This window comes from Strix uralensis, chromosome 17 (assembly GCF_047716275.1).
Source record: "Strix uralensis isolate ZFMK-TIS-50842 chromosome 17, bStrUra1, whole genome shotgun sequence".
NCBI classification, from domain to species: domain Eukaryota; kingdom Metazoa; phylum Chordata; class Aves; order Strigiformes; family Strigidae; genus Strix; species Strix uralensis.
Genome location: NC_133988.1, coordinates 8,378,963 through 9,280,062, shown reverse-complemented (window position 1 = coordinate 9,280,062; position 901,100 = coordinate 8,378,963). Strand labels below are relative to the sequence as shown.

The following is a 901,100-nucleotide window of genomic DNA, read 5'->3' as shown; positions in this document are numbered from 1 at the left end:
CTCTAAATCAGATAATCTTGTCTTTAGAGAAAAGTTTCTAGTAACATTAAACATTTCCATTAAGTTATTCAGAGGAATTCACTGAGCAATGATGCAGCATAAGGCACAGCATTTCTGTTGTGGGAAGTCAGAGTTCGGCACGACTCGTCATTAGCCACAAAGCACAGCACCCACCTTCTGGACCCAACAGATTCTCAAGCTGGGAAATCCATACTCCTGACTGGTTCAGTTGGTCTGGGCTGCAGCTGCTCCGTCACAGGCAGGGAAGGACTGCTCGGGCTGTGGACCTTCCTGAACCAAATACCTCCCCACACAGCTACACAGAACACCAAGTGAGAAAAGAGATGGTATACCTGCACACCTTGCCCCTCCTCCGCCTCCACACAGCCCTGTCACAGGTCTTTCCATGATGAAGGTATATTACAAATGATTCTCTCATTTTTTCAGTTAAATCCTTCAAATTTTTAAATTAAACAAGTTCCAAGACATTCAGTAACAAAATTGAAAGAACTATTCAGACTCGTATTTTTGCCCTTTACATACAGGTATTTCTTGAGCATGTTGCATCAAAAATAATAAAGATTCACAACATTCTCATGTCTGCATAGTGTTGAGAAGAATTTTAATTTTCTGAATTTTTTGGTATCACAGAGAACTTGTGTTTGATACAAGCTACCTTATTACACAGGAAAAAAATCATTTACAGTGTTAAAATACAGCAAGTTGGGGTGTTTGCAATTTGTGAATGAGACATTTAGTATCACTAATACAAGCTTATTCCTGGAGAAAAACACCCACCTGTTAGTGTAGTCTTCCAAATATTAACATGGGATTTTTTGAACTAATTTTTACAAAAAAAACCTTAAGTCTGTTTTTTAAGACCTTAACTACCTGTTAAGGAGATACTATTTTGATCGTCATAAAAATTTAACTATCTCTAAGTTAAATTAATTATTCAGCTGTCCTCAGACACTCATCCATCCAGTTTTATGCACACAAAACCATGAGTACCAACAAAGGCTGGGTTACTAAGCCTGGCTATATAGCATCTTTCTGCACTTGAAGCAAGCAGAATTTGTACAAATTGCACTTTAGCACCTGACAACACTTTACTAATCCTCCTGTAGTTTCCATTTTTACCAAAAATGGATTAAAACATCTTAAAAACCTTCACTTGTACCTTCTGTAAGATTCAGCTATATTCTCAGTAACTCTGTTACTGAAGTGCTTAAAAAGACTTTATTCTCTAGCCAGATGCATTAACAAAACTATATTCCCTATTATTTTAGTCTACATTTAAACATGCTAGGAGTTACCTTGCCTCACTCAGAGTAGAAGGGAAAGTAGCCACTTCAATTGCAGGTGTTAAGAGCCTAGAATCCAATTTGTCTCTAGAATTCTAGAGACAAGTTAAGACTCAACACACCCCTATAAAGTGCAGAAATTAAAGATTTAGTGAATTTCTGTACTGTGTCTGAACAATGAATTAGAAAAGTTTCTGCATGATCCATTTTTACTATGACACAACACCTTCAAACAGGTTCAGACATTTAAATCACACTGAAGTTATTGCCATTTCAGAAACAAGCATAAGGCAACTGACATTTTAGTAGTTGCCCACAAATTCAGGAATGAACTTTTGCACCATAAGCCTACCTTTTTGTCAAAGGTCTATTACAATTTTTGAGCCAAGTTATTATTTTGAGACTCTATTGCCTGACAAGACAGGCCAGGTTCTATCATCTCAATAACCCTATTAACAGTGAAGATGGTGGGAAAGCACAAACACCTGGTGACCTGGGCAGGGGGGACAAGACGACACTACATCAGCTATAACTCTAGAATACTCAGTATACTGTAAGCTACAAAAACATTTCAAGGACATCTCTTGGTAATCTATGTTACATATAGGAAAGTTTATCATTAGAATGACTTACACAAAAAAAGCCTTATTTCACAGAGATCAATTTTAAAAATACTTACTGCTTTTTAATTTGTAGAACAGCACACCTATGGCTTCTAAAGTGACCAGAACATTGACTAACCATCCTTTAGTTTAGAAGACTAAGACATTCTTCAGCCAAATGCTATCCAGAGAAATTATTTTACTTAGTGGTCCCTCATAACTTGGCTCTTTGAGATTGCAGACTTGAATTAAGGATGGTTGTAATCCATGAACTGCAAACATGGATCAGTTAACCTAAACAGGAATGGAAATGTCTTGAAATCATTTAAGCATGCATGAATAAGTAAAGAGGGGAAGAAGAGAGGGTGATAAAATTAAACAGTTGTCAATATCTAAGATTAAGATAGATTAAGTCATTCAAGAGTTTCCTCCCCTCTTCTGTACAATGTTTGACAGTGAAATCAAACTCACCCATTTTACTGCCTTCATCACTTTGCCCCTGCAGGCTAAAAATGCATTCCCAGTAAGAGTTCTTTAAATAAAAAGCAAATCCTTTAAATGAAAATTTAAATTTATTTTGAAATTTTTAAATGTCATTTCTATCAATTTAGACACACTGTTTGACATTATCAGATCAGAGAATTTACAGTGACTCATGGATAAAGATGTGGCTTTTACATTCAAATGTTAAGTACTTCAGAATAGCTTTGTCTTGTTATTTCCAAACCAGAAACACTAAAGAGTATTTTATTTTGCCTTTCAACCATCTTTTTTAACTAACAGACTTTTGATATCTGCTGTACTTGAAGGGGAACATGCACACCACCAAAGGAATTACTTTATTTGAATGAAGTGAGTACCTTAATTGCAGTTCCAGATTTAAGACTAGGTCATTGTAGCATCAAAAGGCAGTGCTAAGTAGAAAGACTTTTTTTTTTTTAAAAAAATCTATTTTCCTCAGGTAGACTGCAGAGCCTGAACTACTTGGAAAGCCTCTTTACGAGGATAAAAAGGTCTTGCTATCCAATGTTATCATACAATTTAAAGTTTAGCAAGTTTTGTCCAGTTTTCATAATTATTTTGGAAACAGTATTACAGAATTCCACCACTATGCCAACACTATCCTTGTATTAGTGGTTAACAAGAAAATTCAATTCATCTATCAGACTTAAAAATTGTGTTGATTTTATTGCTTACTATAGTTTATTTTCCTACTCTCTAGCACTAACTTGAAACCGGATAAACAGAAAACACTTGCAGGGAAGAGATTTGATCAATTTGCCCATTCTGGCAAGGACAGTGCCCCTCAAGTGTGTGCATAATTAACTGTTCCAAAGTGAATGTCAGACCACTACTCTCTAAGAGGGACAGCCTTCCACCACACATCTTAAAAGTTCAGAACCCTTCACTTTGTAAAAACAATGCAAGCTCCAAAGCCCTGAAAAAAGCTTATAAACTTTAGAGTACAACTTTTATGATAGGCTGACACAGGGAATCTCATAGTGAGGTACTCAAACAATTAAGATTCCTTTGTATACACCTTAGTATTTAACAGGTTGATGCTGCCTTCAGCCAGCAGGTAGCACATCATGGGAGATCTGGGACCACAGCAACAACTTTGTGCTGGAGTCAAGCATTTGTAATATTAACAAATTGGGGGGCAGGGAACAAAGATTTTGTTTTGTAAGAAGAAAATACTTCTGAAGTCTCATGTAATATGTTTTCTCCCCCATCTTTATTTTCACTGTCTGACAGATCATTTATAGTGTGCCAGGAATGTTCTACTACCTGATTCCAGAACTCTGCTGCATTTCAAGAATCACAGGCACATTCCCTGCTCAGGAACACAGAGCAGAAAAAGTGTGAAAGGTCTGTTTACAGTTTTAGAAGCCATATAAGAAATATGTATATAATCTTAATCTTCCCTGTTGGTAAGGTCTGTTAACCTAGTTAATCCACAGGTATGATGATATGCATCTCAACATCCAATGAAACAAGTGTATTCATAAGCCTTTAAAGTATATAGAAAACTCAGTTCTGTCCTCTGATGCTGTTTTCAAGTTTGTTTTATTCACTCTTTTGGATGACTATAAATAAGTGTTTCCACTATGGAAAAGAAAGTTAGCACAGTACATTTTCATGACTGGGGAATGGATTTTCTGAAGACATCTTCAAAAGGGCAAAAGCTTAGAAAAAACAATCTGAATGTTGAATTCAGTTCCTTATAAAGTCCCTTGTAAAAATTAATAAAAACAAAAAAAAAGAAAAAAGAAAGAAAGAAAAAAAGTAAGGGAAAAACTGCAAGGCCCAAGATGATTTATTGCTTTTCTTCAGTTTTTTCCTTGGTCTCTTTCTTCTCAGATTCTTTGCTCTCTTCCTTTACAGAAAGCTCTTCTAGTTTTTCAGCAACTTTATCAGCACTATCATTTTTGTCTGTGCCTGCTAAGAGATTGATTAGGAAAAGTTACATACAGGCAGTAATGGATTTTCCTGTTACAGGGGAAAAAAGGGTAGAGAAGTGAAGGGTGAGGATGGTGGGGAGAGACAGCTGGTATTTAGAATGAGAACAAAATAAAGAAATTCTTCCCTGAGCACTGAGTGATTCATTTCTTTTCCTTCGGTAATTACCTCAGATGTCAGAGTTCAAGAAATGCTACTTGTATATTTTAGTCACTAAATGAGGGCCTAATCCTAGTGACTGAGAAACATCTAACATTTGGTCAGCTTTGCTGCTACTAGTAACAGACTCCATGCAGTGTCCAGTCAAATAAATGTCTCAAGTCCCTTGCTTTTTGCCTGCCTTAACAAAAAACCCCAAAAAGTCAAGTTCCCCAGTTTGAAATGGGGGAATAAGAAGTTCTTAAGACTGAAAAATTCCAATCTAAATATCTTGAAGAGCACTGACTGCAGACCACTAGTAACGTGTACTTTAGAAAGATAGAAGTATTTTACATAGCACAGTATCTTGTCACATAGGCAACTCTACAAGGCAGTGCATTATTACATTAAATCAAGAGGCCTGTGAAGAAATGCTACAACTTCAGACATGTTAACAACTATAAAAATTAAGTATTCTACTTGCATGATTATATATTTGTGGACTTTGGGAAGGGGAATCAAAAGGAGGAAATATCACTGTGATTGCAGTGTTCTAAGTTAATTTGTGCACTATAAACCAGAAATGCTTCCTTAGTAGCCCTTCCAAAAAAGCAGTGTTGCAACAGCAATTGTAACAGCCTTCTACAAGAAAGAAGGCAATTGTCACTCTGTGAACCATTACTCTCGCAGACAGAAAAAGCACCTGAACTGAAGGCTGCAGTTCAGTACAGAGTGAGTCTGCTAAAACACAATGATACTCCAGGAGGCTATAACCACTCCAACAGCTAGAAAAAAGTGGCATGGTGCTACACTTCGACTCTTAAGCTTACCTTTCTTTGCTCTCTTGTCTACTTCATTCCTGCATTCTTCAAATTTTGCCTTGAATTTCTGTGCATCTGTTTCAGTAAAAAAAAAAAATTTTCATTAGTTTTACCTTCTTGCAACACTGAATACTTCCAATCTTGAGCAAAGATACCACAGAAGTTTTGTGTAAACAAAACTTTAGGCACTTATGAAGTAATCTAGTTTAAAATCATACAAGATGCTATGCAAAATTCTTGAATCACATCTTTGTGCAGAAGCAGTTTATTTTCTTTAGCAAGTCTATTAAAGCAGCTTATTTGGGAAAATATTTAAGACATAATGCCAGAAGGAGGTGTTTTGTAGTTACTGTAAGTCCTAGCTGTCCCTAGCCTACAGGAATATGTCAGAGACTGCTAATATGACTACCTGTGTGCAAAAGACTGAAGATTAGCTTTGAACTACTATCCTTGTCAGCTACATTATATCCTAAAAGACCTCCACATCTTTACTATAATTTAGGGTTCTTAGCATCAAGAATGGAAGATAAAGCCTGCTTCATTAGTACAGCATTCAGATTCAATACCCAAAGGCCTGGACTCAAGCTATTCCTGACTACAATAGCTAAGGAAGCATAATTTCATCACATTTTGGTCTAAGCCGTCACTTGATTTAAGAGTCATTCCAAGCAGCTGACCAAATTATAACAACGTTTCTACACAAGTAATACAGGTAACAAGACAGAAAAGCAGATCAGGCAAGACCAGAACTGTCAAGGAGGTAATCTGGTATGCCAGCTCAGTCACTGGCCACATGAGGTCACTGTTGCCCCACAAGAATTCAGAAGTTAATATGAAACTACTCCAGGAAATATTTGTATCGACTCCTTTCCAAGCATCTCATAAAGGAAAGATACTTGAAGGGCATACTTATGTCTGTTCACTTGTCATCTGCTTAGTCAGTACTGCAAAGGGTAACAGGCAGAGGACTACTCCCTCAAGACAAAACACTCAATAAGCTGAACAACCTCTACCAGAAAGAGGGAAAGATTTTTCAAAGATGAGCAAATAGGTACCAAAACCCTTTAATTTCATATTTGATTAAGAAAGCAGCAAGCGCTAAGCAGATGGATCAGAAAGATTTATTTGGCTAAGCAATATGATGTTGGAGACTTGAGGAAAAGGAAGCAAACAAGATATACCAAGTTCTTCCCAGATGTAGCCAAATCCATCTAGCTTTAAAATATACAGCCACTTTATTGGCCACCTAGCATGTAGGCAGAAGAGGTGGCTAACACTACACTTGTGTGGCAAATGGTAAAGCAGTAAATATAACATTTTTTTCTCTTTCATTTTGCTTCTTTTTTGAAGCAAAAACCCACTACTTTGATTCAATCCTAAGGAGTTGGGAAAGCTACACTGTCGTTCAGCCCTACTAGCTGATCCATATGTAATTACAGACCTACATTCTGTTCTGGCAGTCAATGTAACCACTCTAGAAAAAAAAACACCAACTAGCGTTGATAGTTGGGTTTCACTAGCACTTTGGACTGAGCATTTGATTTACTCAAAACAAAGAAGATACCACATACTTCATTTAAAAAAAAAAACAACAAAAATCAAATATTTTGCTAATGCAGATGGACCAGAAATCTCAGGTCAGTATTTCCTTGCTCTAATGCAAAAATGTCATCTGAACTACCATTGAGCACCTGAGATAAAATGAAAGCAAGCTGCATGTGCAATTTCTACCACATTGTATTACTACTTTTAGTTTTATTCTTACTGGCATTACACTTGCATGAAATGGTTTAAGTTTAAAAAAGTCCCTAGGGCAGAAAGCTCTATAAATATTACTGGAGACCTAATTATTACAGTTTCTCAACACATTTAAGTGAATAACTGACTTCTGTGTTAAGGCAGTAATTAGCTAACACTACTACTATGCAGTGGTAAGATACAGCAGATCTACAGTAGTGGTTTACAGTAGTGTTGTGTTTAGACACACAGCATAACATAACAGCACACAACCAATGGAAGTTCAGTGCCAGTCCACTCACTCTCTGCATTTAAAAACCGGATTGCCAGAAGTTCAGGCTTGGGGCTTTCATCTGCAAAGTCAGCATGTGTGTTCCAGACCCATGCCCTGTCGCTCCCAGCATTAGGCTTCAGCTCCATTAAGGGTGTGACTGAAAAGAAAGCATTGGAAGATGTACACAGCACAATAGTAAACCTTTTCCACACCAGTCTCCGTAAATCTTACTGACGACTGACTGCGACAGTTATGTAAAGCACTTTACACAGAATTACTTTTGGGTAAATAGAAGGCAATGGTGCCCATGCTTTTTCCTTACATTGTCAAATAAAATGATGCAAGACCGTTACTGTGTAAAAGAATGCTAGATTCCCTATTGTTAAGAAACTAAGAGTTTGATCCAATTCTTGTTTAAAACAGATGAGACTAAGACAGATGCAGTCGCTAAGCACAATTCTGAAGAACAGTCAAATGGCTTAGGAGGAAAAGGCATCCACACAAACAGCATTCATTATGCGTTTGCACACTGAAACTACTACATACTACACAAAAAATATATTTCAAAAAGCATTATTCCTACAATTAGTCATCAAATCAGGTTCATCTCTCTCCTATCAGTTTAAAGCTCTACTACAAAGTATTACAGAATTCTGCACTGCTGCAAAATGTGCATGGCTTATTTTCAATCCATTTGTTCCCTCCCAGTAAAGGGAGCCCATTCCCTCCAAAACACTGTAATTACTTCACCAGACTGGTTGAAGAAGGTGGAATGTTAGTTCTCACACTGCTCAAAGACTTTTTACGTTACACACATGGAAAAAAACCCTGACCCCTGGGTCCTTTGTTTAGTTTGGGAGAAATCTGGAGAGTCAACTCACTTTCTCACATTTTTTTTAAATTTAGAGATCAATTTATATTTTGCTTCATTTATTGTTTTGCAAAAATGAAGAGTCTGTCTGCCTGTGAATCACCATAAATTCAATTTAAAAATCTACTGAAAGCAGCTTCTCCAGGAACAAAAACTTTTGACATGAACACTATAAATGTATCAGTTCTGTTTTGCTTATGTGCAACACTTATTTTCTCAAACAGGTTTATCCTTATTGGTTGGTGACTACGCTGTTTTCATACTTGCCATTTCATTTACTAAACTGGAACACCTCTGTCCTCTGAATAGTTTGACTTTCTGAAGAGATTTACCCAGAGAAAACAAGCATTACTGCTTCTGACTTCAGATTTGTATTAAGCTACTTCAAACAAGTTATTTCAGGTTATCTAAATGTAGTTGAACTCCACAGAATATACTCCTCATATAAAAACCTCTGTATTACCAAAGCAAGCAACAAAGCATTACCAAATTAGTCTACTTACTGCTAGTTATATTGACTTTCAAGCCTATCTTGCCTTTTCATGCTTATTTTTGTTCAAAGAGGATCAAAGGAACAAACCTCTCCTGCTCCATCAGCTCTCAATACACATTCTTTTTGAATGAGTTAGCTGAATATACCGTGTTCATTTCAGTTTATTTCACAAGCAGAGAAAGGCAGCCACAGATTAATTTAGCACCTCAGTATCTGTTTTCTGATGATTAAGCAATTGTTTCTACCAATTCATTTAGCTCAAAGTAGTAAATTATTACATGATTGCTTATTTCTCATTGTTTTGTGAAAATAAGCCAGCTCACATAATTTCTTATCCTAAGTAGTATGAAGGCCTGTATTTTCTACACTCTATTATAAAAAAACCACACATGCACATTGGGATCAATCACATGATGTCTATCCCAGATAAATTTTAAAATGTCTTTAGAACACTATCAGAGTCTGAAGAAAAAAAAAAAACAACTTTAAGACAGCCTTGCCAGCATAGCCAAAACCAACTATAGCTTCTTTCCATTAATAAAAATAAGCGCTTGTAGTTTTTGATGCTTGTAGCCTTGTGTGCGGAGCAAGAGACTATATTTACAAACTATATTTACAGTCTAATATAAACTTGATGCCTGTTTAAAGGCATACAACAATTCTCTAACTGCTACTAAAATGCCACTGAGCTCTTAGTCTACAATGTACAATTCTACAAGCTTATAAAAAACAAAACCAAGAAGTACAGTAACATATAACATACTATAATGGTTTGCACAGATTTTTAGGGTTTTATCCCTCCTCATGAGGAGGCGAATTGTTCCCTTCTCCTTGTGTTTTAGGAGTTTTACGTCACCGGTTCCTCGCTCTTTCCATTCTGGAAGGTCATTCTCAGATGCAAACCGGAATAGCTTTGCTCGCCTTGAACAAGAGAGAATTTAAGAAGTTAGCTTGCATGTAGAAACATTTATCGAACAGTATACTTGACTGAACAGTTCAGTACGTGTTTTTTTTTTTTTAAAACAGCCACGCATAGGGAAGAAAACAATTCCTTTTGTAAGGTTCCCTGTTCTACTTCAGCATACAAATTTAGAAACTGATATGGTAACTTCAAATTTAATAACAAACTATGTAATAGCTATACTAAAATTCAACAGGTTCTGGACACACTTTTGGGGAATGATAAACATATTTTGTGCAGGCAACCTTTTAAATTAAGGTAGCTAATCAACAGGTTTTGCTATAGCTAGAGTTCTTATATATATATATTATGGATTCAACTGCTCCATCTAACCAGCAATATTTATGAATTCAAAAAATTGAGCAGCTTGAGGCTAAGTAAAGACTCTTGTATAATTCCAAGCCCAATGTTTGATCAACTGTTAACAAAGCACCTCACCCTCTAGAGTCACTCATTTCCTTTTAACTCCCAAAACCTAGTTGTTGCTATTCTTACATCAGAAAGAAAGGAAGCTTAGTGCTGCACTTCAGTGCAACATACCTGCTTCAGAACATCACTGTTTCATCTTCAAAGCTGCCAGTGTGCCAAAAGAGAAACAGGAGTAGTTTGGGACATTAGTCAAAACTGACCCAAGAGACAGTCTGAGCTCTGCTACTGAGGAGTTTAAGACACTGCTATAGGAAAGGAAGCACCTGCTCACACTACAGGATATATATAAAAATACACTTTTCTATAAAAAAAGCAAGGCACAGGGGCTTGTAATAAGACAGGTCTTTCAAAAGAATGTGTCAAATGTTGAAGCAAGCAATGCTCTGATGCAGATGAACTACTCTGTTCCAAAGCAAGTCCTTCCTTCCAAGTCTAGCCGTCATTCAGTAGGTGATTCCCCTAAGTTTAGTTATCAGAATAGCCAGCATCCAAAAAGAGATTCCCTTCCTCCTTCACCACTTTGCAGATGTAAAAATGAACCTACAGAGAACTGGAACTTACACTATTATTCCCCCCCTCATTTTTAAATAAAAAAATTTCTTCTTCCCATCTAATACTGCACATCACATGTGCAGAGGTCTAATGGTCAGAGGTCTCACCATGCTCCTTGCCAGAAACTGACCATCGCTTTAGTTTTTACCAGAATCTGCAAGAGAACTCAGATGTCTCTTCCAGATGAACAATACCCTTCTGCAATTAAGTAAAAGCAGTATTTTTAAAAACCTATTTAAAGCAAACATATCATGGATCACGTTCAAAATGTGTCTTAAGCCTTTAGCCTACATGTTTCTTCAGGCAGATCATACATCTTAAGCAAGCTATCCTGATTTGACAATAAGCCCAATCTAAGGATAAAACAGTTTTAAACAACAGAAAGGTGCCGTCACAAATGCCCCAACATTGTACTGCCTCTACTGTTTTTATTGTTTCGGTATATCATATATCACCCTTTATAACTGGGGATGCATGGCAGCAATACTATATACATCTCTTTCCTCCCCAAGATACTTGTGTTATGATGTAATCACGCAATTTCAAACCTCTAATTATTATCCAAGTTAATGCTTTCTTTTAGGCCAAACAATACTGAAACCAGATTTGTGATATCAGCTCCCTTCTATTGTTCTAGACTTCAGAGTTTCTTGGGGCATTATTACCAATCATCCCCCTGCTCAATTTCTGCCATCACAGCAAATACCAACCAACTTAGATTACCACTTCATACGCAGAGATTCCTAACAATTTATCTAGCTTTTTATAAACACATTCAAGTTTAAGCCTAATAAACATTTAGATAATATACAGAAATATTCTACTTACATCTTAAAGAGTTCTTCCTCATCCTCTTCCAGAGTTTTTATTTCTTGCTCAGGAAGGGAAACTATGGGCTCAAACTGAGGATCATGGTTAGAATCATCTGCATTTTCAGTAGAAGTATCGTGCTCCTCATGTGTTTCCTGAAGAGGGAAAAAAAAAAGAAAACCCACAATGCTATGTACTTAAAATCTGAAGTAGTCATATCTGTGTTTAGAATGAAAACGTTAGATCTTAGTAACTGAAATACCCTGAAAACAAATGGCTTTAAAGTCAATATACAGTTAATACTACAACAAAAAAGAGAAGGTGCTCTTGCAGTGCTACATGTTTTAGTCCTGCCACCCTTACTAGTTGTGCAGAGGACCTGGCCTTGGAGCAATAGCTCTTGGTTATGGAAAAATAATTTCTTCATCTATTTTTCCTATATAATGTGTTTCATGCTACTAAAGCACTACCACTTCTTAGTGGCTAATGACCTATCATTAATGGGAAAAAAGAAAAAAAACACACCACCAAAGCAACCACCTAACCCAGCTTAAGGAACACATTACATCCAGAAATTCATTATTCTAGTCTTATGTATTAGAACCACCCACAATCAAAGATATTTTTGAAGCACTGCTGCAACATTCAGGAAATAAGTTCCTCTTCAGGAAACTTTAGATTATGGGTAAATGGCCAAAATACTACTTCCTATTTAGTTATTTAAGAATCAGTCATAGCATTCATTAAGCTTAAGAATTATTTTTAGCCTGCGACCAGTAAGTAAATGATAAACATCTCTAATACTTTGTATACATGCAGTAAGAAACATTCAGCAGAGAAGCCTAGAAGGGAGATTCATCTGCAAGTTAACGAGGCCACAAACAGTTATCTCAGGTCAAAGGAACTGACTTGGGGTTTTTTGTTGTTTGAATAACAGTGAAAGGAAAAAGCCTATACATCAAAACCACTTAAATCTTATTTTCATTTTACAGATGAAAGAGTCTGCTCTTACAGGCTCTATTTAGAATATCCTTTAAAAAAAGGGGGCAAGAGGGAATTAGGTAAGAAATGTTGCAAAATAAATTCTGGTTATGTCAACATCACACCAGCTATCATTAGTTTTATGCTTCCAGTTCCACTATGTAAGAAAAAAGTGAGAAATTAATTCACACAAGAAAACATTGGCCAAACTTTCATATATTTTCTCCTCCAATAGTAAGTAGCACATCCCATATCCTAATTCATCATCCGTTCTGCGTCTGACCAATTAATTACAGAAGCCACGAGAAATGCGTAATTCACAATCAGCCACACGTGAGAGAAAGTAGATCGCGTTATCACGATAAGATCCCGCGCTGCCGCGACATAAAGCACGTGGGGAGCTACTCCTGCGGCCGGGCCGCGGCACGAAGGGTTCAGTCAGCCGGGCTGGGGGGAGGGGCGGAAAACAGGGAGAAGAAAGGAGGGAAACGGGCAGAGCGCTCACTCCAAAGCGCTCAAGTCGCAGACGAAGCCGTGGCACCTACGAGAGGCTCCGGCTTCCCTCACGCCCGGGAGGGGACGCCGCCGGCGCAGGGCGCAGGCCGGGCGGAGCGGGAGCGGCCCGCCCCGGCCTCCCACGCTCGGCTCCGCCAAGGGACAGGCCCCGGGAGACACACGTGCCCGAGCCGCCTCCAACGGCCGGGCGCCCCCAGCCCCACCGCGCGGAGCCAGGCGGAGCCAGGCGGGGACGAGGCGGCGCTGCCGCTCGCTGCCCTCCGACAAGGCCCGGAGCCCGTCCTTCCCGGCCACGGGCCTTGCCTGACCTCGGCTCCCCCACCCGCCTAAGCCCTTCGGCTCCCGGGGGCCGCCCCGCGCGCCCCCCCCGCCCAGCCCAGCAGGCCCTCAGGCCCGCTCCGGCGCTCTGCCCCAGGCCGGGCCCCACCTGTTTCCGTTACTCTCCCGCCCCCATCTGCCACCCCGGCCCGCACTGCCGCCTCCTCTTCTTCCCCCCTCAGCACCAGGCCGCCCCGCCTCGGCACCCGGCTCCCCGGCCCGCAGGAGCGCGCCCGCTCCCCTCACCTTAGTGTCCGCCATGGGGCCGGGCTCGCTCCGCTCCGCTCGCCGTTGCCGCCTGCCCGCCGAGCTTCCTGCCGCGCGCCCCCGCCCCTCCCGCCTTTACCTCATTCCCGCAGCCCGCGCCGCTGCTGCCGCAAGGCCCGATGGGAAACGCCCCCTTTCCCTCAGCCCCGCGCTCCCGCCCCGCCCCCGGCGCGCCGCGGCTGCCGGGGCTCGGCGCGGGGAAGAGTACCCGCCGCCCCCGGCCGCACCGACACTGCCCTGCGGCGCCGGTCCCCGTCCCGGGCCCGTCCCGCCCTCGACGAAGCTTTTTTTTTGTTGTCCGGTTCCCGAGGCGCTTCCCATCAGCCCTTGCGGCATGGCGGCGGCCACCCCACGTCCCGACCCAAGATGGCGCCCACGTGCGTGACGGAGGGGGGCAATATTTTAGTCAGTTGTATTATTATTTTTAAGAGAGGCGGCTGACCCTACACGCGAGGAACGGTAGCGGTGAGAGGCACACGTTAAAAAAAAAATAGTTTCTCTCCCTTCCCCCCGATTCTTTTTGCAACGGTCTGTCGGTGACGCCACAGCTCCGCCCCCAGGAGCCCGGCACGAGGAAGCGCGAGGTGTGCGCGGGGCGACGGGGACACCCGCACACCGCCGGCACGCGGGGCTGGGGTTGACGTGGTGTCCGCGCTGAGGGGAGGCTGGCGCCGGTGTGTGCGGCCGCCTCCGCGGGGCCGGCGGGAGCATGGCGGAGGAGAGCGACCGGTGCGGCCCCGACCACGTCGCGGCTCCTGTGCCGGAGGCTAAGGATGGGGCTGAGCTGGAGGGCAAGGCCGGTGGAGGCGAGGGTGACCCCGCGGAGAGCCCCGCAGCCTGCCCCGACGTGTACAGATACATTAAGGGAGACTTGTTTACCTCCGAGATCTATAAAGTAGAAATACAAAACCTTCCCAAATACATCGGGTTTAACGATGTGAAAAAGTTCCTTGCCAAATACGGACTTAACCCTCATAAGATAAAACTTTTTGGGAAGCAGACGTTCGCGTTCGTGACGTTTAAGAGTGAGGAGGAGAGGGACAAGGCCATGAAAGTCCTCCATGGGGTTTTGTGGAAGAGCCGGCACCTGAGCGTTAGGCTTGCCAAGCCAAAAGCTGACCCGATTGCAAAAAAAAGGAAGAAAGAAGAGGAGACGGAGCAGGGAGAGGTCAAGCGGCCAGCTCCCTCCAAAGACAGCGGAGAGGAGCCTCTGAGCAAGCAAATAGCGGATGTGGTGACCCCGCTGTGGAACATGCCCTACGAGGAGCAGCTGGCCAGAAAGAAGCAGGAATGTGAACAAGTGCTGCAAAAGCTGACAAAGTAATTCCTGTTGGTAAAGCTACTGTGATGTTTACAAGACGTGACCTTATGTTGGGATATAGCTAAATTTGCACAAATTGCTATCTCTAAAAAAAAAGTTAAGTTAGAGGTAGGTCAAAACCCAAATACCCTGACAAAGTAAATAGAATCTGCGATGCTAGGGCTTAAAAACAGCTCCAGCTGACAAAACCAGCCATTGCTCTTCTTGGTCAGCATTGAATGTTTGCTAAATGAAGGGGCATTGTTTTGGAGTCTGTTGTTTCGTAGGCCTAAGCAGAAGGATGTTTATGCCTGTGAAGTTCAAAAAAAATTGGCACTGTCAAATAGTGTAAGAGGTAATCAATCTGTAGAGATGGTAAATTACTATTAGGATTTTCTCTTTAAAAATCACCTCCAATTTTTATGCCTGGTCTTTGTACATCGAAGTATCACTTGTGTTATCTCCTGCCTTACCTATGTAGATAAAATTGGCATTCTTTTCATGCATGGGTACATTGTTAAGTCTAGTACATACCTTTATAACTACATTTAACTCTTTCAGGTTACAGTTCTCACAAAGTTAGAGAGGGTTTGCCTGTTAAAAAATTCTTCTGGAAGAAATACTCTTCATCTGATAATCTTTTTTATGCCCTATTAAAAAAAAAAAGTCCTGTGCAACTGTTAACCTCAGTTTTCTTAATGTGTACTTTACAATTTTTGTTTCTGATTTGGGCAGGGAAATAGGAAATAACAACAGAGCCTTGTTACCTTGGTTGTTCCTGCAGAAGCAGAAGTATAATAAATTGTGTTGCCCGGTAGAGGGAGTGAAAGCATCACCATTACAGGTAAGGTAATCCTAGGAAAAGTATGGAGTGGGGTTAATGAGTTTAGAGTTAAATTAATCATTTTGTCTTAAGAAACAGTGGACAAACTGAGTATTTGACTTCATCTTGTAATGAATGATGCATTTTAGACATTGCCTTTCATGTAATATTGCTCTTTTTCATTATTGCTGTCAGTTCTCATACATCAAAATCCATGACTATCTTCCATATGAACTAAATGAGCTGTGTCCGTTTGCAAATACATTTAAGCGTACGAAGGTTGTTTCAGGACAAACTTGGCATGTACAAATAAGTGCTATGTAAATATCTTACATAACTTTATTTTAAATCTAGACTGAATATCGCAACAAATGTGAGTTCTTGATTGGGATTGGTGTAAATCAAGAAGACAAAACTGTGGGTTGTCGTCTTGGCAAATATAAGGGTGGTACATGTGCTGTAGTGGAGCCATTTGATACTGTTCACATTCCTGCTATTGCCAAAAAAGTAGTAAAAGCTTTTCAAGACTACATAAGGTGAGCATAAGTAAAACGAGTTATCTGTAAAGGTTTTGATGTCTTACTCAAAAATATTTATAAAATATTATTAAAAGCTTAGTGTTTATTCTGAGCTTTAAGACCTAAGATATACCAGTCTCAATGTTTAGCAGTTCTTTGCTCTTTACATCTTGTGCCTAGATCACTGGGTATTTTTCCCTCGCTCTTGCTCAGCTGTTCTGAGATGGGGAGGGACAGGTACCAGCTGACCACAGCTTTATTGCAAGCAATAAGATGTATAAGTCTACTATAAAAAGTGTCTGTTATTTGAGAGTTTCTTCTACCAACTGTAAAGAAATACTCAGAAAAAGGCTTTTTAAAAGAGGAATTTGAAAAACAAAGGTCAACTGCTTCCTTGGATGAAGAGAAGAATCATCCTGTAATAAGGAATAAAACAAAATTGTAAACTTAAGCAACAATACTTTTTAGAAAAAGTAGTGGTTTCTTTAAAAAGCAGTTAAATCCTCAAAAATGGAAACATTGGAAGAATCATGAAGATGGAAAGTTTAAACCTGGAATGAAGCACAGAAGCCAGTGAAGGCATTATAAAAAGTTGTGTCATTCTCCGAATGCAGTAGGAAGCTGCCTGTATCCTAGCTTTAATTTTGGATGGGTTAAAATGGGTAAGAGGATTGTGAGAAGTAGGGAGAGATTATTTTGCATTAGGAGATGCCTATTTATCAGTCTCTTTCTTTCTTTTTTCTTAATTAAGATGTGGAAGTCATTCTTTTCTTTACAAATGAATGTAGCCTTTGTTTGTACTTAACATTTTCCATCACTTTGCATGGTGAGCTTCATTTGTTTCATTAAACTTGAATGTTATGCAAAAAAATAGTTTTCTGTTAAGTAACTGAGCTTCTGAAAATTGCAGGTCAACTCCTTACTCAGTTTACAGCCCAGAAACCTATGAAGGTCACTGGAAACAGCTCACAGTCCGTACCAGCAGGAATGGCCATGTCATGGCAATTGTTTATTTTAATCCTCAGGTATTTAAGTTGACATATAATGTGCAGCCCAGGCACACAGCTTTAAAATTACATATATATGATTTTATGAATAGTGCATGCAAAAGAGAAATAGAATAATTACTTGGTGTAGTTTACCTTGCATTACTACTCTTCTGTTTAGACTAATCTGATTCATAGAAATTAACAAGTAATTCATATGCTTATAGAAGGCATACACTAACTCATATCTTTAAGTCACTAAATGATTATTCTCCCTTCTTTCAAATGAAACCTTTAGAAATTAAGTAAAGAAGAGCTAGCTGACCTGAAAATCTCTCTGGCAAAATACTTCACGGAAGGGATGGGAAAGAGCAGTGGCGTTACTTCTCTGTACTTTGTGGAGGAAGGACAAAGGTGAGGGAGTTGACTTTGCTGTGGGGGTTTTGGTGGTGGCTGGATTTTTGGTGTTTGTGACAGAAAAGTGGGTAGCACTTCCACACCATTATTTTGTCTTATTTCATAAAAGTAGCAGCAATGTTACTAATTTGTTGAACACTTACTTACCTTTTCCACAACAGACTCCTGAAATTTCTCATTCTCCTGTAGTGTTCACTGGATAAAGGCAGGTAGAGTATCAGTTGGGTAAACCCACTTACTAGTTGCTGGCTGTCAAGCTGTAGAAGTGTTTACTGCAGTAGATGGATATTTATTATTATCAGCAAGTAGCTTCTGCCTTCTTTCTTCCCTGTTTTATATGATTTTTTAATCTGCCCATCCTCTTCCACAGAGCACAAGGCTCACACTGTCTTCATCTAGAGACAATGTAGGTCCTGTTGACATCAATGGAAGAGTTGTATACCGTAAGAAAAAAATGTACACTGTAAGAAAAGAAGATAGCCTCTAAAAGGATATCATAAATGTTGGCCCACTATAAATTACTGCTTAGTACGTAGTACTGCAGTTCTTAAGATGACTACAGCTTTAGTAAAAATCGTAACAAACAGCTATCTTCTTTTTTTTCCTCTTTTTGTCTCCCTGTGCCTTGCCTGCCCCCAGGAAATCTCCAAATCTAGAAGACTTGCCTTTGGAGCATGTGGCTGGTGACAAGTACATATATGAAGAACTTCTTGGCCTAAAATTTAGAATTTCTCCTCATGCGTTTTTTCAAGTAAGGATGGTAGGAAGTTGCTAATTTAACTGGATTTGCATTAATGCCATTAAGCTTGGCTAGTGCTGTGTAACAAGGTATTCTATATCTAGAGATTTCATCTTTTATATATTTGGTGTGATTAAATACCTTTGAATGTTATGTTTGGCTGTAAAAATAGTGAATGAGTGTAAACTTGATGGGGGGATGTTGAAGACAACTTTTTTTTTCTTTTTACTAGATCAGATAATTTGCCTCCTGTCGAATGGCAGCCTTTATGTATCCCGAACATGCAATATGTAGTTCAGGAATCTTTGTTTTTCTAAAACTTATTTCTGCCCTTCCAAAACTTCAGAGCCTCAGCAGCTAGCCTGTATCATTGAAATGGAAAGTACGGGAATAGGAAGGAAGTATATTATCACTTGGCATTGTAAATACATGGAAGCTAAATTGTATTTTCTATTTGCCATAGATGATAGGCTACTTTTCTTTTTCCACATTATGTGCTTTGCTTGCTCTTTAAGCCAAAGAATATGCTTGCTCTAGAGGCACTGGTTTAGAAAGCTTATACACTACTTCTTTAACCATAATGTGTAATTACAGCATTTACTTTAAAGTAGTATTACAAACAAAGCTAAAGCTTGCTGAATGAATTGTCATGGTTATATTCTCCTGGTTTTGAATCTTTACTAATTCCTATTCAAGGAAAGTAAGTATTTTTAAAGTCCAGACTTGACTTTATTGCTTAGCTTTTTGCTTAATTATTTTTGTTTGCTGTGTCCTCTAGTTTCCAAACTTGCTTTTCAGGTACTATAGAACAAGTCATGTTTTTACTAGAATATAGATAACAAAACGTTACTTCTCAGAGAGAACTGAGCCAGACTAACGATGGAATGGTGATCTCTTACTAGGTGCCAGTCTAGGTCAGTTAGCTGTGATTTTAACTTATATGTGAAGTTGACTTGTTAGAACCAGGAAAAAGAAAACCTGCTTTCCTAAGACTCATTAAAACACATTGACTATTTATGAAGAAGTAGATCTATTTGAAACGTAATTTCACAGGTAAACACACAAGCTGCGGAAGTTTTGTATACTGCCATTGGGGAATGGGCGCAGCTGAGCCAAGAGAGCACTGTGCTGGACATCTGCTGCGGTACCGGAACTATTGGGATCTCTTTGGCAAAGGTGAGCGAGTGATACAATGAAAGAAATACTTGAGGTACTTGAAATGCAACACATTGTATCTTATTTTTTTCAATTAATTTCTAATTAAACTGCCTACAGCTGTTTTACCAAATCATGAGGAAAGCTCACCCTTGTGTTGAGCAGCCAAAATTATTTTGAAACTGAAGTCAAAAGAGGCAGTAGTTCTGTAGGACAGCCAAAACTTACTAAATCTGTCCACTTACCCAGTTTGGGCTTTCTCAGAAAGCTTTGGATATGAATAATGAACATTTCTCATATCATTTCTAGAGCAGAGCTTGCTAGACCATGGAAGTCTGGCCCCCAAAAAAGAAAGACACCAGCATAACTGGAGTCTGTTATGTGCAGGCTGGGATAAATGGTGGTCATCAGTCTTAAGTAGTCCCTATTTATTTGCACAGGTCCCTCCTCAGCCTGTTTTCTGGCTGCAAGGCAGTAATTCTCTGACCAGGTACTACTCAACGTTCATGTATAGTCATTAATTGCTGATGCTATGAATAATGATTAAGTTTACATTTACATACCACAGACAGCTCTTTTTCCTTTGATTCTATAGAAAGTGAAGAAAGTGATTGGAATTGAACTCTGCCAAGAAGCTGTGCAGGATGCCAGAGTGAATGCTCAGATTAATGGTTAGTTAAGCTAAAATGCCAAGATCTTTGTTAAGATGTGTAGTAGTAGTTGTATAGCTATTTCTCTTTACGTTATCTAAGCAGTTTAGAATTACATGTTGTTGATAGTAATCTTGTCCACTTTAAACATTTAATCTCTCTTGAAAACAAATACCATGTTAGTCTGTGAGATCAATTTTCCTGTTGACTAATAGCTACTTTTTTTTTTTTCCTCCAAAAAGAAAATATTTCAGTGTAAAAGTGAGATGAAGCCAATTACCCTCATAAACAATACATTAACAGTAGCTGGTTTCTGTGGGGTCTTGCTTTAGTCCAGATAATGGAAGATCCTCAAGTTACTGTTGTTTAAATGATCTGAAGTACCAGTGATTGCTTAAATTACACTGATTTCAGGGTAGACTAAAGGGTTTGTAGTTTTTAAGGTATCTGAATATCCAATTTGAGTATACTGAAAGATGCTTTGACTAGATAAGTACTCTGATAACATCTTTTCTTTTTTTATAGAACTGAATAATATTGAATTTCATTGTGGGAAGGCTGAAGATCTTGTTCCTTCCCTAATTAACATATTAGCTCCTCAGAACCTGATTACTATTGTAGATCCGCCACGAGCAGGGCTGCGTAAGTTTATCTTCCCTTAAGTTTTAAGTCTGTTCTGCTACTTGGGGTTTGGTGGTGAACCTAAGAAAAACAACAATAGAATAAATGAAGCAGGAGGCTTCAGGCACAGCTTGAAGCAGCTGGGTATTGCAACAGTTCTGTTCATGCTGGAGCATAATGTGGAATTTTTGTGCGAGTCTGTTGCTGCACACAGAACTGGTAAATGGCTGTCTTGGTTTTGATCATCCAGATTCCAAGGTAATTCTTGCCATTAGAAGAGCTGAACACCTGAAGAAGCTCATCTATGTATCCTGCAACCCCAGAGCCGCCATGAATAACTTTGTGGAGTGAGTATTTCTTGCATTAAGTTGACCGAGTAAATGGGGTAGGAAGAAAAATACATGCTTCTTGGGGAGGGGGGAGGGGGACCATCGTTGGATTTTTATTTTTAAGGCTTAAAAGGCTCAACAGTTGACAGCTGCTGCACTGCAAGCTTGGAACTGCACTGCCCAATACACAAGTAATAATGGAAATATTAGGGGTGGAGAATAACCCTATCGTGGAATTGAGGCTTGGGGAAGAAAAACCGCCCTTAGAGGACTGGCAGTGATGAACAGTATACTAAAATGTTAACACAGTTCTTCCTCCCCTTTCTTTCCCATCAAGCCTTTGCCGGGCCCCTTCCAACAGGGTCAAAGGAGCCTCTTTCCGTCCCGTTCGAGCACTGGCTGTGGATCTCTTCCCTCAGACCCGGCATTGCGAGTTACTGATATTCTTTGAAAGGGTCGAATATGCAAACGGGAGCTCTGCTGAAGCCACGCCCAATGCTACTCAGGTCACAACAGCAGGGTCTGAGGCCGAGCAATTGGGCACCAACCCATCCAACACTGCTGCCAGCCAGGGCACTTCTGCACATGTAGAAGAGAGGGAATCAGCTTAACTCCTGAGAGACACCTTCCAGAAACTACTCTGGCTTGTTAACTGCTTCAGTAACATTTCTGTAACATTCAGGTAATAAATCTCTGTACAACAGAGTAGTTGCAAGGCTTCCAAGTTATTTCATCATACTAATTTGAGTTACATTTCATTATGTACTGTTAGGCCCAATCTGCTTTTCTCCTCCTGCCCTTGGGGAAATTCAGATGAGTGAAGTAATATATATATGGTGGTCTTGCTCTTTAAATAGCTTTAAATAAAGTATTCTACTATATTCAGATACAACTATTTGGAACCTGGGCTGATTTTTAATGCCACACCATCCCTTCCAGTGTGAGTATAATACACCACACTAAGGGTTAGTGAAGAGCTGCTATTTATCAACAACAGCTGAGCAGCGGAGCGGTATGGAGGACCCTGCAGAGTGACTGACTGCACTGTCCAGTCCCCAAAGCAGGTAATTCGTTACAGGGACCCATAACTGTCAGGACTAAATTCCTCCAGCTCTGCTAGCCTGTCACAACAGCGCTGTGTCTTTTGAATAAGCTCGTAAAGATTTAGCAATCAAACCTTCCATAAGTCATTCACTTGCTAAATCTTCACTAGTAAGCAACAAACTCATATTCTAAATAAAAATGCTACAGTTTCCACAGTTGAAATCAGTTTTATTCTGAGACTGTAGCATCACTGATAATGCAATAAAGGGTTTCTTAGATCATTTCCTACAATGTCAAGTAAAGCTGAGAGGACTTTGCTCTAGGCATGCCCACACCAGTGACAACTGACAGAAGTTATCTGTACAGACACCAGTCATTTTTGATAAAGAGGCTCATTTTCCTCTCAGACTGATAGTAACTCTGCTCAGTGGATACCTTCAGTCAAGTACTTACTACGTCACACTGATCCCTAGGAAGTTCTGTAGCCCCGCTGAGGCTTTCTGATCCTGTAGTAGCTTTAAAAAGGCTAACCTCAGCCTCAGGGAAAACATACATGGAAGAGTCAGGTGTAATTCAGTGATTACTGAAGAATGAGAAAGCAACAGGAATATTACCTTAGCTTATTGGGTGTCTGAGGTTATAACTGAAATACTTTTGGACACAGTGTTTCTTTCTACCAAACCTCTGCCCTAGACTCAGAGGGATCATATCTCTGGTATCTTTCCCAGCTGTTTTACTGGGAGCCCTGTGCAGGAAGAGAAAAAGGCAGTTATATTTAATGCAAAACCTCAAGGCAGTAATCCCGTGCCGCAGCCAGCTGGGTCACGCCAGCGCACGCTGCTTCGCGGCGAGGCCTGGCCCGTGAGCCGCAGCGCCAGCGCAGCGACCGGCTCTGGCGGCAGATGCGGCGGAGACCCCTGCCCTGGCACGGGCTGCTCTCGGGTCAGCGCTCCTGCGCCCCTGCAGCTGCTGCGCCTGGCCTTAGTTTAACTGAGTGATCCACACTACAAAACAGCCAGCCATGCAGAAGGAATAACCATTTTAACCCTCAAGTTTCTGAACATACTTCTAATGCACATTGAATACAGACTGAACAAAAATCTACTACTACAGCACGCGGACTTGCTGATCGCCTTCCAGTTAGGCAGGCCTGTGACAACAGACACCAAAGCCAGCAACTTTGGGTTGTGTCATTTCCACCCATGACATCATTTAAGTAAAAATACGAATCCCAATTCAAGAAAAAGTTTTCATATAATTTCACTCCAAGTGATGCCTAACCATGTAAACATTAAATTCCTTACCAAAAAAGTGACAAAATAGGTACTTCTATAACCAATGAGCCTGTGCTGATTTAATTTCTATTTAAAAATACCTGCAGGAATCAAGGAATACAAGTTCCTTTTCCTAAATATGCTTAAGCTATCATAATACTGATCACACTGGAGCATTTTATAATATCAAACTTTATTGCTCAAAACTAATTGTCTGAAAAATACACATGTAGTACTCAAAGACCAAACACATAGGATTATATGATTGTGCAGAAAAAAAGCAAGCAGAGGCTCAGTGAAAATGAGGCTTTATAGTTGTACCAATTTAGCACTGGCATCAAGCAACTGCACCCAACACAACTCATACAGCAACCATTGTTACCTACTTGGGCAATAAGAATGAATCTTCTTTTGTTTTTTCACCTTCTCAGATACACATCAGAATACTGTAACTGCTCATTTTATTTGGTTAACAACAGCATGGCTTCTTGCACTTCACATTTCTTCCCACAGAAAGTTAGGAGGCTCTCACTTCCTGAATTTTACTCCAGAACCAAAGTACAGTCTAGAGAATTCGTAAGATAATCATGATGCTTTTAAATACCTGGATGTTACAAATATATTTGTATAAAGCCTAACAGCATCACAGGAAAGTGGAAGTTTACATACAACAGTTAAGTTTATGCATAATAGTCTTTCCAAACTTCTGAGTACCCACTACTTCATCAGTTTTGTTTAATAAATATGTAAGAAAAAGCTGGATGACTGGTGTTTAAATAGGTAGCATCTGACTATTCACTGGAAGTCACAGTAAGTTTTCCATCAGTACCATAACAATTTGAATGCACACTAATTTAATCCTTAAAGTCAATATACCACACTTTTGTCGAGAAGCACATAATATGCAAAGCAAAAACTGTCTAATTCCCGAAGGATGGAATAGTTCTTAAAAATACACTCCATCCCTATAAAAATACCCATCCTCCTCTGGATATAGAAGGGATAAATAACAAATATCAGTGACAAAAGCAGCAGTTGTTTTATGCATTCATACAATCAAGATCTAAACCTTTACAGCCGATTACCTAGAAAACACACAAGAGTTACAAGACAAGTTTAGGATACATCTTGAATCACACTGTAAGTGTTCATGCAGAAGCTGAAGTTAATGCAATGATCTATCCTCTATCACAGCAGCTCGTGCTTATGTGCAAATGCAAGACTGTTACACTCCAAACAATAGTAAACATTAAAACACAAGAATACTTCACAATGACATAAACAGCAGTTAAGTAGTTTGTTCCAGCAGTTATTGCGCTATTTTCTGGACATCTCTCCAGTTAAAGGCTGCAGCAAGGTCTAATACCATCTTTTTTTGTTTGTTTTTGTTTAGAATGCATAATATACTTTCTAGGCTTTGGTTCACAATGAAATCTCTGGATGTTTTAATTAAGGGCAATGGTCACCTTGTGATTCTGATAGTGGCAGACTGAGGTAATACAGCAATCCTCTTAAAAATAATGGAAACAAATTTGTAAGCGAGGCATCTATGGATATTCTGCAGGTGACCTGCAAATGCATTGACATTCTGATTTCAGAAAAATAAAAAGCTCTACAAGGGTGATTTGTCTTTTACAGTGCCATCCAAGTACAGATTTTTCTGCTGAAAACACGTAAGCTGAAGTAAAACCTACCTAAAAGAGTAATACATTTAGGCATAGAAGATATAAGCCCTGTCTTTATGAAAATAAAACAAAAAACCCCAAAAAATAACGAAGAGAGAAACAAACAGTTATCACTGCTTGTCACTACTGCACCAATATTATATACCCTTCAAAAGATGGAGATTTATTAAAGCTATACAAAAAAAAGCAGAGGCAGTGTTTTTTGTTTTTTTGATAGGCCACTTGTATAAATAATAGTTCATGTATAGTCTTCCAACTACCCGTAACCTGTTACAACAGGATTACAACTCGTGGAACTGAAAAGCTAAATATTATAATAAAAAATGGGTGAATTAATATTTGCAGAGACCTCTGAGCATATCACTCAAACATAGAAACAGGTAAGACTCCAAGACTCCTCCTGTTTAACCTCAAATATTATATGCAACATATTCAAAAACATTAATTTGAGATACAAATTAAAATCCAAATATCCAAAATAATGGGTGATATTAAAAGAAGGTCTTACAATACTGATGCCAATATTGTTAAAATCCAGTAGGCACTAAATTCATTATACTGCAGCACTCTGTAAAAAAACCAACCAAAAAACCCCCAAACCAAACCCCTCAAGCCTCCAGAGCACTGTCCAGGTAAGTACCGGGAGCTGCACCAATTCTACAGAACTGACCTGTTTCACTCCTACAGGAGCAGGAGTGTAAAGTATCACAGTACACCTCTTGGATAAATCATTGAAGCCGCACCACCAGCTTGGTTTTTCACTCTCTCTAAGAGCAAACCAAAGAACCCACAGAAATGGTTCTAAGAGAAGACTTACTGCAATCACCCAGTAAAGAACCCCGTACGAAGAACGAAACCCACAAAGCAGTGCTTTCCCTACAGCCAAAACTATTTCTTCTGTGCTTAATTTAATAAAGCCTCAGATGACATAGTGAGTACTGCCTGTTTTCTAAGATTGTATTTTATAATAGTTGCATATTTGTGATTTTCGTATTTGTCAGTATAACCTGTTACGGTCTCATTCTACTCATTACTCTATGTCATATTCCAAATCTACATTCTAATTTTCATTGCAGAAATTACACTTTAAAAACTAAAAATGTAATTAAAAAAGTAAACCCAAAAACTTCTTAAAAAAAACTACTTTGCTGCAGTTATTTCAGATTTCTTAGGGTTGTGGGGTTTTTTTCTTAATTCTTTGCTTTTACGGTGCAAGTTAATTAAGACTTAATTGATCAAGTCAGATGTATTCTGACTCCAAACAAATAAGAAATTGTTTTATTGCTGGTAGAAGGGAGTGGAAGGTCTTAAACACATCATTGGCAAAATATTTTCAGACTGTCAACCATTGTCAGCTGCGTTTTGGCTCCAAGCTTTGAAAACAGCCTTTCAAATTACAGTTTTTATTTTAATCAAATAAATAGGGCCATATTTTCCCCTTTCAACTGATCTGTAAACTAACATAGGCTCTTTCAGTTAAAATAAGACCCAACAATTTCGGATACCCAGCCTGTTGCTCTTAACACTACCAGGTATACTTGTTCTTTTCAAGTAATAGTAAGATCTGCATACTGTGATCTTGAATAACTAAGCCTGGCAGGAGACAAAAAACAAACCAAAAAGAAACAGCATTACTGGCCTAATCCTATGGCATTAGGAACATTGCTCATCACTTTCATGTATTTGTCACCAAAGTGTCTTATCAGTGCATATTATTATGTGCTGAAATGCAACAAAACTTTTCACAAAAATATTTTTGGGCATGTTCATACAAGAAGATGTACATATATTTCTTTTATATATACATATATATGAATGTGTATATATATAGTATCAGCTTCAACCTGTACATAGATATTCTGTATTTCAACCTTAAAACACATCCATTTCAAACAACATGGATGGCTTTCCAGAAAAAAGTGCTTGATTGATTTTATCCTGTGTGAACATGCCTGTCCTCTGTGCATTTGCCCAAGTAGAGATCTTTATGATCAATCCTTTAAACATACATATCTCAGAGGTATTAAAAAAAAAAAAAAAAAAGGAAAAAGTAATATTGCCCTGATGATGCAAAAAGAACAATGCATAACTGAAGCAGCTTGGATTTTAAAAGTTATCTTGCATTCTGCAGCAAACAATTTTTAAATAAGTGTTGAAAATCTAGTTCCTCCATTTGTGTTATTGCTCCCCACTTGTAAATTTTCTCATTACACATCAACAGTACAGAGAGGTTCACTACCAGGTTGAGCCGATTCCACTATTGTCATCTTGGGTTTCTTTCGTGTTTCCTCCTAAAAGAATTGAAACAAACCCCAGAACACAGTCATAAAGAGAACGTCATAATAGAACACTATTTTAACATTTTGAACAGTTTTAGCCAGACTTGTGTCAATCGTTGTGAAAGGCTAACTTTTTCTAATGTTAAAATTTACGGAAGTAGGTAAAATTAAGTTATAAGCCAGTTTAAAAGAGAGAATGAAAATCTCTCTAAAAGTAGCTCCCCCCAATCAAGTTTTGAACAGCTCTTTAGGCGAGATACTGTATAAACAAGCAAAAATTCTGATCATTGCTAAGTCTGACCCATGGCATTCTTCCTGTTTGTAAATACAAAAGAGCATATACTCACTCTTTCTTGTGCCAGTTTTTTCATTTCTTCCTGTAACTTGTTCAGGATGTGCAGATTTGGCTTGTTCTTTTTGGCATACTGCTGAAGTTCTATCACACTTTTGTCAGAGGTTTCCTATTCAACAGAACCAATAAGCAACAACAGATGAGCTTTTTTGATGAAAAAAAAATTAAAATACATGGAGCAGAAGCTTCATCTGTGATATCTGTACTTTTTAAAGTAATAACAAATATTCCCATGAGTTAGTTAAATATTAAGTAGGTTATATAACGCTGACCTGGAAGATGCAAGATTAACACAATGATTCCTGTCAATGAAAGCACTCATCTCATATTCTGGCAATAGCAAGGGATGAGAACCAATTCAGAAGAACTGAGAACTGCTCATCAAATGCATACTGCCTTTACCATGATAGGGAACAACACTATTATGCTGAAATACATACCATTAAAGCTTCGTTGTAACTAAATTTAAAACTCCAGAAAAATACAAAAGCAAAAATACAATCACAAGGTAGGATACAATCAAACAAAATCATGTTCACCTGTTTAACCATCTTGCTACTCTCTCTACCATACATACGCAAAAGAGAGCCCCAATTTTTCACATGTGGATGCAGTAGCTGTAGGATTTTCTGAGAAGCTAATTGTTTCCCCACTCTTTTATTTTTGCCTGTAAAAATAATAATGGAAATATGTCAATACTGGCACATTACATAATTAGATGAACACCAATATTTACTTGTGTTACTCCTAATTGAGATATCAGAGAAGAGTAAAATAAGCACATAACAAGCCAGACAGCTGAACAAGCACCTACAAAATGGACAAATGAGAACAGGAAAAAAGGAAGATAATATCAGAGGTCACGCTAAGTACTGTACTTACACCAGCCTCGCACTGTGTGCTTGCCACAAGTCATGACATATTCGCTCTTCTGATTTTTACCAGGAATCACTTCAAACTTTATGGATGTATCACCCATTCCATGGTTTCTTAAGCACAAACAAAATCAATATCACATACTAAGTAAAATTACAAACAACTGAAGTGGTTGCAGTTATCTCTGACAGTCATTGCAGTGGAATTGGATACATTAATAAATTTTAAGACATTTATTAACAAAGAGTTCTTTTTTAGATCAGTTACTTGACTTGAATGGAAAGGCAGGCCTGTATAAAGGAAGAAAAATACATATTTTTCTGTCCCACAACTAAATCCTAATCTCAGAAGACAAGAGGCATAAACAGCAAATACGAATTAAAGGAAGATACAGCATTAACCAGTTCAGTCCACACCACGTCTCTTACAGCCACAGTGAGTGCTTGGCCAGCCCACAAACGGCCAAGTTACTGACAGACACTGGGGGTACCAGCAACCAAGCAAACAACATGCCCCGACCCAAACACCTGTGCACAACAGAATTTGCTCCTTATTCTGCAAGCCTTACCTTTTAAGGCACTCATGGAGAATCTGATATGGAGACAAGAGTCCAGCTTTACTGGTGAGTTCATATACCCGTGAGTCCTCAATACTGATATGGTTAAAATACTATAAAGGAATTGAAAAGGGTTATTGAGCTTTTGCACAAATAAGACCTTAATATTGTTCTTAACCATCATTTCTCCTTTGCAACACTAAACGGATTCTGTTACTCTGTGCTTAATAAAGAGTATTTTTAAATCCATAATGGAGGTATTTACCAACATCGTTAAGACTGCTGCACCTAATCATATATTTGCAGACAGAAATAAATAATTCTTTTAACTCCAATTTTACATTATACAAGGTAAATATAAAAATGACAATCTTATAAATTCTTTATCAACCTCTCTCCCTCTGGACAAGGTTATTTTGTTTAACTAATCATGAAATGCTACTTACCAAAATGCTGTCGTTTAATAAAAGAAAACATAACAGCTATTGGAATGTTTTGTATTTTATTTTAAAACAATGGAAAAAACTCTCCATTTTCTTAATGACCATTTCAATAGCGTAGGGCATACAATACAGTTTTAAGTTAAAGAAATGTACTAACACCTCATTCTGTATATCACACTTTTTAAAATTAAAACATTCCTTTCAGGCTGATCACCAACTGTTTCTTTACTCCTTACTGATGGTCTGTTACAGGCTGAATTGAAAGTGAACGTATCACTGATGAACCACCTATTTAATATTTCCAATACCTGAAAATATAGCACACGCTCTCCACTTAAAGAAACTTTTCCTTTGATTTTCCTCAAATGTCACTGCTTGAAGTCTGAAATCTTAGCTGTCTGATCTGGCAATAAGTAGCTTTCAAAGCCAAACGAAAATATCTCAGAAGTCTGGGCACTTTTAGTTCTTACTTGGTCTTCTAGATGATCACACAAAATCAGACAGCATCTAGCTCTGAACTTTTCAAGGCATCAATCAGAGGATTCTGGAAGCCAGGACAGTACAGGCAATCTAGTGTCTTGGAACATTTCTTCGTTAAGTGACCTGAATAACAACAGCCAGTAAGCAAGAGTTCAGTACCTCAAGTTCTTCACTGTCTTTGGGCTTCTCCTCAGAGGTCTGTTTAACAAAGTCAGGAATAAGGATTTCCAGTGTAGCTCGAGCTGCAGAAAATTATTAAACATCTTGATTATGTTTATTTTAAACAATGATTCTAAAAAAACCCAGCAGAAAGGCACACTCTAAGCAAGCCACACATCTCCCCTAGAAATATCCACTCGTATTAGAGAACAACTTTACGGACAAGATGGACTCAGTATACACCAATAGTTTATATGTAAGTTAACATCTGAAGTTCCTTCATGATTTTCTATCCCAGTACATTGTTGAACGTAGGGTTATCAGAAAAGTCTCTGCAACAGTATTTATCCCTTTTACAAAAAAGACACGAGTGTACCTTCCTTAACTATTAACAAAATGATTCCTACTTACTATTGCAAATATGCCATCTTCAAAGCAGAAATGAAAACAGATAAACAATTCAGCAGTTGGTATTAAGGAAGAAAAAATGTTACCAGCTTTATTCTTGGCAAGTTTTTTGCTGCTGGCAGTTCCTGCCCCATAAGTTACTCCATCAATAATGACTGAGGCTCCAAAAGGTTCACTTGGGTTCTCTTTAAATGGAGGAGGAAAGAAAAAAGCTTTTCAGAACTCTCAATGTAAAAAACTCATCATGAACATGAAACACCACCACTACCAAGATTTGTTTTCTTCTTCATTCCAACTTCAAGAGGGATGGAAATTGTTTACTCTTCAGAAAGACTTGAAAGAATTGATTACTCCAGTATATGGAAAACTAACAGAGTTTTCCATTAAAAGACCTCCCATCATGTACTTCATCCTTCCAAATGGGAGAACTTTTACATTTTAAGGGATAATTTGTAATCTGCTAGAATTCAAATGTTAATTCCAAAGTTTTTGCATCACTAACACAGTATAAATATAAGAGCTACACATTCCGATACTGAAAATTCAGTTACATTATGTAATTCATATATAGGAATAAGGTAATTCTGAATAATTATAGATTCCACACTGAACTAAGATGCCTGACTTGTAATTCCTTGGGTGCTGACTGCAGGACTTAATCTTTTCAATCCTGCTGCTGAAAAAGGTGTAATTTTTATCTTCTCCATAAGGTGCTCCCCACAAAAATCCAGCAAAAGAAAAAAATGCAAGGAACGTGTGCTATACCACTTTGTAAAGCAATCTCAAATGCAGCTAGATTAGCCAATCTGGCTGAAGTTTACAGAAAACAAAATCCCAACATTAATTTGATTCCAGTTATATTTGCCACATATGCAAAATTTTTAGATTCTTGATTAAGCATCAGGTGCATTCCCCCATAGTATTTATCCAAAATAAAATTCTCCCCGAGTTCTTATTTTTCTGAGTGCTAGCATCACTTAAGCATCTCAGTACAGCCTAAGTCAGGAACTACCAAACTATCTCACACCACTGACAGAATAAAATTAAAAGCTGTTTAAAAACACAAACAGATATCCATCCAGCATTTCACATAAATCCCCCGCTAATCATAGAACACAGAGATCCCACACTAATCGTGGAGCAACACAGTGTTCAGTAACCCTGAATTACACCTCTATTTCTATTCTTCTAATACCATAAGCAACATTAGTCAACATTTATACCAAATCACTTCGTACCAACTGCATATGAACATTTTGCAATCTGTACCTAACTAGTAATTTCTCCACTAATTATAATTAATCAATAACCTTAGAGAATAGTGACATAAGACAAACAGTCTACATAGTCACTTCTGGTTTCCATTTCAATTTTTAACATCAATTTATACATACACAGTTCTCTTAGGATGACCGGATTTAAATATGAACCTCCACGACATAAACTTAACATACAGTAAGTTGAACAGTTGAAGGATCTACATATCTAAAAAAAAAAATACTGCATTTTTTGTTAATTGGAAGGGAACCAGAACAGAACAAATAACTCAAATTATTGCAGCTTTAGAGAGGGTACATATGTGTCTGCAGAATCATTCAAATTAACAGCTTCATACATATTCTTCTTCAGAAACTATTTGGGTTTAGTATTTAACTTCTTTTTTTTTTTTCTCCCCAGGATTCTGATGATTCACTAAACCAATGCGTGCTTTACAATCGGATTTTCTGGACATCAATGACAAGAAAATTAAGCAAATATTAATTGTGCAGAGTCAGCAAAACTGTAATTGCCCATATTTCACTGATGTGTCCTCTTAGATGCAAATGAGTTACTCAAATCAATTTTCACTTAGGCATAGTTTTCCAAGTGAAAACCCATACTGTTATTTTAAATATAAGACCTCTCTTATCCTCAAAAGCCATGTTTAAGGTACAGAAAATGTTTCCTAGCTAGAACCTGACTCAAAACAGACTTTCAAGTCATTGCATATGAAAAATGTCCATTGTTTGATTTTTTTTTTTCTTTAAATATCCAAGCACAAGATAAGTCCTTCAAAACAGCATGCGGTCAATTTATAAACTTAACAGACTTACCACATTCAAAGAAATTGTAAACAGGGCGAACCTTTAGGACTCGTTGCATATATTCATGCAGTATGCAAACTTCAGATTTCCCATTGGGATTAATGACAAATTCTGGGGAAAAAAAAAAAAAAAAGAGAGGATGAGGGAAGACAACTAAGTAGTTCCAGTCTTTAAAAGACAATTGCTACTACAAATAAATAAATTACAAGCTCCAAGTGACAAGTGCCCACTCAAATTACATGTAATGCTGTTGAATCAGACATGGATAACTATGACCTCAAAGTCCATTTTCTCTGAAAAACTATTGAGAAATAAGTCATAAATATCTATCAACAACTGGAAGTGAGCTAATTATGAGCTAAGCCAAATATTCTATGTTCAATATTTGCAGTCCCCTGGCCCTCTACACACAGCATTTCTGGCAGCTAACACTAATTAGAAAACCTCTAATTTGCTCCTAAACACATGCATCTTTCCTTCTAACAATAGGCATGTAGACTTCAAATCCACAAACCAGATTCACTCAGGTTTTTTTCTCCATGGAATCCTGATTAGCAAGCCACAGATCAGGTCACTGTCCCCTTCTTAACCTGAATGTGCTCTTTTTATTTGAAATGTGCTTTTTTTTTCTTGCAACACTACTGTCAGTCAAGAGCACAAACACTGCCTCAGCAGACAGTATGGGAGAGAAAGTGAAGATTTAGATAGATAAAGTGCAAGGAAGTCCTTGATTTAGGTAGTTTCAATGTGGCTCTAAACCTAGAATTTAAGATAAAGTGTACTAACTAAAAATTCAACCACACCTCCCTGTAATGGAATGGTCAACATGCAACTCTTTTGAGTTTTAATTCTGCTAAAAGAGAAGAAACCCAAAAACATGACAATGTACAAAACAAGAACAAAACCCAAATCACAGGTCTATTGACATTTTAAATACTAGACTGCAGTTAAACATATTATTATGGCTACACAGCTAATACAGAGAACAGCTAATTCCCCCAGCTTCTCATCACATATGATATCCCCTCCCCACACCACAGGACACAACTGCACACACAGTTCTTTAACTGTATGTATCCAACTGCTTTAAATTAGTATTTTTAATTGTAGGTTTTAACCTGGATCAATCTGGCATTTGTAACCAGTCCCTAGTTTGGGACCAATGAGAACTGAGAAGGCAGTAGCACTGAGTGACTAGGCAAGAGGGTTTTCAGTAACAACCAACAGTAACAAGTAGCTGAAGGTAGTAACCAGTTACCAGGACTGCAACCTTAAACAAAAATCCTTTCATTTAGAAATTCTTTTCAGTATGAAGTATGTTTTGACAGTATTTTTCCTTTACTATGTGATATAATGGATCCAAGAATTCTAGAAGAAGAAAGTGGACTTATAACAGGATTTTTTTTTTTTTCCCAAGCTTAGAACTGTAACTAGACTTTGATATAGAATATTTGAACTACAGGTAGACAAACCTTTCTTTGTAGGTGCATCTTGCACAGACAAGGTAATGAGTTTCTGATTGGCAGGCAGAATAGGCCGCTCGGATTCTGCCTGCTTCCGCTTCATCTCACGATTGAATTGCCGTCTCTCAGCCCAGGTTCTGAATTTTTTTACGGTAACTTGTTCAAAGTCAAAACGTTTTTCAAGATAGCGTCTAAAATCTTCCAGATCTAAGAAACACAAGCAAGTTACTCCCCCTACTTTACCACTGAGCAAGCATTCAACTCACTATTTCCACTGTTTTAAACATAATTTTTTGTTTTAGACTAGGAGCAAAAGTAACACACTCAAGGTGGTTAAGATGCTCTTTTATACTAACAGAACTAATCACAAGCTTTCCTGTTACTGGGTCAAACGCAAAACATTTGTGCAAACTGGAAAACAACACCAAAAAAGAGCATTTTATTCTGTCACTTGAAGATTTTAGTAAGCCCTAACCATCGTAATACACAATTTGTAACAAAACACTAGTAATTGTCCTACTTCATCACCTATTCACCTTCTCATTACCTGAAGCAAGGTAAACAGTAATTATGCTATTAGCCTCAATTTCCCAAAGCCAACACTGACTATTGATATCTATTTATTAAACAGTGTACCATGAAACACTATATAACGATGCTCCATGAACATCCACTGGCCTCTAAACAGACTTTAACACATTCATTTTCATATAGAGAGTACTAAAACACTGCCCCCCTTGAAGTACAGCTGCTTCTCCTTTATAGGATATTTCTGCAGATCTAATCCCCAAAAATAAGAGTAGCATCCCAAGATGTAAACAAAGAAAAGCAAGCTGCTGGTATTGTTTCCTTCCACAAGGAATTCCAAATGCAAGTCACGCTTATACTTGATCACTCAGTATTTTTTTCAGTAATACAGAACAGATCCTATTTAAAGAGAGAGATAGACAGGTGAACTTCACGTAGAAAATAAGTGCTTACTAACTGTAGTTTTGCTGCTAAATATTGATTTTTATTTTTTTTTTAAATCTTTTGGTATGGTTTCTGGACTGAACAGGACACATGTTAATGACAAGTTTTATGTTTGAACACTACAAAGATAAGTGGTAGCCGTTATCACTATTCTGAGCAGCAGTAATTTGCATGGATGGTACTCTCAGGTATGTAGTTGGTGTAAGTGGCACACGAGCTTTCTCTCCAAGTTCCTCTGAGTTTGGCAGTGATTTTGGCAGGACTTCTTTAGGCAGACTTCTTTACATTCTTTTTGTGTAAAAGCTATCAGATATGCATAAATAAAATAATGAAGCACCACACACCTTTGCATGAGTGCAATTATACCTGCATGACTTACTCTGCTAGACTTGTGTAAATAAGTAAATTAACTGCACCATCTATCTTACGAGATCATACTGAAAATAGATGTAATTCAGCCAATACAGAGACTGTATAGAAAAGCCTATTTAAAGAAGTCACATAAACACACTTGACAACAGCAATTCATACGTACACATTGACTTAATTGTTTCTTAAACTGAGAAAAAGTCTACAGGCCTAAACTTCCAAAATTTACACATTTTTGTGTAAAACCTTTGGACATGGACAGTCAAGCCTTCAGCAAAAACCTCTACTGTATGTTTCTCTTCCTGTTAATACCAAAATTGATTTCTAATACCAGATCTATTTCTCCAGATCTCTGCATACAAAAAACTGTGCAGAAAGACAACTGACCACTCTATCTCAGGCAAGATATTACTCAGTTGCCAGGTCTGGAATAAAGTGTTATGTATCCCAAATGCCACTGCCCCAACTCCAGCCAAGAAAAGACTCCACTTTCCATACATACCTACAGATTCATCTTTACATACTTCAACTTTGGCCTTAACTTGTCCTAAGGCTCCTTGTGCTGCATCTCCCCCTGAGGGGTCTTTGTCATCTAAAGGCCCAGAATCAGCAGCAGTAGAATCTGGTTCTTCTGTTTGGCAGTCCAGTTCTGAAGATTTATCTAAGTGCTTTACAGGTGATACTTCCCCATTTGGAGTTATGTCATTGTTTTGTTCCCTTTCCTCATTTTCCTTCATTTTTTTGTAATGCAAGCAGGGAATGCTACTAAGGGGAGGATCATGTTTCTGCAAATATAAAATAGTACAAAAGGTTTCAGTACCTCAAGGTCACCAAAAGCAAAACTCAAAAAAAGAGAAGATGTAATCGAGATTGAAGTTACTTTTATTTAGTCTAGGCTCAACCTTCTCTTTGGTCAGCAATCTCATTCTACTCAAGATCTGAGTATGTCCACTCCTATGGTATCCTGGCACTGTGTAACACTGATCCTAACCTTCAAAGTGCATTTACTGTTTTAGATCCAAACTATATTCTGTTTAAATACATGCAAATACTACATGCTTTTATAAAATCCATTAAGTTGCCTTGGGGTTTAAGCTCATGACATTAAATCAAGTTTCTGCAGATTCCTTGGGTTCATGAATGTCAAACGCTTACTTCAGTAAGTGTGGACCATAAGCCACAGCTCAGGCTAGTTTATAGCTACAAATAAATTATATTTCCTGGTGGAATAAAACCAACATTTTGCAGTCACATGCTAGACAAATGAAAGCACCTAACAAGACCATCTCATTCACTTTAACTGCCCAAATTCATTGCAAAAACAGAACAACAAAACACCGTAAGAAAAATTATATCATATTTTCAGCAACAGAGGAGTTTATTTTTCAAGTACCTTAATCCTAACACTGGAAAGAAGCCTGCTGAAGTGGAAAAATATTCAACTGTTTGCAGGAACATACCTGTTTTTTATATCTCAGTAAGTATTTAAGTAATTGACAGCTCTCACCCTTATGCTTCCTGTTCCCAAGAAATAAGGTCTAGACCAGGTAACGACTCTAGATTCTCTGTGCAGATATACAGGAATGCCCGAGTTATGGAATGTCATGATCCATCCATCTGGCAAAGGTTCTGTAGGAGGGCGGCCACGACCTTTAAAGCAAAGAATGGCTTTAAACTTGGATAGACTGCTTAGAAGAACAGAAAAAGAATCAAGGTTTTTATTTTTATTGTTTTTTCTGTCTCAAATGATAAAATGACACTGAAACAAGATGAAAAAAGTTTTGTAGAAAGATTTTGTTTTAATAAAAAGGCATATGCTTCTAATGCATATTAAATCCTGCAAAGTTTCAGATTCCATTATGTTTTCAACTGAAAAGCAATAGTAGTACTAATTTTTATACAGACTAATTTGTTCATTTCACCAGTGAATTTTCTCTTCTCTTTCTCTAGTCTTCCTTATGTGTTTATATTGTCATAAGCATCACTATATTTAATGGAAAAGTCATACTTGCTTTTGAAACAACTGAGTTTTTCATTAAAAATTTTCACACTTGACACTCGGGGATTAATTTGCAACGAGACACCCCTAGACCCACAGACCCAAACAGCCGGCAATGACTCCAACTGTAAGCTAAGGCTTTCCTATTATATTTTCCAGCCTAAGCACAATACAAACCAGGATCGAGCCTACAAGTCTTTATATACTTAGGTATCTTAGCTGTCACGAATATTACTTCTTCCAGAACATGACTGAAATTGAGCACAATAAGCCAGTATGAGGATCACATAGCAAAAGAAACAGTATTACAGTAAAACGCTTATGTTCACACTCAGGTTAGTAATCCATGGCCCCACTCCTTTCTACTCCAAAAATCAGAGAATGGTCTCACTCCTCCCTCCACCAGGAATCACAGAACAGACTCATCTTAGCTGGGAGCTTCCTGGCAATCCTGTGTTAGTACAAATTTTTGAAGGGAAAAACTGTTTGGTTTCTTATTTCAGAATATAGTGAAGATGTAAAATACTCCCTCTAGAGTAAGTCTGAATTAGAACTAAAATTTGAACCATTTTCAGTTATGTTCTTCTGGATTGGTACACATTCTCAGCTCCTCTTTATTAGTAGTTTGTAACATTTACACGATGAAACTGGATAAATGTAAGCCACTGACTTTCCTAATGATTTTTAGCCTAGTATTGCACGCTTAAAAACTTCACGTAATTTCAACAACAGAAGTTATATAAATAAAGTAGGAAGAAGTCCACAATGACCACAGTCATCAGCTGTTTCATGGTATTGGAGACAAAAAAGCCCAGATCATCTTTGTCTACCTCCCCACCACTGAGGTGACATTCTTCATAATTTTCCACAAAACCACACACTAAAATATATTCATACTACATACAACAGACTAAGATCAAAAGCACTCCCAAAAATTACCTTCCCTGTTCAGGAACGTGAAAAATCATATCCTATACTAAGAAGCCCTCAAACAATAACATTCTGTAACATATTAATTATTTCACAAGAATTGCTATCTAAATTTTGCTTGCTGATATACTTTTGTTCATAGATGTAAGCCACACAAAAAAATTTATAGATGAACATTAACTTACTTTTAAGTACAGTTTTAATTTTGGTCATCATTGGCTGCACACTTGTCTCTCCATCAGACTGGTGATCGCTTTCACCACCATATTTCTCATTTTCTAGTCTCCTTGTTTTGGGTGCTCGAAGACCCTCTTCCAGCAGAGCATCCACATCATTATCAAAGTCATCCTGAAAGAGACTTCATCAGACACTATCCTTCTGGGTCTACTAACCTCCCTTTCCCCTTGCAAAGAAAAAAGTATACATTTTCTCTGAGTACTTCCATACAGAGAGAAACTAGAAATTTCCAATGATTCCAGTAAAAAGACTGAAAAATAAGAAGATAAATTTTTGTGAGAACTGATATTTTCACAATAAAATGAGCTGCAAGTGTGTAAGAAGCCTTCTAAATGTTTTTAAACAAGACTACAGAAGCTGCCACACAACTTAGAAGTTTGACCAAGATGATTTACAAGTTTTCAGCAAAGTTCTGTCTCTGAAAATTCTGCATTTTTGACTCAAGTACTGCACATTTCTAGAAGAGACTCCTTCAGTGAACATTATTTTTGTCTAGTCACTTAGAAACCTCTTACCCACCAAAAACCTCTGGACTTACTTACCTCATATGAGTAATTCAAGGTTTCTTCATCCACTTTATCTCTTTGAACGATTGCTTTAGATGTGAACCCTCCTCCTTCTTCATCTATTTCCATCAAATTGTCGGTAAAATCTTCTAGCTCATCCAGAACTGCATATTCCACTCTCTTTTCCTGATCAATATCATTTTCATCATCCTTCTTGTCATCATTTTCACCCCCTATTCCTACAGCTTTACCATTACTACCACCGAAAGGACAAACATGCAAATCCCCATTGACAGTATTAATACCAAAATCTGTATCTGCCTTATAATCCTGCTCAACTCCAGTGTACAGAACTTTCCTATCTTTGCTTTTGCAGCTTTCTGTAAAACTAACACTAATCTTTACATCTTTAAGTAACTTAAGATCTGGGGTGAACTTTCGAACTGAAGGTGCATGACGAGCAGTTCTTGGGCTTTGGTCACTATTGTTAGGGTCTATTATAAGACGACTTTTGTAGCAGGCAGATCCCTTTGTGAGAAGCTGTGTTCTGCAGATACTGTGCGTGTCCCCAGCAGGGGTATCTGACTGTCCATCACCACCAGAGCCAACGTCCATTACCTCTGCGTCACTGGACGTTTGCAGGGGAGGTGGTGGAGGCTGTTCATTAGGCGGCAGAGGTGGGGGACAAGTATGATTCTCCACATTCATTTCTCTTGCAGGTTCTTTAGGGAGGGGTGGTACATTTTCATATTTCTCCATTTTTAAAACTACTGTTTTAAAAAAACAATGCTTCAATAAATGTTTATATCTATATTCCTAACATGCATAAGTCCATCAAGATTGGTTTATCATGTTCTATTCAATATGCAACACTGATGATTCAGTTAAGCTGACTACATTGTTCTTTTCATTAATGTAGACAGCTTTCAGAATCACTGTCTCAATTATTGGAAATCACAATGCATTCAGCTTAAATAGCTGAAGACTAAGACTGCATCTTCACTGGACAAGCAGGTCTCCCTTTCTTCTTTCAACCTACAAGAAGAAAAAAAAAAAAAAAAAAAAAAAAAAGATCTTTGTCACAGAAAAAAAAATGGAAATAGTATCCCGGGCAAAATGTCACTCCTTCCAGCCTAAATTTCAAGTAGAAGTAAGAGTGACATTTTTACAGTGAAAAAAGCAGGGTGTCTTGATACCATCTTGAACGAGGCTGAAATTAGATTGTTTTTACTGCTTGATCTGTACAAGAATTTGCTAACACATAGCTGCCTGTATAATTTGTTGACTATCTCTGCAGGCAGGACATTAAGCATGGCATTTGTACGGACCAGACTAAAAACTGTACATTTTGGGGGGATTCTCCCATTATTTAAAATAACCTGGTATTTGAGCCATACTTACCCACACAGCAGAAAGGATAATTAGCTTACAGTTTAAGACAATCTGCAAAACCAACAAAATTTTAACAACTATGGTCTTATGAGACACATGGCTTTTTGAAAGTTTAAGTTACTACTTTTGAAATCTCACTGGAAGTTTTAACAGGACTCATAATTTAGTAAAAACTCATACAATATGACTCTCTAGATAACCAGATATTAGACATTTGATCTTATATTCTATACTATTATGGGACTATATATTGGTTATGTTTGAGGAATTCAGGTTCAGATACATAGCCTTAAAGCTCAAATTAATTCTGGAAGGCATTTAGAAGCCAACGTTTTCAGTAATTTAATCTGACAAAAATGTTCGATTGCTCTAGGAAATTTTACAGGGAGTGGGGTGGTGTTTTGGGTTTGTTTGTTTTTTACATTAAGTGGGTTCTTTCTACCACATCTATGATGGCTACTTTTGTTATCTGTGCAGGACTATAAGCACCTGGGAAAATGAAGCATAATTTCTTACCTGCTACTTTGGTTTCTCCAAGTCCCTCCATGCCACCCTAAACTGGGTTTAAATCTTCCTACCAGCTAGATATAAAGCAGTGTTACTCTGCCCAAGACAGCCAGCTGGCTGAATCTGCCCTGTTCAAAGTATTTCCAGGTAGCAGAGAAAGTCTATCCAAGTGGTCTAGAAAGATAAGCTCCGAGTCCTTCACGATGCTGTATAACATTTGAAAGCAACAGGGCAGAACGTCTGGGTTGTCATGAGGGACTTACAGAAGCCAAATATAATTCTCTAATGTATCTCTATGCCAGCCCAGACAGAACAAACCAACAGTATTATCCAAACACCAACTGGGGTAAGGCAGGAAGCTGGGAATCGGGAGTTATAATAGGATTAATTAAAATTCAACAGCACACAGAACTACCTACCTGGAAGCTGGAAGAAAGCAAAATATACAACAGAGCAAACTCTTATTTTAGCGATTTGGCAATAAAGAAAGTTTGCTGGGACAGCAGAACAGTTCATATTTTGTGGTGGGTTGTTTTTTTTTAAATATACTCAAAACTGTGACACATTTAATACACTGAGCTTGACATGCATTGTAGAATTATTAAGGAAAAGGACTCCATTTTGATAAAAGATCTAAAATAATCCCATCTTCTCTGATACAAACCTATTACTTTCCAGAATGAAAAACAGCTCATTCACCAGTAAAACAACCAGATCTATATATTTAATCCCATTCCATCCTACAAGATGATCATAAAATCACCCAAGCAGTAATCAATTCCTTCTTCTTTCAACAGGTTCTGAAACACCTACGGTTACATAGAACACTTCTAGAAATATACTTGTCTAATAACCTTCCCCTTTCCTCCTCTTCAGATTAAAAAGAGAAGTTCTTCACAATAAATCATTCATGTCTTCACTGTTAATTCTGAACAAAAGAATCAAAAGTCACAGCACAAGTTCAGTAAATCCTGGAAACTAAATGCTTAAGTAATCTAATTCTTCTACCTTAGAGTCTTTAGAAGACTGCTGAAAAGAGCAAGCAGAAGTAATTTACACAGAAATGAAATTTTGAAATTGGTATTCTAGAATTTGAAAGAGTACTACCTTCCTATATGATCAAGGAGCTACCTGGTCCAACTAGAAAGACTATTTTTGACAAGTCATAAGATACGATCGTGAATGCAGTTTCCAGATCCCCGATACACGTCCTGCTCCTACACTGGAGTGTTTTAACACCATCAATGTCAAAACACAGGAAATTAATCTTTACCTGCCTAGCTTTGGTAGTTCATTGGTACTACACCTCCACTCTTTGCAGAAAAGATGTCTTGTTATTCTATTCAAGTACTATTAACAATGAAATTCTTGTTGTCATCCCCTTCTTGTTGGCCTTCAAATAATGAATAGCATACCAAATCACTGCCAGGGATTGTCTACTACTCATTCCACATACTGTAGCCAGAACAAGTACTAGACCAAGATGAGTTTAAACTAGCTTTTGCATTTCTAGCCATAAACCTGCCACATCCCTAGGGGAAGATAACAGTCTGGCAGCTCTACAGTTACAGTGGGCTACAATACCTTCCTATAAGCTACAAAAAGCTAGGGAGAAGCAGAGTAACACAGGTCCAATTCCCATCTACTTTCTTGCCAGCTGATGTACAATATGCCCTTTATATCAGGTGCTGGGGAAAAAAAAACCCCAACACAACAAAACCAATAAAGATTTTCCCGTAGATATCAGGTATTGTAAAAGAAAGACAGAAGGGATGAAACCTAAAAGGATGTGTCACATGAGCCTGTAGGTTAAAACCAGCCAAACAGACCTTAGATCAGGGCAACTCAGCCACCACGTATAAAAACAGACTTAGCATATGAGGTTATGCAGTATTAGAATAAAATGTAAGTTAGTCTGCCTATTGTCATCCTCAATTAATTTGCCATGAAAGAACAGATTTTATTCTCCAAGACTCCACCAAGTTCCATTGACAGTTTCCATGAAGACTCCTTAAAAAGATACGGAACGCCACTGACAGCTGCAACAGCCAATACAAAACACTGAAGGACCTCTGGGTGAACTGCTGAAAATACGAATGCACAGCTCATGTTCTGCATGTCACCAATATATGGAAATTTCACATTTTTAATTGCTTGCTCTTATTTTAGCAGCTAATTTGAAAAAGTTTCATGTCGCAAAGTAAACTCAGAGAAACATACATTGTAGACATCTAAATGTAACGTAGCAAACTGCGCGGGTCCCAACAAAAGGAGTGTCTTGTCTTGGCTGTCTTACAGATATTCTTTGAAGGCAGAAATAAAAAAAAAACACCACACCTACTTTGTTTAATAAGTACCACTACCTATTCCTGCAATCAGAACAGGGTGGGGGGAGGAATATGGGGGGAAGTACAGGGTATATCTTTTCACGAGAGGAAAAAACCAGAATCTTAACATTTGTAACCAGCACTGCTCAAACTCAAAGAGGAACTGCCTTCACTGTATAGCACGTCGGCAGTGCTATATTTTTATATGTATATATATATACACACACACACACATATTTTCTTCATGAATACCTGTAGCAGCAATCAGGAACAAGGCACAGCATACCAGAAAGTTTTAAAAAGAAACTGGATTCCTTGTCAGAAACTGCTTACTCCACATTCAGTGGACCCCAAAAGAGTGGCCCAGAGCAAATTCTCCTTATTTGCTATCCAAATAGGAAGCCCTCCTCCAGCTCCAAATGGCAACTTTGCAGAGCAGAATTTATGAGGTATCGATCATGCTTAAGGATCCACTCAGCTTTAACCCTTGTCAAAGTAATTCCTCGCTCACAATCATCTATCTTTTCATTATACTTATTGTATCTTTTTGATACATACAGTCCTATAAATAAGTTAATCCTTTTTATTATCAACGACTAAAAAACCCCAAAAACCAAAGAGGCTGTATTTTCTTTAAACCAGAAGAGTAAGTCTCAAAAGAAAAATATTCTGTAAGTTAACTACTAGAGACAAGAACTCGCTTCTCTCCCCATTACCAGCTTTAGAATAGAAAGATTCTGAAGGAAACAACCAGTCTGTGTAAGTTATCATAGTAGTTTAAGAAAATGCAGTCAAGGCCCAACCACAAAATTATCAGTGGCAAATACAGACAAGGCTAAAGAACTTCTCTAGTTCATAAGACTTCATCCCATCTCAGAATGAACAGAGTGCATAATTTTGGAAAGGCACCCTCAGAAATGGCAAAGCAATTGGTGCTTTTATAGCTTGACCAGTTTTCTGGCGGGGTTTAGATGGTTTCAGTTCATTCGTTTTTTAAAAAATATCTGCAAATCAGAGCCTAGAAAGGAGAAAAAAAAATTCTTCCTTATACATCACAAATAACTTCTTACTTGTAAAGAAAAGGACAGACATAAGGAACCAAATCCCCCTCATTCTCTAGAAAAGCAAAGTAATCCTGATAATCAAAAGGAGCTGCCCAAAAGAACTAGTGACCTAACTCCTCATCCAGAATTAAAAACAGGAACCCTTAAATCTAGTTACCTAAACAGAAGGGCGAAGACGTACACGCACAAAAGAAAAATTTAAGATGTTAGCATTAGATCTTTAACTCACAGCCTAAGGGAGTAAATTGAATGGGTTCACCCAGCAAGCCCTCAATCCCAGTTTATGAGGGAGTGATACCTGGATGTTAGAGGGCCCACGCTCTCAGCAAGCAAACAGAATTTATAGGTAAACCCAAAGCCTAAGGAAAAGAGGTGCAAAAGAGAGAACTCTATTTTTCCAGTCAAACCCCATGAAATTAACAGAATAAACCTTTTAGAGTTTGAACGAGATAATTTAGAGAAAGATATAACTGTAGTTCACTATTAACAGAAGGAACACATGAAGAAGAATCCTGAGTTACGGACAGACACACCTTATCTTCACCGTCCCAACCAGAACTAAAAAAAAGTGAATGGGCGTCCGCACACACGTTGGTGAAGGGCTGCCATTTCTTCCTAACTTTGCACAGGAGGCGAGACACGCTCTTCTGCCCTGTATAAACGGATGCGTCCAGCGGAAATCCTCCCTCTCACCCTCCCTTTACCCTAAGGCACACAAACGTACTGAGACACGACGCGGGGTAGAAACTCACGCCGGAGTTGATACTCCCCATCACCCCACTGACAAGGAGGTGCGCGGACGGTGGAAAGACATGGCGTTTCCTTTCCTTCTACTACCCTGAATGCAATTCTACGGCGGGAGCGAGTAGGGAGGTGGCTGGGGGCGGGAAACAAAAAACCACCACCACCACCCCCCGCCAAAATAAAAAAAAAAAAAAATCTGAACAAAACAGAACACCAGCTCTGAGGAAAGGACGCTCCAGCCGGGGAAGCGCCGCATGGCAACACCCGCCGGGGAGGGCAGCTCCCTGCCCGCTGAGCGACAGGGCGTCGGTGCACTCGCCTCCGCTGCTCGGGGAAAAGCTCCTCACGGCTCCCCACCCGCGGCGCCGGCCGGAGGCGGCGGGCCCAGCCATACAGGCAGCGAGGAGCGCGGCGGGCCGGACGGCCCCCGCAGGCGCCGCGGCCTGTGGGGACGGAGGGGTTACTGCCCGCGCGGCGGCGATTGGGCGGCGCAGGCCCACTCGTGCACGCCCTCCCCGACACCCCACGGGGCCAGCACCCACCTGAGCCATCCCCGGTGTCCCTGCCGCTCCTCCGCGAGTGGGGCGGGGGGAGGGCGAGCTCGGCCGCTTCACGAAAACCGTCCCCCACTCCGCGCCGCTGCCGCCATCTTTAAACGCCTGCTCCGAGCCGCTCCAGTCCCCGCAGGCGGGACTCCGGGGCTCGCCAAGCCAATTGCGTTCCCAGTCGCCTCTGTCACGGATTTGAAATCTCGGTAACCATTGGTAGACTCCCTGGCATGTTAACCCACTCTGCCAATAGAGGCGCGAAAGGCATACGCCCTCACAGCACCAGGCCAATGAGAGGGAGGCGGGGGCGGGCCCGAGGCGGCGGGCGGGCGCGGCCCGCCATGACGGGGGGAGCTGCGCCGGGCGGAGGCGGGCTCCTTTGTCTAGTGCCCGGGGCAGCCGTCGCCGCGGGCGCCTGTCCTCGGGAGGACCCGGGCCGGGCACAGGGCCGCTGCCATCGTGCTGGCTCCAGGGCAGCCCAGCCGAGGGAGGAATCCTCGGCAGCAAGGAGCGGTGCCTAAGGAGGTCGTTAAGGGCGGCCGCTGAGGGGAGATGGGCGGACAGCGAGGCTGAGGCGATCGGGCAGGGCCGCCCCGGTGTCGCTGAGGGCCCGCGACCCGCCTGGCCTCTGGGGCCCGGTCTCTGGGTTCATCGCATCCAAAATAGCCTACCGAGGCTCCTCACCCCGCCGGTGCAGGCGCGCCCGACCTTTGCTGCGAGGGAGGAACGCAGAGCCGCTATTCGCGGGGACGGTGCCCAGCCTCTGAGCTCCCCCCTCCTCGTACCGGCGCTGGGAGCCACCCTGCGAGGGCTGCTACGGGACTGCACCCAGCTGCGGGGCGTACAGCATGTACCGGGGGGCCTCCTTACACTTGGAAGGCGATTAAGAGAATTGTCCGTACCAGGATTCTTACCCCGTTCATCTGTTGTAATAGTGTGAGATTCGATAATCGAGGGGTATTGCCGATTCTTAAGGCTGGATGTCCTTTTACTTCAGCTGTTCTTAAATTAGAAAAATGTAGCAGAAGCAAGGGTTGTAGGAAGTTAATTGCCTTTCATCAGAGCAGATGGAAGGACTGCTCAAGGCTTTTTCCCCCTACACTAGCCAGCTAAAAAAAAAAGAGCCACTTCTTCCCACAAACACTTTATATCTAAGCAGCACAACTACAGCATTACCCCTTAAAAACTTAAAAAGGATAAATCCAAGACTATCTTTCATGCCATATATACCAAGCAGTTGACAGAATAAGCCCCAAATTGGATTGTAGTGCTTAGACACAATTCCCAAATAATTATAGAAAACATCTTACACAATTTGTGTAAAATTACTTCTAAAGGGTTAATGAACATTTGCTGTTCTAATTGGGTCTGATACTTTATCATTTGCTTTCCCCCCTGAAATAGAAAACTATAGTAGCTTTTATGGATACACTTAAACTATAGGGTTGCCTCTCTTGTCCTTCACTATCACACCAATTTGAAGTCAACATCAGACACAAAATATGATGATGATACATATTGGTTTAATCCCTGACAGTGTAATAGCATTTAACTATGATAAATGTTTTTGTTTGCTTCCATATGCAATTTCAGGACATGAGAATTTTTTTCTAGTATTTCACTCATGTCTCTGAGGGCCCCAATTACTGTCATGACAGATAACAGTAATATTTTAATAATATTTTGAAATAATATTTTGAAGATCTCTATTAGGCCTTTCATCTTTGTGTTTGTCTGACTAGACTAACAGATCTAATGATATGGTGGTAATTCATATGGACATAATGTCATGGTACTGTATCAACACATAATGATAAGGTTACTGAAACTGGTTTAAATCTTTGCAAGCTACCCTCAAAGACTGAAAGCAGTTCCTAATTTTTAATTCCTCATAACAAGCTTCTGCACTCAAGCCATTATTTTAGAGTGGTTTTTAAATTATGACTGCTTTTATTAATGTTAAAACAAACCACTTCAGAATGCATATTTAATAAATATCCATGGTTTGCAAAACATCATTTACATCATGCTTCAACCTTCAAAGCTCAGGAAAAAAAAAAATCTCATCATTAAGTACAGAATTTGAGTTGATGTTGGTATTTACTGTAAACTAGCTGTGTCACATCACCTCATAAATTGCTAACATTGTGACAGGAAAAATTTGTCCCTTTCAAAAGGTATATGAAAATGCAAGTATCATGACTCGTTTGCATCCAATTTATCTGACTGTATAACTGAAGTATTGCACACTTGAGAAAACAGGTTAATTTTTTTGTATCTACATGAACAGCAACATTTAAATTAGGATCACAAGAGACACAAACACAGATTTTTTGCAGAGTTGGAAGAATTAAAATGCCTGCAATGTTTTGAAAGTGAAAAAATAACCAGGATGTTAGTTTTTCTATTGTACATCTGTTTTCAGAGAATCATAATACTATGACTTAAAGCAGTGATGCAACAGCTGATTCTGACACACTGACACTATATGGAAATATACTTCTGACTTTTTATAAACAAAATATTAACAATCCAGTAGCAAAACAAAGGTTTCAAAACAGTGTTAAAATAATGATTAAATTTTTAACACACAAGGCCTGTGTGACCTCTGGAGAATATCTGACAAGTTGCAAATTTACCTGAAAATTTTGATTACCTGGACTTCTGAGGAAAGACCTGTCAAACATGCACAGAAATCTTATCTTTCATCCAGATTTCTGAATTAGAAGTGTGCAGGTCCCCCTGCACAGTGCAATCAGCATTTACAATCCCATCACGAACCACTGTTACTATCAACAAAAAAACAGTTTCTAAAAGGAGATTTTCATATACAAGACATAAGAAGGCTGGACAGAAACAATGGCTGTCAACACAAAACACATAAAACAAGCCTATAAGGAAAACAACTACAAGCTTTGTAACAAAGTTAACAGCCTGCATTCATCAGAATGAAAATTAGGTGGAGCCAGTGTCTTTTTCATATTTTTAGTTACAATGTCAGTAACTGCAGCACATTCTGTGCTGTTCCAACAGTGAAAGCCACTGGAAGACAAATTTTGCTCAACCTGCATTACGTTTATTTTGGTAAAATAAGTTGTTTTGCAACTTTTTACTTCTTTTGGTACTGGTAAACTGACTGCATTATAATATTATTGTGTCTCTTTTTCACTGAAATCTGCTTTCCTCAACCTAACCTCTGATAGTCATCACCTGACAGCCATGGAAAGATGTCAGAAGGACCCGACGAGCAAGCTCAGATCAGTCCTCTGATGGCAGAAGAGGTGGTTGATTGCTACAAAGATAAAGTAGACACACCCTTTGGCTCATTGGTACCAGGGAATTACTAATCTTGCACTTGGCATCCATGCAGATTTAAGGCAAACTAAACTGTGTTGTCTACAGAAGCACAACTAACTTCTGATTTTTCTGTTGAAGAAACTTCAGCCAGTCGGTTACTTCTCTGAAGTTTCGGATTGTTGTTAGCATTTTGTGCAACAAGGCAGGCATTTTTCTAAAGACAGTATTAGAGTGAGATACGATGACTAAGAGGTCAAATAAAAAGTAAGAACTCCTCCCTGTTACAGCCCACAAGTAATTTTCTGTTCCAGGTTTTCTTCCCACCTGAATTACTCTACCATTATATTAAAATATTTTATATATGAAATGTTCTTGTGATAAATGCATCTGGGCACAACACTGGAGACCTGAATTCCTGCCTGCTATATACTTTGAGTGACCTTGCCAAGTCACTCTAACAATCAAATCCATTACCACTTTGGTGGAAAATTTACAAGGTGGATGCAGCTGCAGTTTAAACACGGGACATGTGGAATGGCACGGCTCTTTCCCTCTCATCTATCCTGGAAATCATGCATACTGTTCCATGCAGTTCTAACTGGCAGGAGGACAGCACTTAACTCCACATTCAATAATCTGCCTTTGACCAATTTGGTTTCATTAACCTCTTCTGTTTTGTTTTTTAAAAAAGATATTCCAAATTTGGATGAAAAAAAGATGCTGATTTTTAAGTAACTAGGTGACCTTCACATTAGAAGCTGGACTGCACAAGTCACTCCTAAGTAACATTCTCTGCAACTGCCAACTGGACCTGGGTTGGTGCTGTAGTACAGTGACCGAAGCTGCCCTTGCTTGTTCTTGATACATAGAACTTGTTGTAAGGCTGAAAATCCTGCGTTCTTAAATACACCCAATTTATCTGTGGAAATATTAGAGAAAAAATTAAACACCACCCACGTGGGACAGAATAGCAGTCTTCATACTTTGCTTTCCATAGATACTTTCATCTAAATAATTCAGAGCACTTTTCTAGAATAATATTTATCTGCTATTTGTAAAGATAAACTTAATCACAGAAGAAAGCAAAATCCTCTGAGTCAGCCTTATGGCTGCTTTCAAGTCATGCATCTCTACCATATGCTACTGTCCAGTTGTTAAACTAACCCTGCAGTCAGTGTTAGTTACTTTTCAAGAGCTACAGTAGTACTCCATTGACAACTACTACTTTAGACACTCTGGCTTCACCCAAACTTCTCCAGCCAGTGACTTCTGTGGAGCAGCAGTTTTTCTTATGAGTCATTTTACATCAGTGGTTTAAATTCAAACCTGTGATAACAAAGCGTACTTTGCTGTTCCATAGGACTGCTGTGAACTGTTGCTCAATTCCTTCTCCGGGTCTACCATATATACTGCTGGTGGCACGCAGACATGAATCAAGAGCATAATCTTTGGCTGCCAAAAATCCAAGTGTAGTTGCACTTATGCGAACAAACCCATAAATGTCAGTACCTTTGTTTTCCCCAACAGAGGCAAAATAAGTTATGCTTCTGAAAGCACGATTGTGCTGGTATGGCTGTTTTTTATGTAACTGCCATTCTGGGATTGCTTTGCCAGTCTAAACACATGCATATTATACCAAGAGAGTACTCAGACTTGACTGGGACAATATATTGCTAAAGAAACAGAAAAATTTGCAACTACCATATTGCAAGGATACCAGTATAACACACATCTATCACATGCTACATCTATAAGTAAAGTAGACCAACATAAGGAGATTTATACAGCAAAACAACTGGTGCTGAGTACTTAATCTCCATGCTATGTGCATTTCAGACAGTTTTGCTTCAGGCTAAACCTACTACCTCTTGGAGTACACTTAGTGCATTCCTGAAACACATCTACCAGTTCCCTTACATCTGAAAACAGTCTAGTTGCTGTGATCTGAAGTTGCCCTGAAATGTGAGCCAAAGCACAGTAAATAGGGACTATCAGAAAAATCATGTAAGGGCACTACTAATCAAAAGTACTAACGTAGACCCATCTGTAATTGAAAGGACAGTTAATTCCTCTCTAAATGCCAGCCATTCAAGTGAGATATCACAAACACTAGATGGATAAAAGCATTTGACTAAGACCTTGGCTCCCTGGTTATTTCCAGTAGCTAGTACAGAGAGAGAAAAAAACCCTAGCTTTCTCATCTGCCTTTTTCTTGGAAGAGCACATTCTTTCAACAAGAGGCAAAAGCCTCAATTATTGAATACTAATTATAATGTTGTACCACAAGAAGAGACACTATTGGCTCCATATATTCTCCAGTTTATTATTTAATCTATCTTAATTAATGTCTGAAAAGTGATGTGGTTTCCTCCACGGAACAGAAGCAATCAATGTGTTTACGGTCTGGTAAGTTAGTGTCCAGGGCTGGCTCTGTGCCTGTAAGAGCTGGCATGTCAGATGAGATATCCATTGAAAACACTTCCTCTGTCACCAGAGGCAAGCTTGTAAAGCGCCTTATTGCATTACCAGGCACTGTCATTCTCAGAGGCCACAAAAAGAACAAGCTCATAAAACAAAGTTTCATAAAACCAGCCCAGTTCCAGAACATTCTACTGAGAATATTTAAGTGTATAATGATTATCAAGAATGTGCTGAAGTCCCATTAATTCAGAGCAAGTTAAATGAGGACTAAATATGCTTCCAAGTGCTCCTGTAAAGGGCAGCTTATACATTTGTTTAAATTCTTAAATTACTATTACATAATCATAATTGCGGAGACCAAGCATACAGTAGCATAAATTTTATATCAATTTCATAAAAATGTATTCTGCAGAAATTATTTTCATAACAATTAAATTACTTTGAATATCATAGAAGTAAAGTTTAAAACCCATACTTATGTAACAATTGTAGCTTCAGTAGAAGCTTTATAATCTGTGCGTAGGGTGGTTGTTCTGGTTTGAGGTTTTGGGTTTGGTGGGTTTTGGTTTGGTTGGTTCTGGCTGGGGTTTTTTTGTTTATTTAAATTCAAAATACATCACTGAATGCCATTTTCAGCTCAAATTCTTCAGGGGAGAGATCAGGACTTCACAGGTATTTTTATAACGTTTTAAGAAAAATCAAGGTTTTGCCTGTCAAGACAAATATTTAATAATGCAAATACTACAGCTTTAATAAGTAACGTAATCATTCAGGCTGATATTTGGTAGACAAAGAAAGAAGACAAATCACAGAATGAGATGGAAGTGAAATGCATGCTGAAAAAGGTGCCATTTTAGCGAAGATATTCAGAATATGGGGATTATTTTGGTTTACTCACCTGTTAAGCCCAATGCCTCCACTGAAGTCACTATCAAGTATTCTTCAACTTTGCGGTCCTACTTGCTGTTTATTTTACCTTTGTGTTATAACCACTTTTAAAAACATACACTCTCTAGCAGTACAGTATAGAGCTCTATGTAGATTAGCTTCTTTGGCATAATTGAAAGAAGTTACATTAGAACAGATATTCCATTCTGTTTATGATTCTGAATTCTCCACCAAATTCTTTGTAAATATATTTTTATATATAATCTTCAGCACATCTTTCAATGTAATGGATTTTCTTCACTGTATTCATTCTCTGCTAAATTAAGTATGGCCTTCTCCATTTCTCCAACTTCTGATCTGTTTTTTGTTTGCATTTGTTTTTCTTCATTTATCTTTCTAGTACAAAGACACAAAAATTTAATGTGAATCAGCAGAGAAATTGCTTTTTCTCACTCATTTTGTGTATGACAAATAGATTGTAATTCTTGCCTATCCTACGTAAATAAAAATTTACATTTATTATTTTTATCCTTCATTTATGATCCTAAGTTCAGTTTTATGTCTTCTATTTTGAAAGATATGGTAAATTTGAATGCTTTGATAATGCTTTTTCATTCAGCTTCTAAGTTCTTGATACAAGATGTTCCAGAGATAGTCAACATTTTCTTCATTTGATTCACCTGATCTTATATTTCACAGCATGAGTCACACTGATGGGTTATGTAATTCTCAGTTTACTCTATTGTCTTTCCAGTTGATTACAATACAGATTCTATTTTCACCAAGTCAAAACCATTTCCTAAATCCTCAGAAGCTATCAACAAGACTTCTCTGCAGAAAATGAATCAGATGAAGAACATTAACAATGTTCTGTTACATGAATCTGAATGACATAAAACTAATTCCTAGTAGCTAATATTCCAGATAAATAGGGATGCTTGCTAAGCCATAAAAGTGCGTTATTTAAGTTCAAGCTAAATTTAAAATGTAAGATGCCTTAATTATTGCCTTATTACGGCTCAGTATTTCATCAATTCATTTTGAAATTACTTATTTCCTTATGATATTATGAAAACAGTGTTCCAAGTCTTATTGCTATTTTGTCTTACTACTTAGTTTGGCATATTTCATTTGTAACAATAAACACCAGTTAAGCTTTGAACATACTGAGGACCTCCAAAGGCCTACCTAACTCATTCTCTGGTCTGTTAAGAGTGTATTTATTAAAGCTACCGGTAACAGGGAGATGAGACAGTTACGTCTGCACGGCCGTGTCCAGGTATGACAGAACAGTAAGGTAGTTTCAGTGTAACAAGAGAGTCGTGCGTCTGCCCAGGATCCAGACTTCCTCCACAGTGAACCTGGATTCTTGCCATCCAGTAGCATTTAGGGAGGCTCTGGCTTTTCACTAAGGGGGCACTGGTTTTGCTCTTTCCTTCCTATGATCTGTACTGTATCTCTGCTGCTATTATTCAATTTTCTGGAGGGAACCTGAGCCCTTCAAAGTACTTTTAACATATTTTTATCATTACACTAATTTTCAAGGTCCCTGATAATAACTTCTCTTGCCACAAACATTTGATGCAACCACCTAATTTCAAGACCAGTAATCCAGACCAAATGTATCAAGAATTGGCAGTGACAACTTTAGGGACTCATGAGTTAACAAAGCTTTTCTTTTTGCAGATTTTGGGAATTCCCCTAGATTTCATCTGGGTTGCCACCTTAACAAAGACAATACCAGTTGCTTGTCTTCTCAAAGTGACTGTCAGTTTGAAAAGGTCACTGCTTGTGAAGCTAAAACGAGCTCTGAGATGGCTCCACCATTTTATAGGCAAGAATATGCCACTCCCTCTTCAAGAGCTTGCTTGGCACATTCTGGTATTAAGTTTGAAGGATTCACTACAGTGTGCAAGGGAGAAGGCAGATTCCAAGTACTCTGAGGTCATGGCAGGAAGGGGGATGCTCCAGACATTATTTCAGACATTCAGTGTTTGAGAACCTTTGTGTTTTCTACCTGATCTTGCTGTACTTGTAGTGGAATCCAGCCAGGGCTAGTAACAAGAAGACATTTGCTTTTGGGAGGGGAGGTGGTGGGCCTATATTGGTTGTCAGATGTTGGAGAGTACTTCAGAGCACTGATTACTGTGACACTTGGTCTGGGAACATTCCAGTCAATATATTCTGTTTACTAACCTGAAAAACAAAGCAAAATGCCCCAAACCTGGATAATTAGCCTTAAAGAACTATTTTCCAGTTTCTCTACCTGGGTAAGACAAGTACAATCATGCAACAGAATAGAATTAAAAAAAGCCAACACACACAACACAACACTCCCAGAAAAATACAGCACTCAAAATGCCAGAAATGGACTTAACTTAAAGCTCTTTCACTGCTAATACCTCACGAAAGATTTTACTTCATCTTATCATCACACAAAGTTACAGATAAGTTAACATATGTGCAAAAATGCACAATTAATGTTGAATTGACTTTATTCATATTCTAGTTTTGAACACACATGTAAACAACAATTATGAAACAATTTTAAGCAAAAAAAATTATAATGAGTTGTTACAGATACTTTAAAATTTCTTCTGCCTCCATTTTGATAGAAGACAGGAAACAAATCTCTTGCAAATTTAGAACTTTGAAAAGTTGTTATATATATAAGCAAGCTTAGTAAAATGCCATGCAGTATTTTCCTATATACACTTTTTCCCTTTATATCCTTTAAAACTGATATTTAAAATCCCCTTTTATCTTAAAAATACTTTTATAAAAATAAAATACTTTCTTTGTTAACTTTAGCTACAGTTTACTTTTTCCAGTGGATTCACTGCAACTATAATTTGCCCACAGTAAGTTATGCACTTCATTAATACCTCATCACTTCTATGGACAAGCACCATTTGCTGATATCTGCACTGCAGTCCTGATCCTGTTTCCACTGGAGCCAAATGACAAAACTCTCATAAGCTTCAAAAGAAGTTTAAAAAGCTCACTTTAATAACTATTCTGACATAATAAAAAATAACATCAGAGGTTTTGATTCTTTACTGTTTATTTTAATTGTCGGAAAAAGCAAATCCCAGATTTAGAATTTTGATTCAAGCAAAGCAAAACACATTATCGTCTGTTTTTACATCTAAGGTCTGACTTGCCTATATGTAAAAAATAAATTCTAATTATTACAGGACTACTACAAAAAACCTAAGGTTTATAAATGCTTTTAGCATGGAAGAGCATGTAAGTATTTTGCTTGCTTTTTATGTAATGACTTCAAAGAGAATATCTTGTTCAAATATACACTGGAGATTTTTTTCTTAAGATATAGAAAAAGTTTGCTATGCAAACTCTCAGTAAGAGCAAGCCATTGAAGCAGAGTTTTGTTTTTATATCTGCATTTGTCAAGTTCAAATCTAAGACAGCTATGGCTATTTCTTTGCATCTAAAAATAACAATAACATTTTTATTCATACAAATTTATAGTTCAAACAGTCATCAAAAAATAAAAAAAGGGCTAACCATTTCCTACAGCTCAGAAGGACAGTCTGGAAGGCTCCGAGTTTGAAACCATGTACAACCCAACAAGACTATATTGATTGTCTTGCCATCAAAGTGGTCAACAAGTCATTTATATAGCATTGAATCAACAACCTGTGACTAGTCATGCAAGCAGTCCTGCCATCTACAAGCTATTGAAATATGCAAATACAAAGGAAATAATTGACTAAAGATACTTTAGCACCTCCTGACAATTAGAAATCTGGGAATGGCCTTGCACGGTACTTCACCTCAACGGCAAGTCTAATTTACTGCTGTCTCCATTACAGACACACACACACAAGTGAGAATGCTTGAACACAGAAGCTTGAGCACAGAAGAACAGTTGCACATCTTTGTGAAGAGTATTGGAAATCTTGCTACTTCATAATAATTAATAATCAGAGGCTTGTGAAAAGAATACATTCAGCATATATAGAGAAAAAAATACCAGTGATCCATTACTAACATACTATTCAGCATTCAAAATAAGCCAAAACAGAACACCAATAGCAGCAAAATAACTTGGAGTTTTAAAATATCTTGATATTAGCTAGAATTTTTTATCACCTATTCTGGCACTGAGTAACTGAAAAAAAAGCATGCATTTAAATAGCTTTTTATTTCACAGATGTTAGAATGTACGAAATGCATCTTAATACACAACTTTTTTAGCAATATAAGACTGCAATAATGTCATCTTACAACAAATAGCTATTTTTACTAAAAATCTATGAGCAGTCACTCCAGGCTTTAACATATTATACCAGTAAAGAAATGAAGCCAAAACTACACATGTACAAAACAGCTGATATATGTAAATTTCATATTCAGCTTCTGTTTGCAAACAGGTACCTGTTCCTCACCTGCCTGCTGGGGAAGAAAATAAGAAAACCAATATTGCCAATTAGACTATCAGGAAACAAGATGTCACAATACAAATAATTTTATTCCAGTCAAAAGATAAGCAAATCTGCTCCCATGAATTTTTTCAGTAAAACTGAACAGAGACTGAACTAGATTTCCTATCTACTCTCAAATCAAGTTTTAGAAATAAGATATATTGCTGTACTCTCTATAAGAAACTCTGCTGCCCTGCCCTCCCCAGGCAGAACATTGCACCATGGCACTGCTGAAAAGTTGAAATGTTACTAAAGCACTTAATGCTACAAAAATGACATACGTTCATTTAACACACACTGGCATCAGCTATAAAATCTTAAAAGCATATGTTGAAGGGAAAGCAGTTTGGTAAAAACCTTCAGATAGAACAATAAAAGCAGCAAATGTTTCCCCTCCTCCGAACTGAAAGCATGTTTAAGAGTCTACTTAAAACACCTTAAAAAACCCCCAACAAACCACCCATAAAAAAGCAATGACTGTCTTGGGCGAAGATGGCCTTGCCCTGGAAGCAGGGTGATATTTAAAAATTTATTTCTGATTATAATTTGCTACTTAATCTAAAAACAGTTTCTTCTTTTGGTTTTATCCAAAGCATTTGTGAGCCTGATAGGGTGCTACCAGTTTATTTAAACTTTTGCTTTCCATGCTATTTTTAGCTTGTGGAGGCTCACACAAAACATTTCCTAGAGCTTAATGGCTTGTTCTCTCATTGTTATTATTACAAACCATTCAAATGGAAAGTTGTTAAGTGTGCAGTTTGAATTCATAGGTGCTTGTTTTCCACTGGTTGACATCTGCATCGATCATGTTGCGCTCTGTGAAAGTAACTCGTCCTTCTGAATCAATGAGAATGACCGTGTTAGTCCTGAAACAACGTAAGCACAGAAGGTTAAACCTTGTGTCCGTTATATAAATTTGCAGGGTCCCATCCCTCATCCCCAAAGGTTTTAGCTCATTTTTTTTCTTGACCACGTATCATCACCACACTACCAGGGCAGGAATCATCCTGGCAAGTTCATATGGGCATTTTCGTCCCTTCTTCTGTCACTCCACTGCTCTGATTCCCTGTTGCACTTGCAGCAGCTGACACACAAAGCTGCTCATTTACAGGGAGTATGAGAAAAGGTTAAACTTTTTTTAATGCCACGTTCCATTCAGAACTAGCATAAAACCAAGTTTTTCTTCACAGCCTACATGCCCCCTGATGGATTATTCGTCTCAATAGTACTCTTTCATTCTTTCCTCTCAAATCAATTGTCCATTAAGATTCAAACACCATTATCATAGAACACTGATACACAATCACAGAAAAACTTTTCTCTGTCTAGGAACCTTCCAAAGAAGAAATCTGTTTTCAGGAAAAGCAGATTCCATTCATGCATCTATGCCACATTGTGATGTGTAAGCTGTCATTTCTCTGTGGACACTGTAGTACTCTGCCAGGGAGAGATGACTGACAGAAGTAGGAATTTTATGCCATCCTGATGTAGTGGCCTTCCCCAAGTCATTTCACAGTTGTTCACTCATAAAAAAAGCACTTAATTTCCTCAGAAGCATATCATGAGGCCTAGTTAACAATCTCTATTCACTAAGCCACTTTCCCAAGGGAAAGATAAGTGTGAGCATACATTATAGTAGCAGGGAAGACTTGAAATATAGTGTTAATTCACCAGTAAGAGGTCAGTATTTCTACGGAGTTATTGCTGCTTCCTTTGAAATAGCTAGACTGCAATCTGTGAAACAAGGGGAAGAAGATGCTTCTTTACATTTTAAGTCATATTTAAAATGTTCTTTGAATACATTCTATAAAGATACTCAGTTTTTGCAGTGGTTTCTTTCTCAGAATACCAACCTTAAATACTTACAGAAGTGAGCGATCTCTGCTTATCAGTTTACATCTCTACAGTGGAAATACTGACTATGCCAGAGACACTGATCTGACAAAATCACTGGCAGACTTTTAGAGTAAGAATTCCCTATCAGCAGCACAGGGTTCACCTATAATTTTGTCCCACTGAGAATTAAATGCAAGATGTATTGTATTATTCTATTCTTCTTGCAGCTTTGGTAGAACAGTCTGAGCAGTAAGTGATATCATCTCAGTAAGAACAGCAGCATCAGTTAGGGGATAAGAGTAATAGGTTTTTAATGTATGAAAGTGGCAGCTACGTATTACAATGACATGTCCAAAGAAACCTCTAACTTAACTATGCAGAAAACACTATTCTTGCTCTTGGAAGAGAAATGTCTTCTGCAGTTCCACAGATATAGAAGATAATTACATTTTTCTGCTAAAAACGTGATTTCAAAGCTTTTCATGTTATGATAAGATCAAAATTAGAGGCAGTCAGATCTGTTACTACACTGGGGAACCAAGAGAACTGTATTATCTTCTCTTGGACAAACTAAAGCTACCTTATACTCCCCACCAAAGACAAACCATAATGTGTGCTTAATGCTTATCAGTAGCAAATCTAAGACACCAGAACACTGAGCAAAGAAATACTTTACTGAATTATACTTCATTAATAGCTGAACAAATTTAAAGCTGTCACTATAGAATTAGAATTTATAGCAGCATAATTTTGATTTGAGATATGCTTTGATCCAGCACACATCTATTTCTGACTATAAATTTTTTACCTTGTTCCATAACCTGGGCAACGAACACATACAGCTGCATACTTGTTCAATATAGGACGTATATAATCCCTCCCTTGGTCTTCAATTGCAGGGTCTGGTAATTGACTGAAAAAAGTAGTAGAGTAATAAAAAAAACTTGAATTCTCCAACATTAAGACATTCATCCCTCTTGAACCATGCTGTGTTGACTGAGTGGTTGAAAAATGACAAACACTTTTCAAAAAGTACAAAAGAGTGTTAATTGTGTTCAAAACTAAAGTATGAGGAAAACAAAAGATAAAACAGTTTGTAAGCTCTTTCCCAAAGAGATTCTTTCAAGCTCTTGAACTTTTGTCTCACTTCAAGAAATATTTTTCATATTCTGACAAGTTTTTCCACTTTCCTTGTTATTCTTTGTCTTTCTGTATTTTAGTTTCAATTAAAACCTTAATGATCAAGCAATTTGAGGCACATCATATAAACCAGCATTATTCCAGTTAGACTCCAGGAGTTCTTTTTGTGTCGAAGAAAGAGCTCTCTGCTTCCTTCAATCTTTACTTGGAATACCTGGAAAATACCTAGGAGAAATCCTTAAAAAAAATTTGTGAAGATGCAGCAGAGGACATGGTGAGCTTGCACCCAAATTTCTTGACATAGATCCCTATCAAAGCTTGAAAGACATTTAGAAACATGATTTTATTATAAAGCACATCAAGCTTCATTTATTGTAATTAAACAAGTATCAGCATTCCACAGAAGAGATGCTAAGGTCAAAGGTTACTGCAGCAACCCTACATCCCTGGCTTTCCATTCTCATCACCAGAACATATTCTCAAACGCTAGCCATAAATACAGCTTCCTATTTCAATAATTAAAGATTCCAATTTTATTTATCAAAATCCAATTTAACTATTATTGCAGCAGGTTTTTGTGTTGATTTTTAAGCTACTTCCGCCTTCAAGAAATAATCCCATTTCTGCCTCCTAGAAGAGACCCAGTCGTACCTATAAAATAAAAATAATTCAGCAGCCTATCAGCTGTACAGTGAATATTGGGGAGGAGGGCAGAGCAAAACAGACTGATCAATTCAACCCCATTTTCAGAGCTCATCCTGATCTGTAGAGAAGACTGTGCAATTTGTTATACTGTAACTGACCTTTACATCTAGCTGGGATCATTTTCTTTGTTGTGGTGAAGAAAACCAGTGGATGTTTCAGGGAGAAGCGAGAATAGGTGCAATTCTAGTGTGAATAGAGCAACTAAGCTCTCTGACTCCTGTGTGGGGCATTTGGCTGGAGCATGCCACGATGTAACAGAGAAGGCACACAGCAAGGCACTTCAGCCTGTGAGAACTGTCAGCTTCTACCTTGTACTCCACCACTGGCAGTTCCTGTATGCTCTGCACAATAGGCCGTTCCCGAGCAGTTTAACAACCCCAAGCAGTTTTAAGGAGACTGGAAGGAGTTGCAATACATCCCTGAGATCACAGTCAAAGGCAGGGCTGAAGCAGAAGAGAGGGCACAAAAACCTGTATCCAGCAGGATAGAAGGGAATTCTAAGAGTAAACCAACCATCGTACCTACTTAATTCCTGTAACACACACAAAAAGTGATCATAAAGTAATATGCAGTAAGATATTTTATGAAAGTTCAAAGCTAGTGCATATCCATATGTTCATATTTATTATGAAAAGATCATTTCATCTTGAAGCGTGCTTTGGTAAGATTACAGACTTAATTTTAAATATTGCTTTTTATAAGTAAATATTTCCATTTTATAGTCAGATGATTTCAGATGAGAACATACTGAAATACTGAACATTAAGGGAAGATAATTTGGGCTGTATTGTATCTTATACCTTTGTCTTTTTACTAGTAAAAGGTAAAGTATAACAGTTTTTTGAAAAATCACTTGATCCGATATCAGATAAAAAGTAATTAGGATGGCTTAGTAGACTTCCCAATTACTACTCATTGCTCAGATATCCAAGTTCTTATGTAAACATTTATTTTGAACCACTGAAAAATGTCACAAACATGAACGTTGGCATTAAAATTGACTGATAAAACTAGAAAACTGGATCTATATACCAGAAACAGCTTTGCTTCAACACAAGGCACCCCCTAGACAGGTAAAAGTCAGGCTAAACATGGAAGTTACTAGGCAGTGAGCAATAATATGAATTTAAATCACAGCACCTCCTTTACCCTACTCCATGTCTAGACATTGAAGTGGTATTAATCTCCTTCATTTCTAAACATCTAGCTTGTGGGTCTAAGTTCACTGTGTAGCCAGCAGTGGGTGCAGGAAACAGACAGACTCCTCTTGGGAACTTCCTTGACTAGAGGCTTAGAGCTGAACCGCACAAATACTCCCTTACCTCCTTCCCCCATGTAGCCTAAAACAATAGCACTTTTGAGGGAGGCAGCTGGTTCTACTTTGAAAATAGCTTGCTTCTCCACTCTCTGTCTACACTCTGGGTAGCAATACAGAAAAGCTAGCAGTTACTAACACAAACCTGCTCACGTAAGCAAGTGCTTACTCTGTCTTCAGGCAGAAACAGAACCTTACCCTACAGTGAGTCTCCACAAAGCTTACGGCAATAACTTACATGTCCCCTGTCTTGCACTCATTACCCTTACTAAGAGAAATGCAATCTTTAAAAGAAAAGGGCACAGAGAATTCAGCATATAGTCTATGAGTACTAAGACTGTAGTAATGTTTCTTGTTTGCTGCTTAAAAATCAATATTGTTGAAAGTCAGTCTCTGTGGAGGGGAAGAACACTACTTTTGCCCTTCATTACCCAGCTTTAGTCAACTAATATATGGCTAAAGTTTCTTTTTTGTCAAAAGAGTTTATATATGAAATTTTTAAATTGGTCATATCGCATTTTGAGTAAACTCTGGCTATCACGTTCTTACGGCTCTTGATTATTCATCACTGTAAGAAGCTCCTGCACCAAGTCTTCTTTGGTAAGATCTTGACTTCTCTTGACCACTTCTGTGAAAAGCTGCTTCCCATATTGAAGTTTCTTCCATGGTGTATCCAACAAAGAATTACTCAATCCATATATTCCTATACATACAAAAAACCCCCACCCAAACAACTCATTAAGCTCTGGAGCAAAGAAAATTAACTTATGTAGTATGCAAAAAATAACTTCATAACAACGTCATAATTATCTTATCCCACACAGTCTGAGGGACAAAACCAAATGCTATCAGCAAATTCATCTTGAATCTCTTATGATAATCTGCTTATTCATCCTATTGCCAGCTTTCACTTTGCTTCAAAAAAGTGGCCATTAAAGTATGCATCAAAGATGTATATTGTGATAAAATAAATACAACAGCCCTTCAGATAGTAAGAGTCTCCTAGGTGTGTAACTCATAATAAAATAATGTAACCATTTCTCAACAACTTTTCTGGATGACTACTTTTACTGTTTTATTAGGGGGAAAAAAGCCCAAAACCCAACACACAAACCACACCACCCCCCCCAACACCCACTTCAGTGCATCATTGCTCTTTTAGTTTACTAAAATTAGCTGAATTTGAGATTTTCAGCACTGTTATTAACACAATGTACACTGTGGTGTGAAATCAGGTGAAATCTCAAAGCGTTTTTTTTTCCCTCCAGAACACAACACTAATAGAAACATTAGGGTATTACCTAACCTAAACACAAAATAACTTGTAATCATGATATTGTTGAGTTTATTTCTGTAAAGCTTCAAGCTTTAGATATCATGAAATTAATAAAATCTGTAATAAGGAGGTTGTTATAAGTTCAAGATTTAGTAGCAACTGTTTACAGACCAGTCCCTGTGGACCACTCCTAGCTGCACAGTATATACATACTTACTAAGTAATGTTCAGGGGGGATGGAATTCAATTTAATTGGAAAGGGTATCTCATGATTTGCAGTTGCCATTAGAGATTTCACAGTTTTATTTATTTTAATACAATTTAAGTGATTTCCCAGCTAATTTTTATCTTCAGGTATGCTACAAAACACATGCCCCATTCCTAAACAGGAGACTACAGCCATCACTCATTTTACTCAGCTGTGCTTAAACACTTCTCTGTGGTGATATCCAGTTCTCTGTTACTTTTAACCTTCGGTTTGGTAGACTATGGAAAAGGTACAACAGAATTATATGACTTCTGCAGTCTAGTCTTTTCCAGTTTAGCTATATTACTCATAATTTACTTTTGTCTCAGATTTTACTCTTGAAAAACACTGCAAAGCAACATTTCATGACAAGGAGCTTTTCTCACCACAATCCAAACAAATAAACACAAAGGTTACCAAAACCTCCTCTATCCCTGAAGGCAGCCACATAAAAAGAAGAGGAATTTGTTGTTGAAGCATGGAGACCAGAACTACCTTTGCTACAGTCTGCAAATACCTAAACCTTGTGATTCAGTTTCTCATTACAAGCGGCTAGATTTTTTTTTTTTAAATGTTTGAATTAAAACCTGTTTCGTGCTTGTAGCTGTAGAAAATCTAACAGCTGTTTCCAAGAATTTTTGCTATAATTGCTACAGTAACTATTTGCCTACTGGCAGCAACATTTTGACCATTAACCTAAGCAGGCAAAATAAGCCACTGTCATTAACTGTTATCAACCAGCTACACTGCTCAGAGCCTTTTATGTGTCCTTGTCCATTTAAATTGGCTTTTTGGTGATGAATTCTGAATTATTGTTCTATGAGCTGGCTAGCAAAGGACAAGATTTTGAACATCTTAAATCAATCCACCTGATAAGACAGATAAATATTTTTTTTTTAAGCAGCTCTGTCCCTAGGGGAGCACAGTCACACTGCTGGGTAAAGAAAGTTAGGGTCAAGTCCACGAACCTTTGAAAATTCCCTTCCTCAAGACTTCTGTCCTTCAGTCACAGTTACCTAAGAAGCATCCCACTAATTGCAGTGGCAGCAGGATAGAAGCTTTTAATAAACTATTCGATTCTTTACTGAAATTTTTTAGTAAATACTTAAATGAATTTAAGGACTTTATTTTTTTTTTAAGAATGCAAAGAAAAAGTTACTGAAGACAATGTTTAAATGGTTAAATTACTAGAGCAATACAGCTATATTCTGACTCCTTTAAAATAACAAAAAGTAATATTCAGACCTTTCTGAAGAAAACCTACCAGGATTTAGGAAAACAGGTTCTGGTTCTCCTTTGTTTCCATAGTAGCAAATTACATCTCCTTTGGTGGTACTGAAAAATATAAATAAGAATTTCTCCTTCAAAAACCATCAGCTTCTATATTTGATTATGCTCTAATTTCACGTAAGCTTCAAACACAGCAAGATGTTTCTCCCACTGTTACTACTATGATATCCCAGCCCAGAGATTAATTATTGAGTTATATTACTCTCCTCTCAAAATACAATACTAGCCATACCACTGTCAAATAGTACTATTATAATTTTTAAACATAACTGTAATAAAATTCAGTAAAAACCCAGAACTGCTGCATGGAACGTAGCCAGGCTTAATGACAAAAATTTGTACGGTTTTGAATAACTGAAGATTTAATTACTTGGGGGAAGGTGGCATGTTAAAACAAAAGGACAGTCCATTACAGCAAGTGAAGTTTTCCCGTCATCTCTTTTGAATTGCTACTGCATTCTAAGAAGCTGACCACTGTGGGCCATTTTATCTGAAGTCGTCGATTTTTAAGCCCACTAATAACAATGTCGTAGGGCATAGTTGGGTCCTTTAAGTGACAGATATGCATTTTCAGGCTGTTTTCAGGTAAGGGTAGTTACTGTTTGTAAGCTCTCTAATTGTAGGTACTGGCTTCAGCACTCGCTCTCTCGTACACAGTTTAGCAGGGACCATCTGACATAATGTTCAAATACAGCTTCCAACATTGCAAATAACTCTCACTTGGCACAGATGATATCAGCATATCCAAACAGCATAGATTTTTAAGTACTCGTACTGATATTGACAACACAAATACCAAATCAACTGATAAGAATAAAAAAAAAAATTAAAAAAGAAAATCAAGAAAGTCATCAATAAGCCTTGTGGGAAATGGAGGGCAGGGAATGGATTGCCATTAGATGGTTCACTCTCAACATCCCTCAGTCCCATCAGCTGACATGAAATGGTGATTCCTCCAATTGCTACCAGTTGGTGGGTTTTGACAGGGTTTTTTTGTTTATGTTTTAAAATTTGCCAGGACATAGCCATGAGACCATATAATTCTGTATTTCACTCTAGTGATTTACTTGTTCACAGTGGAAGAGAGTATTATTCCAGTTACCAATAAATACATTCTGACTGTAGTTCAGTTTTTAATTTGTTCCCCAAGCTCTAGCTCCACAGACCACAAATAGACTTTCTGAATAAAAAAACCCCAAACACAAAACTTACAGTTAAGATTGAATTTGGATTGAGTAGCATAAAACATAATAGAGTAGAAAAGTCATTTCCAGATCCTCATTTTCTCTTAAGATAAAAAGACACATCTGTGCCTTGATGCAAATAAGAGTATATAGAATGCAATCTCATTAATGATGTACTGGAAGTAAGATTGCTCTGCATAAGTTAGCATCCGCTACTCAAATCTTAATAACAAGCAAAACAGTCTTGATTTAGCTGTTTATATTCTTCTTAAAAAGCCATTCTGAAAGCGATTCTACAGCGTCCTTTGCAAGACAGCCAAATGAAAAGGGAAATATTAACTTATTAATTATACAAGTCATAAAAGGCAAGAGGAGGAATATAAAAAAACACCTAAAGCAAAAATAAAACTGCCTTTCCTCCTCTGTGTACTACTCTTCCTCCTCCCCAAACCCATGAGACTTTCCATCTCCATAAGAAAGATGTCCAAGTTTTTTGGCATAGTTAGAAGAGAGTAATTATAACAGGTGGTATTTGTGTATTGTTGTTTTTATTGTTAAATATATAATAAACTCTCAGTTATTCTATTTATGAGTCATCTACTGTTAAAAGAAATGGGCATTTTCTGAACTTTCCTCTAGTGGCTTAAAAAGACATTTATTTTCCTTATCTTTGTTTTTCTTTTCAATATTAAGATCCTTGTTCAAATTTACCTTATGGTCATCTCAAAAGTCTTTACTGACCACCCCAAACTCTCCACAGACATCTGCCCTCATCAGAATTGTGACAACTAGCATGCTTCAGTTTTCAGCAGGACACTGAATATCGATCACTGCTTTCCTGTTCTGGCCCTACTTCTTACACACTGAAGATTTTTACTAGTCTATGCCAGAGTTCTAATGTGACCTGTGATTCAGTAAAAATATTCTTATCCATCAATGAAGAAAATAAGTACATTAGTAAAAAGGCCATTTGCTTCTTTAGCCCATTTGGAGTATTTGCATTGGGAATACCTAGATAGTCCATAACAAAAGCAGCTGAAAAAAGGTAGAAGGAAAATGAAAGATATGACCACAATTTTCTTTCCTGAATTTCTTGAGATGCAAATTTCTGTTCCACTACCACAGATTAAATTGTTTATGTATGTGACCCACTTATGGAATCAGTTAAAAGTTGTATTTTCTTAAATCAGAGATAAAAGGGGGTCTTAAAATATTATTTTTAAACACACTAAGGCAGAGAAATACAGCATTTTCAATGAATATGAGAAAGTGCTGCTGACAAGTACAGGTGGAAGAAAAAAATTTTATTAGCAACAACCTGAACTTCCCTTCTATTTCTTGAGACTCCTTCAGATACAAACAAGTTCTGAATTAAAAGTTACACAGAAAAAAGGTATAGTTTGTTCATGGATAGGTAAACACAGCAATCAAAACAACAGCTGTTTTCACTAGACACATAATATTTTCTTTGTTGAATAGAAATAAATTATTGGAAGAGTAGGAAAAATATTTAATGAAATATTCAGCTATTATGCTGGTTCAGCAAACTTTTCTGCCAGTACACTTGTCTGCAGAAATATCTGAGAAAAATGAACAATACACAATGAGAAGTCTTTGAATCTTTTTTCCTATCACTACCTCCTTTAGTTAAATTGTCAAGATATTCTGCTTTTAAGCTAGATGGATGCTATTACAATTTTTTTGAAATTTCAAATGTAAGAGTCCCATACATTCTTCCCTTAACTGGATTCTGTCAGGTCTTCACGGAGACAGGAGAAACTTTAGATAGCCAGAGAAGTTGAGCCATACTTTATTTGGCTGCAAATACTAAGCTACCTATCTGAGATGCCTGGGACCTTACAGGAGTGAAAAGGATCAACAGACCTTCTATGAGGAGAGCTGGGTGTATGAGTTCAGTTATTCAAAAACCAAAAGCTTGAAAACAGGATTATGTTAATCATCTTGCTCAAAGCATGTTATAGCCCTGGCAAAGCCTTACATAAACAAAGCCTAGAGCCAGGCTGAAAACTGAATGGAAGTTATACTTAATGTTCTCAAGTCCTTGTTTATCAATGTTTTGTTAGGACCAGCTGGCCATTTTAGCAATGTCAGGTCTTTCCTCTCTTCAGCATTCTTTATATTATCTTTATGGCTAGTTAATAGTTAGCACAAAGGGATGTTAACGTGTATGATGCATGCCTATCCCAGCTGGGATTAGACACCTTCCTACAAGCCTGGTTCCCACTGGTACATTTAGAGTTGGCACACAGTTAGTACTAATACTAGAAAGAATCCCTTGGCAGCTAAAAAAAGGAGAGCATTGAGCTGAGCTGTCATTAATAGACCAGTCTGACATCTCAGTCCCAGTCACATGCTAGGATGCAAGAAGTCATATACTCATAAGAGTACACTGGCACACTGCATTTTCCATGAACAGGGGCATAGAAAAAGCAATGTGCAAGTATTTTAGGTCACCTGAAGTTGCTGAATTGGCATGTTTTATGGAGTAAACTATTTATATTGTATCTCAAAAGTCAGAAGTAGTTCTTTGAAAAATATAATCTGTAAATAAAATTCAGTTGGAATTAATACAATACAATGACTAAGCACAGGGAGAACAAATAAACCAAATAAAAAACGAGAAAAAAGTTGGCTGCTAATGGCCTGTTTTAAGATTAACATATGGGTCATTAAAAAAAAATTAAAACTACAGTAGTAATTATAATACATAAAATGCTTGTAATATATTTAAGCAAATAAAGCAGTCATTACAGTCATTATAGTTTTTTCTAGTTAAGACACCAGCAATTACACAAACTATTTTTTTGATGCATTAAATACTCTTTTCAAATTGTCAAATCTGTATCTGCTGTAGAAGGTCTGTGAAAAGATCAGAGCAATTGTTATCACCTGAGGTCTCAAAAGACAGAGTTTTAGATAGAAAGGTAGACAAATGGCCCAAGCAAGCCCTTGAACACAGCTGTAAGACAGTCCTTGTCATAAATGAGACTGCATGCTGAATAAGTAGGCACTACTGACTTCCTTTAGCAATGGCTTTTTATGTGAAAGATTAATCTAGCATCTGTTTTGAGATTCTCGTGACTGACAAATTCAGTAACAAGATCCCCTGGAGTTTAACAAAAAGATGGGGAATACATACAAACTGCAGGGCCACTAATTCAGGACTTCTGTATCTTATTGTTTCTACATTCCACATTCCCCCAGATACGTGCTTTCTATTACACTTACCTCCACTGCAACGCTGCTGCTGTCTTCTGTCAAAAGAAGACTGAAGCCTTCCAATAGACTTCTGAAATAGGGATACTTCCAAAGTTTAGTTCACTGTGCCAGTCAGCTACTCTTTCTTTTATCATTTGGCTCTGCCTACTCTCTTCCTACTGTTTACAGATACTCAGTACTGAACATCAAGGCAGAAGCCAAGATCAAAAAAGTCACTGTAAGCTTGATCACAGCAATAGCTTCCAAATCCTGGCCTGGACTTGGATTCTCTTCCCTCCCAACTTTGCAAGTATAGATATCAATTTCACTGGAGAAGTAATAAAGGCATAATTACAGCGATGACAAAAGGACCCAGTAGACATACTTTTTTTTTTTTTTTTAAAAAGTCTCAGACATAGCTGACAGCAGAGAGAGAAGAAACTAAAACTATATAAAAATGATGCTTCTACATACATCATTCTGTCAAAAAATGTATGCAACAATAAATGTTCAGGAAATATTCTAGGCAGCATTAATTTCAGTAACAGATGTTTCACGGCAACATGAAAGTTTTTGTCACAATTACTTCTTAATACTGATGAAATATAAGCAATGTCCTTCTGCACCCCTGCCCTGCTTCAAGGTAGCTCCAAGTCATTCAACAAAAATACAGACAGAAAGAAGAAAAAAAAATAATGAGGCAGTAAAGCTCCATCGGGTGTGGTTATCACTAAGTGATCACTCCCCTGGGCACTGAGTTCTAATCTTCTAACAGGGTGAATGTTTTACAAACAAGGACATTGGGTTGTTTTATGAATAATGTGTGCATGTATTTTTTATACAGGGAGAAAATATGAAATTGGCAGCTTGAAATGCTGAACAGTAGTTTCAATTGAGTAGTATGGTTCACAGATTAATCATCATCTCTTCAGAATTCATGAGCTAATCAGAAAACTTTCTGTTCTGAAACCTAAAAACAAGCAAACACCAAACCCCCAACTATAAAGCCCAAACATTTTTGTACATATACCACAGAGCATCAAATAAAATGGTGAAAAACATTAGTGCCAGATACTGACAGCATATAGAATCTGCTTTAAAGCACTACTGATTCTGTTGTCAGTGTCTAAACATTTCTTTGGTGGTGTCCTTATTTTTTGAGCCAGGCAGAAGCTGAGACCAGAGAGAAGAGAGAAAATAAAGTTTTTCAGAAGCTTTTTTCCCTTCTCTTGACATTGGACTGTCCATCTCATTAGACTTGCAAATGACTCAGGATCTACGCAGAAATATTTCAAAGGTGGTAGTACAGAACTCCTTAGAGAAGTACCTGGACACCTCATTTTCAGAAGGAAGTCAGAAGGAGCAAGACAGATGTATTCCGCAGAAGGTGGTATTAGGACAGACGATGCATGAGGAGAAATGTAAGTGAGCTTATAAAGCAATCATGACAACTTGCCCATCTACATTCTTTCCATGAGAGCAGTCTGACCCTATCTCACTTCCACTGGAAAGGCTCCTAAATCTAATCTATGGAGAGCAATCAAATTCCTCCCACATAGCCTTGTCTTGATAACCACACTGAACAAGACAGCCCATGTTTCTAAAACCTGGTCACACTGTTCAGGTGTTTTAATCTTCTGAGGCCCTGCACTATCAACAGTTCAGTTAACTCTTCTCCCAAACACCTTTTCTTCAGTTTGCTTTTTTAATGTCATCCATGATGTTGCTACATAACTAACCAGCTGTAGATTTCTATATTAAAAAAGAAAAAAAATAGTCTCTATATATTTATGTATATAAACACTTTTTAGCATGCATTTTATATATTTGTGTATCTATTCTACTCCCCACACACACATTCCAACCCCATTGTTTTGGGGATCTGCAGTTTGAACTGGGACTCAGTCCTATACATCATCACATTAAGGATAAAACTTATTATTAACCAAACTTCACTCTCCAGATCAGAATATGAAGAATACATTCTAGTACATAATCTGTTTTCAATACATTACCAAATTAGTCAGTGCAGGTGATGGTATAGTTAGTTTACTACATTTTCCCTGGAGGGACTGAAAACTACCTGTCACAGAGGAGAGCAGAAAAGCTTACATGAAAGGCCTTTTTCTGCAGCTCCCTCCAGCTGACTTGTTTTATAAAGGACAATTAATCTATTCCTCATGGAGAAAGTGATTCAGTTCTATTACACAGGGATCTTACTGCATATAAACAATATGGGCTCTAACTGACAATCTGTCAGAGACGCTAAACTTGCTGGGAGAGTGACAAGAAGCTGCCACTTAAATTTCTCCTTCAGGGCAGTCTGTATTACACACTTGGCAGTATGGAACACAAGCGAGATACTGCCACAACAGCCCTAACACAAGTTGGTGATACCCATGAAAGTCTGAGCAACTGTTGCAGCTAGATTTGTTGGACATAAACACGGGTTTTGCCAAGACAGAAATGCTGTCCTGATCATCAACAAAAGCAGCTCACTATTACTACAGCTATTATCACAAAGGGATAAAGAAGAAAAACTGCTCTGAATCTTAGACAGACATTTTCTTAGAGACCAGTCCAGCTTCTGATAACCTTGTTCCTCTCTAATCAGACCTACTGTTAGTCAAAATTGGAGGAGTAGCAACACTGCCTTCTTAGAAGCTAATTTTGCAGCCACACAAAACTCCAAGTAGACACTGTTTGCCATATGCCATACATTCAACGTAAAAGTACATTTAGCATAATGGGGTAAGTATTCATGACTCATACTCAGCAGGTACAGCAAGATGATAAACTGAAAAGATTAGAAAACTAAAAGTATTAAGTATTTTTTTTCCAGTACAGAATTCTTATTAAAAAAAGAAATGAATAGTGTTTAAATTGACATCATGAGATGCCACAGAGCAAATAGATTACACTAAAAGTGTCAAAACACAAAGCTGTGGAAATAAATGATGTTTTACAACCCCTATAGTAGTTTCCAACTCTCCTTCTCACATCACTGCACCTGTATCATCTAGCATACTGTCATCATAATAATACAGACAGAAGACAAACATTTCTTTTCCTGAAATGTGTACCTGAGGACTCAAACATTGTAAATCTCTCTCTAAATTTGCTGCTTACAGTCAGCAATATCATGTGCTCAGATATACCCCTCCCCAACAGTGCTTCATTTACACTTTGAATGTGCATTTCCTCTCCATTTCACACCACTAACAGAGCCAGTCTTTATCTGTTACACAACAGAAGATGATGTTAACAATAGTCTTCAGTCTTTGAACAGGAGCATGGCCCAACAGAATAACATCAACTACAATAACATTTTCTATTTACATAGAAAAGTAGCTTCCATTTATATACTACATTTCTCTCAGGAGTACTTCTAATTTCCTAAAATGACAAGTTTACATATCTTACAGAAATTGCTGCATCATTAGCTTGCCAAGAATTTAATTTCATCAGAGTATCCAAGGCTAAGGACATGTCAAAACGGGGAAGTTAATCAACACATACAGCTTTCAAAGTGATACTCAGCAAGGAATTATGACCTGCATCACCACAGAAAGACTATCCAATCGAGCATACAATTCCCTATCAGCCTAGCATGGAGGAATAAACAAACAAAAACAACACAAGAATGATTTCCTTAACAAATAATGTCAATCAAATCTATTTTCATATCATTATTCTAGCAGCCATTATGACTATTCTATTTACCTAAATTAGAAGAAACTCAAACTTACTCCCTGCTTGCTAGGTCACACCTTGAATATCATGTTTGCTTGAAAACATAGTAATGCTATTTCTTCTATTATCTTTTTAATTACAGATAGCCTTTCAGTTTATGAAAGCTAGCCAGGCAGCAACATGCAGCAGAGAGCACAAAAAGTCAAATCCTCTGACCATGGTAAAAATTAATTTAAGCAACAGAAAAATTTTGGGAAGTCTCTGGTAGGATAAAGAACTTTGTAAAGTAGAGAGTAAAAATAACAAAAGCAGCAAACCCTGTAATTGCTTAGTGTGCTCCTGGAATAACTATATGCTTATTTCCAAGTGGGCACACCAAGCAGAAACACATTCCTTATCTTCACAGGTGGCACTCATCTGCCTTTCCATATTCATCCTTTCAGACTTCAATCACCTATATGAGTCTCATTTCACTTTCCCATCATATCATAGCAAATTAAAAAATGAAAACTAATAGCCTGGCAGAACTTGAAATAAAGGCCTTTCTTAAAAAACCCTAAACAAACCATGACAAAACACTTGCAGGAAAGTCAGAGAGTAAGGAAGAAATTACTAGTAGTCTGAATCACGAGCAGAAGGTGGTCTAATACAGAAAGTGGAAAATGTAAACACAAGGCCAGTTATCGATAGGGTGCTAGAAATTATTTTCACTGAAAACAGTAAGCACTATAACCTTCTGCTTTAAGTGTACGTGGTTTCCCAGAAGCATGCAGAAAAGCTGAGTGGGAGAAGGCCCTGAACCATCAGGTTGTCTAATAAGATTAATGCTTCTTCAGAAAACGTGCCAAAGCAGTAGTGTGTTCTTGGCAATTTATACCTGCTTATGGTCATGAAGTATGCATCTAACTGAGAACTGATACATAGCCTGGAGACAACTTAGTCCTGGATTTCCATTCTTCTGAATCAGGCATAACGCAAAGAAAAATCAGTATATACACTTGTGCACACACACATGCACATGCAGTAGAAAGGACCATGCCAAGCACACTATCATCAAATATCCAAGGTCCTTCCTTCAGCTACAGAACTTGGAAGTTAACATATTTATGTGCTGAGTTTTTTAATGTTTCAAAGATTAATGCTACAGCCAGTCTGACAGGAATAATACCTTGACAGTTTTCATCTGTTCTAATCCTGCCACAGAATGCCACCTCTCAAAGGGAAAAAAAAAAAAAAATTCTGAGAAATTACAGAGCCAGGGCTTTGTTTTCTCCAAAACAAGCACCACATAGCCTTCAGGGTAAAGACTGACTATGACCTATTAGGGAAAAAGTCACAAGAAATTCTGTGGGAAGCAATGGTTAGAATACAGGATAGCCCTCCAGTGTTTTAAAGATGAAAAATTAACAAAGGAAATTATGACTAGAGTAACATTAGGACCTTACATGCCAATCAGCAAAGAAGAGCTCTAGCTTTAGTTTGTGACAGGTTTCTGTACTGTTACACTTCTGTGCTAAGAAATATATGTACGTCACTGCTATTATCTTTCTCCCTTTGACATCTGAACTGTGATGCTTTGTAGACTTACTTCAAGTCAGCTGCTAATAAATTAAATCCATTGTAAAGATGTCCTTCTACTGAAACTTTCTTCAAATAAGAGTAGCTGTCCAGATCTGCAGTCAAGAAGTTTGTTACAAGAGCACCTAAGAAAGAGAAGTACATAGAGCAACTCGTATGTGTGAACTCACTATTCTGACAGGCTTGGTACAACAAACAGTAAGGCACAAGATTCCTGTTACCAACAGGGTATAACAGTGGGGGGGGGGGGGAACAAACCAAACTGAAACAACCAACCAGCTTCAAAGTCTACAGCATTGTATGATGTTTACATTAAGAGCTTGACTTTTACTCTGAAGAACTCAGTTAAAAGCTCTTGGTCAAAATTTCTACAGAATCCGTATTTACTAACTATTCTATACAGATGTGCCTTTCCTCTCCTCCCACCTTGCCAAACTCATTATTGTCTTGCTTCATTGCCCTGATACGACCCTAAAATGAAATACAAATGACATGGTTCATTTGTTTCTTTGTTTAACGTGTTTTGCCACTGCAATATATTCTCAGTGCAGTACCATATGACAGTTACAAACAGACCTACTTTAAAAAAAAAAAACCACCACAGACGTGCTCTTTTGGAATAGCTTTTTTCCTATTATTTCTGCTCCTCTGATTTATCAATGTGTAGGGGAAAAGGGACTACAGTTGTCTTTTAGGCTAACCTCCAGCATAATCCCAAGTTGCATTGTTTCCCTGACTTAGGTGTTTGAACAAGAACATACACATTAAAAAAAGTATACTGTAATGTAAATCTAGCTCAATGCTTGTCTAGTTGTTCTGACTGTTAATTAGAATTACTTTCAAGACAAGACAGTTGGTGCTGCATGTCTTGTCTGAATATAATTTCAGACTCTAGGCATTACACCTTGTTTTACTTTTGCCTGCTTGATTAGAATATCATTATCCAAGTCAAGTTCCCCACACAAGTACTCAAACTCATCAGTTCACAAATTCTGTTTACAGCACACAACCATTTTATTTGTCCATAAAATGGTGTTTACAAAATTAATACTGTAATCATCACTATTTTACTGGGACACCAGGGCTTGTTTGTCCATTTTCTTCTTTTTCTATTTCTACTTCTTCATACCTCTTCCTTTTGCATTTTTATCAATCATTGGCTGCATATAGTTTGTCAGGGCTGCCATCTTGCCTTTCTTACTGATTCCCAGCCATGTGCCACCTTCTTTTCCTTCCTCCATATCCAGACCTAATGGAATAAGTAAGAGTTAGGCTATTGCATTCATTTTAAAAAAAAATCTCAAGCTTAAATCAGAATTTCTTAATGCAAATTCTGAGTTTTGGTCAGGCTGGATAAAATGCAGTAGGTACAAGACTATCTTTCTGGACAAGTGAGGTAAGCCTGCTTAAATTACCTGCCCTCCAATTCTGCACTTTCAAATATCTTCCAAGCTACTGCAATAATAGACAAGAGATAATGAGAAAATGAAGTGTAAAAGCAAAGTTATAAGCTTCACCTATATGCTAAAATACATACAAAACCTTAAGTAGGCTCAGAATGGGTGTTAGCTCAAAAGCAAATCTCAGAAGATTAATGTTATTTGCAAGTTCAAATTCACAAGCAACCAAAAAAATTTAGAGTAAGCTAGGTAACTGATAAAAATCTTGGACCCTGGTAGCAGTAATTTACATTGAGGAGGGAGACCCACAGAAGTGAAGCCCACAACCAAACCACTTGAAAGAGAGTACAAGTTAAAAAAAAACCCCTCTACCTATTTGTAATGAGCTCATGTTAACCAGCAAGCATTTAATGGAAAACCAAGAACTAGTTCAATATAACATGCATACTGTTAGAAACTTTTTAGTTCTGAATCATGATGTCATAAATAACTTTCATTAGAAGATTAAAAGAACAGATTTTGGATTCTTATTCAGAAACTCCTTTCTTTCTTCAGTTTCCCAAACTTCAATATAAAGGTTAGCCATATCACATCTTTAACCAACACTTTTACTACTGTCCTCTATCTTAACTGAAAAGCACACAAAAGAAGAATATACAGCTTTGTTGACCAATGCCCAGCGATTAACATATAGCAATTCCTCTTCTCCAAAATTGCTGTAAGTGAAAAATATTTTTTCATTTTAAGTCACACAAAGAATAAATTTGATTTATTTTGGTTCAACCTGCTGCTTTGGTTTGAGAAAATATTATTAACTCAAAGGCATATATTCATGAGATCTCCATAGATATACCCCCTGGATGGAGAATATACCAGTTTCTTATGCCAAATACAGACAGAGTTGATAAGGGTATAAAAGACAAAAATTCAGGGCCCTTCAGTTTTCAGGATAGCTTTTTGCTCACTTGTTTTAAACTGCTACATAGCAGGGGAAGCAGCATCCAGAATGTCTGGCACAAAACAGAAACATCAGCCAGAACTTCAGAAGCAAGGGAGTTGTAGCACAGTGGGAGTAATTCATCCTCACAGGCCTCCTTGCCAATGACAATAACACACAGCATCAACAAAGAGTATTTGCAAAGTCAAAATCTTGCATTTAAACAATGTTTTGTTTTCCAGAGCTTCACTCTGTTTCTGAGAAAATGCAGAAGTATTGATTATACTTAAAAATTACTACAGATAGATTCCCTACAAAGGAGAACCAGATGAGGGACTGTACTATCAGTTTAGCAAAATGTAGACACAAAAGCTAATAAACTGATGGATCAATAACTAAAATTATTCTGTAGCCTATAAATTATTAACCAATAAGAAAGAGAAAGTTTTCACTTTCTTGAGGCTTGGTTTAATGATTTCAAGTCACTATTACAGACAATGAGTCTGTAGAATAACTAATTCCACCTATTTTAAGAATTATTTCAGTGTGTCTGACAAAGCTAAAGTAATTGTTCATGACAGACAAATTAATCTGCACTGCTCAGACTGAAATCAGTTAGAGAATGTAAAACTGGGAAAGGAAAAACCAACAAGATATTAAAACACAAATAAGATAATAGCACAACCTCATCTTTCCAATTTCTGACATGTTTTCTCCAGAAGTATAGGGAAGAAGCATATTTCTGATTAGAAATACAGCACCACCACCCAAGTAACAAAAAATCCAGGCCATAATTCCTTTATAAATCATATGAAAACCACTCAAAACCAGAAGACATACATACCACTAAGGATCTCATTGCCGCTGTCCCAAAAATCTGCTGATTTGGATGGTCTGTGGTAAAATTCATCTCTATTAGCTGCTAGAATAAGCCTGTAGAACACAAGAGGAAAAAGATACCATTACTCACAAATAGGAACTTCACAGTACAGGCAGGAACAGAATCCAATTCTTGCCACAGCATTAGCTCATTTTAAGTATGAAACCATCCTTTATCCTCCAATCTCACCTTTATCGCTCAGTGTAAAGGCCGAATGACATCTGACAGCAGCCTTCTCTCTCATTGTCTTGAGACATTCAGCAAATCTATCTTGTGTGAATGAGGCAGCTATTATTTTCAAAGAATAATATAACGCAAGAGATTGAATTAAGATCGCATAAGCAATCTTAAGATTCCTCAGCATGTGAAGTCACAGCTTAATTAAAGAAAATTTAAAGGTAACCCACGGATTTATAGATAACTTATAAAAAAAAATCTGAGAGTATGTTTTTACTGGATCATTACTTAGGATCATGTAGTCACAGTATTTTTCAATCTAACTTTAACACCTGAAGTTCTATTTATGTGGTTCAAAGATAGAAGCCAGATCCTTTTATAAGTACCCAGAGCACAGATAAATCTGTGATAGTCTCAAAGGTCCAGCCTCATTGAAATTTGTTCTGAAGAAATGACAACATGCTCAAGGAGGCAGAAAAGTATAGGGAAGAGGCACAGGTTTTTGTAACAATCAAAGGGTATTTTAGTGGCCCTCTGTTTTTTGTAGTTTTGTGAGGAGTTTTTTTTTGCACATGTAGTTGCTTGCATAATCCAAGTTCTACCAGAACAGTAGGACAAAATAGTTGAATTGTTAATGAGTCAGCCCTTGCAGCAAAGCAACTACAAGTAGCCCTGGAGGCTACACAATCAGGAGGTAGGAAGAAGTTATAAAAAATAATACACAACTGAAAAATGCTGCTGGATGAAATCCATTATTTATATTTAGAAATAAACACATCACTGCACAAGACCAACTACCATCCTGACCAAAAGCGTGTGGCAGCTCTTCATGTGCCATCTAAATTTAGAAAACATGCGCTTTGTACTTTGGTAATTACCTCTGTGATAATTATCATACATGGTATCTGCAGACTTGAAAGACCAAGTTCAACATGATATTTAAGAAGCAGCGGCCATACAGGATAAGACAGGTTTTCCTCAAATGTTCCAGGCTTGGCAGCAATGCAGATCAGTCAAATTCAATGATAACACCAGTTCAAGCCAGTCAGGCAGTGAATGTAAAGCAGGTAAGATTTAAAGAGTCAGTACAGGCAGACAGCTTCAGAGGAATTTAGAACAGTCTCAGTTCTTGGCCTTTGAAAAGCAAAAACTATTTCTCTGTCCATTTCATCCATCAGAAGTTATTAACACAAAACAACTTACAGATCATACAAATATCTTCCTGAATGCATGCTACAGTCATTTCGTTAGCAGTGTTAGTACTGGCACACTAGAGAGAAAAGTCTAGGCTAATCTGACTGTGCACATCCATCTTCTGAAAGTGAGAAAGTTAACATTTTCTGATATTCAAAAGCAATGGAAAACAGCATCAGAAACTAAATTTAATGACTTACTGCAACATCAAATAGATGCAGGATATCTATAAATAAAAGCTTGTGTTAGAAGTGTTACTGGGCTTCTGTGCTAAGAATCAGCAGACACTGCCATTTTCAAACCTGCAGATGAGCTTTCATTTGATGCTGGTTTTCCACCAGTCTTTTTTCAATCATTACTTTGGAATTTAAACAAACAAACAAACACGTTTTTCATTGTAGGCCATCCTCACCTGAATAGCAGGTCATGGATTTGGCTGATCCAAGGAAAGGGCAAAAAGACAACTGTAACTCTAGGCAAGCCATATGCTGGAGACTCGGGGCAACTGATGACTGCAGACACACCTGTGCACAACTCCACCACACTATGCCATGATCCAAAAAAGCTAGAGCTTCCAAAGTCCTGCTCATTATTACCCATAACATGACTTGCCTTTATTTCAATTGCAAGACTGTGAGCGTTCCCCATTCTCTCCAGCTACATTGCTTAATATTTGATTTTAATGAAATGCCATCTCTCAGAAACCTGCAGATTTTCTTAACCAGTTTCCTAGAACCTCAGTGTCTTTTTCACTGTCAGTTCCTCCTACCAGCCACATGTCAATTATATTTACACAGCAGAAGCCAAGTTTGCTACTGTAAACTGAGGTTAGACCATACAATTTTCGTTCTAATTTTTAAAGCCACAATACACAAGAATCAGTTGCAATGAAATCTCATTATTTTACTCAGCACTGAAATGTACTGATGTTTTCTGCAGGTTTCTGGACTTCCATGCAAGTTCATCTCTTCATTAATACAATGTTTTAAAACATGATCATGAAGTGCCAGTTGCACATTAGAAATATTACAGAATTATAATCAGCTATAGAGAAAATAAAAGAGACTAACACTTCAATGGCATCCTTCTTGTAGGGAAGATGCTTAGTATTTTGCCCAACAAAGATGGCATCTGTTGGAAAGCACAGCGTATGTACATTTTCATCTTTCCAATGCCAAACACTCATAATATCGTTCCTTTCAGACTTGTATTATTTCTCCTCTTCTAGCTGATTCTAGTCTTTGACCTATAGGCTTCCAGCTGGTTTAACAAATTTCAGTCATCTTGCTTGCATATCCTTCATTTACAGCATGCATCCTCCTTTTACAGATTTTTATTTAAATAAACTTCTCTACTGTTAAAAAAAGTTTAGTTGAAGTGCATTTCTCATTTCCTGAAGCTCCAGTTATGTTTTACCTTCAATAACTCTTGACATGAAACTACAGTTTGTTTATCATATCTTAAATACTAAAAATAAGCAAAGTCTTTCTGGTGTGATTAAATATTCCCCATCTCAACTTTAATACACAGACTCCTAAACTTAGCACAAGGCTAGTATACAGGATCGCTATAATAAAAACATCTTCATCTTGTCTTTTATGAAACATAATCATACTGAAAATGAGCAATATTAAGTGACCCTCATCTTCTAATAGATTGCAAAAAGCCTATTCAGCTATTTTTATAGCTGAAATAATTCAACTGTATTAGGATTTACATATTAAGATTTATTTTAATGTTGAGGCAGAGAGATGAAAACATGAGAAATCATTCCATTAAAGCAATTTCCTACAATGTAATTCAGTTCCATAAAAAAAGACTCTGTGATTATAGCTTTGAAGCTTGAAACATGTATTTATTTGTAAGATGCACACAGTATAGTTCAGAAAGCTGTAAAGCCAGCATGTTACCTTTGACAATAATAATGGACTACAGTAAAGCGTTTGCTACACGGCACTAAACTTAACTACAAATAGGCCTGTAGAGAGAACACAGAGGGAAAAGGGTAGAACAGCAAGTTGCAAGGGTACGGGAATATAGATTCATTAATGGATCACTAAGGTGAACTGTAAGCTTTTTACTTAATTAGGTGCTTATGAAAATTGGCCAATGTACTGCTCTAGAAACCAAAGTCTACCTGGATGGAAAAATCTCTTAAGTGTTATGAAGAACATGTTTTAACTTGAGAAAGTTTACTGGCTACAAGAAAATGGCCAATGATAGGCAGTTTGTCTTTTCAACTTTTAATGCCCATTTTATACTCTTTTAGTTAGAGATGCAAAGTAGAAGATGGTAAGAAATATAATTGTAGATGCCTGTTTTAATGTGGACAGACAAATTACTATGTCTGCAGGTACAGGAATCCTCTTCCGGTTAGGAAAACTGCTTCAAGAACACACCATGAAATAAACAGAGCCATAGCACAGTGTAACACACACAAGTTGTCAGAGAAATTACATTTAGCAAGAGACTACTATAGAGAGGTCTAACTTGGTCTAATGGCTATAAAACTGTTCAGAGAATTAGGAGGGCTGCGTACCATTCCCAACTGATACTCAGACCTGTATCCTTCAGAAAGCTGATGCAAAGGTAAAAAAACCCTTAGGAACAATTTAAGAAGAAAGAACTTCAACATTCTTCTGAATAAAGAAAAGCAAAAAAATTTAGTTATGGTGTGTTAAAGGAAAAAAAGAAAGGGGGGGACTAAAGTTATGCATCTGATATTAAAAATATGACACCAAGAACACTATGGTCTGGCACTTATCACCAAAACAGATGGTTCAGAGTAATTTCTCTCAGAGGTACAGAGCAAGACATCACTTAACAAAAGGTACCAAGAAAGTTAAATACAATTAAATATTCCTGAATTTGGGCCAAAACATCTCAAAAGTGTTTTCCTATTTTGACACTGATAGGAAGTTATTTTCTACTATAAATCAATAATTTCAGTCTTGATGCAATTTTTTATAGCAAGCTAAGTATTACTTTTAAATATTGATCATGGCAGAAAGTTTGCTTGGCAAGCAACTACAGTTTACATCCAAAGGATTTTCCCAAGAGGCATCAAATTGATGAATCTGTCTTTTGCTAACTAGCAACACAAAGAAAGTCAGACCAAATAAATGGATATATTAATTCAGCACCAGTCACATCAAAAAAAACCCCTTTTTAGACAGATTCCAGATGAAGAAAGGAATGCACTCTGTGGGCTATTGAAGTTTTGGTTCTTACTTCCTTTCTTTCTATAGAATGGCATCTTCTTCTCAATATGAAGGGCAGAAAAACAAGTCATTGAAAGGCACAATGATTTACTAAGCATACTAACTCTGATGGTTTCTGGATGAATACCAACACTTGCACCCCACAAAGCAATATTACATATACGGTATGTATAAATACAGAAAGCAATAGAATTCTACAATAGTTGCCTGAAGTGCTATCTTTCTATTACATACTGAATATACTCAAAGATACTAATGTTGTATATGACCTTTTAAAACAAAGGGCTGTAACAAGAGAGAAAATTATTACAGGAAGTTTAATGTTTGGGAAACTCACTGTATGACATCAACACATCCCGCAATACTTACCTCGAAGCATGGATGCTTATTTTGTCTTAAGCTTTTAGCTAAACATTTAATACACATGACTACTAGTCTATTACCTAAAATTTCAATTATTTTAAAAAATTAATTTTAATTACATAAAATTTTAATATGACTTAGCTGATTACCTAAAATGTTAATTGAAAGCAGATTTGGGGGAGGGGGAAGGCTAGGACACAAAGTTTCTTAGTGTCCAGTTCACAACACTACTTGTTTTACATTGATACAGGAGTATAATCAGTTTGAAAGCAGTGAGATCTGATTTCCAGCATTTTCTGAAATTCTAAGTACTTAATTTTAGGACAAACAGCAACTGGAAGTCTTTAAGTGCACCTTGTTCCAAAAGCAAACCAATAGGCATAATAACTGTGAAGATACCTTGACCTCATCTATCCATACTTTAAAAAGCAACCACGCCTATTCACAGGCAAGCCAGTTGGTCAAAAACCCAGTGGAAGAGAGCACAGTGGTAGCCATGATGTAACACGGAGGAGAGCAGTGAACAAGAACGTCCTGTCCTTGGGAGGAAACAGCACAAAGTGGCAATTCAGAGTTAACCAGAAGCTGCATAAGCAGTTAAATTTCAGTATTAGTACCTTTTGGATTCATAGTGTATGGCTCTCTTGGTTTACAAGACTGGACTAGGACATACTACCAGAGGAGAAATTAATACACAGAGTGGTTAATAACTGCAACAGTTCTGCTCTGTCTGCCCATTACTTTCCAGGCTAAATTCAAATTGTTGGTTTCAAACTAAAAGTCCTAAACATATCCACCCTACTGAAGGAAGGGTACAGCTACAGCTGTGATGCCCCAACAAACACAATTATCCCTAGTTTAAATGATAAAGTAGAAGTCAGGACTTTCAAACTCTGGATTAAAATATTTAAAGGATTTATCCTACACCATATGATAGATCACCAGCAAAAGGTCCATGATTACAAAGCCTGTCTTCTGAAATAGTCTAAAAACAAAGGGTTCTCAAAAGGTTACAGTAAGTCTTCCAATGGGGAAAGTCATAAAGTTAAACATTATAAAAAGCATAATTGAACACATAATACTGACTTGAATTTGTAATTGAAATGTTGGCTACAAAAAGAAATTGTATAAAAAAAAATATAGAAACAAGTCTGAACTAGAACCATCTTTACCTGTATGCATTTTTTGAAACTGGTCGGGGGTCAAATTTGAATAGAAGGATGCACATTGAAGAACTGATGTTTAAAGCTTGCTTCTTCCACAAAGGCTCAGTGCAAGGTCATCCTGTAATAGCCTACAAAGTAAACAGAAATTAGCTATTATACTGCAAATTATAAAAAGATAACCTTGCTTCTATGCTGAAGCTTAAAGACTGTAGTGTTCTCAAAAAATAAATAAAACAGGACTTCTAAAGCAGATTTGTTTCAATGAATGGTTTACTACCAAAATTCTTATGGCAGTTGTTTCAAAGTTTTGCTTAGCTAATTCAGATTTTTAGGAAAGAAACAAGCATCAGGAAAATACTGACAAAGTCTAGAGTGCTAGCAATACCTGAAAGAAAGACTATTATGTAATTTTCTGCTCATTACCAATAAAGCATCGCTACTTTTTTTTTTTCTCCTGTCTTAAGTAAGGCAAAATGCTTCTGCTAGAATAAAAGGAGAAAATAAGACTCAAACTGTTGCAGAAGCTGGAAGAAGCCTGATCAAAGACACTCCCAAACCTGTAAATAAAGTATACTTAAAGTCAAGCTATTATTAAAGTCCAGGAGAAAGTATTATTGTTTACCATCAGGAAAAAACATCAGGTACAAAAAAAATAACACTGGACCAGAGTGTACATTTTGATGAAGAGCTTCCAGCACTTGGGGTATGTTTAAAATTCTGGCCATGCTCAAATGGCATGACAAACATACCTTCTAATTCAAAACCACATAACAGTTTTCAGATATTTTGTGCTGCCACAATGAAAATTTTTCTGGTAATAAAACTGGAGCCTGATCTTTACTTTTTGTGGCTGCTAAAACAATTATTAGAATGCTACCAACCAACCACATATCACCATGTTTCACTGCTATTGAAAGCTTTTTCCATGCAAGAGTTTTCAAGGTAGGCAAAGAGGGGAAGGGGACAGGCAGAACTCAACACCACAACTCTAAGGCCTCCTGAGCAACCCAGCGACTGAAGCAACTTCTGTACAAAAACTATGATTTTTAACCATACTTCCAGATATGTAAAAAGTTTCTCTCTTGCTCTTTAATTTCTGCATCATTTACCTTAAGAAATATCAGGAAATGAATGATCTTGACTACATTTCATATTACCATAAGTAGAGCTACAAGTGCAGCACTTACACAGATTTTTTTAATTAACAGCTTGCCAGTAGCTGCTGGCTCCTGTTAAGTCACAGTTCAGCACTAAAACTAGCCTGCTGTTGCTGTCATGGCACAAGTTCAGTCTTGCAATCTAATATTCTGCAAAGAGACTCTCTGTTGCAGGAAATGAAATAACTCAAAAAGACGTGCAACACTCCTGACATGCTTGACAAGGCACAAGAAAATTAGTGCAAAGTAGTGTTTGTATCTTCCAAAGTATTTTAAATTCTGTTCTCTGACAAAAGGAATTTCTCTCCCAAGATGACTTCATAGTCCACTAGCCAAGAGCACCAATAGCCTGGCTATCCCAACTATTTTCTGTTTAAGGCATCAGAGAACACAAAATTAAAATCACACCATAGGCTTTCTTTGCCTTTAACAAGTCAATCCCAAAATAACTGGTTTAGAAACAAACCATAAATTGGAGATGCAGACTTGAATTTTGGATAACTGATTTACTAGCCAGGTGTTTAAAAAGGTCCACAGCCAGCGTTATTTAGAAAATCTAATCAGTTTTAAGGTGGTATCATCCTTCTCAGACTCCTATTGCTGAATTTTCAATAGACTTCAATCATACTGGACTTGTACAACTGAACTACCAGTTCTGAAAGACTTGGATCTTCTACATACAGATCTTGCTAGCTTTTCACAAAACTTGGGATCTTTTACCCCAGCTGCTTTATGTCACTAAGCATAAGTAACACTGACCTGTTCACACCTTCCACTCCAACTCTTAGAAAGAAACTGAAGCAAACCAAAATTATAGTCATGGTTCAAATCACAGAGCACAAATTTCTTAGAGCAACAGACAGCTTTTGAACTAGAGCACAGTGCCATTTCCAGATAGTGTAATTAAAACATAACACAGGTCTAGGTATTTTGAAGCCTTTTATACTTTTTTTTTTACTTGAAATTTCTGCTGCTGTCCAGATACCCAGGCAGTATCTATACGCCATGCCCTACCTCAGTTTCTTTATTCAGGATACCATTTCTTCTACCAGAAGGGATTTAAATTGCAAATCTTCCTATTCATGATTTCTCCTCTGGAACATTGCATTGTTCCTTATTCTGTACCATCTACCTTTCTTTTAACCTTGTCTTGTCAGAGTCCAGAATCTTCTTGTCTTGCTTTATGTCCTTCTCTCACCTCCAAACCTACTCTGCTTCTAGATACTTGCTTTGTCATTAGACATTTATTTTTCTGTTTGGTAATTTTTCTGTCCCCAGAAGAACATGAGAGATGGTTTTCTTCATGACTCAGGTTCTTCAGCATGCTTATTATGCAGCCAAAACATAGTCATGAACATTATTCACTTCATTCTACAGCACCTTCCAAACAGGTCCCTACCATACACTTGTCAATCCAACCAGCCTAGTGAATGAATGACCTACAGATTGGCCAACTGTAGGAACCTGGGGTATTGTCAAGTCTGGCAGATGTTCCCCATTAGAAGACTGGGCTCCCAAATAATCCTCTCAGGGATGCACAGTCCTATATAACACCAGCCTCCAACAAGGCTGAGTAAAATAACAGTCACCCCTCTTTCCCAGATGATGCACATCTCAGTGGTTATTGTTTGTGTCACTTAGCGCACAGGTTACACAGAAATCAAACAGATTTCCCCCCCCCCCCTTCAAGAAATGAATCTCTTTGCTGAAGTCATTACTGACAAGAGACTCAAATTAGGACAGATGAGACCTTTCAACCTCCACTTCCAACATTACAGTTAGAACACTGCAATAAATGTCAAACCAAGAACAAAGGTTTATTTTAGCTGACTGATTGCTGCTGTTCTGTTCCTCAAGCAATCTTCTCACAGGCAGCTCCACAAGTAAATGGAAACAGCGTTCTGTCCTTGACAACAACTTGACTGAACATAAAACTGGGAGCAGGAGGAATGTCAACGAACAACTGTGCTGCACCAGGCTCAACGCTGGGCAAGACGTCCTCCTTCTTGTTCCAAGTAGATGCTGTGGACAACCGCTCCCCCCGCTCCCCAACCCCAAACAGCTCAACAAGAGCAAGTTGCAGGCTGTTTATAAGCCACGCTGTAAAGATGCAAATAAGTTGCTGCACCAAAAAGAAAAAGCAGTGAGTTTTCTGTTAACAAACATATTTAACATTAGCAGTTAGGAAAGCTAAACCTGGTAACAGCATTTTAAACAGGCACTCTTTCATGTTAGTCACATTTTTGAACATGCAAGCTCTAACATATGTTATTGGATCTGCTACCAAAAAAAGCAAGTTTATCACATGCTAGTGGTTTCGATTACGCAGATTTCAATTTTACAGTTCAAATCTTTGTTTTATCTTATCTTTTCCTTTCCTCCCCAATCTGCAGCCTACATGGGAAGTAAACTTTTGGTCTCTGACCCAGAAGCCAGAGCAAGGCTTTAGCCCGTGACTCACGTGACACACTGATGATGCCAAAAGGATCTGAATTAGTACTGGAAGAGTCTTCGCAAAAGAGGCAGCAGCACAAGACTGATCCTAACCACGCCTCCGAGAATACATGTTGCAAAATCTTCCTTGGAGGCCCACAAAAAAATGGACAGATTACATTTGCTAAAATAAAGGACAGAATCTCAAAGAGCTTTAGTTTGTTTTTAAGACATGTACCAAAAAGCTATATAAAAAGATAAATCTAGATTGAGAGATTTCTTGCCTGTTTGTTGAGCAATTTGTTATAAAAACAAGATAGTGACTTACAATTCAGTTTAATAAGCAGTTCCATTGTAATTACAATTCTGCATGTCCTTTGGAAGGTAAAGGGCTACAGCTTCTACTATCAAGGATATATTACTGTCTGCCCATCAGAAATGAGCTTATGTCCATAAAACACATTAAATAAAATGCATTAACAGAGTGGTTCATGGACCAAGCAATACACTAGAATAATACTGTACACTATTGTTCACTGGTCCCTACTACAAAGACAGAAATACGACAGCTTCATTCTTTTTACCTTTTCCTCAGTGTGAGCATCAGATTGACATTTATAAATATTAAGCCATGCCAGACTTTCAGAAACAACACTAGTAGCTCAGAAGAGATCCCCTTCAAATCTGCAGTCAAGAGGTACCCCTTTACAGCATCAGCATGAATATGATAGGTAATCTTTAGATCTTTTTGGTTTTTGGACAAAGTGCAAAAAAGCACACTTGGTGAAAGCAGGGATATAAAACACAATTTGAATGGGCAACTGTCACTGGCTATTTTTGCTGACTTTGGAGATACGGCTCCCAGTATTCATTAGGTGTCCTGCCAGATAATTAAATGGATTAATCAATAAAAAACTGTTGACAATTAATCACTCATAAAACTACTGTTTTAATAAACAGGTTTCAGACTCCATCAGCTGATTTATCGAGTTTCCTTCAAATAATCAATTCAGTCCAGCTGTTTGGTCAAAGTAACCGGTCAACATAAAGCTTACACAAAAACTGCCAGTCAGAAAACAGCAGCAGAGTGAGTTTGTAACACTCACCACAGTTATCTAGCAAGATAAGTATTTTCAACACCTCAGTGCCTTTCTAGAATCCGTATTCATTATTGGGTACTACTGCTTTGACAGAATTACCTTTTTGTCACCCCATCAACCTTGCCTGATGTTATTAAAGTTCTTTAAATTACACTTGTGCTTTGAGTAACTCTAAATATCAATTTGGATTATTTATCTTGGGCTCCACCTGCCGGCCTTGAAACAAGCATAAGTGTTTATATGTCCTATATAAACAGTCCAACCTTTTTTTTTTTTATTCAGACAGAAGTGTTTCAGCCAGCTAAAACAGAGGTACCCCTTAAAATAGCAGTGATACTTAATTGGCAAAGGGGGCAACCAGTGTATTTTGGTACCTTCTCTGAGCAAAGCTGGCATTGCAATGCAACACCTGCTGGTGTTAGCCTTAAAATTCTTAAATAAAAACATATTGTAAGTCAGACTCAAATTTGAATATTCTGAAATTTAAGACAATTATCAAACATTAAGAGGAAAAAACCTTAAGAGAGGCTGTCAAAGACACGATAAGTACATAAACATTTAATCAAAATCTTTATACAGGTGTCATTCTTTCAAGCTCATATTCACATAAGAGGGTGCTGCAACTATGGGGATGAGACACACATATTGCACAGAGCTGCTGTTACAAAGCAGATGTGCTCAACTCAGCCGTCTCATCATTCAGCTACAGTCTCCCACAGATCAAGGAGAGGAGAAGATGAAAGGTTAGGTCAGCCAGCCCTGGCTTCCACACTTGCAACTCGATCCTAAGTCTGACGCTGGATCGAAAGCTGACTGTCTAGCTCCATTTCAGCAGAAAATGTGTGTCTTCAGAACTATCCTTAGAGATGCAGGAGGTGGCTTAGTTAAAAAATAAAAAAAGTTCAAATAAAAAAAATGCTAAGCTGTGGCACAACACAAGCCTTCTGGTTTTCTTTTTTGAAGACAATACAAGCCAGACTATGCATACTGTGCAACATGGCATGGTCTGCAGAATAGGGGAAACGACTCCACTCTAAGGTGGAGACGGTGAAGACTTCTTGACCTCTGAATAATGAGCTTTTATAAAATCTAGTTTGATTATTCCTAGTCAATAAGTTATCAAGGATGAAATGATAGCAACAATCTCCTTTTTCTGTAATATGTTTCTAGTTTCCTGTGTAACTTATGCCTAATACACACAAACCAGCTTGACAAGAATTACAAACATCCTGTAATTAAGCATTCTGCTCCAAATGGCACTGCTGATTCGGAAATGACATTAAAGTAACTAACATTCTTATTCTGTGCTACTGTACTCTGTTAGACAGTACAGTGTGTTGTTTTGCTCGTTTTAACGATCTGTTAAAAGCCTGAATGGACACATGCCAGCATAAGGTAGCGTTTAGAGGGACTATCAAGAGACCAAAACATGATAGATTGTGTATGTTCTTTTCATAGGGTTCTGCCATCATTTGGTTGATTAGAAGCAATCAGTTCACAATTTGGCATAAAACCATTTTACCCCTAAGAACTCCCAGTAGCAGCCTTTGAAAAATGAAGCCATTTGTTACATATTTTGTTTTCACAAATGAAGCATCATAAATAACATCTGTCAGTAACCACAGTGATCTCAATTGCTTCTCAACTGATCCAAAACTGTTGTTTAGGTGCAGTCTAAGAGACAGCTAAAGATCATCAGTCAATGGATTCTGATAGTTTTATGTACCACAACAATAGCTCATGGTCAGCAAAAAGTATTTTACCACTTCTTTTGAATTTGTTCAAAGGAAACCGAGCACTACACTCCTCAAATGCCCACAGAAGAATAAAATTGGATGCATTTTCGTTCAATAATGGATGAGATTTTTTTTTTACACTGAATTTTAAAATCATAGAAAATAAGAGATACTTGATTAGTTTTTAAAAGCAATCTACCTTTTTTTTTTCCCCCCTCAGAAAAGAGTCTCAGAGTTGCATTTTTTAAAAGAATTTTACTGATTTGCTTTTGCACTTCCCTTGTGTACCACGTGCTCCTGTGTAGTAATACTAATCATTAAAGATAAAGATGAGGTGGGATAGATCAGTAACCTGATTTCTTTTAGGTTGCTCTGCATAAAGACAATTTGTAACTAACCTGAAGTTTGTAACTGTACCAAGGTGAAGAGTCAGCCTTCACTGCAAGAGACAGCAAAGCAAAGTAGAACACTTACGAAAACACAGGAAATAACATGTAAGGTGCACGCCATTCCCCAGTTTAATGAACTAATTTTATTTTCAGCTCTTCAATTTCTCTCTCTGGCATTTTACTAGATTAAATCCACTGTACAGCTCCCAAGAGAAACAAAGGCCAGTAAACATCACCCTTTTCCACACCATGTTTTAAAAACATTTGCAAGGGATGGAGTAAGACGGCCTTTTCCCCAGTTTCTCAAGAGTGCTACCTTCTCCTCTGCCACAGATCTGCAAACCCAGAGTCTTTTGCTAGACTTCTTCCCCCTTTTAGGCAGACTGTTAAATTCTTAGGTTTTCTTCAGTGAGCAACCAGCTAGAAATCCTTTTTTTGGGGCAAGCAAATCTGATTTCCATTTCTTACTCATAGAAAGTCTATGTTAGAAGTAGCTGGAGGAAATATAGTGGAAGAATCATACGTACTTGCTCTGTTCTTACGTTCTTTCCTAGAGGTATTCCTCTAGACCCTCCCAGAGCAAGAATACCAGTCTATACAGACCTTTGACCTGACACAGTATGGCTGGTCTTACATTCCTAAGCTTAACTTCCCCTGACGGAAGGGCTGCAATCATCACTTACATAAGTGTGGTTTTATTCCCACTCTTCCCATCTCATCTACAATAACTCTGAGCTTACTACCTACCCTGAACAAAACTTAAGAGGAACCATGGGGTGATAGACAGTCTACAAACGTGGGGAGAGGAAGGGACCGAGAAAAAACACAAACCTACAGCAGTTAAGTAGATAAAAGAAGTCCTGCAGGTATCCTTACTTAAGAAAAACTACATTCATTTATTTCAAGATCGCAACACAAGAAGAGCTTGAAAGATTATTGCTTTGAGTTCAAATAATCCTTCTATGAGACATAAGGCAAGGACAAGAGAATTTTGTTAGTTCTTGTGTTAACAAAATTATTTATTCAATTGTAATTTTAATGAGCTCTTCAAAAAAAGTATGCCCATAGAAGTTGTTTGGGTGATCACTATCAGCATTCAGCAGGTTCACTTGGAATTGCTCTCAAAAGAGCAACACTAGTGCCTAGGCCTACCTACTTTACTGCAGGTATGTTATATGTCTAGTTGTTTCCACTTTCAAGAATATAGTTGCTATGATGGTAGACATCCTATTACCGAGTCTGGAACAAGTGGTACATAACTGCACTGAAGCACTGCCAAACATACTAAAACAGAGAAAAATACTAGCCCAGCCTTTAGACACTTCATTTAAAATATTAACTGAATATTAATAATGAAAATAGATAGCAAGTTGGCTTCAGTTAGAGCAGAGATACTTGAATCTCTGTATAGCCATGATCAATTCAGTCAAACTGCTGATAAAAACTATGGGAAGCCTGAAAACAACTCGACCAAAAAGAAGTTATTGAATTTAAGTGAAAAAAGTCAAGTTTCTGTATATTTTGACTTTTAAAAAACAGCACAACACACAGCAGAGTGAACTAGTAATCAAGTGTGTCTCAGAGCAACCTGTGCCCTGTTGGCCTTATAATCACAAAAGAAATCTCTCAAAAGATCCCTAGTGTTTTTAACACCCACTAACTGAAACATCAGTAGTTTTCAGTGTTCTTCTGTGACTATTTCTTGACAAACTAACATCAGAGGGCCACCATATGTTAAAACAATTACTTTATCAAACTCCTGTATGTGATACAAGTACCACTAGCCGCCACCAGCACAGGAATGAAATGCTATCACATAACCAACGAAAACAAGTGTTGGTTGACACTTTAAAATACCCCAGTAGTTGCCGTTGGATAAATTTAGAACAATCAGTTTCTTGAGCAAAAGGCGCCCGGGAGCAGCGCTCTCCTCCGCGCCGCTGGCGGTGAGGGGAAGCCCAACCGCCGCTGCCGCGGAGCGCTGGGGCTGTGGCGCTCGGCTGGGAGGGGCCTGCCGGCCCGCCAACACCTGAAGCGACTCCCCCCGCCAGCCCCAGGAGCCCGTTACCGCAGCCAGGCTGCGCCGCGGGCTCCGGCGCCCCACTCGTGACAGGTGAAGCGACTCAAGGCTACTTCTGAGCCTGGCCCCCACCCCTCCCACCAGGCGCGAACCAGGAAGGGCGCCGGCCCGAGGTGACGCCGCCAGGACGGCGCGGGAGAAGGGCCCCGGGTCCGGTTCCCGCCAGCCCCCTCAGAGGAAAGAACCCCGCGAGGCCGCCGCACTCACCCACAGCAAACCACGGACACCCGCCCACGCCACCGCGCCGCTTCCGGGAGCGCAGCCAGTTCAAAACAACGCCCGCCCCTATTGGCTCCCGTCGCCCCGCCCCCCAGGTGCTATTGGAGGAAGGACTCCCCGCCTCTCTTCCTCAAGCTGTCATTGGCTGGTTCGCACACAGGTGCCCGGTGGGTGCCGCCCTCTCCCTTTCCCCCCACGGGCTGGGCGTCGTCATGAGGGAGGCCGTGGCCTCGATTCCCGCCCGGCCCTGGGGTCCGTCGCCTGCCGCCGCTGCGTGAGGAGGCCCTGGCCTGGGGGTGTTTCCAGAGGCGGTACCGGGTGCTAGAGGCACGTCACCTTCAACACAGCCCTATACCCGTGTATGGCACAGTGGACAGGAGAGGTTGTCTCTGGTATTGTATAGTCCATGGGCTGCTTCTTGGCTGCCTCAGCTCATTTCCGCTATATTTTATTTCAGGGTATGAAATAATAACATCAAAGGCCTGATCTGAGCTTCAAAGGGCTCATACCTCTGAGGACTGATACACCCAGGACAGTCATAGTGAGTTTGGATGTAGGTACTTACTCGCTTCTAGAATAAGGTCACAGGGTGGGAGGCGTGTGAGCGTGACTACCTTCAGGAGAGACTCTGCTTCCAGAAAGGCCCCAAAGTTATTGGGCCCTGAGCTTGCAATGGTATGAATTCAGGCCAGGACAGCTTTCCTGAGGATTGAGGAAAACACAAGTGACAAAGTCAAATCTGCTTTCAGCTATTAAGCACAGCATGATCAGAACTGATAATTAAACAGTAGTTTTACTTAGATCTGCAGATTTAGGCTGGGATTGCATCTGTGCCACCTTTTTGTCCTTTCATACTGAAATACTAACTTATTTGTGGGTTTTTCACACAAGATTTCAAACTTTATTTCTGACTTTTTCCACAGGTGGCAATACAGGGTTTCAGTGGAGCCTGTAAATTAAAAATGTTTTATGGTGAAGCCTATAAGGGACGACTAGAAAAGTCTTGACTGCTCTTCTGGGTTCTAACACTGATAAATACAGTATGCACAAGATACTACCGAACACTAATGAAAAGAACTGCCAGTGGTATATGAGTGTGTAACGTGGCGAGCGAGGGAAAACCTTTAATCCTGGATGTGGAAAACCTGAAGTCAATTGTTAACTTTATTGCTGGTCTGGCATACGACATTGAGCAAGTTCATCTCAATACTTTCTTTCTCCATCATCAACAATGGGATGATAGCATTGACCTTTGCAAGGTCTTTTGAGATCTACCAATGAAAATTGCTGGGTGAGTATATCATCATCATTATTTGTACTATTGCTTTTGAAACACAATATAGATTGTAGTTATTACCTACATCTATCAACCTTGATACATATTAATCTAATATATATTTATGTTTTCAGGTACAGAGTTGTTATCTAAAACAGTTATCTGATGAATAAGTAGACAAATTATACAAATCTCTTAATCCCCATTACATTAAAATTGGTAAAATGCATACACATTAAATGTAATTTATTGTTCTTTGCTGTCACTCTGTTTCTCAAAGTATTAACTCATCACTGTGACCAAAGATTATTTAGCTTCTATACTTGATACCCATTAAAAACCTTCAGATGTTAGGTCTGCATACCTTCAGCGGGAGTTATGTCCATGGGAAGAAGAAAAGGAAAACTGTCCATAGGCTTAAAACTCAATGGTGTTTTTACTGATTTTTCATTATTTCTAACACATATGGGAAGTTTGAGTAAATTCAGAGTAATTTAAAAACATTTTTTAGGAGGCTTCACAAAAACAGCCTGCTGCAAGGATTTGTGAATACTGGATTTGGTGGCCATTCAGGCTTTTTCTTCTACTTCTTGTGTCTACTTTTTGTTCTGCCTAAACCAGCTCGGTTATTGTTGTTCCTTTTAGACCCTGTCCTAGGGGATCTGTGTATAGCTCCCATTGTTTGTCAAACTCGAATAGTCTGATCCCATGTAGGCAGTGATTCTGTATCCACTTTTAAGTATCTTTAATGAAGCGAGTGGCACTGAACCTCTATTGGAGAAAGCTAAAAAACAAGCAGAAGCTTAGTGAAAAGCTTGTAGAATTGTCCTGAGTTAGTCTCAAAAACTAAAGGAGAAATAGCCCTGACATTTGTTTAAAAACTTTGTTCTGTCTTTTAAATGCTGTAATGCATGTTGTTTGGAATGCCTAAAGCACACCTTAAGTGGATTTCCCTGAGAGATCTCAAAAAGTAGTTGCTAAAGAGGAGACATCAGTGACCCAGGCAGTTTTCTACAGATCAGTTCTTGCTCTGATCCTATTTGATATCTCTATCGATTGTCTAGATGATGTAAGATCTTTAGTAGTAAAATCTGTAGCTTAGTTGATGCATGGATAATTCACATGACTAATTAGTTACAGAATCATCTAATGTGCCCAATTAAATCATCCTAGTCCAATCAAAGGCATTTTAATGTCAGAAAATGCGAGCAAAAGCATCTGGAAATAAAGAATGCAGGGATCAGGGCCAGCTTGGCAAAAAGTACTTCAGAAAAGAATTTAGCTGTTACTATATATAAATGTTTCAACATGACCTCTCAGAGCAATACTGTGGTAAACTGGACTAATGTAATCCTTTAATGTGTAAAATACAGAATATATAGGGGAGATGGGGGAGTGATGCTGCCTTTGTCCCCAGTAACAGTGGAACACCGCACCATTTCTGGCACCCACGGTTAGGGAGGAGGGAAAATAGCTAGAAATAATTCAAAGGAGGAACATAAAAATAATGGAGGTACATAACAAGACATAAAATAGGGGTGTAGGAAGCTCAAGTTATTAATCTTATCAAAGAGAAGGCTGAGAGGTGACTGGATCACCGGCACAGACCACTGCAAATGGCGAAAAGCTCAAGTTAGACACATCCCTAGGGATCAGGTGCCAGCATTACCTGGCTGCACTGCACCTGACAAGCCCCCTGTCACCGCACGCATTTCAGACATTAGTTGGCCCGGAATCTCCCAGTCTACAGCTGTGAGAAGCACCATTTGGCTTCCCAAGAACAGAAGACCTTTAGCTGGACTGCAGGTCGGCGGGCTTAGCGCTGCAGGCCGCTTAGTGAGGTTCCGCGTACCCATCCAGGGAGGTGACATAATGGTCCCTGCTCCTCCTGCCGATGGCACTTCGCTCCCGCGGGTAGCGGGCGGCAGCGCCGTGCCCTGCGCACCGCTCCTCGCCGTGCGGGCAGCCCCGGCTCCGCTCCCGCACCGGCCGCGGCCCCTCCGCCCGCTCCCGCCGACCCCGCGCGCCCGCCCCGCTCGGACGGACAGTCCCGTCGGCCAATGCGCGCGGAGCGGTCAGCCAGTGAGCGGAGCGGGGCGGAAACGCACCAATGAGGCTTTGGTTGCTGGGTGCGAGCGCACAGGAACCACCCAATAGGAAAATTCGCGGCGCGGCAGCAGCGCGCCGGCCGCAGCCAGGCAGCGCGAGGCAGGGGTCGGCGGCGGGCCCGCAGGCGGGAGGGGGTCGCGGCCTTTCTGCCCGCGATGGGGCGGCGGCCGGCGCGGGTGCCTCTTCCCTTCCACTAGCACTTCACACACACACCACCACCACACCACCCCCCGCCCTCTGTGTGAATGTTGAGGAATGATAACGCCCCGCTTAAAAAAAAAAAAAAAAAAAGAGTTGGAAAGACGGTGCCGACACGGGCTGACTGGGAAGCGCGGTCCCCTCTCTCTGTGTGGGCCTCTCCTGAGGGACGCTCGACCGGGGCGGCTTCGCGGGCGGCTATTTTCTGAAACGTAGTTTCGGAAGAGGACGCATTTTTCAGTGTTGCCCTTGGACCTTTTTTGGAGCGGCCTTGGGGGCCGTCGGGAGGACCGTGCTGCTCCAGAGGTGGCGAGTAGCCAAGTTGGGGTGCGGGAGCGGGGACCCGGAGGGCCTGATGGCAGCGAGTCTGTGTGCTTTGTAGAAAGAAGAAATCCCCAGTGTGCGCAGCCAAAAATCGTAGTAGAAAAGGTAAATGCAAGAAAAGGGTTAATGATTGCTTCCACCTCCCCCTCCTCCCCCCCGCTTGGATAAAGATGGTCTTGGATACCCTTTGTAAATAGGAATGTGGAGGTGGGAGGGGAGAATCAGCCCGACTCGGTCTACTATGTTGTGTTGGTGGGTAAGAAGGCGGTGGAGAGGCTGATGCAGCCCGGGAGCTCTCCTGGGAGAAGGCGCGGGGGGACGGACGCGCCTCCCGCGGGAACCGGGCACCGGCGGGGCTGCGCCGGCGTGGGGAGGGCGTGAGCGGCGGGCGGAGGGGGCTCCTGCTCCCGGGGAACGGGAGCCGAGAGAGGAAGACGAGGGGCTTTCCTTGATATGCTGCCCAGCGGTTGCTGACTATTTTATTGAAGAGTTGGGGGGTTTTTTTCTTCCCTTTTTTTTTTTTTTTTTTCGGTACACCCGCCTCCTTGAAGCCAGCAGAAGGAAAATAAGCTGAGGACAGAGAAATAAGAGAAGACGGAGATGGTGAGCAGATCATTGGGTTGGGGGGAATGAATGAGGTTGCCGGGCTATTTTCTGTGAGAGGTTCATGCAGGGTGTAGTACGTTTGGGATGATTTTGCATCACGATTGCAGACTAGCCTTCTTTGTTTGTTAAAGATTGCTGGTTAAGGTTTAACAGCGTTCATCAGTTTATTGTGAGATACGCAACGAGAAGTTGATGTATACGAATGGCTAAAATTACAGACGTAAGCCACACACACAAGCAACCCCTAAACAAACCAACATTGTATTAATCCTGCAATATGATGGGCAGCTCTTGTCATGGAGGGAAGTCATTGCTCAGGTTATTTGTGGCATGCATAGGAGATGAGTCTCTTTGTAGCAGAGACCAAACAAAACTAACCTATTTCCTCACAAACGTGAAATCCATTACAGACTTAAAACCCGAAGTTAGTTTTTTCTTTTTTTCTTTCCATTTTCCCTGCAGTATTGCTGTACATGATTAAAATGTTTGCAAAACTTGATCAACTCTTTGAAATGTTCACTTCTAGCAGGCAAATAGTAAAGAGCGTCTTTCTCCCTCTTTTTTTTTTTTGTAATGTAAGCACTTGTTTGTGTATGTGGAAGGGGGAATTCTTGTAGCATGTACTTTGCTTTTTACAGTGTACTGTTGTGCCTTAGGTAGGTCACAATACAAAATGTGATTCTTAGCATGCTAAAAAAAAGGCAGATTTTTTAATATCAAGTGAAGACCTATTTTATACTAATATCATCTTAAACACTAGATACAAGTTTGTGGGGAGAAAACCCGCCGTTTTGTATTAATGGGAATGCTTCATGGTAAAAATCATGATTGTAAATGACAGAGTATTGACATTGGCTGATTGTATCTTCCTGTGGATGAAGTGCTGCAGTCTGTATTAAGTACATTAGCCCTTTAAGCTTCCATAAATTTGAACATATTTTGTTTACAAAATTGTGCAGGACTGCATGGTGCAGTAGTAAAATCTGAAATTTTAGGGGCTTTAGAAATGTTGCAAGGCACTGCAAAAGAGAAAAATTGCAGCTTCATATTAAATCTGCTGTGGAAAAAAAAGATTTGTTATAATAAATTAACACAGGATATATATACATGGTGACTAAAGTAACTGAAAGGGCTGGATAGTTTGGAGTTTCTACAGAAAAAAATAAGTTGTGAACTATGCTGTGATCATTATGCAAGATATTTGGATGGATGGCTGTTAAATTTATTTTAAGCAACATCTCTGTAAATGCTTGTCTGAAATATTTAAATTATATGCTCCATTAGGCAAATGGGTTTATCTGCCCATTGCTTGGCTAAAGGAATGTGTTAGGAGGGCAAGGTTTAGAAGAACAATACAGTTTGACTGCATAGTTTCACTGCATAGTTTATCCTCATGTATTGTTCAGAGATGCATAGAATGTATTTTATTTGACGTTGGTGATCTTTATAAGTTGACTTTGCTGATTTTATTTTTATGTCATAGTTGCTGTCAACATAAATAACTGAATTTCGATTAATATAACCATAGATTTGATCTACTATTTAGCTAGAATGGCTGAAAAGTAGTTCCCTTGTCTGATTTTCATCTATTCACTCAAAATCTCTGCAATGGATTTCAGTCTCAGAAATTCTTTAATATTGGAAGAACTGGTAAGAGTTACAAATAGAGGGAGATTCCCATTGTATTGAGTTAGGACACCGCACTAGAAACAGCAAAATTCCTGCCTTTTGCTTATACTTCAGATTTTGTTCAAACTGCAGTTTAGAGAAGATATCTTATCCTGAAGACCATCTGCATGCATATTACAGTTATATAAAACTAAGCTTCTGTATTTGATTTTATGTAATGCAACACATTATTTCTGCAGTGCTTTTGGTGGATCTTGGTTAGTGTCAGAATTGATACACTATGAGGAAAACCTGTTAGAATTCTTGTGTTACCAGGTTTATAATTTGTTGCTCTTAATATTTTATTGTGTGAGTATAAATCTTTGACATAAACATTGTAAACAAATGCTGTAGCAGCTAAGTGTGAGATTACATTTAGTTTATGTCTTTACAGTTTAACCAGAGTATGACAGTATCTTGTCTAGTGTGGGTGCATTCTATTCCTAATAGCCATCATAGTAATCTTCAAAGCAGAAAGGCTAGGTCAAGTTTTTTACTTTATTGCCTGTCTCTACAGAAGAAGGAGGAAAAAGGCCAACTCTAGGATTACACCAATATGGATAGGGGAAGGATTTATTGGTTGTGTTGTGTGCAGTTACCTTACTCAGACTTCATATTAGTCACCTGGAAATTAGCATTGAGATTTCTGTTAAGATTAAAATCCACATATTTTTAGAAAAAGTGTTCTTTCCATAATGCAAAACATATAGAGTATACATGTAACTTGGCAAACATATTTTCTTTAGAAAGGGGCATTAGCAATATCATGGGTTTAAGCATTAAAATAAGAACGAGGAAATCTTGATGTCTCTTAAATTCCAGGTAGGATGTGGTCTACATGTGTGCTGAAGCAAGAAGGTTAGCCACCTATCTCAGCATCTGAAAAAAGTAGCAACCATCTTACATAATCAAGTGGTTTTTATTTTCCTCAGCTAACGTGTAAAACAAACCCAAACCCAAAAAACTGCTGTGCAAGTTTTTTATTCCTTGTTTGTCCTTTTCATTCCTACCTTTGCGTTTCACAGGCAATCCAAAACAAGCTGTAAAGCTACTTCTGGTTCTATATGCTGAGGTTCTAGAGGTCTAGGTCTTCTGCATTAGCTTAGGTCGCATTCATTTTAAATAGTATGTAAGACAAATAACTAATTCTAGTGAATCTAATTCTTTTAATATGTTGGCTTTTCTGCAACGTTGTAAGAACAGGCAGCTCAATTTAGTAATATCCAAACTTTTGAAGGGCTGGCAGTCAACCCTCTAGCAGTCACATTTTCAGGAAGTAGCATTTTTGGTGTGTGGTGTGTAAATGGCTAATCATTTAATAGTAGGTGGACAGCATCTATTATTCATCATTAATTTATACACACTACATCAAACAAAATACCATTTTAGAGTCCTGATGAGACTCATTGATTGCCACTTTGTTTCAGGATAGTTTGACATTTTGACCCACCAAAATACATGCCTTTCTTGGAACATCAGTTAATCTTGGGGATAAAAAATGTACAAGAGACCCATCACACCCAGTAGGAATGTATATATGGATGGTATTTTTACATATTTTAGTCTGTTGAAGAGAACACTTCAATTTAGTTAATGAAGTTTGTATCTAGTCACTACTCATTCTTACAAAGAACATGACTGAATATATTTTCTTACAATATTTATCGCTACTGGGAGTGTACCACTATTGAAACAAATGGCCTCTTTCTGAAAATAATGAATTTTAGCTAAGTAAGGCACCATTATACCCCTGAAATGGCTGGCTTTATTGATTTTTTTTTTTTAACTGATTATCGAATTCTGTAAAAGTTGATACTGTGTTTATACCCTCATATTTTGCTACGTAGTTACGTTTTTGATGTCCAATCTAGATAAAATTGATGGAGATGTCACTGATTCCAAGCAAGAGCCATCAAAAATTGGTTCTAAGAAGCTGGACACAGTGAAGTCAAGGAATCTGCTTAATCATATGTTTGAAAATCAGGCCCTCTGAGGAGTTAACCTAAAAACCCAAAATCAATGGGTAGCTCTGTACATATCTAAATCTGTGTTTTCGGAAGTGTAGACTTTTTGCACAAGATGGAAAATGTTTACTAGCAATAATACACTGAGGAAAGAACCTGTGAGTCTGAGTATGTGCAGTTCTGCATCTCTCCAAATAGCTCTTTGTGAAGGATCTCTTGGTCTGATTCTGCGAGTCTGAATCCTCTTTAATCAGCTGATATTAATTACCATGAGACAAGTGGATTGATTTTGAATATAGAGTATATTTAGAAAGAGCAAAATTGTAGTATTTAGATCACTGATTCCAGGCTGAGCAGCCCAATAAAGTAATTTTTGTCCAACACTTGTCTAATGGTGATACTGCTGGTGGCAGTGTTACAGGGTACTAAGATCCATTAAGAACACGTCGGCAGGATTGTGCTTTGCTTCACTCTCCAGTTTATATTGCACTGGGAAGACCTTTCTGTTTCTGAACTACATGCACTATGCTTTATATCTACAGATATGATGTTTTTTTTAGACAATTTAGGATCTTTGTTCCATAAGGTCCTTGACTGCAGTGTCAAAATCTGTGCATGCTTCAGTTGATGTTGTTTATAATTATGGTTTTCCTGCATCTCAACACATGCATTTCGTTTCAGAAGCTGCAGCAGGGTTTCCATAAGATACTGTGTGGATATATGCCAGTGCACCACTAATCTATTAGCTTATGATTTGTAGGTCAGGGAGAAATTGAGATTTTGCTATCTAAGCAGTATCATCTGTTCGCTGCTTTGGTGCTTACATGACATCTCAAGTTGGCTGAAGATTAAAAGGACACTGTCAAGGTATCTTTCACAATTTCATTTTTATTATTTGTTTTGTTTGCCTTATTATTGCTGTCATAACCCATTGGAAGCTTGAAGTCTAGTGCCTCGCCAACAGGCCTTTGTCCTCCAGAACAGTAACTGTTTAGCTGCTTATGGTTTATTTAAGAGTTGTGAAGCATTTACTGTCTTCTGAAATACATTACTGAAGAGTTACAGCTTAAACATTGCAAGCAAGTGAGAGGGAAGAAGCGAGTAAATCAGTTTAGGGCCAGTCCTGACACTGTGTAGTTACGGTAAACTCAAAGTATTTCTTCTTTCCCTTACTTCTTTCAGAATTTAATAATTTGGGAGTATGGAACTAGGCTCAGTGTTTCCTTTGCACAGTCATTCTTGAGAGTGTACTTTCCAGGGCTTGATATCAAGACCTGCATTCTTAGTTGGATATATTTTGAATTATCTAATGAAATAATCCCTCTAAGAATTCTTACAGGTACAGTGGTATTGGCTGACATTGAGGTGCTGAGCAGTAGCTTAATTTTGGAGTACTGGCCAGAAAAAAGTATCTTTACAGGATCTGGGCTTTGTATCCCATGTGCCTTTTTTCTTTTCCAAGCTTAATTCTTTTCCCCTCTTATTTCTGCTGTCATAAAAAGAATAATCATGGGGTTTTTGTACAGAAAAATGCTATCTTAACTTGCTGCTGTAAGAAAGTCTTAATTGATCTACATTCATTGCAATGTAAAGTTAGTGAAACTAGAGCTATTGTTTCCAGTAATTTAATTGCCTGTTCTTCATCTGCTCTGGTGGTGTAATTTCTACCCATGAGTTGGAAGCATATCAGCACAATTCCTTCATGGGACCTTCTCTTTACAGCAAACTTTCTCTGTTTAATCTGGGTTATATAGTGATAAAATTTCAAGTAACTGCTATTCAGAACAGTGACAGAAGCAATCGCGCAGACTTTTACTGGATTATTAATATGGCTAAGAAACTGTATTGCAATGTTTAACTAATCAACAGTGTCCACGTCTACTGGATTCACAGCTTGATGAGAGCTGAATGTATGTAGTGATATTGGGTAGACTTATTTCTGGAGGTTTTAAATGAAAAATTATAAGCTTTTTGACAGTATGCAGAGTAGCAAAGGTTGCAGAGATTCCCCGTAGGAATGTGAATCGCAGAATGACTTCAAATATGGTTCATAAAGCACAGACTATCTTGGGGAAGGAGAATCTGAGATGTGACACTTAAGTTGGAGTAGTTACAATAACATCAGGCATGTCAATTAGATGCCATTTCTGGCTTCAAATAAAAACAGTGGATAGAGACAGACAGACTTCTCTGAAGGTTGATTCAGTCTGTGGGTGTGAATCAGGTGTTTTAACTGGCACTTTGAAGGAGCCTCTCTCTGCTGATCAGCAAATACGGATAGTATATGGAGGCTAGCTTCCTAATGTAAGCATGTATGTCAGGTCCTGAAAGGGAGACAGCACGATTATTATTCTTGTTATGTATACATCAAAACTTCGAAGAACTTTCACATGGTGGGTATTTTAATTGCTCATTGATGGACTGAATTTTCTTTAGACAGCTGTTCATGCACCTCACTGATGAGGTTAATTGTATGAGGTTAAAGGGAAAAAAATAAATTTTGTCATTTTGTGCAGTTGTCAGAACTTTGAAGGAATTCTGTTGATGGTTGGTTGAGTTCCTTATGTGATGTGTATTGACATAACATCACCCATAGCAGTCTAGTAGAATCCATAAGCTTGCTGCTGCAAGAGTTTCTGTTTCTGTTTTGCTGTTTCTGGGAAAGAGAGGGAAGCCTTAGGCAAGTGCATTTGGAGAGAAAGAAGGCATGAGCATGACTTACGGTGTTATATTGGGGCTTGTCAAGGAGAATCCCTCTAATATCAACAGGAGATACATAGGAAATGCAATTAAAGTGTCTCACAAAAACAGTGTTCCTTTGAAAATGTGTGTGGGTTTTTTTTTTTTAAGCTGTGCTTCTCTAGAATGTGCAGAACACTGTAATTATTAGTGTAGATGTTTTTAACAGTATTCTGCTCTTTCCTTTGATACATAATTCTAACATTTTGTTAATCTTTTACAGAGGGTTAAAATGGCATAAAGGTCAGTTTGCTGGAATTAGGAGGTCTTCTGTCTCTCATGTCTGGATCTGTTTCTCCGTTTTGATAGGCCAGTGACAATGAGTGTTCTTTTGCTATGTGTCTACTCTGAAGTATTAAAAGAAAAATGCTTATATATGCTAACATTAATAAAGTGTTTCATACAATTGTGGTAATAACATTATCTATATTTAACTTTTCAATACTTCACAAATCTTTGGCTTATGGTTAGTATTCTGCTGGTTTATATTGCTGTCAAGTTTTGATTTAGAAATGAACTCTACTTAAAAAAGTGAAATAATCTAACATCCCTTCTACAATTCTTAATCTGATGCAAGGAAGCTTCAGTCATGTTGATCAGTAAAATGACAATAACCATCCATAAAACTTTGATTCACTTTTGCGTAACAGTAAGTGTATCCTAATAATGGTCCCGAGGTACTGAAAGCATAGTTTTATTGTATGCAGTAGCTATAAATTTAAGAGTTTTCCAGTATGTTTAAGGCATAATCTCTTCTGCCTGAATAAATATCACATTTGACTTTATTTTATCAATGTAATGTCAAGTGAATTCTCAAACGTGAATCCTAACGTAAACTGGCAGTGTTCTGCTTCTTTGCACTACAGGCTGGGTCATGCCATGCTGGTATAACTTCTCCACAAATTTTTAGACTGGTTCTTCTTTAATTCAGTGTGACAATACAAGTAATGAGTTATTGATGGCAGTGAAAGTGAGACCATTATGACTGTAATCAATAACACACCTGCATAGAATAACAACTACTACTAGGGACATATTTTGTATTGATTCAGGAGTTTATGTTGCCTCCACTACACCCAGTCTGCTACTTCCATAATTTATGTAATAAAATCTCTACTTCAGAGAAGCTGTTACTAAGTTAAATACCAAAAAATTATGACATATCAAGATGTAAATTACATATTGAAGATTTTACTACAAGCTGAAATAGCACTTGCTAAATTCCTGTGGGTTCTGATTCAGGACCAAGGCACTTCCTTACCGCAGGCTGAAAGATAACAGAAGTGAAAAAAAATGTTCCCTCTTCTGAGGCAGTATTTTAGAGGTGGAGGGTAAGATGCTGTTTTTAATGTGATGTGGCAGTGGAACCTTACTGAGTTGTATAATCCGTAAATTTGAAACCTTGGTAGACTTTCTTTGTCAGTAACCCTGATTCCAGTTCTGTTCTTAAACTGGAGTGGAATTTTCTCTTAATACTGATACATTTCCTTATGGGTCCCTTCTAACTTGAGATATTCTATGATTCTGTAATCTTTCTGTGTCTCTTTATTTGAGGAACACATTCTAAAAGATTGATGCTATCCTCTGATTTTCTTTTTCAAGCCTAAAGTCAGTGAAATTGAACAGAAGGTACCGATTATGACCAAGAATTTGGTAACACCAGTGTTCCTTGAAAGTAATATCTAGCTTCCTGGAGATACATGTTCATTCCTTTATTTACTAACTCTCTGTGTATTTTGTTGATCAGATGATTAGCCTCAAGTCCAGTGAAAAATTACTGTGTATTTATACTGAATAGAATAAAATCTCTTGGTGGATTTTAAGCATGATAAGAAAACTTAAACAATGTATCACAAATAATCTTGGCACATGAAGTCTATATGAAGCTGCAAATTCAGTTGTTTGTACAGATTCATGTACACTTTATTAATTCTTGATTTGAATGTCAAACAGAAAACTCAAATTTGCAAGTATTGCACACACTGGCTTCCTAGATATACAGTCTTCTATTTCTGATGATGTTACCATCTTTATATCCAAATATACCTAGAATTTGTCAACAGGAGTAATCTCAGTAGTCCAGAGAAATATGAATGCCTTCAAATTTACTGTTCTTCAGGTTATTAAATAAAATCCTAGTTCTTGGTTAACTTTGAGATCTTATTTGTTGCTTGTCTTCTATTTAATGGCATTATACCAAAACTCTATCTGCTGTAGGAGCAATTACAGTATAAATTACAAATGCAACCAAATCCATCATATTTGGGATGTCATAGCAGTCCAGTGGAGTTCCCACTAACTGGAAAAGGGAAACATAGCCCCCATTTTTAAAAAGTGAAAAAAGCAAGACTCGGGGAACTACAGGCTAGTCACTCACCTCTGTGCCCGGCAAGATCATGGAGTGGATCTTCCTGGAAACTGTGCTGGGGTACATGGAAAATAAGGAGATGATTGGTGACAGCCAGCATGGCTTCACTAAGGGGAAATCATGCCTGACAAATGTGGTGGCCTTCTACGAGAGGGTTACAGCGTTGGTGGATAAGGGAAGAGCAACTGACGTCATCTACCTGGACTTGTGCAAAGCTTCTGACACTGTCCCACATGACATCCTTGTCTCTAAATTGGAGAGACATGGATTTGACAGATGGACCACTTGGTGGATCAGGAATTGGCTGGATGGTCACACTCAAAGAGTTGGAGTCAGTGGCTCGATGTCCAAGTGGAGAGCAGTGACGAGTGGCGTCCTCAGGGGTTGGTGTTGGGACTGGTGCTGTTTAACATCTTTGTTGGTGACACGGACAGTGAGACTGAGTGCACCCTCAGCAAGTTCCCCAATGACACCGAGCTGTGTGGTACAGTTGACAACACTGGAGGGAAGGGATGTGCCATCCAGAGGGACCTGGACAGGCTGGAGAGGTGGGACCGTGCCAACCTCATGAAGTTCAGCAAGCCCAAGTGCAAGGTCCTGCCCATGGGTCAGGGCAATCCCAAGCACAAACACAGGCTGGGCGAGGAGTGGATGGAGAGCTGCCCTGCAGAGAACAACTTGGGGGTACCAGTGGATGGAAAACTATCTGTGAGCCAGCAATGTGCGCTCGCAGCCCAGAAAGCCAACCGTGTCCTGGGCTGCATCAAGAGAAGTGTGGCCAGCAGGTCAAGGGAGGGGATTCTCCCCTTCTACTCTGCTCTCGTGAGACCCCACCTGGAGTCCTGTGTCCAGCTCTGGGGCCCCCAACATCAGAAGGACATGGACCTGCTCGAGCGTGTCTAGCAAAGGCCACGAAGATGATCAGGGGGCTGGAGCAGCTCCCTTATGAGGACAGGCTGAGAGAGTTGGGGGTGTTCAGCCTGGAGAAGAGAAAGCTCCGGGGAGACTTTTGGGCGGCCTCCCAGGACTTAAAGGGGGCTACAGGAAAGGTGGGGAGGGATTCATTATCAGGGGGTGTAGGGATAGGATGAAGGGTAATGGTTTTAAACTGAAAGAGGGTGGATTTAGATTAGATACAAGGAAGAAATTCTTTCCTGTGAGGATGGTGAGGCACTGGCACAGGTTGCCCAGAGAGGTTGTGGCTGCCCCCTCCCTGGCAGTCAGTGTTCAAGGCCAGGTTGGACAGGACTTTGAGCAACCTGGTCTCCTGGAAGGTGTCTCTGCCCGTGGCAGAGGGTTGGAACTAGGTGATTTAAGGTCCCTTCCAGCCCAAACCATTCTGTGATTCTATGATAATAGAACTGGTTTGTACTTCCAGTGTTCAAGTCTCAGTACCAAGGAGCTCAGCACCAGGCCTGTTTAGTGAAGCCCTTCCATACCAAGCTTTGACTAAATCTAATCAAATTCAAGTAGGATGTTATATTCTTTTTTATGTAATAGTATATTACATATTGTTTTGTTGCTTACTGCTGAGATAAAGCTCCTGAAGTATGACAAATAAGAATTCAGATAGAATGGTGTTCCCCAGACAATTTTCAGAGTGAGTTAACTCCTGAAGAGTATCCTAGTTCTTGTGAACGTATTTCGTGCTGATATTTTGCCCTATACAGAATAAGGATATTTTATTGGAAGAATATTTGCTACATTATCTTTTTTACCAATGTTTCATGATGTTTTGTTTCTGTTGATGATAAACAGAACCTTTAGCTTTTACAAAGTACTTTGTTGATGGTGGGGTTTCTGAATCCCAACCCATGCTCATGTATCTGTTCAAGGAAATAACCGACTCATGTCATTTATGACACCACAAACCACTTTTCACTATTTTGAAGCAGAGAAGCAGTATGATAACTCTGAATTTCAGGAACTTTAGTTTTTAGGGGACTGAAGAACTAACTAATGTTGAACAGAACTGAAGCTTGTTACATTCATTTAGCTCTTCAGGAAGATCTAATGTAATGTGTCTGGTTATATACAGCTCAGTAACAAAATTCTGGGTTTGTATTGTTAGCAGTGGTTTTTAAACTGAAATTTAACATAAACTCTTAAGTATTTTTAATTGTATAAAGGTTAATCTCTTCACAATGCTAGGCAAATATTTGTGTTTAAATGATCAGGCGATAGTACAGGATTCTGTTTTCCAAGGGATTTTTCCTTTCTGTCTGTTTGAACGCACTCTCTTCCCAATGCAAAATTTTGATTTTACTGGACAGTTATCATTGTACTTTCTCTAAGCCCTACTGAGGGGACGGAAGATTTCATTAAGGAATTTCTTGAGCTGTTGGACCTTCTGCTAACAAGTAGCAGAAGTCTGATGAGGTTTGCAGCCTGGCTTGCTTATATTTCCCTTGAAGGAAGATCAGTGGTGATTGAATCCTGAGTAAAAGGAATGTGTGAGAACCTCTCTGATTTATAAATAAGTTGATACCTTGGCTGAGACTTTTAGTGATCCCTTACGAATTTATGCCCAAATTCTTAAAGGGATTTAGGCGCCCAGTGCCTGTTAAGTTCTGTTACATTTATTTACAGTATTGTCACTGAAACCAAGGGAGTTAGGTTTAGGAATCCTTTCAAAGGTTTGGATCAGAGGTATAAACTTCCCTTGACTTGTTTCTTTTAGGTTTGTGTGGTTGTTTCAGCTTTATTTTCAAATAAAGAGGGATTAATCTGGTAAGATGTATTGACAGGTATGTTTAAAGAATTAAATTATTGCAATTATTTTAAAAATACACTGGCAGATCAATTTGAGAAAAAATGTCAGTTTCCTCAGACTACCAAACTGAGAAGAGCTTTTAACATAAAACTTGATTTTTGATATTGAAATATAAATATATATTTGCATACATTTGGATTTGGAAGACTTTAGATCATACAGTAAACACAAGAATTCCATGGCCTTTTTGACCATGCTTGTTTAAAACTGCACAGTTTTGAAAGCATTTAGTACATTCTCAAACCTGAGTAAAAAAAGTTCAGAGGTACTTATAACTGTGAAGAGTTTCAAAATAAGAAGTTTCCATTTATACTGTTGTAAACTGTGTAATTAAAGCCAATCTCCAGTTGAGATTGTGTAATTCAGAGAATATTGAACATCCACACTTGCCTCAGGCTGTCTAGTGGACTATATTGCCCACAATTAAACAGATGAATGCACAAATAAGGATAGGCATCCTTCCAAACAGTTCTAGCTATATTTAGCAAATTCTTCTCATTTCCCTCTCTGTAGGAGGGTAGTGATGCTGGTAATCTTAACATTGGCCAATAGAACTGTGAGTGTCTTAAGCCCTGTCCTACAAGATGTTTTACCTTCCCATATTATTTTCACCTTGTATTCTCTGCCTTTTGGATTACATTTTTTTATGTCCTAAATAAATTTGCTTCACATTCTTCATCTGAATAGAGAAATAAGTAGAAGCCAGTTCTCTGTGCCACAAAGGAATAAGAAGAACTTCAAAGTTTCACAAATTAAATGTTCTAAAATTTATGAAAGATATAACCAAGGCAGGGGAGCAATACAAAGAAATCTTTTTATGGAAACCAAAGCTATAGATTCTGTAATTTTTAAACTCATTTTATGTATCAATATTTGAAGGACTACAGTGTCTCTTGTTAAAATGCAGTAAACTTTCTATGTAGCATGACCTTTAGAAAATACTGAATTCACAGTTTGTCTAGTTTTCTTAATTGATATTTTCATTTTCCTTTCGTAAGCTTCTGTATTAACCAAATATGTGGTAAAGTTGATGCTGTAGTTGGCAGGATTGAAAGATGCAGTCTTAATTCACAGTATAATCTGCATCGTTTTCCTAAATATGTGACTAACTTCAATTTAGGAAAACGGAAATAACTATTTAACTTGCTACATGGAGGTGTTGTGTTTCAGTAGGAAGACCTTGTAACTGTTAGGTTTGCAAAGTAACTTATGTGAATTGTCTTTTTTTTTTTTTTTTATTGGGAAAGAGAAGTATCCCAAATTCCAATCCACCTGAAGCCAGAACAAGACTAGACACAGGTTTTAATGAAATTAATTTCTTTTCTTCTGTGTTTTCATCATTACTTCATAGAGAATAATCTTGAGTTGTTGAACTCACCATGCTGTTCAGCAAAGTTAAAATAAGATGCAATAACTTACTGTTGCAATGAATCTTAAAGAAATGAGAGTACTGAGTGGAAAAGCCTTGGAACTAGAAGGACAGAAAACAAGTCAGAGCAAGTTAAATCATAGAGTAAAGACCTGTCAGATCATCTGGTCCATCTTTTGCAAGATTCTTCTATATAGCATACAAAACCTTTGTTTCAAACTGTGATGTTGCATAGTAATTCAAGGAGACCTCAAATTTCATCCCAGTTCCCCTTCTGCTAATTTTAGAAAAAGTTATTTCACTTGCCTCTCTGTTGTTTTTACTTCTGAGTACCCTATTTCTCAATTTAAGCGTTTAAGGGCAGAGATGCTGCTCCTGGGACCTCAGATTATGGCAACTTGTATAATGCTTATTTTGGTAGTATAATACTTGCATTGGATATGTCATGTTTCCTGCATCAGCTGCACCTCTGAACCTTGTAGGTCTGGGACAGCAGTCTGAGTTTAGCACTTCCTTCCCTTTCTTATACTTAAGGAAAGTACTATTTCCTTTTCTTTCAGATATGAAGTTGTATAGATACCATAACCTCCATCTGCATTCCTACAGCCAAGTGCCTGGCTTTGGTATTTTAGGGGAATAAAGTAATATATAGTAGTTATGTCTAAAAGGATATTCTCTAAACACCAGCATGTTACATCATTCCTTTGTCGTCACAGAAACTCGAGCTGTAAACAAGTTATTTCCCATTGGAACTTTCAGTGAAGTTTAGCTGTGTGGGATTTCCTGTGAGTCTGGACAGCTCTGCTGTTCTGCCTTTTAAGCATCTTTTACATAATGTCAGCTGCCCAAGAACTGATCATTCTGATGGTTAAAAATTTCTCCATACTTCAGCTTATTTATTTGTTGGCTTTTTTTTATTTAGGCAGTTCTTACTGATTTCGGTTTGTGTTTCAATGGCTCCTCTCCCTCTCTTTTTCTCTCTCTGAGAATTGCATGTTTAGTATATTTAGTGAGGACAGTTCTACCTCCTTTCAGCCATGTTTTTTGCTGGGCTAAAGAATCCAAACTCTTATTCTGTGTTCATAAAATGGGCAGTCCATGACCAGATAGTTTCAGTAGTTCATATTTATGCTGAGTCAATCTTTCTCTAATATGGATCTCTGGAATATCATACTGAATTCCAGATGCAGGTCTTCTGTTGTCACATACACTGGTATTGGCAATTCTCTCTTCCTACTGAAGATAGTTCACTGTTACATCTTAGTGTTACGTTGCCCACTTCTTATGTAGTTGACTAATACTTTTTTTTCCTTCTCTTCTGAAGAAATCCAGGCTAGGTCTGCAGTTTCTAAGCTTACTGAAAATATATGCATCTTACAAAATAAATCTTTTTGGTTCTCAGATATAATCTAATACTAGTGTGTTTTGTTGCTTTTCCATCAGACTTGATGAAGGGGCTCATATAAAGAACCAGGCACTAGAAATTAAACAATAGCTTAGATAAATAGGGAATATCCCAACTAACACTCGAATAAAATAACTAAGCTTTATGTAAGAGGGAGTATACTGCTCTGCTCCTTTTCTCAGTACTGTGATGTTTCTCTTTTAGTGTAGTCAGAGAGAGGATTCTAGTAACACTGACCATTTTAGGACCCTATGTTTAGAAAAGATGAAGAGATGTGAACTAGGAGACTACAGAGGGAGTGTTAGAGAGTGCTGGTGTACTAGCCAGGGAACAGGGATTGACGTTGTTTTCTCCATCAGGAGATGGGCATTAGTTGAACTGAGAGAAATTCAATAATTGGCAATACACATTTAAAGCAGAAATAAGACTATGTATTGGCTTTTTATTGGTTTTATCTTTTGTGCTACAGGCTTACTACCTGTGCGATAATGAGTAAATACTGCTGCATTTTGAAAGTGCTGTGTTTTACTTTATTAAACAAATTGGTTACTGATCCCTGTGATGAAAGAACTTACAGGTGCCAAATGCAGATGTGTCTGTTGCAGTAATGCAGTTGGGAAAAGGAGACTGTAATGTGATTGTACTGTGTGGTTCCACCAATGATGCACGAAGCAAGGCCTGTGGGATGGCTTTTAGCCCTTGACATGCTTAGAAAGAAATAATCTAGGCTGTAGTTTGTCATGGTATCACAAAAGAAGGGAAAGACTAATAAGAATTACAGAATAAACACAACTGTTTCCTGTGAAAAGAGGTTGAAGTATAGGGGAAAGCAGCTGGTCTCACAAAGGAAAGAGTGCTATCTTTTAATTGTAGGGTTTTTTTAGTTGTTTTTTTTTAAGCAGTAAACCAACATATTTTGGTATTGTAAAAGCATCAAAAACAGTTATACAGGTATCTCTGTTAAAGAACAGAGCTATTGGTTCAGAAGTCCAAAGACAAACTTTGGAGCTGTAATCTGTAGGAAAAGTCCCAATCTTCAGACAGTTTCTGACTTTGGTTAAATTCAAAAGGATAAGTGATGTAGAGATCTCAGAAGCTTTACTGTCTGCATAGTAGCTCAATTAAGAAAACCAGAATTTCACGTAGTGTTTTATTTAAATGAGCTTTCTACTGTCTGTAGATCTATTAAGTATATCTGCATGTACCCGTGGGACTGCTGTACAGAGAATATAATTATTTTGTTTACTGTTTTGAGATTGATGTGACTGGAATCAATACCAGTTACTTTGCTTTTCATTACTGAAGGCATCTGAAATGTTGACCAACCTTATCTTACTTGTGTCAAACAGATCACAAAGCCCTTATATACACATCATTTGACCTTCTAGGACATTCTTCAAAGAACTGTCAGGCTTAGCACATCACTTTTTTTCTCACTTGAAGAAATTAAATCTAATTAGGAGGATCCTACTGATACAATGTAAATACAAATTACAGGTGCACAGATTGTATGGGGAGTCCAGAATGAAAATAGCTGTAATGAAGGGGCGGGGGAGACCCTGAAATAGTTTGACTTGTTTTAGAGTACAAGATTGATAATTTAGTGACTTTAGTAGCTGCACAGATATAAAATATTTACAGCAAGTTGGAGAATTCTAAAGGGGAAAAGAACTCTCGCAAGGCATTTTCTTCTAGAGAATATAAAATGAGAAAGGAATTATGCACAAATACAACAGTTACGCAGTTTTAGTATTAGTGATTACCTGCCTGATATTAATTTCTCTCTTCTTCACACAGGTGTAGTTTGACTGAATACACCTGAATTACTTAGGTGTTTTAAGAGGAGAATCGTGAACAGAATTGACTTCTCTTTGGGAAACCTCTAACATTTCACTGCCCTTTAACATTGTCTTGTATAATATGCTTGTGCATTCTTGTTATTTCACATGAAATCAAGTGACTGATTTCTGATAGAAGTCTCAAGAGCATTGAGTTTATACAGGTTTCTCCCAGTTTTACCTCAGAATAACTGCTTGCATGTGTTTTTGGAGACAAGGAATGTTAATAGTAGTTTCTTCGTGAGAAACTAATTATTTAAAATATCTTTGGCACTATGAAATTGAAAGAAACTTAGCAGTTATGTACAATAACAAGACAAAACCCAGCTGGTTTAAAGTAGGTATAATATCCAGGAGTAAAAAATGTATGCCTGTTTCATATGTCCTTGTGTGACTAGGGAATTTAGAGCAGTCATTGTAAGATGAAGGAATCCAGCTCTCTGCATTATTGGACCCAGAGGCCATGCTGTGTCATTACTAATGCATGCAGGCATGTTCAATAAATTTCATGGTTATACATCTCATTGTCATTTTCAGAGTGCATTGATTTAAGCAGCTCCCACTGATCAAGAATACTACAACAGGCAGCACAGCCTAATATGGTGATAGGTACAAAGTGGAGAAATCTTATTTCGATCAAAAACTGAGAAAAAAATGACTGTAAGGTTGAACTGAACACTGGAGCAAGTTGCCCAGAGAGGTTGTGGCGATTACATTCCTGGAGATTTTCAAAACCTGACTGGAAAAGATCTTCAGCAACCTGCTCATAATTGACTCTGCTTTGAGCAGGGGAATTGTATCAGATGATCTCCAGCGGTCCTTTCCAACCTCAACTGTTCTGTGATTCTGTGAAAATAAGATGGTTAATAATTGAATATCCTTCAAATTATTCTGTCTTGTACAAGAAGAAGCAAAGTTGCAAGGGTCCTGATGATGCAAAGGGCATACAGTCCAGAAAGGAGTTTTGGGGATGTGAGACAATCAATCTCCCTTTACGTTTCTCACCAGTGAGTATAACCCATCAGTGAATGTCCCAGCATGGGCAAGGGAGAGCTGGATGGACAGAGCTGTGGGTCAGTCTGGGGTGTGGCTGCAGTTCTGAGGGTACCATGAGCAGATTCATTTATGAAACTCTGGTTTGTTTGGGTTTTTTAACCAACTTAGTTGTATCCATTTAAATTAACACTTAAGGTCAAACTTGTGCCTTCAGTGAAATAAAGAATTTTAAAAGGTTTATTTAAATTTAAGGCTTTCCACTATCACTTTATACAGCTGGCTTCAAAGCATATTGAATATAATCTTCTAATGAGTTTTGGCTTTGCCAGTAGATACATGTTTCTTCCATTATCTCGTTTGTTTCTGTTTGGTATTTTGTACTTTGTGAGTAATATTTGCAATTACTTTTCTACAATAGCATGTTAGTAACAGCAGCAGGAAGCCATAGTTAGCTCAGCTGGAACATTTTGGCCTCTAGAGTTCTTGTTATTGCATTCAGAGTAAGAAATAACTGCCTGCTTATCTTTGTGGTATTCTGATTCCCATCTTCCTCTCATGCCCTTTTCTTGTTCAGTATTACTTTATTGGTTAGACTTAAGACAGATGGTAGGATTAGTAAATGCAAGTTGATTGTAACAGATACTGTCTGACATTGGTGTGTAACTAGGAAGATGAAAACAGTGGGCAGTAAATATTTTGGACAACCTGAAAGAACTTGCTAAAATAATTCATAATTGTCTTGCTTGTTAAACTGGATAAACAAAGTGAAAATTATTTCCTTTTATTTACGCACATTTTTGAAGAGCCTCAGAATTGCTGTGATGGTGTATTGAGCTGTATTTCTGCTCGGTGCTCACTGCTTTTTGTTGACATATGTAGTTACTCATAACTCTTCCGTTGAGAATGTGGTCCTGTGGTTGTGGGACTGGAGATCTGCGCTTGCTTCTCACCTTTACAACTGGTCTGCGTTAAAGTACCTTGAGGACATATTTGTAATATTAAAATAAAGGTGCTTAGCCCTTGTTTAAAATCCTGTCTCTGTGGAACTAGGTTACCTAATGAGCATGTTTTACTCATCTCATGGGGACAAAGCCTGAGCTGTTAAATCTGTGGCAGCAAAACGAAACAATTTTTGAACCAAGTCATCATTTTCAGCATCAATAGAAGGTCATGCCCTTGTCAGCCAGTGTTGGTTCAACATAAGGTTCCAGTCAGAATTGGCTGCATTATGCTTAGAGCTGTTCTTTAAGAGACCTTCACCCTTTACTATGTTTGGAACTGCTAATATGATGGGTCTTTTGAATAGTTAGAAGAGACTTATTAAGATAGTCCTTACTGCAGTTACTCAGAGTATCTACTCATTAGTTCTCAGTAACTGGTCTGGCAGAAGTTTATTCAAGCTCACGATACAGCACTAGATTAAATGCTCTTTTTCCATCATTTTTTCTTTCCTTAGTGTTGTGTGTTAAGCCATGATACTTTGGCAAGTTCAAAATACAACTCCACTTGTATTACTTCTGTAGTTTCAGTGTTGGCTTGGTTCCTGAGAAATTCAGACTTCTGGGACCTGCAGTTTGGCAGACTAAACTTTTTAAACAAGATTATAACTGAGGACTGGAAATCTTGTTCTCTTGCTTTACTGCTTGACATACCTAGAGTTTTGCTCAGCTGTACTGTACAAGGATATCCAAAATCACATTACATCCACACCCCTTGCAATTTTAGGAGTATGTTATTGCAAAAAGTTAGCGATATGTTTTATTAGCAGTTGATTGTTCTAATCAAGAATTGCTCTAGTCTGATCTTTTTACAGTGCATGTATCATAGGCTTGAATTTCTCTTCCCTTGAGTCAGATGCTGAACAGTGGTTAGTTTTTAATCAATGGAAAACTACCAGAATGTGGAACATACTTTTTGGGCTATGTTGCTCAAAAAGAGAAAAAGTTACAACATACATAGATGGAAGTTATAGATAATTATAATTTCTTCCTGAAATCTTCCTAGGTACTACAGGCAGGTAAACAGGTAGCAGAGCACCCAGATTTATAACTCAAGTGAAATGATGATTTATTTGAAGACATAAATTAAAACAGCTTGCCATTCAGCTTTTGATTTTCTTAATCAGTAAGATTCTTAATGGTGATATATTTTTTTTAATAGGCCATAATTTTCCACTTTTTTTAAACAGTAGAAGCTTTTAAAATGGCTCATAGCTAATTACCTTACTTATTTAAAAAATAAATGTAGAAGGGTCAGTTTAGGATTTGTTGCAATGTTTTAAAACTTAATCAAGCTATTAGTGGCATTTTTTAATCTGTAATGTTACCTCACTGATGTCTGTTTAATATTATTTCTGATTGTTGTCACTGTTTACATTTCTTTTTGGTTAGGGGAAATTGTGTGTTTATTTTATCTTTTGGAAAAAAAAATTAACAGGGCAAGCAATGGCAGTATTTTGCTTCTGACCTCTGGATCGAATTGCTCAGCAGGTGAACTCTGAATTGCTAATAAAAATGAAACTTTTGAGGAAAATTCTTGCCTGAGGTTGGATTTGTACTGGTTCAACACATTTCTTATGATTCTACCATCTCTCTCACTGCTGCTTCTGGAACAACATGACCCCTTTAATGAAATTTTATTTTGTGACAAACTGAATTTCCGTGTACGTGCTCTACTGCTAGTATGTTTCATGATTGTGATGAGGTTTCTCCTTTGTTCTGCAGTACTTAAAAGCATTTACTTATCAGAGTTGAAGATAAATAAAGCATCCTGTTTACTAATTAGATAAATTTTCATCAAGTGTCATCCTAAAGTCACTGAATTCCTGTATTAAGACATAGTGTTGCCTTATAACTTGTAAATTATGAAATGAAATATGAAAACTACCATGGAAGGTGAAGGCACACGTGCAGAATATATGGTTTTTGTAAGGCAGCCAAATGCTGACTGGCTTACAAGAATGGGGGGGAAAAAAACCCAAGCGTTCCTTCATAAAAGCAGTCTGCAGACAGCTTTTGTTCGTATTTTTTAGGACTCTTAAAAAAATAAATCAGTTTCTCTGATATAAAAAGCTATTTTTCCTATTGAGTGCATATACATCCTTTATGGGTCTGAGTGTTAGTCATTTTTTGCTGGTATTAAGGGGTTCAGGTTGAGCCTTGTGTGTGAGCACTCTTTGTTGAGGACTGTAAAAAACCCAAACCGAATAAAACCCTAGTTATTTGTGATATTGATTACTTAAGTCACTGCTGTTAGGGGATATCCTTTGTGTCAGTGTGACTGTCCTACAAATCCAGTCTAGCCAGCAGTAGAAGAACCAATAGCCAGTGGTACTTTGCATTGTAGTGCTATGGCTACACTTGGGCATATATATTCACAGAATCACAGAATGCATCTAGATTGGAAAAGACCTTGACGATCACCTAGTCCAACCATTAACCCAACATTGAGAGCTCCCAACCACACCACACCCCCAAGCACCACGCCAACCCCACTCCCAAACACTTCCTGGGACAGGGATCCCACCACCCCCCCGGGCAGCCCACCCCAACGGCCAACAACCCGTTCTGCAAAGAAGTGCCTCCTAACATCCAGTCTATTCCTCTGTGTCTTGCCCAATGTGTAGTGATAATCAAGAATTCTATGGTACTACCATTCAACTATCTTGCTTCCTTTTTTTAAAAATTTAGAAATTCTGTGGAGGAATCAGGGATCTAAAGTTTTTTAGATTTTAAGGTCAGAGTAAAATTTATCCTCGTCTCTCTCATAACCCCAATGCTGCTGGCTCTTAGTGTTCTACATTAGATGAAGGTGCGACTTCCAACTTGCAGTGTATGTATGGAATTGGATGTAGTTCTGGTTTGGAAGCAAAGACAGGTAAAACAGTTGGAAATTTGTGGTTTTGGGAGTTAAAATAAACACGAAGAACAGTTGATGAGGACTCAGTAAAATGTTGCCCAAGACAGTGTTTGTGTTCCCTGGGAATTAACACTTTGTATTACTGTTAACTTGATTTGAAAAATTCTCCAGTGTCCCTGTAACTTCAAGTATGCATGTTTTCTGTGGAAAATATTCTTGTATGTATGTAACAAGTGTTAGGTCATTGAAATCAAGCATATGATCCAGAAAAAATTATATTTAGGCAAAGAGATAATAAGGAGAAACATCTTGGGTATTTTGCTTTATCTTGTTACTGTATGCTTAAATGATTTTTGGATTTTGTGATCCAGAGATTTCAGTAGAAACTAGTCCACTTAGTGGAGCATTCAAACCAGATAAGAGATTTCTACCATGGACTTTGATTTCAGGAAGCAGGAACTCTAGAGGCTGATGAAAGTCTTGATTTAGCTGTTTCGAACTAGGGATAGCAGTGTAGTTTTGGCAAGTGTTCGGGCTGTGAAGCTGTATACAGAGTTGTCCAGTTAGTCAAGTCAACAAGCTATTAGTCACATTGGTTACAGAGTTTCTATTCAGAGTTTGATCTGTCTCTTATGTTTTTCAGGGCTATCCATAACTTTGAGTTGTGCTTTATGAACAAGGGAAGGGGCCTAACATTTCGCCTGCAAGGGTGGTAAGAGTTGTCAAAATTTCCTTACATATATTTTTATTTTGTTTATTAACTGCACATGTTCATGTCTATGAAATCTAGAAGGCAAAATTGTTACTAATTTAATCCTTCTTGCTATTTACCATTCCAGACAGTCCTACAATTGTCATTCTTTAGACCAACAATAAAATGATGAAAGACTGAATTCATTTTATGGTAGTAGTCTTTAGTGGTCTTTTGCTCAAACAGTAGAACTATTGAACTGAGTATGGCTAAAATATTCAAGTGTTTGAATTAGTCTGCTTGGAATAGCAAACCACCATATAAAACCAAATGTCTGTATAATCAAAATGTATCAATCAAATGTAATTAACTGCGTATAGTTAACTAATAATAAATCTTCCAAAACTTTATAAATGGACCTTTTCAAAATGTTTTATTCTGCTGCTGTCCTGCTTTTAGACAAGGGGTGAACTGGCTCCCCATCTCCTAACTGCCTCCTCTCAGCCACTCTCAGTTTTGTGGTCAGTTGTGCCATCAGACTTTGAGGTTGTTCTCTGAGCTCTCTGTGCAGGAATCTGTGGCACGTGAAAGTAATACAGGTATAAATTCAGTGGTTATCTACTTGTGTGATGGGATGTATGGCTTTCTACAGCATTTGACCCTTCTGCTAACTTACTGGTTTTAAGTGAAGAGCCCTTGTCAGAACAGTACAGTCAGTATAGTCAAAGACCAAGCAATTTATTAATTTGTATGACTTTAGTGACTTGGGAAGTCATTCCTGAGATAACTAACCAGACAGAAGTTTTCTTACACAAGGAAAAACCCATCTATGTTGGAATAAAGGAACATAATTTAAAAAAGTTGGTCTTTTAAATGACTAAAAGCAGAAGACAGCTGTACTTGCTAAATGAATAAAATTGATTGAATAATTTGAACTTTTGAAAGCCTTAATTTTCTAATTTAATTTCTTTTAACAGTCTCATTCTAACTTTTTTTTAGGGAAAGTAGAATTTTGGGTGAAAGATGGGAATATAGTTTACACAGTATGACAAAAACTGGATGTTACTGTTTCTTAATATGCTAAACATAACAGAAGAAGTGGGAGATTTCTTAGGAGATTTTTTGCTGTAGCAATCATCCTGAGGTGAAATTCGTAGTATTTAGAGCAAAGGAAAATAATTGTAGGGGTGAAAGGGAGTAAAGTGACAGGAACTAGAAGGAGGTATCTCTTACCAAACAGCCTTACTACTTGTTCAAAATTAGGAAAAAAGTAACAGGCAATCAAATGATGCTGTTTGTGGATACATGAGCAACCTATTATTATTATGCAGCATATTTGTGAAGTAAAGGAATGTAGAACTTTGAAAATGTTCCTGCTTCTTCTGTGTTGAAGAAACAGTAGTAATTGTGCTATCATTACCAAAAATATGTTTTACAGAGTTCATGACTAAGACTGATTTGCTTGTTTCAAAAGTGAGGTATGCCCTGTGCTCATTTTAAAGAGTATGTCACCCTTAATCAGGAGTGCCATACATTTTCAGAATGACAGTGCTTTCAATTTATTGCTTGTCAGCCCTGAAGAATGCTGGTTAGTTCCTTTACAAGTGCAACTCATTGGCTGAGATGCTCACTTACAAAACAGTTTTATTTTGATTGGTTATTGGTTTGTGGCTTTTAATGATAAAATGGAATTGCATTTTTTTGCAATAGATGTCTTGGTGGAAAATCTGAAAAGTTGGAGCCTTTTGGAACTGCTCTTACTCCCACTGAGGTCAGTGGTAGAATTTCTGTGGCTTTCAGTGGGAGTAACGTTATACTGTCTGATTGTGAAGACTTTTCCTCTTCTTTCAAAAACCGCTTATAATAGTCTCTTATTGCTAGGGTTACATGAAAATGAAGTAACTACTGTACTACTTGAGTACAAAAAAAAGATATTTCTTAAGTAGGAGAAAGAAGTTTTAACCGTTTCTGTTATGCCAGCATGTTGATCTTTTAAAAAAATATCTACAGCTCTGAAAATCATTGCACCATAAAAATTGGTTGTCTATAATTATTTTGCTTGTATCATCCAGTGTGTTTTATTATATTATATGCAGAAGTAGGTCTAAACAGAAAGAGTGCCTTCTCATGAGGGAAGAATGAGAATTGCAGGATGCATACTTACTGGAGTAACAGTAGACATGGCCTAAATTCTATAATCACAGATATTACTGGTTATCTAAACAGGGGATTTAGATTAGTGAGAAAGCATGCCATTTCATTAATAGATGTAAAGTTTTCAAAACTGTGTATTAGTTCTCAACTCTAAATAAAAGTTTAATATAATATTATTAGTGGCATTTTCGTGGATGTCATTTAAGAAAAGATTAACAATTTTTTTCAAAGGTGAACATTTCAAAAAGTGAGATACTGTATTTTCTATGCAATAGCTTTTTTCCTCTAGGAAGATGCTATTACAAGTGATTTGGCATAAAAGCTTCTAGCCAGTGGTTGCCCAGAAATTAGTTGTGAAATGTTAAAAATAACTGCCTTTTCAGAAATTAATACTTAATACTAAGTAGATATTTCCAGAACTGTGGTTGTGTGATTTAAATGGTCAGTTTTGATTGTAATGTGCAAAATGGAGTTGACTTGATTTGAAACATCTTCTAGGCTGCCAGATTTCAGACCTGAGCCGTCCAGAACACGTGGTTTTTATCTGTTATAAATTTTTTTTCCCTAATTCATTGTTCGTAGATTAATGTCTGCTTATTTTGGGTTTCTACCATCTTTTCTGGAACAATCAAGAACAATGAATTAATCTTGTTTAGTTGATGGATTACTCTAGATTAATCAAATGCCTACTTAATATGCTTGATATTTCTTCTGAGTAAGCCATTTTAAAAAATTTTTTCTATAGTTAAGTTTATTATAAAATTAAGTCTTGAGCACGTTCAGATTGTTTGTCACACTCGGGAAGTGCAAAATATGACCCAAAAGTAGCATTTTGGTTTATAAACATTTACAGCATAAACAAGTCTGAGCTAAGCAATTTTAGAAGGAATTTCCATTACGTGTAGCGTATATTATATGTAGATGTAGTTAGTGGTTTTCATATGTAGCTCTTGGAAATTATTTTTGTCTGGTTTATCTGACACCAAGTTTATTTCTCTTGAATTAAAACTTTTACTATTGTGTCTGCATGAAATGGTTTACAAACTAAATCTGATGGCTTACTCTGTGTTGTATGTCTGAGAATTTACGTCTACATGATTATTTTCAGTTAATGATCATACAAGCCTTCCAGAATTGCTGATGAGTCCTTATTTTGCCTTCATTATTATGCACACAATTCTAGTGCCTTTTGGTGGTGCTGAATGGATTTAAAAAGAAATGTTGAGTTCTTACATACAATGCACATGGATTTAATTTAATTTATTTCTGATAGTCTCATTTGGGATCACTTTATAATTCGTAATTAAAAATGGTTACTTGTTTGAAAGTGTGGGGAGTTTGCCTTGGTGCTGCTTATGACCTGGCATTCTTTGTTGATGATTATGTGGTCCAGGCAGCTGAAGAGCTGAACTCCTTCTGTTAACCTGTACAAGGCCTGGGTTGCAAGCCACTCTGATGTTGGAAGTTGCTGCCCTACATGCCTGGGTCTCCTCTGAGCAATGGGGACAGCAACAAGAGCACTCCTGGTACTCTGCAGCAATGGTGCAGCAGGCTGTGGCTATTGTCTTTCCTCCAGTTCATTGTTTGTGTAGCTACCCATGCACTAACAGAAGATGGGTTGTATTACTACAAATAATATTTTATGGTTGATCAGGTAGGGTTTAATAAATTACAGTTAACTTTAGGGAGCATCTAAACTACTGGAATGCTGATAATCAAAACAGGCAGGCTTTTTTTAGGAGGGTGTAGTTAATCGATTACTTGACGTGGCACATATAACCTACTTATTAGCAAAATGTCTTGCAAAAATACTCACCTGTCTGAAGTAGAATTTAATTGGATAAGGTTGGCCTTAAAAGTAGACTTTCAGGTAGCTGAAGTCGGTGTGATACGTTATGTGCCTTCTTGCTTTCTACTTCATGGCTCAGAGAAAACTTGCGTCATCTAAAATGCATTAGTATTCAGAATTTGTATGCTTTTCTGAACCCAAAAGACTGATAATCTGTAGACAATATTCGGAAACATGCTACTGTATACCCATCAAAAAGAGTCGTACATCTTTGCACACAGTAGTATTGAAAACAAACATGTAACTTCTGATCCTTAAGGTCTAACTGTGAATGTTTCCATTCTGGTTAAACATACAATGTAACTCCTCTGTGATATCTTTGCTGGCATATTCCCTGAAGCCATACTGTATTTCCCCATGTGGATCCAATTGGGAGATTAAAAGTTTAGGATTTAATCTGTACTTCCATAGCAAGAGTCATAATAGGCCTTCTTAGTATTCATTCAGTGTTCTTGGAGACGTCTCTGGCAATACTGGAGTAATATTGGCATGGTCTATTAAAACCACAGTGAATAAAATTTTAAGACCCAGTTTCTTGATTTACACTTCTTACAGCAACATCTAATAGAATCGGCAAGGCATAAATGTTAGGCAAATTTTCTCCTTTTATTTAGATCCATTAAAGCCCCTTCCAAGCAGATAAAGGAAACTTAGATTATGGAAAGAATTAAGCAATAAATATAAAGCATTATCTTAGAAATACCTTACAATACCTGCTCCTTAGTATGCCCCCCCCCCCCCCCCCCCCCCCCCCCCGAAACATATCCTCTTCAAATAACTTTAAATTGCAGAATGGATGCAGATGCAATTGAAATGCAGCCATTTTCAACTGCTGCACCATGCTGTGGTGACTGCTTTTAATTGTTGTTTCTTTCTTCAGGTGTAAAAAAATATACTTGATAAAAAAGGACAGGCAATTTTATTTGGCTTTTGCTGCTTTCTTGATTTCTTGTCATTCCAGTATTATTCTTCCATTGTAAACTTTAATATTATGCTTTAGAAAAAGCTTTATGGTAAACAATAATTAAACTTTTTTTTTTTCTTAAAGCTATATATGGTGTATGAATAGGTGCTGTTGGCTTCAACAGGGATGTTCATGGAATAAGTGTTCCAAAACTGACTTGCCAACTTTGCAGTAGAAATCTGTTGAAAATTGTCAATAAGAATTTTGCTAGACTTTTTTCCTTGTACATCTTAAATTAAGGGTCTTCCTGTTAAAAACCTGATGAATTTGTTAAATTTTGAAATAGTCTCTTAAAACATCTACATAGTAATGTCAAGAGCATTAAACTCTAATGAAACAATTACCTTTGCCTTCTAGATTTAAAGCTGAATTTTTCCCTCCATCTGGAGGGTTACACCCAAAGAACTGCGGAGATGTATTGTCTCTTGAGAGTTCTGGCAGGGATTGTTTCCCTGAAACAGTGCATTCAGAAACAGAAGGGAAATATGCCCTGATACGTCTCGGAAGCTAAAAGCATTGCTTGTTCCTCCTCTCCTTCCTGACTGGAATTCCAGTAATTGTTGCAGCTTATAGCATCGCCCACATAAGTAGAAAGGGAGACTTTGTTTCTTGCAAGTGCTACCTACCATTGCCAGGATGGATCTCAGGCATTTTTGATTGGGGTTATGAGGGCATATTTATCTCGTTAAAATGATCATTAGCATATTCTTCCATTGACATTATCTTGAGCATGTTCCTTCTTCTAATTAAATTGTACCTTATTGTATGGTAATTCTTTTGCTTTCCTGAAGTGTTTCTTCTCCTTAAGATAGCTGTAGAGAATGAGAATTGATAGTTACCTCAATGAGCTGCATGACAGAAGACTGAATTCATAATACTGTAATGAATCACAGCTCTTCTTGTTTTGAGAATTTCTTCTCCTGGCACTAGGCATTTGTGAAAATATCTGCTGGTATGTTTTTCAAGTTTTACTATATACACATGTATGGGACGTTATTTTGGCACAAAGATGACACTTTATTTGGTGACAAAGATAAAATTTTCAGCATTCTTGGAGGAAGGTTGGGTTTGGTTTGGTAGTTGCATGTCACTTTCCGGGTATTTATAGATCCAGGGGGCAGCACAAAGGCTAGATGCTTTCCAGCATGTGTTAATGCAGTAGTACATCTTTCAAGAAGTTTTTTTTATGGAGCTGAGTTTGGAAATATGTTTGAAAACAGCCTTGTCACACATGTCATCAAGGTTAGAAGGGAGAGAAAGTAGACTTCAACGTTTCAACTAAGGTTTTGTGAAAGGAACGTAGAATGTTAGTGTTTGCTAACTAGTAAACTAGTTTCTTCGTGCCTCTTGAACAGTCCTGCAGTAGAGATGACTCAGTTTCTCCTGTTCCATGAAATATTTAGCTCACGCTGCTGTTTGGGACCTGAGCATTGAACTTGCGGGGAATATACTTGTTAAAACCCACTGATGGTGGATTATGAATCTGAAGTGCTAAAAGCAGTATCAGATGACAGCCTGGAGTGCACAGTGCGGAAAAATCTCCAAGTGAGGTTGGGAGTGTGGTGTCTGTACTTGGAAATACTCGTTGATGTTATGGAGAACAGAGATTAATTCACCCTCTCTGTTTATAGACAAGGGAGGCTTTTTTGACATAGCATAGTGCTTTGAAAAGGGCCTCTCCTAACTGCAGTATTGACTTTATCATGCTTTGCTATGACCAGTTCTGAAGAAATGACAACAGTTGTTTTTGTGTTATAGCAGTACAGCGGCATGTAGTGAATACCAGCTCATTCCTTTGAATCCTGGCTTAGAACACCTTTTAATTTAATTTCAAGTAAACATCAACTGAAAAATGTTTATTTTGCTGAGCATTGGACCTGATTAACAGCATCATAACATGTTTCTGTGTTTAGTAATTTAAGCTCATTACTTACAGTTTTGGGAAACTGCCATGTGTGTTGGTAACAGTTGTTAATTAAAAAAAAAATATTATACATCAGTTAGACTAATATTAGGGCCCCAGATCTGGAGGTATACAGCCTTATCAAAAGCAGGCTTTTTATAATAATCTTTGTGTACCAGTGACATTGTAGGATAAATGCTGCTTTGTGTTCATTTTTTAATCAAGAAAAACTCCACTGGTTTACTGGATTTGTTCCAGACTTAAACCGCTGTAAAAGCATACAACTGCTGTGTAAACATTTTCTGCCAGCAGGTGGAAATATATATACAACTCATCCATTGACTTATTCCTGTCTTTAGCTGGCTGATGTTTCTCTCCCAATCACTGAGGCTGAAGGTTTGTGGAAATCCTATTTAAAATTTGCAACATAATGGATCTTGCTGAGCCCAAATTTGCAAGTTCAGCTCCTTTATGGATGTCTAACTGCTCTTGGACCTGTCAGGTGTTCCATCTCTGTGCTGTAGCATTATCACTGAACCTTCTTGCATAGTCATGCATTAAATAAAGAGCAGTAATTGTTTCAAATGAACATGAGCAGTACCTTCCATTGGAATAAAAGTGGATAGGAAAGAGGTAATTATATTTTAAATATCAGAGGCTGATATTTTCCTGTCCAGAATACCATCAGTAATGGTCCTCAACTGAATCAAAGGAATAAAATGGAAAAGGGAATTGTGCTGACTAGAACCAGAGGAGCAGATGATTGTGGGAGGATGATTTTTCATCTGTCTGATGTTAGTAAGTTTGAACTGTATATTGAGGCAGATTAGGAAATTAGCTTACTTTGTAAAGGTGAGACTTATAGCTGCATATATTCCTTCTTGTTTTCCACCCTATTGTCAGTGCAGTTACCATTCTAGGACTTAACTTTTGGGAGTTAAGAATGTCATGAGGGGGAAACAAACTCACTGCCTTCTTTATGTAGAGAAGGTTGTAGGTATTTGTATAGCGTTTTTGTGAGAAGGCATAGTCCACAATTAGTGTTAGTTGTAGCAGTAATAGTGGAAAAAGTGTATGGCTACTTTTGGGGAACAAGAAGTTGCTACTGTTTAATAAATTATAAAATTATTTTTTGCTGTAAGTTTTCATCTCTTTCCATGGCAATACTTCCTTAATTTTCAGGGACTGAAGAGTTTAATTCCTAAGTTTTTCAATTAGTTCAAATGAACAGAATTACTGCTGCCCAGTTGTCAGGTTCTGTTTTATTTGGTGTATGTGATAGCAGTGGATAATATCTGACCAAAATACCTTCCTTGCAGGTGCATCATTTTTCAGGGGTGGAAGGAAAGTGTTACATACAAACTAAAAACTGTGGAAAGGAAGTCTTTACTCACATGGAATTTGTCAAGCAGGCACATGTGCCATGGAATTGTTTGCACTTGCTAATGGCTAATCGACTGCCTTACAGCTCAGTTTAAGTATGAAAGCTCTTGCCTTCCTTTTTTCTGTATAACACAACTAGAGGAGAGGGCACTACTGCATTACAGGGTGCACTTGGTGTGTGAGGTTGAGAGCTGATCACACCCTGCTTAACTGGTGAGAACAGACAGCTTAAAGTGTAACACTATTCTCTTTTTTTTTCTTTCTTCTTCCCTGCTTGGTAAATATTAAATAGGAAAAGGTTATCAAGCCTTTCTGAGGAAACTCATTTAAAAAGAAAGAAATTAGAATATTTTAGCTCAATTTTCTGAATAATAATGTGCACAGATTACATTTTGCATCTTGGCCCAAAATCCAATCAATTCTTTTTATTTCTGCATATAATATAATTTCTTGGCATTTTGGAGAAGACGGCACTGGAAACCTGTGTGTATGGATTTTTTTTTTTTAAAGCAAGTTATATTGGTGTAATGAATTAGAAGCCCATCCTCAGTTAGAAACATTTGATCAAATGCATAATAAATAACCAAACTGTGTTAAAGTCTGTGACTATAATTGTAAATTTTAATATGATTCATCCAAAACTCTAAGTGTAAAATACAGTAGAAAAAATTATATCTTGGGCCACTAAAGTCAAGTTAATTGGAAGAAGAGCAGTGCAGGAGAGAGTGGCATTTTGTTTTGTCATATTGTGACCACAGGGTATTTCAGAATAGTTTGAGTTTGTTAAAAGGCAAATTTTTCTGGAAGGGATAAATGCAGGATTGTATTTGTCAATTTATAATAGGAGTGGAATTTCATTAGCACTACTATTCATTTGTGTGGTGGGAGGAAGAGTAAAATAGATTCTCATTGACTTAAAATGTCACTGTCAATTCTAGCTGCTGGAATTCTCTGCAGTTTGTTGGCTGAATATATGAAAGAAAATAGGACTATGGGTCAGCCCTGTTCTCTCTAATTAGGATCCTTGGGGTTTTGTGTGGGCTTAGGCGTTTGGGTGTTTTTGTTGTTGTATAACATTGTGCTTTTGTCTTCTAACACCCAGGTGCTCTTTGCTTTCTGATAGTGCTTCATTTTTATTTCTGTAATGCAAACAGTCCTCTCAATTGCAAAAATGTAATTTGTTGTGCCCATACTTCATACCTTTCTCTCCCTGGTGTCGTGTGAAGTCCTTGACATTTCTTCACTTGGTCGTTTACACGATTTCCTTGTCCAACTGCTGACTGTCCTTTCTTCAGTGTTTCTCTCAAACTTCTGTTTATTCTCTCCTTCTAAGAGCTGTACAACAAATCTGTTATCTCTTTTCTTTCCTCACATTCATTCCATCTTCTACTCCATCTTTCTAAGCTTTGTTCCTTGTTACAGATTCCAGTATACCCCTTATAGGGCATTGTTTGAAATCAAAGTCTGCATACTGGCAGAAAGACAAATGTGATTAGTTTTTGCTTTGGCTTAAACAGAAGAATTACCACTTCTGTCAGTTCCAAACACATAGAATTGGAAGCTGGCTACTAGATACTAAACTTTTTGGAATAAGGTTTCTTATCTTTTAATCTTTTTTTTTTTTTTTTTGATAGAGATACTTGGTAAAGATTACTGAAAAATACTGTCCTTCCTGCTCAAAGTGACAGATTATATTGATCATGAAATTTTCTGCTAGTACTTATGAACAGCCTTCAAATTGTGGCTGTCGTGAAGTTCTATATTAGTGTGCAGTGAAGTGATTTTAGAACAAAGCAAATTAAATCAGAAATACCTGTTGTTAATCTCACATTCAGAAATACCACATTATCTGAAAATCACTTTGGCCTCTTGTGCCTTTCTGCCCCAGTAACTTGTGAAGATAAAGTATCATTCTTCTGCCATAATTTTCTGTATCTTTAAGAAGAAAATTGTATAAGGAAAGCCTTTCATTTATAGATGACCCGTCTTCCCATCAAACTTTGTCTGTAATAACTGCATTTTTTTTTCCCTGATTGTTTTTAAACTTGTGGAATAAATGTTTAAATTCCTTCTTCCAGTAACCCCAGAGGAAATAATATTACCTGGAAAGGATTCATTGCTTGTTCTCTGTTATTTTTAAAGTCAGTATTAATCATTGATATTCACTGCAAGTATTGAAGACCACAGCTTTACAGGTCTTTGGGGAAAAATGAAGTGTCCCTTAATACACTTGCGCACCAGTTCCTTCTTGATTCAGAGTTTCATGTCTTTATAGTAGCAGTTATTAATGGTAGTGTGTTAGACAGGAGGTTTTATTTCTTTAATTCCAAACCAGCATATGTTAGACATAAACAATTAAAAATACAAGTATTGTTAATCCCTTACAGCTGTTTTATAGTAGATAAAAATCTAGCACTCCCTATTTTAAATATGGCTTTAGTTGAACTACCGCTTCTCAAAATATTTCCACTTATCTCTGAAGTCATAATTATGGCATTCATTGTATTTGAATATAATTGCTGCACTTTGCATTCTGTTCAAGTTATGGGACTTAAGGAAGAAATTAATCTCAGCTATTGCTTTTCTTGTCTACTGGAACCTACATTTTGGACCCCATCTCCTTTGGGTTTTATCAGTTATAGTGTAATGTTCTAATGAGGCTGTCTCATATGTGTAAAGTATTACTCTAAAATGGAAAGAGACGTTTACAAAATAATAAACAAATACCATGTACATGGTTATGAGACTTACCCTTATCAGGTGCACAGAGATTTCTGGATACTGCAACTGCCTCAGCTCCATGTTAATCCTATTGTGGACAAGTTCCCTAAATTATTCCACTTCTTTAAGAAATTAAATGGTGTGATGTACAAAATGAGAAAAATACTATCTCTACATAACAAGATTTAATTGATACTTGTCAAGTGTTTAAGATGCTCTGCTTTACAGAAGGTGTTGCTGGGTAGTTACAAGTATTTATTCTACCAGATGCAATATCAGTGAGTAGAACAGATCAGTAATAAATGCATGCATCTGTAACATGTCCTAAAAGAATTAAAACTCGCAAAGAAGAAATTGGAATGTTTATAGACTTTTGCTCCTGGTAGATGAAGACCTTATGAAGTGTTTTCAAAAGCCTGATAAGTGCAGTGAACTACAGATGTATGAACGTGTTCACTGTGTACTACAAATTACACTGAAACTGAGATGAAGGTTTGAAGTAATGTAGTCTATATAATAATATTACTCTGCCTTTTTTTTCAATGTGTGACCTCTTGGTGAGAAAGAGTTGCACATCAGGACTCTAAAGTGGATTTCTGCAATTTGGAATTGATTAGAAAAGAGTTGCTAAGCCCAGTCCTTTTCTGTCACAGTCATAATGCTTTATATATTTAAATGTATAAATCTTCCCCCTAAAAAACAATGAGTTTGTGAGTTGTCCCTCTTTATTTGATTTGGAGATGTTTTCAGGATGTTGTTCTGCTGATGGGTAGAATCATCCCGATTCCCACCAAACTAATAGCACAAATAGTTCCTCTTTTCAAAGGAATAGACTAATGACTCTGAAATAAGAACATTAGTGAGAACTTTAATGGAACCTGATGATGCTTGACCTTGTTGTCCCTGTCACCTTTCTCTTTTCCTCATCTCTGTTGGAGAAATTGAGTTTTGGGAGAACTTGGTCACAATAGCCGCCTCTCTTGCTACTTTCCCATATGACCTGCAGTGTTGATGCTGGAGAGCCATCTCTCTGCTTTGCTCTGCAGTGACATTCTTGCTGGACTCACTGAAGAGAAGAATGTGCAAATCAAAGGAATACAACAGAGAATGGGGCCTGAGACGTTTATGGAGGATTAGCAGCTCTCCCCACTAGCTAGCCCAGGGAGGAGACAGGCTCAGCACATCCTGAGCACAAACCACTTTGAGGCTCTCTTCACATTTTTCTCCTCTTTTATCAGTCTTTTTACTGGGGTGCTCTGAAGTTTCTTAGTCTTGGGAATTATTTCCATCTGTAGCCTTGCTACTGAGCAACTGTGATAATACCAGAGTCCAATTTAGCAGCATTTTTTCAAGAGCTTGGGTCCTTGACTGATTTGTAGAGGACAAATGAAAAGAGCAATTGCAAATGGGTTTATGTGCTATTAGAGATCTAAACAGCCTTCCCTCTTGGCTGTGTGTCAGATTATACCTCAAGGGGGAATGGGTGGGCTATGAACCTTAAAAAGATTTAAATACTTAAGTGCAGGGTCAAGTATTCATAACAGTGGGTGTCTTAGCAAACTAGTCTCAGAGTGCTCAGCAATAATATTTTTCTTTAATATTTTCAGGTAGCATTGAAAGTGGTAATTCAGTAGCAAGTGTTTTGAGTTCTTGCATTTCTTCATCAGCTTTCCCTACAATTTACTTATATGATAATTTCACTAGAGAGCCTCAGTTTTGGATTAATTTTATAAAACATAGTGACAGGTTGTTGTGCTCTGGGGAAAACTTGTATCTAGTATAGCAATACCTGAACAAAGAACTGGTAGGCCAGAGAATGAACCAAGCCAGTAGAGCAAGAGTTTGTTATTGTTAAGGACTGTTGAAAAGATCTTTTGAAGGAGGGATTTTAGCATACAACTTTTTTCCCCCTGTGGACTCTTTGTTTCCACCATTATTCAGCCATTTCAGGGTATTCCATCAATGCATAACACCAGTGAAGGGAAAAGGAATTACCAGCTTGTGGACACTACCCCATAGCTCCTTGAGGCTCTGCAGCCTCTCTTCCCATACAAATACGTAAACTTCACCTCTTTTGGAGCCACCAGTTCCAGCATACTGCAGCGTTCACCATTCTCTTCAATGACAGCCCCATAACTCTTTAAGCATTTTCTTTATTCCTCTCAGGTGTGCAGAAAGTGGTAGGCTTAAATTGACTTTGGCAAGAAACCGTGATAGATGGATGCAAGAACTCTATCATCTACTAGTACAGAGTAGTGGTTTCTAGATGTGAAATCCATACCCTGATCCTTTGCTTCACTTGTATTTCAATGGCACTGCTTCAGTTCAGTCTACCACTGAGGCATATTTGCTTTGTTGTTTACAGTTGGTTCTCCCATCTCCAGAATATATATCTGAGCAAAATGATACTATAAGAAAGAATCCATATGTTGCTATGGGAATCTTGCCTTGGACTTACCAAGTAGTAAAACTGTGGCTGATTTATGACTCAGTGTGGGGATAACTGCCTGGTCTCTTCATTTTTCTAATATTTCACATATGAAAAGGAGATACTGCGCACTATTAAAGAAGTGGGCTCGTCAAAGAGAAAAGGTAATTAGAAATCAACATTAACATTCTTCTTTGAGGATAGCTAGTTGTGAGAAATTGGGAAGAACAGCAGAATAGAAAAGTTTAAGAATTAAGTGCCAATACCACTGACCTCCTGTTTGAGCATCAAGTCTGCCTTGTATAATAAAAGCTATTTATAAATTGCTGCTCTGTTAAACGTGTACAGAATTTTACGATGCATAAATTGGGAAAAAGAGCCAGCAAAGGGACTTAGCAGAGTGATGAATGGATGACAGGGTGCAAGACTGAAACTGTGTTTTATTCATGGATTGTGAGGTCAAGAAGAAGAACTGCTGGGAAGGGCTGGCAGTTGAAGGAGAAAGATGCAGAACCCCAGAGTTAAAGAATCCAGTAATCAGAGGATTATCAAGCCACATTGTCACAGTACTTTTTGACAGTTACAACTCCAGGTAATAGCTTTTTATTTTTACTTTGTTACATTTTCATAAGTATTTTTAGTCTTTCTCCCAGCTCTAATTACACCACTGTTGCCAGCGGGTTCCAGTGTCACAGCCCTAATCCTCCTAAATCTCAGTAATTTATTCCCTTAGATTTTAAGCAACAGGTAAGAAGAGGGGTTTTTCTCCCCTTTTTGTTTTGACACAACCAGTTATACTGTGGAGAGTATGTGATCAAGCAACCCAAAATCGTAATGTTGATCTGGGGCCTAACTAGAACTTCATGAATCTGTTCAGTTGATTGTTGCTGCTCAAAAGGCTGTTTGAGACTGATAACTCGTTAGACTGCCATTTAATTCTATTGGTCGTGCAGATATACCTCAGCAGAATGCAGTTAATGAAACTTAATTCCAAACAGATGAGCCAAGTTAAGGTCACCAGGTTGCAATTAGTCTTTGTAGTATCGTTACAGGATATGTTCAACGTGCAGGTGCATTTTTATATCCTCAAATACCACAGGGTAAAACAAATCGAAACAGGGCTAGAATAGAACTGTTTTGGACCAATGAATGAAATCTGATTTCCACTTGGTTTTTATTCCTTTCATAAATTTGTTGTAAGGTCTTCATGTATTTAATTTAAAATTGGCAGATAGTTTAAAGATATATGGTTGCACTTCGAAATGCACGTTTTTCTATCTTTTATGTGTTCTCTGTGTCTTGCATCTGTAAGGATTTCTGCCAAAAAAACATTGGAAAGGAAATTAAAGAGGCACTCAAAGATAATCGTTACAAAGAGAAGAATTCCCTTACCTGGTGCAAATAAGAAAATATATCCCGATAAGTTTTACAACAGCTATGGCCTTTAGTTTTCTTCTGGTACCTTGTGGGGTATTTTCTTAAACAGGTAAAGGACTTTTATGTTTGAGAAAACAGCAGTACTTTTTTCATGCAGGAATCACAAGAGATTCAATTTTGCAAGCCCCTGTGTCTTGACATACCCTTGATATTGTAAGCTTGTACTGCTGTAATTTGATTTAAAAAAAAAAAAAAAGGTAAGCAGTATTAAAAAAAAAAGTAGAAAATATTTGGTTGTGATTCTTTATAAATGAAACACATGTGACTGTGCCTGCAGTATTGCTTTTGGTCTTACAGACTAACAGTAAGTATTTGCTGGCCAGAGTTCATCCTGCTTTTGGCCACCAGTGTTGCTGAAGGCCTCTTCAGAGCATGAAGGAAGTGGGTTGAAAGTAGATTCATTCTTTTCACTAACATCTTTTACAGTAGCATGATATTTTTCAGGGAATGACCTATTGCTACCCAAGCTTGTGGTATATATTTGATGAGGCCTTGGGTTAGGAATGGGTGAGTGGGAGAGCTTTAGATCCGCAGCAATTACTCAGTAGACTTCATGCTGCTAGCAGACCACTTAGGCACTCCTGTTCTCTGGAACTGCTTTGCATGCTGACTAGGAAAAGTAGCTATGCTGTGTAAAATGCTTTTCTCAGCCCTACCGTTGTCCTTGCAGCTATTCAAGAACATATCTTAGTCTGCTAATTTTACCTACATGTTGAGCCAAAATGTTACACACTTGTTTGGTTCATCTGTCCTCACTGGTTGAACTAAGGTCCTTTGCCGTACAGTGAGTATTTTGATTTTTATGCATATGTAATTTGAGGGGGATATTAAAGTTTGTTTGCATTGTTAATAATATCTTATGCTTGAAATAACATGAATGTCTGTTCTGCAAATAATTGCAAGTACAGTCTGCGCACTAAGCAAAATGCAAGGGGAGCGTGATGATTGTTTTGTGAATGATTCAAGGTCTTAACTTTTAAGTTAAGGAACCATTTGTTCTATTATAAAATTAATATATTTGAAAGAGGAGATCTGTCAGGTTTTTTCCCAATAGTAATAACTTGATACTTCTAAACTGTAAATGTTACTTTTAAGGAAGCACATTTTTGCTAGATACTTATTTTATATGGATATTTTATGGATAAAAATAATGTATATATGTATGAAAAATTTATTATGATAGTATATGAATCAGAAATGCCTTTGCCATAACTCTAGATGGAATTTGTTAAGTTAACTGTAAGAACCAATCTTCTGGTTTGCAAATTAAGCAAATTTCGCTTTGGCAATTTTAAGCAGTAAATATGAATCCCATGCAATTTTTAGACACTTTTCAGAGTAGGAAACCATTTTAACATGGAATAGGACTGTGTATAGAACAGTTAATAACAGCATCTTTTGGAAATGCTCTAAAGACGGCATTGCTTGTTTCCACATATCGCAGTTGGCTCACTAAGTTAGCATATTTTCTCGTCAGTGCTTTCTCTGATGTTATTTTCTCCCTGGTATGTTGATGGTCGAATCAATTCCTAGAAGTAGAATACTCGTGTTGAGAAGCTAAGGACACATAGGAAAGAAGTTTAGTCTAAATACTGGTATTGGTTTATACATTAATTGGATTGACATACTGTAGTAGTGGTGCTGCACTATGATCGGCCAAAACGATGCAGTGAAGATACTGTGTTCCTTTAGTGTCTGTTACTTTGTGCTTTCTGTATATGGAATTTTTATGGAAGTTAGAGGACATGCAGGATCGTGCATGTGACTTGAAACATGAAGTGGGAAGGATAGTACATGACATCCTATACAGGGCTCTGGGAAGGAAGCAAACTACCTACCTGCCTGAAAATAAAAGGCTCATGAACATGTTGTTTAATGGGTTTTCTTGAGACAGCAATTGCATATTTTAATCCTGAAGTCTATGAAATACGTGCTTTACGTGTGTCACTTTTGTATACATTGATTTGCTTTTCTCTGGAATTGGCAAATTAGACTTGCTTTGGACCAAAGCCAAATAATATATGAGGCAATTTTATGCCTTGTGAATTATTGAAGAGAAGAACTTATTTTCAGTTTGCTGGCTCCCCTCCCATTTCCCTTAATTCCTTGGGGAATCTTGGTTTAAACTGTCTTCCAGAGGCTTAACAATTTCTAAAGGCTGGGTAACCATTCCAGTGGAATGGAAGGAATTTTAAATATGATCTCCCTTTCCCCTTACATTTGCCCCTTCCTGGATTGCAGTCTCCTTTTTGCCAATTCTAGATAGCAAGTATGCTAGACTGCAAAATACGCTTTGATCATAATGGTCAACCCAGTCACAAAAATCACTGTCTAAACTAGGGATCAGAGGATGCTCAAGGCAATCATTTGAATTATTTTTCTGTATCTCTGCAATAAATTTATGAAAGATATGATCTGTTTACTTACTAAAGTATGTGTTTCTCTTTTGTTTGTACAGTCTGATAAGTTAAGGTTAGTTATGGGACAGGACTGCTGGTTTTCTGCTGTAACAGCAGCATAAGTGAGGAAGACAGACAAACAAGTAAACTTTCCATATAATCATGTTGTTGTAATAGAATATACCTTAGACAGATTTTGGTCAAAAGTGAACTTTTATCATAACTTTGGGCTGAATTTTGTTGGACACAAGTCCAGTGAATTACATGAGTTTATTGTGAGTATGCAGGGGTGATTTTTAAGAGCACTAAAGATGCCTATTAAACTTATCTTAAAGGCTTTTTTTTTTTTTTTTAAGTTGTATGGTACCTCTTCTTATATTTCTATCATTCAACTTTGCTAAGGTCTGAAATAGCATATATTTCAAATGGGAGGAGATATGCATAGATGTACTGAAAAGGTAATTTGTGAACCTCTTTGGAATTCTTTGGGATATTAGTATAAATACAGAAAATCTGTTAGAGGATTTTAAAGGCTACAAAAAAGTAGTTTTAATAGGTACATGCACTCATAGGTAAATATTTTTTCCCTCTTTCCAGATACTTGTTACATAACAAATTGGAAGTATCTTAAGAAGTATCTTGAGAATCTTTGTATAGCAGTTTTTGCTTTTCCCCCATATGAGATGATTTGTGTAATCCCTGTTACTGATATGCTGTAGAAATTTTAATAATAGTACAGTTTTATTACTGCATAAATCTATTATGGCAACATAAATCTCTCATGACAAACTTGAGATAAAATCATATTAATTGTGTCCTTCTATTGACTTCAGCTGAGTCATGTCCAGATTCTTTGACAAAATTAAATATGAAGAAAGGCAAAGAGGCTGCTTGTCAGTTATGTCTATATAGACAAAGCTAAAATAACTTAAAACAGGGAGTAACTGTGCTGACTCTTCCTGGAGAGAAGTGTATAGATAGATATTCATGAGTTTGACTCTTTTATGATTACAAAGTCCTCAACCGCACTTCTTGTGTAACTAGCTTTAATGTAGAAATAAAATAATATTAACCATAGTAATTGAAATTAATATGCTGTAGCAGGGAATCCTGGCATGATGACCTGGAAGACAGGGGAAAAACATTTGTTCTGGTAGCATAAACTCATCAAGACAAATCTGGATCTCTTCTCAGTGTAGGTGGGGAATGACATGGGGAATGACATCACACTTTCCTCGTGATGCAAATGGCAGCCACTAATATAAAGCTTTGGATGAATTGATTAATTTCTGGCTGCAGTTGCTTACCCATGCTGCACTATAATAAGCTTATTTTCCATAGTGATTGTATGTAGGTGGAGGCAGTGGAGAGAGGAAAAAAAAAACCAGGAGGGATTATAAAGAAAGCAAGGGAGGTGATTTAAAATCCTTCATGTGGAAAGAGAGGCTTAGAGATGGCTTCTTCCTCACTTTTTGCATGGATACTTTTCTTAATTTTACTAGCATCTCTAATTAACTAGCTGTGTTTTAGTGGCCTTCAAAAGGCATGCAGGGATTTGCATGGAAGTGAGAAATGTTACTCACAAAGATTAGAATTTGGCTTTGCTTCTGCTCAGTCTGGTTATTTTGTTTTTATTGTAATGATTTAGATTTTGAGGATAATTACCACAGTATCTGATATGAACTAAAAGCTCATGGGAGAGCTATTTTTAACCATGGTACTGAAAGTTACAGTAAATTATTAATAAATTCAGTATCTAATTTGGCAACACCTGATAGTACCTTAGCTGTTCATAAGTGACATAGTAGGCTGTGGAAGGAGTTTCCTTAAAAATTAAGGAGAAGTAGCAATTTATGAAGGCAAACTGCTTGCTTTGTTGCCCTGAACACTGCTGTTAGGGTGTACATATTCACCCTGAGCATCATGAATAAAAACCTGAAATAAGTGTAGAACAGTTTTTACTTTTAATTTTATAGTTGTTATTGCTCATCAGAAATAGACTATTTGTTTCCATATACTGTACTGGAAAAAGGATCTGTGTTAATTGCAAATTCTTCATAATTCTTAATTGGGTTTAATGGACATGTAATGTACTACAGAGGTTAGGTCTCATGACAGGCAGGCAGATTTTGAATGAAATGTGGCTGGGCTGGGATGTGGGACTTATGGCACCATAAGAGAAGGATGTGTAAGATGCTTCTGACTCCTAGAGCCAAGAGACCATTGGTGAGCTCCAGTCTGTGTCTTGTCTCTCAGTAATGCTGCAGCTCCTAGTTCTGAGTTTCTACTGGCATGGTTCACCTTTAAATTTAAATGTGGTAACTGTCACAATTAAAGTATAATCTGATGTCAAGAGACATAGACTGTTTGTGACCTTGGATGAATCACTTGGTCTTACGAGAAACAGAGAGACTATTTGAGTAATAAAGTGATTACCTCAGAAAGTTAGGAGCACATTTTTTTTTTTTTTAATTTAACAAGTCAATTCAGGAGTATGAGGTGTATGAGGATTTAGGTATTTTTACAGAGTCCAGTGGGTATTCCACTCATAAGGTATTTGGCAATCCTTTCATGAAATGTGCTTTCTCTTTCTTCATTTTAAAATTTTTATTCATTTAATGACAAAAAATAGATTCAAGAAGTTGTGGGGGAATTTGAAAGCCCCATGAACAAGTTTAAAAAAAGAACTCTTATGTATTCATCTAGACTTGGTGTTTGTCAGCTGCCCTGGCAGCTCTGAGCACGGTCGCCTGGTTTAGCACCTGGGTAAAAGCAGGAAGTTTTCAGTTACTGTTCTGGTGTTCCAGTTTTGTTCTGGTTCCTCGTTCTTCCTCCATATGAGAACTGACTTACCCTGCTCTGTCACTTCTTACTGGGAAGTGCAGCATGTCCTGAAAAACACAAGATCTCAGTTTGTGGCTCTCTCGTTGCTATAAATGTGGACATTTCATCCATAAGTGAAATGCTGGGCCTTAATGATGCTTAATATGCAGGATGTTACTACTTCACAACAATTCAGGGAATGTCTTTGGCACATAGGAAGATTTCTTAAAAAAATGAAATTTCATAGGTTCTGAAACTATTTGCAAAAGAAGTTGAATAGTTTCAGCTAAGAACAATACTGAGTTTAGATTTACAAACCAGAGAAAATGAGACATCCTTTCCTTTTTATCCAAAAGCGTACTGATTAGAGTACTGCCCAGGGTGTGGGAAACCTGATTCAGCACTGAGACTATAAATCACACATCTTCCATCTTGGGCAAATGCTTACTGCAGGCTTTCCTGGCCCAGGCACTCTCATTTTCCAAGATAATTAAAATGTCCCAGCTTGCTTCAGGTCTTCTCTTTGAATTAACTGGAGACTAGATTTGAGTGGCAGGAGGCTTGAGTTCAGAAAGATGGCTTGCTTCTAAGGTAGGTCTCCTTTGGTCTCTTCATTGGAGAAGCTTGACTTTGAACACAATACTTGATCATGGAGAGATCCGTTTTCTGATAGATCTAAGCTAACCTAATAGGTAGTGCTGCCAAAAAGGTCTCTTCCACTTCCTTCACTGCTACTTGTGTTTCGCAGTGGGAGCGCAGGAAGGGGGAGGTCAGGATGGCTCCTTTCACCACTAGGTAGCGGTTGCATTGGCTTAACTGTCTTAGAGTCACAGGGACAAGGGAAGGTGGAGGCACACGGAGCTTTTCTATAAAAGGCAACTCCTCCTTCTCCTCTCCATTTTGTGACTCTGGCCTTCATTTCACAGCTTTTGTTACAGGACTGAAATGAAACATGTCATGTCAAAATGAAATTTTGAGAGGGTTTGAGCAAGAGAAGGAGCTATTTCAAATTCAGTTCGATCTGCCGAACCGAGAAATCAATTATTCACACAGCCTGAGTTAGGACATAAAGTGAAATGGTATATTACCTCCAGTTAAGTTTTCTCTCTGTAGTTTTAAGCAGGATATTTGAGCTTAGACACTGGGGGAGGTGGGGAGGTGTGTGTTGGTGGTGGGTTTTGGTTTTGTTTCTTGTGTGTTGCTGTTTTGGGTGGGGTATTTTTGGTTTGTTGCTCATGGAGCAGGATCTTTGTTGATTAGAATGTGTGGAGAATACGCTGGAGTGGATGGCTGCTATGGACTAGGTGGGGAGAATGACACCTGAATTCTCAAGGCAACTTAGTTCACATCTGTCCAAGTACGGTGTGAAGCTGAAACCACTTAGGCTGAGTTCTGGTGAGGTTGTGGTCCAGGATGTAGTTGCTGCAGAGCCGACACAAGTGAGCAGAACATAAGTACAAATGTGCTTGCAGTTATTGATAATCTGTTTCACTATAAGAAAATACATCACTGAATAGCAAGAAACAGAAAATGTTAAACTATATATATTTCAATAAATTAGGCTTTTTTCAGATCTAATCTTAGGGTCTTTGATGTAATGCTGTGAAGTTTTAAATATTTTTTTTTAGCTTCTATCCTTTTATACTGTTTCTGAAAATACGCATGATGAATTGGTGGTTAATATTACGACAGTATATTCTGCATGCTTTGACTTGCATCAGGCAATCCATAACATAAAGGAATATTTGACCTAAGGGAAAAATAGCATAGCAATTAATTGGAGGCAATACACAACTCTAATGGTCCCTTTTAGGATGTTAGTGAATGCAAAGATGCTTTAGCAAGTCTTTGCAGTCAGCATGAGGGTGACAAGTGACTGTCTGTCCTCCTGAAGACCCATCAATATAGAGATGGAATCATCTTTATTATCTTCATTCAGTTACCCCAGGCCAGCATGTGTCTCAAGCTCTTGCTGGGATTTAGTACTGTGGCTTCAAGCTATTTATATTAGGATAGGAGGGAGTAAGCTATTCATAGCTGGGCAGAATTGGAGAGAGATATAGGGAGGCAGAAATGGCATTTGGATTAGGATCCTTTTGGTAGGCAGTGACTTTATAGGTTTTCAGCTCAGAACTCTTTGTCTGTGATGAACCTTCATTTCCCTGGTGTCATTTCTGCATCTTGTCTAGGATTTGCATTCCATCATCAGTCCCTTTTCTTCCTGAATTTTTGTGTTCCATTTTTACTTTTCTCTGAGTCTTTTCCCTGTCCGTTTCACTCCAGCTTCCTCATTAGTTTCTAGCTTTATGCCTGTCCCCGTGTTCAATCCCCCAACGTCATTCTGTGGTTTCTGGTCTAGGGCTTAACTTTTTGACAACACTTTGTGTGCCTTGTGCTCTTATATGTGCATTAGATTCCTAGACAGAAGACATGGGGTTTTTTTTGCTGTAGTGTGTTATTTTAGTTTTCAGAGAAGGGAGGCTTTAAGTGATAGCAAGACATTGTTTTTTAAATTTTCCATGATCCAAATACTCTCTGGATGATGATGCCTTTGGTTGTGCCTATCAGCCATTTTTAAGTTGTGGGGAAGGAAGAGTGTTATGCTTTTCCATGAAGTTCCTATACTATACTGAATGGGGAGGGAACTTAATTTTGTGTTTAGGCAATGATTCACAATTGTAAATGATTTTGTATAAAGCTCTGCCTTAACATTCCTGTATATGAAAATACTATACCTTTACAGATGCAACTGGGAGGTGTGGCCAAATTAGGGAATTAGAAATCTTTCTGTTCTGTTTATTTTTAGGATCGACTTAAATATTCCACTAGGAAGATCTCACTTATTCATTAAACTGAGTAGGTGCTCTGAAACAATTTCAAACCTATTTACAGAATTTAATAGAGATTATATCTGTTTATAGAATTTCACATGTTTAATGGAAAAAATCCACAAATGTGGTCTTACTGTTTCTTAAATTCTAAATAGTTTTTTCATGAGAGATGTGTTGTTTTCTTTCCCCTTGGTTTTCTCTTACTCTTTATTTTACAAGTCATTGGAATGTGCTAACATTCCTAGCATTGAAGAGATCTAAAAATTGAATCTAAAGCTCTGGAAATGGTCTTCTGTCTTCCTTGTGCTTTATCTATTTACATGAAAAAGACTGAGTTATTGACACTGTATCATATTTATTGTAGGTTCCTGGATCTTGTTGCCATAGTTACATCTGGTAGTCAGAAAGAGTTTTGCTGGGTTCAAAGTTATGCTAATTGACAGTTTCTTAGGGAGAATAATCCTTGAATTTCAGGGAATATTAATTCTTTCTTGCTCTAAAACTTGAGGAAATTCTTTAGTTTTCAACCACAACAATATCCCCCCGCAACCCAAAACGATACCAAGGCTGTGTGTACTTAATTTTTCTCACAGAATGTTTTTGTTCTTGAATGCTTTTTGCTGTTTGATCAGTTCTCCTCTGGCTTTTCTCATCTTCCCCGATCTCAGAAAACAATAGCCCTTTTCTAATGCTAGTATAGATTCTTCTGGAGAAGTGACAGTAATACAATGTCTGTCTTGAGTTTCAAGGTCCTGATTTTTGTGGGTAATGCAACCTATTGTCCAAAGAAAGATAAGCAGGGTTAAGCACATGGAAAAGCAAAATGTTATTACTGATGCACCATTAATCTTTTACCTGTTCTTAAAGTAAATTGACTTACTCTTTACAAAAGAAACAAACAAAAAACAAACAAAAAAATCTCACCAGAACTCTAATGTTTGGTCCTGGGCTTTCTCTCATGTTATTATTGAGAAAAGCCAGAGTGGTGTAACTGAGCAGAGACTTTGTACTGAAGATTCATTCTGAACAATCCTTGGTATATGTGTAAATGGTACCTAACAGGTAAACTGGATCTACAAGATTATCACAAATGCACAAGATGGGATAAGATACAGAATTTGTTAATTTAAATTGTTTGAAGATATAGTCAAGCTGCATCTACCTAGAGATTCCAACGTACATTAGTGTAAACTGATTTGTAGCATGGGAGAGTTTTATCTAGATTCAAGCAAGGACAAGCTATGCCTCTTGCAATTTTTGCCACCTTATGTTGGTAGCTAAAATCCTCTTACAGAAAAGGCTTTATAGGAGCAGACATTTAGGTTTTATAATGCTAATGTGTAACAGTACTCAGGCCTTGTACTTTGATCCTGTAGTAGACTAGGGAGAAGAGGATCAGCTGCTAGTCCAGCTTCCTTGTAATGTCCACTTAATGCTACATATTCAAGGTGTTTTAAACTGAGTCTTCTGGATGATGTCCAATGGTTATCCAATTAAAGTGTAGAATCTTGGGCATTTCTGAGTCACTGAAGTTATGAGAAGAACTTCTAGAACTCGATAAACTAATTTGTCTCTCTCAATGAGAAGTGATTCAGGGGAAATTACCGCAACTATTGCGTTAAACACCTCTAATGGAAGTCTGATTTAGAATCATAGAATCATTCAGGTTGAAAAAGACCCTTTGGATCATCGAGTCCAACCATCAGCCATACTCTACAAAGTTCTCCCCTACACCATATTCCCCAGCATCTCATCTAAATGACCCTTAAACACATCCAGGGATGGTGACTCCACCACCTTCCTGGGCAGCCTATTCCATTGTCTAACCACTCTTTCTGTGAAAGAGTTTAAGAGCATTTAAATGCTTTCTTTGGACCGGTGATAACTAAAGACTTTGCAAAGGTGGAGTTTTTATTGAGGAGCAAGCCAGAGTCTTTTGCACATGCCTTCTTAAGCAGCCTGTTCAGACCACCTACTTTGTGAAGGGTTGGTAGCTTGTGGCTAGAGCCTAGCATATGATTTAGCAGTGACTGAGAACAATTGCAGATACTGGCTAAGAATCTTGTGCCCCAGAAACTGCTGAGGCTGTTGGTATGGGGAGCTCCCAGAGACACAGAGGGGTGAGTGGGAAGGTTTGAGATGGCGTATTTAGGAAGTGGGGGCTGGGCTGGATTAAGTCTGGCTTGATATCTTTGTAAATGTTAGCCTGGATCTCCGGGGCAGAAGTGGGGGGGCGGTGTCTGGCTGTATTATACTGATGTGCATTCACTTGCCATGATTGAACTGCTACCCAGGCATTTTGAGCTTTTGAATTTTCTTGTGTTCAGTTTGCCCTTTAACTCCTGCAGTGTGTGTCTACCCTGTTCAAATTCTGTTCCTAGAGTTCCTAACTGCTCCTGGCAGCCTTGGAGTATGCCATGGAAGAAGCAGACTGCCCAAGGAATTTACAAATGTTTGGGATTTTCGTTTAAATCTTAGTGACTAGCTAGGGGTGTACAATGTAGCTTGCTGAAATCAGAGACATGGTCCAGTGAGAGAAATGATTTGGAGCCGGGAGGGGACTACATTCTTTCCCTAGCTCTTCTATTGATTTCCTGCAGCATTACACATTTCACTTATGCTGTATGAGCCTTTAATGACACTTTTAAACAGGAGAAAAATATGAAGAGGGATAGCAGTGATGGCTAAATGGCTCCTTTAATAATAATTAAAAGTTTTTACGTGTTTAAGTTTGTAGAATACTGGCAGTCCTTGTCTGTGGGAGTGCTATATGGGAAATATGTTTTTAATATAATTCTCTGTTGGAACCAGTTACAACAACAGTGGTGTTCAGCCTGTTGAGACTGACCAGGTTCTAACTGTAGCTTACACATTCTGAGTTTGAATTCAAAATACAGTTTCTGTCTTCTGTCCTGAAGCTATAGTTCCTTTTTACTATTGTTTAGCAGCAATTGTATGCCTGTGTCCCCTTATCACCAGCTCTGCTTTTCAAAAGTGGATGAATATTCTTAATTTTAGTACCTTGTGTTATCAATTTAAATTTGTAAGTTTTTTTTTCTTGGTAGTAACATACGATATATAAATGTATATCATGGTTTTGCCTTAGGTAGTTTAAACTTCTTTCTGTTAGCATTTGTTTGGAAGGCCACCTTTTTCTGCTTTTTCAATGTACTGTGCTGTCCATTTGCTTCAAAGAGCATGTGATTTAGACTCATCTATAAGAGACAAATTTAGCTACAGGGTGGTGTTAAAATTATCTTGCAGTGTACCAATCTTCCTCTAACCTAACTTGGCTTATAATGCTACCTTTAGAGAGAATAGGACAATTAACAGGATTGTCACCTCCTAAAATGTAAGACATTTATTTGAATAAGTACAATTTCTATTTAGCCTTTGAGGTATTTAGAAAAATACATCTCCTATAATGAGTGCAAATTTAAGATTAACATCCAATTGCTTTATTATTTTGCTTGTTGTACTCACTACCAACTAAAACCTGTAATCGATTCTCTATTACATGCTTTCTAAATTTTTCAGATTTAGTTTAGGCTTTGTCTTTTTTTCCGATGTGTACTCCAGTGCTTAGTTTTCTTTGCAAATTTACATAAAAATAAACTCCGAAGACCTTGAGAAAGGACTGTACTAAGAATGTCATGTTCCTGAATGCCCGCTTCTTAGGTTTTTTACTATTGTCATATTAAAATTGCAGAGAAATTTCCTTATAGTATTGTTTTAATTAACAGAAGCATGGTCTTCCTTTTCCTTTTTTGAAACACTGTATTATGCAATGACTTAAATCTTTTGCCAGAGAAGACTTGTCTTTTTTTTTTTTTTTTAAGTAGTATTAAATTACTGATTTTCCACTACTGTGAAGCTGTCTGCAGTTAAGCAGATCTTAGAATTAAATCATGTTTAAATCATAAGGCCACTGACTATGTTAAAGTTGTGGGGATAGGACCGAAACTTTCCTGAAGTGTTTGAATTGGGTATTTTAAGTCAAGCACATCTTTTGTTCCTAAGTTGGGCAGAAGCCAAATTGTGCTATATCTATTTCCACTCCTTCAGTGAATTGCAGGCATTTTCAGCTTTATTTTATGCCTCAGTTGAACATGCTATATTTTTTGGGTGGGGATAAGGGAAGAGAAGAAAAGAACTAGTCTCTGAATGCTTGGCCATGATACAATAGGCTATAGAACATTGCTGATGGAGAATTTTTACTGACTTCAGATAGGTGCTCAGTAGCTTCCTGATTTGAACCCTCCATAGCTGGTAGCTGCTTTGAGAAGGTGGATGGTTATATGTATCACAGTGTCAAAAACAGAGAGATGTAAGCTTCTGCTATCAAAACTGTAGCCATTAGTGTAACAGTACATGGAATGTGTTTGAGATCAGGTTTGACTCTTCTGTATGGCAATGCTCAGCTTAATTTCTGGAATTTTGTAACTGTGTATAAAAAAAATGAGTCTATCAACCTGTAATTAACATGTTGCTTTTTCCCTTACATGGTTTATAATTTTCCTTAAGAATGTATGTATGTGTGTATTATATTTCACAGGGAAAAAACAGCAAATCAAAACATTAATTTCTGCTATTGAATAAAAAAATGTCAACCTAATGATGTTTTAAAGTGTTGGTGCATAACTTACTATCTAGATTTACAGTGTTCTGTTCATAGTCACCTGCTTCAAAAATTGTTTTGTGTGTCTGGCTGGTCATTTTCTAACCCTGTTACGAAGGTCATGCTGTCCGCTGGTAGAGAGGACCTGCTGCAGTACTTAAGTTATGGGCAAAGTTTATATTACACGGTTCTGATGCATGACGATATGATTATGCAGTAACCTACAGTGTGATTCATGAGAACCAATTTTGTAGTGTCTGTGATGCTGTTGAAGCTGGTGCTATGATTATGACTTTGTGTTATGACATTATTTCCAAAGCCAATTTTTCTTCCTCTTAAAATATTGCCAGTGTATATTCTTATCCCAGCTGATATTGAGCATCTCGTCGTGCCCTTAAATTGACATTAAAGTTTACATTTTGGGGTCAGAGTATTAGATGCTGAAAAGAGAAGTGATAAGATGCAAAATGATACTGCTAGCTCATGTTGAGTACAAACCCCTTGGTGGACAAATTGCACAAGGTTTTGATACATGGATGTTTCACACTAGTAAGTAAGACTCCCAGAAAGTAAGTGAACTAACGCCATAAATAATCAAGAACACCCCATCACAAAATACTCTATGGTCTATTTATTTTCACAAATGTAATTTAATTATTTATTATTCTTCTTCTATGCTGTGGTATTCTGTAAAAGTAATGAAGTCTCCATAATACGAGAACTTTCTACAGCTCAGTCATTTAATCTTTGCTGAGAAGTGTGGTAAGAACACCAGATTATTAGTAGGAATTACTATTCTTAAATTGTTAATTGTATGGCTCTATCATGCATTTGTCTGTCTTTATTCTGTATACATTTTGGACCAAAGACCAATTCCACTTCTGTTTTGTAGTTGTCTGCCACTATGTGTAATATGAATTAAAGTACATGCCCACCTTAAGCGAGGGGAGGGGGAAGAGGGCAAAATGGCTGGACTCTCTTAAAACAGATGTTGCCAGAGGAAAATGACCACATATTGTCCTGCTCTGGATGATATGCCAGTCTCTTTCCTGTCTAGGAAATGGATTTATACATCCCTGGAGGTATTCAAAAGACATGTAGATATGACACTTAGGGACATGGTTTAGTGGTGGAATTGGCAGTGTTTGTTTTACGGTTGGACTCGGTGATCTTAAAGGTCTTTTCCGACCTAAGTGATTCTATGGTTCTGTCTAGTTTGTGTGACTCATTGCTGCAGAGTTCTGGTGAGGCTTCATGGTACAACTCTACTGGTTCATGATGTGTCTTTTTTTGGAAAAAAGATGCACGAGAATTATATGCAGCTTTTTTTCAGGTTAGACATGTTGTGAATAGTGAAAGCTTAAAGAACGCATACTTGCTGTAAACCTGAGAATTGTATTGCTACCAGCGATACATACTATAGTATGTGATCACATAATGCAGTGAAAGTGCCACGAAAAAAGACTTTACATCTTGCCCTGTTTAGTATGTGTGACAGATACACACATGGGGAAGAGTTAGAGGTGAAATGAATGAGTGCAGTTTGGCAGTTCTTTCCTGTTCTAGAAACTATGGCTATGCAACTTAAATATAAACCCCAAACCGTTTTCCTCAGTAAATCTGGTGTATAATAAATATATATGTATACATATCCTGGAACTTTCTTATCTGTAAATGCGATATTTTTTCAAACATGTACTTACTTGCAGTCTGCACAACCTGCAGTCAAATTCAGCGACATTAAATTAAATTAATTGGTGTTTAATGACCAAGTTCCATTTGGCAGACAGCAATATGGTTTAGGTGAACAGCATAAAAGGATGGGTTTCTTTGTACTTTTAATTATAATGATATCTTTGCCATGGTGAAAGTGTGCATGTACATACATACAAATATATGTAAAAATAAGCGCGATTGGCTCACAGATTTTTAAATGCATTAATCACAGATACATGTGAGCATATATATATGAATGTCATAAATTAGATGATCTACACAACAGATCTAGAAACTAATTTAAGTTAGGCATGACAAAGAAATAGGAGTGAGGAAACAAGTATATTTTTAAAAATTAGATAATGTGAATATTGAAAAGCAGTATGTATTTTGAAATAAATAGGGATATAAGACAAAAAATATTCAGCCAGATTTTGCAAATGTCAGGTGTGCAGTTATGTGGAAAAAGTATGCATAGTATGTAGCTAATGTGATTGGGATCCAGGGATTTGTTATGTAAGAGAACTCAGGGATTGGTTATGTAATAAATGCTTTGGATGTGCTCACAACTGCAATGGAGGTAATTTTTTGTGTGTGTGTGTTGATCTTTCCCAATCAAAACTGCTAACGAGCAATGAAGCTAAGTAGTATAAAACTTCTTATAAAGACTAACTCGCATATTTCAGTTTTACTGTAGTAATAACAACTTACTTTGGTTAGAAATATCCATATATGATTTTATGGCAAATAAATTTGATTTAAAATTTAGTCTGTAATTATATAACTAAATATTATGCTTAAACTGAAGGAGCAGGTTATAAGGAAAAGTGGTTCAGAAATCCACTGGAAATGATTTGCCTTTAGTACAAGTCTGTTACCTGGTTATGATTTAATCCTTTGTCTGCTATTACTGGACCAGACCTAAGTGAAGAATGCCAAGAATGTGTCAAGCCACATACGCACCAACTGCCTAATTAACACTGTTGTATTTGTTGTCTCATGGAGCAAGTTAAGATCTAGGGCTAGTCTTATTTTATGTATTATGTTGAAGATGTAAAGCTACAAAAAAGGTCTTGGATTGCTCTTGTCTTCATGGGGTTTAGGATTCTCAGAAAATTTCTTGACCCAGTAAAGATCAGGGTTTGGCCTTTTTTAAAACTCTCACCCTGCACATTGTCCAAATTCATTGTTAGTGATTTGATACAATTGCACATGTCAAACTGTTCCTCAGTTTTTGAATCAGTTGTAATCGAATGCAGATAGGAGTGTTTGAGTTGTTTTCTGTGAAACTTAGCTGAAATAAAATAAATTCCATTTGGCTTTTCTATAACTATGTAAGGTAGAAAGTTCCATAATGCTGGAATCCAAAAGCATCTTATCTTGGCTAGGTGACCTGAGTCTTAGTTTACCTGGGCAATTCTTAATTATGTCCATCCAGGCATAAGTGAGAATTTTCTATTGGTGCTTTGTCTCAAACAAATATGGGAATATTGGAACTACTTATCTACTCCCTGAAAGTCAGTGGAAGTTGGTGTTAATGAAGGAAATACCGTGCAGAACTGATGGAGTCCACTGCAGTTTCCCTTAGGGTATTAATTACTTGCTAGACAGGACTTGCTCTTGCTCACGGCAAGGTGCTAGGAACAAAGCCTTAGGGTGTGTTTGCACCAGCAATTAGGCCTTCTCTCCCCTCTCAACATGAACTAAGCCATGCAAATAATTTCACCTTGACAGCACTTCTCTGCCATCCGTTCTGACTGTGCTGGGAAAGTCTATGGGAGCAAGATGTTGGAAGAGCCAGCCTTTAAGGGAGCGTGTCCTTCCTGTGTGCTAATTAGTAGCTGGGAGATGTGTAGGTGTCTCAGTGACGCTGTGTTTCTGCTCCTTACTTGCAGAAAGTCAAGCAGGTTATTCTCCAGGAGCAACAGAGCTGGGAAGGAACACTGATCTGGGCCATGGTGTTGCTGGGAGGCTATGCTGGTGCCTGCCAGTCGAGAACAGTGACTGGTCAATCTTTCCTCCTATCTTCTCTTCCAGTTTAAAATTTAGTGATGAAGTGTTGGGAGGTAGCAATTAGAAAGAAATTACTCTGTCTCCTAACTGACGTGCATGTCTCTGTCCTAACTGGGCAGCAGAAGTTGCCGGTATGCTTGCTAGTCTAAGGCTAGGGCCAGTTGTGCAATGCGCAGATACCTACATTTGCATGTAGTGTTTCCGTAGTTGTGCTTCATTCTACTGCTATGATCCCAGCTCTAGGATTACTGGTTTCAGTTAATGTGATAAGGACTGGCCAGCTGTGCAAAGGAATTGCTTTATTGAATGAGCAGAAAGGACGGTGGCTTGGTTGTGAGTCCTGGTCAAGGGAATGAAATCTCTGCTGGAAGGTACAGAAGCAGCGTGAAGATGTTTTGCCAGAGAAGTCATCCAGCCATATGCTGCAAGAAATCTTCTGAGAATACTTTTCATGTCTTGGTAAGATCTAAGAAACAAGTTCTGCTTCCAGATTTGTGCTTGTGTAAGCATGAGAAGTTGTGTGAAAAATTTCTGGTGTCATTTTATAATTCTAAACCTGTTTACTCAATACAGATATTGGAAGAGACGCTATCACAGGAGGGTATATGTAGAGTATAGGTAAATATTTTGGGTTTGACATTCTTGTACTTGTGTTTGAATATACTTTTTCAGTTAAAGTATGTGTCTAACTTCAGGCATGTACTCTAGTTCTACTAACGCTAGATGGGATTTAGGTACACAATTAAGTATCGCACTGAAACTGCACCAGGTCACCTAATTTCTCAATCTAAAACTGCATATTGCTGTAACTTACATATGTATTATTGCATCATAAAATGTTTTAATGTTACATGGAACAAACTTTTTTTTTTCCATTCAAAGTAAGAATATTGGCGCTACTTCTATTCCTTTTAGCTGGAAAAAAGACAGGATGTGAAGTATTAATTTATTTTAAAGTATGTTTTTATAGGATAGGTGATAGGAAAACAAAGAGTTCTGATTTTACCAAAGCACTTGACTTTTCTAGTGTATAATGGAAGATAGCTATAAGGTACTTACTTTTTTATAACAACTGTTCAAAAGTTATCCCAACCTTTAACTTAATAAACAGAATAATCTTTCTGTTATGCATTTTATGTATAAAATTCTACTTTCTGGAAAGAGGCCTTCAGCCACTGAATAGTGAATTAATTCAAAATAAACCAAACATGTTTTTATTTAATGTACAGAACATACTTGATGCAATGTACTATTTTTGGAAAATGTAACTGAAAATATCAATTCCGGTTTCCTTTCCAAATAAACTGAGGAATTTAAGGGTAAATAATAATACTCTGTAAATTGTCTTTCATTGTTGTTGTGTACTATAGGCATAATCAGTTAGATGTTTGTGCATCAGGAAAAGTACACAATAGTATTACTAGAATAAAAATCTTAGCGTGTTTTCCATTTTGGCTTGATGGTTGACAGCCAGTATTAAAGTGGAATCATTAAATAGTGCTGCTGATGAACAACGTGTATCAGTGTTGTACTGACATGGCTTCATTTTGATTTGTATAGAGGGAGCAGTTGTAAGTGTGATAAGGAGTTCTGATTCTCTGTATTAGAACCTGTTTACTTATCTGTGTCTTCTGGTCCTAGAAAAGTAAATCAGCCACTTCCAACCTGAAAACACAGAGAATGATCTGACAGCAAATTTCAGTATGGTATTGCTGCAAGTTGCATGGATCTGTGGGTGGTCAGTCACAGGGTAATAATAGCAGTGCTGCTTTTCTTTCCAGCAGTGCTTTAGCTCGCTGAATAAACTTAATTTACATTTCAAATCTTCTGAATTGATGATCTTTTGACCAAACTTTTGGTCAAAAATCAGGATTGCAAATAAGATTAATTTCTTTTACTAGAAATTAAATATTTAGCCTTTCTTCTTTAAAGAACATTATGTTTGAGTTTTTCTGATATCAGTGGGACATTGATCCTCCAGTCTCAAATTATTATTCTGAAAGTAAACATCACTGTTCAGATGCATTGTTTGAATAGCACTAACAAAGATCTTTTGACACCTCTCTCTTTCTTTGGTATTGTAATGATAAAACAGTATACCTAGCAGACCACACACAGTCAAGTTACTCAGCTGCTTGAGTGGATGGACAGTTGTCTTTTTGAAATACAGAGCTGACCTTAAATACCTGGCTACGTTTGACTTAGAGAAAATAGTTGTTAAGAAGCAGGTAGACGGTACAGGCAGATTGTCAGGAGCACCCAGGGTACCAGTGAGGCATGTCATATCCATCTGGCAGTCAAAGTTACGGGTTTTTTTCTCCTTTACACTCACAACCAGGATCTTGGAGAGGGCTACATGAGCATAAAATCATTAGAATTCTGCAGTAATATGTGTGGATTGTAGATGTGATAAGTTTACTCTCTGTGTATTCATAAGCCAGTCTAAATCTCATTGTATCCTGGAAGAGTCCCTTCGGTGTCTTGCTGCAGCTCCCATCTTTTCTGGCACACTCATTAATCTGAAGGTGAATTATCTGAGACAGAACCCAGAAACTAGTTGATTTCTTCAAAAGCATTTTCCACTCCTTAGTAGACGTGCTTTACAGCAAGCTGGTCTTTCTTCTGTGTAACTCTGCTTGAAGGTTTCCAGTCTGAAGTACAGCTTTATAATGGTTAAAAAATTTTAAGTTAAATTTGCTTTATTAAAGCTGTTGGCTTCCTGCTTTAAGTGCCAAAAAAAGAATGATCTTGGGATACTCCTTTCTTTTTCTTCAGCTTCAGATACGAATGCCCAAAGCCTTTAAGTACTTACACTGAGTGTCCATCTTTTTTTACTTAGCAAGTCCTTCTAAGCATGCGTTTATTTGAAAAATTATAACTGTGATTATCTAACTTTGAAAATACACATCTATTTATAATATGCAACTTGGGAAGACAACTTGTTTCCTAGCACACTGTGTATGCCTTTATTCATCTTCCCATTTCAATGTTTCATTATATCAGGTGTCTAAAATAACGCTCTGTACTTACAGTGAGCACACTGCTTACTCTTCCAAAGGATTTCATTGAATTCAAAAGAACTAGTCACAGCAGTGAGCAGTGTGCTGAGCTTTTCTATGAGATCTACAGCACTGGATCAACATCTTTATCTTCTCTGTAGGACATAGCATGTTGCTTTAGCACCACATATTAAGTAATGGTACTACCTTCTGCCTGCAGAGAAGGTTTTATTCAAGATACCTATGTGTTTTTCTTCATTTGCCTTCAAGGCAATACCACTGGAACATAAAAGTAAGGAATCACATGAATATTAAAGTACCAGCTCTTGATGACAGGTACGATAGCTTAGGTACATTGCAGTACTTACAGAATCTGAAAGACATTTTAGATGAAAATGAATTTTGACTTTGTCTACTGCTGACAGATTAAGGCTATTTAAAATGGAGTATTTTTCAGTTTTGTGGCTTTTTTCCAGAATAGTATTAACTCTTAATTTGCCACAGGAGACAAAATACAAAAGTTTGACCTGATGCTAAGTTTCAGTGTGGGGCTTTGACACATCCCTGCTAAAACCTGTTTACATGATGTTGAGGAAACATTTCACATCTTGTCATGAATATCACAATGGTCTACATTGCCAGAGGCGAGATGCTTTAATTTCACTGGTAGGATGACAGCACTCTGTTGGAACCCATCCATTTCAGCACAGCTGAGAGCCAGCAATTATGTTTAACTATGTCAATTTGTAAAAAAATAGTAAGCTTTGATGAAATCACCTCACAAATTCAGAATTCAAAGTTACTTTCTCAAGGCTTGCTGATTACTTTAGTGTAAACTTTGAAGATTACAGATTATATCCTGTTATTTAAAAGGGAATTTTTCTTTTTTTCTCCCCCCCCCCCCCCCCCCCCCTTTCTTCCTTTTCAAGACATGTTAGATTCTTCTCATTTACCTGATGACAGCTATGATACATTAGGTCCTTTTTGTTCTTGACTGCTGAGTGTAAATCTTGCCTGATAGTTTCAGGCAAGTTATGTAGCTATACTCAGGTAAGTGACAGCAGAAGATGGCTATTAATCCTTGCTCCTCACTTAGTGCTGTATTTATTGATATGACAAAGCTGTTGACATAAAGAAACTTTTGCAAATTCAGCTGTTAAGATTAATTTGATCAGTCATTTCAGAGAAGTATTACTTTTACATAGTAATAGTGCATATTCAGTAAATTAATTGAAAACTGAACCTCATACTTCTCTTAAGAAACCTGTAGAGTCATAAAAATCATGTATGAATTCCTTTAAGCAACTCAAATGAGAAAGCATTATATGCTAGTTATAAACACCTTTTTGTGTGTTTTCATATTGTTAAGGAGAGGACTTGATTAAGCCAGATCATACATAGGCTTTAAAAGTCTGCAGTAGAAGATTTCACATTAAATCTAGGCCAAAACCAGCCCTGTTTAGTTTTACCGGACCCTGGAATTATTTTCTTGAGTTTTCTTGGTTTCTTAAACTTTCAAATTTTGATGGGTACTGATCTGAGAGCAGTGATTTCTGGACAGAATCTTGAAAACTGCTCCTTGTCTATGAAACCAAGGTAAATGATCTGTTAAACCGTTTTAAAATGCTTTCAGTAGCATTTTAAATGAAAAGTTTTATGAAGATAAGACAGTATTCTGCAAGAGATTGGAGAATTTGGAGTTGGTCTTTTGATCTAAACTTTAAGATTACGCTATTCATTTGGTGGAAAAAATCATGGTCTGATTAAAACAAAAGAAATTTAACAACATAAACTGATTTATTAGGAAGATGCATCTGCTTGGCTAAGAGAGCGGGCTGTATTGAACAGCAAGAGAAGACTATGCCAAGTCCTTGCCTACTGCAAGGATAAAAACTCTAGGAATTGCTGAAGGTACAACCAATGCCTGATGTTAATTTGCTGACAATTTACTTCTACACAATGTGTCCCTAGAATAAATACTGTTTAGACCTTTGAGTAACTGTTCTGGAGTGCATTTGCCTATTAGGCTGGGGAGGGAAAAGTCTGCTTTTTTCCTCTCAGCTATGTGTTTTGAACAAAACAGTTTACACAGTTGGACTCTCAGCAGGGAGAAAGTCAGAGGACTGACATGTTATTGTAATAATGGCAAGGTCAGCAGCGAGATCTGTGGTGTAACACAATTGAAAGATTAATATCATACAAATATATTTTTAACATGAAGCATAAGATAATCTGTCTTTGGCTGTATAATATGTTAGTACAGGTTGTAAAATTACAGGGCCTGGTTATCAAGTTTCGAACAAGAGGGATCATATTTAACTGATAAACAGATTGAGTTTTGCAGAAAATAGCCTTCTCATTTAATTGTGAAGATTTCAGTCAGACTAAGTACTCTATATGAAAAATACATTAAAAAATTACCTGTCCTTGTGCCTGCTTCTCAGTGCTCTATATTTGGGAAGAATAGTCTTAAATTTTTCCTACCCTGTAAAAATATATCACGTCAAATGAATCTAGGTATGGACAGCCTGTCGTTTTTGTACAGCTGTCATTAGTATCTTTGTGAACGTATCTGCAAAAGAAGCTACATTTTTATTCATGTAATTGAGATTTTTGTCATAAACCCATTAACTGTAAAGGAAACAGTAAATTCAAAATATCAGATCCATTGAAACAGTACATTTACTTAGAAAATTTAAACTTTCTTTCAACAGTACTCTTCAAAGACCTGTTGATTTATTTTTAGAGGTTCATATTTATTTTTTAAAACCCTGTTGATTTGTACTTAGTTGAGTTCAGGCTCTCTGGAAGGTGAATCAGTCTTTTAGTAATTCCAGGTTGGGTTTGTTTTTCCTCCCAGCTGAAAGTGTGTCATGACCTCAGACTGCATTTAGACTGAATTAGGCAAACCAGAACCGATTAATGTAGCTATGCTCTATCATTTGGCAGCTGTTTTTGACATAACCCAAACAGTAGCTTAGAGAAGGGAAAAACAATGAGATGCAGAGTTTACCAAAAGTGGTTTTGAGGTAGAAATCCATGTCCATTCTTCAGTATTGGAGATTCTCATGCTTTCGTAAAGATAACTGTTAAGACACTTTACTTAAGTCAATCTCAGTGCTTCTCTTAACAGATTTTTAGTGCGCCAGATGTATATGAAGTTTTCCTTGATGATGAAGCTGGCTCAGGGAGCTAGTTCCTGGCCTTCGTTCCCGTGCCGCTGTGACCTTGGCTGTATCACAGGGGCTGCACTAGATTATTAGACAAGTTTGTGGTTAGAAAAAAATGAAAAAGACTCTTAGTTGACACAGAAAAGTTTGTGGGGAAGTTCTACTTTGAGAGGCATCTGTAAAGGTTAATCAGCAGAGTTAAGTAGAAGGAAATGACTGTCATACACATCTTTATCCTTCTGCTGTTGGCCTCTGCAGCAGTGATATTCCAGCCACACACCTTCTTCTGAGTATTAAAATAACAAGTGCGTGTTGTTTGCGCTTTGGATACGACAGTTTAAACTATAGCATGATTTAGTAACTACAGTTGGGCTTGTTAAATATTACACAAGAGATCAATTAATTTGTTTCCTCACTCCTCATGACTGTGCAGCAATTGGGTCCATATCTTACACAGTTCTGATGCAATGCAACTGTCTACTGATCATTCCTTATGTGCTGATGCAGATAACCAGCTAGACCTGTGTCCTGTGACATGCTGTGTCTGATTCATGGAGCAGTGAAGAGTAGGAGGAGAGGCAATGTGAACATGCTGTAACTGGAGTCATGCTAACCTGTGAAGTTCTACTTACACAGACCTGATCCAGTGCAGTTTCTCTGGTGTTTTGGAACTTGACCCCATGCAGGCCATAAAAGTGTTTTGACACCTTGAGTAAGATGTCAGTTTTTTGTGTTCCTATTCCTTTTTTTCTCTACCTCCAAAACATCATAAACAAAAGAGCTTACTTGAAGAGGGGTCCTTCTTAGTATAAGTTTCTGTAGAGCCTTCCTCATGGTCCATGCCTGTCCCCAGGTGATAACTAATTTTAAAAATTCAGTTTAGAGTTCTGCTAATGTAATTGTCTTCATTTGTTATGTCTCATTTCCTTAGCTATTGCTAGAGATCAGATAGAATTTGATGCCTTCATTAGATCTTGCACTGGAGAGAGAATAAGTGATAGAGATCAATACAGTGTTCGAATTTGTCTTTTGCTTAAACTTATAGTGAAGAATATCGAAGATGAGCCACTTCTAAGTTATTATGCCTGGCTTTGTTATTTTTCTTCAGACTTGTTTAGGTTTGCTTGTTTACAATTAAAGAACCATTTTCTCCAACTGACAAATTCAATGTGCTCCTAGAAAAAGAGTGTGGTTAGAGTCTTCACCTGCTGCTTCTTTCCCCTTCTGTTTTTATAAAAACTTCTCCAGTGCTGGGAGCTAATAAACTACATGATAGTCTCTTTTCATTCTAATAGTTGATTCTGTTACCTTTTAAACAGTTGGTTCTGTTTCCCTTTTAAATGTTACGTATACCAAATATACCAAGGGTAAAAAAAAAAGCTATTTGAGGGGAGTCAAGAATATATGTATATATTTTTTCTCATCTGTGTATTAGGGGTATTGAAATTGATCATGAGCATGAGTTCTTGTCATTCTTTGTTTTTTTACATTAAAAAAAAAAATCCCAGACTTCCTTGCCCAGATTCCCACTTGAGGAAGTATATCTGAGAAAAATCTTTGAATAATAGTTGGAGTGACTGACATGAAATTAGATCAATTACAATACTGCTGACATTGATTGAGAGGTGTTAAGTGAGGGATGGAAAAAACATAGTTGATCAAGATTAATACTTTTTTCACCAGTGCTTCTGAGACTCTTATAAATAATTTGTTTCCTATAAAGCTGCTTACACAATAGTGAAGAGCTAAATCATGACTTGCTGAAGTCCATAGGAATTCTGGACACAAAGATCTTTGAGGACTACGCAAAAGGCTTTAAAAACCTTTAAAACTTTATAGCTGTGCATCCTTAATTCAGCTGAAACATCACTACAGTTTAAGATGCTGAAACCATTTAGTATTATGGATGCATAGCTTTGTCTTAAAAGTCCCCTTTTCTCATCCCCCTGGGAAAACTGAAGTGGAAAGTAAACTTGTAAATGCTTTGAAATGATTTGTGTTTGTAACTGGAAACCCACCCACAGTTTTCCCAAAGCGCAGGTCACTGAATCCTAGTGCTTCTTCTAAGGAGAAGGGAGCTTCAAAAATTGCCAAAGATATGGTTTGGAATCTGAGTGGGAAATGAAGTTACTTCCTGCATTCGCTCAATGCTGATGAAATTAAATCTGTTGTATTTGACATGTTTGAATTATCCAAAAGCATATTTGGTTGCAGGGTTTTTCGCCAACAGCCAGGGAATCATATGACTTATGTAAGTCTTGGATAACATGTACCACCTCCAATTCCTGAAAAAATAAAATATATTAAAAAAATCTTCTTTATCTTTTGATCTCAATGTTACTGTTACATATAGCAGAAAGTATATATTAACCTTGATAATAAAATTGACTCTCTTGTTTCTTTGTGCATTATGAAAATAGGACAGTTTTTGCTGACTGTTGCATGAAAATGCTCAAATACTGAAGTTATTCAGCATTATCCACTTTCAACAAGTATCTAATTAAAATCATGGTAAGTTTCTTAAAGAGGATTTTGCATATTTATGAACTTCCTGACATTTGGAAATCCTAAATATGTCCAATGCTCTTATATATGTGCTTCATCTTCTTTCCCAATACCCGGTGATTTGTCAGAGCACACTGAATTTTCCATGTATGTGTTGATATGAGCAGTATTTGTACAGCAAATAAGCAAACACTGATGCTGATGGAAATGTTGGATCTGCTGTATGTGTGGTTCAAAGTGCATGGGCCCCTTCTGTTAGGCAAATCATGGGCCATGCAACTCCCTGTAATTTTCAATATATTTCTCTGTTAAAGACAACAGAGCCAAGCAGGAAAGGGCCTTTTCTAAGTGTGCTGGATTTCTATCAAAAAAGAGACCATGTTCATGGCTGATGCTAGCAGACAGATCATAGCAATAATACATCCTCAGAAGATAATGGTCCATTATAAACAGTGGGTTTTCTGAACCCTGGCTGTCAGAGTTATCCAACATTCAGTCCAAACCTGTTTGCTTCCACTGGAATTCTGCAAGGGTTGGGTCTACTTGTTTGCTAAGACCAGGCTCTCAGAAAGCTTCGCCTAGTTCTACAACTGTAATGCCAACAATGGAAACTTTATTGGTACCTTCAGTCCAGATAAATTAATTTTGTAATTAAAAATCAGTGGGTGAAAGGGCCTTTGCCTAATTTATGATTAGCATTAACCACCAATTACACTGTGTCAATACTGCCAATCTGCACTATTAAACGTTTCTTTTAACAGTCAGCTGACCTAATTGGAATAGTTGGGTTAAATAGGTTAGGGCGTAGACAGCAGTAGTTGCAAGTAATTGGACATAGTTTCCTCCTTGCTGACAAATAGATTTGCATTCCTCTCATAGTGTTTATGTCAAATACTATAAAATGAACTGTCCAAATGAACAATAAACTTTCATGTGATTCTTTAAGTTGGATGAACCAAATGAAAGCATTTAATCAAATCCAAAATGGGATGGGAACTCCGGGACATAAGTTACAAAGAATGTATGTGGATTATATTGTAGCAGTGACAGAAGTGTCCCTTCTTTTCTAGCTGTCAGGAATTATCCTTCAATACTCCGAGGTCTTATACTGAAGCGTAGTGATGTACACTGCTTTATGTAAAAGGCAAATGATACACTGGAATCTAAACTGCTGGGTAATTAAGCCCAAACTCCTACCAGTGGAATGAAATGGCCTATTATAATGCTGTTTACTTCCAGTCTTTGCTTGACTGTTCTCTGCTCTTCGTTTTGGAAGGCATGAAACGGTCTTCACTACATTATTTTGTATTTCCATATTATAGGATTGTACCCTGAATGTCAAGGATTCAGCAAGTCTAAGTTCATATGGAAGATAAATTAAGAACTTAAATTTTTTTTTAAAAAAACCTACATACTGCTAATCTTGAAATTCAGAGCAATAAGTTGGATTTGTGGAGTGAGCTACATTGCTTCTATTTAAGGCATGGAAATTTCAGATTTAGATTTCTGGGTGTCATGCTGTAAACATGCTCTGTGATGTGCTTATTCTTGACTTCCATAATGCCAGTGTAAATTATTGCTTGACATGTGTAAATCTGTTACATTACAGCAATGGAACAATAGTTTTGGTACTACTTTAAAGCTGAAGAAAAAGCTATTCAGAAAAAAATAATTATTGCCCTTCTATTTCGAGTTAGAGAATTTTTATTTTGAGCTTGAATTGGTGTATGCTCTGCTCTTACCTACAATCAGATTTAAAGAAACAAACAAATATTCTTTTTCAGATAGGCTTCTGCTTTGTGTCAGAGAAAATGAGAGATGTGTCACTCTGAAAACAAAAAATTAATGCATGTGTTTACCAGAACGGGTAGAGCATTCTGTGTATGTAACTTGTGCTCACTTTATTATTCTTTTTGTTCTTAAGTTATAGTATCTGTAAACTTTTACAAAGGTAGATGTAGGTAAGGGTTATCATAATTCAGGAGAAAGCAACGTCTGCAGAATCTGTATTCTACTCATCTATGAACAGAAGCAGAATAAGCAGAATAAGGGAAAAGCCTGTCGCAGGAAGCCACTGTTTACACTTTAAAAACTTTTTGTTTAAAAAATAGAATGCTTCTGTTTATTTTAGTTCTCCTAAAATCTGTTGTTTTGCTGTTGTGGGTTTTTTTTTTTTAAGCTCAAATTCCACGTTAGCACTGACATTTTTGTTGCTAGTTGACTTGTTTGTAACTCCTTTTTGTTCTGTGCATAATGCCACAAATCAAACACTGGCTTGCAGTATTAATACTTTATTGTTAATTGCCTTGACTTGGTCCCTGCAGTGCAAAATTAACGTCTGTGCCATCTCTTTTTTTGCAGTCTTAATTGTAGCACAGGGAGGTTTTAAAAAAAAATAAAATTCCAAGCAAACAAACTGCAGCAGCATTATTCCCAGGAAGCAACTGGAGAAAGTCTTTCAAGAGTGGGGTTCTGTGAAGTGTACTGCTAACCAAGGCACAGGAGAGAGGGGTCCTTGGGAAGAGGCAGGGATAGCTCTTCTAGTTCGTTAAGAACAGCTGTGCTCCAGAGGTGGTTCCTCATGATGTACACCGGTAGCTGTTCTTCTCTCTGTGTATTGTAGTTAAATAATTCTGAAGTAGTCGCTCTTCATGTTGTAAAAAGAGCGGTTTGTATAAGCCCGGCTGTTTGCAGCAGGGAGGCCCAGCGGTGCAGCTTAGGCCGGTTGTTGCCCATCAGATGATTTCGGATGCAGCCGCTGTTGGTAGCTTCCTATGGAGCTTCAGCTGCTGCTCCGAGACACCCCTTCGATGGAGGGCAAAGACAAGCTACATCCTTTTCTCCCGCAGAAGGGGAATGCCTGAGCAAGATAGCTTCTCCTGGACTCCAGAATATGGATCAGACCAATGGCCTGTAAGGGTTCTGGGAACTGCTGGGTTTTGTTTTTCTTGGTGTAATTCATTATGAGGAATATATGATCACACAGTTTAACAAAGATACAACCCAGAGAATATTCTTAGCTGTAGTGACATAGAGTACTAACTTAAAGAAACATGCAGTTTCTGTAATGTGATCATAGTTAATGGTTACAAACCAAATTAAGTCTAAATATTTGAGGAAATTAGCCTGCAAAAGTGGTTGTGAAGGAATGAACACATACCAAATTGTTCTAATGAACAGAAATTACCTTCTGAAGTAATGTGAACTTGGGATGACTTTTTACTCTTTGTGTAATGAGGGGAAAATGGTTCATTTTGCTCTTTAACAGATGCTGCCTTTGAATTGTAACAAGAAGGGGGGAAAACAGATAATGATTTCCAGTGAAGTCTAATTTGTTAGAAGACACAATTAAGCTTTGAGATAAATGATTTACCTTTTAAAACACTGAGAGTAAAGGCATTAAACTCAACTCTCACCCACTGCCTGTAAGGTAGCTTTTTGACTTCTATAAAAGGGAGCATTGTGCATTCAAAAAAATGTCATTTTTATGGTTGTGTTCTGTCCCTGAAACTACACATGTGCAATGACAGCTATTTTGCATCTATTTTAGGGCAGGTTATCTTATTTGATTCTTCTGAGAAGCTAAGCACGTTGCTATAGCTACTGAGCTTATGGCTCTGGTGAGGTTTTTTCATCAGTTTCTAAATGTAATTGTTAAATAAGGCTGGTATAAGGCCTGTGACACTCTGCTGTCGATTCCACTTGAAGATTTTTTTTTTCTTTTAATTTCTTTATTTAATTCTAACAGGTACATGGAAACATGTATATACTATTTTTCTGTAAATATGTAGAGATGCCAACTGAAAGCACAGGTTTTCTAAACCAGTATTTGCTTCAGAAAGCTCTTGTGTTCCTCTTGTTCAGCTTGTGGTTGGGTGTGGACTTCTGGTCTCCAGTATTATAGTATGAGACGCTGCTGAACGTGATGGCTATGTGAACCATATGCTGGAACTCCATTCTTGAAAATGATCTTTTCTTTCTGGTATACTTCATCTAAAACAGATGCACTAGTAAAAGAACTACTGCTGACAATATACTACAGATATTAGGTACAGGTTTTTAACATGTGTAAAGAGCCATTTTAAACGAGATGTAACTTGTCCTCTGATTTTTAAGGGCTGCTACCCATTCTTGAACCTCCCTACAGCGCTTGATGAATTCTGTGTTCCCTACAGTTGTGGTCCAATTGTTACACTGTCTTTACTAGTATCAGGCAACATTACTGAAAATGTAGTATCGGATTTGTCATGGGTGGGTGTGGTCTTGGGTTTTTTCTTTTTTTCATCCAAAGTCCACTAGAGGTCAAAGCTCTGTATGATTCTTATGACAGGGTTGATGCCTTACAGTGTGTAGTTTTTCAGCCACTCTGGAGTATAGACATTGGTGAAGTTCATCTGCAGAAGCAAAAGCCTTAGTACAAACCTATTACAGTGAGGGCAGGGTAGTGGACATGAGATATTAATGGCTTTTTGTCAGGCAGCAGTAATATGGGTTAGAGGGAAAATACCTTGTAAAGTAGCACCATCACTGGAAAACCAGGATATAAAAGAATGAGCTGGATTTGCAAGGATATTTAGGGATCAAAAGATATAGGTAGGTATCCAGTGAGATTTTTCAAGCCACTGTTGTAAATTGGGAGTCTAATGTTCATTGACTTAGAGAATGGGGGGCAGCTCTGTATTGGATCTTTTAGTAAATTCCAGAACCTGTCTGTTTTTATCTTTAGGTGCTTTATTACTCTTGTGCATTGTGAGTGCCTGGCAAATTCTTCAGTAGCAGTGGTGGATTTAGTGGCTATTTGTTGAACCTGAGTGTCTGGGATGTAGTGCTTCTGAGCCACTTGGGACAGTGTAAATTTATTCTTTACGCAGGTTTTATTCAATTAAGATTAGTGTCCTATTTAGGCTGCAATAGTTAATTCTGTTACAGAATAATTTATTCCAGAGCTCATAACTTTCAGAGAATGATCTATATACAGACATTGTGATCCTGTTGGATAATACTAGGTATTCCAAGAATAGGAGGAAATTGTACTGAAGAGATTGTAAGAGAATAGAAGTACTGGAGGTTGGTACTCCAAACTCCTTTAAAGACTGACTTAAAGACAGATTCATAATCAAACTGGTGTTACAGTTTTAGCATCATCAATCCACTCGCTGAAGAAAAATCCCTACTTCAGGAAAATCCCTTGATCGTGAAAGCCCTTCCCTCTTAGACAGTCATCTGTGGAGTGGATGAGGTAGTACGGTCTGGTGGCTTGGGACCTCTGCCTACAAAGTGCTCAGCTGGGTGTATGGCTTGTAAGTTCGGTGCCCTCTGTTACTGAAATAGTAACTTCACTTTTAGGGAACTTCTGCTAATTCCGTACACATGTGCACGGATGTAACTTCCTAAGACATTATCATTGGCAGACACCTCTTACAGTAAGCAGTGATCATCCCTTTGAAGGTTTGGATTACCTGTGCATTTCCTTCTATTTGTTGTTGTTGCAGTTCCTCCTTTGTTGCAGGGTAGTCTTCATTTCTTCTACGCATACGATCTAAAATATGTTTTTAAAAAGAATAAGAAACAGTTATGTGTGTAATCTGGGAAATGAACAAATAAATGCAAATCCTAGTGACCCAAGAGATACTTGGTAAATTGTAATTGTGAAAATATCTTTTCTGGTAAACATTTACCTATCTGATTTCTGACTGCAGCATTTGATTTAAAATGAGTAATCATGCAAAATTTTTAAAGGTTTATATCCTAATCTTGGTTTCGTGTAAATACCTGTTTGTCACATCATTTAGTAAGACTTAAGATTGTCTCACTGAGCTGTTTATGAATATGAGAAATATGTAGTGTCTATATTGTGTATAAATGTATGCATACAGGTTAAATTCAGGTACACAGACAAATTCCTGTTTCAAAATCTAAAGTATTTCAGTCACTACGTTTTAAAGGGTTTCAAATTATATTAGTTTGATTAATTGCACCAATATCTTCAAAATAAGATGGACATTTGCATGCATGCTTAATCACTTAAGGTGCTTATCATATAATTTACTGAGTGACTGTGATCTATGATGTGACAATTCTTGGCTTATAAAAATCCAACCTTTAATGACTACTGTAAAAAATAATTGTAATTAGAGCTTAATCAGCTTATAAAATACAGAAAAGTTTAAAACCTTACTTTTGCTTTGTGCCTGTCCAGGTGGTGTAGAATTTACTGGAGTGCTGCTGGTAGGTTACATTAGTAGCATTGCAGGAAACTAGTAATTTCATAGTAAGCAGAATTAAATGGGGAAACACAAATTTTTATTGGCAAAATTTGACTGAGGTACTGAGTCCATTTCTGTATTTTTTTTCTTTTTTCCCCTTTCTTAAAAAAAAATCCCCGTAATACATAAAACATGCAAAGCAATCATTGATTTGCAGCTGAAGTTCAACCAGGTTTGGGTGAAGCATAAAAGCTGTTTAACAGCAGGACTGCTCTGTAGCTTAGGGCAGGAAACAAGGATGCTCTTTCCAGTTGGAACTACTAGAGGTGTAACATGCTGGTGAAGCCTGTCTTGTGATTTCTCAGTTGGTTGATCTGACTAGCAAAGAGACTGCTACCAGTTCCAGCTAAAAGAATTACTCATTTAACTCAAGTGAACCAGTGTTGGTGCTTTGATGCTAAAGACGAAGGCTCAGTGCCCACTGGCAGTCACTGGGGGTTGACCACCGTTGAGTATATGGTGTAGTTGCTGTATAATTATCTATGTTGGGATTTGTTTGCGACGTTAGGCTTGGTATGACTTCTGTTTCAAAATCTGCTGTAGGATCACTGACTGTAAAATAGCTAACATTTCAGATGAATTGCTGATTATTGCCTTATCCTTCACTTGCATTTAGAAGAAGCTGTTTCACAGAATGAGGAGGTACTTTAGCAGAAGGTAAATTTCTGGCTCCTATTCACCTTATTCATCCAGGGAGATAAGAATGATTTCACTCAGTTAACGTACTCCCTTGAATATTAAAAATTGTGCTTACCTTGCTTACCTGCTCTTTCCCCCCCCCCCCCTCCAAGTGGTGGAATACTGTAGTTTAGAAAGTAGATAAATGGACAGGGGTATATAATGCACCTCTGTTACTGTACTAACAGAAATAAACAGTCATTTCCTCAATAAAAACTGCATTATCTTTCTAGATTCTGATCTCTTCCTCTCTGTATATTTTATGCAGAAATGCATAAAAAGTCCCAAGCTGGTTTTAAACTTACAGTATTGAAATGAGAGAAAGACATGAATTCTGCAAAGAATCCCCATAGAGCTACTCTGCCAGTAACCCTGGTTCTTTTACAGGGGTGAGAAATCTTATTCAGTTGTCTTCCTGATACTATCGGTGACAGTTTTGCATAGACTGAAGCTGGTGTCAGAAGTGGAAACATAGCTTTACTTCATCTCCAGATCAGGTAATGTTGCCTGAAGTATTAGCTTGCTGGGATCACTTTAACAGGACGGTATCTACATTTTTGCTTTTTGCAGATCACAAGTTGTTTATAGTTGGATCCTCTGGAATGAAAATATAAGTGTAAGAACGTTATTATTCACTTAAGTTACCTTACGTCCCATTATTTATAACTCCCAAACTTTTCCTCCATACCATTTTGGACCTAATTTTTGAGAAGGATTCTTCATGTGTTGTCACCTTATTTCCTTGTAGAGTCCCTCGAAACATGCGTATTCAGAACCTCTTTGGAGGGCCAAGCCTCTGCTTTGTTCTGCTTGTCAGAAGGACTTCTGATTTTCCTGCATTTCCAGTAGAGCTTGAAATTAGCTGTATACTGATGTTCTATTGAAACAAGCATGGGACTCAAAATTAACATGGCTTTTCTTTGTAGCTTGTTTTGTGCGTGGTCATAATGTATAACATTAGTAGCATACTGCTTGCTGCACAGGCTTCTTAGGGCAAGTGTATATGTTGTTTTTATGGCAAAGCCACCTGGGTGGCACTGGTTCCTATCTGGAGTCTTTGCAGACACGTTTAGCATGGCACTGAGCCTTGATAATGCAACTTCCTGAGTACAGCTGAACCCAAGTGTTAGCGTGGATTTATAGTTAACAACTGTATGGCTTCCAGGTGGTTTGAGCATAGGCAGAGACTGCCCTCCAGAAGACAGCACTGATGTGAGTGCAGAGGGAATACAGGGCCTTCATATATATCTCTATGTTCTTTAGAATTGCTTTTTATTAATTTCTCAGTGGTAAATGTAGACATGGGTTTTATGAGAAGAAAATATTTGACAGAAGGTAAAATTTGGAGCTCTTGGTGAAAATTTCCTGCCAATGTATTTTTAAAAATGGAACAAAATACAAATCCTCAATTTTTTTTGCTGGAATCTACCTATAGTCAACTCCCTCCTTCACTCTTCCTGGTACCACACATACAGCAGTTGTCAGTCTGAACAGTCAGTTCACACATCAGAAGTGCTAGATCCTACTTGTGGATCATTGGAATATTATGCCAATGCTTTCATTGTCACTGAATGTACCCTAGAAATGTAACTGAAATTCTTCATATTGTCCTGGTGCCTCAGTGTTACAATATAATGGATGAGAGAGATCTGTGCATATGGCAACTGCATGTATTAGCACCTGCGTGAATAAGATGTGTCATACGTTGAAGGGATCATCCACTGGAGAGTTGTAGGGGTTCCACAGTGATATTTTTTTTGGATTGAAGATCTAGAACTCAGGGGAAAGTCAAGTGGATCTACTGAAAAATGAAGGGGGCTTAGCAAGAATAAAATAATCCCTACAAATCTGTGGTCTTTATTTTCCACTTTTGAGCATAATTCTCTCTCTTCAAGTATGGATTGATTCACTGCTGATTGCAGAGTCCTGCCTGTGTGCACAGCCACCTTCACTGTGTTTCAGGTAAAATATATATTCTGAAGGTCACACATGAAAATGAGTGATTTCATAGAATTAAGTGTAAGAAGAACAATGACCATTGTGTTGACTACAGATCGGGTTTAATAGGTACTGTTTTATTGTGTAATTGGTGTAACACCTGCTGCCGGTGAAATCTGATACTTCTTCTGGCCTTAGCAGAGTTTCAGTGACCCTCATTGATATTTTTATTTCTTTTTTTTTTTTTCCCCTTCCTCTAACTCAAGGTCTCGTTACAGTAAAAGCTGTTGTGTGACAAAGAAAATTATAGCAATAAATGCTTCTGTGACTCACATACCAAGCACATAATTGTTTCTATGCCTCTTTGAAATAGTTGTCTATCACCAGCTATAATGATACACAAGAGGAACAAATCAAAACCTGGTCAGATCAGTACCAGAGTTTTTCTCTTAATCAAAAGAATACATTCTTGCTGCAGAGCCAGTTGCTAGCTCCAAGAAAAGCTGGAAAGTGCTGCATGTCCCTCAGAAGCATTTCCCTACAGGCATGGTTTTGATGGGTGTATGAAGGGGATACCATCTGCCTTAGGGATGGTAGAGGGAGCTGTGTAACACAATGGGTTACAGAGCTGTAGGAAATTTAGCAGTGTCGAGGAGAGAGAAAGGAAGGTGAAAGGGAGTCTTCTGCTGAAAAGCAGGCTATTGAAACAAGATGTGGATGCAGTTTGTCTTGTGGTGTTGGTATCATCTCAGTACTTTCTGGCTATTGCCTCTCAGGATTTTGACCAGTCTTTCTTCTTCCTATCCCCATAAGCCATTAGCATCCTTTATAGCCTCTGCAGGCTTAGCTGTAATTTAGATCACTGTACCAATACTCTAATTGGCTGCTCCCTCCTGTTGTCATTTACAGACTCCATAGGTGTTCTTGCCTTTCCTCCTTCATGAGTTTCATGATTCTACAGTCTTAAAGGCAAATGGTTGAAAGGGCTCTAATGTGAATGCCTTGGCTTAGAAATGCCACACATTTTCTTGAAGAATTGATCTCTTGCATAGGTTGTAGAACTGGTCTTTCTGACTGGGTCTACTGACCATTTAGATCTCATGGGATCTCTGTTGAGCTTCATCGGTTTCCTCTGGAGTAGTTTAAAACCAAATTTCAGCTCCATTTGATGTACTTCTATTTCACCTGTCCTAGAACATCTGAAGCTTGAGGTGCCCCTCAGTTGCGCCCAACTACCTGAGAACATAACTTTATTCATGTCTGAAAGAAAATCTGGTTTTAATAGAAAATGATAAAACTGGAAAAGAATAAATTAGAGAAAAAGATTCTGTAGGTAATGTACACCGAAGCACAAATGCTGTGAAATAACTAACATTGTTAGTGCTGGTAATTGTATCCATATTGTGGTATAACACAAACCCTAATCATGAACCATGTTGCATTATCTACTGGCCAGGAGGCCACAAGCTGTAATTTCCCCCTTTGTGTAGGTGTGAAATAGACAAGTGGAAGTGATTGTGTTTGAGAGGATTAAAGAATTGCTTATTTGAAAGCATGAAGTCACTGCGAAGGTGATCGAAGATTGTGAAATAGTGAAGCATTCAGAGGGACATTCTGCAGTGAGGTACTGTTAGAGCAGTTTCCTCCATCACTTCAGTATAAGCTGTCCCCATGAAAGTAGTACGAATTGATACAGGAGCTTAATAAACAAGTATTGTACATGTGGGTAGGTATAGCTATTGCATCAAGACTTACAACTAAATAAAAACAGGAGCAATATATGTTCAGCCTTCACCTTTTATGCAGTAGTAGGTGAAATCAACAGCAAGAGCAAACATTTTTATTTTACATCAGAGTTAAGGGTAATGTTTAATTCATGTTCAGATCCTTCAACCTTTAAATTTTCTTGTTTCATTACAATACTTCTTAAACAGACTTAATAAAAAACTCAGTTCCCATGATTACCCCTTCAGAGATGTCACAGTGTATCCCAGCTGCAGGGGAAGTTCTGCATAGCATTAATTATGCACTGAAAATACAAAGAAAGGACTTGACATTTCTCCCAGATCCATATTGTGTTGTTTTACTGGTTGGTGGTTTGTTTTGGTTTGGTTTTTTTCATTATCTTTATTGATTGAAAAACTGGGGTTTGAAAACATGTTCCAGAACTTGCTTTAGGTGTATAGGATTCTCCCCACTCATAGATAATGAGGAAAAAAATGGTTATTTACTGTCCCTGAAGATTGTTTAGGGCTATATCTGAAGGACTGTAACTAAACATGACTAATGAGATCATTGGCAATTACTTCCTGTGCTTCCTTTCCTGGAAACAACACAAACAGTAACATTTTGTTTGTCCATTGATTGCATTATTAAATAAGTAAATCAAACACGATGTTAGAACGTTACCATTTCACAGTATGGTCAGAAGACTATTTGATTTTGCAGTACGCTCAGGAACAAATTATGTTTGGGGCCTGGTGCATACACAGAGCTTTTAGCACCATTCATGGCTTGTTAGCTTCTTTATTCTTAATTCTTTCAGGAAAGTAGAAAATACCATTTTTGAAAAATAATTAGCTGCAGTAGAAATCAAAGTAAATTCGGTTTCTAACTACTTTTACACCATTGACCTAGACCTCTAAGGGTAGTGTTCTCATCTTATAAATAAGAGCTCTAAGGCACAGGAATAAAAATGAAGCCATAAAGTCAATCAGTAACAGTGCCAGTGATAAAAACTCACATCATCTCATACAAAGTCCATCCTTCTTCTGCGATTTAGAGGAATTTAGCTGCAAGAAGCCACACTATTTTTTCTGTCCAGCCTGGAATACTTACAGAAGCAGCAGCGGAATGGAACTTTGTAATTTATTTTCAAATTTTATTTCCTGTGTCACAACAGATGGAACAATTATAAGTAATGAATGAAGGAAGTTGATCTCTTAGGTGTTTTGTAACAAAGAAAATGTTTTAAAGAAATAGGAGAGAACCCACTCCCAACTCCTCCTAAAGTGCAAGCTTGCTCACACCTGCCACACTGAGTCCTGTTCTGAGCAAATAAACAACCCCGAAGTGACAGCTAAACTACACTCTCCTGTGGAGTTTCCAAAGCAGCAGCATCTTTCATGGGAGCAATTTGTCTGAGAAGATGGCAACATACTCTTTGTCTCAGTGATGTAGATCCTAGCGAGTCCAGAGAGAGGGAATCCTTTGTTGCCTCTATTAATGCTAGAATTATTTTGAATAGACATGTCCCGTCTCTCTGTTGATCTTGATCGCCATCCCTTGCAGCTACATGCAGTAGTAACCGTGAGGGTATTGTGCTGTGTCCAGCATGGAGTGGTATTCACCCTGGATGGAATTTCCATACAGAAATCTGATAAAAGGATGGCAGTGGCAGTTGAACTAGAATGTGTTATTTGTGCACTGTAATTGCAAAAATACTTTGGAAATACATACTGTGCTCTGAGACTTGCAAACAAATTTCATTTAAGTTAATTACATATTGGCATATCAGTAAAAAGGTATCAGGAAGGACTCCTCTTGCTTGATGTGTTGTATTAACTATCATATGCTGCTGTTGCAGTAAGGTAAGTTAATTTGGAATGATCAGCTGGTTAGTAGTAAAAGGAAATGGTGTTTGTAAGGCAGATCAATAAGGTGAAAAAGCATGTCTGATTTGGTGACGGAGATTGCATTCATGAATGCATGCTGGGATGGGAGGGATAGAGTAAAAGAAGTTACATCAGAATTTTTACACCAAAATCTGTCTTCATGTTAGTAGTCACACTAAAATCTCTAAGCCAAAACCCACTGAAGGGGTGAGGGGCTGTAATTTCCATTGACTTCAAACGAATTGCTAATGCCTGATTTCTGTCAGCATTTGACCTCCTGAAAATTCAGAGGAATAAAGCCTAAAGGTTTGGATCCTTTTTGAAGGCTTTGGAAACCAGAGCGTGTTTTGTCTTAGAATCACTGAATAATTTATGTTGGAAGGAACTTTTGGAGGTCAGCTGGTCCAACCCTTGCTCAAAGCAGTGTCTTTAAACCTTTTATGATGTCCTTGTAAGACTGGGCATATGTGAGTACGTTGAAGCTTTGTTAGGTTTTACTTGGTCATAAACCATAAACTCAGTCATAAACCAAAAACCCACCTTCAAATACTGAGCGCTCATGCTCTCCATGGCTAAGTGTATGACTATGTTTAGTCTTGAAACACAACAGTAACAGTTGGTATGATAGTTACTGTGGATGTAAGTTGTGATTCTTATCATTGCAGATTGACCAGGCAGGGGGCTGTGGCTTTTGGGAACAGAATTTCCAGTGGAAAGGATTCAGATCACACACACACAACATAAATAGCTAGTAAAATCATTGCAAACTGGCATGCTAAAACAGTTAGGAGTTTTTCATGGCATGATAGCTAAAAAGGATTATAAATGTTGAGTAGGCCACTCTTTTACATTTAGTTTAAAAATCTTTATGTTGGGGTCATTAGCAACAACATGCAAAAGTGTGAAGTAGAATCACTCTAAAAATAAAGTAAAAATGAATTTGAATAATGATGGATGGAGATGCTAGTTTAAAAGAAAGAATTGAGATCAGGTGCTATTAAAGCTGATCCGTGCAGAATGCAAGGAGCAAGATGAAATTTGCTGTTCAGAAGATGACTGTAGATCTACTTTATGCAGAACACCTGTCTGCATTTGCAGTTCTAGCTACTGTAAAAATTAAAGTGGTCTCTTTATTTCTAATATCATTAATATGTTTGATGGAAGATATGCACAGTAATAATTTCTGCTGTATAGGATAAAAAGAGCTGAAGTTTACTAGCTGGGTGTAAGTTCTGAAAGCTATAAAATTTAATGTCTAAGTGTGTAGAACATTATGAGGCAATTCTGGTCTTTTGCTGGTGAATATACAGTAAATCCATGGTGACCTTATGGTTATATGAAATTAAGAATGGCAAATATTGGACAGCTGTGACTCGATATTTGCTTGATATCAATACTATAAATAGTTTGAAGCATATCAAAGGTGAGGTTCAAATTTTTTTGATACCACTTGGGACAGCTGGATGAACAAAGGAATGGAATTTACGTCCATGTTTTACTGGCCTTGCAGTGTAACTTTCAATGGCTGAGGATACTGTGTTAGCTAGCAAAGACATTTTCTTGATTAGAGCTCTTCATGGGTTAAACATATCTCCACTGAGTAATTTCTATCGTAGTTTTCCTCATTTGTCCAGGGTTTATCTAACCCAGCTAACTGGGGAGGTTCCAGCCAACTGGAAGTTAGCAAATGTGATGCCCATCTACAAGAAGGGCCAGAAGGAGAATCCAGGGATGAACAGGCCTGTCAAGTCTGAAGCTGGTGAAGGATCTAAAGAACAAGTCCTCTGAGAAGCACTTGAGGGAACTGGGGTTGTTTAGTTTGGAGAAAAGGAGGCTGAGAGGAGACCTTATTGCTCTCTACCTCAAAGGAGGTTGTAGTGAGGTGGGTGTCGGTCTCATCTCCCAAGTTACAAGTGATAGGATGAGAGGAAATGGCCTCAGGTTGTCACAGGGAGGGTTTAGATTGGATATTAGGAAAAATATCTTCACCGCCAGGGTTGTCAAGCATTGAAACAGGCTGCCCAGGGAAGTGGTTAAGTCACCATCCCTGGAGGTATTTAAAAAATGTGTGGATGTGGTGCTTAGGGACATGGTTTAATGGTGGACTTGGCAGTGTTAGGTTTATGGTTGGACTAGATGACCTTAAGGGTCTTTTCCAGTCTAAATGATTCAATGATTCTATGATTCTAATGTGTTCTCACTTGCCAGAGTTTTTGACTGTGTGGCCAAGTGAAAGCAAGTAAGCTGATGCGTGCAAGTTGCTTTGCTAAATCTGGCATTCTTTTAAATGTATAGAATATTTGGGTCTGCATCTCATGTAGCTGAAACATCTTGTAGTAAAGAAAAGAATATAAATTGAATACTTAATACTGATTTCCAAATCTGGAGCATTGCAGAAGGATCTTACTTGTGAAAGACAACTTCCTCTGTCAGCTGTGTTAGTCACCCAATTAATTCATTTAATCACCAAAAGTACTAGTCATCTTTCTCTTTCACCATAGTAGGGAGACTAGATTAGAAATAGTGTTTGATTGGAAAAAGAAGTGATCACAAAACTGCAAAGCAGGATGTGTTCCTTCTTAGAGGATGTGTTCCTTCTTACAGTCTGTGGCCAACCTCATACCTTAAACACACCAATTTCAGTTTTTGGAAGATGTTCTGCTCTGTATTCATAGTGCCTGAGGTGTCTAACTTAGGCATTTGATGGCACTTGACCTCTTACATGCAGAGAGATAGCCATCTCTTCTAGGGTATTCATAACTTATGCAAATATAGAAAAGGAAACTAATGGTACTTTTAGATTATTATCTTTGCTTAGCATTACTGTCACTTTGTTGTTTATAGGCACAGGTCAGATAGATAGTCCTGTATACACTCACTCAGGTTCTGTAACGGATGGATAATGCATCTGTTTCCTTTAAGCTGGCATGCTAAGATGAGAATGTGAGCAGCTAAATAACTGGAGTCAAGAATAAGCGCTTAGCCCTTGCTTGGGTAATCAGTCTCACAGACTCGGTAAGAGGCATGCTACAGAAATAGCAGGAAAGAGAAACTGAAAAGATGTGGGAAGATTTCTTTAGTGTAAATGTGGTTTCATGTCACTTTATTTCCATGACTCACTATATCTAATATAAACAATAAAAGACAGAAGAGGACTGGCTTTCTGAGGGTGGAATCAAATATGAATAAATTTAACACGGATTTAAGCTGCAGAGAGCTCTAGTGGAACTTTTTTGGGTTACGTCTGACACTTATCCTGTCATTACTGGCTGAAAAATAAAAGTTTCAGCCTTTTTATTCAGCAATGCTAGCAAAAAAAGAAAAAAAGAAAGAAAAAGGGGCAATTTAACCCTCTGTCCCACTGTACATAGTTCTTCTTTTATGCTATTCCTGCAGTAAGCTAAGCATCTTTTGGAGGAAATAATAAATGTAAACTATATCCCCAGGTAGAGGTAGTAACAGAAGCAGGAGAGAGAATGGAGGAGTAAGCAGTAAAAAGCAGGAGTAAGCAGCTTTAATTTAAAAGTACAATCAAGTCATGTTTACCACTGTTGCAGTGCTTTACCCTTGCATCTTTCAAGCTGCCTACTAAAACTGAAGAATTTTGCATTGAGCAAATCAACTTGCTTGTCTGGTGACTACGTTGTGACAGTGCCTGGAGGCCTCACTTGGGACTAAGACCATACTGTGCTTGGCACAGTACAAATGAGGAAAATGAAGTCAGTCCTTTCCCAGGAAACTCAGTAGAGAAAAATCTAGCTGTGATGACAGTTGTGGTTAGGTCTCTGTGGATGCATATTAAACTGAAAAAAGTCAGCTCCTGTTATGAAAAATATAAAGTACAAAATATTCCTATTTCTGTTTTGCGGTTGTCTTTATCTGTATCAATGTGTGATAGAAGACAGCAGAGTGATCTAATACAGAATATCCACATACAGAGCATACTTGTTTTATTTGTCTTGCATATTGATAGTGATTGTACTTGGATTTGGTTTTATTTATCTATCTGGCACATACTACAGTCAATTCTGTGAACATGTATTTTGTAGGTTTATCTGACCAGCATGGAAGGGCAGGCCTGTCTGTGTTTTTTCTTGTTTCTCTCATATCCTCAGCATTTGGCGGATGAGGGCTTTGCAATTGGAGCATTTTCTGACTGCAGGACTCTGTCATTGCAGGCTTTTTTTTCTAAGTAATTCCTCTCTACATTCTGCTCTGAAATCCCACTGGGTGCCTGCTCAGCAGTGCTTTAACTTCTGAATATTGAAACCAGCAGGTATGGTGGGAATGGAATATTTTGAACAGCAGAAAGAGACACTTGGTATAGTGTATAATATCTGGCTCTCTATATGTCTCACTGGAGAGAAAAGCTGTTTGAGAGTCACTTAGGGTACAACTGTTTATGGAGGAGTGACTAGGACATCCAGGGTATGTGAAAGCTCTAAAACAGGAGAGTGGTGCCAGGTGCTGGAAAAAAAAAGAACTGAAAGACATGTCTGGATTGGTAACTCTGCTTTTAAGACAAGGTGGATATAATGCTAAAAATAAAAAAATTTTGCTTGGCAATGGTGTAAGAGGAGAGACATTTACCCAAAGATAGACATTTATGGGTAAACCATCTTACTTTAGCTCATGTCTGCTATACAATGTCAGATCATTATGGTAAATGCTCATCCTTTTAGATTAAGTTGTTGGCTATGATACGCTCAGACTTTGTCATGTTCAAAAGTTTTTGTAACTAAATGTGACTTTCAGCATAAAAAGAAAAGTGCAGTAGAAATTTCATGAGCATATAAAATAGGTTTGTGTAGGTCAAGGAAGCAGAAAGCAGGGTGATTCTGGGCTAAGATATGATAGCTTCTTGTCAAGTCCTGGAATTAATGCTTTACTGGCAAGCAGGCATGAGTGCATGTATAGGGGTGTATGGGAAAAGAGTGAAATAGATTACAGTCCAGAAATCGGATTCTTGAGCAAGGTGTTTTTCTTTTTCTTGGATGGGAGAAATAGCTGAGTAATAACTTTTCTATGAAGTCAAAAGAGGCCACTTTTGACATAAGGTCTCTATGGGGAACAGTACAGAACGTAATAGAGAAAATAGCAGGGGAATGTCTTTTAAGGGGTCTGTTTCTTTTTCTTAGGAGGGCTGTTGAAATAGAAAACCTCCCTGAGCATCTCAAAAAGCAAATTCAACCTACTTATGTTACTGATACGCCTTTCTCAGTTGTCTAACAAACAGGAAAAGAAATGCTAATTCTGCCAGTAAGATTGTTTCCTTGCTATGCTTAATTTCTTTGCATATTTAATTCACTCTGAACCTTAAATAGCTTTCTGGTGTTTGTCTTGGTAGCCTCTTGTTGCTTTATTTGCTTTTGAATTGATTTGCAAGCTTTCACTCACTTCGTTTTTGCACAAAGATCTCTTCCTCTCTGTCTTCTGCCTCCTTATTTCCTCTCCTTCCTCTCCAGACCATGTTTCATGCAACATTGAGCTCATCAGCTGGGTTTTTTAATACTCCAAATGGAGGAGTTCTGTAATGGGAGTCGGGAAGCAATACTGTAATACAGTTGGCCTGTATGACTAATCAGTTAGATAAAGAATTCAGGCTGCAGAATAGCAGAGCCTTCATGCTTGATTGATGATAACAGCAGCCAACTGACTTAGTGCCCTTACTGCTAGCATCCCCCACACTATTAGAGAGGATTTCCAGTGCAGTACAATAGATTTGTCCTAGTAAGCATAATGCTGGGGTTTGTAGCGCATGACATCAAAAACAAAAGAAAAGCAGGTCAAAATGAGTGATTCCCTGAATATACTTAGAAAAGCAGGAGTAGAAGAGTCTGGAACTAATGCTTGTTCGTCCCCTACCTGCATACTTCCTACCAAAAGAAGTGGATTAGTCTCTGTACTCAGCACAGCGTAAAGAATGTCTCTTATTCCTAATGACCTTTACCATGGAGCTTGTTTTTCTTTGGCAAATCTCCCAGAGCATAGGCAGAGCTGATTTCTTTGGCTAGTAGAAGTTATTCTCTTTGAGTCAGGGCTTATGGCATTATGCATAAGCATAGAATATGTGGAGTGAAATATAATATCTTTTATGGAGCCCATAAGAAAGGAGGAAAAGATACACTTGTTGAACATAAATGCATCTTAATTTCTTTTGTCTTACAAGCTGTAAATAGCTCTCAGAAAATCTTATTTACTGTGGGTTTGGGGTATTTTGTGTGTCTAGTGATGTAAACTTACTGCACTATCCAGAAAGGCATGAATCATACTGTTACATTGAAGGTGCAAAGAAGAACAGGTTGAGCTGGGAGAACTTTGTTGCAATGAGAAAGATGGAGGTTTTCCTGGATGAAATCAAAACCTGTTTATGAATCTCAGGAGAGCGATTCCATTCTCCTGTTTTATAGGAGAGTAAGGAGCCAAGAATGAGAGTAAGGAGCCAAGAATATGGATGTTTCTAACACATACACATAGTAATACATTTTATGGACACTGTGAACTTATCAGGTGTCGGGTGTTAGCAGATTGATTGCATTCTGTGACATTGCAGAAACCTAGCTGTATTTTTTTTTTCTTTTTAAATATCATTGTGACCACTGTTCTCATTATATGTACTAAAACAGAAGCAAAAGGCACCTAAAATAATATATCTAAACTGGATACTTGATTTAGATTGATGTATACGTTGTTTGGAGCAGAATTCCACTGAGTGCATAAACTATATTTAAGATATTTTTGTAATCAGACTTCAGTTGCTGGATTAAGATAATGTACTTTGATATATTGTCTGTACAAAGTAAATGCCTAAACTGTAAATATCTGGTGATGCTTTCTGTGCAGAATTTGAGCTTTGTGTTTGACTTAGTAAGTATTAAGCTACAGTACTGATTTTGATTTGAAGTTAAATGCTGAAAATTCATTGTGAAGTTGTTAACAGCAGGGAGCCTCTTTTGTGAAGAACTAAATTAGAAGCTTTCAAATCTTTCAGTACCGACAGACTAAATGACCTCAGCAAATGATTATGTTTTTATTCTAGCACTGATTCATCAATAGTTGTCCTTCCTGAGTCCATTATTCTAACAAAAAGATTTCAGTATGAAAGGGAACTTTACCTTTTACAATTAGCCTTCTCTTCCTGCTTGCTTCATTCCTGTTGCCACAGTCTAAGCCACAGAAATACAATTACCATATTGAATGAATGGAATTTATGAGACAATTTAGTTTTGGGAAGTGAAGTTGTTGTTTGTGATGTAGGGACCTGTCTTGAGTGGCTGAAAGCTAGATACCTGTGGCATGAATGACAGACAACCCTTCCCAAGCGACTTTGCTAATGGGAAGATTGCCAGTTGTGCTGCACTGTGTGTTGTCTGACAATGGTTACTCATTCTTAACAGTTTAGCTTTTGATCTACATGCCACGTGAACTTAACATCCAGCGTATCACAGAAATCAAAAACAGGCACTGTGTGTTAACCTGCAGCTGAATCTCACAACCGTTTTGATGCCGTCATAAAACCACAAATTCTTGTGTAGCTTAAAATATACCAGATTGCATCTCTTAAACTGTTATGTTAATGTTCTGTATTTATGTATGTGCATTACCTAAAAGATGCAAAGTTCTCAAATGGAAAATAAAGAATCTACAATATCTGCTCTGAAATGCATCTGTACCATCTATTTATAAGTGAGGTTTTGAACTGATGAACTTGCCTTATGCTGTGCCTCCCAAACAGATGCCAGAGATAGTCAGTTAGTCCAGTTACAGGGATATCATAAATCTGGTACAGCTTGAGATGCTCTATATCCAGTGTTCACCTAAGTAGTACTTAATGGTGTAGCATGGGGGGAAAAAAATCCTAGATTTAATGCCTGGATGGAGCAAAGGATGTTCTGGATACATGATCACTATGAAGATGGAATTATAAGCCATTTTGTCCAACGGAAGTAATTACACAATCTACTTAATACTAATTTTTTTATATTTTTCAGGCTAGCCATGTCTGATAGACAGCTCTGGATGGCAAATTAATTTTACTTTAGTCTTTTGTGATTGACTTGGTCTCCTGGGTCTACAAATCAAAACAATTGATGTTTTTAGCCTATTTAAAGTTCAGTCATGCCCAAGCTTTTGGCTCTGATGAGCATTTTAGCTGTAGAGCTCTGCACCAGTGGGGAACAGATGACGCAAGAAACATTTTGTCATTTTCATTTTTCCTTGGGGAAAATAAGCTGGAGAAAGGATTGTAATCCTCCAGTGATTTGGTGAAGTGGATGGGTGGTACAGAACCTGAAGACAGACTGGAACAAGAAATCTCCGCTAACCAAAATGTTACTGGGTTAGTTCTGGTGCTCTATGTAAAGTAAAGGGAGGATAAAAGGGACACAGAACAAGAATTGTGCTGGTTGGAAAAAGCAGTAACACTTCGAAAACTTATAATGAAGCATTATTGTGTGTTAACAGTGGTACTTGCTGTGTGTTGAGTGAAGTGTTCCAGCATCCATCAGGAACCAGTTCTTGTCCCACTGATCTCAGAGCACCATGTCCCCTCTGCAGGAGTGGATTAATTTCCCATTTATGTTTACTTGCTGTAATTCCATATGGGGAAATGTGCAAACACAGGCAGTGTCCTTGGGAAAATGCAGAAAGGATGCAGGAGAGGGGAAATAAGAGGGACTATAGTACGCTTGAGATTGTGTAAGATCTGTTAAGGAACTGTAATAGGTAGAAGTCATGCCTGTTTGCAGTTCCTGCACATGAAGGAAGAAAATATAGTCTTAAAATATTGCAGAGTCATTCAAGCAATAGAGAAATAGATAAATTTTTCTGTTGTACTTGCTATGTGTGTTTCATATTTTGCCCATTTCCCTTGTACTGCCATTTGTAGAGATCTTTAAAAATCTTTGCTTGGATCTCTTTGCTAAAGTCTCTGCTTTAATCTTCAGAGAAATCTTAGAAACCTTAAAGCCACTCCTTCCTGGTTAGTCCAGACACAGGTTGTCTGCTGACTCAAGCAAGGGTATCAGTTCTGGGTATTAAGACTTCATTATCAGATTAGAGTGGACTTGCACCATTTTTGGCACTGAAAGGCATTTTATCCAGCAGTATGATCAGAAGGAGACACAAATGCATCTGTTCTTTGTCTCAGGATTTTGATTCCTTTATTTCTTCTTAAGAGGTGTTTTCATATTATTGCCTCAAAGTACAATATTTCACAAGCCAGTTTGATCTCTTTGCCTTAGATGTTTCTTCGCAGTGACGGGACATTTACATTTAATACCAGGTAGTGCTAATTTACCTGTATCAATTTCTTTTTTCTTAGCATCTGTCTATTTCTATTCCATAATCACAACCTATTTTTAATATTCAGAATTCAAGCTGGTCTGGACTTGATGAGGTACATGAGCCGTAAGATTCATGTATCATATGTAATTTGCTAATGATTCAAAACTTGCCTTTTCTGAATATTTAAGGAAGTGGAAATAGCATGAAAACTACTGAGAACAATTAAATTCTGTAAATAGAGAGTCCCATAAAATATTTTGAGGCAATTACTCTAAACCTGCTGTAATTATAAGGTTAAAAAGCACAATACAAGTTCTGCTGACACTCTGTAAGTCCATTTCTCAGAGGAGGGTAGTTTCAAAGCAGCTATACCCAGATTTACTGGGTTGCTCAGTAGAACCTACTTCAAGGCACTAATTGATTAAACCTATGCTGTTTAATAATAAACAGCATCCCTTCTGTCCTAACCTTTTGCTTTTCTGTCTGCTCATAAGTAGCAGAATTTTATATATAGAGGGAGAATAGCATGAATTTTATGGAGACAGTCCTTCAGCTGAGCTAAATGGATGTTGAGTTAAATAATAGAAAATCTTACTTTCCTTCTTCAGCAGGGTGGGGATATGAACCCTATGGAGTAATGCCCATCATTAACTAAAAATATTAAAACCCAGACAAGGTTTCATATTCTGGGGTTTTTTTTTCCTTATTTTGGTCCTCTAATGGACATTTTGATGACTAAGACTAATATCTCTTAGCTGTCCTACAATTTTCCCATAGGTACTGTAAGGCCAGATCTATTCAAAAAATGCCAGGTTATGGGAGTATATGTATTCAGTGTATTTTCTACAGCATTAAGAGCAGTTCATCGTGCATGAATATTTACTAGAAAAGTAATAATAAAAATCCTGTAATAATGTGCATTGATATTACTAGTAGAGGGACTAGTTTTCCTTCATCCAGACAGGCACCAGCCATCCTAGAATATTGCTTGGGTCTGCCAGGAGAGGGCACGTGTTATCCAGAGCAGGCAATGTCTCCCACTGCTGTCCTGCCTGCTGCCTTACACCACTGGGTTACTCCAGAGCCGGAGCAATTTCAGGCACTAGCCCAAAGAACGGCTTGACATTTTTCCAGTTTCTGAGGTAGGTTGCTCGCTCTTACGGGCTGACATTCCTCATGGCAGTTTGCCCAAAAAATGTTAAGTGACCACCATAAAAGAGAAGCCTTAAGATTAGTTGCAAGAGTTTTTAATCTTGATCTTACTCCATCTTAACAGGGTTTCTAGCAGATCTAATTTCATTTGTGCTGTGTGGGGTTAATGGCTTGACAGGTACAGGGATATTAATAAAGAATTCTTAATTATAAGATGTATTGAATTGCTAAAAGAGGAGATAGCATCTCTTTATGACAATATTATGCATAACACAGCTAGCCTAGCAAATGAGAAGGGATAAAATAATAATTTGCACAGTCAGATGTTTTGAAACCACAGAGGCAGGTAACAAGATTTGAATATCTGTGAGCAGAATCACAGTACAGGCAGTGAGATCAGCAAAATAACCTGCTGGTGTGTCAATTAAATCTCTAGTAAACAATCCAAACAAGTGAAATTCTGCATTAGGCAATTGCTGCCTATTTCTGTAGCAGTAGCTTATTCACTACTAGACAATTCTAGTGATTATATAGTATTTGGGGATTTTGTATCTTCAAAGTACTGTCTATCAAACAAGATTTTGTAAGGACTGTTGCATTAAATTTCTGAATTATCCCAATTTTAGAGAGTCAGAATGAACAGTTAGCAAGCAGAGTTCTAAATGGCAGGCAAAAATGGAACAGAAGTTCATAGTTTTCAGACATTTACCTGCTTGGACCACTATATCTTGGACACTGCCCAAGATGGACGTATATTACGTGTATTGAAAAACCAGGTGATTTAGCACACAAAAATTATGATGGGATTTTTTTTTTTTAATCTCCGTTCAGTCATTTTGCTTTTAAAAATAGATACGAAGATTTGAAATTGTTACTGAATTCTCAAAAAAAGTGCTAGGTGAATTTTATGGGGGTTTTTTAGTTGTTTGTTTGGTTTTGGTAGCATGTCTGATGCCTAGTCATGGACCAGTACTCCATTTAGGTCTTGGAGACAAGGATTTATAACTGACTGATTAATTTTTTAAAGTTACGATGAAGGCTAGGAGTTGAGATCCAAGCTTAATCTCTTTGTGTCAGCTTAATTAAACTTGGTTCTTCTGTATTTACAGAAGCAGGATGACTCCCTTAGTTCAATATAGAGACATATTACAGGGAAGCGCCTTAGATTAATTTCATCCATGGTGAAGTGTGCAGCAGTCTGGGATATGTTCAGAACTTTGTTGCCTTATGAAAGTCCCAGGTGATGTCTGAGATTGCAGTGCACCAATTTCTTTCTTGTCCTGGAGGACATCCAGAACAAATTATCAAAAGTTGGTTGCAGGCAAAACAGACAGCTTTAGAAGATCCATCTGAAGTGCAAAATACTGTAAAGACTAGGACTGTCGTAGCTTGTAAAAAATAAATAAAAATAAAAAGTAGTTTTAGATTACATCACATTAAAATGTAGGACCATATGGCTTAGCTCTGTTTAGCTTACTAAAAATACAGTATACTCCAAAATGTGCCTCAAGTTTCTCTTCGAAAACTCTGTGTTTCTCAGGTTGTCATGGGAGCTTATGACACAATACTGAGAAGAAGATCAAGAAGAAAAAAAGAGGGAGCTCTTGGCTCAACGTTGTGGTGGAATGGAGGAGGGATAAATCCAAAGTCACTTTGCCAATTTCTCCATGAGAAAACTAGTATAATGCAGTAGGGGAAATATTCAGAAAATTAATACCTTCCATACTGAAGCGTTCAGAAGTATTCCCCAAATCTGTAATTCACAATCTGTTGTGGATTATATAATTCCCTGCCTTTCCTTGCAAAAGAGATCTTTTGACTGAAAGATTTCACGTTCAGGGATCTAACAGCAAACCACTGTATTGCACTATGTTGCAAGGAGTTCAGAAAACTCTTCCTATGCAGTTCTGTAGTGTTTGGGTTGTACCATAGATGCTTCTGCTGTAGTAGAACATTTAGATTCATTATCCAGGATGGCAGCCTACATTCCCTCTGTTTGTAATGTTATCCTGAGAAAGTACTACTGTAAGTTTGTCTCTGTTTGTACTTTTCCTTGGCATCAGCTATTGGCCACTGTTAGAGAGTAGGAGTCTGGAGTATTGGAATAGCTGAAATACTTAAGGCCAGTCTTACACTTCAGTAGACTTGCACTGATATTGAATTTGTTCCAGCTTCTACATATTTTTAGATATTGTAGCATGAAATTTCACACCCCCCAAACTGTGGCTTCGGGGCAGTAGCACTCATGTGGCCAGTTTTCCCAGCTCCAGTAGGACTAATGGCGTGAGTACAGGGTGCAATTCTGCATCCATTCTTTTCTCATTATTTAATAAAACATGTTAACTGTCATAGCTTTGCTCTGCGAAGTAAATTTTGACACAGTCTATACATTTATTTATAAATTTTAAGTACAAAGGGGAGTAGTTCTCTGTGTAATGAGAATCTTCACTAGTACTCATTGTCCTGGGCAGTATGTGTGTTAATAAAGAGTGGAGAAATTTAAGTCCAAGGGCTGCTGATGGTGAGCGAGTCTGAGTAAATTGGTATAATAAACTGAAAGGAAAACACAGCACTTAGAATGACATTTTATCTTTGTTCATGTGTTTCTGGATAAAGAGGATTTTTTTAATGATCTGATTTCTTTCTCAATTGGACTCAGAAGAGCAGTTTTACATAGAGAAGGAATAATGTGAAGGTTACACAATTTTACAGGAGATGTAAAAACTTAGTAGAGCTATGGCAGGGGAATGAAATTTCAGGGTTATGACTGGGTAACTTATATTACTAGGTATGATTCAAGATGAACACTGTACCCAGTTTACCTCATTTGATTTAACTGCATCCTCTTTAATGAAATGGAAACATAAAATGATCAGATATTCACTTGGGGATATTTTTCTCTAAACCATGAAAAAGTATTCCTCCACCCCCTAAGATTAGTTTAATTATTTTGGTTTAACTGTGATTTTTTAAAAGTCTCACATTTTTAGATACAGCTTGACAGTTTTGGTTGCTTTTATTTTACTCCAATGTTCCACTTCCGTAACTGAGAGAGTGACTGTATCTGATCCTACCTTTAGTAACAACTGTCTTGATTATGTACGTGGGTAGCTGTTTATCTCTGCTGTTGTTTCCATCAAACCCTTATGTGTACATTGGACACAGACACCCAAAAAGGGGTCACTTTTATTTTGACTTATTGCAAAGTAGTTTTATAACATGAAGTACTGGTGGTATGTCAACAGAGGGGAAGTATCATGGCAGACTTAATTGTGAAGTGCAATACACCACACTATTCTTCATACATTCGCTCTATGGTGAGTTTTATTATTGCCTCAGTGTGGTTTCAAGATAGGAATGAAACTGCTCTGTCACTTTTTTTAAAATAGTTGAACCTCAGACCAAAAAAACCCTGAAGCAACACTGCCCCCCCATCCCCCCTTTCCCAAAATAACCTCCAATAGACAAACCCTCGCAACCCAACCCGTGCCTGTTTCTGTACTGGATAAAGTATTTGGTCTAGTTATATGCTGCTGTGTTACATCGTTCCAATAAAACTCTTCATCCTTATCTTCTGTTCCCAGTTTTCCAGATTTGGCCTGGATAGTTTCTGCAGTCTAATTCTTTTACAGCCAATTAAGGTTGTTTAATTTTACAGCAAATGAGCTGATGTGATCTTTTTCATTTCTGTGATATGAAAAATCATTGGAGTTAGTGTATAAATTAAAAAGAATATTATATACATTGAAGTGAAATAGCAGATGTGTAGAAATTGCATGAAAAAAATCTCTCTTCTAAAATTACGTAAGATAATTTGGAGCATAATCATTAATGTGTATAAGCTTGTATGTTTATCTGCCATAGTTACGCTAAAAATTAAGAAGTTAAAATGTTCAGACTCAGTTTCATTGTTCAGCCAGTGCATGCAGCAGGCTTAGTTACTGCTTCAGTCTCTTGGCACTCACATGCATTGAAACTACAGTTAATGAGGACTATAGTTACTAAATTTTCACAGAGGCTCTGAAAATGACTTCAAAGACGTTTGAACACACCAGTTTGTGTGTGCAGGAAATCATAAATGCATGTGGAAATATGTACTGTTATCTACAGGTTTGAATTTTAATGGAATTTTTTCGGTTCCCTTTTGAGCTACTCCATTCTTAGGACTCAGCATAGTTATCAAAGAATAGGAATATGGATATGAGAGTAAAAAATAATTTCGAATCCCAGGTTTTGCTGTGCATTTTACCTCGGATACACTATAGTGTGTCTCCAGTAGTAATTACTGCTGCTAACTGCTAACTTTACTTCCCTTGGAAAACACATTGAAGTCCCAAGTTGAAAAATATCTATAAATATAGAATATTTGCATTGTGATGTTACTGGTGGTATTTAATTAAGTTTTTACCAATTAATGGAATTATAAAAATTTCTTCTGTTTTTTGCATGTTCAGCATACTTGGTTTTTTTGACATCAGACAGTATTTTGAGTTTTTGTAGGGATTTGAAACTTTAGAGTTGAAGCAGCCTGTGCAGGTTGTGAAGAGGGCTGTGAGAAAGAATTCAGTGAGTTGATTATCTTTCCAAATTGTCAGTTTGGAACATAGCAAGATGTCAGATCACTTTACCTGGTCTTTTTGCTTCTGGCATAACTGGCGGATAGATTTCAGAAAGGGGCTAAGAGGGGCTAATATTTTTCATGCTTTCAGTTCAATAAAGCTGGAGTCTGAAGATGCTGTTTGCCACCGTATACAGTCTTCTCTATAATACAGTGTTCTTTCTTATTTTCCTTAATATTTTGGGAGACGGGTGGGTGCCACCCTTTTGACATGTATGAATAAATGCTACTGCACATTATTCAAATTCCTCCTCTTAAGTCTTCCACAAGTATGGACTTAAGTGCAGCTGAGAAACGAAGATGTAAAAAGAAATGCTAGAATTCTGTGTTTGTGGTGCCTTCGTTGTATCCAGATTACATATAAATATATTTATTTATATGTACTCGTTATAACAGCCAGCTCCTGAAACTGAGCTCACAGAATCAGCCTAAATACTTTCTGCATGATTGTCATTACAGGTACTAAGGACCAAGCATTGTCCTGACATTTGTGTTTTGAATTTGAAAAGTGTCAATAACTGCAGCCTAATGAAAGGGTGGGCTTTTGATAGTAGACTACTGCTTTTACAGATCTCTTTTTCAGGGGCCAAAACATTTGTTTAGGATTTGAAGGTTCATGTGGCGTTGCAGCTGACAGACACATACTCTGTGCAATCCACGTGCAGCAAGGAACACGCCTACTTTTTTGTATGTGCTGCATTAATGTATAAGGAACATACCTATTTTAATGTCAGTTGCTGACTAGTATGTTCTCATCAGTTTCTAAACAGTACCTGTTACTCCTGTGACTTATTGGCAATGTTAATGAATAACCCAGTCAAAGCATGGATAGCAAAACAGGAGCCATAACTTATATGCGTAGATTTGTAAGAAAGAGAAGAATGGCTGGAGTTCAGGACAGTAATTTAAGAACTGAAAGACCTAGAAAAAAGAAGTAAATAGAAAGATCTGGGAAGACCTATAAGGAAGCTTATAGGCTTCCTTTAGAGTTTTCTACATTACTTCATTTTCTGTTTTACTTCAGACAAGTTAGTCCTAACTCCTCCACAGTGAGAATTTAGGTACCTAAAGAACTTGGTGAACTTAGGTCTGACTTTCTCTTTCTTTGATCTCCCAGTCTGCAAAACAATGCATTGCACTGCCTCAGAGGCAACACGCATCCCGTTGTGAGGATAGCCATAATTACAGATCACAAAGCAGAGTTTTGAGGAATGGTAGCCAAGTAAGTGGGTTTCTTGATTTTGGAAAAGCAATTCTTAACCTAACTGTTGTGACTGCTCTGAAAATCACCTGTCAAAGATACAGGGATAGATCACATTAATTGCTATTATAAGAATCACATTAGTTACCTGTCAAAGCAGTATATTAAGCATGATATGCCTTGCTTATGCCTTAAATTCTCGATTGACCCAATTAACATTATTAGTCATGTTTGAAGGTGGACAAAAACATGGGAGTCTTACAGAATTGGAGTATACCCTATAACATCCTGCTAGCTTAAATACAGTCAAAATAACGCATGTTTTCTACAAAGAATTTAATTATCAAATCCATTTAAAGTCTTGGCAGAGCACTTTGTCCAGCAGCATGGCCATTACTGTGATTCCATTCAACTTAATATATGCAAACCAGACAGTTTCAGTAAATTGCAGCAATAAAACTTTTGTTCCAGCAGCCAAGTTAATCATTTGACTCTTATTGGAATGGCTCTGTGTTTCCATGACAATTGGATGTGTTTATGATTGACACACATACAATTAAAATCTGCCCTTCAAAACTGTAAATTGCAGAGACCTAATGAAAGTTCAGCCATATTCTTAAACAACTTTTCATGAAAAGAATGTTAGATTGCGACTTTTACCAGCAAAGGTATTACAGTTTGTATGTCTCAACACCAGTGAACACAGCAGAGTAATATTAAGACTTATTGTGGCCTTACCTTAGATTTTGATCCCACCTAAATCTGGACTTTTATTCTCTTACTGATTTAAACCTCCATGGGTTTAGTGATTTCTTTTAATTAACATCTAGGGAGAAGTTATGTAGTTCTTGGACAATCTCATTTCCTGTTGCCTTCATCTAGAGCAGTGCATGGTTAACAGTTGGAGAGACTATTAGGTTTTTTTAATAATAAGGTTATGCATATACCAACTCTAATAAAATATATACTATAGCTTTACAAAAATTTACAAAAATTTATGGACATTTTTGTGGACAATTAAATTTAATTTAATAACATAAAATTCACTTTATGTTATTAAAACTCTGGTACTATTAATCAAAGTAAGTTAATAGCAGGGTTTCAGTGGAGAATGTATTTGCTTCTGTGCTTTCTTTTAGTGTCTGGGTGGCCTCTGGACACATGGAAGAATCTATCTCCCTTTCTAAGGGACCAAAAAAGTAAGACTTAGATGAGGCCTAGAGGGAATAGCAGCTTGTTTTATTTTATCATGGAGATGTATTTGCATTATATGAGCAGGTTAATATATAGAAGCTTTGCAGATTTGTTTTTCAGCCTACTCAGGGTGATTATGGTTTTTTGACATCAAGTAAAATATTATTTGTTCGTTCATTACAATTATTCTAGCAAGTTGCAGACAAATATATTGTGCAATTTTGCAAGGCTGATAAGGTGTCATTGTATCTGATACCAGACTGACAGGATCCATTTCATTTCTGTATGTTTTGAGATCTGAGAAGCACCTACAGCCTCTGACACTGTTGTGACTGGAAACCAAAATATCTTGCTGGTTTCCAAGGTACATGTATGAAATACATTTTCTTTTTCTAGAGAATAACTAGTCAAGCTGAGGTTTTTTGAGACCAGTATTTTTGGCCTCATCAGTCGTTTGCTTCATTTTCAATGCCACAGAAACCAGAGACATCACTGAATCATTCAGGAGGAATAACATAATGAGAGAGGAGAAATCAGGCATCCGAACATTCATGGTCTGCCACAGCCTTCTAATGATAGAGTCAGACTGGAAGCTGGCTTGCAAAGTCCCGCAGAAGTGTCGTGACTGTACTATTTGCAGTTGCGTAGCTGCTTACATTAAAAGGCATGCATTCAGATTAAAAGAACAGATGTGCAGCCATATTCTGTCTCTTAAATCTGAAGATTATAAATATTTAAGATGCAAATAAGACTTGTGTGGTAGAGTTATTGCTTCTGTATTTTTGACAGTTAGGCCTGTTCAGTTTTATCACACGGTGCTTGTTAAGAGGACACTGTCCAGGCTGGCAGAACTAAAATTAGATCTGCCAGCTTTTTTACTGCTTTGTGGTTTCCCGAGTTGTCTTACGCTCCATTCTGCCTGCTCCATTCCTGTGAACTTGAACTGTAATGAGCAATGTGCTTCGACAAAAAGGTTCTGTAAGGCACAATATCTCAATTACATCTGAGACCAGAGAGATCAAGAGTGCAGCATAGTGTATCCACACTTTCAAATGCTATGCCACTATTAGTTTCTCTGACCTCTTTTGTTCTTGTTTCATTTCTCTTTGTTTTGGGAGCAAAAGGAGAAAGGTTAAGTGGTACTGAAAAAATTATTCAACAGGTACATGAAATGTATACTGATAAATAGATAAATTTTAAAAGCAATGCAGTTCCACACTTACTAATCTTACCAGAAATGTTTATTAATCCTCCTAGCAACATGAATAGCAGGAACTATAGCACGGTGGAAATATATGTGAATTGTTTACCTGTTTCTTTCTCTTCTATTAATTACCTATTCCCTTTTCTGACCAAGTGGTAGCTCTGTAGGACAGACTGCATGTGTGCTTTCTTCACCGTTAACCTTATTTTCCTCGTTCTCCTGCTTGAGTGTGGTTTTTTTTCTGCTTGTTTTTCCTGTGCCTAGCCACAGAGAAAGTTCTCTGCAGTCATTATATCAGGTATCAAAAATATTATTTAATATTAATTAGTCTACTGCTACTTCATGCCTTCTAATATTTATCTAGGCAAGCTATCACAGCAGCCACATGGAACACATCCACTGAGAAGGATAAATACGACGATTCAGGCACTACTGACAGGCATACTGACAGTTCTCGGGTTTTAGTTCCAAATGCACTTTGGCACATGCTTCCATTGCCAGTTCACACTTGGCACTACTGCTTCTGTTTACAGTGGAAATGTGGGTCTCTTGAGCGCCTTTCCTTGCCAGTGTTTCTGTGTTCTTCCCACTCACAAATTTATCTGGTGGCAGCATGTTTCATTGCGAGGCTTTCTAGCATGTGCTGGATTCTTCAGTACTACCACTGCTGTGTTTGGTTGGTTAATTTGGCCTTTCAAAGGCGTCTTTGGTCTCTTGTTTGTGTCTCCACTAGTAACAAAATGAAGTATTTGGGACTCTGAGGTCAAGCTATCACTGAACTAGATTAACCAGTTTATTTAAATGCTAAGTGCTAAATTTCTAGTGATTTGAGTCTGCAGGTTTTAAAAAACAGGCAACTATTGAAATAAAACTTTTTTTTTTTTTTTAAAAAAACCAACCTGGCTTGTTGTACTCTCTCAGAATCCTAACACTCTTTCTTATTTAGGTTTTCTCTAGCACATCCCCCCCAATATTTATAGAAAAAGCAACAAGAATTTGCTTCAAATTAGCAAGATGTCAGAGTTATAGGAATATGATTTAAATTAATCTCCCTTCATTGGCTTTAAACATAAATATAAAACCATGTGGGTCTAAGAAATTGTTTCAATTTCTTTACAGTAGTATTGTAATAAATTTTCTGTATCAGAAGAGCTACAGTGAAAGCTATGAAAAAGAGATGAGAGCAGTCACCATAAAAAAGGAAACTATGGCAAAGCGAATAATTTTGCTTCAGAAGTGTCTGGATAACCAAATTCCTACTGCTTTCACATTTTAATCCTTTTAAAAGAAGAGGCTGAACTCTTTTCTAGTGTTTAAAGACCAGGTTAAACCCAACAGACTATTACAGTTCTATGATCCTTAAATTTATGAACGGAAAGCACTAGGAAACAAGCTATGTTAATAAATCTATGTATTTACCATGCTTCAATTAACATAAGATTGTACGTACTTACATAACCTTTTTGTGAATGTGGAAACACATACTTCTGGAAGCTAATACTGCACATTTTAGCTGCTCTTGTTTGTCCTGGGAATTGAAAAAACTGTAGCCAAGTATTTGAATAAGTTGGTGTATCTTTAAATAGCCTAAGTAATATGACTGCCCGGTAGCCTGAATGTGTTAAAATGAAGCGTACAGCTTGTAAGAGTTCTGGGACTTGAAATTCAAATACTGTTTGTATTTCCTTCTTCAGTAAGCTGCTTCCTTCTCTGCTTTGTGTGCGAATTCCCAGTTTGCTGGGAAATGTTACTGAGCTCTGATCTATAACTACAAATGATTGATTTCTTCTATCCTTAGATATTCTTCCTAGTCATCCTTTTTGCATTCATAGAGCAATGAGTTTGGTTGCTATTTATATCTTTCCCTGGCAATTGTTTTTCATTTTAAATTGCTACAGTACTTCACCTTTAATTTTCACTTTGCTTTATCAAAGCAATTTATATTAGTGATTTTAATCTGTGCTAATGTAACACTTTTGTGTGCATGACTGAGTAGAGATCCTACTTTTTCTCTTCATGTGAACGTCTCCCTTCAGGTCATCATTAATAAATAGAACTTACTAAATTATTTTTCAAGAAAGACAAATGGAAACATTGTTACACAATTAAATAGAATATACATAATGTTGTGTAAGTCAAACAGATGTGCTACACTTCTTCACTGTCACCCAGGTACAGATTTTACATCCTTGTGATTATACTAGCCAAAACCTCATTAGTAAAATCAATGCTTCTGTGGAACATAACATAAAATTATTAAAATGCCAGCACATCTGAAATAATCTGACTACTTGTACCTTTTGTTTTCCTAACCGTTTGTATGTAGTTTGTTAGTCTGGGAATGCTTGTTAGGTTTAGCTGCATACACATGCATCCACTTGATCAGTTTTCTGGAAGATGTCCACAAGAGTGCTGTGGATTCTGCAGGTTTGCTATGGGACTTCCACTTGTTTCAAGCTAGTTTTCTTGTTTAAAAAAAAAAATCCTTCTTCATGTAAATAACTAAGAGTTGGAGATGTGACTGAGCCTCACTCAATTGTCTGTCTTTCCTAGGCACGAGAGGAAGGCATCACTTCTGTGTTAAGGGTTAGTTTTGAAATCGGGAGATTGGCTTCTCACTCATGGCTCTGATCTTCAGCAAACTGTCATTCTTTGGGTGATTTTTCCAATCCTACCTGTATTTTAAATTTCTTTCTTTTAACTTTGTTAACATGTAATGGTAATCTATCTATGGCAGAAGGTCTTATGCCAATTAACAGGGGTTAGGTACCATTGTAACAATGACTGCTTTAAGTATTCTAGTTGTCGGCACCGACTAGTAAGACTGTTCAGTACAAATGCAGATTTATGGAGAAATACAGTTCTTAAGCTAGGCTACTGTATAATTTTATTCACAAAATATTGTTAGTTTTTAAGCTTTCTTTCAGGTTGTTTTTCTTCCATTTGGGCACAGAGAATGTGCTCAGAAAGAGCTGGACATTCTTCAAGTACATATTTTTGGTAAGAAATTTCCTAGCTTGACAAAATATCTGGTAGCTGCCTTTTGTTCAGAGTTGAGACCTTGCCAGCTTAATGCCAAGCCAGTAGATGTTAGCCACTGGCAGTCAGCACAGCATAATTAACATGCTAGACTGATGTCAGAACAACACAGAAACATCCGACAGTGTTGACTGCTGAGTGCTTCTGGTTATTGTAATCATAATGAAACTGTTACAGCATTGTGCTGCTTTATAACAGCTAATCTGTGATGTATGAGTACAGTAAGATATTAATTGTAAATTGCAGTTTTCTTTTTTGAGTTAAAATTGTCAACAAAGATTATCTTTTTAGAGTTTACTTCTAGAAATTCCAGCTTGCTTTAGGAAGTCCATGCTGAAGGAGTTATTTAAAGACACTCTTAACTTTATAGTCTGACTAATGAGTTTAAAACCCGATAGAGTAGCCGTGACACACATGTATTAAACTTCCTTTTTTTTTTTTTTTTTTTTTTAGGCAAGAGCTTTCTCCTCTTCATCAAAACATTTTCAAATAGGGACCAAATGGGAGAGCTTAGTTTATCAGTTCTTTTTGTCTACTACTTCAATTAAATATGACAGTGAATTGAATAGGTTGCCTCAAGAAATTCAAATACAAATTCACAGCTGGCATCTGCTGTATTTTGTGTCTTGCACTCAGTGTTGAAGTTGGCTATTCACCCACAAATTAAACAATTTGCTTCTTTCCTCTTCTCTCCCTTACTTTGGAGATTCCTCTTTTCTTATTTTCTCTCCTGGTCTCTTTTGGTGTCTTCTGTCCTTCTACTCTGTTTAGGCTGGAGCCTGCTGGTCCCCTGTGCAGGGACAATAACCTTCAATTAGGAAACCAATCTTGGAAGCCACTTCTCACCCTCCAGACTGTTAATTGGACTTCTTGATTGGTTAGGAAGCTGCATAACACTGAAGTTAAAAGTCTTCAATAAGCAAAGATCATTTAGCTTTTCGTGATTTTTATGGTTGGGGATGGCTGCACTGAGTATTTTTAAAACAACTTTAATGGTATTTATATCACTTGGAAACATTAAAATTATATTTCATCATGTAAATTCACTGTATAATATAGTTATTAATTAACAAGAATACAATTACTAGTACTAGTAACTAGAAACTGCTGTTTTACTTAGAAAACAGCTCTCCTGCAAAGCACATTTTTCAAATCTGAAATAATTCTTACACAAATTCATTGGTTTAATGTTAAGCTTACACTTGGAGTTGAACAAATTAGTATATAATGTAACATTTGGAAAAAAAAATTGTAAACTGTAAGAAAAGAAATGAAACCTATACTCAGATCTTATATAATGGTAAATTAATCTTACTGATTGACTCTTTGTGTCAAAATCTGTATTAAATGCAACATTCTTCAGCAAATATATTTGAAAGAGGAATGATTTTTCACTGCCAGTCCTTGTAAAATAAAAATGTTGTTTTGGGAGTTGTTACTTACTGAAATTTGTATATGGGGGGTGATTCAGGTAGGTGATTCAACCTAGATTAAAAAAATAAACTGGAATTTTATTTACAATCATGAACCTAAAGCTTTATCTCTGACATAACTCCATCACCAGCACCCGCCGTTCTTCTCGTGTTGTCCGTTATCGCTGGGGTTTGCTTGACACCCTGGAAGGCCCTACTTGCACTAGAAGCATATTGTGGGCCAGTATCTCACATTCTTGCCTAGCAGGAGTTGAGCTGAGGCCTATGAACCTAGCAGTAATTCAGCTAAAACCACTGAATCCTGCAGCGGCCCTTCAGATCTATGAAATGAAGATGATGACTAAGATTTCATTTTTGGTTAATCATATACTCACACACACACACAACTTCAAGGAACAAGAAACAAGAGCATATGAAGACACTCTTGGTGCTCAGTCAGTAAACTTCAGTGCTGTTGTCTTTGGGTTTTAAAGCAGCAGCTACAGGCCTAAATGTACAATTTCTATCCAGGCTGAAGAGTCATGGAAGCGACTACAGAACTGGGCCTGGTTTGCCTCGTGAGAGGAATTTCTCCCCTGGAGAATATAACCAGCTGCAACCAAAGCTACCTGCAGTTGTGAACTGTATTGACACTAATGTTGTATTATCACTAAACCCAGGATTTAATTATTTTTTTATTCTTTTCAAGGTTAAATTTCATTATAAATTTTTGGAAGGTCACCTTTGCCTCCCATTTAAAATGAACAAATTTATCCTGTTTCTATAATACATATAAGGTGACTTTGGTTACCCCATGAAAAGCTATCGTGTTCGACTGGGATGTCTTTAGTATACTGGAAAACAAAATTAGGTAATTCATCATCTAAATTAAATAAAACTCCATATTAGCATATAATGTAACAAAATTCCTTTTCAAAATTTGCATAAAAGGTGATCAAGTGCTGTGTTTTAATTTAATTGGGTGTGATGAATTCTTATGCATGTTAGGCTGTAAAATTTTACATTTTTTATAAAAGATGTTCAGCTACAATTTTATTGCTGCGTAAATTCTTGAAACACTGTTGTTGGCCAAGTCTCACTTACTACATATAAATGTAATATATATGTGCACCCGTGTGGTATTGGATTCTGTGTATACCTCCTTGTTTTTCCATTCCTAGATGTCTGTGTTTGTAATGAGAAATACTAGCAAAGTAGTACTAGGAGCTGTCAGCAGGTATAGGAAGATTATTAATAATTTAAATAATTATTATTATTTGTTAATTGGAAGAATATAATGCATTAACTTTAAAGAGTTATGAATGCATAATTCATGGCTACTTGGTGGATTTTGCAAATCTGTATGACATGATGGAAAACAAATCTTGGAAATACTGTCATTTAGGTTTGTGGCCATCAAGAAACTGCAGTTTTAATGCAACTTTTCTGTTTGATGTTTAGGAGTAAATCCTAGTCCTGTATTAAAACCACTAAACTATCTGGGCTTCTTATAAATATTAATTTACCAAATGCACAAAAGTCTGTGACATTTCCTTCGGTAGAAAGGATTAGCTTTAATTTTACTTGCTTGTATCATAGCACACTGAAGGGAATGACTATACACTGGCTTTTGTAGTTCTGTATTTCATAAATTTTCCTTTAATATGCCATGTCTTTATCAACACATTAATGTAGTCGAGGAAATAGGTGCATCTAGTTTGCCAAAATTAGTTCAGCCATCATTTCCTTAATAAATGATTTACATCACTGTTAACATGAAAGGACTTGAGCAACATTTTATAGGCTGTTGTACATTTTCAGTCCTGACATTTTAAAAAGCCACAGTTTTTATCTATGATATGTCTGTGCGCTGATGCATGGGCTCTTTACCGCTTTTGTAATATTTATATAAAATTTATTGGCAATAACTGCTATTACCCAGAGCATCTATTTTGAAAGGTCTGTGTATCTATCCATGTTGACTGAGCTGTTCAGAGGGCGTTTGTAACTTTCTGGGCATTTTGCCACTGCTTCTGTCCGAACTTTGTCCACGCTTGTATCAGCTGGTTTAGTTAATGGCTGCTTGCTTGATGTTAACATGCTGATTTACATTATAATTAAGAATGAGTAGGAGTTTATAAGGGAACTCAAAGCTCATAAGTAACACAAAAATAATGCTGCTTTAAATAAATTTCTAAAGATAATTAAGTGTAAATATTAGAATATCAAACAGCTTGTAGTTCGCCTCTTTTGATGGAAAGACTTATTAATGAGTGTACAGTGTTGGTGTTAAGTGTGTTGAGTGGTAGCTGTGTTTGTATCACATCTCTAAGTGGAGAGACCTCACTTCCCATGACTGTCTCATATGTTTTGATGCAAGTTGTGACAGAGTATATACCCACATACTGAATTGATTAATGTAGATACCTCATGTTTGCCATCTGATATCTTATGTAAAAGCAGAACTATGTTGTTAGTCAGAATATCCTACAGTCTTTTGTGAAATAAAATAGCAGTTTAGCAAATAAGGATATAAGGTGAAGGAAGAAGGAGCTTAGGGAAAAGAAATTCCTTTTCCTCATCTCCTTGTCTCTTTGTTAAGAGTAAGTAAATCACAGCAGATGCAAAATACAGCTCAAAGAATACTGTTCAGCTCTGCCTGTACTTCTGGTGATTTATCTGTAACAACGATGCTGCTGAGGAAAACATACTATTGGAGGGTGTGAGCTTCTTGCAGTCAATACAGACAAAACAAGGACTGACAAATTTAACTTGGAACCACATGAGCTCTTTCCTACTGGTCTCTCTTCCATTGGTGTAACTCTGTTAACGGAAGTGCTGTCTGCAATACACTGCTGTAAGGGAGAGAAACAAAAGTTCCTTAAGGCTGATTTTGGGTTGTAGGTCTGCGGTGAGGGCTGTAGCTGTGAGTCTGCAGGTAGTTTTTCTGTTACCAAATAAATTACATCATCCAAATTCTTTACTAGTTATTTTAGTGCCACAAATGCCAGAGAGAAGCTCATTTGAGTGACAGAAGGAGCCAAAGATAAAGGCTTTTCATTCATGGTTTTGGCAAGATTTTACAGTCCATGCTTATAGTAGTATTGCAGCTGAATTAAAAAGTAGTCTGCTTGTCTATCCACACCATTTCATTGTCTCTATCACTTATTTTGGACTTTACTACTTGCCTCAAACTTGGCAGTTTTAATTGCACCTATTTCTGTGCACAGGCGAGGAATCCATGCAGTGCCACAGAATGCATTTCATCAGCGGTTTTGTGTAACGCTGTCTCCACGTCACTAATAAGCAGGCTAGCGCAGTGTGAAGCAAAGGCCAAACAAGTCCACTGAATTCAGTGGGTTTACCCATGCTTTACCTGTCCGAAGACTGCTCACACAACTGACTGCACAGTAATAATTTTCAAGAACTGAGTGCATGTTTAGAAGCTTTTTGAATAAGGGACCAAGAAAGTGTGATGAAGTATGATGAGTGTATTACCAGGGCAGTCTAGGCCTAGTGGATGATGCAAAATAAGACATTAGAAAAAAAAATGGTAGGACAGATAGCTACATTACATTCCATTATGCTGTTTGTGTAAAAATACTGATCTCAGTGCCGCATACAGTTGCGATGTTGCAGCATCAAAATTTGTCCCTAAGCTTTCCTGTAGTTCAATAAGCTACTCACATTCTCACCATGTTAGAAAAAGTTTTAATAACTAATTATGTTCATTGGAGTAGGAAAAGAACGAAATGGTGGTTGAGATGCAATTGTGGAACTTGCTGAATGGCAAGAAATTGCTGATAGATGTTTTACTTTCCCATGCATTTTGCAATGTCAGTGTCTTGATGTTCTGTTAAGTTCCTTATTCTGAAAATATTTATCTTAATTAGTTATTATAGCTAGAGACTAATTGTCTAATTTCATTTTTTTAGTAATTTTTTGGCAACCAAACATAAAACTGCTCAGAATCTCTTAACAGTGTGGCTGGGGTAATTAGTTACAAGTCAGAGATAACAAGCAATTTGAAAAGGCATTACAGGTTTTTCTCCACCTTTCTCATCTGAGAGCCGTAAGAGACTTGATTAAAATCAGCAATAAAAGTATATCACTGGAATGAAGCAGCATTTTTATAATGAAGTACAGGTGTTTTATTAAATGTCATGTGGTCCAGGCTGGTGGGTTTTTTCCCCTGTCCCACTACCCTGCAGTACAGGTCATATTATCAACTGCACAGCAACCAAGGGCTGAAAAAGGGACTTTGCAATCTAGCTGTGAGCCTCAGCAAGCTCCAGGCTTCCCAGGATTTTGGGCTGAAGCTCTCAGCTGGCATCAGACAATATAAACCAACACTTGGTCAGTTAGACTGCACCCATGTGAATATGATGAGAACAGCATGGTCTGTCAGCGTTAGCTGATCCAGTTGTTTGCCATAACCCAGAGAACACATTAGGGACTGTCACCTTCAGGACTTGGTAGAATAGTGCCAGTCTTGCAAGAGGAGGTAGCCCATGTGGTTTTGAATTACTGTCACAATTTCTGCTGACCCATCTCTGTTTTATCCACAGTGTGGGTGTGTTGTATTGGCAACGCAGCCTCCTCCAGACTTACTTTGATCATCTATTCTTATCTTACCTTACTGCTAAAATTTCTGGTTGCACAAGGTATTGAATGTTTTAACAAAAAATTCTGCTTAAAGAATAAAATGAAACTATTAGATTTGTATTGAAAAGACAAGTAGTTTTTTCTTGATAATCAACATTAAATTTCAGACTATACAAACGTGATTATCACTAGAACACCACGGGTAATAGTGTGGGTGTTTATTTTCTGAAGTACCTAATACCTCATGATATTTTATATATATATTTTAATGAGACCTTGTGAAGTAGGAAAATGCAGTTTCTTCCCACATTATATGATAAGAAGGTGAAATAGCCCACAGCCATACCTGAAGGCTATAGAGGATCTGGGTCTTACCCAGGATGTCCCAAGTCAAGAGAAATGCCTTAGGCTGCTTGTCTTCTTGACTCAGAATCAACTAAAAGAAAAATATAGGTGGAAAAGAAGGAAGGAAGAATCAAGCAAAGTGTTTTTTCAGTAGCTTTTGCCTGGTCCAGGTGACAAACATAAATTATGTATTATTTTTGGCTTAAAAATGGAGAATATTTTAATAAAATACATAAAATTAGCCTACTTAGAGGAGGTAGTCATATTCTTGTTATGAGACAAAAACTAGAAGAAATTAGGCTTTAAAGCAGCCCTCATTTTACACCAGAGATGTATAATTTTGTTTTAGCACCTGTTTGGTTACAGTGAGTCTGCAGGGTTGAAGTGTTTTTCCTTACTGACCACTGATATATTTATTTGGCCTTACTGTACCTTCCAGCCAAAAGAGGAGCAGAGGGGAAGAGTCTAATGATGAAACCATGTTGCAAGCTGGAAGTGGAAGGGTAGTGGCAAGGATGATCTGCAGGAATTGTCTACTTGAAATGTTCTTGGTCTCAGAAAGAGAGGAGGAGACTGGGAATCGGAGACATAGGATCCTATTTGTAATCTGTATGAGAAATTTCTAGGATAAAAAATGCTGTAATGGGAATACTAATGGAAGCTCAAACAAAAAATGAGATGTTGAAAAATGTTGAGCTCTTTATGGTGAATTTCAAAGGTGAATGTCTTCCTGCCCTAATTTCTCTTATTTCCTGCTGCTAGAAGAAAAAATGTCAAATGGGATGAGGTGTATTTATGTAGCCACAGCTGACATTTTTAGAGGCACTGGATGGTATTTAGACCTGGATGACTGAAAATGCTGTGGTGTATGGTCATGAAGGAAACATTTTTGGCTTTTAAATCTGTGAATCAATGTGAAATTATATATTGGATTAAATTCTAAGTTTGGAAACGTTTGATATATGCACATATGGCTGGCACTGGGACAGAAGTGAAGAGGATTGGAATAGCTAGTTAGCCAAACAAGCTCTTCTTTTGGAGTTTACTTTCTATACTCCAGTCCTATGGGATTTTCTTGGGGTTTCAGATGATGGTGGAATAGATGTTGGAAGCAACACTTTTTTTGTACACCAGCATGACTCAGGAAGGGAAGGGAAACCAAGGGGAGATACAACCAATAGATTTCCACTGTATTATGTAAATGTTATCAATTATTTTAAAATGATCCCCTCTTCCTACTTGCCCTGGATGGAATAAAAATGTCTTTTTTGTTATGTTTCTTTGTTTCTTTGACAGAGTTATCATCAAACCAAGGGAGAATTTCTATCTTAAAGCTACTACAAGAAGGGAACACTATAAAAGGTATTGTGTTTCTGTAGTTGCTCACCAAGTCTCTTGAGTATTTTGCTGCTTTGTCATTATGTATGTTCTTAAATCATTGTCCTTTTATTTTTTTAAATTATCTTTACACCTCTCAGAAATCATTCATTTGCATGTTATTGAAGGCCCACTAAAATTTGTTTTAAAATAGTGGTAGAATGGTTGAGGAGCAGAAAGAAGGAAATACCCATGATAAATCTTAGAACTGTGAAACTAGGACAAGAACCTCTGTAATTCTGTATTGTGTTGGGAGCTGAGGCACTGGCAAGGGTAAAATTCAAGTGCTAGCTGAGGAAAACAGGGATGACAATTTTCTCTTTTGTGGCTTCACACCATCTCCAATCCATGTCTTCCTTCTTCTTCTACCATGGAAATCGTCATTTAGTTTCATTCTACCCCTGACAGAGCAGGGAATGTCTCTTACTGTGTGACTTCTTCCTACGGCCACATTTACAGCAGGTGGACTCTAAGCATTCGCTTCCTATCCTGTTCTCAGTTTGTGCTCGTGCTTTCCTAAGGTTTTGCTGTACCTGAACAAGCTAGATTAAAGGCTATGGTTATGCCTTGCATCCCACCTCTTTCTGCAGTAAGGGTCATACTTTTAAGATATCTTCCTCTCTCCAATCCCTCCCTGCCAACTATGTCTTGGTCTTTCTTGAGATCAAAAGGCCAGTTCTCTGGTTGCTTAGAGAATGACCACAAACATTTTCAGCTGCTGTGAATTCACCTCAATACTTTGGTGTGTCTGTTCTAAATCAGGGGGCTTGGTGGTGAATAATGGGATTAAATATTAAAGTACTCTGTTGGGTTTTTTTGTGAAATATTACTCTCTTCTGTGTACTGCTTTATTTTTCTCAGTGTAGGTGGATTATAGTTTTAGCCAAGCATTCTTCAAAAATAATCCTCTGAATAACAAGTATCATGTTACTGATTTTTGTGAGTTCTTTCAATTTTCATTTGATAATTTTTAGATTAAACATTGTCCCTTATATGTCAAAACTGAAAGTGTATATAGCCCATTTAAAATTTGAAAGCTGTTTGTAGGAAGGATTCTCAACAGAGTTTACATTGTATTTACTGTCTGAATACTTACCTCTGTTACTTATATAGTCTTAATGAAATGATTTAAAAGTGTTTATTATACCTGGAATACTTTCCTATTTATACAGTGCAGGATTTTCATTTTGATATAATAGAGGGAATTTATTTTAAATATTTGAAGTGGGTAGACAGTTAAAGCAAAATTATTATTTTTCCCACTCAGCACAGTTAACAGCAGAATGGTTATTAAAAAGGGACATTTGAATGGAAAGTTGGTTCTTGGAGCAGATCTTCAGTGATCTGGAAGAAATATTTCTGCTTCCAAATAACTGTAATTAGACACTAGTGATAAGTGCATTCCTGGAAAGAAGAAATATTGATGGGTGATATAAGCTACAAAAAGTATTAAGATTTAGTCAAAGATACAGAAGTAGGATAGCCTTGGAAGGGGTGAGGTCAGTGTCTAACTATAGCCATGTGGAAGAAAATGATCCGTCCAAAAGACAGTTGATAGTGACCCCCTAAATCCAATACTTTCCACAATTCTTACTGATGTTCAGATCAGAGTCAACCTCAGCACAGAAGATGTAGTTTATATGTGGTAGTTGTCCAGTTGAAATGGAGGCTTATGATGAGGTCAAATTCAGAATAGGTTTCATAAGCAGGAGAAGAGGGGTAGGGAAAAGGGGGAACCCCTGGGGGTTCAGTATGGGTGTTGGTATGTTGCCAGTTCCAAGGCTGTGGTGGCCTCTGCCACCTTCATACAGAGCAGAAAGGAGACACCGCATCCCTGTACTGTGCTGGCAGCTGTAGGGTGGCTGACTGATAGCAAGCTGCTTGACCGTGTCTTTGGAGCCACTAATGGAAGAAAGTTGCACAAAAATTTCCCTAACTGATACGAGAAACAGTCAAATTATTCTAACTGAAGTTTTCCTAAAAGAGAAAATCAGCCTGAAGGAAATATCTACCAGGGAAAACTTCAGCCCAAATGTTTAAATTTTGATAGAGCTACAGGCCAATGAATAGAAAGCTCTTATAATAAAGATATGAATCTTAGTTGTGAAAATTGCTACTTGCAGTGATGTAATAAAAATAATTTTTGATAAATGTATGAATGTAACACTTTGCAGACTAAGTACAGCACTACATTTCTGTTTCATGCAAGATCTAAATGAGTGAAGAACGCTTGAGTCTGGACTAATCAATGGGGTTACTGTGGCATCTTGATTTACCCAGTGATATGAATAAGACATGTCCTGAACATTATTCTCTGAAGACTATTTTGACTGTCAGTTTAACCCCAAAGAAGCCAGTATGCTTGGCTAATAGGATAGAAAATGCTTCTGAGTGATAAAGACTTCTGCTTTGAAGATTCAGCAGTGTCTTGCACCTGAAAAAAGAGAAGTTGGCAGTTCTTGTGATACTGTTTCAGCCCCTCAAGCAGGCAGCAACGCTCTGGAGCAGGACATTTTTGTGCTGCGTAACTAAGACTGTTCTGTTGAGGTGTTACGTGCCAAAATCCATCATACAGAATGATGAGTCTCTCTGAGACTGTCATTAAAATGTATCTGTTTTTCCTGCCTTTATATGTTTATGCATGAACTGGATGATTATTCAAGACATCAGATGAGCTAAATACTTTTATTTTGCTCAGATATTATTTATTAGTTCTCAAATACATGCTTGCTTTGTAACACTAAAAAGCTGTGGTGTTAGTCAGCACAAACTTGGATTCCATCCTAAACTTACAAGGGTAAAATGAACTTGGATTGCATTTTAAATTTACAGATGCTGAAACAGTGAAGGGTATATCACTGCCATCTTTGAATCTGCACATACAATTGCAGAAAGCAGAGCTTCAGTTTTGGTCTAACAGAGTAGGTTCACTTAGTGCCCCAGGCTTCCAGATTTAGCTTGGTGAAAAAAAAACTTGATTTAGAATGAGACAGATGTTACTGGAGAGAATTAGAGCTATTGGGCCTCATTCTGTTTCTTCCCTCTTTTTGTATTGCTTTAATCTCCTCTTCATTGATACTGTTCCTGGTTTAAAGCAATTTAAGGTTGAAATCTGGTTGTTTGTAATGAGAGAGGTTGAAATATGGGAGAGTAATGCAGTAGGATTGGTTGGTAAGCAGCTAATAAAATTCATTTGATGTAGTAGCTTCAAGAATTAAACATGAATTATCGACATTTTTTTCTCTCCTGTTTATACTAATGTTTTCAATTCCCTAGTGGAACAACAGAGCAGCCACACAACCCACTAGATATGACTGAGAGTTAAACAAGACACACATTTAGAAAAACAGGAGAGGGTTTTCTGTTTTGATTTTTCTTCTGAAAGCAGTAAGAAAACCACAGGGAGGATGCTTGCTCTGAACACTTCAGAGCTGTGATTTTAAATTTTTTTTTCCTAGCAATGCCGGTTTGTTTATTGGCATAAAATGCTATGGGAGATATTAAGTATTTGATTCAGATGGGTTAAAAGATCTGTTTCCTTTTGATGCATTTATTTGCATTAATCTTAAAAGTCGTAATTGGAAATGCCCTCATAAACCCTGAGATTCGAGCCCTAGAATTAAAAAACATTTGTTATTACCCAGGAATGTAGCTGTGCAGTTTTATTAGCCTTTCTTCTACTGTAATCTATGGATCTCATTTAGCTGCATGCAGCCCTTTTCTTCTGAAACATAAAAGGAAGGAAATCTCTCAATAGCCTGAAATCAAATTATCTCTCTGTGTTAATCTGCATGTAAAACACCCAAGCCCACTTCTTTAAAGGAAAATAGTTTTACTGATAAGCAAAGCTAGATTGTGTGCTTTGGATACAAGAATTAAGTGGATTTTTTTTTTTTTTTTTTTTTGTCTGCAGAGTACTATTTATAGCACCAATTAACTCCTCATGGTTGGGATAAGTCATTTGACACATCTGTTGCTGAGTTTAAACACTCACTGTTCTGTGGGGTCACAGTTGGATTTTTTTTTCCTCTTCTCTCAAACTGTGTAGTGAAATGATGATTTTCTAACTAATGGCAGTTAGTTTAAATACACTGTCTACTGACACCGTTATTGTAGTATTTGGAATAGATGAGTCAGGCTGTTGGTGTACCTAGCTGCATAGCTGACCTGATCTTTGTTGTTTGCCATTTTGTTATTTATTTTATCTGTTAGAAGATAGCACAATAGTATCTTTTACAAAAGAATTATTATGACCATCTGCAGGATTTTCCAGCCTTGCTGTAATATTTCAGTTACTCCGTTTTGCCAATGAAAAACTGGTCTGGCTATGGAAATTGCTGCCTACCCACTGAGTCTCTTGTTCCTGTTTTGTGAAACGGAGATTTAATGCTTGTAAATATATGGCTGTTCTCAGCTGTAGTTCCTCACATACAGACAGTTTCAAACTGCATTCCTGTCAGTAGCTTTTCTCTTAAAATGGAAGCCCTTTTACCAAAACTCAAAACATCTAGAAGCCAAGGAAAATGAGGATACTTGTATATTGTTTAGTGAAATCTTTTAAGTATTCTGTGGAAGTAATTGCATAAGGTATATAACAGTTTGTTGATGTGATTGGCTTATTCTTGGCCAAATTGGATTGTATATTAATGAAGCCAAGCTTTAAAATACTAGGGGAAGAAATAGGAGCGAAGTTATGACCTATGCTACTTTTGATCTTTATCTTTTTCTCTTTCTCATTGAAATAGCCCTGTTCTAAGAATAGATATATTGATTTTTGGTGGCTCTGCTTGCAAGGTAGCCTCTACAGTAAAGGAAGTATTTCTGTTGAAAATTACATCAGACACAGTCCATCCATACAACCCTATGCAGACAACAATGCCTTGATAGTTAATTTAATGCCTGATACTATCTAGCAGTCACATAAGCTGCTTGAGGTTTTCTTTTTCCTAGCTGCTTGGAAGACAGTATTCTAGTAAAATGGTTATAGTGGAATTTTCTACTCAATAGAAGTTTGCACAGATTGTTTCTGCTCACAGTAGAAGCACAGCAGCTAAAGTGTGTATTGATGTCAGTGAGAATAAGATTGGGGTCAGAGGAAGTGGTGGAGCTTGGTACATACAGCTTCTGCTAAGAGCAGCTATGAGAATACTTGGAAACCTGAATATACATGAATCAGAGAGGGACCACAAAGTGCAATCCATTATTTTTAAGTAGAACTCCTTATTGATTTCAGTGGGAGAGACCTTTGAAAAATCAATGACATGCAGCAGCTTTAGGATGCAATGACATGTGTTCTAGGGTGTTAAAGTGATCAGCCTATGAACTAATCAAGCTGGTAGCAATCATGTTTCGAAAGTTCCAAGGCAGAAGAAAAGGTGTCAGAGGTTCAAGAAGCAGCAAATTTACTATTCATATTCTAAAAGAGATAGCAAAGTATGATCTTGCTCATTCTAGCTTTTAACTTCCAAGCTGCATTTTATTTCTACAGAAAAAGAAAAAATATAAAGGAAAATATAAGAGTTTCTGGGGATATGTAAACATAGGCCTGTTCATTATAATGTGCAATATTAAGCAAATTGCTGAAATCCTAGAAATATTCTGAATTTTTCTATGAGATTTGTGCACATCATTCAACTGGTTACTTCAGACTTGGCTTCTTATACGGGATGTCGGGGGGGAGTGCTGTCTTCCAAATGCTACCCAACTAAAGTATTAATGATGCTGATATTTTCATGATCTTGGCTGAGTTGTCAGAGTTAACACTTACTGAGATAGAACAATAGCAAGGGATTCTGTTACATCCGAATTCAGCAGACACATACTGAAGTCAGAATTCAACCATCTCTACCTTGTTCAGTCTTTTGATATTTACAAGATTTTTAAAAAAACTATTCTGCCTAGACATTCATTTGAGAATATATGGGGAGTGCTTGTTTACACAGAGAATTTACAGTGCACAGTGTGAATTTATGGACTATCACATACCCCATTAAACCCTACTGTGGACACTCAGTAGGTGTGAGGTAACATGATGCCACTTCTCCTGTGCTGTTTTATGCTTAATTAACGCAAACACTGATCTTTGAAGGAAGTGTGGCATAATGAGTGCTCTGTGATGGAAGAGTTCAGCTTACTCAGTGTAGACAAGTTCTTAGGTCCTGGAGAGCAAAAGCTCTGCTTCAGAAAGGTGCCGTTATGCTGTTCTGGTCTATAAATGATAAATCCCAAGGAGAAATGGAAATTTTTTTATGTTGGGTAAAAGTAATCACAGACTAAAACATTTACTTTAAAATTTGCTTTTGTAAAAATATTTCAATTTGAAGTTTAATGCATTACTGAATTATTTATGGTACTATATGTATGCAGTTGTTAGAAAGGTGTTCTGTATTGCTCTTAATTTATTTTCCTTTCCATTTGGGAGTACAGTATAACAATTGAAATGTATCTTATTAGGGAAATAAAGCTACAGTATAATTAAAGCTATGTAGGCACACTGTATCACCATGCCCTGAAAACACTGCATGAAATTTTGGAAGAAAAACCCAAAAAATTCCTAGTAGCAAACTGCTGAAGTGAGGAATCGTTACTGAAGGGAAACTGTGGAAAGACAACTGGTGTCATTAAAACATGCACGGTTAATCCACAAGAGAGATTGTATTAGATATAAGAAAATTCTGTATTCTTTTTTGCTGAGAACTGTGTCTTTTGTAAGTTAATACAATATGATTTCAGTGCTTTTAACTAAGAGGTTAATTAAAGTATTAATTTTTAAATGGACTGGGAACACTTATGGTAAGATTGGAGATCCTATAGTGCTGCTGACCAGAGCCAGTTCTGTAGTGAGTGAAGTGTTGGAACTGTATTATGCGTACAAAGATGTATGTGTGTTTGAATTCTTTTGCTGGTGTTGCCTAACCCAGATCAGAGTATGATATTCTGCAAATTTGTTTGCAGAGTTATTTCTACAAAATGATTCCTGATGGATGATTGGATGAAACTTCCTACTGATGTAAAACCTCAAATATTACACACTGACATTTTTTCTGCAATAATAGAACTGGTGGGCTGCAATGTTCATTGCTGTGTCCCTAAGATCCAAAGTTCCTTCTCAAGGGGTTTTCCTGTTAGCATTTCCTCTGCTCTTGTTCCTTCCCTAGTTTAAGCCTTGTTTCACAGACTGCTTCTGTCCAAAGGAACAAAAAAACCCTGACCAGCTTTTTTTTTGTTTCTTTTGACACACACACAGTATGTCTGTCTGTGCCTATGAGAGAACTATATTGAAATAGCTTTCTTTGTGAATTCCTCATTGCTATTCATTGGTGGAGATTGTCACGTAAGGTTCAAATTAGAACTCAGTCAACCAGAGCAGCAACGAGAGGAGCCAGGCTTAAGATAGATTTTGCAATAAGGTCTGAGAAGCAGTTTATTTGGAATTTGTTATGTGTAATATATATATATATATAAATACATCTCTATATAAAAAAGAATATTTTATTTTCCAAAGTGTTGCCTTTTGTCTGTAGAAACTGAATTATCCTTAATTTATTCCCTCTGGTCAGTTACTTGAGAATTAGTCTTTCTCTCATTCTGCCTCCTGACTTTCATCTTTGGGCATATCTTTGCACCATTTTGTTATATCTAGTAAGTTTTGAGCATAAAATTTACTTCTGTTAGTTTAAGAAAAACAAGTTTTCTGGCGTGATGGTCCTGTGCCCTTTGAGATTGGATCCATGCAAAGAAAGGATCATATTTCTGGTAACTTGGCTGAAACACAAGAAATTGTGTTTATGCTGGCTTCAGGAAGGCAGACAGTACCTGGTCAAGCATAAAATTTGCTGGGGCAAAATTACGCTCTGAAAATGTTCTAAAACATTTGAACCAGCAAAGTGAGTTTGTACTGGCTCTGCATTTCATGCCATGTGGTTGCAGCATTTTTGATGTGGTAGTAGCTTAAAACTGGATATACTGCTTCACAGAACCATGCCTTTGCGAAATGGATTCTGTTCTGTACATTCTCCAGCAAAAACAGGTACTAAATTTGCAGTCGCTGACCCAGAGAAGTTTTGGTGCTAAATGTTTTAAGACAAAACAAGTCGGAGATTTGCAGAGCTACACAGATGACCTAATATCCCAAAACCTACTTTCACTTGGGTTTCATATAGGATTAGGTTACAGACAGGTAGACCCAACAAAGTGGCTGTAAGCCACTGTGCAGTGTGCATCTTTTGGAAATGAACGTACCCTAACAGGTGTCTATGAAACGATCTTCGGGGGCTCATACATCAGACATGGGGCCTAAAATTGTGTGCCTAAATAATTAATTTCTGAGAGCATCATGTTATGTTTCTGTGGTTTAAAATGTTTGGCTACAATATCCAGTTTTGTAACATTCAAGATCCTCATTCCAGTCCAGAGTTTTTCCTGATTTAGGTCATTAACAGTAAGTCTTATGGGAACATGCAAGTATTCATCACTGGTAACAAATCAGATAAACCAGGTGTTTTTTTTTCCTTAGGACTGGCTTCTCTGAATATTGTTTCTTCTTCCTCCAAGTTAGGAGAAAAACAGTATAATAAATAATTTACACGACATAGTGAGGAGATCCAGGGAGATGACTGTACAGAAGAGGCTGTAATATACCTTATTAACTAACTGTCTTCTATTTCCTCTCTCTTGCAGCTGGTTCTGCTTGAGGCTGCTCTCCTGCTTTGTCTGTACTTCTCTAGTCTTAGTGGGTGATGCCAGAGCAGCTCTAATACTCAGAGCCCAGTAAGCCACTAGGTGTGTATTGCTTGCTTTTCTCTGCATGATTTCCGATACTGCATGGGGCAGAACAGTCATTTTATGCTACTTATCTCTTGTGGCACTTCAGGGTGAAAATATAATTAGCATGCGTTATGCTTCAGTTCCACAGATTATTTAAGCCCCATTTTTGCTTTTATTCTAATGGTTTTCTTCCTTGTAGAAGCGCATAGCTAATGTTCCCATGCATGCTTGCAGGCCTTCATGTTTGCTCCTACAGCTGCTTATTTGCTGTATGTACAAGCTTCTTGTTGCTCATCATATTACCATCTTTTGTCAGCAGGCCCTAGTAGACTTGGATTGGGCTGGGAGAGAGTGATAGTGGGACAACTATGCTCAGTATTCAGACTGTTAGACCCAAGAAATCTCCTGTGTGCCCCAAGAGCCACTTTCACTGAGAGAAGCCTCTGTGATGTTCTGTAGCTGACTGGTGGACAGTGATCTCCTCAAACGCAGCTCACTGAAGTATCTGATTGCCTTTGGCAGGCAGAATACTTTGAAAAGTGCAGGGGATTTGAGGTTCTCAATGACTGTTAGGATTTAGGTGCTTAAATCTCCCAGAACTTGACCCCTCTTAATCTCAAGGGCTTTTTAAAAACTCTTGACTATCAGCTACATCCTATATTAGCAAAATTAGCATGCAGAGTTAACTCACTTTTTTGCAGAGTGCCAAGTAACCCTGGGCATGTCGATGTTTCTAAGAGCCTTCAAACTTGGGCAGGAGCTGGGGTATTAGTAGTGTGTAGGACCCCCTTTTCGGCTCTTTGCACAGGGGTGATTTTCATCCTTATTGCGCACTTTAGCTGTATTGACTTATAGGAGGCCTTTTGATGCATTAGTTCTTCATGTGAACAGTCAAAAAAACCAGATTCTCCTACTTTGCTCTAACTCTAATGCAACATTAATATATTTAGAGTCACGTAGGCAAGAGAGAGATTTGCTGCTGTCAGCGTAGCCTTTGACACTCTGTAGGCAAGTATTTGCTGTGTTTAGAAGTGCAGCCTAAGGAATAATCTTTACCTGGCTGCTATAGGTCTAATACTTTCATTTATTTATACCCTTTTCAATGCACTTGAATTTATTTACAAATGGTAGCAAATTGCAAGTGGCAGCCTGAGTAACTAACTCATGAGTCAGTACTTTTATTTTTCTCCTCTAGTCTAGACTGCTGATAATGTAAATTGTTGAAACCCTGGGTAAATAATTGTGAGTACAATCAACAGCAAGCAAGTATTTATCTGCTAATAAAACATTTGAAATGCAGAAGTCTGTCTTTGTCCAACAGTTCTTAAAAGGCACTTATTGGTCCTGTTGCTGTTTCTGCATAGCAATTAGGATTTTTATGGTCACTAATTGTACATCTGAAAATTTATACAGTTTATTTTCTGCCTGTGTTTTTCTTTGCACAGAGAAAAGAAGCACAATATTTATGGATGTAAGGAGGTTAACATTATATTTTCTGCATGGAGATCTCTGTAGCTCTCTAGAGATTTGTACCATTTATAGAACCCAAATTTTCTAGGTTCTCTCATGTGTGGCATCAAGGGCTTATAGCTCATTAAGGATTTTCTGAATGGGATCTTTGTCACATTCTGAGAATGTGACTTGAAAGTTATATACCAGCTCAGTCATCAACTGTGACTTTTATTATTAAAGCTGTTACTGCTTCAGAATCTGTATTAGAGGAGGTGCTTCTCGATTTTTTCATGCGCTATTGGTAATGCTTTTCCTTAGAACAGAAACTTGCATTATATAGTCTAAAGGGAACCTGGTTTTTTAGTTACTGTAGTTTACATCTTATTACCTTCTTCCTACATCCCTACTTGATTCAGTTTTGAAAATTAGTCCTTAAAAGTGTCCAGCCTCTTGGGCCCCCAAAAGACAATGGCTATGTCATATCATTGTTACATGTGAGAAAGAGCTGTTTTAGCTGCAGACAGTGAATTGCCTGAAAGATGGGCCCCTGCCAGGAGTGATTGAGGATACTTGAGTTCCTGCTCTGCAGCACCTATAAGGAGTCTGTCTCCATTCATTAATCCCTGGCCCAATCATTTTTTCTTGGGCCAGGAGCATCCCCTCATCTGGGGTGTATTTGGATCGGTGTGTCAGTCAGGCTGTTCCTCTACTCTACCGTAAGGGCAGTGATAATTAGTAACCAGGTAGCTGTCTTTAAGAATATATAGTTAGAAATGCCCCCCACCCCAACCCCTGTGTAAGTTTTTCCCAAAATAGGACTCTACTGCCTGGGTCTGTGAAGTCCCACTTCTTTCACACTCCCTTTAAGGAGTCTGTGAGCATGTCTGCACTACTGGGAGGAAAGACGACAAACAGAGCTGTCTCCATCTGTGCAAAGCAGGGAAGCACAAAAGCAGAAACATGCAAGTTGGCTGCCCATGAGCCAGCTTAGGTTCAGAAAGTCTGGCTGTGTTTATGTGTAGCTGTGCCAGGGCTAAATCATGCTGAGATGTAGCAGGTGAGTCACGCAGTCCTGTCCTGCGTTATACAGACTTCCCGTGAGTCACACTATCCTTTTAGATGGTTGTGATTCTCTTTTGCAGAAACCAATGTACTCTCTGAAGGTTTTATAGGCTTTCAGTAATCTAACAAAACAAAGTTTGGAGTGGAAGGTCTCTGAAGCTGACAGCTTGGTCTATATTTGACTAGTTTGTGACATCTGGAAAACCCTTCAGTGGTTTTTGGTTTTCTTTCAGAATCTCAATAGAAGATAAATCAATGCATAAATGAGAAAAGTCACTTCTGCTTACTGGTCTGAAAACATGAAAGGCTCAAATCATGGTTATATGTAAACATGAAACTAATACGTTAGTAATCCTCAGACTGTTTCCAGTGTGATTTCATATCACTCTGATTCAACAGCAACTCCCTAGGAGTTAACAATGAACCACAGAGCTACTGGCAGGTTATTTCCCATGAAATCAAGGTGTATGTCATTGGGTTTGGGTCTGTTACTTCTGCCCCAGTGTCTTTTGGGCCTGTTGGATGATTTCAAGCACTTATGACAAAAGAAGAGAGACCTCAGGCCTGCTTAGGAGTTTCCAACAAACTGCCTGAAAACATGCAGCTTAATATCTATTAATATCTCTCTTTTGGGAACATAATAGTATATGACCACATTATCATTACCTGCCAAAGAATCAGCACAGGAGAGAGACCTGATAAATGTAAGAGTCATGGAAAACACATCAGTCAAGAGTGTGCATCATCTAAAGGCACTGAACGATGAAATGCAAAGCTTCAGGAGACCAGGGTTTGGTACTATCGGTACTCGTGGAAATCCTTGTTGATAGATGGAAAACAAAGAATCTCTGGCAGCAGGAAGAATCACTCCTGATTTGCACATCAAGGGACAGTTTCTAGGGACTTAACTCTCAGCACAGAATATGAACTGTTCTTGAATTACAAGAGCTGAAGAAAATTCTGCCTCTCTGCTCATCTCAGAGGTGCTCTAAGTATAGTAGAATGGTAGCGAACTGGTTACTCATTTAGCTTTAGTGAAAGAGTTCTGTTGAAGCCACCATTTAAGCTTGTTATGTTGCTGATTTTATACACTTATGAAAAGATTTTAAATGATGTTCACATTATAGATCTGTGGAATCAGTGGGGAGTTTTGCTGCATGCACCACATAGATGGAGATGGGCCTTTAAACTGAATACTTCATAACCCTGCTAGAGAAGACATAAGGCAGAAGATATATCCCCTCTAGCTGGTTTCTGAGTTCTTCTTTTTCCTGTGTTGAGAGACAAGCAGTCCTGTGTGCTTTCCATGTAAGATGTTTGATTTTGGCTTTTTCATTTGCATTATTAGCGAACAGCTGCATGAAGGACTGTTTCATTGGCTACCATGCTGAAATCATCAAGCACATTTCAACTGCAATTGCACTCTCTGCATTTAAAAATATTTTCCATATTACAGTGTGCTCCTATAATTTAAAAACAAAAACTATTTTCAGCTACTGTCTGCTAAATTGGGGTGGGGGTGGGGGGTGTGTGTGTTCCATTCACTTGGAAAAAATGGACACAACTGTTTTCTTGTACCATGAAGTTTCTGTCTTCAAAAATGTTAAACTTCTCACTTATGCTGTTAAAGACAAAAATTCAAGGTGTCTATAGTGAGAAAGATTGTATTCCTCACTCCCTCCAAAGCCGTATCTTTTTTTATATATTTAAGTACATTATTATTTGCACAGTGAAATTAGCTTTGCAAGAGGGATGAAAACCCTTGTCAGAGCAATTTTAGCAAAAAGATCAAAGGAATTAAATATAAATTCTCTCCAAGGTGAGCGTGTGGGTTTTCTTCTTTTTTGAACAGAGAAGCCTTGGATTAATTACTTTTAATTTAAAATCAAATCAAATGGATGGAAAGGAAGTCTTTTCATAGAGCACTGCAGTTTGCTTCTTAGAGTGAACAGTATTTTAGCAGGGTGACTAACAATGTGCATTTTTATTTTTAACCTCTGACCTGTGCCCTCCCCACCCCTTTACCTAACCCTTTCCGTTTGCCCTGGTCAGTTAACAGGCAGGAGCATTTGAAAACAATCATGGATGACTATGATATCAGGTCTGCTGCCAGCATTTTAGCATCTGTTAAAGAGCAAGAAGCTCGTTTCGAGCGGCTTACCCGTGCACTTGAGGAAGAGCGACGCAATGTCTCCTTGCAACTTGAGCGTGCCAATCAGCCAGCAGACCGAATGAGCATTTGCAACATTGGCAATGGTCAGCCACTGGCAACCGCCTGGCAGCAGCTTGTACTGCAGGTAACAGCCTGCTCATTTTACCTGTTGCTAGAGTTCACCTATACCAGAATTTCCCATTCCAGAAAGTCAGGTGCATCTTGTTTGTCGTCAGCATTTCATTCTGTAGCTTGTCTTCTGATACCCCAGCATTGGTATGCTTCAATTAATTTGGGAGCTCAGACTTCAGAGCCTTGGCTTAGAAGTTGCTCTTACTTCCTCTTAGCTCATGGGATACTTTTAAAAATGTATGCATCCTTGAGTATTAAACTCTAAAGAGAGCTTCACACCCTCCTCTAAATCTATGCACTTGCTGTAAGTATGCTGATGTGCTGGTGATTGAAAAAGAAGGCTGAATCATAATCTCCATAGCAAACAAAATTTCCATTAGAAATAGTTGGACTTTGAATAGAGGGAACAGCATGAAAAGCAGGGATTTCCCTCCTGCAAAGTCTTATTGTTTGTGTAGGGAGGACTTCATAATTTGTTTCTCATGTTTATTGAATTGATAGACTTTATTTTAATGATGCAAACTGGCTTTGTGGTAGCCTTAGATTTCCAAATATTGTTTTGCTTGATAAGTGTTCTTTGATTGTTTAAATGTGCAGTGATAAACTACTTACATCTCTAAATTAGTTAAGCTTGCAAATCACTCTGACATGCAAGGTAAGTCATGCAGAAGCAATAGTACTGTTTGTGAAGGTCTGTTTCCTGAGAAAACATTGTTCAATTCAGAGAGAAACTCCAGGCTATAGAGATTCTAAAAGTTGTTTCCCAATTATACCAGACTGTTTTACAATTATACTTGCATTGAGCTGTATTCAGGCAGACTTTACATTATAGTACGTTAGCACAGCTTTTCTATTAACAGCTGCCATGTTTCTGTACGTGTAGGTTATTGAATATGGGACTCTATGTGAAAGGAGCAGCCTGCACTGGTTAGGCTGGAAGTCTGGCAGTAGCTGGTAGGAGCTGTAGGTTGTTACCCTCTGATTCACAGCTGGACTGGGGAGAGGGAAGATGTGTTTATATATTTTTATAGAAAAAGGACAAGTTCACCTTCACTTTTTCTGAATGACTTTGTGCAAAGCGCCTGATTAATAGCTCCAGAATGAAATCCCTTATCCACAAAACTGATGAAACATGAGTTTTCTGCAGTGTTATGCCTTAAGGTCTAACCACTTCCAAGAAAACTTAATAAAAAGAGTTTGTTACTGGGGTCTACGTGACTCTTATGGAGAAACAGCCCCTGTAAGTGACCCCAGACTGAATCTGTGTACGCTCAGCTCGTTGCCACTGGGTGAGGGGAGCTTTAGTCCATAAAGTGTTGAGGTTTTTAGAGTAGCTTGTATATGAAATAAAATGATTGAATAGCTAAATATGCAGAGTTAAGAATTAATGTAAGGTTATTTGTGTGCATTTTCATTAAATGTACTGAGAGCCAAATTCCTCCCCGACTTACTAGAATTAATTAGTGTTTAAATTAAGGATGAAAGCTGTACATTCAGTCTTATGCAGAATATATAATGATTTCATCTTTACTATTATATATTGCACTTCGTTGTTAAAAGTACACAAAGCAAAAGGCACTCTATGCTGTCTGTAAGGATTGCTCACGCACTATAGTGAAATGCAGCTATGTCTGAAGCTGTATTTCAGTGGGGACTGACTGATTTCTGCTTATCTCCCTATTCAGCCTTTTCTTGTAAGTAAGATTACAGAATAACTCAAGGAGTAGTTTTTCCGTTTGGAAGTATCATAGGTGGTTATACATCATCTATTTATTGTGAGTAGACTTGGGTCAAAAACTTAGGGTTAAATGAGCATGCCAAATAATCTTTAATGATCTCCACAACCAGGCATCAGTTTTCCATGTTGTTTGATTGTCAACGTGGAATCTGTCAAAGGGATTTGTTAGGGAAGTATGTATAGTCAGGGCTTTGTTAACAGAAGTTTCTCTCAGTAGTTTTTTGTAATATATGCTCCCAAACTTACTCCCTTTTTAGAAAAGAAAATTCAAAAATTAAGCTTTTTTTAAAAAAAAATTTAGAAAAGGAAAAATAATATATATGTAATGTGCCAGAAGTGTAAACAGTTTTCTGAAGTCCTCAAAAGACAAAATCAAGGTCTTGTGCAAATACTGATTCTAATTAATTAATTCTGGATTTTTCTGCTGGCCACTTTTTTTTTTTTTTTTTTTTTTATAAATACCAACTTTAAACTCATTCCATAACAATAGCTCCTTGTCCTAGGTGGCCCATTTGGCCACTTCCTTCACTTCACTTCCTGGTGAGTTCTGCCTGGTCAGTGTGCATTTAGAATATTCTAGTTGAACTTGCGAACTGTTGTGCACTTGTTGACATCTGCTGGAAGTGTGTATCGCATTGTGTCTTTTGGCCCCTGACAAGAAATACCAGGTCTGCAAATGAAGTCAGGGATGTGCTGTAATTGCCAAAAAATGTGTGCATAGACTTCTTAATTTTACATCAAGAAAGTGTGTAGGATTTTTCTAAAAAGTACCTTAAAGTTGTTTTTAATAGAAGTTGATTACTTGGACAATCTAAACCATTAATGGTTTGTTCAGATATTAATTAGAAATAGCTGGGATTATTCTTTAATGGAAATTTTTCCCAGAGGAGAGGCTTCTGGGAGATACTGTCCTCACAATAAGAGGTCCTAAATGTTGCTGAAATGTCTCCCATTAATATCAGTGAGAGTCTCTTTATTGAGGTAGCGGCCAAAGCAGTCGTGTTTTCATGGCCCACTGTAGAAGGCAGTGCCTGCCAAACCTTCAGGCTGTGCAGAGGTTTTGTACCCATCTCTCCTTCCTGCAAGAGGCCATAATCAGCTACTGCCACACAGGCAGTTAGCTTTAACCAGCACGGTATCTGGTGAACAGGGATGGAAGTGCTGTGTGTGGTTAATGCTGTTGAACAAGTGGGTAAATGTAACTTCTGCACTATGTGGCTTCCCCAGTCTTAAAGGCTGGCTTCAACTAGAGTGTGTTGATGAGTGTATAGCCAGTGACATGAATTAGGGTGTTTCAACTCCAGAACTTTTGGAAGATGTGCAACATTATACATGTGTTACTGTGGATTTTGAAGTGGTCAAATAAAGTGCCCCTCCAGACTAAGAACCCTCTGGACAAAAGATCATTAGTTACTCAATGAAAACCTTCACATTACTCTGAAAAATGTAATGTTTAATGACATTTTAATCATAGAGATTTTATCTGTTTAATAAAAATCTCCTAAAAATCCTTCAAGTTTTTAAGGATGTTTTTGACTCTTCCCTATTCTGGCTTTGAGTGTGGGAGCCACATGGCTGGCCATTGCTATTTGTTTCTGGTTGTACTAAAAGGAACAGAGCTGTCTGTTAATGTGTATTTGTGTTTGCTTCTCTAATTTTTGCAGTAAAGAATGTAAAAAAAAAATATTTTTTTGTTGATATAGTGTCCCAAGCTGTGGGATTCTTGGCAGTCTTTGCTTTTTTATCAGTTTACCAATGCAGGAATAGTCCAATAAGCTTCTAAGTCACTGGTGAGTAGCACCTATCATGTGTCTTCTGTGTGTTAAAGTATCTGGTTGATAGTGTTTTTTACAAGCTTGATAAAGTTTAATACTTTTTATGTGTGAGGTATTTAGTTTAATCTACCTGGTTCTATTTCACTTCTTTTCAAATGAGCCTTCTGCTGCTCTTCACAGTGGGAGCTGAAGTTGGATAGGGAGAAGATATGAAAGTGCATCTGTAGGGTATAGACTATAATGGGCTGAATGCACATAGCCGCAGCATTATCACTGGATAGCTAACCATTCAGAGCATTATTAAAACATCAGACATGTGAAACTTATTAAATACAAGGCTATATCCTGAGTTGGTTTAAATTGGCATGGCTCCATGGGTTTCAGAGAAGCTCTGTCAAGTCTGATCAGCTGGGGAGCTGAACAACAATGTTTGCATTCAGAGATTGTTTCCCCATTGGTACACATTGATAATTTCCATTCCTGTTAATGTTTCATAACCAAAATAAGGTACAGCATTCAATAAACCTCTTTTGCCAACAAATACACTGTACCAATACTTTGACTTCAGTGATTTTGCAGTGACCTATAGGGATTTTGAGAGGGGTTCCCATTATAAAAAAGGCAGATATTATCCCCATTCTTACAGGTAGGAAAGCTGTGGGAGTTGCCAAATCTCACATGGTACAAATAACAGAAATCAGCCGCTTGCATGCTGGTGCAGTCTTACTTATCAGACTGACTTTTATGCTTGTAAGAAGTAATGTAAATTAATCTGAGAAGTTTCTGCAGTGACAAAATCATCCAGTAATTAAAAATTAACATTTGACTGTTATTTCCATTCTTTTAGGTTCCCTGTGGTGGGTTTGTTGGGGTGGTTTTAGGTTAGGTTTTTTTTAGATATATCATCTGATACATTTGGCTAAGGTGGTACTGGAATAGATTAAACCCAAAATGGGGTTTGAGTGTGTGCATATATGTTAGTATAATATAGATATTCCCACATGCTTTTTATAAACCCTGTTATTAAAAAAGCCTATCAGCATAAATTCACTCTGGTGTACATTTTTTTTTTCTTAGAATGATATTTTTGTTTAAAACTTCCCAGTATTAAATTGGTAGTCTTGATGCAAGTTTTATAGAATTCTGCTGTACTTTATGGAATACTTTTTACACATCGAACATAGCTCCTATAAGAAGGAAGCTCTGTTACAGTCCTAATGCCACAGAATTGGTAAAGGCTGCCAAGGAGTAAATAGTGACTGAGCAATTGGCTATAGGGTTTGTGGTATGCTTTCTAGAGTCTGTCAGTCAACAACATGCACCAAGAGACCTGTGACTGCAACTGTAAGGTAAATCAGTTTTAGTGACTAGTTTCTTCCCCTAAAAGGAGTGATAAAATAGCTTCTTTTGTTTTCAAAAGTAAAATACAAGTTTTGGATCCTGTTTTGACTTTAAACTTGAATCCAGCCAGCTTCACTGATAAATTTTTGACTCAGCATTAGGCCAGCAGCTTCAGAGGTTTTATCCTGTCAATCTATTGTGCTTTTTCACACCATGTAAGAATCAGGCTGGCTGAGATTCTTAAAGTGCACAGGTGTGTTGTATGGGCTGAAATTTCTAATAATCAGACCAAACTGAATCAGCATGATGTGATACCAGTGAATATAGCTTTGTATCTTGTATTTATGTGGCTATTACACCTAGTAATATACATTATTATATAAGCTGCTCACTTGTCACTTGTAAAGCCAGCCCTGTGCGTGATTGTGCAATTGCAGAGTTAACATGGCATGAATATGGTGTTGGAGGCAGAACTGAGCTTGTTTGTACCTTTTATAATACCATGCACAACAATTTGGTCCCTTAGACATGAGTGAGACAGACTTCTATGAAATAGGGCTTGTGATTATGCCATTCATAAAGGCTTATTAATGATTCACTGAAGCCTCCTCTACAGTCATTTTGTACTAGCTTAACTATTTCACTACAAATTTGGATTTTTTATTTCTCTCTGTTGTTGTTTAAACTGCAAGAATATATTTAGTGTAATGCCAGGTATGGTAAGTCACGCTGTTACAAATATATCTTGTGAAAATCCTGTTAGTGGGTTCCCCTTTATACATAGCCATCCTGAAAGTTATGGAGTTAGAGCAATGCAAAAGCTGTTGCTTCTGAACTAAGGAAATACAATAATAAATTGTTTAAATACAAATCAAGAAGAAACAACTTAAATAATTACAGTGATGAGGTTTTTGAGTCAGCCTTTATTGCTACTGTGATTATTCATTTGTTAAGAGGTATGATAATAAACACAGGCTCAGAATTCTCTATCATGTTTAATTAGTGTCCTACTTCTATAACTGGTAAGAGCTTTTTTCATCTGTTTCTCCAGGTCTGATATATGTTTGACCTTGCTTTTTCATGAATTGATATATATATTTTTGGTGCAAATGTTCCCTAACTTTATTTTGTTAATACCTTGTTTAAACACAGAGTTGAAAGGAAGGCAGAGTGGTAAGTGGGAATGAAGAAACTTAAAAGAAATCACATACTTGTTGGTTTATTTTTTCTATTAACACCCTCACCAAAAAAGACCCACAAACCCCATCCCAACAAATAATCCCCCAAAAGGCCATCCTGAAATGTCAGTATTCAACCAAGTTAATAAAATACCTTTTTTTTTTCACTTTGCAAATGTGATTATAGCTGCTCAAAGAAAAAGCTTATGGAAAAAAGCTGCAGAATATTTTCATGGTTATAATTTGGTTTATTTGTATTTCAGCTTATGTTCCAGAGAAGTAACACCTGTTTAAAAACTAACAAATACATTTTCCTTTTTTTATTTTTTAGGCAGGTATTTTCTGGCCATAATTAAGCACCAATATTCTTCAGTCTTTATGTCAATCTGAGGTACCTGTGACTTCTGCCAAAAATGACATTTTGTGAATTAAGAGTCAGTTTCAAGTAAAAGGTGAACTCTAAAGCACACCAGCACACATGGTGAGAATTTTAAAAATACAAGAAGATTAGCTCAAATTGGTTTTCTAAGAAAATACCATCAAGTTAACCTTTCTGAGGTACAGTTTGGGCAACAATAACTCTTCTGTCTGTATTTCATTACTTTTATTTAAGGTTCTCTGCCCCACACTGACATAGTGCAGACCGTTAGAATATAGAGAGTGTTTCCAGTGCTTTGATAGTAAGAACATGGGTGCATTAATATTGTATATATGTTTGAACATATGCAGAGAAGAAGCAAAACTGGTTCTGAGCTGCACTGAGTTATCAGCTTACCTTTTTTTCTCCATCTCATACAGAATGCAGTTCCATCTTTGCCTCTAAAGTTTTATGTAGTTAGTTCTAGTTTGTAGTGCTTCCTGGCTTCCTTTGTTATGTAACATATTTGTGCTCATATTAAGGGACTGACAGCATGGAAAAGGACGTTTGTGGGGGGTTTTTTGCCTTACAGGTAAGGTCAGGTACAGACAACAGTGCTGTCAGTTCATGACAGCTCCCCAGTGTTACAGTACTATTTCCTGTTACAATGCCAAATACCCAGAAAAGAACCCCATCAGTAGCTAGCCCATGCATGTTCTACTTCTGCCATTTCTGAGCAGATTGCAGAATGTGGACAGAATTTGTAAGGATAGTTCTAATTCCTTTACAAAACCAGTTGAATCTATAGAAATGTAAGTTCTGATTCAGTGTGGTTCGGTGTCAGAGCCGTATTATTGCTGTTCTCCAGCCAGCTGCTGGTGCCCCTGCTCTCAGCTCCCCTGTCTCTGTAATGCAGCTCTTGTGTTCTTTTGGCCGACAGATCACTGTGCAGTTACACATGCACTAGCTATGCCATCAGCCTGATCCTGTAAATTCAGTACGTATGAGTAGTCTTACTGAATTTCTAGGAATGACCTGGGTCAGGTTTCAGCTTCTGCATATGTGCAACTGTTCAAAGGTTCATGGGGGAGAAGGTGGGGGGAGATTTGGGAATATGATTCCCATGGGAGAATGAGTTCTTAGGTCAGAATTCAGTGTGAGCTGAGAGATACGTGCAGTACCTATGAATCCCAGCACAGTTAGCAACTGGACCAGCAGCCCTTACTCAGCTACTTTTCAGGGAGATGTGTCCCTCATGCATGAGGTGTGATCCCATCCCTGGCTTCTGCTGTGTTGGAGATGATAATAGTTGAGTTCAGCTTGGAGGTTGGAGCTTTTGCCACCTTTTTTTATGGACATTGTCCCATCTCTGTGAAAGTGTCAACTCCTGGTTTACAGTGAGAGTCAGGATCTTTTGCTGACAGCTCAGCAACAGTGGAAACTGGAAGCAAGGAACTGATGTTTCTCAGGGCCAGAGTTCTGCAGATGGCTTAAGACAATGTTGCTAAACCAGCCTGCACCTTACAGGAATTCAGCCAGAGCAGTAGCTTTCTTGGAATTACTGCAGGTGTTTCAAATAGAGACTTTCCAAAGTGACAGTATGGCATGTTGCTTCACTGTGAGCTCAGGGACCTCCTGCTGTTTGCCTTTCTGCTGGGATTACACAAATTCCAAAAGAAATCCTAGAGCCTGCTTCCTGTATTGCAGGAGGAATGCACAAGGCTAACAAAAAAAAGAGAGTCTGTGCAACAGGCATCATGATATATATCATATGAGAGCCTCTGAAAGGTGGACTCAAGTAGTATTCCTGCAAGAATTTACATTTCTTGTTATAGCTTCTCCCCTATGATTATTCTTCAGTCTTCCTTTAAGGCCTTAGATGGTAAAAACATGGATACAAAAGTGAATGGGAATATTAGAATCAATTTCAGCAACAACTAAGGAGACCTGACCAGCTGCATCAGAAGCTATGAAGTGCTTTCCAGAAGGAATTTATTTGATAAGCAAACCACCTAAACCCCACTTATTAGAGTTATTTGGGGCTCCAATCTGCTGGTATGCAGCAGAATCCACTCAAAATCTGATCTGTTACCTGAGAAGTGTTTGTATAAATCTTCGTTAGCAAATTATTAAAAGTAGATCCAAAAGGACTCATGAAAAAATTAGAATAAGGGAACCCAGCAACTGTGAAACTGGCCCTCTGTCTGGTAAGGAAAGAATTATTTTATTCTTTCCAGTCAATGATTTGTTTTTTCAAAATTTAATTACATACTATTTTATAGTTTTGAATGTGCAAGTTGAAAATATATCTTTTAGCTGAAAGATGCATGCCTTCGCAGAAATCTCACTTTTCTCTCTATCATCAATACCTCACTTTCATATGTCACACTTCATCTCTTAACTATGTGCTCTGCAACTTTATATGGTAACAGCTAAATTCCAAAGTGTAAGCTAATGTTTGTCAGCAGGACAGCAACTGGTTTATGCTAATGATTATAATAGTGCACAGCAATGACCACATTTACCCTAAGTATCTCAGAAATATTTTTGCAGTTTCATTTGCCTTGAAAAGTCTCAACTTCTTGTGTTTTGTGTGAATTTTTATTAAATGAGGTTTTAGAAGCAACTGAAAGGCAAGGATTTTCTTATTTTGTTTGCCAAGACTTGTGAAAGAATAATTTTCCACAACTGTTAACTTTTCTGGCCTGGAACTGTGCCAGGTTTAAATTAAAATTACTTAATTTGAATGACAAGTTCACAGTTTCATAATAATTTTCCATGATTTTACATTGCTTTACTAATAGAACTATGTTTTCTTCTAGAAGTACATATGAGAGAAACACATTAAAAATAATTTCTGCTTGTTGTGTGTACCTTATTATGTAAACGGACATCTAGATTGTTCTTTGCATGACATCTGAGTGTTGCAAGATCAATAACTGCAAGTAATTACTAAAAATGTCTTAAAACAGGAACATTCAAATATAAATATTAAAACATTAAAGATTAATACCAGGTTTAACATAATTTAAAAAAACCCTTTCTTGTCACATTTATGACATTTGCTTCTCATTAATTAATATGAAAACATCTTACATTTTAAAGTTGTGATTTATGTTTCATATTCTGCTGCTTGTTTATTTCTCAGCTCAGGCAGCAGAACATGATTCATTGTACTGGCTTTCTAAGATTTTTAATTCTCCTACAATTTAGTTCCCAAGCATACTACTGTACTAGTTCATCTGGGATGTTCAGGAAGAAAGATTTTAAATCTTCACAAAACCTTTTTGCACTATATCTCTCAATTATATGAAAAGATTTTGTTACTAACACAGGCCTTGATCCCTACGCATACAAGGCAGACCTTTATCCCTACAAGGCATTGCACAGGAGTCGGTCAGTCTTCGTAAGCTTCTACCCTTGCAGATCCACATGTAGCCACAAGAATGTTTTGCAGAAACTTTGAAACCAGCAAGCAGGCAAACAGGCAATATCCTCTTCCCCTGAGCCCTTTGAGCTTTAGACCTGAAGGGTTCAATGTGGCTTTTAAACCCCAAAATTCCATTTCAGCTGTCTCCAGTATCTATAATCTCTTTTGAACTGATGCTGAAAGAGCCCAAAATGAATGTTGGGTTATAATGACATTGATAAATTACAGAGCCTTTTGCTAGTTTAGGCCATCTTGTTAATAGTTCAAATTATGCTCTCCTTTGCTTTGTCACAAATGGGGAGTAATTCACTGAAGTCATTGGTGTGACTGAGAACAGAATGGCCAAAGATGGCCATGGGCAGCCTGAGGCTGCGTGCCAACTATAATTAAAGCCTTTGATTTAAATAAATGTCACAGTTTATTCTCTCTCTATATATATATATTTAAAAAAAACCAAAACAAAACCAAAAAACAAAACTGCTTCCCTTTTTAAACTACCAAATTACTAACTGAAGAGAATATTTTTTTAACCATTGTCGTGGTGACTGTGAAATGCTGTAGACTACTGTCAGAGTTCATTTCAGGGACTTAATCTAAAATGCATCTTTAGCTGCTGGCAGAGTGGCATTTTCAGAATACTGTAGTTAAAGATTGAAAAGAAATATAGTCTCCATGTTTCTAACCCATCTCGATTAGCTCTTCCTTTTTGCAGTCCTACTTTCATATGTATTTCAAATACAAGAAACTTGCTCTGGAATAAAATTTAATACACAGAGACCTTTATTCTCTTTTCAGAAGAAAATCCAAAACGGCTTCAGGTTTTGGTTTGGGGAGGTTAATAATTACCATAAAAATCATTTGATCGTACAGATAGCTATCAATCCAGTACAAACCACATTTTTGCCCTCTGGATGAGACAATGACATGTTAAGCTGGTATCTTCTGAGCAAGTGATTGTAATGTGCAGCTTGAAATACAGCACAAATCAGCTGGAAAATCCAAAAACCAAAACAAAATCTAAGAAATGAAAAATGGTTAATACTGGGTCTTTCTTTCCTGCATTTGAGTGTCTTTGTGTTCCTTTCCAATAACTACAGCATGAAATTATGGTCACATTACCAACCTTAAATTTGATTTGTTTTCCTTGCTGTTGTCATTCAGTTACAAATGTAATGCTATTTTAATTTTTTTTTTCTTAAACTGGAGGAGATTTTTCTACTTTTATCCTTGTAAAATGTAGTTGATTCTTATCTAAATGAAGCTTCTGGGAAGAAACATAGGTCATTCATTCAACTGCGACCTATATGCAGTGACATGTAGCTTCCTCTGTCCTTTATTTCTAATGTAAGTAGTGCTGTCACCAGACTGTCCTTGTTCTCATCCTGTCATATGCCAGCTTGCATGAAATGGAGTTGACTGATATTAGATGTAGCAAGATGGAAGCTGTGTTTGTATACAAATGAAAATCCCCTGAACTTAATGAAATGCCTAATGGTGGCCCTCCACAGAAGGTGCTTCCTCTTTGCCATATCGTTCTTCAGCCTTGTGATCCTTTAGACCTCTTCTTTAATACTGGATTCTTAAATAAGGATGACACATAAAATCATCCTCCATTTATATACAGTACTCCCCAATTGACATTCCATGTTGATGGAAATGTTAGATATATCCTGGCAGATCTGTCCTACTAGAGTCATGCTACCATTTTGGAGCAAGTATGGATGCTTCGAAAGGGCTTGTGTAACTTTCCAAGTATATTTTAAAATTATGAAAATGCTAACAGGAAAATATTTTGAAATGTATGTTGGAGATGTAATGCTCTGTTTTCATTTGTCTGTGTTAAAATCATTACAGCAGGGCACATGGACACATCATGGTATACTGCTCTTCAGTACTCTCACCTTGTGTATTTGCTGCATGAAATTCATAGAGCAACAATAAAATATCCTTGGCATGGAAGCACCTGTATGAATATAGGCTATCTAATATAGGCTATCTAAATCTGAGAGTTGCCATAGGTGATTGTGGTGCTTTTGCCTATATGGTTAGCTGGGATCCTTGATTCATCTTGTGCCTTCTTGCTCTGTTGGGTTTATGGAAGTTACATATCACTGAAGCCATATGTTATGTTTCCAGGCAGAGCTGTAAACCATTTCATTTTTACTGCCTCTGTGAGCAGATCAATCTATAGTGCAGCACTAGTGATGGAGAATTTTTTAAGGGTAATGGGAGAAAATAAAAAAAGAGAGCTTGGCCCAGATACTATACTTCATCTTCCAGAGAATTAAATCCCTTCCTTTGTATAAATTTTTAATTTCTCAGAGAGAAGAAAGAAAGTTTTCACCCTACTTTTGCAGCTGGGAAAAATGTGACAGATTAAGAAATTAAGGTTCATTAAAAAAAGGGGGGGAGGGGGGAGGTTGCGATGTAGTCAGCAGTCTGATACTAATGGATAGTGTGTTTGTTGCCAGAACTTGGAAGTTCAGAATAACCTTAGGGATCTAATCCATAACTCTTATTTAGGTAATTAGTTCTTTTACTTCAGCATTGCCAAATACCAGCATTCAGAATTACATGAGCTGGTAAAATATTGCAAGCTGCTAAGAAATAAGGGGACTTGAGGTGTATTTTGCCTTTTTTAAAAAAAAAAAAAAATTTTCAAAATTTATTTTACAACCAGAAGGCCTGCATGCATCTATTACGTTTTTGAAAGGAAGATTATCTTTCTAAATAACAACCTGACTCCAGAAGGTGGGACTTCAGCAATGCTAATCTTGCATGGCTTGCACAAATACCTGAGGGTTTACAACATGAGAGACTTCTTATGTGAGTAAGAATTGGCAAGGCCATCCAGGAAGGTTTTCAGTTTCGTCGTTTTGCATGCAAGAGTAGCTACTTCAGTGCCCTATGGATATAGACTTTATACCGTTTTTTTCTTTGACAGTGTATAAAGGTCTGGCACATATCCATGTGCATGCCTAAATTGAATGGTACTTTTCTATGCCAGCACGGCCTCAACAAAAGTTGAGCTATTTTCGTTTGTTAACTGAAGAAAAGTTGGACAAGGAGAAGGGCAGGGGGGGAAAGAGTGCTGTACAAAAGTACAGGAGACTCATACAAAATGCGTTTCTTTTGTTTTGGCCTTTAAGTATTTTATTAATGGCCACTACCAGTTGCCTCTAAATTATTCTACTGTAGATAGAGCATATTTTTTCCCTCCAGTGAAGCAAATACTTTGCTTCAGCTAAACCTTGTGGAACATCTACCATTACCCTTGTCAACCTTTATGGCATTTATTTTTAAACAAATTAAGATCAGAGTTGGGTAACGTAGTTCTGCCCTGTTCTCTGCCCCTAAAATACAAAGCCTTAGCTCTAGTATTTAGCTGGAATGCTGACATTGGCAGTAACAGGAAGACTGAAATTAGGATTAGATATGTCTGAAGCATTCCTTCCGGTCTTTAATGTCAGTACAAGAGATGCCACCTTTTCATGTTGGTCTGGTAGGATTGATATTAATTAACATGTTAATTACATTGACACTGGAAGCATGTTTTAGAATTTTCGGGGAACCTGAAGGTGGGATGAAAAGGCACTTGATGCAAAGGCGCCTATTCTGATAATTAAAGAAGATTAAATTGTAATGTACCGTCCTTTCTGCTTTATAGCTGGTCTTGCTGTCTCTGGAAAACAGGGATAGTCTCTAATTTGATTCCAGTAGCTTTCAGTCCCTAATTACCATTCTTCAGCCACCAGCTGTTACAGTGGTGGATATATTTATTGCTTTGGTTTGCTGTATGGAAGAGGAAAAACAACCCTTACCCCTTGGCTGGTGACTACAAGCAGTGCTGGTTATTTAGCACTGGGGGAGGACTTAGCTGGCTGCCTCCCAGACCTGGTTAACTGCTTTTGTCTGAAGGGCAAGGATTTAGTTCCAGGGCTGGGTGAGCACGTCCTGCTGTCCCTCGGGGGGACCTGGAGGGAAAAAAAGTCTTCAGGTTTAGTTAAGGTTCGTTTACACCTACCTACCTAGGTGTCTTTCTTGTAAGACTCGATGTCTTAATACATTTATTAATACATATCCTTTCTGCAATTTCTTGGAAAAGGCAGAAAGGAGGATCAGATCCTAGAACAAGTATGGGAGGCTCTCCTCCTTCCAGGGATTTCACGGAGGTTCGCAGCCTGGCTGCCTGGTCAAAGGCTGAGCATTAAAAGCTGGGTACTCCCAGTTTACTGGCAATAAACGGATGTGAAAATCGCGCTGTGAGAAGTCCCAGTTTTGTTGCAGAATGTGGTGGATGTAAGGTATAGCACATCTGGCATTCATTTTGGTAATGAGTCATTTACCAAGACAACCTTTTAATGAATGTGGGACAGGTTTGTGGGCAGGTGAATGGCTTTAAAAAATGAGGCCAGTTGTACTTTGAGCTATAAGCCTCGCTGCATCTGTGTAAGATGGAAAAGGGAGGAGACTGGGAGGGAAGATCATTTTTCTTTGGTGTTGGTGCATGAGGGACGGCGTTAATCTCGAAGTGAAGTGCAAAAAGTAAGCAAGCAAGTGCATTTCCTTTCGTGTGCTTTCTTATTCCACCTCCCTGTAATTCACGAGGCAGCTCCGCTTCCCGCGCAGCGGTAGCGGGGGGCTTTCCGCCCCCGCGGCCCCCAGGTTAGCGCTTGTCGAGCCGCTGACAACGGTCGTTCTGCTTGGTGACATTTTCCCTCTTTGTCTTTACCATGCAGCGGGAGAGCTCCGGGGGGGCGGGGAGCGCGGGAACCCCGCGGGCGCAGCCGCTCGCTGCCCTCCTCGCCCGCCCGGAGGGACCGGGCCGGGTGAGCGGCTCCCCCGCCGCCTCCTCCTGCGCCCGCGGAGCGCCGGCCTCCGCCCTCCTCCGCGCCCGCGGAGCGCCGGCTCGCTTCCCCCCGCCCTCCCGCGGAGCGCCGGCCCGCAGCCGCCGTTTCCAGCCGGGAACCGGAGCCGCCGGGCGCTCCCCGCTCCCCGGGCGTGGCCGCGCCCCAGCCCGCTCCGGCTGCGGCCGCCCGCCAGTTCCGCCCCCCGGGCCGGAGCCTGCCGGGCGCCGGGGCAGCGGAGGGGAGAGCCATGTGAAAGGGACGCGTCCCTGGCGGGAGCCGCGGCCGTGTTTTCCTGCCATCGGAGCGGCCCCGCGCCCCTGGATGGGCTCTGTCTGTCGGGAGCTGCGGAGGGGCTCCCGAGCGGCGAGGGTGCTGGGGGGCGGCACGGAAGGAGCGGGCGGCGCGGAGGAAGGCTCTGGCGGCTGTCAGAGCGGCGGGCTGGGTCCGGGGAGGCTTTGCAGGAAGCTGGAGGTGTTCTCTGCCGGGGACTGTAAAACTGGCACCTTGCGTAAATGCCTGCGGAACTCAAACAGGTTAGTGCTAAACTTGGGTCCTTCCTCCGGGCTCTGGCGGTTCTGCGCGGCCGCGTGTGCGGCGGGTCCGGGCCGTGTGGGAAGGAGAAAGCTGTCAGGGGGTGGCGGGGAGCGTTTACTCGGGCTTTAGCCGAGAACTAAGAGCAAAAGCGGACCTGCTCGTTCGAACAGAGCATTCGAGAGAGATTCTGCTTTTGTCCCTGTGCTGTTAACTGGTGAAACACCCAAAAAAGCAAGCTATTGTTCTCTTTGACCTTCTTGTCCTGCTCAGTAAATCTAGGGAACTCTTTGACATGAAGAGCTAGAAATAGTGCTTTTAAAAAAGAAAGCTTTGCTATTGTTTGCTTTTGTTAAATGTTTGCTTTTCCCATACAGTGTTCCGTTGCTTTCTCTTTGATTTTGTTGTTGAAGATATCAGGGAAATAACTTCAGCTTTTCACTCTAAATGTTATTTTAAATAAAAAGCCCTCTTGGCTGTTATCTTAGTAATTATAATGTATTTACAGCTCTGTGTGAAAAGATTTCAAATTGTATTCTTTACCTTGGAGTGTCATTGGGCATTGCAGAGTAAAGCTGTTGCAGGATAGATTTAAATAAATAGAGATCATGTAGGCTCCTGCAATGTATAGGTGCTTGCCTCGTTAACCTTCATCTACCTGGTAAGCCTCAGGAAACCCTGTAAATCAGGTGGTGGCAGGGTAGAGCTGCTCCTCACACTGGGATGAGATGTTACCGTTTTCTGAACGCTCCTTTTTCTTCTCTACCTTTTTAATTTGAAAGAGTATTTTAGGATGAGAAAATGCAACGCTAATACATCCCTGATAATACATCTGTGAATTTGTTTAGGTTCAGTGCACTGGAATTGTTAGAGGTGCTTCAATTTGGTTTAATCGTGCTGTGTTCAACTTGTCCGTCTCGGTAACAGGAGGCTGAATCATTTCTCAATGCAAATAGGCTGTTGGTTCCCTTGAGGGGAAAGTAGCCCTTTCAGCTGGGCCCTTGAGTGATCATTTCTTTGTCTGTAGGCAGTCCCTGTGATCGCTGCCCTGCCTGCTAGAGGTGACCGAATCCTGGTTTTGTTTGGGTGCTTGTTTGTGTGTCACCCTACCTGTGGACTTCTTGGGGAGGAAGGGATTTTATTTGTGTATGCAGTCCTGTTCATACTGCTTGACCTGAACTTAATGTACCTGTCAGATTACATGGAATGGGTTGTTGATTTTTAGATAGGTAGATATAGTTAGCAGCTCTTTGGGATTTGGTTGTTGGGGTTTGGTCGTCGTTTTTTTTTTTCTTTTTCCCCAGTACATGAAGAAAAAAAAAAATAGAGGTAAGGAGCAGAATGCTAACTGTAAAAAAAAAAAAAAAAAAAAAAAAAAAAAAGTGTTTAATGTCTTTTGACCTGTGGAGTAAAGCTGTGTTCTTGTCTTCTGGGTTTTCTGTTTTGATAGAAGGAAAAGCTTGAGTGAGTTAATTTTAGGTCATGCATTTCAGTTAACTTGTAAATTCTTCTTCCATATCAAAACAAAAAAATCTCATGGTTTTAATTTTCGTGCTGCCTGTCATAGTTGAGGATCAGACAGATATATTTATCTTTTCTGATAGAGCAAGAGTTCTTGGTTCATTCTGAGTTCTTTTTGCAATATAACTGATCAGTCTGATACTGCAACAGTGTATTAGAGAATGCTCTGCTTAATGAAAGGCAGTAGTTTTAAACCATGAGTTGTCAGAGAAATTTATTGTGTAGTTATAGAGCCTCTAGAAAGTAATCTTTTAGCTTTAATGATCACAATTAAGTAAAACTAAGCCAAATGGATAAATGACTTTGAGGTGAATGGCAAGTCTACACAATCCATACAGACAAAAATGGGAGAGATACTAGAACGGACTTCTGCCACATTAACTAAAGACCTAATGTGCTTAAAGACAGTCACAAAATTGTAATCAAAAAGCACCAAGAGTAACTTCTAACTATGCTTTTGGCGTCTACTGGGAATAGTCATTCTTCCTGAAGTTCTGGGCCACAAAAGCAGCATTGTACCTGGAAGCACTGGTAGAAGAAACAAATGCTGAGAAGCTGTTCTTGTGACCACAAGCATGCAGGGCAGGTGTCACCTTCTTGACACTCCCCCTTGGCCGTTCCCCTTCCTGCTGATGCGGGATGAAGACTGCTGAAGTTTGTGCTGAGTATCTCCAGTGACCTGACAGTAAGTATAGAGTTTATGAAATTCAGAAGGATCTTGAAGTCTGGAACTGTTAAAATATGTTTGGCCACTGTATGACATACAGCTTTGATCTGGATCTGAAACCTTAAGTGCTGGCTTGCTTCAGGGCCATGAAGTTGTGAAGGGGAAAGGAGTCAAAGTGACTTTTGCCAAAAAGCTCTTCAGTTCTGTGTTATTCCTGCTTCAAGAAAATACTTTGCTAACATTCCTAATTCAGGCACTGAACTCAGTAAGGCTGCCCTTCCTCAGCACTTTGTCCCTGAAGTGTTTCGCTAGAGGATGATACTGATGTGAGAGAGTATGAAATCCTAGATCTGGCAGGATGAAAAAGCAGTTAATGCTTTAGTGACGTATCTGACATGAGCCTGTACCAGTGATGGAAATCTTGTGGAAGAGATGTTCATAACGGTGCAGCATGGAAAAGCATTATCATTTTCCAAACAGTTGGACAAGTCATACTAGAAAAAACAACTAAGAAGGAGCTTGAGTTTCAGTATGGATCTCTGTATGGATTCACCCATGGATTCTCACATATAATAGGCCTGAAACAGGTCTAATGTGCTCTCCTACCTTGGAGTGAAGAGTTGCAGCAGTCTACAACGTTGACTCCTGCCTGCTCCCTGAAGTAAACCCTTTGCCAGCAGTTGTGACCTCTGTGGCAGAGCTGGGCAAAGGGAATGTGTTTTGGGACTCAGTTACTGAGATGTTGAACTATGTACTAGAGCAACTGAGTGGAGGCATGCGTTCACTTCTGGCTCTCCCACAGAGGCAGTAACTCCCTGCAGGAGGGGGGACATTTAGGCAGTTACTGCCTAACTCAGGTGTGGAACTGTGGAACTCGGGTGTGGGGATGTGTCTTTACCTCCTGATACAGGGGCTTGCACAGTGGGGTCCTTCGCCATGACCAGGGTGCTCTGCAGCTGCAGCAGGACACGATGTGTAGGTTGTGAGAATGGAAGTGCTTTGTTTCTGAAAATGCTTTTGCAAGAACTGTGTTCTTCTAAAAGCGCTGTTGGGATATGAGGGTTTATAATGTTCAATTTGTGTGTCTGCCTGCGTATATACAGCTTTGTAACAGCAGCAGACATGCCAGGCAAAGCATTCCAGTGATTGCACTTCCCAAGGCCGTGGTGCTTAACCACCTGTCCCAAAGGTCGTGAGGTGAGCTGGTGTACAGGGAGAATCAGGCTGTCTGCATTTTTTGCTTAAGTTACACTGCAGTTACTAAAAATAAATGTGGGTTTTTTTTTAAAAAAAAAAAAAGCATGTACACTCAATGTCTTTCATTATGTAGAAGTGCTCTTATTATGGAAGATCAAAACGGGGAAAAAAACCCATGTTAAACAGTTGCATTTGAACCTGCACGGGCTGGATGTTTTTAGCAGGGCTGTTCTCAAACATGTAATCTCAAACACTCTTCTCTAAGGAGTTCACTTCTGCCACTAAATTAAGGTTTTGATTCTGACCAGTAGGAGTAGCGTCAGGGTCACTGGTTTGAAAATACTTGTGACATGTATAAAATGTCTTTGTATTTGGGTGTTAAATAATAAGGCATTTCTCTGAAAATGAGGATTGTAGCATGTTCTCAGTGTGTCTTTATCTGTCACCACATCTGTTCCTCAGTTGCTCAAAGTTAATTTCCTTTGTGATAGCAAAATTGTGGAACTATATGAAGGGAAACTTCTAAAAAGCTCCTGTTTAATTTGAAGTATGCCATAAAGGTAGAGAAAACATACCAAAACGTATTTCACTTACTGCTTCTTCCAACCCCAAAACTTCTGAAATGCCTATGCTAATTTAAGGAGGTGTTACTCCCTCCCCTCACCCCACAAGATACCGCTCTGAGACACAGAACTAATACTTCTAAGATAATGTGGATTTAATTAAGGAAACTAAAATTTCAGACTCCACCACTGCTTGTTCACCTTTCTGGAAACATTTGTGGGTATGATTGTGTGAGATGGAAGCTTCAGCTTCACCGGGTTCAGAAGATCCTGTCCTTTGCTGTTGCTGGCTGTTGGTTTCCCAAATTACGCAACAGGTTGCCCTCTCGGTTATGCAAACACACATTTTCAGGACCATTCTGTGGACAAGGCCGGTGAATTGATCCAGCTTAAAAACTGAAGCAAACCCTACACACTTTAAGAAAAGAATGGCATCTTGAACCAGACTGTTTGAGGCCCTTGGAAGAGCTGTACCTTCCCCTGGGGGTGAAACAGGGAGGAGAAGCAGCTCTGTATTATGTAGGTTAGTGGGAGAAAGAAAAGGGCAAGGGAGGAACGTAAACATGTGCATAGCATCTCGAGTAACTACTCTTGCTGGTGAAACAACATCAAGACAATACAGGTGTTTCTTATTTCACATTACTTGGCCTGGGAGCTCTGTGTACATTTTCTTTGGTCAGTTCTTCGAGGACAAAGGAGAGCATTAAAAAGACCCTGTTCTTCATGTTTTTGAAAACTACTGTTTCAGTAGCATCTTCTGTGTGACTGATGTTGTCCAGCAAAGCTCAGCAATGCCCAACAATGACCTTGGGAAAAATTCCTGAAAAGGTTAAGGATGCATGTGCAGGCTGATAGTGGATGGGAACTTTCTTCTGTTGAATTCTGCCTTCCAGGGTATTTTTGTTAATAGAAGTAAGTCTTCCTCATAAATTCATACTAGCCTCTGTATTTTTTCATAGCATTGCACAGACTTGTTTATACTTAAGGAGGTAAGAGAAGGAAATTAATATTGTAGTAGCTTTAATAGTCATAAGGTTAAGGTAGCAGAGGTGATGCTTAGTTTATGTTCAAAGGTTTTGTTTCTAGTCAGAAATGGAACATAGGATTTTGCTGTTAGGTTTTCTTTCCTTTTAAGGATGAGGGGGACCTGATGATTCCTCCCTGTGTCCCAGCCATAGAATAAATAGCAAGAGGAGAGGTTTAAGAGTGAATGGAGTCCCTGAAATAAATCCTGAGACTAGAGAAGAGTGTATTTCAAGTTCTTGGATAAAAGGAATACTGAAACTCAGACCTGATAGTTTTAAATTTCACAATGTCCTTTGTGTCTCATGTATCTCATTAGGTTGTAGCCAGGCTTTGTGATTCTTTTTTTATTCATTTGTCTGCATGCCTAAGCAGTGAACAACTGTAACTGTACCTGAGAGAAGCTTCATGAGCATGCAGAGGCTAAAATCTCACTTTCTCTGGGGAATTGTAATCTTTTGTATCTACAAATGGGCGGGCAAGATCTCTTCTGTCTTACTAAAGGGTGGTGATTCCATGGACTCAGTGCTCCCTGTATACTGCAGTAATGGGAAAATTCATTACTTTCCATGGTGTTCTCTGGCTCTTTGATGAGTCAAGCCCACACCTGCTTAGAGCAGGAAATTGAAATGCCTGAGTTTTTCCCTTTTGGCTAATCCCACACATCTATCCTTAGCATCACAACACTTCTCTTTGGCATTCAAAAAATAAAGTGAAAACTGTTCTAAGTAAACCTGGAGAGTTTTTGAGCTAGGGAATTTCTGCCTCCGCAAGCTAAATCACTTGGCAGAGCTCTGAACTTTTATTTTTAGTAAAACTTTCACAGCCAGACTATTGTAATGTTCAGAGAAAGAGTTCCCGAAAGCCTGAAATGAAACCAAAATGTGAGGGCTTACTTTTATACTGTAGAGAATGTATTTTCATGTGTGTGTGTATATATGTGTGTGTGTATTAAAATACATATATGAAAGAGATGAGAAGATAATTTAAGTAGCATTATTCTGGATGAGTGTAGTGTAGCACTGATCAGAATCATTGGGAACATTCAGAAGACTTTTCAACTTAAAACTTGTAATTCATTAAGGAGCTGAAAGATACCCAGCACAATTTGTTTATGTATGGTAGAGCCCTGAGATGTAAACAGTTGCTGTGTGTGATCAGGATTATTCTGCTGTTTGAATTGTAAACTCTTTCAAATTATTTTAGCAAGTTTTGCATCTGAAGCTATTTGCATCGCTCTCTTTTGATGATCTGATTCTCAGGCAAATTCAGTGTTATGGGAATAAAGGCCCTTTTGGCTTCTGGGCATGGCAGCATGTGGGCCTTCACTGGTTGGTTTTGTGATGCATTTACAAAGGTGTAAACCAGTGTTTATACCAGAATGTTATGCAGAGATGAGAGCTTTCCAAATTTGAATGAGGTGGAGTTTAATACAGGCTACTGAAAGTATGTTAATGTGGAGAAAGGTTCGATAAGGAAAGCAGTATATAAGACTAGATACTGTACTTCACGTGGTACTGCGTTACGATAATGCAGACTTGTTTTGTTTTGAATGGACAGAATGACTTATTTGTAAAACAGATTATACAGCTGGCTGGATTTCTCTATCAATGCCTTCCCGAATCCTTGTTAAGCACTGGTAAACCAGGCCCCAATTCTTTAAATTGAAATGGTGGCTAGAAGCTCTTCCATGTCACTACTGTCTCACATTGGTATAAATTCTGTAGAACAACTGCTCTGGTTCTGCATCAGGTCATGCTGATGTTCTCCCATGTATATCATTTCTTCCCAGTCACCTTGTTGACTTCTGTTAGTGTTTTGTCCTTCTTAAACCACCTTCTTAATGGTAGCAATGATGACCAGAATAATTCTCCTATTGTTCATACACATTAAATTTGGAGGAATGTATTGCCATTTAAACTTAATCCAGCAGATGCTTTATGTTACTGGCCTCAGTTACATTGGTTATCAGCTCATCTGTAAAACTAGCAATATGTTTTGGGAGACCAGTGTTTCCCAGTTGGGCTGTCTTGGTGATCTCTCTCCCATTTTAAGTCTCTGATGAACCCTAGATACAGTTTTCACTAGTTTGAGTGCAACTCTTTATAGATAATTTTTTATGATGCTCTAAAGAGGGAACAGTTATAAATACTCTTTTCCTGGGTTATAAAATATTTCAACTTAAATGCCAGATGCTGTGAAAGTGAAGAGTGACTTTGTAAATTGTAGATTTTATTCATAAAGTATGTGTTGATGCTGCTTACTGTTGTAAAATCTAACTCTTGCTGCTTTCACAGCATCTGGCTATGAGATGTCCCCTTGAATTCCTGGAATGCTGGCAGACTTTTTTTTAAGAGTTAACTAATGATATTAAGAGTTGCCTTTAATGAAAAGGGAAAGGTTATTTTGTGCTGTTAACTTCAAAAGCTATATGGTTTCATTACTTCCCCTAAATGCGGGTTGGCTTGTGTGTTGTCATGCCTTAGTTGTTTTCTGTTGAGTTGGTAATTTTGAAATTAGCTGGTGTGCTGTAGAAGAAATTCTTTACTGTCTAGTTGCTTCTTCCTTTGTTTGCTACTAGATCTTATAAATACAGTTGTATCTCTATTTGAGAGTTATGTGGTTCTTGAATGCTCTTGAAAGAGGTGGTTGGACTTCATGGGTGAGGTATTTCCCTCTGGTTGTTCTCACTTATTGCTCATTTGGGTAAAGAAAGGGAGTAGGTGAAAGCCCCTCCTAAAGCAGCACTTTACTACCCTGTTCCTGATGGGTGTGAGATTATAACCAGAATGGCAATACTTAGAGCATTCCCAAAACTTAAGAATTCAAGACATGCATAATGCCTTTGTTTGCACATGCATTGATACCTACAGTGACATGATAAGGGTACCCCCCAGCTTTTTAATAAGCTTATTGTACTTTCTGGTTCTTGATTCTCCTCTTTGCCCAAAAGGAATGGACTATGGTATGTTTACAAGAGTTTTTAAAAAATTATATTTCTCATATTAGCATATGTAAATGTGAGTAAATATATGTAAATGTATGCTAGACAAGGAACATTTCGCATTTGTCCTTAGCAATTTCATCTCATCTGGGTCATTCTTTCTCTTTCTACCATGACATGTTGTTTTATTACCTGAGGTTAGAATGCATCTTGGTCACGACGACACATTTATCTTGTATTTTATTATGTGATCTTATCACATCCCATTTCTTTTCTCTTTCCTATTCAGCTTTTCATCTGTCAGTGACAGTCATGACACCAGCTAGTGGCACGGTAATACCAGGGCTATGTATTAGTGCACACTGTTGGCAATTTTTAAGGGTAATACTTTGTTTCGAAGGTACAAGGTTCTTTTTAGCAGGTTATTTCTGGAGGGAAGAGCCATTTGTAATTACATCAAAAACAGCAGCCATCAATCATTTTTGATGTAGGAGACAGCAATAAAGGCTTCCTTGGATAACATTCAGTAAACGTGAAGCAAGCAGAAGGTGACACTACACCCTTCTCTCTTGACTGCATCAGTACAAGGGAGGTGCAAAGAAGTACTAATTCGTTATTTGTGTAGTAGTGACAGACAGACCTTTGTATTTGCAGTTGCAGCTTCTGTATTTTAACATATAAAAATAAGTATTTTCCATCAACTCTATAAGAATGTGAAGTGAGAGGGGGAATGTTGTTTAGTTCCATTGTTGAAAATGTTATGGCCCCTTTTTAATATTTTGGATTTAAAAATGTGTTCTTTTCTACCATTTCTTCAAGGGCCAAATCTTCAAAGGGAAAACTGCTGCTATATAGGCAACCAAAAATGAGGGACAGACTTTCAGATCTTTCAAGTATACACCAACTCCAGATATGATTAGAGATCAATTAGAGTGCTGTGTCCATCCACTGAAAAATTTTGAAAATCTGGCTGCTGGTTTTGGTGTGTAAATAGCAACTTAAACATTTCCCTGCAAGCTTTAAATCTAGTGTGACACACTGTTAATCCAGTAAGTTGTTCTGCTTCTTGGTTTCTGAAACTCCAGTCAAAATCTTTGTGTTTCAGTTACATGAGATCAGTTTCTTTTTCTCTCTTTCATGAAGCTGACACTTTAAAATTTCAGGTTAACAGTGCTAATGCAAACTTTTCAATACTCATAAAATGTAATTTTCTTCCTTTGCTGCCTCCACCAAGAGGCATAGCAAATATTGTATAACACCCATCCCAAGCTTGGCTGGATTCCAGAGACTCTTCAGAAAGAGACACTAGTAAAATTGGCATCTGCCGTGTACATCGAGATAGTAAAGGAAGAGTCATGTCCACAGCAGCTGAAGTGCTGTGTATGCTTGTATAAATATACTGCAAATGTGTGGGTGTGTTTCATGAATTGTTGCTCTCTGAATTTTCTTGCGTTCAAAGAAACTTGGCCGAGGTACATTATGTGGATACTGTTTTGGCAACTGGAGTCACAAAAATATTTACGAAGACTGTTGAGTTCTTCCCCCATACTCTTATCCCTCCTTCCTGTATTTAAAATTCCCTTAAGTGTTTTGTTCTTCTAAAAAATCCGCAGTTTTCTTTTAAAGGGACAGGGAGAATTAGCTTTCTCCTGGGTGTAAATTATAGATAAATGCTGTTTAAAGATGCCTTTAAAATTTAAGGTAATGATGGAAACACACCACTTAAACTATGTTGTTTTTTAATGTTTCCTTTGGACTACAAAGACTATATTTTGGGGTGGCTAGCAAATTGGGAAAAGGTACTTTTCCTCTGTTAAAATTCAGCTCCATGTTCTCCTGAGGAAAAATGTCGAGATGGCTTTGTTTGGCACTTCATGCAGTATAGCTCAAGTAGAAGCACTCTTTTGTGGTTCTGCCATATTGTGTTTCCCATAATGGTGGTGGGAATGCACTATGAATGCCCACAGGATTGTGTGAGCTCCTGGTTTCATCCAGAACGGATGCAGGCTGTGAACTTTGCTGTGAAGCATGGTTGGGATCAGACTGCACACCTGGTTAGTGTGTGGGAGCTAATGTGAAGTGATGAAGGCTGACTTCTCCATCGGACAAAATAAACTAGCTATTGGCCCTGACAACTGTTGAGGACAAAGTTCTCAAAATTATTTCACAGTTTCATAGTTTGACTAGTTGAGCAGTGCACTTCAGTCTGTTGTTACAATGCCACTTTTCCATTTTTTTTTAACTGGTCTCTGAAATTCTAGATTCGGTTCTGATAGCACTCACAGCAGTTTAGAGCTGGCTTTCTGGCAGAAATCACAATCTGGACTTTGGGCTTCAGGCAGGTACAGGTCTCTAAAATGTCTTTGGATTTAGTGGAGAGTTGAAGGAGAAGGAAGACTGTCATGAGCTGATCAATTGCCTTGGAAATGAAAGAGTTAAGAAGGGAAATCTGATTGCACAGCTGAAATCTCAATTTGAACTTGTGGTCTCTTGAGAGAAAATGCCATTCAGCACTGTTGCACAGAGTTATTTCATTCTTAATTTTAATTGACATGTCCCAGAATGCAACCTTCTCTTGCAAATCCTTACAGTACAGAGATGTTTGTGAGTCAGTGTGTCTCTGTGTGGGCGATTTCTGTGTTTCAAATTCAGGTCATCATTAATTTCCCTTTTGATACCAGCATTGTTTCTGCCTACATTATTCACTCAATAGGTTTATGAAATTGGCATGAATCTTCCCCTAAATAAGATCTTGGTCACCTCCTGGGATTTCAGCTTAATGACCTGACCCTGCTCCCTTTTTTCCTCTCTCTTTCTCTCTTTCCCCTACCCTCCTGTGGGTGCCTGTGAACAGGTAGAAGTGATGTTTCTGTGGAAGTGTTAGCCCCTTGCCTTGGAAGCAGGGGCATCCCGTGCAACTTCAGTAACAGAAAAGTAATTATTTTATTGTTGTAAAAATGGCACCAATGTTTTAACTTTATTAGGGGGGAAAAAAGCCCTTAAGCAAAAACTTGTTCTGGTGTAACATCAATTTTTCATTCCTCTTCTGGGTTTAATTCAAACCCAGTTATTTATAAACCTAGCAATAGTGGCAGAACTGTGCAGGTCCATTGTGTAGTAGTTCTGAGGAGTAGAGATACCTGCCTAAAATATTTTTTAATATTTTGTATCTCCAGTATTGATTGCATTTTCCAAATAAACTGTATGATTGTTCAGTATTGGGATTACCCCAGAACTTAATTATGTTGCCTATAGCTTTTGTCTCTGTTTTGTATCTGATGGGCATCAGTTGGAAGAAACACTTTACAAACAGTAAGGAGCCTAAATGCATACAGTATTTGCAAATGTAGTGGAAAAACTGTCATTCAGAATATCAACTTGTGGTTTAATTTGTTCTTAATCTGTAGATGAGCAGATGAGGACAGCTGCAGGCAAATCTGGAACACTGAAAGTTTCTTTTCAGTGCAGACTTTGACTACCACTCTAGCCTATAATGGATAGGGTTAGTCCTACAGGTCTAAATGCTTTGAAAATGTAGATTTCCAGAGTAGAATTTGTTTCTAGTTATATTTTTATTTTTTCTGTAATTTATCATCTTCGTCTTCGTAGCTGTTTTAGCTGGTACAGTATTTTGCTGGCATACAAGACATGGTAGCTATGATTCTGAAGAACAGTCTTCATTGTCGCTTGGATTTCTGCATAACATCAACTCCATCGCAGAAACCACGTAGTGTTTGGATGGTGATGATGATGATCAGACTTACTGCATCTGCACAAGAATGTTTCGGTTTACGAAGGGTTACTCTCAGTCTTAAAGACAATAATTGAAGTCCTCTCAAGGCTTTGGCTTTTTTAGATAATACCCACTGTTCACCTTTTTCAGAAAAATTGATCAGAGGTAATGTAGGTAGACTAAGTAGGAAGAAGGGCATGATATGGTGCATTCTTAATAAAGCGTTTATTTTTTCCCTCTGAGCATAAGTAGGATGTGTTGGGTTTTAACATAGGAAGTGGTTTTGTATTGTTACTAGTTTATCAAAGTTGAAGTAAGCCATTGTGTGTGAGTTTATCCTTCCTAGTAGGCCAAAGCATTGCTCCTTATGTAGAGTTCCTCACTTGCCACAAAAACCAGTAGCCTGTTTTATAGCTGCTTTCTGATAAGATTTGAATGCCCCTAGATAAAAGGAGACAAAGCTCCCTGGTTTTATCTTTGCAGCTGATGGGTCAGCCATAATGTAGAAACGGTGCAGTTCAAGACAGTGTTCCAAGCGATGGCTGGAACTGAGAGCATGGTTCATGGCCACTTCTCCTTCCTACTAATGAAATGCCCATCCCTAGACTGACATTAATTTCATAAACTCATAGCTAGAGCCTATAGTCTCCATCACATGTTTACATGAGTCTTGATCTGTCACATACCTATACCTGGAATGTTGCCTGGATGCAAGCTTTTCACTGCTACCTGGGTGGTAAGAAAATGAATTTTACTTCTGATGTGCTGTACGAGGATCCTGTAGAACTCATTTTTGCTTGATTTCAGTCTTCTTAGCGCAATAGGAAGGCATGCAAGTAATGATCATCTCTGACCGGGTGTTTCTTAGAAATTATCACTGCTGGCTTATTTCTTCTGGGGGTTTTCTGATCTGGGGTTTGAAGCAGGAAGGGAGCCTGCCTAGGCTTTGTCTGGGGGTCATGTCATGAATAGCTGCTGTGATCTGATAAAGTGTGTGATTCAGAAGAGAAACTCAATTTAGTTCTGTTATCTGGTCTTTTGGTATTCTACTTCATTTTGAAAAACGTGTCTTTGAATTTTAAGCTGGTGAATTAAAAATAACAGTGTTTATACCCTTGTACAGCTGAGTGCCTTAGCTGGGGTGGGGGCTTTATCAATTATTAAAGTGTGGACTTGTTTGGTTTTGTCCAGCTTCAGTGCAGAACACAGCCTGCTGAACTTGCTGAGGGGAGGTAAGTATGAGAGTTTTGTTCTCAGCAGAATCATTCGTCTTGCATATGTTTCCTCAAAAACCTAAAGGTTTCAGAATCTATTAGTGTGTGCATGTGTTTGCTTCTAAACTAGAATGTGCGTAATATTACAAATACACTTTACGGGGGCTGTACCCTAAAAATTTGAAATGTGTCCCTGTGTATATGGTTTGTTTTTTCTTTCTTAAACTTTCTTTCTTTCTTTCCTCCCTCCCCCACAGATACCCATATATTAAAGGTCTGGGGAAAAAAAAAACATTGTTTATGTGCAGCCTATTGTTCAGTCAAAGTGCATATTATCAATGGTCACATGCTTTGCTTAAATATTTTATAAGATCAGTGTATAGTAGGGTAACCCTGCCTTCTTTCTTGTCTGATTGTGCATTTCCACTTATACCTAGTTAGTAATCTAGACAGGCTTGAAATATGTAAGCTTTTAGCAGATATTTGATTTCAGACATGCTTTGTTCTGAAAGTTCCTCTTTGTGCTCAAATGACAGAGCTTTGAGTGGTAAAAAACTTTCTTTTTTCCCCCCTCAGTGTTCTGACTTTACAATGCTGAAGTCATCTTGTATCTGTAAAGGGTGTCTCCTGTTCTCTCAGGCCTCCAATATGAGGCAAAAGCCATGCAGGTTCATGCCAGTAGGATAAAATATGAAGGCAGGTTTTGGACACTGCTTCAACATGAATCCTGTCAGAACTGGATGGGGAGTACATCCAGTGAAAGGAAAGTCTCTGTGCAGCAGTCTGTGTATCCTAGTAATGTTTCAGGCGTATGACCATGGAACTGGACTCCCAACACTCAACAATAACAAAGCAGTTCGAAAGAAACGTGGTCAGAAACTAGATAGGGGAACTGAGCTTTGGTTGCACTTGCAGTTTGAATAGGGCAGAATCTAGCAGGGAGCCACTGGCACCTTTGTAACACCACACAGAGGTGGGTGCACCACTGCACAGGGGAGAGGTGGTGGCTCTGGTGCTGTTCACCTCCCTGTAAGGACAGTGCTTTCTATTTCCCCTAAATGGTTTTAATACAACTGCTGTTCTCAGCGAAGGGGTTTTGACAGGCACTGAGCTTGGACAACTCTCTTGCTTTGTTCCTAGGAGTTTGAAGTGCTGCCCCTTCTAGGATCAGGCCACAGAGTAGGAGAATAAAGAAATGCCAAAAAAAAAAAAAAGGAGCTGTTGGAATGAATCTTTTTCTGGCTCTGGGTGGAGAAAGGTCTACATGCTTTCTTCTTCCTGCTCTTAAGTGCAACAGGGTAGTTGCAACTGCTCTTTTGGTACTTCTGGTCTGACACAGAGAAGGAAGTACTTGATCTCTTGGCAGAGGGTCTGCTTTCCACTTTTCTCCTGAAGTTTCCAGTCAGGTGTTACAGAAATTTACAGGAGCTTTGTCACTAAGTGTGACCAATAGGTCTGGACCTTCTGCAGGCTCAGTAGACATTAAGACTCCTGAGTACAGATCTGCAGTGGCTAAGTTGCAAGCAATAGTGATTATCCCTGATTTTTTTTTTTCTGGTTGAGTTTTGTTCTTATTTGAACCAGAACTACTTCTTGTTATCATGTCAGGGTCATTACCCTGAGGATAAGTGACAGCAGCTTATTGCTCGGGTTCATGCTCCAGAGTTTCATTGTCTGAAGACATTGGCTTCTGCCTTCTACCTATCCAGGCAGGTTCAGTGGAATGGATTTTTGATTCTTTGCTTAGTCAAAGTTCTTTTAGGAGCATCATTATCTCTGAAGGCAATTTAATTTACAGGAAACACATTCAGCTTCTTGCAGTGTGTGCATCACGAAAATTTGAGTAGAAAATTAATCTGAGGAACTGGAAATTAATTGGGAGGGAAATTGTTGCTTTAAAGATGTGCTAAATAATCACCATTTTACTATATTTAGCTGTCTATTGAACTAATATAAGAAGTGGAGAAGATAAACCGCTATAGCCTGGTACTCCTTATTTTGGAGGGACAATACAATACAACAGCCAAATATTTCTTCCTTTAACTCATTGGACTTCTGTAAGTGCAGAAAGCTAGCTGTCGGCTATCAAGAAGGTTTGGGAGCTACTGGATGCCTGGCTGCTTGTAATATGCTTTCAGAAATCTTAGCTTGCTTTATAGTTTTCCAGAACTGGAAGTCATCCACGTGAGTACATAAGTACTTCATAGCACTGGGGCCTGGAGGCTCTGCTGTTCCTCAGGGTAAGTGATGATGTCTGAGGAATGACCATGGAAGGAGTGTGACCCTCAGGAGAGTAAGCTGTACCTCCTGCTGAGTTGTCTTTGGAAAGCAAATGAATTGGTAGCAGTGGCAAGGTATCTCTGGGCTCTCTCTTAAGGAGTAAAGTAGAATGATGAAGCATTTGAAGAAGCGTTTCCTCAGTTTTCTTCTGGACTTTGCAGTAGATAGGCAGTGGTAACCATTCCATTTGGTGTGCTTTGAAATCACTGCTGAGTGGAAAAGGTGATGTCAGAAGCACGCTAGGGACATGGTAATGCTGTGTAGGGTGTTTTAAGGAGATTCCTTTTGCTATCTTTACACTCCAAAAGGCCTTGTAGGTGGCTTAAATGGTACAAACTGTCAGACTAGATCCAGGTTCTGCGTTATCTTTGGGGTTTTTTTGCTTTGGGGGCCAGTGAGTTGCTACCAAAAAAGAGAGCCAGAAGCTGTTAAAAGGAGGGTGTTGAAGGCGCAGCAAGTTATTTTTGCTGGTGCTGAGTTGAACTTTCAGCCATCTGGTGATAATAGTGTCACTCTTGAATTCAGTCTTTCCTTGTTAGAGAAGTTTAATTGAAATGTGATGAATGAAGATTGTGTGCAATGTATCAGTTGCATTTTTGTGTCTGACAATAGCAAGGATCAATTTAGTGAGAAGCGCAGTAGAGCATACTATGGCTACTGATTTAGAATCTAATTGAGGACCTTTTTTCTCATGAAGTGGCTGTGAATGTCAACATATAATAATATGGGGCGACGTGTCAATACCATGGAGGCAGCCTGTTAGAAATTATATTGAATTAATTCTAGACAACAATGATGTAAAGGTTAAACAAGCACAGAAGTGTGACAGAGCAGGTATTTGTTACAGTATTAAGAATATATTGAAGATGTGAAGAACATGCACGAGAACATGCCTCTTAACCCACAGCTGGGACCATGTGATTAAAGGTGCTTGATTTAAGGGGGTTGATTTGCAGATGGGAACCTCAGAAACCTGTTCTCTAAATAAGTCAGGTCACATAGGCAGAGAGTGGAGAGGGTTTATAATGATGATTGATGAAGAGCTGGATTTTAAGGAGCTTTTTAAAAGAGAGATTGTGAAGTGTATGTTTGCATGCTTTGGCTTCTTAAAGCAATCGTGTTAGCAGGATCACTGTAGTCTGAAGGTGTGCGGAGACAGCTTTGCTAGGCCGTCTGATACAGCTGGGGAGAGTGGAGATGAGAAAGAATGAGCAGGCTTGAAGGACATCTCCACTTTTCTGGTCAACTGGTGAAGATAATTTTGAAAGATCCTTTTGCTGTTTCACCTAAGGGAATGAATTCTGGAAGGATTGTCAACACTTTGTTATTGAGATAAAGGTAAGCATGTTACAGTTCCTGGATGCTGTGCTCTGTAATGAGGAAATAAGGGAATGTAACTTTGGGGTTACCTGAGGGAAAATCTTAGTACTTCTGGCATTTGAGAAGTCTAAGATTCAGACCATATAAAGTATATGGAAAGAGTAGAGATATGCTTTAAACTGTGTGGAACAGGTATTCAAGTGAATTTCTTGTTTTAATCTGTACCACTTCAGATTATGGCATATTAATTTAATTTTTTGGACAGGCATGTTTTGGATTGAGTAGATACCTGGAAGATAAACTGTTCTAAAGTGTTCCAATCTTATTTTTGTATCTGTATTTGCCTGTCTGATGAGCAAAAGGAAACTCATGGTCTTCTGTGTCACAGTAAGAAAGCAGTGCTGACTGAAGTCTGTTTATTTAGCCCCAAGTAAAGATGGTAATTACTATGCATATGTTTATAGCTGCTGCAGATTTGAATGTGGGGGAGGCAATTCAGAAAGGCTTTGAGTTGGTTTTTTTTTTTTCCTATTGGCTTGGTTTAGATGGAGAGTGTCTCAAGAGGAACTGGAATGCAGATTTATAATTTCAAAAACAGTAGCATATATTTTGGTGGCTAAAATGGAACAACAGAATCACCAAGTGGTTGAGGTTGGAAGGGACCTCTGGAGGTCATCTGATCCAACCCACCTGCTAATGCAGAGTCACCTAGAGCCCAGGACAGTGTCCAGACGGCTTCTGAATATCTCCAAGGATGGAAACTCTGCAGCCTCCCTGGGCAATCTGTGCCAGTGCCCTCACAGTGAAAAAGTGTTTGCTGATGTTCAGACAGAACCTTCTGGGTTTCAGTTTGTGCCCATTGCCTCTTTTGCTGTCACTGGGCACCACTAGAAAGAGCCTGGCTCCATCATCCCTGCACCCTCTCTTCAGGTATTTATTTACATAGATAAGATCCCCCAGATCCCTCTCTTCTCCAGGCTGGCTCACATTCCACTTGGTGTCCACCAGGGTCCCCCATCCTTTTCTGCCAAGCTGCTTTCCAGCTGGGTGGCCCCCAGTGTGTATTGGTGCCTGGGGTGTGTATTGGTGCCTGGGGTTCTTTCTCCCCAGGTGCAGGACTTTGCGTTTTCCTGTGTTGAACTGAAAAGCGAAAAGTTAACTTAAAAGTGGAAACACTTTGGCCTACCTTTACATACTGTTTTTAAACAGTAACCTTTAGTCTGAAACATTGGAAAACAATGCTGTGAGCATGCCAAGATGCTGAAAAATTCCAGACATAGCCTATTTAAAATAAAAAAAAGTCTTGATGTGCACACCTCAAGTGCAGATGATGCTGTTAAAACCAATCTGCTGATTTAGAAGGATGCATGTTTATTTCATGCAGCTTGGAGCAAACAGAATACTGGTTTTGGTAGTATTTTGTTTCCAGAACCCCTCGGTTCAAGTGACCAGCTCAAAGGAGAAAGGTTGCAAGGCGTGTTCACTTTAGCTTTTAGGAGACATTATAGTTCCCTTCTGCCTGTTTCCTTTTCAAGTAGATTGCTTATGGTTTCCATTTGAATGTTGTTTGTTCAGGGAAATCTAATGTAAATAAATTGATTGTGAAATGTGGTTAGGTTTTTGTTCCATAGTTCTCTTGATGCAGTTACAAGGATCTTCTAGAGAAACTGCAAACAACCTTACTTTTAGTGCATCCATTTTGAGAATCATAACAAGCCCTTCATTTCTGCACTTCAGAACTTCCTCAGTTAGAGAAAAGGACCAAAATTTTGAACACTATGTATAAAAAAAAAATGCAGGTGTTTGGAGCTCAAATCACTGAACTCAGAACCCCTGAATGATAAGTAGGTGTTTTGTGTCTGTTGGGAAGCCTTGAGGGGCTTCTTAGCAGAAAGGAATAAGCACCTCCAGGGGCTAATTCATTTCTTCTGCGGCTCTGTGCACCCTGAAGGCTTGCCGTTGCTGGAAGGGGCATACCTGCCTGAGTTTCGGAGCTGCTCATCTCATGCAACCCCAAGAGGAAAAATAGCCCTGGTGTTGCTTCTTTTTTTCTTCCCTGCATGGGATGAATGGGGAGAGAATATGACTAATTCAGGGGCTTGTGAAACCTCAGTAACTGTTTGTAGGTGTGTGGAAGAGCAGCAAGGTAGGAAGACTAAATAAATTGGAAAAGCTGTGGGAGATATATTTTAAATATGATTTCTTGTAGGATGTTGAAATTTCTTTCTAGTCCAGCAGAATAAGAAAGAGATGCTTTGAACACTCTGGACTTCCAGGGAAAAGGTGTGATATGTAGACATCCTTCTCATACTTTCATCTAGATGGCAAATAAAGTAAAACTACATACTTGATAAGGCTTATGCTTCATTCTTGATCAGTAAGTTTAATCATTGAGTGACTTCTGATGAAGGTGGAGGTCATCACTGCCTTAAGTCTAACGTGGATTTTTTTTTTCCCCCTTGAATATGGATAACCAGCATGTGCCCATGTCAGGATTCCCTCCCTCCCAAATTCAAATTGAATGTTTTACATACTCTTTCAGAGAATGATAAAGATTTTAAAATCTGGATTCACTTCTACCAAAGCGGACTGGAAAACAGAGTTGTGAGGTGTAGTTGGAAGCAAAGACATACAATTCAAGCTAAGTGATACTTTTATTTTTAGTGACAGTAAGAATTAAGAGGAGATTAGTCTTGAGTTTTCAGCTTTGAAATAGTGTTACTGACATTAGGAGTTTGATTCAAATCCATGAGAGCGATGATTTATGGCCAAATGCTGTTGGTTTGTTCTCAATGACAGTGTGTCCTCATCATAGAATACAACATTGCATTGTGCCTGTCTGGTAGGATATCTCTTAGACTTCTTTAGTGAAAAAAGGATGGTGGTTGTTTTAACCAAAAAGTTCCCAAGTCACATTTTTCATTGCATCTTTAATGGTTTTGGGCATCTATTGTGTTGAGCCTGTTTTGTCCTCACCAGGCTTCTCCATGGCCCACGTCCTCGTGAGGCTTTAATGGGATCTCACTGAAGTACAGGGCCTGTCAGGCCAGCGTGGGTGCTTTAGCCATGGGGTCAGTACAAGTTCAAGCTGGAAACCCTTAACTCTGTGTGAATGATCAATCTTCCTTTCTGTTCAGAAATGTCTCAATTAAATTAACTAAGGCTGAAATTGGATCAGAATTGCTGTAAGCTTACAGAGGCAGGCTGTAGTTCTCTTGTCATTCGTACTTTTTTTAATTTAGAGATTACTGTGGCGGGGAATAGCAGCAGGACCTTTTTTGAAATAACCTAGAATTGTGATAATGATAAAATACAAGAGTTCGGTAACAGCAGGAAAATGGAAGACATCTCTTCTGCTATAGTGGGTGCACTGTCTTGTGGTACCTGCAAAGCTTCATATCTAGAAGTAGTTGACTTCTTTGCCTTTGCCTGCCCCTTCCAAAGTCCTACGCTGTGTTCTTTCCAGAATAGGCATTTTGTGGGAGCCTTATGAACCATGAGTCAGAGCACATGGGAAGGCTGAGCATATTTGTGTGCCATGATTTTGCCATACATGGATGCAAATTCTGTGTGTGGTTGTGACCCCACTCTTCTGAGTTACCTATTTCTGCATTTTTATGCTGTGGATTTTATTGAAGATGAGGCCTCAGTTAGTGGTAATGTGTGCTCTAGCAGATCTGAATGTGGGAGCCGAAGACAGGAGGCAGTTGTATCAGCAGGACATAAATTAAGTTCCTAATCTACTTTTATCCAGTAAAAGATAGAGTGATAGGAGAGCCTTAAAGACAGGTTTAAAAAGCTCTTATAAATGAGAGCGAAATTGATTGTACTATGTCTGGAAAAACTTCACTGTTTTGGTTCGGAAAGGGATACATTTAGTTACAACTATTGCAAACTTCCAGAACTGACTGTTGTCGCTGGGAGAATGCAGTGCTGGGGGGGCATTTTTGCAGAGGGAGTCATTGTACAGTAATTGGAGGACAAACATTTGGTAGTTTAGCAGTGTGGTTGAGTAGACGCCAGCTTTTAATTGTGGTATGTGGATCCCGCTGATGTTTCCAGCGGCATTTGGAATGGCAGCAAACTAGTTAGCCAAGTGTAGCAGGATCATTGCTGGGGAAATGCTCCCTGTAAAATTTCCAGACTTGAAGGGAACCGAAAGGGTGTTTTTTGTCTTCCTTTAAATGTGACAGATGCCAATCAAGTGGAGAAATGTTAAGACTTTTTTGCTTTTTCCTGGAATTGATGTGAATTTTCCGTTCCAGTTGTTTTGAATAATTCCAACTCCACATTTCTCATCTGTCATGAAGAGGATATAGTGTGATGTTGATGTAGCAGTGAGGTACCTTAACTGCACCATGGCTTTTGGAATGTGGTCATTGGCATTGTTACTGTCCAGATTAATGTCTTTGTTTTTCTTTCTTGTGCTTGGAAGGTCTACAAAGAATATTTAGAATCTCCTGTGCTATAAGGCCCCCTGGTTTTATTTATTTTTCTAGAGAAAGAATCTTAAAAAAAGATCATCGGCTGTCTGATTTGTTCTCACTCTCTTCACCTTCTATGTTGTATGCCTTGTTTATATTAAATTGAAAAAAATAGTTTAAAAGTCCACACATACTTAAGGGTAGAGCTCCTCTTGCTGCCAAGAGTGAGTACAAGCTCTGAGACTCCATCATCAGGCTGAAGGCAGGTTTGGTACTGGCTCCTGTCTTGGGGAACCCTGCTCCAGTGTATTACTTACAGAAAAGTGTGTTAGCACAGCTGTGGGGAACTAATTTGGCATCCTGTGTGTTTGTTGACTTACCTCTATGAGAAGAGAATATCAGGAAAAAGTTATTCTTTGAAGTTTGCGATGTTAACCAAAAATTGCTCTCTTTTCCAGTGAGTGACGTGATTTTTAAGGCTTTTATGTGCAAAATCTGAGATGATACAAGTACTAAGTCTGCCAAATTGAATCCTAGATAACTTCCTAGAATTCTTAGATAACAAAGTAGCAGTATAAGGAGAAATGTATATTTGGGCATCCTGGAATGTCTTGCTTTGTTCAGGGATCTAGACCAGAAGAGGTGTGCACCCTGTTCACTCCACCGTCATGTTTTCTCTAAAGGCTCAGGTTATTTGCTTCTGCTAGAATCTCTTCAGCAGGGCATGTTACAGAGCAGAGGGGAAAAGGAGTTGTAGGAGTTTCTTGTTCTCTCTTTATAATGATTAATTTCTGTCTTCCTGTAGGGAGTCAAGTGGACAGTCCTTGGGCAGGTTAAATGTCTTTGAACATTTTGGAAAAGTAAATGCCTGCCCTATGTGGGCTTAGATGAAAGCAGGCGATGTGCCAGGAAGCATGCATGGCTCTAGGACTGAAGATTGGACTGTTAGCTGTATCTGTGTTGCCAGCAACAGTGATGCTTCCAGATGCTTTTCCCTGTGTCTTCACTAGATGGTAAGAGACATGACAAGTGAAATGTATGTAGTAAACACTGCCCGCAAAGTACAGATGTAAGGAGATTTTGCACGTACATGAGACATCTGACCTGTTTCTGCTGGGTAGTAAAAAAATACATGAGAGAAATTTGTAGATAAATGTGCAGCAAGGCCTCCTACCTGCTTTCTCCAAATCCATCTCTCCCTAGCAGATTTAAAAAAAAAAAAAAATCCTTTACTCATCCTCTCCCAACTATCAGACTTCCCTAGTTCCCCTCAAAATTATTCTTCCTCTGTTTTTTTGGCCACTTCTTATTCTGCTTGTCCTTCATCTGTTCCTCCCTTAGACTTCCGCTTCTTCCCCAGGTGGCCATTGTACAAGCTGGGTCTCGGGCCTTGGGAGCATTGCTGTGTCTTTGGCCGGTCTCATCTGGTTACTGTTCCTGGCTTTCCTTGTAATTCTCTTTGGGCATAAGAAGGCTCCATTATTCCTTACTGCATTAAGGAGAGGGTGAATCTTGTTTACTGTTCCTGATTACCTTGATGATCATCAAAAAGGCTGGAGACTTAGTGGGAAGTAGGGAAAGGGGACACACTCAAAAGCTGAAAGTTAGGCTGGCCTTAAAAGGAGATTTCATAGTCCCTCCCCAGCAGGGTGGAAGGTGGCACAGTGTCTTGTATGAAACTCCTCAAGAGCAAACCTTCTTTGTAAGCTGCTGTTTCATTCCCTGAATGCTGGTGAAGACTTTGGAGATCTCATGAATGGTTCTGGTACAGTGTTCTGAAATAGCTTGTTGGAGGTGGTGTCAGATTGCTCACTGCTGCTGGTTAGACTTTCTGTTTGAAAGATCTCATTTGAATACCATCATACTTCTGTCCTCTCTCCATTTTTCTAGTTCATTTGTTAGTATCAGAGTGCTAATGTATGTAGCTTTGTGCAATTAGATGTAGCCATGTTAGGTCCTCTGGCAGTTTGCAGTCTTTGGTTACCTGAAAGTACAGTTTGAAAGAGTATGCAGAAGTGTGAATGCTCATACACAAGCTAACCCTGTAAGCAGATCCTCTTTGTTGTCAGGGAGCTTTTGCAGACAACTTCCTCTGTTTCCAGGCTGATGTGAGGCACCTTCTCCCTGGAGCAATTACTTCCCTTGTCAGGATCTTTCATGGCGCTCAGCCTTCTTTCCTTTTCTGATCATCAGGAGAAAATGTGACCACCTATGACTTGTCAAGGGGACTGGTCTGTAAAGAGGGTATGGGTGGAGAGTTTACTCATCTTGAGCAGATTCTTGCCCCTATGCTCTTTGTCAGTAAAAACCTGCTAGCAGCCACTTATGAAAGAGGATAATCTGCTGGTGCTGCATAGTTTGATTAATGCAAGACATCTTTTGGGGGGGCTGTCTCAAAGTTGTGTGATGGAGTGATGTTTGTGAAAGTCTGAGAAGGTCAGAGTTACTTGAGTAGAAAACTCTCTATAATCCTTCTTAAGTTGCATTAAACTTACTGATTGGTGCATCTCAAGCTTTGCATTGCTCTTCTCTACGTACCTGGTGTTCCAAAAAGTGAAGATAAAAATGTGTGCAAGTTTAGGCAGCGTTTGGTGTCTGAACTGCTCGCTGTCAAATTTGTACCACGTCCTATCAATTTTCCTGCTCGGTGGTGCCATGAGAGGGGCCACACCAAGAACAGAATCATTCACCTGCAAATCTCTTCTAAAACTTGGTTTGTTAACTGGAAGGGTTGCTCTTAAAAAAAGGGGGAGGGGAGGAGAGAAATGCTTACCAAATGCTCTCAGCGTGTTGCAAACAGAAGGCATTATTTACTTTATATAAGCCACTTTTCTGTCTATTGCATAATTTCTGTCATAATTTTTGTTTGCTTATTTAAAAAAAGAAAAAGGCAAAAGTAACTTAACCTTAAAAGAAGGTGGCTTTAGTGAATAATTTTCTCCCAGTAATGGTATTCTAGATTACTTCAGAGATGTGTCCCCAATATTGAATTTTGGGTCTGTATAATAAACTTAATTGATTGTTTGAAATGGATTGGTTAGTGTGCTGTTCTCCGGGTAATGGCATGTCAGCTTAATACATATTCTAATGCTCTTGGCTAGGACTGAATGGAAGTTACTCGAGTGAGAATTTCCCAATGACACTAGAGCCTGAAAACTGGCATTGTGCAATATGCGTGGTTACAATGAAGCAGATTTACTGGAATACCACAAAAAGACTATGTTCTTAGTTTAAAAAAGGAAAAAAAAGGCAGATTTGATTGTTTCACATAGGTGATTCAGAAACTTGAACTTTTTTTGCATAAAGGCTATTAAAAAGTATCCTTTTGAAATCATTGTAATGAGTAATTCTTACACTGCACTAATAGCTATCACAATGAGCACGCACAAACTAAAACTGCATTTTTAAAATTCCTGCATCAGTGCTATTTCTGCAGTAATGAGAAAGTCTGGATTTACTGGAATGGACAGACTTCATCTGTACAAAAGATAAGTGGCCACCAAAGAAAAAACTGGAAAGAACTTTTAATAAGATAAAGACAGAGAAAAGATGAAAATATTTCTGGAAAAGGATCTTGCCTGTTTTGTCATCAAAAACATGTAGGATATATCAGGAAGAAGCAAATCAGGTTCTCGAGACAATGCAACAGTTGGGATGGAGTGTTTTGGTTCAAGACAAAAATTGAAAGAAATGGGAAGTCTTTATGGGAGATAAATCCAGTGAGTATAAACTATTACTTCTCCATCTAACCTGAGGGCGAAGAGAGGCGATTTGACAGCCAGTCTGTGGTCCTTGGTCCGTGGTACTTGGTAGGGCTAGCAGGTGATAGGGTCCAGCTCTGGGCCCCTGTTAATTGTATCTGCCTCAGTTTTGCTGGCTTTTACCATTTTTACAGGCTCTTGGAAAGTATTTGCTTCCTTCATTGACTTTAGATATCTTTGCAAATAACTATAATGCCAGACTTTAACTCAGTTTAAGACTAAAGATCATGATTCCCAGAAAGACTGAATGAGTTTAAAAGAAAACTGGGAAGCTTTCTCGTTAGTCAAGATTATCAACTGTTTAGAAAACTCAGCCTTTTTTTTGTTATATCATTTCCATATGCATATGATTTTTATATGTTGTTTTTTAAAAAAAAAGGCAACCCCAGACTTGTAGTTGAGAGGTAGCCTTATGTAGCCTTTGAATTTCTGGACTGAATTTTTGTCGTTCTCTGAGATGGTGTGACAATGCCAGTCCTTGCTGCTCTGCGGACTAACTCTGCTGAGCAGAAAACTAGGTCAGAGAAGGTAAGTGACAAACATCTGAACCGTGTCTGTCTTTGAGCAGGCTTTGCTATTGCCTTACATCTGTTTACACCTCAGGAAGGTAGGTATCAGTGTTTATACAGTTAGGTGTAGCATTTATACCTCTTCAGGATCACCGAGTAGATAAAACAACCATTCCAGGGGCAGTGATGTTGGAGAACTGGGAGAAGTCTGGAAGGATCTTTGTATATGATAGTTTCTCACGTATGTTGAGAAGAAAACATGAATGTGAAATCCTTATAAAGGTCCAAAGTGTTTATTAGCTGGGAATGCTGCATTCCAGTTTTAATCTTTATATTTGAGAATTAATTAATATGTGCAATCTTGTAATTTAGTCTGGTCAAAATGATCTGATTTTGTCTTTATAGATTATGTGCCTATAAATTTCTTGTAATCTTTAAAGAGGAAAGGAGCCATAAATAAGTTTTATTTTGAAGTATATGTATCTACTTTGCAAGGAAACTGCTCTTTGGGAGCAGTAGTAAAATATGTCATAAGGGAGTAAATTACTGACAGGTTTTTGGGTTTACTTGTTGTTAATGTTTTTGTTTTAGTGTAGTGAAGAATTGTGTGTGGTTTTGGCTTCAGTGAGTTGCTGCCAGGCCCTTCACATTTCTGATTATATTAATTTTTTTATGTATGGCTTAATGTGGTTTTGTCTTGCCATGCTGATTGATTCCTGTGTTTTCCTGCAACCAGCTCTGATTACTGAGTAGACACAAATGATAGCAGGATTCCCTGCTGTCAACAGGCTTTCTTCCAGCAAGCTGCTTTTTTTCTGGAGCACCTGCCTTTTCTTTGCTAGGTCAGGAATAGTTTTGCAAGACCTGTTCTGCTACTTTCGTGACCAGCCACTTCTGCTACTGCTGAAATCTGGAAACTAGCCACTGATCACGTAAACAACACACAGTGGTTTCATTAATTAAATGCCACTATGAAGTTGAGTCCTAGAATTGTGATCCATCAGAAATCATGTATTCAGGGGAATATTATTACCCTGATGGTATGGTATTTGCCGCACACTTAGAGACTGGCTTCATTCTTGTTCCCCTGTCCAGTTAGAGTCACTCTAGTTTGGGCTAGCAAGAAAGTGCTGCATTTTCTAAGCTCCGAGGACTATCTGAAACCAGCTTTTCACTCCACTGGACTGCAGGATAAATTCTTCTGACCATTCTGTTGGGGCTGGGAAACTTCCAGGGGAAAAGCATGTGTTTATTTCCAAACACATGGAAAACACATGGTTGGTTTCCCTAAGGTTGAAACCATGTATCCTGTTTTGCTGGAGCAGCAACAGGGTTATCATCCTTGTACTAGTATCAGAGAGACAAGGTTATCTTCATTTTGCTAGATTTACATCTCCAGTTCATGGCAGTGCCTATGTGGTCCAACATTCCTTAGCAGAAGGCATACAGAAATACTTACCCCCTCCCTGCTTCTGAGACTTATCGTAAATGGATAGGACCCACTTCTGTTAAATTCTTTAACTTTTAAACATGTTTTTATTCCTCCTTGCCTTCTGTCTTCCTCCCCCAGAGGTGGCCCAAGTATTTTAGAAACAACATAGTCAACTGGAGCTCATTGAATAATTCAACTGTTGCCTGAAGTGATGGTAAAAAGAGGACGACCCATTTAATAAATCAACCAGAGCTAAAAGCTCTGTGGTTTGTAAAAATGTTCATCTGTCCTCCCTTTGAACTACCCAAATTTCTCTTCTGAAACACTTTTTTTTTTCTCCTTCTCACAGTTGGATTTTTCTCTGCTCTGGAAGGGTGCCCAATCTACCTGCAGGTTATTCGTCAAAGTTGTTTCTGTTAAGCAGAACTTTTTCAAAGAGTACTGATGGTGTTGCTTCAGCAACACAGGACATTGTGAAATGTTCTCTCCATCCACACAGTGTTCCTGGCTAGCTGTCCTCTCTCATGGTTGCTGCTTAGTATTCCCTGCTAAGGGCTTCTGAGATACTCTTATCAAAACTGCTGTTGCAGCAGCAGGAACTTCCCAAGAACTACCAGTGTCGCCTCTGGGGTTTCTTGACCATGTTTAACCCAGGAAATAAAGATATTTTTGGGGCTACTGAAGTATGCCTTCTAAAGCAATGAAAAGTGACCTATCCTTTTCGTATGTGCTTTTGCTTTGCTTTAAATAAGAACTCTCTAAGTGCTCTTTATTTCTTATTTGTGCATTGTGCCTCAGTTATCTAAAATGGAGCTGAATGCAAAATACTGTCTTTAAGGGAAATTGAACAGAAGTATGACTGTCTAGGGAAGTTCATAAACCTTTTGCTAAAGACATTCGTCTGTCTATAGACTGTGTCAGACTTTTTTTTAATCCCTTTGAACAGGCACTTGCCCGTACATCAGTGTGTTGCTGTATAAATTGCTTTTTCATTGTTGCTGTAATTGTAAAATAATCCCTCTATTATAACCACCCAATGATCACTGCATTATCTTTCTGCTGAGCTGCAACATTTCTTGCTGCCTGGTGATGTCCTGCCTGTTGAAATGAGAGGTATTTATTAAATTGGCTTTTCATTTGTGGTTCAGCTGAAAAACTGGCAGAGTGATCAGTAGGAGACACTTGCTACACGCCTTGAAACATCATCTCCCTTGTCCTTTACTGCCTTTTTATTATTTTTTTTTAAATGGGCCCTACTTCAGTCTATGTATCTAGGCACATGCTAACTGTATTAGGTTACTGGGCTTTGTGTTTCAGAGGCTGCTGGGGATGAATGTGTGAACACTGCTGTGTATAAATAAATGATTGTAGGTTTAAAATCAAGGTCTGGGGAGAAACGATCCATTTGCTTCTCTTGTTTGTTTTGACTGGAGAGTTGAATTAGCAGCTAAAATGTGTGCTGTGATGTGTTAAACAGCATTGAATAGGAGGCTACAAAGCTAATCCTCTGGGAACAGGCCGCTGAGGTTGGTACCTTTCAGCACTGAAGCCCGAGCAGGCTTTGCTGTTCTGTTGTCAGTGCTGAGGTGGTGGCTTTTTCAATAAAATTTTGTACCCTTTGAAGCATCCCAAACCTCTTCCTTAATCAAGAGGTAGAGTGCAAGGTAACACTATGCTTGATCATTTTCAAGAGCTTTTGGCTATTTTCGTTTTCTGCTGTGTTTATTTCTTTATAAATGGTTGGATTGCTTTCTCTCTAGCTGCAAGTCAAAAAGCTTCCCATTGCAACATCAGGCTTCTTCCCCAGCCCCTTCTCATGAGTGTATGCAAAACTAAATTTAAAAAAAGCCACTGGGGTTGTAGTTTGTTTCTCTTGAAACACAATCAAATTCAGATGACTTACTCCGGACATAAGCTAGAGAGACTGAACAGTGTGTCTGGATTTTCTTGGACCCTTATCTTCTCTCCAGGCTGGTATCTGCTTGTGCGTGCTGGTTGGTGTGCTATGTCAGCAACCTGGGGTTTCAGAAATGACCCAGGGCCACAAGAGAAGTTGACCTAAGTTTGAAAAGCACAAAGGAATTAAAGCATCTCATGTCTCTTAATATACTTTCTGCACTTGAGCCTTGAGAGACTTAAGGTTTTGGTTTTGAAGCTCTTCTGTAGAACTACCAGAGTTACAAGTAATTCAAGTGAGTTCGAGCTTCCCTAAGAGGTGCAGGTAACTTTTCAGTGGCAGCTAGTGGCGTGGTCCCTTGCTGTGCAAAGCCACCATTGCAAAATTCATGGTGAGAAGGTTGCCAGCATCCTGGCTGTGTGATGGGGAAGGACTGTGGAAAGGATGAATTGGTGCATAATAGAAAGCCAGAGATCATGCATCCATGCCTTAGAGACTCTTCTTTGCTTAAACCACTCCCACCTCCCCCAGTAAAATTAAGATCTCCCTCCTCACTGCCAAACAGAACACTGGGACTTTGTTCAAGAGGGAGGTAATAATCAAAGCAGAGTCAAACTGATATAGGAAGGACGTGAAATACTTGGCTTCTTTCAGTTAGTAGTTCTGAAATGAAGCTTCCACTGGCCATGTTGAACTGCGGGAGGACAGGGCAAGTGACTAGCCTTGAAGTGTTCAATCTCATGTCTACCATCAGGAGTGGTTTGGAGCCCATTTCTTGTTTAAGAAACTACTTTAGAGGAAATATGACTAATTTGGAGGTCTTTAAGAGTGTGTTTTCCAAAGAGAGGTCAGATATTTTTTGGTTTGGTTTTAAGCTCCGTTTAAAAGTAAGCCTGCCAGTTTCCACAGATCAGCTTTAATTTTATTTCTCCCACTTGCCATACCTACAGCAAGTTATGCTATCAAATGTATGACCAGGCCACTCAATAAATTCTAAATGTATCCTAAAATGTGCAAGGCAGGCAGAAAATAGTTTTATGAGGTTATTGAAAGGCTCACTTGATGCGCGTTCATATGAGCAGGGGAAATTAAACTGTTTTTGCCTTTCCTTCCTCTTCCCTCAAGAAGCTTTGGCTTGAAATTACAAAATGTCCTTTAAAGGTCTCTGAAGTAGACAACAGAATTGGTCTCAAATGTCCTTTTTCAAAAGAATATCTGTAAATGCTTTTCTTTTTTCTATTCAGAAACTGAAAAATGTATTTTTTTTTTTTCCCTTGAAATCTTACTCTACTGCTGAAAGACTGTCCTTGTCCCTGATGGAAGATACTTTGTATTACTATAGGACAGACCATCCAGAGTATATAATTTTCATACTGTATCATCTTGATACAACCATCTTAAGGTAATTGTCCTCTGTACTATTTTTGCATTACGGTATCGAGGAATCTGGCCCCTACGAGGTTAAGAGCATCAAAAGATTATTACATGTTTTAGTAAGTGGTTTGCTGTTGGATGTGTTCATACAGAAGCTGGCTGAAGCACAAGCCATTCTTCGCTCACGCTGCTGGGTGCCAGCCACGTTTGCTTGTGCATACAAGTCGCTATAGGCTGCTGTTGTGGAAGCTGGTTCCAGAAGGCTTTGCTCCATCTTCTGTCACCTCCTTAGACCATGGTTACCCTATTCATGCTTTCCTGTGCCTAGGAAAGAAAATCTCTTGTTTTACTGTAAGGTTTCTTTGTGTATTAAAAGCAAAATAATGCTTTTGTACTCTAAAGGATTGTATTCTTTCTAGATGCACATCTGCTTACACTGGTGGGAGAAATACTGGCTATGAGCAGAATTTAGGTGCTTTCGAAAATGTTGCCCGATAAACTAGAAAGAAAAATTTTAAGCTTGAAAAAATTCAAGCCAGTAAAACTAGTGCTGTGTAGTGACATTTCATATGTGCCAGAGTAGCATCAAATCAGGGACGTTTTATGGGTATCATTCAACCACTACATAAATAACTTACTTGTAAAGCCACCCTTTTGACCAACAAAATGGCTTTTTGATACTGGCCTGTTAGTCTGTCAGACTGACTGCTGTTCTGTGCTTGGCTTTGACAACGCAGGGAAATATTTGGGTAGGTTTCAGTATGTAACCCCTGGCATCCTTCATATGCAAAAACATTTTGTTCCAAAGCTTGGGATATATCTTCATGCTAAGGTAGTAGAGTGATTTGGATGGCTCAGTTGGATAACAGTTGCTCTGTTTTTGTGGGAGAAGGATGTGGTATTTTTAACGGAGAAGGATGATGATGATGTTAGGCCAGCAGCTATTTGGCTGCCTGCCTTGCAGCCTGCCAGCAGATCCTGTTGCACAAGCCAGCCTCACCAGCGCAGCAGATGGTGAGACCTGTGCCGTGGTGAGCCGTGTAGTAACACGGAATGATTGCTTATAGTGAACCACATCTTTTGATTAATTAACACAGAAATCAGCAGCAAGGATGCAAAGAAGAAAAAGAGTTTTCCCCGGAAGGATCACTGTGAAGTAAAGGAGTGAGCTGGTGAGCTGCAGAAAGAACTAAAGAGTCTTTGTAAGAGAAGCGTATAAGCGTGTGTACAACAGACAGTCAAAATTGGCTGTAAGACTAGAAAATCTACCAGTGACACTGTGTTTTCCAACTGTTCATCTAAGCAGGACTGACGTTCACATGACTGGGAGAATTCTTTAGGCTTTGTACTTGTTACAACGGCCATGCCTTTCTTCATTTTGGTGTAAAGAAATAGAAGGGTTTGAAGTTTGACATATGGATGTATGTAGAGCTGGCTTCAGTTTGGAGACTAGAGGAGAACTTTTTTATTTTTCTCAGAAAAAGCTTTTTAAAAAGCATATGGATGATCTGCAAGAGGAGAAAATACTTGTAAATTCATATTAGTGTTGAGATTGAACTGCAGGACTTTAATCCAAGGGAAAAGGCTTCTTTCACTATGTAGGAACAAGAAATGTAGGACAAGGAATGTTTCTGAAATACTTGATCTACCTTTGTAGATATGGAGCTTTCACTTGCTTGCCAATTAAAAAGTAAGAACTTCTATAAACTGTTGTCTCCTTTGTTGTTTGCTTTTTGCCTTACACTGTTGTTAGCCCGTATTAAAGAATCTGAGAGATGATTGTGTTGATACTTCCCAGGAGGAAAGAAGCTGCTATTAACAGAGCAACTTTGGGCAAAAATTGAGATTAGGCTTTGTGGGATTGCAACTGAGAATCTACAAACAATGTGAACTTGAACACTTACAGGTCATAAAGCTTCTTGTAAAGAAGATCAACATATCTATTTGCTTCTATAGATGGGTACCATTCATTGGGTTAGTCACTATATGTCCCTGTTCCCCAGGATCTCCATTATGTCCCTGGTTGGTGGAGTCAGGTATCCCACTTCAGTCTCCTGTTCCCTGTACCTCTCTTAAAACGAGCAATCACTAGAGCAGTGTGCAGGGTAGATCCTGGTATGCTAAGAATGGCTGTGATGAACAGTAGGTTGTAGGACTAGTGAGTGAGATGGTTTATTTTGGCCTGATGACTTTGATTGAATAGGGCTGGTAATAAAAACTCTGAGGCAGATCTGTGAGTCGTATTTGATGGTTGTAAAAGGCTGTTGTGAAAGGGGAGGAAGAAATAGCTCATGCTGATGTATTGGTCGAAGAGCTGGCTCTTCAGTTACTAAATGGGAGGCTGAGTGCTTCAGGCACATACTGAAGGAGATGGATGTTTGGTATCAGATGCTAAGGTAGGATGGGCAATAAAGAAGCAGAGAATGCTGTTAGAAAATTTTGAAGGAGATTAGAACTGCTACAGAAATGGTAGCTGATGTTGAGAAGAAAATTGACTAGATACTGAGGACAGCAAGTGCTTTTGACATGGGGAATGGTTAGGAAAAGGTAGACAAAGACATCTGAATTGTAGCTAAATGGAAGGAAAAAAAGTATGAGGGGAAGAGGACAAGATGAGGAATGACTTAAGGTCCCTAGTCAGGTGCGTCATGCCAGTTAACTTCAGAGAACTGCAGAGTTTTTTGCTTTGGTTGTTGCACTGCGTAATGCTGGTGTATTTTCGTTGCCGTGAGAGGGAATTGCTGTCAATGTTCATGGGAGTTCGACAGTTTGAAGTCTTGTGGAGTTAATCCTTCATATTTTAAGTCCAACAACATTTTGCATTTTAGCAGGAGCTTAGTGATGTGCAACATCTGTATAGAGCATTGCTGAAATTCCTGATAAATGCGTTCCAGAGGCAACCTTCTATTTGTAGGACATTTCACAATTAGCCTAACTCTTCAGTGGCCTGAAAAGTTAAAGACCTGGAGTCTCGTCTTTGGATGATGAGAGAGGTAGGAGTCTGTCAGACACTGATGCACTCAAGACTTACTTGCTGTTGCTGCCAACTAATGTGTCTCATATGCTCAGTATGACTGGTGATACTGAAACACTGGGGGATGTTCTGTGCCCCAGTCTCCTCTTCTGTGAAATAAGTACACTGTAAAATGAATACTGGTTTTGAACTTCTCAGGGTGTAGAGAAGGTGGTGATTGTGAATTGTAAAATATTATTGGCTGGTGGTTGAATTATTTCAAGTTATAAAATACGAATGAAAACAGGGCCTTTATTTGCTTGGGATATCTCCTGCAGTATTGGAGAGCTGTTGCTGTCCCTACTTTGTAGCAAGGTCACTTCTGTCAATACCATCCAGATGTGTATCCTCAGGGTTTGTCTAAACATGGTTTTCACTGCGTGGTGTTAATAGCTCTTATGCTGGATCCCAGCGGGGTCCCACACTTGTGCTTTCACCTCCATGTTTATCCACTTTTGCTACCCTCCCACTGATTTCTTTTTTTTTTTCCCCTCTATTCATCTGTCTTGATTCAACAATTTTGGGGGAATAAATCTTGCCACCTTTCCTCATATGGGAGAGAAAAATAAAAAACAGAAAAGAAGGGACTAGAAAGCCAAGGGCAGAGAAACAATGGATAGGAACAGACCTGAAAATTTCTACCCCTGGACTCTTTCTAGCAGCAGAGAAGCAGTGTAAATTTTGGAGTAGGTGAAATGGTACAGGTTTACTATTCTGCAAGTCATCTCCTATTAAGATACTGGTGGTATTCAAAATGGATTGATTTAAATCGTGAGAAGCAGGAAGCTTGGGCCTCCATTCATATTCACTGCATGGTGTAACACGAAGGACAATGCCTGCATAGGCACACTTGGGTGTTGCAAGAGGAAGTTCAAGTGCCTGCCCTAAGATGGTATTTGTCTGTTCTGTTCTTGCTTCTGTGGACAAGTACCAGGTGATTTTTAGTTAAGCTCAAGAAAAGGTTTTTCCTTTTTGCTGGTGGGTGAAGAAGGGACACTGTGGATGTGCAAACGTGAAGTGATGAAACCAAGCACATCCTCTTCAAAATGTGGAACATGATAGTGTCATTGCTCAAGGCATTTAGTACTGAAGTCAGTGTAGGAGGTAACTGCTTCAAGCCAGCATGGCCATAATCCAATCAAAACTTCATTTTTGCCTGATTGTGTTGGCCTGAGCAAGTCAAATGTTACCCAATTTTCTGACCCAGTTCTGTTTTGTGCCTCCAGGACAAACTCTGTTATATGCTTCTGTCTTTTCAAATATGTGGTTTTGAATGTGTGTGTGAGTTCCTGAACCATTTCAGAGGTGGGGGAGAGTAGTTTAACACTCAAGAAAAAAATTATAAAAGCTTCCAGTTGGATTTTTATTTTTTTTCCCCTCTGGCTTTTGTTTTCTTCTGATGGCTTTATCTTAGCAGAAGCAATGTCTTCCTTCATTTGTACTGTTGCAGTGACATGGATTTAGCAGAGCTGTGCCTTAGACGTGCCAGTATAGGTGACAGCTAAATGAGGCTTCCTGATGAAAAGTGTCCTGCATCACTAAACTTTCTGCTTGGGTTAGGCTTCTCATTTTAGGGTAGCTGCTGTGGTATTGGCCTGAGTTAAGCTGTTTGAGATTGCAAAAGGATCTTTTAAATGAGGTGTTAAGAAATAGACTGAAAGTAAATCCCATGAGTTCATGAAAAATTAGTTTTTGGAAAGGTAAGAATGGTCCTTGGGGTACGGGAGTGGGTCAGAATGGAAGAGCTTGACTCTAACCACTGCTGCTAAGGTAGAGTTCAGCATGTGGCTGCCCATCTGCAAAATGGGAAGTGATCACATTTTTTCTCAATTCTGTGAAGTGGCTGAGAATCTTTTGTTTAACTGTGGTGGAGTTGTAGTTCAAAGATGCCCTTTGTCACCGTGGTTTATTTATCCCAGTTTATTTCATTCAATTGAGAAATTTTTCTTCCAACATTTTGCTCGCCTGGTACTTAATTGTGTATTGGCTGCATGAGCCAGACTTGGCTCTTGACTTAAATGAAGCCACATTCATTTATGCTGTAGATGAATTTTCCTCTCAGTGCTAAATCTGGGACACTAGTCAAGTAGGTTCTGCTGGCCTAAACATATGCTAAGTCCTTCACTGCAAGGTGAAAGGTCTGCACAGAATTGTGTGTGTGCATAAGAGCTTTTTTTTTAATAACACAGCTGCTCTAAATAATGTGCCTATACAGCACTTGGGAGGCAAAAATTTACAGACCAAGATGGTTGGCTTTTGTTTAACAGTTTTAATTGGCATTTGGTGTGCTGTGTAAATTTGCTCTGGCTGTCCTAACAATATTTGGCCAGATTTAAGTCTTTTTGCTCTCACACCCAAATTACTGTAATTTTTCAGAAGAGCATATTGTTTTATGTAAAGCTTGCGTATGTTGTACAGTTGCATTTTTGTGGCTATATTACAATATTGGGTTTTGCCTCCTGAGTAAATCTTAAGGTTAACATCCCTGGTGCCTGCTGGAAGTAATGATCTGCATAATTTCAGGTGCACAGTAAACAGTCAAGAGTAAACCATTTGGCAGTTCCTATACTATTGCTAAATGGAAAAATCAGTTTAATGCTTTAATTCATTATTAGCTTAAGAAGCTTTTATTTCAGAAATTGAGAGATTGGGGTTAGTAACTGTGCTGTAATTGCAGTCACAATGATACATATTCACCCGTTCTTAGAGCACAAGTGATTCCATGGCTAACGACAGCTATGCGAGGAAGGGCAATTAAAATGAGTTACTTAAATAAACGGTTTGTACTGGAGGCTTTGATTCCCCACACCCACCCACACTGACCGGTGCTTGGAAATACTTGAGGAAAACACCACTCCCTTAGTAGGAACTCAAGTGTGGCTGGGGCTTTGTTTTTGATTTATTCCAGTTGTGTTTTGCCACTTGGAGTGAAGTTGTCCTGGGCTTGTCCACCAAGTAAAAGGCTTGCAGTCACTTCCTTGTTTTTATTTTTCTCCAAGGCTCCAGCTATTGCACTCTACCTAAAGATTAGATCACTCCTTAAGAGCAGAAGAGAACAGTGTTTGAGAGAACATACTCTCAGGCCAGTATGTGTGCTAACTTCAATTACCATCTCCGAGAAAGGTTAAAGTACCCCAATTTGAGGCACACTTAATCATATGTTAAAATTGCCAGAAAAGGTGTTGTTATCTTCTGAGCTATATAAATGCCAAACTGAAATGAAGCATAGAAAGCTGAAATGCACTTTGTCTTTTTCTTAAGGAAATCACAAGGGCCATGCCTTTTTGAAAGGGAGTGGATGGAGGATATAATGGAGGGCATGTGGGAGGTACAGTTGCAATTCCTTATGTACTCTTGAAGGTGTGTTGCACATGTTTCCCAAGTGGGCTCTACTGTATATTTATAGATTTTCAGAGGAGCAGTTGTTGCAGCTGAATGCAAAATAATGAATTCAAAAGCAACAGGTGAGGAAAAGGAAAAGTGGATTAATAATACAGCAGTTCACATGTTCTCTCCCTTGGGGAGAATGTTGCCCTTGTTTATGCTGGAAGGTGACCTTTTTTCCTGAAATAAAATTGGAAGATTGGAGGTAACCATCCCAAAAGTCCACATAAAGGCTGTAGAGGAACTGATGTTAGAAGAGAGAGAGGAAGCTTTCATAAAGCTGTGCTGTATTGAGCTGTGGAATGATTGAACAGTCTCAAGGGGGTTAGAAACCCAATAAAGCTGCTGAGTGAGGCTGCAGGGGACAGACCCACAATGAGCAGAAGGTTAGATAGTCTGAAGGGGTGGCTTCAATGTCTCTGATCTCAGTTTGTGCTGAATGAGCTTATTTAGATGCTTGTAATGAATTAGATAAACAGTGAAATAATTAACAAAGTAGGCACCTAAATGGTTATTGCAGGTTTTAGCGCTGACTTTATTTAGATAAATGAGGTAGTTCTTTCTACCATTAGCTGTGGCCTAGCAGAAAGGATTTTTTCCGCTTTCTTTTTAATGAATAAACACCACAAACAGGAAATTTAATGTGGCTTTCACTGGAAGGACAGCACAATCATCTGCTTCCTTTAGAGGGGCAACATCAGAGACTCTGACTCACATGCAACTTCTGAAAATACTTGCTTGGTTTTCTTACATGTCAAAAAATTCTCAGGTTCTTTGATACAGTCTTAGAGATCATCAATCATCAACTGTTGATATATGACTTGCTGTCTAGTTAGATTATGTCTATAACACAGTTCTCAGGTACTATTAGAGTACACGTAGGAGTTGATCTATGTTTTTGCCATTCTCTGAGCTGCTATTTCTTTTTCCTCAACTAGCTTTGAGGCCTGAGCCATCAGTCAGCAAAGCTGCTTACACTAGAATGCTCATGGGTTCTTCTTGTAACCCCTGGTCAGCTGTAGGACTTCAAATGCTTCACACCTGATGAGTGGATCCTCAGCTAGAAATCTTCCATGCTGGGACTTCTGGCAGTATTCAGATGTTTTTTCCTGATCAGTGTATGTTGGCTTAACGGAACCTAATAGTCTTTTTGTATGTTGCATGGCTTTTATGATTCTTACTCAGTACAGATAATTTAACAAGTCTTGCAAGCTGTTTGCTTTAGCTTTCATTCTTTTACACACGCCACGTATAGCCCACTGCATCTCCCAGTGAAAAAGAATAGCAGTTACTGGTGGTGTAAACCCCTGACCTCAATTCTGCAGGTTTTCTCTTTATCTGTTGCAATACAGCATCCTATCTGTGCAAGACTCGTATTTTGTGAGAAAATGCAAGGGGATTCAGGGGAGTGATTCAGATTGCTGCCAAAGCTGACCGAGTTTCTGATACTTTAAGGTATGTCACAGATGCGATCTTTTCTCCTTTTCTTTCTTTAAAGAACAAAGGGGAAAAGACTGAGGAAGTTGACTATGACTGCACAGACCAGTACTGGGAGTGGATGCTGCTCTCTGTAATCTACGTGTGGTTTGGTTTTCTTTTTAAAAGTGTTACCAGAGATGATAAATGCAGCTGTCGTGAAAAGCCTATCTTGGGAGAACGTTACTAGTAAATCTCTAACTGTGAACTGTTATCCAGAAATGTTAAATAAGATCAATCAAGGTAATTGTATTTCCCTGTCGTTTGCATAGTATGTGTGTGTGTTCATCTGGCCTTTCCTTATTAAAATGGTCCAGCCATTTGGTACTTCGCATGCCCTAGTCATCCAGCTATTTTTTGCTAAGACCGTTACCTCCCACTGTTCCCAGAACATCTTGGAGATCTGGAATGGTAACTGGATGGGAAAACCATTTTTTTCATTTGTCATTGTGGATTGCTTCATCAGGAGGCAAATTTCAGGCAGGAGACAAAGCGTTTAAGCACACTCCATAAAGCTGATTCTTGATTTATTTTTTTTCTCCTTTGTACTTTGATATTTTGTGTGATCTATATATCAAAATGTAGCAGATTTTCCCATATAGTCTTCTGAATTCCTATTGCAAGCCTTTATACTAAGGAAAATTTGAATTTGGACAGATGTGTTAGAATAGCTGTCTGGTCTGTGTAGTCTATTCCAGTGCAAATTTTATACATTACAGTTGTCCTTGCATGAATTTTATTATTAAAAGTGGCTTCACTCCAGAGTAATTGCTCTGCTTTACCAGTGGTTTAATTTTATTTCAAAAGAACATTGGTTTTCCTTCAGGACAGAGTATTTGCATCAAGAGTTACTCTGAGAAGCTATAGCTGTATCTTTCCTACAGTCAGCCTCCAGGTAATGTACAACTACAAAAGACATCAAGAGCTCATCTGACAACCTGTACTGTGAAAGCAAAAGTTGGAGTCAGAAACTTCTTGAGAGTTTTTGGTGTATTTATATCTTGCAAGAAGTCACTGGTGCTTTTTGTCTGGGGATGTCTTTGCAGGAAGTTCCTTTTAACTGTCGTGAAAAACCTGAACAATATTTTCTTTTTCAAGACCAGAGAGTCTGATAGGTGAGGTAAATCTAAATCAAATGGCTTGGTTGCACTGACTGCACAAACCATGGATTTATAGATAAATTAAAATCTAGCTGTGGCTTTTTCCCTTTTCACCATTGCCTAATTGATTTTTTTTTTCCCCCCTCCCTTTGTCAGATGCTTTTATGTTCTGGCAGTTGAGATGCATTATCTTCTTGTGGCCTGCTCAAGTTAGCTCCTTCGAAATACCTTTAGAGCAAGAGCTGTCTGTAAGGGTCTGAACTGGTGCTTAATGAAGCGAGCATGTGTTGCTTCTGTTGTTGGTTGCCTTTTAGGCTAGGTTTAGCCATTTCCCAGAGCTGCAGTGCAGACATGAACGAATGAAAATGACATCTTTCAAAGGACTTGGTGGGGAGTGGTGGTGGATGTAATCTTTCACCACCAACTGAATTGTCTCTGCATGCACAGCCTCCTTCAGCATGGGCCTCGTATAAGTCCTCACTTGCTCCTCAGTGTCTGTGCTCCTAGGGGTGAAGCTGGCAGTACAAATCACAACTTCACATCTTTTCACCTAGTCTGATTTATATAAAAGCCAGTTAAAATAATCTTTGCAAATCGGTCCACTGTATAATGGTTACCTCATATGACAGAAGAGGAGATTTGATCTGGCACTTGAAATCATTTCTCCTAATCCATGGTTTTTGATTAAAACCTTTGACTCCCCAGCTATTGTGCTGAGACTGAAAAATATTGCAATTTTTTAATATCTCTTGCTGGATTTTACATGATGTTTCTAGGGTTTTTTCTTCATAGAAAGCAATGAAGAAACAGAGTAAAGCCCAAGAAATGTCTATATTTGGTTTGTTTAGGAGTTAATCATTAATGTCTTCCAGGTGGACAGCAAATCTCTTACGAAGTCTTCCACATCTGTGGGTGAGGTAGCAAACCAAAATGAAGTGCATGGAACTTCATGGTTAACGGTTGGACTAGGTGATCATCAAGGTCTTTTCCAACCTAGATGATTCTGTGAAAAGATCCCCTCAAGTCTGAATCCTTGAAAAGCAAATAGGTGCCACTCGGAACAGCTCAGTCTGTATGCAAGGGGGTTACTGAGGTTATATTGACATGATGTTGTGGGTACTGTGGTTACCGCTTCTTCAAATCCTTTGTGCAGGCTTATGCTGTATCAGTGTGTCTGGAAACTGAACATTTATCATTTTTGTTGTCATATGCTTTTTACTAGCATCTGGAAGAGAAATACCTCCTCTTAAATGAAATGTCAAAGAATTTAATTATTGGATGGGGCAGATACTCCGAATTAAAGAGAGGCTGTTCGTAGTTTTAAGAGAGATTTCCCATCTCTCAGAAAGGTGAAGTGCTGTACTTAGTTCCATGTGGCATGTTGCAAATCTTTCAGAAACAACTCTCCCAGACAGGAGGAGTCTTCCCACCTTTTTAATTTGCTGCATTCCTCACCACTGCATTGTGCACTAATGTTTTATACGGATCACTTCAAAAGTCTTGCTTGTCATATTGCCAGTATAAAATGAAAATATGTTTGCCAGAGAGGTAGCGTAGATCCTGCTGACTCTCATTTGTGGCCTGCTTCACAACAAATGTTATTCTCTGAAGGTAGTTTTAATTTTTGTTCTAATTATTATGTACTTGTAAAAAAATTATTAGCAATGCCTCTGATTAAGAATTGTGATTTTGAGCCTCTCTACAGCTCCTTCTATTTCTTACAAGCATGCCCTGGTGTCATCTTCCTCTGTAGGAAGCTAGTTTTGAACACATTACAGTCACACCTGTGTATGTTGATAAATATTTCTTTTGTGGTATGCTTTAATCATTTCCTGCAGCAGAATTGTCTTGTTGAGGTTCTATAGCTAGGCTGTTTTCAGCTTCATTTTTCTTGAGGTCTTAAGTGTGGTATTACAGCTGTACCCAAGACCTTTCTGAGGTTGTGAGAGCAGTTTCTGTCTAAACGATGGTCAAACGACTGCTTCTTGGGCCTGTTCAGCTTGCAGTAGACAATATGGTGTTCTTACTGGTGGTATGGTAGTAAAACCTTGGCACGCAGTATTTTAATTTAGTTGGGACTGCTTTTCTACTATAGATGTCAACTTTAGAATATTTCTGAAAGAGAGCCGGGGCAGCTAGCTTCATCTGCGCCACGCATGCTGTTGCTGCAGTCTGAGTTCACCACTGGGTGTGGTAATTATAGCTGTTGGTGTTCAAGTTTCTGAATCGGACTAAGTGGGTATTGTGTATGCGACAGAATGCTGAAATTGAAGACCTGGACTAAAACATCAAAGGCCTTTGAATCTGCTGGAGAGCCTGCTGTAATGGGTGCTTGTCCTCCCTTAATCTGACAAAGGGTTTCACTGGCCTGTGCACCATGTAGGTGCATCCAGGGGGTTTGGGAGAGGTGGCTTTGCAGTGAAGGAGGAATGTCTTGGTGAGTAATTTGTCCTCATGGATGAGAATGCACCACCTGGGCTAGCGCACGTTTACAAGAGGATGGTTGCAGGACTGCTCTGCTCCTCTGCTACTACAGCCTGAGCTTACACAGATGCTCTGGTGAAGGATGACTGCTCTACCAGGAATGACCAGAGTTGTGGACCCTGCCAGCTGATACTGACATGTGATGAATAAAGTCTCTCAATGAGATTGATAACGTTGGAAAAATTATGTCACTGTACAGAATTGTGCCAAATGTAGTCAGAATCCAAAAATACCTCTCCTGCACTGATGAAAGGAGTAGGAGGAGAGGATATAGTGGATGTAAAGATTAGTTTGGTAGTAGTTGCACCAGCTGCTGGGAATAGGTTGGTGTAAGAAGCATAATGGTAAGTGTGTGAAAGGAACACCAGGGTTACTGCAGGGAATGGGCTGGTAGATGAGCTGATGGCCTCCGATCAGCATCTTCCTTCTGTTTTTCTGCTATATGCCACACTTCTGTCTGAAGTAAGTGTGTGTGTTGGCTTTTTTTTAAGTGATTATGGGTTGGAGATTTTAAATGCGTTTTCCATGACTTCTACATAGATGGGCACACTTTGAATTTGGTGAAAAGAAAAACATAAATTATGTTTTTTGGATTGTCTGAAGTGTCCTGATGAACTTCCTGTGTAGTCACCACACCTGACACTTTCAGTAATATCGATAGGGCTGCAGTCTTAGAAGCACAGCAGAGCATATGGAGAAACAATTAATTCAGTAGATATTAATTAATAAACACTCTTCCTCTGGGGAAAACCTTTTAGCACATCTGCTGTTTGGCCCAAGATTGCATGCATGCATGAATGGATAGTGAACATGCTTTACGGCATTGTCACTTGTTATTTCTCTTGATAGGCTGGGGACTGCCTCCTCTAGACTACCGCTGCCAGGCTTTTAGAAAAGCAGACTGCAGTTAATGCTTAAGCTGTCTCTCAGCCACCAGCGTTCTCACATATAACTGATGTCAACACATGCTGGTTTTCACCATTGCCCTGTGGACTTCTTAGCTGAGTCTGGCTAGCTCCTGGCAGTCTATGGTCTCTTTGTTTTGAGAAGCACACTTCATCAGTGGTGTGCATGTGGAATTATCAACTCTGAATATAGCTATTTTATGTACTGAAGCATATACATACACTTGCAGAAAAGCTGCTGCATGAATGCATAGTGTATTGCCAGTGCCTTCCTCTTAATATGAAACAGCTTTGCATCTGTGTGTCGTACTGCACTGACTTGAGCATTGTAGACTGAATATTTAATATACACTGCAGGGGCAATTCAGCTGAATTACAAGCCTCCATTTAATTTATCTTCTTTTAGAAAAAAGTCCATTGGTCTCTCATCAAGATCACAGAGCTCCAGGAGAGAGAATAGTAAACTAATGCTTGTGTTGTAGTATGGTGATTGACAGTGAAGATCTTAAAATCTCTCCACCTGGTCCTGACGACAAATTAGTTCTCTTGTGAAACTTTTTTAGTAGTAATAAGATATAAATGGTTTACAAAAGCTATTTGCTATTGACCATTTGAACTTGTTTGACTGCAGAAACTGCAAAATGCTGCTGAATACTATAAGCAATGGATTTCACTGATAATTTCTTTTGCTGTGATGTTGCTGCAGGTGTGAAGGTAATGTTCTTGAAGCAATCTGCTTAGTGATGTGTTCTGAAGTGTTGTTTTTTTTTTAACTGTGTAAAATTCCATTAGGCTAATTATGTGGGTTTGTATTGATATTTGCTTTACTTCCCCCTGAGTATAAAGATAGAAACCTATTATTGGAATGCAAATACCCTATGATGGAAAATCACCTTCATTGCAAAATATGGCAGTGCTTCAGAATTGGCAGTGTGTTGAGATGTGACCTTATTGGTAGAGGATTGAACCAGAAATGCTTAAGTTAGTCTCCCTTTATGATTTCTCAGGTTCTTCCCATTATGTGAAATACTCTCCATTAAAAAAATGGTCTTATTTCTTGTGGTATGTGAGCAACTGTGAAAAAGAGAAGAAATTTCTTTATGAAAGTCTGCAAAGAATGTGGAGGCTTATCTGATGATCTTGCTTTCTCTTGGAGAAGTTATGGGTATAAAATGCATTTATGATGACAAAGCAATTTTATCAATTATGTCTTTTTAAAAAGCAGTAAAAATTTCAAAATATTTGAAATTTAAACATCCTGTTTGAATTTCATGGAAGAAATATTCAAGTTCCTCTTCAGTTCTTGTTCGTTGTATGTATTCATATGGCTTTTGCTGTCAGCTTTTCCTTGGGGATTTTCAAAATACCATTAGTACAGGACAACTTGACCTTCTCTTGCAGATAAAATTAATTGTGAACCTGACTGTCTTCCTGTATTGTAAATGACTGGCAGAATAAATGGAGGCAGTAGGGCTGGACACAAACACTGTATGAAGAGGTGTATCTCCCAGTAGTAGCCTTGTATTGTGCCTTCCCCAGTGTTACCTTTTGAAGTTGTGCCACTGCAATACAATCATGGCTGCTCACAGTGGGTCAGAGCTCTTGACTTTTAATGTCTCATCTTCTAAAGAGCAGCAGGTATCTGGGTTAGAGAAGGACTTACTTGAGCAGCTTGTCAAAAAGTTTGAGATTTTTGAAATTAATTAGTTGAGAATGAAGCATCTTTTATTAATGTTTTGAATATCTGTGGTCATGTATAAATTAGTATGTTAGAAGAGCTGCTGCATGCCCACTTTTCCCTTTCTTAAGGAAAAACTCTGAATACACCTATAAATAGTGAATAGTAAATAAATAAGAAATAATTTGGTTATTTCAGAACATGATTCAGTGCTCTAAGCAGTACTGTGCAGAATTCAGTCACTTCTGGGTTGTTTATGTGCTTTTCACTTTTTAATGAAGGACCCTGGTTTTCATTAGTATAATTTATATTTTATGTCTTTATTGGTATAGTCAAATATCACCTATCAAAATGTCACCAATCTTTTTCAGACACATGCGTAACCTTTTCTACTTAGTACTTGCAGCCTATATCCTTAGCAGGGAAAATTATTAATCCCTCATGAGTGCAACTGAAATGATACATGAAGTCAGCGGAAATCTTTCTACCCAGTGAGCTGGCGGGGCATGTTTATAAGCCAGCAAACTGCAGTGCTTTGCAAAATATTATGGATCCAAAAGCACAATGAATTATGTCTACAAGATTTACAAAGCTAGGATTAAGAATTGCTGTAACGTCTACTGCGGAGGTTATACGGAGCACATTATTCGGTATATTTTCTGGGTTTCCATACATGCTTTAGATATATACTAAGAGCCTGTTATAATATGTTGGGTGGCTTCTGTTAAGTGAATGATACGGTTATCTTAGGCTTCCTTTAATTTTCTAAATGGAGCTGTACTCAGTTTAAACCTCTTGGCAATTTTTTTTTTTTTCTGTGGTCAGTGTTGCTGATGATTCCTTATTCACAAGTTGATTTAATTTCTGTGGGAAGCTGTAAATACTGATGTGTTTGGTCACTGTTGACATGGATAATTGACTTAAGTGTAGAATCAGGCTAGTTCTCTGCCTGTGGTGTGTGAAGTGTTCATTGGTGTTTGACAGAATTTGCTATTCAAGATGGATATCTTTTGTCTACCACCCAAACAGCTGGATGGTTACATTTGCTCTTCCTGACTTGCTGTCATCCCTTGTAAGCAAGATTTATTAATTTGGCTCCGTCTTTGTGTTGTGTTGTTCTTGTACTTCCCTGGTTATTTGTGGCTCAGGGCAGTACTTCTCCCCAGCCCTGAGCTCATGTGTCAGATGCAGTGAGCCAGCCTGCTGGGAGGCTGAAAATGGTGTGGCTGGCACATGAGCTTTTGGTGTGAGATGGGTCCAGTACATCTGGAGTTGTGCTCTCCGGGAGCTGTTCTGTTCTGTCCTAAATGAATTGCTCACCAGTATGGAACAGTTCAGGCACAATCAATTCATCCTAAATGTATATAGAAGCGTCACTAAGTCACTTGCTTGTGAGTGTTGGCTTGTGTGAAATGAAATGCTGGGCTTGTGTTCAGGTGTCTTGTATTTTATAATCCTTACCTGTCAGTAAGTACCCGTAAAAGATATGCATCTAACAAGAGCTTAGCAGCAAAAACATAGTCTAGGCAAACCACATAAAAAGCCAGAGAATGACATTGCGTTGTTTGGAAAGCCTTAAAAAAGAATCTTAATATACTGTCATGTGTGGAGAGAGCTACTATTCGTCAAAAGATTTATACAGTGAACTAAAGAAGTGTTAACATGATGAAATTTAAGACTGAAATATTTCTCTTGTACTTCCTCTCTCCTCTCCTTTCCCTACCACTTTTTTTTCAGAGCCACTGATTTGGCTTTTACATGACACTTACTCTCTCATTTATGGATTCTGTCTTTTCCCATTTTTTCCTGTTCTCCTCCTCCCCTTTCCCTGCCATACTTTGTTTTGTTTTTCCCCTCCCTGGATAGACTCTTGCATTTTGTAATGCTTTTCTCCTCTGCCCATCCTCCCCGGGTGTGCTTCTGGCTCCCACCTTTGCTTTTGCATCTCCTTTCTGCCAAACTTACTCTCTTCCATGATTATATTTTATCTGTTGATAACTATTGTGCTCCCTGATTTAACAAGTTGAGCTGTGGAGTATTACAGATTTCTGTCAGACTGTTCTTGAGGATGTCTTCATTTGTTAAGAATATCATTATGAATTATATTAGTGCAGATCAACAAACCTGGTTCATGGGTTCAGTAGCACCTTTCTGGAGGTATTTTTGTGCTGCTGGGGACTCCAGGAAGGGATTAAAACGCACTGTTCCCCACTTAGAAATGGAGTAAACCCAAAAGCTGAAAACCAAAGGAGAATGAACCCTGCTAATACGTATTTTTGAGGATGTTTCCAGTGCTGTGCTCAGGGTGGGTCCTGGAGGCAGGAACAGTTGTTTATGGCAGGGTGTTCACTGCTGGCAGTGGGCTCACTGCTGCTAAATTTGTACTGATTGAGTCTGTCCAACTGTTTAAAAAAAGGTGGGTGGGATGACTGGCTGTTTATTCTTTGATTCTTTGTGAAGAGTTGGAAGAAAAATAAAACAACTTCATTTGAACTCTGAGAAAGACAGCTGTGTGTATAGATGATACAAGGACTGCTAATGCTTTATGGAGAACTTTGTTCCTCTAATGCACTTGTGGGACTTTCACTGTAAGGACCAGTTTATTTCTGCCAAAATTTTAGTAGTGGAGGTGGTCTGATGGGAGCGGTTCCCTTTATAGTGAGAATGAAAGTCTGGGTACCTGGATGCTACATATTCTGTGAGAACAGATGAAAATGACACATCCTACACACTCCTAAATAACAAAGGAGGCTAACCCAGGAGGCTGGTTTGCATGAAAGCGAGGATAGTCGCTGCTGCCAGAGTGTATGTAGGGAATTAGGCACTTTGAAGAGTTCTGGCCAGGGTATGAGCAAGCTGGCTAGAAGTTTACTAACACACCATATCCTATTTGCAGCCTCAGCTTGGCAGGGCTCCTCTGGAAAAATTAGATTCCCTTTCCTGGCATAAAACCACAAAAAGGAGTGGGAGTGAAACACAGCTGTCCTATCCCTGGGTTGAAACAGCAATCTTGGAGCTTGTCTTGCCAACTGTAGGGAAGCACAGCATTTGGAGCATGAATCTAGTTTTCTGACTGATGCTTGTTAATAGCAAGTCCTTAATTTCATCCTGTATGATCTCTTGTTGTTATCTCTGTGTGTTTAATTGAGAAATGGCTCTCTGAAAAGCCCTCTGAGAACCTGTTTGAAAGTGACTTAGATTGCTGGCTCTAGGGCTGCATCTTGTCTTCATCTTTATCATATTTGAATTCCATTGTGAAGTGCCAAACAAAAGCACATCAGAAATAATAACAAAAAAGATACTGTGTAAATAATTGGGTGGTTGGCAAATGTGATTAGATTTTACAACTCAAATGCTTTAATCTAGAAGTGCTGGCTGTATACACAGTGCCAATAGGAGCGGTCACAGAAAGAAGCGTATTTGCAGCAAGCATGTGGAACACTTAGCCAGAGCTGATGTAAAATGAAAAAAAGCCAAACACGTTTAACTAAGAAATTGAGAGCTATTTTACTAGTGAAGATATTTACCTCTGGGCAAGTGACTTCCACCTTAGCTTAAATGACTTTTCCTTGCTGAGATTCATGCTCATCATGCAGTAATAGCAGTCCTTGTTAAATGGCCTGACTGTCAATATTTAGCATTCTTATTATACACTGAATGGACCCAGTGGTTTCCCATGAATTTTCTAAGTGACAGTGCCTGAATAAATGGTCCTCATCTCTTCTTTTTTCCTCTTTCCCTCAGTCACTGATTCCTACTATTACACAGTCATCTCAGTTATGCTGACATAACTGGTTTTGGGAGCTGTGCTGTAGACAGCAAAGGTTGAGGGATGGGACAGTCATTCCTTGGTGATGGTTGTTTCTCAGTTGGCATAATACTCTGGGTTGCAACTTGGCCTTACTTGAAGTACTGCTGGCCCACCCGAGAAGGGGATTTACCATTACTCACTGGTGGGAGGAGAGGGAATGCTTTAAGCCAAAACCATTGCTAAACAGGAAACCTTTATTAGCCCCTTCCCTGGCTGACAAAAATATTGCATTTAAGTATAATTTCCTGGGGGGAGTCCTCCACAAGCTTTAAGTAATTTGTTCTTAGACTGAAAAAATCTTCAGAGCAGTGTAGCAGTCGAGTAGTTGTGTGCATGCACATGAGCACTTCTCCATTATCAAGTTTCTGATTAAATAGGAACATGTTTCTTAAAAATAAATAGGTCCAACCTATTAAGTAGTTAGCATAATTTTAGCATGTAAGTTTTTCTTACTTAACCTGCTCATACTTGCTGTCCTAAAATTAAAACATAATGCATGTGCTGTGTCAGCCCTCAGCTTCCTGACAGTGGGACTAGTTAAACCTTTATCTGTGAGGCTGAAGGTTTCTCTATCAACTTTCCATTACACCTTTAGGCACTTGACCTGTAGTCACATCACTGCTTGACCTTCTCCTTGAGCTGAATAGCTTGGACGCTAGGGCTGGATGAGAGACCTTTCTGATCCTTCTCTTTCGCTGTTCTGTTCGCTGAGCTCTGAGCCCACTGCAGTGTATCCACATCCTTCCACAGCTGTGGGTATGAGAGCTGAACAGGTTGTTCCAGTAGTGACCATGCAGATGCCAAATAGAGATGATGAAATGTTCTTACTCAGCATTCTCCCTAATATCCAAGTGCTCTCTTTCATCTTTTTTTTTTTTTTCCTTCTCTTTCTACTGTTTATTGCTGGTTTAATGCTTACTAAGTCTATCTGCTGCCTTTCCAGTCTATGTAAGGACTGTCCATGTACAAGTAGGGGTTGTAAGCTCAGTCTTAAGAAATAAACAGAGAATGTGTGAAGTAAACGGACTACTGGAAAAAAAAAACCATTGGTGAGCTCTCTTGGGTAGTTGAAATAGCACAGTAACTGCCTTGCACTTGGGAAAATTGTCTTTCTGCTGGAATCTCTTCCATTTAGAAGATTTACAGCAGATGGAGCGGCCTCTGGCTTTGTTGGCTTGTTTGTGTCTTTTGGTGTTCAAATGGACTTGTAGTCATCCAGAGACCTCCCGCGCAGTTTCTTTCCTGCTGTCACATTTTTGCTCTCTGGGGTTACATAATATTGAGAGCCGGGCCTCTGTTAGAGGCTGTTCACACGTTTCCTGCTATGTTTTGTTTAGACAGTGGCTTTTAGTGTGGGCCTGGGAGGGAAGGGGGTGAGATGCACAGGGAAGAAGTAGACTATAGAATGGGTAATCTCTTGGGGAGCTGTTTGGACTGTGACAGTCCTGCTGTCTTGGTGCCAAGCAAACCTGCTTTGGTGCTTTATAGTGGGAGACATTGGCAAGCACATTCCTTATGAGACGGGTGGTTAGATTTATTGTCAATCACGTTGTATTCTCTAGAATGAGAAATAATTTGTTTAAGAAGCGGCTTTCTTGGAATGCAGGCTTAAAAAATTCATCAGTGATCTGTTTGTGCTGTCTCGCTCAAGATTATAAAAGCTTTTTTTTTTTCTTTTTGTGTTGTGGCGGTGTGTTTTGCCACAAAAAGCGTTTTTGTTGCATAGATCAGATCCACAGGCAAGATTGTGGGTGGGTGAGGAGATTAGTTAAATTTAACACTGATCTGATATGGCTGCTAGGACACCCAAATAATGTTCCAGTCTTGGTCGTAATTCAAAGAATGCAGAGATGGTTTATGTCTGCCTTGAAGTTAAAAAGCAATTCTTTATGGTAGTTTTGTAGCAGTACAAGTAGGCGTACATGTGTTAGCTTAGAACTGACAGGCTGGGTCTGGCAGATTTTGGTTTAACACAGTAGCGATGTGTTTAAGTGGCTGGGGTAGAGTCTGGGACACACGGACTGCATAAAGAAACTTGCTGCTGTAATCTGCCAAACTGACAGTTCTTTTTTTTGTTTTAGATGAAGGACCTAGCTTGTACTTCTGACTCCTATGTGCATGTAAGTTTGTGGACTTGATATCTAGTTAATACACACATCAGTTTAATTTATGACCTAAACTCTGTGGGGCCAAGAAGAAATGAAATGAAAGCTAAATGCCTGTCTTGCAGAAAGGAATGTACAAATGAGTCATCCCACACCACCCTTAATGCCAGCATTGTAGAGGCAGCAGGTGGAGATGAAGGAAAAAGCTTGCTGGAAAATTGTAATCCATGATGTAACCTCATCCCACTAAAAATCTCCCTAATTTAGCCTTGGTTGGTTCATCTGAAAGACTCCAGAAAGGAAGCAAGTCAGATCTGCTCTGGGTTTGGTCAAAGATTAGGCATGCAGACTTGCATTGTGTTTATCTTTGGGAGGTAGTTTGGCAAATCACAGTGAACTCTCTGTACAGATCTTGGTGAGAAACAGTCATTTCCTGCTCATTGAGTAGGGTTTCCTAGTGGGCATACTTTCCTGATAAACGCTAGCCATGCTGTTGACAACTAAGAGAAATAGAGCTAACCCTAACACTGTGTGTGCCAGGTGTTCTTTCTTTTTTTTTTAACTTTATCATTTTCATATTAAAAATAATGACTTACGCTTCTATTTTACTACTTAATCTTGATGAACCATGGGGGGAGAAAAAGGGCTTGTGACTAAGGGACTAAATGATGAATTGTGACACCCTCGTACAGTTCTGGGTTCTACCACAGACTTCTTACGTTGGGTCTCTGAGACCTGGATTCATCACCCAGCTTTAATGCTTTTTGAAGTGCTTGATGTCATTTCCCTGCAAAATTGGTGGCAAGAGCTGGATGTGTCCCAGGAGGTGATCTAGTCTGTGCGAGATCTAAACTGTTTTCTAAAGCTCCTATTCTCCTCTTTGACTAAAGAGGAAGAATTTAGTTATTGTGCATTTAGATAACTTGCTAAGCTGCTTGAAGATAGGTGCTGTGAATTTGAACCTATTATGCATCCATTTCCCTACCTAGAAGATGTCCTCACTCTTCCCTCTTAGGAGCTGTTTAGGTCAGCAGTCTATCACATTGCAGCAGTATTGCACTTTTGCAGTACAATAGCTACTAGTGATTGTTTTGTTCTGAAAATGAATGGACATGTGTGGTTTTGCTGAGCATTACCTTTAGTGTAGTGGGACTGATTAACACCTATGTTTTAAGTATGTATTATTACATCTGTTGAAGTTGACTGAGATGTAATGTCTTGACATCTTTGGTTAGCACCCAGTCAATCTGAAAAGCAGGGCAAGGCAATACAGAGTCCTGAGAGATGTCTTACTTGTCAAAGTGACAAATTGCCCTTTCTGATTCAAAGGACCAGCTTGCATGGCAGAGCTAAGTAGCTACTGGAGAAAGGGGAGGAGAGCATGGGAAAAATACCCTATTTGTTTAGGCCTTCCCCTGTATTTTTTGTTGTTTGTTGCTCTGAGTTGAAGCTCTTTGTTTTCTTTCATCTGAAACAACAGCAGGTTGAGAGGAGCAAAGCCTCTGGGATTCTGCCTCTCCCACTTCTCGTTCTTATAAACTGTTTACAATCTCCTTCAGTTTTCTAGCTTTGTATGGAAAAGTTCAGTGGGTCAGCTTTCCCTTTAGCTTCATCCATCATTCCAGTCAATTAGAAATAGTTGAGGGCCAATTGCCCGGTCTTCCATTAACTGAGACACTTCAGATTGTTTAAAATAGCATAAAAGCCCTCTTTGTTGACCGTTGGGCAAGCACTGTAGATTTCCCTGTGATGGGCAGTTACCGCGTGGCTGAACAGAACCCCAGTGTGTCTTGCAGTACTTGAGGGATGAATATTACTACTACAGGCCTTGTCTGGGTTTTGATTCCTTCTCCTTCACCTCCGCCTCTTGGTTTCCCTGAAAGGTGTGATGCCTTCAGATGGTGAATTACCATGCTTGCTTGCAGAAAAAGCTGCTCTTTGTGGCTTTTCAGAACTTCTGTAGTTGAGGTTTTTTTCCAGTTGCTGAAATGTTCCTTTTTAACCTTGGTGCTTTAAAAGCTTTTGGCATTATTTGTTAGTCACTTGTCGTGTGTGTTTCTAAAGGACAAAGGAAGTGTGTAAGTGTTCAGGAAACAGTTAGTGCATTGTGGTGTGTGGCTGAGTTCATTCTGGTACCCCATGCCAGGACAGCCTGCTTTCATTTAGGGCTAACATTTTCCTTATGTTCTGAACTGACCAGCCTTAGGGTAGAGCTTGTGTGAGAGCTCTAATGGAGAGCTTGAAGCTTGTCATAGGTTAATGTGTTAGGGTTCACACTGAAGTGAGCTGAGTCCATTGTATGTATACATATTTATGTACAAAAACCACATTTTGTTTCTCATGACATTTAACCAGAGAAGTAGGCTTAATAAATGGTGATCAGTTTATTTGTAGCAAAGTAGATATTTATGTATTCCTGTCTTAAAATCATTGTCTATCTTGCAAACTGTCCTTCCAGTGTTGTATACTGCCTAGATTTCAGTATAGGCTGGTCTGTGTGCTTTTCATTGTTCCAGAGCCATTTTGCCTGAATGTGTCATCATTTGATCCCAGCTGTGTAGCAGTGCTACCCCTGATTGTAAAGAGTTTGGATACGTTTGACTGTGCTTGGTGCTGAAGACCTGGACCTTGCTGTGTTTTTTGAACTGGGGGAGTGCAGCATGTGGCAGTCCTTGACCGTAAGGCCTCCATGTTCTTTCAGAAGAAAATGCCTGTAGTAGTGCAGGCAGTGCTGTATGTGAGGGCTTACCTGTTTCTCTGTTCCTGAATCACCATCTGAAGAGTAAGACAGTCTCCTGAACAGCTGCCTCTCAGGCTCAGCGATGTGCATGTGCTGGTTAGCTTGGATTCCAGCTGCTGCACTACTGTCTCTGGACAAATCTAGGGTAGAGAGCACAGCAGGGATCTTCAGGCTGTTGAAAGAAAGGGGGCTCTGACAAGGCAGGAGGATGTGATAGTAATTAGATTTGAGAGTCTTCAGCTGCTGAGGAGCTGGATCTTTTACTGGAGAAAGATCTGCCACAAATACCGCAAGTTCAACAAACTCCACCAGTGATTTTCTTCGTCTTTGATGTCCCATTGGGATACCAGTCTGATGCAGATCTCAAGATAGGCCTTTTCAGTTGGTGTGTTCCTGCAGACTTGCCTTTTTTGTCTTCCTTTTTCCTCCACATGCCTTCAGCAAATATCAGCTTGAGGACATGACCGAGCTGGAAGTACAGACCTAAGTTGGAAAGAGACCAGTGGGGCAGAACGTCAGCCTGAGACTTGACTTGGACAAAACTGGTGTTTGCCTGCTTTGCACTTACAAATAATCTCATGCTTTGCAGAGATTGAAGGTTTAATAAGTAATTTAAACAGAGTAGTAGGAGGAGAGAGAATCCACATTTAATTCAATTAGCATTGTTGTCTAGTGCCATTAATTATGCTCAGACTTGTAATGTGTTTCACAGGAGTTGATACACTTGAGCTTTGTCTGTGCTGAGGTCGACTGAGGACAAGTAAGTCCACTGGTGTAGAATCCAGCCTTTGTGCTTTGCAAAAACCTTCAAATTTGGTATCTAACAGTAGCCTGGAGTAAGCAGTAGCCTGAATAGCCTGCATTGCAATCTACTGAACAAAGGGTATCTCTGGGAGAATGATGATTTGATGTACATGTTTTCAGTGTTTTTGAAGAGGGACTATTTTAGTGGAAGTAATAATCTCCTGCAACTTTATATTATTTCCAGACTGTTTTAAATTGTTTCATAGGCAGAGAATAAAGAACTTTGCTTACTGTCTTAAAGTGTGATGTCTGATCCTCCTGGGGGAGGTTATTCTTTTATTAAAAAAGATATAAAATAGCTACTTTGATGGAAATATAACTCTAGGAATTGAAATGGTGATGATTATAGAAGCTGTAGTATTCTAATGCAAAATAAGCCCTAGGAGATATGTGCCCTAAATGGTAAATCACACTGTTTTTTAACAAAACAAGAATTATTACTGTTGTTTTATGATTCTTGCTTATTTTACAAGGTATTTAGCTGTTTCATCTGCACTTAAGCTTTACGGGCTGGGGATAAATTGATTTTTGTTTTGCTTTTTAAATAGCTTGGCTTTTTTAAAGCACGCTGGAGATGCAAGCACGGATCAACAGGGCAGGATTCATTTGGTACTCAAAAAAGCAGGGAGAAAAACCATGACTACTGACACTGTATGCAATAACTGGATTGGAATCTGTTCTCATAATTTGGTGGTGTTTTGTAATCTCCTTAGAAGGAGGCAAAGATTATTATTTGAAAGGGACCTCATGGGTAAGGCTTAGCAATTTTGAGGGGAATATCACCTTGAAGTGTGCATGTTTATGCCATTTTAGAGGGGCTGTGGGGATCCCTCCAGGCCCTGAGGGCACTGACACACCTCTGTGGCCCCGATCAGCTTCACATGGGGCTTCTGCCCAGAGACCTGGGACTCTGTTTATTTAAGCTGAGCCCTGAGCCCTCAGTCCATGCTTGGGCTATACTCGAGGAGTACTGGTTTCCAGCTGAGCTACAGCCATGCGTGTGCCAGGCCATGGACCCTGTTGATCCAGACCCCAACCTGCAGACTGACTTCCCAGCCTGATTTCAGACCTGCCTTGTCATTGTGGACCTGCCTGGCTATCACTGGACCTGATTCTGACCCTGACCTGCAGATTTGCTTCCCAGGTGGACCTTGAGTCTCCCTCATCACCATGATACTGCCTCTTGGTTGGACCTGGCTGCCATCTCAGGTCTGTCCTGCTAACCTTGCTCAGGTGCTGTGGAAGTTGGCCCCAGCCCGCAAGGCCTTTGCCCAGCCATCTAAAGGATCCCCCTCAGCACCACGTCCCTCAGGGAGCTGCTGGCCCTTGATGCTCCCTGTGACACGATTTCTGTAGTTTGACTGTTGTGCCTCGTGTGTTTCAAAGGGAGGGTCCCTGGAGGAGGAGGGAGCCAACCTGCAGGAACTATCAAGGATCCTGATGGTCTCGCATTGAAGAGGACTGGAAAGAAGCTTCCTTTAGATTTGGTCTTCCCAGATGCTCAGTTGATGATAGTGATTGCTGTGCATGGCAGATCCCTCTCGTTTGACAGTAAGGGAAGGACCATAGGGTCTTGGCCAGTGTGATAAGATGGTTGCTTTTGCTTTGAAACCCCCCGGCAAGGTAAACAAATGTGTGTGTTGTTCTAAACTGGAATTACTTAACTCTAGCAGGCCACGAACTACCGGTAGGATTATTCATTAGGGGCGTCATGTTTCAACTCTGTCTGGCAACTTGTGTTTTACTTTGAATAATTAGGCTTACCTGCCAGATGTTTGGAATCCAAGATGCTGAGATGTATTTAGTGAAAGAGCGTCCTAAATAGTGACTTAGAAGCTGAGCATAGAGGAAGGTGGTTGAAAGGGGTAATGTGTCCCCGTTCCTGCAATTTGTGATGACCTAAAATCCTTAATGATGGAAACTAAAAACAGATAACAAAATCTTTGCATCTTTTCTACATTAATGTTAGCTCGTGACAGCTCCAAGTTAGTGATGTGGAGAAAGTACTGGTGTTGGATATCAAAGAACCACCTCCTTAAGCTAATTCAGGGAGGAAGCTGGATGATATGCTGTCCTCTTTGCTCACTGCATTCCTCAATAGCTCACATAATAAAGAAGACACAGGAAGAGATGCAGTCTGGTTAGTTGTCTGCATTGGGATATCTGCCTTGAATTTTGCAAGCTTTTATTCTTTCTGATGCTTAGGACAGTCTTTTGCTAACAATAGTTTTCTCTTACAGGAATGCAGATCTGTACCATATCTCCTTGAATCTTCATTTTAGAAGCAGCCAGAGGATAAAAACTAGCGCAGTGCTCATTTAAAGTCAATATGCTCTAGTTTGCAATTCGCTCATGTTTAAGTGCCCAGCTTTAAGGTTTCCTTTGCCCACAGGCAGTCTGAATACAAAGGGAGACTTTATTTTTTTCTTAAAGAAGAAGTTTTGCAAAAGCTCAAAGAGCAAAATATTTCTCTCCAGCTTCCATCTCCTCAAATTTATTATCACAAAGCAGTTTGCATCTGAAGAATCTAGAGGGGAACAAAGAGATGTGCATTCATGGAGTCACCTCAAGATCCAGCTAGAAATGAGGATTATGGATGAGATATGTGTATGTACATACGTGTGTGAGAGGAGTGAGAAGGTCCCACCTTGAAGCAGTTTGGGCGTTTGATGCCTTGGAGATGATGAGGAGTTTTACAGGGAACGGGTGTAATGGAAAAAATCTCTGCATGTAACTGGTTTCTTTGCTGTTGGCAAGGCTGGGGTTGCAAGAAGATGAATGGAAGTTCTGAGTCTTTACTATATTGCACTGTTGTATAAATTCTTCTGTTTAGAGGGAAGCTTTACTATGGGGTGGGGAAAAGGGAGGTGCAGTTAGAATATAGTATCTTCAAGAAGAACGTGAAGGGATTAAGGTATTTGTCCCAGGAGCTAGTTTCCCTTCTGAATTTGTGGGCCAAAGACACAATGTGACATCTGAACCCTACCATAAAGGATTAGGTGTGGATCATAAGTTATTGGCCATAATGATTAAGTACTGCAGACTGGAAGGAGTTACTTTCTTTAGGGTTTCAGAAGCCTTATTCTTGTTGATTGATTCTGTATCCTGAGTTATTCTGTGGTTTCAATAGAAATGGAAGTAGTGCCTGTGTATATCACCTCTGGTGGTCCAGCATGTGTTATCTTTGAAGGCTGTCCATGTTGCATTTTGACTGAGATGGTTGCCTGAGAGGCTTATTGTCATGGTCTTGGTTAATATTAGGGCTTACCTGAAAATTAAAGTGGCTTCCTTATTGAAGAAGTCCACGTTCCAGAATGTCAGAATACACCTGTAAATAAAGGAAACTGAACAGGGGCATCTCAGCATGTTTCAAAGGAAATTTTAGATCACGCAAGAATTAAATGACACTTTTCACTGTGGAGCTTAATGAGACCTCAGTACCCTGCTCCTGCTCAGCAGCATAAGATCACTCAGAAGGATACTGTCCTTCAGGGTTTACACAAAACATGGCACAGCAAAAGGGGTAATCCAAAATTCACTGCTGGGATTAAATGCAATTTTTCAAAATAAAATGTTGTAGTTCCCTGGTGATGAAGCTGATCACGGGTAGAGAATATTTAAACCTTTATGCAATTAGACTCAGCACCTGCAGGCAACAGTTTCATCCCAATCATTTTGTTTTCCTGTGATGTGAAAAGATATACTGAATTTGCCAACGGTGTTTTCTTCAGGGAAAGTGTGATCACTTTGCAATTTAGGGCTCTGTGTCATTGCTTCCCTTTTTTTTTTCCCCCCCTTTTTTTTAAAATATGAAAAAATGTGAGTCTGTGTGTGTATATTTGTGTGTGTATATATCTATATTCCTTAATAAAGGGGTTCTTTGTGTGCCTGTTTGACAAGATGTGCAAATAGAAGCCCTGCTTTGGCTTTGAGGCCTGTGTAGCCCGATACCTTCAGGGCTTATAATGAAATGAACAGTCTGTCATTTCATTTTATGTAGTTGAGGATTCATAATGCTGGGGAAAAGTCTTATTTCTCAGTATGTAAGCCAGTTCTTTATGGGCCACTTGCTGTGAAACTTCTGAAATACATTCATCTACCAAAGAGGAGCTTCTCTGATTTCTGTGCTGAGACACACAATTGCATAAGAAAAAGGAAAGTTCAGACATTAGTGCTGGAGAGAAGCAGAAGCATTCTCTTTGGGCCATATCCCTGCAAGAACTGGGCTTTGATCTACTTTCTTTCTGTTTAGTGTTTCTTTATGTTTTCTATCTGTTACAAATTTTAAATAAGCTTATAGGCAGTTAGACGTTACGGACTTAGCGAAGGGAAGATGTCAGAAGAGTAGCATTTCACGTAATTCAGCTATTAGTCTCTAGCTATCTGTTTTTCTAAATTATCATTGCTTTGGACAGTTTGAGAAAGGTGTCAATTTAATAGTAGGTCTTGATGTTTTATACCTTTCTGTAGCCTGCGACTAAGTGTATTTTATCAAATGGAAATAAACTTTTAATGGTGTGTAAGATTAACTGCTCTGAAAGCCAATGGTCCTGTTCACTGTGGAACTGAATGAATGTTTTTACAGACAAAAATCCTCCTCCTACGCTGGGCATTGAAAAGAAAACTTAAAGCAGGTTTAAATACAAGGTAGTAGTCTGTTAGTCTGTAGTACATTGCCTATAAATATGAAGTCCTTGATAAATGCTTCACATGATTTCCATTTACTGGGCTGAGCCCAGTCATACCAGCATAGTTGCAGCATGCTTTTTTGAGACAGTAAATACTTCTTTCTCTGAATCTCTACTTGGAAGTTGTTGGGTAAAATGTGTTTTTCAATTGAGAAAGCTGAAATCAATAGAAGAGCTATACCATGACGGTAGAATTGAAAAGTTATTTCTTTTACCTGCTTCTTTAGGAACAAAGCCCCAGTAACCAGACATCAATAGCAATGATGCAAGAGCCTCAAGAAATGGTGGAAGAGACAGTTACTGTGGAGGAAGACCCAGGCACTCCCACTTCCCACGTGTCTATTGTCACTTCCGAAGATGGAACCACAAGGAGAACTGAAACCAAGGTGAGAGGTTAATAACCAATGAGGAAAATGGCAAAATACCACCTAATCACAAAATAAAAATAGCAGGGAGTAGCATGAGGGATGACAGTCATTCTGTTGTGATCCTTGGTGATTTTGAATGTTCTGTTTGCCAGCAAAGCTGAGTTCAGGGCTTTTTCAGTTTCACCTCTATGTCTAGTTTGATCCCTATCAGCTGTGCCGATACAGCAGTTCGTGGAGCTGTGACCTGAACAGTAGAAATTATCCAGGTTAACCAAACAAAAACACTAGAACCCCTTCCCAGACTGTTTATTCTTTTAAGATTCACTTTACATTGCCCTGGCAAACACATACAGTGATAGGAGAATTAGATGAGTTGGTAGGGCTTGCAATAAATTAGTTTTGCAGCTGAGGAAAATGTGCTTGGAAATATGTCTTCAAATTAGTTATGAGCTATAATAACAATATGTGATTATGCATTTGTCCTTTAGAACAAGAAACATCCTATTTAAATAACACTATAGGATTTCAGTTCTTCGATAATCTTGTGAATGGAATTTTACTCCTGATTCATGGGGAAAGCTGGGTATCTTCTCAAGTGACCTGTACCTCAGGTTGGGCTGCATTACAGGTGTTGCATATGTTCTAATTCTCCCGAGGTCTTTTTGTTCCCTTGTGTAAGATAATTTTGCAATCTCTGTTGAGCAGGTGCTGTATGTTCATGGCTGCCTTGCATGCTTTCTGGGACCACTGGAACATTAATGTTGCTTTGTCGTTTGGGTCTTGGAAGTTGAACTGAAATCTTTGTTAGGTTTTGGTCTTGTGAAAGATTAAGGGTGTGATTCCCTTTCTAAAAACTAAACAGCACTGATTTTAAAAAAAGAGACTGCCCAATGGCTTTCTGAGTTAAAAGGAGTTGAACAGAGGTCACTGCATAAATCAGTGTTTATTTTTACTGGCATTCCAGAATTGCAGTCCTCCAAAGTATCTATTCATGACATCAGATCCTCAGGTTGGAGTAAATGAATGTTGATTTCCTGAGGTCAGTGGGCCTGCACACATTACTATAAACCAAGTATCTGGTTTAATATTTGTTGCAGTTAGTTAGAAGATAAATATAACTGGTCTATTTTCTCATTGTTGGAAGGAGATGAAGGTCTTAAAAATAAAACAGACAAAATAACCCACATTTTGATTAGCTCTTCAAATAATCTAACGTATTTAGTCTGTGACTTGTTTGAAAGAAATGCTGTTTTCTTTCTAGTGGCAGCAACAACAACTGTTATTTACAGGAAGGAAGTGATAAAATTACGGTGGTGATGGACACCTTTTTATATGCACTAATGGCAGCGCATAGTTTTAGGAGACTAAGTGCAGCTATGCAAGGGAATAAAATGATAGCTATGATGGTAAAAATAGGAGAGGCCATGCAGTGGTCCATAGATAATGGGACCACGTGGAATGAAATAGTTTGTCTGAAATGGTCATGCCACTGATAAAGCTACACGTTTGTCATAGCATTAAAAGGTGCAATTTTCTCCTATGTGTGCTATACTTGCTATTTTTCCATCTCCTCACAGAAAAGTACAGTGGCAGCTCCAAAACAGGCATTGTATCTGCATATGGGAAAAGAAAACTGAAAAAGCAGCAACCCTAGAGCTACTGTTCAAAGAGCCAGGCTTTCTTCAGTTACTGTAGTTTATTCCGGGCACTGAAGTGTGTCCAGAATGGGGGGAGGGTACTTAGCTGTCTTGCTCTGCATTTATATTTTTCCAAATAATGCCACTAACTTCAACATACATATTGTCCAGAGGTGTTTCCTAGTATTTAATTGCTAAAAAGATCAACTCTTAAAAAAAAATTTTTTCAAAAATCCAGTTGTTGAAAAAAGTGATTCTGAAATGTCAAAACACAGATGGAGTTGGCTTAGCCTGAGCTCTGTCATAAGAGGTGCTGTGACTTTGCTGAGGTAGATTTTTGTCTCTGAAATGCTTTTGTTTTGACTTTTCCTTGCTGTGATAATATGGCATAGATTTAACAGGTCTCAGATATTAATCTGAGGTCAGATTATTTATTTTTTTTAATCATATTGGTCTTCAACTTGCTTTTTGTTTTGGTAGGGAATGTGAAAATGAAAACTGTTGTCACTGGGGTTTAGCGGCATCAGTTAACTGTCATGGAGTTAATTGGCATCGACTTACTATCACTTCTAATAGGTATCATCATAGTGCTTTCATAGGTCATACTATTATGTGAGAGCCTCACACAGAAAATCAAGTTTCCTGGTACCTCTGTGCAGTGGCAAAATTCTGACCTTGCTGCTCAGATGAGTATGGTGAAGGAAATAATTTCTCTGTGATGAGAGGGCATGCACTGTGCACTAGTAGGATCTTTGAGCCCAGAAACTACTGCTATGTGTCTTTCCCTGTTTCCTCCCAGATTTAAAAAAAAAAAAAAGGAAAATAGAAAAAAAGTAAAAAAAAAAACCCACCACCACTCCCCCCAGCCCCAAAGAAACCCCTAAACTAACAAACAAAAAAACCACACATGAATCTGTCCTTGCTTTTAGTGTGCAGGTACTTCTTATCCTTGTAAAGGAGTAACATTTCCTGTCGTGGGAATCCTCACATCTATGTCCAGTAATATCTAATCTATTATTTAATAAGGGTGATGTTTAAAGTTGAGATAGTCACACTGTGTTCATTAAATGCTGGGGGGCTTAGGTTTATGCTCAGCTTTTATTTTACTTTGAGCAATCAGTTAAGTTAGTTAGCACAACATACAAATAAAGGTTTTTATGCTCTACATAGCAGTGCTTGCTCTAGGCTTCTCCGAGGAAGGGTTTAGAACCTATTTTTATTACCTCTGCAACTAGAAGGGTGTACTGGACAGTGCCAGTCATGATCTCCAGCATATTTGCATTGCAAAGAAAGTGGCTGCACAAGATGCTTCCTCTGACAGAGTAAATAACACAGGTCATCTTTTTTTTAAGAGCCAAAGAGACCAGAGATGTTTTCTAAATATATGCTTTCTTTGCTAGATAGCTTATATGGGGATTAATCAACCTAATGCCATTTAGTATGCATTTTTGGATTCTTCAAAAGAAAATACCCATTTATTTTTGCTAAATTATGTGAATCTTTAGCTTGCTGGAGAGTGATGCCTCTGAAATTCCTCCTGTTGAAATGAAGCATAGCAAAAGCTGTAAATGTGAATGCTCCTGTGCTGCTGTTCCTTTATTCCCCCTTCCCCCATTGTTTCAAAACCATAATTTATAGAGGTTATTCTCTTCAATAGTGTATTAAGTAAACAACCTTAATCTAGAAGCATTGACAGTTTTGCTATGCTCTTCCTCACCTCTTTGAAGATAGTGGTAGCAGTGAAGCAGGAAGAAGGCATAATAGAATTTAATATTTGACGTATTTTAAATAGAGAACATCTGCTTTTTCAAAATGAGATATCTCTGAGTAATTTTCCCCAAACTGTTATTCTCTTAGTACTATGCTAAGTCCCTACATAACATTCACTGCACAAAAGATGTAGCAGATAATACTTCATTTCAACTTCTATAATCTCTTTGGAAGCCAAATACCTATCATGCTAAAACAGTGAAAGTCACCTTGGGGAGAGACTACCACTTCTTGCCTGTCAGCTGGAATGCTGCCATGTGTTAAAGGGGGTCTGTTTGTAAGTGGCTCAAGAGAACTCAGTAAAGCAAATTAGATGTGTGTGCTTTTTTCTTTCTTCAGGCACCTTTTATTTTTATCTTTTGAAATGCTAAAAGATTGGAGAGATTTAGGTCACTTTTATTCATTGAAAATTATGTTTTATGATAACAAACTGTGAAATCAATCTATATACAAAGTTGTTTAATTTGAATTCTATCCATTTGCCTTGTGCTTTCTAATACTCAGCAAGGCCAGATCTTTCCCAACAGTGAGTCACTGTTGCTCCCACTTCCTAGCACCAGTGATGGCAAAGTGCTTGTGACTGAAACTCTTCAGCTGTGGTGGTGCCAGGTACCCCAAGATGCAGTTCTTTGAAACTCTGCAGAAAATTCAAGGGAATTAGGTAATAGAGCAGGAATGGATTTCAGCTGAAGTTGAGGGCCCTTTCAAAATGTGAAATGTTAAGCTTGAAATTGAAGGGGAGAAATTTGAGCTGTTGTTTTGAAAACCCACAGGGCGAGTTCTTACACAGCATTTAATAGAAAGGTAATAGCTTCAGCCTGCTTGGCCTGATTAATTTTTACAGTCCGTAGCTCAAAAATAAGCTCTCAGAAATGTCAGAATGCTTTTATCCCCATGCATTCCTTCTCATCTGTTTTTTGTTTTATGACATGGTTTCAACAAAATTTTTAACCCTGTCAGCTTTTATAATGTACTTAATTTATCAAAAAAAAAAAGGGCAAAACAAAACCAACCTCAATAACAAAATGGAAGGCAAAATTTTAGGTACTGATAAGGGGACTGCATTTGACCGTGATAGCCCACTTGTCTCAGTACTGTCTTTCCACCTCTTGTGTCTGAGCACTGTGCACTTTGAGGGATCTACTTGTACCATCTGCACATGCATCCAGTGAGACCAGTCGTTGGAGATTTTCATGTCTGTTCTCCGATCCTTCAAGACAAATAGAAGGATGAGGGACAGAAAAATACAGAAGCGGTTTCAAATATGTGAAAATTTCCTTTATGGTCTGTTGACAAATGTATTTCCAGAAATAGAAGTAGTGAAAATATATTACCTGAAGCTTTATTCTGGTACTCTGAGATTGTAGCATTGAAACAATTGAACACCTTTGATTTGTAATCAGGCTGAAAAAACCTCTTTAAACAGATTTTCTTTAGAGATGGAAAGTAAACAGAGGAAGTCAAATTACACTTTCTCAAAGTAACTTGTATCTCTAAATTTTTCATTAGAGCGTATTTGTAGTGAGGTGTTCATGCTAATAAATCTTTCTCAAGACTGGATGCATGTGGAGGATCAGGTGTGTCTCAGATAAGACAGTCTGCTGGGACTCCCATTTGGAAGAGTTTTGTTCGCTCTGGCTAATGCATCAGTGTTAGGGAAACCACAGAAATGTTGGGAGAGAATATTACTATGCTCTCAGCTGCTCAAGACTGCCTGTGTTCTTATAAGAAATATAAATTAAGTATTTCCTTGAGCTGGATTTCCCGAAATAAAGATGATTGGATGTTAGGTTTGGTTTTTCTGCTTGGAAACCTGATAAATGGACCTTCCTCTCTGTGCTGGCTAATTGCTTCCAAAAAACTTCCCTTTATTGTCCTGTAGGCAACAAAGTCTGTTTATCACATGATAAATCTTCTATCTCAGTGCCTACCCCTGACAAATGAGGCATGAGTGGAAATACTCCCTCTCTCTCAAAATATAAAAAGACTTGGTTTGATTGCCCCACCGTAACACCTTTAGCATTACTGAATGCTTTTATGCTATGAGAAATGTGTACTTTCATGCTTGAGTGAAGTGTTCCTTTTTATGTGTCTGACAAGGGGGTTTTAATTGTTCTGATTCCTTCCACTCGTTAATAGTGGCAGCATTCAGAAAATAATAGAGGTGAAGCTGTGCTACCATTGTAAACTTGTTCTTACACGTGCTGACTGATGCTGTGTGTCTTTTTGACTAGCCGCAGCCATTGAAAACTTGTCTATGCTAGTCTCAAAGACAGGAAAATAAGGCAAATGGGGAAAAAGTCGCAAATTTATCTCCTGCATTCTGTGGTCTTATTAAAAAAAAATTGTCTGTAAATACTCTGTAGAGTACCAGAGCATGGTGAAAAAACTCATTAAGCGTGACTGGTAGATCACAAATCGTCTAGGAGTTGATTTTCAGAGTGTTCTGAAATTCTGCTTTGTCTTTTTTATGTACACGTATTGAATATTGGTAAACGATTGTCCTTGCTGTAACATTTCTGTGTTGTGTTCCTTCATCCTATTTGATGATGACAATGATTCTCAAAACAAAATTAAAGCAGTCAAAAATGAGCAAGAGTCCAGCATTGGCAGTAGGAGTGCAGGGTGAAGACATACACCAACAATACCTCCTCTGCAAAGCCTTTGTCTGAGAATCCTGCAGGTCAAAGCTTTGTTCCTCCTTTCCTGCTATTGCTGCAGCCAGACATGGTATATTAGGTATCTTGCACTGTCTGGTCTTGACAACTTCATGAAAAATTAACATGACAAACCATGCATGGCAATATATGTCTTGAAAAGCAAAACTCAGAGTTAAAATACCGGACCGTGTTGAATAGTGCTGAAAGAAAGGGGTTCATGCGGTTACGTGAGTGCTCTTCTTGGCATCTGGAAAGCTGCCTCTTTGTTTCTTCCTGGACAAAAGTATCAATTTCTGATTCATCAAATCGTTGACATGCTACCTTACTTCCTGTTATTCCCATTACTGGTTCCCAAATTCAGGAACGCAAAGGCCCAGCACTTTGCATCCACTTTTGTCATGGCTTTGCAAGACTTGCATATTTCAGGCCTGAGAAATGTTGCTTTTTCTGCTCTTAGAAGATCACTTATGAGCATACTACTTTGAATAAAACTATTGTTTCAAACTTCGGTAGGAGAATACTGAACTGTGTTGCCTTGTGTATATCCACTTTACAAAGAGCTACTGTAAGCTATGCCAGCTCTTTTTCTTCTCTAAATGCCATGATAGTAGTCATGCTGATAACTGAGTGGAGAGTAGAAGTACTGTGCACAGGTAATAAGCAAAAACTGCTGCTGGATTCTATGTCATGAAATAAATGTTTAGTTTCAAGTTTCCTTTAGTTACTAAAATGTGTGCTTTTAAAAAAAAAAACAAAAAAAAAACAAAAAAACAAACAAAAAAAAAAACCACAAAAAACACAAAACCACATTTAGAGGCATGGAAACTAGCATCTTTCCTGATGTTCACTTGCTAAGGAAATCCCTTTGGGTTGAAGAGGAAAATTCTTTCAGCTCTGGTCCAAATTAAATACTAAGGTGATGTTGGTACCTGGCTATGCTTTATTCAGCATCATGATGCTGTTTAATTATGCTGTTGTTGGAGAGCCATTTGTGCTGCATTCAGTCTTGCAGGATTTCATTACTTCATTAGGCTGAAGTATCATTTGCTCACAGATGTCTCTAGAAAAAGAAATGCTGTTTGGGTGGATTTTTTCTCTTTGGGGTTTCTGTGTGAAAACATCTGGCTAGAAGACATGTCTGGAGTGCTTCAAGAGATAAACTCTAATTATTTTGTTTTAGCAGCAGCTTGGCTAATCTGGTGCCAATCTAAATGTTTAAATCGGAGGCTATAGGTCAAAATATCTATTTGGACTTCAGAGCCACTAAGTGGTCCAGGAATACATGTTATAGTTACTGTTTGTCTTGATGTATGCATTCTTTCTGTGGCTTTCATGAAGAGAAGTGTCATTTACTGATGCTTATATAGCTCTCTAATACTTTGGAAACCCAAAATATCTCTTAACAGTTTTGTTTTGTGATGCTCCCCTCACTATGTGTGATATTCTCTGGAGGATTGATTCTCCCTCTCATCTTTGTGGGCGTGTTGTTTTGTTGCTCAGTTGGGTTTTTTTACAAAGGGCTGAAAGTCAGCATTTACTAGGGTTTAGGGTAACTTTTTATAGGTTGAAGTAACTTTATTAGGGTTAGGATAACCAAGGATAGATTGGCTTCTGCTGGACTTTGTATTCTCCCCTAAAGAGCTTTTGCCAGTCACTCTGGAAGACAGGACAGAAGTTGACGGACCCCAGATACCAACCGAAACAGAAGGTCCTTTGCTAGTTTGTAAATAGTAGTGGCTTTTGTCCGGCACTGTCTTACACAGATTACCAGACCTTTCCCATGAAGGCAGAACATTCTTGGAATCTCATGAGGAGTCTTTGTTCTTACCCTTTAGCAAGAAACCCTGAACCCAAGTGCCCTCTGGACACTACCATTTCCAGTTTTTGTCAGTTACGTAAAATAGTCTAATTCTGTCTGTGTTGAAATGAAATGTGATTTATAGGAAGAAAAGACAAAGATGTATTTGTGTACAGATTTTTCTTTAATGTTTTAAACAAGCTTGTCTAGCCCTGTGTGTTTAGGGTAGTTGCAGTTGCAAAAGCTGTGTGGCATCAGTGTTCATTATTGCAAATTTGTTAGTCACCAAAGTAATGGAATGACAGCAACTACCTGTTGGGCTTGTATGGTGATGGTTGGATTTAAGCATATCTTAAAAGATAAAGTAGTTGTGCTGTCTAAAAGCTTGAAGCCCAAAACATTTCTGTTTGAGATCATGGTTTCCTAAATGTTACTGCTAAATTTGAGCTCCATCAAGTTATACAGTGATAGAAATTTGATCCAGATCAGGCAGGAGCATATAACTGTATTTTTGTCAAACTAGAGAATGTGATGTGGTGTTTATGATAATTGTGGGAGGACAGGCTGTGACTCCTCAGCATCGTAAAGTCTGCTCTAGAAAAGATGCTCCTGAAAACATTTTGGGTAAATTTTAACTGGTGTGATGACTTTGCACTGCTTCCACGCCCTGTCACGTGGCTGCAGTGTTTTTGATTTGGTACTAACAGCCCCAGAGTGCACTTAACTCTGGTTCCATGACCTGTCTTTTCAGCTTTTTATAGAAATATTTTCCCACTATTAAATCCTAAACCTAATAGGTGAAACTCATGAGTACACCAGTGCTTCCATTCAACAGGTGTGTCGCTGTAGTATGCTCTGTGATGCTCAATCCCCATTTTACCCTTCTGGCTCCCCGTTTGTCCCATCACATTGTGTGGCAAGGAGAAAATTAACATATTTGCTGCTATTTCTTCACAGGTTACCAAAATGGTCAAAACAGTCACCACCAGAACAGTGCGTCAGGTGCCACTTGGGCCTGATGGCCTGCCATCAATGGATGGCTCGTCTCCGATGGGCAGCTACACAGATTCAATAGACAGAAGGTACATGAAGAATGGGGAGCGGTACATCACACCACAAGCATCATCCACGTTAACCAGATCTTACAACAGCTACAACGATTCTTACCCTGAAAGCCACGAAGGCCAGTATCGCCCTTATATCGGTCATGATGGTTACGGAGATCTATCTGATAACTACGGCAGCTTGTCTCGTGGTGTCAACTACCGTCCTCGCTATGCCTACGGGCCAGGAAGCAGTTACAGGCCAGATGATGGTAGTTTCACTTTGCCAAGCAGAAGGGATAACTACGGTCCTGTTGCCCAGCCTCAGGTGCCAGTGGGTAGCAACGTTGACTTGAACCGCTCCCAGCCAGAACGCTTCCAGCCAGAGCCCTATGGACTGGAAGATGATAACCGCAGCCTTGGAGTAGATGATGAAGGATATGAACTGGATCCTGATTACTCCACTGTGAACCGGAGGACATCTGCAGGTGTGCCAGAGAGAGGAAGACCTCACAAAGGAAGGTAAAATGGATTTGTTTTTTACAGTGCTAGTCTGCAGCTGTTGTACTTATTTTAAACGTGTACATTTGAACTCCTAATGCTCCTGTAAGTTCTGGAATTACTTGACAGAAAAACAGGTAGAACCCATCATTTCATTAGCCCATAAATGACTGCAAAACGCACATGAAGTAGAGAAGGGAGTGAGTGTAGTGCTCAAGAACCTTTTCAATGTGTTTATGGGCTGCTTAGTTTAGGTTGAATTTAGAAAGAAAGAGACGGTCTTCTAGAAGAGGGCTAAGTTACCTTTTTTCCTTTTCTTAAAAAAAGTTGTGACTGCACTGTGTTTGTCCCAGAGCCATCCCACACTAGCAAGGTGAAAAGAGGGATTTGTAATCTATGAGACTTCTGACAGGTCTGGTTATGTGCACATCTGCCAAACAGAAATTTTGAACAGCTGTTTGGGGTTGCAGACAAGCTGATACCTGGTGGTGAAGGGATGCCTTGTTACATAAAAGCTGTCTTGTGAGATGTTTGACAGCCTCAGCTCCTGATCGTGTGCTAAGTGCACACCCTCAGCTACCTGATCAGGTTGTGCTGAACCTCACTGAAGTGCTTAAACATTTGTAAAACAGGATTGTGGTTCTGTCATCTGCCTATGTAAAGGGGAGGTAAGAGCATCTGTGTTGCACTTAATATAACTAAAGTGACCAGTCACAATTACTTCTGATTCAGTCCCCCTTCCAAGGGATGTTCTATTTTATGCCCTATTTTCTGGTATTAGTTGTTTATGATGGGCTCGCAGCTATCGGCTCTTGCATTTGGAGAAGAAAAAAAAAAAAAGCTTGGGAAGAGAGTCTTATTACTCAGCTAAAAGTCATCTTCTGAGTATGAACATGAAAAACTTGTATACTTTGTTTTCCAATCAATGTGCAAACTTCTGTGTACGCCTGCATGAAGCCTCATTCTCATGTTGCATGTTTTGATATAGATTTAGTTCTCATTATTTTCCTTTTAACTTCGTTTCCAGAGCTGTAAAGGGAGTCTGGAACCCACCTGCCTCTGTGAGTGTAGATGGTCTTTAGACTTAACACTTCTAACCAAAGACTCCATCAGCAGTGGTTGGTGGTGGGATTTGGGTAGGCCTTTTCACTCTCTTGTCTTGGAGTGCTCCTACTTGGAGATGTTACATCGTTCGTGGTCTCATTCATACTTTCATACCTCTATCTTCCTTCATCATTTTAAAGTTAAAATGGTATCAAGCACCTGCAAATTGTCATCTATATTTAAAAAAAAATAAACCAAAAAAACCCAAAAGAAAAGGTATCAAGGCATATCTCCCAGAACCCCCTTTAAGTCCCTTGTGACATCTTTGATCTTGCAAGCTTACCAACCATTGGAACCACAAACATATTTTATGGGACTAAAGGGAATACCTGCAGCCAGTGGGTGCCAAAATACTGACCAATCTATCGAACTTTAATTGTGTTCCCCTGCATCTAAGCAAGTTTACAGTTCTTGTTAAAAACAGGCAGCAGTGCTTTTAAATTTTTATTAATATTTTTCAAACTGTATGCAGAATGAATAATTAAATGTATTCTTAGAACCTACCCATTTGCATTTTTAAAGTGTCTTGTTTATTAAACAACCCTTTGATTTATTGTTCCTTGCAGTTTGGATAGGACCAATTCACAATTTTTAAGTTTCTTTTGTTGTGAGGTTTTTTCCATATTTAATATGATCAAGAGGCTTTGACAAATAATTAGCCTGACTGTGGCAGCAAACTTTAGTTGGTGAGAACGTAAGATTGTATGAGGGCCTCTTCATAAGTAGTTACTTTTTGACATTTCAAAGAAATACTTGAACAATTCAATAAACCTGCATTTCAGATACGCTACTGATCTACAAGAAACTAAAGACTACAAATAGTGCTTTGTACAAGACGAGGGTAATTACTACTTGATTATTCCTTTCTAGGTTTTTTTTTAAACTAACTTATTCCTTATGAAAATGATTAAATGAATGTGATAAATTGATGGTGCTTTTGATTTCAAGAAGTTTCTACGTGTAGAGTAGGTATAACAACACTGTTAGAAGCTTTTCTACATCGTGCTGACTTTCAGCTTGGGCATCTTCATCGTGCTGTGAACGGAACTCTTCTGTTGGCTAACTTGCTGTGGAAACTTAAGTTATTCTCTCATTTTCTTCCCAGTAAGTGCTGCCCTCATTTGTTCATAGTTTAAAGGTAGAATAAGGATCCTCACTGTTGGTTCCTAGTTTTGATGCTGTTCTGTCTGAGAGGACTTAATGGAGGTTTCTCATCTGAATCTGTGGTAGTGAGTCTCACCCCCTATGTGATAAGGAGGCAACCCAGCTGTGTCTGGAGGGGATCCTAGTCAAGGGAATTACAAGTACAAACTGTTCTTTCCAACCCTTGCCTGCTTCATTTGATCACAGAGATAAGTATCTATTGTGCTTTCCTTCTGCCATCACCAGCCTCATTTTAAGCTATTTATATTTCATTTTAAATTGGGAAAAAATGTGCCTCCTCACAAACATCTACAAATCCAGGTAAGTGCACAAGGGCAAATATTCCCTCTGTTGGCCCTTCAGTGTTTGTGACTGGGTTTGTTTCTTGTTTTGTTTTTTTTTTTAATACTGAGTCTCTGCTGTAAGATACATTATTTTCTGCAAGAAGAGTACCTGGCACTGAATGTTTTTTTTCCTCCGCATGTGCTCTGGTTTGGTTTATGTCAGATTGCATAATAAATTGGGGTGAAAGGCATTTGGGGTGTATAATACTGATTTAATATTACTCAGATTTACTTGTGAAGGTATTTACACATCTTCAATTGGGTTTATGCCCTTTTTTCCTTCATTTGGTAGGTTGTCTTTATTAAATGAGGAGGGGTTCTATTATAGTCTTTAAAAACATGTAGTCTTACAGTGTTGCTAGGTGTTTTATATACAGTCCTTTTTGAAAGAGAAGCAGGAAATACTAAATATTTTTCATTCATAAAAACATCCCTACTGTTATTTGAGTATTTTTTTAATCATTAAATTTGAAGTTAATACAAATGAGCAGGGAAAAATGGCAAGTCATAAATTATCTTATTATTTTAAATTATCTTCTTACCTTCTGTTCAATTCCTCATTTCTTCCCTGCGGTAATTTCTTTCCAGAGTGGATCATTAGTCTGCGCTTGTACTAGCATTCATAGGACTTCTTTTTCCCTAACAACTCTGGAGCAGCTATTGCCAGTGTTACTATTCCAGAGTAGACAGGCGATGAATGTTTAATGATGACAAAATCAAAACCAAAACAGTTTTCTGCTGTTAAATTTTCTATGGCAGAAGCCTGATCTAAGGCACTGAGACTATATTTGGTGGTCACTTCATGGTCCAAATTATTACTACCAGGAAATGAGACAGATTTTAGATTAAGTTTTAAACTGGAACACTAGGTCTCTCTTGCTTCTGTTATGTATAGACAGTGCGAGAATATTGGTATCACATATGTGTTAGTCACATTCTACTTCTGGTGTCGTTTTTCAGTCTAGAATATAAAGGCTTATATTTGTAGCTGAGCTTTCAGACAGCACTTCTGGCCTAACTTCACCTATCTCAAGTGTGGTCTCACAGCAGCTCCTGTGCAGGCAGCTTAAGGCTGGGGAGATACCTGTCACTGTAGATAGGCCTCTTGGGTTTAATGACCAGTAAGTGTAATACCAGGATGTAGGCAACATGGGGATGTTGTCTAGTTTGGGGCAGGAGTGTATGGACGTGCCTGGGCAGAACTGGGTGAAGGAAAAAATGCAGTCAGATTGGAAAAGATTTGTGTGGTTTTTTTCCTGAGGCTCTTCCCTAGCGTGAATTTGATCTCAGTTTGGTGATCTTCTGATAGCGGAAGACTAATGTATGGCTGAGTTTTATGTGGCAGGTGGCAACCTGAGTCAGCTCATCCATTAGCAGCTTTTAGGTGGTTCCTGTCAAGGGGACTTTCGTGTTTTGACTATATGGCCCATAACTCAGATCTGTCTCAGTGGAGGATTCAGTCCAGTTTTGAATACTCTTGTGAGTCCTCCTCTCGGGGAACAGAGGCTGGCAAAAGTAGGACCTCATTCTGCAAAGCCTTTAGATTTCCTCTTCAGTGTTTGGCACAAAGTTCCCAACTTGAAATCCCAAGCCTTTCTGGTCTTTTATCCTAAGCAGACACCAGCTGCAAACTGTGATGAATGTAACACTTGTATACATTGTTGAGGATTAAATTTGTAAATCCTTCACCTGTTTACTCAAACGTGCCTGTGTTGAAGCCACAAGGAAGATGATAAAGCCACAAGGAAGATGATAAATCCACAATCTCTCTCCCAGTTTTTATCTATACTAGAATGTGTTTTAATCAATTCCCTGAGACAGGTGATTAGCGAGACCCACGGCATCCTGAAAACTCAGCTGCCTTGCTGCAAACAGATGGAAGGCAAGATGCTTGTAGTCAGCAACTCTGGCATACTACCAGATCTCTTCAGTCCCAGGAGTAAAGAGTTCTTGGCCTCCTGAGCACAGAGGACTGTATCTGCTGAAGCTCTCATTAGTTCTTCTTCTGTGTCAAGTGGCTTTCCTTTCCAATGTAGCTGTTCTGCTGGTGTGAAATTGAAAAATCACATTTGGCCCCCATGGGTCCAACTCAGATGATTTCTTTACTCTCTCTGTGTATAAGTGTGTTGCTGATTTTACTCATTTGTCTTCAGAAACTTGGGTGCGTTTAACTCCCTGAAAGATACTTTCTTTTGCCTTCTTCACTCTTTGCCTAGTCTGCACCACTTCTCTGGCCCCCAAGCCCCCTGTAAAAGGAGGGGAGATGGGACTCGACCTGGGCAGGACCATCCTCACTCGCACAGAGAGGGGATCTCTGTCTGCCAGGGTAGTCAAAGGCCTTGTGGTAGTTCTGCGTTATGCTGCCTGATCAGTTATTTTGCTCCCTTGCAGACAATGTGTTTTGGTAAACTGCTACCCTTTAATGCTGTTAAGCAATGGCAGAGCTGATATTTAGACCTTCCCTTGTAAAATATTTCAGGATTCTTTTCCTTTAATTACAGTGTGGGTTGTTTTGGGTTTTTTTTCTTTCTCTTTTCGCTCTCCAGACTTGATCACTGTATTTAATCATGTGAATCTGAATTGTTGTGATACTTGCCTTTGCTGAGCTTTCTTGTATAGCTCTTAAGTTCACAGCAGGATCTGAGTTTCTACAAAATTATTCAGGGTCTTGAAGGGTCAAGTGTTATCTTTGCTGGCAGGTAAAGTCTTTGGGTTTTGTTACTGATGCATTAACCAGCGACTCTTTACACTGCTTCATCCTACAGAGGTATGTTAGATCTGACCTGCATGGGCTCATTTGAGCAATGATGTTTCTTGTGTTCATCCTTTCTCTACAGATATTTGAGAGATACTGTCTTGTTTCAAGGTAGCTGCCTTAGTATACTAAAATGGTCATGTTAGATGTGCAATCCTATTTTTTCACTAAGGAGATGGTCCAGCAGAATCGGGTTGAGATTGGCAGGAACAAAGTAGTAAGTGAATGGTTCGTGTAAGAATGGGACTGTATGAAAATGCCAGCAGTTGTTAAAAGTCACTTATGGTTCAGGGTCTGTTTCCTTGAATATGCTTTGCTTCTGCCATGAGGATGGGGCCAGCAGTATGTGCTATGGTCACCACTTCACCACGGAGCAGAAGCTGGTGGGTTCTAAGTAATTCTGCCCTCCCCACCACCTGCATGATTAATCCTAAACCATCCACAGCTCTCTGTACCCAACGGTGCTCAGGAATGCAACCTCTTCCCTGCAGCATGGAACACTCAGCATCTTCCCATATCCTGTTCTACACCAGCTCTGTGTCCTGGGGATTCCCTCAGAGGGATCATCAAAGGCAAGGATCATCAAAGCCTGTTGGCTGTCTTTGGTGCATCAGTAGCTTTGTATCAGAACAATGGAAGAAAAAATCCTTTTTTAAAACAAAACTTTGTTAGAATAAGTAGCAAGTTGGAATGTGATCTCTTTTTTTTTTTTTTGTCTTAATGACTAGTTCTTTACTTCAGGTATTCACATTCATATTTAATACCTAGTGATTGACAATTTTTAAAAAGTTACTATTGTTACAAGAGTTATGTGGTGCTCTCTCTTGTCATGTCAGTGTTGCAATTTAAAGTCCTAACTCTGAAGTTTTATTTTGGGCAAATGTAATGAAATCAAGGAGCTTTGCGAGTTACCAACTCAAGCAAGCAACAGCTGTGCAGAGGGTAATTATTAAAATTAATCTTCTGCTCCTTTTCTTTTATGCAGTCAATAAGAATTTAAATGAGGATGAGTTTGAGAAATGAGTTTTTGTTGTAGTTTTAATGCTGGTTGTCCCAAATTTGCATATGTAAACACAGTGTTCTGTTTGACGAGTAGTTAAGGAGTTTTGCTACTACTGCCCTGTGTATCTGCACAAAAGTAAATCTTTTCAATGTTGTTACTTTCTTCTTGGAATGATGGAAACAGCTTTGTTCTCTAACAGAAAATACAACAGCTGTCCAGACATTGTAAATTACTGTGTAGAGCAAGTACTGAATTATACATACACAAATAACTGCATCGATAAAAGGATTTCTTCAGAGTCGTTCTGACGTTTGGATACTGGCCCATTTTTATCCTTTCATTCAGTTTATGGTTTAGAGCAGCAATTAAAGCAACCCAAAGTCAGTAGAGGCGCTTTTAACATTAAAAGCGTTAATTGTACAAGACTAAGTTCAGTCTCCACCTCCGATTGTTCTTCTCCCCAGTCTAGTTTAATTAACAGTCCTTTCAGGATAACAGCAAGCTCAATTTTCTTTGAGTTCTAATGGTCTATACTTCCTTCAGCATGACATCAGAAATTGTTCAGTAACATCAGTCAGTACTTAAAAGTTTTTAAGAATCATTTGTAGCAATTAAAACTACTTGCTTGGCTGAGATAACTACAATACGGAGATAGTAGCTAATCTGTCCAGGAAAAAGCAGTAAGGCCACAAGCTGCTGCTGTTTTAAAAAAATTAAATATATAAGAAGTCAGTTTATGTCAACACCTATTAAGAGGAGTATTAGAGGGAGGGGAGGATAAAGAGGAAAAATCTTCTGGACTTGAGGTTTAAAACAATGGGATTAATTGGAATTTTGATTCAGCTCCCCCATGGGTTCCTCAGCTCTTCTTTGTTCTCAGCCAGGTTAGTCTTTGGGCTAACTTTACAAAGTTGAAAGTATTTGTGGGAGTTTGTAACTGCTAAGTGCAAGTCACCTTATTGCCCTGTGGGTTTATTCACATATAAAATTGAAGAATTTGTGACCAGTGGGTCACTGTGTGCAAGCTTCAGATTTCCTTTGGTCCTTCTCCTGAGGACTGAAGTATTGTCTCACAGATGGGTGCACTGCACATGCACTGAAGCTCCCCTGCACAAACTGTGCGTGTTCTGGAGGATGAAAGGTATCGTTTTGAATAAGGGATAAAGTATATCAGTGAATCTCAGGAACAAACTCTGGAGTTGTAAATGCCTTTTCTTACAAATCTGTTGCAGAAATGTTCTGTCTTTAGCAGCTAGTTGTAGGAAGTGATAGTGAGGCAGAGCAAGAGGGTTCTGAAGATTAGAGATTGTAGTTGCAGATGGTTGTTAAAAAGAAGTATTTGTCAAATACTGGGTTTGTTGTTTTTTCTTAAAGAATGTGGACATTGGTAGTGTGAGAATGTACTGTGTTACTCAGCTGTGTTGATTATAACTGCCCTTTGTGTGAACTAGGACAGTAATACCTAAATAGGTGTGTTAAGTGGTTGTGACTGACCTTACTTTAGTTACACAGAGTGAATTATGGCACAATGAGATAGATGCCATTCATTCTAATGCTGTAAATGATCTTAAGAGTGCCTTACATCTAGGTTAGTTGCTGATCTAGAGAGGAAAGCTCAGAGTACTGGACTTCTTTTGGATGTCCAGCAGATGACTCTGGTGTTAAAAGTTTGACCCAAGTCTCTTGACCATCAGCCTCTTACCTGTGTTCTGAAAGATTCTGTACCAGATAGACTTTTATTACATGCTTGGATTCAGGATTTAGGTTTTCCATCATCTCTGACATCGTTATGTAGATTGATGAGTTCAGTATACTTCTGTGAGCATCAACATGGAAACGTAGTGGAACTTCTCAGACTTGCTGAAAAGGCCCAGGCCTTGAATGCCTTTAATTAGAGTTTTGGTTTGTTGCAGAAGTAGCCACATTAATGAAGCTCAGTGTTTCCTACTAAATGTAATCTAGGTCTATCATAATTGTTTTGCTAAGTGACCAAAATGAAAGCAATCTGTTTGATGACTTGCAGTTCCTGTCATTGCTTCATTGCTAGCCAAATACTGTGCTATAGTCCCATCGCTGCTGAGTACTCAGCTATGGTTAATTTTCAAGTTACTACAAATAAATTATTTGGAATTGTAAATATACTGCACCTAATGATGGTTGTGATATTAGAAGGTTAGCTGAAATCTCCATATTGACTCAGAGGTACAGAGTGTTTAAATGTGCTTTTTTCTTTTTTTTTTTTTCTCCTTTCTTTTTCTTGGGACTGTTGCTTCTTACAGGGGCTACGATGACCCCATCGAGACAGAGATGGTTGAAGAAAGGATACCTTACCTTCATGGTGGCTACGCAGCACCACTGGCACAGCCAGAGAGAGGAAGCATGGCTAGTATTGACCGTCTGGGGAAGCGCTCCCCCTCTATTGACAGCATTCGTAAGGACCCCAGGTGGAGGGACCCTGACCTCCCTGAAGTAATTGCCATGCTCAGCCACCCTATTGATCCAGTCAAGTCTAACGCCGCAGCCTACTTGCAGCACTTGTGCTACGAGAATGATAAAATCAAAAAGGACGTGAGGCACCTTAAAGGGATACCTATCTTGGTGGGCCTACTTGATCACCCAAAGCCGGAGGTCCATCGTAAAGCCTGTGGGGCTCTCAGAAACATCTCCTATGGGAAGGATAATGAAAACAAGGTGGCTATAAAGAACTGTGATGGGATCCCTGCATTGATCAGACTGTTGCGAAAAACAAATGATATGGAAGTCAGAGAGCTAATTACAGGTCAGTGTCTGTAGTTTCTTTAATGAATTATTCTTTAGAGGAGTCCTTTCAGCTTCAGGAACAAGTGTCTGGTGATTAGAGCACTGAAGGAGAATTTAGATCAGTGGCTGCAGCTGTTTCTATAGGTGCACCACGTTTGTGGTGTGAGAAAGCCTAAGGCAAACATGCCCTCCAGGAGGAAATCGAGATCGTCTGTGTATGTAGCACACTCAGGTTTCTGTGGCTGCTGAGAGATGGATGATGCTTCTTGAATGTAGCATGCAACTGCATGTGGTTGAGTTACTGAAGCTTAAATGAGTTATAGCAACTTCATTGACAGGTAATTTGTAGTGTACTTGCCCTCAGCGTGCTACAATCATGAGGTACAATATGCTAATCTAAAACTTTCCTTGTTAATCTCTTGCAAAACAATCCTGCTGCCGTGTCCCCACTACTTCATATTGATAGAACAGTCAGTCTCCCCAGGAACACTTCCAGCCCCCAGTGCTGGGGACTCTCAGGCTGTATACAAAGTTACAGCACTTCTGGGCTGGAAAACTCACCTGTTAAGGAGCGTAGAGTCTGCTCTTAAGGTGCTCTGGTTTCTTGTTGCAATAATCAGAAAAGGGAGAATTACATTTTGAAGTTACTCCGTTCGTGCGCACTTCGCAGGGAGTTTTCAATCACTTATAATTCCATTATTCAACCTGTTTTTTATTTGAACTTAGTCTTGGACATCGTCCAAAAAGAGTAATAAAGTATATGCCAAGTTTCAAAGTTCAGCCATTAAGTGGAAGAGGGTGGAAAAGTATGTTAGCTCTTAAACTAAGGAGAAATATATTGTTCTTCAGTCTTCCATAACTCATGAGGAGCGAAATGGATTTCCCTTTCTCTTCTTAGAAGCAGCAGGGGATGTTTGAATGGAGACCCGGGCAGTTGCAATGAATTTCAGTGCCGGAACAGAATTTTTCAGGAAGTTTTGTGACTGCAAAAAAGAGTACAGGGCTGAAACTGTTTAGCTAGCTCATCAGTGTTGGATTCTCAGGGCAGACCCTATTGCAAACATGGATTAAACCATTAGAAGTAAACATCATAATTCCATAATTGCCTCCAAAAAAATATAGCAGCTCTCCCAAGTTTTTACTGGTAATCATAATTCTCTGAGATGAACAGTGGCCTTGGGTGTTCCAACTGTTCTTCTCTAGCCATTACAGGATACGTAGCAAACTAAGTGTAAATATACAGTGTAGAAACTAGCAGGGATATTTTTCCAGTCCTTTTCCAGTGAGCTGGTAGAGAGAGCTGTCTGTTTTGTCAGAGAACCTCTAAGTAGCATGTGTTGGTTGTGCTTTGATTGCTGTCTGTGCTTTGTCTCATAACATGGAAACTCTGTAGGTAGTATTTATATTCCATTTGTTGCACTCATTTAGTATGATGGCTGACTTAAATTTATTGTTTTTTTTTTTTAAATAAAGAATATCTGTTTATCTACTGTTCTAGTTTACTCAAAACTCATTTCTGGAGTGCTGAGAAGGAATAAATTTATTTCTTTAGAATCAGGAAAGGAGAAGCCAGTCTATAATTTACTCTGAAGGAATATCATTATAATGCTGAGTGGTAATCAGTCACTTTTGAGATGGCAAAAACAAACTGGATGTTTTCCCTTTCGCTCTAAATGGCGATTGCTTTGATTTCCAGTTGATTAATTAGTTTTACAGTTCAAATACATTTTATTTGACAGTAGCTCCTGCTAATTAAATGTAGTGTTTTTATTCCACTTTGGTTTTTGTATTTAAAGCTCTTTATTTGCCCTTACTCAGAAACACCAGGAATACTGAGGGCATTAACCTAAACAGATGTCCAGCAACAGATGATGTGTATTTAATCTCCACCTAACCAGGAATAATTTCATTCCACTTCTAAAATGATATCATCGGATCCGGTGTGAGATATTCAAGCATCAGTATAGAAGAGAAGAGTATTCCAGCAATGCTCTGTGCCTGATGCTGGTGTACTTGCAGGCAGTGTTCAAAGCCTCGGCTCATAAAGTAGAATTGTCCATTCGAAAAATGAGCTCCAAGAGTCAGCAGAGAGAAACAAGAGCCAACTTGAAGTGCAAAGGGAGCATTTCAGCCAGGGCTGCTACAAAAGGACTGTGTTTTGCAGCCTCAAAAATTCACATCACAATTCTGATGTTCTCGTGGTAGAAATCTTGACTTCCTCCCTGGGTACTTTTCCCTAGTGATAAACCAAAGTCTACCTTTGCTATGAAAGTTTTTTTGTTCTGTCTGGAGTGAAATCTCTGGGGAATTCTGCAGCAATGAAAAAAAAGGGGAAGAAGAGACAACAGCATACAGGGTTTGTTTGTTTATTTCTTTTAACAGGCTGCAAATTCAAGTTTGGTTATGACACATTTGACTTTTCTGTGGTTTAGTATTTCTTTAACTCAATACTAGCTGTTTTTTGAAAGCTGATTAGTAATAATGAGCTGATCATCCCAGATGTGGATGAATTATAAAATAATCTTGCTTTCCAAAGAGATTTAAGTAACTTAAAGAAACTTAAATAGTTCAGATGTCTGAATTCAAGAGCACTTCCAGTCTTGAAGTTTTGTTTCTTAGGGTGTGGGACACTGCCTGCCTGCAGGACAGGAGGTACATGGGAGCATACAGTAAGACACATTATTTGCGGCTGGAGAGGGTGCTGGCAGGCAAAAGAGCGTCATTCTCATCTAAATTGAGACAGTCCTTGGCTTTAGTGCAGCTCCATGGCCTCTCATTTACTTGGTGATGTGATGCAGCAGCCACAGCTGTAAAGGACAGTATGAATCAGGCCAGCCAGCTGGGTCTGGTCAGTGGGTTAATGGAGTGGGAAGAAAGCCACACCAATACATTAAAAATGCATAAGAGATAGATGCAGTGGCAAGACAGCATAAGGGGGGAATCGTATGCATGGTGCTCAGTGCTGGATGAGTGAGACCTGATGTGTTAGAAGTGTATTCACTTGACTACTTCCCAAAATACATCTTTTGGAGAATGCAAGTTAGACAAACGTATTGATGTGCGGTTTTGGAAGCAGGCTGAGTATACTGATACAACTCTACTGCTAGACAAAGCAAGTTTGTAGCTTTTTTTCTTTCAGAAAGCACTGGTTTTAGCAGAATTTGAAAACCTCTCTGTTAATGTCATCTCTGTTTTACCAGATGTTCTTGATACATCTGCAAATGGCACTAAAACATGATGCCCCTCAAGATAAAACAGATACGTGAGGCACATAACAATACCTCAAAACTCAAGATACATCCATAAAATACCACAGATCTCATTTTTCTTTCTTTTTAAAAGTGTGGAGTTACAAAATGTCTCCCATCTACTGCACTGAGAAAAACTTGATTTAACTGTTAGAGTGTCCGTAAGTAAACCACAAGTAGAGCTGCGATGAGGAATACTCCACAAAATTCTTCCTTGCATCTCTTCCTAGTCTTGGAACTGTACTGCTGAACTTTCAATGGATCATTTTCTTGAGAAATGGAGAGAAATGAGGATTAAGCTGATAAGGGATTAAATCTGTTCTGATTGGGAAAGCTGCAGAAGTTTTATCTTGAGTGATAAGGGTTTTTTTGTGGAGGAAATGTTCCCATCAGATATGCAAGACCAAAATTCTATTACATTCTTTGAAAAGCAATCAGAAGTTGGTAGCTTTAATGAATAATTTTGTTCTTTGTGAGAACATTGAAAGTAATTTTGTTGTTTAACAACATTGCACTGATTTTAAGTGGTGCTGAACGTGATTTTCCTGATGTTGTATGTTGCCAAACTGGTTTTAATTGAAAAATGATTGACCTTCAAATTGCTCTGCAGAGGAAATATTTTGATCTAATACTATAATAGAAACTTGCAGATTGATCAGCCTGCACAGAATTCACACCTGGGCATTTATGTATGGTAAAATCTTGTCAGCTGATCAAACACTAACTTCTCTTTGAAGTACCATGCTGTCTTGAACTTTCTGATTATAGATGAGCTTACTCCTTCCATTTTTATTTTTTTTTTTTTAGAAGGCTTGTCAGAAGGAGATCCCTTTTCATAGTGTATTCTGTGACACAGTAGTTCATGTTGAGGTTCTCAACTTGACCACTACTTAACTTGAAGAAGCACAGCTTCAATCTTCAGGGCTTAGAATGATAGAAACAAGTCTGCCAGACAAATGTGTACAGGACCAACATGCAACAGGAAGTCCTTCGGTGAACATAATGCAGAGCACTTTTTTTTTTTTTTCCAAATGGTAAATGATTTGTTATGGACCATAGATAAAGAATTAAACAGCTGCTTCTAATTTCTTGGTGCCATTGGATTTTTGCATGTAAGCGAGCACAGTAGGAAAAGATCTCCCTTGGCTTTTAGAAGATATTAGCACGTATGTATTCTGCCACAATTTCTTTAGAAATCTTTCCACAGCTCCAAGGAGTCAGAGATTTAGGAAATTATGGCTGTGTCCCTAATGACTTTTAATATTACATAAATCATATAGCTATGTTTATAGCTTATAGTATTTTTTTAATGCATTTTTACAATAATCAGTACTTTTGCAATAAAAACTTGTAGCTATTGTCTCTGTTTAACATGCTGAAAGAGTACAGGTAATGGTTGTAGTTAGAAATATATATTACAAATAGTATTTATGAATAAAATAAAGACTGATCATGATTGTGATCATCTTCTGAAAAGCAATCGTTCATCTTCTCTAGTCTTAGTATTCGTGCAATCTGTGGTCAAAAAGGTGAATACTTGTAGTGAAAGTGCGTGGGAAATTTAGGTAACTTCATTTCCCTTATGCTTCTGTGTTAGTGACTTGATTTCTCTTGAGTGCTATTCATTTGAATTGATTAAACAGTTTTAAAAACAGTGTTTCCAGCTTGTTAGATCATTAGTGTGTTATGCTAATAGAGACAGGGAGTGATTTTTAAAGATGGATGTCAAATTTACAGTGATTTGAGTTAGATTTTTTTTTTAACTCAGATTTTCTCTTACACTGCGAAAACCTGCAGTCTGATCTGAATTTATTCACTTTTTCAGTAAGTTTCTGTGACTGTCACTATCAGTGTCTTTTCCATGGAATTTGTTTTATCAAGAGCTGAGAGGATGCTGGAATTTAGACCTCTTTGTTTCATAACTTTGAATAAGAAAAATGTATTGTCACTGTTTATTTTTTGTATCCTTTCTTGTGGAATATTTTCCCAATGAAGTCAACCTTGCATCGGATTTTTCTGTGTCTTTGGAACCACAAGATTCCCTCATCCCTGTTTGTCTCGGGCTACCTTTCTGTTAAGTGCTGTACATTCTCCTTTGTTGAATGCTGTTCAACAGGGAGTTTCTTTTGGTTTTCCTCATGCAACTGTCAAGGAGAATATTAGAAATTTAAGTGGTTTGACATTTTTGAATAATTTGAAGAGTTTGTGCTATTTTTTTTTATAGTAAGACTGTCTTTTATTCTTCTTCACACTTTGATAGTGTTTTCTGTGAAACATTTGCGAGATGGGAGACAGATGAGAAATTGAAAAGCTTGTAAACTGTTGGGTTTTTTTCTTCAGAGAGGATGGAGGAAAGGCATTCAGTTTAACTTCAGTCCCCGTTGTCTGGTAGCTACTCAGTGAGATCAACAGTCAAAATGTCTTTGCCCCAAATGGTTTATTGCATAAATTGCAGTCAGCCTCTTAATAAAAATTCTGGATGAGGAGGTACAAAAGATCCTTTTGTAGGGGCAGGTAGTTCTCCTGGCCTGGATGGTGTTACTAGCATCAGTGAAGCTGACTTGTATGTGGTAGATTGGCAGGTTAGTGCTGTTCTCAGTGTTGCAATCCAGTTAGAATATTATGGAATCCCCATTGCATTTAGCCTCTTGAAATAACTGCTGATGAATGAAAATATAGCAGAAGAGGGAGTTTTGAGGTGATGATTTTATTTTACACATTGGGGTTGAAGGTATTGAAATCTAGACACAAGTTTCGAAGTCTTAGAAGATTTGAACACTGGAAAACTTTCATACAATCCTGTAATATTAGAATTCTTGAAGATTGTATAGGTATTTTTGACTTTTTAATTGTATGTCTGTCTGATTCTTCTTAGGCAGAGAAATTTGCCTTTGTAGTTTAACTATACAGATAACACATTATGTCACTCCTCCAGGAAAGGGGAAAAGGCAGAATCTCATTTCAGATGCAAAAGTAGTATGTGCATTTTAGGAAAGAGCTCTTAAAATTGAAGGGCTGTCAGATTTTAAAACTTAGCTTTTCCACATACAGATGATTTTAAATCTCCACATTGTTTTCAGTTGCAATATTTTGCAGTTTCAAAAGAACAGAAATGCAGGATCCTTACATATACTGTACTAGATTACTCAGTTGATGCCATCTTTTCCTAATAGTTTTTTTGACACTGCACATACCAAACGCTCCATTTATGATCCTGTGAGGGAACCCTGGCAGAACCCTCCAGAAGCAGGGTATTCTGCACTCACTGTTCTCAGTCTGAATCTAGGTTTGCTCCAGAGTTGATTAACCTGTATACCTTCCTGGGATATATCCATCTCGTTCAGTGCTGGATGTCTGGGGTTTGCATTTGGATTTTGAAGTACTGAACCAGCAATGTGTTTAGGGATTTAACTGTAATAATTATTTTTATACCAGTGAGTCTGATACACTTAAGAAATTGGTGTACGATAGCTAAAGAGAGACTGTCCTGTCTAGTGAAGTATTTAAAATTCATTGGGTAGCTTATATGTCAGTTTTTATAGTCTTCGTACAATACTGACATGTGTTTGTTTCTTGTATGATGTGTATTTTTGAGATAATTTGTTATGAGAAGTAAAGGCTTTCTTCCATAACAAAATGGGGCCAGTTAGCATTTTTTGCTTGGTTTTGGTTATTTTCTTATTGTCTGTTGTTTGGTGTTCTGCAGTGACAAAGGGTGATTTATTGTAATGGGTACAAAGAGAAAATTAATTCATATTTCACCTATACAGCCTTGTTTGAAAGCTAAAAAAAGCAGGTTATAAAAATCGCATAACTGTTTTGTCTAGGAATGATAAGGGCAATAGGCCAAAAAAGCAGTATTTGTGTATGATTTCAGAAAAAGACTGAAAGAAACATTATGGTGTTCATTCTGTTGTCTGCCTTGGAGTTTCTTTATTAATTAATATGGTCTCTTAAGTCTGAACAGATGCCTGGATTTTGTAAAGATCACTTTGAATAGGAGACACCATAGCATTTGACTTCTGAGTCTCTGCTACTCATCAGCCTTGAGGTTATCGTGTAAGTGCCAGTCACTACTCAAATGGAGATAAAATTCCTGTCCTGACTTGGTACCTGTCATGACCCTATATGGATAATACTCTGATATTAAAATAGGACGTTTGGCATTTGATGCTTCTAAGTTGTATCAGTGAAAGCCTGAGCATGAAAGAGAGTTCCCACAAGATAGCTGCCGCCGCTCATTTGGAGGTGGGTGCGGTGGCTCTGGCGGTTCTCCGGGACGCTGGCTCATCGCACAGCAGCAGACTCCCTTGCTACTACATGCTTTGCATTGACTGACAGGGTCCAGCAAGCCCATATGTGTGTCACTATGTGACAAAAGTAATAGATCCAGTCATTTCTAAAGTTTAAAAATTGTCCATTTTACAACTTTGGAGTGATTGCAAGGGACAGAAACAAAAAGTTGCACCTTTGTTGTTCTTTTGTGTTTTGCATTAGACGTATACGAAGAGGTGAGTAGCTACATTTTGCACTGTAACATGCACAAATTCACAGTTGTGGAAACACAGAGAGCCTCGGGTTAATATAGTTTCCACTTATGAAAGATTTCCTGTGTGTTCTGGGGAATCTAGCGTTTCCATTCGGTCTCTCTGAAATTTTGCTAGTCTTCACTCTTTCCCTTGGAGATCAAAAGTGTGCCTCTGGCTCCCTGCAAGTGTTGTTACTGATAGTTCTCAGGCTGGACCTATGCAGAAATTATCTCTGGAGTGAATGTCCTGTTTTATCCTAACCTAATGAGCTGTCAGGACACTGATACAGATCTGCTGGGAAGTTGTATCGCTTATCTAAGACTGCGTATTTTTACAATTGTAAGGCTGTTCCTCTGTTATTGTTGTTTTGATGTTTGACAACTTCTACTTTGACTCATAATTGAGGTTAAATTGGAAAGACACAGGAATTCTGGTCTCATCTTCTTTTAGGAATCATATGCTTGTGGCACCAGGTGATTTGAACACAGATATTCCTTATGACAGGAAAACGTGAAAGTAAATAATAGAAAGGAGTCTTGAATGAAATGTTGTCTTGTGCAGAGGATAAGCATAAGATCAATGATCCTCCATAAATTCATCCCTGTTTTTAAGACTTAATATACTCGTCTGCTGCACTGGATGAATTTTTACTTTTTGAGGCATAGCTAGACTGAAAAGTTTAACCAAATTTGTATATAGCAGCAAAATCCTTCTAATGTCCAGTAGCACATCACATTTATGTACTGTCTTGTAGGACTTGATGACTTCAACAATATCCATGTCTTGATAAAAGTGCTTCCATGCTTTTGGAAGTGTTTCTGTTGCAGTGACCGTGGAATTTTTGCTAAGCTGTGTGCTAGTCTGGTGTCTCATCGAGTGGTTTTGCCTTTTTATTTTTTATGATTTAACCTTCTAGCGATTCTCTGTGAATCTAGTGATTGTATTTAATCTAGAGATTTTTAAATAGTTACTATTCTCTTGTTATTTAGTAATCAGTGTTTCTCCTGCAGGCACCCTGTGGAACTTATCCTCCTATGAGCCCCTGAAGATGGTCATCATCAACCATGGTCTGCAGACGCTTACCAATGAGGTGATTATACCCCATTCAGGTTGGGAGAGTGAGCCAAATGAGGACTCTAAGCCTCGCGATGCTGAGTGGACAACTGTCTTCAAGAACACTTCTGGTTGCTTACGGTGAGGCAGAACTGTGGAGTATTGTTCACCATGTCCTGTGTTTAAGATTTTGTTAAAATTACTTTGATTTGTAATAAGGTATCATATATCTTTCATTTTTGCAGAGATAGCCCCATTTCAGTGGCCACAATAGCAATGCTTGGGGATATTTGCCTGCCACTGCCTTTTTTGTTGTAGGACTTGTCAATGCAGGTCTGTCCTGTGGGGTCAGTGTGAGGAGTAGGTCATTTATCCAGGTTAGGGGGAGTGGATCTATATAGGGCGGTGTATAATACGATGGAGAGTGACCCAGGTGAGGTTAACTGCCAAGCTGAGTACCAAAAATGCATTTTGCAATGCAAACTGTTCCGCAAATACTGAGAATCCCACTTTCATTTGTCTGTTGTACTGTGATCAGTGGGCTGTTTCTACAAATTTTGAGTACCTTCTCTGCTTCCCTTGATGGTGCTGGTTTTATTTATTTTAAAAGTGTGTTTTCAAACAACTCCCTCCTTGTTTTTAGGCCTCCTTCTATCAAAAGATATTTTTTTGCAAATGCTGAGGAACTGGTTTCATGGAATTGCGCTGAGCCTGAAAACATGGATCCAGTTTTAGCCATGAACACTTTTGTGGATACACTCCTATTTTAAGCTAAAGTGACTAAAGATCTATGGGAAATTAGTTAAGAACCTGAACTACTGACCATTTAGGAATCTATTTCTAATGTTCCTTGTAAAGGAGCCTTTTCTGGTTAGAAATTGTATTTGTGTTTCTGAGAGCACCTTGAGAGTGGGACAGTAGATGCTAGAAGCTGGGGTCAGGAGGAATCCTAATGCAGTCTGAAGAACCAGTGTTTCCTAAACACAGTGTCTTTCATTTTGCTTTTCTTTGAGATAAAATAGCGGAGATGCCCTGTTAGGTTCTTCAGCTTTATGCAGTCAATTAGTTTGAACAAAACTAATAAAGATTTGGCATCATACCTTCTGTTGCTCTGAAGTATACTTCTTGTCAGATTTATACTGATTAATGCATCTTCAGAAGTTGGTTCATTTCTGTTTCTTGGACGTGTGGTCTCTAAATTGCAATAACTATTCCCCTGAGTAACTTCACAAATGAAGAAGGTAATGAAAAGTGTTCTGAAAGGGCCCATTACTGAAATTATTTGCAGTCCCTCTGGAAACTAAGGTCCTTTAAGTAGGTTCCAGACATCATAGGTTTTTACTTACTAGTGTCTCATTTTCTAATGGTGTTCTGAAAGAGAAAATTAGTCATGATGGGGGATAAAAGGATTATCTGAATGAATATGAGATTCTCCAGTAAGTGTAGACAATAAATTGATCATTAGTAGACTAACCTAATCCGCATCATAAATTTTTATTAGTATGTGGATCCACTTGAACTTCTACATTCCAGCATAGCTTTGGGGTATTTTTTGTTTGTTTGGATATTTTTTTTATTATTATTTTAAAGGTACTGGTTTTAGAGGATATGCAAATCCTTGTGCCAATTTGGACATTGTATTCTTAAGGCTAGTGAAGAGGGGTGTGTAGCATAGTAGTACTGAGATATGTTAGTTAGAAAATTTGAACTTCAGTAATTAAAAGTGGTCCTGATGCACCTCAGCACCCAGTGAATGGTGACTGCTTCCGTTGTTGAAACGGGCAAATGCATTTCAGTTCTTTCATCTATAGTCTCTGCTGTCATAGTCATGTGGGACCATGTGCTTCCTTGTGGAAATCTGAAGCTTCAGCCAGATGGGGGACAGGATAATTTCATGCTTGAAAATAGTTGCTTAAAGTAAACAGAGACACGATGGCAGGTTAGCAGGGAAAGGTAGTCTGAAAAGGTAGTTTGTCCATGTCTCTGTTGTGCCACGGAGAGAGCAACATCTTGCACAGGCAGGGGGGAGAACTGTCTTGCTGTCTCCTTCTTGTGGTGAGATAAAGTGAGTCCAGAACAAGAGACAGAGGCAGGAGTAGGTGAAATATGAGTTGTCTTTCAGCTGATCGTACTTCTTGTTACAATGTTGGTGATATCACATACCTTTTGTAGAGCGCTTCGAGATCTAGGGATAAAAATGGGCATATCAAAAGTAATTATCATTACTACTGTTGGAAATAATTTTGCATTGTATGTTGAAATCCTCTGCAGCTCATCCTTAAAAGCATCAGCAAGATAAGATAGTTAACACCAGCAGAGAATAAGTAGTTGCAGCCATCTGTCTGACAGACGCCAGTGTTTAAAAACCCCTTTGCCTAGTCTTCTCTTGTTGACACAGTAGCTGGTCCTAGAAATTAAATTTTCCATGAATGGAGCTTATTGCAGACTACAAACTGTTTACCAATTTGATATTTAATTGGGAGGTTAGTCCTCTTGATGGTGTGCCAACCTCCTTAGTCCCCATTGGAAGTGAGCCTCAGGTGTGTGCTGTGTTGTCTTCCAAAAAACCTGACAGAATCTTTGAACTTCTGAGGTTTCAGACGTCCTTGCAGTTTAGATATCTAAGCAGAAGACAGGCATTATGCATGCAGGATGGCATTCATTTCAGTATCATTTTTTCAGTTAATGAAGTTTATCAGCAGATGTGGGCTAGTTTATTTCAAACTCAGCAATTTGCAGCGTGAACTGCCAGTTAATTGTTTCCTTTTTTTTTTTTTTTTTTACACTGCTTTCTCATCTTTACTTTGTTCTTAATCTAGGTTTCTCCTTTGATAATGTGGAGCCTTGGAAACACTCATTTCAAAATAATTGAAACCAAGTAATTTAAAAAAGAAACAAAACACCACCCAACACTTACTTGCCTTTACCTCTTCAAATCCTGATCCATGCCATTTTCCTTTCCAGTCCTATCTTGTGAACAATACCTTTTTTCCCCCATGTAATTTGTAAGTCTCCCTCCCTCCTTGCTTTGGGAGTTCAGGTGCTGGTGTATGTCCAGGTCTGAGTAGGGCAGGGTGAATTGTATCCTGCATAGTCAACTTGTCCTGCATGTGCCTAAGGGTGGATTAACGTCTGGTATTAGCAGCACAGATAGCATAGTGGTACAGGTATACGTGGGATGGAAGGATGCTTTAGCGGAGGGGTCAGTAATTGGGGCCAATATCTTAGCAGACATCTGTACCTGCACCAGAGTTGCTTTACTTGGGAATTAATTTTACAACATAAGAGGCATGATCCATGCACTCTTTTGTCCCTTACCCAAAGCTAAGGTAGCTTACTGACTTTGTTATAGCCCTGATTTCTACCCACTTTCTGAAGTAATAAAAATCCATCTGTGATGCTTGATGTTGATTTTAGTCTGTATGGTCAAGGGACTTGTGCTCAGGAATGGATCTGTCTGAGCTGCTGTTTGAGAAAGTCCTGTGCATGATACTGAGTAACGCTGGACCTGGTCATCTACAAGCTGGAAATCAGAGAAACTGCAAAATTTGTTATCATCAAGAAAGCCATTCGAAGGCTATCTCTTTTGCCATAAATTAAATAACTCTGGGATTACCTGTGTTATTGGTGATGCCCATACCAAACTACCATAGCTAACTGACAGTGTATAGATAGCCAGTAAGAATCAAAGGAAGAAAAGGCAACTGATTAAGGTTTATATTGACTTTGGAGACCACTGTTTATTTTAAGAGCTCCTTTTAAAGTCAAGTCCTTCTCCCATGACTGTGGCTGTTGTAGGGATCTTCTGAACCCTGATATCATCTGGAACATGACGAGTGGGTTCTGTGTGCCATCCCACTCTGTACTTGACTTGCCAAAAACTCTCATCAGACAAATGTTTTGGGAATCCTGTATTTCCCTTTGCAAAATGAAGACTCGGCAGCACAGCAAATTTGCAAACTATGATCTGATAACGAAATTTATTGCATGTTTTTTCTGTAATCTTTACCAAGAAACACTGAAGCTTTCAGAAACTAGTGCAGGTGATGATAATTTTGTCTCCATTCTTCTCCTGAGATCAGGAAAAAGGTGTTTCCTCTTACATTGCTGTGTTTTGATTTAGGGGCAGACCCAATATGATGAATGCATCTGCAATATCTGTAATAATTTTACTACTTGAAATGGTCATGAGCCTTGTGATAGATCCTACCTGGGGTGTAATTTTATAAAATAAAGGTGGTATTATATTCTGTTGAACCTGTTGAGAGAAATATAGGTATGGGGGAAATCTGAAAAGGAACAGTAAAAAAAGCAAAGATTGATTTATTGAAATTAAGTGAATTTTTGGTTATGGAGAAGTAGGACTGGGGAAGAAGTAAAGAAAACATTATCTAGGAGAATCATTAAATATGCACAGATGTTCCTTTATTTCATTTGGAGTACAAGTTTCATGTCTTTGCATTGTATTTTATTCTTTTAGGTATGTGGGGAATGTCTCTTCTAGTTACTGTCTTTTTTTTTTCCTTCTTTAAACCCCTAAATCCCTACTGGGATTTGCAATCCACAAGCATTCATTTTTAAATTGTGCTTTTCTCCAGTTTAAATAACATAATGATTTGGTGCATCTTAACAAGGCCATTTCGTGATCCTTCCTATAACTTTGACCCAGACATTAAGGTGCTGTAGGAGAAGAGTACAAGTGGAACTGCTTGCAGGACTGATGGAGCTAAGGCTAGCTCACATGCACCCAGGCAGTGCCAGAGACCTTCGCTGTGTCTCCAGGTTTTTCCTAAGGTGCTTCTCTGCTTTAGAGGGGAAGTCACATCTGTAGGTCAGAGAGTGCTGCTGCAGTCACCTATCTTCTTTTGGTTTCTGTGTAGATATCCACCATGATTCCTAGTTCTCTGGAAGCAGCAAGGATTTTAATGGTTTAAAAATGAAATGCATTCTGGGCTTAATTGCTGGTTTTTGCCTAATTACTTTTAATTCTCACTTGGATTTTTTCACTTCTAAGAGAACGGAGTAGAACTTACTTCCTAAACTGCCAACTTTCTAGCCTGATTCCTGTGCTAAACTGACCTGCTGTCAACAAATGTTAAATGAATTAATTTGCATAGCAAACAGATGCAAAGTGCTCCTTTTTCCAGGGTACCATCTGTAGTTGCAGCATTTCTTGTCAATTCTCCAAGTACACAGAAATCCACATTCACAAATAGCCTCAGGGTTCAAAGACCTGGCCGTGGGTGTATGAACACAAACAAACTGCATTCACTTGACTTCCACTAAAAACATGCATTCTTCAGATCAAAATTGCACATTAACAGCTTGTCCAACATCAGCTCCTGAGAAGAGAAGGGACAGCCTGGTGGCTAAAGCTGTAACAAGAGACTTGAGAAGTATGGACCTAATTGCTGTTCCGCTACTATTCTGACATAATTACAGGCAAGATTAATGGCATAAATTTTTTTGTGGTCTAATTTTTAATAGCCTTATCACCTTCTGGTTTTGGTGAGATTTGGGCCTTAAGTGCTTGAGTGGATCTGGACTTCAGTCACTGATCTTCACTTTCCTGTCTTTAACATGGGATTGGCACCTCTGTCCTTACCTTCCCCTGAAATTGGTAAATACCAGTAGTTCAAGGATTTTGAAGTGGTTGATCCTAGAGACAACTGGGAATAAGCACCTCCTGTAGGTATAAATTAAAGAGTTTGGTCCCATGGAATCAAAACCTGAGAGTTATAGTAAGTGTGAGATACAGTGTTTGAAGACATGAGATAAAGATTCAGTAGATTTAGAGCCAAAAACCTACTCCAGCAGGATGAGAAATTATGTGTAAGTATCTGCAGGCTCCTGTTACTTCTGTGTACTTCAGAGGAAAGAAGACTGCAGGAGCTTGATGGTAAATCATTAATACTTTGGATGTGCCAAATAGAGTTTTTGTATGAGAATGTTTTAAGCCTTTTTCTGAAGGACAGAGAGCATTAAGGTACATGCATGTACATCATGTCCTGCAGATGGAACTTAACAGTGCTTCAGTCATACGTAACACTGCTTAATGGTAATGGACTCATTCCTTGAGTCCTAATGTCTTCATGTACTTGTGAATATACATATGCCTGCAAACGCCTACAGCATGCACTGGTTGTAGCAGGAGTGTGTGTGTCTGTGAGGCATGTGGAGGTAAGGAAGGTTTATTAAACAGCATCTGTGGTCTTGTTTTGGCAGAAAGGTTGTCTCTCTTTTGCACCCTGGCAATGACTGTGTGAGTGTCTTGGTGATACTGGTGGGTCCATTTTTTCTTCCCATTTCTGCATGCTGAATTTAAAGAAAGAAAGGAGGAAAGGCTGTCAAAGCCAGGTGCTTATGCCCTCCTTTCTTATTAATGATTAATGTATGGCTTTTCTCTGAAGAAAAGTGCTTGGGAATTGGAGCTTTCAAAGTGAATTACCTTTAAGCTCTATCCATCTTTAAATCCTGCAGGCATGATAATAGTATGTGGTGACAGTCAAGTAATATTTGTCCTACCTACACTCTCATATACTTGAGGCAGCCTTCATCTCCAACTGAATGAAGAAAGAAGGCACTGAAGTGCTAATCTTTGACCTAGAAGCACTGTCTAGTGAAGAGCAGGGCACAGGAGGTGAAGCTCAGGTGATGCTGCTACAGTGCTGCCAGCCAAGCTGCCCTTGGTGTCAGGGGAACTTTGCTTATTGAAGCATGGCAGGACAGAGAAGATACATAAATCTGAGTTTTCAGGTGCCAGCTTTTATTTTCTCTTTTTTATCAGCAGCAAATTAGTAGTTGAGCTTTACAAGTCTAGCATTAATACAGAGCCCTCCTTGCAGCAGCTACGTTTCCCCACCACCACCACCCCCCAAAGAGGACTCTTTGTCAAAGTCATTCGGTTGACTTTTCCTCTTAATCAGTGTGCTCCTCTATCATAGTTCAAGTAGTCCTTTTGTATGCTTTTGTAGGACAGTTGTTGAACCAAGGAGTCCTGGACAGGACTTCTTACAAAGCTTAGCACTTCCCTGTCCCCGCCAGAGCAGATGAGGGCAGATGCTGCCATGTCTCTGTCCACCCGCCCATCATGCTTGGAGGCTGGTGCACTTGTATTTCTTCATACTGGGTACAGCTTTTGGGAGATTGCTGCTCCAGAACCTGGAGCTAATGATAACTGTCATTGTTTAGTTGTGCAGCAGGTACTTTTGAACTGGACTTTTGGTGAAGGAATAGTTTTAGAAAGAGATAAAAACTGAACAGAAATTTGTCTGTGAATCTTTACTTTGGAGGCAGCAAGCAGCACGGAAAAGGGAGAAGCTTATCTGCCCAACCCAGACTGGAAAAAAACCAACTCAAATTAAAAACCCACACAATAGAGAGGAGTGAGTGAAGGCAGTTTCTTAATTAGCTTACTGATACTGTGCAGGATCACAGCATATGGCTGTCCTGGGGCTTATATGATGAGCAGAGCGTTTAATTCGTGCTAGTAAGGAGCTGTTAGGGTTCCTCCTGACAGTTCCTGATGTTTAGCTTGTAATATATATAAATTATGCATAGATTTTAGCAGCAGAGACATAACCTAGTTACATGCAACCTTAATGCTTTACAATCAAATCTGAAGTATAAATTTAAAGTTGTGCACTTGCTTACTGCCTTCTGTCATTACTTAGGAATGAATCTAGGTCCCTTCTCCCTTGGCTGTCAGTGAAGGGAATCTACAAAAACGTCTGTCACTGTGGTGGGAATAAGAGCAAGACTAAAACAAAGCTCGCTGCTGTCACTGTAATGGACATAGTTTGCTTTGGGAAGCATGTGAGCCATGATCCTTTATTAGACAAATACCACTTCATTATTGTATTTTTGAGATCCTTTTCACATTGCAACAAGCATGTGTGATAAAGCAAACAGAGCCCCTTAGCCTTTCCTCTAAGCACAGACTGGAATAATTTTGGAAGCTAAGTAGCTGCTGGGCATCATGGAATTCTTGTGTAGTGTGTTTCTGCATCGTTTTGCATTACAGGAGAGCAAGCTAAGGCCCTCCAAGTAGGTCATGCAGGAGGTAACCAGTCAGCATTTTACTGAAAAGACATTATATGATGTTTTGAATATAGAAAGACACAAATAACAAAGGATGGATTTCACATCTGTACATTGTTAAACTGTAGTTCTTATTGCAGGGAGCTCTTACAGACAGTGCAAACATGAGTATCAGACGTAACAGCATGCTTTGTAGATCTCTTGCTCTATGCCAGTATCACTGGAGCACAGACTAAGCTTGTGAAGTCCTTTTTCAGGGGTGACTTTTGGTATGTCCTCTTTGGAGCATTTGAACAACTAAACAAAACCAATCCCTTTATAGGGACAGCTGGAAGGGTTTTATATGCAAGGCAGCCGGGGCTGCTCTGCTGCTTCTTTCCTGGGTCTAGCTGGTAAGTGGATGCTCAAGTGGAGCAGAAATCTCCAGTGGGATCTCCTGCCCAGATCTGATAGACCTTTTCTCAGTTGAACAGCTGTTCCCTACCTAACACCACCATCAGTAGAGCTCCCCTGTCTTTCTGTTCAGTTCATTTGGACTTCGGCTTCTTACTATTTTCTTTACCATATTCTCTGCTTAATTTCCAATTCAGCTGTCTGCTCCCAAACTCCATTGTGTTGTACAGGGCTCTTTGACCAGTGCTGCCTGGATCAGGCTATCTTTGTGTTACAGGCAGTTTCTTTCTTTTTCTCTCCTATTTTCGGAACAATGAACTTAATACCAATTAAACTTTTTGGTATTTCATGTGAACTGAAGTATGGAATTCATTCTTTTTCTGCATGAAATAATGGAATGATTTTAAAATGCTGTGTATTCCTCCTTTGGGACATACAGTACCTAGAAATACGCTTGGAAATAGAGTACATTTGCTGCAACTATTATTTATCAATCTCCTTTGGCTGACATCCAAATAAAAATTTCTTAATAGTGAAGCAAAGTGTGGGTGCGGAAGCGTGTTTTTATAGCAAGGGTTCTGACTGTCAGTAGATGGATAGAACAACTAATGTATTTAAATTAGACATGTGAGAACCTTGTAGTTTTTTATCAGCTGAAATATATAAAATTCGGTGTCTGAACAGTGAAGCCTCAGTGATGGTGTTAGTCAAGGTCTAGCAAGGTGTATGTACTGCCTGTCAGCTCTGCCACAGCACTGCTGTAACTCAGCCCCCTTGTGAAGTGCTGCTCGTTCAACCTACCAGGAAACCCCAGTCATTTGTAATGCCCTGACTTGTAGTGACCACAGGTATCCTTATCTACTTCAACAGTGCTGAGACAGACTGTATAGGAGCTAATGTTATTTTTTAGCTTGACGATACAAAAATAGCTATTAGAAGGTTGTTTACAATAGTAAAAAGCAGGATTCATTTGGGCAATCTGAGACCCTGCAGTGTGCACAAAGAGGCTGTTGAAAAGAGCCCATCACTGTCTCAGCTTCAGCTCTTGTCCATGCTTCTTCCAGAGAAAGGTGGAAATGTTACTAGGAGGATATCTCAAAAATTTCCAGTTCAGCTTTGTATTTATATAAAAAACAAAGTCCCCAACCTGTTGTCTTTGTCCCCAACTGGGTCTCTAAACAAAATGCTTTTTACACCTGCTGAATTGAAGTGAGATGGTAAGTGTTGAGTAATACTCTGACCTCTGGCTTTCAGCTTCATCTGCAGCACTGTAGGATAGCAACTGATGGCCCTTTCCAGCCAGGTGGCAGACACAGCAGTGGTCTTGGAAATACTGGTTTTAATGTTCAGAGAAAAAATGTGTCTCTTTGATGCTTGCATTTTCAAGTTTCTTCTTTTCATTAAAAAAACAACCTCAAAACAGAAGCTTTCCATGTCTCCACTCTATCTTTCAGGCTGTTAGGGAGAGCACAGTAGGGGCATTTCTACATGATTTGCATTGAAATAGTGCAAATTAAGTGCCATGAATTTAATTACTTTTAAATCTTTTCTCTTGAGGGTAATTTTGGTGTGTGGCACAGATAGTAGTAACAGCTCACCTGTCTTAGAGGTGATGAATACCAACTCTGCTCTGCAGATGTAAATGTTACATTCAGACTTGCATATTATTAAGAAGATTATTTGGTGATAATGATAACCTTATCTAAAGCATGAACAGATTTCTCAGCACATTCCCCGCCATTTTCTGAAGTCTTTAATACCAACAGAGTAGATTCCTAGCCTGATGTGTTTCTATGCGGGTAGGTATTTGCTTTTATTTAACATTTACCAAGTGCTCCTCTGTTTTGTTTTCCCAGGGAAAGCATATATTTGAACATCCTTACAAATCCTCTTTCAGTAGTCCTGTCTACAGTCTGGACTCCAAGAATTTGAGCTTTTTCCAGCTAAAGGCTGGGGATTTAAAATCTCTGGAATTAAATTTGTGCTTTACTGTTTTACATAAAATCAGTCATACAGTTGGTTTCCTTCCTATGTACTTCGAGTAACATAGACAGTAATTCCATGTCTTGCTCCTAGAATTACTCTTTTGAGCATGTTGTATATATTTATGGTAAGCATACTGTGAAGCTTTCTATTACCCTTTGCAGTGTGATGTGAGAAAGATATTATTGTTCTTTTTAAAATACATTTTTCATCTAATGGACTCCTGGAAAAGTATTTAAAAGCTGGGAAAGTCAGGGAAAGCAGCAGAAGCTACTTTGGGGATGAAGAGACAAGGCAAGGGAAGCAGACTATACAGAACACCAGAGATGAATGGCAGGTATCATTTGTCATGGTTTTGTGTAAAAGTAGTTCAGGTCCTTCCTCCTCCCCATTCCCACCCATTTGAACAGGCAGTCAACTTTATTTTCATTTATAACAGGATTTTGGCAATCATCAGTGCCTCAAAAGCCCTGCAGAGTTCCTGTTTCAAGTTGTTCAAACTTTAAAAGTATCTCTGACTTCATGTGTTGAGGTTCTTGATATTAAACTGTCCCAGCAAGCAAGTTGCTGAGATAATGTGTTTAATTCCAAAATCTTTGGGCCATTCCAGTTGTTGCATGGCAACCTAGCTCCTAAGTAACACAGTTAACAAGCACCTCAGCTAGGCTTTTGGCTTCGTTTTCTGTTCGGTGTCTTGTACCAAACACTCCATCCACTGAAGAATTTGTTTTCTTCTGATACAAAACGAAGCTTGTCTAATGTGTAGAAAAGTTCAGTGAAAAGCAAAACTCTCTATCCAAGTCTGGATACAGTATGTTGCATATCTGTCTGTTACATGAGTTTGAGGAAGTTTCTGCCCTGGGCGAGGCTTTGCATTCTTTCTGTGGAGCATCGCCCTGTGTTAAGATGACTACAAATCCTCTGTTAAAGTCTGCTGGAATGTGTTGGCTATTTGTTGATTTTTATCACTCTTGAAAGAAGGCTGTTTAGAAACTTTGCTTTGAAAGTTTCCTTTGGAACATGATTTAGTTACGTCTTTCATTCCATAACGTGCAATAGATCTGAAAGATGCATCAAGAACAATTCTAGTGCAGACGTGAAAGATTTTTCCTGATGCCAGTCAGTGGACTGTAATATCGGGTTGGCTATTCCATTGCCGTCTCTGTCCTTTTTAATGACAAATACTAGCTCTCTTGTCCATGTAATCACTTCTGTTTCCACGATACATCCCCTCCTGAAGAGCCAAGATGTGAATTTGACTGATGACTACCAGGTGATATTTTTCAAGGAGGTAGATAAGTATAGAGCCTTAACACCTCAAGGCAGAAATGCAACCTGGCATTTTCCTGGGTTGCAGGAGATGTTGAAGGTTGCTCTGGATCATAGAAACCAACCCTGATAGCACTTCGCCTGGGATTGCCAGATGAGGACTTACTCAAGGCATACCATCTTCATTTTCACTGTGCCCACCTTTGCTTAGTACTTAGGGATGTTTGGCATACTTGCGGATGTATCTGAAATGCAAGTATTCCAGTGGGAATTGGGAGATATTCCCTGCCTTTTGCTGTGTTGGAGCAGCAGAAAGAGCAGACTCTGTGAAGCAGGTGCTGATCTCGCTGGGTTTTGCCTTTGAGATCTGTGTTGCCTAGGCTTCTGTGGAGAAGAACGTGAGCTGAGCTCTCCAGTAGGTCTGGGTTATAGTTAATGGGTTTTGTTGTTCCATGTTAGATAAATCCCATGGGCTGTCGGAATCTCATTACCCGAAGAGGGAGGACTAGCAGAAGCCCAAGAGTGTTGGGTATTTATAGAGCAGATGTTTCTGCATGAGATGCACATAAGGATGTATTTTCTGATGTGTTAGTTACAACATTAAAACTGCAAAGTTTGATGTCTGGATAACTTATTCATAGGATTAATTAGCTATTAATTTGATCCTGCAGAGTTTTCATGCTTATTTATGTGTGATATATGTGGGAATTTTTTCTTGAGGCATTAATTTTCAGTAAATTTTTCTATATTTGAAGATACAGCAAGTGATATCAGCAAACCACACTCTTACTGATGCACTTTTATAGCACCTTTTTCAGTTACAACCTTATCAATGTCTACTTTAATCCTAATATAAATCAAGAAATAAGAAGGCAGAATACAAAATACTGTGATGCTGTTGATAACCAAACCAGGAAAACAAATGTGCTACAAGTGTGGTAGCACAAATGGACCATAGAAGAATCTCTTATGAATGGACCATGGGGCAAGAAAGGTGTGAAGGACTTCTTTGAACAAAATTTGATGGATTTACTTTTTTAAGTCCACAAGCGTTTCCTATGTGTTTTAGCTCTCTATTTCTAAGACTTAATGAGGGAATGTGATACGCAGCTCCAGATAAGACCAGTTTTAGTTGCACTTCTGTCACCCTCAAGAAGTCATGTTCCACTTTAATAGATGTTCTACAAGGTTGAGCTGCTCTCGTTTATTGTTATAACTCCTGAAAGGTATCACAGAGAATTTGAACTCTAATTTCAGTTTCATAAAGACTTACATTAAAATTCACGTTTGGGCTTTTAATACAAAAGGATTAGTACAACTGAAGATGGAAAAACAGCACATAGGATTCTCTCTTCCATATATCCTGTGGAATCATATTTTAATATCCACTTTACCTGCCTTGTATCAGCCATTGCTAGAGGTGAGGCTCTGTGTTAGGATTTGGGAAAAGGATTCATTTATCTGCGCATTTCATTTGTGTTCTTAATTGGAAGTTAATGTGCTGTTACAGCAACCAACTCACAATTAAGTGTCCTGGGCTGCATCAAGAGAAGTGTGGCCAGCAGGTCAAGGGAGGTGATTCTCCCCTTCCACTCCACTCTTGTGAGACCCCCCTGCAGTGCTGTGTCCAGCTCTGGGCCCCCAATATCAGAAGGACATGGACCTGCTCGAGCGGGTCCAGCAGAGGCCACGAAGATGATCAGGGGGCTGGAGCAGCTCCCTTATGAGGACAGGCTGAGAGAGTTGGGGGTGTTCAGCCTGGAGAACAGAAAGGAGAGGTCTCTGGGGAGACCTTATAGCAGCCTTCCAGGACTTAAAGGGACCCTACAGGAAAGCTGGGGTGGGTTTCTTTATCAGGAGGTGTAGGGATAGGACACAGGGTAATGGCTTTAAACTGAAAGAGGGCAGATTTAGATTAGAGGTAAGGGAGAAGTTTTTCACACTGAGGGTGGTAAGACACTGGCACAGGTTGCCCAGAGAAGCTGTGGCTGCCCCCTCCCTGGCAGTCAGTGTTCAAGGCCAGGTTGGACGGGGCTTTGAGCAACCTGGGCTAGTGGAAAGTGTCCCTGCCCATGGCAGGAGCATTGGAACTAGATGATCTTTAAGGTCCCTTCCAACCTAAACTATTCGATGATGTACAGATTGATTAAATAAAATACAGCTTATCATACACCTGTTTTTAATCTTTTTTTGGTTTTCAGTTTTTGTGGCCATGAGTACTGCTGACCAGTCTTGTGATTTTGCATCTTTTTCTTAAGGTGGTGAAAGTATTTTTCAGATTAAAGTTCTGGCTTTGAAATTAATTTTTTGTTTTGCATATTGTTTGCTCTGAAAATTCCTGTCCAGTTTAAGGTATATCACTGTACTCGCCAGCAACTCAGAAAAATGTGTTTATAGGCACCTCTGTGACTGCGTTCCCCTTTCCATTCAGATTCAGGGAGTTGCAGATGTACATTGCCCACATTTTACTGAATTTTAGTAGGTTAGTCAGGCTACAGACTACTTTGCCCCCAGATTGTTCGTCCAGGGTAATGGGCTCTTCATAAATGCAGTATAAATCGATGCACCTTCAACTTTATGGTGAAGGTTAGAGGGCTAAATTTTCTTTCAAATCTCTCCCATTAGGAATGTAAGTTCAGATGGATCAGAAGCACGCAGAAGACTAAGAGAGTGTGATGGCTTGGTGGATGCCCTCCTTCATGCTCTACAGTCTGCAGTTGGCAAGAAGGATACAGACAATAAGGTGAACTTGAGTATTAAAACTTAATGGATGTTTCCTTTAATTTAGGCTGAAGTGTTGCACTGGGATCTGACTTCTGTTTGCTAGTACCAGAAGGGGATTGTGCTTGCCTCAGAAAAATACAGTAATTATCTTCCTCTCATCTCTGTCATGTTATCTTGTGTGGCTGATGAGGTGAGCAAAGGCAAGTGGTTGTGATAGGTGGGGAGAGTAGTCCTTTATTATTGTCAGTGACATTATTGCTATTGTTCTGCGTTACTTAATTGACATTTATAAGTGCAGTCTCCAAATCAGAATTGAGTCCCACTGTATTATGCTTCGCACAATACCAGCAAAGGAGTCAGTTCCCATTTTAAATACTTTATTCAGCACCATCTCTAAAGACTGTAGTGTTTAGACATTAAGATACATCTTCAGACCAGCAGCACTTTCTTTGTGGCTTTTTTTTAGGTGCAGATTTTGATTAATCTGTTTTTATCATCATTTATCCTGTGGTGCTTAAAAGCGTATTTATATGCATAAGGAATGTCATAAGTTTAACCTGTTTAAAAAAGAAAAAGCATACTATTGCTTTATAACACCAGTAAGGCTTGTAAAGTATCGTTATTCTATTCTTTTTGAGTCCCACCATGTGATGGACTGTACAAGGGAATTATAAAGCCCTGTCACTTAATCAGATAATTTTTGAAGAGGATTTTGTAACCACCTGGTGGTTTTCATTGCAACCTACAGAGCATTGCTCTTGTCAGAACCTTATGTGCTATGGATTAGCTATTACTACAGGACGTGTGTTCTCATTTAAATCCTCACAGGACCTAGGTTTTGACCCAGAGAAAATTTAATAAAATGGGCCCCGTGGAGTTTGTAAAGGTTGGAAGAATGAGAGAGAGGCTTGTATTAAAATAAGATCCTTATACAATCATTTTCTGCTGTGTCTTTGATCTTTTGGTGAATTGTATTCTTTATGTAAGATCAGGTGGTATTTTTGATTAGAGAGTTTTCATTTTGAATGGGTACTATTTATGAAGCACTTCACTTTTGGAAGAATAAAATTGGTTTTAGAACAAGAACAAACCTTAATTTGAGGGGTCTTGACTAAATCTTCCTTGAAAGCTACACTCTTTTCCTGGGGCAGGTGGGCTTCTTTTAAATTCCCCCAAACCCTTCACTGCATAATATAATGGTTTGCAAATAAGAGGGTGCAATATTTATAATGACATAAATTTCTCTGTAACAGTCTGTGGAGAACTGTGTGTGCATCATGCGGAACCTTTCCTATCATGTCCACAAAGAGGTCCCTGGAGCTGATAAGTACCAAGAACTAGATGCCAGTCAGACTACAAGCACGGGAGGCTCGCAGAAGAAGAAGAAAGACGATGCTGGTTGTTTTGGTGGGAAAAAAGCTAAAGGTACGTGTTGCAGAGAGCTCAAAACTGGAAGTGGATTTGGGGGTAAATTTTGCTGTGTAGGCCTAGGGCTCTTGCAAGCACATTCATCATGCTGGTTTAGAATGATGCGGTTTGTGGAGGTACCTGTTTGTGGTGTCATGGCATGTGTTCACCTTCCTTTTTGCGTTACTACTGGATATTTGGGGATTTTTTCCATGATTGCTATAGTTTTGTTTGGCTTGAAATAGGAGTGGTGCATGCTGACAGATGACACTGCTGTTGGACGAAGGTGGACGTGCTCTGCCTCTCCTCTGCATTGCTGTGTTCTTCCATCTGTCAAATCTATGCTTATTCTGCTTGCTTGGCTCCGTAGCATGGCCTCTGGAAGCCAAGCCAGAATGCGTTCATCCCCATGCATGGTAGTCCTGTCTGGACGTCTTCCATGCCTCCAGCCTCTTACGTTTGAAAACAAACTAAAAGCTTACCCTCCCACTCACAACCAAAATATACAACCTCCTAATTCTGTCACTCTTTCAGTAATTTAAATTGCAAACATGATTTTGTAGCTTTTAATTGTCAGTCACTTTCAGACCTGTTCTCTCCTCTGGGGCATGAGTGTTGCAAATGAGTTTCATTACAAGAGAGGATTAATAGTCTCAGTAACCCCCCTTCCATCTCTACTTTAGAAAGAGACACTCAAATTATATCCTTTTTCTTTGTTGTTTTAGAGAAATTACTATTCTAGACTGAAGTCACATATAATTAACTCTATTTTCTGTCTAGGCTCCATTCTTCTCATTCATGTATACTCGTATCCTGGCTTACTATTTATAGCCAGATCTAAGCAAGGTTTTGGTCATGGAATGTTCCACCAAACATGGAATTGTTTGAACTTGACGGACTGGGTACTGCACGTTACTCTTCCTTTTATCTGACCTGTACATGTTATTAAAATGTTATGTGTTTCCATATGTGTTAGGGAAGTCATCACAGTGTGAACTTGCTTTTGCAGACTAGTCTGTCATCAATTTAAACTGTGTTTAAAATAAAATAAAAAATCGATGGGAATCTTTTAATGACTGGGGGAAAAACTGAAGAAAGAATTTTACCTGGCTGGCCAGCCTGTTCTCACAGTGAATTACTAAAACTTCAGTGTGATACCCGTTAGAAACCTTGAACATGCACTGACTTGAGCCTGTTCCCTGCCACTTGCAGTCCCTGTTGTTTTGCTGCTTGAGAGCAACACAGTCAGTGAAAACATTTTTAGACATAAAAGCTGTGAGTGTGCACTGTGGGAGGAGGGAAATGTGCTGATTGAGAACTGTCATCATCCTCTTGATGGCAGTGAAAAGAGAGCGCTCTCAGGTGGCTGTCCTTTGACAAGTGTCTGCCTCTTTCCTCTGGGGCCGACCTGTATACTTTCTGTGTCTGTATGCCCTGATAGTTTCTGTTTATCAGTCAAAGCATCTGATCATGTCTTTTTGGACAAATTGGTCTCAAAATCATCTGACACTGAGGATGAACCCACAGATTTCAGCGAGCAGTGCAGGCACTTGGTGACAGCTTGGGTTTAGCTCTGTGTGTTCAGCGGGAAATGACAATTTCTGAAGTATATTTTAACTTTTTTCCTCCTTTTTGCAGTATTCTTTTTAAGGTGTGCAATTCTTTAGAGGGAAATCAACTGGTAATAATGCTGAGCTTGCAGTTGGTAGTATGTAGATCAGAAGGATAAAGGGGGACAGGTAGCTGTTGGGCTTAAAAAATAAAAATTGAAATACATTAATAAATGTGCTTTTAAAATCGTAAAGAGAAGCTTCCTTTTCTCACTATTTATGTGAATACTGATCTGAACCTGCATTAATTTTCTCAGTCTAGGACTTCAAAATAGATCAGTTCTCCCCTCTTGTTCACTTAATCTTGCAGTGTTTCCATGTTTATTTTATTTTATTTCATGGTCATTGATCATGGCATTTCAAACACCTCTGCAAAGGGCTAATCATCCTTCTGTCCCCTCATTTCTGTGAGCACCTTTTCATTTAATGAAAAGAGGAAGAAAAAATTGCTGTGCAGAGAACGACTGGGTTTTTTTCAGCAGGAACAAAAGGGAGAAAGTGGAATATCTTGTTTTGGTTTGGTTTTTTTAATTGATTAAAGTTCTGTAGTATTCTTGTAACACTCAGGCTTTGAACCTGTTCTGTGAAATTCTGCCTCTTTGTGACTGTTCCTTTGTATTTTCTTCCTTCCTGTAAATTTTTGTTTTTCTTCTGCTGCTTTTCTGGTAATTAGAGGAGTGGTTCAATCAAGGTGAGTCTTTGCAATACTTTCTTTTCATCATCGCCATAATATGCTTTGTTCAGCTTTTACATGCAAGGCTAAGAGCTGAGATCAAGGTCTTGTTCATTCACCTTCTCCTCTGCTCCCCCAGTGCATCCACCTGTTCATTTCAGTAGGCATGGAAATCCTCAAATTGAGTGAGCATTTGCAATTTGGTCTTCCCACACTGCAAATAGAAAAGACAAGGTTTATTTATTCCTGGTATAGGTGCAGTAAGGGAATTGATTTGCAACTGGCCTGATGACCCCATGACAGAGAGGGAACACTTAAGTGTGCAGGTTGCCTTGCCAACCCTGTTGTATCAAAAAACTGGCTTTGCTAGCTGGTCTGGGTAGCAGTAGCCATGAAGGCTTCGCAGCTTGGATGTGTATTCTCAGGGATCCTTGGTATTTTGTTAGCTTGGGCACACATGCCTGGGCTGCTATATCTTTATTACTGGCACTCGACTAGCTAGACGAAGCTACCCCCAGTAAATGCTGTGGGGAATACGCCTTTTAGTTTCTCATCCCAGCGCAATGAGTAAAATTGCAATTGGAATACACAAGGCTGAGGCTAAACTTTGCCTCCCTGGCTTCTCGGCTGGGAAGTTGCTAGGCTGTGAGTGCCCTGGAGACTTCCAGTGTGTTACTGAGACTGACTTAGGTGTAAAGGCAGGGTCATTTTCAGTTTGTGACATTTGATTCAGATCAGTGGGTTCTGGAGGTTGAGCCAAAGGAGAAACATTGGGAGGAAAAAAAATCAAAAACCACCAAAAAACCTCCACAAACCTAATTGCTCCACCCAACAAATGGTGCTTAGTAGTGTTCTGCAAGACACTACTTTCAGCCCATGACTGGTGAGCCTGGGGAGGATGGGCATGTTGGCAAGACAGAGCTCAGCCCTTGCTTTCTGTTGCTCCGCTGCAGTCCGGTTCAGTGGGTATAATAACAAGCACAGTATTGACTGTTGGGGGCGGGGGGGTGTTGTTACGAAGAATCTTTTTCCCTTCAACTTTTTTAACCAGAAAGAAAGCATTTGGGAATTAATCCTTCAGCAAAAATGGTCTAGCTGAATAGCTGTTTTGATTATTCAGTAAAGCAAAATGACATTTGAGGAAGATCAACAACAACATTAGTGGTTAATAACACTGGGTCACACTTCAAAGTCCATACTGAGTTTCTGACAGATTGAAAATGCCGAAGGTCATGTTTTGGTTGTTTCTTACATAATGAAGGGGGGGGGAGGAAAGAATTTTAATCCCACTGTTTCAGAGACTGTAAAGTGCATCTTGCACAAGCAAGTCTCATGTCAGGCAGTCTTCCCAAACCAGAGTGCTGTGCCAATTCCTACAGCCAGGTCTCATAAAACAGACCTGTCAGCAGGCATGTTGAAAGCTGTCTGTCTCTTGGCAAAGTTCGGAGCTATGCTTCTGAGCCAACGTTATTATCTTTTCTCTGCCATACCTTGGGCTGCAAAACTTGGAGAGCAGGGAGAGGCATAGACGGTCAGAAATTGAAATGTACAAAACCAGGATCTTAAACTTCTTTTCTACTGCTAGTGTGGCCATTTCAGCACCCCTGTGCACTAGCATTACTGACAGGCTTGAGTGACAGATGGGTGGTGGTAAGAGTTACAGAAGCTGGTAGTGAAGCTGGTTTTCTCATGATATCGGTCAGGCCAGGAGATGGCTGAGAGATTTGCAATTGGTAAGCTCTTGAACTTGCTAAATAGGGTCACCTTTTTAGAAACTGCAAACCAGTATTTGTGGATCTTGTAAAAATCAAATGGGAAAAATACCAGCTGGGCTTCAGATTGAAACCTTTGCCTTTTAGAAGGATTTCTTTTGGAATCTTCTTGCAGCTTGGTCGCCTTCTCTGTATAGGAAAGCCCTGCAAAATGTAGGTGCTTCAGGTATTTCTGAACCTGGCCCTTGCTCAAGTAATTTGTAGAGTTGAAACCCCCTTGGTCAGAGGTCTGTGTTCTGAATTGCTTCCATTTGTAAACAGCTGGCAGCTTCTGATTTGAACAGATGTGGGTTTTGCCTGCGAGGCGGGTTAGTTTCTGAAAAGGCTGAGACACAAACTAGCCAAAGGCTTTATAGAAGATGGCTGGTATTTGCAGTCTGGCCCAGAAATTGGGAAACAGTGACTGAAGATCACAGAGCACAGGTGGAGTGTGCTGTCTTAATGAAAGATGGTTTAGTAAGTAGGCAGCTGCTTCTGCATTGCTACCTGAAAAGATGTAGCAGCCAGCACTGCTCTCCCGGACAATCTCTTCCTTAAAAAGTTGTGCACAAATACATACTGCTTGCCAAACGTTGCACTAGAAAGAAGGGACCTCTTACTGTGCCATCTCAATTCTGCAGGGCTAATAGAAGTTCCAAACCCCAACATTTAAATTACAGAGAGAACTTCTGAAATGAGTAGTTGTGTTGAATAGGGTCTGGCTCTCCAAGTAAATGTTCTGAGGTTTAAACTAGCTAATGCTAGAGACATGAAATTCAGGGTCATGAAAAAACAGTGTGTCCTACTTGTAGATAGGATGGAGTCATATTTATTGCTCTCCCTTAAGTCTATAATCTTTCCTAAACACTGACTTCCTTCAGTGCTTTTTTTTTTTCCTCCCCCTGCCCTGCTTTTTCCTGTCAATGCTCTAAGGGTCAAGAAGGGTTTGCAGCCAGTAACCGGGTTCAGCTGCCATTATGAAATGCAGTGTCCTTTGGTGATGCACAGCATTTTTTCTTTCTGGTATTTGGTTTCCCAAGCAACGTGTTTCTTGTTCTTTCATGGAACAAAAACTTGATGGAGGTCTGCAAAGTGCAGATAATTCCTGTCCCTTCCTTTGGAAAAGATACCTTTCCAAGGAGTGGCATGGTACCTGGTTGTGTGACCTTTTGGCAGCTTGGATGGGCTTTTTCATACTTTAATTAAGCAAATTACTTCAGATGAACAGAACTTCTAGATGCATGTTTTGTTTTGCACAGTAGTTAAAGCTGGCTGGTATTTTTGCAGAGTGTTGGCATTTCAAAACAGAAGTGTGTGATATTTCCAAAGAAAGGGAGGGGATGGAATACTACCTTGACGTTTGGTGTTTTTTCCTTTTGATGCTATTTCTAAATATTCCCATTGGTATTTCAAAGCTCTATTTCTTCTCTGCATATGTTCATCCTCTTCTCAAGGGGAAAGGTAGAGTAGCCCATTGAATTCACTGTGTAGGAGCTGTATGGGCTCCGTGCTATAACAGGGCAGGGATTGGCCTTACCCATTTTGTGACCTATTCCCAGTTAAGGTCAGACTAATCTCCACACTGCATTTTCAAAGACCATTTTCCTGTTTGCTTTTAAGCATCCTGACTGGTGGAGATTTCTGCCCTTCTTATAAACCTCCATTAACAGCCTGGTAGAGTCCCTGTTCAGAAGCCACCTCTGGCAGCTTAAATTGTTATCAATTCAGAACAATTCATCCCATCACACCTGCCTTCCCTGCTCTTGAGGGAGAGGGACTAAATAACTTGATTTTCCCCCTCAGAATAATTTGGGAAAGCTAAATTGTACACTGGTGTCCTCAGAAGCCATGCAGATTCCTGCACTTCCTTCCAAATCTCTCTCTGCTGTCTGTACTTCTCTGATGCTTGCTTATCCCACAGCATCCGTACTGGTTTACCCAAGGCAGTGTGTCTTCTTGGGGGGGAGAAGATGGGATGAAAATTAATCCTTCCTTCCCCAGCTGTTTACATAACCTTGATTTCCCAGCCCAGCTAAAACTAAAGTCCAGGTTTTGTTCTGCTTTCTATGAAGAACTGTATAAATTAAAGCTGATGTAATGGTTTGAAACTGTCTCTTAGCAAAGGTATGGAATTATTTTCATTAGCTTCTAATAAATAGTCAAAATGGCACTGTATTGATTGAAGGGCAAATCAAGGTCAATTTCTTGGCTCCTGACTGTACAATATATTAAATCTAGGCCTTCCTGCCTGATAGTTGCACTGAGAATAGAGGCTGCAAAGTCTGTTGTTTTTTGCTCTGCTGCTCAATTTCTGCTTCAGCTAAGCTTCAGGTCAAAATTCCTCTGAAAACAAGAAGTCAATACTAGCCTTCTGAGTTTTGCCAAGAAAGGAAATGGCATGATTTTCCAAGGTTTTAAGCACTCTTAGAATGTTTGTGAATCAACCTGAAAGTAGCACAGATTTTTGTCCCTAAGTTGCTCATGCTTAAACCACAGCTATGCAGCTGGATTGCAAGTCAGATACGTACAAATGTGGGTAGTAGTATTGTGATTTATATTCTGAGTCTATATCTTCTCTCATCTTGTAGATGCACATGACAGTAACTTACCTGTCAGTATGCTGACAGTCTTTTCCATCTGTTGTCTTTTTTTTTTTTTTTTTGCACAGGAAAGAAGAATGGAGATTTGGACAGGAATTTTGATACACTTGATTTGCCTAAGCGGTCTGAAGCAGCAAAAGGTAATGCTAATGTTTGTGCTTTTGGAAATAACAAGTAGTCTGGGAGCTGGAGGCTCTTAAAGGAACTTGAGATGTGAGCACATTGGTCTGATCTCTTTGTTTTGTATCCAGTTAATTGAAGTAATGGATGTGTCAGTGCCTGCTGTTATCTGGTATTCAATACTGGATATAACTAGCTTTTATATAAAGCTGCTGAATTGGTGGAATCTTGAAGAAGCCCATATGATTTGGTGTTAGGTGATTGTAACTCCATAGAGGGGTTAGTGTATGCTCTCTTCCTTTATAACTCCATTTTCAAATCGCCTGCACTAGACGTGAATGTAAGGAGTTACAAAATGCATTAAGTGAGTGTGTGTATTACTAACCTTTTCCCTTGCCTGGCATCTCTGTAGTTCTTCAGTGTTCCAATGAATTAGAGAGTGACAGCAGGGAATAAATTCAGGTTTTTTGTCTTTGCTCCTAGTCAGTCTTCTGAATATGGTATTCCTCCATGTCTATAGTGAGCAGTACTTGTAGTTTTCCAAAATCAGGAGGTTCACCGAAAAATTGTTGTGCATTTCAGTTTTGTATTTCAGCTCTAGTGCAGGTAAAATCTTTCACAAACAATCTGCATTCCCTTCCTGGATGTGTGGTACTCTTTTTAATTGGAGATTAGGAGATGATTTGGGATCTTGTCGGACTTCTTACAGCATTGGACAGTGTTTTGAAACTCACACAGATTTTCATTTGAAGTGTGGGCAATGACACTGCAAAGATTCAGCCATTGTCATGGCAACTACTGTGGTGCCACCCTGTCAACCTAGCCTTGCAGGAAAAGCTCTTCAATAGCACCCTTACCTTAATGATCTGTGACTACCCAGAACTACCTGAGTATTCTTCAACAGGGAAATCTTAAACTTCCTGCATCACTTGTACAATTTCAGAGAGTATGAAGAGACAGTGTAACTCAATGGAGAGATCCTTGGACTTGGGATACCTGAATTACACTACTTTAGTAACCTTGATCGAATCAACTAATTTGTGCTTCACTTTCCTTATTGTTAACTGAGGGCAGCAACAGAGGCCATATCTAACATCCTTAGAGAAATACTGATAGTAACGGTATAATAATTGTACGTGTAAAGTGCTGCACTCTCACTTAAATTCATGGGCAGTGAAGCTCTGATGATGTGCAAACTAATCCTAATACATAAATGGATCTAATCTATTTACAGGCATTCTTTACAATGGGTACAGTTTCTAGGCTAGTGTCTAAACACTAATTTTCATTTGGTGCATTATTGCAGAAGATGCTAATGCACCTCTTAAAAGGTGTAATGCCATCCTAATTTGGAGAGTTGCAGGAAACTTGTAAGCAACCTTCACTTTAATGCCATCATTTCAGGGCTGGGCACTGATTTACACTGCAGAGCAAGGAGACATCTTAAAGATGCAGAAAAATAAAGGAATGCAAAATGTAGCGAGGGCTTCAGCACTTTCATTCCTTTCTAAATGTGATTGGAATGTAGGTGCCACTAAAGGGGAAAGATGAAAATCAAGGATTTCTGCAAAGAAATAGATCTTGCATAACTTTTTTTAAAATAAGATAAAAATCTTTCATGTGGCTCTGTTAATAGTAGAAGTGTTGTGGCATATCTGATGGGAGATGTATCTGTCTCTTTGAGTTTACACAGCTCATTATTAATTGCTAGAAATCACACACTCTTGAAGAGATTTTCTTTGATTATTTCAAGATACCCCCATTTAATCTAAGATGAATAGATTTTTAGTCTGACTACATATCTCATGCATGATTAGGGCAGATTAATCCCACAGCATTTTGAAAGAAGCCCTTTGACTTGGAAAAAGGAATGAGAAACTATTTGATTGTGTGCTAAGAGTAAAAACATAAATTCAGTGATGTGGTTTTGTTTACTTTTTTACTAGTAGTTTCCTGCTAAGCATCTAGTTCCTGGATATTAAAGGTTCTAACAAGATTGCTAGGACTTTGGGTTGTTCAGTAAGATAAGAAAAATTAAATTGCAGTTTTAAAGCTCTTAAAAGCTCTGGTCATGTCTATACCATAGAGTATAATTGGCTCTGATGAGATCAGCTCTCAGCTGAAGCAGAACCTGGTTACTAACACTGAAAAATCATGTGAGTTTTAATGATCAGAAGCACTCAGTTTGAGTGACACAATGAAGTGCTATTTCAAAAATCAACAATTATGGATTAATCTCTTTCATGTATTATTAAAGCCATATTAAAGTGAGTTTTCAGCTGGAATCTTTGTGGGCAAATGAAACTGCAGTAATAAGATCTGTGCATGCAGTGCAGCAAAGGAACATTGTGGTAGTTAACAAATACTGGGATGCAGTGTTGTCAAGTTCTCTGTCATCTTATAGTCAACATCCACAGTGCTTATCCGGTGGCTCTAAAGATAAGGTTTCAAGAACCTGACATCATGATTTCCCTATAAAATATTCTTAGGTATGATCACTGAGCTTAATTGATAGTGTGCTTATGATTTCTGGAAAATCCACAAACTAGCAGCAGTGAACTAGTTCAGACCTATTTTTCCATCATCTCTGGAAGCTTCACTTGGTCTCCAAATCACTTTAATTGCAGGAATCTCTACCTATCCTGTAGCTGAACATCATAAAACCGTAGTTTCTAGTTGGTGGGTGGGGGTGGATTAGTGTCTGTGTGGGAGGCAGAGGTTTTCTTAGTCTTTGTTCAAGACACCTTAGGAACACATTCATATCCTGAACAGTCCAAAGGGTCTTGTGAGTTATTACCTAATTTAAATGCTAGTTGATTTTGGTTTTTTCCTGGAATTTGTTCGTTCTTGAGAGGAATGAATGAATGAATGAATTCTTTTTTTTCAAAGTGATGAACTAGAGTCTCCTTTCTTCTGATTGCTCTTGGTTTTTTAATGGAAATCAGATTTTGCTGCAGCACAGCATTTGAGCAGCCCTGAAACCATTTCTAAGCCTTTAATAATTTTATGTGCTAGGCATTCTGGCAGGGGAAAGCCTCCAGTTCAGGGTTGTTATCTGCGGTAAACTGGATAATGTCAGACGGGAGAACTTGCAATGCTTTCAGAAGCTGTCTCATCTGATATTAAAAAATAAATATATATGCTCTGGCAGTGTCCAGAGTACTGCTGTCCTCATGAGGAAATATTGTGGAAGAGAAGCTTCTTGTTTCCTCTTTGTTGAAAGGAGCATATATTTTTTTCTGACAGTCAGAGAGAGGGAGGATAAATTTGGGGGGGAAGTGATAAGAGCTTGTAGAGAGCCATATGAGAAGGGGACATCTCTGACAAGAAATTATGCATGCTCTCCTCAGGACCTTGCTAAATTTAGTACTTTCAAAAATTGCTGCTTCTGTGAGGGGGGAGGAAAAAAAACCACCTTGCTGAAATCCCTTCCCCAATATAAAGTAGGTCACTGATGGTGTTGGCTGTTCCTGCAGTGTGTTCTCTTCTGCACTACCACAGTGTGAATGCTGATTTCTCCTGTGTACACATTAAATACATAGCATAGTACAATTCCTTTGCTTTGTTCACAGAATCCTTCTTTCCAAGCAGGAAGAGTGGCAGGAGGCTCATGCGCTGGGGGGGGAGGGGGGGGAAATCAGGATTAATCATATCTGTGCAGTGGAAGGCAGTGTCTCAGATGGCAGACTGTATGATAAGGTTTTCTGAAAAGAATCAGCATTGATATGTGTCAGCCCTCTGAAGATGTTATAAAGGTTGTCACATCTAATCTTCCTGATGTGAAGGTGTTAGATTGTCCACCTCTGTTCATCAGTGCTATGGAACATGGGAAGAGAAAGTCCAGAAGACCAAAACAGCTTTTCATATGGAATCAGCGGGCTATTCCTAATTAAATCCAGACTGCTGTGCTATTTGGTTTAAGCAAATCTCATGGCTTTTTGTTTATTCGCACATACATTTAATGGCACAAAAGTAGATGCTCTAAGGTGCTTTGGGTGTTGAAGTTCACCTATGATTTCAGTTTCGTTAGGGAGTTGAAAGTTTTCATCTGTAAGATGATGTACAGGTACATTTCAGCCTGGTGGATGAGCTAACTCATTCTCTCCTTTAAATCAGTTATTAAAACGGTTATTATCATTTCCATTTAGATTATTTAAGCTTACTTCCATTTTAATGGGAACATAAGTTTAGGAGAGAGTCAAGCAGAAATACTAAACTAGTGCTAAGTCTGCTTATGGTTGAACAAGTCTATTTTGTTGTAGCAGGAACCTCACAGAAAAGTTGAATTTATTTGAAAGCTCAGCTTTGTGTGTACACTTATCCTGGTCAGCAGCCAATGTAGGTAGGGAATGAGATTTTGGGTAAACTTGTCAGCAGGTGAAGCTGAAATTTCTCCATTATCTGAAATCCTCAGTTGCTTTCCATGTAGCCTGATGCTGATGATAGATTTTCTATTCCAGAAGGTGAGTGTTTAAATTCGCTTATAAATCTTTGTGTTACTGCTCCAGGAAATTAGACTTCCTGGCACTGTCAGGGTAATGACTTTAACTTAGTAGATTACAAAAATGCTGGCAATTTGTCTTCAGCTAAAGGCAACATGTAGTGGAGGGAGAGAGAAACCTCACTGAAGCTTTACTCTGATTTTAGGTTTGTAATTAAGATTAGCTACTGTTCTCATTTCACTGCCATTTTAATTTGCTTTCTTTAAATCTTTACAAGTTGACTCAAGCACTCAACTGCCCTTTCCAGCTCCCTTCAATCATTAATTTTGATTGTTGTATAGTGAATAAGTGAGTAGAACTGATTGATTAATGGTACCATCCACACCCCTCCTGTGCCTGCTAGTGGAAGTTGAGGGACTGGGAATATCTCCTCTATGAGAGCAAGTAGCATGTTCGTGTATTAACATCTTTTAAGTATTTCATGCACGTGGTTGAGAATTCCAATCAGAATTATTAAGTATCTCTTATTTCTGTTGCTTTACTAAGCAGAGTGTTCATTTTGGTCCCGTGTGTTTTTCATAATTTACAAAGCAGTGAAAGATTTCTCATCTGTCTTCCAATGCTTTGAGTCAGAGAAAATTTATTGCCTTGCATAGGAAAATTCCCATATGGAGCCTGCCCTTGCCAAATTTTCTCCAGCCTGGTACCTGTAAATTCTCATTCCTCTTCTCAACATCTGTGAAGAATTCAGACCAGGCACCTGAGGATTTTTCCTTTCTTGCATACACACTCTTTCCATAGCTGACCACTAATTGTTCTGGAATACTCTGCTTTTATTGTCATAATCTGCAATTCTTGTGTTGAGCCACTTGTTTGTTCAAAGCTGGGTAGAAACATGGCAGCAGGTTGCTTCCTGGCCTGCTGAGCTGTGCTCTACAAGTGAAACTCTTATTTGTGGTCTTTATGGATCTGTTAAATTCGATTATGTAGAAAATAAATTGTAAGTTTAGGGCTGAAACTGAGGGGTTTGAAAGATCATATGGGGAGATGCAGCTGGAATGTGAATTGAAGGTACAGGAGTACTGTAATGTCTTTTGTTTCTACCCAAACACATCTTCCGTTGAAAAGAAATAAACAGCTTCTTGTTGTTCTTAACATGACAACTCAAGCAACTTGAACCAATATCAAGTGTATTACAGAATGGTGATTATTTTCATTTCAAGTAGACTGGCCTAAGCCTTTAAAAAGGAGTTGTAGCCTATATTGACAGAGTGTGACACCTTCTGTGTTTTAGCGATGTGCACATTTCTTGCATGAGTCAGATATGGAGAGGGTTTAATTGCTACTCACTTAGCATTGATTTTAAATGGAGTGCAAAATTCTGTCATCAATAGTTAACTTGATAAAACTTCCTTAAAATAGAAAATCATTCCGGTAGGAGTGTTGTTCTTTCTACAGAGTTTTTCTTACAGTTTACAGGCAACAGTTGTTCTCTGTAAACTCTAGATAAGGTGAGCAGCGATAGGTGGTGGTGACTCATCTGCAGAGGTGAGGAGCTGTTTGACTTTTGTCTTAATCCTAGTCCCAGTAAATACTCTAGGGTACCTAAAAGGAAACTTGCTGTAGGATTGTACCTGATTAGAAAAGTTTTGCAGTTTTTGCTTGAGAAGTTTTATGTAGGCCAGCAAGGCAGGAGAAGGAACAAGTAGAAGGGCCTGCCTCACTTTTCAGGGACAGCTGACTTTGAAACCTGTTGAATAAACACTGCTTCATTGTAATGATACTCCCTGCCACTAGCTATTCTCAGTTCTTGCTGCCTGTTGCCAGGATCAGTCAGTTCTTTATGGTAGATTTGTGTCATACCCATGCAGACCTGCTGGACATCATTGCTAAAGCAGTTCTAGTAGTTAGTGATTCACAGTCTTGTCTTGTGATAAGCTCACCTTGCTGCACAGATGTTGCATAAAATAAATCATTAGCACAATTCTTAAGGGTCGTTTCTCCCTTGTTGCTTTTGTGCAGGTAGTAAGCCTTGAACAGCTTGGCCTTCGAACGATGTTGTCCATGGAATAACTTCTGTTTCCTTCTACATAACTCAGTGGCATAAGGTTTAAAAAAACCAAACAACCCCCACCTATTTTTAACAGGTATTGAACTAGCTGACCAGTTAAAGCAGCAGGTTTTCCCCAGATAGGATGTTTTACCCACAGGTACCCATGGTGAGAGATTGTCATGCAATGCCTTAAGCAGCAGCAACTAGACAAAATCTTTTGGGCTTTTATCTTGACGCATGCTGCTGCAACAGGACTTTGCAAACATCTAAAGGGCACAGTTATGCTTTTGTATTGCATTATATTGCTAGAATCTGGATTTAATAAAACTAAGTGCTCTGTTGTGTAGGAGTCAGTAAACTTTTGTAGAGGGAGGTAAGTTATATCACTGAACATCACTGAGTGTCCAAGTTTCTCTTACGGTCTGCTTGTTTTGTATGTCACTATTCGTTTGTAGGTGAAATGTGGTTTTCTTCAAGTGCTGTATCTTTTTAGCTCTCTCTTGACATACACATGACTTAAGTGATGTTTGTAGTTCAGTAGTTACTTAGGTATGACAAACTAGTGTTTGTCAACCACTAGATATCTTTGTAACCACTGACGTATGCATGCATTGTCTTAGGATCAACATCGTCTTGAGGTGGAAGATGTGTGTCTGCCTTCTATCTGTAGTTTTACTATAATCATTGGTGGGTGTGATCACTTTCTTTTATGTAGGCATTTAATGTTGTATATTTGCAGTAGTTATTTTTGCAGGAATATTCAAATATTAGTAAGCACTCACTGTTCAGCCTTGCTTTTCACAAGTATGTACGACTTTTCTGAATTCTGCTGCTAATTCTTTACACTTGTCAATACAATTCTATCCTACAACGTTCTTACTTCAGAGACTATGAGGAAACAAATATTTTTCTGGGAGAAATACTAATGATCTGACTGAAACCCTACACAGTAACTGTGTACAGTAGTGCTGCTGAGACTCTCACAGCTCTGCTGTGTTGGGGTTTAGTTATTCCACCAAATCATGTGAGAGGAATTTGAGACTGTTGTAAGACCAGCTCTTATTCTGGTGTTATGTGTCTGCTCAGGAATGTGAAGAATAGTTTTGGCTTTATGTTCTGATAATTGCTACCATGTTTGTCAAATTGTTGCTCTCTCACTTCTGAGAATGCCTTGACATTGCAGCTCTGAGCTGTGCTTTGCACTCCCTTGCTTCGTCCATAGGGACATCAGACTAAAATTGTATTTACAGATGAGGCAGGCTAGATTACTGGTAGAGGTGAAATGGCATCTGTGGAACAGAAAAGTTCTTGCAGCTGTAGTAAGGGACAGCTCAATGTTGGTGTGACTAGACTATCCTATAATTTGTCCAGTTAAGAGAGATTTACTTTTGTGTCAGGAAGATTTGAGTTGGGAATTTGAAGAGTTCTGCTTCATGGAGGATATATAACCAATGTAAATTGGAGAAGTTTCAACTGTGATAGTTGAATGCCACTAATGTCTCCCCACCCTGAATATGGACACTTCCTAGTGTCAATGTCTTTTTTAGTTTTGGACTATGTAGCTTTGAAGTTTAAGCTGAGGGAACAGTGGGAAACAACTGCTGGGATAGGGAGATAGGAGGAGCAATTAGTGATATGAGAATTTCATTCAGCTCTGTATTTATCCAGAGTTGAGCATATGAAGCTCTTCATGAAGTCATGAGGTGGTGGTTCTTGTCCATCACTACTTGGCTCTGCTATAATTTGTTTGCCTGTAGAACTCCTCTTTTTCCCTTTGTCTTCTACCTCTGTCTTAACAGCTAGAGGTCACATGCAAGGTGAGTTTGGAAGACAGCTTTCTTTCTGAATTGTTTCAGACTCTTCCTTCTGAATGAGAAAAATCTGACTCGCCTCTAAATTACTTTGGTTATCCTGGAAATAGTGAATGAACATCCACAACTACTCCTCCTCTTTATCCTTCTCTTGCATTCTTGAATGCTTAGTCTTCCTCAGTGTGTGGAGGGGAAAAGCTGGCAGTTGGAGACAAGATTCTTCCTGTCCGCCTATTAGGTCCTTTCACCCATGGCTCTCCTGGGACTATAAAATAACTCCAGCAGTCAGCTTCCGGCTCCTTCTTGCCTGAGGCTGACACCCAAGAATATAGATCTATTATAATAACTAGCAGTATAGTCAAAAGACAAGAATCCCAGGTGGTAAATTCCCTTTCCAACTTGATGTGAATTTGTGGCCAAGTTATAAATGCACAGAAAATGACTTATGCATGTGGTTATAACATCTTAAACTAGAACAGCCTATATATACTTGCATAATAAAGTAGCCTATGAAAAACTAAACAGCAGGAACTCCACTCAAGCACATGGTAATTACAGCAGCTAAGGAGATGGAGTGATCTGGAGCTTCAGCAAAAGCTGAAAGTAAGAAAGTCTCATTTTCACATTCCAGCATTGCTACTGACTTGCTGAGTGGCCTTAGGCAAGTTAATTGCATTCAGATGCCAGGGCTGTAGTGAACGCGTTCATGAAGTGTCTGCTACTTCCACTGTCTTCGCTAGAATAAATACTGGTATTTTCACTGCTGCTGTGATAACCAGTGCAGATGGTACATGAAACATTTGTAAAAACAGCAAAGTTCTGCCAAAGTATTGTGTATCACAACTGTTGCTAGCACCACAGTGATAGAATAATTAAATAAAAACATAATTTCTCTTAAAGGTGGATGGTAGTGGCTTGCCCCAATGGGATATTGTGTGAATGGACTGAGAAGTTCATGTTGTAGAGAGTATTTTGAAAATACCTAATACTGTGAATTGCTTGGTATTCTTGCAATGCATATTACACTTACTGTGTATTTTTATGGAGTTCAATTGTGTTATTTATGATGCTCTGTATAGACAGGTATATACAGAAACCAATACATAACTTGAGACCTTGGCAAGTTTTACAGCCCAGCTACAACATTTACTTTAATTATAGCAATTTGTACTCTCTGGCAATGCAGGATATTAAGACCCCAATTTTTGATCAGATTTTCATGTCCTTTATACTTGGCTAACATTTCTGATGATAAAATAGTTAACGTTGGAAGGTGATAGTGGTCAGTCATACTTTTTTCTTTTCACAGCTTTTCCTGTACTGTTTGCCCCAGCTAAAAATTGTTAATACTCTTCTTTCCCCATCCTTCGGTTTGTGTATCCGTTTTTGCATGTCTCATTTAGGATTTCTCTTCTACAAGCAATTCTAATTGTTACTCTAAAATAGAATGCCTGTTGTTACAGAGCATAGCTCATTACACAGATGTTGCTCAAGGACTGTTTATAAAAAGAGAATGTGCCAAGAAAGCCTGCCAGGAATAAAAGCAGGAGTTGGTGGGGAGGTGCTTAGCCCACATAACTGTAACTGCCTCAGTCTTGGGACTTAGTCACTGCAGTGAAAAACTGCATCCATCCATCCAACCCATCCATCCATCCATCCCTGTTGCATTATGTCATGCCACTTACTCAGTTTCAGTTAAGAAACAACAGCAATGGAAGTTCAGAGACTTTTTCGCCCATTTTCACATAGCCGTAAAAAGTGAGATGATACTTGGAAGAGAGGTGCGAATCAGAAAGTTGTCCTGATTGCCTAGCCAGTATTATTGTGAAGCACAAGGAAAAGGAACTGAGCTTCTGTCAGAATTTAGAGATGAAATTTCATGTCAGAATCAATTACAAAAACCTTGTTGCAAAAAGTTACGGTTGTCTCTAGTGTCCGTCAAAAGTACCGCAGTGAAGTTCTGCTGACAAAGCTACTTGACAAGTTAAGAGAACAGCAGAAAGTTTCAGAACAGCTGAGGCAGAAAAATGGTGTAATGTTGATTTAAATCCCTTGCCAGATTTCCAGAAATAGTGTGTGCATAAGTAAAGGAAGTAGTTACAGCTCCGGGTGAGTGTTATGAAGGCTTTGCCTTTAGGAGTAATAGGAATGTGAATAGCTTTTTCTGAGTCCTGTGTGACTCAGATGCTTTCAAAACTCCATGCTAGACAGACATCTCTTGATTCTTACTTACGGCGTCTGTCTGGGATACTCTGGCTGTCCTGTCTGGTATTCTTTTAGCCACAAAAATGCAGGCTAATGCCCCGTAATTAAGCATTGAAACAGGTTCCTCAGAGAGATTTTGAAGGGTTCTCTATCACTGAAGGGTTTCAAGACCTGAGTGGACAAAGGCATAAATAACTTTGAATTCAGCATTGAGCCTGCTTTGAGCAGGAAGCTGGCCCACACTCTCTTTCAACCTACTTGTTCTATGTGACTCTTGTTAACTGATTACAAAGTCAGCCAAAAAAATTCTGTCTGAAAAAAATCAGCACACTTTTTTAGGGACAAGGTTTTTCCAAAACAACTTAATCCATGACAGCTAGCTAGATGACTCGGGAAGAGGAATGAGAGCACTCATTTGCCCATGCAACCTGGGAAAGGTGCATATATGCGAAGTGCATCTTAATTAGTGGATCTCAGGTTGATTTTTTTTTTTTTTAATTATTATTACTATTTTTTTCCCCCCCAAGGTATGGCTTTTTAAAAAAGACAAATATATTTTTACTTACAGTACATGCTTTCTCTGGTTCTAGCACAGTAAACCACAGAGTCCTCACAGCACTATGTTAATCAATCTCTGACGGTCTGCTTATAACAGCTAATGATGGGGGAGAGAAAGGGGAGTAAAAATGAAATAGTTGTATGATTCTGAACAAATTGCAAATTGAGATACGAGAGATCAGGCAAGGAGGCCTTTCTTATAATGCAGCCAAAACAGGGGAGGTACGTGCAGTAAGGTGTCTAGCATTTTTTCCACTTTTGCTTGAACAGTATTTATTATAGTTAATGGAGAGCTTTAATCACGGAGTTAATCTGAAAATTAAAATAAACGGGAATGTCAAATAACCTGTGTATTCTAAATTGCAGAAGCCACTGATGCTCATTAGTCAGACTGAAGCTGCAGTCATGTTTTGCAGAAAGGCAAATAAAGAGAATCCAAAAATTAAGACTTTTGTTTTCTCAGCATTAATTTCTAGTGTGTTTACCTACACAGCTGCTGCAGTCCTATTATCTGACTCATTACTTTGTAAACCACTTTGAGATCTTGAATGTGAAAGCTGCTATATAAAGCCAAATTTATTTCTATAACCCTGAGTACTCTGCACAGGCTTAAAAGCCTCCCCCCTTCTCCAGCATGACAGGGGAATGATATGACTTAATGTGCCATATACCTCTAACTGTGGATTGAAGAAAAATGACCTTGAACTGAGAGGCAGGCATTTTACATTGTAAAGCAGACACTTAAATTTACCTGTCAACTGGAGGCGGGGAAATCTTACCTCTGCATGGTTTAGAAAGCAATGTCAATCCAACTGTTCATTGCTCTGAACCCACTGAGGGCTTGATTGCTGACCCAGGCATTTACAGGTGATCAGTATGAATGTTGATCAGTATGTGGTAGAAAGGAAAGCATTTTTATTGCGGCCTCTCAGACCATTAGTTTCAGCCTTGAATTTTCTGTGTCTTGGTCACAGGGAAAACTGGAAGTCTGTAATAGCATGAAACGTTAATTGTCTGTTCAGGAATAGACCATGATTCAGGTTTGTCTGGAAGGGTATGCAAAGAGCAATCCTTCTACCTCATGTCCAGTTCAGTCCTGTTTTGCAGGCCTTAGGGTATCCTTACTTTACTGAATATATTGTTGCTTTTATAGGAGACATTTAGAGCAACTTCATATTCTCTTTTACCAGTAACCTCAGTAAAGTGTAAGTACCTGACACATTGTGACAGTCTACTTGAACAGGCCAAGTCTAGAAGAGATAGTGTGGGAGGGAAAAGGGGGACACGGACTGCTGAAGTGAGTTGTGCAGTGACACGGCATTTCAGTGGCAGAGCTGGGAACAGAGGTGAGATTTTCTGATTCCTAAAGCAGTATATTTCTTTTTGGCTCATGCTAACAAGCCAAGTAGCAAGACCACTCCATTTTTCTTTTTATCCCTCTCATACAAACCCAGGAATAATATTTAATCTAATGAGTTTTGTTTTGAGACCTGTAAAATTGCAACTAGCAAATCTGTAATCCTGATTGAGCATATGATTGCATCTTGCCCTGCTGAGAACTTAAAAGTGATGAGCAAGAAAAGCATCTCCAAAGACTTATTCATAATGTGAGGGGACAAGAATAAGATCTACAGAAAGGTTCTGCCTTAAGTGGAGTGTCCCCAATGACCTTTAAACACTTAGGAAATTGGAAGTCTGCATTCCTTGCACATGCAGGTTTCCTACTCCCCTTTTGGGGATGCTTTGTGCACTGAGTCATAAAACGCGCTAGTGATCACTGTGGAGCACAAAAGGCAACTTGCAGATGTGTAAGAGGAGAGATGAGAAATGTCAAGGATGACTGAAGTGTTAGTTGCATTGCAGAGTGTTTGGGATTTCTCAAAGAATGAGAAAGTGTGGGTGTTAGGAGCATGAGACCTAATCCCATGTATTCAATTAAATGAGAGCTGCTTCCAGGAGAGTACTTCCTTTCAAGCTAGTGCTAGTGTCTAAAACTTAAGACTTGGTAAAGGCATGTGTGACTTAGATTTGGGCAGTTCTGCAAGGTTTTGCTTAATGGTTAAATCCTAACGAGCAGGTCCAAATCCTGCATACCTGCTTGCTGAAAGCAACGCTGGGACTGAACCCATTGAAACTAAACTGTATTTTCAGTTTTCTGTGTGGCCGGATCCCAGCTTTCCTGAAACACTTGAAATTTGGTGCCACTCTTTTCACGGCAGTCTGGAGGCCGATTTCTAGATCCAGCTACAGACTCAGGTGGCCCATGAGAAGCCATCAAGGCATTCATAACAGTGCCTTGCATATATGAATGATTAGAAATGGGTATAGGTTGTAACATGATGAAAATTTTGATACTCTTGAGGAAGTATCACACCTTATTTACACTTACACTGACCTTTTTAGAGTTTTCTATAGGCATGAACAACCTCCACAGTAAATGTCAGCTTCTGATTAGAATCTTTTACATGGGTAGTTTTAAGCTCAATTTTTAATTGCATAATATTACCATAAGAAAGCTGCATTGAAATTGAAAACTGTCCTAAACGAAGTGGCTGTTGGGTTAGGGATCTTTTCACTATTTTAACCATCATGAAGTGGTTTCAAAGAAGCTGTCAGAGTTGCTTTGAGGTAGCGTCTGCTGTGACTTTGTTGTGAAATTTCTCCTATGACTTTCTGGTGGTTGGTGAATGTGTGCCATTCCTGTAGGATGGTAAAGGTGAGGCCAGGCTACAGTTGGATGCTGTGTAATGTTCCCTGGTTGTCTCTTGGAAAATGTCTCTCTTTCCTTTATTCATTTCAACTAAAGATCTCATTCACTGCTACATGCTGGGGCCCCAATCTTTCTTCTTTGCCTTTTTTTTTTTTTTAACTTGCAAATAGATTTACCTGTGGTTTTTAAAATGTGTGTGTGTTTGGCCAGCTAGGACTTCAGAGAGCTACTTCTCTCCAGATCATGTTGTTTATCTCACATTTTGATCCAAATTTAAGTTTTATAGCAAGATCTGTGTTTCCAGGAAACCTATAGTTCTGTGGCCGAACCTGGTTTTGTGTCAGTTCTGCCTGTGATTATCAAATATTCAGTCAGCGCATCAAATAGCAGACATGTTTACATTTAATAGAAATTTTCTTGTTTTTCTAAAAAGCTGCAGAGAATGATTGGCAGAGAGGAAGACAGTACCTCCTCACTCCTTGCCTTCAATGTGGTACGTCCCAGTGCATTCAAATGAGGGATGAGCAGCAGCATCTTCTCTTGCCTCTCACCATCTGTAGTTCCTGCCTGGATATGGTGCTTTGAGCATGGGTGGAAAGTCTCTGTTTGAAGGCATTAAGGTTTCTAGCTTATGCTGAAATCCATGAGAATTAAGTACCCAAATACTGTACCTTGAAAACCTGGGCTGCAAGGCCTGTGTTTTGTTAGAGGAGTTGAAGAAAACCTTCTGTTCGTGCTGCTTCCACTCTGGCCTGACATTTATTTGACATTGAAAACATGAAATTCTTTTTCTTGGATGCTTGGGAGATACTTGAATTGCCTGACAGCAGCTCAGTGACTGTAATTGAGACAGATTAGAGGCACTGGGCTGCTGTTGGGTGCATGTGGCAGCTTTCATGAAATGGAGAGAGGAATTGAAACACACTTTTGACTTCGGAAGCTGTAGCAGGAATTAATTAGCAATTTCAGGACACAAACAGGATTGGAGGAAGTGTTTGGGTTGGTGTATAATACATTATTTAATAACATGAGGGAGTCTTTCCACATGGCACTTATAAAATGCTTGTAAAGGCAAGATTGCAGAACTCTGCTTATAATGAACCAAAGAGACTTCCGTTATCAGTTCCGGTGATTAGGAGTCACTGATCTTTCATTTCTCTAGGCTGAGACTGGACCTGCTAGCTGCTTCTCAGCTTGGATTCTGTATAACCTTTCCCCAAAAAAAAGGTTAGTTGTTTATATCGAAGTATTTTCTTCCTACTGGGAAGTATTTTGAGGTATTTGATGTTTCTGTGAGGGTAGATCCACTGGAGAATAGACAGTCTTATCTGAGGAAGTCAAACTGTGGAGTTCTGCTGCCTTAACTGCATTAAGCAGACAGGCCTCTAACAAGCAGCAGTGTTGATATAAATAACCAAATACTTGTGTGATGGCTTATGACCATTTATGAGATTTTTATATAAAAATGATGAGAAGTGGAAGTATAAGTAGACTTGGTGAAGCATGAGTAACCCAGAAAGAAGTTTTCAAATTGGCTTCCAAGTGTAGTTCGGTGTGCGTGAGCTCTGAAGGATTTAGTTTTTTTCTTGAAGTTGTTTTTTCCTTGGCACTGAAAATAAAACTCAGACAGGCTGCGAAGGGGAGAACCTGACAGGTGCCAGCCCGAGTGGAAATACTGTCTGTCGATCCTTGTCTGTGCAGCTCTAAGCGGTGCCCATTGCTGATACATCCAAACGCTTGTCAGGAGCATGTGGGCTTTCAAACCAGAGCAGAAAGTCCCTCAGCAGCGGAACGGTGTTTTGAAGCGAAGTCAGTGGAAACCCCCATAGTCCCATACCTGACAAAACAATCCTGTTTCTGTAAATTCCTAAGTTATTGGAGGATTTGGTTTTGCCTTGCTGGTTAAGATTCAGTGCCAGCATGCCAGTGCATAAAGGCAGAGAAGGGCTGGTCCCACAAGGTGCCGTGGGTCCTCCCACACCCTGACTCCCCACAGGCCTGGTGGAGAGAAATAGCATCCATGGAGGTCTGGAGGAGCGTGGCCACTGCATCCAGGCAAAGCAGTGGCTGCTTGTTGCAGTCACACACACACACACCCCCCACCCCAACACCAGCCAGGCTGCCAGAATTGCTGGCTGCTGCCTTTCCTTAGCTGCCAGCTCTGCAGTACCACCCTGCGGGTGGGTAAGCACAGAGCTCTCCAGTCGTGGCAGCTGGTTCCCACCTGGTGCTGGATCTTACAGCTTTGCCCTATATAGCACTGTGGCCTCTCTTCCACTCCACAGCCCCTTACAAGCTTTGATTTACTGGCCTACTATGTCCAGTATAAGTCATATAGTGGGGAGGGCACTTAGTGGGACTGTACCCAGCCTCATGATCCAGTGCATTTCATACAGTCTCTCTTGGGAAAGAAGATACTTAAGAGGTCTGCAGAGGTAAGAAAGAGTTTTCCATGCTTTTTCCACCTTTCTTGCATAACTTGGTACTTAATGTCTGAGGGTGTGTGGATACTTTAACTACAAGTATTGCCATGTAGGCTTTCTTATCTTGCTATGCAGCTATCTTCTGTAGTATTTCTTCTCCCTTTCTGTGCTTCTCTACTTGCTAGGGTTTTCTGACAGTAAGTTTATAAAGCTGTTCAACATCTAAACAGTTCTGAATAATGTCAGAATCTTTTTAATAAAATAAATGTACTTAAGTGGCATCTGGAGCCAAGGACTCTAATGCATGATTCCTTTTGCAGTAAGCTTTTCTCTGCAGACAGGTTTCTACTACTGAGCTGGGAGGAAGCTAAAAGCTCATTAGCTTCCTGGAGTCAAAGCAGCTGATTGGCATCTGGAACTGCAAAGCTGAGTTTTACAGGGGCTTGAGGCCAAAAAATGGCAATTTGGAACACATGATCCTTAGTTAAACACACACAAAAGACCAGAGGAAAGAAAATGGTAGGTCCAGGCAGCCACAAGTTGAAGGAAGGAGTCCCTTAACAGTGCTATTGATTTTCAGTGATGACTCTAGTTCTGAGACATTTTTGTGTTATGAGGCTGTTGGACTTGTTGATAAGATACTAACAGCAACACATTGTATTTTACTATTGGACATAGCTGTGGTGTGATTTTTTTTTTTTTTTTTTTTTTTTTAAAATGGGCTTTCCTTCAGGGAATCACTCAGTATCTCTCTCTTTAATAAACATGTTTGATACAGTAAACTCAAACCTTCTGACGGTTGGGCTAGACAATTAGGCATTTGCACTAGTAATGGCAGTGAAAAGACCCTGTCTCGGATCTCAGGTCTGTTCAGCTGCATCACATGGCAGCTATCGTCAGAAAAGCAGTAGCATGCTTTTCTGAGCTGTATATGGGTTTTGTAAGGAAAATGGTTTTACCTCGTTTTGATTTTTTTTCAGTCTAAGGAAAAGTCCCTGAAAACACACATGTTCTGGCATATATACATGAATGTACAGTTGTAAAAACACACTTGTTTATATAATGTGAAAAGTAATAATTTTCCTCAAGTTCCCAATCCTCATTAGCTTTGCCAGCCGTCTCTCTTTTGTTCCTTTGGGAAAGCTTAGCTAAATGGAAAAGGCTTGCAATGTGCTCCAGAAAGCAGTGAATTCAAGCCCTACCAAGGCAGAGATTAAGCAGGTTCCAGCCTAGAGTTTTCTCCATTTAAAAGCTTTCCCCATTAAGAAGAGAGGTCCATCTTCACACCTGCTTGTATCGAATGAGGCTTTCTTTAGTGTCACCTCATTACTGCATCTTTCCAGAGTTGCACATAGGGAATGATATTTGGCTGTGCTATGGATTTGGATTATTGTGGCATCCTCACATGTTCTTGGCTTGTGTTTGCAGCTCTGAGTTGACACCTGAGGTTACAGTCAGTTGACACCTCCCTGAGCTTCTGCATTTCCTACTGGTGTAAATGGGCCAAATGTTGGAAGCCAGACGAGCCAGACAGGCTGGGTAATACTCTTATTTCTAGCGTGGATTGTGCAGTCCTTGGAATTGCTGTCTGTGGCTGAAAAAGAGGGGTGACAAAATTGAGCTGTTTGGTGCCACACACAAGGAGGCACTCGGGGCATGTGAGTGGTCACCATGCACTAACATCAGGGTCCTTTCAGAGAGGAGAAAGAAAACAAGTCAGTAATTCTGGACCCTTGCAGAGACAGGAACAGACATGTCAGAAGCACCCATGGTCAACAGTAGTAGCAGCAGCACTGAGATCTAAAAGAATAAGCATGGACATTTGGCCTTGTCCACTGTTGTTCTGATATTCCTGTTATGCAGCAGACAGCATCTGGAAATTCAGATTTTCTCTCCCAGGGAAACATAACATAGTCGATGACACTCCTGGTACTGATCTTGTATGCGTGGGCCGACAATTGCTGTCTGTTTAAGAAGTCCCCAATGCAATGGCATCATCACTGTGCCCAGTGTCCTTTTGGTATCAGCTGTTAGAGGCATGTGTCCAACCTGAAAGCTTCAGAAAGAAGCTTCCCTGAAGGCAGCAGGCAAGATTGCCTGCATCTAGGAGCATTTGCATTGCTGCTCTCCTGGCGTATTGATCTGCTGTCAGTGAGATCACCAGCCTGATAGACCTAATCTGTCTTTTGTCCTAAAATACTGTAGTGGTTGAGACAAGAGTAAGGGACAACCCATAAGACTACCACAGACACAGAATTTCCCCAGGCAAGAGAGTGGAGAGTGTTCACCCCTGGCTTAGAGTTTCAGGTGCGTTTGATCCACCAGGAGTACAGTACCCTTGCAGGGCTAGCAATCTCACACCGTGAAACCCTGCAGAGCTGGCAGGCTTTTGCTGCGAAGTAGTTTCCTATTCACTTGTGTATGTGAGCCAGGATTTTGAACCAAGTCCCATTTTGAGATTTTGCAGTGGTGATGCAGGGCCTGGAGTGTGTTCTGGGAGCTTGCAAATACCATGGTAAACTGGTTATGGGAAAAGGGGAACCTGCACTTCCAAACAGATCCTGTTTGATGTGTGGCTCACAAAGCAGAGACTCCAATGGGTGTTTTGTGTATGTGAGAGAGGGAGAGAATGTTATTTAATGGTTGATTTTTAGATATAAATTGCATTTCAAAACAGAATTGCTTTTGGAATAACATGATTGTCCTGTTCCCTTTAAAATAAAATGCATTCAGTTATCGCTGTGAAGTAAATAAAAATAACTTTGGATCAGAGAACCTGGCAAGAAAGCAAGTGTTAACATTTAATGTACTGTACTTAAAGTCTCCATGGTCAGATGCAAGTCTTCTGGGACTGGGGTAAAGGAAGCTATTTACATGAACCATCCATTTTAATCATTCAGCCAAAGGGCTTGCTGTTAAATTTGGGTCCAAAGCATTGCTGCCTGTAACAATAGTATTTCTCAAAACTAAACAAAAAACACTGCCAAAGGTGACCTACAAATGCTTAACTGTGCTGCAGTTCACCCACATGCCTCCTCCCTTTCTGCGGAGACCTTTAGCAACTCTCCCTTCTCTGCATCAGCCTGGCTGCCAGGTATGTCCTGCCCTTCAGTAACAGGCCTGCTGGGACAGCCCATTCCCCTTTTGAACTAGTAGCTTGGGTAGTGCTCTAGTTATCTGCAGCAGCTTTCAGATCCTTATTAAGTATTGGTCCTCCAGAGCCTTTGCTACTGATTAGTGAACAGAGGAGAGAAGGTTGTTAATGGAACATCTCCAGTTGCCAAGAGACTTAGCTGCATATGCTTGAAAAAAGCCTTTGTTATTGGGCGGTGTGTCAAACGCTGTTGGGAGAAACACAGCTTGCAGGTCCTTTGGAAAGGGGAGATTGTATTCGCTTTAAAATGTCTGTTCACAGAAACCAGAAGTGCTGGGACTCACACAAGGTCAAAATGGGTTGTGTTTAATTGAGCCATCTCTTTGTTGAATTGCATATTCTTTGGATATGAAGTGGAATATAACCAACCTCTTACAAAGCACTCTCTGTAAGAGAAGTTACTTTGATGACAGCTTGTGGAGCTTGGGAAACGTAAAGAATAATAGAAATAGCAAAAGATCATTTGCTTTCCCAGGCATCCTTATTTCTCCTGCACTGCCTTGCCCTCCCATTTCCTTTCTTTGCTGTCTTCCTGCCTTCCCTGCAGTCAGCCTAGCTCCTTGTGTTGTTTTTTTGCATACCTCACTCTTGGTAGTGCTGGTAACGTTTCTGTTAGAGCCTTTGGGGCGGGGGGGCTGCTTGCTTTCCTTTTTGACTAGCATGCCATTGCTTCTTTCATTGTGGGAATACATGGTAATCTGGGAAGAGTTTACGTAATTTTAGAACTTGTGTGTGATTTAGTAGATTAGTTGGAAAGGTCACACACTATGGTGTTCATTTTCTAAATAGAAGAAACTCCTCTTAAACATTCCCTCAAGCCTGATTTGAGTCTCGTGTGTCCCATATTATTCTGGTTGTTCTTTTCAATTCTATTCAAAGGCTGTTCTGTCTGTCTTCAGAGCTCCTGCTCAGTGGTGGATGCTGCATTCATGATTGAATCTCTGCAGTAAGTGTAATACCTGTCCTGATTTACTGTACCTTGAAGTGAAAGCTATAGGGACTATTCAGAACTTTCCAGCTATTATTTCTTCTTCATTCATTGCAGAAGTTTGCTATGCCTCTGTTATATGACACTCAGTATTCTACATGTATCTGCATCGAGCTGCATTCTCGATCGATTATGCCAGGCATTTGGCTCTGTTGGAGCTGGCTGCATTTTTGCTGCCGTTAAGCCTTTCAATTAGAAGAATCTTGCAAGTTTACGTTGGCATTCAAGCTGCTTTGTGCACCGGGTGCTGAAGCACAGCATACAGATGGAATGGAGCTGATGGGTCGTTTTTTTTAAGGATCTGATTACTGTTTTTATAAAAGTAACCAGCTGCCTCCCCCTGGCCTTCTGTGGGGTTTTTCACATAATCTACTATAAAACCATACTGCGGGGTGAGGCATTCCGGGAAGGAGGGGGTTGAACTGCCACACTGATTTGCTGCTTACATGTTCTAAAACATTTCTGCAGCAAATAATTCTGAACTCTGCTTTACAACTGTTTAACTTGCAAACAATGAGCTACACAGGCTGTAATTAAGTTACCAGCCTGTTGTCAGCAGAGGGCAGGAGTCCAAGATCTGTGGAGCTTTTCTTTCTTGCAGAATCAAATTGTTCGGTTTTTTACTGACATGATTCTTTACTACTTTTTTTCCTCTTTTTTTTTTTTTTTTCTTCTTTTGGCTCATAGCTTCCTAGTTGCTTAGGGAGCTGCTTTCTTATTTTACAAAGTCTGTTAGTATATGACCTTGCAGAGAAGTTGCAGTTTGGGCTCCTCTCGCTCCATCTGCCGGTAGCTGCCACATCTTGTGCTTGGAATTGGCCAGCACAGTGGATGTGGCTCAGGACGAGCAGATCAGCCTTTGAACTTCCCCGTTCCTGGTCGGCACACGCTCGGTGCGGTCCTGGAGTGCATCTCTTGGTTCAGTGTCATCTCAGAAGGAGTCCAGGTAGTGCTGCGAGTTCTCTGTGTTGGGAACCAGAGTGGTAAGTGGGAAATTTGCTTCGAAAGTGGTCCGAAACACTAACGTAAACATGCCTATGGACACTGCAAGAATGAGTAGCTGAGTTCATTTTAGTGTTTGAGGGGGTTTTTTTTCCCCTAGGGCTAGGAGTTTTTTTCATTTTTCCTACAGTGTTGCCATCATCCTTCCAGCTTCATATGAAGTTTGCCTCTCTTTTTAAACAGCAACCCAGAGTTTTTTGTATGGATAGAAAATGAAGCAGCACATTTCTGCTACAGCAATAGAACTCTCATCTGACCAGTATCCACATGTATGTAATTTCCCATGCCTGTAGGGGGAGAATAAATCCTGAATGGAATGGGTGGTGAAGGGGAACAGATTTGGCAACCTTGCTCCAAAGAGAGTTGTCCGAATTTGGGATTAAGCTGGCATATCAGAGATAGGCACCTGGTGCAGTATTTTATGTTAGTGCCAGAATGTAGCTAAGTATAGGCACAGGATCAGCATTGCCAAGATGAAAGCAAATAGGTTTGTGGAGGAGATAATCCAGGAACTGCTGCATCACTCTCAGCACAGGGACTGAGGGTGGAATGGACTGAGATGGCTAATCAGCCCCAGTTAATTCCTCAGGTGTTTTCCATTCAGGATTGAAATTGCTGTCTGTGCTGTCACTGTTCTGCGGGCAAATAAAGGATAATCCACTTGGCACCTCCTGGTAGCATGAACTTCACACAGAACTAATCCATTTACCAATTTTGAGCAACTCTGCTGCAAAGAAGCTCATCTTTCTTTTTTTCAGAAAGATGAGACTACAGCATGTTGGTGAAGATGAGTCTAATGTGGAAGATCTTCCTTTGTATACACATTTGTGCCATTAGCTGGGGGGAATGCTTAGATGCTGTAAAAAGTCTGATGCTCACAAGGACATCGGTGTCTGAGGCATTTTTCTGTTTCTCTAAAAGGCAAAAGCTAATATAGTGAACTTGTTTGCTTTCTGCAATGAATAAAAGCAATAAATGACTTATCCCCGAGCTTTTGTAGGAGGAAACAGTGTAGATTGCAACTCAGCACAAATCCATAACCAATGGAAAAGTCTCATTTATTCCAGGAGAAATTATCTTTTTAAGGGCAGTGCTGAATCTGGGCTATAATTAAAACAGCTTTTTAAAGAAAAAGAAAAACAGTGGATGTTTTTCTCATTTGATGTATTGCCTATCGCTAATGACCCTCTTTTCTCATTTCCATTTAAGAAATGGATATAAGCAATTAGCCGTGTATTGCACAAAAGTAGCATTACCTGAAAAAATAATTAAGATGATCTTGAAATTAAGGAAATCAGTTTTGAAGAGAAGCAGGTGCTTAATGGAGGTGAGACCAGCTGTGCTTCCCAGGAACGTGCTTGAAGCGCTTCATGGAAAAATGTGCGAGGCCTCCACGCAACACTGGAAGGAAATTTTTAATAATTCAGACAAATTGCATCCTATAAATAGCAGAGCTGGATTCATTAGGACAGGAGGCAGATGGAGAAAATATAAAACTTGTTTGTTTCCTTTTAAGGGACTATAATGCTTATGAAAAGTGTCAGCTTGCTGTCAATGAGGGAAAAACCCTCCGGTGCAGCAGTAACTTTCTCACTATTAGGTTCTCATCTCTGCTAATGAGCAGCCATCCATGAGGGGCATTCATAATACTTTGGTTTAGCAACTCCTGCCTGCCTTTTTCTGGCATCATCGGGCTCAGGCAGCAGTTGAGGGGAGCAGGGGAGACATCAGGGAGGACAGAGTTTCATGTATGGTGCGTAGCACTTGCTAACTCTGTATAAAACAGATGCTGATAAGACAGAGGCTTAAATGTAGTTGGAAAGTGGGGATGTGTGGAGTAAGGTGGGAATCATTCACCAAACTGGCTAAGGGATTGTGGCCCAAAGCAGGAATGTGCTGGTAATCAGTAAAGGAAATGCTGTGCATTATTTAAGAGAGAAGGTGAAGACATTTGTGAGATGCTCTTACATTAGTAAGTAGGAAAAAGGAGAGGCTTTCATGCATGAAGAGAAGTAATGACAGAAAGCGGGTGGGAGGTGCGTGACTGGAATGCAGCTCTGTCCACAGGAGGTAAGCAGAGGTGAGAGGGTTGTTCCATCTTGGTATTTATACACAGTGAGGTGCTGCAAAGAAGGGTGTCCAGTCAAAAAGGAACGTACAGACTGACAGAAAGTGCACTTAAATAACAGGAGAGGGTGAACATGTGGGACTGTTTCCAAGTATGCCAAAATTATAACTAGGCACTTTAAAAACAAAGCCGTTGGAGAAGACTGGCTGAACAATTGCATACTATTCAACCACAGGCGAGTCTGAGCTCAAATACAGAAGCAGTAAATGTTCTGTATGAATATTATCTGTTAATGAAGCTGCTTTCATGTCTTCTGCTGATCTGATTTACATTTCAGCAAAGCTTCCTTAAAAGATAACAGTCAAAATTCCAGTAAGCTATCCTAAGAGATTTTTCAAGTGTTAGTGTTCAGGAAAGGAATACTGTATGCTTATCAGGCAGCAGTGTTTTTTTTTCTTGAGGAGTTCTTAGATTGCCAATTCACCTTCTGAAGTGGCAGAAGGAAAAAGGTGATATGAAGGTCATATTGGAGTCAGATAATCACGATCTTATTCAAGGAATGGAGAAAAGCTATACAACTGTTCATGCTTCATGTATTAAGTAACTACAGTTTTTCTCAGCATTCAATATAGAGGGCAGTGATCCCAATGCAAGGAGAGGACATTAGAGAAGAGGAAAGTAAGTGGTATGGATTCACAGGATGCCTTTGGGGATTGCCATCTGTTGCGGCTTGCACATATCTGTAGGGTGTCATGTAGCAAGCAAGTGGTGGCATTAAAACCAGTCACAGACATGGAGCAGGTTAACTATCCAGTCGTTTGAGAAGAATGCAAGTCTGCTGGGATGCCTGTGAGAAGCTGAGCAGGGAAAGTATGAGCCAGCACATGGGAGCTTATGGATCCCCATGCATAGATCGGGTTTTTTGGTATGGAGCAAAGAAACACTTGGCTGATGAAGTGTGTTTTCTTGCTTTCAATGGGATAAATAAGCCCCATATATCCAGGGGGTTAGCATGTTTATGGGTAGTGTTATACAAGGTTTAAAGTATTCAGTTCTGAGATCTTGACTCACATAGCCCCACAGCAATAACTGGTATGAAAAATATGAAGAAACAGTTAGATTTGAAATGTAAGGCTTCAATTTCAGAAAGCCTTTAGCAACGGAGAATTTTTGAAAGAAAAAAATTAGTCGGATATCCTATCCAGGATAGGATAGCATTGTTAAGTTTTCTTGCTTCTAGGTTTGATCTGAGATGTCTGAAATATGATAATCTGTGATATGTGCTGAAAAATATGTATATGAGAGATGGGTGATTTTGAGGAGAAAGTACTGAAGAGAGGAAGTAATTTGTGTTTTTAGGTTTCCTGTCTTGCTAGTGGAAAACTTGCTTTGAAATATGCTACATTTCTAGGACAGCATCTTGATATGTGAAAAACATTCTTTTCATGTGTACAAATAATAAAAAAAATTATTCTGCTCAAAACAAGCTTCAGATTTCCTCTTTGCCCAAGCTCATTTGCACCTTTATGCTTTCTTTTATGTCATGTTTTTCCAGAAATCCTTTCGTAGGTAGTGCCTGCTGAACTTACTGCAAATACCCCAAGAGCCACCAATCCAGAAATATCTTGTAGCTATAGTGACTGCAGATGAGTCTGTGTTGACCCTAGGTGGCTTGTGCCTTCCTACCAAAACACTTCAGAGGATTTAGTTTTTTGTTCACATAATCTGAACAGCAGCCTGACCTTTGAGGTTGTGTTTGTCTGGCAAGTCCTTTAACTGGATGCTTGCATGCTCTTCCCTAATCAGAGGAGTGTGTCGTGCCACACTTAGTGAAGAAAGATAGATAAAAATTGCTTCAAAATATGCTACAACTTGAAATGATGGACTTCTTGTCTAAGACCCCCTTTTTAATGTGGGTAGATGGATAAATCCTAATTCTATGGATGAGCAAGTCAAGACATGGATGCTACTGTCAGTTAGCATCACAGAAGGAGATGAGATCCATGGTAGAGCTGGGAATAGTTCTCCTTCCTGTCATGTTTAAACTGCGAAGCTGATACAGTGACTCTGGGGATATTTAGTTAACGTATGTGTCTGTCACAGTCTCCCAATGTGGTATGATGCCAGTGTATTTCTTTACCTAGTATTAGAACTGGAGTCAGCATTTCTCCCTTCCCACTGGGGATCTTAGTCACTTTGATGTCTTGCATCTTTCTTTTGTGACCTAGGTGTGAGAAGGGGGTGGCTGATGTGGTTGTGTGGCTTGCTCTTTTTGGCCCTGTTGGTGTCTGTAAAGATACTGAGATAGATCTGAATGAAAACAGGAGCGCAAGGTGAATTTGCAACCCAGTCTAGAGATGCAAAGTAAGAATTGTTGCAGACAAAAATTGTGTATTGTCATCTTGTTATTACATGCATATAATCAGCCTGCTAGGCAGTATATAACATCGCACAGATTTCAGAAAGAATTGTCAACCTGAAGACAAGCAAAGGGACCTTCAGCCCAGGTGAATGTCCTGTGCATGAGTTCCCGTGTGCACCATTTTCAACAACTGTGGATAAAATGTCCTGGACGTGGCAGAAGCCCTTCTTCCTGTGGTGTAGCTTTTTCTTGGCTGTTCTCTTACACAATGAAATAAAGGCGCGTTATGTGTTTATTCATACATTGTCTTCTCTGCTTCTCTCGCTCCTTTTTCCTCTTTGCTCACCTGCAGGCTTTGAATTACTGTACCAGCCAGATGTGGTCCGACTGTACCTCTCCATCCTCACCGAAAGTCAGAACTTCAACACTCTGGAAGCTGCGGCAGGGGCTTTGCAGAATCTCAGTGCTGGCAACTGGACGGTGAGTGCAGTCTTCTCTTTAGTCTCTTTTGTTTTCTTTGTGTAAGTAAAGAACAAAGCTATGTGCCATTATAAGTGTGCTGTTACTTCGTGCATTTACATCTCCTTTAAAAATGAAGGATGTGGGGATTCCAAAGAAATTATTTCCATCTTATTTGCCCACTTAAGATGTTTTGCATCTTCTGGACAGATGGTGTTTATGTAGTGGAAGTGTCACTGAGCTTATGACGATTTAACCATGAGCAGGTTTTACTACTTAAACTACTTAACCATTGCTTTGTCCATTCAGAAAAGCCTGTTGTTAGATGATTAAGTGTCCTGAATACTTAATTGATTGGATCCTCAGATTGCTTAGGAAACGGCACTCCAAAGTGTCCTGTGATATCCCCTCTGAAGCATCCCCAGCACTAATCAGGCAGTTCTCTCAAAGGTATGACTGATCACTTCCAGAACCATGTGGCAAAGTGGGACTGATCAGCAGCCTGAGGATCAGCAGGGTGGTAGTTCATAGCTGTCTTGAATACAGTTTATTTTAAAATCAATCATGAAACTGAATAAAAGCATTAAATTGGAGGTGGGAGAAGATAACAGATGCCTTGGATGCTTTACTGTTCCCTCCCAATGACCTCTTTTTTCCTAATCCAGAGGAATGTGTTTTCACACTGAGTGTGTACAGAACAGAAACTGGCAGATGATGCTCCTTCCTTCTATTTCTGTCCTCTTTCCCCAGCAGCTTGCTAAGCAATAGGATGAACTTCTACATCCTTTCTTCCTTGGTGCTTGATGAACTTGAATGATGGGTTAGGTCATAGATGCATCAGCACACACAGCCTAACTAGTCTTTGCAGGGAAAAAAATAAGTTACAGCACTGAAAGAAGTTCCGGGGCAAGGAAAGGGCAGGTATATGAACTCACAATACCTTTGTGTTGTTTCTTTTCCCTTGTGTGTTCTGATCAGTGGTCCACGTACATCCGTGCAACAGTGCGGAAGGAGAGAGGCTTACCAGTGCTTGTGGAGCTGCTCCAGTCCGACTCCGACAAGGTTGTGAGGGCTGTGTCAATTGCCCTGAGAAACCTTTCCATGGATCGTCGCAATAAAGATCTTATAGGTATCTTCTGAACTTTTCTAACCAGACTGGGATCTTTGATATCCTTGGGAGACCTCACATTTTCTGTCACTTGTGCTGAGGATTCGTTTTGTATGTGGTTTCCATCCGTGCTATCTAAGATTACTCTGTAGCCATCAAGTGGAGGGCTGTCACTTCCAGCCCATTCAAACAAGCCACAGGCTGAGGGAAATCACTAACTCAGGAGAAAAAAAAAATGTAGATTTATTTTTTTTTTTTAGGGGAGGGGAACATGTGTAGGTGTGCAGAGGATTGGGTGGGTTAAGAGGTTTCTTGTCTCTTCCTTAGCCCTGGCTGACATGACACTTGTGCTCCTAGTCACACATGGTGGTTACAGAGACATTGCTCCTTAGGCCTGCTGTTTAGATTAGAGTGGGGGTCTTGCCCTTAGCATGCAGAGCTAACTTAGGGAAGCAGAGTGGGTTCTAAAGTTGTCCCTTTTTTCTTGCTGCCTCTTCCCCTTGTCATACTTTTGTGTGGTAGGTAGAAGCTGGACACCAAACAACTTACTCTTCTTCAAGTTAGTTCTTCAGCAGTGCTCACTAGCTCCTATCCAAGGGGGTAAATAAGCATTCACCTGCCCATAAGCAGGAATCTTGAAAGATTCAGCTGTGAGTTGAGTTTTCCTCTAGATGGTTCTGTATTTACCTGATGTATTTGATTTAAAATATAACCTCGTCAGGCCAGGAAATATTGGTCACATGTTTAGGGCCATCATGGAAGTAGATAGTAACAAATAGTAAGATTCTGCCTTAATATATCAGGTTCTTTTTTAATAGCTCAGAGGTGTAGCTAGGCAAATGGCACAGACAGACACCTGGGAGTGATAAACCCTGGACTCCTTGTTTTTTCTCTAGTACTATACAATGAGAAGGCTCACAGCACCCAGGAGGAAATACTCTTACCTTTGTTGGGGGAAGGTTAATAAATGCATGGCTGCACACCTTGCCCCAGAAGGCCTATTACAAGGCTAAGTTGAGTAAGCCATGTGCGTGTATTAGCATGAATATGTGGCATTAGCAACAGCTACTGGATGCTTTTTGCCTCAGGCATTGCAAAGTATGATAGATGCTGGCTGTAAAATTCTCAATAAGACTGCTTTTTTTCTTTCCCCTCAATACCTTTAGCATTCATGATGAAGGACTTTGTCTTGGGTATCAACTCTCAATCACCTTGAAATAATGAATGATAAATACACTGTTAAGTTACAGTCTTGGGGTTCAAAACACGTGCAGTATGAAGTTTTTCGACGTGGCAAACACCCTTGAGTTTTATCATTCAGGATGGGAAGCTGAAATTATTATTAGGGCTGACTAATGGTATCTCTTCCCCTTATCTAGGTAGTTATGCCATGGGTGAGCTGGTAAGAAATTTGCCCAGCAGGCAGCAGAGATCTGCAAAGAACCTGGAAGAGGATACAGTGGTTGCAGTGTTGAATACTATCCATGAAATCATTACTGACAGCTCAGAAAATGCAAGGTCTCTGATCCAGACACAGGGCATTCAGAAGCTGGTAGCTATCAGCAAGTCAAGGTAAGTGACAGTTGAAAGCAAAATGCATAAGAACTCACTGCAAACATGAAAATGTCACTACAAACAGCAGCTTTTGCTCTGTGAAAGTATTCAAGCATCCTAACCTTTCAGAGCCTTTAATTTCAGAACAGTTAATATATCTGCAGTAAAAACAGTCAGCACCTTTAAGAGGTTTACTTGATTAAAAAAACCCAAAAGTTAATTGAGTAGTCACTTCAGTCATGTTAAGACATGCTCTCCCCTTACCAGATACATCTTAGCACCATGTATGCATTTAGCAGACATCATTTGCAGCGAAACCATGATCTTTATTTTTAGCGTGGGAGGCTTTTTTCCTGTGGCAGTGTTCCATTCCTGGAGTGCCAGTGATGAAATCTGTTTCTTTTAAGTAAAATGGTTAATGATGTGCAGTAATCCTTCTGGCTGAAGGGCTGGTAGTGGTAATTTGAAGGGACAGATTTTCACTCCGCAGTTCTGTTGAAAACTGCGTTCTGACTGCTTCAGAGAAAAGTTTGTTTCATGTAGTTTAGCCAGTTAGACATGAGCTTCTTTATAGGTGTGTTTTCAGCAAACTTTTGGGAGAGTAGCTGAAGACTTTGGGTTGCATTGTTATGAAATGAGTCAACCAAGAATCTAGCCCTGTATTATTTTATAGAGAGTGCTTGTGTACTGACTTAGTAAGGAATGGATAAAACTTCATTTTTTATAGCTTATTTTTTGCTGCCCCAAGTTGCTTTGTAAGGTATTCTAAACCATGAAGTAACTTCACTGAATTGTGAGGAATTGTAAGTTGGGGTGGAGGGTTGAAAAGTGGCTTAGAACCTGGTTTGGGGTTTTTTTTCCAAATAAATCCAGGCAGGATGGAATCCATATGTCTTTTGTTAATGACAACTATGAGACAAAAGAGTTACCCTGGCCTCAGTGCTTGACCAGCAAGCAATACATATGAAAACCCAGAAATTTGCACAATTTACAACTTTTTGTTTGGATTTTTTTTTTCCAGCAAATACCCATAGATATGAAGAAGTCACTGAATGATATCGCATATCCTATAGCTTATATGTTCAAAGAGTAGCTGTGTGGAGTACTAGGTATCTCCTGGATATTTTTTTGGTGCAAAGAAGTCAACATATGAATAGTCTTATATTGCTTGATACTTAAGCTCTAATTTTATCTTGCAAATCAGCCAGTCTCCCAGAGAAACAAAAGCAGCATCTCACGTGCTTCAGATGATCTGGAGCTATAAAGAACTACGAAATGCCCTGCAGAAGGATGGGTGGAACAAATCACACTTCCAGGTAAAGATGCTGAATCTTAGATTTAGTTAGTAGTTATGGAAATGCCTGAGTGGAAGATGTCCTAACTTATACTACAGTCCGATAGATTGTGGGCTTTGGTTCTGTTCTTCTAGGTGTTAGAACAATGTATTGTAGTCTGTTCAGTCACAGCATCATGCATGTACTCGCTGGGTATGTTTTTCAGTGGTCTGTGAAATGTAACTCTTCAGGTTTTGGAAGTATGCCACCTTGTATAGGCCAAATGCCCCTGCTTTACTGGAGGAAGAATTAGCATGTCTTTCCTCAGTTGTCTCTTACTTGAAACGTTCCATCTAGCAGTGTAGGGAAGACACCTGTTCCTGATATGCAGCCTCCTCATCTTTCCTGGTGAAAAGGTTGTGCTCCTTTTACAGACCAACAATGCTGCCATTTAGATAACAGGAAAAATATTCCATCAACAAATCTGTATGAAAATGAAAAATACTCCAGTGCCATATTATCAACGCAAGGGGGGCTTAGCAGCATTCCCTAATCTCTCTCCATACTGTTGGTTTGTTTATTTTTCTTGTTCAGTTTCTCTGAGTAGCAATCTCATATTTATGTGATTTTTGTCTCGTAGTCTGTTTCTGCAACTCCAAAGGGTTCCAAAGGTACTGCTGGCAGGTCTGGCTACGATGACAGCACTTTGCCTCTGGTGGATAAAAGTCAAGGTCAGTTCTGCTCTTTATCACTTCTGTTGTGCTTTGCTTGCTTGTTTTCTGGATTTGGCACATCTGTGTTGTAGAAGTGATAGGGCCAGGAGTGAGGGGGTAAAAATATGTTACCTATGTGGGTGGTACTTTTTACCCCACAGTTCCTATTAGCTGGATATGGATAGTATTCCCTCCTTTGCGAAATGTTGTTTTCTCAACTTGTATGCAACATAATCAGTTAAATCTTCCTGAGAAAATTTGGAATAGACATGAATTGGAACTTTGAAAGAGGAGAACAGCCCTGTTTGTTATATATTAATAAATCTAGCCTTGAGCCAGGCAGTGGGCTTGGCCTTACCCCTACTCAGTACTGGAGTCTTTTCCTTTCTGTGCCTGTTTGGTAGTGCTTCTTCCTCTACTGTGCAGATTTTTTCATTGGAGATGGTTTATCCAAACACTAGCTAAACCTGTCTGTGCTTGTTTATCAGGCCTGACACAGCCATGCCAGCACTGGTGCAGCTCCAGCTTTAGTTTCATTATGATTGCTTTGTCTCTAAATCTGGTTCTAATTTCTAACACTCAGATGTCAAAATTTCTTTTCAGAAATCTTTAGTCTCCTATGGCAGAGTTTGCCATGTTGCACTTTACCTGGTTTAACTGCAGATTACTGCAGAAAAGGCAGCCCCACACTGCCTTGCCTGTTTCCACCTTCCCTGTCTTTGATCAAATCTGACAAATTACGCAGAGGATGACTCGGGTCAGTTTGCTGATCTGACAATAAACTTCTTGTTTTCTTTGTTGGTTAGCTTTCTGTTGGCTCAGTAAGCTGCTAGATTGTGTGCCATGTGAAGCTGCACCCTCACTTATTTTCTTTCTTTCCTATTCTGGAGAGACCAGAGAGAAGCGCGTTAATAGCGGTAGGTAGTCCAAAGCAGAATTGCGGTTTGTTATCGCTTGGAGAGAGAGTTCTGTATTACAGTGCCAAAGCAGGAAATATAATGTGTGCTCTCGAGAGCTTAAACTCCCCTTTATGAGTGGATAACAGTTGAATATTTTGGGGTTTTTTTACAGTGGTCTCTGTGTTCAGTACTTTACGGACCTCTCTGGTCCTGTGACTAGTTTAAAACTACCAGGTGATGACAAAAGCAAATGTGACTCAAGTTGTTTCAATATTTCTGTTTTATAGATAACGAGAAATCTGGGAGTCGTGATATGATACCTATGGATGAACTTGGCCCAGGTAAATTCAGTCATAGATCAAACCCTCTGTCTGTTTCAATAGAGCACACTGTCACTCACGGGAAAGTTCAACTATTTCTCTAGGTGATACTCTTTCAGATGGATAAAGCTGACATTTAAAAATAGAGTATTACCTTACAAAAGATTGGTTGTCATCTTTTTTTTCTTTTTTTTTTTTTTCTTTTAAATACATGCAGAATGTACATACCAGTTTCTCCACTACTTTAAGCATATAATGGAGATATACTGACTTAGCTTTCATACTAGTCTCTGGCCCCTGAGGCAGCTTCATTCCCTATTACAGATCTGGAAGTCTGGGGATTCAGAAGGAAGAAGAGAGTTGAAAATTTATTTCAATGTAATGTTTGTGCTTGAATCAGTTCTGCCTTTGTTTTCTGTTGGTAACACCAAAACCAAGTTAGTATGTGTGATATTCCTGACTCCACCTTTCATTTACCTGCATCTCGCTGGGCCTGGCTTTTCTTACAGATTGAGAACAACCACCTACTGTCAATGAAGTGCTTTGAGATTGATAAGCTCTGTAGTTTAGGACTTGTAGAGGGTTTTTTTCTTTACTGAGGTAGATAAAGGTGCTGTGTGGTCTCAGAAATTTGCTTCTTCCTGTTGATGTTATTTTTATTTAAATACCTAAATTAATGCCTTGAAATCAAACAGTTTGATACACTGCTATTTGTGATTGTAGCTGTAAAAAATAGCAAGTTGGAACCAAGCTGAAAGCCAAGCATGTTCAGAAGTTAAAATAATAGGTATATATTACCTTTCGTATTCTTAGAAAAATGAGATGCCACCTGCCATGAATCAACTGTCCATATGTATTTTACCTAAGGGAACACTGAAACATTTGTTCCCACAATGGAAGAAAATAACTTCAGAGAAGATTGCTTGGCAGGATAGCTGTGTGCTAGCAGGTGCTGCAGCATGGGCAGTGCTGATTGTTTATGGTCTCAATATTAATTGTTGCCGTACACTTTCCGGAGTTACTGGTACAGCTCTGAGTACAAAATTAAATGCAAATTAACAGCACGTGTACAACATCAGGCAGATTCTCTGAGCCGTTCTGTTCTCCAGTCAATATCACTATTGGAAGATGAAAACTGTCAAGTTTTCCTGACCCCAGTTCTTGAGTGCTTTTTAACTCCAGCATGACTATAACTTTGTGCTGTTTCAGAGATCAACTGAGAAGGGACTAAATTAATTTATCCAGTTTACTCTCCTTAATTCTAAGGAACTGAAATAACAACTCACCTCTTAACTTCAGGCTCTTCCAAATGCTGTATGTTTTTTGTCTTATGGGCATACTTACATGAGGAGCTGCTCTAGACTATATTTTCTGTTTCTGTCTTCATTGTGGACTTGCATTCTGGAGTTTTTGTTCTTTCTCCACTCTGGAGTGAACTGGCAGATATAAGGAGCAAATCAATGTGCAGTCCTCTGGGTTTGTACCTCCAGTAGGAAGTTCAGTTGTACCCTCACATACTAATCAGTCTACACTGAGCTTCAGGAGAGACTGACCTCACTTACGTTTGCAAAGAAAATGCATGACAGAGTAGCAGAGAAAGTTGTTCAGCATCCCAGTTTATATTTTTATTTCTCTTTATTGCAGAACATCTTGTGCCCTGGTTTCAGTTGTGTGGTTTTCCCTTGCCTTCCTCTCTTTCTGACTTCACTTGCCCTAAGATCTTTCTACTTTATATTCACTGTCTTTTAGAGAATTCTTAGCTGTCTCTAGCTTTGTCCACTTCATTTAATTCATATACTTCCAGACTGTGTAGTTACCTTTCTGCTGCTTTCTGCTGTACTGCTTTGGTACTGAACTGTAATTGCCTCAAACACGTTAGAGTGTGCCCGTGCAGAACTCCGTGAGTTTCCATGCCACGCATGTTAGAGGTACCCGTCCATTCAGCCAGACCCTTCCAGTCCAGAGTGTTCATCCTACTCCCCTGCACTGTACAAGACTGCTTGTTCCAGAACATCAACTGCCTGTCTGCTGCTCATCTATTGCCTCTTTTTATTAGGGTTCAGCTGTCTTGGTGCCTGGGCCTTTACTCTTAACATGTTGACTCTTTCAAGATTGCAAAAAGGAAATTGCTATTGGTATTTCGGCTTGTTTGCTAGTGCTGTGGGGGTCATCCTTCTCTGTACAGGAAATTAATTGACTATCAGCATGGCTAGGGAGGCAGAAAGATATGTTCCCCATCAGCTGGCAGTACTAGACCAGTCAGATTCCTGCTGTCTGGAGCAATGGGAGGGCCTGGGTAGAGCGTGGATGTCCTGGGAGATGAAAGAAAACATGTATTATGAGTTACTGTGGGATGCACTAGACAGCCCAGTGCAGAGATAGCTCAGGTCTGTCAGACCTCATCAGCTCCAGACAAGTGGCTCTGCACCGAGTAATCTGAAGATCATCAATGCTTATTGTCACGGTGGTGCCTGAGGGTGCCTATGACCCTGAGGTGTCGGTAGAAGCAGGAGAACTGTGATCTCAAGGCTGTATGCCAAATTTGTGACTTCTCTAAAACTGTATATGAGCCTCAGTTAACCTGCAGTCAGAGCATCTGTGAGATGAGAGTTGTTCAGACCAGAGACGCATAGCTCAGATGTCCCTGTCCTTCATGTCTGTCTTTAGGCATAACTTTTCCTTCCTCCTCCTCCTCCTTTTTGATGGGTCCAGAGGTTTGATCTTTATAAGTTGAGAGCTGTGTGAGGGCACAAATGAACCGACACTCAGCAGGCATTTGTTCCTGTAATCTGTGATGACATAAAAATGTTGCTGCAGAGTGAATGTGAGATATTCAGTGAAGCAATGCAGAAGACAACAAGCAGAAATTTGAGAGAGAGGAGTAAACAAGCCAAGAATGGGACATGCCTCTACTGACCAATGTAACTTTTGTCTATACGTTGGATTCTATTAACTCAGAATAATGCACTTACACCTTTGAGCAGTAAGATCTGTATAGGTCTCCTTTATGCCACAGAAACAGAGTTAATTTTGATCACTTTTTAGAATGAATCTGAAACATGGGAGAAGCAATATTTTCTAATTGCTTTGGAGAGCTGTGGTCCTTGGGGCACTGAGGTATATTACTTCTGTGATGCAGCCTCCTTCAACATATTTCTCATTTTATTAGGTCAAATCATGAACTTCCTATCTCTGCTGCTGCTTGCTTATCTTGACAGAGTCATAGCACAGTGTGTGGTTTTTAGAAACATAATCCATTAGTACGGATGTGTGCAGCACTGTTAGCATGCAGACCGCACAGCACTGGGCTGACAGTATGAATTGCAAAATATGTTGGAACTTAGATATTAAGAACAAAGTTCTTGACCATTCTTTGTTGTTAGATTACTGCCATTGTGCAAAACTTGATCTTCCTGTTGCTGCTGTCCTGGCTAATTTTTTGTGATTGCAGTCCTTACTTCTGACCTTGCTCCCTGGGCAGTATCACAGCTGCCCATGCTTCACTTAATAGCTGTTGCTTTCTAGGGGTAGGTTAAAGGTTTCCTTTGTATCTTGACAATTCATCTAAAAAATGTTCGTGGATCATCCATGATGATGGCACTACAAAAATGCAAAGTGATCCATTACATCATTATGAGTATAATTAATATTAGATTGTAAAAAGCTACTGCTCAGTTGTGAGTTTGATTTTTTTTTTTAAGGGGGGGAGTCGGCATGCTTCCATCATTTAAATACGTACCTGTATGAACTATTTACTAAATAAATGATGAATCTTTAGATTAGGATATGACTTACTTGCAGTATTCACGCCTATCATTTGAAAGAGAATTATTGGTTCCTCCACAAATGCTGGCTGGGTAGATGGATGCAGCTGGTAGGCTTTAGGTTTTTTCCTTTTTGTTCAAAAAGGATAGCCAAGAATGTTAGGCATCTTCATTGTCAACAAAGAATTGTAAGTAAAGCTCTGTGTAGCAATTATTTTCATGCTTTAAGATCTCTGTACTACAGGTATAACTCAAAATTCTTGTTATGTTTAGGCAGCGTAGTTAAATAATCTGTTACTATCCATGATGTCATAAATATATGCTACTTCAGGTGCTTGTTGCAGGTCTGTGTGCACTTTGATTCATGAGATACATAGGAAGACTACAGCTCTTTTAAAACTAACCTGGCTGTGACCAACATAAATACCATTTAGGGTCCTGCTCTGCGACTGTGTTTGGTACAGGTCACTCCAGCTGTGTGTGCTTTTGTCATGTGGGCAAACAGTGCCTCTTTATGCCATGGGAACCCCGCAAAAAGCATGACCGACTTTTTCTTAATGACCTGTTGCAAGCAAGGAATGAACCGAGAGAGGAGCGTTTTGATAGTTTATGTAAAACCTTTTTGTGGTATTCTAAGAACCCAGTTTGTCAGGACATGAAAACATTAATGATCCCTCAATTACATAGCGGAAGACAAAAGCCTACAGGGAGCTATAAATTTGAGTGTCATTTACCCCAGATTACAATGCGGTCAGAGCAGTGCAGGAGAGGATCTATTTGTCACTGATAATGAGGGAAATTTGATGCATCAGGAAAATAAATTAAGATTTGCATTGGCTGACAGTGATTCAAAGCAAAGGTTCTGAAATAATTAGAGCCATTTCTTTACAAAACCCTCTCACACTTTTCTTCCTGGTGTTCATCGTGCTTTCATATTGCTTCTTAGTTGTCAGGAGAAAAAGCACCAACAGGTGCTACTTTGTAATGAAAGACAGTCCAAGCACAGCGGGGTTTGCATCAAGATTCCTTCCAACTCGACAGGGCCTTTTTCTCAGGGCTCTGAAAGGGACTCTTCCAAATTATTGTCATGTCCTGCTAGTAGTCGGGCTCAGGAAGAGCGGGAACATGCTGCAGAGCATTCAGAGAATGAACACAGCCAATTAATCAGGCTGCTAAGCAAGGAACACAAGATTTAGGCTGAATTTGGAGCTCATTAGCCACAGGGCACAAGATGAAAACTTGCTGCTTTTCTTGGGCACACTAAAAACTGTGGCAGGCTGGGATGAAAACAGTGCTGCTTGCTAATGAGTGCCAGCATCTGGCAGTGATATAAAAAGAGGGCTTTTCTGTTTTGTTTTAGGCTGGTAAAAATGAAAATTCAGAGCTGAAGCGCATGTGAAAAGCAGGCTGCCAGCATCTTTGGGTTGCGATGGTGTATTTTCCTGTTTCTTTGCTGAAGAATTCTGCTTGCATCAGCTCTGGTTTTGCTCTTATTTATGCTTCATGCCTGATTGTCATGTTATTTCTCCTCAGATGGGTACTCCACCATCGATCACCGGGACAAGGAGCGCAAATACAAGACCAGTGATAACACGGGGGATGCCTCGGAGAAAGAGCCTTTAAAAGTGAGCTTCCTCTTACTGCTGTATGCTAGTTAGTGCCTGTAAAAGAAAGGAAGCCTGATGTCCTCAGCAAATGTAGATATTCACCAGGGGGCTGTAAAGGGCTTTGGTGTTGTTAGGGTTTTTTTAGATAAAGGCACCATTTCATAACTTAGTACTTGGCTAACTAGAAATAAAAACAAAATGCTGCCTTCCAGTGCAGGAGCAAATGCAGGCAATCACTGTATTCTTGTAAATGGATGAGGTTGTAAAAATAGAAAGTGTCTGTTCTGTCACCCTTGTCCAGGCAGCATTCCCTAGCCCTAAAGTGTGTAAGCGTGCTCAGACTTTGTTTTGAGAATAATCACTTCAGACTGTCACACTGCTTTATTGTTTTCAGTATAAGAAGTAGATGTGAGCTTGTGTGTCTGTGTGGTGAACAGTGGTTGTTTCCCCAATACTCATTCACAGTCCTGACGGTGGACCATGGGCATAAGCCAAGGAGATGGAGAGGAAGGGAGACATATGCATAGTTACGTGTGTGCCTTCTAAAAACAAATTTAGACAACTTCATAATTTAAAAAAAAAAAAAATCTTCACAAAGCTCTTTGTGTTGTGGGTTGTGCATGAATGTGGCTTAGTAGGCTCTGTGTAGTTTCTGCTGCATTGCTATGCCTTTTAAGTAGACCTTTTTAAAAGTTGCTTAATGCTGTGGCCATCAGTTCTCCCTGGCCTCAAAACAAGCTTGTGTTTTCCCCTGGGGGAGTAATTTCAAGGAGGAAAGGGAGGAAGAGGAAGATTCAGGAGTCTGTGGTGAAAACACTATTGTTAATCTGCAGAAGGCTGTCCTTAATGACCTTCAGCATATTGCTGATAATATCAGAAAATCCAGGTGATTCACGTTCAGTGGAAACAATAGACTTATGTCAGTTGAAAGGAAAACCCACTATTACTGAACAAGGGAAATAAAAATGTGATCTGGAGGAAAAATATTTCCACAGATCATGAATTAGGAATATGTCCTGCTGCATCAGTCTGCCTATATTAAGTTGCTTGGTCATGCATTTCCTGCTGTGTCCTGCCTTTCCGTGAAGGTACCCTGGAGAATGGCTTCGATCCAGCTGGATGACTTTTAAGCACAGATCACTCTTCAATTTGCCAGTTCTGGGTATAGGTGCACCCTGTTGCAGGCTGCCCAGTTAGACTATTTCGTAGAGGTGATTATGCTTCTTCATTTGTTTTTGGGAACTGATAAAGCTGAGCTGATTACTCAAGTCATGCAATGTGCCGCCCTGTTCCAGTGTGTCAAGAGATGGCCCTGCTTGTGTCAACAAAATAAAGTTTCTAGTTCCCTCATCACAATTCTAATACATTTTACAAGGATGCAGTGGGAATGGATGCAGTAAGTGACATAAGAATGTTGATCAGTAGGAGCTTGACAGAAAATGTCTAACGAAAATAGGTTAAGGCAGGAAAATTAAAAAATACTTATTTTCACCACTCAAAGTTTATTAAAGTGGTCCAATGCAACCCTCAAAATCACATCAAGCAGCCCAAACTCCAGTGTATGTCTGAAGTGAAGCACAACCAGAGCTCAGTGAGTAGCTGCTTTGCTTGCATGAGAAAAAGAGAACAAACATTTCACCTAGACAATGTGTGTCCCATAGTCCGTGCTGCCTCTTGGTTTTAAGGACAGAGGGTAACCTGAATTCAGCCTGTTGTGCACATCAAAGGCATGTGCTGCCGTGCCTTCAGCTGGGCAGAGCCAAGTAGCTGCTACTTGTCCTTCTACCTGTACTGTGGAATAGGAATGTATCTGTGGGGTCTTCTGGCTTGTGAACTGTTTGATAACCGTGGCTCTGAGGCTCAAGAGTGGCTGAGGATTGTGAATAATGATGGCAGGGAAGTGCAGCCTTTTGGCTGTTGCAGATGCTTTTGTCAGTATTATGCCTTTGCTGATCTTGTTTCTTTCTCTACCACTAATTTTCCCTTGTGCTCCTTTAAGCTGACTTGTTTGGTGGTTTTGTTTGATTAATCCGCTCTGTTTTGCCTTTAACTCCTCACCCTGTGCTGCAGAATGACACAAATAGGAAAAACATTAACAGGAGTAACAGGGCTTCGGTGAATCTGGTGGATGCCCGTGACATTAAACCCCAGCCTGTTGACTCCTGGGTCTAATTTGCATGCATGGTAGGTCCTTTTAATGGTAATTGATGCTAGTGATTAACTTGTCTCGTGCATGATCTGTATCGCTGTGGAATCTCTTCAAGGCTAACTGCTAACTGGGTCCTTTCAGACAAATGAAAATGCACTTGGAAAAAAAAAGTGGTGTTTGTATTATTCAGTGTATCTTTAATGAAACGCAATTAAACACCACTGTTTGATTAAAAAATAACCTGTCAAATAACCAGGCAGAAAATTAATATTGTGAATGATTAGTTGTCAGCTGAAATGTGAAAGATTTCTGCTGCTAGGCCATACGAATGAATTTGAATAGTGTGTTCCTGCTTCCACCCATTTTTTCCCCCTCTGTGCTCATTATAAGGATTAGCCTGAGACTTAAGGAAAAGCATATCCTTGACTATTTATGGATGTCCCCTGAGGTTCCCATGAATTACACAGCCCTGCCCATCTGCAGGAAAGCTGCTGGCTGTACACAAGTTACTTTGCAAGGAGAGATGATTTTGGTTACACAATAAATGTTGACCCACAACTTCCACTTCTCAATTCCTTTTTTTTTTTTCCTGTTGCTAAAGAAAGGTGCCTTTTTGTCGCTTTCTAGTTCTCTGCCTTTGCCACGTGCCAAGTTCCTCAGTAATGTCACTGGCCTTTCTTCACTCCTGCCACTGTTAATCTGTCTCCTGCTGTGTTGCTAGACAGCCCTCTACCCCGGTTATACCTTCTGGCACTCCATCAGATGTGATACTGCGTTTGGAACAGCAGGTTTTGTGCCCCTGGCTATGACTAAAGGAAAAATCTTAGTGACTGTTGTGAAGGCACTGGGCAACTTTTCCATCAGAGTGGACAACAGGCCTTTAAAGGCCCAAATTCCAAAACATGGAGCATCATCCACCTCCATAATTCTACATGAAAATCACTTCCATTAGTGGGAGAGAAAACTCCTGTATGTTTTTGGGTGGTGATGTTGGATTTTTTTTTTCTCCTTCTTCTTTTAAGAGTCTAGTATTAGTGCTAAGTGTTTCCAGACTGTTTCTGTTGCTGGGTTGGAAGCACCTGCCCCGAGCAGTCTCAGGTACTCCTGTGCAGTGACGGAGCAGACTCTGGCACCGCTGGCTTCTCACAGCTGGTCAGCACGGCATGGTCAGCCTTGTGGGCTCAGCCAAAGGGCAGAATAAATGTCTGTGTGTAGTGCCTGTATGCTTCACTCCTGTGCTCTTCCCCTGAGCAGTGAAGGCTTACAGGTGGGGTACAGACCTTGGAAAATTGAGTCTGTGCTCATTTTCTCTGTCGTACCCTTCAAGGAACACATACGTTGGAGATAGGTTGGCATTTCCAGTCACCGTCCTACCACTGGGTGATGGAGATCACCAAGGTCATGTTACTTGCTGGTATTAATCAGTTTTGACTTTATTTTGCAGGGCTAGAGTCCAACCACATTTTTTTTAATTGAGGGGGAGAAACAAACATTGAATCGACACAGAGGATCTCATCAGTCACCACTGCCATTCAGATTTGGAGGGCGCTGCATCACTGACCAGGCTGCAGATTCTAGGAGGATGTGGGGAGAAAACACACGTGACTGCCATTGCCAACCCCGGAGCACCATGCCTTACAGCGAGACAATTTGCTTTTTAACTCAGTTACATTCCCACCAGAAATAGCCACCACCTCCCCCTCCCTCCCACTCCTGCAAGAAGAAAGAAGGAAAGCAAGAAAAGAGAATCCAAGCTTCCATCTAGCTGGCTGTGTTCTTAGGTGACTCTTACGTGTGGATGGTGCCAAGTATGAGAAGTGAAGGTCATGCGGCAGCAAGGACGACAGCTTCACAAGTGAAAGAAAGAGAAACTGCAGAATATTTGAAATAACACCATAGGTGTAGCCATGAAGATAATAGCACTTTTCTGGTTTGGGGCTCATTGTTTTGTTTTTTGTTTTGGGGGATTTCTTTTGAACTGTGAATCTAACATTTTTAAAGGCTTTTTGAAAAATGTTCCGGTTTTTTTATTGTTTCCACAGAAAGTGCAGGAATGTTGAGTGGGTTTATTGGATTTCAATGAAGGGAGAAAATGCAGAACAAAAACTATTAAACGCTGGTCAAATGAACTGGAGAGTGGATGACAAAATTGATGCAAGCTGTATAATCTGCTTTTAGAGTAAGCTATATCAATCACAGTGCTATATTATCATTATAATCTGGTGTACAATACTTCTGCCTTTTGAATTCTGTAATGGCTCTGTTTTTATTTCCACATATTGAAAAGCAGTTTATTGAAGGTTTCAGTGTCCCTGGTTCAGAAATCTATGCTGAGAAATCGAGTTGGCTGTTTTTTTGTTTTCTGGTTCGCAAAGATTGCAATAAGGAGCTTTTACATTTTAAATGTACCGGTGTTGCATTGATGATGATTAACAATTTCTTTTGCCATAGCTGTTAACACATTGGAAGAAAATAGGAGCTTTTTTGTAGGATGTCTTATTTTGAACATGCTATAAATTCTAGATGGGTCTGTCACTTATATTTGATGGTAAATTTATCACTGTTAGATCCATGTTTGCTTTGGACTATAGATCCTGATGAAAAATGCCACAAAGGGAACTGGTTTGGCATTTTTTAAATCATCGTCATGATTTCTGTGTTCCTTTCGTTTTCTTTTGAGATTACATACTTCATTTGGTGTGAAAATCACCCATGTGCAACAGTTCTCCTCTAAGATACCAAGGCCTGCTTTGTGTAAGGGGGAAATTTTACCTCACAAGATCGTACTCTGCATATATGGTATCTGGTAATGCCGTGAACTAAATGACTTCAGACCACCGATTTTCTCCAGGCATTGGTTAAGGGAGGGCAGCAGATGAAAATAGGAAGCAAATGTCTCACTAGTAGCATCAGAGGACTTTTGCTGATTTTATTTGGTTGCCACTGTTCTTTGATTGCCACATTTAGTTTTAAACAAGCTCCTAAAAACGGTGTGACTGGAAAGCACATTTTTGAATCTAGCAAACATCATTTGCGGTTTTCAGTGCCTGCCGTTTCCTTTGTAATTAAAAAGGGGAAATATCCAACAACCTCACCTCCCCCAAAATATTACTGTAATAGTAAACATCTAAAATTTTTGTAAAAAAAAAATCTAAAAAACTTTAAAAAAAAAAAAGCAAGTACCAAGAGCTTTGTATCTTCTTGAGTATATTAAAAATTTGACATGAATACATATATATAAATAAATAAAAAATCTATATATCTATATATATATATTGTTGTGCAGAGGATAGGTTAACAAAACCATTTAAATAGTTTGCAGGAGAGGGAAGCATTTGTTGATTCAGGGAAAAAGACTGATGCCAGAAGCTGTCAGTGATTTGGATGATACATGTGCTCCTTCGCACCCTCCCTTTTTGACCCTCATCTTCCACGTACGTTGCAGTGGTCACTTCTGGATCCTGGGGAAGGTGAAGCTGCTTGGAGCAAATTAAGATAGCAAAGATTTGGTTTTTCACCTGCATGAGAGTCCTATTGGGCCAAAGATGCTCAGCAGATCGAGGGAAGCAAAGATACACATCTGTGATTATCTGTGTCGGGGCAGTGTCTCTCTATGTGTAGACATAAAGTGTGGCAATGAAACCAGATACATAGTCTGACTGTATATTATATCAATGGTGCTCTTTTCATACTTGTTCTGCCAATATGCGGAGACCCTTTTAACCAAGCTACACAGAAGAGTTTTATATCACTTTTGGTTATGTACTTGGTGTATTCTTTTTGTATATGAAAGGATTTTTTTAAAAACGTTCAGTAATTAGCAATGGAACCTGCTTTGTAGCTGATTAGAACAGTGTAAGAGAAGGGCCGTGCTGTCAGTCTGTCCCTGATCTACTTCAAACCATATATTTACCAAAGGAGTCTGAGCAAAAGTTCACTTAAAATAAAGACCTGACTGTTGAAAGGAGTCTCTGCTAAGACTTTGTGATTTAGTTATTGTACAGATATTTCAAAGCCAGCAAGAGGTTAACAGAGAAGACTGCAGGAAGGGGGAAGTGAAGTGACTAGGGGCCAATTATGTCCATGACCTCCTATCCCACATATCCCATGGCTCTCAGTGGGGCGCTACAGGGACACTTAAAATCTGGATTGGAATCTACTTTAGTCTCTGTCATTAGTGGGCTAAAAACACTGAGGAGTATTTGAGAAGCAAATTCAGACCCTATCCCATGTTTCCCCAAAAATCCTTTCTGTATTTACGCTGCATCCTGTGATAAGCAAACCTCCCTGTCAGGTTAGATGGCACTGGCTGCCCAGGGTCGTTGCAGGAAACTTGTTTTCCAGGGGGCAAGTGTTCGTGGCAGCCAGCGTAGTTGTGAGCTCACAGTTCGGTTTATTGCTGCAGAAAGGCAAAGGATGGTATATCAAGAAGTCAAATACCAAGTCCATGGGCCAAGACTTCCCCTGGGAATCACACATCTTACCCTGCCCTTCCCATGCCTTACAATAATAACTAATTCCCAAGTATGTAGCAATAACCCATCATTACATTACTGTGTATTTTTTCTTCTCAACAAACTGTCGTTTGGATGTTGAGGAAGGAAAATGGATTGGGGGGTGACTTGCACATGGGACTTACTGCCTTGTATTACCAGCCCACCAGCTGAAGCCCAAAGCAAGATACTTTGAACCAGGTCTGGTGGTTTAACATCCTTTTTATCTCCGGCTGCAAGCTCGCTGGTGGGATGCATGCCCACACCTGCCCTTACCTCTCCCCTTGTTGGCGCAAGTGTGACTGGCTGTTTGAGCTGTTCTGGGATGTGGGTGGATGAACTCGTAATTGTTGTATTTTTGGCAGCAGGGACTGTATGTAAAGAAGGGAAAGCGGCAGTGTGTGTGACTAAAGCTGCAGTAGGGTCTGGAGTCTCCTGCTAAAAGGCAGGCAGTGCTTTTTAGGGCTCAGGTGTGTGACCTCCTCTTTTCCTGTTGGCTCCACTGTGAAAAGTGGAGGGAATCTGCCTGCAAAGGGCTGGGGTAGAAGAGATTTCTACCTGCAGAAATTCTAGTGGGAGGGATGGTTGTGAAAGGAAGCGATGGTGTTGCAAGACTCCTGCTACAGAGGAGGAGGAAATTCGATGGCCCAGTGAGGGCTGAGATAACATAGGGGAGAGGGAGACTTCTGATGGCATGTAATTACTGCAGAACTTTCTTCCCAGGGAGGTACTTGCACATCTCCCAAATGTCTTCACTAAGCTGTGGAGGTTTTGTGTGTTAAGACTCCCCTGGAGAAGCATCAAGCTTGGTGGTTGAGTGTGAGCAATTGTACTTGTGCTTACAGCTCCCAGGTTGGTCAGTCTGTCTGCAGAATCCAGGAGGAGAGTGGAAAGGCAAGGCTTTAGGACATTTTGTTTCTGTCTTGGAGTTGAATAGCAATTTAGCCATAAGTGTAACTTGACAACTCAAGATGTGTTGCCAGCTTGAAAGGTTCCCCAGAGAATAGCTTGGGCAGCCATAGGTCCTGATCTTCACTGTCTTTGGGGCAAGACACCTGCCTATCCTAGTTCTGTTCTTGTGCACTCAGAAATGCCAATTCTGAATGCGTCCGTATCAGGAAAGCAAATCTCGTCTCCGTTGCCAAGACATCACAAAAGGGCCTGACTTGGGGACTAGGAACTGACTTGCGCTGTGACACATCAAGAAAGGGGGGGGTGGCATGTTTGTTACAGCAGGTGAGTAAGTTCTTGCCAACTCTGAGGAGTTGTTTTCAGTAACGCTTTCTAGCATGCGAGGCTTATGCTAGGCAAAGCAGTTTTTGCTCCTAGAGTAGTTCCATGAGATTGAAGGTGGTGAGTTACCTTCTGTTACTTGCCTTAAAGTTGAGCATATAGGCTCAGCTACCTGTGAGAGGCGTACATGTTAAACCCTTTGACTAAGCAAAGCTTCAGAAGCCGAATGGGCACATTAGAGTGGTTGTAGCCTCTTCTGCTGTCTAACTGCCCACTCAGTGAAAACTAGAGTGCCAATAACTTCAGCCAGCATTTTTGTGCTGTTGGGGTGGAGTCGTGCTCTCACAGTTTTTGAAGGTGTTTATATAGGCATAGTTTCTTGCAAAATTTGTTTTTATGCCCCTAAAATCTGGTGTTCCCTTATCTTTGACAGAGAAATTCTCTGATTTATTGGTACAGTAACTAATCTAGTGCATTTAAGGGGAAGGTATTATGAACCATTTTTTTTCCTGTCTTAAGTTTTACATCAGGGTAGGATGTGAAGTCCAAGGTGAGAAGGAAGGTGGCGCAGATGATACAAGGCCTGCCAATCTGGTTCTTACTGTTCAGAAAAACAAAATAACTAGACTAAGAAGCTTACTGGTAATTAGTAGCTAATGTGTTTGTAACTATCATGTGCCTTAAAATTTTCATGGTAGGAGAATAAAAAAAAAAATCAACAATGTGTTTTCTGTAATACTGCTCAACATTCTCTCTGTAGTTTAGACTGGTGGGATTTTGCATTGTATTTACACTGTACTATAAACTGAAACACTTAGAATGGTTTGATTTTACAAGTATGGAGAGGAAAAAAATGGTGGATTATGCTTTTCATAGAACAAATGTTACCGTGACAGAATGTATTATTATTATAGGATCTTTCCATAATGCAGACAAGTAGAATGCTTGTTAGAAACCAGGTATGTAGGATAACAATTTGGTGTGTTTTCAATAAACCATGCCTGGAAAGAATACATGTGCCATTGGTTATCTTTTTGTTACGTCAGGTATCTCAAATATTCTTTGGCTTTGCAACAGCCATTTTCTGTGGCAAGGGATTATTCAACCCCAGCTCAGGTCAGCACTCAGTGTTAGTAAAAGGTCAGTGGTAAGGAGGGCAATTGGAATATCCTTTAAACTACTATAGCTGAAAATTTTTGATTCATTGCCATGTGTCCTGTAAGGACCCTGGACTGTAGACCATGGGATTTTTTCCTTTTTAATATACAAGCGTATTTCTGTGGGAAAGACATCTGCATCACTGTTAAGGCCTGCACATTTGGGACCACAAGCCTGACTTGCTGATGGCTTTTCCCTTTGGGAAGTTATTAACCTTTCCCAATTTAGTCATAAAATCCATGTAACTTTACAAAGAGTTCACATTTCTGAAATGTGTGCAAGTATTCTCATAAATATGTGTGTTAGAATAACAGAAAATCTTCTGAGTTTATTGTAGTGATGTATGAGATTTGGTTGACACGAGAAATTGTTAGTTTGGGGATGTGCCAAATAATTTACATTTGTTGCTGTGTGGGGGAAAAATCCTGATACTGAAAAGTCAACCATGTATTTCGAGTAACAGCCAGTTACCGACAGATCTTAATTCTCTGAGGACTGCTTCTCCCTGGCACTGTCATCTGTGTTGATAAGATCAGTAGGGAGACTGATGCACCTAAACACATCATACTTACCACCATGTCCTCATCAAGCATGACAAAACCCAGTAAATCTTGACATAAGTGTTCTGCAAGGTCTTACAGATAGAGGGGAGGTCAGGTTTTCTGCGAGTGAAAGGTTGATGAATCATTGCCAGTAACAGATTTTGCCATATGTTAATTCCTGATTGTACCATTCACAGCACTATAAGGTTCCCTTTACTTGCAAATGCTTGCAGACAGCACTTGGAAGGTCATCTTCAGCCTGCCTTCCCTCATTTCAGATGTCCTGAATGCATTCCCAGGAGTTTTGTAAAATCATCTCCAGATTCTGTTCTTGCAGCCGGAGGATTTGCTTTCACAAGTGCCGTGGTAAGATGTGGGCTCCTGGGCTTAGCATCTTGCTCCTAGGTATCGTCAGTGTTCCACTGTAATCAGGAATCTGATTTTTTTCTTTGTGGATGCACTAATATGGCAATGAATAGCAGATGCTGTAGGTAAGGTACTGAACTAAAACAAATACGTTGTTTCTACAAGTGACCTTTTATAGCTGTCAAAGTGATTTCATTTCCAGCTTATCACAGGTTGGGCAAATGGAAGCAGCGAGTCCTGCAGGTGAAAGGTTAACCTGGTAACAATGGGCAAGAAATATCACAGCCCTCATCTGTTTCGGGTTTCAGCAGTGTCTTGGGGAAATATTCTGTCCCCACGGGTCTCTTCCCCAGTGTCTTACTGTGAAGGTCTCTGTGCAACTGAAGCACAGCAGTGGCAGAATCTCATTCTGGTACGAGCTGACAGAGGGGATTTTTTACAATGGGAAGTTGTTTTATAATGGGACCATTAACAGCTGTAGAGACAGAGGCAAAGACTAAAACTCTTTTACTATATTTAATGTGCATGCACAGCAAACATCTAGCTGTTAGTCATAAGATATCTTATAACTGATTCCTAATGGATTGACAACTCAACCAAATAAGCACGCATCCCTGCCCTGGAGGTGTCACATTTGGTGGGAGAGTTGGGATCTCAGTGGCCTCTCTTTTGCTGCTCTTGTAGGGGTTTCTGTATGTTCTCTTTACTGTGTCTAATGTTTGACTCATTGCTCAAAATTCTTCAGTTGGGTGCTTTTCACTTCCTCATACCAGTGGGAGGAAGCACTAGCTCCTGTACAAACATACGATGACTGCTGTTTGCTCTGATGAGTAATTTCTGCTGTAAGGATTGCTATATCAATGCTGTTAGGCTCAATTTGGTATTAAATTAGGAAGCCAAAAGGACTAGTACTGGGTTTCACTTCCTCATAAATCCTCCTCTCTTGTACACTGATTTAAAGAATCAGTAAGACGATGTCATGTCCCTTTGAGGTAACAGAGAGGCTCTGGCAGAAACCAGACCTCACATTCATGTGTTGCTTGAATCACAAAGACAACCTAGAGAGTAGCTGTCCTTTGGAGAATAGATCTCAATTACCAGTATTTGGTGGGATCAACCCTTTGTGACACGAGATGTGAGAATTTGCTGAAAGCTGTGTGTTGTTTTAGGGCAGTTCTTTCTATTGGGAGCTTTCTACCAGTGGTGCACTCTCAGTGGGCAGTCTTCAAATGCAGGCTTCCAGATGCACAGGTCCATACCTGTTTTGTGCAAGTAGAGCTTGCATCTTCTAATTGCAATAGGCTGATGATGCAGTAACACTCAGTAGGTTTTTAGAATATATTTGATTTAGAAGATCCATTGTCTACCTTTTGCTTTTCCCAGAATTCAAAGTATGACTTGATTTTGAAAAGTAACTCCTCTTCTCCCTGGGAGATTTCACATTTATGTGTCAGTGACTCCAAATCATATTTGCTCAACTGACCAAAAGCCTTTCTTCTAATTGTCAGTCATGCGAACTGAGTCAGGCTTTTTCTTTTTCATCCCTTGCCACCAATAATTAAGAGCATTTCAGAAGTGTGGTGAAGTGGAAACATTTTTCTTGTGTATGGAATTTGTAAATAATCTTATGATACATACACTTCTGTTTATTTTTACAATTTGCCATGCGGAAGAACCTTCTAATGAATTAAAAGACCTTTTTTTATACTAAAAGGTGGCTGTTACATCTGTGCATACGTTACACTTGCGTTATTCGCTAATGCATCTTTTGAAATATCCATGCTAACTCTACAGGTTTCCTCCTTCCCTAATTTTCTTGACAGTCTCTTATATGGTAATTTTGGCCATTAACTAGCAGTAGGAATGTCTTTTCTGATCCTCTTTTGTAAAGTGCAGAACAGTCTACCTGTTTGCTCTTATGCGTCCTTCAGCACCTATCTGAGACTTCGGTCTGTTTATCAGTATGTGTTCAGTGCCCTGCTATGGCAGGAGGGTCTGTTTAGGTGCAAAGGTGTTCGAAGCTGGAAACAAAAGAGGATTCTTTGGAGTCATAACTTTAGGTATACAGACAAAATTTCTGGTCAGCTGCATGTATCCAGATTTTTCCAGTGTGCTCTATAAGCTTGTGTATGCCGGTAAATGGGCTTGAAGATTATTTTCTTTTGCAAATTTTGCAAAAATTGCTTGGAATCACCTGAAGGACTTTGGCCCGGTGACTTTGAGTTGAGTCTGAATACCGAGAGGACATGCTGCTAAGCAAGTGTACAGAATAAATCACTGACTGACGGTGTGAGAGGGAAGTGTTAGAACTTAGGGTCTGCTCCTACACAGGACAGCACAACAGTCACAAGGCGCTGCTTCTGCATAATCTAATCCAGTATACTAAATCTTGTGTCTTTCTCAATGTGACAGTGTTTAAATTGCTAATGAAACTCTGATGTTGCCTTCTCATATCCCTGCGAAATGCACACATTACAAGCTGGCTGGGTCACCGTGGTTTGCTGGTCCATTTCTAAACTGACTCTGTCACCTTAGCCAGTTCTAGGTTTTTTTATACTGTGGGGCAATTTTCTGCTATGCTCATTATTGGTGTCCTGGAGGTGGATTTTCTGTACCACACAGGCCAGGGTAGATACCACTTCAGTAAGGTGGGCTATGAAAGGAATAACAGGTCTGAAAGAATCCATAATGGGAAAGATGAGAATGGTTATCCCTGACTTTCACTCTTGATTTTCAGCTGTTGGATCTTTCTGTGGCTGTTCCAAGGCTGGAAATCCCAAGTGCAGTGCAGAATTCATGGGAAACAAAGGAAGTCACGTGCTTGCTCTATTGTTTTTAAGTTTTTATTTATAAATGCGACCATTGCCTCGTTATATAATCACAGCAGGACATGCCAGGAAATGCCAGTGGATTTTTGCATTGTTCAGGTGAGTTAGAGACTTCAGATTTGACTTTGTATCTTCTCAGTGACAACCTCACTATTCACATAGTGTTTACAACACTGAGGTTAGCCCAGGGTGTGCAGGACCACCTGGTAAAGCCCATTCTCTCTGGTCTTTGTTTTTACATGGCATCTTAAACATAGACAGCACTTCAGAGTAAGCAGCTTGCCCTGCCCCTAAAAAGCAAACACTATGTATATACAATATAAAGAGAGGATAAGTAAATATGAGGGGATAAACTGCATTTTCTCGAGTTCTGATATTAGTAGTTTTCGTGGTTTTTTTCTAAAGAGCCTGCTCCTTTTGTTATTGTCTGTTACTGTGTTTATTTTATACTTCAGTTTTCCCTATCTCTGCATGGGCAGATTAATAATTTTATTTGTTTTTCTTCTGCAAAATTCTGGTTTATTTTCTCATCGCTGCATGGGTTGGTCTTATTTCAGTGCATGCCCTTTAGCATAGAGATGATGAACTTTTGCAGTAACTATGCAAAAATGTATCTGGTATCGCAATAGGAGCTTTCACTGCATTAAATGGAATGCTAGTAATTTAGCAAAATCAGGGCTCTTGAAATGGTATTGTAACACACATGCTTTTTTCCACTCTTGATAATGATTCATCAGTTTAGCTTGGGGACACAAGTCTTCAGAAGTTGCAGTGACTTTCTCCACCCCACCCTAAGCCCAAACTGTGGTTGTTTGTGTTTGAGTTCAAAATAACTGTTGGTCAAGGCAATTTGCATCAGCTTGGGTTTGCTGAATTATGTGAAACAATGGAACAGACCTTTGAGCAGTTACCCTACTTATTCCCTGGTTTCCACCTGGTCTAAAATTATCTCCACTAGTGCTTTAATTACAGGCTCAAAAAAACCAAACAAAAAAATTAAAGCACAGACAAATTAACCTGTGCAGTTGCATTTACATCATTTGAAACAAAGGTTGACTATTAATGGCTCTCTTCTATCCCAAAAACACAGCCTTTTCCATAGCATCCTCCACTTTCATATATTCCAGACGAGATGGGTAGTTAGTGCATTGGAAATGGGGGTTGTTGCGGATATAGTTAAGGAATTCTGGAGCTCCTGGGACGATGACATTGTCAGCCAGAAGGACCGATCCCTTCCTCAGCAAGTTGCATTCCTAGAAAGAAGAGAAATTGCTTCATGGTGGCTGTTCAGCAGACGTTGGCTTGAATGTGACGTGCTTTCATGTCATACTCAAGTGCCTGCACCAAAAGCCATTGTACTACAGGTTTGGAGGGAAGAGAGACATGCGAGAAGCTGAGTAACTCTCTGATCCTTTGTGGTCATGTTTAATATGCTGACTTCTTCTGTTAACACAGTCAGCAGAACATTAGAGATGCTGATAACACGTTGGGTCATTCAGGTTCTGACATAGCAAATCAAGTGCAGTGAAGGTGTGCAGTTTGCTGCTCTGATTGTTTCCAACTATGTCTACATGATCAGTAGGATGGTTTTGTTTTGATGCTCATGACTAATGTTTGAAAACTTTTTTAACATCACATTAAAACGCTGTAGTAGCTCTTTAAGATCACCCCAGAGACTGGCATGTACCAGTCTGCTTTGGTCAGTTTCAGTCAAACTCCAAAACCACTACATGAATAAAAGGGATTTTCTGTGCTTGTTTTTCTTTCATCTTGTACAACTTCCTGCCACATTGTTCAGGAAATGGGCATGAAGCAGGGTTTGTGCACAATGAAGATCACTCTGACAGATTTCCACAAGATGTAATTAACTTGCAGTATTCACTTCAAGTGCAATGTTCATCCTCGGTAAACCTACAAACCTAATTTTTACTGGTATTTTTGTCTAGCAGAAGTTGCTTATCTGAGCTTACCAGCTGTTTCAAAACAGCCTGTAGTTAATCAGGCTGGTTGTTATCCTGTGTTTACAGGCAGCAGTTGTAGCCAAAACATGGGGTGGGTTTTGTCTCTCCCAGTATGTTAGAGAAGCCCTCTTGATGAGTGAGCTGCAACGGCTGTTTAGCTTACTGCTCTTGCCTCTGGTGACTGAACACCAGTCAGCACAGTAGAAGCAATTTTAGAGACATGGCAAATATCCTCTGGTCTGTTGCACAGCTTATAGAAGCCTACAAGTGACAACATGCTGTGTTTTCCACTGGTCATCAGGATTTCAGATGCTCTTTGTGACAGGCTATTCTAGAAGTGCATGAAGAAGAATCTGCTGTCTGGGCCACTTTCAATATATATTTAATCTGAGTATTTTATATTTATATTTCATATTGCAATACATGCCAAAATTGCATGTTAGAAGGTTTGTAACATCTGAGAAAATGTGGGGATCCTTTCTTCTTCTTTCTGGTCTTAATTTCATAAGGGTTTTTTTAAGCAAAGCAACTTTGTCACAGTTGCATCAGACTGACCACCACGATGGAACTAAACTACCTGTTTGTTTTGGCTGTGTTGTGAAGGTTAAGCTCTGATAAGGATGTGCTAGTTCTTCCCAGTAGAAAGAGCTCAGTCATCCTTACACAGCCAGTTTAAAAGAAAACATTCTCTGGGTACAAAATAACTGTAGGGGGGGAACATTTTCTTCAGCTACTGCTGTGTAAATTCAATACTGGCTGTTCATAACCCCAAACAAATTTCCTTTCCAAACAGCTATCTGGAGGACAGGGCTGAAATTAAAAAACAGGGGAGCCTGGATGAGAAAATAATGTTGTAGTCCTCAAGCAGGGGTCAGGAAGTAGTTGGCAGGTTCTCAATGTAAGAGGCAGACTCAAAAAAAGTTGATTTATTTGTGAAGAAAATAATTGAAAAATGACACTTCCATACAAGTAGTTAGGCAGCTGTAGAAAATTTTATCAGCCTGCAGCTCCAAAGCTAGGAGAGTATCTCTATGTGCTGTGTTGATAGATATAGATGTTGTGAATCTCAGTTATTTAACACTTGAAAATACCTTCCTATCCAGATGTCCTCTAGCAGTTACCTCATTTATCATTGCCTGCTGCTGTTACAGCCAGCTTGTTTTGTAATGCTAACAGTAATGGTTAAGGCGGGTTGGGAAGAAATGAGCATAATTTTTCCACATTCAGGGCTGGACATAGAGTTGGATGGCACTTCCCTAGCAAGTGCCTGACTGGGGCAGTCTACACTCCTCCAAAGGTTGCTTTGCAGCCGGTTAATTAGGTAGTGTAAAGACTCCCATAAAGATGATACCTAGCTGTGCTACCAAAATAGTATTTCATCGAAAGGCTCTGCTGGCACCACAGACCCAGGTAAAAAAAGGGGTACTGCAGCTGGGATATGCAGGTCCTAAGTCTCACCTGCTCCCAGGATCAGGATGTTTTTGGGTCAAGTGTTCTGGTTAGTGACCATGCAGACACTCCTTCTAGGGAGCGTAAGATCTAGACCATGCACTCCTCTAGCTGGGATTTCTACTCAGGCCCATTTGTTCAGGAAACAAAATGGTTCAACAGTATTTGCCAAGTCCTGAGCTATGTAGTATCAGCAGTTGTCCTTGACATAAATTTGGGATCCTGTCCCCCAGATCCTCTTTTCTTGTAAGGCTCCTATTTTGGTTGCCATTCATGGTACAGAGGATGAGGTCATTCATAAAGACTATAGGCCTCACAGACATTACGGCATTTGCTACTTTACTTTTAAGACTGGAATTGTGCAAACTGACCTGAAGCAGGATGGTGTCTGGTGTGTATCTGTCTTTCCAGTGGTCCAGGAAGACAAAATCCAGAGTATCCACTTCGTATTTTTTCTTCAGCTGGGGAATAATTTCCTCTGAAGGGCCTTCTAGGAGTTTTACCTGAAATGCAAATCCATCTGATGAATTGTGAACCATTAAGAAAACACATGTGCCTCTAGCTCATTTTAAATTGTGGCCAGACATCAGCGATCCTGTTTATACCTCAATATTGCCTCAGTTGAATTATTTCATAGATTTAGATCAAGAGTACTTTTTTCTTTTTGACAAATCAACTCAGTTGTGTTCTAAAATATGGGTTTGGGTGGGTTTTTTAAATAATATCAGAAAAAGTGACCTGTTGTTTCTGTTGGATGCTGTGCTCCTTTACTGGAAACATGGGAATCTCCTGTTGAAAACAGTACTTTTAATTACTTTTTGAGTTACATCTCAGTTGAATCTTGTAGTCCAAGGGAAGCAAAAAATACAGAGAACCAGTTAGTTTAGAATAACACTGGAGGCTACAGTATGTGAAATTGATATGGCCAGTAGAGGGAGGAGGCAGGACAGAGGCTATTACATCTTCCTCACAGGTTTATTGGCTTAAGTACTGTTAAACTGAAAGAAGCTGCTGCACATTGATTTGTTAAGCAAGCGCCATTTACTGTGAGTGGAGGGAAAAAGTGGTAAGGAAATCTGGTTTATGACTCATAGCCGATCAGGAGATTAAATCAGATGGGGAAAATGCAATTTTAGATGTCACTAGTACTTCAGTTTCTCTTCAAGAAGTTAAGAAACGCATTAGAGATCTCATGGTGGGATTTATTTCCTCTGGTTTTATCATCTACATTGAAGTGAGTTGTCTAGTCGAACAGACAGGCACTTCTCAGGCATGAATCCCCTGGCCTGCTATAGATGTCTGCCGTGGCCTGAGACAGATTATAGACTGGAAATACCTGCATCTCAACCAACTGTACAGAGAGTCAAGGCACCTCAGACTGCACAAAATTTAGGTATACGTATTGTGACCAGCTAGATTTGGGTAAGTACATCTCATCTGAAGTCTATTGTAAATAATGCAACTGCTTCTTGTGAGCTTTTGAAACAAATGACATTGTGGCTCAGTTTTCTGTTCTACTCAGTCTTGACACTGATTTGAACCTGTTAGTTTAAATAAAGAAAACCAATCTTCTAGTCTAGCTTTTGGGAGGTAACATAGTGAAGTCCTCAGCTATACTGCTGTGAGAGGTCAGGGACTGTAACTAGGCACGGAGCTAGTTAAATTAGTAAGGGCTGTGGGTGCAAGAAAAAAATTAATACAAAATGTCTATGAATAAATGTCGGATGGAAATCATAGAAAAGCTTCTGATTATCAGGAGGAGGAATCTGTGGGGCAGTCTTGCAGTTCAATAACAGCAGTAAACCTAACCAGTTTTGCCATAGTGGTTACTTATTTTATGAAAAGGACTGTGTGCGCTGATGTCCTGTGACCATAATAAGTGAAATAACTGACTCTGGAGCCTCCCTCCAGGTCTGTATTATTCTTACAGTCACTATGGGCTTTGAAAATAGCTCTCAGCAAATGGCCTACTGTACTAACCAGAGAATAGTGAAGAGGCCAAACTGGAAGATGAAGTCTAAATGCTTTCAAAATGTTAAGGAGATACAGATGTATCTGTTTCTGGTCTTGCCCCTCTGAATCTTCATCCTGACTCCCATAGCGAAGAACTTTGGAGAACAGCCCTGATTGTTTTGGTCACACACACACACACATCTTGACAAGCCTCAAACTCTACCCTGACTCTCAGCTGGGCCTGCATCAGACTCAGACTCCTGACTGGTGCTAACAAACTTAGCTCACTTGCACTGTATATACAAAAGAGCAGATGGCCTTGGTCCTCTGCATGGACACTGGTAGCTTTTCCCTGCTATCTCAAGCCCAATGGTTAACTCTGCATGTTCCCACTTAGGATGTTGTACTTGCTCAACAAGTAAAAAACCAACTTAAACCTATTATTGGTTTTATGGATAAAGTCCCACTCTCCATGCATTGCTTCTTCATACCAACCAGAGACAAATGGTGTTTACCTTATCTTGTACTCCAGCAAATTCAATCATCTGTTTAGCTATAGCAGCAAATTCTGGGTTGAACTCCACAGTGAGAAGATGAGCTCCTGCCTTCAGGAGCCGAGCAATCCTAACTGCTGAGTAGCCACAGTATGTTCCCAGCTCCAATGCAACTGATGGATTGGCCTCTTCCACTGTCTTGTCTAGAATTAAACCTGAATAAAATGGAAATAGGTTAACTTTTGACAAAATCAAACTGGTTCACATACAGAAGAGCAAGTTAGTGACAAGAAACTTATAAAGTCTGTGTACTCAGTCTCTCGGGACATTCAAAAATTAAGGGTTGATGTCAAATTATATATTGTATCCTTTGCAAAGTGACTTATCTGTCACCAAGATGACCATGGACATTCTAAGTTTCAAAATTCAAACTTTTAACTAAAAAAATCTTACATTTCTGAGTAAGGAAGGGCCTGAATTAACTAAAATATTTATAGTGTTAGAAGGGAAAAATGCACTGTTTTTTCCCAAGAACTTATTGCAGAAACTGGCCATATTTGTGAAATGTATAACTCCTGAATTTTGAGTGCTCATATTTGTTGCAAATGTTACATGCAGTACTCTGATACAAAATTTCTTATCCTAAATACTTGTTTTTAAAGGGAAAAAGAAAAGTCTAGTTATAAAGTTGCAAAATATTTGGATTCACTAGATGAATTTGTGGGATGGAAAACATTAGTCAATTGTTAACAACAAAAAAATGTTTCCCAAAAGAAGTGACAGTGTACTACATTCAGTCCTTCTGAAGAAAAGGATTTATTTGTGAGAAAACTGTCCTCTTACTTGTATGGCTAGAAACTGAATAACTAATCTGAAAAAGTACTTGAAGCATTTTTACACTGAGCCGTGGAATTTTTCAATGTACATATACATTTCATTACATAGTATTTTCTTGGGTGTCATTCATTTATGAATAGTGTGATGATGATGATGCTTGCATCTTGAGATCATGCAGTTACTCTCGAAATCTTAGGAACTAAAGATGCATTAACTTTGATAGTTCTTACCTGAGGAAAGGTCATCTTTGTCACAGCTAAACTAGAGTGAAATTTTTAAGAATATAATCCCAAATGATCAAAGTTTAGAGCTTTAAAAATTCCTACTCAGCCACCACCTACTGTTCTTTTGCCCTAAACACCCAATCCTGGTATGCAAAGGAGCTAGTTTCACAAAATGTACCCATGACAGAGAAGCATTTTTTATTACAGTGCTTACAGTTGTATTTCATTAGCTATGTTAATCCCAGACTAAGCAAATTTCCCCTACAATTTCCCAGCAAGAGGTACGTTTGTGTCTAATTCATAAGGGAGCATGTTAACGTTTTGCCATTACAGTTTTTTGAAAAGACTGTCACTTCCCTGCAGCTAAGAAAAAAAATGTTTTGTCCATGTATTTTCCTTTAGGAGGCAAGAAAAAGATGATTTACTCGCTAAGTAGCAACAATTTCTGATAGCTGCTTTTGTGTACTACACAGGTAGGATTTCTTTCCTCAACAATAACTTATAACTTATGCTTGCATATACAAAATTCATAGTTTTAAATACTTTTTTTTTTTTCATTTTACTATCTTTCAGTTAAGGATCTGAAAGTACTTAACATAATGAATTATGCCTTAAGGCCACACTCTATAGGAACTGAGGTATAACGCAACCCGAGATTTTTTCCCATAAATTGTCACCCTCTGCTTACACACGTGCAATGTACACAATGTGCAAACTCAGATTTGGTCCTGTGACTTCCTGAATCACTCACTGATACCCCTCCGCAAACACATCTGCACAATCATGCATTACTGTTTACAGAACTACCCTGCTGACCACAAGGTGTTGTGGATTTTTTTGCAAGAGCAGCAGCTGGAAGTTACCATGTGAATACAGTAAGACTGTACTATGCTAGTCTTGAAAGATCTTTCAAGTGCTGATCCCTGCCGCAATTACCTTTCTCATTGCCCACATTCATGGCCCACTCTTTCTGGGAGCAGTACTTATCTATAGTGTCCAGCACACTACAGGGGTCTCCTCGGACTGCATTCTGCAGCACAAAATTTAAAATCCTCTGTTCTTTGCTCTGATTCATGATGAAATTGGTTATTTTCTCCCGGATTATTTCATTCCAGATAAGGGCAGCAGTGCCGTTTTTCCTGATGAGCACCACAAAGAGCAGCAAAATGAAAAGCAGGACGAAGACAATGAACAAAAGGACTGAAGAGCTCTCCAGCATCTGGAATGAAAGAGAAAAACAGCCCAGGGTTAAGGTGGCACGGGAGAGAGCTATTCTTTTTGTAAATATTAAGCTGAATAACCCACGACCAACCATACTGAACAGGAACACACAGAGTTTAATTATGATATTGTCCAGAGTAGCTGAAAATGACTCTCTGTTACTTGGTAATGGATGGTGCTCTGTGGCACTCCCTTTAGAAGCCAATATTCCAGGCAGTCAACAAGTAGCTTTATTTAATGCTCTGCTCCCTTCCCCCACACAGCTGCTCAGTTCTGGCTTCAAGCATGCCACTGCACAAGGAGCCTCTCAGCATCAAAGCTGTTCTAACCATTTTTCAAAGGATTTAAAATCTTAATTAGAGCCTGCATGTGATCCCACTCTCCTAATTTTTGAGCACTGGGCAACTTCTAAACTGACCTTGGTAAGAAAATATGGAATATCTCACCCTTTAATTTTGAGCACAGTATCAGCAGAAACTGGGCGCTTAGTTTCAAATCAGTCTGCAGGTCCTAAGTTATACCTCTTTGCTAGCACCTGCCCTTCTGCAGACAAGCTGAGCTTGATGTTTCCATTGGACTTGACATGCCTCCTTCCTTTCAGAGCCTGCAGCAGAGGTACCCAGGTGGAATGGTTTACAGGAGATAGTAGCCTTTTTTCTGCTTATAAATACCTTTGCCATGAGCCATCAATCTGATATTTTTAAGAAGAAAAGATACATTTCCTTTTATAAAGTAGGGATGTTTTCTCACTGATTATAAAATTGTAAAACTGAATCCCTGAATTAGAGAAGAGTTCTGGCTCATGAAACTGAATAGATGTAACAAAAGGGCACATTGTAATTCTCTGATGGGCCAGCTCAAATCATCTGATGGGATTGTGCCTATTGTCCCCCTGAAATTCAGTGTTGTAGCTGGCAGGTACCTACGTGTGTGCAGCATGGGTGGTGTGTGTTTCTGTTTGAGAGTTTAGGGCATCCGAACATAAAGCTCAGCAGATGGGATGCATGTCACCCTATACAGCTCAAGCAATAAATCCCATCAGAGCCATTTACTCTGATGAATTTCAGACAAGCCAGTATACAGCAAGGTGCATTTACTCCCATGCAGGAGTTGCAGCACAAAAGATCTGATAAAGAAAGGGTTCTTAAAATTAAGGAATTGATTTAGCCTTTGAGAAGGTGCCAAACTAAGGGTTGTAATTTGCCTGAGGATTCTCTGCATATGAAGCTCCTCTTGTACAAGCCAAAACACAACTCATTCCTGATGATGGAGCTTATAACACCTCCACTTTTCCACATCCGCTTCCCACAAGCAGGGGTTGACAGCTGCTCACTGGGAGGAGAGCACAGGCTGGAATGTGTTCCAGTTAGTACTGGGATGAATGAATGCCAAGTTCATTTGTTCTTTAAGTCTAATTAGGTGTTTGAACACAGGTCTAAAGGATTCAGAATCGATTGTTTAACCTCAGCAGGATGGCTTGAGTCGCACTTTTTGAACTGTTATTTTTAAAGAGCATGATATTCAACTCTTTTTAGTCTCTGACTCTTTCTGTTAAGTGTCTCTCTTCCAGAAATGGTGAACAGCTTCCACTTGCACTTGTATTAATGTTCCACCTACCTGGAGTTCAGCGAAACCATTGTTCCAACAGGAGCTACAATATCCTCAGAAATTTTGCCAAGTTGCCCAAGACCAGAGGAAAAGGCGCTATATGATTAGCCAAATATTCCCCCAGATCTCTTCCTACCTGTTCTTGCTTCCCTTTTTTGTTTGTTTCCCACAAAATTGTCCCAGAAAAGTCCTAAATTTTATGGGTGGTTAGACTTCCATTCTATAGTGGGACTTAGCATATACACATTACACATAGGAAAAATCTATCCCACTGCTTTAAATTTTGAATCATGTAGGACATATTTTGAGTTCAGAAGATAACCGAGTTTCCATGGAGATATGCTCAACCTACAGTACAGCTGATGTTTGTTCACCCATCCACTTATCTTAGTCGCACAGTAAGTATGATTTGTTTGGAGCAGTTAAAAGTCTATTTCTCTTGCTTTTAAGGAGTCACCAATGTTAATGTTTACCTTTAATGCTTTCCTTGCAAAGTCGGACCTGAGACATTTCCTTTCAGGGCTCACCAGCATCATTAGCACATGAAAATCTTGCTTCTTGAGCCTTCCAGATTTTGTTTCCTAGCTAATAAGAACCTGCTTCTTTACCTCAACAGGATCATGAAGGCCTGGATGCCAATTTTTCCTCTTTTCTATGCACTAGTAGTTCTACAGATCAGGCCCAGTTGTCCTGCACCTTCTAGATGGGACTTCTGCTCTTTCTAGTTCTTCTACATGAAGATGTTCCACATTCTTGGATTTGGCTATGAAAATATCATTAGTTTAACAAAAAAATATCTCTCTAGCTTCACTTGGCTTGTCTTCACTTGGCTTTCATGGCTTAGTTGATTTTATGGTCATTGTTGATGCATTTGGATTACTGACATAGTTGAGGGATATTTGCTCTGAACTGCAATGAATGGATGGAGCCCAGAAACCATTTACTGACGCCAGCAGGTATCTAACCTTCCCACCTCTGGACAAGGGAAACCACATGAGCCCTGCATACCAGTGACTCACTTGGTGGCAGTCCAACCATATTCAGGTCCCTCTAGAACTGGAGACTGTTGGCATTCAGAATTCAGTAATCCTCTGGTTACAATGGCATCCTCTGAGTACAACTTGGCACAGCCACAAAGGCTGTTGCTTTGGCACTATGAGATTCTGCCAGTGTGTTTGGGGCTGCCCTTCAAAGATCTGTCAGACAGCAAGAATGGATGATAGCTGCAGGATCAACTAGGATGTGTACTCTTCAGGAACAGATTTCCTCCTTTATTGCTTAGTATAGATGTGAGCCCATTTGGTAAGATTTCTCAAAACAAGAAGAGATAGCATCTGTAGGCTAACTCAGGCCCACTCCCTGTCCTGCAGGAATGCTGAGACTTCTTTTTCGGACAGGGAACAGACTGTGAAGACTTCTTTTTATACCTTAACAAAAAGGATCTGCTTGACAGTAAAATCCTGCCCCTCCATTTTCACATTGCTTCCCAGGCATGGAAGGGTATGCCAGCAAACCAGATTTCCATTGTCTTATTTTCCCACACTGCTACAGGCTTTATACACCAGAATTACAAGATATCAAATGCTCAAAAGCCCATGTATTAAAGAAGGACAGCTTCTTCATTGTCTGCAGCCTATGAAATGCTATTTTTTAACGTCTCTCTGTTAGCCAGAGAAAAGCACTCAACTTGGATTAGACCTGCTGATTTTTAGTAAGTGCTGCTAATCTCGAACAAACAAATACTTCACCCTCATCCTTACTTGGACAGCAGTATCCTTTTAAAGATTTTGTTGCTCTGAAAGAGTGCACTTTGTGCAGAGAAAGGTGCCTTGTTTGAGATGTACCTTTCAAAGGCATAGATTGTATTTAGGCTGCTGTGACCCACAGCAGGTACTGCAGTGTGACATCCTGCTACCAAGATGCAACTAGCTTGACAAAAAGGTGTAAATTGAGATATGCTTCTGAACCAGGCATATAGCCATAGCCTTCTATCTCTTTTAGTCATTCCTTATACAAAAGCATGAGCAGGCTGCCAGCCCTTTAGCTTGTCTGGAAGGGCAACATCTGATAGTTCTGCTGGGGCACCTGGGAAACAAATTTTGGATCTTCACCTATGAAATCTTATCGCTTCAAGTTCACCCAAAAATCCCCTCTTAAGGCAAAATACTGACCTGAATTTCTCTTTGTGTCTCTTCAGATCTAGACTGGTGAGTGGCTGTTAGCACTGGTGTGTTTACACATTTTGTGTAACATCTTTGTCAAGAAGACAAAAAAAGCTATAAATTTAAGCTTAAATGTGTGTGATTTGTGGATGGTCTTAGATCTAAAACTTAAGCAAGCAATTCAGCTTGACCCTTCCTATGATCCAGTGCTCAGAGGGATGCATTTCTTACAGTGCCTCAGTTAGACCTTCGCACTTCTGAGTCCCACATGAATGCAAGCACATGTAACAGCAGAGCCCACCTGCCTCCACAGATCCTCAGAGGTTACTCACAGGTAGCAACAACCTATATAGTACATGCTGCTTTTTTCCCTTCCTAAACAAGTTCACTTGTTTTTGCTGTATCAAGGAATGTTTTTCAACTATTGGGTTTTTTTTTTTTAGTAGTAGTATTATTATTATTGCTGTGTAACACCCCAGCACCCACATAGACTGGCAATATGGGTTGTTCTTAGCAGAGCTCCTTTAGGAGGCAATTATCCTGAAAACCACTTTCCAGAGAAGGTAACTTTTAAAATGAGCAGAACAGACATATCTTGGTTTTCTTTTCCTTTCCTTTTTTTTTTTTTAAACACAGTTTCTTTTTCAAAGCTTGTCCCTCTTAATTTCTGTCATCTTAGATGTGAAAATAAATTTAGTGATAGCAGTAGACTGTAAAAGCAGCCTGCCAAGAGCAAGATGCATTGGGGATGGTCATGCACCCTGAGAGGAAAAAAACCTGTACCAAAATAGGTAATTGCTTTCATATTCTTAGCTGGAAAATATTTGATATGAAAATTAAGTGCATAATTCAACCAATTTAAAACTACCACTACCTAAGAGACAGTCATGTTATGACAGCTTTAGAAAATGCAACCGTAATTTTAGCTTTAATGTGGATTCATAAGATTCATTAAATATGCAATAAAACTGAACTTGCACATAGTCAAGTTTCCCATAACCACTTATTACAAGACAGTTGCTCTTATTATTTAATGCTTTTACTGAGGTTCCAAATACACAGGTTAGCACTGCAACCTCTTCTGTGCATTAGAAACACCATAATAAAGTGAGCCTTCTCTTTGAAAGCTAAAATTTGAAGTAGAAAACAGTAGGCAAAATGAAAAATTCAGCAACAGAATAAACAGAAAACCAGAGGGATAACATTATGGAAAGGAATGAATAACACGTATCACTAAATCTGTTTTTGAGAAGACAGAGTTTAAAAGAAAACATATTAAAATTTCATGCCCAAACCTGTCAAACTACTGACGAGTCTTTCTAAAGCACTGGGTTATTTTCTTATGCATCTAATCTTACTCATTTTGGCAGGTTTCATAAGACCAAATCATAACTTAATAATGCAGTTCAGCAGTTTTCCCCTGATGCAAACCATAATCAAACAATCAGCCATTTGAATGGGAGCACCTCTGTTTCAGCTTACAGAGATTTAAAAAGATACTTTCAAAGAGAGAAGCAAACACAAATTGTGTGAATCTGCTGCCCCAACTTACCTGCCCTTGAAGATAAAATGCCTAAGTCATTCCAATGGCTATAAAAGAAATCTCAAGAGACTGGCTCAGACTTAGGGATCTATTATTATAGCAATAGTTGTTAAGTTAGGGGATTCACTACCCCCTTACTATTATATGATCTCCAGTTTTTCTAAAAACATAAAAATGCCCATGTGATGGAGCACGAAACAATATATCCTGTTCTTTATTATTGTACAGGTGATTCCAGCTATTTCACCACAGGTTACAATAAGGATCTTTCAGTAATGCTATTTCTCAGTCCCTCTGGTAAATTTTTCCAAGTACTGTCAGAAAATAACTGGTCTTAGAATTCCCTGAAGTGAAAAAATAAGGATTAGAACAATTGGTAACATCAATTTTTAAGGTAACTTTGAATAACCAGATTAATTCAAATTGAGACTTTTCTCAGTGTTTCATAAAAACTGTATGAAGTTTTCACAACACTGTTAGAGGAAGGTGTATGGAGATTTGATCTAAACTACTGATTGTTACTGTTTCTCTCTCAGATTCCAAAACAACCTCCCTCTGCTAAAAAGTGGTATTTACTGAGAAGAAAAATAAACATGCTGAAAGTAAGCACCTTTAAATGCTCTGAGTTTTAATAAGGACATATGCCTTAGTGGGTTAAAAAAGTACCAAATTGGATTATTTAACTATTCTGAGGCTTAGTTCATTATAAGTAATTAACAAGACCTCATTTCCTATAGATGCAAAAATAAGAGATGACAGGTATTAAAATACTTGGGAGGCTGAAAACTGTTGGATAGAACATTTTTCTAATCAAGATGAATCCTTATAAGCCTAATTACAGAACCTCTCATTACAATTTTAGCTTGGATAAACTGATACTGCTTTGCTTCGTACTGAAAATGAAGTATTTAACATAATCACAAAAAAACCCTCTTCTGCAAAGACAGCGTGTACATTAGACTGCTATTCTCCAAGACTAGAATGAGAGTAAACTTTGTGATCCTGAATCAGGGAACTTAGGTTTGAGTCTCAATTTGGCAATATTTTTCTGATCTGAGTTGGGTGAGCTGTCTTACCTACATCTTTGTTGCCACAAGAGTAAGTTAAAGTTACTGATACTTCTGTAACTTTCAGGGTGTCGTAAAGCTGAATTAATCTTTGTCAGAAAAGTCCCTGCTATGGATATATGGATAACACCTGATGAAAGGCAAAGTGATTTTACCTGTATTGACTAAATAGATCAATTTTGGGATACAAGACAGCAAACGCCTATGTGACATTATTATTCTTGCATTTATGAACAACAGGGAAACTGTGGAGACAAACAGTGCTTCAAACACTTTAAGTGATTTCAGCCTGCTGACAAATCAGACCTTTGAGGAAAGATGATGTTACATCCAATCTTGCTATAATTTTTCATGCATTTAATCTAACTGCCAAGTACTGCTTGGTTGTTTAAGAGTTTATTATGAGTCTCCAAGCATCCAGACAGTACTTTAGCATTCTGATGCTAAAGGGTTTAGAATCTAATTTAGACTTTATTATCTCACATAACTTGGTGAATGGGGAGTCCTTGGTAAATTTATACCATTCAACCTTTTTTCACAAAAGACTCTCTCCATCAGTCTGATGGTATTGAGGATAATAGAAATGGTCTACAATAGTAGAGTGCCTGGGGACAACGGGGCCTAGCTCATTGCAGAGAGACTGCTGCTAAGTCTGCAGAGAGAAGAATGTCATAATGCAAACAATTTTCTAGAGGTTTTTTACAAAGTCCATACAAATTGAAAAATTAAACCCTCCCATACATGTACCTGTGTGAAGGAGGCAGGTATACCCCCTATTTTTAGAAAAGGGTTAAAAAGGTTTAAATTCAAATTCTTTAAAAGCTTCTGCTGAAATTATGTCTCTAAGTATCTCATGCACTAAAGTATGCAGAGGATTTACATATTAGTAAGGATATGTTAACTGTTTAAGAAGCATTGCAAATAAATGCAGAAGAGTCAGCACATTCCCACACATATTTTAACAATGTCTGTTGCTCTGCACTAGGCCAGAGGAGATCTGTGCTGTGCCATGACTCCGACTGGAGTTCCTGACTCTTTGTCCTATGCTGTCTTGAATGAGGCAATCTCTGTTTTGTGGCATTTTCCTTTTCTTGATCTTTTCCCAGAGCAAGAAAGGCAGAGTATTTTGGTCAGAAAGTCTAAACTGACTTCTGCCAAACGTATGTATCCTGTTGCTGCAAGCAACACAATTCAACAGCTTCATATTTTAGAACTTATAAAGGTCAAAAAACCATCTTTTTACCTAATATTCTTTTGTTATTGTTTACATATTCTCAAATGAGTGCAACACTGTGAAGAATAATCAGTATACTGCCAAATGTGATTAGCTTGTATTTCAATGGAAACTTAGTCTGGGAGTTTGACATTCCGATTTTCCAATGACATCATGAAAACAAGCTGAACAGACTTTATATAATTTTTCACTAAGTATTTCTTTCATGAAATCTAAATTTCCCTTTTCCTATTTTTTTTTTCAGATTACTACAATTTAGCTTCACTATCATGACCACAAAAATTCAGACTTCTATAAATGCAAAATTCTGATGATTGCCAACCCACCCACCCCCCTGCCTTTTGTCTTTTTCCCTCCTCCCAGGTTGAAAGGAAACAAATACAGGTTTCTTCTTACTGAATGAAAGGAAAAGAACAGAAAAGTGCCTATTGCCTACTAGGGAGCCCCATTAACTAAGCTTCATAAGAGTCTTTAAATCCGTTCTCCCCAGATAGATTTCAATTAGGATAATTGCTACCCGCTTAAAACTCCCTTCACAGTAGCCATTCCCTAAGTGGTATTCGGTGCTATCAGCCAAACAAAAATGTTTCTATAATGGTTATGTGCCCCATAAAGAAGAGCAGGGTTTAAAACAAACTGGCCACACAGACAGGCCATGGATCTGTAGCGTTCTGATCCAGACTGGCCTACTGAACACACTGCATGGTTAAAGCCAGAGCTTGGAGTGAGAGAGTTCTTCAAGGATAAGAAATGCACTTTACCAGGCCTTGAGAAGACAGCTTTTCAGGAAGAAGATCCTTCCAGGTACCCCTAGGAAGTATTTGTTTCTAACAGTCCTTGTTTCCACTCCAGAACTCTAGGTGAGTTTGAACTATTTTTACTAGTGTTTGAGGCCAGGGTTTGGTGTAGCTCAGCTGAATTGTAGAAATCCCACCTGGGATGCAGTAGACTGCTAAAAGTAGAAAGTGCTCTGCCCTGTCAGCACACTAGGAGCTGGTCTGTAAAAAGGTGTCTCAGCTGAGATTTTCATATTCCCCAGAGGAGTAAAACAAGCTCCTATTGAATGATTGTGCCCCAAATGGCAGTAGGGAAAAAGGGCTGGAAGAGAAAAGACCAAAATGGCTAGTTTTTGTCAGCATAATCACCTGTGACAGACCTATTTCACAGTCTCTCTTTATATCACAAAGATCAAGGCTGAATTCTCAGTGTCCCAAATCCCCACTGCATGCTCCTGCCCTGCTTCCAAGGCTACCAGTTAATCTAGTGTAAATCTGTCTGTCTCCCAGCACAGCTTTCTGCTCCCCACAAGCTGCTTTTCAGGCGAGGGGGAGTGCATGACTGAAACTTGGTACTGAGGACACCCACTGAGGGATCTGAAAGAGTAGGAAGGAACTTGCTGCTGAAATGTTGGCTTATTCCTATAGAAATTAACAACTCTAACAGCCCAGGCAAGGTGGGATCCACCACAGCAGAGCAGGTAACCAAAGCACTGCATGGGAAGAAGCAGCCTAACTGAAGCAGAGCAGGGCATGAGACCTTGGTCTCAAATCCTGAGCAAATGCCCTCCCCTGAAAAGTAGCTGGATTGGGCACCGAGTGTTTCTTACTTTAGCTAGAAATCGCTTTCTGAGAAATCTCTCCTGAGAGAGTTTTAGCAAAACTGGTATGGATGGCCTCACACACTAAGATCTGGTTTCAACTGCTGCTGCCAAAATTATGTTTTTTCAGAAAATTCCCAGTCAGTTCTAATTCCAGTGATCCTGAAGGAATGCTGAAAGACAACAGTGTGGGACTGGCAGAGATAAACCTGATACCAGCTGCAGGCTGCTGAGAAATATTGCTAAACTTGAGTGACAAGTAAATTGTTTGCAGTGTTAATGTGGTTAAACTCCTTTTCCACTGATGCAAACTAAAGCTGTAAATCAGGAAATTTTTCTTTTGCATTTAAATACTGCAGTGCTGTGCAAATGCATAAGATTCTGAACCTGAGGGCTTTGTTAGAGGAGTCCATGGCTGAATAAACAGAAAAAAAGTAAGCTTAAGTGCAGAGATGAAGTAAAGGTTGTTTAGGGAGATCACTGATATGACATGGTTGACAGTATCGGTAAATATGAGTTTATTTTTAAAGGCCAGAAGGTAAAGAATGTTCATAAAGGGCATCAGAAAGATACTCTATTAGCAGCAACAGGGCTAGCAAGCAAAAGTACTAGCTTTTTGTCTGTTCTTCACAGACATTTTGCTGTAGCAGAACTCCCTCTTGAGAATGAAAACTCCCATAAAATACAGCTGCAGGCAACACATTTATAAAAGCAGCTATTCAGTCAAATATGACTGAACTGAAGCTTGACTTGCATTCAGCTTTTTCTTGAATACCAATGAGTACCAAATTCCAGCATACTTAGAGCCATAAATTACATTTTCAATTTAGTCAGGGTTATCTCATCTCACTTCTTTCAACTGTCAAGGTTTACAATACAGTACAAATGCATTACACACAAATATGTCCTACTCTTTCTCTGTGAAAGCTGTTGCTGCCCACGGACTGGCTTCCTGACAATGAGTACCAGTCAGAATGTGGAAAACACTGCTTCTTTCATATTCACCACTGTTTAAAATAGTGACATTATCTAAGATAACAAATCATGTCAAGCCTGAGAAATAAGAAAATATAAATATGTACCTTTCTCAGCACAGCAGAAGCTGTTCCCTCCGATCTTTTCCTGTGCTGCTCTGATGTGGATTTTATAGAATAAGAGTCCAAGAGCCTGCAGTATTCAGTCACATTCGATCACATCACAGGAATAGCTTATCAGTTCTGTTAGACAGACTCTAAAAGGAGCGGTGTCCTTTTCCCCAACTCCTCCTTTCACAGATTTCTGCGTTCCTTAAAGGTGCTCAGTGCCCTAATAACCTTGTAGAAAGGTATTCATCTGTCCCCTAATGACAGTGTTCTTGTTACTTAGTTACAGCACAGTGAATGCTAACAAAGTCAGGTATGAGCCAAATCTGTGCTCAGTGTAAATGCACTGTGTTCAATCAAGCAACTCCAGGAATTAATTTGGCCCAAGGGATTTAGTTCTTTTTTCAGCTCAGACGTGGCATGCTACAGCCAGTGCAGAAGTCGTAGGAACAAGACCTAAGCATGTGGGCTAAATATAGAGCGCTGCTGGAGGGAGGGGAGGCACATACAGCAAATTGCTTAACAGTAACTGCAGAAGGAGGTGCAATCAATACATTATAAATAGTACACTTGAATATCTATAGCTTCTAGTTGGAAAAATATTCTGCTACAAACAGCTCTAAGATAAAAGAAGAGGCTCATTCTAATAAACCTTGTTCTTGGCTTGACTGTCTATATTGTTTCCTTCGAGTTGGAAACAATATAATCAAGCTGTAACTAAATTGCACCATAAAGGAAAATAATATGAAAAACCAAAACCCAAACACAATGTGATAGTAGTTCTCTGCTGTATTCTCACTATAAAACTCAGACCTAGTCAGAGAGTGTTTGAAGCTCTAGCCTAGAAACTTTTTAAAGACTCAAAGAAAGGGCTTGTATCAAATGTGACAGAAACAGGAGCTGAAGAACTGAAAACAGGCTTTGTCACATGAGGGGGGAGGTCCTTGAAAGAATTAGGGACTACCTGAGAGCATGAAAAGAGAAGAATAAAATTTTTTAAGTGGATGAATTGAGTAGAATTGTGGGAAAAAAGAGGTAGGTGAAGATCAAAGTGGTTCAGTAACTCTAAACAAAACATAACTAAGACCCTGCAATATAGCACAGTACCCAATGTCAATACAGAATAACTTTGAAGTATTCCTTCCATGTATAACAGAGCTTTAGCTCAACAAATATTTTCTTATAATCCAGACATCAAGCAGAACAAAGAATGAAATAAGCACTTCTGCACTACAGCTTCACTGACAGCAATTTCCTGGCTGGTCGAAAGCTGGTTGTGAAGCCATGACAGGTTGTGTCTGCACAATCCCTGATGCCACCCACAGTTAAAATTAACTGAGAATTTCTTTTACTGCTGGGCTGTGGAGAAAAGAGCTTAAAAAGCTTAAAACAGTAAAACTTATTCTCTGCACTGACCTGGTTCTGTAAGTATACAGCTATTCTTTGGAGATGTCCTTGAAGTCAGCTATAGCTAGTTGTGAACTGGTGGGTGGTATCAGCCCAGCTTCTCCTTAGCAGCATAAATTAGTGCCAAGACTTACCAGATTGAGCAGCATCCCATGACAACACTGCTAAAGGACTCCTAACTTTGAGCTGAATCATATTCTTCAAGCTAGAAGCATGGGAGGAGCAAACTTGCTTCTGCCTGCCCACAACTGTTTACTTGTATGATAAAGACTATGCCTGCAAAGTAACCCTTTCTGTTGTCTAGATATTTCATTACATAATTTAAAATGGAGAATGGCAATAACTACAAATTAGATAAAGCCTGAGGTTCCACTAGTTAAACCACCCAAACTGTGTGATAATGTCCATAAGTTGCTTCCAAGTTAATAGGAAGCTGAAATCTTGTCGTATATTATTATGGGATATTCTTTTTCTCCAAGAGAAGTTTCTTTGGTAGGCTGTTAGACATTGGCTTTTATGCCTTTCTTTAATTTACCTTTTTGCCCAAGACAGGACCTATATAGGTATGATTATTTTTGTAAGTTTTTACTAACATAATAACAATGCTACAAACTCCACAGTGCATACATTTATACACTATTCACATAACTTTTCTAGACAGTAAAAATTTCCCCTGATATTAATACATCCAGATTAGAGAACCGTGGAGAGCTATAAATGTATTGGTGTGATACAATTTTTATGTAGACACAGGATCTTAAAAGATGGATTTGGTATTGCAGAACATCAGGATACTGCACTCACAGGGCACATCTATGGAAGGATGTAGACCCAGGATGTCTTAGCTTGGGAGCAACATCACATGAATGGCAACAGGTTGGAATAACTTGCTAGTTCAGACTGACTTGCTCTAACAGTTGACAGAGTTAAGCTCAGATCTGTCTGCACAAACTTGAGTCAACCTCCTCATGTACAGAGCTCCCAGTCTCATATGGAGGCTACACAGTGGCCATCACATGATGCAACGTGGCAGTGCTATCCCCACTTACTGTGCATAGCACGGAGCTAAAGCTTTCCCTGTAAATCCATGCCTGGCATAACAACAAATGGCATTCCCTTTTTCTAATAATCCTGGCCAAAGACTGTTTTTTAAAAGCCTAAACAAAGGGAGACAGGAGAGCTAGCACATTATCATAAACCCCGCAGATCATGTGAAACACTGAGTGGAAGAAAATTCTTTTGAGCTTGCATTTTCAGAATAGCAGGAGGGATTTTCTTTTATGTGGATTTGCTGTTTTCCACAGTCAAAGTAGTTTCTCTTGCTGAGGAACTTGCAAAAGAGGAATTTTGAGAAAGGAAGCACCACTCATGTATGAATCAGGAAACTGCCTGGAGATATCTAAAATAGGAAACAGCTAAAGAGAAGAAAGACGGCCAGCAAAGTTGTACTCTAAATTTTAACAGATAATACAAGCACTCAGACTATTTTGTGTTTACTGTGCATTTTAAAAGGTTATCATGTAGACTGAAAAAAACCTTCCTGCTTTCAAAGACTTTATAACTCCTTATGAAAACTTTGAGGCTCAGTTAAGTCTACCATATTTCTGTCTTTTCTCCCCTCACTATTTTCGCAATATATGTTGAAGCATTTGAATGAAGTCAGTAACTTGTGTTACTTGAAGCTTCATCTATTTCTGCTGGTTTTTTCCCTCTCTTGCAATCAGGTAGTTGTTTAGGACAAACTATGAACAGAAGATTCTGTGTTAAGGAAGGAAGGAATAAAATGGCATTGATTAAATTCTGAACAACAATGAGTCCTACTCTCAGACAAATTTCTGAAAATTAAAAAAAAAAAAAAAAAAAAGCAAACAAAGGGGGAAATAGCAACAAAGCTGAAATGTTAAACCATTTTTGTTGGTTTATGAACAAATGTTTCCAGCAGAGGAAACACTGTTAGCTGAAGAACTCTTTGTAACAAGATGTCCTTTTGGGGCACTTAGAAAATACTATAACAGTCCTTTTCTTTTAGAATTACATTTTAAAGTGGAATTTAAATTATGACCTGATTTAGAGTAACGCTGTGATGTGCGTACTTTTCTTAGTTTTCTCAATGTAGTTGTTTTAGATACATTTACAGACCTTACATAAAAAATTTTAGCTAATAGGATATATTTGTCCCATGTTAATAAAATGTTGTAAATTTTGTAGAGTTCACATGGAAATCTGATCACCACCTCAACCTCATAAACCAAAATTAGCCATTTTCTTCCCTTATCAGTTTGACTTTTTAACTCTCCTAAAGATTGATTTATCAAAGCTCTTAAAAGCAGGTATCAAAAATGCAGAAAAATACAGCAGTTTGATTGTAAGCAAACAGCCACAGATTCCTTCACGCCAATGTAAAGCAATACACAGGAAAAAATATTAGAAAATTCTTACTTGTCCTGGTTTAACCAGGATAGGGTTAAGTTTCCCCAGCAGTGGGGGGGAGCTCTAGCCGGGTTATTCAGATACCATGCCGACGTCACATCCTGGCAGGTCACATTTTCCTGGCGCGGAGCGCGGTGCACTCGTGGTTTTGTACATCGTGCTTCAAACTGCTGTATTTGGTAGCTATTTTGCTCTGTTCACTGCTATCACTATTACTGTTATTGTTATTGCTGTTGTTGGTTGTGTTGCTATTGCACTGTTGTATTAAACCTTTCCTTATTTCAGTCTTGGGGCTTTGTATTTCACTCCCTTTGTGGGGGAGGGGCAGCGGCCGCGTGGTCTCAGACCCCGGCAGGGGCTAAACCACCACATTACTATACAAGACAGTTAAGAAGTCTCAAATAAAAGTGGTAAAAATACTTCTCTGGTTTACCCAGGATCTGTGTCTTTGAACAAGGATCCTCAGTTGTCAGCATAATTCCCACGTTAGAATACTACCCATATATTTAGCAATCTGAATCATGAGAAGGTTTTACCATGCTCTGAAAAAAAGACTGGTAACCACCCCTCCCCTGCTACCATTTATTCTGTCCTTTTTTGTAGCTCTGGAATGGTTCTCTCAGTTGCCAGGGACTATGTCCCTATTTCTACTTTTGTATTCACTATTTGACATGCCTGTCTTCCACATGTATTTTCTTTCCCTCCTTCTTCATGCTAAGGACACCACGCTACACACCAGCAGAGGACCAGTAAGAAAAAACAAAACCAAAAAACCCGACTACAAGCAATCACAAGAGAGATGGTAAGAAACCAGAAAGTCCTACCTCATGCAGAGACCTCTTAGTTCAACAAGTGATCCAGTATAGTTCACAGACACTCCTGTAAATTATTAATTAGGTCATGCCACAAAATGCAACCTCCGATATATTCCATTTCCCACCCCACCCACTAAAAAAGAAACCATGTTAAAACTTCCAAAGATCGTATCTACCTGATACTTCTCTTCATTCCCCTATCCTGTCAGGTTGCTAATCTGGGAATATAAAACATAAAGCAAACCATGCCAGAAAAACAGGAAAGACAGGAAAATGTGTTTGAAAAGTCAAAGTTTCTAAAACGTTAGGTAGAAAAGGTATTTGGTCCTGGTTGTCTTCATGAGGAAGAATCTAAGCCATTGCTTTATGTAACAAGAGGTATTTCACATGAAGGAAAAGAAGTACAGAATTCCAAGCTGTCCTTACAATAAATTCAAAAGGAGAAGGTCTACCCATTAACAGTACCCATTCATGCCTTGCAAAATCCCTATTTTGTTGAATGTATTTATACACATTTCTGAAACATATTACAGTGATGTTTCCTTTGCCCTTTTAATACTACACTGTTTACAGTACATTGAATAAACATTTTCCCCTGGAAATAAATCAAACCACATCTGATGTATTAAGTTAACTTATGACTTCAAATACTACTAGTTACAACTGACAAAATTCTGTGGAAATATGATGTTAAGTCTGATAGCTATCTTGTAAGAAGTCTTTTTAATCCCAAATTTTGAAAAAAAAAATGCTTTCATTACAGAAACACAATGCTTCATGTAAATGATTCCTGACTGGAATGTATTTGCCCCTAAAAGACTTAATCCTTGCTTTCTTAAAAGAAATTAAGATATATATTATATATATGTTAAAAAATTTATATCAATAATTACTCTGATCAACTTAATGCTAATCACAAAAAAATTAAAATAAGAGACTAGAAAGCTATAGGAGAAACCACATCTGATAACCAGAATCTGCCTCTGGTCCCTGAGAAAGATTTTTGAAGTGCAGTGCAGACACACCTGCCCAGTGCTGACTGCAGCAAGTATCAGTGGGTACTCCTCATACTGATACTGTCACCATGGGCAAAACCTGCTCCTCATTGCCGATATTGGCCTCTGTTGGTCTCAATGATCAGGCTTGTGAGAGTGTGCAAGAACAAGCGGAGTAGCGTTACACAGACTTTCTACTTTCTTCTGAAGATGGCAGTCCTGATGGGAAAGCCTTGGCCTGTGGAACAGCACAGGGCTTTATCATTAGCTGTGAGATACAGTCAGAGGGCTGGTGACACCCCAACTTCACACAGTCTGCCAGTGGCATAGTGGCAGCTGTGAATAGTTCTGGTTCCCAGAAGACTTAAGAAGGATGCTGAGGGAAAGCTACCAACTCACTTTCAAGCTAGAAAAGAGAGGGGGTGTGCTGATGTGTTTAGGAACACACAAACATCTAAAAGAAGCCACAATCTCACCACTGCTGCATAGGCTGTGGTTCACTTAGACTCTGAGCTCTAAAATAATTAAAGCAAAAAGTACGAGGTGGCTGTTACAATGGGCACCTGGCCAAGATCCTATCCTTAAAAGAATTTAGGAGCATTACTCCAAATTTATCATCCTTTCCTAAATTGCCACTCTAGGTGCTGTTTAAAGGTACTGTTTTCTCAACAGCTTTGCTACATTGAAGGCTTTTCCTTATTAGCAAAATGCCATAATGCTGTAGGCACATTTCTTCATGTAAACTTGTGTTTGGGGAGATTTAATTTTACCCTTGATCCTACGTGTCTGAACTAAATGCTGTGTGAAGAGCACATGCTCAACACTGCCTGATTCAACTCAGGATAGTGGCTAAAATGAACAGCTAAAACAACTTTGCATGCATGTTCCTGCAAAGCATAAAAGATTAGTATCTGAATATGCTTGAGGTTTCTTTAATTCAAAGGCCTCTCAGTACACTCTAGTCACGTCTTTCTACTGCTGCTGCAGTGGGTAAGAGTGTTTCTAGTGATTTATTGATTAGTGCTGCAGGAGGCAACACAGAGGGGTTTTGCCTTTTTTCTAACAGCAGTGATACTGGGCAAATCGACAGTCCATTTATTAAAGTGATAGTAATGCCCATTTCATGTATTTTCAAATATTAATGGAGTGAAAAAAAAATTAATCAGACCTACACGGGTGGTGATGTTAGTTCTACAAAACTTTCTTTTGAGTATTTTAATTTCCTGCCATTTCTCCTCAACTGTAGACTGGATGATTGATGGTTTCTGAAACAAAATGGTTGGATGCTGCCCCCTTGTGAGGCAGGCCCTTGCTCCGGAGCCAGCTGGACTATGACTGCCTAAAACTTTTCTGTTGCTAGCTCCCTCTCCCCAAGAAGTGGCTGATTCTTTGTCCCAAACTCTTTATTTGGCTATGGTGGTATTTATCATATACGACTCACTACATACAGCAGCAGGGTCACTACTGTGCTTCTAAAGGCCAACAGCCAGCACATCTGAATGAGAAAGACCTTGTTCCTTCCGGTATCATTTTTATTAATGCCTACTTTGAGGTGTTTTATCTTAGCCTGCCAGAATACACTACAAGCATTAATACTCTCACAACTCCCATTGCCTTTGTTTAATCAATAGCTGACATGTGGCACAGGGATAGGAAATGCTGTTGAAGGCTCTGAATCATCAGAGGTGCTCCAACAAGTTGTCCTGTGCAGATACCTGCACCACCACAGTTAAGCCGTGTGTTAGAGCTGTTTGTGCTGGTCTAGTTCACTGACCTGTGTAGCACTGGCCCCACTCCGCCATTTTGGTTGAGGAAGCCCTCTTCTCTCAGACCCGAGTCCCCAGCGCCTGCTCTCAACGCTGAATATACCTTAGCCACAGGAATCTGAAGCAACACAACGTGTTGCCTGTAATACCTTGTGGAAGGGAGAGGCTTTATTCAAACCACCTTCTCACAGGTTTTTAACTTTCAGCCTGTGCACTGCACCGGAGGAAGGGGCTGTGGCAGCCCACCTCTCACCATGTCTGTTAAAAAGGGATGTGCAGTTTCACAGAGGAAAAAACAGGGGTTTGAATATCGATGAAGGTTCTGGGCTGTCATCACGTTCCTCTTCTTTCCCGAAAGGCCTTCCCTGAACCCCTTTTGCAGCTGCATCTCGGGGGGAAGCCAGTCAAGCAAAATGTGTGGGGTTTTTTTCCCCTCCAAACAACTGATTTTAACGCAAACGCGCTTCTCGAACATCAGAGCCTGTGCCCGCCTTACCAAAAGGCCTCTCGCGGCTTTGCAGCGACTCCAGAAGCCGGAGCTCCGGGCGCAGGGCGGGCGTCGTGCTCGCACCCGCGACGCGATGATGCTCGCACCCCGCCACCCCACCGCCCTCACGGGGCTCCGCCGCCCTCACCGACCCGGCGTCGCCGCCCTCCACTCAGGCGCTGCTCAGCCACCTCGCAGGGGTCCTGGTTCGGCGCGGAGGCCCTTTGCCGTACAGCATGGCGGCGCTGTGGCGGAGGCGGGAGCGTCTCCGGCGAATGTCGGGGCTGTGCCGTACGGTACGAGCCCTCTCAGGTACGGGGCGCCCGCTGGGCTCGGGACTGGCAGAGGCTGCGCCTTCACCTTTCCTCGCGGGAAGCGGGCTACCCTCTTCTCCTGACGCCGAAAGCGGGTAGGGAGGGTCCCCCGAGCCCTTCCCACCACCCAGACGCGGGAAGAGGCCGGCGGACGCCTTACTTGAGCGACCGCTGTGGGGACCGGAGACTGCCGCCCTCCCCGGAGGCGCCACTCTCCTCCCTCAGCTGCCGAGGAGGGGTGAGTGGCGGGCTGCTTCCATCCGTAGCTGCTTTCAGAGCCGCCCCCACCCCGGTGCCTCTCTTGGAGCCTGTCCCTCAGAATCCCGGGCCGCAGGTGGCTGTGAAGTGGGCAAGGCCTCCTGCGCCCCTGCGGTGGGGCTTTCTAGAGAGGAACCGCGGCAGCCAAACCTTTCCTCAAAGCTTAATTCTGACGACCGGAGGGCATCAGCTTTCCCAGTCCAACTGCCCAGTCTGCCAACTGCCGGGAAAAGTCCCCCAACCCTGTGGTGGCACAGCTAGTGTCGGATGCTGCGGGCCTCGGCTGTCCTCCCTGAGCTGCTAACAGCTCTGAAAGCAGGGGGTATCCTGATGCCCTTGCTAAGACACGAGTTACTGCTCACCCCTGGGCTTCTCCTGCCACTTCAAAACTGCTCTGGGACACTGGGCTGACCTGTGAGCAGGCTGAGGCGGCAGAAAAGGCCAGCTTCCCTGTGACGGCCCCGCCACCCCCCTGCAAGCCTTACATTGCAGCTGAAGCTTTGTGAGTCCGATAAGGTGATCCTGCTGAAAAAACACTGTGTAGAACTTGCTGTCATAATGCAGAGACACAAAACCCGTACCGGATCCCGGTTGCAACTGTCTAATCATGCAGAAAGAGCTGCTTGGAACATTATGTTAAAGTCTCATCTATTTATGCACTTCTTTTGGATTGCTGTATTTTCTGTATTTCATTCACAAAACCAGACTAGATAGTTTGCCGATTTTTGGAGAATGCTTTGGGACACTGAAAAAACACGGTACTCTAGTAAAGAAAACCCGAATCAGCAATAACCAATTGTAAAAAATAACGTACTCTTTGATATTTACCTTCTTATATACCTCTCCCATCTTCCTTGCCTGTTTCTTATTTTTTTCACGTCCTCTTCACAGGAAAGAATGAGTATGATCTTCTGGTAATTGGTGGAGGGTCTGGAGGCCTTGCTTGTGCAAAAGAAGGTTTGTGTGTATAAATAACTAATAAAAGTTTTGTTTTAGCTTAAGTGGTGTTTATGGAAACTAAGAAAAGTGTTACTGATAATGCTAAAGCTTTTTAAGAAACATAGTATACTTCAGCCCCTGCACATTAATGATTAACTCAGCTCCATACAGTTAATCTGTAAATTAATTCACACCCTTGGGTGGGGTGATCTTGTTTGACTTTCCTATTAACCTTTTAAAAAATATTTCTTTTGCCACGGGGAAATCTAATAAGCTTTTATTTCACTGTTATTGTAAAATACTCTGAGTGCCTCCATAGATACTGTATTTTCAAAATTATACTGTTTCTTATTTATGTGTTAAAACAACAGTCCCTTTAGACTGTTTCCAAGAACTGTTTAACTGCTGAGGAGAACCTTGCCCCTCTGTAACTCAATGCAATGTGCTCAACAACCCACAAGGTTCTTAAACATCTCATTTGGGGTCAAATTGCATTTTTAGGGTCAGTGAAAGCTGAAGGCTCTAGTCTGGGTTATTAAGTGCCTTCTGGAGAACCTGCTGACTACATAGGCCTCCTGGGTCCCTAGTCCGGCATCTTGAGTTGGACAGTAAAATCCACCAGCCATCATCTCCTGTACTCTTTATCTGTACCTGTGCTACTAAAAATTTTAGGTTTGTGTGTCTTTCCCTCCTCTAAATACCTTGTCTTGCTTTTTGTTTAAAGCTGCTCAGTTTGGAAGGAAAGTAGCTGTTTTGGATTATGTGGAACCTTCTCCACAAGGTATGGAAGAGAAATACTCCGATAATATTTGGACATGTGTATAAAACAGTTCTCTAGGTGAGCAGATTGCTCCAGGCAGCAAAGTTGCCAAAGCCACACTGCCTGCTTTGCTTGTAGTAAATGTCCTTAAGCCCAGCTTGCTGTACTGCTCATTCCTTCCAATGATGTCCCAGCTATGCTTCCCCTGCACATTAATTTGGTAGCAGTGTTTGATGCTATCGCTTGTAGTAGACTTTGGACTTTAATATGTGAGAATATTTTCTCTGTAAAAATGTCATTTACAATTTCTAAAAATTATGAATCACATCGTGCTGAGGCTTTTCATGTACGATATGTAAAGTAAGATCTGCAAATAAGCAAATGTGAATGTGTAGTAACTGGATCTTCAGACCTCTGAGGAACATGTTGAGATAATTTGAATTTTAGAAGAAAAATATATAGAGAAGGTTTTTATCAAAACAAATGACTGTAAGCGGAGTTGGAAACTCTGGAGATGGTAAACTGCGTGTTGTTTCAGAAATTTTTAACTAATTGCATGAACAACCTAATTCTCTAAGTAACTTAATTGCATTGTTATACTAACCTGATGCATTTACATTTTTTTTTCTTTTTTTTTTTTTCCTCAAGGAACCAAATGGGGACTTGGTGGAACTTGTGTGAATGTTGGCTGCATTCCTAAAAAGCTTATGCATCAAGCAGCCCTTTTAGGGAGTGCCCTTAAAGATGCCCAACACTATGGCTGGAATATAGCCCAACCTGTTCATCATACCTGGTAAAGATTATTGCCCATATCCACTCCTATGTGCTGCAAGTGTGTAACAACTTTTCCCAGTTGGTGTTTATTTAGGGACCGTTAGGGAAGTGAATTTTGCATGAAGCTTTTTAGACTGCTTCTTGTTTAAAGCACAAAACTGTATTTACTGGTTTATCAGGGCAGATACGTTGATTTGGACTTGGTAATTTACTTTTATAACAAAAAGCACTGTAGAACATTCCTAAATTCTAGCAATTGCCTGTCTCTTTGAGTTGCATAATCTGAATTTGACACGTGATGACTTCATGTTCAGTTTCTTGTTTTGTGATAGGTCTCTGATGGCACAAGCTGTTCAGAATTATGTGAAATCCTTGAACTGGGGACACAGAGTACAACTACAAGACAAGTAAATAAGACTTTGAAGTTCATCTTTCTTCCCATAGTCAAGGAGCTCTTCTTGTAGAATTGCTGAATTGCATTTGGAGTTTCTCATTAGAGCTAGTATTTTGAGTTTGTAAGTCCTTTCTGCTCAGGACCGTAAATGCCCTTGCCAATGTAAGTGATTTTTTTCCCTTCCTTTTCTTTTCTGGGAAATAGTGATTGAAACTGTCCATACGTGAAAGCTTTCTAACAGCATAGTGATCAGGGAATGCTCTCTTTAATCTGGGGAGGTTTTGCTTTAATATGAAGTAGTCAGGGTTTCTCAAGATAATTTCAAGCTTGGCCACCAAAATTTATATGCCGTACAAGCCCAATGATAACACTATACTAGAGCAGCTGATTTTTTTGCTTTCAGTGCAGAAATGCTTCCAAGTTTTTCAGCATGCAGTTCGTTTTATAGAGAATTAATAGATAATTTAACAGGTACTAGCCTTGTGACTCCTGCCGAGTCACTTCTATATGCTCTCAAATGACCATTGTATTAGAAATGTTATAGATAGTAATAGTAATGCTATATCTAGTGGAAAATGTACCATTTGAAGAGGTCAATAACCTGATCCCAAAGCATGTTACAAGGTTAGGTACTCTGCTGTATAGAGGAGTTAACTGTGACTTAAATTATGTGGCAGAGCTGCAAACAATTCTATGAAATGAAATGCTTTCTTCGTTTTACTTTTCTATGCCTCTTTGCTATCCTTTTTAGCATTTCAGATACAGAAAATGTAGCTGATTGTATTTCATTCCCATCCTTTATTAAGTGCGCATTGATATTGCTGTTTTCTTCTAAACAGGAAGGTGAAATATTTCAACATGAAAGGGAGTTTTTCTGATCCATATACAATCCGTGGTTTAACAAAAGCAGGTAAAGAGGTGAGCTGCTGTGTGATTTCTGCAGTATCATTCGCTTCAAACATTTTAGGTCTTCATGTGTTGATTTTCAACTCAACTGGGAGCTAGATTGTAGTTTTGCAAATTGCTTTAGGGATTCAGTATTGTTTTGGTGAGGGAGATTTCGTTTTCCACCCAGAGAAGATGTTTATAAATTTGACTGTTGCCTACTGAGTCCATAGCCTTTAATCTGTTGGTTAGATGCTATTACTTTTTTTCTGCAGATGGAAATGCTGAGACAAAAGATATTTTGGTTTTTCTGGTCAGAGTCATCTTGCTTTGATAGATGCTTACAGAGATGTAAAGAGGACCAACATCTCCTTATTGCTCTGAGCGTTAGATCAGTCTGAGATGTTTTCCTCCCTCAGATGAACTGTAAGGGTAATTAGCTTTCTAATAGAAAATTGTGTGTGGGAGGCAGTTATACTGAATGCACAGCTTCAAGCAACTGGGTCACGTAACAGAATGGTGGCCATTTCTGCATATTTAACATGAGACTGAACATGCATTTTTTAACACCTTTTTGAGAGTAATTATGTAATGCTACTGGTTAATATCAGCTTGAGAGAGCAAAAGTTTTGAGGGTAGATGCCTAGCATTTTCTAAAAACACACTGCTTTTGAGGTAGCTTAATTCCAGGCCTTAGACACAGAATTCACTTGCTGTGATCTCTGTGTGTTTTGCCCTAAGAAAAAATTTATTTTAAGAAACTGACATTTGTGCACAACTGTTGCTTCCAAATAGTCATCAGAATCTTGTCCAGTATAGGAATGATTGTAAGCTTAATATTAAAACTAAAACTGATAGAGAATATGTAGGAGAAACTGCTGCATGTATTTTATCTCTATCCTTTTTAAATGCATTGCTGATTATTATGTCATATAAATAGCAGATGGTAGTGCCAGCTTTCTCATTTATCACTCATTTGTACATAGATAAAATCTAAGGCAAAAGGATTTCAAATGCTTAATTTTGATTTTGTATTTTTGTTTGTAGACTATTGTTACTGCAGAAAATATTGTCATTGCTACTGGAGGAAGACCAAAATATCCTACGCACGTAAGTTACCCTTGCCATCTAGCAACTCCAATGGCTTTACTGATTTTGTTGCAGAAAATGAATGTTTGGAGGATAAATAATGTAAATATAAAGTAACACAAGAGATCTTTGTACTTGTGTCATGAAAAATTATGTTTTATATAAAGCACAGGCTTTTCAGAAAAACATTTCCATAGAAAACAATGTGCATCAATTTAGTATGTAGATGTTGCTTAGAGCTGTAAGATAATTTGGGTTGGAAGGGATCTCTAGAGGTCGTCTAGTTCAACCTCTTGCTCAAGGAGGTTGGGGGTCAGCTATTGAATCAGCTGTGAGGTCAGATCGTGTTGCTCAGCGCTTTTTACAGTCAGGTTTTGAAAATCTCCAAAGACAAAGACTGGATAATATATCTGAGCAACCCCAGATGCATTGCCCTTGGTCTACTGGCTATACTTCAGCTAATACAGCCCAAGTTGCTATTAGCTTTTTTTGCTGCCAGGATTTGCATTGTAGATTCAAGATCTTACCTGTGTGTTCATAGATTGCGGGTGCACTGGAGTATGGAATTACAAGTGATGATCTATTCTGGTTAAAAAAATCTCCTGGAAAAACGTAAGTTACCTTACCATGGATTTAATAGATGCTGACATTTGTACTTTTTCTTTATGGCAAAGTGAAAAATGTTCAAAATTGCCTTTTATACACCGTTTTTTCTGTCCTGTTTTCTTTCTGAGAATTTATTTTGCTGTGCATCAGCATCACACTACCAACCTTCATTAGTAAGTAATAGATTTCCCCTCCTCCCCCTCTTATGAAATTACCTTCTAAAATCAAATTAAATGTGGATTTTCACCATTTTAGCTTAAGGTGACTTGTTTGCCGTAGCAATTATGCATGGTGGTCACAAGAGGGCAGCATAAACTTAAACAAAGGCTGTACTGTCCCTATTTGCTACGGGTGTATGTGAAATTGCTCTTCAAGTAGGAAAGAAACACCAACATAATTTGATGTTCTCTTAAGTGGTGTCAGTTTTGATAACAAAAGAAAATGTGATGAGACAATTGGGTTACTTTTTCTTATGCTTTGGGAGCTATTGTTTAACTGAAATACTAAAAGATTTACTTTAATGGAAATACTAAAATGCCATAGTCTGTTTTTTACAGCACATAGCATGGTAAGATTCTGAGTCAACATTGCACTACAGAGCAATTTCCTGATGCAAATAATTGTGATAGGAAATGCACATTTGCTAGCATGGAATTCAGATAATACTATTTTTTTTCTTTTCTCTATTGAACAATTCTAGAAAAAGCAAAGTATATTTAAGAAAAAGAGACTTGAAACTATGATACTGGTGTTTTGAAAGAAAACAGAGCTGCCGTTCATGGCTGTGACTCTCTGATATAAGAATTGCACTGTGTTAAGCTAAACATCAAATAGATAAAGAAGGGTCCTTGGTACAGTTCAAAAAGGAAAGTAAATTTGGCATTGTTTGTAGTATATCAGTCACCTCTTGAATTTTGAGAGCATGATTTATGCGAGGAAATTGGGTTTTTTTAAAAAAAACCCAAACACCAAACTCCCCACAAAACCTAAACATAAGATTTATTCCCGTAAGATGTTTCTGTGAAAATGTGGCTTTTGTCCAGTTGCTGCTAATGCAAGTTGTAACAGTGTAATGTGGGAGTCTAGTGTTTATATGTTGCATTCCTGAGATTTAGTCAAAATAAGCCTGCAGGGGCTACAGTAGCATTTCTGTGCTTTATCAGGCTGTGTCCTAGCAAATGAAGGAGGGAGCTGTTAAAGGTTTGTTTCTGTTGAATTTGTTTCTATTATAAATGTTCCCAAGGTTCAGTTTAACACCTTTTGTTTTTAGTCTGAGCTGTGTTGTACTTATTCTTTCTTTTCTCCCTCTCCAAATGTACGTATCTCAGCTACAAATTACATGCCTAGGGGTTATAGAACTGTCAGTCCTGCAGTTATTCATATTTTTTAAAAAAAGCAAACCGTTAACCAACTTAAAAGTCCCTTAGATATACAAACATTGTGAAGAAATTCTTGCTACTGAGATGAAGGGTTTTGGCAGAGTGAATTAGAAAAGATGCCTTGAAAATATGTTCAGAATGAGTGAGAGATTGAGCAGGTGTGAATGAGGTTAGGTTCTGCTTTCTTAACTTTTCTATTAGACACTGACAATGCCCAGAAACACTCCACTTTGTAGAATGAATTGTGAATAATGTGCTGATACTGTGAATGAGCGCCAGCTGGCATCTATTTTTCATCTAATGAAAAAGAAGAGCAAACATATGCCCAAATTACAGATATTCTCATTATAATCCCAGTGACTCTCCAGTAGATATTTCTTTATGGGTAGTGTCTGGCTTTTTGCAGCACTTCCCAGGAACTACATGCTAAAAGAGGGAGTGATCATCCATTCACAGATGAATCAGATGCCCACTATGTTAAATTGTTTGCCAAACATAAAACCCAGACTACCAGATTTTAATCCCTTTAGCTCAACCTGTTCTCTGTACACCTTCAGAAGTTGTATGTTTTTATTATAGGATAGATAGATGTTATCTAGGGTCTTTTGTGAGAAAACATGTGTTGTACTGACTCTGCAATTCCGGGGGTTTACAGAGCAGCAGCCCCACATCTGCACTTTTCAGAAGTTTAAAAGCATCTCTGTTATAACTAGAAGATGGCACAGATTGGTAAAGTACAGGCCACAAGTCAGTGTTGCACCTACTTTTTTTGCTCTGCTTTCTTAGCATAGGATAGACTATGTATGAAGAACTTTCCAAGTATTGGACTTGTTTCTCTCTTGCAGTATTGTGGAAGAATAACTTTCCTAGGCATATGTGGCTAGGCAGTGGCAGGGCTAAAAAGATAAACCAAATTTGCTGTCAGCAGAGCTCCATCATGCCTCTAACATTTGTTTTCAGTTGCCATATATGTTCACATATAAAACGTTTTAATTTTCTAAGGTTCTTGATGTCCTCCTGTGAAACACATTTCTGTAAGTGTGTACACCAGTAGTTTTCCTGATAACAGCATGGACAGAGAATCACTGCTTTGTAAATTTCAGTTAAAAGTGATGAATGATACCTCCTTATAGAGAGTGCAGTGCATGCACTACTTTGTGTTAGCCTTCAGTTTGTGTGTGTTTTTCCATGGATTTAAGGGTTTATGTTTATTTGGTGAAGCACCATGTTAGCGTATGCTACTTCAGCCAGGAATCAGGCAAAATGTAGAATACGAAACATTGTGGGATGTATAGGCCACAGGTTGATATTTCAAATGTGTTCCTTCCTGTGATCTGACAACTTTGAATTTTCACCTGTTCAGAGCATGTTTTATCAAAATAGTTTTGTTTTGTTGCTTAGGGTTCTTAACTTCCTCCAAACAGTCAAACAAGGTTGGATATGGGTAAAAGAATATGATAAGGTTCTGTGACTTATGCTTATGCTTCCTTGCTTATCCTCCTAACTTTAAATAACCTCTTTAAACTGTGATTATGTGACTTTGTATTTTGAGTTTTTAAAGTAAATTTCTACATTCAAGTAAATACTTTCCAAAATGCAATTAGCAAACTACTTCTTCCATATCCAAAAAATCCAAAGTTATTTTTTTTAACTTTTGAACATAACAGTATGAGAGAGACCTGCTTTTAAAACAATGCCCAAAATAAACAGAAAAAATGTGTCAACTATTCAGGTGGGCTCCAAGTGTTGTGGTTTTGTGTTGCTGTTTTTTGATGAAAAGTTCTTAATAAAGCACGAGGATGAAAGTTCTTTATAAAGCATGTGTTTCCATAGATGAAAATCACAGTCAGAACATTCTACACTTGTTCTCATAGTAACTAGAAATTATGTTCCCTAATGATGCTTTTTTTCCTAATTCAAAAACTTAACAAAAGACTTTGTTGTAAGTGGAAGTATTATGTGGGGTGCATCTCCAAACTGTGATATTTCAAAAAGTCCACGTAACACATGAACAGCCAAGGAACATGAGTGCAGCCTGTCCAGCAGCTGAGTGTCAGTGACTGACCAGTTGGACCCACTTTTACTTGCGGAACAGTGACTGAGTGTTCTGCCTTTTGTGTACCCAGCAGACGTAGGGAACTGAGGATGTGGTCAGAAGAGAGAGGACTGCTCCGAGTGTAGGGCACCTGGGGACAAGCACGGAAACTGCTGTGCTGCAGAGCTGCTACAGCTCATAAATTAAAAGTGTTGATGGACAGTTTTAGTGATATTCTTGGTTGAAATGGTGTGAAATATGTGAATTGAGGGGAGCTGGAGTTATATTTAAGGTCTAAAATGGATGTATTTGGTAAATACTACTCTAGGTAAACCTATTAAATGGATTTTCGATAACTGTGTGCACAAATTTTTGAAGATAGGAAGGGCAAATATTTGGCATTTGGAAAAATAACATGATTAATAAGCAGATGGTTATAAATCAAAATGAAATTTAGCAATGAATAAAATTTTGTGTTGGGGATTGGAATCTACTTGATAGGAAGATGATGAATTTCAAAGATGCTTAACTTCTGATTGTGTTGTTTTCTTAAAAATAATTAAATATATATATAGTAATTAGGATACCTCTAGAAATTTTGAGATATACTCGAGTTACAAGAAGACTGCTGCATGTCTCTGTGTTGTCTACTGCCTCAGAGGCAAGGATGCCAAGACATCATGTAAAGATGAGGCATCAGTAGCAATAGACACTGGGGGAAGATCTGTCAGTGTCCACTCCAGATGTTTCCAATGGAAGTATATCATAGTACACAACTGACCTATCTGTGATGCCTCTTAACCTTGATAGTTTCTCTGAGTTTTTCATGGGTTTCTTCACTTTGTCTTTCAGAGTATGCATTTAAATGTCTTTTTACAATATAAAAAGAATTTCTTGTGTCTTATAAGCCTGTTCTTTTTTTATTCTGTTAATAAAATAAGCCTGTATGATATAGCGTTGTCTTTGTTGGAGTTGACAAGCCACGCTCTTTCTACCCATCTAACGACATCAGATCCACTCCTCAAACCTGTAATTTTGTAACTATACATACTTAAAAAAACCTCTTTTGATGGTGCAGAAATATGCACAAGCTCATTCCACTGCTTTATTCTTTTTTTCTTGTTATGTAACAGGTTGGTTGTTGGAGCCAGCTGTATCCTTTAAAAAAACTGTGGTGATTTATGATTATAAGCAGCGTAGCTGTCTTTCCTATGAAAGCTGAGTTTTCAGAATTCCTTTGCTCATGCCCTCTAGTTGAGTTGGTAATAGAACAGTAATAGTTTTCTATGCAATAGCATCATGGGAATTAAGGTCAGCTGAGGATAAATTCTCAGGATCTTAAAAACAATGTTATCTGTGAGAAAAATATTCTAAGGCTTTGGACTTTTATTCTATGTAACAAAAGCAAGCTAAAGATGTTGTTTGTGTGAGGAGAACTTGATATCTCTAGGTAAAAAGCTCACTTGAATACTACCCTTTTATATTGCATTTATATGAAATTATAGTTTATATTTCCTTAACTGAGGCTTCACCAGATGTTTCGCTTGAGTGTGCTGGTTTTCTAACAGGCATTGGATTGGACACTACAGTCATGATGAGAAGTATCCCACTTCGTGGGTTTGATCAGGTGAGTACAGAGTATTTTACATCTCCTTATATATCAAATATATTAAAAAGTATATTTGATTATTTTTGTCTCCTAAAGAAAAAATGTTATTGGCTTCTCCAAGCATTTCCTAGTATGTGCTTTCTGAAGAGAAACTAAATAAATATTAGCTCTTGTTTTCCTATCATGTCTCTTGGTACTGTACTTAGAAAAGTAAATCTTGTTTTTTCCTCCCACTTAATTGAAAACAAGATTGAAAAGGTTGGGAAGCAGGGAAGGGATTTATGCCACTGCTTAAAACATTAGACAGTCTCTTTAAAATAATGCTTTTCTAGGGGTTACAGATAATGATTTTTAAAATAAATTACTAGACTTAACATGAAGTAGTTCAATGTGGAGCTCATTATGATGAATATAAATAAATCACTAAGCTGAAAGTTTGTAATGACAATAGGAATTGAAAATCTTGACCTTACCACTTTCAAAACAGTGGCAGTTATAACTAGGTAAAAAAAAATGTAGTGATTTCAGTGAAATTATCAACCCTAAGCTGGAGAAAATTAAAGGCAAAAACTTTCAGTCAGGGAAAGTTAAGGAAGAAAAAAATGTGTTTCAAAATTGGGAAAGATATGGATGAGTTTTATTTAAAAGTATAAGTGGTCATGATTGTGCTGACAGAACAGAAAACAGTTTTGGCCAGAAACCCATTCCTGTATAAAGAGTAAAAGCAATTAGAAATAGCAATGAGAAAGGGCAACAACAACAAAAGGTTTTATGTAGGATTTTTGTAAAAAGTATAAGGTAGTATAGCAGATTTAGGTTAAAGACAAGTTACTGGATCCAGTAAAGGCGTTAGTTTATAGCCTCTGTTCTACAGGTCCTTTTGGTGCCTAGATCTGTAGGGAGAGTATGTTAAAGGTGACTGTGAATCTTCTGTCCCTGCAAGATTTGATGATAACACTACTTTGAGGGAAAGTTTCTGTAGTGTTCTTAAAACAGTGAGAGACTTCTGGGTTTTCACTCACATGTGCAGTGAACTTTTTCTTTGAAGTTTACAACAAATTTTTTCTTAGGCAAATAACTTTGGAAAATGTCAGCCTTGAGAATGAAGACTGTGTCATGTTAATCACTTGAAAATAGTGTTTTCAGAATGGGAATGAATGCACATTAACTTAATTATTCCTGGTATCATGAATTAGGATTTTTTTTAATGATTAATTGCAATAGTACAAAACATGAAAACATTTACGGGTCAAAGTTGATGAAAGAGTGATAGAACTATGGACTTTTTTTTAAGAACTTCTTTGCACATAGAGTGTGTAGGAAAATTATTTTCATGTCTAACAGCGCAGTTTTTGAGAAGGGAGTATTGCTGTTAGAATAGCAGCAGTGACAAGTAACACTGCAGGTAGTGACAGCTCCTGGTTGCATGCCAGCCACTCCCACTTTGAAGTGGCTTCCTTAAAACTGGTGGTATGTGTATCAGAGTTTGCAGAACATTGTATAAGAATGTGTCTTGGGATTTGCACTCATCATTGAAGAAAACTACACTTGTAACAGCATGAGATCTGAGCCGGGAATAGTGTTAAGAATGTGTGTGTGGCACTTTATAAAACACTTACAGTAGGGCTTTCTCTGAGAATTTAGTCCTTTGTAGACAGGAAGAGCACAATGGACATTTCAAAGTTAAGAAAGTACTAATAGAGGTAAAATAATTATGTTCAGTCTGTACCCACACTGAGTCTGATGGAAACTGGTTAGTTAGCTGTTAGTTAGAAACACTGAAGAGATATAACCCTGCTGTTGCCATCATATTGGTTAATATCAGCTTTGAAAATAAAGTTTTGTAAGCTGAGATCTTGCATGCAGTTATTCTGTGTGAGTGGTTTTGTGATACTATTCTTTAAGTAAAAAAATATTCTTTGACAAAGTGCAACCTGAATTACTGCAGTCAAGAGCAATGAAATCTTTGGATAAACCTGTCAGTGGGACACTTTACTACTTGACTGTGGTGTGGCATTATTTCAAACAGGCTCTTAGGACAAAAGCATTATTTCCGTTTTGTAGTAGAACTTTACAGGAAACCTTAGTGATTCATCATCATTGCAGAGAAATGGCAGGTGTCATGGCAAAGGGAAATATTTTTCTTCCTTAGCTTTATGAAAGTATTTAATTCTCAAGAAGCTGCCAGAAAATGGTAATTATGGTAATGTTAAATTGAATATACTCTAGATGCTATTTTTGTATAAGCAACAAATGATTTAAAAACAATCATTCTATTCATACACTATTTTACTTTTTTGAAAGTAATTTGAATATTCAGATGTAGATGCCTCTTGGAATGGAGTTGCAGGTCATGGTGGCTCAATAAATTATCATGTGTTGACAATGCGTAGTAATTAAGTGACAAAGAATGCTTGAAATGCACAGTGTATTTACTGGATATTCATGAAGACAGCTGAAGGAGGGCTTTGCATTAGAAAGGTAATATATCTTAAGAGTAAACCTTTTTTTCCCCCCCTACTCAACAGCAAATGGCGTCTTTAGTAACTGAGCACATGGAATCTTATGGCACAAAATTTTTAAAGAGATGTTTCCCAACCAAAGTTGAAAAATTGGAGAGCAACAGATTGCAAGTCACCTGGAAAAACACTGACCTGGGCACAGAAGAAACCGATTCCTTTGACACAGTGATGTGGGCAGTAGGTAAATTTGATTATCTTAACATTCATTTGCAATGCTTTCCATTCTGAAAATTAAGTCCCCTCATCATGTTGTATGGGGCCAAACAGCCCCCCTCCCTTTTTTTATATTAAATATTTAGTGACCTAAACATTGATAGTTTTTAAATTCTTTTTTTGCATGCCTGACTTGTTCACTTGCAGTCTAAAAACACGTGAAAGTTACAGTGAATGGAAGAAATCTGTGGTAACTACTTTTGCATGAGCTGCAATAAATGGAAGACCATGTAGTCTTCCTCACATTTACTAGAGGGTGAGAGCATCAATTCCAGCAACGTCTGTGGCACAGGTAGTATTCCCTAAGTCCATACTCTGACATATTCATGAAGCTATTCACTGCAAGTTCCTATTTATCCTGTTCAAAAGGCTACCATTTCTTCTAGGAATTTTTCTAAACTGTGCTGCTTAAGCTTGTTACTGCAGCCATCATGCAATTTGGAGAAAGAGAAATAATTGTCCCTAAAAATCTGAGCTCGTTGCAGGGAACCTTGGAACTTTAGAGCTTTTTGAAACCTGATTAGGAACTTTCATGTATCTCAGACCCCTCAAAAGTGACATATGATGTCAGAGTAAATCAGTTTGAGATAACTTTGTGACAAATGACATAATGACCAGAAATCAGTATTAAATCTGTTTTTTGCCTCCTTTGAGTCAAATGCTACTTCTTGTAAGGATTAACACACTAAATGATGTATGGTACAAGGTTCCAGTCCACAGAAACAAAAATACTCCTTTCTGCATTGCCTCCCTAAGCTGCTCGTTTGCTGTTATGAGTGGTCCTTCAGTTCTTCTATTGGTTCAGATGGACCGCAAGCCCACCGGAATAGGAGACCTCTTGTCTTCTGTTCTTTTAAAGATTTGTGAATATCTGTAATTCTAGATAAATAATGGATGGCTAAAGGTAGTAGTGATGTTTGGCAAGTGGATGATATCTGGTGAACAAAGTAAATAAATAAGCTTAATCTTGCTGCACAAGAAATCTGTTTTGATGCAGAAGAACAATCCATTTTACTAGCAGCTTTAGTAATTCCTTGAATGACTTCATTTTTATGCTGTTCTTTTTATCTGACATCACTGTTTTTGAGTAGCGGGGAAGTGTTACTCTTTCATTTGTTGATAACAGATAAAGTTAAATTCTTGTGGTCACAGAATAGATTCATTACTGGAAACGCGAACAAATCATTTACAGCATTTTGTATTTTGCCGAATGGGCTAAATCTGTTGACTTCTTGTTCCTTTCCCCTGGTTAAGTCAGCTTTGTATCTTCCTAATTACCCTAAACAGAGAGCAAGTTGTGTGTTGTAACATTTTCTTTCGCTTACTGTAATTACTGTTCTCTTAGAAGTGCAGTGGGCTTCTATAAATTCTGGAAACAGCCTGTAATAATGGATTATGCTCACCAGAACCAATCAAAGACACTAATTCTTGCCAAGAGTACAAAAGGTCATGCTATCTGGAGATGTGACAGTCCTGAAAACTGTAGAATAATATTCATGGTGAGATGAAAATGCTTCAAAAAGTGGGTTTCTAAATGCCATATTTGGTTTTTCTCAAGCTTTATGGTAAAAGTACACAAGGTGGAGTCACACCTGTGAAATATCAAGTCAATTTGTTTACTTTTGTCAAACATGCAAAAAAGATCTATTTAATTGAAATAACAAGAAAAAAATCTCAGTTTAGCATTAATTATAATGGAAAAAGGTTGCATGATATACTATTGCAACTCAGTTGAATTGTGACTCCACTCGCTATTTAGATACAGTGGAACTACATGTATTATAATTTTTGTCATAGATTTGAGTTACAATCCATATTTAGAAACTACAAAACAGTTTGAGGGTTTGGGGGTTTTGTGTTGCCTTTTTTTTTTTTAAGTGTTCAAATTGGCACTCCACCCTTAACGATTAAACACATTAACAGTTAAAGCTGGTTAATTGATGTGCAGTCGATATGATTCATTGTTTTGCTCTGTATCAACACACCCACACCAGGTGTCTCAGATAATAGGCTGGGAAACTTAGTAGTGTTGAGGATTTCCTGTCCGCAGATGTGCCAGTTACAATACTGATTGAAGAAAGTCAGCTTGTAGAGTTAGTTAAAAGCAGTTGCTATTGTTAACTAATTGTAGCCTGAATTACAGCAGATATTTCCTTAATTTTTGTAAGCACGTTGTGGAATTTTAGTAGGATTTTATGAATAATGTTAAAAATATTTACTGACAGTGGGACATAGTTTGAGTCTGGTAAGCTATTATCTCTTAGTGTAGGCCCTTTGAAAAAATTTACATTGTGTTTCTATGAAGAGTTTTGTTTATCTTTTGGAATGTGTAATTTTCTGCTTGTATGGATAAGCCAATAAAAGCAGACACAATGCTCTTTTTGCTTTTCTAGCAGATTTTTTGAACCAGTCAAAATGTTTGAGGCAAAAATAATCTCATTTTGATACTTTTTAATGTAATTTAAAGGTTTCAGTCCAAAAGTTTTGTCGGTAACTGTTATGAGCCTGTGTTGCCTTGCTGAGTAACTACTGTTACATTCCAGATCAGTGAAATGGCTTTCTTGACCTTTATTTGATTCTGCCTGTCTAGTTTTCTAACGTCTTTCTGTCTTTTACTAGTGCTTTGCCTTCTGCTTTTGTGAGAATTCTGAAATGATAAGCTTTTGAGATTTATTTTTTTTGGTTCAATATGGAACCAATAAACTTTAAATATTATATAGTATTCCCACTGCCCTTAAGGACTCCAAAAGATGTATATGTTAGGTGCCTAATATACCTGAGCTACAAAGCAATGGTAAGTGTATGCATGTACAGATTGCACAGGGTCTTCATCTAAAGAAAAGGGTAGAGATTGACACCTTTATAAACAGATGCAACTGCTGAGCTGCGGGGCAAAGTTGTGGGAGATCAGGCTTTGTAGAGTAGGTTTGTTTCTGCTATTGGAGGACTGAAAGCCATGGATTGAATGCTGCAGTTACAACACAGCTAATATATAAAAGGAATTGGCATGTAGTATTTCCATTTGAATTTGCAATAGATGGCAAAAGATCACTGCTGTAACTGGAATTTGATTATTCACAAAGTCTTTAGAAAAGATACTGAGTTACTACATACCTGTGTAGAGGAGCAACATTGAATTGATGATTAAACTAAGCAGGTGTTTGCAAAATATCCTAGAATTAATTTCACAGAGAAAGTGAAGTAGTGTGCTAGTAAACTGTTAACAGAAAGAGCAATGACCAGCAGCAGATTTTAAGTTTAGCTTCACAAAAAGAGTTTTCTCCCTAATGAAAACAGTGGAACAACCATTTTCAAGTTTCTTTGCATTCATAAGCTTAGAGGAAAGCCAGTGTGTCTTTGAAATAATATCATCTTTGCTATAAAAAGGAATTATAACTTTAGTTCAATGTAAAGCTGAACAGGTATCAGGTGTTGCACATCATGTGCTATCAAGCATATTGTCCTTTGTGTCAGACTGGATGCTTGGCAGATTTATTTTGTGGTGTAGTAAAGTAAGATCCTCACTGTTCGATATCAATAAAGGGTTAAGTACATAACATTTTTTTAATAGTAGTTTTCGGCAAGTCTCACAACCAAATCAGTTTGGATTAACTAAGAAAACAGAAATTTTGTTTGGAGATTTTCTTTGAAAAGTCCCATATGGTAAAATATCGCTGTCATCTCCTGTGAGCATATCTCTGCCAGCCCCTATAGAAAAGGGGATGGGCTTTAGATTCGTCTTTGCAAACAAAATCTTGCCATCGAGTTTTTAACCTTTGAACTATTCAGTGAAAAATAATGCACCTTGGTTGATCTTAGACAACTGTTAGTGCTGAAGTAATGTGGTTTGCTGAGGCTCTGGCTCTTTGTTCTGAACTTCCCGTGTCTCTTTCTCATTAATTTTAATTCATTACTGTCTTGGTAAGATGTGGTTTCTGCAGTCCTAATGAAAATTGTCATTCCCATTACATCAGCCAGTGCTTTTAGGTTTTTCCCCAATATCTAGTTTTAATGACATTGTCAGACTTTATTCAACAGGACTGTTTTTAATGTGCTAGTAATTTGTTTGTGTTGAAGGGGACTTAGATGGTACTTTTTCCTTCTTTTGTTTAACCCACCCATAAACTTTGAGTGTAACTCTTATTTTATGCTACTTATTTTACCAGCTTGTAACTACAAAAATCACTTCCTCATGTTGAGGAAAAGTTAGATGCTCTAATCTGCGTGTGAGAGAATGTTTTGGGTTCAGAACTATTTCAGCACTAAGGTGCTATTTGAGTTGATAGGTGATGGTTAGCCTTTACCTGAATGGTGGTATAAATAAATTTAAAAATTGCGGAAAATATTCCAAATTTCATGAAACCAGTATAATTACTGTTACATTTTCTACAGAATACAGGTTCTGTTCACCCGTAAGTGTCTAGAAGATTGAAGCCAATGACCTCACTTGGGAATGGTGGTTGGGTACTGGTTTTTGAGATTGCAGAGCCATCCTTTAAGGGTGTGTAAAACCTTTGGTTAAAGCAAGCTTAGAGTGGGTGAATTAATGTAAAGGTGAACTGTAGCTTTCCTCTCAGAAAATGTTTCCAGCCTGCTTTACCTTGTACAGGACGTTGAGAACAAAACAAATAGAATTGTTAGAAGTCTGTCTCATGGTGTAAGGTTTTCATTTGGTTGCATGTCACTTGGAGTTGCTGCTTTTTGTTGTTGTTTGGGTAGGACCAAAGCGACGTGTCTCCAGATGCAAGGAACTTTAGATGTACAGTGGATGGTGATGGCCAGGTGTTTGCTGATTGCACCATGGCTGCCACAAGCTTTCTCCTAAGATGACTCCTTTGTGTAATACGTATTACTAGCCAATGCTACAAGAGATAGTACAGTTCAGTAGACTTGACAAGGAACTAGTTACTGCCCTAGCACTGACTAAGACTCAGGTTTTTTTCAAATTGTGGCAGGCATGCTGAAAATTTATCAGTAATGAATGAAATGTTCAGAAACATCCTTGTAAAATTGGTGCATGCTGCTCTCAATGTGGCAAAGGTTCTGAACTTTTTTTCACCTTAGTTAATCTTACTGTAGTCGATATTTTCTTGTAATCTGAATGTTAGTTACACTGAGTTGGTCTTTATTAGTCATTAACAGCTGGCTATGTTTTAGTGAACACCTTGTGGGTTTTGAGGAGGGATTTGAAGGAGGAAAGAGTAGTGATCTTGAAACTAATTTGGGGAGTGTGTCAGGCACGCAGAACAAGATGAGAGAGAGTACCAAGACTGGGAACACAGGTGAGATTTTGATGAAGGTCAAACTGAGGTTGGATTGGGTAAAGTTACAAAGTGATGTGTTGAAATACCCATGTATAGGGAAGAAGTGGAGAAGACTACTGGTCTTAAGTTTTATGCCAGAAGAACCATCCTGTCACCCTGCAATGTCTTCACAGTGGCCATCAACAGTATCATGCCTGATAATAAAATGCTTGGTTGACTCTAGTTTGGATTTCTCAAATGCTGGGGGGCAAACAGACATTCCAGCTTCTGTGATTAAGAAACTGCAGAAGACCCATTATAAAATTCTGGTTTCAGCTGCACCTTTATCACCCTGGGAAATCTTACTGTACGCAAGAGTATGCTATCACTCATTTACTGCTGCCACTTACTTGACTCTGCCTATTCCTGTGCTTTCTTCTCAGTTTAGCTGCTTCAGTCTCCACTGTTGAAGGTCCTACACCTGAAGGTCACAGCAGCCTGATATTGCCTTCACCTTATTCTGTGCACAAGTGTGGTTACCAGAGCCCCTCAGCAGATGATGAGACAGAAATGCCACATCACAATATAACCAGCCTAGCACATATCCAAGATGGGTGCTTAAACCAGTCTCTTGTCACTCTCTGTAGCTAAGCTGGCTGACAGCCCCTTTAGGAAGACATGTTGTTAGGTTTTACAAAAAACTGGTTTTTCTTCTAAAGTTAAAAGCAAATGGGGGCAGGCCCTGAAAGCAGGGATCTGTGTAGTTTTCACAGCTATGTGGTTATTTTGTGGGTCTAATAATGATGAGATTATGATGTAGTATTAAAAGTGCAGGTAACCTTTTTAAGCGTCAGATTTGAATTGTCATCTTTCTTCTAGATGTCTGGCGTAATATCTTGCTGTTTTGAATAAAATCTAAATCTAGTCTTCTGTCTTATACAATCATACACTCCTTGTTCTGTGGCAGTTTCAGGGCAGTGGACATCCTCAAACTAAAAGCACACGTGCTGGCTTTAGCTTTAGGGGAGGGAGGCCATCTCTGTGTTGCGTGCCTCATAGGATTTGGTATAGTTTTGTATTGCCCTCTGAATTGTAGAAATAAGCTGTAAACTCATGCTTTCTTGAAACTGTAAATGTAAAAAACTTAAGAGTTATGCGTATGAAATAAATGTCCTTCTGATCCAATACTACTGAGAAAAGGTGAGAGCTGATTCTATAATACAAATAAGTGAATGTTGGGAAATACCAGAATTTCCTGAGTTTGACATTAAAACTTACCAAGACACATTAGATAATCATGAACCTAAGCTACTGAATTTGAGGAGAAGCAAGATCAGTAAGTGTAATACTGGCTTATGGAGGTGAGCCAGCATGGGGCTAAAGGCCAATAAAGCTTCAGTTCAGTTTTTTAAAGTTTTGTTTTTGCTTTCAGAAATAATATTTAGGCAGCAAAGTTGAGAGAGAAATTTCACTATGAGTAGCAACACATTTTTTGTAACTCTTAGCTATTAATACCAAGCTGTACACATGTTAAAATAGACTGGAATCGAAAGGTTAAGTGTTATCCTGCAGATTTGATAAACTCAGCTGTTGTTGTCACAGGTCTTTAAATGACTCTATTGACAGTTTTTCTTTTTTTCCTCTCTCAGTGCCTGCCATTGCGTGCTAAGCTTTCTCTTGGCTCTGCCTGGCAGGAAAAAGGGGAAACTAGAAAACCCCATTAGTTGTCCATTTGCAGAATATCCAGGCTTTACTCTCAATACACAAAGAAATACAACGGTAGGAAGTTGTTTCACATCCGAGCCAAGATAAGGTCCTGGAGGTTTATTATTTTTGTTGCCTGATAGCATCAGGACTGGGGAGCAGGGGGCAGAGAAGGAACAGCAGATCAACATCCCATGGGGACAACAGAAGGGAAGACAGACAGATAGCCAAGTGCCGACAGCTTCAGTCAGTACTCCCAGAGGAAGTGTTGGTTTCACCAGATGAAATTAATACACAGAAGTCTTTACAGAGGCATTCAGATGTGACATTGTTTGGGGGGCCTGGCTATATGGCAGATGTATAAAGCAGTGAATCATATGTTTACATATAATTAGGTCTGTATTGACAAGCCAGGTTTTCCTTTTGTTTAATAATTTCCTACATTAACATCAAAGAGCTTGTTTTTATAATGAAAACACATTTCCCTTTTTGTTTTGCTTTGCTGTAGCTCTGTATTAACATCAAACACAAAATCATGACTCACACGTAAAGGAGGCCTATATATGCAGACGTAGATATATTCATATTCATTTATAGCCTCCAAAAATGGATGCAATGTCATAAAATTTCCTTCATTTGGATATATTCAGGTAATCTTTTCTAAGTGATCCTGCGTGTCCCTACCGATTTTGGGAGTATCTGATAATTCTGCTATGCTTATTAGTCTTCAAATACATTTGAAAAATCGGATAGGATTTAAGATTGCAATTTCTGGGTCAGGAATTGCTTTGTTAGATGCTGTATGGAAAGCTCAGTGTAATGTTATCAAGACTTCGGTGGTCTAAGTGGTAACTCTATGCAGAAAACACTACAAAAATATTTGTTTAAAGATGAGATAATTTAAAATCATTGAAAGAGGAAGCTGTAATAAAATCTAGGCTTGGTAGAATTTGCCTCATCTATATTTAAATCCATTTAAAATAGTGTTTCTAAACTCTACAGAAATAGCTCAAATACGGAGTTTGAGCTAAATAACTCAGCATTAAGGACTTGAAAGCAAAGTTGGTAAACTTTTTCATCCACGCTGAGGGAACTAAAAAAGCTTCAAGATAAGTGTATCAGATAACAAGAAAAGAGGACTTTAGGAATGTTTAATGTTCAACAGCATTATTAATAATTTTTATCCACTAGTGTGCACAACAGGCTGCTTGTTAGTATTGAGTGCCATTCGATTAACGTTTATTAGAAATTTTCAGTGTCAAAGTCGCTTAGTTATTATATGCATATTCATGCTACATTAGGAAACTGAATTTAGAATATGCAATATATATTAAATCATGTGGGTTTTGCACTTTTTGCAGTGGATGTTGTCCTGCACATTTTTAAAGAATAACTTTCTCTGAAATAGTCTGAGTAAAGGCAATAGTAATACAGCTTCTTTCACAAAGAAATTCATATCCATACTTTCTATCCTTACAACTTTTTCAGTAAGAGATAAGTTTTGTCATGTTTCTATTTGGACTATCAAATAACACAAAGTTCTTGGAAACCTACAGTGGAGGATTCCAGCTTTTTGGATTAACACTGTTAAAGTTTTCCAATAGTTTTAACTTAATTTATTTTTTTCTCCTTAAGGCCGAGCCCCCGACACTGAAACTCTCAATTTGGAGACAGTTGGAGTGAAAACTAATTCTGAAACTGGGAAGATCGTTGTTGATGCCAGTGAAGCTACTTCTGTTCCTCACATTTATGCAATTGGAGACATAACAGAGGTACTGAGTCTACATAAACTATTTTACAATAACAGGAAGTCAACTTTGTTCCTGACTAATAACTAGTCCCCAGATGTCGTCATGCTCTAGCATATATCTTGGTGTTTTGCTCTTTTTCATTTTGCAGAGCTGTAGTGTTTATGACAGCCACCTGGGTCAGTGATTTCCTTTACATGGATCTTGTGAAGTGTCTCAACATTAGAGATTATTACTGATGTTTATCAGGGAATGCATCATTGGTCAGAGGCTAATAATAATGTCTTTATCACTTCAATTATCTTTCTAATAATGTTTTTATCACTTCAGACATATGACTTCATGCTGCCTGTGAATGCTGAGTGAAAGCAGTTCTTGCCTTCGGGAGTTAAATACACTTACTGTGAATGACTGTGACAAGTTCTGTAATTCCATTTTTAGTATTTTGGGGTTTGAGACTAGTCACAAGACAGCATTTCTGCTTCCCAACACAAAATGCTCTGACAAAAGTTTTTTCCTCTAGAATAAGAAAAAGTAATTGCTGCAAATACTAAATGAATTTGACTTGTGTTCATGATTTGTGGATGATTATGCCAGGTAAGCATGAGGTGTGGGTTTGGTTTTTTTGTTGGTATTTTTTTAAAGGAGGGGATGTTATAACTTAAGCAAAATAATTTCGTTATTATAGATGCAAAAACAATTCTCTGGCCTTAATCTAGTGCTGTTGATAATCTACAGTTATCTATGACAAGCATGTCTTACCCTGATCAAAGTGCACTCAAATACTTTCAGTATCTCAGTTTTCAGTTTACTGAAGAATTCAGAGTATCTTCTGAGAACTGGGCATCTTCAAATATGTTGTCTTTATAAAAAAAAAATGTTTGTCTGGATTCTGAACTATACAGTTACAGGAAGATGTTTTCATCAGCTGCCTGCTCTTCCTGAAAAATTTGTGCAACATGTAGAATATAGAGGCTGAGCATTGCAAGATACAGAATTCTCTTACCTGTAGTTGAACTTAATGGAAATGAGCATATGCCTTCCTGTCAAGATTTTTTTGATATAGTGAAGGCATCTTTTTTTAAAAGTCTGGTAAATCTGTAGCAACATCCAAACACCATATATAGTATAATTTGAGAGACCTTTAAAAGATTTCTCATTCTGTCATCTTTTAAAGGTCTCTCAAATTTATAAACCCTACAGGTGCTCTGAGTTTTTGAAGAGATGTAACAGGTTACAGAATGTCTTGGGAATAGCCTTGCAAATTTCTGACTGGACTCTGGAACTGCCAGAGACACTTAAATCTCATAAATCTAATGACCATTTCTGACCTCTATGTAGACATGTGTTTCTTCCTGTCTGTCTCCATCTTCATGCAAATGACTTGCCATTTCCTTTTAAACTGTGTTAAAACTCTTTCCTGCTCAGCTATTTCTCCTTTTTTTTTTTTTTTTTTTTTTTTAATTACTCTCCACAGCTTCTCTGTCCTGTCCAGTCACTCAGAGTTTGGGGATTATGTATAGTTCCTCTCCTTTCTTCTCACTTCACATACAGGTTCCCTCTGTACTTGTCACTTCTTGCTCTGGGATATTTCATGAAGTCCTCTTTCTGCTCACAGTGACCTCCTACACCTGCTTGTCCCTGATACATACCTTGGTTGGGCCTCCTGGTTTCCAAACTTTTCTTTTTAATTTCATCCAAGAAGCATTTGTTAGAGGCAATGCTGGCAAGGCCTTAGATTTTATTGCTCATTTTGCTGCCAATCTGCATTGTTATTTTGGGCAAGTAATTTCCTTTTGGGTGCTTTTTGTCTTCTGCCCTTTGAGGATTTAGTTAAGTAAGAAATATAAGACAGGAGGAGGCAGGATGCTCTCCTCTTTCCTACTCTGGATCTAAAAAATCAGGTCTTCTTTTATTCATCGTTTTCATTTTGTTGTGAAAACTTGGATTTCCTTTTCCTGCTTTTGTCCTCATTAGTGCAGATTTTTGAACTTGAGTTGTTCAGTAGGCACTTTTAAATGTAAGCGTTAAAACCAGCAACACAGTTTTATACTATGTCCAGTGTACAGCTGGGGAAAAAACAGAGTTAAATCAGTGCTCTGTAGAAATATTCTCTTAAGCTTTTACCTGCATATGGGCTTAATACAGGGAATTAAAGAAATCACGGTATTGTACTCATGCATTTATAGAGTTTAAAGATGGAAGGAATTATTGCCATTATCTTATCTGACTCCAGTACAATGTGAGCCATGTAATTCCACTTGCTAAGCAATTAAGTTTATTTTATTTGAATACTTAAATTAATTTTGTCTTTTTTTTTTAAAGCAGAATTAATTTAGATAATAAATTTCATTGGCATGGGAATCAGCAGTGAAAGAAAGTTCTGTTGATGCACATCTCAAAGAATACATACAGAAGAATCAAGTGCATCCTGCTGAGAACTGCAAAGCTGTAGAAATTGGTGTGTGATACTTTCTGGGTGAGGCCTACCAAAAGAGCACAGGAAGGGGCATCTTGTTTCTTGTGAATGAGCATCAGTGACCCCTAATATTGCTTATAAGAATAAGATCTTTTTTCTTCAGTGTTCCTGCTCAGAATTTCTCTTTGCTCTGCTCTCTCCCTGTCAGAGTCTCTTTGCTACCATAAAGTGCTATTGCTCATACCTTTGCAAGTAGTTCTCAAGCCCTCCTTCTCCTTCCTTTACTACACCACACTGAATAGACACTAAATTGCTACCAAATAGCAATAACTACTTTTTTTTTTGTTTTGTTTTAATTCAGTGCCCTGGCTGGAAGGGGACTGAGAGAGGGGAAAGGCAAGTTTCCTGATATGCTCAGATTGACTGTTTTCATTTTAGAGTCATACACAGCTGGCACAAATGGGAAACTATGTGTGCATGGGTGTCTTGTTGCACCCTTGTATGGCAAATGGAATCCTAATGTTATTCAAGCTGTTCATCTGGAGAAAAGGGGGAAAAAAATGTCCAGAGGTCAGTCAGTTTGTCTACCCTCAAAAAAAGTTTTTCAAGCTTTAGCAAAATACTATTTTCAACTGACAGGTGAAATTGCATTTAGGCATTTTCATCTTTTCTAATCAGGATGAGGAAGATCAGGCTGGAATTTTAGTTTGAATTTTTTTCAGTGCTGATATAAACTCTCTGTGTTAAAAATTCTTCGTCCAGTAGTATTCTTGTTGAAAAGCAGGGCACACACTATAAAGAAATTCTCTCAGAAGGAGGTTTATCATATGGTCATGCCGCTATACATCTGTCATATTTCAAAGGGTGTTATAACAAAGATGTGTAGAGAAGGTGGAATGTACAGTATGTTGCTTTGAATAGAAATAAGACCAAAAAGAGTTGTGTTAGAACAAATACACATAACTTCAAAGCTTTTTAAACTCTCTTAGGAGCCATCTCTCTTAAATGTATAATGCATTGGAGGATTCTTATGAACAATTCATATCCATAATAATCAGCAGAGTAGTTCTACACATGACTGCAAAGTGAATGTTCATTTCAAATATTTACCAAGGAAGGTCTTTAAGTCATTGTTTATGAGAAATTTGGCTTTATCTGCATGGATGTTTTAGTAATTAGTTGGGTTTTATGGAATGCATGGCAGTGCTTTCACAATTTTATCTCTCGTTTCAATCTTCTATTCAGTTCTGGAATGCCAAAACAACATCTGTATTTCCTGCTACAGAAATGATTGGCAGCCATGTTTCAGGCAAATGTGTATAAGAAAAAACAAATGGCAAATTTCATCTGGTAAATGACATTTACAGACTTGAAAGTCAAAATGCTGGATTTCAAAAAGCATGACTTGATGGATCTTAGGGGGGAAAAAAAGGGGTAGATTTTCAGTTTTGTAATTTGTCATGAGCTGTGGGGAAAAATAGGTTAGTCTTCATTAACAATTAGAATTGTAGTTTCTGTTATCAGGTTAGACATAATGTTGTTGCAGTTTGGTTTTTTGCAATGGAAGTTTTAACTCAAGTGGTCATTAGTACAGATAAAAGCATAAATGCACATTAATATACAAATAATTGATACGGTATGTGTTATTGAAGTAAATGGTAGCTAATATCACGTACAGAATCTATCTAGCAACATACAGAAAAGAGGAATGAATTCCAGTACATGCTAAAAAACTTTAGGATAATGAAAAAAACAGTTTGAAAAACTTGAATGTGTGTGGTGGGGAATCCTTATTTTATTTTCTACTGAAGACTGTTTTTGAGGGCTTATTGGATGACTTATTGGAAGTGGGGCTTTGCAGGAGTGTGACAATTGTTGTATCTAGATAGGACCTGTATGAATCAAAGATTCACACGTTTTATAAAGTATTCCCTGTTGTCCCACAGAGGTGTTTTTCAGTTATGGCTTTTTTATGTCCCCACATCATTCCTTCTAGATTTGTGACCTCTTTCCTCATCTCAGACAAGTACCTGGATGATATGTCTTGGATGAACTCTTAAATAATGCTTTTTACTACATTTATGAAGTTTGTTAGATCTTATTAACTTACATGGACTGTTCTTCCTTGGACTTCAAAAAACGCCTTTGAAAATGCCTTACTTCAATCTGCAAAATATTCTGGCTTCCTTAAAACTAGCACTGGAGTTCTGATGCTCCAGTGGTATTGTACTGCCAGCACTCAAAATTAGGGTTCTGACACACTGCATAGTCCTGTTTGGATATAAAAAGTAGCCAGGACTCATGTCTTGAACTGGAGCATGTCCTGGTCATATGCTGCTATCATTCCACTACTCACTTGCAGGAAGTTAGCATTTGCTAACAGCAATCCTTTTGAAGCCCCTTTCTAATACCAGAGCCTGAGACTAGGACCAACTCAACATATAGGTTGCAGAGCTAGCAAAATAGTGTTCCACTTCTCCAGTCCAGGACCAACATAGGAAGTCAGTAAGAGTGCCTACAAATAGGAAAGTTTTGTGCCTGTGTTCTGTAAAAATGTGACAGAAGACTTTTTTTAAAAAGGTCTGATATTGTAAAAACACTGTTGCTTTATACTAGGCTTTTCCTGCTTTAAAAAGACCATCTGAAAAATTTCTTGATGACTTACTGTGAAAAGAAGGGGGAAAGTGAATGGTTAGCATGTGAATATCCTCTGCTTTTGAATAGGTGACATGATAAGATAGAAGGTTTTGACACATTCATGGCATTTGTTCCCCCCTGTTAAGACAGATATTAAACTCAGAGACTTAAAAGCATGTTTGGACAAAAATTATTACTGCCTTCTCTATTTGGAGCCCTGGCTACTAGACTGGAATTCCAAAGATTTGGCCTTCCTCTGACCATTGTCCCAGGAGAAATCCTTGGATGCTACTTCTCTCTTAGTTAAAACAAATCTTTGTGCTTTCTTCTTAGGGCCGTCCTGAATTAACACCCACAGCAATAGCTGCAGGAAAACTGCTGGCTCAGCGTCTTTTTGGCCAGTCTTCAGAATTGATGGACTATGACAATGTGAGTTGTTATTTCTTTTTTCAATAATAAAAAACAAATCTTATGCTTTTTTTTTTTCCTTAAGAATTTTTAAAGGAATTGCATTTTGTCTTCTGGAATCTAGCTTTGACAGCAGTCAAGTTATAGTTACAAGTTGCTCTTGGGTTGATTCTGATTGGACGCAAGAGGAAAATTCTTCACAATGCGAGCAGTCAGCCATTGGAATAATCTCCCCAGGGAAGTGGTGGATTTTCCAACATTGGACAATTTTAAGATTCATCTGGACAGGGTGCTGGACCATCTTGTCTAGACTGTGCTTTTGCCAGCAAAGGTTGGACCAGATGATCCCTGAGGTCCCTTCCAACCTGGTATTCTATGATTCTGAATGTGTGTGACAGAGCTACACTTCTCGGTCATGCAAAAGTCTCCCCTGTATCTGCCGTGCAGCTGCTTCATATGCTTCAACAGTAACACTTTCTGTTTCCTTGCAAGCAGGTACCTACTACAGTTTTCACTCCCTTGGAATATGGTTGTGTTGGACTGTCGGAAGAAATGGCTGTGCGATGTTATGGATCAGATAATATTGAGGTATGAAAATACTTCTAATTTTATAGTTGGTGTCAGAGTTGCACTATGAAAAGACAGAAGTTTCACTGTTCTATCAGGCAAAATTTTTGGTCCCCAAAATACTGTTTGCAGTTAGGGAGTTGGTGTATTCAGAAAAGCTCAGGACTTTAAAACTATTGCAGCAGGTCACAATGGAAACTGTTATCTAGTGGGCTTAAAAGTATTGATAGGGTGTGACAGCTTTAAGCTAGCTGCCTTTTTAGTAAGTTATATTGTGCAGCATCATTAAATAATGGTTATGTTCCTTTTAATTTTCAGAATTGCTGATCAGGTTCTATAGTCTAAATTTCTGGGATGTCCCCAGAAATATTCACACAAGCTGCTAAGTGTCATTGTGGCTAAAATGTCTTGGTGTAATATGCCTGGGCATTGCATATTGATGTAGAAATCTGTTATGGCATATATTCACAACCAGCCCTCTGATATGAGGAATGAGATTAAGGTACTCATGATGAAGAAATTCACAATCACTGTATAATAAGACAAAATTCAAACAAGTCACACTTGAAAAGATATCTTGTGTTATCTTTATTCACTGATCAAAAAGACTGTCATCATAAGACTCGATAAGCTATGGAAATACAAAACTCCATACTTCATGACTAGTCAATTACTAGTTTTGTCTTTTATGATTCTGAAATATAATTTATACTTCAAAAATCTGTCCCAGAACTCTTATCTGAGTTTCTGGATGCTAGTGCCACCTAGAATGATATGAATTACTGTAAAACAATTGTTCTCATCTGATTAAGGCAGACAGTTGGGGTGTGTGTGTCATAAGATGCTGATGTCATGTATGTATTGGAGAGTGAGTTCAGCTGATGGATTTAGCTTGGAGCCCCAGGCAAAATCATTAATGAGAAAATAAGCATTTACTATTCAGAATGCAAACAATAGAGTTTGGGTTGTCTTGTGGTATACCTTATTATAGATATGGAAAGCTTGGGTTTCGTTACTTTCAGTAAGCAAGGTATTAAGCTTTCAGGAGAAGCTTAAAGGAACAAAACTAACATTTTTAATTTGGGGCAGTGGTTTGAGTAACATGATTATTTGTGATTTTTTTTCAGTTTTGTTTTCAATCTAATGGTTCTCTAAGAAATGTTTGTGTTAAACTGTTACTGTGCTTTCCATATTTTTCTTTAAAATAATGAACCAGTTATAAATAAATCAGTTTTTTCTACAGCATTATAAATATGTAGTCGTTATAATAATAAGTAGCAGTTTTTGACATAATAGTACTCTCTAACACAAAATGTTATTGGTTTCCCTACCAGGTATACCATGCGTATTATAAACCTTTAGAGTTTACAGTGGCTGAAAGAGATGCAACTCAATGCTATATGAAAGTGAGTGATGTGAGCTTTTAACTTGCTTTTAACTTAAAACAAGAGATACAGTACAGCCAGCTTTAAGGACTGTTTGGCAAAAAAACCTCTCAAGATGGATGAGATATTTTCTTGGTGACAGCCTGTTTCTCTAGTGTAACTTCAAATGTTTAATATTCATTACATATGCCATTGCATCTTGAAACTGCTTTACAGATATTAGCATTTTTCAGAGCTGACATTTTACTGATTGATACCGTCTTTGAACTGCTTTTAAGGTCCTAAGAAGTGTTCCAAATTCTAGAGAGATTAATCTCTGCTTCCCCCAGCAAAGTTCTTAACTAGTTATATGTAATACTTGAGTTGTCATCTTTTGAGGAAAGTAGATTACCTTCAAAAAAATTAAGCATTAGGCTTACAAAACTAGAGTAGCTGTTCAGTCTTACTCACGAAAACAATAACCTCCTGGTTTAGACCAAAGTGTTGGACTTGAAGTGTATCTTCTCCTAGAGCAATCCAGTTGCTTCAGTGTTGAAAAGGTTTTTGATGCACTTGCCCATAATAGAGAATCACAGATAAGGTGAAGTGTAGTGTTGGTATTTTTCTTTCTTTTCTCCTCAGTATCAGGGAACAATCTTTTTTGAATAAATGTAGTAACTTCTGTAGGTCCATCACAAATTATTATGTTGCTATTGTGTTATGTAAGGAATATCCATTGTTAATAGTTGCAACCAGTTTTTCTATCTTTTGTCACATCTGATTTGTATGAGTGCCTTAGCAGCTTGCCTTAACTGTCCCAAGTATCAGTGCAACTAAGATGACGCTACTTTTTTTCAGCTATTCCCTTTGAATTATGTCAATGAAAGTAAATATTTGAGGGTGAAGTAGTAATAACATAATAGTTGTTGGATTATATTGAATATAGTCAATATCATGTGGTCCTGCACATTGGTTGGGGCAATCCGAAGCACAAATACAGGCTGGCCAGAGAATGGATTGAGAGCAGCCCTGAGGAGGAGGACTTGGGGGTGCTGGTTGACGAGAAGCTCAACATGACCCGGCAATGTGCACTTCCAGCCCAGAAAGCCAACCCTGTCCTGGGCTGCATCAAGAGAAGTGTGGCCAGCAGGTCGAGGGAGGTGATTCTCCCCCTCTGCTCTCACAAGACCCCACCTGGAGTCCTGCGTCCAGCTCTGGGGCCCCAACATCAGAAGGACATGGACCTGCTCGAGTGGGTCCAGAGGAGGCCACGAAGATGATCAGGGGGCTGGAGCAGCTCCCTTATGAGGACAGGCTGAGAGAGTTGGGGGTGTTCAGCCTGAAGAAGAGAAGGCTCTGGGGAGACCTTACAGCAGCCTTCCAGGACTTAAAGGGGGCTACAGGAAAGCTGGGGAGGGACTCTTTATCAGGGAGGGTAGTGATAGGACAAAAGGTAATGGCTTTAAACTGAGAGAGGGTAGATTTAAATTAGATATGAGGAAGAAGTTCTTCACACTGAGGGTGGTGAGGCACTGAAACAGGTTGCCCAGAGAGGTTGTGGCTGCCCCCTCCCTGGCAGTCAGTGTTCAAGGCCAGGTTGGACGGGGCTTTGAGCAACCTGGGCTAGTGGAAAGTGTTCCTGCCCATGGCAGGGGCGTTGGAACTAGGTGATCTTTAAGGTCCCTTCCAGCCCAAACTGTTCTGCAATTCTATGATAGTCCTTAGTAAACTCCCAAAACACATGACCAAACATTAAACTTGAGAGTTTCAAACTCTATTGCAAGAGGGTTTTTTCTTTAAAACTCCTCAATATTTAAAGTACCACCTTAGGATTGCTACTGTTCCTGGGATTCCTAATGAAAGAATCCAAGCCTTTAGAGTAGTGATGATTTAATGCTTGATGGGAGGACACAGGGACTGACTTTCTTTTCTTAATTATAGAGATGGTGTCCTTAAAGGAACTAAAAATTTTTCATTAAGTTCTCTAATAAAAGTTAAGTGTGCAGTGACTCAGGCCCTCCCACACACTTATTAACTCACCTTCATCTTCAGCTGCTTCCAAGGCTTGACTCCTTTTTAGGTTATGTGGCTGATGTGGTAAATGTATCTCACCAAATATGCTGCTACGTAAGTGTTTACTGACTGAATCACAAAGGCACAAAATATCCTATAATTGCTAGCGGTCATCTTTGGAAATACAGCTGATTAACCACTGAGAATAACTGCACAGCCTTGGAGAATGGCTAAGGTGGCCATTCAGTGTCAAAATAACACTAGTCTGGTTACTAGACAACAGAAGGTATTGTGAGGGTTTCAGACACATGGCAAACAACAAAGTATTAAATTTACCACCAATTATCGTTGTTAGTGGCTCCCTGAAGTCTGAAACAAATACACTAATAAAGCTTCAATTCAGGAAGGTGCTTAAGGACAAGCATAAGACCTATTGAAGTCAGTAAGACTTAAGCAAGTGCGTAAATTCTTGGCACACTGGGAATAAACAGCTGAACTAGGATCTCGGGGCACTTCAGTTTCATTTAATTCAACTTCATGCCTTATCTTTAAATGTTCTAAGAAAAGATCTCTATGTAATGTATTGTTTTCAGGTGGTGTGCTTACGAGAGAGAGAGCAACGAATACTTGGCCTTCATTTCATTGGACCAAATGCAGGCGAAGTTATTCAAGGATTTGCTCTTGGAATCAAGTAAGTACAAAAGAATGTCTCTAGTTTCTAAAGCCTGCTTTTTAAGTTATTGTAAGATTATAAAAGATAGCTGCCTAGTTTTGGCAACACTATAAAGAATCCATGCTTTTTGTTACTTTTATGTAGTATTGCACATATTTTCACTAAAAATACCGCAGTTCTTCATTAAGATGTACTGGATTTAGTTACTGGAATACTGCATATAGTTAAGGAACAACTGAGAAAAATATATTGTTGGCTTGGTATAGTTAAAGCAGAAAATAAAATTGTGCATTAACTTACTACTGTTAGTTTTCTCACTGTAGCTTCTTTCGTATTCTGTGCACAGGATAGGAAATCACCATATAGTTTTGCAAGTCACTTCTTTAAAAGGATATTTGTGCTTTTCATAAAAACCTTTCTTTACACCTGTTAAGCATTTCCTTTCCTAATCTCATCTTTAAATGTGCACAGCATTGATCCTCAAAAGCTCCTCAAGGATTTGCATGAATTTTTGTATTTCTGGGGTATAAGTTAACCATAATATGACAAGGTAAGAAAGAAACCTCTGTAGGATGATGGGAGAGGGGGAGGTACTTTTGTCTCCAGCTATCTGATAATTGCAATAACAATCTTATCCAAGTAGGTGAACCTTTGCGATATGATCTTTTTTAAGATTTTGCTCGATATAGAAGTCCTTCCATTGAAGAAGTAAGGAATGATTCTGGGTCTTCTCTGGTTAAATGGAGAATTCCTGCTATGCCTCTTGTGTGCTACAATTATTTCTTATTTGTTGTTTCATTTCCCTTCTTATTGCTGATTCACATCCTCAGAAATGTTGATTCGTGTATTAACATTACTAAATCATAGTTTTTAACTCCTCTTTGAAGAAAGTAGGCTGGGACACAAGAAATCACCCCCAATTGTGGTGTTAGTTCATTTTCCTAAATATCATCACCATTTTATTGCAGTTTTAGTCTTACGGTTGTGAGTGACTAGCATAAATGAAAAGCAGAAAGGATTAAGAAGGCAGGACCGCAAGTATCATGTGAAGAATATCTTGGAAATCACTGATTGCAGTGTACCCTCAGTACACATTTTCAACATGTGTTTGTAGTCCATTAATTGCCAGTGGTATAGATTCTAGAACTACATTTTTTAGGATGTCATTGTTTTGAAGTTTTATCCAAAATAACCAATGAAAAGGAAGCACATGAAACTGGAGTGCTTTTCTGCCTTGCCTGAGGGAAATTAAAACTTCAACCACAGTAAGAGGTTTTCAGCAGGTCAGATTCTTGTATTGGTTTCTATTGTATTTCACAAATCCAGAGCTTTCAGTGTGGAACACCCGCTGTAAGAGCTGCTGCTCTCCTTTGTCAAATATTAGGTCTTACTTCAGCCTCTCCAAAGGATGATCTTCCATCTTCCCTCCTCACTTAGCACTCCAGTAACATCTGTGCTCAGCAATGATTTTTTGCTTGTCAGCGCTTTTCTGAATGTAAATGGGGACACCAGAAGACATCTGTGTCTCTTTTCCCTGTATTTTGTAAAGGGAGGGAACATTATTCCATAGAGGGCTTGAAACAGTTGTTAAATTTAGGGCCATTTCGGCTATTCTTACAGCATGACCTGCCAGTAATAGCAGCTCAAAGGAAAGTCGTCAAGTCTAAGAATACTATTGGACAAGTAAAGGAATTAAGCAAGTGGGATTTTAGCTCAAGGGGGTTTTGTTGTTTGTTTTGTTTTGTTTTTTCAAACGAGAGACTTTTTCCTCCTGCTTGTAACACTGATAATTTCCCTGTAAGCACCAGGCATTCTCTAAGATCATGGAAGAATATTCTGGTATTACTTCCTTCAGCAGATTCTTTTCAGCAGTCCTAATTAAGATTTTCTTCCTCTGTGTGGATGTGTGTGTTTTTCCATCTGGAGTCAGAGTTAGTGAAACACACCTGTATGTACAAGAAAAGCTGAAGGCTATGGTTTTGTCATATGTTTTGACATAGACTCAGTTGTGACTTGGGGTAAATTGCTTAATTCTCTCTGTCTCAACTCTTATGACAATTCTTCCCTATCTAACAGAGTTGTGAAGCTGGGCATTTAAATGTTGTTGTGTAAGTGCCTGAGAAATAATAGACAGTATTGTTTGAAGAATAAATGCAACTTCTCTACCTGATAAAATGGACAAGAGCAGAATTACTTTGATGTTTTAGGACATTCTAGCCGCTTCAGGTGAAGAGTGTTTGACTTTGTGGGTCCTTTTTTTTTTTTGGTAGATGTGGTGCCACGTATCCTCAACTAATGAAGACAATTGGCATTCACCCTACCTGTGCTGAAGAAATTACCAAGTTGCACATTACAAAGCGTTCTGGCTTGGATGCAACAGTCACAGGCTGCTGAGGTTAAATACCATCCCTGGAAAGAAGGAAAAAAAGCACAAAATATATTTGTAAAGAAAAGGGGCACTTAGAGTTGAAACAGTTTTAATGGTTCGAGTTCCAGGAATCTTTCTTGTTCTCCCAGTAGACAGCTTTTTCTTATAGCCAGACAAAGAAATTGTCCTTGCACCATCGCAGTTCTAAAACCCATGCAGTCCTGCTGTACCAAATCTCTCTCTTTCAAAGTGTCTGTAACTCTTCTTTTGCTGGGAGCTAGAGAATAATCACATATATAACTGAAGCCAGTGACATCTAAGGCCATCTAAAAATTAAACAGTTTTCATTTGACTTTCTCTGTTGGCATGAGTGACTGCCAACAAAACTGTGTCACATAATGTTCATATAGATGCTAGGAATCAGACAGAGCCTACCTTAGAATTTTGGTGATGATACTTCCTTCTTAAGTACTTGGACAAGTCATTACCGATCCTAATTTTGAACACTGAGACTCTGTACTCACTAGTAAAAGCAAATCCTCAGAGTGCGTCGCAGTGGGTAAGCAGTCATGCTTGTTTTTTTTCTTGATAATGTAATATGTACAGGAATTTAATAGAAAATCACTTATCACTGAAGCTGTTCTGCTACTGGATGAATCCCAATGGATTAATCAGTGGCAGCCTGGTCATAACATTATGGTGATGGCTGAGAATGAGCTCAGAGGTGCTAAAGAAAGAGTTGTATTTTATAGTGAGTTCTCTGCCTATTTTTGAAATTTCTAATGCGGTTCAGTTCAAATTATATTGACATATCTCACAAATTACTGCTTGAACACCATATATTAAGCAACACTGACAAGTAGAATCAAAACCACTAATAATCCAACTGATGCAGCATTTTCTGTTTTATAGAATGCAGAAGTCTGGCTGACACAGTAATGCATTCTGTTGGTTTGTTTTTAAGATTTTCTCACTGACGAGCTGGATATTACATCTGAATGGATTTAGGTCTGGCTTTAATAAAACATGTTAATGAAGGGAACTATATTAAACAGTGATCTAGAAAAGAAATGGTCCTGCTCAGAACAAAGATAGAAAATAATTATCTGCAAACTTTTTTTTTTTTTGAGTATTGGCCAGGGTAAAAAAGCATTAATCTGTTGCAAATTTCTGCTTATTTTCCTGCTATCCAGAAGGGGGAGATGCTGGCTAATTTGTGGCAACAAAGAAACAGAAATCTGATAGTGAAGCTTCTTTTGCGGAACCCTGTTAAATAGGTAGCCTGACAAAGGCAAACACAAAACAAACTGCACTGAATTTCAATCCAAGTTGCAGCTGCCAACATTTTGATATGCATAGTTTCTTGCACCCTTTACAGTACAATAGTGCATGTAGGAAAAGAAGGGATCAGTCTGAGGTGAAACAAAATGTATCCTTTTTGCAGATAATTTATATCAGGTTTTTTGTGTGTGTAATTTCATATTTTCATAGCTGTCCTTCTGCTTGTTGCACAGTTTGGAAGAATAGTCTGATGATCATTTATACCTTTGCTATTTTTAATTTGATTGCTATTTAACTGCTGCAGCATGCAACACAGACAAACGGTTGGTTTATTTCAACTGTGAAGTCTTTTTTACCATGAGAATTGTACCTGTCAGACAATTAGACAAAAAGTGATCAGAACTTCCTTCTAAAATATGATGCAATAGCATTTATCACACTCTCATTGATACTAGATAATTCCATTTTCAAAGATTTGTTCTGACTTGAACAACAACAAAAGAAATCTTAAATGGTTTTTTTTACAGTTTCCCAATTTTTTGGTCCATATTTCTGATCTGTAAAAGAGGAAGAGGTGATGCAGTTTGACTGCAAGTGGCATTCCCTATCAGATCTGTTGATGCAATTTTTCATCTATGAAGTCATCCATAAGTTTGTAGTTGAAAAGAAATACCGTGAGTGGAAGTGTAGTTGAAACACTGCCTGAATATTGCAACTGCCTTTAGAAGAAATGATGAAAATTTTGTATCTATATATAAATGTGTGCACATTTGCACATTCAGAAGTTCCTGTTTCCTTTAATAAAGGTCTCATGAGTATGATACAGCCAAAAACCCTACTAGATTTTTCCAGCTGTTTACAAAAAAATGTTCGTAGTAAATTAGGGGGGTTTTTTAAATGTTTTATTTAATATTTCAAAACACTGTGATACTGAGCATCTCAGTCTATAGAGATTTTGTTGTGAGAAATATCCCACCTCTGACTAAACTGTAATGTGTATGCATGCAAGATTATTTTTTTTTCTAGTGATTACCTATTACAGTTCCTTTTGTACCCATAAATGAAAACATTGGTGTTTAGCCATGTGAAAGTTGCTTCTCTTCTCTGCCCCACCAGTGCATCCAGTGGACTGAGTTGTCTGCCCCTACAGACAAATCAATGGAAAGATGAGTTAATTTCATTCATCATAAGTTCAAAATAATTACTTGGGACAACAAGTAAAGAGATTTCAAGGAAACGTGTCCTCGGTATATGTGGAGTGTGAAACTAAGGCATGTCGTCGTTCTCAGAAGTAATAGAACTCTTGGTTTTAGAGTTGCTGAGTGGACTGCATGAAAACTGATCCTGTATCTTGAACAACAGCCTAGTTCTGTTCCTCGTTTAGTGGAAAATGTTGTTGCCCCCCTGAAGTAAAACTAAACATACATTCACACCTACATAACCCTAATGTCAGAATCAACAGCCGTGATTGTGCTTTTTTTCCTGAAGGATTTGCCAGGGATGGTCCTTAAGATTTGTTTTTAAAAGCCTGACTAATGTCAATTGAAATGACTGATGTACACTGCAAATTACTGATTATATGTGAAAATGTAAAAAAAAAAAAAAAAATTTAGTCAGGCTTCTTCTCAGGATGCCAGCTGATGAAGGCTTGTTTGTCAAACCACACCGTGGTGCAAACAAGTCTGAGCATTGCTGGGTCCCTCATATGTATGATCCCAATATTTATTGTGTTGTGAATTAATGAATTAATAAAGAATTTTTTTTCCTAGTAAATGTTTGATTGTATTTGTTTAATTTTGTACATATGATTCTGCTTACAAAAGATTTCTTTTTGATATTAATGCTGTTTCTCTTGGTTGAGATATGTGTTAAGGAAATGAAGAAGTAGAAGGACTCAGAGCTTTTAATAAGGAAATGCTGATACCTGTCTGTCTCTGATGTGTAAACTGAATAGCCATGGAGATTATTCCAGGCTGGATGACCTTCTTATTTTAAAATAATTAAATTAAGAGAACCTCTAGACTTGGTAAGTATGGTTTCAAATACTGTCCCATTTATTTCCATCTAACGAGGTCTAACAGGTATTTTCACAGTTTGTGTGTCTTGACATGCTTCTTTAAGACTTGTCAAGAGTAAACTCCCTTGAAATACAGTGCAGTCAGAGTATTATACAGGGCTAAACTAATCTACATTAGCTATTCACTTCAGGTTTTAAACTAGAACATGAGTGGGAAAAACGCATTGCAGCAAAGCCAAATAGTAGTTATGGGTACTGCTAGGTAAAAATGTTGGAAAATTAATTAGGAAATAACTAGCGAAATGTGATTAAAACCTCTGAGAAACTTCTCTGTCAGAAAAGAAAGGGACTACATTGTTCAAATTAATCTCAATTTTCTTTTATTTCTTTAAATCTACTTACTTTGAGAAGTTCCCAGTAAGTCAGGTAGATGCTGAGCTTCTGAAATAGGCTAGTTTAATATTACCTCAGTGTATGCCCTGGATTTGGTGATGAGAAGGAATATTGACTTTATTGTATTTAAAGACATTTTTACTTCTGCATTTTTAATATGTTTTAATTTCCTGGAATGTTTCATTGCAGGTTCTAACTAATTAGGATAGCTAGGAACAGTGGCTAAAAAAGGGAATAAGGTAAGCATAATTATTGATGTGGTTTTTCCTTATTTTCATATACCACTTAATCCTGAAGCAAACAAGAATAACAGACAAGCATATAGACAATAATCTTTATAAATTAGGAATTGAATATACTGCATCGTTTATATTATACCTAATGATAGCTTGTTCTCGGTGCGAAGGTATTGTGTACAATTATGTTTTGCCTTTTCCCATTTATGCATGCGCTGTATGTCATTATATCTACTGGAAAATGTTTCTACAGTTTAGATTCTTCCAGACCAGGAGCTGGAAAAGATATTTCAGTACAGCAGATACACTTTTTTTTGCTGGCAGTTATTCTGATAAAACCATAAATGCCATAGTGCAATGTATTTCTAACCAAAACAGTTGCACGTTGCACAGACTTTTGAGTTTGAAGGCTTCTCTTCAGAAGCTCATGCCTATCCAACAAAGTAGGCAATTCTGTGCCCATATAAATTGCCATTTGTCTAAATCCTAGTGAAATCAATGTACTCAAAGTTAATGTTAGCCATTAATTTCAGTGGGATGAAAGTATGTGTCTTAAATGCTTTGTTAAAGGGGAATCAATATAAGCATATGCCAAAATGTCTTTCATTATTACAGTTGGGGAACAGACTGCAATTATGATTCAAAACATAAAAGGTACAATAGACATCTATGATTAGGCAATGAAATATGCCTTTAATAAGCATAGTGCAGACAGTTTGTTTTGCAATAAGTAAACTTGTATAAAATTCATTGACTTTTTCATTCTTTCAGATCTGTGTGCTCTCTTTTAAGAGAGGTTTTTTAGTTTTATGCACAAAGTTTTCCTGATGTTCTTCCAGCAGAAAGGCTGGGTTTGCATGCATTTATTCTAGTGCCAAACTTGAGTTTTACTGGGAAAAAAGGAAACAGCAGAGCAGACTTTTTTTTTTTTTCTTTTTTTCCAGGGCAGCATGCAACAGATATGGTGTAATTACTCTTAACTGATTTTTTAAAAATGGAGTATTTCTGTCCATTGCATGTCAAAGAGCTAATTATGTTTCCGTTGTGGCACTCCAAGTCAATATTGTCAGCTCTTCTTAGTTCTAATCCTCTACATTGAGTTTTGATGGGCCAGGTGAAATATCCCCTTCAGCACCTTACTGCAGTTCTTGTCAATCATCTTGCCATGAAAAACACGCGTATTACAAAGGCTTTGGCAACACTGCATCTGATTTCAGTCTTTAATCTTATATGCACCTTAAGAAAACACCATTCCAACTACTGACGTTCTCTTTGGGACATGAATGGGATCCTATTTGCTGTGGGAAACAAAAGAAAATTATCTAATCTTTAATGGGTATAATGGAACTCTTTGGCCATCGCAGTGTAAAGGCTTAGTACTAAACCACCAATCTTAGGAAGAAAACAATTAGGATGGTGAACTGGATCAGAGATTAAGCAGAATATCTCATGTGAATAAGTAAGAAAATGCATATTTTATTTATTCATCATGTAAGTGTGTTCAAGCACTGAAGTTAGGAGATTGTCTTTTTTTGTAACCCTTAGACCTTCTTTGCAAGGATTGCTGTTCACTGAAGTCCATTTCTAAGCATGGTACTGTGCATGCCATTTTTTTTGTTGTTGTTCCATATAGACAAGATCTAGCACATCTAAAATCTTCTGGTCCTACAATGGAAAATTAACATCATCCCTAAGAAGCTGGAATATAAACTAATAAGGCAGCTTTCCAGAATCTGATTGCATCAGTCAGAAAGATATAGTATGAAGAGAAAAGTGGATATTCCCTGGGGGTTAGTGTGAAATGGAGACCAGTCTTGTTTGAACAAGGTGCTCTGCATTGTTAGCTAGGTAGAGGTATAGGGAGTTGCAGCCTGTTGGAACCAGCATCTCCAAGGAGGGGGTGGGGGGAAATTTTTCCAGGTAAAAGTCTCAGCACTTTCTGGTAGAGTATCTCCAATATACTAATGCAATAATTTAAGGAAACCCTTTATACTCCATGAAAGATGAACTGTAAAGATACTCACCCTTTCTGCACCTCCTCCCCCATTTTCCTTCAGATCATATGAAGACCAGAAAGACTATTAGGTTTTTTCTGTCCTTCTTCCCTTTTCTTTAAAGCAACCTGGGAATCAGGCTTGTTCTTCCTTGTTTCAGCATAAAACCAAACAGCAAGATATCCCTCTTCTTCAGTCTTTCACAAGGAGACTTCTTTTTCCCAAGGCTGTGTGAGGAGGAGCTCAGTGGTAACATAACTCAAACAAGTCTAAAACAAAAGGACTATAGATACCTGTTCAGTCTTTGTCTATTATAATATTACCTAACTCCAGTAAAATAAAATAGCAAGGGAAAGAAAACAGTGAAAAAATACAGCTTTTAAGCTTTAAACAAAAATCAAGAAAATAAATAAATGTTCCCTTCTTTGCAGGCTCCCTGTTGAGACAAGGCCCAAATATATTATTCCATGGTGTGCTCCTAACAAAACAGGCAGAATTGAAAGCTTGTTTTATTTTTATCTCTTACTAATGTGTGAATGAACTGTAATGCAGCCAACCAATATTCTATTCACACTGTGGCAGAGCAACAGGTTACATAGCAGTTTTCAGCTTTATGCAGGAGATTGAGCTGTTGTACATGATGCCTTAGTTTGTAACACGATTAGTGATGCACAGCAATCTTTGTTTAAACACCTTTGTTCAACAAGGACAAAGGATTGAGCTTTGCCATTTTTGTTTAATCTTGATAATCTTCCTTTTTGTCTCTATCTCAAAGGATCAAGAGGAAGTGCATTAATTTTCAACTTCACACGAAGGCAAGTTGTACAAACACAGCTGAAAACATCAGGAAACCCAGGCATTTTCCTTAGAGAAACTGAGTCAACTGATGTTCTGCTGGCAAGAGACTCCTGAATAATTGGAAAGATGTTGTTAGGAACAGTAGTTTGGGCAGCAGGGGGTTCATAGCCTGATAGCACTGTTCAGTGTGGCTAGTTTAGATGAATGATTCCCATAATTTAGAAAGCAGAGATTGTTAACCATATAACAGGAAGCAATTTAAAGAATACAGGCTGCTTTGGAGACTTAAGAAATGGCTCTCAGATTGTCAAAGGATTTCTTTTTCTTTTTTTTTTTTTTTTTTGACTAATTTAATTTACACCAGACTGGGATCTAGTTAAATCATGGGAGCACTTTTTATTTTTGCCTCTTTAATCCTCACTGAGTTTATTTCCTGGACATATTTCAAACACAGGAAAAATAAGGAGGATTCTCTTGACACTTCAGACTTCGCTTGAATTGATTTCTGAGCTTGTTCATTCTACATATATCCAGGTTACCTTGAAATTTCAAGTCAGGACTTTGGTTCTTGTCCTTAATTAGGGATTTAATTGTATTCTTCCTTGCTCCTCGCATTTTTCTTCCACTTTTTTGTGAGATGCTCATTCTACTTTACTTAGCTACTTTTAGCCCTATTTAAGTGTTAATAAATGAATTCCCTTTGGATGGGATAAGAGTCCAATGTATTTGTAAAAGAGCATTTCAGGATTTTCTGCTTGTGCCTTCCTTTAACACCCTTGTACTTTCCAAATCTGGAAATGCCATAGCTCCAGAGGTGGTAGTTCTAAATAAGTCCTGTCCTTAGCTGTGGTGTCATCCCCATTGAAGAATAAGGGACCAACCATTTGTGAATGTTTACAGCTGGACTTCTGAAGGGCATCATCGTTCCTTAATGACAAAATGCGCCAGATTCACAAGCTGCGACAACGGTGCCTCGGGGTTTCCATGACAGTGGCAAAGTGGAACATCTGATGAAATCTGCTTGTGAAATGCAAGGTCACCTTCTCTGTCACTGTGGTCACTGAGAGCTCTAAGGTCTTGCATTTTTTGTATTGAGCAGCAAATTCTCAAAGTGCAGAAGGCTATCCTGGAGTGATGAGATTGTCCATGTGTGGGGCTTAAACATCCTTGTGAGGCCACCTCATTGTCTTACACTCTAGTTCTGGAAGTCCTAATATTTCCCAAGTTCACAAGCTGGGTGAATGTTTGCCTTAAGCTATTGAGTTGATGCCTAAGAACAGCAGAGGGGGGTGCTCACTTGGATCTACATTATTGATTGAAGCACTCTTCCTCACTGTACTTCAGTGAAGTGTAGCCAAGAACAACAAGATAAGAATTAATGTAAGTGACAAGGGAGTTTCTCAGACTGTGCCGGTACATATTAGCCTGGCTGAAGAGAAAAAGAAGCTGATACTTGAGTCTTTTGAGTTGCGAAGGGTCTGGTCAGTCCTTGAAGGGGAAGCACATGAATGGCCCAGTTGTCATCGCATTTTATTTTTCCTCCAACTTTGACTAATGGTGCATTTCCTCTGGCCTCCCACGGGCCGTCCGTGGCTGACTTGCTTTGTCACTCTTCACATCTAGTCGCTGCCTTTACTGTCCACACTGTTCCCATGGTAGGAACCCGGTGTCCTCTAAAAAAACGCCCAGGCACAAACCATCTGTCATTCTTCCCACTCCTCTTTCAAGCGACCACTTCCCATATTGTGTGGCCTTGCAGGCTGAAAGCAGTCTGCCTCCCCCCTGCATGCCTGGAGTACATGCCAACTCTCTCCTGGCTTCATAAGGGACCTCCCAACATTCTGCCTGTAAAAATACTAATTGGCATCTCCCTGTTGATAATCAGCTCTGCCTTTTTATTGTGTTCATGGGGGGATAAGTTGTCTGGATCAACAAGGAGTTGTCCCTTTTGCCACTTTGCAGGCAAAGTTATTAGGGTCAAATTAGGTGTGAGCTGTGAAATTAATCATTGCAGCCACAAAAAATTTGTGGTGTGCTATGGACAAAGCAAAAAAAAGAAGCTGGACAATAGAAGGGGAAATTATTGCAGAGTACAAAGAACCAAAGTGATCAGGAAGGAGGGAGGAGAGAATTGCTGGCAATGCTGTACAGGGCGTTGAGCTAGGCCTGTAGGCTGTGATGGATTTGGTCTCCTGCCCCTGTGGACTGTGAAATCACAGAACAAGGTAGTTCTTTAACGTCATTTGAGAGTCCTAATTAACCACACCCGAGGTGTCTTAGGGAGAGGAAAATACCTCTCCAGAAATAGTGGTTTTATGCGTATGTTAGTTGATGATATTCCTTACACATCTCTTGTGTGGCCCCACCAGAAGCATGCTCATGGGGCTTGTAATAGGTGCTCTAGGAAAATCTGCAGCTATGTCCATTGGTGCAGATCAAGCTGTGCCTAAACTGCATCTGTCAAGTGGGCAGCATTGATGGTGTAGTTAGATATACTTTTATCTATATAAACCATTAAAAAATAATCATACACTTTTTTTTTGTACGTTTCATAAAAAACTGGGAGCAATTTTGTTTCTTTTTTCAAGTACTGTCTTGTGTCATAATCCGAATCGCTAATCTGAATTACATGAGTCAGTCTCTGCTGGAAGTGAAGTCCGCCAGATCTAAATTATAGCTGGAATTTCTAAGCTAAAAATCCAGTCCATCCTTCTGAGGCAGTGCTTCACAATATACATATGACCTGTGTCTGGGAGTGATGTCCTCTGAATCATGCCTTTTCCTACAGCATAGCTTAGACTCACTCTTGGGGACACAGCTGCTTGGGCCAGTTGTTGCCAGGGCTGCACTCACAGCAGTATTTAAGAGAATTGATTAGAAGAAAGCAATGCAGATAAGCCTTCAGTTTATGTATATAAACAGTGTAACTGGCATTACCATGTTTTTCCAGAACTAATAACCAAGTTTGGGAGAAGGAAGGTGCAACTCAGAGGTCAAACCTGTGAAAGCAAAGCCTGTTCGATACACCAAGAGTGCTGTGTGAATTTGGTTCTAACTTCAGAAACTGGGAGCTGTGAGGGGAGTATGGGAAGGGAAGATAGTGCAACACACACTGAAAAGCTTCCATTTTGTTTTCTGGGGTGAGAAGCCTGAATTTTTTGCCTAAAATGCAAAGCTGAAGGTGTGCTGGATTTGCTTGGAAATGCTGCAAAGCTATTCTCATTTCCTGTAACTATTGCAAGGTTGGCCTTTTTCCATGGCTAAGCCCCAGTTCTTAGCTAGCCAGAATGAAGTGGCAGGGGAAATTCACTCTCTCTTTCATCTTATAGTGTATCTAGGAAGGCAAGAACCAAGACTTTGAACCACTAATTCCTAAGTCTGTGGCTTGATTTGCTGCAGTAGAAATTGTGTTTTAAGAGTTTTGTCTTCTCTTACCAAAGATAATTGTTAATTGCATATTCTTTTCTCTAGCCACTACCACAAAGAATGACTGCCTTCTGTGCTGATGACAGATCTGCCCCTCTGTTATCAGACACTGCTCTTTTGCCATCTCAGTTTCATAACAATTGCCTCTGCCTGGGAGCCAGTGGAGCAGCCGTGTTGGGCGAAGCAGTTCTCTGAGGAGGAGAATGATAGATGATGGAGTGATTCCCTTCGACATGGCTGGGGCAATGAGGTGGTGTTAATTTTTTATCCCCCTCATATTCCCCCTTCCCCTTCTCTGAATTCTTAAGACAAATCATGGCATTTCTGTATTAACAACACACAGAGATGATGCTATAGTAACTTGAAAAAGTGTATTTTATGGCACTGCTATGTGTCACTTTTGTCAAAATTATCAGGAAAGAGATAATTGCTACAGGTGGCAGAGGCTGTTGGATGACCATCAGAGGGTACACAGGGAATAAATTTGACTGCCTCTGCCAAATTTCTAGTGTTTACACCAGCAATACTGCTTCCTTTTCTCTCACTGCTGTCATATATGTCATTTTGCTACAGCTTGCATACTGGTTTCCCTCCTGCACTTGAGGAAGAAACAGGTCTGGCACTCATACTGTGCTGAGGTTCTGTTGGGCCCTAGGGGATGGGTTTGCAGTGATGCAGTTGCTGGCACAAAACTCTGGAGATGTTGTACCAGCACAAAGCAAAGTTTGTCTGGAAGCAGCTTGCTCTGAAGCGTCTTCAAGCAGTACAGATGTCCTCATGGAGATGGGTTCTCAGGACCGGATTTCAGCTGTATTGAGAATCAGCTTTGTATTCACCTACTTCCCTGAAATATTCTCTAATAGTTGATTTGAATAGTCTTTAGCAGAGATCATATTTCTAGTTTGGGATTCCCTTTATACATCTTTCATTAATACAGGGATTCTCCGCAATCAGAGACCAGCACCGCAGAACAGCTGGATCCATTTTGGCTTGACAAGGGGCATGGGCATTTTTTTATATATGACTCTTACGAACATTCAGAGTGCTTTGTATAAATACTAAAAATAATCAAGGGTTCTGGAAAGAATTCATACTGCATTGCCATCATCTGCAGGAGTTCTTCCATCTTCCTCTAGAATATGTATTACTAGCTGACACTGTGAACTAACTGGTCCAGTCTGGGAATTTCTAGCTACAGCTAGAGGAAAAGGGAGGCTGCAAAGGGAATTGGTATCTCTTGATCATCAGAGAGAGCAAATATAATACAGGCGGCAGTCTGGCTGCCCCTGGAGCAAGTCAGAAGCAAGAAGCTTGCAAGCAGGCACCTCAGAAAGCTCCCCAGAGTTTTGCTCTGCCTGCTGCACCCGCTGTGGTTACTTGGTAGGTTACTTGCCCTGCTTGTCTTGAGGTAGCTAGAGTTGAAGCATATGTTTTCCATTTAGAGCTTGGAGGATGCCCAGGTCTGACTTGGCATGCTGTCTGCACTGGGCATCAGCAGTACAGATGTGGAAACCACAAACCCGATTAATATGAGCCTAGAGTAAAAACTCAAATAAGCTTATAAATAAAACCAGACTTGCAGATTATTTGTTTCCATATTAGTCTATAATAGACCCTACTCAATATGTTTGTTTTATTTGGTTTGGTGACCGACATAGGTATTTATATTTCCAATAAAAATTTAAATCAGAATACAACAGACGAAGTAAGCTTAAATTATTTGTGCAAAAGATGATTGCAACTGTCTGAAGCATGTAATTCCTTACATGAAATGTTAGCCTGCTTTGAACAGAGATGTGACAAACTCCTCAGTATTTAATTTACCATTCCATCATAGCTCTAAATCCTACATGTGTATATTAAAATGAACTTCTGAATGCTCTCTAATCCTCAACAAACAATCCAGAGGTGTTGGATGGTTTGGTGGGTCTAATTCTTGGTGTAAGCACCATCTGTGTAATCTTGGGTGAGTCACTAAATGATCCCCATGTCTTAGCTTAAAGTGGTGACTGTCTTTTTTCCCCTGACAGTCTCCTGATGAGCTCCGGGCGTGCTTGAGGACCTCCAGTGCTCCTTTCCATTGCAACTTCAGCTCTACCAGTGTAAGTAATGAAACAGTCCAAAGAGAGTTCTAAAGAACCATCTGAGAAGATTCTTCTACAATGCTGACAGATGTTTTACTCAGTGGAGAAGATCTCTTCCTGGGAACTGCTGGCCCTCTATCCAAGGTGAGATTGCCTTGATTCAGCTCCATTTAAGCACAGCTGTACCATAAAAATCTATGGTTCAGCAGAAGTAAGGCATCTAATTTATTTTGCCTGTACTATGACACTTAGGATGGGACACATGCACAAAGCCTGACAAGTCTTTGTGAAGTGAGACTTGTTGTACCAAGGCCTTGTACACATCTGTGGTAGGTAGTATCTACAAGTGGTCAGTTAAGCCTACCTAGACCATACCACGGTGACATAACTGGAATTGTGCTTCTCTCCCCTAGACCTCCTAAAAAGACAATGGAGGGAAATAAGCACTTCCGCATGCTGGTTTGGATCTCACATAGGCTATGAAGGGAGCATGCAGTTCTCGCATCCCAGTAGGATGAACCTGAGCCTTGGATAAGTATTTGCAGTGACATTTTTGTGCCAGTGGGGCAGTCTAAGACAAATGAATAAACAAACAGTTCTCTCTTCCCATCTTCACCCTGCAAAAACATAAGGGAAAAAACTCTCACACCTTTTGTTAGGATGTCAGTGCCAGAGGAAAGACACCAGCAGTTATTCCATTCAAATGTCCAGTTTTTCTTTCCAATTGTTTCTCTGGATTCCTTTTTTATTTTTTTCCCCTCTTCAGCTGGTTGAGCAATGGCCTGTTCTTATGAAACAAGTTTTCAGCTTCACAATGGTCCTGACTTCTCATTGTTTGAAAGGCAAGAGGGTCACTCAAAGTAAACTCTCTCGTGCTAGATAGTGTTTTTCCACATGGAAATGTTGGGGGGCCACTCTGTGCTGTCAGCCCAGAAAGGCCAGAAGATGCCTTTAGAATCCCAGGTGCCTCTGTGTTTGTTTTCTAATGTTATTGCATATACAATATCATTAATATTATGTCCAAAGCTTGTCTTTTTAAACAGAGTCAACACATCTAACCTATTAGTCAGCCACAGGGAAAAAGGAAAGGATTAAGTCAACACTATAAGGAATTAACCCTTTCCATTGCCAGAGAACAAATCAAAGATGGTAGGACCTCCTTAAATTGCAAAAGGGACTTGATTTCTCTTACGAAGTAGTGGAAATAATTCCTCTCACTTTGGCACTCAGATGTAAAATGCAACAGCCTGTGTCCTGCAGGAATCAGGAAAGAATAGTGACTTACAAGACATCATTCTCTTTCCCATGGTACAGCCATTGAAGGGCAGGAAATTTCCCTCCCACCCACCTTTTTCTTTTTTTTTTTGAATCTCCATTTCCCTGTGGGCTGCCTCAGGTACTGGGCTAGGCTTGGCATGTAGACACAATTAGAAATATAGGCGAGACTATATGGAGCAAAGTGTCCAAGTGCTGAGTGAGTGCCCAATGGGCCGTAGCAAAATGCACAACCAAGTCAAAAAAAAATGGAAAATATTTCATAAAATTCATCTTTGCATCCCTTTTTCCTCTCTTGATATATGGCCCCTTATTCACAGCTGCCCAGGCCCCGGCCCGCATGTAAATATGTCAGTGCACCAATGAGACGGAACATGGTCGCAGAAATGCCGGCGGCTGTTCCCAGATAAAACGCTGAGCTGGAGCCGAGGCGTTTATTGTAAATAAAGATCAAGGCAAAGCAGCAACATTTCTGTTCGACTCAAGCCTGCCAAGGTTGCTAGTCCAGCTCCTTTCATGACTACCATATGTCCACATGGATTTCCCCTTCCAGAAAGTGACATGTTACTCTTCTGACAGCTCTGTAGCCATTGCAAGTTCCTCGATGCTTTCCATGTGTTGCTTTACAATAACCTGGAAACACTGGTGGCAGCTGGGGCAGTGGGTGCATGTGTGGGCATGGAGGGCAGAGGTAAACTTCCAACCGTTCAGCTCTAATACTGCTGTACCTTAACAGTAACTTTGCAGGGCCAGGGTCACATTAATGCTTTTTTTGTTCTGCTCAGTAGAGGGCACTGGATCCTATAAATAGGAATTTATACAGTGAAGCACAAAGGGCCTGATAGCTTTAGCAGATGGACTATTCTTTTTTGCTCTGGATACTGGTGGTGTGGAAGAGAAGTCTGTGGCTCTGTCTGCTGCATGACGATTGACCGAGAGACAACCATGGCATGTGTTAGCAGGTGATAAACTCGTGTCTTTTACGTATATTTTTTTATTTTAATTAAAATGGTAGCCACATAAATTGGTCATCTGGAAATCAGGTTGGCTAAAGTACTACCATCTGGCATCCTTCTGAACAGCAACACCAGCCAGTTGGCACAACAGTGGGGAGATGCAAGCACCTACAAACTAGAGGCTGAACAGTGAGGCTGGAATGGAAACTAGTTGAATTGTGCAGGCTTGTTCCTGCAGTCCACAATGGAACTATAGGAGTGGTCTGAGAGGAGTTGGCTGAATCGGGGAGTTTAGCCTTCTTTGTAGCCCTTGATCTAAAGTCCCCACAATTTCACTACAAAGTTATTATTTTTTCCAATTAGTTTGTCTTGTTCTCAGCAATACCCACAAAGAACACACTGTCAGTCTGCTCCACTCTCCCTCTTTCATTGCTGAGTTCCCTTTGCTGTGTTCTGGGGTTTGAATTTTCCTCACTCATGGCTCAGATGAGCTGTAAGCCAAAGGGACTAACAAAAAATAGTAGGAATGTAGTTTTTTCAGATGGTTTTTTAAGTTTAGATGGATCTTGTGCATGTATGTTGTAATATAATTCTTTTAATAATAAAAGTTTTAATGCTAATAAAGAACATATATTAAAAAAACTTCCTAAGCCTTCATCTGGCGCTAGTCTAGTATGTTGAAGATTTGGCACAATTTACTCATATAATTCAAGAATAAGAACTTAAATTATTCATTCTCCACACTGACAGATACTGACCTAAGTTCTTGAGCTGACCTCGGATGCTTCACTTTAGATGACAGCTCCAAATGCAAGAAAATTGAATACTACCACAATATATGCTTTAGCTCTGCTGAAGAAAACTGCAAGGCGATGGTGTTTCCCAAAAAGCAGCTACTTAGTTATTGAGGGTTTTATACTTCTATAGCAACACATCTCACCACACCCTAGCAATTGCCAGACCCAAACTAGAGGTTAAATGTGCTGGAAAAGGTGGCAGTAGCTTCCAGCATTTGCTGATTCCCAAGCTTAGCGGGACTCGGGCATGCCTGCCTTGCATAGCAGCAAGATAAGTCTCCAAGCTGGGAGAAGGGAGCAGCTTTTCTTTCACACACCCTCTCTCACAAGTCTGAGCTCCTGCCTTTACCTTGGCAATGCAACATATGGTTCAAGAGCTGCCCATGCGCCACAGGTGGCTGGCCCTTGGCCTGTAGTGCTGTGCTGCTGTTCCCATTTAAATCAGATAGAAGCCATGACTGCTAAGGGTTGTGGTTTTGGGTTTTTTATTAAATAGGTCAGCAGGCCCTAACAGTTGGCAGCCATCTCCAATCTGGGAGCTGTGTGATGAAAAGCCCTATTATGGCAGGCTCCAGTGTATCTTTTTATCTGTCCTACTTGGTACGGCATGTTCCAGGTGGAGACTGGCAGGATGCTAGTGCTAAACCCTGCCCTGCTGCCATTCCCTAGTGACAGCAGCACTATCCTGGCTCCTCGTCCCATGTTCAGATCCCAGCTTCCTTTCACTGCCCTGGAAACTACTGCTCCCATCATAGTTCTTTGGTATGCGGAGACTTCCTGACTTGGGCATGTTATTCTGGGAGGGGAGATCAATCCCTTTTAACTCCTTTGCAAACAGATGTGCTCTTGAGGTGGTTCCTATAGTCTGTATTAGGCTAAACGTAGTCTGCATTTTGTAACCAACTTCACCTTCCACTGCAGAAGCCTGATGCTGTACCTTTATTTCTGGTACTGTAAATCATTATTCTGTAACACCACTCAGTAGAGAAGTAGGTAGATGATAAACTTGGCCATAAATTGGTTCAGTAGCAATTTCCCTTAGCAGTTTTAAAGTGAGATTTATTTTTTATTTTTAACAGTTCCTTAACAGGTTAATGGGGTACACGGACAGACAACTTCTGCTTTATCCCCTGCAGCCCTGACAATTTGAGGTGTTGCCTGGCTCAGCTCCTAGATGTGAGAGGAAGAAATAACTTGCATCTCTCCCAAGTGATTTCCTGATGCTCACTGGTGGAGAACAGACATGAATCACTCCAGAAGGTACTGCTGAGTGCTCCCAGGTGTCTGATCTGCCAAGCAAGCTTGGTAGCAACAGCTCCCATAAGATTTCCTTCTCCTGAGAAGAGGCTGGTGTCAGCCCCAGCTAACTCTCAGAGGCCTGACATCAAACTGTGTAGACTTTTGTTAGAAGCTGACTGAAAACGTGGTGCTGTTATTATCTGACACTGGCTGAAACAAAAGCCAAATGTTGATGAATGTCTGATCCTAAAAGTAAACAGTTTGATTTTTTTTTCTTTGCAAGTCAGGGGCCCTCTAGGGTTTTATCTGATTTTGGCAATCTCCTGCACATTTTGGGGCCTGGAGCATGGTTTTAATTGTTACATCACAAAAGTTGCCAAATAATGTTGAATGCTCCTTAAAAACTCTCTCAATTTTATGGAACTTCTCAACGGCTTGACTAATACAATAATTACTGGAACTCGGCTATGTTGCCTAGTGGCAAATGGAATTTTTTCATAATGATGCTGTCTGTCGTTAATAGCAGGATTTGTTCTTTCTCTCAGCGGGAGAGAGGCCAGAAAGCCATGGTATCTGTCTTTTTTAATGACAGCCAACAGCAAACGGATAAAATAATCAATTATATCTACAGATAGGTAGATAAAGTATAATTTATCATGTCAAAAACAAAAATGTCTTTAATTGGGCTGTTAATCATTTTGTAATTTTAACTAAAGAGATGGAGGCTCTACTTTGTGCTCAGACATCACTAATATTTCATACAACATTATTATTAAAGCTATAATAAGATCAGCTAGTGTTTACCACTAACTGCCAAAATATAAAATGCAATTTCTGCTCTCATTAGCTGAAGCCTTTGCAGTTGTAAAGGGATGCCCTTCCTTTTTATTTTTCTCCTTCTAGAAAGGTCCAGGGGAAAAAAAGGGGGGGGGTTCAGCTGACTGATCAGCTGTAACAGCTTCTAGAATATGCTGATCTCTCTGTTTGATTAGGAATACTCATACTAGTTACCAACAAATGCATTACTGAAACAATTATTTTTTTTTATTACAGCAAAGCATATAAGCAGATTAGTATGACACAGCAAAAATTGGAAGTTGAGAGTTTTGATTTCTAGCTACACCTGCATTGTCTTGTGGGAAGCTAGGCAGATCATTTAATCCCTCCTATCTTGTTCTCCCCGTATGAGATAGCTGCCTCATCAGGCGGCTGTAGAGTATGTAAGTGTTGTAAGATTCCTGAAAATTTTTAATAAAGATGGCAAACATCTGGATGGATGGCTGCAATAGCAGCATCTCTGACAGCTAGCTCTTTGAGGAAGGAAATAGAAAGTTTATGGCTGGACCTAAATCTTCCCCATATTATAACTGAAAATGTCCTCACAATGCTGTCTCATTTCAGGATCAGTGAGGAATCATCTAGCAAAAAAATCTCACAGTACTGGGGTACTTTGGTTGTCTACTCTTTTTTTATTATTCCTACCAATGTCATGAGCAGATGCCCTGTGTGGGACCAGATCTCTATTTTACCTGTCAATTCTACATTTAAAAAATGCCAGCCATGCTAGGAAAAGAAATGTTGTGACTCTTGAGCACCCCTTTGCCTCCAATACTCTGGAATTACTTCCATGCTTCAGAAGTGTTTTGCAGAGGTAAATTATTCTCCATTCCTCTTAATTTGGTTTCCCTCTGAAAAGCTCTACCTGCCTTAAATCAAGAGCCAGCCTCTAGAGTACCTGTTTGGGAGCAGAACATGCACTTAACATTGTTTGGCAAGGGCAGATTTCACTTTCAGTGTTAAGGTGGGTGGTTTTGGCTATGGGTTTAATTTTATGTCCATAGTATCTCCCAGTGATGCATGTAATAGGGGCAGGGCTGCCCTTCCTGTAACTGGATCTTCCCTGAGAGTGGGGGAAATTTAGTGGATTGAGTGGGTCTTTTACAGGTCTAATGGCAGGATTGAGGCTGTATTCATACTCGGTAACAGGGAAGAGAGGCTCTGGGGCTGGCTTGCCCAAGCATAAATAAATTGGAGGTGCACGAATATTCAAAAAATTCCCAAAGAGTCACATTGCACAACTTAATGGGTCTGGTGCCTTCACCTGTGCCAATTTTATGTGACTCTTAACTCTGGCGTTAAATAAAAATGAGACTTGCTCTAATGACATCAACAGCCTGTGGTGAAGAAAATATGCTGCTACTTTGATACAGATCCCCTTTTAAGGAGGACACAGTAGACAGCCAAAGCTCTTTTTCCCATCTGTTAGGTGAATGTTACGATTCCCTGCTCAGAAGCATGCTCTCAACAACACTCCTCCACTTTCAGCGTTACACTAGATGATTTTTAATAAGAATATGGTTATCTGCTGCCCCTGGTTTTGCCGCCTTGATTTTACTCTCCTTCTCCATTACATGAAAGGATGGAAAAGGGGGACATGAGTTGGCTGGGGGAGGGGAGCAAATAACATGGGGAGGGTGTTAAATGAAACAGCTGTTATGTGTGAAGTATCTGCTTTCTAATTGCTTCTGTTGGAATTCAGGGGGAAAAGGCAGTGGCTACACTTAATTAATAAGGCAGGACTCACATAAACTCCAGCTGTGAGCAGAGGACTGGCCTTTAAAGGATAAGCTGAGGAGGTGGGGCAGAGAGTTTGATTTCCTTGCACTAAATCCCATCACATGCTGCTGGTAGTGTGTGTGTTCACATAAGCCTTTTGGTTGGTCTGTCTGAACCAGACATGAGGTATCTGTTGCTGTCCACCCCAAGAAAAATGATCTGTCCGCAGAAATCAAGGGTGTGAGGCTGTATTTCAAGCTAGGGTGAAACCAGTGTGTTTTCACTCCAGTTTGGAATCCCTGAAAAGCAGGGGGTGCTTGGATCAAAGGTTTTTGTTCAGACTTAACAAAAGCATGGGCTTTTGCAGCTGGACCCAGATACAGGTTTGCCCCCTTGGTCCTCTTTTCTGAGATGCCTAGTTTCAGAGGGTTTGCCATCCTGTCAGCATCTCTCTCATCTGGGCTCAGCATCAGGAGCTTTGCTGCAAGGGTAGCACTGGTGGGGTGGTTGTGCAGCTGATGCCTCCAGACCATGTCCAAAGGCCATTTTCCAATGATCCCTTTCAGGAGAACAATGTCCAGTTCATTTCTTTTTTTGAGAAGGGCTCAAAAAGATCATCAGGAATTTCCCTGAGTTATAGACAATGCCCCTAAAACCCCCATGAAAATGTGAATGTCACACTGCTGTAGGATGACCCCCACCACCAGTGCAAGGTCTTCCCAGTCAGAGCACAGCAGTACTCGGGTCTGTGCTGAGACCACAGTCATCTTCCACTTCCCATGGGATGGCATCTCTGGATCTCAAAGCTTGTTGTCGAAGTGTGTTACACTAGGAAACAGTGGAATCTGAAAAAAAGGTGAAGGGGATGTTTCCATGTAGTTAAGAGCCTGTTTTTCCTCACTGGCTGTAGAGGGAAGTGAGCTTCCTGCTTAAGGTGAGGTGTCATTTGCTGGATGGAAACCTTTGTGTCCCAGCTGGCCAGCTCCTTTTGGTGCCACCGCTCAGGGCAGGTCTCTTCCAGTGTGATCGTTCTCCCTCCCAGGCCCTCTCCTTTCCTGGTGCCATGCTCCTGCCTTGCATCAGTCCTGACGCTCCTCAGATGAGTGCTAGGGTCAGCACAAGGGAGGGGACATGGCCATGTGGCTGCAAATGGGTTGGGAAAGGAGGAGCACACATTTTGGCACAGAGCGCCCAGCTGTGCGTTCTCACCGCACCCTTCCTCCCAGGCTGGAGCTGAGCAAGTCTCCATTTGATGTTGTCATGCCCCTTTTCTCCCCTCTCTCTGCTTGGGATGACCCACCCCCCTCCATGAGCTCAAAAAATGGAAGAACCCTTCAGATTTCTGGTCAGAGCTCTTTGTTGTTTTGAAAGATAAAATAATCCAAGGCTCAAGCATCCAGGAGGATTTTGGTGTTTCACTGCTCCTGATTTCAGTGACAGCTAGGCCTGGTGTGGGACTAAACACACAGATACATCAATAGCCCCAGTCCCTTGAGGTAGCTGCATGGAGCTGGACTTCCCACCCAGAGAGAAAAACAATTCTTGGGTGTTACAGCAGTTTCCAAGCAAGCAAGGTGGGGCCTCACTTTGCAGAGCTCTATAAACAGCAGCTCTTTGTCTCCTCCATTTCTCTTCACCCTGAACGTGTTGCTATTTTCAAAGGTCGGTTTCAAAGTGCTGATTCACAGCCACCAGCCGTATTGTTTTATCTGAGGAGATTAGGGCTGAGAATGTTGTGGTTTTGTAGTGAAAAGACTCCATTGGAAATAGCAGCATATTTGACATGAGACTGTTATTTATGCTCAAATAACCATCTCATTTAAGGATGAGGAGTCTTTTGTTTTTTTCTTTTCAAGTTTAGATCAATCATGTATGAAGACAAACTCCCACTCAGCCTCCCTTGGCCCCTAATACTTTCATTTCATTATTTTTCTGCTCATTATTTTATGATTTTGTCCTTGACTGGAACATTTCTCTCTTGTTCTTCCTTACATGCACCATTAAAGAGGGAAAGAACTTACATTTAAAACTCAAGCCTTGTGTAGCTCTTAAGCCATAAATAATGTTCTGTACAGATTCAAAGGTTATTAAATCCTTCTGGTTAGCCTCCCTCTTGAACAGCTCATCTGATTAGAGGGGACATATTCTTTTGAAACTTAACTATTTCTGTTTCACTTTTGCAAGCAGACATGAGAATACAGGATCTGGCTGTATACATTGCTGATCAGAAGACTTGCCATAGGAATGCAAAAAAGCTTGCCTGCAAGAGAACTGATGGCTGGTATGGAAAAAAAATACAGAGAAGCCCTATAATTCTGACATGTAGCCAACTTTCTAAATATAGGCAAGTCTACAACTGAAATAGAAGTCTGTCTATCTGGGGAGAGAAATGTATTCAAAAGACACTTTTCCGGAGAGGGCTGACAGGCACATAATCAGTGAAGGGAATGCTTTGGTATGAGGGAATAGTTATGCTCAGGTAGTAACTGATTTTGGACACTGTAGGAACTAACCCATTGGGCTCTGTGCATCACCTCCCCATAACTACGTATCTGGCTCTTTTTGATACCAGGGCCATGCATATAAAGCTCAGCTTTTCCCTACAAATGCAGCCAAAACACCTGCTGCAGTCTGCAGAGATCCTGAGACTATAGTGCTGAGCTGCTCTTCATTCTGCCTGATGAAATCTGCTCAGCTCAGACAGCACCTTAGGGGTACGGCCAGTTAGTCAGGCCTTGCCAGTATTACAAACTATTGAGCTGAGCACATAGAAGAAAAACATCCCTACTAGAGACAAAGACAGTGAAAAGTGCTGAAAAGCCTCACAGTAGACAGCCTACACAACGAAACTATCTCCTCCAATTAGTCCAGGGTCATCAAAGAGGCAAATGTCTCTGCCTCCTGGGCCAGACAGGGTGGTGTTTTAATAATAGGCATAAATCTTTTGTGCTTTTCTCGTCGTGACCTAGCATACTGTCAGGGCAATGCATACCCCAGAGAAGGAGTAGAATTTATGTGTACAATAAAACAATAGAGCTTCAGTGATATCAGCTGTTTGACGAACTTTAATATACATTTGCTATAAAATAGGCAGTGATTACCAGAATGTGATACCCAAATAAAAATCCATGATCCATTTGCACGACAGATCTTCAGTTTACTCACATTCATGTGAAAGAGACACATAAAAATGATACCCATGCTTAAAATCACTTAGAAGCAGTCTGAAAGACCCCACAGTTGCAAGTGATACTGCAGTACTTAGCTAATACTCATGTTTCGATGGCTTTGCCTTCATGATTCTTCCAGTGGTTCCTTTATGTTTTCTGGTATTTTGCCAAACACCTGTGAATCAGTGCACAACAAATATTCCTGCCATTTAATTTAGCCTTGCACAGAAAGGCTATATTAGGCCTGATGCAGACCTAATCCCAAACCTCTAAAGAGGTTTAAGGCACTCTGGTTTCACCTAATCCCGAAACCTAAACCAGAATCATTGAAAACCTCCATAACACCACAGGAATGGGCAAATAAAGGGTTTCCACTATGAAATTATTAAAAGGACACAGTGTATCTTTTGGATTTGAGACCTAAAGCTTTACCTAAGGAGCTTGGACTGTCCACAATAAAAGTGTTTATTTTGAAGATTGGAGGTTGAAAGGTTTATTTGACTAGAGGGCTGATTTCACCCCTCCCACCCAAAAAAAGAAGAGGGGTGATCCCCTAGAAGAGTGAAAATGGTAAAAGGGATGAACAAGTAACAAGGCAGAGGCAGCCCAGCAAAGCAGCCAAAGAAAATGAAGCCCAGGTTTCTGTTTAAGCCTCAGTCATGGCCCCCTGTGAGAAAGAGCAAGAACACAGCACCTGGTGCACAACTGCACTCTTGGTTTCTGAAGTTGCTCACAGCAAACATGTAGGAAAGAGTTATTTGTGATATAATATGTACATTGCTGCTGTTCAAAATGGAGAATCTGCTCTTCCGAGGTCTCTTATTGATGGGAGATAACATGTAAAAACGTGCACTCTAATGGAACTTTCAATTACGAATTGCATCCAACCGTAATAAATTTGATCTTGCATTAATTCATGTTAAATTAATTGGATTCTGTCATTCCTGAATTCTGGTAACCACCTTATCTTGCCATATAACTCATTATCTTTGTGTTGTGAAAGGGGTATTTCATTTTCAAGGCGACTGTAGGGAATATTAACTGTACCATATTCTAATAAACATTTAGCTCCTAACAAATTAAAGACCTGAAAGTATACTGCACATGTGGTTTCATTATGCATAGCATTTTATAGCGATGATCTGTTGTTCTAAATCTCTTAATTCAAATCATTTCGGCAAAACTTGTAGGGAAATACAGGGCTGTATTTGTGCATTATACAATACTGAAGGTATTTATCTGTTCTTAGGACATTCCTAATAATGAGGCATGGCCTCCTCAGTGTACTGTTTTCATAACCACTGAGTGCTGTTTAAGAGCTCTATAGAGCAAGGATTTAGGAATCAGTGTTCCTACTGATGAGAAGTTTGATGTCATTTGAGTAGAAAACCAAGCCACAGATTTACCATCACAAACTCTCAAAAAAATCTCCATGCCTTTGTTTGTATCAATAGAAGTGGAACAGAATAGCACTTATTTAACAGCACTATGGTACTCTAGGTGTAATTTAGCTTTGAGACTCTTTGGCTCCATAGGCAAAAATGGCAGGAAAACTGAAAAGCATTAGTTTTATGAGATACCAATCTTTCTGGCTGGAATGAGAGCAGTATAGCCTTCTGAGAAGCTACATAGTGACAAGCTTTTATCTCCTAGTCAGGTGACACAAGCAAATGATGGTTTATTTGCTTTCCTTGAGCAAGTCTTGGTGTAGCTGGAGAGCAACAGGGGGTTCTTAAGGGGGAAGCCTGTGCCTTTCTGCAGTGCTGTCCTGTGTACATGCCTGCGCTGAGCTTGCCATCACCTGTCTGAGGAGGGTGGATGGGTATGTTAGCAGGATACAATTCCAATCCCACATAGCAGCATTTTCGTTCTAGTAGCAACAATACATACTGGGTTAACTGTTGCCTGATCTCTAAAGAAGCTCTCCTGCTGGACTGCATCTGGAAAACTAAGTGTGGCTAGGTCACACTGAAAGACCTGCGCCCGTTTATCCCAGAACAAATCCCGATTGACAGCGGTTGCCTAAAGAGGCAAATGAATTCGGGAACACGATAACCCCGTGCTCAGCAGAGCTCCTGGCAAGTGAATGCTGTGCAAGCAGAGCGGAAGAGAGCCTAGAACACTGCCTAGGACGCACCCCCCTGATCAAACTTCCTAACGAACTATGGTGAATCACAAACTGATCAGTCACAAAGTGACTCGATGCTCGCTCGACGGCAGCAACAGCCTGACTGCAGCGCCCCAGCCAAGGCCTTCCCGGCTGGTTCACGCACTCCTGTCAGTGCCGCAGCTCTCCATCCGTCAGGCCTTGTCCCTCCCACGTCCTGCTGTTCGAGTCTGGCTCTACAAAGCAGCGACACGTTTCAAGCCTGGCCTGGCCCTGCCTCCCGGTGAAGGCAAGGGCCTCCCGGGTTACGGAGCGGACGGGCGCGAAGTCCCTCGCCGCCGTAGAACCCGCAGAGCTCGGCGGCTGCGCTGCCTCCCGCCGCCCTGGGGTGCCGTTGCCGGCAACACGAGCCTCCCTTACCGGCCAGATGCCCCCGTGGCTACTCGGGGGCCACCGAGGGCCCACAGGCTGCCGGGCTGGGCTCGCGCCGTGAGGGACCGCGAGCCGACAGCGCATGCGCGCCAACCTGCTTTCCCCCCCCCCCCCCCCCTCCCGTGACGTCATGAACGGCCCGCAGGCATCGCGCTGGCGCTCGGCGCTCCTCTGTGTTCGCCTGGCGCGCGGGAGGCAGCCTGAGGTACAGCGGAGGATCGCCGAGTCATCGCTGTCACGCCTCCTCTCCCCCCACAGCCCTCCCCCAGGCGGAGCAGCGCTCGGTGAGAGACAGCGGGGAGGAGGGGGGTGGGGGGACCCGCCCTGAGCCCCCGCCGCCACGGGGGGGTCCCGGCTCGGCCGCGGGGGAGGCGCGAGCAACGCCCGGAGGCGGCGGCGCTGGGAGGACGCGCCTGTCACCGGCGCGGCGGGGGGCGAGAAGGGGGGAGTGTGCGCGTGCGCAGGGGCGTCGCCGCGGCAACGGCGGGGCGCGCGCCGGCGGGACCGTTATCCCCCTCCCGCCTCGCGCCTCCTCACGGGCGGCAGCGACCGGCAGCGACCGGCGCCGCCCTGGGCGGGCTCGTCCCGGGGACCCCAGCCGGTTCCCGGCACCGGGAGGGGACTGAATGCTCGAGGGAGCTGAGTGTCCGTGGCTGGTGTGAGGCCTCTGCCAGAGGAAAGCAGTATTTTGGTTAGAGTCTGCATCTGCTGCGTGGCAGTTAGGCTGCTCTGAAGCCGTTTGCCTGGAGAGTCGCTGTGCAAGGTCTCTTTGGCAGCTGTAGCGCTAGTGCCTTGTGCTTTGAGTTCAGAATACACCCGATCAAGTATTTAATATCGGTGAGCCATAAATACCAAACCTAGTTGTAATGGAGCTTACAATTCTAATGTATTTAATTTTACAACTCTTCCATAATAATCCCAGTGCTTTGCTTTTATGACCAACAGAAATGAGTGTTTTTAAGGTATTTAAAAAGTAAGCGATAGTGAACAAGCTTACATAAACACTGCTTGAGCAGGGCAAGGTGAGGCGGGGAACTGCATTTACTGAATATTGAACCCAGTTCTGTCCATGGCGTGCACAGCCCCAGCTGGGTCAGTGCCTGCTCTGTGCCTTCCCCCACCGTCGGTAGAATTGTAACGGCAGTCCTCAAAAAGGCTTGTTGAGGAGTCATTTTTAAGCGCTTCAATACCCTTCAGTTGAAAACACTTACAAAAGTAACTGTAGTATTGTTAATAATACACATAGTAATATGAAAAAGTAATACTGTATTTATCAACTGGATAAAGCTCTGGTCAGCCTGGTCTGGCCTCATAGCTGACCCTGCTTTGAGCTGGAGATCAGACTGCACACCTCCTGAGGTCCCTTTCATCCAGAGTGATTCTGTGATGGTTTAATTAATACACCGTAATTTCATAATGCAAACTTCAGATATAGCCTACAGAAATCCAGAAAACTAGCCTCATTTGAACAGAATGACTCGAATCCCTAGGTCTTTACTTTGATTACTATCAGAAAATGAAGGAAATTTTGCCTTAATGGATTTTTCACAGATCGATTCATTGAAGGGGAAAGGAAAAGGTCAACGCCGCTCATCTGTCTTCCCACGGTACATAACCTGGGTGTGCGGCTCCTCATTCACGGAGGGGCAGCACCGGCGTTTTCAGTTTTCGGGTAGCGGGGTAGAGTTGCTTTTGCTCCCTCTACTGTCAGTCTGACCCGGCAGCGGAGCATTGCACGGTCAGCAAGTGTGAGAGACGTAGTCTGTGTTACAGATATTTTCAGCACGGTCGCTTTGTTTGGTGTGTAGCAATTTATGGACCTAGCTGGCATTCTGAATGTAATCTTGCAGTGTTTGGATGACATCTGCATATATCTGACATTTGGATTCTTCTACTGTATGCTTTTCTTCTCAGTAGTACTGGTTATTTGAAATGAAGAAAATTCTTATACAGACCCTTTATATGCCACTTTACAGTAGAAAGTAATCTAATGTCCAGATTCAGTAGCTTCATTTTTAAATGAACAAGGTAAAAAACAGGCATGGTGTGTACTATGGTAAAAATAGAGGACACGAGAAATCTGTAACTTTTACTCTTTCTCTGGGAGTCGTTTTGAAGAGCACTTCTCCATGCTTTTTAGCACAGTCTCTTTGTGACCTGTCATTCTTTCAAAGCTCCTTCCACCAACCTCCAATTTTAGTAGCATTTCTGTGAGGCTTTTAGAGGGGGGTCCGTGACTGGGAAGTGTTTCATTAATAATTTGTCCTGTCTGCATAAGTTACATGGAGTATAGACATTTTATTTATTTTTAACTAAATTACTACATTTTAAAGGAACTACTGGAGTAACTACTTCTTGTTTTTTAATGATTCCTATTAACACTTTTATTGATTTACAGGTAAACTAGTTTTTTCTTGTTGTAAAAATACCCCGTGATCAGGAAATCCAACTGTTTGTTCTGGCTTGGATGCATCATTATCAGTTATAAAGATTCTGCAGATGGAAATTATGTTGGTGCATGCACTGGAATAAATGCCAGTTTCTAATATCAGATAGTCTGGTTTTGGTTAATTGGTGTAGAGACTTATCTTTAAGCATTAGAATATTAGAATCATAACATATTAGCAAGCATACCTGTTGACTAAATATGTTATGCCCTTTCTGACCATGTTGACCATTTTAGAATACTGTGAGTTTCTTTTTGCAAAGAAACACTAAACTACTGACCCACCTATGTTCTTACATTCCAAAAAGACAATTCTTTTTCCTATCACATAGCATGTCAGTCTGTATTATGTTTTGTGTTTGCATACCTTTTATTTTTAATTTGAGTACTATTTCTCTGCAAGCTCAGCCATAACAATGTACTATTTCATTGGAACAGTAAGAACTGTAAACCAGTTGTCGCTAATTAGCTAATATGGGAGATTTAACGCTGAAGATTCTGGTTTTCCAAGATTATACTGTATAAAGCACTGTCTTCATTGGTGAGAAGTTTACTATGACTACTCTTCTGTAATAAATTCCTTTGTTGTAGCTACCTTGGATTATAGACGTATTTTGGTGAATTTTCAGGGATTGTGAAGACAAACTTGATTAAAAAAAAAAAGGTTGATCTTTCTCTTTTGAACACCTCTTCAGAGTTGTAATGCTGATATATTACTTTTGTAGAAACTTGAAACCTCAGCACAGTATTACATGTTTGTGTGTATGTCTTTATAAGGAAAAAAGGTAAGTTTAGTAGTGGTAAGTGTTTTGATCCCAAAAATATCTGTGTGGATAGATTTATGCTTTTTTTGTAAGAGTGCTGTGTGACTGCACTAGAATATACTTGGTAGTACAAATGAAGGGTTTCAAATTAGTAATAACTTGAAAACTACTTCAGCTACTGGGGTTTTTTTTCCAAATTATTGGTCTCTGTGGAGCAGTAAAAGTGATCACAAAGCAATGAGAAAGAAATACATCTACAAAAAACCTGCACAATTTCTGCCCAAGCAAGCCAGCTTCCTTTTCAGCTCTGTGCTGGCACAGTTGTATGTTAAAAAGTGGAATTTTTTTGCTGTTCATAAGCAATAAAAATAATTTCACAACTGTAGTGAATGCATTTCCTATGGTACATTTTAATTATATGCAGCTAATGATGGCATAGCTCGTCATTTCAAAAATTGTTTCAGTGGCATTTATGACTTGGTGTAAACACTCATATGTCATAGGATTATTTGAAAGAACTGGAACTTTGAGAGATGTCGGGTTTGCTGTGTTGAGAAAAGTGGCTCATTAAACAATAGGTGCTAGTTATCAAGAGTAGATTGTAGAGCATGTTTAGGCTACAAATATTAGAGTCAACAGATTTACTTAAAAAAAGAGGTATTACTGGATGTCATTTTAAAAGGCATATATTAGCCTTGAAAGTTTCCAGACCACTAAACTGGCGAATCCAGGCCATGATTCAGAAGCATTTAAAATATGAATCAGTCTCTTCTGCATCTCAAAAGTGAAAGTTATAGGGGAAAGCACCTTTTCTATAAATGGATTTACCAGCACAGGTCTTTAGAATTGTAGTATCATGCTGTAAGCAAATTAGGAGTCTTAGGAGCAAAAAATCTTTTAGTCAGCAAATTTTCTCTTTCATGATTTATTTTTAAAGGTCAGAAGGTGACCGTTACAGTCAAAAAATAGTAATTTGTACAGGAAAACCTTCCCAGATGAGATGCAACCCTCTACTAAACCTCTGAGTACGCAGCCTAAGTTTCCCAGAGCTGCTGGGTGACTGTTGGGTGTAAGGTAAAGCTGAGCAAGAACTATTTAAAAAGAAACATAGACTAATGTTTAGTTTGCCTTTTTTTTTTTTTTTTTTTTTTTTAGTTATTCCATAGTTTTCCAGTAGAAGCTAAATTTCTTTCACTTAGGGGAGGGAAGGATTCTGCTTTAAAACATACCAGATAGGAATCTTAGGATAGACTTTTTGCACTCGGACAGCTGGAGCAGCTGTAGATTCCCCACTGAAATGAAAATGCTACAATTCAAGATTTAGAAAGGTAAAAAGTGTGACCAGAGCATTAAATAGAAGGGCCATATGATACCAAAATTAAGCTCTGTGTTTATTATAAAGAAAATCCTAGTTGTAGAAGGGAAAAAAATGAACTTGTTCCACCACTTTCTTTTTTCCTCAGGAGAAAACACAGAATATATCCTAGGTAATAAATCTGTTTTATGGCTCACATGAGAAAGGGTGGAGAAACTCCCGTTATTTTCTTCCCAGAAATTGAAATACACATGAGCTAACATGGGAGACACTGGGATTTTCATCCAACAAATGCACAGCTGGCTTCTGCTTTTATTATTTTTCTAAGCCTAATAATTTTTCATTTGATTAGCTGGTGGCTGACAAAACTATCACTTGCTCAGTGTTTTGTATATTTAGTAGAGTAGGTGTGATGCGAAAAAGATATTGTAATACGTACCCAGAAGCATAGCTCAACTTGTTCAGTTGATGAGACATTTCTACTTGCCTCTCCTTATATTGCAAGTTTCTATCATCAGGATTTGAGTTTGGATATCAAGAAAGTAACTTCTTGAGAATTAGAAACAGAATTGTGTAAGCATTTGAGGATTATTTTTTTTTAGTTTACATTGTAGAATTGCATGATGCTCTACACATATAAATAAATTGCCAGGAATCAGTTGGCAGTCTACAGAGCCAGTTTTGCCATAAGAAAGTGGTGAGACTGAGGGCAAACAGTCCTAGTTAGTGTTAGGAGGTGGGAGAGGTAGAGCTGCAAACAAGATATATCAAGGATTTGAAGTGTACACAGGGTACACAAGGTAGTTCACCCTATGGAGAAGACCCGTGGACACACTTAATGTGGAAAAAAAAAAAACCCAACCCACAAACCCACCCAAAACAATGAGACAAAGTGATAAAGGGAGCACAGACATAAATGAGGGAGAATAGGAGCCATCTAGGAATGAGGTTGCTCAGAGCCATGTCTGTGCAGACCTCTGTAAAGCTGTGGATTCTCAATTTGAAATCAGGAGGGAGAATGGCCTATCACAAAACTTCTTGTGTCTTCTGCAGAATAAAGAAAATGTATTCAAGAACCCATTGTCCTGGTCAATTTTGCATTGGCCATTAATACCGGGGTCAAAGCAGATTGGTTTCTTCTGTATTGGCTTTCCTGGTGTTTAAAGTGCTACGCTATGTCAAAGCTTGCTCACTTTGTTGTCCTGGGCAAAGCAATGCTAAGACCTTTGCTAGGTAAGCAGCAGAGGAAGATGAATGCAGTTTTATCCCAGATTGGTAGTTCTGTGTTGTCCAAGTGTTTAGTGTGTTTCTAATTGTTATTTTCAAAAATTCCAAAACAACTTGACATGTTCCTGGGGCAGAGGAGAATGTGGGCTCTCTGCTTCCACTTGAATGTTGTGTGATGTCTTCTCTGATTTTAATTTGTAGTCATTTACAAATGGTAGATGCTTAAAACCATGTAAAAAAATTTTAGGTGAAATGACCTTGAAGCTACAGGTTCATTACAAAGCCAAACCTCTACCTAATTTGAGGTCAGTTTTATGTCCTTTTATATGGTGGCTGGCTGGGGAAGGAATGATTTTTCTAAAGAATAGTAGAATCTGTGTACTGTGTATCTACGTTCTGACCTAGCTCCATTGCACTCACTGAATAGTTGTTGACAAGTTCAAGCTCTGTAACTAGAAGGTTATGACTTTGCTAAACGCCATGAGCCAATATAAGGTCAAAAATGACCTTAATGGAGAAATATGAGACTACTGAAGTGGCAATAGATCATCATAGGAACTCTCTTTTGGTTGCATCTCTCTTAGAGACTTCGTCTGCTAGGTATCAGAATACTTGGTGTATGGGACTGTTGCTGGGGACACAGAGGTGTATGAGCCTGTATCAGTGATGGCTGGTGTTGCCCAGTGCAAAGGCTCATGTAGCAGTCTCTCCAGAGGAGGTATAATCAGTGCAGCCAACTTGACTGTCTGCCTCCTTTTTCCTCAATCTGCCTTGTTAGAATCTGGCCTGACAGTATTTAGCTATTTGCTCTAATAAATTTTCTCTTCTGTGATGGCCCTGTTTGACCTTCTGAAGCTGTAATTGCACCTGCGTTAGACCCTTTGATTCTTTCGTCCTCTGACACATGAGATGATGCCACGTTGGTTCCCAGCTGGGCGAACATGTTACCGTGTGACTGGAGGGGATGCGTTCCTGCTGTGCAGCTGGAGATGCTGCTGGTTAGTAGACGCCCTTGGAGCTGAAGTGGCTTACCGTGGTGGCACACACTTCTCCTGCAGTGCAGCACTCTGGCCTTTCTTTTGCACTCTGATTCCTTGTTCCAGGTGCAGAGGGCTTTCCCCCCAACTTGCAGTACCTTACAAACAGGGAGAGAGCCCATAGTGCTGTGCCCCATTAACAGGTGATACAGAGTCTTAACTGCAGAAAGGTCTCTAGCCCGGTGCTGTTACACCGCATTTATGCTCTTTGCATGAGATTTGCCAGGTCTGCTGTTGGTAACAGTTTGACCTTATCAAACAAGGCTCTCAAATTTGAGAGTAATTGGGAACATGTGAAACATTCAGGACTTTTTTAATTGTTACTTTTTTCTAGTTGTGTGTTTAGCCCCCCCACCTTTCACTTCAACAATTGAGGGTGTTGGTTACTTCCTCCTGTGTTTGTGTAAGAAAAGCTTTTTATAGTCCGTTTTTCCAGTTGGCGTATGTACTTCCTCCATTGCAGCTTAACACATCATTCTTCCCACTCCCTCCCAACCACTGAAGCTAATGGAAGACCTTCGAGTTTTTTTTAATAAAAATGGAGCTGTGGGTCTGGGAATGGTCATTATTCCTGCTTCAAAATGTGTTCTTTGACAAGTTGTGTTTTGTTCCTGGTAAAGGAGACACATGTAAGGAAGCAAAGAATAATCTGCTGTATTTAGTTTACAGGACATTTAATTTGAACAGGTTTTGTTTAGCTGAAAATCTATCTAGAAAAACAAAAGTTTGTCAGAAACATTTTCGAAGTGGGCTGCATTCTATTTTTTAACAACAAAAAAATCTTAATGTAATTCCAAATGTGAAGAACATTTCAGTGTCATCCATCCCAATTTCTGCAAGGATCACAGCTGAGGTAAAGGCAGTCTAGGAGCTCCACATCCACCCATTATTTTTCCCTGTATGGATGAGTCTGGCATACTGACAGCACTTGAGCCTTGCAGATTTGGAACTGTGCTGGAGGTCTTTCCTTTAAGCAATACCAAGAAGGAAGGAAGGTGGCATGGCCACTTCCCCTTCATTGGCTGACAGATATATCCCTATACAGGACAGCACGCACTGCATCCTGCTTAAGGACAGTACAGCATCTACTTTGCCATGGCTTCACTCCTGCTAGCTGGATGTCCTGCTAGCCATTTGTCCAGGACTGTTATTTAGACCCAAAATAGAAATAATAATATTTAATATTACAGTCTTCTTTTCCCCTCTATGACAGATAGCTTATTGATAATATCTACTGGGAATATCCTTTATTTCCTATGTTTTGGATTATATTTCCCAATAAAGGTTATGTTTTGGAACTAGTTTTCCAATTAAAATAGCTTTTTTAATATAATCTTGCAAGGTTTTCCAACACTAATGAACATAGCCCAGGTCCTTCAGTGGAGAGGCACGTGCAGACATCGCCACTCCGGACTGAACTGTCTCACTTCTTCAGATCTTTAATATTTTTAGTCTCTATATAAGCCTTCATTTTTCCCAAGTGACTAGTTTTAAGGCGACATGGTAACTCTAACCCAGTCAGGGCAGGAGTTCCCTCTTCTCTTTTCCCATATACTAGCTCCAGTGTAAGCTTGCAGAAAAAAAAAAAATGGATCTGAGGGACACAGGGCTTAATTGTGACACTGAGCCTGAGAATCCTCGCACCTTAAATCTCTTATCTCACCATGGGATGTCTGAGGTCCTGACAGGTCATTTTTTAGCTCCTTTTGTATTCTGTGATTACTCTGTGAAAATAACATTTTAAAGGCACTTGCTTATTTTATTGCTACACTGCTAAATAATTGAAATCAGGACTTAGCATTTAATTATAGTGATTTTATATCATAAATATTGTATAGTGCCTGACGATGTAATTGGGTATTTTTATAATAACCCCCTAGTTTTTAAAATAAGGGGAAAACCTCTGAAATTTGTGCCTTCATGATTGTGCCCATTAAATGTGGTTATCATTATCTAGTGACGACATATGTTCTTCCTAACTAGGATTCTCTTCTCTTTCATGCTGATACCATCTCCATGCTAGATTATTCCTGTCCCTTAGTAGCACCCCAGGGCAGGAGTGGGAAGTAAATGTGTCCCATATGGGCGCTTTAGACAGCAGTTTTGGGGTGTGGGGAGATGGGAAGGGAGAGACGGTGGGGTGGAGAGGCAATGGGGTCTTCGTGCCTGATCCTTCTCTCACTGTCATGTAAGTAGGGCAAGCAGAGGGGGAGCGGGGCCATGGCTTTTTGTACTATCAAGCTAGTTAAGAGTAACGTGGGAGTACATTGCATTCAGGACAGGGTGAAATTATTTGTTCTCCCGTGTGAGAGGAAGGGAGCCAGGGAGGAACTGTGACTCTGAGTCACCGGTTCTTCCTGGAGCGCCTCCTGGGGTGGTGCCGCTACATGCAGCTCAATACAAGACTGAGCCTGAAGGCTTGAACTACTGATTGCAAATATTTTACAGAAGTCTTATTTTCTGGTAATTATTTTAATATGATTCAGTGTTTTCTCTTTTGTCTGATCTTGTTGATGAGCCTTCATGCCTGATCCTTCCCCTGCTGTCGTGGGAGCCAGGCAAGCATTCCCATACCATCCGTACCATTCCTGCTGTGTTTCACCTCTTGCTTTCAGTGGCTGCAAGTAGGTGCATTTTGAAGCATTGTTGCTGTTTAATACAGCAGACCAAGAGTGTGTCCTTGCAGAAAAATGGCTGATCCTGGACCTGTTCTTGTGAAGCCTTTGAAACTACTAAGCTGATTCAAATAGTGGGGGTAGAGCAATTTGCAGAATTGGGGTCCGGGTACTGTTTGCCAATTCACATTCCTAATAATTCCTGAAATTAGAACTCCTGTGGAAACCTGGAACTTTGCTTCTGAGGCAAGTGGTGTGTATGAACTGAGTCCAAAGCACCCAGTGTTCCAACAGATATATGAAGAATGGCTAGGATTTAGGTTCCAGTGGGTCACCAACAGTATTTACTAGAGACCAATAATAATAGTGAACAGACTCATTCCATTTCCAAATTCTCTAGGGTTTTAAAAATCCAGCAGAACCAGCAAAATACCTAAAGCCCAGCCACTGAAATCCAGCCAAGTTTTATAAATATTACAATGGTAGCTTCAATTAAATATAAATTGTGCACTTTAAATGTACAATTTAGTTATTTTGCCAAACCATAAATGTACCAATAACTAAACCAAGAAATAACAGATTAAGAAATCTAAGTTTATAAGGTTTAGAAAAAAGCTTTCAGATATTTTTAATGCTTTTGTTTAATCATGTGATTCATATTTAATCCTAGTTAGACCTAATTCATACATGCATATCTTTACAGCAGGCTGTACACTTCTCATAAGCAATTGACTGGTCTGTGTTATCACATTTGTTCAACACGGGTGGAGGGAGAGAGGTGTAGAGTACAACTCACTTGCATAATCTTTTGCATGTAGTAGAAAAAAATCTGTCTCACATTATACCGACAAGAAATACATGGGTGCTCATAATTCATATTATCCCATAAAATTTAGAAGAGCATTCAGAGACTGCAAATGAAGGTAATTTATGTATAAAACCTCATCCACGAAGAATTTATTGCCATAGTAGGTATAATATACTTTGGCACAGACTTCTTCCCTGAAACTAGTACTTGCAGACTTGAGAAAGGAACAAACCAAAGACCTTGCAGGTTAAACTATAGTCTGGTTTTATACAAAACACATTATTATGAAGACTTTTGTGTTTGAAAGAGCTAAAACCAGTTGCTGTTTTTATGTTAATGTTGCATGGCTGTTGCAGATGTGTGTGAACATCTTCACTGTGTGAGTAGTCTCTTTAAAATCAGTGTTAGTTTAGTGGTGCTACCTTTGTGTAATTATTAATGTATTTTGAACCTTAGTGGGAACTGAGGAAACTGCAGAAGTATGTTTATATAAAACATTCTAATGTGTAGCATCTAAAAGTGAGTATCTGCTTTGCAGAGGTAGTTTGCTAGCAATGTCATGAAATCAGGATCTCATTTCCTCCTGCAAGGACTGCACTGGGAACATGGGTGTAGTGGTTTAGCCCCTGCCGGGGTCTGAGACCACGCGGCCGCTGCCCCTCCCCCACAAAGGGAGTGAAATACAAAGCCCCAAGACTGAAATAAGGAAAGGTTTAATACAACAGTGCAATAGCAACACAACCAACAACAGCAATAACAATAACAGTAATAGTGATAGCAATGAACAGAGCAAAATAGCTACCAAATACAGCAGTTTGAAGCACGATGTACAAAACCACGAGTGCACCGCGCTCCGCGCCAGGAAAATGTGACCTGCCAGGATGTGACGTCCGCATGGTATCTGAATAACCCGGCTAGAGCTCCCCCCCACTGCTGGGGAAACTTAACCCTATCCTGGTTAAACCAGGACAATGGGGCATCATCTTCCTCTCTGCACTTAAGCAAAACTGCCAGATAAAGGCCATGGGATCCATCCATCTTGTTGCCATTTTGAGACAGAGGCATTTCTGTGTAACCACAAGGCAATGTGGCTCCGGTGTCCCAGTAGATTCTTGCTGGTAGACTTGGGCATGTGGTGGCAGAAGTGAGGCCAAGGCAGGGCTGTTGCTGCATTGCAGCGATGTTGTGCACAGTCTTGGGGAGATTTCAGCACTGTCTCCTCCATGCTTGGGTGGCTCATGCAGCTGGAACAAAGATATGTTTCCTTTTGTTCCTCCTGCTGGGGTCTGATTTTTTTTTTTCTTTTGAGATTATATTGTGAACATGTGCTTTTATAATTGTTGCCTCCTTTTGACCCAAATGCTTTTACTTCCATGAAAGTTAATGACATGAAATGAAAATCAAGGGAAAAAAGCATCCTGTTGCCACTCCAACATTTCTGTGTAGTACAAAGTAACCTTAAAATAGGGAAGGATCTGGTTTACTGTAAAATATGCCACTTAAATGCACATAACTGGAAATGGAGAGAAACAGCTGCTAGCATAATGTACTAGAGGGATTTTGGTCCAAGACAGCAAGAGAAGCTACAGGGTTTATTGCTATAAAAATGGACCAAAACTCTCGAGCACCGATGTAGAGCAGATAGGACCTTTAAAATTCTTCCCCAAAAGCTACACAGTGGTGTAGGGAGGCAGTCTGCTAGGCTTGGATGGACAGAGAACATTATCAGTTCCTCTGGGGTTTTAACTAGGAATTCCAGGAAGTCTAGGTGTTTCAGGAAGTGCTATTAAAATATTATGCTATTTCTTCCGGATGTAGATCCTTGGACAGTACACTTAGCCTTTTCTCTGTTGGCTTGCCCTGCAGCAGAAATTCTAAGCTATTGACAGCAAAGTTAACTTCCTTTGCTAGGTGTATTAGCTGGAATTATATCTGTTGCAGAAAGAAGTAACTTCTCTCTTGAAAGTGACATGTGATTTCTGAGGTCAGTGAAGATTTCTCTCATAAAGGATGTCATTTTGCTACTAAGGAAAACCTCATTGGGCTCACATCTGAAGTACTATGTTCAGTTCTCTGCTTTTCCAGATGGATTTAGTGGAGTTAGAGATGGTGCAGAAAATGTCAACTGAAACAATTGGGGGAAATGGAACAACTGTCATAGGAGGAGAGATTGGACAGGCTAGTACTCTCTAGTTTAGAGAAAGACAGATATTTATCACTGAGATTTACAAAATCATGGAAGTGATGAAAAAGCTGAATGTGAAACTGTTGCCCTTCAAATCCTGCAGTGTAAGAACTAGAGGACACTCAGTGAAACCAGTAGGAGATCAGGTTTAAAATAAATAAAAGTAAATAGTCCTTCATTTTCTGAAACTTCAGGTAGTGAATTTTTTGCCACAGGAGGTAGTGAAGGCAGTGGTATCATAGGTTCAAAGGGGATAACACAATTTCATAGACAGCAGGACTACAATGGTCAGTGAAATTACATGTCCTGTAACATCATTAATACAGCAATTGTGTGTGGAGGAGTATGGGGGTGAATGGACTGCAAAAGCAGTCAGGCTTCTGTATTTTCCCTAAATAGCATCTCTAAATAGCGTGACACTGTTGGAAACAGGATACTAGGCTAGATGGACCAGTCGTCTGACACTGCAGGGCATTTTTTTCTGCAGTACTAGAACCATACAGTGTTTTCCTGTGAAAGGTTCTTATTGTTAGTACACTGAATTCTCATAAGGATAATCAAGAAAAAACTGGTAGTGAGTGTGTTAATACTATGTTGTTGATACCTGAAATATTAATGTATTTTAAAGTCTGATCCATTGATAGTCAAATGCCTGCCTGTTACTGTGCATGTTACTAACATGGCATTTATTTGGAAAATGTACAACCTGGAAAATGAATTTTAAGTTTGAGTGTTTATTTTTCTTGGCAGTGAGTTTTAGTTATCTCTGAAGTGAAAAGCCATCCAGGTGCAGTGAAGCTGTATGGTGCCATGAGTACTCTAGCAGGAAGGTATGCAGGACAAGTATGCAGGAAGCTGAATCAGAGTAGTTTCTTCATGCTCCAGTACTGTGTGCTACTGAGATGTCTTTGTGCTAGTTCCAAGCAGGCCAAGTAGAGAGAATGAGCCAGAAGAGGGACTTTGGGCCAACCACATCCACAGATCAGGGGCCCAGAACTTGGGACGTGGTCCCTGTTCCAGGCACTGTGTTTAGTGTCACCATGGAGCTGCAGTGACATCCCTGCAGGTTGGGGCATCCTCCCCGTGCACCCTGTTCAGTGCCTGCCCAATTCGTGGCCACTCAGTCAAACCCTAAATATTTAGGCTACTGCTTCTTATATAGTAGCTAGTTCTTTTATTATTTACATCTCCTTTTTAAAATTTATTTATTTAGATAGTTTTTATTATCAACATCTGTAGCATTTAGAGGGAGACCTGCAAAGAGGGGGGAAAAAAAATCACTAATTTAATATAGGACACAGAAAAGTTCTTTAAAATGGGGTTTTTTTGTAAAAAAAAATTGTCTTTTGTATGTCTTATTTTTTGAAACATTAAGCATATCAACAAAAACATCCTCTGTTTTAATTAGAGGATGTGGGCTTTGTTCACGTGGAGACTTTTGAATATTTGTGTAGCTCCTCTGCTCTGGGCGCAAGCTTTTAGTAGAGATACTTACACAAGCCATAAACTGTACCAGTGCAGCTCAGGTTGGCTCCTTGTGTCTGAGGAAACTGGTAGTGCTCTGGTGTTGATGAGAAATCCAGTGTAAACAAATCCTCACTAGCGGTCTCAGATGTGCTATTGGGAAATGTTTGGCTTTTAATCAAAAGACATGGAGTGTTTGATTCTTAAGAGTATCTTTTTTTTCCTTTTTTCAGTTAAATAAATGTTAACACAAATGAAGAGCTTAAAACTGTCTGACTAAAGCCTTAGCTAATTGAGCTTTGGTTCTGTGAGAGTTTCGATGTCATCATCCTTTTTGTTTTCCAGTTTTCTGGGGAAGTACTTCAGCTATAGGGCAAAAATAAATCTTTTTCACAGTTAAATACATTTATGCATATTTTTAGTTACTATTTACTTCTTGCAAATTTATCTTCATCTGAAAAACAGTTTCGGATGTATTGTTTTCTTAACAAAGATTTGACCTTCATCTTTACAGACACAGTTTCACTATTTTTCCTATCAGCATTTAGTTCAAAGGAGCACTTCTAAGCATGTAGGCAAAAAACAGTTCTATTGTGTAAAATAGAGATGTGTGTTTTATATCACGGGAGTTTAGAGAACAATGCAAAGGTCAATTGTGTTGCTTGCTCTCCTGTCACATGATGTGGGTGTGTATATGAATGCATCCCTGGAATTCCACTGTGGGATCTGCATCTTTGAAGCTGATGCTAAAATTACTGCCGAGGCTCTTCCAAAGGCGGATACTGATAGAAGATTCAATGAAATCGAAGGTCGCCAGTCTGGTAGGCGTTGAAAGATACCTGGCTATGATACTATTTCTGATTTAATAATGCGAATGGGAGGCTAGCCCTTTGTAATAATTAGGACTAATTACTGAAGAGGTGTTGACAGATGGGCTAAGAGGAAACAAACTGCCTTTATCCAGTGGCTTAGAGTCAGATTACTAGTCTTGTGTTATCTGTTTCTCAGAAAGTAGAAGCTTCAATCATTCACTAAGTCTTCAAAGGGGAAAGGGATCCTAACAATATACAGGATTTGGGATGAAGCTATGAAATACGTCTTTGACTCAAAATGGCTAAATTAATCTCCTTTCCGTAAATTATCATACTTTTAAAGTTTGAGTTACAGATGGAGAATCTGATTGTAGTACTGAAAAATACTTGAAATCAGTATTGATGACTGTCCTGTCATTATTTGTTGTCGCCATTCTTGCTCATGGATTAGTCTGAACTCAGTTACTTGCTGTTAATTATATTAATATGAATTCTTTGATTCCCTCTTATGCCATGCTTTCTATCTACCTGAAATGGAGACAAGGGAAAATAGTTAGTACCCTCACGTTCAGTGTTTGTTTTATGCTGATGTCATATCTGCTCAAAAAGCAGAAAATACACCTGCCAAACTTAATTACAGTTATTTACTTTTTTAGGAGAGAAGATCATACATATTTTAAGAAGAAACCAAATTACAATATAATTGCATTTACTGAGAATTTACTCATTGATGTAGGATTTCCTTAAAAAGTATTTCTTCTCTCCTTTTGGATGTAGCATCCACTCAGGACATCTGTATAAAGTGAGTAGATAGGATTGACCAATATGAATGGAGTTAACAAAGACATTCAGGGGTTAATGCTTTGTCAGTAGAATGAGCACTCAGTGTGACTTACTTTAGGCACATGATTTAAAAGTCTAGCAACCCTTCATCTTCTCAAATGACTGCTTTTAAGTGCATTGCTTCCCACTCTCCACCATATATATGTCCTGTTTTTCTGAGAAGCATGAGATAAATATGGTTGCATTCAATAGCATTTATAAGAAGACATAGCTTTCAATTATTTATTTACTTTTAACAAAAGAGGCCTTTTAATTAGTGTTTAAATATTTATAAGAGTTTTATTGTGCTGTAAAATCGGTTATACTTTGATCTAGATTTTCTGGTTTGAGATAATAGGGTTGGTAAAAGTTTTCCTAATGAATTTGGTCAGAACATGACATAATCTGATTATCTGATGAGAGATTGACACTTCAGTTCCTGCCAGCATAAAAGTGCGGTACAATAGGGGGCTGTTCAGCACACATTCAAAGGCTGGGAGTTCAAGTTCAGGTACTGCAGAATTGTTCGAAGTTTCAAATTAAGGCGGTGAAACAGTTTTGCATTTTTCACTGCATTTTTCGTCAGGAGTGGTTTATCATGGATGAGAGGAATGAAGCTCGAAGTTACATGTGTAAACTATGTAACTCTATGCTGTAACTTTGGTTTTCTTTCTCTCCATTTGCTGAACAGTAGTTAGCGTTACTCCTTAAAACAGAGAGAAACTAACTGATCAGAGCATTGCAGGTATTGGAAACAGTCAGTACTAGAAACTGGGAATTAAGCATCATCAGTATTCAACCACTGTTAAATGTGGGACCAGCTTTTTATTAATATGCCCCACATTTTAATAATTTAACTGTTTAACATATGATTACTCTTATGTCAGAGCCTTGGAGATGAACGTGTTTAACTAATGCATCCTACGTGCTTATGCAAAATGGATATAGACTTATGGGATCAAACTGGCATGAAAGAACAATTGTGGGTTTGTATCTAAAGTGTAAACTTAGCCTAAACTGTTAAAATAAACTCTTTTTTTAATTATTATTTGATATTCAGGTAATATTTGTCTTGTAAATGTCATTCCTGTTTGCACTGGAATTATAGTGATCCTTATTAGATTTCTTGGACTAATTTGCTCTCCAGTAACTTGGCTTATCCAAATCTGACTCTGTATTGGATGAGAATCCTAATAGACAAATGACACATACTATTAGTAATTAAGCTTGAATTTTGGGAGATATTTCGTAGCATAAAAATACTTTATAATCTGTAACTTTGACTCATATTTAAAAGTGATCTACATAACACCAAGTCTTCCTTTTTTTTAAATACTGAAGGGGTTCTTGGAGAAAGTAAAATGTATGTACCAAATGGTATGGTCTTTACTGAAACGCAGTTGCTTCTGACCTTGAGAGTTCACCTGAATAACGATTTAAAGTTTTAGCCTAATAAATTGATACAGATTAAAGTACTGACCACATTGCTTTGTTTCTTAAAATACTATGTGGCATGTGAATCTCAGTGGCCGTGGGAAGGGACTGTCTGTGCCTGCAGTCAGTGAGTGGAGTCCTAACCCCAGTTCTAGGGACCGTGCCACCTTGGGAGGTCACTTACTGTCCCTGCCTCAGATTCTCCATCTACAAAGAATGACCCATAATAATGCTGGTCCCAGAGACATGCTGTAGTTTACACAGAAGCAGAAACCTTCCAAAGAGAAAATGGTTTATGAAATACTGGCGTAATGAATGAATCCTGCAAACCCTTCCTCGTTTGAGCAGTCTCACCAATATTATCTAGCAGTTTGGACAGGTGTAGATCAGATCCAAAATTTGGAATTTGAAACATGAGCTGGACACAAATAGGAATTACCTTTGGTTATTTAATATTCCTTTTATGTTTATGTAAATTTATCCCACTTGCTAGTTGCAATTTCAATATTTTTTAACTGTTATGAAACAAATGTTGAGAATATAAACATGGGGGCTAGAAAACAGGTATAATATTCTGATATAAATCTATCTCCCACTATGGCAATGCTGGTAAAGTACTTAGCCTTTCAGTTAAGTGCAGAATCTTTTTCTTCTCTTTTAACAAACATGTGTTTTGTGAACATATTTTGTATTTGTCTTTTTAATTCTATGAAATATAAACTGGATGATTAAAGTAAAAGGAAATATTTTGGAAAGTAGTGACAGAGCTCAACTTGCAGTGCATTTTAATTTAATTGCCTACCTCTGCAAGGCATCTCACTCTTGGTAAGGCATATACAATAGGGGGTTATTTCATAAGCAGAAGAAAGCTTACAGCCAGGAATGCGAGCAGAAGTTTTAAAAGTATGTGAAAAGTAGATTGCTTCATTGTGTCTTCATAAGAGTCACTACTCAGTATCTCCTCCTACCAAATGCGCAAGAACTGTGAATTTCGGGGATGTTCATATTCAGAGAAACTTGAGGACTTCTGACTGTAAATGACAGTCATTTTTACTTCAAGTATGGCCAAAGCAAAATAAAATACAACACTACTAATTCTGTGTGTAATAAAATATTTGTATATATTTATTTTATCAGAGTTTAATCCAAATATAGTATTTATAGAGTAAGAAAAGAATTTATATGCTTTTTAGTTGAATCTAAGGTAACTTGATGCAAAATTAAAATGCAGTGTCTTGTAAAACTTACCGAGATACTGAAATTAACGTAATTTTAAGATAAGTATGAAAATGGGTTTTCGTCTCTTTCTCCCTTATTGCTGACTGTATCAGGCCAGATCCTAAGCAGAGCTCAATGTCAATGGGAACAGCTCTGTTTCCAGCAGCTCTGGACATGGTCCTGTACATCAGGAATCAATTGATAAATCATTGTGTGATGTATTTTAGAAGTATAATTTCCTATAGGTTATATTTTTATGATGTAATATCATGTTACATATACAGTTCCTTAATACTGAAAACTCTTAAGTTATATTGAAGAGAAAAGTATAGAAGACAAAATGTCATCCAATTTGTACTGTTGTTTCATGTTCCTATGCCCTGTGGGAGGAAAAGAAAAGTAATAGAACAGACAAATAAATAAACGTGGTGTTGAAACTGGCATGACAGTTTCTGCTCTTGCACAACGGAACTGCAATCAATTTATTGTCTTCATTGGTCAAATGCCAGAATAACAGCATAATATTATACAAGAGTAGATTAATTAAAGTGTAATTAGAATGGAATAAATTAAATAATCATAAAAGTTTGTCATGGGAAAAATATGTGTTTAGAATTAATTAGTTTTCAAATAAAGTGATATTTTAATTGCTCAGAGTTACAGAATCCTTAATTGCAGACATATAATTCTGGCCCAAAAAACTTCAGTTGCTGTAACAACTTGATATATTTCTTCTCTGTCAATTCTTTTTAATAGTTTGTTACTAAACAACATTATTGCAGGAAATGTCTGCTAAAATGTCTGGAAGATGTTTAATTAAGCCCATGCTATCTGAGGACATTATTAGCTCTTGGAACCAAAAGATTTGTAGCTGATGCTGCACTATGCAGCACCCCTAATTAAGGAGGATGGGCAGACAGAGCCCCGTGGCTGACAGATTGCTATGCATGGCTGAACTAGGGGCTACTCAAAACAATCTTTTGATGGTCCTTGGCTTATCAATTTTCTGCTAGATTACAATGATTTATCAAGTGTACAAACTTAAATGCATTTTAGGGCTGATGGTATGGTATAGAGGTACAGTTGTATAAATGCTTCTTTTCACTTATATTGTGCATTTTCATATTCTTCAGGTTTTCAAAGAATTAGGTTTTTTTGTTGTGGTTGATTTTTCTTCATTAATTTTATGGAGGGTGTGTTGCAGAGCTGAACTACTATGGGCTTTTATGCCTGCTTGCTTTCTCCAAACAAGGCTGCCTGTAGTTATATCGTTGCACTTTACCAAACAATTAATGGTTTCAGAAAGTAAAACAGATGGGTGTCTTTTCTCTCATCTGCAAAATGAACCTGTTTATGGAACACTGGAATTTCGTCTGTTTCAGCTGTATTTCATGCTCTATTTTAGATTCCCTTATTAAAAGCTAGTGCAGTGACATGTGAAGCAGGGTTTCTCGTGTTTTCAGACCCCATATTTTGGCATGAATGTATCCATGATATTTGGCTGTCTCCAAAATGTTTACTTCAGTAAGATTTGCAATGCCCAAAATGTTTAGCCATGTTAAAAAAGGTCAACCAGCTGATAGCTGAAGGCGAATATGTCAGAATGAAAGACTGAAAAAAAATTATCAGTCCGACACAGTGGGAGTATTAGAATGATTAATGTTTATGTTAATTTATGGCTTTTACATATTGATTAATAGCTTTTTGTTTCAGTGAACAAAATGTGTAAGTGGCAATGAGATCCATATGCTAACTCTGTGTCTTTCAAATAATTACAATCATTCTTAGTTTTGTTCCCATGCTGAATCTATGTTTTCATATAGAAAATAATTATTGTACAGTGACTTTTTTAAAAATTGCAGATGGAAGTATTTGAAGGTGAACCTCAAGACACAAGTGTGGGTTTCAGTATTCCAGAAGGTTACACACTGACATTTATATACATTTTTTTTGCAAACTTCATTACTTAAAGTCGTAATATACTGTGGTTTAGCCTCATTCAGTTAGGGGATGCTTAGAGACAAAAAAAGGTGCTAACGCTGTGAGGAGCCATTATCTGAGTGGAAGTCATTAAAAATGTGTTGCATTGCATGATGGTTATTAGTCATTTTCTTTTCTGCTCCCATTAGATTTCTGGCATATCACCAATTGTTGATAAGCAATTTTGTTTGCTATCTGTCCATTGACTATTATGATCAAAATGTGGAAACTTCCATCGTTCATTGTCTAAATGTCAGGAGAGAAGGTAATTTTGGGGAGCTCCTGAGAGAGGGTAACTCTGAACTTCCCTTGAAGTCAGTGGGCAATGGAGGTTCTCAGCACTTATCAAAATGAGACTTTTGAAGTGTTCTGAGCAGGCAGTCATTGTTAGTAATTAGAAATGATATGGTGACTATTTAGAATGAAAGCTCTGACAGCATTTAGTGTTCCCAACCTATAAAAAGAAGGACTCTTGTCAGTTGTAATGTTGGCTGTGTGGCAACAGGTTTATGATATCAGTTAATAAAGGATTGTATAGCTAGGTCATACAAATCATTGCATTCTCTTTGACATTCATGTGTCTCTAACTAGCAAGTTTTGCAAGCAAGAGAATTCTATCTAGAAATTTATCTACACTATCTAGATACTGTATTTCCAGTGCAAGCACAAGCACAGTAATGAATGCGTCCAGGCCACCGTTGTGATTTTTCTTCCTTTTTTAAAATTTTTAGGTTCTGAAGTCACATATGAAATACAAATATATGTCACTGGGCTTAATCTGTACTTTGGTAGTCATAGGTAGGTATTAATGTGAAAAACAACCAATTTAAGAGAAAGCATTTGGTTGTCCTTACTCCTGAAAATTAAGAGTGCTTTACTAGTACATTTTACTGGTTAAATCAGAAATTTCTACTTATTCTAACTTCTGCTTGAAATCAATCTCTTGATTTAAAGATTTCTACTGATGTCTAATTTCCACTTGAAATAAATTATTTTTGAAATTAGTTTTAAAGAAATCCTAGAAGTATAATACAATTTATATCTCAATTTAACACCAAAGATAGCAAAGGGAGCTTTAAACTGAAAGCTGTGGTGTTAGTTGACTGATGAGTGAATTTTCATATATTCTGGGGCTCTGACCTTTGCAAGTATTTGTGTAGCACTCCCACAACTCTTGATCTGTGCAGGCAGTTCCTATACAAGCTTGGACTGATTTTATTTTCACTAGTGCCTGTTTGTCTTTGCATACAACAGACATATCATGTGTTTTGGTGGACTGGGGAAAGAATGTGAAAAGCAGGCTGCCTGGCTTTTAATTTTGGATTTTAACCAGGCTGTTTAATTCTTCCTTAAGTGTTTTGTATGTGTTAGCTTGTTACAGGGCACAAAAAGGTATTTCTTGGTACAGTCAGTTACTTTTCACTTCAGGTGCAAAGAGATTTCTTCAGATGACTGTCTCACAACATCCCTTTCTATTGCTATTTCCATTTCAGTGTGTTCTGTCATTTTTTGATTTGTACATGCAAAATGAAAACCTGAGCTTAAGAATTTGTCACAACATGTCCAAAGAATTATTTGTTTACCAGACCATATACTTGCTTTCAGACCTTTTGTAGTCAATAACTTATAGAAATTTACTTTTGCAGTCAGATGAGGTGAACTTTAACTCATTCAACTTGTACAGATTTGTCTGGCATCTCTTTTAGTTATGTATGGAAATGCTACTCATTAAATGGGTTCTTGTAGCCCTAAACTCTTGTTCTCCACTTCCCAGAACTGCCATATAACCAGGCAGCATTTTATGTCAACCAGGGATGTCCAAGATGTTTCCAAGTCCCGCTGTGTTCTGGCATAATTCAGTGAGGTGAATCGGGTGCTGTTGGGACCCCCCTTATCTATCTTTGCTACTTAAGTAGCTCTCACACCGGCCAGGCGATAGTTGGCTGCATGAGGAAGGGCCACGGTGCTCACAGGCAGCCGTGTGATAAGGGTGTTTCTTCGGCAGAGGATAGTTCATAGTTTCACCACTATGAAACCCAGTTGTCTGCAGTGGGTGTCAGGCTGGAAACATGGCAATATTGTGTTTGGAAAGCTCATACTGCAAGGGCTGCCTGCTGTATATTAACGCTGGAGATGGTAAATGTAATGGAATAAACAAAACTGTTTGCATTGCAGTATTAATTTGAGGGCCTCTTATTTCCACTGGCTTCCTCTGCAGTTACAGCTAGTGATCCACTTCGAAAACACACGTGCACTAGAGCTACGCTGTACAACATGGCAGAGTGTCACAAAACTTTCGAGTGAATGCAGGTAGGCATGGAAGTGCAGGCTAAAAAAGGGGTTTTGTACGAATTAAAAAGAAACATCCTGGAAAGGGGGAAGAACAATTTATTCACATCTTTCCCAACTCATTCTTTGCTCTGATTTTTCCTTTGGGAGGGTGGCACCTGGTAGACTAGGAATTTTCAAAAAATAACAGGGATTTCATATATCTGTGAGCACACCTGGATGTGTTGAATATTTTGCAGTAGTAATTATGTCTGCACACCTGCTGGTTTCAGTCCCAAATCAGTTTGCCAGACATGCCTAGAGAGATTTATTTCTCCTATACCTGAAAAAGCTCTTTTACCACTGAGTTTTTACTACTCTAAATAAGCCTAAAGAAAAAAAGAAGAGGATTTTTTCTTGTCTTTGCTTGAGCCATTGGTATCTCAAACTGAACTGCGGAGTTTGTAGGGGGAGGAGGGTGTTTGGATGATATTTTAATAGCAATTTGTTTTTGCTTCAATGTGTGATAGAAATACAAGTGACAGGAGTGGGAACAGGAGGGTTGCTGAATTCTGCTGGAATTTTTCCTGTGGGAATCTGTTAATGTTTTTAATTCTCTGAGAGATTTTTCTAAGGTAATCCTTTTGACATTTACATATTTTAAGTGACTCTCATTAAATAAAAGCTTAACTTTTTTTATATCAAATGCTGAAGTGATGATACTGGAATACCACTGTATAGAAATTCAAATGGTTTGAAGATTATTCTAATTGCAACCTGAACAAAGTAAGTTTTGTGAGGGATATTAATAGTGAATTGTTCTTTAAGATAATGTAATTTTAAAGGAAATTCAATTGTTCTGGCATTTAGTAGAAGCATTTTTTTTGTCAAAACCCTTTTTAGTACCTAATGTGTGGTGCACATAGCCGTTTGCTAATTGAAACACTAATTTGAACAGCTGGAGTTTCCACTACTCGCTCACGTAGCAAATATAATCTATGCAGGAGCTCAAGGGGTTGCAGTGCACCTTGTGAAAAATACATCTAGTTGTCTGTGTCACATCAGAGTGTAGCTCAGCCCCTGAAGGAGGATGCTGTTACCAGCACAAGGAAGGCTGGAAGAAATAAAAAGTGAAACATCTTTTAAAAAACAGGAGTGTAATGATGAGGCATTGCATTTCTTACTGGTGATACCCTCTTGCAAACAAATAATGTCATAAGCAAAATTAATATCTTTTAACATCCTTTCACAGGAGGCAGGAGTCATAGCATGAGGGTATTTCAGGGACAAACATGCAGTCTAGCCCTATGATGCTTTTAAATGAACTTTCTTCTGTAGGTTGCACTTTGCTTGTTCAAGCCCTTGAGACAGATTTTGCTCTCAGACCAGCCTAAATGCTAAGCAAATTCATTTAATTAAATTTGCTGCAGATATCCCCAGTTAACAAGAACAGATTGGTCTCCCTGAGGGCTAGATGGAGTTAACAAGAAAATAAATGTTGTGCTAATTAGAGAACTCATTTTCAGACACCTGGGGTGAAACTTTAAAAAGTCCTAGATATTTAGGATTGAAAATTCATTTGAAAATGAGTCTTAGGCTTCTAAATCACTTAGGCACTTTGGAAAAATTTACTCATGGGCTTTAACCATCGCACAGTTACCATATTTAGCATGTTTGTAGCTGTCCGCTTAGCAAAGCACGGTATAGCCATTAGCTATTAGTATCATATACCACAATGTGTTTCATTATCCCTGTAAGTAAAGTAGAGAAATTGAGCTACCTGGTGAGTTGAAGGTAAGCTAAATGTCATTTTTTTTTGAGGATGTTTATGTGTCAACAGGAACAGAGGGATGCTTTCTTGGAGTTTTTAAGGCACCAGGGCACCAAATTTCCATCTATTTGTGACCTCATGGGACTTTCTGTTGATTTAGGTACCTAAGAACTTTTAATTAAATCTTGGTCTTAAGTGACTTGTCCACACTCATGGATGAAGACGACAGCTCAGATACAATTTTATAGTTCAGCACTTGCCGGAAGAAAAATCAGATGCTTAATACTGTCACACTGTTGCTCTTCTGCTGAGTCGCGATAGGAAGTAATAAGGAGTCATCTCATAAGACAAATAAAAAAGTACATAGATCTAGTATTAAGCCCAATTTCCAGATTCACATACATTATAAGGAAAAAAGCAAGCAAAGGACCAGGCTTCAGGGAGCAAAAAGTCACTTCATTTGCTTACAGCTTGAAAGTATGTTTTTAGTTGTTGGGTTTTTTCCTGTAGCCAGTCTGAGGATTTTTCTGAAATATTGTCCTTGTAAAGACATGCATTAGTAGCGTCTGTTTCATGCCAGGTAAAACCCTTCCCACAGCCACGCACACACTTGCTGTCTGTCAGCAAAAACTTCTGTGTCAGTAATTAGAAAAATGCTATTAAAAACCTGCCTTGTAATCCCAGATAGCCTCTGGGTTGACTCAGTTCTATTTTGCCTTGCTTGCTCAGTGCAGTAACCCAGGATTGTCCCACCGTGAAGAGGGACCCCGCTCCTCTGACAAGCCGCTAGCTGCTATTTTATTTACATGGTTCTAAAAAGTGTCATTTTGAGGGCAACAGCATACAGCTGGAGTGTCCCAAAGAGGTGACCTTTGGTGACAAAATCCTTAGTCTAACAGGTTTATAACACAGGAGAAGCATGTTACAGATGGGCACTTGGGAGCTGGATCTCACCATGGGGGCAAACCTGTACCTCGTGTCGTCATCTGAAAATTTATTCCAGCCTGTCATGAGTCTAGATCATCAGACAACATCATAAAACACATGAGTCAGGGCACTAAAACATGGAGGTTATCCACTGAGCTCATTATTTTCATACCTAATTACACAGTGCTATTGAGGGAGAATTGCACATTATGCTGAAGAATCCTGTTTCATCACTAGTCCTAAAAGATAATTGTGTTTAATTAGGACCTATAGATACCATGGTGATTACCAATCTATAAACACTCAAGGTAGACCTGCAAATGAGGTGCAATAACAAGTGCATCCATTAAATACTATTCAAAAGCTGATACTGAAGCGAGATGACAATTAAAAGTTGGGCTGTTTTGATTTACCATGTAACTTGTAGCTCTAGCGCTCTGTTCTGATTCTCTGCAATTCCTCTGCTGTGAACCAACAGGCAGAAAAACACCTGCTGATCTTCCTTTACTGAATTTAGAAAACTTTGTTTAATCTGGTGTAATATATGCATGAATGGGAAAGAGTAATGAGAGTTGACATGTTGTGGCAAAAGCCATCCTTTTCTGTATGAGGTCAGGTCAGAAAGGAAGAAGCAGAAGTACAAGCATGGCAAGTAATGTCACAGATAAAGCAGTGAAAATATTTCTTGTAATGCATGTTATAATGCATTTCCCAAATGATTGCAAATGGTACTTACAGCCAAAGAATCTGCTGGTTACCTTGTCCCACCACAGGTCTGGAGGGTCATTTGCAGCAAGTCAAAACACAGAAAAGTCATCCTCCTCCTTTGTGCTTGTGCACAACTGCCTGCAAAGGTGTTAACGTGAACGGAAACACTTGGTGAAGGTGCCGGATCAGGAAGAGTGTGCCTAACCAGGTCACACAAACTATCCCTGCACGTTCATAATAAATTGTCCTTCACATTTCCCATGTCAGACAGGGCAACATGCTTCCCCATATACTTGTCCTGTTCTTTGCTGACTTGGACCACGTTTAAACCGATGACATAAAGCTGAAAGCATCCGTCTCTATTGATCCTTTGGGGAATACAAACCCCTTAAAATAAAATGTTTAACACAGTAGCCACTAAGTTAGTGTGAAATACTGCATTTCTTTTTTTCAAGTAACCATGCTTGGAACCAAAAATTCAAGCATTTGGGAGTAATGGGATTAATAACTCTAATCTCATCTGAAATTCTTTTCAGTTGATAAGTTCACTGCAATGCTTTTCTGTAAATGGTTGTGAGTGGAAAGCACAGTAGTATTTTTATGGGGAGGAAGGGGAAAGACTTGCCAAGGGGCTAAATGGAATGATAAATTGCTTGCCCACTGAAATTATGGGTATCCAGTTTCTTGTATTTTGTAGCTCTTCCTTTTTGCAGCAGGGAGAACAGCTGAACAATTTTGTATTTACAAGTGCACAAGAGGTGCATACATGTGGCCAGCTCAGCACTTACCTTCCTTAAAAAGGAATGCAGCTAAAACCAGATTGGACAGCTGCTTGGTCAGTCGATGTTAAGAGGAAATACTTTACGCTGAACTGTATGGCAGACAGAAATAGCATCCAGTAATGATAATCCAAAGAGGAAAGTGACTAGGAAAAGCAAATGTCCTGATCAGAATATATTTCAAGTTGTAATTTCACTTTAGGCTGCCTTGCACTCTGTGATATCTGTATCTTCTCACCCCCCCAGTTCATTGCTCCGATGGCTCTGCCACCTCCGGATCCACAGTTTGTTCTCAGAGGTACCAGTGCTGCAGTCCACACTCTGCATTTTTCCTGTGGAGGCCAAGAACGTGATGTCCCCATTCTTTTCTCTGGGTAAGTAAACCAGGATTTCTGGCTGAGTTGAGCATCATATGGAGATTTCCTTTTAAAACAAAGTGTATTATTTAGATAAATTATATCTGGAGAAAACAACAAAATGCATGGTTGGTGAATGATGGGTGTGTTGTCTTTGTACATACAGTTTCAGTTTTGAAAAAAAAGGAGGAAGTATCAGACTGTCTTATCAGATCATCTGCAGTGGTCACACTAAAAGCATCTGTTCTTACTGCCAGGTCTGAGAATGGGTTTATCCATGTCTGGAACCTGAAGACACACAGAGTGGATGCAGCACTGGATGGCCATGGAAGAAAATCTGTCTACTGCGTGGAGACAATGGGTGGTAAAGACAGGCTCCTCAGGTTAGCAAAGCAGGCAAAAAACAGTGAAATTATTCTTGTTTCTGTGACGATTGAAGAAGAGGAAAAAAAAAAAGTTATTAAAAAAAAAAGGAATCACTTATTTCTGGTGTCATGAAAGTCTCTCCAATATCTCTCCAACACATATGGAAATGTACAGAAGTACAAAAATACAGAAAAACTGTAGAACAAAAAGTGGAAAAAATGATACAATTAATCTCTTTATGATATATATGTGATGACATCGCAACAGCTTGGGGTCCATAGTGTCTTTATTATTGCACTGAGATCAGGTGAGTTCTTTGGGTGAAGGAAATACACCTGGGTTTAAAGTTGACAAATGCTTCACGACTGGTTCTCAGGGAAGATCAAAATTGATATAAAGAGTTTATAAATAGAGGGGAGAGGGAGAAAAGGTAAGGAAGGAAGTGAAGAATCAGAGATGGAGAATGGAAGACTGAAAATGAGCAAGAATGCTGAGTTGCACGCTTTTGCTTCGTTGCAAAATATCTTCTATTCTCGTTTAGCAAGTGAAGGTCGGGAAGATTTGTGTACTTTGGATTAGACAGGTGATCTAGAGTAGATGCCAAAGTGTCTGTGTGACTAGGAGGTGTTCTGACATGTTTATCTAGAGAAGACATCTCTTATAATATACAGTGGAACTCATTAGCATTTATATTTGTTATCTGCTTAAGTACAATTATCAACACTCTGCCCCATAAAATCATATTGAATGAGCATTGTTTGTATAATTATAGAGTTTTTCCATACCTCTATTTTTTCTGTTTATTTATAGCAGTGTGATTTTAGGACAGCAGTTACCTGTATTTTTTGTTTTTCTGTTCTAAAGCTAAATCACAACAATTTCTTGCAGTACCACATTGTTTGTATGCCCAGTGCTATAAATGTTTTGACAGTTTGTCACTCAGCTGAACAGCAGACGGGAGTTTCTCTATTGATGTTGAAGAGGTCCCAACAGTCTGTAGGTTTGCATCTAGCTCTGTTTTGGTTTCATACTTCCATCAGGTGATACTGCTAATTAAAGTAAGAAATGGCTAAGGGATTTCTGATGACTCCCTGTCCCAGGTGATAACATGAGGACACATATCTTGTGCTACTGTAGTTTGTGGATTGGAAGCTTCTCCACAGTGGTCTTTGTTCCAGAGCCAGTGAGATCACATAAATATGTAGCGGTTAATGCCATGCCCTTTGTCTGGCCTCCTTGGTCTTACTGTCTGGGACCAACACACAGGCTTTTCTGTGGGACGGAGAGGTGTGCAGAGGGCTCTGTGTGAGCTGCACTAGTACATCAGGGATGTAGCTGTTGGTTTTCTGGTTCTGGATGTTCTAACCACAGCATTTAATTGTTCAATTCCTGCTACTCGCTGCACTGCCAGTCCCTCTCCTGTTGTGTCTCCACACTTACACAGTCATAACTGTCTTCTGTGCCCTCCCCGTGGCTATGGGAAGTTGACCACTGAATAACTGTAGCTTTTTATTGGTCTTTGATGCGGTCTTTGGTGTCTTGCTATTTGTCTTTCAGCTGTCAACACGCCTGACATTTCTATTTCATTGCTAGGGTGAAAGAGTGTTAAATGTGTTACTCTCTGGATACTTTTGTTTCCTTTTAAATTACCATCTAATCAATGGTAAAATGTAAGTATTTTTATTATGAATATGTTCAAATACTTGTGAGACTTCATAAATATATACTCACATACAAATGGCATAACTGTGTTTGATCAAGTCTCTTCACAAGGGAACATGGCTGGCTGCGACTGCAGTGTATGACTGACCGGGGCCCTCCCTCCTCGTGGTAACTGTTGAACCTGTTGGCAGAAGGGCAGTGGTCTCGGTGATGCTGAGCTCCCACACATTCCATGAAAGACCCAGTTAATACCCCACAGAAGCTGTACTAAGCTCACGCCTTTACTGCATGTTAAAGACCCAACTTTGAAATGCTAACCTGCAGGGAGCCAGGCTTTCTCGGACCTGATGCTCATGGATGACTTTACTGTAACAGCCAGGGTCGTGACCAGAGGATCTGCTTGTGGGATTTAGCAGAGGGACGGACTTCAGTGACGGATTCTGTCTTCACGGAGAATGTGGGATTCTGCAGATGCTCTCTGTTAAAGGTGGCACAGGGACGCTGGCTAATGGCCATGGCAGCCAAAGCCCTGGAGGAGGTAGGAAGTATCTCTTTTTCTGGTGCTTGGGAGATTGCTTTTGGTTTTGAAATGAGATCGTTTGGAAGGGGAAGCATCATTGCTCTCAAATTCTCTGCTCAAGAGAGGACAGCACAAGGAACCTTTGGGGGTTCTAATCACTAATTCTACCTGCCAGAAAGATGACTGAATTATATAACTCATGCTCTAATAACAAGGATACCACCCCAAGATTGGTCTGACATTTAAGTATTTGCAGCTGCTGCTGGTCTTTCATGTGCAGGAGTTTTGAAAACTCTTCTGGTGCTGCTGAATGCTGTTAAAGGGGAACAAGAGTCCTTCTGGGGAACTAATGGTTAGAAAGTCTGTCATCAGATGGAGGTACTCATCTTCCATCTGAAGCTGAAAGTCGTGTTTGGTGAGAGAAGGGGAGGTGCAGGTGATTTGTAATGCGATATGTGGTCTTTCACCCCAGGCTAATTCTTTAACTGGTACTTTGGCTGGAAATAGTTGAATTACTATTAGCGGCCAGAGGTTTGCTCAGTGTGAGATAATTGTAGGGTCCGTTTCAGTTCCTACTGGATGAGTCCACATCTAATACCCATTATCACAGCAATCACTGACTGACAGCTTTGTTGGCAATTTCCACTTCTGCTTTGTAGAAATTGTATTTTTGTTTTCTTTGAGGACATCACACAAAAATCAATTATTTCAAATACTTGACATCAAAATACCAAAAATATGAAAAAAGAAAAAAGTGGCATAAATATTAAAAGAAATATTGTAGCTAATTGCAAATTGTTCATGAGTGTTAAAGGTCACGTGCTTTTCTGGACTATAGGATGCTTATCTTGAAACTGAAAATTGCATATTTTATATACGAAGTAATAAGTGGGAGTGATGCCTGTATTGCAAGAAAATGTGAACTTTTTATTATTCAGAAGTTAAGCACATATTTAAGTACTTTGTTGGCTCACAGCCAGAATGTTCAGTTTCACAGGACTGGGTAAGCCTGTAGACACAACCACCGCACCAGTAAATATAACTATTCTAAGTCCCATACCTTGCTCTGATCAAAGAAAGAACTCTCTTCATTTTACAGCAGTGCTCAATAGTATTTAAGTCAAACAAAATTGACAAGTGCATTCTTGTGTCAGCCTGAGAAGAGTTTTTGTGTCAGGCAAAGAGTACACACACACATTCTGGTAGTGAAGAATTAAATAATCATCTGATCCAAAGAGATGTTTACCCCAATGTCTCTTACAACTCATCTCTGTTTTATTTTCATTTGTTTGCTTGGGCCCTGCAAACTGATAACGATTTGCTGTCTCCTGAGGTAAAAGAGTTCCACTCTGTGTATGAACCTTTACATTAGAACTGTGTCAGGTTTCAATAAATTCACATAAGCTCCCATAATATATAGTGCTTCCAAATAGGCAGCACTGTGTGAGACACAGTACATTTGCAGCTTATGATTAAAATTAAGACTTAATAAGTGTTTATGCTTGGCTGGTGCCCAAAAAAAGAGTAATTTTGTCTTAAAGCAGGTTCAGTCCATAAATAATGAGATCTGAACAGGCATTTATTTGTTCATGATTACATTTAAATCACCAATTATGAGTTACACGCACTTTTCTTGCCAATTTGCCAGAAACATGTTAAAAGCTTTATTAATGTGAAAAAGAAAAAGGGTGTGTTTCCTTGTGGCCAGTTTTAGCCACCCAGGAACACTATTAACCTCAGGCAAAGGCAAATCTTTCTCCTATTAAGCAAAACCAATATAAACACAGAACTTCAAGTTTAAGGTTACAGTTGTCAAAATATATGAAATAGTATTTATTTCTAAGGCTCAGTTGCCTCTAATGCAGACAGTCTCTGGAACTGTCAGTCTAGCATAGGCAGCTCATGCCTGCCTGCCTTCTGCAAAAAGCTTTTCTCATCTTTGTGTTTTTCTTTGTCGTTTGCAAGCCCAACTGTAGCCCTTGTATCAGTTCGTTCGGTTTTAATCAAGGTAAAGCAAAGGAGGGTTTAGGGTTTTTTTTGTTTTAACCTGCAGAAGTGCATTTATCACAGCACACTTATCATTACTTATTACGTAAAAGTTGCAATCTTGTCTAGGAGGCAATGCCCTTTGGAGAGCCAGTGATGAAAGATGCAAGATGAGAGCAGGTCATCTTTGTATTTATAGCCCATTTCCTGCAATAGGTCGTTACATTGATAGCAAGAAAGTTGCCAAGAGAAAAGCATCTTTTGTTAAGAGTGTAGCTCCAAAGAACCAGAATTCCCAGATGATCAAACTTTGGCTTGTTCATAGGTTTGGTCTCCATACTGGAAGGCTCTTCCCTGTAGTCTCCATTCCTCAAATCTGGAGAATAGTTTCCTGCTCCATTGATAAGTGGCTTTAGAAAGTGTTCTGTATATTGTGTTTAGTACATTGTCAACTTGCAGTCCTAGAGTGCAGCTGGCTTTTGGCAGGCTGGCTGACAACCTCTAGAAATAGGAAGATGTCCTGGCAAGCTTTGAACTAAAGGTATGGGATTGGAAAGCCATCGCAGCTGCCCTGGTCTTGATTGATGGCTCCCAGAGGAGCCATATTTGTGTAATACCTCATCTCAGATGCTTAAGGAAATTCACATGACTGGGGCTGTCCGACAGCACTGCTGGGCTTTTGCACATTCTGAAATAGTCTAGAATGGCTGGTGATGCTGGATTTATCAAATGTTTGAAGTCCCTTAATTTTATGAGATAATGCAGACCATTGTTTATTTAATTAAAATAAAAGATCACCATAGTGATTAAGTATGCATTTGAGTAACAGCAATGTTCCTGGCAGCAAGTTTTTGATACCTAAGAACTTCTATTTCTCCACAGTTCCAGGCTTGAGAATCAGCCCGGAGTGAGGCACTTCTGTGTCAGTCAAGACTCAAAACCTTCCAGTGCCAAATTGCAAAGGCAGAGTCCCCTGATCTTGCCTGCCATCATCCCGAGGTGGAAATGAGCTACCTCCTTGGCAGAGGAAAGACTTACCCAATGCTAAAAAATAAATAAATAAATAAAAAATCAGATCCATAATTCATTACCATCAGTGCAAGCAACAGTAGAAGCTGCTCTGTAGACAGAGAGCAGGTGTTTAACACAATATTGTCTGACCCTGCTCTGAGTAGGGTCAGACAATATTGTGTTAAAAATACCTGTGTGCATCACTGCTCCAGCCTGCATTAGCAGATAATTCTGGGTTTATATTTTGTTAGCGCAGTTGGCCAGTAAATAAAAAATCCACCTTAGATATATTATTGCCTATATTTCCATGCAAGCTCTGTGTTACCATGACAGAACAAAGGAGACAATGCAAATGTCCACAAGTGAATCTAACAAAAAAATTACCAGCAGAAATGGAAAAAGGGGAAAGGGAGAGGTAGCAGTGAAGTGTTTTCAGATTAAGCAGTCTGTAATATTATCTGGTGTATGCACAATATCATCTACTCTATGGAAAGAAGGCTATAATACAGATTAAATAGAAGAGTGGAAGAAGAGGATGCGTTCATTCTAGCAGTTTTGTCCGGTCGTTCCTAAAACAATGCGTTTATTTAGATAGCTGTAGATTCCCCTACAGCTCCAACTTAACACGCATTCCTCAGTTTCCTCCAGACAGTTGTTACTGGAAGAGCTTATACTAGCCTTAATCACCTTAAAAGAGTTGTGTTTTTAACAGCAGCATTTTGACCTGGAGCCTGACCAAGTACTCTTGTTTTCCTGATGTCAGGTTCAGGTTTTGGAGCTGCCATCCAAGACGTCAGTCTGTACCTTGAAGCCAGAGGTGGGTGCCAAGCTGGGCATGCCCATGTGTCTGAAGTTATGGCAGGTAAGGCAAGAGCGCCTGCTAATTGTGAAATGTTTTCCCTGTGATTCATTTTATATGAAGCACATGAATCTTTCTTCACTTGGATTTTGATTTATTATCAAACCAATCAAGTAATTATACTATTAAAGGGGGGAAAGATTTGTGAACATCCTTAATGTAACTTTCAGAGCTTTCCAAGCTTTAATGGAAGATTTGCAAATGCTCAGGGAAAGCTTTGTATCCTTAGGATAGATACGGTTTTTGCATCAATCAAGAGGAAAATGAGTGACTTACCGAAGCCAGTTGTTTGCTATGGTTTCTCATTGCATTATGAATGATGAGAAATGATTGGGTTACTTAAAACCAGTGATTTTAATGGCAAGTTACATTCACTTCAATGCCCTCGGGACAAGGAAGCACTCTATGAACATTTCTATTCCAGACATACAATAGGAACAAAATATTTATGGTGCTATTGACTTTGGACAAAAAGGTAAATAAAAGCAGTTAATGAAAAAAACCCACATTTGCAGAATATTCAGCAAATAATGTTTATGGGGTGCCAACAGTGAAAGACAAGTAATACAAAAAGGTGGCCATGGAGGGAGGAAGGAGTTGAGGTAATTGGCTCTAAATCTCCAAACAATTGGTGGCAAAGCCGATTCCCAGTTTAACCCCCTGACCACATACTGTTATAGGTCTGCAGTACCATCCGAGTGGATTTCAAGTATGTTATTCCTGCAGGTTCATCTGAACATTTGTATTGGTTTCAGTTGAAAAAATTATCAATCAGTTGTGAATTTGAGGCCTTAGTGTCTTCACTCAAGGTCCTGAACCAACTGAAGTCTAGAGAAATTCAGTTGGTGACTTCAGACAAAAGTAGGAGAGGCCACAGTTCAAGTCCCATGCTATAATTAAAAACTGGAAAAAAAGAATTAGAAGGAAGTTTAAATAGACTGATTAGTCTTCTGTTAAACAGAAAGTTTCTCCTAAAAATGCAATCAGTGTTCAGTACTTAATGAAATGAATGGGATTTTCTGTCTCCTGGATGTTTTTTAATAAGATGAAGATAGCTGAGACAATGTTCAGTGTTGAAAATTTTGTTGCCTGTATAAAAAGCCCTCTGTCTTGCCATATTTTCTACATGCATTAATATTGCTATTCCTTGAGGAAGCAGAGCAGGTGCAGAGTCTTAATTTTATGTAGTTTTTAATTTTGTTGCCAGTGGGGATAAAGCAGAGGACTGGGAACTGGGAGAGGTAAATTATTCCATGTAAATTCTGGCTTTGGGAAGTCACCACAACTTCCTAGACTGCAACAGGCAAGGATAGATAATCCCTTACAGTCTCACAGCTGTATTTGCTCTTCCACAAATGTGTGCAACTCGGTTTAAAAGCATGGGGGAGGAGGATACTCGTAAGGGGAAATAATTGTATGTGGTGTACCAAAGCGATGCTCTGCATTCTGTTTTGTGGTTTCACTGGAAGTAGCTACTGAGTAACCCTGTAACCATAAAACAGAACAGGAGCTAACCCAGCTGCACCCCTTCCTGAACAGAGGCCATCCAGGATTTCTTTGTACATTACTGCATTGGGCAATATAGACATACCCAGGAGATGAGCACTCCCCAACCCATCGCTTATGGGCAATGTGTTGCCTAAGAGACTATTTGATGTTGCTTATGGCACAGTAAATTAACAAGTTGAAACAGAAGCTGACACGGAGAGAGCCACATAATGGTCTGAAGGAAGTATGCTCAGGATGGTTGTCCTACAAGAGTTGGGGGGCTGCAGCCACGAATCATCATATTTTTCTGCATGCCAATAAAAAACATCCATGTATCAGGGAAACAACGCACCTTACCAGCAGCAGTGTGAATTAGAAACTTTAGTGCAGAAGGAAATTAAGGCTTAGGTTAGGCTTCTAGATTAAGCCTCACTGGCTTCTCCTAAGCAGTTAAAAAGCTTACAGCTGTTTATTTAGTTGTTTTGAAGCTTTTGTTCACCCCTCATTTTACTAGGTCTGTCCTTAAATGTATTAGTTCATTCAGTGGGTTTTTTCCTTGTGAAGGTTCATATTGTTAAATACATTGTCCCTTCAGTTTCACACCTTCCTGCTATTACTAATTGGGTGGAGTAGGATTTGCAGGAGTGAGGATACTCTTCCCTTAAATTTTTTGCAGTCCTTGGGGAAGGCATCATGTTGCGTAATAGTGCAAACAAAACAATTCAACAGGAATAATACATGTAGAAACTGGAAACGTAGAGTTATTACTTTATATAAACTATAGCAATTATTCCTGTTGACTTGACAGCAGATCACCTTTTCTTCCTTCCTTGACAGTTATCCAAATGCAACAACAGAATGTTCTGCTTAGGAAGAACAATGATTTATAATTTCATTTTTCCACTGAAACAGAACATGAATAGTGAAGACTTTTCACCAGAAGTGTCCGTTGTTAGGAACTGAAACAAACAGGCTGTTGTGAACCCCTGCTTGGTGAGTCCAGGCATCAGACTGAGAGCTCCCCTGATCTTTAAATAGCTTTTATTGTTTAAGTATACGTACTCATTGAAATATTACACTTGATATGGTTAGGGAAAGTCAGGAAGAAATAGTGTGGGAGACCTTCATTCCACAGAAAACAATACTTTTTTTAAAAAAATAGACCAATCTTAGATCTCATTTGCAAATTACTGGTTTTCAAATCTAAGCTAAGATAAACACAGCAGCAAAAAAAAAAAATATGTTGCTTGGCATTTCCCATGATGCTGAACACTCACTTGTCTCTCTTCTCTTAATGCGGCTTATAAGCACCTATGAGAATCTGGCCATCCCGTTTTGAGTAAGGCAGAGGAGCTGACCCTGCCCACCCAAATCTTGTTTCACTGGCTAAGGAAAGCTAGGCCTTCTGTGGAGCCCCAGGGCTCTGGAGGAGTCGTGTGCTCAAAGAGCAGTACAAATAATTGTGGGGCTTTTTTATGCCCAAACTGTGGGCTTTTTCAAACTTAACTGAAGTAGCTATGAAACACTTTGTTTTGCTTTGAAGGTTTTACGCTTTATCATATATAAATAAAATCTGGAATGTTCATTTAATTCAGATTTTTTTTGAACTTTTCCTTGGTATTAAAAACTAGGTACTCTTCATCCAAAATACCCGATGAGTTAACATTAATTCACATATATTGACATATATTCATTGTTCTGATCTTATATTATCTTAGCAAATCAAAAATTTGAGAGAAAAATTCTGGGCATTATGAAAGACCTTCTCTGTGGGCCTTTCTAGCCAGAGCATGCTCCCTGCATTTTCAAAAGAAAAGGGATCTGAAAGCAAGGAATGAGGCTTCTGCAGGATCCCAGGTGTGGACAGACCTGTTCAGAAAGATAGTGTAGGTGATTTCGCCTTGGTTTCCTCTTTTAAGGGGCAATTTTCTTCCCTGTTCAGCAAGATCCATTCCTCATTTAAACACTTCTTTAGGCTGAATAAATCTGAGAAAGAACATGAGGCTTTTACTCAGCAGTCTTATTGCCTAGACCACCCATCTCTTGTTAGTTTAACTCCCCCTAGAGCAAATAATAACCAGCGGGAGAATAGTCTGGACCATTAACAGAGGCAGTGAGCCTTTGGCCACTGCAGGTTTGTTTCATGACATTGACAGCCAGCGAGTTTGAAGAACTTCATTCGATAATGTGATACCAGTAAAAATGAATTCTTTATAAATGTTCTTTATTTTGAATTGAATACCAAGCAAACAAATCCTGTAGGATGAGACAGTGTTTGGAAAGAGCTGAATAACCTACTGGATACATTTCTTAGATATGCCTGCATGAGGTGATCATAATCCCAATGTCTATTTTGGTGTTTCTTCTCCTATTAAAGAAGTAACTGGCATTAACAGATGCCTGTTTTTTAGCTGCTTTTTCATTAGGGATTTGCATCTTCACTCACATAACCAGTTACTGCTTACGGGGTCATTAGTCTTTTGGCTGGAGCAATGATGAATATTTTCCTTAAGTGTGACATGTAATCCAGTAATGTTCCCTTCTCTGAGTTATTTCAGAGGCTTAAATAAATTAGGTGTCTGCCCAGGGTGCCATGCCCTTTGGCCTGTGACATCATTAATCAAAATAGCCTTCAATTGGTTACAGTGGGACTCGGGCGCCCGTTAACCCCTTGGTGACTCACCCAGAGATTCCTGACGAGAGGCTCAGTGTTTACCTTTAAGCACTGTGGTGCACTTGGGTAAACGATCCCTATGTGTAACCCTACACTTGGCAATGTGAAACTGCAGTCTTTAAGTATGGCACTTCTTTCAGTGTCCATACGGGTTTGTATAGCTTGATAGTAACTCATTGCTCTAAGTAAATTTTTTAAGGAGCACTAGCAAAGTTCAGGCCATGAAGTAAAGCTTCTGAAAACTTCAGGCAGCATTTCTTCAGGTGTTGTAGAGAGCAGTAGTTTGGATTTTCAGAGAGAAATTTTCTATATGTGTGTGTATATATGTGTATGTTAGATAAGTATTCTATGTATAAAACATAGCATTTTATAAGTACATATAAAAACTGTAAGTGCATGTCAGCAGTTACCTAGAACGCTTTTTGTAAGTGGATGGACTATCAAGAGTTGACGTTCAAACTTCCAAACTTTTCACGTCTACACCAGTCAGCATTTTCATTTCTTTTCTTGGCGCTTGGACTGAAACCTACCTGGGGATGATAATTTTCTTAACAGACTATTTACTTCTCAAACAATTTTACTTTTCCCTTCATCAGCTCAACTGTGGTTCACAACCGTTGCTTTTGGCTGGCTATGAAGATGGATCAGTGATCCTTTGGAGTTTGTCAATGGGAAAAGCGTTGAGCCAACTTGTTTGCCACCAGGAGCCAGTGATGAGCCTTGACTTTGACTCGGAGAAGGCCAAGGGGATCTCAGGCTCATCTGAAAAGGTGCTTAGCATCTGGAGCCTCAATGAGCAACAGAACCTCCAGGTCAGGATCATTGGCCCTCTAATGTCATTTATCCCACTTTGCACTAACAGTTTGATAGACTAAAAAAATATTTAGTCATGAAGAGGAGTTGTTGCAGATCTCTAGCTAATTAATCACAGACTGGTTAGAATGTCTGTGCTATGTGACTAGACTTAGCAAAAGATGGTGAGGATTTAAAAAAAAGAAAAAAAAAACCCTCTCACATGTTTCTGGTTTTACCAAAGTTGCAACAGGCACACAAGCCTAGCATTACTCAAGCCATTGCCTCTGTATCTTCATTTATCACGTTAGTAGTATCCAGCTCTCGAAATGTCCTAAACATTATAAATGAGTTATAAAAATGAGAAACAAAGGATTGCTTTTCCAAAGGTTCTGCTTGAATGGATAGAGCTTTCTTTCCACTGTGGGAAAGACAGAAATATTCCGTGAAATACTTCACAAACAAAAAGAGTGGGAGTAGCTCAGCTAGCACCAAGAGGATATGAGGTTTAGGCAACCAGCTTCCTTTGGCACCTTTAGAGCCCTAGCCGGAGACAGGGAAAATAAGTTAATTGGATATATCAGTTTGTGTCTGAGTTACGCATACCTGGAATGGCTGGTTTAGAAGGAGGTCTCATAATCACCAGTTCAGGCTATGTAGTGAATGGCAATAAATATTGCTTAATCTAGACAACTTTAGCAAGTGTTCCAACAGTGCTAAGGGGTTAAGTAGGTTTTAACTAGGTGTGGAAATGAAGTGCATAAATAAGGCTCATGAAAATTAAAATGGCCCCTGCATAGCCTCTCCACTGCTGAGTGCTTTAACCTTTTTTAAAGTGGTAGTTGTCCCCTGAACACACAGTGAAGGGGACCTGAACCAGCCCTTGTGAACCCCCATATCAACCTTGAGAAGGGAGCTGCTGGATACACCAGTTCATGGAAGAAAAATAATTGCTCTTTCAGCTTGCAGCTTTTGTGGAGATTTTTAGGTAGTGTGGCAAGTTAATGCTGTTTTCTGAATGGCTCTACAGGAAGAAAAGCAAGTGCTGGGACATCCAACGGTGACTTGTCACCTGGGGGACACTGTGAAGGTATATCATCATCTGCTGGGCATCACCACAGAACTAGCATCTGTGGAGTGGTAGGGCACCAAGACTCCAGTGCATGCAGTGTAAATGCATCCAGCTGAGGTGAAGTTTGGAGGACACAGTGCTCACCGAGGAGAATCTGAACTTTAATAAGCAGTACGACAAGACGTAACAGAGGCACACTAGACTCTGAATAAGTAGCAAAGGCATTCTAAGCAAATGTGACAAAGAAGAGTGTTAACAAGTCTGGTACACAGTTGTCATGGTTTGGGGTATTTTTGTCATGTTTGCCCTCCCCCTGCCCTGGCCTTTCTGTCACTGTTGGCACACATCTGCACCTGATGGCCTTAGTTCAGGGAAGCAGAAGCAAGGTGAGCAGGTAAGTCCCAGTAGGAAACTTGGTATTGAGACTAGTTTTCTAAGGCCAAGGTGTCAGAAATCTGACATCATGGCGGGCTTCTTAAAGCTTCTAATACTATGGTGTTGGAGAGGAAGCTGTTCCTTCATATTAATTATAGCATAGCTTTTTCCTAAATTCAAAGAAAATACTGTTCTCCACTGCACATTTCAGTTATGAGTTAACTGTAATGCAGGGCTACAGGTATGACTCATGGGAAAAATAAACAGTTGTTCACCTGAAATATTCCAGGTATTGTTTTCCACAGGGTATTCACATTCCCAGGAGATGTAGGTTTAGTTACATCTTCAGCACATCACACAGAGATAGTAGCTTTTCTCTGAACAAATTTAAATGCCAAGTATTCTAAACTATAAGTAATGTTTCTGTGCTTCATGCATAGTGTGAATGCCCTAATAAAATGCATCTTTCATATGAGCACTAGAGATTGTCAAGGACATAGATTAAGTTTTTTTCCACTATTGCATTAATAATATAAACCAGATGGAGATTTTTTTTCCTGACATTCCAGGTACCTGAGGTAATGGTAGACGTTGGAAAGCCACTCAGTGGCACATTATTTTTATTCTAAAAGGTTTTAATAAGTAAACGTGGTGCATAGCTATCTGCCGTTGGAGAAATAATGATGCAATGATGGTACTTCAGCTCTGTTTTAAGTGGCAATGTTCCAGTGTGTCAATGAATAGATGATGAAGGTAACTTCATAGTTTATTGCTATGAGGAAAGTTTGCTGTATTGTCTTCTACAAGAAAGTTGCTGAAATCATCACTGTCAGCAAATTACTGGATTGGTTATGAACCTTCTGATTTGGACAAGATACTGTAATTATGTGATGATGTTTGTGGTAGAATGTAGGAGGTAAACAGCTTCTGCAGGTGAATAAACAGAGCAGAACTAAGAAATGTGATAACCACAGAAGCTCCTTTGTATATGGCAAGAAAAAAAATCCGTAAGCTGTAATGTAAGTAGGCGCACAAGTTTTGTTGGTTAGGTTGCTAGGGTTTTTACCTCAAATGCTGAAGCTAAGGCTGCTGCTATCTTGGCTATTTTTCTAATAAAAATAGGGCTTAAAGACATGATTTGGGTGTAGGAGAGATTAAAAAAAAAAAAAAAAAAGAAAAATCATAGCTAGTACATGTTAAGGAAGGAGAGGTGGATATCTGTTAGCCTCAGCATGTCAAAATTTCTTAATGCACCTGGTAGTAGATGCAAGTGTCCTTGGTCATGACTGGCTGAAAGCAGCTCACCTGTTTTTACCTCTTGGTTTTCTTAATTACAAGCTGGTTTTCTGGTTAGGAGATGATGTTGGTATGCATTTGACTACAGCAGTTGCCCATAAGTGACTGGATGGTACAGATCCTGGCAGCAGGATTTCACCTGGCTGCATATACCTTGAGCAAGTTGTTTTACTTTGTTTTGTTTTTCTCTCTCACCTCTTGTATTTGCAGATCATGCACAAATGCCCACTGTTCCCTCATGTTCCATAGCCAAAAGGCATCACCATTACAGGCTTCATTTTCAAGTTGTAGCTTGCTGATGACATGCAATTTCTCCCAGTCGGCCTGATTTTGCCGTATGGATCTTGCCCGCATAATTGACAGTAATGATGGGAAGCACCACACCCAGGATTGGTTATAGCCATTAGCTAATAATCTCAGTTACCGAGTAAGGCCCATCTTACATTTGCCAGGCTGGTGATGTAAGTAATAAATCCTTCCCTTGCCAGTACGCATACGCCAACAAAAAATCCCACTGAAGCCATGCTACATTAGTGTAACCAGGGAGTTTGGAAGAACTTACGTACTAGCAAAAAGCACAGGTTTTGCAGGAGCAGCCCCACAAAAAGGCCCGTGTACAGCCTCCTGCTGTTCATCAGGCTTGAGCAAAACTTGCTGTCCTCTGTTCTGAATAGACACGTTTGTCAGGTCCTGTTTAAAAGAGGAATGTATGGAGCATGCAAGAAGCACATCAAGTTTCATTTAGCCTTTTTTCTTGTTGAATTACACATCTCTTGCTGTTTGAGTAAGTAGCTGGGCAGTTGTTATATAGCTGAAAAATCATTGCTTATAGCTTTGTGCCTGTAAGATTCCAAGATGCTTTCAACTGCATCTGAAACCAACTTTGACCAGCGTTTCTGGAGTTTTAGTTTTCTGCATCCAATATTATAGTTAAAATTATCTGCAATGAACATATTCTTTATAATCCTGTACTAACTATGCATCATGGAATGTCCTTTCAGGAGGAAAGCTACTCAGATGTAATATGCTTGTCAATCCCTTCCCTCCTCAGAAAAGCAGCAAACAACGCGCAGCGTATTAAAACATGCACTAAATTATAGATTTTTATGAAATTTTTAGAAGCTTTGGTGCAAGATAGCTGCAGATTAAGTCTTAAGTAGATGGTGGCATTAATGTGTCATTTCCCATTGTGCTTACAAATAACAGCACTTTGAGGTCAGCATACACTCACACGGTGTTTTCCACACTGTGACAAAAGCAAGCTATTTCAACACACACACACACTCTGGTGCATATACTGGATGTGTTTCAGAAGTAGTCTGCTGACTAATACAAGTTAGCTGAGGTGAGAACAGCAAAAGTGTATTATATTGAGCTTTTCCTCCGTGCTTCAGGGGAAACTCATGTCAGTGAAGTGAAAACTTTTCTTTCCAAGGGCTAAGTCCTGTGCAGCCCCAGAGTGCCTCCTGAACGAAGCTAAATGCCTTCCAATTTAATTGTGCCCCTCAAAAACTTGTGCCCCAGTAGTCTCCAAACAGTAACAAAAGGCTTCCAAGACTGAAATCAATAACTTGGTCATAATCCCCTTCTTGGAATTTGGTGTAAATAAAAGTCTCTTGGGAAGGAGTACTAGAAATACAGATTTCCTGACACTGTAACCTAATTCCTGGAAGCATTCCTTTCTCAAGACTCTGGTAAATGCTACCACAGCTTATTGGGGTTTTTGTAAGGGGCCACAGTAGTAGAAATAAGTAGCAGGTAGTTTAAACATCAGCTCAGAATCTCAGCATGGGAATATTGCAGAAGCAGGGAAAATATATGGCTGTAGCTCTGAATGTTGCAGCTCGTGCAAGAATAGCTGAAAGAAAAGAGCAAAACTGTGTTGTCTGGTTCTCAAAACCTTGACTCAGAGCTTCACTTGTGACAGAATACAAATAGCCTTAAATGCAATATAAACTAAAAACATACAAGGGATGCTTTTATTTTTAGAGAATGCGCTGGAGATCGATAGGCTCACGTTAAGGTCTTTTCCATCTCTGTCTATAATTGTTCTCACTAAGGCATCATTCACCATGTGGTGAAAAGCTCTGTACTACCTGTGTGATACCAGTATATATGGGTGGGCACTATACCTTCTAAAATCCCAAAAGGTTCCTTTTTCTTCTGTTTTAAACCATTAGAGCTCATCTATAATTTTCTCACACAGGTTTACAAAACACACAACCTTGTCAACGCTGGCATATCTGATATCGCCATCCGTCCAGACAAGAAGATTTTAGCAACAGCAGGGTGGGATCATCGCATCAGGATCTTTGGCTGGAAAAAACTGAAGCCCTTGGCAGTGCTGGACTACCACACAGCAACTGTCCATTGTGTGTCCTTCTCAGATCACAAAAACCCCAGTGAGAGACTGCTGGCAGCTGGCTCAAAAGATCACCGCATCAGTATCTGGTCAATATATACTCAGACATGACATGTTCTGCACTGTCATGGACTAGGAAAACAGGACTGGTGAAGCAATTCTTTACACTGTAATTCAAACCTGAATGTGGGGAAGTAGTAGAATGTATTTCCAGGCTAAAGTGAGAGTCCTAGGTTAATTCTTATGCTGCTTGTTCAAGCTGCAACTTTTGTTTTCCAGAGAGGGAAGTGGATTTTTAAAATTCATAACAAGCAGAGCAAGGCCAGTCACAAGTGAAGACATAGAACAAGTCATTTTCAGTTTCTGCTACAGGTTTTGTAACAGATTTTATTTGGCAGGTTGCTCAAATAACTTGTGCCAGTATCTTTTTTTGTGAAAAAGGACTGGAATCCCTCAGACTGCAGTGGGGGCAGAATATGTCTGTGTGTAAGTCATTTATGTATCCAAGAACCTGAATCAGTGTAAAATATCACTCTTTCTTGAAAATTTATACCCATTAAACCACTTCCAGTGGTTTCTCATTGTCAGTTCCTTTTTCTTCCCCATAACTGAAAGGCTATCAGAACAACCTTGATTTGTTCACACTTCTGTCAGTTTCTAACTTAAACCAACAGCCAGGAATGTGACTAGGGACGGCCTTTGGCATTTATGAATTTCATTATGTCTCCTGTCACCTCAAGCCTCACAATTAATCACAAGAAAGAAAGGGAAAAAAATCTTCCCCTGCACTGCACTGCAAAGCTATGTAAAGCCTTTTACAGAGCCAGTGCTAAATCCTTTCCATAGACTGACTAGCTGAAGGATTTAAACTCACCAATCCAATTAGCGCCCTTCTCCTTGGAGAGTTAGGGGTAAGTTTCAGCATGGCAAGTCTGGGATTCAGCTACACAACTCCCATTAACGTTGAGGGGAATTGCATGGATAAATCCTTATCCACACAATGCGAATGGCTCCATTAACTTGTCATGGAAGCTGAAATTCGTTCATGAAGGGTTTTTTGTTTGAATCATGAGGCAGCATTTGCATTCTGTTAAAGCATATTAGACACACAACAGTCTGTTCATAGACACCTTACTGTTGTATTCAGTCACAAAGTTGCAGTTACAACCGTCCCACTGAAGCAATTAGCAAAGGCCAGATTGTTAAAAGGGAGGTGGCCTGGAAACTAGAACTCAGCTTTACAAATCGAAGTGTTCCGTGTCCAGCGTGTGCACTGTTGATACTTTATTGGAAATATTTGTTTCTGCCTCTGTACAGAGCTGGACATCAAAGAAAAAGTCACCAGAATTGTAGTGAACAGCAACATCAAAAGACTTTAGAAATTATTTCAGGGAAAACACACAAGCAAATTAAGATCTGGGTCTGCTGTCCAGCTGTGCTTTACAGGCAGAGAACACTGTTGGACTAAAAGTCTTAAGCACCAAGCCTGATGGTCTTTCCATTAAAATACAGAAACAGGATACTGTTGCCAGGCTTTTCTAACTAAAACTTGGCCTTAGACATTTTGAAGTGTGATGACACTTTAAATAATGCATTTCTTTGATTATTTCTTTACTATTCGGTAGCTGCATGGAGGATCACATAGCAGTTGAAAGTTAAAGCCTAATTTTGTGTGATCCTGAGTCAAGAGGAGGTGCTGGTGTTCATTACATCTACCAGACAGAGCTGTGTAGATCGTAAGGGCTCCATCTCCACCCATCATCCACCCCCCACACAGAGGAGGAGCTACCTACACCCTGCAAGAGGCTCCAGCCAGCAGCCTTATGGAATTGAGACAGGGTCCACAAACCTGCTGCTGGAAGAAACCTTTTTTTCTTTTTCCTCTTTCTTAAAGTCGGTCAGAATTGACAAACAAACAAATAAATACAGAAAACATTATCACATGTGGTCCAGGGACCCGTCCTAGGGAATCTGCAAAGAGATTTTCTTTTGGCTGTCCTGTCTTGTACTACACTACACATGAAGCCTGTCAGGCAGCCTTGAGGTTGGTATCTCCCGTTTGCGTGGTGCTCTTGAAACAGAACTTAGTGAAATTCTGCTGAAATAAGTTAAATATTAAATAAGTCTCCATCTGCTCAGGAGAGTGCCCTACCCTGTGTTTTAACCTGTGTAATCACTGCACCTTTTTAAGCAACAACCTTGAAGTAAGAGCTGATGAAGGCCTATGCCCAAAAAAGCACTGTCAAGCTGGTGGTTGGGCACTGTCCTGGAAGGTGACAAAACCAGCTCTGCATCTCTCAAGGGTGTCCTGTGTCAAAAATGAGCACTTTATCCCCACCCTCAACTCCCAAGACACAAGATTAGAGGCACAGCTGCTACCATCATTTTGCATGGCCCAAGACCAGGAACACCACCTTGGGACTCCTGGAACAAGAGGCATGGGACTGCTCAGTGCTGGAGCCCGGCATGCTTTTGGACTATCTGAAAAACTTAGCTTCTGAGCAAAGTGTAAGTTTCCACAGCTTACCGCTCAAAAAACCCAAACAAAGCAATCCCAACCATCAAGACACATAGCCAATCCCTGTGTTGTGAACCCACGCTCAGTTTTCTCTCTCAGCTGTGCATCCTAGCTGTTAAAAGTTCCTTTTCCCCCTTCTTCCCGATGGACTTGAGAGCTGCTCTGCAGTGGCCCTGGGGGTGGGGAGTGGCCTGGAGGCGTAAGCTTGCCTCTTCTCTGTGGCAGCAAACAGCAGCCTACATGTTGGGCAATTTCCACATAATTGAGCTGTAGGTTTAATGCTCATCCAGCAGAAAAGGGAAATCCAAGGCTCGCCCATTTTGGGCAAATGGTTACGGTAGGAAATGAGAAGGGCCAAGCCTGGTCCCAGTACAGAAGTAATCGCTCTCTCCTCTCATTCTTTTGACAGGAAAAGACAGCTGTGCCACCAGAGAGGATTGTAAGTGGTGAGAAGCGAGTTTCAAGACTGGAGCATGGACTACGATCCAAATCTCTCCAGTGTTTCAGGGCAGCTTCATGCTCAGCACAGCCCTTGTTCTGAACACCAGTTCCGAGCAGCTAATGCTCCAGGGCTGTTGTGAGGCTCCGAGGCATTGATACAGCCTGGCTTCTGCTCCTGGCACCGCTGGCTGACAGCCTGGCTCACAGCCACCCCCACCCAGTTCTAGACCTCAGGTCCCAGAGCAGCACACAAAATGCATCTCTAGTGAAGGCCTGTGCATCTTACATCCACTGTAGGAAATAACTTTTGATACAAATACTATGATATTGGCACAGTGGCAGCCCCCTAGGAAGAATGGGTTAATACCCCATGTCTTAATAAGAGTGCTATTAGATCAGAGCCTGGAAGTTAGGAACTCTTGAGTATATTCTTTTCTCTGAAAAACACCATTTACTGTCAACACTGGTGTCTAAATTAATTATGGAGACTCACAAGGGATGTTTAGATTTACTAATAGGTCTTGTGGAAGATATACTAAAGATTCTTATGTGCCTTCACATCTAACTTACTGCCCTTCACTGGGGGTTAAATATTTATGTTTGTCTGACTAGGTAGATTTAAAAATAAACTCAGTCATGCAAGTACAAATTGAAAATGAGGGCATGAACTGCATCTGTACTCCTACTACCAAGCAGACACAGAGGTAAAGAGTTTTCATCAGCTTCAAGAGGAAGGACACATGTTGCAGATCTGCTTGCAAGAGCAGACCCATCCTATGCTTATTTACTTCCCATTACCAAAGCACTATCCATGGGATACTTTTGCATATTACAAGAATTAATTCATTAACACTTTACATCACTATTGATTTTATTTAAACACTCAGTAAAGAGATTTTTTTTTTCCCCCCACATTAGAGTTTCCTTGAAATGAGCAACCAGACTACATTAGTTTGATTTAGAGTTGAGCCTAAATGCCATAGTTTGAATGTGAATTACAGTCTTCTAAAAGTTTATTTGCTTAAGGAACTGACCTGGGCTTTCCCAAAGTAGAATGATTTCCAACAGGAAGGACAGGCTATATTGCTATAGACTGTAAAATACAGTTGTCTGATTGCATCTAGGAAATTAAATTTTTTTTTTTTTCTGAAAAAAAAAAATTAAAGCTCTTTACAGTTGTAACATGAGCGTAGTTATCACTCAAGCTTTCAGCTGACTTGCTAGCAGGAAGGTTGTAAGTGAAGAGCCACCTTAAGCTGCTGGAGTTAGCTCTGGAATCTCACCTGCCAGAAAGGAACAGGGCTAGCCTGTACCTGGCCTAAAGGATTCAGGAGTGAAGGTGATGACAGCTAAATGATTACAAAAGGCTTCCTCCCAAGAATCACAGTCTTTGGCACTGTGAGAGGGAAGAAAGCAACCAGCATTCATAAACTAATAGAAATAAATCCCAAACACTAGCATTTGTGCAGCAATTACATGGAATATTTATCACCACTGGAATGAATGGTGATCTCTGACCCTCTAACATTTTTTGCAAATGAATCCATTAGTTCCAACCCCTTTCTCTTATCAGTACACGAGCCATAAAGCACTGCAGTCCTAGGTGCAGATGAGCAAGGAAAGAGGAGATTAATTGTATTTGTAGTTACGAGTGAAAAAGGAAGTAGGCTGAGGGCCTGCAATGAGACAGTTGTTAAATTTAGCCCTATACAATGCAATTGCTTTGGTAAGCCAATAAATTACTCTGCAGCTTGACTTGGATTGTTGCAAAGGTTTGAGTTTTAAAGAGCACGTTTTTATAGTTAAGTCAATACTGGCTTCTGGACTGCTTTGGTTTTTAGTACATTTGAGATGCATCTGCAAAGCCAGCTTACAAATTAATAAATCTTTCCTTTAATTCAATCTGCCAAGAACAAAGATAGAACACTGACTACTGCAGGAGCCATGTTAGTGAGTAAACCAAAGGACTGGGGATTAAACAAGGATTACTGAGTGCTAAATCAATGTGTTTCCTTTTCTGGCTGTGTGTCTGTGGTGTGAAAGTATGGATCATTACATAAAACATGGCACATGACTGCCTGGATTAATACTAGACAATGTTGCAGCAATGCTGAGACACAAAGTTTGATGTTTAAGCATGACCAGTGTGCTACCAAGAAAGTGACAGCGATGACTAAGGAAGAAGGCACGGTTTTTGTGATGTTTGTAGTATTCTGAAATTCCAACCTGGGTCCCCCTACTAGAGTAATTTTTCCAGGTAAACCTGGCTGTGTTTAATCCATGCCTTACTCTTCTGGGGCATGCTGAAGGTTTCTTTTATAATGTGAAGAAAACTATCAAGAATTAAGATCATACTGGGTTTTTTGGGGAATTCATTTAAGGATCTCACAGTATGAAATTAAATGCAAACCCCCCCGCCCATGTCCGCACTATCAGATGCAACAGATAGAAATGTAACTTTTTAAATAGACTTAAATTGAAGCATACCACTTGCCAACAACATCAAAGTAAGCATGGAGCAAGTAACCGCATTCTGGAAACCAAATTCTTTGTCCCCTGGCCTTACCACATACCTTCATCCCTTTTGGTCAGGACAAGACCAGCAGCCAGAGTTTGCGCTGGTTAGTCACACGGTCTTTCTTGTGTACGGTTTTACCACCACCCCTTATCAAACACCACAAAATAACGGGTCTGTTTGGGTTGAGCCATCTGCTCCCCTATGCATTTTTAAAGCTATTATCAGTTGCATTTACTCAGCCTATCAAGAATTTTGTTCCTGAGTAGTGACACCCCCCAATACACTTAGTAGTGATACACACCCCAAATACATTTAACACTCATGTCTGAGGAGGTAAATTTTGGTTTAGCTGTTAGTGGTTTATCTCCCTTCAATACAATCCATCACAAAAACTTGACACTATAATGTGTTGTTAAACAACATAGTTGGGACTGTAGCAACATAATCTCTCAGTTGTGAATGTTTTGCTCATTGGATTAATGCTATGAAATATATCTGTACGTTCTATCAGCATTACTGTGTACTGCGTTATTCTGACTTATCTCAGAGGAATTTGATTTGCAGTTCGGTATTATAAGAGGAGGGAATGGGGTGTGAGGGGGCAAATTGAAACAAAGAAGTGACTTGCTCCTGTAAATTAGGTGATAGAAAGATTCTGGAAAGCAGGAAGGACCTTGAAGCAAACCACCTCTAGCAAGGCCCCAGATTCCTCGTAGGAAAAGGACAAGGATGGCAGGGATGAAAAGTACCTAGAGTAAGCATACTACGATAGGTCTGTCTTTTTAAACCTGTACACAAGCTCATTTCAGTTTCACAAGTATTTGCTTTTACCTCCCCAACATCCTTTTTTAAATGTGTTGGAACACTAGGAAATCCTGTAAGCCACAACCTACACCACTAAATAAGCCTGTGCTCACCCAGAGGAGCATATATTTATTTCTCTACTATGAACAGTCATAATGTCGAATGTTACAGTGCCACTGGAGAAAGCAACGGGAGGGACTGAGGTCCTGAAGCAGCCACATCACTGCAGAGGAACCATCCCAGAGTAGTACTATCTCCAGAGAGTGACGGGGCAGTGAAGAATTATTAATTCTAACAATTGTCTATTACAAGTTGAAGTTTTTATTAAAAAAAAAACACTGTTATATTAGATTGAGATTACAGCTGGATGCTGTTTCCTCCTAGTTTTTATTCACAGTATACATAAATTAGGACAGCAAAAAGCTATAAAAATCCTTTGGCACTTTCTGGACAACAATGATCTGTCTTTCCTACCAGCTGCAGGGCTGATTGTTCCTGATTGTGTCCAGATCAGGGAATCAAGGGAGGATGTTAAAATGCTGAGCCATTATTCAGCTCCATAGCTCTGGCATCTCATGCATGCAAAGGTACATTTTCCAGGCACCCATGGCATTCCTTGCTATAAACACGTTCTGACATAGGTGGGAGGAAGGCTGGTGCATTGGGCCTACAGAATAACTTTAAACATGGCAGAGAATGTGGACATGGCATTTGTCTTGATAGTAATTTAAAAAATTGCTGATATGAAATCGCAGGGATTCATGGATCCGTTGTCTGTGCTCACAGAAAAAGAGCATCTAGGCTACTTTTAACATAATACTTATGGGAAGTATTGTCTTTTCATATTTTTTTGCCTCAGATTTTTTGATGACATGCAGACTTGGCATCACACTAAATAGAGACATTGAGTCTTTATAGTTTTATCTCTTGAGCCCATCTGGTTTGAAGTAGTTGACAACAAGCAGGAAAGGGAATAGAATGAAAGACTCACTTCATGTTTGCAGAAATAAAAGAAATGTGTAAGGCAGTGCTCAAATAAAACCAGCCTGGGAGTGCAGCGGCTGCACTCGCCTCTTGCCACCCCTCCTCTGCCCTTTTAAGATGACTGGAACAGGACAGCTTTACCTGCAAGCCCTTAGCTCAGTGCTAGCTCTGAGTGCCCACTGTTGGAGCTGAAGCAGGCAAGCTGGAGCATGGAGGGAGAAGGGGAACTGTCTGCCCCCCCCCCCCCCCCCCCCCCCCCCCCGAATGAGGGACAATGGGAGCACAAAGCAAGCAGGGTGAAAAAGCAGACACAAACGCAGAGCCCTTGTCCATCAGCCAAGCTAAAACCATTGAAAAACTAATAGTGCAAGTACCTCACACAAAGGTGCTTCAGTAAATTTTACATGTTGTTTATTCCGTTTTTAATTTGCTTTTGCAATTTACAGCTACAGCCCAAGGACTTCAGTCTGAGTACCCAGGCCCCTGTGCAATTGCCCGTATTACAGGCAGGGACAGAACATAGCAACAGCACCAGAAGTGTCCTGCCCTGCCCTCTGAGACAACAGGTGGGCTGGTCACCAGAACTGCTTCAGTGAGAGCGTAGGTGGTTGCAGGAAAACAATACCCTTTCCTTCTCCATCTACCAATGACGACCAAGAGCTGTTCATACAGGAGCTACAAAATTCGGTAACTAGAACTCAGGTTAGAACAGACATTAAATGGCACTTGCTTTCTCAGTGAGGCACTCTGTATAAAGTGCTCATCCTCTCAGGGAGGTGATGAGAGGTTGGCCTTTATCAGCTACAGAATCACTCTGGGAGCCTAAGGCGGAAGTTGCTGTACAAGTTTGCATGACTTTACACCATGTAGCAGCTAGCACTGAAAATGCGTGTGCTCTCTTTCCCTTTATGCTGCTCCGTCTCTTTTAGAATTAGGTCCTAAACATGATTTTGCTGGATTTTGTTCTTAATCACTTTGTTACTAGTTCAAATTTATAATTTTAACCTAAATAGAAGTGAGTGATTTATTGTAATTATTTTGTATAGGCTGCTCTTCATAAACTTTTTTTTTTTTTTTAAATCTGGAAAAACATTTAATTTCCCATATGGAAAGAACACATTTATCATACTTTACTCAGATATACTTGGCCGACTATTGCACATATATGCAAAACATATGTGACATATTCAAGGCTGAATTTCATAAAACAGAAATGCTATGAAATGTGATATAATAAATATATTATACAGACATATGTGGTCAATTTATAAAACTATGGTATCTTTGGTAAATTTATAATAGGTCATTTCTATTAATGGGGGGAATGAGTGCATTTTTCTGGCATATGCAACACATACAGCACTTTACATGGACTTCCTGAAGGGAGGTGGACCTTTGAAAAGCAGATTTGTACATATACACATATAGTGTATATGGGATATGCCCATATTTTTCAAAATTAATGTATAACTTCAAAACCAGCTCTTGATTTTTGCATGTATCATCTGTACAACATACTGGGGGTGGGGGGGTGGCGGGGTGTAAAATACTATTCTTGGAGATTAGCAAACCTCTGATACACTAGTTAGATTCCCCCGGACAATGGATATCTCACTTTAATAGCACATTTTACAAGCACGTGCTGTGCTCATGATAAAGGCCAGCAACAGAAATCTTTGGGTACGATTGCTTTCATCTAGTTGTGTCAAATACTCGTATAAATTAAATATCTACTGATCAATTGAATTAGAATAAGTAAATGAAGGAAAAAACTGGATACGTTTAGAAAAAAGTTCCATAAATACACACATACAAGCCTCTGCACTAGTAGGCTGAATTGGTCATAATACAGTTTACAGCAACAGCTGAATTACTGCTGGCTGATTGTCCTCAAATTCTAACTCCCAGATTACTGCCCTTCCTTATTTATGCCTGTGTGCTTCCAGGATCAAATCTTTGCTCGATAACACGACTCTGTGTTTGTCTCTGAGCTCGCACACCGGCAACCTCCGGCGGGGGGGTGCGCTGCCCGGCTCTGCCCTCTGGAGGGAGCCCGCTCCCCGGGCTGCGCCGGCCGCGGAGCGAGTGCGCGGGACTCACGGCTGCGGCCAGCCACAGCCTCTCCTGGGCTAGCAAATGGCGGGGCGGCCACCGCACCCCCGGCCCAACGCTCCGCCACCACAGAGGCGTTTGGTTTCGACCCGTCACGAACCTGAACAACACACACTCTGCCCCCACCCTCCACCCCAGCCGAGTCCAACAGGCTCGCAGCAGCTTTTTGAGCTCCTTGGACGAAGGTGCTAAAACTTGCCTTGCACGTAGCGCTGCGGTACTCTGCCAGCACCCCCGCGAGAGCAGGGCTCAGCTCCCGCTCCCCAGAGCTACCCTGTGGGTCCCGAACTTGTTTCCAGCGGCTACAGGGATCCCTGTACCTAGGCGGAACGTTGCACAGCACGAGGGAACCTGCTTTTCTTATTCCTTTCAGACCAGATCAAAGTGCCACCGCCCCTTGGCCAGGGATCCAGGCATCGCAAGCTGAAATCCACTCGCTGGAGAGAACGAGGGCTGCTTGGCGGGGGGAGGGCAGCACACCAACTGAGGTGGCCCTGAGCCACGCAGTCCCACTAGCCACGGCTCCTTGTAGGGATGCACCAGGAAGCCTCTGGGAGCTTGTAGGATGCACCAGGAAGCTCATGGGAGAGCTACACTGTCCCCCGGCGGCTGCAAAATGCCTTTTTATGGTTGCTGCAGCCCTTGGGACATTTCCACACTGTTAGCCAGGCTGTAGCACGAAGGAAGCCAAAGTCCTTGCTCCCCTGGCAGTGGCCATGCGTATGTGTGTTTGAGATTGACTGAAGAGACACCAACACCCCAGGATGCCTGTGAGGGATGGGATGCTGGGGACCACCTTCACAGGTCCACCCAAAGCAGTTCTAGGGTCTCCCTGAACAAGAGGAATGATTAAAAAGAAGATCTGTGAAGTGTGTAAACGGTGTGCGTGAACGCTGCAAGCACACAGAAGTCTCATCCTACACTGAATTTAGTCAGATCCATTAGCAAGGAAAAAATAAAACTACCACCAATGAAAAAAACATTCCTGAAAACCTGAGCTATCCCCAGTGTTTGGGGTAAGTGATCAAGCAAAGACCTCCCTTGTTTCACCTGCAGGTGCCTAATCCTGTATTTATCCACTGAGGTAATGATGCAGTTTTCAGACCTTTGGAGCAATCAGTAAATTCAGCCTGTACCTCTCGAAAATGGAGCCACATGGCTAATTTATTCTCTAGCCCTGTTCGGAAGAGACAAAGGGTGCTTGTAACGTCTGTGCTTGGGACTGTTTTACCAGCAGCTTTTAAATACACAGTGTTACGTGTGACTTGAGGTGACCATAAGTGGAAGTATTGTCTGGAAATGCTGCAGCCTTCTTTCCGAGTATGTGCCATGGATCTTGGTGACAGCATGTACTGAGTGAAGTTTAAACACACATGTAATCAAATCATACAAAGTCATTTGTCAAATGAAACTGCAATACATATAGATAAGGCATGGCCTATACATGATATGTCTTGACTAATTGGCTGACAGGTAACATGAAATCAAAGGGTTACAGATTTTCTGTGATTTTCAAAAGGCTTCTACTAGTCAATGTGCAGTGTTACGGGGTTTTTTGTTTGTTTGGATTTTTTGCTGTGATAGAAAAATAACCCTGCTTGCTTTCCATATCTGGAACACTTCCATCCGGTGGACAGACAGCGATACAGGGAGGAAACACAAGCCAAAGGCCCGAGGAAGCTTGATTTAAGGACTAAAACATGACATGAAATGGACTGCTAACATGCTCAATACTAACATATATAGGCACCTTGCATGCTGATGACCTAAAAGCAAGACTAGAAATACCATTTTCATAGTTAAAACTGTAGTCTTGATACAGCTGCGTGGTCTCTCCTTCCCATTCAGACACAGGACTTCTGTAGGGGTTCTTCTGGCACAGAGGATAGACTAGTGATCCTGGGGGCCTGCTGCCCACAGCCATAGATAGAAGTTCTGTGATTTTCTCTTCTTCTAATGGAGATAAATTAAAATTCCTACAGTCAAGGCAAGGACCTTGAGTCACTTTCTGTAAGAGCACAGTTTAGTCCTGACGTCTTGGGTCATGCAGTCCTCTTGGCTCTTGTGCAATAAAGTACATTTGAAAAGGTGTGTGGCCAGTCTGCACTGGGAGCCAGTGGTGCTTCTTGCAGCACTCTATGTACGTTTAAAGAAAACAGGTGCTTACCGATACAAACGGAAGTGTACAATATCCATTTCAACCTGGGACCCCAACCCTGCAAGTTGTTGCACAGTGACTGATCGCTACAACCATGGGCAGCTCTGGCAACCAGGGAGAGAGAAGGGAGGCAGCAATCACCTGTGGAGGTTCACTATTTGCTCAGACTAAACAACTCCAGTTTAGTATTCCTCCTTATTTAAATGACCTCATTTTGTAGGGGAGGTTTAGACTTTGGAGCAGACAAACTGACAAATATACACAAATAATCAAACAAGAAATGAAAGAAAGAAAGAAGAGGAAAAACATTTATAAATGTCATTGTCCAATGTCTTTTCAATTTAAACGAAATAAGATTATCTACATATATCTACAAATATCTACATGTATCTACACTGCTTGCAGATATGATTCTTTGGTTGTCTTCACTTTTTTCCTACACTGCAACTATCAAGAAAAAAAAAGTGTTTGTATAATCTTTGAAAGAAATAATAAATATAACAACTTCATTAAACGTTTGACCAAAGCTTTGGCACTAATCAGTTTACAGATAACAAAACATACTGAGAACTCTGAAATAATAGCGGCAAAGCAACAGAGCACATCCGAGAGCCATTTCCCACTGACTAATAATAAGCACAAGGCTATTTTACATCAACCTTGCTGAGAACATTAATTAAGGTTTAGTCAGACACTAAGAATCTCACAATTCACTGCAAATGTCAAATAAAATACATATTTCTTGCACAAGTCTTTTTCATGGATCCAGATATATTTTTTTATAACAGACAAAAAAATTACATAAAATATTCATGTTAGCCTGTATCCCTTCTTAAACCCTTCCAAAAAGTTTTGGAAGCCCAAAGCCCACTGCCAGAGACGGAATAAACATTGATACTAACACTGCCACCTGCACAAGGGAAAGATTATGTTTTAAAAGGTTTGTAGTGAAAATGCACAAACACGGATGAATAGAGGACTTCAAAAATAACAACAAAAACCCCTCTTCTTTTCATAGAGTCACTTGGAAGAAACAGAAAAGTGTTCATAATACTGTATACCAACACAGCTGAGGAGCTGTTCAATACCTTCTCTGAACACAAAGGGACTGCCGTTCTTCGGTGAGCATCTGACAAAAAACACAAGCCAACTATTCAAAACATATCACTGGAGAAACGGTGATGAACGGGCCCATCTTTTCAACAATAAGGAAAGACTACTGAAGGAAGATACTAAAGGGGGGGAAAAAAAAAAAAAAAAAAAAAGAGTACTTACCAGCTTTAAGAGGAAAGATGCAGCAAGCAGGTAGGTGCAGAATAGGTGCTTTGGGACTACTGCAGTTTGGGTCAGCCAAATCTAAGGGGTGAGGCAATCTGGGGAAAAAACCCTGAAGTTCCTCTAAAAGGCACCTCTCAACGGGAGAGCATCAAGAGCTCGGGAAAAGATGTAGGAAGGCAGTACTGTGAGGCTGCCTGGGAAGCAGCCAGTTTACAAACTATTGCTGAGAATACACAGCCTAAACTCTGCGGGTATTCCCCCTACCCCCAGGCTGTTTTTTAAACCTTAGCTTCCATTGCTGTGGAAACAAGAAGCTGAACGTGGCTGTGCTCTTGGCCATGGGCTCTTCTCAACAGCTCCACAAAATGCTGTTGTAGTTAAGCTGCCCCGATGAACCCCAAAACCCACAAGGTCAGGACCGGAGGAGAAGTGGACAATTTGTTCTGACAGTGAAGATTCAAAGTGTTTCCTTAAGCTAAACTCTGCCTCCTCTGAGTCTCCTCGAAGAACCACCTGAACTAACCGTGAACGAGGCCAAGCGTCCCCGAGGTAAAACGGAGATTTACAACACCCTGTGCAGAATTACGCTCCATCCCCGAGGTCCGGGGCCCGCCGGTGCTCACAGCCAGCCCCGCAGCCCTCCCTGCTCCGTGCTAACGTTACACGTCCTGCTGGGCTGGGAAACACCCGTGGCACCGCCAGAAGTGGTGGCAATACCAAAACTCCGTCAAAAGACCCGGCGAGCGAGCGAGAAGGGGGAGGGTCACCTCACCGCTGCCGCTTCCCCGTCCTCCCGCCGCTTCCCAGCGGCCCTACGGTCCTCGGTGCCCGGCGTACTCGTGGGGCATCCGCAAGAATGGAGGCGCGGGGGTAGGGAGAAGGGAGATAACGACATATGGCTTCATTTTTCAAAGTGCAGCCGCGGGTCACACCGCGATGGGGAGCACCCCCCGGCCCCTCGCCGCACGCCGCCGCCCGCCCTCACGGCCCCGCCGACGGGGGGGGGGGGGGAGGGGGACAGGACGGGGGTGCCGGCTTCCTGCGATTGGGCTCTCCGATTGTCGATCAGGTCAAGCCGGCCTATCAGCTCACTCGTAAGGCGGGAAGAGAGGGAAAGGCGGGAAGGGGGGAGAGCGGGAACGGTCGCGGCACGCGCGGCCGTCGCCAGTCTCTCGCGCCGTCGGCGGCGCCGTTACCGGGGCCCATAGTCGTAGTTGGCGGGCGCGCCGGCCGACGAGTACATGTTGGCGGCCGCCGCCGCCGCCGCCGCAGCCGCCGCGTTCATGTGGTGGTGGTGGTGGTGGTGGTGGTGGTGATAGCTGTGCCCGCGGATGCTGGGGAGGGGGTAGGGGGCGGGCCGGCTCTTCGCCCCCAGGTAGTGGTCGTAGGCGGCGGCCGCCGCCGGCGGGTACTTGTAGGGGTGGTGGTGGAGGGGCTCCGAGGCGGCGGGCTCCAGGCGCAGTTCGTGGTGGGGCGGGCTGGGTCGGCCGCCGCCCGCGCCGCCCAAGGGCACCAGGCCCCCGCCGCCGCCCGGCAGCGCGGGGCTGAGCACGCGGGACATGAGCTGCTGGTGTGCGGCCTCGGCGTGCAGCGGCGTCCCGCCCGCCGCCTCCCGCTCGTACTCCCGCCGGCTCTCGGCAGCATCTGCAGGGGCACATAGCGTCAGCGCCGCCGCCGCCGGCGGGTCAGGCTTTAAGTAACGCGTTTAAAGGCCTAGAAAAGCAGTGCGCGGGGGTAGGAGCGGGGCTTGCCAGTGAAGCGCGCGGCAGCGTGCAGCAGGAACCGGGGCTTGTGGGACGGGACCTTCTGACTGCGATGGAGGGAGCTGGGTTGACTGACAAGCTGGTACACGCCTGAAATTTTTGCAATTGTGTAACACTAAACAAATACAGACTTCCCTTTATTTTGCAGGCCCGGAGTGTGCTGGAAGAAAGGCCCTCGGTTGCCTTTGCAGTTGTTTGCTCTGCGTAATGGAAAAGAAGTCAATGGGCAGAGGTGCTGTTCGACCTGACTGCAGCTCCTGAATGGGAGCGGGTCGGCCCTGAACGCGCTGCCGAGGCGCTTTAAAAGGGCAATGCGAGGAGGAGCCAGTGGCCCTGGCTGCATCTCTGCCTGAAAAGCTCAACTTGCTGCTGAAAAGTCAAAAACGGGACACTAAAGGGAAAGGGCGGCGTTTTTAAAGCAGCAAATGTTGCTTAAGCACAACAACAGCGAGCCTTTTAGGCTTAGGAAGGATGAATTAGGCTACAAAGGTGGCTATTTTTGTTTAAAAAAAAATAGGTGGTAGCGCAAAGCTATGAAGCAATGAAGCGGTGCCCGCTGCAGGCAGCCGTGCACCAGCACGGCATGCAAGGTGGCCCCAAGCATGCACGTGCCAAGGCTGGCCGTGCAGGCCCGTGGGTCCAGGGTGACAGGCCAGCCCGGCCGCTGGGAACTCTCACCTTTCTCTGTCCCGTTCTGGTGGGCTGGGGAAGAGACTGGATTCCGGGATCTGGCAAAAGCACTCATGAGAGGAAGGGCCCCTGGCCTGTGATTCCTGGGCCTGGAAGAAGAAAGGGAGAAGTGACACAGAGCCGATGGTCCAACAGACTGAGCACCCAGAGCATTTGCTGCTGGCAAACGGGGCCTGACCCAGTGTTCCCGAAACCCCATGCAAGCCTTATGCAAATGTAAACTGGGCAGGTGCATGCTAAACTGTGGGTGAGAGTGGGGTGTAGTCATAGTCAATAAAGACGTAGCCTTACCAATCCTCAGGGTCACAGTCTCGGAAGCCCTTGGCAAAAGGGTTGCTGGCGATCTTCAGCTGCGTGATCTGTAAGGAGAAGCGGGGAAATGTCTCAAAGCGACGTACACGGGGCTCCCTGGTCAGACTGCGAGTGTGTCCCTGAGCGGGCTTTGGGAGTCAGCAGTGCCTGGTGTAACGGAGAGGGCCCAGGGGGCCGGTGGAGACGGGACACGCTCTGCCACAGAATGCAAACATGTGCTTTCCCTCTGTCAGAAAATGCGGGCTAGCGCGCTATCTAATACGAGTTCAAGGCGAAGGGAGAGGCAGCCCGAGTCGGCTGCAAAAGCTGTGTAAATGCACTTGTAAGAAAATGCCACATTATATGGGTCACCACTGGAGCAGCTAAGACAAATCACTGGATAAATCATACTTATGTATTTATTTAATTCGCCGGGGAGAAGGCAGGACATTTTCTATATTTAAGCAAATCCACGGATAAAGTATGTGATTGTGAGTTTCCGGAATGGGTTGAAAAACAAACTTTAAGCCCCTCAGTGACAGTTCCAGCCTTAGAGGTCAAACTGATAGAAAGCAGGAGAGAAAGAGCAGCTGTCCGGAGCCATCAGGCAAATGCCAGCCGGGGAGGGACTCCGGAGCCCCTTAAAGGCGCAGCCCTGCTCCGGCCCCGCCGCCTCTCCGGGGATCGGTGCCGGCCCGCCCGCAGCATCCCGGGGGGACCCCGGGTCGATTTGCTCGGAGCCGCTGCAGAGGGTGGCACCGCCGCCGGCTGCCGGGGACAGCCCCGCGCCCCAGCCCCGGTGCGGAGCCAGGCGGCTTGGAGCAGCGCTGAAAAGTCCCGGCTATGAAACCGTGCTTGCGCTGGCGGCTGGGATCCCTGCTCTTTACATTACGCTGATGCGATTTAAAGAAGCAATTGAATTAACCGCTGCCCAGAAACCCACATCAGATTAGAGGGGGTGGGTTGCTTTGTTTCGTTTTGCTTCGGTTTTTTAGCATATAACCGTATTCTGGGGAGGAACAGACCTCTGCGAGCTTAGAGAAGTAAAATCGCAGATTTATGCAAACAAATTGTGAGTGACATGTCGCAGCGGGAAGCCCGTAGTTTCCCAAGGAGCCCCGGTCTCGGGTTTACATAGGTAATGAGGTCCCCCTGGGCGGGGGGAAGCTCGCGATGGGGCCGGAGCTCTCGGCGCTTCCTCGGCGCGCAGCGAGGCAGCTCCGCGCAGCTCCCCGGCTATCGGGTTCCTTGCGCTGCCCCGGAATGGGTTTAGCAGATGGGGCGGAGGAGGCGTGAATACCCCCAGCCACCCCCGCCGCCGCCGGACAGCCGCAGCCCGGCCTCCAGCCCGGGAGCCGGCCGAAGGGGCTGAGCCAGCGCCAGGCGCGCCCGCACCCGTGGTACCTCTCGGGGCGACCCCAATCCCCCTTTTCGTTGCCCCGGGCCCCGCTGCCGCCTCACCCGGTGGTTCTGGTAGGCGGTCACTGCCGTGAAGCGCGTCTCCTCGAAGACGAAGGTTTTGAAGTTCTCCTCCGCGTATTTCTCGCTGTCTTTCCGGGGGTCCACGTAGACCACGTGAAAACGCGGCTGGTATCTGTGCATGGAGTTCAAAATGATCTGAATGATAAAACGAGCAAGGAGACAATAACTGATCCAGGCGGAGCATCGAGAGAGGAGAGCGCAGCCCCCGGCCCTGCCGGCTGCCCTGCCCGGGGGGGGCAGTGGCGGGGCTGGGGCAGGATGGGGGCGCGGGGCCCCTGGGCGCGGGCAGGGGCACCCCACGGGAATCACGGCGCGGGGAGCTCCCCCCCGTGCAGCCCCGTGTTTGACACCTTTCCCCGGGATCACTTACATGCCCGTTGTCATCCAGCAAATTGTTGGTCAGTTTGAGCTTATCGAAGGAAACGATCTGCTTCATCCACTGCGCCCCTTTGGCCGGGGAGTCCGGGTGGTAGTGCACCCTCCCGGGGGTGGCGGGGTCGGCTTTGCCGGCCACCAGCCAGGAGGAGCTGTGGAAGGCGTACCTGCCGGGGGGAAGGCACCCTCAGCCGCAGCCCGGGGGGCTCCCGCCACCGCCCCCTGCAGCGGCGCCCCGCGGGGCTGCAGCACCCCACGGCCCCGCAGGATCCGGCCCGGGAGGGTCCCCCCGGCCCGGCGAGGGGGAAGCACCGCCTCCCCCGTCCCTCCCGCTTCCGAAGGTGAGGAGAGGAACGAGCTCTTCTCCACAGCCAGACTCGTTGCGGGGTGAGGGGAGGGGAAATAGTGTTTTATCAGGTTGCCGATGAAACTGGAGGGAGAGAAATCTGCAGGGCGGAGGAAATTTATAGCTACCTGCGCTAGGAAAATTATAGCTACCTCGTGAGAGAAGCCACAAAAGCTTCCCCGTCCTCTAAAAAACAGGGCGAAAGGGAGCCCTCTATGCAGTAATGTTCTGGCTTTAAGTGAAGAGTGGAAAGTTATGTGTAGATTAATAGCAGGTCCACAGTTTAGCAGCCTTGTTTCATTCTTTCAAAGTACATATTCAACAGTAACATTTAAAACAGAGAAACCAATCTTCTATACACGTGTTTACTTTAAAAGCCAGTGTTTGCACAGGGGGAATTAGACACCATTGGACTCAAGCAGAAACATTACTTTTAAAAGATATACTCAATTGGATGTTATATATCCCACTTCCCTTGACAAGCAAACATTTCTAGGACGCCCTGAGAATTTGGATATCTGTCTAAATATTTATATATCGGACCCTGCGATTCCTACGCGGACTGCCTGCTCGGCGTCCTGATCTGAAGCTAAATACATAATGCGCCTTTCACTATCTTTAAATTAAAGGGGTTCTCAACCAGACCACGACGCTGCCTTGTGAGTCGCCAGTTTCCAAGGCCTTCCTACACTGCCGCTGGAAACAAGGTCAGGGTTCTGTGGCTCGGCCGGCCGGTGCCTTTCCAGAGCACAAACCCTGCTCTCTTCACCCAAGCACCCAGCGGGCTCCCCGGCGGGCAGGGCGCAGCCCCGGGACGCCCGTGGGGCCGGCACCGCCGAGCCACCTGCCCCAGCAGAGAGGCTACGGCACTCGAGAAGCACCGGGGGGATTTTTCTTAGCGGGTAATGGGTGTTTGCCGGGTGGAGACGTGGAGCAGCGGGATGAGGAGGGTTTTTCTGGGCAGGACAAGGCGGGTCCCGCCCTGCCGCCCCGCGGAAACCCGCACTTCTGCCCGCCCTGTGCCAGCCTGGCCCCCGCAGCCCCAGCCGCTGCGGGTGTTGTGTGAAGCCCCAAACTCGTTGCATCGGTGTGAAACGGACCCCGGGGCAGCCGCATCCCGCATCTGCTCCTCGTCTCCCACCGACACGTGTCCGGTCCAGGGGCGCATCCCCGAGCCCCGGGAGAGCAGGGGGCGGGCAGCGACCCGCGAGCCCCTACAGCGCCGAGCACCGCGGGGCGGGCCGGGTGTTACTTGCCGGTATCTCTTGTCGTCCACGGGGACGAAATCCATGAGGAGCATGTAGTCAGCCATAGGGTCCATCCCGAATATCTTCACCTGGAAGGTGGGGAACATGCGCCTGGCACAGAGAGGAGAGAAAGGATTGCTGAGCTGAGGGGCAGCGGGGAGCCCCGAGGGGCCGGCGCGGGTACCCGCCCCCTCCCCGGCCCGGGGGTGCTCAGGGCCGGGTGTGGGAGCCCCACAGCCTTCCCGGCCCGTCCTCTCCAGCTGCCCCGGCGTTCGCCCGGTTGCGATGTCAGGTCCCCTCACAGGAACCGCCGACCGGAACGGGGAGAAAAAGCAGATGCGGCCGGGCAGCGAGGGGAGAGGGACTGCCGTGTCCCCCGGCCCTCGGCAGCATCCCGAAGGATGGGGGTCGCCCTGCTTCTCCGCCGGCTCCGGGACCATTTGTGCCGGACACCCGAAATGCCCCACCGGGGGCGCGGGGGAGGATGACAAGCGCCACCGCCACCTTTGCCATGGGGGGACACAAGTGAGAATAATTTCCTCCCCGCGGTTTCCCCATCCTTCCAGCTGACCCGATCCGAGCAGATGCATGGCATTACTCCCCTCTCCGGATCCATACACGAGCCGGGGGCAGAGCCCCGGGCGGCTCGGGCAGTCCCGGGGGTGGGCACGTCTAGAACCTCCTGAGGGCGACGCGAGGGGACCGAGATCCCACTTGTGCAGCTTCTGCCCCCCCAAACCTGCGCCCGTTTTAAAGCAGCGGTTACGGCAGCAGTGCGGTCCCTGGGGCCAGTGGGAGACCTCCCGCAGTCCGGAGGGGCAAACGCACCCCCGCGGCGGACAGGGACTAGAGGGCAACGGGGATCTCCCAGGGAGTCCCCTCCCGGCTCCGCTTCGTTGCCAGAGCCCGGTGGGGCTCCCGGTCCCCGCACTTTTGCGGGGAGAGCGGAGAGCGAGCAGGAGCCCGGGGCTCCCGGGGAGGAGCGGTCGGCCCCCGGGGCTGTCCCCACGGCTCTGCTCCGTGCAGGCTCACGGGGACCCCAGGCTAAGCCGGGGGCGCGGGTCCCACGCTCAGGGAGAGCACGATTCCTTCGAGGGGCTGCGGAGCAAATGCGATCGGGGGTGGGCTAAAGGAAGGGGCCGGGGCGGCCCCCCCCACCTCCCTCTGCACACGCCAGGGACAGGGCCCGGTCTGCGGCTCCCCGGCGGGACACGCCGAAGATGCGCCCTCGCGTTGGGACTCGTTACGGCTTCGGTTTTGTTTGATTTTTTTTTTTTTTTTTTCCCCCGAGTAGGAAACCAACCGAGCGACCGCGGGCGGCATTCCGGGAAGGGGGTTTGCAGCCGTTGAAAAACCAAACTCCCAACACCCTCTGAAAAAACAACGCGATCAAACCGCGACATCGAGAGGCCCCCCCGGACTTATTCTCGGGGCGCACGGCCGGACCTGCTGTGCGTCTTCCTGGGCTTTTTTGGTTGTGTGCCGCTTGTTCTCCGCCGAGAAGAGGCTGCCTGCCAGCGCCATGGGCAGCGGGGCTCTGGCCCCGCAGCTCCTTCCAGTCCAGGCCCGGCCCTGCTGGGCAGCATCAGGATCTGGCGGCTGAGTCTCCCTCCCTGTAACGCTTTAGCAAACTCTGGAGGACGTTTTCAATCCCTCTCTCTGTTATTATTATTTCTAAAGGTGTAAAAGCCCCCATTAACTCCAGTTCCGGTGTTTCTTGTTTTAAAACTTAGTTTTAAAACAAACAACTCGAGATGATAAGACCCACCTAGACAAACAGCAGGGCCAGCCCAGAGGCGCTGAGAGAGAAGAGGCTTCGCAGCGCCTTCCCTGAGCCTTTTCCTGCTGGTTTTACCCCGTTTTCTCCTGTTTTTACCCGCCTGTCTGGAGATTTGTCGCTGTCATAAAATAAACGAAGAGGAGGGGGGAAAAGCCCCTGATTCAAATCGAGTTGGTTCATTTTCGAGCCCTTTTGGAGTGGGGTATTTGCAATCCTTTCGCTGTCCCGGGAGAGCGAAGAGCGCCAGACCTAAGAGCTCCTGTTTGCAGAGAGCCTCCGCCTGGAGCCTGAGCGGCCTTTTCCGCTAAGGAAAGCAGCGCCGAGCCCGGCGCCGGGCTCAGGGGCCGCGGCCGGAGACAGCGGGCTGCGCGGCCCGGCGCCGGGGCAGGCACCGTCTGCGGGAAATCACGCCCGGGGTCCCGCAGTTCAGCGCCGGCCCCTCCGCCGGCTGCTCTTCCACCGGGCGCCGCGGTGATTTTTTTTTTTTTTTATTTTAACAAATTGCTAATTAGAAATAAAAACCTCAACTGAATGAAATATATTTCATTTTTTTTGTATCTTCGGGACCCTCAAAACCGCTGGAGGGAGAGCGGGAGCGCACGGCCGCGGTCACCGCTTTCGCTGGGCCCTTTCAGAGAGGAGCCCGAGCGGCCGCGCTGCGCCCTTCGTCCCCCGGCGACGGGGGGTGCGGCAGTGCCCGGGGCTCCAGCTGCCGCCGCTGCAGCCATCCCTGGAGCTAACTGAGAGCGAGAACCGGGGCATTTGTTAATTCGTTTGTTTTTCTTTTCTCTCCCCACTGCGGGATCGCCTTAAATCAAGGGAAGAGACCAGACCCCGAGCAACGCTCTCGGCCCCCCGCCTCCGAAAGCAGCTCTCGCCCGGAGCCCGGAAAGCTCCGCAGCTCTGCCCGAGACGCCGCGGCCACGCCGCTTCCCGGCGATCGCAATTAAATGAAGTAATTAACAACCGTAATTGGGACTCCTTTTCCTCCCCCACGTTTTGCTCGTTTCTAACGCGATCGCACCAGCCGCTTCCTTTGTTCCCTGGTCGGGAGCGGGGTCGCGGTCCCCGCCCGCCGAGCCGAGCCGCCAGCGGCAGAGAAGGGCCGAGGAGAGCCGGGATCAGCCGGGCTCTTTACGCGATAGTAGGGGAACGCAACAGTCCTGGAGGACGTTTCAAGGTGCAGACTGGGGTCTGGTTTGCGTCCCCGCCGGAAGGACAAGACCTGCCCGTGCTAAAAATTTATTTAGTTACAGGTATCGCACGGGTCGGGTTGTCAACTTCGCCTTTCCGCCCTGTGCCGTTGCCGTCCGCCCCGTGAGCACAGTGTCCTCCGCAAACACAGATTTGAGTCCCGTACGGGGTAACCGAAAGCCGACGGCGCCCGGCGGAGCTCTGCGCCCTTTCCAGCCGGAGGGAAACCCGGCGACGGGGCGCACGGCGCGGCTGCCCTGGGCCTGGCCGAGCCGCCCTGCCCGCCCCCCCGCCCCCGGCCGCCTTCGCCCCCGGCCCGCAGGAGCCGCGCGTTGTGCCCCGCAGCACCCGAGGCCTTCGGGCAGCAAGAGCTCGCAGATTCCGCCCCGGGAGAAGCGCTAGGATCAAATGACGGCAACCGCCGGGCCGGGCCGCCCCGCAGCTCGTCCTTGGCCAGCCTCGATTTTCCCCCAAAAGCGCGAATTCAACCGCCTCCGGCCGGGCCCGTGGCCGGGCTCTCCCGCCCCGGCTAGCCCGGGTGCCCGCGGTGGCGCGGGGGGAGCGGTTGGAGCGCCGGGGCCGCTCGGGGGTTCCTCACTGACCTGCCGGCCTTGGTGACGATCATCTCGGTGCCCAGCTGGTTGAACTCGTCCCACAGCGCCTTCATCTCCAGCTGGACGCTGACGTTGGCCACCTTCGGGTTCTTCTTCACCGGCGCCTTGGCCGCGGCGGCCGCCCCCGCGGAGCAGCCCGAGACGGCGGCCGGTCCCGCGGCGGCTCCCCCGGCGCCCTCGGGCGGCTCGGGGCCTGGGGGCGGCGGGTTGGCCCCGGCCGCCGCCCCGCCGAAGGGGTAGCCGTGCTGGGGCTGCGGCGGCGGGTGCGGGTGCTGCTGAGCCGTGCAGGGCTCGTAGTGCGGCGGCTCATGCTGTCCGTACGGGTCCCCCGGGGAGGGGGAGAGGTGGTACCCCCCGGAGGCGTTCAGGCTGCTCAGGCTGTTGGCCGTGAAAGCTGCAACATCGCAAAAATGGGACAGCTGGGTGAGCCAGGGGCTGGAGATAGCTGAAATCATTCCAAAAACAGGCGGTCAGGGCTCCGCTCCGGCTCCCGCTTTCCCCCCAGCTCCGCGCCGCTCCGCGCGGCCCCCGCCTCCGCGCCGCGCCGCGCCGGCTCCGCGGGGTGCCCTCCGCCTCCTCTCCTGCCCCGCGCCCAGCCCAGCGGGGCGCCTCCCCCTTTCCGCTTTCCTTGGCCCCAGCCCCGCTCCCCCCGGGGCAGGCGGGGAGCTCGCTGCTCCCGCTGCCTGCCTGCCTCGGCTCTTTTTTTTTTTTTTTTCCTTTTTTTTCTTCTTCTTTTTTTTTTTTTTTTTTTTCCTCCTTTGCAAACCCGAGAGATCTGCCAAGAGCCGCGGCGGTGCAGAGCCCGTGCTATCTCTACAGAAGGCCTCCCTCACTGCATACGATTTGGGACAAAGCAAATTCCCCACACGCACCCAGCCCCCCACCCCCCCGAAAAAAAAAAAAAAAGGAGAAGGGGGAACTCAAAGAAAGAAACCGGTTCTTATTTCCGTGTAGCTACGGTGCTGCAGGTAACGTCCCTCGCTCTGGGGCCGCGGCTGACAGGGGAAGACGGATCTGGTTTGGCAATCCCCCCTTCTTTCCATCCCCGAGCGAGAGAGGGGGAACCGACGGGGATCAGAGCAAAGCTCCAGGTCCGCGCCGAAGAGCGCCGGGACGGCCCCGGCTGCGCAGCCCTCAGCGGCCGGCCTGAGCGGGCCCTGCGGCGCATGACAGGCCGCCCCAGGGAACGGACGGCTCCTTCGGATCCCCTCTGATGCTGAAAGGCTCCTCGAGGTCCTGGGGCTCTCTTGAGTTATTTCCACCGCGGCCCCCGGGGCTGCAGAGCCGGTGAGAGCCGACCCCGGCCCGCCGCTGCCCTGGGCACGGCCGGCGCTGTCGGAGGATGCTCCAGCACCCCCGAGGAGACGCGAGTCCAAGCGGCGGAGCCGTCGGAAGACGCCACCGGGGCACGGGCAGAGCCTTATTGTCCAAGGGAGGGCTGAGGGGGCCCGGGCGTGCCGGGGGGGGAGCCCGGCAAAACCCTCTCCGAGCGGCCCCGCGGGCAGGCCTCGCTCCGTGCGCTCCCCCCAGCCCTGCCGCCGGGCCGGGACGCGTGAAAACACTCCGAGAGGCGGTGGCCGGGGGGTCCCGTCCCCGCCGCCCTGCGGGGCCGAGCGCGGCGCTCACCTTCCATGTCCCTGGTGACGGTGCTGAAGTGCATCTTCTGCGGGCGGCAGCCGGGGCGGGCGGGCGCGCTGCGGCCGCCGCGGGGCTCCTCCAGCGCTCCCTTCCCTGCTTGCTCGGCGGCGGCGGCGACTGAAATCAGAGAGGCGATACTGAAAGCATTTGCCTTGGGAGACAGAGGGCTGTTTTCGTCCATAGGGGAGACACCAATGCAGGAGCAGCAGCCGCGGCAGCCTCCCACCACGAGCCCCCCCTCCCACCCCCTCACTCCCCTCCTTTCTACCGCACCATCCAGGGAGGTGCGAGCGAGACCCCCCTCCTTCCAGACGGGGGGGGGGGGGGGGGGGGGGGAGGGAAGCTTAAAAAAAACCCCAACAAACCAAGAGAAAACCACCCAAACCCTCTGTGTCCCCCCTCCCCGGGAAGAGCGTTGGGGAGCAAAAAACTTCCCCGGGGCCTTTTGCAGCCAGCGCCGAGCACCGCAACTGCCGGATCGAGCCCTGTCAGCGAAAGTGGACTGGGACGGGGGGGGGGGTGGAAATAAATAACCCCACGAACTTCTTCCCCGGGGGCTCAGTTTCTCTCCCCCCAACTTCGTTCCCTGCGATTTATTAATTTATTTTCTCTCTTCCCTTCCCCCCAACCACCACCTCCTGCTTCTGCCCCCCCGTCCCCTCCTTTTCTTCTGCACGTAGGGAAAGTGGCTCCCTTATAGGCGCTTTCCCCCATTCAGTGGCTGGGAGGCGTCACATGGAAGCCGGGGGTGTTTGCCTGCAGAAGCGGCGGCGGCGAAAGCGAAGTGAAACTCCTGCCGAGACGGTGTCAAAGGGCCGGGGAGGCCCTTCCCCGCCTCCCGGGCACGGCGAGCGGCCGGCGGGGAGGGATGGGATGTGCTGCGGGGCGGGCGGAGAGGCCGGCGGTGTCAATCACGGCGCCGGGAGCCGGCGGACGGGAAGGGAAGAGCCGAGCCCAGCCGAGCTGAGCCGGCGTCACGCTGCGGATGTCCGGCACCGAGAGGGGGGATTGCTCCCTTCCTCCAGCCTCGCATCCACAGCGGGGCTGCGGACTGCCCTGGCCCCGGTTCCGGGGGCCCGGGGGCTCGGCGGCCGCGGGGACTCGCCGCCCGGGCCGCTGCAGCAGGCGGGGGCCGGGCACGTCGGGGTGCGCAGCGGGCGCAGGTACTGCCGGCCTCCTCGCCGCAGCGGGATGGGACCCTCCCCCCCAGCCCCGGGCCACCAAACCCCCAAAGCACCCGCCGGCGTTCGAGCGCTTCCTTCGCCGAAAAAAGCGGAGAAAACGGAAAGCAACCGGCGGGGCGGCCGGCGAGCCCTTGCCGGCCCGGCGTGAGAGCCCGCTCCGCCGGCAGCACCTGCACGACCCGCCCGGGCCGGGGGCCCCTCTCCGCCGGCCGTCGGGGACGGCCGCCCCGGTTCCCCTCCCTGCCCCGGCGAGGGTGAGGCGCTACTCACCGCCCGGCACCGGAGCCTCGGAGCGCCGCGGCGTCCCCCGGGCCCTTCCTCCGCATCGGCGCGGGGCGAGGCGGCGCGCCCGGCCCCACCGGGCCCAGCCCGGCCCGTCCCGACCCCGGTCCCAGTCCCGGTCCCAGCCCCGGTGCCGGTCCCTCTGGGTGGGTAGCTGCACCGAGGTCCCGGGGGAAATGCCCCGACGGGGCGGGCGGAGCCGTGGGGCGCGCCGGTGGCTACCGCCGCGATGGGGGTTGCATAACCCTAGCGATGCGCGGAGAGCCGGAGTGAGCAAGCGGGTTATATATAGCTGCCCCGTCTGTAGCCTGCGGGGCTTGATTCTTCTGTTGAAATATTATCTTTGGATGTGGTAAAAATATTTGCAGAGAAAAATCTAGACTACTCTTACATATTTGAGCATATGTTGCTGCAGCTAACGGCATAAGGGCAAAGCGTGACACGATCGGTGTTTTGTTTCTTCGCTGCTGCTGGCAGCGCGGTTCCCGGCCGGGGCAGATTCTACCCCGAGCTCAGGGACACGCCACAGAGAAGAGTGTCCCGGGGCTGACCCGCGCTGCTTACCTGACAGCAATACAGGGAGGAGGGGAAGGGATTTCGTTAGGGCACCTCGGGGCAATTCCGCCGGGCTGCCGGGAAAAGCGAAGAGCCGCGGGTGCGAGCTGCTCAGGGGCTGATGCGAGCGGGACGCGGGGTGCCAGCCCGTTCCCCGAGGCGTGCCCGGCTCTGGGCAGCCTCTGCCCCAGGAGGAAAGAAAATATTCCCCCCCTGCAAATTAAGAAAAGCCTCGAATCCAGCGCCCAGCAGAGTCGGGGAGCTGGGGGTTGCTGCCCCTGCCTTGCTTGCCCGCACCCTTCCCAGGTTTATCCTTTTCTCCTTCCCTGCTCCTTAGGGAAAGCCCCAGCTGGAAGCGGCGCCACGTCGGGGGCAGCCCGGGCGCGGAGGGGCCCCTCGGCCTGTCCGCCCGCTCGGCGGGGTCGGGGCTGAGCGGTCTCTGCCGCGGATACGGGACCCGCCGGGGGAATCGTTGCCAGCCGGCCCCCGGGCGGCAGCGGAGCGGCTCCCGCCGTGCCGCGGGGCTGCAGCCCCGAACCCCCAAATCCCCGAGAGGAGACCCCGCCGCCCCGCTCCCACACCCCGTGCCCGGCCTCGCAGGCCGCGCGGGGCTCCCACACGCGTGAGCGGCGCCGGGCGGAGCTGAGGCGACGAGAGGGCGAAACCAGCCCCGGCTCCCCCGCGACGGGGAAACACCGCGGCGGCCGAGGGAACCCGAGGGAGCGGGTGGCACGGCGCTGTGCTGCAAACGGGGTCGCCCCCTCTCCTGCACCCCAAAAGGACCTAAACCCGGAGACCGCGTTTGCCAGGCGTCTCGCCCGCCCCGCGGGCGCTGGTCCCGTTCCCCGGCCGCTCCGCATCGCTGCAGAGCGCGTCCAGGCTCGACGAGGTGTTGCTAACCCCGCCGTCGGCGGTACTGCTCTGCCCCCGGCTCGCAGTCGGCCTGGGCCGGGGAGGGGGGGAATGGATCGAGGCCGAAGGCTGCCGGAAGGGCACCAGGGAGAGGGCGAGGGGGGTTTCCTCTGCTCCCCGCAGCTCACACCTCGCCCGAGCAGGTGGGAGGGAAGGTCGGGGTTGTCCGGCTGCCTCTCTGCCGGGAATGGCACTGTGCTGCAGAAACGCCGAGAGCTCGGCAGGGAAGAAGGGCAGGAACCTGCTCCCCCCTCGGACACACATCTGCTTCGCCCCGAAACGCCTGGGCCCCGGCGCTGCAAAAGCCCATTGGCGGCCTCGAGGGAAGCAACGCATTGCTGCAACGGCTCCCGCGTCCCCCCGACGGCAGCCCCCAGCCCCGGCGTGGCCCTCGGAGCCCGAGCATCGCCGCCGCCTCCCCACTGCCCCACCGCCTTCCCCGGGCCCGCAGCAGGTATCCGCTGCCGCCCGCTCCCCCGTTTGGGCCCCGCACCCCGCAATCCCCCAGACCTTTTAGGCGAGGCGGGGGCGGACACCGCGGGCTGCTGCCCTCGTCCTCCCCGCCAGCACCGCTCCCCACGGGCCGGGCCAGGTGCCCCCGGGCGCGGACACCCCCGCTCTGCTCCAGCGCCGGGGCCGTGCTCACACCGAGCCGCGGCCCTTTCGCTGCGGAGGTGACCGCGTCCCCCAGGCCGGGTCCCTCCCGCGCCCCCTGAGCCCCGGCTGTGCTGCAGGTGCGCCGCGGCCCCGACGGGCTCTCCCCGTGCCCCCGAGGCCCGTCTGGGACACGGCCCCACCGCCCGCCGCCTTCCCTCCGTCCGCCCTCCGCACTCACCCCTCCGCCCGCATCTCTTCTCTCGTCCCTCCCGCGATCCCTCCTTTCTGCCCGCTCCCCCGGCCCTTGCCCGGCCCCGCCGTCCCTCCCGCCCCCCAACCCCCTGCTCCCCAACGGGCCCCCGGCGAGCCCGGGCTGCGGGGAGGGGAAGGGGGGGGGGTGCAGGAGGAGGGGGGGCGGCCCCGCACGGCCCGGCTCGGCTCGGCACGGCAGCCCCAGCTCCCCGCGGAGCCGCAAATAACTAGCGGGGGGCCAGCGGCAGCGAGCCGGGGCTGGGGCCAGGCGGGGCACCGCACTCTGCGCACACGTCCGCACACGCTTATTTCTCCGCACATTTCCCGGATGAACAGCCCTGCGGCGGGGCGTCCCGGGCTGGCTCCCACGGCCGGGCCCGGCGAGGGTGAACCCCGCGGCCCCCGCGCTCCCCCGCCCGCCGCGGCAGCACCGCCCGTGCGCTGCCGGCGATGGAAAGGAGCGGTACGGGACAGGCTGCCGCTGCCGGTAGCGATGCTGCTGGCGAAACAATAATAGTTCGTAGAGGTTCAGCTAACGGGAGCCGCGAACATTTACGGATTCGTTGTAAGGGGGGAGATAAAGAAGGGACCGAGGAGATCTCGGCAGGTGAAAAAAGCCTGCAGTTCCCGCGGGTCCCGGGAAAAACGGGGGTTATCTGGCGTTTAATTTGAGACCGTTATCGATGAGTACTTTTATTATAATTACAGTCATTCTCGCTATTACTCCGACTACGGCGACTATTAGCATTATTTTGCAACTGACGGTTGAACTATAGGAACCGAAATTAACGAATCTGTCTAACAAATCCAGAAATCAAATGTGTTAACCAGGTTTCACCGAAAAAGATGGACAGAAAGACAGAAAGTAGGGTAAGTCAGACGGAAAGAAAGAAGAATTAAAGAAAGAATAAAAGAAAGAAAGAATAAAAGAAACAGAAAGACAAATAAAGGAAGAAAGAAGGAAAAGAGAAGAAAGATTAGAAAGAATAAGAAAGAAAAGGATGGAAAGAGGAAGAAAGAAAGAAAAAAAGACAAAGACAAAAAGAGAAAGCAAAAAGAAAAAGAGATACAGAAAAAGACATCGGAAAGACGGCCGGACCAGTAAGGACAGACGAATGGAAGGCAAGGAAGGCAAGGCGAGCCCGCGCGGGGGGCGGCCGCGCTCTGCCGGAGCCGCGTTGCCCACCCGCTTCCCCGCACCCGGGACGGTTTGGGCTCTCGGTGCCGGCACCACGGCTCGGTGCCCATCGCCGTCCCTGCGAGGGGCCCCGCGGGGTCCCCCGGCGCTCGTCGGGGCTCACTCCCCCGCTGCAGCTCGCTGGTTTCCCCGGGGCGCCCCGACTCCGCTCGCCCCCGTTGCGAGGCCTCCAGAGCCCCGCGGCCGCCCCGAGCCGCTCCCCTCCGGCCGCCGGGACGCCCGAAGGGCGGCAGCGAGCGGCTCTGCCCCGGCCCGGCCCGGCCGCTGGTGCTGAGCGGGGATGTGACCCCCCCACACCCCCGGCCCGGCCCGGCCCGCGGCAGCGCGGCAGGTGCGCGGCACCGCGGAGCGCGGCTCGTCCCCCTGCGGCGACGGCGACGGCGATGGTGACGGTGACGGTGGGGCGGCCGGGACCGGGCACCTGAGGCCGCGCCCGGAGAGGCTCCTGCCCGGGCCGCCGCCGCCGGGGTCCGCGGCTCCGCAGCGCAACCGCGCTGTGCTCCGCCGGTGGGCGCGTTTGGGACTGGGGGTCTGGGGAAGGAGAGAAGGAAAGGAGAGGGAGGAGAGGAGAGGAGAGGAGAGGAGAGGAGAGGAGAGGAGAGGAGAGGAGAGGAGAGGAGAGGAGAGGAGAGGAGAGGAGAGGAGAGGAGAGGAGAGGAGAGGAGAGGAGAGGAGAGGAGAGGAGAGGAGAGGAGAGGAGAGGAGAGGAGAGGAGAGGAGAGGAGAGGAGAGGAGAGGAGAGGAGAGGAGAGGAGAGGAGAGGAGAGGAGAGGAGAGGAGAGGAGAGGAGAGGAGAGGAGAGGAGAGGAGAGGAGAGGAGAGGAGAGGAGAGGAGAATAAAAAAGAAGGAAAGAAAAGGGAAGGAAAGGGAAGGAAAGGAAAGGGAAGGAAAGGGAAGGAAAGGAAAGGAAAGGAAAGGAAAGGAAAGGAAAGGAAAGGAAAGGAAAGGAAAGGAAAGGAAAGGAAAGGAAAGGAAAGGAAAGGAAAGGAAAGGAAAGGAAAGGAAAGGAAAGGAAAGGAAAGGAAAGGAAAATAGAGGGAAAGAAAGAAATAGAGAAAGAATGAATGAATTAAAGAAAAAGAACAGCGATGAACACCACGAGGAAGAAAGCATCCAATAACAAATAATTATTGTTATAATCAGCACAATCTTCATGAACAACAGTTGATTTCTTGCTAATAGACAGTGATGCACCTGAGAAAGCTGGGGCTTGCGGGGCTCTGTGAGCTGCCCGCCCCTGCAGATGGGCACGGTGGGGAGCCCATGGCTGTATGTGAGGCTCCGTAGGGCCCAGGGGAGTGGGGCTGGACTCCCGCACCCCCCCGCACTCCCTACACCCCCCACTGGCTCCCGCTTGCCAGCCTTGGCTCCATGTTATTTGCTATGGGGATTTTGGGCTGGTTTTATGGGGTCACTAGCCTGCAGATCCTAATGTAGAGATCACGCACGGAGAAATTCTCAGAAATAAAACTGTCAGCCACTCTCCCCCAGCACACAGCCGGTGGGGTTTCTCCCTTTCCCCCTCTTTTTTTCTTCTTGTTTTTCTTTTTTTTTTTCCCCCCCCCTGACAACTGCTCGTGCTTCTCCAGTGAGATATCCATGCTCTCCTGCAGTGCAGCTGCCCTGTATGGACCACGATTTGCGGCTGTGGTTTTTGGGACCCCTGCTCAGCCTCAGAGCACAGACCAACCTTGTGAGCTCCGGGGTGGCCTGGGCAAGGGGACCTGGCATTTGGGGTCATTGCCTGGGGCTTCCCCAGGACCCCACCCCAGCTCATCTGGTTTTGAGTGCAGCAGGAGCTGCCTCTAAAACCAGACACTCTCTGTCACTCCTGTCCTCATTAACGTTCATTAATGCTGTCAAAAAGCTCTGTATGGGGGGGATGCTGCTCTGCTGCCTGGGGCTGACACACACGGTGGGTGCTCGAAATACGTGAACATATTTGTGCTTGTCCCCTCCGGCCTGGCCTTTTCCTCACTCACACCCCGGCTCCGATGAGGAGGGGGAGGCTCTTGCCCAGCTGCCTGCGTTCCTGCGCGCTCAGGGAAATGGGGCTGCAGCTACAGGGAAACAAGGCGCTTTTAGTTTGAAAGAAGGATCTCCCCCTCCCCGAGCACCGAGATGCCAAAAATGGCTCAGCTGAAGTGTATTTCCTTATCGCAGCGCAAGTTTGGGGAAGAGTGGTGAGGAGCCTGGCAGAGTGCAGGAGGACACCGCCACTGCGCTGCATCCAAAGGGAAAGCAGCCGCCTTGCTACTTCTTGCTAGATCCTCTCTGTGGAGCGAGAGTCGTTTTCAAGCTATCCACTTGCAACCGAGTTGCTAGAGGGAAGGGGAGGCATTTCTCCATGACTTGGTTGTGGTTGTTGCACCGAAGGTTTATATTCACTCAGTCCCGCGGCAGCATCCTGTGCAGACATTTATTTTGGCTGAAGGCAGCCTGGTTCTCGTTTGGATGCAGTCACTGAGGCCTGACCCACGCAGGCGCTGTGCGCCAGTGGGGCCGCTGCGACCATGCAGGTTGGCTGTGTGGGGGTTCGCTGCCACACAGGGGGGCCCAGATGGTGCCACCCCACATGGGCTGCAGTTAGATGGGCACAGTCACGGAGGGGCATTATGGAGCTCGGTCACTGTCAAGAGAGGAGATGTCCCCCAAAGCTCCCTGCCTGCAGTTGCTGCAGACTGTCCTGTAAGGATTTTTTCCTTGCAAGAACTTTTCCCTTTTCTGTTAGGCCAGTAAAAAAACCCTGACATTCCTTGTTGTTCCACCTTGTTGCCTGTCACTGCAAAGAACAGATCAACATCACTTGTTCTGGAGCTCATAGGTTTTTATGGGGTTTTGGTGTGGCAGATGATGTTATATATTAATCACTAACACAACACAGTATGTTAGCTCAAGCAAATTAATACAGCATGCTAATGGGAGGCTGCACAATCTACAGGGCTCCCACTGAGATAAATCCTCTCCCTGCATTGCTGGGTATTTTATTGGACACGTTGCAAACTGAACCCAAGCACCATAAGGAACTGATGCTTCAGCCAACGTCAGCTGCTTCTTCAGATCCAATCCAGCATAAAAACTGACTAACTCCATCACGGAGATTTTTCTTCTTGCATCAGTGCTGGAGCTGTACCCTCTGGAATGCATCCAGCTGAGAGGCAGCAGGCTCTGCACTGTCCCCAAGGGCAGCTCTGCATGTTAAAGTCATGTGGAAGAGTGCAGTGTGAGAGCAGAGACCAGACCTGAAGATGAGCCCAGGACCCTTCCCAGAGCTCATCTTTGTCTGCAAAAAGAGCAGTGTTGCTTCTGCCAGCCTGCTCCACTAATTTCTCCTCTCCCTTCTCCTTTTATCTTCTCCTTCTCCTTCTCCCTCTCCTTCTCTTTCTCCTCCCTTTACCCTTGTGGATGTGCCTGTTCTCAGGGGATTTTGTGACCTGTGGGTTGTTCTGAGATCCATTTGCATTTTCCTCATGCCCTGGGGGACACCTCGCCCCTTTTCAGAGTGTTGTGGTGGGGTAGGTGAGGCAGGAGTGGTGGTCCCTTCTATCCGCCTGCAGACCCACACAAATATTACTGACAGCACATCCTTCTCCCCAGGCACAAGGAATTTGAGGATTTCAGGCCATTGCTCTGGCTCCTGCTTCCTCCACCCCATCAACCCAGGCATCTTGCTGTGGGTGCTGGGGACAGTCTCTGCTGGAGCTCAAGGCTGCTGGAGCAGGCAGCCATTGTCGTCAGTGCCTGCCAGGCACAGAGACCAGCCAGCTGGGTGGCCAGCCCTGCCTGCAGGCGTGATGTGCCTTGCACCCTGTGTGCTCCTGCCTGCAGAGTCCTGGCTGGAGACCTGGCACCCCTTAACAGGCATCTCATGGAAAGGAAGGGGCAGGGACTTCACCAAACTCCAGGAAGCCCTTACAATAGGCTTTGTAATACCTGCACAAGCCCTGCTAAGGGCAATAGTGTGTTAGTAAACTAACTAAGCATAATGAAGCAGAGCAGACTGGAGCAAGGTTCAGTGCTCCTACTCCTGCCTCTGCGATACCTCAAACATGTTCAACAAGGGGTGCCCAGGGTTGCTTGGCACATTTAAATCCCTTTTCTAGTTATATCTCAATGTCCTTCTGTGCAAGCAACAGTGATGATGTTTAGTCACCTTGGGAAAGCTGTTTGGCATTGAAAGGGATCCAGGATAATCTTGGCTTAGGTTTTTGTATAATTTATTTATTGTATTTTTAGGTTTTGTTGTATAAAACAACACTGCACCATTTCTAGCTCTTCTCTGATGACATCTTAGTTAGCACTTGTTCTTCCCAGTCATTAATTCCATTTCCTTCTTTTTAGTTGAAATGCCAGCCTGGAACTGGTCAGGAATCCACATTCCCATGGATTCTTTCTGTTTCTTAAGATTCTCTCAAAGAATATTTTTAATTGAAAATGGGGTTCGAATCTAACCTGTTCTCACATACGTGGCTGATGCATGAGAAACATCCTCCTTCTTGTCCTACTGGGCTCAGAAACAGGGTTTGGAACAGTGATGTGAAGGCGCACAGTCAGACTCCCCAGAGATGAGAAGCAGCACAGCTGTTTCCTTCCTTGTGGCTTTTGCTGGAGAAAACCTGGCCTTAGTGAATTCAGTAGCAGAACCCCTGTCATCTGAGCAAGGCACATGTGCAAGGGGACCCATAGCACACTTCAGGCCAGTGGCTCTGTGGGGGCCCTGGCTGCCACTGGCCCTGAAGCGAGGGCTCTCTGCCTCTGCCACACACGGCTCACTGCGGTCTGTGGGCGCTTCCCATGGGCCGTGGCCTGGGAAACACCACCATCCCTGCAAATAGCACGAGCCGACTGGCACTGAGGGGTGGTTCAGTTTCGGGAACTGCTGGTGCTCACGTCTTCCTCTGCGGAATTAGCACAAGGACAGATTAAAGAAAGCCAATTTCCTTTCTCATCAAATCCATTCCTTCTGGGGCAAACAAAGCCACGAGCGCAGTGCTCTTGTCCTCCCGTGATCTTGTGGTTTGCTCTGGCTGGAAGAGGCAGCTTTGGAAAACCCAAGCCCATTTCCTGCTCTGCGTGCTGCAGTGTATATCCTCGCCTCAGCCCTGGAAATGCTTTGATGGATATTATTAGGCCCGGAAAGCATTTGGAGCTCCTTTCTTCCGTACGAGCTGACCAAACTGCTATGGGATGAAAGAGGGGCAAATTGGAAGGGTCTGTGGATGCTGTGGGCAGGCTGCCTTGCTTAGGAAGCCCGAGTTGTGCTGCTGCCTGTGATAGGGACCAGAGCAAAGCAGCTGTGGGGCCAGGGTCACTGCCAGCCCCTGGGGAGTGGGGACATCACTTTCATACCCTCTGCCAAGAGGCAGAGCTGTGATGGGGCAGCACCAAACCGATGTCAGCGAAGCCTGACCGCTCCTGGCTTCATCCAGCCCCATGTAAGCTACCTTGACCCCTTCTTAAATCCATATATCAAGTCCAGCAGATCCCATCCCCTTCCCCAACCCACCCTCATCAAATCCTATGAGCAAGGGGAACCAGACTTTTGCCCCACATCGGCCATTGCCCACCCCAGGTCTGCGTGCCCCTGTCCTTGCTCAGCCCTCCAGCCATCAGGAGCAGGAGTCTCTCACTGCTTTGAAAAGTGGCTGAAAAGCAAAGCCAAGCAAAACCTTCACTTTGTGAGGGACTGCAGCCCTGATTGGTGTTTTGCTGTTAACACAGTCAAGAAATGACAGTGCGGAAATCTTGGGGAGTGAACAGCACTTGTGGTTATTGGTGAAATCCCATATTAGTAGAAAGGTCTAGTAAATGGAAGCAGGAGTCGCTCTGACTACAGCATCTGTTGGATGTGGAGAGTGGTTATGACTCTCTCCAAATACAATGCACATGTACTGGGGAAAATGACTGCTACAATAACAGGAATAAATCTTAATAGAGACTTGGGTGATAACAGACACCATAGGGGAGTTATCAAAATGAAAAACATATGGCAGCGTCTCTGCCAGACCTGCATGGAAACCCCTTGGAAGGACTAGCAGACCTCGTACCTGAAAATGAGAAAAGAGCAGGGAAGACAGTGACAGGAGAACGGGGCTGGGGGAACAAGATAAATCCCATCATCATGCCCTGCTGGGAGGCTAGAGCAATGGGGGTTCAGTGTCAGCATCCTGCTGCCTGGCTCCCTTCTGCACAAGTCTGGGTCTAAAAGCAGCCCAGTTTGACAGACTCTTCCCCACTTCTCTCAGCTTTGGCAAAGCAAAAGGCTGCAAGTCAGGCTGGACAGGGGCCATTTTCGATTGTGTTTGAACAAGACCTCGACCTGGATTGCTTATTAGCATGAGATCCCATTTTCTCTGCCTTTTGGCAGCAAGCAGTGGCAAGGCTGGCAGAGAAAGAACAGTGGAGGACCAAACTCTGGGCCCAGGGAAGTTCAGGCACAGCCCTGGGCGGCAAGGGCAGAATGGATTTGTTTTCCTGCAGTTATAGGAGTTACAAACTGAGCCCAGACTTCATGGTATGGAACTGACAGTTTCTTGGCAGGAAGCAGTGAGAGACAGGACAGAGCGACGTTACATGAAATCGCACCTTCTCCCAAGCACTTACATGTCTTCAGCAGAGGAGAAACCTCAGATTAACCAGAGTGCAGAAACCCAGCTTCACTTTGCTCTCCTCAAGAGCAGCCTGGCGGGTGATGGATAAACACAAGCACAGCAGATACAGAGCAGATCAGCATGAGATGAGGGTATTGTTTGTCCCTTGGGTTTGCAGGAAGGGAACAGGAGGTGTGAAGAGCATCCCCAGGCTCCTGGGGGCAAGGGCAGGTGTTCAGCCTCTGCTGATCAGACCCCAGAGTTTGGGATCAGGAGTAGGATATGGTTACCTGGGAGGTTCGTTACCACCACAGGGACTGGCCATTGGTCCTTGATTCTGTTCAAAGGCTGGTCCCACATCAAAACCTGACTGCATGGACCCCTGTGGCCATATGATACTGGGGTAGAGCCTAGGGGCAGAGGGACAGTCTCAAGCAGGGACTGTCACCTCTTCCTTCACTCTCAGTGGTAACTGTGCAGGCTAGCATCATCCAATCCAGGGCCAACTCGACAACTGGGGATTAAATAGTGAAAAATTCAAAAGACAGCTGAGGAAGGGGCTTATATTAGTCAAGACACTCACCACACTAGAGTTAGATGACCAGGGACACCAGCAGTAAATAGAGATGTTGTTATGGTAATGGAAACAAGGCTGGAGGGAGGGAGGACCACAGAGCAGAACCTAAGTGCGTAATGCCTCTAAGTTGTCAGAGACTTTGCTCCTGGCTGTCATTATTTTAATTGTATCCTAAATCTGCAGCCTCTGGCTGGAGCAGACAGGATGGATTGACTCTGGTGCCTGCCACAGCCAAGACTGTGCTGAAGAGAGTCAGACATGATCTTGGCTACACCAAACATTGATATAACCCAGGGTTAATAACCCAGACTGACTTTTTTCCTTACAGTCAAAAATCATCCCTGTCCAGGGGATCAGCAAGGACGAGCCTGAAGCTTTGAGCTGGTCCATTCCGGCAGCAGAGGGGTGGATCCTACCCTTGCTTCCCCAGGCTGGGACTCACTCATGCCCATGGCTGGGATAGTCACTGGGACGAGACTCTGTCCCAGAGACAGGCAGGGACTGTCTGACCCCAGACGGGCTGCAGATGCCTGGTTTTGGCTCCAGCTAATGTACATTAAGCAAAAGAATTTGGAGATCAAACAGCATCTTTATGACAGCCCCAACCAGAAGGTTTGCTTTATCGTGCGCTTAGTCACAATAAACTAGCCAATAAAGTAGTAATAAATGGTCACCAAAAATTATTTCAGAGTCAATAAAACAAAAATGGAGTTTAACAAGGCGAAATGAATTGTTAACACTCCTCCTCTTCCTTGTCCTATAAAACATGTCAGGTTTTACAGGCGACAGGCAAATGCAAAGCTCCCCGGGTGTTGTGGGACAGGCAGCGTGACCATTGCTGCCTTTTGTCGTGAGCAATGTGACAACCCCAAAATGTCATCGTCAGCACAGCTCCAATTCCCACTTCTGCTGTTGGCTGGGGACCTCTCCACGAGGCCATGGGCTCCCCACAGCTGTGGGATGCGGCCCACGCCCAGTGTTTCCCTTCCGCTGGCGACGGGGAGCACTGCGGTGACGCAGCCTTTCCCTGCAGCAGTCACAGCGCTGTCGGGAGCCAGACAGTAAAACCGCGGGGCACTGAGCTGAGCTCTCGCACTGAGAAAACAAGCCTTTCTAAAGGTTTAGAGGACCACCTTCATGCGCAGAATGACCCCCCATGTTTAAACCAAACAATCTTGACCTCTCTATGAGTTTTAACCACATAAAAGCTCACCTCTTGGACTCTCCATTAGGTTTTATGATGTGCTTCCATATTTAAATGGACATGACTCACACCAGGGTTTCTGCCGTGCATGTGAAGGAAAGAAAAGATGAATGCCAGATGTTACGTGTGAGTTACTTCAGGGGAAAAAAAAAAAGGAGAGAAAAGAAAATTAAATGTTGGGCTGGGCTTTCACAGCTCTCCCAGCTCAGGTGAGCATCAGGCTGGTATTTGAATTTGCTTTAAAAATGCAGCCTCCTCAGCCCAGCTGCACTCCTGGCTGCCCTGCAAGCACACAGCCACCCCAGCTCACCCTCCTCACAGCAGGGGCTTCAATTTTCTGTCAAAAGTCTTCTGGCTAAACCTGGCAGCTGTCAGCACCTCCCTGTTTATTTGTGGAGCAGGAGGGGGCAGGAGGGGGAGTGGAGAGAGGGCGGAGAGCAGCCCCGCTTTGGGGTGATGCATTCCCTCATCCAGAAAACCTTGGGTAAGGCAGGCGGAATGGCTGTGCGATGCAGAGGAGCAGCACAGGTGGGGTGATGTGGGTTCAAGGGTGCAGGCTCTAACCGCTGCAACTGGAAAAGTACCTGACAAGCTGCCAGCCATCCCCACTGGTTTACAGTTGCTTTCATCTGGGCTCCAGTGGCACGGGGAGATAGGAAGGCTCAGCAGCAGATCACCTTGCAGCCTTGCTCCTGCCTGTCCTGTTAGTCTCCTAAAGGACCATCTGTCCTGTCACAGACCTCCTGGATGTCATCACCTTGACCGCTATGATCTCCATGGGCTCATCTGGCACATATCTCACATTCCCACCTTGAGGGGACAATGGCAGAGCCTCCAGCCAGGCAAGCATGAAATCCCCAGGCTCACGCCATGGGTTAGTTCTTCCCTGCATTCGGTGCTGTACACACAGAGAGCATGAAGCATGGCCATGCTCATGCTGAGGTCATGGGCACCAGGTCCTGCTCTCAGAGCCAACATGAGAGCACAGGGGCTGCAGAAACCCTCAGCACCACCCATGGTGAAAGAAGGACCACTCCACCCATTGCATCTTTTCCAGCACGGGTGGATACAACCTTAAGAACCTAACCAGCTATTTATGCTCAGCCCTTCTCGGGAGTCCCCTCCTGGGAGGGCCTGATGCTCCACGTGGCCTCTCCTCCCTGCAGCTGGTCGGGGGACTGGCACATCAACATGAAAGAGGTCCTGCTGCTCCCAACTGGGGCGGGCTGTCCCGCTGCAGACAGATGAGGCTGAAACTCCACACTAAGCATGTGTAAGGACATTAAGCTGTTGGAACTAAAGGATAATTTGAAAAGTATTTTTCTTAATACTGGCATTAGGTTTCCCCAGCTTTGCAGTTGGTAAGGAGAAAAAGAATGTCCTTACTAAGGGAAAGCAAGTGAAAGCTGAACCGGGGAGGAATTAGGGGGTGGTAGATGCTCGGAGCTGGGTCCCCTTGCTTGGCTCAGGGCTCTGATCATGCTCAGGGCAAGCAGAAGGCCTGTTCCCAGCCCAGACCCTGCTGAAACACCCTAGGGGTCACTGGCTTTCCCTTGCTGGCAAACTGCAACCTGGCGAGAGGGAACCAACATGGCCACACACACCCTCCCATGAGCAAGAGCATCCGTGCTGCCTCCTGCCTGCACTGAGGGTAGGGCTGCGCTCCCGTTGGGGCCCTGGAAACATTCACATTAAGCAAAACCTTTGTTTTTCCAGAAGTGATGAACTGAAAGATTTTTCATCTTCATATCACACAGAAAGTCCCCTTGGGTACCTGCTGAGCTCTGCAACTTCTTGATACGGCTGATGGGTGACCCGGTCATGAATAGAGAACACAAAACTCTGCAACTTTTATTTCCCTTCACATTTTTAGATCTCTCTCCTTAGCTGGGTAAATCAGTGCAGAGTCAGTGAGATCAGTAGATCTGCAGTTACAGCAGCTGCAAGTGGTGTCTAGTGAGTTATGTTAGTTCTCAGCACTATCCCATTCCCCGACCCTGACGGCAGCCCTTCCTGATGCTCTGGGACTAGCAAGTCACAGCCCTATGGTGCAGCCTCTCTGCATTCCCACCTCTGCCCCTGCAAAAGCCCCAGGGCTGTGGGCTCAACGCTTGCCTCTGCTTCCACTCCCTGCCTCTGCCACCACAGGCCAGGGCAGTGGGTGGGGTGTGAGGCCCAACGCTGCACCCCAAGCTTCTGAGTGCAGGAAGCTGATAAGTCGGTGGGTCGAGGAGCACGAGGAGGCATGGTGCTGGCCGTGGGGCATCAGAAGAGCCCACGTCCCTCATAGAGGAATTCCTGTGCCCTTGCAAAATGCCCGTGTGAACGGAGGCAGGAAAATTAGCTGCAATATGGCTTTTTGTGATCGCAGAGAAATTGCGAAAGGAAGGAAAATAAAAAAAGGTTCCGTTTTCCTCTCACTCCCCTTCCCCACGATGCTAGAAAGGCTCAGGAAGTGCCCAGCCATCAGGAACAATGTGAAAAAAACCCGGTACCATTTTCCCTGGTGAACCTGGCGGGATCCCAAGCAAGGACCGTAACACCCGGCAGGACCAGGGCTCCCTCATGCCCCTTGAGGGGAAACAAGGACTGGGCTCCCTCCTTCCATTTTCCTCCTCTTCCTTTGCTGAGCCCTGCGGCTGTGTCCCCAGTACAACGAGGAGGGAAGTCTCACCCTGCCTAGGCAGGCAGGGGGCATGTGCAACAGCAAGGGCTGGCAGGGGGTCCCCAATGAGTTCCCCATCTCTGGCCTGAGTGGTGAGCAGTGGCTTGCATAAGAACACATTCTAGGTCACTCCATCAGCCTCTTTAACTTCCTGTCTCACTCCCAAAATGCCTTTCGATTGAGCATCAAGGCTGCCCAAAAGCTGTCTCATCCTGAATCACTCATGTTGATGCAGACATTGTGGCTGTGACAATGTGCAGTGCATGTCCCCAGGAGTGTTCAACAAATTTTGCAAGAGCTGCAACCACAAGAGTGTCTGGGCAGAACTGAATTTACCACAAGCCACGTTCCTTCCCTGCCTGTCCTGCCTGTCTGGCACAGCTGGGGAAAGAGGAAAGGCAGGACCTGATTCCTGGTGCATCCCTCACAGTGAGGTGAGGGGAGGTCTGCGCATAGGCCTGCCATGTCCCCATGTTGGGCGAGGGGAGGGCCCGGGATGGTGAGGAGCATCCGTGCTCCCAGGCAGCACATTGCCAGGAGCAGGAGCCTGGCCTCCAGGGCCTCGTGCATCCCATGGGCTTGTGTGTAAATGCTATGCTTCCCCAAATAGATGCTTTTCTGGGAACATCCCATGGTCCCGTGGAGGCTTGTCTGGTTGGCATCGGATGACCAAAGCTGTTGCGTGCTCCCATTGTTCCCCAAGGCAGTTATTAATAGAGCACCATAATAATAGGGGATATTTATAAAACACCTCCATGCCTGGGAATCCAGAGCAATCTGCAAACCTATGTAGGTCCATCTGTGAGCCCCAAGCTGCTCTGGAGATTGCCACAAAGGGAAAATGAACCCTATATTCCATTGAATGGTATGAGAAATGTGCAGGCTGGAGGGGCTGCTGCAAAGGTTCAGTGCAAGATGTGAGCACCGGCACTGTGGTCCTGCAAGGGCGCAGGGGCAGGGACACCCCAGCCCTGGCCACCTCCCTGCCAGCAGAGCGAATCAGGGGAAGAGCAGGGGTCATAAATGCTCTTCCCCTGGTCCCAGCTGCAGGCTGGTGTTTGGGGGAAAGAGAGGTGCCACCAAAGAAATCGAAGCTGGCATGGTCCGTGACAGCCCAACCATGCCCAGGTTCCCCATGACTGCCCATGGGGCCAGGGTGCAGCTGACAAGGGAGGCTGCCCATGGGGCCATCGCCTTTCATGCAGGGTTTGGTTAGAAGAATCCGTTTGCTGCCATGCTGTGACATCTGGGCTACAAGGACCAGTACCAAGCTCTGGGAACAGACTGAGAATCTGTAATTAAATAGTGGAGTTTCAGACTTGCAGCAAGCTCTGCAAACCTCCCAGGCCCTGTACAGAATATGGACCAAAAATGCACACTCTTGCTTAGCTTCACAGATGGAAAAAGTAAAATGAGGCGTAGGATTCAGTTAGAGCAAAGCCAGCCTCTCTATGCTTTATGGTCTGGGGCCAGGCACGGTGCCCAGGAGCTGCCAGGTAGGTGTCCAGGCACCAGACACAGCCAGGACAGGGACTGGACAGAGGCGCACAGAGAGCCTTGCTGTTGGGCTCTTCCACCAGGATCATAAAAACCAAACAAATCCAGTCGTCCCCCCAGCCTCGCTTGAGGAATTAGAGAAATGAGGCCATTTATGTCTTCACACGGGCGACTGAGTCTGGCAATGACCTTTGGTCACTTCGGAGCGGGGCTGGATTTGAAATGTGAACCAGAGACCAGGAGGTGAAAACCTCCATATCCCATTACAAATCCCCTGGGATGCCCAAGGCTTGTCAAGTCACAGTGCTTTGCTGCTTATTTATTACTATTTGTCTACGATTGTAGCCATCACCAGGGCTCGCGTTACTATTTGGGCAGTGGTCAGCTGCCAAGTGGCCTCCAGGGCCAGCCCGTCTCCCAGCAAGGCTGGAGGCTGGGACCCGTCGGCTGGGGTGGCCACAGTGTCATTCCTTGCTGCTTGGAAAACACATTGGGTCCTTCCCTGGCAGCAAGCAGGAACATCATAGTGGGTGACATGGTCCACAAGCTGGTGACAGGCATAAGGAAATGAATTCACCCTTTAAGATAATGAAGTATACAGCCCTACACAGTAAGGGATCTAGGTAAAACATCCCTGAGCCATATTACAGTGAAATTAATTCTACATATTGTATATGCAATATTGTATACTGGCTTATTCACAACCAGACAGCACTTGCTGTTGGATTATTAATGTTCTAAGATAGGAAAATCCTGTCTAGCTTGAGTTTGTCCTCTGAAATAACTGCAGAAGACCTGCATTTATTCAGCAAGTGGTTGAACTGACTTAAGTTTTCTTTTATCTAAAGAGATCTCTAACCCATCAGGTAACCACGTCTTCATGAGAAAAGCAAGTCAGAGATAAGTGTGCATTTCTTTTTAAAAAAAAATCTTATCTCTCTATAAACAGAAAATTTCTTTTTATCCCTTTTAATCCCACTTCAACCCACTCCTCCCCACCAATCATCTTATTTCTACTTTTGTGGTCTAAGGGGTATCAGATCATTTTGCAGCATGGGGGCTAAGGCAAGCCCCTGGGTGGTCAGAGGCAGTCTCCCCAGAGCAGCTTTGCTGGATCTGCCCTCCAGACAGAGGGGCAGGTTCCCATAGCCAAACAATGGGGTTTGCAAGAAGATGTTTTATAGAAGAAGTTTTAGCACCCCTGTGTGGCATCACTCTGCTATGTGAGAGCTGAGCAGTGCACGGAAAGTCTGCCTGAAGCTTCAGGGAGTCCGCAGCAGCCTATGTCTGCTGATGGAAACGTGAGTCTGCCGAGAGGCCGAGCCCAAGCGATTTCCCCATTAACAGCTCAGCCTCTGGGGAAAGCTGTAAACCCACCTCATGACAGGGACGGACGCTGCAGGGATCTCTAAGGTGGAGTTTCTTAGAGGTACAGCAAGGTCTCTTGAAACAGGGGAGAAAACTGAGTAGAGAGCATGCAGTGATGAAATCACATAGATCTGTGTGTCTGGCTGTGACGTTAAATGCTTTACAGCTGAAATGATGATAATTAAACTGCTTATGATGTGGGACAGCTGATGGAGGTTGCTGAAGCTGTCAAGAATCAGTGAGGAGGCTCCATTGATTTCCACACAGATGCAGGGACTCTGCTTGTTATACATGATGGGTTACTTCCCAACAGGACAGTGGTGATTTAGGAGGTGGAGCCCCATTTTCAAAGGTGAGAAAGTACTTAAGTGCACGTGAGTACCCACAGGTTTGCCATCTGAAGGTATCCAGACACTGGTCAGTGATGGAGAGAACAAAGACCAGTAAAGATGAATAAATCAGAGCAATACTGGTCCTGACCTTTTGACTGGTTTATTAGTTTCACTAGGCACTACCTGCATTAAATAGGAACCCTTATACACTTCTGCAGATGTGATGCAGGCTGCTAAAATGCTTGCACTCTCTTGAAAATACCATTCTGAGTCTCACTGACTTGGTGGGATTTATGCTGTTAAATCAGTTTGGAAACACCAGCCAAGCAGTGTGCATTTCTTTGGGGTCCAGCTGAAGTGCATTACCTCCAGGTGCAAGTAGAAGTGTGAAAAGCAGCTCCAGCAGCTCAGCTGATGGGAGGTAATCTGTGTGTTGGTAGTGCCAGGTCCCATGTCTATTCTCAGCCTTTTGCTACTGGGAAGCTCCTTTCCCTGTGAGGCTCTCCTGCTTGGTGCTGCAGCACATCTTATTAACAGTCCCATCACTTCTGAGCAGCCCTCCAAGTCCCTGCTGCTAGCAGAAAGAACCTATGGAGGGTCAAACAGTGCCGAGTGTCTGCTGCTCAACAAACCAAATATATTCTGAGGATTGTTCATCAAGAATAAAACTACAGAAAGAGAAATATGTGATTCCAAGAAAGTGCAGTATGGGTCTAGTGCTGAATAATGGAAGTTCCCAAGACTGGGGCTTGCTGGTGCCTCTTCATGCACCAAGTTAATCCAATAAAGTAGATTGTCCAGTGCAACCTTTTTAGTACAGCAGCCAACATATGGAATAGGATTAATTTCAGGCTCAGAGTGAGTAAACAAAACCTTTGTATCCAGTGCTGAATTATTCTCAGTGCACTATCAGAGTCTGAATTTCTTATTTTCCATTTGTGTTCTTTAGCAGAAGCATATTGTGGCCAACCTGAAATGACAACCTTAGTGAACACACAACAAACTTTTAGGTTTCACTGAAACACAAGTTAGTCGAGTATAAATAATGATTATGCTGTTTATGATCCTAAAACTTAGACTGGCTTCTAGTTAAAATTACGTATCTGTTCCAAGTGTTTGTTTTTGTTACTTGTGTCAGGAGTAGAGTCCAAAATACCTAGGACTGTATAACAGCTTTGGGAATATCACATTTTCAGCCCAGTGGCTGGGTTGTGCTGTAGTGATTGTAGACTTCTTGAAAACGTGGACAAAGAATAAGTTGGCTAAGTAGAAAAAAAATTAGATGTAAAATCTCTTTGAAACAATCAAAGTATGCAGGCATTGCAAAATAATCTGCAGAAACTGCTTTTCTTGGTGTTGCTGTGCTGAGAGCACTTCCATTTCAATGCCAGGTTTTAGCAATTTCCACCTCATTTCATGCTCTGACAAACCTACAAGAGTTTTGTCTGGTCCGAGGCGAAGCGCTGTGCTGTGCCAGAAGAAGCAAGCAGCTCTGAAGGCGAGTGGAGGCAGGAAAACATGCTCAGCTTTTAGTGCAGCACACTCTCTCACTGCACGTAGAGGGAGATCTTGGCGCAGGACAGCTTTTCTGTACGGTTACTCTGTGCCCAAGGGCTTGTACAAACCTCCCCTTTGGCCTGGCAACTGAGTCAGCTTTAGGCTCCTTTACTGAAAATCTGCCTCCTTGCAAAATCTTCTGTGCAAGGCACATGGTTGCCACAAAGCGCCTCCGGGTCCTTGCGTCAGCCTGGGCATCAGACTGCCTTGCCCGATTTGTGGAGAGAGTGGGGCTTTAGCAGGTGGCCAAACTGATGCTATCAAGTCAAAGTGTCAGATTCCTGGGGGAACAGCCTGCCCTGGCGAGGGAGGCAGGCTGGGCCGGGTGCTGCTGTCGCTGAGAGTGGGTATTTGGCTTAGCGAGTTCGGCAGGCATCTGGCAGGTATTCACAGTGTCTGTGGGGGGCTGATCCAGACAAATTTGACCTCCAGCATGTGGAGAGCATCAGGGAAGGGCCCTGCTTTTACTGCCATATCCAGTAGGAAAAGTTCAGAGTTTTGAGGGGCAGAACCCTGCCTTGCCCCTGGAGCTGTGCCCCTGCAAGCAGGGGTCTGGAAGGGAGGGCATGGCAAATTGCGGCTCAGCTGATCCCAGCTTTACCTAGAGACCTTTTTAATCAAGGGAAATCCAGGGGACAAATGCCCAAGCAAAAGCAATGGTGGCTGTGACTGGAGAGAACGAGACTTTGTGGGAGTAATTTGGGGCCCAAACTGAGGGGCCTTGTGCTGGTTTTGCAGGGGACAGCACCACCCCAGGACAAGTCCCACTGCAGCCCCCATGGTGCTTCCCCCACCAGTCCCTCCCTGTAGATGATGGGAGAATAGGTACAATCTGGGGCAATGAGAGATTTTCAGTGAATTTCTGAAAGTTTTGGTTTAACGACTTCTGCCTTGAATTATCAGGGCATCTTTGGACACAGGCCTCTTCATCTCAAGTGCTTGCGCTGCCTCCAATGGACAGGCGAGGTGTCCTGGTGAGGGAGGGCTGACATGGAGCACAACGGGTGCTCACAGCAAACAGAGACATCAGATGCCATCTCAAGGCCACATTTAAGTGTGGGTAATTACATTTCCCCATTTAAACTGCCGGCCAGGCTCAGCTGGATAAAATGTTCCCTTCCTAGCTGGAAGTGTTGCTGTGTCCTGGGAAACAGCTGCTGTGACAAAGTCAGGGGGCAGCTGCCGCGTGGAGAGGACTGACGTATTCGTGGCACACGGCCGCCGGAGCCCAGGTACCCGGCGGCAGGAGGCAGTGCTGCCGAGGGCTCGCCTGCGTGCTGGGAGCCCCAAGAGCCTTTCTGGTTTTTGGTATAGCTTGAACTAGTGCCCGGCTGGGGAGGGAGCAGTGGAATAGAGAAGGGCTCAAAGCCAAGTGCAAGTGAGATTTGTGAGGCCGGGTAAGGGGCCATCGCTGCCCGAAGCACTGCCTGCAGTGGAGCACTTGGTTTGGGACAGGGACAGAGGCCTCTGCCCATCTGGGTGCCCGTGATCCTCTCAGAGCATGCTGCCCCAACTACATGATTTTGATAAAGCTAAGTTTGCAAATGAGACCAAGTCCAAAGACATCTGAGTCAAAGACAAGCTGAGTCAATGGCCCAACTTAGTGAAAGCTGGTGAAATACAGACTTTGTCCTTTTCCTTCCCTGCAGCCCTGGTGAAGTGCACGGTCTCTCAAGTAGGTCTTTATAAACGATCAAAGCGTCTGTGTGGCTTTTCAGGGGGTTGAGCTTCCACTCACAACCCAAGGTCCAGTTTAATAATGTAGCTTGTTAAATAAACAAGTGGCTACGCAGAGCCCCAGCACTGTGACGATGGAGAAGATCCGGTGTTCTCTTCCCACTCCAGCGCCAGCTGTTGATGGACATCTGTCTGTAAAACATTGGGCCTTTTATTGTTTTTAATGGAAGAAATGCCTTTTCCTGGAGACCACCACTGAATACTGCTTTGCTAGAAAGGCTCCTTCACAATCCAAACAGAGAGCAAGTGAGCATAGAGGATCCATTACCCAAAAACTCAACAAAATCTTCCTCACCCATGAAAAGTGTATGCACAGCGGAGGACGATCTTGGGGATGGGGCTTGGAGGAGGGGGGAGTGGTTCCTGGAGGGTGGTGTTCTGGGACCCACCAGAGGAAAATACTTCCATTTTTCTATCCGATAACTCTACTGCCTGGCTAACAAAAATAATCCCTTATTAAAGATAACAGGAATCTGGCTTGTATAATGCATTCATAGAGACTGATGTGCTTCCAGTTTTCAGAGCTCCTATACCTTCAGAGAGACTAAAAGCCACAATATTGGCATGATGGTGGGGACAAGATCTCTTGCAGACACAGTTTGGGTTCACGCTTTTGCATGTGCATTTGAATTTCAGGCTTAAACCTGATCTCTGCCACCAAAATAGAGTTGTCAAGGTCTTAACCTGCCTGAAGAGGTGACCCATTCAGCCTTGCATGTGCCAAGGAGTTGAGGGGTGCATGTGTGTAACAACCTCTTTTTACCAAAGGCATGGAACCACACTATCTTAATTCTCATCCTTTTATTAGACCAGAGATTTGTTTTACTAAGAAAATACGGAAAATGCAAATGCTAGTAATATGTTCCTTTAACTAAGCCAAATTCCACATTCTCTTACACTCTCAGATACCTTCAGCAGCATTATTTTGTCTAGCGTGCAAAAAGCACAGCGGGCTCTTAAAGCAAGAAAGCTTGGCAGAGCCACTGCTACTGTCCCTGAGGGGGGCTGCCCCAGCGTCCTCACTGTGGGACAGAGGCAGCCAGAGGGTTACAAAAGCACTGCACTGCCACAGGTCACCTAGAGTCACCTCAATGCTGGCACACGTCCCCCACATCTGTTTTGTGTGGGAAGGGCTGATTTCAGCCTGACAGGTAAAATCAGGCGTTCTTACAGATCGGTCCTGGAGGAGACATCGGTGTTGAGATAGATGCTAATTGCTAATGAGAAATGGTCCAGAGGAACTGGCAATGGCCCCAGCTCTGAGGTGGTAAATAACCCCAGTGCTTTTTTGGCAGTAAAGCAAAAATCTGGTTTTGTGCAATGGTCAGCAGAGGAGAACTCAACCGGAGCAACCTGGGGTATTCAGGGGGGCTCCCAGGGAGAAGGTTAATCCGGAGGTTGTTTTACTGCCTCGCAGGATTTGTTATCCATTTTTGTGCCTGGAAAAGGTTTACTTCAGTATAGGAAAGTTCCACCCGTCCCAGAATAGCTTTGGTTTTCCAAAACCAATTTGTTGTCATCAAAGATGGTTTCACTCTTTGCCTCTTTGGGGGTGGAATTGCAGCTGAGTGACATTCTCACATTATGCACGGACAAGTGCAGCAGAAATTCCTCCGATTGAGGAGCGCTAAATTGCAGGGTCACCTTGTCAGCATGGCGAGGAGATCCCTGTTTGGCTCCCACTGAAGGCAGGTTTGAGAAGGGCCTCGACCCCTGCAGCTCTTTCCTGGGACTTGGCTCTCCCACCCTGATCTCCCTGTGCAATGGCAGGACCATGAAAGTGCAGAGGCCGGATGTCCATCTCCTGGCTTCTTTCATTCCTGTTTTTCACAGATGAAAAGCGTGATTTCCTCCTGGTAACCCCCAGGAGTTGGCAAGTTTCAGTCTGGAGTGATTTCTTTTTTTTTTTTTTTTACTCCAAAAAGCTGTGATAAAAATAACCCCCAGGAAAAAAAATCAAGCACTCAAACCCTTGAAGGCCTGACGCAACCTTCACTCACAGGAGCACTAGGACCGACAATACCATAATAAAGATCTGAGGTATCACCAAGAAAAATAGGAAGCAGCCAAAGGAAAAAAAGGTCACCGCAAGCTCGCTGTAAACACCCTTGCTTTGCACGTATCTCAGCTTTGCCGATTTGATTGCTAGCAGGCGAGAGTGTGACGCTGCATTTTCGGTGCTACAGGTATTTATTTTACACTCTGGCTCTGAGTCTGAGCCTCCGAATGTAAAAACAATCAGAAGGCTGAAGTGTAAATTCTCCCTGCTGATTTATTTACTGTTGTGTTTTTATAGCACCACATGGCTCTAAGTTTGCACTGGGCCCATTCAACCAAAACCCATGTCATACACTTCCAGAGAAATGAATGACTTTATAAATTCTCTACAATAATAATCCCACGTACAGGAATGCATGCAGAGAACACCCAGACGGGGCTGGAATGTTTTAAGAATATAATATTGTGCTTTTTTGGTCAGGGAAACACATTTCTCTCAGGGATATGTGGTGTGGCCCAGGCTCCAGCCCTGTCTGCCTACCACCTGTAATGAGCCCTTTGGGAGATTTCAGTTCAGGCCACCCAAACTGTGAGCTGGGCAAAGAGACATCAGCGCTACGAAGTTAACAGCCTTAATGAAGCCCGGCCCAGAGGAGACTCAAAACATCCACAGTGAGGAAAAAAAAAAGGAAAGAAAGGAAAGAAAGGCTTTGATAGGAAAAACATCTGATCCGTGTTCTCTAATCTTTGCTTTGTTAGTTAAAGCATCTTTAAAGGGCTTAATACCCCTGGAACAGGGACCTCTTTCTCTCTCTTCAGAAACACCAATTAGAAAAGCAGGAAACTGCTTCCAGAAAGGGGGACTCTTTAAAAGAAAATTTAACTTTAGCTCGAGGGATCTGATTGCCTCTTTTTCACAAGCTATTATTTCCCCCTGTTATGTGACTGAGCAACGGTTTCCTCCAGGGCGAGAAAGCAGTTACTTATGCCGACCCTGCTGATGGAAAGTGAACACAGCGGGGCAAGGAGAGCGGAGATTCATGGAATAAACAGACGAGAAGACAAGAGGGTTTCTCTTTTAAATACAGCAGGAACAACTCCCTTATGGTGTGGCAGCCTGAGGAGCAAGTGTGCCGCACTCAGGGAGGAGGGAGGCAGCGGGCTGGGTCCCAGCACCCATGCTGAACTTGTGCTCAGCACCCCAGCCACCAGCCGTGAGTGGGATCGGTGCATGGCCCCTCCAGCCTCGGCAGCAGAGACAGTGAGGGCTCAACTGGGCAGAGGTAGTGCTGATGGTCGCAGATTATATTGTCTTTGCACTGCTTTATCCTCCACAAGGAGAGAAAACCTTGTATTTTCCCTTCCCCAGGGGTCTTGGTGTTGGGAGCATGGGGACAGCACCCTTTCCCTCCACAGGGCTGGCACAGGCACAGTCAACAGCTGCACAGCACAGTTGATGGCCAAGGGGCAGCACCTTGGTGCAGCACAGCATGGCCAGCCAGATTTTGCTGCCAGCAGAGCTGGTTGCAGAACTCCTGGCGCCACCCTGGGGACTGTGGACCACGCTCACCCCTGCGCCAGGGTTTGGTGGTGGCAGCAGAGATGCCACTGCAGCCCGTGGAGTCTTGGCCAAGCACCAATCACCTGGACAGTGGTGACTGCTGCTGCCATGGGAGTCCCTGAGTCACGTTGGACCTCTGATGGCTGTCCTCCCTGATGGCCACCCTCCCTCAAGGCTCTCCTCCATGCCAGGCCATATCGCGGCCCCGCTCCAGCCACAGCTGTTACAAATGATAAACCCTCTCATCTCCACAGGCTCTGTTAACCCAGAGCCTAGAAGGGAAACATCTGAACGAGCTCCTGGCTCTGTTCATGAAATTCCTGGACATAGTCCATGCTAAGATCTTTTTCTCTCTAGCAGAGTATTTTCCTTTGGACCTCAGGGATGTTACAACAGCTGTTTGTAAACAGTGTGCACTCAAAGTTAGCAGAGGGGTGAGCAGGGAATCACATATCAACTTTGTCCTCTTGAACATCTAAAAAATGTTGCAGCTACATTGGCACTGCCATTACAGATTTAAGAAGTCAGCCAAAAAGACCAGTAGCCATCAGGCAGCCGCCCATGCCTGCCTCTGCCTGTGGACACACAACCAGACTGGAGCAGGACTGTGGGATGCAGCCCTGCAAGAAGGTGCCTGCCTGCCAGAGGCACGCGTTGCCTCTGCTCAGGTTGAAATTCATCTTGGAGCCTGCAGTCATGTAAAGACCAGCAGAAGGAGGTGTTCTGGGGAAGGAAGGAGGCAGAGGCTGATAGGAGTGGTTGGAGATGAGAAGTTGCAGGGTGGGTAAGTGCTGAGGAGGCTGAGAGTGACAAGCACTTTGGAAAACCTGGTATCTCTCTGTAAAAGGCTTGGATGGCTGCGGGGTGGTGTAAAAGCTGGGCTTGAACCCAAGCCCTGACTCCCCTCCCCATGCTCCTGAGCCACTCGCAGTAACCAGCCTTGAAAGCAAGATACAGACCCTGCCCCCCGCCCCCCGTCCTCCTTTCCAACACGAGTCCCTCCTCAGAGCCAGCTGAGTTTTGTATTGAAAAGAGAAAACTTGAAAAAAAATGCACGTAAACATCCTATACCATAACGAAGGGAAGGATAAAATCTTGTCATTACTGCATAAAGGATTTCTGGATTTTAGAAAGGTTTTTGCTTTCTTATACAGCCTGAAATGATCTGCCTCTGTGAGAGCTCAGTCCTGTTGTGTGAAACTGTTGCAATGGTGATCCCTGGAGACACATGAGCTGCTGTAGAAGAGGGACTCTGTGAGACTGTGTGGCCCTGACACCAGACTTCAACAATCAGAGCTTGTCACCTTCAGGAAGAGCTGCAGGGGCCACAGCACCTGGCACAACAGGGTGCAGGGGGGCATCTTCAGGCCATCGGTGTTGGCAAAGATTTTTCTATCTCTTTTTCTTCTCAGGGTGCCCCTGAAATTGTGTTATCTGTCATCATTTCTGGCAACAAGTGTATTTTAAGAGATATCTTTAAAACTGTGTCCAGCAACATGCTCCCATTCGTACATCATCACTCAGAGTGTATTTGAATAAATCAAACCACAGCTTTTTCCAGGGGCAGTGTTTGCTCCCTCAGGCCTTTCCCTCTGGAGATGTCTTAGCTGCCTGACTTCTGCTGTTGCAGGCAGCACAATGCCTCCACGCTCCTCCCTGCTGGCCCTGACTGACCAGCACTGTGTGCTGGCACAGCTCAGCCACCCTGAGAGGTCCTCAAGTGTTTTTATGAATGTGATGGATTGGCACAGGCCGTCAACAGAACCCAGAATTTTTCTTTCCATCATTTGCTGGCAGTCTTTCAGCTGATGTTGGGAGGACCTTATTTGCTTTCTTCTTCAACTAACACTTTCCCTTGGTGTTAAAAATATCAGCAATGGTGCTGACACTGGCAACAAGTCTAGAGTATTTTTTCCAGCTCCAGTGAAAAGGTGAGTTATGACTCATTGTGCTCAGCCTGACACCAAATAATTCTGGGTGTAGACGTGTGTAAGATGTGAAAGAGTTTTGCGTACATCAGCTGGGGCTGCTGCTCATTTTCTGATGCTACTCAAGGCAGCCCAAACCGAAACACAGAAGGATGAAGTACATGACCTCTGCAGACCTCTGGCATACAATTAGCAGCAGGAACTACCTGAGATGGGGCAAGGGGCTTTGTGGATTACTGCCCTGGTGCCAGGTTAACGCCAGGCATTTGCTGTGGAGGGTTACTGCAGTTTTCTCCAGTTCCAGATGCTTAGCTATGGATCGAGCCACATGGTCCTGGGTACAGCCCAGGTACAGCCCTGGATGCTGAGGCTAGGTTAGGATGTAAGCATGTGTAGAGATGCTTGTGGATGTTACACCCTGAAGCAAACTGACTAAAATGTACATTGCAAATAATTGCTCAGTAAGAGAGGAGAAACAGAAGGTGGAACTAGCCCTTGGGCTTTCCCACAGCACAAGGCAGAGGCAGAGAATTATTTTTACTTGCTGCTGACCGTGTCCATCTCCTGCTTTCTCCTCTCCCAGCCAGAAACTCCGCTCAGTACCAGATGCACTCCCTCCACTGCTTGCTGCCACTCAGATGCTGCCTTGCTTTTGCTGCCTGACCCGTCACACTGAAACAATACAGGACATGTTTTACAAGGTACTTCTGCAGTGGGGAGAGAGAATTTGTAATTTTATGGAGCTTGTAAACTGAACTTGTAAAGTCCTTTAAAGCCCATAGCTTGGGCATTTCATCCTACTGATGCTTAGGGATAAAGGCCAGCAAGGGCAGAGGTGAAAGGGGCCAAATTCATTGCTGAGATGACTGCAGGCACTGGAGCTTACACAGAGAATGAGTTTGCTTTTATTTAACCATTTTTTACTTTACAAAATTAGCCTAGCTTGTCTCCTTTGCAGCTCTTGGGAGTCTCTCAGAGCTAGTTATATCCTCGTGTGGACATGTGAGCATGCAAGACTCCAAGTCAGTGCAGCTGAGACACTGAAAGGACCTGAATGAAATGGTTTGCACTTCACCAAATACAGCAGCATCCGGGGAGATAACTTACACCTCTGGCAAGTTTTGTTTATATGCCTCAAAGGCTGGCGTGAACACCCCTGGACTTGACACCACAGGAATGTAAGGTACCTGCTGAAGCAGTCTCCAAGAAGGAATAAATAGCCATCTATTGCAAAGCACCAACCATGAACATAATTGAAGGCAAAGGATAATAACAGCGAGTATTACAGTGGGGCTTCTAATAAAGCCTGCTCTGTGTCCTGAGCCAAGTGCTTTACCTGCCACTGTGGGCTCTGCAAGGTAATTATTCCACAGGCAGCCGGGATGATTGATGGAGATATTCATTATACACAAACCTGACACTTTGCTCTCTAAGCCCAAATAATCCAACCAGGCTGTCTCTGAATAGGGCACCATCCCCTCAGCACGTTTTTAATGGGGGGTTTCAAAATAAAACCAGCAGTCAAGTACCAGAGCCCAGACCCAACGGGGGGATCCTGGCTTGCTTCTGAGGGCCGAGGGCAGGTGCTCGGGCCAGAGCCAGCTGTGCACACACCGACCCTAAGCAGAGAGTATTAGGCTGTGACAGCTGCAGCTGGCTCTGAAATAAGCACCGAGCATGAAGAGATTATGATAGATTTTGCTTGTATTATGAAACTGATTTTACATCATATACAAGGCAAAAAATGTCTGTGACTCAAAGGGATGGAAATCCTTTTGCAGGGCCAAAGCCGACAATGGAGCCAAACTCAGGGCTGCTGGTGGGGGTCAGGCTAATGGAGCATCTTCTCTGTACAGTGGCTGGTCTGCAGTGTATGGTACAGGAAAAAATCCGTGTCCGATAGTCTGGTTTTAGTTTGAGGGAGAAATAAACTCCTCTCCTCTCCTCTCCTCTCCTCTCCTCTCCTCTCCTCTCCTCTCCTCTCCTCTCCTCTCCTCTCCTCTCCTCTCCTCTCCTCTCCTCTCCTCTCCTCTCCTCTCCTCTCCTCTCCTCTCCTCTCCTCTCCTCTCCTCTCCTCTCCTCTCCTCTCCTCTCCTCTCCTCTCCTCTCCTCTCCTCTCCTCTCCTCTCCTCTCCTCTCCTCTCCTCTCCTCTCCTCTCCTCTCCTCTCCTCTCCTCTCCTCTCCTCTCCTCTCCTCTCCTCTCCTCTCCTCTCCTCTCCTCTCCTCACATCATTTCCATCAGGGACAATCATGTTGTATTTGCTGCTCTTCTAGGACAGGGCTCTAATGACAAGGCTCTGGGCTGCCTGTCTGTACCAAGAGTCTCTGCTTTAAGCAGGTCTGGAAAGAAATGGCCTCAGAGCATAGAGAAGGCTGAAGTGATGGGAGTGCAGCAGACCCCAGTGTCCTTTTAGTCACTCCTCCTCAGGTGGGGAGATTTGGTCTGTAGTCAGCAATTCCTTGTGCCATACAGATGTAAGTGTTAATTCATAAAGAGATCAATCTTACAGTGCTGAATAATATTAATGGCATAACTAGCACTACATCATTAGTCCTCTAGTACCTGCTCTTCAGGAGAACAATGTTTAAGAGAATAACAAAATTCAACTTTTAAAAAATACTCTGTAACTTTTTTACTAGTATCTCTGCAGCTATTAAAATGTCAGAGTTGCTAGTAAAGGGCATCTGTTACTGGTAACAGGCTGTACAGCTGGTTGTGAATTTTTATGAGTATATTGAACTATGTGATTTGGGAGCAAAAAACAAAATACATACTCATTTCTGAAGCATGTCAATTTTGTGTGACTGAAATCATGCCTAATTCCCCTTCAGTTAGCACCACAAAACAACATCCATATCAAAACTGAAGAGAAGCATTTTCATATGATTAAAATGCCAGATTATAAATTCAGACCTTTTAAAATCTTGGCTGACATGTCTTAATGAAAGGAAGTTCCAATTTTGGACCCCATAAAGTCCCTGCAAAAATGCTGCCAATGTCTGCTACCTTCACCTGAAATTAGATTTTTTTTTAATAACTCTGCTGGGAACTGGCAACAAGCATGTCTTGGGCAGTGACCAGGTCCCAGGACAACTTTAGCAACAGCTCTCTAAGCAGGCTAAGGCTCTCCAGGAGCAGGGGAAGGGCTCATCATGGGCACTGGGGAAAGGAAACTGGGGTCTCAGTGGAGCAAGTAGGCAGGTTTGTCTAAGCATGGATGGTGCACCAGCAGCAAGTCACAGAATTGGAAAGTGGGGATAGAAAATGATGACTTAAACACATGATCCAGAGGAACATGTCAAGTGGAGGTGCCCTGATGTGCCATAAGAGACTTATCTGAATCCTTAGAAAGCTTTAAGGGGGTTTGTCTTTCCAGATGATCCATCAAGCAACCCTGCTGCAAGAGCAAGGATTCTGCCACAGGCAGCTGGCCCCGGTGCAGCCCTTCAACTGCTCCACGCATTCTTGCCCTGCCAGGGCTCCTGCTGCTGTGATAGAGTCAAGTGTGGCTGAAGAGAACAGAGCTGCAATTCCCTGCTGTCAAACTACTGTTAAAAAACAAGTAGGGTAATAGGACTGGAAGAGCTTGTAAATTCCCTGCTGGATACGGGCAGGTATTTGAAGCCTTTCCTGTCACCTGAGAGATGTCCATCTCTGGCCAGGACTGTGGCAACAATCTTGTCATTTGCTCCTAAAATGATGTGGGTGTGAAGGACCAGCTTTCTCTGCATCCATCTTCATTGTTCACAGACAAAAAAACGTTGCCTTTGACCATGATCAGCAAGTAGGGCTCCCTTCTGCAAGCCTTACCCAGGGCACAGCAATCCCCCAAAGTCTAAGAAGCCCTTCAGATAAATCAAGTGGAAAACCTGCAGTTTACACAAAGATAACTTCCGAGTCAAGAATTCAGAGTGTTCTGAGCCACAGATTGCTGAGCAATAAGGGTGTTTCTGGTGCAAGCTTGCTCTGCTCTTCCCCAGGCATTATCCATCGTTGGAGGCCACTGATGGGCTTTGGTGGAGCTGTGGTTGGACCCAGTGCTGTCTCCTTGCACCTTGCCAAAGCCCTGACTAGCAACTGCAGTGGGTGGGAACCAGGGTCTCCAGGCCACTTTGCAGGGCAAATACTCCCAAAGCTGGATGTTTTTACTTGCTCTTGACTCTCTTTCAAAGCCAGTGAAAGACTTGTTGTTCCCAGGGCACATCAGAACCCTTTGGGATGGTTCCTCACTTCCTGCATGAACCAGGTGTCGGCTGTGGTGCCTGGGGAAATCTGCATGGGGAAGCAGGATGCATCATGGCTTCAGGATCCCCTCATGGCACTATTTAGTCACTGGGGTTATGGGAAATAGCCTGAGCTATCCAGGAACTGACAGTGGGACCCCATCCTGTTATCATGCTCTATGATGGCCCATCAGGAAATGACATAAATACCCTCGTTACTCTCTATTTTATTTTTCACCATTGTGAAGCATCTTTTTTGTTTTGTTTCTGCTGGTGGCAGGTGACCAATTGCAGTGCCCTGGCTCCCCACATCCTGCTGGGCAAGGTCTGCCTCTGTCCCTCTGAGAATCAGGCAAAGGATGTGCCTGTTTGCCAGTGTTTTTTCTTGCCGCCCCAGTGATGTTGCCTGGGTCAGGAAATAAACCTATTTGGAAAGTGGCAGGAAGGCAGGCTTTTATTAAGCTGCCTGTGTTGAATGTCCATAGTAAGATGGGCACCGTGTATCAGCCGGGACAAGTGCTGTGAGAATATGAGTTCACACCAGTCTGGCTGTTGTGATCCAGAGTGACTCCAGGTCACTGACTCCTAGCAGCTGACCCCATCCCTCTTGGAAAGCTGCATCTGCCTGGAGCGACTTTTACCGCAACATTTTTAATTTAACTTTTGCACTTTGCATCCTGTCTATCCTGAGAGGGGAAGCTCCCTTTCTTTGCATCTTTGGAAATATATTAAATATTACCGCAAGTTAATTACCCTCTGAGAGTTATACACACCAAACTGCTAGGCAAGGACGAACCAGCCTGCCCAGTGAACACAGGGAAGACATTCATCAGCTTGATGCCATTGTCTTTTCCTGCTGTGGTCACAAGCTCTTTGAGGACAGCAATACAGCAATATGGATACCATGGGTCCAACCAGCATCTTGCACTGAGCAGGCACCAGCCTGAGACCTAGAACAGAGGAACCCTCTTGCTCATGTCTGCTTGTCCTGCTCTGAACAGCCTAACACATAAAAAGCCAGGCAGAACTGTCACAGGGCAATTTTCTGATTTACAACAGGACTGTGGTAGAGTATTTCTAGCTCAGTTAACAGCTGTTTTGTTAATTCCTAATTTCTCCCATAATCTGTATATTTTTGTCCCAGCTAGAGCATGGTCTGTGATATATGATGGAGAGCTTTACCATTAATCATGTGCAAGTGAAAGTATAAACTGGTTTTATTAGTTTTCAGAGTGCCAGGTCACATAAATTAACTGAGGCATGTGTTTAGTGTGTCCTGAGCAGTGTCTCCTACCTTTTCTGGTAAGACACCATGTCACAGAGGAACTTGCTTTATCTGCATTGGCAGCAGGACCACAGACTCGCTTGTGCTACCCTTGGGGTGACTTTTGCCTACACTATCACATGGGAGTTTGGCTGGGCAGTAAGACAGACACCCTGAATGTGGAGATGTCCAGGTGCTATGGGACAGGATCAAGGCATAGGGAAGGGCACTGCTGAGTGACTGTCCATGCTGGGACATGCACTGGTGGGTCCAGGGCTCCATCACTGCGGAGACAGCCGAGCAATGTGTTTGAGGTGCATGGCAAGGGGCAGATGCCACAGAAAGGCTTCAGATATCTGGGTGGTATTTGCATGCTACTTCAGCAAGTGGCTTGTGTGTTACTATTGGTTGTTACTATTGGTAGCCAGGCCCTGTTTGCTATAGTTCTCCCCTTCCTCCTAGCTCTCACCAGCCTAGGTGTGGATGAGCCAGTCCTCCCCATGCAGCCAGCTGGGACATGAGCTCAGGCACCCAGGGCTGCAGGAACAAGAGGGTGATGGCAAAGCTCAGTAGAAATAACATGCACGACCTTAGCAGCAAGTTCTGATAATGGGGACAATCGATCTTAAAAACTTCAGGCTAAGGGGAAGCCAGGAAACTGCTGAGGCTCAGCACCCTCTTCTTCTCAGCTGGAGACTGTGTGGTGACACGTGATGAGGTTGGCATGGGTAATATGTTTTGATGCCATCCCAGGTGCCATGTATCATGTTTAGTTATCCTTCTCCTATACAAGTAAGAGGGGAGGCAGATGGGAATGGTGTCCTGCTATTGTGTTTCTTAAGCACTGACTTTCCTAAAACTTCAAGAAAAAAAAATTTCCTCCATTTTAATTGCAATAGCATTTCTGTGGCTGTACTGGCACTAGATGTTATATTTGCATTTAAGGTGGCCTGCCTATCCCTGAGAAAAGGGTTTTTTACTATTACTGGAGATTATAGATGGGAGAAACTAAGGCAAAGTGAGATGATACAGTGGATGTGCTGCCAGCATGTGCAGAACCAGGAGCCCAGCCTGTATCTCTTAAATGAGACTTGAGGGACATAACCGTGAGACCAAGGAAAACTTCCTGAAACAATTTCACTGCAACCCAGCATGCTCATGCATCTGAAACTCTGTTCTTTAGGGCAAAGCTGTGCTATGAAAAAAACAGTGACTCAGCTCTTTATGGGTTCCACTGCATTTGTGTTTCCTATGGCACACAGTGATTATCCCTCCAAGAACTTGGGTTTTTTTGGAAGGAATGGGTGTAACCAATTCATTAGCTGACCCCAGCATCCCTGATTTGCATAGGATGCTTCTGCCCTGTAACTGTAGACTAACGGTGTTGATTATAAACACATGATGGAGAGGGGTGAGGGTGGTGAAAACCATTGTAATCACACATGGGGCAATGTGCTGACGGACAGGCTGTGGTTGCAGGATCCCGGGCTCTGGGCAGCCTGCTGAGCTCCCACACGCCGCGGGAAATCCCCTGAAGCGGCTCGACAGCTTTCCCTGCAGGAATTCAGCTGCCCCCACAAGGGTCCTCCCGACATGGAGCTGTTGCTATTGGGCAACAGAGAAAATATAATATTGCCTCTATGAAAGGTTGTCATCCAACTCCCAGATCAGAGCCTGTGATCCTGCACGTGCAGTCTAGACAGTCTGTGTCTCAGTCCTGCAGCTCACAGCCCCTGAGTCGGCAAAGCCGGGGCAGCTGGAGCACGAAGTGACCGGATCATTTTTGCGTACTCCTGGCCCTTGAAGGATGCAGACTGCTCAAGTTCTGACACAGACTGGAGGCACCTTTGGGCTGATCTAACCTGTGCTGGCTGCCAAGCCCCTGAGCTTGATCTAGTATCATAGGTGGGCCCATGCTCTCTCCTGACCTTAAATATCCTCTCTTGATCTTATTTGGATATCCAAGTTTTGCTCAAAACACCCCCCATTCTTCATAGTGCCATCAGAAGAACCTCAGCATGAGAACCAGATGTGGTACCTGCTCTCCTGTCACCCATTCACTCATACACAGACTATTAATCTGTGGAGGGGTGTGTTATAAATGGTTTGATATGCATGTAAATCCCAGAGCTAGAGTGTTGTTCTTGGCAGCCTCTTCCATGAGCTGATGTGCAAAACTCTTTTCTTTGAAGTCTGCAAACAATTTGCTGGAACTCAGCACCTTCTGTATGAACTCATGGGGACTCAGTGTGAGAGACACGGGCAACACCAGACTAACTTTCCCCTTGTTTTGGGGAGCTGTCAGATCTTTCTCCTCCCTTGTTCCAGAAAATGCAGTTTTCTGTCTTGCCCCAGTCGCCCCAATGTTCCCAAAACAGCTGCAAATAAGAGACCAGTGATTTAATTGTCTTGCTCTTTTGAGGAGTTTTCACCATGCTTTTTCTATTATTCCCTCATTTTGTTTTGCATTTGTCTTCTGATTGCACTTGCTTAGAAAAGCAAAGTGAGAGAAGGGATATATAGCTTTGAGGGAAGAGAATATGGTCTCAAGCTCTAGACTCCTTGGTGCATTTGGATTTTTCTCTGCTTTTCCCTTTTAACTGAAAGTTTATGAACACAGAAATAATTTACATTTAGGTAACTAATGCTCAATGCATTAGCAAGGAAAAAAACCCCAAACCTGGATATTTCAACGTAGTCAGTACTTATTCAAACAGTATGAATTAGACCATTTATTGTCTAATCAAGTATTTTATTTCTGATGCAGACTAGGACCCATACATCAAGGGAGAAGCAAGAATCCTCTTCTGGGATTAAAAAATAAAGAACTCTGTAGTTCATATAGAAAGGAAGATGTTCTTCCTAATACTGGCAATTAGCAGTTAACTCTTATGCTTTGAGGCATAAGTGTTTGTAGCATCATCCATCTAGCCTGTCTACTTATCTCTGCCCTAACTCAGTAAATGTAACTATCCTTCTCATACATGAAAATGTTTGTGTTCTTGATATAAAAGAATTTATTATCCTATGGCACTCTGGTCTTCAGTGGATCTTTCCGGAATTATTTCCATGATCTAAATGCCACAACAGAGAAAGATTTCTTCTTATCATGTCCTCCTTCCTTTTGCCAATGGAAATAACTAACCTCTCACATTCTTAAAAGGTCTCACATAGGCCCTTTGGTAACTCCCGCTGGTTTGAGAATTACTCTTGCAATTTCCTAGCTACTGACTCAGCGTTGCTGGATATTTTTCTGGTGCAGAAAAGAGAAGGGGGAGTAGGTGCTCCTTACTGCAGGTAGAAAGGTTTGAAGAGCCGTTTGAATAGTTACTTGGCATTTGCTCCAGTGCTTAAAACACACTATTGTTTCCAGCCCCGACCCTATTTTTCTCATAAAAACATTCCCTGATTTGTGACCCATTTGCAGGTGCCTGGGTTTTTGTTGGCTGAGTGTACACGTCCTGAGGTGACATCATTGACTATTCGAGGATTTGCACCTTATCTTGAAAAGATGTTTAAATTTCCAGAGCAAGAGACCCCATGAGCATGGGTTGCTGATCAGGCTTGTTTTCACATGCAGACTGGCTATTGCTGGAGTCCCGTGCCTGACTCTGCTCTGGTGGATGTTTGGGTTGAGATCATGCTGGGGAACTTGAATTGTTGCTATACTGGTGTGAGAGAGGATCATCTCATTTGTCCTTTTTCCATCCAGCTGTTTCTGGGATCTGTTATGTGTTTGTTCTATCAGGCCTATCTCTGTCTGGCTCACACACCAATGCTCTGAGAACCTGGTCACATCCCAAATACATCCCTCTCATGTTGGAGGCTCATATTTTCATTTTCACAAAGTGCTGTGTCTACTGGGACTGTTCTCGAGTTTTCAGTCCATTAAGACTGCGGTTTAAGCTAGAAAATATCTCAAGTCTCCCTCAAAACTTCATTTGTGTCTGTCACGGTCTTAATGGTCTGGATATAGGGTGACTGCTTTGTGCTAGCTCTCCTAGTGATCTTTCTGGCTGTCACTGTACTATTTTATCTCTGGAGGGGAGCTTGCAGCAGTAATTTTTGTTAACTTCTCTTTGTCCTTCCATAAATCAGTCAGGAGGCATAGTCAGCAAAGAACAGTCTTTCAATGTTTGCACCAGGCTTTAGATGAGCTGCACACTCAGTTATGGGGAACCCAGGACCCACCCATAGGTGTCTATGTTCAAAACTAAGGGTTGAATTCCACCTGTTCAGTATTGTGTCAATCCACCCAAATTTCCTGCAAAGCCCAAACAAGAAACACTCATATGTCTAACGACTTCATGTCAAAACTGTCCCCAAACCTGGAAATCCAATGAAGGCATTGGCTCCCTCTAGGAAGGACTTTCATACATGAAAGTGTGACACACAATGAAAAAGAGATTACTGGACAAAGAGCTCAGTTAGCTTCTTCCTTTTCAGTGGTTATGGGTTATGTGTTTAACAGATCTCTACTCTATTGTCCTATAATTCCCCTCCGTAGGGAGGCTTATTTTAACCAAATGGACCACATTTTTACTTGTTTTTCTAAGAGCAAACCATCTGTGCACTGGGGAAGTTTTTATGGGCTATGAAGGAGCACTTATAGGTGCAAAGTATCAACATTCCTGTACAATTAAATTAATCACCTGTTGGGAACAAGGATTCCTTTTTCCCTCGTTTGACTAAAATTCCCAGGTCTGCCCTCCAGTTCCCTTCGAAACTGGGAACTCAATCAGATTAATCAAGGCTAAAGGCATTTCTGCTTGCTACTCAAAACATTGCAACTCCCCTCTGTCCTTATCATAGTGCTGTTCAATCACTCACTGCCACAGAGGAACAGGCTTGGCTGGGGAACGGGGACAATGCATGTGCTTCCTTTGACTCAGATCTACCTTCCTTCCCTTTAGAGTCACTGTAGCACCTTCCATTGCTCAGAGCCCAAAAGTAAAACCTCCTCCACAGGGATGCAACAAGGTGGTCAGAGCTAGCAAATGTAGTTGCCAAGGTGAAGGAATCTAGATTATAATTTCAGTGGCTCATCTTTCCTGTCTAAGAGGTCTGTGCCTCATTTTTGCCCTTCTTCTCTGAGAATGATGCATGACTTTCCTATCCTTTCTTTATATTTCAGATGGCATCAGCTATAGCACATGGGCTGCCATCACATCCTTTCCTTTTGTTTGAAAAGAGTCCATAGCCTATCCCAGCAGACAGCTCCACTTTGGCAGGAATATGCTCAAAATTCAGCATGAAGTACACTGGATATCATGATGTGGAAGGAAAGACGGGATGCAAAAGAGACACGGAGCTCTGCAGGAAACTTTATAAATCCGAGAAGCCACCTTAGTTTAGAGCTGGGGAAAACTCTCTTTACAAAAATCAACTAGCTCCCCAGAAAATATACTCTCCCACTTCTGATAGCAATACAGACTCAACAGCTGACTGCCCAGTTGTCACTTGTACTTCTGAAAGCCATTTTAAAGTCAAAGGAAATGCAGAAGCAGCTCATCAGTCACTTAACCATAATATGGAGAAATCACAACCAAAATGGTGGAATCACTAGCAAAAGCCTTCCCAGTTGTTAAAATAGTTCAAGGATCTGGACAGGAAAGCTTGGCCAGTTTAGCTTATGCAGGCCACCATATAGCAGCTGTCTGATCACAGCCTTCATGAGCATCTCCAGAAAACATGCATGTGAGAACATCATCTGCAAAGATGGGCTGACCACAGGTATGTACCATGTCCCTAGGATAACACACTCTTCTATACTGCAGCCTCAGTCACTGGAGCAAACCCTCTGTTGGTCTTCACAGCAATTGCAAGTTATAGACATTAGAAACAGACAGAAGCACTTAAAGCTAGAAGTTATGTCTTTTTACATTCTTACAGTTGGCTCTGGGGTCTTTATGTAGTTGATTCAAGAAATCACCTACACTAGAGATGGAAAAGACTCCCTGTGTGTGTTCCCAGGTCACCCAGTACAGAACCCTTCCTTACAGTCCTATGTGCCATTGGTGCCAGCAGAGTTTTAAATGTCTTGGACAAGGGGTTTCTCTCACTTCTCTTGGAAGATGATTAGAACCTATTAGCTGGATGTCCTTTAGTTTTAGCTTATTGTATAGCTTGAGCATACTCATGGCGTTAGTACAAGTCTACAACCAGGTGGATACATGGATCTGAGCTGGCCCAGCAGGAATTCCCTGCTGAGATGGTCTGACTGGGGCGTGGACAGTGTGTGTTGGCATGCAGCTCGCAGGAACTCTGCACCTTTAAGACAATTTTGTGGCCGTGTTCATGCAGGAGGTGGAGTTTCCCCCTTTCTTTTTGTCCATGTGACACACACTGAAGGATCCCTGAAATATTAAAATAAACAGAAATCTTGACTTGTAGAACCTGTCTGCTAAGCCAGGAATCACATTTCTTGCTACAGTTTCAAACCGTCATCCAGAGACTTGTAAAACATTGACAAAAACTCCTTTGCCCCAGAGCTTTCAACAAAAACAACAGCCCAGTACTTGCACCCATCCCTGAAAGAGCAAATATATTAAAGTCTGTTCCCGGTTCACTCTCCTTGCTTTTACCCCTACAAAAGGAGGAGCTCTGAGCATATTCTCTTTTGTAATTTTGATTCCTTTTCCATTCTTTCTATTATAGCTGATTTAAGGATTAGAAGGCCCCAACATGCCAGATGTGGGGAAACAAGTTTAATGGATGTAGTAAAAGAAATGTAAGGAAACCCCCTGATCTAAAGGCCCATTTCCTGCTAACTCTCATTACTGCCTGCTCTCAATGAGGAATGTATAATCTCTTGTTCAACAGAGCACTGCTAGCTTGTAAAGTGCGACTGCTCTGAGGCTAGCTTACTACTACAAGGTGTAGCAGAGTAAAGCACAGGGTGCCCATGAGATAGAGACCTCTAACCAGATTATAGATGGATCAAAGCAGATATTATATATATGCTGGCTATGTAAGCTCCCTTCCTCAACGAGCTGCTGGACTCGATAGCCACCATGTACACACACAAGGACAGGGCAGGGTTAGTTTGTGACTCATCCAGGAGGTCTGTGGTACAGCCAGGAACTGAACCCAGTCTGAAAGATGAGTGTTTATGTTCCGCACAGTACGCATACCTGTTTCTTCACCTTCATTCTAATAAAATGCTTGTTGCCATCTCTATTGTGAAAAGAGAGGGACTTCCCTAAATGACTTTGGTCATTGGCTGGGGTGTGAGCTTCATAATAACTGAAAAATTTTTTATCTCCTAACACTTCTTGGTACTAAACAGATACTCAGAAGGATGCTGGAAATGTCTTATTTGACTGAGACTCTTGTGAGTTTATGTAGGGTTTTCAGGTGATGATGTTTTATGGAATATATCCCACAGCCTTCTGTCCTTTTGTTTGGAGAGAAGGTTCAGCTTATATGCCACCCACAGGAGACATCAACTCTTATGCTGAAAAAAGATTGAGTCGTTTCCAAAGGAGCTTGCTGTTCTCTTCTACACTTTGTCTTTCAGCAATCTTAAGTAGTGGGATTTGAGAAGATATTTGATATCAAAAAGCAATTTAATTGTACATCCAAGCAAGCCACCTAACACTATCCCACCCTTAGGACCAACAAGTTTCATAGAAGATGCTGGCAGACTATCCCAGGTTAGGTGTCCAGCGCTTCTAGCAATCGACAGTCAGCAGCCAGTTTTGAAACAGGAGTTTGTTTGGTGAAGAAATATCAGTCATACACAGACAGATGGGCTCTTTCCTCCCCCAGTTTTCTTAGCAAATACTCTTTCAGCTGTTTGAATGCACAGATCTTGCTCATCTCAGAGGAAGGTCAGCAGGGGTAGAGAGCATCCTTCTGTTGCCTACCCACCCAGCAGGATGCAGCGGGGACTACTGGATCCCTTTGCTGAGCAGAAGGAGCATTCTAGGATCTCTTCATATTGTCAGCCTAGACAAACTTTGAGAGCCTAATTGGAAAGTTGGATACACTCAGGTGAGACCTCCAGTCCTTTTGGTGAGAGGAAAGACAGAAAGGTGCCAGACAAGAGATAAAGTCTTTCTAAAGCAGCAGAGAGGGAGGGAGCAGTTGGCTGGGCTGCTATGCTCTAGGTGATGGGAGACAAAACCATCAAAAAAAACATCCCAAGGAGATAGGTGGTTCAGACTCTGACAACTCCCTGCTGAGTGAGTACCTCAGCACCTGGAACTGTTTCCATTTTCTCCTGTGTTCCTTTCCTTCTCCTTCTTTCTCCTCCTTTTCCCTTTCCCCTTTTCCCCTTTTCCTTTTCATTTTCATTTTCCTTTTCATTTCTTTTTCATGAGTGTGTTGCTAGCCAGGTTTTCCTATAGCTTAGCTGGTTCTGCTTGGAATTCTGTTGAGCTCATTGAAAAAAAATGTTCTCACTGCTTGGCGAAGAAACCTAGAGAAGCTGTGGATACCTGGGGCCTCTGATCTGGTTGAAAGACCTTGACCCTGCTGAAAGCCCAGGATTTCACTGACAACTCCCTGCTGTTCATTGCTTCCTTTATGCTCAGTTATCTTGAAAAGCAGAGTCCAGGGCTACAACTATCAACAGTTAATATCCCACATTTCATTAAGATTAGGCCTCTGCTCTAGGTCTTCTGCTGTACAGAGATCCAGTATCTACAGAGAAGGTTGGGCAGTTAACACCTTCCTGGGGACTTGTTCTCTGGGATTTCTGCCCACATCTGCATGATACTGTGCCATGCACAGCAGATGCTGAGACCAAGCATAAAAGCTTTAATACCAATGAGTCCAGTGGATGACATCAGGAACTAACCTGGTTTTGACAACAGGTATAAACCAAACCTGGTCTAGAAACCATCTTAAATTCAAGAAGCAAGAGTGAGAACTGGTTTTGCTGCATGGAGGAGAAGTATTTACATTGGTCAAATCAGGCCAAACAGTGTCTACCTCAGTGGTAGGAGCAGCAAAAGAGGAGAACTGGGCTGGATTTCAGCAGTTGAGCTATGGTAATCTCCTGAACGGAAAACCTTGTGCCTTGGGGATGTTCACATTCAGTTTAAGACAGAGGACTGCCCACACAAGCCCCAAGAACTGAAGTGGCCAGAAAAGCACAGACTTAACATCTCAACAACTCACAGAGGAGGTGATAAGGAGATGGTAGGACAGAGAAAGGCATAAAATTGTAAGCTTTTATTAGGTGTGGATGATAAAAAATGCGCTAGGCAATTGCTGTGTGTTTGGTGTCCCAGGAAAACTGACTCCAGAGCTGGCACCTAGGGAAATGAGCTCTTTCAAACTGTAAAGCTCAAGAGCTTTGCTGAGAATGTAAATCAGCTCTTTCTTTATCGAGTGCTGCAGGAGATCAAGTGAGAGAATTTGTTTCACCTGAATCAGCAAATCATTGCTAAGTCATTGCCTGGGCTCATCTATACACACAGCAAGAGTGTCTGGCTCGCTGGCCTCCCTGAGTGCTAGCTGAGTGGTTTGCAGCTCTTCAGCCACAACTGTTGGGAGCAAGGTGTGAGATGCTGTACTGAAATTGTCAGCTGACAACTTCCAGGGAAGCTTGGGAAGCTTCCTGCAGCTTGTTCCCTCTCACACTCTCTGACTCGCATGACCTCTCCACAGATGTGTAAATGGCACCTGAGAGGCCTGTGTGCAGAGCTGGTAATTTGTCCTCACCCAGTCTATCCCCCACCGGTATGCAGAAACATGCTTGGTGTGAGAAATGTATCCTTGGCACAAAGCCAGGGCCCAAACAGACAAAGAAATAATGTTTACCCCCAGGGCCTTTCTGACAAACAATAAAAAAGCAATAGAGTCAAGATAGATTACGCGTCAGCTAAAATATTACCTCTTCCTGCCAATTCTTATAAAAGGAGGCAAAGCTGCTCTTCACGCTGAACTAAAACTTCTGTTAAAATACTCAAGGAAAACAATCATTTAGACAGCATCTTTCCTTCTAGCCAATGACATTAATATTCTTGTTAAATCTTTATTGTGACAGTCTGCTTTACGAGATGCAGCAGGCAGTTTGCTTTGCTTGAATACAGAGTTGCACAAAGGACTAGAGGACTTACAGTCTGAGATGAACAGTCTGGTGATAGCATCTTTGCAAACAGAGGAATGGCCTAAATCCACCTCTGGCAGGTACAGAAAGCAGCTTTAGGTTGGTTGTTGGCTTCCTTCTGCCCTGTGCATAACCCACTCCCAAAGGCATCAAGGAAACCACTGCCACTTGGGCATCAGAGGGTATGATAAGTGGGAACACCAGGCTGCCTTCACCTGAGCCAGCAAACAGCACGGCAGCTACTAACTGGATGCCTGTGCTCACCTGAATGTGTCCTAACCACAAGGAGATGAATAGGCACCATGTGAATATTTTATTCAATAAACTTGGCTCTGTTGTGTGGAGGGTGAGGCATGTGATTTATTACTTACAAGAATTTGGACAGCCCCTGGCTTAATGTGAAAACACTGGCAAGTGTCAGGAAACTCATGAACTTTACACACATGATTATCGATGACTTTTATTAGCAAACAATTCTGGATATCCTCCCTTTTGAAACAATGCCACCGGCCAAACAGAGCATAACATCTCTGTAGGCCTAAGGTAGCACATCACCTACTATCATTTGCAAAGAACCCATAGTCAGAGATTTGCCTGGGTAACATCAGCAAGAGGCAAAGGTTCTGCTTAGGAACAGATTAGGAAAAGAGCTTACACTTCTGCAAAGCCTGTTTTCAACAAAGAGTAAGTTTTCAACAAGTATCACCTATAGCAGTGTTCAAGCCGCATTGAGCCATAACTCTCTCCATTCACGTCAATGAACATCTCTCAGAGTCCCTGTGAAAGTCTCTGCCATGGCATGAGCTGACAAAGGCGAATCATGAAAAATTCATGTGAAAAATGTCATCAGACAGATGAGATAAGCCTGAGATAGCTTTCTGGCTTGGCAAACCTAAAACTTCCTATTACAGAAAATTACTCTCTGCACTCAACAGAACCCAGTTTTGAATACTGGGCTTCCATGTTGGTTACTGGATGAAAATAAATGTTTCTGTGAGTCAGCCAGATCCTACCTACAGCCTTCCATACTTGTCTAAACCCACAGATCTGGCAGGGAGACAGAATGTTTACTCACAAGCATCTGTACCTGAAATGAAGAGTTCAAAGTGGCATATATAAATTAAATATTTACTATACAAAGTAAGATCTATTTCAAGAAAGACGATTGAAGCATGGAGTCCTGGCTCTCCCGAAGCACATGGATGAAGTCTGTACAGTGGAGATCAGATAATACAACATCATGCTGTGCACAGACACCGGATATTAAGTTCTGCAGAAAGGACCAACTCATTCTACATGAGAGTTCAACACTTGCTGGTGTCCCCCTTTGGAGTTAAGATATGGCTCAGATCTTAATTAAGTGCTTAAACATATGCTTAATGAAAGCTATTCAAAGACAAACTGCAATGGAAACTAACCTTCTCCAGTTTAATGGTGCTTAAGAGTGCAGTTAACTGGGGCTATTAACATAACCACTCTTGCCCGGGGTGAGAGGGAAACTAAAAACTGCCTTTCAAAGTAAGAATAGCAATGGAAAACTAAGAAACATATGCAGAAGTAATGAACCCCATTATAGCCAAGGATGACCAATCCCTCAGTCAAGAAGCACTCATAAATACCTATTTCTGTTCTGAATTTGAAAAGAAATAAAAGTGGCATAGTTATATCTTTCAGTGATAATGACATCCTCTCTGGTCCATCAGAAACCAGGGAGAACTTTCAACAGGAAGCAGTCAAGTGCTCTAAGATCAGCAGAAGCGGAAGCTGTATGACCTGCTACTGTTGATTTTAAGAAAATTTTGGAACATGAGGGAAATACCACAAGACTGAAGAGAATTGCAAATTGTGCTAGCATTTGAACAGGGGTAGATGGGAAACCCCAGGTGGTATTAAGTCAGTTAATCTGATACTGATTTTGGGTTCAGTTGTGGAAAGACCGATACTGAATACAAGCATTGAAGAATTTAAAGGCAGCACATTTCATGCCAGTCAGCATAGTTTTGTGGAAAATAAGTTTTGCCATACTAATGTTGTATAGTTTTTTGATGGAATTACAAGTTTCATTGATAAAAATGCTTGTGTTGATATAATACAGAGAGTTTCCTGTAAGGCATAAGGTCTGCAAGACCTAGAACTGGCTCAACAAGTGAATGTGTTAGTTGGTAACAAGAACGAAGAGCAGCTCCATAGAGTGCTGTGGAGCTCTGGCTCGTTTGATCAATATGGACTTGAATTTGACCAAATGACAAAAACCAAACAGCCAGTGTGAAAACTGGAAGTCCCATTTTCTAAGATGTGAAGTCCTAAAAACATTAGAGGGGACCTGGGGAGCACAAAAACATCAGAGCAAAACTATGGCTAAAAGCATTTGAACTCAAAAAGAAGAGACTAACAGGGGGAGATGAAAATTACGTTATCTTTGCTTGAGGAATTAGAGAGACCACTGCAAGAATATTCTGTCCTGCTCTTGGACCTACCCTTCAAAAGGATGTGGAAAAAATTGGGATGCACTCAAAAATGTATATCTAAATGAGACAAGGTTTGGAAACTACGCCAGATAATAAAAGGCTTATGGAACATAATCTATGTAGTTCATTGAGGAGAAGCTGAGAACAGACTTTGAGGAAAGCTGCAATGTTTTCTGTGTTCATTTTCACTTGGAGTGAAACCAAATTTTAAAACCTGACATCTTTTATGAAATGGATCTCCCACTCTCTGAGCTGTTCTCATCACAGTGATCCTAAACTCTGACGAATCCTATGCCAAGGGTAACATGAAGCTGAATTTTAACTGGAGATTGATTACATTTCTTTCTAGGCAAATCATTTGCTGGTGCGTGCAGATACAGAATTACACACCCTGATGTCATGAACAATTTCTCCTTGCACCCAAAGAGGCCATGTGGCTGACAAGTGGTTAGAGAAGGAGAGGACTAAGCTGTGAGCATCCTGGGCTCTAATCCCACCTAAGCCCCTGCCCAACATTTTGAACCTGAGCAAGTCATTTAACCCCCTCAACCTCAGTCCAGCTGTAGAACTGTGCAAAACTCAAGATCTTGCTGAAAAACAGATGTTGCATCTAGGCTGAGCTTTACGCTTCTAAAAAGTAACTCAATGAAAAGACCTGCTGGGAATGCAGGCAAGCGGATGGATGGAGTCTGTTGCAAATACACTACTCACATGGATTCTTAGGGATAAAGGAGGAGAGAGAGGGGCTTCTCCCTGATCATCAGTTTATCCCAGTAGCATCCCCAGCATCAAATTCACAGCGATAGCACATACAGTGCTGCCAGCAGCCAGATTTGAATTTTGTGGATTGACAGCCTGGGCAGTCCCACTGCCCCAAGTAGGGGTGGCGGGTGGTAGGCGCTTTCTTGCTTGCATCTGGTTTGGAGCAGACCAGTGAGCCCTGCCACTGGAAAGCCCTCTGTTTCAGTTCAGATTTATTCATGTGCTTGTTTTTCTTGTTTGGTGAATGTTGCATGTCAATATTTAGTCATTGCTGTGGAAACAGCAACACACATGCAAAGGGAAAGGAAAAAAATAAGAGGAGGGAAAGAATAAAACCCAGTATTTGAAGGCACAACCAATCTGGCTGTGTTTGCCCATTTGACTCCGGAATGTGAGTTTCTTTTGCCCATGCGTCTGCAAAGGGAAACAGGAATTGAAAAGGGAAGTGGTACCAAACTGTTTACTTGAAACTGTGGGCAAGAGTGGGAGCCAGAACGTCTGGGAATCCCATCAGGCATCCTCTGTGCGTGCACAGCTCCCCAGAAGAGCGGCCTGGGGCCAGTGCTGCAACAGAGCTGTTGTGTTTTCAACCACCTCCTCTTCTCTCCACGGCTTATGGGGTAGCCTGACCTCCCCTCGGAGGAGTTCCCTTCCTGACACTAGGGCCTTGGGCAGGCTGGATCAGAGATGAGGGTGAGCAGCAAGGACCAGACACATGCAGGAATCTGAGGGTCACTGGGTTGGACGTGGAAGGATATAGCACTTCTCAATCAGAGATACAGCTCCTCTCATTTTGGGTGGGTGATATCTGCAGGGGAAAACTGCTGTAATGCAAAGGCTTCCTAGATTAGATGCTGGAGGCCAGTACAGAGGAGCTGTTACTATTAACATCAGCTTATGTGTCTGCCCTGCCCTGCTTCAATGCACATGCTGCCTGTGGGCTGTGTGTCTCCTGAGAGTGTTTCCGATCAAAGCTATGTAACTCTGAGTGGTGCTGGAGGGATGTCTCCATAAATGAGCAACAAAGAGGCAATGGAGCTCTGGGGCTCCTGACCTTCCTGTTCATTGCATTGAAAAAGCAGTGACAACAAAAAGATAATACTCAAAAGACTTTTGCTGATAAGACCTACTGGTTACAAATGAAGTTTCAGTGAGTAATACAAAAAATTGCCCACCATTTTTAAACTTCATTTAAATTGTTGCTGCTAACATGTACCTGCTGCATAATAAAACCTAAATGACATTATGAAAATACAGGATTTTAATTACAATAAAGGACATGGGAAAACTCTGTAAGTTTTATGTTTGAGTTATATTCAATTGAAAAAAAAAAAAGAAAACATGGTGACTGTGATCAGCAAGGACTATTATTTGCTTCATATGTACCAACAAATTAGGGGAAGTCTCCTTTGTTTCTGTTGTTGAAAGTGGAAGAGGAATATCTAGCTGCGACTTGGAGGAAGAGCCATCAATGCAGTGAAGAGTAGTTATCTGTTGCACTTGGCAATAGGTACATCCTGAATAAAGATACAGGGATGTGCATGCAGAGACCTGAGGAAAAGTCTAACCTGAAAGAAAGGTCAGCTTGTGCTGCCAGTTAGGGCTGCAGGGTTTGTTCTGCTCAGGCTCTAGTCTTGCAGTATGACATTACCCTTTGTCAAAAAATGACGAATCTCAGTGAAACCCTGGAGAAAGGGGAGACTGCAACACCCCCCCAGGCTTTGGCAATAGTTATAGAAAATATGTGTGTTTAGATCCTTGATTGCAAAAGAAAAATGGCATTAAGTTGGCACAAGAAAGGAATTTTATACCTGTCAGTTTTTGCACAGGTCTGTAAATGGCAGAAACTTTCAACTTCTGCCAGAAAAGCATCAGGGTTCCCAGATATAAAGCCAGAGGAATGATATATCTAGACCAAATACAAGAATTTAATTTTTATTTTAGTACAGTCACTCTGGATATAAGAGCTGAATAAGTTTGCAGAGACTTAATATAATCTAAAATGGAAATAACTCTTGGTATGGAGAGTCACATCTTACCTTTCTGCACTCAGATCAGCCTGTAGCATATAAGCACTAACATAAGTCTCTTTAGGAGATATATCTAAAAGCTACATTGACTTATAATCACTGATGTTTAGGAAAAGTCTAATTTGACCTCTCAGGAACTAGAATGTTGGAACTGGAGACCAAGTGTCATTAAGCACAAGGCAAAGGTGACCTGCAGTTTTGTCCTCCCCATGCAAGTGCTCTCCAGATTCATATGATGGTATTTGCATTCTCTGCCTTCTCATGTTGGCAGGGACAAGCTTCCCAGTTTGGGCTGCATGTGGGATGCAAACCCCAGTCATCATCAAAGCTGGCCTGTTGGCTCCAGCCCAGCAGTGCATGGGGCCTTTGATGCGAGGTCCTGGAGTGGCCTAATGCCAAGGAGGAAGACACAAAACTGTCCTGCAGCAGATGTGTGGTGGGATGCCCTTTACATGGGTCTCATTGTGAATTCATTCTAATAACTCAGGGTTGACCCAAATCTTCAAGTCCTTTCAGAATTCAACAATTAAAGATAATCTTTACACAGGTGCCAAACTACATAGAGGTCTTTCTAGGATTCAGACTAGTGCTTCTGGGTCCCGGATCTAAGGAGATGTGTGGGTTAGGCTCCAGGCAGGTATCTAGGGTTGCCAGTCACCTTGTCTGCTCTTCCCTGTGGCTCTCTAATTTCCATTAATAAACTGTAGAAAGCAGCTTTTTGGTTTCTGTGCTGTGTTCCCATCCAGACCGACATCCTTTCTTGGAGAGGGTGTGTAACTTGTGCCAGGTCCACACTGTGAATGTTGAGTACATGCAGTCCCTTTTGAATCACAGGAAGTATGTAGGCTTTGGAGATTATCAGCCCATTATTAACATTTCAGAAAAATATAAAGTGGTTTCCGCTTTATCTGTTTACTCTGTGGCTGATAAAATATTAACATTTTTCAACCTCCACTGAATAATCCCTGGTCCCCATATTCCCAGACAATATGGTGTGTGGCTTAAATGGATCACCCCAAATGAAGCTGTTTCTCTTGGCTACTGTCATACAGGAAGCTGGTGAGAAAAAGTTGTTTGCACAGGATTTAAGCATTTAAAAAAAAAATATGAAAACGTGATGCTGAGGAAAACATCAGGCAAGTAGTAAAAGTGTTTTACATGTGCGCAGCTGTTTCCTGGACATTTCTTTCTATTGCAGGGGCACTTGGTTTACAGGAAATTCCAGTTCACATACAATGCCAGTCTCCCCACAAAGTGGGCTCTGGGCTCAGCTGTATTGATCTGCTTTGTGCAACTGGTAGTGCTGGTGATTTCACCACCTGCATGCCCACAGGCAGCAGGGACTGTTTTGATTTGATCCTAAATGGTTTGTAGGATACAGTAGTAAATTCACCTCCATCTGTTTTATAGCAGGGCTGTTGTTTCTCATGGTTAGTTTTAGACCTGCACAGATTACATATTGGTCCAGATATAACTTAGCACCTGAACTCTCTAGGCAAGTGGCTTGCTCTGGGCTTGTACTGTGCACGCCATGGGAGCTCCAGTGGAAAGAAGCAGACCTGCAAATCCACAAGCTGTCACACTGGCACAGGCTGAAGGTCTCACAACAGCCTTTTCTCTACATCCAGAATTTGTACCAAGTTTAGGGGTCCTGAGAAGTTAATGGTTTCTACCAGCTAAACTTTCTGGGCTGTTTTTCCAAGTTTAGAACAGTGACAACAGGAGATGGGTACAGACTCCAGCAAGCCCAGATAAACTTTACATGTTTAGCATTTTCTGTTGGATAGAAACCCTAACATGCTCCAAGCACTGGTATGGCTCATCACATGGCAGATCCAGCCATGTTCAGTTCTCATCCGGAGGTGCTGGGAGCAAGACAAGTGCGAGCAGGGTTAGCTGGAGTTCCCGTTCTGCTGAGTTGGCAGAAAGCCTCGTAGCAGCAGATGCAGGGGGCCTGAGATGATAAATGGACTTTGGAAAGCAACCCAAACATGTACATACAAATTAGTATTTAACATACAGTTGCTATTTGCAAATTATTCCCTTGTGATTTAGCTCTTGAATGAAAGCAACTGTGTTAGCTGAACAAACAGTAGCAGAGGGAGCTGCAAAAATGCACCTACACTCCCACCCACAGCCGTACCCTGGTGAGTCTGTATGCCAACCCTGCACACACATTCACATGAGTTACACAAACCCCTTCCCGAGCATGCTGTGAGAACCACCCAGCCGTGGTCTCTTCTCCCAGTCTACCAGGCACTGTAAGCCACATGAGCTAACCCTCACAAGCCTCTAGCCCCTGAGTCAGGGCCCTGGACTGTGAGGAAGGGGCTGATGGCAAGTTGCACTGTCATCACGCAGGTCGCTGATGAAAGGGAGACAGGCGGCCAGGCGTTTTGCCAGGTGCTTTGGTGGAAGATGAGCTGGGTCACTAGCCCGGGTTTTTAATGGGAAGTGATGTCATGGCAACACATGAATCATAAACAATTTGACACCAAAAGGAACAAGCCACGGTGGCCCAACACCTGAGCACCCGCCTTGACATCCGGAGTGACGCAGTGGGCTTGACACAGCAGGCCAAGCTCTGACGTGTGTTGTGAATCCTCCAAAACCCCAGAACTCCTCCAAACCTCAACAACCAAAACCAGATCTTCCTAGCCTGGCCTGAGAGTCCCTGTGCTGTGAGCTTGCACTGTCCCTGGGCTTCTGGGAGGGAGAAGAGGTGAGGAAATCAAGACTGGGCAGCACAGTGAGCATCCTCCGTGCATGCTTGTGGTGCAGCCAACTAGTTAGCCTGCAAGGTGTTGGGACAGCATGTCCCAGATAAGCAGCCTGCTTGCATTCAGCAAATACAAAGAGCTGGTGAATAGCTTCCTCCTGCCATTGCTCCTGGCACCATGTGCTCAGGGCTGTGCAGGGCAGGCAGCCCATGCTGCTGAGTGCCCAGATGAGCACTGCCTCGACTGTACTCTGCAGGGACCTAGTAGGAGTAGCACAACTCACCAGCCTCCTCCTGACCCCATGGCAGGGCTGGAGTTTTGAGGTACCAGAAAGGTGGTGTTACTAAGTGGTCCACATTTTGCAGGTCAGGTCTTTCCTAGCCAAAAAAAGAGGAAAAGGATTACATTTCAAAATAGTTTCCCTTCCCTTTGGAGGGAGAAGTCAGAGGTAGAGCCAAGCAGCTGCTACTATGCATGATTTAAGGAGATAAGAAGCAGCAGCAAGAGGGAGAGACTGGGATTTATAGTATCAACCCTAAAAATAGCTGTTTAGAGAAAGCCTAAGCCTGACAAAGCCTCACTGGGAGTTGCCCCATACACAGCAGCTCAGCTCAGTGGATGGCATATAGGTGGGGAAGATTTGGCTTTGAAAAGTTTGTCTCCACCATCACCACTTTAACCTAAGGTACCACTTTACACTTCAGGTCAAAGTGACTCAGCCCCTTGTGTGGATGTCCTGGGAGACAGGTCACACTGAGATGCACTAAAACAGAGCTGTCAACACGGCAGCTCACACTAGTTTATAAAAAGAAAGTTCAACTGAAGCCAATATAACTTCCTCTTTGAGCATCTCTGAGCAGGGAAGTGACTTGCCCAAGCAGGTTGGTGGCAGACACTAGTGTGGAGAGGGGCTCTCCAGGCTGCATTTACAGCCAAACCCGAATGACATGCCCAAGTTGGCAACCAGGCCTGGAAAGATCGTCTGCATGTTGAGTCTAGTCCTCCGCAATCGCAGACAACCATGTCATATAAAACCATTTAACTTTGCTAACTATGCTGCTCATCCCTTCAAACCTACTAGGAGTGTTTTTAGACCCTCTCTTGTCTGCTGGCGTCTTCTTTGCTTTTCTTGCCAAAATTTAAGTCCCTAGGGCAGTGAGACCAATAAATACACATTCCACATCCAATCAGGAAAACCCGTCTTCTCCGAGAAAAGAAACATAAAGACAAACCCTAGTGAGAGTGAGATCAATATGTATCAAAAGCCATCAGCTCTTCTGCTGGAGATGAACTTTCTACTTGCATTTGCACTGAACATCATCCACATGCATAAAAAGACACTGGTGCTGTTGCACAGCTATGTATTATGTATTCTGTACTGCGAGGGAAAATGTAGCTTTATGAAGTATCTTGTTTAGAAGTTGTTAGGAAGTTGATCCGCTGCCCAAGAAAAAATACTTTTCTGTTTTCTTTAAAATCTTTAATATTTAAAAAAAAAAAATTCTGTTCAGTGATGGGAGAGGAGCAGATATTTTAAGTGAAATTTTGATGGTAAAAAAAAAAAAAAGGTCTATTTTCCACTAAAGGATCATGAAGGTAAAATGTTTGATCCATTCTGTGATTGGTTGTCTCTCCCTCTCCACTGACTCACGATGCTGAGCATCATGTAATCCCAGTCTGTGCCCTGAACTGGCCGAGATCTGAAGCTGTGTCCTGACCAGCTCAGCCAGAGCCTGTGAGAGTGTTCCAGGCATCACTGTACACCTCGTCCTCCCTTCCAGCAGCAGCAGAGGCATGCTCATAATGCTGGTTTTGCCCAGACTGTCCACATGCTGTTTCTAATAAAACCTGATCTCGTTCCTTTTGATGTAGACGACAGGAACTGGTCCTGGTTTCAGTCACCCTGCCGGAGAGCGCACACTACAACCAGCCTACGATAACACTGTGGAACTGGAGAGAGGGACTCAGGAAGCAATAAATCAACTGTTCTGAGTTATGACATTGGTGACAAAGGAATGGTTTCTCCTCCAGCAAGCCATGCTGAAGGTGTTTGGTCTTTGAAGGCACTGTAGGGCTGGGCTGGCAGGCCCCGCAGCAGAGCAAAGGGTGTTTATTTGTCCTATATGCACTCTAGAAACAACCAATTCTGCTGTGGGTGGTTTACATACAAGCCTAATAAATAGCCTCAAGAACACTGAAAAATTCAATACTTCGGTAACACTTTGAGGTCCCACTGAAAGTCTGTATATCACCACACTACAATCATAGAGCCCCCTAACAGGAACTAGTTTGCCCCTAAACAGGGAAGATGGATGAAGAGTAAGGGAGGCAGCCAGGGCAGAGAGCAGTGGAAAGATGTTCAAGGTCACACAGCAGCTCATTGGTTCAGCAGTCCTGGTTCAGCGTGTTACTCACTGCTCCTCACTAACCCGTCTATTCATACTATTAAAGTATCTGGTTTTAAAGCCTCTTAAGTATTATTTGACCATTAAATCACATGAAGGAGCAGAGAGAGGAAGAGTGAGACACAGGGAAGCCAGGACCAGTGTCCTGAAAAGCTACGGCTGGTAGAAACAGTCCCTCTTGCAAATGTATTCCCAGAGGAGCCACAAGGCTGGTGCTTGGCTGGGCAACATTATCTGAGCTCCAAGTACACTTTGGGCAACCACATCTAACAAGCATAAATTTTCACAACAGCCCCACAGTACTTCCAAGAGGGAAGTGTTGTGACAGCAGTAACTTGTCATCCATTGACTGTCCAGGGAAAGAAACTAGGAGTCCAGGTTGCCAGGCATATTTTCTACTTGATAAATTAACCTCCTACTCCAATCAAGTAACAAGATGCCCATGTAGTGCTACGTGGCATCAGAGACTCATTTGCACCGGGGTCTGCAAACAGAATGAGGAATCTGGCTGGCTGGAAAAACTGCAGCAGGGAGTGAAGGCAGAGAGGCTGGTTTGCCTGCACATGAACACAGGGCTGTGTGGCTTCTAGGAACAAAGCGTGCAGAGCTCAGGGTGATTTCCTCTGCGCTGCCCTTACTGGAAACCTGAAGGGTCTGGGCCAATGTAACACCAGTGCTGAACCTGCACGCCCCGGGCCAGGCTGTACAGAGCATGGCTCCCTCCAGGGGCAAAGGCTGGGGTAATACGCCATTTGTCTAGCTTGTCTGGTCTGTCTGTGGACTCCAAAGCAAATAACTAAGCATGCATCTTGAACTCAGCTTGTAAAAATGTCATGTTCCCCTGTTTACAAGAGATTTCTCTGTGATATTTGCTCAGACGGAAGGTAAAGTCACACCAGTGAAGCAAACAAGAAAGGAGAAGGAAGTCACACAAAGCAGTGAAGATTAAGGTCCCAATAAGCAGAGGAGAATGGAGGCTGTCAGATACGGTCACACCACCTCCCTCCCTCTCTCCCATGCATCAAGTTATTTGTGATCATTTTAACAACAAGAGCCTCCCCTGGTCTCAGCTCACAGTGTGAGACGTGGCCTCTTGGTCATATAGGTTCCTCTTGTGGAGCCAGGAGGACAGGATGTGTCTTGATCACCCTGGAAGAGGAGTGCAAATCTATGCACAGCACACCAGAGCTGGGAGTCCCTCCAGTGCCCTACACAGCGTTCGGAGGGAGATGGATAGTGCTGACCTCCTGGGAAAGTGGCAGCTTCTGCGCCTGCAAGGGAGAGCTGACCAAAAGCTGTCGAGGCTCTGCAGAGCACTACTGCAAGATCAGGAATGCTTTTCATTCCTGCTGCGCCTGTGACGAAGACTCTTCTGCCACTGGGAAATGAGTTCTGGATTCCCCGCTTTGCTCCTGTCTGCTCCACAGACAGTAGATGATGAATTGAATGCATTTGACACCATAGAGAATATTCAGAGGTGACGTAACCCCCAGTGTGGGTTAAACGTTGGGTGCATGTTGGTCAGAAAACAGGTGTAAGTGGCAAAGCGCTACGATTTGGCATGTGGCAGATATGCAGTGTGTAACTGACCCCGGCTGGGATTCTGCGGGAGCCCTGGGAGGGTGCAGAGATGGCTGCAGGTGGAGGTGGAGGGCTGTGGGGTGATACCACACTTTATATACTCGTTTAGGTGGAGGGCTGTGGGGTGATACCACACTTTATATACTTGTTTAGTGCTCTTCCTGTAGTACACGGCATCTCCGCGGGTGTGGGAGGGCTTCGCACACGCACTGAATGCCAAACCTCAGCGAGATACCCTCACAGCAGCTGCTTCCTGACTAACTTATCCCCGGGTGTAATTGATACTGTGGCTTTGCCTTCTACAAAGGGACAAGGGTCAAGATGTGGGGAAACTGAGGGAATCAGCCCTGTAACTTGGAACATCACCATGTTTCCCAGGTAGGTTTGCTCTGAGATCCATAGGTGAAGAGCCAGACCCTTGGTTATCAAACTGACTTGTTTCACAGACTCCAGTGTGCAGCAGGCTACTGGGCACATCCTAAAGAGCCTGTTCTCCTCATCCCATGGCAAAAGAAAAGCCACTGAACTGAATGCAGCATGAAGATGACACAGATGTATACGAAAGCTGAGCAGGAGACTTTTCTCATTTACACCACTTTGAATCTTGTGCAGCAGTGCCCATGTCACAGGGAGTGGGGAAAAACTAGACATGGGTCTCAGATATGATGCATTTGGGTCAGGCAACACCATGACAAGACACACAGCACTGCTTACAGGAACAGAGTAGGCTCTGCTCCAGCACAGCAAGGCTGCTGTGCTTTACCCATCCTCCTTTGCCCAGAGCACCTAATTCCCCACGCTCTGTTTGTCCTGGCTCTGTACATGAGGTCTGAACTGCTCAAGTCTACATCAACAGCTCCCTTTGAAACAAACCTCTCCTTCTATCTCCACCTGCACAGGAGATTGATCCTGTTAGGGTCTTGGTAACTATCTGTAATGTTATTTGTTACACACAAAAAATGGTTCCATCAATTCAGGAACTTGTTTATAAATAATTTTAAAAGCAAGCACATGGGCAGGCAGAGAAGTAGAAGAGGCATCTCTATCCCTCAGGAACTGCTGGCTCCTGTCCATGGGATTTTCACAGAGCACTTTTATCTCATTAAAATTCTGTTTTTTCATGAGCCATGAAATGATTTTCCGTGCATGGAAAGAGTTCGTAGTGCTCTCAGCTCTGAGCAAAGGAACTCACTGAGGATAGCTGGGAGAAGTTGACACTGCACCTGGCCCCAGACAGAAAAAAGGGAGCAAGAATAAAGCCACCAACTCCGTGGTACTCTCAAGGGAGATGTTAGAAACACCAACCTCAAGGGCAGGATCTGGGGTCACCAGGCAGGCGCCACTTACAGCTCCCAGCTCTGGCTCACACTGAGTGTGAGGAGCAGCAGCAGCTTGTTTCCCACAACAGGAGCCCCTCGCTCACCTCGCCCCTCACCAGCATTTTTGGATGAGCCCCCTGAGGAGGGAGCACACCCAGCCACACTGCTCAGCAGGGTAAGGCCCTGTCTCCTCTTTGGGGTGCACCTAGCACTTGGCTCTGAGCCCCCTGCATGTCCCCTTGGGCTGGGGGCTGACAGTGTTGGACACATTCTGGGGCAGAGGGAGCTGCTCCAGACTCAAACCTTCTCTACATCTCTTCCAGCTGTCTCCTTTTCAGAGTCAAAGACCCCTTTACAGTACCCTGGAGCTGCAAAGCTCTCAGGGCAGAGCCAGGGGCTGCTCTTCAGCTGCTGGGGCTCCAGGAGTCTTCAACCCTCTGGAAAAAGGAGTCTAAATACCGCTTCTTTGGAGAAGGCACAGGCTGGAGGTGCACCTCTTCCCTAACCACTACTCAAAAGGAGGATGCTGATGCTCGCTCCTCTGTGCTGCCTGCCAGCCCCATGCAGGCTGCAGGCCGCAGGACCTGTCAGTCCTCCTCCAGTCCCTTGTCAGCAGGTTGGTCCATCACTCAGCCTTCAGCGCCCTGCCACCTTCCTCAAGCTGCATGTTTTTACACCCGCAAAACAGCTTCCAGCAAAATGTTTGAACAGCTCCTTCTCAAAACACCAGGAGATTAATATGAGGCACGTGCAGCACTGTAGAGACATCTCTCCTAGCACAAGGAGATGAGGAAGGTGCAGCAAGTCCCACACTCCTAGTAGGTGTCTCTTCATTTTTCCAAGCAGCTATGGCCAGGGCATATCTCCCAGTTGCCACTCAGGAGATTTTAATGTTGCATAAATACATCAGCTGGATTGGACCTGTCCCCCAGCCTGTGAGCTTGACACTCTGTCTTCACAGGTTCAGATGGGATCAGTCCCCAGTAGGTGATGGAAGGGCTCTTTCTGCCCAGCTGCTCTGTGCAATCCCTGCTGTGGCCCACGCAGCACGTTTGTGCACACCCCTGTCTGTGGCCACTGTCTCCCTTCCAGCTCTTTGCTCCCTCCTGTCTTTTCCTTTCTGAGGGTGTTGATGTTGGATCAAGAAACACTTCTGATCAGCTTGTAATAAATGAAGCACAGTATTTTAGCTCCAAGAAACTTTGGAGAGACTCACGCAAGGCTAGAATTTGGCTTTCATTCTGAAAGACAGGCTGCAGAAAAACCCCCTTTGAGATCACTTTACTATTACCTGGGTTACTTCTCACCCTTTGGCAGGAGGCTACAGTGCCAGAAAGTGTCAATTTACTTTCGCTATTGGGCCAAGAACATCCCTGGTACAAATTTATTGCTCTTAATAGGGCTGGGCCTTTAATTCCTAGTGCATACTTGTGAAGAATTTTGGCTTGTCACTGAGGAATAGGAATTATTTTCCTCTCTACAGGTAGAGGCAGGTCCTCCTTTGGCTGAGAGCTCTGCACATCCCGAGAGGAGCATTACTGCAGTGCTCCCATAAAGGGGATTTGAAAATCCCATAAGCACCTGCCTGTGCTGAAAGCCAGAAGCAGAATGGCTGCTGTTTAGCACATGGGATTTTTTTTCTTATTCCTTCCCCCTTTTTTATTGCTCTGCTACTAGTTGAAGTGCTACTGTGGGATCAATCTGCTCCCAGTCCCCTGGGGAATTAGACAATGGAGTAAAGGGCTCCTATAATGAAGACAGGGCACTTTTGCCATTAAAGTCAATAACAGCTGAAGCTAGGACTAAGGTTTCACAGCAGATTTTATGACTTCTTCCCATTTGTAAAGGGATCTGGTTTAAATGCTCATCAGGCTCAGCTGGCTGAGGTTTCTGCCATGCTTCTCTGCACACAGTGCTGATGTTCTCAGTGCTGCAAAAGCTGCTGCTGGTGGCTCCCAGGCACTGATCATGGAAGTGGTCACCAATAATGGCAGCCCATTAAATGTTATTCCCTGAGAGAGGCTTGCTGGCAACTGGAAGGAATCTGCCTCCTGCATTCCAGCTAACTCTGTGTCTGTCAGACAAATCTGTGCTGAATACAGATCTTTTCAGACCACAAAAACACCTGCCCCACATGTGGCAAAAATCAGTCTGAATGAAAGCAAAGAGCAGAGATAAGCACACTGCCAGCATGTGCCAAAAATCCCCCCAGCTTGTTGGTGTGTCATCTGCTACTCACTGCAGTGTCCCCAGCAGTGCAGTCTGGGAGAGATGAAGAGATGTGTCCAAGCAAATGCCCTTCTGCAACCCAGAGGACAGCCAGGCTGGCCAGGCCAGCAGCTCTGCTCATGGCTCTCAGATAAAACCCCAAAAGCTGAATCCCAAACAGTCTCCCTGAGAGCACAAACAACAGTAACTATCAAAGGATGCACTTACACCAGCTACACCTAGCTACGGCTTCTCCTTTACAGGCACAACCAACTGTGGAGACTATGTGGCTTCAAATGGCAGCAAAGGGCTCTGTTACTGCAGTCTCTTTCTGTAAGGGTGCCTCTGCACCCAGCCTGGCAGCAGAAGCAGTTGTACACCACCTCTAAACCTCATCCCAGTTCGTAGTATTCCCCTTTTGACATCTTTCCCAGTAACACCAGTAACTTCCTCCTTCCCTGGGGATTGCGACCTTGTGAAACCATTACCACCAGCACACGGTGGCTTGCAAAGTCAGGTGAAAGAGGGGATTTTGTTTCAGTTGTTCACATTACTGAAATGTGAATGAGAGATCAGATAATCAGCCATCGCTTTTCTTCTGTAAGGAACAAAAACCAGTCTCTGTGATCAAAAATCCTCTTTGGATTTCAGCCAATGGGTGCTCCGGCTTCATCAGATCTACAAATGAGGATTTGTGACGGTTGGAAAAGCCCGAGTAAGAACATAGGGGAGAATGAAAAATGATGAAAATTCAAATGTCTGCCTTTACCTCCCTATCAAATTCCTCTTGACTCAGTCATTATGGAACATTTGTGGGTAAGTGCAATAAAAAGGGTCTCTATTCTTACAAAAGGAAATGATGCTTAGAAGAGGTCCTATCGTCCCAGGACAGGCGCTTGGCAGATCTGTCCCTTTCTCTACAAATCCATTTCTGCTTTCTATGCCTTTGTGTGTCTCATGATGTTTTGTGTACATCTGAGAGTCTGCACAGACAGTCAACAAATCATTCACCTGAGGCCTTCATTTCATGGATACTATGTGAACTGGTCTCCAGATAGATAAGGTTACAGAGGTTAAACATCCAGTTACAGTACATAAAGTTTATATCCACTGTGCCTAGATGAAGCTTTTCCCTTGTTTTAAGTGCCTTTTTTTTCTCTTTATGAAGAAGAGAAAGATGACTGACATCACATTCCAGCTTTACAAAACAATCCTAGTTTAAGGGTAATAACATACAAAATCCTTCCTACTTTACGCACCTGCACTTCACTTCTGTAGCAGTGAGAAATACTACTCAGCATGCAAGGGAGACTTGGTGCCTGTGTCTCGACAGTCTGTTTGGCCTAGCACACTGCCACTTCCCTAGTTACTTTCCTTATATACTGATTCCAAATCAGGGTTTTCTTAAACACAGCTTCTCTAATTGATAATATTCATTACATTATGGACTTTGAACATTTGATTAAAATGATTATTACCTGGCATTAGAGCATGATTTTATTTTCTGGTTCATCGGATGCAAAATTCTAAAAACGTGTGAACGAAACAAAGATAACAGAGTTTACACAACTTCTGTGAAAGTAGGGATTTGGGGTAAGAGACTCAATCACTGCCCTGCGAGGGAAAGGCAGGCAGTACTTGGCTGTTGTACAGCGCTTGGCAGCCACATGCACGGTCTCCCAGGCTGAACACAGCACGTGCTGCTGCTTGCCCCATTGAGGCTCACGGAGGACATGGGGAGAGCTGCAGTGTATTTGTGCAAGAGTTAGAGGACAGAACCACAAATCTGGAGCAAGTCTGGTTTCTTAGCTCTGATACTCATAGAATAATTTGCTACTGGGTTTTTGTTGTTGTTGTTATGGAATATCACAACTAGATCACAATTTTCTTCCTCATATTCACTGTTTGAAAATTCCTTACTACATTTTTTTCATATTTCATCCCTAATGGAATGAACCTGTAGAACTGTAACTAGGAAAGGCATGAACGCTCCTTACAAAGTGAACTGCATTTCAAAGCTGATCTTGTCTTTGTACCTTTGGAATAATTAACATGTCACTCTCAGAATCTAAGGTCAGGTATCCTGGGATTTTCTGTTACAAGGTGCAAGGTGCATTACGTTCATCTCATGGATTGGTACAAAGCTGCACAACAGAACAGAAGTAGCACAAACAACTTTCATCCTCGAAGACTACTTCCTCTGTTATTCTCAACAGAGGACTGAATATGGTGTCATGGCCTTCATTAGCCAAGGAAACATAGATCTCCTGAGCACCTCTCAGCATTGAACTCCCTCTTTAAGCTACCAGACCTCTGAATCTTTCTCTTAAAGTAAATGACTGAGCACAAAAGTAAATATATGATGCTACATCTACAGCCTCAATTAGGGAAAGGGGATAAAGATAGCTCTGGGTTGAGATAAGGGTAATAAACCTGACAGCTGACAACAGAAAAGAGTAGCAGGGCTGCCTTCTTTCTAACTTCTGAAATCTTAGTTCTGTAAGAGTTTCTAACATATCAATGATCGCAGTCAAACCCACTCATGCTCTGAGCTCCAATCAACATGAACTAAACTCTGCTGTTAACCCAGAAATGGTCAGGCAGCTCTCTCCCCTTTTTATTTCTAAGGACATTTCTGTTTTTCAACAGAACATGAACAAAAATGAACACAGCAACACACTTCATCCTGAGGTATTTGTAGCTCAATCAGAAGTGAGGGATAATAGAAATCTACAGGCCTCCTGGGACTTCTAACCCAGATTGAAGACCCAGGAGACAGAGAAAAAGGGGATGAGTCAGATAAATTTAGCATTTATTTCAATTATTTCCAGGTCTGTATTGCTCTGTACTAATAATAATTTACCTCTATCCAAGTGATTACAGTTAGAGAATTTTAGCATATCTCAGCACTGTCATGTAACTCTTGTTTGCTAAAAATATAGCAGTTACTTTCTTTTTATTTACTCTCTTTAAATAGTTCTGAGCTATTTAGGCAAGGATTTAAACTCAAACTTTGGAAAAAGAGATAGATTATGTGAAATGTAGCATGTTGGAAAACCTGTGGTCGTTAAGTGGTTGCCTTGGAGACACATGCTCAGAAGATAAAGGAGCTTAAAGTTAGAAAGTTCATGGAAGCTCTATAATGAATTGTTTTCATCTGAGTCTTTTGCCTGTGTGTATATGTGTGTCCTTTTCTGTTGTAGCTGGAGGAACTGTTCCAAGATGTGACCTCCACTCTGACGTGAGACAAATTTTTCATTATTTTCAAAGAGAAAAAGAAACTATTTTTCTTAAAAATGGACAACAGAACCTGTAACAGTGTCAGTACAGACCAACCACCTAGCTGGGTCAGCTCACTGGGGAAAACAGCTTTGAATTTTTCCCACACAGCAAACTACTGATGGGACAACCCACAAGAGAATTGGAGAATGGCAGACATAAAAATCTGAAAACCTGAGCTGCCCATGTCTGCAAGGTTGGGCCAGAAATCCCTTTGGAAACAGATTCTGCCAGGACTCTCCAGTATTTTCATGCTTTTCCTCTGTTCAGGACAGACAGACCATGAAAGAATCTCTTGAGACTTCTGCTTCAAGTCCTACCACAGTGAAGATTTGGAAGAAGATGGGAAGTAAACTTTTTTTTTTCCCCAAACTTGAAGGCAGGTTTGGTTCCTTCTCCTTTGGTTTGGGCCAGCAAGGAGGCTGACACAAATACTTGGCCTGTCACGGTTGTTCCTGCAGAAGCTATTGGATGTGTCCTTGCCAAGGGAGAGTATTAGCAACATGACTGATATTGTTACGTCCCTTGTAGCTCAAGTGAAGAGGAAAAGCTCTGGCTTTACTAGAATAAAATTATTATTTAAGAGTGTCATCAATGTACAGATGGTTCTCTATCAAAATACAAGTCATAGCTCCTTGTGACAAAGCCATGGAGACAGTAGACAATGACATGAATATGGGACAGAAATGAAAAATGAGTGTATCCCTTATTTTCTGTGGCATCATACTGCATAATTTCTTTCTCCTCACTTTTCACTGTGGAAGACCTGTTGGTCAGGAACAAGAACAAAATCACTCCTACTAGACAAAAAGAGGAAGAAGCTGAAGGCCTGGAAGGCTTCACTCTGGGCTGGGCCTGGATGGCTCTGCCAGACATAAAGAGCAGCAGCAATGAAAAACAAATTGAGACATCCCTATTGTATGCCTTCTTTCCAGTGTCAGATTTAAAAATGACACTGATGTAATTACGTGAACAGTCATGGCAGGGGGTGTAAGGCTCAATTGATGTTGTGAGTTGAATTTTTTTGATGCTTATTATGGCTGATGCTTATTATGGCTGGGAAAAGTGGTGTTTAAGAAATTAGTTTTGGAGGAGAACCACATTTGTCTAGAAAGTGTGCTGTGAATCTTACAAAATCGGTAAGATTTGTGAGAGTTCATTGCCTCAGGCCCAGTAAGTGCTTCTGAGAGGATCCAGAAAGTGAAGAAGAATGAGGAGACAGGTCTCAGAGGTGTGAAAATCTTATATTTGAGTTCTAGTGAGATGAGCAAGGCTGGATGCAGTGGCGATCCAGAATCTGTCCCAAGAAATTGAGTTCTGCAAGTAATTTCTTTACTTTCATCAAATGTATACAGCAAGAACGTCCCTTCCTGCTGTGACCTAGTTTTCTACCAGATTTCACAGAAAAGGTCTTTGGAAGTATTTGCACTTGATGGCCAATTACCCATTTCATGTCATTTCATTTCATTAAGTTGTTAAGTTAGTTAAGTTAAGAATATTTCATAAAGTAAAGAAAATACCATTACCAGATACTCTGTGGTAGCCCTGATAGAGCTACACAGTCCCAGGCAGCTAGTGCCATTGTTTCTTCCTCCACCATGCCACTAAATGCTGTTGCTCTAGTGCAGAAAGTGATGAATTTTTAAATGACTCATGAGATAGTGAAATCTAATCTGAGGAGCAAACTTGACTGAATCTGGACTGTTCTACTGACCATTTTCAGTCATCTCCTCCATGAAAAGTGTTTTTCTTGATAATGATCCCTCTGTGCTCTGCAACAGGCGTATCTCTGAGCACTGGCTATGCACTGGACCATGGCACACTCTCATCTGTAAAATAGATGTGAGGAAGCAAAGAATTGCAAGGCAGGAAATGGCCACTTGGTCCAATGAGCCTGGTCCTTTAAGTTTATCTCAAACGCACCTCCTTGCTTTGTCTTTGCATCTGCAAATCTCCTTTCTCCTCATAAAAATGTCTATCTGTCTCTTAAACCCATTCAAAGTATTTGCTTAAGTGACCTAACTTGGCAGCAACTCTATAGCGTTTGGGCCGGCCTGAGTGACATAATGCTGCTAGAATCCCCTGTTTATTTTTCACGTTGCCTGCAATCCTGCTGGGCTGGGCTGGGCTGTAGCAGATAAACAAGTCCTGTTCAGTCCACAGGAACCATCCATGGAAAACCCAGAAGTGGCAGTGCTGACTCAGCATCTAAAACACTTCCCATGAAATAACTCTGGAGCCAGCCTCTCTGGAGCTCGGGTAAATGGTGTTTGTGGAAAAGCCAGCTCCGGGCAGACTTCTGAATTGGCTTTAGCCTGTTTTTCAAGGACAGATGGGGAGAGTTTCTGCCACCCTCCCATCTTAACTTCTCTTTACTACGCATATTGAGGAATCTCAAGTTCTCATTTGCCAGGTAGATAGTCTTAAATTGAGTTACAGTTAACTAGTAAAGATTTTGTGATTATTAGATTACTTTTGTGCTCCTTAAAACTTTTGTTAGGATAGAAATCCCCTTGCTTGTTCTAACCTTAAACTAGCACTGCCATTTGGGTCATTTACTATGGTTCCTTCCTCCCCGGTGAAACACCAGCTTCACCCACCTCCTCAAACCTAGTGTAACTCTGCCTCCCACTGGAGTTTACAGTGGCTAATTTCTTTCCCTGTATCTATTATTGAATTGTTCTTATTGATGATCCTGAACACACACTACCCCAAGAGGGTCAAGTTTTGATGACGCAGCTGATGCTGTGTATTTATACCTATCAATTCCACCCAGTGCTTTTCATCCATTTTTACTTGGCAGGCTCCCCAGTTCTCTCTGTGGGACTGTATACCTGATAGCACAGTGAACTGAAGCCAGTGAGCTTGTCATTAATTTTCCTAGCTACCTTTCCTGTGTCCTGGGGAAGACCCCAGGCTGAAAATCATAACTGGGAAGAAAATTTTACCAGAGGATGTAGAACCTTATCCATATACACCATTCCATGTATACCAATGGTTATACATGTCTGAAGCCTTAAAGTCACTAAAACAAATACTTCAACATTCAGCATTTTGTGGGAATTCATATTCTTGAACACGCTGTGAACAGCCAGCACTGTTCTCCTCTATTAGCTGCCTGTTTGTCAGCTGAACTGCAGCGGGGGGGGGGGGGGGGGGGGCAGGAATAAAAACCTCCAACCGTAACCTTTCCACATACACTATATTCTTAGGTTACAAGATAATCCTACATGTTCTTATAAATGTGGCCTCACTAAGGCAAAGTGATCATTGATATGAAAACTTATCTGGAATATTAGGATCTCTTCAGTTCTGGTTATTTTCAAGATTCTGTAAATGGTTGGCACATGGAAAAATCCCTTTGCTCTTGATATAAATCCTATTCTCATAAACATTTGAAAATGTTATTATTCCAGTTTTTCAAATAAGAATAAACCTTTAAAGCATGTGAAAACAGAATCAGTTTTTTAATGAGCCTTTTTACCCCTCTCTAATTACTTTCTGTAGCATTTTAAATGACAGGGGTCCTGATGTAGCCCTTCTACAATCACTAAAATACTATTGCTATGATTTTTTTCATATATTTGAGCATTGCTGCTGTATTTTATGTCTATCCATCTACCAGCATTTGCCTATCTGTTTTTTCAACTTATTCTTGGGTACACACATGCCTTGTAAGAGATGAGATCAGATACTCTTCTCCCTGGAAAGCTTAGTTCTAGCTCCTTTCATTTGATCTATAATAAAACTTATTTTCCATTTTCCCATCTGACTCCTACTGGGTAAGCTCTCTGGGTGTACTAGGTTGTGCTAACTAAAGCTACTTCTTCATTATCAGTCTGCATACAGAATAATCCATATTCAGAGAAATGTATGCAGTGCTGCAAAACACATTTCCCTGTTGAAGAGTAAATCCCAATTTGTGAAAGTCTGGATGAGTTTTTGCCATAGCCTCAAGCCATTTCCCAGAAACTGCCTTTCATTTCACCCTGCGTTTGGATTCCACATTCACTTCACTCAGCTTCTTCCTCAGCGTGGCAAACAGCTAAAAGTCACTCAACAGCTTAATATCAACTAATGCTATATCAAAGAGAGTCTAAACCTCATATAACTGTGCATAGGGGGATATGAAGGCTCTCAAGAAGACTAACAATACATAGCTGCTAGTCCTAAGAGCCCCTCTCTGCACTGTCACAAGCCTGAGCAGCCTCACCCTCCCCACACATCTTTCCCACAGTTAGAGAACTGCAGCTGGTGCCACCCTTTATACACAGCCCAGCTATCCCAGGATGCGTTGCTGCTCCCCTGTGTGCAGCTGTAGCTGCTAAGCCAACGGGCACCCAACTGAGGCTCATACACTCATTTAGCTCATTAGACTCAGACAGCTGTAGATTACACAGAGAACAACAAGAGAGACAAACCTACTAGAGAAAACTGAAGAGAAGGCCCCAAGGATGGCTGTGTTGTAGTATTGCTTCTCCTGTTTCCACACCACCATTTTTGGCTTGCTCCTCTGTGTCTAAGTATTTCTAAGCAGAAATCTGATCTGCACATTTGGGTTCAAAACGGGCCAAGTTCCTGCTATAGCACTGCATGTGTTTGGTATTCAGATCTGCATGGGAAGGAAGCTGCTTTCCACAACCGGGGATCTGAATACCTCTAGTGGACTTAAACATCTTAGCCTCTGTCATGGAGACCTGACCGTGGCTTCACATCCTGCGCAACGCAACTGTAATGTGCTAAAGGCAAGGGGGAGACTGGGAGAATAGAATAGCCTTCATAGAAGAGCTGGAAAATAAGAGAGGCAGACTGTGCCTGGTTGGTACATGTTTTTTTCCACTGATGATGGCAGATAAATCACTGCCCTCCCTCATGTCCCCACGGCAGGTGTGTACAGAGCAGCTGCTCTCTGGGCTCTGTTGCCCTGTACTGGCACATGTACATTCTACCTACAGCCCGTCACAGCTGCTGTGGAATAAATCTCTTAACCCACTGGAAGGTGGATTCCCCCATCAGGTCATGGGGAGAGGTATTTTCACAGGGAGAGGAATGAGAGGATGGGGGGAAACAGGGCTTTGCAGCAAGAAATGTGCAGAACAACATTCAAAGTCACAGTTCTGTCTTGCCATCCAGATGTTTCTAGAGACACCAAATCAGTGCATACCAAACTCCAGGCTTCTCATTCCCACCAGACAGGCACTGCATGAGGAAAGGATATGTGCACTGTTTAACCTCATTTATGCCTTAGCAACTGAAAGCTCCCTGTATTTTCCCATCTTGGGGGCTTATGTGCGGATCCCCATTCAGTGACATTCTCCCACCATGAATGATTAAGGAATCTGAATCTTTAAAATTGCCAGATCCCATTTCTATTCCTAAATACAGCCCTATAGAGAGAGATAAGCCTGGGAGGCCAAGGGATTTTAGTTAATGATCCATTTTTATGGGGCCAAGAAGCAGTGCTATGAAAAGGAGGTCTGGGGCCATTTCTCTCCTCTGTGCTTTTCAGAGATTTATGCAAACATTTTCCATGTTTTACCTACCTGTGCTGTGTTCACTAGGAAAGCAAGCTAGGCTCTTGCCCCGAGATGTATCGCACAGCCACGTGTCACGTCTTGGAAGATATGTTCAACATTGGCCAGTGCTAATGGGAAGAGAGGATTAACATCTTAATCCCTGGGTGTAGCTGTGCCAGCAATGACGTCCTAGCAAAGAAAAGGCAGTGGGCAACTACCTCAAGGCAGAATCAAATACAAGGCTAGTTTGAAGAGGCTCCTCCTGAGAGAGCTGTGTGTTGCCTTTTCTTCCCATTTTGGGAATGAATGGGATTTTGCCTCTCATTCATTAGTAACACACTTTTACCTAATGAGGGCAAAGTGCAGACAGTTAACTGTGCAAGGTCAGTGCCGTGCAGGACTTTCCTTACCTAATAGAGCTCTTGCAAACAGGTTGAGTGGTTTACTTCATCTTCCTGCAATATTTTCCTTCTTGCACAGAGCTGAATGTATCTATTTAAATTTATGCTTAGGACCAACTCAATGATCAGTCCACTATAAATAAGGTAGATGAGTTTCACTGTCTCATTATCTGTATTCTCCTGTGAGAGGAGGCGAGATTACAAACCACGGAGCAGGAGAAAACAGCCACAGAACATGGAATGTGCTTAGCAGTGCTGCTTGACCTTAGAGCCTGCAGGCTGAGGGAAAGGGGAGCATAGCCAGCAAAGCCAGCAGCTGGAATTCAACTGCCCCAGCAGGAACTGGAAACAAATGAACAGAGTAACTGAAATATACCTTTCCCCGATCTCTCTGAATCAACACCATGCTATTTACAGTAGTGTATAATAATATTGAATCAAGATTTGCATGGGACAATTTCTATTCCACAGCACAAGATAACTTTCCAATAACTTTTTTTTTACAGAGATGCGAAAACATTTACTTTAATGATAATGAAAATAAAGTCAGTAAAATCCCTTTGTCCTGTCGTTTCAATCAGATAAACCATATCTACCAACTGTTAGAAGGAGGATTAACTTGGGCTGACATTTTTTTTAATGTACTATGAGAAAAGCCCTGGGGCCAAAACATTTACAGGCCAGGTTTTAGTGTATGTTGATCTAATAGTTTCTCTGAAGAAAATGTCTTTAGACCTGGCAGGTGTGTATTGGTTTTCATTACTTCAAGTGTCTACTAGCAAAGTTTTAATTAATGGGGTTGTATGCTAAATATTTCCAGCGTTGTAAGAGTGAGGAACTCGGGGAGCAGGACTTTTGGGTTCTCTTTCCAGTTGCTGAACAGGTCATGGTAGACAGGACTGTTGTAGTCTTGCCTGACTATCCCATGGCCCTCAAGTTGGTGGGACAAGCTCTCCTCTGATATCCAAGTGTTTCTCTGCTGTGTTATTTGCAAGACCCCAGTCTTGCTCTGTCAAATACTGCAGAAGCTGTCTCTGCTATGGACTAAAGGGAAATACAGGTGCAAGGAGATGGACAGACTTGGCTGAAGTCACACAGCAGGTCTGGGACAGGTCCTCAGGTGCCCCAAGACCTACTCATATGACTGAACCATCCTCAGCTGGCCATCCGTGTCTCCCCATTCCTCTTGAGGAGATGCCCCACTTTTGAGGTCTGTGGAAGAACAGAGAACAAGCTTAACAAGGTGCTTGTCTACTGCAAACATAACAAGGGAAAACACGGCCTTTGCTTTGCCTCTTATCAGAGACGTTAGACCACAAGAGATAAGGTTATTAGCAAAAACATAACGCTGGTGCTCTAGTCAGATAGTGGAGGAGATAGACCACTTATCTTATCAGCTCTTTTATGAAGGCTCCCTCACTGTTACTATAATTTTCTGATAATATTATATACAGAATTGATAGCATTTTATTTTTCCTGGACAGGTTCTTTTCACTTGCCCTTGTCTTTTTTCCTCTTCAGGTAAATGGATTCTCCCTCTGTTTGGCTGCTCCATTTTTCTCTCTTTTAGATCCACTTCATCACAGTTTCAGGTTGTTTTGATTGGTTTTTTTTTACAGTCTTTGCCTTCTGTTGTCTCTCTTTCAACAGAGATGCTGGTCTAGGGAATAGGTTTCCAACAGTGACAGCAGCAAATGGTACAATTTGCACTTCATCCAAAACTCCATTCTTTATCTGATAAGCATTTATTTAACATGGATCATATAGTCCTTTTGTGTACTTGGGAAAGAGCAACTTAATGATTTAGCTTCTGTGCATTTCCACCGGATGATTCCCCCAGGAGAGGAAGGTGTGTTCCCACTCCGCAGGTACATGGTTAGACAAAGATCTCTTTTCCTTGTCATTTCTGTGTGCAATGAGACATGAGTTGGCAGAGAACTGGGCCTGGAGTCCCGGACTGTGCAAACCCAGACACAAGACAGCCTGACTATGATCTCATCTGTGTCCAGAGATCCACATGCCTTGTGCATGTGGAATGGTCCCCCAAATTCCTTCTTTCTCATCAGTATCCCTGTTCTTGAATGCCTTCATGTTGTCTTCTGCGAATATCCCCAGTCTCATCTCAGAGCTGTGCTGTTTGCTCCCTGTGACATTGGAATACAATTCCTTTGTGCAAGGTGCCCTATTTAAGCCAGACCTCCCATCACACTGCACTTTGTCCCTCTGCAGTACTCCGAATGTTAATTAAAAGTTTGCTTTTATTAAATTACATAAAATTAAAAGAATCAGCAAGCATCAAAGAGCTCTCTGGTGACCTGCTTGCAAAGGCAAGCTCCTCAAACAGTCCCTCCTGTAGGCTAATTTTTTTTTGACATTAGGGTTCGTGACTCTGAGAACGTAAAAACGCCTTCATGCAAACAAAAATTAGGCCCTAAATTATGAAGTGCTGATCCTGTACCACTAAAATTAATGAAAGATTAGTCACTAGTTTCAAAGGGCATAGGGTCAGGCTCTACCAGAAAAACACAGTCACCCTCAATTTATTGTGCATGTTTTCATGGGACAGCCTTTGAGATGCAGCAAAGATCTCAATATGGCCAAATTAAACGGTATGTCGAACCCCCCCCCTTTAGAACCATCTGTATTCTCCTTATCGTGCCATGCACGTCAAGCTGAAAATTTGGGTCGTTACCATGCAGATTATAACTAATTTCATACACATGATTTTGAAAGAGATCACTTTACAGGGCCTTTGCACAGGAATTACTTGCAATCCTCTTTGAGGGGCAATCTCAAAAGTTTTTTCTCAGTATGATAGATTGATTTTTCTTTTGGCCATTTGGGATGATTAAAGCAGAGATCTTGACAGGTCCTCCTACGAAGGGTCAAGTCCTGCTCCTGAAAAGATGAGAGTTGGCATCTGGTAGCCTGAAACTGGGACAGGCATTTTAAAATCCAAACACTTGGCTGTGGCATTAATTCAAAATGTCTGGATGGGACTGTGTTTGTCTGCCCATGTGGTTCTCACACGCACTGTTTCCAGGAGTTGTCCTTCCTAGAATAACATAAATCTCTGAGTGATGCTGTTTGGCTGCCCTCAGAGTACCTCAGCTCGAGTAGGACATGTTGTCTTAAATAGTTTTTAATTCCTTCCTTTCTGTGGTGTATAATGCCTTGTGTGTGCTGCTCTGCAGACTGGCTTCTGGACTTACACCTGGCGAGAGGCTGCATTATTGTGCTCATCAGGGAACTACAGCTTGGTACATTGTTGTATTTTCCTGATTTTTCATCAGTATATGCGTTAATGATTTTTTTCTGTGATATCCAGATACATCATAGAGCATGTGTGAGTCCTATACTTGTGGCAAACTGAGCATTATCTGAAAAATCTGGAGCAAGATATTTTTTCCTGATCAACCGAGTGTCTCATTTATAAATCAAGAAAGGGACAGGCCTTCCCCAGGAGCAGAGCTGGGCTATTCTGTTGCAAAGGCTGGCAGTGCCCAAGCATTGTGGTCTGCAATCCAGCCTACTTTCTTCCAGAAAAACCATGCAGCCCTCAAAAGCTTGACTTTGTCAGTGGATGTGGTTTCTCCATAAATATTGGCTTGGTTTGTGATATTGTAATACTGGATCTTTTTGGCTGTGTTTCATATGAAGGTCCCATTTATAAGTGACTTGTAAAGAGGGTGTAAATGTTTAAAAACATGCATTTTATATATATATATGTTAACAGGGTATATTATGAATGGTTATGACCAGATGAGAGGAAGATATCACAGAATGTTTTGGAGGACCTCTTGGATGCTATAGTGATCACTAACGATCAACTGCCCTATTTGTCATTTAGTAACAACTTACATTGTATGTGTAAGTGGAAAATACAAAACTCTTTTTGGTGATAATACTGTAGTCTGAGGAATTCTCTATTCTAACTTGCTGGATCCCCTCAAAGACCCCAAGACACACAAGTAGGAACAGTAGCTCTGACTTGTTTCTCTTTCACACCCAAATCACAACCATGAAGCAAATGAACTCTGACACACCAAGCAGTTTGGGGGCCTTTCTCAGCTACTGCCAAATGTCCAGGTAACATGGAACATGCAGTTCAAAACTGACTTACTAACATTTACAGACAGGTCTGAGTCATTCATACATTTCCTGGTTTGAAAGTGTGAGAAGAATGTGAAGGGGACATCTGAAGTGAAATGCATGTCCTTTAGCTGTTAAATAAGGTCAAAAGTATTTATTTACCTGATAGTAACACCACAATTTCTTAATACAAACTGAACTCCAAATCCCTTTTCACTGAACAAAACAGTGGGAGAGGGAAGCAGAGTGGCACTACTTGGTGGAAGAAGAACCTAGCAGTAATGTGTGCTTGGGCACTGGCCAGGCCAGCTCTCTGCTCTACAGAGCAAAGAAGCTGCAAGTCTTGGTGTGAAAATGCACCCACAAAAACCCTGCGGGTCCATGGTATTTCAGTCTCCAGTGAAAGCAGAATCGCTTTGACTCAGCTGCAGAAGCACTTAAGAGTTGTGTGGGAGTCCCCCAGAACACGTAACAAATCATGGAGTAACAAAGGGAATTAAAAGGTGGTAATATGATACATGATTTAAGAACGTGGATTAAATATTGAATTAAGCTCTACTCCCCATTCAGCCTACAGCCAGTCCCTTCTTTGATATAAAATGGCACTGGGGGCCAAATTCTTCTCCTGCATTAATGGGAATGAGGAGGAATTGCGACGGAGTTATGTCAGAACAAGCCTGGGATGGCGAGAGGAGCCTGAAGCCAGGGCAGCAATGCGGTCAGGGCATGCCCAGGAGGGAATGGGGTGAACGGGTCTCCTGACACAGTTGTCAGTGTAGGCAGACAGGCCCTAATTGGTCTGATCTGATTACTTTTTCCAAAAGCTTTGAACTTTGCACAGGATGCCTTGGGCCTGCAGAAGCTGCTGCTCTGGTGTGGAATTAGCACAATGGCTGGGCTGACCTCCTCCCCCACCCTCAACTGAATTTTATTATCTAACGGGCAATGGTTCCGTGATGAATGACTGACAGGTGTGATCAGCTGATGGGAATAGCTGAGGATGCTACACATACACTGCAATTTTACCAGACCATAATGTATTCTGCAGTGGGCAAAGGATAAAGCTTGTAAAACATTTGTTTTAAGTCTTAAAATATCAAATTCCTCATAACTATGGGCTTCCTAAAACTGGCCCTGGTAATTACAAGTGTTGAGCCATGAATAATTTCATGCTAGAAGGTGCATTAATTTTAAACTCCTCCCGCCTCCTCCAGACATTGTGAAAGCACATTACCAGTGAGGACAAGTTTATGATCTTATCCAGGACAACTGGTGCAATAATATGAAATAAAAACCAAGACAAAAATGTCATTGTCTGCACACTCTGTACAAAGGATCCTGCAGAAAGCTCCCTTTGCAGCCTGAGACCAGGAGGAATGCTCCAAAGGTGTGAGCAAGATTTATGGAGCCTTTCCAAGCACGTGGCTCAGACCCTGCCAGATCTGGCCACAACAGCCTGGTGTCTAGGGATTGTTTCAAGGAACAGGGGGGAGTTTTGACATCATTGTCCCTACGATGGTTCACATTTAAAATCTTCAACCATACTTTCACAAAAATCCAGAGATCTGGGACCAGGTTGATCCAGATGTAGCATGCTTGGTCCCAAAAGAATGACCCTGCAGTCTGGGGCACTTAGGTTTATAATCTCACTGTCATTAAGTTCAAGGCAGTGGCATAATGATCTATTTGGCAAGCTCTCCATGCTTAACGTCTACATGTTTCTGTCTGTTCACATTTATGGCAGCAACCCCATAGTTTCACAGCTCACTCAGAAGTTACACCTCGGTAGGAGAGGAAACAGGCAAATCTGGCTGAAAGAAAGATCAGAGATTTCTATCTTGGGCAGGGCACTCCACAGTGTATTTACCATTCAGGCTGTGTCAGAGGCTGCACTGTCAACACCGTTCTCAAGAAGGATGTATAATACAGATGTTAAACACCAATTATCCCACTAAAGATCGGGTAAAGTTAAATAATGGCAAGGGTGTGATGCTTAACATTGAACAAATTAGGGATGATATTCTCTCCCTAACGTTCCCAGGTGCCCCTGTGGTAGCTCTCCCTTACCTTGTACTACATCAGACTGCGTGTACTGCAATGCGTGGTTGCGAAGTAAAAAATTATCTTGACGTAGCATTTGGAAGCCTTGGGGTTTGCTTCACAACCTCGGTGCTAACGTGCTGACAATGACAATTCTCAGTTTCTTCTCAGTCCCTTTGGACTGAGCTAAACACCTTGACCTAAATATATAGGCAGTCCTGGTTTATATCAAGACATGACAATTCAGAAGTCATTAATGTTGTTGGGCTGCACAAGGTAGAGTTTAGCTTCCATGTCTCATCTATGACCCTGAAAAGTAAAATCTTTGGGCACATTTATGATTGTGCCCTATTTGTCCTTTATAATAGTATAATAGCACTGAAGCCAGATATAAGTTATTTTCTTGGGATTTTTCATGCTTCCTTTTTACCCTTTAAGAAAAATGTATTAGTGTGCCACTATTACTAGGATAAAATTTTCCCCTGGAAATCAAAGCACAACAAAAACTCTTTATCAGTTTCCCCATCCTCTTCAGAAAGCTGTGGTAGCAGATGCTTTAAACTCTCTCGTGGGTGAAGGGGAAAGGTTGGATTACTGAAAAAACAAGGCAGGCTTCAGAGTGTGGAGGAGGCATTAGGAACTGCTTAGGATCTCAAACCTGCAACACCTTGAACCCATCACCAGCCAGAACCGTGATGGATGGGAGAGGATAAAGGGCAGTCTAGCTGACCCATGATGCCTTCCAGTGCCCTCCAAGAAACAAGAAGAAAAGAGATTCTTATCACTCTGTGAAAGAACAGAGAGGAAAATTATCATTAAAATGCCTTCCTAATAAAACTAACAAACAGGGGCTTTTTTTTTCTTTCAAACTCCATTCTCTTATCCCTTCCCTACAAGCTTCAAGATGGCCATGACTTGAAGAATTTTAGTCTTTGAGTGAACCTTTCTTAAGTAGAGGTCACATCCTTCTGCCTAGACTTTAGTTTTGTTAGACAGTCATCTTTGAAAAACTCAAGAAAATAAATAATTTTGGGTATATCTTTATAGTCATTAGTGCATAGAATCACTATGTAGAATTACGCTAATACACAGAATTAACATGTGTAATAAAATGTCTGTATTTGTGAATCTGAATTCCCATCCCACATCACCTCCCAGAGAATCACTGATGAAACATAAATGAGTCACTTTATTTCTGTTTGCTTTAGGTCTGGGAATTTTGCTATCTCCTTGGTAAAGTGCTCTAGGATGACATCAAGTAGTGGAGAAGTTAGGCGTGTTATGGAAACCAAGGCAATTACAGACCTTGTTGCAAAGAATTTACAGTATAAAGCTGACCACTGAAAGTTAATTTCCTATGATTGTTTTCCCTCATAATTGCAGCCTGGCACTCACAGCCCACTGAAACCTGTCCATTTTTCCCTCTAACTCTTCCATGCACAGCTTTCCCTTTGCCTCTATCCAGCATCATCCTGCACTCCTGAAGCCGGCTGCCTACTCATGCTCCAAATGTCTCCCAGACTCTCTCCTGCTCGTAGCTCTCATGGGAGAAGAGAGTCTGTCTCTTTTCTCTGTTCCCAGAGCCCATCCTTCTTAACCCCTCTATCCCTCTCTGCTCCCACGGCACTACCCCTCTCAATTTCCATAGGCAGTCTTTGAACTGAGTACAAGTAAGTTCAAAAGCCAAAGAGCAGGAATTTCTATGGACATGCGTGTGTGTTATAAGCTGGTATCTGTGGTTCCCTAATATCTGGTGCTCTGTAATCCAAAGTTTTACAAAGCCTTCTGGCTCAAATTCCACCTGTGCAAGAAGTTGCTCATTAGGCAGACACCACAACTCCATGAAAAACAGGGTCTAGGAACTGAACCCCAAATCCAGGAAATTTGCCATCCAGCTGTCCTAGTATTTGGTCATATATTAAACACTCCAAAGCATTTGGGGTTTTGGTTCTTTGAAACCAACCCTTCACCTCAATATTGGTTTTAGGTTGCTAATCCCCACAGACCTTTGGAATTTGTTCTGCGAGTCCATGGCTACATCCAAGGTGCCTGGGTGGGAGAAGCCAGGACAGATATATTCCCCACTGTTCTGCAGCTGAGATACCATTTGTGAAGGTATCCTCAAACTCCTAATACAAGCAACAGAGCCTCTTCCTTAGACATCCCCACCCCAGCCTCTCTCTTGAGATATACTCAAGAATATTGCCTGAAACAGATCTTACCCTGGTGGGAAATCAGAGCTCACCCTCCTAGAAAACCCACCTAATTCTACAGGAAAAAAGGCATAAACCCACCTTTGCTAAACACACTCATAACTAGTAACAAGGTGGGACACTCTTTGCTTCTGTCTCAGAACTGACATGCAACTCTCTGACCCAGCAAACTCCCACTCTTACTAATTGAAAAGCTCTTCCCCCTCATCCTGTTAATCTTTCTCCTTCTTTTTTGCACCCTTCAAACCCAGGTTCAAGGTGTACTTTTAAAGCAAAACACCAGTCTTGCTACACAACTGCACCATGAGAGCACAGTCCTGTGCCCCTATCAGCATAGCCATGTTTGTGCCTCTCCCAGCCAGCCAAAGACATTTGTAGAGCACATGGAAACTTTTAGGAGTCAGATCTCCCCAGAAGTGGCACGATGTTGCAAATGTGCTTTTGCATCGTATCTTCCTGGTGGTCTTAGGGGCTGTTAGGACAAGGCTGCACAGCCGAGTGGGTCTCAGGTTGCTCTGTTCAGTGTCCAGCTACAGGACACCTTACAGGGTTTGAAGCTCTGGATAACTGGAATGAAGAAATGACATGTGGAAATTCAGCTGGTACAGCCTGACAACCTACCCACATGCTCTGCAGCACATACCTGGGGGCTAAAGTGCATACAGGTCTCCCTGTTCCCTCAAAGCTGCATGTATGATCTGGAGCAGGAGGGCTTTAAAACTTTTTTTTAAAATTAAAAGCTAATACTAGGGTTCTAGGTATTTTGGGGAGTCACATGTATGTCCGATCCTTTTCTGAACCCTTTGACACTAGTATTGTCTCAAGGCCAGGAACTGCTGAACAGTCAGTGCTGAAACAGTGGCAGGCAGTGGGGATGTTAACAGAGACACTGTGGTCTTTCTTTTGGCTATGGAGCTGGAAATGTTTCCCAAAAGCTGTTGTGATGTGGTGTCCCACACTTTGCCTACCCTGCGACATCGTATTAACACTAGGGAACTGGTTTTGGATGTGAAAAAAAATTCAGGTCACATAGACATGCTGGCAAAAGACTCAGTTTAAATGTAGCTAAACCATCAGAAAAAGGCTTTCTTGCCTCTGTGCTGTCCATCATCCAGCACCTCAGCCTAGGCATGACAGCCCCCTCTACCTGGGAGAGCTGCTCCAGTGAGCCAGGGCAGGGGGGCTAACATCAGATGCTATAAAGATGTGGGATCTCCTGAGTGCCATCACACAACTCAGGCCTTTACAACGAACTGCCTTGCTGCTGAGTGCCCAGCTCACTGAACCGCCCCAGATCACTTGTAAGTCTTGGCTCTTCTCCTCCAGAGCCTGCCAAGTTCCCATGATCACTGAACGAGGGGAAGTTTGTAACCTTTCTCCATTAAGGGTTTATTCCTAATCCTGTCGGTTCCTATCTCACAATGACATAGCTTGGATCCCCCAAACATTCCAGTAATTCCTCCCTTTCGAGCAGGCAGACGCGGCACTTCCTTGGCAAGCAGGCGTCCCGCATTCCTGGACTCGATTCCCAAGCTGTCTTGCCCACTCCTGAGGAATGGCTCCCTGCAGGGACTTATTTCCTTAAGGATGAGATGTTTTCATACCCTGGCAAGTTTCCCATTTCCTATCATCACACATATCCCATGCAAAGAGGTAGCAGAGAAGCGCAGGTTTCTTCTCGGTTGTTCTGAGTGCCCAGACACCTCAGGATGACAAGCAGGTGCTTGCAGAGTGTGCGGTCACTTGCTCCGACCTGGGACACTGCTGGAGGGTCTCTAGGGGCCTTGGGACAAACTCTGCCCGAGGCATGACAAAATACAGGGAAGAGCCTTTCAGAAGTGACACATTAAACTCAATGGACTCCTGAGGGGTGCTCCCAGATTTATGGCAGAGACCACTTTCCCAGCAGTTATCAGTGCTGAGAAAGCCGGTGCAGTCTAAAGCTGCCTCACACACATAAGCTCTGCTGCTACACAAGGATATCACAGTTTCTAAGCATCTTTCTAGATCAAGTGTAAGTGTCTCAACATTAAGCTTGTCTCCAGTCACAGTTGCCAAGATGTATCTGGGCTGAATTCACCACCTTGTGTGTTGTTCTGCCTTCCACCCTGCCGCATATAGGCAGACGGTCCAGACAACAGCACTTTGCATCTCATCACCTCCCCTGGCCCTGCTGGGATCCCACAGTGGGAGCCAGTGCAGGGCCTCCAACGCAGACTGACCGGCTCTCCCCGACAGCCCAGGATCACACTGCCAGCCTCCTCACTCACACAGCCCCTCTCCCCTCCCCAGAGAGCCGAGACCTCTGAAATTCCCTCCCGTTGTGGCTCTAGTCACCACTCCCTCTATGAGCCAGAGACAGCCTGCAAAGAACAATTTTTTCCGGCATTTGTACCAAAGTGAGATGGAGAGGGGTGGATACAAGGTAAACGCAAACTGCCGGGCTGGTTATTACAGGTCATCAGCCAACAGGCTGCATAGTTTAATTTCTGTCTCCAAATGCTGTTAGCTACTTGTTTTCCTATTTGTTTTCCATCGCTGGGCTCTCAGGGGTGCTGCCAGCACTTAAATATATTTCTGTATGAATTCCAGTTTATTTAGAAAAGAAAAAAACTCACTTCCCATTGCTGAGAGGCCTGGTGTAAAGAGGGAAGGTGGGGTTTGCTTAACTCCTATGCTACCGAAATCTGCAGGAAATATTTCAGACGACACCGCCTTGCACCACCTGTTTGACACGAAGTTACTGTGTGTGTCAAAACCAGCAGAGCTCGGGTACACCCAGCAGCCTCCCGCACCCTCCAGCTCCACCTTTGTCCCCAGCGTTTACCCGGCGCTGCCGCTGTCCCGCAGCACACGGGGACATCTAGTGGGGAAACCCCGCAGCGCCCCGCGCCGCCCCCCGCTTCCCTCCGTGTCCGCGGCTCCACCGTGGGCACAGGCAGCCCAGGTAACGGCAGGCTGCGCGGCTCACCGGACACACGGGCTCACCTCCGCCTCCGTCCTCCTGAGCGCTGGGAGGCCAGGAGGGGTGTTTTTGCAGAGCTGCTGCCAATAGTGTTTGTTTTCCTTTTTTCCCCCATTTTTTTTCACTGAAAAATCTCCGTTGAAGATCTGGTTTCAGGTCCCTTGCCGTCTTGTACTGGTTCAAACACAACCTTTAATTACTTCTGTCAGAATTTTAAAGCAATTGTATAGGAAGATAATGTAAACAGCATTACAATATTCAGTGTCTCTGCTGAGGAAGAGCTTGGCCGCTGTGACTACAGTGTGTGGCAGATTCCCTCTCCCTGTCCTGCCCCAGCAGCCCCAAGAGCCACTGTCCAAGCACAAATACAAGCAGTGCTGGACCCAGCATCTTAAAGTTCAAAAGGCCAAAGCTGTTAATCTGTGCAATGCAGTGGGTAATTGAGCGTGTGCATTGCCCACAGGAGCACCCAAAGCCCAGCAGCAGCACAGCAAGCTGAGGAGAAGCCCATGGCAGGAAAATGCTTCAGTCTGCTGGCCAAGACAGATGCTGTAGAGTTGGTATTCAAGAAGTTGTCGTTGTAGGAGCCCAAAACACAGATGACCCGGGGACAGCCTTTTGTTCTACACAGACAGGGTGTAAAAGTTGTTCTCCTTAATGTTTGAGAAAATGATGAAGGACACTGCATCAGAGCTGAGGAGTTCTCCTGTGGAGCAGAGGCCGTGCAGGTTTGCACTTCTCCAGTATGCATCTGGCCAGAACCCCCTGGGACATACAATTTCTTTCCCAAAAGGGGCGAGGTGATCACCCACTGTGCAGCTGAGAGCGTGCTTGCTGCCGACGTTGGCCATATGTACACCTCTGCAGTGGGGCCATCAGGGTCCTCATGAAAACAAGAAGCTGGGAGCTGAGACTTGTGATGCTGAGGAGCTATTGGGAGTCACTCTACCCCATGACCTGCAAAGGTGTCAGCATTGAGAGATCTTTTGAGGTCCCTGAAAGAGAAGTGCTGGAGAAATGCAACCTAGTAAAAATGCAGTTTTCTCCTTGCCAATTCTATTCTGCTTCAAGGAAAGGGGCTTTTGCAGTGACAGCTGGGATGAGCTGGTTTTGACAAGTCAGAGTATGCAGATTTTGATGGAAGATTTAAGTGAAACATGACTAAAAGACTAAGATGGAGTACAGTGCTTTGCCTTCCATGCTCAAGTGCTTCACCTCCCCTTGAAACAACCAAGGCAGGGTGCACTGAAGTGTCAAGAAACCCATGCTGGATTTCAGCAAGGCACCAGTAAGACAAGGAGAGCATGTGGGATATGTTTGCTCAAATAAATTCTCCAGCATGTTCTCCCACTGGGCTTTTTGCTGGACCAGCCTGGAACTCAGCCAGCTGTGTCCTGGCTGATAATCTCAGCTCTTGTAACTCGCTGTGGTTTTCAGGTAGTGGAAATTACAAGGCAGATTCTCACACCTACTTGTCACTTTCTAGAATTAACTTTTTTGCTGCTAAAAATTCTGCTCCTTTTATTTTACACCGAGGATGGGATTTACCTCCAAGATTGACTCCCCCTCACACACCTCTGTGGGAACTGCACAAGGCCACCCAGAGCCAGCTGAAAGACCATCCTTCCCTGCTCCAAATGTAGGTCTTTGTCACAGCCAAGAGCTTGGTTTACAATATGCTATTTAGAATAAAAAATTGTGCCCAATAATTCTGGGGCTTGAAGCAAAGCAACAATCTGTTTTTGAGAGGAATGAGGTTTTTGGCTTGAAAACCTGTTTCTTGGAAACTTATCTGAGTTGCCAGTTGTGGCAACTTACTGACTGCCCCAGTGTGCTGGGGGCAAAGCTGCATGTGTAGATTTTCCCTGCAGTGCCTTGGGGAATGCTGCCCAGAGTGGGGGCTCAGATGGGCTCTGCCTCATGGACCAGAGGAAGGAGCTGGGAGGAGAGGCGGAATGCACTGCACCCATCCCAATGAGCCATGAAAAGCTATGCTGGATGCACCAGTTGGTCCCAGGGCTCTGCTGACAAGTGCTGGCATGCACTTCAGCCTGCTCATGCACACGGTGGAAAATATTCAGAAAGGTTCTCCTGATTTTATAGCATCAGCTGACATCTGGGGCCACAACCTGCTCTAGTGGAGTTAGGGAAGAAGAGAAAGGAGATTTTGCCAATGTGTTAACTTTTAATTAAATCTTAATGCCTTAATTAAAGCAAGGAGGGCTTAATTAAGGACTTAGCTAAAATTTAATACTTTAATGGGACTAAAGACTTTAATTTATCACTGGGCTGAAAAAGAAAAAAAAAGCATGAAGGCTCACTCTGAGACACACATACGCACACCAGCCAATTATGAAAGAATCCCGGGGTGTCAGGTTCGTCAATCAGAGCGCACTGTGCACAAGGGGGAATCTGCGGTTGTTCACATTTCCATGTTACCTGCCTAAAGCATAAGCATAGTTTGAGATCATCACATTAAAAGGTACCTTCACCTCTTTCCAAATAAGTTTTTCTGAGTTGATAAAGCCCTGTTTCTGGGCTGTTCAACTCACACTGCAGCATTGGCCCAGGGATGAGTCTGAAGGTGTCCTGGTGCACCTGCAAACGCCCAGGCTCTGAGCCCGCAAGTTGCCGTTTCGGGGCGGTGTGTGACTGAAGATGCCCCATCACTGGCACATGGCCCACAGCTCCCAGAGGACTGGCCAGCCCTGCCCAGCATTATTGCAGTGACAGGAACGCTGCAAGGCATTTGGCTGGCTTTTAAAGGGAAAGTTTTCACGGGACTCAGACCTCAGTACCTCCCATCTTCCTCAGACGGGATGTTGATCAACTTCTTGGTATTGCTTGTGGCTGGGAAATATGAACCCAAGCCACCGATTCTCACTTTCAGCTTTTCAAGTGTGCTAGCATTACATAGCAATGTTTGTGCCACAAATAAGAGAGCTTTAAGGTGCTTCTGACTACAGCTTCTGAAAGAGTCCCCGCATGCACTGATCTTTCAGATGAATCATTTCCAATCATTTGACTTTTCAAAGCTCGTAATCCACTGCATCAGTTAATGTAGTTAACTAAAAAGGAATCAGGACAATTGACAAGCACAAGAAAATTTACCCTTTTATATTTCCTTACACTGTGGTTTTGCCCTGTAGTATTTTCTGCAATTGATCTTGTAAATCTTCTGAAAGGTCAATAGGTATTATGGTATTATTGCAGTTTTACCAGCAGAGAAGTTGAGGTATGGATGGGGCAGTAAATGACTAATCCAAGATCAGACAGTGACCTCACAGATATTTTGAAGACCCTTCCCCACCAGGCAGTGTGCAGCTGCACTCCTTTGAAGGGGATTGGAGCTTAAAAAGAGCCTTAGGTTCAGAAAACACAGCCCCTCTCCTGGGTGTAACGTGATACTATATGGGGCTTGGCATTTTGGTCAGACTGTCATTTCTTCAAACAGAAATCTGCCCAGCCTATGGAGAAAGGACACATATGTTTCCTATAACAAGACTGTACGTTATTTTTTATATACATAGGAAGACTATAATATCTGAGAACACTCATTACTTGCTATCCATTCATATCTGCAATTCTCTATGGAGTCGCATAGGCCTAATATATCAGACACATGGAGGGCCAAAGCTTCATCTCTGTCCAAGAAGTACAGAGCGCAGCACAGCGCAGCAGGACCAGCGGGTCAGGATCCCGAGACTGGTCTCTGTTTCTCTGCCCGCATTCATCAGGAGCAGAGCAGTCCCCCAGCAACCTCAGCAATGCTTTCGGCAGTTATTCACTGCCAGAGGTGAGAGTGCAGCTGGGAGCAGTGAGGCAGGGCATGAGGGCGCAGGTAGCCCAGACACATCCCCTGTGCTGGTTTGCTACGGGGACACCAACGCCCAAGAACCTTCAGGAGCTCTGGGTGACTTTTCTACCCCCACAATGCGCATACCCATATACAAAGTAGGACAGTGTTTCGGGGGTGCAAACATCAAATGCTCCCCAAAACCATGTGAGTAATTTCTCCCATAAATCAAGAAGCTGTGGTACGTTCCATCTGCCAGCACCCCTCACCAGGATACAAGGAGAACCACTCTCCTAGCACACCTCACTTGCTGAGTCTGCGTGCTCAGCTCATGAAGGCAGCCTGGGGGTGAGGGGCTGCGCACTTGCCCCATACACTAGCAGTAATTATTCCACTTTGATTCTTGCTCATCTCTGGCCCATGAAATCAAGGCCAAACTCTGGAGTGTGTGTGGGGGGTGAGGAGATGGAAGCTGGGCCCAAACCGCCTTAACTGGTTCCACAGAGCTGCTGCTTTCCGCAGTAAGCAAGCCAGAACAATGTCATCTCAATACCCCGCGCTAATCTGGGGGAAACTGAGCGTGACCGGCTTCACGCATGACAGCCTGGAAGCCAAGCATGGGAGGTCAGCACCAGCCTTACTCTAAGCTCCCTCACAGCCAGCTGGGAGAGACGAGGCACATGGACAGCCATGTACCATCCCAGTGCCCCATCATTCTCAGCATCCACTGCCACTGGACTTATCCATCGCACTGAGACCCCAGTCCCCATGCTGACAGCCTGGCCAGGCTTCCAGGGTCCCAGCTAGCCACCAACAAGAGAAGCTGGTGCACATTTTAGGCATGCTGTCATTAACAAATGAGGCACAGCGCTTGATTAATTCCACAGGTTTCTTCCATTAGGAGCCACTACATCATTGCTACGCGAGAGCCTTCCTCCCCTCAGCGCTGACCTTCCTCCCACAGCTCGCCCATTTCCCTCAGCTGTGGAAGTTATTACTGACTGGTTATTTGAAAGACCTGGAAACCAGGGCAGCCGCTGCTTCCTTTCATCTCCAGCTCTGCTGCTCCTCACTCCTTGGCAGTTTGGAAGGATGGTGGAAGTAATTAATGGCTGGGAAGGGGAGGAGGAGGTCCTCCTAAGAGGGGAGTCAAAAATTCCTCTTGACAATGACCACATGTCTGAGACTCGGCTACTAGTTCACCTGACAGCAATAAGGGTCTAATAGTCATTAGTCACCACCTCAGACACGCTCCATGCACTTCTCCATGCTCTTTTTTTCACTGATGAAGGCTGAAAATAAAACAGTATCAGCCACCCTGGTGTTTTCAACCACCTTTTGTCATCCTGCAGGGAAAAGTCTGGGGAACTGATGGCTCAGAGAGCTTTGTCAGCATCCCTGACTAAAGGCAGCAAAGGATCTTCAAGCAGAGAAGTACAGCAGATAAAAAAAGATTTAAAAACTCCAACTAAAATCCACCAGGAAATGAGACAGCTGGGAATGGACAGGGAATACCCATAGGGAATTCAGGTTGAGAATGGTCACTGTTAGGTTAATGGTTGGACTAGATGATCTTCAAGGTCTTTTCCAACCTAGATGATTCTGTGAATATGGAAAACTTGTGTGAGCTGATCCCATGTGGCCTGCAGCTCCCAGTGTACTTCTGTAAGAGACCCTCAGTCTCTCTTCCTCAGCAGCCTCTCCACTACCTCCCTGCCTTTAATTTCTCTCTGCACCTGATATTGGGTTATCTAAGGGCTTACTTTCAAAGAACTTTGTTCCTGGGGTGCACGCTACAGGCATGAAAATATAGCGATCATACCATGGCCCAAAACCAAGCGGGGAACTTGGCTCTGCATCATTGTGTTCAGGGCAGTGGGAGGCAAGGGTTAGACCCCAGCCCCTGACTCCCAGCCCTGTGCCTGCCCTGGGTGAGACGCTGAGGCCGGGAAGCCTGTGTGCTGCTCTCCCCGCTGACTTTCCCACCCGCTCACACATGATAATATCTGAGGTTTTGGCTCAGAGTCACCTGTAATTAGAACAAAACTGGCAACTTTCTGAGGCTAAACTCCAGATAAAATTGGTTGTGAATAAAAAAATAAAAGAGAATGAGTGCTATAAAGTGGAAATGATATATCTGAGAGCTGATCACGATCTAGAAGAGCAGCACGGGAATGCTAATGCTCCTTTGTGGAGGATTTGGATATTATGTTTTGGACTGAGTGCAAAACCAAAACATTTTGAAACATAGGCAGGAAGGGAGCACAGCTCTAGATCTTGGCAGCCAGTCTGCTTGCCAAACGGTCCTGCAGCCACAAGCCATGGAGAAGCCCTAGGCCTACTGACTTTGCGAGGCCAGCGGCCAAGGTACAAACCTGGCATCTGAGCCTTGCCCACATGTCAGGTTGGTATCATCACCCAAGCGTGTTGGCAAGGATCTGCAGAGATCCCTGTCTGGGACCTTCCAGCCTCCCTTGTCATGGGGCTGCTTCCCTATGTCAGCTAGATTTTGGACTCTCAAAAGCCTTCTAGAGAAGAGGCTATGGCTTTGCTTTTCTGAGAACTCTTCAGTTTTTCTGTTTTATAACCCAGCACCCTGGATCACCTATCCCCCTGTACCTCTGCCAGACAAATTAATCCTGCCGTCCCCATTTTTCAACAGGAAAACAGGGGCATAACAAATCACAGCAGCCGGCCCAGGGCCAGACAGAAGATCTGACCTATTGAATCCAGGTCACGCAGTTCCTCAACCAGGGTTTTAATTGCGGGATCATCCATTTCTTCAGCCACAGCTGTCCAGGACAGGAGTTTTCTCCCAGAAAAGAGGGTAAAAGACTCACTGGGCCCAGCTGCATTACATAAGTGTATTTGCCAAGGTTTTCTGCCCCATTTAAGAGGGCCCAGGCGTGCTTTGTAAAATATCAGATGGAGATCTCTCAGATAAAGCCATTTTGTTTTGTACTGCTCAGTACAGTACGTGATTTGGCTGCAGAGGAAAAGCATTGCTTATTTGCAAAAGTGTTCTCCTATCTGTCTGACCTAGACATCAGTCATTATAAGTAATTGTTGCTGGGAGAAGAGCAGATCCTTTCACCAGCGGAGCAGCCATACTGTTTTTGAGCAAAACTGCACTCTCCAAGGAAAGCCCCGACAGGCTTGATTGGCGCCCAGCTGCCATGCAGAAGTTAAACCAGATGAGCTGTGTCAGCCCAGTGGAAGGCAAATGCATGGTAGCTGCTCCAAAAGCCTCTCTTCCCCTAGATTTGTCACTGACTGCATTGTTATCTGCAAGGGGGCAGAATGTAATCAGAAACACATTTTTGAGTGAAGGACTGACCTCTGCAGAATCACCAGGAATTTCTGAGGCTGTACAGCTGTGCAAGTGCCTTCCCATCTCTGTGAGGCAGAGCTGTGCCCGCTTTCATTTCAGTGCTCCGAGCTCTCACATGGTACTGAGCAGCATTTATTTCCACCTTAAATCCAGCACTGAGATGTTTCAGAAGATGGCAATTTTACAGTCAGAGAGAATCAGTTGAGACAATCAGAGGCTCCAATCTGAACACTAGCCTACCCCAGCACTTCACCTAGGTATTTCTACACAGTGTTCAATACTGTGTTTGGCCACTCACTGCTTGTCTTTCAGAAAAGCACCTCCTCTTGATTTGAAGAAGCAAGAAACACAAAAATGTACATATAACTTTGTTCTGATGATTAATTATTCTCACTGGTGAAAAGAAGAAAAAAGTGCTGATTTTATATTTATTTGGCTTCATCTTTCAGCTGTTAATTCTTGTTCTGCCTTTCCTAGATTAAACAGCCTTTAGTACCTGGTATTTTCCTTCTGAAAAGGTGCTTGTCTACTGTAATCAAGTCACCTCTCAGACTTCGTTTTGGTAAACCAGATGGACTGAGCTGTTTAAATGTTTTACACTGTTCAGCTTGGAAAATTTTTTGTAAACTTCCTTCTACCCTCCCTTCCCCCCACCTCCATTTTTAAAAATGTGGAGTTAACCCCAAATATGAGCCAACCAGCAGGTCCTAGCATCAGTCCCACCAGTGTAACACAGTGCCAGAATCCCCTCCTTACGGTTCCATGCTGATCCCTTTTCAGAGCCTGAGGGGAACCCTAAGGCCATCCCAGGACACAATTCCCACTCCAAAACTGTTCTTGTGAGGGCAAAAACTTGCTTTAGGGTCAGGTATGCGAGAGCTCTGGAGACTCTGGCCTTGGTCTCCAATGGGAGCAATAGAGGAAATTCTACAGAAGCTACTAACAGCCTTGAAATGTAATTCATTTCCTGCGGTGTATTTTATTAATATCCCTTGAACAGCCACATTCTCTGAAATGTGCAGTACCCCCAGGTGCTCAGCATTGCAAACCTCTGAAAAACTGGCCCCAGGGCCCAGTCTGGAGGGTGCTAACACCTTCATTTCTCCTTGAGACACTGGGTGCTGAGGTGCTCAGCACCTACGAGGCTGTGGCCCTTAGGTTGTCAGTCAGAGTGAAAATCCCTCCTGAAGCTAAATATGCAACGGGCTGCGCCTGGAGGCAGCATGTGCGTGCAGAGGTGATGTGTTCAGCACGCTTGCTCCTGGCAGCAAGCTGATCACACTTCTAATGTTTCTGGGCAATGCATGCTCTCCATGAAGCTCCTGTTGGCTCTCTGAGAGGGAAACATGTCTTGCAGCCTCCCTAAATGTACCAACTTCAGGCTTTGAGATGAAAACCCTAAGAAGGATTTGCTGGCATACCAATGACAGGAGCTTACTATGGCAATTGCTGATAAAACTTCACAAAATATGAGCTGTGATTTCTTTGCTCTCTTTCAGCTTCATTTTCAGGACTACATATAGAAGTCGAGTGCAAAAATTCTTTATATTAGAACTATAAGGATAATAACAAAACCAGAAATGGAATAAAAACATTTAGTCAATACTTTGTTTCCTTATTTTGTTGTAATTTCCCTGATTTCTCCCTAAACCCACTCACACATTGATTTAACTTTAGGAGAAAGGATGGATCAGTAGTTCTAAAGAACATGTTCATTTTCCACTGATTTGAGGTCACTGTGGTATCAGGGAGCAGGTGAGCTGTACATACACTTTTTCTTCTCATTTTGCAAGTAAGGGCAGGCCTCACAATTCTCTTGCATACATAAATCCCATAACTGCCTATGCACCTCATCCACAGGATTAAAACCTTTTCAAGGTGAGAAGTTGTAGCCACAATGCTGTGGTTGGAAAGCTGAGTCTTCACCTGGCATTGGCACAACTTATTCACGAGTTCCTGCTCTTGACAGCTGGCACTGCACTCTGCTAAAACGCAAGTGGAATATTTTCGAAAGCACTCCCCAAAATTAAAATTTCTATTTTAATATCCAAAATAAGAAACAGCCCTTCCAAAACACTTGGCACCTAGCAGTGCCCCTTTGAAAATCTCCGTAGTCACATCTGTGCTTTTTTAATAATGTCTCACAACTTTCTGTCATGCCCAACTGCTGGGTAACAACCCCTGTGACTTTTTTGCAGCTATCACAGTATTTGCTTATTTCTCTCCCAAAGCTCAGCTGCCAGATCGAAGACCCTGAACAGCAGAGCACCTTGCTGCTCTTCATGGTTACTGGGAAACACCTAAAAATGCAAAGCAAACATATCCTAAAGGCTCAGATGCCAAAAGGAAGATTACATTTTTAAACTCTTGATTTTTTTGGCCTGCTGCATACATTTTGATGACTGGGGATTTTGCAATTATGCAAATGGCTGAAGAGCCCGCTGAAACTGCGGCTGAGCTGGAGTACAGACCGATATCTGTAATAAAATCCTGTGATGACTTAAGAGTGCCATTTCAGGCAAACACCCTTTTTCAAGATAAAGAGCAATACCCTATTGCAATAAGCTGGGTTCTTTTCATTCTTTTGCCGTCCTGATGTTTGGCACAAGTCCAAATCCTCTCTGTTCTCCACCCACCCATCAGACATATTCTGCTAAATATCCTGTCCTCTTGTCGTTTTGGCAAAAAATAAACTATGCACGAGAAAGAATTATGCCTGTGAGGCTCTCATAAAAAAATTCCTGTGAACGATAAATCAAAACAAAATAATAATTATCACCAGCCACAGGACCACATTTATGTTTCTCATATTTTCCTCTTACTTTTCATAGATTATCAAGTCTACACAAGAGTGAGAACCAGATTTTCCTAAAGATATTGATACACCGGTAATCTGCAACTCTGAAACTGAAGATCACCTTGCCTACAAGAGACTTCTCTACACTATTTATAGAGAGGGTTAAAATTTTCTCTTAGAATTACAAATGGTACATTTCTGTCCTGGAAATAAGATGCCTTGTTTTTTCCTATGGCTACATAAATCTTCCACAGTCCCTGTGCTACTTTCTGGCTTGCATTTAATAAATAATGAGTACTTATAAAGTGATTTTTCTTCTTAGACTCTCAAAGGCATTGACACATACACACAGACTTTGTAAATAGGGAAACTGAGGCACAAGGGACTTGCCCAAATTCTCAGTATGGCTGGGTGGAGGCATCAGCCTCCCGGATGCCTGATCTCACCCAGCAGGTGTATGGCCCTTCACTGAGCGGTGCTGGCACAGCAAATCCAGATCAGGCTCAGGGCCATTTTCTCCTGGGACCACTGAGTATGGGGAGCATCCACCTTTGCAGGGGCAGTGCCCGGCACTGAGGTGTCCTCCAGCCATGCTGGAGTTGGGGAGCACAAGTGGGTCTGAGACAGGAGTTTCCCACTCCCGCAGAGAGGGTTGGGCTGTATGAAGAGGGGAGGGGAAGGGCCAGTGAGCCCACCTTTTCTCCCTGCTTGCCAGGTGATGCCCAGTTGTCAGATGCTGGGCTTCAGTGCCATGTGGACCAGCTGGACAGAGTGGAGAGGTTTAGAAGGAAATCTTCACTAAAGAAATGTTGAAGGAATTAGCATGGTTCAGTCTAGAAAAGAGATGGAAAAGCAATACTCTACTGTTTTTCCCAGCTTTGCAAAGTACTAATGGCTCACAGTAGCTGAAACAATTTGGAGCTGTGGCAATAAGCACCCAGAGCTAAGGTGTAACCTCACCTTTCTTTCCCCAGCAGCCTTGGAGCTTGAACAGAGCCAAATCCTCCAAAAAGCCCCAAAGCAGATGGAATTAATGTATGAAACCCCACCAAAATAAACGTGTATGGGACTTTTCCTAACCCCTCACAGGAGCTCAGACAACCATCCAGCCTTTGCATCAGCACCTATAAGCTTATTCCTGCTCCAACAGGCAATAGGAGTTGTGCCTCGGTGTGCTCTTACAACAGCAATTAGGCTCATTAGAGAGCAATTAATACTTCTACTTATCAGCCAAGTTCAGAAGATTTTTTAAAATTAGTTTGAAAATACATTACCCCATAGGAACAAATACCATGATCCTACACTTCTGCTGCATTGCAGCATTTCTGGAACGTAACTGCACCTTTTCCTGTGTAAAAAAAAGCAAAAAAACACCCAAAAAACAACCACTTGTAATTGCTAACAAAATCCCCTGAAAAGGGGCATTGACATAATAATTTTTTGATGAGCTCTTACTGTCAGGATTAAGTAGGAAATGATGGCAATGCTTTTATGTTAATACCTCAACTTTTGTGTCAATACATTAGCTATGCTAGTGTCAAGCAAAAACCTGATTACAAACTGAAGTAATATGAAAAATGTGCAAGCCCATGCTCACCATGGCATGAGCAACTACCACAGGTGCTGTGTAAGGATGAACCTCACTCCCCACACAAGCCAAAATAATTAGCATGTGTAGCAATACAGCTAACAAAAGATAATTCAAGGCATTGGAGATTTAAAGAGAGAAACACCATGCATCTAAGCTGTGGCTGGGATCCTCTGGTGTGTTTGCCCTGCGAAATGGAGCGTGGTACAGACGCTGGAGACCACAGAGACACAAGCTGTAAGTTCAGGTTCAGCACAGACCATCATCTCCAATGCTGTGATACGCTGTTTGGAGGAGCTGAGCACTGCATACAAGCTAGTAAACCCTGAGATTTATAAGGCTAATGCAACCAGATAGCATCCAAATCCAAGCTGGTTTACATCTAACCACTTTAGGTATCCCTGCAGTATGCTCTCCTACTCATCTGGTCCGCAGCTATCACAGTTTGGTCCCTCTGGCAGACCCTAAAATCTTATGTATGCTCAGTGTCTATTGAAGAGAAGTACTGAGGAGAAAACCAAGCCCTCTGAAAGCATCCATGGAGGATGGCTAATCATGTAACAAGGTGAATTGCTACAAAAGAAGGAGCTAAAGAAGATAATGTGTTACTCAGCTCTGTGATGGCCTGAAGGTTTCAGCATCTGCTAGATTTTTTATGACACGATGTTTGGGAGGAAGGGATCAAAGGGATGACATGTTACCAATGGACTTTCTATCCATGATTAGCTTACTCTTACAGAAGTCTGTTCTGAGTAAGCCTAGGACACTCATGCCTTGTCTCCTCCTGACCATGTACCTGGCTTTGCAAAGGTCTCTGGAGAGCTTGTTCTCTGCCTTCCTGCTCTCTCTGTTGGCAGTAACTCATCCCCAATCAGATGATGTGGAAGAAACTTCATAAATGAAATTTAAATACGCTCCGACTCCATAAGTTTTCCACATAAGTTGGCACTAATTACTGATTGTATGAGTTGACCCAAACATGTCAAAGGTAGGAAAAACAAACACCGAGATGGAATAAACTTTCCTGGCAGCTCATAGACTTAGAAACAAATGAGCTGCAGATTTGAAAGTCTCTTTTCTGTTAATAGATTTGTAGACCAACATGGCTGAGAAAAAGGGTGTCTGCACAAATGTACATTGCCAACATGGAGCCCACCAATGGTCCACGTAGCTATTTCATGGAATATCCTAAGCCTCTTCTTCCCCATTAAGGTTTTCATATTTAAAAAGGGAAGATGATGCTGCTACAACAAGCAGGGTTGTTATTAAAAAAAAAAAAAAAAGCCATAATACTCTTCCCTCTGAGAAGACCAGGAATACAATGCAATATAGGACAAAACCGGGAATAATAAATAGTGTAGTCTGTAAAAACAAACACCCCGTGAGTTGTGGAGAACTCTGCTGCAGAAGAGGCAGTGGGACACTGAGTTGAGATCCAAGTGTTATCACTGGAGATAATCTGATACCACTTGGCAGCACAGGGTGTTTCTGCAAGACAGAGTGAGCTGGGTGTGCTGGGTCAAAATACGTTTGGTGGGTCACAGACTTTAAGGCCAGGCTGACATCTTACGTTGCTTGGGCCAAAGAGATCATCCTGTGAGTTCTCCACCCAGTCATCCATGGCAGGGTGTTAGGGGGAAGACTGCAAAGCCCTTGTACATGGTAAGCCTATTTTATTTTCATAACTACAGTCTCCCAAATATATAAACTAAACAAGCACATCACAGGCCTGGCAACATGAGCCACCATCTTGGAATGTGACTGCATGGCAATGTTGAGGGCAAGTTTCTAAACATTCCCCACCCTTCCCTGAGAAATGCAAAGACACGGGCTATTAAATAATCTCTTCATTTTAGTAATTTAGTTGCTGTTTGTACAGCACTTTGAACATGCACAGTGCCACAGCACAGAAATGCTAAGTACTGTGTTATTTAGCTGCAAAGCCTGTGATAATCCCTCATTATGAAATAATAATTAATCATCATCGTTTTATTCAAGAGCTCCTCACCCCCACCCCCACACAAGCCCTACAGGCGCTGACCAAACTCTGTCCCAGAGCACGTCTGGACAGGACAGGTTGGCTATGGATGCAAAGTTCAGGTATGAACTTTCCCAAAGTTCAGGGCTGTGCCTACCTGCGCGTCTCACCCAGCCTGGCAGAGGGACAACGCTTCCTAATCTCTAGCGGAGGATCAAAGCTGCAGATCCACCCAGCCCAACCATTCCCATCATCCTCACTACTCCAGAGAGGGAAATTGAGACATTCAAAGGGTAACTGAGGTCTTCAGGAGGTTGTGTCTAGAGGAGCTCTTTCTTTCCATGAGGGACAGAATTCCTGACTCAGCCATCTCTGTTGTATGCTTAAAGATGGGGCAGATCTTCTGGGCCTACCTTCCTGTGAGCAAGGACTGTCCTGTTCTTAGTGACTGCCCAGACCAAGGTGAAGGGCACTGTGAGCCTGTTTGGTTTCACAGCTATCTTTATTAAAAGCAATTTGACATTTAGTGTTATCACAAAATAGCACAAAAATACAGTCATGGCTGCTGCAGGCAGAAGAGAGAAGAGAACCTGGACATGTAAGAAGCCAGAGGGGACGTGCTACAGCAACACTGAGACATTGAACTGGTCCCCAACAACTTCCACCAGCTGTAAAGCCCCAGTGTGCTTACAGCCTGAGTGAGCAATCCTAAAAGGAAGAGGCAATAGACAGGCCTTAGTCATCAAAGAGAAAGATGCGGGTGCCTCCTCCTGCTTGGGACCCTGAGCTCTCCCCAGCAGTTAGCAGTGCAGACGGTAAATGCCCAATGTGAGTGCAAGACCTCTTTCCCTCCCCATCCCACCTCTTAAAAGACCCATGATTCTTGCCAGGCACAGGGATGTCTTATCTCGTGGGAGCTGCTGTGCTTTGTACAATATATTATTTCAGAGCAGATGTAGATGTTCATGTACCAGATGAGTGGAGATGTGTCCTAAATGATCTTTAATTTGCACAACACAACCCCTACAACATTACAGACGTCCTTACAGCCAGCAGGTCTCCCACCAACCCCGGTCACCCTGGAAAACCACCTCTCAGTCTTCTCCCAAAACCTTCTACCAAAGACATGTCTGCAGCTGCCCCTATTACTTTAAATCTTTAATAAAACTAAAGTGAAAAATATTGTGAGATGGTTCATATTCCCTCATGCTGTCTGGGAGAATACAGAACTAATCTAGATACCAAAACAAGGACAAGCTTAGGGTAAGCAAAGTTATTTCTGAATGGCAAAAAAAGTGTGCAAAGTTTCCTGTACATCCTCAGAAATAAGCAGCACTCACCAAAGCTGCTAGTGTGGCAATTGGTCATTAAATTGACCAACAAAAAGGAATGGCTGTGGGTGAGGGTGGCTGCTATGAAGGGTCATTTAGACACAACACTACTGTTAATCCTTTGGTATGAGAAGAGCATGGGAGAGTCCGAAACCTTGGTCTGCTCTAGGGTGCAGTACCCTGGAGGTGGAGCTTCACTGACTTTGGTTCTTCACCTGTGAGAGCTACACAAATTCTCACTGTGCCACAGCTAGGGTTCAGGTATGTTTTAAGAATTCATTTTCTTAGTTAAGCTTTTCTTTTGTAACTCTGCTTCCAACTTTGTAATCAAGTGACTGAACTCTTTTTGATGCAAAGTAAATATACTCTCATTTTAGGCTAGCTTGACGTTTAATGTGGAAACATTCCCCTTTCCTGGAGGTAGCAAACCTAAATAAATCAGAATTGCTGACATACCCCTTTAAGCTTCTGCAGCTGAGCTAGGAATGGCATGAGCACTGGTATCAGGCAGTGACAGGTAAAGGGAGACTCATACCTCTTAACAGATGTCACACAACACTTTCTGGCATGGAGCAGACAACAGCAGGGCCACAGACTGCTCTAGCAATGTACCCCTTATTGGCACCTCTGATTCTGTGAAGCATTACAGTGAGTTCTTCATGATATTGTGAGCAAAAATAATGCTAACAAAAATCTGTGTGGGATGCATTAAATAGCCTGAAATAACTTCAAAGACAGAATACAAAAAGAATTTTTAAGAGGGAAAGATTTGGAGAGTTTTTGGAAGTATCCTGGACAGATGTATTCTTGTGCTTTTGGTTCAACAAGCTTTCAACTGTTCTTTTTCAATAGCCTGGAAGAAAATATACCAACATTAGAAAAAATTCCAGAAAACACTGGCAGCAAGTTGTATTAGTTTTCACTCTTGCAGGAGAAGGCATCCTGAAATTCAGGGTATTTAAACTCCAAGTAGATCAATTAATATGATCTAATTGTGAGTGGTATTCACATCTGGAACAGAGGTGGTTTCTCCATCACTCACACTGTTAAAATGTAGAAGTGGAGATCTTTCTGCACTAGAGCAGGGGAGCTGTTACATGACCATAGATATTGTTGGATTTCTTGCCAGAGCTGAAGACCTTTGGTCTTCAGTTACAAAGCAGGTCTTTTCTGCCCCTAAAATCTCCCTAATTAAATTAGACCAGGGTCAAAGCTTCTTCAGAATTACACTGGATTTAATCCAGAGCAAATCCATGAACCTGTTAAATATGCTCTAGGTTTACACCAGCATAAGGAAGATTATATTTTGAGCCCTCATATTTAAATTTTTACTTTCTCAGAGGAAAACAGACAACACCAAAAACAGTCAGACAGCTTTCTTTTCAGGGAGATGATGACTATTAGTAAAATACTTTCCAGACTATCTCTGCTATGCATCCAGCTCACAAACTGGGACTCTCGCTCGGTTTTTCTCTTTGCTCTTCAGCAGGTTTCCATTGAAATCAGGTTGTTTGCCTCTTGGCTGTAGATATTTCTGCAAAGAACAACTTTCAGGTGGGCTGAGATTTCCAAAGTGCTTGGAGGGACAAGTCTGACCATGCTGTTCAGTAGCCACAACACAGTATCAGATATGGACCCAGAGGGAAGGTTTTTCTGCTGAAAAAGGAGTTAGAAATAGATCCTTTTACTTATGTCACAACTTTTTGACAGTAAAAGATGAAGATGTGGGATATAGAGGGGCACTGGGTGAGAACGGCTTCACCACAGAGCTTTCCTCCAGCCAAGACTGGCAGTGGGTTCACTAAAGAAAAGCAAACAGCATTTTCCAAAGCACGCAGCCCTGTTTTTGTCCTACAATGGCAGCAAAACTGGCTCCAGCTGGGAAGATGGGAGTAGAACAACAAGAACCTGGACTGTATCCCTGACCGAGCAGTTGTGTGATTCAAGATAGGTCATGACAAACATCTCAACCTCAGTTTCCCCATCTCTGAAAAAGGTACGGTAATAGTTTGGCATGTCTGTTAAGATAGATTTGCAATGGGCAGATAATACGGTCAGAGAGAGCTGAGATGCTCCCTCCTTTCCCCTTACACCAGCCAGGTTTGACAACCCAAAGGGCAAGAGACAAGATCACACAAACCAACCACAGGAGCTGAACCAAGACTCACCCACTGGGACCTGATTTTGCTCTCACTTATATGGGTATAAAACCCATGTGGCAATGGAATCACATCATTTTAAGGAAGAACTGGAGCACAATTTTTATTTTTTGAGAGATAAGTGGTACTTGGAAGTGTTTTAGAGAGTTCCTTCTTTGTTACAACATTTTATTTTGAAAGATTATGGTCACATTATGCAGAGATCAGTAATGAACTTCAGTGCTTCATATGGCATAATGAAATAATAATCGTAGCATTTTACCCTTTCATACCCATTGAGCGAACAGCAGCTCTCCAAAGCTCTCTGGTGATTACACCATTTCATTGGCATCTACCCTTCTAAAAAACACTTGAGAAAATAAAATAAAAATTGTGCTGTAAGCTTCTTCCCATCAGAAACCACAGGGATCTTAAACTGCAGAAAGAAAAAAAGCCTTCCCTAGTGCCTGACAGCAAGTTGCATTCTTCGCCGAATGGGAGGTCAAGAGGTGACCTTGCCCCTGCCTGACTTCCTGATCCTCCCTGGCTGCCAGTGCTGCGCCTGGGAGCCCTGGGCTGCTCTGAGTTTCCTTGCAGCGCAACCGCTCAGAGCAGCCGGCACCAAAATGGCCTGACAAGGCTGGAGGGAAAAGGAAGCTGCTCCTATTCCCACAGCCTGTTGTTTGTTTTTAATGGTAAATGGCAACTCCATCACTGCATCCCACAGCTCCCAGGGAGGCGAGACGCGGGCTGGTGGGCTGCGCAGGTGCCACCACAGCTGCAGCTCTGCAGCCGTTCAGACAACGCTGCAATGGGCAGCGGGTGCCTGGGCAGGATGGGACATCAGCCCTCTGGTCTTACCCCAGGAGTGTTTTGCTTGGTCCCTGGTTTTTAAATTTCTTTTCGTTTGCTTCCTAGCCTCTTAAAAAAGAAATGACACATGGTATCAGGTACATCAGGGCCGATTTTTGGCTTATTAAATAAATAAGTGAAAGTTACTGGAGGTTCTTGGATAAAAGGTGTAAAGCACCACCATCACAAAAAGAAAAAAATTGAGTAAGTCGTAAAAGATAGAATATACATGGATCTACATGAAGAATTTGAAAATTGGAGGACTCATCAAAGCAGATGTCTTTGTAGAAATAATCTGAATGGGAAAATCATTGAAAAGGCCTCTAAAAAGTCCAATTTAATACCCAGTTCATGAAAGTTTCCTTACCTAATAAAGAAACCTAAATGCTTGTATAAGAAAAGCTAAGCATGTACTTAAATAATCTTCTGACTCAAAAATTATATTTCATTCATAGGAAACCAGTATTTTCAGTTACATTTCACTGCAGGGCTAGAGACAGAGAGCACGTTCACTCATCGGATTGTAGTCATCTTGGGTTTTCGTTTGGGCATGAACAGAGAACTACTGCCAGATGGGATGCTGCAAGGTCTTCAGGAATAGGAGCTCTGTGGAAGAGGGTACAGTACCAAAGCACATCATTTGCATGATGCACAAATCCAAGCTCTTTTTTCTAGTTGCAAGCATGCCACAGAGTGGAGGCAGCAGCCCACTGATGCACTGTCACTGTTTGTATTACAGTGGCCCTCATGGACATCTCAGTCCTTCAGCAAGAGAGTTGTAGAAATGAAGGAAGAATCAAACTCCATCATGAATGTTTTTCTCTGAGCAACCAGAAGCACAGGCAGTTCCTTTTGCTTCTGAGGAAACGTCTGTGAGGGTATGCAAGGGAGATATGCAGGAAGCTCAGCACCAGATCCAACTTGTCTTTCTCATGTTAATCACTTGTCTGTCATAACACAACAGGTAATTCTCATTGTACAAGCAGGCACTTGGAAGACAGAGGCAGCCAGCCGTATGTGAGGTTTAAAGTGACTGGCAAGTGCAGAAAATCATCCTACCTGAGACAATTATGTGCTAGTCTGTGAGTTAGCTTGAGGTCCCCCTTTTGAGAACCTGGCCTTCAGAAGCATTGTAGACATGCAGCGTTTCTTTTGCAAAAACAAATGTATTTTGCTAAATAAACTTGTGCTGGCCTGGCTGTATCATGAATTCATTGAGCTTGAAATTCTTTAAAACTTTTGGGCTTTACAGGAACTTGTGTTTTTTGCATAGGAATAGGCTGTAGGAATACTGCTGTCTCACCTGACACGCAGCTTCTTGTGAGAACAAATATGTTCTTCCCAGGTGACTTCTGAAAATGAAACTTCAGAGGACTTTTGCACCAGAGGTTTCCAGCATGTGAAGCAGTGTGGAGGGATGCAGCCTCCTCAGTTTTTCCAAATCGTCACTTGCTTCCGAAGAAAGGAAGAAATTGTGAATATCATAACTAACACTTCTAGCTTCTTGCAAGGCTGCCTGCCCCAGCTCTTCTCTGCAAAGTTTCATTTGCCCCAGGTCTGCCAGAGCTTTAGCTGATGCCACACAGTAACAAGACATGCACAGGTGCACTGGCAAGAGAAGTCTATTTTATGGCCACATCCACGTGGGGACTGACTGGTGTTAGATAGGTTATACACACGTCCCACAGCAAAAGTTATTATACACTCACTTATGGCTACTGCTGTGTGTTTGATTCTGCTCTATATAGCTATTGTACCCACAGGATTTAAATTGTCAAGCAAAGAGCCTGCTCTCTATTTTCTTTGCTTTTGCTTTACATACTGATGGAGGATTACCCTGGTCTTACCTGCTTGTCAGGCAGCTATTTCACTAAGTACGAACTGTATTGTTCTAAATCTCTCACATTTCTTGACTAAAATTCAGTTTACTTTTTTGTCACAAGAACCACATATCTGATTGTCCTGGTCTCATTCTCTTTCTCTGGTTTTCCTTGTCTTTTCAAAATGAAAAGCTTACAGAAAAGCTTTAACTGAGCTAATGGAAGGGGAGACTGTTTTTTTAAGGCAGATGTGTGTCTAAGAGCATTTTGGCACAGTAGAAGGAAAAAAAAAAGTAGCCAAAGCAAAGGCTTCAAAGAAAGTCAGTCTCTGCTGTCTTTATTCTGCATGCTATACAGCAGCTGGTGTTTCGCAATGGCATGGAGAACAGTGACCACGTATAATCTCTTCTTTCTCTGTGAATGTATTACACACACACCCCTCACACTCAATAGCTCTTTAGGTCCCCTTCACCAATGTACCCCCTCTTCTGTCACAGGACAGTCCCTGGGTGCCCCAGCTTTTGGGGAATGTGGATGAGAAGAGACCCAAAGAGCAGTCAAGACATTTCTGGATCATGTGACATACAAAAGGAATGGTTTGTTAATGGGGAATGATGGCAAGGAGAGGAAACATGGGGACAATGTCTTAGCCAGCATTGAAGCAGCAGTAGGTGGGCTGCAAAGCAGCAGGGGGATGTGGAGATGAAGGGTGCCTGGCCAGGGCTCAACAACATTAAGGGGCTGGAGAGTGGCAGTCATCCAGCCTGCTCCCATCCTTTGCAGCTGCCACTGCAGGCTTAGGGTTTCTGCGCTAAAGCTCAGGGGGAAGGGGAAAGGGTGGTGTGGAGGCAACTGCCAGGGCAAAGGGGAGACGAATATTTCATTTGTTCCGGGGCCTGAAATAGCTCTTAGCAGCCCTGAGTGAGAGAGTCACGTTGCATGGCGGGGAGGGGGGGAGGTGGGTGCCAATTTGTCAGCAAAGCCGCTTCAGAGTTACGCCAAAGATTTATGAGTGTCTGGATGGTCCTTCCAGCAACCAAATACTGCTCAGGGTAGGTGAACCTCATGCTCTGGAAGAATAACAGAGCTCAGATGCATTCACTCAGTCTGACCTGGCCAGAGAGCACTGTTACCCACACACTTTCAAGGCGGAAGCTAAGGCCCTGGAGCTGAGAGCTGCCCTGGGGAGTCACTTCTCCCTGGATGTTTAGTTGCAGTTGGCCATTAAGTGCCTTTTAAAACTCAGCCAGATGGTTAAGGGACAGACCACAGCCTGATAACAGACCCAGGGCAGAGCCAAGACAAGAATCTGTCCTGTGGACTTTAGAGACAAAACACACTGGGCTCAGAGACACAGCTGTGAGAGGCTATCGTCCACATTTTTGATTCACACCGGTGTTTTAATATAAAACCTAATGTTTGTTTAATCAGTTTTGATGTGTGTCCTAATGGAAAGAACAAGGCACCAACCCACAGGATAGAAGTTCTAGATTTTAACCTTGAACCCCTGTTATGTCCAAATCAGAAAGACAAAAACAAAACCAACCAACCAGTGCAGTGTTAATTTGATCTCCTTATAAATCCCAACAGTTACTAGTGCCCCAGCCCAACCTTCACAGGCATTCACTTGTCTCCCCTGTCCCACCTATCATACCCAGCTCCTTGCTGTCCCAGGTGAAGCCCAGCCCTGACAGTCCACCTGGAACTTTGGGCAACAGCACAGGAGTTTGGTTGTGCTCCTTCACAGGCTGGAACTGGCTCAGATGGTACAAATAGCTCTGAAGTCTGCATGCATGAGATGTGTTATCACTCAGGGGGACACTGTACATGCTCACTTTAGCTCTGCAGAACTCTGCTGTGCTGCAAATGAAGTTCATTGAGTGTATTTAATAAGCTTAGCTAAAACCAGATTGGTTTTAAGACATTTTAAACTGATTAAACTGGGCCATGTGACATGGTTATGCTTTCAGGTGGATGATTATTTTGTCTCTCAACTCAGAGCCCCCCAGGAGGGAAAGGCTAAGTTCCCAACCTGTGATGGCCAAACTCCTCCAGGAACCTGGAAAGCACTAATGTGAAAATGCTTTATGCCCTACTCAGGGCTGGAGGACTGTGCTGAACACTTAGGTTCAGCCCGCACTCCAGGCCTAGATGCACCATCGAGAGCACCTGGAGCAGAGAACAGGCAGGAGACTGATTCCCCAGAAAAGTGCTTTACTCCTCTGGCCAGGCAGCTTCCCTCAGAGACCTGGGCTGTGGAGGGGGATCAATGAAGAACCTGACACTGCGATGCCTGGTGGCACCATTGCTTTTCAGCAGCTGTATGGTGCTCTGGGAAACCACCTGGCTGTGGTTGTGCAGGGTTTACAAACACACTTAATTCTCAGTTAACGGAAAGTGAGGAAGAAGACTGTGAAGTGAGCCTGAAGAATTTTTAATGACAATAGGCATGTGAGCCTATGCAAAGGGCAGGGTAAGACTTCTTGGCTTGATAAACCCTGGTTGACACCAACATGACCTTGTAGCGTGGTTAACTGTTTCCCTGGGGTCTCCGCCACCAGCCCCTGTTGTTATAATCCCAGCAGCAACCACCACAGGGTTTAGATGACACCTTGCAGTCGTGGGGCACAAGGCTCTGGTGGCTGAGGGATCACTCTTCTACATCACTGACTGAGCTTTTGGGAGGTGTTGTGTTAGGCCATTCTGTCCCTATATCCCTACAGTGCCAGCAGCCTTTTAGCAAACATTTCTAACCCTCTTCATTTTGTGTTGTTTCTTGTACTCAGAGTCCAGGGAAAATCCAATTTAAGCTGATAAAGTTGTAAAAAATCATGCTCTGTGGGGAAAACTACACAATAAAAATTAAACCTCGTCTGTGAGTCAGGTCCCTCCCTGAATTAATTTGTCTTTAGCAATGCATCTTTATAGATGGAAAAGCACTAAGCATGAAACTGAATAACCTGTAAGCTAAGGCTCTACAGCATTCAGCTTAGTTTTAATAAAATATGTATTGCATATTAACAAAAGACAAATTGATAGTTAAAAACACATTTCCAGGTTTAGTGGTTAGGCCACTGATAGGTGCAGATGTATGAGAGTTATAAATAATTCCCATAATCATCCAAATCTTTTAATCTAAACACTGTTTATATAGTCTAATGGAATGTATTTAATTTCTTGTTATTAAATACAAATCAGAGGCATGTCTGTGAATCTTGATACTGATGGTTCCCTAAAGCTCAGGTTGGAGCAGGAGCTCCTCTGTAAGGGGGAGGATGTGGATGATTCTCTTTGCATGGGAGGAGACTAATGCCAGGCAGCTGAAGAGGCATAAAACAGCCAGGACATGTGTGGAAAAAAGTATTGCATTACTGGCATTAAATGTTTCACAGAAGTATTAAGCATCTGAGACTACTTGCTCAGATACTACAACAGAGAATACAGCAAGCTCCAGTCACTATTGCAAGGGGAACCTTTAATGCCTTTTCAGTTAAAACTTACTCTAAGTGAAATGCTGTTTCCCAAATGATGGTCTGACATATCTCCAGAATTTCACCAATACCTCCATTCGTTGCATGTCAGCTATATTCCCCTTTCCCTTTGCTGGACGTGCCCCCACTGGCTCCTCATGGGACTGACCCCTCTAGCTCTCCCAGGGCAGGAGCTGGGCATTTGCTTTAGCAGCAAGAGGATGAAAATTCCACCACCTACGTGAGCTGTGTAGCTCCCAGGGTTTGGGCCATGCAGCAACACCCCTCCTAGAAAACTATTAATTTCACATGACTCCTTTTGTCAGGGAACCTTGGAGCACCTACTTAGAAACAACAAGTATCCTCTGGGAAGTAGGCGGAAACGTCTCATGGGTAGCTAAACTATAGAGGAAACTGCAGGTTGGGAATAGCCAGGCCATTCCATTTCCTGAGATTCACCAGTCACGCAGGGAGCTTATGAAAAGACAGATGCAAAACTGCCACAGAGCAGTCATCTGGGCACTTTGTGGAGGTGAGGGTAGCAGAGGTTCAAGTCCCTGATGGAGAACAGAGATTTGAATCTGTTCCATTTCTGTACAAGGCCTGTAACTGCTGAGCCGTTCAGCGCAGCTCAGACCTGCTTGTCTTGACTGGAATCTCCACTCTGAACCTGGGCACCCTTCTGTTTCAGGAAAAAAATAGATACTTTTCTAAAAATATGTTATCTTTGTTGAAAATTCCTGATCAAACCTATCCAGGAACTAAAACTTCCAGGTATTGCTCCTGCTGCTAAAGCAATTATCACTGGGATAAACCTGGAATACGCTTTGAAAACAACAACTTATTTTTCAAGAGAAATTCTCCTATCAGAGTTCAAATTCAAGGTGGCATTCAGACTTTAGGCTGGATTTCCCAGTTGCAGCTTGAGCTATGTAGGATTAATTGAGCTGAAGTCAGCTGGAGGAAAGGCAGGAAACACTGCCAGGGTGCAGGGCATCCCTCCACCCTGGGGAAAGGGGCACAGGTAGGGCCCCTTTCAGGAATATTTCAGGAATTAGAAGCAAATACAAATATTTTTACGACACCATTTAGAAGAGTAAGCCTCCTGATCCCTCTTGTAACACAACAGACTTTTGAAACACTGAAACTCTTTTTCTTAGCTCTGTCGCTGGAGTTAGAAGAGGCAAGAGGTGATGGACTGTGTCCTTGGACATGTCTCAGTACATTGTTAGAGAGAAGGTGATGTGCAGCAGGAAGACCACGCAACAGGGTCTCTGCTCTGGGATACCTTGCTCTAACTCAGACCTCAAGATTTTCCCATTCCCCATGCCGGATATGAACCTCAGAGAGTATATCTTTTCCCTGACAGCACCTTTCTCTTCAACACCACCTGGTGCTGAAGCAGAGGGTCAAAGCATGCTCATCCAGCAAAATAAAACGATGCAAACAGCATCCCACCCCCAGCTGAAACCCCAAAATCATTATCTTTTAGGAACAGCCAGCCCTCAGGCTGCAAAGAGGAGGGGGTGAGGGACACACAACCCTGCACAGCTCCCACTGCAAATTTACTGGCCTCCTGTCTCATTTTAACAGAGCAAGGTTGGGGGAGAGAAATACCACACATAAATTCGCACCATCAGTCATACGGGGGGAGAGAAAAAAACCACAGTCATCTCCAAGATTTACGAGCCCCCCTGAGCTACAGCACAGAAAAAACAAAGACACACACACATACACACAAGGAGTGAAGGGAAACATGATCCCACTTGCAGCTTTATTCCTTTATCATGTTCCCTGACAGCAACGCGGACCTGGGCTGTACAAAGAGGAAGCATACAGAAGGCGTGGCTGCAAACAGCAGAGCAACAGCCCCTGATTAGTAATGTGCATGTTACACTTGCTTGGCACTTTTCCTTCCAGATGATCTCAAAGCACCACAGAAATCCTCTGGTCCCCCTCTGACCTCAGTTAAACCAAAGTAAACTGAGTCCTGCTATCCCAGTCAAGAGAGTTGCTGCAAACTCACCTGGCATAAGCTGGCACCGAGATGCATCCCATCATTGCTTACACCTTCCCTATTCCCTGGGACGTGCCCATATGGACACACGCTATTTGCACTTCTTATTTCACTTGAAGTTCTTCCACAATTTTTAGAAAAGCTATGCTTTAACAAGGAAGAGATCTGTGGATCCAGATCCTCAGATATGTCTTCCTACTTTGGACAACTTGGTACTTGTAGAAATTAGATCTTTAAACTTTCTCAGTTTGGGCATACAAAAATGGAGGCACTAAACAACATCGTTTTCCACAAAAAACCTTGGTTGTGGAATCTACAGTCTCTCACAGAGACAGTAAATGGTACATCGGTAAATGATACACTTAAAACAATCTAAATCAAGTGAACATGACAAGAGCTTATCATCAATGATCAATCACACTGCTTGTTGCTACATTCCACCCAGCTCCTTACAATATTATATCATCCACGTAGGCTGCACAGTGACAGGAACATTCCCCTCTTACATGTGTGTACAACTCCTAAAGCACACCTCTAGACCCAGTCCTGGGGTCTGACCACTGGGGAACGCTGCCTCTGCTTAGCTGCTTGTAGAAGTTAAGGAAAGGAACATCTTCATGCAAATTAATAAATTCAGTTAGGATTTCCATGGCATAGTCATTGTCTTTGAAGTCTCCAAAACTTTAGTGAACACCATGTCCCTGAAGATAGGGCTCCTTTGTCTTTAGCAAAAGGACCAAGGGAAGAAGATTGGCCAAACATCCCAGAAGGTCTGTAGCAGATCTTGGAAACCACAGAATCCAAATCTTCCGAGCATCAGCTGAGGGCTCTGTTAAATGTCCATTTACAGTGTTAATTTACTAAATGATAATTTAAATGTTAACTAAAGTCCTTCCACCACTTTTGCACCTCTCTCCCGCTGCTTTCTGACCAGATTCAAACCCATAGATTTTAAACTTCTGAACATCAGGAATGCTCAAAATAAACTCAGAATCAGACCTTGGTAGCCTGTTTTAAAAGCTTCCTCTTGTAACTTTAGCTTTAACAAACTCCAGCTGAGGGATGGTTGGATGAAGTTCATCTAAGCATATACACAGAGGTACAGTGCAAAGAAGTAGCACAAAAGTACTTTAAGTTTTCCCACCACTGGTCCTGACTCTGGTGCAGAACCAGTGGCTGGTTCACAACTATTTCCCCATTAGTTGAGATAAGCAGTTTAATCTGCAACCTATCCTACTACAAAGACTTAACAGCCAGTGATTCCTTCTCTTTTCAATCACATCATATGACCGTGCCCAACAAATATGTTTGAACAGCTCTCCCCCTCTTAGACCACTGAGTATTTGAGGGATTATTTGGGTATGTTCCAGTTCAGATGCTTTTTCTGAAGTCACTCTGTGACGTTCACTCAAGTAGCTCTGCTATAGCCCGAGATAATTCGTAGTGTCTGCAGACACTGATGCTCAATCCCTCAGAACACCTGTAGCAGGGGAATGGCAGATGCAGGTGCGGGCAGAACCTGGGCCAGCAGCAGACCTGGGACCCATGTCCCAGTTATGCCATTGGCTGACAGCCACTTGACATCAAAGTTTTTTAAAATAACATGACTTGGGAGCATGAGCTGTCTTTGTAAAAGTCACTGATGTATTTTGGGCTCTAAGACCCAATGACTTTCCCTGAAGCCTTGGCTCCTAAAAGCCATATTAGGGCAGTTGGGTGCAGACTGGGCCCAGGAGGATGAAGCCACAAAAACCTGATAGCATCTGGAGGCAGGAGCTGGAGTTTCAGCAGAAATGGAATTGGTCCTTAATGACCAATGCTAAAGCTCAGCAACTAAAATGATCCTTTTTCTATACTGCCAAATATATGTTAACTTTAAGTTCCATCTTTATGATATAAATCCTGTGGTGCATGAGGCATTTGGGATTCATTGCTGCATGGGTGAGGCTAAGGGGCAGGAGGCCATGTTTTGACAGAGCCAGGGACATGTAACTCAGCTTCCTTTGAGAAATGAATCTGTGTATGAGTGTGCAGGAGCTGTGCACCAGCCCATAGGATGGTTTTGCTTGCTCTGTAACAGATACTGCCTCAAACAGGGTTTCTTCAGTGGGACGAGGCAGGCTGGAGGAGGACTAACACAGTGCTCCAGTGGCTGTGGGATGATGTATTTGTGCTTTACCATCACACCTGTTGTTATGGAGCTCAAATGCGCTTTGGAAAAAAAGTCCAAACCTCACTCCAACTAGATCTCATACAATCCAAATCCTCCACTCTCCTACCTCCCAGAGCTTTTGTGCTGCACTTTCAGTGCAATTACATGCTAAATATCTGTCTGTCAATATGCTGGATCCCCTCAATTTGTATGACACGCTTTAACGCAGGCCTAGCCAAGCCTAATGGAATGACAGCTATGCCCTCCAACCATAGACCGAGTGCTGCTGGGAGAGTTTGCCTGGCTCTGCAAGGAGCACAGGGTGGGGAGGACAGAGGAAAAACAAATGCACCAGTTAGCTGCCACACTTGGACCCCCGGTTCAAAGAAAAGAGATCGCCTTCTTGGTTGTTGGCTCTTGATGACAAATCAGAGAGGGAATGCCATGTTGTGCATGTTACCTTGCCCCAGACAGACAGACACAGCCCCTGTTGCAGGTGGTTTGCCAGCAGGTGTAAACCTGGGTAGCTTGTACTGAATTTTACTGGGCAATGCTGCTTTACAGCAGCTGAGGATTAGATCCCTCGGTCTTTGCACTGATTTCATATCATGGGTGTTTTAGTCATGCACTCCAGGGAAGAGTCAAACTGAAAAAAGTTTTCTTTTTGAAAGAAATCCTTAAACCCCCAGGCTAATCTTCCATAATATCGATGAATCTCTCCAAGCTTGTTTTTGTCTTCATGTCCAAAACAGCTGGGAAGGTCCTTAGAAATTACCAAATCCATCATCCTCTGGTAGGAAACAAGAAAAAAGGACCAGAGAAAACTGCTTAACAACCAGAGAGAATTCTATTTGTTCAAAACCTGGTACAACGGGAGGGGGAAGATAAAATGTAACCCAACTGCACGTTGTCAGGAGGAGAACGAAAACCGACTAGAGGGACATGGCACTAAAAATAATGATTTTTCAGCCAGCCGTCAGACAGCCGTCTAATCCCATATGAATAGAGACATCACTCGAATAGCACCCGTCAATGTGACTGCTGATGCCGATTCCAGCTGGACGGGTCTCATACAGCCCAATAAACATACCTCAATCCTATGCTTCAGTTAAACCTTTGATTTATTTTTCTTTTTACCTGCTTTCTTTCCTCCACCCTTATTGTCTCTACTATAACCCAAGATTTTTTTAAACGTTATAATAAAAAAGTTAAATGAAATCCATGTATTATTAACCCTGGTATTTCAAAGGACTGCGCTGGCGTTGGGTTGCAAAGGTATTTGTAGCTGGGCTGCGGGACTGTTGCTTTATGTGATGTTTCACAACTTCCATGGTGCAACATCTCTTTTTTACAGATGGAGATTGTTGATAATTTCCTTCTTACCATCAGAAGTGTTTAATAAACACCTCTGTATATCAAATACCAATTCCTTTGCCTGGAATAACAGCTCTGGACAGAGATTCAGCTAGTCTGAACTTCCCACTCAGTAGGGTAAGTTTACTTGTGTTAAATCAATGCAAGAATTTCCTAACTTGCATTTAAGGAAGATAAAACAATAAATCAAGTTAATACAAGCCAATTTATGGCTCCTGGTAGGAGCTGTCAACTGGAGCTCCCAGCCTTGCTCCTAGCAGGATCCATTGGGTCTCCATGAACCAAAGGCTCTTGAATGTCTGCAGCCCAGATACGTTACAGATACAATAGCTCTGGGGTTCCTGCTCTGCACTGGCTCTACAAGCAAGACAAACACTGTATGTTGGTGGTGCTAGAGCAAGACTGTGTGGGCAGCAACAAGCAACGTATGGCTGGACTTGCATTGTATATATTCCTCCATGTATGCCAAGCCTGGCCAGTCTTCTAAGGGTAGCTCCTCATTTCAATACTCTCTTCATCCAGGCCTATTGTCCTGTCAAATAGCTGATATGCTTTGTTGCACATTTAGCAACGATTGCAACTCGAGTGTGCAATTCAGCATCCCAAACAAAGTATGGCAGGGCTGAATCTGTGAAACACTAGCTCAGCCTCCTGCTCTCATAATTATTTTTATAGCCTTGAAACAGAGTGGTCCTGCTAGCTAACCAGCACAGGGCATCAAGGATGCTTTATTTTCTGATTTATACGATCTCTTTCTTGCCTTTCATTAGTGATTAACTATGTCTATAAAGAAGTATAAACCAAACCCATCTACTTTGCTTTATGATGACAAGAACCACAGAAGACCACCCATAGGAAACAGCAGCACCTGAGAAGTACCATCACTGCACCTTTTGTGTCTTCTTCATTCCCTCTCTAAAGCTCATTGACAAATCCTTTTTGTAATTCATTATTCCTCCCATATGTGAACTTTTGTTGCCATGTAAATTCTGAAACTAAAAATCACCTGAAAGAAAGAACTAAGGTTATGGATAAGGATTTAAATCTCGTATTCAATGCATTTTGACACTTGGGCAATCTTTGACATAGTCTCAAAGGATAGGAAATTAAGACAGTCCAGACTAAAATGCCCCAGAATTAAAGCACTCAAAAAATCAAACTGATTCAAAATTTCCAAGTAGCCTGCTTTTCATAGAGGGCTTAAATGAAATTCTAGTTTGAGGTTTTCCCTGGAGCATCCCAAATCTGGACCATGGCACCGTTCTGCATTTTAAGCACGTCTACTGAAATATAGAAAACACCTTTGCTCTTTATGAGTTCAAACACACTCTAGACTAAACGACGCAGAATTTATACCTGAAGTAATGTCAGCAGAGCCAGATGTTTAGCATTTGTAAAAGTTAGTACAAAACAGCTCAGTCCAGATTTTCTAAGTGCTCAGAAGCAAAACATCCCAAAATATTTTCAAACAGTCAAAGTCAAAAGTCCTTAGTGAGGTTTTTGTGGAGAGATTTCTGTTTTAAAGTCAGCTTTATGTTTTTTTTTTTTTTTCCATGACTGAATAATGATGCAAATCTGATGAGAATTAAGACAATAAAGGAGCCTACAAAATCCTTTGGCTACACAGCAACAGAGAGGGGGTCTCCAGAGAAGGAAATTTCATCCGGCTGCTTTGCTGACAGGAGAAGGCTCAGCGTGATAAAAGAGATCCTGCCACTTGCTCTGAGAAACCCCAGCAAAACTCTGCCCTGATACATCTCTGCTGACACCTGCTCCAGCTGGTCCTTCACAATTTGACAGGGCTGGAGGGCTGATGGCTAAAGAGGAGGTGGGCCAGGTCCTGAGAACAAGCATAACATTTCTCGTGTCTGACCTGGCTCTTTTCTGTTGCAAAGGCTGAAAATGAAAAAACCCAAATATTTGGGTGACCATTCTCTCATGCTGCCAAGGCAGAATATGCGTGTGATACATCTTTTAGCATATCACTCAAGCTAGTTTTTGCTTTCCCCATTTCCAGTCTCATGCACCTTGCTTTTTTGAACATGTCCTGCTGTGCAGGCTAAAATTTCCTCCTTGAGAGTTCCCCCATGTAGCCTCCTGTGTCGTGATATGCAACCTACTCTCCTCTGATGCTTCCCACCTACTGTAAGTTCATTTCTCAGTAGAGTATTGCTAGACACCTATTTCTTTTGCTTTTTTAACATTTTATCTTACAAATCAATCCTTTCATCTCCCTATTCCTTATACTCCTTAAACTTGTATCTGTGCAGGAGAGCACTGCATTGTTTATCCCCCTCTAATCCTCTAGGGACTTTGCTGAAATCTTCACCTTGAGAACATGAAAATATTAACTGCCACTGGCTCTAGTGCATAGCCAAAAAACCTTGGAGGGTGCAGGAGACCTGATGCAGCTTTCTGGATGTGTAACACTTCTTCCTCAATTTACATGAAACATTCACTTGCAAATACTGACAACCCACAATGTTGATAATCTACATGTCACACATTACAGAACATATACACAGGCCATAGCAGACAACATCAGCTAATGTATCTACTAGTAAATCTTAGAGAAAGGTTTTCTATCACAAGGCTGGCTTTGTAGCTCTGTGTCCAGGGCTTTTCTGTGAATATTATTGTTTGAGACTATGATGTATCTCAGTTATTGACTGGGAGGAGAACACTGTAGTGGTCTGAACCTCATTGGAGGGCTAATTTCTCAATCACACATATGGCACTGCTTTTCTTTCTGGAGTGAAGGAGTGTTTAGTCTATTTAGCCTTTGTAATTCATGAATCAATAAATAAACAGGCACTGACTGTGTTGTTCTTTCCTCCCCTTATAAATACATCACCCTGATATGTGTTATCTGCTGCAAACACCAGCCAATTTGCTCTTTCCTTTAGAGATAAGATGAAGCATCTTTTTTCAGTAAAGATGAATAACCGAGTCAAACCACATTACCTGGAGTCAGGTTGCAGGTGCCTACCTGCCACACATCTCTAGCCCACTTCCCCCTGCTGCTGTGGTTGCCTTTCTGCTGAACTGCTCCCAGGTACTTCAAAGCAAGCTGTGGGGTGAGGCTGAATGCAGTATTTCCACTCACTGAAAGCATAAGCCTTGCACAGCAGTGGCTCCTTTGTGTCTCTCTCCCTGAATGAGGAGTCTGTGTTTGGCCTCAGAGCTGATGCATGGGCACAGTTTTATTCCCCAGCAGTGGTATATTTCCCCATGTTATAACTCAGCTCCCATAAAGTGGTGCTATCATAGCAACAAAATCTGTTGCCTTCATTTCATTCCCTTTCAGTCCATCAGTGTTTACAGTCCAACCTGTAATCACTGAACTTTAGTTTCCTCTGGTAAAAACGCAGTAAGAACAAAAATCAGGAAGGATTACACACCAGCAAAAAAATACTTTAGAAACCCACTCTGATGGTATTTCTTAAATGCTGTGCCAGATGGAAGACTTTCAAGTAAGAAAAACTTGGAAAACTCTCATCTCTTTTGGCCAAATGACTGTGAGCAACTGTAAGTTCCATCCCATTGACACGAAAAGCAGTAAGAGGCAGTTCATAAATTACACTCTGCTGCTGCCATCAGGCATGAGTTACCAACTTGTAATTTTGTAGAGATTATGCCAAAGCCATGGACAACATCAGCCTGTCCTGAGCTATCAAAATCTCCAAAGCTTTATATTTGTCTGTGCCTTCTTCTCTCTTCCTCACCTTGTAGCAAGCTTTGTCTTTTGCTTCAGATAGCACTAACAACCCACAGAACATTTTTTTTGAATGCCCTGTGCATTGAGTTATGACAGGACAGTGTCATTCCTAGTGGCACAGGTGGGCTATAATGCATGTCCCCTTTTAAAGAAGCGTAGCCCAAAGTACCAGCCACACTCTGAAATCCAGAGCTTCACTTTGCACACAGTGGTGTGAGGTTTGTGAGCTACACATCATACGAGACATGAGTTCGTATGATTGCAAGATGGAATTTCACCTATTCTGTGAAGAGAATCAAAAAAGCTAGCAGTTTTTAACACTTTAGCAAAGTTTGGCCAAATCCAAAACCTTCTTTTTTTGAGTATTTGGTGACTAACCACTTGATTAAAGACTAGTCCTTGATGTAGGAATTTAGGCAACTGTTCTGTTCCAACCTGCTTTCACAGGCAAATACAGTTTACGCAAATGTTCACCAACTCATGCAATAATTTTACTTTAATGCAATTAAAAGATCTTCTTCCAGTGCTTCCCTGTTGCCTGCCCCCATATGATTTGCCTCTGTATTTTCCCTTTCTGGCTTTTCTATGCACACCCTGGGTCTTGTCTGGATCCCTCCCAAGGCATCCAGCTTCTACTGGAAGGCAAAGAACCCTGTTTCCACAGAAACAAGTGTCCATGCTCCCCCTTGAATCCGGTAGGCCAAGGTTTCACAAGATTTCTCCATCTTGGAGGCTACAGTCTCCTCTGCCCTGTGATGTCACACTCCTATGTGTCCATACGGGCCTGTAAGGGAGGGATTTGTTTTTTGATTACTTTGTTGGAGTCCCAAATCCTGGCCCAGTGCATTGCATGATAAATAGGCTGTGCACTGAAAGGCTCTGTGGAGTCCATGGAAGAAGAAATGAATTCTCCCCCCAGACAGTGCAACAGCTGCTGGACTAATCCTTCAGTTACCACTGCTGAGGGTCCAGAACCTCCCACCTCCATCCCGACCTTCCCCACAGGGAAGTGTTGCACTGCCCCATAGGAGCAGATCGCTGTAACCAAAACCAGCGGTCCCATCACCCCTTCACCCCCAGATTTCTGCAGTGTATAAAGCTAAAACTCTGCATAGCTGGTTACATCCTCCCCATCAGGGCTACCCCTGCTTGCAGCTCTGCCAGGCAGAGGCCCTGGTTAACACGTTAAGCTTTCTTGTTGTCACTGACATTACCATTTCGCACTCCTGTTTTGGGGGGAGACAGCATTAGCAAACATGGAACAGCCCAATAAACACAGACCAGCTCCCTGGGATTCAGAGGGAGCTTGAGGAAACTGCAAATCCCAGGGGTTTATGAGGAACATCCAGTCCATCTTCCCTCTTTCAGGTGACATAGAGCACTCCTATACTGAATTTTCCTCCTGACAGAGGGAGGGAGCTGGTGTCAGGTGAGGATTTCAGGGTCTGGCTCATCAAATTCCAGCAAAGTGACCACCCTCGTAACCCAAAACAACTGCTGTGTTTATAGTAAACATAAATGATAACTGGGTGGCCTTTGAAGTCATCATGTCCATTGCTGGTAATTATGGACAAGTGGATACAGCAGTGATGATCCAGAGCACTCATTTAATGTTCAGACATAATTAAGGCCATTATCAAATTTCTGCCCCTTCAGCAAAAAGAAGGGATGGGGTCAATTGTCCGATACCACAGGCAGAAACAGCAAAGGAGGGGTTTCTTCTCTAAGTAACTCACACTGGATAAAATTCCTGAGTACCACCTGGTGCAGCGGACGCCTTCGCTCCAATGGAGGCAGGTGATGATGGAAGGCCCCTTGGGCACACCAGCCAAATGGATTCAACACCAGGGCCTCCCACAGAGCTGTCCCAGCCTCTGTCCCTTGGGTCTGGGAGACAGGGTAGTTCAAACGCCAAATACACGTTTTGGAATGTTACTTCTTGAGTGAGGGGAGAGGGCAATGGCGGCATTACTAATTGCAAGGACTTTTTGCTTGTGTTCGTCAGGAAGCTTTACCCCCCACAGTGCCATCTCCATCCCAACCCACGCTGGCTAGTTTGTGAAAGATGCTCTCTTTTCTCCCAAACACTCCAGCTTTATGGCAGAGGGAAATACCTAGTTTGCAAAGGGTTATTCCAAACACCAGAGCTGATGAAAAGGTAACTACACAAAGCCTTTATGGTGGGAAACTGAAATGACCCATAGGGAGAATTATCAAACAAAATCCAACCAAGTATGTCAGTGAGAAAGGCTGGAGGGATGGGGTATTAATTTTACCTTTTTAAAGTTGGCGACCTAATGCTAGGATCCATGTGGCATGAGCCGAGGGGATGCAGCTCCAGTGGGTTGGAGCTGCTGGAGGGATGGGGTAGCTGCTCTCTTGGGAGCTGGTCCCTGAGGTCAGGGCTGGGGCACAGTGCCGGAGCAACACTGGGAATGTGCTTACAGCTCTCTGTTCAGAGGATAAATAGAAGGCTGAAATCTCTGGGGTTGTTAATCTGTCACCTTTCCCCAGCACTGAATTAATTTTTTAAACATGTTTTTAAGAGAAAAATAAATAAAAAGAGAAAATAGAAGAGATGATAAATGGGTCCCCTTCTATTCCCTTCATCATTGGACAATACCACCCAGGTATCTGGCTGGGACAAAATACAAAAAGGTTTCCCTGCCTTCCCTGCCTTCCCAACCTCCATTTGGATTGACAGAAGCCCTAAAAATCTCTGTGTATCCCAGATTTACTCTTCTCTTCCTGCAGCTATGGGGGTTGCAGTGAAGTGGCCCTGCTGGGCTTTCATGAAATTCTAGATTGCGTGAACATTGCTGCTTAAGTAGAAAGCTGATTTAACACCATGCTAAGCTGTTCCAAAAAGATCCTGAGTTTCCATTGTGCTACCTTGATTTTCCTGCTAAGAAGCTGGAAGAAAGCCTCACATAACCTGAATCTATCCTGCACAAAGTTTGCAGCTGTTAAAACAGCAAACTATTTCCCAGAGGGTGCCTGTATTTGATGTAGAACAGAGTGTGCGAGCCTGCAGGCTGCACCGGGCAGTGCATCGGCCTGGGACCTGCAAGACCCAGAGACTGGCCCAACTCTGACCTGCTACATGACCTTGACCACGTTACTTCACCTCTTTGTGCCTTTGCTCTCTTTGCATTACTTTATCTGGCCTCCCTGTTTATCCTGTTAGCTCTTTGTGCTGGGTATGTCTGCTAGAGCCTAGTACAGATGACACAGGCAGGGGCTGGTACCTTTCATCATAACATTAATATTTGCTAGTCAGTTTTTGCACAACTCTTCACAATGTAGTGACACAATGTGTCTTTCCACAGCAGATAGTGAAACCTGGTAAGAGCAAGTACAGACACTGCCATCACCCATGAACACAGACTGCATGACACACAAATCTTGCCAACTGTTGTCATCTTATCTCTAAAAATCACTGCTTCCACCTCAGGGAAGGCCTTCTCCTGGAGCCCAGGGCCTCTGCAGCCAGGTGCTGTTGGCCTCTTAGATGAGAGGTGCTTTATGAAGTGTATTGACACAGGGAAAATTTCCAGAGTTTCTCTCATTCTATTTCTCTTCCTAGAAATTGTAAGTGAAGTAAAGCAAGCAATTGGCAGCATGTGGCAGGAGAGGAATATGCTCCAGATAGTAGAGTGCACAGAGTCCTGGTGACACCAGTGGTCTTTGGAGCAAAGGCCACCTCAGCTGGATTGTCTACTTGCTTCCTAACGCAGCTGCCTTTAACCAGGCTGGAGCAAAAGATATCCACCACTTCAACCCCTGCAAAAAGTCCCTCCATATGTGCTCCTTCTCTCCAACTAACATAGGCAAATGTTTACTTGAGGCTTGAGCCAATTACTGCTGAAGACGCACCAACAAGAGCTGGTTCAGTGTGAGACATGCAAATGCATGCTGGAGCACAGGGTTCTCGTGACAGCGTGAAGGCTGCCACCCGTGTGGTGCTCCTCTGAACACAGCTGTAATCATTTCTAGCCCAATATTTACCTTCCTGAAGAGAGCAGTGACCAGCCACCCAGCAGCACCTGGCTGCTGTACAAAGCTCCAGTCAAGCTGCTTCCTCTCTGTTTTGTTGTGAAAGAGGAAGGGGGGCAGCTAATAATTTTCTCTCTCGAGCTGTATCACACGAGTAATCAAACAATTGTTGAAAATTGGGAAGGGAGGTGTTGGGCCAGGATGGGGGAAAAGGACCATGTGTTAACCTGAATGATAAGCTTTGCCCAGCCACAGCTCAGCCTGCTTTGCAGGCGAGGTGAAGGGCGTGTGGGGTTTGTTCTTAGCAGTTCACCTGCTGCTGGCTTTCAGCACTTTTTATTCAGTTATTTTGTTTATCTTAGAGGCCTATTGTCATCACCTCCGTGCTGCCAGGGCAAGCTTCAGGTGCGGAGCGGTCCACGGGGTGCTCAAGGCACAGCCATCACAGCGCTCAACAGCCAGCCGGGCAGGGGCTCCCTGCTGTTTATGAAAATTGCTTCCCTTGCTGATAGTGATAAAACCAGGCAAACAAACACTGCTCAAGCTATTGAGCTTGTCTTTCTCCTGGCGACTTGAATTGTGTGGAGCATTCAAAGCAGTATAAATAGACCTAATTTCCAGTAATGAAGCTGGAGTAGACACGAGCAGGTCTGAGTACCACTTGATGACAGGTCCTGTTGTGGGATTATTGGATGAATGGAGGTGCTAAACACAGCCATTGTTTTCAAGCCTAAATTTCAAAAAGACTGTTTCCCATCTTTTGAGGTCCTATTTTTGGATGTAAAAATCCTGCCCAATTGAGCCAAATACATTTTCATGGGATTTTTGGACCAGTGTCCCAATTACATACACACCACAGAGGCTTGATGCACAGGGGAAGGTATCCTGCCTAATTCTGTTTTGTAAAGTTTCTGCAGAATGGGGGTGTGTGGATGTGCCAGATTTTTACAGAAGTGCACAGGAAGGTGAAAACAAAACATACAAGGGACTGTCTACCACACGCTTATGTGTCCTTGAGAAGGCTTTAACTAAAATACAAAGCATCATCTTTTAGTGTGAATACATCTGCTTCCTTGGTATTTACTCCCAGTGTACTGGCAGAGCACAGTCATAGCCCCCTCTTATTTATTCTGCTAGATAAAATAAGCCAAATTTTGTATATAACACAGAGAGTACATTTTTCTGATCATTTTAGAAGGCCTTCTCTGTACCTCCTCCAGTCTGACTCTACTTCTTCTGGATGTGGGTCAACCAACACCGAACACAGTATTAAAGATGTTTATTTCCCAGGTCTCCTAGACAGCCTTGACACTTCCATAGCTCTGCTGGGAATTGCTTCCCAGATGTACCCAGGAATAACTGTTGCCCATCTCGTGGTGACATTGCACTGGTGATTTTCACACCATGAATGACTCAGACTGATCCCAGCTTTGTGACTGCTGCAGCAGCTCAGCTTAAGAGACCATTGCATGGGCAGGGTGGGTCATACCAGGAGAGATGATCTCATAATCAACAGAGAGACAGCTGCACCACCAAGTACAGGCTTTCAGCACTCCAGCCCAAACCAATGTCCTTAATGGTACCTCCATCACCATTGGAGCTCTTCTCCCCTCTGCCTTAGGCACTTTTCCCTTTCTGCTCTTGGATGCAGCACAAGAGTGGCTGGCTCTCAGACCTCTTGTTCAGATGCACAACCCTGCAGCCAGCCTAGACTACAGCTGCTCAGCCGTGCTGCTCAGGGATAGCAGTGTGCAGCTGCTGACCCTCAGAGCCAACCTCTGAGAGCCCTGCCATGGATTTTAGTGGGATTTACTGCACTGAAATGCAGAAAATTTCATTACCTTTAGGATTAGTCCCTTAATTTGCACATATAGCAGTGCATGCTGTCTGGGTCTGCTTCCCTACACATGGTGCTCAGTCCTTCAGTTACCTTCCCCAGTACTTCTGTCTGCAGGACACCCACAATTTTAATTGCTTCTGTCAGTAGTCACTGCAACTGAACAGTTTCCAAATGCTACTGGAGCAAGAACCACCAGCAATTTTATCACAGCCAACCTAACTTGGGTTAATTTGTTCTGATTATGAATGATTCCAGGTCTTCTGATACAGAGGAGTGTTACTTCAGTACAGGATTATTTTAGTGCTCTTTGAACTAAAAAGTGATTTTTTTATTAGAAATGTTCTAAGTTTCCATTACAAAGTGTAAATAACAAGGCTGAAGCAAGGTAGGCTGAGGAAAGGCTGCCTGGGTATGAGCAATACAGCCCTCAGTCCTGTGGCCACCAGAGCCTCCTCAGGGAACACAGCTGCATTGCAGCGTAGTGTCCTGCAAGAATAACAGATAAACACGCACACTTCACAAGCCACTGGCGCTATATTTCTTCTGATGAGAACCATCCATTATTCTTCAGTCCTCCTCTCCGTGTCACATTAGTGAGAAGTTTTACAAAGCAAGTCAGAGGACAGGTTTATTTACTCCCAACCGCACTGCATGGCACCCAGGTTCATTGGTATTGGTTACAGATGACCTCGGGTCTTCCATTATGGGCTAATGTCTGCAGCCCTATGACCTCCGGAAGTGCTTAAGGAAGAGCTGCAGTAAATCAGAGCAGCACTTCTTTGTGGAGGAAGAAAGTTCCTCCTTATCAATCTGCCAGCAGGAGAGGAAGGACTCTGGCTGGGCTGCTGAAGGGTAATGTGCTCTCAGCTGCTTGGAAAACTGCAGACAGAAGTGGCCTTTGTATCTGCACTTTGCCACCAAGGGCTGTTAGAGTGAAGCCGGAGGGCAGTAAGCCTGGCTGCATTTCTCTTTCAGCCCAGGCTGGCAGGGGAAATCACAACCACTCACTTCACAAAGCAGGTCCTGTGTGCACAGCTTGACTTCTGTAGTCAACCAGTGCAAACACAGGCTACATCAAATACAGCTCAACTGGTACCAGCACGTGTTCCTCTGCTTTTGATTTCAATTTCACTAGTGCCAGCCCCACTGCACCAGCCTGAAGAGAGTTGTAGAAGCTGCTGGACTTGAAGCATGGGTGGGAGGTCTGAGGACTTGTTCAGGATGCTGTTACAAGCAGTTTTCAGATGCCATTTGAGGAGCAGTCTTTGTGGTGGTGAGAATGGCCAATGTGATGACTATCCTAGATAGGGGGTCCCTTTGGAGAATCAAGGAGTGGAAAACTGACAATCTGCATGTCCCATAAGCCAGGTTGGGTCAGCTGTTAGCCCACTCTGGAGATGTCTATGCAGGTCACTGCTCAGGACAAACTCTTTTACTGCCTTCGTCTGAGGGATGTCTAGTCTCACACACCATCTCTATCATAAAGTGAAGGCTGTATTTCAGGAGCCTGCACTAAGGTCTATAATCAATCCTTCCCGCTCAGCTTCTTACCAGAGGATACAAACAGTCTGTGCGGTCTGAGCAAATTAGTCATCGTGGAGTCAACCTGAGGATGCTATTAAACACCCTGTGTGCCAGAGCATGTGGGATTATAGGAGGAAGTAATAACATAACCACAAAACACCACATTTGCAAATCGTTTTAACCACAAGGAGTTCTCCCCATGAGAGTGGAAAGAAGAAAATTTGCCACATCCTCTGTGCTGACAAGCGGAGCCCCAGAAGAGGGCACAGAGTGGGGAGAGCATGTTACTGAGCAGAGCTCCCATCTCTGCAGGTCCTGCAATCAGCAGAGGATTTCAAAACTAGTAACAAGCAGCTCCTGGGGAGGCCCAAGGAGCACTGGGATGGGACCAGGTATCTCCCTGCTCTGGACAGGCAAAGAAGGGGAGAGGATGAAGATCTGCTAATGAGAACTTGATATCCACAACTCATCCCCTACAACCAGGGCAAGGTGACCCTGAAGAACAAGAAAGCAAAGGTGGTAATATCCTTTCCCTCCCCATTTATCTCCTATACAGTTCTAGTCTTCATCTCTTTCTCAGAGAACCTATCTAGTCAGATCACAGGAGGTCCCTATCCTGAAGATAATCCTACACCTCATACAGAGGAAAAAAATAAAAAAGAAAAAATTCTGATGTCCTAGAAGCAAATGAAAAAGCAGCTAATCAGGGTGCTCACCTCTGAAGAAGGCTTGAAGATCCAACACCCCATCTACATCCTTCATCCCAGGAGCAAGAACAACACCCAACATAAAAAGCAAGGGAAGAAAAGGGAACACAAGGATTTCTAATGTAATCACATGCGTCATGTGCCTGAAAAGTATTCTGCTTTATCATATACATGTATACATAGATGTATGTGTTTTTTTTTACTTCTGCCCATCTCCAGAACAAATAGTGCAATTTTACTCTCCCATAACTGTTTCTTGGCTCCTTCTACACATTCCAGTACAGCAGCATCACAGATTCACTACAGACAGGACTTACTTGATCAGCTGATCTAGTTCACTGCCAGACTAGCATTATTCTCTATTGTATGAGGACTAACTCTTTGGGGAAAGAAGGGGTGTAACATCCAGCAAAAGGAGAGGCTCTGTCCTTCAGTGTATAGGAAATACTACCAGAAAAAATACTTTTTTCTAACAGAGCTTAAGTCCAAGCCATACAAGAACCAAGGCCAAGGGTGCAGAATCACCTCCTGATGACAACCTGCTAGGTCACCCGGAGAGGTTTTTCTGTGGCTTATGTGCTTTGGGGGTTTTGTATTCTATTGTGAAAAGTAGTTTACAGTGAGGAGGTTTTTGTTCAGCTACAGTTAAAGACAGGCCCAGACCAAAACCTCATAATTACAGAATCCTAAATCTTGGAAATGTCCACAGATGTATTCACACTTCACAGTTCAGACCCAGCTTTCCACTACATAAGGATCAGTAATTATTTTTTAACATGCAAATATGAACCAATTCAACCAACCACGCAAACATGGAGACTGCAGAAAGAGCAGCATTTTCTATATGTACAATGCAGAAAAGATATTTTAAAAGAGTCAGCAGCATGTGTTGTGAGCCTGGATTCCCAAGTCAGCCTGAACACAACAAATGTGACACCCCATTTCTTCACGTCTCTGTTTAACTGCTTGTTTGCTGTTTACTGGGTGTTTCAGAAGTACCAAGCCACAAGATCCAGTCCTGCCAATTCTGTCACTTTTCACTTGACAACTGTCCCTCTTCCACTTGGTGATAACGACTTTGAAATTCACTTGGCATTTCAGTTTCCTTCCTGCTTCTCTCAACAGCTACACAAATGATGTCAACACTTACAGAACAATAGTGTATCATGAGCTGATAAGCACAAAGTGCACAAGAGTCTGTGTCCACAGGGCGATTCCCAAAAAGAGACTTGCATGCATTAAAAAAATGTATAGAATCAATAATTCTCACGGAAACAAGGGAGCTAGAATTTATTGCTCTGTTATTCTGTGTTGTAGGTCCTGGATGTTGCTGGGATCAATGGTTAGGACTGATGCAGTTGGATCTTGCAAAACAGAAAGCTAAGCTAGGTAGACCGGACCTTTCTAAAAGAGAAAACTGAGCTGTCCCACAGCTGTGTCTCAGTCGTCACAGTCACCAGGGGTTTTACCTTCTGCTATGCCTAAAGGAAGGACCAGAACCGTGGCCCAGCTCACCACACTGGATACACATACCCGTTACGTGACATTTACTCTCCAAGTCAGAATTTCATATGCACATACACTACCAAATCTGTGTGTAATGATAGCTTATCTCAGTCCTATAAAACTTTCCCTACAAATCTATCATAGGATAAATCACAGCAAAATAGCATGTTCTTAAGATGTTTCTTGTTTTTCAGTTTCTTTATATTCCTCAGTGCAGAAGTGGATTCAAACATTTCTCTAATGAAAAAACCTGAATAGCAAAATAAAGCACAAATACAAACCCAATGTTATTTTTTATAGTGGAGACATTTAATGCCAGTTTATGGTGTTATATGAATTATGGCAGCGCAAAATCTTGGGACTGCCCATTAAGACACTATCTTGAAATAAAATAAAAATTGTGACAAGTCTGTACCCAAAGAAAAGCATCACCAAGACAATAACTTATGGCACACTGTCTTTGGCAGCAGACATATCCTTGCTTTTCACTGCTTCATCCTGTTCCTGGAGAGCTATTATAGGAGCATTGTCTTAAAATCAGGATTGTTCAATGACCAGGTTTATAGCACAAGCAGTTTGGGAGAGGGGAGCAGGGGGAAATACATGCACTGCCTAACACCATCCCACCATGCCAGCACCCAGGCAAGGGAACCCAGCCAACACCACCCTGGGGAAACCCTGTTGGACTCAGCATGAGGAAAAACCATGCCACGGGACTCTTCAGTCCTCCTCCATAAGCACTGCTTAAAGCCTCCCCCCCTTCTTTTTTTATCTCTTTTAAACAAGCAGTTTTCTTTCATGAGCGTACCCATCCATCAGCCATTTAACAGTAAAATGTGGGCAGTTAATGTGGACACTTCAGACACCAGGGGAATGTCAGCTCATGCTAGAATTTTAAAAGTCTCTAAAATAGGAGTAAATGCCATTCAAGTGTGCAAAGTAGCTTTTCTATAAATATGAATAGGCTGAATTTGAGAGCTTTGAAAAATTGATAGTGCCAGTGAAATTCTGCTACTATGAAGACAACCAGGCTTTGCTTCCTCCCATACTAAATCATTTTAAAACCTGTTTGCTGACTGTTTTTACAGTTACTGTAAAGTGAGAAAACTTCCAAATTCACACTTCTCCTAGTATTTTTTGCCACAGAGAATCTTACTGCAAGTAGTCTGGTTTGTAATGGAAAACAGATGAAAGTAGAAATTAAATCAAAACCTTGCCACATATCTAAGGTGTTTTCATGCCATGCATCCCAAGAAGTTTTCCCAAAAACAACAGCATTAAATTAAAAGCTCAAATATTTCTACCAGACCCAACAAATGCAGATTAAGCTCAAATTTAAACGGGAAGGGAAAAGATTTTTCCTTCTCCTCACCTGCCAAGTCTTCAAAGTTCAGGGCTCTGTGTTTCTCTTTCAACACTTAGCAGCAGAAACACCTAGGGTTGAGTGGAGAGATTTCCTCCTCACACTGGCATTATTCATTATTTCTGAAGTGTTGACAAATGTCTTCAACACTATACAACGCATACAAACACAGAGTCCCTGCCCCAACGAATTTACAGTCTGAGGCTGTTATCTTTGTTCTGCTTTGGTGTATCACCACAAATTTCAACAGGGCACCAGATGAGCACAATCCAGCTTCCACCAGCAGTTTTCCACTGTTTTTAATAGGAGTTGGACCAGCCCCAGTCAGACTAAGTTATAGAATTAGCTATTGCAGGAGAAAGCAGAGTCCTTGGCATGCCTGCAAACAGCAAAACCTGATTCTCAACAGTTTTGTTTCAAATTAAGTGTATATTTGAATGTTTTCACACATAATACATTTTGAGAACTTAAAGAGCTCCCTTTCACTGTATCTTTCAACCGCAGCAGTGCTACAGATCAACCAGCAGTAGGCAATTTCTGAACCAAGGCAGACTGGCAGCTACAGTAACAGCTCCAGCTGGTGGAAGTTGGTGAAAGTTTTGTTTTGTTTTCTGGAATTTTGTGCTAAGCTTTCTGCCAGGACATTTCACACACTGGAAGTGTCTATTTTCTCTGACATTTTGAGAGCCTCCAAGTGTTCCTGCAAATGGCTTAAGAAATTTATTCCAAATTCAAATTGCCACAATTTCTGCATATCTAAAATTCTGCACTGAGTTGCTATCCATGCCTTTTCTCCAGCTGTATCTTGTGGAAGAGAGAGCACAGTCACACAGTCCTGAGCACTAACACACACAAAAGGCACATACATCTACTAATACCCAAAAGGTCATACAAGGATAGTACAACTGGAGGTATTGCCCTTCTGGTTTATGCTCTAGCTGGGGCATGGGTCTTTATCAACATTCCTGTATAAGCCAGACTTGATTTTAAACCTGGTAATAATTAATTATTGCAGTTCAAGTAGCGTTTGGATCCACAAATGAAACACGTTCCAGCTAAAAAAAGAATGGACATTACTGCTATGATTGGGGAAAGAAGCATCTCAAAACCACAACGTGTCCTAGTTACTACTGATTCATACCATGCCAAAGTCCAGCATCAGCACATCCAAATGCCACAGCTTAGAACAGACTGACCTCACCACTCCATAAACCAGACTAAGTTCAGACAAAGACAATGTGAAATGACTGAGAAAACTTCCCAGTTCACAGAGCATCTCTGAAGTCACATGCCATCAGTGTCACCACCCAAAGCCCTCTCCAGCCTACCTGGTGCCGTCTTCAGATAGAGAGGGATCCAAAATGGCTTTCTCCATTATTGCATTTTGCTGATCTGCTTTCTCTGCCAGACAGGACATGGCCATTAACTGGTGTTAACATCCAGGCAAGATGCCAGGTGTTCCTCTCCTGTCCTCCAGCTTAGAAGTGTTTCTTGCAGTTATCCCTGGTTACAAGTAGTATTTTCTCAATTTGCTCAGAGGTCTCCTCCTCCTTACAGGATGAAAAGTCCAAGTGGCTTCCATCCTCTTCCTCAACCACTTGTCTTAGTCACTCAGCCACTCTGGAAAGCAAAAATCAAGATCATGAGACTTCTGTGCAACAAAACAGCCAACCAGTTTACCACAAAATGTGAAAGTACACTGCAAAAGTTTGCTATGGCAAATTTATGTTCAATCCAAGTAAATTGCTCTCTGATACTTTTTAATGACAATTTTTAAATCTTCTATTTCACTGATATTTTCAAAAGTTCTGACAAACTTAGGCAGAAATATCTTTCATTGGAAAGTATCCGGTGTCCTTACCTGGAAACACTACTTGGGTATTTAACAGGGTAACTACTTGTCTACAGTGTATAAAAATACTTACTTAATTTCCTGAAAAACTTTTTTAGTCCTTATTAAAGTTTTAGCTTGTACTTAACTTCCTTATTTTGAAAAGCAGAACCTCAGTTGCTTTCTCTCCCGTAGCATCACCCCACTGATTCCACACTCCATGCAGAGCTGGCAGGACCAGACACAATGCTCAGCTGTGTTCAATGTGTAATTCAAGATAATCTCTTTCCATACTGAAGCTGTTTACTGTGGAACCACTCTGGGACACAAGCCTAGTATTGGATTGGTTATTTGGATAAGAAAGGGGGTTTTTTGCTACATCTTTCAGATGGGAATGAAGTGTTCCAAGATGCATTAGATTTAGATTATTGTGAAAATGGGATCCACTATAAAGGTCATATGCAAGCCTAGTTTCTGAATGCTTATAAAATTTTGAATACTCAGGCTCAGAGCACAAGACAAAGTTCTATATAGAAGCTGCCTTCAGCTTGAAGGAAATAAGGACTCCTGGGGAACTAAAGACTAGCTAATTTCCTTTATAAACCCTGAAAAGTCTTTGGGGAAAAGAGACTTACATGGTTTACACTTTCACCATCTAGAAATAACCTCCTCTCACTCCCTGCCTCCTTCTACCTCCCACTCACCCATTTCCCATAAAGGTTGCTTCCAGACACAATTGATTTGAAAACTCCGATTATTCTGTTAAAATTGCTGACTTTGGACTTGGGACCCCAAGCCAGATTGGGACAATCCCCTCAGGTCCTTTCTCCAGCTAATTTATAGCAATTTTTGTTGAGACAAGGAGTTATGGTCTGTAAAAGGCTTGCTGCCGGCCTCTCATAAAACCCCAGCACCCTGTCAGAGAAGGGACGGAGCCTGGGAAGAAAGTTTCAGCAGTGATCAGCTGGTTTCCAGATGGGTGGCCTTCTACACACTGTCCAATCCCATGGGTCCAATAAACCAGCCCTGATTTTGCACTTTAAAAAAACAAAGATACAAACCCTCCTCTACTCTCAGTTAGGGTTTTATAAACATGCTCCCAGTCTCTGTGTCAAATTTATTAAGAAGAAATTCATTCTGCCGTCTCTCCCTTTCTCTCTCTTTGCATGCATGTGGCAACCCCTTTTGCTCCAATTTCTCGCTTTTACATGGGGTGGAGAGACTTACATCATGATTTACATCCTTCTGGGTTGTTTTCCCATCAGAAATAAAGAAGGGGGCAAACAAGTCAGAAAGTTGAGGGATTGGTCTCCATGGTATAAAACCACCCACATGAGGCAATGTTTGTTCTTAGTCTGGCATAAATTCTCCTCTTGTTCTGTCCTCTCCATCTTAACAAACCAAAAGAGCACATGATTAAAGATGTAAAAGGTTGATCAGCAGTGCTGGTAGTCAAGAAAACAATATACTTCTGACTAAGTGAGAATGCTGCCTCTGAAACAGCACTGCCACAGAACCAAAGTGCTACTGCTCAGAGGACCTGGTTCTGACTCAGCGCAGAAAGCAAACTTACCCCCCACCTACAGACCCGGACTTCAGTTCCCTTCTAAGTAGGGAAATTGCTATCAGCCTCTAGACAACTATTTATTCAGCTAATATGTCTCTCTGTCTATATTAATTGTGACATGCATAATTTTCACTGTATTTAGCCCAAATTCCCCTTTTACTTTCAGCTCATTACTCTTACTGACATCACTGACTTCAGCAGTGCAAGGATTTCATGCCTGGCATTATCCTGAAAGGAACCAGAGATGGCTGTTGTGGCTCCTGTGCCTGCCGGATGTCACAGAGCCAATATTCAGGCTTTGGACTTTCCTTATAAACCTGCAACTTTGAAGCCAATTTTGTTCTTCTCTAAACTCTCTAAACATTATTACTATAGGAACCATTAGAACTGTTCTCTCAACTGTTCCATCAAGATGATGACCCCGATTATAGCATGTTCAATTGTAGGGGGAGACTGATCGTCTTCACAAAGATTGGGTAAATGTCATATTTAATCAAGATGTAGAACTAAATTTTTGAGGATCATAAATGTCTGCTTGCTAAAACACAGTTAGGGTGATCCTGGAATTTGACAACTTAAGACTTGGTGTTGGTGCTGAGGAAATCAGTGGAAACTATGCTAAGCAGCAGACTTAACTGCATGGGTAAATATGTGATAATGGTACCACTGATCCCTTAGAGCTCTCTGACCTCACTGTGTGTATGGGTGAGGATGATCTAGCTTATATTGTTTAAGTGTGGGTTTTTTTGAAATAAAAACTTCCAAGAAGGTCCCTTACCAAAGATTCCTAATGTTGTCATGGTGTGAGAAGGAACAACCTCTTGTAGATTAGTAACTGGTTAGAAGAAACTAATTTTTTACAGCAGAACGGGCTTACTAAGACACTGTTCCAAAGGCCTGTCCTGGCATCTCTCCTGTGCAACTCATCCATAACAATGTGGGAAAGGGGTGATTAGGAAAATGACATTTGCAATTGATTCCCAAATCATTCAAGATTGTCAAATCTGAAACTGAGGGTGATGAGGTGTAGCGAGATCTCAACAAACTGACTGACAGGGTATGGAAATGCCAGACTGAATTACATTTCAATAACTACAGAGTAATGCACATGTGGAGAAACCCAAACTCCACAAACCCTTTGACATGTCTGGGTTAGGTATTACCACTGACAAGAACAGATTTAGAAATCCCTGGGGATAGTGCACTGAAGACATCAACTCAGTACTTGTCCTTGGCCATAAAAAAACCCTATAATGTTAGAAATTGTTAGGAAATGAACAGAGAACAGATTAGAAAACTTCGTTATGCCTGGATGTGAGCCTTGACCGCTGCCCGCTGTGCTGTTCGTTCCCTCAGAAAAGATACAAGAGACCCAGGAAACATACAGCAAATGGCAATAAGGATGAACAGAAAATGGCTTCCAGATAAGGCAAGACAAAGGAGACAAGTACAGAGGGATATAGTAGAGGCCTGTAATGAATTGGCAAATGTGATTTACTAGTTGACCAGGCAAAGTTGGGGGACTACTCTTAAGCTTAAATTAAACACATGCTCAGGCAAAGCTCAAGCTCTGTTATCTCAATTCCCCTTTCCCACCTTCATCTTTTGGGTTTTACTCATCCCACAAAAGATAACCCGGGAGCCCCCTTTCATGCACTGGTTCTTGTGTGGTAACATGATGCAGTAACATCTTGGTGACTAACACTGCCTGTGAACACTCCTATGCATGTAAATATTTTTCATTGAAAAATGATGTATGCACAGATGCCAATATGCTGTTAGGTCCTTTGTGGTACAGAATAACTGTGGGCCTAAACTGTTTGAAAAGCATCTTTCAAATTCCAAATCCATATGCACAAATGGAAAAAAATATTTCCCTCCATATAACACTCTATGGCAAGGCAATTTACAAACCACAGGCACATTTTTGTTAACAATCCCAGGTGTAACATTTTCCCGTGGGAATAGATCTGCAGATTTTGACGCATTTTGCTAGTGGTAATTGTTTGCAGCATTCAGAGCATCTCAAAACTGCAATTCTTATTTGAGGAAAAAAACCCTTTGCAAAACAATGAGACCTCTGCACATGTGAAGACAGGACAAGGTCTTTGGGAGGAACCCTGAAATACATTCAGTCCTGGGAGACACATTACAACCAGCTGGCAACGGGGATTTCTAGATCAAAACCAAATCATCACCCAAGTAATTAGTTTTGTCTCTATAACACAAGGCTTCTCTGTAGTAGCCACATGACACACCTTCAGCAGGAGACAACTCATAGCTCCCCATCATTTCTCTGATATATCCATTACAAAAAATCCAGACTTGCAGCCCCCCTGAAGGCTATGACCAGTTTCTGATGGACTTCAGCACGGCCAGGATTTCACTCCCAGATATGACCAAACCTTTAAATAAATGTGTCCCACAAACAATTACAGCATTTTCCATCACACAAAATTCATCAGTCTCAGCAGTACTGACAATCTTTGTTAAAAAAATGAATTTTTAGTGGGACCCTACAGGAACCTCAGGGTGTAGGATCACAGTTATTACTACCTTTTTAGAGATATAAAATTCCCTCATTAGGTGTACTGAAAACTAGAGCTCCTTCACAAAGGATTAATGCTTCACATCCACTATTAATAAGCTTTCACTCCTGATGTTCAGGATAGCCACAAAATGGTACTATCAATCCTTCCTGTGCAGCTCTGCCCATCTGCAGTATTTGGCACACATTTTAAAGTACAGTAGACTCAAGTTTTCCAGGGAGCAGCCATCACTTCTGTGCTCCCTCTGGAGTGACTACTGGAAGCCAAAAGCATTTAAGCAAAGCTAGATAAAATCAGCAGCGCCCAATGTGGGTTCTTTCTGGTTTCCTGCAAGTAAACAGACATGTTTACAAGGGGCTGTACATTCACATCAATCATAAGGTGACTTTGTTTACAGTAGAGGAATTTCCTGCAGGCTTTTGCTGTCCTGGTTTCTTTCTCTTTGTATTTACTTTTGTTCAAATGCAATTTAAAAAAAGCCATAGGTACTCCAGCTCAATTCAAAACGTGACACACTGAAATCTGAAGCAGGCTATAATTCATGCCCAGATTTAGTTGCTCTTTTTCTTGTTTGTTTGTTTAAGCTAACACACGCCTCTGCATTAAAAAGCCACTTCTCTCTACCCATTCAATTCATCTACACCTGGCAGGAAAGCAGCTTTGATTTGTCTCCCCATAAAGAACTGCTTTTCTCCCCAAGCCCACAAAACTGCAGAAGCCCACCTGACATAGGGATCGGGCTTTTACTTCAGGCATCTAAGAGACAGATCCCTCAGAGGAATTAAAGTAAAAATGTTATTGAATGCTACTGAAAGACTGGCATTAATATCAGCTGAGCAGCCAGGATTAAAGAGTTCTGCTGCCATGAATCAGAGTGAACCATTTCTCCACCCCTTGATGGAATAAAAATTTACTTCAGTGGGGATTTACTTTGAAGAATCACTGCAGAATTTGGCTGCAAAATTCAGAATTTGGACAGGGAACTGTGTCTCAATAGCAAGTTCCTTATTTTCTGTGAAAGAAGTCCCAGAACCTCTGAAGTCAGAACATCTGTATTCACCCAGAAATGAATACAGCCAAAATCTGAATAGAAGGAGCTGCATGGTCACTTCTGCACGACACAGAGCTAATGTGCCGCAGTGAGCCACAGAGCAGGAGGGAAGCTGCAGTTCTCTTGTCTTCACTTTTCCTCTCTGATCTCTCCCTAAAATCCCAGCTGTGCCTGGAGAAGCAGACCTACTGCTCCTGATGTATGGAGGTGAGTGAGGCACGCAGCAATGAGAAGTTACGTGGTTCTTGTCTGCAGTGAGCTTAAGTCAAAGCACAACACATAGGGCTGTGGCAGGCTGGTAGCCACCTGCAATTGCTCTGCTGTCTCTCTGGGTTGATAACTTGGGTGTTCTGAGATACCCATATACTTTGATAAAAAGTCATGAACGAAAACCTCAGTCATACTTAAGCTACTGGGTACAGATAAGAAAAAGCTGCAGCACTCAGGCATACATCTCACCCACCATCATGGCAGAGATCTTACAGTTGCTTTGTCAGCCCCTGAAGTTATGGGCTCACTCCAGCCTTCACTGAGCTGTTTGCTCTCTGTTCTGCTGTATGATGTGACCATGCATTAGGTCACTCTGGTTTATTATCCCTGAGTGCAAGTGAGGTTTAACAGGTCAAACAGAGGAAGTGCCAGGAAAAGGCACTCCTTTAACACACAACATTCAGGAGGCAAGGCACGTATAACCCACAAAGGGTACAGAAGATAGAAGAGCAAGAATGAGAAGTGCAGAGCCAGAGATTTGCCAAGAAGAAAGTAGGTCACTATTTCTGAGTGGCAGAAGAGGGAAGTACCACCCTCATTTGCCCTTCCAGGTAAGAGAGGCTCAGCTACAGAAACAGGAGCAGGGCTCACACAAATGTAAAAATTTAGAAATTTCTTTCCAGTAGTTTCCAATGCACAAGCCATGATTCAGTATAAAAATCAGCCTAGTGCAGGCTCTCTTTGTTAGCATCTGTTAGCAAGAATGTCAGCTAATCAATACATTTTTATTGCCAGATACCTACAGGGCTGGAAGAGACACTATTTCTGACATTATTTTTAGTGTTCTTCTTACAACTCACATTCCTGGAAGCAGTTTTCCTTCACCTTGTGTGGCATCCTTACTCATCTTCACCAATGTTTATCTAGCTGCATAAATCTGCAAATGTCCATCCAGAGAGCTGTGTCCCTCTGGACAGTCTACCAGGTTCACGCAGCTAACCCTCTCCTCCCCATCACTTCATCCAGACTGTCACCTGCAGCTGGGTCGGGATTTGGCACTTCATGGTGGCGAGCACCCCCATAGTTGACTTGTACTGTCCCCACAGAGCAGTTTCCCTGCTGTAGGCAATAAGAGGGAACAGCTGGGACTTGGCAATACACAACAAACAAATCTTCCCAATCCTGTAATCCAATTTACAAAGCAGCACCTCGTACCACATTTGTGCATCACAGGTGAATAGAGCCATAAGCCATATCTGTTAGCAGCCCCTGCTGCAACCATAGACTTCTACAGAGCTATTTGGCACACTGGAGAATACATGTTAGCAAGCCTGGAACTGCCTCCTGGAAACTTCCCAGCCTCTCTCCTTGATTTTCCAGACAGACATCTCTCTCCCTTCCCAGGTATCTGTGTGTTTTTCTCTCCCATACGCTGGCAGAGCCCTGGGTTCCTCAGTGCTTTGTGCTTTTGAGGAATCCCAGCTGCACACACACAGGGCAGAGATTAACTGGCAAGTGGTGCTAAACCGCAGGTGCTTTTCTGCACAAGTGCCTTCCCAGGAGGATGGGTAGCGTGGAGACCAGGGCACTCTGAACCAACTGGGGAGCTTTGTAATCTCCTCCTGTCCCTGACCTCTTGGCTTTTGGCAAGTCACTCATCTCTCAGGATCCTGTTGTGCACCTTAGTGATTGAACTGTCTGAAACAGCATGGTTAAGGCACAAGCTCCTGGTTTATGTCTCAGCTCTGCTTTTCAGATTTCCTTTGAGCTTATGGCCAAGTCATAGTCTTTGTGAACCTGTGTCCCAACCTGGACATGGCAATTCCACCTCCTGCATGGAAAAGTATGTGGTGTCATGACACCACAGTGGGAGCAGGAGGAGGCAGTCCCAAAAATTTTTCAAAGATGTCCATGCCCAGCATACAAGCTACAGAGGTCAAGGTCTGTCTCTTCCTACCTAATGGTAAAACCAAGCACCCACCATACTGTGTTGCTTTGTGTTAATGCACTGCACTCGATAAATAATAATGCATTGGTGTATGGTCCAGGGTTAATCCAAGCTTGCAAAACCTACTCAGCAGAATAAGTACCAAGTATATAGGATATACTATCTCCTGGTTACTGTCTGAAGGGAATAAAATCAAGGTAAATTTAATCTACTCTCATTTCCAATCAACTGAGTAAGGCAATATCAATTAAAGGAGGGGACACACAGCCAACAGTACTATACACTCTTCGGGAAACACATCAATATCAACAGTATCTTGGAATAACATATTTAAGAGAATTAATTTAATTCTGAATACTGTCTTGCCTCAGGACCAGTTTCTATTTGTCCCAAGACATGTTGAAACAATAAAGAACATTTTCTCACCAAGCCCCTGCAAAAAATTTTCTCTTAAGGCTTTAAAAAGTTGGCAAAAAGCCACAACAAAAATGGAAATCCTCCTTGTTGCATAATCATCATACTGTCTCAAAAAGTTCATACAGATAGTGGTAACTTAGAAAAACTTGCATGTTTAAAATGAGATCCTTTTCTGGTAAAGGCAAGTGACCACTCTCCTTTTCGATTTAGAAAGGGACAACACTGAGCAAAACATCTCAGTGTAACAAGCAAACAGATGATTTCTGTAAGTACTTAGACACTATACACCGATGAACCATGTTCTGTACTAACAGGTAGGTTGTAATATATTTGTTTAGCTGCAGGACAATGAGATTCTGAGGCTTCTAGGTGCTAATACAACCCAAAGGATCATCAGGTATTTTGGAAATTTAGAAATAACCAGGACATCACAATAAACACACAAGTGTTTGACATTTGCCTTACATTAACCAATCTAACAGGTCATCAAAATATACCCGAATGTACATAAAACTCTGGTGAGATGATCAAAACAGGGAGGCTGGTCAAACTGAGGAGCTACTTTGAATCATGTCTTGCCGCAGCTTTAAATTCTTTGAAGGAAAATGGCTGAAGTATAAGAAAAGAGGCTCACTTCTTCTGTGAACCTCTTTAAAGCAGTATCTGCCACCCAGAAGATACTGAGGGAGAAGAAACATGACCCTAGCATCCCACATGCCCAGGTATTCTGAACGGAAACACTAGGTGGTAGCCTGACATTCATCAGACTTCAGAAGGAAAAATGTGAGTTCCAGCAACTTCTATTTAATGACTGTTTTGCTGTGCAGAAGACCATAATGGCTGTTTAGCAATATACAGGGGCATTATGGAATAGCACAGGACAAAAGGACTTGCAGTGGATCTCTTTGGTGGTGTCTGCCACAGCTAGCTAGAAGCTAATTGGCAGTGGGAGGAGAAGGAAGTTGAATTTCAATGTATCAAACAGAGGTCCTGATGTTATTACCATCCTGAGACATCACTGGTATAGAGAGGTCTCACTGCAAGAAAAGAAAAAGAAGCTGAGTGAAATGACTCCTCTTGCATCATGTACTCAAGACCTACACATAAAACACAGCAAAAGCACCTGCATGGTCTGCAGCCTCCTGAAGGCTCCTGCCTACAAAGAGGAGGTAGTTACTCTATCCTGTAGACGTGTATAAAGTGCACTAGGGATCAGAGTAACAGGGAAGAAAAATGATTGAAGCCAAAGTAATGCGGTTGCTGGGGAATGGCTTTCTTGTCTTTGCACCCCATTTGAGGATAAACAGTCTCTTCCTCCCTTTACTCATAAGTAACCTAGTGAGCTTCGGTTACTTATTTCATCAGAAAAAGCACAACGTGGGCCAGGAAGATAAACAAGCTACAACTAAGAGTGTTTTTCATCTTTAAAACACAGTGAGAAGCAGTAGACACCTAAGTGCTTGGTCTTCATCCCAGTAAGAAAAGGGTTTCTACAACTTCTTAAGAAAAGCAGAAGAATCCTCAGCATTCTGGTCTCCTTGACATTGTTCATGGTGAATATTTGTGTAGCAAATCCTGCATACCTGAAATTTCCTTACCCAGGCTGTGTGCATGCTCACACCTGACAGCAGTTCTGCTGTATTTGCTACCATAGAGATTGCTTGGCAAACATCAGAGATACAGCAGCAAACTCAGCTATCATTCTGTTAAAAGGACTCTAACCAATTCACATGTTTTTAATTAAGCTAACGTAAAATATTCAAGTGTTCTTCTTTTCCCCACCTTGCTGCTGATTAAAGGTTATGACAAGCTTCACAGACTTCTCATGCCTCCCTATCTAGTAAAACCATTTGTCTAATGCACTGGTGTGTGTGGTACAACCATTTGTGCTATCCTTCAGCATCAATTCCGAAAAGTGTTTCAGGACTCTGAGGACAATGCCAAAACTAAGCACACGCCCAAGCACACTGCTGGGCTGGCTGTACCAGTGAATCAAGAATTTTAGCTGTCAGGCTTTGAATGAGGATCTTGACCCCCTGCATCAATGAGCAAAGTCTTCTGCCTCAGAGTTTGGTGACTGCTGCAGCTTTAATCTGTCGGTAACTCCTAGGGCTGGTGCAGCCCTGTCTCAGGGCATGGGCAGCGAACAGAAAGTAGGCCCTAGGGCAGAGCAGTGGTGATGAGCATAAAAGAGTAGCATGAGCAGCTGTGGACAAAACATGTAAAGATTCAAGTCATGGGATGAAATGTAGGTAGCAAGAGACATCACAGCTAACAGGAAACATTTTAAAGGCTCCTAAGTATCAAGACAGTGAGGAAAGAAAGTGCCAGTGGCCTGCTCACCTGGGAGCAGGGCTGTGATCCCTGAGCTCAGAAGCAAGACTGGAAGTGGAGCAAGGAATCACCAGTCCAGGACCCTAACCCTCACATCCAGGTTGTCCTGCTGCCATGTAGGCAAGCTGATGTGGCACAAAGGTGCAGTGGAGTGCAATTTGGAGGCAGTGTTGGACTCCTGGGGGGGAGTGATTAGCCCAGCACAGAAGAGGGTCACTCCTGCGCTGTGCTGCCAATCACTCCTGGGATCCCTCTCCCAAGCTCTGCTTGCTCTGTGGGACTAAGCCAGTCTAGGATTTGAACTGATATCTCTGGGCATCACATGCAATTCTCTCTGTCTGGGTAGCATGCCTTAGGGGGAACACGCACCTGCAAATATACTCCCCCAGGTAGCAAATGGAACAGGAAAGTGGATCTCCATTAGAAAGCGAAAGTCCTCCTCATGTTAAGCTGTGACTGAAGACAGACTCCCTTCATGTGAAGCTACATTTTGATCTTTACCAGGAATTATTAGCACCCCTCCAGGAGAAAATCCACCTCCTGTATTCTGTTTCCAGCTGGCTCCAATTCACTAATGTTCTGAATGTCCCACTGGATTCTTCTAACGTTTTATAAGGTGGCAGCTTAAATTTCTGTAATCTGTGGCTCCAACTATGTCTATTAGAATACAGTATGAAAAACAATATTTGGGGAAAGGGGAGCCAAACACTGAAAAAGCAGCCTCTAAATATGACTGCAGCTTCAGAAATAAGAGTTTGCAAATGTCCAGAGATAGGGCTGCTCTCATGTAAACCAGGTCACTTACACACTGAATCTCCTGATCTGATCACATCTGTTGAAGCTGAAAGCGGTAGAGAAAAGGGGAACATGTAGAGCTATGCAAAGCCTCCATTTGCAACACTGCCAGCGTACATTTATCTTGAATATGTCTCAAGTGGGAGGAAATCTAATGGAATGCTCTCCTGTGTCCGCTCTACTCAGGAAATGGTAAAAAGTGACACAATTTCTCTCTATAAATCCAGACTAACAAAGCTTTTGCCCCAAGAAAATGGAGGATTCCCTGCTCTGTAAATGCTGGTTTCTAATTGTAATAGGTCAGCTAAAAGATGGGGGGCTGATGCAAGAATCATTTGATGAAATCTGGTGCCTTTTTTTATGTTGGGGGTGGCTGAGATGGCCAGCTGCCTGGTGACTTACCTCTACCCTCCCTAAGCATCTCGACAAACAGGTTTTTAAACAGCTCTAGGTTAATAAATTAACAAACCTTGTCTCAATTCTTAATCTCACCAAATTGGAGGGGAGCGAGAAGAGGACAGAAGTCTAAGTCTGGATGAAGATCCAAGTATTACATACTGAGTGTAATACAACAGAATTGAGTGAAGAACTAGATAAAACTAATAATGAACTAACAATTAATAATGAATCTGTCATACCCTAAGCAACAACATATCATCTGCCAGCAATGTCAGTCTTAAATGCCATATATACAAACCCCTTCAGCAAGTTAGATTTTGATTTCTTCATTTACTGTCACGTTCAAACACAGTTGTCCCTGAGACTATCTTGTCCCAAAGGAAACCACAATTTTAAAGTGCAAGTCATGAATATCCTGATGGATATAATGATTCTCAGCAACATTTGGCATTACAGCCAAGGTCATTTTTTCACTAGCTAGTAAGGGATCCTTAGTGACCTGTAAGTGAAATTCTATTACAAACCTGTAGGTCTTAAATGAGCTAACAGCACATACCGTCTCCAACCTTTTAGGGTAAGTGTGAAGATGCCTCTTAGATCAGACCCTCAAGATAGCCTGGGGATACTGATGCATTCAGGTTTGAAATTCATGCCAAAACAACCTCAAATAAAAATGCTGTGAAAAATTCCAGTCTCAGGGTGTCTAGTTGGGAAATGAGAGTGCCAAAATAATTTGAGTTATTTTTCTGGGAACACAACTTTTAGAAATTGCAGGCTTGTTTAAGGACTGCATGTGGGACTCTTAACAGAAACACTCTTTATTATCAAACAGTAGAGAACTGGCAAATGCTTGATGTAAGATGAACCTAAGAGCGTATCTCCAATTTTTTTGTTGTTGTTGGGAGTAACATGATACAGTGGTCTTAAGGGACACATTTCCCATAAGTACTCTGGATTGCACCTTCATACTCTAGTGCATGGTTATTGCATGAGCAGTATTGTATGTGCAGCTCTACCCATCTGGGTGCAAAATCTGCACTTGCTATATTTGGAGGCAGAGTAGAAGTCAGTTGGCATCCCCCCACAAGATGCCCCTTTATAGCCCAGCAGTCACCAAGTACTAGACCATACCTTTAACCAGTCACTCATCTTGACTCAAGTGTTTGTAATGGTTCCCATTAGTCCATTTTCCTCTGTTTCACACCTCCAGGATTTGAGCTCCCATTAAATGGAACCAAGGAGACCTTCAAACATTACAGATCATGTCAGGATACTTTATTTTTAGAAATCAGCCTCAGGCTACAACAGTTCTTGAGATTCCTAGCTCCCTTCAGACTCAAGTGTATAATGTATCCCCCACAAATCACTTCAATTACAAATTCATATTGCATAGTCCCCAAAAGCCACTGAAAAGAATGAGGCTTCCACTGAGCCAAAAAAAAAAAAAAAAAGTCAGAAATTGGAAGACATGGCCCTAACCACACGTAAAACCCAAACAAAGAGTCGTTCTGGTCATCCCCCCTATATATTTTATAATTAGTTGCTTGCCTTTATTTCACAAAATGCTTTTCTCATGCGCTAGTTAAAAGTTACCCTACTCTGGTCTAACATGAGCTGGCAAAAGATAAACACGAGCTGCCTACAAGATAAATCTAGAGAGGAACACGCTCCATAGTAAAATCCTCCATTGCATCTGTTCACTTCATATGAACAACTGCTGCAATCCGGTATTTCTGTTCCAACATATTTATGCATTTCATACATCAGTGGTAAGCGATTAGGCAAAGCAGTCCCAGCACTGCAAAGAGCTCACCAGCTGAACCGTGCGTGTGTGTGGGACGATCAGCTGCCAGTCTGAATCCACATGGATTTTGTTACCTGTTGCCCCTGTGCAACACAGTAATCAATATTAGGGGATTACACTCTAAGAACATGAGTGGGGTTCAGTTTTCTCTAAGTGACCCAAGCACATGCTCAACGTGTTTGTATGAGGAGATCAAGTGAAAGATCCATTAGACAATAAAGCAGCACAAGCCCACGTTCCTGTGGGCTGAAATCAAGGGCACATTTTCAAGCTCTGAGTAGGCTAAAGAAACCTGATGCCATCTGAAACAGCCCTCAGTCAGTGTGCGCCGGCTGGATAGAAAATTCTCATTATCTTCTTATCCTGCTTTGTACCTTGCTGGTTTTTTGCAGTTTCGCAATAATAAAACAGCTAAGTAGCATGCCAGAAGGAGAAACTGAAGTGCCACATAATGTTTTGTTTATGAGGTGCTTTATGTATTTGCCTCCAATAGCTTTTTCATAGAAGCTAAGGATATTCATGGGGAGAGGCACAGCGAAATCAATCTGTGTCTGGAAAAGTTGATATGCTGCTTACTTGTTGTAACCTGAAGCCGTTGCCTTCTTTTTTCTCCCATTTTTTTCTTTTTTTTTTTTTTTAATTACTGGTACATATTTGAGACCTGAGCCAAAATGATATTAGAAGGAATCTTGCTGTGGCTTTACTGATACTTTGAACAGGTCTTTTGACAGCAATAAACACCCATGCTGATAGCAGCGCATAAGGCAATTTCAAATCAGGCCATAAAACAGCAAAATCAGATGAGTGCTGGAAAAAAATATCTAATGTAAGTGCATGTAGTGGTCTACTACTGCACTCTAACACTGGGTGTTCTGATAACTCCCCCTGGTCAAGGAGGTTAGAGTGCTTTAAAAACACTCATGAGCTAAACACTCCAGCATCCCATGGAAGCAGGGAGGTATTCTTCACTCCACTCTGCAGTCTGGCAGAGAGCTGATGCCTGCTTCCACCCCTGCAGGACTGGGACTCTGATCCCAGCAGGACCACAGGATGCTCATCCAGGAAGCCAGTGACAGCACTGGGACTGAACCCCCAACTCCCAGCCTTTTCCCTAACCAGGAACACAGTTCTCCCTTCAAGATGAAGGAAGAAAATAGACAAAGATATGCTGATAGGCTAATCTGAAGACAAATGCTGTGCTAAGTTTCCACATTAGACAGTGATGGTAAAGACTTAATAATTCCTACATTGAATGCGCAAGATTAATAATGCATTTTCTTTTAGTAAATATTTAAAGCATAGTCACATAGTGTCAAACCCAAGCACTCAATTTTATGATTTAGTCCCCAAAACCAGGAGATTAGTATTAAAATAGCATAACTTGGTGGGTTATTGTTTTCTTTTAAATTTGCCTCCTAATTTACGAGCCATGAGTCCTGTTTTCCAGATTATTTTTTTTCCCTATTACAAGGAAGGTTAGAAACTGCCTTGGTGTTTGAAAGCTGAGATTCTCCCTTAATTACATGCATGGCTTTAGGAAATACACCAAATATCACATAACTTGGCATTCTTACTACGTTTCATGTTCAAAGCACTTTGCAAACCTCAGTTAATGAATCCTGCAAGCACTGGTGTATTTGGAGGCAGTCAAAAGTTACTACTCTGAGCAGGACTTGGGACCCTGACAATGCTCACTGGAGGATCAGGCCCTAAGCAAGCTGTCTTGGGGTCATTGGAGGACTCATAACTGGGATTACAGCTTTAGATTCCTCCTGAAAGCACACTTCTCTTATTAAAGATATTAGCACTCAAACAGAGCCTCATCCATTCTAGAGCATCTGTTTACACAGTCTAGGTAAATTTTACTTTGTGTTACTGACTTACCCTTCTAGACAACACTGCAATAATAAAGCAGCATACAACATCAGTAAAAACAATGCCCAGAAAAGTTTTTTAAATTGAAATACCACACACACCTCTGTAAGACCTGGGAAGTAGCAAAGCACAAAATGGCAGCTCATGTTTCCACACCTGCTTTTCTTCCCCACCCAAAATTTTAACAGGAGTATTTATTTGGAGAAAGAAAAATTAAAAGCTAATGGATAAGAGATGCACACTGGGGATTCAGAGGGCCCTAGTCTAGGGACAGGGAAGGTCTCATTACCCTGGAGAGCCCTTTTTCCTTTCACTGCTAAATCCGACTCTTGGGCGTCCCTTCTGGAAGGCTTTCTGAGGTTGGCAGTGTTTGTACTGCTTTGAAATGCAAGTCTCCCCCGCTTTGTTTGTTTTTGAAATGGTTTGAAAGGGAGGAGCAGACGTCCTTGGCTACTAAAGCTGAGCTTTCCCAAAACACAAGCTGCTGCTCTTTGTTTGCTTCTCGTTAATTAGCTGTGTGTCTAATTAGTGACAGGTTCCCTTTGGCTTTCCTGAAACCAAAGCTGCTCCATGTCAGTAGAGGTCCATCAGGGGACTTGTCAGTGCCCGAATGGTTTCCAGCTGCTCCATGGCCCTCCACAGAAGCACACGTGCACACACACTGACACTTACCCACTTCAGCCAATTGACTGGTGATAGTCCTGCCAATGGAGATACAAGTCACTTTACCTGCACTGAACCCCTGATTTCAGCCAGGTCCAATCTGTAATATCCTAATTCACATCACATCCTAATTCACTGTAGAGACAGTCTCACAGAAGGGTAGAAAACAAGGTCTTGACTTCTAACCCACTGCTGTAGTCCACTTTCTCTTCCCAGTGTTTTGCTCTGACACTTTGGTCCTGATTCACCTCTCAGTTACTGTAGTCCAATAACACTAATTTCACCCAAGGGTGAAAACTACTTTTCAGCTGTGACGAGCATCACTCAGCTTTCAGGGCACTCACCGTAGGATACTGTTATTGCAGTTTGTTTATTTAAACCGAGGTGAGCTTGGCCTGTTACCAGCTTTAAATTCACCATTTTGGGGACTCATTGAAAAATCCCTTCAGCTGTACATGCTGGTGTGAGAAAGAGGAAGGACACAGACTTGCACCATCCCAGGGGACCACTGAGACTGTTCCTCCCCCACGCACACGCTTCCTGCTCTTCTCTGCTCACTTCCCCCCTACGGGTTTCCATCAGCAGGTCCCTAAAGAGAGAGGAGTTTATTTAATTCCCTACTGATGTCAGATCCTGTTGGTGCCAGAGTGATTGATGGGCAAGCCCCATGACTGACAGGAAGATGCGCTTTCAATTAGCTGTGTGGGCTGTTTCCCTCTCTCTGCCCTCACTCCCCACAGTCCCTCTGGGGCAGTGCCCTCATTGCAGGGTTTCTCTTTGTACCAGCGTTCTGTATTCCCTACCCTCTCCTGTATCAGCAGCACCATTTTAAACAAACATGGCTTATTTTAAACTAGGCAAAGCTGAATATGGAACTCTCTGTCTTGGGCATAAAACAACCCCAAACCCCATCAACCCTGAGCCACCAGAGGAGGCATTTCTCCCAAGGTTCACAGCATTTGATTCAAAATCCTCCTGAAACCCACAGTCTGTGGCACCTGGCAGATCAAAGCTCCAGGGAGCCACAGAATCAGGAGAAAAAGCATAATCCTTACATGGTTTTGACTCCTATTTTGCAATAACCACTCTAAGACTGGACTACACACACAAACTGGGATTACTCCTAAGAAACACTACCAAGTGTGAAGGAGATGAAAATTCATCCTTTTTGGTTTCTTGTTTCTGCAGAACATGTAATATCTTAGCTCTTGTTCTCATTCCTGTGTAGCAAATCCAACCCCTGGCACAGCCACTTGTGCAAACAGGGTGGCATGAGAACATCAAAAGAGCATTTTCATTACCTCCCCTTGGAATTAACTTGAGCCTGCCAAACTAAAACACCTAAACCAAAAAACTTTTGTAACTGTAATAAAATCAAGACAACCTTCAGCATTTAAAATGATGATGGTTAAACAAAAGCATCCTCTGACTTCTCTACGTGGTCTTGCGTTAAACTGTGGTTTAAATAATTCACTCACAGAATCCCGATGTAGAGTGTTAAACCATGTATTGCTGAATCCATGAAGTCTCTTCCACAGCAAGTGTCCAAAGGGCAATCTGCTTTGACAGCACCATGCCGTGGGAAGGATTTACCTTGTAAAAGGCACTTTCTATAACAGAATCCAACTCGCACTTAGGAGTGAAACACATTTTTCACAAAGGTAATATACTAGTGTTTCTTTCCAGGTTGCACTAGAAGTAATACAGTTTCCTGGAAATATTTTCCATGAAGAAGGAATGGTACAATCTAAACATTGACTCCAGCCCAGAGGACTGAAACCACTTTCCTGTGTCAGAGTTTCAGCAATAGCCAGATGTGGATGAACAGCAGGTGCCAACAGAAAACATCAGCTCTGAGCTCACATGCTCTTCACCAGCCAAATCCAAAGCATGAAGCTAGGTTATTATTTAACTTTCCACAGTTCAGGCAGTCTAGTCAGTGACAACTGTATGGAGATGAAAGAAATCAGGGCAGTAATGAAGAACTGTACTATTCTGGGACAATCGACTCCAGAAACAAAACCAGCAAGCTAAGAGTTGAAAAGAGGTATAGACAGACTTTGCTGGTGAGGTACTGAAGATATGAATATGTAAGATCTGTTATCTTGATCAAAAAAAGCTGTTTTGAGGAACTTATATGAAATTAAATCATGGCCAGAGAAACTTACCTTAACCTAAGTCACCTGTGATTGGTTTCCTGTGCCCTGTCCCTCCATCCGCAAACACATTCCTGGTTTGATCCAGATCCAGTAGATCTATACAGACCACATTACAAAGCTCAATACTCCCAACCCACTGGCTCTATATATTTCCAGAAGCACTATTGTCTTCTGGAGTTACAGAAGCATCTCTAATTCAATTCTGGAAAAGCACATCTAGAGATGCCCAGCACTGATATATAATCAACAAATTTGAGATAAACCCTTCTGTACTGGCTGGTACAAAGATTCCTTACTTACACAAATTATTAGTGTGCCAGTATCAATAGAGGTTAAATACAGTTACAAATTCATCTGTCATTTCCAACACTGAGCCAAATCTTCCTTGTTTTAGTCAGCCAGCATAACTCAAAGTCAGTTACATTATGCTTGTACGGTTTGAGGAAGAGCACTCCAGAAGACTGGAAAGAAATAGCCTCTAATAGAGAACCTTTCCCACATTTCCATGTGGAAAAAGAAACCTTGAAGGAATGGCTCTATTGTAGCCTTCCAGCCTCTGTTGCTTTTTTAGTTCAAGCTAGAAAATGCCACAGTATGTAAAAATGAACGAAAAAGAAATCAAGCACCTGACAGATTTGGTTTGGGATTTAGGTGACATGTATGAGCAGATGCGTGAGACTTTCCTCTATGACTCATTGCTCATCCTTGATCAACTACAATTAGGAAAGCAACAGATGGAATTAAAATGGGACAGAAAACCACGAAGGAACAAAAGCTGAGACATCAGTCAGCCTGACCCTAACCTCAGTTATAGCACGTGAACCTGGAATAAGTCTGCTAAAATCAGTGCCATTCTTCCAGACTTACATACATGAAACAGAGATTAGAAGGTAGTTCTGACAATAAATCAGAAGGCGTGCAATATCATCACTAGTTTCACTGCAGCTGGTGTACTGAAACACATGCCTCTCTGACAGGGAGATGCTATAAACAACTGAAGCCTGACAGTCAGAACTGGTTTGGACTCCAAAGGTTGGACTGCTTCATTTGGATTATGCACTGAAGGGTGGCAAGGTTGTCTACACATTGCCTGCCGAACAGGTTGAAATGAAAAGGGAATCTGGCTTCACTCTCCACTGTTCGTCTTGAAGTGAGAAACCGCACGTCAGTCTGTTGAGAAAATAATTTGCATTTAAAAAAAAATTATTTCATTTTAGCTTTCTATTAGCTTCCCCTGCAGTAACATGTTTTAGATCTAGTGCAAAGAAGGGACCAGGGAAAAGGGAAATAGGGTTGTCTTTGCAGAAGCAGCTTAATTATGTGTAATGTGGGGCCAGATCCTACATTTAAAAAAGGCCATGCAACAAGGAGTTCAGCAGGCCATGAGGTGAGTAAGAATTTGAGATGTAACAAAACCAAGGAAAAACTAATGTCTTTTTAGATACCATATGCTTTTAAAACCAGGGCAAGAGGGCTATAAGGAATGTCATTAGTGCCAGTCAGTGCAGCATGTCTGGCTTCAAAGCTGCCCTTGCAGCACTGCATGTGTTTTTTCATTTGTGTCTGTAGAAAAGAACAGTAAATAGCTCTAGCAGAGCTGTGATGGTCAGATTTGGGATGGAGTTTGAAAAAGCCAGGTGAAGTTTAAGTAGGAAGTGCTCATACAGCCAGTGCTCTTAAATTGCCTGTTTCTTAATCTAACAGAAATTCACCCAGGGAAATACAGAAGAGCTGCACCCTGATCCAGGGGTGTGTTCCCTGAAAGATGTCTCCAGACCACCTGAAGCAAAGGGAAGGCAGAAGGATCTGATCCAGTCACTGACCCTGTCAACAACATTTGCTTCAGCCACGGGCAGCAGAGATGAGTGGGGCACAGTTATGTCTGTGTGTATGAGCCCTGTGGGCAGGCGATGGGATTCAGAGAATCCTTTTGTGGGAACAGCCCCTGGAGCCATTCCTTCAGACTGGCTGGCTGGAGTGAGCAACCGGAGGGAAGATCCAGCTGGGACAGGTTTCTATCCAAGTGGCAGAGAAATCTGCCCCAGAGCCCTTCTCCCTCGCCTGCTCGCCAGTGGAAGTAGCAGAACAAGTGCATCCCAAGGACTCTCTCCAGGTTACTGGTGCCCTCTGCCGACCAGCGGGAGGAGGATTAGCCTGATAGGAGCAGCAAGAGGGAGAAACTCTGTGTCGGAATGCCTCAAACACAATGTACAGACCATCCGTTGGCGTAGAAAACTCCTTCCCTCTCCCCAATCTGAGCGGGTTCCCCACGCAGCCACACATCTGCAAAGGGACGATGAGTCGCCATAAAGTCATGCACATGGGATGACTGGGAGTGCTATTCTGAACCTCAGCATCTCTGTCACTCCCAGCCACTCTCCAGTCAGCAAGGGCAGGGCTGAGCCAAAGGTATTTAAAAAATCACCAGCATCCACGGGTTTGTCTTCAGTGAATAACCCCCTCGGCACGTACTGAAGTGTATCAGCCCCTATATTCCTGCACTACAATGGGGCAGGGGAAGAGCAGTGCAGCCCAGGAGCACTCTGTTTGTTCAGAGTGAAAGAGGGGATTATCTGACTGGGGCTAACAAGTGCCCTGAAAGTTCAAGCGATGTCCAGAGACAGATGAAAACAAGCTATACTGCGGCCACTCTGATGGCGTAAGATAAAGGGGCTGATGGCTTAAAGAAAAGGGCTCATTGCACAGGAGAAATGGAGGGTAAATGGCTCTCTTTATTTCCTGCTCACGTCAACTGGTGATGAATTAGGAACACGGATCTCTGCTGAAGAGCTCCCACAAGCTGACCAGCAGCCCGAGAATTTGGGAGGTTCAGCTCCGCAGGGACCCATCGGGCTGCCTTGTCCAGCAGCATCCTGCTGCAGCTGCCTGGGGGCTTGGGTTTTCACTGCAGGTTGGGTGAAGAATCAGGAGCTGCCTGGGGACTGCTGTTGTGACTGGCAGGGCAGCTACCTCACAAGGCTGATGGAGGGGATGAGGAGAGAGGAAGAGAGGCTCTTTGCTAAAGGTGTGCCAGCCTTTGAACTCTGAACTTTTCCTCTGAGGTAGTGAAAGGACCAGTGCAGCAATATGCCAAGATGAATATGCTCTGCTCGCTCTGGCCTGGCTGATCTCAACATTTCTTTTCACCATTCGGACAAAATCTAAGTTACAAAATTGGTTCTCATTTCCAGCAAGGCCTCTTTCTAAAGGGGCTCCTCCAAAAGGCAGTGTAAAGTAGTTTAAAACAAACAAGCAAACAAGACACAACTTTATCACAGGGCTGTAGCACAAATACCACTAGGGCCCAAAGGACATGGGGCACTTGGGGGATGTGCTTTCCCTCAGGACAGGGCTTCCTGAAGCAAAGGGGATTTGATCTACAGGGCTCAGTACCAAGCTTGTGCAAGACAAAGTAAGTAATCCCCAAACTCTCTGGCCTCTGAGGCCCAGAAATGAGATCACACATCCTACAGACGGAAAAGCTTACTGAGATTGTACTCAGACTGTAAGAAGGGTTCATGCATCCAAAGCTTTTCTGCTTTTCCTGGCTGTATCAGTTTATCTGAAAAAGGATATTGCCTCTCTCTAGAAACCCAGCCTTCCTTGCCAAGCTTCAGGATAGCATTATGTGAAAGGAGAGAGGTGGGCTAGGTGATCCCTTTTAGTAACATTGGGATGCAAAGACATGGGGATATTCATCATTCAACAAGCTCACCTTCTTTTGATTTCCATACCTGCAGCACATAGCTGGTCCGTCTCATTCAGTTGGAATTTACTGAACCACCCGTCCAAGGAGTGACTGGGTGCTAGGAATGCAACACGGTACCTGCTCCACACAAGCCTGGGAAGGGAAGGAAGCCTTGCAGTTTATCTGACAGCATCTTTACTCTCTTTGCCCTCCCTGGCACAAACCAGGCTAAAAAGGCCTCCCCAGAGCAAAGAAGGGTCTCCCTGTAAAGGGTGCAGTGGCTGCACAGTACTATTTTATGATACACACAGGCTATAAATAACTGAAAGGAAAGAGAGTGGCGTATGTGTTTGTGACAGAGCCAGCCTAACAAGAAATTTTGCTGTAACTTTGCCCCTGGCCTATCAGGGGTTTTTACAGGATAGAAACGCTGCTCTCTTAGCACAGCTTCAGTGGGGACAGCACACAGATTTCATGCCCCACAGCTCAGAAGAACAAGCAGAGATGCTGGCATCCCTTCAGCTCCAGACTGTCCCCATACCCAACAGCTCAGGAGCAGCCAGAGCAGGCTCAGAGCACCTGCACTAGGGAGCTGTGCAAAACCCCACAGTCACAATACCGTTTCCCACACAGAAAAGGGTGAACCGGCCTCTCCAGATTGATGTGCCACCCTCCAGTCTACAACAGGCTTAGCTATTGGCCACCCACAGTGATATTATTTCCTCTTTGTTTTTTAGTGTGGCACTGGGCTGAAGAAGCCCTTTCCCAGACCTTTCTTGGAGCCAGCTGTCCTGGGTAAGAGTCCTGCTTCCCTGCCTGCCTCAATGCACACACTCTGCATGTAAATATGCATCATTCGCTGCATCCCACACTTTAAGTGCCAAAGAGGAGAGCTGGCCTTGGCATCTGCTCTGCAGGCCCAGGGGGTGTGCACTGAAAGGCAACTGCTTTCAGGCTATGGGAACAACCCTATCAGGCCTCCATTAGAGAAGGCGATGACAGTCGCACTTATACAGGTGACTAGGTTTCACCCATAAAAGACAGGCAGGAGGATGCTTTAATGAAGGGCACACCAAGAAAAAGCAACTTCTCTTGGCTAACCTCTGCCCCTCTGGTCCTTGCCACCCACAGTGAGCTAAGAATGTTCCCTGAGCCAGAACAACCTGTTCTGGTGGCAAGAGCTTGGCTTGTCACAGAGCAAGGGCCAGAGCTTGCAACAAATTGTGCTTTATAAAAGCACTTTCCCGCCTGTTTTCCCTTTGGTGGCACTGCAGCACCTCCCCTTCCCAGGTGCCCTCTCCTGGACTAGACCTCAATTAACTCACAGCCTCAGGCTATAAATCAAGTCAATAAAAGGGGCTGTAAAATAAACACGAACAGGTCTTCCCCTTTCCATTCAAATGTACTGAAGTGGCAAAGCCTTTTTCCAAGCGGAGCTTAGACACCCTGTACTTCACTGGCCTCACAAGAGGGAATCCAATGTGCTCAGATATTAATACAGGTGACCTGGTCACTGGGATGCAGGTAACATTAAGAAGTGCCCCATGGCTTGGAGGTCAGCCTCAGGTCACTTCTCCAGAGTTTCCATGGAGTGGACTGGTATAATTTACAGCTCACAAGAGCTGGAAAAGAAGATTTAGAGATGGAGGTTAAATAAGCAATGTTGTTTCTTATTATAAGGCCCGGCCTACCAGAACATAAAAGTATACATTTCATCCAGCAGACCTACCTGACACCTCAAATAAGGAAGAAAAGTAGATCTTCAGCCTCTGAGCCAAAATCTGCTCCAAGGGATGTCCATGGGGTCAGCAAAGTTGGCTGCATGACACTATCAACAGAAAGGACTAAATTCTGCTGTCAAAGCAGCAGCTATGAGAACTGTGACTTTTTCTAAAAAATTGTAGAGGAAGAGAACAGAGGGTCTATAAACCGTTGTTATATGTAGTGCTCCAGTGTCTAAAGCTTCCAGCTGAAAACAGGACACCAGCATGCCAGGTGCTGTAAGCCGAAATGAGAGAAACACCCTCCTCTGAAGTAGTGAAATCCCTGTAGGCAAGAGGGGGAAAGAAGATAAAGCAGGAAGAGCAGGGCTTTAGCCATGGCCACAGGACACATGGCCCTGTGTTCTCTCACTGGGTGATGGAGCAGGATACCCCTTCCAAAGGCTGTCAGAAACAGTCTTTCAAAGTAAGATGACCCAATTTATGGAAAGTTCTGCCTCCACCCCGTGCAGAGTTCAACCAACTCTCCACGCTGCACAGCAGCACAGGAGCCTCACTCACCTGGTCTACAGAAAAGAAACCAACTTTACTACCCCAAATCACTGCCAGTTCCCTCCATGTTCCAGAGCCCACATCAAACTTTTTTATAGCCTTCAGAGCCATATGGATCCTTGAAATATATTATCTACCCTCCTGGGTCAGTAACACCAAAATACCAGTAACTCCCCAAATCTTTGCACTACCACACCCTTTGGAAATCTTCCATCTCCCTTGTAGCTCATAATCCAGCCCCAAGGAGTGTCTAACTCATAAGCAGACTGTTTGCTAGGAGCTAAATCCTCAGCATATTATCATGAAGGAGTGGATGAGGCAACTGCAGCCCATTTTCATTTGCAGAGGGTCCAAAGCCTGTTCAGAAGAACTGAACTGCTCCTTGCACTACAGAATGAGTGAGCACACGCGCACACATCTGTAGTGGAACAGTAAGGGTTAAAATCCTTGGGTCTGTCTTTTTGTGGTCCCTCCTTCTGTGTTGATTGTAGGTTTGCAAGTAAGTGCTCATTCAGAGAAGCAGGTGAGACATCTTTAGAGTCATGAGATGGATCAGAAGATATAGAAAAAAAAGAGTTCAAGAGAGGAAGAAAAAAAGCTGAAGGGAACTGAAATCTTCCTTCAAGTCTTTGTCCCTCTGTAAATGGGGAGCTATGACAATGCTCCTGTAGTTTGTCCAGTTAATTATAGAACAATACGAGGAGGAGGGCTGTGATGGATTGGTGATTTACAAGATAGGGGTGTGAGAGCCAGAGAATGGTAATTACACGAGTGCTTCCACGCTGCCTATACAACTGACTGTTTGACTAACGAAAAGAATCTCTCCGTATCTGCCTTCCCCTTGCTGATAAGAGCCGAATGCCACCCAGGCCCAGGTAAACAGCACAGTTTGGCTTCACTCAATCTCAAGGGGATGCCCGTTGTCCTTCCCCCACCCTGGTCCTGGAGAGGCACCTAGAGAGAAGGTGCAACACTGGCAACTGGCTCACCTTCGTCGCTGCAGGGAGTAGATGCCCAGGGCAGAGATAAGAGTCATTGAAGCAGGGCCACAGGCAAGGGGACAATGGCCAGGCTTGGGCCACAAAGTCATCCATCACATGGGAAACAAAGCTGTTGTCAGCAGGGACGGCCGCATCCTCCAGGCATGTCAGTTGTCGAGTGAGTTGGATGACAGGCCCGTCAAGGACTGATGAGGCCTCCAGGGAGATGGCAAAAGGAAAAGAAAGGCCATACAGCAACGACTGTCCCAATCCCACACTGGTGCCAGGAAAGGGTTCGCAGATTCCTTCCAGGTGAAGAAAGCATAAATCTCTTGATATCAGGGTTGATTTTTCTTAATTGAAAGATTTCTCCAGTAGCTGAGGATGCAGGACTTTTCCTTGGCACAAGGGAGTATTGCAAGTGCACAAATTAAAGCCATTTACATATTCTGACCAAAAAATCCAGGCTCAAAATATTCAGGGATTTTTTTTCCTCTTTTCTCAATGGCGTGAGCCTGTCCCCGGTTAGAGTGCTGTAAGACTGAGCATACATAGAAGAAACCCCATCTGCCTTACAGCCTGTACACTCCAGCAATGTGACCAGCAGCTAAGTGATACAAGCTTTGCTCCAGTTACTCCATTACAAAATGGAGGGACATAGCAGGGCACTAACTGCTCAACAGAAGGGTTGCAAGGGAAGGGAGCTATAAGGTGGTACATGTCAGTCTTCACTCTCCTTCACCTTTTATGCACATCCCACACCATAGGGCTTGCCTCAGGTATAGCTTTTTTGATGAGCCCCCTCAGTGGATATTCTTATTTCAGGCTAACATAGTAGCTCAGTTTGACTTCCCGACCCACTCAAGCCTAATCACCCCATGTAGACAAGCCCTTGCATGAGTAGCTTCTTATATATGTAGTTCTACCAAATCATCCACCTTGAGGGAACATGCACATTTCCATCAGGTCTGGCTTCCACATGAAAGTAATAGAAGAACAGACTTTCTGAGTTCAGTACTGGCCAGAAAACAAGAATGAAACACATGTTTCTGATCATTTCGGAAGCTCCAAAAGGAGTTTAATTCAGAGAATGGGCAAGAGTTCGAAGGGGAAGAGGGGAAACACGTGTCCTGTTTGAAGTGTAAGGTCTCATTTTTTTATTAAGCCATCTAGCCACTCTTAACACATGCATGTGAAGTGTCAGCCCAGGGCAATGCGTAGAGTAGTTCATGTTGCAGATAATAGAAGTTAAGACATCCCAGAGCTTGGAAAATGCTGAATCCAGCAACGTGGTCTGAACTCATTATAAAGAATGGTTAAAGTGGAGATGAGGGTCTGAATTCAGACTCACAAATACCAAGGCTTACAGTGGGGTACATCTTGAATTATAAGCTGCTCTGTCTCCTTCCTTTCTTCTCAGTGTAGCTCCTGGGACTTTCCTTCTCTGTGTCATGTTTGGTGACTTTTTGCTTATTTTTCTGCAGTCGGGAGAGATGCCACAAACCTGGAGCTGGGCCCTTCCACCCATTAATCAAAAGCTACAAGTGCTCTGCAGGGAGACAAAACCTCTGTGTGTTTTCTCTGATATTTCTGGAGCACGGCGTGGAGGGCGGGGGGCCTGGGCCAAGGACCCCTAGTTAGATTAACATTTTATTCAGAGACCTATTAATCAAAGTCAGAAGTGGCGTGAAGCGGCACCAAGGGAGAAAAATAGCTGGACAATCAAGGCCCTTTCAAAAAAAAAAAAAACCCAACCAAAATCCCGTCTCAGCTTGTCCTGATTTACTGCAACTCACTCACAGTACTAGATGGGAGAGGGGGGATTTGTAGTCTCTATCCAAACAGGAGTGGACCATACAGGTAAATTCTGGCTTTTTTCACATTAAGCAAACAACTCTCTGTATCCTGCCCCCAGCACCAGTCAAAAAAGTCCCTATCTTTCTTTCTCCAGAGCATAACATGCTTTCATGCAAGCTTATACTTTTTAATTATTATTTTTGGAAGACAGCACAATTAGACTTCTTTTTCTTACAAGGAAAGACAGGCTCAGTTAACGGGAACAGGTCTGGCCAGCGTTCTGCTTGATTAGGGCCTTTTGGAAGGGAGCATTTTGCCCCACAGAGGAGGAGATAAATGGCCTTATACAGCATGATACCGATGGGAGTCAGGCACGTATGTGTCGGGAGACTGAACAACCCAGCGTTTGTTCCCTCCGGCACCAGCACTAACCCATCACAAGACGAAGCACAGTGACGCAGGTGGTACGACCCTGAAAACACACAGATGCACAGGGCACAGTGCAAAAAGAGGTATTTTGCTTTAAGATAAAGATCAGCCAGGAAAGAATTCAACACCCATCTCTACAGTTTGCCCAAAGAACTCAGCCACTGGAGCCCAGCACATTTCAGTGAGAGTCCAGTTTGAAACCTCAAGGCACAGAAGGGAATTGGGCCCCATGGCCCAATTAAGTACATTATTTTGCATTAAGAACATTATTCTGCAGGGGTTCAACCAGTAGTGCCACATAAATTAAACAGAGCCCAGAGGAAAACCTTGTGCTTTCCTCTGAAAGTGGGGCAAGCCTGCTGGAAGAGAGGACAAGGGGTAAGCTGGAGAGCAACATTATGACCAGTCATGCCAAGCACTTCCTAGGAAACTATGGCAGATGCCTTATACAAGGATACCTCTGCTGCAAGGAAGGAGATTTGGCTTTTTCTCAGAGGAGGTGGGGAAAACTACGTTTGTGCATCCTCCACCCAGGAAGAGCCAAGGCATCTCCAACAGCTTTGGACTGGTTTTCTCCCATGGCGAGTTCCTGGCAGTTGTTGACAGCAGGGAGACTTGGGGAACTGGATCCCTTCTCTCTTCCCTAGGTTTCTGCCCCCTCCAATCCCAAAACACAAGTATATGGAGGAAGAAACAGATTTTTCCTGTACAGATACACGAGACGCCAGGCAAAGAGAGGCTTGTGGAATGCACAGCCCAATGGATCTAGTTTCCCAGAAAGACTGGCCTGGCCTTAGCAGAAGGTTAATTAACTCTGGCAGCTCAGGGCTGGAAAATGTCCACTTCATGCACTGGAGTGCCTGTCCACGGGTGAAGAGAGGGCCAGGCAAACCATAGGGGCAAAGGTCCATCCGCAGACACGTATGAAAAGCTTGGCTGGGCTTGTGCCTGGGTCCTGCGGGAGGAACACAAGAAAGATTTAGCCAATTGCTATAGCCAGCGCAGGATCTTGTGGGTGCAAGGGGAGAACAATAAAACCACAAAAGAGCTAGAAAAACACAGCCATGCCAGGCGTAGGTGGAGACGCATTATCTTATGGGGCAGGCATGCACTCTTCCCTCCCTTCTCTGAGCATCACAAGTGCCTTTGTATCTCAGCCTCCAGAAAAAACAGCTGAGGGCTTGAAGGGGCTTGAAGACCCTCAGTGGGTGTTGTGGTTCACAAGTAGGGGAGCTGAGCACATGACTGTGGCATAGCAGAGAGAAACGAAGTTACTCTGAGGCCACGCAGACCTGATGAAAGCAGGATTTGGCTTCCCTTGCACACTGAAAGAGGACACTGTCCCACATCTCTGTGCACACTTGAGTGAAGTGTGTTTGGGACTGGAGACCTCTGTTCCCACTGCTGGTTCTGCACCTTGCCAGATTGCACGATACATTTCATGCTCAACAAGACCAAAGTTAGAGAGATCTCTTCCCAGTGCAGCAGCTCCCAGCTGCACCACACATCAAAAAATGTCCTTGTTCCCTGTCATTCCTGTAACACACAGGATTTGAATATTTTGAGAAGACTCATGGCAGCATTTTATGAGACTTCTGTGAGGTGGCAGCAGCTGTTCATCTAAGCACAGGGCCTGGAGACAGACAGTGTCCTCAAGACCCTGGCGTCAGCCTGTAACACCAACTCTTCCAGCCTCAGATTCACTGAAACCTAGAGGGAACTCGATGATTAACTTAACCATGAAGAACAAGGGAACATGGTCCCTCTTCTGCAGTGTGCAAATTATTAAGAAGAAAGTGATGAAGAGCTACCTGCAAGACAACCACCTTGGGCTACGCATCCTTCCCTCCCGCTTCCCAGGAAGCTGATGCGAGATGCAGGGGTGTTCAATCCCAGCCGTGCTGCTGATGTGCTCTGTGAGAGCAGGCATATCCCAAAACTTTCCCTGCTTCAGTTTCTTCACCTTTGCAATAGGTGTAGTAACTGGTGTCCAGCTTGGCAAAGCCCTCTGAGATCTGTTGATGAGAAGTGTCTATGAGACAGATGTTTCCCACACTTCCCAAAACATCAGGTTCATCACAAGATAGGTAAAAGGATGAACAGTGCTTGGAGATATTTGAAAGTGTCCCACTGTCCAAAAGGTAACAGACCAAATCCTCTACGCTGTGTTAAAACAGAACAAGCAGCAGCTGGGGAGCTTACAAATGCTTGGGGAAGCCTCTGTGCAGCAAAAGGAGGGCAAGACATTAACACAGAATTTCTCTGATTCCTTGGCTTGCTACTCAACATAAGTATCATAGTCTTAAATATTTGAGGGAAATACTAAACCTAAACAAAGTAAAGTAAGGTTCAAACTGAATTGTTTGCAAAGAATAGGGAAGGAAAAGAGAAGGAATAGATGCCAGGAGGCACTGGACAAGCCAAGGAAAACATTTTGAGAACGCCATGCCACTTAGTGCAGTCAAATGTATTTCAAAAGCAAAGAAATAGTGTTTCAGAAGTTATTGCATAGCCAAGCTGTAGGCAGGAGGTATATCCTTGCCCCTGCTTTGAACCACAGATACATCCTCTCCTTCTGTCCAGCATTTTTCACTCACAACTCTCAAAGCACTTACAGATGTTCAAACTTAGCATACTTCCGAGATTAACTTTCTAGATTAAGTTTCTTGATAACTCTACTCAATAAAACAGACTTCAGTTTTTTCCTTCTGTTCACAAAGTCCCTGCAAAAGCTGCTTTGGTGTGACACTACAGGGTGCTTCATGGCACCCCACAAGTTCTATTGCTGTTCTCTTCATTGCAAGCTTAAGTGCAGCAGCTCCAATATATGTTACGGGGGGGGGGGGGGGGGGGTTAAGTACAACTTGGCATACACTGACTTGGATGCAGAGACTCCAACAGAAGAGCCTCCCTTTCCGGCCATGCTGGACTCTGAACCAGGGCTGGATTAGCCAGAAAGGTAGGAGGGCAGGGCAGGAGGAGCAGAAAGCCAGCGCCAAGACAGGCAAGGAAATCCTGACATTCCTCTCTGAGCCTGTAACCAGATCCTCCCTCCTCTGTTATTCTTGCCATTCATTCTCCATCTGTAGGAATTGCTGAGGATACAACTAGGCCAGCTCAGTAGGCAACAACGGCTTCAGCATTTGTAAATACTCAGTAATCAGCCCAGATCAAGCTCCTTGTTGCCAGGAAACTGCCCATCAGGTCTAGCCCTTTTTTCAGCTTACTCCTGGTCGTTTGCCTGCTGGTGTGCACAGACTTCATCCTGAGGGCTGTTTGCTGTCAGCTTGCTTTGAGCATCAGTAGCACTGATGCTAAACTCTGCAGTGAGGTTCTTCCTCCCTAACTGAGCAATGAAGCCTCTTCCAGGCAGCTCACAAGAGCAAATAAACAGCCAGCAGTGAATTCTCCCACATGTCTGCCAGTGACCTCTTCATCTTTGCAGCACTCAGCTCAGACCTTCCTTGCTCAGGGAAGCCGAGGGGAAAGCCCTCTGAGGATGGGTTAGTGTTGGGCACCCTGGGCAGCCAGTGAGGATGCCCCAGCCAAGATACCCTCAGCAACCCTCGTGAGCTCCCTGTGGCATCAGTCCAACCCTGCAACTGCCAGGTGGGGAACAGCCCGTCTTGTTCGATACAGGGAACACTGGCAAATCCACTCATGGTCCAAGGATTCAGGTGAAGTGCTCCAGAGAAGGGTACAAGATGGTGCCCCATACTGTAGTAAGTTATCTCTTCTAATGGGTAGTCATTAGAACCATGGCACAGTTTACACAAGGCTCCTGCTGGCTCTAACAGCAGGAAGGAGAGCAGTTCCGCACAACCTCTCAGCTTTACATGCTTTTTGTCCTGGGCACAATGTCCATCTCTGAACCAGCCTACTTCAGCACTGAGTTACCTTATGCCCCGCTGGTGCCAATGCAAAGGGACGCAGGGACCCGGCAGGGTGCAGCTTGCTAACTGTGCTCAGCATTGCATCCCACCCACTTCCCCACCAGCCACCACAGCACAGCCCAAGGAGATGTCACCCCAGCATCTCTGGGGCTGCAGCCTGCCCGCAGTGGGCAGGGAGCCCAAGGCCCTTGACTACACTAATGCCAGGCCATCCCTGTGCTGGATCAGCTGTCGGGATCCCCGCCTGCTCCTTTACCTTCCACACAAGAGGCTGCCTCCTGCTCTGCCCTCCCACCCCAGCTAAAGCTCCTGTTTGATATGCACTCCAGCTGCTTCCCAACAGAGATGTTCCCTCTCTGACTGACATTTCCTTTGAAATAAGAGAAACGCAGCAGGCGCTAGATTCCCAGTGTGTCAACATGTGCAGCTCAGCACCTCCAGGGGTCCTGGGAGTCCTTCCAAGACCTGCTGGATTGCTGTGGTTAATAAACTTTCAATCTCTGAGCAACAGAAGTCTTCTGCTTTCCAGGGGAGAAACCCCAAATGCTCTCAGTCCTGCACTGCTTCCATCAGGTGGATCCACATTCACAGCAAAGCAAAAATAAAGCTGTAACTTAGGCAGGATCCAGCCTCTTACAGGAAGATTTATGCCACAGAGGCTTGGCTCCAGATGGAACCATAAGCCACCTCTCCTCAACAGCAGCAGCCCACTAGGCCACGAGGTTACTGGTAGTCCTACTAACAAAGATAATTTACCCCACCCTTCTCTTTCTGTTCCTCTGCTGTCTTGCCACATGCAATGAAAGACACTTCAGCAGACAGACCCTCTTCACTGTGCAAGATACAAAGCTGGTGGAAACCATTCAGTGAACTATTATTTTAATATGAAACACTCATCAAGACCAAGGAACAGTTGGTATAAGTATTTTTCAAACATGGATTAAAAAAATATATAAATTAGTGGACTTGTTTAGATGTCTGATTTCCAGTTCACAAATACTGAAGCTCTGATTTTTGGATTAGAGTAATTTTTCATTTAAAAATTCAAGCAGGTTGCTAGTAGGCAGGAAGGTGAGCATGAAGATGAATCCACCAGTTATATGTCCTGGGTTTCAGCTGAATCATTTCCAAGATAGACTCTTTTTCCCCCATCTGAGATGGGAAACATCTGAGATTATGTTCCCAGGGATGGGAAATTGTGAAATCCATGTGGGATGGGAAATTGAGTGCCTAGCACATGGGGCCCCGCAGACATCTACAGATAAATGCAAGGGAAGGTAGGAATGCTGGAAACTCGCAGACAAACAGGGATTGGAATTACATGCTAATTTTTCCACAGCTAATTAACTACTGGCACAAGTTTAGGGGATACAGTGCCCAAATTTCATCCCATTTTCCTCTCATTTTGACAGGACTCAGATGGTTTTGGTGGTTTTAGAAATACTTGCCTTACTGTACATAGCTAACATTACACTACCAAGACATGCACAATCAAGTGCCCTCGTCCCACAGCCGTGCCTTCCTGCATTGGATCTCATTAAATAAGAGATTCATCTTGGCAGTTTGTGTGCACAGCCTAGCACACACTCCAAAGGTTCCTTCAGTGAACCCTGGCTTTATTGAAGTCAGTCACAGAACAGAGCAGGGCTAGGATGTCACTCCCTGTTTCCACTGCCTTCAAGTTACACACGTTTCCAGCAGTTGCATCTCCACATCACGTTTTTTTCTCCACATGTCTAGAACAGAAACTAGAGCACTGGTTTATTGCAACACACAGTGACTTACCCAAAGCGTGACTTCTCCCAGAATGTGAACACCACCACATATTTCAAACCACACTGCGCTTAATGTGAAGCCTTCTCTCAGATCCACACATGAAAATATATCTCATGATACATTTTCAAATTACACACCATGCAATTCCCTCTCTCTCCACCCTTACCTTACGTAAGCACATCTCTTTTCCTCCTCTCTGTGTGCCTCACTCACTCGACACAGAAATAGAAAACATTACAGTCCATTTTTTTGCTCAGACCGAGATCCAGCAATGGACAGATGTAAACCACTCTACCTGAAGCACTGTGGGAAACTGCAGGGGAATTTGCACACTGAAATTCAGATACAGCACTGGGAGGGAGTTTCCCTTAATTTAGGGGTAGGCAACACAGAAATTACAATGTTGCTTCTTGCACTTTTTGCAAGTCTCAGGCAAAGAGGAAAAGCAGCAAAGGGCTCATTAAAAGCCATTCTTGACGGGTAGTGGCAGAGGGGAGGAGAGGAGAGGAAGTGATCAACACCAATGCCTTGCTTTTAAAGTCTTCTGCACTGGATCATCAAATTAATCAGTTTGATGGTTTTGGTGCAGCTCAGCCAGCAAAGGGCTGGGAAAGCAGCAAGCTATATTTTATGTACAACTTGAGAAATGCTGACAGCACAGGGAAGGGTGGGGAAGAGCAGGTACCAACAGAATAGGCAGCAGCTCACAGCAGAGCTGATGATGAAGCAAGAAGGATGACGCCAACTTTGGTTTGAAGTGAACAGCCAGCCCAGGGTGGAGGCTTTGGACTGGACCCGGAGAGAAGCATTACAAGGCAGAAAAACATGTACAGCTGCGCAGGGAAACCACCCTCTGCTTCATAGGTTTTAATGTGGACAACCTCGCTGCAGCACATGAGGATTTATGGAAACCAAGTAAGACGCCCAAGTCCCACTGACTGTCATTTTGTCTTGTGTCCCCACGGAACAAAGATTTCATGCTTTATCTCCCTTCTCTCACTGCAGGAATCCAGGCAGCTGATCGAATATGAAGATTTACCTGAGAAAGGTACAAAACAGCCTGGGGAAAAGCCTTCATTTCACCAGCAGGTTCATTCACAGAGATCACGACACAGCACATAAGGGGGCCATTGTTTCTGGAATAAAATCTCCATTTGAGCTCTCTTCTTTGGCCATGATCAATGGGAGGGAATTAAAGTCTCATCCTGGGAAAAAAATTAGCTTGCTAACACTGTGTTGAAAGATTGGGTAATGGAGATGCAGAGCAAGTGTGGGCATCCACATCATCTCTTGGTGAGCTTGAAAAAGCCAAAGGTTAAAGCCCCTGGTGGAAAAAGCTCCCCAAAGACAGACACAGCCTCTATCTTATCCTATGAGACAACCAAGCTAAGGGCTATGATTCGTAACAGGAGATGTCAGTGTTTCACGGTACTTCAGCTCCCCACAGCTCCTCCCAGTGCAGGGGCATTTAAATTCCCTGGGTGTTTACATGTTTGCCTGTTCAGCCTCTGCATTCTCTGTCCCACGGATGCACAACCCAATAACTTTGAGCTGTTCTGCACCTCCATCCTCTCTAGCCCTGGGGTATTCTCAGCGCACCTACCTCCCACCCATCCTGCAGGCACCTTCCCATCTCCAACAGGCACACCAGCAGAAAGCCACAGTTCTCACCACTCAGTGGTGATGGGCACGGTTTTCCCCCCTCCACCTGCCAAGGGGTGGATTTCAGCCCTCCAAAGCTCATCAGACTAAACACCCCACAGACAATCAACACTATTTCCATCACAGCCATAGCAACACGATGCTCACCTTCCTCCCCTCTCAGTTTCAGTCTGATATTTTGGAATGCTAACAAAAAAAGGACTGCTTAAACTAGTAGTTACAGGCTCAAAAAGCAATGTCTGCTGCTTGGGCAACTCTGGAGCATCACTGCCAGTCTCTGGGCAGACACACATCACACCCGCCTTCATCCTCTCCCAGGCCCCCATCTCACGTTGGTTTCACTAGTAAAAGCAAAGAGATTAAAAGCTATTTGCTGCCCTCTTCTGAGCAACCCCAAATTACATGTCAGTATGGGTGATGGCTCTGGAGATGGTCTTTCATTCAATGTGCAGAGCCCTGTTTCCATGCAAAATGAATGACACTGAAATGGCATCAAAGAGCTGTGACAGGGCAGGTTAGAAGTGATCATCAGCTATTACAGACGAGGGCGGCAGATCAGTGCTACACAGCCTAAACCATTAGGTATCCACAGAGGGCATTCTTGGCATTTTGGTTTTGTAACTCTCAGGTTAATCCTCCGATGTGGAAATGGAAAGAAATACCTCCCAGCATATTCTGTTCTCAGTAATAACAAACGTTTCAGAGCAGAAGCAGACCACGAGACATGTAAAGAAATAGGAAAAAAATTACTTGTAGATTTAAGAAGGTGATTTAGTGTTTTTTGGACTAAAACCACTTAAATCTTTTATGTCCTCCAGCAGTGCTCTATCCTGTCCTTCCAGGGAACATATACCTTTATCTAAGTATACAGTACATGCACACATACTATCTTCAGAACAAATCTTAACACTGCGACCTGCTGCTTTCAAGGCATTTATCCAAGATAACTAATAATTCACAGGTTAAATTAGACCATGTGCTCTCCATTAAAGCCCTCTAAAATCTGGTTTATGAGCCTGAGGGAGCCTCAGTTTTCATATGCAAAACACCAAAAAAAAGTAAAAGCCATTTCTAAAATAGTTCTTCTCCCATGTACCCTAGGACAGACAAGATGTCCCATGATGTGGAATCAACACTGCTTTTCTTGGCACTCTCTCTGGGACACCCTGCATACTCAGTCCTGAAGGGAAATGAGGAGTTTGAAGAAGATCAGGTAGCCTCATCTTAATGACCATGAAAAAATGTCCTTTTCAATATGTTAGCAATGCAACAAATCCCAGATCAGGCTGCCACAAGGCATCTATTGAATGTTCTCACTTGGGCAGATGCACAACATACAGCTGTGACTAGGTGAGACTGGGATATGTCCTGCTTCTCCAGGATTTTCTTCCATATGATCTCCAAACACTGCTTAATCTCCAGCTGTTGCACAGAATTGGTCTGTCTCAGTGACCAAGCCCTGCAGTGGATGATAGCAAGTTGTTCTTTAGGTGTACAAATATGATACTTTCATCCCACATACAGGGTGCAGGAACTATGAGTCTATTTAAAACAACAGGGGTACGTTCCCAGTGTCCAGTGAACTCGGACAATCTGTAAACAAGCACCTGCAGCAATCTTGAAGCAAAACATAACCACTATCACCATAAGGTACAGGGACTGAAAAACTGGTTCTCTGTGGGATTTTGGGCTAAAAGTCTCAGCTCCAAAATCAGCTTGCTTTGCTTTCAAGACTTACTTTACTCTGCAAAGCATGCACAAGTCACTGTGCAGATATCTGAAAAACAGGGCATTTGAAAGAAGGAAGAGCCAGTGTGCCCTCCCCAAGGTCATCTACCAACCATTTGGACCTTCACTTAGGAAGTGCTCACCTGCTTTTTAGACACCTCAGGTTTGGAGCTCTGCATCATGGAGGCTGCAAACACACTTTGGTTTGGTTTCCCAGGGTTTTTTATCCCGGTATCTTTCAGGGAAAGGAGCTGCTTGGAAACACCCTGAACCTTTGCCAATGCAGCCTGTCCAGCAGGCCTCGCAGCCCAATCCTGCATGCCCAGGTGTTGGTTCAGCCTTGATACTAGGAAATTATTTGCAAAGCACCTTAATAGCTTGCATTTATTTTTGCCATATTTCACCACTGCTTCCCCTTTGAAGCCACTGTGCAGCCTTGGACAGTCCCTCCCTTCAGAAAGAAAGCCAGTTCTCCCTTCAGCAGCAGCACAGCAGATCCTCCACAGGCCAGCAGAGGAAGAAAGCATCTGTGACGTGCAGCTTTCTGAGCCAGGCTCTAGATTTATGGATTAGACATGCTGCCATGGCATACAAATCACTCTGCGCTCAGTGCAATTCATTACCACATTGCTATGGCTGGTCACATACTTCACAGGTGCAAATGATGCCAAAAAGGCTTTTTACCTTTCATGTGCCAAGACTTAATGAGGCAGAGTCAGGACCCCTCCTGCCTCCCCAGGGAAGGGAAACCAAAGTCAGCAGTTCTGTCTTTGTGGGCACACTGAGTCCTGAAGGTTTTCCAGCACTCCGTGGCAGTGCTGACAGGCAGGCAGCTAAGCAGTCACAGGGCTGGGATTGTGCCTGCTCCCAGTCCAGCTTCTCCCAGCAACTGAGCCTGTGCCTGTAGCACCGTCATACCTGCCCACATGCACTAGCAATATCCTCTAACCCAGGTAAATTCAGCTAAACATCTGTAGGCAAAACCAGGGATTCATTCTGCCACACTAGCACACTTTGCAATAGCACTGGGAAAGCAAAGAGCCTTTTACATCCCTTGCATGTATCAGTAAAGGGACTTGGACCAACAAGCATAAAACAGCTAAGATAACAATATACTTGACCTAAAGAAACAAGAAGGAAGGGGTGAAAGGAAGACAATGGGTTGTGCTACTTCCTTGCACATCTGCATCTTAATTTTGGGAAAAGGACACTGGGGAAGAACAAGCCAGAAAACAAGCTTTCTATTCCTATGGAAAGCTGTTCCTCGGGGGGGTGGGTGTTATAATACCACAGAACTTAAAAATCAGAGATTTGAGAGTGTCAGGGGGGCCTCATGGAGCATCAGTTTGGACATCTCCACAGAGTAGACTCCTCAGTGGAGCTGTGTCCCTCCCTGGAGGCCATGGTCACTGGTGGCGTTGCAGGGGCTATCACAGTCCCTATCAAAGAGGTGCATTGGCTACGAAGTCCAGCGAGTTCCAATCCCCAGAAGAAAAACCAAATCTCATCTGGAACTCCACTTCTTTGGGTGCAACATCCAGTCAGGCTACTGTCACAGAGGGTTGGTGTTGGAGGGACATGGGGCAAAGTGAGAAAAAGGAGGACAGAGGGCCCCTGAGGTAGAGCCGTGTCTCACTTACCTCATGTCAGGCTGGCCCAGGTGCACACAGCATGGTGAACGTCCTTCTCAGCCTTCGAAACCATCCACCCCACTGCATGCCAGCCCTCCCTTGGCATGGCGAGGGGCACTCACTGCACACAGGACTCCATCTTCCCGCCTCAGCCTCCACCTGCACAGCCTCCACCCAAGCACCAGTAGCTTATTCCACTGCAATTCTTCATAATTTTTTTGGCTAGCACAGACCCCTGAGAGGAGCTGAGCCGATGTGAAGCAAACTGATGCAGAGAATCCCCAGGACCCTCCTTTTCTCCTCAGGCAGCTGCCCCGAGCGCCCAGACCAGCTCCTTCCTCCTCCTCCTCCCCCTCACAGGTTTCCCTCAGCAGCCTCGTGCCTGAAGCTGTGGAGAGGCTCCGCGTGAGGGCGGGCAGGGACAGTCAGGACCGTTAGGGGGCGTTCGGCGGCCATTAGCGACTGTTGGCGGCCACCAGCCACAGCTGGAGGCCATCAGCCACCGTTGGCGTCGGTGTGAGGCACCGTGGCCTCCCGGCTGTCCCGTCACCTGCTGCCGGCCCTCTGCCACCCACCGCTGCTGGCCGTCACCAGGCCAGGGGTCCTTCTCGTGGCTGAGCTCCATTTTGATGTGAGCTGAGGGCCTTGGAGGAGAACCAGAACCCCGTGAGCTGGGGTTGGGGACTGAGGGCACATTGGGCCATCCCCCTGCAGGTGTGCTTGCACCAGGAAACACTCTTCCCTTTTTTCCAGCCCACATCATAAAAACATAAGCAGCAACTTAGTGGAACTAGAAGAAACTCCACAGTTAGACTGGCCCTTTGTGGAAAGCCAGTAGCTGCCAAAGTTTAACCCTATGGTGCACTTCTGGTAACGCCTCCACCTGCCTTCGGTCTTTGTTTTGCTTGGCACAAAGTTTGAGTGTAAGGGAGGGTGTGAAACTGCCAGGGAGCATGAAAGACTGCAAGATACCTAGTGTGGAATAGAAAAATAAGTCATTTACATTATTATGCATGATTATTTTATTTCAATTTTGCTTCTTTCCAAAAATAATTAAGGGACATCATAACCAGCAGTAGACACATGAGGGGTTTTGAAGTTTGAGGCTCCAAAGAAAACTGGATCTCTTGTGGCAGATGCCTTACAAGCAAAGTCAGAAAGAGCCTCTAGTCTTGACAACTCTTGGCTTCAGGGTGAATTCCTCATAAACGTTCAGGGCCCCAGTCTGACTCAGTACATGTTGAAGTCAGTATTAAAACTATAAGTAGATTAAAAGGAATGAAGATAGGGTAAAATGAGTAGGCTTTTAAACATTCCCTCCCTCCCCACCCCCAGAACAACATTGGAAAAGTTGCATCAGGCAAGAAGCATCCTTTCCCTTTTACTGATGGGAAACTGAGGCAGGAGAAGACTAAGTCACTTGTCCAAAGTTACTAAGGCAACTTGTGGTAGCACCAAGGAAACGCTATTTCTCCATTGTCCTAGTTTAGTACCTTTCCTGTTCACTGTCCACCTCTGTCTTCACCTGACCCAATGCAACCAGAAGCATCATGAAAAGCATGGCTGAAATACTCTAGCGTAGGATGGATCGAGCACCACAGTCCCTAGGAGCTTATGAGCAGTTTGAGTCAGTTCTGGTTGCTGTAGTTTATGATTTCCCTAGTCTACCAAAGCTCAGCAAAGCAATCAAGATCATGCTAAAGATTTTAAAGCATTAAAAACCACAAGATCAGGTCTTTGGAAATACAGCAAGTGTCTGATCAGTTCAAGTCCTGCTTTGGACTGCAGTCACGATCAGACGCTGCACTGAATTGTCCCCCCTGCATATCACAAACCACATGACCTTGGCACAGCATCACCCAAGGGGGAGGAGGGTCTTCAGTCTTGTGATGTTAATCACTGTTGTAGGGGTTTCTTGAGGAAGATACCCAAGTGTCTACATGCTGGTGTACATCTTAGGTGGTGCTTCGGGCTTCAGCGGTCATTCTCCGAAATTTCTGCAGGTAAACAATGATGAAGATAACCAAGATACCCTGGAGGAAAAGGAAGATGAAGAGACAGAGCTGAGAGAGGAGAGCCAGGCTGCAGTACCAGTGTTGGCATGTGGAGATGATCTCGTCTTCTGTCAGATAGGCAATGATCCGGTCCTGCAGGTGAGCTGGGGAGGCACATCTCACATCCCTGTATAAGGTCCGGTTCTGCTGCCACTGGAGCCAGGAGCGCAAGTAGAGGATGTCACAGTTGCATTCCCAAGGGTTGCCCTGCAGGTAGACTACCTGGAGGCTCTTTAGGTTGTCAAAGAGCCCACTGGGAATAGAAGTGAGCCTGTTGTAACCAAGGTGGATAATTTCAGCCGAAGGGCGGAAAGCAACTGGTAGTTTTTCTACAGTTAGGTCTTTTGATGTGCAGTCGATAATGTTGGTGGCACACTTGCATGGCACAGGGCATGTGGGTATCACAAGTGGGAGGAAGCCAAGGAGGGACAAGAAGAGAATTCCACCGTTCATTTTCACCTGCAAACACTCCCCTGGTGAGACTGGATGAGGTGGAGACCAGGCAAGTAGACAGCACACACTCTAGGACTGACACCACAGTCCAGGTATTTCGTTGGTTTGTTCTGAGGATGAGTCTCTAAAGTTGAGTGAATTTGGTGTCCTTCACAGGAGATGTGAGACCTGTGAAAAGAAGAGTTTTAAAAGAGGTGTTGTGCAAATTCTTGGTTTCTCATTATGGGAGAGGGAATGTTCCTAGTCTTCCAACCCTGGATTTGAGGTGGGATATGAACAGATGGCTACTGGGAGGCTTAGCTGCAGCCATCAAATTCATCTTCACTAGTCCTCAGAAGCGTAAAAGAGCTGCTTGTATTTTCAGCATTACTGGAGGCGCATTACTAGGGTGGCCACGAAAATTTATCTCAAGGAATCAAAAATTAGAATATGAAACTGCTCATGCCTTATCATAGCTCTGAATTACATCTGTAACCAGAGCTTTGTTCATGCAAACTGTAAGAGGAGATTCAGAAATAAATTTACTGTTACAAGTGAAAAATAGCCTTTCCTGTTTTGAAAAGAAGTGATAAACAGTCCTTGGCCAGCAGACAGGTGCTGACCACTGAGGGTGGGGGTCAGTGGAGTTTTCCATACTAGAACATTGCTCCAGCAGGTGAATAATCTCCTTCTGGAGCTGTGACTGTGCTGGAAGACATGGGTCAATGAGCTCTCTTTGTATTGCAGTCTCATGCCACCGCTGAACACATGAGCTGCCACAACTTCTTTCGGAACACATACCTGCAAGAAGGCAGTGCTTTTCTGTGTAATCTGTCAACCAAATGAAAAGAAAAAAAAAAAAAGAGCAGAAAGTAGCTTTGTTGACTTACCAGAGTAGTTCAATCCTTGCTTTCTTGCTGGCTTTACAACACAAGAGGAAGGTCTTAAGGCAGACCAGCCAGTGCAAGAGTGTTTGCAGCTGCATAGCTGCGCTCCCAGATAATCCCTTTGCAGCTGGCTGGCAAGATAAGGGTCAGGCTCATCCTGGGGACACCTCCCACACAAGTTTGCTGCATGTCACCGGAAGCTGAGGCTTCACTGAGCAAGTCTTCCAAGAAATGGGAGCTGACACTGCTCACAAGAACATGATTCTGGGCCCACGTGCTCAGTCCAACAGAAACATCGCAAAGTCTCAATTGCAAAGTAGTAATTCAAAACATTTCAACCTGCAAGGTGATGTTACTGGTTTGTACCACACTGCCCGAGCACTGTGACCTTTGGTTTCCCATCTCATCAGGAAGACTATATTTGGCAGAGTAGTGAGACCTAGCACTTAGCAGTGTGCTGACCCTGAGGTTTCCCTTGAAGCAGTGACACAAATCTACTCCTAAGTAGCAGTGGAAGATCTGCTGAAAGAAATGGACTTCCAGTGACCACACTGGTGTCAACAGTTGAGCCAAGGAGAAAGATCCTCCAGATACTTGCATCCTCTCATGATTTTTACAGGGCTAAAATAAAACTCCTGGCATTTCACTGTCTACATCAAAATAAACTAGTTAGATTCACAGGAAGGATGACAGACTGGGAAAGATAGTGCTCCAAGGGACTGCTCTTTTGATAGCCAAGTGAGTCGGCAGCTCTCAACTGACCACATCCTTTATTCAGAAGTTGCATTACACAAAGACTTGAACAGGAAAGTCCAAGGGTCAAAACTATACTTAGGTAGAATCTTTTCTTCTCAAAGCCATTGCACCTTCACAGGCATTTTTCTGCCATCAGCCTGACTCCAGGCATTGGCTATGCTCCTTAGGATAAGGCCACCAGAATTACACTGTGAAACTGTTGCCCCACCGGGGCCAACTCTTCATTACCTTGTACTGTGCACATTGTACAGAGCACAAATGATGAATGCCCTGAATGTGCTGATGTTAAGAGAATTTAGGGTGTGAAGAACAGCAGAATTTGGCCCTAACTAAGGGAAAATCTCTGATGCTCTAAACAAAACAATTAAGCTTTAAATTTCTAGAAAGTTGGAGCAGATCCTTCCAGTTGTTTCACTGTGGCAGGCAGGCAGAGTGGGAAAGAGACCTTAGGCCAACAAATGAACCCAGTTTTTCCTGCAGGACCTGCCTTCCACTTGGGAGCAGCTTGACTACTGCAGGGTAAGTTTGCTCAGCAAACTTACCTCGTCTCATGCATTTGGCGCTACTATTATTCACAGCTAGGTGTTCAGGCCAGGTGTGGCATGGAGCTGATCTACAGCCAGGCCCATTCTGGCTCTGCAAGCAGCATAGACTCAGCAATGCTCCTCTGGCTACTTACAAAATGGATTTCCTGGGACTGGATCCTGCCCAGCTGCCCACTGCTGATTTACACAACTCTCCTAGGGGAAGCTAAAAGATAGAAGAACCTCAAGATCACCATGTCTAGCTTCTGACATGAACAGGCCAGAAATCCCATGCTGGAACCCCTGCCTGGAGCCTGCTCTGACAGAAATAGATAAAAGGAGAAACAGTGTCAGTTTTGATCTCTCCTGCCCATAATGTATCACCAATGCTGTTCAAGGGAACTGAAAATTAAACAGAAAGAGGTTGCTTTTTTGAATGTATTTATTTCACTGATCAATTCAGGTAGTAAACATTAATAATAATAATAACAATAATCATTTAATAAAATGGATATGTTTTAAAAGGTTTCATTTTTCTTTGTTCACAATGACAAAATGTTCCAACAGAAATTTACAAAAAAAAAAAAAATTATAATAACCCAACAGACGGACAGGAAACAAAGAGCTAGGAATGGAGCAGGGGATGAGGAAGTCGCATGGCAGGAGCAAGCCAGTGTTAAAGCACAGCGGAGTTTGTGAGGAGGAGCAGGGAACGCCATCGCAGAGCACGAAGAGTGGGACCCGTCCTTCTCTGGGGGGAGGCATGCAGGGTGGCAGCGAGGACTGCACAGGCAGGACCAGCACAGCAGCGGCACATAAGGAGTTCATGCCACAGCTCCATCCCCAGTCAGGCACAAGGTCCAAGATGTATCAACAGCCCCAGCTGCAGCCTGGGAGAGCTCTGCAGAGCGGGATACCACCCCTGCATCGACTCACTCAGCAGGGAAAAGCTTGGCAGAGGCGTGGGAATGTGCCTGGGGGTGCAGGGGTCGTGTATGAGGCTGTGGAGGGTTTTGTGAGGGGAGGTGTTAAATTACTTTTCTATCCACACTTCTCACTGCCAGAGCCAAATGGCCAAGCTACATTTGTTCAGGCGTCTCTTCTCTGCCTACTGTGCAGCTCAATGCAGCAGTACAAAACACTCCTCCTTTAATAAACAGATGCCACCTTCCAGGCCAGAGTCTAAATCCCTGGTACTCCCCAAAGTCAGTCTCTAATCCCTTTCCAGGCAGCCCCCAAACTCTGGTGCTCTGGGCAGGGAACCTCCTACATGGAGACGTGATTGCAGCAGCACCACAGCTCCTCTGTAGAAGCTGTCTCTCTGGTGCCTCACTCCTGTGCATTTTTTAGTAAGTGCAACTTGAACCATCTTTGCCAGCTGGTAGCCAAAGGCTTCAGCTCTCTGTAGTTGTCAGACTTGTGACTATTGACTTGACGTAGGCGCCATGTACACTGAGCTAATGGAATCTTCCTCACCCAGAGGGACAGGGGCCAAATCACCCTCAGCTGTGTACCCTGTGCTCTCACCAGCACACAGCACTTCCACACACAGCCCAGGATAGAAGCTGTCAGCTCCTCTACATCCATGCTAAAGGGTAAAGGTCTCCTTTATCTTCTAGGAATTAATCTGTTCAAAAGAGGAACATCTCCAGCTAGACAGGGCTCATTTGCAACAGAACATCCTCCTCATAGACAAGACCAGTGTAAGAAAAGAAGGGGACAGGTACTGCAAAGTGTTTCCCATTATGCTAGCATGGATAAAGCTGAGAACTCAGCAGTCCTCCTGCTTTGAACAGCAGCAAACCAGCTCCAGAAAACCTGGAAGAAGCTCCTGTTTCAGGCTACTCCACTGCTCAAGTAAGCACATCGCACAAAGAAAGGTTTATTTCCTCCTTAAGCACCTTGGTCCTGCATGTTAATGAAGACAAGCTGAACCCTTCCCCTCTCCTAGGCTGGCACTGCCACTGTCACTTATGAGCCCAATATAGGGGAGAATGAAAGAAAAAACCCAACATTCTTACACACTGCTCTTGCTCAGCTTGCACATTTCTGCCAAGGGGCTTCCACCCTCACTTTGTCTTTCCACACTGTGCCAGGGTCTCTCACCTGCCCCTACAGCCCATGTTCTGGCTAAGCAGAGGCTCTGTACTGTGAATAACTGGAACCAGCCAACCTACTCACCACCTGGACAAGCCCTGGTAAGGACTCTAAAGCCCCATGGGGGAATCAGACAAACACAGCACCTAATAACAGAATTTAGGGCCTGGCTATTCCTGGCCAACACTATGCTTCCTACCCAGGGAGATCTACTGGGGAGAGCCAGAGATGGAGGAGCAGATACAAAAGGGAAAGGGGACAGAGGAATCGGGCTGGGAGCCAGAGAAGCGAAGGGCCCAGCCCATGGCAGCACTCCCTGGAGGCAAAGGGAAAAGCCAAAGTGTCCTCCCTCCAACAACCCTGATTCCCTGTGAGCACAGCAGTGTTGCTGGTGAAGCCTGCCCTGTCAGGCACATCACGCTCTGGGGCTCTGCTCTGGCTGTACTAAAGTTAAAAATACTGCAGGAAGCAAGAACAGGATAGAAGTTGCTGCCCAAAGACTGCTCTTATCTCTGCCCAGCAGATCCACCAGCCTTCCCAGCAGGAAGAGCCTCAGAGCGGGGAGGTGGAGAAGAGCCTTCTCAGGGGAAGGGCAGGGGAGCAAGTGACAAGTCTGCTGAGCTGGACTCAGCCCCATGCAGTGACACTCCTGCACCTGCCATGCTGACCCAAGCCCCATCTGGACAGGCGGCTTGCAGATCTCTGGTACAAGCCTACAAAAACTGTCCCTTTCCCCAGGAGAAGCTCAGAGCCAGAGAAGTGCTTGTGGGACTGCAAAGCCTTGGGGGTAGGGCACAGCTCTGCATTTGGGTTGGATTGCAGCCCTAGGGTTTCTATCCCCTCCAAAGCAGTCCCGCCCAAGCACTCTGGCTGCCACTGATCTTTTCAGAGCAGACGCTGGAGACACACTGCAGCTGGATGACCAGAGCTAAACCCTGAGATACCCTCACCCAGCTACTGCAGGGCCCTGGGGTTCCTCTACCAGCACCACCAGCCTGCTGTGGGAGGAAGCCATGGCTGGGAAGGGGCTCACTCCCATCATCTCCTCCTTGCAGGCAACAGTCAACAACTCATCTTCTCTGCCAGAAAGACATAACTGAGAGCAGTAGAAGACATTTTCTTCTAACTGACCTCAAGAGACTCAATCCCTTGCTGCTCAGTGCAAAGATCCTGGAGTTTCTTGATAGGAAAAACAAAACCAACCAAACAAACAAAAAACCCAGAAAAACCCAGGCAGAAAACCAGGCAACCATCAGGACCCCTGAGCAGGTCAGTGCACAGAGAAACTCCCAGCCCCAGCTCTCTGGGCCAGAGCTGGCCCCAGGCTGAGGAGCCTGATCAGCGCAGGTCAAACTCACAGGAGGGTACGGCTGCCTTTACAATGCTTGTGCTGGCCCCAGACAAGGGGAATGGGGAGGGGGGCACAGCACCTCGGTTGGGAGTAAACATTTACGTGCATTGACACAGATAGTCTTCAAGTTCGTACACCAGAGAAACCAGGACTTTAAATATCAGAGCATTCCCAAACAAGAGATTAGTACATGGGAAAGGGAGATCTTTTTCTTTTCTTTTTTTCTTTTTTTAGGATGCCTTAGGGTCTTCCCAGGCTATTTTCTTTAAAAAAAAAAAAGAAAAAAAGAAAAAAAGAAAAGAAAGAATAATTATTAAAAAAGAAATACACATCAGTAAACTGTTAAGTGAACAGCCTCCTCCACGATCCAGCTGACCACAAAGCCAGCACTGCTGCTAATAAATTAGAGGGTGCGGGTGCAGCTCTTGCCCACAAGTCTCTATACAACAGGAAACCTTTTCTAAACATCCACAGCTCTTGCCAGGCCTCAGATGGTCACTGGGGGATTCCCTCTGCCCTCTGAGTACCTGTTTCTCACTGATCCTGCATCTGCTGCTGCATCTTCTGCAGCATCTCTTGCATCCGCCGTAACTGCATGAGACAGAGAAGAAATAGTCAAAAAGGGATCTGTTGTGGCCAGGAGCTGGTGATCTGCACTGGGATCAGTCCCTGAGAGCTGACAAAGGGATCCCTCAGAGAGCATTAACTACTGCCTGAGCACAGAGGCATCTGTATCTGGGGTGGAATGGACCCACGTTTCCCTGACAGAGGAAGCCGCAGCTTTCACACCCTGTCCTCTGCACCAGGAGCCCATGATGGTGGGGGGCAGGAGTAGGAAGCCCCAGGACAGCCTCTATAGGGCTATCCTGGAGAAACTCCTCAGATTCCAGCTCCAACGCCAAGGAGGCCTAGGCAGAAATAGGTCTCACCTCCTCATCCTTCATTTTGATCAGCTTCTCTGTCTCAGTGTCCGGTGTTGGGAGAGGCAGGATAGGAATCGGGCTTTCTATCCTGTTGTCCTGAGTCAGCTTGCTAGAGAGATGGAGAGAGGGGAGAAGCGGAGTCAGTCGTGGTTCAGGCTGGCTGACTTTGGTGGCTGTCACTCACAATGGCAGACCCGCCAGCAACACGGCAGCATGACCCAGCTGGGTGGAAGGGATGTGGGGCAATCTAGCCTGGAGGTGTGGGATGCACTTAGATGCAGAATGAGACCAAAGTCAATAAAAGTTTTCAAAATAGAAGCTTGTGGGTAGCTAACAGAGAAAGTCCAAGTCAGGCTTACACTGAGAGCAAACACAGAAAGGGCTGATGTTTCTGACCACCTTTTGTAACTGCATTGGCAAGCTTAGCAGAGACATTTACAGACAATTTATCTGGTCTCCTTTGTCTCATCTGTGCACATGCCTACACATATACATGGCACCAACACAAACAATCAGCATCCCTAAGTCACCACATGCTCACCATGGTCCTTTTTTTTCCAGGAAGATAAAACCAGGGGAGCAGTTTAATAACTGCAAGTCTGATAACAAAGCCTGTCATATTCAGGAGGTGGGAGATATGAGACACAACAGGCACAGCACAGCAGCACTGTGATGAGCGCTGGGGCTGCACACGAGTGCAGGCAGGGGACAGAGGAAGGAGGTAACTTTCTTCCAAAACTCAGAGGAGCTCTCAGCAGGTAAGGAGGAGGTGGTGGTGGCCAAAGACACCCGGGCTGAAACTGGAAATTCAAGATGCCACTTGCAGGCATTCACCACTTGGAGTCATCGTTGGCTCATTATTGAGTCAATTCCAGCCTTGGAGCTTGGGATCTCCTCACAAAACATCTCTAGAGAAGGACCCTTAACCCGCTGCTAGAAACGGCCACGCTCACTAGACTTGTTCACTGGCAAGGAACTAGCCATGGCGTGAGAAACGGTACCAAACTTAAGCTTTCCCTAAGCTGAGCACCGGCTTTTTCATCATGCTTTTCTTTTAATAGATACATAGCCTACCTAAATAGCAGCTGTGACACTTCTCACAGATCTCTAGCATTTAACATAGTTATTTTGGGACTCCATAATCTCACTGTTGAAAAAGACTGGCTCGTCTGCTATGCAAAAATACTGAGATACACTGTGTGTGAACAGAATGTACCAACCTGCACGTTTGCACACATGCACGACTGTTCCTTGGTGAAGTGCAGCCATTTCTGCTCTGCAACATGGCAGCACAGAGCTACTCCACCAGTTCAGGCAGGAAGTGAAGGGGATGGTTTACAACAGATGAGCCAAGACCTACTTAAGCCTAAAATTTGTCACCAGTATTTCAGTCATGGAAGGGAGAAGGAAAAAAAGGTTTCAAATGAGAAGCCCATGAGTGTTCTCTCTTCTATTTTCTGATCATTGTGACTAAAACCATAGAAAATCAAATGCAGTGGGAAGACAACGGAGAAATATCTTTGGGGATATGTTGAGTCTTGCTAATTGCCTGGGCTCTGTTGTCTAAGAAACAGCAGCATCCCAAGGGTCATGCTGTCATTTGGACAGAACTGCAGACTGCCTTCCTCTTTGGCAATACACACAGCCATCACTCACCAGAGAGATGGTTTATCCCCTGTTTCATTGGGCTGGATGTATTTCACCCAGTTCTAGGAACAGCTCTTCAAAAGAATCCCCAGGCCTATTTCCCAAGATCTGCACGGGGAATCCTCAGACAGGAACATGGATTCTCAGAAGCATCCCCACCATGGGTTCAGGCTGTGGGAGACATGTCTGGATTTGCTATTTTACTTCTCAGTACCATTCCCCAGGCTGCAGCCCAGCATGTCCTCAGCAGACCCACAGCCAACTGACCGACGAGCTGTTCTGAGAGCAACCCCAGCTCTGTAGAGAGTGAGACATCCCTGCCACCTCCAACAGAAGAGATGAGGACCCACCTGGTCATCTGCTGGATGCACTGAGCTCTGTAGTTCTCATAGTGGACATCGCAAGTGACATCCTTCAGGTCGTGCATGTGTGTCCGGATCAGCATGTTCCGCAGCTTCACAAAGTCGCAGTGTGCCTGGTTTTCCACTGTGAAAGCAACAACAGGAGAGTGGTTGGATGTCACACCTCACCAGCCCTCTCCAGGGAGCCCCTTCTCACCTCCCAAAACCCAGGCTGGGTTAAAACCTCCCCCACGGCTCCTTCCTCATCCTCCCCAGCCACTGCCTGGGGTTCTCCTGGCCCTGGCACAGTCCTTGATGATGCTCTGCGCTTCTCAACGCTGAGGCCAGGCTGCTGAAGTCACTGTGTTCCCAGGAATTTTTCTGGGTAAAAGGATTAATTAAGCACATATAGCAGAGCCCTGAAAGAGGATGCCATTCCCAGGTACATGGGATGTCACTGTTATAACCACAGTGAACAGTCAGTGCTGGAGGCAAACTGCTTGTCTCCTCAGAATTTAGGACTGATCAAAAAATGTCACGGTAGGCATAATCAGCCCCTGAGGGGCAAAACCATGAGCAGGCAATGGTCTGGAGAGCTGAAAGAGCTGCTGTTACCACAGGGAGCCAGGCTCCAGGCAGTGCTGCGGGACTCTGCAGGGAAGCATTGTGCCTGCTGTGGCCATTTCCATTTACCTCTCTGCGGGACTGAGGGAAGCCGGCTATGTCAGGCCCAGGGTTTCACGAAGTTGATCCCAAATGCCACCCTGACAGGCACAGCCCCCTCCGGAGCCAGCGAGAGATCAGAGCCAGCAGCTGGGCAGCCCAAGCAGCCAGCACCAGCCCACAAGTGCACACACAAGCTTTTGGGATCTAAAGCTGCAAGACCTTAAAGCAATGCACCAGCACAGGGGAGTGAGCAACAGCAGCAAAAGTCATTCCAGGGTTATTCTGCCTACGGGCTTTATGAAATTTCTCCCTTTAGAAAGGAAGAAAGTTAAGAGAGAAACACATTATGTATCAGCATAGCCTCCAGCCCAACTCCAGCACATACAGGAGCGGCAGCAGATGAGGGAGTGCAGGAGAGTTTATGATTCAGTTTGGCTGAGGGCAATGGCTTCTCCCCACAAACTAAACTGGCAATGCCCAGTCTCCCCCTTAATAAGAAGCCACAGACGGTCCCAGTGCCTCCGTCTCTACCCTACCTTGTCCCCTGCCACGTGCGAGGGGCAGTCAGTCACGGCTGTGCAGAGGTGAGCTCTCCCTGCTGTCCCTCTTCCAAGTGCCTGCCTGTCCCTCCGCCGTCCCTGCCTGCCCCTCGCTCACAGTGCTGGTTCCCAGGCACCACGCTTACCTTCCACAATGCCCCAGGGGTAGAGCCGTCCACGGACTCGCTGGCCTTTCGCCTCCACCACAGTGTTACTGCCAATGACGGCAAAGGGAGCGCTCTCCTGGAATGAGAGGCATCGCTGAGCCCAGCTCAGCACGGGGCTGCTCACGGATCCCTCCTCCAAGGGCCAAGCTCAGGTGGAGTGGAACAGGAGGAGGAAGGTGCTGGTAGGAAAGGCACAGGGACATCCACATGTGCCACACAGCACGGAACACCACAACCCAGTTGCAGAGAAAAGCCTAAGGCACTGGGATCTGCAGACAGCCTAATTCCCAGCCTGACCTTCTCAGTTGTCCTGAGGGAAGCTGTGTCTCTGTAGGTGCCTGCACCCCTTCTTTGAGGGGAAGCTCTACAAGGAAGCCAGAGCAGAGAGGCTGGGACACCAAGCAAGTGGGACAATGTAGGCCAAGAGCTTGTCCAGGCAGGGATGTACAGGCTGTGCTCCTTTCTGCTCAGAAGGGAGTCAAAGCCCATTGTACCTCTCTGACAGGAGAAACGAGGCCATACTGCATGCACACACAGGGCTGGCTCAGCTTGGGACAGGGTCAGGCCTGGGCTGCTGGGGCCTCCAGACAGGCCTGTATGATCATGTTGTCTCCCCCCATGCAGCTAAATGTGTCACAGTGGTGCCTTATCACTCACAAATCACTCCTCCTTGCTGATGGCATCACTCAAATAGGTGCTTACAAATGCTGTACAACCCAGCCTTTGTCTTAAACATACAGGCTGGGGTAGACCAAGGAAAGATTGACACTGCCTGGTGGGAGAGCAGAAGTGCCATGTCTTCATGCCACACTTGACTTCATGGCATCAGCAAGGACATCGGCACTTTCTCCAGGCCACCTACCACGTGACCCAGTGCAGGCTGTCCCCTGGGTATCAGTAGCACAGGCCTTTGGCACACATAGGGCAGCTCTGGCTCCTTCTGGAGCAACTGACACACCCATGAGCCTGACTTCCAAGTCCCCTGCTGAGCAGGTTCCTTACCTTCAGCTCTCTGTCTTGCTGCTTGAATTCCTCATCTTCATCAGAGTCACACTCAGGAAACTGGTACACTTTAATGCCAAATTTGTCAATCTCTTCACGGATCTGTGTCCATGCAAGACAAAATCAAAAGGATGCAACACTGAACAATACAGAAATGCTGGGTTTATTCCCTGTTTGTGCTACCATGGGTTTGCTATAGCCTACAGATGGCGAAAGGATTTGATGTTTCTTCTAAAGCTGGCCCCTCTGCAAACACCACTTCCCTTTTCACAGCAGAGCACTGCTGCAATTAGATTTGCAGGTACTCTGTGTGTGTATATATATATATATACAGACCACATACATATATCTATATATATCTCCCCTCCCTCCTCAGCCCACTCCTGTCATCACATCAGGTAAAGAAAGAGCATCTTACCCTCTCCTTTAGTTTCCGGATCTCAGAGGGGATCAGGCAGTCGGCTTTGGCAATCAGAGGCACGATGTTGACCTTCTCATGCAGAGCCTTCATGAACTCAACATCCACAGGCCTCAGCCTGCAGCAGGGACGAGGAGGGACATGGTTAGCAAGGACACACTGGGCAGCTCTCCCTCCAGGAAAAGGACAGCACCACCATAAGAACCTGCGACAGCACTGGGACAGCCCTCAGCCAGGGCTGTATTTTCAGGAAAACTGTCTCAGATTTTAGCTGCTTAATGTCTCACAGACACAAGCTGGGTATTTTCTCCCTTGCAGGCCAAACACTGCCCAGGCTACAGCCTGGGGCCTCCCTCCAGCTGTCCTCTGCTGCAGGCAGCCAACACAGCTCCTCTGGCTGCTTCAGGCTAGGCTGGCACACGAGCCAGCAAGGGGCAGGGACTGAAGGCAGCTTAAAACTCCCCTTCCTACCCACCAGTCAGGCTTAGCTAGATAGGAAGATACAATGTGTGGCATTATTTCTCCTGATTTCCAAAAGAGTCTGTAAGGCCTGAGGGAGATCTACTCTGCCTGAGCACAGGCAGTCTGTTGTGCCAGCGAGGGAGGTGGTGTGATGCTCAGCCGAGGGAGAGCATCCAGACAGCTCTTCTCCTGTGCCAACAGCCCTGCCAATGTACAAGCTGCTATAAGGCAATCCTGGGGCACAAGGGTCTTCCCTCGAGACTGAGTCACACCCCAGCCCTGGAGTGGGGGCTCTCACCCGTGCCCGAAGGGCGAGATGAAGTAGAGGCAGCAATGCACTCGGTTGTCCTGGATGTTCTTCCGGTTCAGGCCGCTCTCATCACGGAAATACTGTTCAAACTGCTGGTCGATGTAGTCAGTGATGGGCTTCCAGCTGGGAAGGGCAATTCAATCAAAACAAAATCATGTGTTTAACAGAACAGTGTCTCTTAGGGACTATGAGGCAGCATCATCCCCTTCCCACTGCCAGACCCCCTTCCTGTGAAGCACCACAGAAAACAGGCATGGCCAAGGACTAGGAGGAAGGCAGCGGTGGCCTGCTCACCACTCAGTGTTGTTAACAGCATCTCCAAAGCCTGGTGTGTCCACTATGGTCAGCTTCAGCTTGACACCCTTCTCCTCAATGTCCACCGTGTGCTTGACGATCTCCACTGTCTGGTTGATTCTCTCTTTGAACAGGAATACATGAGTTAAAGCCACGCAGTAACACTGGGGATCCCCACTCACACCCACGACAAGCTGGCTCTCTCCTTATCACTGAGCACAGGGAGTAACATGGGTTTGAAAAAACCCTAATCATCCACTAAGGAGCCTCAGGGGAGTGGTACTGTGGGAGGCCAGCAGCAGGCAGGCAGACTCTGAGAAGATACACAAACCTCTGAAGTGCTCATAGCCCAGCTGTTCCGAACATTTTGTCCAGTCACTTGGGAAGGGGAATCCCTACCACATCCAGCACCCAAGAACAAATGACAAATTTCAACATTTCAAAGGGCTAGTGCTGCTCTGCAGCCTCATCTTCCCTTTGTAGGACAGAGGAGCCCTACAGCCAAACCCTTTTTGCTCAAATACTAGTGCCTCTGCAGCCAGCAAAGGAGAGCAGAGCAACAAACAACAGGGCTGGGATCCAGCCAAGCCTGTAGCTGCTGCTGAAGCAAGGAACCAAAGCACTAGCCCTTAGGACAGTCTAGATCTGTGGGCACAAGAACCGTTCACCCCGCTTTGTCCCCAACTTACCCTCTGCATTGAGGAGCTTTCTGTCTTTGTAGAGATCTGTCAGGAACAGGCTATTCACCAGCGTGGATTTGCCCAGACCCGACTCTCCTAATTGACAGAGCGCAAAGGGGAGGAGGGAAAAGCAAGTAACATGACCCACTAATTGACTTACAAATGAAACTCTGAACAAGGCTTTGAATCCTGAGCCAGAGGAAGTGAGAGAGACGAGCTGTCAGAAGCTGTTTATTGGCATTACATTTTTTCCATCAGTGGGAGGACTTTTGCTGCAAGATGTCTCAATCCTTGTACAAATGTGATCTTCCCAGCTCCTCCATCCTCCCTCTCCTTCCTTTCCCTCAGTCCCTGGCTGGCCCTGCCTTCACCACCCAGACCAGCCACAAGTTGGAGAAGCTTGTTCCAGTGGGTTACGAGTAGTCAGGAGGGGCCCAGTCCTCCTCAGGGAACTGTCTGACTGCAACACAGGCTGGGGAGCAAAGCAAGGTCTGAGACAAGGACCAGAACAGAGCGAGGGGAGGATCCAGGCACTGAGGGAGTACCTAAGGGAAGTGAGGACAGCTGGTCCCCTTCACACACCCACCATGTGGCCCAGCCACCTCCATCCATGGGCAGTCTCACCTGCGACCATCAGGGTGAAGTCGAAACCTTTCTTCACGGATTTCCGGTGGACCTGGTTCGGCAGAGTGGCAAAGCCCACGTACTGCTTCTCATGGTCCTGCAGGGCAGAGGTGGATGGGAGCAGGTCAGGGTGTGCCACCTCTCCTGCTTGAGCCTTACACAGCCACAGAGGTAGACTCAAAAAGCCCCTGAGGCAGAGCCAAGGGTCAGAAGAGAGGTTAGTCCCTGCCCTGGCAGTGGTGTTAGGCAGGGCACGCACCTCCTCTAGGCTCAGGGATTCCTGCCCTTCCTGCAGGTGGGCATGGAGGCCACCTCCTCCCAGCCACAGCTCGGCTGCTCTCACCAGCCAACACGGCAGTTGACAGCAGCCTCCCAGCATGGAGAGCACAAGGGAAAAGGCACATCATGCCATTCCCACCAGAGAGCACATCTGGGGCTGCTATGACACACAACCTTCCTAACTTTGATTTTCCTGCACAGTCACAGGCTCCCTTCACAGCAGGGTCACCAAATGTCACCTTTCCCCAGGTCTTTCAGAGTCATTTCTACATCTCTCCCTTCAGAGGCGCATGTGGTACATGATGGAGAGCTCTCTGTAATTAGCACCCCAGGGCTTGTGGTATCCAGAGCCATGTCTAGAGGAAGGTGCGGTGGCTTGGCTTCTGCTTGACCTGAGAGGGGATTATTTCTTGCTGTGTCACAGCCACCCCTGGCTGAGTAAGGAAATCCTGAGCAACCTCTACTGTTATTTCTGAAGAGATGACAGTTCAAGGAGCGTGGGAAGATGCAGAATATTGATAACACAGGTGAGATGCTTTTGGTGAGGGTATTATATATAGTATTACCAGAGTGTTACCTACTGCCTAAGCACCCCCCAGACGCAGCCCCCCCATCACTGAGCACTCTCGTACAGGATGAAAGCTGCAGTCACCCCACAAGCATGGCACACGGTCTGTACAAGCACACTAAGTGCACACAAGGAGTGACATGACCAGTGGTGTGTTTCACAAGCACACAGTGTGCCTCCCGCAGTCAGGAGCAAACACATAGCCTGCGCTGCACCCCAGGGGCACACACCCTGCTCGTGCAGGGTACGTCCCAAAAGGTGAACACAGCTCATCTACAGGATTCAGAGACCTGCTCCAGGTACTGCCCCTAGGCTGGGCTCAGCACATGGTCTGGTGCTCACAGCTCAGGCGGCTGTGGGTAACTGTGGACTACACAGCCCGGCCACTCCATCCATTCAGCCTCCACCTGAGCACCACTGGTCCTCCACAGCCCACATCCCCACAGCAGTGCATTCCCAGGCCCCACTGCAGAGGGAGGGTGTGCACGGACCCTGGCAAACACCTCCCTTCTCACATACTTTCCAAGCTAGACCCAAGGGGAAGCAGCCGTTCACAAATGCCTGAGCTAGAGACATCATAGATTCCGCTTTTCAACATCACTTAAAATAAACATACCCCTGGGATTCACACCACAGGCAAATCCACGGAGCCAGGAGTTCCTCAAAGCAAGCCCCAGATCCCACCCAGCCATGGATGCTTTCAGGCATACGGCTGTCCTCACCCCGCGGCTCTCTGGTACTGGTTCTCCAGGCACAGCAGGGACAACCTCTGTTCCTAAATTTAACTATCTCCATTCCTGGGGCACACATTCAAAGAAACACAAATTACAATCCAGTGTGTTGAGCTTAGGGCAATGCTGACTCGCACCTATTTCCATACTGCAAGTGGGCAATGCAGTCCTCTACAGCCTCTGGCTGCATGCCCACACGTGTGAGCATCCTCGGGCATCATCAGCCCTTGGGCATCCCCTGGTATGGACACGCAGCAGGGAGGACACAGAGTCTTCTCCTCCCAGTTTATGGCTGTTCTGGAGCTGCCCACTCAGATGGGACAGACGTGGCTGACGGCCATCGTGGCCCGAGGACTCTGTTCTTTAGCACGGTCACTGCCTTATAGAAATTTAGGTTTGGTTTGGGTCTCAGACTTGGTCACTTAAGCCTTAAAAGACAGAGTGACTGTGCGCTCTGGTCTCCCTCACCTCACCCCCTTGCTAACATGGCTGAAGTAATGCCGTTTCACCACCCCACAGTCCAGAAAGGCAAGAAAGGACGAAACAAATGAAATTAGAGAAGTGGGGAGAATTAGAGTGCCCAAAGCACTCCACTGGCAGCTCTAATGGCTGAGCTAAAAGGCAGTGGGATCCCAAAGCAGCCGTGCAGCAGTGAGACGCCAGGGTGAAAAGTGATGGCTCTGATGAGCTGCACGTGGCAAAGCAATGCCTGCCTGGGAACACTGCAAACTGTCACCCAAAAGGCTCAGGAAAGGGTAAACACAAGGTGTGCAAAACAGCGTTCGAAATGTGATAATGGCAAGATCAAGAAAACAAGAAAAGAAAGGCTGTTTCCAGCCTGTGTCCCTCAGTGCCAGGGCTGCCTCCCAGCTGCTTTGCTTCCCAGTGAAACACATCCATGAACACAACCAAAGTGCACGTGTTACAGCCCGTACAAGGACCAGTATTGCTCAGCGAGCAGCACAAATATACAACATCCTTCCCCTTGCACTCCTCATACAGCCAAGCTTTGGGTTGGAGCAGGAAGAGACCTGCCCCAGTCTTTACCAGACTTTGGAAAGACAATGATCACCTGCTCTCTCTAATGACCTGATATGTTAAATAGTACTAGTAACACGCTAATAAAAACTGTAGCTGAGGCTTGGGGTGTGTTTCTCATATTTTCTTTGGTTTTTAACATAGATGACTACAGGCTGACAATGGAGACACAGGGGAGATGAGCTCTGGTGCAACTCCACTCAGCCAAGTGTAACAGGCTGAACCTGATCTCTTGTTTCTGTTGTGTCCAACCAAGAACGTGTGGATTTACTGTATCTTCAGTTACTTCCCCATAGCTCAGTGGAATCACGACATTTGAAATGAGCAAATCCTGGCTGATGCAGGACATGACTCATGTGGTCATTTCCCTCGCAGTAAGGAAGGTCAGTGCTGAGGGCAATACCAAGAGAAGAGCTTCCCTTGCAGTGGGAGGCAGCCAGAGTCACAAGGGGAAAGGGCCCGTCCCCAGCCATGCCTCCCTCTGACCAGCCATGGACACACTGCAGAGCCCTGCCAGGAGCCAGTGGCCAGCAAGTCTGCCAAGAGTGAAGGCAAGAGATGCAGAGGAAAAGTGTGGGGAGGGATCCCCTTCTTCTAACAGCCTTCTCTCAGGAGCAACAGCATGGTCCCTGCACCACAGCCAGCCTAGACCCACAGTTCCTCATCTTGGCTTTGAGACACCCCAGCCATGTTCAGGCACCGTGAGAGGCCTGTGCCACCATCTCTGCCAGTGTGCCAACATCAACACCGCACTTAAGGAGCCCAAGTAGCCTCCTGAGCCTGCTGCTGCCTTGCTCAAAGCTCTACACCGCCCACCATCTTTGTTAGGACCCAACACGGACGCTATCTGCAGAGCAACTACGCACGGGACGGAGAGTGCTGAAAGGGGCAAAGAGGGCTGGGAGGGCTACCGAAGGAGGCAGGTAGCTTTCCAGGTTGTGAAAAGCTAAAATCCATTAATTAGATGAGAGACTTGGACTGGGTGAGTTCCTCGAGGCATCACAGCCCCCTCCGCATGCTCCTGAGCCTTGTGAGCCAGCTCCCATCAAGCTGACACAAGCCAGGACAACCGGCTGCTGCACTGCGCTTCCTCGCCAGCCCCAGCTGTTGGGGAAGGGCCCCAGCCAGCTGGGCCAGCGGCACTCTGGCACGAGGAGCCCCTCTCCCCACTGCCTCCTCCACGTGCTGCCTTTGTTCCTGCTGGCGTGTCGGTCCCACACACCTGGGAACATGCCCAACACACCGCAGCAGAGGCCACCAAGAGATGTGGCCAACCTTTGGGGCCCTGTTACAAACCAAAGCACCCCAGGCCAAGCAAGACACATCTGTACCCTCCCTCAGCACACACTCGCTGGTTCACCAGACATCACTGCAACACACCATGTCAGGGGTAGAAACATTCTGAATCTGTTGCACAGAAGAGAAGCCATCCCCAGCACCAGTGTCTGCAGGGCTGTTGGTACCTCCAAGGCAGGGTACACAGCACAGCCTCCATCACTCCTGTCCTTCCTGATTCCCTCCTCACCTCTTTGGTGGATGTGCTGTTTAAATCAATCCAGATCTCATGTGACTTCACCATTCAGCCTGGGGATAAATGGGGCCTTGCTGGGTACATTCAAAAGGGCTAAAATAAACATGGTGGGACCACAGAAAATTTGAAGAATAGCCCTTAACCCAGGTCTGGAGCAAACCCCAGAAACGTCAGAGTTTGTGCTGGGATCCTAATGCCCCTGCCTCCGCTTCTTCGGGGGGGCCCTCCTGGTGTTACAGCCTACAGCACAAGGCACCAGCTCCCTCCCGGGCAGCCCTTCCTCCAGCCGTTCCCGTCTGGCCGCCACATCTGCGTCTGCAGGAACCAGCACAGCACAGCCCCAGAGAGGAGGCCGACCCTTCGCTTTCTTTCATTGCCAGAAAGCTGCATAAATTCATAACACAAACATTCCCCAGGGAATCTCCCTTGTACATCTGCTGCCCTGGGCCTGGGGCTGAGCACGGGAGTATCAGCAAAAGCACTCGCCCACCAGCATTTGCTACAGCAGAAGGAAAACCGGCTCGCAAAGCACAGCATTAACATGATAACACAAACCAGACTGTGTTTGGGCACACACGCAGCGCTAACTCCTGCCCTGAGCCCCGCCAAGCACACACACGCCATTCAGACAGGGAATCACTGCATCAAATAACCACACAAAAATATGTCACGCATCTCCCAGCTGTCCAACACACCCCTCGGCCCTGCGCCTGCAGGGGCTGCTCCCCTCCTTTCTGTCCCCGCCATCTCTCCCCTACCAGCGTCTTTCCGCTCCTCTGCTCCTCAGAGGTCTCATCTTGTGCTGCACACATCTTCTCCGGCACCATCCTCCCCCCTCCTGTCCCTGCTGCTCCCTGGCTCACACAGTGCTATAAATACATCCCCGTACCTTCAGCTTGGCCGGGTGGCTTCGCTGTGCCTGCGTCCGGGGAGAAAGCAGCCGCTCCACTAACCGCTCCTGAATAATGATTGAATCCATAACCGCGGCCGGCAGGACGGACAAGCCACCGTGGGCCAAGAAAAAAAAACCCAACCCATGTGTTCCCTCCCAGCCTTCGCTAAATCCATGCGGCAGCCCCCCCGCCTACGCATGCACACACACGCAGGGCTGGCTCAGCTTGCCTCAGCGTGGCGGCCCGGCGAGGCAAGGCGAGGAGGAGAGGCGAGGAGAGGCGAGGAGAAGTGAGGAGAAGTGAGGAGAAGCGAGGAGGCTCCCATGGCAGCTGCCCGGGATTTCCTGCCTCCGCCTGTACTGCGGGAGGAGCCTGCCAGCAAGGACAAAAGCCACCGTGGCCGCTGACCAGAGCCAATGTCTCTCGCTCTGCCAGTGTCCCATAGAGAGTTTCCGCACGTACTGGATGCTGTCCCAGCCATGAGTCTGACTCCTTTTGTCAGATGGAGGATTTCTTAGATACCCTGACTGATGCAGCCGAGACAAAGGTTCGCTGCAAGGAAACCTGCTCTCAGCAAAAATGTGCTGCTTCTGGCTGTGTGTGTGAAGGTCTAAAACATCCAGAAAGCTCCCAAAAAGCAGGGTCCAAACTTAGCCCCCAGATCCTAGTCCTGGTTGACGTGGATCTGCCTCCACATGGTGCAGGTCCATCTGCTGTCTAGTCAGGGCTCTATTGCAGCCTCATCTCTGAATCCAATTGGAATAGCAGCTGATGTATTCTGGAACCTTACAGCAACCATTTACGCTATGGTTGCTATAACATTTCAAAATAAAGAAGTATCTGTGTATTTGTTAAGCATAAAAACCCAGCCCAGCAACAGCCTAGCATGCAGAGAAAAGTCATTCAGACCTCAAGTTTGGGTTCTGAACCTACATACTGGACCTGCTTCACAGCTCTTCTAATGCAGCCATAGAAACTGAACGGAAATTTATTTGAAACGGATAAAAGGTGATAATTTCATATTATCACATGATTCCAGAAACTGGAAGGTTAATATCACAGCATGTATAATAAAGTCACACAAGATGGCAACACTGGTGGTGCTGGAGGAACCTGCCACTTGCCACACGGGTTCCTAGGCAGCTTTCTGCTCGCAAATGGGGAAGGACACAGACTGCAGCCATGCTCCTGCCTTGCTCCCAGTCAGAGCTCCTGTTGCTTCTCTGGGAACTGCAGGTCTCCAGCAGTGGCTCCACAGAGCACCTGACCAGCAGGGCCTCCGCTGGTCACCCTTGGGCCACAACCCAGGGCCTCCATCACACATGCCAAGTGTGGCTGACACCAGGTTCTGCTATAAGGTGCCAAGTTACTGCCAGGTCTCCAGTGACCTGAAGTCTGGGGGCAGCTGTGAGAGTGGAAAGGTCTTAGAAACACATCACATGCTGAAAAAAATAGAAGGAAAATGAGGAACAGTGTTTTACCTATGCTGCCATCCTGCAAGCTCAGGGAAGGCAACCTCAGAAGTTGCAGGCACAAGGTCCTAAAGGCTGAGAAAAATACATGGAGGAGAACTGGGAAACACTCCCAGAGCAGGAAAATTCCCACCATATAGTGCTGTCATACCGCATGCACAAAGACCTTTTCCAAACCACCCACTCTGCCAGCAGCATCCTTAAATTACACCCACTGGGTTTTGTTCCCTATTGTTTCTGCACGTAACAGTCAAGCGGAAGGCCTGGACTGTGATCCAGGTGTGGCAGGAATTGTCACCTCTCAGAACACATCCCCATTCTGCCTCTGCTTTGCAGCACTGCTCCATTCCTCGGGGAGCCAATAAGCCTACAACGGCCTCCCAGCCCAGTGGTAGGCCAGGCCATGCTCATGACACTTTTTTTTTCCCTCCTAGATTCACAATACCTAACCCTTGCTTTCCTGACCGGAGGACTCCACCACCAGGGTCTGCAGCTTGTGCATGACTGAGGAGCAATGAAAGGTACCACACTGTCTGCACTGGGCAGCAAGAACAATGGCTGCGGCACACCAAAGATGTATCCAAACTTACTTTACATAACACAGAGGTTTCACCAGTCCTTCCACACCATGAACCACAATAGCTGCAAGCAAACCCTCTCCAACCCCCACGAATTCTCATGGCTTGGTAAACCCTTGTCTGAGAACCACAGGCCACATGGCCACCAACCACAAGCGTCTTCCCAAGGCGCACGGAGACATGTTGTGTCCCCACGAGCCCACTGCACCAAATCAGAGCATTCTTCTGAGCTGGGATCACAGATGAAGTCAACCATGATTTGGTTGCAACAAAACCACAGTGTTGTTGATGGCCCCAGGAGCCATGCTGACAGTGCAGAGAGGAACAAGGAGCTACTGTCTCCTGAGTGCCTTGAGCTCTCACACATCACACATGCTCTCAAGACTGGCAGCCAGGGAGGAATTCCAGCCAGAAGGCCATGCCTGGGAACACAAAAAGCAGATTAAGAAAAGACACCCAGAAGGGTAGGTCTTGGCTACAGAGAACATCTTAAGGCTGAGTGCCCATGGCTTTCAACATGTTGAAGGAGGGTCAACTGGTCCCAGACTCAGCCTCCTCCGCCTCTCCTAAAGATGCTCATCTTTGTTCCTCTCCTGCCCAGAGTCACCAAACCAGAAATGATGGGCCAAGAAAGGACACATTTGTGTCCCTCCGATGTACTGCATGACACACCCAGAGCTGCTGGCTCATGTTGGTCTGTGTGTAAACTTCCCAAAGACAGCCAAGCCAATCTTATTTTGCTCCTGACCTTTGTGACTGCACCCCTCTCTTTTCACACAGCCCCTGGAAATGCCCAGTGTAAACCCTGGCCTGCTCCTCCAACAAGAAATCTGATGTACAACATCCTTAAGAGAGGAAAAATAGCACACAGGACATCTCACATGCGGTGTGCAGCAGAGCTCAGCAGGGAAACACACTTCTTTGCCCTTTCAATATCTAGAGCAAAACCAAAGTGTTTTCTTCCACTGGCTTGTGGGCCACATGCACCTCTAACCTCCCCTCCAGGCAGGTGCTAGCAGCAGCAGCAGCTCAGGGTGAAGCTGACAGCAGAATCCACGTTTCTGACTGTCAGAGCAGAGCTCTGCCTGGTCCCAACCTGCCAAACACTCAGCAAGGGAGACACAGGCTTGAGGTGCACCAAGTCCATCCCACCTCATGGACCAGCTTTTCTTTGTCAAACTGTGACAAAAAAAGAGAAAGCCAGAAAAATCATCAGTGAGCCTGGCACCTTCGCGTTGCTGCTGTGTTGACCATTTGCTCACTAATAACAGGGCCTTGGCAGAGCCAAATCACGTGCCCACCCTTCTACAACATCTCCTTTGGCTCGCTGAAGCCAGCTTGGGGCCAGCGTAGCCTCAAGGGCTGCTCTGGGTGGGGGACGCAGCACGTGTGGGTAGTGCCCTAGCAGCGACAGAGCAAAATTTTACTTTTCCCTTTGTTAGAGGGGATTTCTAGCCTGCAGTGCTGAAGATGGGCTCTGAAAAGAGGAGAGAAAACACATTATCTCATGTTTTTACATGTAAACTCACAGACGGCAAAATTCCTCACCAGGCAGCTGGCTGGAGAGTAGAAATGCTCCCTGAGAGCAGCGGATCAGCCTCGCAAGGGCAGGCGGGGGCAAACTCCCACACTGTTCTGCACTCCACACCACCAGCCGGGGGAACAAAGAACTAGGAGCCATGCTTCACCCACAGCGCTAATTGAAGGCAGACACAGGGCTGTGCTATCGTACAGTCATCAGAGCTGGAAGCGATACACCCATTTAAGAAAACCACCCAGCACTCAGGACCTGGCAGCAGCGACAGGCAGAGACCAGCCACACAGAGCTCAGCATGGTGGGTACAGGCGGCTGCAAATGCAACGAGCGAGGAGCAGAAAAGATGCGAGGTTGAGTGAGGAGACACCAGCACAGATGAGAGATGGGGATGCGGGCAGGGAGAGGAAATTCTGTCCTCAGCTAAACTAACACCATTCTGGCCAGGTTCCAGCCACAACAACCACAGCACCACTCACCTTCCTCCCGGCAGCCCCCAGCTCCCCTCAAAGCGGGGCTTCCACCTCAGCAGCCTCCACACTCAGCCCTTTGCACGCTCTTAGCTGTGAGGCTCAGGCCTCCTGGACTGCCCAGAGGGATGCAGACTGGGGGGTCACCACCCTGATGCAGCTGTGACATCTGTCAGACAGGGGCACGGACACATCTTTTGACCTCTCAGCAATACGCTGTCAGTACTGACGGTGACGTGATCTCACTGTAAGCCCAAGTCTTTTGGCTCCTCTGCTCTGCTGCTACGAGTAGCAAAGATAATATGAATGGGAGCTCGATCCAGAGGTCCAGGTGTGGAGAGCTCTTCCCTCACATCAACCAGAGCATCCAGGGGAGGGAGCACAGTGCAGGGAGGCAGGACCCCAGCCAGCTCAGAGGAGAGGTCCCCCACCTGTGGAGGAGCTGGTTTCTGGCAGAGATGCTATGGCCTAAGGACCACAGTGTTCAGGCTCCAACCTTGGTGAGCAGCCAGAAGCATGTCATGGAAGGAAAATCTTCAGCCTGGTCCAGACAGATGCTCTTCAGCAGCACAGAGCCAGGCAATAGGATCCCATCAGGGATGTACTCAGCCAGCCTGGCCTGCTCAGAGAGCTGGTGAAGCTGTGTATCCATGGCTTGGCAGGCTCAGAACAGTCATGTCGTAACAGCATTTATGTTTTTTCCTCTGAAGCAGACAAAGCTATTTTCAGAATTTCCCACAGAAGGGAAATTTGTTTTCTGGCTGTTTTCTACCAGGATGGGAAGGGCAGTTCCAGAGGAGCCATTTGCTCAAGTCAAACAGGAGCAGCAGCAGGCACTACACCCATCCCCACCTTGGACCAGGGCAATGGAGGCTGAGGAGGCAGGTGCCTTCCCTGAAGGTGCACAGCTGGGAACCTCCACGGCTCAGTTCTCACCTTCTCCTCCTGCTGCCTCCTCTCCCACTACGTGGAAAGTCAGTGCTGACTTCAGACAGATAAATCTCATGGGTATCACAAGGTTTGGACTCTGCTGCTTCATCACCAGCAGAGCTGCACACTCATCCTGAGGTTCCAGCCGACCTGACCCAAGAGAAAATGCCTTGCTGATCTAAACTCTGATGATTAATTTAACCTTGAACTTGCAAGCAAGGCTCTATGTAAGTGGTTACTGGGAGCATCAGAGCCCTGTCACTTCAACCAGGCTTCATCCTTTGATGCTCAAGGAAGAGAAAGGTACCAGACCAGAAATGCAGAAATTCCAAAGCACAGGATTAATCTCCTGTACGTACAAGTCCCACAAGAACAATCAACACAGCAATCAGATCTCCTGTCTTTTACCTACCCCACGGGTCAAGCTTTAATTTCCGCTCAAGGATCACTGCTACTTTGTCCACATAATCCCTCCAGAAATCTATCAAATTCCATTTTAAAGGTATTTGTGCTCCCTGCTTCCACTTGAAGTACCTCACGATTCCCAAGAGGCACTGTGTGACTCACACGATGCCTCCAATCCAAGCTCTAAAAAAGGACCAAGGACCATAAATTGCCTCCTGCTTGTTTACACTCGTGATTCCCTCTGCAGCAAACTCCCGGTTCTTGTCACACCCAGCTCCTCTGCTCATCATTTAGGATAATCTGCAAAATGTAACACACTGGGCAGATGTGGAGCTGGCTGGAATTCTTCCGCAGCAGCACAGGAGGAGCCACTTCCACCCAGATCTTCCCTGCTGCGGTACCGACATGTTCCACGCGAGGGAGATGCTGGCCCGCAGACGAGCGGGTCCCGCGTGGGGACGGGGCTTCGCCCGGTGTCGCAACAGGGAGCTCCCACGGCGGCTTCCCCTTACCAGGGCCCGACAGAAATCAATTTGCTGATCAAAGCTGCAACCCTCGTTGCTTCCGCCTCACGCAGGGTCGCAGGCACTGGCACCTCCAATTGCGAACGCATTCAAAACTTCAGCAAAGGACAAGGGCTTCCAAATTTAGCCTGTTCAGACAGGAGGTGAAACCAGGCGGCACAGGAAGGTCTGCAGCAGTCTCTCAGCACTACTTGCTGCTCATCTTTCCCTCTGCTTCATCCTCCAGCTCTGCAGCACAAACCAGGCTTAAATAGATTCCCTGCCTCTCAGCTCAAAGCCACAGCTGGGAAAACCAGAGAAAGGCAGAGCAGAGCCCTGCCAGCCCTGGGAAGCTGGGAACAGGAACACTTGGGAGACAAACAGGTACACACTGCTCCATGGCACGGAAGCTGGCTGGGCTGGGAGCTGCTTGGTGGAAGAGGGTGGAAAATTATGGTGATTCATCCTCCAAAATGGAAGGGCACTGCTTCTCCAGCTCTCAGGTTCTCCATCCAAATGACAAGAGCATCAGCAGTTTTGGAAGCTCTTGATGCACATTAACATACATGAACAGAAAAAGGTTGGGGACAGGATCCTACAGAAGGTCCACTTTAAAGTTATAGGTAGTGGTCCCAATCCTGCGATCCTTACTCACCGAGTAGTCCCTTTGAAATAGAGACGACTGCTCACGTGAGTAAGGGATGCAGGATCAGGCCTGTCTACCAAAGAGGCTGAATCCTGAGCTGGAGAGGACATCACGGCCTCTGAGCATCGCGAGACACTCACGCCTGGTCCAGCAGGGGCTAGTCCAAGGGCATCGCCGGGGAAGACAGTCCACGCTGGGGCACCACACCTGCAAACAGTGCACCGAGCACAGACCATGGAGAGCAAGGCAGTGGACAAAGGAGGCTCGAAAAGGGATGCTCCACCCAAGCAGGGATGCTCCTGGTTCATCCCCAGTATGTCCGTCTCACAGATACTCCCAGCTTTGCAAGGAGGTCCTTCTTAACCCTGCTGTCCTCCCAGCAGGCTCCTGAAAACAATATTGCGAGAATGAAAGCCAACTGTCTTGGGACAGCTCCCAACCTGTCTGGGTCTCCCAGCTACAATTAACATAACTTTAGGAGTAGCTGATGCCCACAAGAGAGGAGAATAAGCCCACTCCTAGCTCACCAGATCATTTTTAATTCCATTAGTTAAGGGGAAAAAGACAACTCTCTACAGAAACCTTCAGTCCTAGTAGGCACCCAAGGAGAGGAAAGCCAGTCAGCCTGTGTGAGGAATAACCCCAAAAAGTGCTGCAGACTGCACCCTTCAAGGCCAGACAGACTGCTGCTTTCCATGACAAGCAGGTAGAGGCACCTCTTCCTTCCTAGGGGGTCTGCTGCAGGTCTCCATCCAGTGCTCAGCCCCCCAGGCTCTAGTCTCCCAGCCTCCCTCCCGGCTGTCAGCTGCCCCCATGCAGTCACACTGCGGTAACACAAAGCACAGTCCTTGTGCACACTCATGGAGATGGCAGAGGCGCACGGGGACCTCCATCTTCCTTCTCTCGCCCTTGGGCTTGCACCACCAGCCCACTTGATCAGGACGAGCTTGCTGAGAGGGTGCCAGGCATTTACCCTCCTCCCTTTGCACCTGCACAGCTCTGCCTACTCTCCACCGACACATGACACAGCCGTAGCCGGCTGCAAAGTGCTGTCCCTTGGAGCCTAGCACAGAGCAGTGTCCCCAGCGAACGCAGCTATGTGGCTTACAGTCTCACCCGGCTCCCTGCGATGAGCACTCAACCATCTGCCATCCCAGAAGGGAGCCCCGGGAGCCTTTTTCCCAGCCCCACCATATGACCAGACTGTGCAAACCTCACTGCCCACATCAGTCTGCCCAGGGCTGGGGCCTGCATCGGGACTAGTGTCTGTCTTTGCAGATGGATAATTAGATTCCCTTTCCATTTCCTTTTTCCTCCTGATGGTTTCTCAGGCTGGCAGTTCCCCCGCAGCCCTGCACAATCCAGCAGCATTAGTCAGAGGGAAATTCTGCTCCCTTCCTCTCCTGGATGTTGCTCTTGGTTCAATATAAACAGCAGAATGAACTGCGCAACATTTGAGCACTTCATTGCAGAAGCATTTGTCCTTTTCAGCCTGGTAAACACGGCTTTCCCTCCCATACCTGCACCCTGCCCCTTCTCCACAAGTGACACCAAAAATGCATGTGATTAAAATGAGTGTGATGTTGGCAACTGGAAGCAATTAGCTGATCAGCAGGAATAAGCAATCAGCTACAGTGGGGTTGCAGCACACCTCAATTTATGAGCCGTGGTGTAAAACACTCCTTTTGGTTAAGGCCTAAAAAAAGCACACCTGATTATTAGCAATGGTGTGAGATGCTCTCAGAAAAAGATCATAACACTCTCCTGCAGGAAACCTGAGGAAGAGATGGAGCAACAATGAAAATGGGGTAAATCAACACAGAGCTGTCTCTCAGATCTCCCAGAAAAGGGAAGGAGTGTGTGCCCAGGCAAAGCATCCAGAGATCCTCACTGAGCATACGAGATGTCTGTCCTTCTCCCCTGCCACTAAGCAGTGGCTTCCTGGGAAGCAGCACTTGTACCTGAAGTCCTAATGGTTGCAAAAGCATCCCCAGGACCTGCAGAGATGCACAGCCACATCATCTCCACCTGACAGACGACAGCAGAGGAGTTATCCTGCTGGGATTTACAGCCCTCCCACAGATCACCCCTCACAGGAGATGTACAGACTGAGGTTTTCAGAGATGATCTGTCAGTTCTGACCTCTTATACCCTGTAACATCATGTGTTCTCCACAGGCAATGCCCTGAGCCCATGCAGAGCACTGCAGGTCTCACAACCCTCCGGCGCAAACCATCGAGAGACTTCCAGCAGCTCCGCATCACTGCCTGGGCTGGGTAGTTTCTGCTCTCCACCTGGCTGCAAAAACCAAACTGTCACCTGCCCATGGAGGAGGCTTTGAAAAGACTTTCAGAAGATTTCAGGAGCTTGCTGCTGACTCTCTCCCCCCAGATCCATGCCAGCCCATTGCTGGCTGCCCACCAAGCACTGGATGGAGTGTCACCCAGCTGTGCTGCTGGCAGGCTCGCCGGCCACAAGGACCGAGACACTGCAGCCGTTGAGCAGTCAGTGCCTCTTCCACCATTTGCAGCCTGGCCAGGCTTCCCAGGGCCTGGCACACCGCGCACACCAGTGACTGCACCGGATCAGTGCTGCTGCTGCACAGCAGCAGCGCAGCGCGGTGCTCCCGAAGGGAATCACAGCCCCGGCTGACCCGGAGAGGTCCCCAGCACAGCTGTGTTGTGGGCCACCAACACAGCTGTGGGACTGGCCAGGCAGATACAAAGCCTGGCAGCTTGCTGTATGAAAGAAGAGAAAAGGTAAGGGCTGCAAGGCAGCAAATGGCTGTGCTCGTCCCACACTTCAAAGACTGTTAAAATTTTTTACAGCCCAAGGCTTGTGCAGCTCAGGCCAGTGGAGAGAGGCTGGGGACCAGGACTGTTCCCCAGTTCCCTGTGGCTGTGCAGCCATCCAGTGTTCACATTGGCTCCTTGTACCCTGCCAGCGCAGACACCAAGGCTGTGGCTGGGAGGATGCTGTCAGAATAATCAAAGAGGGAAACAAGAGATGCTCTCCAACACCTTTTTCTCCCCTTCTCCCCCACCTACTTGCTCCAGCAAACACCAAGCCTGGTTACACCTCTGCTGCACAACTCACCTCTTCTCCGTGCCCTGCAGCATGACTGGAGTTTCACATTTTATTAAATGCTGTGATGATGGGAGAAAACTTCAAGTCAGTGAATATCTAAATCAAATTGTGCTGTCAAAGGGAATTTAAACACAGTTTCTTCCAAGCTTAAGGGTAATAGTAACTGCTGAGTGTTGTTTCTCCTTATCAGAGATGCTGACGAGTAGAGAAAAAATTAGAATAGTTAGTCTGAGTTTGTAGTGAAATAAAGCAAAATACCTTCTTGGATAGAGAAGTATCTGGCTCAGAGTCTTAGCAGAGACTGTGCTGGATACCAGAGCGCTACCCATGCCCTTCCATAGTGCAGGTGTGATATGCAAGGTCTGGAACTCACAGTAAGGGTGACCATACGGATTATTTACCAAGACTGATGGATGCTGACAGGTCCCAATGGCTCTGTGGTACCCAAAGGAACACCCTCTCTCTGAGGCTGCTACAGGAAACACCACAGCTCGCAGGTCTGGGAGGTCAGCTCAGCAATTGCAGTGCTCTTGCAACAGAGGCAATAACAGGCACCCTGGCACAGAGCCGTGAGCCAGCATGCCCTGTCAGCGCAGCAGCCTCGGTCTGCTTCGGTCCAGCCCTAAACTTCATTAGCAGTTTTGCAGCAGTGAGAGATTCCTGCTAACCGCTGAGATGACGCCATCTGTTTCCACTTACGTGCTGGCTCACAGGAATGGCTATAGAGCAAAGGACTCCAGAGAGACTTTGCTCTCCTGAGCACACGGGGACTGAACAGCCAGCCAGTTGGGACAGACACAGTCTGAATTCACCCTCGCCAAAGCGACCTAGTACCTCCCTTCTGTGCAAAGTACACACCTGGGGGGCACGGCAGCCCTCCCACTTTGGTTCTGCTATCAAGCTCTGTCATACACCCACCCACAGGCCACTTCCCTGCAGGCACAGAGAACCTGCTCCCAGCAGACAGCACAACTGCACTGACTTAGCAGAGGAGGAGGGATTGACGAAGCTGTTCCCACATCTCTTGGTCTGCCCTCTACAAAGCCAAACGCAGTCTGCCACTGATAAGCTACAATCCCAAAGTTAACAGCTACCAGGCCGTCCTTCTATATCAGGGCTCTGCAGAGATCACACTGTGCAGAGAAATCTTTGCCTAGACACCTTTTTCATGTATTCATGTTAATGTATGCACTGCTTGGGGCAACCATGTACCTACCTGCCCCAAAAAGGGGCAAGACGTGCCAGCGGTGCCTGTGCAGCCCTAGACAGCACAAAAGCATAGAGCAGACAGTGGAGATAAAAAATGGCAGCGTGTAGTATGGGAGTGTCTGGGCGTCTTCTGAAAACGGTATCGGGAGGAGAAAAAGGATAAAAATGGGGGACACCCTGTGTGGGCAGGGCTAAGGAAGTATTGGCCCTGTCTGTCAGCTGAACTGCAGGAGGAGGACTCTGCTGCCTCGTTTTACCGGTCACACCTGCCTCAGGAGGGAAAATAGTCCTCTTGCTCAACAGGAGGTTTCATGCTTTGAAACAGATTGCTTAATTCTTGGCAATTTGAGTTCGGCAACTACCCTCTTCCTGTGGTTACTGCTTCCTCTCTGAGCACACACTGTTTTTCAGAGTCAGAAGAAACATCATGCTCCTCTCAGCCTTCCCCCTGGCCCTGCAATTCCCCTCAGTGATTCCTCCTTTTGGAAGAACTGGTGCCTGTGGTGTGAAAGGGAATGAAAGGGCTCAAACAAATGAATTTCTAACAATTATTAAGACTAAACTGTGATGTGATGTATGAAAGCTTTGCTTGTGCCTTGCTTCATTTGTTTCAAAGCTTTGCTTGTGTTTTGCTTCATTTGATTCTCAAGGACTCCTGACTTCTCAACTGTTTCCTGAGGTCCCTTTGTCTGTTTAGGTAAGATTGAAACGCTCATTAGGCTCCCTATGTAAATCACTGATAGCAGACTCAAGGCCTTCAGTGGACACTTGGGCAACTCCTAGAATGAGATAAGGGGGGCTCTAACAAAGAGACATGGAGACCCTATTATAGGGAAACTGATTTTGCTGACTCAGGAGGGAGACACCTGGACTTTACTTCACAGCGCACGCTCCGGAACGAGGGTCAACTAGCGAACACTGTGAAGAAGACTACTTACTTCCTCCCTCGACCACCGAAGACCCTCACCCTATTTTCACTACACATGCCCGGACTATGTAAATGAATTCTGGGAGCTCATTATCATAAGACATCCCTTTCTAGGAAATCTAATGAATATGTATGATTTGTGTGTATGTATACTGATGTCCCTTGCTAATTCTTGAGAGCCCTTATGGCAGAGAATCCCCACGGTGACCCCAGCGCTGCCAATAAAAGAATACCTGCTTAACAGTTATACTGGATTCTGACTGTTAATTTCTTTGTTTCAGGTGGATTCACAACCACGGCAGAGAGTGACAGAACGTGCACTAAGTTCTCCTTTCCTTCCCAGTCTTGCTTCCCCGAGTTTTCACCTGCTTTTCGGTGAGAAAGGATGAAACACCAGGACATACCATGAAGAAAATGCAGCAGCAGTAGCACACTGGGATACTATAGTAGTGGCAACCAGCTGGACAAAACTGCCACAAAATCAAAAGCCTAGAGCATCTACACAGCTTCACAGAGCGGATCCTTCCCAACATGATCTTGTCCTGTTACCCCATTCCCATCACCAGCTTCTCAGCCCACCTGTGGTTTTGCAGACCCCACCACCACTGTGGAGCGGCAGCTCTGAATCTCCTGGCAGGCAGCTCCTGCAGGCACCGCCACGCTCAGCACTGCACCAGTGCGGCACCGATGCTGAGACCTGAGACGGGAGAGCGGTCAGACCTCGAGTCCATTCTCAATAGCCAGAAAAGTCAGCTTTCTCTGAAGCATATCCTCCTGTAACAAGTGTATCCAGTGTAACAGCCCAAGCATAGGAGCTTCCCTCACTTCTCCAATCTGACTTAGCTTTGCTGTCACATACTGTCAAGCAGTTCCATTCAGCCCTGCTCTGCTGAACTCTTCCCAAGGCATACTTCTCCTCAAAGCCCCAGATATAGTGACATTGCCATCCCTGGTCCATTACAGCCCTGTCCCAGTTACCCTGAGGCCACTTCTGGGGACTTTATGCATTGCAGGGAACACACACAGCCTGTACACACACAGCTTCAGGCCACACACATGGCACAGAGCAGGCAGGCTGCTGAACACTGGGACCTGAGAGGCCAGGAGAGTCCTGCCTCCTGCAGCTACTCAGCCCACCGGGCAAAGCCGTGCTCAGGCAAGCAGGACCTGCTGCAAAGACCTCCCACAGCGAAGGAAGAACCAGCGACCCTGCCACCAGGCTGCCGGTTAGCCCTGAACCGGGGGAGGTCTGGAGCAGCGCAGCAGGGCTGGGCACAGAGCCCCACATTAGCATCCCAGCTCCAGAGCTGACAAACCTCCCGCTGAAGGCAGTGCCTGGTACAAAGGCTCATTTGTTCCTGACACACGAGCCCATTCCAGGCTGCCGCTCAGACACCTCTTCTTTACTGTGCCCTCCTGACTCCAGCAACAGGCAGGGCTTAGGGCTCAGTGGGCCCTTTCTGGGATGCTGCTGGGGCTCACACACAGGAAGCCACAGATGGCCGTGGACTGCCAAGGTCCTGAGCCCTGCCAAGCGGCGAGCACTGGCACCGCGTGTCCTTCACCACTGACAGCAGCACAACCCTTCCTTGGGGCTCTGCTGACCCAAACCCTTTTTCACAGAGATGGCAGAGCTCCTCTTGTCACCCAGCCAGCCACAGTCACCTGCCACTGCACTCCAGTGTCATGGGCACAGTTGTGGGATGATGAGAAAAGGAGACATTTTTGTGCAAAATCCCTGCTTGTCCATGCACTTTCAGATTGTTCCATCACATACAGGCATGGAGACAACTCTGAAGCAGGAAGGAGGAAAATGGGACTGTAAACTCTTGTCCTCACCATAACACAGTATGATGGGATATGTTTCCAGTCCCTGCTCTCAGTGCAACAGGGAAGAGGGGCAGGAGGGCTGGGGGAAGTCTCTTGCCAGATCCCACGGATGGTTAAACTCTCTCTATTTAGCAGTGGTGAGAGGGGATTTATCTCCAAGCAAGAGTCTTGATACCACCTGGGATGAGGCCAAGAGAAAAGCAAATTCCTCCAGTGAACTTATCCCCCTCCTATGCTGCCTACTCAGCTACAGGGAGTTTCCTCTGCAGCCACACAGCCACAGGGACATGAGAAAAGACTGCTTTTATTTTCCCACCCATAGACCGCCACAGCCCAGCATCTCCTCAGCTTGAGCTCTAGCCAGAAGACAACTAGGCTCAAGGGGAAGTGGCTGGACTCTCCCACATGGCTGTGAGACAGCACTTGGAAGCTGTCCTTACTGGAGCACACAGTCACTTACTAAAGTCCAGAGCTGCGCCTGGCAGACCAGCTCCAGCAGTCGGAGTAGAGCTGGGCTTGCTGGACATCAGCAGAGTCCAAAGACTCCAGGCTCCAACTGTGTAAGAGAAAATCTTGGCCATCTCAGAGTAGCAGACATCAAGGCAGGAGGAAGAAGGGCCCTTTGCCATGTCAGGAAGAAGAATTCTCTGGTAATTTCTGCAAGCAGCGTCTGCCTGTGGTCTCCCAAGCTCCCCGCCACTGCCTGGGACCTGGAGCTGACACCCCAGTCAGCTCCCACCCCACGCTCCAGATCCTCAGTGCTCCCACTGACATCTCAGCTCTTAGAAAGCAAAGCCTCTGGGAGGGCTCTGATCCTCTTTTCCACTGATCCAGTAGGCCCTTGGATACAAAGATCCCAGCAGAGGCTCCCCCCTCCATGCACACACCTCCAGCACCTTCCTGCACCAACACACGACTGCACTGAGCACGTCCTCCAGCCGGGCACAGCTCAGCACCCTGCAGGACAGGCCTGAACTTTTCATCAGGAAATTGCTCCAATATGTGCCACTTCCAGAAAGGTCTCTTGTCCAGCTGTGTTTTTTAGACTTTGCTCTGTCTTATTCTCCTTCTACTTCCCCCCTACTCCAACATATAGAAAAATCAGAACAGAGAGATAAAAAACCCCACAGCCATCCCCACTTCCCGCCCCACTTGCACAGCCATACTGCCTGGCAGCGGGGCCCTGCCCCTCAGCTGTGGGGCTGGGGAGCACCGTGCTACAGCCCAGCACCCAGGTACACCCCTTTCCTCAAGCAGACGCACAGGGCTGGTTCCCAACACTGGTGCTGCTCCTCCACGGGGCCATTCCCTCCACCAGTACAAAAGGGGACACATCACCCCCCCGCCCCTCCTGGCAGGGGTCACAACCGTTAGAGAGAGCAGCACAACAGCTCGGACATCGCCGAGCAGCCTTAAATCCTGGTAACTGAGGCGACATGCCAGGACCTCGCAGGGCTGGAGCTACATCTTACCAACACCCCCACTCAGGGGGCTGGCTGGCAGACTGCAAGAGGTCTTGGAACGAGATCCTACCCCGTACATGCCCAGAGCACTCTGCTGAGTAGGAAGCACAGTGCCCTCCCCAGAGCTGCAGGCCCTCACCTGTGTCGTTCAAAGACCGGTGTAAACTGTGGCCATGGCTCCAAATGCTGCTCCACCTCAGAGCTGGAGACGGATGAGGTCACCTCCAGTCTGAAATCACTTCCGTTCTCAAGCTGCTCTCATGACTGTGCCACATTAAAAAGAGCGGGATGGGTGGGGAGGGACACCCAAATCAGTGGAGCATGTTCCCTATTAAGAGCTCAACACCTCATTAATCTCTGCCTGCCAGGCGACTGCCATCCAAACCCTCCACCCTCCCTCCTTCCCCTACAAGAACAAACCCAGCAGGAACTGCTTTGAGTTAATAGCACAAGCTGCAGGGGACTACACTTGACCCCCAGCTCCCCAAATTCAACCCAAGCAGAGCAGCGGGGAGAAATCACAGCTTGGTGCTGTCAGACTAGCTCAGCCACATTGCTCCACCTTGTGCCCAGATCCAACTGCTGGTCCTCAAATGCCTGCACTGCAGCAGCCCAACTCTTTCTCCCCACGCACATCATGTTGGAAATGGTTTGTACTGGCAACTGATCCTATCCATGCAGCACTGAGCACCAACACCACAGCCCCAGCGGCCTCTCCAGCACAGCCCCATTCTCTACTGTCCAGCTGGCCACACTGGCCAAGGTGGCAGCAAGATTCTCCCACCAGGATCAGGCAGTACTTAATCCAATGCCTGAGGAACCAGGCTGAGCAAGGAGGATGGAAATTCAGGTCACCAGCATAGGGGTGTCCTAAGGAAAAGAGCCTTGCAATGCTCACACTTGGCCAGGAGAAACCAGACTGACAGTTTAGTGGCATCATTTTAAACACATATTGACCACAGATGAATCAGTGTCTCATTCTTGAAAGCACTAAACTGACCACAGTACCCAACAGTGCCTCAAGCAGTAATGGCCAAGGTACATCACTGTCACACAGTTCTCTCCTACACTGTCATGGTTTTTTCCCCTCACCCCAGATTTTGCTCTACACAGGAAGGCACTGAGATTCTGGGGGTCTGTTCCAGAATTCCCGGTCCCATTGCAATGGCAGCCATTGGATGGGGCCATTTTTTCAGCAAATACTGCTCCTGCAATCCATACACTGTTTGGACCCACCCAAGTGCAGCCCATGCACGTGGCCTTGGCCTCATGTGTGCCACAGCGGTGACTGGCCAAAGCAACGCTGGGCATGACATCATCTCAGTACCGTGGGGTGACGGGAGCTATTGCAAATGCAATGGATAGAGAAACACGGGACAGAGTATGCTTGAGTGCGCAGCTACAGATCACATGCTGCATATTTCTAGGACTTCCTTCAAGCAGATGGAAGACTGGAACTCAGGACTACGTGTGCTGCCAATCCTGTGCTAGGTTCTCTGGATCACGCGACACCCCTGGGGCTGAACAGCGGGAGAAGTACAACGTGAGCACTTCTTCGGGAGGGCACTTTGCTCCCCAGCCTCTTTCCAGAGGCCAGCCCTGGATACCAACAGCCAAAACCACAATGAAAGCAAGAGCTTTCTTCCTCGTGGGCTTCAGCCCTATAAGAAGCAGTGGGCACCAGAGAAAGGAACCTGTCTTAAATCCTGGCACTAGGCACAGACCTGGACTGTACAGGTGGTTCCTCTTCAGCACAGACTAGGAATAAATAGGCTGCAGGACTGACACATTTCAGTAGAGGAAGCAACAGGCTGTTCCCACCTGGCTGCATTCCCACTAGCTTCTTTCTTCCAGTTCTGGCTTTCACACCTGTAACTTGGTAAGATGCCAGCAGAAGTGATCACCATGGTGAGGAGCTGGTGGGGAAGCAACATCCAACAGCCAGGTTGCCTTGGTGGGGAGATGAGGAGCCACAGACCTCCTCCTGAGCAGCATCTGCTCGCTCCCAACAGAAGAGCTCTGACAGCAATGAGCTGAGCAGGGCGTGCTTCACACCCCACCGCCCTGAGAAACACCAACCACTACATGGAAGGAACAGGTCTGAAGTTGAACATTTGGGCTAAGGTGATTCCTGAGGCTCAAACACCTCCAGAAAGCTTCAGTTGTGGTGTGATTGACTCACAGAGGAGCAGACACTCACTCACTCAAAGTAGCTGCTGTGTATCCCTAAAAATCATGGCCTCCAGACAGAAGTGCCTCTAGACAGAGGTGTTACGTCCTGGGCTTCAGTTCTGTCACCTCCAAAACAGCAGTGGGGAGAGCTTCACTATGAACACCCACACCTGCACTGGCCGGCCCAGTGATGCCTGCCGAGCCCTCGAGGATCCTGGGGTGGAAGGCATTCAGGAAGGGTTGTGCTGTTCACCCTGAACCCAGACACTCTGGAGAGCTGAGCCACATTCTCTGTCTCAAAAAACCCACATCAACACTGTTTGTAGAAGACTCCTGCTTGCTATAAGCTTCATGCTTTTCCAGTACTCAGGTACTCCTTGTGTGCAGGAATGGACAGCCGTTTGGTCTGCCAACAACTGTACATGAATAATCCTGCAAGAACAGGCATGCACTAACACTCCCACAGAGTTTTCCTGTGTGATGTTGTTTTTCTGGTTTTGTTTGGGGTTTTTTTTTAATTTTTATTTTTAAATTGCTCAATATACAGGTAAAAGCCATTCAGACTGAAAGCAAAGGCTTCACTCAGGGCAGCTTAATAAGAATCAGACTGTGCTGTATTTGAGGAACTCACCGGTAAGATAAACATAAACATACAAAACCACACCCTATATTTTCCAAAACTAGAAGCTGGAAAGATCCTCTGAGGGACTGTTAAATAGTCTGGATGGCCAGATCTGAGGATATGGAGGAGACGCTCTGAAATCATTAGTATATTAAGAGCAACAGAAAGTAATATAATTCAAGAAAAAAAAAAATCTCTTCCCAGGCAAACCAGGCTTCCTCTGTGCAAAGGAATTCCACGGACGTGAGGACATCGGTGCCCTGGTGGAGTTCGAGATGATGAAGGTTGTATTTTCCTTTTCCAGTAATACTTAGATTTAACTATATAAACTGTTCCTCTGGGAGCAGATCCTATTTCACTGTTTACGCAAGAGCCTTAGAGTTGGATTTTAAAGCACCCACTCCCAAACTGCAGGGAGCCCAGTCAATACAGATGTTCTTGCTATAGCAAACAGCTGCTTTGTTGCACTTCTCTCGAATTCTTTGCCATGCCACCCTCTCTGTCACTGGCACAGCCAGAAAGAGCAGGGCACAGGAGGAGTTCAACCAGACAAGAATAGCCTCAATTATCAACGCTGCAAAAGGTAAGAAGAGATCTGCAATAGCGAAGCCTACATGAGTTTTTCATGCTGTGATGAGTCCAGGTGAAGCAGAGACAGACACATGGGATGCAGAAGCATCCAGCCTCAGGGCAAAGCACTGCCTAGCTCTTCAGCCCGGCATTTGGCATCCAGGGAGTGGACCGCGATCAGCTACACACTCTCAGAGAGCACATCCCCATGTGCAGGGTGCTCAACCAGAGCACGAAGGCAATCCCAGCCCCAAAGGGCTTGCCATTGGAAGCATACAAGAAAACTAACAGGCACACAGATCAGTCAAAAAGCAGCACAGCTAGTGTGATAAACAGTGCCTACCCACTAGCCAGCTGCTGCCAAGTACACACAGGAGGGGTTTAAGGAAGAGTTTGGAGGAGGATAAAGAGGACAATTTTCAAAAGAAACAAGGTAGGATGTTAAGAACACTAATCCACAATGGAGCATCTCTGCCAAAATTCCAAAAAAAGAAGCAGCATTGTAAAAGTTTCAGTTCCAAGAAACCAAAATGTTAGATGGGTTAATCACTCCTGAGCACGGCTGTGATCCTTCCAAAGCCATTTTCACAGAGCTACGTCTCTTACTGATTTTTTTGAGACAAAGATGAAAGGGCCATTCAGAGCAGCCTGGAACCTACCTCCTGCCATATTTTCCCAGTTATTTTCCTTTGCCAACCCCTTTCCTGGACCTAATCCGTGGACCACAGCACATAAAAGGCAACTCTAAGTCTGGCACTAGGTGTGTAAATTCCTCTGCAGCACCCTGCTCATGGAAGGTGGCAAGAGCTCTGGCTACACAGCAGCTTATATCAGCTAGAGTGATGGCGTGGGGAGAACACTGGCAAGGTTGCTCACCAGAGCCAAATTTATAAAAATATAGAAGGTGCCTAGCTCCTCTCGGTTTCAAAGGACTTGGGCACTTTCATCCATATTTAAAGAAAGCTGGCCCTTGCTTTGTACTGTTGCAAACTGTCTAAAAAATTTGCCTTTAAAATAACTATATTGTACAATGTCCTTTGTGGAAAAGCTGATGTTTCTTCCTGTTGTCTTTCATCTCCACACCACCAACCCAGACCAGAGCAACGTGTCAGCTCCTTGGTTAATCCAGAACATGCTGACAATCTCAGAGGCACTGCAAGCAGGATTGCTTAACTTGGGGCAGGCACAGCCTGCAGTTCTGGGCTGGCAGAATGCAAAACTGCAGGGCTGTGGCCCAGGAGAGGGCTTCACAGATACCATCACCATGCAAACACCCAATAACTCTGCCATTGTGCCACGAGGCACCACTGAGCTTTGCACTAGGAACAAGAACATCAGAGCTGCTGTTATGATCTTCCTAAGAAGGTATGGGGGTTTACAACCCAACTCTGCCATTTTGGCAAATTTCACCAGTGATAATTCAGTATAAATTACTGTGGCCACACCAGGCAACTCAGTTTGACCAGGACAGACCTGGAATACTGGTACTGTCCTGACTAAGTCTCAGGGATGGTATTTTCTACCAGATTTGAGAGAGGCATTTTTCCACTCTCCTCACCAAAAATCACAGCCTTAGGAACAAACCTTAGCATCCAGCTGGATTGCCAGAGACAAGAGAACGAAACCCCAAATCTTGCAGAGGGTCACTAAAGGACACGCATTCTCAATTATATTGTCCCTCTCCTCCTAGAGTCCTGTCCACCTTAAGATAACTGTTTCTCTCCTGAAAAACTGAGTGAGAAAGCAATCACAAAAGGTTAGTGTGCCAAGCTGAATAACCAATGTCACTGGATGAGAGACACAGCCCACTCACACTGAACAAACTGGGTTCTTGATAACATCTGTTCTTTGCAGGTAACATTGCTGTGACACTGGTCTTGCTGCTATTTCAGTCTTGATTTCCACTATAAAGTTTATCCAATCAGTCTCATCAATATAATCTCTACTTGCCCTGTAGCAAAACTGTTAACAGCGACTCATTAACACAGTCCTGATCTGAACTGTAAACGCCTCACTCTTGTGGATTTTTAGTGGTATTGCTGATTTCATGGATTTCTTTCTGGGGTCCACGTGAAAATAACAAAAATAGCGAAGTGCACGAGATATAAGATGGGAGATCTTAACGCAGCAAGCACTGGAAGAGCAGAGTTCATGAAAATGTCACCTTTGAAATGATTATAATGGATTTCTGGAAGTCAGAGCAATGAAACTGGACGAAAGAAGGTATGAGACAAGACAGAAAGTCATCTGACTGTAAACTCTGTGGTTGTTGGACACACAAGGTGCAGCAATATTCAATGTTAGCAAGAACTTGGAAGCAATGGAGTGGAAAAATTGCATTTGCTAGACTGTGTGTTTCTACAAGGCAACCCAAAGGAAATGGAAACAGCCACACAGGTAAAACATAAGAGTGAGGCAGGATGAGGAACACTCAGCTCAGTCAATAGGTTAGTGGAGAGCCAGCACCCCGATTCAATGTCAGCTCAAGTGACAGCCACAGCCAGCCAAGAGTAACTTGTCACTCACAGCCCTTTAACAAGAACGGGGTACAAAATCAGATTAGATACCCATGAATAGCTCTTGGAACTTGCAGCACAGCATAAGTCAAACCTTTGTATTTTTTCAGAATCCAAGGATAACCATCTCCAAGCAAATCCCAGAACCAATGTCACATGCAGAACAGGGAGGGATTTTCTTGGGCTCCCATCCTGGGCTCTGACTTGCCAGGCCAAACAGCAATCTCTTGGGATTTATTTTCTGGGATTTACTCTCTAGTCACATTTTGCTGTAGAATCTCACACCACTACCCCTTGCAGGCCTGTCAGAAACATGCCATCCCCTCACAGACATCCTAAATGTCAACACCATACTATCCAGATTCGGCAGACTCTGAGCCCCCAACCCCAAAAAAACCCGCTTAACTCAGAGATGTGGTTCTGCCCTTGACGTGGCTGTTCCTGCAGCTCACAGTAGCCTCACATGCCCTCAGACTACACAAAGTCAGGTTCTTGCCTTCTTATCTCCAGCCTCAAGGGGGCAAGAAGGGAGAGAAAAATCTGTAACATGAGGATTTCTAACCTCCAGTGGCAAGGGACAGGGCAAGGACGGAGGAGGTCTGGTTTTATGTGCACAAAGGAAACATGCTCCCTCACCCGCACACCTCTGGAACAGACTATTCCCACTGTACATGATCAAATCAGTGTCAGGCCAAATTCATGGTCCATCTTTAAGAAATCATTTTTTCTTTTCAGGCTTATTTATAAACCGTTGCCTTACAAATATGAAGCAAGACCTGCTTCCTCCGCTGGAGAAAACAAATGCTGGCCTATTACTGCAGGATGCCAGCCAAGAGGTGGGTAGATGCCCTAATTATTTTATTTTTTTAAAAATGTAAAAGAAAAATAGTTATTTGTCATGAAGGAAAAGCCCTAAACCTCTAAGGGACAAGCTCTATGTGCCTAATACACACAGATTCACTAGAGCCACAAATTAGCTGAGCCTGCAGGCACATGCAGGGTGTCTCATCCAGTGAGAGCTGAGGACTCATCCAGTCATTTTCTGGACATCCACTGTCATTATTGCCATGACAGATGGGATCCGAGTCCTCCAAAATGCCCATGTCTGGGCTATGAGCTCTGCCTCACAGGGACTGTTTTGCTGATTAAGGATACCAATTAAACTTGGACACCAGAGTGAAAAGAGTAAGCGTATTTTACTGGTGATAACTAAATAATGTAACAGAGTAATACAGAAAACATGTAGTAAGAAAAGGCAGAACAATGCACTTAAAGCAAACAAATAGGAAACTACAGGGTAATGCATCAAATCATTACTACATGAGAGAGAGAATAGTGATTAAGAAACACACATCACCACTTGCATACGTTACCATCATCCAGACCCGCAGGCGCTGGGCAGCCCCGGTTACAGCGAGGATTTGGAGAGCCTTTCCCTGCAAGTGGGAAGTCCTACACGATGCGTCCATCCGTAGGTGAGGCATCCAAAGTCGCTATAAGAGAGTCCAGCCTTATATACTAAAAATCAGCAAGCCAGAATAACTGGCACCTTTGTTTTGAGCGGAACATACCTGGTTTCATTCTCCTGTTGGATTCCACCCAAAGCCTGGCCAGGGCTTGGGGAAGAAAACCAAGGGAGTTTCTAACAAGGCCGAATACTTGGATTCTCAGCCTTGAACGAGGCTGAAAAAGGAAAGTTGGATACATTCTTTTAGCATTTCATCCTCACTACTGTCTATCCTCACTTCTGTCTAAGCTGCATCTTTCACTAGTGAGCTTACATACTTCGTTAATGACTACATGCTAAGTTAGCAGCTTCAGCTCGGGGCCTGTTGTTCAGGCTTCAATACTTCAACACTTCAGCACTTTTTACATCAGCATAGGTGGTTTGTTATAATCTAGTACAATGCCGACTAGCACAATGGTTATCAGTTATAAAATATACAGGATTCATCTACAGGTCAACTCTGGCTTGGGCCTGTTGTCCAAGCCTCAGCACTTCAGGGACACACTTCAGTACCAAACACGCCCGAGTACAAGGCGCAGCACAGGAACAGCACACGTGAAGAAGCATCCACACACTTTGCAAAGAAACATAACATGGTTCATTAAGCTTTCAGAGAAATAAGCCCCATGATATCCCTCGTTAGCAACCCCATGCACACACCGCGTTGCTGCTACATGCAGGGCAGCTCCAATAACACCATCACTTGTTTACCAAGAGAACAATTCTGCTATTGACTGACACCTGCCCATGACAGGGCACCCATGGGAGAAGCAGGGAGATGTTCAGATGACATTGGCCATTCAAACTAGACAGCAAAACGCCTGGCACTGCCTGGAACCTCCGAGCAGCTGCTGAGGACCAGCCCTACCACCTCAAACAGAAAGGCTTTCACTGACATTAATGAAAGCTGCTGAAAATAATGCCATCACACAGCTATGAGATGGCATGCAGCCTTTCTGTTCGAGGACCAGGAGTCTGAACAGAGCAGGCACTGAGGAAGAGGAACACTGGGCTCCTTCCAGTCGCTTCTGGTTTATTTAAACTGCTTTGAAGTCAAATGCCATGAACCTGGTGTCAGCTGAGTGTGGTGGGGCAGGGCAGATGAGGTTTAGCCAAGTGACAAGAGGACACACTCCTGCTGCACAGTGATGGTTAGGAGGATCCCAAGCAGATCAGTGTGACAGTAGTGGAGCGTACACAGAAAACACGGCTCTAACTTGCTCACCTCTGTGGGCCTGCTCCGAGTTTCTGAAGCGTCAGCCCCAGGGCTGCCAGCAGACCAGGGCAGATCCAGAGTGGTCAGCTGCTCAGCGGACCTGGAGTCCTTCCCAAGCATGTGCCTGAATTAACTGCCTGGTAAAAGCACCAGGTCCTGTTAAATAACTGTCCTCTCTGATATCCACTTCCCTCATAAATACACACTCTGCCAAGGGCTCATTTCAAGGGGAGGAGAGCTCTTTAAAGTAAGCAGACGAACAGCAAAGGTAATAATCTCGGGAGTGAGACACAAGCAGTTTCCCTTCTGCGTGCTCCAGCTAAGGGCTCCAGAGCACTGCTCCAGCTGTGTCGCAGAAACCATCTACGCAGAGTCAGGACTGTAAGCGCAGGCACCGGGAGATGAGAGATCATCTTAGACAGTATCTCTCTTGCTGTCCTGATGACACACTCTTGCTCATCTCAGCACTGTGCAATCACAGCAGCAAGGCTTTGCTGCAGGCCAGCTGCATCACTTGAAGTTTAACCCCTGCTGCCTTGATTCAGCCCACTGCCTACAAAACAAGGTAAATACCAACTCCTGAAGGCTGTGATGCTTCTTCCATTAGTCTGATCCCAGCTGGCACCAGCTCCTCTGAACAGCAGGAACCTCTGAGAATCTATAGGATCCTAAAAGCCATAAACCTCCTTGACATTTTTTATGGCAGGCCTTGGGCAGAGGGAAATTACTATTGGTCCAGATGGGCATATCCTATACTGCTTATGTACATTTCCAGGACTTCATATCACTTAATACCCAATGCAGAGACTCAGGAGAGCTTTAAACCAAAAAGAAAGCACAGCCAAGGAGACCATGTACGTAGGGCAGGGAGATAGCAGATGCCTTTGTGACTCATATTTCACCTGAATATATAATTAATGTAGTATGTAATTTATTTGAAAATAAAAGCGGATGTAAGACTGCAGGATCTAAAGAGATTTCATGTGTATACATATCACAGCAAGAATGAGCTCAGTGCAGCAGCAGGATTAGAATAGTTCCCACACTAAGGAAATAGCCAGGAGACATTACAAGAGGCCGAAAGTGAAGTGACTTGCCTGAGAAGTGATCTTAAAAATAACTGCAATACAAATTAAAGCAGTAAAGGGCCTGGCCTGCGCTCTCAATGTGTGTTTACACAGCTCCAAGCACCGGGGGTCTGCAATGAAAAATGAAACATAGTCACTGGAGCCCAGACCACATCTGTATCACCATGGGCTTTGCCTCACAGAAAGCAGAAGGAAGACGTTAAGCCCTTAGAACCCCTTTTTCCCAGAAGTTAACCAAGTGGATCTTTTTATCCCCTCGCTTGCTTCTGCACTGAGAATGTCCAGAGGTCACTGGGACGGGCTCGCTCCCCACGGCCAGTCTCCAGGAGCTAGCACTTAAAATCCTGTGGTTTATTTGCTCAGCCTGCGCTCCCAGCTCCCCATTCCCCCTGCCAGGAGTCATCCTGGGAGAACGGCACCAGCTGCCCCAGGCGGGGTCAGGCAGAGACAGGCCATCCCAGCTCCATACACACACCCTGAACACACTTGATAACAAGCTTCAAAACAAACAGGGCACTCCCAAAGTTCCCAGGAAGAGCAATAAGCTGAGCTGAACAAAGCCGGCAAGTGAAAGACCTCAGCTCTTCTGCTCCCTGGCTCTGAGCAGCCGCGCAGTACAGCCACCAGAACGGCACACGGGGATGTGTCAGCCACCGCGCTGCTCCTCTCTCCCCATGAGCTAACTTCAGGGTGAGCACTTCGGTCCTGGCACCAGCTGTTACTGCTGTCACCTAGTGCCACAGTGCAGAAAAACAGCTCAAATTTAAGAGACAAGTGAAAAAACAGAGTTAACTTCTATTAAGGGCTTCCCTCTTCTGACTGACTTACAACTACACGGCTCACACCCCACGGAGTCCCAAGCTAGCATGAACCACAGCCCGTGATCCTGCAGCATGCTGCGCTTCTGAGCATTAGCCCTGAGCCTCCCTCAGCCCTCGCTGCCATGGATGGCACCAGGCTGGTGCAATCTGAAGGCCGCGCAGCTGTATCCAGAGAGGTTTCTGCCATCTTGAGCACCCCTGCACTGTGCTGTTCTGCACAGCATAGCTATGTCCCTCTTCTAGAGCTGAACTTCAGCCTCAACTTCCCTTTTTTCTTCCCTGCCCCCTCCCAACTTCAGGAGTGGGCAGTTGTACTGAAGCCAGAAACTAAACCACCTTCCTCCTTGGCATTACACTCTTGCGGATGCTTGTGCAGGGTTTCACTTCCTCCTCAGCTCTTGGCCAACACTTAGCCAAGCTTTGCTCACCAGCTAGCCAGCCCCTGCAGCCCTCCAGCACACTCTTCTCCCAGCCACCTCCAGCACGTGGCTGCTGTGATGCTGCTGGAGGTACCAGCCACATGGGTGGGGCTGGGAGGGACAGACCAAGGGAAGGCACAGCAGCCTAGAGCTGAATGTTAGTAGGCCATAAGAGATTTCAATTAATGCACTGGAAATACACAAAAGAGAAGGAATTAAGAATATTAACCCATTCAGCCCTCCAAACAGAAAGGACTCTTCCTTGAGTCTGGAGCAAGAGAAGACCTCTTTGACCTTCTGCAGCCCAGCCCCTACGGGTAGCATCGCACGTGCAAACCCTTCCTCTCAGCACACTTGGGGCCACCTTTCACTATTATTTTTAAAGAGTGTTCCTGGGATACCAAGTCATGGATGAACAGCAGCATGCCTACTGATGAGGAGCACATGTTCAGGGATCTGATCCCAGCTTTTCTGATGCACCACACACAAATCCAGCTCCCAAACACCCCTGTGGGAACAAGATGACTGCAAACCTCTTCACAGCTCCAGGGACAATTCTCTGGGAGAAAAGGAATGTGTAACGGCAGACATTTTTTCCTGCACTTCGAGGCTAACCACACTGTAGACATACACACGCACACACACACACAGACAAAATCCAGCCCATATGGGAATTATTCCAGTATGCTATGAAAGAACTTGCATACACTTCACAAAAATCTGAAGTCATACAATGTATATGAAAGAAGCCACATGTTTCTTCCATGAGTATTAGAGGATTGTTCTGTGTGGTTTCACTGTCTTGGGGAAATCTCTGCTTTGGGGAAGAAGGGGACAAAGTCTTAGTGTTGGTCAGGCAAGAAAACTCTTCAGGTGAGCAAAGAAGCTGCCCTCCAGTTCATGTTCTGCTATCCAGGAAAAAAGTAACACAGAAGCCACTTGAACTGAAAGAGAAACAACAGGAGAGGAACCCTCCTGGCTTAGCCAAGAGGTATCTCAGCAAGAAGTGCCTGAAGTATTAAAGATGGAACAGAGCTCTCCAGGCTTGGTTTCAGCACATATGAGCAGTAGCTGCAGCATGGTGATAGGAGTCACCATCGTGGGCAGTGGGGTGTCCCAGAACTGCTAGGGAAACCCCTTGGACTGAACATTTAAAAGCAATTTGGCAAAACTGTAAAGATACACAGCAGGGACCCAACCTGGCCTGGCACAGTAAGCAATCAGCTGGCTGAAGGTGGAGCCTCCCCTGGATTACCAACATGTCCATCTGAGCAAGTGTCACAAGTATCTCTTGTTAAATGAAGGTTGCTCTTACTTCATTAGCATCAGCAAGGAACATCTATCACACTTAAATATTTGGCTAACGTGCCCAAAACAGCCCTGCACGACTGACACAAGGGCAGCAGAATTTTGGACTTGCGCACAAGTAGCTGAGGAGTTCATGGAAATTCAAGGGACAAAAATCCCTGCGCAGGAAATACTTACTTCTTCTTTTCATAAACTGCAGATTGCTACTTGCACTGAGAGGGCTGAACCTCTCCCCTGCCCTGCACTAACGACCATTTATCCATTTGGAGCATAAATAATTGAAGAGAGACAGCAGCAGCAGGCGGCGGCAGATTCTGTGCCCAGCTCTCCAGCAGTTCTGCTTCACCACGCAGTCCATGTGCTGACCTCTTTTTACAGTCCTTTTCCAAGAAGCCAAGCAGACAAAGAAGGGGGGGGGGGGGGGGGGGGGGGGAAGTCAAATTGCCCAGGATGGACTTCCCTCCCCAGCCCAGAACAGTCCATCTGTGCGACACAGGGGCCTCCTGCAGCAGGACTGTTTAGACAGATGCACAGCAGAAAGACAGGCAGGGCCAAACCTCCTGACCTGCTGCAGTCCCACCCAGCTCCCAACACACTGTTTGAGCACTGAGCCTTTGCTCAGTTTGGAGGGCAAGGGACCAACGTTGTCTTTTGAAATGGGCCAAAAAAAATTCATGAACCACATAAGGCTTTTTACAGAGAAGTAAAAGCTTCCACTCCTATGCTACGTCTGGCCAAGATACACTGGGACATCAGAAAAACAAGCAGAGAGGTGCTGCTTTAAGAGTGTTTCCAGTATTTACCTCCAGATTCTGTGACTAATTTGCTACTCCCTTTCTGGCAGGCGCCTCTTGGTAGCCAGGATGCAAGACCAGGGTTGGAAAACACAGAGGTTGGAAGAGACATTAACATGGGGAGTCAAAGAGAAACAGCCTCACCCAGGGCGATCTATGACACAGTGAGAGACTATCCAGCTGTGGTGAAATATCCCACACGCCAGCTGCAAACATAATTTTGCTTTCTCTGAGCAAAAAAACCCTCACCACAACCACCCTGTCTGAATTGATACAGAGCATGACAGACAGCCCAGGAACACAGAACCGTATTGCCACTCCCAATGACTCAAAGAATCACAACTATAAAATAATTGGTTTAACTCTGAGAAAATTAAAAAAGTCAGTGGTACTCTGTTCACCTTCCAGGTTCCATACTTTTCTGCACAAGCAAGAACTTTCCACTAGATGCAAGATTACAAAGAACTGTTATTGTAAGGAAAACACTGAGGTGAAAGATGGCAATGCCCCAAACATATAATGCAGATACAAATCCTCCAAGCTGCTCGAGCACAGACTTTGAGAGGATTCTGTAAAGACCAAGATCGGCTTCTGGTCTTTGTTGTACAATTGCTGTACAGGGGAACCTACCACTCACATGACATCACATATTTCACAACACTCAGCTAATCAATTTTCACCACATAGGTACCTACACAGAAACTGAGGGTCCCATTAAGGTCATCCTCAACCAGCTCAAGACACAGGAATCTCCACTCTTCCCTCCTCTTAATCTGCCCTTTGTCATCAGCAGCTGCCTGTGCTGGAGTTGTCCTCAGTGTGTCAAGAGCAGTATCTACAAGTATCTTGAGTACCTCTGCCCTGTGCAGAGCATAGCTTTTTCAGGGGCTACACTTTCTTGTAAGCCCATCTGAGCTTCTCTCTCCATAAGCACAGTAGAGAAAAGGAGAAGGTGGTCCAGCACACATTAACGGGGAACTGGGGGTTTCCATCAGCCAATGTTCTCTGGTAGGCAAGGCTGGGGTTGAAGGTTGACCTTAAAGTGATGTTCTATGTTGGCATGGCTGCTATTTTAAATGGAAGACATCTCTGCTGTTGTAATATCTACTGCTCCAGGAGCGATAGAAATCTCTGTTTCTTTCTTTTTTTCTAAGAAAAAAAAAGCAAAGGAGTTTGAATATAATTTTTTAAGATATAAACCCCAGATTCTCAAAAACTGAAACACAAAGGCAATGAATTCAGGAGTTCTCCATGCCTCGCAATGACTTTGCACAGCATCTTCTCTATACACAGTACCCTCCCCCATATATATTTTTACTGACAAGCAGACCACTTCAAAATATGCTGAAGTAGAAAAAAGGACCAAGCTGAATGCAAAAGGCACAGCCTGTAATTTCAAATCCACTGAAAGAACTGGATCCACCAGATAGTCTCTGCTCCCACACCCAAACAACTCTGCAAGTTGATGGGGTGGGGAGAGATCAACTTGGGAAGGAGAGGTTCCCATCCTCCTGACTTAAAAAGAAACAATGACTTCAAAGAACATTAGAGACACGGGCCTGAGTGAGCAGGAGCCAGGTTCAGAAACACAGCAAGGTAACACCCCAAACAAACACACGCCAACAACACGAGCTAGGAGGCATGTTCTGCAGGAGTGTGCCAGGAGACTCCAGTTTAACTAGGTATTTGGGAGGTTTCACCTGTACTCCTCCCACAGCAACACCTCAGGCTTTGGCAGAGCATCCGTCCGCTGCACTTGCCCCATTTGGTTCTCAAGTCAATACTCTTTCGACAAATTGCTAGGTCTTCCTTACACTGGGCCTACTCTTCTGCACATGAGACATGAGTCACTGCTTCATTGGCCTACCCAGCTTCACCACGAGAATCCCTCTTCGCACTCTAGTGGTATACAAATTGCCAGGAGAGAAATCATCTCACTTTGAGAGCTGTTGAACCAAGGTATAATGAGACTGAGGAGCTTCGTCTCACCAGGCAACCTGCTGTAGAGGTTCAGGCCAGAAACTGGTTCCCCCGTCCACATTCTTAAACCACAACCCTTCCCCTTGAAAAGCTGGATGCTCTGCACATGGGAGACCTGTATCAAACCTCCTCTGACTTCAGTGGCACGTGAGTTCAGTGCCAAATACACTAAATAAGAGGTCATTCCTTCGAAATCAGAGAGGTGGAGAATCTACTGTTATTTTTTCTTCATAAATGGTAGCAATTAGGAGTGCAACCTGCAAATGAGAGTCCCCCGGGCCCAGACAATGCATTAGCCCTGACTATGCCATGAGGGAAGATGAAGACACATTCTTTGACAGCATGCTGTTCCATTTTTTGGACTCGGTAAGACATCAATATTACTAAGATTTTACTGAAGACTACCCCACTTACATGTAATCTATTGTACTGCCTTCTCAGAATCTCACTTCATTTCCCAACTATTTATAAAAAATAGCTTTTATAATAAATTTTGAAAAATTGGTTCAAGCAAGAATCACAGCTTTAACAAACCTTTTAAATTGTTACCTGTTGCCAGATGCAAGTGGATTGGAACAAGGTGTCATGGGAAGAAAATTCCTGCTCTCAAAGGATGCTAAATAAAGATAATTTGTGTTTTCATATGTTCATTTTAATTTTAACAGATTGCTTTGTATTCACAGCTTGGTTTCCCTCCACCATCCACAAGTAACATGGCTGGCACAAATTCATAATGAACCGTGCTCTGCCATGCAAGACCCACTCTACGCTCTCAGCATAAGCTACATGGATACACACGCACACACCATGCATTTGAGGTAAGACCTCCTTTGCCCCAGCAGAACACTACACTCTCCTGCAGACACGAAGTCTTTGGGGTACAGACTCCAGCCCACTCTCAACTATGCAGTGTGACAAGGGCCTTCAGGGATTACGATAATATCTACAACTGACTACTCTGATCTCTACCTCACTTCTTCCCCTGGGGAATGAGCAGAAAGGAGCCTTATACATAACCTGTTTCCCTCTTTATTTAAAAAACAAATGAACTAAAGAACAGGACGTTTGGGGAGGGTCACAAACCTCCTCTCCGGTTCACAGCTTACACCAAATTTTCCACAATTTCAGAACATGTTCTTGACTGCTTCCCCCCAGAAATAAACCAAGAATTAACAGCAATACCAGCAAATAACTGCAAAACTCGAAGCAGCTTGGGGAAAATACACCTGACAAAACCCCATTATCCTATTACCCCTGGATTTACTTTGTTCCTCTCATCACTACAATCATAAGCTCACAAAAACGCACGGCACCTTTTCACAGCACCCAAGTCTGCATTATATAGGGAAACACCATCTCCTGCAGTGGCCTGGTGAATGCCCAAGCTGCTACAGCACTAGTTTGCTTTAATGTGGTCCAGAAAGGCTGTGCAATACCACTGACTCGGCGGGTAAGGTGTTTGCTGCAATATGGAATTAGAGCCTCAGAGAAAGCCTGGACCCAAAGGCAACTGCAAGCCAGGCTGGGAATGGGTGGACTTCTTCCCATCGCAGGGACCCATCGCACTGCCCTGCTGTGTTAACCATCGCCTCCATCCCCACCTTTGTGAGACAAAAAGCTCTTCCATATACAGCAGACATTACCTGTATCATGGTGATGGGTGCTAAGGAACACATGGAACTCTGCTGATAATCCCTTACCTAGACGTTCAAGCTCAGGAGAGGAGGATTCCTCTCCCTGTCAAACACCCTAAATCCCTCCAAATACCAAACAGCGAACAAAAAAAACCTGTCGATGTCACCCGATTGCGTCACACACACCCCCCCCTCTCCTTCAGGACTCAAAAGCCCTGTCTCCAAATAGCCGTTTGCTCTGCAAAGCAAAACAGATGCTCCCTAACGCCCAAATCCCGGCCGCCTGCGAGGTGGTGATCTGCTACGCCAACAAGGAGTGGCGAGGGGCGAGCGGGGCTGTGCCTGCGCATCTGTGCCGCGGGGGGAAGCGCGCGGTGGGCAGACGTGCTCCTAATACCCAAATGCCTCCGCCAGCCCCTGCGCTGCCCGTCTCCATCCGGAGCTACGCGACACGCCCAAAGGCACCGAAAAAAAAAGACCCCACCCAACCCAACACCCAGGGAGACGAGGCAAAACGCCTATTTCCCGGGTGAAGCCAGCTAAAGGGGGCCAGCACGCCAAGCCCCGGGCTGGAACGCCGCCGAGCCCAGGTAGCAGGACACCCCCCACCGCCGCAGCACCGCGGGAGCGCCCGCCCGAGCCGGGCCGGGGCCGCGCTGCCCTGCGCTGGGGCCGGGCCGGCGGGGGAGCCCACCTACCTGCTTCTCCTCTGCGGGGCGGGTCGGCGAGGGCGGGATGCCCGCGGCGGGAGCCGGCGGCGGGGAGAGAAAAGAAGAGAGAGTGAGGCGTCAGGGCTGCGCCGGGCCGCGGGGCGCAGCGGCCGCGCGTCCCCGCCGCCTCACCTGGGTTGACCAGCTTGCTCTTGTAGCGCATGCCGGTGCTCATGGTGCCGGCGGCGGCCCTGCCCGCCCGGGAGCCGCAGCAGCGCCCGCGGCGGGTGTCAGCGAGCGTGTGAGGGAGCCGTGTGAGGGAGCCAGGGGCCGTGCGCGCCGCCCCGGCGCCGCCAATCGCGGCCGCCCGACCCGCCCCGGCCCCGCCCACCCCCGCCCGCCGCCTGACAGCCGGGCCCGGCCGCGACCCCCGCCCCGGCCCAGCGGCCCACCGCGGGAGCCCGGGCACAGCCCGCGGGAGCCGCACACGCCCCGGGGGAAGCGCTCGCTCCCCCTCTCGAGCACAAACCCAACAGCCGGGAGGAGGAACACACCATTTCAAAAAAACAAACACAAACGGAATAAATAGGAAATGGGTTTCCAGATTTAGCACCTCAAAATACAGTGGGAAGGCCTGAATCATACTGTAAGCGTACTGTGCTCTGCTTCCATTCAAACATTTTAAAGAGGTGTATGGAAGTCATTTTAGGTAAAAGCTAAAGGTATTTTAGCTATAGCTTTTAAAGGAAAGGCAGGAGAGGACTCAAATGAATTTTAAACGCTCCAAAAGCAGTAGCAGCACATGATTTATGAACAGCTCATAGGAACCTCAACTTGACAGCAGAGGAGCAAGGGAGGGGGATGCAAAGCCCCAGGACACCCCCATCCTTCCCCCGACTTCCACAGCTGCAGGGAGGGGCCCTGTCTTCCACATTTCAAGGACAGGTAAATAATCAGACTTGAATCTCTTTTGAATACAGAAGCTTGGCATAGTGATGGCTGCAGAAGTGCAAGGACACTCCCCAGCCTTGGAACAAAACTGACACTGATGCCACAGTACTAACTTTTCACATCCTTGTAGTCATCAGAGCATTTATCTTGCCATTTCTTTCACCTTCTCATTCAAAACATCCCTCATATCAAAACAAGGAGATATTTCCAAGACCAGAGATTGGCAATCCCAGGCACATATGTTTTAAAACTCCATTAGCTCATCCGAGTTCACTGTTAGCCATTGATTCCATGCATCAGAAAAAAAAAAAAAAAAAATCAGGTAATTGTCAGCATATTTGCTTGTTTTTAAATGCTAGAGAGCCACAGACCATTAGAGACTCTTCACCACAATTAAAGGCACCAACAAGCCCATCAGCCTTTCATGAGTTGTTTTATCGTCTGCCACAGTGTTTTAGATTTAATGAAGACCGAAAGGGCTGCAGTCAACTGCTCCTTGATCCTGCTGAACAGTCATTAAAGTAGTTATATGTGGGCATTTTTGGCGCTGGAAAGCGCCAGCCTGGAGAAGGCCGCTGGGCTGGAATTCAGAGAAAGGGACTTGTCTTCCATGGCCCTGGTACTGCCAACACCAATGGGAGTGGAAATGCAAGGTCAGAAACTAGGGTCCCCTATCCAGAGATCTTCACAGTAGCAAACTATACATTCCTCCATCAAGCTGTGAAATATTTTAACAAAACCAAGTTCAAATGTAACTGAAGATTAACATCAGACAACATCAAAGAAGTGGTAGAAGACATAAAAATTAAGCCTACGTTGAATGAAAAGCACTCGTGTATGGCATCAGCAGTACTGCAAGCCCTTCTTGGACAATTATTAAAACAGATCTTAGGTTTTGAGCCAAAATGCTCCAGCTGGAATCCACAAGCCCAAAGAAGGCAGAGACTATCAACTGATAATCAGTATTTGCTAGTAAAAATCTGCTCACTGAGGCTTCCCACACAAGAATCGTGACAGTGACTTTAGGTGCCTTGCCTTGAAAAGAGGAGGGAAAAAAAAAAGCTCTGTTTTTAATAAAATTAAAGGCTAGGTGCTTTTGAAAGCCTGCTTCCCCATTGTCCTAGTTTGCTTTGAAAGATGAACCTTTCATGTTACCTTTGTTCAGAGAGCTAATCCAGTATGTAACTAATGTTAACCGAAGTCTTGGTTTCTTAGGACAGGTGTGGCTGTCCTAACTTTCACAAGAACAAATGGACAGCACATGATTTTAAGAAGGTTGCAGAATATGATGCAAAATTCTGGAAGAAAAACAAGAAAGGTGCACATAACGGCACACAATTCATGAGAAAATATTTGCTGTTAAATCTCTCACCTTGGCCCTCTCAACAGACATGCTTACAATTCAAATCTTCATAAAACCTAAAGAGACTTTGCATGAACACAAACCGGTCACTCCATTTCTTCTTTCAACTTCATTATAGCAGCCACTGAGACAACAATGTAATGTCCATTTTATGCAGTTCAACTCCAAACACAAGCCAAATATCCAGCCCTGTGATGAAAATCATTTGTTAATCCTATCCTGATTAAACACTCATTGGTAGACAGCAAAATTAGGGCTAATCATTACATGAAAGACACCCCAATTTAGTACAGAAGATTAAGTGTCTCAATCCTATATTTGCAAAATAATTTATGCTTATGCGTATATAATACACACAAGACTACAAAAGCATGCAGAAGAGAGCTATACACTTGGTAATGACAAAGGAAACAGCAACATTAATTTATAGTCTAAGGTGTGCAATCAGATTTTCCGAGGTATTTAGCCACCTAAAAGATGTCAGTAGGTGCCTAGTGAACTTTGAAAAAAAAGTGGATGCAACGTCTTGCTACCTTTCAGTTAAAACACTTTTAAAGTTATTTTCAAAATTAAATCAAAGCAGTTTGTATGCAGACAAATTCTAGAAAAACACCTTCATTCCCCAGGGTACATATCACTGACTATTCCTTTGAATATGCACTGTGCATGACACCATTACAACATTTCGTAGATTAGCTTGAAAAAGCCCAAACCCAAAAAACAACCCAAAATTCAGTATTTTCCACATTCGTACAATTTATTACAAACCTTCAATGAAAATTAGTGTTATGGTATATAAAAAATTCAGTACATGCCATTGCTCAAGCTGACAGATAAAAAATGCCTGTGACAAATTCTTGCAATCAATACTTGAGACAAATCTTCAGAGGCATCCACAGAAGCTGCTGGCATGCGCAGTGTTTATGGTATGTTAAGGCACGATGATTTAGAAAAGTCAGCTTCTTTGCATCACTGGTGAATCATCAGTGTTTTGTACATTTTCTCATACATCACACAAATATAAGTCACCAGAGATGAAGCTTCAAAAGTAACCAAAGCACAGAGAAAGTTATGAAAAACTGATACGATACACAATGACTTAAAATGGCAAGTGAAAGTTATGATACTGTGCAAACACACATACGTTTACTGTAAACAGGCCACAAAGTCTTCTAGTATTAATCACAAAACTGTTCAGAATAACCTAGCAGATACACGATTAACTCCTTAAACCCATCACAATGACTAGTCCAAACAGAGTACTCTATCAGTTTCTGTATAAAAAGGTATAGGAAGGATAATAAACCCACATTTATAAGTATGAAGGCAGTGTTACCAAAAGAATCAAAAAAGATACAATATAACTTGATTAACATCGAATATATAAAATAAGCCGGTTTACAACACGATCTTCAGACTTTGTGTTTAACGCAGTTCTTGATCTGCAGCATCCAGCTTTTGCATTCAAACGTTACCATTGGGTCAAAGAAAACAGAGCACCCATCCACTTAGAGAACTGTATCCTGCTGCGAATAAAAGTGGAAAACAAAGAGCATTAGAAAGGACACACTCTCAGCACTGTCAGAGTGTCTGGGGCAGTCTGAGCCCCTCTGAGCAAAGCAGTGTAATCCCGGGAACAGGGCATTTCAGCTACTGCATCACAGGGACCTGCATTAGAACTAAATCAGCTGAGTCAGATTAAGTTTGGCCCCAAATATTTATCACAAATGTCTAATAAGACCACATCAATGAGAATTTATTTTTGGTTACATGCTTTAAGCACCCACCCACCCCCCCCCCGCCATCTGCAAGCATACAAGGACTGCATTACAGCTCATCTCAGCAGTAATGCACCCAAGAAACCAACCTCAGCCTGTTACATGAAGCATCACTCCTGCTGAGAAAAACGAAAACCACTTAGCTAAACAGGGCTAAAAGTAAGCAGCAAGTTTGATGTCATGCACACACACTCTTATGACACTGCTTCAGTAAAACAGGAAAGCAAAAAGATTTTTCCAAGCATTCATACAGCAGTATTGATACAGCTGAAAGGAAGGATACCAGTCTGTAACTTCAAAAATAAATACCAGTTTTGGAGATCTCTAACTACTTGCCAATAGAAAAGGCTGCTACATAGAAAGCAGAATTCCAGCTTTCTCTGAAAACTGGGCTCTGCTTAAAAAGCTGTGTCAGGTTTGGAACTCATGAGACGCTTCAAATTCTCCAGTCCCAAAAACACTCATTCCCAACAGGAAAAAATAGCTTAATCTAAACATTCATCTGGATAGAAACAAAGAAATATGCTAGAAAACATTGCTGTGTTAACTCACTTGTAAAGTACAGTGCAACACTCATCCAGACTACACTTGCTGACCACAGCTGGGACAAGGAGGAAGGAAAGCCGACAACAGGGTCCTTTGCTCTTTGCCATTCTCAGTGGGAATTCTGTTCAATACACAATTACTTAATGTTTTAAGGAGGCCATCACTTCCCATAACAACCAGAACAAGCAAGCCAGCATTAAGGCTTTAAAGCCAGAGTCCATAGGTTGTTAGCCAAATTCAATATTCAAATTCAAAATTAACCCGTTGTGCTACACTGCTGCTTCAAGCATGAAAGGGAAACTAAATTTCTGCCATTGCCTGCCTAACTCTAATCTGTTACAGAAGATACCTCAAGAGAAAACCATAACTGATGTTTTAGACTCACAAAAAGACTGGAATTTCCAATAAACATGAAGGCTCAGGTTATAGGCACAGCTGTGCACTGATGTGACCAGCATTAGCCACACAATACCCACATTTTATGCACACATAGAATATACTTGGTCAAAGCATGTTTGTGCATTTTCAGTGTGGATTCATTTCACTGTTCTTCCTTCCTAATCTTCTTATGAGACAATATTTTATGATACATTGGGTTGATACCGTTCTTTACAAATTCAATCTCCAGTTTTATTAGACTAACCTTACACTCCCCCATACTCCTTTCACCAATACATAGCTTTAACAAATGCCTCCATCTGCACTGTGAATTCATACCATCAGTTTAAGAAAGACGATACGTTTCTCCAGTATGTCATTAAAACAAAACTTTCTCAGTAAGTAGCGTAACTAGCACCACATACATCTGCACCCCCAATGCTCATGGTCAGAGCGCTCAGCATCCTACATTTGTAAAAGTTTCAAAAGCCTTAGGAAGAAATGGGTTTGCCTCCCCCTCAGCTGCTTCCAAGAACACCACTTCGATGCAGGGCAACTTGACATCTCTCCACGTACACTTCTGAATTCCCAATGAGAGAAATTTGCCTTATAAGTAGTTACATTTTCTCACTGACCTAAATTCTTTTTCTTCAAATAGCACCCATTTTATGTTGTAGCTACAGCCCTTTGAGTATCCAATCATTAGCAAGAACTTTCAGAAATGGCATCTTTCCAAAAGGAATAAGAGTATTGGATGACGCCAATGTCTCACTATTAGCTAGTTTTGACTTATTTTGTCACTGACACCCCTAATATTTTGGGTTTCTGATATTTCTGTCACCCTCTGCTGACTTTGCTGCTTCAAGTTCATTCCTTTTCCTTTTGCTAGACTGTAGCAACACCTTATACTTTCCCACAGCAAATGTCATCAGCCAAGTATATACTAAATTACAAAACTGGCCTCTGAACTGCTTTCTAATGTTTATCAGTTAATTTAATATGCTAATAGGGTTAATATCCACTGAGTCACACATACATACCAGGCTCCAAGCTCCAGAATGATAAGAAACATTCCTTTGGAAAAGTTTATTTAGCAAAAGGTGGCCTGAGGCATTTTCAGGTCCCCCGTGATACTATGTCAAGCTTTGGCATGGACCTGGTAGGTCTGTTTACTCCACTCCTCAAGTCTGCTAACATCCAAGAAATTCTGGCAGCAAGCACCTCCCCTCACCCTGCATCCCACACATCCAACCGCTGTATTGGACACAGCGGTGTGTCCCCAAGATACAGGCAGGGGTGGAATATGTCATTTGTAACATTCCTGGGTAACCAAGACTCTCAAAAGCAGAATGCAAGGTGCCACTGCATGTATTCACAAGAACTGAGAATGCCACTGTAGCCACTGCACTGTGGACTTCATCTTTCCCAAGGCATCAACACATTACTGAAAAGCAAATAAATATATTTCCACTCAAATAAATATATTTCCACTCACCCCTGACACTTCCCCACAAAACAGGATTTCTGCAGTGACCCATTAGGAATTTTATATTCTCTCTATTTCACATTCTCTGGGATGACTTGTCAAAAATTGAACCGTTTTACATTAATCCATTTACTGACAAAGTTTACCGAGATACAGTTTGGGTAGTTATGTGAAAATATCAGAAAAACTTGCTATTGGGTGTTTCAATCTTTTTCATTTTATGTTTTGCAAACATTGTGTCATTCCTTAGAAAGTCTGCAAAGCAGAGTGTTTTGGTTTTGGGGAGGTGGGGGGACCATTTCACTCTCCTCTCCTCTGTAAGCACAGCAGTTCTGGAAATTGATCTCAGCGGGAATGTGCTGTTCAAGATGTATAAATCCTACAGTGTTAGAAATGATACACCGCTACATCTAGGAGAGAAATTTCCTTATAGAACTAGGTCCTGACAAACTCCTGGAAGTTTTGCATGCAGAAAATGCAGACAGATAAATATCCAAGCAAGATTCTTTAAGAGCCAGAAGAAAGACAATATTTAGGTAAGGAGGTTTACAGACCAAATACTTCAGATTTACATATCATATTACAAATACTTTTTCTGTACAATGTTTTGAAGACTACAACTTTAACAAAGTGCTACCTTTTTCCTATTGGGAAGAGTTGCACAGATTATTTTCTGTCAAAGGCCACAGACAGAGGTGCCATGGAACAGCCAAGGTCACAATCCAAGTACATCATCGTCTTTTATTATGTTGTACTTAGTCATGTTCCTGGGTTCTGTTTCACCAACTGAGAGCAGTATGGACTAACAGGGAGATGTGAAATATTTTCAGATGAACAAGCTCAAATGAAGGTGTTATTGTTCTATACAGCAAGGAATAAAAGTCATAACATGACTCTTATCTGAGGTCTGCCTAGCTCTCTGCACATTACATACAAGGGCAGGTGGGCACCAGTTACAAGGTGGTTCTTGAGGACCCTGCTAAGATCTTTCTATACAAGTTAACTTCAAGGACCTATGGAGTCACACAAGTTCAGCATTTCAGTTGTACAGTAACAGAGGAAAAGTCACAATTTTTGTCAGAAGTCTACTCTCTAAGGGCAATGAAGACTTGTGCTAGCCCATCAATGCAGGGTTTGATGAACAACTCCACAGTCAGAAGAGCTGAAAAGAGTTGGAGAATGATGGCGCTCTTCTAGTCCAGTTTCTAGCCAGAGAAACATCCACTAGCAGCGTCAGGCAGTTGTTCCAAATACTACAAATTTGTCCAATCTTCACATTCTCTAGGCTCTCAATTTCAGCTGCCAAAAACTACAACATGATCTTTACTGCCTCAAATGACATTTCTCACCAGATCAATTCAGCATTCAGCAGCATCGTTTTAGAAGGCTGGTTGCTATGACAATGCTTTGTGTTGTTCTGTTAAAAGATGTCAATTCATTGGCAGAAAGAACTAGCTGTTTGGTGCCTTTGGTACCGCTCTTATCAAGAATCAGAACAGTGTTAGTGAGCTCAGGAGGCTTTAAAATACTTGTGGAAATCATGAGCTATACTAAAAGAATTTTCAACATCCTACAGATATTTTAAGTGCAAGATGCTTGGGTTTTTTTCTGAACACATTTCCCTAACCATAACTACATTTCCAGCTGGCTATATTTGTTTTCCATAGCCTTGCTTCTGTTACTGGTTTGTCCCAGTATGATCTTGAAGCTGAGTGGAAGACAGACAATCCAGATTTGTAAGAATAACAAGAGAAAAACAGATTGCAAAGAGATACACTTCCAGAAACAGAGAAGAAAAGGGAAGGAACACCTATCAATAACCATTTTATTTGAAAAAAATAACCCCAGCTTTTTGTAATAATTGCTCATCCGAAATGGACAAGTTCAGAAACAAATATGCTGTTCGAATTACTGCAGGCTTATTTCAAAAGCATTTTGAATCAAATAAAACTAAACCCATTTTAGTTTTTGGTAGCTTATTCCACCCCTCCATCTCCTTCCTCTTCAATCCTTCATTTGAACTGTCAAACATAAGAAGCAATAAGCTCCTACACTTTACAGCAGTGTCTTACACTTCAGCAGCAAAAAAAATCTGAAAAAAAAAAAAAAAAATCAAGCTTGTCTTGAAGTCTTTACCATGCTTCACATGGACTTGTAAGATTAGTATATCAAAAGTTAGAGTAAAAAGATTGTTCCTGCATATTCCAAGAGTATTCTGGTGTCTAGCTGTGCTCTCACTGCCTTCTACAAACACCTCCACATGCACTGTTTGTACACAGAAGCTATGAAATCTTTAGGGGAAACAGACAAAAGTGTAGATCAACACACCTTTGTTAGGGCTGCTCTCAAAAGCTTTTAATCACCACCATCTTGTAGAGTATGTCTGTACTCACAGGCTTTTGTCAAGAACTGCAGCTGGCACACTCATCACTACTGTTCCCAAAATCATCTTCCTTTCCTACCTCTAACCCAGTCTCCACTAGTGCTCTTCATTCCTCTTCAGGTTTCTACTTCTCCACAGCAAGAAATCTGTGCATCCTCTTTGGAAACATTGAACATACTCCCTGCATATAATCTTCGCCTTTGTCACTCCTCTTCTGCTTCTCTTACTCTAGACTTGAAAGTAAAGGAAACTGCTTGAAGTAAATTCTCCCTTTGCGCTTTTCATAAAACCTTTAAAGATGTCCCTATTCAAAAGGGATCAGGCAAACCAGACCTTCCAGTCATCCCATCTGTGTAGCACTTTATGATAATACAGACTCGTCAGTCTTTTTGGCAAGGATTTGAGTTGAGCACTTCTTAATCATTATGCAATGCCAGACTCTTTCCAGAAAACCCCAAAGCACTCAGCAATCTTCTCCCCACCCTGAAACACATCTGAAACCAGAAGTGGGTATTTCACATATTTGGATATTACCACATTTCATTATCCTACTGTTTACTCTCCAACTTTTATCTATGAAGGTATTTATATCATACTTCTCTTTTCCCAAAATATCTGAAACCATCTTTATATCTGTGCTTTATGAAGAGGAAAATATTTTTAAGGTACTTCTGACAAAAATCAATATATATGTATTTATCCAAAGTAAAAGAGTGGAACTATTTATTTTTACATAAATTATCTAGAAAGTTACTTATTTCTCTCAGCACAAAGATAAGTAAGGGTGCAAAAGAGCAACAGGAGGAGAGACTGTGCTTTCAGTAGCAGGGCTGATCCTTTAAAGTTCTTGTAAAACTAGAAACAGAGATGCTCAAGATAAGCTTTGATAGAACAAAAAGATTGATATCAAGTATATTTAAATTTGTTGGCAGTTTGGTTCTGTTAACTACTGTGTTAATTACAAGTTTCCTGGTTTCTCTGTAGATAGTGAGTTCAATAAAATACAGCAAATAAATCTGATGGGAATGCTGGAGGTTGAAATTGTCATTCCTCCTAAACTGCAGTCAGTTAACATGCATGAAAGAAACTTCCCTAAGGCTAAATTCTAGGTGAGGATTCACTTCAACGTACTGACAGAATCACACAGCAACACTAGTTTAGCAGGACTGCAATTGCAGTTCCGACTGTGCATATTAGCCAACAAATTATGCTAAAAGTCTATCTATCAATATCTCAAGGGTAACAAAAAGTAAGTTCAAAAGTCTTTCCTGAAAGCAATCTGTCAAACAATATGATTTCCACAGCAGCCACAGAAATGTAGCTTAGCAGATTCCAAAGAAGCAGCAGGACCTCCACATATGAAGATCTCATTCAAATCCTTCACAAATTTGTTCACATTCAATATTTCAGACCAACTAACTTTCTTAAGATTTAGTTCAAACTACATCACAAGATCAAGCGGACACTTAGTTAAATCTGCAAAGCTCTCCTGCTCAATACATTTAGTGATCCAACATGTAGTCCAGATTAGCAATGTAAAGTCTCTACAAAATAACATTTCACTTGGACACACATGAGCATGCTCAGAACTCTGTTTACTTATGTATCCATGGCTGCACATTCAGCCTGGGACAAACCATGCTCCAATTTATTTTTATGAATACCATATCCAGTCTTGCCAGAAACTGTGAAACACTGGGAATCTGGTGCTATTACTGGCTAACCATTAGTGGGAATACTGCATCCTATTAGCCCTCAGATACTGATTTCACAGCAAATCCAGTATCTAGGAACCAAAGAAAGAACTCTGAATATTTGCCATCCTGTGCTCTGCAAGCAACAACTACGGACAAGCCTATTAGATTTAGGGTGGTTTTTTTTTCTTACCCAGTGTCAGTGTAAAGGATACCATGTGATCAAATGTGACTGGTAAGCTGCACAAAGAATTGAACTCCTTTGCAAAAAACAGTAATAATAATTTACACTACATAAGGTTTCCTGCATCAAACAGCCATTTTCAAAAGCAGTCAGAGCTTGGCCGTATGATAACAGAGTCACCATGAAAACTTGGTACCTTCAGTTCAGACTACAATATTTAACAGGCTGCATAATTACCAGCTCCTGCCTGAGGAAGTGAGAGCTTTGAGAGACACTGCTATCACATACACATGGTCAGCCATGAAATTATCCTCAGTGCTTAGATTTCCATCTCTGGGAAAAATATATCTTAGGATGGCAGTTGGAAGCGATGACGTGAAGATTCCTCTATCTGAAAGGCTTGGAATTGTGACAGTAAGAAACCTGAATATGAATTAGTTTTTTCCCCTTAACTACTTCACTCAAAGATCACAGTGCACATACCAGTAAAACCATCAACTTCTGCTTAAGTAGGAATCCAGTGAATAAGTTTATTCCTTAGGAGACTTTTTTTCTTCTTCTTCTGTTTGGTTTCTTTTCTGGTGTTTTTTTCTTTTTTTAATATAAACAGGAAGACTGAAGGTTCAAATAAAGGCAACAAAAAATCTCCTTATTTTAGGCTTGGAATGTTGGCAGCTGCCACAAGGTCATAAGGGATAACATAATCCATTTTATTCAAGCTTTACATTCCAGAAGACCAGCAATCACAACTGGAGTATTAAACTGAAGTATTAAGCAACAAGACTCCTCATATCCTTCTATTTTTTATTCTTGCATTTAAAAGAAAAATTATACCAGAAGAGCTGCATTCTGACAAAAACATGAATATTTCCTACAAGAATTTTTTTCTTCACTCGCTCTGATCCCACCTAATATATATAACATCAAGGGAGTCTGTATTCAGTACACGTAACCAGTTTGTCTAAAATTTCATTTGGTTCTTTGAAAAAACTGCTATAAAATTCAACAGCCTACATACCCTAAAATACCCTAACTTTTGTTTATATATAGTCAAATTAATTTTCTGAGCAGCTTGTGCTAAAAGAAACAAAGCCAGATGATCCAAAAATAAGACACCGAAGATAAGCATTTACAGGTCTTAAAAACAGCTGGAAAGGTAATATTTGCATAGATCTTTTCTTCTAGTCTACCCAGAACATCACTCAATTTTTTCTATAAGTACTGCAAAAGCAAGTCTAAAGTGCAAAATTAACAATAATCATTGTGAAAATCTTATGTAAGAAGAGTAAACAAGTCAGAAAAGTAATACCTGATGCATCCAGATGTTAAGCATCTTAATCATCACCAGGCTTCATCCTCATTTGGGCTTGCATCTGTGCAATCATCTCCTGCATGCGGCGCAGCTGTAAGAGAAAAACACCCACATGTTTAAGACAATTTCATGAGGAGTCCAAAAAGCAGGAAACTGTAAATCTTTGTTTCATGGTAGAACACCTACTGGCCTCTTTATAAATTGGAAACATTCTATTAATTCACATAACTGAATACTTTTGTTTTTCCCATCTCAGATTCTTTAATGCCTTACAAATCTTTTGTGAAAGTTAGATGTAAGACTATTTATAATGAAAATTAAGCAACAAAATCCAAATCTTTTGAAGATAGCTATGTTTGCAGAGCTGTGAATCAACATTTAATCTGCAATAAAGAAAACATGGCCCTTAGGTGTGTACAGAGATACAGTGCTTGAGTTACCCGAAGCAGCTTTGTTCCGATACAAGTGCTCAAAGCATAATATCATGTATGAATATTCATTCTGTGGCTAACCAGAGAACTCTGCAAATTTTTAGCAACAGTAACAGCTGAACATGAAGACAGAATTTTAAAACTACTTAAAAAAAACCCCAGAAAGATGTTTACAAAAGTTGGAAAGAGACTAAACATATTAAGCAACAATATTTTTACATCTAAACAATGACTCTTCCTGGAAATAACTGTTTTCTTAAGGCATTTTCTTATGACACTTGTAAGTTAATTTCCATCTCACAAAAGGCCAGTTATATATAATCCAATTTTTTTCCCCCAAAACACAACATTAATTTAAATAAATGTTCCTAAGAAAGAATAAGAAACACTAATACAGATTTTCAAAATGTATAGGCAAATACCTCATAGGCAAAAACCTAATTTGGTTTACAAATGACTAGGTATTTCCTTCCAGATGCAGGTGGGGAAGCTCACATATACAATTGCAAGTGCCCTGTCTTACAAACTGGAAAAGAAATAGGCTGCAATTTCCATGCACACTGTATAAAACACGAGTCCATCTCAAACTGGAAATCATGTAATAATCTGAGGCTTGTATAGCAAGTTTTCATTATTATAATTGTGCAGTTTTAATATATCCAGCTTTTTTCCCTTTAGAAAAAAGTAATTAGGGAATTGATTTCATTGGAGGAGGGAACCACTTCAACTCAAAAAGCACTATTTAAACAATTACACTGTATTTCCATCCAGTCAACCACATTAGCTACTGTGATAGCAGTTACTCCATCAGATTCAATACAAAAGAATCTGTGAAATTCTTGACTACAGGTATGTAGTGTTGAGCTGTTAGGGGGTTTTTTTGCTTCTTTGTTTTGTTTTAGGCATTTTTTGTTTTGTTTTTTAACAGAAAGAAACATCCCAGAACAGGGAAAAATTAACTGCAGATGCCTATATCACTTTTTCTTGCCTGGCCTCAGATACAGATTTGGGAAAGAGTAAGAAACTGAGAAGTAACTCAGAGTAACTAAAGAGTAAAAAACTGAGATTGCAGCATAGCCAGAGGTAACAGAGCTTGCCTAAAACTAGCTGGTTTATATACTGGTACTTTTCTTCTTGCAGCACAGGGTTCAGTAGAAACTAATTCAGGTTCCTGTGACTGCAGCACAGATGCACTCTGACAAAAGGAGACTCACACAGGATCAGCATGAAATACCGCCAAGTCTGTAATAATAATTATTATATACCCATCTACATCTTTCTGCTAAACACTTAAAACAAAAAGCTTCTGATCAAAAAGATAGCATAATGCAGCAGGAAGGAGGAAAAAAAGCAGAAAGACTCAGAAATTAGAGTTGCATTGATTCCATGGTCCAAGAAAAGAGAAAAGTTTCAAAGATTAACTTGTAAAAATGTAAGGCACCTGGTCTTTTGAACTGCCTCTCTGCAGATTTACCATCAGAATAGAACTAGCTTTTTGGAAGCTCGCCTACTTGAGCTTTCCCAAGAGCACTCCAAGCTGAGCCATGAAACATTCCCAAAATAGAAACCATTCAGTAATCACAGGGGAAGATACTGCTGCACATGTATTATGGTGATTGCTCAAACGCAGAATTCTGCTAATAGCCAACATCATATTTTAAGACTTAAATACAGCATTGAGTCTTGCATTTTCTTAACCTTAATTGATAAAAATATGCCCACACCACAAAAGAAATCAGATGTTGTATATGACTCAAATGTAAGGCAGGGCAAAAGCACTAGGAGACCTACTCTGCTCTAACATTAAGATTGTAAGAAGACTTTCCTTTTCCATTTTCATGTGGTGTTTGAGATCTACTGGTGAAGTGTTGGTATCATCCATTAGCTAAATAACACCAAGTTTCTGAAGCTATTTTAGCATAATTTGGTAGAAAAAAAGCCTTTCAGGCACAAAGCCTGTTAAAAAAAAAACTAGGCACATTGTTGTCCCCTATGGACATTATTATGTAAGAAGTCACTGAAATTTCCTTTTCATAAGAAAAGTTGGCCAAAAAAAAGGAAAATAAAAAAGGTACTCAAGCACACCTATCTTTTCCACTGCATCCTGGGCTACATCAGCATTTTGGTTTGGTTTTTGTTGAGCATTTGATATGCAAACAATCCAGAATGGTTGCTTTCTGCTGTAAAACTGGCTTCTCAAGAGCTCTAATCAAACTCACAACTATTGGTTTCATAACAGTATTCTTAGCCGACAGCCTATGAGCAAGGATAGATACCACAGACTAAAACCTGGCTACATAACTACAGGGCTAAAGTCAGAGGTAATAGCTGAACTTAGGGAGAATGCACACAAATATATTGGAGAGGAAATGGTTTGCACAGTAGGAATCCTGCCAGCTCAAGTGTAAAATTAAAATAAAAAAAGAAGAATCAAGCCGTATTGTACTTAAAGTGGTAACCGTATCAGTCTCTTCCACAATTCCTCTTCCAAGTAGAGGATGGGACACAAGGACCATTCCTACACATTACAAGGTAAAAACTACTCGTGTGTCTTCACCTTAACTAGACAACTGCACAGGCAGAAACAAGCTTTGCTGTTAATAGAGGTGAATGTAAAAGATCACACAAAAGACTGAAACTGATGCCATATCAACATCTGTGTTCCCTTCACTGTTGAGGATTGCAAGTATCAAGGGCATAAAATCTTGCTCAGTAGCAAACCCTCTCAGTTGTAAGAGCAGCATTAATATATTCTGCAGGGAACTTGTGTTCATCCCCTAAAGAAAGGATACTATAACATGATAGCATAGGGTTGATGCACACGATGAAAAGGAAGCTAGGAAACAATGATTGGAAATCTGTTAAATAATTCCTGTGAATTCCCAGATAACAAGAGTCAAAAGAGTGAGCTTAACCTTGGTATAAACTCCACCTAGTTTACTTAGGTCAGGACTAAAATTTAGTTCAAACTATCATGTAACTACTGGGTAGTGAGTACATACAACTACTGTAGCAACACAAAGGAAACAAACTTTTTAAAATGACCGTTAAGGTTACAGAGTTAAAAGTGAACCATACAGCTTCTTAATAGCTTCCATGCCATTAACAGAAGCCACAGATACACAGTTCTGCTTTACCTACAAGATTTCATCTGTTGTATGTTTTCCCCAGAATAACAAAAGTACCACTCCTATCTGAACAAGGTGAATGGCTTTTCAGCGACAACTGTACAGATATCACAGGAAAAGAAATGTTAAAAACTGAACAATATCTACTTCCCACTGACATGCTTCCCCTTCCCACACCAAGTATGATTATTTCTGCCCATGTCTCTCCATAAGAAAGTTCATAAAGGAAGAAGCTGCAAGAATAAGGCAAGATGGAAAACTGTAGACCATGGATTTTCTAGTACACCACGATGTTCCCATGACAGTTGCTGTTGGTTAAAAATACTTCCAATACCACAGAGTACAACTAATCTTGTTAACTGAAGACAAGAAAAATACTCCTGACAAAGTTACTATACTGGAAAAGGGGCTACCATTGAGATGTCTTTCACAGGACACACTGACATTATAAATAGCAGAAGTCACTATGGCCATAGCACTAAGTGGGCAGCAAGCATTGCTCCTTCAAAGAACTCAAAAGGACCAAAAAAACCCAATTACTTAAAAAAAAAAAAAAAAGGTTGTTCTTCATTCCAGCTCCCAAGGGATTCCCATTGCTAATTGCTTACTAAGGGTTTTCTTCTCATGATTTCTCCCAGGACTGAGACTACATCACTTCACAGAGAAAAGCTAAAGTATTTTGCGTAAAGAAGGCATGCCTCCCTCCCCCTGCACTAGGCAATAGCATTCCACAACACAACTTAAACCTTAGAGCTGTTTTTATTTCCCTCAGGTCTGCAGGCCTTCATCAGCAGTCATGCTGTCTCTCACATAGAAGTCTTCACCGTATCTTTCAAGAAAACACTTACACAAATACCTGCAATACCAGGCAGTTACCCACACACGTAAGCATTCATCACATCCTCACCTACCCACAGGGCTGCTGCTAGACTCTGGCCTGGCAGCCGCACCACTGCAGGCTGACCCCCACTGACTCCCATACTAAACCAGGGTTCTACATCTCGTCTGATAAGGGGTTAAACACATTCAGAAAGTTGAAGGATAGAGAGAAAACAATTTCAACATTGCATTTAATTCTACTATATTCAGCCTACTGCTGATCAACTCCACTGAAGACAGTGGACCAAAGGGATTTGCCCAAAGCCTAAGGGTAGCTCACTGGAAGGGGGGGGAGGAATATCAAGAGGAAGTTTGCTCCTTTATGTTTTCATGTAATCAAGGCCTTAACATTTTTCTGGAAGTATTGCCTCTCAAAACTTCGTAAGGTTTTTATTATAAGATATTTGCAGAGTGGGAAGAGTATGACACAACACTACAAACTCTCTTCAGTTTGTGCCCACAACATCAAAATAATCTGAACTGCAGCATATTTACTGTAAGGATACCTTTATTCTTATATTCACTTCCCAGCTCAGAAAAACAGGTCATCACTTGCAAATGAGCAAAAATCACAACCAGACTGAGCAATAAATCCAAAATGACAGATTAGCAATTCCAAATTGCTGATCTGGGGACCACATCCTTTGGCATAATAAAAGATCATTTAGCAAAAGTGATGCCTTGATAAAGATGATCCTGGCACTAGCCCAAGCATTCATTCCTTCCAAGGTTATATAAACCTCACAAAACTGTAAATAGAACTTCAAGCACCGTTACTGATGGGAATGGAAAACAGGAGGGGAAATGGATATTTGTTTTCTCTGCGAAGGCCATGGAATGCAAGCCCATTTCCTCTGTGCCTCTTTCTTCCCCAGATTTTTCCCAGTCTGAACCTTAGGGATGATATGGAGATGAAGGGACTTCATACCAGCTTATCTGCAGAAGATTCTGCAAAGCCTCTTGATCCCTTTGGCACAATAGAACCCAGAAGTTAAAAATCTATTTGTTTTTTCAAGTTCTAACCTAATCCTCTGCAACTTCAGCAGCAGTTATTCAGAGATGATTAGTCCCAGAGGAAACTTTCAAAGACTGTCCTCCAAAAAAATTAAGACTTTATCCGTTTAGCCATATTATATAAAAAACCCCATTACATACATATATATACACACTATACATACATTGACACAGAGTGGTCAGAATGGACCACATACAATAACGTGCCTGCCATATCAACAGTTTCCAGGGGAAGTGGTTATGGGAGAATTTTTTCAGACAGCCTTAAGACAAATAGTTCTACAAGGATCCCCAAGTTTCTACTTAACTACTAGACATGTACAATTTTGTAGTTCAAATAACAGGAGAAACAGTTATGACAAATTCTCTAAGTCTACTTCCTGGATCTTGGAAGCATTAAGGAAAAAAAAGAAAAAACAACTTCACAAAACATTTTCAAAAAACGCTCTTGACATTTCTGGCTATCAGCTGACAGTCTACTGCTGTTTTGCACACACATCAGTAAATGTGAGGTAGTTAATTTGCGTACAGAACACTTGCAGACGTTCCACTCTCGTAAGTGCACGGCCATCAGTGCGCTTATGTTGCTGAAATGAAGTTATACAGTGAAAGATGCAGCTCATTTAATCTCCAGTACTTCATGTTATTAACTACTAGTTATGGTGATAATCAGCTGCTTTTACATTTCCCTTTAGGAAAATTTTTTGTTATTTATGTCAACATGCCAGTGTTAGCCAATAGCTAACCCTGGTTGGCTATTTTTAAATATGGATGCTATAAATGAAAAAGCAAATGTACAGACCGAAGTAACTATATTTCAAAAATGTCCATGTATGGGAGTCTGAATCTTTCACCTCAGAAACACACAAAAACTGCTTGTAGTTTTTTTATTTCTTACTCCAAATCAGTGCATATACACATTGATCTTCTAAATCATGCCTTCCTGCATTTATGGACTTGGATCCAAGCTGAATTGGATAAAAGAAGGATAAACAGAAAAAACACTATCTTCCAATTGGCAGCAAGTCTTAAGTTTTCACAATGCAAGCAGTCATAAGCATTGGCAATGTACTACTTGAATTTAAATACCAGCGTAAAAATCTCTGAACCTTTAGAACTTTAGCATAAAAATGTTAAGTTGAAAGGCCTAGTAATAACTTGAAACCAGAGTAAGAAATCAGAGATCAAAACCACCAAATCCATAAATTGACTGGTACAACAGAAATACTGTAAATTTTGCTGCAAGTCAAGATTAAAAAACATACACATTAGTTATATCATGGGATTTTTAAGACTCAACAACCTTTTTCTACTCCATAGCCACAAGACATATGAAGAAATTAACTGGTAACATGCTTGTAGTAAGCCATGCACATCTGAAATGACATTAGACTGTCAGTTTACCCCAACATACTATGTTTAAAGCAGCATATGTAGCTGACAAACATAAATTGATTTCAATACTTAAAAAACAGCGACTATCCTTATGAAAAATTATCATACAAACTGAAGTGATAAATACCCTGCCTACAACCAAGAGTCCACATGCTACCTGCCGTGCACAGTATGCAAGTGACTATAAACAAAACACTGTCTTTGGGAAACTTGTATGTTCAGATTAGGTCTGTCATTTTTCACAACTCCAATCTTGCACTCCATAGGCAGTACCTGACCTAGAATACTGAAACTGTAACATAGCATGTTATATTAAAGAGCAACAGTTTTAGAAGTTCCCTCTTACCTCAGCTTCTTTCTGCTGGAGGATTCTATCCTTGTCTACTACTTCTTCTTCAACAGGCCTATTGAACAAAAAAAAAAACCAAACCCACATTCGTGGTATAAGACACAGAAGATCTCCAAGAACAGATTGAATTTCAGCTAATATAACAACAAAAAAGCCTACATGCTTCCACCCAGGGGAAATTAGGACATTATGCCCATGCTTTCCTTTTGTAAAATGCCATCTTTACCTCATAGACTCGTTATTCACTCTCCATTTCTTAAAATTTGATTTCTTAACTGTTGTGGGGATTTTTTTGCCATTTACTGTAATCAAGAGATTTCCTCCTCTATCTATTTGGTATGAAAATCAACCATTAAAAAGCTGTGTAGCCTATTTCCTTTCTTCCTTAAGATCAAAATGCTTGGCTGAATACTTAAAGAACAAGTGGAAACAAGAATAAGTTGCTGTCAAAAAAGATGCAGCACAGGTAGATGCGGATTTTTTGCATGAAGTTGCCAAGGACAGAAACCTCACCAAGAAAAAACAAACAACAAAAAAACCCCAAAACATGCACACACACACACCCCCAAACCACACACATTACCAAAAAAGATCGTTTGGTTTAAACTTCTCTCTCCAGCTATATGTGCAGGAGCATGAGAATAGCCACCACGGCAGCCCTGCAATAACTGGAGAAGCAACATCCTATCTAACCAAATAGGCTTGGGCCTATTTAAATATGCCCACTAGAGTTTAGACATCATTTAAAAGAGAAAAAAACAAAACAAAACAATCTATCTTGCTTGCAGCTCACCTCTTCATGCACATTCCAATTAAAAGCATAGAGAAAAGGGAATGGATACAAAACCAAGAACATCTGTCTCTAAGCACAGCCCTTCACTAGATACTACTCTTCCTCAGGAAGAGAGTTTCATACAAGTTTCAGTAACTCCATAGATTGAAATCTCATGAGAAATAATTAGTTACAGCTTAGTTAGGAGGAAGAGCAAGTCCAATGTCACAGGGGAAAAAAAAGAGACTCACAAGCAGCAGAGCCCAAAGGCACACACATACTTACTTGCCAGTTCGTTTTAGCCTCTCGGAACGGAAGTTCTCGTAGTGCAAGTCTTGGGTCACCTCCTGCAGGTCCTGCATGTGTGTTCTAGAACATGCAAAGGGCTATTGAGCACTTTGTCCTTCTTGTCAAAGGGAAGGAAAACATCCTTTTATCTTCTATTTTTGTTTTATATAATGATGTATTCACTGGAAAAATAAACCTTACGGACCAAGCCTGCCATAAAAGCTAGCCAGAACTCTGCTTTCATGTTTACTGGTCTTTAATTCATGCTTAAGTGCACTCTCACCAATATTCTTCAAAGACCCAAAGTATGCTGTCCTCCTCTTGTTCACTAACTACTTCACAGGAGTTGTTTATACCATTCTTTGCAGTGTTAAGAAACTTGTGAAGACAGTTATTCAGAAAGATACTTTAATTCCTACAGTATTTTTTGACTTTTAAGTGCTATTAAGTATAATTTGTAACTGAGAACTAGGTGGAGCTACTTGGCTCACATAACAGCTGACATTGCCTAACATTTTCCAATTGTCCAAAAAAAAAAAAAAAGGGGAAAAAAAATGCCTGTTACCAATGACCAGCAGAGGGCAATCCCTGCCCAGTAGAGACTGAAATCGGAAATGCACAACAGAATTCTAACAATAGCAAGACATCATTAAAAAAAAAAATCGCTTAAAACCATCTACACAGGCAGAACATCCGTATCAGCTAAAATCATAAAGGGGCGGGGTACTGTATTTAACATAGGCCTTCCTATACTGCCAAAAAACCTGAGCTTTACCTCGTCACAGTTTAATCAATCCCTTTGAGTAACATTTTAAAAGCCTCTGACCCACCCACTGCACTATAAGAAAACTTCAATTTTATATGTAAAGCTGTCAAATCAGTTCACATAAGGCGTAAGAAGTGTCACATATATCTGGCAATGTAAAATATAGAAGATATTTTCTGAAGTCAGAGATCTGAGGATTTCAGCAGCAAAACAAGCTGCAAGGGGGTAAAAAGTCATTATACCCTGCTATCAGAGCTACTGTTGAATTAAGGAGTTCATGTTCTTATAACTTTCTAGTCTTTGTATCAATTGTGTTACCACAGGAGATGGGATAATTTTACCACTACTCACACCAGCATTGTGCGCAGTTTAAGGAAATCATTGTGCTCTGGATTTTCAACTTCAACAACTCCCCAGGGATACAGACGGCCTCTGATTTTTTTCCCTTTCACCTCAATAAGTTGATTGGATCCAATAACAGCAAAGGGAATGCTAGCCTAGTTGAGACAGAGCAGAACAAGATACTGGTTTGATTTTTGAGCGGTTCTTTTTTTATGTGTTTTGTTTTTCCTTTTAAAGAAAGCACAGACTTTTAAGTAACAGACGGGAGAGGAGGAAGAAGAAATGCTGACAAATGCACTCTACTAAAATCCTTCCACATCAGAAAGCCAATAAATCCTACTCTACACAATGAAATCTCCCATTATTAACACCTGTAGTTTTGTTAGGATCAGTTTGTCTTAACAGAGGCACAAAAGGAAATGACGCTTTGCTTTAGGAACACTTGACTGTTGTTGAAGTACAGTTTGGGCATAATGTGTCATCTGATATAACATCATGCATGGAAAACGGCCAACAGAAACATACTTCAGATACAGATTAAAGTAGCTAGAGAGAGCATTTCAGATACACTCTTCAAGCACCTTTGAAAGTATCATAGCAGAAAGAGGAAGTGACCAGTAAAACCTTAATTATCTGCTCTAACAAGAGGAAAGTTGTTAATTAGTATAGCAACCATAACATGTGCACATTCTCTTTGCTTGCATGTTAAAAGGTTTGAGTCAGAAAACAGACTGCAAATCAAAGTTCTTCGTGAAGAGTTGCTTACATTTAAAAGAGAGAAGAAAGTCACTACACACTACATTTGGAATTCTGATGAAGCAGAGACTGGAATAAAAATTATTATAATTCAGACCCAACATTCAAAAAAGTTTGAATTTTCAACATGTTATAAAGGAATAAAGTACCTTTAAGCACACTGTAGGTTTGAAGAACTACTGCAGCAAAATAATAAATTAGGAGTGAAACTTGCCTTTAAAACTCTGGTTTGTTCTTTAAACTCCTCATCTTCATCAGAATCTGCATCAGGGAGCTGATAAATCCTAATGCCATGTTCAGAAATCTCATCCAGAACCTTAAGTTTACAAAAAAAAAAAAAAATTCTTATTTCATCGAAGAGATATTAAGTTAAAAATATATACAATTGATTTACTAGCCTGCACATCTAGAAAACTCAGGATGTTTTTCTGCTTTAAGTAGTTAACAATGCTTAGAAAAAAATCATTAGCAGAAATTGCCACTACTTATGCTTTGAGTTTAGGTACTGCTGAATTAGTTTATGTCCTAGAGACTATCTTACATGGCATTCATTTCATTCTGTCTATGAAGAAAAAAACCCCAGTATTTCTCAGTTTTTCTTCATTCAACAGAGACTTGAACCTCAAATCCATAAATATCCTGGAAAGAACAATACAAGGTATAAAAGCACTCAGCAAGCAACCTACATGTTTTGAGATATAAGAAAGGAATACTAAGTGGGAAATCAATCACATCCTTAAATTGAAGGAAGGAAGCCTACACTAGACCTGATCGGATTTTAAAGATTTTATTTTACTATTGCAAAAAAAGTACTTTAAAAACATCGCTGAGATTTGCTAACTACAGAGGTTCTTTTCTAAGAGCTACTAACAGGCATTTTAAAGAGTCAAAACATTTGCTGAGATTACCTCTGAATTAAACTGTTTGTAATCTATGATACAATCTGCAAAATCAGAAATGGCTAAACACGAACAGCAGCTCAACTGTCTGTCCACTCAGAGAAACAGACTCACTGACTAAACACATTTTGTGACATTCCTAATGTACATTTCTTTGCATATGCCCTTAACTAGCATATTTTTGTGCAGTGATACAGAAATAAAAATTTAAAATAAACATATCAAGATGCAATCAAGGCCTCCAATCTGTAGCTGTACTTGGGGAATAATCATCAGAATTAGAACACTATTTGCTACGAATATTAGCTGCATGACTAATAAAATATTTGCAATACAATGTACTCTTGAAGAACTTTTTGAAGACTAACAAATATACACCTGACCAAAGTGCCAAACAACACAGGCTTAAAGATTTTTTAAAAGGCACAAAAGATAAAAGCATTTTTAGAAAACATCGCTAGTAAATTGTTAAGAAAAGCACAACAGAATATTTACATAGAGCATAATACAGAAGCAGACAAAACCCAAGTGAAATTAATATGAAAAAATAAGTAAAAGCAATGAATTTGGATAAGGGATTAATTAGTTATGGCATCAAAACCATGCCAAAGTATATTTTCATGTATTTACAAAAACCTTAAGACAGTCTCTATTGTCTTTTGAATCAAAAAGACAAAAGCTTATTATCCCCTTAAACTGGAGACAGTTATTCAAAACTAAGAGAAAAACCATCCATAAACAGGTTATTTTTACTGTCACTAACATCTGAGATTAACATAAAAAATAGACTATCTGTATTCCTGTATACATTCTTTTCCTAATGAAATCACTGCAGGGGTAAGCAGCTAGCATAATTCCAGACCTTTGGCAGTTTCAAAAGGTGGTACAAGTCAATCCTTTCTCCAAAACTGAAGAAAATACTTCTACTGCCATACTGTTCAAAATATTTAAGTCAGAAATCCCATCAAATGCACCGGCAAGATTTTCTTTCACTAAAGAAAGTGTGGTGGTAGGAGGAGAGAATGAAGAATGCTGAGATTCCATAATAACTCTCTTTAAAGGGATCTTGGATGTCTCAGCATAAAAAGGTTAACTGTGCAAGCTTCCCTAGTGTTAGTGTTCCCTAACAAGTTGCAACTGTAACCCCACAACCGACACCTGAACCAAGCAGCAGTTCTACTGCAGTACTGAACTCTTCTAGTAGACAAGGTTTGGGTAAAATCAGTGGTGGGGGATGGGGGGTGTGAGGTACTCATAAAAGCATTCAGAAAAGCCTAGGTATAGACTTGTGTTGTCATTGCTACATATATAACTGGACATTAACAATACAAATACAACCAGACTTCAAATAGACAAGAAGTCTTAATGAGCCTTCTCATAGTATTGTTGGGTTCCTCGATCCTCTGTTGTGATGGCAACCAATAGCTACGGTATAAATAAAACTTGGCCAACCAGAGCTTGATTATCAAACAGCTGTTTAAAATAAAACAATCCTTCAGACCATTAGAAGAAGAACGACCATGTAGGAACCACAACTATTCCCATGACAGTGTTTTCCTGCCAGGTATACAAACATCCCCCCCCACACACACACGCGCACACTGAACGTTATGAGCCCCCACCTACACAGAGAGCAATATTTTTAAATGAAAAAAGGAATTTGGGAGTAAGTGTTGACAATAAGCAATTAACAGTTACAATCACACAATTACATTTATATCAATGCATGTTGTTACTGTTTTGCAAAATAGAAGATAACTAAACTGTCACCAAATGATAATAAAAGATACACAGCTGGGATAGCGGGACAGTGCTGCAGTGCGATGCCTTTAAGTAGCTGCATAAAACAAGAAAGCATGTTTAACCTGGCTGAGATCTTGAAGATAAAATGCAAGTGAAACAATAACGGGAAAGTCGACAACAAGGGGTGCTAGAATAATATATTACAGCTGTTAAACCTAGTGCTTTCCTGAAAGGAAAAAGAATTGCAATAAAAACAAACTGTATTTTATAGTCCTAACAATGAAGCAGCATTTTGCTTCTTCGAACCTGAATTTTATTGGCCTCAGAGGATTCTGTGTTCCTAAAGATTAGCCTTCCCATGGGAAATTAAAAAAAAAAGTCAAAATATTAGTTCCCCTCTCATGAAGTCATTCTTTTGAGCAGGTTTCCTTAGCAGCCTTGCATGGCACAGCTTGTGAAACTACCCTGCATTTCTTCCCACTCAAGAGTTTTTAAAAAACTAACTTTGAATTCCAGAAAGACCAAACAGGAATTACTCCAAGCTGGGTTTCCTTTTCAAGCACCACAAACTGATCTTGCTGCTTAGTCCAAAGCGGCAAAACAAAAACATTTTACTTTAGATTGATGGCCAAATGGCAGAAACATCTAAAAAAAATAAGACTTCAAGCTGCGTCATCAAAGCAGGATTTTGATTCTTATTCTTGATTAGAGATTCTGTTAGCCAAGATGCTTTGAGTTAGAACAATATACAGTAGCTAGACTTTCAAAGCTTTGGAATCACATTATACATTTGACTTAGTATAAACTCAGTTTGTAGAGTGACCTTTGCCAGCAGTACAAAAATAATTGAAGACTTGTTTACCTGTTTCCTAACCACTCCCTCAGACTACAGCATAAACACCATTCATCTTGTTATATTTGGCCAATGCATAAATGTGGTGTCCATATATTTAAGTCAAGATTGTTTTAAAGACTAGCTAGTTAAAAGCAACTTTGCTCTAACTAGAAAAAAACTAGACATGGATTAGCACTGAATATGGTCGAGAGGTTGCCTTTAAATTAATCTGTTCATTAAACTGGGATTCATCTACATCTTTCACAATAAACGTACATCATAAACACTCAATCTAACATCACTTACAGAATTGTACTGAAAAAAAGCGACTCCAAAGCCACACTGGGAAACACGTTTGCTTGCACTACTGCCATGTTTCAGCTACAATCCAGTGTTAACAATACACAGAAGCGAATGTCAAACAGCATGTGCACTATGCTATGCTTGACCCTAAGAGAGGCCAGCAAACAGCAGACAAAAGGAGCACAGAAGAGTCCCAAAACAATTACAGCAAGCACTAAAACCTGGTAAGAGTATGTTCCTCTTCATTACATCTTAGAACTGCTTTTGTGAAAGATGACTATAGCTAGAACCTATTTTATATTAGTTTATTTTATGTATTTGAACTAACAAAGAACATTCTGATTCCCAGTGAATTATACTGTAAGTTAATTAACATTCCACTTAAATCATATAATGGTTTGGGCTGGAAGGGACCTTAAAGATCATCTAGTTCTAATCCCCCGCCATGGGCAGGGACACCTTCCACTAGCCCAGGTTGCCCAAAGCCCTGTCCAACCTGGTTTTGAACACTGCCAGGGAGGGGGTAGCCACAGTCTCTCTGGGCAACCTGTGCCAGGGCCTCACCACCCTCACAGGAAAGAATTTCTTCCTTACATCTAGTCTAAATCTGTCCTCTTTCAGTTTAAAACCATTATCCCTCATCCTACCCCTACACCTCCCTATCTTTCCTGTAGCCCCTTTAAGTCCTAGAAGGCCACTAGAAGGGCTCCCCAGAGCCTTCTCTTCTCCAGGCTGAACACCCCCAACTCTCTCCGCCTGTCCTCACAGGGGAGCTGCTCCAGTCTCCAATCATCTTTGTTGCCTCCTGGGGACCTGCTCGAGCAGGTCCATGTCCTTCTGATGTTGGTGCCCCCAGAGCTGGACACAGGGCTCCAGGTGGGGTCTCATGAGAGTGGAGTAGAGGGGGAGAATCCCCTCCCTCGACCTGCTGGCCACACTTCTCTTGATGCAGCCCAGGACACGGTTGGCTTTCTGGGCTTGCGAGTGCACATTGCTGGCTCATAGGCAGTTTTCCACCCACTGGTACCCCCAAGTCCTTCTCTGCAGGGCTGCTCTCCATCCACTCCTCGCCCAGCCTGTGTTTGTGCTTTGGATTGCCCTGACCCATGGGCAGGACCTTGTACTTGGCCTTGTTGAACTTCATGAGGTTGGCACGGTCCCACCTCTCCAGCCTGTCCAGGTCCCTCTGGATGGCACATCCCTTCCCTCCAGCGTTGTCGACTGCACCACACAGCTCGGTGTCATCAGCAAACTTGCTGAGGGTGCACTCAAGTCCCACTGTCTGTGTCACCAACAAAGATGTTAAACAGCACCAGTTCCAACACCAACCCCTGAGGACACCACTCGTCACTGCTCTCCAGCTGGACATCGAGCCACTGACCCCAACTCTTTGAGTGTGACCATCCAGCCAATTCCTGATCCACCAAGTGGTCCATCCGTCACATCCATGTCTCTCCAATTTAGAGACAAGGATGTCATGTGGGACAGTGTCAGAAGCTTTGCACGAGTCCAGGTAGATGACGTCAGTTGCTCTTCCCTCATCCACCAACGCTGTAACCCTCTCATAGAAGGCCACCACATTTGTCAGGCACAATTTCCCCTTAGTGAAGCCATGTTGGCTGTCACCAATCACTTCCTTATTTTTCATGTACCCCAGCACAGTTTCCAGGAGGATCCACTCCACGATCTTGCCGGGCACAGAGGTGAGACTTGTTGGCCTGTAGTTCCCTGGATCTTCCTTTTTTCCCTTTTTAAGAGTGGGGGTTATGTTTCCCTTTTTCATTCAGCAGAGACTTTACCGAACTGCCACAACTTCTCAAACATGATGGATAGTGGCTTAGTTACTTCATCGAGCAGTTCCCCCAGGACCTGTGGATGCATCTCATCAGGTCCCATGGACTTGTGCACCTTCAGGTTCCTTAGATGGTATTAAACCTGATCTTCTCCTACAGTGGACACTTTCTCGTTCTCCCAGTCCCTGCCTTTACTTTCTGTTTCAAATCTTTCAACATCATTCTGCTACCAAATGCTGAACCAAAAAATAAGAACCTAAGCAAAATGAGCCCGAAGTACACTGCTGAAAGATTAAATACAGTTGCTTTTTATAAAGTAGCAGCTCCACAAACAATATTACTATCAGATAAAAATCCTTCATCAAGTCAGTACAGCCATAGAAAAAGAAAAACGATTAAACCAGCATAAGCAGCCACTCTGGCTTTGTTATTTCCCTGTGAGTTCTTTCAATTTGCCCACAGTACCTGTCATCTCCTCATAGCAGTTGTGGAAGAACAAAATAAAATCTCAAGGGCCTGGACAGAATTTCTCCCAGCAAGACCCAGCAGATCCTTTTTAACTCAATGAAGGAACATTTTTTTTTCTTCTCCCTTTCACCTAGTTCATCATAAAGCTGGTTACTTTTGTATAAATCCCTCTCCCCACCTTCAGTGAATGCTTATCTACATTGCAGACAAGGTTCAGACAGTCAGAACTGTCCCCACTTTAAACTTCCTCAGATGCAGAGGATTTATTCCATTTCTTGGGTAAGTTTTCTTATATCGCTGAGCTTTATACAAACACAACAGTAATGCCAGCAGTACCTCACCTTGCTAAACTGTAGTTGCTAACATGCCTAGACCATGGTCACACCTTTGATTGTGGCACTGGTTCACCCAAAAAAACCCCAAACAAATCCTCTGAATTCAGGTGAAGTTCGGCTAATGTAAGCATGATTTTAACTACACTATTTTCCCAGTTAAATAAAGCTGTACTCCCTCTTCAAGAAAACAGAAAAACACCCCATACAAAAGCCCTTGGAATAAAGATCCAATGACCATTCTAAAGGACTACTAGAAGCCAGAGGATCACAATCAAAACATTTATCACATCCTCCATGAAAATCAAAAAGTGGTAGTACAAAATGACATTAAGACATAATATAAAAGATTAAGATATAATCTTACCATGAAAAAAAGCTTGCATACTCTGGTGCAAAGCATAGACTGCATTTTAGAAGTACTAACTATCTCTATACCACTCAAGTCATAAGTTATTAAACTTGTAAAAATTCACATGCTTTATAGGGTTCAAATCTGTTATGCTTTACAAGCGAATGTACTGGGTTTGAGTCACTATAACCTGAAAAAAGCTTGTGATCTCAATAAATTTTACTGAGCCACCTCTCAGCATAATACAATCTCACCACCTACCCATTCCTCTCTTTAACAAGGTACATGAAGCCATTCTGAATCAAAGAGGATAAACTAGGGAAAATTAAATACGTACAGATTATTCTATGATGAGATAAAAGGGAAATTAGATTTAAGGTGAAAGACTTGTACAACCACAAATATTTATTCCTGTAGAATTCACTACAATGTCCTAGTTGGCAGAGGCTAGGAAAAGGTTTGGCAGAAAAAAAAAATTCAAGTAGATGTTCCAATGCAAAAAGATTTATTTTAGTACCACTGTCTGAAGGACTTTCTCTGTGCAATCCTGAGTATGTCCTGGTATTTTACATGAACAGATAGCCTAGTAGGAAAAACATGTAAAAGACAACATACATTTTTCGATAACAACTGAGCTACAAAAAGCATCCTGCTAATATATCAGCCCAACTGCCCTGCCTCTACATTATGGTTTTAGTTTGTATCATGGATGCACTTATTAAGAAAGTTTCCAATCACCTCAACTTAATCACATTCTGCTGTAAACCACACAGCACAGAGTAGGGAAACCAAGTTTCTTTTGGATGAAACTAAACTTAAAGATACACTCTCAGATCATATCTAATGTGCTCCCACCAATGGGCATTCAGTCCACTGGACTAAATGAGACCTAGTCTGAAACATCTACACTACGTGCATTTCAGGATGATTCGAGTCCTCGTTACAAACCGTTTTCCTCAGAACCGGCTCTGTCGGGGCGCACTGCTTGTCAAGATACATGAAGCCAACAATGGCCAGATTCTCAGCAAGTGTAATTGGTAAAGCACATCAGACTTCAGTGAAAATCTCCCACCTCGCACTTTCTGAAGATTAGGTCCTTAGTCAATATCATTCACCCCTCTTCAGTTTGAATTTACTTGATATTTGGCTTTAACACTGTATGGTTGCATGGTTCTCACGATCAAGTGTTAGACCTACTCTTCTCTTCAGCCTTTCTCTCTCCTTCAGCGTCAGTGTGTCAGCCTTGGCAATCACAGGGACAATGTTGACTTTTCCATGAAGAGCCTTCATGAATTCTACATCTAATGGTTTCAGCCTGCCAACAAGTAGAAAAAAGTAGGGGAAAAAAAGGGGTGGGTTTTTTTAATGTTGTTTTTGTTTGGTTTTGGTTTTTTAACAGATCAAATGTATTAAAAATTATTTATTTCAAATATCTACATAAATAGTATTTCCAGAATAAATTAAGTCAGAGCAATTGCTTATCAGCTTGGTTGTGTAAAGGCTGAATTGCAATTAAAATTGTCACTATAAGATAAACTAGATAAGCTCTTATGTTTCTGGGTGATAAACATTGTAATACTGATTGCTTCAAAACAATATTAAATGCCAAAAAGGAGACAAAGCAGAAAAGAGCATTAATCCCCAAGGACCATCTTAATCACATTGGCTAACTGACAGTGTGGGAAGTAACTCAATTAACTTTAATGTTAAGTTTCCAGTTTAAGTCATGAACAGACTTATGAACAAGACATAATGCCCTAAAATACAAGAGCTCAAGAGCTTTTTCTTACCCATGCCCAAAGGGAGAGATGAAGTAAAAACAGCAGTGGACTCTGTTGTCTATAATGTGGCGCCTGTTTAGACCGCTCTCATCATGAAGGTATCTTTCAAACTGGTTGTCAATGTACTGGATAATTGTTTTGAAGCTGGGGGGGTGGGGGAGGGAGAAGAAAGAGAGGCATCTTAGATCAGCTTTAAAAATAATAAAAAAATAATTATGAAAATATAAGAACAGGAGGAGAATTGCACTTTCATTAAGAACATTTCTCCTACAAAAATTCAACTTCCTAGCATTGTAGCTACTACTAAGGAAAAGTATTTTGATATCACAAAAAGATATTTTCCCAGCAACCACCAAGTGTCTATGCCTAGAGCTACTTTCAAGTGTTATACTGTACACTGAATCAAGTTCAAGTGCAAGCTCAGGAAAAAAGCACTCAGTGCTGAGACAACACAGACAGGAACAGAAGATTGAGGATTTTTCTCCTTTTTTTCTGGGGGTAGGGGGTGAGGATTTGTTTTTAAACCAGCTGACAAATGACATATCCCGGATATCCTCTTGATTCACAACCCTGACCCTAGAGCTAGGCTTCTACAGTTACCTATGAAAATTCTGGTATTCTAGTCTATTTGAATTAAGTACAAATACATCTGCAAGCATCACATGACTTATTAAGCTATTTTTGTTAACTTACAGAATCATTTTCTATTGGAAAAGAAAAATAATTCCTACTTAGTTCAAGGCAATTTAAAATATGCCCTACAAAAAAAGTAAAGGAACGCAAAATTTGATCACATAGATTAATCAGATACAAATAGCAGTGACTAGAGAGAGAAAAGAAAACACAATGCATTACTAAGAAGATTGTTTTAAGATATTCCAGAGCATGTAGACACCTGCAAACAACATTAATATAAAAGGACACTTTATATTAAGTACTTCAGGGGAAGGGAAATGAACACACTGATGAAGATAAGATTAGGCAGACGACTGTGTGTCATGAACATATCTTAAACTACTTGGGGAAAAACTGAGCAGAAAGCTTAACTTGAAAAACAGTATTTCTGTGGTTGAGAAAGTGCAAATTTGACTAGAGAAATTTAAGGAAGAAACACACAAAAAACACACAAAAAAAGAATTAGTAATCAGGAAAAAATGAACACACAGAAGCTCAACCCCTGGGCTGCATGGCTGTAATGAAGATAAGGAAAGAAAGTGACAAGAATGATGTAAGATATCCTGGAGGGAAATTTGATTTTCCAAAGTTGAGTAAGCATTTGGATCTAGGAGAAATAAATCTATAATAGAATATAAATACACATTTATATCTTTGCAAGATTTGTACCATTCTAAATCATAGTACAGAAGATGACACAGCAAGACATAGAATTTATTGGGTTTTGACCTTAGTGCTGCTCAAGTCTTTAAGAATTAGCATCTTAATACCTAAACATGTTGAAAAAGGAGAACATGGTTTACGTTTCTGTTGATCTTAGGTACTCTCCTCTTAGCTGGTGAAAGGTAACGAGTGTGAAGACATAGAAATATTAGGACAGAAACCAAGCACAAACAATGGGAAAGCAACTATCACACATTTCCCTGGCAATGTATTTAGTTTACGTGCAGTTTTCTAGCTGTAACTGCTATAATTTTCCTTATAAATATGGTGTTAGTGTCCTGTACCTTCTGACTTCCGGGAAACACCTGGCTTATACCACTGTGCTATCATTACTTAGGAGATAGCACATCCTGTATTATAACAGCAAACAACACAACCGTTGTATTTAAGCCCACTGGGGGAAAATGAACAATATTACCAAGCTGCCAAAAACACACAAAATACAACTTAACATAACCCAGTAGAAAAAGAAAGTTAGCAGCAGCCAGAAAGCAGTTATCAAAGAATGACCTGCAACACTGCAACCAAGATGAAATGAGGCATATGATGAGCAATATCTAACAAGTTAACCTGCAGACTGTTTGTGTCAAGTATCCTTTTGATGACAGATTTGATCCCAGATCTATGCATGAAGCAGCTTTTTTTCCCCTCCCCTCCTTGGACCCTTTCTCTTCTGTCTGATGAAATAGGTTACCTTAAGGACGTACTTCTCTCACAATCCCAATGTCCTTCCATGCATGGAAGAGCCATTCTATGCTTCCAACCTCCCACCATAAAGAATTTTGCTATTCTCCAAACACATGCCTAAGCTGATGTCAAGAGCATTCCTAAGTGTAGTTTAATTCTAGAATACAGATCTCCAGTTAGCACTAAAGCTTCACACAGAATCTAAAAAATTATCACTATGGTTAACTGTGGTTAGCATCCTCCTTTTCTCACAGTCTGTTTTAAGTACAACAGTATTTGGAAAACAAAAAATAATCAACTTTATACAACACATTCTCTAATAACTCATTTCCCAATCCAACATTGTTATTCTTCCAATGCAGGAGACCCACTGGACAAACTCCTGACAATTAATCCTTACTAGCACTTCTTCCGTGACAGAAAATACATAAAATTGACTCCAGCTTCCATCTCTAAAATAAAGCCCTTTCACCAATGCAAAGACAGAAACCAAAAGCCATCAGGAAACCTACTCAGGAGAAAGATATTTGAAACAGGATCAGAGATTGCTGCCTCCTAGAGACATTGTGCCAGTTTGATTTACTTCTGTTCAAAAATAACCTTAGTAAAATTCATCACCCTGAAGAACAGGTAGTCTGCACAAATTGCAGCTTTCCCAAAAAAAGTGCTTTATAAAACTTGGATCAAGATCAGCACCATCTATCGGTTAACCATAATTGCAGTAAATACTGCTGAACACAAACATAAGTTCAAGAACACGAACTTGCTGCTTCCTCTGAACTAACACGGAAGGAAGGTAGTTGCACTGGGTTAGTCTTGACTACAGTTTGAAACAAAGAGTCTATCCATCCAAGTCCCTATGACATCCTGTAAAGACTAACAGACTTAGTCAAAATGACATTTACCATGGCTCAAAGACTTCTTATATGACATTAAAAAAAAAAGGGACTAGAAAGAGACAATTAAAATTAACTGCATCTTTTAATTTTGTAGTATCTAAGTACTATTTGTTCCCATAATGTATTTTGATGATGAAGATCTGTCACAGAAAACTAAGTATAAACCAGTAAATTGTTCTACTGGGTCTGAATCATCATGGACTGACTCTATTTAGCAAGCCTCCAAAAAGAAAGGGGAAAAATCTGAACACGTAGGTCTCTAAGAAACATCTTAACAGAATAAACAAAGGGCATTAGAACACAATCAACAGGAAGAGCTCTATGTAACACAATACACACGCTGCAGAGCTCTTAGCTACAGCGGAAGGAAGCTCTAGTCAACAGTGCACAAAATAAGCAAGACCGTGCTGCAGTCCAGAAAGATGCCTTAGTGTTATTCTGAAAGTCCAATTATTTTTAACTTAATAAAGTACAAAAAGTGGGAGGTAAGTAAAAAAATCCCACTACTGCTTCACTTTCAAACTTTCATTTACTGTATTATATAACTTCACTGCCTTCACTTTTGCTGTTTTTCTACAGTACATCATAGAAAAAAGAAAAAACCATGTCTGATAACAATGTTCTTCAGAATACTCCAGACAACACAGCATTCTATCAAGATTACAAAACATTCCATTAGCATTATAGATGTTTACCTTATCAGCTGTCTCCCTCCTGACCTTCAACTTATACTGAAGAACTCAAATCAACCAGTATTACCTTTATGCTCCCCTTCCCTGCACTGTGACACTTTGTTTGCCTTCAGATTACCACCACCACAAAAAAGTGTCAACAAAAAATAATGGCCAAGCAAAACAAATACTTAGCACTTCTTAAAAGACAACCACATGGAAATTCAAAGTTTAGCTTCTAGTTGCACTGGAATAATTCAGGCATCCTAGTAAGCACATTAATATATCTCATCTTTATTTGAAAAAAAGTTATCACAAGATCAGTTTTCCACAGCTGAAGAGCATGACAACAATGATTTGGAAATTACATCTATGAACAAACTTATTAATTCTAATTTTGTTACAAACTGCCCAGTTCCTTCATAGCTATTTTACCATTTTCTTTCTTCATGATCTTTATGCTAACGCAATTATGTATGTTGTCCAGTGTATCTGCAGACAATTATTTCAGACATTAAAGATTATCAGTGATATTTAAGCCAGAGAGCGCCAAGTAGTAACTCCATCAAAAAGATGCAGTTCTATCGAAATTGCTAGTAGTATACATAAAGGACAGGGAATAAAAAGTACTGTCTTAAAAATAATGGAAACTGGATGGGTCAGAGACACAAAAGACATCCAAAAAAAATCCCCATGCCAGAATTCTGCCCTATCAGAACACCTATGGAGACAAAAAGTTGACTACAGTTGTCACAGAGAACCTTACTGGAGGAAAGGCCATTAATTTTGAGGGAGAATCACAGACAGCCTAGAGAACACTAACCAGACCTTTCAGAAACATAAAAAAGTGGTTATAAAATTGAAGCAGAAAGTTGTACAAAGTAATAAAGTTTTACTAGAGATGTGTACTTTAGGCAACAAAAATAAGAGAAAGTTGATTTGAAAGCTCACACAAACTAAACGATCATGTCACTCACAATATGAAGATGAGCACTAAGAATGCAGAAGTGCTTAGAAAATTGTGCTATAACTGCAAGGACTCAGAAGAAAACCTCTACCATGAATAACCCTCCATTAATGTTAAGAATAATGAATCTATTGCTTCCTTTTAGTACATCAAAGTTATCCAAAGATCACCAGCTGAATCACTTAAGTTCAGAGAGACAGAGACACTAGTGTAGTGTTTGTGTAAGATACAAACTCTATCAAGCAAAGCAGTATTTACACACATACCAGTCCTGGCTGTTAATGGCATCTCCATATCCTGGTGTGTCAACTACTGTTAAACGCAGTTTCACCCCTCGCTCCTCTATCTCTACTGTAGATGCTTCGATTTGAACTGTTCTCTCTATTTTCTCTAAAATAAAGGAACATTTTGATTGTTATTATGCCTATCAATTGCTGCAGAAACCCCTGCAGGAGAGAGCAACAAAGGAGGAATTCCAATCTGAAGTGTATTGTAACCTACATGACATGATATATTTAAAAAAAACCCAAACAGCTAGCTAGCAAAAATTTAACACATTTTTGTAAATAAACAAGAAGCAGCGAAGTAAAAAAAGGCAATTTACTCGTGACAATATGCAAAAATAAAATTATAATACTCAGAAGCATGCTAGATTATTTGTCAAAAAGTATCCACACCTCTAACCAGGATTTAAGGCATTACAGGCAAAAAAACATTAGAGGAAATGGGGATTAGAGCAAAACCACATTTAGGTATATGGACACCTAAAAGGTTTGGGAGGTTGGATTTTTAATAACAATTGATGAAGAAACAACAAAAGCTGAGTCTTTGAAAGGAAATATAAATAAGAAAATGACAGCTCAAAAAAATATAATTTGGAGGATTAAAATACATTTAGACAGCATGAAGAAAGGGGTCTCATGGGTGAAGTTATCATCAGAATGAAGCAATGTTAACTGAAAGAACATGACATTTCATAGGGTATGTGCTGGAGGAACTGCAAAACCACATTTACCTGCAGCTCCAGGAATATAACGTTCTGGATAAAGATCAGTCAGGAACAAACTGTTAATTAAAGTGGATTTTCCCAAGCCAGACTCACCTACAATCAAAATAATTCAGGTTATTAAGCATATAAAGCTTTTACTCCAGGCTTTTTAAAGCATGTCCTCTTTCCCCAAGCCCACATTATGGAGGAAAAATAATTTGTTCATCAGGATCCACCCTAGTTTTTGAGATAAAAACATCAAAGGTTCAGCTAAGCACTTTAAAAAACACAGGAAAAGCAAGCCTCTAGAGTTTTTATAAGTGTTACATGAAAATGCGAAGTTCACTATAATAGATTTCATAATAAAACCTGAAAGGTCATACAGCACTTTGACTAGATAGATCTAGAGATAGTTAGGTTACTTCAGGGAAATAAAAGCACTTTTTAAACTTAAACTTACAAAATTAGGAGCTGGAACTCTCCTGCTGAAAATTTCTGACAGCTTTAAGGTTTTCCTAAGCTAAAAATGGAACCTGGAACACTCTTAGTAGGGAGAATTAATAAAGCAATCCCAGACTAACAGTTGAGCTTTGCACCTTTATACTTAGCATACATACATCCTTTGAAACATGAAATAAAAATCATAAGAAAATTATTTAAAATCCACATAAGAAGTTCCATAATTCTAGAACTTCATGTCATACTAATTTTGTCCTATATCAGAGTTAAACCTGTAATTGCAATTATTAATCCTGAATTTCAAAAAGTCACTTTTTTTCCTAACCCAGAAAATCAAAGGAGTCAGCATTCAGGACAACTGGCCATGTTATTTTAGATGCTACTAACCTAATCTTAGAGATGGAGAAGTTATCTGTATTTATCACCACAAACTACATGAAATAAAAAAAGACCTCGACGCTTATCATGAATTGGCTATTTATTTTACAGACATTGCTGGACACTCTGTCACCAAATAATTTCAAATGGTACTACAGAGCACAGACAAGAAGGAAGCGTTACACATCTCATTTTCTTTTTTCAATAACATGTAGTTCTGAGATAACTACTACAAAAAAGTGATAATACTGTGGACTCCCTTTGCACTTGTATAACATTAAACTGATTCAATGCAAGTATAATTCAACATGTCACTTAAAACAGCTTTGTGCCTAAAGGACTTTCCATCAAAGACTCCTACAGGTGCATATTCACAAAACAGGCAAATTAAAAGTTTAGTTATAATACCAGAGTGAGTCAGTGTGGAACAGCAGAAAACACAAGAATAGCATCACCATTTCAACAGCAAGACATTCACCATGTGCATTCATGCCTTCAGCTGGGGAAACAGGAGTCAAAGAAAGATTAAGCAACTATCCCCACCATCTGATGATGAGTCAGGAATACAAGAATGTCCTGTTGGCTCAAAGTCATCATCTTTAATCACTAAAAATACTCCCTCCTACCAAACATGACAAAATAGCAAGACATTTAATTACAGAATATATAGATGTTCAAAGTTTTTCTTCTGTATAGCAGTCAATTGCTAAGTAGGAAGATAAACATGTCTATGTGAAAGAAATGTTGTTCTTGTTACCAGTCAAAAATACTTAAACAAGTCACTTACCAACCACCATCAGTGTGAATTCAAAGCCCTTCTTCACAGATTTCCTGTGAACCTGGTTGGGCAGATTAGCGAATCCCACATAGCCTGCTGAGTCGGAAAACTGACAAGAAAACAAAAGTGGAATATAAGTGAGATCCCCTTCCCCCTAAAAAGTTGAAACAGAGTTCAGTTGATTCTAGACAATGAAGCGCAGAGGTATATAAAGCATGCGGAAAAACAGAGAATAAAACAATTTTTTGCTGCTATAGCAAGGCAGATATTGAAACAGGCCCATTTACCAAGCAGTCTGATATAAACAGAAATCTGGTAAGTACCTTGAGCTACACACAAACAAAAGTCTCTCCTTGAATAAAAAAAAAAATCTGCAAGCTTGCAAGAACACACTATTATTAATCTTAAAATGTAGCTAGAAGTCCCAAAGATTTTAAACTAGAGTTCAAAAATATCTGTTCAAATTTCATATCTGCTGCTACTACCTTCTACGAAAATAAACAATGCATACTCTCATATGTAGAAAAACAAGAACATTGTATAGTAATGCAGAGATTACCAAGATACAATCACACAGAGATCTATTTTCTGCTTGTTAAGCTGTTCACCTATCTTCACAATGTTTAGCTTCTAACACAAAAGCAGGAAAAAGAAATGTGCCTGAAAAACTTATCAAAGAGATTTGGGCTATAAAAAGGGCAGTCTGCTTCACCATCTGTTATCAATTGACTGAAAACCGAATAGGAGCCTGAACAAGAACTGCAGCCACTTGATTTAGGGACCTATGAGCTAGCTGGAACCAAATGTTTTCTGCACAGATGAGATCAGTTTTTATAAAATGCCATACTTCCAGTGGGGCAGAGGGGATACAGGGGAAATCACTTGAAAGGCTATTAGTTATTTGCTAACAATCCTTTTAAAACTCACCCAGATGGGCAAAAACATTAGAAATGAAGGTCTGTCAAATGAAACTTCCTTAGCTAAAGGCACCATTCTAAATGTGTAAGCAAACCCTGAATGTCTGGCAGACATCTGAAAGCCTATTACTAGAATCACGCGCAAGCACCGTTTCTACTAAACAGTTCCTTTTACAAAACACATCTGAAGCAATAAGGCATCATTTATTCACTATTTTACCACTTCAGTAAAACCACAAGTATTTTCAGAAGTTGAATAGCTTCTAAACAAAAATTTTGGCTATGCAGCCATCTCTTTACCTTTACTTTTTCACCTGACTGAGACATGTTTCGTCACTCCAAGTTTCAGACACTGGAAAATAAAATCCATAGCGCATGTTAGCTGACTTGAAGATTACATTCGCTTTCATTTTGAACTGATCAACCGCATATAATAATCACATTTTATTCTCATAGAATGAAATGTCACATACTCAAAAGATTACCAGAATAAACAAGCCATAATCAAAATGGCTGCTTCTGTGAAGCTATTCACCAGAAAGAAATTACACACGATTATCAAACCCAACATACTTCATTTAAATACTCAGAAGTTTTAAACCAGAAAGTTTCCTTTAAAACTCAAAAGACTAAAATTCAGTATCCTTAAAGATCTTTCATCCATCCTGTCTTTAAAGAAAGACAAATATCTACTGAAAGTTAATGCTGAGTATGCACAGTACTCCTGATGTAATTTTTCTTTTAAGTTCTCTGATATAAAACCTGAAATTCATATTCTCTGTTCCCAACCCCCTATACAGAATAACATAAGGAAGTCCTTTCCCTTCTATTTTTACCCTTTCCACTTATGAGTTATATATATATATGTTTCTTAAAGATGGTTTACAAATAGGTGAATGCAATCTAACCACTGTCCAGAAAATTATACTTGAGAATTATGACCACATACAAAAATTCTCCTGAGAACAGGACACCTATGGGATTTCCAGGTAAACTTTGTAACATTATTTTCAGTCACTTCCAAGTACTATCACTGAATGTGAACACCACACCAAACACTGCAGAACCTTGGCACTTGGCTAACCCACACTGGACATGAAAATTCACCCTGATCTGAAGGTCTATCAAAAAGATTTGTTCTTTAGTTTCAGACACCCAGAACAGCTGGGTTTTGGCAAGGCCTTATCTTTTTACTCAAGGATGTTAGTTGTGCTATAGATTAGTTATCACAGCAATAGCAAGGCCCTTTTATTTGGAGCAGCCACAAAGCACTGACAGGAAACGCCGAAGTGGCAGGAGCACTTCACAGCTTGGTTTGTTGACGACGCAGCTCTTGGCCTGGGAAAGCAGGGAAGTGACCTATGCAGGCACCTGTGTGTTCAGACAGAAATGCTTTCCTGTTGGGTAGCGGGAGTCGTTCTAGCAGGATACAGTCCAGTTTCTGACACTGGCAGTTTGACAGTCAGATCCTAGCAGAGACATACTAAGCTTTGGACTAAAGGAAAAGTTCAAGTTAGCATAACTGCAGCTTGGAGTCTTAAAGAAAACATGTCTTCAGTTCACACGGCATTTCATTTGCCTGGAAGCACGCATTTCAAATCCTGGCAGCTGTGCAGACACCAGCCACCCCGTAAGCAAGGAAAGTTTTTCTTTCTCCTCCAACTACTTTTCCCCCCCATCCCCAGTTCATTTGCTTGCTAATGAAACCCCAATACATCCATCGCCTGGAAAATAGGGAGGTCCTGTTCCTAATCATCTTCTGACTGCCTCTAATTGGGCATTCCTCAAAACAGCCTGGGAAACATCCCTTAAGAATGGTTTTGAAAAAACAGAGCTTATTTTTCTTTGAAAAATATGCAAGGGCTCATTCCAGCTTCCAGCCAACCAGTGTTACAATCCTTAAAGACAGTCACAGCCCCACCTACAGATGTAACTCAATGCTCTGTCCAAATCTTGTTTCTATGTTTGCAAACCTCTGTTGTCATCTTGTCTATAAAATCAGTAACATAATTCAAGAGTTTAGAAAAGTTCATAAATAGCCACTGAGTGCTAATGTAGGTAGACCTTCTCGCCCATTTCTCACAGTAATCACAGATAAGAAGTCACCCACAGCAGCTGCCTATAGTTAAAAGGGAGAAAGGGGAACAATTCAGATTTAAATATGTACAGCAAATTCTCTAATTATTTCTGCTTTAAACTGACAATATAGTCCCATTCATTGCAGCATTACCCAAGCTACCTGATTAAAAAGCAGAAGAGTCAAAATTGTTGCCAACTGATTATGACACAACCAGCTTCAAAATTAGTCCGTCATCTCATATAAAGCTAAATTTACAATAAGTTATTCCACAAATATAACTTACAAAGCCTGCTTCCTATTGGGCAAACCACATTCACCTTGTGTCTTACTCTGACCAAAAAGTTGCTGTCACCAAAGCTGCAGGACAGCTGCTCTCTGACTGCAGCGCATGCTTAAATGCCTCTGTACAACAAGCATCCAGTCAGTTATTTCCCACTGTATTTTGTTAGAATAGAAATATTCTAAGTTAGTTGAACCAAAAAAAAAGATGACACTGCTGTTTCATAACACCTAAATGAGGCACTGAGGTCCAAATGAATCCTCAGCTACTCAGCCTCAACTCATTTCACAACTCATAATACTGTCCTCATGAGGTTTCGTAGAAGATTATTCAACCAACCAACTACCCAGATGACCATGAGCCATCTTCCTGAAGCTTTACCAATCATTACAAATCAAAATCTTAGAAGTAGCAGAACACTGTGTGTTACATCTTCTTACAACACCAAATAACTCCAGCACTTAGAGCATTGCTTACAAGTGATAACTCGTCAGTGGACCAGACTACACTACACTATCCATCAATGACTGCTGAAATCCTGAAGTCTGTCTGCATACAACCGAGTCAAACATTAAAATAACGTGAGGTTGAGTGTCTGACAACACTCTGCATAGTCCCACATCTAAAAATTGTAATGTTTCATTTTTAACTTTATAATGGAAAATTGATGAAAGAGCTATAGCTGTTCTGTTTTCTTTTGATTTTCAAAATACTATTTCAATCATTATGAGATAAACAAAGCAGCACACACAAAATATTTCAAAGAGAAAGGAATAGATAAGATACAATTGCATTAACTTGCAAAAAGCAGTGAAACTTTATTTGTAGATAATTGTAGGCCCCATTTAGCAAGTCTAGCAGAAAAAAGGGACACTATGCTACAGTATAGGAATGTCCAAAGCACTTTTTGAAAAGTGGATAATATAACAAAGTTTTATTTCGGATCCCAACAAATTCCTATCCCAAACAATGTGCTGTTCAGCAACCAAAGGGAGCAGATTACCACTAAATTCAGTTACAGTTGCTGTCCCCACAAATACAGAGGCCTGGAACACGCCATCCTACCATCTTCTGCTAAGAACAGTATTCCAGGGAGAGAGAAAGAGAGAGGGGAAGGAAAATGGGTCATTTCCTTTGTTCCTGTCAGGATGCAAGAAGTAAACTGTTAGGAACAGGCAGACTGGGAGCTTCTTAATAGAAACTAGCACAAAGAAAACGCTGTAAAAAAAAACGTACAAAGAGTGTTTCCATATAAGGACATTAAACAACTTTTTAAAATAATCACTTTAGAGTGACCTTAACAACCATCTCTACAAGCAGAATAGCCCTCCTGATTTATCAAATGAGGCCTCTTCCTTTCCATCTGAGACCATATAACTCTGATACTTTTAAAAAAGTATTTAATAGCCTAATAAGGAACACAGAAAGCAGTAAAGACTTAAGTAGGTTTCCAAGTGTTGGAAATGGTCTCAACATTAGTATTTTTAAGTGACATTTTCAGACTTAAAGCAGACAGAGAAACACCAAGAATATGTCAGTGAAGTACCAGTATTTGTGTTTTCTCACAAAAAGAACTACAAAAACTCACAAAAATGTCAGTTAAGTACTGAAGCACATAAATAAATAAAAACATATAACAATAAATTTATAACTTTTCCAAGTATCTTGCATACAGAGAAAAAAGGAAGTTATGTGAAAATTTAGTATTTCCTCACTGCATTCCAAACTGGATATAGGGGTATTCAAATACAAAGCAGTCAATTTTTTTTTGGTAGCTTATGCTATCAAAGTGGTATGAATCACCCAATTCTATGAAACAACAGAGGGTGCAGCAGAGCCTGTTCTCTGTATCATGCTTTGTTCCGAGCACGTCTTCACCTTTGTGGTTGGAAGCCCCCTCTCAGCCCTCCCAGAAGCTCTCAGGGAAAAGCGTCACTCCTGCTGTCAACAGTCCCAGATGATTCCATTTTCCTCATTAGGAACAGGTGTTGCCAATTGAAGGAATCCTCTTTTACACAGTAACAATTGAATACATTTCTGCATTACTCATATTCAGGAAAATGACTGTATCCCTTCCAGCAAATACAGAATTTAACAGCAGACGCAACAACCCAGCTATAGCACTTGCAGGTAGGCCAAGCCAAGTGTACACCACTGTTTGTCTTTGAATTAGCATTCCATGTTCTTTTTGTTTTGATAATGTATTTGAACCAATGACACACTGTATAGATTACTAGTGGGAATGCATTGCTGTTCATCAAAACTTGTAACATTTCTTTGACTTAACAGCACACATACGCACAGCAAAGGGAGACAAGGACTAAGTACAAGAGCACCATGTCTAAGCACGGTTCTTGAGCAGAAAAGATCTAGGAAAAGCAATGCATGAATCTAGAGCTCTAATCCTAAATATTTTATTTAAAGTTCCATTTCAATATTAACGTATTACTCTAGACAACTTCCTTTCTTACTGTTATTTCAATAAATAGTCACTTAAAAAGCACAAAGGAGGCAATGATACCGTTCACATTAATGATCAGTTTTAGTGCTTATGTGCTTCCTACGCAAGCTGCTTTTGACAGTATTTTCCCAGAGTTACTGCATCAGAGAAAAATACTGTAAAACAGACCTGTATATGTGAAAAGGAGGGGTTTTTTTTTTAAATTAAAAAGCTAAATATATTAGCCACGATCACTCATCAGGAAATAGGTAGCTCTGCCTCACATCCACAAATCTTAACTCTAATTGTGTACATACTGGCAATGCACAGCGAACAGTGATAAGTTAGTGTTTTAAATCACTTCCAAATCATGCTCAAGACCCATGACGCTATGAAGCCTCTAACCTGCATGTGACCAGTAATTTAAGACCAAAAAAACCACCCCAAGAACAAACGGTAAAGCACTTGTTCCGTCTGTTGCCACATCAGGTACAGGTCTTTCTGTGTAGGGGTGGGCTCCGCATGTCCCTGCAGCACCCCCTGATTCCCAGCAGCCGGCCACGCTTGGTGTTGCAATTTAAAAAGCATCCGAGGAATGCCCAGCAGAGACACAACTTCCTGGTCCGTCCTCGCCCCGCACCTCCAGCGACATTATGCTGGGCAGGGCACAGAGGCCTTGTCCACATCTCAAAAGTAAGGCATGCCTTGCTTTAAAAACAAACAGTGTGTGTAAAACGGCCCACGACCCGACCGCGGGGTTTCGTGGCTTCTGCCCCGATACGCTTCTCGCCTCCTCGTACATCGGCTTCAAAAACCTCGCCCCGGGCAGAGGAGGGATGCCGGAGCCAGGCCGCTAGGCCCGTGCACGGAGCACACGCCGCCACGGGCGAGCTTCAGGGGCCGAGCCCCTACCGCCTCACCGGCGGCTGCAGGCCGAGCAGGGCTGGGCCCGGCCGCGGGGCGCGGCCACTAGCCAGGCGGAGCGGCGAGCGGGGCGGAGGCGCCCACCCGCCGGCCGGAAGACGCGGCCCGGACCCCGGCGCTTACCTGAGCCTGGGGTCGCTGACGCCGGTGCCCGGCTGACAGGCCGCGATCTGACACCTCCGCCCGCGGAGCCCTCCCGCATCCCACACGCCACCGCGGCCGAGCGCCTACCTACCTTCCGCACGACTCTATGGTCTAAGCCACTTCCCCGAATAGCAACGAGGCGCGGCTCCGAGACTAGCGAGAGGAGGGATAGAGCGTCTCCCCCGCCCCGCCCCGCCCCGCCCGGTTGCCTGAGTGGCAGCGGGGGGGAGCCGGCCCGTGCCGCGCGGGTGGGCGGCGGGGTGTTGCTATGGCGACACCCCCCCCCGCCGCAGGGGCCGGTATCCTGGTCGGGATGGCGGGACACGGTGCGGCAGCCGTGACCACACGCGCGGGTCCGGCACCGGCCAGTCGGGAGGGGGAACGGCTCAGCGCCGGGGGCTTTTCTCCCGGGCCGTCCCGCGGTGGGTTACTGACAGCTAGCGCTGTCCCGCCGTGCCGGGATGGGCGAGCGCCTCCCCCTTCCCGGGGTTCGCGGGTCCCACGCAGCCGCTCCGCGGTTTCCTAAAACGCTTCACACTCGCCGGCTCCTCATTCATTCCCTCCGGGGGCAGCCGTGCCACCGCACCGCAGCCCGCGGCCGGCCCCGGGGATGCTGCACTCAGCCCCGCAGCTGGTCCTCTCCTGCTGCGGCCCCAGTGCCCTGCTCCAGAACACGGAGCACCTCCTGATCCTGCCGGCTTCCCAAACTAAAAAACGTGGCTCATCGGACAGAGCCGCGCCTCACGGGGGTCACTGCGCTCCGGCTGCACGACACGGTAGCCAGTGCTGCCAGCAGTAACGACTGTGACATGGTACAAGCCTGTCTTACTACCCCTCCCGCCAGCAGCACACTTGTACAAACAGTCTCGGTCTGGGGCTACGCACACAAATTAACCTTCAAGAATTAAACACAGTCAGAGCCCATTCTGCTTAAAATACCCCCTTCTCAAATTAGTTGACTCCTATTTCCTACCCAAGTACCGCTGAGCTTTGAGATTGCCTCCACGTACAGCAGGTTGTAGCGATACTCCTCACAGTGGAAAATCTTTCAGTATGATAGCCAGGGGGAAATCTAGCTTAAACGTTGTGCTGTTTGGCTGTAATGCAGTATGTAATATAAGCCTGTTTGGTTTTCAGCTGTCCACATGCACAGCAAATTTCTCTTCCAAGCATTGTGCAAAAACCCCAATGTACTCGTTTTACCTACACTATTGCTATCTTCTCTTTCACCACGGCATTCCCTCTGGTTCAGTAAGAGCCGTTCTGCCTTGGTCGGTATCATTGCAGAAGGGGTGAATGGGATTCTTGCCAGCACGTTCTTGAGATATCAGGGACTCCAGCGGACATAAACCTAGAGCGAAAGCGATACCTGCAGTCAGATTACAGAAGCTGATCACGTTCTCATGGTGAAACAGTGTTACATAGCTCAAACACTCGATACAACACCGACAAGATTAAAACAGAGTATCAGCAGAAGTTCAGGGAAGGTTTTTTCCAACCTGAAAGAACTGGGTTCAGCAAAGCTCCCGGTAATCCATTTTGCAGAGGGAAGTTTGTATGTGTGATCTAGCAGCAAATCTTTTGACTTACAATTCTGAGTACCAAGAAGCACATTTCTGTTTTGTTTGTATTTCCATCCATTAAGCAAACATGGTTGCAGCTCACAACAGGAAAATGTGGAAGTGAAACAAATGCTGCTGAAGGCAGACTGGCATTATTTGCTAATTCACATTGTGCTCACATTATCAACTGAGCATTGATGGGATCTGAGTAAGAACAAAATAAAAGCCAACGAAAGACCAACCAAGTTCCGTTTCCTAGGACAAAGTGTAATGTTATAACACAAAGTACTGTTATACACTACCTTCTTGGAGGAGTTAAAAGATGGCATTTGAGTCTTCTTCAGAAATTAAGGTCTTATTTTAAATTATTCCATGGAGAGCCATATAAGTGTTTTGTACTATCACCAAAGGAACAACAGTGGTAATTTTTCTTTCCTTCTTTCACTGAGTTAGAACACTGTGATGCACACAATATTTTACACACATAAACTGCTATTACAAATAACTATTTCAGACTTGAAGAAATTATAAAAGATTAGCATGAACGATGTCAAACTACAGACTGACATCAACAGAGAGTCTAGTGGAAGTCAGTGCTTTCCCATGATTGTCACTCCTTTCCTTTGGCAGGATTCAGTGAAATGGGTGAAACATTCTCCAGAAATTTCAAATGCCTCATTACTGAGGCATACCAGTAATTTTTCCAAGTCATGGCTGGATCAGATGGTTGACCAGCTGTCACAAAAAATGTTCAGGGAAGTCACAGTCATCCCAAAACAGAGTTACCAGAGAGTAACATAAGGAAGGACACTTTGGGTAAGAGTAAAGGACAATTCTAGCCAGTGCTCTACCTCTGCAGTGCCCAGTAGCAGATGCTTAGGAAAAGATAAAAGTAGCACTGTGTCTGTGTATCCTCCCAGCTTCCGGCAATCTGGAGCTCAGCAGCTTCCTGAGCCAGAAGTTTTATCTTGACAGTTTTCTCTTCCATGAATTTTTCTTGTTGCTTTTTGAACCCTTCTCAACTTTTGGCATTAAAGAGCATCCTGTGACAATGACTTTTATGGTGCATTACGCACTTGGTGAAAATGTACTTTTGTTACTTTTGAAACCTGTTATGAGACTTGTTATGAAACCACGCTATGCAGGATCACCGAGCAGCAGAACTGGAGCAATTTGGTGCATGTAACTGAGAAATGCTGCATGCCCACAAAAGATACACTGCATATTTGTTGTTTCTCACAGTGGTATTAGCAGAGTTGCAAACAGAAGAAATCCTTGTATTGAAGAACACTGTTCCTCCTAAATGGTTAAATAGTCTAGAAATGTTAATGCAGTGAACAGCAATCTGACTGTGAATCACTCATTCCCATAACTACTATTATTTCTGAAAGATTTTTGGTTTATTCTTCCCTTGGAAGCTCAAATGCCTTTTATAAAAGTTCCTGATACATCTAGGTTTACATTATCAAAAGTACAATTAGAGTCCTTCCTTGAATTCAAGTCTTAACTTTGTGTGGAGTCACGTCTTAGCAAGTTAGAAATACCTCATCCATTCAGCAAAAGATATTAAGTATCTTTTGTCCTGCTCCTTAACAGAGAAAATTGTATTATACTGATTATAATAAAATGAATAGTTCCATATAACTGAAAACTAAACTGAGTTTTGATAGATAACACAACCCCATATTCCTTGGCATTATTTCTATATATTTATTTATATATGCATAAATACTTTTCATTTCCATAGATTTAAGTTTGTGTTTGATTCAGAATATTTGTGTATGCTTTGCTAAATTACAGTACATGGCTTCAGAACCAAACCTTTTAGAAATAAATATGTAAGAGCTGCACACTGGAGGTGACATCCTCTTTTAAAGGATTACCAAAGAAAAAAGTACTTTGAACCTAACTCGTGTAAATGTCAGATCCTGTAATTTAGCTATTCCATGGGCTAATTTTTAGTATTTGGGTGTGGTGATAGACAGAAATTTAAGGACAAACTTCCAATTCTCTGTTAGTATTTGGTAAACTGGTGATCTGATCAAAATACTCTTCTGTGTAGTGCTTTATCTATGGAATCACTAATGGGGTGAACCATTCTAACATCTCAAATTTTCTGTGTTTTTGCAGATATGCTGCAGCAGGAATCGGAAATGTCAGGTCTGCTGAAAGCTGGTCTCACTGCTGAGCCCTTCTGAAGTGTGCAGCTCAGAGCTGGAGCTCTGGTAGTGTACAAACAGGAAGCCAGTGTCTGTGGATGTACCAGAATTTATTGACACAACCTACTTTACAAGTTATTTAGTAATCCATAACAAAATCTGCAACATCTAAGTATTTTCCTTTGCTGAAAAAAAAAACCAAAACAAAACAAAATGCATTTTTAGGGACACACTACAGGAAACAAAGATTATGTTTGAATTATAGCAGTCTCAGAGGAATAGAAGTGTTTCTTTTGCATTTACAAGCATGCACAAATCTGCCTTTTCAACATGCTAATTGAGGCAACAAAAAAACTATAAGAAAAACCTAAAGATTTTATCTGGAATAGGAGATATTTTGCATCTTTTCACCAATAACAGCCATCCTTTCCTCTTACTGGAAGTTGGTACTTCACTTCTAAGAAGTGAATCAATTTTCACTTTCACTTCATTTGTAAGAAGTGATTGACAATACAGATACATGCTATTCCCAAAGACAGGGCCTTTTCTCAGATGTATGTTGTAAGATTTGATCACTCTCATAATCAGAGGAGGTGTCCCAAATCTCTCGCGTGTTCTCAGGAATACAAATTTCCTGGGACACTAGATAAATGTAGTACATTTCCCGTTACTAGCCCTGAACAATTTTCAGTAACTTCATAGTCATGTCTTTACTAATTACTTTCAACATCTGCAATGTATATTTAAAACAATGGCATTTGTCCTTGCTGACGCTGTTCTTTACAAAATGACATCTGATGTGATTTTCCAACAATTACATGGGAAAGTGATCTACCAGGATCCTGGTACACCACAATCTGTGGAAGGAGGCTAACTTTGGAAGAGGACAAAATTAAACTACATTTCTCCTGATAGGAAACATGACATAGAATGGACCCTTAGGTATGAAACAATGTATGTTTCCTATAGCTTTCCACCCCCACCTGTCCAAGCCTTAATACATTCTCAAGAGCTGTCCATAGCATTAAAGAGAAGTATTTGAAGTGACATGGCTTAAGCATATATTCAGTGTGATCTCTTGGCGAGTGGGATGATCAGGATGTTTAGGTGCTTGTCTACAGACGGGACATTCTAAGCTTTGGGAAAGGGCCATCACTCACCATACTGACTGCCCTGAAACACTGTTAACACATGGTTAGGACTGTCCAGTGACACCGCAGCATCCTCTCAAAAGCCAAATTCAGAAAACAAGGTGCTGAAGAGTTAGGTGCACAGCAGCTCACCAGTGCAGTCCAGCTGGTCCTGACAGTGGTGACTAAAAATGTTCTTGTCAAGGGGGTGCTTGAGTAAGACATGGAGACGTGAAGATCGACTCCAACCAAGGGGGAGTTTCAAACCCCGACCCAGAGATTTGTGTGTAGAGGAATTCAAGCACAGAGGTATGGAACTCAGTTCTAATGGTGGTTTAGCACAATTCATTTCCTCATTGTGTGAAGAAAGCACTCATAACACTCAATATTCCCACCACGCGTAGCTCAGCCAGAATCCCCTGCTCCTGGCTCCCTGGCAGTGCCAGTGGGCAGTTCACCAAGAGAATCCCAGGCAGAGGGTGTGTGTAAAGTGCAGACTGATACAGGGCTAGGGCGACTTGGTGTGGAAAGGGATATACAGAAGCAAATATATGAAGGCTGGAATCAGATTTGTAACCTCTTCGACCATTTTTCCAACTATATATATCTGTTTCCTTCCTTTCTTTTACAGAAGTCGTCACATCACCACTGAGGGGAAGAGTAGCGTGGGCATCCATTTCTCAACCCTGAAGGGCAGCAGCAACATTTGTACTAAAAAAAGTGTTTGATCCTACATCATTAACATCAGTCATATACCATTACTGGTCCTTCTTGCAAAATTCTGCTGTGGCTTTTAAATTATTGCTTCTCTTTGTTCAAAAGATGAACTAAGAGAGGAAGTGACAATTTCATGTTAAACACTTCAGCTTGTTTCCAACATATCTTGCGATAAATCCTATGGTGAAATCGTGCATTTTCATTTTGTAATAACCAGCTCATTTGACAAGGACTCATTCCTACGTGCCGGTCTGATGTGTCACACTGGTCTGAAGACATGTTTGATATGCAGGAACTTCATGGAAGCCTGTCTCACTGTGGAAGATGGTATGTGCACTCAAGCTCCAACTAGATCTCTTCTCTTGGGAAAAACACTTGCATTTTAAAGGATAATTCAGAAAGGAGTAATCTTCACTGAGAAAACTCAAGCTTTCAAAATAAAGAACAGCCCTTTCCTAACACCATTGTATTTGGAAATCCCCTTGCCTTTATTTTAGCACTAATTAGAAGATAAAATATGGCATAAGACAAAATAATCTATCTCTAGTAGGATTCCTGACTCTTTACCTTTGCTTATGTCTGATCCAAAAGTTATGGTAAGCTGTCTTGAGATCACTGGTTTTTTAATTCATCTTTTGACTCATACTCTGTCTTATTCACACAAACAGTACTAGGTTTCTGCATAAGCTTGATACCAAATGTAATTTTCTTCTCTGTCTTCCAGATGTTTAACATTTTAGGGATGAGAAGGAGCAGAAGCACATAGGTAAGGGACACTCCACAAGTTATAAACCAAGTGTGCTCTGCAGGCTACATTTCAGGTCCCAAAAGGCAAATCTACCTCAACATTGCTGGTGGGATGCTTTGGGGCTGAACAAAGCCCTAGCAAGGCTGGAGGGCTGGACATCGTTCTTCTGTGCCGTGGGACAGGGCTCATACACCAGGACAAGCAGTGCTACTAAGAGCCTGGACCCCCCTTAGCAGCCCTCCCAGTAACGCTGCGCCTGGTATTTGTCCTGATTATGTCAGGAAAAGAGTGAAAACACAATCACCTCTAATCCCAAAGCCCCTCTTGCTATAGAATGGCTTCTGTGCAATTGTTCTCAGCTTGAATACCACTTCCGCCCATTTTCACAGGCTGCAAAGCCCCCTATGTATCCCCTAGAATAATTTAATAAATACATAGCTGGAGCAGTAATAGATGTAATGACATTAACGGTCATTTGTTAATGAGTTACTTTGCTGCAAGAAATCATGCCTTTGAATTTAAAGGAATTTAGACTTCACCAGCAAGGATTTAATTTAAAGGTAGTGATTTCTTTATTTAACATCCCAAGTAAAACATCATGCTGTGTTTCCTTTTAAGAAATTAGAACCTTTTCATTTCTGGGAGTTCAAACTAATTCCCAGTGTTGTGACATTAACACCATCAGAAGCCACAATGTGCTGAAGCTGATGGGGTCCTCAGGCCCCCAGCAGCTGTGTCACTCAAGTTACCAGTAAGTGAAGTAAGCAGACCAGTGAGCACCTTGCACTGATGGCTCATTAAGGGTAGTCTGTGCAGCAGACTCACTTTCAGGATCAGGGAACAGAGTAATTAAAAATGGAGGTTGTTGCCAGTAGCCAGGATAAAAGCTAGTATCTGGGGTAAGGAAAAGAAACAAACAGACAAAGGTGAAATACCAGGAATGGAAATGCCTCTAAGCAGAAAGGTTTCTTTACCCTGTGATTACTAAGCATGTATCTCTCCAGAGAAATAATTGCCTTGGATTAAGTGATTTGTAGGAATCAGTTGCTCAGTAACAGGTAGCAAGGGATGGTGGGGTGAGAGCTGCAGAGGTAGAACAAGCCATGCACTGGTTTCCCTCCTCAGCCCAAAGTCCCGGGCAGCTGCACAGGCCCCATGAGTGCCTCCCTGTCGGCACAGGAGCACACACAGACCATTTATCGGAGGAAATTTGGAGTTCCGTGCTCCCAGGCAAGTGGCAAGGGTGGGGCTTTCCTGTGCTTATGGGCTAAGATAACTGGCATTTCTACCCCCATTTTTAATTGTTCTTCTGTGCTGTTTTCTATATAATCATTATTATCATCATAAATACAGATGTTATTCAGTTTCAGCCTGTGTTCTGCGTTTCTTCCTGTTCACCTCTGAGATATCTCTGTCTCTGTGGCTGGTTCTTTTGCACATTCTCCTCTTTCTGACACCAGGGACTTTTCTGAGTAATTGTAAGCAGCCTCAGTTTGACAGACTGCACAACCCCAGTCACACATTCCTCCCGGACTTGCACACTGGAATTTACAGTTTTAAATAATTGAAGTAAACTGTATGTATTTCATATACAGCTGGAAGAGGAGATAACTCCTCTTAACTCCATTTACCAGGCAGCCTCTGTTAGGAAGATATTTTCCATGCTAGAAATGTTTACAGCTCCTCAGGCAGAGATAATCAATGGGGGGCTGCAGTCATCATGTGTCAGCATGTCCACACCAGGTCCACAAGCTGCTCGTGTTCTTCTGCTTCTTTTTTTGCATGTCTTATGGCTAAAGTTTGTCCTCTGCTTGGAAAAACAAAAGAAGTGAAAGGCCACATGCAGCGTGCTGTGACCTTGTTGTCATCCTCCTGTTACCAGCAGTCAGGTCCTCTGCAGAAGAGTCATCAGTGCGGCTGTCAGGATGTAAGCAGGACATTGCTCATTGTTAGTGTTAACCCATCAGTCACGTCCTCAGCTGTCGATGCATGTAATTCCTTCAACCTTTGCTTATCATTTCTTCTGCTGCTTCTGCTTCACACATGGACTTTTCCATTCATGCTGCATTCGTATCAGTCTTAATATTTCCATCACAAGCCTCTGTATGCCATAATACATGCTGTAAATTACTGTACAATAGAAAAAAATGCTTACATAGGGGCAGGAAATGTATTATTTCCAACTCTGTGATCCCCTTTACACTAGGATACCAAATCTAGCCAAAACAGTTCAAAAGTCAGTGTGAACACAACTTTCAATTTTGTCTAAAACATTTAAACTTATTTAAGATAAACCAAAACAATTGTGGTTTAAATCGAACCAAGCCTTTCTCAGGGCACCTGGTGAAAGCCACTGGACGGCAGCTCCCTGTGAGTGCTGCGAGGCTGCTGGTGAGGTCTGGTCTTCTACTGGGCACCACAAACACTGGCTGCATCTGCCAGCCTGGGGGGCTGTGAGCTGGTGCTGGCCTGCGAGGGTTGAACCAAGGTTTCTTTGCAAGAACAATCCAAGACGCCAGCAGTCCACGAAGAGACTGTAGCAATTACAATGTCCGTGCGGCCTGATGACAAAACCTTTTGCAAATACACTTTTTGATATGGGCACTTAACTGATTGACACACCGTAAAGATTTGAGATGTACTTGAGCAATTAAAACAGTAAAGGGAAGTTTGAAATCTTTGCAGCAATATATTCAAATAGAATGCCTTGCTCTTGGCTCCAGTATCAAAACAGTTTAATGCTTGGTGTAAGCTAAGGGCGATTATTCTTCCTGGACCGAATTATGTATCTGTTTACTGGTACTGACAGATGATGTGCAGATCCCATATTCAAAGCTCTTCCATTTTCAGGGTGGTTCCTAAGGTAGTGCTTGTTTGCACTTTCGCCCATCACTGTGCAAGAGACAGATAAGCAGGGCGTCCCTACTGCTGGGTGTCTGCGCTGGCAAGACCTCTCCGAAGGTCTGGCTGTGGATTTGTCAGTAAATAGGAAACACACAGATACGGGCGCTCGAAGGAAGAGGTCCGGGCAGCCGAAACCCGGGAGGAGGTTCCTCCAGCCCCACGCTTAACCGGGAGCGGGCAGCGTCCCTGCCAGCTCCCCCCGGAGCAGCGTGCCGGGCCGAGCAGAGGGACGGTTCCCCGGTTGCGGGGGGAGCCCCCCGGCCACCGCGAGCAGCGGGGGAGCGTCACGCCCCCCTCCCCCCCGCTCCTCCACTCCCGGCCCCGCCGCCCACCAGCGGCCGAGCGCGTCCCGCCGCCCGCGGGAAAGGGCCGGGCCAGGCGGGGGGAGGGCGCCCTGCGGCTCCTCATATAGCGCTGCCCGGCGGCGGCGGGCGCAGAGCCGGCTCGGCAGCCGCCCGGGGCGAGTGGTGCGGACCCGCCGCGCCGTCCTTTCTCCGGGAGCCTTCGGTGGCAGCGGCGGCAGCAGCATGACTTCGGCGGCGCTGGAGATTTTGGGGCTGGGGCTGGGCATCCTGGGCTGGGTGGGAGTGATCCTGGCCTGCGGGCTGCCCATGTGGCAGGTGTCGGCCTTCATCGACGTGAACATCGTGGTGGCACAGACCATCTGGGAGGGGCTGTGGATGAACTGCGTGGTGCAGAGCACGGGGCAGATGCAGTGCAAGGTCTACGACTCCATCCTGGCGCTGCCGCCCGAGGTGCAGGCGGGCCGGGCGCTCACCGTCATCGTGGCGCTGCTGGGGCTGGTGGCGCTGATGGTGACCGTCGTGGGCGCTCAGTGCACCAACTGCATCCGGCCCGGCAAGATGAAGTCCCGCATCGTGATCGCCGGCGGGGCCATCTACATCCTCTGCGGGGTCCTGGTCCTCGTCCCGCTCTGCTGGTTCGCCAACATTGTCATCAGCGACTTCTACGACCCCACCGTGCCGCCGTCCCAGAAGCGGGAGATGGGGGCCGCGCTCTACATCGGCTGGGCGGCCACGGCCCTGCTGCTCTTCGGGGGCTGCCTCATCTGCTGCTGCTCCTGCTCCCAGCGCGACGAGACCTCCTTCCCCGTCAAGTACTCGGCGCCGCGGCGGCCCACCTCCAACGGCGAGTACGACAAGAAGAACTACGTCTGAGCGGGGCTGCCCCGCGCCCCCGGCCCTGCGGGGACACGGACAGACGGCTGCGAGCCGCGCCGGCAGCGGCTGCGGGGGTCTCCCCCGCTCCCCTGCCTAGAGTCTCTTCTTAACGGGGCCCCCCGTAAAGCGGCAGCCCTAGGCAGGGCAGCGCCCCGCCAGCCCGGGGCCGCTGGGGACCCGGTACTGACCGCCCGCGGTGCCGGGGCGCGCAGAGCCCTCCCCGGCCGAACCCGCGTCTGCCCGGCCCGGGGCGGGCTGGGGGAACCGAGGAGCCCGGGCGAGCCGGGGCCGTGTCTGCCGGGCCGCCCCGTCCGGGCTCCGCCGCCGCCGGCCCGCCCGGTCCCGCCGCAGCTCCCGGTGAGGCCCCTGAGCGCTTCACCGCCCGCTGTCGCTGCAGGTGCCGCTCGGGGCACCGCCAGGCTGGTGGGACCGGGCCGTCGGGGGTGCACCGTCGCCGAGGAGGAGGTTCCCTTCTTCGTGTTCTCGCCTGAAAACCTGCATCTGGCTGTTCCCGCTGGGACTTTCACTGGTTAGGGGGTTTTTGTTCTTGTTCTGTTCTGTCTAAAGCATGACACTAACCTCGGTCCTTAATCCCGCAGGCAAGTAACTGTTTGGAGAAAGGTATTTTTTCAGTTGTTTCAGCCTCTCAGAGGAGTGCATTGGTGTGTGTGTCTTGGAGACCTTTGAAAGAGGTTTCAGGTAGTTGCTGTTATTTAGTGGAGTACAAACCAGATTACACCAGGTTGCCCCTTGAGGTTCTTCATCCCTTCTCGTTTATCAGCTTCTGTTCTGTTTTTACTTGAATATGAACTCGTTGCCAGAAGGATTTGAGGACTAGATTCAGAGATCTAGGAGATCTTTGTGTCCTGGCTCCAGCGGGGCATCTCTCTGCATCCTCTCATCTGCACTACAGGAGACTGGAAACATGAAAATTGCCCCAGATACTGATGGCTGGGGGTACAGATGGCTTTCATGGCCTTCTTGCCAAGCCCCGCTTGCTGCCAATTTTGAGTTGTGTGTTCAGCTGGACATGTGCTTGGTTGGCTCCCCACTGTAATTTTATTAACATGTGCTTTCCTTCATTTACCAAATCAAGCAAAAAAATTGCTAGAAGAGTTTTACCAAATATCTTCACTGAGACTTTATGCGGGCTCATCAGCAGATGTGAAGTCAGGGCGCTTGCAGTTCTCAGCTCCTCTGTAATTGCTCTGGTAACACAGCAGGCTGGAAGGAAGATGCTCTGGGCAACATAACTCTCATTTTCTGAGCTCAACACCTGGTAAACTTTGCCACAGCCTGGAATATTAGCATACACATTTTCATTTTACACTGCAGAAACAAACTTCTTTTAAAGGAAGAGTTAAGGGGTGGTGTGATACTTTTCCATGCAAATTACTTGTACTTTTAAATCAACACCAAATTCTGCTACAGACCATGGCAGCATCCGTATCGCCATAAGGATATTTCTGCCAAGAGTTAGCGAGGGAACGTGCTGTTTATATTCCTTGGAGCACAATGCTACGACCTTGTGGGTCCCTCACAACCATGTAGCGATACAGCACACACCTAAACTGATCATTAACTCTTACAACTTTCTGGTAACGCCAAGACTTACGGACTAATTGTAACTGCTGATTTGTGACAGGTTGACATTGACTGTGTTCTTGCCTTGCTTAGCAAACTTAAAACCCCAGTGGTATCAATATGTACACAGACCTGAATGAGAGACTAGAGCCTTGCCCCTGCAAATTTTCATGTTGAATATTGAGCACATGATTTACCCTTTTAAGCATAACTGCTTTCATTTTTAAATACGTAAATTGCAGGGTCTGAGCCCATCAGAGAATACAAAAGCTGAGCAATTTGTCTAGAACGAGTTTTGCTCTATAAAAATGTGCAGTTCTTATACCATCTGCGTTTAAATAAAAGCTATAATATTGTTGTTATGATGTGATACGTAGTTCTGGTACAAGAATGAAATATTCTGTATTTCATCATTACAACTTTTTTTAAACAGTGTAACCTTGTAAACTGTAAATGTATTTAAATGCATATATTTTGCAAGAAATCTACCAAAGTTGGCTTGTTACGTGGTTTGGTGCCTTTATTTGTCTTATGGTTACTTTATTTTTATTTTAAATTATAATGTCCAACTGTATTTGTCACCCAGCCCATAGACACTACACACTCACTCAGCTCTCTTGTGTCTAACAAATGAGCCAACTGATATCAGCCCAAATCCTGGACCTCACTTTCTTTTGTCTCCAATTAAAGAACTAAAAGCCAACCCTCACTGACAAATACACCTGCATGTATCTGTAATGCAGAGCCTTCAGAAGTGCTGCAGGATTTGGGCTCTGACTAAAAGATGAAATCCTTCTGGGCAGTGCATTGCTAGCATTTAAAATCAAATCAAAAGTGGTGACTTGGGAGAGGGAGGGAAACCCACACCTTAGAGAGGAATTTTTTTTAACAAGCCAAACTTCTTGATGTGTAGCTTTGTGTCGCAGCAGGGCTGGATCCTCTTATAACCAAAATCTGAAACAATTACACAACAAGACCTCTTGGAAGAAGCCAGCACTAACTGTGTATGTACTGGTAAACACAGCATCATCCTACCAAAAACATAACCTGTTGCTGATGTAACAAGGTTTCGCTGAGGTCAGTGGGGCAGCGCCCAACAATACTAGCAGGAAGTGGGGCCCGTTTTTAAAAATATTTTTATATTTTATCTCATCCTTCAGTATACTTACTTGTTGCTGTGCTTTAAAATAACCCGAGAGAACGCTGTTACTGATGTCACTGGCTGCAGGGTAAAAGTCTAAGTTGGTATTTGCTATGTTTTGTTTTCCAAGAGCAAAGACCTAGTCCTAAATTTTAAGACTTGGAAGTGCTCAGGTTCAGGCCTGAACCTCATCCCAATGAAAAAGAGAAATCTATAGCACTTGTTTACTATTTTTATTTTGTATTTATGATTTCACATAAAAATAAAAACATCTAAACCAATCCCTGAACAGGGTTACTGTTTTTTGTGAAAGGCACTGGATTGTTTGGGCTCAGGAAGATGGGGTGTGACATCACTGCCCAAAAGGCAGCCTTCACCTGGGCTACCTCGGGTGGGGAGAGCTGGGTCACCTCTGGGGAAGAAGGAAGGACTGCTCCCTTGCAGAGCAGTCAGTATCTCAGCTCTCCACTGAAGCCTCAGACAAAAGAGCAAGTAGCAGCGGTTGGTCTTGTGATGTGAGCACATTAGGAAGTGGAGTGTGAGTCCCAACTATTTTGAGAACAGCTCTAAGCATGAAGCTTTTTAAGCTTTCAATTCCTACACGTTTAAAGTAAAAGGAAAAAAATCCCACTGCAGCTTGGATCAGCCCCAACCTGACCCGATACCCTAATTCTTTCTGCCACCCATTTTTTCTTTAAAAGTGCATTCAAGCTGGGGAAAAACATTTTCACAAATGCATCAGAACAGAACCTGTGAGAAAAGGGCTGTTAAAGGAAATTGGAGAGGCTAATTGCTAGTGGAGATATTTGCCTAAGTTATATGACTGCCAGGGAGGTCTTTCAATTTTTTTGAAGATTTTTTTTTTGGTAAGATTTTCAAGCTTTTCTAACAAACTGTTGCTTTAAAAAATGAAGAAAAAACATCTTCAAAGACTTCATTTTGCAGCATTCTTGCCAGCTGGGTTGAGATTAACAAAAGCTCCTTGCCACCCTCCCATTGCTATGCACATGCTGAGCTGGAAAAAGGGTGTCTGCCGGCTTGGCCTTTGTCCTGCTAAACGAACCATTTCATAGTTATGAATTTGAAAGTAACCCGCAGTTCATACCCTACAAATCTGGTTAGATCCTGTCTGTGCAAAGAAGGGAAATGCACCAGGCAGAGGGAAAAGGAAGCTCAATCAGTCACGTTTGCTGCAGGATGTTTAAGGAAATATTTCCTTTTCCTGCACAAAGATGTTTGTTGGGCATCTGTTCTTTGGAACATATGCAACGTTTCACTCTTGGAGAGAGAAACCAGTGTAACTCCAGATTTTTATTTATAAATCTATTCCCTGATCAAATATTATGCAAGGAATTTGTTCTTTTTACTTGGCCATCTTTAAAACCATAAATGCAGGTAAACAGCCTCTTAAACCTACTTTCCTCAAACTCAGACTGATCCTTACATCTGTAATGCTGAGAATCCTGACAGAAGCCATATGCCACATAAAAGTGCCATATTCATGCATATATTCAGCAATATATTAATTCAGTATTCAGCATCAGATGATACCCACAATGCATCCTTTTTTTGGTTTGTATACTAAGAAGAAAATCATTAATTAAGTACACATGTTTGAGGAGTTGCTTTTGTAAGTCTGCTTGGTAAGACACAGCTAATATTTCTGCTGTATTAATTGGGAGATAGCAGGTAAATTCTCTTTTCAGGCCACATATTGCATTTAGTTTTACCTGTAGACTGATTGTGATAGGATAAATCATTCCAAAAGCAGAGCCTCAAGTGAGCCTCATATTTGTATTTTGGAAGTAACTGAGTTCTATCTTTCTTACTGTGGTCAGACCTTTGTGCATGTCTCTGTGTGTGCATGTGACTGCTCCAGACTGTTCCTCGCTGATTCTCTGCAGGAACAGCCTCTGTGTCTAGAAAACCCCTTCTTCTTCCTACCATAACCTTCAGTTATAAGAAAAGGACAATTTCAACCACTGCGTCATTGATAAAACCTCCCATGGCAACAGTGAAGGCTTTACAGTTGCTTGGATACACAAGCCTTGCTTCACTTTTTCTTAAACACAAGATTGAGACAGTCTGCCATGAATCAATTTAACAGTGTCCTTTGTCTGTGGCATTTTGGGATTTTGTTTACAACACTGAGCTTCCCCTTCCTTCCAAAGCTCACCACATAGCTTCAAACCAAAATCGGGCAAGGAAGATAGCAAGTAGTAGGACTTATGATGGAAGCACATGTGTGATGTCAAAGGCATCTGCCCAGGGCTCGTGCAAATCTTTTCATCATGTGTGATTCCAGCTGCACCCTGGCCACTCTTATATTGCCCTGAGGTATGGCTTTGCCTCACTGAAACTGGCACCTACTGTCTGGGTTGCTGATCATCCCAAGATACTTGGGACCCAGAAGGTGAGCCAAGCCTATCCCACAGAAACTGCAAAGGAATTGTCACAACTGATTATACATGTTGTGGCCTTGATTACTTCAATGCACAGTCACAAACATCCTCTCTGCCTCTTATTCGTACATGCACACACAGGCAGATTTAAGTAGTCCTTTACAAGTTTGTAAGATAAACACAGTATTGCACATCCATGTTTTGACAGACACTTGAACTGGGTAGATCCTATAGTCACTCTCACCAGTACCACTTAAATAAGCTCAGGATAATGGGGGAGCACATCACACAAACTTCAACACTTCCAATGTTAAAATACTCATCAGTAAGGGTCTGTTTTAGAACAAGATATCTAGAAAAATGAATATATCAATGAGCTTGGATGTTAAGCAGCCTGAATATAATTAACTGATGCATATCATTAACTGATGCGTTTACTGAACTGGCTTTAGCTTTTTATTTTGAGAGCAATGGGTTCATGCAGCATGGGCAACTGTACATACAGCACTGATATTCTTAAAGCAAAAGCACAGTGAGCCTTGAAACTACTATCTAGCTGGTTTGGTTTCAATCCACAAAAGTGAGAAAAAGAAAAACACACCTCACTCCATGACCCACAGACTTGTCAACAAGGCATGCCAATCTCATGATGTTAATATGGGAGAGTAAATTAAGAGAAGACCTCCAACACCAGTACAGAACAGCACAAAAGGACTTTGACCAACTAGAAAACCAGGCAGAAAATAAAATAAGCTGCATCTTCTACCCTGATCCTCCTCAGAGCATCTTGAATGGCAAAGACCATTCACATTGACCAAAGCCCAGGCAGCAGCTGGTAGAGGATTTGTAGCAGGTACAAGATATTCCTGAAGCCCGGCTGAGATGTTATTCACACAAGCTACTATTTCTTTTGGAAAAAATATGTTTAGACAGGCTGAAGTGCCTCAGTGCTATTATGTACAGCAATAGTGGTGGACCCATTCCTTGCTACACCTCAGCTCCCAGTCCAGGGAGGTTCCCTTCCGGTGGATCCTCCAGGCTGCACCGGCCCAGCTGAGAGTTTGCCTGGCACAGGAAGGTGCTCTGGTGTACACAAACATAACAGATGAGATGAAGCCAGTTCATGTTTATTTACAGTGGAGAACAAAAGTAAATATTTAGAATATTTTTACAGGCAAACAACAGATAACCCTCTCAAAAATGACTTTGACTCAATGAGCAAGCTGTGAACTCTGTGCCAGTTGTAACATCACTATGCATGGCTCATTGCTGGCTAAGTCCTGCAAGGAGGAAAGTTACATCTGTGCAAATTCTAGGGTTTAGCACCTTATAGCACCAGCTGTGCAATTTTTTTTCTAGATGAGCAGAAGATTTGAATGGGTTAAACAAACACACCAAAAGCCAGGGGATGCACAAACCCAGATCCTACAATGACTTTTTTTTTAATCTGGTAGCAAAGATAGTTTGCAGTGTTAAATGCATTTTGGACTTCAGCTGTGTATGTTCCTAGAATTTCAACCAACCAGGTTAGCTGACAGAGGTCTGAGTGACGTTCATCTTGATCTCATACCAGGTACTATGGCAATTAATCTAACTACATGTGGGTACCTGTGGGCTCCGTTCCCACTCTCAAACACATTCTGACTGAATCAATTCCCCCGTTATGCTCGTACATAACTCATTGGCATTAATGGTATTTGTAATCAGAACACTTCCACGGAAGGTTAAACCTTAAGAGAATTTAGGATTGGGCACAAACGAGATCACTCAGAAAAGAAAAATAGGCACTCCTTGTCAAGAGCATATGTGAAATCCCCAAATGGTACGATTCAGTTTCAATATAGCTTCACATATTTGAAGGATAAGGGAAAAAAACAACAATCAATTCTTATCAGCTCTAACAAGTACCTAGCACGGCAGAATTCTTGCACTGTGTATATTTTTAGATTACTCTTCCAGTTATAATGTTCTGTCCTTACTGTATATCTTTTGTTAGAATTAGGATATCTGCTGCAGCAGCCTGGATAACCTTTAGCCTGAGCTACAAAACCTTTAAAAGTTTCCAATTATAACAGCAATCTTTCATTCTATAATACAAATAAACCCAAGTGTTATCTCAGCACAGAAGACTCACATGAACACCCAACGACCGCAGAATGATTTAACATTTTTTTTTCTCTATAATTTCCTGCTATTATTTCATTGGAGGTGACTGCCAAGATCTAAGCAACATAATACATTTCACTGTTTACATCTACTTTACTTTTGTTACACTTTTGACATTTTAAAATGTTGACATGCAAGACTGAATTTTTAAAAATGTAACATCTACTCTGAATTCCATTATGTTCTCAGACCCCCAAATTACTTTTCAATTCTCCCATTTTCTCCTGATTTTACTGTCTTATCCCGCTGAGAATATCTACATGCCCCATTACCTGATCATTTTAGAAGTCTTAAATCCCACAGCTTGTGCCATGGAAGAGGAGTTTCTATTGTTCAAAAAGGTGTAAGACACATTAATAAGAGTACCTTTTCAGAGATACTGAAATAGTTTCCCCATAAAAATAATCTCCTGTAACAATGTGGATTGAACACCATTTTAGACAAAACAGTTGTTCTGCAATAAATATTGGATTTTCCCAGAAGCCAATATCTTACTAAGAGTGTAGGGGTAAAATGCTGTTATTTGAATAATATGGAAAAGAGACCTCTTGTCTGCTTGGGGTTATTAATGACCACAACTGTTCAAGACATCTATATCATCATTATAGTGTCCCTCCTAAAAAGAAAGCTACCACCCATGGCATCCTGCCCAGATTCCTCCAGAGCTGATTACATTCTTTATAACCTGCACTTTCAGTTCAGTACAGCAATCTTGACTTGATACCTGGATGGCTGTACAGGCTCATTTCACGCTCTGAAGCTGTTACCGCCATCTGTCCTAAAGGCTGATCATCAGTGATGGGTAGAACAATCCCTTTGTCTCCTGCCTCTCTCTCAAGATTGTAGATTTTACTTACTTGCTGTCTGCAAAATGTATTCATAGCCTTGTAGAAATGGCCCTTTGGTAGATTGCAATGCTAGTAGTGAGCTCCACTGGTGCGTAGAAAACAAGTCCACATTAAAGGCAGGGATTGGAGAGGGCAGTAAATTGTAAGACAAAGTTTCTTCCCCTTAATAGAGTTTCTGAAGTCTGATCCATGTCACACTATGGAATTGAGAATTTAAGTTTTCATATCTGTTGTTACATGGGAATTTCTATTATGAAGAGGCAAACTGCAATCCTTCTCCTGAACCAAAACGTCTTAGACCTGTCCCGACCTGATACTGCATTTTGCCCCTCCTATAAGGAAAGGGTGGAGATGGGCATATCAGACACATGTGCAGACCAGGCACCTCAGCAACCCTGGAAGAATCTGGAACCACAAGAATGAACAAAGCTACAGAGAAGGCTCCAGACAGAACTGAAGCACAGTCGTCTCAGAAAAGACAGAACAGCAAGCAAAGCACACAAAGGATGAAACCCAGTGGAATGGGTATTTGGATCAGCCACGAGGTTCAGTCCTCTCCCTTGCACTGGCACACGTGGTGTGAGCAGTGGACTGGCTATGGAGACCGAGCTAGCTGAGAGCAAACCCAGCAGAAAGATAAACAATGGTTTTCTTTGTCTAGCAACTATCTCCTTACTCCATACAGTAACATGGGCAGGCAGGACTCAGGAGCATTTAAACTGCTGTGAAACTTCGCCTTTTAACCCTGAAAGTGAGTTTGAATAAAACAGAACAGTCTTAACTCAGAGGAATAGAAAGAAAAAGAAAAGACGTAATGAAAGTGCTTTATAATGAGCAACGGTGGGATAAGATACCGCCTTGCTGTAGGCACCAAACTGAGTGAAACCTTCTCCTGAGGTGTCAGTGAAAATACAGACATTGTACACTGACAAATGGTTAACAGAAATGAGAGTCTGGAAACGGAAATGAACATATCCAGGGCAGAAACAAAAACTGAAGAGCTCAATTAACTTAAAATGTAAATAAAGGACTAAAATTAGTTTGCTTCAGAAAGCTTAGAATTCCCCAAGTTGAAGGTAAAATAGGAAAGTGGGTTTTTTAAACAAACAGACTAGGAAATAGCATACATAACAGCTGTATATGTAAGGTGGTGAGTGTCCTGGACAGCTAGAGGGCTCTAAAACTGATCTCAGCAACATACAAGTTCTTTGTTCTAAAAACGAAAGGATAGAACTAATGTGAGTGATCAGGCACTGGATAAAAACCAGCACAAGTTGCTAAATATACTTTGCATCCGATGAGACTTGATACTGCTTACCAAATAACTAATTGATCCATCACAGTAATGTCCTTTTGGGTCTCCCTGTCCATTTGAATCAGAGGGACTCCCTTACATCCACCCTGCTAAAGGAGAAGATGAGGCAAGGAGGAAATAAAAACAGTTTGAGGTTTAATGAAATAAAAGACCACAAAAATGTGCTGAATAACAAAAAAATGAGGGGTCATCACATTTTTTTCCTAAGGGCTGTAATCAGGGAGGAGGAGGAGTAGCACTTCTTAAATAGCTTCTGCCAAGTCAATGCAGTACTCTTGGAGCCATGTACAGTATTGCTATCTTTGAAAGGCTAAGACAAGATACCCGTTCTAAAAAGGAAACATTTATTGGTTATTTGGAGATAGTAGAACAGATGAGTAAGCAGATACATACATATGTGGAGACTAGTCAGAATGGGACATTGGCCAAGAACACAAACTATATCTACGTTTACTGGCAAAATATCTCCATGAAGAAGCATAGAGTTGAGAGTTTATTAGATGAGAAAAAAAAAAAACCCACAAGTTATGAAAACAAACATCAGCATCAGCTTTTAACCATCTCTTCCAAGAGAAACATCTCTTCCAAAAAGATCTTGTTGGGTCCTATCATCCATTTGTGCAGACATGGGGATTTTCAGAGTGGGTAGATGGCCCCTGTGCAGCTGTGCTACATTTCATTCCCGCTTTTGTTGCAGAGACAGTTTAGTGGAACACACTCCCATATCCTATTCCCTTTCCTTCGTTATTCACAGCAGAGCCTTTCACTTAGCATTTCTAATAGTGCCGTGTAGTGCTGTCCTTTCAGGAAATGCCTGGCTGTATTCACTGCTAAATCAAGCAGGAGTCGTGCTGGCAATTCAAGGAACACCTCATCAGAGGAAAAAAAGCAATTGCTGCTGAGCTATTGTTTTCCATTTCACTTCACACACTCAAAAGAGCTCGGGTGACCACCCAGTGGGTGCCCTGAAGTACAGATTCCAAGACACCTTCCTAAGCTAGAAAGGCAAACCGGATTTACTGCTTACCCTCTATTGTTACTCAGTCTCTCTTTTCCTGTTAGTTCTTTATTTTCTATTTTTGTACTTCACCCTGTCATTTTCAGTCCTTTTCAGGTTCCCTTCTCAGTTCTGCATGCAACGGTTGGAAAGCTTCCCTTCGACAGCGCATGCTATGCTCAGGGACTTTGCTGAGGGGATATTCTACAACAGCAGCCAGCAAGACTGAGTCAGAATTCAGTAGCTTCAGCAAGGAAAAAGTCTCATATAAAGGATATGTTGATTAAGTTATTGTTCTAACTACTCTGTCCTTAACACTGATATCGGCTAATCTATTTACACGGCTACATTGCAAGCGGAACCAGCTGAAACAACAATACTCTTCCCCTTCTTCATGTTCATGAAGCAGCACACACTGGATTTGCAAAGCAGGTAACCATATACCAACACCCATGCATGAGCAAATGCTGTTTTTGTGGGTGTGAACAAACTACAGCCAAATAACAGGATAAAGAAACCTAAACACTGGAAGATTCAGACCTCTAGTAGGAAGAATGGGAGGCAGTTTAGCTTAACATCAGAGACAGATGACGCGTAGGTAGAAAAATCTCACACGAAGAGAGAACAGGCAGGCAGAAAGGAAAACTGCAGGATGGTTTGGCTTTTCTCTTCCTCAGACTGATTTAGGGAGACAGTATTTCCCTCCCTAGAACAGACATGTCTTGGAAATTCCACCAGTGCTTTACAATATGTGCATACAGGTCTTTAAATGACTGTGCTTAATTTTTCAAAATGTAACTTTTACACAGTCCAGAAATGGTGCTGTTCTGATAGCATACACTCACAGAGTGCCACTAACCCTAAAGGGTAATGGATTTTACTGACGAGTATAAATAAAGAACCACCTACTGGATTATATTTTTAAAAATAGAAAAATCTCTTCAGTCATGAAGATTTTGGCGAGTGAGAAAGTGAGGCTAGAAATGACAGATACTGCCTTTAAAGTCTTAAACTTCCTAAAGCAGGATATTCAGTGCTGAACTGGTCTAGTACTAGTTACCTGAATCCTCATTTATAGATAAAATTAAACCTGGGTATTGATTTAACCTAGCAAGCAATGAACATCTAATTAAGGCAGTCAAACATGGTCAGTGTAAATGCACTAAACCTCCAGATCTGTTTAGGAGGCAATTATCCAAGACAGTGGAGTATGGCACATACCAAATTGCACACCATAAAATACCACAGTTCTCGCCTAAAGTATCAAGTTGCAGAATTATATTACAGCACAAGTTCTGCAACTGTTAAGGTCGAGATCTTATTTCCATTAATTTATGAATTTTTCTAAGTGCTCTAAGATTTGCAGGACACCCTGAATAACCTGGAGAGCAGACTTGCATCATGAGACTGTAGGTCAAGTTTTTCAAATTTTAGATGAAGTAAACAAAAGCTCTCAAGATGTAGTCTGCCCCACAAAGAGTGATTAGCTAGAAGTAGCCAAATGCACTTTGGAGTTTCTTCAAACTGGACGGTTACCACCGGAAAAATCTGGAAGAAACCTGTTTAGAGAGCATTTCCCCGCCCCCCCCCAGCTTTCATATAATGTAACAAGGCCACTTCCAGTTAAAACAGACTTTCATGAAGGAAACACAGCAGCCTCAGGTAAAAATTTATAATGCTCATTTTTTTTTTTAAAGATGATTGTCACCCTGTACAATAGTGAGAGGAAATTTTGGTCAGTGCATGTGTCAGAAGGACATAGCCAGGGTCCAAGAAGGTCATCTCAGACGTCAGAGCATACCCAACCCCACCCCAGTGCATGCTGCCATTCACAAAATCTGCTTTGTGGGCATAAACCACACATCCTTGCACAGATGAAGAATGACATACTTTTAAAAGGAAGATTCTTCACCATCTCTTTAAAGCTTTGTCCTGCAAGCTACCCTAGTCTAATCCTGTGACCTCTTCACAGGTGACCTACTTCTGATAACTGTAACAGCAGATACAAAACAACAGCATCTTAGAAGCACCAATGGTTTCTCACCATCATCCTTTGAAGTGGAATAATTTAAAATATCCATAGAGTAGGAAAACATTGTAAGATAAATTGATACCTCCTAATATTAAAAATACTCAGTGCTGATTAGACCTAATTAGGCAGTGTTCTAAAAACACAGACCAGGTCTCTTCGAGAAATGAGTAGAGCAAGATCTTTGCTTGTTTAAATATAAAGTCCTGCTTATTCCCCACTCTCCTGAAATGCTTTATTATAACAGCCTTATTCACCTAAAAGGAGATTTTCCCAAGCCACAGAAGGAAGTTGTGCCCCTCTCTCTACCTTCATTTATTCTAGTCTGTATCAACTTGAAAATGAAGTTATTTGGAGCCAAAAGTCATTCTCCCTTCCAGTTCTGCAATGCCATGTGTAACATAATATACAAATATTTAGGAACATAACAATCTCCTAAAAAGAGCTACAACTTCAAATATTCAGGCAGATTGCTAACAGCAAACCGTTGCCGTAAGACAGCATAAGAACCTGACGTGTATTCTACAGTCCTGTTATTTGAGTCCTGAATTACTACACTGACTGCAACAGTGTTTAAAGAAAATACCGTTTTACATGCCCGTTCCTTACAGGCTAGACTTTCAGATCAGACAGGAGATTATTAATGGCATACTTATTTCGGGAGCCCCTCAGTATGTTTTTATTTGCTGAAAGAAGTCACCAAGAGCTGAATGTCCCTGTGAATTCTTTCCAATTCAACAGCAGGTGCCTCTGATTTTCCACTGACATGCTGCAAATGAATGATTAAATGAAAGTAAATTCCACTGAGCTAAACAGTGGAAAGAGATACCAACACCACAGGGACTGAAAAAACAGACAAGCTGTATCAATGAGGAGAGGTGACTCTAAGTGCTTCATCCAGTTAAAAAGACAGCACCTCTTTTTGTAAGGGAACATTATCTTTTTGCAAGGGCCAGGAAGGTATCACCTCAATTAAAACTGGTTTTGAAAAGAAAACAAAGGCCTTATAGTAGTATAAAGTAAAGTACTTATCTAACATAAGTACCTATCTTAGTAAAGTACTTATCTAACACAGGTAACCTAGTTAACATCAAGGAATACCCAGAGAAGCCATCTACAGTTCTTAAACAAGCGGCAAAGGCTTCCAAGAGGAATGTTGCTGAACTGGGGAATACAAAAAACCCCAGATCTCTTAATAATACAAACCCAGATTCAGCATGGGAGGAACTATGTTGAGATATGGCTTGTGTATACATTTTACCTTAGTTTAGTTGAAGTATGATTAGGCTTGCCCACAAATTCCTACATGGAAGCTCTTTACAGAGAGCTTGATTTTAATTGTGATTTAAGGATGTCTTCTGAGTCTTCAGCTCATTGAGAATACCATGCAGCAGTGACTCTGCTAAATGCTCATTTGTGATACCAAATTACTAGACAACTTTTTATCTTCATCTCTCATTGAGATCTTAATATATTGCCCAGATACACGACTCAGTAACACGTAGCAAGTCAAAGCAACAAGTGCCAGGGTAGCTACACAGCAGACAACTGCCTTGAGGGGTCAGAGGAAATCAAAATTATTCAATCACACACCAGCAGTGACTGGGAAACCTACATTCTCTGCTCTGTCAGACCCAGGACTGCTATGAAGTTGTGTACAATTGAGTAAAAGATCTCTTGCCTACTCTGAATGTATTTGACCTTTGTCTTGGTTCTCTAATTCTGGCACCTTCTGAAAGATAAAAATCAAAACTCAAAAGCTTGAAGAGAATGGGAGTCCAGTCTGAAATAAAAGCTCACATCATTTTCTTTCCCTAGTGAATGTTTTGTAATATTTCCTGCTAAGAAAATGTTTATAACGCAAACGCTCATGCATAAAGGTGGCACTGTTCTTTAGAGCTCCACCCTGGGCAGCATTTTTTCCTTAGTCCTTGAATCTGATCCAAAGGGAACTTTCAGTACCACCTTGAAGCCAACAATGCTACAGAAGAGCCAAGAGGGACTTCAATTTTTCCATTTAAAGAAACAAACATTTCACTGCTTTCTTTCCCTCTGACAAGCCAGACTTAGAAAGCAACTTTCAGAGGAACGTTTTGAAGAATATTCCTGCTGTGGGGGAACCAAAACCATCATGACTGACAGATGTACACATAAAATCAACAATCAAATGATGGTCCTGTGGATGGTCCTGAGAACAGTCCTGAGTGGTTTATGTTTTGTTTCTTCCTCAGCTGGAATACTCTATTGATTACTCCACTTCCCTTTTAATAAATACTGTTCTGTACTACTCCCATCTTTGCAAGTTATCATACCCTGAGTGGCCAATTCAACTCAACAAAGCCATCTTCAAAGAACTCCTCTACAAAATAAACTGATTTTAAAACTTCCCTTTTTCAGACCTTAAAGCTGGAGTACTCCAGACTAATGTCTCCTAGAAAGCAGTAACATTTTTATTTCTCTTGTAATTACGGACAACTGAGGACTGGAAATGCTTTCCTGAAAATAGGAGTGGAAAAAGTGAAACTGAAGCATGAAAGAGGTCTTGATACATCTCAGAGTTAGTCTTCCCTTTGTAGTCTACATCGAGATCACAGATTCTCAATATGACAATTCCAAGGTACTTCCCCCCCCCATCTCCATTTAATTACTTCTTTCCATAGGAAACCTCATGACTGTAGAGGGAAGAAATATATACCTTTGCAACAACCTTTTTGACTGGAAAATTTCAGAAAGCAAGTAAGATTAAACCTTGCTGTATATTACTACTTTTTGCTTTCAGAACAAATGACAGAATGCAATGTACAAACTCAAGCTGTCCAGCACCTATGTTATGCTTCCCGGGAGTTCTCTACCTGCAGTTCTGGTCCCATTGAATTCCACTTGTCAGGAAGGCAGTTGCCTACACTCTCTCTAAAGTACATTGGATTTTACTAGGCAATCAACAGCTCTCCCACAAGCCTTTCAGAATTTTAAGACCCTGTCAGGTTTAGAAGTGATGATTGCTATCTACTAACATAAACTCAAGTTGATGATAGAGCAGATAAAAACATCAGACTCTGAAACATCTCTGATTTACTGCTTCTGTCATAAAAGCAGTAGGCTCTAAGAGAGTAGTCAGGGTGAGTAGTGGGAAGAAATAGCAGATACCATAGCTAAATTTGATATGTCTCATGAACTAGAGTCCATATCGTTGTAGTATCAACCGTATTTCATCTAAATACCGAAGCATAAAAGACATTCTGAAGATAGGCATACATACTCCTTCAGATCAAGGCAGAAAATCCTAATACATATAAATATTCAACCCCAGAATATTTTCTGTCCTTTATATAACAAGTTTTACAATAGCAAGAAAAAATAGTGAATATTTGCAGAAGAATTTTCTTAGAAATCATTGTAGAGACTTTAAATTCCATTAACAAGAACAAAGAAAATACAATAAATAATTTTCCAGAAAAAAAATCAAAAACTTATAAACAACATTTATCAATTTTTATTTTACTATTAAGCTCTTTAAGTGTTTTTGCCATCTTATGTCACCCAATGATTAGCATTTACTCTTTCCCTCCACTTATGCATCATTCAGTGGAGTGTCTGGATTTTTTTTTCTTATATTTTTCCTTACTACCAGTTTGTCAGTGCAGCAAACTAATTGTGCTCTTGCTTTGACTTGGAAAATAACTTTCTGCACTGATGACCTTCTGCACTGATAACTTTCTGCACTGATGAGTGTAAAGTGATGCACACAGCAAAAAAACAATAATTTGGATCATCAGCAGTCATGAGTGAGATACTGATGTTACACCAGTTACAGCATTTAAATCATCAGAACAGCGCATAGTAGCTGTCAAAAGGGAAAAGCGAGTGTTAAGAATTATTAAACAGAGGGACAGAGAACAGTCACTGTTATTACACTGTTGCACAGACAAGGGTGTGTGTTGCACCCACACCTTGAATATTGTGTGCAGTTTCTGTTCTCCCCTGACTGAAAATGATTTAGAAAAGAGCAACAACAGTAATCAAGATACAGAACAGTTCCTGTAAAAGGAAAAATTAGGCTGTGATTCTTCAGACTGGCAGAGATGACTGTAGGGAATATAAAAACGGTTTGCAAAAGGATGAGTACACAGAAGGGTAGGGGCTACAGAACATCAAATAAGCTAGCAATTGGCAAGTTGGAAAAAGTACTAAAAAGCTGTAGTTTTTCATATAATATTGAGCTAGGTTGCAGATCTACTCACTACAGAATATTGCATAGGCTAGAATTTTACAAGGATTCAGAGGAAGTTCTCCAAGTTCACAGGTAACTACTGACAGTTACCAAATACACAGAAATCACACCTGGTTCAGGATGTCCTTGAGTACAAGGACTGGGAGAGTACTTGTGTTTGTATCTGGAAGGAAGCATCATATGCAATTGCTTTGTTTCTATACTCTTCCCTAGCACCTGCTTTTGACATTATAGAAAGCTGTAATACTTTTTAATTTTCATTTTTTTCTTAAGAGAAACAGTAAAAGAAGTAAGAATTAATTCTTATCCACTATGCAATCTTGATGTTGGTAAGTGCCAGTTTATTAAGTCACTACAATACTTCTGAGGAAAAGGATTCACTTTAATTCCAATCAAATGAGGTCCTTATTGTGCAATTTCAATCATGTCTAAATTTATGACCCCAGAAAGAAAATGGCTATGAATCACTGTGCAGGAATGGCACAATTTAGTCAGCTTGTTAGCTACTTCAGTACTTTGGTATTTAAGGATTTTCATTATTTTATTTTCTTTAAAAAATGAAAACATTTTAAAGGATTTATTTCATACTTTTATTGTTCTCTAAAACAGATTAGCAGCAGCAGAAATAAAGAGCTGATTACGAAGCTACCATTACAGCAAGCAAACACAGTGGAAGAAAAAGAGTTACTGCAGCTCAAATATAATCCTTAGGGAATGTTTCTATTTGTATTCAGACACGGCTAGGTGGAATGTCACCATACATCTAAGAGGGTAAGCCGATTTCTTAGTGCTCTAACTATTTATTTTAAAATGACTCGTTAGAGCCACATTTTCTGTTTGGGCAAATAAATCAAAAGCATAATAATCTCTTCATGAAAAGATGTCAAGAGTTCTTGGCATGGAGTCTCTGTTCAACAATTAACTGTAACAAGTGACCATTTTAACCAACCTACACAACAAAGTTTCAATGAGCCATTCAAACCACCAATTTACTGCTGCTGAACTGAGCTACTTTTATGTCTACACACTGGGGATTCCAGTTTTGGATCTTCCCATACAATGATTCTCCAAGTAGTATTAATGTACTAATCTACAAACTCTATAGCATAGAATAAACTACGTAAGAAGTGTCTGATACTATTTTACATGCTATAAAATGTTGACATGCAAAAGTTTTATCTATTGGCAAAGACTTCTTCATGTTTCCACATGGATTTAATAACTTTCTTTTTACATAGCATTCAGCATTCCTGACAGATTTTGGGCCACTTTGAATGGCCTTGGGATCACTTCAACAGTTGGTCAATTCTAAAATTTGCAAAAGCATTCTTGGCACCTCCAGTAGATCTTGGGAAAACTAGAACCTTAAAAACCACCAAAACCCAAAAAGCAATAAAGGATGGACAAGGGAAGCTTATTCTCCATGTAATAGATCCACAGCTTCAAGCTTACACATCTGTTTGGGGGGTCACAGAACCTGCTAGTAGAGCAATTATCAACACATCCCAGCATAAAAACCAGCTCCACTTCTCATCCTCCCAGCACAATGTAATATGCTGAAACTAAAGGGTGCATGTGCCTGAAAATTTGTCCCTTTTTCAAGACATGACAGTCACCTACTAAAACAAACACACAAACACTCCCTGCCCACCCCCCCAACTTCCTTCTTCATTGCAAGGCAAGATCTGTATTTATCACAACAGCAGGAAAAGGTGGTAGCAATAAAACCCAAACGTGCCCTGCCTGAAAGGGGAATGGAATAATTCCAGGAGAGGGACAGGGGATACAAGAGCAGTAAGAGAACTGACGAGGTGAGATACAGGGTTCACAGAGCTTCTGAGAGGGTGGAGGAAAAAAAAACCAGGAAAACCAAAACCCCAAACAAGCAGATAACGGTAATAGCTTGCTAAGGTACCCATCAAAACCATTCCATGTATTGAAAACAGCACTACATGTAACTAAAGACAGAGATAGTAATTAAACAGAGATGTTACATGCCCATGCTTTTTGATGCCTTCCTCACAACATTTCTTTTCCCCTGTCTAAAGGTTTTGCACAGGAAGAAAATGGGGAATTTAGTTGTTTGTTTAGGATTTCCTGATAGATGGCCACTGAACCATGAGTCAGAGATCCAGGAGGTGCAAGACCTTTTATGCAATTACTGAGCAAGCAGACCGTGCAAGTAAAATTCAATTTTACCCAGAACACATTATTCATCTGTATACATGAAGGTGGTCTCCCACACTGAAGCACATTGTATTTACTGCTACACACACCCCTGTTTTTCTCTGATATTTACATCTAGAAGCATGTAAGGCCTAGATATATGATAGGGCTGAACTAAAGTTACAGTCATTTAGTGCTGTGGAAATGGCAGTGATTATTTTGTGACAGATAAGTTTAAGACAAATCTAGGAAATTCACTTAACTCACTCAGCAGTTTGCAACTAAAAGATAAAGAGAAAATATTCAGAAGTGCACTTAAGTGTCACATAGACTCCTAGTTTTACATTGTAAACATGGCTTAGCACTGGTATCAGTGTTCAAAAAACAACATAAAACTTTTCCAGAGAATTAAAGCACAGTAATCTGCTTCAGAAATAAATAAAATTACTTTATGCTGTGTACAGGAAAAACCCAAAGCACACTTGCAAGGGGGAATGTCATTTATTGCCGATACTACCTAGTAAACATGCAAAATCAAAAGGTGGCATTATGTTTTATCTTAGGAAGCACAGTTTTTTGGTGATCACAGGGATTTTACTCAGAGAAGATGACAACATTTAAAAAATAAAAAAAATCACTTTTGTTTGAATAAAAATATATAGTTTAATTAGCTTTCTGTGGCTACATTTAAATCACATTTAATATTAAATTAACCTGTATTAAAAATCTGTACAAAGCATGATGTAATGATAACCTTTACATACTCATAACCATAACCTTTACATACTCATTATAATACATGAAAACATTGAAGTCACACAGAATTCAAGCAAACATTGCAAGAAAAAAAGAATTCCAAACATACGCATACCCTCCCAATGCACAGCAGGTTAAGTCTAACAAGCCATACCATTTCATATGACCAAAGTGAAATGAAATCTCTGTTATGGAACAGAATTCAGCTAGTCTGTCGATATTTTTAACACTACAGTCTGCGCACAATTATCATAGTATTTTACACTCTTTCCGGGAAAATTATTCCCAAAGCCAAACTACGAGTGACAATACAGTACCACAATGCATGACTAAAAATGCTTTATTAACACCAGAACTCCCCAGATTTTTCATTCAGTATTTGGCAGTTATTCAGTTCTTGGATTTTAAGAGTCCTAAAATCTTAAAACTTGTCTCACAAAAGTTATTTCAATTAAAGCACAAGACCTCAACCTGACAGTACTAAACAACAGTTTCAGCATTCTAAAAATTCAAGGAGAGTTTCAAAAAGTTTCTTACAAAAAAACCCCAAAACATTCAAGACAATTTTAAAGGAACATAGTAATAATATAAATATGGAACTTCTTCAAAACTTATTTTTTTGTTATTAGCCAACTAAACATATTAACATCACAGGAGCACATCTACTAATAAAAGCAGGTTTGACAAATAGAAGTTGAATTTGCAAATACTCCTAGTTGACACCTTTTGCCATTAAGAGGATGGGTTGTTTACAAAGAAGCAGTGTTCAATATCTGTATGCTAAGGTTAAAATCCTTTTGACCTCCCAAGAGGCATAAAAACAGTCCAGGCCTGTACTGGTACATTTAAGATAAAGCAAGGCGATACATCACAATTGCAGCACCATGAAGTTTGGAACATCCAAAGTAATTTCAGAGCATCGGATTCTCAGCTTCCAGCACAAGGAGCCAAAAAGCACCGCTGTGTAACAAGGGCAGAATACAAACTGAAACAGTAGTCAGAGTGTACAGAAACAGATGTAGAAAGCTTGGAAGCCATGCATGACTATGCTGTCTAACAAGCAACAACTGCAGCTATTGATCCACTGTTTCAAACTTCTGAGTGAACAGAAGAAAGAAATTGTAGCTTTGATACCCACTGAAAAAAGGTAACCCATACTGTCATTTGGCTAGGACTACCAATGTTCACAGACTTTTATCAAAGCCTTCATCTTACTCCTTTGCTTTTGTACATGTACCATAATCTTGTGAGATTACATCACATGTTAATACTAAAGACCAAATCTTTACCTAGACATGAAAAAGCCATGAGGTACTTTATATACTTTCAAACAGTCTTACAGGTTGTTTGAACAGACTTAACAAAACAATTTAGAGTTTGGCTGCTTCTCTAGGAGAAAACAAGCTATCCCCACCCATCGCTGCAGAATAAACACATACACAAACCAATAAAAATAGTTTGGCATTGAAAAGCAGTGAATATTTGAAGACAATTGCAACAATATGACAGTCTCATCAGATCTACAGTAAAATCTATCTTGCCCTGAAGAGCTTTAAAACAGACCTTGAACTAGTGTGAAGCTAACAGCCACAACTACAAATAGTTACAATACAATAGATACAAATATCCCCATCTTTAATCCAGATAAACTACACACTAACATAGGCTATAACCTTAACACTGTGAACCAAAAATGCGAATTCTATACTAACATCAAAGCTAAGAATGGCACTGCTATAGCCAAAATTCCATCTTGAGCTCAAACAAGCCATCATAATTAAAAGAAAGTCAGTATCAACTACAATTAGCTAATATCTGCATTTCTCTCACAACAAACAGCTGCTTCTTTTCCAGCTGAACTTAAAAAGCCACAAAAAGTTAAGAACAATGGAAGAGAAGCTTATGGATGATGAAACTTGAATAAATCTCTTAAGGAGAAAAACAAAAATTTTGCTTATACATTGTCTGCCTCCTCCCAAAAAGTCTTTATAAGAAACTCTTATCTTCAATATATATTTTCACTAGAAGTTGCCACATTTTCTTAGAACATTCTACAGATACTAACAGGTTACTAACTTGATTTGTAATTAATTTTTTAATTAAACCTCCTTACACCGTCTTACCATTAGGACAAGAGAGAAATGAGTGCATCCAGAAATTTGCTCCGGTCTTCTGTTTTCAATTCGATTACTAAAACAGGAAATATTTTATTACAAGATGTAAATAACTAAAAGATATACCAGATGTCACACTTGAAGAATAATAATTCTGAGTATACTTATTTATATACTTAATCAACTTTAAGAAGAAAAAAGAGAAACTATTTATTTGGACAAAATACAAAGCACGTTGTTTATTTTACTCATATTTCAGCAAATTCCAATTTCTAGGTGCATGATATGGCAGCCAATTTTTAAATCTAGGAATGTTTCTTTGTATGTTCAACATGCATACTTAAATATGCATTGTTAAAAACCACCTCTTTTGTAAGCACAGACAATAACGAATTCATCTTATAACATCAATACCATACTCCGTTTGGCTACTAAATATAAAACCCCTCACAGATAACCTCGTAGATTTTTAAACTGAAGTGCACATATGAAAATCATTACTCCATGCAAAATGTAGGTTGTTTTAAAAAGAAATGCAAGCCTTTGCTTAGTAGTTTATAGTTTTTGCACAACAAGACAGCACTTAGAAAAAATAACGATAAATCACGTAGCTTGTGTTTATACTAGATTCAGGAATAGCGTATCACATAGACACCCTTGACATTTGCATCTAAGACATACACAAATGAGTATATAGTCCACAGTCATGCTTTATGGAGGCTGCGTAAACACTGACCCCTAAAGGACTGTCTGGTGAACGAAGTAAGGGATAAGGCAGCATTACTCACTTGACATGTCAAAATGGTTGTGTAAAGTCCTAGAATTGGTACTGTCTGCAGCTTTCTCAAACGCTCTTCCGAAAAAGCTAGAAGATGAACAGAAATACAAATGAGCATCACAGAAAATGATGTATTTATTGAGGTAGAAGTATGGACCTTTTTTCTTGCTGAGAGTTGAAAATGTCTTCTAGATGTTTTTCACGTGCTGTGTATTCAACATACACCTCGCTTATTCAAGTGCAAAAATCTTAACATTGCAGTCTTTAAGAAATGAAGTCATGGGTCATATAGTGAACTATTTCCCTCTTTTAAGATATAGTTAAGAGGGAGGGGGGAAAAAAAACTTGCAGGGAAGCTGTGGAACATCTGTATCCTCTCCCAAAGTATCTCATGCATACCATACACAAAAAGCATGTTTTTAAGAAGGATACAATTTAAGTCAACATATCCAGTGTTAAATAGGTACAGGAAAGCTATATTTGCTTCAGAGACAGGAAAAGTCTACAGATAACCTTTAGTAAGAACTTTTAAACAATATGCTTACTTCTTTTTGTCAGAGCTTTCTGTCTCCGGAGGAATCCCCACCATGATCACAGTTCCCCGTTCAACATCCATTGGTGCAGCCATTACCAGTGGCAGCAATTTACAACGCTTGTTTTTTGTCTGGAAGTCAGAATGCCTCTTTGTTAGACAAAACTCAGGAAACAATTTAGCTTCAGCTCACCATGTGAGGTAGTATTACAAATATTAATCTAAGGATACAGCTATAATGCAGTTCAACAGAAGTTGAAGAAGTTCTTAATCCCCTTCTTTCTTACAGTAAAAGCCCCTTTAAGGACCAATAGAAATTTCAATTCTTCTCCAATCTCGCACTCCATTTTAACATGGGCAAGATATGATTTACACTAAAGAAAACAGCTCTTAAAAAGAACTGCAGGTACAGGCATCTAAAAACTTGGACTGGGCTTAATTTTTTGCAATAACCATTTTACATTGAAATACAACAGATAAAACATTCATAAACACAGTCTTCACTAGAAATTATTTTCCCATCATATCATTTTACAGCTGTAAGCTGTAACTTTAACAAATTTTGTAATTTAATTAAATCAAAAAGTAATTATGAAGATTTTAACATTTTTAGACACTTAAGTAAATGAAACAGAAGTCTATTTAAAGTGTCCTGTTCTTAAGGTAAATGTTTTGCAGTGAGTTTTAAATGCTGTCCTGCTCCTAGTGGCAGACCAGTTAATTTAAACAAACACAGAAATCTTTAGATAACAATTACCAGTTTACCAGTCCTGCAATATTGCTTTTTTTGTTGTTAACATTTCAAAGTACATATTTAGTGATATGCTCCCTCAAAATGTACAAATTTACACAAAGATTTTAGACTGTAAGTATCGTAGTAATGAAAACTCTTTCTAATGCTATGAAGTCTGCCAGGCAGATATCTTTCCTAGAGCAGCATTTACAAATGTGCTAAAATTATCCAACCAATTGGCAGAAAAACATTATTAAAAACATTATATGAAAATCTTAATAATCAACTGTAAGTATCCAACAGAACAATACTAGACAGGCCACAAGTTAGTCAAAAGCTTTTGATTTACTTACAGAGCAAACAAATGATTTGAGCAAGTATTTACTAAGCAGGCACAAAGACACTGGTTTGGAAAACAGTTTCACATCTGGTGTGCCCTAGAAAAAGAAGAATTATGTCAATTACAAACCAAGATGATTCTTTCACTTGTTTTATGTTAATATTTATTGACAAGTCTGAAAGTTTTGTGTGACTCAAAGAAGACTAACAAGAACCACGGCAATACAGGGGTTTGAGCTCACCCACTTGACTTTGAAATGAAGTCCTCCCTTTGAGAGGACCGATTCTTCCTTTGAGAAGTTCAGAGTAGATGTCAATACTGACCCGTAAGAGGACAGCACAGTATAGGTAAATAGGTTCTTTCTGACAGAGTCATTCTTGTTGAGTCAAGCAGTTAGGCAAACAGTGTCATTCAAGTATGACGTAGCCAAATATGACAGTGAAATGATACAGCCAAAAACTAGAATTCTGACCTCCATGAGAGAGCAATAGAGAAAAGGTCCCTGAGAGATTACAAGGTTGGTGCAAATACAGCTGGCTACTGTCTGCTGAATGGCACGTAACTGCTTTTTGGCTAGGTCCAGTCCTTGGTGCAGTTTGTCCAGATTACCCCTGCAACAGAAAGAATAAAAATAGACACTTTCATATAAAAATAAAGCTTTTCACACAAAAGTGAGACCTAAACACTATTCACAGGGATATTTTGATTTTTCTTCAATGGCTTATGAAGCATCAATGCATCTTTTAGATATATAACCCACATTCCCTAAATAAAATCATGAAAGAATGAAGAGACATATTTTCAGTACCTAGAGAGACTGTCCAAAGCTTTAATGAAATTAGTTGTTTCAGGCCCCTCTTTCTCTATATTCTCCATGAGAGAAACTGTTGCATAAACTATATCACTTGCTGAGAACTTGTTCTTAAAGCCAAAGTGAATGCTGAAGGTCTGAATTCTTAAATCTTTCATTCTGCAAAATGAAATAAAACCAGTAAAGATTATTAACATTATCAACATTGACCAGCCATCTCCTCAGTATGTTAATGTTAAGAACATGAAGACAAATCATATCCTAACATTTGCAACAAGCCTAGTATTACTTTGTCAATCTAGAAACCATATTTTTTAAAACAGGATGTTACATCCTCTTCATACAAAAATATTTGAACTTAATTGAAAAGTATTTTCAGATAAAGCATTTGTATCTAAAACAACTTACCCAAACTTGTTTGCAGATTCTTCAATCATTTCCCGAAGATTTTCTTTCAAAGACATGTCCATGGAATTAAACTTCTGCTTCACTTGCCTCAAAGGCAAACTAAAAACAGAAAGAAAAAATACAGATAGGTATGCTAGAAGAAACAAATATTTTGCCTTCCTTTCAAAGGCTTTCTTAACATTAGATAATTTAGGAAGTTAAGTCTGACTAAGCTTGTTTGCATTCTTTTCTCTTTAGTCATTGAAGAGCGGATGTGAGAAAGCACAGGTTACTTACTAATCTACTATTCCATAAAGGCACACAGCTGAAGTATTCCTCGTACACCAAGACACAAGTTGTATAACTTAACCCAAAGAGACACTGCAACCTACTCAGAGCCCCCCCGTCATATTTAAAAACTAACAAGTTGGGTACTCGCAAGCTATATTTTCAATATTTTTCCATAATTCAGTGAAAAAATGATCCTTTAATCAAGATCCAGATTTTTATAACTCACCCCATGTCAGCCAGAAACTCCTGGAGCCTCTTCTGCCCTTGTACCGACCAAAGCTTAAGGCTAGCAGAGGTATATGAAGTGTTACAGAGACTTTCATATAGAGACCAGTGCTGATAAAGTGCCAGGCGCAGACTGGACAGGAATTATGGCAAATAACTATAAACACATATATCATTTGAAGTTACAAATAGCAACAAAACTCCACAACTAGTAGGTAAGTCTTCAGCTGCCCTTTATATATTTTATCTCTGTACTACGTAAGATACAGTTCAAAGCTGCAGGTGCAAGTAACACAAGAAGAGCAACATTGACTTGTAACTAATTCTGAAACGTTAAGCTGAACTGAAGCTAAATGAGCTATTGAAAGAGGGATTCATGTTCAACAAAACACTCAAATTTCCATTTCTTTTAACTCTATTCTCAGCAGCAGAGATGGTGCTGGGTTTTTTTTTCCCCTAGATAAAACACTCATCTGAGGTTCACCAAGTGTGTAGAGTTCATTTTCCCCAGATCTCACGCAAGGATACTCATATTCAAATGCTATTCGCATGCAATCAATTGACAGTGAATTTTCTTCATCCTCGTTGCGGTGGTTATGGCGAGACACATGACGCTGTAGGATTCCAATATCCGTCACATACTTCATTCTTAAACAAAAACAAATTTGTCATTTCAGTTTCTTCCTGTGTATTTTTGTTCTTGATTATGAGAACACAAAAATGCTTCCTAAAAGTTTACACATTGACCAGTCAGCAGCATGAAAACTGTAGGTACATCTTTTAAAAAAATCCAACTTGTTAAGCAATATTCTTTCAATATTCAGCCATACACCCATACAATTAAAGCTAAAATAAAACCACTACAGAGAAACAGATAGGCTGACCAATGAACTTAATTACTTAGTACATTTAGAACAATAGAACACTTAGTAACAATAGAACACCAGAATTAAAGTCTATACATGTGCACCTAGAATTCTGGTGGTATCTAGTAGGAAACAAGAAAAAAAAGCTAAAATCTGAAACTTGTTAACTAAAACTGGAAAAGAAGCTGGAGAATACAGAACATACAATTTTTTTTCCTTTAATAAAACAGTATTAAGTTCATATTTACGTAAACTACTATTAAACACCATTTCTTCCCCAATCAGAAGTGATTGTTTTTATAATTTTGTGAAATTAGTTTAAAAATTCTAAATAGTAGAGAGAGAAAATAGTTTTTTCTGATGTATATTCCTATTTTTGGAAGGCATTAGATCACATTCACATTCAGTCATTAAGATATTTAATGTCACTGTCTATTAATTACCTTGTGTTATATAAATTCCCATAAGTTTCCTGATCTCTATTAATTATGCCTAAAAAACCTTAAAAGATAGATAAATAAAAAAATTAAGATAAATTGAAAAATCTTTCTTACTGAGTGATTTTGTCTTGGACCCATTGATCTGTCAGGCCAACAATAGCCCACCTAACATTGGGAGGAAAAAAAGGAAAAGGAAAAAACCAAGTTAAACCAAAAAATATTCCAGTACAGCGTATTATATTTAACCCTCCAAGTATGTAACAGAACAAGTCAGAAACACTGTTTACCAACTGTACACAGAAGTTACTATCAGAGCTATATACTATTATTCCCTCTTAGCAGACATGCACATATAGTACCATCCTCCCTTTTTCCATGCAAAATCTACTGGTTGCTCGTAATTAATTTATAAAGATGTGTCCTCCAATTCAAGACATACATCCACTCATGAAATAAACTGGAACCTCACACTGAAATCAAATTGTTTTGGGAAAACTTGCCTCTATTTACTATGAGTTTAAGCTTCTAGCTTCTGTGAAAAATGATAATGGAAACGTACCACAACATGTCATTCAAGTCTTTAGACATTATCCATGCCAGATCAAACATCACCATTGCAGACTATATGAGGGAAAAGCAAAAAAATAAAGGGATAAATGAACACAAACCTCTCACTTCATTAAACAAATGGAACAGTTAAATTTGCCAAGTACTAGCATGTTACTAAAGCTCTAGAAACCACACTTGAGTGACGATCGGTCAATGTCTTACTTTCTAAGACACTAAGTAGAAAGAAAAGTATTTTATACAGCTCTGCAAACCTGCATTATATATAAAGCAGCACTTAATACAAAAATAATCAGACAAGAGGACAAATGACAGAAGGAACAGTTTGATGTCCTAAGTGTTATATTTGAAATATCCTGATGCTGAAAACTTTGGAAGGCAAAAGCTCCCTACATGCTAAAGTCTTTTTGTGAGAGTATATGTGCATAGACACTTTTGCAAGACATAAAAAATTACACTACCATATTTTTTTTAATAGCAGCATTAAAGATATCAAACAACAAAAACATTAATAGTTCTATATTATCATTTTCCCCACTGTTAACATTACATTAGCCACTGTGCCTCAGCTGGCTGTTGTCTGCCAGTCTACCAGTATTGTTTCTGTGATGCATTTAATTCATCAGTGGTAAAATTGGATGTACACAACCAGAAAACATTAAACTGCTAAGTCAAATTACTTGTACATATACAATATATCTTTTATATAACAATAATGTGTACTATTATTAGATAATTATAATATTACCTTTACATTGGCACTTTGTGTTTTTATGGCAAACAAGAATTTATACTTACTGAGGTTCCATGGTATTCATATTGCTCATAATCAAAAAGAATTTCTCGTCTATAAAGGGAAAAAAAACCCCACATTTGACTAAGTGGTGAACTGGTCATTGGATCCAATTAAAAATATAGAGCAGGAATTGTGAAATAATATTTAAATCTCATTTTAACAGTGAAAAAAATATTAAACTTGGGCTAGAAATTGCTTTCCAGCAAGGCAATTAGATTTTAGTAGCAACATGGAAACCACACCGAATTGTACTCATAAAGTAAAAAGGAAAAAATTATTGTCATTATTCCTCAAATCCAATTTTCATATCTGATCTGTTCCTGCTCATTCCTATGGACAATAGCAGGACTGTAAAGGAAGAAAAGAGAAGCACAAATTTCACCTAAGATAGACAAGGTAAGACTATTACAGCTACTTAAAAGTAAAGCGATGCACCTATTGATACTCAGATTTATAAATTACTATTTACAACTATCCTCTATTTAAAAGTTTTATTTTTATATAGTAAATATCTCTCCACTTTCTGAATAAAGTTAGAACTAAAGCATCTTGCAAATCAAGCAGCTTAGGATGTTTTTGTATTGTCAACAAGATTTTAATCAAAGAATAAGAGAAAGAAAGAGATACGAGCAATATAAAAAACCCAGTTAAACACACCTGCGTGCCTCCCATTCTCGCCTTTGTCGCCTTTTCATTGTTCTCTCTATTACATCCTGTAAATTAATTTGGATGTTAAAAATACTTTAGTAGATTAGCACCCATCCAGGTACTCGAATGATTAAGTCTTCATTAAAAAGAACTAATCTTTTAAGAGCATCTAGTGAGAAAAGTATTATAAAATATTTTCCAAGGAACACTTTTATAAAGTCATGGCATCCTTCTGTGCTAACATTTATTTAGCTCATCGTCACAAATAAGAGGCCCAGTAGATAGTATTTTCAACACTAGCAACATTGCATCCTACCATTTTATAACATAAAAATGACACTGATGAAAGAGAGATAATTAGTGAAGCTCAGAGAGGCACTCACTGTATATTTAAGCTCCATAAATAGCATCATCAGCTTGAAAACCCAAAATCAATAAGATCTTTGTGAAATATTTAACAGATTTGAAAATAGCTTCTGTGTATACTATGTACAGATTTTCCTTTGAATTTCTAATATCTGTTTTTAGTGCCTTTCATAACTTAGCAGGGAAAAATGTACAATGTTAATAGAAAAATAACACAAAATAAATATTAAATCAGAGCATGTCTTTACATTGTCTCTTAATATTGCTAGTCTTGTGCCTTTGCTTCCTTGTATGGTGTAAATAGATAATATGCTACAAATAACATATGGCAAATATGATTTTTTGTGTCTATCATAATACATTTTTGTTAGCAACACTTTTGTGTGTCCTTGTAGCAGTAAAATAAATTCTTTGTAAGCTTCTGTCTTCTCAATTATAAAAAAAGTTTATATCTAAACAAGTTGTACTGCTAGACTGAAAACCCCAGAGCACATAGAGATAGACATTTGAATTTGCAATCTAACGACATCATTTTTAAACTCAAATGTCATTACTATGATGATTAGTAACTATTTTATTTTCCTTCTTTTCACAATAAAGTAGCAGAAACACACCTCTTCAAAACGTCTACGTTTCTCTGAAGGTTCTAACCCATCACTTTCATTCTCTGAGTCCTCTTCTTCATCCTCTTCATCTCTGAAGATATCATCATAAGCAGGAACATCAAGATCATCATCTTGTTTAACTAAAAGCTTAACCTAGCAGGAAAAAAATGTATTTTAAATAAAGTATCTTATTTAGTGCTTAAAGCGTGTCTCAAATCACAAAAGAGAATACTTCAGATACTTAATAAGAGAAACTATAAACTCATCTTGGCTGTGATCGATTCCTGGCATAACAAAAATATTGATTTTTGATACAAAGACCATACTTACTTATATAACATAAGAGTAAAAAACATATTCCTTTGTTACAGCATTACTGAAAGTATTTTTTCGTTATGCTTGTTAGAGTCATGTTGTCAAATAATTTGTACTTAATACTCAAATTCTAGGTATTGCTAGAGACTGAGAGATGTTACATTCTGGAGGATATTTATCCTCTGATTTGTAGCAGTTTGATTTATAGCAATAAGATGAACAGGTGCTTACTACTGACAACTGTCACACTGCTAACAGTATATATATATTATTATTGAAAAGAGATTTTTTTTTTCTGATTGTGCACATTACTACTGCAAATATCCACTAACACTGCTGCCTGACCTAGTAACACTGTAAGCAGTTTTGCAAAACACAGAAAAGCACTGAACCACTCACCGCCACAGTGCAAAGATTTTTATTATGAAAGAAAAGCATTTACCTGTGTGTCATTGTAAACATTCACTACGTTGATAGGTCTGTGGCTGTCACATACAAAAAAAAAAGTGTCTTCTTCAGGCTGCAAGATCTCCAGAAGGTCAACATTGGCACCACAATTAATAAGAACAAAATATTTGAACTGCAAGCAAAAGGAAAAAAAAGAATGCTTTTTACTTAAATTAGCAGGAAACACAGAAGGCTGAAAACAGCTTTACAAAGCTCATAATTTCCAAAATGTTTCCTTTGTTTACTTTCTGGTATTTGATGTCTCTGAGGAGGAAGAAAATTTGTAAGACAAAACACCAAATTCAGGGATGTTGGACAGACATCCAATACCACCACCTTTTATATCTCAAAATGCGTGCAAACTTAATTTGACTCTATCAAAATTATAGCACATTAGTTTGAGCTGATGTAAAAAACTTAACAAGTTTGTTACTGGTATGTTAAAATTTAACCACTGTTCTGCGGTAACCAGTAACAACTAGTTTAAGAGATGACATTTTAAGTTGGGCAAAGGGAAGAAGTGCATGTCTATGTAAGATGAACTGCAACTTAAAAAGTTTCCAGTATTTTTTCACCTGATCTTTATGCTCTAGAAAGGCAGTTTCAAGTTCTTGCCATCCAGATACTGGGACAAGTGTATATTGCACGTGATCACATTGAAACAAAGCCTGAAATGAAGGAAACAGCTGTTAGCAAAGGTGGGGGAAATAACATCTTCTACAATGCTATACCATGCTGTAATTCTATTTCATACAAATCTTTATCTTGAAGACATCCCAAATGACACATCTACATGAACTTTGGGAGTATGACTTACTGGTTTTCAGTGCCATAACTCATGGAAAAAATAATTTACAGGAGCAGATTAAACCTTCACCCTTTCCCCAGGTCAAACCTATTAAAAGGGTCCCAGGACATTTTTTCTTTTACTGTTAGCCTACAGTGATAATGAACAAAGACTTACTTGGAGTATTTTACAAGCACACAATGCATCAACATCTGAAGCAACAAGAAGAAGAACACGCTGCAAAAATAACAGAATAAGCATATTAGTATATTAACATAGGTACTAAATCTAATGTGCTGGTACATGAAATGCGCAGATCACTGTGAGACCAGAAAGTAAGAAATTTAGGTAGAGAGCATCATAAGCAGAAAACCGAAGAACAGGATTGCTTCTGAATGGACACTGCAACCAAAATTAACCGATTTGGATGCCTGTAAATATGAACAAGAAACAACTCCACATACCCAAAATATGTCATCTGCTTTGAGGAAACAGAATTATTCAGACTCCTATGAACCGCACATAGTTTTGGAGGTTCAAAGCGAGTCAGCCCTACAACTATTGTTATCATGTCTAGAAAGACCTAAATTTCCAGCATGGGATCTGAACAGTTTTGACTAAAGAAAATCTGGAGGAGAAATAGGAGCAAGGCACTCTTGAAATAACCTTGATTTTGGCAAAATAATTTATCTGGCGATTTTTTTGCTCTGGGTATTGGGGTTTTTTTTTGAGATTTTGCTCACAGTTAAAGGTGAGAGAAACGCTTTCATTTGCACAATCCATAATATACTTTCACAGGTAGAAATACTAAAAGACTGTCCAACAAAAGCTTTACCACTTCAGTGTAAACATCCACTCTGAACAAGTTAAGCAAACTATGGGTTAAAAATGAAAGTAGCCAGCCAGATCTGCTACAAGACTGCAAGAGAAACCTCAAAGAAGACAGAATACAAGATTTAGTTGCCTGGGCAAACAATATCAAAGCGGTTAAAAAGATATAGAGAAAAAAAATAGATCCAGAGATGTCTTGGTTAAACAAAAGATTCACAAGAATACCGAAAGCACTCGCAAGAAAGAGGTGAACTGTAAGAAAAATCTCTGGCGAGACCTCATCTCTCTGGCAGCAGCTTTGGCTCGGGTTTCCAACGCCGCAGACACGCTCGGGAGGGATATTTTCACAATCCGGGCTGACTGGCGGCCCCGCGGCCCTCGGTGCGGCCCGGGGGTTAGGCCCGCCAGACAACGGCGCTCCCCGCCGCTGGCCCCCACCCAGGCAGTACCGGGAATGCGGGCACCACCTCCCCCTACATCCCCCGCGGCCCCGAGAGCTCCGGTACCGCCGACAGAGCCGGGGACGCTCCGGCACTGTCCCCGCTCCGTGAGGTGGCGGGAACCACCGCAGTCCCGCGTAGAGCGGCCTGAGAGGAGACAGGTCAGCCCGCCGCCGGGACGCCCGGGGTAACAACACTCCCTCCCCGGTCACGGCCCGCCGCCCGCACCTGGCTGACTATCACGTCGTAAAACTCCCGGCGGCAGTCGGAGATGAACATGGCGGCAGTGGTAGAGCGGCGGAGAAACAGCGGGGAAACGGCGGCAGCCACGGGCCGCCCCCACTCAAACTGGGCGCCAAATCAGAGCCGCTTCCCATTGGTCTGCTCGTCACGGCGCGCTGGCTAATAGAAAAGCGGTCGCCTCTCCTTCGCAGAGCGGATTGGGCAAACTGCCCAACCCATTCCGGGTCTTGGCCAATGGAACTGGGAAAAGGGAGGGGCGACACGTGCGGCTGGCCAATCACGAGAGCATCTCGAACGGAAGCACCGTGATGGCTTTTGTTGCCAAGTCTGCCATCTTTTCCGCGGGCAAATTGTTTGCTTTGCCATTTAAGTGAGTCCGACGAGACGGCGGGACGTGCCACATCAGCCCTCTGTGACTGAAGAAGTGCCAAGCGGCCAGAAAAGCCTTCCATAATGGCGGCACCGGCAGATGCGACATCCCGACTTCCGCCCTCACACGAAATGGCCGCCCCGGGAGGCGGGCGCCGCGCGGCACGCTGGGAGGGGCAGCGCGGCGGGGGCGGGCAGGGGGGGTGGGGCCCGCGGTGGCGGCCAGAGCCCCGTCAGGCGAGAGAGCGGCGCAGCCCGGCCCGGCCCGCCGATTCCTGTAGGGAGTTCGAGCGCTGCCACTCTGCGCCTCAGCACCGCCGCCATGGTGAGGCCCGGGGGGCGGCCGGGGGAAGTGCCGAGTCACGGCGGGCGGGCGGGCGGCTGGGCCCCGTGTTCCTTCGTCGGCTACGGCGGTTCCCGCGCCGGTGCCTGCTGGCGAAGACCATTTTCTGGTCTGGAGTGGAGTGTCAGGCTGAGGGCGGGCGGCCGTCAGCGGCCGGCGGGTGTCGGCGTCTCCTCCGGGAGTCGCCGCCCGTGCTGGGGGCTCGGTTGGTCAGGCGAGCCTTACTTCAAGCGTAATCTGGAAGTGCGCTGCTTCCATTTTCTGCCTCCCCACGCAGCGCCTGACGCACAAATCTTTTCCGCAAGTCAGCGCGTAAGATGTATGAAAAAAGAGGGGCGCCTTAGTTGACAGGGAAATCAACCGTACGGCTCGTGAGCGTAGTTGTAGCTAAACTTCAGGAGACTTCAGTGAGTGCTGTAACACTTCAATATGTTGTAGATAGCTATTAATGCACTCTTCTCTTTGTGTTTTTTTTCCCCCCTAGTTCTCCTTTAATATGTTTGATCACCCCATCCCTCGGGTTTTCCAGAACCGCTTCTCAACCCAATACCGCTGCTTCTCGGTATCCATGCTTGCTGGACCTAATGACAGGTCAGATGTGGAGAAAGGCGGGAAGAGTATGTGCATGTTTTATTTTGACTAATAACCTGTTGGAAGAGTGTTTGTGAATAATACAAAGTAATACAGCTTTTGGCCAAGACTGCAGAAACGTTGTTGAACAACATGGAGACATGCTGTCTGCTTTGTGGCTGGAGCTAGGAGAGCACCCTGGGTGGGGCTTTAAGAAGGAAGGAGGAGGGTTTTACTGCATTAGAATGTAATTAAAAAACTTACCGGGTGAGTCCTGGTTTGTGAGCATTAGAGAAAGACATTCTTCTTTCTTAAAGTCTCTTGTTAAAATCTTATGCCCATTATGAGCCTTGCAGTTTTATGATTAAGGACTTATTTTCCCCTCCTTGATGTACCTTACTTAGCTTGAACAAAGAGAATACATCGGCCAACTTAATTTTCAGGCTGTCAGACTAATGCAATGTTGTTTTGAGTTGACATCGATTTATGAGTACCTATAAGCCCAAACAAATAAAATGACCTTTAGGAAACATTTTCTTTAGCACTAGGTGTTGTAAAACTTTGTATTCTCTTTTTTTTCTAATTACGTTTTGAAATTTTTGTGCTAGCAGTTGTACCTGCCATGACTGATTTTACTGAAATCTCTGGCTCAAAAATGAATTTACAGGAGATTTTAGAATCTCCTTTTTTTAGAGGAGATTTTAGAGAAAGGAATGATAAAATTGTATGTTATGTTCTCTTTGTAAGTCATCCCTAATCTTACATTCTTATTAATTTTTGCAGTAATTATGCCACCTTCGGCTTTGGATCAACTCAGTAAGTGAATATTTTATTCTGGGATAACAACATTAGAAATATGAGCAAATACGGTATTTCAGTTATCTATTAAAATCTTACTTAAATAGAGAATGTGAGACTAATTAGTTCAAAAAATGTACTCTGGAGGTATTTTGTCTGTCAGAATTAATGGGACTTGTCTGTCTTTAAGTACAGACATCTGAAGTGTTGAGCTACACGAGGCATGAATCAGTATTTATTAACTATTAATAGCATACTCAGTATAATGGTAACAGTCTAATAAATTCTTAATCTCAACCTGCTTGTTCTGAATGTGTTGTTTAGAGCAAAATTTAATTTAAAGACAAAATAAGTGATAATTAACTTTGAAATGGGGAAAAAGATAGCTGAATCAATAGTATAAATGGTGTTTATTGGCTCTTTTAAGGGCGTCTGTGTCCTGTTCCATACACACACCCCCCCGACCCCCCAAGTTTTGTCCTTAATAGGTTTGGGGTTTTTTGAGAAATGAGTTAAGTCAGGATTTAATTTTAAAATAGGCAGGGCATGCTGAAATTCATTAGGTAGGAGCTGACTGATAACAGCACAAGGACATAACAGTAATAGATTCCTCTGCTAATACCCAGTGCTTGCTCATCTCTGAGCGCAGGGAAGTGTTGAGAAATGCATTTAAAGCTCTACGTGCAGTGGCAGTACTGTATTCATGGATCTGCATTCTCTCCTGGATTTGTAGTTTTGAGGAGTTGGAATACTGGTGTGAGGAGAATCTTCTCCTATAGTCTAGCCCATTTTCTTGCTAATGTTCAATCTCTGGAAGCTTCAGAAATGTGCTAGTGGCTTTTAAAAAGTACAATTTTTTTCTCCTTTGTCACTAGGCCGACTTAATATTACATACCCGATGCTGTTTAAGCTGACCAATAAAAATTCAGACCGAATGACACACTGTGGAGTCCTTGAATTTGTGGCCGATGAGGGCATATGTTACCTTCCACATTGGGTGAGTTGTCTCATGCTGAACTCTCAAAACCTGAAGAGTAGGATTATTGAGTTGTCAGTTTAATCTTAAAGAGGTGGAATGTTTCCTGAAAGTGCGTGCCTTTGCTATTCATGTTCCTACAGCAGCTTTCAGTCACAGCTCAGGTTTCCCTCCATGAGAGTTTAACTAAGTAAGCAAAGCAGACTGCTTTTTAAGATGCACCTGACTGTTCTTCCTGAAATTAAAACATGGTAAGCTGGTGCATTTCAGGGAAGATGGTGGCCCTAGCAAAAATAAGTATACGCAAGGAAAGAATTAGAAACATCAGTCTTGTTGATAGTGATTTGTATCTTTGTATTCATTCTTGCAGATGATGCAGAACTTGCTGCTGGAAGAGGGAGGCCTGGTACAAGTGGAGAGTGTTAATCTTCAAGTTGCTACTTACTCAAAATTTCAGCCACAGAGTCCAGATTTTCTTGACATCACCAATCCCAAAGCTGTGTATCCTTCCTATCAATTACGGAGCAGGGAACAAAAGTTTTCTCCCAAATTGGCAAAATGAAGCAGAACTAGTTTTTCAGGTGTGGCTCATACTCTTCTAGTAGTAGGTAACTACAACTGCTCCTTCTGAAAACAGAAGGAATGAGACCTTATGTACAGAGATGTTGCAAACTGCTGGCACAAAGCGTAGCCCGGAGTGAAGAAGTGTGAATCTTGGCTTAAAGTCCAAGGAGTTTGAGTGTCCTTTAGAAGAACTAGTACACCCTAATGTTTACTAAAAGGCTGTTTACAGTACTGATGGCTTTTAAACAACCTTGGAGAGACCAAGGATCAGAGTTTTATAGCATAGTAACTTTAAAGCTTTGATGTTGCATTGAAAACAAATGTTTCATCTTAACATACTCCAAAGATTAGAAAATGCATTGAGAAACTTCGCTTGTCTAACTACTGGGGATGTTATTGCCATCAACTACAATGAAAAGGTGTAGTATACAACACCAGTCCATGCAGGGGTTTTTTTGGATACCATTAATTTGAGGAAGTAAATTCTGCCCCATGTAAAAAAGTACACTATTTCAGTAGATTGTGACCAACATAAGTACTTTGACTACATCTTGTGAATAGATTTTTATAGATGAGTGTTTTTGGCAACATGTGCACATTTAATTACTTGGGGTTGTAAACTGAGATCAGTTGTTGGAGTTTGGTGCTAAAACAGTCAACACAAAGCTATGCAGTATTGTTGACAAGTAATTCCAGATGGTATATTTTGCAATTGATTTTCTGTTGGAGAGAAGGGATCAGTTATGTCTTCTCCTGAGCTGCTGTTTAGACTGGTTTTTGACTCATCAGAAAATAAATTTTTGTGCTGCCGATGTTCATGCAAGTTCTTTTAAAATTTTATGCTAAATTCATAATTTGCTTCCAAAAATGCAGATTAAGTTATAGTAAGAGTGCATCAAGGTACAGTAAAAGGTAGGTTCTCTGGCTCCAGCATAAAGCAGTCTTCTATCTAGGTTGAAAATCTTTGCTCTCATGTTCTGTAGAGACCCTGCAATATCCAGTCCTCAATGTGAGGAGCACTTATTTCAATTTTCTTGAAGCTATCTAAAGTGAAAGGTTTCGCTATGCTCTTCTTACATAGAATTTGAGCTCTTTCGTGTGCAATGTTAAAATATTCATTACTGTTTCAGATCTATGAGCTTCGGGTAATGGAGACCAAACCGGATAAGGCTGTGTCCATCATAGAATGTGATATGAATGTAAGTTAAAGCTGACATGGAAAGTCAGCTTTTACTGTGTGCTCCCAAAGGAGAGGGCATCTTGTTCAGTGATAGCACTCTACACCAAGCACCTCTGATGCTGCAGGAAAGATAAACTCTGATGGGATAGGGAAGATGACTGATTTGAGCGTAACCCACGTACCTTTGTAACCACATCTGTGGTCTTGAGCTGTACTTCATGTACCATCTGGTGACTGCAGTGCCTAGAAATTAATGTTTAGATTCAACGTGTTTTATAATCTGAGTTTTATTTAACTGCCTTGTCTTGATCAAACTCCAGTGATATTGTGGGGTGCTGGTTTACTGTTCTGTTTCAATCACATGCTAAGACTCATTCCTGGGAGGCTTAGTCTTTTTAGTTCTGAGTTAAAATGTTTAACAAGCAAACCTCAGTTATTTCTTGATCAAAATGGAGTGATAGTTTTGGAGTTTTGAGGAATAGTAATATAAAGCTTATGATTAAAAGAAAAATATCAATCATGCTTACTTTCATGCTTCTTATGTAAATAGGTGGATTTTGATGCTCCTTTGGGGTACAAAGAACCAGAAAGAAGTGCTCAACATGAAGAGGCCACAGTAAGTTAAGCTTCTGTTCTTCAAAAATGCATTCACTAGAAATTGGCCTTCCTTGTGACAGAGCCATGAAGTCCAACATAATTTTTTCTTTTCCTGAAACAGTTTCTTAAGACTAAACTTTACTTACCGGATGCTTTTGCTTGTGTTACTTAGGAGATAGTTGTTTACCAACTGTTGATATCGGAAATGGATTATTCTAAAGTGTTGTTTCCTCAGAAATATGTGGAACTGTTTTCATGTGTTCCATGTATCACAACGTTAACACAATGAAGTAACTGGGTTTTTTTATCCTCACAGGATGTTGAAGCAGACCATAGTGGATATGTGAGTGACATAGGATTTCGTGTAAGTCCCATATTTCTGCTGGTTTCTGAATGTTAGTTGATCCAAACAACTGCAGAACGCTAGTACCTGTTCTTAGAGGTGCTCCTCATTTAACTGGCAAGTATCTGCGATTGTTGTGTGGTGCTTGCAGGCAGTAGCAGTTGACTTGCTGTCCTTTAAGGAGCAGTCTATAAACAGGAGACTGAAACATACCTACAACCAGTGTTCATCAGCTTATAATAAGTACTAAAAAGAAACATGCTGAATCAAAGAATTAAATAAAAACGATAGTAAGATTTTGCAGAATATAGTATCCCTGTGCAGCGTTCTTTCAAATACAAAATATGGTTAAAATAAAACTCATTATATATACATAGGCATTCTCTGGCTCTGGGAACAGATTGGACGGCAAGAAGAAAGGTGTTGAGCCCAGTCCATCACCAATTAAACCAGGAGACATTCGAAGGTATGTCTGTTTCATTCAGTTGTCAGCAAGTGAAGGATCAGTGTTTGAGTGGAGTTTATTATTTTTTTTCTGCTCCTGCAATATAAACAAGCTGATTTCCTCAAAAGTTTGCATTTAGAAGATTATTTTCTAGACTGACTGTGACATCCCTGACTACTTAAGGTGCAGATCCTAAGTTAATGTTGCAAAACTCTCTCAATCAACTCTGGTGCTATAAAAGACGAGCAGGGAGAGGCAGCAGGTCTAGTCTGGCCTGGTGGGCTGGATTGGGTGATGCGCAGTACCCTGACAATTTTCTAAAGTGAAATTTGATGTCGAGTGTAATATTTTTTTGCGTTGGGTGGATAACCAAAGCCAAGCCATGTGTGGGTTTTGTTTTGTTTTTTCTTAGAAGGAAACTTCTAAACTCAGGCTTGGTGGAAGTGTGCAGGGATGTGGTTCCTGTGGTGATCTGTCATTTACTGCTGTCACAGTTAAACTTGAACCCTTGTGGAAAAGTGTGTCCATGGCCCTGTGGAAACCACAAGCTGTGTGGAAACATGCCCACAGCCAAGCTTCTACAGCAGCTCCAGTATCTGATTATTTACTTCATGCAGTGTGTGCCTACCTTCAGAAAATAATTCAGTGGTTTAACTATAGAATTATTCGGTAAGGAAAATTTGCAGCCAGTGATAGTACGATGCTGACAGACATAGAATAGGTTTCATTGTGTTCCGTTGGATGGTGGGTATAAGATTGTTTTTATTCTTCTTTTCCAGAGGAATACCCAACTATGACTTCAAGATTGGCAGAATCACATTCATTAGAAACTCACGTCCACTAGTTAAGAAAGTCGAAGAGGTAAATAAAGTTGGATCCTTCCCAGTTTTGCACAGAATTAGAACTACTGTCCAAGTTTGTGGTTCCTCTCTCCATACTTGATTTTTCACGGTGACTTCTGATAAAAAGTGGTAGTAGTTAAAAAGTGGTTTGAGTTAAGTGAAAGCAACCTCTAATGTCGATGCAAGTTTAATAAGCATACTTGTTTCAGTTGGCTGAAAGGTCACTGAAATGCTCGTATTTTATTTTCAGGAAGAAAGTGGTTATTATGTAGATTAAGGATGTGAAATGTCTACAGTCAGTTGGTGCTCTGATAGAATATTCTTTCTAATGATTGTTCAGCTTTCGTCACACACAAGCAGTGAGCAAAAAGGTAACAACCTTTTTTCCTCTTTCCTTTTCCCAGGATGAATCTGGAAGCCGGTTTATTGCCTTTTCGGGAGAAGGCCAGTCTCTGCGCAAAAAGGGAAGAAAACCCTAATTTGTGGTACCTTTAGTCAGTTAGGAGGAAAATAAAATAGCAATTGCAGCATATTGGATCTTAGTTATTGCAGCTGAGAGGAGAGATAATTTTGCAACGTAGAAATACTTCTACTGGTTTTGGTTTCACGTTTAAAACCGGAGCTGTTAGACTGTCTTAATTTTCAGTTGAAAATTTTCAGTTGAAAATTCTAGGAATTCTGAAGGAGCTTTTGTATGTGTTGTAAAAAGGGGAAAAGTATATCTTGGATAAACCCAAAAAGTAAAACCAACAAGGTCTACCTTACTGAAAGTTCCAGTTCTTAGACTACATCATCCCCTCTTATATCCTGAGTGATGATGGTCTCGTGTTGCTTTGTGCTTGCTGTTTTCCTCCCTCTCTATATATATTTTGCCACAACTTCAGGCAAGCTTTTTGGTGTGGTGCAAAGGAAGGCTAACACTTGGGTGTTTAAGACTTCCGTGCAGGGAGTCTGTTTGACCTTAGCTTCAGGTGTTGGGTTGTAAGTCATCCTAAGCAATCCCCCTGTAATTGCTTTTTATATTTATAATTAATAACATGCCTTTTAATAGTTCAGGTACAATAACGTGCTGTAGCAATCTAATGGCACGTGTAGGGAGAGGCGAGACCCACCTTCTCTGCCTCATGCGGGTGAGGGAGCACAAAGCCCCGGCGTCCTGCGCTTTGGGAGCGGTGTCGGTGATAACCTGCGCGGCCTCGCAGCGCCGGCCCGTCGGTGTTGAGCCTGGAGCTGGGTGGCGGGGTGACACCCCTGCGCGCCCTCCTGGAAGGCCGAGTAAAGGTTCCTTGGTAACCAGCCTGCGTCCCTCGTGTGGTGATTTCAGAAAAACAACCCACGCACGGGAGCTGCCTCGTGTCTCCAGCGCTCCCCCCGCCGGGCACCCGGGGGGGGGGAAACACGGGGGTGTTGGGGAGCGGGGGGGGCGGGGGCTGTAGGGTAGCCCCGCCCCGCAGACAGCCATTGGCTCGCAGGCCAGGGGGCGGAGCGATGAGGCAGCCCGTTAGTGCCGCCGCTCGCCATTGGTCGGACGCGCGGGTCTCTCCGCAAAGCGCGGCGGGGATTGGCTGGCGGGACGGCGACCCTCAGGCAGGGGCAGCATGGCGGGCGGCGGCGACTGGCGGGTGAGCGGGGCGGGGGGCGGCGGGGCTGAGGGCGCGGGACGGGACGGCGGCACGGCTCAGCCCGGCCTCTCTGTCCGCCCGCAGCCGCCGCGGTCGTGCGAGGACTATTGGTGGGAGTGGAAGCACTGCCGCGGGCTGCGGCACGCCTTCCACCACTACTACGCTCACGGGGCGCTACCGGCCTGCGACCGCTGGCGGGACGACTACGAGGCCTGCCGCGCCTGGGAGAGGGGCCGCGCCGCCGCCGCGCAGGTACCGCCCGCGCCCCCGCCTGCCCCTTCCCGCCTCGGGAGCGAGCGGCAGCCGGTAGCGGCGGTCGCTGTCGCGTCCGGTTCCTTGCGGGCTCTGTAGGCCGGTGCCAGTGGGAGAGAAACCCCTCAGCCGCGCGGTGTCGGCGGTGGCATAACGGGGAAGGGTTGGAAAAGCGGGCGTCTGCTTGGAGTTGAGGAGCGTAAGGCGGTCTTAACATCCAGCGGGAGTATTTTCAGTGTTTTGCTGTAAAAGGTCTTGATTTCAGTTGCTCTAATATTCCCTTCCTGATATGAAAAGCTGCCACATACAGGCAAAAAGTATTCCTGGGGTGTGCAGAAATGCTCCTGGCTACAGCCCCATGAACACTGGAAGACAAGAGCCCTTCAGCACAGGCTGCAGCATAACTTGTCCTTTCAGCCAACTAGGGTAACTTCTCAGGGGGAGGGTAGCACATAAGAGGTAGTTTTCTTTGTAATGGAGGACTCAGAGGCAAAATATACATGTGACATAGTTAAAAGCTGGTATGCTGGCTTACTTATATAGCATTTGGCACTCTACCTCGTTTTTGAGGTAAAACTATGTGAGATAATAGTCACAGCAGGAAATAAGCTCTCTAAGACTGGAATGGCAAACACTTATCATGGTAATATTTTTTCCTGTATTTCAGGAAGCTTTGTGCAAGAGTGAAAGAGCTCGAGTTATGGAAAAGCAGAAATATCCTCCGGTGTGGACACTCAGGAAGAGCCCACCACCTGACTGGTATATTCCACTTGACCAAGACAAACCAAATTAGCAAGACCGTTTTGCTGTTTGGTCAGTAATGTAATACACAATGCACAACCATGCTGAGGTTTTTTTCTTCCATGTCATCTTGAAATTATACTATAGCTCTGCCCTGCAATATTTTAGTACTCATTCAAAAATACTGGGAGTTTAATGTAAAGGTTTACTTTTTAAAGGGAAAATTGAGGTGCTTAATTTGTTTCTGGTCTCTTACTACTGTCCTACACTTTGGATTTCATCTCAGCAACTCAGCAGGGAGCTCCCATGTTAGTGCATACACGATCAAGCTCCTCTTGCTAGACAAGGACCTCTTCCCTTAGAGCCAGTGTTGCTTACTTTTGGAACAAGGTACCCGCCCCCGGCCTGCCTGATGGGAAAACAAAAGCAGGCTGGGATTCCTCCCTCCCATTTCAGGACAGTCACAACCACTGGCATTTAAAAGGCATTTCCAAGATTCATGACTGTCATGGATCAAGAGCTTCTCACCTGGTGGGATGACGTTACAGATGCTTAAACTGCAACCCTGCCCCTTTGTGGAACTACTCTTGAATGGTGGGGTGTGTCGATGGCAATATTCAAAATTACTACTAAAAAATGTTTAAATGACTGAAGAGAGATGTTTTGGTTTAGGGCAAACCCTTACAAACGTAGTTACAATACTTACATGGCAATATAAAAAAACCCCTACAAAATGATTGTCATTTTGGCTTTGTCATGGTATGTTTTCCCTCTTACATACAAAAGTACTTCACTGAAGTCTGAAAAGAAAAGCAGTAAACAGTCAGCTGCTGCCTCCCTTACAGTACAGACTGATGTGATGACTGTGACATTCTTTCCTCATGGCACAGGAATCTTCCAAGTTACGGTTTATATAGAACCAAAAAATGCTGGTCAGGAGTGTATGGAGGGATGAGAGATCTAAGCCCAGAAAGATAAAATACTCTGTGAAATACTACTGCTTTGTCTTGTTCTAGCATGGCACAAGTGTAAGGTAGTGTAGTTTTGTTGGGTGTCTTACTACCTAGAGCGCTGTTTAAAAAACTCAGATACTTCATTAATACGTTGGGTTTTTTTTTTTTTACAGTCACACACCTCCAGTATTTTAACCTGCAGTAGGAATTGTTTATTCTTACTCCATTCTTTCCTCCTTCAGTTGGCTGAGTAGCTCATGCCAGATGAACAGCAAACTCCTCCATCACTGCGTATACACTTTGGTGATGTCAATGCATTTTCCTTCAGGAGGATCATAACCAGGAAGTGGTGGGGTATGATTAGGTCCGTCTCTCTCGAAAGGGAAAAGCCCCTCATCTCGTCTGATTGCTGCCTGGTACAACTCCTCGGATTCAAGGCGCAGTTCCTTTAGTGCCTCTTGCTGAGCTTCTACAAGGGCCTGAATTGCATTCTTTTCTGCCTTATCTTGCTTCAGCTTAAACAAACACCACTTTTTCATAAGTAAAACTCTTCTTTCAGTCTCCTCAAATGACAGAGGGGGAAGACTTCGCACCCTGATAAAGAATAAGTTAATGTTGTAATAGAGAAATAGCCTGCACCCCAAAGAGCAAATTTTTTAAAAATCAACCAAAACAATAAACACCACCCCCAACATTTCATTCATGCAATGTCTGTCAGGTTTTCCAGGCATTCTAAAATTCATGTTACTATTTTTTCACTGCTTCTAGCAGGAGCAAATAAAATCTGCTTTCTGCATTTTTGTCCTGGTAAAGTAGATAAGGTTTTGAACCAAGGCTGGCACTATATTGCAGTTTTGCAGAGAAAGAAATTAAAAGTGTTTTTACCATGAATGCAAGCGCATGGTGAAAGACAAGTCTTACTTACCTGTTGCTATCTGAGTACTTAAGTGGTGTTACAAAATCCTCGATTGGAATCATTTCTGGGGCAGCTTTTTCCAACTTTCTAATCTTCTTTTTCATACGATCCTTCTGTGCTTGCTCTTTCCTTACATCCACTTTCTTCTTCTTCTTTGGTTGTGCTCTACAAGGGAGGTAATGAATAAAAGAAGATATTTTTTCATTTAATTCAACACCAGCAGCTTTCACTTCCACTGTACTTTTCTAAGGACTGTTCCTCCCATTGCTTAATTTGGTCCCTAATAGAAGTTCCAGCCATTAGATTTATTCAAGTAATGTAATTTCCAGGAGACAGTAATATGTCTTGTGAGATTTTCTGCAGAGAGAACTGTACCTGCCTGAGAAAAACAACCTCCAATTTTGTGCTGAACATCAGAACGACCTGAGGAAGTTCTACAAAAATTAAACTGGAATTGTTCTGCACTTGTTCAGAGTGCAGCAGAGCAGGTAACAGGTTTATCTGCAAATATTCCTGTCATCTCATATTAAAGAAGAAAATGAGTGGGTTTACACATGCTTCTAAAATTTCCGCATTTGGAACCAAATTCAGGCTGCGGATGTTACTCTCCTGTACTTCCTGTACTGTGTATTTTACACAGATCCAGTATAGCCAAGATAACATATGGCACGCTCCACGGACACAGACTAATCCTCACTGCGGACCTGTGAGACATCATTCCTGCCTTAGAGATCAAACAAACTACCTTCATGGCGTCAAACAGTCTTTCTGATGGTACCCAATAGCTACCAGGATATTTTAAATCTAGTTGCATCAAACCAAAACATGGATACCAAAATGTAACATACACATAAATGCAGCCTGTCTATTATACCACTTTATAGTAAAGTACTTTCACTTCAGTTAGGCTTTAATTTGCATTGTTGCTCAAAAGGGAATTCTGGAGCACAGCATAGATCCAGACATCTCCAACCACATTCTGCAGTTGAGGAAACAAATACAACTACACAAAAACATAAAGTGGTAATTGTGTGGGTTACCATTACACTCTCCTCAAGAGACCAACGGTTCTTAACTACTTTACATATAGTGTCTTAAAAGCAAACATCTATAGTTAAAAGTTAATTTGGACTTGGGAAAATTTGTGTTCCCCTAAGGATGAAAACACTTGTATGTAACTCCATAGAAGCTGCACTCACCTCATGGGGAGCGATGCCCTAAACGCCAGCAGTGAGGTCTGCCAGTGCCTTGCTCGGAACGGAACCGACTGGGGCAGCCAGGAGCTGATGAAGGAAAAGGAACACAAAGCCCAGGGAGAAGCTGATGGCGTTGATTCTGCACAGTACAAGGGCTATTTACTGGTCATAACTCAGAATGATGAGCTTTGAATCATCTTGGGCTACTTAATTCATGACAGTATACAGTGTTTGCCCTGACAGGGTAACTTCAAACTCTCCAGCAAGGTAACTAGACCCCAAATTTGGGCTGTTTGGTGCTGTGAATCCACAGGGTGCCGAGGGGTGAAGCAGATACATTTAAGTCTATGAATAGGTTAGAGTAATTTTATTCTTAAACTCTGATAATGGCCTCTCTACTGATGTTGGAGAGGTAAAACCACCTCCGTGCAAATTAGGAGACAAGAGATGCCGTTTCTCAAATCTCGGCGGGTGTCCCGAGACCCGGCCCAGGTGCCTGCACATCAGCTTCTCAAGGCGCGGAACCAGGCCCGCACACCCCCCACCCCGCTCCCGACCCCTGAGCGCAGGCCCAGGCCACCAAGGCAGCCCCGGGAGACCGAGGCCCGCCCCGGGGAGGGGACCAGGCCCAGGGCTCGCCGGGAGAGGGCGAGGCAGGAACCCCGCGCAAGGGGCGCTTCGCCGGGCTTCCTCCCCACGGGCCTGGGGCAGCGCGGCCGCAACGGAGAGTCCCGGAAAGCCGCTCCCAGCCGGCTCCTGGCTCCCCGCCCTACCTGAGCCGGGCACCGCCGGACGCTGCCCAGAGCCCGCGGCTCGCTCGGAGCGCGCCCGCCAGCATGGCTCCGGTCGGTGCCAGCGGTGCGCCCGCACTCCCCGCCGCCCGCGCTCCGGCTCCCGCGTCCCCCGTTCCGGCTCACAATCGTTCCGCTCGGGCCCGCCGCGCTGCTGCGGCCCGGCTGCCGTGCGAGGCCCGAGGGAAGGGGAGTGAAGGCCCCGCCCGCGCCCCGCCTCGCCGCCATCGCGCCGCTCCGCCCGGCAGGGGGCGCCCGGCCGCTCCCGCCCGCCCTGGAGGCGGGGCGGCGGCGCCTCGCGGGATCTCGCCCCCCGCCGGCCGAGGCGGGGGAACGCCGGGGCTCGGGGGCGGCTGTTTCCCGCCGGGCCGGTTAGGCGGTTGCCAGGCGCCGAGTTCCGGCGTTGCCGGGGAGCCGCCGGGAGCCGAGCGGGGGATGCGGCCGGGCGGCGGGGGCTGCGGCACGGGCGGCGCCGGGGCATGGAGCGGCGCTGAGGCGGCTCCGGCCGGCGGAGGGGGCGGGCAGAGCGGCGCGCGGCGGGGGCCCATGGTGGCCGGCGGCCGTTGAGCTCCGCCGCTCGCTCGGCCGCGGAGGCAGCCCGGGCGGAGCCGCCCTGGGGTCCCGAGGGCGGAGGCCGGCGGGGGCCCCGGGCGGGAAACAATGAAGCTCCTGAAGCCGACCTGGGTCAACCACAATGGTGAGGGCCGGCCGGCCGCGCCGCCGGGCAGCAGGTGCCGCGGGGCCGGGCGGGCAGGTGCGGCGGGGAGCGGGCCGCGGGGCTGGGGCGGGGGGGGCGGCCGTGGCGGGGCCGGGGCGCGGCACACGCGTGGGGCGAGTTTGAGCGCGGGCGAGGGGCGGCCGGCGAGGAGCCGCGGCCGGCGGCTGAGGCCGCCGGAGCCGTTTGTAGCTGCCGCCTCGCAGCCCGCGGGGCGGCCGCGGCGTGCTCGGGGCTCCGCCGCTTCGGGAAACCGTCGGCGCGTACGCGGCGGGGTGGGGGCAGGTGCCACCGGGCGGGCGGCGGTGGGAGCGGGGAGCAACAAGTTCTCGCCGTCCCGGTGGGCTTGTGCGGAGGCAGCGGGCTGTGAGGCTCGCAGGGGGCTGGAGGTGCGAAAACGAAACGTGGGTTTTTAGAGAAGTGTGATTTCCAGAAGGCAGAGTTGGGGTGGTGAGGGGGCTCGCCGGGGCCCGTCCGCCAGCAGATGGCTGAAGGGTGCCGCGCCGGCGGCCGTTGGAGCCGGGCTGGTGGCGGCCGTTGGGACCGTTCTCGCCTGGCAAAGCGCGTGTTTGCTGGGGAGAGCTGGGCACAGCCAGCGCCCGGGCTCTGCAGGGGGAGGGCTCAGCTGCTGCTAGGTGAAGACTGAGCTGCTTTTACCTGCCAGGCACGAACGTCGGGCAGCTTCATGCTTGTGAAAGTGAAGAGGGATGGTTTGAATCAAGTGTCGTCTGTGCATAAGAGAGAGGAGGCTTTTGTGCAGCGATGGAGGTACCCCACGGGATGTACAGACGTCCCGTGCCAATGCACAACTCTGACTGGGGTGGCCTCGCATCGCTGAGTCAGGTCCAGTGGAAAAGTCCCCAGATGCAATTAGCTTGAGCAGAGGTTGTCTGTGCTGTTGTTGGCCATGGGGGGAAGAAGATTCTTCCAGTAGTACGTTGAAAACAACTCCCTGAATTTATGTAGTATCCTGTTTGCCGCTCCTCTAGTGATTTTTTGAGAGATCTTGTGAGCTAAAGCACTTTCAGAATGAAGTGTCGATGTTGACAGAAAGCTCTGTACTTTCCTAGTATGGTGAGTACAGGATAGCATCAGTGTTACGTATTTACACTGCTTATGACGAATTTCCGGAGTAATACCTGTACTGTTCCTGGCAAAGCAGTGAAAAGAAACCTAACGTGAAGAGCTTGCTTCTGTTTATGCAAGTTTTGTCCTCAAATTCACGGGTACAGCTTTATTTCAACTGCAAATTTTATACCCTGGTATAAATGTCAATAGTTGGACTCATCTAGCTGATTGATATCTAGAATAAAACCAAGCCAGAGACCAGCTTATTCAGCTGGAAAAGTGTGCTTTGAGTTAAAAACTGCAGATGCAACTTCACAGCTGCCTTTCTGTCTGTGTGTTGTCTTTTTAATCATGCTGCAGGTTTTAGGAACAGTAACTTAAGCCTCGAGTTGCAATTCACATGCATCTTTACTTGAACTACTCTCCAGGGGCTGTATAGTCAGCAGATGGACCTAGCCTTTTAACGAAAGGTTGTAGTGAACTGAAAAAATGTGGAAGTACTTTATTTGAGATGGGTTTTACATTTCTGCTTGGTTAATCTAAGCAGATGTAGCATTTATATCTTAATGTCTGGCTGCCTGTGGACAGGCTCTGAATCTTCAATGGGAATACACGAACAGCTGAATAAAAACTTTCGCCTTAAATTTTGTCTAGATCACAGAGATTAGATCTGTAACTTCTTTCCTTATTTCTTTAATGGGTGTACCTTTTGGTTTGGCTATGTGGTTGAAATCTGTAGCAATTTAAAATACATCTAACCATTGCAGAAAGCACTCTTCAGCCAAGCAGTTTCAGTGAGGCTCCGCTTATAAAGGCCTGCGATACTTTGCCTCGTGGATAATGCACTACACAGATAGTCCCAGATTTTACTTCCGTTTCTGCCGCTGTCCTGCTTGGATGAGTTTCAGCAAGTCACTTTGTCATAGTTTCACCACCTGTAAAACAGACGTTCATCACTGGTGTCATTTGTAAAATGCTTTAAGGTCTGCTAACGTATACAGGACTATACAACATTATCCTTGGGGCGAGGAGTGCGGGATAAAAACTGGTGAGTTTAGTCGGCCTCTTTTAATGTACCCAGGTTCTGGATCCTGCAGGCATCACTGCATGCAAGTAGCCTCCATCATGCTTAATGGGCCTACCTATTTGCTGTGAAACCTCTCCAGAAACAGGATAAAGATAATTTATACTGTGTGTACTGGAGACTCATTGTGATAATTTTTACTCCTTTTGTTTTCCCCACGGGCAAAGAGGCTGTTTTGCTGTTGTTGGTTTGTGAGTGAGAGTCCTGATAGCCAGACTGGCTCTTCCACACACCAGATCGAGGAGGTGTCTGTCATTCCAGCCTTTTCCTTTCCCCACTCAGTTTTGGATTTGTACTTTACTGAATGGACTAGATTGAGTTTAATGATGCTTACAGGCATACATTCTCCATGAGATAATAGACAGAAGTTAGTGTCGTAGCTGGGAAATTCAATACACCTGGGAATCATATGCTGCTCAGCCAAGATGCTGTGCTTTTACACTAAAAGCACTTTAACACATTTTGGCTCTACAGGTTTTTGTCTTGGAGTTCTTAATGTCACTTTATCTGAGTACTTATTGGAAATATTTCTTCAGATGCATTTTCTGTAACCTTTTCACACTCTTAATGTGGGTTTATTAGATTTTGCATGAAATTCTTATTATTGCTGTGTTCTTCTTTTCCATGTTTCTTTGATTTAGAGCAAGGAAGAATATTGAAAAGTGCAGTCTAATGGTGGGGACAGGAGTGGATGACTGTAAGATACAGATGGTGTGGTTTGCTTCTCCTTCGCAGTTTTCCATTCAGTATGTCTATAAAGGTGCATCACGTATCCAACAGTTGTATATACATACTTGATACACAGGGTTTTGAGGGCCCTGGTGCTTAAAGTTGGCTAATGTAGGCAAACACCGAGCCCTGCAGGAAAGGAGGTCCCTTGCCATTTCGAGAAACCTGTGCAAACCCCAAGGTGCTGTTTGTGTATAACTTGTGGAAATTGGAGCCTGCTTTTGTTTAAATATAGGCATGGAGTTTATTATCTCTCCAAGCTGTAATGGTGGAATGCAAATATTTGAATTGATTTGTGAGTCATGTTGGATGTTACCTATCAGTTGAGCTGGAAGCAAAATGTGTAGAAACTCATATTGTGGTAGAAATGGTCTTTATATTTCATTGATTATTGCCTACAGTTAAATAACAAACAAAAATGATGCAATATTTAAAATTGCTTTTTTTCTTCAGCTGGTGGGGTTTTGTTTTTTTTTTTTTTAAGATGGAACCTTCTCCTTGGGTTTGAATTATCTTACTTGGAACTTTTTGTTCCAAGCTTGTTTCATTATCAGTATTTAAGTATATAATGTATATTTGGGTTCTTTAACCAAATAATCCAACAGGACATCTGGTCTGTCATAAGATGTTCTGTTTTTAATGAACCTGGTTTGCTTCCTCATGTAGTGTGATGCTGGGAGCTTCAATAATTTAAACTACGTTTGTTTAGCAATTATTAAGAGGGCAAAATGTCTTAAAACATGCAATGTTAGCTTTTAATGTTACTGCTGAAGCATCACTTACATTTTGTTTTGATGCATGATTACTGTTAGGAAATCGAACACATGTCCAGTTAGGAGCATGGGAAAGCATTCAGTCACTTTGAAACAGGGACCTTGTGCCTTTTGGCTTGTTTCGACAAGATCTAACAATGTAATCAGATAAAGACCCGGACCCCGGGAAGGAAGTGGTTGCTATCAAATAATGGCTCCTTCTCCATTATTTTGAGAAAATGAAAGAAGTAAGGAAAAACCCAGTATCTGTGATCAGTTTATAAACCACAAGTAGTATGGAACAAGTCTTATAGCTTTAATCTGTGACAGTTATCCACCACTGTAAACAATATTCCCTTGATAACAGTACCCTAGAGGAAAGAGCACCCTGGTAATGAGTTTGTCTCGCTAAGTTTCTGTCCTGTGATCACTTAATCTGTTCTCTTTTTTTTTTTTTTTTTTAAATCATTTGACATCTCCAGAGTGATAAAACTGGAAACAAATATAAGTCTTGGTTTACTTGGGCAAACAATCTAATGATTATTGAACTTGTTCTGTATTTTAAGGGATAGGCATAATAGTGTAGAGAGCAAACTTATTAAAAACATAAATTCCTTCTAGAACGTGAAAGAGTTCATATATGTTCATAAGCAGGTAGCTTTACTAATGATTCTTTTTTTTCAAATCTAAATAGTCTAATGTAATCACGACAAGCCCTGTGTTTTTCAACAGCCAAGGACAGCGCACGCAGCTCTGGAGCAGGACACTGGGAAGATTTCCTTTTCTAAGTCAGTGCGTTGGCATTTAAATGCCTCTTACTGCTAACGTGGTGTCTCTGAACATGCCGCTGTGAACTCCACCTGTGTTTCACCAATTCCTGTACTCATGAATATGTAACAAAACTGACTTGAAACTTCATGCAGTGTTTGTGCTTGATGGGAACTGAATTGTTTGTGACATTGGTATGTTGCTTTCTAATAAATAGTAAAGCTACAACTCCTTTCTGAGAATTGGCCAAATTAGGTGCTGTCTAGTCTGGATTACACCACTGTGACTCTCTAAACTTTCTGGTGCTGAAACATGCAGTAGCTCTACTACTGCCTGAAAAATGGATGCAAATGATCTTTTTAGCTGAAGTGGTAGAACCTCAGGTTCCTATATCCAGTAGTTGTGTCCTGCAGGCATCCAAACAGGGCTGCTGCTACGCTTGCCTTCACCAACAGGTCATTTTAGCCAGAGTCAGGAATGAAATCCTGATGCCCTGTGGTCCTGAACTAGTTTGTAAATAGTTGTTTCCCTCTTTGGTTTGCTCTTGTCAGCTTAAGTTGATGCTTTCCTCCACTAATACAATTACTTCAACTGACAGTTGAAGTACAAGAGCACGGTGAAAGTGTTGTGAACTGAAAACTGTGGGCTCTAAATAACTGAAGAGTCCATGTTTAATTTTATTACCCTCCAGATCTTGGAATAATATCCAAAGTCATGTGAAATAAAATCCAGAGTGACCTGTAAATAGTTTATCCCCAGGTTGATTTTAAGTGTTCTGCTGCACCAGTACATGACATGGCATTTTGCAGTTGCTGTTTGTATTTCGATTAATGCAGAATGTCTGTTAAGAAGAGGGTGTGACAGGTTGAGGCTGGGTGTAGTTTGACATATTTCCTGTATATGGAAAATGGAAGACTTATCTGTACAAACTCCTAGAAGTCTGGAACTTAATTTAGTAAACTAATGTTTCTAGGGAGAAAAAGTGTCTCTTTGAAGGTTAACCACTGGATGCATCTGGACATTGGTGGTGAGATTGAGACATATGAAATGAGTCCAATTTATTAGGAATTATCCATCAGATGAAAACAGTATTTACTTAGCTCTTATAGGAGATTAATTTGACGGGCCTCATGTTCACAAGTCATCGTGCTTTAAGCTTATTGGCAAATTCTGCAGAAAAGGACAAGTTTACTGGGTAGATCATTATGGATGATTTTACCTGTGGAATAAGATCCTGTCCTGGATCACAGCTGAACCATGTAGGAAACTTGATTTGTTGTTGAGGGCTTCATTTATTACCACTGCCTTTCCTGAGTGCAAAGTCCATACGCTTTTTAAACTTCACATATTAAATAATGCCCTGTGACCTGACAACTTCCACTGAGGTCTTAGTTCTTAGGTTTATAATAATTTAGGACAATATCTGCTCAGTGCTTAGTAGATCAAAAAACAAATTTATGTGAGGAAAAGAACTAAAAAGAAAACATCCTACTATATAAATACATGGAATTTATGTTTGAACACTGTTTTCAATGCCAGTTCTCCTGCATGTCGTAAAATACAGGAAAACTGAAAGAGGCTCATAACGGAGTGACTGGAATGATCAAAGTGAGAGACAGCTCACTTTTGTACAAGGAATGACTGAGTAGGACTCTTTGGGCTAGGAGTGGGAGAACTGAGCTGGAGACATGATGAACATGTGTAGAGTTGTGAGCTGCAGAATAGGGGTGAACGTCAAGTGATTTTAATTCACTGTTCTCCTGTACAAGAATTAAGGGGTGTGGAAGTAACAGGTAGCAGGTGCAGGATAGATAAGTAGGTGGTTCTTCACAGAGTCCATGGCTGAGCAGTTGATCTCTTTGTCTTAGGGGCTGTTGATGTTAATTATGGATCTGAGAAATGGCTGATTGAAAAGTCTACTGAGGGCTTCTGATTCAAGAAGTCAGAACTGGAAATTTTTTGGAGCTGGAAGTTTATCCTAGGAAGAAGCATTGTGTGCTTACTGTTATATGGAAACCTAGGGAGGTATCTAGTGCTGGTTTCTGAACGCAGAGTATTGGGCTAGGTGGACATTTTCCCTGGTGTGATGTGGCTAACTTTAAGCTTTTATGGTGAATTTGCAGCTAAGTTACTAATTTGCTGAATTTCATTGACCCCCATTGGTGGATCTGTGGAAGAACTTTGCCCAGAAGGAGGAAGAGAGCTGCTGTTACTGCTCCTGTAGAGTTGTGCTCTTAAGGCAGAAATTGGAGAGGCTCTGATAGTTTTAAACATCTTGTAAAGGAAAGGAAAATTATACCATGTCAGTAATTTTTGCAAAGCAATGGGTGCAATGACTTGTTTCACAGTTTTTCTGAATGTCTAGCACATCTGTTTTGCCTCAATGAGAAGCCAGTGTGTCTGTCAGACAAATTTACCAGTGTGTGCTGTGGTCACGGCTACTTTTTAATGCAGACTTTTGGGAAGGAAGAGTGGTGGAATTGGAGCAGAGGAGGAACGAGTTTTCCTCTATGAGACAGCTGAATCTATTAAACCAATTTTAAATACAGTATTGTTAAACTACAAACCACCTAAACACTGAAGCCTTGTTCACAGGTGCTGTGCTGGCTCTGGAAGCCGTAATTCCTCCTGATTACTGGTGCCCCTGTGTTAGAGGTTACTGTTCCTTCTGTTTTGCTGGGGAACTGTTTCCTGTTGGTGTGAATGATACATAGGCAAAATGAGCCAGGTTAGTACAATTAAAAGGTCTTTGATAACTGGCTTGCTAGAAGGAGCACTCTCCTCTTCATGTCTGATGGCAAATTTGAGAGTACAGTAAGTCTTCTTGCCCAAGACTGTTAACACAGATTGACAAGGTAGCCTCTTCCACCTATAAGGTCTACAGAATGACCTGTTTCTGTACGTGTCAGTGGGCTAAACTATTTCAAATGATGCACTGGTTTAATTTAAGGGAACTTCCACATCCTGGGAAGGGCAAAATAAATGTTTGTTTCTTCGCCGCGTTTCTCTAAATATTCAGCTTAGCCCTGCATGGTGCATTCAAGTTAATAAAAGATAGAATCAGGCACAACAAGCTGAAGAAAAGCCATCGCTAAGTCTCAGTTTATGTGTTTTATGCGGTCTAAAGGACTTGGAAGGAATGTAAGTTGAGTGCCATCTTACTGTACGTAAGGTCTTTGCTTGGCTGCCTGTAAAAATTTTAAGGGGAATCACATGTCAGAGTTGCAATATAAATCCAAATAAAATAAACCTTAAAACAAGTCAACATAAAGAAAATAAAAGTTGACATGAAGCAAAATGCATATCCCTCAAAAAGTAAGAAATACCAGATATTTGGATGAGGGTTTTGTTAGCAGTTTAGTGTCAAGGAATTCAGATGCTACAGTTGCAACATGAAACCTATCACTGGATAAATTCTCCAGGTTTTATCATTTATGTCTTAACATATCATGAAGATATATGCAAGAATTGACACACATGGGAAATTTATCAAGTAATCTTGGTACGTGGGTACTAGTTCTTTTGGCTGTTTGATAAATTGCCTCATTTTATACTGGCGTGTGTGTGATCTTGCTTGCAGAAGCATTCTAGTTTGAAAGGTTTGGGACTGCTGCCAAAAATTATTTGAATGTGGAAATCACATGCATGTTCCTTCAAGTAATCCTTAGTGGTAGCTCTTTGAGTATCATTGAAAGGCAGTAAACTTACTTCTCACCTCTTCCTTCTCCTCCTGCAAAGGTTAAAATGTGAACATATAGGAGAGTGTATGTGATCCAGTGGTCAAAGCAGAATAGGCTGAGAGTGAGGGTTGTCTGGTTTCCAAATCTGTTCCCCAACTATGTTAATTACTTGTTATAGAGTTTACATTTTCATAAAATTATTAGTTTTTTTCTGAAAGATGTAGCATATGGAGAACTGAAGGATTTAAGAGTAATATCAGAGTTGGTTAGTCTTCCTCTGTCTATATGGAAGCCATAGAAATAAAAGCTAGTCTTTGGGTAGAAGAGTTTCATAACAGAATTTAAATTTGAGACAGGTAATTGTGTGACCAGCAGATGCAGTCTGAGATTGGGGATGATTTTACAAAAACAAACCCAAAACTTGCTTCAGGTCATCAGCTAATGAACTGTAGAAACCTGGAAGAAATTCCTTACTCAAATACAGTTTTGCCTCGTTGGCGCTTGCTTTGTGGTGTTATTTTGCTTTGAGGCATTTGGCATATCCTGCTGGATTAAGTATCCTTGGTTATGGCATGATAACTTCCATATACACTTTTAATAGGCTGTCATTTCTGTCATCAAATTGCTTTCAACTCTTGTAGTCATCTGTAATTCTTACAACTATAGCTTTTAGAAGAAAGTTATCCGCCAACCAGAAGAGTTATGGTTCTTCTGGCATTACTGCATTCTCTTGATTGTAAAACAATTCAGTACGTTGATGCTTGTTCTTTAATTCCAGGAAAGCCCATATTTTCAGTGGACATTCACCCAGATGGGACCAAGTTTGCAACAGGAGGACAAGGTATGTCTGCGCCCTGAGAGAAGGCAGAATTTTGGGCTATAGTAATAATCTTGTGCCTTCACAACACTTCAGTTGGTTTGACCCTTTTAAAAACACATCACACAGTGTCATGGTTTAACCCCAGCTGACAACTAAGCACCACACACAGCTGCTTGCTCACTCCCCAGTGGTGGGATGGAGCAGAGATTCAGAGGAGTAAAAGTGAGAAAACTCGTGGGTTGAGATAAAGACAGTTTAATAAGTAAAGCAAAAGCCACACTCACAAGCAAAGCAAACCAAGGAATTCGTTCATCTCTTTCCATCAGCAGGCAGGTGCTCAGCCATCTCCAGGAAAGCAGGGCTCCATCACGTGTAACAGTTACTTGGGAAGACAAACGCCATCACACCAAACATCCCCCCATTCCTCCTTCTTCTCCCAGCTCTATATACTGAGCATGATGTTATATGGTCTGGGATATCCCTTGGGTCAGTTGGGGTCAGCTGTCCCGGCTGTGTCCCCTCCCAGCTCCTTGTGCACCCCCAGCCTATTCGTGGGTGGGGTGGGGTGAGGAGCAGAAAAGGCCCTGACTCTGTAAGCACTGCTCAGCAAGAATTATCAACACTGTTTTCAGCACAAATCCAAAGCATAGCCCCATATTAGCTACTATGAAGAAAATTAACTATCCCAGCCCAAACCAGCACAAACAGATAATTATGTAAGTGATTAAAATCTATTGAAAAGTGCTGTTGTTACTGCAGAAGGCAGGGTTACATTTTCTGAAATACTCATCCCCTTGGACATCGTTGAGATGGTAGCTGCAATAATTGAGTCGTGGCCATGCTGGCCAAATTTCTTTTTTATTTGAAGAGGAACTGAATGTGAAGTTGGGATTTTTTGACCTGCTAAATAGTAGAGCTTTTGGGACAAAAAAATCCAATTATATAAATGGAATAGCTCAAGAAATGTATGCAGAAATATTGTTTGGATCACAATAGTGAACGATTTTACGTTGGCTACAGTAACTGCAATTTAGGGTTTGAATATATTTTCTCTTTTAAAACACAATTTTATTATAAGTAGTTCATCCCAATAGTTGGTATCAGTTATGTATAGAACGATTTTTGAACAAGGCTGTATAACTTTATTTTTAATAGCTTCAAGAAAAATAAAACACTTCTGACTTGATGTAGTTATATCGGAATGGCATCTGTATGCAGATGTTTCCAAAGTTTCCACTGCAGTAATGCCTAAATTTTAGTATCTCTTCTGAAACTAGGTTGAAAAGTTTTTTTGCATGTATTTAAAAGTGGGGGCTTTTTGTTCTCTTACAGGTCAGGATTCTGGGAAAGTTGTGATCTGGAATATGGCTCCTGTTCTGAAAGAGGAAGATGAAAAGAATGAAAATATTCCCAAGATGCTTTGTCAGATGGACAATCACTTAGGTAACAAAGATTTATTTTTTACTTTTTTTTTTTACTGACTGTTGCTAATTTGCCAAAGCTTAAGCATTACATGTTTGTAATTACAAAAATCATGCCCTGTCCAGTGGTGAAGAATCAACAAAATACAGCAGAGTGGTCTCATACTTTGGCTATATACTTTTTAGATATTCAGCAGAAAATGTGGTTAAAATGTGGGAAAATGTACAGAGAAATATCTACCTTGGGAAATCTCTTCCCTGTGAGCTTTTTCCAGCTGTGACCACAAAGTAATTGATAATGCACATTCTGAGAAACTGTGGAGACCTAAATGAAAGGGCAAGAGAAAAAATAAGTATAAAGGAAACATCATATGAAGCATATTGGTTATAGTTCTAAATTATTCTGGATTTATTGCACGTTACATTTGAAAGAAGTATGGTTACCTGAACAAGATGTCCCTTCTTTTCTTCAAGATGCATCTTCTTTTCTTCAAGATATATCTTTCCTTTGCCCTCTTAATGCCACCTCGTTTACCACAAGCAGTTTCCTTCATAAGATTAATATTAATCTTTCTTCTTTTGAACTACTTTTGGTGAGGCTTTTTTAAATAAGGAATAGGTTTCTTTAAAGAAGTTCCTCAACTGCTACTGAAAGATAAGTACCAATTCATTTATCTAAAGCAGACAGAGTAACTGCTTTGTGTGGGAAAAGCACACTTAAATCTTAAATGTCTCCTGCCAAGTTGTGCTTATTATAAACTCTGTCCCCAGTCCAGAACCACTTATTCTCATATTTCATCTTACAAATGTTCTTTTCTACATTTCAGCTTGTGTGAACTGTGTGCGATGGTCAAACAATGGAGTTTACTTGGCTTCAGGGGGAGATGACAAGTTGATTATGGTGTGGAAACGAGCTGCGTAAGCATGTTTCTTCCTTCTTGATTTTCTATCAAGAGTAGGTGACTCTAACATCTCTTAGTGTTTCTCCCCTGTGCTAGCCTTTTGTAAGTTCACTGCTTCGCCTAGTGCATAAGGAGCTGAAGCCTGTGACACCACAGCACTGGTGCTGGAGATTTGGTCTCTTCTGTCTCTTGGGCTGGAGTGTGTGTCAGCCTGGGCAGTCTCTCTGCTCTCGCTGTCCTTGAAGAAAGCTTCCTGATGAGATTGAAGAGTTATCTTAAATGTTTTCATTTTTTGCTATCCTCAGAAATTATACATTTTATTGAAGCTGATTTTTTTTAATAACTGGCATTACTTTCTCTAAAAAAATACTTTTTTTCCCTTCAGTTTTCATTGCAGGAATAACTGACTATAAAATAAAAGTGTACTGTGCAGTCGATTTTCTATAGAAAAAAAGTTTGAAGAACTCAAGGTGGTTCTGTTGATAACTGTTTCTATTTTATTTAGGTACATTGGACCTAGCACTGTGTTTGGTTCTAGTAGCAAACTTACTAATGTTGAGCAGTGGAGGTGTGTCTCAATTCTCAGAAGCCATTCAGGGGGTAAGTTAAAAGGTGTTGAATGAACATAATTTGCATGTATTTGGAAAAAAAAATGTTTTTCAGTGTCACATTTTCTTCCTCAAAATGCATATATTTGGTGGCGAGTCAGTAATTACTTTTAAGAGCAATAATGAAAATCTAAAAGAAAATGTAGTTCTTAATCAAATGCTGATTTTCATACAAGTGACTTCTGGCAATGTAGTAGAAAAGTTCTGGCAACTATGTAGTAGAAAAATTAGCAACTGAGAAACTTATATTTTGCTATTTGCTAGCTTAAGAACGAATCTGAATAAGGGAAGCTAAACTGTATTTTTGTTTAAATAAATGTTCACACTTGCAGTGAATAATCTCCTGGTTGGCAAACGATAAAGTTTTTGTAAACCAAAGAATATTAATGTTTATTTAGAAAAAATAACGAAAAGCAATGTAAAAGATGAATAAACCAGACAATTTCAAATGCATTTTGCACCTACTGACATGAACTATGATTAAAATCAAGATTGAAATCACTTTGATTGCTCCACATGTTGGAATAAAGCGGGTGCATTGCAATAGCTGCTGTTGCTTTTTCATTAAAAACAAGACAAAGTACTTTATACAGGCATTTGTACTTCTTATAATCACTAAACATTGTGTTCTTTGCCTTGGATTGGTTTTTTGTTCCCCATGGAACAGTGTAAGTTGGAGAGCCTTACTCACAGTGAGTGTTGCTATGTTCTTTCTTACCTTCCAGTGAGATGATAATCATGTCTCTGTGATAGTAGCAATGTTGCCACACAAGTTCTTTTTAAAAAGATTTTTGGATTCTCTGATTGCCATCAATGTCTCAAATGGAAACTTTTTTTTTTAAACAGATGTCATGGATGTAGCATGGTCTCCACATGATGCTTGGCTGGCATCCTGTAGTGTGGATAACACTGTTGTCATCTGGAATGCTGTCAAATTTCCAGGTGAGAATTCTTAGATTTCAGATGTGCAAGTACGTAAAGCTGTGTGACAAAGTCTTCCCTCCATGGGTGTATTTCACTGACTGTGAAAATCTCTATGTGGGAATGGGTTGTCTGTCTTTTGAGCCGACACACTTGCAATCTGGTGAGTCAGTCCTCCTTCCAAGTTTGGGTGGCATTGAGCAGTGGATTCCGCTCTGCTGTAGACAACAGCTACATTCAGGTCATGCTGCTAATTTTACATGAAGGTCATTATTACATGCATTTTCTTTCACCTTCTCTGTAAAATCCCAAATAGGTAGAACTTCAGCTTGATATTACATCTATATATGCTTATATTTTTCTCCTGTTGCCTTTGTACCTACAGGACTTTCCATTCATTTGCCTTCAGGGGGGGCATTATCTTATTTACCCTATTTTAAATGCTGCTGCTGAATAAGCCACATGACTTTACATGATGAAGGGGAGGAAGGATGGACTAGGGGAGCCTCACAGTAGCAGCAGCTCTCAAGTCTTACATTTGATGGCCATTTTCCTTCTTCCACTGCTGCAATGCTGGCAATTCACAGAGTCCCAAGGCCTCTTTCTCAGGGAGCATGCTGCTAGGCACAGCTGGTGCACTGGACAGCTTTCGCTGTGACAAGTTAGGAAGCATGTGCCTTTGTTTGGCTGCTTCTCACCATCTAACTTGGTGCAGGCTAAAACTCCCATTGTATAGTGTCTAGTTACTGCCATTTATTTTAGGGTTGCTTCCAATCCTGATATCAGAGTTTTTAGACTTTCGAGCTAGGTGGGTAGCCTGTGCAGTACTCTTCTCTCACAGTCTGATAAACAAGAGATTGACTGAAAGTAGGTTACCAGGTCTGCCAGGCTTGTGTGTCTGTTCAGTCACAACTTAGTTCATGTTTGGTGCACAAAGCTGAATTTGTTGTGATAATCTTTGGGTGCGGAGGAGAAGGTAAATGTTTAACAAGTTCCAGTTAAACTGCTGCTTTCCATAGCTTGAAAGTGCTGTTCTGAAGTGCCTGGGCTCTGCTGGTCTTCCTGCTCTCACCTATTTCTTATAAAGAGTTTTGCACCCCTTATTCTGGCCAGAGTTCTCTTTACCCCTTTTTTTATATCATTCTTAGCTGAAGTACAGGTTCCAGTTTGGTTGATATGTTGTTGTTTGTACATTAAAGGAAGTTACATTTAATATGTTGTTTCAAAAAGATCCTGTGAATCTCCTCAAAAGTCTGTCCTAAAGGAGATATCAGTAACTACTCTCTGTTCTCAATTTTTGCGTGCACAGAAATTCTTGCCACTTTGAAGGGGCATTCTGGCTTGGTGAAAGGGCTGACCTGGGATCCTGTTGGAAAATATATTGCCTCTCAGGCTGACGATCGGAGTTTGAAGGTGTGGCGGACCATGGACTGGCAGCTGGAAACCAGCATCACAAAACCCTTTGATGAGGTATTTCAGAATGTGTGGCTATTCAAAGCAAATTCCTATCAAATGAATGAAAATTATAATAACTCTGATTCTGTACAAACATTAGTTAATTTAACAGTGTCAAATCAAATGAAGTATCAGGTGGCAGGTTTAAAAGGTGGTGGTGGGGGAAGAGCTACTTTCTCACACATGTGATTAAATTGAGACTTTCATTGCCATTGAATGTTATGGATGCCAAATGTTTACACAGGTTATGTAAACACTTAAGTAAATTCCTGGAAGTGGAGAGGTTATTCCAAGGAAATATTGACACACTAATTACATTGTTCTTACGTTCTTCCGTATGCATCTTCTATTGGCCACTATCGGAACTGAGATAAGTACTTAGGAGGGATCTTTGGTCTGGCATCATAGGGCTTTTATGTGATGGCACTGATCAAGAGATCAAATTTCTGGGGACAGAAGCTGGTGCTTAGCGAGTGGAGTGCTTTGCATTCATCTTACAGTATTGTGATTAGTGCAATTATTCTTCATAATAGACCATAAACACCTAGTTCATGTGTGAGCTGGTGTTGCAAGCTGAAGTCTCATTAGCAGTTGGTATGCTGCAGCCTTGTCACTAACAAGATACTGAGTGTACGGTATCCAAAAAGACTTACATCTTGTTTCCTTTATAAAAGTTCTCTTGGTTGCTTTTTCCCCCTTCTGGTAGGGCTTCATAAGTTACAGTAGATCACCTGTATAAACATGGCTGAAGTGCTAAGAATTGTATGTAATGTCATTCTTCTATATTCACAAAAAACTTACTTTGTAATCATATTCCCTAAATCTGAAATTTAAATACTTTGTATTAAAAATCTTTTGTTTGCCAAACACTTTTAAAACTCGAGTATGGTTTTTTTTGTCAGTGTGGAGGGACAACTCATGTGTTGCGTCTTAGCTGGTCACCTGATGGTCACTATCTTGTTTCTGCTCATGCCATGAATAATTCTGGACCTACTGCTCAGATCATTGAGAGAGATGGATGGAAAACCAACATGGATTTTGTAGGGCATCGGAAAGCAGTTACAGTAGTGGTGAGTGAGTGATAGTAATTTATCCCTGAAGTAAAACTTCTAATATGTGCTTTTTGATAATTTTATGCATAAATGGGACAAGAGGTGAATATAGGTGTCAGGATTAGTAAAGCAAACACATGGCGGTGATTAAAAAATATCAAGTTTACGTGTTGGAAGCAGTTTGCTTTTGTGATAAGGGAGGTGGACATAGATGAACAAGATAAGGAGGAGTACAGGAGCATGTTAGGAATGCCAAACACTAGCTTTGTTAGCTGTTAAGTGACTTGATTAAAGTGACTTAGGTTTCTAGTGGCTTCCTGATCACTAGTAAAATTAATATTATTTGCCATTCCTGTTAAGGCATTCAGAAAGCCCCTTAAGAAAGCATATGCGACCTTTGTCAGTGATCTTATGGAGTCTGGTTAGGGACTTTGTTTCTATGAAATGTTTCTTTTTCACTCTTAAGTGGAAAACTTGCTTTTAAAGCAGATCTCCTACTAAAATGTAATTACTGTAATAAAATTTGGGGCATCTCTTGTTCAGAAATTCAATCCAAAAATCTTCAAGAAGAAACAAAAGAATGGGAGCTCCACCAAGTCAAGCTGTCCCTACTGCTGTTGTGCTGTTGGTAGTAAGGATCGATCTCTTTCTGTCTGGGTGAGTGGTTTGTTTGCCGCCTTTGAACTGATGTGGTCATTTGGATAACTTGGGGGTTTAGCACAAAGGTCACGTGTACAGCACTAGGTCTTATATTTAGATTCATGTTTAGTTTTTTTTCTCTCTGTTGTTACAGGATTAGCTGGGGGGAAGGAAGTGGATTGGTATTCACTTTTCCAAAGCCAAAGCAGCTAGAAGCCAGTGGCAGAGTATGTTGCCCTGGTAAGGGGGAGGAACTGTTATGGGAAATGGTGTGTTACCACAGTTAATAAACATAATTCAGCCCTATTTTCTTCCTATGTCTTTTACTTGTTCTCCATGTGAGTGTCTTAAGAAAAAGACTTTACCGTTTCTCCATGTTTAGCCCACCTATCCATTAATCCCTCTTAGAGTCTAGCTTTGTTAGTCTTGCTTTTATGGGTACGAGGAGAATATAGCAGGCACAGCATAGCTGTTTCTGAGCATATATACAGCTCATCTTTCTGCTTTGTTCTGACTTCAATACCTGGCTTCTGTCTTTGCTATGGAAAGGAATGTGGAAATGAATGAGCTTTTTAAGTATACTTTCAAGTTTTCAATATCTAGTTTGGGTTTTACTTTAAAATCTACACTAAAATTGTTACTCTGGCTAAAAGAAGAGTAGCTATTCTTACATTTATAAATGTAAGACAGGTTGTTTGGCAACTGCAGAGGACAGAGAATAAATTTAACTGATTTGTAAAGCTTTGTGATGAGAACATGTGCCAGCACACACCAATTGCTAACTGCAGTCTACTATTTATAGATTCCAGCGTGATATTTATCCATCAATCGCTAAATGCATAACACTAAATCTGTTTCTGGCAATGCTACCAGTGCATACCCATATCAAAGTATCACTCTCAGTATATTTTACTTTCTAATTATACTATGATTTTGTTTAGGGTGCCTGTTGAGGTTATACTAGGTATTATAGATATGCAAAGTTGTAGACAGTCTTTGCCTTGAAAAGCTTAATAGGTATGTATACAACACAGACCTACGGAAACATAAAAGAAATAACTGCTGAAGATGACTACTACACCACATCTGTGAACCTATGAGCATGAAACATCTTAGACCACATTGACTTCCGTTTCATTTCAGTTATACTATATACTGTAGATACTAAGTCCATTGATTTAACATTAAAGAGCTTAGAATGCCTGATTCAGAATGTTACCAGGAATTTTCATATTCAGTTCTTTATTACTAAGCTGATTTATAAGTGTAGAGGAATCCTCTTTAAGGATAATTGTGAGTCAAATTCCCTTTGCTCTTGGTAGAGTAGTCTGAGTGAGGACATGGAAACCTAATCTGTTTTCTGCCTTCCTCTTGTGCTGGCAGTTTGCAACATCCTTATCTCAGTAAAGCTTAGAATAGAAGCTGTCTTCAGCATTTGCGGAATTACTTTTTGAGTGGTAGAGAGTGTTCTCTGACTGTGATGTAAAGGCGAAGGTGGTTAAGAAATTCAGTCTGTGTTTCAGAAAGGAGGGGAGGGTTGAACGTCAGCTATTTTTCTCCAAAGCTTTTCTGTGCCAGTAATGGAATGGGTAAGTAGGTGCTTCAGATACACCACCAGGCATACAGCTGTCTCCTGGGCAGATCTTGTTTGGTGAAAGTTGTTAGACTCTGGGAAAGTGTTAGTGTGGTAATATCTGTGGTAGCATCTGTGGTAGCGTAGAATTGCTACATTTCTGAGTGTTGTTTCTTCTGTTTTAAGCTCACGTGTCTGAAACGACCTTTAGTTGTCATACATGAGCTGTTTGACAAGTCTATCATGGACATCTCCTGGTAAGTTGATTTCTGCTGTTTGTTGCAAAAGCCAAAGTGTTGCTATCAAGTGGAAATTCCTTAAAACAGTACAGATTGTAGCTGTTGGAACACAAGTAATTGGTTCCTGAAGGTTTTGGTTCTGCTGCAACATCTTTGATAGTAACATTAGCAACTAGTGTGTAGTCACCTGAGATTGTGTAACACTGAAACTGAATAAAAACTAATGTATTTAGAACATGATGCAGTAAAATATCTGTGGAATGAGTTCCTAGTTGTTTTGATTCTCTGAAGTTTTTTCATAGAATTGGTCTTTTATAACATGACTTGGTGAGTTTTATGTACATTACATCTATGAAAAGTTATTGCACTGTACAGTTATGGCAAATTCTAGGCCAAATGCGTAAGGACACAATAAACCAAAAGCAAAAGTCCTTTTTTTTAATGTTTTATACATACTCATTTATACACACACATATGCACTATTCACTCATCATTTGCATTGCCTCAAGGTTTTTCATATATAAAAAAAGTAAATGCAATAGCTTTTGTTTTTAGTAAAAATGTAGCTATACCGTGTTGTTGCAGCACCATGTTGAAGGGTGCAAATTTCTCTGTGTTGAAGAGTCCCAGAGGCTGATCATGTAGCAAGTCTCACTGAAGTGATAATGAACCTGCTACAGGCAACCACACCCCATCCTCCAACCACAGGACATAGCAGAAGGGCAAGTGCTGAGCTTCCCCAAGAGACCACAGGACATCTTTAGTGATTTGGGTTGGACAACCCACTTCCCCAGCAGTTTACTCTCCCAAATCTTGTTTTCCTCTTTCTGCAGTTAGTGGTACTCTCTCCTCTCCTGCTTTCTTTCTAAGGCCTGGCCATAAAAATGCAGAAGTTAATAGTTCTTTATTCACTGCAAGACTTGGATAATAAGGGAGAAATAACCATGAGAGCACTCAGTAAATGGTATTAAAAAAAAATACTCTGCACCTATGCTTCAGGTGATTTACAGAGTTAAGGGTTCTGTACAAGAAAACACTACTATTTTTTTCATGATGGGCACACAGGTAATTACATAGGTTGTCTTAATTCTAGCACTTCCTAACTTTTGAAATTCTACCTTAATAGATGTAACAATCGTAGTGGTTTTATGCTCTAAATTTTAAAGCTTACAATTGTGTAACTTCCTGTGCCATGTAGATTTTGCCATGAAGCTTAGTGAAGCACGATAAAAAGTTTTCAAAACCAAAACTTTTTTCTTTCATTAACAGATTCAGGCTAGAAAGCCAGTAAGTGGAATATTTCATGAGAAGTGCTGCTATTGTTGTAGTACAATAGCTTGGAATATTTTGTTTTCCTGTAGTGTTTTTTATTTCTCCATCTGCAATTTGCACATTTTTCATGGCATAAAGTCATTGGGAGTAATAGCTGGTTAACATTTTGCCATTTCTGAGGAAATGGTTTTGTGGGATATTTGAGAGACTAAGTATCATCAGGAAGCTTGTTATTTTATATCCTGTTTACAAATTGAAATGTATGGCTAAAATGTCAGTAATGTGGAATGTTCCCAGGAACGTGCTCCACTCTGAAAACAGACTGAGTAAATTCAGAGAAATCTGATACTATTATATTGTTACAGCTCTCTCGTTTCTGTTCTAGAATTTTAGACTTGGATCCATCATCATAGTATCTGAACATGGTTATGTTTTCATGGAACAATTGCTTGGATCCAGAGGTCAATAGGAGCTCAGCAATTTTGTCTGCTAAGCAAGCAGAAAACTCTCAAGATTTTATCATTTTCTAACTTGGAGTAGTGTTGATTAACCTAGTTGCATGGTGCTGAGGCTAACTTCTCTGGATGCGATGCTATCAGCCACCACGAAAAGAGACGTTTTCAAACACCTGTAGCCATGATGTATGTAATATATTTTTAAGCCTTGCTGGAGTAGTTTGGATAGGACTTCAGAGTTCTGACTGTTTCCCTTTCCTCTTCTGTTGTCTGTAACAAGTCTCTGCAAACCACTATGTTGCTGTCTCTGTGAGCTCTATAACTGGAAGTTACTGGGTTAGTAGTCAAAGCTCATTAAATATTTTTTTCAAATGTGCAGTAATAGCTTATATATGGAAGGTTATCATTCCGTTAAGAGTAGAATGTATAATTTCTCCTCTCTCTCTCTCTCTCCTACCAAGAAAACCTTTTGAGACCTCCAGGAGAGTGTTACAATATATCCCCACATACAAGAACATGTGCAGTTTGCTTAAATACCCAAATAATGAACAATAACAGAATCAAACATATGTTCTTGCCTGGTACTGTTAAGGGAGAAGCCACTGCCTGAGCATTCACACACCAATCAAGGAGTCGCACCCACACCACCCGAGTCTTGAACTGGGAGGACTGGAGTCCCTTTGCAGCGAACGACTCCTGTGAGCCAGCGGGTGCCCCTTGCAACTCCTCACACACACACACACACGTACCTGCAGGTGCTGCTGCTTCCCTCCGGCTCAACCCTAGGTTCCCCAAAGCAGAATCAGGGCCTTCAAAATAAAAAGCATAATTCATTCTGTCTGTGGTGCACAAACCAGCCCAAGCTGGGGGCCTCTGGAAAGGGACCCCACACACTGACCTTCCTGGGCAGTTATACCCTTACAATCTCAGTTCCCGCCCCTCACACCATAGTCTGCTCCAATAGTCATATTCGGGTCTGGGATCATCTTCTCTCTTATTGGGTCCTTTTTCTTGTCCTAGGCGGGTTTTTTCTCTTTCCTGTTTTTTAGGCCAGTGGTTACTACGTCTCCTTTTCCTGGCCCAAACTGGTTCTGGGGCTTTCCCAATCTCATTCCTCCAATCAGAGAACAGGTCAACGTTAAGCAAAAATGTTAAGCAAGCTACGAGTTCTGCTTTATCATGAACAACTACTTTTAAGTGGCTAAACAAAGTCCTTAAAGCCCTCCAAAACATATTAACAGCCTCTATAATTTATATACATTCCTGTGCTATTATAGCTTCACAATCTTATCCCGATATTGCCATGGACTCTTTAGGTCTTGTTCAGGTGTGGTCCGCACGCTCGTGTCGTTCAGCTTTGCCACCTTCTGCAACAGTACAGAGATTTTTGGACTGCTCAGATGCACATCTTGCTTTCTTTTTATTGCTGTTGCTTCAGGTGATGGAGAAGATGCATTTACCCAACATATAGAGCTTCTCTCAAGAGAGTCTTATCCCTTCTCCTTCCTATTTTGTTTATTTGGACTGTGAGCTCTTTATAGGAATGGACTATCTGTTACTGTTTCCCACGCATGATGAAGCTTCATCCTCCATGGGCCCCAAGCAGCAGTTTATAGGGCCTTAAAAGAAGTGTATCGATTGCTTATCTGCTGAAGGCCTCTTTCTTCACCCAGCTACATTAGCACAAAAATTTTGTACGTCTTGTGAAGCAAATATATTTGTAATTTTCTCTCATTGTTCATTGTGAACACTATTCTCTTTTACCCCTACATAAAGGTTTTCATGGTGCTCATAGTGCCATGAGTAGGTGTATTGCTCTAATGCCAACTTTCTGTGTGCAATCTCCAAAGGAATACTGGCACACGGACTGCTGCTCTCCATCACCCTATCTCCTTGCTGTCCCACTTCTTTGGTTCTGTCAGTAGTTGTTGTGATAATAAATCTTATGCTTTCTACTGAACAATTCATTGTATTGCCCCTTTGCATCAATTAAAGAGATTGAAAACAAAGATGGACCTTTATTTCCTTCAGGACCCTTAATGGACTCGGTATCCTGGTGTGTTCCATGGATGGATCAGTAGCATTTTTGGACTTTTCCCAGGATGAACTTGGAGATCCGCTCAGCGAGGAGGAAAAGGTACAGTAAGCACTCAGAGAATTTGTAATCATATTTAAGGGATGTATTGATTCAATTAAAATATTGGACTATTTATAGCAGTATGTAGTGACTGATTTCCATATTGCAGAAAAATGTGTTCTCGTCTACAAATCATTAAAAAAGAGTAGTCAAGAAATGAATTTGTGATATTACTTTCTATTCTGGAAAGAAAGTCTATTTGGAAAACATCCACTTGCTTACACATCATTATACATTTGAAGTAATTATTTGGCTAAGGAAACAAGGAGTGGGTGCTTCAAAACACTTTAAAATTACTCTTTGACTTGCATATATGCAAGTCTTTTTAAACTGATTGCTGTTGGCTGTTTTTTCCTCTCATTGCTATTAGCAACTAAGGCTTTGAATTCCAATTATTTTACATATTGATTTAGTGTCAGCTGAAAATGTAAAGGAAGAAAAAAATCTGTAGTGTATAAAGGATACAGAGGGCATTTGCATTTTATGGATTCCATTAGATTTGTGTGATTCCAAACGTTATAATTAGTGATGTCATGCTAGCAGTTGTAGCCACTTTTTTTGTGTGATACATTTTTAATGCCTACAGAGCAACATTCATCAGTCCACCTATGGTAAAAGCCTAGCTATAATGACTGAAGCTCAGTTGTCTACCACCATTATTGAGAACCCAGAGATGCTCAAGTATCAACAGAGACAGCAACAGCAGCAGGTGGAGCAGAAAAATGCATCAATTAGGGAAGCATCTGGGACTGCGACAGCGGCTCCCAAAGTGGCAAGCATGGTGAATGGGGAGAGTTTGGAGGACATTAGAAAGGTAGGTGTTCTTGGATAGTCCCTTTATGGTGTCAAGTAGTAAGCTGATAAATATCAAACTGCATATGATAAAACCAGTTTCTGCTTCCTTATTTGTGGTGAATGGCACCTTTCAACCCACGAATGGTCCAGTTTACGTTACTGGGACTTGCTGAAAAGTTAAAATGCTTTTAAGCACAAGTAAGACTGTGTGGAAAAAGTGGTGGATATTTCTATGATGGGTGCTAAATTCTTGGTCTGCAGAAAGGAAACCAAAGGTAGCTAGTAACAGTCAAACTTTAGAACTGTGCTTCAGTCTCTCAATGGAGGAGGTGGAAAGCATTATTTAAGTCTCTCCTAAACACAGAACACAACGTTTAATGAGGGATTCAGTGCACACAGATGAGAATGTTTCAGACTTGACTCTAATGTGGAGAGCGGATTACATACTCCACAAGTGTCTCTTCTACAAATGGATAGATCCAGAATTGGAAACGTGTGCGTTTAAAAAGAATGTATGTTATGATACAGCCTGAGAGCAGTAATCAGAATTCTGTAGTACTTTGTAGTATATGAACTTCTACTTAAAAAACACCTGCTATTGGTAAAAAAAAAATTGTGGTATTAAAATACACTTGTATTAATAAAAATGTAGCTTGATTCTATTTATGCAATAATAGTATGATTTGAAGACAGTAAGGGGAAAAAATTCTTTAACAGATTTTTGATGAACATTTTTCAACTAATAAACCTATTCTTGCCAGTTAAAAAAAAAAAAAGCATTTCCTATTTATCAGAAATTAAAATGAAATATATTTCCCAACAGAATCTCTTAAAAAAACAAGTTGAAACACGAACAGCAGATGGTCGGAGAAGGATCACGCCTCTCTGCATAGCTCAGCTGGACACTGGGTACGTTTGGAAGTTGTCTTTAAAGTCCTTCTTTACCTTTTTGCACTTGCTGGAAGTACCTTGTGAATACTTACAGAATCCAACTTATGTTTTCATAGCTATAAGATCTCACTTGTAATAAATAAGACTGTCATTATCTACCATTATAGATGAGTGAACAATACTGTATTGCAGGTTCATATCTACATTAATGCTGGCTTTAGCATCCTTTGTGTGTGACAAACAATAGGTTATATACGAGTATCCACATGTGGAAAAGGGAAGAATGGAATAAATAGTTAAAAAAAATTGAAGAAGAGTAATTTTAAAGTGTTTTTGAGAAATGTATTTTTTGTTTGTCTTTTTGCTTAGGGATTTTTCTACAGCATTTTTCAATAGCATCCCAATATCTGGATCGCTGTCTGGCTCAATGTTGTCTTCTCAAAGTAACCAGCAGCTCATGTCATTAGATTCTAACGCAGCAAATTCCCTTAATACTTCAAAGCCTTCTGTAGAGCCAACAGCAGCCAGTATAAAACCAACAGATGATGCAGCCAATAAAGATGGGTCAGTATTTGCAGTTTTGTTTTTCACTTATATGACTCTGTTTAGTTTTTAATTCTTGTTTACAGTTCTGTAATCAAGCAGTTATTAAAGTGCTTTCCTTACTGCAAAACTTCAAGAATCTAACATTCCTGAAAACACCAAGATTTTATTAGTATTTGGTTACTTTAAATAGTGATAAATCAGTAATGAATAAATCCATATGCATAGTTCTGGAAATAAACTTCAATGCAATGAGGTATGCAATTGATTGCTAATGCTCTAACAAATTGACTTGCTTATAGATTACTGGGTTGCTATTAGTAAATAATAGAAGGTTTTCCAGCAGTGGAAGTAATGAAGTCTGTTTTCCATCAAATTCTGTCCTCTGTCCTGTAGATCTCCTGTCTTCAAACATGGTAATACTTCTTCCCTGTATAACAACCCCATCAGAGCATGGTGACATTGACTTGTCAATGCACATATGCTGATTGGCGAGTGTGTCTTTCAAATTAATTATGGAACAACTAAATTTTACTTGCTTTTCCCTCAGTGGTATCACTGACTTGGTTTCTTCTCCTCGGTGTGTTCTTTAAAGCATTTGTAAGAGCACAGTGTCATTGGAACCTTTACCACTCCATCAGATTTAGTTTAAATTGGCCACAGATTAAAAAATGAGTGGGTACACTATGAGAAATGATTGACAGATGAAACTATTAAGTGTCCTTTCCTTTGGAAACTGGACTTCTAACAGCTTTTTACTACAAACCAGTTATCTTAGAGGAATTCTTTCTTTCAATCCATTCTCCGAATGAATTGAAAAATCTCTAAAGTAAACAGCTATTCAAATAATAGATCCCTGGAATGCTTTAGTGTGGGGAAAACACATTCCTTTGCCTTAGAGTTATGCTTGGAAAGGCCTAATAATTAGTTTGGATTCTTCAACAACAAAATCAAAACCTGGCATGAATTGTTTTGGCACAAATTGGTTGATAAACAGTGGACTATAATCTTGTAATGGAAAGTATTTGGTAACTTGAACAAGGCCTAAAACAGGGAACCCCAGTCATCATTTAAAATAGTGATCCTTTCCCTTTGGGTACGTAAGTACCAGCTGAAACTATTATTTCATTCCTGAATTAAAAATACATAATGAATGAATTAAGCTCTTTTGATCTAGATATATCCATGTGGCTACATGAAGCTCTTAGCTCTGAGATGTATCATAAACAGCTTTTGAGAGTAGTCAAAGCTAGCAAGATACTGATGCATAAAAGGGAAAAAGCATATCATAATTCATGTATGTACTTGAGTGAAAGGTTTTCAATGGTTTGTAGCCAATATAATGAATGCTAGCTAGTTGTTATGAGCAATGTAGGCTACCAGTACTAGACTTCTCTCAATCCTTGTTTTCCTGTCTCTGTTATTGACAGTGTAAATGCTACCTCTGCCTCAACTGCTCCTCCTGCATCGTCTTCCTCTGTATTGACAACTCCATCCAAGATTGAACCTATGAGAGCATTTGATTCTAGATTTACAGAACGATCCAAAGCCACCTCAGGGACTGCTGTTGTAACAAATACAAATCAGACTGTTGTGGACAGGTAAGACATAGCCTGGGGAGACAAAAATGGTAGTAATAGAGAGAGTTAAAATGCTGATTCTCTGTGGTGTGGATGTCATGGTGCTGGCACTCTAGAAATTCTTTTGGGTCTCTTCCACAACTGGAAGGAAGCGGGCAGCTACAAATAGGTAAATTCTTTGCTGGTGTTATCCCTTTGTACGTTTGTCTCTGGCATTTGGGTTCAAACAGACTCTTCGAAGTACTTTGAGTTAAAACTATTCTTGCAAGAGGCTGTGTGTGCATGTGCCTCCATGTGTGGCTGCATGCATCTGTGCTTCTAAGAAGACAAAAATAACCAGCCTGCATCTCTGTACAAGAGTGAGATTTACTTCAAGATAAATTACCATACATGTCTGCAGACAGCCTATCATCATAATAGCTGCAGTTATATTTCAGTTTTATGCCTTGAAGGCATGCAGAGAAGACGCTTTGATTTTAAGGGGTTTTGGCTCTGGATCCAGATGATTTAAAAAAAAAAAAAAGAAGAAAGCCTTTGGTTTTGTGACATACGGTGTTATGGCATAAGTATTCCTCCTTCACCAAAACAAACAATAGAAAAAATAGCAGTCTTGAGAAAGAAGTATGTAGTTGCCCAACTTACTATCAATAAAATGTGTTTTTACGAAGTACCTCATTTTTATGTCAAAGGGTTTAACCATACGATGCAGAAGAAAGATGTATTAAAATACTCTCATAATTGCTTCTCATGTGTCAGTAAAGTATGGATAAAAGTGTATTGTTTGGCATAATTCAGATGCCAAAGAAAAAAGGTTTGGATTATGCAAGATATTTCTAGGAAGCCGAGTGGTTATGGAATAAGTGGCAAAATGTTGTTGTGAATTAACCAGCTATTGGAAGGAATGGGAAGAGTATGATTAAATGACCTATTTTAGGGTATAATGGTTAAGAAAAGAGTTCACAGGGGTTTGTACTTTGTCATCTTTAGTTATATTGTATTCCTGAAATGGAAAATGGAACAGTGAGGTCATTTGTATGGTTTGCAGATATGCATCTTACTTACAGTAGTCAGAACTGAATAGGACAACTTTTGGGGATAGACAACAGAATGACAAATGCAGTTCTGCATGAGTAAGCAGAAAGTGTAATGTCCATTGGAGGGGAAAAGATGAACTACTCTTGCATCTCACAGAGCGCTGAATTATTTGAATCAACCCAGGGAAAGAGATCTGATTGTAATTGAAATTGAATGCTAAAATAAAGTTGTTATTTACAGGTTTATCCAGTTGCTAACTGCTAGTTTGATTAATTTTTTTAAAGGAGAGAGTATGTCTGATCAGCTTATGTATATCTTGCACATTGTACATTTGCAGAGGATTTGCCATACCTCTTCGGCTTCCTCCTCTTGCCTTTGTGCATTTTGAAATAACGCTCAAACAAGGCTAAGAATATATTTTCTTACCTATAAGAATGCAGTGTGTAGGATATGTGGCAGCTTTTGGAATCAGCTTATATAAAATGTGCAATTTTTTTCTTACTTGCTCAGGCTGAAGGATCAGAATTTAATTAAAGACAGTAAGCCCAAGGATATTCTGGAGAGCAGCAGTGACAGTGAAGAGAAGATTCCAGCTGCTAAACCACTCAGTGCACCCAAACGGAAACTGGAACTTGAGGGAGAAACGGTAGAAAAGAAGAAAAAAGGAAGGCCTCGAAAAGACTCCAGACTTGTACCAGTAACTTTAACTGTTCAGGTGAAATAAACAAGATTCATTGTGTCTTTCAATGTTCATTTAATAAAGTCAGTTCCATGTTGACTTGTTTCATCAGGTCAGGGAAACACAAGTAGTGTTAGTCCCTCAGAATTTTTAGCCATTCCTCTTCCTTGTCTTTAAACTTACTCTTTTTAAAATTTAAGATTATAAAAAGTAGATGCACATGGTGTTGCAAATGTGTCCATCCTTTATATAAATATGCAGCTACCTACTGAACTGTACCAGCATGCTAAGTATTGATAGCCTGCCAAACAACTGTGTAGAATAAAATGAAATGCCATCAGTTTTTGGTGTTCTCTGATGGAGAGTCACCCAAGCACAAGAGAGTGACTTGGATACAATGACTTAAATGGTTATGAGTTCCCTAGGAACTGTGAAATAGTAAGTTGCATTAGAGTTTCTATAATTTTAGGTCATATAGATCCCTCTGTTTTCAGTATTCAGAGCTTAGCTTTTCCATGCAATATACCAGAATTTCCATTAATTAGTTGAGTTTAAAAGGAGGGGTGTTATTAAAAAAAAAAAAAAGACCACATCTAGTTTGTTTGGGATTTTTTAATTCTTAGAAGCTATATTAAAAAACTTTTATTTATACAATTAATTGGAAAAAGATTAACATTGAAATTGGCATTATTTGGAATTTTTTAAAAAAAAGTCTCTTTCAAATCAATCTATAAGATCTTTGGTTTTAACTTTTTTTCATGGAAAAATTTAACTACTTTTGCAATTATTTTTTTTTTCCAGTCCCCAGCTACACTGGCTTCTGAGAAGGATGCTGCTTGCATCTCTGCACCAGCATTAGCACTTAAACTGCCAACCCCAATCCCACAGAAATCATTTACTTTGCAAGTAAGTGGACTATAGGGAAAAAAGTTTAATACTTTAAAAAAATGCAGGATTATATATATATTTATATTCTTCAATTATTCAGATCCTTTGATAAATTAACATTTGAATATGTGTATTTGTTCAAGCAAGCAAGATGGTCTACTTCAGCTTCTAAGAATATGTCTATATGAGAAAAGTTAATGACAAATCAGCTAAAAATAGGACACTTCTGAACTAGCTAAACTTTGAAGAGGAATACCTCTGGTTCATCAGTCCCTCCTCCTGGTTAACCAAAGTGTGTTGTAAAGTTAAGAGTATTCAACAGGAGTAACCGCTGCATTGTTATTACAGTTGTGTTGGTAGTACACTGCTGAAGAGAAAACCAAGTATTTTCTGAGAGCTCTCTGGAGGTACTCTACATCCAAAGAGACTGGCAAGTAGTATTGCTTTAGGTATTTATGAAATAATTTTTCTGCGTATTTAGGCTGTGGTAGTCTGGTTCTAATTGCAAGATTATAGGGAGACTGGGCACATCTAGACTTGATCTGGTGCCCCTAATTATGAAGCAGACTAGCACAACCTTTCTTTATTCTTATGCTCCAAATACAGAGAAATTCTTGGTGTTCTAGCCAAGACTGATTTTTCAGAGGTCTGCTTCTTTTCAAGTCTCACAGTATATCTTGAAGCCACTTTAAACAGAGAATGCCATACTTAAATCTGTTCTTCAAAGACGACATTGTTTTGGATCTAATGGTTGTTGCTGCTTTTTTGAGTAGTTCTTTTCCTTTTCCAAAAAGTATTCTATTTTACTGTATTTCAGGTAAGTTCAGATCCATCAATGTACCTTGAAGTGGAGAATGAAATGACCACAGTGGGAGGTTCAAAGCTGAGCAGGTTAAAGTGTAATCGAGAAGGAAAGGAATGGGAGACGGTCCTCACCAGTCGAATTCTCACTGCGGCAGGAAGCTGGTAAGAGTGTATATTTTGAAGAAGGAGGATCCTGAAGGCCAGAATACATTTTTAGGGGCACAGAAGTGCACTTTACAGGAAGTTAATTATGCCTAAACCCACATATTTACAAATAAGTAGAGTAGGTATTTTAATCTACTTATTTAGAAAAGTTGGTTAACTGGATCCACTTCTGTTAGGGATTTTTGTGATTCTTCGTGCTTGGCTCAAGACGTCCTATTTCTCCTCCACCTAACCTGGTCTAATACACTGATGCTTTTTAAACTCTTACCCTGTGGAGTTTTTTGTAGGGATTCTGACTTCTTTCTGTTGTCGACTGCTATTGTTGGTTTTATCATCCCCCCACTGTAATTTTTACACAATCTTTCATAATACATGTTTTGTGGATAAAAATATATACTGCTCTTAGTCTTAAGACCAGTTTCACTCCAAGTATTAGCTCTATGCAGTTTTAAATCATCACAGATTCTCATTAGCCAGTTACAACTATTTTCTTATATATTTACATTTCTCCTTTAAATTTCTTCGTTAAAGTTGACTAAATCATGGTAAGTGACAGTTGTTCAAGTGCTAGATATTGAAGAATTAAACATTTGAAACAGGATGTTTTGAGATGTAGAAGTATTTTCCTGAGTCTTTTGCTATTTTTAATCTTTATTTTTCTCAACTTTGCTTAGTTCCAACCTCAGAGTTTAAACTGAAAGTATATTTCTGAAGCCTGAGCTGTGTCCAGGTCCAAAAAAGAAGCAGATTTTAAATCTAAATACAAGTACAGGCCTGAAGAAGAGCTTGTATATACTCAAAAGCTTTAGTGATATTTCCAGCTAGGCCCCTTAGTCTAACACAAGATACTGTCTTTGCCTGCAAACCTTCTCTTGCCCATCTCCTTAGACTATCATAGTTATAATCAAATTAGGGAGGCATGGAATGTACCTGTGTATGTATATATGTACACACACAGATTATATATATGTATATATATAAAAAATATATGTATATTAAAAATCTGACTAGTTTTTGACGTTTCTTCTTGATACCAAGGAGTTTTTTAAAAGCTGCAATAGTTACCTTTTGGGGAATTAGTGCAAGTTGTATGTTAACTTAAGAAATCAGTGTGGTTTTATGCTACTCACATTTGACAAATTGTAAATGTTTCTTTTTGTTTGTTTTTTTTTAGTGAGATTGTAAGTGTAGCCTGTGAGAAACGAACATTGTCAGTATTTTCAGCTTGTGGTCGTCGCCTTCTTCCTCCTATAATATTGAATACACCTATTTCCACCCTGCATTGCACAGGTTCTTACATCATGGCTCTCACCACTGCTGCTACGCTCTCTGTTTGGTAAGTGCCATGTTAGGCTGCAGCAGCTGACTGGGCTGATTTTTATAGGTGACTTCAATTGTGTCAATGTATTGCTGTTGAAACTTAGACTTAAACCACATCAGGCCTGAACACAAGTCCACTTTTGGGTACAACATGAAGAGTTAACTGGGTAGGACTTGAATCCTGTTTCTTCTCTGTTCTAGGACAGTCCATAATACTGAATTTGTTTCTAGAAGGAAGATAAAGGATCAGCTAGAAGTTACTAGTTTAAACAACCTCCCTAGAATAGGCTTGTCATGTATATGGAATGGATTGGGGGAGGCAGGTAGGAGAAATAAGGATAATTCCATCTTCCATCATACCTAACCAATAAAGTACATGAGTTTCAGAGTTAGAAGTACTCTAGCCATCTTCAAGATACCAAGATAAAAACTGCAGTAACTTGTTTACAGCGGTTGAATTTAATCTAATGTTTTATGCAAGTCAGAGCTCCTAAAGGAGTTATTTGGATCCTTACTGTTTGCTTAGCTGTAATGAGGTTTCCTGATAAAGAGCCATAAAAGTTGTTCTCTGCTATTGACTTCTGTCTTGCCATAAGGGGTTTGAGTCTGCCAAAATAATTTTGTTGGAGCAATGAAGAAAATGTCAAAACAAACAAAAAAACTCCAACCAAACTCAACACCCCCCCCCAATTTGTCATGAATATTGAAGAAGTGCATTTGTTAAACAAATCTGGAGCTTTCAGTTGTTTGTAAACTGCAGACTTGTCCTTTTGTCTTTTTCAGGGATGTTCACAAGCAGACAGCCATTGTTAGAGACGAGTCTTTGCAAACAATATTTTCAGGTAATAAAAGGGGTCATTTAGTTACCAACCTTTGAGCCCACCTGTACTGTTTAGTGCTATTTATGAATATGCTGAAATGATACAAAACCCCAAAAGCCTGAAAAAATTTTCCTTTGTTCTTGCGTAATAAAGGAAAGTTGAAATACTGTAGAAATAACTTAGTTAATAATATCAGCAGATAACAGACTTGTACAAGATTCTGTAGCTTATTGTATTCTGACTTGCTTCTGAATGTGAAAATTCAGTGTTGTGAAAATCACAAAATAAATATTTAATGTAAATCTGCTATTACAGCAATTTCTCTGTGTGTACTTTGCATGTTTGTTATCTTAACAATGAAAACCAACTGATTATCTTCCAATCGGTTATTTTAAAATTTTCAGTTTGTATCATTGCCAATATCTGTCACAAAACAAATTATCAAAAAAGCAGTGTCTCAGAGCATATTGGCTTCTATTTTAGCTTTAATTCATACAGTACTAATCAAAACTACATGGAGAAGTAGTTGTACTAGCAGTTTGCAAATGTCTTCATTAGAAGTTACATGCACAAACCCTGGGTCTGGAATATGCTGGGAAATGAGAGACTCCAGCTATCCCACGTATATACTATGTTCTTGGAGAGCACACTTTAAGTCCTTCTTTTCAGAATTGTAACTTAATGGGAAAAAGACAGATGAAGACTCTTGGGTTACAGAAGACACGGCAGAATTGCTGAAGATTGCCCCTAGATATGGAGAAGTTTCCAATTAAGGCCATGTTCTGTATAAATTGCAGCATCAAGATTGATAACGTATTTTGCAAAAGAGTGATTGTAATGCTGCTGCACTAAGCCTGGTGCTTACCATCCTTATCTTGTGTCCTGACCTTCCTATCAGTGCTTGAGAATAACATTGACTGAACCTTTTTCAGTGGGTTGCTATGACTGTTAATTAATGGTGGATAGCATTTTTTACCATTATTAATGTTATGCAAGACTCCAAAAGAAATACTTTGGTCTGATTTGACTTGTAGGAAGTGATGCAACTGTCTCTCAGATCTTGCTGACTCAGCATGGTATACCTGTAATGAGCATGTCTGATGGAAAGGCATACTGTTTTAATCCTTCTCTGTCTACATGGTAAGTTACATATTATTTCCTGCTTTTACAATTTAGCTGAACTGCTGACGTGTATTCTGATTTACTGTTTCACTCCATATTTTGAAGGTTAGTCTGAGTAGGATCACATGCCAGACTTGGGATTGCTTTCGTTCACTATTATATGTCTAGGCTTTAGTCTACTATATCCTTATGATTTGTTATGTTTAAAATAAATTTTAAAAGTTATAAACTACAGCTTACTTTCTCCTACACGGTACATACTCTTTGATTTATTAACAGACACCTATATATACTTTTGCTGATGTACATCAGTTGAATCTGTCAAGCAGTTGACAATGAATAAAGATAATCTAGCCTTACAATTTACTTTTTTTATATAAAAGAATGCGGTTCTGGAAAATTTGTCAAAACAATATTCAGAGTTTTGTTGGGAGTTCAGACATGTTAAAATAATTGTGCTCGGTTTCCAGAGAAAATAAGACCTATGCACTCCCATCCTGAATGTGTATGTGACTGACTTTGTCAGTCCCCATCACTCCTTAATATTTTTTTTGATCTGATGACCAGTCAAGTTTGAAAAGAGCTCTTTGTCTCCACGATGTAAAAGTTTAATGAAGATAGTAAGTCAGGTAGGGGAGGAGGGAAGAAAACATTATACCTCAGAGAATTCCCATGGAAGAGTCATGACTGATGTCCTAAACACAAGGAGAGGCTGGGTAAGAGTCTGTGCCTTACTGGGTGTCGGATAGGCTTTCCCCATGGATTCTCTTACTTCTGTCGAGGCATAAGTTCCTATTAAAAAATTCCCATGACTATTTACAGTGTCTTTCCAAAAGAGATTGTGTTGTCTTTCTAAGAGGAAAAAATATGTTGCAGTCTTAATATAATTGTCGTACTTAGTGTAATGAGCGTGCTTGATGAAAGGGCTTATTGTTTTAACTCCTACTTAGAATAATTGTTATTAGTCAACTACTTGATGTGAATCCTTTGGAAAAGAAAAAACACCTTATTTGTTCTTTAGATAAATTAAGAAATTATGCAGAAATTTCCCAGTCAATAAGCAGGGGACAGGCTCTCAGCCATAATTCTGAATTTGTTGTCACTTCTTATTTTGTACCACAGCTTTGGAAATACACAAAAGAGCAACCCCTTTAGTCATCATACAAATTTAAACATGCTAAAGCAGTAAAGGGTATTTACTGGGAAATATTTGTGCCATTTTACCTCTGAGCTGTCTGGAGGTCTAAACTTGGCGTTGGTTTAAGCCAGTGATTCCCTTGGCATCTCAAACCAGTGAAAATTATATCGTTGATTAGCTGTGGAAATGCCAGCTATAACTGTCAACTCCCTCCATAGGAAGGAATAGCTGTAATGTGTGGGAAAGATTGTCAATGTGTGTGATCTGTGATGACTTGTCTGGTGGGTGGGGGGACCTGGCATGAGATGAAATTAAGTTCTTAATGAGAAAGTCATTATCTGCATTCACTCCAGTCTTCGTTCTGGGGCATGACTTCTTATTAGATGTAAAATGACAAGTAGAAAGTTCATTTCCTTCAAAACTAATGCTGAATTGTATTATACAATTAGTGTTGTGGGCTTTGGGGGTGGGAGGGACATTTCTATGACAGCACAAGAAGAATTTGGACATGGAGTGGAAACAGTTGGGGTCCGTGGAATTCTTGAACACCTCGGTGATATTTTTTTGGTTATCTGTGAAAATAGAAGTCAGGCTTTGAGGCAGAACAGAGCTGGATCCCCTGATACACTGCCTACTCTCTTCAAACTTGTTTTTTGTTCGTTTGCTTTTTTCAGGAATCTTGTTTCTGACAAACAGGACTCTCTAGCACAATGTGCAGACTTCAGGAATAGTTTACCATCCCAAGAAGCCATGCTGTGTTCTGGGCCCTTAGCTGTTATACAGGGACGAACATCAAAGTACGCACTTACTTGCTTCATTTGATCAGCATGTTTGTCTTCTTTTTATCCTATTATTTATTCATGTGCTTGAATCAGTGAGTTAATTCTTAAGATGCTAATAGCTCTGAAATTATAAGTAGCTCATACAGTGGTGTTTTACACCTTTGCACAAGTATAGTCTGTACCTTAATGTTGTTTTGACATTTGTCTGGGGGGCAGGAAAGCATGCTCTAAACTTAATCATTTTAAGGCTTCCCTTTATTGGGTGGGTAAAGTATTTGACAATTCTGTACAGGTAATATTTTGATTAGCTAAACTGAATTTCTTAGATTTTACATATTAATTTTTAGTTTACCAGCTTTCTGAAGTAGACCTACAAATTTTGAGTAGTTAGTTGTCCTCAAGGGATCTATTTAATAAAGTCTTTGAGAAAGTTGAGTGATTAGTCATCTAATGCGTATTTTTAACATCTGAAAATACCACCAGGGAACTGTGTGAGCCAGAGCAGATTCCTGTAGGTAATTTAATAGCCCATCTTCACCTTGATTTGAATTAGATTTCCCAGGCAGATTTCTGTACTATTTCTGTCCTTCACATCTGAGTTTAAATTTTTTGGTGAGAGAAACTGTATAGAATTTTAAGATTTTTATTGCTGTTTTCTTGGGGGTGTGAGGGGAATTAATAGGAAAAATATTTGAAATCCAAGCAAACAACACTCTTTTTGAGAGAGAGAAAATACCAGACTGAAAATTAGTGTTTTTTTCAAAAAGGAAATCATTGGTTACTTTTTCCAAGTTAGTTTTCTTATGACAATACATTTATTTTCAAGAAATACTTTCAATGCTTTAGGATAACTTTACATCTTGTGTTTGTTTGTGACTTTCACCTGTGAGAGGCAAAGAAAGGTAAAGGCACTCATCTTAATTACCTATAAACATTTAGGAGCACTTGGTCACTGATAAGCATGTGTTTTTAAAGAGAAGACAGATGAAAGGAAGAGAAAAAGAACAGGAGGCAGAAAACCCTCCGTGGACCTTGATACGTGTAAATGGTCCAGTGTGAGGGAAGTTTGCTGTGAAGTGCTGCCTTTGTCATCAAAAGCTTGAACTCTGGAAGCACTAGGTGCCTCTGAAAGATAAGTGTAGAATAGCTTGTACTCTGAAAATATGTATTTCTTAAACTAGTATCTGATTTTATGGCTAGCATGTTAATTTTTTGGTTTTGTAGTTCAGGAAGGCAAGCTGCAAGATTGTTCTCCATGCCTCATTTAGTGCAACAAGAAACAACACTTGCATACCTGGAGAACCAGATAGCAGCAGCACTTATGTTACAATCCAGTCACGAATATCGCCACTGGCTCCTTATCTATGCACGGTACCTAGTTAATGAAGGTGAGACCTGCCATGATGTGTTACTTCTTTGCAGCTCTGATGGACTTTTAAGAAACACTCTATACATGTCATGTATATGTGTGATTGCACTTAACGTTCTCCTTTTAGCACTTGGCTTCTGGACTCAGTGTTTACTTAAAACCAAAACAAACTGCTGAAGTGCATTTGCTTCCTGTAGTGCTCAGTACTCAGGAATCCTATTTTGACACACTGAACAGATCATGGTCTGGGGAAACAGTGCCATCTGCGGACTTCAGTAATAGGAATTGCATTGTAAAAAAGTCCAGTGATGTGTCAGGCGTATCATATATATTATGTGTCAGCAACTACAGATGTTTCAGAAGAACCAGCAGCACCTTGTAAAATACGTAATGTTCCTCAGCCAGATGATGATTGCTGCCTGATGTGAAATAGAAGGGTTGCTCAGTCTCTGACACTTTGTACCACAGCACATTAAACTACAGGGGATTTGCTTGTGTTACTTGCACTTTATACTTCTTTTACGTTCTAAAATTTCACCAGCCTGTATTGATGAGCTCCACAGGTTAAATTCTGTGAGGAAAGAAACCCACAAGAAAGGGTGCTTGTGTCTATTTTATATTTGAAAACACTATATCTCTATGCTATTATGTTAAACAAGGTTAATCAACTGACTTTATGCTTCTTGGATTCTAAAGATCTCTGTTGTATCTCTGCTTGTCTGCATTCCAAACTTAGTAGTTCTCATTGTATTAATTCAGCCTTATTCCTCACCATGCATGATTATTTTACACAGAGGGAGGGAAATGGTTTGTGTTAGGCCACCAAATAGGTGTTGTCAGAATTAAAATTGAGCTCATTAATACTTGCCTTTTGACCCCTACCTTTTTTAACAAGAGAGCTTGGTGAACTTCATATGATTCTTTCTGTCCTTCCCCAGTGGAAATTAAAATGTTCATCTTGGGTCATATGTTAAAGAGTTATAATTTTAAAAGTCTTCACTAATTGAGAACCTCTCTATTGTGTGTGCAGGGTTCATCTTGTACTGCACAAATGTCACTGCCTCGCGTGTGTGTATACACTGGATGTCACTGCAAATTCTGCTTTGCCATACGTGCATTATTGACCCTTTATTCCTATCATGATTTCAATGTTTAGTGAATTCTAGTCCATCAAAATATTCAATCTATCATACCTTGATTGGCAAGTTACTCTTGAACAGATGACTTTGTACTTGCAAGAGAATTCCCCTCTCTCATATTTGAGTGGATAAAGCTGGCCTGGAAACTGTGTGTGGTTTTATTAAAGGTTTTGTTTTACTTTTTTTTTTTTTTAACTCGTGCATATTAATGGATCCATTTTAATTTTGTTATAAGCTCTTTTGCTAAGGGTTTGAGAGATCTCTTCTAGTTTAGTGATATTTTAATGTTTCAGAAGATGTCTGGTTGTTTTTTCATTTTTTGTTTGTTTTTTTTTTTACTGCTGACTCCAGTTTTCCAAATTCATATATTGCTATTAAATGCAAACTAACAACTTTTCTCCTTCACTGGTTTTCATGTTGTGGCTTTCCAACTCTTGTGATCTCTCTTTTGTATTAGTTCTCTGGCTGTTGAAGACTGTCAGTTTTCCAATGTTTTGGTTTTTTAAAAGCTGGTATCTTTATGTGGCAAGAAGGGAGTAACCGAGATCAGGGCAGCTCTTAAAACAAACTGAAGTAACTACTTCAATTTTTCTCCCTATTGTAGATCATCTTTAGTAGTGTTTTTGGTTTTGAGAACTTAAAATAAAACCCTTCAGAACTCTGAAGTAAATCCTTCACAAATCATCTTATCTTTCCAAAGATTTGCTGTCAAAAGAATAATATACTACTTCAGAAATCAATGGTTTGGGCTTTATTGTAGATATTTGTAACTCTTTCTTGAATGTTGTCGGTTACATTGTGGAGAGGTTCTATATAGCGAAATGCTTATGAATGTGATTTTATTTCTGGTAACATTCAGGGTTTGAATATCGTTTGCGAGAATTATGCAAGGATTTACTGGGTCCAGTCCATTACTCAGCTGGAAGTCAGTGGGAATCAACAGTTATGGTAAGTCCTGATAATGGTTTAACAAAGAATGAGGAAGAGTTCACCATGAAAATTACAGGACACGGATAGACAATAGAACTTAAAATACGGTTAAACTTAGGGGCAAAAAAGCAATCTTGTCTTATTTTTGCTGACCCTGGAACCCTTTCCATACTCTGCTCTGATCTCATAAGCAGGCTTCCTCCCATTGCACTTGTATTCATTTTGTGTGAAACTGTAGACAAATGCTTATTGCCACAGTCTCAACTCTGGTGCTGTCTTGAGTATCACGCAGATGGAGCAGAGCTGCATGTTCAGGTCTCCACATTCTTCAGACAGCTCTTTTGAAGTAGTGACATGCCAATGAAATGTCTTCCCTTCTCAGAATCACGCCTGGAGTCTGTAACTGCAGAGGCTGCACCTTCAGGAGTATATAAGTGTAAAGACAGTTTTTATTCTGGGAGTCATGTAAACAGAGTAAGAACATGAAATACAGAGATCTTTCCAGGCAGGAACAAGGGCATGAATCTTAAACAGCTCTATGGAATATATTGATGATACCAAGTAATACATTCTGAGGATGCTTTTGTGGTTTTTGTGCAGGGTTTACGAAAGAGAGAACTATTGAAAGAGCTTCTTCCTGTTATTGGACAGAACCTCCGCTTCCAGAGGCTTTTCACAGAATATCAAGAGCAGCTAGACATCTTGAGAGACAAGTAGCATTTCCCCAGATTTTCCCTGCGGGGCCTGGTCCGAGAGAAACTGCTGAACAGCATTAACCAGAGACAGAAGAGGAGCGAGAGCCCGGTCAGTAGGGACACTCCTGAAGAGGGCAGTGCCGTAAGGGTCCCAGATGCTTCAGGAGTGACCTGCTTTAGTTTTTAAAGAAGCTCACCAGTGGATTCGTGAAAATGATGAGTGGATGAGCTAGACCGTTTCCAAAGTGAAACTTAACCATCGAAGCTGTGGCCTCTGTTTCCATGGAAAGTCGTGGATATGTACTTCAGGGGGGTCCTTTTGGATCTGGATCTCATTTTAATATCAAAACTAGCTGAGAACTGTTTGTGGGGTTTCTTGGATGTCCTGTGAAAAGCACAGTACTTCAGAGTACACTGAACAGCATATTTAACCCTGTTTAGGGTTTTTGCCTGAGGATTTATTGAGGCTCAACACTATATTAAATTAGATGAATGAGCCACGTAAAAAGAAATTTCATAAATATTAAGGTATTATGCAGCCAATAGACTCTTTCCTGTGAATATAATAATAATAATAAGAGGCTGTTCTAACACATGGACTATTTTTGTACTAGAATTTGCTAACTTGTAATATGGAATTTTATTTGGCCGATAATCAGGCTATCTCTACGAAGTCATCTTGTAGGAAATGGAACTCTAATTACAAAAGCTATGTTTCAAAATAATTCTACCAAATTAACATGTCATCATCTGGTTTTTAATTTTTAAATGTTTGTAAAAGGCATTTTGGGGGGAGGGGGAGGGACACAATGGGGGTGGCTCTTTTTGTAAGTACAAAAATAAATGAACATTGCATTGGTTTAAAAAACAAAAAGCAAAACCATGGTCTTGAATTATTACAAAGGGCACAGGAATCTCCAGAAATGTCAATGCAGGCTGAATCATGTTAACATGTCTAGAAATAAATACCGTCTGGGTCATCTTTCTTCTGAAAGCATGATCAGACAAGTACATGTGATCTGCCTAGAGCAGCTACAACATTTTCTCTTGAAGCCACATCTCAGCAGAAGGAGCAGGAGCTGTGTGGGAATACCCATTATCTCAGGCAACACAAAGCAAAATGGGCTCCCCGACCACTGCCGAAAGTGGTCAGCGCTGCAGCAAGAAACGAGCTTTGTGCAGTTATGGCCATGCTCCTTTGTGTGGCGTTTTGTAATAACAACGTAGCACTGGTGCCCTGGCAGCAGTTCACCTGTGGAGTGGTTTTGGAATTGCACTGAAACCAAATCAATCGACTTGTTTTCCTCCCCAAAGAATGCTTGGTGCTGCGAAGGAAGCAAGTGTGTGTGTTGGTTCTTTCCAGGACCTACTATTCAGGTGTGCCTCAATTTATTGCCTTACTTCAAGATGGTTTTGTGTAAGTATTGAAATGTATTTAAACTCTCATAAAAGGGCAGTTTCTCCCCTAAACTTCTAGCAGAAACAAACAATATCCTTCATCCTTAGCCAGGACAATGACTAGCTGTCCTATTGTGGACTTTGGCTGAAGAGGACTGACCCTCTTCAGAGAGGCATTCCTGCAGTTACATGGTTGTCAGGATCCTAGAGAGGGATGTATTCTTTAACCCTCTAAATGTGGGGGTTTGTTGCTTCCCGTATTCAATCACCAGACCCGACGGACACCAGATTACTTCTTTGTACAACAGTCTCATCTGCACACTGGCTGAAGTGTCTTGAAGAGCAATAAAAATGTGACTTAGCAGCTATTCTTCAGTATGGCATCAGTGAGTTTTCAACAAGCAGTGGGAAATGTAGCAGCAGCACGGCTGTACCTGATGGGGAAAATGAAGGTGATAAGGAGAGCCACCCAACTTCCCTGACCTCTAGTCCAAAAAGTTTAATAGTACTGTGACAACCTGTCGTGGTAGTGCTATGAATGATTCATATGCTACTGCCAATTAGTCTACACTCATGGGAACAGGCGTTACATTCCTCAGAGAATAGAATCATAGAATCACAGAAAGTTTGGGTTGGAAGGGACCTTTAAAGGTCATCTAGTCCAAACCCCTGCAATGAGCAGGGACCTCTACAACTCCCATCAGGTTGCACTCGTGTACGCAGGCAAGCAACCCACAGAAATGATTAAAAGAGGAGATAGATGCCATGTCCTGGGGAAAAGGTGGGTCTGGTCAAAGGCTGGTACAGTCAGTGGGAGTCTGGCTGTCAGCTTCCATGGATTTTGCCTCTCAACCATTCCGTGTAGGCAGCTGCAAGGTTGATGGTTTAATGAAGAAAGAACAAACAAGCATGGATAGTTTTGGAGGTGTTTGATAAAGTGCTGAGACAAGTGGCTGTTTCCTCCTGCTAAAGGCAAGATGTTTGGATTTGGGCCATTCTCTGTTCAGCCTTGTGCTGTCATACCACCCTTGTAATGAATGCTGTTTAATAGGATTTAGAGGTAACTAGCTAAGGGAAAGTAAGTTCTTTGTCATTAAGTCTTCAAAGAGATGCTGAAATACTTTTTATGAAGAGCTGTCTCCATATTAACGCTATGTAAGTTTTTCTATCCGCTTTTTCTTGGGAGGTTCTGTCACTGCCTGGCAGACCAGGAATATTACAAGTTTAAATTCCACGCAACAAAATACATTTAAATTGGATATTTTAGCATTTTC

The 901,100-nt window shown here is 41.6% G+C and overlaps 18 protein-coding genes and 1 non-coding gene across 66 annotated transcripts; 8 read left to right on the top strand and 11 right to left on the bottom strand.

Moving 5' to 3' along the window:
* Positions 1–2,459: 2,459 nt before the first annotated feature.
* Positions 2,460–13,667, bottom strand: RANBP1 (RAN binding protein 1). The gene is made up of 6 exons (XM_074887386.1): positions 13,514–13,667; positions 11,471–11,607; positions 9,464–9,621; positions 7,365–7,493; positions 5,335–5,400; positions 2,460–4,348 (listed from the first exon to the last, which is right to left on the bottom strand). The coding sequence occupies exons 1-6, from the start codon at positions 13,526–13,528 to the stop codon at positions 4,224–4,226; spliced, it is 630 nt and encodes a 209-aa protein (XP_074743487.1). The 5' UTR covers positions 13,529–13,667; the 3' UTR covers positions 2,460–4,223.
* Positions 5,115–5,246, bottom strand: LOC141951489 (small nucleolar RNA SNORA77). Its single transcript, XR_012631365.1, has one exon. It is a non-coding gene; the product is annotated as a small nucleolar RNA SNORA77 (small nucleolar RNA).
* Positions 13,668–13,858: 191 nt separating the features above from the next.
* On the top strand, positions 13,859–21,964 carry TRMT2A (tRNA methyltransferase 2A). The gene is made up of 11 exons (XM_074887385.1): positions 13,859–14,854; positions 15,570–15,678; positions 16,012–16,193; positions 17,086–17,200; positions 17,460–17,575; positions 18,218–18,329; positions 19,371–19,493; positions 20,068–20,143; positions 20,648–20,764; positions 20,994–21,090; positions 21,410–21,964. The coding sequence occupies exons 1-11, from the start codon at positions 14,244–14,246 to the stop codon at positions 21,681–21,683; spliced, it is 1,932 nt and encodes a 643-aa protein (XP_074743486.1). The 5' UTR covers positions 13,859–14,243; the 3' UTR covers positions 21,684–21,964.
* On the bottom strand, positions 17,916–45,899 carry DGCR8 (DGCR8 microprocessor complex subunit). Of its 2 annotated transcripts, XM_074887383.1 has the most exons (15): positions 45,765–45,899; positions 39,225–40,223; positions 38,631–38,793; positions 37,024–37,166; positions 36,019–36,301; positions 34,185–34,382; positions 32,722–32,823; positions 30,715–30,813; positions 30,221–30,303; positions 29,151–29,251; positions 28,589–28,695; positions 28,246–28,373; positions 27,702–27,815; positions 27,315–27,366; positions 17,916–17,991 (listed from the first exon to the last, which is right to left on the bottom strand). In XM_074887383.1, the coding sequence occupies exons 2-15, from the start codon at positions 39,945–39,947 to the stop codon at positions 17,924–17,926; spliced, it is 2,364 nt and encodes a 787-aa protein (XP_074743484.1). In that variant the 5' UTR covers positions 39,948–40,223; positions 45,765–45,899; the 3' UTR covers positions 17,916–17,923. The 2 variants fall into 2 exon arrangements, with proteins under 2 accessions (XP_074743484.1, XP_074743485.1); XM_074887384.1 differs by lacking the exon at positions 17,916–17,991 and having other exon boundaries at positions 23,567–27,366.
* An 8,954-nt stretch (positions 45,900–54,853) lies between these two features.
* TANGO2 (transport and golgi organization 2 homolog) lies at positions 54,854–96,229 on the bottom strand. 9 transcript variants are annotated; one of them, XM_074887438.1, is made up of 11 exons: positions 96,144–96,229; positions 93,325–93,461; positions 83,652–83,773; positions 77,489–77,577; positions 75,437–75,556; positions 74,318–74,432; positions 64,608–64,678; positions 62,370–62,523; positions 60,814–60,975; positions 59,469–59,573; positions 54,854–57,690 (listed from the first exon to the last, which is right to left on the bottom strand). In XM_074887438.1, exons 3-11 carry the CDS (start codon positions 83,705–83,707, stop codon positions 57,570–57,572), a joined length of 993 nt encoding a protein of 330 aa, XP_074743539.1. In that variant the 5' UTR covers positions 83,708–83,773; positions 93,325–93,461; positions 96,144–96,229; the 3' UTR covers positions 54,854–57,569. The 9 variants fall into 9 exon arrangements, 8 of the variants coding, with proteins under 8 accessions (XP_074743539.1, XP_074743538.1, XP_074743537.1 ...); XM_074887437.1 differs by lacking the exon at positions 96,144–96,229 and adding an exon at positions 95,705–96,068; XM_074887436.1 differs by lacking the exon at positions 96,144–96,229 and adding an exon at positions 95,888–96,068.
* Positions 92,960–384,240, top strand: ARVCF (ARVCF delta catenin family member). Of its 14 annotated transcripts, XM_074887416.1 has the most exons (26): positions 92,960–93,086; positions 93,217–93,316; positions 93,683–94,050; positions 97,218–97,269; positions 118,894–118,962; positions 200,702–200,767; positions 209,462–209,563; positions 214,115–214,359; positions 279,339–279,377; positions 287,822–287,980; positions 296,785–297,392; positions 306,000–306,499; positions 315,268–315,451; positions 329,621–329,738; positions 330,973–331,144; positions 333,410–333,427; positions 337,829–337,900; positions 364,009–364,136; positions 365,094–365,244; positions 366,603–366,795; positions 367,982–368,093; positions 368,692–368,782; positions 369,951–370,004; positions 375,281–375,372; positions 377,425–377,538; positions 378,948–384,240. In XM_074887416.1, exons 8-25 carry the CDS (start codon positions 214,144–214,146, stop codon positions 377,524–377,526), a joined length of 3,009 nt encoding a protein of 1,002 aa, XP_074743517.1. In that variant the 5' UTR covers positions 92,960–93,086; positions 93,217–93,316; positions 93,683–94,050; positions 97,218–97,269; positions 118,894–118,962; positions 200,702–200,767; positions 209,462–209,563; positions 214,115–214,143; the 3' UTR covers positions 377,527–377,538; positions 378,948–384,240. The 14 variants fall into 14 exon arrangements, with proteins under 14 accessions (XP_074743517.1, XP_074743513.1, XP_074743516.1 ...); XM_074887412.1 differs by lacking the exons at positions 92,960–93,086; positions 93,217–93,316; positions 93,683–94,050 and adding an exon at positions 96,446–96,771; XM_074887415.1 differs by lacking the exons at positions 92,960–93,086; positions 93,217–93,316; positions 93,683–94,050; positions 118,894–118,962 and adding an exon at positions 96,446–96,771.
* A 3,882-nt stretch (positions 384,241–388,122) lies between these two features.
* Positions 388,123–414,735, bottom strand: COMT (catechol-O-methyltransferase). Of its 8 annotated transcripts, XM_074887446.1 has the most exons (6): positions 414,465–414,598; positions 411,217–411,271; positions 395,978–396,260; positions 394,002–394,195; positions 391,905–392,036; positions 388,123–389,376 (listed from the first exon to the last, which is right to left on the bottom strand). In XM_074887446.1, the coding sequence occupies exons 3-6, from the start codon at positions 396,258–396,260 to the stop codon at positions 389,197–389,199; spliced, it is 789 nt and encodes a 262-aa protein (XP_074743547.1). In that variant the 5' UTR covers positions 411,217–411,271; positions 414,465–414,598; the 3' UTR covers positions 388,123–389,196. The 8 variants fall into 8 exon arrangements, with proteins under 8 accessions (XP_074743547.1, XP_074743551.1, XP_074743549.1 ...); XM_074887450.1 differs by lacking the exons at positions 411,217–411,271; positions 414,465–414,598 and adding an exon at positions 414,608–414,735; XM_074887448.1 differs by lacking the exon at positions 411,217–411,271 and having other exon boundaries at positions 414,465–414,620.
* TXNRD2 (thioredoxin reductase 2) lies at positions 414,691–452,430 on the top strand. Of its 8 annotated transcripts, none has more exons than XM_074887428.1 (17): positions 414,691–414,767; positions 415,919–415,984; positions 416,691–416,747; positions 417,375–417,519; positions 417,833–417,907; positions 418,734–418,812; positions 419,827–419,889; positions 420,410–420,480; positions 425,022–425,041; positions 425,424–425,515; positions 428,026–428,200; positions 436,815–436,951; positions 442,317–442,412; positions 442,887–442,979; positions 444,293–444,364; positions 446,929–447,026; positions 449,279–452,430. In XM_074887428.1, exons 1-17 carry the CDS (start codon positions 414,692–414,694, stop codon positions 449,400–449,402), a joined length of 1,539 nt encoding a protein of 512 aa, XP_074743529.1. In that variant the 5' UTR covers position 414,691; the 3' UTR covers positions 449,403–452,430. The 8 variants fall into 8 exon arrangements, 6 of the variants coding, with proteins under 6 accessions (XP_074743529.1, XP_074743530.1, XP_074743533.1 ...); XM_074887430.1 differs by lacking the exon at positions 414,691–414,767 and adding an exon at positions 414,782–415,007; XM_074887431.1 differs by lacking the exon at positions 414,691–414,767 and adding an exon at positions 414,782–415,007 and having other exon boundaries at positions 416,691–416,804.
* Positions 452,431–474,290: 21,860 nt separating this feature from the next.
* GNB1L (G protein subunit beta 1 like) lies at positions 474,291–518,112 on the top strand. Of its 3 annotated transcripts, none has more exons than XM_074887792.1 (7): positions 474,291–474,421; positions 500,964–501,091; positions 501,331–501,456; positions 503,477–503,639; positions 507,382–507,480; positions 512,236–512,451; positions 517,381–518,112. In XM_074887792.1, the coding sequence occupies exons 2-7, from the start codon at positions 500,976–500,978 to the stop codon at positions 517,645–517,647; spliced, it is 987 nt and encodes a 328-aa protein (XP_074743893.1). In that variant the 5' UTR covers positions 474,291–474,421; positions 500,964–500,975; the 3' UTR covers positions 517,648–518,112. The 3 variants fall into 3 exon arrangements, with proteins under 3 accessions (XP_074743893.1, XP_074743892.1, XP_074743891.1); XM_074887791.1 differs by having other exon boundaries at positions 474,314–474,421; positions 507,382–507,435; XM_074887790.1 differs by lacking the exon at positions 474,291–474,421 and adding an exon at positions 474,820–474,974.
* Positions 518,113–531,541: 13,429 nt separating this feature from the next.
* TBX1 (T-box transcription factor 1) lies at positions 531,542–541,791 on the bottom strand. Of its 2 annotated transcripts, XM_074887789.1 has the most exons (9): positions 541,758–541,791; positions 540,356–540,525; positions 540,120–540,307; positions 536,553–536,654; positions 534,946–535,117; positions 534,555–534,710; positions 533,094–533,161; positions 532,791–532,891; positions 531,542–531,993 (listed from the first exon to the last, which is right to left on the bottom strand). In XM_074887789.1, exons 1-9 carry the CDS (start codon positions 541,789–541,791, stop codon positions 531,542–531,544), a joined length of 1,443 nt encoding a protein of 480 aa, XP_074743890.1. The 2 variants fall into 2 exon arrangements, with proteins under 2 accessions (XP_074743890.1, XP_074743889.1); XM_074887788.1 differs by lacking the exon at positions 541,758–541,791 and having other exon boundaries at positions 540,356–540,586.
* Positions 541,792–705,067: 163,276 nt separating this feature from the next.
* GP1BB (glycoprotein Ib platelet subunit beta) lies at positions 705,068–708,994 on the bottom strand. Its single transcript, XM_074886968.1, has 2 exons — positions 707,446–708,994; positions 705,068–706,744 (listed from the first exon to the last, which is right to left on the bottom strand). Exon 2 carries the CDS (start codon positions 706,574–706,576, stop codon positions 706,025–706,027), a length of 552 nt encoding a protein of 183 aa, XP_074743069.1. The 5' UTR covers positions 706,577–706,744; positions 707,446–708,994; the 3' UTR covers positions 705,068–706,024.
* A 152-nt stretch (positions 708,995–709,146) lies between these two features.
* On the bottom strand, positions 709,147–769,794 carry SEPTIN5 (septin 5). Of its 3 annotated transcripts, none has more exons than XM_074886962.1 (11): positions 769,708–769,794; positions 720,244–720,340; positions 719,629–719,715; positions 718,940–719,063; positions 718,634–718,768; positions 717,874–717,991; positions 717,456–717,557; positions 716,433–716,529; positions 715,091–715,226; positions 713,100–713,202; positions 709,147–712,761 (listed from the first exon to the last, which is right to left on the bottom strand). In XM_074886962.1, the coding sequence occupies exons 1-11, from the start codon at positions 769,738–769,740 to the stop codon at positions 712,705–712,707; spliced, it is 1,089 nt and encodes a 362-aa protein (XP_074743063.1). In that variant the 5' UTR covers positions 769,741–769,794; the 3' UTR covers positions 709,147–712,704. The 3 variants fall into 3 exon arrangements, with proteins under 3 accessions (XP_074743063.1, XP_074743064.1, XP_074743065.1); XM_074886963.1 differs by lacking the exon at positions 769,708–769,794 and adding an exon at positions 756,995–757,018; XM_074886964.1 differs by lacking the exon at positions 769,708–769,794 and adding an exon at positions 725,280–725,384.
* LOC141951129 (septin-2) lies at positions 760,688–802,582 on the bottom strand. Of its 3 annotated transcripts, none has more exons than XM_074886966.1 (13): positions 802,438–802,582; positions 796,779–796,830; positions 795,571–795,670; positions 793,974–794,060; positions 793,225–793,348; positions 788,346–788,480; positions 787,753–787,870; positions 780,045–780,146; positions 779,084–779,229; positions 777,964–778,047; positions 776,904–776,961; positions 769,708–769,801; positions 760,688–761,475 (listed from the first exon to the last, which is right to left on the bottom strand). In XM_074886966.1, exons 2-12 carry the CDS (start codon positions 796,803–796,805, stop codon positions 769,733–769,735), a joined length of 1,050 nt encoding a protein of 349 aa, XP_074743067.1. In that variant the 5' UTR covers positions 796,806–796,830; positions 802,438–802,582; the 3' UTR covers positions 760,688–761,475; positions 769,708–769,732. The 3 variants fall into 3 exon arrangements, with proteins under 3 accessions (XP_074743067.1, XP_074743066.1, XP_074743068.1); XM_074886965.1 differs by lacking the exon at positions 802,438–802,582 and adding an exon at positions 802,326–802,416; XM_074886967.1 differs by lacking the exon at positions 802,438–802,582 and adding an exon at positions 802,326–802,416 and having other exon boundaries at positions 760,688–761,472.
* A 9,001-nt stretch (positions 802,583–811,583) lies between these two features.
* On the top strand, positions 811,584–815,753 carry CLDN5 (claudin 5). The gene has a single exon (XM_074887154.1). The coding sequence runs from the start codon at positions 812,094–812,096 to the stop codon at positions 812,742–812,744; it is 651 nt and encodes a 216-aa protein (XP_074743255.1). The 5' UTR covers positions 811,584–812,093; the 3' UTR covers positions 812,745–815,753.
* A 16,385-nt stretch (positions 815,754–832,138) lies between these two features.
* Positions 832,139–846,440, bottom strand: CDC45 (cell division cycle 45). Of its 2 annotated transcripts, XM_074886828.1 has the most exons (19): positions 845,930–846,440; positions 844,608–844,667; positions 844,219–844,311; positions 843,639–843,776; positions 842,891–843,034; positions 841,920–841,975; positions 841,265–841,313; positions 840,459–840,520; positions 840,014–840,064; positions 839,122–839,241; positions 838,595–838,726; positions 838,099–838,197; positions 837,688–837,849; positions 837,352–837,490; positions 836,893–836,976; positions 835,820–835,938; positions 835,285–835,361; positions 834,506–834,572; positions 832,139–833,342 (listed from the first exon to the last, which is right to left on the bottom strand). In XM_074886828.1, the coding sequence occupies exons 1-18, from the start codon at positions 845,978–845,980 to the stop codon at positions 834,508–834,510; spliced, it is 1,701 nt and encodes a 566-aa protein (XP_074742929.1). In that variant the 5' UTR covers positions 845,981–846,440; the 3' UTR covers positions 832,139–833,342; positions 834,506–834,507. The 2 variants fall into 2 exon arrangements, with proteins under 2 accessions (XP_074742929.1, XP_074742930.1); XM_074886829.1 differs by lacking the exon at positions 832,139–833,342 and having other exon boundaries at positions 834,206–834,572.
* Positions 846,441–846,504: 64 nt separating this feature from the next.
* Positions 846,505–854,267, top strand: UFD1 (ubiquitin recognition factor in ER associated degradation 1). Of its 2 annotated transcripts, XM_074886823.1 has the most exons (12): positions 846,505–846,638; positions 847,141–847,273; positions 848,010–848,042; positions 848,900–849,021; positions 849,371–849,501; positions 849,911–849,983; positions 850,695–850,763; positions 851,295–851,360; positions 851,658–851,705; positions 852,062–852,150; positions 852,909–852,990; positions 853,376–854,267. In XM_074886823.1, exons 1-12 carry the CDS (start codon positions 846,636–846,638, stop codon positions 853,448–853,450), a joined length of 924 nt encoding a protein of 307 aa, XP_074742924.1. In that variant the 5' UTR covers positions 846,505–846,635; the 3' UTR covers positions 853,451–854,267. The 2 variants fall into 2 exon arrangements, with proteins under 2 accessions (XP_074742924.1, XP_074742925.1); XM_074886824.1 differs by lacking the exon at positions 846,505–846,638 and having other exon boundaries at positions 847,141–847,247.
* A 218-nt stretch (positions 854,268–854,485) lies between these two features.
* On the top strand, positions 854,486–856,908 carry C17H22orf39 (chromosome 17 C22orf39 homolog). Of its 2 annotated transcripts, XM_074886827.1 has the most exons (4): positions 854,486–854,593; positions 854,678–854,845; positions 855,513–855,658; positions 856,782–856,908. In XM_074886827.1, exons 1-3 carry the CDS (start codon positions 854,570–854,572, stop codon positions 855,636–855,638), a joined length of 318 nt encoding a protein of 105 aa, XP_074742928.1. In that variant the 5' UTR covers positions 854,486–854,569; the 3' UTR covers positions 855,639–855,658; positions 856,782–856,908. The 2 variants fall into 2 exon arrangements, with proteins under 2 accessions (XP_074742928.1, XP_074742927.1); XM_074886826.1 differs by lacking the exon at positions 856,782–856,908 and having other exon boundaries at positions 855,513–855,690.
* Positions 856,687–859,643, bottom strand: MRPL40 (mitochondrial ribosomal protein L40). Its single transcript, XM_074886825.1, has 4 exons — positions 859,425–859,643; positions 858,655–858,738; positions 857,465–857,620; positions 856,687–857,133 (listed from the first exon to the last, which is right to left on the bottom strand). Exons 1-4 carry the CDS (start codon positions 859,487–859,489, stop codon positions 856,824–856,826), a joined length of 615 nt encoding a protein of 204 aa, XP_074742926.1. The 5' UTR covers positions 859,490–859,643; the 3' UTR covers positions 856,687–856,823.
* A 322-nt stretch (positions 859,644–859,965) lies between these two features.
* On the top strand, positions 859,966–899,249 carry HIRA (histone cell cycle regulator). Of its 2 annotated transcripts, XM_074887786.1 has the most exons (25): positions 859,966–860,139; positions 869,017–869,079; positions 870,391–870,501; positions 871,307–871,397; positions 871,887–871,981; positions 872,836–872,931; positions 874,220–874,380; positions 875,268–875,435; positions 875,961–876,074; positions 877,816–877,886; positions 881,627–881,732; positions 882,319–882,546; positions 883,351–883,436; positions 883,788–883,982; positions 885,392–885,562; positions 887,087–887,291; positions 888,057–888,161; positions 888,961–889,109; positions 890,287–890,448; positions 891,216–891,274; positions 892,288–892,393; positions 894,188–894,310; positions 895,520–895,683; positions 897,663–897,751; positions 898,334–899,249. In XM_074887786.1, exons 1-25 carry the CDS (start codon positions 860,103–860,105, stop codon positions 898,448–898,450), a joined length of 3,072 nt encoding a protein of 1,023 aa, XP_074743887.1. In that variant the 5' UTR covers positions 859,966–860,102; the 3' UTR covers positions 898,451–899,249. The 2 variants fall into 2 exon arrangements, with proteins under 2 accessions (XP_074743887.1, XP_074743888.1); XM_074887787.1 differs by lacking the exons at positions 875,268–875,435; positions 875,961–876,074.
* The last annotated feature ends 1,851 nt before the right edge of the window (positions 899,250–901,100 follow it).

Excerpts from the sequence above, each read along its gene's own strand:
- MRPL40 (XM_074886825.1), bottom strand. The coding sequence starts at position 859,489 with ATGCTGGCGGGCGCGCTCCGAGCGAGCCGCGGGCTCTGGGCAGCGTCC. Across the intron at positions 858,739-859,424 it reads TCCGGCGGTGCCCGGCTCAG|CTCCTGGCTGCCCCAGTCGG; the intron begins GTAGGGCGGGGA and ends TTCCTTCATCAG. Across the intron at positions 857,134-857,464 it reads AAGTACTCAGATAGCAACAG|GGTGCGAAGTCTTCCCCCTC; the intron begins GTAAGTAAGACT and ends ATTCTTTATCAG.
- ARVCF (XM_074887416.1), top strand. The coding sequence starts at position 214,144 with ATGGATGACTATGATATCAGGTCTGCTGCCAGCATTTTAGCATCTGTT. Across the intron at positions 279,378-287,821 it reads CTTCTGACTCCTATGTGCAT|GAACAAAGCCCCAGTAACCA; the intron begins GTAAGTTTGTGG and ends CTGCTTCTTTAG. Across the intron at positions 329,739-330,972 it reads AGAAGGATACAGACAATAAG|TCTGTGGAGAACTGTGTGTG; the intron begins GTGAACTTGAGT and ends TCTCTGTAACAG.
- CDC45 (XM_074886828.1), bottom strand. The coding sequence starts at position 845,980 with ATGTTCATCTCCGACTGCCGCCGGGAGTTTTACGACGTGATAGTCAGC. Across the intron at positions 844,668-845,929 it reads ACGACGTGATAGTCAGCCAG|CGTGTTCTTCTTCTTGTTGC; the intron begins GTGCGGGCGGCG and ends TTATTTTTGCAG. Across the intron at positions 837,850-838,098 it reads GAATCTGCAAACAAGTTTGG|AATGAAAGATTTAAGAATTC; the intron begins GTAAGTTGTTTT and ends TTCATTTTGCAG.
- RANBP1 (XM_074887386.1), bottom strand. Across the intron at positions 9,622-11,470 it reads GAGGAAGAACTCTTTAAGAT|GCGAGCAAAGCTATTCCGGT; the intron begins GTAAGTAGAATA and ends CTCTTGTTCAAG. Across the intron at positions 4,349-5,334 it reads AGACAAGAGAGCAAAGAAAG|CAGGCACAGACAAAAATGAT; the intron begins GTAAGCTTAAGA and ends TCAATCTCTTAG.
- TXNRD2 (XM_074887428.1), top strand. The coding sequence starts at position 414,692 with ATGGCGGCGCTGTGGCGGAGGCGGGAGCGTCTCCGGCGAATGTCGGGG. Across the intron at positions 417,520-417,832 it reads CAACCTGTTCATCATACCTG|GTCTCTGATGGCACAAGCTG; the intron begins GTAAAGATTATT and ends GTTTTGTGATAG. Across the intron at positions 425,516-428,025 it reads CACTTCGTGGGTTTGATCAG|CAAATGGCGTCTTTAGTAAC; the intron begins GTGAGTACAGAG and ends CCTACTCAACAG.
- SEPTIN5 (XM_074886964.1), bottom strand. The coding sequence starts at position 725,369 with ATGGATTCAATCATTATTCAGGAGCGGTTAGTGGAGCGGCTGCTTTCT. Across the intron at positions 718,769-718,939 it reads GCTGTTAACAACACTGAGTG|CTGGAAGCCCATCACTGACT; the intron begins GTGAGCAGGCCA and ends TGCCCTTCCCAG. Across the intron at positions 715,227-716,432 it reads CCCCTGGGGCATTGTGGAAG|TGGAAAACCAGGCACACTGC; the intron begins GTAAGCGTGGTG and ends TTGCTTTCACAG.
- DGCR8 (XM_074887383.1), bottom strand. The coding sequence starts at position 39,947 with ATGGAGAAATATGAAAATGTACCACCCCTCCCTAAAGAACCTGCAAGA. Across the intron at positions 36,302-37,023 it reads TGGGAACAGGAAGCATAAGG|AAACATGATCCTCCCCTTAG; the intron begins GTGAGAGCTGTC and ends TTATATTTGCAG. Across the intron at positions 27,816-28,245 it reads GTAGCAAGATGGTTAAACAG|GAAACCTCTGACAAAAGTGT; the intron begins GTGAACATGATT and ends TCTGTTGAATAG.
- UFD1 (XM_074886823.1), top strand. Across the intron at positions 851,706-852,061 it reads TGAGTGACATAGGATTTCGT|GCATTCTCTGGCTCTGGGAA; the intron begins GTAAGTCCCATA and ends ATATATACATAG. Across the intron at positions 852,151-852,908 it reads AAACCAGGAGACATTCGAAG|AGGAATACCCAACTATGACT; the intron begins GTATGTCTGTTT and ends CTTCTTTTCCAG.
- GNB1L (XM_074887792.1), top strand. The coding sequence starts at position 500,976 with ATGGCTCTGCCACCTCCGGATCCACAGTTTGTTCTCAGAGGTACCAGT. Across the intron at positions 501,092-501,330 it reads GTCCCCATTCTTTTCTCTGG|GTCTGAGAATGGGTTTATCC; the intron begins GTAAGTAAACCA and ends TCTTACTGCCAG. Across the intron at positions 512,452-517,380 it reads ATGAGCAACAGAACCTCCAG|GTTTACAAAACACACAACCT; the intron begins GTCAGGATCATT and ends TTTCTCACACAG.
- HIRA (XM_074887786.1), top strand. The coding sequence starts at position 860,103 with ATGAAGCTCCTGAAGCCGACCTGGGTCAACCACAATG. Across the intron at positions 874,381-875,267 it reads TCACAAAACCCTTTGATGAG|TGTGGAGGGACAACTCATGT; the intron begins GTATTTCAGAAT and ends TTTTTTTGTCAG. Across the intron at positions 890,449-891,215 it reads GCTGCTACGCTCTCTGTTTG|GGATGTTCACAAGCAGACAG; the intron begins GTAAGTGCCATG and ends TGTCTTTTTCAG.
- COMT (XM_074887443.1), bottom strand. Across the intron at positions 392,037-394,001 it reads TTGCTGGAGTACAAGATAAG|GTAAAACTCCTAGAAGGCCC; the intron begins GTAAACACCATT and ends TTTGCATTTCAG. Across the intron at positions 389,377-391,904 it reads CAGACACCATCCTGCTTCAG|GAATGCAACTTGCTGAGGAA; the intron begins GTCAGTTTGCAC and ends TCTTCTTTCTAG.
- GP1BB (XM_074886968.1), bottom strand. The coding sequence starts at position 706,576 with ATGAACGGTGGAATTCTCTTCTTGTCCCTCCTTGGCTTCCTCCCACTT.
- TANGO2 (XM_074887438.1), bottom strand. The coding sequence starts at position 83,707 with ATGTGCATCCTTCTATTCAAATTTGACCCCCGACCAGTTTCAAAAAAT. Across the intron at positions 62,524-64,607 it reads ACCTGTTTTCCTAAATCCTG|GAATATATGGATTGAGTAAT; the intron begins GTAGGTTTTCTT and ends TTGTATGTATAG. Across the intron at positions 59,574-60,813 it reads TGCCAGTGGTGGAGTACAAG|TCAATTACCAGACCCTGCAA; the intron begins GTAGAAGCTGAC and ends TACTTTTTTCAG.
- LOC141951129 (XM_074886966.1), bottom strand. The coding sequence starts at position 796,805 with ATGTCTCAGTCAGGTGAAAAAGTAAAG. Across the intron at positions 780,147-787,752 it reads GAGAAAGGCTGAAGAGAAGA|GTTCTGGATGAGATTTCTGA; the intron begins GTAGGTCTAACA and ends TGTAAACTTAAG. Across the intron at positions 769,802-776,903 it reads TCCAGCAGAAAGAAGCTGAG|CTGCGCCGCATGCAGGAGAT; the intron begins GTAAGAGGGAAC and ends TTTCTCTTACAG.
- C17H22orf39 (XM_074886827.1), top strand. The coding sequence starts at position 854,570 with ATGGCGGGCGGCGGCGACTGGCGG. Across the intron at positions 854,594-854,677 it reads CGGGCGGCGGCGACTGGCGG|CCGCCGCGGTCGTGCGAGGA; the intron begins GTGAGCGGGGCG and ends GTCCGCCCGCAG. Across the intron at positions 854,846-855,512 it reads GCCGCGCCGCCGCCGCGCAG|GAAGCTTTGTGCAAGAGTGA; the intron begins GTACCGCCCGCG and ends CCTGTATTTCAG.
- TBX1 (XM_074887788.1), bottom strand. The coding sequence starts at position 540,586 with ATGATTTCAGCTATCTCCAGCCCCTGGCTCACCCAGCTGTCCCATTTT. Across the intron at positions 540,308-540,355 it reads ACGGCTACCCCTTCGGCGGG|GGCGCCGGGGGAGCCGCCGC; the intron begins GCGGCGGCCGGG and ends GAGCCGCCCGAG. Across the intron at positions 536,655-540,119 it reads ATCGTCACCAAGGCCGGCAG|GCGCATGTTCCCCACCTTCC; the intron begins GTCAGTGAGGAA and ends TCTCTGTGCCAG.
- CLDN5 (XM_074887154.1), top strand. The coding sequence starts at position 812,094 with ATGACTTCGGCGGCGCTGGAGATTTTGGGGCTGGGGCTGGGCATCCTG.
- TRMT2A (XM_074887385.1), top strand. The coding sequence starts at position 14,244 with ATGGCGGAGGAGAGCGACCGGTGCGGCCCCGACCACGTCGCGGCTCCT. Across the intron at positions 14,855-15,569 it reads GTGCTGCAAAAGCTGACAAA|GGAAATAGGAAATAACAACA; the intron begins GTAATTCCTGTT and ends TGATTTGGGCAG. Across the intron at positions 20,765-20,993 it reads TCCGCCACGAGCAGGGCTGC|ATTCCAAGGTAATTCTTGCC; the intron begins GTAAGTTTATCT and ends TTGATCATCCAG.